At 43.8% G+C, this 1153433-nt stretch overlaps 11 protein-coding genes, 8 long non-coding RNA genes, 1 other non-coding gene and 3 pseudogenes across 47 annotated transcripts; 12 read left to right on the top strand and 11 right to left on the bottom strand.

Annotated features, from left to right (window-relative positions):
- Positions 1-42458: 42458 nt before the first annotated feature.
- Positions 42459-93443, bottom strand: SLC37A3 (solute carrier family 37 member 3). Of its 3 annotated transcripts, XM_038559408.1 has the most exons (16): positions 93348-93392; positions 83263-83424; positions 81552-81660; positions 74265-74357; positions 70340-70423; positions 69105-69235; positions 67454-67599; positions 61014-61110; positions 58498-58582; positions 57386-57564; positions 54974-55115; positions 52854-52955; positions 52201-52248; positions 51059-51210; positions 45409-45474; positions 42459-43875 (listed from the first exon to the last, which is right to left on the bottom strand). In XM_038559408.1, exons 5-16 carry the CDS (start codon positions 70377-70379, stop codon positions 43783-43785), a joined length of 1281 nt encoding a protein of 426 aa, XP_038415336.1. In that variant the 5' UTR covers positions 70380-70423; positions 74265-74357; positions 81552-81660; positions 83263-83424; positions 93348-93392; the 3' UTR covers positions 42459-43782. The 3 variants fall into 3 exon arrangements, with proteins under 3 accessions (XP_038415336.1, XP_038415334.1, XP_038415335.1); XM_038559406.1 differs by lacking the exon at positions 69105-69235 and having other exon boundaries at positions 93313-93443; XM_038559407.1 differs by lacking the exon at positions 69105-69235 and having other exon boundaries at positions 93348-93439.
- A 3514-nt stretch (positions 93444-96957) lies between these two features.
- Positions 96958-115314, top strand: RAB19 (RAB19, member RAS oncogene family). 4 transcript variants are annotated; one of them, XM_038559404.1, is made up of 5 exons: positions 96958-97119; positions 97308-97769; positions 99843-100066; positions 103010-103193; positions 114201-115314. In XM_038559404.1, the coding sequence occupies exons 3-5, from the start codon at positions 99866-99868 to the stop codon at positions 114467-114469; spliced, it is 654 nt and encodes a 217-aa protein (XP_038415332.1). In that variant the 5' UTR covers positions 96958-97119; positions 97308-97769; positions 99843-99865; the 3' UTR covers positions 114470-115314. The 4 variants fall into 4 exon arrangements, with proteins under 4 accessions (XP_038415332.1, XP_038415330.1, XP_038415331.1 ...); XM_038559402.1 differs by having other exon boundaries at positions 96959-97119; positions 97308-97786; XM_038559403.1 differs by lacking the exon at positions 96958-97119 and having other exon boundaries at positions 97245-97786.
- A 14523-nt stretch (positions 115315-129837) lies between these two features.
- On the bottom strand, positions 129838-151625 carry MKRN1 (makorin ring finger protein 1). Of its 2 annotated transcripts, none has more exons than XM_038559400.1 (8): positions 151435-151625; positions 143326-143454; positions 137494-137723; positions 136818-137044; positions 133527-133741; positions 132624-132734; positions 131932-132070; positions 129838-131562 (listed from the first exon to the last, which is right to left on the bottom strand). In XM_038559400.1, the coding sequence occupies exons 1-8, from the start codon at positions 151623-151625 to the stop codon at positions 131350-131352; spliced, it is 1455 nt and encodes a 484-aa protein (XP_038415328.1). In that variant the 3' UTR covers positions 129838-131349. The 2 variants fall into 2 exon arrangements, with proteins under 2 accessions (XP_038415328.1, XP_038415329.1); XM_038559401.1 differs by lacking the exon at positions 151435-151625 and adding an exon at positions 151190-151209.
- A 28156-nt stretch (positions 151626-179781) lies between these two features.
- Positions 179782-283783, bottom strand: DENND2A (DENN domain containing 2A). 5 transcript variants are annotated; one of them, XM_038559399.1, is made up of 20 exons: positions 283727-283783; positions 254336-254437; positions 249501-250670; positions 239685-239812; positions 238740-238861; positions 228096-228296; positions 224722-224815; positions 223904-223954; positions 222380-222567; positions 216034-216143; positions 214794-214863; positions 213131-213208; positions 209016-209156; positions 207487-207635; positions 195124-195301; positions 193631-193672; positions 185271-185388; positions 184450-184695; positions 182674-182760; positions 179782-181612 (listed from the first exon to the last, which is right to left on the bottom strand). In XM_038559399.1, exons 2-20 carry the CDS (start codon positions 254404-254406, stop codon positions 181581-181583), a joined length of 3276 nt encoding a protein of 1091 aa, XP_038415327.1. In that variant the 5' UTR covers positions 254407-254437; positions 283727-283783; the 3' UTR covers positions 179782-181580. The 5 variants fall into 5 exon arrangements, with proteins under 5 accessions (XP_038415327.1, XP_038415326.1, XP_038415323.1 ...); XM_038559398.1 differs by lacking the exon at positions 283727-283783 and adding an exon at positions 282543-282923; XM_038559395.1 differs by lacking the exon at positions 283727-283783 and adding an exon at positions 267822-267960.
- On the bottom strand, positions 190219-190325 carry LOC119869645. The gene has a single exon (XR_005371739.1). It is a non-coding gene; the product is annotated as a U6 spliceosomal RNA (small nuclear RNA).
- LOC106559830 lies at positions 230642-231019 on the top strand (annotated as a pseudogene).
- A 12172-nt stretch (positions 283784-295955) lies between the features above and the next one.
- ADCK2 (aarF domain containing kinase 2) lies at positions 295956-313659 on the top strand. Of its 2 annotated transcripts, XM_038559393.1 has the most exons (8): positions 295960-297111; positions 298791-298937; positions 301425-301553; positions 302560-302655; positions 305430-305681; positions 307748-307876; positions 308920-308973; positions 313218-313659. In XM_038559393.1, the coding sequence occupies exons 1-8, from the start codon at positions 296176-296178 to the stop codon at positions 313356-313358; spliced, it is 1884 nt and encodes a 627-aa protein (XP_038415321.1). In that variant the 5' UTR covers positions 295960-296175; the 3' UTR covers positions 313359-313659. The 2 variants fall into 2 exon arrangements, with proteins under 2 accessions (XP_038415322.1, XP_038415321.1); XM_038559394.1 differs by lacking the exon at positions 305430-305681 and having other exon boundaries at positions 295956-297111.
- Positions 313660-314907: 1248 nt separating this feature from the next.
- LOC111090233 lies at positions 314908-318796 on the bottom strand. Of its 2 annotated transcripts, XR_005371240.1 has the most exons (5): positions 318343-318796; positions 316469-316631; positions 315409-315617; positions 315117-315258; positions 314975-315032 (listed from the first exon to the last, which is right to left on the bottom strand). It is a non-coding gene; the product is annotated as an uncharacterized LOC111090233 (long non-coding RNA). The 2 variants fall into 2 exon arrangements; XR_005371239.1 differs by having other exon boundaries at positions 314908-315258.
- On the top strand, positions 318527-330440 carry NDUFB2 (NADH:ubiquinone oxidoreductase subunit B2). The gene is made up of 4 exons (XM_038559391.1): positions 318527-318687; positions 327141-327285; positions 328466-328569; positions 330358-330440. The coding sequence occupies exons 1-3, from the start codon at positions 318590-318592 to the stop codon at positions 328538-328540; spliced, it is 318 nt and encodes a 105-aa protein (XP_038415319.1). The 5' UTR covers positions 318527-318589; the 3' UTR covers positions 328541-328569; positions 330358-330440.
- Positions 330441-342624: 12184 nt separating this feature from the next.
- Positions 342625-514961, bottom strand: BRAF (B-Raf proto-oncogene, serine/threonine kinase). 6 transcript variants are annotated; one of them, XM_038559390.1, is made up of 20 exons: positions 514810-514961; positions 436904-437005; positions 426034-426297; positions 408836-408939; positions 407897-407999; positions 403422-403570; positions 402369-402488; positions 397091-397250; positions 389698-389734; positions 388219-388338; positions 385751-385887; positions 385392-385509; positions 383064-383148; positions 381691-381867; positions 364172-364218; positions 363238-363356; positions 359535-359666; positions 351888-352022; positions 347980-348133; positions 342625-342807 (listed from the first exon to the last, which is right to left on the bottom strand). In XM_038559390.1, the coding sequence occupies exons 1-20, from the start codon at positions 514933-514935 to the stop codon at positions 342785-342787; spliced, it is 2412 nt and encodes an 803-aa protein (XP_038415318.1). In that variant the 5' UTR covers positions 514936-514961; the 3' UTR covers positions 342625-342784. The 6 variants fall into 6 exon arrangements, with proteins under 6 accessions (XP_038415318.1, XP_038415313.1, XP_038415314.1 ...); XM_038559385.1 differs by lacking the exon at positions 388219-388338 and adding an exon at positions 349211-349261; XM_038559386.1 differs by lacking the exon at positions 388219-388338.
- Positions 342633-352104, top strand: LOC119877087. The gene is made up of 3 exons (XR_005371241.1): positions 342633-342974; positions 351180-351285; positions 351927-352104. It is a non-coding gene; the product is annotated as an uncharacterized LOC119877087 (long non-coding RNA).
- On the top strand, positions 343902-348258 carry LOC111090232. Its single transcript, XR_005371242.1, has 3 exons — positions 343902-344662; positions 346337-346487; positions 347546-348258. It is a non-coding gene; the product is annotated as an uncharacterized LOC111090232 (long non-coding RNA).
- LOC119869638 lies at positions 487667-487821 on the bottom strand (annotated as a pseudogene).
- Positions 514962-515314: 353 nt separating the features above from the next.
- Positions 515315-575190, top strand: LOC111090231. 4 transcript variants are annotated; one of them, XR_005371234.1, is made up of 6 exons: positions 515315-516404; positions 516995-517108; positions 557520-557591; positions 559572-559648; positions 573010-573296; positions 574584-575190. It is a non-coding gene; the product is annotated as an uncharacterized LOC111090231 (long non-coding RNA). The 4 variants fall into 4 exon arrangements; XR_005371236.1 differs by having other exon boundaries at positions 515315-516413; XR_005371235.1 differs by lacking the exon at positions 559572-559648 and having other exon boundaries at positions 574584-575189.
- Positions 568067-577953, bottom strand: MRPS33 (mitochondrial ribosomal protein S33). Of its 2 annotated transcripts, XM_038559384.1 has the most exons (4): positions 577810-577878; positions 576996-577283; positions 573037-573271; positions 568067-568832 (listed from the first exon to the last, which is right to left on the bottom strand). In XM_038559384.1, exons 3-4 carry the CDS (start codon positions 573249-573251, stop codon positions 568727-568729), a joined length of 321 nt encoding a protein of 106 aa, XP_038415312.1. In that variant the 5' UTR covers positions 573252-573271; positions 576996-577283; positions 577810-577878; the 3' UTR covers positions 568067-568726. The 2 variants fall into 2 exon arrangements, with proteins under 2 accessions (XP_038415312.1, XP_038415311.1); XM_038559383.1 differs by lacking the exon at positions 576996-577283 and having other exon boundaries at positions 577810-577953.
- LOC111090230 lies at positions 575589-604271 on the top strand. The gene is made up of 7 exons (XR_005371238.1): positions 575589-576821; positions 576944-577052; positions 577191-577320; positions 577485-578093; positions 581818-582046; positions 598397-598583; positions 603936-604271. It is a non-coding gene; the product is annotated as an uncharacterized LOC111090230 (long non-coding RNA).
- Positions 604272-619281: 15010 nt separating this feature from the next.
- TMEM178B (transmembrane protein 178B) lies at positions 619282-961797 on the top strand. The gene is made up of 4 exons (XM_038559382.1): positions 619282-619751; positions 730307-730420; positions 919770-919907; positions 952011-961797. The coding sequence occupies exons 1-4, from the start codon at positions 619370-619372 to the stop codon at positions 952259-952261; spliced, it is 885 nt and encodes a 294-aa protein (XP_038415310.1). The 5' UTR covers positions 619282-619369; the 3' UTR covers positions 952262-961797.
- Positions 740386-748672, top strand: LOC119869550. The gene is made up of 3 exons (XR_005371232.1): positions 740386-740444; positions 745388-745728; positions 748200-748672. It is a non-coding gene; the product is annotated as an uncharacterized LOC119869550 (long non-coding RNA).
- Positions 916897-928587, bottom strand: LOC106559829. The gene is made up of 4 exons (XR_005371231.1): positions 928208-928587; positions 920303-920410; positions 919772-919930; positions 916897-919485 (listed from the first exon to the last, which is right to left on the bottom strand). It is a non-coding gene; the product is annotated as an uncharacterized LOC106559829 (long non-coding RNA).
- LOC119869551 lies at positions 951605-955879 on the bottom strand. The gene is made up of 3 exons (XR_005371233.1): positions 955638-955879; positions 955180-955258; positions 951605-951884 (listed from the first exon to the last, which is right to left on the bottom strand). It is a non-coding gene; the product is annotated as an uncharacterized LOC119869551 (long non-coding RNA).
- A 60252-nt stretch (positions 961798-1022049) lies between the features above and the next one.
- On the top strand, positions 1022050-1102998 carry AGK (acylglycerol kinase). 5 transcript variants are annotated; one of them, XR_005371229.1, is made up of 20 exons: positions 1022050-1022166; positions 1024930-1025047; positions 1047583-1047622; positions 1050678-1050757; positions 1055912-1055987; positions 1061408-1061500; positions 1063390-1063422; positions 1064538-1064632; positions 1072979-1073048; positions 1079802-1079881; positions 1082639-1082696; positions 1087010-1087157; positions 1087599-1087696; positions 1094124-1094194; positions 1096167-1096251; positions 1097348-1097583; positions 1098918-1099025; positions 1099853-1099958; positions 1100817-1101156; positions 1102464-1102998. XR_005371229.1 is itself a non-coding variant. In XM_038559379.1 (16 exons), exons 2-16 carry the CDS (start codon positions 1024947-1024949, stop codon positions 1097483-1097485), a joined length of 1266 nt encoding a protein of 421 aa, XP_038415307.1. In that variant the 5' UTR covers positions 1022050-1022166; positions 1024930-1024946; the 3' UTR covers positions 1097486-1098329. The 5 variants fall into 5 exon arrangements, 3 of the variants coding, with proteins under 3 accessions (XP_038415307.1, XP_038415308.1, XP_038415309.1); XR_005371230.1 differs by lacking the exons at positions 1098918-1099025; positions 1099853-1099958; positions 1100817-1101156; positions 1102464-1102998 and adding an exon at positions 1097676-1098329; XM_038559379.1 differs by lacking the exons at positions 1098918-1099025; positions 1099853-1099958; positions 1100817-1101156; positions 1102464-1102998 and having other exon boundaries at positions 1097348-1098329.
- Positions 1053321-1053484, top strand: LOC119869639 (annotated as a pseudogene).
- On the bottom strand, positions 1100253-1146886 carry DENND11 (DENN domain containing 11). 3 transcript variants are annotated; one of them, XM_038559377.1, is made up of 10 exons: positions 1146619-1146886; positions 1128493-1128592; positions 1127374-1127532; positions 1118294-1118447; positions 1110531-1110669; positions 1109256-1109387; positions 1108990-1109140; positions 1107832-1107900; positions 1106008-1106222; positions 1100253-1105870 (listed from the first exon to the last, which is right to left on the bottom strand). In XM_038559377.1, exons 1-9 carry the CDS (start codon positions 1146884-1146886, stop codon positions 1106027-1106029), a joined length of 1368 nt encoding a protein of 455 aa, XP_038415305.1. In that variant the 3' UTR covers positions 1100253-1105870; positions 1106008-1106026. The 3 variants fall into 3 exon arrangements, with proteins under 3 accessions (XP_038415305.1, XP_038415304.1, XP_038415306.1); XM_038559376.1 differs by having other exon boundaries at positions 1100253-1106222; XM_038559378.1 differs by lacking the exon at positions 1146619-1146886 and adding an exon at positions 1140042-1140239 and having other exon boundaries at positions 1100253-1106222.
- Between the last annotated feature and the right edge of the window lie 6547 nt (positions 1146887-1153433).

Genomic DNA, 1153433 nt, shown 5'->3' with positions numbered 1-1153433 from the left:
GGCTCTTGCTAATCACAACACAAATTTTGTACTCTTCTGGGCTCTCTGAGTAACCAGTCCAGGTAGGGGCTGTGATGGGTTATCAGAATGGCAAGGCCAGCTGGGAAAATAACCTGAGAGGCCCAGTGGATGTGGGACCTCAAGATGAGGTCCAGCTACAGGGCCTAGCTCTGGAGAGCAGCACAGAAAGGTCTGGAGCATCATGTAGGGGTCATAGACTCTGATATGGTAAAGTGACTAGTGCTTAGCACCTGCAGTGTGCCAGTCATCTTTCTAGGCCCATGACATGCAGGAACTCAGTGAATACTCACAGCAAACCTGTGGATGCAGTAGTGTTACACACCCCACTTTACAGATACAGAAACAAAAGCATGGTGAGGGGGGTTCCCTGTGTCACATCTACTGTGAGCGTAAAGACCATTCCTCAGAAAACAGTTGACATTCCAGAAAATGTAGCCATCACTGGGAAGGGATGCACAGGTGTTGTGAAGGGCTCCGAGGGACTTCAATCACATCAATGTAGAGCTGTCTCCTTGGACAGAAAAAGAAGAGGCTCTCGGATGAAAAATGGTGGGAGAATGGTAAGGAACTGTCTCCAGGTTGCACTGTCTGCTGGTGTGTATAGAACACAATGGAGGATGTCATCCTGGCTATTGGGCCAAGATGAAGTCTGTGTGCTCACTTCCTCATCACCAGTGTCATTCAGGAGGATGGGTCTCTTGTTGAAATCTGCAACTTCTTGGGTGAGAAATACATCAGTATGTTTGAATGCAGTCAGGTATTGCTTGTTCACAGTTTCAAGCCCAGGAAGATGAGTTAATTCTTAGAGGAAAAGACATTGAACTTGTATCAAATTCAGGTTGCTACATCGATTCTGCAAGCCCCAAAAGTTAAAAACAAATATGCCAGGATATTTTTGGATGGTATCCAAGTCTTTAAAAAGGAACAGTTTAGCAGGCTGAAGAAGATGATCTAAGAGTTGTCCAGCAATGGAAATAACAAAATGACAGCTCATTCTTAAGACCTATTTATAATTATTTTAAAGATGCAGTGAAAGCCCTCTATTGAAGAAAAAAAGCATGTGGAGATTAAACAACCTGTCCAAGGTAATACCATGAGTGTGTGGCAGAGCCAGATCCAAACCCAGGCAGGCAGTCTTCCGAATCAGCACCCTTACCATGCAACTAGTCCCCTGGGGCCAGTCTTTAGGTGAAGAAACAAACAAGCAAACAGAAGGCCCCAAAGTGAGGAAGTCAGGAGAGTCTAGAGTCAGACTAGGGTTGTCATGGTATGAGGCAGGGCTCGGCCAGTCAGTAGCTAGTGTGGTGGGCTAAGAGTTCAGACTCCCAGGAGGGACCTGGTCAGATCTGAGCAAGGGACAGGGCAGGCTGCAGTCCCAGCAAAGGGATACCTGGACCCCCTTGGCTCTGAGCCATTGCCTTACTTCTGGGCTGGGGCCTTGATGTACTAACCTAAAAGTAAAAGTATAGGAGTGCTGTGACACCAGAGCTGTGACATAAGTGCCCAAAGTTGGCTCTGGGCCCCCTGATCCAAAGTCACACAGCAGCAAACAGGGCAATGTAGGCGACCTGACTGGCAGACACCAGGCTTCTGGGTAGAGAAGACCCGACATAATGACAAGGCCTCATGGGCTGGTGGAGACCAAGAAGCAAAGGGCAAACCTGCAGGTGAGAGCACCAGGGGGTGCAGGGTGGGGAAAGAAAAGGCAAGCAGCATGGAGCAGGCATGGACAGAGTCATCATCAAGGGCTCCCTGCCCACTGAAAATCCTTCATGCGTCTGTGCACTGTTCCGGCCCCAGGGTAAGACACTGCACTTACCTACCCACACAGATTCTAAGTGAGGATTCCCTGGCTGCTTTTCCACCTCACCTGGGCCGTTCCTCACCGTGCCAAACATGTTCCTATCTCAGGGCCTTTATACTTGCCATCTTTGACCTGGAACACTCTTCCCCAGATACCCACATGGCTCATTTCCTCACTCCCTTCCACCCTGTGCTCAAAGGTCACCTCAGCAGAGAGGACTCCCCCACATAGAACACCTCTCTCCTGTTTGCCCACCACTCAACAAGACCCCAATGGCACTGATTGTGTTTTCCAAAGGTATGCACCAACAGTCCCACCCCATGGGTTCTTTCATCACCAGCCCCTTGAAAGTGGGGGCCCTGCGGCTAATGACTTAACCAACAGAACACGGTGGAACTGACACTGATCTTAACTGGCGGTAGCTTCTGCTTCCTGCTGCTCAGAACACTTGCTCTTGGAGAGATCCTCCCAGACCTGAGCTGATAGGCTGAGAAGCCCAGAACACATGGAGAGGCTACAAGGGGGCAAGCTAGTCATCAACGCAGCTGAGCTGGAGGTCAACATCAAGAGCGGCCAAGTGAGTGAGCCCCCTCAGTGTCCAACCTGGCCAGTCCTTCAGATGACCCCCAGGCTGGCCAACCACTGACGGCACTGCATGCGAGACCCCAGCAAGAACCACCCTGATAGGTCCAGTCCATTGAAGGATCACAAGCAATAACACAAAATCGTTGTTGTTGGCCCCTCAGTTTCACAGCAGTTGTCCCCTGGAACATTCACCCTGATTTATGAACCTGCATAGTTACTATCACTACCTGACATCATATCATCAACTGTTTGTTACCATCTCTTTCTCCCTCTTGGTTTGGTTTACTGTGGTACACTTACCACTGAGAACAGCAGCTGGCATGGACTAGGCTCTCAATAAATACTCTCTGAAAGGATGAATGAATCCAAAAACATTTTCAAAAAGCAAATCATGACGCAATCATCAATGTGACTTTGCTAGTTCTCGACAGGCCTAACACTGGGTCATTCCTGAGCATATGGGAGGCATCAGGTTTGGCTGTGTTCATTTGCTCAACAATGGGTTATTGAGCTGCTACTATGTACGAGGCCCTGGAGATAAATCAGTGGACAAAAGCAAGGATCCCTACCTTCATTTTAGCGGGGGGAGACAGGCAATACACAAAGTAAAGTTAACATTCATAGGATATATTAGAAGGGGACAGATGGGTTGCAAAGAAGAAAATAAGGACTCTGTAGTGCTGGGGTTTGGCTGGGATATTAAATAAGCTGGTGGGGTGTATTGGTTTGCTCAGGCGGCCATAACAGAGGAACACAAAGTGGTGGCTTGGACAATAGAAATGTGTTGTCTCACAGTTCTTAAGGCTGGAACCCAAATAAGAGAGGCAGACTCTATGCAAGTGTTTTACATTTTAGAACAGTGTAATATGGATTTAATTTAATAAAATGAAAACTTGGAGTGCTAGGAGGCTCAACCAGTCAAGCATCCAACTCTTGATCTCAGCTAAGGGCTTGACCTCAGGGTTGTGAGTCCAAGCCCTGCACTGGGCTTCACGCTGGGCATGAAGCCTACTTAAAATAATAATAATGATAATAATAATAATAATAATAATAAACTCAAAAATGAGATAATAAAACAAGAGAATGAATGAAAAGGGAAGGCTTCAGAGCTAAGGAAATAAATTAAAACCCAAAATTCCATGATTCCAGATATAATAAATAAATCAGAAGAGAAAATAATAAAATAATCATGGCTAAAAATCAAATTAACACTATCATGGAGAAGAGACAAGATAAGGCTTGATGTAGAGGGAAAAGACAGAGATGGAAGCAGTCAGAATGTGACAGGTACATAAGTCAGAGATGTTCTATCAATTAAGGATAATCAAAAAAAAAAAAAAAAAAAAAAAGGATAATCAGTGTCCCTTGTATACAAGGCTCAACAAAAGGAACTTAAAATTACACAAAGATATAATACAGGATAGTTTCTCTGACCTGAGTGAAAAATTCAATCTGAAGACTAAAGAGATAGTGTACAGGCAGGAAAATTGCTGTAGCAAAACCAACACTGACATACCTATTTAAGATTCGAGCTTCTGAGGTTTAAAAAAAAAAAAAAGGAATCATTTAGACATACTGGTTAAAGAAAAATTAAAACAGATCACTTTCATTTACTTTTTAAAGATTTATTTATTTATTTTAGAGAGAGAAAGCATGAGCAGGGGGAGAGGGAGCATTTCAAGCAGACTCCACGCTAAGTGCAGAGGCAAACAGAGGGCTCCAACCCAGGACCCTGAGGTAATGACCTGAGCCAAAACCAAGAGTCAGATGCTCAACCAACTGAGCCACCCGGGTGCCCCAACAGATTACTTTTAAAGGAGGGGAGGGGAAATCAAGCTGGTCTCAGACTCCCCTTCCAGCAACAATAGTCAATGCCAGAGGACAGAGTTCATCAAAGTCTAAGGGGGAAAACTGTGACCTGAGAATGTCACATCCAGTCAAGCCAACACTGAAGCAACAAGCAAACACTCTCACCCATGCAATAATTCAGAAACCATAGTCACGATGAGCCCTTCCTTTAAAAAAAGAAGAAAAAAAAAAGATGATGAAGTCTCGCCAAATGACAAATCAAAATGAAGAACTCTAGAATGGAGGAGCCGCATAGAGGAAGAGATGGTAGGCTTTGAATCCAGTTAAAATGAGAGCTGGGGCCTCAGGAAAAATAGCAGGAACAAAATTGGGAGTGGGGAGAGGGGGAAGGAAGGCAATGGAGCAGGATCAGCCACTTCAGCTCTTACAGTTTGGATCCAATCAGTTCTGTCTATAACTGAAGTGTGATTTCAAAAACTGTAATGAATTCAACCTCTAATGCTTTTCATAATTCATAATCCTTTTATTTTAGACTTGGAGTATTTTAGGAACTAACATCTCCTGTGGTAAAGAAACATTTTTCTTAAGTTCAGCAATTTCTTCAGTTTCACTTTCTTCTGTTATATTCAAATAAAATTAAATAGGCTTTAGGATTAAATCAGCACATGCGGTAGAGGGCATTGGTTTTCTAATTCTTCAACCTTCTCGGCACCCATGCCCTGTACCTGTCACTTCCAAATTCTTCTCACAAGAAGTAGAATAGGTTTCTCCACCAAACTGATGTTGGGGTGGCCACTGTTATGCTCTGCCTTTCAAATCGCATAAAAATTCCTCTTTGGGTGAGCTCAACAGAGAAGAGGATTCCGAGAAGTATAGTTCTGACTTGGCCTACTTGACATAATGCAAACCACAACAGTCCACCCCTTATCATCCATGCATACTTCTCTGAATCACATTTAACTTCCACAAAAAAAAAAAAGAAAAAAATAAACCAAAACAAAAAACACAGCAAAATCATACATTCGCCTGATATAATTATTCCTTATACAATCAAAACACTAACTTTCTTTCCAAAAGAGAATATGAAGCTACATAGTCTCTTTATCCATCTTTGGGTAATATTCTTTCCTCTTCTAGCTCAATCTCTCTTTGATATCCTGTAACTTGGATACTGAAATATAAAGTTAACTTATTTGCATGCCCAATTTATTTTTGTATTTTTTAAGATTTTATTTATTTATTCATGAGTGGCAGAGAGAGGCAGAGACATAGGCAGAGGGAGGGAGCCTGATGCAGGACTCGTTCCCAGGACCCCAGGATCACGAACTGAGCTGAAGGCAGAAGCTCAATCACTGAGCCACCCAGGCAACCCTGCACATCTAATTTATCTTTTTTAAGATTTTATTTATTTATTCATGAGAGACACAGAGAGCGAGATACAGAGAGAGGGAAAGAGAGAGGCAGAGACACAGGCAGAGGGAGAAGCAGGCTCCCTGCAGGGAGTTCGACATGGGACTCGATCCCGGGTCTCCAGGATCACGCCCTAGGCTGAAGGCGGCACTAAACCACTGAGCTACCCGGGCTGCCCTGCACATCTAGTTTAGATGGTGTTTAGATGATAGAGGTTTAATCATTGATGCAGATCCATTGCAGAGATTTGACCTTAGTAGTCATGGGAGCTGGTTAACAATCATGTGTGTGTGTTGTCTTCACATACATGAGGTCAGATGCTGGAGCCTGAAGTCTGAAAGGCAGGCAGTTAGGACAAAAAAATCAATGTAAAGTAGAAGCTGGAATCCACTAGAATGGACTGGAACCTGTGTCAGTTCGCACTGCCTTCACCTTGAGGGTCTGGGTGTCCTGCAGAAGCAGCCAGTACCCTTTGTTATGGAGCTAACGGTGCATCTGGCCCAGGAGTTGGAGGAGCTGAAGAGGGCCCGGGAAGGTGGGGGAGTTGCAGGCCTGGCTGTTGCCCTAAGCTAATGGGGTGAGCCAGCAGGTTAGTGAAAACAGGTAAGCTACAAAATGGCTATGACTTCACTCCCACCTTCCAGTTCCCTCTCGTAGCTCATCCTGGAAACATGCAGGGAAGGGACTTTGGGAAATACAATTTAGCCCACCAGACTGACACATTACAAACTTGGGGCCTCTTTAAACCATATTTTACCACCAGATAAAGACAATAACAAAATAATGACTTTACCTGACTTGAGACAACTATCCCACACAGCACCAAAAACACACTAGCCATTCCCAGAAAAGATAATGACTCCCATTTTGTCTTTGGGTGGTATTTCTTTTGTAAGCGATTCTAACTAAAATACTGAGCTACAACGTTAATTACTATTAACATGTCTTATTTTTTTAAGATTTTATTTATTTATTCATGAGAGACACAGAGAGAGACACAGAGGCATAAGGAGAAGAAGGCTCCTCATAGGGAGCCTGATGGGGGACTCGATCCCAGGACCCTGGGATCACACCCTGAGCCGAAGGCAGATGTTCAAACACTGAGCCACCCAGGCATCCCTAACATGTCTTATATTAGATGTTAAGATGATAGAAAAGGGGAATAAACAAAAAATATTTGGTTAATTGATATGCAACTGTAACGATTCCAGTCCTCTTTTCTACTACTGGTCATATGGTCATAGCTGGCATTCTTTTTTAAGATTTTTAAATTTATTTGAGAGAGAGAGAGCATGCACATGCACAAGCAAGGAGAGGGGCAGAGAGAGAGGGAGAGAGAATCTCAAGCAGACCCCTTGCTGAACATGGAGCCGAATGCAGTGCTCAACTCCAGGATCCTGAGATTACAACCTGAGCCAAAACCCAGAGTCAGACACTCAACCAACTGAGCCCCCCATGGTCCATAAATAGCATTTTTAATGACCTTCCGCTATCTGTTCCATATCCCCTTTGCCCTCAGCAAGCACCTTGGCAGGTTGTGTTTTCTCATCTAGCAGGGTGACCCAAACCTTTATCTTTGAAGGGTCTGGGCCAATAGCAGTCTTGCCTGATTTGAGTCATTATAATTTTCCATCGACTTTAATCCCAGGACATGGGGCACTGAGACAGTCTGCAAGGGACTGTCTGTCTTCCAGGCATACACACTTCTTATCCACATGGTGTAGTAGCGACCTGATTTCCCCTGATGGTCAGGACTGGCTGCCTTAGGCAGGACCAGAACTCCTGCACCTGTCAGTCCACTGGCACGAGGTACCCGATGTAGCCAGATGATCGTAGTGATTTCCAGTTCAATGGAATCACTGTTGCGTTCCTGGTGGAAGCCTTTCTTTCTTAGGAACTGAGCCTCCCCACCTAGCATGGCCTAGTTCATCACCAGGGGGGATCGTGACAGGGACTACTCCCTCTCCTACCCTTCATTCCTGGAGCGGTAAATCCTGGTGATGGGGGAAACAGCACCCTATGTGAGATGTTGATCTGGAGCATGTAGCGCATCCTGGAGGACACGGCCTCAAACAGAAAAGGTGTTGCAACCTAGCTTTTGAAAGTCATTGAAAGGCCATTCCACAATTCTGTCAAACTAGCTCCTCTGGATAACGGGGAAGATGCTAAGACCAATGAATTCCATGAGCACAGACCAACTGTCTCCCTTCGTTTGCAATGAAATGAGTTTCTAGTCAGAAGGGATGCTTTCTGGAATATCTTGGTGGATAAGGTGCTTGTTAAGTCCACAGATTTGGCAGTTTTGGCAGAAGCACTGTGGGCAGAGAAGGCAAAACCACAACCAGAGTTAAGTATCTGTTCTAATAAGAACAAAATACTGCTCCTTGGTGGAAATTCTCAGGGTTATGAGTGTGTCACCAGGTTGCGGGCTAAGCACTCTGGGAAATAGTGCTGTATCAGGGCCTCAGTGCCGATGTCGGATGCTGGTAGAGAGGCCCTCAACACTGGCTACCGCAAACTGGCCCTGGTGAGTGGAGGGCAGGCCCATGCTTACCCCGGACACTGGGCAGTGGCTAGAGTGGCTGGGGAAGGAGGCTGACTGCCATCTCTTCTATCATTCTGTCTACTTGATGGTTAAAATCCTCCTCTGCTGAGGTCACCCTTTCATTTCCATTCAGAGAAATCTGCCCATCCACCTGTTCCCCAGACCTCCTTGTCATCGATGCTCTAGTCATGGTCCTTCTGAGTTCCTGACCATGCAGCCACAACCCACAAACCGAGGTAAACCCACACCTCTAGCCGTCTCTCCTTCTCGGCAAAACAAGTAATCAGGTGATCTGCAGAAGTTCTGCCCACTGGGAGGATTTTCCTCCATCCACTGTCCTTGACATTCTCCCCACAGAAAAAGTATAGTACTGCAGCTGTCCACTGAATGTGGGTAGGGTTATCGGTCAGGGTGATTTTGCCCGCAAGGAACAGAGTATCCAACTGCAAGCAGCTTATACAATAAGGGGCACATTCTAAGAACGACACCTGGAGGCAAAAAATGCACTACTGCAAAATTCTTTTTTAGAGTGCATCAAACCTTTCCTAAAGCCGAGTCCCTCCTCTGAGCACACACTGGTGTCAGTGAAGCATTCACACAGGGCACATAGCTGAAAGGTCAATAAATGCAGATTGTTATAATAATTGTTATGTTACCTCTAAGTCCTCTTCCAACCCTCAGATTCTATGAGCATCTCTACTTGGTGGCAGCATATTTACAGCTCCAGTGTGGGGGGAAAATAAAGTTGCAACACAGTGGTACTGGCTGGTATCCTGCTAAATGCAACACAGAGTGACTGTGTTTCCCCTGCTCCAGTTCTTTCTTTTGAGACCATGAGAAGGATTACTAAACGAACCTACCATGTATCTGCAAATGTAAAAAGCTCTTGGGAAAAAACTTTAGAAGCTTCTGTCCATCCTTTTCATCATCTCTAGGCATTACTCTGCCACATAGCACCCATCCCCTTTCCTTTTTCTTTTCCTTTTTTTTCTTGCAAACTCCTCAGAGTTGCATACTAAGGCCATGTCTTCATTTCCCACAGAAAAGTTGTCTACACCTGGTGGTTCCCAGTCTTTTGAATGTCACAGACTGGTTAACTTCAAGAAACAAAAAAAGATGAAGAAGAAGAAAGAAGAAGATGATGATGGTGGGGGTAGGGATTTGTTACTTAACCTGTAAAGGAGCTTTTTGTTTCTTAAATCCCCGATATAATGTTACTATCACCAACATTTCATTAAAATGCCATCAAAGGAAAGAGCAGTCTAACACCAAAAAAGCAAAGGGGGGGGCGGTGTGCAGAATCTCAAAATAATGTGTCCTTCCAAAAAATCGGAGTTGCCAGCTTACTCTGATTTTTTTTTTTTAATTTTAAATAGCAAACTATTTTTGGGACACCTGAGTGGCTCAGGGGTTGAGCGTCTGCCTTCAGCTCAGGGCGTGATTCCGGGGTCCTGGGATCGAGTCCCCCATCCGACTCCCTGGAGGGAGCCTGCTTCTCCCTCTGCCTGTGTCTCTGCCTCTCTCTTTATTTATTCTTATGAATAAATAAATAAAATCTTTTAAAAAAAGACTATACTTTTAAAAATCAAGCACAAAGGGGCACCTGGGTGGCTCAGTCAGCTTCTGACTCTCGGTTTCAGCTCAGGTTGTGATCTCAGGGCTGTGAGATCGAGCCCCACGTGGAGTCCCACTTGGGGCTCTCTTGCACTCTCTCAAATAAATAATTAAGTCTTTAAAAGATAATAGAGCCGGCTCCTGGGTGGCTCAGTCGATTAACCTTCAGCTTGGGTCATGATCCCAGAGTCCTGAGATTGAGACCTACATCAGGCTCCCTGCTCAACAAGGAGTCTGCTTCTCCCTCTTCCACTCCTCCTGCTTGTGCGCTCTCTCTCTTTCTCTCTGTGTCAAATAAATAAATAAAATCATTAAAAATAAATAAATAAAAATAAGGCACAAAGAAATCCCAACATAAAATGTTGCCTTAAGATAATGAATTGTATTTTAGTGATTAGATGAGCACAGCATGAAAGTAAAAGAGTACATACAATTTGTGGATCTATAGTTTAGTGAATAATAACAAAATACACAGCCTACACATAAAATACAGAGCGCTGCAGGTATCTCCCCTGTGCCGCTCCCCACCGCCCTCTCCTGCCCCCACAGGCCACCTCCTATAGTACGTGGTATCTGTTTCCTGTCCTGTCTTTATATTTTACTGCCTTTGTCTCTGTCCCTGAACGAGGCATTGATTGGTTCTGCCTAGTTTTACTACTTCCATGAGAGGAACCATATTGTATGTGACTTCCCTTTTTTCACTCCAAATAATAGTGTGGGGTTTTTTTTTAAGATTTTTTATTTATTTATTCATGAGAGACACAGAGAGAGAGAGGCAGAGACACAGGCAGAGGGAGAAGCAGGCTCCCTACAGGAACCCCATGCGGGACTTGATCCCAGGACCCCGGGATCACACCCTGAGCCGAAGGCAGACGCTCAACCACTGAGCATCAGGCGTCCCAAATAATGGTGTTTCTTGATACAAGTTTGGTGTGTAGAAATCTATATTCTACTGAGGCTTATTACAAAGAGGAAGTGAGATGTCTACTTCATTTATGTAGCAGTTGTGGCTAAAAATCCAGTCTCGCCCATGCACGTGGATGGAAAGGGAAGCAAGGCTCACGATGCTCTCGTCATACATTTTGGAATCATGCCCTCCAAGCTTCCTGTAGCTTCCGTGGGGCAGAGATGCCCTAATGTGGGCTACAGGGACTGATCACTGGCTGGTCACTCCACTGGCATGACACAACTCTGGGCTCTGATTACCATCCACCTGCTTGTGAAGGTGCCGCAAGCAGGCAGATTTCCCAGACCCGTCCAAAGTGACCACACTGCTGCTTAATATCTTCCAAGTTTGCATCCCTATATAGGGTCTCCTTCACACGTAAAGAATAAGCCCAGGAAATTCTCACTGGACCCTGGATCTCTCTTGAAAAAGATCCTGGGTGGTTCAGTGGTTGAGTGTCTGTCTTTGGCTCAGGGCGTGATCCTGGGGTCCGGGATCAAGTCCAGCATAGGGATCCTGTGTCTCTGCCTCTCTTTCTCTCTTTCTCTCTCTATCTCTCCTGAATAAATAAATAAATAAAATCTTTTTAAAAATCTTAAAAAAAAAAAAAGATCCTGGGCGATACCCATCTCTGGTAACACAGAATCTTATGCCCCACCAAGACCAAATGAATCAGAATTTTGCATTTTAATAAGATTCCCAGGTGACTTATATGCATGTTCATATTTGAGGAGCACTGGCCTAGATCCTTCATTTTGTGTGCATGCTCTTCTTTTCCCAAGATTTTATTTATTTATTTGAGAGAGAGAGAACATGAACAGGAGGAAAGGACAGAGGGAGAGGGAAAAGCAGGCTCCCTGCTGAGCAGGGACACTGAGGCAGGGCTCCATCCCAGGACCCTGAGATCAGGACCTGAGCCGAAGGCAGATGCTTTACCAACTGAGCCACCCAGGTACCCCTCTGTGTATGCTTTTTAAATGAATACAGTATAATGCACATTCAGAAAAGGGCTAAGTCATATGAGTGCCTATGGATGAATTAAGTGAATCCACAGGTGTACCCAGGCCCCAGACCTTCTTGGTGAAGGTGTTCTTGCCACAGAACACTGGTGGCACCCTAGAAGCCCCCTTTCCCACACACCCTCCATTACTAAACCCCCTGCTCTCCAAAGGTAACCAAAACCCCAGCTTCTAATAGCATAGGTTAATTTGGTCCATATTTGTGGAATATGAGTAAAATCATATTGTATGTATTCTTCTATGTCTGGCTTCTTTTGGTCACGTGTTGCAAGACTACATCCCTCACTAGGAACACTAACTTTCCCATTTACTTAAACACTCTGAACCGGTCTCCCTCCTGTTTCTTCTATCTCCCCCTTCTCCTGAAAACTAGGATCATGTTAAATAAAGCCATTTGTTCAAATAAAGAAGTTTTTAGTGAGCATCTAGACTATGCCATGGACTGCTGAACCCCAAAGTGTGTTGCCACATTGAGATTGCCCTTTTTTTTTAAGATTTTATTTATTTATTCATGAGAGACACAGAGAGAGAGAGAGGCAGAGACACAGGCAGAGGGAGAAGCAGGCTCCATGCAGGGATCCCGATGTGGGACTCGATCCCAGTCTCCAGGATCATGTCCTGGGCTAAAGGCAGTGCTAAACCACTGAGCCACCGGGGCTGCCCAAGATTGCCCTTTCAATGGGGCATCTTGCCTAAGTAGTTTTCCGGGGATGTGGAAGATTCACATTGGTATGTGAATTCAAACTCGGAAAGGAATTTATTACCTGCCCTAAAACACATCCAAGCTGCAGTTTAGCCCACAGCTAGCGAGTAGCAGCAGGGCTTCTCAATTACATCTTTTGAACACATCATAAAATCTAGGTCCCAATAAGTTTCTGGCTCAATTATTTCTACTTTTCTTCAAACGTTACTCGGTTAGATATTCAGCTTCTCCCAGCTAAAAGTTCTAACTTTCTCAAAAAGCTCTCGGCACGTGTGCTTCTCAGAGCCTTCTGAGAAGTAAGGCATGCACAGATACTCACCACTGGCTTCCCTATGGACCTCTGGACCTAAATCCTCTGGTCTAATTTAGTTCAATGTGAGCATCGCCATGCGACCAATGGTCAGTCAGCTTCTTGCTGGGCCCCAATTTTCTCATCTATAAAAAGAAGTAAGTGTACTGCATCAGAGGTTTTTAACCTGGGATCCATGATTTATGAGGGAACCCATTAATCCCTGGAAATTACACCAAAGATTGTGAATGGGGTGTGTTCTGGTGGAAGAGAATTCAGAGTACCACAACCCCCTGAAAATTAAACACGATCATGTTAGGGGACCCCCAGGAACCTTTTTAGCACTTAGTGTTCTGCAATCACATGGCTCCCTGTGGCAACAGGAGGGCTTGATTTTTGCTTAGTGTCTGGCTGAATTTGAATCTCTAAAAGAAAAGATGGCCGGGACGCCTAGGTGGCTCATTAGTTTAGCACCTGCCTTAGGCCCAGGGCGTGATCCTGGAGTCCCAGGATCCAGTCCCACATCGGGCTCCCTGCATGGAGCCTGCTTCTCCCTCTGCCTGTGTCTCTGCCTCTCTCTCTCTCTCTCTCTCTCTCTCTTTGTCTCTCATGAATAAATAAATAAAATCTTTTTTTAAAAAAGAAAGAAAGAAAAGATAGCCTTGCCTTTTTCCTTCGATAGATTTTTCTGCCCTCACAGAAAGGATACTATAAAACTGCAGCGTGGCACACGAGCATTTCTCTGATCCCTGCAGCTAAGATAATATAAAGGGTCATTCCATTCAAAATAGCATGGCCCTGGAGCAAGTCCCTTAGTTTTAATCATAGGCCCTCAATCCGGGTCCTATTTTATTTAGTGGCTTGTTTTGTAATCCTGTATCTACTGTAACCTTCAGAACAAACTGGCAGTTGTGGTTCTTACAACCAAACAGATGTGAACATACCAATATATTCTGAACAAGTCAACAAACTGATTTTCTTTCCCCAGAGAAAGGACAGCCCCACATGGAGAAGGCACCTCAGTTTGCCTAAGCAGACCAGGATGCTAGCCTGCCACCTGAGCAAAGGAGTGAAACCAACCCCTCCTACCTCTTGTAGGTTGGAGCTCATTATTTCACACACAATAATATTAGGTTACACACTCCCTGTGTGTGGCTGGTTCCCCTGGCAGCGCCCTAGCAACAACTTGAACCAAAAGTTTTCATTACAAACCGCCTCAGTTGGTATAAGGAACTGTCTCGTATTCCTTACATAGAACAAGACATGCTGGACTTGTAAACAGTGTTCTTAATAATTATATTGGTTTCACTGCAGATGAAAGAGGTGGTTTCAGAACTCCTCCTCTTCCTATAAATACCCTTTTCTATTCTTAGTTATCTAAAGAAGTAGAGCCACACCTTCCACCCTTGCTGCCCTAAGTGTGGACCACGGACCAGCAGCAGCAACAGCATCTGGGAGCTTATTAGAAATGCAAAATCTCAGCCCCACCCCAGACCTACTGTCCAGAATCTGCACTTTATCCAGATCTCCAGGTGATTCCTAATCACAGGCACATTAAAATTTGAGAAGCACTCATGAGAAATCACCCAAAGCCTCACTAGCAGCCACCTAACCTATGCCTGTGATCTTCCAGCAAATAATTAATGATCGATAAATGTGAGCTTCCTTCCTTCTCCCTCTTAAAACCCAGAGGACCACCAGAGATGCCTTGAGGAAGGGAGGGGAGAAGGAACAAACCCAGAAGAGGGGAAACTTGCAGACGAGAGAGAATGAAGAAGAAAGACCAAGAAGACCAGCAGAGCAGGGGCAAGCCAGGGATGGCTGGCAGAGTGAGGGCCCAGGGTCTCCCGCACCCTCTCCAGCAGGGGCTCCCAGCTGAGACACATGGGTCCCACCTTCACACTTCTCTCCACAGCAATCGACTAATCAACAACTGGCTTGTTTCTATACAACAATTAATTCAATTAACATCAAAACAAATACCTGCAGCTTCCTCTATTTACCTATTTAATAGTTTTCAAAAATTGACTCTTGGGTCAAGGTGCTTGTTATCTTTTTTCTAATATATGTTAAAACAGAATCATGGCTGCTGTTAACACTTTGTTAAATGTTTGTGAGCTGTCCCTGGTGGCGTAGGCCACACCTGGGACATCTGCCCTGGAGGAATGACCATCCAAGCGGTGCAGCAAGGTCCCTTCCAGCTGGCACAAAATGTGCAAGCCTGGTTCTATTTCCTCATGTTTCTAAACTGCATTGCAGGATACAAGGTGTGCTCTAATAGTTGTTATTCAGGCTAAAGCAGCAGTTGACTGCAGGTCAAACACTCGCAGGGCCACTTATCTAGCATCTGCTTAATTTTTAAGGGTACTGGCAGGAACTTGGGATAAAGATCATGAAGTAACAAGCAGATGTCCCCTCAAGATCCCGGGTAACTCACAAATGTTATGTTTACTAACTTTGCACAACGTGGGCTTAGAACGTGGACCTGAAATTAGCCAGCAGCCCTCATCTGGATGCCACTTGGCCTAAAGAAGCCTGGGGATTTCTGATCGCCTACACATGAACTCTATGACTCCCGTTCCCTCTGTCTCCACAGTCTTCAACAATTCATAGAACCCCTACTTCCCTGTCATTTGAGAGAAAGGAGATATGAAACAAGCTAAAGACATAAGAATGTGAACCCACTGAGGTGCAACTTTTTAAAAGAAACTTGGAGAAACCGAATACTCTAACAGTAAACAAAATAAATGGGAAGTCAGAAACATACACTAGAAGAGAAGGTAGCAATTATTTAAATGGGCCAGTTAGCAGCAGTTCTTGGGAATTTAACAGGTATATATACATTGGAAGGTGACAGTGTCTTTTCCATCTCCACTGAGAACATGACATAAAAGGAACAGGCTCGAATCATAGCAAGAGCGCGGAGGAACTTTGACTTGTCAGGGTTTTAGACTCTGATCCAAACTAACAAAGGAAAGAATGGGCTTGCCTCAGAAGATCTTTTTTAATGGATAGCTTAAAAAAAAAAATCACCCTGACTCTATTGTGGGTTAGGTATGGTTCTGACTGGATGTCAGGGGTGAGTCTATGGATCCTTTCAATCCAGTTATAAAAAGCTCCTAGGACCTCAGTCTCAATCCTTTCTAGTAGTACAATTAATTCTATTGCATTAAATATTGCTCGTGATAAGTGAGCTATCAATGCACTCTGAGTCTTTGTGTTATTTGTGTTTCTGTCCTTTCAAGAAAAGGAATCTTCTAACAGAGCCCTTTGTAAACAGACTTCCTACAAATTGCATACAGTATATTAATTGCACCATAGGAAGAGGGAGAAATGAGCTTTACTGTAAAACTGAGAGCCTTTTGTAAATCTGGATTTTGAAAAGCAACATGGAAGAGCCCACCCAAGGTAAAGAATGAACTACTGTCATACACAGGACAGAAATTGAGGGCAGTTGGCAGGGACCCAGTGCATATAAAGCTGTTAGCACAGTGCCTGGCCCTTAGGACGCAGGCAATACCCAGAAGCTCTTAAAATATCACTAACAGCTTTCTTTGGATACTGCTATTCACTTAACTTCCACATGTGCACGGGGCTGGGGGGGAAGCAAGGATCAATATTGCATCCTGTGCCCACCAGTCTCTTTATCTCAGCTCAGGAACCACGGTGATCCAAATCCAAGCTCCCCAGACCAGCACCCAAGTTCGCTCTGGTTCTCATCTCCTTGCCCTTTGGTCAGGCCAGCCTCTCCTCCTCCACAAAACATCAGCTCCTCCCTGCTCTGGCCCATTCCACTCTCCTGGAAGCGGTGAGAGGAAAACAAATGGGTTGATAATCATTCCCATTGACTGAAATTGAAATACAGGTTAAAGATAGCTGTGGAGGGGCACCTGGGTGGCTCAGTCGGTTAAGCATCCACCTCTTGATTTCAGCTCAGGTTATGATCTTGGGTTTCTGGGATTGACCCCCACATGGGGCTCCCTGCTCAGCACAGAGTCTGCTTGTCCCTCTCCCTCTGCTCCTCCTCTTGCTTGTGCTCTTTCTCTCTCAAACAAATTAATTAATTAGATCTTTTTTAAAAACAATAAAAGTTAAAAAGAGAGAGAGAGAGATAGGTGTGGAGGAAGGGCACGAGCCCCTTCTCCAAACTCTTCCAAAAAGTAACCAACAGTCCGAGGCCCACACAGTTCACAAAGTATGGAGGAGCTCACACTTCCTCCATGAAACTCTTGAGATGACTATCTGAGAGTACGTGGCAATTATCACTCACTGCATTTACTAGAATAAAATTATGAATATTAAAATTATATAGATTTTAAGTACCACTGAACATAGAGGTCCAACGCTATTGCTTTTGGTTAAAGACCAGACCAAGAAACAGCACAATGTAATCCTGAGTCAGAGTCACAGTGAGTAACATTTTCAGAGGAAGTTTCAAAAGAGGAATGATTTCTGGGTCAATTTAACTGTAGAGTCTAAAATAACTTCAGCAGTCAGCTCAAAAGATAAACTGTAAAAGTGATGTACATGTCTCTATCAAAGAGTAAGAAACTGACCTTTCCTGAAACATATCTCAAGGGAACAATGGTTAGAATTATCCCCAAGAACATTCTGGTGAAAGGAAGAGTCTAGGTGGATCACTCATCAGTCAAGGCTGCCAAAGGGAAGATGGGTCCCAGAAAAGGTTTGTCTCGGTTTGGAAAAGATAAAGTTGGCCAGGGAGTGAAGCATTTTGGGTAAGTCTAATCATTGTGAGCACTGTGTCTGCCACAGCCTGCCCGCTGGAGAGCTGAGGAGTCACAGTAGCAATGTGCACTGCTCAGAAATTGTGTCTCCACCACCTCTCACCAAAGATATGTTGAACTCCTAACCTGCCCCCACACCACCTGTGAATGTGACCTTATTTGGAAATAAGGTCTTTGCAGATGTAATCAAGTCAAGATGTGATTATACTCAATGAGGATGGGTCCTAAGACAGCCCAAGTGGAGTCCTTTTTAGTAGAGAAAAGAGTCAGAGAAAGACTCACATGGAGGGGAGACGATGTGAAGAGACACAAAGAGAACCCCACGTGACAATGGAGGCAGACTGGAGCCGTGCCTTCATAAGCCAGGCAAGGAAGGATCCTCCCCTAAAGCCTAAGAGAGAGCCCTGGACCAATCGACACCTAAGCCTCCCAAACTATGAGAGAATCAATTTCTGTTGTTTTAAACCCCCTCTGCGGGACGCCTGGGTGGCTCAGCGGTTGAGCGTCTGCCTTTGGCTCAGGGCGTGATCCCAGATCCTGGGATCAAGTCCCACATCGGGCTCCCTGCATGGAGCCTGCTTCTCCCTCTGCCTGTGTCTCTGTCTTTCTCTCTGTGTCTCTCATGAATAAATAAATAAAATCTTTTAAAAATAATAAAAATAAAATAAAATAAATAAAAATAAACCCCCTCTGCCCACCCAGCTTGTAGTCCTTTGACCAAAAGCCTGAGAAAGTGAACACATCCCCCAAAGTGCTACGGCCTCTCCTTCGGGTAACCACATCCCTCCCTATTCACATAGATACAGGTGCATTGGGATAAGCACAAGGAGTCCACAGTCATAGCCTTCCACACAGAGCTCCCCCCAAACTTGGGAAAATCTCGTGGGCATCTGCTGAACTGCAGACTTTTTGGCTGTCTTTTCTTTATTTTTATTTTTATTTTTATTTTTATTTTTACTGAGAACAAATTTGTTAACATTCACAAAAATAGAGCAGTATAATGAACTCCTATGTGCCCACCCCACAGCTTCAACCATTATCAACATTTTGCCCATTTTATTTCATCTGTCCTCCTCCCGTGTTTATCCTGCACGGAGGGGTGCCTGGAGCAAGCCTTGAGTTTTCAAGCAAATTCAACACACCATTCCAGGTCACCTGTAAGTGCTTTCGTTCAAACTGCTTCAGACACACTTTCTTTGGTCATCTTCGAGTATTGTATATTTTAGTAGCTAAGCAAAAGGAATGAAGAACATTTTATGTCTGAGTCCTCTGTTTCTTTTCCTTATTCTTTTTTCTTCTTCACAGTTCAGTGGTTTGTAATATATTCGGAGTTGCGTAACTATCACTCAATCTAAATTTAGAACATTTTTATCATTCCCAAAAGAAACCTTGTACCCATCAGCAGTTAGTCCTCATTTCTCCCTCCTCCTTCCAGCCCCAGACAACCACTCATCTACTTTCTATCTCCATAGGCTTGCCCACTGTAAACATTTCATATATGTGGAATCCTACAACCTGTAATCTCTTGTATCTGACTTCTTTCACTTGACCTAATGTTTGTGCTTGCTTCGGCAGCACATATACTTGGCATGATGTTTATAAGACGCATCTATGTTAGGGCATGTATCAATATATCACTCCTTTTTTTATGGTTGAAAAATATTCCACTGCATGTATATACCAGTTTTGTTTATCCGTTCATTAGTTGATGGAGATTTGTGTTGCTTCCATTCTTATGACTATTCTGAATAACACTGTGATGAACACTTACATGGACATATATTTTCATCCTCTTGTGTCGGTGCCTAACGGTGAATAGCTCGGTTATATGGTCACTCTATGCTTAACATTTTTTCTCTGTGTTTAACATTTTGGGGAAACACCAGACTACGTTCCACAGTGGCTTTACCATTTACAATCCTGCCAGCAATGTATGAGGTTTCCAACTTCTCCATAAATTTTCTACCACTTGTAATTGTAACTTTATTTTTATTACAAACATCCTAATGGATATGAAGTTGTATCTCCTTGTGATTTTGATTTGGGTTTCTCTAATGACTAAGGATGTTGAGCTTTTTTTCATGTGCTTGTTGGCTCTTGGCGTAACTTCTTTGGAGAAATAGCTCTTCAGATTCTGCCTATTTTTAAATTGGTTTGTCTTTCTAATTTGTTGATTTGTAAGAGCTCCTTATAAATCCTAGACCCAAGTTCCTTATCAGATATATGATTTGCAAATACTTTTCCCATTCCATGAACTTTTATACTTTCTAGATGGTGGTCTTTGAAACACAAAAGTTTTCAATTTGGGGATGCCTGGGTGGTTCAGTGATTAAGCGTCTGCCTTCAGCTCAGGGTGTGATCCCGGAGTCCCAGGATCAAGTCCCACAACGGGCTCCCTGCTTCTCCCTCTGCCTATGTCTTTGCCTCTCTCTGTGTGTCTCTCATGAATAAGTAAATAAAATCTTTTAAAAAATTTTTTTTCAATTTGATGAAGTCCAATTTATTTTTCTTTTGGTGTATATCTAAGAATCCACTGCTTGAATCAGCATCACAAAGATTTACTCCTCTGTTTCTTTTTAAGAATTTTATAGTTTTAGTTCCTACATTTAGGTGGTAACCCATTTTGAGTTATCTTTTATATATGATGTGAGATAGTGATTCAATTTTTCTTGTATGTGGTTATAGACATGACATCTTAATTCTATTTCTTTTTTTAAGATTTTACTTATTTATTGGAGAGAAAGAGAGTGAGAGAGAACATAAGCAGAGGGGGGAAGGGCACATGGAAAGGTAAAAGCAGGCTCCCCGCTGAGCAGGGAACCCCACACAGGCTGATTCCAGGACCCTGGGATCATGACTTGAGCCAAAGGCAGACACTTAACTGACTGAGCCACCCAAGCATCCTCTTAATTCTATTTCATATTAACTTGTTCTATGATACTGTACTTCAGTTTTCTGAAAATCATCTTTTAGATGATTTTCACTAGACTACCGCCTACAGTGATTAAAAAAAAAAAAAGAAAACCTTATGAAGAAATATTTTAAATGAGGAAGTGGTTAGCCCTTCCCTCATTGCCTGTCATCTGTAATTCATTTCCCCAATTTTACACGTTTCCCCCTTTTCTTATAACTTTCCACAATGCAGTGTGGCAGTTGGTTGACTTGTTAGTCATAACTGTACAAATTAGGTCGGCCCTAAAACTCAGATATGCAATTTTAAAATGTAATATAACTAAGACTTTGGGTCCAAAAACATGCCCATTGGTCCTAATAAATCTGAGGTAAAAAGATAGATACTCTGCCCTTAGACAATTACAGCCTAGAAAGAGAAAACAACAGTATGTACTCAGATAACATGGAGTGAATATGAACACAAGAAGGAGAGAGTGGCTGTATGGGAGAGCTGAGAAGACATAATAAAAGGAAGGAACCAGAACAAAGGCTTAGACTAGGGCCAGACATAGCATGCCCATGTCTGATGCTATCAGGACAGATACTTCATCTACAGGGAATGGTCCCCACTCATCCCCAGCAGATTATAACCCCACAGAGGTGAGCCTGGTAGACCCAGGAGGGCTAGACTTTCTTCTTTTTTTTTTTTTTCAAGTTGAAAAAAAAGTCTAATTTTTATGTGTAATCCTTCATTTTTTAAAGTTGTTAATGACTTAAATTTTTAAAACTCTACAGTGGGTTCCTCAAAAAGCTTAACATAGGATTTGGACACCTGGGTGGCTCAGTGGTTGAGCGTCTGCCTTTGGCACAGGGCGTGATTCCAGAGTCCCAGGAGCGAGTCCCACATCGGGCGCCCTGCATGGAGCCTGCTTCTCCCTCTGCCTATGTCTCTGCCTCTCTCTCTCTCTCTCTCTCTCTCTCTCATGAATAAATAAATAAAATCTTTAAAAAAGAATGGGACTCAAACGGATATTTGTTATGCCAGTGCTTGTTGCAGCATTATTCACAAGAGCCAAAAGGTGGGAACAAGCCAAGTGCCCACAAGTAGATGAATGGATAAACAAAATGTGGTCTGTCCACACCACAGACGGGATGTTATTCAGCAATAAAAAGGAATGAAGTATTGCTACATGCTACATAATGGGTGAACCCTGAAAACATTATGCTGAATGAAATAAACCAGATACAGAGCACAAATATTATATGATTCCACCATATGAAATATCTGGAAGAGGCAGATTCATAGAAAGTAGATAGGAGGTTACCAGGGGCTGGGGAATTATTGCTTAAGGTTATAGAGTTTCTATTTGGGGTGATGAAAATGGTGTAGAAAGAGATGGTGTGATATGATGTAGTGATGGTTGCACAACACTGTGAATGTAATTAATGCCACTGAATTGCACACTTAAAAATGGCTAAAATGGCAAATTTTATATTTTACATAATTTACCACCACCAGAAAAACCATTTACATAATTCACCACCACCAAAAACAACAACAACAACAACAACAACAACAACTCTAGAGCAGCAACACAAAATGTGTTAGGGACTACTATGTGAGCTGTGGGCCACCGGTTTGACACCTTGGGCTCAGAGTGATTAACACTGGACACCTCATGTGCACTGAGCAAGGATTCAGTAATAATGCAAAGCTCTACACAAGACACTGGGCTGAGAAGGGAGATAAAATTACAAATATATATATTCTTTATCCTCAAGGAGATCAATGGCCAGAAACACGCCGAATAGTAGTAACATGACAGTACTTTCAAGAGGTTCCCAAATGTACTTCAAGAGGTTCAGAGAGGAAATCACACCCAGTTGTGGGGAATCACTAAAAGATTTCTGGAGGCGAGAGAACTTGAGCCAAATACTGAAGGACAGATAAGAAAGCAAGGCTGCTCCTGAAGAGAAAACATGAGTCAATGTCGAGAGAAAGAACAACAAAGGGTATATTTCAGTACAGAGTCCAGTTTGGCTAGAGAAGAATCCAAGTAGAGAAGTAGCTGCAAAGGTAAGAAGAGACCAGGACAGGGGCCCATGAGTGCCAAACTGGGGATTCTCCACTTAAACTTGAGCAAAATGAAGTCCTCAAAACTGTCCCTGAGATTGATTAGCTAGGTATCAACGTATAAAATAGATTGAAAGAGATGACAGAGGCTTTTGAACAGCTAGGTGAGAAGTAAGGAAGGTCTGGCCTTGAATAGTAGCTATGGGATGGGAATGAAGAGGAGGGTGGGAATGAAGGGGAGGGGGCTCTACAGAGGAGTAGCAGAAGCTGATGGCTGCAAGGGGGAGAGGGAGAATCAGAATGGGGCAAAGGGTTGTGGCTATATCATTTAGGGTGTAGATGATTTTTCAATTCCTTTAACAATGAAGATGAAGGGGGAGGGGTTGGCATCATTTTGATTCATTTTATCTGTACTTTAAGTTACGAGAGACTGAAGTAGAAGAACCAGGAGCATGGAGGAGACTAGAGACTAAAGAGAAAAAGAAGAGTGAACCAAAAGAGCAGAAGATGCATGGCGGGAGCAGAGTGGAAAGACCTGGCGAAGGGTCAGGATGGCACAGATGGAGCGGAAGTCAAGAGAACATTTTTTGGGGGAGAGGAAAGAAGATGGCTTCCTACTCATTGATAAGATAAGAAGTGAGACTCTGATGGCTCAGTGATGGCACATCTGTTGCAGAATATGACCCAGGGAGCCAAAAGAAGTAGAATTCCAGAACTGTGTAGTGTCACTGGGGCCTAGGTGAGGCTGGAGAGCACACACATATAGCAACCCCTTCTGTGGCCCAGACATCAGTGCTTGGCACTCTAAGTGGAGGAGAAGGGGAAAAGCTTAGGCCAACAGCTGGCTTCTAAGATGTTTAGGATGAGTGTGATAAAAATCCAAGAGTGAGGCATTCTTGGATCACCAAAGGCACATCTTTGAAATGGTCAACCATGGGGTTTTCAGAGCTCTGTGAAGCAATAAGAGGAAGCACCTGGGGTGACTGGCAGAATGAAGGGAAGCATCTCCAAAGAGCAAGTCACATAGTGGTCCCTTCTCCTGCCCCCTGACAAGATAAGGAGCCAATAGATGGGAAGCATGGTCAGGAGGAAGTCAAGTAAATGCTAGCAGGAATGGGCCTGGGAAGGTATGGACAGAGCCAAAGGAGTTGAGTCTTGAGGGACTTCAGAAGGGAGCCTGCGCCCAGGACTTAGTATAAACTCCAGATGCCACATGCACCACTCTTGGGAAGAGTGTGTAAATAATTCAGAGAAATGCATTATGGCTTTAATAAAATCACTCAGAGCACAGGTCCTTCTGGGGATGGACTAGGTCTCATCACTTACGTGAAAGAACTTTCATGAAAAAAGAACAGTGTGAGAGAAATCAAATACAGATCAGGGGTCTAATCTCAACTGTGCTAACCAAGCCTGTGCTCTTTGGAATAAATGCTGAATGGCCCCATTCACTCATTCATTCATTCATTCCCTTTGCCTTGGGGTCCTCACTTTACAATGGGCCTCAATCTCTGTCCTACCTATTTCATGAGGTTGCTCTCATGATAAAAATGAAAGCTACTTCAAAACATTTCACATTGAAGCACCCCCAAGTTATCCCACTGTGGTGAATTTTAGATAACTATCCCTTGTGCTTTAAAATATGGTGTAACATGTATGAAATAAGTGCGTCATCCAGTAGGGCTTAGAATGGGCTTTGATCCAGAGACCAGGTCACGTTTATGACAAGTGTTGACCCTGTACAAAAGTGAAATAGTCCTTACACCCAACTTCCTCCTGTTTTCTCTCCTCACTCATGGTGTGATCTACACAGACCCCAGTGTTTGGTAGCTCATTTTGGAGCAAGCTCCAATGGTCTAGCTCATTTTGGAAATAAATGCACTTGGATGTTTTATTAGTAAAGCTGCATTTTCCTCAGAGCAGGTGTGCCATGCAGCCACAATGAAGGGAAAATAGAAAATCTCTAAAGCAGTAAATTATCACTCTCACTCAGACAGTGCTATGTCACTCTAGACAAGTCACCCAACCTAGCTGTACCTGGATTTCTCTAAACCATCCTGGAACAATTCTGGTGACACAGAGCCAGAAGGCAAGGAGCCCCCGCTATGAAGGAGGAACATGGACATGTCACAGTTTGAACTTGAGTGGATCCAAGAAAATCGGTGCTGGAAAAGTGGCAAGAGAGAAAAAATGCCTTGCTACAAACATAAGATGGGATACACAGCAAGAGCTGTGCAGTGATGAGAGAATGAGAAGCTTAGCTAAAGGAGGCCATGAGACCTGTGGCCTGTCTTGGGTTGACCAGATGAACAATGATCCATTTTGAAGTATGGTATGACATTAGAATGATTTTTATACCGGGGATTCTGCTGCAGCCCAAATAGGGACAAATGTGGTAAACTCTGGGCCCGGACCCACACTAGAGGGTTTAGTGCTGAGAACACTGGGATGTGGCATTGAGGTAATTTGGTGTTGTTAATATCTTCTGAGTTAGGGCTAGTGATAGGTAGGGGAGGACCAACCAAGAGATGTGAAAACACCTGGTTGAAATGCTATTCTGAAAAGGAAAAATCCAATAGCTGTGATTTCATACATAAACGTTAATTCTTGCTGAGCAAAGGAGAGAGAGAAAATAATTAAGAGAAATTAACAGAACAAAGAGAACAGAACACAGATCAGATTTAAGAGGGGCAGACTAGGGACGCCTGGGTGGCTCAGCTGTTGAGCATCTGCCTTCAGCTCAGGGCATGATCCCGGGGTCCCGGGATGGAGTCCCACATCAGGCTCCCTGAAGGGAGCCTGCTTCTCCCTCTGCCTATGTCTCTGCCTCTCTCTGTGTGTCTCTCATGAATAAATAAATAAAATCTTTAAAATATATATGTTTTTTAAAAAGAAGGCAGACTATAACCCTGAAGGATTCCATAAAGATCAACATAAAAGCATGTCCAGCGAGTGGGGCTAAGGAGGCCCCAAATGTAGATAGGTCTCTAAAACAACCACTACCTTCCAAATATCAGGATTCCTCTTCTCCATATTTCCCTAGGGCTTGGTGCAGACAGAAGCAGGAACCCCTTCAAAAAAGAACGGGCCACAGCAGTTCCTCTCCTAGCTGGCACCACTTCTTACATCATCAGCCTCCCCTCTGCCCCACAGTCCAGCAAGCCTGGGAAGGGCACAGAATTTAAGTCAGGAAAGGAAGCTGCTGGAGGCCTGACTCACTCTGTCCTCAGCCACTCAGATCATGGGTGGGCAGGTCTGCACACGATGAATCACTGAGAGCCGTGAATACTATTCTGAGCTCTGCCAAGGACATGGATGCTCTGTTGGCACCCTGGCACCCTTCACAGTTTCTTTCCTTCCTTGTATGGCTGCCAGGAGACAAGTGCTATAGGAACTGAATATTTGAGTTTTTTTAGACCAAGGCGGAAACTATCTAACTCTTTCTATTCCTGCTTCCCTTCTCAGTTCCTGGAAATCACTAATCGGAAACTGGGATTGAGAGCTACCTCCTTCCAAACCCAGCTGAGGTTGGTGAGAAGTCATTTCAGGGAATGGCAGGGGAGGGTGAGGCATACCTCGGGTAATTTCCCAAATGAGTCACCTGACTATTTATTTGGACTGAAAAGTACCAAGGAACTATATAAGCTTAAGTTCTAGCTTCTAGGGACCCCTGGGTGGCTCAGTGGGTGAGCAACTGCCTTTGGTCATGATCTCGGAGTCCTGGAACCAAGTTCCACATCAGATTCCCACAGGGAGCCTGCTTCTCCCTCTGCCTATATCTCTGCCTCTCTCTCTGTGAATAAATAAAATCTTAAAAAAAAAAAAAAGTTCTAGATTCTACAAGGAAAAGGCAGACTAGTACCTACAGCTCTACATAACTGCACAGTGCTTGGGGTTAATTTCCCAATCTATCAAGCTCCCCAACAGTCAATGATGACTTACACCCATGCAAGCCACAGAAAGAGTTAAATGTTATATGGACTATATCAAACACACCAAACACTGCTGGACTTAGCTACCAAGGATTTAAATAAGAATGTGTCTTTGTAATATCCTCCTACTACTCTGTATTAAATTACAAGAATATCCACAGGGGAAAGTCTGCTGTCCTTCATCCTCTTATTGTCTGTGTCACAGACCCTTGGGGATAGGCATTTGGAAAAGCAAAGCTCATGCTTCAGGAAGATGAGAATATAGTACATTCCATTAACAAATATTTATTGAATATGAGAAGGGCATTTTGGGGGTTACAAAGATGAAGGAGGCACCCTCAAGGAGATTAAATCTAGTGGGAGAGATAAGATATGTACACAGATCATTTTAAATAAGGACGAAGCCCTACAGGATATGAAGAAAGAATTATCTGGTTTGATGAAAGTCAGGCAGGATCCATGAGCTGTGATTTGGAGAACAAGTACATTTTCCACGAGGGAAGAGGCAGAAATGATACTCAAGGTGTAGAACATTCTCTCATTTTTCTACATGGATGTGCAGAGATAAAACTGGAGAAGCACAGAGGGTTTGGACATGCAGTGCCTTAAGCAAAATCCAGTGGGTGTGGAGAACTCCCTGAAGGTACTCAACAGGGTGAGAGTCATGATCGAATCAGTCCCTAGAAGCTCAGCCTGGCAGTTGCCTACAGGGTGGACCAAAAGGGAGAAAAACCAGGGATAGAGAACTAGTGTTTTAGTTCCACATGGAACTAGTGAAAGCCTGAAGGAAGGCAGTACTATAGGGAAAGAAAAGGAAACAGGTGTGTACAGTGTTGTGGAGGGGATCAAACAGAGCCCGAACTTCACTGAATGTGAGGAGATGAGAGGAGAGAAAGACATCAAAATGACTCTGGGAAACTAGAAACCGTAAGAGATAAATGTGTTTTTCAATTAGAAAGATAGATTTTACAGGATGAGATGAGCACTGGGTGTTATACTATATGTTGGCAAATTGAATTTAAATAAAATTTTTTTAAAAAACACTCCTGGGATGCCAGGGTGGCTCAGCAGTTGAGTGTTTGCCTTCATGCCCAGGGTGTGATCCTGGGGTCCCGGGATTAAGTCCCACGTGGAGCTTCTCACATGGAGCCTGCTTTCTTTCTCTGCCTGTGTCTCTGCCTCTCCATCTCTGTGTCTCTCATGAATAAATAAATAAAAATCTTTAAAAATAAATACATACATACATACATACATACATACTCACTCCTGGGGCGCCTGGGTGGCTTAGTCAGTTAGGTATCTGCCTTTCGGCTCAGGTCATGATCCCACAGTCCTGGGATCAAGCCCCACACTGGGCTCCCTACTCAGCAAGGAGTCTGCTTCTCCCCTCTCTCTCTCTCTCCCTGCCACTCCCTCTGCTTGTGGTTTCTCTCTCTCTCTCTCTCTCTCTGTCAAATAAATAAATAAAATCTTTTTTAAAATAAAAAAAAATAATAAAAATACTCCCCATTTGAAAAAAAATAGATTTTAAGCTGGAATGATGGAAAATGATAGCAGCATTCATAGGCTCATGGACATAAGGAGGAGGAAGAGGCTGGAGGGATGGTTCCCCTTTGTGAAGGTTAAGAAGCCATGCAGATGCCCAGAACACAGTCAAAAATACTTAAGAGAGAGATGAGGGTGGAGAGAGATATGGGAGTCACCCACACAGAGATGCCCGTGGGGACTGCGGGACACAAAGAAAAGCATTCTGAAGACAGAACAAACCTAATGAAGACCTACTTTTGAAGAACAGAAGAAACAGAAACAATGAGGGAAAGCAAAAAGAATGAGTACTTACTGAGTTCCAACTATGTGCTTGTGCTGAGATTCATATATACTGTGATCTGTGAAGTACTTGTCCCATTTTACAGATGAGAAAACTAAATCTCAGGTTAGTCCACCACACAATCTGGAATCCCACATCAGAAACCTGAGAGTCATTCTCTTCAAGTCCATGTTCTTCACTTCTCACAGTCAAGTGCAACATGCCTTAATAATTTTACCTCTGAATCTTCCTTGACTCTCTTCCCTTCTTCCATCTTTACTTTGGACCCTCAATTCTTCCCTGCATAGGCACAACATCCTATCTCCAGATCTTCCCATTCATGGTGCCACTCACCACCAATCCATCTTCTCCCCTACCACCATCCAGTTCTCACAAAGCCTTCAGAAGCTTGCAAGGCCCCGCCTATCTCTCTAGGATCACCTCAAGCCCCTCACTTGCATGCATCCCACGCTCCAGCCTCACAGACCTACCTATGGCCTACACAATCCAGCTAGCATCCCATCTCTGTACATGTTTCCTCTCTTCCAAGACTATCTCCAGTTGTTCAAGAGCAATCTAGGCATTGTATCCTCAAGATGATCTTCCCAAGGACCTATTTTCTGTACTCCTCACTGCTCTGGCTATAACCCCATCACAACACTCATCACACGACAATATTTTATCCATGTAACAGTCTCTCTCACTGTATTAAGAGCAGTTTGGGAGCAGGGATTTTCCTGTATACATTGGTGTCTAACAACATCTCCTGGTAGAATTAATAAGACAATTCAAATCCAAATCCAAGTCTGATTTTGAGGTCTACATTTCTTCCACCATACCATAAATTCAGAGGGTAGACAGAGAAATAAGATAGTGTAGGATGACAAAAAGGTAAGAGGCCATCTATGAAAAGCCCATAGCTAACATCATACCTAATGGTAAAAGACTGAATGTTTTCCTTCTAAGATTAGGAGCAGGACAAAGATGGCCACTGTTGCCACTTCTATTCAACACAGTACTGGAAGTTCTAACCAGAAACAAAAAAGAAAAAGAAATACAGGTCATCCATATTAGAAAGGAAGAAGTAAAACTATTTCTATTTCCAGATGATATGATCTTACATACAAAAAAAAAAAATCCTAAGGAATTCAGAAAAGAATTATTAGGACATAGACTAAATTCAGCTAGGTGGTAGGACACAAGATTGATATGCAAAAATCAGTTTTACCTCTAGATACCAGCAGTGAACAATATGAAATGAAATTAAGCAAACATGGGATCCCTGGGTGGCGCAGCGGTTTGGCGCCTGCCTTTGGCCCAGGGCGCGATCCTGGAGACCCGGGATCGAATCCCACATCGGGCTCCCGGTGCATGGAGCCTGCTTCTCCCTCTGCCTGTGTCTCTGCCTCTCTCTCTCTCTCTATGTCTATCACGAATGAATGAATGAATAAATCTTTTTAAAAAAAGAAAAATACTTAGGAATAAATATATTTATTCAGGAAAAATATAAATATTATTTACAAATAAATACTTATAAATGAATAAAAAACATAACAAAAGGAGTACAAGACTTGTACACTGAAAAATACAAAATATCATTGAATGAAATTAAAGAAGACCTAAATAAATGGAAAGATATCCCATATTCAAGAACTGGAAGATTTAATACTATTAAGATGGAAATACTCCCCAAATTGATCTACAGAGTCATCACAACCCCTTTCCAAATTCCAGCTGCCTTTCTATTTTTTATATAAATTGACAAACCATGAAATTCATGTGGAAATATAAGGAGGGACCCAAAATCACCAAACCAACTCTGACAAAGAAGAACAAAATAGGAAGACCTACACTTCCTGTTTTCAAAACTTACTACAAAGCTTCAATAATCAATACTATGTGGTACAGACATAAGGACAGATACATAGATCATTTAGACATACAGGTCAATGGCACAGGTCAATGGATTCTGAGAATCCAGAAAATAAATCCTTACATTAGTGGTCAATGGATCTTTGACAAGGGTGCCAAGATAATTCAATGAGGAAAGAATAGTTTTTTTCAACAAATAATGCTGGAACAACTGGATGTCCACATGCAAAAGAATAAACTTCTGCTTCATTCTTATACCATATATAAAAATTAACTCAAAATGGAGTTAAAACCTAAAGGTAAGAGCTAAAACAATAAAATTTTTAAGAGAAAACTTCGGACTAAATCTTCATGACCTTGGATTAGGCAAAAATATCTTACATATAACACCAAAAACAACAAAAGAAAAAAATCAGCTGACTTTATCAAAAACTTTTTTAAAATATGTTTCAAAGGACCCTGACAAGAAAGTAAAAAGACAATCCACAGATTAAGAGAAAATATGTTCAGGAGCAGTCCTGGATGGCTTGGTGGTTTAGCGCCGCCTTCAGCCCAGGGTGTGATCCTGGAGACCTGGGATCGAGTCCCATGTCAGGCTCCCTTCATGGAGCCTGCTTCTCCCTCTGCCTGTGTCTCTGCCTCTCTCTGTGTGTCTCTCATGAATAAATAAACAAAATATTAAAAAAAAAAAAAGAAAATATGTTCAGATCATATATCTAATAAGGGACTTCTATCCAGAATACATAAAGATCTCCTACAACTCAACAATAAAAGGCAAATAACTGAATTCTAAAACGGGTAAAAGAAACATTTTTCTTTTTTTTTTTTTAATTTATTAAATTTTTATTTATTAAATTTTTATTTATTTATGATAGTCACACAGAGAGAGAGGATGGGGGAGAGAGAGAGAGAGAGAGAGGCAGAGACATAGGCAGAGGGAGAAGCAGGCTCCATGCACCGGGAGCCCGACGTGGGATTCGATCCTAGGTTTCCAGGATCGCGCCCTGGGCCAAAGGCAGGCGCTAAACCGCTGCGCCACCCAGGGATCCCAAGAAACATTTTTCCAGAAAGACATACAAACTGCCAATACACACATGAAAAGCTGTTCAACATCATTAGTTATTAGATAACTGCAAATCAAAATCACAATAAGACATCACTTCAAATCTATGAAGATGACTATTTAAAAAGTCAGACAGGACAGCCCAGGTGGCTCAGTGGTTTAGCGCCATGCCTTCAGCCCAGGGTGTAATCCTGGAGTCCCGGGATCGAGTCCCACGTTGGGCTCCCTGCATGGAGCCTGCTTCTCCCTCTGCCTGTGTCTCCACCTCTCTCTTTCTCAGTGTGTGTGCCTCTCATGAATAAATCTAAAAAAAAGTCTTAAAAATAATAAAAATAATAAAAAGTCAGACAATGACAAGTACAGATGAAGACGTGAAGAAATTGGAACTTTCACGGATTACTGGTGGAATAATAAAATGGTGCAGTCACTTTGGAAAATAAATGGTTGGCAGTTCTATATGTTAAATATAGTCACCATATGAGTCAGCAATTCCACACCTAGGATATACCCAAGAGACCTGAAAACATATATCCACACAAAACTTGTAAACAAATTTCATAACAGCATTTTTCGCAATAGCCAAAAGTGGGTATGACCCAAATGTTCATCAACTAAAAAATAAGTAAACAAAATGTGGTATATGCATACAATCCAGTTTAAAAAATGGAATGAAGAACTGACACATGTAACATAAAGGAGCCTTTGTCTCAATTTTACCTGCTGGATTTTTTTTTTAAGATTTTATTTATTTATTCATGAGAAACACAGAGAGGAGAGAGAGAGACACAGGCAGAGGGAGAAGCAGGCTCCACACAGGGAGCCCAACGTGGGACTCAATCCAGGGTCTCCAGGATCACACCCTGGGCTGAAGGTGGCGCTAAACCGCTGAGCCAGCTGGGCTGCCCTACCTGCTGGATTTTAATTCATGGAGGTTATTGACAGAAAAGTCGATGCTATTGAAAGAAGAGCTTTATTACTTACGATTTCTGAGAGGAGGGCACACCACCACACTGGGCCACATGGGGAAGCTCCAGTTTGGGTCTAGAAGCAGGCAGGATAGGAGAAAACTGGAGCCAGAGCCTTTATTATGTGTTCTGCAGGAAAGGCAGGACACAGTAAATAGTTTACAACAGGCTTGTCTCAATAATTCTGACAGGCTTTGGGAAATAGGGACTGTCTCTAGTTGTCTGATACCTGGTCCTGGGGTGATTTAGGGCAAAAAAATATTGGCATGGTGTGTGAGCAGTTGATAAAGTAGATGGTTGGTTCAGGGAGTGGGCTCTAGACTGGTTTGTTTGCATATGAAAAGCTCCTGGGTGAGTCTTTTGCTATCCCTAAGAATTGGCTAACCCTGGGAGGGGCAATCTTTGCCCAGTCATAGAGGCCACAAATGTCAGAGCATCAAGAATGCAGACAATAAGAAAGTACAGTTAATACAGTTGGCCCTCTGATGAATTAATGCTATGTAGACATAGAATCTAAGAAAAACCAGTTAGAACAATCTTGAAAACTTTATGCTAAGAAGCCAATCACAAAAAAATTGCAGGAGCGCCCGGGGAGCTTGGTTGGGTGAGCATCTGCCTTCAGCTCAGGTCATGATCCTGGGGTCCTGGGATCGAGCCCTGCCTCGGGCTCCCTGCTCAACAAGGAGTCTGCTTCTCCCTCTCCCTTTGCCCCTCTCCCTCCAACATTCTTTCTCTCTGTCTCTGTCTCTCTCTCTCTCTCTCAACAAATTTTAAAAATATTTTTTTAAAAAATGATCCTTGGGCAGCCCCGGTGACTTAGTGGCTTAGCGCCGCCTTCAGTCAGGGGCCTGATCCTGGAGACCCGGGATCGAGTCCCACGTTAGGCTCCCTGCATGGAGCCTGCTTCTCCCTCTGCCTGTGTCTCTGCCCCTCTCTCTCTCTTTGTCTCTCATGAATAAATAAATAAAATATTTTTTAAAAATAAAAAAATAAAAATAAAAAATGATTCTTAAGGCTATGAACCTAGGGGACTGCAAGATGGTATTGCCGCTGACAGTTAAAAATAAATCAGAAAATATAAGGATTATGGCACAGCTGAGGACCCATGATCTAGAAAGAGACAGCTACTTAATGACGAAGAATCAAGGCTGCTCAAAAATGTTCGAAGCAGCTTATTATACAAAGACCAATAGGAAGGTTATGTGAGTAGTGGATTCGCAGGGACTGGGTGGAGAAAGCGAGCTATATTAAATTGGCCTGCCAACAGGACATCCTAGTGAGCTCCAGGCAATTTAAGATTAAAAAATGAGTAACAAATTGGGGCTAGAGATAAATACTCAATAGCCATCAGTGGATTATAGAAAAATATGAAAAAGGAAGCTTTCTAAAGGAAAGAACTAGAACAGAGAAAACTAGAACATGCACCAAGTTCTACCTTCCACACGCCAGGCATCGTATTAGGAGATTTTTCTAAATGATTAGACAGTGATCCTGAGTTTCCAGAGTTCTGTAGAATGATGAAGACAAGGCTGAAAATAGAGTATGAACAAGAGCCTCTGGACCACAGAAGATGAAACAGTTTTGTCCAGAGAGTTTTCCTGAGGTTGAGGATTAGGAGAAAGAGGGGAATCAAATCAGAGAGAGAAGAGGAGCTCAAAGCAGCAGCCAGTCAAAGACTTCAAAAGTAAAGAACTGCACTGACAGATTTGATCAGAAATCAATAGCTGGGGGGAGAGCTTCAATACAAATTTAAAACCAGAGAGGCACCTGGGTGGCTCAGCGGTTGAGCTCTGCCTTTAGCTCAGGTCATGACCCTGGGTCCTGGGATCGAGTCCCGCATCGGGCTCCCTGCAGGGATCCGGCTTCTCCCTCTGCCTATGTCTCTCCCTCTCTCTCTGTGTCCCTCATGAATAAATAAATAAAATCTTTAAAAAAAGAAACTTAAAACTGGAAGCCCAAAAAGCTGGAAGAGAGAGAGAAGTTGTCCTCAAATACACCAAGAGAAAAAATACATCTGTGCTGCTTCCGAAGGAAGAACTAATAAGGAAGGAGAACAAAAATTTTTTTAAAGATTGTATTTATTTATTCATGAGAGACACATGGGGAGAGAGAGGCAGAGACACAGGCAGAGGGAGAAGTAGGCCCCCTCGGGGAGACCGATGCGGGACTCAATCCCAGGACCCCAGGATCACAACCTGAGCCAAAGGCAGACGCTCAACCACTGAGCCACCCAGGTGTCCCGAGAAAGAATTTTCTAACAATTCGAGCTACCCAACAATGGAAAGGCCTCCCTAGGGAGGGTGTGCTGGGTCAGGGGAAGAGAACATTCCCATGTGTGGGTCCAATAGCAATGAGGGGACACTAGGGAGGACCTAGAAGTAAAGTACACGATAGTTCTCACCTCAAGAATTCAGAGCTGGTGTCCAGATTAGAGAAGGAATAGTTAGGGACGCCTGGGTGGCCCAGCGGTTGGGCATCTGCCTTCGGCTCAGGGCGTGATCCCGGGGTCCTAGGATCGAGTCCCACCTCGGGCTCCCTGCATGGAGCCTGCTTCTCCCTCTGCCTGTGTCTCTGCCTCTCTCTCTCTCTCTCTCTCTCTGTGTGTGTGTGTGTGTCTCATGAATAAATAAATAAAATCTTTAATAAAAAATAGAGAAGGGGGGCAGCCCCAGTGGTGCAGCAGTTTAGCACCGCCTGCAGCCCCGGGCGTGATCCTGGAGACCCTGGATCGAGTCCCACGTCAGGCTCCCTGCATGGTGCCTGCTTCTCCCTCTGCCTGTGTCTCTGCCTCTCCCTCTGTGTGTGTCTCTATGAATGAATAAATTTAAAAATCTTTAAAAAAATAAATAAAAATAAAAAATAGAGAAGGAATAGTCAGTGGGCAGGGGGGAAGAGAGAGAGGTTTGCATGGGGAGGCCGTCCATTTGGATTTGGACTTGGACCCACTACTCATGGTCGAAGGTGTGGAGGGGATGGTCGAGGATCTCAGCTGAGAGGCTTGCAGAGCGTAATGACTGGAAACAAAAGGGGAAAGGAAGCTCTTCAAAAGCGGTGGGATTTACAGTGAAGCTAAGGCATCACTTCCCCTGGGAGACAGAACCGTCCAAGCAGAGAAACTCCAGAGATTCTCCATCTTTCAGTAAAACAGGCTGGGCGGCCTTCAGCGGAGGCAGGAGGCTGGGGGCGGGGGCAGGCGCGTGGAACGGGGAACTGAGAATAACTAGCCAGGAGGGTTTCAAAACACATAGACAGTAATCATGAAATAAAGAACATGTGGCACCTTCTGGTGCTGAAAAGTACAGCAGGCAGGGTGTCTGGGACTCTGTCTCCCCCTGCTGAGTCAAGAAGTCCGAGCGGCCTGGGACAGGAAGGGAGCTTGACCGTGAAAGACAGGCTTCTTTCGGGGTGGGTGGAAGGAGGAAAACAGAAATGCTGATATGAAATCTCCTTACAGATGAGAAGCACCACAATCCTGCAGCACTAAATGAGCTGGCCAAAAGCAGCACACCTGTGCCAGAGCCAAACAGGAGGTGGGTGTGGGAAGGGGGACAGTTCTGGGTCATTTCTGTATTTCTGTATGTCACCCTTGGCGAGGCTTTTCTCTAAAAGATTTTTGTCTTTTTTTTTTTTTTAAGATTTTATTTATTCATGAGAGACACAGAGAGAGAGGCAGAGACACAGGCAGAGGGAGAAGCAGGCTTCCTGCTGGGAGCCCAATGTGGGACTCGATCCCAGGACCCCGGGATCACAACCTGAGCCAAAAGCAGACACTCAACCGCTGAGCCACCCAGGTGCCCCTAAAAGATTCTTGTCGTAACTAACCCATCCCTTTATCCAGAGGCTGTTTCAATAGCCTAAGTGATTGCAGAGACCAAGGGTGAGGACAGTAAGGAGGGGGGGTTAGGAAGGTTTGGGTCTTACTTTAACTTAATTAGGAATCTTTTCTCTGGTCATGACACAGGTTTGCTTCTCAAAAGTTCTGCTAAATGACAAATCTGGGTGATGATGCAACACTTGCATTCCCTCCAGGAGTTCATTCATAGGATCATCTTTTACATGAACCCAACTAGTAATGTCAATGATGGTGAAACCTATTTCCTGACTCTGGGGGCATTTAGGGCAGGGTCTTGGCGGACTCTACCCCAGGCACTGCTGCTTTACCCCACAGTTGCGCTTGCCTCCCTCCAGTCACTTTGTAATTCCATTAACATCTTCATCCCACAAAACAAAGGCAATTCATGTATGCTACTCATTAGGTGTCAATTTTAATGAAAACCAACTGCATTACTGTTAGGTTTCTGAAACTTTTCTATGGTGAGGCTAAGAAAACAAACAAAACGCTAATAAGCAATTGAACATACATGCACACAGATCCAGGACCGAGATATCCTGGATGTACTTCTTTAGGGTGTGATAATAACTATTAAACAAAGTGAAGGCCTTTGAAGTCCTCAGATGAAAGGTTTCAGCTAAATACAACGATCCCATTAAAATCTGCAACATTCTGGTCAAACAGGGCAGCACTTTTATCAACACTCCACTGTGACAAAGAGGATTCAAAATGGTTCCAAATGATTTTGCTACCTCTTGAATTTGGGGAAAGGCAAAAAGAAAAAAAGTTATTTCAATGGGCGGGGGGGGGGGGGGGGGGGTGGGCGGCAACAGCAGGCTTTAAAAAGCTGGCCACTGTATGATCCTGAAGACCTGGGATCGGGTCCCACGTCAGGCTCCCTGCATGGAGCCTGCTTCTCCCTCTGCCTGTGTCTCTGCCTCTCTCTCTCTCTCTCTCTGTCTCCTGAAAAAATAAATAAAATCTTTAAAAAAAAAAAAAAAAAAGCTGGCCACTGGCATCTCAGGAGCAAGCCTCACATTCAAAGTTAGTTAAGCATTCGTTAGAAAGACAGGTAAGGGGATCCCTGAGTGGCGCAGCGGTTTGGCGCCTGCCTTTGGCCCAGGGTGCGATCCTGGAGACCCGGGATCAAATCCCACGTCGGGCTCCCGGTGCATGGAGCCTGCTTCTCCCTCTGCCTGTGTCTCTGCCTCTCTCTCTCTCTCTCTCTCTCTCTCTCTCTCTCTGGCTATAATAAATAAAAAAATAAAAATTTAAAAAAAAAAAAAGAAAGACAGGTAAGAAGCAGGGATCTTGGTCAAGAGGCAAGAGGCAGAGCTGGAGAAGGGGAGCACATGAAATCATCATGTGACCTGCAGTCACCTGCACTGACTATCCAGGGGCCCTGAAGGAGGGTCAAAATTACAATCCAAGAGCCAGTCAGGTGGCAAGATCCCCTGGAGCCTCAGGGAGAAGGGAGTGAGAAGAAGAGGGTGAGAGGTGTTCTTTACAAAGGCAAACTTGGGGCAGAAGGTAACTGCAGAGGGAAGCCGTAGGCTGGAACAAGGACAGCAGCTCTGAGGGGCTCAGGGGGGCCGGGGAGGTGGGGGGACTCCGCCGAGCAGCAGGTGCAGGGCCAGAGGCAGCCTGATGCAAGTTCTGCTCAGGCCCCTGGACTCTGGCCCTGGGGAAAGATGAGGACAGCTGCACAATATACATACCTTGCAAGGAAGGCTAGGGTAAGATTAAATAAGAGGCCTCATGGTATAAAGGCAAAGGTGGTAGAGTGAAGTCAAAAGGCCTGGGCTTTTATTTCATTCTGCTTCTGTCGTTTACTAGCTTTGTGACCCTGGGCAAACCACTGAACATCTCTGAGCCTCGGCCCTCACATCTAAGGAACAGAACTTGGTCCTGCCTACCTCATAACGATGTGGTGGGCATACGAGAGTAGTGAGTGGGTGGGCACTTTATAAAGACGTACATGGGGATCCCTGGGTGGTGCAGCGGTTTAGCGCCTACCTTTGGCCCAGGGCGCGATCCTGGAGACCCGGGATCGAATCCCACGTCAGGCTCCTGGTGCATGGAGCCTGCTTCTCCCTCTGCCTGTGTCTCTGCCTCTCTCTCTCTCACTGTGTGCCTATCATAAATAAATAAAAATTAAAAAAATAAATAAATAAAATAAAGACGTACGTGCATGTGAACTATTACATCAGGATGAAAGACCACACCACTAGGTACTCGTACAGAATTTCTTTTCAGGTATTAGACTTGACACATAAATATACATGTACATATGTATGTGTGTGATATATATATTTACATATAACATATTGTTACCTTTAATTTATATATGTATATATGTAAATACATGTATATATGTAAATATGTTTACATGTGTATAATGTATATGTATATGTTACAATAATATATACATATTTGTATAATATATGTAAATATATTCACATATAACATTGTTACCTTTAATAACCTATAATGCATGCATTTAACCATTTCAGTGATCTGTATCATCTATCTTATCTATGTTCACATATATAAATATTACCTCCTATTTAATCTGATTTATTCAGATAGATGCTGAAACAAATCTGGTCACCAGAAACGTTCAGGGCATCTAAGGAAAAGCAAAAGGAAGATGACTCTGAATCTAAAAGTGCAAGAGGCCACACAGGAAGGTAAATCGGCTGTCTTGATTCATCGGCGGGTACATCCTTGGACATGGAGCTGACTCTTTGATGCTCACAATTGAGGAAATGACAACCAGAAACAACCAGAGAACAAAATAGAGCAGTAAAATCAATCAGCCTGAAGCAGACAGTGTGGTCTACGAATTACGGCTCTGGAAGTTTAAAGAAGAGAAAAAGCATTAGGAGTGGGGTCATCAGGAAGAGTTTCTCAGGGGCAGGACACCAGGGGCTAAGAGGGATGAACAGCACTGGGACAGTGGCAGAAGGAGGACAGTCCAGGTAAAATCACGCAGCAAGAACAGAGGCAGCAGCTTGAACAGCATGGGATCTGTGCTGGAGCAGCAAACTCACTGTTCACTGCTGCTGAGCCTCTGGGAGAGCTGATGGGTCTCCCAAGGAGCCTGAGGAAGGGATAATGTGCTTTCCACCAGCCAGCCTCATAACATGCCCACTTACTGCAGGAGGCGGTACTGTATATAAAGCAAGGGAAAGGGCCATTTGCAAGGTTGGGGGCCCACACCCCAGTTTGCCTGCCCTCCACTCTGTCGTTCTCCTTCCACCTTTTCCAATATGATCAACATTTACTCAGCACCAACTACACAGGAAACTGAAGAAAAAGAGCAACAGTCTCCTTGGGGAGTTAGATATAAAAATAGCTAAGACAGAAACAGCTAAGCACCAAGTAATAATTGCTATTCCTAGCCAAGGAAGGCGAGACAGTGGATGTTCATCAGGCTGGCTGAGAAAGGTTTCTTGGACTAGTCAGTGCTAGCCAAGCATTGGAGGAAACTTAAGATTCACAATGCTGAGAGTTAGAAAGAAGTATTGCAGATAAGAAGGTATGTACAACAACGGGAATACTCCTAACACTACCGAACTATACACTTAAAATGGTTAAGATGGTAAATGTTATGTCATTTGTATTTTTTTTTAAGATTTTATTTATTTGGGACGCCTGGCTGGCTCAGCGGTTGAGCCTCTGCCTTCTGTTCAGGGCGTGATCCTGGGATCCTGGGATCGAGTCCCACACTGGGCTCCCTGTGAGGAGCCTGCTTCTTCTGCCTGTGTCTCTGCCTCTCTCTCTCTCCCTCACTCTCTGCATTTCTCATGAATAAATAAAATCTTTTTTAAAATATTTATTTAAAATATTTATTAAATATTAAAAAATTATATTAAAATATTTATTTATTAAAAAAGATTTTATTTATTTATGAAAGACACAGAGAGAGAGGCACAGACATAGGCAGAAGGAGAAGCAGGCTCCCCATGGGGAGCCCAATGTGGAACTCAATCCCAGGACCCCAGGATCTTGCCCTGAGCCGAAGGTAGACACTCAACTGCTGAGCCACCTAGGCATCCCAGGTCATGCATATGTTAATCATGGTGGGCTTTTTTTTTTAACTTTAAGAAAATTTAAAAACAGGTGCTTCCTCAAAAAAAAAAAGAAGATATGAAAACACATTGCCATTTGTAGCAAGTGATAAGCCAACCCAATTGATTTTTGTAGAAGGTTTGCCTAGAGGGGCAATCAGTAGATAAACAGCTCAAAATCAGACTGGAAAACCTCACGCCAGGTGACACTTGATTCTCTATACCAAGGTTTCTAACTTTGTGGTCCGAGGAAGGCTTCAAGTTTTGGCCCATGAACATCCTGTAAGACATTTTCAATGTTCGTTCATATGTGCATTTTGATCTAGGGAGACAGTAAATGACTTTCAGATTTTCAAAAGGGTTTATGACTTAGAAACCTTGAAAACGGGATCTCTGGGTGGCGCAGCAGTTTAGCGCCTGCCTTTGGCCCAGGGCGCGATCCTGGAGACCCGGGATCGAATCACACGTCGGGCTCCCGGTGCATGGAGCCTGCTTCTCCCTCTGCCTATGTCTCTGTCTCTCTCTCTCTCTCTCTCTGTGACTATCATAAATAAATAAAAAATTTTAAAAAAAAAGAAACCTTGAAAACCATTCATGTAGGCAATTGGCAGAGCGGTATGTGTGGGGATGGGACAGGGGGTTGAGGTTATAGAACCTGAGTCCATTTCCCTTGAGAATTGTTCTTAACTATACACCAGCGTGTATTTAACAAACTGCTACCATACCTCTCTTTAGTGGTTTCTTATTCACTATTTACCAGAGCTCTTGGTAGATGAGAACAGCTCATCAGGGAAAGTTGCTGACAACTTACTATAGAAAAGAAACTACCAGAAAGTGAACAGAAAAGAGAACTCAGTAAAGGGGATAGGAGGTCAGGAGAGTCAATAAATTAAAATGCTATAGAAGGGACGCCTGGGTGGCTCAGTGGTTAAGTGTCTGCCTTCGGCTCAGGGCATGATCCCAGCTCCTGGGATTGAGTCCCACATCGAGCTCCCCATGGGGAGCCTGCTGCTCCTTCTGCCTGTGTCTCTGTCTCATGAATAAATGAATTTTAAAAATATTTAAAAATAAAAAGCTATAGAAGCCAGGAGAAAAAGTCCTGGGGAAAATGGAGTGGTTACCAGTGTCAAGTACCAGAAAGGAAATAAAGATAAGGAGTGACAAAAAAAAAAAAAAAAAATCTCCAAATTCAAGGGTCTTCAGATGTACAGTTTCTGTAAGGTGATGAAATAAGAGGTCAGAGGGCAAGGATAAGGTGTCCAAACTGGGCACTTGTACAGAAGGGACGTGCTACTGATAATTATGTCAGAATAACAGGAATAAACCAGGCCTGTCCCAGGCAAGCAGATACGCAGTTCGTTACCTCACTGAGGAGGAAGCTAGAAGGACAGCCAGAAAGGCAGCAGATGCCATCCATTAACTCAAAGGGCTTGGCTGTGAAAAGAAAAATAGCTTGGGGGGTCAGCAGAACTAGTAGGGTAAGAAAAGGCTTTATCAGTTACTTATGGGGGAGGCAGGGAAGACTTCTGGAGGTTTTAAAGAAGGGAGGGAGGAAATGCAGGAGAGCATTCTGCATCCTCCATCAACTTCACAAAGTGCACAGAAGGCCCTCAGGCATTTCTCGGGTGAACATTTACTATGGGACTCTGGGCTTCCAGGAAGAAGGAAGGAACAGAATAGGCAGGCGCAGGGAGGGGATTTTCTTCCTTTGAAACTACACAGAAGACAGAGAAGAAAACACAGTATGACCAGAAAGGGCAGGCCAGGGTGATTTTCTTCACCCTAATGAGCACGTAAGATGTAGCTGTCAGAGAAGCTGTCATCTCCAAATTAGCTTCTTTGATGGCCTCTTCTTCAAGAGATAAGAAATTAATAAGAAAGTCAAGTCACAAGTTCTTTAAAGCTGATTCCTATGTAGATTGGCAGAACCAGAACAATAAGGAAATATATCCATCCATGCAATAAATCCTTTCAGTCTGGGCTGAGCACTTACCTGTTTAGAATTTCGTTTTAGATACAGCTTGAGGGCTACAAAGAGGTCAGGGGGACACTCGCCCAGCTAAGTTCAAACAGGCCAAAAAAATAAAATAAAATACAAATAAAAGAATAAACAGGGTAAGAAAACAATGTTGCTGTCAGGATACAAAGATGCTACCATAGAGAGGAAACTCTCAGCCAAATGTCAGAAGGAGGTTAAATAATAAAAAATGGCATTTGTCTCTCTAGACGATTCCTAAATTACAACCAGGCAGCTCATCCAAACTTAGCACAATCTCACACAAAGGGGCAGGGAAGGTGTTCACAGAACATAACAGAGAAGGGGCTATCAGGGAGAAGCTAGTTATACAATCTGGCAGCACCAGCGGGTCAGTAAATGGTCAACAGCAGGAAATTATAAGGCATGAATCATATTCTAGAAGGAAGAAGTCAGAGTATATATTTAAATAACCAGATGGACAAGTATTTACTATAAAAGTCAGTTTATTTTCCCTTCCTGTGTTTCATATTTTCCCTTTTTTGTCAGTAATGAGGAATTAACGATTGGAAATCTCCTTGATTAAATAACATGAACAAGTTCATAAACACACCACATTTTAGAGTATAAAGCAAGAAGTTGAAAAATATTCCCAAAAAAAAAGAAAAATATTCCCTAACCCAACACAAATCAAGCAGCCCTCCAAATTGCACATTTTCCCCCAAGTTCATGTCCATAATTTAAAATACATATACAGAATGACCTAAAAATATTGATAATTAGTACAGAATTCACAGCCTTGAAGACATACGTGCTACAAACTGCTAACGGATAGATACCTAGTCCCCAGGCCCTATTAACCCATTCCTGTGATTCAAGGTCATATACTTAATGCCTTATACTAGGACAAGAGGTCTGTCCTCTGTCTCTAATTCTAGTCTTCTGCTGAGGTAACTCAAGGAACCTGGTTGTGAGAAAGATCAACTCTCTGAAAACAGGGCTAAGCAGATTAGCGTCCTAGTGGATCCTAATGTCCCCAAAGAGCAAATCTGGAGTTGAGTACTTCAGTCGTGAGCTACACCTTGGAATGTTCATGATAACTGCTGATGTACCTTATGGCTCTTGAAACGAAGACTGCGTACTTCCAGGAGTTGAGTTTTGAATGAAGACAGAAGAGAATGAGGTGACAATAATTTGAAGGTATTTCTGCTTCTGGAGGCGAATAACTTTAGATCAGATAGAGTGACTGAGCCAGTCACCATGTAGTGTGATTTTCCCACCACAGTTAACAAAGAGAGTCTTTGTCCAAGGCAGGCTTACACTTGATCCAGCTTGAGCACACTACCAGGATTTGATGCTTCAAAGATGAGCGACTGTTCTTTGCAAACTCATTATCAAAGCAAAATCCAATGCTTCCTTCCTATTCGTGGAGCCCGTCATTGATGCAAACCATGTGCAACTGTCTCGTGGCCACTCAACTTTCCAGGCTGGAGAATTAAGGTCCAAGTCCAAGACAGTATTTCAGGTTAAAAGGATAAATTTCAACAGGCCAAATAAAGAGGCTGGCAGATTCATGGGCCAATCAGTACATTTATGAAACAGTGAAAATCGTCCACAATAACTCATGTAGTGCAGAGAAACAGCCTGGCCTTCACCACTGGTCAATATCTCAAGTGGCTGACACTGTTGAAAGAGACTTGACAATCTGAGGTTTTGTTGGAGCTCTTAAGACAACCCCCAAATAGGGTGAATTTAAAAAAATAATGGTCCTGATGTGTCTCCCATTGTTCTTTACTTCTGTGGGCAACACTCACTCACTCAATACATGAGCTTGTCGTCTTTGCATAAGATAGCAGGTTTCCCTCACTATTAATGGCGAGATAAACAAAATTGTACAACTTGTCTGTGAAGAGAAAAAAGCATTAAATATGCATTGACAATTTAATTAACTGTTAGAGCACCATGTTTTGAACGTAATAATGAATGTGGACAATTGGATTCATTTTGACTTCGTACAAAGATAACTTGATCTTTTTTTTAAAGATTTTATTTATTTATTTATTTATTCATTCATTCATTCATTCATTCATTCATTCATTCATTCGAGACACAGAGAGAGAGAGAGAGGCAGAGACACAGGCAGAGCGAGAAGTAGGCTCCATGCAGGGAGCCCGACGTGGGACTTGATCCCGGGTCTCCAGGATCACACCCTGGGCTGAAGGCGGCGCTACACTGCTGAGCCACCCAGGCTGCCCCAATATAACTTGATTTTTAATGAATTGGAAAATGATTTTGAAAATCAAAGTTAATATTTTTTTAACAGTCTCCTGAAAAAAAGAACTAAGGTACGCAAAATTAAATAATTTGCCATAGGTAGAGAAATAAAAAAAAATAGTACTGGAGCTTGCTATATGTATTTTTTATTTATTTAAGTAATCTCTGCACCCAGTGTGGGGCTCAAACTCATGACCCTAGGATCAAGAGTTGCATGCTCTACTGACTGAGCCAGCCAGGCACCTCTGGAGCTCATCTTAAAAACAGTGCTTCTTATAACAGAGATCCAGTTTTCTTTCTGGTACAACTTCTTGTATGATCACAGAGCAGGTTCCTCAGGAGACATTTCCCTCTGTTTAGCACAGATGTCAGATGTGGAACAAAGAAATATGGCCCAGTCTTTAGAAGCTAGCAGGCAGTTAGGCAGAAGAAGCATCCTTTGTGATAACCTTAAGGCAGCTCCAAGCAATTTGGGAGCTGAACTATCCTTGGGTTCCTTGGACAAGGCTGGAGGAGTATGAAATAGGGATGGGATGGATACTAAATGGATCCCCTTGTGGATGAAGCTGTCACCAGGCTCTCTCAGGGAGACCTGTCTTGAGCACCATCTCACCAATAATGTAAGAGGAGGGTAGGTCACATACTTATTCAACAGAGAACATTTTTAAAGTATAACACCTTGTTCTCAATTGGCTTTTTCCCAGAAAGTACAATTCCAGCCAAGAATGTTTAAGGCATGACAAATATTTTCTCAAGAGACTCTCATCATTTTAGAACCTACACACCAGTGTTAATTATAGTAATGCTTCTTTTTGAGTGTGATGTCGCTTGGTGTACACTGTAATTTCCTTCAGAATTCCCAAATTATATTTAGCAGGTAGAGAGTACCCCGGAAGAGTACACCGATACTTTCGATAAGTCTCTCACCACCTTTTCTGGAATTATAAATGACAATACCCCATTAGGCTCAGGTCAAGGGCACACTAAAGACCCATTCCCACCTTAAAAAAAGAATGTTATCTTTGAGACTCATAAAATGTTACTTTTCACAAAAGGGTCACTAAAAGCAATCAGCAATTCTGCTGCTTTAAGTGACTTAAGTCAATGCTTTGAACTAAATTAGTAAGAGAAACCACTAGTTAAAAGGGACACATTCACTTACCATGAGAATGAAAAAGTAGAACACCCATATCCATCCCAGATTGTCCTGGATCAAAGACACTAAGTACTACAAGGGAGAAAAAGAAATTACAATATAATCCTTTATAAATTAATCAAATGAAGTAGCTGAAAGGTAGATTAAACACAGCTCTTCCAGAAAATGAGAAGGGAGTTAAGATTCGTAGATTGTCTTTTGGTTTACAAAGCTTTCATGTGCATGTTCCTACTTAAAGATACCTGGCCCTCATCTTTATTTATTTATTTATTTTTAAAGATTTTTTTTATTTTATTTTATTTTTTTTTTTAAGATTTATTTATTCATGATAGACAGAGAGAGAGAGAGAGAGAGAGAGAAGCAGAGACACAGGCAGAGGGAGAAGCAGGCTCCATGCCAGGAGCCCGACGTGGGACTCGATCCCAGGACTCCAGGATCAGGCCCTGGGCCAAAGGCAGGCGCTAAACCGCTCAGCCACCCAGGGATCCCCAAGATTTTTTTAAAATTTATTCACAAGAGACAGAGAGAGAGAGGCAGAGACAAAGGCAGAGGGAGAAGCAGGCTCCATGCAGGGAGCCCAACATGAGACTCGATCCCGGTTCTCCAGGATCACGCCCTGGGCCAAAGGCAGGCTCTAAACTGTTGAGCCACCCAGAGATCCCCTGGCCTTCATCTTTAAAAGAAAAAAAAAATGTTATTCATTTACTTAGAGAGAGAGAGAACACAAGTAGAAGGTTGGGGCAGAGGGAGAGGGAGAAGCAGATTCCTGGCTGAGCAAGGAGTCCGATATGGGGCTCAAACCCTGGGATCATGACCTGAGTCGAAGGCGACACTTAACCAACTGAGCCACCTAGGCGCCCATGGCTTTGTAAGGGGCACCTGGGTGGCTTATAAGCTGGCAGAGTCCAAGCACAAAAACTGCAGAACAGATGACAGGGCTAAAAGGTTTATCTTAATTCACTTTGCTAATAAAAGAGGAAGATGAACATCCTCAAGCCACTTCTGTTCAATTATTCTTTCTTCCAATGAAAGGTACTATAATTGAGGCTTTGATGTTTTTAAAAATAGTTGGTTTTTTAAGTATGTTGCTCATTTTTCTTTTTTTTTTTTTAAGATTTCATCCATTTATTTGAGAGAGAGAAAGCAAGAAACAAAGCAGAGGGGGAGGCACAGACGAAGAGGGAGAAGCAGACTTCCCACTGAGCAGAGAGCCCAACACAGGGCTCGATCTCATGACCCCAGGATCATGACCTGAGGTGAAGGCAGCTGCTTACCTGACTAAGTCACCCATGCGCCCCTGTCACTCACTTATCAATTGTGTTATTTACTCAGAGGATTTCTTTTTTTTTCTTTTTTTAAATAAATAAAATAAAGATTTTATTTATTTATTCATGAGATACACAGAGAGAGAGATGGAGAGAGGCAGAGACACAGGCAGAGGAAGAAGCAGGCTCCACGCAGGGAGCCCAACGTGGGACTCGACTCCGGGTCTCCTGGATCACACCTTGGACTGAAGGCGGTGCTAAACCACTGAGCCACCCGGGCTGCCCTACTCAGAGGATTTCTATATGGCTTTAACATTTTATGGCAAATTCTTTACTTCAATCACCCAAAAGAATCTAATAGCATTTAACCCATTTTCTTTTCCTATTATGACAAAATATATGTAACATAAAATTGGTCATTTTAGCCATTTTTAAGTGTACAATTCAGAGGCATTATGTACATTCAGTGTTGTACCACCATCACCACTATCTATTCCCAAAATTTTTCATCACCCTAAAAACAAAATCTGTACCCATTAAGCAATAACTCCCCACCATCCTCTCTTCCCAGCCTCTGGTATCCTCTGATCTACTTTCCATCTCTAAGAATTTGCCTGTCCTAGAGATTTCATGTTCAGTGGAATCACACACTATTTGTCCTTTTGTGTCTGGCATATTTTGCTCAGTGTACTGTCTTTGAGGTTGCAGCACATGTTGGAATGTCCTCTCTTTGTATGGCTGAATAATATTCCATGCTATGGACATACCACCTTTCATTTGTTCGGTTATTAGTGGATGAACATTTGGTTGGGTTCAACCTTTTGACTATTATGAACGATGCTGCCATGAACATTGGTATACACATGTATGAGTCCTATTTCAGTTCTTTTTTTTTTAAACAGACTTTTTCTTTTTAAGATTTTTATTTATTTATTCATGAGAGATACAGAGAGAGAGGCAGAGACACAGGCTCCATGCAGGGAGCCTGATGTGGGACCCGATCCCGGGTCTCCAGGATCACACCCCAGGCTGAAGGCGGTGCTAAACTGCTGAGCCACCAGGGCTGCCCTGTTAGCTGTCCTAATAGGTGTGGTGTCTCACTGAGTTTTGATTTGCATTTCCCTAATAACTAAGGATGCTGAGAATCTTTACATGTGTTTATTGGCCATTTGTACATATTTGTCATGAGGATTTGTCCCTATGATTTCATCTAAGAGTTTTTACGGTTTTAATTCTTAAAGTTAGGTATTGATCCATTTTGTGTTAATTTTTGTCTACACTGTAAGGCAAGGTCCACCTTCATCCTTGTGCGTGTGTGTATATCCAGCTTCCCCGGCACCATTTCCTTCCTCATTGAATGGTCTTGGCACTCTTGTCAAAAATCAACTGACCACAGATGTGAAAGTTTTACCTGTGTTCTTCCACCACATACTACCAGTAAAATTTATAAGTGGAAAATAATTAAAGCAAAACGAGTGATTTAGCCTAGATTACATATGGAAAGCAAAAAAGCAGAGGTCTAGTCACCCATTAAAGGGCTCACAGAAGGGGAATCCCTGGGTGGGTCAGCAGTTTGGCACCTGCCTTTGGCCCAGGGCATGATCCTGGGGTTCCTGGATCCAGTCCCACATCAGACTCCCTGCATGGAGCCTGCTTCTCCCTCTACCTGTGTCTCTGCCTCTCTCTCTCTTTCTCTGTGTCTCTCAAGAGTAAATAAATAAAATCTTTTAAAAAGAAAAGGGGGGCTCACAGTGGTGCTCCCAAGTCTTTCTGCCACTTTATCTTTCTTTTAAAAAGTTTCATTGACACATAATTTTCATAACATAAGCTTCACCCATTTAAAGTATACAACTCAATGGTTTTTAGTATATCTACAGAATTGTGCAACTATTACCATAATCTAACTGTAGACCATTTCTATCACCCTTCCCCCAAAGGAAATCTGTACCTTCAGAAGTCACCCCACAGACCCACCTGACCCCAGGCAACCACTAATCTATTTTCTTTCCCTATAGATTTGCCCATTTGGGATATCCCGTATGAATGAAATCATTAAGTATGTGGGGTTTTTTTATTTATTTTTTTAGTATGTGGTCTTTTGTAACTGGCTTCTTTCACTTAGCCTCCTAATTTTTAGGTGCATTTATATAACTTTTAAGTGTCAGATACCCTCTTCAACCGCCAAATACTACTCCATCATATGAATACACCACATTCTGTTTACCCATTCCTCAGTCAACGGACATTTGGGGTTTTTCTACTTTTTAGCTGTTATGAGTAATCCAGCTATGAACATGTATGTGTTCAAGTGTTTATGTAGATATCTGTTCTCATTTTTCTTGGATAGATACCACAATTTAATCTTTCTGAGCCCCTACTATGTGTCAAAAACATACTAAGCATTGGGACCACAGAGGTGAAGGAAACAGTTTCTGTTCTCAAAGAAATGCAGACTCTGGCACAGACAGATTAGTAAATGTGATGTACCATGACATTCACTCTGTTAGAGGTAGGCATCAACTGCTATGGAAACCCAGAGAGAAACAAACATTTTTCTTGTGAAGTCAAGGCAGGTGGGGAAGCTGTTCAGGTTAAGTTAGGAGAACTGGGACAAGGCTCATTAAGTTTCTAATATTAAGTCATAGAGTTTGGAACCTCCACACAATGGGAAATTATTCAAAAACCAATATGGAAGAGGAATGAATGAAGCTAACAATGATTTCCTCCAGATGTCGTTTCCCCAATCACCAAAGTGAGCCTAATGCTGACCCATGTTCACAGTTAGGGATCTGAATACTGGCAGGTGAGACATTCTAAATACAAATAAACTCCCTGAAATGCTCATTATAACCCACCCATTTGATTAATGAAGAAAATATCAGGGAGAAACAATAACCAAAAATACAGTGGTATCAGAAAAGGATGTCCAATACAATCATCCTTCACCCCTTACTTAAAGACCTCTGAACTAGTAGCCAATAGCACTTTTGGCTCCTACTGCAAAACACAATCAAGTAAAAGCACATTTCTCCTACTTTTGCTAGTTTTTTTTTTCCATCTTCAGTCTCATAAATATGCTAAGCACATCAGTCATATCAATCATTCATTCTACAGCCATTCAACAGATGTGGGAATGCCTACTGTGTGCCAGGCACCATTCTACATACTGAGGCTACCGTAGAACACAAAACAAAATGCTGTCTTCGTCATACTTATATCATAGTGGGAGAGTCAGATACCAACGAATAAGGATATAATGTATGGCTGGGTAGTGATAAGCATTAAGATGGCTTATTTTCCTCAATAATTGCTCTCTCATTAGCCATCAGCAATCACACATTGGTGATCTACCCCCACAGAGCAAGCAAAAGCGATAGTCAAGGCCGGTAATAACCTAAATGTCAAAACTAAGAGACTTTTTTCTTCCATTCTCCTTCTCTGGCCCCTCTATACCTCTGATCTCACTAACACCTCCCCTCGCCTCCACGGCACTCTCCTGACTTCCTACATCTTTGACCACTAAGCATCCCCCAAGGTTTTGCCTATATTTTCTTTGCCCATTAAACATTTCATTGACTTCCAAAATTTCAATTATTTTATCTATGTAGATGATTCTCTGATCCTTATTTTTACAAAATTAGCACTCAATGACCTGGAAAGGTATATCCTAGGAGAGGCATGACTCACGACTGTCCCAAGGAAGAGAAGGCTAAATTTAAGTCTTTGAGTGGTTCTGACTACTTATTATAGGCCAATCTCAGCCTAGACCATCTCTAGTTTAGAGTGCATAAGAATAATCAGGAAGGCTTGTTGAAACATAGATCTCCAGGTCTAATTCAGCAAGCCTGCAGTAAGCTTGGTGTTCTATACTTTAATAAATAACCCAGATGATTCTGACACAGACATTTATGAACCTCCCTTTGAGACATTCATTAGAAGCAGAGAAAGTGACTCAGAGCAGCTGCAGAGTCCATGGCAGTATCTGTAGGGATCCATGTGAAGAACGTGTGTGTCTGGTACAAGAGAGGAGGTAGGGTGTGCATGCCAGGTGGGGAATAACGAGAAGCACGTGTCTCGTGGCTCCTCGGAGTGCCAAGTTCAGGCTGAGAAGAAGGGAGTAGCAAACTGTGACTGAGGGAGTGTCAGCTTTTCTCCAGACAGGAAGAATCTGGAAATAAAAGTGGGAGGAAGAAACTAAAAAATGTAGAGGGACCTTCCATATTAGGTCACATTAGCTGACCTCAGAGAAGATCAGAAACCCAAGGCTTACAGAAAAGTACACTATATGGCACAAGAGTGCCACCTACTGTGGCTCAGTGGGCAGGTGCAAACTCTTCACCAATGAGAGACTACTCACCGCTCAATTTTCAACCCCTCTCTTGTTCCCTCACCTGGCCCACCGCAGCTCCAATGCTTCCAGTTCCATCAACAATTCCTGTGACAGTTGCCAAAGCCTCACTGCTCCCTTGGATTAGCTCTTGGCGACCCAGGTCCGCAGAAATAGCAGAACTAATCATATTAGAAGGTCCACCGATAAAAAACCCTGAAGTCGTAAACAAAACAGGTTCTCATTAAAACCCTATTCATCACCCCACTAGAAATCCCCTGGACAAGACAAACTCTTATCCCAACATTTTAATCAGTATGTTGGAGGGAAACAGTAAAAGGGGGAGGAAAAAAAAAAAAACAGTAAAAATGAAAACTCTCCCAGATAACGTCCTCTTCAAACTAGTTAGCATCCACTTTTCTGAAAGCCCTACTTGGATTACACGATATTTTGGTATACTTTATAAAAACCAAAGATACAGAAAATACAGTGAATAGACAACCTTTCTCATCCTGTAAAGTCTATATTCATTAATAACTAATTATATTCGCTGGTCAACTTTTACTATGACAGAGTTGTATCAACTATTTGTCCAAAAACAAGCACACATATTGAACAAAAAGAGAAAAGAGAAAAGGCTCCCTAAACAGTGCAGATGGTTCTATCAGCCTCTGCTCTCCATGAGGCTCCAAGGACTGAGTTGGCCCACGTGAATCTGTTCACATGCTTGGAATGACTTCCATGTGCCTCACGTATCATGAGCAGCTCTCACTCTCTGGAGTATGATCTAAGGTTTAAAAATAATCTTTCTATACCATGGTCCCTAATTACACTCAACTGTTTCATCTGGTACTCAAGTGGGAAAATACTGACCAATTCCAACATAAGAGGAACACCTTTTTGAAAGCTGGTGAATTGGTTTCCAATGGGGCATCTTCCTAAGTCACTTCCAGAAGTAATAAGGGAAGCCGGGGCAGCAATCAAACATTTTAGAAAATCTCTGTCAGAGGGGACGGCTTCTATAACACTAGGACTTAGGAGGTCACATCATAGCAGAGAAACAGAATCTGAATCTGAAGCAGGCAGAGTTCTCTGTAATGAAGGTTTTAGTATCATTCAAACTGAGGGAGCAAACGGTCTCCCTTTCTTCCTTTTTATTTACAGAGGAACAGTAACAGTACAGTGAAACGGAGCTACACGACATACCTGTAACTGCCATCAGAAGTGCATTAATGGATTTATCGTTTGGAGAACCTATGAGGAAAGACGCAGAAACAGCATGCTGACTTTGAAAGCAGATTACATGGGCCCCCACTGAAAGGCACGCAAAGATCGGGATCTCAGTGACCTCACGGATCACTCCCAGAGACAACAAAGGGATACAACTCTTTCACCGCCTACTTCAACTTTTATTTGTAATGTCTGCCTCTTGCTGGTGCTCGAGCTAATGAGACTCCTAGAAGCTAAAGAAAAACTCTACTCCCATCTCAGCAGCATCTTGGGGGACATAGTGCAAACCTACTAATTACCATCTTTCCTCTTTTGAAACCGTTTCCCTTTTATTGTTTTATTGGCTCTAATGCTGGCCCTCTGGAGCCTACCCGCAAACAAAGCATATACACTCCCAAGCAAGCTTTTAAACAAACCAACAAAGCACAAGAGATGCCAGTTGCCTCCCCAACACAAATAAAACTACATGAGGGTACTTTTTATCCAGGCGTTTACAGGACTATACAAAGGCCTTGTATCAGCCTTTGTAGCTGGTCTCAAGCATCTCCCCAGGGTTGATCGCTGACTCGTGGCAAATGCCTTAGTCCCGAGAGATCAGAAAAATAATTTAATTGCCAGGGAATACTCACGGCTATATCCAACGAGGGACCCAATGGCCAGAAGTAGACTGAGGGCTAAAACGGGTGCTCTCTTCTGTAATACGTCAGAGATGAAACCTTGCAAAGTCCCACCTGCAAGCATTAAGAGTGCATCACAACCAAAACCTTTTATGATTTAGCTCAGTTATCCAAAGCTTGTTGTTCCCCATGCACCGTCCCCCTGCTAGCAGGATCCTGACACTGGTCTACCCAAAATGAGGGCTGACTCTCCCAAAAAAGCTTCCCCCACAGCTTCCTTTAAGGGAGATTACCCATCAATTGCCAAGATGGCTGATAGGAGCAGGACACCATGAATCAGACAGCAAAATAAGGAAAAAGGAAATAAAATCATCAAAACCACCAACTATCCCTGGCTGTTCTCCCTTCTCAAGCCAGTAGTAAAGGCTTTTCCTGATTTTTCTTTTTCTTTTATTATTATTTTTTTGTTTTGTTTTTTCTTAGGGACGCCTGGGTGGCTCAGTGGTTGAACGTCTGCCTTTGGCTCAGGGCATGATCCTGGAGTTCCGGGATCAAGTCCCACATTAGGCTCCCTGCATGGAGCCTGCTTCTCCCTCTGCCTGTGGCTCTGCCACTCTCTCTCTCTCTGTGTCTCTCATGAATAAATAAATAAAATCTTTTTTTTAAAAAATGTTTTTTCTTAGAGAGAGAGAGAATGTGTGCATGTGTGTGGCTAGAGGGAGAAGGAGAGAGAGAATCTTAAGCAGGCTGCACGCTCAGCATACAGCCTGACACAGCTTGATCTCATGACCCTGAGATCATGACCTGAGCCAAAATTAAGAGGCAGATGCCTAACCAACTGAGCCACCCAGATGCCCCTCTGCTTTTTATTTTAAAAGATGATTCATTAAAGACCATGCTTCGTGGGCTATTAGTGGCAGCCAATAAATGTTCACTGAAATTAAATGTAGCAATTATGGTTTGGTGATAATGAACAGGTCAGGATTTTTAGAAAAAGGTAATGTGAATCCTTTAAGCAACAAGGTCACATGTAGGTGCAGCCCCATTTCAAGCAATAGGGGCTATGGGACATCTGGTACATCCTCATCGCACAACAGGTCCCAGAAGCATGATCAGATCTAAAGGTGGCAGCCTCACCTTTGGCTCTGTATCTAAGAATAAGGGCAGACAAGTTAAGTACAGTAACAGCATATCACCTGAGGATGCTCTCTTGTTCTCGGGACAGCTTAGCCTTACCACAATTCTAAATCCAAACATTACACAAAGGATGTTACAATTTTGCCGCAGCCATATAAGTAATACCCAGTAAAATGCATTCTGTACAACTGTCTTATTTTAAAATTTCTTGTGTGGGATGCCTAGGTGGCTCACCAATTGAGCGCCTGCCTTTGGCCTAGGGCGTGATCCTGGAGTTCCAGGATCAAGTCCCACATCAGGCTGTGTGGAGCCAGCTTCTCTCTCTGCCTACATCTCTGCCTGCCTCTCTCTCTCTTTCTCTCTCTCTTTCTGTGTCTCTCATGAATAAAAAAAACCCTTATAAAAATAAATGAATAAATAAAATAAAATTTCTTGCATACTTGTTTATACTTCCAGCCACAGCAAAAAGTTACTAGTAAAATCTGTGCACAGCTGTGCACAATGAAGCAGTTGCAAAATACAGAAATTAATCCCCACGATTATTCCTACCCTATGATCTGATAAAATCTATACACTAAGCTAATATTTTCCTTTCTTTGACTATGGGTGGTGGGAAGTCGATAAAGTTCACATTCTAGCTTGGATCTCTGGCACACATTAGCTTTAAACCTATGATATCACTGAGAGTGTGCTGAAGGGTTACATCTAAAGAGATTGCAGAGGGAAACATCCCTGTGCTTCCCAACACAAAAGAACTGATGCATAAACAAAGAACCGAGAAAAAAAGAGCCCTATAAATCGCAGGGCTGCCGTGGGCTGGCTCTTCTTTTCTATGGATCCTTTTTTCTAAGAGTTTAGCTGTTTACTGGTAGGACAGTTAGGGAAAATGGCTGTGGACTAAGTAATAAAACTTTTCATGCTGTCATATTTCATAACCCAATAAAATATTACTAGTGACAAACTCTCATTATAGAAAGAGATGCATCTGGCATTACCTATAATTCCTCCAACATCGTACCAAATGGACAGCTTGTCAGCTTCAGCCTCCTTCCATCCAAAGTTGTTACTCAGATAAAAGGGTAACCAGAAGAAGAAGGAGTAATTTACTAACTTCAAGCAGGCATAGGCCAGTGAGTACTACAAGAAAAACATGCAACTATCAATAAGGAACAGACAGCACAGCAGGACCACAGTTCTTAATGTAATTAAGAAGCAAAACCATACACAGGAGTTTGGGAAGAACAGTACCTGATTTTAAAAGTACACATTTCTCTAAATTCCCATTTGCCTGACTCTACCTTGTCTCCCTCTTCTCTTTAACCCCATTAGCTTTCAGAAAGGCATGCACAGCAGGCCTCTAGAATAAAAATACATAGGAGTATTTCTTAATTGTCCTCAGTTTCTTCTCCTGTCAGTTCCCTGGTAGAAGCAAACCAGTGTTTTGAACCTCAAAGGCAGGGCATATACTCGTGTTCCTTTCTTTAGATGAAGACAAAAGGTATCCATACCACTATCATTAACTGTAAGCAGAGAACTCCAGTAAACAACATCACAGCTTTTATTCCAAGCAGCCCAACACTTTTGGTTCTTCTACTTGCTGCAGAGTTAATGTTATGAACAGTGGTTAGCAATGTGACGAAACTATAGTTTCAAGGTCTAAGGAAAGCATCAACGTTAAAACTGCTTTCACATTACGGTTTCTAAAAGCCTTGTATTCCAACATCCAGTGGAAAAGCACAAAGTATCTTTGGTGAGTCAGGAATGAAAGAACATGACCGTCCTGGGCCTTGTGGCTCTACTCTGAGGAATAAAAGTTGCAGCTGTCTTAGGATGGCAGTGGGGCTAAGACTCTTATATTCAACACATTATTACCAGGAAATCCTGACATTTAGCATCAAAGGAAAAAGGGGGAGGAACAGAGAGGCTGACTTCAAAGGGTGTCTGGCTAGTATATTCTTTTCCCTGGAGCGGCCAGTTATTCCCTAGGTATCACTTGTTTTAAAACAGCTTCCCTGGCAGGGCAACAGCCACCCCCTAGAGAGCCAAATCCCAATCATGAGGGCATTCTGTCCAGACAGCCTGCTACAAAGACAAAGGGATTAAGTTAACTCGATTTCCTCTGCATCCCTGCCCGTGTCAGGAAACAATTGCTTGTGAAATACAGAGGAGGAGCAAGAGTTTCATATTTAGTCACAAGAGACGTAAGGTCTGTCCCAGAAAGTAAACTATTACCAGCAGAGTATTTTAACAACTACTTAAAAAATACCAATCTTTAGGATAAGAACAGGCCTCAAGGAACTTGAATATCTCTTGTCTAATACGTCATCTTTGGGTTACAGAACTGTGGAGACTTACACATTTGTTGTAATTCACGCTTCACTATGTGTTTGCAAATATCGGTGCTCTCAGCTTGGGGGCATGGGCAGAAGGGAACTAATGAGTACGCAGTACTGCAAGCTTCAGACTCTGAATCTTGCTAAGGGGCTACACTAGTAAGGCACCATTAGACGACAAAACAAAACCAGGTGCTTGTTCACAATACAGTAACCCAATGTTACAGACCCCGAGGTAGAATGGTTGACTTTCTGCTCTATGGGAAAGGGGACTGAGACACAAGGATAGGCTGAGTGACTTACCCCAGGCCTCACAGAGAGTTAGTGGGTAAGCTGGACACATAACCTAGGCCTCTTAACTTCCACTCCCGTGCTAGAGCGCCCGAAACATCAAGACAGAAAAACTGCAGCAGAAGGGATTTAGTTCAGATGTTAGAAAGTTCTCCTGACTGTAAAGGTTTTGGAAACACTGGAATGCATTACCAAGAAATACTGTGGAGTACTGTGTTCTATACTTTTTTAATAAAAGGGCAAATCATTTTTTTTCCTAGAATGCTAAGAATACAGGCAAATAAGGCAGACTTAAATGAATCCTTCAAAACCCCTCTTGGTCACATATAATTCTACAATACTTCAACAGGCCAAAAAAGAACATATTTAAAAATATCAATTTTGCCTTCTTACTTGAATGCAGGGTCAGGGTCAGCAAACTAGGGCTCGCCAGCCAAACCTGTCCACACCCATTTATTCCATATCATCCAGGGTTTCTTGTGTTCTACAGACGTGAGTAGTCGTAGTAGAGACTGTACCACCGCCCCCCTACCCGACCCCACCCCAAAAAGCTGAACACATTTACTCTCTGGCTCTTTGCAGAAAAAGTACACCAACCCCTACATCAGAATGCAGAAAAAATTTCAAGTCATGCCACCCTAGACACAAGCTGAGGGGAATATATTCCTAAAATAAAGTATCAAAGAGAAGCTAAATACTTCAAGATGCTTTATCACAGGCAGTGCTAATACCTAGGCTATAACTTCTCACTAGTGGTGGTAAGGAGATCTGAACCGTCCTTACCGGTATAACTCCAGGAAGACAACAGGCCTGATAAAAGCTTATTGCCTTGACTTGGGTAATAGTACTGCCTTCCTGGATGGAATAATTAGGCTCATATTCATCTTCATTTTCAGCATCATTAATCAATGGCCTGTGTGAGTCCTCTTCAAAATTTTCTTCTGCCTCAATGCCTGGGAGACCTAAAACAGTAATAGCCACAATTTATTAAGTGCCATCTAGATGCCTGGCATTGTGCAAGGTGCTTTGCATGTATCATTACTCATGGGCTCATGATTATTTTTGTCTCATTTTACAGAAGCATTGAAGGTTCAAGGCCAAGGTCAATCAAGGTTGATTACAGTCACACAGCTAATAAGCCATAGAGCCAGGACTCTAATTCTATTTCATCTGGCTTCAAAGCAATATTGTTTTGGGGTTTGTTTGTTTTTAAGATTTTACTCTTTTCTTTGAGAGAGCAAGAGAACAGGGGGAGAGAGAGAGAAGCAGACTCCTCACCAAGCAGAGAATTTGATGTGGGGCCCGATCCCAGAACCCCAAGATCATGACCTGAGCCAAAGGCAGACGTTTAACTGACTGAGCCACCCAGGCGCCCCCAAAGCAATGCATTTTCAATGACATTACACTATCTCTCTTACATTTTAAAAAATGTTAATGATGTACTATTGAACTGACACATCTTTTTGATAACACTCAGAAGACAGAATTGTACATATATCTGCTTCTGTGGCTTTGCTTGTACATATTCTGTATGTAACCACAGATAAGTATCAAACTAAATTACTTTTATGAAGGGAAAGAAATCTGTTCAAACAAGTGAAATGAGAAAAATATCATGCTAATTTCCAGTCAGTGTCTCAATTGCAAAACTCATTTGCAAATGAAGAGTTTTTCCTGAATCTATAAAGGTGAAACACTGCCCTCAAACATTTGCAGCCATGTCTGGTTAGACAACCACAGGGTCTATGGGCCATAAGCAGCAATACCACTCCTTCAACTCACTGAAAGGAGCTCACAGTTCTCCTAAGGAACAAGAGATTGGTTGTGCTGGCCTCAGGTTTCTCTTCGCCCATAACAGTAAGACGTGTTGAATAGAAAGGATAGCTTTTCCTCACCGATTTCTTCTGGTGACACCAGGAGCCCAAAGAAGATGATGATCCCACCAGCAAACTGCACAGCCGCTGTCACCAGAAAGGCATACTGGAGGAGAGAGGAGAGAGGAGCTTCTTACACGTCCGCGATATTGGTTAGAGCACATTGACTAGAAGCACATGTGGGGAAGGGAGGGGACTAAGAAGGAATGAGCATGAGTGCTTAGTCCATGCCAGGCTCAGAACTTGAGTTTCACTTGTCTTTTCCACGCATTTTCCCCACAAGGCTCAGAGAGGACAGGTCAAGTCTCAGGGACACTGAATGGTATACCACTACAGTTGTGAAATCACGACTGGCTCCCAAAGCCTCATTCTCTGCACCACAGATCCTCCCACAAGAGACAGTATCTGGGCAGCCCAGGTGGCTCAGCGGTTTAGCTCCGCCGTCAGTCCAGGGCATGATCCTGGAGACCTGGGATCAAGTCCCACGTCGGGCTCCCTGAATGGAGCCTGCTTCCCCCTCTGCCTGTGTCTCTGCCTCTCTCTCTCTCCCTCTGTCTCTCATGAATAAATAAATAAAATCTTTAAAAAGAGAGAGAGAGAGAGACAGTATCTATCTGCCCTCAAAAATATTCTATCCAGTGAAGAAGATTAAATAATACACCAAACAATAGTACAAGGCACCAAGCAGGCGAATAAAGGAGAAGACCCAGTCCTAATTAAGAAACACATATAGAAAAAAAAAAAAAAAAAGAAACACATATAGAAAGAAATAGCAATGATGTCAGCAGAGCAATACCATGTCTTAAGGAAGAGCTGAAAAGGCAACTGGTGGTCAATCCCAGCATGACCTAAGCAAAGGGACAGGGTGGGAATGAGAGAGAAAGCCTCCTGCATGGTCAAAGTGGAGGGCCTCTGCTAAGGGGCAGCAGGAAATAAAACTGCTAGGAAAAATGAGAGATCAAGATGAAAGAACCTCAAAAGCCAGACAACATTAGCTGAATTATTTTTAGTAGAGAATGGAGCCTGATGTGGACAGGTGGTCTACATTTCTGGGAAAGACAGTGACAAAATGAGTGTTTCCAGAAATCAAATCAGCATGCGGGCTGAACCAAAATTTCCATCTGAGCCAATTGGCACAATTCAGATGAGAAGCCAGGAAGCCTAGAATAAAGGTGACCAAGAACAGAGAAAGGATTTCCTTCCCATTGAGCCTTACTCAACCAAAATTCTTCTGAGACCAAACACTTGGTAAACTATTTAAAGATTTATCTACGTTTTAAAAGAGCGACTTCCCTATTTAGGTTTTAGAATAACACTTTCATATGATCCAAGCAACAAAAAGTTGATGGGTAGTAAAAGCTCTCCCTCCTACTTGTCTCATCCTTTTTCTCGTCCTACTTCTTCTCTCATCCCATTTTACCAGCATATAACCATTGTTGTTATTTGATTTCTACTCCCCAAGAGACTGTTTTAGAAACATACAGGCCAATACAAATCTATACTCTGATTCTTACTCCCTACAGAAATGGCATCATTCAGTACACACTGTTCCACACCCTGGCTTTCTTCACCTAAAAACCATTGAGAACTTTCCCTATCAGGACCCTGAGAGCTTCCAAATTCCACTTCAAAGTTGTGCCACCTTCCTCACACATGTGTCATACTGTATCTCCCTTTTGGTTCACATTTGTTATCAATTTTTTGCTCTTACAAACAATGTTGAAATAACCACATAGATACATCACTTTGTACATGTGGAAGTATATTCATCTGTTGGGATTAAGTCCTGTGGGTGGAACAGCTGGGACAGAGCAGGTGTAATTTTGATAGTTTCAGAGTGACTCCAAGAGGGGTCAGTGCTTGTTTGTTCACATCCTTATAAACACAAAATGCTATCAAAATTTATAGATTCTTACCAATGTAAGTATACAGCACAGTTTCTTTCTTGTCTTTTTCTTTATTTTTTACAGTGTAGTTTTATTTTTTATTTATTTTTTTTTTTTACAGTGTAGTTTTAACTCACATTTGTCCACCAACTAACACCTAAGCTCCATAAGAGCAGAGATTTTTCTTTTCTGGCCAGTGCTCTATTCTCTACTGCCTAGGGGCACTTAGAGAACTGTGATACATATTTACTAAATGAATAGGTAAGTTACAAATGAAGTGGAATATACTTCATATATTTCAAAGCCATATCTATTCCTTTTTCATGAACTACACATTCAAATCCCTTACCTTTCTTTCTATATATTGTTGGTCTTCTTATTAATTTGCGTGTACTCTTTATATATGAGGGAGATTAGCTCTTGATCTGTAACATGAGTTACAGATACTTTTTTCCCGATTGATTATACTGTCTTCAGACTTGGGCATTTTTCCCATGAATAACTTCTGTGTTTGAATTTATCAAACGTTTGTCCTTTTTTAACATAAGCCTTGTCCGACCAAACACAGCCCTACATAGTTTTAGATTGCTATGCTTCCAAAGACAAAACATATTATATATACTCAAGAAAGAACTAGAAGGACATACCTACCTCATAACCGTATTGCAGAACAGAAGAAGCTAGGCATGCTCCCAAAATATTGCCCACTGAAGCACAGGCACTCCAGAGACCAAATACAACTCCTCGTCTAAGACAGAGAACAGTGAAAAACAAAAAACAACAGAATCAGAAGGAATTCAGGTGCAGTTCAAATACAAAATACAACTCCTCGTCTAAGACAGAGAACAGTGAAAAACAAAAAACAACAGAATCAGAAGGAATTCAGGTGCAGTTCAAATACAAAATACAAATACAAAACAGTGAAAGTTCACATTCCAAAGAATAAACATTCTATATTAAAATTTTTTTTAAAGTAAACTCAAATGACAAAATATCAGGTTACTTTAAGATATTAAACTAAACCTCAATTTCGGGCACATCACAAGACACTGTTAAGAGAATTTTAAAAGTAAGCCACAGACTAGGAAGAAATATTTGCATATTGCTTATCTAATAAAAGTCTCACATTTGGAATATAAAGAACTCTCAAAATTCAGTAATACATGGGGTGCCTGAGTGTCTCAGTCAGTTAAGCAACTGCCTTCAGCTCAGGTCATGCTCCCGGGGTCTGGGGATCAAGCCCCACGTTGGGCTCCCTGCTCAGCGGGGGGGCCTGCTTCTCCTTTTCCTTCCTGCTTCTGCTCTCTCTTGCTATCTCTGTCTCATTCTCTCAAACAAATGAATAAAATCTTAAAAAAAAAAAAAAAGAGCCCTCAATAATACAAAAACAAGCATTCCAGGGGCCCCAGCTGGCTCAGTAGGTGGAGCATGCAACACTTGATCTCTAGGTTGTAAGTTCAAGCCTCATGTCGGGTGTAGAGATTCCTTTACAGAAATTTTTAAATCTTAAAAAAAAAAAAAATCCGATATAATGTTAAAGAGTGTGAATCTACAACCATCTCAAAAGTTTTTGAAAAAGAGGCTTCATGCACACAAAAACATGATGCAAATAAGCACATAAAAAGATATTCAACAACAACAAAAAAAGATATTCAACATCATCAGACATTAGAGAAATGCAAATTAAAACTGATGATGTATCACTATCACTACATACCTATGAGGATAACTTGAAGTGAAAAAGACCACACATACGTGTTGTGTTGGCAAGAATACATAGCAGCTAGAACCCTTACATTCTGCTGATGGGAATGTAAAATGGTAAAACCACTTTGGAAGAGACCATTGGTTTCTTAAAAAGATAAATACACATCTACCATATGATCCAGCCATTCTACTTTGACATATTCATCCAAGGAAAATGAAAGCACTTGTTCATACAAAGATTTGTACAGAAACTGTTCACAGGAGCTTTATTTGTAATGACCAAAAACTGATGACAACCCAAATGTTCACCAACAGGTGAAAAGATAAATTGTGATACCATAGATTACTACTCAACTATAAAAAAGGACGAATTGCAGGATCCCTGGGTGGCACAGCGGTTTGGCGCCTGCCTTTGGCCCAGGGCGCGATCCTGGAGACCCAGGATCGAATCCCACATCGGGCTCCCGGTGCATGGAGCCTGCTTCTCCCTCTGCCTGTGTCTCTGCCTCTCTCTCTCTCTCTCTGTGTGACTATCATAAATAAATAAAAATAAAAATAAAAATAAAAAGGACGAATTGGGACAACTGGGTGGACGATTAGGCGTCTGCCTTCGGCTCAGGGTGTAATCCCAGGGCCTGGGATCGAGTCCTGCATCGGGCTACCTGGGAGGAGCCTGCTTCTCCCTCTGCCTGTGTTCCTGCCTCTCTCTCTCTGCATCTCTCATGAATAAATAAATAAAAAACATTTTAAATAAATAAAAAATAAAAAGGGATGAATACTAGATCTCAGAATAATCATACTGAATGAAAGCAGACAAGAAACAGTGTATACTGTATGATTCTATTTATGTAAGATTTTAGAAAATTCAAACTAATCTAAACTGACAGAAAACAGATGAACAGTTGCCTGGAAATGGCAATGGGAGGGAGGGGGAAGGGAGCAGGAGGGGTGGAGGAGAGGAATCACCAAAGGGCATGAGGAAACTTAGGGGTGATGGAGATGTCTACATTTTCTTAACTGTGATGGTGGTTTTCAGGGTGTATGCAGGCTGAAACTCATCAAATGATACATCTTAAATGCGCGCAGTTCATTACATACCTTAATAAAGCCATTAAAAAAAGAGAGAGGAAAAAAAGGATGAGTAAATAATCTAGTAGAAGGAAAACTAGCTATTACAATAGTCCTGGAGAAAAATGATTAGCTCTGAACATAGGCAATGGCAGTAGGGCTGGTGAAAGAAAGAGAAGCTAATTTTTTTTTTAAGATTTTAAGTAAAATCTTTACTTAAATCTTTACAAGCCCCAACATGGGGCTTGAACTCACAACCTTGAGATCAAGAGTCACACGCTTTTCTGACTGAGCCAGCCAGGCGCCCCTCTATTAATAACATACTGTGTTAGGTCTAGATTTTTTAGCTCCTTAAACATTTTTATAACCTCATGGAGACAGGAGTCTGAGAAACCAACAGGAAGACAACCCAGTAAAGTGAAAAAAGTTTAAAAGTCCTAGCTCTGCCACTTCCAGCTGTGCAATCTCAAGCCAGTCACAGCTCAGGCTCATTGGAACATGTTCTGCTCCTCAAAGCACTGAGCGCAGTGCTACATGCGAAAGGGCTTGGTGCTACACGAGAGTACATGTTAATGTTGTTAATGTTACCTAGTCTACACCTGCTTTTAAAAACTATGACCCTGGGTGCGCCTGGCCCGCTCAGTCAGTGAAGTGTGAGACTCCTGATCTTGGGGTTGTGAGTGTGAACCCTACACTAGGCATAGAGATGACTTACAAATAAAATCCTTTAAAAAAATAAAAATAAAAACTATGACCCTGATAAAGGGGCATGATTCATCCAAGATTAACAGGTTTCTAAGCAATGTCTTCAACCTATCCCTTAATTCCCTGGGGCCCCAATTTTGTCTACTTGGAAAACCATTTGGACTAGATAATCTGTGTTTTCCCCAGGGCTCAAATGCCTGCCCTCTTTCTCTAAAATACATAAAACCTAGCAAGAGGGTGCTGGGGAAAGAGTCAGAAGGTCAGGCTCTGAATAACACTGGCAGACCAAAAACATGATTTGATTTGATTTTTTTTCTTTTTTCAGTTTTATTTATTTATTTGTTTGTTTGAGAGAAAGAGAGAGCAGGGCACATGCAGGCAGAGCAGCAGAGGGAGCAGCAGAGATAGAGGAAGAAGCAGGCTCCCTGCTGGGCGTGGAGCCAAACACAGAGCTCAATCCCAGGACCCTGGGATCAAAGGCAGATGCTTAACCAACTAAGCCACCCAGGGGGGCCCAAAGACACGATTTTAGAAGAAACTAGTTGAGGGGCACCTGGTGGCTCAGTCGGCTGAGCAACTCTTGATTTTGGCTCAAATCCTGATCTTGACGTCCTGGTATTGAGCCCCATGTCTGGTTCCATGCTCAGCAGCGAGTCTGCTTGTCCCTCTCCCTCTCCTTCTGCTTCTCCCCACTCTCACGCTATCTCTCTGGCATATAAATTAGTAAAATCTGTTTAAAAAAAAAAAAGTGCCAAAGTGATTATCCTTGAGTGATACGATTTCAAATGCTTTTACCTTTATTTCTCTTTGTTCATTTATATTATCTGGTTTGTCCACAAAAAAACAAGAAGCCTTTATATAATTTTCAAAATCACAAATGAAAAAAATTACTTTAAAAATCTTAATAAAGGAACAGACGGGATCCCTGGGTGGCGCAGCGGTTTGGCGCCTGCCTTTGGCCCAGGGCGTGATCCTGGAGACTCGGGATCGAATCCCACATCGGGCTCCCGGTGCATGGAGCCTGCTTCTCCCTCTGCCTGTGTCTCTGTCTCTCTCTCTCTCTCTGTGACTATCATAAATAAATAAAAAAAAAAAAAAAAAATTAAAAAAAAAAAAAAAAAAGGAACAGACGCCTGGGTGGCTCAGCGGTTGAGCGTCTGCCTTTGGCTCAGGGCGTGATCCTGGAGTCCCAGGATCAAGTCCCACATCGGGCTCCTCACACATAAGCTCACACACAGGGAGCCTGCTTCTCCCTCTGCCTATGTCTCTGCCTCTCTCTCTCTGTCTCTCATGAATAAATAAATAAAATCTTAAAAAAAAGAAAACCTTGATAAATATAAACAGCACATGAGCAGATAGCATCACCTACTCCAAAAAAAACCTAAAGTATCACATGGGAACAAGCACCTCTTAAAATCAATTGTTAAACCAGTAACACTACAGTTAGAGTTCAATAGAAACCACAGCACACTGAAGTACAATTAGAGTATGCTCATTAAGTCGTACTTATTCTACCCATACGACATTTCATGGGTGAACTTTCATGATGTTACAGATCATTAGCCAGCAGGCATCATGACTCCCAATGTGAAAACCTAGGAGGCTGGAAACCTGAGGGAAGCCAGGCAGAGCATGCACTGATCACTCAGTGGGTGGATAATGTCTGTTTCATACACTGGTCTATGGTAAAAGAGTAAACAGATAAAAAAGACCGAACCATAGATGAGATAAATGTGTATCTCACAATATATATTTACCCAGGACAAATTAAAGAAATCCAAATTAATAATACTCTTGAAATCAGAATGTCACCAAAAATGGCAAATAGCAAAGCCAAATCTTTGAGAATCTCGACTTATTTTCCATCCTATAAATGAAGTACGGCTCTTCTTCCTGGCAGCCCAGAAGATGCTGTAGCGGGTTCCACTCTCATGCCGTGGCCTGTATCACACATAAACTCACATATGATCTGACAACTACTTGAAGGTTTGGGGAAAAGATGTCCAATTTGAGCTTTCAAGCCCCAAAGTTTGGCATTCTTCATCTGTAACGTATTAGAGTCTTTGTTACGTGATCTTATTTATTCATGAGAACATACAGAGAGAGGCAGAGACATAGGCAGAGGGAGAAACAGACTCCCTGTGGGGAGCCTGATGCGGGACTCAATCCCAGGACCTCAGGATCATGACCTGAGCCAAAGGCAAATGCTTAACCACTAAGCCACCCAGGCATCCTTGTTATGTGATCTTAGGCAAGTCCCATAGATAATTTTTGACCTCAATTTCTTCATCTTTAATGTAAGAAGATAAAATTAGACCACTGAGTCTCAAACAAAGGGAAGGGAAGGCAAAACCCACAGGAAGACACATGACAGGATGCTACATGACTTATGTTCTGTTAAGGGAAGATTTTTGAGATGTACTGCCTTAGCCACACTCAAAATCTGACCATGACCAGCAGAGTATTAAGAATGTGCCTAGGGATCCCCAGGTGGCTCACCGGTTTAGCGCCTGCCTTCAGCCCAGGGCGTGATCTTGGGGTCCCGGGATCGAGTCCCACATCGAGCTCTCTGCATGGAGCCTGCTTCTCCCTCTGCCTGTGTCTCTGCCCCCCCCCCCGCCCCCCTGTATCTCTCATGAAAAAATAAAAACTTAAAAAAAAAAAAAAAGGAATGTGCCTCACTGGGGCACCTGGGTGGCCCAGTCAGTTAAGCTTGACTCTTGATTTCATCTCAGGTCATGATCTCAAGGTGGTGAGATTGAGCCCCACATCAGGCTCCATGTTGGATGTGGAGCCTGCTTAAGATTCTCTCTCTCTGGGTGGCTCAGCGGTTTAGAGCCTGCTTCTCCCTCTGCCTGTGTCTCTGCCTCTCTCTCTCTCGGTCTCTCATGAATAAATAAAAATCTTAAAAAAAAAAAAAAAAAAAAAGATTCTCTCTCTCCTCCCCCAGCTCACATGCACTCTCTCTCTAAAAAAAAAAAAAGTAAATAAAAATAAATAAGAACATGCATCACCGGCCTACACCCTTCAAGTCCACACCTTTTCCAATACTCTCCAAAGTGAAGCTTTTTCTCAACTTTCTAAAATAGAAGAGGTGGGTAGTGTTGAAAAGATGGAGTTAACTGATGACAAGTCTGAATCATCTGATATTAAAACCATTTCAAAGGGGGAAGCCCGAGTGGCTCAGAGGTTTAGTGCTGCCTTCAGCCCAGGGCGTGATCCTAGAGACCTGGGATCGAGTCCCACGTCGGGCTCCCTGCATGGAGCCTGCTTCTCTCTCTGCCTGTGTCTCTGCCTCTCTGTGTGTGTGTCTCTCATCAATAAATAAAATCTTTAAAAAAACCAAAACACTTAAAGGGACACCTGGGTGGCTCAGCAGTTGAGGCCTTTGCCTCCTGAATTCCAGGATCGAGTCCCACATCGGGCTCCCTGCATGGAGCCTGCTTCTCCTCCCTCTGCCTATTTCTCTGCCTCTCTCTGTGTCTCTCTTGAAAAAATAAATAAAATCTTTTTTTTAATAAATAAATAAATAAATAAATAAATAAATAAATAAATAAATAAGTAATAAAACCACTTAAAAAGAGAAATCAAAGAGGAAGAGAGTGGCATACCCAGCTTTTCCAAACCAGTTGCCCATAACAGCAACCACACAGGGCCAACCAGTAGACTGGAGCAGGCCATTTACAATCCACAGGCAGCAGTAGAGTCCCTTGTTGTAGAAATGCAGCCATTCTGTGACAGTGCCAAAGACAAACACCTAGGATACGAAGGGAAGAAAAAGGAACATGTGACATCCACAGACACTTTTAGGACACTAAAATGCCAACCACAATGACGTCTGTGCATGAAGAAACATGCCCAAAGGTGTAGGGCCAAAGAGACATGTGCCGACTTTTCAGATGCTCCTACTCTGAGCATAAGGTGAATAAGACAAGACCCAAGTGCCACCACTGAGCAGGGATGTCAATCAACACAAAGTTCATTAATGATTACACCCATTTGACTTGTATTTTTAGCTCTAAGAAGTTAAATGCTCATTGTTCAACTTCATTAGACAACTCTTGCTGTTATCTCGTCCTCAGACCCGTGTGTGTGTAGAGGACTACTATGGGGGCTGATTGAAGTCGTGTATGTAAATTCAGTCAGGGCAGTGCCCCACACACTGTGGGGACCAGGAAGCGCCAGCTATGATCATTCCTGCAGCTGCCGAGACAACCGGTGTAACCTGTGATCTGCTCAAGAATTCAGAAGCATTCATCAAGTCACCACTGTGGGGGGGTGGCATTTTGCTCAAGTGGACATTTTATCGGTAGTCGAAGTTACTTTTGGAATATTTTGCATGGGTTAGAAATAGTATGTACCAGGGATCCCTGGGTGGCTCAACAGTTTAGCACCTGCCTTTGGCCCAGGGCGCAATCCTGGGGTCCCGGGATTGAGTCCCATGTCGGGCTCCCTGCATGGAGCCTCCTTCTCCCTCTGCCTGTGTCTCTGCCTCTCTCTCTCTCTCTCATAAATAAATAAATAAAATATTTTTTAAAAATATAGTATGTACCATACTGTATGATTCCATTCTGGAATCAGCACAACTATTAGGAGGACAGAAAAATGGTCAGTGATTGATAGAGGCTGGGGGAGGGGGGAGGAGGAGCAGTGGTTACAGAACTATACTCCTTTGTCAAAACTCAGAACTACACACCAAGAAGGGTGAGTTTATGCACATACTTCAATTTTTCAAAAAATGTGAAAAAAAAAAGCAAAGCAAAAACGTATAGAGGTTTTAAAACAATATGTATAGGGGCGCCTGAGTGGCTCAGTCAGTTAAGCATCTGCCTTCGGCTCAGATCATGATCCCAGGGTCCTGGGATGGGCTCCCTGCTCAGTGGGAAACCTGCTTCTCCTTCTCCCTCAGCCTGCCACTCCCCCTGCTTGTGCTGAATCTATCAAATGAATAAAATCTTAAAAACAAATAAACAAACAAACAAAAAAAGATTAAAGCAATGCGTATATATGTGTAGGTAAGAGGGCTGTAAATGTAAGTAAAGTGCTTCAATCTCTCAAATGGCAGATACTGGAAAACAATAATAAAACTGGGACTAGCTGAATGCCATGCTTTCATTCAACCAACAAAAACTCCTCACTAGGACCTAGGAAACAAAAAAAGATGCATCAAATGTGGATCTGGCCCTCTCTAGTATTTAATTATCCAGGGCATTTTTTCCACATGCCTCACACACAGAAACCCACATAACCTTCCCTACCAACCTGGGGGGAGGCATTCAAACAAGGAGGATGAAGCACACAGCAATCATCCCAGGAAATGGCAAGTGAGGAACTGACACGCAGGGAGTCCAGGTCTAAGAAACCTGTGACCTCCACCACCATGCCACTGACTCCTAGGGAAAACAAGAGTGATACAGAAATCAGTGGACTAAGTAGTCAACGATGTCAGTGCCTTCAAAGACATACAGGCGGGGGAGCACAGAAGAGGAAATGATTACTTTCAGGAATGAATGAGGTCAGTAAAGGAAGACATCGTGAAAGAAGTGCCATTTGACCAATAACTTGCTGGCGACATTGAGCTAGACTATGGAGAGCTGAAAAGAGAGCCATTCAAGGCAGGAAAGGCAAAAACAAACAGAGTGAGGCAGAAAGGCACAGGGTATGTTGGGACCATGGAAAACAGTTTGGCCAGAGCCAACTGGTAAAGCATAGAGACAGACGGGACTGTCAAGGCAGGACACAACCCAGTTCTCAAGAGCACCGAATGCCATGCTATTTATGCTTGGCTTCTGTGTTCAATTCAGGCAGCATGTATACTATTTATGCATGGCTTTGGTGGTGACTGAATCACAAAAGGGACATGATCCAAATCTCACTTTAAAAAGATTCCCCTATGGGGATCCCTGGGTGGCACAGCGGTTTGGCGCCTGCCTTTGGCCCAGGGCGCGATCCTGGAGACCCGGGATCGAATCCCACGTCAGGCTCCCGGTGCATGGAGCCTGCTTCTCCCTCTGCCTGTGTCTCTGCCTCTCTCTCTCTCTCTCTGAGTGTGACTATCGTAAATAAATAAATTAAAAAAAAAAAAAAAAAAAAAAAGATTCCCCTATGAGCAGCCTGGGTGGCTCAACGGTTTAGCACCACCTTCGGCCCAGGGCGTGATCCTAGAAACCCGGGATCAAGTCCCACGTTGGGCTCCCTGCATGGAGCCTGCTTCTCCCTCTGCTTGTGTCTCTGTCTCTCTCTCTCTCTGTGTCTCTCATGAATAAGTCAATAAAATCTTTTATAAATTTTTTTAAAATTAAATAAATAAATAAATATAAAAAGATTCCCCTAACTGAAAAGGCACACGAGGTATTAAAAAATTGAATATTGATTTTACTTTTCTATTCTACATATAGAAATGGGCAGGAGGAGTACTTGGATTCTAAAATACCCAACCAAGATGATGATGATGATGATGATGATGATGATGATAAAAATAATACCTTTCAACTTACCACTAGTGCAGAAGAGCACATGCCAAAAGATAGAACCCATCGTAAATTAAGCCGATCTCCAACAATTCCACTGATGAAAAGGCCCTAAAAATAAAGCATTTTATTTCACAGCTCTGAATAACACAGCCTGAAAAAGGGAAGATGCGTTGCAAACCAAGTGAGGGAAATAAAACACTGACATGACTCAAAATTAAACTTCATTCTTATGCCCAGACTAGCTGTCTCAGTTTCAAAAATGTTTCATAAAATGACAGTGCACTTCTGCACATTATACTGTAAACAAACTCACGCACCAAAATACTGTAATCTAGGCTAAACTTTGAGTCTACCAAAAGCAAATCCCCCTCACTGTCTAAAAGGAGCCTGGAAAAGCAAAAATCAAAACAAATAAAACCAAGAATATTAATTAATAAAACAAGCCCACAAATATATTTCATTTTCTAGAACAGATTAACTTAAAAATCAGTTATCTGGGACACCTGGGTAGCTCAGTGGTTGGGCATCTGCCTTTGGGTCAGGGTGTGATCCCAAGATCCGGAATCAAGTCCTACATCGGGCTCCCTGCATGGACCCTGCTTCTCCCTCTGCCTGTGACTCTGCCTCTATCTCTCTCTCCCTCTGTGTCTCTCATGAATAAATAAATAAAATCTTAAAAAAAAAAAAAAAAAGATCAGTTATCTGCACTCCCAGGGGGGCTGCCCTTAGTTAGCCATTTGCATCCTGAGTCAAGATGTGTTACAACATGTCCTGTACCACAGAAGTTTCTGGGGCACAGGCACTGCCTATTTAATCTGACCCTTGGGTTTCATGACCTCACAAGGCAGGGAGAGTAAGGACACAAAGACAGTAATTAGTTGAAGAACGGTACAAATGTTCTGCCTTCTGCTCTCCTCTTAGTGGCAGGAAATAAAAACCTGAGTCATGGCAGCAAGGCACACTAAAGAGCCCATGGCAATACACCAGGTTTCTTCCATAAGTATGTAAAATGAACAAATGTCTTCACGGAAAACCTAAATCCAGATACAAGTGTTTCTGGTAAACTGTCGATCTCTACATTAGAGAAAATTTAGATTGATAGGTCTCATTATGGTCAACCTGTCACTACCTCAAAAGAAGCACCTATAAGCTTTCAATTCTTCATTCTACAGCTGCCACTCAGGTGCCTTATGCTATATAGAGTAAAGGAGGTGAAGAAAATCTCAGTGTTTCAGATTAGAGAATCAATTCATCCTGTGGTGTTCCAAATGCCTGCGTGATGCCTAGAAAGCTCCAAAAGGACATGTGGCTCAATACAAAGAAATATGATCACTGATGTTCCATGGCACTTTTTATCTCCTAAACCTACTTAATCCTGGGGATAAGTATTATCACAACTCTATAGAAAAGTAAGGTTAAATTTCATTTCAAAACCAAGTTTCCTACAGCTAGTTGACAGTGGTAGAGCTGGTCTTTGCTCTAGACTATACATGGCTTCTTAAAACATTCCACAAAAGGCTCGCAGCGAGGCACCACTGCCAGTGCTCCAGCCAAAGTCGAATGACCGTACACTGGGATGTCATACAGAAAATGCCCAGGATACAGGTGCCTGGGTGGCTAAGTGGTTAAGTATCTGCCTTCAGCTCAGGGCGTGATCCTGGAGTCCTGGGATCAAGTCCCGCATCAGACTCCCTGCAGGGAGCCTGCTTCTCCCTCTGCCTATGTCTCTGCCTCTCTCTCTCTCTCTCTCTCTCTCTCTCTCGGTGTCTCTCATGAGTATATAAAATCTTAAAAAAACAAAAACAAAAACACAACGCCCAGGGTGAGGAGCATGGCTACATGATCTAAGGTCTGCTCCAATTGTTTCTACAAGCTTCCTCTTTGAAGAAAAGATATTCCAAATACTGTCCAAATAAACATTCAGAGAACACTTTGGAACTTCCACCAGGTATTTCCCATCACCTGGATATCACTAATTAAAAGGTTTCTTTACAAAGCACCTGGGTGGTTCAGTCCCTTAAGTGTCTGTCTCTTGATTTCAGCTCAGGTCGTGGTCTCAGTGCTGGGAGATCTCATGTCCCAGGGAGTCTGCATTCTCTCCCTCTCCCTCTGCCCTTCCCCCTGCTTGCTTGTGTGCATGCTCTCTCTCTCTCTAATAAATAAACCTTTTTAAAAAAAGCTTTTTAATAACTGTAGACATCTTCACGAGAGGAAATCAAACAGTGGGAAGAAAGGGAGGACCATTCACAGTGCAGGGGTCCAGTGGCAGCCACCACTTCCCACAGCCTTAACTCAGCAGCCACCGAACTTGCTCCCTACCACCAGACAGAGATCCCAGCTGCCCTATCCAAGGTGACTACCTCGGACAATGAGCACCTCTTTTCCCCCCATGCTGGCATGGTTCCTGGGACACCACTATTCCATAGTTGTCCCCCTCCACTGCTTGCCTATTTCTCATGTCCCCTGCCTCTAAGTACAGGAAGCCCCACGGCTCAGCTGTCACACCTGTCATACTATCCCCACCTGCTCCCTTGATGATCAGTCTTGTAACTCTGAAAAGTATTTCTATGCCAAGGACTCTGAAATTTGTACCACCAGCCTGAACCTCTACCTTGAACTCCAGACTCCATACATAACTAAGTGTCTGTTCTTCATCCTTTAGGCAAGAATAGGTATCTCACCTGTAACATGTCCAAAAGCCATTTTCCCCAAAGCCTACCCTTCCCAATTTTAATATATGTGCTCCTGAAGCAAACACAAGCCTACCCTTCCCGTTGTCTTCCACTCTGTTATGATACTAACACTCTAGAGTTGTCCTCAAGGCCTCTCTTTCTCTTATACTCCACATTCAACAGGAAAAATAATGATTGGTTCTACCTTCAAAACACAAAACCGGGCAGCCCCGGTGGCGCAGCAGTTTAGCGCTGCCTGCAGCCTGGGGTGTGATCCTGGAGACCCGGGATCTAGTCCTACGTCGGGTTCCCTGCATGGAGCCTGCTTCTCTCTCTGCCTCTCTCTCTCTCTCTCTCTCTGTGTGTGTGTGTGTGTGTGTGTCTCAATAAATAAATAAAATATTTTAAAATTAAAAAAATTAAAAAAAATAAAACACAAAATCTACTTCTTCCCATTTCTGTTACTCCTGGATCTAAACCACCATCATCCTTCACCTCAAAATTGGAACAGCCTAATCTATGTCCCTGTTTCTGCCTCTACCCTTTGGTCTAGTCTCCTGGGACAGCAAGTGGGCCTGTCCAAACACAGGGCAGATCCTGGCACTCCTCTGTGCAAAACCTTTCAGGGCTCCCATCTCACTCCCATCTCACTGTTGGGGCCAAAGCCCCAACAAAAGGACCAAAAACCCTAAAGGTCTGAGCCCCACACCTTTTCTAGCCTCATTTCCCATCACTCTGTACTAGTCACCCTGACCTCACTTACCTACTTCAGGTCTTTGCTCAAATATCGCCTCCTACTTGAGGTCTTTCCCAGCCATCCCAGTCCTAAATTACGACTACCACTCAGCGCTCTTTAGACCCCCTTTCCTGCTTTTTTTTCTCCCCAGCATCTGTACTGTTCAACTGACCCCCTTCAACTGTACTGTTTGCTTCTGTATAAAATTGTATTACTGTCTGTCTTCCTTAGATCCCACTTCAAGAAGATAAGTTTTATAAAGCTACGGATTTTTCCTGTGTTGATGAACTCTCACAGACTAGAAAAGTACCTGGCACATGCTAGGTATTCAGTAAACATCTGTCAAATAGACGGATAAGTGGGTGGATGGATGGATGGATGGACGGATGGATAGATGGAAATGACACAGAATATAAACTTCAGCAATGTTGAACTCTCCTCTGTCAACAAATTCTAAAATCTCTTATGAACTTCACAAGGTTTGGAGTCATTTCCATTTATATCTTTCCTCAACCTAAAACCCCCAAATTCTGAAACTTACCACAGCATAAGAGAAGAGGAAAATAGTATCCAGTGTCCCAAGGAAAAGTGTGGCTTCCTCTGCGCTGGGAAACAAATGGTTGCTGCTCCAGATCTACAGCAACACAGTAAGAATCACGTTAGTCCCCGCTGCTACCTGTCAGTCCTTCCCATTTCTCAAAGCCCCTTTACCTAGAGCCTCTCTGCCCACCCTCACAGAATCCAGGGGAGGTTGGACAGAGGAAATTGGCACTCTAGATAAGGAAACACACGTGCAAAAAGGTCTGCAAGCTCAAAGCTATTTGCACAATGCTAAAATGTTGTTTTTTTCCCTTTAACTTTTCCATTGATGGGACAAAAGCAGTAGTGGGTAAAACTATGACTCAGCAGGAGTCAAAGCAGTTACACAAAATCATACTATTAATCACTGTATTTAAAAATAATAAGCACTGTATTTATTGCCACGCTCACAGTTTAAAAAAAAAAAGCCAATTTCACTTAAAGAACATCCTTGATACATGCTAGATGCTGAATAAATCTTTGTTGAGTAGTGAGGCACCTGGGTGGCTCAGTTCAGCTCAGGTCATGATCTCAGGGTCATGAGATTGAGCCCCATGCTCCATGCTCAGTGAGGAGTCTGCTTATCCCTCTCCCTCTAACCCACTACCAGCCCCGACTCACAAACCCTCTCTCTCTCAAATTAAATAAAAATATTTTTAAAATATTTTTTTCTCAAGCAGTAAAATGTTTGGTTTTTTAAAAGCTTTTATTTATTTATTCATGAGAGACACAGAGAGAGAGGCAGAGACATAGGCAGAAGGAGAAGCAGGCTCCCTGTGATGAGCCCAATGCGGGACGCGATCCCAGGATCCCGGGATCACAACCTAAACCAAAGGCAGACACTCAAAACACTGAGCCACCCAGGTGCCCCAAGCAGTAAAAAAAAATATTAATTTGATTAAATCTGGCCCCTGAGCACACTGATGTGCATCCGCACGCAGCATACCAAAGAGCCACAGCTGTCTTGAGGGAAAGCACTAGTGAAGCTGTGTGAGGTGCAAGCGAGGATGCTGTTTTTTACTTGAAAGAATGACTGACAGACAAGCTATAGTTATTCAGTTTGGGGTACCTGGCACACATTTCCTCAAAAAAGAATGAAATAAGCCTGTCACTTCAAAATCCATTCAAAGTAAAGACAGACAAATGGATCTTAATATAAGGGTATAAAAAGTTAATTGATACAGTTTCAGATTCCACACGCAACTAACCTTTAAAAAATTGCCATTTGTCAAATTCTGGTGTAGTATCAAAGACGAATGCCCACAATTAACTGGAAAGGCTATTAAAATACTTCTCCCCTTCCTACTATGTATCTGTCAAAGGTCAAATTCTCTTTATACAGTTCAAAGGATCATGTTGCAAGAGATTGACTTCAGAAGCAGACATGAAAATCTGCTATCATCTATTAAGCCAGACTTGAGATTTGCAAAAATGTAAATTAATGCCATTCTCCTCATGAAGTGATTTTTTTTTGTCTAGAAATATCACTTTTCATAAAATGCTATTTATGTTAACACATTATTGGTAAAAAAAAAAAAAAGAAAGAAAGAAAAAAGAAAAAAAAACACATTATTGTTTACTTAATTTATTTACAAAGCCAATGAATTTTTTAAAGATTTTATTATTTATTTGAGAGACAGCATAGGGGGAGGGGCAGAAGAAGATGGAGAGAGAAAATCTCAAGCAGACTCCCCACTGGGTGGGGTGGCAGATATGGGGCTCCATCCCACAACCCTAAGATCATGACCTGAGCTGAAATCAAGAGTCGGACACTTGGGCAACTGGGTGCTCAGTGGTTGAGCGTCTGCCTTTGGCTCAGGTCGTGATCCCGGTGTCCTGGAATTGAGTCGCACACAGGGAGCCTCCTTCTCCCTCCGCCTGTGTCTCTGCCTCTCTCTGTGTGTCTCTTCTGAATAAATAAATAAAATCTTTTTTTAAAAATTATTAAAAAAAAAAAAAAGAATCAGACACTTAATCGACTGAGCCACCCAGGCACACCTCCCCTTTTCACTGTTGAAAACTGATGTATTTTTTTCAGTTTCTCAGTTTTAATTTCTAAAACAGTAAGTATCTAAAAATATAAACCCACATAACCAAAAGCTCTTTGGGCTCCTCAGAGCAAAAATTTAGAGAATTACTGGAATAAATGATTTCTGAGATGAGTTGTTACAGAAAAGAAATTCTGACTTTAGAATGTTAAGAAAAAAAAAATGTTAAGAAGAAAATCACAGTCAGCAATTAAAAAAAAAAAACTTTAACAGAAAGTAAAATCCCCAAATCATAAAAGAATATATATTAGTGTGATTCTAAAGGATTGGGACTCATTTCTGTGTGGCTTACAGCACTAGTCTTGCTCCTTTAACATCTCAGATACTGCTGTCATGATAAGACCCTGTATACAGACCTAAGATTGATCAGTATTTCAGTGCACCAAGTAGGACCCTAAAGTTCTCCACTTAGACTTACTTCGCCACATTTTCCCTCAGACCACAATCTTTGGCCCTGAGGCTCATCAGGCTCCAGAACTAAGCCCTGTCGGGCACACAGCAATGTGAGCTAGAGACAGTGGCCCTAAGCAGCTCCTCAGAAGTTTCTAGAGTTTTTCTGTACTCTCTCAAGAAGCCACCAAAACTCCCTGCAGGTGTGGCCTTCATAAGAACTGACAGATTTTAAAACAGCTTTCTTCTGCTTCACTGCCAGAATTCAGCTGAAATATACTTTTGATGGCTTGCTTAACAAGTAGAAAACAAAACCCAAAAACTTAAAAAACAAAGTAGGACTAACAGAAAGATACAAAAAATAGGATGACAGAAAAAGCCTAGAAAAGAAAATCTACTTCAATAATAGAAGTCAGATCAAGATGAGAACACTAGACAGTGAGAAATGGTCTGTGTATACAGAGTGAAGGATCCAGTGTTTGACAAAAGTCACTGACAAGATGACTTAACACACTGAAACCCCACACCCTGCAGTGGTTTAAGCTGGCCTGCTTGTATGTGCAATGATGGTGAGAACCCAGAGGTTTGTACGTGTGTGGGGTTTTCTCGTGTCGGGGGGCGGGTGGAAGGCAGGGCTGCAGTAACCCACTAGAACAGCTGCATAATGAGGCACTTCCTGGAAGCATGAAATTGCGTGCACAGACCATCAGTGACCCTGTGGGTTTCCTGAGCGAGAATGTTTATCACAGAGTGAGGGCGAGGCATGGGGTGGAGACCTTGGGGGAGAGCTTCCTGAAGTGGTGAGCAGAGGATGAGCTAATGCTGACCTATGGTCCAGGGCTCTGTTCTCTGCCTACAGTGAATGGAGTGGTATCGGTTTCCGTGAGGTCCCGTTGGGGGAAGACAGGCTGTGGATGAGCTTGAAGCAGAATGTTGAGGACACCCTCAATCCCATTTCCCTCTCCTGGACAGGGTAGGCTCCCTACACTATCCTCACGGAAGGATCACACTGTCTGGTAAAGAAAAGACTTTTTAGTTTAGTGAACAAAGTTTTGTTTACAGTTTTCAATCAAGTTGCCTGACCTGTCAAACATAACTGTTACTTCCTTATTATCTCTAAACAGAGATTTTTTTTTCTTTTTTTTCTTTTTTTTTTTTTTCATTTATTTATGATAGTCACATAGAGAGAGAGAGAGAGAGAGAGGCAGAGACATAGGCAGAGGGAGAAGCAGGCTCCATGCACCGGGAGCCTGACGTGGGATTCGATCCGGGGTCTCCAGGATCGCGCCCTGGGCCAAAGGCAGGCGCCAAACCGCTGCGCCACCCAGGGATCCCTAAACAGAGATTTCATGGTATGTTCACTGACTGCTTTCAATGTTTGTGCGTTATCACCAGGATTTATTATAAACTCTCAAGGTAAAGAGACTGGGTGCGCTTAATTCTTTTCATAAGATACCTAAGATATCTATGCATAAAAAAGAAAGCTATCGTAAGTAATTTTTGAGATGTTGTTCAGGACACTTTGAAATGAAATGAAATGAAATGAAATGAAATGAAATGAAATGAAATGAAATGAAATGAAATGAAAAAAGAAAAAAAAGAAAAGAAAAGAAAGGAAAGGAAAGAAAGGAAAAGGAAAGGAAAGGGAAGGAAGAAATGTTTAACAATACATGAGCAAAGTATCTTTCAGAAACTTTTACACAAACTTCCGGTTCTAAGAACTCTTCCCACTTTGGACAAGAAAGCAAGTGTCAAAGGGAGGCCAGGGTTGACAGTTACAGACCGAGAAACATAGGAAGACTGAAAGGCACACATGGCCCTAGAGGCCCCACTCCCAGCAGCAGGCTTCAGGCAGGAAGAAACCCAGACCTTAAAGTCTAAGGAAAGGAACAGAAGGTCAGCACTGCTGTCGGTGATGGCAGAGACAGAAATACAAAGATCTCCAGGATCAGTCTCAACTTGACCTCTATATAACCAATCCATCCAAACTACTTAATCCATGGTTCTGAAAAACCAAAATGTGAAACCTATTTTAGCAGCAGTTAGAGTGAGTAAATAAACATCTAAGCAGAAAAGTGAATGCAAGTCCCCTAAGAGCTACTAATGTGACATAGTTACTGGCAGGAAAGAGTTAACACAGCAGGCCCAAGACTGTTCTCCCTAATAAGGCCTACTTGTAAGGTTGGCCCCTAGCTGGCATCTGGGAATCGGGATCTAGGGAGGGTTCCCACCCTTCCCTGCTAAGAGTGGTTCACTGTACCTAAACTATTTGTACAAACAATGTGGTTTATGCTAAACCTGCTTTCCTTCTGGGAGTCTGGAATTTTTTTATGTGCCAGGCACAGTGCCTACATAACAAGTCCCAATAAAAACCCTGGGCACTGAGTCTCTAATAACTTTCCCTGGTAGACAAGATTCCACCCATGTTGTTACAATTTGTTGCTGGAAGAATTACATCCATCCTGTGTGACTCCACCAAAAAAGCACTCTTGGAAATGCACCTGGCTTCCTCCAAACCTCAGCCTGTATGCTTTTTTTCCCCTTTGCTGATTTTACTCTGTATCCTTTCACTGGAATAAACCATAGCTGTGAGTAGGACTATAAGCTGAGTCCTGTGAGTCCTTTTAGTGAATCATCTCAACCTAGGGGTGGTCCTGGGAACCCTCAACTCAATTACCTAAAAAACAAAGGCAGCCTTAGGTAATACAACCAGAAACTCAGTGCCTAACAGAAATCCGACTATTCTGTATACTAGTCAGACTGTACCTGCAGTACCACATTTAGGGCACAGTGTCACTACACTACAATTGAAGGAGCCTGGGATGTTTGGCCTCAATGAGAGAAACTTAGGGAGATAGGTTTGCTTTGAATATTCAGCAGGCTGTCATGCAGCAGGAATCAATTACTATGCGTGGCTCAGAAGAAAACCCAAGATAGAAATTAAACAGCAGAATACTTTTCCCTCAATACAAGAAAGAACTTCCTCCAAGTGTTAAACCAGTTGAGTGATCATCTTTCAATAGTGACAAAATTCCATTCTGGCTGAGAGATTAGAGCACCTGATCCCTTTTAAGGCCACTCCATCTTGAAGGTTTGATCATTTAAGATGTCTCACTGTGCACACAACACTAGTCAAGACTCAGTGTGAAACCTAGCCTTCCATTCTTAACATCCTTCCTTTTAAAAGTTCCTGATAATTTAAATTCAAGAAAAATTGTATAGAAAGCTGCCCAACTGGCTCAGTCAGGAGAGCATGCAACTCTTGATCTCAGGGTCGTAAGTTTGAGCTCTACGTTGGGTGTAGAGATTACTAAAAAAAAATAAATAAATAAACTTTAAAAATAGGGGGAGGGGAAGAAAAATTATACAAGAGCATCTTCAACAGAACATCAGTTCTATGAGGACAGGCTCTTTTTTTCTTTTAATCGTCTCTGTAGGTTTTTTTTTTTTTTTTTTTGTATCCTCACTGCCTCAAATACTGTTGATGCAAGATAGAGCCCCAATAAGCACTTGACTGAATAACTTAATTACATTTTGAGGGGATATGCCTATAACCGTCAGATCTCTGTGAGCTTTTAATTGATCCAAATACAGGAAAAATATGTTAAGAAATAAGACATGCTGAGACACCTGGGTGGCTCAGTTGGTTAAGGGTCTGACTTCGGATCAGGTCATGATCCTAGGATCCTGGGATCATGCTCCATGTTGGGTTGCCAACTCAGCAGAGAGTCTGTTCTCCCTCTGCCTCTGTCCCTCCCCCAGCTTGTCCTCTCTCTCTGTCTCAAATGAATACAATCTTTGAAAACAAAAACAAAAACAAATAAGACATGCCAAGAATATTAATATGTGTGAATAATTCCACATAAGTAGAACTCAAGGAGTGTGGTAAAGAATGAGTGGACTGGACTTGTGTATTGACTTTTTTTTTTTAAGATTTTATTTATTTATTCACGAGAGACATACAGAGAGAGGCAGAGACACAGACAGAGGGAGAAGCAGGCTCCCTGTGGGGAGCCCTATGTGGACTTGATCCCAGGACCTGAGCCAAAGGCAGATGCTCAACCACTGAGCTACCCAGGTGCCCCCAACATAGCATATTGGAAAGAACAGTATCTCCATTCCAAGCTGTCATCAAAGAATTCACCTGACCCATAATGAAACCAAGAAAGTGGATACACACTCTGACTTCTAGACTCTTAAGCAGGATACAAACAAATTAAACAAATGGCAACTATGTAAACACTGAGACATTAAACTATGTAATACATGGTATACACCATTCAGAAGGGGAAAAAAAATCAGTGGAAGGTGGGGAAAAAACTCGACAGAAAAAGTGGTATTTTAGGGGCATCTGGCTGGCTCAGTCAGTAGAGCACACACCTCTTGGTCTCAGGGTCGCGAGTCTAAGCCCCAGGATGGATATAGAGATTACTTAAAAATAAGAAAAAGTGATATTTTATCTTGCCACAAAGGGAAAAGCAAGATTTACGTGAGTGGGAAGAAAGCAAAAGAGCATACAAAAGAAAATGAGCAAAATCTCAAAGGCAGAAATGAGTACAGATACCTGGGAAACTCAAAAAACCACCTTCCCAGAAATGTGTCACTTCAAAACAGTGAAAAAGAAGCTGGATGAAGTGTAAAACAGGCCTGAGTCGGGGCAAGCTAAGAAATCAAGCAGAACAGTTTGGGTTTTATGCCACAGGAAACAGCCATCTCAGAGTCCTAAGCAGATGAATGAAACAAAATAGAAGACCTTAAGAGGAATTTAGGGGGTGGGCACAGCTCCCTTCCTGGCACTTTGCTCTGCTTACCTCTACAGGCAGGTTAATTGACTTGTTAAAAGCACTTGGGGTCCACTGCTTAGAGATACTGACTTTGACATTGCTAAAAGTTTTTCTTGATGCATGGAGCAACGAATAACTGCAAAAGAGAAAAGAAATACGGCTGAATGAATAGCAAAGAAAATGGCATTCAATAAAATCCTGGGTATAGTCCCATGTGTTTTATTCAATTTTTGAATTCTCCTCTTAAAAAAAAAAGAAAAAGTACTGCTTTATGAGATCAATTGAAACAGTCTCTGCCAAGCAAAAGAAAGAATTAACCAGTCTTCTTCAACATGAGCCCCTGTGTCCACTCATAACTTACCCCTCCACTTAGGCACAGGACTGATACAGGACTGATCCCAACCTACTCTAAATCATGGTTGCAGTTCTATAAAAAATTTTAAGTCTTTAGCAACGGTTGGCCCATCAATGCATTACCCATTAAGTAGCTTTCTCTGGAGTCCTGTCTTTTCCTATTGATGCCTTCTTTCATGCATCAAGAATGGATATCCCTAAAGCCAGCATCCAAAATTACCTATCAACTCTTACATCCTTAGAGAACCAACCATTTCCTAGTTTCTGCCTTAAAACAATCAAATCACATCACTTGCGGTGCCTTCAATAAAGATTAATAGTAAATAAAATCTACCTAGAAGAAATCATCAAAATAGTTGCGTCACAGGGTTATAAGTAACACGGCTCCTAAAACCAAACAGCCTGGTTTGTGGCATCTATGGCCTCTAAAGTAAGAGCCACTGAGGGCTATAGAATCATAAACATGGATAATCCTTCAGTCAAGCTAGCACTTGGGATCTCACAGGAGTCACTAGAACTCCTCACAACTGTCTCTTTTTTTATTTTTTTAAAAGATTTTATTGGGACGCCTAGGTGGCTCAGCAGGTTGAGCATCTGCCTTCAGCCCAGGGCATGATCCCGTGCTCCTGGGATCGAGTCCCACATCGGGCTCCCCGCGTGGAGCCTGCTTCTCCCTTTGTCTCTGCCTTTGTCTCTGCCTCTCTCTGTGTGTCTCTCATGAATAAATAAAATCTTAAAAAAAAAAAAAGATTTTATTTATTTATTCATGAGAGACACACAGAGAGAGACAGAAACAGAGGCAGTGGGAGAAGCAGGCTCCCTGTGGGGAGGCCGATTTGGAACTCGATCCCAAGACCCCCAGATCATGACCTGAGCCGAAGGCAGATGCTCAACCACTGAGCCACCCAGGAGTCCCATCCTCACAAGTGTCTCATACCTTACTGTTCAAGGAAGCACAAGGCATTCCCTGAATATGTATGCCCTTTGTTCTCAAGCTCCTGGTTTTAATAAATAAAACACTGTATACTAAGCCAGGGTTTCTCAATCATGGCCCTGCTGACATTTTAGGCCTCCCAAATTCTCTATTGTGGGAGGCTAGCCTGTGCATTGTAGGAGCTACAGCAGCATCCCTAGTCTGTACCCACTGCAAGTGGCACTCCTTCCCCCAGGGTGACAACCAAAAATGCCTCCAGACATTGCCAAACTTGGGCAAAATGGCCCCGAAAACTACTGAGAGGTACCAGAGAGCACAACAGAAAGAATAACTAGCCTATTTCACAAGCCATGCCAATCACTGCACTAAATACTTGCCGTGCCAACGACTAGCCCCCTCACACAGACAAAACCAAAAAACACAAGAGAACAGTTTGAGCAACAAACATACCTGAAGAAGGTAAGCAGGAACACAACAACATGATGATGACTGAACCGGGAGAACAGAGTTCCTCTTTGAAAAATATTTGGCCAGGCCATAGTCTTCCTGACCTTCCTTCTCAGCTCCGACCTTAAAGTTTGGACAGTGAATTATTTACATCATTTCTTCTTTCTGCAAAGACAAAATGCATTACCAACATTACTTAAAATAAGTAGTCTATCCAAAAACTGCTTTAGACTTAGAACCAGTCAGCATATGATCAGGCCTTGAAAAAAATCACCTCGGCTAGCAGACACCAGAAAACTAGATTGATAATTATGTTTATAACAAGCCCTTAGGGGCACCTGGGTGGCTCAGTCAGTTAAGCATCTGCCTTTGGCTCAGGTCATGATCCTGGAGTCTTGGGATCAAGCCCCGCATGAGGCTCCCTGCATGGAGCCTGCTTCTCCCACTGCCTGTGTCTCTGCCTCTCTCTGCCTCTCAAGAATAAATAAATAAAATCTTTTTTAAAGTAAATAAATAAATAAATAAGTCCTTAAAAAGAAAAATCCTGGGGATCCCTGGGTGGCGCAGCGGTTTGGCGCCTGCCTTTGGCCCAAGGCGCAATCCTGGAGACCCGGGATCAAATCCCACATCAGGCTCCCGGTGCATGGAGCCTGCTTCTCCCTCTGCCTATGTCTCTGCCTCTCTCTCTCTCTGTGACTATCAAAAATAAATAAAAAGAAAAAAAAAAAAGAAAAATCCTTGACAAAAGATTACATCCTAATAGAAAGCCATCTTGGGCAGACCTGGTGGCTCAGCAGTTTAGCGCCACCTTCAGCCCAGGGTGTGATCCTGGAGACCCAGAATCGAGTCCCACATCGGGCTCCCTGCATGGAGCCTGTTTCTCCCTCTGCCTGTGTCTCTGCCTCTCTGTGTCTCTCATGAATAAATAAATAAAATCTTTAAAAAAAAAAAAGCCATCTATTAGATTTTCTTATCCGTTTGTATGTGGGATGGTTGGCTACATCTACCAAGTAAATAAATAAAATCTTTAAAAAAAAAAAAAAGTAAAATATCACAGCATTGGAAAAGTCCTGTAACTTGTATTAGGGAAAAATAAATTGTCAAAATGACCTGTATGCTACAATACACTACAATAGTCAAGGTAGGAGACAAACTTAAGAACTTCCAGTACTAAAATTAGCAAATCACAGGGCTTTGCTTTCAAGACTGCGCTCAGCCAGTAACTGCTGACTTTTCACTGTAACTGCTATTATACTCATGTTTTTTGTTTTGTTTAAAAGATGTTATTTATTTATTTATTCATGAGAGACAGAGAGAGAGGCAGAGACACAGACAGAGGGAGAAACAGGCTTCCCGTAAGGAGCCCGATGCGGAACTCGATCCCAGATCCCGGGACCACACCCTGAGCCAAAGGCAGACGCTCAATTGCTGAGCCACCCAGGCGTCCCTATGCACATGTTTTCACTAGCCACAGCTTGGTAGATGTAGCCAAACCTTAAATGCTGACAGAACCAGACAAAAGACCATTCCTGAAACTTGCAGATAAAAGGTACAAAGTTGAGGTAGTTAAAATTATATAACCATTATAGCTGTTTCATTTACTGGCTGTAAGTCCTTGGACAAGTCAATCTTTATGAATCACAGACAGTCATCTATGAAACGGCCTATCTCTTCTGAGACTTATGAGACTAAACAGTGTATGTAAGGTATTGAGAAACTAATTTTAGCCACTGACCTGCCCAGAATTAATCAATCACACATCAGTAGAAGGTAGCTAATTTCATTTCATCTTTCTACCTGGAAAATGGTCACAAAATAATGAGCCAAGTAGGATTTTAAGATTCCACTTACAAAAATGTAACAAACTTTCTGTCTGTAATTCCAGAAAGTTACAAACCTGAGAGCTATTAGTGTCACTGCTAAATTTACCTCCATCCTCTAAATTAAACATGAAACCCCAGTGGAACAACAAAGCTTTATGTAAACTGTAGTTCTATGAATTGAACACATTTGCACCTCCAAACACTGTACTGAATACTTCAGGGAAGGTTGCGACCTGTGAAGTAATTTATCAGGTAAAATAGTAATTCCAAAAATGTATGCTCCAACAGACTGGGATTACATTGCTTTGGCAATAATGGTTGTGTCTTTCAAGGCCGTGCAGTTACATTAATAACTTTACATGACTAGAGCTGTTCGAGACCATCTGGATTTCATTTCTAAATAAACCACTTTTTCCTTAGCTACAATGACAGGAGAGAAAGGGCTTAATAACTATACCAGGAAAATAGTTTCAAATATTCACCTGCTGTTGGCAGAATGGCACTTAAAATGAATACTATCATACCATCTGGTCCTACATAATTACAGTAAATAATAATAATAATAATAATAATAATAATAATATCTTGCACCTATATTCCCTACATCACAGAAGCTATTTCTAATCATCTGTGAGCTCGGCGACCCTGGGGAAGTACTGACAGTTTCGCCAAGTCTGAATCCACCAAGCACATCCTACTTTCTGAAGGCCATTTTCTTTCCTGCTCTAAATACAGACAACAAATCTCTAACATTTTTCAAGTGTTTGTAAATGCTATTACAATTAATAAAACAAAAATTCACTTAAGTATTTCTAAATTCACAGTAGCTTACCATTTAGCCTTTTCTCAATCAATGGATACTGAATATACAGCTATTATATGAGAACAAGAATTAGCTTTTTAAAATAAACTTATTAAAAATAAGATCCTTGCCATCAAAAAGGATACAGAACCACTGAGCCATGTTCTACTTTTGAAAACAAGTTGATAATCATTAGCTCATCTGATTTGTAATGAAGCTTTTTTGAGTCCTAGAAGATCACCCACAGGACGTATTTTTCTAGAATGGAACATTCCACATTGTGTGATCAATGTTACAAAAAAGATGGCTTCACGGGGCACCCGGGTGGCTCTGTGGTTGAGCATCTGCCTTCGGCTCAGGTCGTGATCCCAGCCAGGGTCCTGGGATCGAGTCCCATGTCGGGCTCCTTGCAGGGAGCCTGCTTCTCCCTCGGCCTGTGTCTCTGCCTCTCTGTGTGTGTCTCTCATGAACAAATAAATAAAATCTTAAATTAAAAAAAAAAAAGTTGGCTTCACTTGTAACACATCCAAATAGAAGGCAATCTCCCCTTTGTAAAGCAATGCCTTGGAGTAGCAACCATTCCAAAACCATTGCTTTCTATAGATATTCAGAAACCATTCCAACCCCACAACATAAGATTTCAGGTTGCCTCGTATTAGGAATGCTGTGGGAAGACAGAGTCTACGAAGTGGACGGGAGGAAAGCATCTCACTCCCCCATGCCCACGTCATCTGACTCCATCTCCACCCCACTCCAACCTTCTTATCTTGCTCTCTGGAAATCTAGATATGCAGTGAATAAACTCCAGATGGTCACCCTCCTTGGAGGGTTCTTTGCCTCAGACTCTGGCCTGTCCCCAGATGACCCTGAATCCTCTGAGGTCTTTCAAGGAGAGAGTCATCTTTCTTCTCATGATAACTCTTCCTCCTCGCAAGACCCCAGCTTCTCTGAACTCAAGCAGTGGGAGTGGGGGGGGTTCGAGTGCCTCCTGCCCCAGAGCAGGGTCACGTCCTGACCTCCCAGCACTCCGCTCTCACTGTAGACAGCCCCTTGCCTCACTTCCCTTCTGCCACTGCTTCCGTCCCAGCGCAACAGCCAGGTGGCTCAACTCTCCTTCCCCTGCCCCCTTCACCACCAGTCTTTGCCTCCAACATCACTACCCCAGACTAAAATTTCAAAGACCCTACATTCTTTCCCTCCAGAGAACCACTTGCTCTCCCACTTCCCACTCAACAGTCCTTTTACCTCAGCAAGCCTCCCAACTCAGTCACCTCGCCACGTTCCCGTTACCCATTACCCTCCTCTTGTCCTCACTGCCTTCTTTACCAACTTAGAATCAAACCAATCCCTTAGGGATCTTTTTTCTTGCTTGTCTCTGTCTTCCTTCCCTGCACCCAAGCAGTTGAGTTTTGCCAGAGAAAAATCACACAAGCAGGACGATTTCACTTTTTAGATTCAAAACCACAAACCTCAAAGGACATGCAACACTGCCCAGCATGTCTACACTTCCTCAATTATTTTGCTTCCTCAACCTCTAAGACAATTTCACACTTCTCTATTTAGAGTTCCAGCATCGGGAATCCCTGGGTGGCTCAGCAGTTTAGCGCCTGCCTTTGGCCCAGGGCACGATTCTAGAGTCCCGGGATCGAGTCCCGCGTCAGGCTCCCAGCATGGAGCCTGCTTCTCCCTCCTCCTGTGTCTCTGCCTCGCTCTCTCTCTCTATGTCTGTCATAAATAAATAAATAAATCTTTAAAAAAAAAAAAAATAGAGTTCCAGCATCTCTCTCTCTCTTCCTCACCTAGTACGATGGCTTTCCACCAATGACCCCCACAGCTATGGCTCTAACATGGACCTTCCAGAGTTCCTAACAGTACAACCAACCATCCACTTGATATGCCTCCATGGATCTGAAGCAAGATCTTCATTTCCTCCCTCCAAATCTATTTCTTCCCCAGAATCCCCCACCTTAGAAGTAATACCACCATGCTTCCAAGTTGTCCAAGGTAACCAGGACTTACTCACTTTTCCTTTTCTCTCTCTCAACTTCCGCATCCAACCCATTACTAGTTACCCCCCAAAATATATCCCAAATCCATCCTCCTCTCTCCATCCCCACTACCACCACGTCTACCCCAACGGCCTTTTGAAGGCTTTCACCATTTCTTCATCTACCCTGCCCCCAACTCCTTCTCCACACATCAACCAGAAATGTATCTTAAAACATAAATCAGCTCTCATTCCTCTGCTTATAATACACTGATGGCTTCCCAAGACTCAGATATAAATACAAAACTCTTTGCCATGGCCTTCAAAGCCTGAATACCCTGGCCCTCTGTAGTAAAACAAGAAGAATAAGGGGTGAAGAGCAGTGGAGTTGACAGTTGTGGCCACCAAAAAGAAGTTAGGGATGAAGGAGGAGAAGCATGCTCTTGGCCAAGCAGAGAGCCCGACGTGGGGCTTGTTCCCAAGCCTCTGAGATCACATCCTGAGCCAAAGGCAGATGCTTCACCAACTGAGCCACCCAAACGCCCCAATAAATAAAATAAAAAAAAAAAAAGATTAACAGAAAAATGATGTTATGTGAAACCAAATGTGGTAATAGTGTATTATTAACAAGGTATGATTTTTTTCCCCTCAAATCCCCTGGATTAAAAAAAAAAATCCCCTGGATTTATACCTTTAAGCTTAAGGGGATTTATACCTTTAAGCTTTCTAATTACTATGTTTTACCCAACTTGGGATATTTTAACCTTTTTTCTTATAGAGTATGGCATAGTGACTAGGGTCAGGTCTGGGTCTAAATGCTCGCTTCATCTGTTAAGAGATATTATTTTATAAAATCTGTTTTCTCATGTATGAGATGTGAGAACTAAATGCAATATTTTAGGGCAATTACCTAACACAGTGCCTGGTACTTTGGAAGGATTTGGTGTTGGTTATGGTCAAAGAATTCATTCATTGGCAAAATCTTTATTGATGGTTTTTTTTTTTTTAAAGATTTATTTATTTATTCATGATAGACACACACACACACAGAGGCAGAGACACAGGCAGAGGGAGAAGCAGGCTCCATGCAGGAAGCCTGACGGGACTCGATCCTCAGTCTCCAGGATCCCGCCCTGGGCTGAAGGCAGCGCTAAACTGCTGAGCCAGCTGGGCCACCCTTTATTGATGGTTCTAAATACTCTCCTAGGAGCAGCCCGGGTGGCTCAGTGGTTTAGCGCCGCCTTCAGCCCAGGGCCTGACCCTGGAGACCCGGGATCGAGTCCCACGTCAGGCTCCCTGCATAGAGCCTGCTTCTCCCTCTGCCTGTGTCTCTGCCTCTCTCTCTGTGTGTGTCTCTCATAAATAAATAAAATCTTTTAAAAATAAATAAATGCTCTGCTAGGTGCCAAAGATCGTTTTGGGCTTAAGACAGAGGAGTCCACTGCTTTTGGGGAGCTTACAGAAGAACAATACACATGTAAACAGTTAAACCAGATAATTTGATTGGGAGCAGTGCTCTCAAGGGAAGAAACAGAGATGAGAGAGGTAACTGAGTGACTTCCCCAACCATTGTAGGTAGGGCCCTCAGGGCATGCACTGAGGGAGAGGACTTGGGGATGAGCCAAGAAAAGGAAAGAGCAAGTCTTTTGCAAAGAACAGGAGAAAAGCATTTCAAGCAGTGGAACAGCAAATGCAAAGACCCAAAAAGTAGGATATTAGATGAGCAATGAATGAGTTTACTCTTCAGATTTCAGTTTTTACATTTGCAAAGTAAAAAGATTATGTGTACTGAAACATAAAAACGTGGCTGTAAGAGTATTAAATGCATAGCTGAGGGATGCCTGCGTGGTTCAGTAGGTTAAGCATCTGCCTTTGGCTCAGGTCATGACCCTGGTCCATAAACCAGCCTCACATCCTGCTCCTTGCATGGCAGGGAGACTACTTCTCCCTCTGCCTCTGCCTGCCACTCCCCTTGCTTGTGCTGTCTCTCCCTCTCTCTCTCTCTGACAAATAAATAAAATTTTTTTTAAAAAAATAAAAAATAAAAAAAAAAATAAAAAAAAATAAAAAAATAAAAAATAAAAAAAAAAATAAAAAAAAAATAAAAAAATAAAAAATAGAGATCCCTGGGTGGCGCAGCGGTTTAGCGCCTGCCTTTGGCCCAGGGCGCGATCCTGGAGACCCGGGATCGAATCCCACATCAGACTCCCGGTGCATGGAGCCTGCTTCTCCCTCTGCCTGTCTCTGCCTCTCTCTCTCTCTGTGACTATCATAAATAAATTTAAAAAATTAAAAAAATAAAAATAAATAAATAAAAAATAATAGGGGATCCCTGGGTGGCTCAGCAGTTTAGCGCCTGCCTTTGGCCCAGGGCGTGATCCCAGAGTCCCAGGATTGAGTCCCACACCAGGCTCCCTGCATGGAGCCTGCTTCCCCCTCTGCCTGTGTCTCTGCCTCTCTCTCTCTCTGTCTCTCATGAATAAATAAATAAAATCTTCAAAAAAAGAAAATTTAAAAATAGGGACACCTGAGGGATCCCTGGGTGGCGCAGCGGTTTGGTGCCTGCCTTTGGCCCAGGGCGCGATCCTGGAGACCCGGGATCGAATCCCACGTCGGGCTCTCGGTGCATGGAGCCTGCTTCTCCCTCTGCCTGTGTCTCTGCGCCTCTCTCTCTCTCTCTCTCTGTGACTATCATAAATAAATAAAAAAAAAAAAAAAAAAAAAAAAAAATAGGGACACCTGAGTGGCTCAGTGGTTTAGTGCCTGCCTTCGGCCCAGGTCCTGATCCTGGAGTCCCGGGATCGAGTCCCACATCAGGCTCCCTGCATCGAGCCTGCTTCTCCCTCTGACCGTGTCTCTGCCTCTCTCTCTGTGTCTCTCATGAATAAATAAATAAAATCTTTTAAAAAAATTTTTTAAATACATAGTTGAGTTGAGCTATTTTGACAGTATTGTGTATGTTGTAATTTAGCACTTCAATGCTTGACACACAAATCTCCTTTTCATCCCATATTATCTCATTTGAAGCCATTTACCTGTACTACATAAAACCCTTTTACTCAAAACTCGTCTTCTATAATTTTTCTCTTTTTAAATTGTATCTAGCACTTACCTGTAAAATTTTCTTATCTTATTCCAGGGCTCTTAAATTACATTCTTCCTACCTATTTTAAACATATTCCAAAGACAAGGAGTTTTCACAGTACAAATCTTTCCTTCTCAGGGCACCTGGCTGGTTCAGTAGCATGTGACTCCTGAAACTGGGGTCAGGTTTGAGCCCCACAATTATGGGGTAGATTGTATTTAAAAAAAAAAAATCTTGGGACGCCTGCGTGGCTCAGTAGTTGAGTGCCTGCCTTCAGCTCCAGATGTGATCCTGGAGTCCCAGGATCAGGTCCCACATCAGGCTCCCTGCGTGGAGCCTGCTTCTCCCTCTGCTTGTGTCTCTGCCTCTCTCTGTGTGTGTCTTTCACGAATGAATGAAATCTAAAAAAAAAAAAAAACTTTCCTTCTCCTAAACAAAAGGCTTATACTCCAGTTAATGGTCATTGCCGTGACATTTCATTTTATCAGGGATGAAGAGGAACAAAACAGAACATTCAATGATACACTTAATCCTGACAGCTAGAGAAAAACAAGACATTGCACTGACTTTAATTTTACAAAAGTACTGTTTCAGGGTAATTTTCACATGGAAATCAAAGATTAACGGAAGAGGAGCATCTGGGTGGCTCAATCAGTTAAGCATCTGCCTGTGGCTCAGGTCATGATTTTGGGGTCGTGGGATCAAGTTCCCTCTCCCCTCTCCCAGTCTGGTTCCCTGCTCAGCAGAGTCTGCTGCTCCCCCTCTCATTACCCTTCCCTCTGCTTGTGTGTGCACGCTCTCTCTCTCTCAAATAAATAAATAAAATCTGTGTTTCTTTTTAAGATTTTATTATCTCTCAGAGTAGTAGACAGAAGGAGAAGGAGAAGCATGCTCTTGGCCAAGCAGAGAGCCCGACGTGGGGCTTGTTCCCAAGCCTCTGAGATCACATCCTGAGCCAAAGGCAGATGCTTCACCAACTGAGCCACCCAAGCACCCCAATAAATAAAATTCAAAAAAACAAAGATTAACAGAAAAATGATGTTATGTGAAACCAAATGTGGGCCACAAAAAGGCATTAAAGTTCGAGTTGGAACCACAGACTCTCAGCTTAAAGTCTCTGAGCCTCGATTCTCTCATTTAAGAATTAAATGAGGGGATCCCTGGGTGGCTTAACGGTTTAGCATCTGCCTTCAGCCCAGGTCGTGATCCTAGAGTCCCGGGATGGAGTTCCCCATCCGGCTCCCTGCATGAAGCCTGCTTCTCCTTCTGCCTGTGTCTCTGTCTCTTTCTCTCTCTCTCTCTGTGTGTGTGTGTCTGTCATGAATGAATAAATAAAATCTTTACAAAAAAAAAAAAAGAATTAAATGAGATCATTTTTGAGCGTTCGAGTACAGAGCCTGGCACACAGTAAACACCTAACAATGGCAAAGAAATAAATCAGCAGCGAGACACTGAAGAAAGCTGGCAGTCCTGATTCAGTTTTCGCTCACTCCAGGAACATACTCTTCTCCCTATAAAAACACTCGGTAATAAATTACTATGTGATCACCTACAATCTTACGTTTCAGGAAACACCAAAACCCCTGTGGACACATTCCCATTACCCCCACTCACCCCACCAACCCCACCCCACCCCACCCCCCGCCAAAAGGGAGAGTGAGCAGCGGGAGGACATTCGGCAAATAAGAATACCGAGGGAGGGAAGGAGGGATGCCCGGGTGGCCCAGCGGGTGGGCGCCTGCCTTTGCCCCAGGGCGTGATCCTGGAGACCCGGGATCAAGTCCCGCATCGAGCTGCCCGCAGGGAGCCTGCTTCTCCCTCTGCCTGCGTCTCTGCCCCTCTCTCTCTCTCTCTCTCTCTCTGTCTTTCATGAATAAATGAAATCTTAAAAAAAAAAAAAAAAAAAGAAAGAAAAAGAATACCGAGGGAGTGACGAATACGTTGCCAGAACACAACCCCACTTACTCCATCACGACGCCTCTCCCTCTCTGGCCTCAGAGCATCTTTCCCAAAGGCCGTCCTTCCCACTCCCGGGCAGGAGCCCTCGCGGCCCGGCCCCGACCCCCGCCCCCCACGCCCGCCCCAGGGCCCGCGGTCCCCGCCGGCCCCGCCCGGCCCCGCCCGGCCCCGCACACCCGGCCCCGCACACCCGGCCCCGCGCGGCGGGAGGGAGCCCGGCCGGAGGGGAGCGAGCGCCCGCCCGCCCGCCGCCCCCGCCGCGTCCCCGCGCCGCCCTCCCGTCCCCGGGGAGCCCCCCGCCCCCCCGACCGCGCTCGCGGGCGGCGCCCCCACACGTCGCCCCCAGCCCGGCTCCGGCCCCCTGTCGGCCGCACCCCGCGCGCCGCGGCTCGCGCACCCGGGACCCGCCGCAATCGCCTCGCTGCAGCCCACCGTCCGGCCCGCTCGGCTCCGCTGCCCGCAGCCCCTCGCCGGCGCCGCCACCTCACCCGCGGCTCCGCGGCCGCGGTTTCCGGACGCTCACGTGACCCGCCCGTCCCCGGAGCATGCTGGGAGTTGTAGTCCGACCGCGGCATCACCTGCGGGCCGCAGGGGGCGGCACGGGGCGGTGGAGGGAGACGAAGGTGGGAGGGAGAGGGAGGGGCGAGGCCTCGGTGAACCCGGCTGCTGGGCTGGAGGAGGAGGCGATAGCCAGGGGTGTAAGCTGGAAAAAAGCAGTGAGAGAGAGAGAAAATACAATTTGAGAAGTGCTGTACAGGTCATCTTTTTTTCAGAAAAGCTTAATTCTGCTCTTTCTTTTTTTTAAACAGATAACCCACCTTTTATTTTATTTTTTTTTTTAATTTATTTAAGACACAGAGAGAGAGACAGGCAGAGGGAGAAGCAGGCTCCACGCAGGGAGCCCGACGTGGGACTCGATCCCGGGTCTCCAGCGCTGGGCTGAAGGCAGCGCTAAACGGCTAAGCCACCAGGGCTGCCCTCTGCTTTCTTGTAAAAAGTAACATGCTATACTTACCTGGCAGGGGAGATACCATGATCACAAAAGTAACATGCTGCTTCCCCAAAGAATATATTTATTTCTACTGCTTTTTTTGTTGTGTGTTTTGTATTACATACCTCCATAAAAGTAATAGATATTTTTTTTTTTTTTATGATAGTCACACAGAGAGAGAGAGAGAGAGAGGCAGAGACATAGGCAGAGGGAGAAGCAGGCTCCATGCACCGGGAGCCCGACGTGGGATTCGATCCCGGGTCTCCAGGATCGCGCCCTGGGCCAAAGGCAGGCGCCAAACCGCTGCGCCACCCACCAGGGATCCCTAGATACTTTTTTTATTGGAGTTTAATCTGCCAACATATAGCATAACACCTGGTTATGCTTTACATTTTTGTTTAAGTTAATTAAATGACGTGGCCCATGCAGGCCGGGCCAGTAATCTGCCACCATCATTCACCATTCTGCCCTCCACTCCACCCACCCAAATAGATGAATGTTAAGATCCTGACAGCCTCTCGGAAAATTAAAGGCCTTAAGACACGGGACTTGCAAGTAGAGTCTGCTGCCCTCTTGGGCCCTCTTTCAACTTGTTGGGGAAACAGAATTTGTTTTAAAATCTCCCAACCCAGAAAATCTCTCTATAAAGACAGCAGGGAAAGGGAAGAGTTTTACTATTAGATAGGCATTAAAGTAGAATGTGATGCTTATGGGATGCCTGGGTGGCTCAGAGGTTTCAGCGTCTGCCTTTGGCTCAGGGTGTAATCCTGGGGTCCCAGGATCAAGTCCCACATCTGGCTCCGTGCATGGAACCTGCTTCTCCCTCTGCCTGTGTCTCTGCCTCTGTGTGTGTGTGTGTGTGTGTATACATATATATAAATATGTGGAGGGGGCCCCTGGCTGGCTCAGTTGCTGGAATGTGCAACTCTTGATCTTGAGGTTGGGTGTTGATACATCAATAAATATATTATTACATAATATAATATATAGTAGAATATTATTCAGCCTTTAAAAAGAATGAAATTTTTTTGGATTTTATTTATTTATTTATTCATGAGAGACACACAGAAAGAGGCAGAGACAGAGGCAGAGGGAGAGGGAGAAACGGGCTCCTCGCAGGGAGCCGGATACAGGACTCGATCCCCAGACCCGGGATCACACCCTGAACAGAAGGCAGACGCTCAACCACTGAGCCACCAGGCGTCTCAAAAGGAATGAAATTCTGGCACATGCTACAACATAGAGGAACCTCAAGGGCATTATGCTAAATGAAATAAGCCAGTCGCAAAAGGATAAATATTGTATGATTCCATTTACATGAAGTACCTGAAATACCTGGATCAAATTCATAGGGAGAGAGAGTAGGATCATGGTTACCAGAGGCTGAGAGGGAAGAGAAATGGGAGGACAAATGGGAGTTATTGTTTACTGGGTAGAGTTTCAGTTGGGAATGCTGTAAAAGTTCTGGAGATGGATAGGAGTGATGATTGCACAACAATGTGGATATATTTAATGCCTTTAAACAGAACCCTTAAAAATGGCTAAACTGAAGACACCTGGGTGACTTAGTCAGTTGAGCATCCAACTCCTGATTTGGACTCAGGTCATGATCTCAGGATCATGAGATTGAGTCCAAGTCGGGCTCTGCACTCAGCACGGGCTCTGCTTAAGATTCTCTCCCTCTCCCTCCACCCCTCCCCACCCCCCACTGCTCTCTCACACTCTCTCTCTCTCTAAAAAAAAGGACATACTGTGTAAAGTGTCCATATTGTAAAACATATGTGTGTGCATGTACATATATGTGTGTATGGATGTGTGGAGTGGGTGTGAATAAAATAAGTACACAACCTGTGTCACTACCACCCAGGTCAGGAAGCCCAGGCCATGCTCTTTGCACTCATAGTCGTGTTGGTGGAGAGGGTCCGGTGGAAAAGGTCAGAACGGGGGAAGGAGAATCTCTCTCTCCCTAACTTCCATAACCATCTAGACATTGTATTTTTTTTAAAGATGTAATTGATAAAAAAAAAAAAAAAGATGTGATTCATTTATTCATGAGAGACACAGAGAGAGAGAGAGGCCAGACACAGGCAGAGGGAGAAACAGGCTCCATGCGGGGAGCCCGATGTGGGACTTGATCCCTGGACCCCGGGATCACACCCTGAGCCAGAAGCAGGACACTCAACCGCTGAGCCACCCAGGTGTCCCTAGACATTGTACTATTTGACTTCTACTTCTAGACGTTCTCTAAGCACCAGGGCTGAGTCAGTTGACTTTTTTTTTAATTCCCCAGTAACCATTACCAGAAGAAGAAACCATTTTGACACCTAGCCTCACTGACATTAACATCCACCAGGTTTTATTTCCTGCCTCCTGCCCATACCGGGTGGGGGATCTTGCCCCATATTTCATTTTCAATTCACAGACAGATGACTGTGGCTTCCTGAATGACAATGTGCAGGAGCAGCATTTGGCAGTGCCTTTTCTTTTCTTGCTCTACCTGCCAGCATTGGGCTTATTACTCAAAAAGAGTAATTGCATTTTTGCACTAAAGAGTGATGCATAAATGGAATATGGGTAAGAGAAGTTATAATTTAAAGGTTTTCTGAAGGAATCCTAGAAAGAAATGCTCTTGGAGAGTGAATAAATCCTCCTCGATTTCAGTGCTTCTCAATCTTTCTAGACCTCAACCCAAAATGTAAGAGATACATTTTACATCACCTGCGTACATTCATGCATGGATACAACTGACCCAACCATTATACAAAACAGTACTTAGCCTCAACTGCATGAGATATACTCTGGAATTTTGTCCCACTTTCTTCTGTAAAAATGCTGGTTGCAGGGGCACCTGGTTGTCTCAGTCGGTATTGCCAACCGACTCTCAGTTTCAGGGTTGTGAGTTAGAGGCCCACGTTAAGCATGGAACTGTCTTAAAAAAATTTGCCACCCACAAAAATTGATTTCATGATTCCTTAATAGGTCTCAGCTCACAGTTTGAAAACATCATACCCATCTAAACATTTTATCAGTCTGGTATTTCCATTTCGCACATTGTAGCGTAACTGCCTACACTTACATCCTACATTTCGGAGAAAATCTAGTACCTGAGATCTGACAAGTGGTGATTCTTCCAGATTCTGCGAGAGCAAAACTTAAGGAAAACTCACCTCAGCCTTCTGCTTCTGCTGCCAACAGGAGACTGATAAACTCAAGGTTTTCCAGACCTAAAAATTAACCTTTGTTCTGCGGTAGACTTTTTTGAGGGAGGGAAACAGGAATGTTTTCCAGCTCTCTCTTTTTGTGCAAGTTCAGAATTGTTTGGGGGTTTTGTTTTGTTTTTTGGTTTTTGGTTTTTGGTTTTTGGTTTTTCATCTTCTCTTGGATCTCCTCCCTTCTCTCAGTGGCTCTTCAAAGAGAGTTTTTCAAGTCCACGAAACAATGGAATGACTCAAGACCCAGATCTGTAACCTCCTTGACCTTGCCGCCCTCTCAGCTAGCCGCCTCCCCCACCCCCAGCCAAACGAGGGACCCCAGGAAAAACTGGGGGCAAAGGATGCAAATAAGAAGGGGAGTAGAGAGAAGGAAGGGGGAGCTAGGCGGCTAGTCCTGTTCCTTCGGCTTTGCTGGGTGGCGATCGCGGGGCGGGAAGGCTGGCTGCGTGGGGAGTGCTGGCCAGCGCCTCACCTGTGCTGCGCCCCGGGCTCGCGCTTTCCTTTCACTTTCTCAGGTCGCCAACCCCCGACACCTGGGGACCCAGCGACAGCTTCCACCGCGGCCCCGGTGAGGCGGGAGGAGGAAAGGCACACGGAGGACGGAAAGGGAAAAAACTAGGAGCATAAAGTAAACATTACCTGCGAGCAGAGGTGAGAGAGCGAGCCAGGTAAGCAACAGGTGAACCAGGAAGGTGAAAGCTACGGGATGCGGGATGGAGGGCACCTGCGGTGGGCACTGCTCATTTCTCTGGTGGGGGGGGGGGGGGGCAGAGGCCAAGGTAGCAGGGGCTTTTGTCCAAACCCTGAGCCTGAGAACTTACTTGGGGGAGGGGGAATGTGGAAGGAAGATTCTTGCTCAAGTTACAGTGATATGACACCGGAAGTGGAATGGCCTTTATTTGAAAAGCCAGAAGGGAAAGAGTGGTTTCGTTGTGTCTTTTGTCTGCTGGGTCATTTGCCATAGGTGACTTCAGAGGCGTCCAAGAGAGGTATGGGATACTTCTTCATCCATTTAAAGCTCAGGGTTTTCATACACGGTTATGAATCTGGGTGCTTTTTAAAATTGTGTGATGATGCAGATTTGTCCTTTCCTGACTTTAGAGAAGACCAAAAAATGAAACTGGAAGAAATGGGGAAGGGTGTCATAAGGCAGGAGCAATGTGAAGCATGTCAAATTTAATCATCAAAGGGATAAGTTTCCATGTATTTTTATGAAACATTGGATGAGGAGACCCAACACAACATCATGTGAAGAACAGTTGAAAGGCCCAGGGATATTTGCCTTGAGCGGATATGCTTGCTGCCTCAAATATCTGATGGGCTGTCATGTGGAATAGGAATCTGCCAAGTGCTGGCACAGCACGAGGGGCAACAGATGGAAACCCCAGGGAGATAGAGTTCAACCCCATGTAAGTTAGAGTTGGACATGCCAAATGGATTTTTTTTTCAGGAGACTGAATTCCTTGTAATCAAAGATATCAAAGCACAGGTGGATATTTAAGCAGAAATGCTGAGGTGGGAATGAAGTTTCAAGAGATTGTGTTGATCACTGTTCCCCAAACCCAGAGGGTCATCAGAATCACCCACGGAGCATGTGCCTGTGTGTGTGTGGTGCGTGAGTGCGTGTGTGCGTGTCTGTGTGTGTCTTTAAATATGTTTAGTAGATCTGGGATAGGCTCTAGGAATGTATCTTTCTAATTATCTCCTCTAGTTGGTTCTGACATAACCAGTTAGTTTGGAAAACACTATCTTTAGACACGTTATTTCCCAGCCTATAGTAAAATATGTCAAAAAACACTTGAAAACCATAGTTTTCATTTTGGGTTGTTTTTTTTTTTAATTTTTATTTATTTATGATAGTCACAGAGAGAGAGAGAGAGGCAGAGACACAGGCAGAGGGAGAAGCAGGCTCCATGCACCGGGAGCCCGATGTGGATTCGATCCCGGGTCTCCAGGATCGCGCCCTGGGCCAAAGGCAGGCGCCAAACCACTGCGCCACCCAGGGATCCCTGGGTTGGTTTTTTTAAGCGTATTTATTTTTAAGTAATTTCTACAGCCAACACGGGGCTTGAAGAACTCACGACCATGAGATCAAGAGTCACATGCTCTACGGACTGAGCCAGCCAGGTGCTCCACATAGTTTTCATCTTAAATATTCTCCAAATCCTAACTTCCTGGTCAAGAAAACCAGAAGAAAAAGGCCACGTCACTCTTCCCCAAACTGACTTCTCTGTCAAATCTTGTCGGTCCTTGTTGTTGGTTGCCTGGACGTTCTGTCTTCCACAGTTGGGGGGGGTGGTTTCCTCCCTGTGTGAAGCGGAGACAGGATGACACCTAGGCATGACCTCCAGCTGATGAATGCCCGGAGGCTCGCCTCTGCCATCCTCTGGTTCTGGGCACTTGATAGAACATGGGGGATCTCTTGGCCTCAGTGACTAAGATTTTAGTGAATGCTGTCATCCAATAGTGTTGCTTGTGTCCTGGGCCCAACAGAGAATGGCAGTTAAACTCTTCATTTCAAAGGAATGCCAACTCATGTAGGCAGGTGTGTGCCTGTGGGGGAGGTTCCCTCGCACCTGGCCAGTAATTAGTGTCTTTCTCCCACAAGAATGCAAGTCCTCTGAAGGAATAACCTCCCTTTCCCTCATCCTGTCCTACATCCCGAGTGCCTAGAACAGTGCCTCATTCACTAAAGAGATGCTGGATTTCTTTTTTTCTTCCTAGGTCTGTTCTAGGTGGCAGGAGCCATGCAATTCTCCAGCTCATCCAGAGCAGCAGATGAGAATTTTGACTATTTGTTCAAGATTATCCTCATTGGGGACTCCAACGTGGGGAAGACGTGTGTGGTTCAGCATTTCAAATCTGGGGTCTACACAGAGACACAGCAGAACACGATTGGGGTGGACTTCACTGTGCGCTCCCTTGAGATTGATGGCAAGAAAGTAAAGGTCAGAAAAGCACAGGGTTGGTTCCTCTTCTCTTGGCTAGAGTGCTTGGGTTGTTGTTTTATTTTTTTAAGATTTTATATATTTATTTGAGAGAGAGCATAAGCAGGGGGAGGGCCAGAGGGAGAAGTAGACTCCCCACTGGGCAAGGAGCCTTATGTAGGACTCCATCCCAGGACCCCGGGATCATGACCTGAGTCGAAGGCAGATGCCCAACCGAGTCACCCAGGTGCCCCTTAGCTAGAGTTCTTAACATCAAAACACATCCCTGGGGAATAAAGGATTTAAATATAAAAGATGAAAGCATAAGAATACCAGAAAAAATAATCATTGGAATATTTATCTTTATCATTGTGGAATGGAGAAATTACCCTTTTTAAAAAAAGATTTTATTTATTTATTTGAAAGAGAGAGAGAGCACAAGCAGGGGTTGGGGGCGCAGAGAGGGAGAGGGACAAGCAGACTCCCTGATGAGAGTGGTGCCCAATGCAGGGCCGATCCCAGGACCCTGAGATCATGACCCAAGCTGAAATCAGACACTTAACTGAGTCACCCAGGTGCCCCAGGAAATCAGCCTTTTAAGACAAGAACTCAGATGCCATGAAGGAAAATCACAACTATCTAAAGGCCAAATTTATATATCTCTATATAATGTTATAAAGGTCATATTTCTACATTCACAAGAATACTGTAAACAAAATTTTAAAAAATGACAAACTGGAGAAAAATATTTGCAAATATGGAACTGACAAAAGGCTTATTTCTTTAATGTGAAAGAGCCACAATAGATATCTAAGAATAACAACCAAACACAAAAAGTAGGCAATCTACAGATTGTACGAAATTGCTATTTCATAGTAAGTTCGATAGAACTAGCTCAGAAATTTATGTCAAGTTGTAAAGGTGCCCATCCTTACTCATAATTTTAAAAGTGCAAATTTGAATAACAGTGAGAGACTTTTACCTATTTGATTAGAAAAGATCAGAAAGTGTTGGTGAAAATGTAAAACACAATCTTGCTTCAGATCTTGACTAAGTAAAAACAACAGTAAAAAGACATTTTGGAGGTAATTAGGACAATTTTAACATATTAGATGATACCAGGAAGTTATTGAATAGCTGATTAGCAGTGATGGTGGCATTGTGCTTATGTACGAAAATGTGCACTTTTGACACAAAGGAAGTGACATAAAGCCTGGGATTCACTTTAAAATAACACCTCAAAGAAAACACAAGAGGCTGGATGAAGCAAGAGTGCTGGAATCTTGATAATTACTGAGTCTGGGTGATGAATATATGAGGGTTCCTTGTTTTATTCTCTCTAGTTTGGGGTACGTTTACAATCTTTCTTTAAAAAATACGTTGTGGGATCCCTGGATGGCACAGCGCTTTGGCGCCTGCCTTTGGCCCAGGGCGCGATCCTGGAGACCCGGGATCAAATCCCACATCAGGCTCCCGGTGCATGGAGCCTGCTTCTCCCTCTGCCTGTGTCTCTGCCTCTCTCTCTCTGTGACTATCATAAATAAATAAATACCTTTAAAAATTTTTTTAAATAAATAAAAATAAATAAAAAAATAAAAAATACGTTGTATAGGGGCGCCTGGCTGGCTCAGTCAGTGGAGCATGCAACTCATGATTTCAGGATCATGAGTTCAAGCCCCACAATGGGTGCAGAACTTACTTGATGAACTAATCAATTATTAATGAGTACATTTTATAAACAGTGTGAGACAGTGAACAAACAGGTACCCTCAGATATAGTGGGAGGGTGTACAAACGGATGCCCCCGTGGGATGGCCATTGAAAAGGCATTACTTGGGATCCCTGGGTGGCTCAGTGGTTGAGCACCTGCCTTCAGCCCAGGGCATGATCCTGGAGACCCGGGATCGAATCCCACGTTGGGCTCCCGGTGCATGGAGCCTGCTTCTCCCTCTGCCTGTGTCTCTGCCTCTCTCTCTGTGTGTGTGTGTGTGTGTGTGTGTGTGTGTGTGTCTCGTGAATAAATAAATAAAATCTTTAAAAAAAGAAGAGAGAGAGAGAGAGAAGGGATTACTATTAAAGACACTCCTAAAAAAAAAAAAATAAAAAGACACTCCTAGACATAAACAGCTGAGTGGTCCTTTTTTTTTTTTTCTTTTTTTTTTTTTTTAAGATTTTATTTATCCATTCATGATAAACATAGAGAGAGGCAGAGATACAGGCAGAGGGAGAAGCAGGCTCCATGCAGGGAGCCTGACGTGGGACTCGATCCCAGGACTCCAGGATCATGCCCTGGGCTGAAGGCAGGTGCTCAACCGCTGAGCCACCTAGGGATCCCTGAGTGGTCCTTTAAAATCAGAACAGTTCAGCCAGCACCAGCACCTTGAGCAGGTTCAAAGGTAAATCCCAATATCTAGACAAAGGGATGTTGGAGGTTAAAAAACAAGATCAAGAACACCAGACTCATAAATAAATAAAATCTTTAAAAAATGAAAATAAAAAATAAAGGGATGCCTGGGTGGCTCAGTGGTTGAACGTCTACCTTTGGCTCAGGGCCTGATCCTGAGGTCCTGGGATCGAGTCCCACATCAGGCTCCCCGCAGGGAGCCTGCTTCTCTCTCTGCCTGTGTCTCTGCCTCTCTCTGTGTTTCTCTCATGAATAAATCAATAAAATCTTAAAAAAAGAAAAAATACATATATATATAACAGCAGACCCAAGACATTGGATACACCTCTCCAACTAAAGCATCCCTTAGATGGTGGCTCCAAACCTGAAAGCACACCCAAATCATCCTGAGGACCACACGGAAACACGGATCCCTGGGCCCCACTCCAGACCTACTGAATTGGGGTTATCTCGAAGTGAGACCCAGGAACCTGCTGTTTCCAGACAGCTTAGGTGAGCAAGCTCCCGGCAGGCAGGCCTGGGAACTCCTGATGCGAACCCCCTTTCCTGCCCTTTTGCAGATGCAAGTGTGGGACACCGCAGGTCAGGAGCGCTTCCGGACCATCACTCAAAGCTACTACCGCAGTGCCCACGCGGCCATCATCGCCTACGACCTCACCCGACGGTCCACCTTCGAGTCTGTTCCTCACTGGATCCACGAGATAGAAAAATACGGAGCGGCAAACTTGGTCATTATGCTGATTGGTATGGCCTTTTCGAAGCATTTAGCTTTTCTGTCCTGTCCCCCTCTGCTGATGCTCAGCTTTTATATGCTTCTGACGGCAAGGGAACGGGGAATCCTAAACGTGCAGGCGGTGGACGGGACCTCGGAAAGCGTTTGGCTTAGAATTCCCATCAGATCCACTTGAGAATGGGGGGTGGTGGGAAGGGATGCGAACTTGTTGATAATACAGATTCCAAGGCCCACCCTAGAGTGTCTCCTCCCGGACACCTGGGATGGGGTCCGGGCTTCTCTATGAAGACATCCCCAACTGATTTGATGCAAACGTGTGTAGACCACACGGGAAATACCCTGCAGTCTGAGGCTTACAGTATCAGATGGGCTTCAAATCCCCAAGGGAGCCACTCCGAGGCGGGTGACTGACTATCCGTGAATGACTCCCTACACCTGCTAGGACCCTAAGCCAATTTTTTTAAAAGATTTTATTTATTTATTCATGAGAGACACACACAGAGAGAGGCAGAGACACAGGCAGAGGGAGAAGCAGGCTCCCTGCGGGGAGACAAATGTGGGACTCGATTCAGGGTCTCCAAGATCACGCCCTAGGCTGCAGGTGGCGTTAAACCGCTGCGCCGCAAGGGCTGCCCCCTAAGCCAATCTTTTTTTTTTTTTGTAGTAAGTTTATTTTTTATTGGTGTTCAATTTGCCAACATACAGAATAACACCCAGTGCTCATCCCATCAACTGCCCCCCTCAGTGCCCGTCACCCCTAAGCCAATCTTAACGACAAACCACCATCAAAATTAGCAGCAACTTCAACCGCACCAAGGAAACTGCCAGCTTAAGACGTGAGCCGTCCTATTGAACATTCAGACAGTGTAAGGTTTCCATCCCTTCTCTGTAGTTTCAGTTTTGCAAACGGAGCTGCCTTTTCCTTCCTCCTGTCCACACGGCTATTAACCAAGTGGCTGCTAAATTTTGACATGATCGTTTAGGCCCTTGCTACTCAGAGTGTGGCCCACGAACCAGCAGTTACCAGCTGAGGTTTGTTAAAAAGTGCAAGCTCTCAGGCCCCATCCCAGGCTTAGTAAATCAGAAGCTTCATTTTAAGAGGAAAAGAGATTCATAGGCAAATGGAAGTTTGCATAGCACCAGCCTAGACAGCTGGCTGTGAGACTGACAAAGAGCTAAACGTATGGTGTTTAATGGCTTATTCATCCTCTGACGAGCATGGCCTAGCTCTGCGGCCGGCAACCCTCTGAGCCTTAGTTCCTGATCTATAAGATGTGACTAATACTTAGTGGGTTGTAAATATGTAATGAGATACTGTACATAAATTGCTTAGCAGTGCCTGGAACCAGGTAAATTCTTACTAAACTATAGGATTTGTTCTAGGAAGTTTGTTTGAGGATCTGACTCATCTCTGTTCCAAAGAATTCAGGGCTTATGGTGAGGGGGCGACTTCCTAGGACCCAGGAGAAGCCAGAGGTTGAGCCCCAGCCAGAGCAGGAGCCAGTGGAGCCAGCCCCCCCTCTGACAAGCATCCTCCTCTCAGGACCTGAGCCCTGGGAATCAGCCTCCTTGCACTGTATTGTGTACCTGTTTTCCCTCCCTCAGAGCTGTTTCTCACTGCAGGAGTAGTGGGGGCTGCCCCCATTTACCCTGGAATCCTCACTCATGGAGTTTCTGACATCATCCCCCCCTCACTCTGGCCACAAACCTCATTCTCTCAGTATCCGCTTGCTTCACATTCCTCAGAAAGGGAATCCCACTGCCCCCGTTCCTTCTTTTCATGGCAAAGCATGACCCAGGCTGCTGGCCTAACCAAGGATGGGCGGGCCTGGGGCAAGGTGCCTACCTGAGACCAAGCAGCTGGGCCCCAGTGGAGAATCAGTCACGGGATGCGAAGCCTGGACTCGGGTGGGGCCCTAGAAGTCACTGGCGTGTATAGCCCATTCATTATTACTGGCACATCTAGCCCATTCATTATTACTATCAGGATTCCAGAAAGGACGTTTTGCTTCATAGTTCGGCCCCTGTCCTATGCACAGACTTGAAGGGAATGCTGCCTTGGAACTCATGCTGCTCCTCCTAGCTTGAGAAACAAAGTCATTCCAAGAGCCTAGAGTGGCTGCCTCCTTCCTGCTGCATCAGATCAAAACCTCCAGATACCATAGTCTGTTGCCCAAGTAGATGCCCCTCCCTCTGGGTCCCCTCCTTTTCTCAGAGGGGCTTGTCCCACGTGGCAGACACCAGGGAAGAGGGATTAGCGAGGCTTCCCCCATGGAGGGCACCTTATCTCTCTGGGAGGAGTGAGGTGCCTCTCTCCTGTAGCTTCTCACCCCAAGACTCCCTTTGGGATCAGAAACTTTCTTTTTTTTTTTTTTTTTTTTTATTTATTTATTCACGAGAGACACACAGAGAGGCAGAGACACAGGCAGAGAGAGAAGCAGACTCCATGCAGGTAGCCTGACATGGGACTCGATCCTGGGACTCCAGGATCACTCCCTGGGCCGAAGGCAGCACCAAACCGCTGAGCCACCCGGGCTGCCCCTGGAATCAGAAACTTTCATAATTTGACTTCTGGTATAAAGGATGCTTCTACAAGCAGAGTTCAGAGTTAGAGAAATAAACACTGACCCTGTAAAGACCCATATTTCTTCCCCATCAACCACTTCTGGGAAGCGCGAAGGAGGATGCTCACCGAGGGGTCCTGCATCCTTCAGGATAGCTGCTTCCAAAAAAAAAAAAAAAAAAAAAAAAAAAAAAAAAAAAAAAAAAGGATAGCTGCTTCCTGAGGAGCAGGGCCCCAGCCATGGGGTGTGAGGACCAGGAAGGTTGCTAGGAAGATGCTGATGACAAGTGACACAAAACAGCCGGCTCCAGGTGCAATTCTGAGCCCTCTCCTGAGTCACTGCATGTAACTGGACTTTGGAGTCAGGTTTGGGTTTCGCTCTCCCTCTCTGCCCTTCTCCTCTGCACTTGGACTCATTACTCTCTCTAAATTTCCACTTCCTCCTCTACTAAACTGATACCTGCTGCAGGTGTGTTGTTGGGTTGGTAGCTACAGGAAGCACTTAGCGCGGTGCTAAGATCCCAGTGAGGGGAAGCCGTTATTTCCTGGCGGAGCAGGTGAAGCTCCTCTGTGCTGGCCAGAGGGGCTCCGAGGCCCACAGCCCACGAGGCGTAGCTCCCAGAGAAGAGGCACCCAAGGGTGAAAAATGTGCATCTCACTAATCACACTTGGGGTTTTCCCAGGAAGGGGGACTGGATCTCTTTTCCATTAAATTCCCGTGCTTCTCACAATGAAGTAGTCCTTCCTCCAGGCCTGGAAGCTGCTGGCCCCCAGGCCCCCTCCCTTCTCAGCTCTCTTTGGAAGACAACACCCTTTCTCCAAGGTGCTGGGCCTCCCTTGCTGACTCCCCCCAGCGCCCTCCTGAACTACTAGTTCCTCTGCCACAGACACAGATGGGGACAGGAGGGATGTTGCAGGATTTCCCGGAAGCTCACAGCTATGGTGGTTTCATAGCCAGGTCTGTGGCTCCTCACAACCACCTCTGCCTCACTTTGTCACTGGTCCTAGAAATCCCCCCAAAGATGATCAGGATGTGTCAGTTTATCATGTGCCCAATCCCAAGGGCTGACATATTGGGTCCTCCTGTTTTCTCTCCGTGGCCTCCTCCCCTTAGTCTAGAAAAGTCAGCTGTGCTGCTCCCTCACAGAAGTGTCCTCGCCCCCTTACTCTATTTCTTTACACAAGGGTACTCTCTCTCTCACAAGTTTACTGCAGCCCCTCACAGACATTTACACAAATGTCAGAGAGAGGCTTGGGCACTGATTTCTACTGCTCCTCCTCTCCGGCCATTTACAGGAAGATCAGCCCCCTCCCCCCCCACTTAGGGTCCCTCTGTTTCAAATCCGCGGTGGCCCCCATTGCCCTCAAGAGAGCATACAAATTCCTGCGCACAACAGACAAGTGCCCTCCCTGCTTTCCTCCCAGAGGAGGCTGGCTCTTACCCTTTTCTCATCCCTTCTGCTGTTTGTGACCTCCTGGCTCTTGGTACTCTCCATCAGAGTGAGGTGTTCAGGAGCCAGCTTCCTGTTATAGGCTATACAGGGTGTTCTCCTAACTTCCCTGGGCACCTGCTGTGTGACCCCTTAGGACTTCAGGCAGACCTTCCCCTTAAACTGCTCTTGTATTTCCAGGTCCACAGTCTCTCAGCAAAAGCTCTCTATGCCTAAGATATAGGCGTTCTATGTTACACAACACCCTCAGCATGTCTGGGCCAACCCCCCCCCCCCCCAGGTCAAATGCATGAGTGTTTATACAGTGCACTGAAGCGTGTGAATGGACATACAAAGCAGGGTGAATGAAAACTTCAGATGCCAGTTTAAGGCAGACTTTACTGTCAAAGGAATTACCAGAAAACCAGAGTTTCTGAGCTTTTAGGATTTAGGAAATGTGGACCAGAGATTATATGCCTGTACTTCTACCAACTGTTACTATTCACCTGGTCCTTGACGTATATTATTTCATGGCCTATCTTGGATCAGAAAATTCTGGTACAGGGCAGCCCCGGTGGTGCAGCGGTTTAGTGCCGCCTGCAGCCTGGGGTGTGATCCTGGAGACCCGGGATTGAGCCCCACGTCGGGCTCCCTGCATGGAGACTGCTTCTCTCTCTGCCTGTGTCTCTGCCTCTCTTTTGCTCTCTCTGAATAAATAAATAAATAAATAAATCTTAAAAAAAAAAAAAAGAAAATTCTGGTACAGTAATTTTTTTTAAGATTTTATTTCTTTATTCATGAGAGACACAGAGAGAGTTAGAGACACAGGCAGAGGGAGAAGCAGGCTCCCTGCAGGGAGCCCGATGGGGGACTCGATGGGGGACTTGATCCCAGGACTCCAGGATCACACCCTGAGTTGAAGGCAGATGCCCAACCGCTGAGCCACCCAGGGGTCCCCTGGTAGTTACCGAACTGTGTGTGTGTCTTGTCTCCTTGACAAGATGAAGAACTCCTGCGTTCAGGGCAGGGCCATCTCACTGGGCACCCAACACGCAGCACTTAGCAAGCGAGGACTCAGATTGCAAGTGGCAAACACACAGTTTCTCTCCCTTCCACCGTGTGACCAGCTCGTCCTGAGGTGTGCGGCCCCCAGCTGTGGAGAGGCTGGGCAGTGGACAGTCAGTGCTCTAACCTGCTGTGGTGATGGGGCAGGTTAGGGGAGCAGGTCATAAAAGGCAGACCGAGGGCAATCAAGCCCAGAACCCACAGCTCAAAGTGAGGGATGCCCAGGGTAGACCCGACTCCCAGCTCAGGGACTCCCACTCCTACATCCCTCCCCCCACCAAGGGGCTCTCACATCTTCCTTCCAGAAGCAGAGCTTAAGCCTCCCTGGCTGTAACTATGCATGCAGCCGTCTTGAAGATGTGTACCTGGGTCAGTTTGCAGTGGCTGCTGTCATAAATACCATAAACAGAGCAGCTTAAAATCGTGGGCAGGTGTTCTCTCTCAATCCTGGAGGCCAGAAATCAACTCAGAATCTCTAGGCCCAAATCAAGGCTCTGGGGGCACTAGGGGAGACTGCTCTTGGCCTCTTCCAGCTTCTGGCGGCTGCCACCATTCTTTGTTGTGGCCGCAACATCCAGCGTGCACGTCCTTCTTCACCTCACTTCCTCTGTGTGTGTAAAGTCTCCCCCCACCCTGCTCATCAGGATCCATGTGGCTGTATTTGGGGCCCATCTGGTTAATCCGGGTTTCTCTCCCCATCTTGAGATTCTTCATAACATCTGCAAAGACCAGAGATTAGAACCTAGTCTTTGGGAGTCAGTTTTCAGCCCACCACCGTAAAAGCAGGCAGGCAGCGTCTCAGACTGAACACAGTTGGAAGGAAGATTCCTTTGGCCCTGAGCCAACGTGGCCTGACAGAGGGACGGAGTCCTGCAGCCTGTGGCCTGGGTCTGCATGAGCCACCCTCTGGCCTGGGGCCTCCACACTGGCCAGCGGGGACAGAGGGCAGCAGCCAGACTGCCGTTAGCTGTGCTCCCTGCGGTCACTCTCACCAACAAGGCCTGAGCCCTTTGTCAGCAATGTGTGTTACAAACACGTTTTTTATCCTGTGGGTGGCTGTGTCACTCTCCTGATGGTGTATTTGTTTTCTGAGATTTTAGTTTTAGGGCATATGGTTGGCTCAGTCAGTTAAGTGTCTAACTCTTGATCTCAGCTCAGGTCTGGATCTCAGGGTCGTGAGTTCAAGTTCTCATTGGACTCCACACTGAGCGCAGAGCCTACTTAAAAAAAATTTTTTTTGGGGGGGCAGCCCCGGTGGTGAAGCGGTTTAGCGCCACCTGCAGCCCAGGGTGTGATCCTGGGGACCCGGGATCAAGTCCTACATCAGGCTCCTTGCATGGAGCCTGCTTCTCCTTCTGCCTGTGTCTCTGCCTCTCTCTCTCTCTCTGTGTCTCTCATGAATAAATAAATAAAATCTTTAAAAAAATTTTTTTTAATTTTTAAGTAATCTCTTCACCCAATATGGGGCTCAAAAATTTTTTTTTAAGATTTTATTTATTTATTCAGAAAGACACAGAGAGAGAGGCAGAGGGAGAAGCAGGCTCCATGCAGGAAGCCTGATGTGGGACTCGATCCCGGGACTCCAGGATCATGCCCTGGGCCAAAGGCAGATGCTCAACCAACCGCTGAGCCACCCAGGGATCCCGTGGGGCTCAAATTTACAATCCGGAGACCAAGAGTCACATACTTTACCGACTAAGCCAGCCAGGCACCCCTACATAAATATATATTTTTAAATATTTTATTTATTTGTTTGTTTGTTTATTTGAGAGAGAGAGCTTTACTTATTTATTTATCTATTTATTTGAGAGAGAGAGCATGAGCAGAAGGAGGAGCAGAAGGACAAGGCACTCCACACAGAGCATGGAGCCCGACATGGGGCTTGATCTCACAACCCCAAGACCATGACTCGAGCTGAAATCAAGAGTTGCCCACTTAACCAACTGAGCCACCCAGGTGCCCCTAAATAGACATTTTCAATTTCAATGTATTTCAATACATCCATCTTTTCCTTAATGATTATTATTTCCTGTATCCTATTTAGGAAGTTCTCCCCTGGGCAGCCCTGGTGGCTCAGCGGGTTTAGCGCCGCCTTCAGTCCAGGGTGTGATCCTGGAGACCTGGGATCGAGTCCCACATCGAGCTCCCTGCATGGAGCCTGCTTCTCCCTCTGCCTGTGTCTCTGCATCTCTCTCTCTCTGTGTCTCTATGAATAAATAAATAAAATATTTTTTTAAAAAAAGGAAGTTCTCCCCTAATCAAAGTCATCAAGATACTCTTAAATATTGCATTTTGGAGCAAATTTTCCTTCTTTCTTTTTCTTTCTTTCTTTCTTCCTTTCTTTCTTTCTTTCTTTCTTTCTTTCTTCTTCTTTCTTTCAAGATTTTATTTATTTATTCATAAGAAACACAGAGAGAGAGGCAGAGACACAGGCAGAAGGAGAAGCGGGCTCCATGCAGGGAGGCTGATGCGGGACTTGATCCCAGGACCCTGGAATCATGCCCTGAACCAAAGGCAGGTGCTCAACCACTGAGCCACCCAGGTGCCCCTCTTTCTTTTCTTTTCTTTCTTTTCTTTTCTTTTCTTTTCTTTTCTTTCCTTTTCTTTTTTTTCTTTTCTTTTCTTTTTTCTTTTCTTTTTTCTTTTTTATTCTCTTTTCTTTCTTTCTTTCTTTCTTTCTTTCTTTCTTTCTTTCTTTCTTTCTTTCTTCTTCTTTCTTCTTTCTTCTCCTTTCTTCCCTCTCTCTCTTCCTTCTCCTCTTCCTTCTCCCCCTCCTCCTCCTCCCTCTCTTTTAATTTACTGTGACTTTTACCTTCAGATCTGCAATCTACTCAGAACTGATTTTGATGTGCGGTGGGGTGTATGGACCACATCCTTGTAATTTTTCATATTAAGAGCTAATTGCGGGCAGCCCTGGTGGCTCAGCGGTTTAGCACTGCCTTCAGCCCAGGGCCTAATCCTGGAGACCCAGGATCAAGTCCCACGTCGGGCTCCCTGCGTGGAGCCTGCTTCTTCCTCTGCCCCTCTCTTTCTCCCTGTGTCTTTCATGAATAAATAAATAAAATCTTAAAAAAAAAAAAAAAGAGCTAATTGCACCAGTGCTATTTACTAAAAAGTCAACCTTTCCCACTGCTCTGTGATACCATCTTTCTGTAAAAGGTGCATGTATCTGTGAACTTGTTTTTGAACTTTTAGTCTACTCTGCTGATCTATTTCATTTGTTCTCCTGTGGGGCAAAAGTGCTTTGGACACCACCACGGCTTGTGTCCTCCAAAGGACCAGATATATAGTGTATCTACGGTACTAAATTTTCTTTTTTTTTTTTTTTGGTACTAAATTTTCATGAGATCTATATACAAATGTTCATAGCCACTCTATCATAATTGCTGAAAACTAGAATCAACTCCATTTCTTCAAATGGATGGACACTTAAACTCTGGTCCACTCATACCACGAACTATCACCCTGCAGTAAGAGGAATAAATTACCAACACATACTTGGATGGATCTCAGCGGAATTACCCTGAGTGAAAAAAGACAATCTCAAAAGGTGACACCCTGTATGACTCCATCTCTGTGACATTCCTGAAATAACAAAATTGTGGTGATGGAGAATGGATTCATGGTTGGGGGTTAGAAGTGATGGGAGGTTGCAAAGCAATGGCATGAAGGAGCACTCTGTGTGATGGAACTGTTCTGTATCTTGGCTGCAGTGGTGGATGGAGGGATGTACACATGTGATAAAATCACACACGATTTTACACGTGCACACACATGTGCACACACACTCCTTTGCAGGAGTGCACTGTGTAACTGCTGAAATCTGCAGAGGCTTTGTGGGATGTGCCAATGTTCATTTCCTGATTTTGAAGTCGGACTATAGTTACCCAAGAGGTTACCCATGGGGAAGTAGGGGGAGCGGTACTTGAGATTTCCCTGAAGCACCTCCTTCAAACACCTGTGAGTCTGTAATTGTTTCAAAATTAAACGTTTTAAAGGCTTTCATGGTGGGGAGGGTTAATTATGGGGAAAAGGGATCTAAAAAGGCTCCTTTAGGGGAAAAAAACAAGTTGAGAAACACCAGTCTGGCCTGTCTTAATTACTGTAGCTTTGTAATCAATCCTGATGTCTAGTGGAACAGACCCCGTAGGAGAACAATTTTACCTTGAGATTCCTGCCTCGGGATCCCTGGGTGGCGCAGCGGTTTGGCGCCTGCCTTTGGCCCAGGGCGCGATCCTGGAGACCCGGGATCGAATCCCATATCAGGCTCCCGATGCATGGAGCCTGCTTCTCCCTCTGCCTGTGTCTCTGCCTCTCTCTCTCTCTGTGACTATCATAAGTAAATAAAAAAAAAAAAAAAAAGATTCCTGCCTCAGAGGAATCAAAGTCCGATGACTGGATGAATGTGGGGTTGAAGTGGAAAAGCAAGAGAGATGGGTCACTTTTCCTTCTGTAACCAGTCCTGGGCCAGGCTCACAAAACCCCTCACTGAGCTTTCTTTTCTTTCTCTTCCTTTCTTTTTTAAATATTTAATTTATTTATTCATGAGAGACACAGAGAGAGGGAGACACACAGGCAGAGGGAGAAGCAGGCTCCATGCAGGGAGCCAAGGTGGGACTCGATCCCGGGACTCCAGGATCACGCCCTGGGCTAAAGGCAGATGCTCAACCGCTGAGCCACCCAGGTGCCCCCCTCACTGAACTCTGGGGTAACTTGGAATGTTCTATAACTCTGAGGGGAATAGCAATAGTTACAGCATGAACTGCACACTCACAGTCCGCATCCTATTGTATGTAAGGGTTAGCTAAGTCCTGCATTTTCCATTCTATGTCTTTAATCCAGCAAGTCCTTATCACCATCTCCTCAGCTAGACCCCCTCCCACCACAGTTTCCAACACTTTGTGGTTTGGAAAAGAGCGGAGGGATCCCTGGGTGGCGCAGCGGTTTGGCGCCTGCCTTTGGCCCAGGGCACGATCCTGGAGACCCGGGATCGAGTCCCACATCGGGCTCCCGGTGCATGGAGCCTGCTTCTCCCTCTGCCTGTGTCTCTGCCTCTCTCTCTCTCTGTGAGACTATCATAAATAAATAAAAAAAAATTAAAAAAAAAAAAAAAAAAAAGGAAAAGAGCGGAAAGAGAAACAAGATTGGAAGGAAGAAGAGAGAAGATCAAGAGACTCCCTCTGGGTCAGTCTTTACCTTGTTAGACCTAGAAGGAATGATGGCCCCTCCTTCCAACACGGAGGCTCCACCTGTCTCTGCCAGTAAAGCACACACCTCCCACCCCCTTCTCACGCCTCCTAAAGATCACATTTGATTTTTTTTTTTTTACATTTGATCATTTGATAGTGATTTAAGACAGCAGCTCTGTTTCCATCCACCAGCGGTTTCATTTTCAGTAAATCTGCCCACAATTGCTGTTTATGATGGAATCATATGTGAATATTGCCCAACGAAAATGTTTCTTTTTAAAAATTTTTTAAAATATTTTATTTATTCATGAGAAACACAGAGAGAGAGGCAGAGACACAGGCAGAGGGAGAAGCAGGCTCCCTGCAGGGAGCCCGATACAGAACTTGATTCTGGAGGACCCCAGGATCACGCCCTGAGCCGAAGGCAGGTGCTCAACCCACTGAGCCACCGAGGCACCTGAAAATATTTCTTTTAAAAGTTCATTAAAAAAAAAAACAAACAGGGGATCCCTGAGTGGCTCAGCGGTTTGGCGCCTCCCTTGGGCCCAGGGTGTGATCCTAGAGTCTGGGGATCGAGTCCCGCGTTGGGCTCCTTGCGTGGGGCCTGCTTCTCCCTCTGCCTGTCTCAATCTCTCTCTCTCTCTCTCTCCCTCTCTCTCTGTGTCTCTCATGAATAAATAAATAAAATCTTAAAAAATATATAACAAGCAAAACAAAACAAAGACCAGATTCAGTTTCTCAGTGGAATATTTGCTTCTCTCTCCCTCCCAGGGAACAAATGTGACCTGTGGGAAAAGCGGCACGTCCTGTTTGAGGATGCCTGCACCCTGGCTGAGAAATACGGCCTCCTTGCTGTGTTAGAGACATCTGCCAAGGAGTCTAAGAATGTAGACGAGGTCTTCACGCTGATGGCCAGGGAGCTGATCGCCCGCAACAGCCTGCACTTACTTGGGGAGCGCACCCTGGACAGCCCGGCCCCGGATTCCAGGCCCGTCGTCCTGGCCCAGGACCCGAAGGAGAAGACCCACTGCATGTGCTGAATATGTTCACGAGGCCGGTTGCACCCACCGGTGCCGCCTCTGACACCCAAGGCAGCCGGGTATCCTGCTGTCCACCACCTTACATCTCAGACCAAAGCCCAGACTTGGCGCTGGTCCTTAACCCTTCCCGCCCCATAGGGAGCAGTTTGCCTCGATTCACACCAGAGGCCAGACCTGCGGACTCAGTGAAGCAACACCACTGTTTCTCTCCATTCTGCTGATTCTACTTAGGACTCGGGGAGCAGGGGTAGGAAGACAGGTCTGCTCCACGTTATCCTTCCATTTGTTCTCCCCAACCCTTCAACCATTTTCTACTGAATTTTGCTTCTCACTGGAAGAAGAGGGTAGTGAAGGAAAGAATAAAGGAGGAATATCAAGAGAGGGGAGAGGATGTTTAGAACATTCCAGCTCAGGCAGGAGGGATGGGAAAAAAGCCTGCAGTGATAAACTGTTAACTGTTGTTACCTTTTGCTTCCTGATGGTCACACCTCAGGTCTTTTGTTTGGGGAGCAAAGCGTTTCACATAAAGACCATAAATACCGTCTTGCCAAATGGTCAAGAGCCATGTGATGGAGACAGAGGTGGATCTCTCTTTATCCTAGTTGGGCTGATGTGACCACCCTCCTAGAATGTGGGAGATGCCTACGATTTCTTTCTAAAATACCAGATTAAAAAAATAATAAAAAAATACCAGATTATCTGCTGGATAAAAACTCACTTCTGAATTGAAATTCAGTTGGCTCAGAGATGAATATCAAGCCAGTATTGACCTCACTGTGTGGCCTGTGTGTGTGCTGTGTATCCTCCAGAACCTGTGAGTAATAAACATTGTTTTTTCAAAGTTCCCTGATGGTTGTTGCTAATGCACATCTTGTAATCATAAGAACCACAAGGGCAGGTCCAACCGCAGCAAAGGCTCTGAATCAGGAGAGGTCTGTGTGGACTCACCTCTCAGTACTATGGATAGGCTGAGACCAGCACAAAACGGGTAGCCACTAACCATGTGTGTGGCTCTTGAATACTTGAAATGCGGCTAATTCAAGTTGGAGATGAGCTCTTAGTGTAAAATACACACCAGATTTTGAACACTTAGTACAAAAAAAAAAGTTTAAGGAGTCTTACAATAATTTTATATTGATTATATTTTATAATGTTATCTTATTTTATTAAAGATTCTATTTATTTATTTATTTATTTGAGAGAGAGAGACAGGAGAGAGAGCAAAGAGGAAGAGGGAGAAGCAGACTCTGCTGAGCAGGGAGCCTGACCAGGAGCTCAATCCCAGGACCCTGGGATCACACCCTGAGCTAAAGGCAGGCGCTTAACCAACTGAGCCACCCAGGAGTCCCTGAAATGATATTTTGGATAAATTAGGTTAAAAAACATATTATTAACATTTCACCTGCTTGGTTTTCTTTTGTACTTTTTAAATGTGGCTACTAGAAATATTCTGCAAATATACATATGCAGCTCACACCATAGATCTATCAGACAGTACAGTAAAGCAATGCTCCTCAAAGTGTAGTTCACCAACCAGACATATAAGAGTGGCCAGGGGACACTTGTTACAGATTCTTGAGGCCCCTCAGTGACGGACAGAATCAGAATCTTTTCACAAATCCACATCCACCCAAGCCTGCCCGGTGCTTCTTCCCCACACTGAAACTTTCAGATGCCTAATGTGCAGAGGCTGGGGGCTTAGGAGGGAGATCATAGAGAATTAATTAATCTGCCTCTGTGTCTCTCATGAATAAATAAATAAAATCTTAAAAAAAAAAAGATTTTCAGAGGAGGCAAGCTGCAGACAGTCCTTAAGAAGGGTAAGGAAGATTGAGTAGGTCAGGGGAGAGAGTCAGCAAAGAAGAAAGAGGCTGAAATGTCTCACAAATTTCCCTTCTTTTCTGCGTACATGGATCACAATACTCTGAAGACCTCATCAGCTTCTGGGGTTGTGCATTTGGGGGATTAGTTGGATTTAATATATTCCTTTTTTAAAAAAAAAAGATTTTATTTACTTATTCATGAGAGACACAGAGAGAGAGAGAGGCAGAGACACAGGCAGAGGGAGAAACAGGCTCCATGCAGGGAGCCTGACGTGGGACTCGATCCCAGGTCTCCAGGACCACGTCCTGAGCTGAAGGCAGACGCTCAACCACCGAGCCACCCAGGTGCAGCGGGATTTAACATATTCCTGTCAACAGGGTGCACGTGTGAGAACAAGGCCACTGAACAGCAGCAACCTGTCATTAGCCAGCCGGGGATTCTGTTGAAATTATAGTCCTTGGACAGAAACCCTCAAGTTCCCTGAACAGGCCTTGAAAGTCTCTCCAGTGTGGGGTGGTGTCATTAGCGCCGCCTTCAGCCCCGGGCGTGATCCTGGAGACCCAGGATCCAGTCCCACGTCGTCGGGCTCCCTGCGTGGAGCCTGCTTCTCCCTCCTCCTGTGTCTCTGCCTCTCTCTGTGTGTGTGTGTGTGTGTCTCTCATGAGTGAATAAATGAAATCTTTAAAAAAAAATTAAAATAAAACAAATAAAGAGAAGCACAGGCTTTCCTGCGTGGAGCCTGCTTCTCCCTCCTCCTGTGTCTCTGCCTCTCTGTGTGTGTGTGTGTGTGTGTGTGTGTGTCTCTCATGAGTGAATAAATGAAATCTTTAAAAAAAAATTAAAATAAAACAAATAAAGAGAAGCACAGGCTTTCCTGGGGCTCAGGGCTGTCTCATGCCCAGCACCGAAGCCAGCTCAGGAAGCTCCCCACTAGAGCCCCACTCCGGGAAGGCCGTGAGTTATATTGAATTCTGGCATTTTTCTCACTTTTCCCAAATTATATAGCTGGTAGCAAGTGAGTTATATGAGATTAAGCTCCAAAAGGAAAAAAAAAAAAAAGCTCCAAAAGGGACATTTCGGAAGAATAATAAGATTGCACACATCTCTATTTTGTCTGCCAATGTCAAGTACGTTTCCACGTGTGAGGAAATCTTTCAGTTAATATTTCATTGTTTGTAGACTATTTCTGAATCTCTTCCCCATTCTGTTACTGAAAAGACCTATTAGTAATAATAGGAATATTACTACAATAGTATTATAATGGCAAACACAGGGCAGCCCCGGTGGCCCAGCGGTTTAGCCCTGCCTTCAGCCGAGGGCGTGACCCTGGAGACCCAGATCGAGGCGGTGTTGGGCTCCCTGCATGGGGCCTGCTTCTCCCTCTGTGTCTCTGTGTCTCTCATAAATAAATAATTAAAATCTTTTTTTAAAATGTTGAATTAAAAAAAAATTTAATCTTAAAAAAAAAAAAAAACAGGCAAACACATATAGCAATTACTATGTGCCCAGCACATAGTTCCACTTTATTGATACTAACTCAATGAATCCTGCCTACTATCTTTTGAAGCAGGTACTATTTATAATTCCTATTTTACAATGACGATATAAAACACAGAGAGACTGGTAGTAAGTGGCAAAGGCAGGATTCAAACCCAAACTATCTGGTTCCAGAGCCCACTAGTAGCAAGAAGACTCTGCTCCCTCACCAGATAATGACCAGTATCAGATTTGGGTTCCGTCCTATTTTTTCTCTTAAGGGAGAGGCTTTTTTTTTTTTTTTTTTTTAAAGATTCTATTTAGGGATGCCTGGATGGCTCAGTGGTTGAGCATCTGCCTTTGGCTCAGGGCATGATCCCAGAGTCCCAGGATCGAGTCCTACATCGGGCCTCCTGCATGAAGCCTGCTTCTCCTCTGCCTCTGCCTATGTCTCTGTCTCCCTTTCTCTGTGTCTCTCATGAATAAATAAATAAAATATTTTAAAATAAATAAATAAAAAAAGATTCTATTTATTCGTGAATCTATTCTATTTATTCAATAGAATCTTTATTTTTTTATTTATTTTTATTATTTTTTTAAAAGATTTTATTTATTTATTCATGAGACACAGAGAGACAGAGACACAGGCAGAGGAAGAAGCAGGCTCCATGCAGGGAGCCGGATGTGGGACTCAATTCCAGGACCCCAGGATCACATCCCGGGCCAAAGTCAAGCATCAAACCGCCGAGCCACCCAGGGATCTCCATGGGTTCTCATCACACTGTGTAGACACACACACACACACACACACACAAGGAGGAAAAGAAATACACTCATCCTAAGATATGCTCTCAACCATACATTTCAGTATCCTTCAAAGTCAAGTCATACAGCTCTGCAAGAGAAGCAAGAGAGGGGGAAGGAGGCAGTGTGGGAGGGGCCAAGAGTGGAGGAAGGTGAATTAAGCTAGTTCTATCTAACCAGAGGGGAATTAGGGAGGAGCTGGGACAGAATTATGACAGGCCCAGCCTGAGCCCACCTCCTCTTGAACAGGGATGAGGTAGAAACTCCACTTTGCTCATAAGCAAGGTTATCTGGGCGACCCAGGGCCAACTAGGCTGAGTTCTACCCCAGCACAAAGGTTAGATTGGGAGGATGGAGAAGCAAGCCACACATCAATGCTCCCAGCAGGTTGCTTGCAAACCTCCAGGTAATGCAGAAGAGGTTCTGGGATTCATATCAAAGGCAAGAATAGTACCTGCTTCAATTTTTCATTTTGAAAAATAACAGTATCTGTTCAGGAGCCTGTGATTGGGGATCCCTGTGTGGCTCAGCGGTTTAGCGCCTGCCTTTGGCCCAGGGCATGATCCTGGAGTCCCGGGATTGAGACCTGCATCGGGCTCCCTGTGGGGAGCCTGCTTCTCCCTCTGCCTGTGTCTCAGCCTCATTCTCTCTCTCTCTCATGAACAAATAAATTTTTAAAAATCTAAAAATAAAAAATAAGAGAGCACAGAGTGATAATTCTGCAAAATCACCCAAAGATTGCTCATCATCTGACATATAAATTGTATTTATGTATCATTATTACTTAATTTTACTTATCCTTTGTTTTAGATTTTTCTTTTTCTTAAAGATTTTTATTGATTTACTCATGAGAGACACACACACAAAGAAAGAGAGACAGAGACACAGGCAGAGGGAGAAGGAGGCTCCATGCAGGGAACTCGATGTGGGACTCGATCCCGGGTCTCCAGGATCACGCCCTGAGCCAATGGCAGACACTCAACTGCTGAGCCACCCAGGTGTCCCTAGATTTTTCTTTTTTTTTTAAGATTTTATTTTTATTTGGGATCCCTGGGTGGCGCAGCGGTTTGGTGCCTGCCTTTGGCCCAGGGCGCGATCCTGGAGACCCGGGATCGAATCCCACATCAGGCTCCCGGTGCATGGAGCCTGCTTCTCCCTCTGCCTGTGTCTCTGCCTCTCTCTCTCTCTCTCTCTCTGTGACTATCATAAATAAATTAAAAAAAAAATTAAAAAAAAATAAAAAAAAAAAGATTTTATTTTTATTTTAATTAATTAAGTAAGTAATTTTTAAAGTAGGCTCTGCACCCAGTATGGAACCCAATGCGGGTCTCAAACAACCCCAAGATCAAGAGTCACATACCCGGGATCCCTGGGTGGCGCAGTGGTTTAGCGCCTGCCTTTGGCCCAGGGCGCGATCCTGGAGACCCGGGATCGAATCCCACGTCGGGCTCCCGGTGCATGGAGCCTGCTTCTCCCTCTGCCTATGTCTCTGCCTCTCTCTCTCTCTCTCTCTGTGTGACTATCATAAATAAATAAAAATTAAAAAAAAAAAAATAAAGAGCATTTCCTTTAAAAAAAAAAAAAAAAAAGAGTCACATACCCTACCGACTAAGCCAGACAGGTGCCCTTAAATTTACTTACTCTAATATAGTGTATAAAGATGTCCCTAGAACTTAACAGACCATTGTTAAAAAAAAAAAAAAAAAAAAGACCAATGTTTAAAAGGGACCATAGAGTGGTGATTATATTCAACTAGTGTTTTCATTTACTGGGATTAAAAATTATCCACACATAATGTGTGACAGAGAGTAATGTATCAGTTGAAAGGGAGGGGGGTATCAGTAATACCTGGGCTGGCTAAAGTGATGTGGGAAAATGTCTTGGAGGATTCAGGACCTCAACAGGCTCTGTGACAGAAGGGAAAGGATAGGATGACAAGGGGACCTTGTGAGAATAAAAGTGGGAGGAGGCCCAGTGTTTCGGGGATGAGGACGGGGGTTTGTGTTGGAATGTCCTGGTGCATGTGAAGCAATTTTGAGAGACCAGAATGAAAAAGCTGATGGATTTGATCCTGCTCCTAGAGACAGCAGAAGTTCTTAAGGATTCTGGAAAAGGGAATCGTAGGATTCCATTGATAGGAATACAGGAAGCCAGGGGACTGAGTCAGATCCAAGGAAAGGATGGTGTTCAGTTTTAGGAGCGGAGGGTGAAGTGAGAGAAGATAGCGAGCAAGCGGCTGGATGCTGACTGGCACCTGGTGACAGGCCAGGAAGGAGGGAAAAGGTGACGCCACTGGGTATTCTTCCTACCGTTTCGGTGCTGATGCCCTTGCCCGCAGCTGCTGTGTTCTGTCCCTCGAGCTGGTCCAGAAGACTGCTGCCCTACTTGGCTTTACTGCATCCCCTGCACTGTGACTTACCCAGGAAAGGTGCTTCGGAGGTTTGTTGGTGGCATGAATTTTGAGTAGGAGTGAAGGAGGATGGAGAAGGCCCAGGATGGGGCCTTAAGAAACGCCCATAACTAGGGGGAGGAGCCACCACTTCAGAAGAAATCCCAGCCAGGGCAGCTCCTAGCATAGCAGTTTAGCGCTGCTTTCAGCCCGGGGTGTGATCCTGGAGACCGGGGATCGAGTCCCACATCGAGCTCCCTGCATGGAGCCTGCTTCTCCCTCTGCCTGTCTCTGCCTCTCTCTCTCTTTCTGTGTCTCTCATGAGTAAATAAATAAAATCTAAAAAAATAAAAAATAAAAATAAAAAAGTAGAAACTTATAATTAAAAAAAGAAGAAGAAGAAATCCCAGCCAAGATGGTGTCAACGAATGCTGCTCACGAGTGGCCTGCACACTGTTCCTGCTCCCTGGCCAAGCAAGTACAGAAATTGAGAGCATTTAGGAACTTTACATCAATCTGGCATTGCCACAACATCCAACTCTGTCCAATCCAGTATCAACTTTGGGATGATACTTGGAAGGATGTTTTTCATTTCATTTTTGGTGGCTTTTTTTTTTTAAGATTTTATTTATTTATTCATAAGAGACACACACAGAGAGAAAGAGACACAGGCAGAGGGAGAAGCAGGCTCCATGCAGGGAGCCCGACGTGGGACTCGATCCGGGGACCAGGATCATGCCCTGAGCCAAAGGCAGACACTCAACCGCTGAACCACCCAGGTGTCCCTTGGTGGCTCTTTATAGGATTTATTTATTCTAGGGGCACCCGGTGGCTCAGTCAGTTAAGTGTCTGATATGATCCTAGGGTCCTGGGATGGGAGGCCCACATATGGCTCCCTGCTGAGCAGGGAGCCTGCTTCTCCCTCTCACTCTGCCCCTTCAGCCCCACCCCACTCATGCTTGCTCTCTCTCTCTCTCTCTCAAATTAAGATCTTCAAAAAAAGATCTATTTGAGAGAGCAAGTGAGCAAGAGCATGCATGCATGTGGGAGGGAAAGCAGAGGGAGGGAATGTCAAATGACTTCCCATTGAGCATGAAGCATGGAGCCCAGCAATGGAGGGGGGCGGGACTCGATCTCACAACCCTGAGATCGTGACCTGAGCTGAAACCAAGAGTCAGATGGTCAACCGAATGAGCCACCCTAGAGCCCCCATTTCATATTTGAAATCCATTTCTTTCTCTTTTTCTTTCTTCTCTCTTTCTTTCTTTTTCTTTCTTTCTTTCTTTCTTTCTTTCTTTCTTTCTTTCTTTCTTTCTTTCTTTCTTTCTTTCTTTCTTTTTCTTTCTCTTTGAGAGGCAGAGACACAGGCAGAGGGAGAAGCAGGTCCCATGCAGGAAGCTCGATGTAGGACTCCAGGGACTCCAGGATCACATCCTGAGCCAAAGGCAGGCACTCAACCGCTGAGCCACCCAGGTGTCCCTGAAATCCATTTCTATTATATCACAAAAGGTCTCTGCCTATGTCTCTCATGAATAAATAAAATCTTTAAAAAAAATCACAAGTAGAGATTGCTTATACAAGAACTTTATCAGTGAAAAAGTTGGTATCTAGCAATAAGCAAAGGCTTTTTTTAATACCAGGAATAGGGGCATCTGGGTGGCCCAGTGGTGGAGTGTCTGCCTTTGGCTCAGCTGTGATCCCTGCACAGGGAGTCCCTCAGCCTGTGACTCTGTCTTTCTCTCTGGGTCTCTCCTGAATAAATAATTTCTTTAAAAATAATACCAGAAATACTACTTCTAAGTATTTAGGCTCTGGAATCCCTCAGGGATGTGTAAGATGGTATTGCTAATAATGAAAACCTGAAAATCATCCTGAACAATAGGGGGTTGTTAAATAAATTCTATACAACTTTTATTTTTTAAGAGATTTTATTTATTTATTCATGAGAGACACAGAAAGAGAGGCAGAGATACAGGCAGAGGAAGAAGCAGGCTCCACGCAGGGAGCCCGATGTGGGACTCGATCCCGGGTCTCCAGGACCACATCCTGGGCTGAAGGTGGCACTAAACCGCTGAGCCACCCGGGCTGCCCTCTATACTACTTATCTTTTTATACCCAACGTGGGGCTGGAACTCATGACCCATAAATCAAGAACTGCATGCTCTGCCCAATGAACGAGCCAGGAGCCCCAAATTCTACACATCTTTTAAAGGTGTAATAAAATTGTTCAATGGGGGTGAAAAACGTTCACTATAAAGATTACAGGGAAAGTGTGGTTCCTTTGTACACACACAAAGTACGTACATACTTGGAGGAAAACCCATAGAGGTTAGCACTACAACACAAACCGAAAGGTTATTCCTGGGTACGTTAGGGTTTTGTTTTGTTTTGTTTTTTAAGATTTTATTTACTTATTCATGAGAGACAGAGAGAGAGAGGCAGAGACAGGCAGAGGGAGAATTAGGCAGGCGCTAAACCGCTGAGCCACCCAGGGATCTTCTATGTTAGTTTTCTATCACCATGTAACAAATTGCTACAAACTTAGTGGCTTAAAACACACATTTACTATCTTGGTGTCCTGAGGTCCGAAGAGCTGGCACAGGTTAGGTGGATTCCCAGTCTCACTGCGCTGAAAGCAAGGTGCCGTCCAGGGCTGTGGTTTTCACTTGGGGCTCAGTTCTTCTTTCACACTCACTGGTTTTGGCAGAATTCATTTCCCTGTGGTTTTAAGGCTGAGGTCCTTGTTTTCCTGTCAGCTCTGAAAGGCTGCCCGCAGTCTCTTGCCTCACGGCTCCCAGAGGCAATATGCAGCTTTGCTTTCAGCCAGGCCAACGGAAGCAGGTCTCCTGGCAGGCCTGCAACCAGCCAGTGAAACTCCCTGCTTTTGAAAGGGCTCACCTGATTAGACCAGGCCCACCCAGGGAAAACTTTTGTTATAATGAAACAATCACAGGAGTGAGATTTTTTTTTTTTTAAGATTTTATTTATTTATTCAGGAGAGACACACACAGAGAGAGGCAGAGACACAGGCACAGGGAGAAACAGGCTCCATGCAGGGAGCCCGACGTGGGACTCAATCCCAGGACCACAGGATCACGGCCTGGGCTGAAGGCGGCGCTAAACCGCTGGGCCGCCAGGGCTGCCCACAGGAGATCTTGCATCATATTCACAAGCTCCACCCATACCTAAAGGGGAAGATATTGTATCCAGATGACGGGGATGAGGATCCGCCCAGAGTTCTGCCTACCACACTGGATTCTTTAGGCTATGTTTTCTTAGAAAGATTGTTACATTTATACAATATAAAGTGCTAAGAAAAATATGTGGATAGGGACGCCTGGATGGCTCAGCGGTTGAGTACCTGCCTTTGGCTCAGGATGTGATCCCCGGGGTCTGGGATCAAGTCCCCCATCAGGCTCTCCGAGAGGAGCCAGCTTCTCCCTCTGTGTCTCTGCCTCTCTGGGTCTCTTGTGAATGTATGTCATTAAAAATGTGTGAATAAAAAAAGTGTGAATGGTTACCATGCAAATGAGTACTGCCCTTAATTTCAGTGCCCATGCTTGCCTTGCATTCCATAATTGTGTCAGTACCAAAACTTGTAATGTACTTTTTCAAGCTGCAGTCCGGAGACTTCAGGTCTCCACTAAAGCAGTGTTTTCCCACAATTTGACTATCATTCATAAGAAACCCATTCTTAAATGCTGCTTGTGGCCAAGTAAAATGTTTTCCCAATACCTGAATGAATCACAACCTGCAGTGAATATCACTGCTCCAGAAGGGAGGTTCCAGGTCTCTAACCACTCCTTGGCTTATACTAGCAGTATGATTAGCAAACAAGCCACTTCAATGCATTGGTGGTCTCAGACTTAAAATAGAGGGTGAGAGTTCTATTTTGGTAGTCTGCAGGATTTTTTAAACTTTATTCATGAGAGACACAGACAGAGAGGGAGAAGCAGGCTCCACACAGGGAGCCTGAGGTGGGACCGCATCCTGGGTCTCCAGGATCAGGCCCCGGGCTGAAGGCAGGCGCCAAACTGCGAGCCAATCAGGCTGCCCGGTAATCTGCAGGATTTAAACAAAGAATATACTCTAGGAGAAACTAAATTTCCTAACATTTGAGGCTCTTTGGTGGAAATAAACTTCATAATTAAAAACAGGGATAGGGATCCCTCGAAGGCTCAGCGGTTTAGCTGCCTGTCTTTGGCCCAGGGCGTGATCCTGGAGTCCCAGGATCGAGTCCCGCATTGGGCTCCCTGCAGGGAGCCTGCTTCTCCCTCTGCCTGTGTCTCTGCCTCTCATTCTGGGTCTAATAAATAAATAGATAGATAAATAGATAAAAAAATAAAATAAAATAAAAACAGGGATAACATTGCCCCAAAATCTTGAGGCTTAGCACTCCATTGGGTCAAGAGAACAGATGTTAAAGTCACAAAAGACACCTGATGCAGAGGACAGGATGTAAAGAATCTCAAGGTTTGTTTTGGGGATCCCTGGGTGGCTCAGCGGTTTAGTGCTGCCTTCAGCCCGGGGCATGATCCTGGAGTCCTGGGATCGAGTCCTGCATCAGGCTCCCTGCATGGAGCCTGCTTCTCCCTCTGCCTGTCTCTCTCTCTCTCTCTTCTCTCATGAATAAATAGTCTTAAAAAACATTAAATAAGGATTAGTATATTACCTTACAGTTTTTTCTGGAAGTCTGAAAATTTTTTTTAAAGATTTATTTATTTGAAAAAAAGATTTATTTATTTGATAGAGAGAGAGGCAGAGACACAGGAGAAGAGAGAAGCAGGCTCCACGCCAGGAGCCCGAAATGGGACTCCCGGGACTACAGGATCAAGCCTTGGGCCAAAGGCAAGCGCTAAACCGCTGAGCCACCCAGGGGTCCCCGAAGTCTGAAACTTTTGACCAAAAAAAGTGGGGGGCACTCTAGGGAAACCATAGTTGTGTATTCTACACACACACACACACACACACACACACACACACACACACACACTAGGTTGAGGCATAGAAATTTCTAACCTATTAATACAAAGAGCATTTGGGCTGATGATGTTCCAAGAGCTTTCCTAATTGCACACATCCCCTCAAATAAGGTACCGAACCAAAATACCGGTGCTAATATTAGAATACTGGAAGCTCTAAACTAGACTAAGCAAAGGATTGAGCCTTCCAAGTTGCATGCATGATCACTAACTTCCTGGACTACTGGTTACTGACTACAAGGTAAAAATGCCATTTGAAGCTCTTTAAATAGTATCCTCAAAAATATCCCTTACTAAGTGTCTGCGGTTCCATATGCTCCCTTTTCAGTTGGAAAATTTTTTCAAAGTTAAATCCAGGATGCGTAGGTGGCTAAATGGTCCAACCTCTGCCTCTGTTTCTGGCTTGGGGTGTGATCTTGGGGGTCTGGATACCTATGGGGTGCCTGCTTCTCCCTGTCTCTCATGAATATAATCTTTTTAAAAATCCCAAAATTAAAATTAAATAAAAAGGAAATTTATGTGAGGAAACAAAATAAGCACATGTTCATAGTAGCACGTGGGGCCTTATGCACCCACGGATGGTCCCTTGACTAGCTGGATCCGCATCACCCCTCTGGAACTACTGCATCCGAGCTGCATTTTAACATTTTAACAAGACCCCCATTCCCACTCCTCGGTTAGCACATGGGGGTTTGAGAAGCACTGCAAGAAACTGGTTCCAACAGGTCAGGACCTGCCACAATTCACTGAATACTAAAACTTAAAGGTCAAGTGTGTGACTGACACCTGCAGGGACATACTTTTCCAGAAGATAAAGTTCTTCCACAATAAACAGGGCACATCACAGAGGCCATCAGATTCCATGAACGGGAGTGTGCAATAAAAGCCGGTGTGTACAGGGCCTTTGGCTTTCAGCACAGGTGTTCCTTTGGAAGGGAGTCCCTTCTTCCCCTCAGATCTCAGCTAGGAGAAGCTTTCCCTGGCCAGGTTAGCCAGGTCTATTGAAGAAGCTTGCATTTTAGGGATGCCTTAGTGGGTCTGTCGATTAAGCATCTTGATATCTGCTCAGGTCATGATCTCAACGCGGTGATGGGCGATGCTCAGGGCAGGAAACTGCTTGCTGTCTCCCACTGCTTGCATGCTCTTAAACAATATCTCACCCCTAAAGTCTCCTAAACCGTTATGTACTTGTAAAATTGCACTTGGAGTGGTGGGTTTCTCCTGTCTCATGTCCCTCAGTGGTTCAGGATGGGTATGGGGGATGGAGGAGGCATGCAGCAGTAGTCTGAGTGAGTTACATGCCATCAGCTTAACTACAAAGGAGCCTGCGATATGGAGGGTATCAAGAGAACCAGCTTGTACTCCCAGTATTCCAGGGCTAGCACAGCACCTGGCAGGGACTCCATTATTTACAAAAGAAAAACTTCCCTTCCTCTTACTAAAAATGTTACCCAAATCCAAAGTGCTGGGAGAGAAAGTGAGTCCACCTGCATCTACCGGGAAGTAGAGGAGAAAAAAGATGAAGTCCAAGGCAAGTACATTTATCACCAGAAAGTTGTTTTAAACAATTTTTTACGAATAGTTTTACATGCTGGTTATGTTCATGATTGGCAAAGACTGGAGTACACACCAGCCTGCTGGAATTTATTTATGGAGCTTCTGATTAAATTAAGCTTCTGATTAAAATGGATCTGAAAATTGCTCTTTGTGTAGGTAATGTATGATAGACTTCCCCAATGCACTGGTAAAGAGGTATAATAAACTGGTTAGTTGTGAGGATTATTGGTATTTTCCATTATCAGCAATGGAGCTCTTCCTGTCATTTAATACAAAGAAATAAGCACTGCCTTGTTTAAGTGACTTAAGACAAAGCACTTTTATCTAAAGTATAGAACCTGGGAGGATCCCTGGGTGGCTCAGTGGTTCACCTGCCTTTGGCCCAGGGTGCGATCCGAGCCCTGGGATCAAGTCTCGGGTCGGGGTGCCAGCATGGAGCCTGCTTCTCCCGCTGCCTGGGTCTCTGCCTGTCTCTCTCTCTGAGTGAATGAATAAATAATAAATAAATCTTTAAAAAAATAAAAAAATAACAAATGTAAGCCTGTTTGGGGCACTTGGGTGGCTCAGTAGGTTAAGCCTTCAGCAGGTCAGGATCCTTGGGATTGAGCCCAAGGTTGCGTGGTGGGAAGTCCCCTGCTCAGCAGGGAGTTGGCTTCTGCCTCACTCCCCCATCCTGCAAATAAAAATAAAATCTCAAGATTCCTTTGCTACTCAAGGCTATGGACACCCTCAAACTGCTTTTATGGTTTTTTTGAAGAGCACAAGCAGGGGCAGCAAAGAGATGAGTGAGAGGCACCCTCTTCACTAAGTAAGGAAGCAGATCTGGGGCTTGATCCCAGGGTCCTGGGATCATGGCCTGAGCCCAAGGCAGACTCTTAACCAACCTGAGCCACCCAGGCACCCCACAATTTTGAAAGGAGCTCTATAGCTCATGTGGGGCCTGAATCAAGAGTCACAAGTTATGTTGATTAAATCTGCAACAATTTCAATACTTCTGACATATTGAAATATGGTCTCTTGGGATGCCTGGGTGACTCAGCTGTTGAGCTTCTCCCTTTGGCTCAGGGCAAGGTTCTGGGGTCCCAGGAGTCCGACATCAGGCTCCCTGTGTGGAGCCTGCTTCTGCCTCTGCCTATGTCGGTCTCTCATGAATAATAGAATCTTTCTCGAAAAAGTGCAGTTTGTAATGTTTTTCCTAGTATCTGCATACCAAATACAATTTTATACAATAGTTTGTTGGTTCGTGGATACAGCTTACCTAATCTTACAATGCAGCTTTTATTTGATAATCTTGAATAAAGGTGCCGTAATAATACAGCTAACAATTATTTTTAACATCAGAAGGCTTAGTTTTCCTTCTAAAATGATGGTTAAGTTCTTTAAACAGATGGTTTTCAACTGGAGACAGGCCGTTATGCGGTAACCAAAAGGTGACCTTGATCCATATCCTCTACCTCCTCCCTCTCCCAAATCTTGGGTAGTATTTGCTTCACTTTCCCCACCACCACAAGCTTTTCTTAAAAATAGAATTCTGGATGTTCATAGAACTGCTCCCACATAAACCCAACTTCCCGAAGTAAGTGATTGCCACCACCTGCCTACACCATTCTCCCCACCAACCACTGAGATATGAACAGGGCAGTTACTGAGGAGCTGCTTCGTAAGTCCAGACACCAAAAGGCAGAGGCTTTTAAGTCTCTTCACCGCTCAGTGCAGAATACTTCTACTTCCCAGAATGGCCTGATCAGTAACAGCTCAAGACAAACCTGGAAGGAAGCAGCAGATACTTGAACTTAGGGAACAGACTACTCCTGAACCTCAGGCTACTGCTAGGACTATAGTTAAGTCACAAGACCTACAATTCCTAGAAATGGAAACCTTCTCATCAGCCTAATTCCCAAATACAGATATTTAAACTACGACGTAGTATTTTTACAAATATGCAACGCAAAAATGTCACCACAGAACAGATATTAATGAAAATAGTATTCCTATGTTATAACCTACCTGTTACTTGCAAGCAGGAATCAAGTTCAACTACAGGGACATGTCAGCAGAAAACCAGCAGTGCCTTTGGCCACTAAAGGCGGCCTAAAAAAAAGTCTTACAAATCCTAAAATACAAAATAGTTGGATGATCCCAGCTGTTAAGATTTCCCTTTTTATTGCTCCAACATTTCTCAGCAGGCCAGGTATCTTAGAAAAGCTACCACTTTTCTCAATCAAACCATATCTACAAAACTGATGTACTGATCAGAGCAATTAAAAGAAACAAAGGTTATCCCTTGACATCTGCACATTTCACAACAGCTCATTACACAAAACAGAAAGCCAATATGGTTTTTTTATTCTTTTATTTGGGAAAAGTGCTTCTTACAAAAGGGCAGCTGCAAAATACAGAGACCTCTGCAACAATTACTCGTTTTTTCTTAAAGTGGAAGAATGGGTGGGATCCAAGGATCAAAGCAGAAGATGGACAAATGAGGAGCATCTTCCAAGTTTATTTTAGGACTAGAGAGACAAAACTCAAAGCTAAAATTTCCAATCAAGAATTTCCAATCAAATTCTTCTAACTTAACTTTAGCTCATCTCGTGGATAACCACCCCCGCCCCCCCGCCCCTTTACTGGAAAAGCATGACTTAACTCCTGCCAACCAATGACTCCACTACAAGAAACACCTTAAACTTAAGTTAGGAATCACATCTGTCTACCTGCGAAGCTCAGGGATGGAATGAGGCAAATACCCACAAAAACAAACACAAAAACCCGACAACAAAACCTCAAACAAGGACAAACATTTGTCCAAAAGTGCCTGGGCTGGAAAGGCTGGGAGACCATTAAACATTAAATACAACTGTGTATCCAAGCCCTGCTTTTTGTTAATATATGGGACAACCAGACAGTTTTAAACCTCTGTGGCTAAGCCCATTTCTCTCTATATATAGACAGAGCTAGCACTGCTCTATTTACAGCTACCAATATACTGTTTTGTCCTTTACAATCTATTAGCCACACTAGGCTGAAACCACTAACTCGAGTTTTTCCACTAAGGCTAAGAACACAGCATCTATGCAGGGACAAGAAGCTTATCACACATTCACACTCATACACGCCAAGTCTATCAGCCCTTAGAAGTCCACTTCCAGCTCAGCATTTCATTTATGCCACTGTGTCTTATTTTTATGTGTTCTTTCACCAATTTTCCTATCGTGCTAAACACAGTAAAACTCAACACATTCGCACCTGGTTCTGGTTACCCAGTAGTATTACTTCTGTGCAATTAAACAAGAGACGAAAACCACAGAACAAGTGCACAGGTGGGGGTTACAGGGGAAGGAAGAGATAAAACACAGATGTGCAGATTTCAACAGAAACCTCGAGTATCCACCTTGTGAGTCTGTAGCATGCTACTTGCCACAGTTCTGATCCGTCACTGGTCACCTCTATTCTTGGACCCCAACGTAGGGCCACTGCTGTTATTTATTTTTGAACCTGGGGTCCTCAAAGTTGAGTGTGGAGAGTCCATAAACTACCCTAGAACTAACTGTGTGAATCTGGTTGAAAACAGATGACGCAACAAAACTATGCTAACTGTCTGACAGTTAAATTCATGTTACAAAAACAACTAGCTTTAAGGTTTATTTTTGTAACTTTTTTTTAAACAGAAAAACGACACACTCCTTGGGGGAAGGTGAGGGATTGAGAAGACAGGCCCTGGGTAAAAATAATCACGACAGCACCTGGAGTTGATAGGCCTGCCTAGGAGAGACACGGGCACTGCCACACCAGCACAGGGGACAGCTACTGTCTGAGGCTCAGCAGACCAGTTCACACGCCAAGCAAAGCTGCTATAGATCCAAGTCATAAAAATCTTCCAGCTCATCATGAAACAAGTCCCACTCGTCTTCAGAGTCTGTCAGGTCGTCGTCCCCACCTGCAGCCAAAAGCATAAGCAACATCTCGCCCAGCTCAAAGGTGACAACCTCCTCTTCTTCGTTGTCAAAGGGGTTGCTGTTCTCTCTTTCCTCAATGAGCTCCCAGAAGTGGTTCCTTCGTTGGGCCTGTAAAAAACAAGGCCATGATAGGGATGGCACTGTCCAGTAGGATCTTGTATTCTGTAGTTTCTAAGGCAAAACGTCCAGCACACCAGAGGGCATGACGAACCAAGACTTCGTATTTAGGGTTTCGACTTTACCAACTCCTCCCCTCTGTCTGTCTGGTTACTTGAGGAAAACGTTTAGGCTAGAGCTGTAAGGGCTCTAGCTGTTCCTCTCCTATCCCTCCCAGTTTCCTGAGGTTGCCGTCCTCCTTTCATCCGCCAGTCTCACTCCCAGACCTGAGTGTTAAGCTCCTTCCCCTACCCCAAATCTGTGAAGGCCTTCACTCATCACGTGGCATTTCCCCTCCTTTAAAAAAACAGCGAGAGTTACCCGGTATCTGCTTGATGTTCCCACTTTCTGTCTCTGTGGCTCCTCTCTACGGCCATCAGGGTACGCATGCTTGTAAAAACAGTTCCCTCCAAATGGGCAGCTCCCACGTCCTTCATCAAAATACCTGCACGCCTTGTTGCTGGAAAGGAAAATATCGCAACCCTTATTCACGGTGGATTTCAGGTCTGTATTTGACTATCATCCGGTATTTCTTTAAAACATGTAGGGATAGAACAACCATGTCTGTTTCCAGCCCTCCCCAAGGTGTGTTCTTAAACGTTGTGTGCTACTGCATGAAACATTCACTACAGAAACAGACTCTGTTCAAGGGTGTGCTGCTTAACAGCTCCAGACTGCAGATCCAGCAGAGAGAGAATCTTCTAGGAAGCCCACACACAAGCACATAGGACAACTAGAACATGGACTCAAAGAGATAGGACCCTGCTCATGGGGCATTAGCTAGCAGTACAGACTTCGTTATAACACAGTCCCTCGGCATGCACCCCAAGGACTGCATTATAGCAAGGTACATATGGGTTCAGTGTTATCAGGGGGGACAAAAATAAACCGTACTGGAAGTTCACAGAAAGGGTAGGAAGGAGGTAGGAGTATATAATGCAGCACTGTTCTTTTCAAAGTGAACCCAAGCTATGTTGGGATCTTAGCTTGAGAAAAGGCTGCAGTGCTCATACCTCATTGCCTCCTTGTATTTCTGAATGAGTTTCTGCTTCTCTTCTTTCTCCTCCACCCAGTACTCACTTGGAATGACAAAGTTAGATGTGATCCGGCATTCGGGGCAGGACCTGGGAAACAATGAACAGGCTGCAATGCATATCCCCCTTTACAGGCCCACTCTTCTTCAAGGACACACCCTGGTGTGTCAACTCCATACTTAAAAGACTTTAACTGAAAGCCAAATAGGCATTTCCTGAAAGTGCTCCACACACTGTCACACAACTGACCATTTCTTTTGAGGCAAAACAAACTCCTTTATAAATTCAAATCAATGGCTAGCCAGTTCACTCAAAAAATTAACTTCAGTAAAAACAACAACAACAAGAAAAAATAACAAAACAAAAACAAAAAACAAAAAAAAAACAAAAACAAAAGAAGACATTTCACACGGACTCCTTTTTCTTTCGTTTAAATAAATTTATTTCTTGTAACTTTACTCTGTTTAGATTATGTAGTTTTTGTTCAGTTATGAGAACAATCTTTAAAGGATGGTGGATTATTGGCTAGCTTAATGGATGGAATAGGAAAGTGGAAATGTAATATGTCAAGGAAACATACATTCAGAGCTAGGTAAGTTTGTTCACTGAGCCTAAACTGGCTAATCCATTAAATACAATCTCCTCAGAAAAAACACGAAGATTCTACTAACTGATACATAGGGTTTCCTCATTCAAATAAAAGTAGATATACCAACTAACCTAGAAGCTAGCTGAAATACAAAGAAATCCCAATTAAAGTACCCCAGTTTCAAGAGAAAATGCATGCATTTAAATGCGGTCCATCTGGTTGAAAGTTGGCACAAGATACTAAATTCTTCCCCAAAATAGAAAGCACAAACGAAGATTGGGGAGGAGTCTCACTTTATGATCTTGCTCTCAAATTGCTTAGCACTCCTCCACTTGCGAATACACTTGAGACAGTAAGTGTGGTTGCAGTTGGAGAGAATCCCAAAGCGACGCTCACTGGGGTTGGCTTTCTCATAGACCACCTCCATGCAGATCCCACACACCATGTCCTTACTGCGTTGGACAGCAAATGAGAGCTCCATGTCCTTCTCATGGGCCTCAATGCAAGACTAGAAAAAGTGGAGAGATTAAGGGTTATCAAGTCACGAATAAAGAAAGACTTCAATTTGACAGTTAATGACTTGTGTTCAAAGAATCAATAGTCAACTGAAAAGTTCCCAATGTGACATGAAAAGCAGCTCTTTTCATCATAAAGTGAATACAGGTGGACAGACACTCTGGGTCTTTACATCACGAGAGTCAAACTGTAGGAACTCTAGAAACTGGGGGGGTGGGGGGAGGAGATGGGGTTAGATTTTTAAAAAAATCTCTCAATTATTTTTTCACTCTCCATGTTAAGACAGTTTTTCATACTGTTTGGTCTTCCGGTTTCCAGATGGAAAAGTAATTAAGATTAAGGTCTTATTTTTAAAAGAGATTAAGGTCTCATTTATACCTATCAATTAAGGATGAAGGAAACCAACATTAGGTGACAATTATGTGCCAGGAACCTAATTTTCACATAAAAAACAGCTTTGAGATATACTTCACACAATTTCATTTAAAGACTACAACTAAATGGTTTTGATAGATCCAGAGTCGTGCAACCTTCACACCACAATTACTAGAATGTGTTCACTACCAAGATAAACCCACAGCAGTCAATCATTTATTTCCCGGGAAGCCACCCCAGTCCTAGGCAACTACTAAACTCGGTCTGTCGTTTATTCAGGACATTTCGTATTAATGTGCCTTTTGGGACTGGTTTTGTTCACTTACCACGTTTCCACAGTTGTCTAATGTAAAGGGTATCAGTATTCTTTTGATTGCTAAGTAATATTCCATCACATGGACAGACCACAATTTATCCATTCATCAGGTGATGGATATTTTGGTTGTTTCCACTTTGGAGGTAAAGAATTATGTAGCCACCTGGCCAGATCAGTTGAAACAGAGATCAACTCTTGATCTAAGGGTTGTGAGTCAGGAGTCCCATGCTGAGTGTATAGATTACTTAAATTTTAAAAAGGAGGGCATCTGGGTGGCTCAATTAGTGGAGCAGCCAACTCTTGAATTCAGGTCAGGTTCAAGCTCTCAGGGTTAAAGGATTAAGCTCCATGTCTGGCTCAATTCTGCGTAGGATTTTCTCTCCCCTTATCCCTTCCTCTCAACAAAAAAAATGTTATCTGACTGGCTCAGTTAGTGAAGCGTGCAGCTCTTGATATCTGGGAGTTGTGGGTCCCTGCTAGGCATGAATCTACCTAAAGGATGCTACTGCAGGCCCACTGAACATTCATTCATGTACAAATTGTGGATGCCATATACTTTTTTTTAAGGATTTTTTTTTAAGATTTTATTTATTCATGAGAAACACAGAGAAGGGCAGAGACACAGGCAGAGGTAGAAGCAGGCTCCCTGCAGGGAGCCCGACATGGGACTCGATCCCGGGTCTCCATGATCACACCCTGGGCCAAAGGCGGCACCAAATGCTGAGCCACCCGGGCTGCCCGCCATATACTTTTTAATTGAGATGTAACTGACACATTATAGCAACACAACATACTAATTCTAGGGAATGGAAAAACCAAAAACATCCCTGAATTCCACATAACATCAACACTTTAAATCCTCAGAAAGACACTTAAAAAGATAAATGGATGCTACTATTCCCAATACCCAGCGTAATACCTGAAGACTTGCAAGGATTTAACTTGCTTAAATTCACACAACCAATAAATTGTGAAGGGAGGACTGAAAAATGTCCATCTTGGGACACCTGAGTGGCTACCAGTTGAGAGTCTGCCTTTGGCTCAGGGCATGATCCCGTATCCTGGGAGGAGTCCAGAATTTGGCTCCTTCTGAGGATCCGGTTTTTCCCTCTGTGTCTGCCTACTTTCTCTCTCTCTCATATACAAAATCTTAAACTATTATCTGCGAGCACCTGAGTGTCTCAGCTGGTACCTGCCTTCCACTCAGGTCATGATCCTGGGATGGAGCCCTGCATTGGAAATCCTGCTCAGTGCTTCTTCCTCTTCCTGTGACCCTCCCTCTGTTCACTCTCTTTCAAATAAAATCTTTTTAAAAAATCATTTTAAGGGCAGCCCAGGTGACTTCAGCCTTCAGCCGGGGGTGTGATCCTGGAGACCAGGGACTCCCGTGTCAGGCTCCCCACAGGGAGCCTGCTTCTCCCTCTGCAGGGGTCTCATTTATATTATATATATATATATATTATAAATAAATAATCCTGAAATCCTCATCCATTGGGACTTGGAATGTAAAATGGTAGTCCTTGTAAAGTATGGCAGTTGCTCAAAATGTTAGTCAGAGTTACCAGATGACCAACACTACAAGATAAATTAAAACATACCGAAAAGACTTACACATGAATGCTCATGGCACTATTCACAATAGCCAGTGGGTAAAACAATCCAAATGTCCATCAACTGATGGGTGGAAAAAACAAAATGTGGTATAAACCTCTACAGTGAATTATTATTCACCCAGAAAAAGGAATAAAGCACTGATGATACACACTGCAACGTAAATAAACCTTGAAAACATTATCCTAGGATGACCTGTGGCTCAGTGGTTGAGTGCCTGCCTTTGGCCCAGGGCATGATCCTGGAGTCCCGGGATAGAGTCCCACTTCAGGGTCCCTGCATGGACCCTGCTTCTCTCTCTGCCTTGGTCTCTGTGTCTCTCATGAATAAATAAATAAATAAAATCTTTAAAAAACATTACGCTAATGTTTGAGCCAGTGACCATAGGATTCCATTCATACCCAATCTCCAGAACAGGCAAATCCAGGAGGGAATGTAGGTGAGGTGTTGCCAGAAGTTGAAAGAGCAAAATAGAGTAATCCAGCTAAGGGGCATAAGGTTTCTTCCAGGAATGATGTAAAGGTCCTAAAATCACAAAATCGTGGCATGGTTGCAGTCTTAATATATTTAAACACCTGTTATTTAAAAAAGAAAAAAGCCCATGGTCTGAGGTTTTGAAAGTATGATTTCTTGATAAAGCATACAAGAAGCCCAGGAAAGAAAACCAATCAATCTACCAAGTATTTTTCTGAAATGAACAGACAATGCTCCAAGAGGGAAAAACATGGTCTCGCACAATTAACATAATACCTCCCTGAAGACTTACTTTTATATGTTGTGATCTCTGGGCGGCATCCATTGGATGGAGGACCTGCAGCCCACACATGTCACACGAGTCTCCGTGGAGATATACACAGTTCTCCCCATACCGGCACTCTCCCACTGCAGCATAGGGGCAAAGCTGCTTCTTGGTTTCCACTGCTGTCTGTTCTTTCTCAGATTCTTCCTTGGTCACAGAGCCCTGTGGGGGTGCTTCAGTGCAGGAAGGGGCAGCTGAAAATGTTTAAGAGGGTAGTAAAGGTCCAAAATGGGTAAGGCAGATATGTGAACCATAAGATAACGGAGAACCTAACTCAACAAGAAAAAAGGAGAACTTCAATTAAAACTCCAAAACAGTCTACTGAACTAATCCCTTTAGTCTTGAAAGAAATCATCTTTTTCTTTCCAAGATTAGGCTTATCTAAAATTTTTCTTCATGTATTTCTGTGCAATTGCACTGCTTAAAGAGGCTTCGGGGTTTTCAAAACATTCTAAAATTACTATTGGGATTCAAAAAGTTTCTTTAACTCCATCGGTAACTCTTAGGTAACCCATTAGGTAACCCGATTTAGAGTATTAAGATCAGGCTATGCAGAGTGAAAGCAGGACAGATGTGAAAACCGGCTACCAGTTGGACTATGGCCTACGGCCCTAAATGTTTTTTAAGTCTTCAGAATACTCACTACGGCCACAGTAGGGCTGCCCGGGAACAAACTCAATGGCATTCACCCAGTCTTCTGAACCTGCACCGACAGTAGCAAAGTTTGAATTTCTGGACTCTGCTTCACCCATATTCATTTCAACAACTGGTCCAACTCCCGATGAGAGACTTGAGGAAGCAGCAAGAGATGATTTTGCAGTTAGATCTGCAGCAGTCACTTCTTCCTGTTTCAATGGCTTGCTATGTTCATATCTAAAATATATATATAAAAAGTCAGCAGTCACTGTAGAGCCAGCAGACCCAAAGGGTATTTATTTATCCCCTGATCCTGTCCTTGGGTGCTTTTCAAACAATTACACCTATGAATCACCTGGGCAATTGTTTAAAGGTAGCTCTGTAATTTCTACGACTGGGACACAGCCCATGATTCTGCATGTGTACCAAGCCACCACAGGATAATCCTGCTGGCCCAAGGACTACACTGAGTACCAAGGTCATAGACCAGGGAAGGTGGTCAGGAAACCTCAGAGCCTTCAGTCATGTTTGGTCTGGGAGTCTGTTTGTCCACCCCTGCAACAGACCATCTACCACCCCTTAAATTCCACTCTACTCTGCAGTCTCATAGTTGCATGGCAACTGATACAGAATTTGTGTATCCAAAATTGAATAAAAGCAAAGCTGACCATAAATTCAACACCAGAAAAACATTTTATCACCTATAGTAGAATATCTACAATAGTAAATGGAAGACACAACATTCACAAAACATACAGTATATATTCTTTCCCTATATCCATTCTCTTGACCTACTTTTATAAAACGCTATTCCCTTCAAGAACCAACTTTCAAAAAAAAAAAAAAAGAATCAACTTTCCAGGGATCCCTGGGTGGTTCAGGGGTTTGGAGCCTGCCTTTGCCACAGGGCATGATCCTGGAGTTCCAGGATTGAGCCCCCCAAGCTTCTCTTCTCTCTCTCTCTCTCAGGACATGAATAAAAAGATAAAGAACTAACATTCTGTCCAACAAAATCCCCAAAGCAGACATTCAGATACTATTATGCCTCACGAATGGACTTTAGCTGTTTTTACTTCTAGTTCTTGCAATTAACTGGGCCATCCTGACCATGGGCCAGCTGTTTTACTGGGGTCTGTGTTTACATCTAAAAGATAATGGCTAAACAGAGACCATCCTCCTTACTGCAAACATTTGCTGATATTTATCATTGAATTCTATCAACTCAAACCTTCATACTCCTACTCTTACAGCATTGGGGAACCTACTTAAATTAACTTTGTATTACAAGTAACTGGAGTATCTTGTTATCAGCTACAAAACCCAGACTGCCATCCTGGATCATGCAAGTTTAGAGTAGAAACCACTGAGAATTCAATCCATATTTGCTTGCACCACCTCACTTCATTGTCAAACTATCCTAAGTACTCCTTCATCATTTTAGAGAGGACCAGATGATATAAATTTGTCAAGTAAGTGGTGTTCTAGGTCTAACAGGACTCTAAACTGCTCTGTATGATGGCAGCCAATGGCCACATCTAGCTATTCACACTTCTATAAAATGTGAAACCAAGTTCCTTGCCATTTTCAAGTGTTTAACAGGCACATGTAGCTAGTAATTACCGTATTACACAGACAGGGCTTCTGTCATAGTACAAAGTTTTACTGGATAGCACTTTTCTCAAGTTTATTTTAGAGCCCTGGGGAACCTTACACATCTAGCCCCAAACTCTCACTTTGACTAATTCTGTTTAGAAATTTCAGAAAAACATTTTAATTATTTTCACAGCCTTTATGTTGTTTTCTAAAGATTTTATTGATTTATTCATGAGAGACACAGAGAGAGAGAGGTAGAGACACAGGCAGAGAGAAGCAGGCTCCATGCAGGAAGCGGGATATGAGACTCAATCCTGGTCTCCAGGATCAGGCCCTAGGCCAAAGGTGGCGCTAAACCTTAGAGCCACCCGGGGTGCCCCTGGAAAACTTACTTTTAAAATATAATCTGCGTAGATGCCTGGGTGGCTGAGCAGCTGAGTCTGCCTTTGGCTTGGGGCGGGATCCTGGGGTCCTGCATTTGGCTTCCTGCGGGAGAGCCTGCTTCTCTCCCTGCTTGTGTCTCTGCCTCTCTTTCATGAATAAATCTTAAAAAATTAATAAGGGATCCCTGGATGGCGCAGCGGTTTGGCGCCTGCCTTTGGCCCAGGGCGCGATCCTGGAGACCCGGGATCGAATCCCACATCGGGCTCCCGGTGCATGGAGCCTGCTTCTCCCTCTGCCTATGTCTCTGCCTCTCTCTCGCTCTCTCTCGTGACTATCATAAATAAAAATTTAAAAAAAAATTTTAAGAAATCTGTATAGAAAGTAAATAAATAGGGCAGCCCGGGTGGCTCAGCGGTTTAGTGCTGCTTTCAGCCCAGGGTGGGATCCTGGAGACCCAGGATCGAGTCCCACGTCAGTCTCCTTGCAGGGAGCCTGCTTCTCCCTCTGCCTTGTCTGTGCCTCTCTCTTTCCATGTCTCTCATGAATAAATAAAATCTTTTTTAAAAAGTAAGTAAATAAATAAATAGAAATCTATATAAAAGGTCTCTGAAGGGATCCCTGCGTGGCGCAGCGGTATAGCGCCTGCCTTTGGCCCAGGGCGCGATCCTGGAGACCTGAGATCGAGTCCCATGTCGGGCTCCCGGTGCATGGAGCCTGCTTCTCCCTCTGCCTGGGTCTCTGCCGCCCCCCCCCCCCGCCGTGTGACTATAATAAATAAAAATAAAATAATAAATAAAAATAAATAAATAAAAGGTCTCTGAAGTGAAGATTTCCAAGTAAGCACTATGAAACATAAATGTACAAAAAGGTAAAGGACTAAAGCAAAAGAAAAAGACTCATTTTGAAAAATAGGTTTCGATGAACCATGAATGTTTTTTTTTTAAGAACTTATTCATGAAAGAGAGGCAGAGACACAAGCAGAGGAGAAGCAGGCTCCTTGCAGGAAGCTTGATGCAGGACTCAACTGGGGTCACGTGCCCCAGCTAAAGGCAGATGCTCAACCCCTAAGCCACCCAGAGATCCCCGTAAAATCTCTGGCTAATCTAGAATCAAGCTTTGAATGATTACCTATTAACAGCCTGTCTCAATTACCACAGTAGCTTCCTTTCAGGCAGACTTTTAATACATAGGTTTCCCTAAATCCTTTCACTTCAACCAGAGCTCTAAACCCAGTTCAAACCAGGATGATCTCCAAAGGAGTTGCATATTCACTGTAAACTATAAAGAAAAAAGCTGTTCACCTTGCCATCTGCCTGTGTATCAAGAGCCTCATCAGAAGAGGACACTTTCCTCACTGCTGGGTCTTTAACCTCGGTCTCCCACAAGGAAGCCCACTTATTACATATAGGGTTGTGCTGAAGACGGGCAGCTTTCATGTTTACTCCCAAGGAGAACAGGAAATGCCACTCGGTTCTGGCAAAGCTACCTGAAAAATAAGCTGATTAACAAGTATCGCCTAGGTCTTAGCTTGGATTTCTTCAATTTAACCTTATTTCTTTCTTTCCACCTTTATGGTCAATCAGATGAGTAACCTCTTCAGAAATAAGAGGCTGATCTGTTCACCAGCCATACTTTCCTTCCTCCTATCAGAGCATACTCTCCACTTCCCTCCACTGGACACACCAGAGTCTCATCTCTGCTCTTAACCATTCATTTCCTCTCCCTGAACAGGTTTACAAAGATTCTCAACTGACTACCTATGCAAAGAACCCAGCTCCCCTACAATTAAGTTGGCCTAGAAAACCCACAGACATTATCCTACTAGAAAAGAACTGCTCACTCGCCCGCGCTCTCTCTCTCTATATATATACATATAAATATATTATTAGTTCCAACCCTCCCCCCCTACATACTGAGACTGAAAACATTAACATTGGGTTTGGGGAAGGAGTTATTGTGTTATCTCTCCCCTTTCCAGTAATACTACCAAAAATTAGCAGAGGGTGGGGATGCCTGGGTGGCTCAGTGGTTGAGTATCTGCCTTTGTCTCAGGGCAAGATCCTGGAGTCCTAGGAGTCCCACATCAGGCTCTCTGCATGGAGCCTGCTTCTCCCTCTGCCTAGGTCTCTGCCTCTTTATCTCTCTCTCTCATGAATAAATAAATAAAATCTTTATAAAAATTAGTAGAGTAAAAGGAGTGACAAACTCAGCCATCAGTGGTTCCATTTCTGAGCTTACAGTCACATGAAAATAATCCATTTTTCTCTATCCTTTACTAGATTTCCTAGTAAAATGCATATGGATGACTGAATATTAATATCCCACCAACCAATCATTCCTTAGTCTTTTGAACTAAGCATGTGAACACAAGGTGACAGAATTCCTTTGATAGAATGCTAAAATTGGCTGACATCCCCCAAATGTCTTACCCTAAATCAATTCTTTGATAGTCCTCATTTAGAAAGGTGGGGCACAATCTCTCTCCTCTTGAACATGGGCTAGACGTAGTGACTTGCTTTTAATATTGTACAGGAGAAGCACATATATGTGGGGCTTCTGGTACTAGGTCATAAAAGGTATTGTGAAGCAGCCTGGGCTGATTAGTGGTTTAGCACCGCCTTCAGCCCAGGGTGTGAACCTGGAGACCTGGGATCAAGTCCCAGGTCCAGCTCCTTGCATGGAGCCTGCTTCTCCCTCTGCCTCTCAGTCTCAAATGAATAAACAAATAAAAACTTAAAAAAATAAAAAAGGCATTGTGTGTCCTTGCTGGCTCAGTTGAATCACTCCAGGGAAAGACAACTACCAAGTATGAGGACTCTGAAGCAGCCCTGGGGAGAGGTCCATGAAGTAAGAACTAAGGTCTTACCTTAGTGTATGAACCACCTTCTCCAGTCCATGGGGAGGGGTCAGATAGTGGCAGCCCAGCCCCAAATTCTAACCAAAATGTCTTGGAATCTCAAAGCTAGAACTATCCAGGGTCAACCATGCCCAGAAATTAGGAGATAATGTACATTACTTAGATAATGAATCTCTATTGGTTCTTTAACGTTCTGAGATGGTTACTAGAGACATTCCTGAAACATTTCCCCTAAATCTAAACTGGTAGTTAGTCTTACAAGCTGAAGGGCTTTAGTAGAGACCTGGAATAAGAAGTTCTCATAACTAATAACCTAATACACTATTCCAAATGCCTATGATCCCATTTTCTCTCCCTGATTAATAGAGATCTGAAAAATAGACTTGTGGTCAAATATGCACATCATTCTTGGTCTTAGAAATGCCAGTTGGAGCACCTGGGTGGCTCAGCGGTTGAGCATCTACCATTGAATTGGCTCAGGACGTCCTGAGGTCCTGGAATCAAGTCCAACATCAGGCCCCCCGCATGGAGCCTGCTTTTCCCTCTGCTTGGATCTCTGCCTCTAGGTTTCTCATGAATAAATAAAATATTAAAAAATAAAAAAAGAAAGAAAAGCCAGGGATGCCTGGGTGGCTCAGTGGTTGACCATCTGCCTTTGGCTCAGGCCACGATCCCAGGGTTCAGAGACTGAGTCCCCCATCAGGATCCCTGAGGAGCCACCATCTCCTCCTGCCCCTGCCTCGGCCTCTCTTGGGGGCTCTCATGAATAAATAAAGCCAGATATAAACATACGTTCTCCACACCTTATCCCTAGGCTTACAGATGGGGCTCCTCAGGAAACACACATTTCTTCCAAGCTAGAGATTTAGCAGCATATTAATACTGCTAAGGAGTACTTTTCAAAGCGTTTATCTTAGATTATTTATAAAGTTCTTGGAATTCTGTATTTTCCTGTCACTATCTCCCTCTCCCCCTCTAAAAACCGATCTGCAAACCAATCCTTACCTGCAGCGGTCTCCGTAAATACAGTATCCTCGCTGAAAATACTTGCACACTACACCATAAGGACTGTCAGAGAGGTCATGCGAATAGCGACAGTTATCTCCTTCTTTACAAACCCCGTGCATGAAATACCTGTGAGGAAAAGATCCACAATGTTATATTTAAAAACACTAAAGCCATTCCTAAAATAATTCATGGTCAATGTATTCTACAGTAGCATACTTATAAATACTGTACAGTGTAATTTAACCTAGTACTATATAGCGTAGGTCTTATTCTACGCAAATGTGAAAAATGAACACAAAGCAAGGAGATTATGACCAGTTTATCTGTTATGGTACCATCGGCAGGCTGCCTACATATATGTGCACCAAATTAGATTTCAACTCTGAGGTCATCATAAATTTATCTCTGCAGGTTAAGGTTTTTAAAGATTTTATTTGGGAGAGAGACACAGATAGGGAAAGAGCACAAATAGGGAGGAGAGGGGGAAGCAGGCTCTCCACAGAGGAGTCTGAGGCAGGGCTCCATCCCAGGACCCTGGAACCATGACCTGAGCTGAAGGCAGACACTTAACTGACTGAACTACCCAGGCACCTTTTTTACAGTCCTAGGGAGGTAGCTTGTTTTTTACTCACTTCAGCCATAATGAAATAGCTGTTTAAAAAAAAAAATCATAGATAAAGCAGCAAGAACTAATGTAGACCAGAATGGGTCAGACTACTATAGGTTTCACTACTGTGAGAAGCCATTTTAATTCCTCAAATGTCACTCGTGAATGACTTAGTTGGCTAAGCAACTCTTTCCTTGGCTCAGGAGTCCACCTCAGGGTTGAGTTCAAGACCCACACTGGACTTCACGCTGGGTATGGAGCCTACTTCAAAAAATCAGGGGCACCTGGGTGGCTCAGCGGTTCAGCATCTGCCTCTGGCTCAGGTTTTGATCCAAGATTCCTAGGATGGAGTCCCACCATCAGGCTCCCTGTGTGGGAAGCCTGCTTCTCACTCTGCCTTGGTGTCTCTACCTCTTGGTGTCTCATGAATACACAAAGTCTTTTTTTACATGATTTTTTAAAAAGCCACATGTTAAAATATAAGCAAAATTAATTTCAAGCTTAGAGGCAAAGGGAAATCACTTTGTCCTTTTGGTTAGCAGACTATTGTTCCTGTGCCTTAAAGGATTATATGTGTACCAAACTAGCAGTTTCCAAAACACCAAATACCAGAGTGTGACTTAGTTCCTAAGGGGACCTGGACTTGCAGCAGCTTCAGGGAATTTTTCTAGAAATGCTAAGGTGGAGAACTTACCTCATACCTATTAAAGAACCTAAGGATGGGGGAAGAAGGAGTAGAGCAAGAAAGCAATCTCTAAGTTAACAACATATCCAAGTAATACGGGTCTGATCGTGTAAAGTGATTTCCAACCTCCATGTTCAATCTTCCCAGCACAGACTTCCCCCAGGGTTCTTGAAGATTAATGTATACCAAATGTGGGGTTTGAACCCAAAAGCCTGAGAGTCACATGCTCTACCCACTGAGCCAGCCAGGTACCCCAGGGCTTATTTTTTAAATTCACTGGCCCCATAACAAAATGTAATATACTATAGAGAATCAAGGTATAATTGCAATTAACCTAACTTCATCTGTTACTAGGTTTCATAATCTAACTCAGGTCTGAACATTTGCTCAACTACAGGACAACTCTGAGTCAAACCACTTGTTTTTCAATAGTAATTGGGGGTAGGGGGATGCGCCTGGGTCGCCCTGTCACTTAAGAGCCCGCCACTGCCTCAAGTCTGGATCTCACAGTGCTGGAATCCAGCTCTGAACCCGGCTACCCACTCAATGGGGAGTGGGCTTCTCCCTCTCCCTCTTCCTCAGCTCTTCCTCCTGCTTGTGCTCTCTCAAAATTGGTCAAAAACTAACTTGGCTGCATAAAAGAAATCCCAGACATCCCCATAACAAGCCAATAATTACATTGTAATCACTACAGTAAAACCATGCTTCAAAGTACATATAAAAAAAAAAGTACATATAAAAGTATCCAGCTGGTAACAGGTCATCCTTTTGAAACAGTGTCAATGTTTGAATACAGTAGTTGCAGGTCCTCCCCAGTGGGAACTTTCACTTTGGGATCAACTTGAAGTCTGAGATATATATTGATAAAATCTCTACCTAGAAATACCAAGCTGGGAAGACAGCACCTAAACCTCCAATACAACTCAAAATTTTAGGTAATTTTTTTAAATGTTATGTAATTTTACATTTGTGCTTAAATCCCACTGTCAAACTTCATTCAATTATTGGCTGCACTTGGGTTTATGGTGCTCTTCACAAAGTCAGATTAGGTCTCCCACCAATCACTACCTGACAGTTGATCTTAAACTGCAGAACCTTAACCAGTTGCTTCAAGAATCTCCACTCCATAATACCTGCATCTTAATTCACTTCCTCAGCACCTCTCCAATACCTTCTCTAGTACTTACTTGTTGATATGCATGATGGGTAAATACTGTTCTTCAGAATCCAAAAGGATAGTGAAAATTTAAGTGAACACTGATTGGCCCTCCTCAGAGCGTGATGTATGGACTATTAGCACTTTCTGGTCAAGAGCACAATACAGCATATAACCAAGAGGGATGATAAAAAAGACAAAGGGGGGAGGGGGAAAGAGACAGAGCTGAATAGTTATGAACAGACTCTGCAGGGCCTTCTAAGCAGAGTTATCTTTTAAGATTTCATTTATCGGGATCCCTGTGTGGCTCTGCAGTTGGGCATCTGCCTTCCGCTCAGGGCGTGATCCCAGGGGTCCTAGGTTCAAGTCCCACATTGGGCTCCCTGCATGGAGCCTGCTTCTCCCTCTGTCTGTGTCGTTGCCACTCTCTCCTCTCTGTGTATTCTCATGAATAAATAAATTTTAAAAATCTAAGAAAATAAAAAATAAACAAAGTTACTACATTAAACTGCCTTCCAAGTGACTGGTACTGACCAACTGATATATTTGCATCTAGGCACTTTAGGCTGATCCCAAGTTTCATGAGCCAGTAGGGAGTGCAACTACTAGAACAGTCAACACAGTCAGGCTACGCTACTAGTAGACTAAAAGGATGGTCTTTTGGGGCACTCTTCTTGACAAAGTGAATATTGCAGAAAGATACATCATATATCTGGTTCAACTTGATGACTCAGAATAAAAACTACGCAGCCATTAAAGTTTGAGGTCCAGTACTAACACTGAAGGAATTCAAGCAGACACAAAATCACCTGATACTGCCGAGTCAACAGAAACACTAGAATACAAGCCCTAGTTACTGCCAAATACTAAGCATTATTTTACAAGGGTGTTTAGTATGTATGTTCTGGGATTTTCGTTTGTTTTTCTTGCCTTTTATCTCTCAGTGACAAGAACACTATTAGTATATTCAGAATTCTGTACAATCCTCACAGTAAAATCCCTCCTGGTCAACCCATCTCTGAGATAACATGATAGGGGAAGGCTATAAAACAGAAAGTGGAAAAAGACAAACCTCTCCTAGAACTTCTTCCCCAAACAAAAATCAAGTGCTTTTATGTTGTTTTTAAATGCCACCACCAAAAAGCCACATCCAAATCCTGATGCCACTGCCTAAATAAAGCTTCCTTTGGTAAAAGGCTGGGCCATGAGATTTTTTTAATTTTTTTAAGATTTTATTTATTTCTTCATGAGAGAGACAGAGACAGAGAGGCAGAGACATAGGCAGAGGGAGAAGCAGGGTCCCTGCAAGAAGCCCATCCCAGGTCTCCAGGATCTCACCCTAGGCCAAAAGTGGTGCTAAACTGCTGAGCCACCTGAGCTGCCCAAAATAATTTTAGAGGTAAGTACAGGGGCGGGACAGCAAATCTCAAGCAGACTCCTCGTTGAGCTTTGAGCTGAACGTGGGACTCCACACCTCCACTGAGATCATGACCTGAGCTCAATCAAGAATCAGTGGTCCAGGGCAGCCCTGGTGGCGCAGCGGTTTAGCGCCACCTGCAGCCCAGGGCATGATCCTGGAAACCCTGGATGGAGTCCCACATCAGGCTCTCTGCATGGAGCCTGCTTCTCCCTCTGCCTGTGTCTCTGCCTCTCTCTCTGTCTCTATGAATAAATAAATAAAATCTTTAAAAAAAAAAAAAACAATCAGTGGTCCACCCCAGGTGGCTCTGGGCAATATGATTTCTAAGGTTCCTTCCTCCTAGATTCTAGGTAGGACTCCAGTTCACCTGTTGGCTCAGTCAAGTTAAGCATCTGCCTTTGCATCTGCCTTTGCTTCATCATCTTGAGGGCATCAGATCAAGCCTGGAGCCTGCTCTCCCTCTCCCTCTGATCCTTCCTTCCTATTCATGCTCTCACTGAGAGCTCAACTGAAAAATCTTAGGACTCCAAGCAGACATTATCCAGTAATAAAGACAAATACAGGGGGCAGCCCAGGTGGCTCAACGGTTTAGCGCCGCCTTCAACCCAGACGGAGTCCCACGTCGGGCTCCCTACACGAAGCCTGCTTCTCCCGTCTGCCTCTGCGCCTCTCTGGGTCTCTCGTGAATAAATAAATAAAAATCTTTAAAATAAATAAGGCAGGGATCCCTGGGTGGCGCAGCGGTTTGGCGCCTGCCTTTGGCCCGGGGCACGATCCTGGAGACCCGGGATCGAATCCCACGTCGGGCTCCCGGTGCATGGAGCCTGCTTCTCCCTCTGCCTGTGTCTCTGCCTCTCTCTCTCTCTCTGTGACTATCATAAATAAATAAAAATTAAAAAAAAAAATTAAAAAAAAAAAATAAAATAAAATAAATAAGGCAAAAATAAATAAATAAATAAATAAATAAATAAATAAATAAATAAGGCAAATAGAACCACCAGAATCTTCATACTGCTCTACCTCCTGAAAACCCAAGCATGTTTGCCAAAATATTACAAAATTCCACTTAGCTTTGAAGACTACAAAAGAACCAAACAATACCCTCAAAGTACCTCTAGGCATAGTAACCTGCCTATGGACTTACAGAAATTACAGAACTTGGCATTTACCACTTAGTTAGCTAGGACATTTATTACTTAAGTATTTAATTTCTCCTGAGTGCATGTACCATTTCCCAGACTAAACTGTAAATTCTTGGTGGCTGAAGACCATGGTTCACTCTGGTTTTTATCTCCTACAATACCTAAGGTTAGCTAAAATTAATTATATGTTTAATGAAAACTGTAGAAGACACCTAGGTGTCATGGCAAATCCTAATGCCAACGGCAAATTAGTTTCTTATTTAATAGGCTGGTCACTTTTTTAATGTTACCCCTTCAACAACAAAAACCTCTATGGGACACCTGGGTGGCTCAGCAGCTGAATCTGCCTTGGACTCAGGGCAGAGAGTCCCAGAATCCAGTCCCGTATCAGGCTCCTGCCGGGGAGCCTGCTTCTCCCTCTGCCTGGGTCTCTGCCTCAGTCTCTGTCTCATGAATGAATAAATATGGTCTCATGAATGAATAAATAAATTCAAAAAAAAGTCTAAATCCAAAATACAGCTTCCAAGTTCTAAGTATTATTTTGCAGAAACATTTTTCATAATATTCCTCCAATAAAATATATGAAAAATGGCCTGGTGGGGGCAGCAGAATACAGTTCCTTGTGAAAGGCCTATGTATTATGTTTTTCTTAATCTGCAGAACAAAATGAGATAGGATTTAGAAATAAAATAGTAAATGAGAAAAGGATTCAACAACTAAAAAATATCCAAACTTCTAACTTCTATGAGGATTATGCCCTAAGTAAAGAAAATGGCCTTATCAAACTAGTTAAGTAGATGTAAGCATTATCTTGAATTCTCCAGGGAGATTTAGCTATCAAACACGATGAAAGTATTTATAATACAATGGATTTTTTCATTCCCTTGAACATCTAGTGCAGTCTCATCATAAGCACTACTAATTCATTAGTCCTCAAAAGATACACATGTTCTATTAAGTCCTTTGTCTTTGCTCTATTAAGTCCTAGGTCTTTGCTCTATTCAGTCCTTGGTCTTTGCTAATTTAGAAATTTGTTCTTTTTTTAAATAGCAGAGGAATCTTCAAAGCAGATATTAAAATGGGCAATTTTAAGTGTGGATTTACCAACATCAACTCAAGGTTTTACTAAGTACAGACAATGAAATACCTAAGGGTCCCTGCTCTCAGAAAGCTCAAGGTCTACAATAAATGATCATTTGATATTTGACTCACTATCCAAATTAAATTTTTTATAAAGAATAAGGTCATGTTGGTACCCAGAACTAAAAATGTCAGAAAGACATACTAACCTGTACTTTTTAAAGTAACTTCCTCAAAAGCTAGATAGGTTTATACCAAAAAATTAGTGCATCTAAGCTTGGATCTTTCACATAATGCCTTTCTAAAAATATTAGGTTACCGAGCTATGCAAATTTTTAAATAAATAAATCTATTGGCTCATTGGCAAAATATTCCCATCAATCCAAGAACAGTCTAGAATACTGCATTTACTCAAACTCAAAAATCCTAAAAAGCAATGAAATTATTAGTCTGGTAAACTATTTTGAATTCCGATTATATACTGATGAGGAACTAGAAAAGGGGAAATAAGAACAGGGAAAAGTGGCTAACAGGAAAGTGTGAAAGTGACAATGAGCTCTGTGCAATGCCATATAAAGTTGGGTTCAAGTTACAGCTGCAAGATAAAAATGAGATATATGCGGTAATGCCAGGTTGGTGATTGGGTATTCAAGGCTATACTATATGGAGATTGGAGATGGTAGGCTTCAGGAAAAAAGAAAGTCTTTGTATGGAGTTCTTAAAGGAACTCACATATTCAAGAAACACTATTTTCAGAGGTAGATTGGTAGGTACTGCAGTGTGAAGGGCTAAAAGTTCAGAAATAGGAAGGTCACTTTTTTAAGACCCAACTAGCATGTATAAATCAACAGCACCATTTCAGAGAAGCCAACTAACTGGTTTCATTTTTTAAATACTCATTAAGATACCGCACTTGATTCCATTCTTCTGATCTCCAAACAACGGGAGACTACCTAAAACAGCTTTTTTTGCTTCTCCACCCAGCTACTGAAAAATAACTTACTTAAGCTTATTATTCACCCCTTACGTGCTTATTAAAGGCAGAGAATGCCCTTCAATATCGCTGTCAACACCAGGACTTCTGTATACCAAGACTATTGTTGTTCCTATTGCGTGGAAATTATCCCACAGGGGGGTGGCGGGGTGGGGGGGGAAGACTGGTGTTGGCGGTGGATTTCTTTTTGGGGGAAAAAGCTGCCAGTCGCTATTGCTCACTTCTAAAAAAAATCCAAGTAGAACATCCAATAAAATGCACTCCTGTGTGTACAGGTCCATTGTTTTGGTTTTTGTGTTTTTGTTTTTTTACACACATCCACACCTAAGTATAACCACCATCCCACTATTTTTCTTCAAACTTGCACCTGACCTACCAAATCCAACCCAACCCGCTGTCCTGGGAGAGAGACGAGCTGCTGGGTTTCCTGCTCCTTCAGGAGGAGGATGCGTGTTATTTCCAAGAGGGGACATTTTCGCCGCAGGAGGGAGTACCATCAAGGTCAGGCGCCCCCCAGCCCGGTACTCGGTTCTAAGACAAAGCTCGGGACCATACAAAGAAGTAGTAACAAAAGCTACTCCTCTGGGGGGGGGGGGGGGGGGGCGGGGGGAGCAGACGTTACCAACGGGTGCCACGGGGCCGCCAGCCAGGCCGCGCTCCCGGGCTCCGCAGGGCTCCGCAGGGCTCCGCAGGGCTGCGGGGAGGCTGCGGCGCCGCAGGCGAGGGATGCGGGACCCGCGACAATGAACAGGGGGGAGGAGCCAGGAGCCAGCCCACCTTGCGCTCTGCGCGGCGCCGGGCCTGCGGGGGGGTAGGGGGTTCCGCAGCGGAGGCGCGCGCTCGGGGCCGCGGCGGCGGCGGCGGCGGCGGCGGCGGCGGCGGGGGTTGACGCAGCGCGGGGGGAGGCCGCGGCGGCCGGCGCCGCGCTCCTCCTCCTCCTCCTCCTCCGCCCGCCCGCCCGCCCCTTCCTCCGCGGCCCCGGCCCCCTCCCCGCGCCGGCGCCCGGCTGCGCAGCGTCTCACCTGCAGGTGACCTGTTTAGTCCAGCCGCCGCCGCCGCCGCCGCCGCCGCCGCCGCCTCCTCCCCCGCCCCCCGCCCCCGAGGACGGGGAGGTGACTGTGGGGATAGGGGTGGGGGAGGCCGCCGCCGCCGCCGCTGCCGCTCCTGCTCCTGATGTTGTGGCTGTTGTTCCGGGAGCTGCAGCCTCCGCCATTACTGTTTATCCCACACAGCAATGGCACCGGAACTTCCGGGATCACATAGTTCCGGTCCGGCTGCGGGAGAAGGCGGCGAGGCGAGGGGAGGGAGGGAGACTGGGGCGCCCGCTCGCTCCCCGCGGCTCCGCGTCGTCTCCCGAGCGCTCTCGGCGCTCGCAACAGCCGGCTGCAGCCGCAGCGCCCGCGGCCCGCCCCCAGCGCCCTCTGATTGGCCGACGCGGAAGCTCCGCCCCGTGAGGGCGGGGCGAGGGGCGGGCTCCGCCCCCTGGCCCGCTCCCCCCGGAGGCACGTCTCGGGATGTCAGTGGGATCTCAGTCCACACCGCGAGCGAGCGTGCTAACCCAGAGGGATACCTGCTAGCAGAGGCTGCTGCAGCGCAGGGCCGGAATGGGGGACCTGGGGTGGAATGCAGGCTTTGCCATTGCCTGGCTCCACCAGATGGGAGCTGAACGAACCGGGGATGCATACCCGTTCTCAGCCCGGTTCTTCAGCTCTCAAATGGGAGGACTAGGTCCTCCCCACCCTGACGGGGCAAGAGGAGGCTTATAGGACAAGCCTAGCCATCACTGAGCTTCGTGCCTGCTACACCGTAAACAACTCTCGCCCTACTGCTCCCATCAGGGTGTCATCTGTGAGCCCAAGAGACTAGCACGGTGGCCAAGCACAGGCTCCGGGGTCCTCCTGTCTCTCCCATTCCTGGCTCTGTGCCTTTGAGCAAGTGAATTTACCTTAGTGCTCCTGCTCTCTGTAAATAAAGTGATAATAATACAGTCCTCCCCACTGGCAATCAGACCGTGATGCACCTAACCAACACAAAGACAGGGACAAAGACAACAGAGAACAAGGTTTCTATCAAGGCCACGCCACAGCTGCCACAGCTGCAAAGCAATCCCTTTTTTTAGGAATAGGTTTTTTAAAAAGGGCCTTCCGGGTCCCACTTCATTGCTCCCTCCAACCTCCCAAAAAAGATCAGGGGATATCCAGTCCCTAACCTACTCCAACTCATGACAGATCCCCATGCAGAGCTCGTTCCTCTAGTGCTGGTCTCCCTCAGAATCACCCCAAGCCAGCTTCAAACCCCCCCCACTATCCTTCCATGTTGCCAGCCATTTCTTAGCTGCACAGCCTCCCCTGCTGCACCAAGTTCATAAATTTTAATAGTTGGACCACAGGTATATTGTCCAAGTCTTACATGTAATAATTTTTTTTTTGTAATAATTTTTTTAAAGATATTATTTACCTATTCATGGGACACAGAGGCAGAGACACAGGCAGAGGGAAGCAGGCTCCATGTAGGGAGTCCGATGTAGGACTGGATCCTGGGACTCCAGGATTTGCATCCTGGGCCGAAGGCAGATGATCAATTGCTGAGCCACCTGGTGTCCAGTCAGTAATAATTCTTTAAAAAGGGAGGTGGAAAAAAAAAAAGGGAGGTGGAGGGGCACCTGGCTGGTGCACTAGAGCCTGCCCTGCTTGATCTATTCACCCCCATCCCAGGTGGGTTATGCGTCTCATTCCTTCATTAAAGGCTCAAAGGCGGGGATCCCTGGTGGCTCAGAGGTTTAGTGCCTGCCTTCGGTCCCAAAGTCCTGGGATAGTGTCCCACATCAGGCTTCCTGCATGGAGCCTGCTTCTTTCTCTGCCTATGTCTCTGCTCCTCTCTGGGTCTCTCATGAATAATAAAAATCTTTTAAAAATAAAAAATAAAGGCTCAAAGGCCTCCTGTGTGCCCTGAGGTGAGGGTCCCTAGAACCTGCTCATATTACAAGTGCTGTCTTAGATGCCAACGTCCAGATGGGGATGATCCTGGGCTGGGGAGCCAGGGATCCCTGGGAAGGACTTGCATGGGAGCACTCACTCTATCCACCTCCACTGGGCATCATGGCCTGTTTAAGAATGCTTGGCTGACAAAGGAAGGTAAGAATACGCAGGAAAGGGAATGGTGGACATCTTCACAATTCTGTGTAAAGCTGTCGTCACTTCCTGATATACTGATCATATTTATTAAAACAAAAATGTTTGTGTGGCTTGACAAGGACATGCAGTGAACTGGTCAAGAAAACAAGCTCAGGGAAACCTGGGTGGGCTCAGTGGTTGAAGATCTGCCTTCAGCCCAGGGAATGATCCCATGCTCCTGGGATGGAATCCCACGACAGACTCCCTGCATGGAGCCGGTCTTCTCTGCCTGTCTGTCTCTCATGAGTAAATAAAATCTTAAAAGAAAAAAGGAAAACAGAAGCTTTAAGTCAGGGTTGAGCAGAAAACCCAGGTGACATAGGAATCATGAGAACTTTATGGGAATCCCTGGGTGGCTCAGCGGTTTAGCGCCTGCCTTTGGCCCAGGGCGTGATCCTTGAGTCCTGGGATGGAGTCCCACCTCGTGCTCCCTGCATGGAGCCTGCTTCTCCCTCTGCCTGGGTCTCTGCCTCTCTGGGTCTCTCATGAATACGTTTTTTAAATCTTTAAAAAAATGGTTCACTCTTTGTCTGAACTTAAGCATAAAGAGGCCTCCTACACTTCACCGGACAACCCTAAGTTAGAACCACATGGTTTTCAAAAGTGATCCTAGCAGGCCAGGTGTGGAGGACCCAGAAGGGACCCCACCCCATCCCTACCTCCCCACCCCCAGAAATAGCCAATGAGGGTCCTTGGCTTCATGCCCCATGGAAATCAGAGGTAAGCCAGCAGGGTTTAGGGAGTATATATACTGACATCAGGGACAGAACAAAGGAGTCCCACGTTGGGCTCCCTGCATGGAGCCTGCTTCTCCCTCTCTCGGACTCTTCATGAATAAATAAAATCTTTATCTTTTTTTTTTTAAGATTTTATTAACTCATTCATGAGAGACAGAGGCAGAAACACAGGCAGAGAGAAACCGGCTCCACGCAGGGAGCCCGATGTGGGACTCGATCCCGGGTTCAGGCCCTGGGCTGAAGGCGGCGCTATACCGCTGAGCCACCAGGCTGTCCAATAAAATCTTTAAAAAATAAAAAAATAAAAAAATAAAAAATAAAATAAAAATAAAAAATAAAAAAATACTAAACTATCTGCCCAGGGAGCCTCAACCTCACTTGAAGTAGGTTTGAAGTATGTATGGGCCTGTTCCCTTAAGGGGCCGGTAAGGGACACTCAAAAGCCCGCCTGTGCCTGGGAGGGCAGCCTTCCCCTTCTAAATTATTCATCCTAACCCTAAACAAAAGCAATCTATTCATCCTAGGTAGGGAGTCAGATTTGGAAGCCATTCCCCATGATCACTTCACTTGCTGAAAATAAATGTTGTGTGGCAACTCAAACCTGCTAACAAATTGGACTCCACGAGTGAAGGCGCAAAAATCATTCCTCCTGGGATACCTGGGTGGCCTAGTGATTGACTGTCTGCCATTGGCTCAGGGGTCGTGATCCCGAGGGTCTCCCATCTGGCTGCCCACAGGGATCCTGCTTTTCTCTCTGCCAGTCTCAGGAATGAAATCTCTTTAAAAAAAAAGATTTTATTTGATTTTATTTATTTATTCATGATAGACATAGAGAGGCAGAGACACAGGCAGAGGAAGCAGGCTCCAAGCAGGGAGCCTGATGTGGGACTCGATCCCAGGTCTCCAGGATCACGCCCTGGGCCAAAAGCAGGCACTAAACTGCTGAGCCACCCGGGGATTCCCCAGGAATAAAATCTCTGAAAAAAAAATTCTCCTTCCTATTCCTACCTCCTGGCCTACCAGCACCTCGTCCCCCACACCAGCCCCAGCTAACTTTTGTTTTCCATTAATTTGTATATCCTCCCAGATACCTTATGCATATTCAAATAAACATCAATGTACTTTTTCCTTTTTAAAATAAACTAGTGGCAGGCTATACACCTGGTTCCCACCCCCATCTAACAAGCAGTATAGTTGTCCCTCTTTCTATGGGACCTAAAGGAAATCTGTTGCTTCTTATACATGCATAGTTCTCGGCTGTGTAGATATACCCCATCTTTTATAGGGCTGGCCCCCACTATTAAGGACCAACTGGTATGTTTTATCATTAATAACCAATACTTCAAGTAATCACACTTTATGTATATTTTGCACATTGGAGATTATGTCTGTAGGATAAGCTATAACTGGTATTACTAATGAGAGTATGGATATTAGGCAGGTCAACAGATTTTGAGAAAACATCCCCCTTACAAGCTATTCATGCGTGTCCAATTCCAAAGTATACCAACACCTCTTTGCAAACAACCTCACCAATCCCACAAGCAACGACGTATTTGGCTACTTGCCAATCTGATGAGAAAAGTAACATGTAAGAGTAATTTTTTAAAGACTTTATTTATTCATAAGAGACAGAGAAAGAGTCAGAGGCAGAGGCAGAGGGTGAAGCAAGCTCCTCGCAGGGAGCCCGATGTGGGATTCGATTCCCGGACTCCAGGATCACGACCTGAGCCGGAGGCAGATGCTCAACCGCTAAGCCACCCCGGCGTCCCAAGACTGATTTTTAAAAGATTTTATTTAAAAATTCAGGAGACAGGGCAGCCTGGGTGGCTCAGCGGTTTAGCGCTGCCTTCAGCCCAGGGTCTAGTCCTGGAGACCCGGGATCGAGTCCCACATCGGGCTCCCTGCGTGGCGCATGCTTCTCCCTCTCCCTGTGTCTCTGCCTCTGTGTGTCTCTCTCTCTCTCTCGAATAAAATCTTTTAGGGCAGCCCCAGTGGCGCAGTGGTTTGGCGCCGCCTACAGCCTGGGGTGTGATCCTGGAGACCCAGGATCGAGTCCCACATCAGGTTCCCTGCATGGAGCCTGCTTCTCCCTCTGCCTGTGTCTCTGCCTCTCTCTCTCTCTCTCTGTGTCTGTGAGTAAATAAATAAAATCTTGGGAAAAAAATAGAGAAATAAATTCTTTAAAAAAATACTAAAAATTCATGAGACAGAGAGGCAGAGACCTAGGCAGAGGGAGAAGCAAGCTCTCCATTGGGAGTCCGACATGGGACTCTATCCTGGGACTACAAGATCATACCCTGTGCCGAAGGCAAACGTTCAACCATTGAACTACCCAGGCGTCCTGAAGTGTTAAGTTTTTAAACAGATTTCACTTTATGTGCAATCTCTACACCCAATGAGAGGCTCAAACTCACAATCCTAAAAATCAAGAGTTGCATGGTCCACCAACTGAGCCCTCAAGATGCTCCTTACTTTTGTTTTTCAGAAGTGTTCTTTTAGGGCCCGGGGAGCTCAGTTGGTCAAGCGGCTGCCTTTGGGTCCAGTCATGATCTCAGGGTTCTGGGATCAAGCCCCATGTCGGGCTCCTTCCTTGGTAGGCAAGTCTGCTTCCCCCTTTTCCCCTAGCCCACCACCCCCTCCCCGTTCTCATGCTCTTACAGCCTCTCAAATAAGAGTCTCAAATAAGTAAAAAGAACTGTCCTTTTACAGATAAAAAAGTAAAATCTAATTTTCAAATCCTGTTATTTTTGTTGTTAACATCAAACATTTTGGAGGGACCCTCCTACCTCCCTCTGCACACAATGTCTGGAGCTCAGTCTCTTCAGCATTTTAAATCAAAGCCTATCTCCGGCTAGGGAACCCATGTATTTGTCCAAATAAACAAATGATAAACCAATGAAGGATGTGGGCATGGGCCAAAATTAGATTTATGGCGCCTTACCTTAGCTCCTAGTTTTCCTTCTTGCTTTTGGTATGGGTTGAAGTGGTGGACTCGGAGCTGATGGCCAAGAAAGAATTCTTAAGAGGTCTTCAGTTCAAAAAAGGTGGTTTTACCAAAACAAAGGGACTGGGTTCTTGGGCTGAAAGAGCTGCGGCCCGGGGATTGCGAGCAGCAGCTGATTAAATACTACGGGGTTGGGTGGAGGAAAAGATAAGGGGAAGTTTCCAAAGGGACTTTCATATGCTAAAGAAGACTCCAGGGGATCCCGGAGGCCCGGCAATTGTCGAGCTAAGGTTGTTTTTCTCTCTAGCAAAGCATTAACATGAAGACAATTGGGAGTTTCCAGGAGGAATGTTCTACTCTGCCGGCCTCAAGTACTTGTCAATGGGCTACAGGTTATAAGGATATTTAATTTTCCCTACATTTCCCTCTGCCTTTGTTCCCCATGGCACTTTGACGACACAGAAACTAAGGTTTTAGGGAGAAGAGTTAGGAAAATTTGTGGGTAACCCAGCACCTCCTCTTTAAATGGCTACCTCAGCTCTTTCATTTCTAAAAGATTTTGTGTTGGCCAGCTAGAGTTTGTTGCTTGAGGACATTCTCTCAGAGAAGGCCAGAGAGGGCCAGTTTCCAACTTACATTATTGCCTTTGCTACTCGTGGTGAAAACAGTTGATAATCTCAAAAAAAAAAAAAAAAAAAAAAAAAAACAGAACCCACCTGGGGCCACCTGTCTATAGGAAAAAGCTAAACTAGATTCTAGAAAAGGGCTCCTAGTAATCTTTCAAAATACAGAGACTTTGGGGATCCCTGGGTGGCGCAGCGGTTTGGCGCCTGCCTTTGGCCCAGGGCGCGATCCTGGAGAGCCGGGATCGAATCCCACATCAGGCTCCCGGTGCATGGAGCCTGCTTCTCCCTCTGCCTGTGTCTCTGCCTCTCTCTCTCTCTCTGTGACTATCATAAATAAATAAAAAAATTAAAAAAAAAAAAACAAAATACAGAGACTTTGTAGTTAGAAAAATCTTGTCAGCTTTAGCCTTTATTGTCTTGATTTGGGGAATGGGGGTGGGGAAATAGTTAGAAATTGCAAATGAGGGACGCCTGGGTGGCTCAGCGGTTGGGCATCTGCCTTCAGCTCAGGGCGTGATCCCGGGATCCGGGATCAAGTCCCATATCGGGCTCCTCGTGGGGGTACTGCTTCAGCTTCTCCCTCTGCCTCTGCCTCTCTTCCTCTCTTCCTCTCTGTGTCTCTCATGAATAAATAAATTAATAAAATCTCTTTTTAAAATTGCAAATGAAACTATGAGATCGACAAAGCAGCCTAATTGCCATGGAAATGATCCATCCATTTCAGAGAATCCTGGAGTCCTGACCGAGAAGGAGATGCTGAGAATGACGGTGAGAATTTCCCAGTCTTTGGTTAAAATGCCACATTTTGTCTTTTGAAGAAAAAGCCTCTTCCACCTACAGCCTAAAGGCACCTCAGTTTTAGGGGATAATGGCCTCAGCGAATGCATTCACTGGAGCATTCACTGAGGCGCAGCAGGCAAATATGTTCCACAAATATGTTCCACATATTTGAACAGAGACCTAAAGGATTCGAAGGAATAAGTCATGTGAAAATCTAAGGGACTAGTAGACGGGACAGAGGGATCAGCAAGTGTACATGCCGTGCATTGAGGCCTTGGGGGATGAGACGCAGGAGCTGTTGGCACTGGTGTGGCTGGAGCCCAGTGAGCCAGGCCCAGTGTGGTGAGAGGCAGGCAGTGGGGAGATGGAAATGATGGGGGAACACGGGGCTAGCTGGGGACAAGGCACGAGCCTGGGACAGCACGTTGACAAGCCCTTGACACAGGCGGAGGGACATTCCTCTACAGACTCAACTGCTTCGATGTTAATACTTTGCTAAGGGGGACAGCCCCTGTGGCTCAGCGGTTTAATGCCGCCTTCAGCCGAGGGCGTGATCCTGGAGACCCGGGATCGAGACCCGGGATCGAGTCCCATGTTGGGCTCCCTGCGTGGAGCCTGCTTCTCCCTCTGCCTCATAAAATCTTTAAAGAAAAAAAAAAAAAGAAGAACTTTGCTAAGGGCAGAAGGCAATCCTAGTCCGACCCCAGGAGACTGTAAGTCTACTCTAACATATAAAAATTCCTTTAGAAATTTCCCTTTATCTCTAAAGCCCCAAGGTACATGTTGGCAACCACCCCCCAAGCACAAGGCCCACTGATACATATCTGAAGGGTCTCATGACTCAGGTTTTATTAGACGATAATAAGTGACCTTTTCCCGACCACAGCTGGCCCCCTCGACGTCCTGGAAACCTGCTTCCAAAATTCCTTAGAGAGCACGCCACCCTCAACCCTCTCCCAAATCCCAGATCTAGAATCAGCCGCCCCTCAGGGGCCTGGGGCAGCAGGTCTTCCTAAGAAGAGCTTCTTCTTTCTTCTTCAACAGATCCTGTCCCCGGACTTGAATAAAGCCACCACTTTGCACCAAAGACACCTCAAGAATTCTTTCTTGGTCATCAGCTCCCCCGGATCTCACCTATATTCCAAAACTTCAGTAAGAGCTTGTGCCCTGGAGAGCAGATTCCTCCCAACATCTCAGTGAGTTAGGCACAAAGGGTGGCAGGCCATGAAAGCAAACACAAAAATCCCAAAAATGCTGAGGTGTAAGGAAACCAGAGATAAAGGAATAAGCCAGCCCACCCTGCCCTAGGTGTGGGTGGGGAGGGTGTCTTGTTATAACAGCTCCTTGTGACCAACAAAGAATAACCAGACCCCAAAGAAGAAGTGAGCCATTAAAGATGTTATCAATCGTCCTTCCTCAATGGTGATGTCAAAAGATAATATTAAGAGGATTTAGGTTCCCTGATTGGGCTCTCAATAAAAGGCCAACCCTACAAGCCCTCACTGGCAACCCTGTCAGGACCCCTCTCAGGTTCGAGAGCTTTCTCTGTAACTTTACTTAATAAACTGCTATCCCTTTACTCACTTTCCTGTGTCCGAGAGACTCATCCTTCGACTCTGTGAGTCAAGAACCCAGCTATCCCGTGTCATCAGCACACAGCATGCTTCTGTGGCCAGGGTGTGGGGGTGCAAGAACACCCGGGACCAGGGGGTTCCCAAACAGACCAGGTTCGGCCACCCATGCTGACAAGATCCGGAGGCAGAGAGATTGGGGGGAGGGGTGAAACAAGATGGGATTTTATTTCAGAAAGGCCCACATGGGGAAGACAGTAGACTAGGGTCTCAAAGACTCTCTAAGGGCTAAAACTATCCCAGGTTTATGGAAGGAAAATGCGAGGCACAGGAGGGTGGGTACCTGCAGCTGGGCAGCCCAGGTCAGGTGGATCCCTCCTGCCTTGGGGTCAGTCACCCAGGGCCCTGCTGCCTCAGGACAGTCCTTGTTGCTTGAGGGGGCAGTTTCGGTTCTCAGCAGGGGATATCACTTGGGGTATCAGGTGTGACTCTACCAGCCAAGCAGAGGTTATCAAACCTGGGGGCGCCTGAGTGGCTCAGCCCTTGAGCATCTGCCTTTGGCTCAGAGCGTGATCCCGGGTCCTGGGATCGAGTCCTGCATGGGGCTCCCCACAGGGAGCCTGCTTCTCCCTCTGCCTGTGTCTCTGCCTCTCTCTCCCTCTCTCTGTGTATCTCATGAATAAATAAATAAAATCTTTTTAAAAAGAAAGAAGGAGGGATCCCTGGGTGGCGCAGTGGTTTGGCGCCTGCCTTTGGCCCAGGGCGCGATCCTGGAGACCCGGGATCGAATCCCACGTCAGGCTCCCGGTGCATGGAGCCTGCTTCTCCCTCCTCCTGTGTCTCTGCCTCTTTCTCTCTCTCTATGTCTATCATGAATAAATAAATAAATCTTTAAAAAAAAAAAAAAAAGAAGGAAGGAAAGAAAGAAAGAAAGAAAGAAAGAAAGAAAGAAAGAAAGAAAGAAAGAAAGAAAGAAAGAAAGTAAGTTAGTTAGTTCACGGGGCGCCTGGGTGGCTCAGCAGTTAACTGTCTGCCTTTGGCTTAGGGCGTGATCCCAGGGTCCTGGGATCAAGTCCCTTATGGGGTTCCCTGCAGGGAGCCTGCTTCTCTCTCTGCCTGTGTCTCTGCCTCTCTCTCTCTCTGTGTCTCTCAATAAATAAATAAAATCTTTAAAAACAACAACAACAGGGATCCCTGCGTGGCTCAGCAGTTTAGCGCCTGCCTTCGGCCCAGGGGGTGATCCTGGAGACCCAGGATCGAGTCCTGCATCAGGCTCCCCCCATGGAGCCTGCTTCTCGCTCTGCCTGTGTCTCTGCCTCTGTGTGTGTGTGTGTGTGTGTCTCATGAATAAATAAATAAAATCTTAAAAAATATAAAAATAAAAACAACAACAACAAAAGAAAGCAAGTTCAGTGTTCTTGTGAAGCAGGTTCGGATGCCAAACTCTAAGGCCTTTCACTACAGGACTCGGCTTCCTACACGTCCTGCAAAGTACAGCACAAAGTCACGCAACCGACGAGAGACATTGAGGGTAAGAAGACAACCCAGCAAACTGGAAGTGGATCTGCGAGTGGACAGTGGGGGCGAGGCCTCCGCCTGGCCTGGAGGGGGAGGGCTCGCCCACTGCTGCTTAAGCTCAGGCAGCGGCCGATCACTACTAGGCTTGGAGGTCCGGAGGACCAGCCTTTGGTTGCGGCTACGGTCACATGTGTCAGAGTCTGATGCTTGGCTGCAGAAATCTTCCCTTTTTAAAGGAGTTTGTTCGGTCTTCGGCCTTCCGGACTTCTTCTGGTCGGGCGATTATCAGTTCTCAGTCCTTCCAGGCTCTCTTGGTTTTGCTGGTTATCATTCTGGATGCTGCCAGTATGTTCTGGTTCTAACGATATCTATTCTCAGCTCATCAGCCTTGGCTGCCTTCCTGATTCATTATGTCATTGCTTGGCATGAGTCACTGCTTGCCATCAGTGACTCCATCTTGTTCTCTACAAAGTGACACAAACCCCTTTTACACCTTTCTTTCTTTTTTTTTTTTTTTAAGATTTTATTTATTTATTCATGAGAAACACACAGAGAGAGGGAGGAAGAGACACAGGCAGGGGGAGAAGCAAGCTCCATGCAGGGAGCCCGACGTGGGACTCGATCTCAGGTCTCCAGGATCACATCCTGGGCTGAAGGCAGGCGCCAAAGCGCTGAGCCACCCCGGCTGCCCTACACCTTTCAATAATCACAAATGTGCAGTATCCAGCTTTCTGACTGCTTTTGCTCCTGGCTTCATACTTATCAGGGGGCTTGGATCTGAAGGATTACAGCAATGCATTCTAGGTTTGGTAGTTATTATACAGGATTATACAGGAAGAAAAAACTTCTCTACCCTGTTAGGTTCAGTAACTGGGGCTTGTGAATTAAATTGACAAAAGACACTAATAGGAGAAAAGAGTTGTTGTTGTTTAAGATTTTATTTATTCATCAGAGACACACAAAAAGAGGCAGACATAGGCAGAGGGAGAAGCAGGCTCCTCGCAGGCAGCCCAATGCGGGACTTGAATCCCGGACCCGGGATCACGCCCTGAGCTGAAGGCAGACGCTCAAGCACTGAGCTACTACTCAGGTATCCCAGAAAAAGTTTATTTCATAAGCATAAGGGGAACCGACAAAAGAAGTAGCTAGCTCCTGGGGTACCTGGCTGGCTCAGTCAGAGGAGCGTGTGACTCTTAATCTTGGGGTTGTAAGTTTGAGACCCACACTATGTGTAGAAATTACTAAAAACAAACAAACAAAAACACTTTTTAAAAAGTAGCTGGCTCCTTATTTTTTTTCTTTAATTTTTATTTACTTATTCATGAGGGACACAGAAAGAGAGGCAGAGACACAGGCAGAGGGAGAAACAGGCTCCATGCAGGGAGCTCGATGTGGGACTCGATCCCAGGACTCCAGGATCACACCCTGAGCTGAAGGCAGGTGCTCAACTGCTGAGCCACCCAGGGATTCCCTAGCTGGCTCTTTAAATGGCTAAAGAGGTCTTGCTGTCCTCTCCAGGGTTGTAAGGGGATTTATAGTAGTTTCATTTTCCAGAAGTTGTTGCTTTTAGTCAATAAGAGAAACACTGAAAAGGTTTTTTTTCTTCATCTGTTGAATATCAAATGTCTTCAGTTTAAGATAATCTTTATATCAACTGTGGGGTTCTGAGTAGGTCCCCACATTATCAACATACATCTCACAGAATCCATTTCCCCAAACTGGAAATGCGTGTATGATTGGTGGATGAAACCAATGCTCCTGGAAAAGAGTGATGAGCAGAAAATGCTTGCATTTACACATCCTACTAGGACTGGGATCTCAGCTGCCAGAGCTCACCCCCAAAGAGCAGTCCCAGACCACCTGCCCCTTGGCCTGAAGGGGGGACTTGAGCTCGCCTACCCCACCCTGCCCTGGTGCCTGCAGCCCCCTGCTCCCTCTCACAGCACTGGCCTGGCTCCCAGAGCACTAATTCCCCATAGAGGCACTACTAGCAAGGCCCAGAGGCTGCCTCTGCCTTTCTCTCTTGCTCTTTCTCTCTCTCCCATAGCAACCCAGGGCCCCAAGTCTTGGTCTTTTCGCTGCTGAAATCTACCTCCAATTTGCCCACTTACCCCTAAGCCTCGGCACTGTTGCTACTTGCTGGCCTATTTCAGTGGCCTCATAAGTGGTCTATGGGCATCCACCCTGGTCCAGTCCAGTCCTCTGCATTGCAGGCAGTGATCCTCTAAATCTAAAGATGCTATGGGGGCTCCCTGGGTGACCTCAGCAGTTTAGCGCCTGACTTCAGGCCAGGGCCTGATCCTGGAGTCCCAGGATTGAGTCCCATGTCGGGCTCCCTGCATGGAGCCTGCTTCTCCCTCTGCCTGTATCTTTGCCTCTGTGTGTGTGTGTGTGTGTGTGTCATGAATAAATAAATAAAATATTTTTTAAAAATAGAATACAAAATTTATTTATTTATTTATTTATTTATTTATTTATTTATTTATTTATTTATTATTTATTGGGACACCTGGGTGGCTCAGCAGTTGAGCATCTGCCTTTGGCTGGTGTCATGATCCTGCAGTCTCGGGATCAAATTCCGCATCAGGGGCAGCCCAGGTGGCTTAACGGTTTAAGTGCCTGCCTTCGGCCCAGGGTGTGATCCTGAAGACCTGAGATAGAGTCTGACGTCAGGCTCCCTGCATGGAGTCTGCTTCTCCCTCTGCCTGTGTCTCTGCCTCTCTCTCTCTCTCTCTCTCTCTCTCTCTCTCTCTGTGTCTATCATGAATAAATAAATAAAATCTTTAAAAAAAAAAATTCTGCATCAGTCTCCCTGTATGGAGCCTGCTCCTCGCTCTGCCTCTGTCTCTGCCTCTCTCTCTTTGTGTCTCTCATGAATCAATAAAATCTTTAAAAAAAAAAAGATTTATTTATTTTTTTGACAGAGAGATGGAGCACAGGCAGGGGGAGCAGCAGAGGGATAAGAGGAAGCAGACTCCCCACTGAGCAGGGAGCCAGATGCAGGATGTGGGCAGGACCTTGGGATCATGACCTGAGCCTAAGCAGACACTTAACCTACTGAGCTACTCAGGTGCCCCTGGAATAAAAATTTTAATTATTAACATAATATTTAGGGGATCCCTAGGTGGCTCAGTGGTTTGGCGCCTACCTTTGGCCCAGGGCATGATCCTGGGGTTCTCAGATCGGGTCCTGCGTCAGGCTCCGTGCATGGAGCCTGCTTCTCCCTCTGCCTGTGTCTCTGCCTTTCTCTCTCTCTCTCTCTTTCTCTCTCTCTCTCTTTGTGTCTCTCATGAATAAATAAATAAAATCTTTAAAAAATAATCTAAAAAAAAGATCATGTTTAGAGCCTTTTGAAGCTTGACCCTATTTTAGACTGAACTGTACGTCTCTCTCCAATTCCTGTGCTGAAGCCCTAACCCTTACTACCTAAAACGTGACTGTATTTGGCAATAGAGCCTTTAAAGGGGTAATTATGGTTGAATGAGGTCATTGGGGTGGCCCCCAATCCAGTGACTGGTCTCCTTATGAGAAGAGGAGCTTTTGACACAAAGATACACAGAGGACAGAATTTGTGAGACACAGAGAAAAGACCTGCAAGCCAAGTCCTGAAAGGACTCAGGAGAAACCAACCCTTGAGCTTCCGCCTCTGGAGCTGGAAGACAATAAATGTCTATGAAGTTACCCAATCTGGAGTACTTTGTTATGGCAGCCCTAGCAAACCAACACAACCCCTACTTACCCCTCAGGTCCAGGTCTCTACAAAGCTCCCTCTCCTCAGTTTCTAGAACTTGCTTTAATCCTTCCCACCAGGTGGCTGTTCCAAGCCATTTCCAACCTTCTCTCTTTTGCCCACTATGGGAGCCAAATACATACCAGCCTTCTTGGCATCCCTTGCGGCAAAAGATAGCTGAGCTGTGTGGTCAGCTCTGGCCAATGAGCTAGGAGAGCAGACTGCCAGAGGCTTCTGGGAAAGGCATCCCCGGATAGGAAGCCGGCTCCCCCTTGGTCCTCCTGCTTCCCGCCTTGGAAAAACCTCAATCTCTGGAGCTGGGCTGATAAGAGGACTAGCCTGAGAACAAGCCCTCATGCATGAAAGATGGCAAGCAACAAAAAAAAGATGGCAAGCAGAAAGAGGCTGGCTCCTCACTGACTGCATGGAACAATGGGACCAGGCGCCAACAGCCACCACCTCCATACTTCTTGTGCAACAAAATAAACTCCATTGGTTTAAGCCACCAGCAGTCAGATTTTGTGTTTCCTGGAGCCAAACCCATTTCTTTTCTTTTTTAATTTTTTTAAAGACTTTATTTATTTATTTATTTATTTATTTATTTATTTATTTATTTATGAGAGACACAGAGAGAAGACAGAGACACAGGCAGAGGGAGAAGCAGGCTCCATGCAGGGAGCCCGATGTGGGACTCAATCCCTGGACCCCAGGATTACACCCTGAGCAGACGCTCAACCACTGAGCCACCCAGGAAACCTGACCAAACCCATTTCTAGCCAATCTATGATTCAAGGCTTTGCACAGGCAAATCCCTCTTTCTAGAACGCTGTTTCCTGCTCTCCTCAACCTTCAGATCTCAGACAAGTGCCACTTTCTTGGGGAGGTGTTCTCTAAACTCTAACCAAGTCCAGTCTCCTGTGATCTACCCTCAGACTTCCAGTTCCTCATCCTTCTTGGTGCCTCTCATGATGGCAACATTACATTTGCTGGTGCGTGATTATTTGAATGTCTTCTTATCCCCCAGAAGCTCTTGAGACCAGGAGCCATATCTATATTTATTCACTGTGGTATTTCCAATATCTATCGCACTCAATGTGTGTAGAAATGATGAGGGAGCAGGAGGCCAGCTGAGGACAAAGTACAAGCTGACACCCCGCAAACCTCCCGCCACTCCCGGTGGGGGGGATGTGTGTGACATTCCTCAGGCCCTCCTGCCCCCCTAAAGCTAAGGGAAGGAAAAACAAATGGTTAACTTAAAGAGATAACATTCCTGCAAGACAAGAGCCACCCTCTGTTTACAAATGTCTTAGTGATTTACACGAAAAAGCATTCTTACCCATTACCTGACTTCCAGGAGGAAATGTAGATAAAATTAAATGCCCTTATAATCTGCAGCCCATTGACAAATACTTGAAGCAGACAGAGTGTCAGGTTCCTCCAGGATGCTCCCGACTGCCTTAATGTTGATGCCTTACAAGAGGGAAAATAACCTTAACTTGACAATGGCAAGGCCTCCTGCATCTTGGAGGTCCTCTTTAGCAATGAAAGTTCTTTGGAAGAAAAGAAAGAAAGAAAGAAAAAAGAAAAGAAGAAAGAAAGAAAGAAGAAAGAAAGAAAGAAAGAAAGAAAGAAAGAAAGAAAGAAAGAAAGAAAGAAGAAAGAAAGAAAGAAAGAAAGAAAGAAAGAAAGAAAGAAAGAAAGAAAGAAAGAAAGAAAGAAAGAAAGAAAGAAAGTTCTTTGGAAAACCTCTCTATTCCTGACCTCCCCCAATTCCCAAGTATATAATCAGCCACCCCTCAACAAGCCCGGGGAACAGCAATTTCTGCCCAAGGGTCCTGAGCTCCCACCTCCCCATCCCCACCCCCATCCTGGGCTTTAATAAAACCACCATTTTGCACCAAAGGCATCTCAAGAATTCTTTCTTGGTCCTCCATTCCGGACCTCAACCTCGCCAAACCTCATCTACATTCCAAAACTACATCATAATGAATGAATGCATGAATGAGTGAATGTCAAGAAGGCCCAACATCAAGACATGCATTCAGGGACACCTGGGTGGCTCAGCGCTTGAGCATCTGCCTTCAGCCTAGGGTGTGATCCTAGGGGCCCAGGCTGTGGTCCTGGGGGTTCCTTATCGAGCCCCACATCAGGTTCCCTGCATGGAGCCTACTTCTCTCTCTGCCTGTGTCTCTGCCTCTCTCTGTGTGTGTGTGTGTGTGTGTGTGTGTGTGTGTGTGTCTTATGAATAAATAAATACAATCTTAAAAAAAAAAAGACTTGCATTCCAATTTTTTTTGAATTTTTTTAAGATTGTATTTATTTATTCACAGAGACACACACAGAGAGAGAGGCAGAGACACAGACAGAGGGAGAAGCAGGCTCCATGCAGGGAGCCTGATGTGGGACTTGATCCGGGGTCTCCAGAATCACACCCCAGGCTGAAGGCGGTGCTAAACCACTGCGCCACCAGGGCTGCCCTGCATTCCAATTAGAATAATGTTTGGCACGTCATCATAGTTCAATAAATATGTCTAATGAGTAAATGAATGGATGGATGGGGGATAAAAGATGCAAAGAAAATAGCACTTGTCTTGGAGGAGCTTAGAACGGAAGAAAGAAGAAACCAAGCAGAACCCAAAGCGGAGCATTTTACTGGGGACTTGGGGAATGTGCAAATACAGAGGCACCAGTAAGGTGCCCTCAGAACTCAGATGCAGCCTGTGAGTTGGACTTGATCAGGAGTGAGGGTAGCAGGTACTTTAGCAGGTACATGAGTGGAGAGGTTTTTTTTTTTTAGATTTTATTTATTTATTCATGAGAGACACACAGAGAGAGAGGCAGAGACACAGGCAGAGGGAGAAGCAAAGGGAGAAGCAGGCTCCATGCAGGGAGCCCGACATGGGACTCCATCCCGGGTCTCCAGGATCAGAACCTGGGCCGAAAGCTGCACTAAACCGCTGAGCCACCTGGGCTGCCCAGGTAGACAGGTTCTGACCATTCACTGGGACTTTGGCACCTGCCTGGCAGTCTCTCTACCTGAAACCAGATCACAACACTGGGTGTCTTAAAAATCCACAGGGACCACCTTGACCTCTGGTGTTCCACACCCTTAGCCCCAGTGGCCTGCTTTCTCTCCACCCCCTTACCTTTCTTCCTCTTTTCCTTTCTTTCTTTCTGTGGCCCAGACACCATCTCTGGCATCTACACCCAGGTCTCTTCAGCCACTGTCCTTCCTCTATCTCCATCCACTGTTCCTTGCAGCCCATTCTCTGACCACAACCCACACACGTCTCCTCTCTGAAACTCTACATCATCTAGTAGGCCTTTCTGGGACAGTCATCTTATAAGCCTGGGACCTCCAAGAAATGCAGTTTGTGGGACACCTGGGTGTCTCAGCCCAGGCATGATCCTGGAGTCCTGGGATCGAGTCCCATACTGGGCTCCCTGCATGGAGCCTGCTTCTCCCTCTGCCTATGTCTCTGCCTCTCTCTGTGTGTATCTCATGAATAAATAAATAAAATCTTAAAAATAAATAAATAAAAAGAAATTCAGTTTGTTGTAAAATCTTCTTCCTTGGTCACCAGATGGTCCCCTAAATCAGTGAGAAGTTGCAGGCTTTACATGTAGAAAGCTGACGGATCCCATGGGAATTCTGTACCAGCACCGCATTTGAAATACAAAAATGTATGGTGTGACCCCAACATCCATCGACAGATCAATGGATAAACCAAACATGGTCTATACATATACTGGCATGAATATTACTCAGCTTAAAATAGAACAAGATTCTTTTTTTTTTTTTTTTAAGATTTTATTTATTTATTCATGAGAGACACTGGCAGAGGGAGAAGCAGGCTCCCTGCAGGGAACCAGATGTGGGACTTGATCCTGGGACTCTGGGATCACGACCTGGGACCAAGGCAGACACATGCCACCCAAGTACCCCGTGATAATGATGAAGTTTTGGAATATAGGTGAGATCTGGGGGAGCCGATGACCAAGAAAGAATTCTTGAGAGTCTTTGGTGCAAAATGGTGGCTGCTGCCCCAGGCCCCTGAGAGGCGGCTGACTCTAGACCTGGGAGTTGGGAGAGGGTGGTGTGCTCTCTAAGGAATTTTGGAAGCAGGTTTCCAGGACATCGAGGGGGCCAGCTATGGTCGGGAAAAGGTCACTTATTACCGTCTAATAAAACCTGAGTAATGAGACCCTTCAGATGTGTATCAGTGGGCCTTGTGCTTGGGGGGTGGTTGCCAACATGTACCTTGGGGCTTTAGAAATAAAGGGAAAAAAATTTTTTTTAAGATTTTATTTATTTATTCATGAGAGATACACAGAGAGAGGCAGAGACACAGAGAGAGGGAGAAGCAGGCTCCTCACAGGGAGCCCGATGGGGACTTGATCCTGGGTCCCCAGGATCACCCCCTGAGCCAAAGGCAGATGCTGAAAACATTGAGTCACCCAAGCGTCCCTCTAAAGGAATTTTTATATGTTAAAGTAGACTTACAGGCTCCTGGGGGTCTGGCTAAGATTGCCTTCTGCCCTTAGCAGTTGAGTCCCTAGAGGAATGTCACTCTCACTGTTTCAAGGACTTGTCAATGTGCCCAGTCCTCAGCTCCCCCATCAATAACACCTTTAATGGCTTACTTCCTTTTTAGAGTCCGGTAATTTTTTGTTGTTGTCGGACACAAGTAGCTGTGATAACAAGACCCCACCTCTAACACCTAGCACTGGATGGTCTGGTTTGTTTCCTTATCTCTGGTTTCCTTTCACCTCTGCATTTTTGGGATTTTGTGAGCGTGATCCCATGGCCCCCTACCTATCTCTCCCTACCTAGCCCTGTCTGTCTGTACCTCAGGTGCACAATAATGTGACTACAAAAAATCATAATAATAATGTGACTACAGTTAATAGTGCTAACTGTACACTTAGAAATGATGAAGATGGTAAATAAATGAATAAATAAATAAATAAATAAAATTTTAAAAAATGATAAAGATGGTAAATTTTTTTGGTAAAGATTTTATTTATTATATCTGAGAGAAAAAGAGACAGAGAGCATGAGACAGCATAAGCAGGGTGAAAGGGCAGAGGGAGAGGGAGAAGCAGGCTCCTCGCTGGACAGGGAGCCCCATGTGGGGCTCCATCCCCTGATCCTGAGATCATGACCTGAGCGGAAGGGAGATGCTTAACCGACTGAGCCACTCAGGTGCCCCAAGGTGGTAAATTTTATGTTTCTATATACTTTAACACAATTAAAATTAAATTTTAAAAAGATTCTATTTTTAAGAAATCTCTACACCCAACGTGGGGCTCGAACTTAAAACTCTGAGATCAAGAGTCTGTGGGGCACCTGAGTGGGGCACCTGGGTGGCTCAGTAGGTTAAGTGTCTGCCTTTGGCCCAGGTCATGATCCCAGGGTCCTGGGATGGAGCCCTGCGTCGGGCTCCCTGCTCAGTGGGTCTTCTGTTTCTCCCTCTCCCTCTGCCCCTCTACCCACTCATGCTTTCTCTCTCTCAAATAAATTTTTTTAAAAATCTTAAAAAAAAAAAAAAAAAAAGCATCACATGCTCTATCAACCAAAGCAACCAAGTACCTCTAAAAACTATTTTAATATGAATGGATTTGGGCAGCCCCGGGTGGCTCAGCAGTTTAGTGCTCATCTTCAGCCCAGGGTGTGATCCCTGGAGACCTGGGATCGAGTCCCACGTCAGGTTCTCTGCATGGAAACTGCTTCTCCCTCTGCCTGTGTCTCTGCCTCTCTCTCTCTCTCATGAATAAATAAATAAAATAAAAAAAAAAACATATTTTGAGCTGAAGGCAATTGCGAATCAAAAGAGTTAAAAAGTTCTTATTTACTTCTTAAAGTAAGCTTTAGGCCCCAGGTACAGCTTGAACTCTGGATCTCTAAGATCAGGAGTCACATGCTCCACCTACTGAGCCACCCAGGCACCCAAGTGTTCCGCTCTCTATTTGCCCACCTGGCATCTGGTCAGAGAACTCACCCACCTTCAGGTCAGAAAGACTTTCTCCTGTCTTGGCTTCTGAAATTAGATCTAGACTTTTGATTTTGGTTTTTTGTTTGTTTTTTTAATTTTTTTTAAATTTTTATTTATTTATGATAGTCACAGAGAGAGAGAGAGAGAGAGAGAGAGGCAGAGACACAGGCAGAGGGAGAAGCAGGCTCCATGCACTGGGAGCCCGACGTGGGATTCGATCCCGGGTCTCCAGGATCGCGCCCTGTGCCAAAGGCAGGCGCCAAACCGCTGCGCCACCCAGGGATCCCAATTTTGTTTTGTTTGAACAAGCTGTTAAGTGGTGCTTACCAAGTAATAAACCTTATAAATATTAACTGATTTTAACTTCATAAAAGCTATTTTTTAAAGATTTTATTTATTCATTCACGAGAGATGGGGGGGGCGGGGTGCAGAGGGAGAAGCAGGCTCCATGCAGGGAGCCCGACACGGGACTCAATCCCGGGTCTCCGGGATCACGCCTTGGGCCAAAGTTTTGGCACCCAGGCTGCCCATAAAAGCTTTTTTTATTTAAAAAAAAAAAAAAAAAAAGCTCTCTTTATTATTTCAATCTTCTAGAGGAGGAAACAGAGACACAGAGAGAGACAGACCATCAGTAAGTCACTCTGAGTCCCACAGCTAGTGAGGGGAGCCAGAATTCAAACCCACAGTCTCCAGAATCTGTGACTTGTAGTTGGCACGCTTTGTTGGATACCTGGAATTAATCTGTATGCAGGGGCTGAGGTCGGGACCAATTTTCTTCTTTCTCCATATGGAAAACCACCAGATAACAATGTGATTCAGGGATACTTTTTTTTAATGTTTTATTTTTATTTATTTAAAAAAATTTTTTTAAGATTTTATTTATTTATTCATGAGATACACACAGAGAGAGAGGCAGAGACACAGGCAGAGGGAGAAGCAGGCTCCATGCAGGGAACCCTATCTCAGGTCTCCAGGATCATGCCCTGGGCTGAAGGCAGCGCCAAACCGCTGAGCCCCCCGGGCTGCCCTGTTTTATTTATTTATCTGAGAGAGAACACTTGTAAGTGCCAGCAGGGGGAGGGGCAGAAGGAGAGGGACAAGGTCCCAGGACCTTGAGATCATGATGGTCCTGGTCTTGCCTTTTCAATATGGTGCAAACACCCCAAACGTCCTCCTCAGCCACAGAGCAGTTAGTGTGGGGAAAAGCATGGAAGAAACATTAAAGGGACGCCTGGGGGGCTCAGCAGGTGAGCGCCTGCCTTTGGCCCAGGGTGTGATCCCCGGGTCCTGGGATCAAGTCCCAGGTCGGGCTCCCTGCATGGAGCCTGCTTCTCCCTCTGCCTGTGTCTCTGCCTCTCTCTCTGTGTCCCTCATGAATAAATAAAATCTTTAAGAAGTGAAAACACACGGGCCTTCTCGTGCCCTTCGGGAAGGATGAGGCTGATTGCCCCCAGTCCTGTGTGGAGGGCACGGTCCAGGGTCCACTGCCGCGAGCCTGGCAAGGACGGTGGGGAAGGGGACGGGGCTGCAGAGGAAGGGAGGGTCGGGCCCAGGACAGAATGTTAGAGCCCTTCTGGGTTTCTGGGCTGGAAGCAATGCCAGGATTCAGGGAATGTTCCACGACAGTCCCGGGATGTGGCCCGGGGAAGGGGGCTGATGCAGAGCCGGCGGGAGAGCGCTGCGGGGCTGCCACCAGCTGTTGCAGGGAACACAGGCTTCTGCAACACGCGGTCTTCGCAGTCCTGTGAGGGTCGTGGGGCGCATTGGTGGCAGCCACGCCAACCCAGCCCCCTGGGCCTCAGAGCAGCGCCCCCCGAGGGGCTGCCGTTCTCCTGATGCTGGCGTGGGGGCTGCGGCCCCGGTGGCCACGGCTCAGCCTATCCCGCTGGCCAAGCCTCAGCCCGCGTGTCCCCCCGTGGCTGGTCTCCACTCACCCTCCATCAGGGACACCCTGTCAGGGCGCACAGCTCGGTAGTCTGCAGAGTGGTCAGGTCGTGCGGCCATCAGCACTATCGAACCCCAGAATAGTCTGGGCCTTCGCAAAGACCTCGGGCCTCTTCTCCACTGCTGTGGGTGGACGCATGGGCCACCCCCTGCTGGAGGGGCACCGGCTCCCCGACACCCGGTCCTTTGTCCACACACTTTAAAGTGGGAGGTTAGGGACCCCTGGGTGGCTCAGCGGTTGAGCATCTGCCTTTGGCTCAGGGCATGATCCTGGAGACTCAGGATCGAGTCCAGTGTCGGGCTCCCTGCATGGGGCCTGTTTCTCCCTCTGCCTCTCTCTCTGTGTCCCTCATGAATAAATAAAATCTTTAAAAAATAAATAAAGTGGAGAGGCTTGAGTGTCCCCCCCAAGGCCACTAGTGTGCACGTGTGTGCATGTGTGGGAGTGGGCCCAGGGCAAGCTGCGTTTTGGAGGTTTCGGCGGTAGGGAACCTGTGTGGGTCGTAGGTAGAGTTCGGGGTGAGATGATAAGTCAAGGAGAACATTCGGGACCGCTGCCCACCCCCCACAATCTCGCCGCTCACCACGGATCTCAACTCTGTGACCCGCACTTTTGGGGGCACAGCTCAAGGGTCAGTGGCTGAACTGAAGCCCAAATGCCTCGGAGGGGCCACTGCAACTTGTCACCCAGGTAGCTTGTGTCAGGACCCTAAGAGAAGAGGGGAGATTGAACTCTGGGGGCAGGAGGGGAACAAGGGGGCCTGACCTGCCTGCTGCCCACTTACAGAAAGGAGAGGGCACAGGGAAGACCTAGTTTTAGCACAATTCTGTCCCCAGCACAACGCAGGAGCCTTGTCCGAAGGCTCCATTTTTCACCCCAAAACCACAGAGGAGGGCAGGGAAGACGCGCAGTTTCCTGGACCAGCCCTGGAATAGTAAGAAAATAAAGGCTGGGGATCCCTGGGTGGCGCAGCGTTTGGCGCCTGCCTTTGGCCCAGGGCGCGATCCTGGAGACCAGGGATTGAATCCCACATTGGGCTCCCGGTGCATGGAGCCTGCTTCTCCCTCTGCCTGTGTCTCTGCCTCTCTCTCTCTCTCTGTGACTATCATAAATAAATAAAAATTAAAAAAAAAAAAAAGAAAAAGAAAATAAAGGCTGGGCAGGACCCAGGGTCCTGGTATCAAGTCCCACATTGGGTTCCCTGCAGGGAGCCTGCTTCTCCCTCTGCCTGTGTCTCTGCCTCTCTCATGAATAAATAAATAAAATCTTAAAAAAAAAAAAAAAAAAAACTTTAGTCTGAAGATTTGGTAGGATATTGCACGGAGGAAGATATTGATGTTTATCCTATAGAAATATATGTGTGAATGATATATGTCCAAGGTTAAAATAACTACACAAGAATATAAATGCACTGCAACATTATTGCCGTGGGTTTGTGTGTGAGTGTCTTGGAGGGGGTTTAACAGGTAGACAACACTAAATGTATCATTTTAACTGTTTTTAAAGTATACACCTCAGTGGCATTGAGTATTCATGTTGTACAGTCATCGCCTGGTTTTTGGTTTTTATTTTTTATTACATATTTTATTTTGTTATTGTTTTCATTTTTTAAAAGATTTTATTTATTTATTCATGAGAGACACACAGAGAGAGGGAGAAACATAGAGGGAGAAGCAGGCTCCATGCAGGGAGCCTTAAGTGGGACTCAATCATGGGACTCCAGAATCACGCCCTGGGCTGAAGGCAGGCGCTCAACCGCTGAGCCACCCAGGTGTCCCTATTTTTTATTATATATTTTACAGATTTTATTTATTTATGAGAGAGAGAGAGAGAGAGAGAGAGAGAGGGAGCATAAGCAGGAGGAGGGGCAAAGGGAGAAGCAGACTCTGGGTTGAACTGAGAGCCAGCTCATCCAGGTCCCTGGGATCATGACCCCAGCCAAAGGCAAACGCTTAGCTTAGCTCACCAAGCTTAACCAACTGAGACACCCCAGGTGTTTTTATTTATTATTTAACTTTAATTTTTATTATTTTTTAATGATTTTATTTTCTTATTCATGAGAGACACAGAGAGGCAGAAGGAGAAGCAGGCTTCCTGTGGGAAGCTCGACATGGGACTCAATCCCGGGACTCCAGGATCACTCCCTGGGCCGAAGGCAGGTGCTCAACCACTGAGCCACCCAGGCATCCCTTTTTTTTTTTTTTTTTTTTAAGATTTTATTTATTTCTTCATGAGAGACACACAGAGAGGGGCAGAGACATAGACAGAGGGAGAAGCAAGCTCCAAGCAGGGAGTCCGATGCGGGACTCAATCCCTGGACCCCGGGATCATACCCCGAGCCAAAGGCAGATGCTCAACCGCTGAGCCACCCACTGAGCAATCCAGGCATCCCGGTGTTTGTTCTTAAAGTGCAGTATTTTGACATGGCTAGAAGTGCAGGATGGTGACGAGGGTCCCACTTGGTGTAGCATGGCCCTAACCCCACTCGCTCCCCCAGATGGCAAATGCTCCAGGTCTGGCTGCTTTGAGTGTCACTCTGCCTTCAGGGCACCATCTCCTCACTCCGAAGGGACTATACTAGGCTCGAGGGGCCACCTGGCTGGCTGGAACCAAGGACATGAGGCCAGTGGGGCCCACACTGCTGGGACCCACCTCAGCCCAAATCGCCTTAGCATCTGAGCCCCACTCGGGTGCAGGCTGCTGTGCCAGCTCCTGCTCAGGGCTTTCCCCAGGCTGGATAAAGTAAAGGCGCCATGGGCAGAAGGGTTGCCTGTGCCCTAGGACCCAAGGGAAACTCTAGGTACTGGGGCTCTAGCCTGCTTAGGTTTGTCTGCCGGTCAGACCACCCAGAGCTGCCACCCAGGGCCCCACTGGATCAGCCCTTTCACACCGGAGAGAGTGATGGGAGAGTCCACAGGAATGTGGAGTTCTCTGCCAGAAGGACACTTCAGTCCACATTCTGCCCATGGGGGTAAGGGCAGTAAGTCTATTGTAGGAGGAACAACCTGTGGTGAGGTTTGGGTGCAGGACTTAACTGTGTGCTCTCAGGATGACGGTTGGGGTGGGGCGGGTGATAGTTGCAGGCAGAGGTGAGTAAGAGGGGCAACTGAGGAGCCCAGGGTTGACCAAAGGTGAGACTGCTTGCTTTTTGGCCCATTGCCGGGGAAGCTGGCACCAGGCCTCTCTGTTGATTGTAACCAAAAAGGAGTCAGAGGTTGACAGCTGTACCCCACCCAAGATCTGGGTGGGTGTGGGTGTGGTCACTGGACAAGCCGGGGAGTGAAGTTAATTGGCCTTCACAGGTGCCAGCAGGCCAATGGCCCCTCTCACCTGTCTTTTGCTTTTCTTACCAACCTTTGCTCAGGCTGGAATCTCCCTTTGCTCTGCCTGTTTCACTCAAGTTGGGTTGTGAAGGCAGCTCATGTCAACTCCCGGTGAAGTCTGAGCACCCCTGCTCTCACCCACCTCGCCCTCCTCTGAGCTGACCCTCACAGCTATCTCTTCTTGGGATTTTTTGGGACCTCGTATGTACTGCCTTGGGTTTGCTTTAAGCCTATGCAAGGTAACTTGAGTAACAGGACCTTTTTAAAAAACTAAGTTAAAAAAAACAAAAACAAAAACTAAATTAATCAGGTTTGATATCTCAGACGAGTGTGGGTGGCTCCTTGCAAGCTTATACCCATTTCATTTGTTTTTTATTTCGCAGAGCATTTTAGGAGCTCTTAGGTAATGCTGAACTCAGGACATACATGCAAAAGTCTTATTGCCCGGGGATCCCTGGGTGGCTCAGTGGTTTGGCACCTGCCTTTGGCTCAGAGCCTGATCCTGAAGTCTCGGGATCGAGTCCCACATCAGGCTCCCTGCATGGAGCCTGCTTCTCCCTCTGCCTGTGTCTCTGCCTCTCTCTCTGTCTCTCTGTGTCTCTCATAAATAAATAAATAAAATCTTAAAAAAAAAAAAAAAAGTCTTATTGCCCAAACTCGGCCCTAAGATGATTCTGTGTCAGTGAAACATAAGGGAGAATTTGCTTATAAGGGAGATCAGTCACCTGAGAAAGTGAGTCACCTAACACAGAGTCCTTGTGAATGTCTGAAGATATTTGGGGAGCTCCTGAACTATGAAGTGTTCTAGGGCTCTAACCAGAGAGGTTAAGGTGGATCCCAGGAATCTGCATTTCAATCCAGTATCCCAGGTGAATCTGATGCAGGAGGTGCCAATCATCCCTGAAAGGCACAGGGTCCTCTGACAGGTGTGGCTGGAAGGCGATGGATATAGCTGAGAAAGCTAGAACCCGTCCAGAGAAAGGGAGCATTGAAAGGTGGGGTGCCCTCATACATGTGGGTGGGAATGAAAACTGGTGCAACCATTGTGGAGCAGTTTGATGGTCCCTCCAAACTGAAATGTACACATTCCTATATGACCCAGCAATGCCACTCCTAGATATATCTACTCAAAGAAACTGAAACAGGTATGAAAATAAAAACATGTGGACACGTTTGCAGCAGTACTGTTCACAACAGTAAAAAGGTAGCAATAAACTGAGTGTCCATTGATGGAAGAATGAATGAACAAAATGTGGTCTATCCATACCCTGTATATCATTCAGCCATAAACAGAAATGAAGTACTGCTTTGTCCTACAGTGTGGATGTACCTCGAGAACATTATACTAAGTGAAAGCAACCAGACATGAAAGGTCACATACTGTGATCCCACTTATGTACAATACCAGAATAGCTAAATCCCTAGAGATGGCAAGAAGCCTGGTGGCTGCCAGGGGCTGGGGGGAGGAGGGGTTTGGGAGTAACTGCTTGATGGGGACAGGGTTTCCTTCTGGGGTGATGAAGATGTTTACTGGTTGTTGCTGACATTGCGAGTGTACTAAATGCCACTGAGCTGTTCACTTAAAATGATTGATTGTGGGATACCTGGGTGGCTCAGCGGTTGAGCATCCACCTTTGGCTCAGGGCATGATCCAGGGATCTGAGATCGAGTCCTGAATCGGGCTCCTTGCAGGGAGCCTTGCTTCTCCTGCTGCCTATGTCTTGGCCTCTCTGTGTCTCTCATGAAGAAATAAGTAGCATCTTTAAAAAAAAAATTGATTGTATGTTCTGTGAATTTCACCCTGATATTAGAAAAAGGGGAGGAAAGAGACTGGGCAGGTAAGAAGTTAAGTCCCCAGGATCAGGAGGCAGCAGGATTCTCCAGCATGGCATGGGGGGGGGAGGGGGGCGCAGGTCATGTGATTCTCTGGAACTGAAACCCAATAATGGAGTGCTTCTAAACACATACACATTCTTATGGAAGATGTGTGCTTCTTATTGGCATTAGACGACTGCATTTTTGGACAGATGCTCTGTGTGTGGTGAGACACGAAGGCTGGGGGCAGGGATCTGGTCTAGCCCACTGGGCCTTACAGCCGCACTTTGTTTCTGAACCCAAACCCTGCTATCCATCCAGAATCTGTCCTAAACTGTGAGCTGGGATTACAACTCTGTTTCTCTTGCTTTTGACACTCCCTAGCCTAACTACCACTTTGCAAGTTGTTCACAACTTTTCAGTTGATTTAGTTTAAATGTAAGCAGAGCAGGATGGGAGGAATACTGGAATACTGTAAAGATGGGTAGGTGGGCTCTCCAGGGTCCGATAACAGTCTCTTCTTGACCTGAGTGCTGCTTACACGGGTATGATCATTTGCAAAAGTCTGTTACGTTGTATACTCATGATCTGGGCACTTTTCTGTATGTCTATTTCACTTTAGGCAAAAAATGTAGATAAGGCAATGTACTAAGATGCTTAAACAAAGTTGCTTTTCTATTTTTTAATTTATATTTTATTTACTTATTTTTTAAACATTTTATTTATTTATTTATTTATGAGAGACACACAGAGAGAGGCAGAGACATAGGCAGAGGAGGAGCAGGCTCCATGCAGGGAGCCCGATGCAAGACTCGATCCCAGATCCCTGGATCATGCCCCGAGTCAAAGGCAGATGCTCAACCCCTGAGCCACCCAGGCATCCCCAAAGTTGCTTTTCTCAATGCTCTTTATGGTATTAAAAACTGGAAATAGGGTGCCTCGGTGGCTCAGTGGTTGAGCATCTGCCTTTGGCCCAGGACGTGATCCTGGAGTCCTGGGATCAAGTTCCGCATCAGGCTCCTTGCAGGGAGCCTGCTTCTCCCTCTGCTTATGCCTCTGCCTCTCTCTGTGTCTCTTGTGAATAAATAAATAAAATCTTTAAAAACAAAACAAAACAAACCTGGAAACAGCCTGCATACATAAGAGTAGAGGATTGGTAAAAATAACTTCTAATACGTCTATAAAATAGAGTGTTACAGAGTCATTAGAAATGTTGACAAAATTGTATTTATTTACTTGGAGGTGTTAAGTAAACAATATGAAATAAGTTAGAAAAGAAGGTATATTCCAAAATATTAAAAGTGATCATCTCTGGACAGAATACTGGTATCATAAAATTAACTAATCTGAGGAGCTTGTCAGGTACGAATTCCTGAGCCTCTAACACTCAGATTCCCCCACCCCAGTCTCACCACACATACCTACCCAGGCTAACTGTGGTGCACAGCCTGGTTCCAACCATTTTGGGGGCCTTGGACCCCTTTGAGACTCTGATATAAACTACGGATCCTCTCTCCTCAGAAACAAATGGATGCACCAAGTCTTAGCTGTAACTTGCAAGGGGGAGAGGGTCATCCGGGACCCCAGGTAAGACCCTCTACTGTAGAGAGATCAACTGTGCCATCATTTTCCTCCTGTTCTTTTTTCCTCCCCACTTAGAAGACCCCTTGCTCCCAACTCCCTAAAGGAGAGAATCTCTGCCAAGTGGCACAGGCCCTTGGGCCATTGCCCAGGTCAGAGCACATCCCTTTTGTGGGGACCTTTTTGTGGGGACAGCAGGTGTCATCCAGAGGGGATCCGCTGGTGCGATGTGCAAGCAGCAGGGTTGGCCGCAGTGCTGCCCACCTTCTCTTCCTGCATCTTTGCTGCGACCCTTGCAGGACCGGACTTGGGGTGCAGCCTTTTCCCCTACCTCATTGCTTCTGGTCCCAGGGAGGCAAGCCACCTAGCTGGCACAGTCTGATGAAGGCAACCCCCTGGTAAACATCAACACCGCAAGCCTCTCCATTCATTCTGCACATGTACCATTTCATTTATGCTAGTCTGGGTCCCTACAATGAGATGGGGAACTGTCCATACAATATTAATGGGAATAGGGTCAAGGCTGCGGCTTACATATTTTAAGGACCCCAAGCATATTTTATTAACAGATCTTATGAGGAGATCTCTTTTTTGTGTGTTCCTCCTAAAAGTCACAGACTGCTCCGGCAATGGGTGGATCTATGGCTTCCAAGAGAAAAAAGGCCACCGGGAAGTGTCAGGTCCATCCGGGATAAGAGTGGGTAGCACGAAAAATGGCCTCGGCCACCAGGTGGCATCACTGGCTGGGCCTCGAAGTGGAGCTCTTCCCAGGAAGCCCAAGGCCTCTCGTGTTCCCCTTCTTCCTTCAGACCGATGTAAGGGCACTGCACACACAGGCCAATGCTTTCCCTCGGAGGACTTGCGCCCTGATACCCATGAGCACAAGTGCTGCAGGACCGCCACAGTCCTCCTCCCCTAAACACCTGCGTTTGTCCCCAGCTCTACCCGCAGGAGTGCCTTGTTTCTGGGTCCTTGGTCACTGCTCCCACCCTCCTCCTCTCCTCTTGGCTTCAGAGCCCAGCTGCCAGGCAGGATGAACCAGGGCACAATGGTATAGGGCAGGAGACAGTTTTCTTAGCCCTGGCATAATAAAAAGAAAACCCAAACACTTTTCTTTCTTTTAATACCTAAGATTAAAAATATTTAAAAAAATCCCAAACCCGACAACCCAAACAATCCATTTGAATGTTGGTGACCTGCCTGGTTTCGGGTTCTCTTTCCAGTGCTGTTCTGAAGAAGCTGCCCCCGCTGGGCAGCTCTTGGGCCCTCAGTCCTGGGGAGGCCTGGTGACAGTCAGAAGCCATCCTAGTCTGTAGCCCCACTGGCGACAACCAGGATCCAGCATTTCAGAAAGGCCACTAGGACTGTTTTTTTAAAAATATGGTTGCAACTTGGAGGAAGCTTTTCCTTTAGGCTGAGCTGAAGGTTATTTCTTGTGGAGAAACTTCATCTTATTGCCTAAAAAAAAAGAGAGAAAGAGAACATTTCACTAGGCAGACAAAAGTTAAACCCTACCCTTTCCAGGACGTATGTGGGGAGAATGACTGTGGCCTCTCATGCCACCTCTGGAGCCTTGCCTCATGTACCTCCCCAGCACAAAGGGATCTTCCTCAGATGTGAGGAGGTTTGTTCATTTTTTTCAAATTTATTTATTCATGAGAAACATACAGAGAGAGATGCACAGACATAGAGACAGAAACAAGATTCCTCGCATGGAGCCTGATGCAGGACTCAATCCCAGGACCCCAGGATCACAACCTGAGCCAAAGACAGATGCTCAACCACTGAGCCACCCAGGTGTCCCATGTGGGGAGGTTTGAAAGGAAGAACGTCAGAGCTGTAGAGGAGCATTTGCTCCAGGAAGGTGACACAGGAAGCAATGAATGTAACGTGTCCTTGAGGAGCCACATGAGGAGAAACCCCCAGCAGCACGGGAAGGTAGGAAGGCCTTCTCCAGGAAACCATCTGTCCCATGCAAGGCACGAATACGGCCCACTGACAGCTCCTCCTGTGTTCCTTATCATCCTCAATTAAACCAAAGTCCTTAGTAATTCCTTTGATTTTTTTTAATTTTATTTTTTATAGTAATCTCTACACCTAATGTGGGGCTTGAACTCACAATCCCTGAGATCAAGGTTGCACATTCCACTGACTGAGCCAAAGCCCTTATAATTCTTACATTCCCACTTTTAAGGCTATTTGGAGGCTGGTCCAGGTCTTCCCTGCCAGATACCCCCTTTGGTTCCCCTCAGGCTTAAGCTCAAGTCCCCAGCAGATTTAAGAGTGTGGGAGAGAAGAGTGAAGGAAGATAGCGGGAGGGCCCAGGGGCCAGTGAAGCAGGGAGGGGTCCTCTGTGTCCCTTGTCTACCCTTTGGGGCCGGAGTAGACAGGATGTTAAAATGGCGATGCCACAGTCACAGCCAGCTCTGCATTACTGAGCACCCGCCCAGGTGGAGGGAAGCCACCGGGACTCTGTGGACCAGAGGCTGGTGACGGGGAACGAGACTGCAGGGTCTTACCAAGTCCCTTCAGGAACTTATTGACACCACTGTGTTCTCCACTGGGGAGTGTTTCCAAGTATTCTTGGGCTCGGACCTCAAACAGACCTGTTGGCAAGAGAAATCCCAGCCATTTTAGTTCCTTCTCTCTCCCTCTCTGCTAAACATATTAATTTCCCTACTGCCATAAAAAAAGAAACCTTGCTTCTGAGACGAGCTGCTCCTATAAACATGCTCCGAATCAGAAGGTTTATGAGGGTTTTTATTGCCCTTATAATTGCCCAGCCTTGTGCAATAACTGTCTTTGGAAGACTGTAAAGCTAGCTCGTACATGAAATCCTATTTTTATTCAACAAACACCTTCCAAGTGTCTATACTGTGCCAGGCACGCAGTTTCACAGATGAACCAGACGGCCCTGGCTTTCAGGACTCCTGTAGTCTCCCTTTTCCTCAGTCTCCCCTAAGAGGAACACTGGCCAGGTGGTTGAGCTTCCTGGGAATCCGTCTGCTATCTGTCAGCTCAGGAAGGCCAGACAGGCACCTCAGAGGTGCCTTCAGCTGCTACCAGGGTGTGAGCCTCAGCTACTGTCTTCCTTTCTCCCTCATCTTCCCTGACAGGGGATGCCTTCCATGCTACTTTTAAGCTTTTGTATCTCAACCTTTCCATCAGATAGTGATCTGGAAGCAGATGTTCTCGTAAGCAGAGCAGAGCTTCGATTTCAAGGAATCCTGCCGTCAGCTGTGTGAGCCAGGCTCTAATCAATTTCCGTTTGTCTCTTCAGATACCACTCCTCAGAATAGCTGGAGTGTGGCCAGCCTCTGCTTTTACTTTGCAAAGAGCTCCAGGAATGTAAGGCTTCGGTTCCTTCCCCCAGCCTTTGCCATCACAGCACCGGAGGACCCACACCAAGGCCTGGGGCCAGAGGCTCTCCTGAGACCCTCTCTGCTCTCCCTGCCCACCGCGCTGGCTTCTCCCCACACTGTGGTAAGCATCTACCCCACCCAGGTCTAATTCCCATCAGTGCTAGACTTTACCAACATTTCTAGCTTTTCGATTCCCAAAAGGACTTAAGATGATGCAAGAAAGAGAGGGGAGTAATTTGATCCTCCTTCACATATTTCCCCTCCTCCAGCCCTGGAAGTGTGATGGAACCCAGCCAAAGGGGACAGGAAAGGTAAGGAGAGAAGAGTGCAGGAGGGGACCGGGCAGGTTCCCTGGTGAGATGAGCCACAAGCTCCCCAAGTTGGGAGAGTCTCTGCTGTCCTACCTCTGGTGTGGCCAGTCCGGCTGAGTGTGAGGAGGCAGTGACACAGAGTAAGGGGCACAGCCATCCTCTCTCTCCCCGTTCCATTCTAGCCGGCTCCTGCCTAGGGCCACATTCCGGGGAAACCGGGAGGAAAGATGGGAAGAAGGGAGGAAAGGCCTGAGGAGAAGATGAGGGGCCGGCGAGAGATAGGAAAGCATGTTCTCCAGAGTTGTATCAAGTTGGAAAGATGGAACAAAAAAAAAAAAAAAAAAAAAAGAAAGATGGAACAAAAGGAGAACCTGCCACCAGAAGCTGGAATGTGGTTCTGGGAGAGGTTGTGAGAAGGGAAAGAGATGGCCAGAGAAGACAGGCAAGACACTGGGGCAGTGTGACCAGCTCCAAGGGGGCAAGAAGGAACCTTCTCTGAAGGGGGCCGGGCTGCTGCTTCCACCTGCGCCCTGGACCCATGACCTTCCTTCCTGCTCCTCTGCCTCTTGGGGCCTGGTATCTCTAGCTGCCTAGGGCCCCCACATAGAAGGTACCCCCTAACCTTTGGCATCCTGCTGGCGTAGCTCTCGCTCCTGGATGAAGCCCCGAAAGGTCTGGGTCTCCATGAAAACCTCCAGGAAGCGGCGGAGGCTCTTGGAGGAGACAGCTTTGCGGAAGGCCTCTCTCTGCAGGGTCCTCTCCTCGCGCTCGCCCGCTGTCAGGAACAAGGAGTAGTGGCCCACGATCTCCACAAAGAAGCGGACAAAGGCCTCGGACACCACCTCATTCAAGGGACTGGACTCCGGGCCTGAGCAGAGTAAGGACGGGTCAGCACTGGTGAGGGCAGAGGGCAGGGGCAGAGCACAGATAGCCCACAGGCACAAGTAACTACTAAAGCGAGTCATAATCTTCCGTGACAAAGGTTACCCAGAGTAATGAAACCATCTCTTCTCCCCACTTTATTTGAGCATTTTAGGGCCAAAATGGGGGAGGTGGGAAACTCTCACAATTCTTTTTTTTCTAAGATTTTATTTATTTATTCATGAGAGACACGCAGAGAGAGGCAGAGATGTAGGCAGAGGGAGGCTCCCTGCAGGGAGCCTGATGCAGAATTCGATCCCAGGACCCAAGGATCACACCCTGAGCCGAAGGCAGACGCTTAACCAATGAGCCACCCAGGCATCCCTCTTTCTCACAATTAATTGTTAGCATAAGACCCAGACAAAGGGCTCACACACCCAGTTTCTCTCCTTGCACGCCTCTCTGCGACAGTTTTCCTGCTTAACTCCATGCCACGTGGAAGGACTAGTCACCTGCCCATTTGCTGCCCAACTCTAAAGACGGAAGAGTGTTATGCAGTCTGGTAGGCGGCTGACCACTTACCACGCTTGCAGTCCAGGGGTCCTTCATCCTGGTCACTAGCCAGGTCATTCCTCTGCTCCAGAATGTGTTCCAGGGCTACCTGAAGCTTCCTGGGGAGAATGGAATCCTCATCATCCATCTGTAAAGCAGAAAAAAGCAGGTGGGCCAGTGCCCCAGTGCTTCTGGGGATGAGAGTGGCATCCTGGCCAGCAGGTCACACTGGATATGCTGCAGGGCAATCCTGGCAGTTTCTGTTTTAGTGGAAGAAACATGATTTAGAGATAGAGATCTGAGGTTTGAGTCTTGATCCCACATTTTATTTTTTATTTTTCCACATTTTATTTTTTAAAGATTTTATTTATTTATTCATGACAGACAGAGAGAGAGAGGCAGACTCCTTGTTGGGAGCCTGATGCGGGACTCAATCCTGGAACTCCAGAATCACGACCTGACCTGAGCTAAAGGCAGATGCTCAACCACTGAGTCACCCAGGCACCTCCATGATCCCACATTTTAAAAAGGTTTTATTTATTTAAGTAATCTCTACATCCTACGTGAGGCTCACACTCACAACCCTGAGACTGAGTCGCGTGCTCTTTCCACTGAGCCAGCGAGGCGTCCCTCTTGATTTCATTTTTTTACAAGCAATGTGAGCCTCAGTTTCCTCACCTGTAAAATCAGGTACTAATCAATATTTACTTCATTGTAAGGATTAAATGTTATATAGAAGACAGTGATGAAAGAATTTGAAAAATATATAAATAAATGGAAAGATATTCTGTGTTCACGAATTGGAAAAATCAGGGCAGCCCGGGTGGCTCAGCGGTTTAGCGCCGCCTTCAGTCCAAGGTGTGGTCCCGGAGACTTGGAATTGAGCCACATCAGGCTCCCTGCATGGAATGGAGCCTGCTTCTCTCTCTCTCTGCCTGTGTCTGTGCCTCTCTCTCCCGGTCTCTCATGAATAAATAAATAATATCTTAAAAAAAAAAAAAAAGAATTGGAAAAATCAACAGCTATCTATCTATAGATTCAGTGCAATCCCTACCAAAATTGCAATGGCTTTTTTTTTTTTTTTTAAAGATTTTTATTTGGGACTCTTGGGTGGCCCAGCAGTTAAGCACCTGCCTTTGGCCCAGGGTGTGATCCTGGAGTCCCGGGGATTGAGCCCCACATTGGACTCCCCGCAGGGAGCCTGCTTCTCCCTCTGCCTGCGTCTCTGCTTCTCTCTCTCACGAATAAATAAATCTTAAAAAACAAACAAACAAACAAGAAACAGTATGGGACTGACATGAAAACAGACACATAGATCAACGAAACAGTCAAGAGCCCAGAAATCAACCCATGCATACACGGTCAACTAATATTTGACAAGGGGGCTAAGAATTTAGTGGGGGTAATGATGGCCTTTTCAACAAATGGCCCCAGGAAATTCATGCAGAGGCATGAAATTGGATCCCTATCTCATACCATTCACAAACTTACACGTGAAACAGATTAAAGAGTTAAAGATAAGACCTGAGGGGGCCTGGGTGGCTCAGTCTTAAATGGCTGCCTTCAGTTCAGGTCATGATTTCATGGTCCTGGGATGGAGCCTGGAGTCAGGCTCCGTGCTCAGTAGGGAGTCTGCTTCTGCCTCTGCTCTCCAAAACCCCCTCATGTGCGCTCTTGCTCTCTCATTCTCTCTCTTTTTTTAAGATTTGTATTTTCCCATTCATGACAGGCAGAGAGAGAGAGAGAGAGAGAGAGAGAGGCAGAGACACAGGCAGACGAAGAAGCAGGTTCCACGCAAGGAGCCCAATGTGGGACACGATTCCGGATCCTGGGATCACGCCCCAAGCTGAAGGCAGATGCTCAACCCCTGAACCACCCAGGCATCTCTCTCTCTCAAATATTAAAAAAAAAAAATAAATAAAGATAAGACCTGAAACTGTAAAACTACTAGAAATAAACAGGGAAAAAACTCCTTGACATTGGTCTTGGCAATGCTTTTTGGATATGACACCAAAAGTTACAAGTAACAAAAGCAAAAACAAACAAGGACTACATCATGCTAAAAAGCTTCTGCACAGGATACAAAATCAGTGCACACAAATCAGTGGCATTTCTATACACTAACAATGAGACTAAAGAAAGAGAAATTAAGGAATCAATCCCATTTACAATTGCACCCAAAAGCATAAGATACTAGGAATAAACCTAACCAAAGAGGTAAAGGATCTATACCCTAAAAACTACAGAACACTTCTGAAAGAAATTGAGGAAGACACAAAGAGATGGAAAAAAATTCCATGCTCATGGACTGGAAGAATTAATATTGTGAAAATGTCAATGCTACCCAGGGCAATTTGCACATACAATGCAATCCCTATCAAAATACCATGGACTCTGGCAGCCTGGGTGGCGCGCAGCAGTTTAGCGCCGCCTGCAGCCCAGGGCGTGAACCTGGAGATCCGGGATCGAGTCCCACATCGGGCTCCCTGCATGGAGCCTGCTTCTCCCTCTGCCTCTCTCTCTCCTGCTCTGTATCTCTCATGATTAAATAAAATAAAATCTTAAAAAAAAATACCATGGACTTTCTTCAGAGAGTTGGAACAAATCATCTTAAGATTTGTGTGGAATCAGGGGTCCCTGGGTGGTGCAGCGGTTTGGCGCCTGCCTTTGGCCCAGGGCATGATCCTGGAGACCTGGGATCGAATCCCACGTCGGGCTCCCTGCATGGAGCTTGCTTCTCCCTCTGCCTGTGTCTCTGTCTCTCTCTCTCTCTTTCTCTCTCTGTGTGACTATCATGAATAAATAAATAAAATCTTAAAAAAAAAAAAAAGATTTGTGTGGAATCAGAAAAGACCTAGAATAGCCAGGGGAATACTGAAAAAGAAAACCAGAGCCGGGGGCATCACAATGCCAGATTTCAAGTTGTACTACAAAGCTGTGGTCATCAAGACAGTGTGGTACTGGCACAAAAACAGACACATAGATCAATGGAACAGAATAGAGAACCCAGAAATGGACCCTCAATTCTATGATCAACTAATACCCGGCAAAGCAGGAAAGACTATCCACTGGAAAAAGGACAGTCTCTTCAATAAATGGTGCTGGGAAAATTGGACAGTCACATGCAGAAGAACGAAACTAGACCATTCTCTTACACCAGACACAAAGATAAACTCAAAACGTATGAAAGACCTCAATGTGAGACAAGAATCCATTAAAATCCTAGAGGAGAACACAGGCAACACCCTTTTTGAATTTGGCCATAGCAACTTCTTGCAAGATACATCTATGAAGGCAACGGAAACAAAAGCAAAAATGAACTATTGGGACTTCATCAAGATAAAAGGCTCCTGGGGATCCCTGGGTGGCTCAGCGGTTTAGTGCTTGCCTTCGGCCTGGGGCATGATCCTGGAGTCCTGGGATCCAGTCCCACATCAGGCTCCCTGCATGGAGCCTGCTTCTCCCTCTGCCTGTGTCTCTGCCTCTCTCTTTCTCTCTCTCTCTCATGAATAAATAAATAAAATCTTAAAAAAAAAAAAAAAGATAAAAAGCTCCTGCACAGCAAAAGAAACAGTCAACAAAACTAAAAGACAACCTCCAGAATGGGAGAAGATATTTGCAAATGACATATCAGATAAAGGGCTAGTATCCAAGATCTATAAAGAACTTATTAAACTCAACAGTAAAGAAACAATCCAATCGTGAAATGGGCAAAAGACATGAGCAGAAATCTCACAGAGGAAGACATACACATGGCCAACAAGCACATGATGAAATGCTCCGCATCACTGGCCATCAGGGAAACACAACGCAAAACCACAATGAGATACCACCTCACACCAGTGAGAATGGGGAAAATTAACAAGGCAGGAAACCACAAATGTTGGAGAGGATGTGGAGAAAGGGCAACCCTCTTGCACTGTTGGTGGGAATGCGAACTGGTGCAGCCACTCTGGAAAACTGTGTGGAGGTTCCTCAAAGAGTTAAAAATAGACCTGCCCTACGACCCAGCAATTGCACTGCTGGGGATTTACCCCAAAGATACAGATGCAGCAGTGAAACGGCAGGACACCCGCACCCCAATGTTTATAGCAGCAATGTCCACAATAGCCAAACTGTGGAAGGAGCCCCGGTGTCCATCAAAGGATGAATGGATGAAGAAGATGTGGTCTCTGTATACTATGGAATATTACTCAGCCATCAGAAAGGACGAATACCCACCATTTGCTTCAACGTGGATGTAACTGGAGGGTATTATGCTGAGTGAAATAAGTCAGTTGGAGAAAGACAAACATTACATGGTCTCATTCATTTGAGGAATATAAAAAATAGTGAAAGAGATTAAAGGGGAAAGGAGAGGGGGATCCCTGGGTGGCTCAGCGGTTTAGTGCCCGCCTTCGGCCCAGGGTGTGATCCTGGAGACCTGGCATTGAGTCCTGCATTGGGCTCCCTGCATGGAGCCTGCTTTTCCCTTTGCCTGTGTGTCTGCCTCTCTCTCTGTCTCTCATGAATAAATAAATAAAATATTTTTTAAAAGGGGTGGGGAGAGAGAAAGGAGTGAAAATATCAGTGAGGGTGAACCTAACTCTGGGAAACGAGCAAGGGGTGGTGGAAAGGGAGGTGGGTGGGGGGTTGGGGTGACTGGGTGATGGGCACTGAGTGGGGCACTTGACAGGATGAGCACTGGGTGATATGCTATATGTTGGCAAATCAAACTCCGATACAAAAAAAAAAGCTTCTGAACAGTGAAAGAAACCATCAGAAATAGATGTACACTTGTGCACTGTTGGGAGGAATGTGAATTAGTGCAGCGGCTATGGAAAACAGTATGGAGGTTCCGCAAAAAATTAAAAATAGAACTGCCATATGATTTAGTAATCCCACTTCTTGGTATATATCTGAAGGAAATGAAATCATCAATTTTTTTAAATTTTTTTATTATTTATTATTTTTTATTTTATTTATTTATTTATTTATTTAAAATATGGAACGCTTCACGAATTTGTGTGTCATCCTTGTGCAGGGGCCATGCTAATCTTCTCTGTATCGTTCCAATTTTAGTATATGTGCTGCCGAAGCGAGCACTTTTTTTATTATTTTTTAAAGTGGCTCAGCGGTTTAGCGCCTGTCTTCGGCTGAGGGCCTGATCCTGGAGACCAGGGATCAAGTATGGCATTGGGCTCCCTGCACAGAGCCTGCTTTTCCCTCTGCCTGTGTCTCTGCCTCTCTCTCTCTCTCATGAATAAATAAAATCTTTAAAAAAAATTATTAAAAGGCAGATGCTCAACCACTGAGCCACCCAGTGCCTCTTTAGTTTTTTTTTTTTTTTTTTTTTTTTTTAGAGAAAGTGCGGGAGGGGAGGGGCAGAGAGAGAGGGAGAGAGAGAATCATAAGCGGGCTCCACACAGAGCTCAATCTCACCACCCTGAGATCATGACCTGAGCTGAAATCAAGAGTCAGACACTTAACTGACTGAGCCACCCAGGCGCCCTGAAATCACTATCTTGAAGACATATCTGCACCCTTATACTCATCACAGCGCTATTTGCAAAGGCTAAGGCATGGAAACAACCTAAGTGTTCATTTGTGGATGAATGAATAAAGAAAATATGATTGTGTGTGTATGTATACACACATGATATATATATATATACATACACATGCACACAATGGAATGCATATACACATATATACACATATAATAGAATTATTAGGCAGTTATAAATAAAAGGAAATCCTTGGGATGCCCGGGTGGCTCAGCGGTTTAGCGTTGCCTTCAGCCCAGGGCGTGATCCCAGAGACCGGGATTGAGTCCCACATCGGGCTCCCTGCAGGGAGCCTGCTTCTCCTTCTGCCTGTGTCTCTGCCTCTCTCTGTGTGTCTCTCATGAATAAATAAACAAAATCTTAAAAAAAAAAACAACCATGAACATGACAGGACTTTCCAGCAGGATGGCAATGCCAAGTTTAAAACCAATTCACCAGAACGCCTGGAAAACCTTTCTGTAATGATTCTTTGCAAGATCTGATAGGATTTAGCCCTCTTTGACAAGTGATAACAAGAAAGTGTATTTTTTTAAAAAAGATTTTAGTTATTTATTCATGAGAGACACAGAGAGAGAGGGGCAGAGACAGAAGTAGACATCCTGTAGGGAGCCTGATGTGGGACTCGATCCAGGGACTCCAGGGTTACACCCAGGGCCAAAGGCAAGGCGCTCAACTGCTGAGCCACCCCGGCATCCCAGAAAATGTATTTTTAAAAAAGATTTTATTTATTTGGAAGAAAGGGGGAGGGAGAGAGAGAGAGAGCAAGCTCAGGAGCATGAGAGCACAAAAGCAGGGGGAAGGGCAGAGGGAGAGGGAGAACTGAGCAGGGAGCTCAATGTGGAGCTCAATCCCAGGACCATGGGATCATGACCTGACCAGAAGGCAGGCGCCCAACTGACTGAACCATCTGATGCCCTGATAATATATGAAAATATTAAAACAATTTAAGATCACTCATTCACTGTCTCCTTTTCAGTCTTCTACCCCAAGACAGCCAACATCCATGTTTTGGTGTTTTCCTCTCAATCTCTTTTATGGATTTTTTTTTAAATTTTTTATTTATTTATGATAGTCACACAGAGAGAGAGAGAGAGAGGCAGAGACACAGGCAGAGAGAGAAGCAGGCTCCATGCACCGGGAGCCCGATGTGGGATTCGATCCCGGGTCTCCAGGATCGCGCCCTGGGCCAAAGGCAGGCGCCAAACCGCTGTGCCACCCAGGGATCCCTCAATCTCTTTTAGAGGCAGGTGCGCACACACACCTGTGCGTGCACACATGTGCACACACACACACACAGTTGACCCTTAAACAACATAGTTTTGAACTGCACAGGTCCAGTTATAGGCAAGTTTTTTTCAATAAATCCAGTACAGTCCTATGAGTTTTTTCTTTCTTATGATTTTCTTTATAGTATTTTCTTTCCTCTAGCTTAACTTACTGTAAGGAGACAGCATATAGTACATATAATATACAAAATATGTGCTGTTATCAATAAAGCTTTTGGCCAAGAGTAGGCTATCGGTAATTAAGTTGTTGGTAAATCACGGGATCCCTGGGTGGCGCAGCGGTTTGGCGCCTGCCTTTGGCCCGGGGCGCGATCCTGGAGACCCGGGATCGAATCCCACATCGGGCTCCCGGTGCACGGAGCCTGCTTCTCCCTCTGCCTGTGTCTCTGCCTCATTCTCTCTCTCTCTCTGTGACTATCACAAATAAATAAATAAATAAATAATTAAAAAAAAAAAAAAGTTGTTGGTAAATCAAAAGTTATACAGATTTTTAACTGCAGGGGGGGGGTGGGGCACCTGTGTTAAGGGTCAAACTGTTTTTTTTTCTTTACTTTTAATAAAAAATAAGATCAAGACAATAATGTCTATAATCATGTGTCCTGATTTTTTCCACTTGATATAAACTTTGTTAACAGATATTTTTAAAAAAATTTTTTTTAATTTTTATTTATTTATGATAGTCACACAGAGAGAGAGAGAGAGGCAGAGACATAGGCAGAAGGAGATGCAGGCTCCATGCACCGGGAGCCCGACGTGGGACTCGATCCTGGGTCTCCAGGATCGCACCCTGGGCCAAAGGCAGGCACCAAACCGCTGCGCCACCCAGGGATCCCTGTTAACAGATATTTTTTTTTTTTTTTTTAACAGATATTTTTAAAAAACATTTTGAAAAAGATAAGCATCTATAGATATAACCTTTACAAAGCTTCTAATTGTTAGAAAACAATTTTGTGGCACAATACACAAAGACTAAATCCTTTGCCTAGCCCTTCCTCTTTGGCCCTTGCCTTCAGTCCTGTTCTCAGCCCAGCCCTGGCCAGGGATCACCCAAGCCCACTGGCCTGTTTTGTAATCCCAGGCCCATCAAGGAAGGAGCCTTTCCAGACCTGGAAACCTGTGTCCCAAATAGCAAAGAGGTGAAAAAAGAGCAGCAGGTTGGACCTGGCTTTTCTTTTTTTTTTATAGATTTTATTTATTTATTCATAAGAGACACACAGAGAGACAGAGAGGGGCAGAGACACAGGCAGAGGGAGAAGCAGGTTCCATGCAAGGAGCCGGATGTGGGACTCAATCCTGGGTCTCCAGGATCACACCCCGGGCTGCAGGCGGCGCTAAACCGCTGCGTCACGAGGGCTGCCCCCCCCCCTTTTTTTTAAGATTTTATTTATTTATTCATGAGAGACATAGAGGCAGAGACAGGCAAACGGAAAAGCAGGCTCCATGCAGGGAGGCCGATGTGGGACTCGATCCCGGGACTTCAGGACTACACCCTGGGCCGAAGGCAGGGGCCAAACCATTGAGCCACCCAGGGATCCCCGAAGCTGGCCTTTTTACTCACCTGTCTGAGGAAGCGATTATTGACGAGGTCGACCACAAGGACCTGCAAGATGAGGAAAAGGGCTGATTACTGTCACCAGGGCTTCCAGGGTATAGTGATAGACTCTTAGCCTTCTTCCTTCTTGGCATCCAGACAGGCAGCTGGGGTGGAAGGTGGAGTGGCCCATTTGTGGTTTCCTGACGTTGCCACTGTAGCCACAAATGATGAAGAGGGGAGGTAGGGGGTGGAGAAGAGCTTTCCAGAATTGCATGCTTTCAACACTGAAACCACAGGCTGGGCCATGTGTCTACCACAGACTGGACTCCTTGCCCCGTTCCCAGTCTGGCTAAGGCAGAGGCTCTGGGATGGATTTTTAGTGTGTGGGTTTTTAGAGGTGGGCGAAAGATGCTATAGGGCCCATTATTCCATTCCATTCAACTCTGTACTTCCCACTCCTAAGGGTCTCTCTCCTCCCAGCTACCCACTTGGCCTTGTCATTTCTCTTAGTGGGAGAGGAGGAGAGGAACCCAGAGGAGTGGATCCAACTAGAGAGTACAATCAAGCTGCAGGGGCTTAGAGAGGCAAGTCAGGGCTTCTTTCAGGTCTCAACATGGGCCACTGGCTATGATGGAGGAAGAGCACAGGCCTGCACAGCCACCATGTTTTCACCAACAGCTGGAAACACAGACTGTAATACATCCCAGATGATGTACATATCCAGGAGCTGAGGCAGCTCTCTCCTTTCTTCTCAAACACACACGTGGGGTTAAACTGAGCCATTGCAGGAATCACAGGGTACCCAAACTCCTTGCCGTTCAGAAACACATGCTCAAAGACCTGTATGTGCTGGTGAATACTTTAGGCCTACCTAGGCAATTAGAGGAGCCACATCTGGGGGCTTGGGATGAATTTCAGGGACAGGCGTTCCCCTGGGGATTCAGAAGTTAGTGGTATCATTTAGGCCCCTATGGTTCCCTTGCTGACTGCTGGGAGACATCAGTACATGGGATAGAGATTATTTAGAGGAAGGGACTGGGGCTAAAGACCCACAGAAATGCCAGGTAGGACTTTCCTCATGTGGGTGTAACCTGAAAACCCAGAAGGGGATCATTAAAAACATTTTAGTGACTGTCTTTTTTCACATCAGTGTTTGTAGGGGCGCCATCTTCATCAGCTTTGTTATTAGTCCAAATATAAATTCCAGCAATTGTTAGCTCCTGTGTGCTTTCTTCCTCAGTGTTGGAAAGAGGTGGGAGGGCAGGATAGGGTGGATGGCTACTTACAGATCAAGTGTTTTAACATCTGGCTAAGTTGTGGATTGTTGCCTTTCTCCATGGGTGTTCAGGCCAGTGGGTTCATTTAGAGAAAACTGAATTTGCAGTCACCAAGGATCTACTGAAGCAGGCTTGGGGGTTGTATCCTCTGACGTGGCATGCTTGCGGTGCCTTAGCCAGCACCTCCCCTCTACCCTCTGGTCCCCACCAGAAGGGAATAGGGATGTCCCCAGAGCTCACCTCTTCCAGTGGAAGCTCCCTGAGCAGCGGCAGTGAGCTGGTGAGCAGCCCGATGAGGAAGGGGGTTGGTGAGCAGACGATGTCGATCATGGCAGGTGGCAGCACGGGGATGTAGGTGTGGTGCCAGGTGAAGGGGTAGATGACAGCCACCATGGCGTGGCAGCACTTGGACAGCGTGCTACAGCAGAAGGTAGAGAAGGGGAGATGGGGCAGATTCAGGGAAAGCTCTGGACAGGGCCTGCTCAGCCTCACAGGGTGGGCAGCCTCCGTGGAGGAGGCTGGAGAGAAATGTGGGCACTCCATCCCATAGGCATGTTTGTCAGAAAAGGTGTCATACACGTATTAGGTACATTATGTAACACAGTCCTAACACAGATTATCCAGGCACATGGAGCCTATGTGAGGCTTTAAGACACAGCTAGAAGGATGAATTTCATGCCTCAGCTAATTTTTGCTAGTGTTCCTTCACACGTGAGCTACATTCTTGTGACATTTTGATCATTCACTTCCACCCCTCTTTCCTAAAACCCTTCTATATCAACTAAAGTCTCTTTTCTCATGGATGCTTATGAATTTCTTATGCTTCTATATTCTAACACTAGCTTTCTCTTTGTTCTCTTCCACACATTTGCTCAGCCAAGCATGAACACCTAGGTGCAATCAAAAGAAATGGGGCAACTCTGGTATTTATATGGCAGCAGTCAGCTCCAAGGCTCTGTTGTGTAAAAGTGAAACTCATGTACAGTTACCCCTTACCCAGCATTCAAAACTTAAAAAAATAACAACACTGGGAGTCTCCCTTAAAGAAGAACAATCATGGAACAGCCTTTATTGGCAAGCCCCGAGCTCCTGTGATCCCTATCCCCCGTGCTCTGCGCGGATCCTGGGTTCATGCATAGATGACTAGCTGGATTACCCGGGACTATCAGCTGGAATGTCAGCCCCACCGTGCCACACACAGGGATGCCCAGCAGCCTCTCCAGGTGAGCAAGAGCTGACTTTCTCTTCTTCCCTGCATTTTCTTGTCACTGGTGAGCCTGCTGAGGGCAGACCCTCTCTGCTCCCATTCTAATATGCTGTTTCTAAAATGCCATGGGATTTAAAACTTCAGAAGCTTGTTAGAAATATCTGTAAGAATAAAATATAGGCAAGGGCCTCCTCTGGGTTCTCCTCTGATTATATTGCATCTTCCGCAGGGCACAGGCCCTGTAACCAGCATTTTGTTTGAGTGTTTGCACCAGTTCTCAGCTCTGCTCTGTTAGGCATAACTGCAAGGGAGCAGAGCCGGATAGATGAATGCTTCCTTACTGGATTCCACTGACGTCAAGCACCTATACAGGCAGGCATACTTTGGAATTCTGTGCCAGAGTGCTGCAATCAAGCAAGTATCTCTATAAAGGCAGTCAAATGACTTTCTTTGTTTCCCAATGCATTTTTCCTAAGGCATCCATTTATCTTTTTTTTTTTTTTTAAAGATTTCATTTTATTATTTATTCATGAGAGAGAGAGAGAGAGGCAGAGACACAGGCAGAGGGAGAAGCAGGCTCCATGCAGGGAGCCCGACCCGGCCTCCATCCCCAGTCTCCAAGATCACACCCTGGGCTGAAGGCGGCGCTAAACCGCTGAGCCACCCGGCTGCCCGGCATCCCTTTCTCTTAGATATTCTGGAATGTAAATACTGTTAGTGACTTGCTCACCCTTTGTGTTTAATTTCCTTGATCACTGGGACACCTGGGTGGCTCAGCGGTTGAACCTTTCTGCCTTTGGCTCAGGGTGTGATCCTGGGGCACAGGGTTGAATCCCACATCGGGCTCCATGCATGGAGCCTGCTTCTCCCTCTGCCTGTCTCTCTGCCTCTCTGTGTGTCTCTCATGAATAAAATCTTACAAAAATGTTTTTTCTTGATCACTGAATGTGTGGAATTTACCTTGTTCTAAAACTTTTAAATTTTAGGACTAATCTGTCACTGTGTGAGCAGTATACAAAGTTGATCTGCTCGCTCGCATACTACAGTTGTGAGGACACAGCTGAGGAAACTAGGATGTTAAAATAAAAAGGGGATAGTTGGGCTAAAACAGGTCTTCTCAGACTACACCCTGCAGCCCATTACTGAGTCCTGAAATAATTTTAGTGGGCTGTAATCAGCATTAGAAATACCAAAAAAATAGATGAGAAGAGAGTATGCTGCATTTTGTTCCAGGTGTAAGTGACTACCTGTGTGCTTGCATGTGGTGTTTGCATTAAGTCTGAACGTGAGAGGCATTTCTCATGACACGGCCTGCAGTTAAAAGGGTCTGACGTCAATGATTTGGACCATAGAACAGGAGGCTGGAGGCAGGTGGACAGTGATAGTTCAGTTGGAATTCTGGTATGTGGGATGCCTGAGTGGCTCAGTGGTTGAGTGTGTCTGACTTTGGCTCAGGGCATGGTCCCAGAGTCTCAGGATCAAGTCCCAGGACAGAGTCCCATGTCAGGCTCCCTGTATGGAGCCTGCTTTTCCCTCTGCCTATGTCTCTGCTTCTCTGTGTGTCTCTCATGAATAAATAAATAAAATCTTTAAAAAAAAAAAGGAATTCTGGTATGTTCCATGTTTTACGAGGATGTTGGCTTTCATCCCCAAGTGACCAGGGGGACTTTAAGGACTGGAAGAAAGAATTCCCTGAATGGAGCCTCATGGATTAAAACCCATCTCTTCTGATAGCACATTTGCTATAAGCTCTTAAATGTGACGTGGAAGAAGTGTGGCTCCTGCGTGGGCTGCGGCGGTGGGAGCTGTCATGCAGAGCCCATGTCAGCAGTCTCTGAAGCTTTTCACTTCCACTTGCTCCCTAACAGAGAATTCAAATGCAGTGCTCACACTGAAGCATTTTCAGAGTTGTGGTTTAAGCACTTTTGACCCCAGGGAAATTATAGGATCACAGAATTTTAGACACAGAGCCACCTTACAGATGGAGTTCATCTTATTTTGAATCTTTTTTTTTTTTTTTTTTTCTTGGAAGCTTTACACCTACTATGGGGCTTGGACTCACAATGCTGAGATCAAGAGTCCCATGCTCTACTGACTAAACTGGCCAGGCACCACCCTTCTTACAAATTTTAATAGCTAAAAAGACCGGGAGGAAGCTGACCTCTGCAATGGGGTGGGGAGAGCCACGAGGAGAGGAATGGAGGCATGAAGAGGCATAGTGTGAAGCCTTTGTGGTTTCCTCAATCACTGAGATAGAAAAATAAATGTGTTTAACTTTTTTTTTCCAACTCAAAGAAAATGCCTTCTGCCCTCTTGCTTTCTTGCAGCCTCATCCCTGGAATGAGAAAGTGTAATCAGTTGCTGGCTTCTCTCTGTGGCCAGAGCACCCTGTGGCTCCTAGGGGAGGCCTAGGCAGTCCAGCAGCTCTGGGAGACTCCCCGCTATCCCTGTTCAGCTGCAGAGTGGGAACCGGCTGGATGAGGAAGGCAGTTGGAACAGGTCAGGAAGAATGATAAGCAATGCCAGCACTAGCCAGATACACACAGTGGATGAATAAATGTTCCAGAAAGATTGAATTCTTTTATGCCACTGGAATGCACTGAATGAAAGGACAAATGAATTCAATATTGATGGGGACCAAAGATGACAACTTAGCTGGGTACGCTGCTGACCACTAGGTAGGTGCTGCCTCTGCTATGTCTCCTAACAAGTGGTTTTTGTTTGTTGGTTTTTAAATCATCTGATGTGCTGTTGCAGCTGGAGCCAAATGTTTCACACCTGGCTATCATTAGCACCTCACTGGCAGGCACATATGGAGCATAGGGCGCTCATGACAACAGGTGGGCAGTGTTTGAGGAGTGGCTCATTCCTCTCGCTTATTAGCCCACATCAATATGCTGGAAAAAAAAAACCCACCTCTCCCTCTTGAAACACTAGGAGGAAAGGTCGAATTCTGCAAATTGTATAGTGACAACTGTTCCCCCAAAATAAATGGTAGAGGAGAAAAAGATGGGATTATTTTGAGTGTAGTTTGTGTTTTTCTCAGTCTCTCATGCAAGTGCTAATGGAATTTTATTCCCAGGCTCAAAAAGGCTAGAGGAACCTTCCATGAGGGGTGAGGTGTGGGCACTGCTAGGATGGGTGGTCTCTTAGGAATATGAAAGAACAGGCTTTGGTTTGGGCGACACTGTGGATAACTTTTCAAGTGTGCTTGCCACACAGCTTTCCTGAGCATCTGCTGGCTGGAGGAGAGGCAATGTTTTGGAGGAAGTCCTAGGACCAGAGCCCTCGCAGCTGGCTCTCGTTACTGTGGGGGTAGAGGAAAGCAACACCAGCGTACAGCTGTGATCGATTTGTACAGAAGGAGGGGAGGGAGGTGATGCCCATGTGGGAGGCTGGCTGGGCCACAGGGTTTAAAGAAGCGCACAGAGGAGAAGAGTCAGGTCCCAGAATGCTTTGCTATTTGGTGGTGCCCCATAAGGGCTGAAGCACTAGTCTAGAGCCATCAGGATGCACTTGTGTGTACTGAAGTTCTCCTAGGGAAGACACTTTGGTTCTGGCTGCTAGCAAACCTCTGTTGCTATATGTGGGGTTACTATGCTCAGCAACCTTCCAATTTATCTAGGAACCAGTAAGAACTGAACACAGAGCCTTCTCTAAAATGCTACCAGAAAAGTAAACAATGTGTTTGCTAAGTTAGACTCCCCAGGAATTTGAAGAATGATCCCATCAGCATCTGTTGGTATCCCAAGCAAAGTATCTCTGCTAGTGTATCTATTATTCCCAGGAATATGAGCGAAAGGCAAACTTCAGTCTGGTCTGGTACTTGGGGAGACCTAATGGGAGGTGGATGTCACATGCACCAGCTACCATATTTCCATCACTGTACTTTCACACCTGGAAGTAACATGTTGCCAAACTTTAAAAAAACATAGGCTGGGCCTCAAGAAAATGGGCTCTGCTACCCTCTGTATGATCTCAGGTAAAAGCCCTGAACTTCCTCATCTGTAAAATAAGTAGAGTGGCCTAGATAATTTCTAACTTCCTTCCAGCTTTATTTTTTTTAAAGATTTTATTTATTTATTTGAGAGATTGAGCAAGAGAGAGCATAAGCTAGGGGGAGGGGTAGAGGGGGATGTGAAAGCAGACTCCCCACTGTGCAGGAAGCCCAAGTTGAGGGACTCCACTCAATCCCAAGACCCTGAGATGATGACCTGAGCTGAAGGCAGAGGCTTAGCCATTTGAGACACCCACGCATCCTTTCTTCCATGTTTAATGTTTACAAACTACAAATCTATGAGAGAGAAAACCAGGCACTAGAAATAGCTGCAAAGTGAAAAGAACCAGGGCCATCAGAAGATAATCCAAGGCTCATTAGTGGAGACAGGACAGAAGAGTAGTGAAGTTGCCTCGGACAAACTAATAGATAAAAGTACCAGAGAGGTTTTGAGTCCTTGCAGTGAGCTCCACATAAAGGTGGCAACACAAACAAGCACAGCCTGGGAGCATGTGACCCTGATGGAAGATCTGGAACAAGTTTTTAGCCCAATATTTTGCTAGTGATGGGTCTGAGGTAGAAGACAATTGTGGTTATGCTAGTCTCTAAATCTTGCTCCAGGGATGCCTGAGTGGTTTGGCAGTTAAGTGTTTCTGTCTTTGGCTCAGGGCTTGATCCTGGAGTCCCCAGATCGAGTCCCACATCAGGCTCCCTGCAGGGAGCCTGCTTCTCCCTCTGCCTATGTCTTTGCCCCTCTCTGTGTCTCTCAGGAATATATATAAAATCTTTAAGAATAAATAAATCTTGCTCCAAATGTTATCTTCTTGCTGTTCATATATTTAATATTTAATCAGACTGATGCCATTATGTTACTAAGTTGTGTTTTGCTTAGGGTTTTGCTGAATTAAATATATGTACCTCTAAGACTGTTAGCCACTCTGAGGACTTCTGAAGTAGTATTTTGGACGTCAGACCACCTTGCAGATAGGCCTTGGGCAGCTGTTCTGCCTAGAGAGGGCATGTTCACAAACTCTACCTTTTCCTTTATTTTAAAGATTATATTTATTTATTTGAGAGAGAGATAGATATGCAGGAGTGGATCCCAGGATTCTGGGATCGTGACCTGAGCCAAAGGCAGACAATTAACCGATGGAGCCACCCAGGTGCCCCTACCCTACCTTTTTCTGAGATGGCAAACATCGCCGAGCACAACTGATTCTAGACAGGACAGGGAATCCCCATTTAGGCTTACAGAAACTGATTTAAAAAAAAAAAGCAAAAAGGAGCACATAAAAAAATGAAGGTGCATAGCTACCTAGGAACTCATCTGTGCAGTTGCTCATGTGCCGAAGCTAAGGGCAAACTCCACTATTTATCAAGATTCGACCACCTAATCCTACTTATCAGTACTCATTTGGCTTACAATCTTCATATACTCTAAATAAAAAGATAAAAAGGAAATTTCTTGAATGTTAAAAATTTTGTGGGGATCCCTAGGTGGCTCAGTGGCTTAGTATCTGCCTTTGGCTCAGGTCATGATCCCAGAGTCCTGGGATTGAGTCCTGCATCGGGCTCCCTGCATGGAGCCTGCTTTTCCCTCTGCCTGTCTCTCTCTCTCTCTCTCTCTTGCTGTGTCTCTCATGAATAAATAAATAAAACCTTTAAAAAATGTTAAAAACTTTGTGCCATAGGGACACCTGGGTAGCTCAGCGGTTGAGCATCTGCCTTTGGCTCAGGTAGTGATCCTGGGGTCCTGGGATTGAGTCCTACATCGGGTTCCCTGTGAGGAGCCTGCTTCTCCCTCTGCCTGTGTCTCTTGTGAATAAATAAATAAAATTAAAAACAACAACAACAAAAACATTGTTCCATAAAACTTTTGGACAAATTTGTTTATGTGCAGCTCTGACTTTATTATTCGGCCTGGTCTGTAGATTAGTCAGAATGTTGGGAATTGAAATTAATAAAATAAAAAACAAATGTTTATCATTGGGGAAATGAAGAAAGGGGTATAAGAAAATATTTATTTGGGTTGCTATGACAACAGAACGAGCCATCACAACAACATTCTTTCTTTTGCATCTGTCAAACTTTGGCTTGACAGTGCCTTAAGAAACACTCAGTGTCCACCCTGAAGATGAAACGGAGCAAAAATGTTATTCTAAATTTGATAGATTTTTGGCTCGACTTAAAAACCCTTTTATAACTCATTCAGTATTTGCCACAAGTCCCAGCTACTTCCTCTTGCAGTGGGCAGACTGACTAGCAAGGGGTGGGGGTGGGGGAACCACAGGCCAAATGCAGGCTCACGTCCACAATGGCTGCCATGCGGCCACTCACTGAGCTCGTGGCAGGTCCTGCACTCATGTGTTCTGCGGTCTCACAAAGGTTGGGGAGAATTAGAAGACTGTGGAGGCTTGTTTTCACTTCTAGCTGAACAGGGCTGGAAATGGGATCACACATGGCATGTGCAGTACTGTGCCTGGTGATGAGGATGAAAGCCCCCATGGGAGCATATGTGGAAGTCTCTCTTGGTAGGCTTTCCCAACTCAGACGACTTGCAGCCAGCCACTGTCCCCCAAGCTCTAGTTTGTCATGGTCTAGCCAAAGAACCCTTCAATTCCTTCTGGCTCTTTGCCGGTAAATCAGACAGCATTAGGTGGATGGAGATTCCTCCTGGAGGGACACCCCAGCAGAGCAGGCTGGAAGAGGGAAGATGGGTTCTGGCTTTTTCACTCATGATGTTCTATGGTGGAGTTTCTGCGCTTTGATCACCAGCTATGTCACTTTCTTTTTTTTTTAAGATTTTATTTTTAAGTAATCTCTACACTAATGTGGGGCTCAAACTTACAACCCTAAGATCAAGAGTCACATGCTCCACTGACTGAGCTCCAGCCATGTCACTTTTTTTCTTTTTTAAGATTTTATTTATTCACTCATAGACACACACACACACACACACACACAGAGGCAGAGACACAGGCAGAGGGAGAAGCAGGCTCCATGCAGGGACTCGGAGCCTGACATGGGACTCCATCCCGGGTCTCTGGGATCACGCCCTGGACTGAAGGTGGCGCTAAACCGCTGAGCCACCTGGGCTGCCCCTGTGTCACTTTCTTACAGGTGAGCCAGACTACCCTATCAGGGAAGGGGTTACAATTAAAGGTCAGAGAGCCCCAACCCTGAGGCCTCCAGAAGTACAGAGTGTAGGCTGCAAAAGGAGGTGCAGAGGCATCCCGACTTCTGAGCATAGCCTAGAGAGAGGCCTGGGAATCCTGGAAAGGACTCACAACATGGTATTTAACTCTAACCCAAGTCACATGTAGAGGGGCATTAAAGGAGCACACACAGTTACTGGGGCATCACACCAGCTCTGAAGAGTCCAGGATTAGAACCACTCTAAGGGAGGCCACAGTAGCAGGGACAGGCTGCACAGGTGATTTTTACTGAACCAGATGAGGCCAGGAGAAGAGTGAGCCTGGGGAGCATGGGGAGATGTGGGGTGTTAGCACTGACTTTCTCTCAACAGCATGTTCATGGCATCACACAGCATTTGAGTCGGAGGGGTCCTGCAGGAATTAGATAGTCCTCTCCCCCATTGCACAGATGGGCACATGAGGTGGTCATCCCCCAAGTCGTCCCCTGGGACACTCTGGAAAGCACAGGATGCCTGAGGAGGTGGGTCGTGGGGCAGGAATGGGGCCATTAGCAGGTTCTTCCTCAGTTATCAGAGGCCCGGGGCACTCTGGCCCAGGGAGTTGGGAGAATTTCAGAGCTTGGAAAGACTGTGGGGTCGCCCAGCTCCACCTGACTAACTGGGTCCCAGCTGAAGGCCGTAAGGGAGGGAGGTTCTAGGGAGAAAAGCATGGAGGTCTTGGCTTCTTCAGTACACAATACAAGCCTGCCTGCCAAGCACAAATAGGGTCTCAATGGCATGTTTTATTGTTTTATTTTTTTAAGATTTTATTTATTTATTCATAGAGACACACAGAGAGAGAGAGGCAGAGGGAGAAGCAGGCTCCATGCAGGGAGCCTGATGTAGGCCTCGATCCCGGGTCTCCAGGATCACACCCCAGACTGCAGGCAGCGCCAAACCGCTGCGCCACCGGGGCTGCCCTCAATGGCATGTTTTTTTTTTTTTTTTTTTTTTTTTTTTTTTTTATGATAGTCACAGAGAGAGAGAGAGAGGCAGAGACACAGGCAGAGGGAGAAGCAGGCTCCATGCACCGGGAGCCCGATGTGGGATTCGATCCCGGGTCTCCAGGATCGCGCCCTGGGCCAAAGGCAGGCGCCAAACCGCTGCGCCACCCAGGGATCCCTCAATGGCATGTTTTAAAAAAGACTTTCCTTATGTATTCTGTTAAAGGGGTCACAGGCACTGCCCTTCACCCACCCACCCCCACCACGTGGCCTGCTCCTCCTCCTCCCTTCTCATCTTCTCTGGAGCCAGGCTGCCTGTGTCCCAACTCTCCCACTAACCACTGGCTGTTCAGAGCAAAGTGACTTAACCTCTGTGTGCTCCTTAGTTTCCTAACAATAAATGCTTTCTGACTGAGTTGTCAGGAGCCTGAAAGAACACAAGTCAAACCCTTCCGAGAGCCTGGCCCAGAGATGACATTCCAGTCCACCTTGTGGTGGCCATGTTATTACTGTCGGCAGGCTTGCTCATGCTGTTTCTTTCTTTTCCTGCCTCCACTCTGTGGGCCTTTTATTTATTTATTTTTCCACCTCTTCAGGTCTGCCTGGAATGCTTACCGGATGGAAAGAGAATGTACTGGGCAAGAGAGAACCCTTTGAGCCATCTGTCACAAGAAGAGCATGGGCTGCCTTTGGGGACAAGGTGACACAGGAGCCATATCAAGTCTCAGTGATGAGGGGCCTGGGTGCAGATGAGCACTGGTTTCATAAATGAGGAGCCCCAGCGCCCACCACTGAGGACATTCAGGCATCCTCCTTCCTCCTAGGAGCACCCTCAGCCCCTGCGTCCTTTGTGATGAGATGAATGTGCAAGTCTGAAAGCTATAAACACACACACACACACACACGCACACACACACACAGAGTAGTTAACTGCACAGTGGCCTGGCTCTGGACCCAAGGAGAGAACCGAAGTTAGCCCTGTCTGTGCAGCAGCCACAGCCAGCATTTTACCCCTGCTCGTGGGCATCTGCTGTTCCAAGGGACTCAATCTCTAAGAGCAGAATATCAGGCATCATGGAAGGTGGGGCGAGGAGAGACACTCCGAAGTCCCCTCCAGTCAGACAACATCGACGACACCCCAATAAAGCTGCCCCAGGACAGGAGGGGAGGGGCTGGGAGAGCTAACCCAGATGCAGCCACCACTGGGCACAGTCCATTCACAGGGACGGCAGTTTCTTCGCTTTCCTTTGTCTCCTGTTAGAGCAGCTCTGGGGGAGGGGCTTCAGCCTGTCAACCCAGAAATCTGTCCAGGCAGGAGGGAGTGGTGGTCCCTTCCCAGACATCTTTGTAACGAGTGTTTCCTGGTGTCTCAGCACCTGAAGCCTGACTCGTCCCCTCTGGTGTCCTTAAAGGATGCATCTGTCTTTGACCCTTTCTGTTCCCACCTTCTCTCATTGTACTTTGACAAGAAAAATAGATGATACTTGGATACTTTGCCAGGGAGGGAAGCCAGGAGAGGGCACGCTCCTCTCCAGCCACGCCCATCTTCCTAGACATTCTCTCAGGCTGCACCTTCCCAAGCTTCCCATCTTCAACCCAGGAAGCAAGCTCCTCGTGGGACTGTTCGGCCCTATCTCCAGTCTGGGCGGGCAGCAGGTTTACATGGCTGGCCTTTACTTCTTGCATGGGCCTTTCTGAGATCCACTACGTTCCCCTCCCCCAGGTTGAGCCTGAGAATTCTACTTCCGGGGGACAAAGTGAGGGCTTCCAGAGAATACAGACAGCATCTAGATGAAATCCGACCCCGGTCACTGAAGGGTTATTACTCATCTTTAGCTTCCAGAGCCCCAACCTTAGAACTCTCCAGTCTGAATTCCCCAGTGCCCAGCACCAGCTGCAGGCTGAGAGTCGGCCTGCTTCCGCAGCGGACCCCAGTGCACAGGGAGTGCAATAAGCATGACAGTAAAAGTGAATAGCTCGCTAAAAACTGGGCTGGGAGCAAGCTGGGAATAGCCAAATGGCTGCTGTCCAAAGAGGAGTATCACTGAGATGACCAGATGGGCTGGAGTGGGAGGAGAGGACTGGATTCCATTTCCTACCATGTTCCTGATGAGCTCCACATTCATACCTTCTGTCCTTTCCGTTCTTCTTTCCCTGTTCTTCTTCCTTCCCTTGTGTTTTCCAGATTTGGGAGTCATATTTCCTCTCCAAATCAGAGTTCTTCTACTTTTGTGTTTTTGGTATTTCTTCTTTCCAGATGGACTCCTTGGTTGGCCTCATCTGCTTTCCCTGGTTGTCAGGTCTATCTCTGGCCAGACCCCACATCTCAGCCCTTCCTGGAGTGGCAGTCACCACCTGTGCTGCCGTGCCCTTAGTTCCGAAGCAAAGAAGGCTCTGATTCAGTATTGTGAAGTGATGAAAAAGCCAGGAATTCTTTTTATTTTTAAAGTTCATTCACTCCAATGCCTATCTGCATCCCCTCTGGCTCTTCTCTGATTTGGGCTTTGCAAATCATTGAATGTGACCCTTTGGACATGGGGGGCATCCTACCAAGCCATGAGCAGGTGTGTGTGGTTCTATGTAACTTATTTCAACACTGAGAGGAAGGGCTGCCTTTGGGATCCATCTGTGCTGAAGCATGGCCCTGCAACCCTCTGTGAACCTTGGCTCCTTGCCTCCTGCTCTGCCTGCCACTCTGCTTAGCCACCGTGAATGGCTTTCCAGTTTCTGAAGGTGACATGCTCGGCCTCCTGTATCCTTGCCTGTGTACCTCAGCCTGGAGTGTGCTTTCTACTTGCTCTTAGTCTTAGGACTCAGCCAAAACTGGTCTCCTCTGAATGAGAGCCCTCCTTGGTTCTAGAACACACTGCTCTAGTAAGCCTTTACAGCATAGTACCCGGTGTCCTGCTCCCTTCTCTGCCCTCCATCCCCCAACCTCCGGCCCACCGGGACCGAAAACTCTTGAGTACAGCTCTGCTCTTTTACTCTCATCCCTTTAGCGCATAGCAGAGTGCCTAGCACACAGCAGGATGAATGAAAGGCAGCCAGAATATCAGATAAGTAGTGCACAGAAGCACAGGCTTACCTGTGCTTTACAGAACTCGTGTGCCTCTTAAACCTCCAGGCCTTGCAGCCCGCTGACCTGCCCTCTTCCCTCAAGAGGTGTTTCCTTTGTAGTCCCAGGCAGTCACCTGCCCTGCACAATCTAGACAGTTTAAGACTGTCAGGCAGACACTTTAGCAGAAGTAGCCAAGATTGGTACCTGAGCTTGTCTGCGATGAAGATGACCCTCCTCTCCAGAAGCAGGGAGGCGAAAACACAGAGCAGGTGGCGGACGCTGAGAGAGGAGAAGAGGGACTCAAAGTCTACATGTTCCAGCCTGGAGTCCAGGGGGCGGCACAGTTCAATCACCTGCCAGAGAATAGGGCAGCCATGAGGAGGGGCCGCACCCCAGGCCTGTGGCTCTGAGGTCCTCAGGAGAAAAGGGAAAGAAAACAGGGAAGGCCAAAGTGATTGGGGAGAAGAAAGCTTCTAGGACCCTGGGGGGCAGGGGCAGGTAGACTTGGTACGAACTCTGTCTCACAGTGGAGGGTAAGGAAAGTTCAGATGGAGCTGGGGAGACGGGATGGCAGGACCAATGGCCCTGGGCCCCAAAGCTTGGAAGCTCTGCCTGATAGTGATGTGTTGGGACTGCCCCCCTCCCCAGGAGTTCATTATGGTTGATGTCCTATCATTTAGAGTCCCATAGGAAAGTGTCTCTGCCTCACCAGGAATATCACCTGCTGGAATGGAGTCACAGGATCACACAGAAGGACCAACAGATCCAGGCAGCACTTTCAAGATTCATCTCCTCTAGAAGGCATTTCTCAATAAACCCCACCTTATACCAATCCTTCCCTTAGGATGTGTCTTACAGCTTGTACACTTAGTGGGCACATCTTCTCATTCTGTACTTGCTGAAATGTTCTTGAATTTATCTCAAGTCATTGCTCACATGTGTGTTTTTCTCTATAAATAGCTGGCTCCTTCACAGTGAGCAGAGACTGGTGATTTACTCCGAGTATGGCACCTGCCCAGTGCTGTACACATAGTGGGGCTCAATAATGTCAACATCTCCATGGCCAAGCCATCTGCACCTGGCATAAGGATAGTGTAGGGTTCCCCAGCAACATGGAGAACACTTCTTTCTGTTCTGGGAAATTGAATTATTCCAGAATACCCCACTTATTCTTACCCTTCTCCTGTCTCCAGAAGTGACCTGCTTTTTCAAGGGCTCTTGGAACTAGAGACTCGAGGCTGAATGGGATCTGCCTAGTGATATCCACAGAGCCATATAAAGGGAATGGGAAAGATGAAAAAAAAGTTCTGCATTAAATTCCAATCCAGTCAAGGAAGGAGGCGTACCTCAAAGTCCTAAACAGGTGAATCAAAAGTAGTACCTAAGCTTGTCTTCCCTGAAAATAATCTGTTTTACATTATGAAATTATAAGAGGTGACAGAGACCAAAAAGGTAAATAGGTTCCAATACAATCTATGAATGTAATGGGCTAGTAAGAGAAGCTAAGGATGTTCAATGCAGGTCCCTAACTGTAAGGCCAATGCCATGCAAAGAAACACTATGTGCTGCCATGGCATAGCTCTGGGGGTTGCTCTCTGTGACTGAATCGTGGAATGGATGGACAGGACTTAGGGTGGATTTTACGATGTCTAATGTCACATTCAGTGATGTGACAGCCCACTTGGTCTGGGCCATTCTCTCCTCTAAGAGACAATAGGAGTCTGTTGGCTTACCTCAGTTCCTGATCCTGGCAAGAAGTTCTTGACAATGATGGTTTTGCCCAGTGCTGGGAAAGGAGCTTCCATGACACTCCTCATAAGGGGCTGCACCAGGGCAGGAGAGATGCCTCGCCGTTTCTCCACCTCATCCAAGATCTGCAAGGGGAAGATGCCTATGTCATTGCCTCAAATCTCTTCTCTATGTGCCCACTCCTTTGCCATGTGCCTTTACAGTTCTTCCCACTGAATTTCCTTGACCCCCCTGGACTTTGGGTTTGGCCATGTAACTTACTGGGCTAATATATGCATTCTCATTGGCAGTAATATTGCCCCCGAGGGGATAAAAACTGGTTCTTGGGTGTGGTGCTAGAAAAAATAAATATTATAATGGTTTGTAGTCCTTTACAGGCCCACAATATATAAGAAGATCTACAGTGTAACTGTGGAGTTAAAATTTCTCTGGGGGATAGCCATTAGGGAAATGCAAACCGAAACCACAATGAAACACCACTTTATAGCCATTAAGATGGCTAAAACCAAATGATAGACAGTAGCATGTGTTGGCATGGAAGTGGAAAAACTGGAACCCGCATGCACTGCTGGTGGGAACGTGAACTAGTGAAGCCCATTTGCTAAGCAATCTGGCAGTATCTTAAAAGGTTAAACATAGTGTTTCCATATGTCTTAGCAATTATATTTCTGGTATTTACCCAACAGGAATGAAAACATGTTCACACAAAAACTAGTACATTGGGGTGCTTGGGTGGGGCCATCACTTAACTGCCTGACTCTTGATTTTGGCTCAAGTTATGATCTCAGGGTTGTGAGATTGAGCCCCATGTCAGCCTCTGCACTCGACATAGAATCTGTTTGAGATTTTCTCTCCTTCTCCCTCTGCCCTCCGCACTGTACACTCTCTCTCTCTAAAATAAATAAATAAATCTTAAAAAAAAACAAGAACAAAGATTGTGCATTAATGTTCATAGCAGAATTATTCATGGTAGTTAAAAAGGAACTAGAGACTCGAGGCTGGATGTCCATCAACTGATGAATAGATAAGCAAAATGTGATATTCCATTATATGCCATAATTAGCTGTAAAGAGGAATGAAACACTGATTCATGCTATAACATGGATGAACATTGAAAAGATAAGGCTAAGTCAGTGCTTGCTTCGGCAGCACATATATTCAAATTAGGTTAAGTCAAAGACAACAGCCACAAAAGACCACTTATTATGATTCCACTTGGATAAAATATTCAGAATAGGCAAATCCATAGTCATCAAAAGTAGACTGATAGTTTACTAGGGCTTGGAAGGGAGTGCTCTTGGGTACAGGGGTTGCTTGCAGGGTCATAAAAATGCCCTATAAATGTGGGGATGATCACACAACTGTGTGGATATGTTAAAAGCCACTGAATCCTAGATTTTATTTTATTATTATTATTTTTTAAAGATTTTATTTATTATTTTTAAAGATATTATTTATTTATTCATAAGAGACAGAGAGGCAGAGACATAGGCAGAGGGAGAAGCAGGCTCCATGCAGGGAGCCCGATGTAGGACTCGATCCCAGGACTTCGGGATCATGCCCTGAGCCAAAGGCAGACACTCAACCAATGAGCCACCCAGGCGTCCCAAGATTTTATTTATTGATTTAGAAAGAGAGAAACAGAGATAGTGACAGAGAGCAAGCAGGGAGGAGAGGGAGAAGCAGGCTCCCCACTGAACAGAGAGCCCAATGGATGCAGGGCTCAATTGGGGGCTCTGTGATCATGACCTGAGCAGAGGCTTAACTGACTGAGCCACCCAAGCACCCGTAGAAATACTATTTATAATACCACGTGTACATACTGAACCTTTGAAATATGGCTAGTCTCGGGATGCCTGGGTGGCTCAGTGGTTGAGCATCTGACTTCAGCAGAGGGTGTGTGATCCTGGGATCTGAGATCAAGGCACATACTGGCCTCCCTGCAGGGAGCCTGTTTCTCCCTCTGCCTGTGTCTCTGCCTCTCTTTCTGTCTCTCATGAATGAATGAATGAATAAATAAATAAATAAATAAATAAATAAATAAATTAAAAAAAGGAATATGGCTAGTTTGATTTGAGATGTGTTACAAAATACTCAGATTTCAGAATACAAAATTAAGAATATAAAATATCAAGGACTATATTGAATTATATGTTGAAATAATATTTTGGATTTATGGGTGAAATGAAATATATTATTAAAATTAAAAAGATTATATATATGGTAGTTCCTCAAAAAAAAATTAAATATAGAATTACCATATGATCCAGTAATTCCACACTTATGGGTACATAGCCCAAAGATTTGAAAGCAGGGACTCAGATATCTGAATGGCCATGTTCATAGTAGCATAATTCACAATAACTAAAACGTGGAAACAACACAAACATCCATCTAGAAAAACAGATAAAGAAAATATGACATATACAAACAATACCATGCTATCCAGCCTTAAAAAAGATGCTTCTCCCTCCTCCTGTGTCTGCCTCTCTATGTCTATCATAAATAAATAAATAAATAAATAAATAAATAAATAAATAAATAAATCTTTAAAAAAAAAGGGGGGGGAATCCCTGGGTGGCTCAGCGGTTTGGCACCTGCCTTTGGCCCAGGGCGCGATCCTGGAGTCCCGGGATTGAGTCCCGCGTCAGGCTCCTGACATGGAGCCTGCTTCTCCCTCCTCCTGTGTCTCTGCCTCTCTCTCTCTCTCTCTCTCTCTGTCTATAATAAATAAATAAATAAATAAATAAATAAATAAATAAATCTTTTTTTTTTTTAAAAAAAAAAAGGAAAGAAATTCTGACACATGCTCCAATATGGACGAACCTTGAGGACATATGCTAAGTGATACAAGCCGTTCACAAAAGGATAAAAATTAGATTCCATTTACATGAGTAAATGCAGTAATCAGATTCATTGAGACAGACAGTAGAATGGTGATTGCCAGAGGTCTAGGGGAGAGGGGAATGGTGACTTAGTGTTTAGTGTTGCAGAGTTTTAGTTCAGGGGTATCAAAAGATTCTGGAGGGAGGCCTGGGTGGCTCAGCGGTTAAGTGTCCACCTTCAGCTCAGGGTGTGATCTGGGAGTCCCAGGATCAAGTTCCACATTGGGCTCCCTGCATGGAGCCTGCTTCTCCCTCTGCCTTGTCTCTGCCTCTCTCTCTGTTTTCTCATGAATAAATAAATAAAATCTTAAAAAAAAAAAAAAAGATTCTAGAGCTGGATGATGGTGACAGATGACATACAATGTGAATGAACATGTTAATCAACTGTATACTTAAAAATGGCTAAAATAGGATGCCTGCATGCTCAGTCAGTTAAGTGCCCATGGGTCATGATCCCAGGGTCCTGGGATTGGGTCCCACATCAGGATCCCTGCTCAGCGGGGAAGTCTGCTTCTCCCTCTGCCTGTGTCTCTGCCTATCTCTCTCTGTGGGTCTCTTATGAATGAATAAAAAAAAATCAATTTATGGATTAGATATTCATGTCTGGTTAAAGTAGGAAATTAATGTTAGATTATATCTAAAATTTTTGAGATTATCATCATACACATTAGTAATTAGCTCTTTTCTATCCACCCAGAATAGTGGGGTGGATTAGACAATTCAGTATGGCAATTCCTAGGGCTTGATACATTGGCTCATCTTCCCAAAAAGAGGGCCAAATTATATAAAGATTTTGATACATTAAGAGTATGACCACAATAATAAATATCTCACACTAACAACACATATGTACATAGACATTTATACAACCATCCATCATAGTGGCCTTTTTGTCATGCAAAAGCGAATATGAGAAAAGTTGATGCTTAGAAGAAAGGAAAACACGAGGAATATTCTGGAAAGATCCTCTGCCCCTTCTGTCCTCTGAAATTATTTTGACTCTCCCCCCACCAGCTGCTTCTGGTCCCTGACCTTCCTCAGCTTTCACTGAGGGTACTAATGATAAAAGGACAGAGGAGGAGATGTGGAGAGGAAGTGGGAAGGAAAATGTTAGGATACGATTATAAAAGTACCAGGAGTTAAGGTGTTTCCTGTATCCTCCTGGGCTCTGCCTTGCCTTCCCTTCCTCCCTTCTCTGAGACCCAAGTCCTTACCTTTGAAAAGAGGCTGAAGCATCCCAGGCGGCTCACAATGCAGTAAACTTCAGGGAGACGCTTCCCTTTGCCACCAGGCTTTTTAGAGTGAAACACAAGGAAATTATGTGTTACCGCTTCAAAGGAGAAGAGAACCCAAACAGTTTTAAGTGCCTATCATGTACCAGATGTTTCCCCACACTGTAGCTTTTGAAAACCCATTTAGGTAAGTAGTTACCAATACCCCATTCTATAGGTGGGAACCACTCTGGTCACGTAGTATATGTATTTATATTCTCCTGAAGGACCAAATCAAGAGTGTTGTGCACACAGTAGGTGCTCAATATGGCCTGTGGGGCCATAAAGTAAGGAAGCTTAACTTGTTTACCCAAATCACTGTGGTTCCTCTTAAGGAGCTACCTTGAAAACAAATTTTATTATAATGATAATTCCAAATCAGAAATCATTTCAGAACATCCTTTTTGGAAACTGCCTTTTAAGTTAATTTTCAAACCTAAATGAAAATCAATCTCCATATGTCAAAGTAATTTTATCAACAAAACTTATTATATCCCACTTAACTTTTTATTTTTTATTTATTTTTTCCACTAACTTTTTAAATTTTTTTTTTTTAAGATTTTATTTATTTATAGAGACACAGAGAGAGAGAGGCAGAGACACAGGCAGAGGGAGAAGCAGGCTCCATGCAGGGACGTGGGACTCGATCCAGGGTTTCCAGGATCACACCCTGGGCTGCAGGCAGCGCTAAACCGCTGCGCCACCGGGGCTGCCCAACTTTTTAAATTGTTATCCACACTTTTTATTCACTAATTAATTCAACAAATATATATATATTTTTAATTCAACAAATATTTATTGAATATCTACCATGTGCTGTGTATTATCTTGACTCTTAATTATATCAGCTTATTTTGAAGACTCAAAATCACTCAGTGGAAAATGATTTGCTCCCACTAAAGATTTTCAAAAGAATGGGTCTCAAAAAGACAAGCTCGGGCAGCCCGGGTGGCTTAGTGGTTTAGTGCCGCCTTTGGCCCAGAGTGTGATCCTGGAGACCCAGGATCAAGTCCCACGTTGGGCTCCAGGCATAGAGTCTGCTTTTCCCTCTGCCTGTGTCTCTGCCTCTCTCTCTCTCTCTCTCTCTGTCTCTCATGAGTAAATAAATAAAATCTGAAAAAAAAAAAAAAAAAGGACAAGCTCTGGGGACACCTGAGTGGCTTAGTGATTGAGTGTCTGCCTTTGGCTCAGGGCGTGATCCTAGGATCCTGGGATCAAGTCCCACATTGGGCTCTCTGCATGGAGCCTGCTTCTCCCTCTGTGTGTCTCTCATGAATAAATAAATAAAATCTTAAAAAAAAATAAAAGGAAGGACAGAAAGGTCTTTTATTTGGCAGGGAAAATACTGGAGGAAGTATTTTCTTTCTAAAGGAGACAAAGTTGTTCCCTTCTACCAGTAAGACTTAGGTGAACCCCCAAATCTTCCATGGTTTTATTTATTTTATTTTATTATTATTATTTTTTTAATCTTCCATGGTTTTAACTCCCCTGATTAACCAGTCACACTTCCCACCTCTTCTCTTGTGGCACATGGTGAAGCCCCAGGAATCCAGCTCTGCCCGGGGCTGCCCAGAGTTCTGGCAGACAGACAGCAGAGTATACTAACCAGTAGTCTTCGGCAGTAACCAAATCTTCTGCTCCCATCTTCTCCAGTTAAGACAAATGAGAAGGTTTCACTGCAGTTGGGGAAACAAAAGTGCATTAAACAGCAAAACAAAACAAAAGACACATGACAGCATTCAGGAGACATTCTGGAGGGGGCCATCAAAAGGGCTGCTCCCTGTCCTGCCCATCCATCTCTGTACAGGGACTCTGTGTCAGGGAGAGGGAGACCTAAAGTGTCAACTGCATCCTGAGAGGACAAGCTCTCATAGCATTCTGTCATCTGAGCTGTCCCATCACCCAAAGCATGGCAGTCACTTACAAAGCATCTGCTGGGACTACTGTCCTCCATGAGCTAGGAGATGAGATGGCATCTGCCACTTAAGGGATGTGACTCAGTGAAGGAGCAGCTGAAGAGTGGGGCTGTTCTGTGTCTCTCTTGGAACTGCCCCTGGGGTGACCCTCCCTGAGAACTGTCTCTTTAGAGTTCCTCCGACCTCAACCTCCTGGCCTGGGCTCAAACTGCCCTGGAGAGACTGCTAGGCCAACTTCAAAGAACACAGCATCCCTGAAACACAGGATATGCAGCCCTCTGAGTTTGATCAATTGCTGAAATATCTGATAACAAAAATACTGGTATGTAACAACATGGTTAAAGCAGAAATGTAAACCTATCACAATCTGAGTTAACAACTGAATGGGCTGCTCTTAAAGAAATGTTTCCAGAGCATGGGACAAGGAAGGGTGATAGGCAATGCTCCTCTAGCTTCTCCTAGACTCAAGAATTACTTCTGCCCCTCACAGGGGCTTATGGACCAAATAGGCCCAGATTTAATGGGAGGCCTGGGAATTTGCCTATTTAGCAAGGTGGTTCTTATCTTCAGGGAAGTTTTAAAACACAGGTGGGGAAAATCTCTAGCCAGGGGCCCATCAGGATCGCTCAGCAGGGACGCCTGGGTGGCTCAGTGGTTAAGCATCTGCCTTTGGCTCAGGGCATGATGCTAGGGTCCCAGGATCAAGTCCTGCATTGGGCTTCCTGTATGAGGTCTGCTTCTCCCTTTGCCTGTGCCTCTGCCCCCCTCTCTCTCATTCTCTGTTCTTTCATGAATAAATGAATTCTTAAAAAAAAAGGATCGCTCAGCAGCAGAAAGACTGAACTATGGCCTCTATCCTCTCTGGCACCCCTCCCTGGTTCCTGCCTACATTAGCCTTTGGGGGTAGAGAAGGGAGATGCCAGCACATACCTGGTAAATTGCTGGACAGGTGTCCAATCCTTGGCATCAGGAAAACAGAATTGAGGGATAGCCTTCAGTTGGTCCTCAGCCTCTCTCATGAACTTGAAAGACCTTTCCAACTGTAGGGAGAAAGGTGAGAGAAGATTGGGAATTGAACCCCAGTATGGGAGAGAGAGGCAGACGCTTCGCAAGACCACATCTTCCACACTCCCATAGTTGAGACCACCACCTTAACCTTAGGAAGCGTTTGCAGGTCAGTCTGCTGGGGTCTTTTTTTCCTAGGGCATTATCAACTCTAGCCTTACGGGGAAAGTCAGGAGAAAAAAAAAATTAGTGTGTTTTAGAGAAATAGTTTTCATGTCTAACATTCTGGAATATAACTACTTAATTTTTTTTGTATATATATTTTTGGACTATATTTTATTTTATTTTATTTTATTTTATTTATTTTTAAAAGATTTTATTTATTTATTCATGAGAAACAGAGAGAGAGAAGCAGAGACATGGGCAGAGAGAGAAGCAGGCTCCATGATGTGGGACTCAATCCCAGGACTCCAGGATCATGCCCTGAGCCAAAGGCCAATGCTCAACCACTGAGCCACCAGGCATCCCAGACTATAACTATTTTAATCAATAAGGAAAAAGTGTCAAAGTTATCCTCTTCAAATACGAAACTCATAGATCTGCAAGGTGGAGCTGCGAATCTGGTCTTCTAATCTCTGGGCCTATGGAAGATGCCCTTCCTTGATCCAGGCAGACATTTTATAACACTTCTTAGCGAATACAACCAGTTAAATTACATCATACAGTAAACTTTAATTAATTTCAATATCCTTGGGACACCTGGGTGGCTTAGTGGTTAAGTGTCTGCCTTTAGCTCAGGATGTGATCCCAGGGTCCTGGGATTGAGTCCCACATCGGGCTCCCTGCAGGGAGCCTGCTTCTCCCTCTGTCTATGTCTCTGCCTCTCTCATGAATAAATAAACAAAATATTTTAAGAAAAATAATTTCAATGCCCTTGAATGTCAGAACCAAAAGGAAACTAGACATCATCCAGTCTCACATTCCTATTTTAGAGATAAGGAAGTAAGCCCTGACATGTTAAATGATTTATCCATGGTCACACAACTAGTGTGGAATCTAGTAGGAATTTTAATTTTTTAACTTTCATTTATTTTTTTTTTAAGAGAGAGAGTGTGGGGAGGAGCAGAAGGAGAGAGACAAGTAGACTCTGCTGAACATGGAGCCTGATGCAGGGCTCCATCCTATGACCCTGAGATCATGACCTGAGCTGAAATCAAGAGACGAATGCTCAGCTGACTGACCCACCTAGGAGCTCCTTTAGCTAGGAATCTTCATCTTTAGTGTCTCTCTCTCTCTCTTTGATTTGACATCACAGACTGGATGAATATCCTCTTGTTAAAAAACAACAAATTTACAAAGTTTGATTAGAGATTGTATTTATTTATTATTATTTTTAAAGATTTTATTTATTTACTCATGAGAAACACAGAGAGGAGAGAGAGGCAGAGACACAGGCAGAGGGAGAAGTAGGCTCCATGCGGGGAGCCCGACCTGGGACTCAATCTCGGGTCTCCGGGATCATGCCCTGGGCTGAAGGCGGCGCTAAACCACTGAGCCACCCGGGCTGCCCTCACTTCTGTTCTTATTGATAAATTTATATTCAGCTTTTGTTTATAAAGAGGTTTTTAAAAATGATTTTACTTATTTACTCATGAGAGACACAGAGAGAGAGACAGGCAGAGGGAGAGGCAGGCTCTATGCAGGGAGACTGATGTGGGACTCATCCCAGGACTCCAGGATCACACCCTGGGCCAAAGGCAGGCACTTCCCGCTGAGTCAATGGGGAAACAATGGATCCCCATTGTTTATAAAGAGTTAAAGAAAAATTATGCTCAAGTTACCTTCAGTAATTTGATGTACCAAGTATTTTAAGTGGAGAATGAAATTTCTTTTTTTTATAGTATTATCAACTTTAATATTTGTATTTAGCCTTATAAACAGAACAATTAATATTTAGTAGCATTTAGATTAATATCACTTGTATTTAACACTGTTGCTTTTCTTTTCTTTTTTTTTAAATAAATTTATTTTTTATTGGTGTTCAATTTACCAACATACAGAATAACACCCAGTGCTCATCCCGTCAAGTGCCCCCCTTCAGTGCACGTCACCCACTCACCCCCACCCCCCGCCCTCCTCCCCTTTCACCACCCCTAGTTCATTTCCCAGAGTTAGGAGTCTTTATGTTCTGTCTCCCTTTCTGATACTTCCCACACATTTCTTCTCCCTTCCCTTATATTCCCTTTCACTATTATTTATATTCCCCAAATGAGTGAGAACATACACTGTTTGTCCTTCTCCAATTGACTTACTTCACTCAGCGAGAATGAAATTTCTGAAGTTAGAAAACTATAATGTCTAACCTAAATTCTTTCTGTAATATTTTCCATCAATTTCTTATTTTGTCCCTCAGAGCTTGCTATTGACCTCCACCTCAAACCAGCTTTGCAGACAGCTTCTGAAGTCTGCAGACCAGCAGCTCTGTTGAATGCATCCCAGAGGATCTGCAAGCTATCTCAGGACACCAAATCAGAGAGGGGAGGTCTCTAAAGAGAGTGTCCAAAGGAAGAGAGCACCAGGCTGATTATTTTTTTTCAACTTAAAAACCTACTTCTAGTATGCTTCCCCTTAGGTTAGAGCAAATATAATTAAAACTGTTATTAATATTAATGGTTGAAACAACTATCAATGATTAAACAGCTACCATTTATAGACTTAAAGCCAATTATTAATTGTCCTTTGGTTTTCCTTCTTTGAAATCAGTAGTCACTGTCTCTTTTCTATATAATGATTCTCTCTTTCATCCATGGCCCAGAAGATACAAACTGATCCTGGAGCAGTTTTTGAGTTGGTAATTCACTAGCTTGGACTGTTGCCAAAGCAATAATTTTCATTACCCTTGGACAGTCTCACAGAGAAGCAAATATCAGTTGGATGTAGTTGTTGGAAGGGGTCATTAATCACCACAGAGTGAAAGGCCATAAACTATATTAGAAAACTGAAGAGCGGGCCTTGTAGGTAGGCAAGTTCCAGCACTTTTCGATATAGCCCATCCGTTTGGGTGTACCCACCCTCAGATCACATACATGACACACGCAAATATGTGTGTTCACACATGTGCCTACACATGCTGTCATCAACATAGGAGTTATCAACACATATGTGCACATATGCTCATTTACAGGAAGTGAGACATGGAGATATCTCTCGCAAATACAAGCCATCAGAGACGCCTGGGTGGCTCAGCAGTTGAGCATCTGCCTTCGGCTCAGGGTGTGATCCCAGAGTACCAAAGTACCAGAGTACCGGGATTGAGTCCCACATCAGGCTCCCTGCATGGAGCCTGCTTCTCTCTCTGCCTGTGTCTCTGCCTCTCTCTCTCTGTCTGTCTGTCTCTCTCATGAATAAATAAATCTTAAATCTTAAAGAAAACCCAAAACAAATACAAGCAATCATAAATGGCTGGAAAATTTCCTGATGTCCATGAATTGTCATAAAGATAATTACATGATATTGAGCATTTTTTTTTTAAATTTTTTTTTAAATTTTTATTTATTTATGATAGTCACACAGAGAGAGAGAGAAGCAGAGACATAGGCAGAGGGAGAAGCAGGCTCCATGCACCGGGAGCCCGACGTGGGATTCGATCCTGGGTCTCCAGGATCACGCCCCGGGCCAAAGGCAGGCGCTAAACCGCTGCGCCACCCAGGGATCCCGATATTGAGCATTTTAATGGAACATGGCAGACATGATCTTTAGTGTGCAAATATGGAAGGTAAGTCTTGGTCAAGGTGACTATAGAAGTGGGGAATAAAACTCATGAGAAAGAGAAAGGAGGAGAAAGAAGAAGATCCTTCTGATAGAGAAAAAGAGCAAAGGCAAGAAGATATAGACTGATCTGCAAACATGCGTGTATAAAATGATCACATAACATTCAAAATATATATCTAAAGAAACACAGACAACAAGATACATTTCCAGCAGAAAGAGACCAATTAAACAGATTAGGGCATACCCACATAACAGAGCTTTATATGATTTAAAAAATAATGTTCTAGACCTTGTATTAAATATGTTTCTAAATAATGATATGTTTAAAAAACATGATGCAAAAATTATACAATGTACAACACCAGCTTTGTCAGAAAATTATACTATGAGAAAAGATAAAATGCTAATAGCAATGATCTCTGTGAAGTAAGAGTATAGATGACTTTTTCTTGATTCATTCCCAGGTCAGTCCCCTTTCCAACAATGATTATACAAGTTTCCACTCAAAAGAAGCGTATTTCTTTTAAGATTTATTTATTTGAAAGAGAGCAAGAGTGAGAAAACAGAGGGAGAGGGAGAAGCAGCCTCCATGCAGGGAGCCTGACGTGGGACTTGATCCAGGGTCTCCAGGATCATACCCTGGGCTGCAGGCGACGCCAAAGCGCTGCGCCACCGGGGCTGCCCTGTTTTTTAAAATATCTTTTTTATTATTTTATTCTTTTTAAAAATATTTTATTTATTTATTCATGAGGGAGAGAGAGAGAGAGAGAGAGAGAGAGAGAGAGAGAGAGAGAGGCGCAGAGATACAGGCAGAGGGAGAAGCAGGCTCCATGCAGGAGCCTGATGCGGGACTCGATCTGGGGACTCCAGGATCACACCCTTGGCCAAAGGCAGGCGCTAAACCGCTGAGCCACCCAGGGATTCCCTTTTTTTTTTTTTAAGATTTTACTTATTTATTCATGAAAGACAGAGAGAGAGGCAGGGACACAGGCAGAGGGAGAAGCAGGTTTCATGCAGAGAGCCCGATGTGGGACTTGTGGGACTCGATCCCAGGTCTCCAGGACCACAACCTGGGCCGAAGGTGGCGCTACACTGCTGAGCCACCAGGGCTGCCCATGAAGACAGGGCTTGATTGCTGTACTGGACCACAGTGGGCAGGACAGAAAGAAGCTGGCCGGATACAAGGGAACCTTGGCCTTGGTGCATGGTGGGATTACCCGTGGGTAGTGGCAGAAGAGAGGCTCTGAGGAGAGGTGGATTCATACTCCCTACCCTCTTCCTGCCTCTGAGCACCTTCATTAAAATGTGTGTGCAACCTCACGTTCTACCTCAGGAGTCTTTGTATGCTTATCTTTTGCCCTTCTGTCAGGGTGTGAGTTTCTTGAGAACAGGAAACACATTCTGCTCATCTTTGTAATAACATGGTGTCAAGCAGAAAACAGCTTGAATGTACTAGGGTCTCAGTAAATTCTGGTTGCATTGAATTAGAACCTCTTTAATACTGCTGTCAAAGTCTAAAAATAGGGGATCCCTGGGTAGCTCAGTGGTTTCACGCCTGCCTTTGGCCCAGGGTGCGATCCTGGAGTCCCGGGATGGAGTCCCGCATCAGGCTCCCGGCATGGAGCCTGCTTCTCCCTCTGCCTGTGTCTCTGCCTCTCTCTCTCTCTCTCTCTCTATCATAAATAAATAAATAAATAAATCTTTAAAAAAAAAGTCTAAAAATAATTTATACATTGTTGGTGTTGACATTTGAGGCTTTACTGAGGCCATTTCATTTTAGGTGTCTAATTTAATGTATGGTATAGCCAAATCCACAGGGGCATCTGGGTGGCTCAGTCCATTAAGCACCTGCCTTTGGCTAGGGTCATGATCCCAGGGTCCTGGGATCGAGCCCCATGGTGGACTCTGCTCATCAGAGAGTCGGCTTCTCTGTCTCTTTCTCTCTCACTCCCCCGTCCCATTACTCATGTTCTCTCTCTCTTCCTCTCTTAAATTAAAAAAAAAAAAAAAAAGCCAAATCTGCATAGCCATGAGCCATGTTAGAATAGAATAGGATTCCAGTGCATAAAGCCAGAGGTATGCAGTGCATATACAGATATTTAGCATGGACACAAACACAATACTCCCTGGGGAGAGGTGTGGGGTTGATGGGAAAAAAGGCTTCTAGGTAGCCTGGGAAGAGATGTGGGTGGATAAGGAGATGGGGAGGATGACGAGGCTGGCACGGTCAGCATAGTCACCATAGGAGGTGAGAAAGTGTTTTTGTCGGTACTTTTGAATCTTTGAATCTCTCACCTGCTGGGACCTCCCAAATTCTCCAGGGGCAGCTTTTTTCATTTGATATACCCTAATTAGGACTCATTTCCCAAATTTCTAGACATGGAGCACTCCTCAGACTTCCACATCTCCAGGGAACCATGAGTCCCAACAAGATGTTGGCAAGAACGCCACAGTCCCTCTGCAGGCCACAGAGGCCACAGAAGCCAAGCCTACCCCGTACCTTGAGCGGGAACTGCTGCGTGAGTTCTGGCACATAGGCAGCCCCAGCCTGCTTCTTGTGCAGTGACACAACCACAAAGTACTCGAACAGCTGCCTCTGCTGGTACTCCATAAGCTCCCGGTCAAGGGATGGGTATCTGGGAGCATGCTTCAGGCGGGACTTCACATTGACCAGGCGCTGGCTGTGAGCTGGGGAGAGAGGGAGAGTGAGTGCCTGGGCTCAACTCGCTTTCCAACATGGAACCACACAGAGAGATGATAGCTTATGTAGTTCTCAGCTCAGAGTACTCCTTCCAAACCTAAAAAAGTGTTCCCACATTTAACACATTAGTATGAAACTCTTTGTTTGGGGTCCCTGCCAGACTCTGGGGAGCAACACTGGACAGGCTGCCAGGCTAAACAGGGTGCAGGAGGGTGGACTGCAGGGCTCTGCTCTGCCAGGGGTTTGCTGTGTGGACTTGGGGCAGTGGTTTGAGTGATCCTTGAGTCTCTCTGTCAGGGGGGGTGGGGACACTGACTCCTCCCCTCACACATTTCCCTCAACTTTCAGTTTGTAGGATGTGATAAAATCCAGACCACAGAACTTTGGGAGCGAGGAACTCTGTAATCTTTTGCCTGACAGAATGGGCAGAGCCAAGACTAACTCAGGAGCTCCCACCCACCTTCCCTCCTGCCACTGTTCTGTGTGATGGAAACAGGCTCAACTTTATTCTAGAGGTGGGTCAGGGAGCAGCTGGGCATGAGAGAGGAGTGAGGCTGGGCCATTGGCCGGATAGGCCCCATTACCTCACTCAGTAGCCCTGGACTATGGCTTTCTTTGGCTTCCCCCTGGGGTCTGAGAAATCATGGAAAACTCACTAAAGCCTGGACCAAAGTCACCAAACTTAGATCTACAGAGACCAATTATTGCAGTGACTTCATTTGACAGATGAGGAACTAGAGGCCCTGAGATCTTTTTTTTTTTTAAAGATTTTATTTATTTATTCATGAGAGACACACAGAGAGAGAGAGAGAGAGAGAGAGAGAGAGAGAGGCACAGACACAGGCAGAGGGAGAGGCAGGCTCCATGCAGGGAGCCCGACGTGGGATTCGATCCTGGGTCTCCAGGATCACACCCTGGGCTGAAGGCGGTGCTAAACCGCTGAGCCACCCGGGCTGCCCCAGGCCCTGAGATCTTAAGTGATTTCCTCCTGACCTTCTAGCAATTTTCATGGGAATTGGACAAGAGGCTCTGGAATCCCAGGCCAACAGTGCTGTGCCCTACAGCTGTGGAAAGCACCAAGAAGGGGGGCCACTGTAGTTGTAGCCACCCTGGATCTCTGGAGCCACATGCTCAGCCACCAAACAGGCCTGTACTCAGCACTGACCACGCCCCAATGAACCCTGCAGGTCCCCTATGCCCTCAGATGTTCACATCTTTCCCTAATAAGGTTGTGCAAGTACGCTTTGTGCCATCCCTCACATTAAGCAGGAAGGACCATCTTGGTAGCTCCCCAGCCCCCTGCATGGCAACCAGTCACCTCACCTTTCAGCTTCTCCTCCGTGTCACTGTCAGACTCACTGTTCTCATCCGTCACTAGAAAGAAAAACAAGCAACAAACAAACAAAAAGTCAACGAGAAGAAAGTTACACATGTGAGTTTTTCTAATACAGGAAACTTTCTGTGTGAAGTGACACAAATCCAAGATTTCTACTTCAGAGGGGCTATTTTCTTTTTGTCCATAGAAATGTTAATGGACAAACTAGGTCTGTGTTCAACTAAATATATTTCCAAATTAATGTGGCTCTGGTTCAGATGGTACCTATATCCAATAATATAGCAGAAACTGGCTCCTTTAATGCATGCTGAGCAAAGACGGCGGCTCCCAGGGTGAGAGTTTGCAGTGCTGGGCTTGCTTGACCAATGGACAATGAAATAGGACAGAAGAGGGATCCCTAGGTGGCGCAGCGGTTTGGCGCCTGCCTTTGGCCTAGGGCGCGATCCTGGAGACCCAGGATTGAGTCCCACATCAGGCTCCCAGTGCATGGAGCCTGCTTCTCCCTCTGCCTGTGTCTCTGTCTCTCTCTCTCTGTGACTATCATAAAAAAAAAAAAAGAAAAAAAAAAAAAAAAAAAAAAGAAATAGGACAGAAGACCCACCACCAGGCTGAGCTCCTTCCTGGCTCTTTGGCTCTTTGGCTCTTTGCTGTCCCAAGGACAGGAGGTATTTACAAAGCACCAGTTTGTTTTCCTCTGTGGTGAGCAACCCGAAACAACAGGAAGCCTCTTTTAGGAAGAGTCTGTTTTCACATTGTTGGGAGAGAAGGGACGTGGCAGGTGGTGGTGATGGCGGGGGAGTCCTACCTTTTCCTGAGTTGCTCTCCTGAGACTGGGACAGCCTCTTCACACGTTTCTTTCCTCTCCGGGCCTCATAAATGGCATTGATTCGCAACACCAGCTGCCAGACATGGGGGAAAAGAAAAGCCAGTGTTAGCAACTTCCTCCCCATGTGCAGCTGGGATTCCTTTGCTGCTCATTCTCTTCTGGGATTATGGAAGGCTGGGGAAAGAAGGAGGGAGGGACTACTTCCTACTGGTCCACTGGCATCTTTCAACTCCTCTTTTATACCAGACAAGAACATGACCTTCGAGAACACTAGAGGAGGCTGCCATCCTCATGGATGTATGAACAGCTGATGTCTAAATATACTGATGCAGCCAGCGGAAACACAGGGAGACAATCTCATTGGCTAATTATGTGATGGCTGCGCCCCCTTCGATGCCAGGATGTTACTGTGGTTTGGGAGCAGGCTTTGCCCCCTCAGGAAAAAACAAAACAAAACAAAAAAAGTAAGAGACAGCAAAAATAAAAAGCCTCCCAGGCAGGGCCCCTTTTGTAGGAACCATGCCAAAGACCATCTGAGCAGCACTGGGCAGCGAGAAGGCCGGGATTACCTCCACTTGCTATCCAAAATTAGCCAGAAGACAGCTACAATACAGTTAACATCCTTCCAACTTGTTAAAATACAGTGAACATTAGGATGTAAGCTCCATGCAGGTGGGAATTTTTGTCACTTTTGTTTGCTGCTGTAACAGTGCCTCTATGGGGTGGAACAGTGCCTGGCACCTAGTAGGTACTCAGCAAGTATTTGTTGATTGTGAATTTGTTGGATGACTACTAAGCATCTCCTATGTACAAAGGGTTTTGCTAGGAGCTGTGAGGGATAAAAAGATATAAGACATGGCATCCGTTCCTGGGGAGTTCACAAGCTAATAGCAAGGACCAAGATGCATTCACAGCTATCAAACAATTCATGAGTGCCTTGTGAGTAGAATGAACGACGTGACAGAGAGTTTTTCTCACTTTAAATCAGGTAGTAGAATAAATGGAAGCCATATATACTTCAATCAATAAACCTCTGTTCCTTTTTATTGAAAAAATTTTCCCCAGAGAGAAAAACTTTAAACATGCTCTCACATAACTGTATTTTTTTAAAGATTTTATTTATTTATTCATGAGAGACCCAGAGAGAGAGAGAGAGGCAGAGACACAGACAGAGGGAGAAGCAGGCTCCATGCAGGGAGCCCGACGTGGGACTCGATCCTGGGTCTCCAGGATCATGCCCTGGGCTGCAGGCAGCACTAAACCACTGCACCACTGGGGCTGCCCATAACTGTATTTTTTAAAAAGATTTTATTTATTTATTCATGAGAGACACAGAGATAGAGAGAGGCAGAGATACAAGCAGAGGGAGAAGCAGGCTCCATGCAGGGAGCCCAACATGGGACTCGATCCCGGGTCTCTAGGATCAGGCCCTGCGCTGAAGGTGGCGCTAAACCGCTGAGCCACCCAGGCTGCCCCAAGTTTTGTTGTTTTATTTTTTTTTAATTTTTATTTATTTATTTATTTATGATAGTCACAGAGAGAGAGAGAGAGGCAGAGACACAGGCAGAGGAAGAAGCAGGCTCCATGCACTGGGAGCCCGATGTGGGATTTGATCCCGGGTCTCCAGGATCGCGCCCTAGGCCGAAGGCAGGCGCCAAACCGCTGCGCCACCTAGGGATCCCGTTTTGTTGTTTTAAAAGTGTTCTGTACTAGGGGGCACCTGGGTGGCTCAGTCAATTAGATGTCAGCTCTTGATTTTGGGTCAGGTCATGATCTCAAGGTCATGGGATGGAGCCCTGAGCTGGGCTCTGTGCTCAGCAGGGAGTATGTTTAGGATTTTTCCTCTTCCTCTACCCCTCCCCCCCTAATAAATAAATAAACTCTTTAAAAAAAAAAGAATCACATACTCACATACTCATGTAAATTTAGAGCTGTGTTAAAGGTCTTTTAACCCAACAGCTAATCCATTTTTCTCCGTTTAATTTGCTAAAATAATGATGAGGCTGGCAGTATAGATGTTAATAGCCACTTTTAATTATTCCACAACTGTAGGATTTTGACATTATGGATACCTATGAATGGTGCCAGAACAAGCAGAAGGGCAGTTAAGGGAGTGGCTAGGGAGGCCACACTTCGGGAGCCCCTGGAGCAGCTATCATGATGGCACAGGACAGTGACTCTGGAGGGCAGTGGGTGGGAGGCACCTGAGTGAATCTGTGCTGAAAGAGACTGGGATCCACATGTTAGTAGAGCTCATTCAGGAAGCATCAAATAATCAATATGCAACCTGCTCCAAGCCCTGGACCCTGGGCAGGACAAGGCCAAACCTAGAAGGCATAAAGGCCCGCCTGGGCCTTCTGCCTGCCTTCATGAGCAAAAAAAAAAGCAAGGTGCCTTTTCTTCTGTTCCACCTGCAACCCCCCTCCAACCAGGCTGCAGGTTATAGGTCTTTTTCTCAACCATCTGACCCTAGCTGCCCTTACTCTTCAGAAGTGACTCAACTTCACCTGAATGAGAAAGTTGAGGATAGGTGTGGTAGGAGTGAAATTACAATTAACCAAACTGCCGGGAGGAACCAGCTTGTAAATGTCCCATGACTTTCAGGTCAATGCACCACTTTGAGAAATCTGATGAAATCTACAGATAATCCTCTCCTCTCTATCCCTCCAAACTCCCCAAAGCCTTCTATAATTTCATGATCCCTAAGTCCCATCCATCCATCCATCCATCATCCATCCATCCATGTACTCAGAAATGAAGAATCTCTACTCTAAAAGTTCCCATAGGAAGTTGGTACCAAAGCAGCCAATGAAGAGGGACCAGCATGGAGGGCTGGAAGAGAGCAAAAGGGAATTGAATCAATAGCAGCCGCATTAGGGTGCATATGTGCCACTGGGTACATTTTACCTTTGGGGTTGAAAAGAGCAAGGAAAGATGTAGTTTTGACAAGTGCCGCCTCAGAGCACAGGCTCCACATGGTACTGCCTCTGCAGCTGGTGTTGACCAAAGTGTGACTCAGAGCATGATGAATACAGCTCTACTTTTTCAGGCTGTGAAGGAGGAGGAAGTGGCCTTTTGAGACCAGGCTTTGGAAACATGATCTGGGATCATGAGTATAGGCTCCTGAGAGTTTAGGCTGGGAGAGGAAATGGCTAAGGGGAAGGCTACAGGACCACAGTAATTATTATGACAAAAGCCCAGATAGCCCAGTCTGCTAGTTTCACGGCAGTGTCTACCTGGCCTGTGATGAAGCAGGTAGAAGAGAGTTGTTCTTTGCCCAGACTCCTCTGAAGCCTTTCTCAGTAGTGAAGGGCAAGTGTGTATCTGTACACAAAGCTTGTTGCAAGTCTTACCTTGGGTATCTTTTTCTTCTTCCTGCCATTCTGCGGGTCTCCAAGGTTAAAGAAAGTGTCATCAGGGCTGCTGGGGGTGGAGGGAGGGCTAATTTTGGAAGGCGACCCATATCCATCCCGACTCAGCTTCCTGGTGTCCAGCAGTTTGAAGTTCCTCCTCTCTGAATTTTGCCGGAAAATAGCAGGTTTGGCCAATGACTGCTGGGAAGGGAAAAGAGAAAAGAAGAGCAAATAAATACAACGGGCCTAACCGGGAGATAACTGGGGGTGCCAGTGATACAGACCACGAGATGGAGAGAAAGCTGGTCTCTCTTCCCAGGATATAATGAGTTTGTCTATGACAATGGATGCAAAGCCAATCCAGTCCCTCTTTTTAAATAAGTGAGAATTAGGGCAGCCCGGGTGGCTCAGTGGTTTAGCGCCGTCTTCAGCCCAGTGCCTGATCCTAGAGACCCAGGATCGAGTACCACGTCAGACTCCCTGCATGGAGCCTGCTTCTCCCTCTGCCTGCGTCTCTGCCTCTCTCTGTGTCTCTCATAAGTAAATACATAAAATTTAAAAATAAATAAATAAGTGACAATTCACTGGCTCAATCCCTTACCTGTACAAATTGGGTATTCTGAGAACAAGACTCACTGTACTTCGAGGGAGGAGACCTAAGCCCAGCTTTGACCCTGCCCTTGATAAGGTGAGTGCCTCCTATACAAGGAGTTTCACTCCCTAAGGCTCAGAGTCTTATTTCTAAAAACGAGCCACTTTAATGTCAAAGGCAAAAAAAAAAAAAAAAAAAAAAAAAAAAAAACCCTGGCAAAACACAAAAGAACAAAAAAAGCCACAGAAAATCCTGCAACTTGGAGAATTTATTTTTCTAAAAATACTACAAATTAATGAAAAGACAAACGGGTAAAAATAAGCCTGGAAAACATTTTTTTTTAAAGATTTTATTTATTGGGACGCCTGGATGGCTCAGCAGTTAAGCTCTGCTTTCATGATCAGGGTGTGATCCTGGAGTTCAGGGATCCAGTCCCACACTGGGCTCCCTGAGGGGAGCCTGCTTCTCCCTCTGCCTATGTCTCTGCCTCTTTCTCTCTCTCTGTGTCTCTCATGAATAAATAAATAAAATCTTTGAAAAAAAAAAAAAGAGGGACTCAATCGCAGGACCCTGGGATCACAACCTGAGCCAAAGGCAGACAGACACTCAGCCACTGAGCTACCCAGGCACCCCAGGATTGGAAAATTTATAGGAAAAGAAATACAATGATGCTTAGATATAGAAAAGATTCTTAGTTTCATTCATAAAATTAAAATTCATAGAGACATTTTTCACTAAAGATTAGCAAAGGTAAATCTGATAACTCACTGGATTGGTGAAAGTGAGGGAAATAGTCCCTTTCACACTTTCATAAAATTTTGGTGGGACTGGAAATTGGTACAGTTCTATGGAGGGCAATCAAGCAGTGTCAACAAAATTACAAATGCATATACCCTTTCACTCTGCAATTCTACCTGTGGGAATGGGACCTACTGATACATACTTGTGTAAAGTTACATTGTATGAGGCAAGCTACATTGTGTAAAGTAAACTGTACACTGTGAAAAAAAAATGGTTTGCAAACACAAAATACTGGAAACAATCTAGATGTCTATCAGCAGATGCTGGTCAAGTAAGTTATGGTCCTCCACATCGTGAAATACAAGGCAGGTGTAGGGATCCCTGGGTGGTGCAGAGGTTTGGCACCTGCCTTTGGCCCAGGGCGCCATCCTGGAGACCCGGGATTGAATGTCGGGCTCCCGGTGCATGGAGCCTGCTTCTCCCTCTGCCTGTGTCTCTGCCTCTCTCTCTTTCTCTCTCTATGACTATCATAAATAAATAAAAATTAAAAAAAAACAACAACAAGGCAGGTGTAAAAAATCTGAATGTACTGATACAGAAGGTTCTGACAGATGCATATCATTAGGCATAACAAGCAAGGTGTAGGAGAGCCAGCATACCATGCTGATATTTGTGTGTGTTTTCAGGAGCTATCCTACTGGTGTATGCATAGAATAGTTCTGAAGGATACATAAACTAACAGTGGTTGTTCTGCAGGACAGAAATGGAAGGTCAGGGGCGAGAGGAAGATTTTTCACTGTATATCTTTCATACTCCTTAAATTTTGAACCATATGAATATATTAACATGGAAATAAAAAATAGATAAAATTTTAAAATTTCTGGACTATCCATTTCCTTAAAGAACTTCCAGGATGCACACTGTATGATACTATAATTATAACTGCAAAGTCTCTTTTTAAAAATGAATTAATGAATTATATGGGGAAAAGGTATTTAAGCACCGGGCAAAATACCAGATACACAACAGCCATTCAATATATGTTTTTCTCTTATGACATGGACATTTTTTCATACTTTAATATGCTAACTGCTTTTTTATTATACTATTTATGTTCTTTGCCTTCTTTTGGGATCCCAGTGTTTTTCTTTTTAATGTGGATGAGCTTTAAGCTATGAACTATATGCCTTTCTGGTAGTGATGACCTTCCCACAAGAACATGCCCCTCGTGAAGGACCTCTTGTACCTGTCCCCAGAAGAGAAGAGGAGGAAATACAAGAAGAAGCACCTGGTGCAGAGCCCCAACTCCTACTTCATGGATGTGAATGAAGTGCCTGGATGCTACTAAATCACCACCACCTTCAGCCACGCACAGACCGTAGTTCTGTGTGTCGCCCACTCCACAGTCCTCTGCCAGCCCATGGGAGGAAAAGCAAGGCTTACAGAAGGATGCTCTTTCAGGCGGAAGCAGCACTAAAAGCTCCCTGAATCAAGAAGAGTGGGACGCTATCCCAATAAACAGATTTTGGATTAAAAAAAACAAAACAAAACTATGAACTATTTGTCAATTTTGCTGCAAGTGTTTTGGGTTTTTTGTGGGGGGTTATGTGAAATTTTTATATGTGAAATCTGTTCAACTTTTCCTTTGTGACTGATTTAATCTTGTCTCTCTTAGCCTAGAAAATCTGTATCTTAAAAAAAAAAAAAGAAAAAAAAAAGAAAATCTGTATCTTTTTAGACATTTAATATGTATTTAATTTCATTTTCTTTTGGATTTTCTTAGTTTATTTTAAACTTATTTTATTCATTAATCCATCAATAATTTATTTTATTGCTTGTAGTCTAAACTGATTTTTTTCTCCAAGCTAAGTTAACCCTATTCCATTTAATAAACAAGGCTTTCTTTTGTTATCATTTTTAAAAAAATATTATTTATTTGAGAGAGAAAGAAAGCACAAGCTGGGGTGGGGATGGGGAGGGGTAGAGGGAGAGGGAGAAAAGACTCCCTGCTAAGCAGGGAGACCTACATGGGGCTCCATCCCAGGACTCTGGGATCATGACCAGAGCCAAAGGCAGACACTTAATCAATAAAGCCTCCCAGGTGCCCCTTTTGCTATCAGTTTACAAGGCCACATTTACTATATCTTAAACTCTTATAGAACAGTCTTATTCTGTTCCATTGATTTCTCAATTCTTGTACAGTTCCAAATAGTATGTAACAATAATTCTAGAACCTTTTCTTTTTAAAGATTTCTGGGAATAAAGACTCCTAGCTTGGGCAGCCCTGGTGGTGCAGCGGTTTAGTGCCGCCTGAAGCCCGGGGTGTGATCCTGGAGACCCGGGATTGGGTCCCACGTCAGGCTCCCTACATGGAGCCCGCTTCTCCCTCTCCCTCTGCCTGTGTCTCTGCCTCTCTCTCTGTGTGTGTCTCTCATGAATAAATAAATAAAATTCTTAAAAATAAGTAAATAAATAAATAAATTAATTAATTAAATTAAAAAATAAAAGACTCCTAGCTTTCCTAAGTGGCCTGCTCTAATGTTTGTATCATGAGTCTATGGGGAGCAATCAATTGCTTGGCAACACAAGCCCTGAGTAGAAAAAGCCAGTATGGTTTGCTCACTGTGGGCATCTTAATAATTAAACTAGCACAAAGAAGAAGTATAATAACAAGCTTTCTTATAGACCAAGTTCCATCTGCAGTGAAATCCAAGGAAATGGCCCCAATTCTTTCACTGCATTAGAATCACGTATCAAATTGTTGGCAAAGGGCAACCCTGGTGGCTCAGCAGTTTAGCACTGGCTTCAGCCCAGAGTGTGATCCTGGGGACCCGGGATTGAGTCCCGTGTTGGGCTTCCTGCGTGGATCCTGCTTCTCCCTCTGCCTGTGCCTCTCTCTTTCTCTCTCTCTGTCTCTCGTGATTAAATAAATAAAATCTTAAAAAAACAAAACAAAACAAATTGTTGGCAAAAAGCAGGTATCTGTTTTCATTAGACTTTTAGGTTGTGATAGTATTTGTTCAAAGATTTGACCTCTGAAAAGGTCTGAGAAGAAAGACAACAGAAAGATATCAAAACATGGCATGTAGCTCTCTAAAGGGTATCAAGAGACCTGGTGGAGCCTATGTGGGCTGCATCCCCCAGTGGTGACACTGCCAGAAAAAGGGGCCCTGGTGTGCCCCCCTGAGCACCCAGAATCAGCCCCCAAATGTCCAAGGAGCTTTCATGAGGGGTAGGATTTCAGCTGCTACTTCATTGTTTACAGAGAACCTAGTGGGCTCTGGGGTATAGCATTCGTTCTCAGGTAGACAGCACACTCTCAGAAGAGGCACAGAAATGAGGAGGAGCAAATTCGACCAGAGAGTGCTCATGGCTCAGAATGAGTACAGCGGAACAGATGGAAGATATCATACACCAATGATGACATCAAAGTGTCTGTGGAAGGCCTCTGAAAGTGAGGGTGTGAATCTTGGACTTAGCAAGGGGCAGCAAGCTTTTTCTTAAAGGACAAACTAAATATATTAGGCTTTGTCACAACTACTCAACTCCACCATTGCAGTGCAAAAGCACCATATGCAATATGTGCATGAATGAGCATGGCCATTTTCCAGAAACACATTATTTACAAAACCAGTCAACCAGTGGTAGCTGCCAAATCTGAACTATAGTATAAAAGGAAAGATACTGTAGAACCCAAGGGATGACTGTCAGGTTGTGGCCCAGAGAAGATTGCAGGTTTTGATCAGAAAGCCTCACACCAACATGCCCTAATGATAATATGCCCATTCCCATTGTGTCTCTGTGGAGTAAACTTGGGGGAGGGGCCTAGCCCTGTTACAGAGGCACACAGACTCTCCAATCTTATAAATATTGGATTCACAGTGGATCCAGCAAAAGATCCGTGGTGTCCAAGAAAGAAAAGCAGACAAGAACTCTGTTGAAACTCCATGGGTTATTTTGGGGAATTGAGTGATGGGCCCTGGCCAGGGGGCTTCCTGGTGGGGAGGAGGGGGAAACTATGTACCTCCCTAGAGGGAGCTGACCTGGACTTAAGCCAGGGTTCACTCACCCTTCTGCCTGCAAATGGTGGCTGATGGCTTAACTCCTTCCTGCCCTCCATTGTCCCTGTCTTACTGCTTCAGGAAACAGTGGTGTAAGCAAACTATAAGGGTCCTTGGGGCAGCCCAGGTGGCTCAGCGGTTTAGCGCCACCTTCAGCCCAGGGCCTGATCCTGGAGATGGGGGATCAAGTCCCACATTGGGCTCCCTGCATGGAGCCTGCTTCTCCCTCTGCCTGTGTCTCTGCTTCTCTGTGTGTGTGTCTCTCATGAATAAATAAATAAAATCTTTAAAAAAATAAAAGGGTCCTTGATACAAAATATCCCAAAATATCTTTCTTACCTATCTCAACCTCATTCCTTCTCTCTTTAATAGAGACCTCCTCCAAGGACTCAGGTGTCAGTCTTACAAACACACACATTTGTTCATATACACCCTCAGGTACATGTATTTCCATGAATACATGGATACTTCCTTAAATATACACACACAGAAATACATAGGAAGGCATATATGCACATTTCAACAATTAGGACATTATACTAATGTAAAGACAGACATTACATTTAAACAATGGAATGCCAGGCAGGCAATAAAAATTGTTTTTAGAAAGAAATTAACGATGTGGGAAAATGCTCAGGATAAATATAAAAGACCAGCAAAAGTATATATACATCATCCCAATTCTTTTTTTTTTAATTTTATTTATTTATTCACAAAAGACACACAGAGAGAGAGGCAGACACACGGGCAGAAGGAGAAGCAGGCTCCATGCAGGGAGCCTGATGTGGGACTCGATCCTGACACTCCAGGATCACACCCTGACAGATGCTCAATCGTTGAGCCACCCAGGCATCCCCATCCCAAGTCTTCTTTATGTACACACACATACACACACACATATGCACACTAACAATTATAGAAAAAAAGATCCTTAACTATGGATGAGTTTTATATTCATTACACTTTTCAGTATTTAAACATTTTTTTGTGGGGTATCTGGGTGGCTTAGTCAGTTAAGCATTTGCCTTTGGCTCAGGTCATGATCCCAGGGTGCTGGGATCAAGTCCCACATCAGGCTCCCTTCTCTGCGAGGAGTCTGCTTCTCTCTCTCCCTCTACCCCTCCTCCCCACCCGTGTGCTCTCTAATAAATAAATAAAATCTTTAAAAATAATAATAAATTTTTGTGATGAGATGAAGTTATTTTTTTTAAGATTTTATTTATTTATTCATGAGAGACACGCAGAGAGAGAGAGAGGCAGAGACATAGGTAGAGGGAGAAGCAGGCTCCATGCAGGGAGCCCAATGTGGGACTTGATCCCGGTACTCCAGAATCACATCCTGGGCCGAAGGCAGATGCTCAATCACTGAGCCACCCAGGCGTCCCGAAATTAAGTTATTTTTAAAAATAACTTTATACTTATTAAAAAAATAATAACTTTAAAGGCATCCCGGTGGGTGGCCCAGGTGGCTCAGCGGTTTAGTGCCGCCTTCAGCCCAGGGCCTGATCCTGGAGACCTGGCATCGAGTCCCACGCCAGGCTCACTGCATGGAGCCTGCCTCTCCCTCTGCCTGTGTCTCTGCCTCTCTCTCTCTCTCTCTGTGTCTCTCATGAGTAAGTAAATAAAATCTTTATTTTTTTATTTTTTAAAAAATATTTTAAACATTTTTTTAAAATTTTTATTTATTTATGATAGTCAGAGAGAGAGAGAGAGGCAGAGACACAGGCAGAGGGAGAAGCAGGCTCCATGCACCGAGAGCCCAATGTGGGACTTGATCCCGGGTCTCCAGGATCGCGCCCTGGGCCAAAGGCAGGCGCCAAACCGCTGCGCCACCCAGGGATCCCTAAATAAAATCTTTAAAAATAATAATAATAATAAAAAAAACAGACTCTAAGCCCAGGTCTTGATCTCAGTGTCTTGAGTTCAAACCCCACATTGAGCTCCACACTAGGCACGGAGCCTACTTGAAAAAAAAAAATTGTCCTATTAGCTTAGATTTCCTTTATTATAAAAATTAGTTCCTAGCACATTTACTGTGCTACTCTAGGTGTGGGAATGGTGGGTAACACATAGCAAGAAAAGAAAATGGTCCCTTCTCAGGAGCTTGCGTTGTGTTGAAAAAGCATCAGCACCTGCCCCAACTACACAATTGCTTCTTTCTGTCTGTCCAGCTGACCCTGACCTCTGTACTGGGACTGGGCACAATCTTATTAAATGAAAATCCCAAAAGATTTCATAGTACCTTTCAGAGGTTGACAGAGGAGAGTGCCACAGAGAGGCTGCTTCTGTAAGTTCTAAGGTCCCAGATGCAGCCCAGATGCGGCAGATGCTCCATGAATATCTGATGAGCTAAACAGAGGAAGTGGTGAAGTCTGCAGCTGTCCCCCAGGAGGGGGGCACCAACCAGACACCCAGATGTGGGAGAGCAGAGGAATGAGTATGGACATGGAGTCCTGCTGATGATTTGCAAAGGGCTGAAAGCAGCCTGCAAGTATTGGTGGCAATCAGACACATACACTGGGCAACTGGATTATCCTTCTGCAGGACAGCTGCATCTGGACTTCAAACTCTTGTTGACGTGATTACCTACTGTGTTTGGCTGTTCTGGTGACAGAGGACCTGGGTTTTCTCCAGGCTGGCAAAAAGGAGAAGAAAAGGGCTGTTAAGTCCTTATTTTCTGACATTTGGGAGGAGCACCCGGCTCTGACTGCACAGAGGCTTTGGGCAGATGCTGTTCACTGTTCCTAAGAGGTGAGCAGCACATTCCTGGCATGAAGAGGAGAGTAGGGGAGAGCCAGGTGGAACACAAAAGGACAGACCAAGTCGTGATAGCTTTTCTTCTGTTAAGCCAGGTTTATCCACTGTGGGAAATGCAAGATTTCCTGAATGTTGAAGGCTTCTATATCCAATGGAAATACATGTTAGGTGGATGCCTGGGTGGCTCAGTGGTTTTGAGCCTGCCTTCAGTCCAGCGTATGATCCCGGAGTCCTGGGATGGAGTCCCACATTGGGCTCCCTGCATGGAGCCTGCTTCTCCCTCTGCTTGTGTCTTTGCCTCTCTCTCTCTCTGTCTCTCATGAATGAATGAATAAAATTTAAAAAATAAAATAAAATAAAATAAAATACATGTCAGAGGCAAGTAGGAGCTGTCTACTTATTATCTGTTGTGCTGGATTATTCACGAGAATGCTCTCCCATAGGAAGAACAAAATAGCAGTTAACTGGCTTCGGCAAGGACAGTAATCAGTTTGGTTAGGTGAGATCCACCCTTAAGGATGGATTCTGCCTTTAACTCTCCTCAGGAAGACTGGTGGCAGAAAGACTCCCTGTGTGAGCACTGGGCACAAAAGACATGCCTCATGTGTAGACCCCCCACCCGTCTGCAAATGCCGTCCTTGTACGGGACCCAGAGAGGAAGATGGCTTTTTTCCTTAGGCTGGAAGTAGATCCTTGCAATGGATTTGCAGTGACACTCGCAGCCTAGATTTGGCCTTCCTTTACCTAATTTCTTGAACAACTACACATTGTACAACTACTTACAGGGGACACAAAGAGAATACTGAGGAGCTTGAGGAATTCATAATGCAGCCGGGAAGATGTTTTTAAGATACATTACACCACTTAAATCAGATTTCAAATCATCAAAATAAGGGATCTCATAATGCGATATACACAGTTTGGTATAAAATGAATACTTTAGCCCACTGAGTAAGAGGGGAAGAAGTTCCAGGGGTTGGAATGGCCTAGAAGCTTCCTGAAGCAGGAATGATTGATCTGGGCCTTAGAGGATGGGGAGAGAAAGGCAAGAACCAAGGGCAGATGTAGAAATGACCTAGCACAGGGCTGGGCAAAATACAACTTGGTCCACCATCTGTTTCTATATAGGGCATGACCTAAGAATAGTTCTTACATTTTTTATTTTTTTAAAGATTTTATTTATTTATTCATGAGAGACAGAGAGAGAGAGAGAGAGAGAGGCAGAGACAAAGGCAGAGGGAGAAGCAGGCTCCATGCAGGGAGCCCGATGTGGGACTTGATCCCAGGACCCTGGGATCATGCCCTGGGCCGAAGGCAGACGCTCAAACACTGAGCCACCCAGGCATCCCAGTTCTTATTTATTTTTTTTAAAAGATTTTATTTATTTATTCATCAGAGAAGAGAGAGACAGAGACAGAGACAGAGACACAGGCAGAGGGAGAAGCCAGCTCCACACAGGGAGCCCGACGCGGGACTTGATCCAGGACTCCAGGATCATGCCCTGGGCCAAAGGCAGGCACTAAACCACTGAGCCACCCAGGGATCACCCCAGTTCTTACATTTTTAAATGGTCGGAAAATAAGTAGTATTTCATGCCATTTGAAAATTATTTAAAATTCAAATTTTGATGTTCATAATTAAAATTTTATTGATACAGTGCATATTCATTTGTTTGCATATTGTCTGTGGCTGCTCTACACTACAATGGCAGCACTGGGTAATTACAACAGAGATTCTGTATTTACTTTCTGGTCCTTTAGAGGAAACATTTGCCAATCCTGAGCCTTTAATATCAGAGGAGCAATTAATAGGCTTTTGCTGGAGGGAAGCTTTTGTATGTAGGAAATTAGGTAAGAATTGGTGCCCAGGGATCAATTATGAAGGATTATTTTAACGCCAAGCTAAGGAATAGGAATTCAGTCCTGTAGGCAATGTGTTGAAATGATCATGTACGTGAGTATGTTATATTATCTGTATGTACATAGTACAGAATTCCACAGTGTTGAAAGGAATATTCTGTAGAAAATGTCAAGTTTTCTACCTTGACCTCTCAAGACAACTCCACAGATGTATCCATTTTCTGATGCTCATATGATCTTGCATATATGTATATTTATCTATTTAAAACCCCACAAATGGTAGCACGCTATAAAAGTACTGTTTCTGCACCAGAACATTCAGTCTCGTATTTCAGAGTTTGCTTTACGGCAGGACATTCTTCTTTACAGTTGTATAATATGGGCATACTATCTTATTTACCCAATTTGGGGAGAATTTTGACCCAGAAGCTAAAATAGTATTTTAGAATGTTTGGTCGAGCAGAGGGGTTCCAGGAAAACTAGAAACAGGAGAGCAGGCAGGCAGCTAATATGCACATCCAGGAGCCCAGCAGCAAGGTGACCTGGCATCCCTGGATAACTCAGAACTCCAGGCTGCTCAGGGCCATAGCATTGGGTACTCCTTGCCCCACACTGCTCTCCTGGGGACTCATACCTTGGAGGGTGTGTCAGGAATGGAAGAAGTAGGAGAAGCAGGAAAGTTCAAAACACATTTCTTCCCCAGGCAGCGACCATGTAACTCAACATCCTCATAAGGGTTTTCCTTCATTGGCGGATCTGTGATCAAAAGCAACAAATCAGGAACAGAACATTAAGGAGTTTTCCTCCTCAGATATCTACCCAATATCTTAAGTCTCTCCTTGTGGGGACGTCTGATGTCTTGGTATCCATTCACTCCCTTCCTCTTGGACCCTGATTGTCACAGGGGAAACTTGCCATGTCCTCATTCTTAGGTGCAGACTCATTCTTAGGTGTAGATTCCATTCTGAGTCACCAAGGTTTAGCTCCATTTTAGAATTTAAAAGAATTAAGGCCAAAGGTTTTTTTTTTTTTTCATAGTGGACATTCGTTTTCATCTGAATTTTGATGCCCTGTTACTGCTCACTTCCACAGATGGAGGAAGAGGGTAGTGGCCTGAGTTTTCTTTCATTTGGTAATCCTACAGTTTACTGGGCAAAATACATTACATTTCATTTTCTCTGATCCTCTACCCTACCAGGTAGTTGTCATCTTTATCATATGGATGAGAGAACTGAAGTTCAGAGAAGTTGAGTCCCCAGCTCACTGTCATACAGCTAATCTAGCAGAGCCGAGGTTCAATCATGGCTACTGAGACTCCAGTCTCCGATGTGTCCCACCATCATGCTGCCTCTGTGGCCTTTCATCACCAGCCTTTCCACTCCCCTTCCAGCTCCAGGCTCTCATACATCCCTCCATGGGTCACTCTCCCACACGCCTACCGGCTCCCACATTCATCTGAGTACACATATTTCTTCGAGACTGTGTGTGCATGTATGTGTGCGTTTCAAGCCCTCAGCCCCATCTCTCTCTCCCCTTTCACACAAAGTCATCCCCATTCACAGGCATGTGGGCCTCTTACCTACAATGTCTTCATAGACATTCTCCTCTGATAAAGTGCGTGTGAGCCCCAACTTAGTCTGTGCATACCAGTCCACCCTGCTGTTCTCAGAGGAAGACTGCAACAAGTCTTCAAACTCATAGGACTTTCTGGTTTGTACAAGATGGGAGAAAAACAAACAAGAACTTGAATCAAATTAGGCTGGTCCAGAGATTATACACCAATTTTATTCCTACAAAAATTCCTATTACTGAAATCAACTCTGTTTCTTTTAAGAAGGTATGAAAAACCCTAAATAAGAGGTACAGCTTCTATGTGAGAGAATGTTTACGCTGCTACGCTGAGTAAAGTACAATCCCAACTTTGAAAGCAAATATATACATAGAAAAGAAAAAGAAGGAAAGCAAATGAAATATACTATCTCAGGACTGACGAATGGCTTGTGACTTCTCTTCACTTTTACTTTTCTGGACTTTTTAAATATTCTGCCATGTTTATAGAGCACAAACTCATGATCAGAAAGGAGTGGCAATGTCCAGTTCAGAGCAGACCAGAGAGGCCTGGGCACCTCCCCACTTCTCTCATTTGAGTGGTTATTATCAGAATGAAACCCAGAGGCCAGCTGAGACATCCTATCCCACCCTGCCCCTCAGAGATCTGTGCAAATGTGGCTGGGTCTCTGTCTGTGGCCCAGCTCACTCTGTGTTATTGCCCCACCTACATTCACAGGGGCAGTCCCTGGCCTGCTGGTGCTGACCTAAATGCAAAGTTCAGCCCCTGCTCTTGCTCTCTCTCTCTCTCTCTCTCTCTCACACACACACACACACACACACACACACACACACACACAGCTGCTCACCTTGAGTTTCTATGACTTCTGTAGCTTTACTGAACATTTGGGAGGTCCTGAAGGAGGTAGACCATATTGTGAAATATACAAAACCTCAGCCATGTTACCGGTTCAGTCTACCTCCTCTTTTTTCTCTTCTCTCCCTATCCTTCTCCAAAGTAACCCACAACTTCCCCGAGTTGGAGCAGAACAGCACTGCCCACTCAGGCTCTGGAGGCTCATCTTCTACTTCCAGCAGACTCGTCATTAATTTGTGTTGAACACACTCGGGCCTTCCTTGAATGGAATTTAGGTGAACATGTAGTCTCATCACTCATCAGGGCACATCCCCCAGCTGGCCATGACTGGGTCCTAGACCTTCACTTCTCCTGGTATAGGACAGTCACAACCCTCCCACGGCTCAGGAGTCATGGCTCTTCTCTCTTACTCTGGGCACACATGTCTAGCCCAGTGTCCTACACATGCTTAATGGTAAACTTCAGCTGACTACTTAGAAATGTATCATGTCTTCACTTCTTTACCCACAATTCCAATCTCTCTGGCCCCTGGGGATTATTATTTTTTTTTTATTTTTAAAAGATTTTATTTATTTATTCATGAGACACAGAGAGAGTGAGGCAGAGACACAGGAAGAGGGAGAAGCAGGCTCCAAGCAGGGAGCCCAATGTGGGACTCAATCCCTGGGTCTCTAGGATCACACCCTGGCTGAAGGCTGCACTAAACCGCTGAGCCACCTGGGCTGCCCTGGCCCCTGGGGATTAAACAAACTTGCATACAGATCCCAGATCCTTCATTCACAAGCCTTTTAATCTCAGACAAACCACTTAACTGGGCTGAAACTCACTGTCTTGATTTGAAAAACAGTAATTATCTCTTAAGATTGTCCAAAGAATAGAAAAGAGAACGTTTGTAAAGTCCTTAGCACCTAACCAACACGCAACAAATGTTAGCTATTACTATTACCACTGTAGTGCTAGTGATTATTTATGTAGCAAATGTTTTATGTTGAACATTTACTGGGAAGAAGCACTGTACCCAGGGTTCAATAAATAAGGAGTGACTAAAACAGTGCCCTCCAAGAGCTTATGTTCCAGGGAGGAAGAGAGATGTTCAACCAGCGCATACACAAATAAACAGAATAATAAACTGTGTTAAGAAGCTCAATGATGGGGCAGCCCGGGTGGCTCAGGCTCAGCGGTTTAGTGCTGCCTTCAGCCCAGGGCGTGATCCTGGAATCCCGGGATGGAGTCCCACATCGGGCTCCCTGCATGGAGCCTGCTTCTTCCTCTGCCTGTGTCTCTGCCTCTCTCTCTCTCTCTCTCTCTCTCTCTCTCTCTCTGATCTCTCATGAATAAAACCTTTAAAAAATAAAAAGAAAAGAAACTCAATGATGGAAAAGAATGGGGCTACAAGTAAGACTATCAAGGAGGTTGGGGATGCATCAGGGAAGACCACGCTGACAAAGCCACTCATTAAAGCTGAGACCTGGAGGATAGAAAAAAACGTCAGCCTGGGAAACAGTGTTCCAAGAAGAGGAAAGGGCACCTGTGAAGGTCCTGTGTCCACAGGGAACTTGGTGCATTTGTAGAGAGAACATACAGACATTCAACAAGGCTGTGCTGCAGGGATAAGGTAGTGAGTGCTGTATGAGGAGACGGCAGAGCCAGGCAGGGGCCATTTGCCGCTTTCTAAGCTTTGGGAATTTCTTGCATTTTATTTATTCATTTATTTTGAAAGATTTTTTATTTGTTTATTAGACACACACACACACACACACACACACACACACACAGAGAGAGAGAGAGAGAGAGAGAGAGAAACAGGCAGAGGGAGAAGCAGGCTCCATGCAGGGAGCCCGACGTGGGACTCGATCCCAGGTCTCCAGGATCACGCCCTGGGTGGAAGGCAGCGCTAAACCGCTAAGCCACCAGGGCTGCCCACATTTTATTTATTTAAAAAAAATTTTTTTAAGTGGGCTCCATGCCCAGGGTGGAGCCCAATGCAGGCCTCAAACTCATAATCTAAAGACCAAGACCTGAGCTGAGACCAAGAGTCAGAAGCTCAACTGATCAATGACTGAGCTACCCAGGAGCCCCTGGGGATTTCTTGCATTTTAAATCTTTCCCTCTAGTCAAGCCTCTTTCCCCCTTTAAACATGCATGGGTTTCCTCTAGAAATTTTCATTGAAAGAAAAGACCGCTGTGGTTCTGTGATTTGTCACCTTCTTTGCCAACAATTTTAAACTGGCATGGGTTGGTGGGCTGGGCAGAGGAGGGAACAGCTGGCGCAGTCTGACTACTCCTTTACTAGAGCTCACTGGTTTTATTTCCCTTTATCTTCCCACCCTGGCACCTGCTTACATCCCTTTTCTGAAACTGCTCCCTGAAGGTCACCAGTTAGTTTCCTGTAAACCCTAACTACTTCCTGGGGCCTTTCTTTACACGAGGCCACTTGGTTTCCACAGCATCACGGAGCAGTGCTCAAGGTGCAATCTGTGGGCCAGGGCTGGTGTGCCAGTGAGATAGGTATAGAAATTGAGAATAACTGTGTGGAGGTTCCTCAAAGAGTTAAAAATAGATCTGCCCTACGACCCAGCAATTGCACTGTTGGGGATTTACCCCAAAGATTCAGATGCAATGAAACGCCGGGACACCTGCACCCCGATGTTTCTAGCAGCAATGTCCACAATAGCCAAACTGTGGAAGGAGCCTCGGTGTCCATCGAAAGATGAATGGATAAAGAAGATGTGGTTTATGTGTACAATGGAATATTCCTCAGCCATTAGAAATGACAAATACCCACCATTTGCTTCAACGTGGATGGAACTGGAGGGTATTATGCTGAGTGAAGTAAGTCAATCGGAGAAGGACAAACAGTGTATGTTCTCATTCATTTGGGGAATATAAATAATAGTGAAAGGGAATACAAGGGAAGGGAGAAGAAATGTGTGGGAAATATCAGAAAGGGAGACAGAACATAAAGACTCCTAACTCTGGGAAACGAACTAGGGATGGTGGAAGGGGAGGAGGGCGGGGGGTGGGGGTGAGTGGGTGACGGGCACTGAGGGAGACACTTGACGGGATGAGCACTGGGTGTTATTCTGTATGTTGGTAAATTGAACACCAATAAAAAATTAATTTATTAAAATAAAAAAAAGAAAAAAAGAAATTGAGAATACGTGTTTAGAAACTTTCTAAAAATTTCTTTTTTTAAAAAATATTTTATTTATTTATTCATGAGAGACACAGAGAGATACAGAGAGAGAGACAGAGACACAGGCAGAGGGAGAAGCAGGCTCCATGCAGGGAGCCCGACGTGGGACTCGATCCTGGGTCTCCAGGATCACGCCCTGGGCTGAAGGCGGCGCTAAACCGCTGAGTCACTCGGGCTGTGCTCTCTCTCTCTCTTTTTTTTTTTTTTAAAGCAATCTCTATACTCAACATGGGGCTTGAACTCACCACCCCAAGATCAAGAGTCGCATGCTCTACAGACTGAATCAGCCAGCTGTCCCTGTGTAGGGAAACTTTTAAAGCAATTTGGCAGAATAATTTTTTTTTTTTTCCGAATAAATTTTTAAAAGACAACCGAAGCTTGTAGAATGCTGTCTTTTTCATGTCATTTCTCTAGCCATTCTTTTCTATTGTATTTTACGGAAGTATTAGTTCAGCAAAGGATTGCAAACACAGGCACGCAGGTCCCCACCAGGGTTTGAGGAACTGAGTGCAAGGCTGCCTGCCTGCTACTTCCCCTCTCAGACAACTTCCTGTGCCTTCACTGGTAGCCTTCTTCCTGGTCTTCTCCCTCTAGCTGGGCTGTAGGCGTTTCCCAAGGTTTTTATTTTTATTTTATTTTATTTTATTTTATTTTATTTTATTTTTTTGGTTTTTCTTTTTTAGATTCTAAACTTCCTATTTCTGGGGGATCCCTGGGACCTAGCTACCACTTAAAACACCACTCAGATAGGCTAGAAACTGTAAAAACCATCCTCTAATTTCCTCATCCACCTTGAGCTGCCACAGACTCTCTTCTTACCTCCATCCCCAGTGACCACACGCAGCTCTTTCCCATGTCCCACCACACCCTCAGGAAGGGCATTCATGCCACCAGGTGATCAGAGTAGGGGGCCAAGAGGGAGAATGCTTATGTTAGCTCAGCTCACACTCTTATTGGTGACCCCCCTCCTTTGATTGCTACTCCTACTCAGGGGTTTCTGCTTATCTCTATCCTGAATCACAAACAGAAATGCCAGAAGAAAAACTATCTCTATCCACAATTATGTCTAACATCTAACCATTTCCACTTCCAATGGGAAAGAAGACATGATAGTCACTGCTCTATTGTAGAATAACAACTGTCCTCTATTCTCAGCTCTTTGTTTTCTAATGCAACCACCATTAAAATAAATGAACTTACAAAATTAAAATTTTCTAATGCTTTCAGGTATCTTTTGCTCTAAGTCTCTAAGGCATTCCTGCCTGATGTGGGACTCGATCCCAGGAGTCTGGGATCACATCCTGAGCCAAAGGCAGATGCTCAACCACTGAGTTACCCAGTAGTCCCTGGACACAAAAATCTTAAATTAATCTAACAATTTTCCCCTTTGAAGATTTTAAGCACTCGAGTTTTTTTTTTTTTTTTTAATATTTATTTATCTGAGAGAGAGAGAGGAAGGGAGGGGCAGAAGGAGAGAGAGAGAGAGGAAGAGAATCTCAAGCAACTTCCTGCTGAGCATAGAGCCCCACACAGGGCTCAATCCCATGACCCTGAGATCATGACCTGAGCTGAAACCAAGATTAGGACATTTAACTGACTGAGTCACCCAGGCGCCCCCTAAACACTCTGTTTTTAGACATGGCAGTTAGAGTCGCCTCACATCACGTTGACTGGGACAGACTCATAATGACAGGGACAGACTGCAGCGTGGCTGGTAAGTTAACCTAGCCACTAAGTGGGTAATAGCGGAGGGTTGCTGTCTGGCCAGATGACTCTGGGGATCCCTGTCAGTCCTACAGAAGATAGAAATTATTGAATCAATAATAGCAGGCATGTGATTTGGCAGCTATATAATGACCAAGATTTCACATTCTCCAAAAGTTGCAAGTTGTACGCTAAAGCTCCAAGAAAAGGCTGAATCCATACAATGCCAAAATAATCAGTTGAAAAGCTGAAATTCTGGTCAACATTGTTATTTGGTTTCATAAAGATATAAAAACTGTCATAGGATCAACTTAAACTAAAATTAAAAATCTGCATTCCAGTTCAAACATTTGGGGCATATAGATACATGGGAATTCAGGACACTGCTTACACTTACAAAGTTGCAACTTTCCTTGTTAAATATTGGCCTTAAGGCATTCCTGCCAGAGTTATTCAATGCATGCCACAGAACATACACAACCAAGTGCTGCTGTAGGGACCTTATCTTTGGAATTTCCTGGCATTTAAGGGTTTCTCATTTCCCATTTTAGGATCGAAGGCACAAGTCCTTAAATTTAATTTCCTGGAGCTTTAGAGAAATGAAGAAAAGAGAAAGGGATGAAACGAGGAAGAGAAGAGAACACAGAAAAAGGGAAGAGAAGGAAAAGAGAAAGAAGACATTTTCTCAAACTGAAAATCTGAGTCCACTGGTTTGGCTCCTGCAGAAGTGGACTCATCGGCCTATGAAAATAAGCTGAATACGTTCTCTGAAGTGTGCAGCCTGGCCATGTAATTCTAAACCCTCCCAACCTCTAAATCCTTAATCATTTTCTTTCTTCAGCCTTGGCTTGGCTCTCCTGCCTCAGAGAGGGCGGTAAGTCTGCCAAATTCTGAGTTGAGCCTCTTCTTTTTGTTAAGAGATAGGAGCACAATAAAAAGTACACTTTATTATTTTTTTTAAGTAGAAAGTGAACATCTTGCCCTAATCACCCCCATTGTACTATTTTAAACAAAAGGAAAAATCCAAAGCCAAAATTCTTAAAATACAGCTGATGCAACCATATTCAAACCAGCCAAGAAAAATTTCATCTTTGGACTGAAAACTAAGTAACTTTAGCTGGTTTTAAAGAGAATGCTGGAAGACTGCAAAGAGCAGATGGTAGCTACGAGAGAAAAGATAATGGGAATAACTGTTCACCAGGTTAATCTGTCTGCCCAGCAATGACACAGGAAGGACTGATTTTCCAGAACCAACCCGCCCCTATGAGAGGGGCCTTCCTGGAAAAACAGTGCAGAAATGGCATGGAAGAACTGCCATCATGACACATGGGGGTCATGAGCAGAAAGGTCATCCCAGTACTTAGGCACCTAGGCTTTGGCACTGGTTTGGGAAAGGATTTAGAACTGCAGATGGATACAAGCTTTCTCAGAACATAATGAAGCCTCTAAATTCTTCCATAGACCCTACACACCACTGCTACCAAGGCCTGGTAAAGACAGTACAATAAAAGCCAAGTAAAGATCAGTCCCATTTCTGGAATATGGACACAGAAGTATTTTTTCCAAAAATTTTATTTATTTATTCATGAAAGACTCAGAGAGAGGCAGAGACACAGGCAGAGGGAGAAGCAGGCTCCATGCAGGGAGCCTGACGTGGGACTCGATCCCAGGACCCCAGGATCACATCCTGAGCCAAAGTCAAGACACTCAATTGCTGAGCCACCCAGGTGTCCCTGGACACAAAAATCTTTTTTTTTTTAAATTAACTATTTATTTATTTATTTTTAAAGATTTATTTATTTATGATAGACATAGAGAGAGAGAGAGAGAGAGGCAGAGACACAGGAGGAGGGAGAAGCAGGCTCCATGCAGGGAGCCTGACGCGGGACTCGATCCTGGGACTCCAGGATCACGCCCTGGGCCAAAGGCAGGCGCCAAACTGCTGAGCCACCCAGGGATCCCCTAGACACAAAAATCTTAAATAAAATATTAGCAAACAGAATTCTGCAGTATCTTAAAAGAGTAACAAACCAGGACCAAATGGGAGTTCATTCCCAAAATGTAAGAATGGGTTAATATTAGGATATAAAGTCATTATTCATAGCTCAAAAGATAGGAATGATACGATCATACAAGGCTTACTGAAGGGGATCCCTGGGTGGCTCAGTGGTTTAGCGCCTGCCTTTGGCCCAGGGTGTGATCCTGGAGTCCGGGGTCGAGTCCTTTATCGGGATCCCTGCATGGAGCCTGCTTCTCCCTCTGCCTGTGTCTCTGCCTCTCTCTCTCTCTCTCTCTCTCATGAATAAATAAAATCTTAAAAAAATAAAAAAAGCTTATTGAAAAGCAACTTCACAAAATCTAACATTCAATCCTAATTTTTATTTTTTTATTTATTTATTTTTTAAATTTTTAAAAAATTTTTATTTATGTATGATAGTCACACAGAGAGAGAGAGAGGCAGAAACATAGGCAGAGGGAGAAGCAGGCTCCATGCACCGGGAGCTCGACGTGGGATTCGATCCCAGGTCTCCAGGATCGCGCCCTGGGCCAAAGGCAGGCGCCAAACCGCTGTGCCACCCAGGGATCCCATCAATACTAATTTTTAAAACTCTTAGTAAGGATGGGCAGCCCGGGTGGCTCAGTGGTTTAGCGCCGCCTTCAGCACAGGGCCTGATCCTGGAGACCCAGGATCGAGTCCCATGTCGGGCTCCCTGCATGGAGCCTGCTTCTCCCTCTGCCTGTGTCTCTGCCTCTCTCTATCTCTGTGTCTCTCATGAATAAATAAAATCTTTAGAAAAACCAAACTCGTAGTAAGGGATGCCTGGGTGGCTCAGTGGTAGAGTGTCTGACTTTTGGCTCAGGACATGATCCTGGAGTTCCGGGATCAAGTTCCACATGGGCTCCTTGCAGCGAGCCTGCTTCTCCCATTGCCTGTGTCTCTGCCTCTCTCTTTTCCTCTGTGTGTGTGTGTGTGTGTGTGTGTGTGTCTCATGAATAAATAAAATCTTTTTAAAAACCCAAAAACAAAAAAATAAAGCCACGGGAATGAATGAGATCATTTAGGGAGTGAGAGTAGATGGAGGAGAGAGGTGCCTGCTCTGATGCCAGGATGGTGTGTTGGGGGGTGTTATTCTGACACTCATAGGGAGAGGAGGATGGAACAGGAGCAAGATGTGAAGCAGGACCCCCAGGAAAGCAGATGACCTAGAAGTCCAGTGACTGCAGTGGGTCAGGGAGTGAAGTTGTTCCTCCAAGGCCAAGAGATGTCACATAAGAACAGAACAGAAAACTGGCACTTGGATTTAGTGAGATTGGGGGGTCACAGGTGGCCTTGGGTCAAGAGCAAGTTCAGGACAAGTGGCAAAAGCCCAACTGCAGTGAGTCAAAGGAAAAACAGAGGGTGCAGAATTGGTGACCATACTAGAGACACAGTTTTGAGTTTTGGTCTGTGGCTGGTTTCCAGATCAGCAGGTATCAATTAGCGCATCACAGAAATGGGCTAGAAATTTAGTTCTCGAAGCAGAAAGGAAATGGTTTTCCAAAGCACAGATTTGATATTCCAGCGTTCGCATGCTTTACCAACATACTATTTTAACATTATAAAATATTTAGGGAGTGCATCTTTATGTACAAATGAGGAAATAGAGGCTTTGGGAGGTCGAACAACTTGCTCAAGGTCATACGGATAGACTGTGGCAGGGCCAAGGTAGACCCAGGCTGTGTGAGACAGGTGGATTCAAAGCAGCATGTCCTAGTTGGGGATCATAGTGGCAGGATGAGTGTCAATTAGCACCAGTTAGTTGACTGTCAGAGTTAACCCAAGTTTTTGGTTTAGCTCTAGGTTAGCGTCAGAAATAGAGGTACTTATCACATCCAAAAGGTAATTTTTCAAAGCAAATACTCATTTTGTATCACTTATCACATCTCCAGCTTTCATCAATAAACTGTCCCAGGCTATGAAGAGTCTCAACTAACTACAAGATCCGTCCATTTGATAAAACCAATAGTTCGTCTGAGAGCAGCTACAATGCAGCATCAGCTACTGGAGCAGACAGTCAGCAGTCACCTACCTGTGGTCAGCACTGGGTTTCGGTCTCCCGGTCCACAGTCTTCTATTCACGGAGGAGGGTGGGGGAGAGGAGGGCAGGGGCGGGGGAGGTAGAGAAGGCAGAGGAGGCAGATGCCTTCTATCCTTTGGGAAGCTGATGCCTGGGTTCCCGTCCTTGTCCCCTTCTCCATCGTGTTTGAACGTTCTCCGAGGTTTGGGCAGGGGGTTGATAAAGGGTTTCGTGGAGGAGTTCTCTGAGCCCCTGTCCATACCCTCCAGGCTCTGATCGCAGGGCCTCCAGCAGGACCCTTTCCTTTCCTCTGCAGCCTCAGAGGTGGGATCCCTGGCCTCCAGGTCCCAGTGGTGGGACCTGAATTCAGAGCCACGCCTGCCCCCACGGTTCTCAGGAAGGGCAGGCCCCTCCTCAGCCTTGTCTGGCAGGCAGTGTGGGGAATAACAGGTCCCTGGTAACTGGGGATCTAACCCTGCTGACCCATCCTTCAGAGCCTGCTCCAGTTTCTTGACCTGCCTCAGCACAGAGAGGCTATCGTTCGGAAAGCGCTGTTTGCCCAGCCTGGGCTCTCGGCCTCTGCCCAAGCCAGGAGCTAGCTGCCCAGCTGGCTGGCTGAGGTCTTGCCTCGGCTCTGCATCCTGACCCCCAACTTTCACGACCCCTTTATTCCTCTCATTCTCCTTGCTCTCTGTTTCCGGCCTGGTTCCATCCTGAACCTCTGTGACCCACGCTCTCACACCATCACTGCTTCTCCTCCCCATCACACAGGATGTCAGGTAGTCCTCTGGCCCATCTGCTTTCCTGCCAGGTGCAAGAGTAGGAGTGGGCAACTCCCTCTTTCCTTCCCATTCAGATATCTTGTCCTTTATGCTGAGGGGCTTGTGCCGAGCTCCGCCTTGGGCAGGAGGGCAAGGGTTCTGAACACCACTGAGCTGCCTCTTGCCAGCCTTGTTGGCTTCTTTAATGCTGAGATCTGAAGCTGGGTCGCTGATAATCATATTTGAACTGAACATGTTCTGCTGAAAACAGTCCACTTTTGACTCTAGCATCAGGTTATTGAGACTTTCCAAAAAGCTTCTTCTGGGGGGTGAATCCTGATAAGTCTCTGGGAAAGGAATGGGGGACCTAAATGGCAGCCTTCGAGGGTCTTCGCCAGCCTTTGGACCTTCCACCTTGACCCTGAACAAGAAAGACAAACATTGGGTGATGGACTCTTTCGGTCATTGTTCTCAACTGGTCATAGAGACTGACTAGAAATTAGACATAAATGTTATATGCTAGTTTAAGTCTCAAAGATTGAAACTACCGCTTTAAGAAATCACTTTGTGGGAGCACCTGGGTGGCTCAGTGGTTGAGTTTCTGCCTTCAGTTCAGGTCGTGATCCTGGAGTCCTGGGATGGAGTCCCACATCAGGCTCCTTGCAGGGAGACTGCTTTTCGGTCTGCCTCTCTCATTCTCTGTCACTCATGAATAAATAAAATCTTTAAAAGAAAATCACTTTGCTTTTCTTGGGAAGACAATATTGTGGAATGAGAGGAACTACCAGATTTAGGAATGCAGTAAGCCTGAGTTTATTTTTTTTATTTTTATTTTTAAAAAGATTTTATTAAAAAAAAATAAATAAATAAAAAATAAAAATAAAAAGATTTTATTTATTCATGAGAATACAGAGAGAGAGAGGCAGAGACACAGGCCGGGGGAGAAGCAGGCTCTATGCAGGGAGCCTGACGTGGGACTCGATCCCCGGACTCCAGGATCACACCCTGGGCTGAAGGCGGTGCTAAACCCCTGAGCCACCCAGGCTGCCCTAAACCTGAGTTTAAAGCCTAGGTCATGGGATCCCTGGGTGGCGCAGCGGTTTGGCGCCTGCCTTTGGCCCAGGGCGCGATCCTGGAGACCCGGGATCGAATCCCACGTCGGGCTCCCGGTGCATGGAGCCTGCTTCTCCCTCTGCCTGTGTCTCTGCCTCTCTCTCTCTCTGTGACTATCATAAATAAATAAAAATTTAAAAAAAATTTATAAAAAAAAAAAAAAATAAATAAATAAATAAATAAATAAAGCCTAGGTCAACCACTGACCAGCTGTGTGACCTTGGATAAGCTGCGTCACTTCTCTAAACCTAAGCGTCCTCATCTGTGATACAGGAATAATAATAATACATATCTACCAGAGTAGCCAAAAACATTTAATAAAGCAGACCACATTAAGCATCTAGCATGTAGTGAGTATATAATAAAAATTATTATAATTATTGTTAGCTTATTTCCCTGATGAAAATAGGGAACACTTCCTGAGGTAAGAGCTTACAGAGTCCAGGTATCCTCTGCTTCTGGAATCAACAGATGGGTCTTTGTGAGGACTACTTAAAAATTAGAATAAGGCTGTAAGTCATAAACGTTTTGCAAATTCTGGGCTTGAGAAGTTGTCCTGACTTGAATAGGAAAGCCACAATTATTGGCTACATTTGAACTGGACCTCCTTTAGAATATAAGCCCTATGAGACTGGTTTCTCTATGTGGACAGGGATTGCTCCTTTTTGTTGGATTACTTTGAATTTTGGCCTATTTGGGCCACTGCTGCAATCCCAGCATCCAGAACAATGGCAGAGTAGTAGAACATGGTACTCATTAGCCACATGTGACATCCACATTGGATGGAGCAAAAGAATATTTCCATCATCGCTGAAAGTTCTGGCCTAGAATGTACATGTGGGGAGATGTGCTTCCAAATGTGATTTTAGATTAGTCAGTGCCCTGAAGATGTTAAAAGTTCTTTTGAAAGAAAACCAGAAAAACATTTTTAAGCTAGTCTAATGAGAATGGGAGTATTTGTGGTTTTGAATGCAAAACATTCTTCCATCAGCAAAGGTCATAACTAAGCAGAGTGACCTTGGACGTGCCAAGATTAGCAAGGACACACGGACCAAGTTCATGATGCACATTTTTTGAATATACAGATCTGACTATGTGGGAATTCTGAAATTCCAGTTAAGGTTCACAGTGAGGGATAAATAATTAGCAATTTCATGCATCCTGTTACTATTTAGCTTTCTGTTCTGAAGACTAATAATTGTTTACATAAAGACTTCTCACTCCACTGGGACATTAACACGCAAATTGTGTCGCTATTTGTGGTTGCACAGCATAAATTAGAAACTTGTGAATATGCAAATACATCTTCCTATTTTAAATATGGTTATCAAAGCAGAATTCCTTATTTAAATAAACAATTAACATGCATAACAGAGGGCTTACAAAAGAGAAACACATTTTTTAATTGTCCTGTCACCACTGAGGACATTAAAATGAATTCAGATTTTAGTCAGAAGCAGAAGCAGATCAGTTTGTTGATATTTCACTGAGAGTGCAAACAGCAGAAGGTAAAGCCCTCATTCTCACAGTGCTAGAAGCAAGATGAAGAGACAGGACAGACACCATAAAACCACAATTTACATTAGTTCATGCTTAATGACAATAGATGATATAATAATAATCATAAATATCATATGTCTTGGGTTTTTTTTTAAAGATCTATTTATTTTAGAGACAGAGTGTGGTGCAAGAGGGGAGAAGGGCAGAAGAAGAGCGAGAATCTTAAGCAGACTCCCACTGAGTGAGAATCTCCATGTGGGGCTTGATGACCCATGAGATCATGACCTGAGCCAAAATCACGAGTCACTTAACCAACTGAGCCACCCAGTTGTCCTGTGTACTGTTAAACAATTCTGACAGCAGATAAATACAGCTTTCAAGTCAGAGGGACCTCAGTTTGAATCTTGGCTCCATGTTTTTTCATTTTAAAATAAGAACTCTTAGGGAGCCTGTGTAGCTCAGTCAGTTAGGGGCCAAATCCTTAATTTCAGCTCAGGTCATGATCTCAGGGTCCTGAGACTGAGTGCCACAATGGCCTCTTCACTGAGCATTGAGCCTGCTCAAGATTCTCTCTCTCCCTCTTCCTCTGGCCCACAACCCTCTAAAAAAAATAGATAAATAAGAACTCTTTCCTTTCTCTGGACTGGAACTTGCCAAGACCAAATTTTTCTTGTTTGCTGTGCCTAGTACACAGTAGGTAGTCAATAAACACATAAAATGCATGAGTGGATGAGTCAATATATGTAATGTTCCCAGAGTACAACACATATTATAATTCTTGTATTACTAAATGGCAAGGAGTCTTACTGCAATGATTACAATTGCTGTCTAATATCCCAGACATCTGGGGTGACCTCACAACCATGGAGGCCCTGTGTGAAAACTGTAAGGGAAGGATGGCTTGCTTAAAGTCCACGGATTTATGAAGCTCATGTGAAATCAGACGCAGAGTGCCCTCTCCATACAGTTGCTGCACTCAAAGGTTTTTCCAGGTCCTGTTTACAGGACGCTCCGGCCCCAAGAGGGACCAAGGGCTGGGGTGCAGAGCTGTGACCACCAAGTCCACTGCAGAGTGTGGGAGAAAACAGCACTGCTGAGACAGGACAGGCAAAGCTGGCTTTGCAGACAGATGCAGTGGTACAGATTTAAGGCTCAAGGATAATTAAAAGACCCACGCATCCTAGTCATTAGAAAATAAATCCTGGGCTGGAATGGGAAGAGGGCCTGAAGCTGCCATGGGCCCATCTTCTCAACAACTGCACTCTACGCAGACCTTCCATCGACCCCTGTGGTCTCAGGTTCTGCAGCACGTGGGGATGACTTCTGGGAGGCGCATCTCGATGACTCGGAAAAGAATCCATCCTCAGTCCAAAGAAGTGGGATCAGAGTGGAGACTGGGAGGGGGTTGCAGAGAAAGTAAGGAGGTGGAGAACCTGGGCCAACTTGTACACTCTCTGGGGAGAAAGCTCTTACTTGTCAGCGAGTCTGGAGCTCAGGGTTTCACTCAGGCTGTGGCTGCTCTGGGCCGGCCTGCGCACAGTCATCACGTCAGCAGCAGAAGGAGCTCCAAGGCGCCTGGGGGAAGAGGGGTGCACCCTCAGTGAGTCATGACAGCAAATCTGGGGCCTACACTCCAAACTATATATCCCTGAGAGAGTCCACCTGGGGGCAGCGCAGGTGACTGGAACATACCCTTCAGAACCCCTGACCCAGGAGAGGGGGCCAGGGCACAGAATCCTGAGATTCCTCCTGAATTCACACACCATAACAACTTCTTCTCATTCAGACCCTGTGCCAATCTCGTGTGTGCACACACAAGTATGTGAGAGCAAAAGAGAAATACCAGCACAACCTGACCCTTTTTCAGGCTTTCTAAGAACCCATGAGGAGGTAACAGTCCCCAAAGAAGACATGAGTTGTTCCTTTACTGGAAACAAGAAATAAACCACCTGCCAAAGCAGGAACATCTACACAGAGGTACTCCTGCGCAGGCCCTCATGGCAGGCATGGATGCATCTTGTCCTTGGCTTTGGAGCCCTGCACAAAGAACCTCTCCGAGGGGCTGTACACCCAGGGGAGGAAAGGTGTAGGCACTAGGTCATCTGTCTGGTCTAGGAAAAACCAGGTGGTTCTGGCAAACCCAGGAATCCCATGGGGCACCTCAAAGCTGACAAATAATGACCATGCAGATGCCAAAGCAGCTGCCTCGGCCGCAGTAGTGGTTTTACGACACGCCCGTGCCTGACATTCAAATTAACTGAAGTAGCTGATTAAAATGTATGATTTTAATAGCAAGGCCCCTCTGTGTCTCTCACCATGAGGACAAATGGCCATTGCTCGGGTGGATGTGACTAGGAAGGTGAGACCCGTTGGAGAATGCCAACCGGATGGGCAATGCAAGTCTTCTGTAAAGTATGAACGCCGTGTGACTAGTCCCTCTTGATGGGGACCAGGTAACTCTTTGACTAGAGGTTCAAGGAGTACTGAGGTGCTGGCGATTCACATTTCTTTTCCACTAACACTCCACGGAATCCCTCTCTTGAATCCCTCTCTTGAATCCCTCTCAAGTTCCAAGATTCCCATCCCCTCTTCCAGGAGAGTTTTCCTGCCAGGTGACAGAGTAGCTGCCCAAACACCTGGTCTGGGCATCTCCTTCCTGCAAGAAATCAAAGGGTTGGGCTTCAAGCCATGCATATAACTCCTGGGAACAAGGAGAGGGAGGCCAGAAGCAGGAAGAGAAAAAGAAAAGGAGAGTAAGCGTGTGTAGTAACAAGTTAAAAAGAAGGGAGATGGGGGATCCCTGAGTGGCGCAGCGGTTTGGCGCCTGCCTTTGGCCCAGGGCGTGATCCCGGAGACCCGGGATCAAATCCCACGTCGGGCTCCCGGTGCATGGAGCCTGCTTCTCCCTCTGCCTCTCTCTCTCACTGTGTGCCTATCATAAAAAATTAAAAAAAAAAAAAAAAAAAAGAAAAGAAAAGAAAATTATAAAAAAAAAAAAAAAAGAAGGGAGGATGGGACTGCTGAGCTGAAAAGACAGGAAGGGAAGAGACTGGTCCAAGAAGGGGTGAGTTTGGGGAGAGCGACAGAGCTTAAGTCTGTTCATGGAGCTCAGCTGCCCCTTACCCAGTCACATGGCACCCTACATTTTGGGGTATGGCAGTGCTGAAAGCAAGCCCAGCTCTGTAAAGAAGTCAGGTCCAGTGCTCTCCCCTCCCGTTATAGAAGCGAGCCCTGAAGGGCCTTGCAGAACAGGAAGGAATTCACTGCCCCTCTCATAACGTTCCACAAAGCTTCTGATCAACTACACTTCAATAATACAAATTAAAAAAAAAAAAAAAAGCTTCTGGAGCCTCTCCATTTGGCTGGACTGAAAGACACTGCCCTTCTGTCCTGCATCTGGCAGAGAGCCCTGCTGGATGTCAAGGATATGGCCACTCCCCGCCGCCCCTCTCATGCCTGTGCTCTGCATCCAACACAGACCAACCAACCACAGGGATGCAGCCTTGTCCTGCGTTAGCAGCAACTTTCTGCACCCACCTTCTCTCAAGCAGGTGTACCTCTCTCCCTGGCATTATGACCAGATGCCAGGCTCTGTGCAGGATGCACTGTGGCCTCAAGGATGAGCAAAACACGGCATCTGCCTTCAGGGGAACACCCAGGACTGTACTTGGGGCACTAGCAGCCCTGGCATCCGGCTTTCCCCAAAAGAGAACAATTTCCCTATACTTTCCAGAAAGCCAGAGCTTTTCCAAAAGGGACAAAGGCCATTGTGTCTCACGCATGGAGGACCATGTAAGGACTCTAAAGTTGAAGGTCATAAGAAGCACTTCAACAATATGGTACTAAGTGAACTCGATCCCCATCAGACTCTAATAACTTTAAGTCCTAAAACCACAGTCTCTAGAGAAATAGCCGATGCCCAAATCTGAGAAGTAAATTCAAGTGGGCTTCAGGGAACCCCCTGCCACGCAGCAATCAGCCCGCGAGCATTTCCAAATTCAGAGAGGAACAGAAAACCTACTGAACACCACCCAGGTGCCCCTCTTAACCACAGAGGAACAGAAAATGCTGGCCCCACAAAACCACGACCCTTCCCTTTTCATCTGTGATGTTTAAGAGTCATTAATTAGGTGACAAGCCAAGCCTAATTTGCTGATTGGAAGTACCCTGTCACTTACATTACCATAACTTCGCCATCACTTTGGAGGTTTGGGATTGCAAGATGGAGCTACTTCCCCAAGTGTGGTCCATTGGGAATCTGTTCCAGTCCAGATGGATGGGGGGGGCGGGGGGGACCTGGACAGACAGGTAGATCCTTGGGCACCACTCCAACGTGCCAAAACCCACTGTCTGGACACTGGCCTGGAAGCTGCATTTAAATATGGTAAATCAGAGACGGCTGGGTGGCTCAGCAGTTTAGCGCCTGCCTTCAGCCCAGAGCATGATCCTGGAGTCCCCAGATCGAGTCCCACGTCAGGCTCCCTCCTGCATGGAGCCTGCTGCTCCCTCTGCCTGTGTCTCTGCCTGTGTCTCTGGGTCTCTCACGAATAAATAAATAAATAAAATCTTTAAAAAAATACATTATATGCATTTTCAATGAAAATAAAAATAAGAAATTTGGGCAGGGGAAGGAAATGGAATGAGGAATAAAACACACACAATTATAATTTTCCAGGGCTCTTTACTGCTCCAAGGTTGGTATGTTAATTCAGGAATATAGGTAAATACACATTATGTTCATTTGATTTATAAAATGGTCACATTTGACATACTAAGTGAAAAACTACAATTTATATCACAAATGATGCATACTAGTAAAACTCAATTTTAAATGGTTTTTCCTTGTGTTGTAGATAAAGCTCTAAGTTGTCAGCTTTAATGATTCTAATAACTGTTATTTTTATCAGCTTATAAACAGCACACACAAAATTGAGAAGAAGCCACCACAATTACTGTAGAACAAAAATAGTTATTTTTCTCAACTGAGCATTCTTCTTCACAGCAAGCATAAATGGAAGGTGTTTGTTTTCAGCAACTATGTTGAGAAGGAAGAAAAACAGCACAGTCACAACCACACAGCTCTGGCGGTGTCTAGCTGCTCTGTGAAGCTCACTCCCTGCCTCTGGATGCTTCAGTCTCGTCTTCTTCAAACAAGACAGTTAAAAAAAAATTTTTTAAATGGATTACTCTAGTATTTTACATAAAAGCTTTTTTTTTTTTTTCGTATTTTCAAAAGCAAACCAAATTTTTTCACATTTGGAAGAAGATGGAAGACTGAAGCAGGTGAGGAACAAGAGAAGCCAAAGGCTATGCACGGCCTCAGAACAGCACCCAGGGGGCCATTTTGGCAGAATTGGGGCCTGCATTCTTGAACCAAATGCTTAAACCACACCTGCACAAAAACACCACACACCACCACCAGAAACCAGGTCCTCAGAGCACCACTCTAGGCAAAGACTGTGGTGGTGCAAAGTAATGATTTTTCTGCTGATGACCACCAAAGTCTTCCTGTTTCTAGGAGTTCTGCTCTTGAGCCCAGAAGATTCCTCCATCAAATAAGAGTGTTCAGGATCCCTGGGTGTTGCAGTGGTTTGGCGCCTGCCTTTGGCCCAGGGCGCGATCCTGGAGACCTGGGATCGAATCCCACATTGGGCTCCCGGTGCATGGAGCCTGCTTCTCCCTCTGCCTCTGTCTCTGCCTCTCTCTCTCTCTCTATGTGACTATCATAAATAAATAAAAATTAAAAAAAAATAAGAGTGTTCAAGAAGGGTTCTACTGAAGAAACAAACACATACCATTTTCTTGTATTTACCATATCTGTCAACAGATGACTGGATAAACATGTGGTCTAGACTTAGAGTGGAATATTATTCGGCCATATGAAGGAATGAAGGACTCACACATGCTATGCCGTGGGTGAACCTTGAAAACACCATGCTAGGGGTGCCTGGGTGGCTCAGTCAGTTAAGTGTCTGCCTTTGGCTCAGGTCATGATCCTGGGGTACTGCGATCGAGCCCTGAGCCCTGCATCAGGCTCCCTGCTCAGTTGGGAGCCTGCTTCTCCCTCTCCCTCTGCCTGCCACTCCCCCTGTTTGTGTTCTCACTCTGTCAAATAGATAAATAAAATCTGTAAAAAAAAAAAAAAACAGTGACAAAAGACCACCCATCTGATATGATTCCAGTTATATGAAATCTGACAGAATTCAGATTAGTGGTGGGGGAGATGGGGTGACTGGGTGATGGACACTGAGGAGGGCACGGGATGTAATGAACACTGGGTGAGGAGATCCCTGGGTGGCTCAGCAGTTTAGCACCTGCCTTCAGCCCAGGGTGTGATCCTGGAGTCCCAGGATCGAGTCCCACATTAGGCTTCTGCATGGAGCCTGCTTCTCCCTCTGCCTGTGTCTCTGCCTCTCTCTCTGTGTCTCTCGTCAATAAATAAATAAAATATTAAAAAAAAATGAGCACTGGGTGATAGATGCCTCTGATGAATCACTGAACTCTACCTTTGAAATTAATAATAATAAAAAAAAGCAGATTAGTGGTTGCCAGGGCTTGGGACAGGGTAGGGGAAAGTGACCTGCTAATAGGTACAGGTTTTGTGGGGAGGGGTGATGAAAATGTTCTAAATTAGGTAGTGGTGATGGTTGCACCAGTGAATATGCTTAAGAGCATGTGATGGTACACTTTAAAAAGGGTGAGTTTTATGGTATGTGAACTGTATCTTAATAAAGCTGTTATTAAAAAGGAAAAGCAAAAAAAAAAAAAAAAAAAAAAAAACCAAAAAAACAAAAGAAAGAAAGAAGGAAAGAGCGAGCAAGCAGGAAGCACTGCTGAATGGAGGAGTCCTGGCCCCACCCCAGACTCAGAGAATCAGACTGCCAGAAGGCCCCAGGAATATGAATTTCTAAACTCCCCAGGGAATTCATGCCGCAGTCTAAGAGCTGAGAAGCCATTCTTGTTTTCCTACCCGTGTGTCGTCAGTTGGCAACAGAAACACTGTCCTATGCCGTCTCTTTTGGCAGGCGGTCTTATTCCAGCACGTCTGTCTGCTCCTACGGCGGAGCACCTCTAACATCTGACGGCAGAGTTATCAGCACACAGTGAGTAGCTCCTGTCCCTAGGACCCAGGGGTGAATGCTCCAAGTGCTGTGTCCCCGCATGGACTTTGATACCTTGATACCAAGGCTTGTTTTCATTCTAAAGGAGGCCTCAGGACCAAAAGTATAATCTGAATAATTGTAATACTTTCTGTTGGTATGAAAATTCAGTTACTGACAACAATATTTTCTTTTTCTTTTTTTTTTTTAACAATATTTTCTTGTAACAAGTTGGTCAGTATTTTCCTGACCTACATCTGTCAGTTTGTCTGACAAATTAAGCCACTGGGAATCTGTGGCTAGAGTAGCCCAACACTGCAGGCCGGACCACACTTTGTGATGCTTTTGAGGCCAGAGGCAGCTGAAGACTTTTATTCTTCTCACTGTCATAAACCCAGGCTTCACACCTGCAGAACATTCCTATGTGCAGAGATGTATTTGGCCACCTTCATAGAATGGAAACACATTTTCACTTGACAGTATTTGCAAACCATGCTTTTTCAGTCACTCACTTGCACTGCAGAAATACTTCCATATGTTGCCTTTAGGCTGTTCCATTTTGTAGAAGGTAAAAAGAGAACAAGTACAATTCGGTGGCCATCTTGCCTACGAGCACCAAGCTACAGTGCGTATAAGGTTTTAATGCTTATGTCAGCCCTCATGAGTGAATGCTTGTAACTACTGGTGTCACCTCTCTGGAAAAAGTTATTATGAGTTTGCACAGATCATCAAAGTATGAGCTATGGAAGTTATGAAATATGTTCACACTGCCAAAAATATGGCTTAAGAATCTGAATTCTGGTAAATATATTTTCTTTTAAGCAAAAAAGTACAGGGGCTCCAGCTGGCTCAGTTGGTAGAGTGACTCTTGATGTGGGGGTTGTGAGTTCAAGCCCCACGTTGAGCATAGAGCCTACTAAAAAAAAATAATAATAAAAAATAAAAATAAAAAAATAAATCTGCATTGCAGTAGTATTATCCTCATAAAAAAAAAAAAGTTAAAAAGTATACTTCCTTTTTTTAAAAATTTATTATAGGTCACCAAACTGGGAGGACTCAGGTTCTAACTTCTTTTAATCCCAAATACTTAAACCTGCTCTTCTTTCTCTCTGTTCTGGGAGATCCAGAAACCACTTCTTATTTCTAACATCAACAGAGGTCAACGCCAATGCGCCTACTATTTTTCTGCTGAGGAAGCAGATCTAGCCTCAATTAGGTTAGGTCACTTGTTCAAGTTTGTACAACCCATAGCCATAGAGCCAGAAATGAGTTTAGGTTTAAAACCCAAGTCTGGTGTTTTGTTTTGTTTTGTTTTTTAAGATATATATATATATATGTCTTTATTTAAGAGAACGCGAGAGCATGTGCCACAAGCTGGGGCAGGGACAGAGGCAACCCAATGTAGGGAAGGATCCCAGGACCCTGGGGTCATGACCTGAGTGGAAGACACACTCTTAACCCACTAAGTCACCCAAGTCCCCTAAGTCTGGTGCTTCTTTTTTTTTTTTTTTTTAAAGTCTGGTGCTTCTTATACAATAGCACCATGGTCTTATATTACCTAATCTAGAGTAGAAAAATACCCTAGCTGATTATTTTCAGGGTCTGTTTTGTTCAGTTCTTCAAAATCAGTAATTTTTTTTAAGATTTTATTTATTTATTCATGAGAGACACACAGAGAGAGAGGTAGAGACACAGGCAAAGGGAGAAGCAGGCTCCATGCAGGGAGCCCGACATGGGACTCGATCCCGGGTCTCCAGGATCACACCCCAGGCTGCAGGCGGCGCCAAACCGCTGCGCCACTGGAGCTCCCCAGTAATTGTTTTATACTTCTTTTATGCCATGCTGAATTTCAGCAACACTTGCTAATGGAGTGAGCTGGGAGGGAGCTTGAGTGTTTTTTTGTAGGTCTCTCTCTTTTTTTTTTATGGGCTATTATTTATAACGTTGCAAATTTATTTTATTTTTTTTAAGATTTTATTTATTTATTCATGAGACACACACACACAGAGAGAGAGAGAGAGAGAGAGGCAAAGATACAGGCAGAGGGAGAAGCAGGCTCCATGCAGGGAGCCCGATGTGGGACTCCATCCCGGGTCTCCAGGATCATGCCCTGGGCAGAAGGCAGGTGCTAAACCGCTGAGCCACCCAGGGATCCCCGAACATTGCAAATTTTAAAGTAATTTAAATGTCAAACATTATAATGGTAACATAAACTTATGATATAGTTATTTGATGTAATATTATAGAGTATATTAAATTATGTTTAAAGAGAGATGCCTGACTGGCATCTCTTGATCTTGAGGTTGTAAGTTTGAGTCCCACATTGGGTATAGAAATTACTTAAAAAAAAAAAAAAAAATCTTAAAAAAAAATTATGTTTAAGGAGACTATAATTCTTTTTTTAAAGACATATTTATTTATTTGAGAGAGCAAACGCGAGCTAGCACACAGAGGGAGAGGGAGAAGTAGACTTCCCAGTGAGTAGGGAGCCCAATGTGGGGCTCGATCCCAGGACCCTGAGATCATGACCTAAGCCAAAGGCAGACACTTAACCGACTGAGCTACCCAGGTGCCCCTAAGGCGACTGCAATTCTGTAAGGACAGAAAGAAGATCAGTGGTTGCCTAGGCCAACAGTGGGTAGAGAAAGAAAAATGGGAGTAATTTCTAATGAGAATGGGGTTTCTTTCTGAGGTGGTGAAAATGTTCTAAAATTGATTGTGGTGATGGCTGCACAACTCTGTAAACATGCTAAAAACCATTAAACTGGGACGCCTGGGTAGCTCAGTGATTAAGCATCTGCCTCTGGCTCCGGGCATGATCCTGGGATCTGGGATGAGTCCCACATCGGGCTCCCTGCATGGAGCCTGCTCTCTGCCTCTCCCTCTGTGTCTCTCATGAATAAATTTTAAAAATGTTTTTTAAAAAAAACCATTAAACTGTACCCTTTAAGTGGGTGAATTGTACTGTATGAGAAATATATTTCAATAAAGCTCTTATTTAAAAAAATTAAAAAGTCAAACTGAAAAAAAGACTACTATTAAATGGGAAAAATGCTGGACTCAAGATCCAAAACCTTGTGTCAAATATGAATAAAATAATTGTAAAAAAAAAAAAAAAGAGCAGGAATCTACTCCTACTCAAAACTGTAAGGAAATTACTGGAAATAAATGTAATAAATGTAGTTGTCAGTAGGTAAGAAGCTTGGGATGATTTTTCTCCCCCATTCTCTCTACTTCTCTATAGTTCAACAACAAAAAACCCAGATTTCCAAATTTTCTATAATAAGCACCCACTATTATTAACTTTACAAATAATGGGGAAAGTGCAGACTGCTGTTTCTGTGGGTATCCGGGTCTGCCCTGTGGCTCCCCTAGCAGGCCCTTGGTTGCCTTGCAGCCACAACCGATAGCTCCCCTGGCCCCACCAGTCCACTGCTTGCTTTGCTATGCCACAGCAATCTCCTAAATGACAAGGTAAGTGACACTGTATTCTCATTACCTCCTTTCCCTTAGCTGACCACCAAGACTTATATTCTGGCCTCCCACCTCCCAGCACAGATGTTTCTTTGGGTCCAAAGAGAGATTATATGGAAACCTACAGCTAAGAGGAAAATAATCATATAATTCATTCTTCCAACTAACAGTTGTGTCTACTTTGCAAAGGGAGCTGAGTGAAGCCCAGGAGAAATATGAAATAAAGACACTGATTTGCCCTCTGAGAGTTTTCATTCTTGTTCATGATCCACATGTATTATACACTTGAAAGTTGCTAAGGGAGTAAATCTTAAATGTTCTCACTCCATATACACACAAGTTAACTGTGTGAGGCAATAGATGTGTTAACCGACCCTCACAATGTATATGTATATTATATCATCGTGTTGTCTACTTTAAACTCACACAATGTTATGTCAATTATATCTCAATAAAGCTGGAGGGGAAAGGTGCACACAAGTATCTCCCAAACAAAACACAGTATGATAAGCAAAACAGTGAAAGCAAGCTCCCTTTGTGGATCGGAACTTGAAGGATGGGTTGAATTTCCTTTGGGGTATAAGGGTGAAAGGCATAGATGTTTGCATAATCTCAGGCCGACCAGACCAAACACTCAAAGAAGCACAGACCACTGAATGAAAAGCAGCACCAATTCCATAAGGAGATTACACTGAACTGAGTGGCTGGATTCCTTTCAGGGGTCAATCAACATGTGAACCAACACAGAATCTGTGAACACAATTTGTGTTGATTTTCTGAAAGCTTTTACCAATTTGTTACTGTAAGCATAACGACTTTATATATTTTTTTACTTAGAAATGATTTCAGGTTTGCAGTACACTTGCTAGAATATTACAGAAAACTCTTCTAAACTCTTTCTCCAAATTTACCAAGTTTTAATATTCTCTCAATGGAAGACTGCTTTACATTGCTGTTTTTGGGGCGCCTGGGTGGCTCAGGTCAGGATCCCAGGATCAAGCCCCACATCAGGCTTCCTGCTAGGGGCAGAGAGGGTAGTCTGCTTCGCCTCTCCCACTCCCCCTGCTTGTGCTCTTTCTCTCTCTGTCAAATTGTCAAATAAGTAAATAAAATCTTTTTAAAAAATAAAGTAAATAAAATAAAATGCTGTTTTGGAGGCTTAGGGAAAATAAGTTCTACCCTGGCACTAGAAGTTAAGTGCTCATGAATCCGAAAGAAAACAGAATCTTCCAAAAGCAGTTTACTGAAGTAAGCACAGCCAGGTCCAAAAGACAACTCAACTGCCAACCTACCCCGACCCTCCACCAGGACCTTCCAGGAAGACACTGAAAACTTTAAAACCAGAATATCAGGGATGCCTGGGTGGCTCAGCAGTAAGGGTGCCTGCCTTCCGCCCAGGGCATGATCCTGGAGTCCCAGGATCAAGTCCCACATCGGGCTCCGTGCCCAGAGCCTGCTTCTCCTTCTCAATGTGTCTCTGCCTCTCTCTCTCTCGTGAATAAATAAATGAAATTTTAAAAAATTAAAATAAAATAAAATAAAACAAAACAAAACAAAACCAGGGCAGCCCAGGTGGCTCAGCAGTTTAGCGCCGCCTTCAGCCCAGGGCATGATCTTGGAGTCCCAGGATTGAGTCCCACATCGGCTTCCCTACATGGAGCCTGCTTCTCCCTCTGCCTGTGTCTCTGCCTCTCTGTGAGTCTCTCATGAATAAATAAATAAAATCTTTTAAAAAGTAAAATAAAACCAGAATATCAGACATACAAGAAGAGCTAGGAAAACACTGAAAAATAAAAAAGAATGTGTGTCTCAGGGGAGGGGCAGGGAGGTTGGGGGCCACCACCATATATTAAAACATACTATAAAGCCTCTATAATTAAAACACTGTGGTACTGCCACAAGAATAGATAAACAGACTGGTAAAATAAAATAGAAAGCCTAGACCCAACTACATATAGAACTTTATATATGATAAAGGTGGCATCTTAAATCACTAGGGCAAGGATGGACTTTTATAAATGATGCTGGAATAACCAAATAGCCCAAAGATGTTCAAGTAAGATCACCAGGCAAATCTTGGGGTGCCTGACTGGCTCAGTCTGTAGAGCATGTGACTCTTGGTCTCAGGGTAGTGAGTTCACATCCCACATTGGGCATAGAGCCTATTTAAAAAAAAAAGAAAATCTGATATGCCTGTAGTTCTGGTCAACTATGGATAACCCATGTTTTTCTCAGAGCCAGAAAACCAGCAGCAGGCAAGAACTAGTTTCACAAGGGGGCTGCAGCCTTGAGGGGTTAACAAGAGGCCCTGAAGGATCTGAGCAGTGCCTGCCATAACTCCTGCCGGGCCCCAACTGCTCTCAGAACCCACTGTGATTTCAATGGAGTTTTCAAGTCTGGTTCTTTTTCTAGGGCAGCCCTAGAGCTTAAAATACATGTGTGCAGCACCTGATTTCCATACTATACACACATTATAACATACATAAGCCTCCTCCCTCCCACCATTTTCCAGGCATGTTATTGTTATCCTCATTTTGAAGGTGAGAAGATCAAGTTTCAAAGACTCCCCCAGGATCACAACTGTTTAAGAGACAGAATGGGGGGCGCGTGGGTGGATCAGTTGGTTAAGTTTCTGACTCCTGATTTCAGCTCAGGTCATGATCTTAGGGTCCTGGGATCCAGCCCTGAGTTGAGCCCCATGTCAGGCTCCATGCTCCATGTCTGCTAGATGTTCTCTTCCTCCTCTGCCCCTCCCATCATGTTTGCTCTCTCTCTCAAAATAAATAAATAAAATATTTAAAAAGAGAGAGAATAAGGAAATCGTAACTCTCCAAATTCTGTATTTTGGCCCTCAGACCTCCTTATCTGCTCTCTCAGTACCTTTAACTAGAACCACCCTGGATTGACACCTCTCACAACCTGATGCAAGAATCTGCTAATTGGTGATGGGGGGAGGGGAGCAGTAACCTCAGAGTCTGACCCACAGGGGTCAGGCTCTTTAGGGAAGCCTGACTTTCTTCTAAGGGCAGCAAGCAGGAAATAGCTTTCATTCATAACCTTTGGGAAGGTCAGGGTAAAGAAATTAGCACTGTTCCATCCTGTGATCTGTCAGGCATTGATTTAAGCACTTTACAAACATAATTCTAGAAATAATGCATCACCCAAGACAAATGAAAGCATGCCCACAACTGTTTTTTTTTCACATCTGTTCTCCTACAGGAACACTCACAGCAGCGTTATTCATAATGCCCATAAAGTGGAAATAATCTGAACGCCATCAACTGATGAAGACATAACCAGGGGATCCCTGGGTGGCACAGCGGTTTAGCGCCTGCCTTTGGCCCAGGGCGCGATCCTGGAGACCCGGGATCGAGTCCCACGTCTGGCTCCCGGTGCCTGGAGCCTGCTTGTGTCTCTGCCTCTCTCTCTCTCTCGATCTCTGTGTGTGACTATCATGAATAAAAAAAAAAAAAAAAAAAAAAAAAAAGGACATAACCAGAACATGGTACGCCCATTCCATGGAATATACTTCAGCCATAAAAGCAATGGGGTAGTGATACACGCTCCCACGTCACCCTTGAAAACATTATGCTAAATGAACAGAAGCAGGTCACAAAAGCCCCTATATTGGGACGCCTGGCTGGCTCAGTGGTTGGGCGCCTGCCTTCGGCCCAGGGCTTGATCCCGGAGTTCCAGAATCGAGTCCCGTATCCGGCTCCCTGCATGGAGCCTGCTTCTCCCTCTGCCTGTGTCTCTCATGAATAAATAAATAAAATATTAAAAAAAAAAAAAAAAAAGGCCCCTCTATTGTAGAAGTCCATTTATGTGAAATGTCTAGAACCGGGGAAGCCATAGAGACAGAAAGTAGGTAAGTGGTTGTTCAGGGATCAGGGGAAAGGAGAGGGTGATGGCTAGAGGGTATGTATGGGTTTCTCCTTCCCTGTGATGAAAATGTTCAAAACCACTGTGGTGGTGGTACTTGCACAACTCTGTGAATATACTAAAAACCATTAAGCTGTATGCTTTAGGGATCCCTGGGTGGCGCAGCGGTTTAGCGCCTGCCTTCGGCCCAGGGCGGGATCCTGGAGATCCAGGATCGAGTCCCACGTCGGGCTCCCTGCATGGAGCCTGCTTCTCCCTCTGCCTGAGTCTCTGTCTCTATGTCTCTCATGAATAAATAAATTAAATCTTTAAAAAAAAAAAAAAAAAGAGCAATGGCTAGCCCGCCACCGCCTCCCTCACAAGCAGGACCTCTGACGAAGCACTTGGCCACCGAACCGAAGAAACCAGGATACTTATGAATACGGCGGTAGACTAACACAGAATGGTCACAGAAACGCAACGCGGGTGGCGGATCCACGAGGCGCTAAGCGGAGCCGGCCTACCTCACAGGCGGATCCATTTCTCCACAGAGCATCCCGTCCCCTCGACCGCGGAGTCCCAGGCTCTCTCCGGCAGCCATGTTGGAGTGAAGAGCCCACCCCCGCCCACAGCTGATTGGCTCTCGAGGAGGCCTGACTCACGTCGGGCCAATCAGATTCCAGTCGTCGGGAGCGGCGCCGAGCGCGTGGCCGGAACACGGAACCGCGAGGCTGCGAGGCGGCGGTTTCCCTCCCTGTGGAGTAAGGGGCGGAGAGGGCGGGGCACCCCCTGGGCCCAGTCCCCCCCAGGCTAGGCCCACGCCACACGCCTTCATACCTTCGTTTAAGCAACCCAAAGAGCAACCCAAAGAATACCCCCTCGACGCGTAGTGTCATGTTCAGTCTGTGTTCATCTGCTTTGTTCAACTGACTTTCCCAAAGGGACAAAGTAAAGCCACCTGGGTGACCTGGGTAGCTCGGTGGTTGAGCATCTGGCTTTGGCTCAGGGCGTGATCCCGGGGTCCTAGGATCAAGTCCCACATCGGGGTCCCTGCAGGAGCCTGCTTTTCCTTCTCTGTGTGTCTCATGCATAAATATATTAAAAAAAAAGAAAAAAGAAAAAGAAAGGTACTGTATGTTTTAAGCGTGAATCTGCATCCGTATTGCTGAAGCTGAGTAAGTTTCTGGTTTTTTTTAGGATATAAAAAGCGTCTTTCGTAAGGATGGGGTGGATGGGTAGGGAGAGGTGTTTATTTTGTTATTTTTGGATATAAAAAGGGTCTTTGGTAAGGATGGGTGGATGGGTAGGGAGAGGTGTTTTTTATGTTTTTACTTTTTTTTAGGATATAAAAAGGGTCTTTGGTAAGGATAAATTTCTGTTGTTAAGGAACCTAAAGCCCCCATGGGTTTGCCTCCAGCCTGGCATAGAGGTTGGGTGCGATGTGATCATTCCTGGGACAGACTGAAGAGCAGAAGAGCAGCTGTCAAGAAGTCCCTTTCCCTCCCGGAGATGCTTCATGACACTGGAGGTGCTACAAACTTCTTAGTAGAGCTCTCATGAGACCTAACCTTTCTAAGGACCTTAAGAGCAAAAAAAAAAAAAAAAAAAAGGACCTTAAGAGCATACTGTAAGCATCACAGGGGAGAGCTGCTGACCTCTTGGATGAACCCTTAAATAAGAGATGATCTCAGAAGGTGAATATTCTCCTTCCTTCCTTCCTTCCCAATAAAAACCCCACTGGAAAAAAATCCTAGCTCTATACTGGAATGGACTAATGAGAGGTTACTGTGGGTAAACAAATAAAAGGCATGCATCCCTTCTTCAGTTCATATTTTAGATCTACAATATATACACAAGAAAGCAGATAACCACATCTCTCTCACACACACACACACACACACTGGCAGGGACATATTTGACTGAAAAATACTTCTGAGAGTTCGCATAGTCTAGACACGAGAAGGAAGAGCTGAGCTGACAGGAGGGAAGGGATAGACGGGTCCTTTTCCCATCCCTCTATTTATGGGAGTCATTTCCCTTCAGGAAATGCTGAGCCCCTTCTCCCAGGACCCTGTTCCCTGTTGGGAATGACGCCTGCACCGGCTGACCCAGCCTTCCACATCCTCCTCCTGGCCTCAGCAATTCTCCCCTCGTGACCCAGTCAGTACTGGGAACCCAGCCTGTAAACGACAGTGCTTTTAGAGGCCCCAGTCCAGTGAGGAAACTCAAAAAGGGCGGGTGGGAGAGACCCATGATGAAGCCAGAAAAGCCTGTGGGGGGTGGAGAAGCTTCTAAATCTGAACACAGAAAGGGGATGGATCAGTACGAAGTTGGGGCTGGAAATGAGGATGGCTCCCCTCCCCCTCCTTTTCAGGCTCCCTAGCTACTCGATTTCTGTGGCCCAAGAAATTAGTGGCTCATCTAACTTTGGTCACCTGGCTGGTGGTGGCAGAGACAGGAGCAGGACCCAGGGTTCCTGTCGCCCCACCGAGGGCTCATTCACCAGCTCCATACTCTTCCCTTCCCCAGAGGACTCATGTTGCAGTGGAAAACTGTCCTAGGGGAACCTGGGTCTACTGGTTATGTGTTCTTGATGAAGGTGGCTCTCTTCTCTTCTCGGTCTTCTCTTTTTGGTCAGCTGAGGAGCCAGCCCACCTCTTCAGAAATCCAGACAAATTTCTGAGGTCTGTGCGGTTTGGGGTTATTGGGTTGTTTTTTTTTTTGTTTTTTTTTTTTGGTCTTGTTTTGTTTTTTAAGAAATGAGAAGTGTCCTTTGTTATTAGGACATTGAGGGATTTTTGAAAAGTGACAAAACCCAAAAACATTTGCCCCACAGGCACCAAGTAATATTAGCTGTTGGCTCCCAGGTTCTTCTATTTAAAAAAATTTTATTGAATATAGTGTTCAGAGCTTCCGGGCCATATACCAGGGAGGAAGAGCGACTTAGTGTTAGCAGGTAAAAGGAAATGAACTGGAGATTGAGGGTAAGACAGAAAAGTAGAGACAGAGAATCAGAAAGAAAGACAAAGGCTGAAAACCAAAGAATCAGGGATAGAATGGCAGTGAAACACGGGGAGGAAGAACCCACCAAAAAACCGCCAAGGCAGACTAAGGGGGGGCTACGTTAGGTCATATCCAGGTGCCTCTTCATCGGATGCAGCAACCCGGCGATCAACTTTTTTTGCAGCTAAAATGGACATAAAGGAAAAACCTCGCCCAAGGGTATATCCCAAGAGTATATCGTGGGCAAGAGAATAGCTAGTATGTCCTATTGGCAAACACCCCCGTGCTTCAGTGAATTAGAATTTTCCCAGCTCCACACTTCTGTTCATATCCTTGCCCTCAGTTGTCATCCTCCCTTCTCCTTGCTCTAATAGTCCCACCTACCCTTCAAAACCTAGTTTAAATCCTAACTGCTCCATAAAGTCTATTCTGGTCACCCCAAACTGAAGTTCTTCCCCACTCTTCTGAATTTCCAGAGCAGTTATTAACTTATCTACTCTTGATAGTCTAACTTTGTGTAACCTTATGTTCTCTCATCTAAGGCTGGCTTCATCTGTTACGGAAATACGTTTTACCTGGGGCCCTTGGGTGGCTACAGTCGATTGGGTGGTTGAGTGCCATTGGACTCTATTTTGGCTCAGGTCATGATCTCAGGGTCATGAGATCCAGCCCCTCTCTGCGCCCTCCCACCCCTGCAATCAGGTTCAAGCGCATACTCTCTCTCTCTTTCTCTGAATAAAATATTTTTAAAAATTAAAAATAAAAAATACATCTTATTGAAGGTTCAACATATTTATGTGCAATAATGAATGGCTTCAAGCTGCAATAATGAATGAGTAACATTTATAGAGTATTTGCTGTTCTCCAGGTGAGATTCTACATAGATTCTTTTTTTTTTTTTTAAGATTTTATTTATTTATACATGAGAGACACAGAGAGAGAAGCAGAGGGAGAAGCAGGCTCCCCGAGGCAGGACTCAATCCCAGGACCCTGGGATCATGACCTGAGTCAAAGGCATATTCTCAACCGTTGAGCCACCCAGGTGCCCCTTCTTCATGGATTCTTTCATTGAATCCTCATGCCAACTTTACAACCGTCTCCCCTTTACGGATGTGGAGACTGAGGTCTAGAGGAATAACTCTCTCCAAGGCCACATGGATGCTGAATGTGTCTGGGTTGTCAGATTCAAGAGTCCAGTGCCTAGCACTCAAAGAAATGTTTTGTCCCAGAGTACAGGCCTTCCCTTCCTGAGTACAAAGTAGCTACTCGATAAATTGTTATGATTGGATTTTATTCCAAGTACCCAGTACCCACCCCTCTCTCCCCTCCCCTCCATTCCTGTCCTATCCACCGCGAACACCCTGGCACCAAGGCACTGCCTGGCCATCCCTTCCACTCCCAGAGGCTGCCCTCAAGCTGCCATTTTGTGACTTTTTCTTGCTCCTGAATGCTATCCTTACGTTCCTTTTAACCTGACCTCACCAAACGGTAATACCAAGGGGAGGGGAGGTAGTGCCCCACCCCCAGCCCGCTGGGTCAGTCCTGGCCCACGAGCACCTGGAGAGCCCCAGGGCCTGTGCCTGCCAGCCCTGGAGGCTCACCCCACACCATGAGGTAGGCACTTGAAGGGATGCACCTGAAGGCCACGTTTTGTTTGCTTCTTGACACCCATCTCTGGCTGCAGCTGAGCTGCTCCAAACTCCTCACTTTCCTGCCTCCTCCTCTCTCCCTAATTCCTGTCCTCCTCTTCCTTTCCTCTCCCTCACACCCTTTCCCACCCTCTTTTGCTGGCTTCTGTTCTCTTTCTTTCCATGAGCAGAGAGTTTCCAGCTTGGCTCCCGGCCAGCACATTTGGACAAAAGGCAGCAATCTTCAAGGAAGACGTCATCTCGCATCCCCCTTCCTGGGGCCAGGGAGGGAGGAGGGGGCCCAGGCTGCTCTGCCGGGGCTCCTTGTTCTGGGAAAGGCCTCGAGAGACGGGGTTAAAAAGCAAAGAATTTGCCAACAGACCCAGGTTCAAATTCCAGCTCTGCCACTGGAGCTGTGGGACCTGGGACAAGTTTTCAAAGACGCAGTTCTCTCCTCTGTGAAACTATGGTGACTGTAGCACCTACTTTGGAAGAATGCAGTAAGGATTAAATGAGAATGCACCTGTAAAGCACTCAGCACAGCACACATGTCCCATAAAAAGGGCTCAACACTTGTCTTCTGCAAGAAAGGGTGCTTAACTCTGCCAAATAATAAAATAGGAGCAGTCATATGGGAGCTCATATTAATAACAATATCACCTCCTAGGCTCATCTGCAGGGCTGTTGATCTTGCCTCAGTTGTTTCCAAGTTGGGAAAGCTGCAAAACACTCTCAAACATGGAATTGCCATTGCAGTGTAATCTGTACAAGTTGGTTTTGAAATTGGAAGGGGAGCTGACCCCCTTTTCCTTTTCGGTAGAGACCAGGACGTGCTCAAGCTCAGCTTCAGCCTGGATGTGGAAGTAGGAGGAGCCCACCCTTGATCAGCACAGCGGGCTCATCCTGATTCCCCACCCCTCCCCTCCCCTCCCCCTCCTTTTCAGGCTCCCTGAACTCTGAGGTCCTGTTTCCGTTTGTTTACTATCCGTGCCTGGTGTTTGGTACTTGGAAGTTGTGCGATGCCTGGGAACGTGTTCCTTTTATTTAGCTAGGTTTTTAGATATGGGAAATGGTCTTTCCCCCACGATTTTATTTAGTTCATCTGGGCCGGCATGGATGGATTTGAATTTAATCAGTAAAATTAACCAAAGAGCGAATACAGGAGTTCGCATGAGGTGCCATTGGGAAATATGCAAATATACAAATATAGGGGATGGTCCCTGCCTCTTAGAGCTAGGGATAACAGCTGTAAGCCCAATTAACCGAATGGCAATTAAAGATTGCAATTGTTCAAGACAAAAAGACAGGATCGGGACGCCTGGGTGGCTCAGCGGTTGAGCACCTGCCTTCAGCTCAGGGTGTGAACCTAGAGTCCCAGGATCTGATCGAGTCCCACATGGGGCTCCCTGCATGGAGCCTGCTTCTCCGCCTCTCTGTCTCTAATGAATAAATAAATAAAATCTTAAAAAAAAAATAAGACAGGATCAGTCCAGGGAATGCCTGACACATATTTCAAAGAAGTCATAATAGGAGATTGGTTCAAGGACAAAATCTGAACTACATTGGTGAAGGTTATGAAACAAATATAAACTAGAGGAATGTAGAGGTGGGCAATGAGAGAGGAGTCACAGACGGCCTCAAAGCAGTCGGATCTGGTGGTCCTTAAGACTAGATTGGGTGCCTGGAGGTGCCTGGACACCTGGACTCGGGATGGAAGCCCCTGAGTGATGAGAACCAGGAGAAGATGAAGTGGGTTGGTGGCTTACACTTGGGCATGTCCTGAAAGGAAGGAGGACGAGTTAAGATTGGCTACCCTGGTTAAATAAAAATACACAATGAAGGTATGCACTCTATTGGACATGATAGAGTTAAAATGACACATTTAAGAGGACCCTCCTGGAGTAGGCAGTCAGAGGTGAAGATCTAAGGGTCTGGCAAAAGAAGCCCCCCAGGTGTAAATCTGGGAAGGAGCCCCTGAACCTGTAAGCAGGAATGACCTGAGGGACAAGTGCAAACAAAGAGAATGAAGAAACTGGCATGGGGCGCTCTTACATATAGCCCTTGCTACTGAGCTTGCCTCAGCTTCTTTTTCTTTCTTTATCTGGGCCTTCCAACTAGATGGTGCAGTCTGATGGTGGTACACAGGCTTCTTTTTATTCCTCTACAGTGTCTAACCCACAGTTGGTCTACTAGGAGTGAGGCACAACTGCTTGTTGGAGAAGAAAAAGAAAATGAATTGGTGGAGATCTCTCTTTCTAAAGACAATGAGGATAACCAAAGACTATGGTGTCTCAGGGAAGGAGGCACTTGAGTACTTACCAAAGGTGGCTGGGCCACCAGCCAATCAGAATGGCCTCACTGTTAACCCTGTAATGGCTGGATCTGGGGAGGTTGGGGTTCCCGGGAATGTGGGTGACTGGACGCTCAGGGCAGTGAGTGTTTACCAAGCAGTTCAGAAGCAGTCAGCATTTTGACAAGTGGACAGATATATCAGAGCACATCAGTTCTACGTCAACCTTGACCTGGGGTGGGGGAGTGGACACGTACATTAGGGAGGTAAAGAACAGTTAACTGGCCACAGGATGCATCATTAATAACTTCAGATAAGGTCCCAGCAGATGGTTAGGGAAGGAAGCAAGATTCCAGGGCCTCGGGGAGGAGCTGGTGGGCCTGCCTCAGGGGCTCCATCTCCCCAGCCTGGAAGCAGCATCCTCCTCTTTTCCTTCAAGCAGCTGGCAGCCTGAGCCTGGAGCTGTGTGTGTATCAGAAGCTGCTTGTCTTTGACCCTTTCCCTGGCTCTCTCCTCTCTGCCCCAGGCTGGCAATCTTGGCTGTCCTGTATTCAGGGGAGACCAGAGCCTTTCTTGGCCCTTTAGAAGTGCTGGGACCTCCAAGTCTCACTGTTTTGGGAGGCATCAAGGAGGTTACTTTTCTCTGAGATTTTTTCACCCCATTAGATGCATCAGATCAGCAAAGAGGGTAAACAGAAAGCACTGGTTGCTTTTTGATGTCCTGGGAGCTTGTGTATGTTTGTTGATTGTCACCAACACAGACGATGACATGGACCAGATGTAAAGGATGACAGGGGCCACAAGATGCTGGGGAGTTTTACTAGGGGTTGCATGATCACATACTTCATTCCAAATCTGAGCCACTCTCTCCTACAACTCACAGTCTTAAGTAGAGAACCCCTCCTGAGCCCCCAGAGAGCTGGAGACATTTTCTGGCATAGAAGCCCAGAGCACCTGCAAGCTGCTTTTAGAATCTCCTCTGCATCTTCCTGGTCACCACCCCTGACCAAGTCTGCGGCTGAGAAACTGGCCCACTGGCCCATACAGCTGCAGGGGATGCAAGTTCTAAATCTCAGGCCACCCCATCACCCCTGCCCAGTGATCAAATTGGCCCTCTATGCCTTCTCCCCCAGCTAACTTCTCCCTTGACCATGCAAGGGCAGTTTTAATCCTGATGGGCTGCATGATCCCATCCAAGTGCCTTTGCCTGGTCATCTGGGGGTGACTGAGCCTGTAACTCCCAGAGACATGAAAAGCACAGATAAAATTACAGCTGCTTAAAGAAAAAAAAAATTACAGCTGCTTTAGTGTTTCCAAATTGCTGAAAAAAGGTTGTCGGTTATTATTTTTCTCATGGTGAGCTGGGGGTTGGCAGGGGCAGTAGTATCCATCTCCTCTGACTCTTTTTTGGGGAAAAAGTTCATGTGTAGCACCTGACTGACCCCTCCTCTTTCCCTGGGCTGAGGGTTCTACTCTGGGGGAGTTAAAAAAGGCTGGGGGGCAGAGGGACAATACAAACTCATGTCTGCTTATGTCAGTGCACCAGGACCAGCAGGGAAAATGGGCACCACGGCCAAATCTCCTCCTTTCCCAGGGCAGCTGTGAGTTGCAGTTTCCAAGGACAGTCCCAGCATAGATCTGTTGTAGACCAATTAACAATTTATCTTAGGGACACCTGGGTGGCTCAGTGGTTGAATGTCTGCCTTGGGCTCAGGTCGTGATCCCGGGGTCCTGGGATCCAGTCCCACATTGGGCTCCCTGCAGGGAGCCTGCTCCTCCCTCTGTCTGTGTCTCTGCCTCGCTCTCTGTGTCTCTCATGAATAAATAAAATCTTTAAAAAAAAATTTATCTTAAGTGCTCACTTTTTACTTTCAAAGTGTCCCAGTCTGTATATATGGTTGCCCTATCCACAACCCAAAGTGGATTTCCAGAATACTTGGTGCTAAGTCAAACGCAACCCTACCGTATCTCTTTTTGAGAAGCAAGGAAGGGATCCCTGGGTGGTGCAGCGGTTTGGCGCCTGCCTTTGGCCCAGGGCGCGATCCTGGAGACCCAGGATCGAATCCCACATCGGGCTCCCGGTGCATGGAGCCTGCTTCTCCCTCTGCCTGTGTCTCTGCGCCTCTCTCTCTCCCTCTGTGACTATCATAAATAAATAAAAATTTAAAAAAAAAAAAAGAGAAGCAAGGAAGTATGAGGGAGAAAGGGGAGGCACTTTGGATTATTGCACTGGGATGACTCGTGTATAACCTACCCCACCCATCCCACGTTTCCGCCTACACAATATGTAGACTCATGGTTATGTGGGATCAAGGTTATTGGAACACGAAACCAACAGTCAGAGACAAATTAAATCAGTTTGCTGGATATCAACCTACAAAATATAATAAACTTCTTATAAATTATAATTTTAATATGCTGCCTATTTTAATAAAACTCAAAATAGTAGATTCCCTTCATGAATGTACCACACTGTGAATTTTAATTTTTGTATTAACTTAAATAGAAACTCATAGTAAATTCGGTGGGGAACCGGGGTGGGAACACTTGGGGTAAGAGAGAGAGAGGTTGGGGCACCTGGGTGGCTCAGTTGATTAAGCATCTGCCTTCGGTTCAGGTCATGATCCCAGGATGCTGGAATCAGTCAGGCTCCTTGCTCAGTGGGGAGTCTGCTTCTGCCTCTGCTCCTCACCCTGCTCCTGCACACATTTTCTCAAATGAATAAAATCTTTTAAAATGAGAGAGAGAGAGGTATAATATAATAATATATTTTATAATTTTTTTTAAGATTGAACATCAGAATCTCATTTTTGGGATGTCCATCACTGGGCCCAAATATATTCAATATGCATTTGGCTTTGAAATCTTTTTTTTTTTTTAAGATTTTATTTATTTATTCATGAGAGACACAGAGAGAGAGGCAGAGACATAGGCAGAGGGAGAAGCAGGCTCCATGCAGGGAGCCCAATGTGGAACTCAATCCCAGGACCCTGGGATCACACCCTGGGCTGAAGGCAGACGCTCAACTACTGAGCCACTCAGGCGTCCCTGAAATCTATGTTTTTTTAAAGATTTTATTTATTTAGTAGAGAGAGAGAGAGAGAGAGAGACGCAGAGAGAGAAGCAGGCTCCATGCAGGGAGCCTGACATGGGACTCGATCCTAGGTCTCCAGGATCACGCCCTGGGCCGAAGGCGGAGCTAAACCGCTAAACCACCGGGGCTGCCCCCCTACCCCCCGAAATCTATTTTAATCTAGCGATTATACTTATAAGAATTTATCTTATAGAAATACTGGAACAAATGCCAGAGAGTGTTTGTAGTGGCTAAAATCAGAAACAACCCAGGGTTCATCAACAGGTAACGTGTTAAACTAATAAAGGCAATCCACACTGAAGGAACACCAGGCGGCTGCAGAGAAGAATGGCACGATGTACGTCCCACATGGACTTATTTTCATAAACTGCTGTTCAATTATGACAGTATGCACCCATTTCCGTAAGCAAACATATTACATACAAAGAAAAGAAAGGTCGGGGGGGATCTGGGATATATACCACACACTGATTGCCTCAGGGAGGGAGACAGTATGTGGTTAACTTTCATTTTTTTTCGTTTTATTCTTTATGTATTGCTTAAATGTTTTCCAACAAGCAGAACTTTCACAGTTTACACAGAAAGATATATGTATAAATAAAAGTATGTGTATAAAAGTCAACTAACGGGGATCCCTGGGTGGCTCAGCGATTTGGCGCCTGCCTTTGGCCCAGGGCGTGATCTTGGGGGTCCCGGGATCGAGTCCCACATCGCGCTCCCTGCGTGGAGCCTGCTTCTCCCTCTGCCTGTGTTTCTGCCTCTATCTATCTCTCTCATAAATAAATAAATAAATAAAATCTTAAAAAAAAAAGTCAACTCACAATTTTCAAGTACGCTTTTTAAGAAAACAAAATCAGCAAAGGAAATGCAGCTGATACTGTGCTTGCACTGGTGTGACAAGCCCTCCTGATAAGACACACAGCCCTGGGGTACCCTGGAAAGATGGTCATGGCCACAACTTCCCGTCCTGGCCCTGCTCAACAGCTCGATCCTGCTCTCATTTCCTTCTGAAGGGGAGCCTGGAGCCTCTTGGTTCCCACCACTGAGGGAAGCCTACCTCTTCCCTGAGCTTGCCACGAAGGTGACTCACCCCTTCCTTCCCTAAGGCCAGGGGAAAAAGATAACAGTTTTTGGCAGTTCAGCCTGTTAGAAAAGAGGGTCTGGGGCTCACCTCTCTTCCAGGCGACTGCAGGCCAAGGATGGATGCGTCAAGGGAAGCCAAAGACAAAGCAATTCTGGGCTGCAGATGGCAAAGGGCTTAGCTTCTATGCAAGCGGAGAGTCGACAGGATACGTTTTTGCTCAGATCAGACAATGATCTTAGCACAAGGGTAAAAGATGGTCTGACTCTGGCTTCTCAACATACTCTGTCTTTGGACATCAAATGTAGAAAACTGAGGCATGCGCTCACCTCATTTTCAGGTGACTGAAATATAATTAAAAGGGCAGATGCGCCTGTCAACCCCGATGGGTAGCCAACACAGGGTTTCTTGTTGTTGTTTTGTTTAGATTTTATTTATTTATTTATGAGAGACACATAGAGAGAGGCAGGGACATAGGTAGAGGGAGAAGCAGGCTCCCTATGGGGAGCCCGATGCAGAACTCAATCCCAGGCCCCCAGGACCCTGGGATCATGACCTGAGCCCAAGGCAGAAGCTCAACCACTGAGCCACCGAGGTGTCCCTGTAGGGGGGTTTAAAGACAGCCTGCGGTACCTGTGGAGGCCATCTGGCTCTGTGGAGGAATAAGGCTCCATGGCTGGACACAGGAGACTGGGCATGACACAACGCTGGTCACTCATGAGTACCTGTGAGACATTCCACAGGCCCCCAAGAAGCAAAAAAGATGGGGCTGGGATTCCAGAGAGTAAAGGAAGCTGAGCCAACTTTGCCCACTGCCAGAGAAACGAATGCCTACAAGGTATATTTGAATGTTGTTGGGAAAGTCATCCAGCCTCAGAATTTCCCTTTATTAACCTGTCAGAATTCAACCCTTAGAGATTCATTCTTTTTGATTGAGACTTTATGGATGTTCAATTGCAAACTAATTCTCTGTTTCTTTCCCATACAGAAGACATGGGTCAGAAAACAAATACACTTGAATATCAGGAGGCAAGGAGAATCCAGAACTCAGAGGCTCAGCACTCAAGAAAAGCAGACTTATGTGGGTTCCAGGCAGAGACAATGGTGCCAAAGTTTCTCAGTTTGGGCTAAGGTGCAGCACTAAACAGAACAGGATCAGGGAAATCTAACTGCAGAAGCCTTGTGATTATGCTTTTAGAATTTCTATTTTTAAAAAATACTTCACATACATACTTAGTTTCACACGAATGTGTCTGCCACCAGCCTTTTTACATGTATCTGTTCAGGTTGGCTTTAAACCCTGATGTTGATGGCTGCTCAGCCATTTGATTCCATAATGAGTAAGAGGCTTCCTAATCTTAAAGTTTATGGGGTCCTTGCTTTTGGAATCTGTCACCCACTGTGATGAACCCTTTATGTGACTGTTAAAGCAGCAGCTCTCACCTTTGGCTGCACCTTAAGATCACCTGTGACCTTTCAAAAATGCTGATGCCCACGGGATCCCTGGGTGGCGCAGCAGTTTAGCGCCTGCCTTTGGATCAGGGCGTGGTCCTGGAGACCTGGGATCGAATCCCACGTCAGGCTCCCAGTGCATGGAGCCTGCTTCTCCCTCTGCCTGTGTCTCTGCCTCTCTCTCTCTCTCTGTGACTATCATAAATAAATTAAAAAAAAATTTAATCCATCTAGGGTGGGGCTCAGGCATCTGTTGCTTTAAAAAAAAAAATGCTCCCCCAGGACATTTAAATGCGTGTGTGGTTTTTTTTTTTTTTTTAAGATTGTATTTATTTACTTGAGAGAGAGCAAGAGAGAGCAAGAGAGAAAGAGAGAGAGAGCATGCAAGCCCAAACAGGGAGAGGCAGAGGGAGAAGCAGAGTCCCCACTGAGCAGGGAGCCTGATGCGGGGCTCGATTCCAGGACCCTGGGATCATGACCTGAACTGAAGGCAGATGCTTAACCAACTGAGCCCCCCAGGCGCCCCTAAATGTGTATTCCAAAGTGCACCCTGAGTTACAAATGTTAAAAAAACGTGATGGGGGTGGGGAGTAGAAATCGGATACCTACTCAATGCTAATAGAAGACATCTAAAATTAGCAAAAAGACGGTTTAAACAGTAGCAATGCACTGACCTAAATGCTGCAGGTTCTATTCCTTCCACAGAAAGCAAAGGGAAGGACCCAACCAGGAGGTTTGTGACGGAGTCTGCAGACCTGCCCAGCTCACCTGTCCTCTCAGTTCACACTCCCTGTTGTCCTGCGACATTCCTTGTGTTTCAGCAAACACGGTTCCCAACCTCCCAGGCCCAGGCCGCTCTCAGAATCTCTGGTCTCTGGAGTCGCACCCTTTCCCCACCGCCAGGAGCAGGCTTAAAACATCAGGTCTGAGGGTAGAAAGGCTGGGACCACGGTAGGGGAAGTGGACTTGCCCATCTGAAAGGACTCCTCAAACTCTGCTCCCACTCCCCACCTTCCTTTGGTCGGGATTTCTGGGTGCTCACTGCCCTAGCAGACCCGAGTCTGGTCTGGACCATACTATGACTTGCCTGCTTCCCCATCACGGTGGGAACCCGGGGTGCTCTGCAGGTCACATTCATCAGAGCGGGTGTCATCTCTTCCTACACTTAAGAAAATGGGCTCCTCCACCCCGAATTCCCCTGGCCCCAGCTGCCTGCGCTGCGGCTGCCCCCAGGCCTGAGCTGACTCTCAGCAGTCCACAGAAATGCAGTAAGTTCCCAAGTCATCACAGGAAGATGCTATAGGAAGATAGTCATGTGGAATTTTATCTTCCCATCTTTTGTAATACTGACAATGAAGATTGTTTTTTTCTATGTCACTCTTTAGTCTTTACACAAAGTTCCTCATGACAAATTCCCTGTTGAGTTAATTCCAGGAAAAAATTTTGTTCCGAAAATTAATTTGCAAGCTTTCTGTTGTCAGAAATCCAAAACTGTGCAATCCAGTGTATTTTTGTTTGTCTCTAAGCTGCCAGAAAACTTAGAGCCAGATTCATTGTCCAAGTGTTGTAATCTGCTCCACTCAGGCCATTCAAAATATCCACTCCTTGTGCTTTGCTTTGTTTTCTCCTGAGCTTTGGGGCATTTGGTTTTGGCCTAAGTTACCTCACCTGCGCCTGAAGCCTGTCATCAAGTCCTACCTCTATCTCTTGGATCCTTCCATCATACCTCAGCATTGCCAATCATCTGTGCGTCAGTAACTCTGGCCTGGGCCCTGCACGGCCTTGGTCTCCATCCCATCCTCCTCCAGACCTCCACCCAACAACCAGAGCAGGCTTTCTAGGACACCCAGCTGAAGCCATCACTTCAGCTTCCTTCCCTGGGGGCACACCGTGAATTCTACCCACATTTGCCTCCCCCTCCCTCCCTTTCGGTGCATGGTGTGTGCTTGCTTGCCCTTTCCTCAGGCTGGAACAACCTTCCCTACTTTGTTTTCTCAATGAAGAGGTTTTCCAGGGTTCAGTCCCAGCATTACCAACTCTGCCGGGCCTCCCCAGAGCTGGGCCACCCAGCTCTGGGTGCCGCGACTTGCAGCACTCACAGCCAGGGCAGCCTATGACTGGTTTGCCTTTTTTTTTTTTGTCTTTTAAATTTTATTTATGTATTTGCATTTTTAAAAAGATTTTAAAGTGATCTCTATACCCAGTGTGGGGCTTGAACTCACAAACCCCAGTATCAAGAATCCCATGTGCTACCAAATGAGTCAGCCAGGTGCCCCTGGTTTTAATTTTTTGACTACCCCAATCAATGGTAGGTTCTGGAAAGCAGAGAGCTATTTTATTCACCCCTAACGCCTAGCACAGAGTAATCAAGTGAATGATTACACAACACAGGGAGCCTTCAAGTCTTCCCAGTAAAAGGACTGAAGGCCATCCTCCTCCGCCAGCATTTTCACTTAGACTCCCCCTGCCCAAAAAAAAGGAGTCACCGTTTGCCGTTGACTTCTCACAGAACTCACCCCACCAAAGCAGCCCACCCCAAAGACTTTCTACTCCACTCCTTCGGTGTGTTCAATATTTGACGATGCAGACAGAAAAGACTGTTCTTTTATGTCCTAACCACCAAGGGTGTTAAGAGCTTAATAACAAAATTACAGTAGAGTGCCCGCTACAAACCTGGGGCCCGGGGGCCATCGTTACCTGAGTCCTTGGGGGCATCAGAGAAGTCCCATCCCCGCCGCACATGTCCACACCAGCTAGAGTTCCACATTCACACCAGCTAGCGGTCCGCTTGCTCCTGCCCCAGCACCAGCTGCAGAGAGCACAGTCGCCGCACCTCCCGGCCCGCCCGGGCCGAGCCCGCGGCGCACCCCGCTTCCCCGCCGGGGCCCCTCCGCCGAGGTCCGGCTCCCTCAGTGGTTTCAGACCAGCTCTCTCTGATCCCTCCTAAATATTATCGTGTCTCGTGTCGAGAGACTCCCCCACTGGGCTCCGTCTGCTCCCAAGTCCACTCTTAGGGGGAAAGTGGGAGAAATACGATCATTTAATCATCTTTACCAGCCTGCTTTCCCAAGACTGCAAATGTGACCACAGTGGGGCGGGGGTGGGATCTGGCTGCTGAGCCCCACTCGGTTCTTTCTCTACACTCACTCTCACACTCACGCCCCCTGGAACCCGGCCCGCCAGGGGGCCGGGGCTCGGCCCAGTTCCTGCAGGTTTCCGGGGCGCTGGACAGCCGCTTCCCCCACCCCCGGCCCCGAGGCGCCCCGATGACCCCGCGCCCCCGGGGGCCGTCTGGCCAGCCCTCTGCTCCAGCCCCGCAGGTCCCGCACGTCGCACACGGGAAGCCCGCAGTCGGGGCTGCAGAGGGGCGGCTCCCAGCTCCGGGGGGGCGGCGGCTCCCAGCTCGGGGGGGGGGGGGGGGGGGGGCGGCTCCCAGCTCCGGGGGGGGCAGCGGCTCCCAGCTCCGGGGGGGGCGGCTCCCAGCTCCGGGGAGGCAGCTCCCAGCTCGGGGGGGGGGGGGGGAGGCGGCTCCCAGCTCCGGGGGGGGCAGCGGCTCCCAGCTCCGGGGGGGCGGCTCCCAGCTCCGGGGGGGCAGCTCCCAGCTGGGGGGGGGCGGCTCCCAGCTCCGGGGGGGGGCGGCTCCCAGCTCCGGGGGGGGCGGCTCCCAGCTCCGGGGGGGGACGGCTCCCAGCTCCAGGGGGGGCGGCTCCCAGCTCCGGGGGGGCAGCTCCCAGCTCGGGGGGGGCAGCGGCTCCCAGCTCGGGGGGGGGCGGCTCCCAGCTCCGGGGGGGGGGCGGCTCCCAGCTCCGGGGGGGGCGGCTCCCCCCCGCCCCCCCGCGCCCCGCGCATCCCCTCCTCCGCTCCCCCGGCCCCGGCCCTACCTCCCGGCCGGGCCGCGGCTCCGCGGGCTCCGAGGCGCAGCTCGGGGGCGCCCGGGCGGGCGGGGGCGGCGGGCGGCGGGGGCCCGGGGCGCCATGGCCCGCAGCCCCGCGCCCTGCAGTCGGCCGGGCCTCTCCCCGCGCCCTCCGCTCGCGTGCCCGCCGCCGGGCCGCCGCCGTGGGCGAGTGCAGGGCTGCCGCGTCCCCCCGCCCCGCCCCGCCCCGCCCCGCCCCGTGAGCTCATCCGCAGCTGGCGGGCGCCAGGCCGGTTGCCACGGCAACGCCTCTCCCAGGGCCGCGCGGACTCGAGCGGCTCCGGTAAACAGGACCTTCTGCCGGACTCTTCCCCTCGCCGTGGGGTGGGGGGTGGGGGGGGGTCTGGCGGCTTAACCCCTTCCGTGCTGGAGAGCCAGCGGCGCGGCTGCGGGCGCGGGGCGCAGGCGCGGGAGGGCGACAGCCCCGGCACCCCCACCTCCGTGCGCTCGGGGCGCCCCAGGCCACCCTGGCGGGCTGCAGTCCGGCCCCGGCCCCCAGGATCCGCGCAGCGACAGCCCCGGGCGCCCCGGGCGCGGGCCACGGGGGTCCCCGAGCCGCGCGGGGAGGGGAGTCCGGAGGCGGCCCCCGGAGGGGCGGTGACTCACGGAGGACCAGCCCCCGCCTCGGGGCACACAGATCGCGGACTTAGGGCCGCCCAAGAACACGCGCGCAAGTGCTCGGGGCTCCTTAGCTGAGGACAACGGGGGCCACGCAAGGTTTTTGAGCGGAGGAGTTCCCCGGCGAAAGGGCGATGGAGCCGAGCGTGGTGATTTATGGGCGCGGGGGGAAAACCCCAGGCTCGTCTCTGCACCGGAGGAAAGTCACTCTCGTCTTTGGCTCGGGGCCCCCTAAAGCTCAGGCAAGGAGGGGGAACAGAGATAGAGGTTTAGCATATAAATCCACGAAGGGGGTGTGCGGGAGAGAGGAAAGCAAAGAAAGGATCTCAGAACGTGGGGAACATTGCATGCCGTCTGGGCAGTCCCTGTGGACCCGGGGCCCAAGATTTGAGGGACTGATTTAGACGTCAGTGTGTGTGGGGGGGACTCTGTCTCCTTCTTAGCTGAGGGTTTCCTTCCTCTGTGAGATCTTTGAAGCTTTTCTAGAGCTTCTTAAAGCTTCCTAAACTCCAGCATGCCATACCCATTTCAACTAGCCACCATAAACTTTCAGAATACAAATTTGCAAGCATTTTATTAAAAAGGTATAAGCATTTATGTATGTATTTTTAAAGAATTTATTTATTTATTTATTTATTTATTTATTTATTTATTTATTTATGAGGGAGATAGAGGGATGCCTGGGTGGCTCTGTGGTTGAGCGTCTGTCTGCCTTCCGCTCAGGTGTGATCCCAGGGTCTTGGGATCCAGTCGGCTTCAGACTCCCTGCAGGGAGCCTGCTTCTTCCTCTGCCTGTGTCTCTTCCTCTCTCTGTGTGGGTCTCTCATGAATAAATAAATAAAATATTTAAAAAAAGGGGGGGGATAGAGAGTGAGCAAGTTGGGGAAGGAGTAGAGGGAGAGGAAAATGGAGAGAATCTCAGCTGACTCTTCGATTCTTCGCTGAGCTTGGAGCCCTTTGCAGGGCTTGATCCCAAGACCCTGATATCAGGACCTGAGCCCAAATCAAGAGATACACACTCAATGGATTGAGCCACCCAGGCACCCCAAAAGTATAAGCATTTGTATTATTTTGTTTGCTGAAGCATCATTTAATACATTTTCGCTTCCTTTTTTTTTTTTTTAAGATTTTATTTATTTATTCACAGAGAGAGGCAGAAACATAGGCAGAAGGAGAAGCAGCTCCCTGTGGGGAGCCTGATGAGGGACTCCATCCGAGGACCTCGGATCATGACCTGAGCCAAAAGTAGACACACAACCTCTGAGCCACCTAGGCTCCCCCATTTCACTTCCTAAAAAAAGACTAGAAATTTGGCTTCTTAAGGGTTGGGGGTTCGGGGGTATCAGGAGGCAAACTGGCAAAACAGAGCAAATAGCAAATGGAGAACAACTGAGCTGAGAGCCCACCTGGCTGCCTCCCCCAACCCAGTGCACAAAGCAGGCCAGTCACTTACGATTTTGTGGCTTCCAAATTGCCAGGGGCAGGTCAGGTGGACAAACCAGAGAGGAGGCTGGGGAGCTCCTTAGTGGCAACACCTTGGTAGTGGCTGCCACTCTATCTGCTCCATGGTCTTCGAGTTCTAGACACTAATTTGTTTTAGAAGAATCCCCTGCCTCAGTTCATTGGGTCAGACTCTGTTGAGGGATGCTGGGGTCTGTGCTTTGCAAGTTCCCATCCCTGCCTGCCTGTCACAGCCCCCGACCTCAGACCTCATGGCTGTTCCTGTCCCTGGGCTATCCAGTGGCTCTGTGGCCATGGCACGGTCCCTCCTTTCCTATGCAGTCCTGCCCCTGCCACTCCCTGGAGCTGTCCCAGCTGATGTTACCTCTGGTGCATCCCAAGCCCTGGTTCGCCAGCTCCAGAGGTCAGGGTACTCATCCAAGGTGGAGATGAAGGGCAGCCCAGGTGGCCCAGCAGTTTAGCACTGCCTTCAGCCCAGGGGTGATCCTAGAGACCTGGGATCGAGTCCCTCGTCCGGCTCCCTGCATGGAGCCTGCTTCTCCCTCTGCCTGTGTCTCTACCTCTCTCTCTCTCTCTCATGAATAAATAAAAAAAATATTTAAAAAATATATTAAAACAAACCAACAAACGAGGTGGGGATGGACCATCCAACTGTGCCCCCAGCCTTCCCTGTCTATCCTCAGCTTCTCTCCCTGTTGGAAAATAGGCCTAGGGTAGGAGACAGTGCCTGGCCTCAGGTCAGGAAAGGTGTGGATGCAAGGAGGGAGACAGAGTTGATTTTTATTTTTTTAAATTTTTTTAAATTTTTATTTATTTATTTATGATAGTCACAGAGAGAGAGAGAGACAGAGACATAGGCAGAGGGAGAAGCAGGCTCCATGCACCGGGAGCCCAATGTGGGATTTGATCCCGGGTCTCTAGGATCGCGCCCTGGGCCAAAGGCAGGCGCCAAACCGCTGCGCCACCCAGGGATCCCAGAGTTGATTTTTTCTTGATCTTGAATCTTGCTTTTTTCCACCTAGAACAAGCATGGAGCACTGCAGAACCCTCTTACCCCTCCCTCCTCTTCCTTCAGCATCCTGTTGAGGAGCGAAGGCTCTGGAGCAGACTGCTTTGCCCCTCTCAGGATCTCCATCCAGAAGGTGGGAATAGGAACAGTTATAACCAACTTCATCCCCTTGAGGGGATTAAAGCAGATTAACAAGCAAAGGGAGTAGTGCTGGGCCTGGCGCATTGGGGGCACTCCCCGTTACCTCCCATCTGTTACTTTCCTAATCTCTCTCTCTCTCTCTCTCTCTTTTTTTTTTTTTTTTTTTTTTTTTTGCAGGAGCACAAAAGTATTCAGAGTTCAGCAGAAGGGATACCCTGATACTCCTGATACAGGAGTAGTCCTGTATCAGAGTTGAGCTTCCCCCCACCTCTTTTAGGGCCACAGCACAGAGTCTGCTTCTTCTCACCTATAAACCAAGTGAAGGATGACCCAGGGCTGGAAAAAAGCTAGCCTGAAGCCGGAGAGAGAGACTGACCAGGAACCTCCCTCGAATTGTTTAACTTCCCTTCAAATTCCCTTCGGCTGGCTCAGTCAGTGAAGCATCTGCTTTGGGCTCAGGTCATGATCCCACGTTCCTGGGATCGAGTTCTGCATCAGGCTCCCTGCTCGGCGGGGTGTCTGCTTCTCCCTCTCCCTCTGCCCCTCCTTGTGCTCATGCTCTCTCTCTCAAATAAATAAATAAAATCTTTAAAAAAAGATCTGGGCAGCCCGGGTGGCTCAGCAGTTTGGTGCCACCTTCAGCCCAAGGTGTGATCCTGGAGACCCGGGATCGAGTCCCACGTCGGGCTCCCTACATGGAGCCTGCTTCTCCCTCTGCCTGTGTGTTTCTGCCTCTCTCTCTCTCTCTCTCTCTCTGTCTTTCATGAATAAATAAATAAAATCTTAAAAAAAAATCTTAGGGACACCTGGGTGGCTTGGTGGTTGAGCGTCTGCCTTTGGCTCAGGGTGTGATCCCGGAGTCCTGGGATCAAGTGCCACATCGGGGTCCCTACATGGAGCCTGCTTCTTCTCTGTCTATGTCTCTGCCTCTCTCTCTGTCTCTCATGAATAAATAAAATCTTTTTAAAAAATTAAAAATAAATAAAAAATTTAAAAAATCTTTTAAAAAATTCTCTTTGGCTGCTAAACATTTACTGAGAGTCTTTCTTTCCAGCAACTTCACATGTGTCATGTCACATAATCCTCCCCACCCCTTTTTTTTTTTTCCTCCCCACCCTTCATAGCAATCCAATATCACCCCTAATGTTTTATGGACAGGAAATCTGTGTTCCAAGAGGCTCTGTGCCTTATTGGCGTTCACACTAGCCTAGGCCTGCCTGGCTCACGCCATGCCCATTGGTACACCAGCTCGCCTGAGAGCAGTGGCTCTGCCCTATGCCAGCCACCTTGGATGGAGATTTCTGGATCAGCATTAATCCACAATCCCGGTTATGCTTCCTGTCTGGAAGGCACAGGCAATGCAGCTCCTCCAGGAGTCTCTGACACCCCTCCTTAGAGCCTGGCTGTCCCCTGCTTGGATCACTGGGACCCATTCCTTCTCAGTCTTTGAGTGACAGCAACCCCTCCTCTGTGTTCCAGCTACCTGCCTGCCAGTGAGTAATGGAAAGGTAGACACACAGCAGATAACAGATGAGAGGTTTGGGTGTTGTTATTTTATTTTTAAAAATTGTATTTAAAATACATTTTTTCTTTTATTTAAGATTATTTATTTGTTTATTCATGAGACACACAGAGAGAGAGGCAGAGACACAGGCAGAGGGAGAAGCAGGCTCCCTGCTTGCGGGGAGCCCCATGTAAGACTTGATTCCAGGACCCCAGGATCATGACCTGGCAGATGCTCAACCACTGAGCCACCCAGGCGCCCACGTTGTTATTTTCTGCAGAAAGCCAGTGTGGGGGAGCAGTCGTTCTCTTATGCTTAGGCTCTCGACGTTTGGATGCCACAGAGCAAGGAAGGAACTTGAGGCGCAGGAGAAAGGCACAGCCTCACCTCGTAGGCCTTTGGCAAAGCTCCTCCACATGGCTCCCATGGCCCACCTGAGCCCCTAGCAGCAGGGCTCCCCGCTCCTGCCCTCCTGAGGGAGCCTCCCCTTCTTGTTCCAACGCCAGCCCATCCTTGGCCATTCTCCCCAGCCTACAGACAGCTGGACGCGGGCGCCTTCCTGGCCGCCCCAACCCTCTTCTGAGGAAGCAAAAGCGAGCCATCCATCTCACCCAAACCTCAAACCTGGGTTTGGTTTGTTCTTGGTCCCAATCAAATGTCATCCAGGAGGTGTGGGAAGGCAAGGGCCGCGTGGAGGCCACCCGGGACGGGGGTGAGTGGCCCGGAGGGGGGCTCTTTGGCCGGTGGGCGCTCCCTTCCTCTGAGGGCTCTGCAGCCTTCTCTCTCCCGCGGCAGCTGCAGGGGGGGCCCCTGACGTTTCTCAGGGTACCACTGGGCATCCCAAAGAATCACTGAATCGGCAAGTCACACAATGACACAGTTTTTGCCTGACAACCATCTGCTGCCCTTCCATGACCCTAGCTTTGGAGGGTCACTCTCTTCCCGCCACAAAGAATTAAGGCTTTCATAGCTGGACAAGGATTAGTGTGTTTAGGACGGAGCAGGGAACCAAGTGACGGCGTTCACCACCCGGCAGCCGCAAATGCTAGGCCTGCCATGCCCTCTCTCATACTCTTTTCTGTTCCTTTCGGGAGACCCAGCTGAGCCTCAGGGAAGGGAACAAGAGTGTGGTGATTTCCATTCTCTTTTTCTGGAGTCACAGATTTCTGCGTCTGAGCAGCTCTAGCTCCTCCTGTTCTCTCTGATTCCAGAACACGCTAGGACAGTCGGACCAGCTCTGTACCCGGCTCTCGCCGCTTGCTTCTCAGAGCTTTCCCTGACCTACTTCCCTGCCAGCTAGACAGTCTCCTCAAACCCGAGGGGAGGGGGTTGCTGGGAATCCCTCCTAACATTTTGATCACACAACATAGTGAGCTGAGAGCTGCACGCACGGACTCAAAACCCGCCAGCTCGTGGCGCCTGGCTAACGTCCCCCCAAGCCCTGATCTCGGCTTTTATTTATTTATTTATTTTTAATTTTAATTTTTCCTGATCTCAGCTTTTAGACCTCCGAATAACCTATATGCACTGGACTGCCTCTCAGAGGCCACACCTCACTTAAAGGAACATGTTTCTGAGAGGCCCCTAATATCTGATCCACTTCTCTGTGTCTCTCAGGTCAACATAGAGGAAAAGATATTGCCCCAAAGGCGAGCCAGGTGACATCTGACTCCCCTAGATAGCAGTGTGACCTTGGGCGTGGTAACTCCCTTTGGTGGGTCTCAGGTGTCTGGGGAGATCAGGCCAGCTGGCCCTCAGCCGTACCCAGCTCCTGCCTTCTTGAATAGGCAAAAAAAAAAAAAAAAAAAAAAAGGCACTAAACAGCTGCCAGTTCTCATTCTTTCTGTTCTTTCCTGCCTGGCTGAGCGTGGGCCAGCTAATGCTAAGGCTTTGCAGGGATCACCCAGGAGGTAGCTTCTAACATCAGCCTCTTTTATCAGTGAAGAAACAGCCCAAAAGAGGTGGGCGCCTTGCCTAAGGCCACTGCGAATGAGCCTGGAAGGGCCCAGCAGTCTGACCAGGCACAACCTTGCTGCTTTACCAGGAGGACCGCAGGCAGGAGCTACTGTTCTCAGGTGCCTGGCTTGACAGTAGAGACGTGGAAGGCTGGGGAACGGAAGTAGAGGTGGTATTGGCTTATGTGGGTGACCCAGGGCCAGAATTTTCATGCCAGGGTCCAATTCTCTTAGGAGCTGATTGCAGGACCTGGGGCGTGAGGGTGGGGGAGTATAGAGTCAGTCCTGGAACTTTTTTTTTTGTAAAGATTTTATTTATTTATTCTTAAGGGACATAGAAAGAGGGAGAAGCAGCTCCATGCAGGGAGCCTGATGTGGGACTTGATCCCAGGATTCCAGGATCACACCCTGGGCCCAAGGTAGGCTCTAAACCGCTGAGCCACCCCGGGATCCCCAGCTCTGGAACTTTTTAATTGCGTGACAATTCCCTTGGTTTAGGGTGGGTGGGCGAGGGGAAGCCAATCTAATCTTCCCCACAGGGATCCTCCTGCTGAGGGGCTGGGGTGGCGCCCAGGGATTGCAGTTTTACAAGCACCCCAAGTGTGTTTGGTGGAGGTGGCTCAAGTCCCCACGGGAGACACACTGGGGTCGAGTCTACAGTAGACAAGATCAGGGGCTTCCTTTCCCTGACACCCTGGTCCGAAGGAAATGAGTGCGTGTGTGTTGGGGTGGGAATTGCTAAAAGGGTCTCAACAGAGAGCTGTCCTTCACAGGAGCTAAGCCCGGTGGTTCTCACCTAGGGGCAGCTCTGCTCCCCAGGAGACATTTGGCAACATTGGAAGACATACTTTAAAGTCAATCGGCAAAGGGGGGGGGGGGGGTTGCTGGCATTAAGTGAGTAGAGGCCAGAGAGGCTGCTAAGCATCCTACAAAGCACAGCTCAGCTTCCCCTCCCCCTCGGCGCCCTCCCGTCCAACAAAGAATTATCCTGCCCCAGATTTGAAACGCGTAGAGGTTGACAACTATTGGTTGCTGAGCCCATTCCCCATCTCTATCCCCTTCCTAGGAGTCTTGAACAAGGACTTGCTCTGCATCACATCTGCGCTATAACCACGTTACGTTGGGAAATGCGAAAATCAGTCGTTCGGATCCTGTGAAAAGCTAAGCACCGCCAGGTGGGCCTTTGCAGTTCTTTCCACGCCCACCCCATCCTCCTCCGTGGGGTCGGGGCCGGCGGAGGCGGAGGCGGCTGCGGCGCGCTTCACGGGAGAATGGTGCCCCCTAGCGGTAGCAGAGCTAACTGCATCGGCAGGAACCGCTCCCCGACCTGGTGAGCGGGCTTAGCCGTGAAGAAACTTTGGGGGGGGGAGGGGTGGTGATAAAAAAGGGAGACCATCCAAATGAGAACAAATAGAGGTTATTTATTCAGAGATTTTAAAAAAGATTATTTATTTATTCATGAGAGACATACAGAGAGAGGCAGAGAAACAGGCAGAGGGAGAAGCAGGCTCCCTGCAGGGGAGCCCGATGCGGGACTCGATCCCCCAGATCCCCCAGATCCCCCAGACTCGGGGGTCACGCCCTGAGCCGAAAGCACTCGCTCAACGCAGAGCCACCCAGGCGTCCCGGATTCAGAGATTTCTATAGCAGGGAAGGCAGCCACCATCACCTGCACGCGGCAGAGACTCAAATACAAGTGGAGACTCAAAAAAAACAAAAACAAACAAACAAACTAACAAACAAAAAACAAAAAAACAAATGGAGACTCAAATGTTAGTGGGACGGGGTTTTTTTTTTTTTTTTTAAGATTTTATTTATTTATTGACAGAGAGGCAGAGACACAGGCAGAGGAAGAGGGAGAGAAGCAGGCTCCATGCACCGGGAGCCCCACGTGGGACTCAATCCCGGGTCTACCAGGATCACACCCCAGGGTGCAGGCAGCGCCAAACTGCTGCGCCACTGGGGCTGCCCCTTGGACAGGTTTATAGAGGACAAAAAGGCTTCAGCTGTGCCCTAGTTGGAGGTTGCTGGCACAGCGTAGCTGAGGCCTGGGCATCTTCTGTGATCAGGTTTTTTTTTTTTTTTTCTTCATGTGATCAGTTTGGAGAGGATATTTGGCTTTCCCTGTTTGGTCCTGAGATGGACGTTGGGGATGAAAATTAGAAAAGCTCGCAGGCATTGACCAAGCCCTGACTGTCCAGGGCCCTTTACTGCCGAGGCTGCGGGTTAGAGTTCTAATGTCACCTACCTGGCCAGGGTCTGTTTGTAGATTTAGTCTCTTAATTCAGTAATCATCCCAAATACATTTCCTGCTGTTACTAATCCTGAACCAGATTACATAAAATGATCTATGTGTGAGAAGCTGCTTGCTTACAAATCAACATAAGCGATTTTTATTTTTTAATTTTTTTTTTAAGATTTTATTTATTTATTCATGAGAGACACACAGAGAGAGAGGCAGAGACACAGGCAGAGGGAGAAGCAGGCTCCCTGCAGGGAGCTGTTCGTGGGATTCAATACAGGGTCTCCAGGATCACCCCCTGGGCTGAAGTCAGCGCTAAACCACCGCTGGGCCACCCGGGCTGCCCCAACATCTGTGATTTTTAAAGGCTGCCCTCACAAATTCTGATTTAGAGTTCATATTTGATAGAATTGTGTGATTTGGGGGCCCATGAGCCTTAATATGGATGACATCATAGAATTGTGTGATTTGGGGGCCCATGAGCCTTAATATGGATGACATCATTCTCCTCATTGACATTCACATGGGCCCCAGGAATCCCTCAACTTCATCTGCTTGGGTGACTGTAGCTCCTTGAGAAATTGCACCTTCACCACCACCATCAGTACCCCCTCTACCTCCACCACTACCTCTAGCACCATCACCACCATCACCTCTACCATCTCTACCACCACCATCAACAGCACCAGCACCTCTACCTGCATTACTACCTTTAACATCATGACTGCCGCTACCAATACCAACACCACTTCTGCTACCACCAATGCCACCCACCTCTACCTCTACCACCACAACCACCACCACCACTTCTACTACCACCAGTACCACCATCACTGTCACTACCTCTACTTCTACCACCACCACCACTACCAACACCAATACCATCATCACCAGCTCTACCACCATTAGGGACCCCATTACCCCCGCCATCACTGTGTTTCTCTCTACCTTGCTGTCTAGAGCCATATGACCTTCCTTTGCTTCTTCCAGGTTAAACACACCCCTCCCTCAAGTCCTCACACTTAACTCCTTCCTCTTGAGGGCTTTATTCTTTACATGTCTGAACTGTTGTGCCCAAGATTGCGGATCCACCAAGGAGCCGACACCGATGCAAGTGCACTAGGGTTTATTAGCAAGCTCGAACTTGGGTCCAAGTATACCCGACACAGCAGAGCAGGGATTTGGACCCCAAGTGGGTTACAGCTGGGTTTTTTATAGGCTGGTCTAGGGGATTTTCAGAAGGGATGGAAGAATTTCTCAAGTTCTGTTTACATTTTGATATGGGGCTTTTAAGGGCATTGAGCTCTGTTCTCATTCTAATATGGGACTTTCTACCACAGATGTGGGCTCTGTTGTCTTTCTGATACAGGATTCTCTGCCAAGGGCAATTCTGAGCTCTGTTGTCTTTCTGATATGGGATTACCTGCTGAGGACCTTGAGGACATTCTGCAGTTTTTCCTATAAAGTTCAGCTCTTATTCACAGGGGCCTAAGATGGCTGTACTTGTGCTAATGCTAAACTTGAGGTGGAATGGCCTTGATTTTTCTCGGCCTCCACATGAACACCCTCCCACCCTTCCTCTCCAAAGTAGCCACCATCCTTTGGGTTCTCCCAATTCTCCATTTCTTTCATGCTCTTGCCACACTTTGAAGTTGCACATTATGGGTTCCTCTGTCCCTCATCAGCAGTCAGCTGGTAAGGGTAGGATGTGTCTCCATGTCCCGGGGCCTAGCATGATACCTAGCTCAATACATATTATGGAGCCTTGATAATATTAGGTTCTGCTTAAGAAATAACTATTGGGGGAAGCCCGGGTGGCTCAGCGGTTTAGCGCCTGACTTCAGCCCAGGGCGTGATCCTGGAGTCCCCGGATCGAGTCCTACGTCAGGCTCTCGGCATGGAGCCTGCTTCTCCCTCTGCCTGTGTCTCTGCTTCTCTCTCTCTCTCTCATTAATAATAAATAAATAAAATCTTAAAAACAAAGAAATATCTATTGGGCTCAAAAACTATTGGTTGCATGAATAAGCATGGTCTTTCAGGAGCCACTCCTCAAGGTCCAAACACATTCCCCAAATCACTGCAGCCTGGTGCTCTAGGTCCTGGGATGACCTCCCCCCATCCCACCCCCCGTCCTGCTTAGCTGAAACCCCAACCAGTGTGCAGAACGGGCTCTCCAGTCACGGCGCGTCTCGGCGTTTCCACGCTATTTGGAAGGAAAGCTACGAAGACGTCGGTGGAGACACAGGCACGGGGAGGGGAGGGCACACAGGGCGCCTCTGCGTTTTGCGTTAAATCTGCTTGTGGAACCCGGGACCCGAGGGCCAGGCGGGCTGCGGGCGTCCCCGCGGCTTCCGCTTTAAGGGGCGGGGCGGGGCGGGGGGGGGCGGGGCGGGGCGGGCGGGGCGGGCGGGGCGGGGGGCGGGGCGCGGGCGGCGGGGGGGGCGGGGCGCTCCCGGAAGACGCGGGCGCGGCGTCCTCGGCGCCTGATCCCGGCCTCCGCGTGCCCTCCGCGGCCTCCGGACGGCACCCCTGCCCGCTCCCCTCGCCCCTCCCCGGCCCCTCCCCCGCCCTCCCGTCCCGGTCGCCGGCTCTCCGCGCCCCTCCCCCCGGCCCCGCTCCTCCCCACCCCGTACCCCGCGCGGTCTTGGGCGGTGCGCGCTGCCCCCGGCCCCCCACCCTCTGTCCCGGCTGGGCCTCCCTCCCTCCCTCCCTCCCTCCTTTCACCTCCGGCCCCTCCAGCCCCGCCCCTCCCGCTCTGGCCCGGGCGGGTGATCTGCCCTGCAGGTCGCGTCCCCGCCCCGGGCCTGGCCCGGCGTCTGGCTCGGCCCCTCCCGCTCGGCCCCTCCCGCTCCACGGTCGCTGCGGCCCTGAAAGCCCCCGAAGGCGCAGCCGGCCTGGGCCTGGGTGGGGCGAGGTGCCCGGAGGGAGTGGGGTGTGGACCCGGGACGCAGGGCGGGCTGCGCGGCCTCGGGGGCGCGCCCTGCAGGGCAGGACTGGGAGCCGACTGCGCGGAGGCTGCACGCGGGTCGGAGCCTGCACGCGGGGTCGGAGGCTGCACGCGGGTCGGAGCCTGCACGCGGGGTCGGAGGCTGCACGCGGGTCGGAGCCTGCACGCGGGGTCGGAGCCTGCACGCGGGGTCGGAGGCTGCACGCGGGTCGGAGCCTGCACGCGGGTCGGAGGCTGCACGCAGGTCGGAGCCAGCACGCGGGTCGGAAGCTGCACGCGGGTCGGAAGCTGCACGCGGGTCGGAGCCAGCACGCTGGGTCGGAGCCTGAACGCGGGTCGGAGCCTGCACGCGGGGTCGGAGCCTGCACGCTGGGTCGGAGCCAGTGCGCAGGGTCTGAACGCGGCCGGATTCGGCTACGACCGCAGGTGTGGCATCCTCATCAGTGGCCTTCGACTCGGGTCAGCCTTGCCTGACGGGTGAACGTAGATGGGTGCCCATTAAGACGAGAGCAGGCAGCCTAGGCCGGAGACCCCTGGGAGATGATGGTGACTCCCTGGCGCTTGTCCATCAGGGTCTGCTTGTCGCACCTAAGGGGTTTTGAGCTCAGAAAAGAACTCGGCCTTTTAAGATCATCTGGGAGCTCCCGTAATACCAGACTCTGTTGGCTTCTGCTTGGCACTTTACCCAAACTCATCTCAGCCTCTGGGGACACGGGTGAAGGGGCCCCTGAGGGCGGGCGCCATCGAAGAGTTGACTGGAGTGACCTGGCCGAAAATGGGCCACTGCACAGCGTCTCCCAAGAGGGGCGGCTGGGATGCCTCTTTCTGCACCTTCGTATGTGGCTCCGGGCTGGGGCTCTCTTGATGAAATTTTTCCCGCTCCTTCTCTTCTACCCCCTCACCTACCTGGCTCCCAGCGTCTCCGGCCTCTGGCTCTACCTGCTTCTGAAAGCCACCGAGACCTCAGGCCCAACATACATCAAACTGGGCCAGTGGGCCAGCACCCGGCGTGATCTCTTCTCTGAGGCCTTCTGTGCCCAGTTCTCCAAGCTGCACGTCCGGGTGACCCCACACTCTTGGACTCACACCGAGCACTTCCTGCGCCAGGCATTTGGGGAGGATTGGGGGAGGGTCCTCCACTTTGAGAAGAAGGAGCCTGTGGGTTCGGGCTGTGTGGCCCAGGTGTATAAAGCGCGTGCCAATCCTGCCTTCCTGGAGGATGACAGCGTCCAGAGACTTGCGAAGGCCTCCTGCCTGCAGCCTTCTTCAGAAGCTGGGGCAGTCGGGAGGCTGGGGGAGCTCTTCGGACACCTGGGGAAGGGGTGGAGGTTTCAAGGAAGTCTTGCCGACCAGTCACTTCTAGAAAGGCTGCTCCTTCCTAAATCTGACCCACTTGGATCAAATGCAGTCATGTCTCAGGCTTCAGTGCCTGCCGACCAACCTAAGCCAGATCACCTCATCCCCGTGGCAGTGAAGGTAAGTGCTCTGATGTCTCAGCTGGCCCTTCCTGTCTCTAGAATGTCACTGACCCCACAGCGCTGTCTCCGCTCAGGAACCCCCATTTGCAGATCACTCCACTTCACCTGGGACTCCAGAATTGCAGCCTGGGCCAAAGGCGGGCACCAAACCGCTGAGCCACCCAGGGATCCCCATGGGCTCCATCATTTTTATCTCCACACTTGTCCCTCCCCATTCAGCATGATCCCATGACCCCTGAAGCAGGTACCTCTGATGCTCTCTCATACCTCGGAAACAACCCTCAGTTCACACCTACTGAATCATACTTTGCAAGGGAGGAGCCTGAGGCCTGCGTTTTTATAAATGCTTCAAGTGATTCCCATGATCAGGCGTGTTTGGGGAACACTGGACCAAAATATCCTCTGCTCTGTGGAAGGCAAAAGGAGTAAATGCCAGCTGTGTACCAGTCATGGTAGGTGCATTTAGTCTGTACTAGCTGCCTTTGAGGTAGGCATTTGCTTAACTTGTGTCTATTTATTTTTATTTATTTTAAATATTTATTTATTCATGAGAGACCCACACAGAGAGAGGCAGAGACACAGGCAGAGGGAGAAGCAGGCTCCGTGCAGGGAGCCCTACGTGGGACTCGATCCCAGGTCTCCAGGATCAAGCCCTGGACCAAAGGTGGTGCTAATCCGCTGAGCCACCTGGGCTGCCCTATTTTTATTTATTTATATTCCTGAAAGGATGCGCGGGGCAAGGACTATTATCTTCATGGGATTTTTTTGTTGCTCTTGTTTTTAGATTTTATTTATTTGAGAGAGAGAGAGAGCTTGAGGGGTGTGGAGGGGTAAAGGGAGAGGGAGAAGTAGGCTCCCCATAGAGCAGGGAGCCCGATGAGGGGCTGGATCCCAGGACCCCAAGATCATGATTTGAGCTGAAGGCAGACCCTTAACTGGTCGAGCCCCCCAGGCACCCCTATCTCCATGTTTTAAAAAGTGGAAGAGGAGGCTGAGAAGTTGAGTAGCTTGGCCAGTTTCAGACTGAGAATGAGTTGTAGGAGGAAAAAGCATTTGAAAGCAGACTCTTTCCATCCCACCTCAGTGCATCCTTGCTGGGATGCTGTGACTCTAGATCCTTCTCTGACTCAGGCTTTGGATTACCTGACTCAGTTACCTGGGGTGTTCAGTGAAATGCAGATTCCTGTTTCCAACCCCACAATCAGTGATTCAATAGGTCTTGGTGGAGGCCTGGCCGACCACATCTTCACCAGGCACTCGATGGTCACTTTGATGCACGCTAGTGTTTGGGAACCACTGACCTAAACTCACTGTATTTTTTTTTTAAGGATTTATTTATTTATTCATGGGAGACACAGGCAGGAGAAGCAGGCTCCATGCCGGGAGCCGGACATGGGACTCGATCCTGGGTCTCCAGGATCACGCCCTGGGCTGAAGGCGGTGCTAAACCGCTGAGCCACCCGGGCTGCCCTAAACTCTGTATTTGAAAGGAAAAGCCCACTTCTTCCCAGCAAAGCTAAGTGCAGCGCAGAGACGCTGGCCCTGGCATTTCCTCAGCAATGAGGGAGCAGGAGCAGAGCATTCTGTTCTGCTGAGGAGCTGGCTTGGGCGGCAGTCCTGTCGGGGTGAACGTGCCCTCCTGATCGCTCCCTGTCTCACTGTGCCTCCTCCTGGCAGGTGCTGCACCCCGGCTTGCTGTCCCAGGTGCAGATGGACCTGCTGCTGATGAAGATGGGCAGCCGAGTCCTTGCGCTTTTGCCAGGAATCAAGTGGCTTAGCTTGCCTGAGATTGTGGAGGAGTTTGAGAAGCTCATGGTCCATCAGGTAAAGTCCTCTTCCTTCAGTTGCAAACTGTGTCTTACATAGTTCTTGCTGTTAGCTGTTTAGCAAATGCCGGACCAAGGAGTAGTTTCCTAGTAGGTCGTGGCTAGTGTGGCATGGTAGTCAGGGTTAGGTGATCTCAGAGGCTGAATGCCATCAGGTTGTTTCTTGCTTATATCAAAGTTCCCTGCAGGTGATCCAAAGAAGAGGGAGGGAGCTCTACTCCATAGTGATTCAGGGACCCAGTTTCCTCCCAAGTTAGGCACTGAAATCTTCAACATGTGTCATCTAGGGTCAGTGTGGCTTGGGGAGGAGACTGTGGACAATCTCCTAAGAGATCTCGAGCCTTCTTAATCTACAGGCCAGAGCTTAACCTACAGGCTCTGGGCTCAATGTAACTGCAGGTGTGCTTGGGAAATTGCCTTCCTTAGTACCTGGCAGGGAAGTGCTGAGACTGTGCTGGGGCCTGCAGCATTACCTGTGCCACACGCAGGAGCCGCCCAACTCCAGAGTCAGGAGAATTAGCGAAGTTGCACACTGTGCCTTTGCTTCGTTTCCAGGGCTTTTTTTTTTTTTTTTTTTTTAAGATTTTATTTATTCATGAGAGAGAGGCAGAGACACAGGCAGAGGGAGAAGCAGGCTCCATGCAGGGAGCCCAATGTGGGACTCGATCCTACGTCCCCAGGATCATGCCCTGGGCTGAAGGCAGGCACTAAACCGCTGAGCCACCCAGGGATCCCCATTTCCAGGGCTTTTGAGTAGACAAGGACCTCCTCCCTGTCCAGGACCCTTGGAACACTTGTCGAAGTAGCCAGACTTGGTGAGCACACTTGGGCCAGTCACAGCTCCAAGAAGACAAACCCCGATGGCTTACTGTGCAGAAATTACACTGTATTGGGACAGGCAGAAATTGGCTGTCTTTCAGAAGCAATGTGCTAAGTTCTCATTTATGTCCTCTGATGTAAGGTTTTAGGTCCCAGAGATGCATTTTAATGTTTAGAAAGTTTTGCTGGATGCTATTCAGTAATGTTTCGATAACAAAGGATTAAAAGTGAGATAAGAGATTCTATTCCCACAACCATCTCTGCATTACTCAAGTCCTACCCATCTGAGCTTCAATTCCCCTTCTAGAAGTCTGATAGACATCATGGGGTGATGAACGAGATTTTCTCATCCATAAGGAAGGTGTAGTGGGCAGAGGGGGACTGACGCGTAAACATTTGCAGTGTATCCTGGAGATACTCCTGGAGGAGTCTCTGCAGGTTCAGTTGGGTTCAGCTGGGGCCCAAGACAGGAAGAGGTCATCTATCCTGAGGGCCAAGGCTCCCCAAGCTCACGCTGAGTCTTGGAAGGTGTGTGGTGTTGGACCAAGTAGGGGAAAAACATTCCCATCAGAGGGAATAAGGAAGGCCAAGGACAGGGGGAGGGTCGGGCAGGCTGGGATGTTCAGCACTATGCAGACTGGGTGAAGCTAGAGTTCTGGGCCATGGAAGATACGGGAGGCACAAGAGATGGATCTGAGAGAGAGCCACCGTGGATGTCACCCCCATGAATTTAGACTTCATGCTGCAGGTAGTAGGGGGGCACCAGCAGATGGCTTAGAGGGAAGATGGGGGTCAGGGAGCCCCAGTCAGGTGCCTCTGGGAGGGTCCGGGGGACTGGTGGTGAGTCACCGTGGGAGTCCAGTGGGGTGGAGTGGGGAAAGGATCTGAGAGTGGGGAGGCTGCAGCCCTGGTGGTCCAGTGTGGAGGCCAAGAGACAAGAAGTAATCTGCAGTGACTCCCAGGGCACTGGCTGCAAGGGTTGGGGGCGGGGTGCATTCTGTTTAGACTCGGAGTTTAGGGGGCTCTGGGCTGCTGTGAAGTGACAGCTTGAAGAGAAGTGTGGAGCTGGTAGCGGGGTCTGGCCATGGTTCTTTCACGAGGTCCTATGATGAGGAGATGCTAGCTGAGGACAGGAGGGCATGGGGGGGAAGCGCAGGCTGGCGAAGGCCAGCAGCATCAGCACGAGTGGGGCACACAGGAGGAAGGCCCAGAGACCAGACCAAGACGGAGTGGTTGGAGGCAGGGGAGGATCATGGGGGGAAGTGAATGGCAGGTGCTGGGAGAAGAGCTGTTGGGGAAGAAGGGGTTCTCCATGGCACCAGTACCAGAGGTCATTAGGATAAAGACGGGAGTGGTCCCTTGAGTCTGGCAAGCAGAGGGCTTGGTGGGTTTAGAGGGCAGGGGCCACTGCAGAGCACTGGAGCAAAGCCCCTGGGCCGGAGTGGGGGTGAGTGGAGAGGGAATAGGGGGAGGCAGCTCGGCCCAGGTGCCACCAGGGGGTCTGCAGCTGTAGCTTCCAGGAGTTGACTTAGGCAGCACCTCGCCCGGGTCTCCTGAGGCCTTCTGCAGGGAGGCGGGGGGAAGGCGCGTGGACATGGCAGTCCCGATGCTGCCATCCCTGGGCCCCCATCATTACCCGGCATCCTTTCTCCCCACATCCCTCTAGATCGACCTGCGTTATGAAGCTCGGAATCTAGAACACTTCCAGTGCAACTTCCTGAATGTGAATTCCGTCAAATTCCCCACCCCTCTGCGTCCCTTTGTCACCAGGGATGTCTTGGTGGAAACGTACGAGGTGAGTGAGGGCTTCCTCCGGCCGTGCCCTTCGCTCACAGCTGGGCCATCTGCACCTGAAGGCTTCCATCTGAAAAGACAAGAGCCAGGGGAGCATGGGATTACTGTCTATACAGTGGAGGGGAGTTGGGATATGACTCCAGGTGGGCAGGTAGTGTAGGGAGGTGCCCAGCAGCCTGGATGTGGCCTCAGACTTCCTGGACTTGGAAGTCTTTCCATTTTACTTGCTGGCGACTTCAGTTCCCTCATGTACAACAGCGGGCGCCTGTCCCTGTCTCACAGGGTTGTCCCAGGAGTCAGTGACATTGGATGGAAAAATGCCTTCAGTAGAGTTTGCACAGAGAAAGTGTCTGACAAGTGTTGGTGTCACATCACTGGCCTTAGCTGTTGCCTGGTCCGGCCTCTTATAAAACTGGTAATGTGAGATCCAGGGAAGTGACATGAATGACCCAACGTTACTGGCGGTGACCTTGAGCAAGTTATCTAAACTCTCTGGGCTTTAGTTCTTCTATTTGCTGCTGAGGAATAACAAGATCTATTGCAATGGGCGCTCTGCCTAATAACTGACCTGTACGAAATGTTTACTTACTTTCCTCTTTCTCCTTTTTCTCCCCTTTTTTTCCTTTCCATTTTCCTGTTTGAGGTCACAGAGCTCATTCGTGTCCTTGTTGGCTGATTCTTGATCAGAAACTAGCTCTCCTGGGGCCTGCTCCCATTTTCTCTCATGACGTTAGAACATCTCTTACCTGTGGGTGGCAGAGGCACAGGTTTCCTCTGTAATAAACCTATAGGACTTGTTTTCATTCGAGAAGTGTTACAGAAGGGAGAAGCAAATAGGTTAAAAGTAACTTGTGGGTGACAGATTCACAGGGATTATAAGGAAGGAAAACCTCTTTGGGAAGAGTAGGGATGGGAAGGCAGCACCAGTGTGTCACGGGGGGATGAGGAGCAGAGCATTGGGCCGGCCACCCGGGGTAAAGCTGTCTCTTCCCTAACCTTCCTTAAAGGAAAGTGTGCCTGTGTCCAGTTACCAGCAGGCGGGGATTCCTGTTGACTTGAAGAAGAAGATTGCCCGGCTGGGGATCAACATGCTCCTGAAGATGGTGAGCTCATGGGCTTGGAGAGGGTGCTCTGGCCCCGTGTGTGGTTGAATTTGCATGTGGGGAGATGCAGAGATGCTGGTCAGCTGCCATGGGTGGGAGGGTAAGCAAAGCAGCCAGCCACCACGTTGAGAATCTGGTGCAGGGACGCCTGGGTGGCTCAGTGTCTGCCTTTGTTTTTTTGTTTTGTTTTGTTTTAAGATTTTATTTATTTATTCATGAGAGACACAGAGAGAAAGAGAGAGAAAAGCAGAGACACAACAGAGGGAGAAGCAGGATCCATGCAGGGAGCCCGACGTGGGACTGGATCCCAGGACTCCAGGATCACGCCCTGGGCCAAAGGCAGGTGCTCAACCACTGAGCCACCCAGGCGTCCCTGAGTGTCTGCCTTTGGCTGAAGTCGTGATCCTGGGATCCGGGATCGAGTCTCGCATTGGGCTCTCCTTGAGGAGTCTGCTTCTCCCTCTGCCTAGGTCTCTGCCATTCTCTCTCTATGTCTCTCAAGAATAAATAAGTAAAATCTTAAAAGAAAAGAGATTCTGCTCCAGAAATAGCCAAACCTACCAAAACGCCCCTTCATTCTGTAGCTTTCTGTTAAACCCTGTCTTGGTGGCATGCCCTCTGTCACTGTGCCAGGTGCTGTGGGAAGAGTGGGGGGCAAGACTCAGGCCGTGCCCACGTTGCCCAAAGTTTAGACAAAGAGCCAAAGATATCGCATGTTCAGTGGTACTTGATTCATTCATTCAGCAGTGTTTATTGAGTACCTGTTCTGTGCCAGGCACTCTATTAAGTGTTAGATTTGCGGTAGTGAGCAATGAAAATGACACTCGTAAAAGGACATAGTGAGGGGATCCCTGGGTGACTCAGCGGTTTAGTGCTGCCTTCAGCCCAGGGCATGGTCTTGGAGTCCTGGGATCGAGTCCCATGCTTCTCCCTCTGCCTGTGTCTCTGTCTCTCTGTCTCTCTGTCTCTCTCTCTCTCTCTCTGTGTCTCTCATGAATAAATAAATAAAATCTTAAAAAAAAAAAAAAGGGGCAGCCCGGATGGCTCAGTGGTTTAGCGCTGCCTTCAGCCCAGGCGTGATCCTGGAGTCCCGGGATCGAGTCCCACATCAGGCTCCCTGCATGGAGCCTGCTTATCCCTCTGCCTGTGTCTCTGCCTCTCTCTCTTCTTTGTCTCTCATGAATAAATAAATAAAATCTTAAAAAAAAAGAAACTTTAAATAAAAAAAAAAGGACATAGTGAACTCTTGGCAGTGTTAGCTTTCGCTATCATCACTGGTGGTAATAGTAGCAACCCAGCATTGATAGCAGCTCCCGTGTAGGCGTAAAGAAAGAAGATAGGGAGGTTGTGTGGGGATGGATGGCACATTGTAGGCAGGAGAGAGCATGAGTGTGCAAAATCTGGGTAAGAAGGAACCGGGTGTGTGGTAAGAGTGGGAGGAAAGAACCCACGTGACTGACATGGAGCTGTGGGGGCCGAGGCTGGTGGCCAGAGTGGGGCAGAGGTGAGAGTAGGGGCTCCTGGAGCAGTGGGATTGTCTGAGGAGAGCTGGGTGTTCACTTGGTCAGTACAGTGGGAATTCAGTGGGGAAAAGATTTTGTCCCCAGCCCCAGGGCTCCGAGGGCACCCTGGGCCAGAGAGGAGACTGCAGCCAGGGCAGCTAGTGGAGAAGCAGCATCCAGGACTGAGGAGATGATGACGGTTTCCAGCTCACAGGATCACGGATGAGGGGGCACACAGCCACGTGCCAGGATGTTTGGCCCTGGAGCCAGCGGTCAGCCAGCCTTGCGTACCCACATCCTGCGGGTGTGCCAGCCCTGACTTCTCTAGTTGTCAGCATTTTCACCAGAGCAGCAGCCTCTCTTACCTCCTTCGGAGCCAGAACCTGGACCAGGAGGGTCCCTCTGGCCTGGTCTGCGGCCTGCACCAGTAGGAGGAGTCCCCAGCGAGCCTCCGTTCCAGCAGCTCTCTGCCTTACCCCTGGGGCTCTTCTCCTTCCCCTTTAGAAGGACTGCTGGTGCTTTCTTTAAGATTTTATTTATTTATTCATGAGAGACACAGAGAGAGAGAGAGGCAGAGACACAGGCAGAGGCAGAAGCAGGCTCCATGCAGGGAGCCCCACGTGGGACTCGATCACGGGACTCCAGGATCACGCTCTGGGCTGAAGGCAGGCGCTTAAACCGCTGAGCCACCTGGGCTGCCCTGTAGATAATTATTCTTAATTAGAATATTAATTGCTCAAATCACAGAATAAAAATAAGTCCTTTGTGGGGCACTTGGGTGGCTCAGTTGGTTAAGCATCTAACTCTTGGTTTTGGCTCAGGTCATGGTCTCAGGGTTGTGAGATCAGGCCCCACAATAGGCTCCATACTCAGCACAGAGTCTGCTTGACTCTCTCCCACCCCCTGTGTTTCTCCCCCTACTCACACTCTCTCACTCTCTTTCGCTCTAAAATAAATAAAATCTTTAAAAAAAGTAAGTCCTTTGAAATGCGGTTTGGCCTTCGATTTTTCATGTTCCCTTATAATCGTTTAAAAATGTTCTTTACTTCGAAATTAACTTTTCTCTTAAAAATGTTAACCTGGCCTGTCCCAGTACAAATTCTGAGTGGCTCACATAAGCAGTGAGGCTTTATGAAATGTGCACCTCTCTGCCATAGTACTCAATCACTGGGAACTTACTGTCACCTTGGAAGTTTTTTTGCGTATGGCCTGGTGGTGGCGATGGCCTGGCGAGGGTTGACTCTGCCTTGAATAGCACTGTTCTCCTTCCAGATATTTGTGGACAACTTCGTCCATGCAGACCTCCACCCTGGGAACATCCTGGTCCAGGGTGCTGACGGTCTTTCCAGGAGTCAGGAGGCACAGCTGCAGCAGATGGATGTCTGTGACACGCTGGTGGCAACCATGGCACCTGCCCGCTGCCCACTGCGCCTGGTGCTGCTGGATGCCGGCATCGTGGCTGAGCTGCAGGCCACTGACCTGAGCAACTTCCGGGCCGTTTTCTTGGCTGTGGCAATGGGGCAGGTGAGACCCGCTGGGCCTGCAGGAGTTGGGGATGATCTTTTAGGCCCTTGGAAACCATGGGGCTCCTCGGCCCTTGTCAGCCTTGTAAGTGCCCATGTTTGCCATGGGTGCTCCTGATGGACACGAGTGGGGTGGAGTGAGAGGGGAAGGATTGGGAAGGAGGTGGGGAGAGGAAATGAAGCCACCCAGGGCATCCTCAGTCAGAAGGTGCCGAGATGCCCATGTGTGACACCTGTTCTGAGCAGCTCATGGTTTGGGACTAGGGGAGGAAATGGCTCTACCCTAAATGCTGTTTCCTACTTGTAGCTTCTCTTCCCTCACCAGTAGGTATATGGGTGGACACTGGGAACACTAGTTTCTTGTCTAGATAATGGCTGGCCTGGCCCGTGCCATTTGCTGCAAGACAGCAGGCTAATGAGAAGCAGCAGCCCAGAGGACTTCCTCTCCAAGTATGGGAAGATCCCTTGGAATCTGGAGTGGGTTTTTTGGTTGTTTTTATTTTTACTTTTTTTTATTTTTAAAGATTTTAATTATTTAATCATGAGAGACACACAGAGAAAGAGAGAGGCAGACACACAGGCAGAGGGAGAAGCAGGCTCCACGCAGGGAACCCGACATGGGACCTGATCCCAGGTCTCCAGGATCATGCCCTGGGCTGAAGGCGGTGTTAAACTCCTAAGCCACCCAGGCTGCCTTATTTTTATTTTTTTAAGATTATATTTATTTATTCATGAGAGACACAGAGAGAGAGGCAGAGACACAGGCAGAAGGAGAAGCAGGCTCCTCCCAGGGAGCCCGATGTAGGACTCGATCCTGGGACCACAGGATCATGCCCTGAGCCAAAGGCAGACGCCCAACCGCTGAGCCACTCAGGTGTCCCTGTGGAGTGGTTTTTAACTCCTGACCCTGTGGCTACGAGGGGCTCAAGTGGTTAGGAATTACTACTTACGGAAAGGGGTGGAGCCCAATCTGTACCAGGTCAACTTAAAGTACTATATCTAGAGTGACAATGAAGAAACCCTCTCACCAACCGGTGTGGAAATTTCCAGCAAGAAAGACCCTGGCAAGGGGAGAACTTTTTTTTTTTTTTTTTAAAGGCAGAATTCAAAAAATAAAAAATAAAAATAAAGGCAGAATTCAGGGGAGCCCTTGTTTATCTGGGAGCCTTCTGAGGGGACAAACCAAAGGCTTGAGCCTGAGACAGTATGAAAGTGTCCTGTGAGCTGAGGTTAAACACGGAGGCGCAGTGGAGGGTGGGGGGATGTTCCCCTGTGCAGGGTTGGGTGAAGGAAGGTCACAGCCAGAGAGAAAGAGCTTGGCTTCTGGGGTGGCGCTGCAGGAGGTGAAAGGCTCTGGCAGGGACTGCTTGGGTGTTTGGGGGCATTGGGAGGATCTGGTCAGAGGGCACCCTGGGGGGAAGGGTTGGAGGGTAGGGGCACAGAAACTGGGTCATCTCAGCCAGAAAGAGCCCACAAGGAGAGTGGCTGGTCCAGTCCAGTGGCAGGTCCTGGTGACTCTGGGGACAGGCTGGTCAGCAGTGCCTCGTGGAGCATGTGCGGCAGGACACCAGCTTTGCCACCATGCCCTGTGTGGCCGTTTAAGGTGAAGATGAGCACAGCTCTTTGTCCTGGTGCATTAGCACAGGTAGGCTCCCATCCACCAACAGAAACTTTTTTTTTTTTTTTTTTTTTTTTTTTTTATGATAGTCACAGAGAGAGAGAGAGAGAGAGAGAGAGAGAGGCAGAGACACAGGCAAAGGGAGAAGCAGGCTCCATGCATTGGGAGCCCGATGTGGGATTCAATCCTGGGTCTCCAGGATCATGCCCTGGGCCAAAGGCAGGCGCCAAACTGCTGCGCCACCCAGGGATCCCCCAACAGAGACTTTGAAAGTCCTTTTGAAAGGCTCCAGCTGTTCTGGAGGGGGACAATTAAGCAAGGACGGGTGGTCAAATGCAGGATGGTAGAAAACTTGGGTGGAAGCAACTAGGATACGAAGAAATCCAGGCAGAGCGTCTAGGTTTTGGGCTTCTTGACTCTACCAAGTTCCTTTCTCTCACATCTTGTAGGGCCAGAGAGTGGCTGAGCTCATCCTGCATCATGCCCGGGCCAGCGAGTGCAGGGACGTGGAGGGCTTCAAGGCTGAGATGGCCACGCTGGTGACCCAGGCCAGGAAGGACACCATCACCCTGGAAAAGGTGAGCAGGCCGCTCGAGGGGCAGAGGCTGCGGGGTGTCCACTGCCCTGGCCCTTGGACAGAGTGACAGTCGAAGGGAGACCTCTTGACGGGGAGAGGTCTCGAGGGGGGTTGAGTTTTAAGGCAGATAAAGAGCAAACCTTTCCTCTGCCGGCATCTTCCAGGTGTGAGGCACCTCCCTGGAATCCCTGGCTCCTGGGCCTGGTTCTCCTGGGTGGCTGCCGGGGCAGTGACATTTATAGTGCCAGAGCCCCTCTCTGTCTGGGGTGTAGCCATTCTGCTGCTTCACCTGTATCTGGAGCTCAACTGAGCATGGAGGGAGGGAGGATTAAGGCCCCTGAGCAGCCAAAGGACACAGCTAATGTCCATGTCCTTTATTTACACCTGAGCCAAAGCCAGCTTTGTGTTTTATTTTTTTAAAGATTTTATTTATTTATTTATTCATGAGAGAGAGAGAGACAGGCTCCATGCAGGGAGCATGATGTGGGACTTGATCCCAGGTCTCCAGGATCACACGCTGGGTCGAAGGCAGGCGCTAAACCGCTGAGCCACCCAGGGATCCCCTTCTTTGTGTTTTAGACACAGTGCTAACTTGTTTTCTCAACGAGTTCATGGTCTACACTAGCAGGAGTGAGTCAGAAAGAGGAATAGCCCCCTGGTAGTGAGGAGCGGCAGCTGGCACCCCGCCCTCCCCATCCGATGGATTCAGATGTGATTGCTGTGTGGACTGGGAGTAGACAAGCCTCGAGGCTTGACTCCGGCAGGGGTCTCTGAACTCACTTGTGCGATGGGAGTCGCGCTTTTGTGTATGCGGTCCTTTCTGGAATTTGTCTGACAGCCCCCTTTCCTGACAGCGTGTGTGTGTGTGTGTGTGTGTGTGTGTGTGTGTGTGTGTGTGTGGCGATGGTATGGTGGTGGAGAGTGTGGATGTGAGTGTATGTTGGGGGAGGGTGGGTGTGGGCAGTAGGCCAGGCCGGCCTGGAGGCCTGGGAGGGAGGGGGGCGGTTGAGGGGGCTCTGCAGTCGGTTTTCTTCTGTTTTCCAGCTTCAAGTTGCCAGCCTCCTGTCGAATGTCTTTAAGTTACTGATGACTCACAAGGTGAGGCCCCTGGTGGAGCGGAGCCTCTGCTGGGCCAGGCGGGTGGGGCGGCATCTGGGAAGCGGGTAGGCGGCCACCGGGCGCAGAGAGGTACTTCTACACGGGATCTCAGGCTTGCAAACATTTTCGTCCCAGTCTGTTTGTGTGAGGAGTGGTGCTTCCGTGTCCTGACACAGTCGTGGGGGGATCTCTTCCTCACCAGGGCCAGTCTGAGAGTCTGTCCGTCCAGCATTCTACTACTTAGTCTCTCTCGCTCTTTTTTTTTTTTTTTAAGATTTTATTTATTCATTCATGAGGGACACACAGAGAGGCAGAGACATAGGCAGAGGGAGAAGCAGACTCCCTGCAGGAAGCCCGATGTGGGACTCGATCCTGGGACCCCGGGATCACGCCCTGAGCCAAAGGTAGATGTTCAACCACTGAGCCACCCAGGCATCCCTTTATTTTTTATTTTCATTTTTAAAGATTTTATTTATTTATGGGTCTGGTGTTCTTGACCTTTTTTTTAACCTCCAACATCCCTTTGTCTAGATGTTGGGATTTAATCTTTGTACCTGCTTATTGATAGGGCTCAAGGTGCTGGCGCTGGCTGAACTGTTTTGATTTTAAGGACCACTCAGCTGTTTATGTCTAGGAGTGTCCTTAACAGTAATCCCTTCTCAATGGCCATCCCACAGAGGGGCATCCGTTTGTACACCCTCCCACCATGTCTGAGGGTACCTGTTTGTTCACTCTCTCACACTATTTATAAAATGTACTCATTAATAATTGATTAGTTCATGAAGTAAGCTCTGCACCCAGTGTGGGGCTTGAACTCATGACCTTGAAATCCCCGGGACCCCGGGATCATGACCTGAGCTAAAGCCAGATGCTCAACCATGGAGCCATCCAGACGTCCCTAATGATGCTTAGTCTTCATGGAAGTCATACTTAGTTCTTTCCTGGGGCCAGAGGCGGCCCAGGAGGAGGTGCTTCTTGTCCCGGTGTGTTTGGAGGCCCCAGCAGGGCTGTCCTGGCCTTCGCTGCCTGCCCTGGCTCCAAGGCGGGAGGGGGCTTCACGGCTCTTCACTTTGGCCTTTCCCTTGGGCTTCATTGCCATGTGATGGAGTGTGGTCTTGGGCCAGTCTTCAGAGTCAAGCTGCCAGCCAGGGGTGTCAGGTGTTGAGGGCAGCGACGGGAAGGTTCTCCTTTGAGGATGGCCTTTCCCATTGTTTTTCTTGAGTTCTGCAATCTGGATAATGAAACACACCATGGGAAAGGCAGCTATTTGACGAGGATCGTTAACACAACTGAGAGTCAGAAAGTTGTCTGGCCTAGCGCCTTCGTCTTACAGACGGTGCCATGACACAGGGTGGCCTCCTTGGGCCTCATGGGCAGAGCACGAGACACGCATGGAAAGGTTAGGTGACTCCCCACGTCCCATCCGTCGGCTTTGCGTGGGCAGAGCCACTGTCTGCATCCGTCTTGGACTCTATAGAGTTGGCTCTGTTGGTGAGGTTTTGGGGAAAAGCTTTATGCTTTCCAGAATTCTTGACAAGTTCTGTTTAAAAAACAACTTAAATATCATCGTGGGATTGGGCAAAGCTTTAATCTTTGCTAGGGAGTTGGGCTGGAGAGGAGCAGGAATGAACATAGACTCCTGGGGGCTCAGGTGCACACATTGTGGAGCAGGTCTCCGAGGCTCACAGTCCGCAACCCTGATCTGCTAATGCCTGAGCCCACTGGGCCACCGCAAGGACCGGCTGGGCGGTCAGGGCAGTGTCCGGGGAGCGTGGCCTCTGCACCCTGTAGCACCTCATTTCGCTGTGTCAGCGAAATGTTTTCAGTATCCCACTTAGACCACTCAACATTCCTCAAGGCCAGGCACCTATGCCAAGAGGCCTGGCAACAGACCCACGGCCACATGGCCTGTGGCAGTGCCAGGACCCTGCTGCCGGCAGTCTGACCACAGAGCCCGACTCTCATTGCTTCGTCCTCCTGCCTCCTGTGTTCTGCCTGGAGAGATGGCCTTCCATACCCCCTGCATGGGACACAGTGGGCTAAAGCTCCTGAGATGTTTGCTGTTAGGGCTACCATTCCCAGGATGGAAGGGCAGAGAGTGTCTAGTACAAGTACTGCATTCTAGGTTCTTCTCTAAGTATTTAATTTTTATTTATTTATTTTAAAGATTTTATTTATTCATGAGAGACACACAGAGAGAGGCAGAGACACAGGCAGAGGGAGAAGCAGGCTTCCCGCTGGGAAGCAGATGCTCAACCACTGAGCCACCTAGGTGTCCCTAAGTGTTTAATTAAAAAAAAAACCTCAAAGCTTAAAAATGTTTAATTATAGTTAAAAATACACATATGAAATATACCCTAACCATTTCCAGTGGATAGTTCTGCACTGTCAACCATATTCATGTTGTTGTGTAACAAATCTCTAGAACTTTCTCAAATTGGAAAACGGAAACTATATCCATTGAACAGCTCCCAATTAATTTCCCCCTCCTCTCAGCCCCTGGCAACCACCATATTCCACTTTCTGTTTCCATGATTTGGGAATAGTTATCTCATATAAGTGGAATTGTGCAGTATTTGCCCTTTTGTGACTGGCTAATTTCACTCAACACACTGCCCTCGGGGTTCATCCATATTATAGCATGTCATAGGATTTCTTTTTCAAGACTGAGTAATATTCCATTTTGGTATATACCATATTTTCTCTATTTGTTCATCCATCAGTGGACATTTGGGCTGGGTCCACTAGGCTCTTAGGAATAATGATGCTGCAGTGAACATGGATGTGCAAATATTTCTTTGAGGTCCTACTTTCAGTTCTTTTGTATATTTACCCTTAGGTGGGACTGTGAAATCAGATGGTATTTTTTTTCATTTTTGAGGAAGCACAATACCACTTTCCCACACATGACTTTACGTTCGTTCCCACCACCAGTATACAGAGGATCCAGTTTTCTTTCTTTTCTTAAGATTTTATTTATTTATTCATGAGAGACACAGACACAGGCAGAGGATCATGCCCTGGGTTGAAGGCGGTGCTAAACTGCTGAGCCACCTGGGCTGCCCAAGGATTCAGTTTTCCACAGCCTCACCAACACTTGTTATTCTGTTTTTTGATCATGGCCATCCCTAATGGGTGTGAGGTGGTATCTTATATGGTTTTGGTTGCATTTTTCTAATGATTGGTGATGTTCAGCATCTACTCATATACTTGTTAGCCACTTGGATGTCTTCTGTGGAGAAATGTCTATTCATGTGGCACTTAATTTTTTAATAAAATATTTGCCAGAAACATAGAGGTAGAAAGAATACAATAAATACTGAAGAATTCACCACACAGCTTCCAAATGAAAGCATTCTTGGCGATGTTAAAGCACCATCTGACTCCCCAGACTACTTTCAGGGCTTAACTGAGACACACACCCTTTACTTTTAACAAAGATTATATCCCCCAAGTCAGCCTTCAATTTCCTGACTTTTCTGTCCACTTGAGAAACAGATTTTTGTTCTTCTAGGTTTAAATCCTGGCTCTACTCTACCTTACACAGTGGCCTTGAGCAAGTCACTTGACCACCCTGTGCCTGAGCTTCCTTTCTCTACAACAAGGATAATAGTACTTTGGAGGATTAGTGGAGTAATTCACTTAAATTGCTATTACTATTAACCTGGCTCCAAAGGGGAAGAAGCTCTGCTATGTTTGAGCAGAAGCCTCTTGTGTGTGGTCTCAGAAAGCCTACTGCAGATCTTAAAGAATGACTTTTGTGTAGATTTAGTTTGTGGTAAAGCCATGGAATATTCAGTGTATTATTTTTTTAAAAAGATTTTATTTACTTATTCATAAGAAACACAGAAAGAGAGAGAGAGAGAGAGGCAGAGACACAGACAGAGGGAGAAGCAGGCTCCATGCAGGGAGCCCGACATGAGACTCGATCCCGGATCTCCAGGATCACACCCTGGGCTGAAGGCGGCACTAAACCACTGGGCCACCGGGGCTGCCCAGTGTGTTTTATTTTTAAGTCATTCAAACACAGGCACAGGCACACACATACCCTCCCTTAGAGAAGTACATGTGGCATCCCTCAGACTTTCTGTTCATATTTCTAGTAAATGGGAGGTTGGGTGAGTAGATGAGATGGAGGGGAAAATGATGGGGTAGGGGAAAGAGTGTTAGGTAGACGGTAGAAATCCCAGTAGGCCTGAGTGGACAGTTATATGGATAACTGTTTTTCTGTTTTTCTGTTTCAGGTAAAGCTAGAGAGCAACTTTGCCTCCATTGTGTTTGCCATCATGGTGTTGGAGGGGCTTGGCCGCTCACTGGACCCCAAACTGGACATCCTGGAGGCAGCAAAGCCCTTCCTTCTGAAAGGACCAGGTCTCTCCCGCTGACTGCAGCAGTGGGCATGCAGCGGGTGTTCATCTCAGAACTGAAGGCCAATCCCGACAGCCTCTGCTGTGGCAGCTTGAACATTGTTAAAATTGGGATGCATGGAAGACATACCAATATTTTTCACTCTGACTTGGTTTCAGGCATCTGTTTGAAAAGCTTTGGGTTATTTGGGGAAGTAAAGGGAGGGAAAAGTCCTCTATCCATTCACTTGTGGAAGCTAGACCTGGTGTCGGGGAGACTATTTCAGAGGAAATGTTCTGTGGAGGAGGACAAATAAACTTATTATTTTGTTTTCTCGTTTTTCTCTCCTCTTTTTAACCCTCTCTACTTCCTGATCAGGTGGGTCCTGCCAGGTATTCTAGGACTCTGAGATTTAAGTTGGAAGATGTTACAGAATCCTGTAGACCCACGGCTTCCAAAGGTTTTGATGTATTATATTGGTGGAATAGATCTACTTACATATATGCATGCACATGTATAACTTATTTATAGGTTTTATAGAAGGGCTACCACCACTCACAAATCTCTGGAGGCACAACGTATACCTCGGGAAAACTTTGCTGTACTTCTAATTAACTTCTTGGTAATTTTTAATGTTTTTTGATGACCTCCTGCTCAATTTTATTAGAAGGTAACATGATTAATGCAGATGGGAGCAGAATCAACTCTGCCATTTTCTTGATGCTCTCCTCTGCTCATGTTAGCATTCAGACTACACTTTCCTTTTTTTTTTTTAGAAAATATTTTTTTTTAAGATTTATTTATTTATTCAGAGAGAGAGAGGCAGAGACACAGGCTGAGGAAGAAGCAGGCTCCATGCAGGGAGCCTGACATGGGACTCGATCCCGGGTCTCCAGGATCACACCCCAGGCTGCAGGCGGCACTAAACCGCTGCGCCACCAAACCGCTGCGCCACCAGGGCTGCCGCCTTTTTTTTATTTTTTCATTTTTTAATTTATTTTTATTTTTTTTAATTTTTATTTATTTATTTATTTTTAAATCCATTCTCTTTCTCTCTCTTTTTTTTTTTTTTTTTAAGATTTTACTTATTGGGATGCCTGGGTGGCTCAGTGGTTGAGCGTCTGCCTTTGGCCCAGGGCATGATCCTGGAGTCCAGGGATTGAGTCTCGCATCAGGCTCCCTGCATGGAGCCTGCTTCTTCCTCTGCCTGTGTCTCTGCCTCTCTCTTGGTGTCTCTCATGAATAAATAAATAAAATCTTAAAAAAAAAAAAGTTAAGGATAATTTTTTTTCCCCTCCTGGGGATCCCTGGGTGGCTCAGTGGTTTAGCGCCTGCCTTTGGCCCAGGGTGCAATCCTGGAGACCCCAGATCAAGACCTGTATCGGGCTCCCTGCATGGAGCCTGCTTCTCCCTCTGCCTGTGTCTCTGCCTCTCTCTCTCTCCCTGTGTCTCATGAATAAATAAAATCTTTTTTTTTTTTTAATAAATAAAATCTTTAAAAAAAATTCCTCCTTTATTTATTTATTTTTAAAGACTCTTTGTTCGAGAAAGAGCACAAGCAGGGTGGAACAGCAGAGGGAGAAGTGGACTCCCCACTGAGCAGGGAGCCCGATGCAGACTCTGCAGACTCGATCCCAGGACCCCAGGATCATGACCTGAGGCGAAGGCAGACACTTCATTGATGGAGCCACCCAGGTGCCCCGCCTTTCTGTCTTTTGGTAAGGAATTAAGGTTTAGTCGGACAGAGGTTCATTGGGGACAATTTTTTCTAAGAGAGAGATGTTATTTCTACTTACCAAGTCCTGAGGGGAGGCCGTTCTAGTCCGGCACTGAGGGGCTGGGGTGGCTCTAGGTAGCTGGGAAGGGGTGGTGGCACCGTTGGCTCTCCTCACGGGCACTCCGGCCAGACACAGGGCTGTCGTGTCAGGTGCACACACACTAAGGTAAGGGAGGTACAAGCACAGAGCAGGGGCTGCCCTGAGCCCACACCAGCACTACTGACCTTTGCCTGCAAGCCCATTGGTTGAATCTAACCATTTGTGGAATGTATTAGTGATGTACCCAAAACAACAAAACTTAGTAGCTCACAGTGTCTGCAAGTCAGAAATCTGGGTGCTGCTTCCCAGGGTTCCCTGCTCAGGGTTTTGCAAGGGCTGTAGGCATCTTGAAGCTCCATAGGGTGGGTCTGATCCCAAGCTCATTCACATGGTGGTTGGCACGATTCAGTTCTTCATGGACTGCTGGACTGAGGGCCTCGGGTCCTCAGGAAATTTTACAGCAGCAACAGAAAATGAACACTATTGAAGAGGAGAAAAATGGCAACAGATACACTTTACTATGGGTTGTTTGCTGATTTTTTTTTTTAATTTTTATTTATTTATGATAGTCACACAGAGAGAGAGAGAGGCAGAGACACAGGCAGAGGGAGAAGCAGGCTCCATGCACTGGGAGCCCGATGTGGGATTCGATCCCGGGTCTCCAGGATCGCGCCCTGGGCCAAAGGCAGGCGCCAAACCGCTGCGCCACCCAGGGATCCCGTTTGCTGATTTTTAAATTAAGCATCTTAAAAAGGTGAAACTGGATTTATAAAGTCATTTTCTTAAGTAGAGAAGGCTATGGCTACTTATTTGGATATAAGTTAAAGATTTTGTTTATTTATTCATGACAGAGAGAGAGGCAAAGACAGGCAGAGGGAGAGGCAGGCTCCATGCTGGGAGCCTAGTGTGGGACTCAATCCCGGGTCTCCGGGATCACACCCTGGATCGAAGGTGGCACTAAATCGCTGAGCCACCAGGGCTGCCCTCTTAATTCCTTTTGAAGTAGAAAGTACAAGTTCACTTCTGTGTCACTACAACTACTGGAGAAATGAATTCCTTTCTTCTTTCTAAGACTCATAGAGAAAGGGAGAGCAAGCAAGCCCTGAAAAGTAGGAAATTAAATGAACATGAAGTAAACAAAAGTTGTCCTCCTGCCCCTCACCTCCTTGCTTTGTTTTCTATTTCCAGCTGTGGAATAGGTGTTTGATTTGGGGTTAGATGCTATATGTAAAATCATGTAAAGTCTGTTCACAATTTGTTAACACTTGACTGGGAATTTATCATGTAGCAGCTGAGAGCTCAGGGTCAGGGCTTGGCATCCTTCCTCTCACCTTCTAAAATGCATTCTCTCAAGGGACACCTGGGTGGCTCAGCGGTTGGGCGTCTGCCTTCGGCTCAGGTCGTGATCCCAGGATCCAGGATTGAGTCCTGCATCAGGCTCCCTGCGAGAAGCCTGCTTCTCCCTCTGCCCGTGTCTCTGCCTCTCTCTGTCTCCTGAATAAGTAAATAAAATCTTTTTTAAAAAATGAAATGGATCATTTGCTAAACCCTGAACACTTGACACTCAAAGTCATAAGCATGAAAATTTATAGGATACTTAATGGACAGAAACGTAGACCTAGGGTGCCTGGGTAGCTCAGTCGGTTAAGCGTCTGCCTTCAGGTCCGTGGTGATCCTGGGATTCTGGGATCCAGCCCCACATCAGGCTCTCTGCTCAGTGGGGAGGCTGCTTCTCCCTCTCCCTTTGCTCCTCCCCCTGCTCTCAACTAAATGAATCTTAAAAAAAGAAGAAAAGAAATGTAGACCTAAATACAGGGATTTGAGTGCCTTGAGTATAGCTGACACCCATCCTTCTGTGCCAAGATATATGGTTCTCCATGTGCCCTGTAGCCTTTTTTTTTTTTTTTTAAAGATTTTATTTATTTACTTATTTTATTCATAAGAGAGAGGCAGAGACACAGGGAGCCCGACGTGGAACTCGATCCCAGGACCCCGGGTTCATGCCCTGGGCTGAAAGCGGTGCTAAACCGCTGAGCCACCCGGGCTGCCCATCCCTGTACCTTCTGAATAGCCTATATCTCGAGTTGAAACCTCAGTACTGCCAGTTAATAACTCTATGAACTTGGACAAGTCACTTTACTTCTCTTGAGCATCAGTGGCCCCATCTGAGTGGGAGTCCTCCAAAAGAATACCTGGCCCACAGCACATGCTCAGGAAATATTTACTGTAATTCCTTTCCTTCCTAGCAGCAAAAACCTGTTCCGGTGAATTACAATTCATCCACTCTACCCATGTTTCTTGCTGAATTACAAAACAAGTTTTAACTTCAGTGCTTTCTTGTACTTAAGCAGTATTGTTTTTATTTTTTATTTATTTATTTTTTTTTAGTATTGTTTTTATAGACCATTTGTCAGGTCCTTAGCTTTGTCTTGCACGATAAATTGAATTTTTTTTTTTTTTACTATAGAAAATTTAGGGTCCCAATCAGTAAACTATTTTGACTGTGTAGCAGTGATATGTATTTTTTTGGCAGACATGCTTTAGGAATTCCAAGGGCAAACGTCCCTTACTGCTTTTTGCAGGTTGCATGTTGGCACTGAAGGGCTGGGATAACTCCTTTTGGGTTCCGAGATGAGTGCCCTATTTGAGAGGATGCATTTTACTTTTTTTAAATATATATATTTTTAATTTATTCACGAGACACACACGGGGGGGGGGGGGGGGGCAGAGACTCAGGCAGAGGGAGAAGCAGGCTCCATGTACGGGGCCCAATGCAGGACTCGATCCCCGGTCTCTAGGGTCATGCCCTGAGCTGAAGGCGGCGCTAAACCGTTGGGCCACTGGGGCTGCCCCAAATGATCCATTTCAAACCGAAATCTCCAAGGTGTGAGGCTGGCAGGCTAACTCTATAATTTAACCAAACAGAGAACTTTTTAGGAAAACTCTAAAGCCCTAAGTGAAGACGCTAAGAATCTGCGGGAGTGGGGCTTGCGAGGGTGTCCAGAGCAGCTCCGGGCCCATCCGGGATCTCGCAGGAGGGAATACTACGAGACAAAAGCCGAGGAGCCAGCGCTTGGCTCAGGACCAGGGGATGGCAGCGCCGCAGAACCCGGAGGCCACGCCAACAGGCAGCTTCCCGGGCTCCACCTCGGCCTGAAGAGCCTGGGGCTCGGGTCCTCGGGTGGGTGTGCCGCCCCCAGCCCACCTACTGATACTCGGGAACCACTGGCGCAGGCTCGTGTTCGAGTTTGCAGAACAACAAACAACGAAGACCTGAAAGAAGCCGTCGGGAGGTTGTCGCAGGAGCGGAGGGAGGCGGCAGGCGAGGCGGGAGAACACCGCCCCCATACGTCACCGGCGGGGCGACGCCGTGACGTCACGGGCCGGGGCGCCGGCGGAAGTGACGCGGAAGGCGGGGCGGCCTGAGAGGGGCTCTCCGGACGCCGGCTGGCATGTCGGCTCTGACGCGCTTGGCGCCTTTCGTTCGCGTTGGAGGCCAGCTGTTCAGAGGCCCCGGCCCGCGGGCGGCTGGAGGCGGTGGAGTCCGTCAGTGAGTGTTGGCCGGGGGGAGGGGCCTCGCCTGCGTCTAACGGGAAACGCCGGTCTTCGGGACGCCCTCACCTTGACGCCGGGCACCCGGGCCGGCCCGGCAGCGACCTCCGCCCCGCGGCATGCTGGGACTTGGAGTCCGGCTCCGCGACGCGGGGGCGGGGGCGGGGCGGGGGCGCCGGGGCGGAGTTGTCTTGGCGGGTGTTAAACCGTGTGTCGGGCCGCTCCGGCCGCAGGGGAGCCTGCCCTCGGGAAATTCCGTTGAACGTGGAGGCTAGCTGGAGCTAATCCGGGAGCGAGAGCGGAAGTCGGGGAGGAGAGGGCGTGCTCGACGGAGGAAACCACCTGTACCGTGTGTCTCCAAGCGCCGGCTGGGAGGCAAGGAGAGGCACAGAGCTGCCCCGGAAGACCTAGGTGTTATTTTTTATTTTGTTTATTTTTTTAAAGATTTTATTTTTTTATTCATGAGAGAAACAAAGAGAGGGGCAGAGACCTAGGCAGACAGAGAAGCAGGCTCCCTGCGGGGGGCCTGATGGGGGACTCGATCCCGGGACCCCGGGGTCACGACCTGAGCCGAAGGCAGACGCCCAACCGCAGAGCCACCCAGGTGCCCCCGGCCTAGATGTTATTTTTTAGAGCAGTGTTAGGTTCACAGCACAATTGACCGGAAGGTACAGAGATTTCCCACAAGTGCATAGCCTCCCCCATAATCACATTCCCCGTGAGAGTGTTCCATTTGGTAGAAGTGATGGACACGTTGTCACCCAAATGCCATAACTTGTATCAGGGTTCACGTTCGCGTGAACAAGAACTGAGAGTGAGCAAAAGAGGAGTGACCTGTGAAGTAGCCCAAAAATTCTACTGGAGAGCATAGCGCTGGGATGCCAAGGGTCAAATCTGCCAAAACCAAATTGGTAGTGCAGAGAGAGTCAGTAAGAGCAGGATAGAAAATAGAACATTTGATTTTTACAGGTGATGTTGCAGCCCCTTAGATCAGGATCTACGTATTCCCCAAGAGGCAGTGCAAGGTAGTGGTTAAAAGCAGGATTCTGGCCCCAAACTGCCTCATTTCAAGTCTCACCTTTGCTACAGTTGAGCTATTTGCCCTTGAAACAGTTTCTTTCTCACTTTCTTTTTTTTAAAGATTTAATTTATTTATTCATGAGAAACAGAGAGAGAGGCAGAGACACGGGCAAAAGGAGAAGCAGGCACCAAGCAGGGAGCCTGACGTGGGACTTAATCCGGTGTCTCCAGGGCCACAACCTGGGCGGAAGGTGGCACTAAGCCACCCAGCTGCCCCCCACCCTTTTTTTTTTGAAGATTCCGTTTCTTGGGGCAGCCCCAGTGTCGCAGCGGTTTAGCATGGCCTGCGGCCTGATCCTGGAGACCCGGGATCGAGTCCCACGTCGGGCTCGAGCCCGCTTCTCCCTCTGCCTATGTCTCTGTCTCTCTCTGTGTCTCTATGAATAAATAAATTTTAAAAATCTTAAAAAAAAATAAAGATTCTGTTTCTTGATTGCCTTCATTTTCTCACTCATATGATGGAGATCATAATTTCAGTTTCCAGGGAACTGAGTGAATAACAATTCTGTGAAGTACCTTAAGACAGTTGCTGCTGCCTAGTAAGGACTTTATGAGTATTGCTTAACTGTTACCAGAGAACTGGGATTTGGGGAAATTAGAGTGACTTGCCTAAAGTTACATATCTGTTAAGCCTATGGAGCTGGGACAGGTGTGGGGTGAAAAGAAGGAAAAGGCCTGAGTGACCCAAACAAGGACAGTGATGGAGAGCCTCCAGCTGTTGCCCTTGACCCTGCATGGGAAAACTGGGAGCACTGCTCTTCACCAGGGCTTTAGAACTTCTGTAACACTTTTTATCTCACAGACTATGTGATAATAAAGTGAATAAGTATGGAGACTCTTCCAGATGCCAGGATACTTTCTAGGTTGTAGGGATAGAGCAGAATACAAGAAAGATAAGGGAGCTTACGTCGAGAGGACACAAGTAGGAGAGAGCATGTTTAGATACTGCTAAGTTAAATGAAGAATTAGAGCAGGGGATTAATCTAGAGAGCACCTGGGCTGGGGCTAGATGGGATGTTGTGCATAGGATGATGTGGCAATGCAGGCCTGATGGTGCTTTGAACTAGGAGCTGAGTGATAAGTCAGGCAAGCAAAGATGCCCGACAGGGCCTCTGATGAGATAGCAAGTGTCGAGGCTCTGAGTGCTGATGATGGACAAGCAAGCCCAGGACGCTGGAATGGGCTGAGCGGAGGGGAGAGTGGTAGAGGTGAGGTCAGGGAGGGGTGGGGGCAGGCTAGTGATGGCCCTGTTAGGATTTTACTTTAAGAATCATGGGATGTGGGATCCCTGGGTGGCACAGCGGTTTAGCGCCTGCCTTTGGCCCAGGGCGCGATCCTGGAGACCCGGGATCGAATCCCACGTCGGGCTCCCAGTGCATGGAGCCTGCTTCTCCCTCTGCCTATGTCTTTGCCTCTCTCTCTCTCTCTCTGTGTGACTATCATAAATAAATAAAAATTAAAAAAAAAAAAAGAATCATGGGATGCCATTGGAGACTTTGAAGCAGGAAAGTGGTATGATCTGGTTTCATTTTTTTTTTAAGTTTATGAAATTTTTTTAGTAATCTCTGTACCCAGCGTGGGGCTTGAACCCATGACTCAGAGATCAAGAGTCACATGCTTTTTTTTTTTTTTTTAAGATTTTATTTATTTATTCATGAGAGAGAGAGAGAGAGAGACACAGGCAGAGAAGCAGGCTCCGACGCGGGACTAGACACAGGCAAAGGGAGAAGCAGGCCCCATGCAGGGAGCCTGACGTGGGACTCGATAACCCGGTCTCCAGGATCATGCCCTGGACTGAAGGCGGCGCTAAATTCCTGAGCCACCAGGGCTGCCCTGGTTTATGTTTTAAAAGTGTAACTTTCATAGAGAGTTATAATGCATTTTTGTGTTTAAACTTGACACTTGTGAATCCTGGGTTGGAATAGCCATTATTTCTTGGGATATTGTTTCTTCCCCATTCTATTTTCTTCTTCTGGCACATGAATTGGGCATATGTCAGGTTTTCTCATGTTCCTAACCTCAACTGCATTTTTTATTTCTAGAAATTGTTTGCTTTTTTTTTTTTAAGATTTTATTTATTTATTCATGAGACACACACAGAGAGAGAGAGAGAGAGGCAGAGACACAGGCAGAGGGAGAAGCAGGCATCATACAGAGAGCCTGACTTGGGACTCGAGGATCCAGGGTCTCCAGGATCACGCCCTGGGCTGCAGGTGGTGCTAAACCGCTGTGCCACCGGGGCTGCCCTCCAAGATCATTTTAAATTAAATTGTTGGCTTGAGGGTGTTTTGAACCTTAGAGGTCCAGCTCAGGTAGTGTGAATTTGGGTGCAAACCCACCTGAGGATTAGCTCCTGGTAACAAATGTCTGCCTGTTCCTTTCTTCGTAACGGGTTTATCTCTCATTCTCTGTAATACTGTGGGGCTGCAGCTTTATTCAGGGGTCTCATAATTAATAGATTCCTTATCTTGCATGGGCCTGAGGCTTCTTCCCCTGCTTCTTACACCCATGTAGTTGTCCCATGTAGAGGTTCAAGGACCCCAGGAATAGCAGAAATTGGGGGATCCCTGGGTGGCTCAGCGGTTTAGCATAGTTTTCCAGGCTGTGTGTTTACTTGGATTTTACCCTTGATAGATTCTTTCTTTACTTTTGTGCCTGGTCAGTTACGTATTAAAAAGGTTTTTTTTTTTTTTTTTTTTAATTCCATCTAACATTGTAGTTGTTTCAATTTGGTGGGTTGTTCAGTATATTTAGTTTGCCATTGTGCTGTAGTAACCTAGTTAGGAACATGACATAGTCAATTAGACACTTGTGGAATCTTTATATTCCTTAATCATGGCAATTCTTATGTCATCCATTCCTTTCTATAACTGCAGCATTTCAAATCTTTGTTAAAAAATTAAGGTTTCCACCTTGGGGTGCCTGGGTGGCTCAGTTGGTTAAGGGTCGACTCTTGATTTCAACTCAGGTCATGATCTCCTCAGGGTCCTGGGATTGAGCATTGTTGGGCCCCCTGCTCTATGGGCTTAGGATTGCTTAGGATTCCCTTCCCCCTTCTCCTCCTGCTTGTGTGCTCCCTGTCTCTAAAATAAATAAAATCTTAAAAAGATTCTCTCTCTGCTCCTCCCCTTTCTAAAAAGATTTTATTTTTATTTTTTTTTTAAGATTTTATTTTGTTTATTCATAAGAGACACACAGGGAGAGAGGCAGAGACACAGACAGAGGGAGATGCAGGCTCCATGTGGGGACTGGATCCCAGGACCCTGGATCATGACCTGAGCAGAAGGCAGATGCTCAACCACGGAGCCACCCAGGTGCCCCTCTAAAAATCTTTTTAAAAATAATCTACCTTGCAGTCAATGACCCACTTCTTTCTTTTCTTTATTTAGAGAGAGAAAGAGTACAGGAGGAGGGGCAGAGGAAGAGAGGGAGAGAGACTCTCAGGTGGACTCCATGTTGAGTGTGGAGCCCGATGTGGTGCTCTGTGCTACAATCCGGAGATCATGACCTGAGCCAAAATCAAGAGTCAGTTGTTTAACCTATTGAGCCACCCAGGTGTCCCTCTTTTTTTTTTTTTTTTTTTTTTAAGATTTTATTTATTTATTTATTTATTTATTTATTTATTTATTTATTTTTAATACAATTCAACTTTTTTTTTCTTTTTTTTTTTTTAAATTTTTATTTATTTATGATAGTCACACAGAGAGAGAGAGAGAGGGGCAGAGACACAGGCAGAAGGAGAAACAGGCTCCATGCACCAGGAGCCTGACATGGGATTCGATCCAGGGTCTCCCAGATCGCGCCCTGGGCCAAAGGCAGGCGCCAAACCACTGCGCCACCCAGGGATCCCAGATTTTATTTATTTATTCATGAGAGACACACAGAGCGAGAGAGAGGCAGAGACACAGGCAGAGGGAGAAGCCGGCTCCATGCAGGGAGCCTGATGCGGGACTCAGTCCTGGGGCTCCAGGATCACACCTTGAGCCAAAGGCAGGCACCAAACTGCTGAGCCACCCAGGGATGCCTCCCCCCCCCCCCCCCCCCCCCCTTTTAAAGTAATTTATCTACCCAACATGGGGCTGGAACTCAAAACCTGGAGACCAAGAGTTGCATGCTCTACCAACTGAGCCAGCCAGGTGTCCAATGACCCATTTGTTTCAAGGAATAGTTAATACAACATGTCACTCTAACAATAATGAGATGTGTAGAGTTCCTGGTAGTGGGTTTGAACTAGAATTCTCAAATATTATTTTAATGAATTTAACTGATAGGCCCTTATAATTAGATTATACTAAAACCTACTAAAGAGGAGGAAGCCTCTTGTTACAGTGTATTGAATTACCATCCCCATGGTTTGTTTGTATAATGCAATATCTATATGCACAGATAGATCCTGAATAAATACTGTTAAATAAAATTGGCATATGATGGCATTACAGAAACAGTGTGATATATTCTTCAGGTTGTAAAGCAATAATTCTTGAGGGAGCCTTTTAAAGTAATACATGGCCAGGGACACCTGGGTGGTTCACTTGGTTAAGCATCTGACTTTGGCTCAGGTCATGACCTCAAGGTCCTGGGATTGAGCCCCACATTGGGCTCTCCACTCAGCGGGGAGTCTGCTTGTCCCTCTGCCCTCCCCTTCACCATGCTTAAAGAAAGATACATAATACTCAGCTATAAAAAAGAATCAGGGGATCCCTGGGTGGCTCAGCGGTTTGGCACCTGCCTTTGGCCCAGGGCGCGATCCTGGAGTCCCGGGATCGAGTCCCGTGTCAGGCTCCCAGCATGAAGTCTGCTTTTCCCTCCTCCTGTGTCTCTGCCTCTCTCTCTCTCGGTCTATCATGAATGAATGAATGAATGAATGAATGAATGAAGAAAGAAAGAAAGAAAGAAGAAAGAAAGAAAGAATCAAATCTTGCAACCACATGGATGGAGCTAGACAGTATTATGCTAAACAAAGTAAGCCAGAGGAAAACATGATTTCACTTATATGTGGAATTTAAGAAAACAAACGAATAAAGGGGGAAAAAAGGCAAATGAAGAAACAGACTTCTAGCTACAAAGAACAAACTGATGGTCACCAGAGGGGAGGTGTGGGGGAATGGAGGAAATAGATGATTGGCATTAAGGAGGGCATTTGCTGTGATGAGCACTGGGTGTGTATGTAAGTGATGAATCACTAAATTCTACTACTGGAACTAATATTACACTGTATTGTAACTAACTGGAATTTATATAAAAACTTAAAAAAATACATAGAGAAAACCCCACGTTCATACCTATGGAAAAATAAAAACCATCTCATACCACTCATAGCTAATTATCAATATTTCATGTAGAGTTTTCCAGATAAAAGTGTTAATATATTGGATAAATACTTACATAAAAATGAAACTATCACTTCAATATGGTATCATGCTGATGGGAATTCTAGTTAACTGTGTCTTCAGTTCATAAAATGAGAAAATTATTAATATTGTTTGTTTATAGGCAGCATATAAGAACTTAGGCTTTGCCTTCAAATAATACCCCAGTGTTTTCATTTGCAAACATTAATAACCATACAATCTATCTCATAGGGTTATGAAAATAAATGATTGCATTTAAAATGGTTCAGGCGGTGTCTGGCACATGGAAGACAGTAAATGATAACTGTTAATAACCTTTTTTTTTTTTTTTAAAGATTTTATTTATTTATTCCTGAGAGACAGAGAGAGAGAGGCAGAGAAACAGGCTCCATGCAGGGAGCCCGATGCGGGACTCGATCCCGGGTCTCCAGGATCAGGCCCTGGGCTGAAGGCGGCGCTAAACCGCTGAACTACCAGGGCTGCCTGTTAATAACCTTTAAGAACGGGACAGGATACTACAAAGGGGAGTAGGTAATACGTATTAGGGACCCATAGATTTTTTAATGTTCACAAATCTACAGCGCATTTTGAAGAAAGTGCAGTTTTGGTAGTTTTTGCTGGATTGAAGAGCATGTTGTTTTCTTTCTTTTTTTTTTTTTTTTTAAAGATTTTATTTATTTATTTGTGAGAGAGACAGAGAGAGGGAGGCAGAGACACAGGCAGAGGGAGAAGCAGGCTCCACACAGGGAGCCCGACGCGGGACTCGATCCCAGGTCCCCAGGATCACGCCCCTGGACGAAGACAGTGCTAAACTGCTGAGCCACCCGGGCTGCCTGAGCATGTTGTTTTCCAAGCTGGTTCTTACCTGAAATGAAATTTGTGAATACATTTTATATAGAAATTCTCTTTAAATTCTATATCCCATTTTTGTATAGTAGAATATGTATAGCTGCTAAATGGAACTTGACAGTAACATCATGAAGTACAAATTTTATTATTTGAGTTAGATTCAGGGATCCCTGGGTGGCTCAGCGGTTGAGTTGTCTGCCTTTGGCTCAGGGCATGATCCCGGGGTCTAGGGACTGGGGATTGAGTCCCACATTGGGGTCCCCCCAGGGAGCCTGCTTCTCCCCCTGTCTATGTCTCTGCTTCTCTGTGTCTCTCATGAATAAATAAATAAATCTTTAAACAAACAAAGTTAGATTCAACCAATAATAATTATAATCTAAGTGAACAAAATGCCTGCAGACCTTATGGATTGTGTCCCACAATTTGTCAACAGAATCTAAATGAAAAAAAAAAAATCCCAAAAGTTGTTCATACTTACTGTTTGAGGCTCTTTGCTTTGTTCAGAACTATTAGCTTTTTTTTTTTTTTTTTTTTTTTTTTCAGAACTATTAGCTTATTAAAAAGGATTTGCTGATGTGCATGGCTGGCTCAGTCCATAGAGCATGTGACTCTTGATCTCAGGGTCATGAGTTTGAGCCCCACATTGGGTGTAGAGATAACTGAAAAAAAAATAAAAATAAAAATAAAAAAATAAAAAAAAAGATTTGCTGAGTCCTTTTTCCCATATAGTGTTCTTTATTAGCAAAGACTGTAATAGAGCAGAAGGCATAATTTGCCTTGGAAATAGATGGCTAAACAGAACAAGATTACTTTGCTGATGTGTTTTTTCGGATAAGCTAAGTGACCTACTACTGTAGGTTCACATTTCTTGACTAAAACTTTGGGGCCAGCACCCTGTTATTAACACGTTCCTATTTCTGCTGTAAAATCCCTGTATAATCAGTAAAGGGAAACAGTCTTTCATCAGTGCAGGCCAGTTTTTGTTGCCAAACAAGTTTAAAAGCAAGCTTATGAAAAATGAGTTTTGAGGCATTATGGAGCTCTGTCAACCTGTATTTCATGGAGGAGATGAGAACTGTTAGATTTTGTTTCTAGATGTAACTCAAAGTTTTAGATGACTTCATGCTTTGAAGGGGTACCAAGTTGCATGACATTTTGTTTCGTCCTGTAGTGCTGGTGGCGATGTGCATATTGAGCCCCGGTATAGACAGTTTCCCCAGCTGACCAGGTCCCAGGTGATCCAGGCCGAGTTCTTCAGTGGCACTATGTGGTTCTGGATTCTCTGGCGTTTTTGGCATGATTCAGATGCTGTGCTGGTAAGTGCAGGAGAATAATTCTAATATATTAATAGAATATTATAATTTAATTAGATTATTATTACTAATATATTAATAGCTCTGCTTTTTTTTTTTTCCTCCCTCCTTCCTGTATGTAGACCGTTTTCCTACCTGGTTATATCCCTTTACCATGTTGTCTTTGTGTATGCAGGAATCCTGTTATTTACAGAAATACATTCTCTCTGACCTTTCCTCCTCACAGGTGTACATGTGGGTAGTCCATCTCTTACGGTTTCTGTTAGGTTGTCATATTTGGAAGGAAGACTTGAAACTAATTCTGAACCAGGGTTCCTAAGTGGGGTTAAGTTTCACACCAAATGTCTTTAAATGCTGACTCATCTCGTCTGTCTAGAGGCCCCGGGCAGCCAGATCGGGGTGGGAGAGATGTGGGCTAATTTGTCTTAAGGGAAGAAGTTAGATCATGGTAACTTTCTGACATGCCATTAGCCTTGGCTAAGCTTTTATCACTTTTACACAGACCCTGTTCCCTGGGAAATTATACCTTGAAGCCATTGAAATCTGCGCTCGGTGATCCAAACAGGATGGGAAAAAAATCTTCAGTGTACAAAGTCTCAGGCGCTTCAGATTGATTCATGTCCTATTCTCTTTGAGTTTATCTGTGCCCGTGTCACCCAGGAGGGAGCTGCTTAGTGTCTGAGTTGGCAGCACAGAGTCACCCCTAACTCACTGTAGGTCAGCTGTCAGGAGTCTGTGTGGCTGCTTGGCCTGATCCAACGATGCCACCACAGACTAGGACTGAAGACGCATGAGGCTCCCAGGTTTCTCCCAGGTCGGCAGTAATGACAGGACACTTTGAGATGTTACGTTTCACCGCAGCTTCAACACATTGTCAAGATGCAGGATATCTTTGCAATCTGTTGTCTCCCTTCTGCCTACCGTCCATCACAGACACACTGAAATGCTGGCTCAGACTGTGGCTCCAGAATGGGTCGGCTTTTACAGTTCGGGCCATAGCCCATCTTGAACAGATTGAAGAACAGTTGGATCATCAGATAGTTAAAGTAGTAATTTGTTCATGTGGCTTTTCAAGGGCTGTGCATATGACAGCCTTACCATATTTGTTTATCTTTTGAATTTAATTCATCATATGGAATATAGAGTCTTTACTTTTTTTTTTTTTTTTAATGGTTGTCACCAGGGTCACTTTCCATATCCGGATCCTTCCCAGTGGACAGATGAGGAACTAGGTATCCTTCCTGATGATGAAGACTGAAAATAAAAGATTGAACTCTTTGCAAGCAGGTATGCCCCTGGTTCCTTTTTAAAGTTGTTTATAGGGCAGCCCCGGTGGCTTAGCAGTTTAGCCCTGCCTTCAGCCTGGGGCATGGTCCTGGAGTCCCCAGATTGAGTCCCACGTCAGGCTCCCTGCATGGAGCCTGCTTCTCCCTCTGCCTGTGTCTTTGCCTCTCTCTCTCTCTCTCTCATGAATAAATAAATAAAATCTTTAAAAATAAATAAATAAATTCATGAGATACACACAGGGAGAGAGAGAGGCGGAGACACAGGCAGACAGAGAAGCAGGCTCCATGCAGGAAGCCTGATGGGGGACTCGATCCCGGGACTCCAGGACCACGCCCTGGGCCAAGCAGCCTCTAAATGGCTGAGCCACCAGGAATCCCCCTGAGACTTTTTTTTTTAAAGTACCAACTGTGCACAGAGATTGCAGTGCTAGATAAGATAGGTACGGAGCTTACAGTTAGGTTGCAGGAATACTGTGTTCCACCCTGAGTGATTGAATGGAAAGTACCAGCATATGGGAATGTTATGATATGGACTTATGTGGAAATTAACCCTAAAAAGTAAAAGGTAATGGCCCTTTCATTTTTCCAAATTATGAATCAGAGTTTTTCTTCTTTCAAAAGGAAAGGTACACTGGGAGTAGGTACTAGGAAGAGGAGTCTTTTCTCCCACAGACCCATTAGGAGTTAAGACATTCTCAAAAAAAAAAAAAAAAAAATCTCATGTAATGTGTTTTTAAATTAGTCCTTGCACATAAATAATTGCCATCACTCAAAATGCCTTGAAAATTATTTATTTTTGTGAATTGTTTGAAAGGCTAGGAAGCATTAAAATGAAAAAAATGGGGAATCCCTGGGTGGTGCAGTGGTTTAGTGCCGCCTGCAGCGCAGGGTGTGATCCTGGAGACCCGGGATTCAGTCTCGCATCGGGCTCCCTGCATGGAGCCTGCTTCTTCCTCTGCCTGTGTCTCTGCCTCTCTCTCTCTGTCTCATGAATAAATAAAATCTTAAAAAAAAAAGTAGCTTATTAACATGAAAATTACAGTTTTGGGGTATGTAAGGGAGAAAGGGAATAGGAAAACCTGTCACCAAAGGGCAGGCAGGTCAGCTGTCTCACAGCCGTGTCCTGTGTCTGGATTTACTCTGGGTAAGTCAGAGGTCCTAGTCCTTACCAGCATCCTGCTTCCCTGTGGTAATGTGCCTGCCAGCACTAACCTCCTCTTCTTTTCTGTGGATTTATTAAGATTTTATTTATTCATGAGACACAGAGAGAGACAGAGGCAGAGACTCAGGCAGAGGGAGAAGTGGGCTCCCTGCGCGGAGCCCGATGTGGGACTCGATCCCAGGACCCCAGGATCATGCCCTGGGCCGAAGGCAGATGCTCAACTGCTGAACCACCCAGGCGTCCTAACATTTTATTTTATTTTTTAATATTTTATTTATTTATTCATGAGAGACACAGAGAGAGAGAGAGGCAGAGACACAGGCAGAGAGAGAAGCAGGCTCCATGCAGGGAACCGGATGTGGGACTCGATCCTGGGACTCCAGGATCACGCCCTGGGCCAAAGGCAGGCGCTAAACTGCTGAGCCACCCAGGGATCCCATGTCCCAACATTTTAAAGATGAGACTGTAAACCTCTGAGAAAGCAAGGTGACTTTGCTTCTCTATAAGACTAACTACTCACGTAATTGATGTTCAGTGAATGCTTGAATAATTGAATGAGTCAAAATTATGAATTTGAATTATTGAAAATAAAAGTACTTAAAGCTTTCTACTTTTGTTTCCCTGCAGGAGCCAGGTGAGAATTTCAAGCAATTACGGACTTCATATTGTACATGAAAGTTGTAAAATTAAAGTGTTTTGGTCAACAGTGAGGAACTGGGTCATGGATGTTTCTGATAATGACAACTACCCCTCTGGATTATTTCCTGTGTTCCCAGCTGCTGTCCTGACAGGTTCCAGGCCCTTTCAGTGGATCCTCTGGGGTACCCCACGGTGTAGACAGACATTAGCTCCACTTCTCAGGCAGTTCAGGCTCAAGGAGATGAAGTAGCTTTGCCTGAGGGTCACACGTTGATGGGCAGCGACGTTAGGAGTTGTTACCAGCACTTACCTGCAGTGCCGTGCAGCCTTCTCCCGGTGGATGTCTTAGTCACATGTATGTGGACAGCATGAAAACTCTTGCTGTTTCTCTGCTGCTGGTGTTGTCTTGCCCTGATACACAGAGGTTAAGAGGTCCGTGTGGTCCATTTCTTGTATTTATGTATCTCTTGTGGGCTGGGTGTTGTGCTCCATGGCCATTTGTGGACCTAAGACACGTGTCCAACTAGTAATTCTTAGGGCTGGAGGAATGGGAGATATGGGGGAAATAGGATATTCCACTTTCTCTAAAATGTCTTTCAAAGTACTTTTGAACTTTCTGTAGCGTAGCAGTTCTGAGTAGGTAGGACGGAATTTTCTGTTATCCATAGATAAAAATCTGCAGTGTAGAGTGGCTTAAGGACTTGCCCAGAAGAACTATTCATATTTTTATTTTTTTATTTTATTTATTTTTTATTCATATTTTTAATTTAGGTTTTTGACCACTGAAGTGTTGGGAATATAATGCTAAATATGGCAGATGAGAGGATTCAGTTATTTTTTTAAAGATATTATTCACAAGAGACCAAGAGAGAGGCAGAGACACAGGCAGAGGGAGAAGCAGACTCCGTGCAGGGAGCCAGATGTGGGACTCGATTCTGGACCCCCAGTATCACACCCTGGGCCAAAAGCAGACGCTCAACCACTGAGCCACCCAGGAGTCCCAAGGATTCAGTTCTTAAGGAACCTAGAGTTTAGGAAGGGGAGACAGACAGTAAGATTTACTAAGTGCCCTGAAGGAAGTAACGGGTGATGTGCTAGAGAGAGGCGGGTACTGATCTTTTGGGTGGGTGGGACCTGAACAAGTGGGAGGAACCAGTTGTGTGAGAGTCTAAGGGGAAGGGAGAGTGCTTCGGGGACAGGGAACAGTGAGAACCAAGGTCTAGGTTGGGACCAGGGTCACTGAGGAACACAAAGTCCAGTGGGGTTCTAGCAGGTGAGGCGATGGGGACTAGATGAGGTTGGTAGGTCATAGCCACAGGTTTAGGTTTTATGTCAAGTGAGAAGCCTCTGGCAGGCTCTGAACAGGGCTTCCTGATCCTTGGGTTCCCAGGCCCCCACTGGTTCTCCTCAGGTGTCAATGGACACAGTGACAGCAAGGTTGATGCACCGTGAACAGGTCCTCCCACTCCACTGCCAGCTCAGCAGTCGGGCCCCGTGCAGCGGTGCGGAGACACTTCTCTGTTTTGTGTTCACTCACGTGGGTAAGAGTAAGCGCGCTCAGCTCAGCTGAAAATAGGGCAGATCTTTAAAAGGCCATCTCTTTCCTGTACTTTTTAGGTCTAAGTTTTGTTGTCTCCTTCCCGCCAACAAAGCGTTTTACTCATGTGTACTCACTGCAACTGTGAACTCAGGTAGGATAATCCCGCTAGCTCTTTTCCTTAGAAACCTTTCAGAGTTGCTTGATTTGAATTAAAGGTAACTTTAAAAACCGCAGTCTTTTTTAAACTCAGCCAGTGTGGTCTCCACATACTGGATCCTCCTTTTCATATTTGAGCTGATGCGGGAGTCGTCTCCAGCCTTCTCTCCAGGTGACGACCTCCATCCTGTCACATTTGACTTGAAGCACCAGAGTTTGGGGTGCCAGCCCCGAGCAGTCGCAAGTCCAGATACCACTTTTGGCTCCCCCCCAAAACCTTACAGCTTACTGCTGACTGGAAGCCTTATTGAGAACATACACAGAGACTCAACCTGTTTTGTACATTATATGTATTATATACTTAGTTCTCTTAAAGCCAGAGAACAATTCGTAAGGAACAGGAAATACATCTACAGGACTGTACTACATTTATCAAAAACAGTCATGTATAAGTGGACCGGCACAGCTCAAACCCATGGTTGAGGGTCCGCTGTACAGCTTATGGGAAAATAAAGTGGGAGAGGGCCCCAAAAAGATGTTAAGTATATTTGATTGACGGTTATATATAGTCGAATAGAGAAAACTCTGGGCTTACATGGGCCTGGTACTGTGGTAAACACTTTGCATGTGTTAATTCTAATTAAGTGTACATTCTTCCCACTTTTTTATTTTAAAGATTGTATTTGACAGCACAAGCAGAGGGAGAGGGAGAAGCAGGCTCCCTGCTCTGCAGGGAGCCTGATTTGGGGCTTGATCCCAGGACCCCGGGATCATGACCTGAGCTGAAGGCAGGTGCTTAACCAACTGAGCCCCCCAGGCGCCCCTCTTCCCCTTCGATAGATAAGGATGCTGAGCTGTAGATGGATGCCTTGCCCAACCAAGTCATACAGGTAGGGTTGAGGTTCAGAGCTGATCTGGTTGGCTGGCTCTGGGCAAGTCAGATTATCCGAGTCCGTACAGCGTATGTAAACCTCTGATCATGACCTACTCACAAATAATTTTACATTTTGACCTAGAGTCCATGCCTTTGTGTATGTATATAATCCAAAAGTTTCATGAAACAGTATTTAGCTGTGATACACACTGATACTTTCTCTTACTCTGGTCTACTTACAAAATGCCTGAGACGGATTCTACTACCCACTAATAGGACTCAACCTGCAGTTTGAAAATCTGGCACAGTGCTTAAAGAATCCAGGCTCTGGAGTCTGACTTGCTGGATCTGACTCATTGCTTTACCATTTACTTGGTGGGACTTCTCGGGGCAGAGTACTTACTTGATCTCTTCATCTTCCTGATTTGTAAAAGGGATTAGATTAAATGCTTTATTAGCCTGTAAAGCCCTCAGAACCACACCTGCTACGAAGGAAATACTCTAAATGGAAGCAACCGTTACTTCGTTGCTAGACCACTTAAAAGCTAAGTTTATAGTGACCCTTGAATCTGTGGCTGATTTTTACGGAAAAGCCCCAGACTAAGCACGTGAACATACTCCAGCAGATGCAGTGCTGCCCGTCTCCACTGCCAAACAACACACTTAGAATGTCTCGTGCTCCAGTAAATAAATGCTAGGTGTGGCCTGACAGATGGCGAGCAGAGCCCTACCCTCTCAAATGGAAAGGCAGGTGGTGAAGAAATTACCCATGGCAACAGAGCTCAAACCTCACATTTTAACACTTAAAACTTTGTTTCCTATGGAACCTTGAGTGCAAATAACAGGGGAGGCACGATATAAGGAACACCTGGTTGTGTGCGTGTTCCAGGAAGGTACAGAAGTCATCGTGGCTCTGCTTGCCCCCAGGACTGTTCTGTGGAAGAGGGTGACCTGGTTGCCCACTGCCACCACCTCGGAAGCGTCAGTGGGACCAGTGTAGGTAGCGGAGGACACCAGAGCAGCCTGGGCTGGAACGCACCTGCCTCAGCAGCTAGGCCCTTGCCTTTTGTCACTTACCTGCGCAGGGGCGAGTGGAGAATGCCTGGCACCACATTCGTTTCCAGCTATGGACTCAGTGCCATGGAGTCAACTCATTTCTATCCATATTTTGTTATAGCCACTACAACCATAACAATTATAAATAGGTATATTTCATATACACTTTGCTTATGTATGGTAAATCCATAGCGCATACAACTGATGTTGAAAACAGCAGTCCTGAGTCTTGGCTACATGAGCTAGGAAGTCATCCCTGGGGATTCCCAGTCAGTGACTGACAGGGGACTTGGACCAGAATGTCCTTAAGGATTCCTTCTGCACACACATTTTATGAGCCTAGGACTGTAGAACCCAGGGAGCAGATTTTATCACAGCTCCTGACAAAATTTCAGAATAAATAATGTGCTGTCCTGAAGACTTTTCTGTCCTTCCTGTTCTTGGACGTATGGTTTCCAGATGAAGTTTTAAAATGATTTACTCCTGGGGCGCCTGGGTGGCTCAGTGGTTGAGCATCTGCCTTTGGTTCAGGGTATGATCCCGGAGTCCCGGGATCGAGTCCCACATCAGGCTCCCTGGAGGGAGCCTGCTTCTCCCTCTGCCTGTGTCTGCCTGTCTCTCATGAATGAAAATAAATAAAATAGGGGTTTACTCCTCTTCTAGAAACTGCCCGGTTATCTGACATAGCTTGAAGTTATTCTAGGGCTCTTTCAAACTTCAGAAATCACACAGACACAACTCATTGGGATAACTAGCATTTTTAAAAAAGTGTAAAATACAAGTGCACAGTTTCAAATATTTACGTCTGTGAACATTCTGTGTTCCTACAGCAAATGTATTAGAAATTGTGTCAAAAAAGCGTGGAAAGATACAATTTTAAGGGTAACTTCAGACAAGACTCCTTCAGTGACTCAATTAGGGCAAACACTTGAGCTGAGCCCCCTGCAGGGGTGCAGTCAGGTCACAGCAGGAGAGAGAATTTGAAGGGCGTCACCAACACTGGAAAGAAGGCTGTCCCCACCACAGGAGTGCATACAACATAGCAGGCTCTCATCTCGACAACTTCAAAGAATATTTTAAAAAAAAAATTTTTTTTTTCCATACAAGTAACTTCTACCCAAAAAGCAGTAAGTGACATATATGAAACAGATTTCTCGTCTCCACGTTGCCTGGAAGAACTGTCAGGATCCTGACTACTGACACTGTTGAATGTGATGGTGCTAGAAGAAGAATCTTAATAAAGCCTTCTCCATGCAGTCAATCTTTATTATAGCAGTATTCGCATATTCACATCAAGTACATAGAACTTTTTGCCTTTTATATAATACAGAGTTTTTAAATAACTTTACACAGAAATAAATCTCTTCAATCTGAATTTCAGCTATCTTTTTTTAATTCTCCATGCTTTCTATCCAAACTGAACAATATTTTCCATTGTACAAATTTACATGAGAAAAACTCCAAAGTACAAATGAAGGGACCTGAGCAGGAAAGAACCAAAGTATCAAGAAGTGGGTAGGGGGAGGAATTAAGGGGAAAAAAAAAAAAGATTCAAGCAAACATTGAGGGTTAAGAAAGGGACAACAGGGAGACATCATCCATTTGACTGAAAATAAATGTCTTTTTTTTATGAATTGAAAAATAAGCTTTAAAAATAGTTACTCCATTGTAATTTTTGCAAAGCAGGTATAAAGAGGTCTGTGGACAATTTAAAAGTCCCCATTTTTTTTTCACTGGGCACACCCCAGACTCCATGAGAATCTTTTCAATGCTCGAGTGGAACTGAAGTGAACTAAACCCAAACCTTTGGCAGCGAGAGAGAGAGAGGAATGTATATATGTGAATTGCCATTAGGTTTGGAGTGGGAAACCAGGAGACATTAATTCACTGTGGTTAAAACATGAAGGATTTCCCTTTCCTCTCCCTTACAGAAGAATTGTCCTCAAACCAAGAAGTAAATGAAAATGGGGGGAGGGTGTTTTCCTTTTTTCTTGGTTTAAACCAAAGAGCAATCCTAAGTACTGAACTAGAATTCAAAGGGACCTATATTGAGGAATGGTCAGATTTGAGCCCCTGATCAGCTGTGGGCTCCTAAGGCGGCAACCGCTGAGTGAGGAAGGGTCCGAGTGTACAACCAACAGAGGAGATCACCACAAAAACGTATCACTGTGATAAGAGTCCTTGAAATCAGGCAGGATCATGAAGGCCAAGTCAAGACCATAATCTGTGGCACGGCCAAAGGAAGAACAAGAGGACCCATTGAATTCATTTCCAGATGAAGGAGGGAAAGGGTACAGCGCACGCGCGCGCACACACACACACGTGGACAGACATGCACGCACGCACACTCCCGTATGTAAACTAATGTAACATGAAGATAAATAAGACATAAAGTTTAGCCACTCATGTTGGTAATTAACAAGAATAAAAAGGGATTCTATGTTTACATAGCTGGTTTTAATCAGCTATGGAACATACACAAATGTATTAGGAAGGAATGTTCGTTTTTTAAACTGTTCACAGCTTAGAATAAAAAGCACACTTATTGCACTCTTACATTTATTTCAGGTAATTATAGTTTATTTCCCACCATCACATCAGTTCTTCCCTAGCCCCAGACTTACTCCCACACCCCCCACCCCAGCCCATTTTGGTCCACTTTCTCTACATTTGTGCCTACTCTGTAAGCTTTGCTGTTTATGCTAATCTGAAGTTTATTCCACCAAGATACATGTGGGTTAAAAAAGGCTTAACACACAAATGCAACACAGAATAATTTTCAACACAAAGCTGGTACTAATAAGCAACTTAGAACCCCCATCCACAACGCACCCCTGTAAATGAAGCCCTTCCCCTGCTGCATCTCTTCAGCCAACTTCCTGCCCAATTCCCTACAGCCTGTGACGAGAGCCAGCTGCTCGGGAGTGCTGGACAAGACGCTCAGCCTGCCGGAGAGGCAGATGGTTTGCACAAATCTTGTTTTTGATACTAACACAAATAAACATTTCAGTTGTTTGCCAAGAGTACTTCAATCTACAAAATTCTTAGAAAACAAACTCATCACACACACACACACACACACACACACACACACACCCCAGATACATTGGCTGTGTCCTCATGCATAACTGGTTACATCACTGTAATTAGTCAAAACAGAATTTTGTTAAATAAAATTATACATTTTAATAAAATTAAACATTTTAATAAAACTAATTTAGTAATTACTAAAACTAAACAGTTGGGTAAAGGGAGTCAAAGGGTAAAAAAAATTTAAATAAAAAAGGATTAAAATATTAACAGCTTGAGAGTTGTGGATGTTGAAATAAAAGATCTACTTAATCACTTTGAGGTGAGGATGAACCATCCCTGTGCACGTTGAGGCAGTGTTATCTTAAATATTTTAAGACTTCATGTTTCTGTCCTCGTCTACCTTAAAAATCCCGATAGAAACTGTTAATTACCCTTTCTGCCACTGGCAAAATTTAGGACTAAATTTCAGTTTCAATGTCTTTGCTTGAAGAGAAGTGAAAATAAGTTATCTGAAAAGATATGAGCCTAGGAGAACTAAGACAAAACAAAGCTTACTCTCTAGTGTGCTGATGAAACAAAAACCTTACCAGTATTTTCAATTTTACCAGACCTAGCAATACTGGCCACTTCATTCTCCCCTGGCCAATATACAAATCAGGCAGAGATGCTACTGCACTCCTTGGGTGCTCAACAACCTATGGCCATCAGTAATACAACTTAGTAAAACATCCGGGAACTTGCTGGACAGTGCACTACCTTTACCTGGGGGTGGCAAGAAATGCAAGGTACAAAAAGCACACCATGATGTGTGTCTAATTCACGCCCACCAGCCATGTCATTAACTATTCCAATGCCCCCCTGAAAAGGGGTCCCCCCACCCACCTGGTTCCTACAGCACCCTGAACACCAGCAGGACAGTTCCACATAATTTGCAAACATGTCCTGGGAGGCAAGTTTACATTTTAAAATCTGAAAAATCACTGTTTGGGTTGGCAGCAGTACTCTGGAAACTGATAAATTCAATTCCTGTCCTCTATGTTAGCTTCCTCCTTCTTACGCTTGAGAAGTGTTTGCTGCCCAGCATATAGCACTTCTGACGCCCAAACTACACCAATTCCTTAAAATGTCTGTCCAACATTTCTGTTATATAAAAGTTCCATGCTTTGAAGAACCTATGGAGTAGAAAAAGTTTCTCTAGAAATGTCACTGAACTATAATTTTCAACCTAGTTGCTCTATGTGATAAATATATCTGACTCTACTAGGGATTATGTGCTTTAAAAAAATAATTTTGTTCACTGAAAATTTACCTGTGTTTTCTCATTTTTTAAATGATTTTGGCTATAAACCCTTTAGTGCATGTCTCTGCAGTCTAAATTGCGCTCTAAAAAATATTAACACAGCTGAGTTGGACTAGAGTGGCTGCTCTCTTCACAAATCACTGATTTCTGCTAAAATTTTAGCTTTTTTTAAAAAATTTTTTATTGCATCGTGAAGGCACAGTAAAGATCATTTGGCAAATTGTCAAGGTATTTTTCTAGAGCCTCACCTACACCATGTCAACGTATGACCTGTAAGCTATTTGCTGTTTATACTCAGTAAACTTTCCATGTATGGTTACTTTTTTTTTTTTTTTTAATAGCCTATTGGTTGAAATCTGCTAGTCCCAAGGTACTGATTTTCTAGTGCTAAAACTGCCAACCTTAGACAAAGAAGAGAATCATGGGGAATCATCTATCTTTTTAGCTGGGCAGTCTCTCAATAGAAGTATCTGTACATGTGATGAAGTTGTGGCTAACTCATCATGAAGATGTATTATCTTGCCAAGCCTACTGAAAATTAAAATTGTACCACTGTTAGTGAACTGTTACTGTAACTACTTAATTTCATGCAACTGACTTAAGGTGAAGATTCTGAAACATACCCCGAAACAGATGCTGGCACCACTTGCAACAACATTCAGAAACTCAGAGCTCCATTTTTCAGTTATTACTGCCGAAACGCACAATGCCCTTTAGGACCGAATGAGAGTGCTCAAATAACAAGGACACGCCAAAGTTAAAATCTTAAATCATCTTCATGTTCTAGAGCTCCTGACTTTTCATATTTTAAAATAAATAACTATTCATTACCTCATCCTGAGGAGGTAGTTTTTTGAAGAGGTCACCCGAACCCTGCAGTGTGCTTCAAGCTGACGCCAGATGGGGTGGACCCTAGGCTGGGGAGAGGTGCCTGGGGGGTCCTGTGCAGCACTCCCAGCTGACTGGAGGAGAGCCTTGTGTGCTCAGAGAGCTGGAACTGCACCAAAGGAGAATTGAGGAAATATTTACAGTTTCCAGTGGACACTGCTCAAGTCTCCATCACCTCTTTATAACTATGTCATGCTCTTTCTCTTCTAACAGCAACAAAAATATAATATTTATGTATCATACGGCATTTTATCTCCTAGGATGCCCCAGCATATCCTACAAGATCGTAAGTGCAACCAGGGACTGGATGTTCAGGAACCAGAATTTGACAGATAGAATCTTCTTTAAAGGTGCAGTGAAGTACAGATGATCACACCAGATTTTCTATTCACAAATCCCTTTTATAAACTACTTTTTGGTCAATGTTATTTCAGCGGCAAAAGTCTAGACCCTAGACTCTAGTTTGATGACAAAAAAGTCCATCAGGGGGATCCCTGGGTGGCGCAGCGGTTTGGCGCCTGCCTTTGGCCCAGGGCGCGATCCTGGAGACCCGGGATCGAATCCCACGTCGGGCTCCTGGTGCATGGAGCCTGCTTCTCCCTCTGCCTGTGTCTCTGCCTCTCTCTCTCTCTCTCTCTGTGACTATCATAAATAAATAAAAATTTATAAAAAAAAAAAAAAAAAAGTCCATCAGGAATACTACATATTCTGAAACAATCTTCTGTGTTTGCTCTCAAATTCTTCAGAAGGCTTCACCTCTTCTTACCCAAAATAAAATACACCATAGAAGGCACTGCAGCCACTTTACGGAAAAGACAGGCAACTACAATCTTTCAGGACAGTCAGTGATCCAGCCACACTCTATCTATACAAATGACTCATAAAGTGCTTTGCACAAACAAGGAGTTCTTCCTTGTATCTTCTTAGGAGCTCAACAAGTCTATCTGTAGTCTAAACATCAAAAAAATAAGAGGAAACCCCTTTATCATGTCATTTGTAAACTAGAGAAAAAACTACTTGATGGAAAAAAGGGGATAAGAAATACTAAAATTTTATTTTTATTTTTTAAGGGCTCTATAAAAATCTCCCAAGAATACCCTGAGCCTGGCTTCTGGCTGGACACAGCTTCATTTGAGACCAAGTCTGTTCCCTGCTTTCAAGGGAGAGCAATCTCTTCTAAAGAGGATGGAAGAAAACAACGTGTCACCTTTCCAATGCTATGCTCCCCTCCGTCATCCTCTACCCCTGCCTGTGCTGGCCTCTGCCCCTTGGGTGGGGGTGGAGGTGTCCTGCAGCCAAGCGGCCAGCTGCTCCCCAGGACACGCTGCTTTTCAAACCGAGCTCTCTCCAATCTTGGTAAAGGGAACAAAACCACCAGTTTAAAAGCATGTATGGGGACATATGTAAAAAGATGCTTTTAAAAGAGAAGCAGCATTATGCACACAAGATGCTCTTCCAATCAGCATGAATCTTTGCAATTTCTGAATTGTCTCTGCTCATGTAGGACTTAAGAACACACTGCTTTTCAAACTCTAACAACTTTAGGATGTTTTCCATTTTACTAGGATAATCTTTCACAAGCCTGTAGAATTTTCAGTAGGCTTTCCTCTGGATACAGTTATTTTAGCAAAAAGCATCAAACAGCAGTGAGCTTAATGGCTAAAAGATAGTGGGGTCAGTTACAATTTGAGATTTTTAAAAAACAACTTCTAATTCCCTGATTTATTTTATAGGTTCTGTCTAGTATCTTTAAGGTCCTTGGCTACATTGCTTGGTTGGGGTAAGTACATTTGATTTGATTTACATTCCTAAATCCTGGCAAGAGATTCTATAGACTCATGATGAGGGAGGTATTTGTCATTAATTTGCCATTAATACATCCAGAGTCACTTTCTTTGTGACTACTGCAATTTATGCCACCCTTTAGTAAAGGCCAATGAAGCTATAACTGGGTTCTAATTTCCACTTATGCAAAGAAAAAGAATGACGTTTTTAATACCTGCACAGCAGCTCTTTCTATAAAAACAACTGATGTTAGGTTCTAAACACCCTTCCTCAGACCCAATACACTAAAATTGCGCTATTCTAAAAAATAAAAATAAAAATAAAATTGCACTATTCTCTACCCGGGGAACTCAGCTGCCACATTACTCAACCTTTTGAAGACCAGGCTTGGGGGAAAAAGGAAGAAGGAGAATGAATGGAGACACCACCATTTTTATTTTAGGTTGCATATTCTAGATAAAAGACTGGAAAGAGGATGTAGGATGTAGTGTAGGAGTAAGTTGGAGGAAAACATGAGATATTAGCAAAGATGTTAGTGTGGATCCAGCAAGTACCATTAATTTAAAAATTATAAATATCTGTCATTATGCTAAGACTCCCCATATTTAGGTAGAGAAAAGGATAATGATCTTTCTTTAAAAGTTGTTTATATAACAAAAATACAATTTTCCAGGATATATAATTCTGGTGGGAAGTATTATTTTATTCCAATTCAATTAAATCTGAAAATTATTTTCTTTTTAATAAAAATATAATAGAGAAACTCAGAAATTAAAACTTGTACCTTACATTTAAATTACATAAATGTCTCACACATTCAAAACTGTTATCAAGCAGTTTTGTAGGCTTTTAATTGGATACCGCCATGGCATTTTGTGCCCTGGACAAAGTAGCCACATAAGTACTTGATGACTGGAAGAGCTTAGGAGGAAGATATTAACTGTATTTTCCTGAGAACTTGCTACATTGTGGAGGGCAAAAAAAAAATCCCCAACACTTGTCTTCATTGCTGGACCCAGTGAGAAGAGAAGGCAATGTGTGCCAGCACTTTCCAGCCTGCGTGGTTATAGGCAGACACCCTCAGTGAGCAAGGAAACAAAGGCCAGAAACCCAGTGGGTCAGGAAAAAGATGCAGCATTCCCTTTGCCCCTACACCAAAACGTGATCCCCCCCCCTCGCCTCTCATTCTCCATTTAAATACAAGAGCTTCACTTGATAAAAATTTGTCAAAGACCGGACATGCACCACACAGAAAGGCCATGCTGCATTTTTGTTCCATCCCTCAGAAATGAACCGGTGGTGACTAGGGGGAAAGAGCTCCACGACAAAATCCCAGGACAGGAAAGAGAACGATGCTTGGCGATTGCAGCTGCCCTGTCAGGTGACCAGCCACACACTCATCTGGCGGTTAGAAGGGCAGAGCTGACGGGCAGGCTCTCCACAGCCAATCTCCCAAGCTGTAGCAGCAGTTTCTTTCCATCATGCCTGACCATCAAAAGGTCAGAACTCAGGCTCTCCTCTTCCTTCCTGGGAGTGGGCAGACTTGTATGCACGTGGTATTTGTGTTGAAGAAGAAACACTGGCAGCAGAGAATTCTGGTTCCTAAAACATTCTTCCCTCTTTTGTTGGATGGGAAATTCCATTCTGTTCCACACCAGCTTATGCATTGAAAATTCTGTATCTTTAAAAAAAGATTTGAGGAACAGAACTGTGTTTTGATGTTAACAAATTGTACGAACACAAGACTTAAGAAATAAGAGTAGTTGTTGCCATGATGGTGTGGCTACTTGAAGGCTGCAAATTCTCCTGTAGAGGGAGGACAAGAGCTAATTTTAAAAAAGTTATCTCAAATAACCAAGAGATCTAGAAAAGCCTCACTGAAACCTCACTGAAAGGGGACTCGCTAACTATTACAAAGCTAGCAACATCATCACTGATTTAAAAGCAAAAATGGCCGAAATCCATAAAAGAAGGTAATTTATAGTATATAGACTATGCTTCAGTTTTGCCAATTAAATATTGAGTCTACAGGTAATTTCCCATTTGGATTTGACATGCTATGGTTCTAATCAAGCTGAAAAACCATTCCAATGAACAAAATTTCTCAGATATGGATTGTAAAATAGTAAGGTTGATTTGTTGAAGACTTTCCCCCAATTATCAACTCATTTCCATTATTATAATGATGCAAGTCCAAGCAGTCACTGACACCAACACAGGATTTCATCTAGGAGTGACCTGTCCACTCTCTGACTGCCAACTGGCTACTACAGGACACTGGTATGTCCTCCCCCAACAACAACAGATTGCTAATGACTGGCTGACTGAACCCCCAGATCACAGGCTGATAATATTAGCAACCATCTGAGTACCTGTTATACGCCAGGTGCCTCACTGAATGCTTTATATATATTTGCATCTAAGCCTCATAATCACTATAAGGCAAGTGCTATTACTTCTCTAAACTTACAAAGGAGCAAGCGTGGGTTTAGAATGGTGGAGTAATTTGCCTGATATCTCACAGCTAGAAAATGGCACTGTTACGATGCAAGTCTGGGGGTGGGGGTGGTCTTAACAATGAATATACCCTGAAATAATTTTCAATAATAATTTATTTTCCCACTCTGAGTATTAATACTAATTGGATTGCAGATGGTGATACTATCTCTTTTCTATTTAAGGATTCCTTTCACCAAGCAAGTAACCACAGTATTGTGAGTCAAAAGATCAAGGAAGGATAAAAGAATCATTACCTCATATTTAAAGTTAAGACTAGGGAGGGAGTATGGCATTGATTAAAAAAAAAAAAAAAAAAAAAAAAGCCAAGTCACTAAGACCACAGAGAGCCAAGTATGAAGAATATAACCACAGAAGACTATTTTGTGAACAGAGACTAGAAATCTATAAACATTCACACTACCTTTGCTTATGGTTTAAGTACACTGTGGCTTGAAGGTTGCTATTTTTTCTAGTATTTTCATATATTTCTTTAAGGTAATTTTCAACATTCTAATTAGTAGTCTCTGTATCCTGCAGAATCTGAATCTCATTAAAGGAAGTCAATGTGAAAATAGGATTTACTTGCAAATCTTTATTTTTAAAAAAAAATCTTCCAGTTTTTAAAATATGGCTAGACTTTAATCTATTAAGTGAGAATATCAAAAGTGATAAAATTCTATGTCAGATCTTATATACCACATTAAAAAATAACTTTAAAAAATCATCATGTGCTTCCAATTATGATAATTAGACATCCCACTTTGAACAGTGTTCTACTCTACAAACTTAAAAGGTTAGCCTTTAAAAAAAAAAAATCACAAAACAGTCTCCCAAAGTACAAACTCGTACCAACAAACTCCAAATCAGATACTAATAAAGCAAACACTGAAGACCATCTTACCATTGTCTACTGCTTCTAACGGAATGCAGTTATTATTTCATAAGCAGACTTTAGATCCAGGAATAAAAAAAGACAAAAAGAACTCAAGAGTTTATGGATCAATAAAATAAAACTCTTTCTATATATGTCCTGAAATCACGGAGAAATTTAAGGAAAGATGGGCATAACAGGCAATGGATCTGCTTTTGGGGAAAAAGGCATACTCCTTCTTGCATATCCAGAAATCTCTATCATTCCACTTCCTATCCTATTTTATTTGAGGTAAGAATTACTTGAAGTGAAATATCCAGGATACTACATGACTTTTTGAAAATTTTGGTATGTTAATTATTGCCTGAAAAATCAGAGGCCAAAATGAAAAAAAAAATTTTTTTTAACCTTTCTGGTTGAGAATAACCTAAGTTCTGTTTTCCATTTGACTTTATTTAAGATTAAGGTAGAGAACATTTGGGAAGGCCCTGTGATTTAGAATAACTCAAATATTAAGATTCGTTTATTTGAAATCTAAGGATTTTACTAACTAGTTTTAAGATATTACATAATTACCTTTTATTCCTGAATTGAATGTATTTCAGTGGCTATTATACATGTAATTTGCTATATACTTCTTCAAGATAAAATATGCTGTGAAAAATCAATTTGCACAGAAATCGATCACTGTTTTAGATGTAGGGGGGCATTCATTTGAAACCAGAGTAATTCTCATTCTTTCTTTGTGGTGACCTTTTACGAAGTTTCAAAAATATGACAAACATTCTGGCTCAGACACACTGGACTTCTTAAATTTTAAGAGAAATTACCACAGGAGCGATGAAATATGGAGTAAAATAAAAAGTACTCTAGAAATGCTTAATAATTCTCAATCTAATAGGACTGTAACTGACAGTGTTTTAGTCTGAAGTACCCATTTCATAATATTAAAAAAAAAAAAGCAGCTCATTTCCTTAAATTGAGGGACTCACTTGAGAGAGGCCATTTAAGCTGGTGTGTTAGTCACTATTTAAAGAGAATGATTTTAACTAATGCTTAGAATGTAAATGGCTAATACAACATTTAATACCTGAAAATAACCTAAAGCATTTATGTGCTGTGATCCCTAAACTACTTAAAATCAAGAAGAAAAATCTTAGTTCCCGTCACTGACCAGTAAAACTTCTAAACTATAAAACAAATTTTACAAAAAAGGGTGCCTGCTGAAAAAGGAAATCAACTTTAATAAAAAAAAATCTGTGGGCTGAGGTTTTAGGAATAAAAGCAATCAGTCATAAGAGAATGAACGTCTTTCTGTTTCAATTACGTAGTCAGAAAGGTTAACTCTACATATGGTTAGGAAAATGATATTTTTATTTGGAGAATATATCTAAAATGCAGTATAAAACAAACAACAGAAACGGAGACTACCGTATGTCTAGAATATGCTCCCTACTTCTCTGCATCCATGTTACTTAATGAACATCTTGCCCTACCAGACTGCTCATGTCCTTCCACCAACACTCCTAGTGAGCTCAGTTTGGAAAGAAAACTGCTAGGTGGCATAAAGGAATTTCTGAGCTGTTCTAAGATTCTAAGAGCCCAGCAATGCCTTCTGCAAAGGAGACTGAAAAGAGTCAAATGCAGAGAGTGGGGGGTTGGCAGTGGTCCGTGTGGGGAATTGTAGGGGCAGAAAAAAGGAGTGAGCAAAGAAAGGACAATACGAGTGAAGTATACTGAGGAACTATAGAAAGAGTTCGATCAGTAAAAAGATCCTTTGACTCTTGTGCCTTAGAATGTCCAAACCTTTGTGCATTCCAGTGACCAATGTAAAAACTTTGTTAGCTACATGCTTGCTATTCAATTCGTAATGGACAAAACTCTATTTAGTAATTACTATCATATCTTTAATATCACTAGAGGATTTAGAAATCCTGCACTAATTTAGAATCTTTTTTCCAACAGGTTCCATTCTTTCATGCCTTTCTCTTTCTTATTTTTGAAAACACGAGAGAGGTTCTTTTCCACTATTCTTGCCTAATTGAAAGGCATGAATCAATTTTGAGCAACATGAATGGCATTACTTATTTCAAACTACCCAAATGAGAGGCAAAAGGTATGCCATGCTTCTTCTCACTGACTAGTTTTCCTGTATGAAATCTCATCCATTCAAATTAATAAAGTATTTTAAAAACTTATTTGTGATATTTAAAAACTAAATTATCACTAAAGTCTTCCCAATTTTCTTATTGGCTTCAAAGGATGATATTAAACACAGATGTTGTCTATGTGCCTGTATAGCCCCGAACCACCAGTTATATTTAAAAATCACCACAGTTCTAAATTAAATAAATGAAAATGTATTTAAGTGGCTGGCTTTTGGTGCTGACTCTGAAGTAGACATGATAATTTCTTTGGTAAGATGACAGTGATACTGCTCCTTTCACTTTTGATTCCCAGTAAGATTCTGGCTCATAGTAAGAGTATACTGACTGCCACAGTACAGTCATTTTCTACACAAGAAAAGGTAAATATTAGCACTAATAAATACTTCACACAGTAGGCTACATAGGCTACAGAAAAAAAAAAAAAAGAATAGCATTCATTCATAAGAACCCTGCTGGGCAAAGAATATAAGGAGCACAAGAATTTTATGACACATGGATAAGGTGATTGTTAAAACAGGTATCATGAGAGGTATGTACAATCTAAAGTAATAATAATTTTTAAGAAGTCCACTACTTGGTTGTTTGGTAACTAAAGGTATCTAAACAAACAAACCCCAAACTTCTCACAGAATTCTATGAAGCTTTTCTGGGGGAGGAGGAAACAATGCATCTGTAAAGAAATTCAACTTCTATGTGTATAAGACATCCTTAATGTATGGGAAAATATTATTTAAAAAGAACTCCAATTTTTAACATTCGTCACTAAAAATCCAAAGTTCAACCATATTACTCATGTCAAATATGTCATTCCTAAGCAATATCTTTGGTTACCTGCACTTGTAATTTGTAAAAAGAAATTCAGTCTACTGCTTTGAGGAATAAAGGACATCCATATTTTCCAAATTATAATAAAAAGTTATAGAAAATAATATTAAGAATAAAAATAACTTATTCAACTCTCATAAGTTTTTAATTAGATCTGTTTGGATTGCCTTGCCTAACACAGGCTAATCTACTGTCACCGTCCACCTGCAAATCCATGCACAGGAGTGGTGCTGTTCTTGGGACTCCCTTGGACATGTGATAGCCAACAACAAAAGGTGCATGAGAAAAGTTTAAATGAAGTTTAATAATTAGAATAAGCCCATAAACAGATGTGGAACAGGAAGTAAAGCCTCTGAAAGAGGTACTACAAATGTTCAGCCATGTCTTGTGCATTTTATAAAATGCTTGGATGCTGAAAATCCAATGCTAAATTTACATTTTAGATTTGGAAATAATGATACCTAGTCTTTAAAAACCTATTCATTCTTTGGCTCATCGTTTTTAAAAAAGATCTTATTCAATTTAGCAAATATATAAACAAACATATTTTTATTCCATGGTCCCTATGCCCTATACTCGCACACTCTAATTTGTTTCAGTGGACAGGAAACGCACCGTATCCCCCTGCCTGGATGGGTGTTTTTGGAGAAGCGCAAGCATAGAGACTAAAATCCTCTGTTTGGAAGCCAGCCCGATTCAAGGAGGGTTCTGATGCACTGCGGTGAATTTTTGGCAATGAGCGGGCCAGCAGCTCAATAGAGGCGAGAATCTAAAAAAGGAAAAGGAAAAAAAGAAAAAAGGTAGAATGAAAATCTAGGTGTTATTAATCTTTAAAATCCCCATCATACTTTACAAGAAAGCACCTGAAATCTTACATTGTTTTTGGTTTATCCTAAATGCCTGAAAAAATACTTAAGAAACTGGTATTTTTCCTTACAAAGAAAAGAGAACGACCAAACTCCTATAATTTTAATCTTGTAAAATGAATGGGGAAAATAACCTATAGTTAGCTTTTATTTACATTTTAGATCATTTGCCAGCCTTGGAACAGTAAATAATAATAAGTTTTTTTTTTTTAATATTTTTTATTTATTTATTCATAGAGACACAGCTAGAGAGAGAGGCAGAGACACAGGCAGAGGGAGCAGCAGGCACCATGCAGGGAGCCCGACGTGGGACTCGATCCTGGGTCTCCAGGATCACGCCCTGGGCTGCAGGCGGCGCTAAACCGCTGCGCCACGGGGGCTGCCCTGAGTTTTAAACCGATTATATACCTATTTCTCCCAGACCGCAGTCCCTTTTGGGAAGAAGATGAAGCATCAATCAGTAAAGCAGTGGGTGACTTCACAAACACAATCATCAGAGCAACTCATTCTTTAAGAAACTTAGTAATGGGGGAATGTCTTCCACAACATAATTAAAAGTAGGACCTGATGACCCACACTGCTAGTGGCATAGGAGTGAGAAGTGACAGGTGACAATCCAAGAGTGGAAAAGACAGGCAAACGACAAATAGACACCAACACACAAAACGTAGAAACTCCACATAGTTTAAGGTACAGAGAAACGGGTTATGACTCTTGAAGGCAGACAGTAAAATGGATGTTCATAATCATGAGACATACGTGTAGGCTTGGCACAATGCCTGGCATATAGTAAGAACTCAATAAAACTTTAGCAGCCATTACTATTATTATGTTTCTGAGCTACCAAAACTTTTTAAAAAGTTAAACTGTAATCTCTATGATTAGTATAAGGCAAAGAAGCAATGTTACAAAACATCTTCAATTACAAGCATAACACACAAATAAAAATTCAAATAATACAGAAAAAGTATAAGTCCTACCTTCCAGGGGTAACCACTGTTAAAGAGTCTATACTTTCTTCTGGACCTTTCCTATGCATAAACATGCACATATGAAAACAGAGCCCATCCCCACCCTCACCACCATCCAAGTGGTATCATACTACACATATTTTTCTGTGTTGCTTTTCTTTCCCCTCGCTAACTTCCATGCCATCTAGAGAGCTACCTTGATCTCTATGTCTTTAATTTTTCCTATTATGGTAAGCATTCTCGTATGTATCTGAGCACTTGTGGAAGCAGGTTCTGTAGTATACGTTTTTAAGAGTGGAATTACCAGAGCAAAATGTATATATATTTGGAGTTTATGAATTGTACCAAGTCCTTTGAAGAGACCAAACCAATTTACAATCCCAACAATACTGTTAAAAAATTTATAAGGAGGGCCCGGCCCTTCTTACTTCCCAACACGGTTCCCAATGCTGGATACTGCCAATCTGAGAGAGAAAATCAAAACGTGTTTCACTGTTACTCTGCATTTTATTGACTGTCTCAGAACTTTTAACATCCTAAGCTCATTCACCGTTTGTATTTCTGTGTGAATCACCAGTTCATATGCTTTGCTCATTTTCTGTTATCTTTTTTACTTATTGATTTGTAGGAGGCCTTTACATAATACCAGTATTTATGCTTTGTTATACATGCTATAATTATTTTTTGTGTTTACTTTTCAATAGTATTTTTATTACACAGAATTTTAAAAACTTTTAAGGTGGTCAGACTTGCTGATCTTTCCTTTATCATTTCTGGATTTTCGCTTCTTGCTTATTATTATTAGGAAAGCCTTTCCTACCTGAAGGTCAATAAAAATGACTTCTTATAGTTATGTTTTTCACATATATAAATCTTTAGCCATCTGAAATTTGTGTTTCTGTGTAGTGTGAAAAGAGATCTTGTAATGAAAAGTTAAAAATAATACTTAAAACGAGCATCCTCAGCAATCTGAAAAATTCAGATATCCATTTCATTTTCAGATACCACACAAAGAATTTATATTTAGAAGTATAAACATTTTGTCCCCTTTAATACCACTTAAAAAGAAGGACTATAAGGGCTGCCTGGCTGGCTCAGTTGATAGGGTGTGCAACTCTTATCTTGGGGTTGTAAGTTTGAGCCCAAATCTGGGTGTAGAGATTACTTAAAAAAATAAAATCTTAAAATAAAAAAGTGGGCCTGTGGATATAATTTACATTATTAATATACATCAAGCATGTTAAACAGGAAACTCTAGTACCTGGACTATGAAAACAGAATGTGATACCAGAGTCCTGCTGATATTGGCCAACAACACTGGTCCTTTTACTTTGATAGTTTTAAACAACCAGCAGTTTTCTGGGTTGAAAAAAAAAAACAAAAAAACAACTCTTCCTCGAAGAAATAGTAACTTAGAATTCTAATATGTAAAACATGTATCTACCCACTCTGAGATAGCCCCTTAGAGACTTGTTAAAACACAAATTCAATCTTTAATGTGTTAGATGGGAATAACAGATTCATGTATTCCTGTAACAGTGACTTTTGTCTTAGGAGATTCAGCTAGGAGTGGGTATTTAAAAGCATAATAAGGTTCAAGAAAGACCAACTCAGTAATTATGGTAGCTAGTAATTACAGAGTCAGTCCTACCCCTCTGAAAATTGTACTGATTTATCAAGACTTGTTTATACAGCGCTATCAGAACTTCCTGAGCATCACAAAAAACTGAATTTATATTACAATATCTTCCATATCGAAACTTTCTCAGCTTCTTCATGTACTTAGTTGCAGTTTGTGAGGCTTATTAAAGATTGTTAACGTAAGGGCTTTAGCCTTATGCCATGAAAAGATAAAAAGCGATGGTAATTTTCCAAGAATCAGAGAAAGGCAGACAGTGCCAATAGGTGGCACTTTTTGCCCTATTTGAAAATGCTCCTCCAACAGACTCAGTGTTTTTTTGTTTTGTTTTTTTTTCAGACTCAGTATTAAAGGGAAGCTGGGAATGTTTTACCACCAGGAGGAACTGAAGCAGCAGTTCTCAAAGTGTAATATGTAGAAAAACTATGTTCATAATAACAGCAAGGTATTATTGCCTTTTTACTGTCATTATTTTGCAAGTGTAAGTGGAGTTTTCAGAGGCTACATCATGCAAAATATTGCAACATCACAAATGCAGAGAATCCAGATGTCTTTTTTTTGCAGAGATTTGCAAAAAAGGTAAAACGATGCCATTCTTTTCATTAATTCTGTTGTCTGGGAAAATACAGTTGTTTTACAAAAGTGTTATTTAACATGTAATGGTTTTATTATGTTTAATTAAACTTATAAATATTTTTAAAACTTAGTTTCAATTTCTAAAATGGCAATTATTACTTATATAAACAAAAGTTCTTTGGGGGTTTTCAATAATTTTTAAGTGTGTAAATGGATTGTGAGACCAAAAAAGTCTGAGAACTGCTAGACAAAATCAAAGTCTTTCTTAATATTTTGTACTGAGATTCCAAATTTCTAGACGTACCACCATTCAAATTCATAAAATCATCTTTATGTGATTACTTATCTGCTGCCTGCACATAATCACATGGAATCCAAATTCACAAAATACAAACTGTATGCTCTAGAAACTATTTAAAAATCTACATCTGAGTATTAGCCTATCCTCTTAGGTAACATAAAGCTTCTTACTTGGGGAAAGAGTGGCCTCTCATCTCTTTTCTTTTTTAGGCACTCTGCCATCAATCTCTTCATGGCTTTTGGACAGTTACTCCGTACCTTACTGAGATCTGGAGAAAGATATCCTCGTCCCACCATAAAAATTATCTGGGCAAGGGAAAAAAAAAACAATAAATCATACAACCTTGTTGATGAACTGAAAAATACATAAACATAGAAAATTCAACAAGCAGCGCATTTTTGTGTACTCTTCTGCATGTACACTGTACTTCAATAAAAAGAAACACAATGCATCCCCTAAATCATATTGTGGGCTGTAAGCTGAAATCTTCAGGACCTCTAGACTACTGTAAAGTTCTTATTGCTCTCCAGGCTTCCAGTCTGTCCTTATCCATTTCCCACTGCCAGGGTAATCAGATTGGACTGTGCCTCTATTCTACTTAAAGTAATTTATTGAGTATTTATTGAGTACTTGTTGGGCATCACAAGTCCTCTCTATATATATGTAGCAAGAACCAAAAAAGCTAAGCTTTTTAGCAGTTGTTTTGGCAACAAATTCGTTTGTTGAGGAAATGTTAGAAATGGGGCATGTAGTAATGTAGGTCTGAGAATCAGAGCCTCCTCCGAAGAAAAAGAAGATAAACCACCTTGGGAATTAAGTTTTCTCTTTAATAAAGTAAAAAGTCTTGTCTTCCCTAGGTGCAGAGATGAACACTGTTTCTGATTTAATTTTCTCATTTTTGCCTGTTTTGAGAACGGACAGAAACAGACATCAGGCGTCTTGGGACTCTGTGAAGAGAGGGGATTTTGATCTTAGAGGGAACAGGTCATACAGGCACAGACTAGAGGGTAGGTGGAGAGAGCCTGTAAGAAATCCTGTTATACACACACACACACACACACACACACACACACACACACACACAAAAGAAATCCTGTTACATACAGGGCAGAGTTTATAAACTTTAGAAACAGTCAAGTCTGATACCCTAACTTTATATTATTTCCTGTTTGGTGCAAACTTTTAACTATAAGCTGATTTGCCCAAGAGCCACTAAAGTGGAGGTATATATCCTCCTTTCCCATCTCCCCTCTATAACTGCCCTTTTCCTACTTTATAAAAGGCACACCTTTTTTACCCAACATAAAATTTAACTATAGTACACATTGTTCCAAGAGGTAAAACTGCTGGGTACCAAGCGGACACTTAACGGATACTGGTATTTTACTAGGCTCTAATGAATGGGTAACAAATCCCTTTGCAAGACAGCCGGTTTCCAATTCTTTGCTTGCAGCAAGATTAATTGAATTGTCAGCTAATTATAAAATTTACTGACAAATTATTATGTAATTTTGGGTACATTGTAGAAGTGAGTTCAAATAACTGAGTGATATACTTTATAGTAAAGAATTAATCTTGCCCAGAGGGAGGGCTGGCTTTTGCCTTTGGCTCCTGGGAAGTAATCCCTATACTTCTGGAATGCCCTGCCTGATAAGAGTCCTTTTGTTTACCTGGAGGCCTTTGGCTATGCTGGATGGTCTATGCCATAAATGTGATTTATAGAAGGGACATTGAGCTTGACCTCCAGAGGGGCTAAAAACTAAGGTCAGCCACAGAGGTGGTCAACCATATTTACCTGACCCCGAGCCCTGGTGATAACTCTGGACTTTCAAGTTTCTGTGTTTGGCAATACTCTACACGTTGTCACACAATGCTGCCAGAAGAATTCAGATGCTGTCCACAATTACGTTGAGAGAAGAACACTAGGACCTACACACATGGAATGTTCTTCAATTCTGTCCTATGTGCCTCTTCCCTTGACTGTTATAATAAACAGTAACTTTAAGTACTAACAACTTGGAGGGAGTTCTGAGACTTACTGAATGGCTGAATCTGAGTATGGTCTTGGGGACCACTGAACTGTGCATGTGGGTACAACAAACGCCTGAATTTCTCATCTTTGTATCTAATTGAACAGGAGTTTTCAGTGCTTACTTCCTTAAAAATAAAACAAGGAAAGGAACTGATGCTAAGTCCTACCTCACTTTAGCAAAACCCTATTTACCCACAAATATATAACTGAACTGATGAGAAAAACCCATGTTGTTCATTAAGAAATATTTTCTTTTTTAAAAAATTTGTAAATGTAACTATTTTTTTTTAAAGATTTTATTTATTTATTCATGAGAGACAGAGAGAGGGAGACAGAGACACAGGCAGAGGGAGAAGCAAGCTCCCTGTTGGGGAGCCCGATGCAGGACTCGATCCTGGGACTTCGCGATCATGCCCTGAGACAAAGGCAGATGCTCAACCACTGAGCCACCTAGGAGTCCCAGGAAATATATATATTTTTTAATTCTAAATTTAAATCCTTATTTTTGTTGCAGAGATATAAATAACTTGAGTGATCAATAAAAGCCTTGAAAGCATAAAAATGTTTCTTCAAAGAGAAAAACTTCCAAAAGTTATCAAATCTGTTTTTTTACACAGATGGTAGGTATCAAGTCAGGATGGCTTTTAGATTTCATTGGATACATTTAAAAGAAGCTTTAACAGCTTTATTTTGAAATGTTAATAAAATATAAAGGAAATCACAATCTTTACAATTACTTAAAGGGAAGACTTACCCTGATAATTCATGTATACTAGACTTAAGTAGCATGGACATGATAAAATCAGCAGCTCAATTTGAAATTCTGGGACTGACTGGCTAATTTCATGCTCAACCCACATTTAGCCCTCTTGGCATCTCTGCACCTTCATTCACTCCTGTCTTACCAGGACACAGTGTCTGCTCATCCTCAATATCGCCCCCTATACTGCCTCAGTAGACTGGTGAATTCCAGTGACAGCACGGCCTGTGTTTTTATTCGTCTTTGTCACCCTCGATATCACATAGTGCTTTAAAAATTTTTTATTAAAATAATTTGCGTGTTGATAAAACACTGGTACTTTCATTTCCTATCGCTTATCTCTTGAGATCTTATGTTTTAGAACCAGCCACCAGGGGAAGAAAAAGAACCCAGCCACCAGCCTGTAACCAAGTCCACGCTTTCTTTGAACAAAATCTCCACAGAAAGGCCCATGTGGAGAACTGAAGCCCCCTGCCCTTGGCCCTGGACAGCTAGCACCACACCTTGTAGAATGTGTGGATGAGCCATTTTGGAAGTGGAGCCTTTAACACCCAATTAATGTATCTTAGGCAATACCATATGACACAGAAAATAAACCTTCCTTACTGACAGCAGCTTGAACTGCAGATTCATAATCTGCTTAAGCCACTATGTTTAGGGTGGTTTATTATACAACAATACTAACTGAAATATACTTAAAATGAGACAGAAGTTTCTGTTATTTTCTTCAAGATGACATAGCACTTCTGCTCTAAGGAAAGAAAATCATGATGATAGAGTGTCAATATACCTAGTTCATATGAATGCATTATTAATCCCAACTTAGCAAAACTGCACTGGAAGAGGGAAGAACAGGGTGATTATTATTATTTTTTTTTTAAATTTTATTTATTTATTCACGAGAGACACAGAGAGGCAGAGACACAGGCAGAGGGAGAAGCAGGCTCCATGCAGGGAGCCCAATGTGGGACTCGATCCCTGGTCTCCAGGATCATGCCCTGGGCTGAAGGCAGCGCTAAATCGCTGAGCCACCTGGGCTGCCCAGAACAGGGTGATTAGAGAGCGAAATGGAAGGATAAAGAGGGGGAAAAAATGACACCAATTTCTTAGACCTCAGCATCGGGTAAGGTAAACAAAAGGCATACTGTTCTGCAAAGTAACAAGGATGTCCATCCCCTGAAGAGCTAAGAGATGTGCTTTAGTAAAGAATATGATCTTTGTAAACACAAGGAATTCTTTAGTCTGATTTGTTTTCTTTTTTTAAGATTTTATTTATTTGAGAAAGAGAGAGCGCGCACACACGCACAAGCTGGGGAAGCAGACTCCTTGCTGAGCCTGGAGCGGGATGTGGGGCTGGATCCCAGGAGGCTAGGATCATGACCTGAGCAGAAGGCAGATGCTTAACTGACTGAACCACCCTGGTGTCCCTCTTTAGTATAATTTCTTATTTTTATAAATGAAAGGGAAGAAAATACAGACACTTGAGGAAGTAAAGTGACCAGGTCATGCAGGTCACAAGTCCAAGGTTGGCCTTTATACCGAGCTGCTTAACCAGAGTCCTGCTTTAAGTTTATAGGCAAAAGCTACCATTTCAGAATATGGGGGTGAGAGCGCACAGGAGTGGTTCCTATAGTGCAGAGTAAAAAAGTAGTCCTATCTCCCATGAATAAGAGTACTCCTAAATTTTCAAACAGAAGTCCAATCTGAGAGCCATGGAGATCAAAGTAAAAGAGGAAAAGAAAAATCAAATCAAGGGGGTAGATGGAGCAAAGCCTGGGATTACTTCATTGAACATAACTAGAGTTACTGATTCCCAAGAGGGAGTTCCGTGGAAAGTGCCATTTGAGGAAAGCAGACTAAGAAGTAATGAATTAGACTAGGGGTGATAGGAAGAGTGTATCATTCTTCTACCTTCTTTTTCTTCATCAAACACAATTCAGATTGGCAAATTCCAGAAGGCTCTCACTATACTACCAGAAATAATTAACTAGTAAAGCCCTTACCCTTCTGTTGGTCACTCACTTATTTCTCTTATGGAGAGAAAGCCCTTGCCACGTTATTTATTATATTCGCATGGAAGATAAAGCACCTAAAATGCTAAGACGTGGATGAGTATAGAACTCTGGGATGTTTTTATCTGTATTTTGGAGATAATAATACCCATTTCCATAACAGAATTTTATTATTTTATTAAAACAAAGATATTCACTGGATTTCATCCAGATCTTTGATTCATATTTATGGTGTCTCTGATAAATCAACTAAAACTAAACTAAAATTCTCTTGTAATTCCTATAGAAAAGAAATATGCAGGGTGCCTAAGCAGCTCAGTTGGTTAAGTGTCTGCCCTGATTCTGGCTCAGGTCATGATCTCAGGGTCGTAGGGTCGAACCAAGTGTTGGGCTCCGAACCAAGTGTTGGGCTCCGTGCTGAGCGAGAGTATGCTTGAGACGCTCCCTCTCCCTCCCCTTACCCCCATTCATGCTCTCATTCCCTCTAAAAATAAATTTAAAAATCTTAAAAAAAAAAGTAATATGCAAAGGAAAAGTGAACATGGCACAGAGTATTATGTCATATAGTCTAGTTAATGAGACTATAAAAGGCAGAGTACAGGAAGCTTGCAAATTAGAAACAATCCTGCTCTTCAGACTGCCATCATCAAATCTATCATCTCAGTTACCCAGGATCTGTCACAAGTCCAGTTAATTGCAATGTTTCTACTATGTTCCTTAGTAGTAGCTTGGTCTATCCTGAATCTAAATTTCATGCAGGCTTAAAATATCAGGTAATTAGGAACCAGGTCACAGATTTTTTTTTTTAACACTCAAAAGTAGGATTCAACATTCTAAAGCTGTGTAGTGATTAGGAAGACCAAACAGAAACCAACCAATTAGCTCTGTACTGACTTGGATAGAAGCAGTCTTTTTTTTTTTTTTTTAAGATTTTATTTATTAATGAGAGAGAGAGAGAGAGAGAGAGAGAGAGAGGCAGAGACACGGGCAGAGGAAGAAGCAGGCTCTGTGGGGAGCTTGATGCGAGACTTGATTCCAGGACCCCAGGAGCAGGACCTGAGCCAAAGGTAGACGCTCAACCCCTGAGCCACTCAGGTGCCCCGAAACACAGTCATTTAGGAAAAATTCTTTAACTACAAAATTAGGACCACTCTGGGTAAGGGACCATATGGTGATTCAGTAAGTATATATGATGTACATGACAACTGAGATTATTTCTCTGAAACCATATGATAGCTGATGTTCTTAGTAAGAAAGATACTTAGAGCTTATTTCCAAAAAGACTGAGATTTGAGCTGATGACCAAAACACACACACTACTTAAATGAAGTAACATATTCATACATTAAAAACTATAATTTCATTAGTTTATGATAAAACACAAAACATTTACAGTTTTTTTAAAGATTTTTATTTATTTACCTCATGAGAGACACAGAGACAGAGAGAGAAGCAGAGACACAGGCAGAGAGAGAAGCAGGCTCCACGTAGGGAGCCTGATGCGGGCCGGGATTCCAGGATCAGGCCCCGGGCCAAAGGCAGGCACTAAACTGACGAGCCACCCAGGGATCCCTACTGTATTTTTTTTTTTTTTAAGATTTTATTTATTAATTCATGAGAGACACACACAGAGAGGCAGAGACACAGGCAGAGGGAGAAGCAGACTCCCTGCAGGGAGCCTGACATTTGAGACTTGATCCCAGGAACCCAGGACCACCACCTGAGCCCAAGGCAGACACTCAACCAATGAGCCACCCAGGTGCCCCATTTATAGTTTTTTTTAATTCCTTGGTGATTTTTAACTTTGGTATATACCAAAATCACCTGGGAAACTTATTAAAAATGTAAATGCTTGGATCTCACTCCATGGAATCAAAATCTACTCTAGGATATATATATATATACACAGACACACACACATATATATGTATATACACACACACTTATTTATTTATTTATTTATTTATTTATTTATTTATTTATTTATTTATTTATTTATTTATTTATTTATTTATTTGAGAGAGGGAGAGAGATCCTAAGCAGATTCCACTCTCAGCATGGAGCCTGATGTGGGGCTTGATCTCATGACACCGTGATCATGATCTGAGCTGAAATCAAGAGTCAGATGCTTAACAGACTGAGCCACCTAGGCACCTCTCTTTTAGTTTTAGACAAAATCTCCAGTTTTAAGCAAATTCCCCAGGTAAAACTGATGCAAGCCACAGTATAAAATATAAATATTATTTAACCACAGTTTATATGGTTGATCATTGTTTTCTAATATATGAAGAATGGAACTGCTGCAATGTCTCTATAACCCCCACCCCCACCCCACCCTACACTTTTAAAATCTTGAGGTATACAATATAATGTCAGTAAAGACAATTCCTTTTTCTTAGTCAGTGTTAAGGTCCTGGTGAACTCAACGTGGATGGGATAGAAAAGGCAAAATGCTGCATGAGGCTCTGTCAGGAACTTTGGGGAAGGACAGAGAACAGGAATTTAGAAAGAAGGAAGTAAAAAAAATTCCCTCCTATTGAAAGCCTTAGTATAGAAAAGTGAAAGCATGATACAATGGTCTTTCCATTTACCTAGTTTTAAAAATGGAGAAAGCTTACTAATACTTTCCAAAGAAATGGATATAAAGAAGCACATAGCTGAGTGCCTGCTCAGCACAACCTATGACAGAATAAAAGGCACAAAAGCTCAGATGCCATGGCAGCAGAGCTCCTTCTGGTTGTGTGTGGTCAGGAAACATGGGCGCTCTCCACTGTGGCAGCTCTGGTTTCTAGTCAGACCATCAGCAACTGCATTCCGTGACAACACTGACATTTCAAGGAAAGGCCTTACATGCTGCTATCACTGCCAACAGTCCACCAAAGGTTTCCAAAACTGGTAACAAAGATTAAGATATCCATCCTTTATGCCTACTCTGGACTCAATACTTTTCTACAACAAACTGGAGTCTTTATACAAACAGTAAAATAAACCCCAAGAGATGGTAAATATTTACCTGGTCCCTGTTGTTGATGTTTGAATAAGGTAACTGCCCTGTCATCAATTCATATAGAACAATCCCAAATGCGTATACATCTGACTGGAAGCTATATGGGTTTTTGTCTTGCATTCGGATCACTTCTGGTGCCTATTAGAACACAAAAAGAAAAATATTCTTGTTTATTCTTCAACTAAAAAGACTGAAAAGCAAATGATTACAATTCCCAGAACAATGCTTTCGTCATTAAATAATCCATCTAATTAATATGCAATCAATTCTCTTATTAAGGGGCAAAGAAATAAAACTGATTAATAAGAAAAAAAAATGCTCAGTAAGCCCTGAAAGAGGCAGTATTACCTGAGATTCCACATGTATTATGAAGATTTTATAATTTTATCAGCCATCCTCTTTCTGTACAAAATACTGCCATTGCTATTTGAATCCTTCCCAGGATTAGCTCTATCAAGAATCAATTCCAATTTCCATTCCTGATTCAGTAAAGAAATAAAAGACCTGCAGTCCTAAAATGTTTGGAAGTAGCATAACCACTACGCTAATAATTGCCTTAGAGTTTAAGTTTTCCCATTAGTACAATGATTCTCGCCTCAGGGCACCTTAGACAATACTGGTAAAACATCGACACTGACAAACTCAAACCCCTTTCCTGCCTCCAAAAGCATTATCAATATGCCATGGGTGCTTTATTAACAGAACCAAGAGATAGGAGGTCAATTTAGAAGATGGCATAAAGAATGCTGGCTGTTTGCTTCCTGGGCAAAGATACAGACCAAATCATATTTGCTACATTTTTTACACATTTTACTCATTGTACTCTACCACTTAATTTCTTAATTGGCTGTGTTCATGAAATACAATAAATGGTTGGTTAAATATACGCTTAAAAGAGTTCTTTCCCTTGCATCTTCTGTACTGTTTCATTTGGAAGAATTGTTTCTAAAGACACTGCAGAGTGTAAATAAAAGTTCCATGAAAGCATTATTTTGATACCAAAACCTGAACTAACTGCATAAATGGCTGGAGGACCTGGGACAGGATTCCTGGTCACTGGTCTATCTCAAAAAGCAGGCAATGGCACTAAGCCTTACTTGCAAATCACAATCAACTGTGTAGACTTTTTAACCTCTCAATGTCCAGACTACATACCAGGCCAATAATATAACAACAGAATCTGGGGATGGGATCCAAACATTGCTGGTTTTTACAGCTCCCCAGATGATTTTAATGTCCAATTAAGGTTGAGAACCACTGACAGAAGACGTATGGGAGATCCTGATGAAGGATGGGAGGTGAAGGAGAAGATGGGGTCTGCTTACTTTTTTTGTCAAACATTTTATTGCTAGCTGCTTTTAGTAATACAGTACAAAATAAACCACATACAACTGTGATGTGATGAACAAGCTAGAATACTGAGAGGCTGGTTATGATATAGGCATAATTTTAAAAGCCAGAATACAATTTTGCGAGGGACAGAATAATAAATCAGTTGAGGAACTAACCATCTTTTTAAAACTTAGTTTTACCTCTACTGTTGTTGGAGATGGCTTGATGAAATTTATTTGGACAAGAAATGCATGATTGATCCTCAACTAATTTAGTGATTTAATCTGTAAAAATTTTCACAAAGGTTTCTTTCCCCTCTAAGATAAATAGAACAAGGTTGAGAAGAATTCAGAGAATTACATAATCTTAGTTCTGACCAAACTCTTCTCTACTAGTACACAGATGCTCCGCATTTGTTTCTGAAGGCAATTATCAACCCAAAAGGATTTTTTCAACACGTAAGTGTACTACTAGCTAATCTCTTATATGAAAGCTCAGCTTGATAGAATAAAGGATGAACCAATCTACCTATGTATCAACAAAAAATAAATTAGAATATAAAACTTTGGGTATAATAATCTAGGTTTTAGAAAAAGGACAAACCTGGAGTTTAACTGAGCATCTCCCCCACACTAGTTAAAATAGATACACCTTTAAAACATGTATTGTTTCTTTTTAATTTGAGGTTTTACAGTCTCACACTTAGTGTGTGCTAGCCTGCTGCATCCTAGAATCCACTGCTATCTTATAGCAAGGTGTGTGCCTTAAAGGTGCATGAGATCCCAATTACAATGACTAATAAGCCTCCTATTTATAAAATGATTTATTAAAACAATTAAAATATATTAAAGAAACAAACCTAGTTAGCTCTAATTACTGAATCTTAGGAACAAAAAAGGTGTTAGAAATCCACTAGTCCGACCAACATTAAAGATGGAGAGACATGGAGGTTAGGAAATGTGCAGGTTGAGAGTTAAACAGAGGACTATAGAGTACAGATCTCCTAGGTCCATTGTACCCCTTCCACCTTACCACTTGTCTTTACTCCAGTTATTTTTATAAGAAAGCATAGCTGAATTTAACCCTAAGTTTATTTGACTAATTCACATCTATCCTGGAATTCCCCTCTTGGAGGCTCTTACAGATAGTTCAGGGAATTTATGCAAACATGGCTTCAAGAGCCCCTGCAGCTTCTCTGTTTCCAGCAGAGTGTCCCAAAGCCTTAGTGCAGATTCAATTATTTAAAGCTTCAAATTGCACTACTGGTTAGGGACATCCGGCATTCAGCTGAGAGCAGCGGTTCTCAAACTTTTTGATCTCAAAACTCTTTTAGTCTTGAAAATTACTGAAGACCCCAAGGAACTTTTATGTGGATTATATCTATGGGTATTTCTCATATTTAAACATAACTGGGAAACTGTTAAAATATTTAGTAATTTCATAAGTAATAGCCATTAGATGTTAACAAAGATTACCCATTTTTAATGAAAAGTGTATTTTCAAATCCAAAAAAAAGTTCAGTGAGAAGAGTACTGCAATTCTTTTTGACTGGTTTAAGAGCAGCCAGCTATAGTCACATATTTTGGTTCTGGCATTCGATCTGTTGTGATGTGTTGTTCTGGTTCAAGACTATAAAGAAACATCTGGTCTCATACAGGGATGACCTTGGGGACTTCCAAAAGGGTATTAGGGCCCCTTTTGAGAACTGCTAGCTTAGAGGATGATTCCTATACCTGCCCTTTTCACAGCCTGCTGAAAGTAATGGCACAGAAGTTTTCATTCCCTTCTTTTACACAAAGCAGAAATAGGAATAAAGAAAAAGCAACAAAGAGCTATGCAGGGCAGCACATGGCTATGTTAAAATTCTTTTTTTTTTTTTTATGTCTTTTCTTTCCCAGCTGCCCCATAATTATGGGTTCTTTCTAGTCTAAAGGAAGTAACTTTCCAATTTAGGCTTAAATAACATCATGAAACAGCCTCTCTTAAAAGGAGTAGTTCTTTTAGTAAAACCTTAAGAAATACTGCAGATCGTACCTGCTGAAACTGCACACTTGTTTTTTTCTTTTTGAAACCGGGCACACAGAACATTTTGAACACAAAATATTTTAAAGAGACAATTCTGGATAAAATTTCAACAGTTGTTTATAAAATACTATTTTTTTGTTTGAAGTATACTGAAACTGATTTCATAATACTCTTTTTAAGGATAAAGAAAAAAGTTAAATTTTATTTACATAAAAAATAAGATCAACATTGACTTTTGTGAATACTGGGAATTATGAAAATACTAGTCGAAACCTTCAAAGATTTTCTAGTCACTCAGTAGCACCTCAGGGTCCAAAAATTTAATTAATGGAGAAATGGCCTCAATTCTTACCATCCACAAAATGGATCCAGACAACTGTTCAAACTGATGGGACCCACTCCATCGAGATTTCACTGTGGCTAGACCAAAATCACCTATTTTTACTGTGAGGTCTTCATGAAGAAAAATATCTGAGGTGTAGTAAGTAAAGGAAAACAATAGATCTCATTTTCCTAGCAAAGCAAGCATTACAAAAATGTTAGGTAAGAGATCTAATTTCTGTAATTCTATAATATGATTTTTTTGGTAAAATTGATATTTCTTTAAAAAGTATAGTACTTCATATTTCCTCTTAAAGTTAATGAATATGTTTTTAAAAATATGGTTCTATTTGGCATATGTGACCTGCTTCTAAGATTTTGGGGGCTTGAAATATGATGGGATGAGGTGAGATGCTTTCCAACCTATGTTTATGGGAAACCCTGAAATGTTCCCGTTAGATTTTAGTAACATGGACCCAGATATGCTTTAGCATTTAGGAAAGCTACAAAGGTTCTTCATTGGAATGAAGTTGGTTGACGGCTAGGATCTTGATCTGGGTTTATGGAAGAAGAAAAATTTTGTTTTTTCTCACCTCCTTGTTATGCAAGTTAGAACCTTCAGTTACATTTCAACTACTGCAGAGTAGCATCAGAGCACTGAAAGAAATGGGTAGATAGCTACCTGTTTTATGGGTGTTGACAGAATGTAAGCACACAATCATAAAAGAGTCCTACTATTATAAAGACTTGGTGGATTTTTTTTTTATAACACTCAAATGTTCAGAAACCAAAAGCATGTTGCAGCACCCTGCTTTATACTATGCTCTCATGCAAACCCATTTATTAATTCTCTTTACATTTTTTGAACTTAGCATGAAAACTGTTTTTACATAATGTGAAGACAAAATGCAGAAGAAAAAGTCAGGATGTTTTCAAACTTCGCAGACAAATTTCAGGAAGGATACTATTACTCTTGAGGTCTCTGTGGATGATTGACTTGGCGTGTAAGTAACTGAAAAACAAAACATCATTTCAACCTGAGTAGGGGTAAAGACTCTGGCCTCAAAATCTATAGAACATATTTAGGGATGTAAATAAAGACTTATTCAAAATCATGACACAATTGCAAACTGTACATTGTGATAACCTCTTTATGTAAGAAATCTTAAACTGTAAATGAATTTAGGATTATAGAAACATATTACTATTATGGTAGAGCCCAAATCTTGTATTCTATTAAAAGACTTTGCTTTATACTTTACTATTTACCAATACAAACCTTTCATTCCAGTCAAACCTATTTATCCATGTCCTTTAAATACACCCTGATATTTAATCCCACCTGTGATCAATACTTCCCTTCCAAACCCATCCCCAAATTAACTTTCATTCTATTCTCCACCTATTCATACCTATCCTTTAAGATTGAATATACATTCTATCTTCTGAATAAAGCTTTGCTATGACTAACTCAACCAAAAGTAATCTTTCACTGTTGAGTTATATCGTAATTACTGTAATAGCTTGATTCATGTATTCTTTTTCCTGTGCCTATGGTTCCCTTTTCAGAATGTAAACTCCACTAGAATATAAAATCTGATTGATAATTTTAAAAATTTTTTAAAAGATTTTTATTTATTTATTCATGAGAGACAGAGAGAGAGAGGCAGAGTCACAAGCCGAGGGAGAAGCAGGCTCCATGCAGGGAGCCCGACATGGGACTCGATCCCAGGCCCCCAGGATCAGGCCCCGGGTTGAAGGCGGCGCTAAACCGCTGAGCCATCCGGGCTGCCCCTGATTGTTAATTTTAAAGGTAGTATTATACATTCTTAAAATAACTTCTTAAAAATACGGAGCTTTATCACACATGTTAATCATTTAGTCTTAAAATTAGTTAATAATGGCCACAGTGAATAACTCCATTGTTGATTAGTTTAAAATAGCATATAAGAGAAAATAATGCAGAATAAAATAAAATTTCTAAACAAAAATAGTGAGGAGCAAACCTGCTACATAATATCCACAGTGCATCTATCTTATAGTCAATGGTAAGTTTAAATTACCTATGTGAGCCCTAAAAACTGGTTTAGTTGGGTTCACTGAGGGTAAGGGCTGTGCCTCCTTTATTTCTGTTTCAATCTCCAGTGCCTAGCACAGAGCCTGGCATGTGGTAAGTGTTCAACATGTCTGTTGAATCAACTACAACGAAATGCATATAATATCCTAGTCAAAGCTATTTTTCTTCATTTAAAACTGGAAAGAATAGATATATGAGACTTCTAAAATTTGACAATGACCATTAATTAGGAAGTAAATTTTGCTTTAAAGTGACACTTTCAAAGTCCAAATAGTATATAATCAAAATTATGTAATAAACACTGTTAAAAATTGAAGATTCATAACAATTAAACTTTATTTATGCTTTCTCTTCTTCATTTATACTTCCTCATTCTCCCAGAGATCAAGATTTTGAAGCTTTCTTCTCAGATAAAATTTTCATTTCAAATGATTTATACAAAGGAACCCCTTCTCCTCCAATTACTCTTACTTCTATGTTTATTTCCTCCATAGTATTTACCACACTCTTGTCCCACTACATCACATGGTCTCTCTTACATTGGAAGAAAATGTGATGTCTGTTATAGGTGTCATTTGCTTAAAAATTTTTCTGCAATGACACAGAATGATACAGATGGAGAACAGGAGCCTCAACCACAAGCTTTTTCAAGATAGGGAGACCTTGTCTCCACTAGAGAGGAAGGGTAACAAATGGTGATGCTGTTCAGTGGTGGAGCTTGGTGCTTTGGTCTGAGACCTGGTACTTAGTGCACATAATAGGTGTTAGTCTTTGACAAAAGATTCTGTCTCCTTTGAAATTAAAAACAACAAATAGGTGGTAGATATGAATATGTGGAGGCATGATGAAGTTATAAGGGAAGATAAAGGTGTTCTTGATGGTATCAATCTTTTCAACAAATCTGATACAAAGAAATATATCAAGAATAAGGTAGACAGAAATCAACTAGAGGGTGAGGAGAAAAAATTTCTCACCAGGAAAGTACTAGATAATTAGCAAGATATGAGTACAATTACTGAGCTAGTGATAGAACCCTACTGGAAGGTAGATAGCATAAATTTATTATAGGCTAAAGTTGTATACAGCTGCAACTTGAAATAGCACCACCTTATCCTTGTGTAATCTTATCTTTTATTGTTTACAAGCTGCTTTCTTAACTTCTATCTCATGTAATAATTCTCTTTCTGTAACATCTCTGCCACAAAACCAGTGAAAAGGCAGAAATCCAGGTCTATATAATGGATGGTTTGAAAAAAAAAAAAAAAGGTACTCAAATTCCCCAGATGGAAAAATGGAATGAGTATTATACCCCATATCTCTACATGATATAATGTTCCAGAGTAATTACTACTCTATATAATTCTACATAGGCTGACACTAAAACATAATTTCTAAGCAACAATGAGTTATAATCAAAGATGCCAAAAGACACATAACTGAGGGTATGGAAGGAAGGGAACAATAAGAAATTAACTCATATGATACAGAAGTATACCCATTATTTAAGGAAATTAAATAGGACCCCTTTCTTAACTTTTCTAAGATGTTAAAGAGAACCTTATAGATTTATAAAAGTAGCAGTAAGAAAAAACATGCTATAGGGATGCCTGGGTGGCTCAGCGGTTTGGCACCTGCCTTGGTCCCAAGGCATGACCCCAGAGTCCCGGGATCAAGTCACACGTCGGGCTCTCTGCATGGAGCCTGCTTCTCCCTCTGCCTATGTCTCTGTCTGTCTTTCCTGAATAAATAAATAAAATCTAAAAAAAAAAAAGAGAGAGAAAACATGCTATAAACCAAATGAATATATCCTCTCGATAGGTTTATCTTAGGAGTGTCTTTCCTTGAAAAACAAAAAAAAAAAAGTATCCACCTAGAGAATCATTTAATCTGAAAGCTGGGCAATCATCTAGTAAAATCTGTTCTCTCTGCTTCTTTCAAGGTATTATCCAATATTTAGCTTTCTTTTTTTTTAATATTTTATTTATTCACTTGACAAGGGAGATGGTGTGCGCACAAGCAAATGGAGTGGCAGGCAGAGGGTGCCTCACATGGAGGTTGATCCCAGGACCCTGGGATCATGACCTGAGTGGAAAGCAGAACCGCTTAATCCTCTGAACCAACTAGATGCCCCCAAGATTCAGCTTTTTAACATTCTTTTAAGAGCTTAATATGATGTCCCAAGAGTGAAGATAATACTCTAGATCTGATCTGATCAACATAAACTAGAGTAACTCTCATCTTAATTTTCTCCTTGAACACCTGAAACCATAAAACTCCTAGAAAAAAAAAAAACAGGGGTAGCAAGATCTTTTTTTTTTTTTTAAGATTTTATTTATTCATGAGAGACAGACAGAGAGAGAGAGAGAGAGAGAGAGACAGAGACAGAGACAGAGAGAGACAGAGAGAGGCAGTGACATAGGCAGGGGGAAAAGCAGGCTCCCTGTGGGAAGCCTGATGCGGGACTCAAGACCAAGACCCCAAGACCCTGAAGCCAAAGGCACTGAACACCCCAGGTGTCCAGGTAGCAAGCTCTTTGACACTGGTCTTGGTAATGATTTTTTTTTTTTTTTGATACCAAAAGCAAAGGCAACAAAAGAAAAATAAACAAGTAGGATTACATCAAACTAAAAAGCTTCTGCACAGCAAAGGACACGAACCACCAACAAAATGAAAAGGCAACCTATCAAATGGGAGAAAATATTTGCACATCATATATCTAATAAGAGGATATCCAAAAAATATAAAAAACTTGTCCAATTCACTATCAAAACCCCCAAACAATCTGATTAAAAAACAGACATTTTCCCAAGGAACGCATACAGATGGCCAAAAGGTGTCCAGCATCACTCACTACCTATCACAGAAATGCAAATCAAAACCACAATGAGATACTGCTTAACACCTGTTAGCATGGCTCTTATCAAAAAGACAAGAAATAGCAAATGGTGGCAAGAATGTAGAGAAAAGGGAACTCCGTGCACTGTTGAAGGGAACATAAATTAGTACAACCATTATGGAAAATAATTCCTCAAGAAACTTAAAAAACAGGATTACAATATGATCCAGCAATCCCATTCTGGGTATATATCCAAAAGAATTTAAATCAGGATCTAAAGAGACATCTGCGCTTCACATTTATTGCAGCATTATTCACAATAGCAAAGACATGGCAACAACCTAGTGCCCATGAATGAATAAAGAAAATGTCATTCACACACTCACACACACAAATATCAGGCAGCCATAAAATAGGATATTTTGCTACTTGCAACAACACGGATGGACCCTGAGAGCATTATACATAATGAAATAAGCCAGAGAAATGCAAATACCATATGATCACACTTACATGTGGAGTCCAAAAACAAGACAAAAATAAAATTTATCTTCATCTTCCTCATGGTGGGTTAAAAAAATTTTTATCGCCCATTATTGTGATTATCATGGCAGCCACAGTCACTCTACTAACTCCTACTAAAATTACATTCAGTTACAACCCTACTGAGTTGTTCTTGCATTACTCTTACAAAACAGTTTCCCCATCCTCTATTTGTATTTCTCTCTTTTTTGGACTTGGATGTCCTATTTTGTAGACATGGCCTATAGCTCCAGCTTATTAAAAGTTTAGTTCTCACTAAAAAATGTTTTAAAAGACCAGTGTACTAATGAAGCCCTTATCTATTTGTAAATATGCTAGTCTTACTCAAGAGAATGAAACAAAAATCTCCTAGCTTAACAACTTCAGATATGATCAATATACAGTTATAAATCCAGTTGAATTCTCCATGCATGTTGTATCTCTTGATCTTATCCTCACCAATATCATGAGAAGTATCAAATGCCTTGCTATAACTCAAATATTATGGCTACATTTGCCATAGTCAAATGTTTATCAGTCTTGTCTATTTACAACAGTTCCAAGTGTCTCGCACTTAAGTTTACTGTTATTTTCTTGTATTTTCAACTATTTTTAAAAGCAGAGAACTGGTTCACATAGACACTAGTATTTCAGTCCTCTTTCACTAATACTACACAATTTCAAAAAGTTTATCAGACTTCACACAGAAAGTTCAATCTCTCCTCAGACACTACAGAGAATATAACAGCCAACTGGACTGATATGCATGATGGTAGTGACAAGATGATATTTGATCCAAACAGTTTCAATTACAGTCTCCCTTCTACTTTGATGCCCTCCACTCCCCTCATAATCGCAATGTAGAAAGTGAGGAAGATTGAAGGGAATGATATTCTGCTATGCCTCTGCTGTCAATATAATTTAAAATGGTTAAAATCCCTAAGACATGAAGTACACACATTTTCCAGTTGTGTTCCAAAGTGGCCCAAATTCTATTTTTACTTAAAGTTTTCAGTTTCTTTTACTTTAAAAAACAAACTAATTTATTGAGGTATAACATGTATATAACATAAAATGCACCCAATTTTATGTATAGTTTTGAGTTTTGACAAACATACACAGTAATGAGCAGCCACAACCAACAAGAAGAATATCTATCACCCACAAAATTTTTTTCACGTATTTCTGCAATTACTAACACCCTCCTTGGTTCAGGCAACCATGGATAATAAAGTTCTGTTACTATACATTAGTTTTGTCTTTTCTAGAATTTCATATAAACAAAAATCCATGGCTTCTTTTGCTCAGCCTGATGATTCTTTTTTTTTTTTTTTTTTTTTTAATTCATGATAGACATATAGAGAGAGAGACAGAGAGGCAGAGACACAGGCAGAGGGAGAGGCAGCCCACATGTCGGGAGCCTGATGCGGGACTTGATCCAGGGACTCCAGGACTTGGAGTTCAAAGGCAGGCGCGAAACCACTGAGCCACCCACGGATCCCCAGGCCTAATGATTCTAAGATTCACACACTGGCTGCATGTGGTATTACAGGGTATGGATATACCACAATTTAACCACTGACCTGTTGGACATTTGGGTTGTTCCTTGCTTCTGGCAATTATAGTAAGATACCACAAACATTCAAGTATAAGTCTCTTTTGTTGATGTATGTTTTCATTTCTTTTGGGTAAATAAATAAGATTAGAATTGCTCACGTGATAATTTTAACTTTAAAAGAAACTGCCAAAGTGTTTGTCTCATTTAAGATCCTACTAGTAATGTGTAAGAGTTCTTGTCGCCCTGCATCCTTGCCAATACTTGGTATACTTGGTTTTGATTAAAAGCATTCTAGTGGGTGTGTTGTGGTGTCTTGTAGTTTTAATTTGCCTTTCCCTAATGTCTAATGATGGTGAACATCTTTGCATGTGCTCATTTGCCATTCTTATGCCTTTTCAATAAAGTACTCCAATCTTCTGTCCATTTTCTTGTTGGGTAGTTTTTATTACTGAGTTGTACAAGTTCTTATATAGTTCAGATATAAGTCTTTTAAACAGATAATGTATCTTGCAAACATTTTCTTCAAATCTGTGGTTTGTCCTTTATTCTTTTTTTTATTTTTTTTTTAACAGTGTCTTTCAAAAAGCAACTAAATTTTGATGAAGTCCAACTTACCTTACCTTTTGTGTCCTAAGAAATCTTTGCCTTTCTTTAGGGTACAAAGATTTTCTCATATGTTTCTTCTAGAAGTTTTAGATTTTCAGCTTTTAATCTTCAACCCATCTCAAGGTAATACTAATGTCTTGTGTTGGCTAAGGGCAAATTGTTTGCTTATTTATTCTATATGTATGTCCAGTTGTTGTAGTAATATGCGTCAAAAGGACTACCTTTTCTGTGTGAATTGTGCCTTGGTATCTTGTAAAAAAAAAAAAAAAAAAGAAAAACCAACTGACCGTAGATCTAATGGATATATTTCTAGGCTTTCTATTCTGTTTTTTGATTTATATGCCTATTCTTATGCCAATATCACATGGTCTTGATTACAGTAGCTTCATACAAAGTTTTGAATTCTAAGACTAGAAGTCCTTCAATTTTTAAAAAATTGTCTTGACTACTCTAGCCATTGCATTTCCATATACATTTTATGATCAACTTGTCAATTTCTACAAAAAAGCCTGCTAAAATTTTGACTGGACTCAACAATAAGTCTATAGATCAATTTGGGAAGGATGACATCCTAACAATATTGAATCTTCTAATTAACAAATATGATATTTCTATGTATTTTTTTGTTTCCTAGCTGGGACCTGCATTATAGAGGGTATAATCCCTCTTTGGAAAATTAGACCTTCTAAAGTAAAATAGTGACCTAAAAAAATAAAAGAAAATGTATTTTAAACATGAAATATCAAAAACCATGTAATTAATTTTTAAAAATTCATCTCAAACATTCACAAGTCCAAAACCAGAAGCATAATATTTATTTATTTATAAGAGCAAGATAGCTCTATGGAGGAAAGAATAGTCATTTCAATGAATATCATTGGGATATTCACATGGGGAAAAAATCTTCAGCCCTTACCTCACACCACACACAAAAACCAATCTGAAGTGGATTTAAGACCTTAAACTAAAAGCAAAAATTATGAAACTTCTAAAAGAAAAAAATTTCCACCACCCTCATGTACACATACAGCATTTTAAAGTTTTTAGGATATTTTTGCATTAGTAAGTTTCTTAACTTTCATGTTTCTTTGTGAGGCAAGCAAAAAGGTAATAATGCTACTTATGCTGATGGGAAAACCAGAGCCCAGAAGACTTAAGTGACATAACAAAGAGGCGTAGTGGAAAGGGCATGGGTTTTGAGCACAGGAGACTGGGATTCGAATTCCAACTGTTATCACTTACTAGCCATATGATCTTGGGTACAATATTACATAATCCTTCTTAGCTTTAGATTCCTAACCTAAAAAATGGAGGTAATAATGATCTTGAAGGGATACTTTCTTTTAACACATGTTTAGTGAAAGTCCACTGTGTACTAAGCAACAACTGTTCTAAGTTTTGGAGATAAAGCAGAAAATCCCTACCTCGAGGTCCTTACATTTCAGGATAGAAGAGAGAAAAGAAAAAGATGTATCAGTAGAATATATAGTATTCTGTAAGTAGAGGACAAGAAATACTGAGTTGCAGGGGGCTATAATTTTAGGATAGGGAGGGCCTCTTTTCAAAGGATCTTTTGATTAAAGACAGGAGAGAGGGGAGTCATGCCTATATGGGATAAGACCATAGCAGGCAAAGGAAGTAGCAATGGCAAGGCCCTAAGGCAGGGCCCATATTCTAATAATGGTAAGAGGCCAAACTGGTTTGGAAGAGAGGAAGCAAGAGGGAAAAGAGAAGGAAATGAATTGGGAGAGGTAATAAGAAAGGAGGGAGGGTCGTGGTGGTGGTTACTTTGAGGAAGTGCTATTGTAAGGACTCTTTCTTTCTGAGTGAAATGTGAAACACTGGAAGGGGAGAGGAGTAACATAATGTAAGTCCCCAAACATTCTGGGTGCTATGTAAGGATGGAACCAGGGCACTAATCCAGGCAAGAAATAATGATGGCTTCCATCAGGGTGAATAGCACAATAGGTGATGAAAACTTGTAAGATTCTGATATACTTTAAAAGATGGAGTGGATAGGAGTTGATATTAGATTGGTTGTATGGTATAAGAAAGAGAGGACCCAAAGAAAACTACAAAATGTAGATATAAGCAGCTGACAGAACAGAGTTGCTAGCGACTGAGATAAAAGGAATATACGAAGATCTAGCTTGAGGAAAAGGTCAGGTCCTCAGTAGGAGACATACTAAAATTGAGATATCCATTAGACAATCAAGTAATCTGGAGGAGACAGTTGGATATGACAGCTTGGAGGTCAAAGGAAATGATGTGGCTGGAGATTGGCATATAAATGGCAATTGAATGGTATTTCAAGCCATGAAACTGGATGAGATCACCAAGGCAATGGAGATTCCGGATGTTTCCAACATTTAGAGAGGTTAAAAGCTGAGGAAGAATTAGCCGAGAAAGAGCAGTGAGTAGAAGGAAAATCAGGAGAATACATACTAAAGCAGTGCTTCTCAACTTTTAATATGCATACAAACCATTTAGGGATTTTGTTAAAATATAGTTTCCAATTCAGTAGATCTGGGGTGGTACCTAAAACTCAGCATTTCTAAAAGTATCCCAGGTGGTACAGATGCTATACCAGATTCTGAGTAGCAAAGGATTAAGGATGGGTTTCACTGGAGAAGGATGTGATCAACTGCCATACAAACAGATGGAGGACTGTGAATCCAACCACTGGATCTACTAAGAGGTTTCGGTGGAGTATCGGGGCAAAAGCCTGACTGGAATAGGCTTGTAAAAGGGGAGAGAAGAGAAGAGAAATTAGAGTGAATATCAACAACTATTCTGAAAAGTTTTTTTTTAAGATCTTATTTATCTTATTTATTTATTTATATTTATTATATATTCATTTATATTTATCATTTATTTATATATCCTGGAGCCAAAGTGTCAGGGGCAAGTTATGTGATCTAAACCCTAGTTTCTAAAACAACAACAACAAAACAACAAAAAACAAACAAAAGACAAACAAACAAAAAAACACCCTAGTTTCTTCTTAAGTAAATGGGAATAATAATGGGATGTACCTCATAGGGCTGCTGAGGATTACATAAGGTAGGATACATAAAGGACAATGCCTGGCAAATAGTAAGTACCTGCTACATTCATTACCGCGTTATATTAAAAACACCAGTGTCTTCTGGTGGTATAAAAAACAGAGGAAGAGTGTGTTACTAGTATGTATGTAGCAGAGGTGCGGGATCACAATATATTTATTGACCAATAAAGATATTTAAATAAGAGTGAAAAAGGTAAAACCAATGAATTCCATACTTAAAGCAGTAATAACCCACTGTGAATGTATTAAAATACAGAATTCTGAAAGGATACACACTATGTATCAGAATATTAATGGTGATTCTCTCTGCAGATTACTGGTACTTATTTATGTTTACATTTTGAGTGTTCTATGATGACCATATATTTTTCTATAACAACTTTTATTTTGAAATTAAGAAAAACTGTATCAAAGACAATCACTGTAGCCATCTCTGATATTTCTCACCATAATCAATCCTGTTAAAATTTTTACGCATTGGCCTGTCTTTTTTCAAAATTTATACTTATGAAAAAGTTTTGAAAGTAAAATACAGCTGTGAAGTCTTGTTTATTAAAAGATGGAAACAAACAGAATGTTATAGGTAAAACTAAAGGCCTTCTCTCCTTGATAGCGGACTCCATCCTGACCCCTTCTGCCATTCTGGCAGACAACCACTACTGAATTTGGTGTGTGTCTGCTAACCCTTATTTTGATACCTTTGCATACATATGTATATCACTCCTAAAAAAAAATGCAACCAAATATACAAATTTGTTTTTAAAAATTTAAGTGGTCTCATGTTGTAGCTTGCTTTTCTCACTTGATACCATATTTTAAAGCTGATATTGATACATATGTAATTATTTTTGATATATTTTCTTTCAAGTCCTCTGATGGACATTTAGGTTTCCAATTTTTCACTACTGTATATTTTCCTGTGATACATCTCTTCCTATACACATCATTTTAGAACAAAAGCTGGTGTTTCTTGGGGGTAAGTCAGGTATTTTCCATTTTAACAGATACTTTTTTAAAAAAATATTTTATTTATTTAAGAGAGACACACACAGAGAGAGAGAGAAAAGCAGGTTCCATGCAGGGAGCCTGACGTGGGACTCGATCCTCGGTCTCCAGGATCACACCCTGGGCTGAAGTTGGCGCTAAACCGCTGAGCCACCCCCGGGGCTGCCCTTTTTTGTTTTTTTTTTAAAGATTTTATTTATTTAGCAGGGAGCCCGACGTGGGACTCAATCCTGGGTCTCCAGGATCACGCCCTGGGCTGAAGATGGCACTGAACCACTAAGCCATCCAGGCTGCCCCTTAACAGATACTTCTGAAATGCCATCAGCATGGTTGTCTGCATCAAGTATGTACCAGTAAACAATTCCCCAATCTTTACCAACACATGATTTTGTCAGAATTTAGGTATTTTGCCCATTTAAGTGGTACTTCTTTTAGTTTGTATTTTTCTGATTATCAGTATCCCCTCTTTTCTGTTACTGTTCTTATCCACTGGAAAATAATGTTCACTATAATTATTCTTTGGTCAATTGAAATTGTTTTCAATCATTAGTACATGTTCACCATCTTTTCAGCTTTAATCTATCCTTTCTTTCAATTAGGTTTATTTTTAATTAAGGAAGGCATACTCTTTCATTATTTAAAAGAAGTAAATCATGAGGACTTATCTCCATTTTTTATTCTCTTTCTTCAGATTATAACCCCTGTCTGTAACAGATCACAACTTTGTCTTGATTTGAGATTTAGTATATTTTCTGACAAAGCTAAATTAAAAATTATACAATATTATACTGAAATTAAAAGTTCTGCAAAAAAAATGGCATGACAAGTTGATCATTACTGAAATATGTTTTTTTGAAATTTCTTTAGTTGATCATTACTGAAATATGTTTTTTTGAAATTTCTTTAGTATTTCTTTATTCTATTCTTAGAATACCTTGGCCCTTAGGCTGAATCAATGACTGTCAGGTAAGAAGATGATAAACATACCATACTGACCCTGATTCCTAAAGAGTGGGGCTCTCATTATCTACCATGAGAATAGTTCTGCTCTCTACAGGGAAACCGAGGAATCAGAAATGATCCTTCATTGAGTAAAGACAACAAAACCACAACGAAAAGATGTCACCCATCTCCCTATATTCTGTAATCCAATATAAAAGACACATTTCAAGTCCTAATGATTCAACTTTCCTAATTACTGAAGGTATTACACCTATGAATGACTGTAACCCCAGCACCTTATACAATGAGTTATATGCTCTTATTCTGACTTCAAAATATAGTTTATTTTTTTCTTTTTTCAAAATATATTTTAGAAAGGAGTCAGAAAAGATCAAGAACATCTGGAAAACATGCAAGGGGCAGGCTATTTTGAATGAGGGCTTCATAAAAAAGTACATTATTAGGAAGCTATTTAGATAGTCTAAGGACTTAGTGGTTAGGTACCTCTCACTTGCTCTGTCTTCTGTGAAATGATGGTGGAGGACAAGGAAGGAGGGATCAGACATTTAGAATTAAATAGCTGCAAAGCACATAATTTGCACTGGATTACAATTTCAACATTTTAACACTGTTGATGTTGTTATTATCCAAATGTTCCTTATAAACCATTTGTTCTTGCTTCATGAATAAAAACTCTTATCTCTGAGCAAACGGACAGGTTTTTGGGGGAGAGGGCATCCCCTCTCCTTGCACTGTTTGTTTATTGCTAGTTACCTTTTTTTTTAAAATTTTTATTTATTTATGATAGTCACACAGAGGGGGGGCAGGCAGAGACACAGGCAGAGGGAGAAGCAGGCTCCATGCACCGGGAGCCCGACGTGGGATTCGATCCCGGGTCTCCAGGATCGCGCCCTGGGCCAAAGGCAGGCGCCAAACCGCTGCGCCACCCAGGGATCCCCCTAGTTACCTTTTTAACTCCCATTTGTTTTGGTCTCTGTCACTGGCATTTGAGATTTTACATCTAAGGTTTGATGATCCAGAGACAATTTGTCTTACTCAGACTAAGTGAAGGTTCAACAAAGTGCCTGAAAGGTTTGAGTGTATAGATGGGCTTCTTGTTTTTCAACTTCCCTGTACAGTGATCTAGGTGGAATCCCTGATGTTGCAACCTCTGGGTCTTTCCCCTCGGCTGGTAAATTTCCTCAGAGAAGGCTTTCCCAATCTCCTGCCTGAAAGGGAAGGTCTGACTGCCAGCATTCTGGGAATTATTGAAAAGAGAGTGCTTGAGTAACTCTCCATGCATCCTTTAGGAAGGAGTCACTCAATCCTGTTTCTGGTAAAATATCCATGTCTGTGTCCCCCATTTGGACATAACTGGTTTTCCTCTCTCTAAAAGAGTATCAGTCTACTGCCAGGGAAGGGATGAAGCAGTCATCCAGTCAAAGAGAGCAGCAGACATGATTCAGAGATTTTCAGATATGCTTTCTCACTTATGTACCTTCCCTCTTCTGAAGATACCTGGCACTGCCAATTTCTGAGACTTTTGAGGAATTTGTGGTATAAATCAGGTTGATTTTCATTTCTCCATTGCTAACTAAGAATTTAGCTTTTTTAGGTATATTAAGTTCATTACCACTTCTCCATCTGCTTTCTGGCTTTCAAAATGTTGTTTGTGTCTCCTTCCTCTCTGTTGTCTCTGTCCTTATATGTTCATGCTTAAAAAAATTCCTTGATTATAGTTTTAGTGGAATTTTAAAGATAGCAAAAATCTGTCACCTTAACTGAAAACCCACATCTGCCAAAGCCCTTTGGAAACTAAAAATGTGTTAGTTTATTTAACCACTGCATTGTATGTTATTGTCTTATTATGAACAGAAAGGAAAAGTAGGAACTGTATCTTCTTTGGTTAAGACTGGTAATATAAGAACTCTTGCTAGAAGGCTTAAAATTTACAATTAATACTTTTTTTAGCTATTAAAATCTAGGATAAGCTGATAGGATGATCTGCATTCATAACAAGGTATACTCATTATATAGTCAGTTACCTAAAAATGTGAGCCAAGTTAAAAAAAAAAAGTGAGCCAAGTATTTTGGAATAGATAGACATCAAGGTCATGCTTACAGAATTAACACTGTAAAGCAATAGGAACATACTGCCTCTTAACTGACTATTCCCCAGACTATAGAACTACTCCAATTTGATAATGTTCTCTCTATGGTCACTTCTTGTCTTTATCAATACTGGCACTTCACTGCCTCATCACTGTTTCTTTTTTTAAGATTTTATTTATTTATTTCACGGGGTGGGGGGCACGGAGAGAGAAACACAAGCAGGGGAACAGGAGAGGGAAAGCAGGCTCCCCACTGAGCAGGGAGGCCGGCTAAATCCCAGAACCTTGGGATCATGACCTGAGTGGAAGGCAGATGCTTAACCAACTAAGCCACCCAGTCACCCCTCCATCACTGTTTCTGGTGTTTTTTTTTTTTTTTTAAGATTTTATTTATTTATTCATGAGAGACACACAGAGAGAGGCAGAGACACAAGCAGAGGGAGAAGCAGGCTCCCTGTGGGAAGCATGATGTGGCACTGCATCCCAGGACCCCAGGATCATGACCTAAGCCAAAGGCAGACCCTCAACCACTGAGCCACCCAGGTGCTTCCCCCTCCATCACTGTTTCTAAAAACAGTTTTTTTTTTTTAAAGATTTTATTTATTTATTCATGATAGACTTAGAGAGAGAGAGAGAGAGAGAGAGAGAGAGAGAGAGGCAGAGACACAGGCAGAGGGAGAAGCAGGCTCCATGCCGGGAGCCCAACGCGGGACTTGATCCTGGGACTCCAGGATTGCGTCCTGGGCCAAAGGCAGGCTCTAAACAGCTAAGCCATCCAGGGATCCCCCTAAAAACAATTTCTAATACTGTCTTTTGTTCTTGCCTCTATTTATAGCCAAAGCTTTTCCCCTTTCATTATTCTTTTATTATTCTTTGACTATTTTTCCTTTCCTTACTGTTTGTTTTTGATTTTAAAGATTTTACTTAATTATTTGATATCTGACACACAGAGAGATATAGAGCATTAAGTGGGGGAAGGAGCAAAGGGAGAAAAAGACTTCCCACTGAGCAAGGAGCCCAACATGGGACTTGATCCCAGGACCCTGAGATCATGACCTGAGACAAAAGCAGACGCTTAACCAACTGAGCCACCTAGGTGCCTCAACATTTCAGTTTTTGTTTTTTTTAAAGATTTTATTTATTTATTCATGAGACACAGAGATAGAGAGAGAGAGGGAGAGAGAGAGAGAGAGGGAGAGAGAGAGAAGCAGAGACACAGGCAGAGGGAGAAGCAGGCTCCATGCAGGGAGCCTGACATGGGACTTGATCCCAGGTCTCCAGGATCAGGCCCTGAGCCAAAGGTGGCGCTGAACCGCTGAGCCACCCAGGCTACCCATCATTTCAGTTTTGATGAGAAAGATTTGGCTTCTCTCTCTTCCAGAATGTAAACCTACCAATATATATTACTATGTGTAATCATTCTTTCATTTTTTGCATTTAATAGATATGTATTGAGTACCTATTATAGGCCAGGCCCTGTTCTAACCATTAGGGATAAAACAATGAACAAACAAAGCCCCTCATCTCATATAAACTGTATGCCAGTGGGGGTGACAGACAATAAACAACTATATCACAAAGAGCTGGGTCTTAAAAAAAAAAAAAAAAAAAAAAAGGAGAGGGATGTGGAAAATGACATAGGTAGGGTAGGAACATTAGTTATATAAGTGATGACAGAAGGCTTCTTTTATTTTTTCAAGCCCCACCGTGGGGCTTGAGTTCATGACTCTGAGGTTAAGACCTGAGCTGAGATCAAAAGCCAGACACTTAACCAACTGAGCCACCCAGATGCCTTGAGAAGGCTTGTTTTAAAATGTGCCATTTGAACAGAGACATAAGGAAGATGCTCTATGGATAGTTCTGAACTAAGTATCTCAAAGAAAAAAAGAACAGTACAAAGGCTATGAGGAGGGAGCAGGCTTGACTTGGTGAAGAAACAGCAAAGAGGGATCCCTGGGTGGCGCAGCGGTTTGGCGCCTGCCTTTGGCCCGGGGCGCGATCCTGGAGATCCGGGATCGAATCCCACGTCAGGCTCCCGGTGCATGGAGCCTGCTTCTCCCTCTGCCTGTGTCTCTGCCTCTCTCTCTCTCTCTGTGTGCCTATCATAAATAAATAAAAATTTAAAAAATAAAAAAAAGAAACAGCAAAGAAACTGGTGGGATGGGAGCAGAATAAGCTTTTTCCCTATTAATGTTTACTATTTTTGCCATAGTTTATTTTCTATAAGAGTTTACTATACCTTTCAGATTTGAACAGATTCAGATTCTAACTTATATTAAAGGCTGAGATTGTTTTAAGTCTAGTGGATAAATGGAAATGTTACTGAATAGGTATCATTTGCTGCAATAAGCATTTTTGGCTGAACACAGGCTTGTAAACAATCTAAATTACACATATACTGTCCTGTTTGGAGACAGAGAGGGTGATAGTTTAGTGGGAAGATACAAGAGCCAGATTTTATTTTGAGTCCTGGTTCTATGCTTACTTGCTTTAACTGATCTTAAGTCAGAGCTCTAGGTGTCAAATACATAGGTATACTTTTACCCTTTTATTCTTTTTATTTTTTAATTCTAATTTTATTTTTTTTTTTTTTTTTTTTTTTTTTTTTTTTTTTTTTTTTTTTTTTTATGATAGTCACACACAGAGAGAGAGAGAGAGGCGGAGACACAGGCAGAGGGAGAAGCAGGCTCCATGCACCGGGAGCCCGATGTGGGATTCGATCCCGGGTCTCCAGGATCGCGCCCTGGGCCAAAGGCAGGCGCCAAACCGCTGCGCCACCCAGGGATCCCTAATTCTAATTTTAAAATGTAAGAGTAGCATAGTGAATATGGGGAAAGAATAATGCCTTGGACTCACATTCTGAGTTTGATACTTTTGCTGTGCTTATTAAATGTGCAATCTTAGTCATTTAAAATTCTGTTTCCTTATCTATAAAAGCAAATAAAAATATGTACTTTATAAATGACATAATTATTTATGCATGTAAGCAACGTGTATACTATAAAATGTAAATGTAATATACATTCATATTTTTAAACTACCCATAGAGCTTTCAAACTTGTATTTCACTCACTTAAAATTTTTCATCTAAGTGCTTTCAAAATTTATTAAGTTTTACTTCTTGGTTCATTTCTGCATTTGTACTTAAGAGTTGTATGCAAAATTTATCCTTCCCAATTAGTTCCCTATTTTGACTGACAATAAATTCTACTCAAGTAATCTTTGAGCTTTTTAATTATATAGCAAAATTCAATGGCTATGAAAAACTCAGCTTGAAACCCACCAAAAAGATCAGAATGCAGATTTTCCATTTAACTTTATTTCATTCAGATGACCATTTTGTAATAAAAAATATGGGTACATGGAGAAAATAATCTGAAAGGATAACTTAACAATCATTTTGTACACTTCAGTAACTGTTAATGACTTTTCTTTTTTTTTTTTTGTTAATGACTTTTCAATAGGTTTTTTTTTTTTTGCCTGTTTTGTTTTCTGAACCTTCACTGTTAAATCACTGCATGCTAAAAAAATTTGTAGTCACGCATTTGCAATTAAGTACTTGATATATGTTTTTGAAGACTATACTAGAGAGATATTATTTCCTAATATCATACTGCTAGCCATTAGTTAAAATGTGTCCTTATGTTACTAGACAAGTAATTTTAAAAAGCAACCCAAAAGAATATTAGCTAAAACCTTTAAAATACCATCAGTGGTCTTCAAAAATAATTTATAAGAGATTTAACAGAATGGAACTTACTCCATGCCCTGTGCAGTCTGCCGTGCAATATCTATAAGCTTTATCATCTCAAATTTGGTCTCAATGATGTGGAGATGGTGATATAAGCTGGAGCCCTCACACCACTGGGTAACAATAGCCAGTTGGGGCTTTGTTGAATAGCCCATAAAGAGTAGGATATTCACATGTCGAGTTTTCCTGTAAAAAGAAGAATATCGGTAAATAGTAAAGGTCAATAAACTTCAGCACATCTTTAAAAAGTGGGCCAAAGCTAACTAATTATCAGTAAGACATTGTTAGAAAAAAGTATTTTAAAAAAGACAATGGAGGGGCGCGTGGGTGGCTCAGTTGGTTAAGTGACCTACTCTTGGTTTTAGCTCACATGACCTCAAGGTGTTGAGATGGAGCCTTGTCTCCCACTCTGTGCTCAGTGGGCTCCATGCCCAGCAGGGAGTCTGTTTGAGATTCTCACCCTCTGCCTTTCCTCCCACTCATGTCTGCATGTTTGTGTACTCCCTCTCCCTCTAAAATAAATAAATAAGTAAATCATAAAAAAAAAAAAAAGACAATGGAAAGATAAATTTAGAAATGATTTTAGGAATTGTATGGTCTAACATCCTACCCCTTTCAGAAAGGTCTTACATTTTAATACACCTCACAGATAGGCAACTGGAAGTTGCTTAAATACCTTCAATTACACGAAGCTCATCACTGAGATGTAGCTTATTTCCCTCACTCCACCTCCACCCCCCACACTCTTTTTTTTTGTCTCTTAAGTAGTTCTAGTCTTAGAAAGTGCTTTGGGGTTGAGAAAAAAATCATTTCCCCTCCACTTCCACCACTGGCTTTCCTGCTCTGCTTTCTGGAATAAAACAAAGTTTGTATACCCTCTTGAACATAATGGCCTTCAATGGGCCCAAATATCCTCGGTTCTGTTGACTTTTATCCTCCTAAGTTATAGTTCCAGAATTCTCCTCATCTAAGTTGTCCAAGCCTGGATATACTCTAGTTTGTTAATATTCCTCAACTTTCAGGGTGTGATGCAGTCTTTAAATGTGTTCTGGTAAGGTTAGAATTTTGAGAGTATTATTTTACTAAGTGGTGGTATGATTTCCCATGATCAGAATACTATATTTCTATTAATTCATTCTAGGATTAATTTTGCCATCAGTTATACCAATATATATGTGTATATACACTATATATATACACACACACTATATGCACACACACACTACAGTATTGCATACCACTTACAGAATATGGTTAAAGACAAAATATACTCATACAAGCTTTGTTTTATCCATTTTTAGTAAATCTGTAAAGCCACCAGCAGCTATCATTGGGAAAAAGAAGATAATTTCTCTGAAAAACAGTAATTCACACAGGCTCACCTGAGTACTCCTACTTCATTTTTGAAGGCCTGTAACTGCTGAGGTGTGGGTGCTGTCACATTCAACATTTTCACTGCCACGTCACCTAAAAAAAATTGTCATTCCAAATGTCATTTCAATATTTTAAACTTTAAAGTACAAATAAATGATATCTTAACTTCCTAAACTGCATTAATTTTCTAAGGATAAAAACTAAATAATGATACTCCTATACTAGTATTTCAAAACACCAATTCAAAAAAATACCCAGCATTGTTTTTCCTGTGGAAATTTAGTTTAGCCAATTACATTCCCATGGTATTTTCTTGGTTATTTAACAATATTAAACTAGATGATTTTACTAACTGAATGTTAAATTTACCAATGACAGACCCAGTGAAACTTGGCTGAAAGAGAAAACTGCAAAATTTCTTCATCAGAGAAAGAAAAAATATGTTAAGTGAGTACTTAACATATTTTTCAAATCCATGGATCACCTGCTTTTGCTTAGGAAAATTATTATTAATTTTAAAGATTTTATTTATTTATTCATGAGAGACACAGGGAGAGAGAGAGAGGCAGAGACACAGGCAGAGGGAGAAGCAGGCTCCATGCAGGGAGCCTGATGTGGGACTCGATCCCTGGACTCCAGGATCATGCGCTGGGCTGAAGGCAGGCACTAAACTGCTGAGCCACTCAGGGATCCCCTGGAAAATTACTTAAATTATAATTTAAAACCCCCACAATTTTCATGTGAAACAGGCAGAACTCTTCTACATAGCTAGTAGATGTGTAAAATGGTACAACCAGTTGAAACACTTGGCAGCAATTACTAAAACTGAACATATGTAAATCCAGTGGTCCCACAATTCTTTCCCTGACACACACCCAGCAAAAATGAAACATATGTTCACCAAACAACATGTACTAAGAATATTCATAGCAGCAGTATTCATAATAGCTCCAAAGTGGAAACTATTCAAATGCTCATCATACAGTAGAGATCGAAAACTAAATCATATTATAATCACACAATGAATATTACATAGAGAATGACCTACAACCACACACAATAATACAGAAGAATCTCGCACTTTTTTGCAGGTATGTTATACTCTGATATAAATACAGATTTTTCCTGATTATCAAAGTAATAAATACAGAGCTCCTAGTGAAAAACATTTTAAAAGTATAAAGAAAAAAATTAAAATCTCTTATAATCATGTCACTCAGAAATGATCAGTTAACATACTGATACACATCCTATTAGGCTTTTGTATGTATACAATGTGAATACTTACAAATACATATGAAAGATAACCTAAAAGATACATACTAAAATACTGACAGTCATTTTAAATTTTATGTTATATATTTATTTTTAGGTACCATAATATGAAATATTACACATGCTGCTTTGTAAAATTTAAAAACCACGGACACCTTTCTATATCAATAAGTATAGATCTACACTATTTCATGTCTATATAATCATATATGGAGGTTATCAATTTATCCTGCCTTCTGTTAATGAACATTTTTCATTAAGTCTCTAATGAATGTACTTGCATACACGTCTGTTTGCTTCTGTCCCATTAGTTGGTAGTTCTACAAATCGACTTGTTGGCTTAACATACATATTGATAAATTGCCCTCCAGAAAATTTGTAACTATTTTCCTACCAGCAGTATTACAAACACAGCTATAAACACCATCAATTAAAAAAAAAAAATCTGTCCACTTGAGAGACAAATGATTTCTAGTTTTTTATTTTGTAATTCTTTGATATCTAATGAGACTAGACATTGTAAGTTTCCTGGCTATTTCCTCCTTTGGTAAGTACATTTTTAATGTTTACTTGTGGTTTATAATACAAATAAAATCACAAAAAGACTTCTTAGGGAAAAAAATCTTGGAGTATAGCTCGCTTAGAAAATTGTCATCTTTAAAAATTATTACACTAATGATAAGAGTCCTCGTTGCTGTGAATCCAGTTTTTATTTCCCATGATTTTTGTTAGAAACCCTTTGGAAGACTCTTGAATCTGATCAAAATAGCTTAATGATGCAAATAGGGAATATTCCCTTTGATATTTTTTTTTTAATAGAAGTTGTTAAACATGCCCTGGTTTTTTTTTTTTTTTTAAGATTTTATTCATTTATTCATGAGAGAGAGAGAGGCAGAGACACAGGCAGAGGGAGAAGCAGGCTCCATGCAGGGAGCCCAATGTGGGACTCGATCCTGGGACTCCAGGATCACGCCCTGGGCCGAAGGCAGGCGCCAAACCGCTGAGCCACCCAGGGATCCGCTACATAGGGGATCCTGTGTATCACTGTATTACATACATACCATGCCACTTTCCCTTGTAGACTGTCCCAAATGACCCGGATCCAATTCTCTGTCCCACTGTGATCTGCCCATCAGGTATCTCCCAATCATCACTTGAATCCCGTCTACCAAGTGTTTTCTTGAGAATAATTGTGTAAAAGTCAAGCCAAAGCAAAAAAAGAAGAGAGGAAAAAAAAATCAGTATGTGGGAATGTTTTAAGCAAAAAACTATCAGCTCTTATATTTATTTCATTAAGTGAATACTGTGTCACATACTGACAAATTATATATATCATACAATCTAAAAGGTGACATTACATATAGCTATGATATGTAAAACAAAAGAACTCAAGAAGAAAAAAGATATTATATACCCTTACCATTCGATTCCTATCTTCTGAGGATGAAGATGATTTTCTTTCCCGCTGAGGTCCTGGAGATTTCTGTAATGCTTTTACATTAGTGAGTGAGCCAGGCAATGAGGCAGGGGGGGTGGCAGACAAACCTGTGGTTGATCCTAAATTAGTGAAATGAAAAATATATCTTTTAAAGGAGGATCAAGTATATTAATTTATTGGGGCAGAGGGTGGGGAGAAATTTAAGACTTCTTTAAAAATGCAGTGTATGTTTAAATATACAGCGTTTAGAAATGAAAGGCCGAAATCGGCCTCATTTGGTGATTTGCACTATAATTTCTTTTAGTTTTCTGGTCAACTTAATGACTTTTAAAATATCAAGTTACAGATACAAACTTTACTGATTAGTACAGAGTCCAGAATAAAAATAATGCTTCTAAACTAAGAGAGGAATACTGAAACAATACTCCCAAGTTTTTGTTTCTTTGATTAAAAAAAGTGAAATCAATTTAAAAGCTTATATGTATTTAAAAAAAGCGTATAACTATTTTGTGTCACCTAAACAGCCAATCGACATAAAAACAGATGGAAACTCCCAAAAGTAAACATATAATAAAAATGGCCTTAATGTTAAAAATATCTGGCTCTATCATTTTAGCCACTAAAACTTTAAAAATCCTATTACTATTTAACTATATACTATTTAACAAATAGTTAGAAATATTGCTCAGTTCACTGGTTCCTGGTTTCCTATCCCACTAAACAAAAATTATTTATTACTTGTATAACAAAGTTAAAGTAAACAAAGCCAAGCAGGTTTCTCAAGACTTTCTGAAAAACTGCTACTCATATAAAGGAAGAGCAAAGTGCGTGTGCGTGTTATGGCCTCCTGTCAAGTTACTACAAATGGAAATATCCTATCAGCCAAGTGAGCCCATAGGATACACTGAAAGTAGACTCAGCTGGCCGGGCTGCATACTTTTCCAAATGCTGACTAAGCAGAAATCCTAAATTCATTTACCTGATTTAGAGGGGTTCAAGCTAAGGACTCCTAGTATGGCCTGAGTATAGATAGCTAAGTAGAACTGAGATATCCAGTAATATCTGCATATACAACAAAAAGACCTCCAGAGAATCTTTGTTTTTTGGAAAGAAGATTACTATTTGGGGGTAGCTATCACTAATCTTTCAAAGAATAAGGATACAACTGTCTACATTTCAATGTTAAAACTGTATAGAATTGGGATCCCTGGGTGGCGCAGCAGTTTGGCCCCTGCCTTTGGCCCAGGGTGCGATCCTGGAGACCCGGGATCGAATCCCACATCGGGCTCCCGGTGCATGGAGCCTGCTTCTCCCTCTGCCTGTGTCTCTGCCTCTCTCTCTCTCTCTGTGACTATCATAAATTAAAAAAAAAAAAAAAAACTGTATAGAATTTTATCATTAGTATATTACATGTGTCATCATGTAGAATTTCCATGATCCAACATGCAATTTTCGAAAAGAAAATGGTATCTGGAATGTTTGTAACTAGAGCATAATCCATTTCTGATGATAACTTTCAACATTCTAAAGCCTAAACTGCTTGCTCAGGCTTCATAATCCTCAGGACTGTACTGTACTACTTACTTCAGTTATACTACTCAGCACCATAGGACTTCTAGCCCATTCTATGGATTTTATGAGAAACAGCCTGGCTGAGAGCAAAAATCTGAAACACCACCACTACATTCACTACAGTCACTAGCAAAACCCAGTAAATCCAATTCTTTAAATCTTTAAAAATCAGTTTAACTACTAATTAAAGTAAGGCAAGATAAAACAGGAGGGTGAAATTATACTGTTAGCTTTCCACTTGTATTAGGGCATAATTGAGAGTGTCAACCCTCAAATTTTCTAAAGTGTGCTGAAGGACCCCAAATATATTACAAACCTTTTTTAAGGCTCCCTAATTTTGATATAATATAAAATGTACATGTCCTACATTTAAAAAAACAACACTGCTATTACAGAAAAATAAAGCCAAAAGTCTAGCAAAATCTCATAATTGTGATTTCCATTTTTAGTTTTTTAAAACCACACAAATTGGTAATAAATATTAATAGTCAAGAAGGCTACCACCTAAATGGATTAAAATAAAAGTAATGCAGATTGAAGGACAACTCCCTCCATATATATATATAAAATTTATTGCCACCCACTGAGTTTAAGAAGTTATCAAGACCAAAAAGTAAGTCACATAACAAAAAACAAGATGGGACATCTTAGCTCGGAATTTTCTTGCTTTTAAAAATTTACAACAGGATAGCATACAGAAAGCTTGTGGTAGTATGTGTGAGAAGCACATTCAGAGCATTCCAGCCAGGCCAAGCAGAAATTTAGTACTGAAAACTCTCACACTTACAAACACACACTGTGAGGGTGAGGCACAAACAGTATCTATAGTTTATATTTAGTTTGCTTTGGGTAAAAACAAGAAAGAAGAGCCCAACTACCTCTGAACACTGGGCCAGGCTCAAAATCAAACACTATTTCACTGGGGACAGAATGTAGGAGGGGACTGGGAGTCCGGGATTGGCATTTCCGAAGACAGCGCATCAGGTGGTTCAAAGGGGCTGTTAGAAGAGAAAGAGAGGGGCAGGCAAACACAGGAAGACAGACACACAGAAGAACTGAAAGAAATCATGGGAGTAAATGAGCTGAAGCCTGCTTCACAAAATCATTCTGGATGTCTAAAAAATTCTGCTTGTTTTCATAAAATCCAAATGAGTTTTATAAAGTGACTCATAAAAAGGACAAGAAATGCCATTTGATTTTTGGTACTAAGCAGGCAGTTTTTATGACTAAGTTAACTCTGTGATGCTAACATGACGGCAACATTTAAATGCTGGATGTACTGGGCAAAATCATCAAAAGCCACAGTTATTAAGACATATGAAAGTCAAACTGGCAGCAACATTAATTGGCAGGTTTATGGAATAACAAATGGAAAAAACCCACAACTTTTTAAACTACATGCTACTGTGAATACTAAATCCAATATATAAGGTAGGGTTATCATTCTGGCAGGTTCACAAGTATACAGAAACATAACAAAAGACAGTTTTTACAATGTTTTTCAATATAAAATATCTTTAAGTCTGGGCTTAGATATTTTGAAGATAAAGCAGGTCACAGTGAAGAGACTAACTCTCAATAAGATAAATGGGTTTTGCAGGTCTTCCTTATTAGAAGACAGCTTAAAAAGTAAGCATGGAAGACCATCTGGACGGAATATTCAAGATAGATTCAAATATCATTTCTGGGAAAACATTATATAGGGGTAATCTTACTTTAAAAGTACTTTCTTAAGCAATGCTTTATGTCCCCAATTTTCACAGAGTGCTAGAGTGAATATCTGATAAAAATTCTGTAAGAAATTTCAACCCAATTTTTCATTTACTTATTTAATTTACTGGACTATTAAGAGGACATAAAAGCTTTCTATTAGGGTCCATTCCAAATCCTTCTAGAAAGCCAATTCTAACAAACTGAAAATTTGTGACAGGCAATCTAAGGGATTCTCCCTAAGAATGATTTAGGAAAATCAGGATTTAACTGATTCTAAGCACAATCGTTAAATATTACTGGTACTGTGAAGACTCCTGGATTTAGCGTCTTGAGTTATGAAGACAGGAATCCATAAAGCATGTAAAATAATTCAGGCTCTCTCTTTGATGATAACAGCATTTTAAAATTATATAGTACAGGTAAGACTCCCTTTTATATCCTTTTTCTCTATTCATCTTATAAATCAGTTAAAATTATATTAGACATAAATGATAAATAATAAGAAAACCAAAAAATATTTGGGGCTTTTCTCTACGCATTTTTCTCTGTGTCTGTGTTTCATGAAAGAAGCAAATATAAAGGAGACAAGCAGCAAAGCAAATGCATTTTTCTGAGGTTTTTTTAAAATTGAAATCACTACTTACCTCCATCACTACGAAACCCTTGGTCTCTAATCAAGTCCTACAAACAAACAGGAATGGATGTTTATTCAAAGCATATGGTAAGAAAGTAATAACAACACTCAACTTTTCACTAGACATTAACAGAAAGGTTAATTCAAAATACCTATCTAGGGCAGCCAGGGTGGTTCAGCGGTTTAGTGCTGCCTTCAGCCCAGGGCCTGATTCTGGAGACCCGGGATCTAGTCCCACACTGGGCTCCCTGCATGGAGCCTGCTTCTCCCTCTGCCTGTGTCTCTGCCTCTCTCTCTGTCTCTCATGAATAAATAAAAAAAATCTTAAAACAAAAAACAAAATACCTGTCTAATGATGATTTCACAAAACAGAAAGAATGTGAAGTTAGCTGGTAAACATGATAAAATAAACATTTTGAAGCACTTGCCAACCTAATCCTATATTGAAGAGATTATTAGTCCTGATCAAATATTGAAATTCCTATCAGCCCATTCAAAACCAATGGCTGCACCAATTCTTAAAAAAAAAATTCTGGCACATATTAAGAGCCATAAAATGTTCATACCCTTCGATCCTATAATTCCACTTCTGGGAATTATTCCTAAGGAAATAATTCAGAAGAAAAAATGATATGCACAAAGATGTCCAGTGCAGCATTATCCATCATACTAACAATTATTTCCCTATTATAGACCTATTGACATTTGGGTTAAGTAAATTATGGTGCATCAATATAATAAGTATTGTTCAGCTACTGAAATAGCTAGGAAGCTTGTATTGGGAAACATATTTACAGTATGATAAAAAATAAAATTAAATGTACATTGATTGCAATTATAAAAATACAGATGTATAAGGAATCACTAGAAGCAAAATCAAAATGGCTCAAACAAGAGTTTTGTTAAAATCTACCTTTATGATTCTTTTTACAATAGATAATATTGGGGAGTGGGGAGGGAAAAGTCTACTGGCAATAAGGCAATTTGGACCTTAATAGGTAGAACTTAGGTTTTTATCCAGTTTAACTTAAATATAAGGGACTGAATGGCCACAAATGTCTCTAAACAGACTCAAAGGCTCTTTCTAAATATGTAACTTTTCTTTTATAGGCTAAGACCCAGAGTAAATTTTTTACAGATGATTTCTATCATGTTTAATGTATTATATAAAGCCTTCAACAGAATAACCAATAAATACTCTTAATATCTAGCAAACAACGTGCTAGGTATTAGGGGTTGTGTGACTACCAATAAATATAAAATCCTGGTGGTATCACTAACTTTCTGTATTCTTGAGAGTTTTTTTTTTTTTTTTTTAAGATTTTATTTATTTATTCATGAGAAACACACACAGAGAGAGAGGCAGAAACACAGACAGAGGGAGAAGCAGGCTCCATGCAGGGAGCCTGACGCAGAACTAAATCCCGGGTCTCTAGAACCACGCCCTGGGCAGAAGGCAGTGCCAAACCACTGAGCCACCGGGGCTGCCCAAAAGCTTTTAATCTAAGTGGAAGAGATGCACATACGGAAATAAATGATACAAGAAAAATAGCTTAAGAAAACAATAAAAGAGGTACCAAAGATGCTTAGTTAACTGCCAAATAAATAGTATGTGTGAAAAGATTCTTAGTGCTACACAAGTTCAAAGGATAAATAACTTTAAGACCTGATCATAGGTAAAGCATTTCAAGAGATGAGCTATGAGTTGGGGCTTAAGGGATAGATAGGAATGCAGGGGGAAGAGGGAAGCAAAGGACCTTTTGAACAGAAAGAACAAGACAAAGGCAGAAAGGCCACATCCCTTTCCTTTTTGCTGCACCAAACTTGTGACTCCCCATAACCAGGGATCAGCCAATTTTGGCTTTCTCCACTCTTATTTGGCTTTCTCCACTCTTACTGCACCACATACTTCCAGTTTTGAATCTGTTCTTTTTTTTTTTTTTTTTTTTTTAAGATTTTTTATTTATTCATGAGAGACATAGAGAGAGAGGCAGAGACACAGGCAGAGGAAGAAGCAGGATCCATGCAGGAAGCCTGATGTGAGACTCGATCCCAGAACTCAAGGATCACGCCCTGAGCCGAAGGCAGATGCTCAACCACTGAGTCACCCAGGCGTCCCTCAATCCATTCTTAAAGCTCTTTGACATTCTTCTTATTTATTCTAGGTTAAAGAAGATCTTCTATTATTCTAATACTAGCTACTTCAAACTCTTCCTCATCTCCTGTAGTTCCTTTCTTACTTGTATCTCTTCCATTTAGCATGAAAGAGAAAACAGAAGCCATCAAAAAAATTCTGTTCTGTCCTTATACCTATATTTGCACAGTCATGTTAACTATAAATTCTAAATTCTTACTATGTGCAAGGCATAATAATCATTCTTAATCCACTGTAAGAGGTAGACACTACTAGCTTCAAGGTTAAGTTATGTGTCCTAGATTATAGAGCCTGTAAAGAGCTGCAGAGCTCTAGCTATGTCCACTTTTAATATAGCCTCTGAGGAACATTGTTTCCACGATAAGGGAACTTTACTATATCACTTATTGCCTATCTTGCCTATTTTCAACCTCTCTCTTCAACTTGTTTTTTTCCCTCAAGTTACAAATATGCTGAAGACTCTCACATTAAAAACTGTCCCTCAACTCTGCTTTAATCTACAGCACCTTCATTATTCCTTTACAGCCAAGCTTCTCAAAACTGACACTTAACCCACATCTTCACCTGCCTTGCTCTCCTCCACCAGCCCTCTAAAACAGGTCTTAATGAAGTTACAATGACAAAATGACATAGTCCAATAGTCATTTTCAGTCCTTATCATTGGAATCTCACTGGCAACTGACATCAACTACTTGAGCATTCCTGAAGTCCCTTTTCTCCTGTTGGCTTCTGCAACACTACTTTCTCTTACTTAGCTGAAATTAGACTTAGGAAGAGGAGACCACAAAAGAGACAGAACAACAGTCTCTGTCTCAATATTAATAATATTCAATGGGGCTGCATATTCTACCCTCTCAGCAATTTACACAAACTCTTTGAGTAGTATCATTTACATTCATATTTTAACTGACAAATATGATAATTACTCCAAAAGCTGTATGTCTATTCAAGGTTATATAAGATATTCAACTGCTACTGGACCTCTAAACCAGTAAAGTCCCTCAGATATCTTAATGTCAGTATCGTCAAAATAATAGTTACCAGTTTCATTTTTATAAGTACTGTTCTTCCATCGGTACTTCCTATCCTAACGACTGGAATGGATACTATCTATACATCCAAGCCAGAGAAATCTGGGCATTATATTCTACCCCTCATCTCTTTCACCTCTTTCATCTATGACTCTACAGAACATAGAAGAAATAAGCAAGAAAGGGCGGATTTTACACCCCGTTTCAATCATTTATCAGTAGTGTGATCTCGGAAAGTTTCTTAACCTCCTCAAAATCTAATTTTTTCAATAGTAAAATAAGAATAAAAATAGTACTAACCCATGACTGTTTATGGGGACAGAGTAAGAAAATTTATGTAAAGCTCTTAGTACAGTACTTCTCATAGAGTAAGCATTCATAAACAGTAGCCATTTTCGGTATCATTCCTAACAGTCTTGCCTACAAATATCTCATTAATTCAAAAGATTCTTCCAGAACATAGAGCTGACCACTTTATCTACCACTTAAAAATTTTCAAACTCCCGACTACCAGGTCCTACAGAGACCTTAAAGCAGATACAGGTAGGGTGTATGCGGGCAGAGTATGGACTCTACCCATCTAGTTTTGTCTTCTACCATTTCCTACCCTTCTCCTGAGCCCTAAACTCCTACAATATCAACTATTAATTACATCCAATGTAAAGGTACTTCCATACTTCTGCATATACTATTTCCTTAACAAATGTCTTTTCTTCCTAAAACCCTCACCAAGTGTGCTCAATCAACTCCTACACATTCATCTTTTACAATATGACTTAAATATTGTCCTTTCTCTATTAAGTATTCCTATATAGAACAAGGTAAAAGTTTTTTACCCTCTTTTATAAATTACCACTATATATTTTTGTGTCTATTTATTTATATGTCTGATTCATCCATTAAACTCTGACCTCTTTTAGGCCAAAGATCATATACTAATTTACCCTTAATTTCCAATTATGTCATAATGCCTATTCCAGTGTCAATATTGTCATGTCAAAAAAAAAAAAAGTAAAAAAAAAATCTTGTTTACTAAAATAATAAATGATAAGTAATTATTGGAGGGAGCTGAATGAAATGACTGAAATTGAATGAATATGCTGAAGAATTTATATATTATCTTATAATCAGTGGGAAGTCCATGAAATTTTTGGAACAAGGAACAGATGATGACAGAGGACAGTACCATAAAGAATGGAAATGGAGGGCAGCCCCGGTGGTGCAGCGGTTTAGCGCCGCCTGCAGCCCAGGGCGTGATCCTGGAGTCCCGGGATCGAGTCCCACGTCAGGCTCCCTGCATGGAGCCTGCTTCTCCCTCTGCCTGTGTCTCTGCCTCTCCCCCCCTCCCCTGCATCTCTATGAATAAATAAAATCTTAAAAAAAAAAAGAATGGATAGAAATGGATAGAGAAACCAATGGCAGGAAATCTATTTAGGAAATTAATGTAATAAGTAATTCAAGGGAAGAAATATGGGCCCAGAGGGTAGAAATAATAAGGACAAATTGGAGATGAGTTATCAAAAGGAAGAACTGATACCCTTTGACTATCTGGTTAAAAAACGAGGACAAAAAGGCAAAATATAAAAATGACACCGGGATCCCTGGGTGGCGCAGCGGTTTGGCGCCTGTCTTTGGCCCAGGGCGCGATCCTGGAGACCCGGGATCGAATCCCACATCGGGCTCCCGGTGCATGGAGCCTGCTTCTCCCTCTGCCTGTGTCTCTGCCTCTCTCTCTCTGTGACTATCATAAATAAATAAATAATTAAAAAAATAAATAAATAAAAATGACACCGACATATTCAAGCCTCATAAAACAAGAGAACATTGGTAACACTGAGAGGAAAAGTCTAGAGGGAAATAGTCTAACAGGATGTTAATATTGAAAGTAACACAGCTATAATTTTGAACATAATGAGAATAGATCTAACTCAGAAGTAAGATTTGATTTCTTATTTCACAATCTCATTATTCCCATATTTCCCTCTTCTACTTTTTTCTTCCTTTGTATTCAGATCTGTTAGCTAGAGGAAAAACTAGTTTCAAGCCCCTCAGCAGAGTTTCCCTCTGTCTCTGCCCAGTTCCCTGCCCATCCTCTCCCCCTTTCTCTAAAATAAATAAATAAATAAATAAATAAATAAATAAATAAATAAATCTATCTTTATAAAAATTTTAGAGGGCTTCATCAGTTCCCTGAAGGTACTCTATCAATCCTTTAATACTCAAGTTATTTTCATTTGGAGAGCCTATTATATTGTCATCTCTGTGGATCTTTTCTATTGTTAATTAGACTAATTTAATTCTGTATTCCTTTTTTTCAATGGCTTTTTACAATTTTAGTAGTTCTCCAAAGTCCCTTTTCGTCTTCATAAAACCCTTAAAATCTCTTCTTTCTTTCTTCTTTTTGCCAGACTTGCAATCAATCTGCATTGTTTTCATTGAAATGTTGGATAATGATGTATGGAGATTGGAATGCAAACTGGCATTAGATGGGGAAGAATGTTTGTATGGGGACTAACATTAGTCTGTTAATAAGTGAACATTTTCCTTTTAGTACAATTTTTGCTTCTCTAACTCAACCTTATAACTATGAGGACTCACATAAGGAATGCTCATATAATGAGAAGAATTCCTATCTTCTAACACACAAAAAACCACCTCACTAATTCTAGTACCCTGCTTATTTGGGGAAACAGTTCGAACTTCCATTTTATTTTTACTTTATTTTAATTAATTAATTGATTGATTTTAACTCCTTCTTAATATAATTACTTTCCAAGGCAAACAAGCTTGGTGAGTTTCCTGTTTTGTTGCTTATTACAGAGATTAAAGATAACCTATACTCTTTATTTGAAAGCACAAATTCTGGGAGTAGGACACCTAATTCTAGATAGGGATTCCTAGCCCACCACAGCTCAGGTAGCAGAGCACATTATTCTCTTCTGTAGTTCAATTACCAGATTATTTTGTAAATAAAGTTTTACGGGAAAAAAAAAAAAAGGTTTTACGGAAATAAAGCCACATCCATTTGTTTATACTGTGTTCTCTCTGGCTGCCTTCACACTACAATGACAAAATTCAATAGCTGTCATTAGAGGTCATATGACCCATAAGTCTAAAATATCCTATCTGGCCCTTCAAGTTTGTGATCTTTGGTCTATAATATGGGAAATTTCCTGTTTCTTCTTCTAACCTGTTTACTGAAACAAATATTTTTTGATGACCAACTATGTATTTCATTCTAAGATAGGTATCAAGTGAACTAATGTTAGGAATGGTTTCTGCTGGGGATCCCTGGGTGGTTCAGTTTAGTGCCTGCCTTTGGCCAAGGCCGTGATCTTAGAGTCCCGGGATTGAGTCCCACATCAGGCTCCCTGCATGGAGCCTGCTTCTCCCTCTGCCTGTGTCTCTGCCTCTCTCTGTCTCTCATGAATAAATAAATAAAATCTTAAAAAAAAAAAAAAAAAGGAATGGTTTCTGCTGCCAAGAAGATCTAATTGAAGAAGCAACACTAAGGTACATAATTAAGTTACAGTGTGCAAAATAAACTGAAAAAGTAAAAACATCAAGAGTGACCAGCCAGGAGGTGCCTAAATTAATTGAAGAGATGAGATTACAATACAGGATGATTATATTATATAAGATACATTTTTTTAAATGAATAAAACTTAATGAGAAACTTTACAAAAAAGAATATACAAAAATTCACGATATGTAGAAAGATGGAATACAGTGTTATAGTCGAAAAAGTAAGGAAGGTAAAAGGTAGTTTTGCATGTCTTGTACATAAAGTAATGGCTGGTTGTTAAGAGTTATTTAGCTCAAAGTTCTACTTTTAGAAATCTAGATAAAGATTGAAAATCTTCTACTTTTTGAAATCTAGATAAAGACTTAAAATCTTTAAAGATAAAGATTGAAAACCTGCAACTGTATTCTTATTTACTATAAAATGGCCAAGGGATTATCTGTTAAATAAATGAACATAAGACTTTTGCAGAAAAAATGTAAGGAAAAATATCAGAACAACTTCACAATTTGGCACCAGTTAAGTATTTAATACCAGAAGAGAAGATGACCAGGCTTTTCTGATCAGTAATTCAGGAAAAGTCTATCACTAATAATAGCTACGATACACAATTCTCATCTGTATTACAGATGTAGCAGAAAAATAAATACACCCAATTTTTTTTTTTTTAGTTCTAATAATGCTGGATGCTTACATCAATGTTGACGGGTTCTATTGTGTTTATATGCACATTTGGAGCTGATGAGGACCGGTCTCGTTGTCCAAACTGATTTCGATGATCTTCATCTGCTGGTCGGAAAGGCTGTGGAATTGGAATGGATTTTGAAGGAGACGGACTGGTCAGAATTGGGGGCCTGGAAAAATCAAGTCATTGAAAGATAAGATTCAGGGCAACTTTATATAGATAATAACATTTTAAAAAGGATGATATAAAGATTTCCTTATAAAACATTAAAAACCCAGGAGTAACTGCGCTTAACAAATACTTAGTTTTTTAAGCGTTCCAAAAAATCTTTATAGTGTCAATCTCTCATATTCAAAAATGTTTACCATGTCCAATAACTAAGCAACACAAGACAATCATATATTAAGCATTAAAGTAAATCTTTTAAAAGATTGCTTTTTGAGGGATGCCTGGGTAGCTCAGCAGTTGAGTGTCTGCCTTCGGCTTAGGTCATGATCCCAGAGTCCTGGGATCAAGTCCTGCATCAGGCACCCTGCAGGGAGCCTGCTTCTCCCTCTGCCTATGTCTCTGCCTCTCTGTGTGTCTCTCATGAATAAATAAATAAATAAAAATTAAAAAAATATATATTGCTTTTTGATAAGATCATCAAAATAGGTGACAGAATGATCTATTTTGGTACTGTAGGTAAATAACAAATTCTATGATGTCTCGCTGCACTGAAATAAACCGAGAACTCACAGAATACAATAAAGTTCTGTGAAAAGATTGTAAACCTCTGTGAGGAGTCTAATGCCCTCAGAAAGGATATCCAAGGGAAGTGGGAAGGGAGTATCACGTAATAGAGGAAGTATGGTTGTCTTGGTGAGCTCCATCAAGACCAATGAATGACACAGTGCTAACAGCCTCTCTAAAGAGATAGGTTATCATTCTATTCCATTTTATGCAAACTCTGTAATAATCTGTATTATTTAGTGGCTATTAAGACACACCCAGAAAGACAATTGTGGAGGGAGTAAAAAGATATTTTGGGAGGGGACAGAGTTTAGAAAGGAATGGGAAGTAAATATAGTACAAAAAGGAATAGAAGGAGGTTTGAAGAGCCAAAGAAGCCAAATAGTGACAAAAGGCTTTTTTTTTTTTTTTTTTTTAAAGGTTCTGCATAAAGCATGTTAACAAAATCTGAACCAGACCGGTTTATAGTTTTACTCTTTGAAGCATGCTCTAAACGGTAGGGAAAGAAATTTTGAGCTCATTTGTTCATATTAATGGAGTCCACTTAGAACTGAAATAAAAATAATACTATGTACTTTAAATACTTAGTATCATACAATGAGAATTACAGGCTAAAACTGATGGACCTGGCCTTTAGAAAAATTACCACACTCCACTTGTTCTTTTTATTCTATTAATTATTGAAAAAATTTTAGTTTGTGAAAGAGCTATCTTTATTTTTGCTTTAGGCAGCCAACATATGCCTTTTGCTAAGGGATTTTGGGAACAGGTAAAAGAATGAAAAAATTACCAAAAAAAATTGTTTTAAAGATTTTATTTATTCATGAGAGAAACAGAGAAGGGGGGGCAGAGACACAGAAAGAGGGAAAAGCAGGCTCCATGCAGGAAGCCCGATGTGGGACTCGATCCCGGGTCTCCAGAATCACGCCCTGGGCTGAAGACAGGTTGTAAACCACTGAGCCACCTGGGCTGCCTGACAAAATTGGTTTTTAAAAAAAGTTTTGGAAAATACATCTACTTTTAAAAAACTATAGGCTGATTTAAAGTCTCAAGTCAATAGCGTGATTTGAGTTAGGACTTAGAAGTGGAAAAAGCTTGAATTAACTACAGTTGTATAGGGCAGTCTAATAAACATAATCGGTCTAGTACAGGCATAAGAGAGAGCAAGTCATTTTTGAAAGTTACTGAATTGGACTATGATCGCAAAATGTAGTTTATAACAAAGCAGAACGTATATTCAAAGAGCATTGGTCTAGAAGGAGGAAAAACAAAAACTGGGATTTGATATGATAAATTTTATTACCTAAAGAAATGAATGGATATTTAAGAAGTGAGGTTACACAAAATCAGAAAGACTATATTTGGCAGTTGGTATCTACCATTACCCAGTAGAAGGCATCTGTTGGCCCATAAAGTCAATTTACCTAGACTTGACAGCAAGTATGTAACTTTGGAGAAAACTTTAAGTAATTATATCCTGGTGTCATAAAACATCTGAGTAATGTCCTAATCCCATGCTTAACAAAAGCAATCTTTAGATTATAATTTGGTTTCTCATAAATATCTTCTACAAGTAGACTGAGTGCTGGCCCATCCAACATAAGAACTTTGGTCTACAATAACAGCTCTATTTCTCTTGGAAATTAATTACCTGGAGTTCTGATTCAGTCTTTTCTAATTCTGGTCACTGTAAATCAGTGTATTTCTAATAACTCATCATTTCTAGGGATTGATAAAATTCAGTTTCCATACTGGGATGTATTTACCTGGACCAAGGCAGTTTATACCCTGTGAAGTATGTTGGTAGCCAGCAAACTGGGTTTCTCCTGATGATACCTTTACTTATCTTGCTGCAAACCTCTTTAAAACAGTATTAGATTAAAAATAAAAAGAATTTTACCTCTAAAACCCTTTGGCAAATTACTAGTTAGTTTAGATCTAATTTTTAACTAGAATACTAAAAGGTTTTTTTTTTTTTTTCTAATTTATTCATGAGAGACACATAGAGAGAGGCAGAGACATAGGCAGAGAAAGAAATAGGCTCTCTGCAGGGAGCCTGATGTGGGACTTGATCCCAGGACCCTGGGATCACGCCCTGGGCCAAAGGCACATGCTCAATCATTGAGACATCCAGGTGCCTCTAGAATATTAAAAGTTTTTTTTAAAGAATATTGAGTTTGAAGCCAAGTGACTACTTCTGTTCAGCAGTATGGAAATTTTAAAATGTTGACTTTTCAGACATTCATACATTCCACAGCATTTTTAAAAAGCAGAAAAGGAGGTACCTCTAACTTTTGTTTGAAAATTAGTCAATGTATCACTTCCCCAATATGTCTTGGTTACATTCATTATTATATGCATTTTATGACCACTGTAATTGTCATAAGGACTATTAACAAAATGCAAAGAAACAGCAGTATAGAATAAGACTGGCTTCTATCTTTTCATAGGCACATATAGACACATGACATAAAAGCATAAGGAAAACAAAAGTTTGAACATCTTTCTTAACATTTGCTCAAGACCAGAATGTACACTTCAGTTTAGTTATAAATAAAATACTCATGGCATAGGCAAATGGTTTTGTAATTTTAAGACAGCATCCCTTCAGTGGAAGGTAACTGTCCTGGATCATTACCATTATAAACCTTCAGAGAGACCAAGTTAATTTCATTGTGGTGTTCTGTAACTCTGCTCACAGAATTGGGACCTGCCATTAGAAAGGCATCATGGTCTTACAGAACCTGTCAGGAGTAAATGCCATAGCCAAAAGATTAATTAAAAATCAAAACAAACAATTACAAGACTTTGAGCGCCTGCCTAAGAACGACCTAGGTGCATAAAACTAACAATAAAGACAGCAGGAATAAAAGGATTCCACCAGAGCAGATAACTATTACAACCTGACCACTGCAGCCCCCACCCCAAATTTAATGGTTCCATTTTCTAGTGTTCCAAAGTAGATAGAAACATCTAGTCCTTAATACAAATCTTTTCTAGATTTTGTAGCCTATGAGACCTCTAGAAAGGTTGGTTTTGTAAAATTCGACGTCTTGGAATTATCCATTTTTTTTTTGTCTCTAGGTGGAAAAGATAACATTACATTGTGAAGAGAGGAAGGAAGTAGAGTTCAAACTGACAATAAATATTTCTGATCTTAACTAATTATCTCTGGAATATTATAGAACAGAATGCCATGTGAGGACTTTTTTTAAACCACATGCTTCCAAATACAGCTTAATTTATTCTGCCTCAAATCCAAAAGGGAAAGAGTATGTAGACCTATGTAAGAAATTCTCCACAACACTAATATCTGTTAAATTCATCATCTTTTTTTCCCTACTATGAAGCTTGAATATATGATGCCTTTGGATCATCTTTTTTTTTTTTTTAATTTTTATTTTTTATTTTTTAAATTTATTTATGATAGTCACACGGAGAGAGAGAGAGAGGCAGAGACACAGGCAGAGGGAGAAGCAGGCTCCATGCACCGGGAGCCCGACATGGGATTCGATCCCGGGTCTCCAGGATCGCGCCCTGGGCCAAAGGCAGGCGCTAAACCGCTGCACCACCCAGGGATCCCTGGATCATCTTTAAAGTCAGTTTTCTCCTTTATCCTCCACAACTAATAAACACTATAAATATTTTCTTTACACTTTATATATACCCATCCCTTCTCCACACTGCTACCATCCCAGTTCAAGTCTTTATTGCCTCTCATGGTCTTCACTGTGAACAACATCTGAATTAGCCTTCTTCACTCTAGATATTTGTCCATTAATCTATCTGTATATCACCGGTAGTGCTTCTTTCTTCAAAACCATTTTCACCAGATTAGTCCTCTGCTCAAAAACTTTTACTCCCCCCACCTCTATTAAGTCTAAATTCCAACTTGAAACCCAACACTTTTCATAATCTGGTCTCATACATGCTACGTCTCAACTTAAGATTAGCCTCTGTTCACCACCTCTCAACTCTACCATTCCATTCCCTTTGTTTATGCTATTTCCCCCCTACCATCCCATCATTCATCACCATGCTTTTTATTCCCTGGGCTCATTAAAATTCTGAATTCTTGAAGGTCCAGTTCAAATCTTCATTAAATGTTATTAACTACTCTCACTATTCCCCGTCTATAGTATACATGATACTATTTATGTCCTCACATTGTTTAAAATACCATGTCAGAATTTGCAAACTAATTATACACTATTTTTAAAATGTTTGCCATTGTCTCATGGGTCAATGCTACTTTTCTAAATAGGAATCATAAACTTTTATATTTGATATTACCTAATACAGTGATGAGCACAAGCCAGGGACTCTAAATGATATTACTTGATTTTTTTAAGACTGGTCCAGAAGCAGTCTATGTTAGTTTTAATCTTAGGTATCTTACCAAATGGATGTACATATTTGCCTATGGGATAAGTTACCCAAAGAAAAATCCTTAATTCAATAATCCAAGTGTTGGAAAGGTTTATAATTAACCAACAAATCCAAAAGAAACCAGCTCAAATAGCATTGTCATTGAACAGCAGGAGTCAAATCATACCCAGGAGAATCGGAGGGGGGAGCAGAAGGGGATGATCCAGACGTAAGGGCAGTCTCTGCTATGGAGGCCTCCTCCTGTGGTATTGGGTGGTGTTCAAAGAACTTGGAGACAAACAGCAAACTGTGAGGCAAAAACAAAAACAAAACAAAACAAACCTAACTTGTGCAAAACCCAGAAGCTGCATACACCAGAATACATATAGAGTTAAAAGAAATATTTGAGATCAAATTCCACTTTCAGAAATGATTGTTAAATTCAATTAGTTGTATTTTTGCCTAAAGGCTTATTTTTTAAAAATTACATTGTACTTTTAGAGGCAAGCTCATAATCTAAAACTAATTCTCTATACAGCAAATTTCTACATATTAGAGGGGGTAAATCATGCTTTATGGTTACGGAATTAGAAGAAAATTTATCTACCATCTCAGTTAGATGATGTCATTATAATATACTTCATAGAGTTAAATTCTCTTTGCTCAAGTGATTAAGAAAAGTTTTAAGACCTTAATAGCAGCAGCAGCAGCAGCAACAACAAAAGATTACAACAGACTCAGTCTTAACTCTTAGAGAAACTCTGGCATAAAGCAAATAGAAATTTTAGAAAGAGATACATTGGGCACAAAGATTTTATATCTTACTTTTAAATAAACTGGGCAGGGAAGGTTGAAGGAGAGAGAAAGAGAGAGAGAATATATATAATTTATAAAATAGTGACAGAACCAGAATCCCTGATCTGTGATCCAAAAATATAACGGTTAACTTAATTAAAATCACACCCATTCTCCTCCCAAAACCATCTAAAAATGATGTCTATGGGCAAGGGATCTTTATTAATTAAAAGAAGATATAAGACATAAATGAAATGTATAGCTGAATCAGAATTACAGTTTGGGAGAGTAGTACTGGCTATACTACACAGTATTCTCTAGCCATCCTTTCTAAATTCTCTGTAATTCTACTGCACAGAAAATTCCCACACCCTAAGATAAGTTAGTTTTACATCAAGAAAAGTAAAATGTAGACAGAAAAGAGATTTTTTTTTTGATTACTTACTCAAGTTGGTCATAATTAACACACATCAGTGGAACCTCTGTACTACAACGCTGGTGAAATTTATAACCACATGTTTGACAGCGAAAACCCTGGAAAAGCAGCTTTCGACAAAAGTCACAAAATGCTAAGGTGAAAAAAGTTTTCCGTACCTGCAAAGTAGAAAACATCATAGAGAATTTCAAAAACTTGTAAGAATCTTTTTAGAAATCAACTTATTTACTCTCCTGGTTAAAATAACAAATCTTTAATTATGTTCATATCACAAGAACCGTTTTACACACTAAGATACTAATATGAAAACCAGGGGGTTCAAGACAATAGACTATATGTTTTTACCTCCCACCTAATATACGATTTAAAAAGAAGCAAAAAAGATGGGAAGTTAATAAAAAACTAGAAACTATTTTCAAGCTTGACTCCATGAAAGTTAAAGAGATGATAAACAGAAGGAGGGAGTAGGAGTGAACGGAAGGTAAGGGCACACTTTAACAACTGCACAAGGAAAGGAGTTAAGAAATGCTTACTGGTGTTGACAGAATAAGAAACAATGGTATATTATTTAAAGTTACAAAGGTATCCAATACAGGAACCTGCCCAAAAAACAAACCAACAACAACAACAACAACAACAAAAAAACCCAAAAATCACCTGAAGGAGGGGAAGGAGGAAGAAGAAAGATTGTAAAGCTACAAATGAGCTAATTTCCTTTGGTAACAGAAGTTACCAAATGGTAAATGGTAACAGCAGTTGATAAAGTAAGGAACTGTAGCTTAAAGTTACCATTTGGTAATAATGAGATAATCACCAAAGAGCTTTAAAACAGAAATTAACTAGGATAAGGGACAGGAAAATCAATATGAACACCTTTTACAAATTATCAGTTTGTTAGAGGATCCAAACATCTAAATTTGTGAACATTGCTCTACAAGAAACTTAAAAGGCACCATGAAAGAACCCTAGGTCAGAAGGCAAATGATCTACTCAGGGGTTACACTGGGGAAAAAAAAAAACCAAAAACATGTTAGGGAGGCTCCATCCTGGTAACTACTGAAGCCAGAAATTATTTTTAGAGTATTTGTTTTGAATAAGCAGAAAACATAAGAAAAATACCAAAATGTTAACAGTGGCTATTTCAGAGTGGTTAGGGCACAGGTGACTCTATTTTGTCCTTTGTCTTTGTTGTGTATATTCTCAATTCATTTCTGTTTCCCAGACAGTTTAAATCATGAACAATAGTAAGAAATACACGTTATATTATGACCGAGAACATACCTATATTCATTTAACAGTACCCCGACTATAATGTACACCAGGACTTTCTATTATATGTCTTTGCTCTCATGATTCGTTAGGTTGATTTCAATAGCCACAACTTACCAAACTCTTTACAATAAACATGCATTTAACAGGATAAAAAGTTATTTAAAAATAATGTCTCATCAAGAAAATGGTATCTTGGCAATTCATGCTTTCTAGCTTTTTGAGAACATTCAGGTAATTTTTAAAAGTGGCTCTTGTTTTCTTCACCTTTTGGTTTATGTATCACTTTCTAGAGGACATAAAAGCCAAATTCCTTGTTTTTTTAGCTTTGTGGCTTTTCCGTTTGTCTTTGGACATACAAGATAGTAGAGTAATTTAACATTTATGTGGCTGGTATTTGCCAAAGCAAGCGTTTTTTACATTTCTCAGAGAATCTCAGAAAATAGAGCACAGAAAAATACAAAACATGTTCACAAGAATCAGCATTTATCATCACTTGATTCTCTTTGCTAACTAACCCTTTCTCACTCACCTAATAATCTGCTGAGTTTCATGAAGCTCTAATTTCTCTTTTCATTCATCTACTCATTTGCAGTCTTTCTTCCTGCTACTGACTTCTAAAACTCTACGTACCAGACTGTTTGTGTATGTAAAGGAGGAAAAAAACAAACAAATAAAACCCAGACAGTGCAGGAGGGGAAGAGAGAAGAAAACAGAGAGGAGTGGAAATGAGGAGAAGCAAATGTGGGAATGTATTTGAGAATAAATTGTGACATATAATTGTTTCTGGGAATATATCTTTGTCAATACAAGTGAGTACAGGAAGGTATACTTTCTTATTTTTCTGCTTTTCCTGCTGCCTTCACCCTGCCAGTTCCCAGGGACTCCTGGAATGTAGGCAAATATCTAAGGAACTGCTTTTAATAATGGACTCTAGGAAACTGGGAGACATAAGCAGCATTTCTGAAGTAGCCACCAAACCCAGCACAGAGAAAGAGAGAAGTTCTCTCCCTTTCTTAAGCAGAACACATGCATTTACTCTTGCCTCAACATGACACTCAGAGCAACTGTTCTAAGACACAAATCCAATCACGTCTCTCCTGCTTACAATTAATTTCCAATTTTTTAAAGAGAAGTCCAAATCTTTAACAAGCCTTACAAGGACTTCTAGGAGCTGGATTCTTCTTATTCTAACCATAATTCTTGCTACACTATAACAATCTCCTCTACAACTTTATACCATCCCCCCTGACATTCTTTCAAAACTGAAAAGTAGTCTGTGCTTTCTGTTTCCTCTCTTCTCTTCACTCCATCTGCTATTCCCTCATCCATCAGGCCTTAGCTTAGAGAGTTCTTCCTTTGGGAAAACTTCCTGACTCCTCCAAGCCCAGGTTAGGAGTTTCTACTCTGTGCATCTACTGTACTTTATCCATACACAGTAATTAAGAGTGTTTATGAAATGTTCTTATCAAAACATCTCTCTCTCTACTCTAAGGCAGGGATATTGTTTTTCTTATTCATTGTTATAGTCCCAGATCAGACACAGTGTTGGCAAATGGAAAGTTCTTAATAAATATTTACTGGCAGGTCTCCAACTGTGTTGTGAGGATTTCCATACTCTGGAACTAGGCTGCAGCTTGTTTTCATTATCCTCTTGTGGCAAGGACCTTCCTGAGGCACTACTCTAACACCATTTTATGGTTAACAACTTAGGTTTTCTTACCTCCTTTTAACTACTTTTTAGCCAAGAAAAATAGTAATCTTCATGAAATGTAAGCTCTACCATTTTTGGATTTCTAAAAACTTAAAATTATCTTCAGATTTATCCACTTGAAATTCTACAAATTAAAAAATCTATAGTAATGAACTTGCTGGGTCATTATTTCAAAACTATCTGCTACATAGTAAATCTGATTGACAACACTCACTGAAAAGATGCCTTACTGAAGCACAAATTATTCACCATTATTCACCACTAATGGAGCACTGAAAGCACAAACCCCCAAGGAAATCAGCTCATTATTCATCTGCTTTAGGAGTCCAGCTGTACTGATCACCAAAACACACGGGAGAGCACCTGATACCAAAGGGGTAGCAATAACTATCCATCTAGAAAAAATAAACTATGCTCAAAATTCCATATATGATAGAAAGTAAGAAATGCATTCCTGTCTTCTAGATCATTCTACTCCTGGCTTCTGCAGGTTCTCAAGCTCTGGGCACTATACTCTCATCACTGAGGTAAAGATGACCCTTGTTCCAGTTATCATGCTGGTGACACTTAGCCTAGGCTAGGTTCCAGCAAATGCAAAAACCAGATGAAGGGAGAGGTCCTCGTGGAGAGTTATTTCACTTCCATTAACTCATCCTTCAGAAACACACAAGTGTATTATGATGAATGCAAGATTCTGTATAGTCCTTCGTACAAGAGAGATTTTTTAAAAACTTAGATGTCTATATTAGTAGAGGATGGTTAAGTATATTGAATTTATGTTCTTATGGACTATTATGCAATCTCTGTAAATATGAAACCAGGTGTACTGATGTGGAAAGATGTCCATGATACACTGTTCATTTTTTTTCTTTTTTAAAAGATGAAGACTATCACACAGAACAGGAATGTTCTTTTTTGGTTTAAGGAAAGAAATGGAAATTAAAGGAAGGGAGGAAAAAGAGAATGGAGAGAGCTCTTGGCTCCCGGGTATAAGCACACATTTGTATAAGTAGAAGGAGTTTGGAAGACTACACTTGATATACTTTTGTACTATTCAGATTATCTTTTCAGTTCCTTTTATTGAAAAACATATATTGTTTTTTCCAAATTAAGAAGAAAATAAAACTCTTTATTTAAATATAAGCTTTTTTTTTTTTTTTTTTTTAATTTATGATAGTCACACACACACACAGAGAGAGAGAGAGAGAGAGAGAGGCAGAGGCACAGGCAGAGGGAGAAGCAGGCTCCATGCACTGGGAGCCCGACATGGGATTCGATCCTGGGTCTCCAGGATCACGCCCTGGGCCAAAGGCAGGCGCTAAACCGCTACACCACCCAGGGATCCCTAAATATAAGCTTTTTAAAGAACAGAATGGATTTTCAACTTAGGTAAAATACCAACCCCAAAATTATTCATCCATATTTCATATTCCCTAAGTAAAAATTCATGTGCAAGAACTTGTACATTTTTGACATTTGGAAAAAATGTAAAAGTACATACAAAGTTGTGTGTGGTAAGCGGAACATTTTCCAACACTTCTACATGCAATTCCTCTCCAGTGAGCCAGGAAATATCAGTGTCCCAGCCAATCGGTTTCTTCTCTCTGAAAAGTGTAGACACAGCCTTTCTTGGTTATCACACCTAAAAATCTTCATATACCTCATGCTGAAGACATGAAAATTGGTTATTGAGGGGCTAGTAATGGTGAGGGAGGTTTGGCTCCCTAGTCTTCCATCGTTAGAAATTTAAATGGCAATAAATTAATTTTTAAGTTTACCCCAAATAAATGTATCACTCTTGGACAAACAGCAGGGTAAAGAGATGTACTCTTTTCTTCAAGCCAGCTCCAGAAAAGACCTACAACAGCAGAAAATTGATTGTTCCTAAGGTCCCCCCTCCAAAAAAAAAAAAAAAAAAAAGAATCACAGCTACGGATTTATCTATCCATTAAAAAAAAAAAAAAAAAAAAAAAGAGTACTCAAGGGACAACAATATCCAAAAGGATATTTTTTTTAAAAACAGGATTCAAAATTTGGGGGGTCCTGGCACAATTTTAGATACTTTTCTGAAAGAAAAATAGCTTAAAATATTAATTTTGATAAGCCTTTTGTGAAACTATGAGTTTATATTAAAAATATGGGCATGGGGGAAGAGTCCATTATTCAAATAAGCCACATTTTAAATGGTTCAAAAATTATAAGAATCTCAGACTCCAAATAGTCATTTCATCAGAATAACACTATCATCACACAAAATACCTAATGTTCACTCCTCAAAAGGCCTACAAGGTTTTCTTTAGGCTAACTTAATATATTTTTCTAAAGTTAAATTTCAATACCTTGGGTTTGGGTAAAGATGCTACAGAAAACCCAAAGTTTAAGGTCTGAGGGTTTTTTTTTTCCTTTTTAAACAAAATTTCACATCACATACAAACCATACCCATCCTGAATTCTGTAAACAGCACAGCACTCTGGGATTAGACCTCTCATCATCAGAGCTTTCTTTAGACTGTCCCGGACTGTAACTCCACATCTTGCGGGTACCTATGGTATCATATATATATATATCCATATATATATATATATATATATAATATGAGATAAAGGGAATAAATTATATATTTTTCCACAACATTTAAAAAAGGTCAATACTTTACAATACCTTTAAAATGTCATATGATCACTCTGTCAGATAATAACATCATTTGTAAAGCTAACTTGATACTAAAGGAAAATTATGACTGAAGTATCTATTATTCACCAACTTAAAGCAAAATTGATTTTGCTTATTAAAATTATGAAATATTTTAACATATAAAAAGACAACCGGTTCCTATATACCCACCATTAAGAATTAGCATGTCAACATTTAAAGCAAAATCAATTTAAAAATTTTTTTAAATTTGAATATAGTTGACACACATCGTATCAGTTTCAGGTATACCACATGATACAACTTCTCTATACAATACTCTATGCTCACAAGTATAGCTAGTATCTGTCACCATATAACATTATAATAATATCACTAATTACACTCCCTTTGCCTTTCATCCTTATGACTTATTAATTCCAAAACTGGAAGCCCACGTCTACTACTTCCCTTCATCCATTTTGCCTATCCCTCTATTCTCTTCCCTTCTGGGGAATAGAATATCCCTAGTTTGATCTCTGTAGCTGTAGGTCGGATTCTGTTTTTTGTTTGTTTTTCTATTTTTATTTTTCTGAGGAAGTTCCATACTGTTTTCCAGTGACTGTGCCAATTTGTAGTCTCATCAATAGCATATGGTAACTCTTTTTTCTCTACATTCTACATCCTCGCTGACACTTTTGATTTTAGCAATTCTGACCAGCATAGGTGTTATCTCATTGTTTTTCTTTTTTTTTTTTAATAGGTTTTATTTTTAAGTTACAATCCCAAGATCAAGAGTTGCATACCCAGGGCACCTGGGTGGCTCAGTGGTTGAGCATTTACTTTCAGCTCAGGTCATGATCCCAGGGTCCTGGGACCGAGCCTCGCACTGGGCTCCCCACGGGGAGTCCTGCTTCTCCCTCTGCCTGTGTCTCTGCCTCTCTGTGTCTCCCATGAATAAATGAATTTTAAAAATCTTAAAAAAAAAAAAAAAAAAGTCACATACTCTACTGACTGAGCCAGCCAGGCAACCCTCACTGTGGTTTTGATTTGCATTTTCCTAACGATTAGCAATGTTGAACATCTTTTCCTGTGTCTGTTGGCCATCTGTAGGTCTACTTTGGAAAAATATCTATTCAGGTCCTCTGCCTAATTTTTAATTAGATTATTTGGAATTTTTGGTGTTGAGCTGTATGTTCTTTATGTATTGTGAATATTAACCCCTTATCAGACATAGCATTTGCAAATATCTTCTCTTACTTCAGTAGGTTGCCTTGTTCCTTTTGTTGTGTAAAAGCCTTTTATTTTGGTATAGTCCCAATAATTTTTGCTTTTGTTTTTCTTGAGGAGGAAGAACTAGATCAGCTAAGGAGATATCAAATATGTTTGATGAAATGATGATATGAAAACTATGTTTCTTCTAGGAGTTTTATGGTTTCAGGCATTATACTTAGGTCTTTAATCCATTTTGAATTTATTTTTGTATATGGTATAAGAAAGTGGTCCAGTTTCATTGTTTTGCATATAGCTGTTCAGTTTTCCCAACACCATTTATTAAAGAGACTATCTTTTCCCCATTGTTCGTGCTTGCATCCTTTGTCATAGGTTAATTTACCATATAAACATGGGCTTATAGCTAGGCTCTCTATTCTGTTCCATTGATCTACATGTCTATTTTTTTTTTTAAAGATTTCATTTATTTATTCATGAGACACATGGAGACAGAGAGAGAGAGAGAGAGAGAGGCAGAGACACAGGCAGAGGGAGAAGCAGGCTCTATGCAGGGAGTCCGATGTGGGACTCAATCCCGGGTCTCCAGGATCACACCCTGGGCTGAAGGTGGTGCTAATCCACTAAGCCACCGGGGCTGCCCTACGTGTCTATTTTTGTGCCAGTACTACATACATGGTATGATTACTATAGCTTTACAGTACATCTTGAATTCTAGAATTTGATATCTTCAGCTTTGTTCTTCCTTCTCAAGATTCCTTTAGCTATTTGGGGATCTTCCATGGTTTCATACAAATTTTAGGATTATTTGTTCCACTTCTGTCAAAAATGTTGTTTGTATTTTGATAGGCTCTGCTACTTATATTTTGCATACTTTATGCAAAAACTTCTTGATTAGCAACCCTATATTTATTTATTTTTTTAAAGATTTTATTTATTTATGATAGTCACAGAGAGAGAGAGAGAGAGAGAGAGAGGCAGAGACACAGGCAGAGGGAGAAGCAGGCTCCATGCAGGGAGCCCGACGTGGGACTCGATCCCGGGTCTCCAAGATCGCGCCCTGGGCCAAAGGCAGGCGCCAAACCGCTGCGCCACCCAGGGATCCCAGCAACCCTATCTTTAGTTTTAAACCCTATTCCATGTAACCAGAGGAATCTTTCTAAAAAAGGTATTTTTAACTTGTGTGTGTATGTCAAAGACTTCTGAGAATTTGGAGTGCCTGGGAGGGCTCAGTCAGTTAAGCTTCTGACTCTTTTGACTCAGGTCATGATCTCAAGGTCGTAAGACTGAGCCCTGAACACTGGGCTCCACACTGGGCATGGAGCCTGCTTAAAAGTCTCTCCTGACATGATACTCTATGTGGAAAACCCAAAAGACTCTACCCTAAAATTGCTAGAACTTGCACAGGAATTCAGCAAAGTGGCAGGATATAAAGCCAATGCCCAGAAGTTACCTGCATTTCTATACACTAACAATGAGATGGAAAAAAAGAAAATAAGCAATCAATCCCATTTACAATTGCACCAAAACCCATTAGATACCTGGGAATAAACCTAACCAAAGAGGCAAATGAATTGTACTGAAAACTATAGGACACCTAGAAATAGAGGATTGCACAAAGAAACAGAAAAACGTTCCATGCTCATGGACGTCGGGGTGGCTCAGCGGTTGAGTGTCTGTCTGCCTTTGGCTCAGGGAATGATCCCGGTGTCCCAAGATTGAGTCCCACAGCAGGCTCTATGCATGAAGCCTGCTTCTTCTTCTGCCTGTGTCTCTGCTTCTCTCTCTGCATGTGTCTCTCATGAATAAATAAAATCTTTCAAAAAAGTTAATTTCATTTAAATAAAAAAATTTAAAAAGATTCTCTCTCCTCCCTCTGCCCCTCCCCCACCTAAAAAAAGACTTCTGAGATTCTGGTCTTAGATGCTCTGACACATAAAATTTCAGGGGTCCATAGAACCTGAAGCTCATGTATAGACTGTTGAGAAGCCCACTGAATTCAGATTTAGAACTTCATTCTAAAATGTAATTTTAGGGGATCCCCGGGTGGCTCAGCAGTTTAACGCCTGCCTTCAGCCCAGGGTGTGATCCTGGAGTTCCAGGATCGAGTCCCACATCAGGCTCCCTGCATGGAGCCTGCTTCCTCCTCTGCCTATGTCTCTGCCTCTCTCTCTCTCTCTCATGAATAAATAAAATCTTTAAAAAAAATGTAATTTTATATTTCATTAGTCTGCTCCAATTTTTCATAATTTATGGGGCAAAATTCAAGTTCCTACAATTTTCCAGTTCTTATAGGGGAAATTTCAAATACCATAACAAGGCATATAAGGTTACAAGTGAACCATGGCTATCTACTACCCCTTAGTTCCTTTGGTAACTTCCCTTATGCAATCCTATTTTAGTATATGTGCTGCCGAAGCGAGCACTCCCTTATGCAATCCTGTCATGTATCTTCTAATTACGCTTAATTCCAAAGTATATGTCTATTTCATCAGCAGGCAAAAATATGCCTTTCCACTCTTAGCAATAAGGGAAAGTGATAAGTCTTTCATTTCACTACTGTAGGCTGATTTTTTGTAACTATTTGCTCCTTAATTGATAGAGCCAGTTCAACAGGCTGACAGACTAATGGAACAGAATAAAAAGACAAAAACAGACTCTAATACATAAAGGAAATTAGAATAAAATTAAGGCAGCATCTGAAATAGGGTAAAGATGTCCATACTGAGACAACTGGAACCAATCTAGTTAAAAAGTTCATCCGTATTTCATACTGTAGACTAGGGAAAACTCCAAATAAGTAAAAAATTTAAATGTTGAAAAAAAGGAAGGAAAAGACAAACCATAAAATACTGGAAGAAAACATGGCAAAATCCTTTATAACCTCTAGTTAAGAAGGCCTTTATAACTATGATGCAAAATCTGCCATAAAAGAAACTGCAAAAAACTAAAAATCTTTTAGATGGCAAAACAAATTATAAGCAGTCTAAAGACATATACAAACTATGAAAAATATATTTGTAACTTATGAGCATAGTCAAAAGACAAAAGCAAACTGATAAAAAATATCTGCAACTCCTATAACATGCATGTAATCTTCCTAATATATAAAGAGCTAAAAATATGAGATAAAGACCAACAACCCAATAGAAAAATGGGAAAGGACGTGAAAGTTCAAACATGAAAAGATGTTCAGTATCACTAGGAGTAAACTCAAACTTGCCAAAATATTTTTGTTTAATTATCAGACTGGCAAAAACCCAAAAGCTTGACAACATGTTCTATCATATTAGGCTATGGTAAACAGGTATCTCATATATTGCAGGTAGCAATGCAAAATTAAGCAAGACCTATAAAGCAAAAAAAAAATTTTTTTAAGATTTATTTATTCATGAGAAAGACACACACACACACACACACACACACACACACAGAGAGAGAGGCAGAGACATAGGCAGAGGAAGAAGCAGGCTTCCCACAGGGAGACTGATGTGGAATTTGATCCTGGATCCCAGGACTACGCCCTGAGCCAGCCAAAGGCAGATGCTCAACTGCAGAGCCACCCAGGCATCCCTCAAAATTTCAAAGTATCTATTATCAAAATTACATATATAAATTTCCTTTTGATCCAGGCAAGCACACTTTTTGGTATAACTATAGTATTCTGATAAACATCTATACACTGAAATCTATAGCTGTAAAAAAAAATAATACTTAAAATTTCTCTGTATATGGCAACGGAGCATTTCCAGGGTCTATGTAAATATTAAAAACAAAATACAGAATGATATATATAATATGATAGCTTGTGTATACAAAGAGAAGTGGAAAAATAAGAATACATCTTTGTATTTGCTTGTAGCTACATTAAAAAGCAACCGCAAAGGGACGCCTGGGTGGCTCAGCTGTTGAGTGTCTGCCTTTGGCTCAGGCGTGATCCAGACAGGAGTACCAGGATCGAGTCCCACATCAGGCTCCCACATGGAGCCTGCTTCTCTCTCTGCCTGTGTCTCTGCCTCTCTCTCTCCATGTCTCTCATGAATAAATAAATTCTTTAAAGAAAAACAAAAACCCATAACATCCCAGAAAATACACATATACCTCCCAAATAAAAATAGTTACCTAAAAGTTTCAGAGGAAACTGGATGTATAGAAAGATTATAGAAACATGGGAGGGCACAAGATTTCTTTATATAATTACCACAGGAAAGAATTATATGATCAAAAATGGGAGGAGTGATTTGTCTCATATTTAAAGGCTGACAGGACTGAAAAGATACTTTCAAAAGAATCAGGTTTATGCATGGAATTCTTCAAATTCCAAAATTAAATGTCCTTGATTAGGCTATCAAAGGAGAAATAATTTTTTTCTACAATAATTTTTAAAACAAGCATCCCATCTTAATAAAGAGCTAGAGTCAATGTAACTGCCTGAATATTTTTGCAAAGGATAATTTGGACCAGAACAAAATGTATTAGTCTAAACTTTCACATATTAGTTTTTATTTTATTTTATTTTATTTATTTAATTTATGATAGGCACACAGTGAGAGAGAGAGAGAGAGAGAGAGAGGCAGAGACATAGGCAGAGGGAGAAGCAGGCTCCATGCACCGGGAGCCCGACGTGGGATTCGATCCCGGGTCTCCAGGATTGCGCCCTGGGCCAAAGGCAGGTGCTAAACCACTGCGCCACCCAGGGATCCCCACATATTAGTTTTTAAAGTGAATATAAACCATCTTTTATCAATGGGTTCATGATGGCTCACTACACTACTCCTTTTGTGTACACTTAAAAATTTCCATAATGAAATGTTTTCTTAAAACTTAAAAGACCTTCCTAAAGTAATGGCCATCAAATTGTAACATATTATTTGAGCTAGCAGATTAATTTGGTAGTTTAAATTCTTTGCAATGCAGTCTTCACTATATACTTTAAATAAACTGCATGATACCCTGAGATCTCCTTGCATAAACTGGCACAAAATATACATGCCAATGTATGGGTTTTGAATATAAATCTAAATTTGTGGCTTCCTGATTTTATGATAATGTATCCTGATGTCAAGTCCTTTTTCAGGACTGTTATAATGATTAGGTTTTGAAAGAAAAACTTCATGTAATCTGCTTACAACATGGTCTTACTAAAGTAAAAAGAGGCTGACTACGCTACAAAAACTTCATAATGTAAAAGCAATTTTAGAATTAAGTAGTATGTCTTTAGGTCAAGATAGACAGATATATAGATATAGGTATTTTTTAAAGTAGGTCTCACGCCCAGTGTGGAGCCCAACTCAGGGCTTGAACTCATGACCCTGAAATCGAGACCTGAGCTGAGATCGAGAGTCAGACACTTAACTGACTGAGCCACCCAGACATCCTGGTCAAATTGTATTTAACAAAGAACCAGTGGTCACAGGACTTACAAACATCCTAAGTTTTTACCAGTAAAATGCTATAAAAGTAAATCAAATCAAAGATCAAAACTAAAGTTAATCAGTTACTTCATTAATTAGTACTGCACAGGGAGGTACTTAACTAGTAACAGAAAAAGAAGTCCTTTCACTGTTGGTGAAAGCTAACAGAATTTACCAGGATTCAAGAATGTCCTAGGTTCCACAGCCACATAATATTATTAATATCAAACTGTAACTGAAATATCAACATAATCTAATACTGCTCTCTACAGTATTTTGCTTCACAAACCGTGAGAGGATGTGAGTGCATTTTCACAAACTGTAAACCACTATGCCATGGGTACTATTATTCCTTCTGTCTATAAAGAAATAGAACCTAACACCCTCCCCACTCTCTTTCCTCACTTGTGTAGATCTTAGGTTTCTGCTTTTGCTAAAAATAGAGGGATGGGTATTCTGTGGGGGTACTACCACTTACTCCTATCTAGTGATGACCCTTGACTCAATCTATTTCATTAAAACTACTTATTTGTGCTATTAAGAAAGTTAAAAGTTTTGCTGTTGTTTTTTTCTTTTTCATTTTTCTTAAAGTGTTTTTATGTATTCTTCATGTTTCCTCCCAAACTGGCTAAAGCAAGAACATAGCTTCTCCTTATCCCTTCCATTCCACAAATATTTCCTGCTTTAATTACAGCACAATGAAGGAATACTTTTGAAACATCCAGTGTCTGCTTTCAGCCCAGGTCATTATCCTAGGGTCCTGGGATCGAGTCCAGCTTCGGCTCGTGGTTCCCTGATCAACGGGGAGTCTGCTTTTCCCTTTGCCCCTCCCCCTGCTCATGCTTTGCTCTCTTTCTCTGAAATAAATAAAATCTTTAAACACCCCCCCCAAAGACTCATCCCTTCTAAAATATTTACAGACCACCTACTAAATGTTAGTCACTGATAAGCTGCTCTCAGAACTTCCATTCCACAGATGCTAAAATTAACTTAGTAGCTTTAGATATTTTTCCAGATTCCTTGTTCTTTTACAACCTTTGAATCAAATCTGCCTATCCCGTGCCCCAGGAATCTACTTCCACTTTTACAACTTAGAAATACCTTGTTACTTGTATACAAAGAATCCTGTATAAGATGTTCGTATTTTAGGCTTTAATAATAACAAAAAAAATTAAACATAATCTACATGTCCATCATAGGGAAATGGATAAACTGTGGTATATTCAGAAGCTGGAAGTCTCCATAGTAGTTAAATTCGAAGAATAAGACCTATATGTATCAACATATACATACGTATACCTTGAAATTATAATTTTAAATCTAAAAGGCAAGGTACTGAATATTGTATATAGTATCATACTATCATAAATTTAAAAAATACTTATAGATACATATATTTAGTAAAGTATAAAATTTTGGAATTAATTTTATTTATCAGAGTGGCTGCTTCTTGGGAAACAGTGGGACAGCAGATTTTCAGGAGAGTAATGGGACGGGTAAAGGGAACCACATTTGGGGCAGCCTGGGTGGCTCAGCGGTTTAGCGCCACCTTCAGCTCAGGGCATGATCCTGGAGACCTGGGATCGAGTCCTGTGTCAGGCTCCTTGCATGGAGCCTGTTTCTCCTTCTGCCTGTGTCTCTGCCTCTCTCCCTCTCTGATCTCTTATGAATAAATAAATAAAATCTTATAAAAAAAAAAAAAAGGGAACCACATTTGCATATGTGTGTAGTATAAAGGAAAAATGACAAAAATTCCTATTTGTTCATTGGAAGTGACTAAACAAACAGATTTTAATATACTGTCCATTATAATTTTCTATATAAACACATTTTCTAAATAAAAAGGTTTTAAAAAACCTTATGAACATTCTTTTCTAAATGCTAAATTGGTAAAAAAAAAATAAATAAAAATAAATAAATGCTAAATTGGTGACTCAAAGTCATCAATTAAATACCTTGCTTTGCAAAATGATATAAAATTTTCAAGCATGGTTTTTTGTTTAGTACTGGTTTTAGAGTCATAAAAAAACACTTCTAGGGGCTAGCTACTATCATATTCCTAGAATTATAATGCTTTCATTTAGTCTACCTTACTTTTACTTTCTAATCTCAGGCTTATTCGTCTTCTACAATTCTTTTTGGATCTAAAACACATTAAGTTTTATTCCTATAATCTCTATTCTTTCTCCTTCTGAAATATATATAGTCTTAGAACTTGTACCTTTTGCCATCTGTAGAAGAAATAATCCTAGCCATTTACATCCCATTTCTATTATTAGAGCAGTGCTCATCAGTTCTTATAATTTTTCTTATCTCAGACCTATGGTATTTTATTTTTGTCTATGCATGCCATAGAAAACTATTTATATAAAAGGAAATTCTTTCTCCAAAACAGATATATGAAAGCCAATAAGCACATGAAAGGATGCTTAATATCATCAGCCTATCAGGGAAATGCAAATCAAAGCCATAATGAAACACCACTTCAAACACACTAGGATGGCTGTAATCAAAAAGACAATAAATACCCTGGCGAGGAGATGGAAAAACTAAAACCCTCACACAGTACTGGTGAGAAAGTAAAATGCTACAGCTGTTTTGGAATACATTCTGGCTGTTCCTCAAAAGATTACTAGAGACATTTATCCAATAAAAAACGAAAACATATGTCCACACAAAAAAACTTGTACATGGAATGCTCATAGCAGCATTATTCACAATAGCCAAAAAGTGGAAACAACACTCAGGATGGATAAATACAATGGAGTATATACAAACAATAGGATATGAGTCAACCATAAAATAAGGCATGAAGGACTGAATCACACTGTAACATGGAAGAACACTGGAAACTCACTAAATCAAAGAAGCCAGTCACAAAAGACCACACACTCCAAGATTCCATTTATATGGTATGTCCAGGAATAGGCAAATCTATAGAGATAAAAGGAAGTAAGTAGTTGCCTAGGGCTGGGAAGGTTGGGGAGAAATGATAAGTGACTACTAATGCATATAGGGTTTCTTTTTTGGAATACTGAGAAAGTTTTTTTTTTTTTTTTAAAGATTTTATTTATTTATTCATGAGAGAGAGAGGGAAGGAGAGAGAGAGAGGGAGGGAGGGGGGGAGAGAGAGAGAGAGTGTGAGAGAGATAGAGAGAGGCAGAGACACAGGCAGAAGGAGAAGCAGGCTCCATGCAAGGAGCCTGACGTGGGACTTGATCCCAGGCCTCTGGGATCAGGCCCTGGGCTGAAGGCGGCGCTAAACCACTGAGCCACCGGGGCTGCCCTGGAATGTTGAGAAAATTCTTAAATTGATTGTGGTAACATCTGTATAACTGTGAACAGACTAAAAATCACTGGAGTGCACCCTTTGAGTGAACTGTACGTGAGTTAAGTCTTAATCTATAAAAAATTCTTTTAAATTATGAATTCAAAAAGACAGGCTTAGGACAAGTTGTGTTTCGGGATACTTGGATGAGTCTAATACTTTCCTTAACTTTTTGTTGTTGTATGACTTATGTATTGAAAAGTATACATGAATGAGTGTATCTTAGGCCTGAAATACTTTAAATTTTAGTAGATCAATAATATCTTCTAAATTTTAACATTCCGTATTGGCCAGGGTCTCACGGTAAAAGTAAGCCTCATACACTATTAAGAGTGTATACCTTACCCAGTAATTATTTGTAGATATCTAACATAAAAATATTCCCACAATGTTTCAGGATATATGTATTTAAATGTATATTATAATATTACTTAACTATCCATCATGAAAAATAGCTAAATAAAATAGATATAATCACTCTAAGCAATAATTTTAAGCATCACAAAGAAACAGCTCTGTGGAAGAAGGGTTTAAGTATAAAGTAAAAGGTAATCCTTTTCTCCTGCCAGAGCATGACCCTCATCCTTAACACTTCTTTCTCTTCTTAAAGTATATTTCATGTAATAGATAAATAACACTACCAATTTTCTTTTCATTACTAACAACTCGTCATTACTTTTTATTCTTTTTAAGTTTTATTTAAGTAATCTCTATACCCAACATGGGGCTCAAACTCATAACCCTGAGTCACATATTCTTCCAACTAAAGCCAGGTAGATGTCCCTTTTCATTCCTTTTTTTAAAAAAACAGATTTGAGGTTTAACTGATCTACAATAAACTACATTAATTTAGGTATATTGTCTGATACATTTTGACATTATGTATATACTAATGAATTATCACCACATTCAAGATAATTAATGTACTCTATTACACCTCAAAGTTTCCTTGAGCTCCTATGTAATTCCTCCCCCTCCAGTCCAGGCCCACACAAATACGGATCTAAAACTGTCACTAGGCGTGTCTGAGTGGCTCAGTCAGTGAAGTGTCTACTTTTAGCTCAGGTCATGATCCCAGGATCCTGGGATGGAGCCCTGCCTTGGGCTCCCTGCTTGGCAGAGGGCCTGCTTCTCCTTCTCCCTCTGTTGCTCCCCGTGCTTTTACACTTGCTCGATCAGATAAACACAATCTTAAAAAAACAAAAACCTGTCAGTAGAGAACAGTTTGCATGTTCTAGAATTTTATATAACTAGAGGTGTAAAATACATTTTCATTTTTGTCTGGCTACTTTCACTTAGCATGATTATTTTGAGATTGACTATGTTGTTGTGTCTACCAGTAATGCACTCTTTGTCCACATGGTATTCCATTTTATGGATATACCACAGCCTGCTTAACCATCTGTTGATGAACATTTGGCTTGTACTCAGCTTGAGGGTATTACAAATAAAGCAACTAAGAACAATTGTGTATAAATCTTTGTATGGACATATGCTTTCTCTTTGGTAAATATCTAGAAGTAGAATGAATGGCTGGATCATATACTAGGTGTATGCTTAACTTTTTACAAAATTGCCAAACTATTTTTTTTTAATTGTGGCAAAATACATATAACATAAAATTTAACATCTTAAGTGCTTTAAAGTATACAGTTAGCTATGTTAAATACATGGACACTGTTTCATAACCAGTCTCCATGACAGTTTTCATTTTGAAAAAAATGAAACTCTATAACCATTAAAGAACAATTCTCCACCCCCTTATAACCACTATCCTATTTTCTGTTTTTATGAAATTGACTATTCTAGGTACCTCATATATGTGGAATAATACAGTATGTCTTCCTGTGACTGGCTCGAGATTCATCAATGCTGTAGAATGTGTCAGAATTTCCTTTTGAGGGTTGAATAATATTCCACTGTATGCATATATCACATTTCGTTTATTCATGCATCTGTCGATGGACACTTGGGTTGACTACACATTTTTGGTTATTGTGAATAATGCTGCTATAATTATGGGTGTATAAATAACCTCTTTGAAGCCCTTTCAATTCATTTGTGTATATATCCAGAAGCAGAAATGCAGGATAATATAATTCTTTTCTTAGTTTTTGAGGAATCCTCAAACATTTTCTATAGTGGTCACACCATTGTATATCCCCACTAGCAATGCACAAGGGTTCCAATTTCTCCATATCCTTGCCAACATGCTATTCATTCTTTTTTTAAAAAATATTTTATTTACTTATTCATGAGAGAGACAGACAGAGACAGAGAGAGAGAGAGAGAGAGAGAGAGAGAGAGGCAAAGACACAGGCAGAGGGAGAAGCAGGCTCCATGCAGGGAGCCTGACGTGGGAATTGATCCTGGGTCTCCAGGATCTTGCCCTGGGCTGAAGGCGGCGCTAAACCACCGAGCCACCAGGGCTGGTTCATTTTTTTTTTTTTTTTCTTTTTGATAGTAGCCATTCTAATGGGTGTGAGGTGGTAGCTCATTGTGGCTTTGATTTGCATATTCCTAATGATTACTCTTGAGCATCTTTTCATGTGTTTGTTGGCCATTTGTAAATCTCTTTGGAGAAATGTCTACTCACCTCCCCTCTCCTTTCTTAATTGGGTTGTTTAAGGTGTTCTTTTTTTATTGAGTTGTAGGAGTTTTCAAAAATACATTCTGAGTATTAACCCTTTATCACATATATCATTTGCAAATATTTATTCTGCATTGTCTTTTCACTCAGATGATTGTGTTCTTTGATTCAGTGTTTCTAATTTTGTGAGGTATAACAAAATACTTCTCTATTTTTACCTATGTTGCCTGTGCTTTGGTGTCAGAGCTAAGAAACTACTGCCAAATCCAGCGTTGTGAGGCTTTTCCTCTATGTTTCATTCTAAGGGTTTTATAGTTTCAGCTCTTACATTTATGTCTTTGATCCATTCTGAGAGGACTTTGTATGTGGTGTAAGGCAAGGGTCCAACTTCATTGTTTTGCATGTGCACATCCAGTTTTGCCAGCATCATTTGTGGAAGAGACTGTCCTTTCCCCACTGAGGGGTTGTGATACCTTTGTCAAATATCCTTTGACCATATACATAATAATATATTTCTGGACTCTTTATTTCATTGATCTTTATGTCTGTATATCTATGCCATTCTGTAGGTTTGTAGTAAGTTTTGAGATCAGGAAGTGTGAGACCTCCAACTTTACTCTTTTCCAAGATTGCTTGGTTCTTCAGGATTCCTTAAGCTTCCACATTAATTACAGGATAGATTTTTCCTTTTCTGCAAAAAACACTGTTGGGATTTTAAAAGGAATTGTATTAAATAAAACTATCAAATTGTTTTAAAAAGTGTATATGTACCATATACCAGCAGTGAATGAAAATTCCAGTTATTCCACATCCTTGCCACTAGTTGGCATTGCCACTCTTTCATTTTAGCCATTCTTGTAGGTGTGTAGTGTTATCTTGTGCCTTTAAATTTGCATTTCTCCAGTGACTAATGACATCTGGCATCTTCTCATTTATTTATTCACTATCTATATATTTTCCTTGGTGAAATATCTGTTCAAAACTTTTATCTATTTTTTTGAGGTGTTTGTGTTTTCATTATTGAGTTCTAAGAGCTCTTTGTATGCTCTGGATACACGTCCTTAATCACATATGTGTTTTTGCAAAGACTAGTCCATGGTTTGTCTTTGTACTCTTAGCACTGTCTTTTCAAAAAGCATAGTTTTTGGGGTGCCTGAGTGGCTCAGTTGGTTAGGTGCCTGCCTTTGGTTCAGGTCACGATCCTGGGCCCCAGGATCAAGGCCCTCATTGGGCTCCCTGCTCTGAGGGGAGCCTGCTTCTCTCTCTCCCTCTTCCGTTCCCCATCCCCTGCTTGTGTTCTCTCTCTTCTCTCTCAAATAAATAAAATCTTAAAAAAAAAAGCATAAATTTTATATTTCAATGAAATCCAATTTATGAATATGTTCATTATGTATTGTACTTTTGTCATATTTACAAAATCATTGCCCAATTCCAGGTTACTAAGATTAATTCTTACTTTTCATTCCTTTCTCTGTATTCAACTTTATTTATTATATTTAAATTCAATTAGCCAACATAGAGTACATCATTAGTTTCTGACGTAGTTTTGAATAATTCATCAGTTGCATAAAACATCTGTGCTCACCACACCATGTGCCCTCCTTAATGTATTCAACTGTTTTTCTAAAGTAATTTTTGGGTAGGTCCATCAAGCAGAGCCTGGCAAAGGTAAATTCTCATCTGGAAAGGCCTCTATTATACCTTCAACTCATATTTTAGCTAAGCAAATTATAGGCATTTCTCAGCATTCTGATTACTCTATTGTCTTCTGGCTTCTACAGCTGCTATGATGAAAAATTTTTGATAATCTAATTGTGATTTTTTTAAAGATAATTTTTTTTCCTCAATGGTTTGAAAAAACTATTCTTTCATTTTGTTATATCTAATAATTATGGACTGAAATTTATTTATACACTTCAGGGCCTTTGTTTCCCAAATCTTTAGATTCATCTTTCACAAATGTTAGCCATCATTTCTTTGAATTTTGCTCTACTTTATTTCTCTTCTTTCTGGAACTCCTCTGAGGCATATAATGAAACTGTTCATTCCATCTTTCATATCTCTTATCCTCTCTTTTATAGTTTGAGTCTCTTTTCTTGCTTTCTAGAGTTTAATAATTCTTTTAACCTACTTTTTACTTCATCCACTTAGTTTTTTAAAAATATCCTTTTTTACTTAGCATTTTGATACTTCTTCTGTAATATGCTGTAATTACTTGACATACTGAAAGTTTATTTAAAGTTACCTTGCTACTTCCTCAAATCAGTATCAATTTATGTTCATTAGTTTTTTTCTCTAGTGACAAATGCTTCCTTTGAACCTTCTGTTTCTCCTTTCGTCTAAGTTGTTTGAATTTTTCCATCTCTATTGTAAAAAATTTCACTCACAGAAAATTAGAAGGAGTAATATAATTAACATCCAAATTCTCTCTGCTTAGATTCTAAATGTTTTTTCATATTTATTTTCTCTAACATTTTGTTTTCTATCTTACCATTTGAAATGAAGTTCCAAATTGATTGACTGAGATAGAAGTAAGAATAGTGATTACTCTTGGAGGTGATTACTGAGTTGGAGGGGGCATGGGAGAACCCTTCTCAAGTTGCACTAGAAATGTTCTATATCTTCACCTGCGTGGCAGTTACACATGTATAAGGTCACTCTGTTGTACATTTGAGATTTGTATATTCTACTCTGTGTAAGTTTTATTTCAAAAAAGAAGGTGGAAAAAGTTGTAGGTGTCATGACAATTTACCCCTAAATTAAAAAAAAAAAAGTATTTTCTAAGAATAAAGATATTCCACTACATAATTACATTCCTGTTATCATTTTCAGGAAAATTATCAATTCCATAACATAGTTAATCAACATTTGCCATTTCCCATAAAAAAATGCCTTTTATAGCTCATCCCTATCCTAGTCCCAAGCTAGGATCACATATTGCATTTGTTTACATCTCTTTAGTCTTATTTAGTGTAGAATAATCCCCAATTTGTTTTTTGTTCTCTGTGACAGTGACTCAGGCCATCTGTATTACAGAATGTCCAAATTCTGAATTTGTCCATTTCCTCATGGTACTTAACTTTTTCTTTTATCCCGTGTTTCTTGTAAAATGCAAAGTTCAGAAGCTTAACAACACAAATCATCTTTAGCAAGGATACTTTATAGATACTGTCATCCACTGAGTTTAAAATTTTAGGACCACCTAGCAGTTCTATTTGGTTCCTTCTAGGAGTCTTGTTGTTCTTAAGTCTTCTAATGCACATAAGCTCTTTCCTTGTTTATTTTGTAACATGGGATTTTGAGTTTATCAATAGGCATTATCTCTGTGGATTCCACGAGACCTAGACAGGCCAAAGAGGTTTTACATTTGCTCCTGCCTAGTGCCTCTCCAGGACCAGTTGTTGGATTGAAAGATCCTGGACACCACCCACACCATGATGAGAACAGGTCTATAATGAAGAATTCAAGGGAAACTTTAACCTTTATCTGGACAGCTGAGGAAAACAGGTAAGTTTTATTGTTATTTATGTATGCTGAGTAAATAGATTTTTCTTCTAGTTCACCCTTTTTCTGAGGGTAAATCTCTTCAAAGGCTCAGCTTTATGTGAGGATCTGAGATCCAACTACCTTGTGACACAGGCTCAAGACCTAATCTTACATCCCCACACACTGACACTTACATCCCTTTGTTTTAAAGGTACAAACTGACCTTGCTGGAGGCCACTGCAGCACAGGTCAAACTTATTCCATGAAAATCCAGCATTACTACTAATGCTGTGTGAGGGAAAAAAAATTAAAACTATTTTGACTTCACTTGAATTTGGAAAAGGCTTTTTATTAATTTCAAAAATAACCACATACATTTTTTAAAGTAGTGATGTAGACAGGTGCATTATTATTAAATCCAATGACAGTACTTGTTGCACTCAAGGCTTATAGACCACCCATAAAATTGTGCAGATTTCCCTGCTTTAAATGTTACTTACAGAGTACTCTGTTCCAGTGTTAACACTAATGATCAACAAAAGTTATATATATAGAGAAAAAAAAAATCAAACACGCTAAAAATCCAACATTTGATAGTAAGTCCAAATAGGGGTTTCTCCAGGGCAAAAAATAAACTTACCTGACATATGATAGACAACAAACAAGCTCAAATCTTGAAATTCTTTTTGATTCTAAACTAGAACCACACTCCAGTCTAAGTACAAGTTTGGAAGATAGTTAAAATGTCAAATCTGACACTAAACAAAATGTAATTTGTTCCACTTAAGAAATACAGACATTGGCACCAAATAATTATGTCTTTTCCACTCCTGGTTGAAATGGATGCTTCCATTTACATGACCACAGAGAGTGGAGTGGTATCATATTTCAGTTTCAACAACTACTCTTTCTGAAAAACACAACGAAAAAGCAATGATGATATTAAAAGTTGACTCACCACCGTCCTCTGTTTATTGGGCAGGAAGACTCTAACGATAGGTTTTTGTGGTGACTTGGGATTGCTCCGTGATATATCTGTGGGATTTTGAAAAACTGAAAGAGATGAAGGTAGCACTGAAAGGCTAGAAGAGGAAGAAGATGTAACGGTGTCCGTTGATGCAGAGCTAGAAACAGAAAAATCAGTTCCATTCCCCAGGGATTCCAATAACTGTTGTTCTCGCTGTTGGAGGGCATCTAGTTTGCTGGTGTATTCTTCATAGGCCTATAAAATAAAGTAGACTTACGTTAAATCTGGATTTTTTTCCTGACAGTAACAAAAGGAAATAAGAAATTTAAGTCTGATTATAATCTCTTTATAATCTAGCTAACAAGGTTTTAAATTAGAAATTATAAAATAAATGCTACAAGTATTGTAAATTAACTTCTACTCTTAATATGATAAATCTTTCGGATGCCTGGGTAGCTCAGTGGTTGAATGCCTGCCTTTGGCTCAGGGCATGATCCTGGAGTCCCGGGATCAAGTTCCACATCAGGCTTCCTGCATGAAGCCTGCTTCTCCCTCTGCCTATGTCTCTGCCTCTCTCTCTCTCTGTGTCTCTCATGAATAAATAAATAAAAGCTTTTTAAAAAATTGATAAATCTTGTGTGATAAGATACTACACTGCACTGAGAAACTGACAAAACATAAATGTCCAGAATATCCATGAATGTTAATTTAAAATTGCAATATTTAGAATGTTCTGGTCATATTGCAAATTACCTTCTAAACTGCATATCTTACATAAGATAAAAATACTATAGACTACATCAAGGGACGTACAATATTAAAATTTTATTTTTTTCAGAAAACTTACAGGCATGTAAAGTTTCATACCTTTCTCCCCTCCAAAGAACAACAGAAAGACAGGCTGAAAAGGAGATGAGGTCTTAAAAAAGAGATTTGTCAAAAAATAAGACTCAGGTACTGTGTCAGATCTCACCATTACTAACAAAATCTTAATAGAACTTAAAAGATGTATAATCTCCATCTTCTTTCTGAAATAGCTATTAGTTAAAATACTTTATTCTCTTCACTATGGATCGCTGATGATCCTATCAAATACTGCTTAGAAAATAAAATTTTATCTGATAAAGTGGTTTATACCCTATAGTCAAGAAATTTGGGGGCCATTATCCCATCAGTTTTTTTTTCTACAAGTTTCATTTGACTAAAGCTACGAAGTCAAATGACCACATAAGATATCCTATTCTAGAAGTAAAGAATTTTGAAAATAGAGTGATACTGAAAGTAAAGAAATGGAATGAACTGGAATATATATGCTCATGGTTCTTTAAGGCAGTGGTAATCACTCTCCCCCACACCCCAGTTCACCATTTCTGTCTACCACCATACATAGATGCAATAACTACAAACATTTATAAAAGGCTACAAGAGAGAATCAAAGATTTTAAAATGGCACTTCCCATCACTCAGAACTTACTATTGGGCTGCAGAGAAGCAGGTAGATGTATTTTTATTTAAGTGTTATACATGAGAAACAGACAAAGAACATTCTTGATACAAGGTGACAATGAGGAAGGAAAGGGCCTTAAAATGTTAGCATTTAGATAGATGGAGTTAAGTGGGGGAGAAGAGAGTACTGTGTACAGGAAAATTCTGCCCCAAAATAAAGAGGTAGGAAATTTCAAGGCACAGAAGGAAAACGACAGACTAATATAATTGAATCCCATTCAATATTTGGGACATAGCAAGGGATCAATATATGCTTGTGGAATTTAAATGAAAAATCGCAATACAAGGAAACAATAAGACTGGTAAGGTACGTGAGAGACTAGCTTGTAGAAGGTGTAAATATTATGCTATGAAGTCTGAACTCCATTCCACAAGCAAGGGAGAATTATGAAAGGTTGAGGAGAATGAAGGAGAAATTTTATTTTAATAAAGACCACTGCACTTGCTATGCTAGATCTTAGAAAAAATACTAAACTGAGCAACTGAGGTAAATATGAGCCTAAAGTATATCAAAATTGCCTCTCCTTTATAGCCTACTAGCTGCCCTCCTGATCCCAGAAACATTTCATAGCATCAGGGCATTACAACCAAGTCAATCCAAAATTTTCTAAGCTGTATTTTGATTTAGCTTTCAGTTCCAAGATCTAAGGCCATCTCTTTCAATATGATCCACTTTTTGAGGCTTTAAAAATCTGTCAATTAAGGGATGCCCAGGTGGCTCAGTCAATTAAGTATCCACTCTTGATTTCTGTTCAAGTCATGATCTCAGAGTCTTGAGATTAAACCCTACCTTTGGCTCTGCCGAGCATGGAGCTTGCTTAAGATTTCCTCTCTTCCTGTCCTCTCCCCCTGCACTCATACTCTCGTTCTCAAAAAAAAATCAGTAAATTAATATACACTGAAAACACACGTGCCTGGCACTGTTTGGGGCTCAAACTACAAAAATAAAGACTGACACTTGGTAGAACATAAACATGCAGTCTACAAGATAAAAATTACCTCCTGCATAGATCAAATCTTACTATCATCTAGGCTAGTACATTTACAATACAAAGTTAGCCTTAGGAAAAGTAATACATGTAAACAAATTCACAGAAAGTTATCAAAATGTTAGTTAATTTGAATTTTTGAAAATATACTGTTAATTTTTGAAAATATACTATTTCCTCCATTGTGGATTACAAGTTATTTTACTGCATTTATCAATAGCTCTTCTTTTCCCCAAGTACAAAGCATTTACTTAATTCCACCTTCCTCCATCCTCACAGCCACAATCAAGTCACTTGTCTGCCTTCTGTACATGGCTGGGCTCATTTCTTTCCATTATCTTTACTGCATTCAATGTGGATTTTAACATTCCTGCCTTGAAGTTCTCTAAATCTCTTATGTCTTACAGTATTTATTTTTCACTCTACCTTCCAGATCCAGGAGTTCCAAATGATGAGAAGATCTCAATTTGGAATTTCTCCTGTCCCTGAGCACATCTTCTTCTTCTTTTTTTTTTTTTAAGATTTACTTATCTATTCATGATAGACACAGAGAGAGAGAGGCAGAGACACAGGCAGACGGAGAAGCAGGCTCCATGGCGGGAGCCCGATGTGGGACTCAATCCCAGGACCCCAGGACCGTGCTCTGGGCCAAAGGCAGAAGCCAAACTGCTGAGCCACCCAGGGATCCCCGTGAGCACATCTTCTTAAGTTTCCATCTCACTACATTAATCTGTGCATGAACAACATTAATCCTTTCAAGTTTCTTAGAACTGAGCCTTCACTGTCTTAACTCCCCTACTTTGTGGCTCACCATTTCAATGCCACCAATAACATCTCTGATTCTCTGGCTCATTCTTATTCTTTTACCAAATTGCTTGTCAAATCCTAACATTCAATTACTCCATTCTTTCTTTCAGGTTAGTAAGAAATTAGTAAGACAAAGCCAATTAATTCCATCATCAATTCATGGAAATTAGTCCTTCACGCTACTACCTGAAAAATTTTACTTATTTTTCAGTATCATGATATTACATTTTTCACTATAATTACTCTAACCTCTTCTGTGCTTCTTTGGCTCCCTTCCTTCATCCTCCAATTTTTACTTTACTAACGAAAGAGCAATAAATAGCATAATAGCTTTATTTGTGATAGCCAAAAAAGAGGGAACTCAAACATCCAACAATTGATAAATGGATAAGCGAAATTTGTATATGCATACAATGGAACAAAAAAGAATGAATGCTACATGCTACAACATGGATGAATTTTGAAAACATGTTAAATGAAAACAGCCTGTCACAAAATGCCACATCATGTATGATTCCATTACATAAACTGTCCGAAAAGGCAAATCTACAGAAATATAAAGCAGATTAGTGGTTGCCAGGGGCTGAAAGGAATGACTGCTAATGGGTAAAGGGTCTCTTTTTGGGGTAATAAAAATATTTTGGGGGCAACTGGGTGGCTCAGTGGTTGAGCATTTGCCTTTGGCTCAGGTTGTGATCCCGGGGTCCTGGGATTGAGTCCTGCATCAGGCTTCCTGCGGGGAGCCTGCTTCTCCTTCCACTATGTCTCTGTCTCTGTGTCTCTCATGAATAAATAAATAAATCTTTTTTAAAAAAGAAAATATTTTGGAATTAGTGATGGAATTGGTGATGACTGCACAACTCTGTGCACATATTAAAAAACTGGGATGCCTGAGTGGCTCAGCAGTTGAGTGTCTGCCTTTGACTCAGGGCCTGATCCCGGGGTCCCTGGATCAAGTCCCACATTGGGCTTGCTGCACAGAGCCTGCTTCTCCCTCTGCCTGTGTTTCTCTCTGTATCTCTCATGAATAAATAAAATCTTAAAAAATAAATAAATAAATAAAACCACTGAATGGTATACTTCAAAAAAGTGAATCTTATGGTATGTGAAGCATTTCTCAATTAAAAATGGGAGGAAAGGGGATCCCTGGGTGGCACAGCGGTTTGGCGCCTGCCTTTGCCCCAGGGCGCGATCCTGGAGACCCGGGATCGAATCCCACATCGGGCTCCCGGTGCATGGAGCCTGCTTCTCCCTCTGCCTGTGTCTCTGCGCCTCTCTCTCTCTCTGTGACTATCATAAATAAATAAAAATAAAAAAAAAATAAAGATCAGAAACGGAGCCGCCCCTCCCAAAATGAGTGGCCCTGCCACCACCATTTGGAAAAAAAAAAAAAAAAAGGGAGGAAAACTAAGGATCTACTTTAAACAAATAGGAAAAAGAAGTAAAATAAAAAAAAATTTTATCATTAGTTCATTAAATTTATTCTTACTAACCTTCATCTCACAAGATACAATGAAATCTTGCAGACTACCCAAAAATGCTATTTAATGAACTGCTCTGCATTCCACAGGAAGCACCTTGCTTCTAGGATTCTTTCATTTTAATAAAATTTCTCTGCATTATCCTGGATTCTACACAGATTAAAGATCAAAAAGGCTGTCAGCATCATAATGATATAGAAGTTAAGAGCAGACTCTGAATTCAGAATGTCTAGATTCAGAGTTTGGCTATATACTAATTGTGTAGCCTTAGCCAGTTATTGAACTGCTATGCGCCTGAGTTTCCTCATCTTTATAAAATGAAAATAAGAAGTGTAACTCTTAGGGTAGGTTAAAGACTAAAGAATCTACTATATGCTTGGAACAGTCCCGGTATATAGCAGGAATTCCATAAATGTTAGGAGTTACTACTGTTTTCATCTATCTGTCTGCAGGGAACCCTGGTAGGTTGGTAGGTAGGTAAGGTAGATAGATTGATTGATTTCTGTGGAAGCTAAGACTCAGTATGTAACACTAGATAAGCAGGGTGACTCCCAAAAACACTATTACTTTACTTCTGGAATTCAATATATATCAGGTCCAAATAAAGAATTTACTACTAGAAGAGCATCTAACATTGTATCTTATAAACAGAAGGGATTCAAATAATTTGTTGGATAAGTGAAGAGACAACAATTGGGAGAAAAACAAAAAATTCTGGGAAATGACTTATCTTTTCCTCATGATAATTTAAAAAGGGAACCAAATATTAAAAAGACAAATTTGAAATTCTTTTTTTTTTTAATTTGAAATTCTTTAGAGCACTATAGCTCATTTCACTATAGTTATCATCAAGGGAATCAACAGAATTTTAATTATTATTCATGTCGGTAGGAGAAAATCTAGAACAACTTAAAAGCTTAAATAAACTTAAAAGTTTTTAAATTAAATTAGTACAAGGAGAAAAAGAAAAGAGGATTTCTGATCGTGATGTAGCTCAATTCACTCTGTTCTGTTACAAGGAAGAGATGCTGGGATAGGTTAAGATTTATCCTCCTGTGGAAACATCAAACATATAGGAAACACTATTTCTCATGTTAAAATGGTATGGAATGAAATAACTAGCATAACTTCTACTTGCCAGTGCTCAAACTAATCTGAAGCCAAATTGTGAACACTGGAAAAACTTCCACTTTTTAGCCTCTTATTTCAAGAAATGTACACAGTACTGGTGTAGGGATGTATGGGACTCCATTCCAGCTGATGAGATGTAAAGGAAAAGGCTTACAGGGGATTTGGAGGGAAAAACTTCCTCCTTGAAAGAGCTCCGAACACAAGAGAGCCTCTCTGATCCCGGGTTGCTGCTCTGAGGTGTCCTATGAAAGCATACAGATCTGCTGCAGTCATGACAGAAAAGCCAAAAGGATTGCAGAGCTCCCCCCAGCATATGACACCTTTGAGCTGTAGGACCAATGTTAAAATAATTTACTCCATGCTTCTTGTTATAGGAGAGGAAAATAAAATTCCTACTTGTTTGGGCAACTTGTGATTAGGTGTTCTTTTCTTTTCTTTTCTTTCTTTCCTTCCTTCCTTTTTTTTTTTTTTTTTTAAGATTTTACCCATTTATTCATGAGAGACACAGAGAGAGAAGCAGAGACATAGGCAGAGAGAAAAGCAGGCTCCCTACAGGGAGCCTGATGCGGTACTCAATCCCGGGTCCCTAGGATCATGTCCTGATGCCCTGGGCCAAAGGCAGGCGCTCAACAGCTGAGCCACCCAGGTGTCCTTTTTTTTTTTTTTTTTTTTTCCCCTCCTTTGGTATTTTGTTTTTTTGTAGCTAAAAACAGCTGTAATTCTTATAGATCTCCTAGATTTATTCTCTAATTTTTCTCATCTTCCTCTTATATTTTCCATCTTTGTTCTTATTTGCCTTTCTAGAGATTTCTTCATCTTACAACACTTACTTATATGTAGAGACAAACATACACATATATATTTACATTTTCTACTTACTATTTTACTATTTTAATTATTTTAATACCAAAAGCTCTATCTTGTGCTCGATTAAGACTTTTGTACAGTCGTGAAACAAAAATGGACTGTCTTATCTCTGTAAATTATAGTCATTTTCAGGTTTTCATCTGTTCTCTGCACTGCTTCTGAGTTCCTTTTGGCCATTTTTACTATTCCTATTAGAAGCTTTCTTCCAATACTTGGTTATTCTTTATCTATCTATCTATCTATCTATCTATCTATCTATCTATCTGATTTTACTTATTCATGAGAGACATAGAGAGAGGCAGAGACACAGGCAGAGGGAGAAGCAGGATCTGTAAAGGGAGTGTGATGCGGGACTCTATCCCAGGACCCCAGGACCATGACCTGTGCCAAAGGCAGATGCTCAACCATGGAGCCACTCAGGTGTCCCTTAGCTATCCATTTATATTTAAGACTTAAGAACTCCTAAGATGTCAAATACTATCCAAAGCAATCTATGAATTCAATCTCCATCAAAATCCCAAAGTGTTTCAGAAATAGAAAAATGTACCCTGAAATTAATATGAAATCTCAAGGGATACTGAATAGCCAAAACAATCCTAAAAAGGAAAACAAAGGGGATCCCTGGGTGGCTCAGCAGTTTGGCGTCTGCCTTTAGCCCAAGGCATGATCCTGGAGTCCCAGAATCGAGTCCTGTGTCGGGCTCCCTGCATGGAGCCTGGTTCTCCCTCTGCCTGTGTGTCTCTGCCTCTCTCTCTCTCTGTCTCTCATGAATAAATAAAATCTTTAAAAAAAAAAAAAAGTAAAACAAAGTTAGAGGTCTCACACTTCCTGATTCCAAAACTTATTACAAAGCTACAGTAATCAAATCAGTATAGTATAAATTGGCATAAAGTTGGACATAAATACCAGTGGAAAAGAAAAGAGCCCAGAAACAAATTCTCACATACATGGTCAAATGATTTTTGACAAGGGCACATATCAAAAGTTTCTATACAATGGGAAAGGACGGTCTTTTCAGCAAATGGGGCTGGGAAAACTGGATATATACATGCAAAAGAATGAAGCTGAACCTTTACCTTATACCATACAGAGAAATTAACTCAAAATGGATCAGAAACCTCAATATAAGGGCTAATTATAATTATGAATCTTAGAGGGCAACAGAAAAAAAGTTTCATGACACTAGATCTGGTAATGATTTCTGGGATATGATACCAAAAGCACAGGCAACAAGACGAAAAAATAAGTAAGCTAGACATCATCAAAATAAAAACTTTTGCACAAAGGATATAATCAACAGAGTGAAAAGGGAACCCGTAGAATAGAAAAAAATATCTGCAAATCATGTAATCATGTATCTAATTAGGACTGATACTTGAAGTACATAAAGAACTCCCACAACTCAACAACAAAACAAACAACCCAATTAAAAAATGGGTAAGACTTAGACATTTCTCCACAGAATAGGAATGGCCAATAAGCACATGAAAAGATGCTCAACATTAGTCATGGGGAAATGCAAATCAAAACCATGAAATACCATTTCACACTCATTAGGATAGCTATTATATAAACACACACAGAAAGTGTCAGCAAGGATGAGGAGTAAAGGGAGCTCCTGTGTACTGCTAATAGGAATGTAAAAGACTGCTGATATGGAAAACAGTATGGCAATTGTTTAAAAAATGAAATACAGAATTACCACATGATTTAGTAAGTCCACTTCTGGGTTTATAGTCAAAAGGAGTAATATCAGCATTAATCATGATAACAGAAAGGTAGAAACGATCAACCACTAGTATCCACTGATAGATGAACAGATAACAAAATGTGCAATATTATTTAGCCTTATTTAGCAAGGAAATTTTGACCTATACTACAACATGGATGGACCTTGAAGACATTATGCTAAATAAGCTTGTCACAAAAGGACAAATGTTGTATAATTCCATATATTTGAGGTTCCTAGCGCAATCAGACTCCTAGAGAAAGAAAGCAGAATGGTGGGTTTCAGTGGATAATGAGGAGACTTGGTTTCTCACTGAAGGGCCTTTAAGTATCAGTACCCAAAGGTCTTTCCTCTGGTCAACTTTCCCCAGGGAAAAATACTGTCATCTCCAGGCAGGCTCCTCTTCATAGTGTATCAAATGGTGTAAGTTCAATGTTTATTGCCTGTAATGTCATCCCCTGATAAAAATACAACCTGCTTAAAGACAAAGTGGTTTTTCTGCTATATTCCTAAAGCCTAGAAAAGCATAAATATAAACAAGTACTCAATAAATATTTGAATGAATGAATCAAAAAATTATGGAGCACAATATGTCAAGAAGATGTTATTTTGCAATTATAAACTTAAGTAAACCCTAAATTACTACATGTATGACAGTACTCCAATTTTACCAATGAGGTGAGGTACAGGAAGGTTAGGTAACCTATCTGTATAAACTAAGGCACAGCTAGGATTCAAACAAAGGGCCTGTGTAACTCCAAGGTCACTTATATATTATAGCACCTTCTACAGAGAAATTGTGTAGTGTTTGTCACTGAGAATAAGGCTCTACATGCTCATGATATAATCTATGAGGTATGGTTTGCTGTATGTTGTCCTCACCAAATGTAATTTCAAGAGTAAAAAGCCTGAAAGAGTGAGTTTGGAGGGGGAAGTGAATCTTTGCTATACTCAAAACACAGGTACTGATGTAAATGTATTACAACTAAGCAGGAGGAAAATCTCCCAAGACAAAGAAATGGCTGGCAGAAAAACAGCTGGTTAAGTTGTCTAATTCTAATTAACAAAGAATTACTATTTTCACCAGGACTCTGCCTCTTTATGACTCCTGTACTTACGCTCCTCAGACATAAAAGTAAATCAGCAAGGAATATTAGAAAGTACACTAACTAGTCTTTAGAGGTATGAATTCGAGTCCTAGTACTGATATCTGGCAGTATGCTCTGGGATAAGCCATATGAAGAAGACAATAGTTTATTAATGGTTATTATCAAACTTCCAAATTTATTTTAGAAATGCAAACTTAACTTTTAAGATTTAATGTACCCTTTAAAAGCAAGTAGATTACGAATTTAGAAATTTAGTTTAGGAGTCTATCAAAATACATGCCTAAAAAACTGGCATTTGGAAGCAAATGGTAACCTGCCCATTTGTAATTTAGGGCTAGATTCCTGTATGATTAGTGATTACAGCTGAAGCTAGCTTTTACAGAGACAGGCACTATATGCAGTGGTGAGCAGCATAGGCTGTGAAGCCCGACTACTAGATTTCCTACTGGCATGTTCATCATGGAACCTGAGTGACTTACATGAGGAAACTGATGCCAGTAGTAACTACTACGTCATAGTATTAAGAACAATTACTAACTACTCTCTAAATTTTACAATGATGCTCAAGGCTTGATACAAAAGCCTAAAGGCACTATTAAAACAGTACAGCTAAGCAACTTTGAACTATTTATTTATTAAAGATTTTATTTATTTATTCATGAGAGACACAGAGAAAGAGGCAGAGACATAGCAGAGGGAGAAGCAGGCTCCCCACCGGGGTGGGGGGAGGTGCGATGGGGGATTCAATCCCAGGGCCCTGGGATCACTGCCCTGAGCCAAAGGCAGATGCTCAACCACTGAGCCACCCAGACTTCCCTGAGCTATTTAAGTATTATAAATTATTATTAAGAAAGCAAAAACCAATCTGGGGGGTGGGGGTTGTTCTGGAAAAAAGATATTTATAAATTTCACCCCATATCCTAATATGGTAACTAGTTTCCTAACCTCCACAACTAAATGTTTTCCCTCTCTCTCTTTTTAAAATAAGTTTTTTATCAGAGTAGTATTTTTAAGTTTATACACCTCTTTTCCTTTATTCTGGATATTTTCCAACTTACAAAATACCACATATTACTGTAACAAGTGAAACAAAATTAAGAAGTATAATAAAGACAAATGTAATTCACCTTCCCCTTTCTCATCTCATCCTCTAAGAGAAACAATATTACCAGTACAAATGCTCATGATACATTCATGTTTTTATTCTCAAAATTATAACAGATATGATACTCAAAAGCTTACCTCCAGATATATTGATGGTGGATTATGCTCCCCACCAAACTTGTCCAATAGGGCTTCTATATGTTCCTGTGTCAACTTAATCATTTGTTTGATATTCCACACCTGAAAAATATTTTAAAAGAATATTTTAAAAAATCATTTAGGATATGAATTAGAATATTTTTATTAAAATATTACAGTAACTGCCAATGTTCCTTGAAATTTAGGGCTTAGAGACCTGTGAGATCATTTAATATAGTAATTTTTCCTGTTTATTATTAAACATCTTAAAACTCTTTTCTATACTAGAAATACAATAAATTCTCAACTGTAAAAATTCAAATAATACATAAGTATTCAGAATAAATGATGAAAATCTCTTTTTACCTACCCCATGTTCCTGGGCCCCTTGCCAAAAACTTAAGTGCTATTTCTTTTTTAGTGCTATTTTTTTTTTTAATTAGGATGTTTGTTATGCATCTTTTCCACATTTTATTTCCTTTTTATTTAAGTAAATATCATAATTCACACATATATAAAATCTACAAATACATATATATACAAATTTATTATATGTAAAAAATATTTTTAACATTTGCTTTTTTCACTGAACAACATGCCTCAAAAATTCTTTCAATGTCAATACATACATATTTTACTTCTTTAAAATGACTGTTAAAGGAAAAAATAATAAAGTGGTTAAGTACAGATACATTCATTTGGTAATATTACGACACTGCTTATTTTGATGATCTTCAAACTTCAACAGCAATCTAATAGTGGGTGGACATAGATGATTTTAGGAGAAACAATTTCCAGATTCTCAAAGTCTTTATATATTCTTCCTAACTGATCTGTTTGAAAATTAGTTCTCTTTTTCTCCTTTCCCTTTAAAATCACATTATAATTCTCCACTCTATATAAGAAAGGCAAAATTCTTAACCATCTCAAATCCTACTAAGGTGCATTGTTCTGAGACGTATAAACTTCAAAGTAACTGACAAACAAGAGGGAAAAATCGTTTGAGAGAAAAGAAGAGGGGAGGGGTAGGTAGTAATTAAAATCAAGACTTTATCAATGAAACAAATTCTTGGCAGGATTCCAAGCCTCATCCATTTACTTATCCAGCCAGCCAGCCTAGAATTCAGAAGTTGAATGGTTATAGAGTATAGGCACATATTACATGTTTCTTTTATAAGTCAGGTTTTTTTTCCTTTGGTGAAGAATGAGTCCCAATTTATCTGAGTGGTTAGAGAACATGTTTTCCAATTACACTACACGTTAGATACTCTATGAGCTGCATAGAGTATGCGTTTAGATTCCAAATCTAAATCTGGAATCCTAAGGTATGACCAAAAATGAACAGCATAAATATAATATATACTAGAAATTATGGCCTTTTAAACTACTGCTATAATTTAAAAATGTACGAGAGAGTAGATAGGTGAACAAGGGGGCTTCAAGACGTTTGGTTTAATAATTCTCTTACTAGAGGAGATTTAGTTTATTCCATTTTTCTCCACTTCCAACAATGTTTCAATGAATAGTCCTGAGCTGCCTTTCTGGGCAAGGGTACAAGTTTCTCTTTTAGATATCAAGGCACAGGATTCCTGAACTCAAAGTTACGTGCCCTAAAATATTTAATAAATGTGTCAAATCGTCTTTCAAAAGAAGAAAAGTGGGCAGCCCCAGTGGCGCAGCGGTTTAGCGCCGCCTGCAGCCCAGGGCGTGATCCTGAAGACCCTGGATCGAGTCCCACGTCAGGCTCTCTGTATGATGCCTGCTTCTCCCTCTGCCTGTGTCTCTGACTCTCTCTCTGTCTCTATGAATAAATAAAATCTTTAAAAAAAAAAAAAAAACAAAAGAAGAAAAGTACTAAGCCACACTCCCATTAAGAGGGTGTAAGTCATCCTTATGCCCTTTTCCTCATAATTCCACCAACACTGCATAATACCAAAAGTTGAAACTTTTGCCAATCTGAAGGGGAAAAGGTGATCTTGTTGTTTACATTTCTATTTTCCAGAAAACTGAACATTTTTCATTTTCATTGGACATTTACATTTCTCTTTGGAAAATTCCCTATCCATATTTTTTATTCTATTTTTTTCTTGCTAATTCATAGGTACCCTTTTACTCTAGATATTTTAGATTATTAATCTTTATTCTCCTCTAAATGTTACAATCTTTTATTGCTTTTCACTTTATGTCTCATTTGTCATACAAAATCTAGCTACTCAAAGTTTGGTCTATAGACGATTAGCAGCATAATCTTCGGGAAGAATGTTAGAAGCCCCATTTCAGACATACTAAACTTCGACAAAATGATTCATATTAAAATCTGAGAAGCAATGATAGAAATTTTCCTTTTCTTTCTATGGTCAGAGATCACAACATTTTCCTTTATGACTCCATGGCTAACTTTTCATATTCCCCCAAAAGTGTTAGATGCCTTCTTTTCTGTAGCCATGCTTATTCCCCAGGTGATCTTATTCTATCTTGTGGTTTCATATGTCAAATATGAACTGATGAAGCCCAAATTTTTAAAGCCAGCTCTGTCCTCTCAACTCCAGATTCTTTTTGTCCAAATGCCTACTGAACATCTCTACTAAGAAAACGAAAAGACATCTCAAACTTAACATGTTCAAAGACTAACTTCTGATCTAACCCGCAATACCCCATTTTTTCCCTGTAGTCTCTTTATCTCAGAAAATGATAAACTCTTTTTTTTTAATGATAAACTCTTCATGATGAGTTCATTGCCTACCTAGGCAGAACTGCTTTTGATATCCTAAAATTGATTATGTTTTTTCATGTCTATTAGCTGCTTTAAGATCAGAAACATGCTCTATTCATCTTTTGTTTCCTTGTCATCACTTATCTTGGGTCTTACTCATAAAAAGTATTCAATTAGTGTTGAAGCTAAGATTCAAGCTGTCTCTTTAGGGTAAGAGAGAAAAAACTAATCCTAGTTTAGTGATTCTTTCCAGGCCAGCAAATTGAAGACTTTATAATCCATAGCTCTGCCCCCCCCCCTTTTAAAGTTCCATAGATAAAACTCATGTGCAGTTAGTGTAAAGAATCACTCCCTCAAGGGATGGAAGAGAAAAAGGAAAAAAAAATTGGATTAGAGAAAGAGAATGAGCATGAGAGAAATGAGGGAATGGAGTTGACTAAAACTGATGAAAATAATTTTTTTTTGCATGGGAATAGAAAATGATAGGTTTAGTGAGAAGGCAAGGTGAGATCATTAACATCCAGAAATAAGATTTCTTACCTCTTCAAACAAAAGTAATTTAATATCCAAAAAACGAAGAAAAATCACTATTAGGTCTGGTTGAAATTAGAGAAGATGAGTCTGGGAGAAAAAATTATTTCAGATTTCCCCAGAAGATTAAGAGAAAGAACTCTGATGATACTTATAAAATAGAAATACATTAAAAAGTAGAATAAGGGGCACCTAAGTGGTTCAGTCGGTTCAGCATCCAATTCTTGATTTTGGCTCAGGTCACAATCTCAAGGTACTGAGACTGAGTCCTGCAACGGGCGCTGTGCTCAGAGGGTGTCTGCTTGGGATTCTCTCTCTCCCTCTCTTTTGCCCCCCTCCCCTCACTGTACTCGTGTGTGTATACCCATGTGTTCACTCTCTAAAAATAAATTTTTTAAAAAGGTAGCATAAGATATTGTAAAACTAAGAGGAGATCCATAGTTTTGGCTTTAAAATGTTTTCTTGGAAAAAACTGAAGAAAATCTGTTTCAACAAATTAAAAACAAAAACAATTCAAGAAACGTACTAGAAGGGACGCCTGGGTGGCTCAGTGGTTTGGCGCCTGCCTTCAGCTCAGGGCATGATCCTGGAGTCCTGGGATCGAGTCCCACATTAGGCTCCCTGCATGGAACCTGCTTCTCCCTCTGCCTGTGTCTCTGCCTCTCTCTCTCTGCGTCTCCCATGAATAAACAAATAAAATCTTTAAAAAAGGAGGGAGGGATACTAGAAGATCTCCTGTCCTATTTCATCTCTTTAGTGGACCACAGCAATTAAAACCATGTAATCGGGCAGCTCGGGTGGCCCAGCGGTTTATCACTGCCTGCAGCCCGGGGTATGATCCTGGAGACCCGGGATCAAGTTCCATGTCGAGCTCCCCACAGGGGGCCTGCTTCTCCCTCTGCCTGTGTCTCTGCCTCTCTCTCTTTCTCTATGAATAAATAAATAAATAAATCGTTAAAAAAAAATAAAACCACATAATCTTAGTAAACAATTGACCATTTCTAGGGACTTTTATTATCATTTTATTATTATTATTTTATTATTATCAACAGGTGATAGCATATAAAAAAGGAAAGTCTCCCAAATTCATTTTATGAAACTAGAATCTAGATGTCCAAACTTGACATAGAAAATATACAAAGAAAAAAAAGAACACAATAATCCAACCTGTGAGGATAGAAAAAACTTTTTTTTTTTTTAAGAGAGGGAGAGAGACAGAGAAAGAGGCAGAGGGAGAGAGAGGGGCAGGGCAAGGGGAGAGGAAGACAGAGAATATTAAGCAGGTTCTATGCCCAGCACAGAGCCCAATGCCAGGCCTGATCTCACAACCCTGAGATCATGACCTGAGCTGAAATCAAGAGTCGAACCCTTAAAAAAAAAAAAAAAAAAAAAAGAATCAGACGCTTAAGTAACTGAGCCTCCCAGGCGGCCTGGATAGAAAAACTCTTGTTTTTTCCTTTTCCTATCCCTCCCTGTCTCCCTCTTGCTCTTTCTCTCAAATTAATGCTAGTCATTCATCAGGAATCCAGTAAAATAATACTTTTAACAAATCAAAGGAGAAAATTACAGGACTAGTCTAATAGATGCCAAAAAAACAAATGACTATTATCAAAGATAAATAATTCAATAATTGAAAATTAATAATTCAAACAGAGAAAAATGGGGATGCCTAGGTACCTCAGTGGTTGAGCGTTTGCCTTTGGCCCAGGGCATGATATTAGAATCCTGGTATTGAGTCCCATATCAGGCTTCCTGCATGGAGCCTGCTTCTCCCTCTGCCTATGTCTCTGCTTCTCTCTCTCTCTCTCTCTCTCACGAATAAAATCTTTAAAAAAAGAGAGAGAGACATGGTTCTAAAGTTTCAGAAAAATTGCTACAAGAATCATCGTACTAGAAGCAAGAAGGCTACAACATCATTTAGTGGAAAAGATTTGGAGTAATTCCTCTAAAATAAAAAACAAATACACCATCAGCTTGAGAAAGAAATCAAAGCTAATAAATCGTAGACCAAAATACAAAAAGAAGTTTCTATTGAGATGAGTCTAGAATATCTCAAAGCTTTAAGACAACACATAAAAAAGGAAGCATAAAAATGATAAAGATCTGAATTTTTAATCATATAGTCATTAAAATAAAACTTCAGTTGAAATAAACAGATTAGAGCTGAAGAAAGAATTAAAGAACTAGAAGAAAATTTAAGAGAAAATTAGCCAAAAGGTAGAGAAAAGTGAATGGAAAACATGAAAGACAACAGAATTAGTAAGTTCAGAAGGTAAATAGACAATGGGAGAGATGTCTGAAGAGAAGATGGCTGTAATTTCCCAAAACAACTGAAAATAAAAAATACTCAAGAACAGCACAACAAGTCCTATGTCCTGGCTATGACAGATAAAACTAAATCCACAACCATGCGGGTTGAAGTCAAAGCGCATAAAAGTTCTTAAAGTCAACCAGAGAGAAAAGAAAAATAAATTGGATAGCATATTTCATAACTTCTGGCTACTTAAAGAAGCCAGAGAATAATGAAATGACGTCAAGATGCAAATGAAAATAGCTGACAACCTAGAAAAAGGAAATTGAATCCAGAATAATGTAAAAGAAAGAATGGCATGGCAGCCTGATCAACAACTCCCCAAATATGTACATTCTAAACCTCAAAACCCATACACATTACCTTATATACAAAAATAATTTTGCAGATGTAATTAAGTATCTCTTTATTTTTTTCCAATTAAGTATCTTGAGTTAGGGAGACTATCTTGGATGGGCCCTAAATGTTATTACAAGCATCCTTATAAAATGGAATTGGAGAAAGATTTTATTACAGAGGGTTAGGTAATGTGAAGCTCTACCAGAGAGATTCGAAGATGCTACACTGCTAGCCCTGAAGTTGATTCCATGAATCAAGGAATCCAAGGAATGCAATTCTAGAAGCTGGAAAAGGCTAGGAAATGTACTGTAGAGGGAGAACACTGTTTCTGACACCCTGATTTTGGTCCAGTGAAACCCACTTTGGACCTCAGACCTTCAGAATCATTAAGAAAATACAGTTGCAGTATTATAAAACACCAGGTTTGTGATCATTTGATACAGCAGCCACAGGAAATTAACATAAATGGGGAACCTAGAAACTAATAAACACAAGGGTAAATCTAAATAAGCACAGACTATTAACAACAAAAACAATGGTAACAACTACTGAGGGTAAATGGCCTACACTAAAGCATTCTAAGACCCACCTATTATTCAAGAAGAGGGATCCTGGAACATCATGTGCCAGACAGATGTCAAAATAACACAGGAGTCAGCTTAAAAGGCCTCCTATTGGCTAAATTTGGAAGATTATCAGCAAAAATAGTAAAAACTATAATTAGCTACACTAGATTGCATGCATAAAATCTCACTAGTCCATAAATGTAAGAAGTGTGTATTGGGTGACATTTGCTACCACTGTACGTGACTGTTACATCTTTAGAAAATTAAAAAACAAAAGAATGAAAGAAAAAGAAAATTAAACATTAATGGAAAAGAATTATGTACTTATTTTTTTTCAGGAAAAATTCTACTTATTCCTATTTGGGAAGCTCTTTTTGCAAAAAAAAATCCCAGCTAATAGAAAATCAGGAAAGGATCACAGGAGGCTATTAGTTGAGAAGTTGATGAAGAAGAGGATATTCATATAGTGTCAAAGCATTTCCACAGATTAAAGACAAAGGGAAACACACACCTTTACAAGGAGATGTGGCTTAGAATCATTAGTAGAGGGACAACCCAAAAAGTCCTCTTAATGTGATGCGACATAAATGACACATTATCTATCACTCATGAAGTATACAAAAAAAAAAAAATGCAAAACATTTATATAGAATTAAACCAAACTTTTATACTTAGCTTCTAGTTTAGAATAAATAACTAGGATAAAAAAAATATGCTAAAAGCACCACATTCAAATAATCAGGGAATTAGAATATGGGACATTCTAGAGAACATTAACCTTTCTCTCAGAAAGTCAAAGCCATAACATTCAAAGAAATTCAAAATGTGGGACATTGCAGGACAAGGGTCCTGGTATCTTTAATAAATCATGTCACGGGAAACAAAACTGTCAGTTGAAGACTCTAAGATAACTAAAAGATAACAACTAATTCAACACATGTTCAGGGATGGAGGATAAAAGTCATTCTGAGGAAAAGTGTGGAAATTTAAATATGTACTACATGTGATTATGGAATTGTCAATCTCCCTAAATATAATATTTTAGACAGGTGAAATAATTTTCCAGGACCTATAAATGTAGCAAAATGTTAATAACTGTCAAAACTAGTTAGTGTAGGTATTATCCATGTAAATGTTTATTGTACTGTTATTTCCACTTTTCTGTAGGTTTGAGTTTTTCCCTACTTTTTTTCCCCTTTAATTCTCCCCAACAATGCTTTTTCTTTTAAAGTCTATTTTATTTTTTATTTTTTTTAAAGATTTATTTATTTATTTATGATGGGGGGGTGGAGCAGAGACACAGGAGGAGGGAGAAGCAGGCTCCATGCTGGGAGCCCGACGTGGGACTCGATCCCGGGACTCCAGGATCACGCCCTGGGCCAAAGGCAGGCGCTAAACCACTGAGCCATCCAGGGATCCCCTAAAGTCTATTTTATGATACAAACCTACCTACACCAGCATTTTATCACTATTTGCCTTTTTACCTTTCTTTTTCTTTTTTTTTTTTTTTAATTAAGTAGACTCCACACCTAGCATGGAGCCCAAAATGGGGCTTGAACTTACAAAACTGAGCTTGAGACCTGAGCCAAAATCAAGTCAGACACTTAATTGACTGAGCCACCCACGTACCCCTCATCCTTTAACTTTCAACCATGGGTATCTACTATAAATGAATTATGTATCTTTTTTTTTTTTTGCTAGCTTGTTCTGTTTAAACATATTTATCTGTATTTTAATTAGAGAATTTAGCACATTGATATTTTCATACCTGATTTATTTCTACCATCTTATGTGCTTTCCTGCTTTTTCTTGATTTTCTGACTTCTATGGAACTGATCAAGTTTTGTTATTCTTTCTTTTTATCTCTATGTAACAGTTATATTCTAGGCCATAACATACCTCATAAATACAGAAAACTATTACCAGACAAACCATATTTCTTTATCATGATGCAATTAATTTAGAAATTAGTATCAAAATTTGAATATTTTGAAAAGCTCAACATTCACTTATTCTTAAAATCTCAGAATAATAGAAATAGGGATCTTTTAACTTAATAAAGTATATCTACAGGAAACCTGCAGCAAAATATCACGTGAAAGGTCACGTGTAAGACAAGGGTACCTATATCACTGATATTATATACAGGAGGTTAAATAGTATGAAGATAAGAAAAAGGACATAAAAACTGGAACAGTAGAGATAAAAATTATTTGTAGGAAACATGGTATCTATAGAAAAACCCAAGAGAACCTAGAAAATATCAGGGCTAAAAACTAGTATCTATAAAGACTAATAATGTAAGAGTTTAGCAGGAGAGCTGGATATAAGATCAAGGATACAAACCCTATATAGTATTCCATTGCCAGACCCAATTAAAAAAAATGATGCCCTTCGGGGTGTCTGGGTGGACCAGTTAGTGTCTGACTCTTGACATTGGCCAAGGTCATGATCTCAGGGTTCTGAGATCAAGCCCCGAGTTGGGCTCTGCACTGGGCATGGAGCCTGCTTATGATTCTCTCTTTCCTCGCCTCCCTCCCTAAATAAACAAACAAACATATAAACAATAAAATAAATAAATAAATAAATAAATAAATAAATAAATAAATAAATAAATAAATAAGAAAAACATGCCCCTCATAACAGCAACAAAAACTGTTAGGAATCTAGGAATAAATTCTTTTTAAAAATTACTTATTTCAAAGTAATCTCTACATCCAATGTGGGGGCTCAAACTCACAACCCCAAGATCAAGAGTCGCATGCTCTAACAACTGAGCCAACCAGGTGTCCCTGAGAATCAATCTAATAAAAGATCTGCAAGACCTCTGTGGAAGGAGCAACAAAATAATATGAAGTGTATAAAAGATGATGGAGAAGAGAAACTCAGATGATTCCAGAGGTTTATTTCTTCCTCTTGGTAGCCTATCAATAAGCTGACTCAGCAGGTCTGGGTTTACTCAATCCAAGAAAAGACTGATGAGAGACAGAGAGCTCCCCTTTCTATTTTTTTTTTTAAGATTTTTATTTATTTATTCATTCATGAGAGACACAGAGAGAGAGAGAGGCAGAAACACGGCAAAGGGAGAAGTAGGCTCCCTGCAGGGAGCCTGATGTGGGACTCCATCCTGGGACTCCAGAATCACACCCTGGGCCAAAGGCAGGCACTAAACTGCTGAGCCACCCAGGGATCCCCAGAACTCCCCTTTCTAATAAAACCATTTCATCAACCTCCAATTATTACTTAGGAGCCCTTTCCCTGGCATATTTTTTTAAATTTTTTTTCCCCTGGCATATTAATTCTAGTTATGTCTACCCTAAGTACACATCTATGTAAAGATACTAGAATTCAGGGGATTGTGGATGCTCTGGCATGTACTTACTGTTTCCCACTAAATCCTACTTCAAATTTATACCATGTAATATGTGTACGTAAATGCCCTAACCCTTCACTTGATAAAGACTAACATAAATGCTCTTTAATGTGAAGACATGATATCGTAATAATCTCCATTTTCCCCAAATTAATTCAGTGCAAGACAATGAACAAATTCCTGAGATTTTTTCATGGAATTCAGCAAACTGATTCTAAAAAAAATCTTTTTTATTTTAAAGGTTTTTTTTTTTAATTTATTTATTCATGAGAGACACACAGAGAGAGGCAGAGACATAGGCAGAGTGAGATGCAAGCTCCTTGTAGGGAGCCCAATGCGGGACTTGATCCCAGAACCTTGGGATCATGTCCTGAGCTGAAGGCAGATGTACGACCGCTGAGCCACCCAGGTGTCCCTGATTCTAAAATTCTTAACAAAGTACTGTAAAATGATATTAGCCTTTTAACTGTTTTAAATAATAAAGAGAGTAAGACTGTACTATATATACAATAAGACTGCCCATGTATTATGGATCATATAATAAATAATGCTGGGGTAACTGGTTATCCTTATGGAAAATGTCAATTAATCCAAAAGAAAAATGGGCAAAAGATATATGAACAGGTAGTTGAACTAAAGAGAATTCAGACTATCCAAAAGACACATGATAAAATAAATGACTTCATGGAGTGCGTGGGTGGCTCAGTCAGTTAAATGGCCGCTTTCAGCTCAGGTTGGGATGGAGCCCCATGTACGGCTCCCTGTTCAATAGGAAGACTGCTTCTTTTTCTCCCTCTGTCCCTCCTCCTGTTTGTGTTCGCTCTCTCTCCTCATTTCAAATACATAAAATCTTAAAAATAAATAAATAAATAATCTCATTAAGTAATCAAAGAAATGCAAATAATAAATCATTTCACAAGCATGAGACTGGCAAAAAAATTTAGGTCTAACCATATAAAGCAATAGGTGCTTTTCTATTCTACATGTGGATAGAATATAAATGCATGAGAGCAAACTGGAAATATCCAGTACAACTGATAATTGGCATTATACTATCATCTATTACAATATTAACATGTATAAGAAGTATTCACTGCAGCCATTTTATAATAGCAAAATACCAGAATCAACTAAAATACTCCCTAAGAGACTGACAAATCACTGACCTCCACCTTAAACTAGTAATACATGTTAAATAACTGAATTTAAACAAATAAATAGTAAATAAACAAATCAAAACTACTAAACTCTGATTTTTTTAAATATTTTTGGTGAGAAAAAAATAAACAAAACACTAAGAAAAACAGACCAAAAAAGGGGAAATACTATATATAAGTCAAAATGAAGAACAAGAGCTAAATATATCAACTTGGATACATCTCAAAAACATAATATTGAATTAAAAAACCAAATTCCAAGATAAATGCAGCTTTAAAACATGTAATTAATAGTTTAAAGATATACACCCATGGTGAAAATTTAGAAGCAAGGGGAGGTGCATGGAAGAATGGGGTAATTGGGTATTGGGCAGAAGGAGGACACTTGATATAATGAGGACTGGGTGTTATATACAAGTAATGAATCACTAAATCTACCCTGAAATTAATACTACACTATATGTTAACTAAGTTGAATTTATTTATTTAAAGATTTTATTTATTTACTCTAGAGTACGAAGAGGGGGCTATGTGGAGCAGAGACAGAGGAACAAACAGATCCTGCACTAAGCACAGAGCTGGGTGTCAGGCCAGATCCCACAATCCTAAAATCATGACCTGAGCTGAAATCAAGAGTCAGACACTGAACCAACTGAGCCACCCAGGCACCCCTTAACTAAACTGAATTTAAATTTAAAAAAATTTTTTTTAAATTTAGAAGCATGCATGGGTATGATAAACACTAAATTCAAGATAATGGGTATCACTGAAGATGAAGAAAACGGAATAGGGTCAAAGGATAAGCTTTATCTTTGATGATCTATAAAGTGCTTTATCTGTGCCTAATTCTTGTTTAAAAAAATCTGAAGTAAATATGATAATAGACATGATTCAACAAAATTGGGTTATTAAGTACATGGATGATCAATTTTATTATTCTCTATACTTTTCTTAGATGCTTGAAAAAGGAAAGAAGAGAATGAAGGAAATTGAGGTGGTAAGTTGGTTAACTCCTTCTATACTAGAAGCTGTCCTTACATTTATAATTAGGGTAGCCCAAAACCTGTCGACTTCAATCCCTGTGCTCTAGAGAAAAAAAAAAAACAACAACAAATAAAAACACAAAACTTAGAGAACTCACAGACTTCCCATTTAGAAGTCTAGACCTGTGTAATTACAAAACTCTTTACTGTAATCAACTTAGTCCTTTGTTCATGAATATGAATACAGTCAAGAATCACAAGATATGAATAGCATGGTGAGTAATAGTTAATGATATTGTACTATATATTTGAAAATTTCTTTCTTTTTTTAAAGATTTTATTTATTTATTCATGAGACACAGAGAGGCAGAGGCAGAGACAGAGGGTAAAGCAGGTTCCTTGCATGGAGCCCGATGCAGAACTCGATCCCGGACCCAGGATCATGCCCTAAGCTGAAGGCAGACAGATGCTCAACTGCTGAGCCACCCAGGCATCCCTCAAAATTTCTAAGAGAGTAAATCTTAAGAGTTCTCATCTCAAGAAAAAAAATTATGACCATGTGTGGTGACAGATGTTACCTAAACTTATTGTGGTGATGATTTCTCAAAATATACAAATAGCAGATCATGTTACATACCTAAAACTAATATAGTATCTCCATTTTATCTCAATTTAAAAAAGAAGGGGCATCTGGCTGGCTCAGTTGGTAAAAGCATGTGACTCTTAATCTCGGGATCCTGAGTTTAAGCCCCACATTGAGTACAGAGCCAACTTAAAAAATAAATGAAAGAAAAAAGAGAAGAAAGAAAGAAGAAGGAAGGAGGGAAGGAAGGAAGGAAGGAAGGAAGGAAGGAAGGAAGGAAGGAAGGAAAGAAGGAAGACAATCTCTGTCTTTAAAAAAGAGAAAGAGAGAGAGAGAGAAAATAACAAGACACCATGAAAATCCAATAGAAGCAAAGTGAAAGTTCACAACAAACAACAATGACTAGACAAGGAGAAAGTAGAAATATGTTATCAGGAAAACATTTAAGAAAGGGTTAAATAGCAGAATAAGCATTGGTAAACACCATGGTAGTGATCTGCAATATAAAGAAAAAATAGTTAAAGAAAATTCCCAGAGACTAGAACAAAACAAAAAACAGAGATGGATAATGTAGGTAAAAAATTGATATGTTAAAGAACATTATCTGGGAGGATCAAAATTCATTTAATAAGAGTTCTAGGGGGATCCCTGGGTGGCACAGTGGTTTGGCGCCTGCCTTTGGCCCATGGCGCGATCCTGGAGTCCTGGGATCGAATCCCATGTCGGGCTCCCGGTGCATGGAGCCTGCTTCTCCCTCTGCCTGTGTCTCTGCCTCTCTCTCTCTCTCTCTGTGTGACTATCATAAATAAATAAAGAAAAAGAAAAAAAAAAAAGAGTTCTAAATACCTAGGAGGGTGTTGTGCTAAGTGAAACAAGTCAGAGAATGACAAATACCATAATTTCACTTCTATGAACAATCTAAAAACAAAACAAATGAACAAACAAAAAAGCAGAAACCGGGACACCTGGGTGGCTCAGCAGTTAAGCATCTGTCTTCAGCCCAGGGTGTGATACTGGAGTCCCCAGATTGAGTCCCACATCGGGCTCCCTGCATGGAGGCTGCTTCTCCCTCTGCCTATGTCTCTGGCTCTCTCTCTCTGTGACTCTCATGAATAAATAAAATCTTTAAAAAAAAAAAAAAAAAAGGGCAGAAACAGACACATAAGTACAGAGAACTGGTGGTTGTCAGAGGGGAGGGGGTGGGTAGATGGGCAAAATGGGTGGAGAGGAGTAAGAGGTTTGGGCTTCCAGTTTTGGAATAAATAAGTCATTGGGATAAAAGATACAGCACAGGGCATACAGTCAATAGAACGGCAATGTCTGTATGTTGACAGACGGTAGCTATACCTGTGGTGAGCAAATATAACACACACAGTTGTGAGTCACTATGTTGCACACCTGAAACTAATGTAATGAAGTGTGTTAACTACACTTCAATAAAAAAAAGTTTTTAGGGATCCCTGGGTGGCGCAGCGGTTTGGCGCCTGCCTTTGGCCCAGGGCGCGATCCTGGAGACCCGGGATCGAATCCCATGTCGGGCTCCCGGTGCATGGAGCCTGCTTCTCCCTCTGCCTGTGTCTCTGCCTCTCTCTCTCTCTCTCTGATGACTATCATAAATAAATAAAAATTAAAAAAAAAAAAGTTTTTAATTAAAAATAAATTATTCTGAATCTGGAATTTTATATACAGCCAAAACTACAAGTATGAGGGTAAAACGTAAATCTTTCTGGATATGTAAAGTCTCAAAAACTTACTTCAATAGAAATCATAGGTTTAAAAACATTTCTATCATTTTACTTAGCAATTCCACTTCAAAAAATTTTACAAATCTCCCACAAAATTGGAAAAATGTAGTAGGTCCCTGGTCCTAGCACTTAAAATGATAAGTTACCAGTTTAAAAAACACCAACTAATTTTTTTAAATGGCACTATCTTTACGTACAACAAACAAACACAAAACAAGAACATGAATAAACTGGTCTTAAAAAAAAAAAAAAAGGAAAATATATCCCATCAAAAGTTGTGTTTCAGAGTAAAGGGTTAAAAGCCCTGAATAATAAGTGTGGTAAGTATGGTAAACAAGAGACACTTAAAAACAAAAGGTGGTCAGAAAAATTATGCAAGAAGCCAGATTATGAAGAGTCCTGACAGCCACGGTAAGTAGTTTGGTTTTACTCTAAATGCAATAAGAATCCAAACCAGGTGTGTGTGTGTGTGAGATATAATCTGATTGATATCTCATTATTACTGACAATTATCATTCCGTTTTCTAGATGAGAATATTGTGGCACAGAGGTATTAAGTATTCTGCTCAAATCCACAGAGCTGGTAAACAAGAAAGAGCCAGAATTTAATTCTACATAATGTAAATCTAGAGCAGTTAATATTATAATGCCTCTAAGTACCACTCCAGTGAAGAATGGATGATAGGGAGGCAAGAGTGCATGCAGAGAAGACCAATTGAGACTATGGTTATAGGCTCAGCAAGAGAGAGTCGACTTTTTGGACTAAGGTAGAAGCAGCAGTAGGGATGGAGATAAATTGGTGAATCTGGGATATATTTTAGAAGTAGAGAAAATAAGACTTGTTAATGGATTAGACATGGGGAAGAGGTGAGACAAAAATAAGAGTTAATAGCCAAAACTTCAGTAGAAGCAACAGGACGGACAGTGATGCCATTTACTCAAGTGGGAGAATCAAGCAGGAGAGAAAGCAAGCATTATGCCATCAACAAGAGAGGTGAATAAAATGATCAAGGAGGCAAGCTGGCCACACGTTTTAGAACTCAGGAAGAGAGAGAAAGCAGCAGATATATTTAGGTGTCACAGCATACTAATAAGCACACTTCTAAGAGTGTGTAGGCAAAGACTCAACCCTAAGGCCTACCAATATTTAGAGGACTAGTAAAAAAGAGACCACAAAGAGAGTTGAGAAGAAACAGGCACTGAGGTAGGAGAAAAACTATTCAGAGAAGAAAATTTATTGGATAAAAACTGGAACAAGAATAGTGGACAGAAGACACTAAAGAAGGATAGAATTTTATATATCTGGTCATCACATTTACACACGTTTGCATATATTCCAGGGCTGGGAGATTACACAGCATATTTGTAGACTTAAAGGAAAATCTAACAGGGAGAAATTGATGATGTGAAAGAGATACTCACTACAGGAAAGAAGCCCCAGAGACCTTAAGACTTAAGAGATGGACCTTAGTCACAAAAAAGGAAACAAACTGTCAGGGAAGGTGTGTGATAACAAATGAAAGGAAGACAGAAAACACACACAGCCTAATGCAGATAGATTTGTAGATATTTGGTGGTGAGATGTGAGCTGCATCTTACTTCTCAATAAAGTTCGAGGTGAAGTCTACAGATGAAGAGTGGGAGCTGAGAGAGGTTTGCAATGAGTGGAAATGAAGTCTTAATAGGGAAAGTGAAGCAGCAGCAGCACTGCCAGCAAACACTGGTGAAGGCCTGTTGAGGTTTATGGCATAAATTTATAGTGGTACATTCAACTGCCTGAATGTGGGCAGAGAGATGATGCACAGTTGGTATTTTGTTAGGCCTCTAAAATGAAAGGGGAGAGAGTCAAGGATATTAGTAATTGTTATAGTCATTCCTCAGTCCTAAAGTCAGTGGGCTGTGAAGACAATTTCACTTAAGAAGGCTGAAGAAGAAAAAAAAAAGAAGGCTGAAGAAGTGCGATAATCGGGCCAGACAGGTGTCCGGAATCTTTTTTTTTTTTTTAATTTTTTTTTAATAATTTATTTATGATAGTCACACACACACACACACACACACACACACACACAGAGAGGCAGAGACACAGGCAGAGGGAGAAGCAGGCTCCATCCACTGGGAGCCCGACATGGGATTCGATCCCGGGTCTCCAGGATTGCGCCCTGGGCCAAAGGCAGGCGCCAAACCGCTGCGCCACCCAGGGATCCCATCCGGAATCTTTTTAAGATTAAAAAAGAGGTTGAGGATTTAAAAGTTTATTGATCATAGTTCCACAATAACTTTGGGCAGGTAGAGTGAGAAATACAAATAGGGAAATGGTATTCATGAAATCAATAAGCAGAAAATATCTGGACTTTTGAGTTAAACTTGGAAATTAATCTAAAATTATCCCAAATGGAATAAAAGGAGGGGAGATTTTTTTCTGCAAATTTACATCAGGTAGATCTTATCGTTTCAGGGATCCTGGAAAAACAAAACAACACAACACAAAAATAAACTTTTATTATCATTATTTTTAAAAGATTTTATTTTTAAGTAGTCTCTACACCCAACATGGGGCTCAACTCACAACCCTAAGATCAAGAGTTGCATGCTCCACTGACTAAGCCAGCCAGGTGCCCCCCAAAATGAACTATTTAAAACTGTCCATAAGACCATGCACTAAATTTATGTAACTATAAAAAGTCACTCTCAGTTCTCCAAAATCCTAGAACACCATTCCAGAACACTATGCCTTACAATTCTACAATAAAAGGTGTGTGGGTAAACATAAATAAGTAACTAGGGCATAATGACGTATTAGGACTGTAAGCTCAGTGAAGGTAAGATCTATACCATATTGAACACTATTTTATTCTTAGCACCAAAGAGAACTAGCATGAAGCAGGTAGTTTACAGATCAGAGAAGTAGCGCCACCTTAGTCAAGATATTTTCCTTTTTTCTCAAGTGGAGGTCCAGGAGAGAATTAAGTCCTCATGCACCAATGTGAGTCCAATGTATCAAGGATGATGCTTATACAACTCTCAAAAGACAGAGTTAAAATATATGTTCACTAATTTTAGGTATTTTTTAGTAAATCCTAAAATAACCAACAATATTTTGTGAAGAGCACTTGATGGTATGTGAATGTTTTCAGATACAATGTTACCACACACATCTTGGAAAAATATCACCTATTTCTTTTACTTCCTGGGCTTTTCCTCTTCCAAAAAAAAATACTGTCCAGTTTTCAACAATCTTGTAATTTCTCCTCAGTATAAGATCTCTCCAGCTTCTAGTTCCATTTTCCCTGTGCCATGTACTTTAATAACAAGTGAGCTATAGATATATTATGCCAGAATTATACTTTTCTAGCACTTACTTTGAACCAGACCCTGTTTACATACTTTGCATTCATCAAACTGGTTCAAATCCTCTCAACAACTCAAGTAGTTTGGAACTATTATTATCCTTACTTTATACAAGAGGAAACAGGTGAAAAAAATAAACCTGGTCCTGGTCAGAGAGCTAATGAGTGGTAGAACAATTCTGATGTACTATATGTCTATGAGAAGGACAGTGCCTCCCTCCACCCCACCCTACCCCCCCCCCCCCCCCCGCCGATCTGCCAGGTCACTTCCCCCAGTTTCAGTTACCTACGGTTGACCATGGCCTGCAAAGAGCTGATCCTCTCCTCCTGATAGAATGTCAGAAGGTCATTAGTGGCCTAATGCTACATAATAGTGCCTATGTCATTCACTTCATCTCACCATATTGGCATTTTATCATCTCACATCATCACCATGATAAATACAGTAGAATAAGATACTGTGAGAGAGAGAGAGAGAGAAAGACAACACATAATTTTTATTACAGTATTTTGTTATAATTAACAACTTAACTAATAAAACCATCTCTTCCTGCACCTAATTTATAAATTTAACTTTATCACAGGCATGTAGGTACAGGAAAAAACAGAGTTAATATAGGGTTCAGCACTATTCACAGTTCCAGGCATCCACTAGGGGTCTTAGAATATATCCTATCCCCCCATGGATAAGGGGAAGTGTACTACTAGAAGAAAAATTCCATCATCAGATAATTAGACCAAAATCCTTGACCTCATAGAGCATACACTGTAGTTGAGAAAAGACAAGCATAAAACAAACATAATATGTCAGATCGTGATAAAAAAGTTATAAAGAAAAATGTATCTGGAAAGCATGGGGGGTGGCTATTAATTCTATATAATAGTCAGAGTTGAGGGACTCACTGATAAGTTAATACATGAAGACCTGTGGAAGTGAGGGAGCAAACTTACCATGCAGGTATAGAAAAACAAGACAACATGGAAAACAAATGCAAGGCATTAAGATAGGAGAAAAACTGGTGACAGGCTGACTGTATTCATGACCCCAATTAATGGCTTCCCTGTAGGCATACCTTCTCTCCAATAATTTACAATCCCTTTCCACTCTAATCCTAGGCTTCTCCAAGTGACTTGCTTTAGGCAACAGGATATTAGGAAACGCGACCCAAGCAGAAGCTTAAAATGCAAACCCAAGCTTCTAGTTTTCCTGCACAATTGAACTTGCTTGCTCATATATCTGTGCCTCGCTATGAAACATGTTTGGGCTAGCCTCCTAGAACCAACTTGTGTCATTCAAGGTCATCCTAGACCAGGTAGCATACCTAGAACCACCAGTTTGGTCAGAGACATAAGAAAGCCTAGCCAAGGTTAAATTAGTTAGTTTGGCCCAGAATAGCCTGTTCACAGACACATAATGGTTGTTTGAAGCACTAAGATTTGCAGTGGCTTGTTACACCACAAAGAATTAATACCCTGTGCTACAAGAATAGCATAACATATAATAGAACATACAAAAATGTGTACATTAATCTTTAGAGATGCATTATGCACAATAACCAAAAAAGGGGAAACAACCACAACCACTCATCAACTAATGAATAAATAAAATGTGGTATACCCATTCAATGGAATATTACTTGGCAATAAAAATAAAATACTGATACATGCTATAATAGGAACCTTGAAAATGTACTTTGTGAAAGACGACAATCACAAAGGATCACATATTGAGTAATTCCATTTATATGAAATGTCCAGATTAGGGAAATCATAGAGACAGAAATTAGTGATTGCCTAGGACTGAGGAGAAAAAAGAGATTGAGGGATGATGGTTACAGGGTATGCTGTTTCTTCTTTGGAGTGATAACAATATTCTAAAACTGATTTTGGTGATGGCTGTTGCACAACTTTATGAACATTGAATTGCACATAAATGGGTGATTTGTATGATACATGCACTCTATCTCAATAAAGATTTTTTTTTTAAAGAAAGTAACATGATCACTTGGATATTTTAAAATAGCTGCTTTAATTAAAATGAACCATAGTGGGATCAAGAGTTGATGCCTCGAAACCAGATGGGAAATGAGTGTCAAATGAAAGAAGATGGTGTCTTCTACTAAACTAATACAGGCAGAGGTGGTAAGATGTGTCACAGCCTGGATCTATTATACAGTCAATAGGTTTGCTGATGAAATGAAAGCAGGATATGATAGAGGGTGTCACCTTTAACTCTACAGTTTTTAAACTATATAAACCAACAAACATAAGAGCTTCAAATCCAAAGACTCCAGAAGGAAGACGAGAGGTGGGACTGGGAGACAGCATAACGAATAAAAAATTTTCTTTAAAACAACCTGAGACACCTGTTAAACAATAAGAGTGGAGAACTTAAATAGTAGTGAGATATCTACATCTGGAACTAAATTAAAAGGTCTGGGCTGGGGCAGCCCGGGTGGCTCAGTGGTTTAGCGCCACCTTCAGCCTAGGGTGTGATCCTGGAGACCCAGGATCGAGTCTCACATAAGGCACCCTGCATGGAGCCTGCTTCTCTCTCTGCCTTTGTCTCTGCCTCTCTCTCTCTCTCTCTCTGCATCTCTCACGAATAAGTAAAATCTTAAAAAAAGAAAAAGAAAGAGAGAGAGAGAAAGAGAGAAAGAGAGAGAGAGAGAGAGAGAAAGAAAGAAAGAAAGAAAGAAAGAAAAAAGGAAAGAAAGAAAGAAAGAAAGAAAAAGAGAAGAAAGAAAGAAAGAACGAAAGAAAGAAAGAAAGAAAGAAAAGAGAAAGAAGAAGAAAGAAGAAAGAAAGAAAGAAAGAAAGAAAGAAAGAAAGAAAGAAAGAAAGAAAGAAAGAAAGAAAGAAAAAAGAAAAAGGTCTGGGCTGGAGATACAGATTTTGAAGTTGAGAAGCAACATGTTTTTCACTCATTCTCAAAGACACTTTTTCTTTTACATTATAACAGAAATCAGAATGCACCTTACAATCGATGACATCTTAAAATTGCTGTTGTCCAGATGGTGAGCATGATGTAGTTCTCACTGCCTGCACATGCAGAACTTGATGCATTTTATTCAGACTATTGTTAGTAAACTAACTTATGAACATCCTTGGCATTACATATGTTGACATTAACTGCCACTGTAAAATACATTCAGAAAGATTATGTTTCTCCATTGAAACAAAAGTTATTATGTATGAAGAAAGACATAAAACAAGAGATGGCTGAGCATAAATTTAATGTGGGTGGAGAAAGTAAGTCTAAAAAGTGAAAATACGCACTGAAATAGTTAAATTATTTTTGGGTGGTACATAAAACAACACTGCATCTTAAAATGAACTGTATTTTTGATTCAGTGAAAAAAGAGAGATGATATTTAAAACCTTAAGATGAATAAAAACACCCAGGGAATGAAAGCAGATAGAGAAAAGAAAAGATAGAAAAGATAGTGCAGGATCCTACCTCATCATAGCTCTTCCCTCATAGGAGAAATGCAATAATTTAGTGAGATATTTATAAAGCATTATGCAGACTCCCTAAGACACGATTAAAAACTCAACTATTGGGGTCCCTGGGTGGCGCAGCGGTTTAGTGCCTGCCTTTGGCCCAGGGCGCGATCCTGGAGACCCAGGATCGAATCCCACGTCGGGCTCCCGGTGCATGGAGCCTGCTTCTCCCTCTGCCTATGTCTCTGCCTCTCTCTCTGTGTGTGTGTGTGTGTGACTATCATAAATAAATAAATAAATAAATAAATAAATAAATAAATAAACAAACAAACAAATAAAATAAACAAACAAACTCAACTATTAGGGCGGCCCCAGTGGTGCAGCGGTTTAGCGCCACCTGCAGCCCAGGGTGTGATCCTGGAGACCCGGGATCAAGTCCCACGTGGGGCTCCCTGCATGGAGCCTGCTTCTCCCTCTGCCTGTGTCTCTGCCTCTCTCTCTCTCTCTCTCTCTCTCTCTCTGTGTCTCTCATGAATAAATAAAATCTTTAAAAAAATAACTTAAAAAAGAAACTCAACTATTAGGTACTGATAACAGCATTAAATGTTCAAAGGCCCACAACAAAAGTTCTATCAAATAGGCAGTTTCCAAAGAAAGTGTACTAGCTAGGTAGGCTACATTATATTGTGTTAAGAATCCCTAATATCTGTGGCTTAAAACAAAAAAAATATTTCTCATTCATGCTACTGTCCATTTCAGAGAAGCAGGGAAGCCCTGATTACTGTATCTGATTACTACAGTCATTCAGGGATTCAAACTGAAACAGCAGCCACCATTTTGAATAATGCCAATCACCAGGCTGGAAAGAAGGGGAAGGAATGCGGGAAACTCTGGAGGATCTAACACTGGTAATTAGACATAAGACATGAGGTGATGCAAGACGTTGCTGTTCATAACATACTGAACAAAACTAGTCACATGGCCTTCTGTGTGATCTAAGTAGGAAAACTGGATACGTGTAAGAAGCACAAATAACTACCACAGAAGATTAATTTATCTAAAAATCTATATACAAGAAAACTATAGAAAGACAACCTGATACTTTGGCTTAAACAGAATGATTACTAGATGCCATGGAAGAAAGAAGGAAGTATATTAAATCTACTAACCAACATCTGTATTTAATGGCCTTTGCCCCTTCTGCCAGAATTTTTTCTCTTAACTTTAAAAATTTTTAGTATAGTTAACAGTGTTGTACGGGTTTTGGATGTACAACATTATGATTCCACAATTCTATAAATTACTCAGTGCTCATCATAATGAGTGTACAATTAATCCCCTTCATCTTTTCACCCATTCACCCACCCAATTCCCCTCTGGTCACCTTCAGGTTGCTCCCTATAGAGGAGTCTGTTTTTTTGGTTTGTCTCTCATTTTTTTTGTTTGGTTTCTTAAATTTCACACACGAGTGAAATCACATGGTATTTGTCTTTCTCTGACGTATTTCACTTAGATTATGCTCTCTGGATCCATCCATGTTGTTGCAAATGGCAAGATTTCATTCCTTTTATAACTACCCATTCATCTATCGTTGGCCACTTGGGCTGCTTCCATAATTTGGCTACTGTAAAAAATGCCGCAATAAACAGAGATGCAAATATTTTCATGTGTTTTCATATTCTTTGGGTAAATACCTAGTACTGGAATTAGTGGATCACATGGTAATTCTTTAAAAAATTTTAAGGAACCTCCATTGTCTTTTCCACAGTGGCTGTACTAGTTTGCATGCTCACCAATGGTGTACAATGATTCTTTTTTCTCTAGATCCTTGTCAACACTTGTTTCTTGTATTTTTTATTTTAGTCATTCTGACAGGTGTGAGGTATTTATATCTCACTGTGGTTTTGATTTGCATTTTCCTGATGATCAGTGATGTTGACCAACTTTCTATATGTCTGTTGTCCATCTCTATGTCTTTTTTTTTTTAAGATTTTATTTATTTATTCATGAGAGACACAAAGAGAGAGAGAGGTAGAGACACAGGCAGAGGGAGAAGCAGGCTCCATGCAGAGAGCCCGACATGGGACTCGATCCTGGGTCTCCAGGATCAGGCCCTGGGCTGAAGATGGCGCTAAACCGCTGAGTCACCCGGGCTGCCCCATCTCTATGTCTTCTCTGAAGAAATGCCTATTCATGTCTTCCACTCACTTAACTGGATTTTTTTTTTTTTTTTTTTTTTTTTTGCTGTTGACTAGTATAAATTCCTTATATATTTTGGATATTAAACTGTTTTCTCATATATCATTTGCAAATATCTTCCCCCATTTGGCAGGTTGTCTTTTAGTTTTGATGACTGTTTCCTTCACTGTGCAGAGCTGTGTGTATGTGTGTATGTGCATTCAGAGCTTTTTATCTTGATATAGTCTCCACAATTTATTTTCACTTTTGTTTCCCTACCCTCAGGACACATATCTAGAAAAATGTTGCTATGGCCACCATTAGAGAAACTGCTGCCTGTGCTCTTTTTGAGGATTTATATGGTTTAAAGTTTCACATTTACATCTTTGATCCGTGTTGAGTTTGTATATGGCATAAAAAAGTGGTCCAGTTTCATTCTTTTGCATGTAGCTGTGCAGTTTTCCCCATACCATTTTTTGAAGAGAATGTCTTTTTCCTATTGTCTATTTTTGCCTCTTCTGTCAAAGGTTAATTGACCATTATTCCTGGGCTCTCTATTCGGTTCCATTGATCTGTGTCTATTTTTGTGCTAATACCATACCATTTTGATTAATACAGCTTTGTAGTATACCTTGAAATCAGTGATAGTGATACTTCCAATTTTGTCATTCTTTTTCAAGACTGCTTTGGCTATGATATGATAGGGTCTTTTGTAGTTCCATACTAATTTTAAAATTATTTGTTCTGGTTCTGTGTTTAAGGATACCAATACCAAATGCTGTTGGTATTTTGATAGGGATTGTGTTCAATTTGTAGACTGCTTTGGTAGCGTGGAAAACTGAACAATATTTGTTCTTCTAATACACAAGCATGATAGAACAAATGAGTATCTTTCCATTTGTTCGTGTTATCTTCAATTTCTTTCATCAGTATTGTATACTTTTCAGAGTACAGGTCTGAACATCCTTGGCTAAGTTTATTCCCAGGAATTTTATTATTTTTGGTGCAATTATAAATGGGATTGTTTTCTTAATTTCTCTTTATGCTACTTCACTATTAGTGTGTAGAAATGGAATGGACTTGTGTATACTGATTTTGTATTATGCAACCTTAATGAATTCATTTATCAGTTCTAGTAGTCTTCTGGTGGAGTCTTTAGGGTTTTCTATGTATAGTATTGTGTCATCTGCAAATAGTGAAAGCTTTACTTCCTACTAATTCAGATTCCTTTTATTTCTTTTTCTTCTCTGTTGTGGCTAGGTAGGACTTCCAGTACTATCTGAATAAAAGTGGTAAGAGCGGACATCCTTGTCTTATTCCTGACCTTAGGAGAAAAGCTCAGTAGTTTTTCTCCGAGTATGATCTTAGATGTGAGTTTTTCACATGTGGTCTTTATTATGTTGAGGTACGTTCCTTATAAGCCTACTTTGTTGAGGATTTCTATTATGAATGGATGTTTTACTTTGTCAAATACTTTTTCTGCAGCTTTTGAAATTATCATGAGGTTTTATTGTCTCTTGTTAATGTGATGTATCACACTGGCTGATTTGTGAATACTGAACCATACAGCATTCCGGAAATAAATTCCACTTGATAGGTGGTGAATGATTTTTTCAATGTGTTGTTGGATTCAGTTTGCATATGTTTTGTTGAGAATTTTTGCATCTATGTTCGTAAGAGATATCAGCCTGTAGCAGCACCCTTTTTATGAGGTCTTGAACTGGTTTTGGTATCAGGATAATGCTAGCTATATAGAATGAATTTGGAAGCTTCCTTTCTCTTCTATTTTTTGGAAAAGTTTGAGAATGGGTATCGACTCTTCATTAAATGTTGGGTAGGATTCCCCTGTGAAGCTGTCTAGTCCCAGACATTTGTTAATTGGGAACTTTTTGATTATTGATTCAATTTTATGCTGTTCTGTTTTTGCAGAAAAAATTGTTTCTGTTTAAATTTTCTATTTCTGCTTCAGTTTGGGGAAGTTATTTGTTTCTAGGAACTTACCTATTTCTTCGAGGTAACCCATTTGCTGCCATGTAATTTTTCATAATATTCTCTTACAATCCATTCTGTTTCCATGGAATTGGTTATGATTTCTTCTCTTTCATTTGTGATTTTGAGTTCTTTCTCTCTCTCCTTTTTTTATGAGTCTGGCTAGAGGTTCATAAATTTGGTTGATTTCAAAGAACCAGTTCCTGCTATTACTGATCTTAGTTTCTATAACATTTATTTCTGCTCTGATCTTTGTTATTGACTTCCTTCTTCTGGATTTTGGGTTTTTTTTTCCTAGCTTCTTGAGGTAGGCCTGTGTTGCTATAAACTTCCCTCCTTTAAAAAAAAAAAGACTTATTCATGAGAGACACAGAGAAAGCAGCAGAGACACAGGCAGAAAAAGGCTCCCTAAGGGAGCCTGCAGGGGCCTGATGCAGGACTCGACCCAAGGACCCCGACCAGAGCCAAAGGCAGATGCCTAACCACTGAGCCACCTAAGTGCCCCTATAAAATTCCCTCTTAGAACTACTTTTGCTTCATCCCAAGCATTTTGGACTCTCCTGTTTTCATTTTATTTCTCTACACACGATTTTTAAATTTCTTCTTTGATTTCTTGGTTGATCCATTCATTGTTTTGTACTATGGTATCTGACCTCCATGTATTTCTGGTCTTTCCAAACTTTTTTTCTTGTGGTTGATTTCTAGTTACATAGCATTGTGGTCAGAAAAGATGATGACTTTGAGTGGCTAAAGTCATCATCTTTTTAATTTGTTGAGACTTGTTTTGTAGCCTAATATTCTGTGCTTGATTGAAAAGAACGTGTATTCTGCTGTTTTAGGATGGAATGTTCTGAGTACATCTGTTAAATCCATCTGGTCCAGTGTGTCATTCAAAGCCTCTGTCTTCTTGTTGACTTTCTGTTTGGATAATGTGTCCATTGATGTAAGGGGTGTAAAAGTCCCCTACTATTATTGTATTACTACTGATTACTTCCTTTATGTTATTAGCTACTCTATGTATTTGGGTGCTCTCACGTTGTTGCACAAATATTTACAATTGTTTTATCTTCTTTTTAGACTACTTCCTTTACTTATTATGTAGTACTCTTCTTTGTCTTTTGTTACATCTTGTGTTTTTTTAAGATTTTATTTATTTGAGAGAGAGACTGTGAGCAAGAAAGAGCATAAGCCAGGAGGAGAGGCAGAGGGAAGGCAGAAGCAGATTCCCCACTGAGCATGGGGATCAATCCCAGGATCCAGGGATCATGACCTGAGCCAAAGGCAGACACTGAACCAACTAAGCCACCAAGTCATCTTATAGTCTTTGTTTTATTTATTTTTTAAAGATTTTATTTATTTATTCATGAGAGGCAGAGACACAGGGAGAGGGAGAAGCAGCCTCCATGCAGGAAGCCCGATGTGGGACTCAATTCCAGGACCCCAGGATCACACCCTGAGCCAAAGGCAGATGCTCAACCACTGAGCTACCCAGGTGTCCATAGTCTTTGTTTTAATGTCCATTTTGTCCAAATATAAGTACTGCCACCCTGGCTTTCTTTTGACATTTATTTATACAATAAATGTTTTTCCGCCCTCTCAATCTGTATGTCTTAGGTCACAAATGAGTGTCTTATAGGCAGCATACAGATAGGTCTTGTTCTTTTTTCTTTTAATCCATTCCTATGTCTTTTGATTGGAGCCTTTAGTCCATTTACATTCAAAATAATTATTGATAGGGGTGTGACTGAGCATGTGACTCTTGATTTCAGCTTGGGTCGTGATTTCAGGGTTCTGGAACTGGGCTCCAGGATGGCCTCTGCACTCAGCAAGGGGTCTGCTCTCCCTCTCCCCACTTTCCACATACAGACATGCAGTTAGATATATAAACCTTTAAAAATATATATATTCAAAGAAATCATCACCATTTTTATAGTTGTTTTGTGTTTTTGTAGTTCTTCTCTAATCCTTTCTGCTCTTGCTCTTTTTCATGATTTGCTAGCTTTCTATAGAGTTATCTTTGGATTCCTTTCTCTTTATTTTTTGCATATTTGTTACTGGTTTTTGATTTGTGGTTACCATTAGGTTTATATATAACATCTTCTGCATATAAGACTGTATTAAGTTGATGTTCACTTAAGTCTGAATAAATGGAACTCTTCATCCCCCACCCCCCGACCTTTTAGGTATATGGTGTCTTATTTTACATCATTTTATTTTGTGAATCCCTTGCCTGATTTTTTTTTTTAAACAGATATACTTATTTTACTGCTTTTGTGTTTCCTATTTTTCTTACTCTTGCTTATCATATTTCCTTTCCACTCAGAGTCCCTTTTATCATTTCTTGTAAGGCTGGTTAAGTGGCCATGAACTCCTTTAGCTTTTGCAGTCTGAGAAACTCTCTCTTCTTCTGTTCTAAGTGATAGCCTTGCTGAATAAAGTATTCATGGCTTTTTAAAAATTGTTCAACATTTTGAGTCAATCAGGCCACTGCCTTCTGGCCTTCAAGTTTCTGCTGAAAAATCCACCCATAGCCTTCTGGGTTTTCCTATGTATGTAACATTCTTCTCTTGCACTTTTAAAATTCTCTCACTACTTTTTGCCATTTTAATTACTATGCATCTTGGTATGGACCTCCTTGGGTTGACTTTGTTGGAGGAATCTCTGCCTCCTGATCTGGATATGTTTTCTTCCCCAGTTTAGAGAGCAGTTTTCAGCTATTATTTCTTCAAGTAAATTTTCTGCCCCTTTTCTCTTTCTTCTTCTTCTGGGATCCCTATAATGTGAATATTATTACAACTGATGGAGTCACTTAGTTCCCTAATATTCATTTTCATTTTGTGTTTTTTTTCCTCTCACCTGCACGGCCTCTACTTTCCATTATACAGTCTTCTAGATTGTTAATGTGCTCCTCTTTCCTCTAGCTTCTATTTATTCCATCCAGTGTATTTTTTATTTCACTGTGTTTTTCATCTCTGATTGTTTCTTTTTTTTTTTTTTTTTTTATCTCTTTAAGGGTCTCATGTCCTCTACTCTTTTCTCAAGTCTAATATCAGATATATTACTTATAACCATTTGGTTTAGCTCTTGTTCTGTGATTCTGTCCTGTTTATTTGGGAAATATTCCTGGGTCTCCTCACTTTGTCTAACTCTTTGTGTATCTGTTTCTGTGTGTTAGAAGTCAGCTTTGCCTCCTGCTCTTGGAAGTAATGGCCTTATGATGAAGAGGTCCTACAGTGCTGTTCAGTGCAATGTCCCCTGTCCACCAAAAACTGACACTTTAGGGGGTGTCTCCTATGTATGTTGCCCATGCCCTGCTCTTTTGTCCCGGTCACTTTTTTCCTTCAGTCCAGTCATCTGCAGAGGTTCTCTTTGCCTGCTGTGGGCAGTGTTTAATCCCCAGCTGAGGTAGTACACAGTTTTAACAAGTTGTACATTGGTCTGCTTGCAAAATGAGACCTGCTACAGCTGCCACCCCCACCCAGGATGAGGCGCTGGTCTGGGCAGATATGCAAAGTGGATAAGGATGCAATTTTAACAATGTGCACCTAGGGCTTCAGTAAGGCGTCCCACACTGCCTACCAAGACCAAGGCCCTACAAAACTTCTAGGTTAGGAGATGCAGAGTTTGCAAGGTTTGCACTGGTCTCCTGGGGGAAGGGACCCATAGTGCTAGGACTGAAGTGAGGGAGCTGAGGTAAGTGTGATTGGAAAGGCAAATCCACTGAACTATGGGGGATGGGGACCGTGTAAGCAGGTTAGAAAGTGAATGTTGGGAGCAGTGCTGATTCACACAGGTGGCAGTATGTTTATGCTGGGGAGGGAGATGGTGCCTGCCAGCTCCTTTGTTCCTAGAAAGAACCCTTAGCAATCACTGTGTCTCAGGAACACTCTACAAAATAAGTAAAGTACTCTACCTCCCAATATATCCCATGTGTTTTTCAAACTGTTGCTTCTACACTGTAACTCTTAAAGTCCTGCTATCTCTTTAAGGGTAGGGATTCAGCTTCCTATCACCCTCCAGGCTCTCTCGGAGTCAAGCTCACTGATTTTTAACATTCCAGGCTTTAATTCCTACTGGTTGCATGAACTTATACAGTTTGGCTCCTTTCTTTCAACACCCAATGTTAAAGGGATTTGTCTTTACCCATGTGATATTCTACTTTTCCCCATTCTCTTAGCTGTTGGCTCCCTGCCCCTATGGATGGCCACACTCCATTTAGCTTCCCACTGCCTCTCTCCCCTTCTACCCTCTTCATTGTAGCCTCTTCTCTACCTTTAATTGTGGAGTTTGTTCTACCATTTTCAACTCATTTTCTGGGTTATTTATGCTGGTGTGAGAGTTATTTTGTTGTATTAGTAGAATGAGCTTAGGGTTCTCTTACATGTTCTCAGCCTCTCCTGCATACCACAAACTATTTGGTTGTTTTTAGTTTTTATTTGAATTCCAGTTAGTTAAAGAACAATGTGATATTAGTCTCAGGTGTACAATATAGCAGTTTAACATACTTTTAAGATAATGTTCTTCAATCAAAAAATGAAGTTAATTATTCCTTCCTCTATGGGCACCTGGGTGGTTCAGTCAGTTGAGCATCCAACTCCTGGTGTCAGCTCAGGTCATAATCTCAGGGTTGTTAGATTGAGTTCCATGTCAGGCTGTGCTCAACAAAGAATCTGCCTGAGATTCTCTTTCTCCTTCTTTGCCCCTCCCCCATGTATAAAGTAAATAAATCTTTTTAAAAAGCAATAATTCTTTCCTGTATATATCTAAAGTAATCTATTGTGATAACCAAAAAACAGTATGCCCTGTGCCTGCTTCCGCAGCACATACACACACACAAACAAATATGCTCTTTTCTATGAGCTATTATATGGAGATGTACATCCTTATTTTATATTAACTTTTAAGAAGTTTAAAATAGAAACATTTCAAAAATGCTAGTACAAACTATATTTTAAAATATGCTAAAACTTTAAAGAAAAGTCATTTCTGCACTATTTTATTAATTTTAGCTTATTTCTGAGAGTTAATTCTTCATAGTATTTTCTTAATACTAAAAAGCCCTACCTGAAGAGTTTGCATAGTTACAAGGTTCCGGGGGGGGGGGGGTATTTTAAAGATTCATTTATTTATTTATTCATGAGAGACACAGAGGCAGAGACATAGACAGAGGGAGAAGCAGGTTCCCTGTGGTAAGCCTGATATGGGACTCATTATCAGGACCCTGAGCCAAAGACAGATGCCCAAACACTGAGCCACACAGGCCTCCCGGTTCCAGAAAAATCTTAGTATCGTTAAGTCCTTACAGACAGTTCTCTTTATATCCAAATCTCTGGTGAGTTCATCCTTCTGACTCAAGTAAGGTTTTAACCTATTTTCCAACTAGCCCACTCTAAGTTTTTGCTTTCCTGAACAAAAAGGAGGAGGAGGAGGAGGAGAAGGAGAAGGAGAAGAAGAAGAAGAAAACTGCAATGAACATTTCTACATCTCAGTGTGAACCTTAATGACTGTCATTTCCTAGTCATTTTAATTCTCTTAACAACATTCAAAATGTCCAGGAAACAATTCAAAATTATTCAACAAAAAAACAGGAAAATCTCCAACTCGCATGGAAAAGACAACTAAATGATACTAACTAGCCCCAAGATGACCCAGATGTTCAAGTTATCAAACAAAAATTTTATTATTTTTTTTAAGAATTTATGTATTTATTGAACAGAGAAAGAGAGCACAGGCCCAAGCACAAGCAGAGGACTGGCTGAAGGAGAGGGAGAAGTAGGCTCCCCAGCAAACAGGGAGCCTGACTCAGAGCTTGATCTCAGGGATCATGACGTGGGCTGAAGGCACCTGCTTAACTGATTAAGCCACCCAAGTGTCCCTCTGTTAGCAATTCTTATACAGCAGTTCTATTACCTAGTTGCTGAAAGCTATTTTCACTTTCACTGGATGTAGAATTCTAGGTTGTCAGGTTTTTTCTTTCAGATCTTGAATATATGCTACTGTCTTCTAGTCTTCATGATTGATGATGAGAAGTCTGCCCCTCCCCCCACTCTTTGCACTCTAAAATATTTTTAAAAATCTGAAGAAATAATGGTTGAAACCTTCTCAAATTGGACAAAATATGTAAAACTAAAGATTCCTCTCTCTGCTCATGCATGCACACACACTCTTTCTCTCTCAAATAAATATTTTTAAAAAGAATTGCTAAGATAGAAATAGTATAGATAGAAATTATATAGATAGAAATCTATACAGGGGTAACATTTCCAATAATCCACTTAAGAGGATAAAAAACTTATTCCAGGGATCCCTGGGTGGCGCAGCGGTTTGGCGCCTGCCTTTGGCCCAGGGCGCGATCCTGGAGACCCGGGATCGAATCCCACGTCGGGCTCCCGGTGCATGGAGCCTGCTTCTCCCTCTGCCTGTGTCTCTGCCTCTCTCTCTCTCTGTGTGACTATCATAAATAAATAAAAATTTAAAAAAAAAAAAAAAAAAAAAAACTTATTCCAAATAAACTGTATAGATTTCTATCTTCCTGCCTCCCTTTTTGTTATTGTTGACTTGGATGTTACATTTCTCTTCATCAAAGCACCATTAGGCAATGTTATATTTTCACTTTAATATGTATCTTATACTCTCGTGAGCAATCACTGAAGAAACTATACAGACACAAGATTACCATACTAAGGAATTTTAAAGTGGTATACTAAACAATGTATAAATAACCCCAAAGACAGAAAAGGGGAAAGAGAATAATGAAAAACAGAAAACTAACACAAAACAAATTACTGAACTAGTAAACCTAAATCCAAATATATCAATAATGACAATAAATGTAAATGGTCTATAGATACTAATGAAGAGATAGACTGTCTGAAAAGATTTTAAAAATCCAATTATATGGTGTCTACAAATAACTCACTTTAAATATAATGACATGGGTAGCATAAAAGGATAAGAAAATATCTATCAAAAAAAAAAAAAGAAAATATCTATCATGCAAACTAATAAAAAAAGCTTTGCTGACTATGTTAATATCAGATAAAGTAGACTTTAAGGGAAAAAAGAGAGAGAGACAAAGTGATATTACACTATGATAAAAGGGTCAATTTACTAAGACACAAGTATCCCAATGTGCACCTACTAACAGAGCTTAAAAAAACATGTAATGAAAATTCACAGAACATGAAAGGAAAACAGACAAATTACAATTATACTTGATGACTTCAACACTCTTCTTTAAGTAACAGAACTAGTAGAAGGACTAGTAAGGATATAGAAGAAACAGACATCTTCAACCCACTGGATCAAATTATATTTACACAACACTCTACTTAACAGTAGAATACAAATCCTTGTCAAATGAACACAGAACATTTACAAAAATAGGTCATATACTAAATCATAAAACAAACCTTGACAAATTTAAAAGAACACAAACTATGTTCTCTGACCATAACAGAATTATTATTATTTTTTAAGATTTATTTATTAATGAGAGACAGAGAGAGAAAGAGGAAGAGACACAGACAGAGGGAGAAGCAGGATCCATGCAGGGAGCCTGACATGGGACTCGATCCTGGGCCTCCAGGATCATACCCCGGGCTGAAGACAGAGCCAAACCGCTGGGCCATCAGGGCTGCCCTAACCATAACAGAATTAAACTAGAAATGAAGATTACTGGAAAATCTCCAAATACCTAGAAATTAAACAATATACCTGTAAGCAGGGAGGAAAATATACTTTAAAAATTAAACTGTCAAAAAAAAAAAAAAAAAACCAACATGGGGTGCCTAGGTGGCTCAGTTGGTTAAGCATCTGCCTTCAGCTCAGGTCATGATCCCAAGGTCCTAAGACTGAGCCCCACATCAGGCTCCCTGCTCAGTGGGGAGCCAGCTTCTCCCTCTCCCTCTGCCACTCCTCCTGCTGCTTCCCCTACTTGTGCATATGCACTCTGCCTCTCTCTCAAATAAATAAAATCTTAAAAAAAAAAAAAAAAGACAACAGGCTCAAAGTGGAATCACTTGTGCTAAACCCACATCACCAAACCAAGACTTAATACCAGTCTAGCTGCAGTTTGGGTTTTCCCCCAGGAATATAACCTTAACCAGTCAGCCTCGATTACCTAGTCAGTAATTTGCCTGATAGACCCCTGCTGTTCCCCTCCCACCCCATCCCTGCCGTTGCTGCCAAAGAAAGGTAACCTTGCCTGCAAAAAACCCAGCTCTTAGCTAGGATAACTTCCTTGTCCTATCTCCTTCTGCCAGTAAAAGTCTTCCCTTTTGCACAGCCATTTGTAGCTCCTTTCTATTAGATACAATACTGCCCAATTCATGAATTGTTGAATAAAGCTAATAAAATCTTTAAAATTTACCAGTTGAATTTTGTTTTTTTAACAAACCAAAGCTAGGTTTTTGAAAACATAAATAAAACTTATAAATCTCTAGTGAGAATGACAAAGAAAAAAGGGAAGACACAAATTGCCAACATTAGTAATCAAAGAATAAACTACAGCCCCTCAAAGACATTTAGAAGTTGATAATAAGATAATATTATGAAAAACTCAAAAGGTACATAAATTCAAAAATTGAGAGGAAATAAACCAATTCCTCAAAAATCACACACACACACACACACACACACTCACAAAATATCTCCCACAAGGTGAAAGAGACAATCTCAATGTTCCTAAAACCATCAAGGAAATAGAATATTTTTAAAACTGTCCTAAAAAGATATCTCTACATCCAAATTATTTCAGTGACAAATTCTACAACATGTTTAAAGATGTAAGAAATGAAAACCAACTCTACACAATGTCCTCCAAAAACAATAGGAGGGAATACTTTCCAACTCACTTTATGGAGCTAGCATTACCCTTATAAGACTATCATGAAAGAGGGGATCCCTGGGTGGTGCAGCGGTTTGGCGCCTGCCTTTGGCCCAGGGCGCGATCCTGGAGACCGGGGATCGAATCCCACATCCGGCTCCCTGTGCATGGAGCCTGCTTCTCCCTCTGCCTATGTCTCTGCCTCTCTCTGTGACTATCATAAATAAAAATAAAAATTAAAAAAAAAAAAAGACTATCATGAAAGACCAAACAAAAAGAAAACCGCACCCCAATATCCTTTTTTTTCTTTTTCCAATATCCTTTTTGAATATAGATGAAAGTCAAAGAAGAAATAACAAGGGACATTAGAAAATACTTTTAGAGAAATGAAAATGAAAACACAACATTAGAACTTATGGGATATAGCAAAAGCAGTGCTCAATAGGAAATTTTCACTGTGAATGCCCCCTCCACCTCACACCATATATACAAATTAACTCAAAATGTATAAATGACCTAAACAAAAGAGCTAAAACTATAAACTCTTAGAAGAAAACAAGGTAAATCTTAATGACTTTGGATTTGACAATGGATTCGTAGTTATGACACCAAAAGCACAAAAGAAAAAAACTGGATTTCAACAAAATCAAAAACATTTATGCAAAGAACGTTATCAAGAAAGTAAAACAACAACAACAACAACAACAACAACAAAAAGAAAGTAAAACAACTACAGAAGGGAAGAAAGTATATGCAAATCCTGTAACTGATAAAGGTCTGGTATCCAGAAGATATAAAGAACTGTTGCAATTCAACAACAAAGATCACCCAATTAAAAAAATGGGGAAAGAACTTTAACAGACATTTCTTCAAAGATATATAAAGAAAAAGCCAATAAGCACATAAAAAGATGCTCATAAACATTAGTCATTAGGAAAATAAAAATCACAATGAGTTACCTCCCACCTACTGGGAGGGCTATTATTTATTTATTATTTTTTTAGGAGGGCTATTATTAAACACACACACAGAAAATAACAAGTGTTGGGGAGAATATGAAGACACTCTCATGCATTGCTGGTGAGAATGTAAAATGATGCAGCTGCTGTACCAAGTTTGCTAGTTCTTTAAAAGAATAAACAACTACAAAGAATTATCATATGACCTGACAATTCCACTCCTAGGTATACGCACAAAAGAAATGAAAACAGGTACCCGAACACTTGTACACCAATATTCCGAGCAGCACTATTTACAATAGCCAAAAGTTACAAGTAACCCCCAAATGTCCATCAATGGATGAATGGATAAATAAATTGCGGTATACAAAGGCAATGTAAAAGACAACAGATACAGCGATCCCTGGGTGGCGCAGCGGTTTGGCGCCTGCCTTTGGCCCAGGGCGCGATCCTGGAGACCCGGGATCAAATCCCACGTCGGGCTCCCGGTTCATGGAGCCTGCTTCTCCCTCTGCCTGTGTCTCTGCCTCTCCCTCTCTCTCTCTGTGACTATCATAAATAATAAAATAAAAATTTTTTAAAATATATTTTTAAAAAAAAAGACAACAGATACAAAACAGGGATTTAAGTCTAGAGTTTGGGTGCAAAACTGCCTGAATGTATGTGCAAGATTTTTTACTGAAGTTAGAGAACTCCAGCCATGTGGCATCTGTAGACATTGGATGAAGTTAAGATGGCATCTGTTTTCCCTCATCCCTTTAAAAAGAAAAGGGATATTAAAACCTTAGGCTTTGGGCTATGGGGGTGGCTCAGTGGTTTAGTGCCTGCCTTTGTTGTGATCCCGGGATCCTGGGATCGAGTCCTGCATCAGGCTCCCCAGAGCGAGCCTGCTTCTCCCTCTGCCTAGGTCTCTATGTCTCTCACGAATAAATAAATAAAATCTTAAAAAACAAAACAAAACAAAACCTCAGGCCTTTATATTATTTTGATATACCTTTGACAAACTTTTAGTTTCTTTACAGGATTGTTACTGATTAGGGTTTCCAAGTTTTCTTGAGTTGATTTTGGCAACTTAGATTTTCATATAATTGTCTATTGCAACTAAATTTTCAAATCCCCCTTTTGACTAAAGGAGTTAACAAAATACCTGTATTCATATACTTCCTATCCTACATACACAAAACACAGAAAAGAATCAACAAATGAACAGATTGAAATGGCACATTAATGGACTGAAAAATGTCCAATTTTCTTTCTACCTTCACAGAAGAGGATAAATGTCAATTTCCCTAATAAATCAAAATATTTAAAGGAAAGCAGAATTTTTGCTTTTTCTATTATTATTTTTCATTTATTTGAGAGAACTCCTGTGCATATTCTCTCTTGGAAAGAAGTAAAATCTCTTTTAAAAAATTAAAAAATAGGGATGCCTGGGTGGCTAGTGGTTTAGCGCCTGCCTTTGGCCCAGGACGTGATTCTGGAGTCCCAGGATAGAGTCCCATACCGGGCTGCCTGCATGGAGCCTGCCTCTCCCTCTGGTTGTGTCTCTGCCTCTCTTCTCTCTGTGTCTCTCATGAACAAATAAATTTTTTTAAAAAAAATTAAAAAATAAAAAACAAAACCCAAAAGGTTCTCTATATCAAAAATATTCTGGGCACTGATTAAATGTTCTTTATTTTTTCCCAATATAAAGAATATAGCCAATACAACTTACATATCAATACAGCAAAAATTTATATAATTTTTAAAAATGACAGCAAAAGAACTCAACAGCTCAAATGGCCAGATTCACTTTTCTGCTTATCTTTGATTATTTCCAGCCTCAACTTATTTAATGGGCATTAAATACAGCTGGAGAGAAATAAAATGGAAGACAGTGTCAGCAGCATGACAACTCTGTGAACAAATTAAACTCTACTATCATACACTTTTTTTTTTAAGATTTTATTTATTTATTCATGAGAGACAGAGAGAGAGAGAGAGGCAGAGACACAGGCAGAGGGAGAAGCAGGCTCCATGCAAGGAGCCTGATGTGGGACTCGATCCTGGGTCTCCAGAATCACACCCTGGGCTGAAGGTGGCGCTAAACCACTGATCCACCAGGGCTGCCCTATCATACACTTTAAAATGACTTTTTATATTAGTCATTTTAAAGTCCACCAATAGTTGGCTAACATGAACAAATTCAGAAATAATACACAGAATCTATTGATAGTGGTTACAAATGAGAAACAAGGTCTGTCAGAATGGAAGTTAAAATTACCCTTCCTTGTACATGATTTTGTATTTTTTAAGACTTTGGGCAGTTTTCAATAAAAAAACTAGTTATAAATTTTTAAAATTATATTATGAAGTTAAAATAATGATAAATAAATAAATAAATAAATAAATAAATAAATAAATAAATAAATAAAGTGTGATGAGTCCATGTAGTCACTCTACTAAGTTTTGTGGTGGAGTTTTTGTTTTTTTGTTTTTTTTTTTTGCATAACAAGACCAAGTTTTAACCAGGTAAAGAATTTATCTCATTAAAGCTAACTTTATATGATTAAAGCTATATTCAGGGATGCCTGGGTGGCTCAGCAGTTGAGTGGCTGCCTTTGGCTCAGGGCATGGTCCTAGAGCCCAGGGATCGAGTCCCACATCGGGCTTCCTGCATGGAGCCTGCTTCTCCCTCTGCCTATGTCTCTGCCTCTCTCTCTCTCTCTCTGTCTCTCATGAATAAATAAAATTATTTTTAAAAGCTATATTCAAATATAAAGGTTAAAGATAAAATCTGCTTACTGAAGTTTTATTTAAGTAAGACTTTAAGAAAGTAATATTTCTAAAGAAATAGTCACATATCAGATAAATCTGATTCTTCTAGAATATTTTGTAAGTTATTCTTGGTGGATCCAGTTTATGTCATCCTGCTTTAAAATTTAAGGAAAATTTTCAATACTAATACACCCTTCCGTGTATTTTATGATCTTATGCATATTTTAGAAATAAACCAGGTAACTATGGATCGCCCAACAAAAAAACAGCCCCAAATGAAGATGTTTTGACATTTATAAGGATCCACCCATCACTCTACATCTAACATTCTAAACTTAAGTTTTCTATTTTGCAAGCAAAATACTGGTACTAAACCAATCCAGCCCGATTTCATCCACAGAATTCACACACACACACACGAGTCAAATATAGACATAAAAAAAAAAAAATCAGTTTGCTACTTTCCCTTCCTCCTTTCCCCAATATGATTACTCCCAAGTAATCAATGTTAACACTTTGAGTCACGTTCTTCCGTATTTTTCTCTCTGCCTTTCTTATGTTCTTTTTAAAAACAAAACCGGTATTATATTTGATATAATTTACTTGGCAACTATCATTGTTTTGGTAATTTTGTGTTCAAGTTTGCTCAACCATGTATTAAGACATTTATATTCTGGTTGTTGGCACATTTTGCTCAACAATGCAGCAGTACACAATAGTTATACACTTACACATTTACCGGGGCTTTTATTTTTGTGGGATTGATTCCCTGAAGGGCAATTGCTGAATCAAAAATGTGGACACAGACACACAGTTTTTAGAATTTCAGACTTTATTTATTCATTCATGAGAGACATACAAAGAGAGGCAGAGACAAAGGCAAAGGGAAAAAGCAGGCTTCTCAATCCCTGGACCCGGGATCATGTCCTGAGCTGAAGGCAGATGCTCAAATGCTGAGCCACCCAGGCATCCTTAAAATTTCTAATAAATATTAACATATACTTTTACAAAAAGGCTTTAGAAATTCTCAATCTTCTCTCTCTCTCTCTCTTTTTTTTTTTTTTTTTAAGTAGCCTCCAGGTCCAACATTTGGGGCTTGAACTCCACATCCTAAGATGAAGACCTGGGTGGAGATTAATAGTTGGAGGCATAACTAACTGAGCCAGCCATTGAGCATTCCTAGAAATTCTCAATCTTTAATCAGTACCTGTATCTCAGTCCTACCAGTAACTCAGTCTTATTCCCAAACAGGTGTTGATAGCATACTGATTTTCTTATATTTTAGCTAGCACGTTTTTTTTTTTTTTTTTTTTTTTTGCTATCACACCAATGGAAAAACAATAATCTTGCTGTCAATACTAACTTTCTAATGAGATTATCTACTCAGATATTATGAATCTGCAATGTCTCCTTTTATGAATTATAGGTTTATATCATTTGTCCATTTTTATTTTTTATGTTTTTACAAAATATTTTATTTATTTATTCACGAGAGACACAGAGACAGAGGCAGGAGAAGCAGGCTCCCTGCAGGGAGCCCCATGTGGAACTTGATCCCAAGACCCCCAGGATCATAACTTGAACCAAAGGCAGACGCTCAATCACTGAGTCACCCAGGTGCCCCATCTTTAGTCCATTTTCAATGTAGTGTCATTTTCTTATCAATTTGTGAGAGCTCTCTGTATATTAGAATTGTTAATCCTTTGTTAAGTGTCAGTTTCTCCATTGCATATCACATTTTTTCCTTTTATGTGCACTGTTTTCTTACAAAAATCCTTAATTTTTATATATTCAACTGTGTCAATCTTTTCCTTTACACTTTTTGGATTTCCTAACTTGCTTATTAGTTCTACTCCATCTCCCAAATTGAGAAAAGCACTAGAGCTTCCTAGTGGCAAAAAGAGCATGGACTTTGTGGTCATAATACTTTGGATTAAATCTTATTTCACCACTAACTAGTTGTGAATACACGGGCAAGTTTCTTTTTTTTTTTTTTTTTTAATTTTTATTTATTTATGATAGTTACAGAGAGAGAGAGAGGCAGAGACACAGGCAGAGGGAGAAGCAGGCTCCATGCACCGGGAGCCCGATGTGGGATTCGATCCCGGGTCTCCAGGATCGCACCCTGGGCCAAAGGCAGGCGCCAAACCGCTGCGCCACCCAGGGATCCCCACGGGCAAGTTTCTAATTTGTTTCCTCAACTACAGAATGGGAATGATGACAGAACCTACTTAAAAAGGTGAGTTAGGTGAGAGATTAATAGATGTCAAAACATTAGAACATATAGAATTACTCAAAATGGTTGGAATTACTATTTTAATTTGGATCTAGAATTAACAATTGTCCTCAAACTTTAACATGCACAGAATCACTAAAACAGCTTGGTAAAATATAGATCGGAGAGCCTCATGCTCAGAGTTTCTAATTAAGTCTGTAGTAGGGTCCGCATTTTTAAAATAGGGTTCCAGGCAATGCTGATGCTGCTGGTTGTGGCCACCTCACTTTCAGAACCACTTATTTAGAATTAAAAGAATGTTTCTTAATCTCTAAAAAGTTAATATTACAGCATATGGGCTTAGTTTCCTATAGATGTTGATTTCCAATTTTATATAATTACATCTCCTTTATGTACAGATAATGTACATGGGATATACATCTATTTTGGTTCATGTCTGAAAATACCTTGGCCTGGTATGGGATTCTTAAACACATATTTTCCTCCATGTTGCTATGCTAATGTTGACTTATCTTTCCTTTCTATTCTGTTTATAAGTTTCTGTCATCTGTATCCCTGATATTTAAAAATCTCATGAGGAAATGTATCTTTTGCTTGTTATTAGGTCTTTCTTCCACTCAGAGATATAGTTACCTATTAACTTTTTACTTTTCTATCTGCTTTCTTCCTTCTAGAAATCCCTTAATTCATGTATTAGATTTCTTGAGTATATTCTAACTCACATTTTTACTGATGAATTCCATATCTGTGTATTTTTCCTCTTTTCATTGTCAAATACTGGTTCATCACTATGTACCCACCACTATTCTAGGCTCTAGCCACATAGCAGTGAAAAAAATCCCTGCCCTCGCAGAGTATATACATTCCGCAGAGTAGATACATTCCGATAGGGAACAAATAGGAAAACAAATATACCACTTAATTTCCAACAGTAAGTGCTTTGAAGAAAATTCAATCTAGATAAGGGAGAGAGGGTAGGGGAGAGGCTCTTTTGGAAAAAGCAGTTTGTGGTCAAGAAAGGTCTCAGTGGTGACATTTTAACAGATAAGAGAATGACTTCAGGAAGCTTGGGAGAATACCCCTCAGGCAGAGAAAAAAATAGCAACTACTGAGAAAAGTCCTAGGTCAGAAGTACACTTGGAGATCACAAAAAAAAAAAACAAAACAAAACAAAAAAAAAAACAGGAAAGCCAATGTAGCTGGTGTTAAGAAAATGCACTTAGTGCAAAACAACAGTTCGCAAACTTTCTGGAATCGCTTTACACTCTTAAAAATTCTTGACGATCTCTCTAAAAGCTTTTGGTTATGTAGGTTATATCTATGGATATTTGCCATATTAGAAAATAACATGCAGAAACTATCAAAATTTAACAAATCCATTATGTAATATTTTTAAAGTACATTGTCCAAAACAAACAAAAAAATGTAGTGAGAAGAATGACACTGTTTTACATCTTTACAATTATTTTTAATGACTAGCTTAATAGAAGATAGTTGGACTCTCCTATTTCTGCATTAATCTGTAGCAATAACACACATCAATGAACAACTGGAAACTCCTTTTTACAGTGATTAAAATTCAACTGAAAAACAACATCTTGGTATATTTATAAAAATAGTTTTGGCCTTGTGGATCCTCTGAAAGAGCCTGGGGGGCCTTTAGCTATCCCCACATTTTGAGAATCACTGCTTTAGAAGATAAAGGACAGAGGCTGCAAGGACCAGATTTATACAGGCCTTGAAAACGATAGTTAAGTCTAAGTTCCATTTTAAATGTGCTTCTTTCTTTTTTTTTTTTTTTTTTTTAAGATTTTATTTGTTTGAGAGAGAGAGAGCACACGTGGGGGTGTGTACGGGGCAGAAGGAGAGGGAGAAGCTGACATGGCTCGATCCCAGGACCCTGGGATCATGATCTGAGCTGAAGGCAGATGTTTAACCAACTTGACCCAGCCACCCAGGCATCCCTTAGATGTGGTTTTCTAAGCAAAGAAGTAACATAAATTACATCTTAAATGATCACTCCCATTACTATGTAGAAAACAGAATGTAAGGAAGTTATTACAATAACCAGGGAGATGAAGTAGCTAAGACTGATGTGGTGGCAATGGAGTAGTGAGAAGTGGTACAGTTGAAGATGTATTTTAAAGGTAGTGCCAATGGAACTCATTCGAAGATTAGATTTTGGATATGAAGAAAAAAGATCTTATTTGATCTTGTACAACACAAAATCTGTTCTTAGCATTGATTTTTCAGTTTGTCTCTGAAATTTATACATTTGAGAATTAGTTCAAGAGAAAATTCTCCTGGCTCTATGTTTGAAATAGATCCTGTATCATCACCTCTTACCACTTGCCCTACTATCACCTTAGTTCAAGGGACCATCATCTCTCCTCTAGAATCTCCAATGATTTGTTCAATGAACTCACAGATGATTCGTGTAAAAAGGAAACTGGATAATGCATTTTAAGTATGGTTGACACATGCAAAAACATATGGAACTCCATTAACACTCCATGTTAATCTGACAAAAAAGGCGTTGGTCCTATATCATAATAAAGGCATGGGAAAATATATTTTTGTTTTATTTTTTTTATTTTTTTTAATTCAGCAATTTTTTAAAAAGATTTTATTTATTTACTTATGAGAGACAGAGAGAGAGAGAGAGAGAGGCAGGCAGAGACATAGGCAGAGGGAGAAGCAGACTCCATGCAGGGAGCCCGATGTGGGACTTGATCCTGGGACCCCCAGGATCATGCCCTGGGCGGAAGGCAGATGCTTAACTGCTGAGCCACCCAGGCATCCCTATTTTTTGTTTTAAATTAAAATATGATATTTATATTTAATTTCCTTAAAAATTTTTCCACATTAACCACCTTCAATTCACAACCAACTGCTGGGGTAGCCCTGGTGGCGCAGCAGTTTAGCGCCGCCTGCAGCCCAGGGCATGATCCTGGAGACCCTGGATCGAGTCCCATGTCAGGCTCTCTGCATGGAGCCTGCTTCTCCCTCTGCCTGTGTCTCTGCCTCTCTCTCTCTGTCGCTATGAATAAATAAATAAAATCTTTAAAAAAAAGAAAAAAAAAACAACTGCTGGTACTGATTGTATAATACAAGTGCATCTATTTAAATAGCAAATGCAAATAGCACCATATTTTTCATTTGTTCTTAATACAAACAACATCTCAAGTTCAAAGATCACAGTTGTGGAGGTAATACACATTAATAATCTATGAAAATCCAAATAAACCTTAAACTGATAAAAATATTCAAACAAGAAAGATATGAGATAATTATACATGTAATTCCCATAAAGCTTTCTAGTTGTAAAAAGAACAGAATGTCTACAGCCTTTTCTATTTCAAATAGAAGCAAGTTCTAGATCCAAACCTCTGTGTTTAGTCGACTCTGTTGATTTTTATCTCAAATAAAGAACAGCAGTATTACTTGTTCTTTAATTTTTTTCAGTATATTTGACACACTATGTTACATTAGTTGCAGGTATAAAACATAGCAATTTGACAAGTTTATACATTATGCTATGTTCACAAATATAACTACCATCTGTCACCATACTGTTTTTTTCTTTCTTTTAAGCACAATGGAACTACCTGCCTCAAAAAAGAACACATAAAAGGATAATTTTCCTATAGCTCTCTCCTATGAAAAGCAAAGCAGTCACTTGATCTTATTTTGTTGCCATCTCCTTGGCAAACTTTCTGCACTCTGATTTTAAGGAGTTAAGATTTTAACCACTAAATTTGGAATCCACCACAATATGCCCTCTGTCCTATCTTATTAGATCCTGTTTAGTCACACCTTATAACACCACATGTTATCCCCCCAGGGCAATTCTGTTTTTCCTCCAGGTTCCTTTATTTACTTCTCCTCCACGTGAGATATTTAAGACCTGACCTTTAAACTATAGTACATTTTTTTTCAAGGCTTCTAAAAATGTTTTTAGGTATTTCTAGCTATTTAACATTGTTTAAATATTCAGTAAATCTGAGGCACTGTTGGGAGTGCCAGACATATAAAACTCTATTCCTATCCTTACAATGTACTGGAGTTACTTTTATTTAAACTATACTAAGCCCACATTTTGTTTCAGTTCCCTTTTCTAAAGATGAATAATCACACAATGCATTATTTCGGTTTTCTCCCTTCCTGATAAACTATTACATATACTTAAATGATGATTATTTAATTATATACTGATTTATCCACAGATCTCTTTGCCCACTAACTAGAACTAAGCCAAATATGCTATGTATGTAAAATAAAAAGTTAACCATTTTATTACATGTCCTGTGCCAGTCAGGTTATATACAGTGGCTCATTTAATCATTACTGCATAGTAAAATAATATGTATTCCACTTTATAGATGAGTGGTAAGGTTCATCAAAGTTAAATAACTTGCCTAAATTCACACCAAGCGGGATTTGAGTCCAGATCCATCTTGCACAGTAATAAGAAATAAAGATAGTATCTTCAATAAAGGCTTCAAACAAATCACAAATCCAGTGACCATCCACAGTAGAGCCTGGCAATAAAATATGATTTAACCTATCCATTATGTGCAAATAACTATAGGCTTTGGAGATACCTAAAAATTAGAGCCTGGTTATGTCCATAACAGTTTATTTATTTATTTTTTTTTTAATTTTATTTATTTATGATAGTCACATAGAGAGAGAGAGAGAGAGAGGCAGAGACACAGGCAGAGGGAGAAGCAGGCTCCATGCACCAGGAGCCTGACGTGGGATTCGATCCCGGGTCTCCAGGATCGCGCCCTGGGCCAAAGGCAGGCGCCAAACCGCTGCGCCACCCAGGGATCCCATGTCCATAACAGTTTAAAAGGAGACAGAAGCTATCTTCTACTTCTCTAGAACACCCCAATTTAAGTCAGGTCCCTATCACAGAAATTCGTAAACTTCCTAGTTTGTTTTTCTCTCTTTAAGATTTTATTTTTCAGGGCAGCCCTGGTGGCCCAGCGGTTTGGCGCCACCTTTGGCCAGGGTGTGATCCTGGAGACCCAGGATCGAGTCCCACATCAGGCTCCCTGCATGGAGCCTGCTTCTCCCTCTGCCTGTGTCTCTGCCTCTCCTTCTCTGTGTGTCTCTCATGAATAGATAAATAAAATCTTTATAAATAAATAAAATCTTTATAAATAAATAAATAAATAAAATAAGTGTGCGTGTGTGTGTGTGTGTGTGTGTGTGTATATATATATATATATATATATATATATATATATATATTATTTTTCAGTAATCTCTACACCCAACAGGTGGTTCCATACTACAATTACAAGATCAAGCTGCATGCTCTACTGATTGGGCCAGCCAGAAGCCTCCTTAAACTTCCTGGTTTCAGGAAGTTTAAAGATTACTGAGGACCTCTCTCAGAGCTTTTATTCACATAGGTTATAGTTTTTAATGTTTATATATTAAAAATTATAACCAAGAAATTTTTATATTTATTTAAAAATTACACACAAACCCATTGAGTTAATGATCTATTTTTAATGAAAAAAATAACATTTTCCAAAACAAAATAATGAAGAGAAAATGGTATTTCTTACATTTTTTACAATAATTAATATGTCTTAATAGAAGACATTTGGATTCTCATACCTTCTGCATTCAATCTATTGCACTATTACACATTATATCACTGGATCCTTGTGTGAGAATGAGAGTGAAAAGGCAAACAATGTCTTAGTATTGTTATGAAACAGTTTTGACTCAAGGACCCTGCAAGGCATCCTTTACTATTCCTTCATAGCACTTTTTGAAATTTATAATTAATTTGTGGGCACAGATTTTGTTCAAGGTCTGTGTTATCTCTAGACTACAGGTTCCATAGTGACTATCTACTGTTGTACATGATTATGTCCACAATGTCTACACATTGTGCCCAACACACAGTTGTCACACAAGTGTCTACTGAATTAACATACAATAATAATATAAAGAAACCACTGTGGTTAAAAGAGGGTAAACGGACACAATATGTCTGGAGGCAAATTTGGACGGCTTCCTAGTTGACCTGGATCCTAAAGGATAATTAGAATTTCGTTAAATATGTAGGTGTAAGAGTATTCCAGCCGCAGTAAATACTCGTCAGTGGCATCTAGTACAAGTTATGTTCATAATAACTACTATAATAGTATGGTTTGGCTACAGCATTGGTAAGTAAGAGTTTAGGAGGAGACAGAGGTAATAAAAGTAAGCCGAAAAGTCTTCAGTGAAGTTTGGCTTTTGTATTACCGACAAAAAGTCAAATGGTCAACATCTGTGGTTTAAACTCCTTATATCACTATTTAGTAGATGGGCTTAAGATATGTTTATTCCAAATCTTATTCTGCTCATACTTCACAGGGCTATTGTAATGGTATTATGAGATCATAATTTTATGTGTTACTTTGTTTACTGTCATTACTCTAAACTATTATCCTTTCTCCCTGAACTACTACTTTACAAAGGCATCTATAAAAAAAAAAAAAAAAAAAGAAGAAGATTTATCTGAGAGAGAAAGAATGCAGGGGTGGGGGTGAAGGAGGGAGAAGCAGAGAGAGAGAGGGATAAGGAGACTCCATGCCACGCTTAGACTCAGATGCAGAGCTCAATTTTATGACCTCAGAATCATGAACTGAGCCAAAAATCAAGAATTAGAGCTTAACCGTCTGAGCCACCCAGGCACCTCTATTTACAAAGGTATCTTAACTAGCTTCCCCATTTGTTTTGTCCTACTTCCATTCTCTCCTTCATTCTCCATAGTTAAGAGTAAAATCCCTAAAACACAAATCTGATCACATCACTCCCCCTTTAATGACTCCCTAGCGAGCCATTAAACTTCTTACCACAGATTAGAAGATCCTAAATGACGCTGCCCTGCCTACCTCCTGCCTTATCAGGCACTATTCTCCCTAACCCTTACTCAATAAACTAAACCACATTGACCTTCCAGCAGGAAAGTCTTTACACAAGCTATTTTTTCTTCTTGGAAAACTCTGCCCAGCACTTTTCCAAATAAGCACAGCTTCTCCAGATAGAAGAGATCTTCAGATCTCACTTCCTCAGAGAGGCCTTTCCTGATTACTCTTCCCCAGTCTATACTAGATACACATTAAACTCCAAAGTATTGGTATTTTTTCCTCTGGGCACATAATCGCAACTCAGAATTTGTATATTTGTGTGTGTGTGTGTGTGTGTGTGTGTGTGTGTTTAAAAAATAATTTATTTAATGGACATCTCCTGATTATAAAGACCACATCTAAGCTAGCACATATAGTAATTAAAAAAAAAAAAACCTGCAGTTTTTATTGTTATAAATGGCTTTTGATCTGATTAGACATATATTTTAGATGTTTACTCTGGCAACAATGTTTAGGTTAACTAACAAGCCAGAGAAGCACTGGAGGCCAAGAGTACCATTAAAAGCATGCCACAATTATAGGCAAGAAGTAATGAGAGTCTGAATTACTGTTGATAGATTTAATATCCTCACAATAATCCTGTAAGTAGCAAGAAGCAAGCTAAGGTTGTTCTGAGAAAGTAAATGGTCATTCCATCAGGCAAAGTTTTAAAACTTTTTGTATAATTATATAGCCATGACTTTAGATGACCAGAAAAGTAGGATGCTGAAACTGTAATCCCAGCTTCACAAACTAAATCATCACAATTTTAATACTGAAGTGGGTGCAAAAGAAACTCTTTTATTCAGTGTAATAAAGTCTGGTGGTCGGTTAACTGAAAAGGTTCGTTAGTTAAATCAGAGAATCATAACCAATGGTAAAATCTTAAACATTTTATTTTACTTAAAATTGTATAATGAACACTCATTTTCCAATCCTTGATATAGAGCAGAGGATCTTCTTTTAAATATAACCCACACTGGGACACCTGGGTGGCTCAGCGGTTTGAGAGTCTTCCTTTGGCTTGGGTCGTGATCCCAGGGTCTGGGGATTGAGTCCTGCATGGGGCTCCCCTGAGAAGAGCCTGCTTCTCCCTCTGTCTATGCCTATGTCTCTGCCTTTCTCTGTGTCTCTCATGAAGAAATAAATAAAATATTTTAAATAAATAAATAAATAAATAAATAAATAAATAAATAAATAAATAAATCCCACACCTAATCTGATGGCAAATATTTTTTTTAAATGGGAACTATCTATTAATCTGATGAGTTGGTTAAGTGTAAGTCAGTTAAGAGAACTTAAACTAGTTCCCCCTTTTGAGTACTACAGTTGAAATGATGTAAACTGAATAGTAGTTTACAATGTGATGGCCACATGCATGACTTAGACCTATGAGGGCATGCAAGAGACTCTATTAGGGTTGTAGGCAGACAACATTATTTAGTAATAAATTTATCAAGAAAATTAATAAAAATTCAGACTTTTCATATTTAATATTTACAGAGCCACCCTCAGTTAGGGGTAACAGATATATCACATACAGTTAAGAGGTATGTGGAAGAACTGGCACTCCACACTGCAGAGTGCTTGACAGTGGAATTCTCGCTCTTCTTTGCACATCTGTAATATTGTGACACACTACAGCTTACGGTTATTATCTAGTTGTTAACCAAAGTAAACCTTACGAATTAGACAGGAGGCTTGAAAGGAATTCCTACCAAAAAATCTCAAACCTCCTATTGAAGTTAACACTAGTGCTGGCTAGAGGAAAAGGCAAAGCTGGCACGTTGTGTGCTCCTACTACAAGCTATTTGGCAGCCACAATACAAGATTAAAACAATGATCTAATCCAGTGGTTTTCAACAAGCAGTGACTCGACTCTTAGCAGTGTCTGAAGATATTTTGATTGTTAAAATTGAGGGGAGGGTACTACTGGCACCTACTAGTAGGCAGAGACCAGGGATGCTGCTTAACATGATACAATCAAAGAACAGCCCCCCAAGCCAAGAATTATCCAGATCAAAACGTCAACAGTGCCCAGTTTGAGAAATCCTGACCTTATCATATCTGACAAGAAACTAGCCAACTGGGACACCTGGGTGGCTCAGTGGTTGAGTGTCTGTCTTTGGGTCAGGGTGTGATCCTGGAGTCCCGGGATGGAGTCCCACTCAGGCTCTCTGCGGGGAGCCTGCCTCTCCCTCTGCCTATGTCTCTGCGTCTCTCATGAATAAGTAAAATCTTAAGAGAAAAAGAAAATGGCCAATTTTTAAAAATTACCCAGGTTATTCAAACTATGGATTGTATCCACTATTGTAAATAATGAACCTTGCTGTAAGGGTGTAATGTCCTGAGATATTAGCTAGAGACAAAATCATCAAAATTCCTTCCATGTGTAGCTTAGCTTTTAAAAATTTATTTTTGTACAGTAAAACACATGTGATTTAAGAGTATGATGGACATGCAGTGGGGATAATAAACTCAAATTTTACTGACATTACAAAATTTTTTAAAATCTGAAGATTCAAACAATGAAAGCTAATAAAAGAGCTTATCAATACATTGACATATGTAGAGTTTATCAAAATTCTAATTTAAATTCCTAGCTAAAAGGAAAGAATCTGGTAAAGAAATGTTTTATTCTCAAGCACAATCCAGTTATTAAACAGATTCAAGATAATCTAGATTGAAAAGCATCAGTTGGAAACCAGGCAAGGGACCAAAAGTATAAAGAGAACAACACGAGCTGTCAATTGTGGTTAACTCACAAGAAAATTAACTGTACATGATACAGTAGTAAGTAGGGAGGATCCAAAAACACGATGGTTACAAGCATGTCCTCTGTAAACACAGTGCCTTGGTCTAAATCCCAGATCTTCCACTTAAGCAATTTGCATTACTTTTCTAAACCTCTTCTTCACCTATAAAATGAGAATTACAATATTTAATTCTTATGGCTCTTATGAAAATGTATGGTATATAGCATAATAGTTTATTTAGAGCACCAACCTTAAAATCAGAATTTCAGCTGACACATTACCTCTATAATTTTGGACAGAGTACTTAACTCCCAAGCACCAGTTTCTTCATCTATCAAACATATTTAAATTAAAATATGATAAATTTTATTATATAATTATGTACAGAAGAGTTTACAAACCTTACCTATAGTTTTTTTTTTTTTTTAAGATTTTATTTATTTATTCATGAAAGACAGAGAGAGAGGCAAAGACACAGGCAGAGGGAGAAGCAGGCTCCATGCAGGGAGCCTGATGTGGGACTTGATCCCAGGTCTCCAGGATCGTACCCTGGGCCAAAGACAGACACTAAACCGCTGAGCCACCCGGGTATTCCCCCTTATCTATAGTTTAAAGAATAACTGTAAAGTTAAGAAACAGCACTGCTGGGCAGCTGGAGTGGCTCCGCAGTTTGGTACCCGCCTTTGGCTCAGAGTGTCATCATGGAGACCCAGGATTGAGTTCCACATTGGGCTCCCTGCACAGAGCCTGCTTCTTCCTCTGCCTGTGTCTCTGCCTCTCTGTCTCTCTCATGAATAAATAAATAAAACCTTAAAAAAAAAAAAAAAAAGAAAAAAGAAACAGCACTGCCAGTACCTTAAAATCTTCCCACATATCCCTCCTCAATTGCATCCACTGTTTGCCCTTCCTGGGGTATTACTCTTTACTTTTGTGATAATTATTCTCTTGATTTTCCTTGTAATTCTGTATCTCTACTTTCATTCTTGAACAATACAGTTAATTCCATGTCTTGGAACTTTTTATAAATAGAACCATGTTGCATTTAATTTTTTGTGACTTCTAATTTTTTGACTAATATTATGTTTGTGGGATCATACATATTAGTGCCAGAGCTGTTTTTTTCCCCTGGTCTACTTGAACTAAGTTTTTATTAAACTAATAAGAACAGATATTATACTTGATCTTAGCCAAAAGACCAAGAAGCTATGAACCAAGTTTTTATTCTGTAAGTGAATACACCATAATTTACCTATATAATCTGCTGCTATGGATATTTGAATTTTTTCTTTGTATTTTGGAGTTAAAATGAATAATGCTACTATGAATAGTCATATTCATACACCTCCTCATCCACATATTCATATATTTCTCAAGGGCAATGGTTGGTTCTCAAATTATGATTCCTAGACCAGCAGCACCAGCATCACCTGGGAACTTGTTAGATATATGAACTGTCAGGCTCCACCCCATTCTTACTGAATCAGAAATTCTGGAGGTGGGGCCCAGCAGTATGTTTTAACAATCCCTCCAGGGGATTTTGATGCACACTCAAGTTTGACAGCCACTGGTCTAGGTTAAATGCTCAGGAGTGGTATTGCTGGTTGTAAAATACCCTATTATTTTCCAAAGTGATTCTTCTAATTCATACTCCCACCAGTAGTAGAAGACCTCCCACTGCTCCATATCCTCACCAATGCTTGATACTATTTAAATGTTTAATTTCTGCCAATTTAGTCTGTATAAAATGGTTTCTCATGGTTTTAATTTCCATTTCCCTAATTGTTAATGAGATTTAATGATCTTTTACTTACTGGTCATCTAAAAATTTTTTTGACTCAAATGCCTGCTCAGGTTTTTTGCCCTTTTTTCTATTTGGTGTTGTCTTTGTCTTAGTGCTTTGTACTTCTTTAGGTATATACTTCATACCAGTTGCCCATTTGCTATATGTTGTAATAGGTAACAAGATTAAGTTATTTGTGCTGGAAAGTCTCTCACTCTCTTTTGGATTTTTTACTCTGGAAAAAAAACAGCTGCCACTCTGTGAGGTGACCCTATTTAGAGGCTCATGTGAGTGAATTTGGAAGTGGATCTTTTGAAGCCCTGCCACAACCACATGAGGGAGCAGAGAGATTCTCCCTCAGTCCAGCCTTGAGACAACTACTGACCTGACACCTTCACTTAAACCTCTTGAGAGACCATGAGCCAGAACCACCCAGCTAAGCTGCTCTCAGATTCCTGACCCACAGAAACTGTAATATAAATGTTTACTGTTTTCAGCTGCTAAGTTTTGGGATCACTTATTACACAGCCATAGGTAATTAATACATGTATATTACAAGTACCTTCTATTCTGTACCTTAGTCTTTTCAACCTCTTAAGGGGATCTTAATAAACAGAAGTTTCTATTTCATTTTTTTTAAGATTTTATTTATTTATTCATGAGAGAGACAGAGAGCAGCAACATGGACAGAGAAGCAGGCTCCCTGTGGGGAGCCTGATATGGGACTGGATTCCTAGATTGGGATCATGCCCTGAGCTAAAGGCAGATGCTCAACTGCTGAGCCACCTAGGCATCCCAGAAGTTTCTATCTCAATGTAGTCAAATTAATAAATTTTTATGCTTTTCAGGGTTTTAAAAAAGGTTTGTTTATTTGAGAGAGAGCACACACACACATGGATAGAGGAGGAGCAGGGGGAGAGAAAGAAACCAAGAGTTGTATGTTCAACCAACTGAGCACCCAAGCTCCCCTGGTGTTTTCAATCTTAAGAAAGCCTTCCATGCTTTGAGCTCATAAAAGTACGCTCCTTTATTTAAAAATAATAATAATAAATAATAAAAGAAAAAGCTTTCTGGGGGCACGTGGGTGGCTCAGTTAAATGTCCAACTCTTGGTTTCAGCTCAGGTTATGATATTTTGGGGTCTTGGAATCAAGCCCCCCATTGGGCTCCTTACTCAATGGGGAGTCTGCTTGTCTCCCTCTGTCTCTGCTACTCCCTCCCTCTCTCTCTAATAAATATATAAATTTTTTAAAAATTAAAATACAAATTAAAAAAACGCTTTCTGAGTTTGTCTTTTTGTATTTAACCTTCATTCTACGAGGAATTGATTTCTGTGCACAGTAAGAGAGGGTTCAGTTTCATTTAAGTGTTCCAAACAAGTATATCCTTTCGCAACTAATTCACCAGCTCATATTCACCCACGTACCTCCACATAAGCATATAAAATTCATTAGCAATCCCTACCTATTTCAGTTCACCTGTCATTTTGTTATTCATCTTCCCTTTTCCTTTTGTAGGCTCCTCAGACACTTGACACCTAGGCTAGGCTTCAAAACCCAGGCCTATGGAACCCTCAAAGTCACCTTCCCTTATTCACTCTCAGGTCATATCATTGCTCCAGACATCATTCAAAAGCAGATCCTCCCTCCCTTTCTAACAAGTCTGTAATCCAATTGACATTCTTAAGGATCTATTTAAAGTAAAACCTCCTACTTCTAAGCTCCTATTGTTAAAAGAAATTAAAACGAATAAAAGAAAATGTAAAGAAAAAACATACACAACTGGGATTTTTTTTTTTTTTTTTTTTTTTTGAGTAGGCTCCATGCCCAGCATGGAGCCCAATGAGGGGCTTGAACTCACAACCTTGCAATCAAGAGTCAGACATTTAACCAACTGAGCCATTGAGGCACCCCATATCCAGGAAAGATTTTAAATATAAAAAGCAGATAATAAAATTACCTTTCTAAGTTTGTTGGTAATCCTGGAACTCACCTTATATTCTACGAAGTGGTTTATTTAAAATCTTAGATATCACTAGAAATGGATTTGAATGTGATCTTTGGTTAAGTCATGTCTTGTGTTCACTATGGTAATAAGGGGCCCAGTAGTGCCTCACATGTAGCAAGCATTCAAATTTCTTGACCAAAAAAACGGATTAAGGAAGTCTTATCTTATTGTTCTTTAATAATAACTTGTCAATTCTTGCCTCTTTTCACTTCCACAGAAACTGTTAATCAAGTTGTCAAGTTCCACAGAAGAACTTACAGGCATTTGGATTTCAATTCAGCTACTAATCAATTTGCTAAAAACTGACATTTTTACCATATTTAGTCTTCCTAATTCATTCTTAGTACACAATATGTACCCTCCATTTATTTAGGTCTTCCTTTATGTCTCTGAATAAAGTATAATTACCCTTTCTTATAAAGGCTTGCACATCTTAAATATTTAAAATTCACTTTAAGTACCTCTCTTCCTAGGAAATCTTTGTTCTCCATGCCTTAAACCCATTTTGAATTATGTGCTCCTTTTCTGTGATTTCTCTGTACCTGGGGCACACTTAATTCTTGACTTATTTGCTCCTACCACTAGATGTAACCTCTTTGAGGACAGAGATGATACATTTCTGTGTCACAGCACCTAGCACACAACCAGCACAAAGGAGCTCAGTATTTATTTTTAAACTTTAAGCAAATGAATAAATGTCATCAATGAATGTAAAGTACAAACTGTCTTACAAAGAAAAGGACTACCATTTATTGAGTACCTTCTATGTGTTGGGCACAATACTACACTGAATGCTTACATGCATTATCATCTAATTCTAAAAGTAAATCGCCTTTTCGACATATATTTTGTAAAAGCCTAATAATACTGTGACATGATGTAAATGGGCATCAGGAATCCTGTAGTGATAGACCTTACTGACCTTGAGGTCAGAATCTCATAAGCCTCAATAAGAATAGCAGTAGAATAGCAGTGGTCTTCATTCATTTGGGCTGTTATAAAAATAATACCATGAATTGAGTGGCTTACAAACAAATGTCACAGTTCTGGAGACTGGGAAGTCCAAGATCAAGGTGCCGGCAGATCTGGTGTCTGGTGAGGACCCATTTTGTGGTTCATAGATGGTGCTTTCTAGATGTAATCTTATAGGTAGGAAAGGATGAGCTAGCACTTTGAGGTCTCTTATAGAAACAGGAATCCCAATCATGAGGGCTCTGGTGACTGCACAGGAAAAGTAAAAAGGAGAAATGAAAGATGCTCTGGGGTTTCAAGTATAAATTATGATAAGAGGAGAAGATTATAAGATGGCAAGAAGTAATTTAGATGGAAAAATAACATTCAGTTCAGGACTAGCTGTCTTTGTGATGTCAGTAAGACATTAAGGTAAAATACTCAAGAGACCCTTGGAAATACGGAACAGACTAGCTCAGAGGTTAGCTTGACTATTAAGGGTGCATAGGGGCCTCTGAAAGAACAGATTCAGTTGTGCAGTAAAAAAAATGGAAGACTGACTTTCAAGAAGTAAGGTCTGAATGCCTAAGGTGGGCAGTCAATGACTAGAAAGGAAAAACAAAAACTCAAGGGGGTACCAGAGTTGAAGAAGGTATTTTTGGTTTTAGATAGGATGACCTGGATACATTTGAAGGTATACATCAAGTAACCAGTGTTAAAGAAATGTCTAAGGGGGTATGTGTGTGCATGCCAAATACTGAGAAGGTGGGGATATGAGATAAAAGGAAGAGACAGATTGTCCTGTGCTGTTCCAAAGGACTAAACTAGGATGATGTTGGAACCTAGAGACAAAAGTTCAAGAATGTATATCTGAACTTCACATTATGAGTATCGTCATTAATAATATATTTCAGGGTGTCTGGGTGGCTCAGTTGACTTAGCATCTGCCTTTGGCTCAGGTTATGATCCCAGGGTCCTGAGACGGAGCCCCGCATCAGGCTCCCTGCTCAATGGGCAGTCTGCTTCTCCCTCTGCCCCTCCCCCATGCTTGTGCTCTCTCACGCACATGCTTGCTTGCTCTTAAATAAAATCTTTAAAAATGATAATAATAATAATAAAGACATCTGGGGCATTTGGGTGGTTCAGATGATCATAAGCATCTGCCTTCAGTTTAGGTCACAATCCCAGTGTCCTGGGATTGAGCCTTGCGGCAGGCTTCCTGCTCAGCGGGGAGTCTGCTTCTCCTTCTCCCTCTGCCCGCCCCCACCCTGCTCGTGCTCTCTATGGCATGCTCTCTCACTCAAATAAATAAAATCTTTAATAATAATAATAATAATAATAAAGATATTTACCAAAGGAACAAACTGCCTTACGACTAAGAATAATCAAGGAATGCTTAATCTTTTGTCAGAGATGCTACAGAAGAAATTTTGTACCATGTGAGAGTTAAGACTAGGTTCCTTTGACTATAAATTCTGGCCTTTCTCATATTAAGCAGTAATTTCCATTCCCCCTCCTCCCAGCCCCTGGTAACTTCTCTTCTACTTTCTGCCTCTATGAATTTGCCTATTCAAGATATTTTATGTAAGTGTAATTATACAATAGTTGTCCTTTTGTGTCTGGCTTTTTTCATTTACCATGTTTTCAAGGTTTTCCCGTCTTATACCATGTATCAGAACTTTTTTTTTCTTGTTTTGTCTTTAAGTATTAGGCTCCATGCCCAACATGGGGCTTGAAAACACAACCCTGAGATCAAGAATCACATGCCCTACTGACTGAGCCAGCCAGGCACCCCAAAACTTCTTTTCTTTGTATGACCAATAATCCATTGTATGTATATACTACATTTTATCTATTCATCTATTGATGGACACTTGGGTTGTTTCCACCATTTCTCTATTATAAATAATGCTGCTGCTATTACCACCTCCCTTCCTCCCTCCCTCCCTCTCTCTCTCTCTCTCTCTCTCTCTATATATATATATATATATATACATATATATATAATTTTCACAAAGCTGGTATTAAACACTGGCATCTCAGTCCAGTGTTTTCACCTCAACTCCTTCTACTCATTCAAATCTCACAACTTTGCTAACCACCAAGCAGCAGCAAAGACAAGTTTCCCTGTCCTCTTTGCCTTCCAAATTGTGGGAATTCATCTAGTAGAGAGAACCTAAGATGTATCCACACTTGACAGAAAGTAGTTCAGGAAATGCACTGTGTTTCATCACTTGCAAGATGTTAAAGTATTTAAAAAGTAAAAATTGGGTGCAGGGGGATCCCTGGGTGGCTTGGTGGTTTAGCGCCTGCCTTTGGCCCAGGGCGTGGTCCTGGAGTCCCTGGATCGAGTCCCACATCGGGCTCCTGGCATAGAGCCTGCTTCTCTCTCTGCCTCTCTCTCTCTATCTCTCTATGTCCATTATGAATAAATAAATAAAATCTTTAAAAAAAATAAAATAAAAATTGGGTGCATTTATTTTACAATCAATAGCATATCATGGTTAACCGGCAATATTTTATTTTAGAAATACAAAATAATGGTGAATCTTAGAATTTGTGCCATCATAAATTTAACAAAAAATGTTAATTTTAGTCTTCTAATTAAAAAACTCTAAAAGCTTTCTAAATAGGGGCACCTGACTGGCTCAGTCAGTGAAACATGGAACTTGATCTCAGGGCTATAGGTCTGAGCCCCATGTTGGGTGTAGAGATTACTTAAAAATAAAATCTTAGAGGTGCCTGGGTGCTCAGCTGGTTGGGCCACTGACTCTTGATTGTGGCTCAGGTCATCTCAGAGTTGTGAGATCGAGCCCTCAGATGGGATCCACACTCTGTGCATAGTCCACTTGAGATTTCTCTCTCTCCCTCTGCCCCCCTCCCATCATGCTTATTCTCTATAAAATAAATAAAATCTTTAAAATAAAATAAATCTCTAAAAGAAACCCTCTAAATAAAAACATGTTCTCCTCTTATCTTCTAAAAGCTTTATATTTTTTGCATTTCATATCCAGGCATTTAATGTACCCAGAATTTGTGATCATTTTGACATTAAAGTTCCAATTATTTTTCCCAGCACCATTTATTGAAAGGGGCATTCTTTTCTCACTAATTACTGACATATTTGTCATATATTAAGTAACCTGTATCTGTCATTCATCAAGTAACCTATAGTTATAGATTTTCTTCTGTTTTGTTTCACTGGTCTATCACTAGACTACTCATGACCGTGTCTTAATTACTATACTTTATAATAAGTCTCAATAACTGGTAAAATAAGTCCTCCCATATTGTCCTCTTTGAGAGCATCTGAGCTACTTTGGCCCTTTATTGATTTTCCAGAGAATTTTAGAATCTGTTTTAGTTTCACCTGAACAACAACAAAACAAAACAAACAAAAAACAAAACCAACCAACCAAAATAAAATGCCTTGATTGGAATTATATTAACATATAACTCCATTTGGAGAATAATGCCTTAGAATATGGAGTCTATCAATCCATGTACATGGTATTTTGCCCCACTAGGTCTTCTCTGATTTATTTCAATAGGCTCTTTACTCTTCATTCCATCTTTATCTGGAATCTCTCCACCTAAAGTACATCCTTCATAATTTCCTTTAGAAAGGGTTGATGGAGTTTGTTAAACTAAACTTTTACCTTCATCTTTGAGGAATATTTTTGCTAAGTAAGTATATATCGGCAATTATTTTGAAAATATGTATACTTTTCTGTTGAGAAGTTAGTTGTCAGTCCATAGCTCCTCCTTTAAAAGACCTCTTTTCTTCCTCAGGCTGCTTTTAAGATTTTTTTCTTTGTGTTTGGGTTTATGCCATTTCACTGATTTGTCTGGGCACAGATTTTTTTACTTATACTATTAGAAATTCATTGAGCTTCCTAAATCTATCAACTGGTTTCTCATCAGAACTAGAAATTTTTCAGCCAGAAAAATCACTTTAAATACTACCTCTGTATCATTCTCTTTCCTGTCTTTATGAAGCTTTGATTAAATATGTTAGATCTCACTCTTTCTCATCATGCAACCTCTCTTCAATATTTTCCATTGTTTTGACTCTCATTAGTGCAGTTGGGAAAGTTTCTCCTGCCTTATCTTCCAGGTAACTAATTCTTTTTCAGTTAGAAATAATCTGCTCAATCTTTCCCTTAGGTATACTAGGCGTTTCATTTCTGCATTTTCTATTTGGATTTTTCAAGTCTACTAAGTAAGTTTATAACAGTTATATAGTCTCTTGTTCTCTGCTTGTCTTCAAATTTGTGTTTCATTCTCTAAACATAACACATAGCAATTGTTTTAAACCCATCTTATATTTGAGAATTTTTTTGGATCTGTTTCGTATTCACAGTGCCATTTCCATGTGTGTTATTATGTTCTTTTTTTTTATGTTTTTCTTTTTAAAAAACTTATTTTGAGGTACATGTACATAAACCAAACTATAGTTATATGTCATTTACATCCCAATAACAAAAACTAAGCAAATCTTATAGTACTTGAATTTTATTTACATATATCATGTAATTTTAACTTGTGTTTTTTCACTATACTTGGTTACTTGTGACAGTGTAATTATTACTGTCCTTGAAAAATTATTAGTGACAATCCCCTTCAAGATGAAGGGCCTTTCTCCAAATAATTTGCCTTTCCTTCTAACAGGCTTTGTGAGTACTACCAGTCTAAAACCAGGAACTATGACAAATGGTTTGAGGGTCCCTAGACTACCCAGGCAGGACAAATCTAAGCTGCTAATCAGTGTGAAAGCTAAAACTGTGTTCACAACTTGAAGGATTTTTCTTAATTTCCCTTTTCTTCCCTCGCTCCAAATCTATAATCCCCTACATATGAGAGTAGCTAGACAGTTTAGTTCTGTTTCATTCTTAACCTAATGATGGAGTCCTTGGAATATCATCTTAAAACAGAGTCATTCTCCGTTTTGACTCACTTTGGACAAACTGTAGGCCTTGACTCTCTTCATCCTATAAAGTACACCAAAACCAAAGCCTAAATCTAAACAGATTGGCAACTACTCTTAAACCAAAAGCTACTTCATCCTCTACTTATTGCTCCAAGTCCTGTCTTTTTCCTAGAATTTGGCCTCGCAGCTGTCTACTTACTACCTCTTCAGTTTTTTAATTTCCTTAAAATATTTTAAAATAACGTTTCCAAGATTTTTAGTTGTTTTCATCAAAATGGTTAATCTGAAATAACCCAACCTGCCATTACTGAAAACAGAAATCAATTTCCCCTTTTTGTGACAACTATTTTGTAACACCTCCTTTACTATCCTAAAATTAAATTCAGAGTTAGCCTGCCTAAGTGAAAATTTAAAGTCAGTAACACCCTAACTGTACTTTCAATCATATGAAATAAATTAGCAATAAAATATTTTTTCAAAATGTGCAGGCAATATTAAAACAAACATAATAAGGGTATCAGATGCTTATATCTACATGGAGAATCACTACAACTGTAGTGGTCACAACTATAGACTGAGAGGCAAAATATCGGAGTCACCCAATAGTGTGCAGGGGGCCCTGCCATCAATTATGTGATTTTCTAAAGTGGTGAAGAACTCCTGATAAAGTTCTGATAAAATTTTTAATATTCTTCCAAAATATGTGATCATTAAATTCCTATGACTTTTTGTGTATATTAAAACAATGCCTCATATCTAAAACAAAGTTAGTTTTTTTTTAAATTTTTTTCTAAATTTATTTATGATAGTCATAGAGAGAGAGAGAGAGAGAGAGAGAGAGAGAGAGAGAGAGGCAGAGACACAGGCAGAGGGAGAAGCAGGCTCCATGCACCGGGAGCCTGACGTGGGATTCGATCCCAGGTCTCCAGGATCGCGCCCTGGGCCAAAGGCAGGCACCAAACCACTGCGCCACCCAGGGATCCCAACAAAGTTAGTTTCTAAGCTCAGGTCATTATTACCACTTTTTTCACCCACAAAGTCCTACATATCACTCTATGTCATGTGGTTATTCAAGCAATTCTTAAATGTACAGACTGTCCTGAACACTGAAAGAGATATAGGACTTCCCTGGTCCTTGCTCATTAAAGGCTAATGCTAAAAAAATAAAAATAAAAAAAAAAAATAAAGGCTAATGCTGCCCTCTTCCCCTATATTCTTTTTTTTTTTTTCTTCCCCTATATTCTTAACAACCAAAATACACTGACCTCTGGGGAAGAACTGACTACAGGCAGACCACTGTCTGTATAAGTCACAGAGATGCATGATCCAGTTCCCCCTTCATGGAAGGAGGGACAGCTATGAGGACAGTCAACAGACAGCTTCCAAATTTTACCTCCTTCAAAGTCCACCTGAACTGCAGCCCACATCCAGTGACCAAGCAAGGAGGGGTAAAAAGGCTCAGCAAGCTGGCTCAATTCCCTCTCAATTCCTCACTTCAGAGCTCTAATTAGTGATCACACTAATAGGCAAAGGTTTTGTGAGGCATGCATCACAATCCAACTTCATCCTGTGTCCAATCCAATATCTTGCCTCTTTCTTTCATAGGTGTTGATTTCTAATAAATATCGTGCACTGCAAACTGTCTCAGTATCTACCATCAAACCCAAGCTTCAACAATGACATAGTACATCTTCCTGCTAAGTCTTTCTCTAAATATTTTTGGTTGTTTGACCTTTTCCCACCTTGAATCTACTCTACAAACCCTTACCAATTCAATTATTCTTAAATACTACTTTTATCATTTATTTTAAACCACTTTCACCCCACTACATATAAAGTTAAATTTTTTTCAGTGTAGGGGCATCTGGGTGGCTGAGTCAGTTAAGCGTGCCTTCAGTTCAGGTCATGATCTCAGTGTCCTCGGATCAATCAACGCATCGGGCTCCCAGTTCAGCAGGGATCCTGCTTCTCCCTCTCCCTGTCTTCTCCCCCCAACCTCATGCTCTCTCACTCCACTCATAAATAAATAAATATATTTTAAAAATTAAAAAAAAAATTCAGTCTACAACTATTATCTAAAGTGCAATCCTGGGCAACCCAGGTGGCTCAGCAGTTTAGTGCCGCCTTCAGCCCAGGGCATGATCCTGGAGACCCAGGATCAAGTCCCACATTAGGCTCCCTGCATGGGGCCTGCTTCTCCCTCTGCCTGTGTCTCTGCCTCTCTCTCTCTCTCTCTCTCTCTCATGAATAAATATTTTTTAATTAAAAAATAAAAAAATAATAAACGTAAAGTGCAATCCTGTCTAACATAGCCAAGTTCTATTTCAGACAAGTCACTCAACTATAAACATGAAAATTCTATTCCTTAAACAAAACTACCATATGTATTACTAACTTCAGTTCTTTGTAAAGTCTATGCCCACTACCTATTACATCTTTTTTCCTTCCTTCTGTCAAGGTTAAACACTAATTTCCATCAAGTCCTCATTAGCTCATAATAACATTCCATTTCTGAACTCCTCCATCATCCACTCTGGCACTTACTCACATACTGCCATGGATGTCTTGCTTCCTACATCAAGAGTATCATCTTAAAAAAAAAAAAGAGTATCATCTTTTAGGGATGCCTTGGGTGGCTCAGTCGATTACCATCCGGCTCAGGTCATGATCTCATGGGTTGTGGGATCAAGGCCCATGCTGGGCTTCACATTCAGTAGGTAGTCTGCTTGAGATTCCCTCCTCCCCATCCCCACATACTAAATAAACAAACAAACAAGTTTAAAAAAACATAGTGTTATCTTTTAGAAGCCTTTTTTCCTTCCATATGAAATCTCAAGCATAATTTCAATAAAGTACTTATGAAGTGGATCTACTTTGGTTGAAGCAGAAATTGCCTCCCTATCCTCCAGGGCCCACTGAGTCTCTTCCTTGCTACTCACAACCCTCAGAAATTCCTTGAGGTAACCTCACAGCACCCAGCTTTTCCAGGCCGAGAGAGAAAAAAAAAAAAAAGAAAAAACAGCAGCAAAAACCCTAGCTTTATAGTACTAAAGAACTTATCACTGCATAAATCGACGTAATCTGAAAACAAACCACAAAGCTATGGTTAAGAACAGAAGTAGAGGAGTAAGCTGCCAGATTCTAGATGAGTGATAACTATTTGGGCTACGACTACTAAGAAAGAACATAGTAATTTAAGTAGCAGTAAGTACTGCTAAGCAATAAAAAATAAGTATGAATTCCACATAAGCCTTGACTTTAAAAAGCTCTAGAGTGGCACTGATCAAAGTAGCCAATAGCCACACAATTTAAAATTTAAAATATTTAAATTATTTAAATTTAATCAGATAAATTTTAAAATCCAACTCTTCAGTCCTATACATATTTTAAGTGCATAGGAGCTATCCATGGATATACTAGACAGCACAGAACATTTCAATCATGACAGAAATTTTGACTGAGTGACATTGGTCTAAAGGGCATGGACAGATACCAATAAAAACTATAATACAGTTAAATGATACCAACTATATGAGATACCATGAAAGCACAAAGTAGACGCCTAGAAAGACTAGGCCTAGTAGACTAGGCCTCAGAAAGAGGTTAAGGAAGGCTTCCTGCAATAAGTGAGCTAAGCCTGAAAGGTTTAGATAGGGTGAGGACAGGGGAAGGAATTTATATTTTGGGGAGTAGGAAAAACCTGAGCAAAAGACAAGTCAGACTTGGAGAGTGTTTGAAAGAAAGTAACAGGACAGCAAGTACCTCACGGTAGTTTAAAAATTAAACTGCAATGAAGATGCTATTCTATATAGAAAAATATTCAATATGATTTCAACATAGGAAGAATCAAAAAGGGATCCCTGGGTGGCTCAGCAGTTTAGTGCCTGCCTTCAGCCCAGGGCATGATCTTGGAGTCCCAGGATCAAGTCCCACTTTGGGCTCCCTGCATGGAGCCTGCTTCCCTCTGCCTGTGTCTCTGCCTCAATCTCTGTCTCTCTCATGAATAAATAAATAAAATCTTAAAAAAAAAAAAAAAAAAAAAAAGAAAGAATCAAAGAATTGTTTTTGAAAAGAAAAATTAGTAATCAGACCTCTCCTAATTTACCTTAAATTTATGGTATGATAACGGCAGGTACTTCATGAAGAAGTAATAATTCATGTCCTATTTCCCAACAATTCCATGTCTGTGCGTCAAAATGAGAATGACTCTTACAAATAAATAAATAGTCTTGGCAGTTATTAATAAAATTACATTTAACTTAGATCTGAAGCCCTGCACCAAAAAGTGAGAAGTCAAGTCACACAATACGTGTCTGGATAACTGGTAAAATAACTTAATATTATCAGTTTTACTATTTGTCCCTAGTTCATTCACTCATGTGCTCCTCAACAACTTCAAGACCTTCACCTCTTTCCTTAATGCACAAAACTCTCTGTCAGCTGATAACCTCAAGTCTTAATGAAGCAATCGGAAGAGAACACAGACTCGTAACATCACATCTACCCACCTATCAACATTTGTGTCTACACAGTCTGCCTTACCAACTGTTATCATAAAATATCCATACTCCTATTGAGTCAATCCTTCCACTGTACACTAAATCCCTTTCCCTCTTTCCTCTTTAGAGAGATTACTCCAGCAATATCCCTCTCATGCTTGTCCTTCCCTTCTTCCTCCAGAAACCATTAATGTTTTACTCTCTAAGGATTCATTTCTATCACTATATGCTCTTATATTTTTTATCACTAAAAAAATTCCATGACCCAACTTCCCTCACTGGCTATTTATTGCTCCATTTCTCTGTTCCCCTTTCTAGGAAAATTCTTCACTATCTTCACTTCCCCTTCTATTCTCCCTTAAAATCACTCAATCAGAATATCTCCCCTGGAACCTCATCTCAAGGCTTTATTCTTGTGTAGATCACAATACCTCTACTTTGTTAACTCCAATGATGAATTCTTAGTCTGTATTTTACTACCTCCTATCTTACTGGTTGCTCCTTCTCAGGCTCTTCCTCTTTTTTCCAACCTTGGCTCTCTTTTTTTCCTATCTATGTTCATTCCCTTGATAACTACATCAATTTCACAGCTTCATTTTTTTTTAAGATTTCATTTATTTATTCATGAAAGACACACAGAGAGGCAGAGACACAGGCAGAGGGAGAAGCAGGCTCCATGCAGGAAGCCCAATGTAGGACTCGATCTCAGGACTCCGGGATCACACCCTGAGCCAAAGGCAGACACTAAACCACTAAACCACCAAGGTGTCCCAATTTCACAGCTTTAAATACCATCCAAATTCCAAATTTGGAGTTGGCTAACTACTATAACTGTTATAACAAATATACTCAAGAGGCATAAGGACTCAAATACAATGAAAGTTTATTTCTTATCCATCTAATAATACTAGGTTGTTGAACAGGTTAGCAAGGTGGTCTTTATCCATGCAGTGTTCAGAAACCTAGGCTAATGGCCAATCTACCATTTACAACATAGGGCTTCCAACTTACCCTTGGGATCATCACAGTTCAACCAACTAGAAGGGAAAAACAGGAAGGAAGCTGTTTGTATGGACCAGACCTAGAATTAGTGTTATATCACATGTGCTCATATTACATTAGCCAGAACTTAATCATATGACCACACCTAAATACTAAGAAGTATCTAAGTATATACTCAAGAAGAAAGGAAGACAGATACAGCAACAGTTCTCTGTCACTAGGCCTTGCTCCAAACTCCAGACTCATAATAGCTTATTCAACATCTTTAACATCTAATAGGTATTTCAAACTTAACATACCCCAAACTGAATTCTTAATCTGTGCCCTCTTCTTTCCTCTTGACACCTCTCTTTCTTGCACATCTTGAATTTAATCTATCAACAAATCCTGTTGGCTCTACTTTAAAAACATCCAGAATCTGATCATTTCTCAATACTTCTACTGCTTCTGATCTGGTCTAAACCATTGTCTCGATAATTCCAAAAGCCTCCTCCCTGGTTACCCTACACCTACCCTAACCCCTTTACAGTCTATTCTCTACATAATAATTAGAACATTTCTGTTAAAAAGTAACTCCTGTGACTCCATTCTGACTTCTCAAACTCTGAATGGCTACCCATTTCACTTAAAGCAAAAGTCAATGGCCTTTGGTCATGCTTCAGTTCCCATTCCTACCCCCAACAACTCTCAGATTTCACCTCCTATTACTCCCTCCCCTCTTTAAGCCACTGCAGCAATTTTGACCTCCTTGCTGTTTCTCAAATAGGCAAGGCACATTCCTGACTCAGAACCTGTGAATTTGGTTCTTCTACCTGAAATGCCTTTCCTTTACCTCCTTAAATCTTTGCTCAATACCAACCTTCTCAACTAAAGCCCTATTCAAATCTCTGTATTTTAAATTGCAAATCGTGTCCTGTTCTTTCATTTCCATAGTACTTGTTACTTTCAAACATACTATATATAATTTTTGTGTCTGCCCATCCCCCACTACATACACATACTTCCACCAGCATATAATTGAGATCTTTTTTTTTTTTTTTTAAAGATTTTATTTGTCTATTCATGAGAGACACAGAGAGAAGGCAGAGACATGGGCAGAGGGAGAAGCAGGCTCCTTGCAGGGAGCCCGATGTGGAACTCGATCTCAGAACTCTGGGATCACATCCTGAACCAGGTGTCCCTAATTGGGATCTTGTTTTGTTTCCAAACGTATTCCTAACCACCTAGAGTACTACTTGGTATACTGTAGGCACTCAAATATTTATTGAATACTTGAATACTTTTTGGCCTACAAAATGACTTAATACAAAAGTCATCAATGTAGTTTTAGAAGGATGACAAGGAAAATGGTGGATCATACCTTTAAAAATATCAAAACACATGTCTTCAGGCTTACCATTTTTCCTAAAGCCAGGAGACATAGTCTCTGTACTATCATACTAATACATTTTACCTCTTTCCCATGAAATGCTTAGCAAAAGTATCAATGTTGGCACTTTGTGTTTAAACCACTCAGTAGTGGTTTAAAGATAATACTGAATGTAATCAACATTCCAACAGTTCTATCAACAGCCAATCAACATTCAAGCAGTCCTACCAAACAGTCCACCAACAATCTAATATTAAGAACTGCCGAGGGACACCTGGGTGAAAAAAAAAAGAAAAAAAAAAGAGAGGTGAAGGATCCTATGGGCCCCAATGAAAAAGGCAGAAATATGACCAACAGCCATCATATACTTTATCCTTAGTAAAAACAATTTATTGATGACTCTAAGATTAATAAAATTACTAATTCTGTAAGATCACAGAACAGGACATAGGTGTCAAATGGAAGAATTTTTATAATGAAGATGGAGAATAACAGTATAAACTAGCATCTTCCACAAGCTGACATTTTCAGTTACTATGGTAAATAAACATCTTAATATATTCACTTTCACCCCTAAGTATCTTGATTATAATATTTTTGCAATATGGTAAAAAGGACATTATTGACTTTTTTTTGTGCAACCTACCGAAACATCCCCTTCATTTTTTTTAAAGATTTATTTATTCATAAGAGACACAGAGAGCGAGGAAGAGACATAGACAGAGGGAGAAGCAGGCTCCTCATAGGGAGCCCTATGTGGGACTCAATCCCAGATCCTGGGATTACACCCCAAACTGAAGGCAGATGCTCAATCGCGGAGCCGCCCACGTGTTCCCCCCTTCATTTCTTATAAAGAAATTTTGAATGAAACAAGTTTTCTTTACCTGCCATTTCTCATGAACCTAACCCAAATAATTCAAGATAAGTGTGCACTAATTATATACAGCAGTGAGTCTTAAGCTTTTTAGGGGTAGAAAAGACCTTTGAGATTAAGAAAATTAGGGACCTTTTCCTTCCAAAAGTACAGTTAACACAAGAAATTCAAAAAACAAATTTTAAAGTTCTAAAAATCCTAAGAATTGGATCTACCCAATTTTAAGACTTAACTATAGAGTTACAGTAATCAAGATAGTGTGGTACTAACCAAAGAAGAGAAAAAAAAAAAAAAAAAAAAACAAAGAAGAGACACATAGGTCAATAAAACAGACTACAAAACTCACATAATCAGTTAATTTCAATAAAGGTGCCAAGGTAACCTGGCAGATAGAATAGTTTCTTGGGCAGCCTGGGCGGCTCAGCGATTTAGTGCCGCCTTCAGCCCAGGGAGTGATCCTGGAGGCTCCTCCCATGAAGCCTGCTTCTCCCTCTGCCTGTCTCTCTCTATCTCTCATGAATAAATAAATAAAATCTTAAAAAAAAAAAAAGAAAGAAAAAAGTTTCTTCAACACCTATGAAACTGGATACCCATATGAAAAAGAATGAACTTCAACCACTACCTCACAACATATACAAAAATTAACTTCAAACAGATTACAGACCTAAAAGTAACAGCTAAAATCATAACATTTCTAGCATAAAAACATGGGAGAAAATTTATGATCTTAGGTTAGACAAAGATTTACTGAATAAGACACAAAAAGCAGGAAATTTATAAGAAATGATCAACTGGAATGGATAAAGAAGATGTGGTTTATGTATACAATGGAATATTACTCAGCTATTAGAAATGACAAATACCCACCATTTGCTTCAACGTGGATGGAACTGGAGGGTATTATGCTGAGTGAAGTAAGTCAGTCGGAGAAGGACAAACATTATATGTTCTCATTCATTTGGGGAATATAAATAATAGTGAAAGGGAAAATAAGGGAAGGGAGAAGAAATGTGTGGGAAATATCAGAAAGGGAGACAGAACGTAAAGACTGCTAACTCTGGGAAACGAACTAGGGGTGGTAGAAGGGGAGGAGGGCGGGGGGTGGGAGTGAATGGGTGACGGGCACTGGGTGTTATTCTGTATGTTAGTAAATTGAACACCAATAAAAAATAAAAAATAAAAAATAAAAAAAAAAAAAAGAAATGATCAACTGGACTTTATCAAAAATAAAACTTCTACTCTTCAAAAGACAATGAAGAAAACAAAAAAGACAAGTCACAGACTGGGAGGCACGTGCAAAACACATATCTGATATAAATGACTTATATCCAGAATATAAATATGGCACTCTTACAACTCTACAAGAAGATAAATTCTGAATAAAAAGTTTTTTTCTTAGAGAAAGAGAGGTAGAGACATAGGGAGAGGAAGAACCAGGTTCCCTCTGGGGAGCCTGACATGAGACTCAATCCCAGGACCCCAGGATCACTACCTGAGCTGAAGGCAGATATTCAACCACTGAGTCATCCAGGTGCCCTTGAATAAAAAGATTTAAATGAGAATTTTCTTTTCACCTAAGAAAATAAATCGATAGTAAATAAGCATATAAAACATGTCCAACATTGGTCATTAGAAAAATACAAATCACACAATAAGCAACTACTACTTATCTACTAGAACGGTTAGAACTAAGGAGGAGGACAACACCAAATGCTGACAAGAGTAGAGAATAAATGGAACACTCATTCACTGTGGGTAACAATACAAAATGGTATTGCTGGTTTTGCATTTTTTTAATTCCAGTGTAATTAACATGCATTGATATATTAGTATCAAGCATACAATGGAGTGATTCAACAATTTCAAATATTACTTAGTGCTCATCAAGATAAGTGGACTCTTAATTCCCTTCACCTATTTCACCCATCACTCTACTCACCTCCTCCATGGTAACCATGTTTGTTATCTACAGTTAAGAGTCTGGTTTTTCGGGGATCCCTGGGTAGCTCAGCGGTTTAGTGCCTGCCTTTGGCCTGGGGCATGATCCTGGAGTCCCGGGATCGATTCCCACATCGGGCTTAAATCTTAAAAAAATCTTAAATCTTAAATCTTAAAAAAAAAAAAAAAAAAAAAAAGAGTATGGTTTTTGGTTTGTCTTTTTCCTTTGTTCATTTATTTCTTAAATACAACACATGAGTGGAATCATATGGTATTTGTCTTTCTCTGATTAACTTCAATTATCGTTATACCCCCTAAATCCATCCATGTTGTTGCAAATGGCAAGATTTCATTCTTTCTTACAGCTAATATTCCTATATATGCACATATAAACAAATATACACATATATACACTTCTTCATTCATCAGTCAATGGATAGTTAGGCTGCTACCATAGCTTGCCTATTTACTGTAAATAATGTTGCAATAAACAAAAGGGTGCATCTATCCCTTCAAATTAGTGTTTCTATATTCTTTGGGTAAATACCCAGTAGTGTGATTAGTGGATCATAGGGTAGTTCTATTTTTTTTATCCATGTCTTCCACCAGCAGCTACACCAGTTTGCATTCCCACAAACAGTGTATGAGGGTTCCTTTTACTCCACATCCTCGCTAACACTTGTTTCTTAGGTTTTTTATTTTAGCCATTCTGACGGGTGTGATGTGATATACCTCATTGTGCTTTTGATTTGCATTTCCCTGATGATGAGTGATGTTAGGCATCTTTTCATGTGTCTGTTGGCCATCTCTTGGTCATCTGCTGAGATATGTTTGTTCATGTCCTCTGCCCATTTTTTTTTTTAAGATTTTATTTATTTATTCATGAGAGACACAGAGACAGAGAGAGAGAGGCAGAAACACAGACAGAGGGAGAAGCAGGATCCAATCACCGAGCCCGATGTGGGACTTGATCCCGGGCCTCCAGGATCACACCCTGGGCTGAAGGCGGCGCTAAACCGCTGAGCTACCTGGGCTGCCCATCTCTGCCCATTTTTTAATTGGATTGGCAATTTCTTATAAAGTTAAATACTTACCACACAACCCATCAATCCAATTCTAGGTCCTTACTCAGAGAAATGAAAGCTCATAACCATACAAAAACCTAAACTGGAAAGTTTATAGCAATCTTTATTATAATTGCTGAAAAGTAAAAAACAAAACAAAACAAAAAAAACACTACTATCCATTAACTGATAACTATATAAATAAATAGGGATGCAGGGCAGCCTGCAATTTATTTTTACCACCACTGAGATCTCATTTATTGCCACAGATGCACAAAATAAATAACCCAACATCACAAAATGTGTTTAATATGGGCCCATTTATACATATGTGGAAAGATGTGAAGCTATATACAAGGATGAATTTGGGGGTCTGGGCCATTCCCAGGTGGAGGAAAGGAGTGGTAGCACCATTTGTTCCTTACTATGAGCATGTGCAGGAGGAGCCCTAACAAGGTCCCAAAGTGGAAAAGACTATGAGCATAGGAAGCAGTCACCATGGAGTAGGGCTGGCCTATCCCCTCCTAGAAGACACAAGCCAGGGCAGAAGCTGGAGCCCTAGAGCTGTGGAGGAGGACCAGGCCCATCTGGAGAGGAGGCAAGGTGGGGGCCGGTAGTAAACTGCTGCGGGTACCCATCCTGTCTACCTGGTGGCCAGGGCTGGTGTGCTGGGTAGGGATCAGGTGGGAAGGAGGGTGGGGACAGGTGGATGTGCTCCCAGGAGGAAGGGGGGCTCCCTGGCACAGGAGGAAGCCTCCCCGTGGTGGGGTGATGGGGTGGTGGGGTGGACTCAGCCTTTGGCTGGCACAATGCAGAGTGTGGCGTGGGCACGGCGGGTGCAGAGCAGCGAGAAAAACGCGCTCCCCCAGGGGGCCCGGCCCCTGGAAGGGGAAGAGTAGGTCTAGGGAGTGGCCATCATAGAAGGCTACGCAGCCCCGCGCCCAGTCAAGGTCTATGCGGATGCACCGTGGCAGGGGCCTGGCACCACCCAGTGGGGTGGGGTCAGGGGCGGTGAGGGCCCACAGGCAGCCCTCAGAGTGGCTCAATATGCAGAAACTAATTGCTGATACACGCAACATGGGTGAATCTCAAAAACATCAAACTAAATGAAAGAAGCCAAATACATAAACCCCATACTGTACAATTTCGTTCATGTAACTTTCTGGAAAAGGTAAAACTAGAGATCAGGCCAGTGTCTGCCAGGAACTGAGGGTCAGAATGCAGTTCTGAATGCAGAAGAATTAGGAACTTTTTGAGATGATGGAAATGTTTTGGGTCGTGATTGTGGCAGTCATTGCAGGACTATGTACATTTGTCAAAACTCATCAAACTGTACAGTTGAAATGGTACATTACAGTACATGTAAATTATAACCAAATAAACCTGATTTTTCTCAAAAAGCAATTATTAACTTTATAGATCTCTAACCCACACCTTAATTTCAAAACTTACAATGATATAATCAGTCTCCCTTAGACCAGAAGTCCGAAAACTGGCCCACAGACTAAATGTAGGCCATCATCTATTTTAAAACAGCCCATAAGACTAGTTTTTACATTTCTAAATGATCGAAAAAAAATCAAGAGTATCTCACAACACATGAAAATTACATGAAATTCAAATTTCAGTGTCCGTGAGTTTTACTGGAATACACTCAGGCTCATTTGCTTACACAGTCTATCAGTTGCTTTTGTGCTACAACACCAACACCACTGTTGGGTCTGTTGAGTTATTTTTAGAGAGTCAAAATAGGCCTATGGTGCCTAAAATTTTACTATTTAACCCTTTACAAAAAAAGTTTGCTGACCACGGTCTTAGACACATGTTAAAATTTTCTACATAGATTATTACAATTAAGAAGATTCATGCCAGTACATATCTTTCATAAGAGGAGCTCTACAATTTTCACAGCCATAAAACCCTTTTCTTTGCAAGGAAACCAACGTGTAAAGCAGATAAATGAAGAACTTCAAGAATTAAGGTGTAGGGGGACTAAATAGAGCCTTTAAGTAACCTCTGAAGGCGGTCCTTGAAACCCTCAAAACAATGTTTTCCAAAATGCTTGTTGCAACCAATTGGTCATCAATCTAGTAAACTGATTTATAAGCAGCATTTAAAAAGAGAATGAAAAGTACAGAAAAACAGAGTATCAAATCACTGTTTTTCTCATTAAATAGCTAAGTACCAATGTACCAGATACTGTTGCAAAAGGTGAAGATTTTTTTTTTAAAAAAATGTACAAAACAGACAAAAACTGTTTCTCCTAGGTATGTATTAGGGTAAATTAAAATTTGAATTTCTTACAGTGATTTTTTTTTTTTTTTTGATTGTCCTAGAGCTCTACAGTAATTTGAAAACTACCATCCTATGGTACATTTGTCCCAAAAGTGCTGTCAATAACTGCAGCCACATTACAAGAATAAAAATGATGTTTCATTTGATGTTACAGAGCTTCCAGAAGACATAAAGTTAATTGAGTTCAGAGCAATTTTTATATTCTATATTGAGGGCATTCCCAAGACCCAGAAAGGAATGTAACGTTAACGGAGATATGGCATCAATTTCCCTCTCTATGCATAGTCTTGATACGGGAAGAAACAAGACTAATAGTTTTAAGCCCAAGAGAAAACATGGAAACCAAAATAATCTCAGAGGGTAGAAAAAAATAATTGCTTAATGTTAGGGTGTAGGCTGTATTAAGAGTTTCTTCTACCATGCTAATTATGTATGATAGTAAATTAGGTTGGTATCCAAAAGAAACTAAAAAATAAAGACTACCTCCCAGAACACGTCAATGCCTCCAGCAAATATTTAACAAAAGAATGGAACAATTGAGACTATCTTTTTGGTTCTTATATTGTGTTATCTATAACATTATGACTATAAAGGCGCTGCTTAACTTGAAAAAACAGAAAAGCTCCTAAACAGGCTCACCTATTTTGAATTCAGTTCTCTACTATTGCTGATCCTCATCTCACAGAAAAACCAACGTAGGAGAAATAAAGAACAGAACACGTAAAGGACTCAATTCAACTTCTGAGGAAGAAAAAAATCCTGTAAGAGCTACTGACAAGAAAGGCTTATTGTAATGACAACTTGAGGCAGAAATATAGGAAGCATAGCAACATACAGCATTTCCTAAAACAAGGTGATTGTGACACAAAATGTTCACTAAGCACTCAGCTAAATTAATATCAAGGTGCCTAAGAAAACAAAATGCATTTTGCAATTCTTAAAGAGAAAATAACTTTATGATTGGGAAAAAGAAAGAAAACTAAGCAGCTGCCTCATTCTTCAACATGTAGGCATCAGGTCTTAGATAATGCTAAAAAACAATGTAGCCTGCTCCTTTCCTTTCTTCTCCACCATTCACAAAACATAGGTTTCCAGTTGTTATAAGAGTTTCCTATTCATCCTTTATCAGGAAAGCAAGGGACAGGGAATTGAGAAAAGTCAAACTTCTCTAGCCAGTTATCCAAATATAATTTTTCTGGCCTATTACCCAGATAAGATTAAATCAAGTTTGCTCTTAGGTTTACTATATTCAAAGATTCAAGCATCCAGTACCAACATTCTTTTCTTATCTGTTTACTGATAAATGATTCCTTTAACAGCCAGCATATGTAAGTGACTGATATCAGATAAATAAAAGTGAGTGGATGCCTAAAGGAGGGAGGGGTACAGAAGGAATATATACAAAGAGACCACTAGAAATACTGAAGACAAACAGCTATTTCAAAGTTATGCCTAACAGGCATGTTTTGTCTACCTTCAAAAATACCTAGACAAATATTAGCAGCAATACAAGAACTATACAAGCACACAGTACCCTAACAGGACTACCTCTTTTTAAGAGTATGAGGTAATTCAACCTGGTTTCACATGGCTCACACAGATGTGTTTTAATACAGTGGGCCACACTGAATCCATCCCAGAATATTGCTTAGTCAATGCATTATTATAATTACACAACTTAGGCTGGTGATAGATCTTGAAAAACAATATAATTTTAATTGTAATGCAATTGTAAGAAGTTCTTTCTACAGAAACACAGAAGAATAAATAAATATCACACCCTGGTATAACACATTTTTTTAAAATAAATGTATTTATTATACCATATGGTCATGTTATCCCATATTATACCATATGGTCACGGAAAGAAACATTGGGGAAATATAAATGGCCAGAAGTAAAGGTTTAACGCCAAAAGTATAAGCACATTCATTTCATAATATATAACAAGCTCCTGTCCTTTACCAGAATATCCTATTTTGACGTCTACAAAGTAATACTTACAAATACAGGACATGAAATTTGTTCAATTCCCAACACAATTTAAAAACTAAAATCTACTTCTATGTTCAAGATGTTTGATAACAAGCAATAAAAAAAAATCTCTAATATCCAAGAAAAACGATCAGTTTTAAAAAAAAAAATCACAGTATTACCTAATGATATGTAAAATATTTTGCTCTATTAAGTTTAAAAATATTATAAAATTACATACATTGTATATACAAACATTAAAAAAGTTTTGGATACACACCAAAATGTTTATATACTAATTATATCCTAGTGGCAAAACTACAGATTTTTTTTTCCTTTTTTGTACTTATAGCTTTCTAATTTTTCAATAATGAATGTGCTTTCCCTCTATAGTCGGAAATTTTAATGCAGCTCAAATTTCCCTCTGAGAAACTTTAAAAACAAAAACAAAAAACTCTGTTTTACTGTCAGGCAAGGGAATTCTTTAGAATAAAATGTATCATTTTACACAAGTAGAACTTTTCCTTTCTTTCCATGCGCTTGGCAATTATACCTCTTGAAGTATACATAAGGAAGACAGTTAAAAGACCAGTACATATTAGCTTCCACTGAATTAACGATATTAACTTCAAATTTTAAATTATTTTTGGAGGAATTTATTCTGCCATCTCTTAACACTAATATCTATATTCAAAAGAGACTCACTCTTAATCATTTATTCCCCACCTCCCCCATGCAAATACCTTTATTATCAGCTCCTACAAGAAATAATAGAGGGAAAACTACTCATCACTAAACATGAAAACCTGAGTGGAGGAGGCAGTGCAAAACACTTCTAATTAAATTTAGTTAGGAGTGTCCTCTCGCAGTTTCAGGAGATACCAATATGCTTTCCAATGATAGGCAATTCAAACTTAAATTCATTAGGTAGTGGTTCTCAAGCATTGTTACATGAGATCTGCCCTGGAAATGTGCCAAATACTGACACTGACAGAAGAACTCTCACCTACTGAATCAGAATCTTCAGAGGGTTGAACTCAAACAATTTGGCCCTTTCAAATAAGATAGGGGAGATTGGACTTAACAAAAGATTATCATTGCAAACTGTCCTACTAAGTCTTAAAGTTCTCTTTTTTAAAAATAATATTATGATTTTTTAAAGATTATTTATTTATTCATGAGACACAGGCAGAGACACAGGCAGAGGGAGAAGCAGGCTCCATGCAGGGAGCCCGACACTGGACTGGATCCCGGGTCTCCAGGATCATGCCCCTGGGCGGAAGGCAGGCGCTCAACTGCTGAGCCACCCAGGGATCCCCAGTCTTATTAAAGTTTTCAATGTAAATAATGTTATAATCAGAGAATTACAAGTTCACGATCCATACCAATTAATTTATCCACTCTTCTACTCTGTAATAGTCTTCAAAGTTACAATTCAACAAAACCACAGCGATACTACAGAGTAAAGCAAGCCTAGAGACACCTGTGCCTGGTAAGACAAAGGCATATCCGATTCATGGAAAAAATAGACAGCAGATGTGACCCCTAGTATTTATCCATCAAAAACAATGTATCCTAAAAATAAATTTCCATGTCAACGGAACAAAGCTGTTTATAAATAAGAAGGAATGTGGAGGTGTGGGGAAGACAAGAGGAAGCTTCAGCGAGTTAAGAACCAAAGGCCAGGAAACAAGACCAAATGAATGGTAACTGGGGACAAGGAAATCAGAATAAACTAGGAAATGGAAGAAGGAAAGGGCTCTAACCTTAGAATCCAAGAAGTTGCGGAAGATGAACAGATGTTAGAGGAAAACTCATCTGAACAGAAATGCAAACTAAAAATTAAATGGAAAGTCATGCAAGTCAAGAAAGAAGATATTAGAATGTTAGATCAAATGATGGTATAGAACACATCATGGGCGTAGATGGAAATGACATAAGAGGCTGAAAAATAATTGCTACTGTGAACTGATACTAGAGCAAGCATATGGGGTGAATTTCCAAAGTAAAGATGATGAAGCAGGAAAAGGAGCATTGCACAGACAGAAGAAAGAATGAGACGTTGAAAATTGGGAAACCAAATGCAGGCAGTAAGAAGGAAAGAGAACTTTGAGCAAAGTCAACAGAATGTCACATTATCTAATCAATCACAAAGCATAGCTATCATACCAAATATTATCTCATTACTTGCAAAGTATAATCAAGTGTTTTGTTTCATAAGGTACAACGCCAAATACTAAATGGAATAAATTTTCCTTAAAAACCGGATGTAAATAATTTAACATGGTGGTAAGAGGCCGAATAATGCAAAAAACAGGCTGAGAGAAGCAGAAGCCAAAGAGGGGGGAAAAAAAGTGAAAGGTAAAAACTGGGACAAAAAGGAGGACAAAAGAAAGAAATCAATCAAATCTATTTAAAAATGGGCAGGAAAAAAATAAAGAGGTGTGAATGCACAATGGAAGAGTAACCAAAAAGTGCCAAAGAGTGCAAGGGAAACCTGATGGAATCCTGACAGCTCCGGAGTTCAGAAAGTAAGGAAGGAGGTCCAAAGCGCCCAGACGAATTGGTGAAAATAACAAGATAACAATGCTATTAGGGAGCAGCAGAATGATCCAGACGGCCTAGAGAGGACTAGGTAAGAGAAGTGCAAAAATGGTCTCGGGTAGAAACTGAGGCTTAGAAAGCTGGCAGGTCCGACAATCGGCCAAAGAACGGGAGCGGCAGATGGGAACAGGATTGGGGGGGTTGGGGGGGGTGATGGTTTACCACTCAGCGACAGAGCATCAGACAGAAGAACTGGGGGACCCGACACCGGGATGGGAAGGAGGACGCAAACAGCGGTATTTAAGGCTGAAAAAAAAAGTAAAGGTTACATCAAAAGCATCTGCTGGGTAAAACAGGTTGAAGAGAAATCCTCAAACAAGTAGAAAAGTGGAGGGAAGGGCAGCGGCCTGAAAAGGGGGGGTGGGGGGGGACAGTGGCGGGGAACGATGCGCCCCAGCATCCCCAGGGCCATGCAGGCAGCAATCACAGCAGCCACTCGGGCTGGGGTCTAACCTGCATCCATTCACCTGGATGCCGCCACCCTTCTCCCCCCCCCCCCAAATAATGAAAACACCGAAGCGAGGAGAGCCTGGCTACCCTTCAGGCGGCCGTGACCTTCTCGGACCAACCCTGAGTCTCGCCCCCTGCTGCTAAGCCTCCCGCCCGGCCGACGCCGCCCGAATCCCCCCAGCGGGGCGCGCGTCCGGGAAACCCCCCTGGGCCGCCGTGTGTGTTTACGTAGCGAGGAGCTGCATGACGGAGAGGGACGAGGCGGGGATGCCCAGCTCCCACCCCGCAGTCCCCGAAGACGGGGGTGGCTGACGGCAGCGGGGCCCCCACCGCCACCTCTTTCCCACCTTTCCCACCACCACCCGCCTCCCCCTCCCCCCCCCAAAAAAAACAAAACAAAAACCCACCCCAGCCAGCCGAGCCCAGAGCCCGAGGGGCGCAGGGCGCGCCGGCACTCACCTCCTCGGGAATGGCAGGGTCCGCAGCCGAAGAGGCCGCGGCGCCGGCGCCGGCCTCGGGCTCCATGTCCCCGTTGAACAGAGCCTGGCCCTGCTCCGCGCCGCCGCCGCCGCTCAGCGCCGCCATCTTATAACCGAGCGCCGGGGCCCGAGCGACCGCTGCTGGGCGGGGAGGGGGAAGGGAGGCGGAGGGCGGGGGGGGTGGGGAGGCGGAGGCGGAGGCGGAGGGCGGGGGGCGGCGGGGAGGGCCGGCCGGGGCGGCGCCGGCGGCGGGAGGGCGCCTGGGCCACCTCAGGAACCGGCCCGCGGCCCCCGGCGCAGCCGAGCCTGAGGGGACTGGGGGAAGGACGCTAGGCGGGAGGGAGGGGGGGCGGGGGAGGGGGCGGAGACGACTACAAGTCGCCGCGGCAACGGCGTCACCCGCGTGTCACGGCCGTGACGTCACCCGGGTGCGTGACGTCATCCGAGGAGCGCCCTCGCGCCGTCGTCAGGGGAGGGTTCCTTCCCCGGCCCGCGTGCCCGCCCTCGCGCGCGCACGTTTCCTCCGCTCCGCGGTTGCCATGGCTGCGATTTCCGACTCGGTTCTTCTTCGGTCCTAAACGTGCCCTGGAACGTGGGGTTTTACTAGAAGAGCACGGGCGGTGCTGTTCGAGGAGACGTTGGAATCCTAGAGGGAGGAAGGCGGGGAAGCCCCGTACCACCTGCGTGTGTCCCAGGACGGCGAGGGTCTCTCTGTGTCGTAAAAATAAGACTTGAAGCCCCGAGGTGGGAACAGTCCAGCCCAACCTGATAGAAATATATTTAGGGACAGCTAAAATAATCAGAGTGACTTTTGCATCCGTCTCGTTGATGAACCTGGCCTGTGAAAGTGGATCTAAGTGGGAGTCTAAAAAAGCTTCTCCCCATCGTTGAGGAATAAAACCTTTAAGTTTTTCCTTCTCCAGATGCAATCAACAAATGCAAATGGGAGACTTTCCCACACGCGAGGGCCTGCACAAGGCACAGCATTCTAGACATCTGACGCATCAAAACTTTGATTTTTTTATTTTCAAGATAACTTCAAAACCCCTTAAGTGCTTAATTAAACAGAATAGAACGTTCCAAGGCGTTATCTGTGCAAACTAGGCATGGAAACAAAGAGGAGAGTTGGATTCCCTTGGTGAGGCCCAATTACAGAACGAAATTAAGGAAACCCAGTTCATTATTAAAAAAATGCATTTATCTTGAAACGGGAATATTCAGGGAGGGAAAAAAAATGTAAGGAACGGAGAAAAAGGAGTGAGAAACATAATGGAAGCTACTGTGGGTTCCTGGTGGTGGAGAGTTCTAATCACCAGAGTAACCTAAACATCAAGTCATGAGAAGCTTTGAGTGAACTACAGTTTTTTACTGCCCATGAGGAGGGAATTCACCAGTTATCTCCTTACAGTATTCACCGTGATTAAAGAAATGGAAGGTGTACTACTGACTTCTGAAGCGGGATGTCTGCATATTGAGTCACTATGAGTCCAGGAGCTGACCCTTACTTGAGGCTGCTTGATTAATCAGAATTCTCCTATTCCTCTTCAATGAAAAATGGGAAGTACCGTCTATCAAGTAGGCATGGTAGTTTTCTTAGCTTCATTGTACTTTCTCCTCCAAGTAAAAAGTCTTCCTTGAACTAAATTTAAATCAAACTTGTAAATCAATCAATCAATCAACCAATCAAAAGTGGTTTGGCAAAAGTAAATGAAAATTATCATAAGGGATAATGTCATCAAGCTATATTAGTCTGAAGCACCCTTCTTTACTGTTAGGACATACTTCCGAAGTGACTAAAATAGCACCATTAGCCAGTCATGGCACCGTTTACCCTTAATTTTATTAAACACACACACACACAACACGCAGCACTTTTTTCCTTTAACAGACCTATTTCGTTTTTTAAAAAATCAGACCCTAAGAAAATTATATCATTATGCTATTTCTTCATAACACTCAAAGTTCTGACATTTGTTTTCTTTGGTTCCATTATAAATTATAGCCTTCTTTATCAGCAGCAATCTGTAAATCAGATCTTACATAGTTATTTCTCCACAGGTTGACTGATCTCATCCATTTAATATTGATTCTTGTTAGCTTCTATTCACTCAATATTTTCTGACCTTGTCTTTAAATTCTGGATATATCTTGCTTGATTTCCCTAGGTTATTCTAAAGCCCCCATAGGATCCAGATGGGAAAATATACAAAGAGCATAAACTTTGGGATACAAAGATCAGAATCAGCATGCCACATCTGGGCTGTATAATCTGAAAGAAGGTAAGTTTGAATCCCTGTTTGTTGTTATTTTAATCTGTAAGAGGAATGTGGTAATAATGCTAGCCCAACCTGCCTAACTGCTTTATTGTAAGGATCACATAGATTTTCCCTTAAAAAAAAAAATATATGAAGTACCTTCTCAGTCAATTCAGACAAGGCAGAGCAGAGATGGCTGTCTCTGCTCCATGATGTCTGGGACCCTCAGCTGAGAAGGCTCAGTGCCTGGAGGTGTCCCAATGGGTGGGGACTGGAATAATCTAGAGGAATATTTCCTCCTATGCCTGGTAGTTGAAGCTGGTACCTCAGCTGGGGCAGTCAGCCACAATACCCAAACATACTTTCCTCATGTGGCCTGAGCTTCCTCATAGCATGACTGCTTCAGAATAGTTAGACTTCTTACAAGGTGGCTGAGGGCTCCAGACGCTAGTGTTTCTATAACCAAGGTGAAAGCTGCATTGCATTTTATGACCTTCCCTCCAGAGTCGCACAGTATCATTTCTGTTGCATTTTATTTTATTTTTATTTCTACTGCATTGTATTGGATTAGAGTTAAGTCCTTAGGTCTAGGCTAAATTCAAGGAAAAGGCATATAAATCCTACCTCTCAATAGAAGAAGGATCAAAGAATTTACAATTGTGTTTAATTTACAGGCAGGTTGTATTTAGATTAATGAACTAGCTATTCTAGAAATAGTCACCTTTACCTTCTCCAGAGGAGGCTCTGCACTCAAATCCTCCCCCTTTTATTACTGGGGACATTACCAAGACATATCTCAGTATACTAATGAAGAAGCCCTTACCTTCTTTCTGTGGCTTCTTACCACTACAGGCAAAAATAAATGCAGGTCCTTGGCCATAGAACACAGCCTGTCGTCTCCTCTTGGGCACTTCTCCCCCAAATCTCAATACTGCCATTGGCAGCATGCTGTGCTGAAACTCACTACCCAAAAGTATGGCTCTGTGTTCTTGGAGCATGTAATGAGCCAAGCCAGTTTGTGATCTGCACAAAAACAGAAAAAACACCTCCACATGTCCTCCTTTTTTTTTTTTTTTTTTTTTAAGTTTTTATTTATTTGAGAGAGTGAAAGAGAGAGCATGATTGGGGGGAGGAGCAGAGGGAGAGGAAGAAGCAGACTTCCCACTGAGCAGGGAGCCTGACTCGGGACTTGATCCCAGGATCCCAGGATCATGACCTGAGCCCAAGGTTAAACATCTGTTTAACCAACTGAGGCACCCAGGCACCCTCAAAACACCTCATTCTTGTGCTGTAGTGTGTCATATGGGCATCAAAGAAGTATTATCTTGGGCAGCCCGGGTGGCTCAGCGGTTTAGCGCTGCCTTCAGCCCAGGGCCTGATCCTGGAGACCTGGGATCAAGTCCCATGTCAGGCTCCCTGCATGGAGCCTGCTTCTCCCTCTGCCTGTGTCTCTGCCTCTCTCTCTCTCTCTCTCATGAATAAATAAAAATCTTTTAAAAAAAAAGTATTATCTTGCATTCTAAAGTCTTAACAGTTTAGTCAATGTGGTTCTTTTAGGTTTTATTTACAGTCTCTTTATGCCCTAAGGCATTCATGTATTCACAGGAAACTGGAAAACACATCTAGGTGAGGATCATTCCTCAGATCTTTGCTGTAGTTAATGTCTACAACACTAAGCAATCTTGCTGATATGTCTGACCCTCTCTTCCAGTTTCTTTCCAGCTGGTCTTTCTATCTTGAATCTTGCATTTGAATAGACTTTGGATAGTCCCACTCATCAGCTGGACCTGCCCAACCAGGTCTGATCCACATTAATGTGGGCAACTACTAGAAAACAAATAAGCAGCTTCTAGGAAGCTTCTACAGTTCCAACCACATTCAATGATACATAGCTGATTGTAATTTAGTGTTTTCTTTATGAATCAAGGTCATTATATTGTGAATAACACATCTTGTATTAATAGAAGGCTACTCTCAGAAGCTATTTAGGTATGAATAGAAAATAGAATCATAGAGTTGATTCAGGGCAGCCTTCCTGCTGAGAGATACTTGGAATCTTCTCAGTGGAATTCTAGACTCTATCCAAATGTGATGGGGACCTCACTGAAATAGTACATTCAATGGTAACTTTTTTTCTCCTGAAATTGTATTGAAACCCTCCTCTTTATGATATCTATATTCTGGTCTGTTTTGCCTTCTAGAGAACACAGGACAAGTCTATTTCTTATCCTGTGTAACTGCTTTCAAATATTTGAAGGGAGTTCTGTTTCTTTAGTTTTTTCCTCAAAGCATTTTCTCAGCTTTCTGTGTACTATTCAATTTTCCTCTTAAAACATCCCATGCGTTGTACATCATTCCAATTGGATCCAACTAACAAAAAAATAGAACCTCTGATTGCATGCTTTTGTTAATATAATAAAAAATCAGGAGATCTCTGGGTGGCTCAGCAGCTTAGCGCCTGCCTTCGGCCCAGGGTGTGATCCTGGAGTCCTGGGATTGAGTCCCACATCGGGCTCCCTGCATGGAGCCTGCTTCTCCCTCTGCCTGTGTCTCTGCTTCTCGCTCTCTCTGTGTCTCTCATGAATAAGTAAATAAAAAAATCTTTAAAAAAAATCATATAAGCAACTGCACCTCATTGTTGATATGTATGAAGCTTGGAGTCAACAAAAAAAAACTTTATTTTTGTTTTAATAAAATGATATTGTATCAAGTCTAGGTTTTCTCTCTGTCCTTCCCTGTTGTCATGTCATGAATTAGGCACTCTTGTCATCCCCTCAACTGAACTTACATTTCTCAAACTTTTTAATTCTTTTTTTTTTTAATTTTTATTTATTTATGATAGGCACACAGTGAGAGAGAGAGAGGCAGAGACACAGGCAGAGGGAGAAGCAGGCTCCATGCACCGGGAGCCCGACGTGGGATTCCATCCAGGGTCTCCAGGATCGCGCCCTGGGCCAAAGGCAGGCGCTAAACTGCTGCGCCACCCAGGGATCCCAAACTTTTTAATTCTTGAAGGAAGACCTTGCTTTTAGATTCATGAAATGTATTAGATATTATATTTCTCTTTTTTTAATTTTTAAATAACAGCTTTATTGAGATATAATCCATATATCATATGGATTTAAAGTAGATAACTCATGGAGTACCTGAATGGCTCAGTCAGTTAAATGCCTGACCCTTGATCTCAGCTCAGGTCTTAATCACAGAGTCGTGAGTTCAAGGCCTGTGGAGCCTACTTAAAAAATAAAGTAGACAATTCACTGATTTTTTTTTCATTTTTTTAAATTTAAATTCAATTAATTAACATATAATGTATTATTAGTTTCAGAGGTAGAGGTGGGCAATTCATCAGTCTTATGTAATATCCAGTGCTCATTACATCACATTCCCTCTTTAATGTCCATCACCCAGTAACCCCACCCCCCAATCCCTTCTCCTCCAACAACCCTGTTTGTTTCCCATGATCAAGAGTCTCTTATAGTTTGTATCCCTCTCTGATTTCATCTTGTTTTATTTTTTCCTCCCTTCCTCTATGTTTCTCTATTTTGTTTCTTAAATTCTACACATGAGTAAAATTAAATGATAGACAATTCACTGATTTTTAGTATATCCATAGTGTCAGGCAACCATCATCACAATAAGTTTTAGAACATCTTCAGTACTCCAAAAGTACCCTAGATATTATATTTTTAACATTTACCAAAGGATATTTATATCAGTATGTTCTTTCATCTTATAACATCCTGCTTATACTACCTCTTATACTACCTCTCACAAGAAATATTCTTCGTGAATTCGGTAATTTGGAGTGTTAAATTTTCTTAGGTTTGCTTTTATTTCATGGTGCAGTAGACTATATGCAGTATGCTACCTTTTGGCAAGAAGCAAAGAGAAACTGCATATATAATGAAAATGGCACCTGATAAAGGATGAGTAAGAACAGGGTGTAGGAGATAGGAAGAGAATAAGACTTCTCTGAGTATATCTTTTATTTATTTTTTATTTTTAAAGATTTTATTTATTTATTCATGAGAGACACAGAGAGAGAGAGAGGCAGAGACACAGGCAGAGGGAGAAGCAGGCTCCATGCAGGGAGCCCGACGTGGGACTTGATCCTGGGACTCCAGGATCATGCCCTGGGCCAAAGGCAAATGCTTAACTGCTGAGCCACCCAGGGATCCCTCAAGTGGCTTTTGAATATCATTTTCTTCCTACAGACTAAAATGAACTTATGCCATGTTAAATTAGCTAAACTGGAACTATTTGCCAGAATCATTTTCCATCTTGTAAGACCTGCTCACCCACTCCAAAGTATATCCCCTGAGATGGTCCAGAGCAAACTCTCCTCACCAACGCTGTAAGAAATACATTTGTGAGGGTAACTCTTAGAGTTCTCTGCTGGCTCTCATCCATATGCCAGAAATGACAACAATTGCTACCATTTCTGTGGGATGAATGTTTAACTCTGTAATGACAGGCTTCTCCTGCAGGACTCCCATTACAGCCCTGTTATGAAAGCCCAGTGACAGTCTGACTCGTGTTGCAGTCCTTCCTTGAAGCTTCTAGCTCAACATTACCGATTTCGTTTTTATCTTGCTTCTCCCACTTCACCTCCGTTTTTCCTTCCTGCTGTCTGGCTGAGGATTTGGGGATCCAGCAGCAGACCCAGAAACAACAGCCTCACCTCGATGTTTTTTTTTTTTTTTTTTAAGATTTTATTTATTTATTCATGGAAGACACACACAGAGAGAGAGGCAAAGACACAGTCAGAGGGAAAAGCAGACTCTATGCAGGGAGCCTGATGTGGGACTCGATCCCAGGACCCTGGGATCATGCCCTGGGCCGAAGGTGGTGCTAAACTGCTGAGCCACCCAGGCTGCCCACCTAGACTGTTTAAACAGCTCCATGCTTGCCTAAGACTAAATCTCTGTAATACATTCCTATTATTTATGTTCCTAGCGCTTCTGCTTCTGATTAAGTACTGACTGGAATAGATTCAAAGAACAAAATGCACTACTAATGAATCTTGAACTTTATACGGAAGGCTTATTATTGGTAGTGATATTGGTTTTGTAATTCTGAAACATTTGTATTTATTATGGGTAGAGCAAATGATCACATATGATGGTGTTGGGAATCTAGGTTCTTACTGTGAAAAAAGAAACACATTGTGAACAGAAGTTGAAGAACCCTGTGGTGCTGGATTTGAATTGGAATAACTATTAATGTAGGATTTAGAGAAAAATAATGTGTCTGTGAACATGTGTATATGTATAATTTTAGAAGAATGTATACTAGTTATTATACAGAGAAGAAATGATAGAATTAGGAAAGTACATATATTATGTAATGCATATAATGTAAGCATATATATTTGTAAATGCTTATATAATGTGTATCTGTATATTTATGCCTGCATATAGTATATATGTGTATTTATATACCCCTGACTATTTATATGTAATGTGTGTATGTATATATGTATATACACACATATATATAAATGTACAGGCATAGGTATAGATTCATATATTCTTAGCTCTGTGCACTGAAAGAGGTACCTGGGAGTATCAATAGGTATACCTAGTACCTAGATCTTGATTTTGAAATGCCATTCTACATTCTACATAATAAGGGCTCCTTTGAGAAATGGCAGATTCCAGATCTGGGGCAGGAAATGTATAAAGTGAGCTTGTGAGTATGCACCTTGGTATACTCCAGAGCAAGGGCATGATAGAATTAGAAAAAAAAAAATCATTTTGCCACCACCAGTGTAATAATTGCTCCAGGTTAGGACCATAAATAGTTGCTGAAAGTCTTGCTGAGTAAGAAACTGTCGGAGATCAGGGCAGTCCTACGGTTTTGTAATGCTACCACACAGACCTCTCACTAATTACAAAGGGGGAAGTATATGTTTGCAATAGCAGTCCCTCCATTAGCCAACCTATTAAACTCAGCATCCCCAATAGGAGGATAATTCAACATTATGTAACAAATCCTGATGTGGTGCATGGTCTATGTAGTATTGGGGCCAAAAAATATTTAACTTGAACGTACCCATGAGGAAACCATCAAATCCAGAATGTGGGAGATTAGATAAGACAAACAAATCTAACTCTTCAAAAATGTAATTTTATGCAGGTGCTTAATGATTCATTTGGTCAATCATCCAACTCTTGATTTTGGCTCGGGTCATGATCTTGGGGTCATGCGATCAAGCCCCACATCAGTTTCTGCACTGGGTTGTGGAACCCCTTGTTCCTCTTCCTCTGCTCCTCCCTGCCCTCCATCTCTAAAATAAATAAATAAAATCTTTTTTTAAAAAAGATTGTTAAAAATTCAATACTATGAAAAACAAGTCAAGGGCAGAAAGTCAAAGAGACTATCCTACATTAAAAGAGATTACAGAGAAAAGAGATTAAAGAGCTTTAGCAACCAAATGCAATACATGAAATTTAACTGAATACTGGATAAGACAATAAACTATGAGAGACTTTTTTGGGGCAATTGGGGAACTTAAATGTGTGCTATATATTAAATAATAATTTTGAATGAATGTGAATTAATGATAATATCCTTACTGTTATAAGATGAAAGGTGAAGTATTTAAGGCTGAAATAGCATTATATCTGCAATTTACTTTAAAATGATTCAGAAAGAAATGGAGATAAAGAAAAGGCAACAATTTATTAACAGGGAATCTGGATAAAGGATATGGTCATTTGTTTGTAGTACTATTTTGACATTTCTGTATATTTGAGATTAAAAAAAAATATTAAAGAGCGTGCCTGGCTGGCTCAGTTAATACAGAATATAGCTCTTGATCTCAGAGTTGTGAGTTTGAGTCCCACATTGGGTATAGAGATTACTTAAAAATAAAATCTTTAGGGGTGCCCAGTGACTGAGTCTATTAAGTGTCTGACTCTTGATTTCGGCTCAGGTTATCTCAGGGTCATTAGATCCAGCCCCATGTCGGGCTCCATGCTCAGTGTGGAGTCTGCTTGAGATTTTCTCTCTCCCCCTTACTCTGCCTGCTTTACGCTTCCCCCATGCTCTCACCCTTCCCCCATGCTCTCACCCTGCCCAAATAAGTTAATAAATCTTAAAAAGATAAAATCTTGGGATCCCTGGGTGGCGCAGCGGTTTGGCGCCTGCCTTTGGCCCAGGGCGTGATCCTGGAGACCCAGGATCGAATCCCATGTCGGGCTCCTGGTGCATGGAGCCTGCATCTCCCTCTGCCTGTGTCTCTGCCTCTCTCTCTCTCTCTCTCTGTGCCTATCATAAATAAATAAAAAAAAAATTAAAAAAAAAAGATAAAATCTTTTCAAATGTTGGAGGAAATTTCTCTTTTATTATATAAAAGCAGTGCATACTTATGATAAAGCATTGTCATAAGTTTCCAAAGGAATGTTTTTTCAGATAATTAAAAACTTGCTAGTCATGTACTACTATTAATATTACATTATGTCTTACCTTCTTCTTACATTTACTGTCTTCTTACATAGGATCAATTCCTGATTAGTCTAGTTTTATAATTCTTTTATTTTCTGATAGTGGGATTAAACCTTTTTTGTGTCATGATTCATAGTAAGAGTCCATGAGATAAAATTTCTGCTGTGTTTCACTCAAGTTTTATTTTTTTTTAAAAGATTCTATTTATTTATTCATAAGAAACACAGAGAGAGGCAGAGATGTAGGCAGAGGGAGAAGCAGGCTCCATTCAGGGAGCCTGATGTAGGACTCCATTCTGAGACCGCCGGATCACGCCCTGAGCCAAAGCCAGGTGCTCAATCACTGAGCTACCCAGGTGCCCCTCATTCTAGTTTTAATAAGACCCTGTGATGTACTCTTCATATCAAATAGAGATCTCTTATCGTAAATGCTGTTACATTATTTTAAGTATATATTTGTAATGCACTTTTATTGTAAATACTTATAGCAAAACCTGTTCTGGTAACTTGTTCTTAAGATATATTTATGGTGTCTTATGGTTCATTTCTTCACTTCTTTCATTCATTCAACAAATATTTATTATATAGCTACTGAGTACCAGAAACTGTACTAGGCTTTTATGTAATCTGAACAATACTTAGAGTCTCAGATTTTTTGTTTGTTCTAACACTTACCATTGCTCTGGGAGAGCCTTGTATACAGTAGACTGTTCCTTGTGTTTTGTTGTTGTTGTTGTTGTTTTGTTTTTGTTAAAAGCAAGTTGATTATTTTTTATTTATTTATTTTTTAGAGAGAGAGTGCATGAGAAAGCGGGGGGAGGGGCAGATGGAGAAAGAGAAAGAGAATCCTAAGCAGGCCCGGTGCCCAGCGCAGAGCCCAACACGAGGCTGGATCCTACGACCCTGAGATCATAACCTGAGCCTAAATCAAGAGTCAGTGCTTACATGGACTAAGCCACCAGGCGCCTCCACAGTAGACTGATAAAGAGCAAACATTTAATAGTACTCAACATCACAGATATTTTTTTTTTAAATTTTTATTTATTTATGATAGTCATACACGTAGAGAGATAGAGAGAGAGAGAGAGAGAGAGGCAGAGACACAGGCAGAGGGAGAAGCAGGCTCCATGCACTGGGAGCCCGATGTGGGATTCGATCCAGGGTCTCCAGGATCATGCCCTGAGCCAAAGGCAGGCGCTAAACCGCTGCGCCACCCAGGGATCCCAACATCACAGATATTACTGGTTCATATTTAATGTCTCTAATAGTGATTTTCAAATTCATCTTTTGCTTTATGCCTTTCTCTGAGACACAGAAACCTTTCTGTGAGATCTTGCTTCCTACATCACAGAGAAAATAGAGGCATAAAGACATGAACTCTAATGCTTCTAATGCCCCCAAGTACAAACTTGCATTGCAAACATGCATTTTTTTAACGAATTCTTATCGCCCTGCTTCATAGTATGAGATGTTGCTCCTCTTTCTGTATTTGATACTGTGAGCTGTTTACTTTTTCTGGAAAATCTCTATTGCCTTAGATTTCATGACTCCACACACTCCCAGTTCTTCTCAAAAAAGGTCAGTTCTTTCTTGGCTTCCTTTTTAGGGTCAATTTTCACAATTGGAAATAACCTGGGGAAAAAGGACTCCATCCTTTCCCATTTTCTTTCCTCACAAAACTCCTTTTACCCTCATATCCATTCCATAGGTTTTATTTAGAATGATGACTTCTAAATGTGTGTATTACAGTCTACATGTCTTTACCTGGACTCAACCTTTAGGATTCAACAACCTACTTCATTTCTGTACCTACTTCATGTCTGTACATAAATATGTCACAGGCGTTGCAAACTCCACAAATCCGAGACTGAGCCCTACATTCCCAACTTTATGCTCTAACAGCTGCTCAACCTGTATTTTTTAAAAATCTCAGCTGGTGCCACCACCTTTTGACTTTCTTATTGAAAGATAAATATGGTGGTGCCTGGGTGACTCGGTTAAGTGTTAACTCTTGCTTTCGACTTAAGATTCTCTGCCCCTCTGACTCTCTCTCTCTCTTTCTCAAAAAAAAAAAAAAAAAAAAAAGTTAAAAATAAATAAATACTAGTCCCTCTCCCCTGCCTGCCGAAAGCAAGAGGACAACAAGAAATCTTTTGGAGGTGGTGGATATGTTTATTACCTTGTTTGCAATGATCATATCCCAGGTGTATGCCTATATGCCTATGTCTAAACTCATCAAAATATGCATATTAAATATGTACAACTTTTTCTATATTAAGTTTACCTCAATAAACTTTTTTAAAAATTAAAGAAAAAGGGGGACACCTGGGTGGCTCAGCCATTGAGCGTCTGCCTTTGGCTCAGGGCGTGATCCTGGAGTCCCAGGATAGAGTCCCACTTCGGACCCCCTGCAGCCTGCTTCTCCCTCTGCCTACGTCTCTGCCTCTCTCTCTGTGTCTCTCATGAATAAATGAATAAAATCTTTTTAAAAAAAAATAAAGAAAAAGATAAATACTAATTCCATATTCTGTTACTGATGTAACAAAAATCTTTGAGTTAATCCTTGTAATCTTTTAATATTTGAATCCAGTTACTTTTGAAGTTTTTCAACAACAGATTAGTAAATATATGTCTTTTATCTTCACATCTTTTTCACATTGGATGCCCTCCTCTGAAGGAAAATCTAAAATTTTCCCTTTTAAAACTCTTTTATTTATTACTTGGATACTTTTTTAGCTGTCTTTTTTCTACTGGATCTTAGTTTCTGGTTTTGGCATCTGCCAGGATTACATCCCTGCTTGTTATTATGATGACTCAATATTGGATTTAACCAAATGTTAATTTAACAATTTTATAAATATATTTGATTTAGATTGCTAGTGTACATGTTGATTAGAGTTTATGTATTGTATATATTAAAGTAACAATAGCTTTGAGAGGCAAATATCCTAATTATGCAAATCCTTCGATCTATATATTGACATCTCTTTCACACTAAAATTAGCATGGTTCTCTAGGTGGCACTTTCAAGAAGTTTTCTTGCCTGAATATAAACATATCTTCCCTGATATCATAGAGGACAATAATTCACTCTCTAGGAGGTGTTATTAGTTGTTAAAATTATGGAAGAAAGTTAGATATTTGGAAATTAAGAGGCCAAAAACTCTGTTTTTTAATGAGAAGTTTAAACACTTTATCATGTTCACCTTTCACATTATTTAAAACATTTCAAACATAAGTGCAGTGGATTGTCCTGGATGAGAGTAGGCCCAAGGATTTTTGAAATGCTGAAGAGAAGATGTACCATTTAAAGGTTACAAGCAGAAGCTTGTGGGTGGGAGCAGGGCCATAGTGATGGCAGACAGCCAGGCTGGACTCAATCAGTACGACTCAGCAATTGCACTGCTGGGGATTTACCCCAAAGATACAGATGCAGTGAAACTCCGGGACACCTGCACCCCAATGTTTCTAGCAGCAATGTCCACAATAGCCAAACTGTGGAAGGAGCCTCGGTGTCCATCAAAAGATGAATGGATAAAGAAGATGTGGTCTATGTGTACAATGGAATATTCCTCAGCCATTAGAAACGACAAATACCCACCATTTGCTTCGACGTGGATAGAACTGGAGGGTATTATGCTGAGTGAAATGTCAATCGGAGGACAAACATTATATGGTCTCATTCATTGGGGGAATATAAAAAATAGTGAAAGGGAATAAAGGGGAAAGGAGAAAAAATGAGTGGGAAATATCAGAAAGGGAGACAGAACATGAAAGACTCCTAACTCTGGGAAATGAACTAGGGATGGTGGAAGGGGAGGTGGGCGGGGGGTGGGGGTGACTGGGTGACAGGCACTGAGGTGGGCACTTGACGGGATGAGCACTGGGTGTTATTCTATATGTTGGCAAATTGAACACAAATAAAAAATAAATTTATATAAAAAAATGAAGTTGAATGTTACTGCTCCTGATTGACAAAAGATTAATAATGCAGGGCAGCCCCCTGGTAGCTCAGCGGTTTAGCGCCGCCTTCAGCCCAGGGTGTGATCCTGGAGACCCCGGATCAAGTCCCACGTCGGGCTCCCTGCATGGAGCCTGCTTCTCCCTCTGCCTGTGTCTCTGCCTCTCTCTGCCTCTCTCTGTGTCTATGAATAAATAAAATAAAATCTTTAAAAAAAAAGATTAATAATGCAGACAGCAGCTTCATAATATTACTCCACCTTCAGAAGTTTTTCAATATATAGATCAAGACTGAAACTCCCAACCTGATATGGAAACATGCTTAGAGATGTCTCTAGCTAAAAATGAATAAGCTAAAGGCAAAATGGACACAATAAGGACATTTAAAACCCTTCTGTTTCAAGAACTGATAGCTAAGTATTGAAGTATTCAAGGTGAGGATTACCTGTCATCGTAACTAGCTTATTCTTCCTGGGTCTGAAAGTCTCTACTCCCTTCATGGAATTGACATGCCTGTTACAAGGTTTTTGTGAGCAATAAACGATATTAAAGGTTTCTTCTTAATGTGGAACTGGACCAATTACTTCAAGGCCATTATAATCTCCTCAAGACACTTGTCCTTGTAATTTGACCTTGCTAGATGGAAACTTGAAGTTATGGGAGGTATAAAACCAGTTTTCCTTTCCCTTCCCCTGAAGATTTATTTCACTGGCAAGTTTACAGCCTAGAGTTAATCACACATCTTTGGGTATGATTGATTTAATTATTCTCTGTGGGAATGAAAAATTCAAAGTTACAAAGTTTTATTTCTAGAATGGATCTAGGTATAAAGCAAGTACTCCATTTTTTGCTCTCAATATATTACATTACATACACACATATATACATATATAAAGTCACAATTAAAATAGCCACAAATGTTAAGTATTCTGATTTAGATATATGGTTCCTGGGGATCCCTGGGTGGCTCAGCGGTTTGGTGCCTGCCTTTGGCCCAGGGCGTGATCCTGGAGTCCCGGGATCAGGTCCCATGTCAGGCTCCCTGCATGGAGCCTGCTTCTCCCTCTGCCTGTATTTCTGCCTCGCCCCCATCTCTCACGAATAAATAAATAAAATCTAAAAAAAATAGATATATGCTTCCTTGTCCTTTGGGTTTTTTTTTTAAGATTTTATTTATTTATTCATGAGAGACAAAGAGAGAGAGATAGAGAGAGAGGCAGGGACACAGGCAGAGGGAGAAGCAGGCTCCATGCAGGGAGCCTGACGTGGGACTGGATCCCTGGTCTCCGGGCTGAGCCGCCCGGACTGCCCTTCTTTGTCCTTTTGGATGGAGGTGGGAAAAGATACATGGAGATGTTGGTGCATTATGTATTGAGACAAATTATACCTACTGCTTGCTTATTTCTCTGGCAAAGAAGGATTTAGTTGGTTCGGGATACTGCTGAGAGATGCTTGCAGGAGATGGAGAATGAATGGAGAGAAGAATCTGATGGGACACTTTGGTAAGGGTCTTTGTGTGGTCCTGGGCTGGAGTAACTGGGAAGCAAAGTGCCATGGATGTAGAGAGCAAGCCTTTCTCCCTATATCTGCACAGAACCCAGCTTGTTTTGGCAATGTGCAGGCAGTGACTCTGGAATTACCAGGGGGCTGCATCTTTGGCATGAGTAGTGGAGAGCCTGCAAAGAGCACCCTCAACGTAGCATCAGTGGTTCTCCTTCAGACAATGTCAAGGACAGTGGAACAGAAGAGAGAGAGCATAGTAGAACCTGAGTGGGAATTGGTTTGTAAACCAATGTCATAAGGTCAATGTTACATTATTCCATGGACACCATTCACATGTTATTTAGTGTAAATCTCAGTTGTGCTCCAGGGAGTAACATTCACCCAGGACACAGTATCAATCACGTCCCCTGGAATTGGGCAATGTGGCTGCCTGGTCCTGGGAAGCATTCCTTTTGGAGACTCCCAGAAATAATTACAGCCTGTTTTACATGGACTGCTGAAGTTCAAACTACCAGTTGATAGTTTAGCTTAAGTCCCTATAAGCCATTGTGATTTTGAGTTTTCAGTAAATATATCTTCATTTCATTCATATGGCCTAATAACATCTGGAAATCTTGGCTTAGTTTTATACTGTTCCTGTCAGATATTGTACTGTTCTCTTAAAGCATGGGCCCAGCTGGAGTCTAAGCAGTGTTCCAGATTCAAATATATTTGTTTTTGTTTTAAAGATTTTATTTATGTATTTATGAGAGACACAGAGAGAAAAAGAGAGAGAGGCAGAGACACAGGCAGAGGGAGAAGCAGGCTCCATGCAGGGAGCCTGATGTGGGACTTGATCCCAGGACTTCAGGATCACACCCTGGGCCGAAGACAGGCGCTAAACTGCTGAGCTACCCAGGGATCCCCTAGAATTCCTATTATTGAACCACCTCAAAAAAAAAACTGATTACATTACTATATTAGATATAATTGTTTGGAATCATGTATCTATATTCATAAGCTAGGAAATATGTATCTATACTCATAAATGAGACTGGTCTACAATAAGTAAATTAGTGGCTTTTCTGTCTTTTCATTAATAGCCTGGAATAATTTAAATCACATTGAAATTTTATGCTCTTTAAAGAACAAATAAAAATCATATAGCACCTTGCTGGCTCAGTCAGTAGAGCAATCAGCTCTTGATCTTGGGTTTGTGAGATAGAGCCCCATGTTGAGTATACAGAAGAAAGAGAGAGAGAGAGAGAGAAAAGAAATCAATCAATCAGGTAGGTTTGGTGCATTTTACAATGTTAGAATTGAACACTTCTTCAATTCAATCTATAGTAATTGTTTTGTTTCGTATGCCGTCTTTCATGGGTCAGTTTTGTTTATGCAAAATCATCTATTTATCCTATTTCTCAAATTGGTTGACATAAAACTGTATGTAGTATTCTCTTAGAATTATTTTAATCACTCTGTCTCTGATATGTCTCCTGTCTCATTCCTAATTCTGTATATTTTTATTCTCTTTATTTGTTCCTAATTAATAAAGGTTTATTATTCTTTATGAAGAAAGTGTTTTATGAAAAAAAAGAAAGTGTTTTACGTTATTAAGAAAGAATAATAGAAATTATAAGACATCATACATTTCTCAATTGTTTTTGATGATGAGAGGTGATGTATTTCTCCAGGAAAAATATTAAAGAAACTTTTTTAAAAAGCCACAAAAATAGGCAAAGCAGACATTTATATGGCAGACAGAAAATAATGGGGAGAAAAGTGAGAAATAAATATGAATTAACTATAATCATCTCCATTGTCATTAATGGACTCAAAGTAAAACTTTAAAAATAAATGCCCTTCCCTTTAACAAATAGATATGCACACTTAAGCATATGTACCTTGCAAAGACTACTCTGGGGGAGAAGTGCAAACTTCTACTGAAAAAATGTTATCTCATTTATCAAGGTGTCTTTTCTCAGTGTATTACAGGGTATAGTGTTTGGCTCTTCTTATTTTGTTGTCAAAGACAGTTTTTAAATTAAAATACCATCAGCAGGGGCAGCCCGGGTGGCTCAGCAGTTGAGCGCCTGCCTCAGCCCAGGGCCTGATCCTGGAGACCCGGGATCTGATCCCGCATCCGGCTCCCTGCGTGGAGCCTGCTTCTCCCTCTGCCTGTGTCTCTGCCTCTCTCTGTGTGTCTCTCATGAATAAATAAAATTAAAAATAATAATAATAATAATAATAAATAAATAAAATACCATCAGCAGGTAAGTAGATTGCCTCGGGATGCCTGGGTGGCTCAGTGGTTGGGCGTCTGCTTTGGGCCCAGGGCATGATCCCAGGATCTAGTATCGAGTGCCACATCGAGCTCCTTGCATTGAGCCTGCTTCTCCCTCGGCCTGTGTCTCTGCCTCTGTCTCTCTGTGTCTCTCATGAATAAATAAATAAAATCTTTCAAAAAAATGTAGATTGCCTCTGTTAACACATTTATTTTATATATTTATTTATTTTAGAATATAAAAATTTAAATAGTTGTATTGGTTCTTTTTTTTTTAATTTAAATTCAATTAACCAACATTTAGTACATCATTAGTTTCAGATGTAGTTTTCAGTAATTCACCAGTTGCATATAACACACAGTGCTCATCACATCACATGCCCTCCTTAATGCCCATCACCCAGTTACCCCATCCCCCGACCCACCTCCCCTACAGCAACCCTCAGTTTGTTTCACAAGATTTCTCTCTCTCTCTGATTTTTTCCCATTCAGTTTTCCCTCCTTTCCCTTATGGTCCTCTGCATTTCTTATATTCCTCTTATGAGTGAAACCATATGATAATTGTCTTTCTTCAATTGACTTATTTCATTTAGCATAATATCCTCCAGTTCCATCCATGTTGATGTAAATGGTAGATACTCATCGTTTCTAGTCACTGTGTAAAATTCTGTTGTACCACATCTTCTTCATCCATTCATCTGTCAAAGGACATTTTGGTTCCTTCCACAGTTTGGCTATTGCAGACATTGCTGCTATAAACATTGGGGTTCAGGTTCCCCTTCATTTCACTACATCTGTATCTTTGGGGAAATACCCAGTAGTCCAATTGCTGGGTCGTAGGGCAGATCTATTTTTAATTTCTTGGGGAACCTCCACACTTTTCCAGACTGGCAATACCAGCTTGCATTCCTACAACAGTGTAAAGAGGGTTCCCCTTTCTCCACATGCTTACCAACATTTGTTGTTTCCTGTCTTGTTAATTTTTGCCATTCTGACGGGTATAAAGTGGTATCTCATTGTGGTTTTGATTTGTATTTCCCTCATGTCAAGTAATGTTGAGCATTTTTTCATATGTCTGTTGGCCATTTATTTGTATATCTTCTTTGGAGAAATATCTGTTCTGTCTTATGCCCATTTCTTGACTGGATTATTTTGTTATTTGTTTAATAAGTTCTTTATAGATCTTGGATATTAGCCCTTTATCTGATATGTCATTTGCAAATATCTTCTCCCATTCTGTAGGTTGGTTTTTAGTTTTGTTGACTGTTTCCTTTGCTGTGCTTTTTAAAAAGCTTCTGTACAACACCTTTTATTTTATTTTATTTTATTTTATTTTAAAGATTTTGTTTATTTATTCTTTTTTTTTTTTTTAATTTTTTTAATTTTTATTCATTTATGATAGTCACAGAGAGAGAGAGAGGTGCAGAGACACAGACAGAGGGAGAAGCAGGCTCCATGCACCGGGAGCCCGATGTGGGATTTGATCCCGGGTCTCCAGGATCGCGCCCTGGGCCAAAGGCAGGCGCCAAACCGCTGCGCCACCCAGGGATCCCTGTTTATTTATTCTTGAGACACAGAGGAAGAGAGGCAGAGACACAGGCAGAGAGAGAAGCAGGCTCCATGCAGGGAGCCTGATGTGGGACTCCATCCCGGGACTCCAGGATCACCCCTGGGCCGAAGGCAGGTGCTAAACCGCTGAGCCACCCAGGGATCCCCAACACTTTTATTTTATTTTATTTTATTTATTTATTTATGTTAACATTTTTATTTTAAACCAAAATAACAAATCTATAAAATTTCTCTTTTTTAAAATATTTTATTTATTTATTCATGAGAAACACAGAGAGAGAGGCAGAGACATAGGCAGAGGAAGAATCAGGCTCCCATGAGGAGCCCAATGTGAGACTCAACCCCAGGTCCTGAGCTGAAGGCAGACGCTCGACCACTGAGCCACCCAGGTCCCCCTATATAAAATTTCTAATAAGGTTGAAAACATTTTTGATCAAAAAAAAAAGAAAGAATGTAGAAGAAATGGAAACCAGGAGTAATTCAAATAAGGCAACCCTTGTTTGGTGTCCTTAGTTTTTTTTTTTACTTTGTTTTTGTTTTTCTTTCATTGATTTAAGAGTATTGAAAAGTACTATGTATGACAGTTTATAAAATAATTATATTTGGGAAATAATAATTTTAAGTATCACTAATTAAAATAATTCCCCTTCAGAGTGCCTGGCTGGCTTAGTCAGTGGAGCATTTGACTCTTGTTCTTGGGGCTGTGAGTTCGAGCTCTAAGTTGGGTGTAGAGATTACTTTTTAAAAAATCTTAAAATAATTCCATTTCACTTAGCTATTTACAGTTTTCTTATAAATAACACAAGCTGCAAGTCTTTAAGGAATCTGGCATTTTTCATTGCTGCAATCTTATGAAACAAAGGTAAAAATGACATACATACAGTAAACTATATGTTTCTGTAGACAGTACCAATTTTGGAGAGAAGCAACTGAGAGAACAGACCTCAGAATAATTAAATGTACCTCCTAACATATTGCTGTTATCAGCATTAATTTATGTTAATGCTGATCTTTTATTTTTGACATTTAATAATTATAATTTATTAATAGATTAACTATATGCCAAACAGTAAAATAAATGATAGTCATCTTATTTAATTTTCCTACCAACACTGTAAATATGTATTCTAAGTATCTTGCCTAACATCTACTTATTCATTGATTAGAATACCTATAATGTTTCTCAGGACCCAGTGGATTAATGAAACAAATTTAGTGCCCGTCACAGTCAAAATATATCATTTGTTCCTGAAGAGTAGCTTGATTATGCTATGTGCCAGTGGGCTTTCACCGTATTCCTAATGCAGAATCGAAAAGTACACAACTCTTTCTACATATACACACATACCATACTCTTCTACCTTTGACACATCCTTCTTGCCCCTCAGCTCCTGCCACTCTCTCCTTGTCCTCCTCCTCTTCTTCTCCCAACCCTATCTCCCATCCTTGAAGTCATCTTTTGTTTAGTTTCTCAGTGTGAGAGTCACATATCTTGTTTATCAACATGCAAGACACATCTGAGCACATTCAACTTAATTACAACTATGATGACTTCTCCTGTGCAGTTCAGGGTCTAGGCCTGTTCTCTACATGAATTTCCAGTAAGCTTACCCAACCCCCCAAACTGGTTCCTCTCCTCTCCTAGTTTTAAACATCTCAGCAAATGAAGGAATGTAATTGAGCAATCCTCTACCCAGTTATTCAAACCATAAACTTAGAAATCATCTTTCTTAAAAAATATTTCATTTATTCATGAGACATACAGAGCAAGAGAGAGAGAGGCAGAGACACAGGCAGAGGGAGAAGCAGGCTCCATGCAGGGAGCCCGATGTGGGACTCAATCCCGGGTCTCCAGGATCACAACCTGGGCCGAAGGCAGGTGCTCAATCGCTGAGCCACTCGGGCGTCCCTAGAAATCATCTTTGATTCCCCTCTTTTTACCTCTCCTCAGCACTCCAACCATTACCTCTATCTCCAAATCTTTACTCCCAAAACATATCCTGAATCTACTTCTCCCCTTTGTCACTTCTGCCACAATTGTCTAAGTGATCATAATCTCCTACTTAGATACTTATAATGCCATTCCAAATATCTCTCTGCTTCTCCTCTTGCCACTTTATGTTCCAGAGTTTACCTGGCATCCAGTTGATCTTCTAAAAATGTAAATTATTTGATCTCACTTTCCTGCTCAAAACTATCCAGTGGCTTTAATTTAATTTAATTTAATTTAATTTAATTTAATTTAATTTAAGAGGGAGATTAAAAGAGAGAGAAAGAGAGAGAGAGAAAGCCCAAGAGCAGAGGGTGGGAGAAGTGGACTCCCCCTGGGCAGGGAGCCTGACATGGGGCTTGATCCTAGGACCCTGGGATCATGACCTGAGCCTAAGGCAGATGCCCAACCAACTAAACCACCCAGGTACCTCTATCCAGTGACTTCTTAATGCATTTAGCATAAAACCTAAATGAGAGCATCCCGGGTGGCTCAGCGGTTTAGTGCTGCCTTCAGCCCAGGGCCTGATCCTGTAGACCTGGGATCGAGTCCCACATCAGGCTCCCTGCATGGAGACTGCTTCTCCCTCTGCCTGTGTCTCTTCCCCTCTCTCTGTGTATGTCTGTCATGAATGGATATCCATAAAAATAAATAAATAAATAAATAAATAAATAAATAAATAAATAAATAAATAAATAAATCTCGAATGATATACCTTGGCCTAAAAGGCTATGTATGAACCAGACTTGAATTTATCTCCAATCTCATCTTCTCATCTTCCATCCCATTCTCTAGTGTGTTTTCTTAATAGTTTTTTTTTACTTGATTACTTGTGCTAATATGTGTGTAAGCTTTATGATTTACACACTATCTAATAATCCAGACAAATATGTATCTATTATAGAGGGGAAACCTCTTTGGACAGTTGGCCTATTAAAAACCAACAGGCAACCCACACATCTGTGGTCAATTGATTTTGGACAAAGATGTTAAGACCATGGAATTGGGAAAGAATAATCTTTTCAACAGATGGTGCTGAGACAATTGGATATCTATCTACACACAAAAGAATGAATTTGGACCCCTACCTCACATCATATACAAAAAATATCTCAAAATATATCACAGGCATAAATATAAGTGTTAAACTATGAATCTTGTAGATGGAAACGTAGGAGTGAATATTCATGACTTTAGATTACACAACAGCTTTTAAAACACAAGAAACCAAAAGAAAAAATAGAAAATTGGACTTCATCAACATTAAAAGCTTTAATGTGCCAAAGGACACTACCAAGAAGGTGAAGGACAAGTCACTGAATGGGAAAAATATTTGCAAATCATATATCTAGTAAGAGTCTAGTATACAGAATATGTAGGCAACTTTTACAATTTTTAAAAAATATTTTATTTATTTATTCATGAGAGAGACAGAGAGAGAGGCAGAGACACAGGCAGAGGGAGGAGCAGGCTCCCTGTGGGGAACCCTGATGTGGGACTCGATCCCCAGTCTCCAGGATCATGCCCTGGACTGAAGGCAGCACTAAACCGCTGAGCCACCCAGGCTGCCCAACTTTTACAATTAATAAAAAAGTAACCCAATTAAAAAGTGAGCAAAGAATTTGAATAGCTATTTCCGTCCAGAGTAGATAACCAAATGACCAATGAATTTCCAGTAAGCTGGAACATATGCAAAGATGCTCAACGTTGCTAGCCATTAGGAAAATGTGAATTAAACAGCAGTGACATACTAACTCATACCCACCCTGTGGCTACAATGAAGAAAATAACAGATATTAACAAATTTGGGCAAGAATGTGGAGACAATGGAGCTCTCATATATTGCTGATGAGAATGTAAAATGCTGCAGCCATGGTGGAAAACAATTTGGCCATTCCTAAAAATGTTCAATAGAGTTACCCAACAATTCCACTCCTAGGTATATACCCAGGAGGATTGAAAATATATGTTCAGGAGTGGCTGTGTGGCTTGCTTTTGTTTAAGCATTTATTAGTTTCAGTTCAGGTCATAATCTCAGGGTCTTGAGATCAAGCCCCATGTCAAGACCCACGTCAGGCTCCATACTCAGCAGGGAGTATGCTTAACATTCTCTCTCTTTCCCTCTCCCTCTGCCCTTCCCCTCTCTCTAAAATAAATAGATAAATCTTTTTAAAAATCATATGTTCATACAAAAGCTTGTACATGAATGTTCATAGTGGAACTATTTATAATAGCCAGTGATCTTCTAAAAATGTAAATTATTTTGCATTTATAATATTTATAATAGCCAAAACCATGGGACACCTGGGTGGCTCAGTGGTTAAGCGTGTCTGCCTTTGGCTCAGGGCATGATCCCGGAGTACCAGGATTGAGTCCTGCATCGGGTTTCCCCACATGGAGCCTGCTTCTCTGTATGCCTATGTCTCTGCCTCTCTCTGTGTGTCTCTCATGAATAAATAAATTTAAAAAAAGAAAGAAGTAAATATCAATACAGAAAAAAATGAACCTTAACACCTATCTCATATAATATCCAAACATTAATTCTGGACTGATCATCGACCTAACATAAAAGCTAAATCCATGGGGCACCTGGGTGGTTCAGTGGTTGAGAATCTGCCTTCGGCTCAGGGCATGATCCCAAGGTCTTGAGATCAACTCGCACGTTGGACTCCTGGCAGGGAGCCTGCCTCTCCCTCTCCCTGTGTCTCTGCCCTCTCTCTCTCATGAATAAACAAATAAAATCTTAAAAAAAAAAAAAAAAAAGCAGGATGCCTGGGTGGCTCAGTGGTTGAGCATCTGCCTTTGGCCCAGGGCGTGATCCTGGAGTCACAGGATCGATTCCCACATCAGGCTCCCTGCATGGGGCTTGCTTCTCTGCCTGTATCTGCCTCTCTCTGTGTGTCTCTCATGAATAAATAAGTAAAATCTTAAAAAAAAAAATAGCTAAATCCCCTCCCCCCCCAAAAAAAGCTAAATCTGTGAAGCATCTGAAAAGATTGGAAAATATCTTCATGATTTGTAGATAAGGACAGTTTCTTAGAATACAGGCTCATCCAGCCATAGAAGAATATATTAGAAAAGGAGAGATTGAACACAGGGTACAAACTTTTAGTTATAAAATGAATAAGTTCTGGAGATGTAATTTACAGTACTGTGACCATGTTTAATTATCATGTATAAGTAGAAATTCTGGAAATGAAAAATACACTAACTGAAATTAAAATTCACTCACAGTTCAACATCAGATTTGAGCATACGGAAGAATTATGAACTCTAAAGTTAGCTAAATTGAGATTATTCAGCGTGAGGAATAGAAAGAAAAAAACAAACAAACAAAGACAAATGAATAGAGTACCAGAAGTCTCTCCACTGAACAAGTAGGAATAGATGAAACTGAATTGGAGGTCAATAAACTTGTTTTGTACTTGCAGGTCTGTGCAGTCCTGTGCCCTCAGTATCTAACAGTGCTGGCACATTGCAAGGTGGTTAAGAAGGAGGCCTCTGGGATCCCTGGGTGGCACAGCGGTTTGGCGCCTGCCTTTGTCCCAGGGCGCGATCCTGGAGACCCGGGATCAAATCCCACGTCGGGCTCCCGGTGCATGGAGCCTGCTTGTGTCTCTGCCCCTCTCTCTCTCTCTCTCTCTCTCTCTCTCTGTATGACTATCATAAATTAAAAAAAAAAGAAGGAGGCCTCTGGAAGTACTCTACTTAGGTCTGCACCATAGCCCCACCACATAGCCTGTGACTCACCTTGGTTTCCTCATTTGTGATATAGTCACTAATAATACTACCTACTGCAAAGTAATGTTGTGAAGGTGCAATGAGATTATTCACACAAAGTTCTGAGCATAGTACCTGGAACATGGCACAAAATAGATGTTAGTTATTACCAGGTTTGTTGACTAAAGACTTGCATCTGAAAATCTTCCCCGGGGTACATTCATGCCCCAGGTACTCTGGGGCCCAAGTAAGTTTAGCATCAAAGGCTTTTCTTCTTCTCTCTGATCTAGCAAATCACAGAAGAAATACATTGGGATAATTAAGTGGACCACAGACAGTGGTTTGTAGCACTTACGCAGCATTTGAACTAACAGCATTTGAAGTCCTATTGTCCTTTTCCCGACCAGTGTGTTTCTCCCCATTTGCCTCCTTGTATCTGTTTTTCTTTTTTAGGTTACCTTGCTCTTGTTCTACTATTTGCCTTGAATTTCTTGATTTACTTTTCTACAAATTCCTCCTTTTAAAATTGTGAAATACTACCAACTCAGAGAAAACTAGAATAATAAATCACCAGGGTACCCATCACCAGGTTTTATCAAATATTGCCATTTAACCTATTTACTTCAAATTTGCATTAAAGAAAAAGACACAGTTGAATCCCTGAAACTATTAAGCTGTAATCACTCTCTCCTTCTCCAGAGGTGACCACTTCCTGAATTTCATATTCTCATGCATTTTATTTTTTTAAAGATTTATTTATTTATTTATTTACTTACTTACTTACTTATTTATTCATTTATGTTGGATATAGAGAGAGAGAGAGGCAGAGACACAGGAGGAGGGAGAAGCAGGCCCCATGCCGGGAGCCCAACGCGGAACTCCATCCCAGGACTCCAGGATCGTGCCCTGGGCCAAAGGCAGGTGCCAAACCACTGAGCCACGCAGGGATTCCCTCTCATGCATTTTATATTTGCATTTTATATATATACATATATATACATATATGCACACACTTATGTACACAATATATACGTATACACACATGTATATCCATGAGCAAGATATAGATTTATCTGACAGTTTAAAAAATTTTGCACAAATGATATACTGCGGTTATTACTTTGTAACTTGCTTTTTTGGGTCAACATTGTGTTTTTGAGATTTATACATATTGATTTATGAAGCTCTAGTTCATCCATTTTAATTATCATATGAATATAATAACATTTATCTATTTATCCTTTTGTTAATAGGCATTTAAGTCTCCCCTTTCCTTCTTTCTTCTATTACAAACAATGCTGCAATGAATATGGGGGTCCACATCTCCTGTGCACAAGTGCAAGGGACCCTTGGACTCCACAGACCACATATTAAATAGCAAGTGTCAAGGGATTATAACTAGAAGGGAATTGTTATGCCCATCCTCAACTACACTAGCATTTTCCAAGTTGCTTCTCAAAGTGGCTGCACCAATTTACCCTTCAGCAGCGACATATAAAAATACATGTTTTGTGGGCATCTGGGTGGCTCAGTTAAGCCTCCCAACTCTTGATTTCAGCTCAGGTCATGATCTCAGGGTCGTGAGATCGGGCCCCATGTTGGGCTCCGCACTTGAGACTGGTTAGGATTCTCTGTTGGTTGAGCATCCAACTCTTGAATTTTGGCTCAGTATAATCTCAGCGTCATGGGATTGAACCCTGGGTAGGGCTCAATGCCCAATGGGGAGTCTGCTTCTCTCCTCCCTTTCCCTTTCCTTCTGCCCCTCTCCAAGCTCGTGCTCTCTCTCAAAAATAAATAAATAAATAAATAAATAAATAAATAAATAAATAAATAAATTTTTTTTTTTTTTTTTTAAAAGAAAGTTACCCTCCTTGTACCAGGATAATAGAAAGCAACCTATCATCAGACACGGGGAACTTAGGGCCAAAAAGACTGTAAAAAGAAGCCCTTACTTCTTCCCCATTTTACTATCCTTAGCCAAACTCTTGTCAATTCTTCACAAGTCTATTGTTTCTTTGTCTAAAAAATATATAAGCTTCTTGCTCTGGCTGCTTCTTTGAGTCTCGTATCTGTGGGGCTCCTGTATGTATGTACATAACTCAAGTTTTCTCCTCCTAATCTTTGAGGGGGGTTATCTCAACCAAGAATCTAGAAAAGTGGGCAGCCCAGGTGGCTTAGCGGTTTAGCGCCGCCTTCAGCCCAGGGTGTGATCCTGGAGACCCGGGATTGAGTCCCAGGTCAGGCTCCCAGCATGGAGCCTGCTTCTCTCTCTCTCTCTCTCTGTATTGCAAATAAATAAATAAATAAATAAATAAATAAATAAATAAATAGATAAATATTTTTTAAAAAAGAGTCTAGAAAAGTAAAAGGAAAATTATTTTCCTCCCTGCAATAGTCACCTTAGTATCAAAGATGATCAGAAATAGCTTTCCAGCCTCTATAGTACAGCAGACAAAAGATAAAGGGGTTAGAGGTTGAGACTGGGTCACACTACCTGCATTTGCTACCTCACATCTTTCTGTACACACCCTTCTTACATGGAGAATGTCTGCATCATCTAAGGGTGACAACTGCAAAGTTTTATCCACAAACCAGACAGCTGGACATCCCTGACAGATCTCTGGAAGAGTACCACTCTCTCCTTTAGGTATGCACTTAGGTTTATACTCCTGCAGCCCATAAACTTAAAGATCAAGTTGCTCATGATCACAACACCTAATATACAGTGGTAGGAAAGATGGGTATAACTGCAATGAAAACTCCCAGTCATAGAAGGAGGAAAATGGGAAATTACAGTAGTTGCTGATCTTTAGAAATTATTAAATCCTTCTAGACAATGACTAAATCTTACTATGCAGTGAAGATTCCCTTGCCCTGGTAGGAAAAAAGTTTCTGGATGAGCCAATCTGGCCGCTACCAGTCTTCTCCCTGGGATAAACCCGTGCCCATTATCCCCTCCATCATTGAAGTTTAAACCCTTCTCTTTCTGATAGTCCTATTTGGGGGCCCAGAGATTGCTTTAGTGTTCAACAGCCACAGGCTGTTACCACACTGGTTTTTGTTTGTTTGTTTGTTTTTAATAAACACAGTTCTCTCTTAAACCTAGTAGTTTTATTGGATTATCTTTTCCCAGTTAATTCAGCGTGCAAGTAAACACAGCCAAGATTTTTTTCTAGATAGTCTTTGAGCCTGAGAATTTTTGGCTCTTGGGTGGCATTAGTGCTCTGCCAATCCCCCACTCCCAGAAATTAATGGCCCCAGCCTTGAGGCAATTTTTAAGAATAGGCAGGAAGACAACACCCTTAATCCCATCTTCTTCCACTGGCATTCCTTCTTTGTTGAGCAGAGAATTCTAAAAGTGAAAGTACTGAGTAAAGTTCTGGACATCTATTCTTCTGTTTTGCTGAGCTTGTTGCTTCACAGCTCCATTCCCTGGGCCTCGAGTGAGATTTTGGATCAAAGCAGTTCACTATTAGTCTCACCAGGCTCCTAAGTCCAGGACTGCAAGCTTACTACAGAGAGAACCTCTCCTAGTCCTGCAGTCATCCACATTCCCTTCCCTTTCTGCGTGCATTCTGGCTTGCTTGAGTCTCAGATCACACCTGTTTTGTTGACCTCTGCTCCAAGTGGCAAGACATCTGGCTTCCCAGAACACTCAGAGTAAAAGCCAAGGTTTTTACAGTGCCCCAAAGGCCTGCATGTTCTTGTTCCCCTCCCCACCACACACGTCTGTCACTTTTTACTATCCTCTTCTTTTTGTCTCCTTATTCTTCCACGCACACCCTGAGGATGCTCCTGCTTAGTGTCATCCAGGTAGTCTCATGGTTCCCTCCCTCACTTCCTTTGGGTCCTTGCTCACCTGTCACATTATCAGACTAGCCTTTCTGACTGCCCCATACAAAAGCAAAACACATCCTTGGAAATTCCTGTCTCCCTTACTCGGCTACTTTCCCCCTACAGTCCTTTATAGGTTATAGATTGTATATGTATGTGTTTATTATCTGTTTCCGCCACTAGTGTTGTGCCCAAGATTGCGAATCCAAGATACCACCAAGGAGCCGACACTGATGCAAACACACGAGGGTTTATTTACAAGCTCGAGCTTGGGTCCAAGTATACCCGACACAGCGGAGCAGGGACTTGGACCCCGAAGTGGGTTACAGCTGACTTTTTTATAGGCTGGTCTAGGGGATTTTCAGAAGGGATGGAGGAATTTCTCAAGTTCTGTTTACATTTTGATATGGGGCTTTCAAGGGCATTGAGCTCTGTTCTCATTCTAATATGGGACTTTCTACCACGGGTGTGGGCTCTGTTGTCTTTCTGATATGGGATTCTCTGCCAAGGGCAATTCTGAGCTCTGTTGTCTTTCTGATATGAGGTTACCTGCTGAGGACATTGAGGACATTCTGCAGTTTTTCCCATAAAGTTCAGCTCTTATTCACAGGGGCCTAAGATGGCTGTACTTGCGCTAATGCTAAACTTTAGGTGGGATGGCTTCAATTTTTCTCGGCCTCCACACTAGAATACAAACTCCTTGAGGGCAATGACTTTTTTCACTTTTACTCATGTAAATGAGATACTACTGTATCTCATGTTTTAGAATAATGCCACCCTCTCCTGCACATAGTAGTGGTAGCACATGGTAGAAATTCATACTAACTTAAAAAAAAAAAAAAACACTCTGCATATGTCAGCATTCTAAAAGTTCCTTGTAATTCACCAACAGATAAAAGCCATGGTAAGCATGTAGTATATATTCTAAGATATGACAGGTGACATTCTGCCCCAATATTTCATCACTGCACATCATTTCACCACACACAGATTTGACCTGCTTTTCAGTCTAAAATGGTTATTGATTCCTTGGTATCTTCTGGCCACTTCCTCTTAGCTAATTCCATAATTAAGTTTCTTTTTTTTTTTTTTAAGATTTTATTTATTTATTCATGAGAGACACACAGAGAGGCAGAGACATAGGCAGAAGGAGAAAGAAGCAGGCTCCCCTCAGGGAAGCCTGATGTGGGACTCAATCCCTGAACTTCAGGATCAGGCCCTGAGCCGAAAGCAGAGCTTAACTGCTGAGCCATCCAGGCGTCCCGAAATATCCAGCATTTTAATTTTTATCTGCGTGGCCAGAACTATGTCACATGGGCATTTCAATATGCAAGGAAATCTGAGAAAGTGAGTGTTTTTAGCTGGAAACATTGCTACCTGAAACAAAATCTGGGGGTCTGTTAATAAGGTAAACCACAGAAAAGTATCACTGTTTTCCTCCTGTGTGAATTGCTGTTTGTACATTTTATCTGTTTTTAATTAGGTTATTTAGCATCATCTCATTAATTTTTAGGGGTCTATTGTATAATTAGGATAATTCTTTGTTGATTTTATACATAACAAATTGTTTCTACCATTCACTTATTCATGCTTTTTAAAAGAAATTGTAGTAAAATAAACATAAAATTTACAATCTTTACTATTTTTTTTTTTTTTACGATAGTCGCACAGAGAGAGAGAGAGGCAGAGATACAGGAAGAGGGAGAAGCAGGCTCCATGCACCAGGAGCCCGACATGGGATTCGATCCCTGGTCTCCAGGATCATACCCTGGGCCAAATACAGGCGCTAAACCGCTGCGCCACCCAGGGATCCCCAATCTTAACTATTTTTAAGTGTACCATTCAGTAGCATTAGGTACATCCACACTGTTGTTACCACCCATCCTTAGAAGTCTTTTAAACCTGCAAAATGGGGGATCCCTGGGTGGCGCAGCGGTTTGGCGCCTGCCTTTGGCCCAGGGTGTGATCCTGGAGACCTGGGATCGAATCCCACATCGGGCTCCCAGAGCATGGAGCCTGCTTCTCCCTCTGCCTGTGTCTCTGCCTCTCTCTCTCTCTCTGTGACTATCATAAATAAATAAAAATTAAAAAAAATATTAAACCTGCAAAATGGAAACCTGGTGCCTAATGACTAGTAACTCCATAAATTCATCATTCCTTTTTTTTTTTTTTATAAGCCATAGGCCAAATATGGGGCTTCAACTCATGACCCTGGGATCAAGACTCACATGCTCTACTGACTGAGCCAGCTAGGCGCCCCCATCATTCATTCATTCTTAAATTCATTCACTGAGATTAGAAAGCTGTTTGTTGCCACAGCATAGCATAGCCTATTCTGACTAACATGGATGGCAAGAGTAAAAGCAAAGAGACAAGATAGAGAGCTGTTTTAATGGTTGAGATGATAGCTGGAAGAAGCTAGAATAATGGGATTCATGATAAGTTCTGAGTTCCTCAGAGATGGAATGTCAAGCTCACTGAGGGTGACTCACAGGCCTTTGGCTTGAACAACTGGCAGTATTATCAGCTGAGAGAGGGCACAGTAACTGTGTAGGAGACTCTTGGTTGCCTAATCCAAAGAGAAAGATCCTCCTTCTCCTTAGTAATTGAATCCTGCATTTTCACCAGACACATTACTGTCCAGAATAAAAGGTTGCAGTTTTCTAGCACTCCTTGCAACTATTTAAGGCCATGTGAAAAATGCTATGTATTTTGCTGAATTTCTAGTTGTCTTTTCTTTCTTTCTCTTTCTTTCTTTCTTTCTTTCTTTCTTTCTTTCTTTCTTTCTTTCTTTCTTTCTTTCTTTCTTTCTTCTTCTTTCTTTCTAATTTCTAGTTCTTTAAAGGGAGGGGAACATGACCTTCTCCTGTCCTTTCTTCTTCCTGCTCCCTAAATCTTGAGCAGTCATCTTGGACCAAGGGACCATGCATGCAAACAGCAAAACACCAAGAGAGAAGAAGCTGTGGAGCTATCATATGAGTGAAAAATAAACCTCAGTGTTGTTGAAACCATTTGCATAACTGAAAGTTTGTGCCCCTGGACCAACATCTCTCCAGCCCCTGGCAAACACCATTTACTATCCTCCTCCAGCCCCTGGCAACCACCATTTACTTTCTACTTCTATAAACTTGAGTATTTTACATTCCATTCTTCTGCTTTTATGAATGCAATTCCCTCTAGCTGAGGCATTCTTTCACTGCAGCTTCACACGACACAATTTTATTGTTTCTGCCCCACTTAGGTCTGCTGTCACCTTCCTAAACTGCCTATTGGCGGGGGTGGGGGGTGGGGGGTAGGGGGTGCTTTCCTTCTGGGCTCCAGGGCAGTAACCACTGGCAGATACCTCTATATCTCTACCATAAGGCTTGTTGGCTGTTTGCCTCTGTCTCCTAAAGGATTCAGTCCTGTTTTCCAAGCATATTGGAAGTATTCAATAATATTCGCCGAACTTATAGATGAGGTACTGTGGCTAACAGAATATTTTCCCAAGCTTAGTATGTGGAAGAGCCAGGTGTAGGTAGAACTCTGGCCTTTGACTTCCAATCCCAAATTCTTACACAACATTATACTGGAGGTTTCTCTCTCTATCCCCAATGGAAGTCCCCACTGCCAGGCATTTGTGTGATTTTGTTTTGAAGCTGGTGTGTAACTTCATGTGACCAGTACATTGAACAAGCAAACCTTATGGGAATGTAATTGGAGAGTGCATCTTTATTTTTGCCTCCTACTATTCCTCTCCTCCAGCTAAGACCATCTGTACATGGAAAGCTTTCTTCACCTTATGCTTCCACCCTCCATCTTGCTAAGCAAGGTTCCTAGGCTCTCTGACTTTGAAGGTGGTGAAAAAAGAAGGAAAAACTGAGCTGAAAAGCAGGGCTGGCAGGAAGGCACTTGCCTCAAGTGCAAAATTTAAAGGGCCTCAATAATCAAGATAAATATTAATGCAGTATTTTTAAAAGTCTCATGCAAAAAAAAAAAAAAAAAACACAAAAAAACCAGATGGCAACATACCAAAAATGTAAATAATAACAGGCCATCATTTTTTGTTTGTTTTATGACCTTGAGTTATTGTGCAATGAGAACAGTGTTTCTAATCAGCCTGTAGTTCAAGGGCCACCGGGTCATTGTGTCCCTCTATGGGTGTGTTTATGAGTCTTTACAATGGTGTGAGAAACAGATTGGGCAACTCGGGATTTCATATGTAATCATGGTTTTTGATTATAGAGCCTTTATTAGCTTTTCCACTTGGTTCAACATAGGAGAGGATATTTTGGAAAACACATATAGGGGTACAGATTTTTTTCTGCGGCCTCAGGCTCCAATATGGCTTGGCACGGCACTGCAGAAAATTCTTAATTTACTCTTGTGCTTGGAAGGGGGCTTTACAGCTCTGGGTCTGGCGAATGTTTAAAGCTGTTTAAATGTTTATTCTCATGGGACTCTTCTGGGGTTCTTTGGAGGCAGCCCTCTGGGCAATTTTGGCTGCATTTTCTGTGATACAGGAGAAGAGTCTTCCATGGGCTCGCCGGCCCATTTCCCTATTTTTTTTTCCTTCTTGTGGTCCTCTGGGGCAGGATTTTAAAACATTCCAGTCTGGCTCTCCACTGAGAGGGCCACAGTGATCTTTAAAATGCTCAAGCAGGGGTGCCTGGCTGGCTCAGTTGGTGGAGCAGGCAACTCTTGATCTTGGGGTCGTGAGTTCAAGCCCCACATTGGGGATGAAGCCTACTTAAAAAAAAATTAAAAAGGAAAAAGTCCTCAAGAGTCTTTTGCTTTGACACATTCTTGGAGCACAGACCAACCAGAGCAGCTACCCACCTTTTGCTCCCACCCTCTTTATCTAGCTTCTAAATCTAATGCCAGCCCTTGTCTGGCTTTGAGGTTTTCCAGGTGGGAGTCAGGACCAGTCCATCGTGTGCCTTCTTTTCTCACTTGATATAAACTGAGAAGAACTTTCCACACTTGCCCTGATAGGTGGGGAGACTTGCAATACAGTTTTCTGCAAGTAAATTTTGACATAAATTCTTTTCATTTTTCAATGATGTGCTCTGTTGATGCTCAATGTGGGCAAAGGGTTTTAAGAACCATGCCACCAACTTTCAAATACCTACTGAAAAATTCCTTGAGTATGGTCTATCTTGAAACTCCCTTTGGTATCAGGTATCGATATCCTTGGGGTCTCAGCTGAAAATTCCATTTAACATTCTACTATTATAATGAAGGGACATTTTCTCTAAAGATTTGGACATGGTAAGAGAAAAGAGGTGGTAAATTAAGATTCCACAGCTCTATTCTTTTTTCTTTTTAAAAAGACTTTATTTATTCATGAGAGACACAGAGAGAGAAGGGCAGAGACATATGCAGAGGGAGAGGCAAGCTCCCTGGGGGTAGCCCGATACGGGAGTCGATCCCAGAACTGTGGGATCATGACCTGAGCCAAAAGCAGACACTCAACTACTGAGCCACCCCGGTGTCCCCAAAGCTCTATTCTTAAAGCCAGAAATCTGCTGGAGTGTCTGAGCAGCTCAGTTGGCTAAGCATCTGACTCTTGATTTTGGCTTAGGTCATGATTTCAGGCTTGTGAGATTGAGCCCTGCAAAGAGCTCTGTGCTAGGTGTGGAGACTGGTTGGGATTCTCTTTCTCCCTCTGCCCAGTGCCCCCCTCTATCTCTTAAAAAAAAAAAAAAAAAAAAAAGAGACGAGGTTTTTTTTTTTTTAAGATTTTGTTTTACTTTTTAAGTCATCTCTACACCTAACATGGAGCTTGAACTTACAACACCAAGATAAGAGTTGCATTCTCTACTACTCACTGAGCCAGCCAGGTGCCCCAGGAATCTGCATTAACCCCCCCCCCCCAAAAAAAAACATAATATTTCAAACTAGATCGGATGGAGTTCTTGTAAATGGTGTGACAATGGAGTCAATACTTGGGACATCACCTAAAGTTTGCTTGAAGCAAGGCCAAATTACTTGTTTCAGATGGGATAGTCATTCATCAAATCTCATTTCCTCTAATACATCCTACTGAGAATGGCTAAAACTCAACAGGTAGAGAGCCATAAGGTAGAAGTAGCTACAGTGTCATTATCAGATCAGATGTTCTATGTGAAAGACTTATAAACTTTGAAGAGCTATTTAAAGGCTCGTAGTTATTATTAATTTTCTCTGGAAATCTAATTCTCTGTATGCAGCGTCAACGTACAGGCCAGCCAAGTTTCTAAGTGAGTAATTCACAGATTCAAAATTAGCAGAATTCAATTAAATGAGGTTTGACTGTGACTGTCTTTATTCTACAAAATGAATATAATGCCAGTCTTTTTAGATGTTGCTATGGAAGTTAGCAGCCAGGCTCAGGCCAATTTGTCTGTGTTGTCTCTGGTAGCACTCCTTATAAAATTTAGCTTATCTAAGAAAACCTTAATCCTAGTAAGTGTTTGTTCTTGAGTCTATTATAAATTGAAGTGGGACAATCCTGCAGAATAAGAAATTATGTACATTATGTCAGATCGATCTGACATTCATTCATCAGGTTTAATATCATTTCTTCCAAGAAGCTTTTGGAACGTTGAAGTACCTTAATATGATACAAAATTCATGAAGGCAGGGACTGTGTGTATCTTGCCCACTGCTGTGTCTCCACAACCTAGCACAACACTAGAACAGAGCAGATACAGAAATCATTCATTCAATGAATGTACTCATTTATTCAATAAGATGTGATAGGCTCAGTGTTTGGTACTGGGATATAAAGAGGAAAAAATGAGGTTCCTGCCCTCGAACAGCCTATCCCTGGTGGGGAAACTGACAATCACCATATAGTATGGAAACACTTTGGTGGAGTATGTCAAAATTGTGTGGGAGCACAGAGGAGGGATATGTAACCTAGTCTTGGGAAGGGCGGGCGGAAGGTGGGAGAGCTCAGAGAAAGCGTGAAGTGGTGTTGTTTGAATTGAGTGTTTGAAGACAAGTAGAACTTAGACAGATCAGAGTCACAAAAAGAAACTGCGTATTCAAAAGGAAAGAAGCCAAAGTGTGTGTGTGTGTATCAGCACTGCACTAAGGCCCTGGTGTGTGTGTTTGTGTGTGTATCTCTGTGTGTGTGTTAATTGTCTGTGAGGCTATGGTGAGAAGGCCAACTGGTCCTCAATTATTTCCCTCCCAGAGTTTCCTCCAAGACCCACAGCTCTATTTCTAAATAATGCATGAGGCTGAAACACTTTTTTTTTTTTTTACTTCTGCCTATACTTGGCCTTGCACCCACTTCCATCCTTCTCCCCTAAATTAGTTGGTTGTCCTTGATGCTAGTCTCTACCTAGCCAAGGCTCTTCCTCTTTCTTGCCCTTGTGTGAGTGTAAGTGCCTCATTTCAAAGGTGAGCAGTTCTCAATACAAAGACTGTCTTTGAATCAGCCCCAAGATAGTCATCCCAGAATAATGAGACTCTCCCACATTACAAATGGTGATTGTGCTTCCTGTAGAATTATTCAGTTATTTGTCTTAATTTTCTATTTTTCTTTGCATTCAAAGAAAAAGTCTTGATATTCAAATCTTAGTATTCTATTTGGGAAAATCAGTCAAGGATATCATACTGCTAAAGCAATGGAACCTTAACAATGGAATACAAGTTCAGAGAAGTAGGCTCCAGTAAAACCAGTACCACCTATTCACGTAACACCTCGGAAAAGTGGGTTTCTCGTGTTTACAACAATAGATGAACTAATACTAGACCCATCCTAGGACAATCCCATTTGGATTCTTGTCCAGCAGAAAAAAAATATTTGGCCTTATAAGAAAGACAGGGGGAAGCTACTATTGATATTGTTGATATTGAACAGAAGCAGTAGTAGTTGCAACTTTCTCTCTCTCTCTCTCTCTCTCTCTCATACACACACACACACACACACGCACACTTGATGGGAACATTTCAGTTAAAGGAAATCAGCTTAACAGAAACCCAGCAGTGGGTGTAAGGTTAGCATTCTCCATAAATGTTTTGATAATTGTACAGCTGTAATTAAGTTCTGCTTGAGAAAATTGGTTCTCACGGTGCAACCTGAGAAGTTCCTTCATTGCTTATTCAACTCCAAAGCTATGGGTCTCTAAAATTCTACCAGCCACTAATGTAGGTGGTTGTCCTAAAGTCCAAAGTACTACGATACCACTGATAGATGGTATCAGCTACCTGACTTCTGACCAATATGTGGTGGAGATTGGTGATCTCTATATATATTTTTTTAAAAAGGACAATGTTTATATTTACATTCTGAAGACTATCTTCCCATCTAAAGGAGAGCTAATTACACTGTTTTTCTTCATGGGGGTAGTTGTTTCTGAATTTCGAGCATTGTGTGTGCATGCATATGTGTGTGTACCTGTCTCAAATAAAGTAACAATTCCAGTTTGGCCACCCCCTAATTGCAAGGATTGCTAAAAAGATTATTATGCATGTTATTGCAGAGAACTCAGCACCCTATAAAGTCATGTGGTAGGAACTAGGGCATTTCTCAACTTACCACATTAACATTGCAATAAACCAGCTCCTCTCTGTAAACATCAAGTCAGGAGCACTACCTGGAGGGTGGAATTGTAGGGTCTTCTCAAAAAACTTTGTTGTTGTGGGAAGGTAGGAAAATCTCAATCATTTTGTTAATTAATCTTGTTCTTTAACTTTTATCCTTTTATTCCTTTTTTTCTTATTAGAAAAGTAATACATGCTGCATGTAGAATGTTTGTAAAATGCATAAAAGGATAAAGCAGCAGAAATAAAATGAACTGAAATCCCACCTCTTAGTTACAACCCTTGTTAACCTTTAGAAATACTCCCCTCCAGTCTTTATACTTATGCATTTAAAAAGTAGTTATGCCTTGCTTTTTAAAAAAAGATTTTATTTATTTATTTATTTGAGAGAGAGAGAGCAGCAGGTGAGGGAGAGGGGCAGAGGGAGAGGGATAAACAGATTTGCCGCTGAGCAGGGAGCCAGATGCAAGGCTCAATCCCAGGACCCCCAGATCATGACCTGAGCCGAAGGCAGACACTTAACTGACTGAGCCACCCAGGTGCTCTTGCTTTTTACATAATATTACAGACATTTTTCTTAATTAAAAAAAAAAAAAGTATTTCAATGGAATATTACTCAGCCATTAGAAATGACAAATACTCACGATTTGCTTTGACGTGGATGGAACTGGAGGGTATTATGCTGAGTGAAATAAGTCAATCGGAGAAGGACAAACATTAGATGGTCTCATTCATTTGGGGAATATAAAAATTAGTGAAAGGGAATAAAGGGGGAAGGAGCAAAAATGAGAGGGAAATATCAGAAAGGGAGACAGAACATGAGAGACTCCTAACTCTGGGAAACGAACAAGGGGTGGTGGAAAGGGAGGTGGGCAGGGGGTGGGGGTGGGGGTAACTGGGTGGCAGGCACTGGGGGGGGCACTTGGTGGGATGAGCACTGGGTGTTATGCTATATGTTGGCAAATTGAACTCCAATTATAAAAAAAAAAAAGTATTGATAACCATCATTTGTAATGGCTACCTAGTATGTCATTTATGGAATTTGCCTTAGCAGAACAGACTTCTATCATTAGATGTTGAGTGCCAGTTTTTTACTTGCATAAAAATGCTGCAAGATCATCTTAATTTCAAAATATTTACACATATTTTGGATTACTTCTTTATTCTAAGTTATTAAAGATGGAATTACAGGGTCAAAAATGAGAGCATTTTAAAGCATCCTTAAATATATTGTGAAATTGCTCTTCAGAAAAGTTGTATTAATTTTTATTCTTACTGTCAACAATATGTGAAAGGACCCACTTCAGCACAACTTTATCAGTTGGGGGGTTCATATTTCAATACATTTTTGTTAAATCAGTAGGTAGGTAAAATATCACATATTTGTAATTTTAATTCTGTTATTTGATTTCGATGAAGTCGATCATTTTACTGAATGTTTATCATCCAGTGGATGTGCATTGGAACAAGAACCATTCTTGTTCTTTGTCCATTGTCTACTGAGAATTTAGAGAGGTTTTGTTTTACTTATTTGTATGAGCTCATTTAATCCTTAGCCCATAATGTTGCAGTTTTTCTTTCAAATAATTAGCTTGTATTTCAAGCCTACACATATCTTTTTATTTATTTTATTTTACTTATTTATTCATGAGAGACACACAGAGAGAGAGGCAGAGTCAGAGGCAGAGGGAGAAGCAGGCTCCCTGAGGGAAGCCCAGTGCAGGACTTGATTCCAGGACCCCGTGACCATGCAGGACCTGAGCCAAAGGCAGATGCTCAACCACTGAGCTACCCAGGTGCCCCTACATAAATGATTTTATTTATTTATTTTACATAAATGATTTTAAAGGCAAAACCCACACCCCAAAGTCTGGGATATCTCCATGAACTGAAGGAGAGCAAAAGTAACAATTCATGAAGGTAAAGCTGGCCTCTCTTGGGCACCCACGACTGTCCCCGAGTAGCTGACCAGGAAGGGTGGAGGTGCGTGGGAGGAGCCTTCTGACTGGAAAGATGGACTTTCATAATGATCTTGAGACCTCTTCATGTTCTCCATTCTCTTCTTTTTCTGAGTTTCTAGAAGCAATGTGTAGCAACTGTGGACTCAAGGAATGAGAGCTTGAGACCTTTCCTATGGCTGACAGATAGGGTTGCAGAATGTACACTTCCTCATTTTCAATGGGAACTGAGAGAAATGGAAGAGTTAGGGAACTGGAGGAGAGCTGAGTGGGAGTGCCCATGAGTTTCCCATAGGGAGGTTATGACAAACAAAAATGGGTAGGCACATGTCGAACTGAAGTCCCAAGGTGCGGAAGGTGAACCCTGTGCAGACGTGAAGTCTCAGTGGAAGTTGGGAGGAATGTCAGAATTAGATTAGCATTCATATGGTTTGAAATTCAGTGTGAGAAGGGCAGATATTTGGACTTCATAAAATTTTAATCGACACTGTAGACCTGCTTATTTTTTCTTACTATTGTGGATTATTTAAATATTTGTATTGGTTAGAAATTCGACAAGCATATTTATTTTTTAGTTGAAATTATAATGTATGTCTTCATAATCATTTTCATTTGCAAAAAGCCTAAGTGACTGGTCCAACAGCTAGTAACTAGAGTATATTCTTTAACGTGTCTGAAGACAGACTAATATTATTCCTTTATGTAATTAATTGCCTAAGCAGTATCTCTAGGCTGTCTCTTTGACTTTATGGTGTTGTTTCTTTTATATTATTTTTATTTTTTCTGTTTTGTCTTCTTAATCTTAGTATATAAGAAATATCTACCATATTCAATTAAGTTCAGAGATTTTAATAAAGACTTAAAACGTCACAAAGTATAAAACCATACTTCTCTCAACACATTAGAACACCTCGCCACAAAATTCTTACTGTTCCAATAACTAGGCAATGACTGAGGCACTACTGTCACCTGGTGGCATATCGTCTAATTACAGGAAAAATATCTAAAGGAAAGTCAATTTTTTGAATGAGTGAAAATTTTTTTAAAAGATTTTATTTTTTATTCATGAGAGTCAGAGAGAGAGAGAGAGAGAGAGAGAGAAAGAGGCAGAGACACAGGTAGAGGGAGAAGCAGGCTCCATGAAGGGAGCCCAATGTGGGACCCCAGGATCAGGACCTGAGCCGAAGGCACATACTCAACCACTGAGCCACCCAGGCATCCCTGAATGAGTGAAATTAAAAGGTAAACAAATATTGTAGTTTTAAACAAGCCTCTGAAATTTATATTTAATAAATAAGGCAACCATGGGGCATCTGGGTGGCTCAGTTGGTTAAGTGTCCAACTCCTGATTTCGGCTTGATCTTGATCTCAGGGTTGTGAGTTCGATCCCTGTGTTGGGTTCCACACTGGGTGTGGAGCCTACTTAAAAAAAAACAAAAACATATGTCTTTAAATAGATAAAGACATTATAATGTACTAGTAACCAGTTGAACCTAAAGTCATACATCATTGACTGTTAAATTTTTGCATCTGTGCCCTAGGGAAGGAAAAATTCACTTTTTTCATGTGTTCCAGCAGCTTTCATTTATTATTCTTTAAACATTTTTAATTAAACATGTATGTTGATTGTAGAAAAATTAGAAAATTCAAAGAAGCAAGATTATGAAAGTCACTTACAATGGAATCACCTCAGAGTAAACACTTAACTTTTAGCTTCTTCTTCTTCCCCTTCTCCTCCTCCTCCTCCTCCTCCTCCTCCTTCTTCTTCTTCTTCTTCTTTTTTGTTACACTAGTACAGGTTGATTTGTGAGGTAACTTTTGGCATATTCTTTTTAAAAATATTTTATTTTTAATTTATTAATGAGAGACAGAGAGAGAGAGAGAGCGCAGCAGAGACACAGGCAGGGGGAGAAGCAGGCTCCATGTAGGGAGCCCAACATGGGACTCGATCCTGGGTCTCCAGGATCAGGCCCTGGGCTGAAGGCAGCGCTAAACCGCTGAGCCACCTGGGCTGCCCCAACTTTTTGCATGTTCTTAAGGTCACTTTTTTCCTACATCTTTTTTTTTTTTTTCTTATTTATTCACTCATAGAGACAGAGAGAGAGGCAGAGACACAGGCAGAGGGAGAAGCAGGCATCATACAGAGAGACTGATGTGGGACTCGATCCAGGGTCTCCAGGATCACGCCCTGGGCTGCAGGCAGCGATAAACCGCTGCACCATCGGGGCTACCCTTCTACATCGTTTTTAATGGTGGGATAATAATATTAATAACAGCTAACCCCTACAAATAATTTTTAAGGAGGTTCATACTGGAATACTATGATAGTATGTTCTGTTACTTGATTTTAACGGGCTCCCTGCATGGAGCCTGCTTCTCCTTCTGCCTATGTCTCTGCCTCTCTCTCTGTATCTCTCTGTGTCTCTCATGAATAAATAAATACAATCTTTAAAAAACCCTGTATAATATCCAAGGTATGGACTTAATTTATTTAGTAATTTAGTATTGTTGAACATAAAGATTGTTTCCTATTTTTTCTGTAAAAACTTCAGTGAAAGTTTTTATGCATTTGTATCTACATTTCTATGCTCTAGACATGTGGGATCCTCGAGTCAAAGGATATTCATACTTAATCTCTTGATAAATATTGCAAGGGCCACTTTAGAAAACAAAAGCCCACCTAAACAGTGTCTTTTAATTACCACTGCCAGAACCATACATTCAGAATAAATGTGAACCATGACTAAGACCAATTTGTGGGCCATTTGGATGAATCTTATGGACCATGAGCTGCTCGTAGCTGTGCACTGCTGACCAGCACTGAGCAGTGATAATTGCTCATTGTATATTACCAGTGAACATCTCAGGCTGTGTGTTATCTCATGCAGGCTGGTACATGACTACATACAGTCTTTCAAGAGATCATTGTTAACCTGAGGCCTTATGCCAACTCTGTAAGTGCCCCATAATTACCTGCATGTTTTCTGGTGTGTTTAAGAACACAGCTACTAATTATTGGGCCTCTTGGATCACTACTTATTTTCTACTTTATTTTCTAACCTTTTCTGTTTTCTTGTCTTTCACTCACAACTCATCCAGTAATATCAGTTTTATATCTGCAAGAAAATATTGGAGGTATCAAGACAGGCTTTTTTAAAATATATATATATTTTAAGATTTTATTTATTTATTCATGAGAGACAGACAGACAGACAGACAGAGAGAGGCAGAGACACAGGCAGAGGGAGAAGCAGGCTCCATGGAGGGAGCCCAACGTAGGACTCGATCCTGGGTCTCCAGGATCAGGCCCTGGGTTGAAGGCGGCACTAAACCGCTGAGCCACCCAGGCTGCGCAAGATAGGCTTTTTTTTTTTTTTTTTTATTTGAGAGAGAGAGCACAAGTGTATGAACGGTTGGAAGGGGAAGAGGGAGAGGGAGAGAGAGAATCTTAAGTAGGCTCCATGCTGAATGGGAAGCCAGACACAGGGCTTGATTCCATGACCCTGAGATCACAACCTGAGCCGGAATCGAGAGTTGGACGCTTAATAAAATTCACACCCAGGCGACCCTCAAGACAAGCTTAATACAAATGAAGAAATACAATAATTCCTTTTATTATACCACATCCTATCCCCCCTAAAAATATCTACTCTATAATTTGGTTTTTCAGCAATGGATATGTTATCTTGTGGGAGAGGAGTGTGTGCAAGGGAAAGGAAGCAGAAATCTATCCCAATGTAAGGTAGGTCCAATGTAAGATTGTTTCTAGGCCAATGGAAATGTTTTTGAATAATCACTGTAAATTAGCTACCAAGGATATAAGAAAGGTTTTTAAAGGACACAAAGTTATAATGTGAAAAATCTTCAAGTGGTGGAGTAAGATTTACTATTATCTGACTAAAACAATGGAAGAAAAGATCAAAAGGTAGTTTTCATGTAATATTTATTGAGCCTCTGTTTCAAGTTCTGGGCTAGGTGCTAGAGAACATAGATGAATAAAATATGTTCTTTTTTTTTAATTTTATTATTTATGATAGTCATACAGAGAGAGAGAGAGAGAGAGAGAGGCAGAGACACAGGCAGAGGGAGAAGCAGGCTCCATGCACCGGGAGCCCGACGTGGGATTCCATCCAGGGTCTCCAGGATCGCGCCCCGGGCCAAAGGCAGGCGCCAAACCGCTGCGCCACCCAGGGATCCCAAAATATGTTCTTTTTCCTGAGTAACTCACATTCTTATAGGGGACACAGACTGAGAGCATATACTTATAATATGGCATGCAGACTCTATAATATTGGTATATATTGGGTGTAATAGATGTAATGTGTCAAGGGAGCACAGAAGGGACGCCTGAGTGGCTCAGCGGTTGAGCGTCTGCCTTTGGTTCAGGGTGTGATACAGGGTCTGGGGATCAAGTCCCATATCAGTCTCCCTGGGAGGAACCTTCTTCTCCCTCTGTGTCTCTGCCTCTCTCTGTGTATCTCATGAATAAATAAATAAAATCTTTTTAAAGGGAGAGTGGAGCACGAATGATTAGTTTTTGTCTTTTTATTTATTTATTTATTTATTTAAGTAGGCTCCACACCCAGCATGGAGCCCAACACAGGGCTTGACCTCAAGACCCTGAGATCAAGACCAGAGCAGAGGGGCATCTGGGTGGCTCAATTGATTATGCATCTGCCTTTGGCTCAGGTCATGATCCCAGGGTTCTGGGGATCAAGCCCATGTTGTAGGGGGGGTGTCCTTTCTCAGTGGGGAGTCTGTTCCTCCCTCTCCCTCTGCTCTCTCTCTCACTCACTCACTCTTTTTCTCACATAAATAAATAAAATCTTAAAAAAAAAAAAAAAAAAAAGGCCTGAGCAGAAGCCAAGAGTCAGATGCTTCACCAACTGAGCCACCCAGGTGCTCTGGGGAGTAACTGGTTTTGACTCAGGGTATCAGGAGGGTTTCAGTGAGGATGCAATCTTTGGTCTGGGCCTTGAAGAATGAGTAGGAGTTGGCCAGGTTGATGAGCTACGACGGAAGGGATTTCCAGGCAGAGAGAATGGACTGCATGAGTAAGGGCAGGAAGAGACTATGTTTGGGTCCCCAGTACACCTGTGACCTCTAAAAAAACTGCAGGTTGACACATATCTAAACCAGCGCCTCTCTTCAGGTGCGTGCAAGCCACCTGGGGATCTTGTTAACATGCAGATCCTGACTCCAAAGGTTTGGGGAAGGCCTGAAGTTGTGCATGGCTAATGAGCTCCCAGGGGCGCCTGGCTGCAATCTTTGGGTAAAGAGGCTCCAACACCCTGAACTATGGTCTGCTTCAGCTGAGCCTCCTAGTTGGTGCAACCTAAGAGCAAGATGGTCAGCACTCATTTGCCTTCTACCGGGAACAGTTAATAAAAAGTATTTAGAAGCCTCTTTTGAGACTTTGGCATTTCAGAAACAGATTCCTCTTGTACCTGAACCAGCCTGGGGTGTATGAGGGTGACTCATCCTGTTGAGGTGACAGAGGGGCAGCACTGCAGGAAGGGGAGGGGAGAGGTTCTGGCTGCCCGTGGATCTAGGGAGGCAGCAGGGCAATGGTGACCTCCTTGGTCTGAGGGGCTTTGGTGGGGGATAAAAAAGAAAGCAGGACGTAGAGGATTTGCACAAGTTTTCAACTGATTGGTGCTCCTGAAGAATAACAGCAATTAGAAACACATAACTCAAAATTGCCAGTTTGATGCTTTCTCAGGTGCCTCATTTTTAGTAAGAACATAGCTGCAACGTCAGCATGCTGTACGAGGAATTCGTGACACTACTTTCTAAAAGGTAACTTTTGGGGGAATCATTGGAGTAATACTTGTTCTTTGCAAAACATTTGACAATAAACCAGGTTTTGGGGTGGTCTTAGTTGAGTAGATGATCTGGCCTAATTTTCTTTACTCCTATTTTCTGTACATCGCCCAGTCACCCCGCCCTCCTCAGGGAGCTGGTGCCTGAGTGGTTTTGTGATGTGGCAAACAGAATCCTGGAGAGCCCACACAAGACAGACTGTGATCTGCAAAGGAGATCACTGAGCTTTTCTTCACTTTCATCTTCCCTACTATTTTTGCTGGTTATGAATGCAATAGGAGACTTCATAGGACTAATAAAAGAGGGGGAAAAAATCAAGTGATTATTTTTCACAGGAAGAATAATTCTGGTTATGCCTTCCTTTCTGTGATGAAGTTTACAACCTGCACAGATGGTCTGGAACAGCCCACATGCCTGGAATTGAGCATCCAGGGATTGGGATAGCCTCTGTTACCTTGAACATGCCTTCACAAAAACCACTGTGGAGATAAGGTCATTCTAGATCATACTAGAAGGATGAGCAACTATTAATGCTAAGGACTTGCTAGGAATAAAATCAGACAGACATGTGTGCTCGTTGGAGAGAATGATAAAAGCAGAAGCTGAAGGAGGCCAGTGATGAGGAAATTACAGTTTGAGGTTGATTCAAGACATCGTGATTCATTTACAAGCACGAGGTCATTTGGATGCCTCCACCCTGTGGCTCACTACATATCTTGGAACCACAGTTTCTCTCTTTAAGTTTTCAGGAGTTCCTTTTTTTTTTTTTTAAATTTTTATTTATTTATGATAGTCACACACAGAGAGAGAGAGAGAGGCGGAGACATAGGCAGAGAGAGAAGCAGGCTCCATGCACCAGGAGCTCGATATGGGATTCGATCCCAGGTCTCCAGGATCGCGTCCTGGGCCAAAGGCAGGCGCTAAACTGCTGCGCCACCCAGGGATCCCAAGTTTTCAGGAGTTCCATCGGGAATCCCAAAGCAAAGATTCTCATGCTTTCAATTGTATTTTAATCACCTGGAAGGGCTTGTTGGAAATGCAGATGCCTAGGCTGCATCCCAGCCTGCTGATTCAGGAGCTCTGGTGGTGATCCTGCTGCAGGTGCGCTGAGCCATCCTCTGAGCCTTAAGGAATCACACGGATTGACTGGGATAGGTCTTGTGCCACTGGGAAGGACAGACATGCTTTTACTCCTACTGGTCTCCCACCAAAAGCTGAGTGAAGGGCAAAGAAAGATAGAATGCCCAAAGAAAGCAGTGAATAGGCAAATCCCAATTTTTATATTTTATGTGTATTTCTAAAAGGTCATGTACACATCAGATTTATGTGAGTTAATTTTTACTTTCACTTTACTGAATCCTAACATTTTATATCCACATTTGATATTCCTATGGAAGTGACTGTGCCACCCTAACTGTATTTTACAGCTCCAAATAGCCTTTCCACCATGAATTTAACTACCTGTGAATGAAATAAGTGCAATAAGCACTGGTAGTTACCTGCTTTCATAGGCTCCTGCTCCTTGGAGCCCCCTCATCACACTGGTGGCTGCTGCCCGTCCTTCTCTGTCAGGGGGTCACCTTGCTGCTGTTTTCCTGCATCCTGTGTGGGATTTGCACTCTGAGGCCTTGCCTCTATCTGTGCTCTGCCCACCAGCCACCTTGGTGCTCCCTGGCTGACTTAGTTAAGTGGCTAGAGTCCCAGAAGGACCTAGCCCTTCCTACTCCTTCAGGATTTGCCACCTGTCAGACCAGTTGCCCCAGTCAGCAGGTCACCAGGCTGGTTCCATCCTGTTTTAAGCCAGTGATTCTATTTTATTTTATTTTTAAAAAGATTTTTTAATTTTACTTGAGAGAGAGCGCATGCATGCACAAGTGGCAGGGAGGGACAGAGGAAGAAGGAGAGAGGGAGATTCCCCTGCTGAACAGGGAGCCTGACATGGGGCTCGATCCCAAGACCCAGAGATCATGACCTGAACTGAAGGTAGATGCTTAGCCAGCTGAGCCACCCAGGTACCTCTAAGCCAGTGATTCTTAACTTCGGCTGCATAAAGAGCTACCCGAGGACCTTTTCAAAAATATCAATACTTGGGGTGCCTGGGTGGCTCAGTCTGTTAAGCATCGACTCTTGATCTCAGCACAGGTCTTGATTTCAGGGTTCTGGGTTCAGACTTCGAGTTGGGCTCCATGCTGGGCATGGAGCCTACTTAAAAACAAGAATAAAAACAATGCTTAAGTAACTTCTCTCCCTGCCCCAACTCGGGTTGGTCTGGAGCAGAACCCAGCAAGAGTTCTAACCTCCCCCAGTGGATTCTAATGCATGGCCACAGCTGGGAAGCACAGCTGTAAACTTCAGTTCACCTATTGAATGGGGAAGAGAATACTCAGTTCACAGAGCTGTTGTAAGAATTAAGTGGTATAACTTACAGACTTACACACAGTTCCTAGCAAATGGGAAAACACTGGGGAAATGGCATTGTCATAATCATCTTCAGACTCCGAAAGATCACTGCTACACTGCCAGGTCATAAAAGGACACTGGGAACTTTAGGGTTCATTAGGTTATGGCTCTGAAGTGGCAAGGCCGTGCTCATTATAGCTCTTGTCAACCAGAGTTCTACAGTTTGTGGGTCTTTGCACATGCAATTTGCTGTAACCCTCTCTGCTTGTGAGGATCCCACCTGTACCAGTGTGGTGATTGGTGGTACAGGCTTTGAAGTCAAGTGACTCCGATTTAAACTTCAGTCTTGGGATCCCTGGGTGGCGCAGCGGTTTGGCGCCTGCCTTTGGCCCAGGGTGTGATCCCGGAGACCCGGGATCGAATCCCACGTCGGGCTCCCGGTGCATGGAGCCTGCTTGTGTCTCTGCCTCTCTCTCTCTCTGTAACTATCATAAATTAAAAAAAAAAAAAAAAAAACAACTTCAGTCTTACACTTTAGACCTGCATTATCCTGGGCAGAAGACCTAAGCCTCAGTTTTCTCAACTGTAAAATGGGATACTTACCATACAGAAGTTACATGAGGCCTACAAAGTGCAATGCTGGGCATGTGTTAGTGCTCCAAAAATGCTGACATTACTTGCATTCATTGTTTTCACTGCTTGTGAGGTCATTCTTGGTGATTCCATTGCATTGATCTCTACAACTTTATTAAACATTTATATTTAATTTTTTAAAAAATATTATTTATTTATTCATGAGAGACACAGAGAGAGAAAGAGAGAGGCAGAGACACAGGCAGAGAAGTCTATGAAGCAGGCTCCACGAAGGGAGCCCGACGTGGGACTCGATCCCGGGTCTCCAGGATCACTCCCTAGGCCAAAGGTGGCGTTAAACCGCTAAGCCACTCGGGCTGCCCTTATATTTAATTTGTTTGGTGTTTAATGCACTGGTCTGTTCTCATACTAGATATACTCAGACTTTTAGATTTGGCCTGTGTCCTAAGACTTTCAGTTTGTTGAGAATGTTCTTTTTATGCTACATGCCATAGGTCGGTTAGTTTTGTGGCTCTTTTAGGAAGATATTTTGGACTAACCACCAATTTAGATGGTCAATAAGGAGCTCCTGTAATAGACATAGAAAACTCTCCATCAATGAATCTATCCTGTCTCAGAAAACACATGTAGGGCAGCCCGGGTGGCTCAGCGGTTTAGCGCCGCCTTCAGCCCAGGGCGTGATCCTGGAGACCTGGGATTCAGTCCTACGTCAGGCTCCCTGCACGGAGCCTGCTTCTCCCTCTGCCTCTCTCTCTGTCTCTCATGAATAAATAAATAAAATCTTTTAAAAAAAGAAAAAGAAAACGCATGTAAGTAGAATGAGAAAGGTCTTAGGATCTACATTGGTTTAGTTCTGTTGTCTACTTTAACGTGAACTTATAATATTACCAGACCTCCATTTAAGTTAAAAAACTGCATCTGGATAGTTTCTGTGGCCAGTCTTCCCCCCAGTTTCACGATCCTCCTCTCTTGTTGTCTTGCTGTCACTTAAAAAACATTTCAGTTCTGGGCAGCCCCGGTGGCTCAGAGGTTTAGCGCCACCTTCAGCCTGGGTGTGATCCTGGAGACCCGGGATCAAGTCCCACATTGGGCTCCCTGCATGGAGCCTGCTTCTCCCTCTGCCTGTGTCTCTGCCTCTCTCTCTCACTGTGTGCCTATCATAAATAAATAAAAATTAAAAACAAAACAAAACAAAAAAAATTTCAGTTCTAAGTTCAGCATAAATGTTTTACTGGTTTTCTAGTTCTTAATACCTTGGGCTTTACTGTTTATTTCCTTTTTACTAAGTCTTCTTATGTTTTACTGTTTGTTTTATTGATTCCATCTTTTTTTTTTTAAGAAATGCTTTCTTTTGAACTTATAAATGAGTAGTTAAGAAAAAGGACTATGAAGATGGAGTTGGCAGTTTAAAAGACATTTCCCTCGATCTATTTCCTTTGAAGTTTGTTCCTGCCTCTAAATCTCTAAAATTAGGCACTTAGAAGCTTTGGGGGAAATGTGTGAAGAAAAAAGGAAAGGGTGAAGAGGGTGGAATGTTCAATTCTCAACTTATCCTTTTTCAGAAGGTGCTTTACAAGTAAAAGCATTATGTTTATATGCTTATATGTATTTGTATACACACACACACACACACACATATATATGATGCTTTTTTTTAAAGACTTTAAAAAATTTATTCATTCATGAGAGACACAGGCAGAGAGAGAAGCAGGTTCCCTGCAGGGAGCCCGATGTGGGACTCAATCCCAGGACTCTAGGATTACGCCATGGGCTGAAGTCAGGTGCTCAACCACTGAGCCACCCAGGCTTCCCTATATGATGCTTTTTAAAAAGTGAGTTTCTGGAACTCATGATTATGTAAATAATAAAATGCCTCTCCCATATACTGCTTTCTGAACCTGTCGTGTTGCTTGTAGATGCAGAGAATTTTATATTTTTTGCATGTATTTGTCAACAGTACCTCAGAAGAATCTACTGGGAAGACATGCTAACTCTTACTTGGTTGCTCTTTTACTATTCCCATGATACTTTTCACAAATCTTAATATTTCGTGAATCTAGTGAAGCATTACTATGATTTTACAGAGACAGAAGGAGATGCAGTGAAGGTTATGTAGCTGAAGGTCACAAGGCCAGTGAGGAGAACTACATCTCAACCTGTGACCTTGGAATTGCAAACCCAGTCTGTTTTACCAGGGCTACATTGAAATCAAGGGCAAAATCCTTCATGCACACCAAACAGCAAACATTCGAGGGAAAACACAAATAGTTTTGGTCTTGACCAGAAAAATCCAGTTAAACATCTGGCTAGCCTACACCTGCAGTGAAAGGTGTATTTTTTCTGATTGCACTCAGTCCTCATCTTAAAGGTCAGTGTCCTGAAACATGTTACTTTTATGGCATCAAGACTTACCTCCTGGGATCCCTGGGTGGCGCAGTGGTTTAGCGCCTGCCTTTGGCCCAGGGCGTGATCCTGGAGACCCGGGATTGAGTCCCATGTTGGGCTCCTGGTGCATGGAGCCTGCCTCTCTCTCTCTCTCTCTCTCTGTGACTATCATAAATAAATAAAAATTAAAAAAAAAAAAAAGACTTACCTCCTCTTTCTGATCCTCTGTGTTCCATCTGGTCCACCACGTTCAGTACAGGCTATTTTAAGTGAGGTAGCATTTGCTGTGTCAGATGGGTTTCAGGGCACACCTTATATACAAATAAATTTTAGTTATAGTTTCTGATTTTCAGCAGTGGCGTACTAATCTACTGTGAAGTTGTCTACAGACTTCCCTATCGATCAGTGCTAAGGTTCCCTGTGCATTCAGGGGCCGGCAGCAAACTAACACACAGATTCTTTGCTTGTTTTCTGACTCAGGTCATCTATTGGTGTCTGATTCAGTTTCCCTTTAAAATATTCTTCCAATTCTTCCAAGCTCCTTCCATTCAAGCCTTCTCCACAAGTTGGAGATGGTATAACTCAAAACATCCACTGGGTTGTTCTACACTGTGCTCAGGCCGAGAGCCTTTCTCAGCAGGACGTCCTGGGTTAATCTTCCACCCACCTGGCTCAGCTGCACTGGCCAAGAATAACAAAGTGTGCACTTTTGTGAGCAAATCCCTGGGATCTTGCCAATGCCTTAAAACACACAACTGTCCTTCACACAATCTTAGGACAAGTCTACTTGTCTGTGTCCTCTAGAACTAGCATGTGGCAGGCACATGGAAAGTGCTCAGGAAAAAGTTCTCAGTGACCGGATGGATCCTCGGTCCCCTGCTGAAGTTATGTCGGTCAGACACAAAGTACCCAATTTTAAGTAGTTTTTAAGACAATAATATGGGCCCTAGCCATACCATCTGCAGCATGTATCTTTAAAAATAATAATTTATCAAAACATATATAATGGGACTCTTACTAATTCAGGAATTATTGGCAGGGCAATTATTGCCTGTACTTCTAATGTTACAGGAAGAGAAAATCATAGCTTCAGTAGCTGTTTGTCCTCTTGCCTGTGCACTTTGCTCTTTTCCTGAGAGGCAGAAACAGGGTTAAAAAGTACTTTAGCAGGACAACGTGCATGTGGTTAACACTACTGTACTATTTGCTTAAAAGTGCTTAAGATGGTAAATTATACAACAGAAAAGTTTTTTTTTTTTGAAGTTCAATTTGCCAACATATACTATAACACCTAGTGCTCATCCCATCACAGAAAAGTACTTTAAAATAAAAAATGTACTAGACGGGGCTAGATCTTTGGAACTTGAAACAAACAACAACAACAAAAAATCAGAGAAGCCCTCACAACCTCATTGGAAACTGTTAGAATACAGTTAATTGAGGAGCTATTTTTGTGTATACAAAAGTCTCTCTCAAAGGAGTAACACCTCACACACTGGCCAAGTTGGTTAAGTCCAGGCTTTTTCACAGAACTTGCAAAGCCCTGAGGGGCCCTGGGTGGCTTAGTCAGTTAGCATCTAACTTTTTTTTTTTTTTTTTAAGATTTTATTTATTTATTCATGAGAGACACACAGAGAGACAGGCAGAGACACAGGCAGAGGGAGAAGCAGGCTCCATGCTGGGAGCCAGACATGGGACTCGATCCTGGGTTTCCAGGATCACGCCCTGGGCCAAAGGCAGACGCTCATCCACTGAGCCACCCAGGCGTCCCAGCATCTAACTCTTGATATCAGCTCAGGTCATGATCTCAGGGTCATGGGATCAAGTCCTGCATCATGCCCATCAGGCTATGTGCTCAGAACAGAGACTGTTTATCCCTCTCCCTCAGCTCTTTTCGCCACTTGCATTATATGCATGACTGCACTCTTTCTCTCAAATAATAAAATCTTAAAAAAAAAAAAAAAAAAAGAGGGACACCTGGGTAGCTCAGCAGTTGAGCGTTTGCCTTTGGCCCAGGGCATGATCCTGGAGTCCCAGGATCGAGTCCCACATTGGGCTCCCTTCATGGAGCCTGCTTCTCTCTCTGCCTGTGTCTCTGCCTTTATATCTCATGAATAAATAACATTAAAAAAAAAAAAAAGAACTTGCAAAATCCTTCAGGGTCTGGCCTGTTTCTGGGTGAAACCCGTAGTCAGTGCTCTGTTTCAGTTCCTTGAACAGGATGCTTTCTTGTGCACTTTTCCCATCATTTTTATCTTTAAAATTTTTTAAAAATTATTTAAGATTTTTAATGTCTTTTTTTTCCTTTTTAAAGATTTTATTTATTCATGAGAGACACAGAGAGAGAGAGGGAGGCAGAGACACAGGCAGAGGGAGAAGCAGGCTCCATGCAGGAAGCCCGACATGGGACTCGATCCTGGGTCTCCAGGATCATGCCCTGGACTGAAGGCGGCGCTAAACTGCTGAGCCACCTGGGCTGCCCCATTATTAATTTCTATACCCAGTATGGGGCTTGAACTCAACCCTGAGACCAAGATTTGTATGCTCCTCTGACTAGACCAGCTAGGCACTCCAGTAATTTTGTGTGTGTGTGTGTGTGTGTGTGTAAGCCCTATACTCAAAGTTGGGCTTGAACTCACAACCTGGAGATCAAGAGTCACATGTTCTACTACTGAGCCAGGCAGGCACCCCCTCTTGTCTCATTCATCCTTAAGAGCTCAGCTTAAACACCATCTCTTTAGGGAGGCCTTCCTTAAACTTCCCAGGTTTGGGCTTCTTGCTATCTCTGGATTGAGCCATCGCTTGGTCCATGCTCTCACAAAAGTCTAGATTTTTCCTTTGTAGCATTTTTTTTTAAAGATTTTATTTATTTATTCATGAGAGACAGAGAGGCAGAGACACAGGCAGAGGGAGAAGAGGCTCCATGCAGGGAGCCTGATGTGGGACTTGATCCTGGGACTCCAGGATGACACCCTGGGCCGAAGGCAGGTGCTAAACTGCTGAGCCACCTAGGGATCCTCTGTAGCATTTAAACAATTTTATTTATGTAATGATATTAATCTTTCACACAAGCCTCAAAGTTCCATGAAGTAGGGACTGTTTTCTCTTGCTAACCATGGTATTACTAGGGCCCCAGTACCTTATGTACAGCAGGTAGTGTACACTCAGTACTCTCTTAGCAGGTACAGCCTTTCCCCCAAATCTAGCTCAGTAGATACTACTCTCTAAGGAGATGTGGATGGTTCAGAAACTTTGTGAGCTTGGTGGTAGAGACAGTGGTTGAAGGGCCAGAGGGATGGCAGAGGTAAGGGCTGGTGTAATGGGATCCTGGGGAGATGAAACGATGCTCATTTAACGAGTCTCCTCCCATGATCCCAACCTTCCATTCCCACCCCATATGAGTCTGTCTTCAACCACCTATGCATTCATTTCTCCAGAGAAAGAGGTAAACCTCACAGTATAAAACCAAAGCCAGAATAAGTTTGCAGAATTAGAAAGTGTCCAAGGAACCAGTTACAACTCGACTGAATTGGACTTCAACACAGAAATGATCGTGTTCCTTCAAATACTCTTCAGTCTTGGAAGCTCACACTCCTCCAGCAAGTAGAAAGATAAATACACCTTCTTCTGTGGTCAGCTGCTGAGGAAGAACTTTTCTCTTCTGATGGACCAGCACTATTTCTTTTTTGTGGCTCTTTTCCCTTCTCCTTTCCTAGGTTTTCCTTTGCCACGAAGCTTCTTGAGACGCAGCTGCTCATCCTTGAAGTCCTGATGCTCATCTCTGAGTGGAGAAGGGAAAATAATCAGCTAGTATATCTACCTGATGGGAAAAGCAGACCCGTCTAGCATGGTTCCCTTTAGCTGTTCTGGTTACTGGGCCTTGACTTCTGCAGGCTCAGCCTGGGGAACAGAAAGGACAAGGAGTCCCCAGCATACACAGGGGCTGTGTTCTAAAAGTTCATTTCCAAATCACAGTGTCCCCTCCTAGAAACAATGCCTCACAAGCAACTGACATTCCCAGGCCAGCCCATGTGAGTCTATGCAACTATGACACAACGTTAATCACCCCAAATTTCCCTAGAATGGTTAAGACTGAACATAGGGAAGCAGAAAGTGGATCTCAGCTTCAACAGCTACACAGAGACCCTGAGAGCCCCAGGAATTTGCATCTACCACAAGGGGGAAGAGGTCTGAAGGAAGCTGCCTTCATGGCTGTGGACAATCCACACAAAAAGGCTGCTGGGGAAAGGCTCGGAAGGAAGCCAAATCAAAAGACAGGTGCTCTAGAGATGCCCTGTCTGAACATCCGGATGGGGGTAAGCTGAAGACTGCCTAAGATTAAATACCTAAAACAGTGTAGCATTTAAATATGTAAGGTCTGGAGCCCATTTCAACCTGGGTTCAAATCACAGCTCCATCTCCCATTGAGTGGCTGTGTGTCCTTGGATATGTGACCTGCCCTCTCTGTATCTTAGTTTCCTCACCTGTCAAGTGTGGATAGTAATGGCATACAAATTAAATAAGAGGGGATGTGCTGGGCCCAACTGTTAACTCCTTAGGTAGTTTTAAAACAGACTGGTTTTGTAGGGTACACTGTTCATTCCATGAACATGATGGATACAGCTGACCTCTTTGGAATTAGCTATGATTGCCCCCAAATCATCCATTCTCAACAGAGCAGCCAGAGTAATGCTTCTAAATTATAAGTGAGATCACATCACCCCTCTGCTCACAGGCCCACAGACGGTTCCCCCATTTCACCCAGAGCCAAGACCTTGTCATGGCCCTCAGAGCCTTTCACGATCTGCCTGTGGCCCTACCACTCTCTTTGCCGCCTATGCTAGTCCTGAAGACGTCAGAACTCCCACCTCAGGGCCTTTGCTCTGCTCTTGCCTCTGCCTAAACAGTTCTTCCCCAGATCCCACCTGTCTCACTCACCACCTTCAAGCCTCTGCTTAGACCTCACCTTCTGAAAGAGGCTGACCTTGACTGTCCTGGTCAATACTGTGACCCATCCTCTTCCCACCCACCATGTGCCCTGGGAGTATTCTTCATCCTGCTCAGATGGCTTTCCTATTTTTTCCCCACAGCACACTCAGCTTCATGGCATATCCATCATTTATTCCTCCACTATGTTTGTTCTCTTCTTCACCCCCCTCCTCCATTCCCATCAACCCTCAACCAGGGGGACAGCTCCAAAGCTAGGAGTCTTTGTCTTTGTGATGATAAAACCCAACCACCTGTGTGACTGAGTGTTCAGGAGAACCTGTGCCTCCCTCCCTTATTTGCAGGTCTGAGAGTAATATTTTCTCTACTAAAGACTGTCTAGTTTCATCCTGCCTGATGCCACAGGAGGCCTTCCATTAGAGGCACCATTTACCGTAACTAGTGACTAAATACATGAAAATAATTGTGCTTTTCCATGGAAAACTAAATGCTACCCCATCCCCAAAGATAGTCAAGGTTTTATCTTTCAAACAAATGGAGAGTGGCACCAAACCGGTAAATTAAAATAGCTGAATGTGATTTTGTTATGGGTTATAATTTCTACTCAGGAGATCTGCTTTCTAGTGATATTTTATTCTGGATCATAATAAAATTAATTTATTTTCTGAGCCCAGACTAATAGTGAGAAAGCCCCAGAGCAATTCCAGAAATTCAAAATATGTCATGGATTCTAATCTCGATTATATTAAGAAGATCTATTCTAGGGCAGCCCGGGTGGCTCAGCGGTTTAGTGCCGCCTTCAGCCCAGGGCCTGGTCCTGGAGACCCGGGATTGAGTCCCACGTCAGGCTCCCTGCATGGAGCCTGCCTCTCCCTCTGCCTGTGTCTCTGCCTGCCTCTCTCTCTCTGTCTCCCATGAATAAATAAAATCTTCAAAAAAAAAAAATCTATTCTATTTTGCTCAACTGTTCCCCTAGTGCTCAGATAAGTGTCCATACACAGAAGGTACTTAAGAAATATATCTTAAAAATATATCCACAGAAGGGCACCTGGGTGGCTCAGTTTTAAGTGTCTGCCTTCAGCTCAGGTCATGATCTCAGGGTCCTGGGATGGAGCCCCACATTGGGCTCCCTGTTTAGTAGGGAGCCTGTGTTTCCCCCTTTCCCTCTCCCGGCCCCTCCCCCTGCTAGTTAGTGCATGTTCTGTCACATAAATAAAATCTTTAAATATAAATATATATCCATTGGATAGATGAAAGTACCAATTTTTAGCTACATGGAATGAACTATCAATTTTATTATACTACAGTGAATAGTCCCAAATTAACTTTGGTATTGCTGTCCTAAGACAAGTCCAATTCAGGGACCCCTGGGTGGCGCAGCGGTTTGGCGCCTGCCTTTGGCCCAGGGCGCGATCCTGGAGACCCAGGATCGAATCCCACATTGGGCTCCCGGTGCATGGAGCCTGCTTCTCCCTCTGCCTGTGTCTCTGCCTCTCTCTCTCTCTGTAACTATCATAAATAAATTTAAAAAAATAATAAATCTAAGACAAGTCCAATTCAAACATGTTACATTTTCTCAAAAAGTAGATTTCTATTTTTTATTTTATTTTATTTTTAAACATTTTATTTTTATTTTAACCTGAGTCTTTTTTTTTTTCAATTTTTTTTTTTTATTTATGATAGGCACACAGTGAGAGAGAGAGAGAGAGGCAGAGACACAGGCAGAGGGAGAAGCAGGCTCCATGCACCAGGAGCCCGACGTGGGATTCGATCCCGGGTCTCCAGGATCGTGCCCTGGGCCAAAGGCAGGCACTAAACCGCTGCGCCACCCAGGGATCCCGATTTCTATTTTTTAAAAGATTTTATTTACTTATTCATTAGAGACACAGAGAGGGGCAGAGACACAAGCAGAGAGAGAAGCAGGCTCCATGCAGGGAGCCTGATGTAGGACTTGATCCTGACACTCCAGGATTATGCCTCTCAACCACTGAGCCACCACCCAGTGGTCTTTTATTTTTAAGTAACCTCTACATCCAATGTGGGGCTCAAACTGATAACCCTGAGATCAAGAGTCATAAGCTCTACCGACTTAGCCAGCCAGGCACCCCAAAAAGTAGATTTATTTTAACTTTACACTATTACGCAGTTTGAATTCTTTTATGATGGGCATGTATTACTATGGTAATTAAGACTTCTTTTAAAGAAAATGACCGTGTAGGTATTTGATCTTTTTCTTTCTAGAGCAGTAGTCCTGAGCACCATTTCCTATACATACACAAACATATCACATGGTGTGAAGAACCTATGTGATCTATGTATTACTCTTTTTAATTTTTTCTTTTAAGTAGGCACCACACCCAGTGTGGAACCCAAGGCAGGGCTTGAACTCAGGAGCCTGAGGTCAAGACCTGAGCTGAGGTCGAGCCTGGTACTCAATTGACTGAGCTACTCTGGTGCCCGCTCGTATTACTATTAAAGCTGAACTACAACTCGTTTAGACTAAGTTAATATATCAGAAAGGGTACATACTAAATGCCAGAAAAAGGTAGAAGGAAATAGGAACTCCAACAAAACTGCCATTAGGAGAGAAAGGAGTCTCCCAGAAACCGACTAGGAAGGAGATTGGCTTTGGGGCAGGGACTCTCCTCATCTGACCAATGAGGACCTGCTGCTCTGGCAGCCTGTGGGGACAAAGCAGGGATGGGTGGGGTCCAGGTTTTCCTCTGCATCCCTTTAGAGTGCCTTTAAATTAATAAATAAATAAACATATCTGTAGCTCAGTCTCTAGTCAATGTTAGTCCAGTTTTAGACATAATTAAAATATGTCTTCCACTAAGTACAAGTTTCCTTTTTTGTTTCAGTGTGTCCATTATGAGTATTTTAAAAGCCTTTCCCCCTCAAAACTGTGCCTTTGAACCTGAACCAACTGGGCTTGAATATAAGAACCACAAAACTGTAAGGATAAAAAAGGCTTTTTCCTTCTCTAATCTACTGGAAAAAATCTCTTACAGGTTACTATTTGTGTTCTTTGCCATTACCTATAGAGGCCAAGGAAACGTAGTGTCCCCATGAGTGCAAAATAAGTGTTGTGATTTGGATACCAGTCATAAGTCTCCTTCCTCTTGGCCAAAGGCTGCTCACTAAACAGTTTCACCACTTTCATTGATTTGGAGTCAGTAGGCCTGGCAATTTCACCAAACAGCCGGGCACTCAGACGAGTCATGCGCAAGGCATATTCTGAAAGGGAAGACATTTTCTGAGCAGCAAGAGGCCCTACAGGAAATGAGAAGATAAACAGGTTAGTATATGAAATTCCAAGATTATCTAATGAACACTTTAGAAATAAAAACAGCCAGCCACATGTGAATCAGTCTTGTGACGGGCAGGGCATGCCTTGGAATGGAGAAATATCCACAGTCCAAATGGTTGTTTCCTTTACATGCTTTCCATTTCTAATTTTTACATTTGATGTTCCCATCCTATTGCCTTGCTGTGCTGCCCTTTTTACAGCGAACCATTCTATTATTTACTGATAGTCAGTTTACCCATTTGTAGGCTAGATGAGGATGGGCAAATGAGTTATCCAACCACAGCATTATTATACCTTTAGAAAACACCCATCTCAGCAATCTGTAGAATAAAAATGCTGACTGCTTGCCATCTAAAGGTTTAATCATGGCAGAGAAATAATTATCCTGTTGTCTTTATTATCAGCCCTTTGAACACTGTTCTCCTGGAGGGCTCCAGATGGCTCTGAGAACTGCTAATGAGTTATGAGGTCATTTAGCCTCTAGGTTGCTGGATTGAATTCTGCCTAGAGACTGAGAGCCGTTTGGGAAAAACAAAACAGAGATAGCTCAGCAGCTCTTTAAGATTCATTTTATTCCTGAATAGAAGGACTTATAGGTTATAAGGTTATCTTCCATCTTCTATATTGTCTTAATGCATACTAGCTAAGTCATTAGCTAAAAACAGTAACTTTTTCTTTAGAGGCACAGAATGTTGAAATAAGTACAAGAATAATATGTCATATGCAGAAATTACAGCTAATATATATAAAAAATTATATGGGCGATACATGAAAATCAGGAATGCTGTTGGTGAAATAACTGTCTCATTCCATTCCAGACCAGATGTAGAGGTCACCTCTGGCAGGATATGCTAATTTATGTGAAATTTTGTAGTGAGATGAGAACCTTTGAGATGAGAGACCATCTTTGGGGGCAGTTCTGTGGGGATGAAAAGGAACTGATAAACAGAAAAAAAGGCATAGACCTATCTTGAAAGAACAATGGGAGAAATATACAAAAACAAACAAAAAAACTGAAAAACAAAAAAACCGACCCTCTAGGGCACCCGGCTGACTCGGTCAGTAAAGCACGTGATTCTTGATCTTGGGGTCATGAGTTCAAGCCCCATGTTGGGCGCAGAGTTTACTATTAACAACAACAACAACAAAATCTTAAAACCCAAACAAGAATGAGGCCAAGTAAATTTCAAAATAACTCTTGTAAGGAAAAAAAAAAACAACAAACAAACCCAAAACCTGTGTTTAAATTAAGGAATTTTTCATGTCTATTTCTAGATGCATTGAAAGAACAGAGGCTGACCTCCAACTAATCGCAGAATGTCAATCTCAAACCATTTAACAATCTGAACACCAACCAAATGAGCCAATAGTGCCATCTGAAGGCCAGCAATGGGAAAACTGTCGGATCCAGGGTCTCTTCCCTGTCCCTCCAAACTGGAGATCACCTGCAAGCCTTGCTTCCTCCTTTTCCTTTCAGCACTCCCATTCTCAGATTCACTTCCTTCTCAACTCTAGCTCCATTGTGTGGGCAGGAGTGGGCTGGGCTGCCTCCTTAGGGGTAGGGTTATAGTTTCATCAATGAGAAAAAAAGGGCATTAACAGTTTAATGTATAAATAGGAAATAGTAACAAATCAGTGCCTTGCAGATTTGCCTTTAGAGGCTACAGTGTCTTTGCATGCTTTACTTTTTCTCTCCCTTCAGTGAAAGTTATCTTTTTTCAAACATGAGATTAAAAAAACAAAACTAAAAATAATGGTTTCTTAGTCAACTTTGCTTTGTTTTTGCTTAATTGCTATAATGGCATTTAAATAGATTTCTGTTTCAAGTGCACAGTTTTTCACAATCAGTTATTTGGTGGTCAGGAACTATTGTTTTGTTGCAGTGTTCTCACTTATGTGTTCGGAATTCCTTCACCTTATATTTTTAAATGAAGAGGCAGCATGGAGTCCTGAGGCCTGGGTTTGCATCCTGGCTCTGCCATTTATTGGCTGGGTTAAAGTTAGTGGTTTTCTAAATCTGACTTTCCTTTTTGGGAAACAAAGCTTGTGGAAATAAGTTAGAAATAAGAGGGATAAGTTAAAGCCGTCGCACTCCGTAAAGGGTAACTTAAGAAAAAAACCTAAACATGTTTTTAAGTTTGGGGTTCATAGGATCTAGTCGGGCACAGTTATTTATTCCTTTTCCTTATTTATTTTTTAAAAATACATCTTTAAAAAGATTTTTATTTATTTGAGAGAGAGAGCATGAGCAGGGGCAGAGGGAGAAGCAGGCCCCCCACTGAGCAGGGAGCCCCATGTGCAGCTCAATCCCAGGACCCTGGGATCGTGACCCTGAGCCGAAGTCAGACACTTAACTCACTGAGCCACCCAGGTGCCCCCTATTCCTTGTCTTCATCTAATCTCATCAGGAGAAACACACTCCTGCAGCTAAACCTCTAAATCCCTGGAATGACATCTTTACTTATAAAAACTGACAGCCAGAGAAACACAAGGGAGGGGACCAGCAGCTTGGTAACTTGACAGACAGCAAAGAGGAAGGGACTCCTTGGGAAAGTAAGTGGTCACTGAAACCACCACAGGATGTTAACTTCTGTGCAGGCCCACTTTGCAATGTAGCAAATTACTGGGACATTGAGAAGTAATGAGGTCTCATTAGAATCCACTGGGACGTGGTTATACCACAAAATCCAAGTCCTAAAACTTTTATGATGGAGAAAGGAAATAAGCCTCTTCAAACCTGAATCCCTTACTAGTAATAAAGATCCATTTGCCAAACAGAAGAAAATTGAAAATGATTATAACAATTACAAAGGAGACTTTGTAGTCTCCTTCCACAGACCAGACATATATCTCTGACGAAGAAAGGCATAGGAGCTTCGTATGCTTTTCTTTTAACACAGACTAAAACAGCTAAACAGTTCTGTTGTCCGTAAATACTGGTCCTAAGACTATCAGATGGTCACTTTTTACTATCTTAAATTCTTTTTTTTAATTGGGGAGAGAGCCTTACTTAGGATTTTTCAGGACCCAGTGTGCATCCTTACACAATCTTCCAATTTTATCTTTAAAATAAAAGAATGATTATGTTCAAGACATTAAAGGCAAATAATTTACATCAGTGAATTTTCATTGTACAAGACAGTCACTTAAAAACGTCATTTTTCCTTAAATGTGATCTTAAGAAAACAGAATAAAGAAAAATTAACTGGAGTGGGAAATGCTAAGCAAAAATAAATAAAACACACACACACACACATGTATTTTCAAATGTGCTGGGCTGGAGAAAGACATGTTAAGCCCACACAAGAAAATGCATTTTTTTTTTTTTTTTTTTACTTTGGCATAAAAGGGTAAGTTTCTTTGATTTTTAGGATAGATTTGGTGCATTTGAAAGTTCAAGTTTTGGCTCTGGATTAGTTTTGCCTTTTTCCTTTGAAAAGGGCAGCTGAAGAGCTGGAGTTCCTAACCTGGGTATCCCTGAGCGCGGCGAATCCCTTGCAACTTTTTAAAACGGTACGAAGCGTGCCTGTGTGTGTGTGTGTGTGTGCGCAAATTATGCGGGGGGAGAGCTTTCTCCAGTTTCTCAGAAAACCACTGGTTAGCGGAAAGCACCAGCTCTGGACTCTTGCGCTTAGATGGCGACGTCGTGTTTGCAGCAGTGACGGTCCTTTACATGGGCTTCCTCACCTCCGACCTGAGAACAAGTAGACGCCTCCCTGCGTGGACGCTGACCTCAAAACTCAGGTGCATGGTGGGTGCGCTCCTACTCCTCAGGCCTCGGGGAACCCACACCTTCTGCACACGTAGCTCACAGAAAAACAACCTAAACGTGATGTTGTATTATTCTTAAAGTCTGGTACTAATCGATCCACTGGGTCGTAGGGACGTGAACGGCTCTGAACCTCTGCCCGCTGGACTCAGTCCGACGACAACGCCTCCGATCCCCTGCAACTGACCGGATCCCGCTTGCCTGTGCTGGAAGCAGGTGTCAAGTCAGCCGGCGCTCGCCTCGGTACGGCATTATATTTATTTATTTTTTATGATCTCTGCACCCAAGGTGGGGCTCGAAGGCCCCGAGGTCGAGTCGCACGCTTTACCCATCGAGCCAGCCAGGCACCCGCAAATATTTTTTTTTCCAACTGGCAACAAAATTAATTTGCATCTCCTCTCCCCCAGCTACGGTGCAGAAATGCCGTGTGATGAGCTGAGGAACCGAGCCGTGCACGCTTCCTAACCAGGAGAGAGGAACTGCGCCGGGGAGGAAGCTACGCTAGCGTCCTGCGTTCGGTAAAGTCCCCAATTTACGCAGGAAAGGGTCACCCTGCTTGCAGGGTGGTGTGAAACCTCCGAGCTGGTTGATGACGAACTCGCCTCTTCTTATTCTTGGGGACTCTAGACGGTCGGAGACCCTTGCAGGACCTCCCCAACGACCGCCCGTCTCTCATGGCAGACCCCCCACCCCCGTCACCCCCGTCACCCCCAAGCTCTCGGACACCCTTACCTACTCGCGACCTTCCTCTCCCACGCGCACGCGCCCCTCTCCCGGAAGGCCCGCCCCCCGGCCCGGCTCCACGCTCCCGCGGGAGGGAGCCTACCACCGAGAGCAGCGGAGAAGCGGAAGCTTGCGGCTAGAGCGGAGCGCGGGGGAACCCGGAACTACTAGCGCTCTCGCTCGGAGGCCTCAGAGGTCATCCCTGGCGCCTGCGCAGTGAGGGGCGTGCGCCGCGTAGGCGGAGCGCGGAGGTGGTTTACGGAGATCGTCGCCCTACGGGAACGTCTTGCAGGGTTTGCTGAATGTATTTTGTTGGGAAATGCCTACGGTGCTGCCTTCCACAGTGGTTATGCGCGTGCCACGTAGTGAAGGAGGAAGACACCCCCCCCCCGTTCCTCCTTTCTTCCTGTTTTCTTTCCCTTTGCATCCAGCTGAGGCCTCGACGCGCCCCGGGGACACTGCCTGACTTGGGGCCGAAGGGTCTTGCGGCCCATCGGGGAGGCCGTTGCCCTCCCGTTCCCCTTCCCGCTCCTCCTCTAGTGGACCGTTAGTACCATCTGTAGAAGGCCATTCTCGACTCCCTTTCGCAGGATTAGGGTAGATTTGGGCTGCCTGCGGGTCTCCCCGCTGGCCCGGAAGCTTCTTCAGGGAGGAGGGATGGGGTATTTGTCTGACTCCGCCGCAGATCGTAGAATTCCTGTATTTCCCTCCGTGCTAAACCGGCTGTCAGGCAGGCCACACCGCCTGGGCCTTGTACGAAGCATTTATCGACTGAGAGTTGGGCTGGGAACACTATTTTCTGAGCGTTCTTCGAGGCTTTTCATAAAGACTGTAACATGTACCCTGGAAATAGGGCACATGAGCAGCCAGCCCTATACCTGGAGGGCATCCTATTGACACTCTCTTCCCTCCTATAGAGCAGACGCTCAACCCCTGAGCCGCCCAGGTGCCCCAAGTGGCTACTCTTGAAGCTGCTTCTGTCTTTCTGGCCAACCTAATAGTCTTGAAGCTTTAGCAACCACCCCTAGCCCATGTGATTGATTAATGAAACCTTTTTTTTTTTTTTTTCTTTTTTAAATCTTAAGATCATGCATTCTTTCCTAGAAAAGAATAGAGCCCTTCTGCATGTCTGGAAACAGAAACCAGACCCTTTGCACGTGCCGGCAACCTCAGTGCCCCACACTAAGGAGCCAGACTCCCTTGCACAGCCTCTGTGTGCTGTGAAAACCTCTGTAGCTGGCACCATTAAGTCTGCACAGTACAAGAAATGTTATGGACCATGGCACTCCCTTTACTGATTAACCACCCTGAACCCCTTTAAAAAATCCTTGGCCCCACAGAAGCCTCGGAGTTGGTCTTAGGACAAGAGTCTGCCTTCTCCCAGGTTGCTGGCCTCCTGTATAAAGATCAATATTCTTTTCTGGGCAGCCCAGGTGGTTCAGCGGTTTAGCCCCGCCTTTGGCCCAGGGGTGATCCTGGAGACCCTGGATCGAGTCCCACGTCGGGCTCCCTGCATGGAGCCTACTTCTCCCTCTGCCTGTGTCTTTGCCTCTCTCTGTGTCTCTCATGAGTAAATAAATAACATCTTAAAAGAGAAAAAAAAAGCTCATATTCCTTTCCAATCAAAACTTGTTTCTTGAGTATTGTCTTTATGAGTGACAGGCAGCTAAACTTGGATTTTGGTAACACTCTGGGCACTTTGCAATATGACTCTCATTAAGAAGCTTTTGGAGTTCCTATTAATTTCCTGAGCCTGATGTAACAACATACCACAAACCTTGGGGCTTAAAACATCAGAACTTTATTCTCTCACGGTTCTGGAGGCCAGAAGTCCAAAGACAGTGTCACTGGGCCAAAATCAAAGTGTTGACAGGACCACACGCCCTCCAGAGGCTCTAGGATAGAATCATTTCTTTGATTCTCCCAACTTTTTTTTTTTTTAATTTAAGATTTTATTTGTTCATGAGAGACAGAGAGAGGCAGAGACACAGGCAGAGGGAGAAGCAGGCTCCACGCAGGGAGCCCGATGTGGGACTTGATCTCGGAACTCTAGGATCTCGCCCTGATCCAAAGGCAGACGCTCAACCTCTGAAACACCCAGGTGTCCCTATAGATTTCTTTTTAAAAAAAGTTTTATTTATTTTTCATGAGAGACACACAGAGAGAGAGGCAGAGACATAGGCAGAGGGAGAAGCAGGCTCCATGCAGGGAGCCCGATGTGGGATTCCATCCCAGGTCTCCAGGATCACGCCCTGAGCCAAAGGCAGATGCTCAACTGCTGAGACACCCAGGCATCCCTCATTATAAATTTCTATACCTATTGCTCAACGTTTTAAAATTGTAGCTATGAGGGGCGCCTGGGTGGCTCAGTGAGTTAAGCGTCTGCCTTCAGCTCAGGTCATGATCTCAGGGTCCTGGGATGGATCTTCCTTGTGACAGGGTCTCTGCTCAGTGGGGAGCCTGCTTTTCCCTCCTTCTGCTCCTCCACCCTCCTCATGCTCTTTCTCTCTAATAAATAAATAAAATGTCTAAAAAAATAGAATTGTGGGCTATGAATCATTAGTTGGTCATGAAATCAATTTAGTAGGTTCTGAGCAGCATTAAAAGACATTAGAATGGGACTATCAGAGTGCATCACATGTAATGAGGGTAATTATTGTTTCATGAAACAATATGCATGTATCGGATCATAATGTAAAATATGCTTCCTACTCTAGGTTGTGGTAAAATGGAAAGCCTCTCACGTACACAGTTTCATTACTCATCATATTCTATGGCAAATATTCCTTGCCATTAGACACAGCAAGAATTAAAACTCACATCATCTTTTTTTTTTTTTTTAAAGATTTTATTTACTTATTCATGAGAGAGACACACAGAGAGAGGCAGAGACACAGGCAGAGGGAGAAGCAGACCCCTTGCAGGGAGCCCGATGTGGACTCCATCCTGGGACTGGAATCACGACCTGAGCCAAAGGCAGACACTCAACCACTGAGCCACTCAGGCGTCCCCAAAACTCACATCATCTTCAGGTTCTTATTGTGTGACATAGTAGAAAGGGTAGGTGGATACTTATTCCTTTAAGTAAATTAACTTACAGATTCCCTATTGTATAAATACTCATTCCTCACGTCATATAAGTTCTCTTACTTCTGCATTTACAATAATTCTTTTCTTACTTTATTTAAAAAAAAAAAAAAAAAAGGTGTATCCCTCACCCCAGAGTATAAAACCCTCTTGGATGACAAAGGAACAATTTAATATGTTTTGGGTGAAGCTTTCTTTCGTGACCAATCAAGGCACCGTAAACCCTTCTTAGGCTTCCTGCCTCTTCTTGTCTGATGTACATTCCAGGTAAGGATCAAGTATGGCTGTTAGAAATACAGTAATAGGATATTTGTTGTGATTTTCTGAAATCAGATATACTCTGTGAGTGTGAATGGCAGGAGTGATAGTAAAATCTCCTTTAATCATCAACCTCTGTAGCTCAGAAGTGCATAGTTATTGAAGGATAGTCTGGTGAAAGCAGAGCCAAGGCATTAAAGAATATTGAACCCTCAATTTTTTCCCACATGTTTAAACATAAGTAATTCTTTTCAGCTATTCTTAATTCTTATCTGTACGACATGTCATTATCTGGAAAGGAAAGCAAGTTTGAAGCTGAAGGAATAGAGGTTTAATGACATTGATTATTTTATTGATTAATATAGAATGGATTATTTTAAGGAACCTTCATATTTTTCACATCACACTGGGATAATGTGCAAAAGAGTCATAATTTTATTTTAGATTTGGTATGTGTTATTCAATAAAGATTAAAACATCCTGAGGGGGTGCTGTGCCTGGCTGGCTCAGTCTGTGGAGCATGTGACTTGATCTCAGGGTCGTGAGTTCAAGCTTCATGTTGGGCCTAGAGCTTACTTAAAAACAAAACAAAACAAAACCCAAAACCAAAAAGCCATGCTGTGAAATCACTGATACAGTTTACTGACTATTTACCATTCCTCCCCTTTCCAGGCATCAGGTAGGAGTGCATCTCGTGGCAATCTTGGGATCCCATAAAGCCATATGTCTATTTCTGGCCGATGAGTTGTGAATAGAAGTGAAGCATCACCTTCACTCATATGGAACTCTCCAGAGGCCTCTTCTGTCTGGTGTAAAGGGTCCTTGCTCTGTCAGTGTAGTCCTCTGAGTGGTTATGAGAAGTGGATCCTGCTCTGTCAGCCACAACGTGCACATAGCTTAGGTGAGAAATGAGCTTTCGTTGTTTTAAGTCGTACAATTTTATTGTTTGTTACTGCAGCAGGACCCAGGCTGTCCTATCTGATATACTTATTCTATAAAATTCCATAATGGAAGTGATGTGGCATGGGGAGCAAATGGTCAAGAAAAAAATCTTGAGGTATTTTTAGTGCAAAAAATGCTTTTATTATAGCATGTGGACAGGACTCGTGCAGAAAGAGCTGCCCTTTTGTTGTACGAAGCTGGTGGATATTTGCTTATTGTTCAAGGGGGAGGGGGTGTGCAGGGAGTAGTAGATCATAAATGTCTTCTGTTGTGCAAATCCGAGAAACCACCAAGGAGCCGACACTGATGCAAACACACGAGGGTTTATTTACAAGCTCGAGCTTGGGTCCAAGTGCACCCAACACAGTGGAGCAGGGACTTGGACCCTGAGACTAAGAGGCGTAGCAGCTTTATAGGGGCCAGCGGCCAATGGGATTGTAACATACGCAGAAATTTGCAGTCATGTCTGTCCACACGCAGGTGGCCGATTGAATTACATTTTACCCTATAGTATCCATTTGAGCTGGCCTATTACTTTGGTCAGAATTAGCTCGCAGTTTTGGCGGGCACAAGGTGGGGTTACATTGTTATGAGCCGATTTCCAATAAGGGTGTACCCAGCGGCTTGACTAGGGTGGGGCAGCGCCTTAAGCAATAAGCAAGTCATGTGGGGGTCATACAGGAGGTGGTGGGTGCAGCACAAAATGGAGTTAGTCCTGCTCTGCTTGTCCAGGGGTAGGGGATTTTTGTTAAATTTCCTGGGTCCCACACTTCTTCAAATTACTACTTTTAAAACTACTTTCACAAGATTCCTTTGGTGCTTATCATTCAGCTCCATATTAACTATTGGTGAGATGTACCGGCAGTCATGAGACCCTTTAAAAATGTAGTAACCAGGACGTATTTGATCCTTATTGGAACTATGTGGGCTATAGGTCAGCCTTCTGGGTTAATGGTGAACATTTTTCTACTTCTATCCATCATCAGAAGCGTATAAATACAGGGCACCTGGGTGGCTCAGTGGTTGAGCATCTGCCTTTGGCTCAGGGCATGACCCTGGGTCCTGGGATCGAGTCCCACATCAAGTCTCACTCCCTGCATGGAGCCCATTTCTCCCTCTGCCTGTGTCTCTGCCTCTCTCTCTGTGTTTCTCGTGAATAAATAAATAAAATCTTCCCCAAAAAGGTATATATAAATACTACAATCCTGAACCTTTTGTCACCTTTTAACATGTTTAATATTATCTGCCCCTTATTATCAAAAAGTGAAATTATGTGCCAGCTGCTGGACTGATTAATTTTTAATGGCATATACTTTTATTCTTCATTATATATATAGGAAAATATTTTATTGTGATTTCAAATGAACTGATTATGAAAGAGGACTTCACCCCCATTTTCACCTCAGTCTTTATTTATTTATTTTTTAAAGATTTTATTTATTTATTCATGAGAGACAGAGAAAGAGAGAGAGAGAGAGAGAGGCAGAGATACAGGCAGAGGCAGAAGCAGGCCCCATGCAGGGAGCCTGATGTGGGACTTGATCCCGGGGCTCCAGGATCATGCCCTGGACCAAAGGCAGGTGCTAAACCACTGAGCCACCCAGGGATTCCCCTCAGTCTTTACTTTAAAATAAATTTAGTTAGGGGCTCCTGGGTGGCACAGTCAGCTAAGCATCCTACCCTTGGTTTTGGCTCAGGTCATGATCTCAGGGCTGTGATATCCAACCCCAAGTCAGGCTTTGCGCTCAGCACAAAGTTTGCTTGGGATTCTTTCTCCCTCTGCCTGTCGCTTGTGCTCTCTCAAAATAAATACATCTTTTAAAAAATATTTATTTTAAATAATTTCTACATGTAATGCGGAGCTCAAACTCATGACCCCGAGATCAAGAGTCACACGCTTCTCTGAATGAGGCAGCCAGGTGTTCTAGTCTGTACTTTCTAATTATGTTCTTCTTTCCAGCCTATTTCTTAACTCAGGCAAAAGACCCTGTGGGCAAGGCACCTGTCTGGCTCACAGGGTAGAGCATGTGACTCTCGATTTCAGGGTTGTGACTTCAAGCCCCATGTTGGGTGTAGAACCTACTTAATTTAAAATAAAAAACAAAAAACAAAAAAACAAAAAACCGCCAGCGGGCAAAGCATCCCATGATAGGAACTGAAACTAACCCCTCAAGCAATAAGAACTGCCCTGAGCCAGCAAGACCCTGCATGACTGACTCCAACACAATGATTCACTTGACCTTTACTGCCTACCTGCACATACCCACTCACCTTTGTCCCACAATTTCCTTATATAAACCTAGAAGTATTTTCAGCACTTTGGAGACAGTCTTTGAAATGGTAGTCCGCTGTCTTCCCAGTGTGGGCCTCACTGAAATAAATCCCTTTCTTGTTTCACCACCACTTGTCTCTCTGCCTTTGGATTTTGTCAGCAGTGAGTGGCTGAACCTGGTCTGCTTGGGACACCCCCAGCCAGGTGTTCCTGTACTCCTGCGCCCTGGTTGCAAATTTGAGCTATTACAGAATTTTTATTTATTTATTTATTTATATATTTTTTCTATTACAGAATTTTTTTTTATTACAGAATTTTTATATGTGATTCTTATTTAGTTAGTTTTGAAAGGTGAAAGCCAAAGTTCAGTACACATTACTATACCCTCATTCATAAATAATATTTATTTATTATGTTTAACTATTATGAATTAAATAATGCGAAAAACCATATAGCTTTATTCTTATAAAAATGTTTAAGCTAATTTTATTAGTTCCTATATCATTTTAATCTTGATTGCTTGATTCAAATTTTGGCACTGCCTTTTATTAGCTTTGTGACCTTGGGCAAGTTACTCAACCTCTCTGTGCCTAAACCTTGGGAATGTTATTTTACCTCTTTGTGCCCTAATTTCCTCATCTTTCAAATTGCCTCTTGCTAGTACCTGTCTCAGGGTTATTCTGAGGAATAAATATAGCATTATATTAAAAGCACTTAGAAGAGTTCCTGACAAATAATTAACACTTAGTAAAAGCTGATTACAATTATAGTTATGTTGCCGTTTCCTTTCTTATAATGTCCTGTCCTCTCCTTTTTTTAAAGATAGATTTATTATTTATTTATTCATTCATTCATTCATTCATTCATTCATGAGAGACACAGAGAGAGAGAGGCGGAGACACAGACATAGGGAGAAGCAGGCTCCCCGGAAGGAGCCCGATGTGGGACTCGATCCCCGAACCCAAGATCATGCCCTGAGCCAAAGGCAGAGGCTCAACCGCTGAGCCACCCAGCCTCTCCTTTTTGTGTAATCTATTCAAAAGGCTCGGATTAAGTTTCATGTCTAATCCGAAACCATCCTATTTTGGCTTCTTTTAAAAAAATTTTATTTTAATTCCAATATAGTTATTATACAGTAGTAAATTTGTTTCAGATGTACAATATGATTCAACGATTCTATGTATTACTCAGTGCTCATCAAGATAAGTGGACTCTTAATCCCCTTCACCTATTTCACCCATCTCTCCCCCTCACCTCCCCTCTGGTAACCATCTGTTTGTTCTATATAGTTAAGAGTCTGTTTTTCAGTTTGTCTCTCTTTTTTTCCCTTTGTTTCGTTTGATTCTTAATTTCCACACATGAATGAAATTATATGGTATTTGTTTTTCTCTGACTTATTTTCCTTAGTATTTTACTCTCTAAGTACATCCATGTTGTTGCAAATGGCCAGATTTCATTCTTTTTCATGGCTAAATAACATTCATTTTGTATATATATATAACTTTTTCTTTATCCATTCATCTATCAATGGACAGACATTTGGGCTGCTTCCATAATTTGGCTATTGTAAATAATTGCTACAACAAACATATGGGTGTATGTATCCTTTTGGATTAGTGTTTTTATGTTCTTTGGTTAAATCCCCAGTAGTGTGATTATTGGATCATATGGTAATTCTACCTTTAATTTTTTGATGAACCTTTGTACTGTTTCCCACAGTGGCTGCATCAGTTTGCATTCCCACCAGCAGTGCATGAAGGTTCCTTTTTCTCCACATCCTCACCAACAGTTGTTGTTTCTTGTGTTGTTGACTTTAGCCATTCTGACAGGTGATATCTCATCATGGTTTTGATTTGCGTTTCCCTGATGATGAGTGACTTTGAGCATCTTTTCATGCATCTGTTTGCTATCTGGATGTCTTCTTTGGAGAAATGTCTGTTATGTCTTCTACCCATTTTTCATTGGATTGTTTCATTTTTAGGGTGTTGGGTTGTATAAGTTCTTTTTTTTTTTTTTTAAAGATTTTATTTATTTATTAATGAGAGACACAGAGAGAGAGAGGCAGAGACACAGGCTCCATGCAGGGAGCCCGACGTGGGACTTGATCCAGGGTCTCCAGGATCATGCCCTGGGCTGAAGGCGGTGCTAAGCCACTAAGCCACCTGGGCTGCCCTTATAAGTTCTTTATATATTTTGGATGCTAACCCTTTGTCAGATATGTCATTTGCAAATATCTTTTCTCATTCGGTAGGTTGTCTTTTAGTTTTGTTGATTGTTTCCTTTGCTGTTCAGAAGCTTTTTATTTTGATATGGTCTCAATAGTTTATTTTTGCTTTTGTTGCCCTTGCCTCAGGGGACATATCTGGAAAAATGCTGCTATGGGTGATGTCAGAGAGATTACTGCCTGTGCTCTCTTTTAGAATTTTTATGGTTTCAGTGCTCACATTTAGATCTTTGTATTTTTGTTCTTACTGATGTTCCCTTTGCATTCGTATGGTGCATATAATGTGATCCACATCATTTAACCTAAGTAGATATTAAAATCTTTTAGCCTTCCCCTCCCCCAGCTGCAGTGACTTCTCTGAGAGCAGGGAGTGTCTCTTGTTTGAACTCTCTTTGAGTCAAATAATAGTAGGCATCCCTACTATTTTTTTTTTTTAATTTTATTTATTGGAATGCCTGGGTGGCTCCATGATTGAGCATCTGCCTTTGGCTCAGGGTGTGATTGCAGAGTCCCGCATCAGACTCCCTGCAAGGATTCTGCTTCTCCTTCTGCCTGGGTCTCTGCCTCTCTCTCTGTGTTTCTCATGAATAAGTAAATAAATAATCTTTAAAAAAATAAAATAAATTGAAAAATAAAATGTTATTTCTTTAAGTAGTCTTTACACTCTATGTAGAGCTCAAACTCATGAACCTGAGATCAAGAGTCACATGCTCTTCCAACTGAGCAAGCTAGGTGCCCCAGCTATTTATTTTAATTTAATTTAATTTAACTTAATTTATTTTATTTATTTTTATTTTCTTTAAAAATATTTTAATACATTTATTTTTTATTGGTGTTCAATTTGTCAACATACAAAATAACACCCAGTGCTCATGCCATCAAGTGCCCACCTCAGTGCCCGCCCAGCTATTTATTTTAGACAAACATTTCACTTCCATGTCTCTAGTCAGAAGTCCTTTGACTTCTATGTGCCTTGGCCAACTGGAGAATGGAATCATCTAACTCATCCCCCCTGCAAATGGCCCCAGAGATAGCAGAGGTTTCAGGTTGACTGTCCATGACCTTATCAGCCTTGGCCATGTTCTGGATGGCTGCAGTGGTCTGTGGTGCTGATGATGGAGAATCATCAGTGGGGGAGAGCTTCTACTGCACTTGCAAGTCCACAAACCTGCCCGTGTCTCTGTGCAGGTTGAGGCTATGCCTGATGCCACCAGGAAGGACATGAGCAGAGAATACACTTCTTTTTCTTTTTAACCTTTCCATGGTGAATTATAACATATACAGAGAAATGGACATAATATACATAGCTCAGTGGTTTATCATAAACCTTATCAAAGCATAGTATAACTGCCTCCCAATTTGACCTCCTCTATTTTTAAAATATTTTATTTATTTATTTGAGAGAGGAGAGTGCATGCACACAAGCAGGGGGAAGCAGGAAAAGCAGGCTCACTGCTAAGCAGGGAGCTTGATGTGAGGTTCAATCCCAGGACCCTGGGCAGACGCTTAACCAATTGAGCCACCCAGGCACCCTTGACCTCCTTTTTTGACAAATATAATGTTGCCAAAACTCCAGAAGTCTCTTTCGTGCCCTATCCTGATCATTACACTTTAATTTCTCCACTCGTGGTAATCAATAAGCTAATTTTAATAAAATCTCTTTCTTAGCTTTCTTTATAGTTTTACTACATAAATACGTATCTCTAAACACTGTGGAATTTTGTCCATTTATTGAAACTTATGTAGCATCATTCAGTATGTTCATTTGTGTCTGGCTTCTTTCACTCAGTCTTATTATTATTATTATTATATTTTTGCATGTAGCTATAGTGCATTTGTTTTAGTTGGTATGTGGGATTCCATTGTATGACTATACCATTTGCCCTAGATCCATTTATTGAAAACACTATCCATTTTCCTCTATTGATCTACATATACCTTTATTGTAAGTCAAATGTCAAAATATGCATGGGTTTGATTTTGAACTCTATTTTATTTTAGTGGGCCTTCAGTTCATTCTTGAATCAATTTGAACCTGTTTTGAACCTGATCTTTAAGAGGGAGTCTCAGCTTTCCGCCATTAAATATAATGCTTGAGGTTTACTACACACATCATTTATCAGATTATATTTTTTGCCTTTATTTTGACTTTCTTAAGAGCTTTTTTTTAAATCATGAATCTATGTTGAAAGCTATCAAGTATTTTTAGGCATTTGTTGACATCATACTATTTTTTATTTATTTTTTTATATTATTTTTAAAAAATCCTTTTTTTCTTATAATGTAGTAAATTACACTAATTGATTTTACTTTCATTCCTGGAATAAATTCAACTTGGTTATGGCACACAGTTCTTTTTTTGTGTTTTCTGTATTTCTTTTCTTTTTTTTTTTTTTAAGAATTCATTTATTTATTCATGAAAGACACACAGAGAGAGACACACAGGCAGAGACAGGCAGAGGGAGAAGCAGGCTCCATGCAAGGAGCCCGATGTGGGACTCCATCCCAGGTCTCCAGGATCACACCTGGGGCTGCAGGCGGCGCTAAACCGCTGTGCCACCTGGTCTGCCCTGTTTTCTGTATTTCTGTATTAAGCTTACAAATATTTTGGTTAAGAATTTTGCCCCTATGGGCCACCTAGGTGGCTCGGTTCATTAAACATCTGACTCTTGATCTCAGCTCAGGTCCGCATCTCAGGTCATGAGATCAAGCTACACCCAGAGTGGAGCCTACTTAAAAACAACAACAGCTTTGTGTCTATATCGATGAGTGTAATTAGATTATATTTTTTCTTCTTAAAATGTATGTGAGGTTTTGGTATTAAGTTATTGTAGCTCATAATACAACACAGAGTTTTGTTTCCTCGTTCTCTATTCCCTGGAAGATTTTTAAGATTGGCGTTATTTCTTCTGCAGATGTTTGGTAGAATTTGCTGGTGAGGTCATCTGGGCCTGGGGTACTCTTTGTGGAAAAGTTTTAAATTACAGGTTTTTGATCATCATTATTCTTTTTATTTTTTAAAGATTTTATTTATTTATTCATGAGAGACAGAGAGAGAGAGAGAGAGGGGCAGAGACACAGGCAGAGGGAAAAGCAGGCTCCATGCAGGGAGCCCAATGTGGGACTCGATCCCGGGTCTCCAGGATCATGCCCTGGACCGAAGCCAGGCACCAAACCGCTGAGTCACCCAGGGATCCCCGATCATCATTATTCTTAAGTTATTCTTTGAAATTTCACTCATTGGCTATCTGATGCAAGACTCTGGATTTTTCTTTATTCTTATTTAATTTTGATAAGTTGTGTATTTTCTAGAAAGTTGTCTATGTTGGGTTATCAGTTTTCAAAGAAATAATTTTTGGCTTAGGTAATTTCTTTATCATATATTTTCTATTTTATCTTTTCCATCTCTTGATTATCTTTTTTTCTACTCTATTTGGGTTGAGTTTGCTCGAATTTTTTCAATTTATTAATGTGGATACTTAATACATTGATTTTCAGCCTGTTTTTCTTTTCAATTATGTGTTTTAAAGAAATGATGACTTTTGGGGCACTTGGCTGGCTCAGTCGGTGGAACATAGGACTCTTGATCTGAAGTTGAGAGTTCACCATGTTGGGTGTAGAGATTATTTAAAAACAAAATCTTCTTCTTTTTTTAAGATTTTATTTATTTATGAGAGACAAAGAGAGAGGCAGAGACACCGGCAGAGGGAGAAGCAGGGTCCATGCAGGGAGCCCGACGTGGGTATTGATTCTGGGTCTCCAGGATCACGCCCTGGGCTGAAGGCGGCGCTAAACCTCCGAGCCACCCGGGCTGCCCTAAAAACAAAATATTTATTTATTATTTTAAAAAAGATTTTATTTATTTATTCATGATAGACATAGAGATAGAGAGGCAGAAACACAGGCAGAGAGAGAAACAGGCTCCCTGCCTGGAGCCCAACGTGGGACTCGATCCGGGGACTCCAGGATCGCGCCCTGGGCCAAAGGCAGGCTCTGAACCGCTGAGCCACCCAGGGATCCCCGCAAAATCTTAAAAGAAAAAAGAAATGATGACTTTTGAGGAGGGTAAGGATTTCTTTGGGCTGGAGTAGCTAGAGAAAGAATCACAGAGAAGATGGGAACTGAATTTTCGAAAAGAAAAAGGCAAGTGCATAGCAGGCTGAAAGAAAGTTAAAACTTGGTGGTGACAATGTACTTAAAATGTTCTTATTATAAAAAAATGTTATTATAGAAAATTTCAAACATATACACACAAGTAGAGAGAGAGAGAGAGATACAAAGAAACTCTATGTGCTCCCACACCCCATTTCAACTACTACTGACTGGTGGCCCATCTTCCTGTCCTCCAATATTATTTTGAAGCAAATCCTGGACATCATATAATTCATCTGCAAATATTTCAGTATACATGTCTAAAAGATTGGGATTCACTTTTGTTTAAAATAAAAGCAGCCTGTTTGGGACCATGTAATGAAGTGCTAATAAACAGTGACATCATTACAATAGTTTGGCCTGAGAATTCATGAATCTATAAATCTGTGGTGAGATGGGCTTCTTACTCCTAAATCCAAACTCAAATCTTGGAACTTACAGTAGAACAAACTAATAGAACAAAAAGTCACAGTTGTCAATGTCACAGAAAAAGGGTCCAGATATGTTGAGGTCATTGAAAGGATAACCCCATCAGTGTCCAGCAATCTTATCATCTAGATCACTTGGGTAGGCGGCAGTGCTCCAGAAATCAACACAGCCTAGAATGGCAATGGACCAGTTAGAAGGGCTCTTTTTTTTTTTGTAAAAAAAAAAAAGATTTTTAAGATTTACTTATCCATGAGAGACACACAGAAAGAGGCAGAGACATAGGTAGAGGGAGAAGCAGGTTCCCTGCAGGGAGCCTGATGCGGGATTCAATCTCAGGACCCCAGGATCATGACCTGACCCGAAGGCAGGTGGTCAACTACTGAGCCTAGAATGGCAATGGACCAGATAGAAGAACTCTTTTTTTTTTTTTTTTTTTTAAGACCTCACTTATTGGGACGCCTGGGTGGCTCGGTGGTTGGGCACCTGCCTTTGGCTCAGGTCGTGATTCCCGGATCCGGGATCGAGTCCCACATTGGGCTCCCTGCGAGGAGCCTGCTTCTCCCTCTGCCTGTGTCTCTGCCTCTCCTCTCAATCTGTGTCTCTCATGAATAAATAAATAAATCTTTAAAAAAAAAAAGACCTCACTTCTTTATTAATGAGAGACACAGAACATGAGAGAGTGGCAGAGGGAGAAGCAGGCTCCCTGAAGGGAGCCCAACGTGGGACTTGATCCCGGGACTCCAGGATCAGGCCCTGGGCTGAAGGCAGTGCTAAACCACCGAGCCACCTGGGCTGCCCAGGACTCTTTTTAAGGGTGTGATACCTTGTGTAAATTACAGGCATACACTCTCCTGGTAGGTTGGCCCAGTCTTTTCTGCCCTGACTGACTCCTTCTCTCATCCTGGCTTTTGGTATTTCATCTTCATATCCTGCAATTGGTGTAGATTTTGTGATCCTAGGAGAGACAAACTTTTTCTGCTCTGGGGGGGAAGCATTGTTAGGAAAAAAAAAAGTGATCTTTGGAATCGCATAGAACTAGGTGTGAATCCTATCTCCCCTGCCAGAGAGACCTAGATACTCTTTTAGCCATTTTCTCAACAGTAAAATAGGTTGATAATGGCTACAGAACAAGGAAGTTGTGAGAACTAACAAAGAGAATCTGTGAACTACATGGTGTTTGCTATTCAACTCATTCCTATCAGTTTATTAAGGTCTAACATACCCTCCTTGGAGTTACCACAATCTTAATGTCACTGGACTTGGTCAACAGGAATTCCATAAATTAATTTCTGTGTTGAAGATTTAGCACCATCGGGTCAGACTCCCTGAGTTGTCTGCTCTTCAAATGTTTTCTATATTTTAAAATTTCTGAATCCAAAAGTTCTCTCAAAGTTCCCAGTTTCTTCACTCCTCTGCCCTGGGGGGCAGGAGTTCATCTTTAGCTACACATCAGAATGTTGGAAACTCTTATTTAATGGACATGTCCTGTCTTTGAACTGCCCACTGCCCGCATTAGCATTCTTAGAACTCTACATTTATATTGCATCGTATCCTCTCTAATCCATTCTGAGTTCTCAACTGAGTCGTAATAGTTTGGAGACAATATATTATTTTCCAATAGTACCCTGGGGGCATCAGCGTTACTAGGATGAGAGAAAAGTGTTTGCAAGAGAGTTTGGAAACCTGAAAGGAAATATGCATTTGGTTCACAAATTTTCCTGTAGTTCCCTTTCCCATTAAGTAGACTGAGCCCCTTCCCTGGAGCAGCTGAGGATCTATTTAGTCTGTGGCTTGGTTTTCCCATCTTCAAAGTGATAGATAATGGTGTCAGTGGTCAGTATCCACTGAATGGATTCTGAATAAATATTTATGTGATTTATTAATAATAATAGCAACATAATACCTACACCACAGAGTCAGGGAGATTGGAAAGTACTGTGGTTAAACACAAGAGTTTTAGAGCCCGGCAGCCTGGGTTTGAAGCCCAGATTGACTACTTACTACTCATAGGATGTTTGGCAAGTTACTTAAGCTTTTAAAACTTCGTTTTCTTCATCTGTAAAATGGCCATAATGACCGCATCTACTTTGTAGGGCTGTTAGAGAATTAAATGAAGTAGTTTCTGGTATTTAAGTGCTCTGTAAAAAATCTCTTTTGATTGTTCTTAAAAAGTACTAATGGTGATTAAAGTATTGAAATAAGTAGGTGTGAAAGCCCCAGCGCAATAGGTGCTTAATAAATATGAGAAGTTGATAATTATTTCTCTCTTTTAACATTTCCTTCTCTATCAACCAAACAGCAAAGATGGAAATTAAATGGCTGGGGTGCCTGGCTGGCTCAGTTGGTACAGTATAAGACTCTTGATCTTGAGGTCCTGAGTTTGAGCCCCACGTTGGGTGTAGAGTTTACTTTAAAAAATGAAATGGAAAAAAAAAAAAAAAAAAGAAATGGCAAAGTGGTTAAGTACCTGGATTCTAGAATCAGACTCTTGGGGTTCAAATCCTAAATCTAATGTTTCCTAGCTGTGCAACTTTCAGAAAGCTACTTAACTTCTCTGTGCCTCCCTTTCCTCATCTATAAAGTTAGGATAATAATAGAACCTACCTTGGGATGCCTGAGTGGTTCAGCGATTGAGCGCCTGCCTTTGGCTGGGGGCGTGATCCCGGATTCCTGGGTTCGAGTCCTGCATTGGGCTCCTGGCATGGAGCCTGCTTCTCCCTCTGCCTGTGTCTCTGCCTCTCTCTTTCTCTCTCTCATAAATAAAATCTTTATTTTTTTTTAAATTTATTTATTCATCGGGCAGCCCCGGTGGCACAGTGGTTTAGCGCCGCCTACATTACAGCCTGGGGTGTGATCCTGGAGATCCGGGATCGAGTCCCAGTTCGGGCTCCCTGCATGGAGCCTGCTTCTCCCTCTGCCTGTGTCCCAGCCATTCTCTCTCTCTCTCTCAATAAATAAATAAATAAATAAAATCTAAAAAAAAAAAACTTAAAAAAGTAAAAAAAAAATATTTATTCATGAGAAACACAGAGAGGAGAGAGAGAGAGAGAGGCAGAGACACAGGCAGAGGGAGAAGCAGGCTCCATGCAGGGAGCCCGACACGGGACTCGATGTCTGGTCCTCAGGATCACGCCCTGGGTTGAAGGTGGCGCTAAACTGCCGAGCCACCCGGGCTGCCCAATAAAATCTTAAAAAAAAAAAAAAAAAAAAAATAGAACCTACCTCATAAAATGATCATGAGGATTAAATGAGCTAATATTAGTAAAGCTATTTAATTACAACCTCCACTCACAGAGACATATACATTGTATTAAATAAAAGATATTTTATTTGTTAATTTTTAATCTCAAATTCCAGGGATGCAGTAAGTCCTCATTATGTAAAAACATATGGTGAACGATTGACATATTGTGGTTGGGTGAACTGTGGTTTAGTTATATTGTAACACTAAAGTTTGAAAACTAAGGAAAGAGAAATACAGAAGCCAAGAATATACAGACTGACTCCAATTAGGATTTTTCACCTTATGATAGTGTGGAAGTGACATGCATTCAGTGGAAACTGTACTTGGAATTTTGGACTTGGGTCTTTTCCTGGACTGCTGATATGTGGGATGATCCTCTCTGGATGCTGAGCGCCTGCAGCTCCCAGTCAGCCATGTGATCACAAGGGTCAACAGATGATACACTTAAAATTATTTTATACTCATTCAGCCATTCTGTTTTTCACTTTCAGTACAGTAGCCAATAAATTAGATGATGTATCCAACACTTTATTATAACTTAGGCTTGTGTTAAACTAAAAGATGACCTACGGAATGGGAGAAGATATTTGCAAATGACATATCTGACACCGGGTTAAGATCCAAAATATATAAAGAATTGATGCAACTCAACACACCCAAAATGAAATAATCCAATTAAAAATGGGCAGAAGACATGGAATAAACATTTTTTCCAAAGAAGACATCCAGATTGCCAACAGACACATGAAAAGATGCTCAACATCACTCATCATCAGGGAAATGCAAATGAAAACCAAAATGAGCTAGCACTCACACCTATCAGAATGACGAAAATCAACAACGCAAGAAACAACAGATGCTGGTGAGGATGTAGGGTCAGGGGAATTGTATTGCATTGTTGATGGAAATGCAAACTGGTGCGGCCACTGTGGAAGACAGTATGGAGTTTCCTCAGATACTTAAAAATAGAACTATCCAATGTATGATCCAGCAGTTACACTACTAGGTATTTACCCGAAGAATACTAATTGAAAGGGATACACACACCCCAATGTTTATTGCAATATTATTCACAATAGCCAAACTATGGAAAGAGCCCAAATGTCCATCAACTGATGAATGGATAAGGAAGAGGTGGTATATGTATGCAATGGAATATTACTCAGCTATAAAAAAGAATGAAATCTTGCCATTTGCAACAACATGGATGGAACTAGAGGGTATTATGCTAAATGAAATAAGTCAGTCAGAGAAAGACAAATACCATATAATTTTACTCATATGTGGAATCTAAAAAAAAAACCCCAGATGAGCAAAGGGAAAAAAAGAAAGAGAGACAAACCAAGAAACAGACTTTTAGCTACAGGGAACTAATAGTTACTGGAAGGGAAGTGACTGGGGGGATGGGTATAATAGGTGATGGGGTTAAAGAGGGCACTTGTGATAAGCACCAGGTGAAGTGTTGAATCACTACATTGTATACCTGAAACTAATATTACACTGTGTCAACTAACTGGAATTATAGAACTTAAAAAAAAAATGAATCAGGCTTGAGTTTGATGATTTTGCCCAACTTTAGGCTACTGTAAGTGTTCTGAGCATGTTTCAGGTAAGCTAGGCTAACCTATGATGTTCAGTAGGTTTATAGGGATGTTAATACCATCCTAAGTTGTATACCTGTACAGGTATAACATTAATAAGAAATTAAGACTTACTACATATATCACTGATTTATATGCTTGACATGAATTTTCTTGTTGAACAGTTACCACAGTCCTTTGGGGTAGCAGTTATTTTATCCCTATGTTACAGATGAGAGAAATGAGGCTGAGACACTGTAATTTGCCTAATGTCACAGAGTAGAGCTGGGTAAATGCCAAGTCTGTCTCCACAGCCCCAGCTGCCATTATCATGTCCTAGGCCTCCCCAGTGAAATGAGCAAAATGGTACCCTGCGGCTCATAGGGTTAGGCCAGTGGTTCTTCACACTTTAAGTCATAGACCCCTCTGAGATACAAATAGACTCTCAGAAAAAAAGGCATATACGCAGTTCAGTTTCTCTGGTTAAGGAAGGGATGATGAAAGCACAGGTCGGTCTCCTACATAGTCTAGTGCTAGCCTCAAATTCAAATAATAGAAAAAAGTTTTTCCTTTAAAATTTGGCTGTTTATAGAGCACAAAAATGAACATGTATTAAGCATAGGGACTCCTGGGTCTTCTATTATACCAAAAATAAATGCATTAATGAATTCATTTGGATGAACTTAAGGCTGGCTTGGTGAAAAGTACGGTCATCAATTCAGACACACACAATGCAGGGATGACAGCGGATTTCTCTGACAATTATATTAATAGTTATGTCTCTGAAATAGGCAACAGATACTAAGGGGTGTTAGTATATTTTTCTTGAGGAAGTCACAGAACAACTACACTTTGCCATGGAACACTAGAACACTTGCCTTTGCCAGAGCTCTCAGCCTTCCCTTGCTTCCCAGAGAGAATTTCATACTGACACTCCAGTTGTTCAGGATCCAACACTCACACACAGAAACCACAGATTACTTCAGTTTTATCTTAAACATCTACTGTTTTGGTCATCCTTCATTTATTCTTCTTCTGGGTCAGGATGACCTTGGCTTTCCTTTGGCGAACCATTTTTCTATGACTTAATCCATATGGATTGTGGACTGGGTGGAGCTCCTTTGTTTCCCCTATGTTCCCCCTTGGGGGTGGAACATATGACCCAGAACTGACTAATCAAGAGTGGCTAGTGATCCAAACTGATTCAATTAGTGTGAATGCAGGGAGTCATAAGGAGGTATTAGGAAAAGGTGCTTTTTTTTGTGCTGGAATACCACCTGGGAGGATGAGGGCCTGGAGAGCCTCTGAGTGGACAATGAGAATGAAGCCAACACAGTGAGAGCAGAACTTAGGGAGAGAAAGAAACTGCATCCTGATAACATCATCTGGGCTCCTGGATCAAGTCATGTCTGAAAACCATCTGAGACTTTTTTTTTTTTTAAAAAGAGGGAGAGCACGTGATTAAGTGGGATTGAGGAGGGGCAGAGGGAGGAGAGAGAATCTTAAGTGCGGAGTCCAGCAAGGGACTTGATCTCAGGACCCTGAGATCACGACCTGAGCCAAAATCAAGAGTTGGATGCTTAGCTGACTAAGCCACCGAGGTTCCCCCATCCTGAGACTTTTCAATGACAAACCAAAACCCTTTGCTGATGCCAGTTTGAGTTGCCCTCCCCCAGTGCCCTGTTCACGCTTGCACTCTCTCAAAGTAATAATATTCTTGACAGTCAAGCAACCCAAAGAGGAAATACTATGAGGGAGTAAGATGCATGGCTGTGTATAGAATATGACAATGAGTCTGTATGAAGTCAAATTTCCAAATTGGAAAACATCTCTTTCCAGAGACCAGACATGGGGTTGGCACAGTTCAAGGAAAATAAGGCTGGTTTAGGCTTTAACAGAACTATATAGCACTATTTGTAAATCTGAAAAGCAAACAAACTAGATTGATCAGAGTAAATCTAGTGTAAACACCTATAGTTTGAGTCTTCAGCACTGTAGTTAAATGTATGTGTGTGCACACATGTATATGACTGATTTGTACAAGTTCACTTGTTTAGGTTGACATTAAAGATCCAAAAACAACTGATCTCTATCGATGACAGCAATGACCAGGGCTTATATGAAATGAGACTACGGAGAAGAGATGGGGATGCATTTCTATGCTGCTCTGTTGTCTGCATCTTGCCTGCAGTTTGGAAATGCCAAATCTGGCCACTTGAGCACTCTACCAGGGGAAGCTCATTCCAGTTGCCAATTTCACCCCCATCAACTGGGCACTAGAAAACTTATGACCTCATCCCCTTTAGCTGTGATCTTTTAACAAGTGTTTCTAGTAGTGGACTCTTGCCAAATCAATAAAAGTGTTTTGTCCTTTTGTTTTTGTGTGTTTTTGTTTGTTGTTTTTTTAGAGGGAGAGAGTGTGTGCACACATGTGCACTAGGGAAGAGCAGAGGGAGAGAGAATTTTAAGCAGCCTCCCCACCGAGTGCAGAGCTGTTCGTGAGGCTCCATTTCACAACCCTGAGATCAGGACCTGAGCTAAAATCAGACTTGGCAGCTTAACCAACTGAGCCACCAGGGAAATCCATCCATAAAGGTTTGTTTTTTTTTTAATCTTTTTTTTTTTTTTTTTAATTTATGATAGTCACACACAGAGAGAGAGGGGGGAGGGCAGAGACATAGGCAGAGGGAGAAGCAGGCTCCATGCACCGGGAGCCCGACGTGGGATTCGATCCCGGGTCTCCAGGATCACGCCCTGAGCCAAAAGCGGGCGCCAAACCGCTGCGCCACCCAGGGATCCCCCATAAAGGTTTTTTTTTTTTTTTTTTTTTAATTTTTATTTATTTACTTATGATAGTCACAGAGAGAGAGAGAGGCAGACACAGGCAGAGGGAGAAGCAGGCTCCATGCACCGGGAGCCTGATATGGGATTCGATGCCGGGTCTCCAGGATCGCGCCCCGGGCCAAAGGCAGGCGCCAAACCGCTGCGCCACCCAGGGATCCCCCCCATAAAGGTTTTTAAAGTCATGGTTAGTGGGCAGCCCCGGTGGCTCAGAGGTTTGGCGCCGCCTTCGGCTCTGGGTTGATCCTGGAGACCCCGTATCAAGTCCCGCGTTGGGTTCCCTGCGTGGAGCCTGCTTCTCCCTCTGCCTGTGTCTCTGCCTCTCTCTCTCTCTCTCTCTCTCTCCCTCTCTGTGTGTGTCTCTCATGAATAAGTGGGTGAAATCTTTAAAAAAAAATAGTCATGGTTAGTGCTCTTTTCTAGAAAATTTTACAGAAAACTTCGCTTTCAGAGAAGCGAAAAGAAAACTCATCTGTCAGAATTTTGCTGTATAGACTTTAGATGTACAAAAGCAGACATTTACAAGGAGATACATATAAAAATCATTCTCCATGTACTATTTTGTCAAATGCTTTCTCTACATCTACTGATATGATTGGATGATTTTTCTACTGAATAAATCCTGTGTGACTGATGTATATACTTCGTTTTACATATTGTCAGATTTGATTTGTTAATATTTTGTTGAGGATTTTTGCATCAATGTTCATGAGAGATTTCAGACTGTAGTTTTCTCCTAAGTCTTTGTCTGGTCTTGCTTTTAGGGTAATACCGGCCTCATAGAGTAAGTTAGGAAGTGTCCCCTCTGCCTCTATTGTCTCAAAGAAATTGTAGAGGGTTGACATTATTTCTTTCTTAAATGTTTGGGAGAATTCACCAGTGAATCCAATTGGTGCTTTCTATTTTGGAAGGTTATGAATCACTGATTCAATTTCTTTCCTAGATAAAGGCGAAAGCAGATGATCTTTTCTTGAATGAATTTTGATAGATTCAGGGATGTGGTCTATTTCATCTAGATGATCAAATTTGTAAACATAGAATTACTCAAAATATTCCCTTTCTCTCTCTCTTTTTTTTTAAAGATTTATTTATTTATTTGAGAGAGAGAGAGTGTTTGTGTGTTGGGGGGAGAAGCAGGGAAGAGGGAGAGAGAGAATCTCAAGCAGACGCCACACTGAGTGCGGAGCCCAGTGTGGGACTCAGTTTCACCACCCCGAGATGACATTCTGAGCCAAAATCAAGAGTCGGATGCCTAACCAACCAAGCCACCCAGGTGCCCATTTCTGTCTTTTTCTCATCGCTTGGCTAGAAGCTCATCAATGTTTATTGATGTTTTCAAAGAACGTTTTTATTTCATTTATTTCCTGTTTTCAATTTCATTGATTTCTGCTCTAATTTTCTTTTCTTCTGCTTACTTTATATTTAATTTGTCCTTTTTTTCTTAGTTTCCTAAAATAGCTTAGATTATTGATTTTCACTTATTTTGCTTTTCTAACATATGCATTCAATGCTATACATTTTCCTCTAAGCAGAGCTTCTACTGCATACCACAAATTTCAAAATGTTATATTTTCAGTTTCATTTAGTTCAAAATATTTCTTTTTTTTTCTAAAGATTTTATTTATTTATTCATGTGAGACACACACAGAAAGAGGCAGAGACACAGGCAGAGGGAGAAGCAGGTCCATGCAGGGAGCCCGATGCAGAACTTGATCCTGGGATTCCAGGATCACGCCTGGAGCTGAAGGCAGATGGCCAACCGCTGAGCCACCCAGGTGTCCCCAAAATATTTCTTAATTTCTTGTAAGACTTCTTTTTTGGCCCATGTGTTATTGAGAAGTGTATTGTTCAAACTCCTAACATTTCAGGATTTCCTAGTTGTCTTTTTGTTACTGATTTTTAGTTTAATTCCTGTGTGGACCGAGAGGAGACACTGTATGAAGTCTGAATTTTTTTTATGGGCTAAGGTGTTTCCGTGGCCCAGGACGTGGTCCTTACAGTGAGCATTCTGTGTGACCCTGAGGAAAAAGTGTGTTCTCCTGTGGTTAGATGAAGTGTGTTAGATGAAGTAGTCTATACATGTCAATTATGTCATGTTGACTGATGATGCTGTCCATTTCAACTATGTCCTGGCTGATTTTCTGCTAATTACTAATAGATGGGTGTTGAAGTCTCCAAGTACAATAGTGTATTCATCTGTTTCTCCTTGCAGCCCTAACAGTTTTGCTGCATGTATTTTAATACTCTGTTGTTGGATACATGTACATTAAGGGCTATTATGTCTTCTTGGTGACTTGGTCCCTTTATTATTATAATGTCTCACATTATCCCTGTTAATTTTCTTTGCTCTGAAATCTGCTTCTCTGGAATTAATATTACTATTCCAGCTTTCTTTTGATTAGTGTTAGCACGGTATATCTTTTTCTTTTTAAATCTCTTTACTTTTTTAAAAAAAGCTGTCTTTACTTTTAATGTATCTTTTCATCTATCCACTTTATGTTTAGAGTGGGTTTCTGGGGCACCTGAGTGGCTCAGTCAGTTAAGTGTCTGCCTTCAGCTCCCCTGTGATCGAGTCCCATGTCAGGCTTCCTACTCAGCGAGGAGTCTGCTGCTCCCTTCCCCTGCTCTTGAGTGCATGTTTTCTCTCTCCCTCTCAAATAAATAAATAAATAAAATACTTAAAAAAAAAAAAAAGGAAAATAAAGTGGGTTTCTTGTAGACAACATATAGTTGGGTCTTGTTTTTTTTTTTAATCCACTCAGACTGTTTTTTTAAAAAATATTTTATTTATTTATTCAGAAGAGGCACACAGAGAGAGGCAGAGATACAGGCAGAGGGAGAAGCAGACTCCGTGCAGGGAGGGAGCCTGACGTGGGACTTGATCCCGGGTCTCCAGGATCACACCCCGGGCTGTGCCACTGCGCCAAGAACCTCTTTTAAAGTGAAGGTAACTGGGTTGGGTTCCTGGATGGTTCAGGTAGTTAAGCAGCTCAGGTTGTGATCTCGTGGGTCCTAGGATAGAGCCTCACATCTGGCTCCCTGCCCAGCAGGGAGTCCGCTTCTCTCTCTGCCTCTCCTACTACCCCTTGGCCCTGCTCATATTTGCTCTCTCTCCCATATAAATAAATAAAATATTAAAAAAAAAAGAAGAAGAAGAAAATGAAGAAGGTGGGTCTACTGGCAACAGGCTAGGTCTACTGGCAGCAAATCCCCAACTACTACTAAACAAGCCACCATTGACTGAGCAAATTTCTTAACTCCTCTTTTTCCTTGGCTTACACAAATGTTAAATCATCTTCAACTATTTTTCCTGCTCTGAAATCGTAGAATTCTAAGTAAAATTTTATATATTAAGTCAAACAGCTTACTTGGTAGGGCAACTATTAATAGGAAACATAGAGGAAGCTTTGTTAAAAGTGAAAAATCTTTTTTTAAATATACATAATCACTCTCTCAAATAGTCATTTCATAAATCTTACTTCTTAAATACCAGCTTCTCTTAAACTGAAACCCATTTAAATGTCTCTGCTTTTCCTGTTTCAGTAAATACAAAAAATGTAAAATGTAAAGGTCAATAAACTGTGGACTTTAGGGAAAGAGTAAATGTTTGTTTTAAAGTAAACAAGGAGCTGGAATGTTTCCAATATTTTCATTTTGCCTTAGTGGCTACCAAATGTATTTGGACCCAAAATTCCTCAAGAGCATGGATGTTAGATATGAAGGCTTTTGAAGAAAAAAAATCTGACTTATGAAATGGAAGGAAAATGAAACAAATTGCAGTTGGACAAATTACCAAAGTAAGGCAATAGAGTTAATCCTTGGCATTGGGAATTTAATATTCAAGGTTTTGTTTACTTTTTAATGGTTTTGCAGTCTGCATCATGTAATAATAGATAATTTTGCCAAAAATGTTAATTTTCAGAATCCTATGCCCCAAGTGGCTGGAGCATGATCCCAGCATCCAATTTCCATGGCAGCTTCTTCTGTCCTTGCTTGATTGTTACGAATGTGTACACACTCTTAAGCACTACTCAGCATTTGGGAATGCAATACATACAACAATGGCAATTGATTGTTAGGAATCTGTGGAGGTCTTTAGAAGTTTTCAAAAATCATTAAAATTTACTATATTTTAGGGGCACCTGTATGGTTCAGTCCATAGAGCATGTGACTCTTAATCTCAGGATTGTGAGTTCAAGCCCCATTTTGAGCATAGAGCCTATTTTAAAAAAAATCCAGAAAACCCATTGAAAAAAAAATTACCATATTTTATTTTTTAAAGATCTTATTGATTTATTTTAGAGAGAGAGAGTGCGAGGGAAGGGGCAGAGGGAGAGAGAGAATCTTAAGCAGGGTCCATGCCCAGCACAGAGCCCAACGTGGGGCTTGATCTCACAACCCTGAGATCATGACCTGATCCAACTCTTGAGTTAGACGCTTAATCGACTGAACGATCCAGGTTCTCTTACCATGGGTCTCCACCTCTGAGCCTAAGAAATCACCTTCCTTTCCATTGTCTCTTACATCTAGGGTCTATGGCAGATTCACAGTGCCAAGAAATTGGCATTTGGAGTTAGCTGTATCTAAATTTAAATCCTCCAATATTTACCAGCTAGATAAACTTTAGCAAATCACTCTCTGAGTGGCTCCCTTCATCTAATAAATGTGGATAATACTGGTTTATGGAACTGTCATGATGATTAAATCAAATGTCCTGTTGATATCTGTTGGCATGAAGTAAGCAGCCAACAGATAGGGGCCGAATCCTCATAGCTATTCGTCTGACTGGTCCTCCTTCCAGTTATCTGAGTTGATTCTAGAGGTTTTCCTGATAGGATTATCATCACTGTGGTCCAGAATCTTGCTTTTAATACACAGTTCCTGCTTCTTCTCTGCCTATTTGTCCTCTCTCATTTTGTGGACATTTTAGGTTCCATTATCTTAATTCTGCATTCTGTTCTTGTGATTCTAGCTCTGGATGGTGACTCACCCTCTCTACCACACCCACTTGGCTCAGAGCCCCACCTGTCGGGTCCTTCCACAGTTGGCCTTGTAAACTTGGCAAAACCATTTAAAGTCCTGTACCACATCTGTGCTTCTTTACAGTGCATGCCTGCCGGACCAAAACATAATGATCCAGTTGAGGGAGGAGATGGCTTTTTGCTTGCATATGTCATAAAAAGATGGAAAATTTAAAGCAACGAGGAGAGTACCCTGGAAAAACCATGACTTTTTTTCCTCCTGAAAACAATCTTCACTGTCAAGAAGAGTAAGGCAAAAATATACAGTTCAAAGCCCTTAGAGGCAGAATTATCTCTAAGGAGAACACTTTTAATTTTGGATGTCAGTGATTCTTTCATAGATATTGTGCTTTTGAATGAATTGTTCAGTTGGAACCTAGGGAATCCTGGCTGCATGGGGAATTAATCATACACATAAAAGTTTGAGCATGAGTAACTTTATTATCTTAATATAGCTATTGTTTTTAGACAATTAAGTAATACATGTTCATTATATAAAACCTAGAAAATACAAAATATTTATTTTTTTAAAGATTTTATTTATTTGAGAGACGAGTGAGAGAGCAGAGTGGGGGAAGGGGCATAGGGAGAGGGAGAAGCAGACGTCCTGCTGAGCAGGGAGCTCACCTCAGACCCAGGGCTTGACAGTGGGCTCTACAGCAGGGCTCAATCCCAGGACCCTGGGATCCTGACCTTAGCCAAAGGCAGACGCTTAACCAACTGAGTCACCCAGGTGCTCTGGAAATACAAAACCCTTAAAAGAGAATAATCCCCAAATAATCCTAACATTTTGGTATATTTCCTTGTTACTGATTTTTATTTATAAAATTTGGATCCTATTTCATCCATAGTTTTATATCCTACTCTTTGCACCTATTGGTATCTCTTGAGTGTTTTTCTACCTTCTCTAATCCTCCTATACTTATTTCTTAAAGTTTTATTTAAGTAATTTCTGCACCCCATGAGGGCTCAAACCCATGACCCCGAGATCAAGAGTCACATGCTTTTCCTACTGTGCCAGCCACGTAACCCCCTAAATACTCCTTTAAAATGCTATTTTTATGGCTTTTTATTGTTCCATTGAATCACTGCATTATGATTTATTCATCTAACCCCTGTTGTTGGACATTTTTGAATCCTATTACAAATAGTACTTCAATGTAAATATTTGAACCTTCATTTTTGAGTACTTATCCAATCATACCCTTAAAATAGGTTCTTTCTGCATTTCACATTGCCAAGGTCCTCTGGTTGTTTGTGGAGCTGATTGCTGTTCATGCTGCACCATTGGGGTCAACTGCAATGGGGCTAAATGACCACAGATGCTTTGGGTGGATGATTCTCCCTGGCAGGACTATTTTTATTCCCTTCTAGAAGAGGGCTCCTCCCAGTGAGTTTAGTTGCTTGGCACATAGGAAATGGTAAACTTGACAAAGGCTTTCTGACTTGTTATAAATGAGCTTCTTTCTGTGTCTGTGTCAGCTACTGCAGGCTGTGGGAGCACCCTGCAGTGAGGTGCCCTGGCAGTGCCTCCAAGTCTTGCGTAGGCCTCTGTTGGCAAGTAATTCCCTTTCTAAAGTCGGGTGCTTGCAGGGCCTGCATCTGTGGAAAGTGGTGGAGGAATAGGAATTTGTACACTTGAAGCTCCCTTTGGTAAAACTGGTCTGCGATGCCAACCTGGTGTCTGGAGTTGGGTGGATAAGCCCTGGCTGTGCTGTGGTGAGCCAGGGTGTGTTTGTTGGTGTGTGCATGTGTGTGTGTGTGTGAGAGAGAGAGAAAGAGATGTAGGTAAATCAGCTTTTCAGCCCCTGAAATTCTCTGGCAGCCGCCAAAGACTATACAAGTTTCTCTGTTTTATGAGATGATTCATCTTTGTATTAGTCTCCGAGGTGCCGTAACAAAATACCATACACTGGGTGCTTTAAACAACAAAACCTTATGTTCTCACAGCTCTGGAGGCTGTAAGTTCAAGATCAAGGTGTAGGTCGGTTAGGTTCCTGATAAAGACTCTTCCTGGCTTATAGATGGCTGTCTTTGTCCTCAAATGGCCTATCCTCTGTGACCAAGAGAGAAGAAAGATTGAGAGAGAGAGAGAGAGAGAGAGAGAGAGAGAGAGAGAGACCTTCTCCTTTTCCTTCTCTTCCCCTTCCCCTTCTCCTTCTTCTTTTTTAATGAGACCACCAGACCTATTAGACTAGGGTGCGATTCTTATGACTTTATTTAAACTCTTATCTCCTAAAGATCCTATCTTTAAATACAGTCCTGTTGAGGCTTGAGACTTCAACTTATGAATTTTGGGGGTATGTAGACATTCAGTCCATAAAACTCTTACCCACTGCTCTATTGTCTTCCTCTACCATTTATCATCTACAGTACTACATGACTTATTTATTCAATCGGTTATTATTTGTCTCCCACTACTAGACTATAAGCTCCATGAGGTCAGGGATCTTTCTTTGTTTTTCACTGGCATCTCTAAGCACCTAGAAGAGTGCTCACACATGAAATGTGGAAAAAATGACTGAGGTCAGCAACCATGGCTATTATGGTGGGAAAAGAGACAGTGAGAGCTAGAACTGCTGGTAATAAACAGAAAATCCCAGGAAATAGCAATATCTAGGAAGGGAAATTGGGGCCCCCCTACCCCAGGACCACTAATACCTTGTCCTACAACATGCGGATCATTACACTTGATCAGGTATGATGTAGTAAAGACACTCCACATTGTGGTTCAAACTTGTGATCCTTTGAGTTGCTATGGGGATTATGATGTTTTAATCTGCTTGGGCTACCATAACAAAATACCATCAACTGGGTGGCTTAAACAATAGAAATTTCTCACAAATTCTATAGGCGGGACATCCAAGATCTCTGTGTTGCAATGATCCAGTTCTTATGAGAGCTCTCTTCCTGGCTTACAGATGGCCACCTTCTCTCTGTGTCCTCATATGGCAGAGAGAGAGAGGAGAGCAAGCTTTCTGATGTCTAATCCTGTCATGGAGATACCATCTTTATGACTTCATCTAAACCTAATTTCCTCCCAAAGGTCCATCTCCAGATACTATCACGTTGGGGGTTAGGGATTCAACATGGGGATTTTTGGGGGACACAAACATTCCAACTTCCAGATGATGTAGCTGGTGATCAAGGACTTACAAGATCCAGACTCATGAGATGTCAGGTCAGGGAGTACAACAAGATGCTGTCCACATAGATCATGAATCATCAACCCAGGAGGCCAAGGCTTGGAAAACGTTCAGAGTATCACATTAGCCAAATGTCCTCACAGTGCACCCATATTGGTCAAAGCCTGCTTGGGAGGCTGTGATACACTCATCATATTTCCAGATTTTGTGGACCTGTAGCCCTTAAGAGGTCTAATTTCATACAAATCATGATTTTTGGTGAATGATTAGATTGGGTTCCTTATTCTCTTCACTTATAAAAAAATTCTTGTGTCTTTTGTGGAGCAAGTGCAGGGTCTGAGAAGTGGATATCTTACTGTTTAAATATTGTGGCTTTAAAAACATAGTTTAATACTTAAGAGCAAGAAATTATCAGGTAAAAAATATCTTAGCTATTCCCACTACTAGCTTTCTGCAGATGAGCTTTAGAATTATTCTCCAAGTTCTAATAAAACCTAAGATTTTGATTGGAACCATGTTAATCTATGAATGATTTTGTAAAGCATTGACATTTTTATAGTATTGAGTTGTTTCATTTAGGAATATGGCGAGTTTCTACATCTTTTCGGTCATTTGTGTCTCTTGATAAAATTTGGTAGTTTGTGTCATATAAAGCCTTTGCTTTCTTTGTAACTATTATTTATATATATATTATAGAGGTTTTTGTTGTTGTTGTATATGGGATGGTTTTCCAGTATATTTTCTAACAATTAATTGCTATTATATTGGAATGTATTGATTCTTGAGTATTTTTAGTTTGTTCTTTTGAGTTTTCAGTTCTACTATCCACATATAATATTCATTTTGCATTCTCCTTGGCAATTGTTGTAACTCTTAATTTCTGTAGCCCGCTCTACCCTTGACCCCTAGAATACTAAACAGTGATGGTAGAGAGAGCACATTTCTCTTGTCCTGACTATGAGAATATCTACTGTGTGTCAGCCCGTTCTGGCCTGTATACCCTCAGATTTGTTCCTTGATTTTCACTGCTCTGTTCTACTACAAGGGACTGAAATTTCCAGGCTGTACATCCCAAGGCTTCTGTGTCAGCTGATATTCATCTGGGTTCAGTCTACGGGAGGTTCTGGCAAAAGGTTGATGAGTCAAAGACAGAGAGAAGTCTGGGTATTTCTCCTCTAGTCTCTGCCATGGGTGGCAACTCCAGCACCAGTTGTCTGTGTTTCATGGCTCCAGCTCTGGCCAGACAGATGTTTGTTAGTTTCAGCTTCTGTTGGGTGAACCCCAGGCTCAGGCAAAACTCTTTGCTCTTTTTATTCCTTCAGCGAGGCTGCCCTCAGTCCCAGCAAGAGGGTCCCTGCCCTAGACTGTTTTACAGGACCTGCATATCACAAATACACACATAATAGTCTTGGAGTACTCATGGTTGCCCCTATGTCTTGGGATCCTGCATCAGTGAGTACTGGCACATATGGCTTATGAGCTTAAAAAAGTGCTCTTCTGGTTAATGTAGTACAGGACCCAAGGAAATGCTTTTCTAAACCTCTTGCCCTGTGTCCTCAGAACAAAAGACAACTGCATCTAAGTTATGTGGGTTGTGTTGCTGCTGATGTTGGTGTTAGATTCTGCTTTGGAGCATGGAAAGGGCCTGAGGGTGGAGGCACTTTGATAAAAGAAAAGATAAAATTATTAGCTTGTCCAGCCTTTCTTCCCAGATAGCATGCATGTAGTAGATTTTTGAACAAGGAAGTGTCATTTCTCAGCAGTGATGGGCATCCATTTCTTCCTTCCTTTTGTGTTCTAATTCATGGTTCTGGAATTACATATGAATTAGGTATTTTGAACAGTTGCACACAATAACTGAGCCATTTTGCAATATTATGCTCTTGTAACTCATACTGCTCTTAAACTATAAGTGTATTTCTAGACCTAACCTCAATTTTGGCCTAAATTGCAGAAACATTCTTGATAACACATATGGAATATAGTGTGAATTTGTTACTGGAGACATGGCCTCAACTGAGTCAATAGTCATGAAGTTATGGAGAAATTCAAAGAAAGATTATTTATGTATCTTGAATCTATCCATAGACAAAACATATTTAAATTTGACCTTATTGCCACTTAAGACACGCAATGGAAATGCTGACTAAAGCCATTAAATTTAATTTAGAAAGGACGTAAGATATACTAGGAAAGCTAAAGTAAACAACAGGAAGCCCTCAAATACAGAGCAAAATGTGGTCTTTCATGGAAAATAAAATTAATTTTAAGGGACGCCTGGGTGGCTCAGTTGGTTAAGCATCTGCCTTTGGCTTGAGTCATGATCTTAGGGTCTTGGGATTGAGCCCCTCATTGGGTTGTCTGTTTTTCTCTCCCTCTGTGATCTCTCTGACTCTCTCTCAAATATATAAATAAAATAAAATCTTAAAAAATTAATTTCAGGTTTGTTCTATCTACGATTTTTTTGATTGCTATTGCTTGCTATGAATAGTATAAATAAAAGCAGATCTAAGTTGGGTGACTTCTCAGTTAAAGAGACTAAAAATACTTTTTTTTTGGAGGGGGGGGTTTGTGTTATGTTTAAAATCCAAAACGTTCCAATTAAAAAATATCTATATAAATGTTGGCAAATCGAACTCAAATAAAAAATAATATATAAAATAAAATCCAAAACTATAAAAAAGAACCAAAACTATGGTGCAGAGCATGAACTGACAAATGGAATGCTTTTGCTTGGTAAGCACAATATTTGTTTTTTTCTACTTAAGGTATTAAAAATACTTTTAAATTTTAGAGAAAAACATTTTCTTTTTTTTTTTTTAAGATTTTATTTATTTATTCATGAGAGACACAGAGAGAAAGAGAGGCAGAGACACAGGCAGAGGGAGAAGCAGGCTCCATGCGGGGAGCCCGATGTGGGACCGGATCCTGGGTCTCCAGGATCATGCCCTGGGCTGAAGGCGACGCTAAACTGCTAAGCCACCCTGGCTGCCTAGAAAATGGTTTTCTAAGTAGAAATAAACTGCATATGAAACCAAAAGTGGCATTCGAATAAAATATAAGGAAATAGAACAAGGAAAAGCACATTTTTTTATGACTTTAAAGAAGAGGATTCAGTTATAAATAATCCCAAAGTAATGCTTGTAGTAACAACTAATATCCAATCATTGTAGATCAAGATATGGTCTATTTATTTATTTATTTATTTATTTATTTATTTAATTTATTTATGATAGTCACACAGAGAGAGAGAGGCAGAGACACAGGCAGAGGGAGAAGCAGGCTCCATGCACTGGGAGCCCGACGTGGGACTCGATCCCGGGTCTCCAGGATCATGCCCTGGGCCAAAGGCAGGCGCCAAACCACTGCGCCACCCAGGGATCCCAAGATATGGTCTTTACTGTAGAGAGACTTGAACAAATTAGACACCGTACTTTGATTTTTGGTATTTTTCATTTTAGCACTGGAATATTTGAAAGAAGAACTGAATAACTATCATAGGCATATAGATATCACTTTGACAGTAAAAATCATGTATGTGATAATGATTTACATGATAAAAGTAATGTATTTTTTGCATTAACAGTGATGTGTCATATGTGATTGTTACAATGCTTGAATATAATATGTAAAGTCCAAATGTAAGTAGTATTTTAAGAATCTTATTGACATTTCCAATAAAAGTGTTATTGCTTCAGTAGTATGAAGTTCCTTCGAATTGATATTAATTAAAAAAAAAAAACCCAAACTTTCAGGGCACCTGGGCAGCTCAGCTGGTTAAATGTCTGACTCTTAATTTTAGCTCAGGTCATGATCTCAGGGTCATGAGATCAAGCCCCACTTCAGGCTCCATGCCGTGCGTGGAGCCTGCTTAAGATTCTCTCTCTCTCTCTCTGCTCCTCCCCACCACTCACACTCTCTCTCAGAACAAACAAAAGCACCATTTGGCATTACCATCAATAGAATATTAAGTATGTGAAAATCTTGATTGTAGGGGCACCTGGGTGGGTCAGTGGTTGAGTGTCTGCCTTTGGCTCAGGTTGTGATCCTGGAGTCCTGGGATCAAGTCCTGCATCAGGCACTCCACAGGGAGCCTGCTTCTCCCTCTGCCTATGTCTCTGCCTGTCTTTCTGTGTCTCTCATGAATAAAAATCTTAAAAAAAAATCTTGATTATAACAGGATGATTTTTCTGAAATAAAAGTTAAGAAAAGTAAGTCTTATGAATATGTATTATTATAAGTTATGAATTATGAATACCTTTATTACTCATCTGTGCATTGCTGGCCCATCAATACATGAGCAATCATAATTAATTTGGTTGCCTTTGATATTTTGCCAAATTTTATTCATACCCAAACATAACATTACACATATTTGAAGATTTGTCATCATAAAGGTATTTGTAAAGTATAAGGTTAGAACATTTTTATTTAACAATTTGTCATTTGACTTACACCTGTAAACATTTAGAGACATGAGATGTGGGCCTTCATTTGTATGCTTGGCCAGGGCTGAGCCTGCCTTCAGCCTAACAGTGGTAATGGCAATGTGCTATCAACTTCCTGTTCTCTGCTTGGCTTCTTGGTTCTTCTGTCATTCTTCCATTTTGCACAAATAAGCAGATATCTTTACATTTTCTTATATCCCCTTATTTTAAAAAGATTTTAAAGATTAAAAAATATATATTTATTCATGAGAGATACAGAGAGAGAGGCAGAACACAGGAAGAGGGAGAAGCAGGCTCCATGCAGGGAGCCTGATGTGGGACTTGATCCCAGCACTCCGGGATCACGCCCTGAGCCGAAGGCAGATGCTCAACTGCTGAGCCACCAAGGCATCCCTTAAGAAGATTTTAAATATTTTCCTTCTTTCTTATTATTATTTGGGGGGAGGGGCAGAGGGAGAGAGAGACTCTTAAGCAGGCTCTATGCCCAGCTTGAAGCCTGACGTAGGGCTTGATCTCATGACTTTGAGATCATGACCTCAGCTGAAATCAAGAGTTGGACGCTTAACTGACTGAGCCACTGAGCCAAATGTAAAGATTTTACATTTAAGTAATTTCTACACCTAACATGGGGCCTAAACCCACAGCCCCAAGACTGAGAGTCACAGGGGAAAATCAGGTGCCCCTGTTGCCTTCTTTGTTACATGAAAGGTAGAGTTATGGGTTGAATAATCCCACCCAACCCCCCAACCCTCCCACCTCCACCCAGAAGATATGTTGAAGTCCTTACCCTTATGACCTCAAAATGTGACCTTATGTAGAAATAGTGTCATTGTAGATCTGATTGAGGTCATGTTGGAGTAGGGTAGGCTTATAATCCAATATAATTGGTATCCTTATAAGAAGAGAGAAACTTGGCAAAAGAGGAAAGATGATGTGAGAAAAGATAGTCATGTGATAACAGAGGCAGAAATTGGAATGAAGCATCGTTAAGCCAAGGAATGTCAAGGATTTCCAACAGATACTAGAAGAGTATCTAGAAGAATACTAGAAGAGGCAAGGAAGATACTAGAAGAGTATCTAGAAGAGAAACTAGAAGAGGCAAGGAAGGATTCTCTCCCACAGGTTTTAGAGGGAGCAGGGTCCTGCTGACACCTTGATATTGGACTCCTGGGCCCTAGAACTGTCTGACAATAAGTTTCTGACATTTTAAGACACCTAATTTGTGGTGTTTTGTCATGGAAGCCCCAGGATGTGGGCAGCATACTAAAGATGCTCTTTGCCCTTTGTATCAGTGTTTCTGTAGGCTAGATATCTAGAAGCAGACCTGTTGGGTCTGCAAACATCTAGTTTTCATCCATACAGCTACTCCAAATTGCCCTCCAGAGTGGCTGTATCCGTTTATGCTCTTACCAGCAGTGCATGAGAACATGTTTCCTTATGCACTGGCCAATACGTGACATTAACAGACATGAAAAAATTTTTTTCCATCTGATGGGTAAAAAAAAGTATTTAAAAAATTTGTATTCTCTGATTACAGGTGAGGTTGAATTTTTTTTTTTAAGATTTTATTTATTCATGAGAGACAGAGAGAGACAGAGAGAGAGAGAGAGAGAGAGAAAGAAAGGCAGAGACACAGGCAGAGGGAGAAACAGGCTCCATGCAGGGAGCCTGACTATACCCTGGGCTGAAGGTGGCCTAAACCACTGGGCCACCAGGGCTGCCCATGTTTTTTTTTTTTTAATAAGTTAATTTTCCATTTGAATTTTTTCTTCTGTAAATTCTTTTTTATGACCTTTGATCATTTTTCTGTTCTGTTATTTGTTTTATTGCTACTGATTTGGAATATTTCTTTATGCAGGATGTGATCTTATTCTTTATAATTCCTGGTTTAGGAAGAGATTTTAAATATCAAGAATGTTTGTTGGCTTTAATTGGTTGTCTTTTCAGCTTCTAGTGAGATGATAAAATGCTATTTATTTATTTATTTATTTATTTATTTATTTTTTAAATGCTATTTATTTGACCTACTGATATGTGGCATCTGTAATTACAAGAACTTTAAAAAGCAGAGCAGTTAAATATTTTATGGGCAAGAGGAATGATGCCAATGCAGGGGCTTTTCAAAACATGTTAAGAGGGCTGCCTGGTTAGAACAGAGAATGTGTCTAAGTGAATATGATGGTCAGCTTTGGAAAATAGGCACTTGGAGTAAAAAGTTTGAGCTTTACTCTACAGGCAAGATGAAATTACTGCAGAATTTTGGGTAAAGGAGAATTAGAATATAAGAAGATTAACATGGTGGTATGGTAGAGGAACAAGAAAAAAAAGGAGGGAGAGGACTTGGATGCCCAGGGGTGAGATGAAAATTGCCTTTTTCTGTAATGAACCTAATGAGGAAGAAAAGAAGGGAAGTTCTAACAAACCAATGTGGCTCTGCGATGAATTGTGATGTAGAAAGAAGCATAAATACTAGCATGTCACATGCTTGGGGGACTGTGTTAGGAGGGCTAGAGTAGAAGTTAACTCTTGGGTTTCAAGTAATGTACAAGTTGTGCAAAGTTAGTTAGAAAAACAAGAATAAGAATATATAGGGGGACACTTCTCTGAGCAAATGATGGCATATTGATAAATGGCAAAGAGAAAACAGACCTCATCAATTTTTATTTTGATTCCAAGAGACAATGTCAAGGAGAATGGTTTTCAGACTAAAAGTAGGGTGTAGAGTAGAACAAATATGATAACTGAAGACAGTTCCCAATTGGGTAAAGAAATTGTAGGAAAGCATCTCTCTGCTCTGGGTGAACTGTACCTCAGGAAAGAGAGAATTTTTAATGATATCTCTGCATCTCTGTTGTTGGCCTTGGAGAGAGCTCGGAGAATGTGAACATTCGTTAGAAAAGGAGGGAGGTTGTGCAAGAGCAAATGAAATTCCAAATTTCAAAAATGTAGATTTCAGAAACTGCAAACCAATGATCTTAATATCACTCTGGGGTAAGATCCTAGGGTAGCATTCAAAGGGATGAGTTGTAGAGGAGATCCTAGAAGAGAAGGTGAGGATTATTAGAACTTCGCATGGGTCTTGTGAAAACATGGCCATTTTTTTTTTTTCTTTATCGGTTGACTTGGCTGTTATATCAAGGAGCACTGTTGGATATAAGACATACTAATAATCAGGAAGAATCAGAAACCCAGGGGCAGCAAGCTCAAAGAGGAAATAAACAAAAGGTATTTAGCCTGGAAGAAAGAAGGCTTAGGGAGAACATGATGGTAGAGGTCAAGTAGGTCAAGAAGGACCATTATATGGGAGAGGAATCAAGTATCTGTGGGCTTCCCAAAGGCCAATGGGTAGGATTACAGGGATCTAGGAAAATACTCAATGTAAGGAAGGATTATCTAACCACTTACACCATCTGACAAGGAACAGAGTGCTTGCCAAGAGAGTGATTTCCCTATCACTGCAAGTGTGCAAGCAGAAGCTGGCCAATTACTTTTTGGGAAATGTTCTAGGAGAGATTCATGCATTATTGTGTGGTTGACTCTAAAGTCCCTTCCAATTTTGAGATTCTATGATCTGAGGACAGTATAGGTTCAAATCAGAAGGACTAGGTTGGAGATAGTGATGCTATAGCTAACAGGGTGGAAGGAATTGGAAAGAGACGGAGGGAAGAAACGTAGATCACTCAAGGAAAAAAGGTCATGTAGTTATATAGTCAAGAGGAAGAATCCACCATCTTTTTAGCTCCAAAGATCAGGATTGTTAAGTTTTTTAGTAACTAGATGGAAATGAGACCGCCAAGGCAAGCGAGGGTCCAAGAACAGATTTTATTGCAGGCACCCTCGGGCGAGGTTCCACGACTCATGGGGGAAAGAGAGTGAGTCGAGGAAGTCGCGCCAAGACAAGGTAGTCGGGGTTTACATAACGTTGTAAGGCAGAACGGTTTCCTATTGGTTGGCTCATATGCAAAGGAAGGATTGCAATTCGACCAGTCAAAGGTGACTTCCTCCTCTGGGGTTTGAAGGGCATTGGGTTCGGTTGGGGAAGTCCAAAGGAGAGGTGTAAGGGTCTGCTCAAGCTGTCAGCAGGTCATTGGTCCATTGGTGTCCCAAGTGGAGGTGGTGACAGGAACCTCAGCCATTTTGGTGTATCTGCCATCTTGAGGAGTTTCCCTTCCCGCCTGGCCCCAACAAGGATCTTCTCAAAATGGAGCAGGACTGTCCAGGAAAACAGCATTTCAAAGGAGGCCTCAAATGAACATCTTTAAAAGGCTTTTGGGATGTCACCAGGGACAAACATTTCAAAATATAATTTTAATGATGTTCAGAAAAAAGGACAGTGTGCCATTGGGTCCCTTCTCTTAGCAGGGCCCTAATCACCGGACTGCTGAGGAGGACCATGGGAGGAGAGGCAAGGCATAGTCTTGGAAGTAGGCCTAAGGCATAGGCCAAGAGAAAATGGTAAAAAGGAAGAACAAGAAAGGAATGGGATAATGGAAAAGGGAGGGCAGATAGGGATAAAATGGTCAGGCTCCTTTATTGCCAAATGGGTGGCTACCTGGGCTTCCAGGGGTCTCCAGGGGCACCTCTCCTAGCTGGTTCGCAGGGGAGGGGAGAACTGAGAATCAGGAGAGTGAGGCTCTAATGCTGGATGTGTACCAACTTGCTGAGTGACCTTGTAGGTATCATTTCACCTTTCTGCCTTCTCCCTATGGTCAAACATAGACATCCCGTTAGCCTAAAAGTGCTCTGGGCTTTACAGGAGAAAATAGCTCCAGAAATTTCAGACATTGTCTCCATGTGTGCAAAGTGTTTGCGCTCGTTTCCACATTTTCACGTTGGGGGAGAGGGAACTGGTGGGAGGAGGGTAGAAAGGAAGGTGAGAAGAAATTGTGGTCAAGTCCCTGGGCCCCACCTCGCCGTCCCAGGGGACCCAGGGCACCAGGGGTTGGCAAAGGGCACATGCCCACGGCCTCTCTGCCAGCCGGGCACCCAGGAACCGGGCGGACATCCTCAGGCTCTGCTGTCCCTTTCAGCAAATCCCAGTGCCGCATCCAGGGACAGAAAGGGAGGCACGCCCCTCCCCCACTAGATGGCACTGAAACGCCTCGTTCCCGATTTTCAAACTGCAGAAAGGATGAAAAAAGACAAAAAGAATATGGTGGAGGTGCGCTCTTTCAGGCTCGCAGGCCCCGCTGTGCAAAGCGGGGTGCCGGACCCTCTCTTTCCCGGGGGCAGCTCTTCACCCGGCAGTGAGGGCCCCCGGCTTTGTAGTGCGGGTGACACCGAGGGGCGAGCATTAGAGAGAAAAAACCCGGCTTTGCAGCCTGGGAGGGAGGCTCCCAGCCTTTGCGGCGCGGTCTCACGTGAGCCGGGCGGGGAGGGGCGGGGGGCGTCTCTGGGATGAAGCGGGGCTCGCTGGCGGCCCACCGGCTCCAGGTCGAGGGTCCCTCACTGCCTCCCAGAGCCCCCGCTGAGCCTACATCCAGCCGCCACCCAGACGAGGACAAATCCCGCGCCGAGGTTTCATTTAACCCCACCTCCCCTCTCAAAGCGCGAGCCCCCGGGCGTTTTCAAAATATCTATTAAGCACCCCCCTCCCCCCGCCACGCCGCACGCCCATTAACATCCTCTGCCTCTGGTCTTGAAAGGATCAATCATTTCCCTTTTTCCTTTCCTGCTGCGGAGGGAGGGGAGTGGAGGCAGGTGGAGGTGGGTGTGTGTCAGGGTGTCTGGCGCGGGCGTGGGGCTAGACTGGGGTTGGCCGTGGCAACCCCGCCGACGCGCGCGGCCCCGGGGGGCCACGCCTGTAGCTAAGCCAGCAAGGGAGCGCCTGTGGCTTTCTGGGGGAAAACAAAGATCTAATATGATCCAAGATACCAGCCACCAAAACCGGGGACGCGGGGAACTTCCTCAGCCCCTCTGGGTGCCGACTCTGCAATAAAGCAGCCTTTATCCTTCCAGTGGTGGATGCGAGAGAATTTTCCACCACTGCAAAGAGAGAACCAGGAGATGGAGGCAACATCCCTACATTTATAATAATGCGTGTAAACATGCTACATACCACATATATGTATATGTGCATAAATATGGATGTGGTTGGGCACATACCTATCTAGACACCATTGACTTGCCTGGTCAAAGACTAAGGCTTAGACGTTTCGTGCCTGGGAAATGGTGCAGTTTATCTTTAAGGATGCTAGAAAAATAAGAGATGAGGCTCACGTTGCACGGATGACATCACTAGCTTTTGGCTGCGCGCTCCGTGTTCTCGTCTGTGGGTTTTAGCCAAGGCTGCAGCGCCGGGCGCCCGAGCTGAGCGAGCGAGCGAGCGAGCGAGCGAGCGCGGCAGCGGCTTCCTCCGGCGCCCGCAGCCGGGCGATGCGATTTCGCGAGCACCCCGGGCGCAGCCTGGGCTCTCGCTCCCCAGCACCGGCCGCGCCCGCGAGGCTCCCGAGCCGCCGCGGCTAGAGGAGGAGGAGGAGGCGGGGAGGGGAAGCCCCGCGCCCCGGCCTCCCTCCCCCACCCTCGCCCCATTCACCTCGCGGCCGCCGCGCGCCAAGGAGCCCGATCGCGGGACGCCGAGACCCGGCCGGGATTCTCTGCACGCCGCCGAGTGAGCCGGCGCCTCGGCTCCGGGCGGGCTGCGAAGAAAATGGTGCAGTCCGCGAGCGGCTGAGCCCGGTCGGGCAGAGCCGAGCCGACGGCTCGTGGCCGGGCTCGGGTGGCGGGAGCAGGGGGCGGATTGCTCGGAGCGGCCGGGGCCGCCGTTTCCCCGGTGCCTGCAGCGTTTCCCTTGCGCCTGGGCAGCACGCTTCCCGCGGCTACTTGGGAGCCGGATGGAGTGAGGCGGAGGCGCCGCGGGAGAGGCGGGTCTGGAACCTGTCGGGCGGATACTCAGGAAGAGGAGGGCGCTGGGGAGACCGGCAGGACGCCCCGGGGGCCGGCTGCCCGCGAGCCCCGACCGCGCGCCCTGTCCATGGTGCTGAAGGCACCGCGAGCCGAGCCCCGCGCGCCCCGCGCCGCGCGCCCCGCCGGGGGCACCGTCCTCCGCGCAGCCTGCCCCTCGCGCCCGCCAGCTCCCGCCGCGTCGTCCGCAGCCCCGGGCCGAGGCTCGTCGGGTGACGCCGCCCGGGTGACCGCGCCGTCGGCCCGAGGGGCCTCCTGAATGGCGAGGCCCGACGCAGACGACCCGGGAGCCCGCGCGGAGAGGTCGGCCGCGGCCGTGCGCGCACGGGGAGCCCGCCTCTGAGCGCAGCGCGCCGGCCAGGCAGAGCCAGGGACCCGCCGGTGGCCGGGGCGCGGAGCCGCGTTAACAGAGGCGACCCAGAGAGGAAGCGCGTCTCTTCGCTGGCAGACCGCAAGGGGGAGAGCCGCCGAGTGCGACACCCCGGCGGGGCCCGGGCCTCCGGAGGTTTCCGTGGCCGGCCGGCCGGGGTTCACCCGGTCGCCGCGCGGCGCCTCGTGACCGCCCGCACCCCCGCGCCCCGAGAAGAGGCCAGGCGAGCGCGGCCCGTCGCCACCGGCACGAAGGAGGCCCGGCAGCCCCGCTGCAGCCGGGGGCACCTGGCGCTGAGTTTGCGGCCTCGCAGGGCAGCGGCGCCCGAGGCCCGGCTGCGCGCGGACTTCCCGGGGGCAGGGAAGGCGCGGGAGGCGGCCTCGTCCGCTCGCCGCCGCCCGAGGCTGCACCTGCCGCGGAGGATGCCCAGGAGCCAGCCGGCGCCTCCGCGGATCAGAACTTTTTAGGCTGCCCGCCCGCATCCCCGCAGGCCCCGGGCCGCGCACCGCAGGCGGGGGCGAGGGGGCGCCGCCGCGCGGGCCGCCCCCGTCCCCTCCCCCTCGGCTCGGCCGCCCGCCGCTTTGTTCGGGCGCGCGGAGGGAAGGCGAGGCTGCGGCGGATCATGCCCATGGTGTAGCCGCCCAGCGGAGGCATGGCTGCCGGAAGGTTGCTGCTCTACACCGGCCTGTCGCTGGCGCTCTGCGCCCTGGGCATGCTGGCCGTGGCCATCTGCTCGGACCACTGGTACGAGACGGACGCCAGGAAGCACAGGGACAGGTGCAAGGCCTTCAACACCCGCCGGGTCGACCCCGGCTTCATTTACAACAACAACAACAACTTGCCGCTCCGGGCGAGCCGCTCGCGCCTGGACCGCTGGGAGGGCAAACTCCTGCGGGCCCGGAATCGCCGGCAGCTCTTCGCCATGAGCCCGGTGGACGAGTGCAGCCGGCAGTACAACTCCACCAACATGGGCCTCTGGAGGAAGTGCCACCGGCAGGGCTTCGACCCCGAGATCGCAGCCCTCATCCGGAAAGGTAAGCGCGAGGCGCGAGGCGTGGCGCTGCGGACAGGAGAGCGCGGAGAGCGCCGAGGAGAGCCGGCGCCTCCCAGGCCCCGCCGCCCTCCCCTCCCCTCCCCTCCCCTCCCCTCCCCTCCCCTCCCCTCCCCGCGCCTGCCCCCGCGCTCTCCCGGCCTCCTGCCCCCGCGAGGTCAGGCCCTCCAGGCCCCGCGGAGCCCCGCAGGGGGCCCGAACTTGCCTCCCGGGAGCTGGTAACGGAGGCTTGCCTCGCCCCGCCCCGCCCGGCCTCCTGTCTTGCGTTTGTCTGCTGGGGTTGCTGTGCAATATCGGGGTCCCGGGAGGGCGGTGGGTTATCCAGGCTGATGCTTCAGCGGTCCCCGGGGAGGGAGGGAATCTGTCCTCTTGCGTTGTGCGGAGGAAGCCCTTCGAGAATGTTGTGTCAGGCAGGCAGCCTCCTAGTTTCAATCTTTGTTTCAGACATTGAACCGATTCAAGGGGAAAGGTCTCACCGAGAAGGCCTTACTCACGCCACAGACGTTTGCTAAGTGCTGGACTGTACTGGAGCCTGGTGCGGGCATCGGTCACATAAACATCCATAGATCACAGCCCCTGCCCCATTGCAGCTCCAGGCCTGTTGAGCAGTAACATGTACCACGATCCTTGAGGTCTCCTTTGGAGGAGGCGGTTGTCAAAAGTGACCTGCGTGCCTCGGCTTTAACAGGGCCTATAAACGCGGAAAAAGTAGTTCGTCAGGTAACATCAAAGTGGGCACCTCAGAGGGGAAAAAAAAAAATTACCACGTTCAGAAGATTTATATCAAAAATACCTCAAGTATTCCCAAACAGAAAACAGACTGCATTTGCTACTGATGAACATTTCTTGGATACTTTAGTGTCATCACAGAATTTTTTAAAGTCTGTTCGTCTGATGCAATTTGTAAATCTTTGCATGATTTCTGTACTTTGGGGACCAGCCTGTTCCGTTAATGCACTGAAATATTCTTTGGATATATAGGAACGTCTGAAGAAGGGAATACGTTGTCTTTTATGGTACTTGCATTCTGGAAGCTGTGGTGCGATTTTAGGAGTCTTGGTTTTTTTTTTCTCCCTGCTGTGTTTCGTTCTCTTCAACTATTTAACGGTGATGTCGAGGTGAAAATGATTTTGTTGTCTGCAAAGTCTTTGAGACCCACGTGGAAAACCGTTCTTATTGCCCCTTAATATTATAATGCAGGTTTGCTGCTGTTTAAAAATATGACTTGTGGGAACAGACCCTTCTTTGATTTAGAAAAATGTTGAGATTGAGCAGAAAAAATAGTTAATTAAAAAAAAAGAAAAGAAAACCAAACAAACAACCAGTTAGTTGTTTAAGAATGACAAGCAGTGGGTATAGGTCCAGGTGGCTAGTCAGATGTAGGTGAAGTAAGTCCAGAAGGAGAATCCATCTTAATGTTTGTGTTGTAGCTCCTGTAGAATGACTAGGGATTTTAGCTGATTCAGTTATGAGTGTCTTAATACTACAGACATCACAACTGCTTCATGGTTAGCCTCATACTGGAGCAGGGTGACCCATTTGGAGCTCTACAACTTTGTAAAGATGTGCAGGGTAATAGAGAATTCCAGAAGAGAGTAACTTGGATTTAGAAGTAGGAAAGCCAAGAGAAGACGCAATAATTTTTGAGAATGGGTGACTGTAACAGTGTTCAGATCCTCAGATTCATGAATTGTTATGTCCTTTGTTGTTCTCTGCTTTCATTAAAATCGAAATGGTGTAGGAAGTTAGCTGAAAAGTGCAGAAGAATTCATGTTAATAAGGACTGATGCACAGTGATAGCACTTGGCTGAACGACAGACAGTCTTACATTTCCTTTCTTAAAGGTCTCTTGCAACAAGATGGGTATCCTTCTGTCTGGCTTTGGTTCACTCTACTTAGAAAAAGGGGGATGGAATCCATGGCTCCTGGTGGTTCCATTGAGGGCTTTGATTCCATGTCGCTTTGCCTGGCAATCCTGGGAGAAAGGTTGACTTGGTCTGTGCACCAGAGAGATTGGTTACCATAGTGACATGTTCTTCCGGTGGAGCTGGAAACACTGTGTCAGGGAAAGGGATAGGGGAAGAGTGTACAACATTTTGACTTTGTATCGACTGATTTTTAATTGCAGCAACAGAAAATGGACACGGCACAGCAGGGGGATTGAATACACTGATACCCTGAGTTGGCAGGGTGTTGTATTTCACTTGAACTAATGGAGATGCTGTTCCCCATCACCCAAAATACAGCAATCACTGTCAGCTGCAAACACCCACTTACCAGGGCCATTTCTGTCCATTTGACATTCTTGTTAGGTATTATTGAGATAGATGGCATGTCAGCCTTACAAATCTTGAGGGACCTAAGGTCACTATCTTCATTTTTAGCCCCCAAACATAATCTGTGAAAGCTAGATCTTCCTTTTCCGAGCAACAAGAGACACATTTTGGAAATAAGTGCATCTTCTATTAGTAGGATCCACAAGCAATTCCAATAACAGAACATAATTTCTAGACTTAATCAGTGTTCTTCCTAGATTGGAAGATTTTGGAAGGAAGTAAAAAAAAAAAAAAAAGAGATTGATATCCTTATATTTAAATTTAAGGCAGGCATCTTAGGGAGAGATATTTATCTCATAGTAGTTATTAGTGGCCTCAAGAGATATTGAGTCCTTTGTCTTTTTGGGGAACATCTTAGATTAAAATTCTGAGAGATATGTGTTGGGTAAGGGGAAAGGGAAACCAGAGAAAAGACTGTCAAATCTGTCAGTATTATGGGAAAACTAGAGATTTATCACAATGACCATACAGGTCCCTGCAAGTCAATCATCTGTTAAATTAATATTCATTGCATTAGGAAGTGCTGTTGTGCATTTTAAAATAAAACAAAACCACATAATTAATAAGAAAACAAAAGTCAAATCTATATCTGATCTGAAGATAAAGTCCTTTGGATGCATGTTCTCTCTAAAATCCATTTTTCCAATGCCCTGCTGCCATGACTATACCAACAAATAGGCATTTCTGGTCACTGTATATTTATTTGTTTGTCTTATTGAACTGTAAGTTCCTGTAGGGCAGAAAAGATAAGTATTTGTAAAATACATTCACCAGATGTGTGGGCTTGGGAAATATCTCATACAAATAAGGTTCACAGAATCATATCCATCAAGAACTTATTCTAATTGTAGGAACACTTGTGTGGGAATCCCAATGAAGGATTAGTCAGTAAGTTGTGTTGAAAAAAAAAAAAATGAACCGCTGTGGCTCTCAGGGCAGATTAATATTGCAACAGATGCTACCTAATTTAACGAGGAAGATTTTTTTTGAGCAAAAAAAGTTTTTCTAAGGAAAGAAGGAAACAATACTTTTTTTTTTTTTGATAGCGTATGTCACTGAACAGACATCTATCACCCACAATCATTATTTTTACAGTACATAGGATTTTAATGATTTTCTTCTTGGAGGTAGGATTGAGTAAAGGGTGTAGCAAGGATAGATCATCCTTGAATTCCCATATGATGGTGTCCAAAATCAAGTCCTCTTGTCTTCTTGGTTTTCAACCGGGTCAATGTCTCCCTAGTAAGTCACTGCAAGCATGGGGGACAGATCAATGACAGGATCAGTTTCTGAAATCCAAGAGACTTCCAGACCGTTAGGAGGAGCAGCTACAGGTTGGATTTTGTTCCAGGGAACACTTATATTCTTTGATTTGTACTGAAATGTTATATTGATATGGCTTAAAATAAGTAGACCTTCAGCTGAGACTCTTAAGAACTTTTTTTATTATTTGAAAACAGGCCTTATTAATACAATTTGAATTAGAATTGAATAGAATCCATAGAATTGAATTTCATTCAATTCCATAGAATCATGGAATGGTTGTCAATATACTGAGGCTTATTTTAACAAAAACATTGCATATATTTGCAAATTAATAAAATGCTCCCCAGATATTTACTGCACATATATTATGTGATGGGCACACATCACAAGAACAAAGCGCAGAATAAGACATGGTCCTTAAGATTTCCACAATCTGTTAGCGTCACAGGAAATAAATGACAACTACGGGGTGATGAGAGCAGCAGAAACAGATGCAGAGAAGCACGGAGTAGGCAGTGATGGATTGTGTTGGCAGTGGGGTGAGGTACGCCGGGAGGGGGTTGGCGAAAGAGGAAGTGAAATCTGAACAAAATTTTCAGGAAGTTGAGAGGTGGATGGGGATAAAGAGGCCAGCATCTGCAGAGCCATGGAGGTGGGAAACAGGTTTGGCCTCGTGAGTGTTGATTGCTGGAGTGAGGGAGAGGAGCGGAGCGTGGGTCTGGAGAGCGTGGAAGAGCCACGGCATGGAGCTGGTGCACGCAAATCCCTGGTGGCTCTACTGCCCAGTAGGGTAGCCACTTGCCACCAGTGGCTATTTACATTTAAGATAACCAACATTAAATGGAATTAAAAATTCATTTCCTTAGTCGTGTTGGCCACATTAGAGATGTTCAAGAGCCGCGTGTGGCTAGTGGCTATCGTAATGGACAGTGTAGTTTGGAGAACATTCCTGTCATCACAGAAAGCCCCATTGGACAGTGCTGTATGGAACCCAGAACCTTATAAAAGAACAAGCACATACTTCGTTTCAGATGAGGATAATGATAATTATTTTTTTAAGATTTTATTTATTTATTCATGAGAAACAGAGAGAGAGAGAGAGAGAGAGAGAGGAGAGGCAGAGGGAGAAGCAGGCTCCATGCAGGGAGCCCGATGTGGGACTTGATCCCGGGTCCCCAGGATCACACCCTAAACTGCTGAGCCACCCAGGCTGCCCCAGATGAGGATAATTAAACATGGTAACTTAAGCTTAAGTTGAAGTATGCTGTTCTACAATTGAAGAAAATTTGCTCCTTGAATGTTTTGTGCAGAAGGTTCAAGTTCATGGTCAGTTATACTAAATCTGTATTTTATTAATTTTCCATCTTTGAGTCACAGAATTCTCACACGCTTCTCTGTTCTCTCCTTTCCCTCTCTCAACTTCATTAAAAGATAATTGCATTATTGGGGATCCCTGGGCGGCTCAGCGGTTTTGCGCCTGCCTTTGGCCCAGGGCGTGATCCTGGAGTCCCGGGAATCGAGTCCCACGTCGGGCTCCTGACATGGAGCCTGCTTCTCCCTCTGCTTGTGTCTCTGCCTCTCTCTCTCTCTATGTCTATCTGAATAAATAAATAAATAAATCTTAAAAAAAAGATAATTGCATTATTGAGTGGGAGGAGAGGATTAATAATAATAATTGCCAAACTTGATGCCTAGTATTCCTCTAAGAGTTTTACATCTGTTAGTTAATTTGTTCTTCATAGTTACACTTGAGGTGGGTGTTATTTTTTTCATCGCTATTGTACAGTTAGGGAAACTGAGGCATACAGATGTCAGTCAACTTGCCAAGTCTCATGATAAGGAAGTGAAGCTGCCAAGACTCGAATTTTCGCTCAGGTTTGGTGACACCCACTGTACTCTCTTGTCACCAGTCTGCTGGGGGAGGGGTGGGATGGAGAAGAGGCTGATATCTTGATTTCTCAATCTGGAAAAGAAATAGAAAGTTAATTTTAGAATCTCACCCAGGGGAGATCTGCTTGAGGACTTCAGCTTAGCACTGAGGAGGAAGATCATTTTAAAGTGGTTCACACATCTTGCTTTGAGACCCACTGCCAGAAGCTCATACACGCTTTGTTATATGATTTTTGAGACTTTATTTTGTTCACTGTGGTAGATGCTGAGGTTAGAGCCATGAAGGACATACTCATTCATTCCGCAAATATTAATTAGAAGCCTAAGGACTGGACATCATGGAGAAGCTTATGTTCCAGGAGGGAGAGACAGATAATAAATAAATACATATGGAATCAAAATGAGGGATGCCTGGCTGGCTCAGTCAGCAGAGCCTGTGACTCCTGATTTTGGGATCGTGAATTGAAGCCCCACATTAGGCATAGAGTTTACTACAAAAAAGTGGTACTAAAAATGGTACTACTTTCTGCCAATTGGAATAAAAATAATATCTAATGAACTAATCAGTATATAATACTGGGAGGGAGGGAGTGCCATAAGGTGTCTTTGCTCTTAGAAAGCACAAAAGAAAAGATGGACAGGTAAGCCCCAAGTTAGACGGCTTCATTAGTTTTTTTTTTTTTTTTCCTTTAAGAGATTTTATTTATTCATGAGAGATACAGGGACAGAGAGAGGAAGAGACATAGGCAGAGGGAGAAGCAGGTTCTCTGAGGGAAGCCTGATTCGGGACTTGATCCCAGGACCCCGGGATCACGCCCTGAGCCAAAGGCAGACGCTCAACCACTGAGCTACCCAGACACCTCTAGTTTTGGTTTTAAAATATAGGGAGGCATTACCTGCTCAAGGGCAAACACATGCAAACACTCGTGGTCTTTATATATAGCGTGTGCCCCATGCATGCGCATTGTGTGTGTGCCCAAATGTACAGGCGAATGCACTTAGTCACACCCCCCTCCATTATCAGGTTGAAATACAGCTCACCAGTGAGAGTTGATAGTTGGGAGCCCTGTGACTCAATGGGCAGGTGCATGGGGTGGGGTGGAGAGAGGGTTGGTTTGATGTGTTTTGAGCACCTGTTGTGTGCTGAGCCCTCTGCTAGGTGCTGGGGGTTCCTGTCCTGAGGGAACTTACACTCTAGCTCAGTGACAAATTCGCTGTCCTATTTGTTTGGATCAGGCTCTTCCTCAAAAGAGCGCATCTGTGTCAACTGGTCAGGGAATTCCGGGGAGAGGGGAAGGGGGGTCCTTGAGTTCTTTTTACTGAGTCAACAAAGTCAAGAGGCATATTTCTGTTCCAGAAGGTTGGTTTATTTATTCTTTTACTGTAGGGTCGCTAAGGATCAATTACAGGATCAATTCTGTATATTCCACTTTGGTTTGTCAGTTAAAAATATTTTTTCCCTCTCTGCTGTTACTAGGTAATCCTAGGTCTTCCAGCAGAATCCTAAACACACTCTGGGCTAGTTTGACTCTTCACACGCAGGCACATAAACATCCAGGAGTTGGAGAGTAAAGTCACGCATATATATTCAGATGCAGATACTCTTATAACTCCGCAATCCAAACAATACACAGAGAGGAAGAAGTGCGTGACCCGGGGGATGAGTGGACGGAAAATTGATTTGAACATCTGGATTGGACATCTGCTGTTTCTGAGAAAATGCAAACATTCTTTCAAAGGATGTTGTTTCCTCATACATAAAAGAGTAGAGTTTGGATTTTATAAACTTCAAGCCCTTTCACACTTTTAACATTTGAAGTGAGAAAAGTAAATTCAGGGGATAGAGTGTAAATAATAGGTAGATGGTTGGGAAGAAGAGGTGAACCAGGAGAGAAAAGAAAGCATGGGAGGAAGGAGAGAGAAAAGGACCATTCCAGGGTGCTAGCGAGTCAGAGGAAGAGGTGAAACAAAGCAGCTAATTTCATACCCACATGCGATCCTGTAACAAAACCTCGTCTCTTCTCTTTCTAATGATTTGAAATGCCAGGTTGCAGATTGGAGTTAAAAGTGTACATACTTAGGGGCCCCTGGGTGGCTTAGGGGCGCCTGGGTGGAGTTAAGCCTCCAACTCATGGTTTTGACTCAGGTCCTGATCTCGGGGTTGTAAAAACGAAGGGGGGCGGTGTGCTCAGCCAGGAGTCCGCAGGGCTCTCTCCGCCCCTCTGTCCACTGGAGCTCTGTGTCTGTCTGTCTCTCTCAAACAAACAAATCTTTAAAAAAAAGTAGACACTTAATGTAGCGACATGGTGATGGTTACACAGCAATGTGAATATACTTAATACCAACGACCTGTACGCTTAAAACTGGCTAAGATGGGGATCCCTGGGTGGCGCAGCGGTTTGGCGCCTGCCTTTGGCCCAGGGCGCGATCCTGGAGACCCGGGATCGAATCCCACGTCGGGCTCCCGGTGCATGGAGCCTGCTTCTCCCTCTGCCTGTGTCTCTGCCTCTCTCTCTCTCTCTCTCTGTGACTATCATAAATAAATAAAAATTAAAAAAAAAAAACTGGCTAAGATGATGAATTTTGTGTTACGTATGTTTCACCACAATTTAATTAATTAAAATAAATTATAAAACTTAATAGAGAATGGAGCTGGATTGCTGTTGGTGTGTAGAATATACTTCATAGCCAAAGATCTTCATTCATTCAACACATTTATTGAGCACTTACGTGTGCTGGGCACTGGCCCAAGGTTTGCTTGGGATGCAGATATTATTAATAAAACAGACAAGAGGGACACCTGGGTGGCGCAGCAGTTGAGCGCCTGCCTTTGGCCCAGGACGTGATCCTGGAGTCCCAGGATCGAGTCCCACATCGGGCTCCCTGCGTGAAGCCTGCTTCTCCCTCTGCCTGTGTCTCTGGCTCTCTCTCAGTGTCTCTCATGAATAAATAAATAAAATATTAAAAAAAATAAAACAGACAAGCCCTCATAGGGCTTATATTTAAACATTGAGTATCTTATCTTACCTTTTTTTTTTTTTGCTTGTTTTGTAAAACAAAACTTTTAAAGAGCACCAAGATATAAAACAAGTAAAAGTAGTGAATACATCCCTTGGGTCATTAAAAAATCTTTGTATAATGAAGAACACTTCACTGTGTTTATACTAAAAATGTTTTTTGAGCTCCAACTATGTCAGGCACATGACTTGGGGTGGCTAATCCTGAGTGAAATCCATAGTTCCTGTCCTCAAAGAACAAACAAAAGGAGGAAGTGTGCAAGAAGACTAATAAATCCAAGCCCCAGCATTGGTTCTGGGAGAGATTTACATCCTGGGGGCCCGAGTGGCTCTTGAATTTTGGAGCACTTAGGGAAGGCTTTGTAGAAGAGGAGATGTTCTAAGAGCTGTTATTTGTAGATGGGTAGGGTGAAGCCTTAGCCTCATTTAAAGATTACTTATTAATTTTTATAAAGATTTTATTTATTCATGAGAGACACAGAGAGAAGCAGAGACACAGGCAGAGGGAGAAGCAGGCTCCCTGCAGGGAGCCTGATGTGGGACTCGATCCCAGGACCGCAGGATCACGACCTGAGCCAAAGGCAGACGCTCAACCCCTGAGCCACCCAGGTGCCCCTACTAATTAATTTTGATGAGGTAAATGCTTGTCTAGTCTGCCTTCCACCTTCCCGTGTGACCCAGATCCATCCTTTCTCCCAAGGGGCAGCCACTGCTACCAGATTTTATAAATCATATCAGAGATAATTTGTTCAGCGGTATTCAAAAGTAACAGCAAGTTTAAATAGGAGTCAGGCAACAAACAGATGATTCAAACATGAAAAAAGTTTATCAATTTGTATACACGGAGATGACGTTTAGAGCCCTTGTTCCAGGAGTCACCAGGAATCTTCTACAGGTGATGTTTATTCTGAGTGGAAGCTGCTGTTGGTTTTCAAGGAAGTTTGACAGATCTGCTGTTTTATGGGAGACTGCAGTATCTGATTATTTCAATTGATTTTTTTTTTGAGTCAAAGTATTTTGCCAAGAAAAGGCAATTTACTTTATATTAGGTCATCTTCATAAATTTATACCATTTCCTGCGTTCTAAAATGCCCTGCTGTTCTATATTCTGAACCTCACTCTGTTGGACACATTATTTGCTCCAGAGCATCTCCCTTTCAATTTTGGCCTGAATTTCTCTTAATCTTCCTAACAGCAATTCTATTTAGGCAAACACAACTCCTATTCCCCAAGGCCCTGGAGTATTTTGTCGATCTGGATGGGATGGGGTTGTTTGTACCTTAAGAAAGCTCTGAGCTCATATCCTGCTGTATGTCAGCTGACGCCACACTGGAGTGCAGCTGGATTCTATCTCAGGAGGCCGAAGACACGCGCACCTTGCAGCCTGGCACACATGCTCCTGACTCTGCTCACATCCAAGAATGTCCATGGCACCGCTGCTTGTAATAGCAGAATAAAAAAGCAAAATGGAAAAAACTTAAGTGTCCATGAATAGGAAAATAGATAATGAGGTATGGTACATAGTCATACAGTGGAAACTATCACTATATATGTAAAATAAATATACCACATCCACGTATTTCCAAATGGGTAAATGTAAAATTTGGGTGACAAAAGCAGGATACAGAATGAAATGGGGAGTATGTTGCTGTTTATATGAAGTTAAAAAGTAGGTCAAATAACATTAGATATTGTTTATGGAAACATTATTTGCATTGTTTTTATAAAAGTATGCATGAGACTGAGGAGCCCAAAATGAAGGATGACGTTTGGCTTTCTCAAGACAGAGAAACAAATGGAATTGGGAAGTTGCTTTAAAATCATCTTTGCTATTTCATTTCTTAGAAAACAATAAAAAAAAAATCTGAAGCGAATGGGGCATACACAATGCATTCACAATCGGGCTACTTGGGAGGTTTTCATGATCCTGACAAAAAAGGTTAAATTTATTCAGACTGTTGTTCAGAGTATAGGAGGCAGGTTCTCTAAGAACAATTCTTGGGAAACTTTGTGTTTGAGGTGATCTGTGACTGACTTTTATAAGTAGTAGCAAGCAGCATTTAGAGGAGAATCAGGTAACTCCCCACCAACAGTTTTCACTGAAAGCAGCTCATGGGAAGGGCTTAGAACAAATAAAATTATGTTTTATTCACTCTAGATGTGGTGTAAGAAGAGGAAATTGAGGCTTTAAAATGATTTATTTTGGGGATCCCTGGGTGACTCAGCGGTTTAGTGCCTGCCCTTGCCCCAGGGCCTGATCCTGGAGACCTGGGATCGAGTCCCACGTCGGGCTCCCTGAAGGGAGCCTGCTTCTCCCTCTCCCTCTGCCTGTGTCTCTGCTTCTCTCTCTCTGTATCTCTCATGAATAAATAAATAAAATCTTTAAAAAAAATAAAATGATTTGTTTTTAAGCTAGGGAGTAATATACAAATATACACATTTTCTGGAGAAAAACAAGGAATTTCAAGGGTCAGAAAGGTAAATTAAAACCATCCCTCCAATTGATCAGACCCTGAACTTTGAAGCGATAAGACGCAAGAGACTGAATGTGGGATGAACCAGAGCACCAGCATTTGGGAAGGCATTTGAGCCCCTAGGGAGGAGCTTGGTGTGAACTGGGCAAGGAGAAGCTAAGAATTAATCAGAAAGGACCAGAATTGCATGTTATTTCTTCAGAGGTTTTATCACTTTTCAAACCCAGCGGAGAATGTTAGTTGGTAAAACTTTAAGTAGTTTTATTATGAATGAGTAAGGTTTGGACTCTTCATCATTAAAAATGCGAGGGTGACTTTAGCCAAGGGCCCCTCTGTGACGATAACGATGTGTTTCCACTCTGTCTGTACAAACCATAGCTGCAGCAGAAAAGGCCCATCAGGACAATAGCAGGGGTTCCATTTTCATCTGGTGATGATTTAAAGCACCAAAGCTGGTCCGAGGTTACTAGGGAATCACGAGTGTCCCATTGGGATTTCAGGGGCGTTGAAGCAGAATCACTGCCGGGCTTACGTTTCAGTAACCACAGGGCGGATGAGATGCCCACATGCGGCTCTGGGTGTCCCAGGTGGCTGAGCTGCCCTGTTCCTCGTGCTCTTAGGGGGAGCTCGGCATAGCTGGCTTCCCCCATCCTTTGGTGAATGACCTCCCACTCTGGGCAAAGCTGGCCTCTGAGTCTCCAACCTCTTCCGGTGGCTCCCTCCTCCCTACAGGTGTTAGCACCAAGGAAACAGCAGCGAAGCTTGCTCAGGTGGTCTGGCTCGCTTCTCTTCCTCACCAGCAGCTTCGGTGCACTGTTAGGCCCCTATCACTGGGTTTCCTCCCCCTTCCCGGGGGGGGGGGGGGGGGGGGTTGGTGGTGGTGGTGGTGGTGGCTGGGATTGCTCCTTCTTTTTCAACACTGTGCTTCCTCTGACTGTGAAGGCAACGTTCCCTCCTGGATCTGCATCTCCACCGTGGGGCTTGAACTCACCACCCAGAGATCAGGAGTCGCAGGCTCTTTCGACTCAGCCGGTGCCCCTCTACCTCTGTTCTTCCTCCCTCTCCTTCGCTGGCTCTTCTTTCTCAGCCTGTGTGGGTTCTCCGGGGTTCTATTCTCCTGGAGCATTCTCTTTCATGCCTGTGGTTTTTTCACCCTTCGAAGCTCATGACTTGTTCCACGGGGAATCTCTCACTCAGACCTAAAATCCAAACAGCTCTCCTGTGGGATATCTCACCCGGACACCTTGTTTCTCTTCCCTGCCCACCCGGGAATCCTTTCTCCTTCCTTTTTCTCCATCCTGGGGAATGACATCCCTGCCTCTCTTAGTTGCCCAACCCAGAAACTTCAGAATCATCCTCAGGGCTCTCTTCTCTCCTGTCCTACTCATGCAAGCAGTGAACAAGCCACTTCTAGACCTGACACGTTCATGCTTGTCCCTCCCATCCTGTTCCATCGTCGCCGCTGCATTTTGGTCCCCAGCAGCTGTGGGCTTGTGGTGCCCTTTGGCTTCCTGCTCTCTAGTACCTCTCTCCTCACTGCTTTCTATTCAGAAGGATGTTTCTTAACTGGAAATTGAATCATGTTACCACTTTGCTCAATATCCTTCAGTGGCTATCAGTCAGGATAAGATCTGTCATCATCACCTTGGCATGTGGGCCACCCAGGTCTGGCAACATGCCTCCCGGCCCCCCTGTTTATCATGCTTTTCTCCATACCAGCAAGCTCTCCTCTTGCCCTGATGAAGGACTCCTGGGTCCCCAAACAGGTTAAGCTAATTGGTGCCTCCACTTTTGCTTATGAGCTTCTTCCTTTGCCTGTAAGTCCCTGTCCCTGCTTGCCCCCACCCCCAACACGTGCTTACCTCTTAGCAGCTAGCTCTAGGCCTCTTCTCCTTGTCTTGCTTGGTATTCTCACCTGTTCCTCCTGAGTAGGATTGCCTTCTTCCTCCTAGGCCTCTGTCACACACCAAATACTTTCCAGCACCAGTGACATTTTATTTTCCTATAGGTTTCCCTCCTTTTTGAGATCATTTTTGCATTATTTCATATTCATCTTTTCATCCACAGCATTTTGCATAATGCATGGGCTGTAATAGGTATTTAATACCTACTTGTTGAATGAATGAAGGTTTATCTCACTTAATGCAGTCGATCTGGAAATCTTATTTAACAAAGAGCCATAATTTCATTGGACCAGGGAGACTCACTATTAAAAGGAAGCCTGCTGTGAATTGTTCTGTAATGCATATGATAAACTTCAATTTATTTCCTTTGTTAGGGTTTCTATTTTCTTAAAGCACCCATATTTCTGGACTCACAAGAGGAGAATTTCAAAGGCGGGATGATTTCATTTTTCTTGGATTTGACCTCTTAATTGTGATCCTGCCCACTTTTTATTTCCTTCATGCCTTTCCTCAGCTGGTCCTCCTTCCCAAAACATGGTTGGCAAAGAGAAGGCTACCTCCATTTCTTGTTCCTGTCATGGATGTAAGAATTTCCAAATTTACCTCGGGGTCTGACACATGTGGCTATATCCTCAGGATGTTTCTCCAGGTTTTTCAATATTTATCATCAGGAGTGTCTATGGCCAGACTCCCCCTCAACCATCTATTTAGGGCAGCTTCGTCAAATCTCCTCTGATAGTGATTTTGGTCAGATAATGACCTGAAAACAGAGACGATGCCTTCTGTAACTGCCTAGTTCTTACCTCAGTTCATTTTCCCTTTCTTCTTCTTCTTCTTCTTCTTCTTCTTCTTCTTCTCTTCTTCTTCTTCTTCTTCTTCTTCTTCTTCTTCTTCTTTTTTTTAAGATTTTATTTGTTTATGAGAGACACAGAGGCAGAGACATTGGCAGAGGGAGAGCAAGGAGAAGAGGGGAGCCCGATATGGGACTTGATCCCAAGACCCCAGGATCATGACCTGAGCCGAAGGCAGATGCTCAACCACTGAGCCACTCAGGTGCCCCCCTCAGTTCACTTTTTATGACTTTCAATGGGAGATTCCGTGATCCTGGTGAGTATCTGTCTCCCAATTCTCTGGCTCATCTGGCACCATTGTTGGTGAGCATCATTGCTCATGGAAAACACCCATCTCCTTACAAGGGGATTTGGGGGCAAAAGATGTGATGGCCAACCACACATCTTTGCTTATGAAGACCACTGAGTCCTAGGTCAACAACGGATGAGACAGCTGTTCACTTCTCAGTGTTTCACAGGGAAGTGGATTCTCTTCCAAAATGATCCATGACTGTTGTTCTGGCTGGGTCATCTCATGGTGAAGGTGTTAAGGACGTCTCCCTTTGTACAGTCTAAGGGCTGAGCCTGTTGCCGAGTCTTTCAGATAAGTAGAGTAATTCTTTTGCTTTCAGCAGATAAATATAGATACAGCCACATTGCTTGGCTGTCTAAACTAGGTTAAATAAATGATTCATGTCAAGGAAACATTTTCTATGACCACTCTAAATCCTGGATTTATATTAGTTAAATCTGTACTGGGTTTAAGCTAGAAAACTGATTTCTAGCACCTCTCACCCAAGTTGTATAAAGTGCTCAGATAAAAAATTTAGATTGTACTTTCAGCAGTGACCATTGGGTAGGAATTCCAATGAAACCAGTGTTTTGAAGAGCTGGATTAATTGTAAAAAATAATCATAAAAAAGTATTGATGAGCTATATACTATCACGAGTCTCATAAAATGGTGGGTAACCCTTACCCTGAAAACTGTCTTTTGCCATATATGTTTATTTTAAAACCTATAGGAACTCAGAGGTTTATTTCAAACTGGAAGGTGGCATTTCATCTCTCTGGGTCAGCAGAGTTGTTAACATTTCAAAGAAGGACTTTTATGTTTCTGTGCCAGCAGCATGCCTGTATCAGCTTTTATTACACATATCCGTAGTGGTGTGGTGGCTGGCTGGGCGCTTGTAGATCAATAAGCTGCTAAAAAGGGAGATGCATCAGAGACCATAATGGCTTCTTCACAGAGGATAGATCGTCTCCAGGTAGTGAAGTGCATTTAGGAACAACAACAATGATATCCCTATATTGAGATCCTTATTATTTAGAAGAAAGAAATGGGCTTTCTCAAGGTGAGGAGTCCTGTAATAAAGACTTTAGCATGCTAACCATACATTCCAGGAGGTTTGTGTCCACTGTTATAGCTGAATTTAAAACCACCTCAGTTATTTTAATGGAAGAATTCCCAGATGGAGAAATACAGAATCAATTCCCTTGGCCTCAAATACTACTTGATTGTGGTTGTTCTTGGTTACCTTATTAATTAAAAGAAAATCTTCTTGTAATCTGAACATTGATTTTTAAGACACTTGGGTGGGCTTGAGTACAGCATCAGTGAGGAGTTGGGAAATGTAGAGGCTCTAAATGCAACGTGGTGTGGGGGGCTTGGAGGGGGTCGAAAGGTACACAAGGGGGCAGCCTGGGTGGCTTAGTGGTTTAGTGCCGCCTTCAGCCCAGCACCGGATCCTGTAGACCTGGGATCGAGTCCCATGTTGGGCTCCCTGCATGGAGCCTGCTTCTTTCTCTGCCTGTGTCTCTGCCTCTCTCTCATAAATAAATAAAATCTTAAAAAAAAAAAAAAAAAAAAAGAAAGGTACACAAGGCAGCACAAAGTTCCTTAGCTAAGGTTCTTGACTTGTGAACACACAGAGCTGAGTGTACTTATGTCTTGGTGACTTCCTAAGGATATGGTCAGAGAGGATGGTGATGTTTTCCAGTGGGATAACAATTTTCACTCTGTGCTTCTCCTTCGTGCTGCAAGAATAAATTACAGGAATTATATATTCATTTATTCAACAAATATTTGATGATACTTACATGTCAGGATGTGTCCTAGGGGTTTAGGCTAGAGTGGTGCACCAAATATACAAACTCCCTGCCCACTGCCTACATGGAGGTTATATTCTGGTGAGATAATTAAAAAGTAAATAAGTAAAATATTAGACAGTGATTAGTGGTAGGAGAGAAAACAAAGCATGGAAAGGGCTAGGAAATGGGAGGAGGTAGAGTTGAAATTGTAGATGGCATGGCCAGGGAGGCCCTCTCTGAGAAGGTGGCTTTTGAGTAAAGAGCAGATATACATGAGGGAACTAGCTCTGAGGATATTTGGAGGATGAAGACTTCAGAAAGAGAGAATGGTTGGCCCTGATGTTGGAGACATAATGAGGATGGCAGAGTGGCTGAGAAGTAAAGAGCTGCCTTACATAGGGTTTGAAGGTCATAGGAAGAAGTGAGATGGGAAGCCATTGAGGTTCTGAGAAGAGTGGCGTGATTACACTTATGGTTTCAAGGATCACTTGGGTTGCTGAGCTAATAATAGATTATAATGGAGCATGTTTAGAAACAGGAGGAGCAGCCAACAGAGATGGTGGCTGGATTAGAACAATGGGAGAAGAGATTTGATCTATTTTGAGTGGCAAACTACCAGGATGAGCTGATAGATTAGACAGAGGGTGGGGGAAAGAAAGAGAAGTCAAAGTTGGCACCAAGGGTTTTCACGTGAGGAGCTGGTAGAGTGTGTTGCCATAAATGTCCACAATGCCTAAAATATGGAAAGAGCCCAATGGCCATCAACAGATGGATAAACAAGATGTGGTCTGTATATACAATGGAATATTACTCAGCCATCAAAAAATGAAATCTTGCCATTTGCAATGACACGGATGGAACTAGACAGTATTATGCTAAGCAAAATAAGTCAGTTAGAGAAAGACAAATACCATATGATTTCACTCCTATGTGGAATTTATGGAACAAACATATGAACATAGGGGAAGGGAAGGAAAAATAAAATAAGATGAAAACAGAGAGGGAGAGAAACCATAAGAGACTCTTAACTATAGGAAACAAACAGGATTGCTGGAGGGGAGGCGGGTGGAAGGGTGGGATAACTGGGTGATGGGCATGAAGGAGGGCACGTGATGTACTGAGCACTGGGTTTTGTATACAACTGATAAATCACTAAAATCTACCTCTGAAACTAATGATACAGTATATGTTAAGAAAAAATATGTAATGGATAGGACTGTAGGAAGATCTTGACTTGGGGATCCACTATTTTGGGTATGATAATTTTTGAGATGCCTTTCAAATACTCCAGGCGAGATGTCAACAGTTAGTTGGATATATTGGCCTGGGTTCAGGGAAGAAGTCTCACCTGCAATGGAAATTTGGGAGTCGTAGGCTTCTAGTATTTAAAGTCATGAGAGTAAAAAATATATAAATAAATAAAGTCACGAGAGTAAATGAGATCACCTGGAGAGTGACTGCAAGTCTAGAAGAGAGAGGTCCAAAGATTGAATTCTGGGGCAAACTGACTTGACACAGCTCAGGGAGATGAGGAGGCTCAACAAAAGGGACTGGGAAGAAATAGCTAGGATAATAGAGGAAATTAGGGAAGTTTGGTGTCCTGGAAGCCAAGGAAAGCCAGTGTCTTAAGGGAGAGGAAGTGAGCAGTTGTGTGCAAGGTTGGCAGTGGGTCATGTAAGAGAAGCCTGAGACTTCAACTTTGAACTCCAAAATGTGGAGGTTGTTGACTTCAGAGATGGGTTCAAAAGTGAATGGGATGAGGGGAGGAATAGGAAATGATGAATTTTGATAACTCTTTAAAGGATTTTTGCTGTAAAAGTAAGGAGAGAAATATGGTAGTTGGGCTGAGAAAGTTACGTTAAGAGAGACTTAAAATTTTTTTTTTTTAAAAAGGTTTATTTATTTATTTGACAGAGACCGAGAGAATGCATGAGTGGGAGGGGCAGAGGGAGAAGGAGAGAGGATCTCAAGCAGACTCCCTGCTGAGCATGGAGCCCCAACTGGGGGCTGAATCTCATGACCATGACCATGATCTCAGGATCATGACCTGAGCTGAAACCAAGAGTCAGACACTCAACCAACAAAGCCACCCAGGCGCCTTTTTTTTCTTTTTAAATTGGAGAAGTAATAGCCTAATTGTAGGCTGGTGGGAATAACCTGGTAGACAGGGACAAAACTGATGGTACAGAAAAAAAGAAAGAGGGAAGAATTGCTGGAGTTTTTGCTGGAGAAGTTTGAGGCAGAAAGGAAGGGAGAGAAAAAGAAAGGGATGTGGCCCAGGAAGAAACACGTTTTAGATGAGCCAGGATGTAAAAATCCAAGACTATTTTTTTCTTTCTTTTTTGGGGGGGTGGGGGTGGGGGAGGGAAGGGCATTACTTAGTTTTTTATGTAAGGAAAAAATAACATAACGGGGTTTTTATTTTTTTAAGATTTTATTTATTCATGAGAGACACAGAGAGAGGCAGAGACACAGGCAGAGGGAGAAGCAGGCTCCATGCAGGGAGCCCGATGTGGGACTCGATCCCTGGGCTCCCGGACCACGCCCTGAGCCAAAGGCAGACGCTCAACCCTTTGAGCCACCCAGGTGCACCATATCAGGTTTTTTTAAAAGGCCAACTTCCCAAGTCGATCACCCACATCTGGAAGCCAGGCAGGAAAGATTTTTATTTTTAAAATTTTTATTTAGTTCTTTATTTTTTGTCTTTTTTTTTTTTTTAAGTTTTTAATTTAAATTCCGGGTAGTTAACATACAGTGCAATATTAGTTTTAGGTGTATACTATTTTTTTTTTTTAAGATTTTATTTATTTATTCATGATAGTCACACAGAGAGAGACAGAGAGGCAGAGACATAGGCAGAGGGAGAAGCAGGCTCCATGCACCGGGAGCCCGACGTGGGATTCGATCCCGGGTCTCCAGGATCGCGCCCTGGGCCAAAGGCAGGCGCCAAACCGCTGCGCCACCCAGGGATCCCCTCTTTTTTTTTTTTTTTTTTAAAGATTTTTTATTTTATTTATTTATGAGAGAGAGAGAGAGAGAGGCAGAGACGAAGCAGGCTCCATGTAAGGAGCCCGACGTGGGACTCGATCCGAGGTCTCCAGGATCACGCCCTGGGCTGCAGGTGGCGCTAAACTGCTGCACCACCGGGGCTGCCCCTCTTTTCCTCTTTCTAATTTTTCTTTTCTTCTTAAGTAATCTCTACACCCAACATGGGGCTCGAACATGCAACCCTGAGGTCAAGGGTCACATGTTTTACTGACTGAGCCAGCCAGGAGCCCTAGGACTATTTTTCTTGATGCAAGTTATCAATCATCTTGCTCCCACTATCCCACAAGCTTGTGGGATAATTTGAGCTAAGAACTTTAAGCTTCTTGCAAGAGAGTTTCTATAGGATGTCAGTATCTTATTGTCATTGAGCATTTAATGGGAGTTTCTCAGGAGAAAGCAGGATTGGAGAATTCTGGTTATGCACGTTGCCTTTGCGTTCTGCTTGTAAAGAGGCACTGGTCAGAGTAGCCTAACTGAAGTAGCTGGTGATTGGTTGGACTTTCTGAGACATTTTGGCCTCTGGTGTTAGAGGAAATATGATGTGTTGTCTCTTGAAGCATGGTGCTCTGAAAAGTTTTAAAAGATTTCATTTTTTAAGGAGAGCACAGTTCATCCTTAAACCTCTCTTACTAGGTGTTGTAGGATCTTTTAGCCAATGGATTCTGCAGTTTTCCATTAAATAGCATCACTCTAATTAGAATCTTAGGGTGCTTTGGCTCTGATGACATTCAGGTCATTTTCGAGATAAAGCCGCTTTATTTTCAGGCTGAATGGCCACATTCTTGCCTTGTCATCCTAAAAATGCTGCACTGTGTCTGCATTTCAAAGCCACTGATTAAATGACTAAAGACCTATGGTAATGCAGAATTAGTCTTCTTTGTCCATTATACTGTAAGTTTCTCTGGAAAACAAAGTCCACGAAATTCTGGTAACCTCTAAGCAACAAATATTTTCTATGATTGGTGTAGGAATTAAAGTCACAAAATCTTTCTTTTTTGGTGAAGAAAAGAGTCTGGATATTGTGCAAAAATTATGAGCCGTGTTTGATAGGCAGTCTCTTGTCTGCATGGTTTTTGAAAAGGTGTGGAGGTCATTAGCATTTTTAATTTCTTCCTTGGAGATTATAAGGACTCAAAATTCTAAGAAAAAATGTGAGTTCTAGAGACAAAGAATAACAGGTGCAAGTTAGTGGAGCAGGTGGTGTATAATTTCACCTTTGCCTCCTACTCAGAAATAGGGGGAAACTAGGTCCCAGTTTGGAAACCATGTGAGAAATGGCATTCATTGCTACCTATAATTGCACCTAACTTTTGACTTTTCCCTTACCCTTCTGGTTTGTGATTCCATCTGTAAGCACGTAGGTTCTGAATTTCCATAAAATGTCTTTCAAGGTGCATGTCATGACCAATTTTATTTTTTCAAGTGCTTGGAAATTTTTTAGCTTGTGATTTTTCCCTATTGGGTTATTGGCACTTTTCCCCACAACTGTCGCAGTAATAGGCTTATTCAGTAGGTTGCTCTCCTGCCTAATCTTCTCTCATCTACTTGCTTTCTCTCTTTCAGTAGCTTATTCTCACAATCACATCTTTTCATCAATCCTTTTTCTTTCTTTTTTCTTTTCTTTCTTTTCTTTTCTTTTCTTTCTTTTCTTTTCTTTTCTTTTCTTTTCTTTTCTTTTCTTTTCTTTCTTTTCTTTTCTTTTCTTTTCTTTTCTTCTTTCTTCTTCTTTCCAATCAAACCCCCAGCCACGTTGCCAATATGTGGGGCATACAGAGCAGGTATTAGTCCCATTATATGCATGTGGTGCCTGAGACTCAAAAAAGTTTATCATCTGTTCCTTGACTAGTGAATAGTGGAATCATTCTGGGACTATTGCTTTTTTCTGTGTTCTTTCCGTCACCACACTCCCCGGTGCTGCCTCATAGTGCTGGTTTGTGTTAGAGATGTGTCTGTGTATTTTCCTGTTTTGTCCTCCTACCTCTCCTTTATCATTGCATCCATAGGAGTGACCAGAGGGGTGAAGGGAAGTGCAAGCACTGATGGTGGCTCCAGACAACCAAGCCATTATCTCTCCACTGGCATTGACAGCCTCTGACATAGTATCTAGAGGGGAAGAAACTCAGAACTACATTCCATACAGCATGATTAGCCTCTTGGCCAGATTCTTGTTTGAGTGCTTATAACTGGCTTTCCCCCAGACTTGAAGGGGAAATAGTTTGATAGAATAGTATTCCACTTTAAATATTGTTATATATGCCTTAAATTTTACTTTAGGTCACATGATTGCCTATCGAACAAAGAATGGCTTTCTGTTTACCAAACTTATCTTTCTTTTCTTATGGGTGCCCAGCCAGACTATTTCCCCCAGCATTCTCTGCAATTAGATCATAACTCAGTCTCTCTCTCTCTCTGTGTCTCTATGAATAAATAAATAAATAATCTTAAAAAAAGATTTTATTTATTTATTCTTGAGAGACAGAGAGAGAGAGAGAGAGAGAGAGAGGCAGAGACACAGGCAGAGGGAGAAGCAGGCTCCATGCAGGGAGCCCGACGTGGACTGGATCCCTGGTCTCCAGGAACATGTCCTGGCCGAAGGCAGTGCTAAACTGCTGAGCCACCCGAGCTGCCCAAGAAATAACCTTCTTAGTTAAGCCACTGAGATTTTAAGAGTTTATCTGATAAAGTAGCTAGTATTTCATTATTTACTCATAATGAAATACTATGTGTATAATAATTTAATGCATCTCATTTCAACTCTAATATGAAAACCCATATTGCAGTTACCATTAAGACAATATGTAAACTGTTTGCACCTGGATTAGCACAATAAACTGTAGATCCTTCTACTAATATTAGCATTGTAATAGAGTTTCATTTATATATTTACCTATATGCATTTGTAACAGCATTTGAAGAAATAAAAGATTAGTTCAGTACTTTTCCTCCAAATTTTTAGGTATTGTCAAAGATTGCTTAATTTAATCCTGGTTATTATTTCAAAGTTGAAGAGAACCTACTCAGCCTTGAGCCTTTTGGCCAATAGAGCTCCATGGGAATCTGTCCACGGTTTTAAAAAATTTAGTGTTTTTATCATTACATTTGCAACTTTCTCCTTCAAATCTCATTATCCTTAGTGTATACAGTATTTCTTCTTACCAAATTTATCTACCAGACAGTTAGATTTTTCCTAAAACAACCAGGCTTTCCTTTTATTTCAGCTTGCCAAAATTTTCTTTTCATGACTTTTTTTTAAAGTGGGCTCCGTGATCAGCATGGAGCCCAATGTGGGGCTTGATCTCAAAACCTTGAGATCAAGGCCTGGGCTAAAGAGTCAGACACTTAACCAGCTGAGCCACCCAGCCTCTTTTCATGATTTTTTTATTGATTCATGATGTTACCAAAAGAGTGCCCTGCTGCAAGTTCCCTTCTCCAAAATATGAATTCCTATGATTTTTTTCCAAGTCAAGAGGCATCTCTCTGACTTATTACCTCTTCTACTCGCTCACTTGACGTTGTGACACTTGAGATTTTTGATATTGAAAAACTTCCCCAATGCTAATGGGAGAATGTTCTTCTAACCCTAATCACTTATTTTTTTAAAAGGTTTTATTTACTTATGAGAGAGAGAGAGAGAGAGAGAGAGAAGCAGGCTCCACGCAGGGATCCTGATGTGGGACTCGATCCTGGAACTCCAGGATCACGCTCACGCCCTGGGCCAAAGGCAGGTGCTAAACTGCTGAGCCACCCAGGGATCCCTAACCCTAATCACTTATACCAAATTAAATATGGAACTACTATCTTAATGGGCTTAAAGTTTGAAATTTTAAGCTTATCAGGTTTATTATAATACAGTTTAAAAAACACTTTTGAAATCAGCCTAACTTTAAAACATTTATGTGTAAAGTAGTTTATCTAGGCTTCTGTTTTAAATATCTTCATTAGAGTGTAAATAGTTAACAGTGTAGAGTTATAGTGCCTCCAAATTCCAGCTTCTCTGTTTATTGTGTGACGCTGAGCAAGATACTTAACTTTTCTAGACCTTAATTTTCTTATCTGTAAGTGGAGATTTTATTTTTAATCTACCTCTACCTCATAGAGTTATTGTAAGGATTGAGTGAGTTCATACAAGTAAAGACCTGAGAATAGTTCCTGGCACATAGTAAGTGTTAGCTGTTATTATATTTAAAACTTGCAAGAAAATAGAATGGATTAGACAGGATAATTTGTATGTAGGTCTCTATATTAGATAATTTCCAAAGTGATCTCTGCTGCCAGAAATGCCTTATGGCATAGAATTTCTAAAATATTTCATATCTGAAAGTTTCCAGTTTTTAATTTCTTTTAGGCTTTGTCTTCACCTTTCAAATGAAGTTTGTTCTTTTAATAATCTCTCTTTGGCCCTCATATTGGTTACCTTTATTTTCAAAACCAAAACCAAAACAAAACCAAACTAAAATCTGTTTTTTTTTTTAAAACAAAAACAAAAACAAAACTTAAGCAAGACTCTTCAGCTTTGCTCAAGCCAGCTTGACCATATAGCACCATCTACAGCAGACTTGGATCTAGGGGCAACTGTGAAGTTTGTCTTTGGGGACTCCTGTATCCCTTTGAAGAATCTTTTTTTTTTTTTTTTTTCCCTTTGAAGAATCTTTTCCTCTCTTGATAGAACCTCATTTCCATCATTTAAAACAATTTTCTGTCTTCTTTCCTATCATAGCTCTTCATCTCAGAGAAGGGTCTGAGTAGATTTTTAACTATCAACTGTAAATGACCAATAAAGCTCAATGCCTGGCTCTTCCCAGAGGAGGTTGGTACAGACACGGAGATATGGAAACTCAGCTTTAGGCTAAAGGAATACATTTGTAATGTGGAAATTTTAGCTATTAGGCAGGATGAGTATTTTGTGGTCACCTATTCTTTTCTAACATTATTATAAATAGCTATCCTTTTCCACTTTCTTACAGGTCTGGCACTGATTAAGGATTCACACATTAGTTCATTTTTTTAAGATTATTTATTTATTTATTCATAGAGAGAGAGAGAGGCAGAGACACAGGCAGAGGGAGAAGCAGGCTCCATGCAGGGAGCCTGACGTAGGACTCGATTCAGGGTCTCTAGGATCACGCCCTGGGCTGCAGGTGGCACTAAACCACTGCGCCATCGGGGCTGCCCCCACCTTAGTTCATTTTGAGTTGAATTGTCAACTTGCTGAATGGACTTGAATATACCTAGCAATTTATTTTTAATGAACCATGAGCTGAGGTTTTCAAATAGGGATGCAGCTCAGAGTAGAGCTCTTATACTCAGTTCTGTTGTAATCTCTTGATTGGACACAGGAGCTTGACTTGTACTGTTGTATATCCATAGCAAAGCACAATTTCCTACGTATCAATTGCATTAATGTGTTACCGTCATTAATCACAGCCATTGGTGACACTTCATTGAAAGAGCACTGTGCTAAGTTGAGTCAAAGCATCGGCTCCCACTTCCAGCTCTGCCATTTACCTGGAGTGACTGCCCGCGTTGTTTTACAGCTTTTGTCTGTAAAATGAAAATTATGTCTCTTAACTTATGCTGTGATTATAATCACTTGTGCAGCTTGAAAGTGTGCAGATTCCCAGACCTCGTCTCCGTAACTTTTAATTCAGTACATTTGGGTGTGCCAGGTGTTCTATAATTAAAGGCTGAATTTGGAATTACCTGATGGGTCCATTTTTAAGGTCTTTGGGTATTTTGAGCAGTCATTTTTTTCTCTGAGAGTTCTCACTCTGCACTCTGTAGAAGTGCAAACACTTATACACATTCCTTTTTGTAGAAGTGTGAGAGATGCTAGCATTTTCTACAGGCAGCCTGGAGCAGACAGCAGGCTGAATTTTGTAGGGGATACAGGAAAGGCGATCAACCTCTCAGATATTCCTGATTGAAATCTGGCTCCTAATCATCATGTGTTTGTGTTATTTTAGTAGACATAAATTTACAGAAGTTCCCAAACACCTGTATTCTAACACAAAAAAGTAAAAGCATGCTCAACCAAATAGAAATTATTTTTAGATTATTTACTCTGAAGTTCTGTAGACTTAAGTGAGGGTTGACTGTGTTTGCATGCATACATATGTCTGTACAGCATGTGACAATGAGCTGATTAAAAAAAAATTATTCCAAAGAAGCATTCCAAAAGTGTCTTGAGCAATGGAATAATTATGTAGCTCTTATAAAGGGTTTTCAAAGACAGTCAATTGAATGTATACATTTTGATGTTTGTTTAAACAATCAGGTGCCTTTAAATAGCCTGGCTACTTTAAAAGTAGATAGATTGTGACTTAAGTGCCCTCAAACCTCTTACTTCATTCCATGGATCTTTGAAAAGGAGAAAAAATTAATTTCCACAGGCTTGATTTGAGTACTTTACTGAGTTATTAAAATAATCCTTTGAGATACATTCTTTGGAATATTAGATAAGTCACCAAATTATAAGTCCATAACCTGCAAATGTGGGGAAAAATATTTTGGCTCTTTTGAATCTAATTTGGGTTTGGCAAAAGTTACTCCAAATCTGTTGCCTGTTGTCAAACTCTTGATTAATTAATTAATGAACTACAATAAAATATTTCATGCAGACTTTGTTTTTTTCCCTTTAACCTTTAAAAACTGGCATAATAGGTTTTTACCTCTTTCTCTCTTTTTACCTGTGTTCTTGTGTTAAACATTGATTTCTCCAGCTATAGACCTCACTGCTGCCTAAAGGGCCTTAGTGGAAATGGTTAAAGTGGTTAACACGGGTTTTCTCTGGTACAGGTGGAGATGCCCTTGGAGCTTAGGACACGGGGTGCGTTAGCCTAGCCTCTCTGAGATGGTTCTGGTGGCCTGGAAGCTGCTGTAATGATAACAAGCCTGAAAGAAACCTATCTCATGATGCCTTAATGCCTCCTTCTATTTTATTTGGTGACAGCAGCTGGGGATCCTGATGAATGACAGATTGCTTTCTTAGAAATCAAAATGTAGCATATTCTGGTACAGTGGACTCTATTAGGCATCAAATCTTTCTGTTGTGATGGAGTCTAGTTTTAATGACCGTATTACTAAAAGCTACATTTCCAGTAGGCAGAGGGCGGAAGCCCGGCTCTTCCTGAATTAGCCAATGCAAAGGAATAATCTGAATAAGAGAATCCTCTCTGATCCTTGTCTTTAGCTTTAGTTTTCTTCTTCTAGTTCCTGGATAGTGTGCGTCGGAGTGTGTGGGTGCAGGCTGTACTCTTACCTGCCTGTTTGAGTGAGTCTTGGTTTTTCTGTAGGTGTGGTTGGGATATTTGGAGGTGAGAATCAGTGAAAAAAGAGGGAGGGCCACTGATTAATTGCTACTTGATGGCGGAACTAAAGCACTGTGAAGAGGTTAGCAACCCCTTTTTACTGCCTGCAATGCAGAGATTTTGTAATTAGTAGTTTCATTAGAGACTGTGAATGACTATTGAATGCCTCAGCCAAACAAAGCATTCATTGTATTGGAAAATGTACTGTAATCGGATAGAAAAAGTACTGTTTTGGGGGCATCGTGTGTCAGGTTGCAGAAGTAGTTCCACCGTCTAGAACTTTTCTCTTACCAAAAGAGCTTGCGCTCATAACCTTTGAAATGTATCGGTTAGTGTCTTAGTCCATTTGAGCTGCTGTAACAAAAATACCAGAGACTGGGTGGCTTATACAACAAACATTTATTTCTCACCATCTGGAGGCTGGGAAGTCCATGCTCAAGGTCGGCAGATTCAAGGTCTGGGGAGACCCACTTCCTGGCTTATAGACTTGCTTGTTTCTGTGTCCTCACCTGGCCCAAGGGATGAGAGAGCTCTCTGGGCTCTCTTTCAGGAGTACACTAAGGCCATTCGTGAGACTACTCTCATGACCTAATTACTTCCCAAGGGCCCCACCTCCTAAAACCATTGTGTGTGTGTGTGTGTGTGTTTGTGTGTTAGATTTCAACATATGAATTGGGGAGGGTGGGGGGAACCGACATTTGGTCTGTAACAGTCAGTGTTCAAAAATATGGTCATTTTGCCAGAGGCCCTGTTTGTGTTTATCACACGGGTGTCCTCTGCAGGGGGTTCCTCTGCCCAGTAGCACAGGGTATGTCTTATTCCATCGATAGGGGTTGGTGCTCAATATATTTCTTGTGAGTTGGGACAGTTGTGTTTGGCAGTGGTGTTGCCTGTTGCGGATTTCATTTTGCGAGCTCTCCTACACTGCTGCTATAAGGCCAACAGAAACGTGCTAATTTCTAAGCATATGCAGGTTTCCTGGCATAGAAAATGCTTATGGGGGTTTGCCCACACACCAACTGTCTCTGTTTAGGAGTAGCTGTCCCTCTTTTTAACCATATTCACACTTTGTCGATCCAGAGGGGTACAGTATATTTTAATCCAGCCCTAAGGCAGCTCTGTGGCTTGGTTAATTATAACCCTCTCTTGTATTTGTACAGTGTTTTTCTGGCTTAAGAGCATTTTCACTTATCACAGTTCCTTTGATTTTTCCCAAGCTTCCTATGAGGTAGGCAGGGTAGATGGTATGACTCCATTGCACAGATAAGAAAGTTAAAGCTGATGGAATTAAATAAAAAATACCAATGAAGGGGCACCTAGGTGTGTCAGTGCTTGAGCATCTACCTTTGGCTCAGGGCATGATCCTGGGGTCCTGGGATGGAGTCCCACATTGGGTTCCCTGCGAGGAGCCTGCTTCTCCCTCTGTCTGTGTCTCTACCTCTCTCTGTGTGTCTCTCATGAATAAATAAATAAAATCTAAAAAAAAAAAAAAGTGCCATTGAAGTGGCTAAGGCAGGTGGGGCCAGGATTCTGGAGTCACCACCTGGGACTCTGCCCATCACAGCCTGTCACCCTCACTGCATCCCGAGGACGATGCTCCAAGGGCTGGTTGAATCCAGAAGCGCAGAGATACCCAGAAGAGCACTTCAGGTTGCTTGTGGGTTTTCTCTACTGCTGTATCTGCCATTCTCCTGCTACCTAGTTTTCTTTCAAGTGCAGAGAGAGAGAAAAAAAAATTAATGCTCCCCAGGTGGTACCAACTCATCTTTCCTGAGGACTTTGGAAGGCAGAGACCTTTGTAGACCTGCTGAATCACGGTGGGGGTGGGAAGGAGAGGAGTGTTGGCAGTGGACACGGATTGTCAGACTGAGGTGAGAAGTTAAAATTCAAGTGCCCTCAGAATCCGCGTAGGAGGACAACCTGTCCTGGATTTCTCTCTGCTTTCACTTTGCCTCTACTTGGGCGCACGTCAGACCACGTTGTAATCCATTGACCAATTGGCTTGTCTACCTTATGTGGTGATGAAATCCTTGAAGGCAGAGACAGTGTCTCATCTGTCTATTTCTGTGTCCTCACCTTGCCTGGTGCATAGTAGGTGCTTTCTAAATGTTGGTTGAATGAGTGAATTTTTAATGCTGGGCTTGGGTGGAGGGCTGGTTCTGGTGTTTGGCTTTCGCACAGCTTCCGGGGACGGAATTCGACGTAGGAGAAACCTGAGTTTATACAATAATGAGATGTATTCTTTGAATTTGTACCATGCAATATGTTGTTCTATTTATTTAATAACAGTATTGCTGACAGACTTTCTTTGAAGATTTATTGACAGATTTTTACAGACTGTATTAGTGCTGGAATTAATGGGGTTTCCCCGATGAACACCCTTATCACAGCAAGGAAAAGAGAGTTGATTGGATTCAGGATCTTTTACGGAATCAATATTTTTTAAAGATTAATTTAATTTATTATTATTTTTAAAGATTTTATTTATTTGAAAGAGAGAGAGAGAGAACACAAGCAGCGGGAGCAGCAGAGGGAGAGGGAGAAGCCAGTTCCCCACTGAGCGGGACATGGAGCTCCATCCCAGGACTCTGAGATGATGACCTGAGCTGAAGGCAGACACGTCACCAACTGAGCCACCCGGGCGCCCCTTATTTATTTTAGAGAGAGATCGAGAGAGAGAGAGAATGAGAGAGTCTTCAGGCAGACTCCCTGCTGAGTGTGGAGCCTCGATCTCATGACCCTGAGATCATGACCTGAGCCGAAATCAAGAGTGGGCTACTTAACCACCTGAGCCACCCGGCGTCCCTCTATGGAATCAATTTGTCTGTACAACTTCAGAGGAGAGTATTCTTCACTTGGGGCAACTGAGTGTCAAAGTAGAAATTATTTTTTCTGTTTCTTCCCTATGTCCTGCCACGCACGACGTTCATGCATTTTTCGAGCTTTTGCTATGGGTTGAATCTGAGCTGAGTCAGAAATCTGACCATTTTTGAATGTAAAACAAAGAGGATTTGTATTTTCTTGGCCTCTTGAGATGCAGGAAGTGCCTCTTGGGCAGTTGGCAAAGCTTTTGCCTTCTCTGGAGGCTCACAGGGAGTAGACAGTCTTGGCTCCTGCTGTAGGGGTGAAGGGACTTCTGTTTTCAGCCTTGCATTTCATGTACAGTGACCTGTGGAAGCCTGAAGTAGGCCTCCTGTGGGGCTCCAGAAAGCCTTCCACTGCCAGCAAAAGAGGTGAAATTCCTCTCCAAGTGCAGGGATGGGATGTCAGGGAGGGACTACAACAAAGCAAAGCCAGGATCCTTTCTAGGTCTAAAAACACAATCAAATTTCCAGAATTGGATTCTCCCTCTGGCTGCTGCTCTGTTTCTGCCATAAGGGCCCCACAGTCAACTACCTGCCCTCTTTCCTACCCTTACCTTCCCCATTCCTGAATTGTGTCTGTTACTTACAGACTGTCTTATTTTGCTGGGGCTGGTGTAGCATGTACAACAGAGTGGGCGGCTTGAAGAATAGAAATGTATTTTCTCACAATTGTGAAAGCTCAAGTCTGAGATCAAGGACCAGTAGGGTTGGGTTCTTCCAAGGCTTTTCTCCTTGGGTTCTGTCCTTCTTCCTGTGTCCTAATCTCTTTCTTTAAGATTTTTTTATTTTTTATTTCTAAGTAATCTCTACTCCCAGTGTGGAGCTCAGATTCACAAACCGGATATCAAGAGTTGCATGCTCTACTGACTGAGCTGGCCAGATGCCCCATAATCTCTTCTTACATGGTCACCAGTCTTATGGGTTAGAGCCCACTCTGATGATCTCATTTTAATCTAATTACCTCTTTGAAGACTCCATCTCCAAATACAGTACCTTTCAGAGGTATGAGGGTTTAGGACTTTAACATATGGATTCTGGGGATACACAATTCAGCCTGTGGCATGGGCTACCGTCATAAGTCTTCATGGGCTTTGAGGACAGTTGCATTGAAACAGAGTTAGAAGTCAGACTTAAACCCACCCCATCAGAGTGTTACCCCCAATCCTCTTGTGACCTTTTGTACAAATGTTAAGACATGATGGAAGAGGATGGAGAGAAGAGAGGAGGCCAAGAGGGGGGAAGAGAAGGGCTATCTGGCTAAGCTGTATTGTCTGAGCTCAACCTCTTCTATCTCACTATTTTATCTAAAAGATGGAACATTTTATTTCTCTTGCTTTATTTAGCCACAAATGGAAATGCATATTGATATCATTTTCATTAAAAATACTCTTCTCCTTAATTTCTCTCATCACTTGTAATACTTCTTCCAAGTTAGAGCTGTTAAAGGATGTTTGGGGGAAGACATAAAGTGGGGAATGCAGCTGCTCTAAATAGCTCTAGAACAGACTGTGTGGTCATTACAAGACTAGGCAAGCAAAGCCAGGAATTTAGTTTTTTTAATTTGAAGGAGCCTTTTAGCAGGGCCTTAGAAAGTGGTCAGTTAGAGTCAGCCAAGGCAACATTGTGAGATAGGTTGGTTTGTATTTATGCTTCCATTGGGCTTTGCAGTCCTCAGAGTTGTTTGGCAGTTCAAAAGTGTTTTCTCAAAGTGAGGTCCTCTACTCCCAAGGAGTATGAGATGCCTAGGGCAAACACGGCATCCTTCTGTGGTCTGTGAATTTTACTCTAAGATTATTTGGGAAATCAAATAATTAAACTACTAAATAATCTAACATTATTTTTATATGAAAATAAGTGGATGCATTACTCTCTTGAATTCAAAATGTATGACTTTTAGAGCTAAAACATGACGTGGTGAAGAAATCAAGAGTTTTGGCGGGGGATCCCTGGGTGGCGCAGCGGTTTGGTGCCTGCCTTTGGCCCAGGGCGCGATCCTGGAGACCCGGGATCGAATCCCACATCAGGCTCCCGGTGCATGGAGCCTGCTTCTCCCTCTGCCTGTGTCTCTGCCTCCCTCTCTCTCTCTGTGTGACTATCATAAATAAATAAAAATTAAAAAAAAAAAAAAAGTTTTGGCGGGCCACGCCCACTCCCCATGTACCCCAGTAGTAGAAGTTGATGGTCATTTAGTTTTTGGAGGGGGTAGATGAGTTGTAGGAAAGTTTTAAAAATTCTTAAACTCTCCTCAAGTTACCAGGTGTTTGGAATCGTCTTTCGGCCTCAGGCCACTTTTCCAGAGTAACAACCAGATAATTTGATAGACATATTTGTGCAAATGTGCTAATAAATGCCACAGTGTCCTTTCCATTCATCACTCCCTTGGATAAAATATGCATATTTTAATTGTGGCCATCTAGTAATGGTGTCCCTGCTTCTCACTTTTTTTAATTTTTAAATTTTTATTTTAATTTTTAATTAAAAAATTATTTATCTATTTGAAAGGGAGAAAGAGAGTGTTATAGAGGTTGGGAGGAAGAGCAATGAGAGAGAATCTTCAAGCTGACTCCCCACTGAGCATGGATCTGACTGGGGGGCTCAGTCTCATGACCCATAAGATCATGACCTCAGCTGAAACCAAGAGTCAATGCCTAACTGACTGAGCCACCCAGGCGTCTTGCTTCTCACTTTTTGTATTCACTCAACATATATTTATTTGGTGTTTATTGTGTGCCAGGCACTGTTCTAGGCACCTGAGGCACATGAGTAGAAGATAAACAAAATCCTTGCCCTGGTGAAGCCTACATGCTGGTGGGAAGACAATAATCAGAATGAGTAAATTATATACTGTTTGAAACTGATGAATGTTTTGGGAAAAATGGAGCAAGGTAAGAGCTGTAGGAAGTGTGGAATGGGGACACAGATGTACAATTTCAAATACACCAAATGGAAGGACTCACCAAGAACATGGTATTGAAGTAGATAAAGGATTTGGACATAGAGATTTCTGGAGAAAGATGGATAAAAGTGAAGAAGCAGTCCTTACTGTTTGGGAAATAGCCAAGGGGTCAGTGGAGAGAGTGAAGGAGGGAGTGAGGGGCTGAGCAGTAGGAGATGTGCTCATATAGGGCCATTGCAAGATCTGTGGCTTTTACTGTGAGTTGAGGAGCCACTAGATCATTCTGGTTGCTGTGATGATGGCAGACAGTAGGGGGCCAACAGCAGATGAAAGATCAATTAGGAGGCTATTACCACGATGTAGACAAGATGATGATGGGCCAGACTGTTGGCAGTGGGAGTGGTGAGCATTGGTTGGGTTCTGGAGATATTTTAAAGGTAGAGTGAACAGGATTTACAGATGGATTGGGTAAGAGGGTTGTGAGAGAAAAAGAGGACTCAGTAAAGTCTCCATTGTCTTTGTGTAGAGAAGGAGTTGCGATCAACCAAGATGGAGACCACAATGGTTAGAACAGGCTTCGGGGACACTAAGGCTTTGGCTTGGGGTATATTAAGATGGATATATCTGTTAAACATTAAAGAGTAGGCATTTGGATATATGTGTCTGGGGATCAGCTGAGTGATCTCGACTGGAGACGTAAACTTGAGAGTTGTCAGCATAGATGGTGGTTAGAGCTGGTCTTAGATGAGATTCTTAGAGAATCAGTGAGAGACGATTAAAGGCCCATGGACTGAGGCTGGGTGCACTACAACATAAAGAGGTCCAAGAGAAGGAAGACTGAGGAGGAGTGGTCAGTGAGGTCCTGGAGTTTGTGGTGTTCTGGAAGTCAAGGGAAGAAAAGTGTTTCCCGAAGGAGGAAGTGGTCTGTGTCGAATATCACTGGTTGATCAAATGAAATGAAGAGTGAGATCTGCCCACTGAGTTTGGCATTTTGGAGGTTACTGGTGGTTGTGGTGGTAGAGGAGCAAAAGACTGACTGGGGTGGGTTCATGAGAGGCTGGAAGGAGAGATACTCGAGACAGTGAGTAGAGAGTACTCTTCAAAGGAGTTTTGTAACAAAGGTGGTAGAGGAATGGAACATTAATTGGAGGGAGAAGGGCATCTTGGAGAGGGATTTTTTTAAAGATGGACTAAATAGCAGCATGTTTGAATGATAATGGGAATGGTCCCAGGGAGAAGGAGAGAATCCAGTAAGGTCACTGCATACACATCTAGGGTGGGATCTAACGCCCAAGTTTGCAGTCAGTGGGTGTGTGAGTTCATGTGTAATAGCAGTAGGAGGCATGGTGAGTGTGTGGCTGGTAGTGTAGGTAGTGGGAGTTTGTGGGAATTCTATCAGTTGCATCACTTCTCCGTGTTGCAGGATGCAGGATCATCATCTGGAGGGGGGCTGAGTGAGCAGGCGATAGAGTGGTGAAGAGGAAGGAGAAGGTGTGAAATAATTGTCTAGGAGCATGAGCGAGTGAGCATGTCTGAAAATACGGGGTCCTTGCGGACAGCATTGGGGGTTCCCTTGAGGCTTGTGATCCCAAGTTTAATGTGGGACTGGTGTGGCACGATTGTGTGCTTTTCTCTAGCAGTGCTCTGCGGCCTGGGTGAAAGTGTGGAGAAGGTGGAGTTCAAGGTCGGCTGGAGTATACTGGCTCCGAATGAGTATGGGGAGGCCAAGGGGGCAGGGGGAGGGGGAGGGGAAGGACATAGGCAGGAGTGATCCCGTGACTGCCTGAGGCATCCAGGCTGGCCTATGTGGGAAGAACAGCCTGGGGGGTGGGGGCGGTGGTGAGGGACAGTGAAAAGGTGATGGGCTCGATGGTTTATTTATTTATTTATTTATTTATTTATTTGGGCTCGATGGTTTAAATGGGAAACTCAAAGAGATGGTGGATAGTGTGGTGTGGGCCATGTGATCATGGAGGAGCTGCAGTTACTTTGAATTCCTGCCTCCTTCCTCATTTCTCAGTTTATATGGGCCTGGTTCCGTCACTTCAGTACACTTAATTCAGTCGACAGTTGTGCATGTATTAGTGTGATTGTTTCCTTTGCTAGATTGTCAGCATCGTGAAGGCTCCTCCTCACCGTCATATCCCCTTGTTGTCTAGGACTGTGCTTGGAAAATTGCAGGGGCTTCATAAACAATTGTTGAATCAAAAGTCAGAACTACCCTGATGGTGCTACGACCTGTGCTTGAGATTGGGGAGACACCATGCAGTTGGGCACTGTGGCTTTTGATGATGTCAATACAGAAATCAACAATTGCCACTTACTCAGAAATCAGATAGGATTTTACAGAATTTCTGATCTGTTGATTAAAAGACAGATGAAAATCTTATGCCACTTAAAAAAGGCTAATTTATAGGAAAGAGAAGGTGCATGGTAGGACAGATAATAATTGGATTTTAAGGACTTATTTCTCTAACATTTTTATTTAAAATAATATTTAAGGGGCATCTGGGTAGCTTAGTAGTTGAACATCTGCCTTTGGATCAGGGTGTGATCCTAGGGTCCTAGGATCGAGTCCTGCATCGGGATCCCCACAGGGAGCCTGCTTCTCCCTCTGCCTATGTCTCTGCCTCTCTGTCTCTCATGGATAAATAGATAAAATCTTTTAAAAAAATTTAAAAGTTTAGTGTGTGTTTAGAGTTTCTTTGTTCATTTCACAATTGTACGAATGTCCACTATGTATCGGACACTGTGGGCTGGGGTTTCAATGGAATAAGGCCAAGCCCTGCCCTCAAAGACTTACAGAGTTAGTAACTGATTGAAGAAAGAACTTTTTCTGATAAATAAGAGGTGAAAATTTGTTAACACAATTCAGAGCATACAGTATGTCAAAACTTGAGAAGGACACACAGTGATTTGAAATGTGTCACTTCTGTGTAATGAATCAAACTTCATGTGCAGAAGCAGCATTTTGAGAATCAGTAAACTCACTTACAGGTTAACATACAAAACTAAAGGTATGAAGAAGAGGAACATCTTTGTTAAGACCTGAAGCTTGTTCATGCTTTGCCTTTTTTTTTTTTAGGATTTTATTTATTTATTCATGAGAGACACACAGAGAGAGGCAGACATAGGCAGAGGGAGAAGCAGGCTCCCCACTGAGCAGGGAGGCTGACGTGGGACTCAATCCCGGGACCCCGGGATCACGACCTGAGCTAAAGGCAGATACTCAGCCACTGAGCCACCCAGGCATCCCCATGCTTTGCTTTCCTGCATTTCTTCTCCCTCCCCCTCTCTTTCCCTGCACGACCAAAGAAATGCTTGGCATCTAGCAGGAAATGAATAAATAGAGACCCGAGTAGAGACTTCACCTAAATTCCAGAGAGCAAGTTTCTCTGCAGGCACTGTTATGGTCTGAATGTGTGTGTTCTCCCCACACCCCCAAATTCATACGTTGAAGCCTGAACCCCTCCAGTGTGGCTGCATTTGGAATATGGAAGTAATTAAGGTCAAATGCATGAGGTCTAAGGGTGGGGCCCTGAGCTGAAAGGTTGGCGTCCTTATAAGAAGAGACACCAAGAGCCCACTCACTGTCTTCCCACATGTGTACAGAGGAGGGACTGCCTGAGGACATAGCAGGAAACCCAACCGTGCTGGATCCTCGATCTTGGACTTCCCAGCCTCCAGAGCTGTGATAAAAATAAATGTGTGTTGTTTAAGGCCCCAGCCTGTGGAATTTTGCTGGGATAATCCGGCTGAGACAGGCTTGTGAAGCTGTTGCCTGCCACTTGAAGGCTCGGGCATCCGCCAACCTCGTTTATCCACTATGTTAATTTTCCACTTTCGTTCTACAGGACTGCTTCACAAATGGTATCTTAGCTGATGATTCCTTGGCCTAGGGAGAGTTCCTTAAATACGGATTGCTCTTGGCTGAGCTGTGGAGAAACCAGCTTGCACAGGATCAGAGAAGACCCACTTTAAAAGGTGGAGGGGATTTCGTAGTGTTAATTCTGGATTAAAAAAATAGAAAAAGAAAGGGTCAGAGCCAAAGACTGCGCATGCTTTCCTCAGACATTATAGTGCTGGGGCACTTAATCCTGGGAGGCAAGAGTTGGGCGGATGGATACTGTCATCAATTAGGTTTCTATTTACTTTTCTATCTGCTAGAAATGAGTGTTTGCATATATTAGCATTTTCTTTTTTTTTTTTTTTTTTTTTTTTTTTTTTTTTTTTTTTAGCATTTTCATTTTGATTACACCCTTCAGTAAACCAAAGTGTGTGTGCTAATTTATGGAACTAGCCGAAGTTGGCATTTCATGACAAAGCCAGGAACGTTAGTCTTTAGGTTGGATGTATGAAGGATGCACAGTTTGCAAAGTCAATAATGATTTTTTTGTGCTATCTGCTCATACTTGATCCTTACTTTTGACCCAGATGTATATAAACCTAGTGGTATGGAGTCAGGAACAATTAACTCACACAGGACATTTTCAGATGCTTCTTTGGGCTAAGTCTACTGTGGAAGATTTATTCACTTTGGAGCAGTTTATTTTCAGATATCACCTCACTTCCTCTGTCTTATTACTGGATTCAAATTTAAAAATGGAACAGTTGCAGGCCAAAGTGCTAGTATGTTCTCCTCTTTCCCTCTTGCTACACATTTGATGGGGGGCACATCTCCATCATCTGCTTTGTGACTGTGCGGGTCCTAGGGAGGAAAGTGTGATCTGATCTGTAACACCAGAGCTCTTTCTCTTGTTCATTAGGAGAAAGAACTCACCTGGACAGCAGGCATTCCGCTCTGCAAATAGCCACTCACCCCCTTGGCCTGGGTGATAAATGGCTTTTGCTGGGTGAGTGGCCAAGAAGTGTGTTTCATTTATCTTACTGCTCAAGCCCCTCGTGTGGGGGAAGAGGAGTAAAAGGAGCTGAAATCTAGTGTGACTTGGGAACTTACTTTGCATTTTAGCCAGAGGCAGCCCACTGCCTATCAGCAAGTGCTCCACCAGATTTCCAAATATTAAGTAGATTCCCCTGAAGCTAACAATTTCCAGTTGGCAGGAAGAGTTGGGTATATCTTGAGAGCTGCTGAAGGCTGAGGCTGAGGCTCAAGACCTGTTCACGTGGCTGGTGAGTAGTAGGGTGGTGGTGGTGGTGGTGATGGGGGGTATGTGGGGGGGTGGCTCCAACTCGGACATAGGTGCTTCCAACTCCAAGAGTGGTTTTTACTGTTTAAATACTTAACAGTGGGGTTCGTTTTGTTCTAACTCAGCTGCTCCTGTTGAAGTGGGAGGGGGGACTAGATCCCTGGGCTCTGTCCCATCGCTGTCCATCTGTTCCCTGAGATCCCGGGACTCCACGTCACACCGCTTGAAAACCATCGGGCTTGAAAACCATCAGACTTGAAAGTCATTGGACTAGAAAGGCATGGAAAGGGCCCAAGCGAGGGCATTGCTCAGCTGAATGACACTGCTGGGACCATTTCTTCTTCTTCCTGTTGTCATGCCTCTCTCAGGGAGCATCTTTCCAGGGGAGTGACGGCTCAGAGTCCATCTCCACACCTTCTTCTTTGGGAAGCCATTCCCAACTCCTCCATTGGAATGGGAGCTCCTCCCTCGGAACTCCTTCAGTGCATCTGTTTCTCTGGGGCCTCTCTTGTCTACCTTGGTGGTGAGCTGGACCATCTCAGGCCAGCTCGGCTTCTGGAGTCCTAAGACCACGGCATACTCCTCACATGTCTTCAGCACCAAAACAGCATGTTGCATGTAACAGGAGCCCAGAAAATGCTTGTGGAATTGGGTTGAAAAAACCCATTCTCTTTGGTCACCACATGAGCTGAGTAACCTCTGATTTTCAAGTGTGGTAATTGTGCCTCGTCAGGCTGGGAGAGGAGATTGCTTAGGTAATATAATTAGTGTACAGAAACTCTATGTAAAGATCTAACAGCATGATCCTATTGTCTTGCTATTTTTCACAGTTAAGGGCATTTTAGTATAGGGATCAAAGGTTGTATGTAATTGGCATAAAGAGGAAGCCTTGAGTTTTCCAGGTCTGACAGTGGATGACCACAGAAAATCACTGATTAATGTGTGAAGGCCTCAAGGAAGAAGTGTTTGAATTAATTCCACTCGTAAGAACAGCACACCTGTTTTAAGCATCACATTGTGCTAGTTGTTGAGGGGACATACCCGACATCTCTGTGTCCTACCTCACATCCTCTTGGCCATCTTGTACCCCAACCATGGCTGGGCCACCAGCCTCACACAGGTGTACCCGACATTGTCTGGCTTCAGCTGCACCACATTTCTCTCTGTGCCCAAGGGTTTCTAGAAATCACCCCAGGGAGGCTCGCTGGATCTCATGTACATGCAACTTGGAAGTGGAAAGGAATTGACATCCCATGGGTCAATCTTTGACCATTGAGGGATGGGAGCTTGTGGTAAAATGCTCTCTCCTTCTGTCCTTTGGGTGGATGATTCTGAGGCCCATTCTGTTCATTTTCTTTTAAGATTTTATTTATTTATGAGAGAGAGAGAGAGAGAGAGAGAGAGAGAGAGAGATACAGGCAGAGGGAAAAGCAGGCTCCATGCAGGGAGCCCGATGTGGAACTCGATCCCGGGTCTCTGGGATCATGCCTGGGCTGAAGGTGGTGCTAAACCGCTGAGCCACCCAAGCTGCCCCCATTCTGTTCATTTTCAAACGTCCTGATATGATTAGGTCCTGGTGAGCCACACGGTGACCAGCCCATTGATGCACCTTTGTGGTGGCTTTCTTTCTCTCCCGTCCTACTACATATAAGCTGTTAACACAGACTTTGCTGTTAGGGGGGAATTCAGGGGACTAAAGAACTTAGTAGGATTTTCCCCCTATTCTTCAAGGGTGTTTTAACTCTTTGGGGAGTGATGTGGGACTTTGGTTACTTTATCATACAGATAGAGGCCAAAGTGGGTGATTCAGACAGGCAGGGTGCTAGTGTAGAAAGGAGAAGAGAAGGTCAGCTTGAGTGGGGCTTGGGGACCAGGTGGACTCTGGGAAAGAGTTGAGTGGGCAGAGGAACCTCCCGTGTTATGTGAACAGTAGGAGTGAGCAGAAAAGCTGGCTTAGGGTTATCCGTGGGAAAGAGCAGAAGAGTGGAATCGGAGTTACTGGATTGTGAGCAATCCCAAATGGCAGGCATATGATTTCCAACTTTCCTTGGCTCTGATGAAAGGTAAGAGTTGCCTTAGGGAATTTGAAAACTTGGGGGTAGGGATAGTCTGGGAATGGAAGAGAAATTGATAAGGACCCGTTGAGCCCTAAAGATGGGAGTCAAGTGAATGAGGGGCAAAGTTTAGTGCATTGGGCATCTACTAGGAGCAAGATTCTCTGGGGGAGGGAGTACACGGGGCGACCTTCACGGGCTTTCACCTGTGAGGAGTGGCCCTCCTGGAAGGTTTTGGGTAGCGTTTAAAGTGGGGGAAGTCCTCATGGACCTCCAGAGGAGACTTAAATTATTTTTGTTATTTTATTTAAATGTGCATAAAATCGAGGTATAAACTTCTTGCACTAAAAGCATTAAGATTCAAATGGCAGCGCGAGTGTAGGGTGGGTGATGGATGATGTGTTGTGCTCATGTGGGGCTGCTGTTGGTGAATGAGTGTGGCCCTGGTGGCTCAGCTTAGAACTCCAGCTCCGACCTGTCTGTCTGTCTGAAGCACCGAGAGACCTCTGTTTGAACAGCTGGCCGTGATTGAATGCGTTGTTTGCCTACAGAGGCCGCCTCTGCTCTTTTCTCATTAGGCAGCGAGCGCGCAGGTGGCATCATTTGTGCCAACATGGCCCTAAGCACAGAGCAAAGGTGGGCGCTGACCTCCGTGTGGCAGAGGGGGCAGAGGCTTCACTGGCAGGAAGTAGGGCGATGGAGGCGATGGAGGTGGGAAGAAGTTTGGGAGAAAATGGGCAGCATCTCGCAAGGCCTAGAAGGCTGCCAGAATGAAGGATTTAGTTCAGCTGCAGCCAATTTCTCTGGCTATGAAATTCCGATAAAATGGGGACTTAGAGAAATTTTTCTGGATCAAGGGACCCCCTTGTGGCATCTGTGGGTGGAGTAGAATATTTGTGAAATACTACATGATTTACCATCTCCTGGGCAATTTTATGAAATCATCCTATTGCAAGGATCCCCTCCTACGGAACGGAGCTGAGTTGCCAAGTTCAGATGCTGGGATCTCACCTGGATGCTTCCCTTGGGGCTCATCCCCATCCATGCTCCGCCCCAGCTCTTTAAGGGCTTCTCTGGTGGGGCTGTTGTGAGCCGCTTCCAGATGCTTCCTGCACCCTGTGCACTCTATTGGGAGAGGGCCCTTCATGCCTAGAATCGGGGCCTGGAGGTAAGGTGGCCTGGGTTTTCATTTCTGCTTCTCCATTTCCTGGGTGACCTGACCTATGGTTTCTTTGTCCACCCAGTGGGAATAAGAATCCTGCTTTGCGGGATGAATGAGCTCATGTACATAAAGTGTCTCGAATGCTGAGCATATCGGAATTGTTACGTGGTTCATGATGGTGATGACAGCGTTTGTTAAATCAGTGATGTTGACCTCACAGGGAAGCTCCGGGCTTGCTCTTTGGATGATCTTCTGCAGGTTCCACTAAAGAGGCAACAGCGGGATGGATACATCCCTGAATGATCACGAGTCCTCCTTACTTCAGATCTTATTAATTGGTGTGCTTCAACTATGTGGTCAGAAATTGTGAATTTTGTGAATTTTTCTTCACAAATGAAGAAAAAACGGTGTTGAGAGAATGGTGTGAAGAAAACAGTGTAAGCCAAATTGAAAGGGCCTCGTCCGAGGCACTTCACAAAATCTTACTTTCTAATAATGTTTATGTTGCATTAAAAAAACGTGCTAATCATGCGTCAGTCTCATCTATTCTAACAGGTCCCCAAGGACCCTTACTGGGCACAGTTGGCTCCCAAGACATTTTGCTGAGTCAGGAGGCCCCTGTCTTAGTTCGAGGTCCCTGCAAGTGCACCCGAAGGCAAGGACAGGAGGTGGCACCAGGAGGGGGATGGGATGGGAGAGTCACCCAGTGGGTTATTGCTGTGGGCAGCTGGGGCGCAGCTCTGCCAAAGCTCTGGGAAACTGTGCAAAAAATGCTTCCACTTTCTCCAGCTGGCTCGGGAGCTATTTATCCACGGATTCTCCTCGTGTTGAGGCCTGCCCGGGGTAGGGAAGTTAGCTGCCTGGCGCTTCCCGTCTGTCCCACATGGTCCCAGAGGGCTCTGGTGGTCAGAGAGCTTTAGACTGGCAGTTATGGGCAGGTGGACGATGAGCTAGGCCTGCAGGGACTGAGGGAGACTTGAGGGCTGTGGACGGGGTCTAAATCTTTTTCAAAAGAGTCTGGTGTGCTCTGTGCAACACCTACAGCTTCTGTTGGCACTCAGCAAACATTTTAATTAATATGCTTTGATGCATTTTGCAGATACATTTGCTAAATGTCCTCTGTGGGGAATTCCGGTCTTGGAGATTCCCCGCATGGTCCAGTCTCAGAAACAGGGGCAGGGTGAGAGAGAGAGAGAGTGAGTGAGTGAGTGAGCTGGTGAAGGGAGCCAGGACCATGCAGGTTCAGAGCAGTTGATGAGGCACCTGGAACATGAGGGGGCCTTGGACTGCCTCTCCCCTCCTTCAGATGCAGCTACCTGTGACATGGAAGGGGTCACACATATCCGTGAACGGACAGCTGCAGCAGACAGGGCACTGCTTATCTCCATGGGCTTGGAAGGGTTAGCAAAGCATAGTCTGCTTTTGTGGATGGTCTGACTGTAATAGTGCAGTGGCCAGACTGTAGATAGGGGAGGAGAGCTGAGTGGGGAGGTGGACACGGATCGCTTTATTTGAAGGCAAAAATTTGGGAGTATTTGCACTGTGAGGCCTGGGTAGAGAGGAGAGGCGGTGTCAGAGATGGGATATGAGGCACCTGGAGGCAAGAAGTCCAGGTGGGGTCTCAAGCCTGTTTCATCTGTAGAAGGTAATAAGTAACCTACCAGGTTGTGAGGATTAGAGGAGCAGATGTATCTGTTACAAAGCACTCCTGTCCTTTTTTTTTTTTTTTTAATGGAATATTTTAAAAGTTTACATTTAATAAAATGCTTTTAATAAAATCATGTGACACAATACGATTATACTATTTACAGGATTATTGCAGGTCTTCTAAAAATGTTAATGCAGAATATAAATGGGACACAGGTCTTTAAATTTAATTTTGTTCTTGTTAATCAAAGGAAAACAGTGGTAGTAAAATAGAACTAAAAGTATCCTAAAGAAAAAAAAAAACAGTCCTTCTCCTTTCCTTTCTCGTACCAGCTTTTTAGAGGCAGGTACCTTAGAGGTTTTTGGTTTCCTCCTATATCACCATATTTAAAAAAAAAAAATCTGTTACTTAGGCAGTATTAGATATTACATACTAGCTTTTGATTTAGTTGATTAAAGTTTAATATTTATACCCCACCTTCATCTACCTGCCTCTTATTTTCTCAATTAACTATATCACAATTTTTGGTTGACTCCTTGTCGGTATTTACATTATTATGACTATATAATTTACTTTTGAGCCAAATTATGTTCTGTGATTACATTTATTTCTTGTACATTGTTTTATTTGCCTAGAGGTCATAATGGCCTTTAAAAAAGTTTGCTCAGTCTTTTACATATCTATTGCTTATTTCTCCCAGATATTTCTCCCAGAGATTCTAATCAATCTCTCGATACCTATCCATGTTGTTTCCCAAACATCTCAACAGGAAAGCTACTCAAAGTGTCATTTTCCCCTTTGAGACCTCTTTCATTCCTGCTCTGGTTCGGTTCTCTTTAGGCAAGTCCTGGGATTTGGTCACTCTCTTGGTTACATTTCCTTTTCCATAGGGGTTGTGGTTTTTTTTTTTTTTTTCTGACTTCTTTTTTCTGTAGCACATCCTGTAATAGCTTCTTTAAAAAGTGTATTTTTGAGGGGCACCTGGATGGCTCATTCAGTTAAGTATCAGAACCTTGATCTCAGCTCAGTTCTTGATCTTAGGGTTGTGATTTTGAACCCTGCGTTGGGCTCCGCACTGGCTGTGGAGCCTACTTTAAAAAAAAAAAAAAAGGTGTATTTTTGAGTCCTTGTTTGAAAATATTTTTATTCTCTTATTCTTAGTTGATAGCTTGACCAAGTAGAGACTGTTAAATTGAAACGAAAGCTGTCTCATGTGAGAATGTATCTGTTGGTCTCTAGGTAATGGTGTGAGGTCACTTACCTTGTTACTTTATAGGAGACCTGGTTCCCTTGCCCCCATACACCTGTTACTCCTAAGTCGTGAGTCTCTCCTGGCTCTGGCAGGGAATCCTCCCTTCTCATCCCCCTTTTACCTGGTTGTAACTCCAGTCAGGTGCCCTCCTCCAACCTGGCCTTGTCTTCCAAAAACCTGTTGAAATCTTTCATGACTTGGTGTCTCTTGTTCCTCGTGTCTGCGGGATTGTAGCCTCTTTGTTTCTCACAATTCCTTTCCTTCCATTGGTGGGGTTTCTGAGAGGAGTAAAACAAGTATATTGACCTGCTTTGTCCAATTAGAAAGGTGTTGCTAGAAGTAAATGAGAACAGCCTGAAAATTCGCCTGGAAAATAACATATTCAAAGTCTTTGATTTAAAAGGCAAATAAGGCTTTGGGCAAGAAAAGAGAGTGGCAAAGCAGGCTAAAGAAAAAAAAGAAATGGAAGGACAGAAGAGAGCTGAGAGAGAATATGTCTCCGTGAGGGACTTTACAGCAACCTGTTTAGAAGGGAAGATGTTGAAATCCAGGCTTGTCCTGTCTAGTGCAGGCTGCTCATCCACTGTGGGTTCGGGAATTGTTATTGATAATGGATTTATCAATGAGCCATTACTGTAGTGCTGTTATGTAGAAGAATTTTTATGCTTGCCAGCCCCAGTGGGCCCTAAGAACACAGGACTGTGAAACAAAGGACATTGATTATGCAAAACAGATCCCATCCTGTCCTAGGAAAGGTGCCAGCCCTCCATCAGAGGACTACCACCAGCATCCTGGAAGATAAGATGCAGGTCCAGAGGTGCATGAACGTGCTGTATGGACTGAAGACTTGAGTTCAAGTGTGATTGCATGGTTGTAATCTGTCCTGATGATAAGGGAGACAAGCAAGGATTGGGGCTTTTTCATCTCGTCCATGTTTTTCTTCTTTCTTCACCCTTTTCTTTTCTTTTTTTTTTTTTTTTTTGAGAATTTGAAGGCTCTGGGTGAAAGAGGGCCAGAATAGCTTGTTTATTTAGCTATAAAGGTAACCACTGTGGCGTGTTTATTTCTATAGTCAAAGTATTTCTTGCCCATTTCTAGATGGATCAAGGCTGCTGGTCAGAGTAAGAAGATAAGTCTAAACTCTGGAAATGGTGATCTTGGTCAGTCAGGAGCCTCTGTCTGAGTTTGTCTAGTTTTACCTTCTGTTTTATGCCCTCTGGTCATGCCCCTGTGCTTTTCTTTTCATGGTTTTTTTTTTTTTTTTTTTGAAGATTTTGTTTATGTATCCATGACAGACACCGAGAGGTGCAGAGAGAGGCAGAGACACAAGGAGAGGGAGAAGCAGGCTCCATGCAGGGAGCCTGATGTGGAACTCCATCCTGGGTCTCCAGGATCACACCCTGGGCTGAAGGCGGCGCTAAACCGCTGAGCCACCCGGGCTGCCAATTGTTCTTTTGTTTTAAAGTTCTTGTGAGTATCCTGACTGTTGCCCAACCTGTCTCAGCCTGCTTTTCTTCTTGATGCTCTGTCCAAGGTACACAGAAAGATAGAAATTATGCCCAAATTGTAGAAGAGAGGTATTTTGGAATCTGATTAGGTAGGGAGAACAACACTACCATTTGGTGGGTGTTCAGAGGCTTAATGGGTGTTTAGGTGATCCAGGAAGACTTTTCCTTGTCTTAGGATTAGTGCCGTGGTGGTGGTGGTGGTGGTGTCACTGTCTGCTGGTCTGAAGATCCCCTGACCACTGTACTACACTGGTCATCCATCAGTAGCTGTAACAGCAAACAGGAACCAGAGTGGTTCCTTCTCTCAGCCCCCCTGCATGTCATCCCCTTGAGGAGTCCAAGGAAGAAGTGCTTCATGCAGGGGAGAGTACAGCTGCTGTGGTGGTGCACTTGCTTCAGAGGGATGGGGGGCTTAATCCCTTTGTTGAACTCCAGCAGACCCTGAACGGGTGAGCCTCTGCTTCCTTGGCTATATAATAAGGCTATATAATAAGCTAGAGAGCGCTGCAATCTTTTGATCTAGAACGTTCTATGACATTAGCCACAGATATATGGGATTAGGATTGCATGCTGGTTAACCCTTTCTTAGGGTGACATTAAACATTTAGTCTTTAAAAGTTTCAAAGGAGTGAACTTCCACCTCAATGGACTCATTTTAGTCTGGTAATGAATATCAAATATAAAGAAGCAATAAGCTTTTTTGCTCCCTGATCATTTTTTAGTATTGACAAACATTGTCCTCTAGACTGTCAGCTCCAGGAGGGCAGGGCTCCTGTTTCTTTATTTTATTTTATGATTTTTAAAAAATATCTTTAAAAGTAATCTCTCACTCAATGTGGGGTTGGAACTTACAACCCTGAGACCAAGAGTCACATGCCCTACTGACTGAGCCAGATGGCTGCCCCTGTTTCTTATTTTAGAGTTCCCTCCCACCATGTGCCTGTCCACATTTCTGGAAGGGAGAGTTGATCACATTTTGTTTCCTCGGCACCAAGCGCAGTGCCAGGCATGTGATAAATATTTATTGAATTGATGCCTACCGTATATATGATATTCTCAGTATTGTGAATGTTTGAAATTGCAACAAAAGCAAGGTAGGGATAGGAATATTGTATTTTATTTTTTCCAAGGGAAAAATATGTGTAATAAAAACCTTTCAGAGGAGATTATAAAGCTGTTTTCTTTCTCATTACTCATCACTTTCCTCTTCCCCCAAATTTCCAGTCCTATTATCTTACCAAACAGAATCAAAAGAGAAAAAATACAAAAAGCAAGCTTCCAGAATTACCTAGGCTACTTATTCACCTTCTTCTTCTTCGTTTTTTCTTTTTTTTCTTTTTTTTTTTTTTTTGTCCTTTTTGTGCTTTGGTTTGTTGGATAATCAAGGATAAAAGAAATATCTAAGGCCCCCTATTGGGTTGTTAATTAGCTATTTCTTGTCAAAGAAATTTAAAAAATGCTTCTGAGAAAATGTCTGTTTGATTTAGAGGAGAACTTCTGTCTCAACCCTTCTTTTGTTGTTTGACATTCTCAGGTGTCTCCACTTAGCTCAAGAGGTGTTAAGACATTTAAAGAAATTATTAAAGCAAAAATACTTTTTAGTATAGTTTAAGTCCTATATGCCATGTTTCAGGAGAAAGCACAATTATAAAATCTAGGAAACAGCTGAAAACAAAGTCCACTCTCTTGCCACCTGGAAGATAGTAAGGTCCAGCGCTCCATATACCATCTGAAACCTATTAGAAAGCAAATTTGCTGTTTTAATTATAGTCGGCCTTTGCAACTCTCCAGGTAAAGGAGGTCAGTTTGCTGGAAAACTTCGCTTGGCACCAGAAGTTCCGGAAGTAAGAATGGGCCAGAGATGAAGTTGTACTTACCTACTAACGCTTATTTCTGGAGTTTCTCATGGGCCCAAAAGTAACCTTGTCTTTTGTCAGTAGACCTGTGACTCTTAAGTAGAGGCCACTATGTCGGTGAAGAGCACTCCCTTCCTTAAAGGGCTTTGAACTAGTTGGGAGTAGGAAAAGAACAAGACATTTATGAAGAGGTGACAGATTTGGTGGAATGAACGATCAGACCATCTGTGCACGAGGAGGTCAGAGGAAGGAGTGGCTATCTTGGGCTGATATGGAGAAAGAGGACCTCAGAGGAGGTGTGCCTGACAGGACTCCTGGTTAGCAGGAGTGGGGGGGCCTGGGAAGAGCATTCCAAGCTGAGAAATAGCATGAGCCAAAGCTCAAAGACCACCAGTGTATGGGTACCCTTGGATAGATTGGTGGGGTGATGGTAAAATGTAGGGGATTAAGGAGTGAGGAGGCAGGAACTGAAACAGCCTTGGAGATGTTCTGTCTGAATCTGGAATGTCTTTTCCTGGACCTAATCCCTTCTATTCTTCTCTCAGCACCTTCCATCTTATTTTGGGTGTACATGGAAACCTGTTAGGAAAATACTACTATAGCAATGAGCAGTCAGTGATGGTTCTGATCAAGGAAATGACCTGTCCTAGACAGTGATTATATAAGAACTTATTAATTCAATTTGTTTTGTCTTGTTTGTAGCAGGCATTTGATGGACAGTGGATGTGCTGAATTGGGTCAGTGTTTGATTCACATGGTCAGGTGAGGATCTTGGTCTAGTAACACCCTAGGGAATTTTGAGATTGTAGTCACTGTCATGCTTGAGAAGGAGGCCCCTTCTCTTTGGTATCACCGTTCCCTAGAGCGTGTGTGGGGTTAGTCAATATGCCTGGTGACCAAAATGGGAAGTAGAAAGGCTTTGGACTGGGTGGACTTGTGTCAGATGTAGCTTTGCCACCTGTGTCTGGTGGCACTGGAGCTTCACAGCCCTTGACTCTGAAAACCAGGGAAAGTCTTGTAGCTGGAAGTGGGGCATGACTGTTACCTGTTCCAGCTTCTCATTGGACACAGTGGCCATAGGCACAGAGGAGTTCTCTCACCCCTTGGGTGTTTGGTTCATGTACACTCTGTCTTCTACATTGAGTCTAGTTCTTCCCCAACCCAACCCCTCACTCCAGATTTAGCTTGAAAAGGACTTTTGATTTAAAACAAAAACAAAAACAAAAAAACTTTTTGGTAAATTTGACTCAGAGGTACTATTTTGCATACCTCTATAGTGGGTTGAATGGTGGCTTCCAAAAAAGAGGTATGTAAGTCCTAACCCCTGGAACCTGTGAAGATGCCTTATTTGGAAAAAAGGACTTTGCAGATATAATTAAAGATCTCATGATGAAGTCATCCTGGATTGAGTGTGGGCCTTAACGTCAACGACAGGTGTCCCGATAAAAAGAGAGGATGCAGAGCTGTGAGGACACCCAGAGGGGAAGGTCTTATGAACCTAGAGGAAGAGATTGGAACATTGGGATGGAACAATTGCTGGCAAACTGCCAGAAGCTGGGAGAGGCATGGATCCTTCCAGAAGGAGCTTACTCTGATGATATCTGGATTTTTGGACTTCTGGCCTCCAGAACCATGAGAAAGTAAATTTCTGTTGTTTTAAGCCATGCAGTTTATAGTGAATTTGTTACGGTTGCCCTCAGGAACTCCAGCATCTGTGGGGGAGAGCTTCATCCTGCCTTTGTGGTCCAAGCCCCTTTAGCCTCCCTGAGTAGTTGTCTTTGATTCTTTAGAGGTTCTTCACTTTGCCTTTCTGTGAGGTTTTTCATGTTTGTGGAGTTAGAGTTCCCTTTTGCACGGTCTTTCCTGTTAGGATCTGTTGGCCCTGATGCCTGCCCCTCTCTGAGTGTGCCCGGGATGAACCACAGGATAGAAAAAGACTTGGTCCATTTCCTCCAAAGGCTGTGTCAATTCTAGTGTACCAGCTATTGCTTCCTTTACTGATTAGGTGACCATATCATCCATTGTTCAAACCCGGACACTCTTGAGTATTAAAGGGGGCACTGTTGATATTTGTAACAAATGTAAACTGGGATGGCCCCAGACAAACCGGGACATCTGGTCACCCTTCTTATGGGTCCTATCTAGATCCCAAATACCAGGCCCATTGGGCTTCCTTTCTAGTCTTGCCAGTGTTAGTACAGAACAATTGCTTGCTCTGCCTTAGAGGGAGTGAGAACTGGAGCATTGTTAGGAACCATTGGCCTTTCTTCTTATTCTTTTGTTCTCTCCAGAGGTTGACTTGCCTCTGGGGTTATGAAATTTGTTGGGTTGTCAGGCCTTTTGAGTAAGGCAAAACAAAGCAGCCCCTGGACACCTTACTCATGCCCGTTTTGCCACTAAGCGTCTTAAAAAATGCTTTTTGCAGAAAAATGCAAGAAGATCAGGGCTATTTTGGATACACCATCAATTAACTTGGATCCTTTAAAACTCAAAGCGTTAAATTATTAATTCATGCCAGAAACAAGAGCAAAGTGTTTGTCATGTTTCATACATTAATACTGCATGGGGCTGCCTCTTGAACCATCTGGAGGGTAGAACCCTGGGGCCCTTGACGAGGGTGGTAGGCAGTTGCTGGAGTTGTTTTGTGATTCCCACACCACTGCCACTGCTGAGAGAACAAAGAGTCTTCTGTTAGATGTTCCTCCACAGGGTGGAAGCTGAGCTGTGGTCTCTAAAATTAGCTGCTTTTCCTCTGCTGTTGTCACAAATGAGGAGCCTTCCAGGAGGATACTTGCCGTCACCACCGATGACCTAGAAATGTCGATTGCAATTAAACAGTATGATCTGAAACATATCACCCATATTGCTCCTCAGGAGAACTGGATAGCCATCCATGATGTCTCAGTTACTAGATTAGAACTAGGGTCTAAGGTTTCTCCCGTGGAAGTCTTTGAACTCCCACAGGACCTCATGGCACCACCAGCTGCCCCAGGGTAATAGGTTATATGGCTGGCTGCCCGTCTCAGGGAAATGCCCTTGAGGGTGGGGATTGTGTTAGGGTTACTCCTGTGTTCCGGGCACCTCTAGCGTGGTGCCCAGCAGCTGGGAGATGATCAGGACGTGTGTGGTGGATGAATGAACTGTTTATGATAGAAGGGGCCTGGCGATTCCATTCACTGAAGCCATCAGTGGCTGAAAATGAGATTCCACATGAGAAATATTCATATTCCCAAATGTGCTTCTTTATTTAGCTAGTTGCAGTTAAATTCTTAACTTTTTTTTTTTTTGTATTGTGGTATAACATATATACAGTAAAGCGCACAGATCTGTAGTGAAGAGCTCAGTTAGTTTTTACTTGTGCGTACACCCATGTTCCCACCATTCAGCTCCAGATAACGTTGCAAATACACAAGAAGGCTCCCCTGCGCCCCTTCCTGTCAGCAGCTCCTGCCAGATGCAACCACCGTCTTCTATTATCAGGTTGGTTTTGCCTGTTCTTGAACTTCATATACATGACAGTATATAGTATGTGGTCGTTTGTGTTTGGCTTCTTTCACTCAATATTATGTCTGTGAGATTCATCCAAGTTGTTAATTGCTGTGTAGCAGCCGCTTGTTCTTTTCAGTGCAGGGAGGTAGCCCATTATACGAATACATCACGGTATATCCATTCTGCTTGGGCCATTTCCAGCTTTGGCTATTATGAATGGAACTTAAGGAATATTCTTGAACATGTCCCTAATTGTATGTAGATTCTCAAAGTTCATGCTTTACCTAAAAGGAGGGAGAGGAGGGAAATAGTAAGAATTGATACTTCCTGAAAGGTTACTCTATGCCAGGAATGGTCGTAAGCAAGTGAGCAAATGCTCTGTAGCCACAGCCCATGTGTGCTTTTTATCGCTCCATCGGTGTTTGCCAACTTCGTACCTAAATTAGAAAAAAACTCTAAAAGCAAGACAACCTTATACGTACAAGTTGATGTGATCACCCAGTATCTGAAATTATCCTTTTAATTTTGTAGCTGTCTTTCCCCTTCCTCCCTCCCCTACTGCTAGCCTATTGCTAGGATGGATGCTCCTCACATTTGGGGCTGACTTCCCAACAGCCAGTTTTGTGCCTGGCCCTGGTAGATGCTCAATAAATATTCTTACTTATAAGGGAACTATTCTTTTTTTTTTTTTTTTTTTTTTTAAAGATTTTTAAAAATTTATTTACTCATGAGAGACACACACAGAGAGAGAGGCAGAGACACAGGCAGAAGGAGAAGCAGGCTGTATGCTGGGAGCCCGATGTGGGACTTGATCCCAGGACCCCAGGATCATGCCCTGGGCTGAAGGCAGGCGCTAAACCACTGAGCCACCCAGGGATTCCTAAGGGAACTATTCTTAAAGATTATTCTTGACCAAGTGGTTTTTGAATCTCCCAGACCTTTTGCCACAAAATTGTCCTGGACTAGTCTAACCCAACCTCTTGTTACTGAACTGGAATGCTGTGGTAGCTGCCAAGACCTCCTACGCCCACCTAAGAGAGCAGCTCTCTCCGAGTGTTTGCTGGGGGCTTTGGTGCCCTTTTTACTGTTAACCTGATGTTAAACAGTTTAAAAACTTTTTTTGGATCTTAACATGCAGTAAAATGCCCAGATCTCTTTTTGTGGGTTGACGGTTGTAACTGTTACCTCAATAAGAAGCAGTTACCCCATACGTTCTCTCCTCAATTCTCCATGTCTCCCCAACTGTAGGAAACCACAGACCTAACCTCTTTCAGTGATGTTTGCCTGTTTTGGCCTACATATGAATGGAAATGTAGTATGTATTTAGTTGTGACTAGCCTCTTTTGCTGTGAGATTTACTCGTATTGTGTGTATTTTTATTACTGGATGATATTCCACTTGTATGGCTGTCTCACCCTTTGTCTACTTTGTATTTGAAAGACATTTGGGTAGTTCACAGCTTTTGGTAATTTTTAAGACCTCTGATATTAACATTATCGTGCAAGTCTTTTTGTGGACCTAGATTTTCATTTCTCTTGGGTGAATCCCCCTAGGGGTGGGATTATTTGGTATATGAATGTTTAACTTGATAAGAAACAGGCAATTATTGAAAATGATTGAACTACTTTGTACTCCCACTGGCAACATCTTTACCTATATTTGCTGTTGTTGTGGAGCTGTTTTAACGAGCTGTATTTTAACAAGCTCTCATTTCCCCCAACATTTGTTTTATGCACTTCTGCATCTCTTAATATCTACCTGGAGCCTCTGTTCACAGCGCTAGGCCTTTTTTCTTTTTTTGAATGACAAGGCTGAGATTTCCTTAGTTGTTCTTAACCTGGATCCTTATTGCATATTTGTTTCCTGCTTGAAAAAAGGAGACTCTTAGCTCATCCCAGCCTTCCCATCCTTTGTGAGGTCTTAAGTTCCAACTGAGCCTCTAAGACCACTATTGCCTGTTGGATTTTGGCTTTAACTAAATCAAACTGGAAAAACAAACTTTTCAAGAGTGGGGACCTTGTCTAACTTGACTGTCCTCCTATCTCAAGCTTCCAGAACAGTGCTGGCACATAGTAAGTATGTGTTGAATGAATACATCTTAAACTATGAAAGTCAACATATTGCACTTCAATATTTACAAATTAATAGGAGTTTCTGAGAGTGCCAAAGTTAATACTTCTTTTCTTCATAAAAGCAAAATGGAGTATGGTTTGGTGAAAAGGGTATGGAAGTAACTGAAGAAAATAGATTGGAGTTCTTGATGATAAAAATATTTCTGTGTTGGCACCGTATTTGGGTGTCCATGTGGTACGATAGCAGGGGGCTGCTCAAAGTTTCCATTCTACAAAATCTTTCTCCCACCAGATTGGCAGGACTAAAATATAGATTAGTAAAGATTTGTTTCTTGGCTAAGGTATTCTTAGTTTCACGAGCTCTCTTTTTAAAATTCAAAATTTCAAGGAAGAGCCATATGCATCCTTACTGAGAATCAGTTTAATGGACTAGTCCCCAGTTCTTCCACCAGGTGGGGGGAGTCTAGACCCAGAAAGGGAGAAGGCTGGTCCAGGGCTTCCTTCTCTGAGAGTGAGGGCAGTGGGGTGCATGCGTTGGGAGGGTAAAATGCATCTGTGCGTGCTATAGAATGTGAATGTGGGGGCCACCTGGGTGGTCCAATGGTTGAGTGTCTGCCTTTGGCTCCGGTTGTGATCCCGAGGTCTTGGGATTGAGACCCACATTGGGCTCCCTGCTGGGAGCCTGCATCTCCCTCTGTTTATGTCTCTGCTTTTCTCTGTCTCTCTCATGAATGAATAAATAAAACCTTAAAATGAATGTGGGTTAATGTTGAACTTGAAAAGCAGAGTGCAGTGGGGAAGATATGGGGGAGGGGGCGGAAATATGACTTCTGTCAAAATTTGTGTCTGCTGTTAAGCTGTTAAAGATCAGATTGACATGTAAAAAGTATGAAGTAAAAAGTATGAAGTATTCCCTACTTTCTTTCATTTCTAAAATCCCGTACAGAAAGAGGACTTAACGTGTTTTAAGGAAGGTTTTGTTCTCAGAGATAAAGCAAATTATGACTGCTTAAGTTTTATCTTTTAGACCTAATCTGCAATGAAATATTCTAGGTCTTTAATTTGTTCCTTTCTTTCACAATTAATCCTACAGTCCCCTTAAATCCGTGACTAATCCAGGGATGCTCTTAATTTCATCTTTAGTCTTAGCTTTCCATATGCCTAGTAGTTTCTGTCTTTGCCATGTGTGTTTGAGATCTTCATATTTCATTTCTCATTCACTTCTATAAAAGTATATATAGAATATAATAAAATATCCGACAGCTGTGCATACATCACTAAATAGGATGACTGTGCTGAGGATGCTGTGCTTTTGTTACTGGACTCTGAACAGGATCCTTCTCTTTCTTGTAGAGTCAAAGCCTAAGTGGCTTCCCACCTGCTCTGCCTTCCTTCCCACCACCCTCCCTCTTGTCCACAGCACTTCTGGCGTGCTGGTGCACTCTCCATTCCTCTGATGTGTATTCGGTTCTGTCCTGCTGGACGGGGGTTGTACACATCCTGTTTCCTCACCTCTGAACACTTTCCTCATATGACCTAGAACCTTTAAGTCTAGGCTTAAAGTGCACCCCTGGTGAAGCTTTCTCAGACTGATGGTCCTCCCCGTTCATTTCTTTTTATTAAAAAATATTTTTAAAGATTTTATTTATTCACGAGAAACCAAGAGAGAGAGAGATAGAGGCAGAGACATAGGCAGAGGGAGAAGCAGGCTCCCTGCGGGGAGCCTGATGTGGGACTTGAGCCCAAGACCCCCGGATCATGACCTGAGGCAAAGGCAGACACTCAAGCACTGGGCCACCCAGGTGCCCCTCTGTAAGTCTTTTCTGCTGTCCTTTTTCTGTTCCACGATCCCACTCAGGATAACACCTCGTATTTAGTTGTGGCTGTGGTAGTTTTTTAGATTTTCTTTGGCTCTTGTTGGCTGTGATAGTTTTTTAGATTTTCCTTGTTTGTGATGACTTTGACAGTTTGAGGACTACTAGTCAGATATTTTGTAGGATGCTCTTCTGTTGAAGCTTGTCTGATTTCCTCCCCCTCGCCCTTCACGACTAGGCTAGGTAATGGGTTTGGGAAGAAAATCATGTGAAGTGCCATTTTCATCATATTGCGTGAAAAGAGTACATCCTATCAATGTGATTTATGAGTCTTTTTGACTTTGATCACCTGGCTGAAATAGCGTGTACTGTAAGTTACTCTTCTGCCTTCCTCCCTGAGGCCCCTTCTACACGGTCCTCCTGAGAAGGATGTCACTAGGTGCAGCCCACACCTGAGGAATGGGCAGTTATGCTCCCCATCTACTATGAGTATCTACACAAGTTATTTGAAATTCTGCATGAGAGATTTGTTATCCATTAACATCATCACTTGCTACCCATCTGTATGGACTCATGAATATTTTATGCTTTGGGTTATAATCCAATGCTGTTTATTTTTTTTCCCCAGTTCTACATTTGGCCATTAGGAACAACTCTCTCTGTTGGCTCCTGTGTCTCTTGACCTTGTCTCATCAATGTGGGTATTGACGTATTGTTTTTGAGCATCTTCTTAATTTCTGGCACCACAAGATGCTCTAAGATAATCTTGTATATTTCCTGCCCAGACCTAGATCAATGTTTCTCCCAGGAGCCCTGGTTCCTTTTAGTGGAGAAGGGTATTAGAGACCAAGATCTGGCTGCCAGGTGTGCTCCTTGCTACTTAAGTATTCCTTGTTTATTTTTATTACAGTACTTGATGGTTTCATTAGTAGCATAAAATACACAGTATGTTGTTTGTTTGCTTGCTTGCTTTCTTGTATGTCTTTCCCACCTATATTGTCTGCTCTATGAGGGCAGGCATCATGCTTCACCCACAATGCCTGGTGCATAGTGGGCCCTCAAGAAACATTTGTTGAGTGAATGAGTAAATGCATGAATGAATACTAGTTGGAAAGCAGGACTTTCATCAGAGAGCTTGCATATTCATTCAATAGCCCAAATTTAATGTGAGTGGTGGTTCAGGCATTAGGGGTTTCCGTGTATAAAGTTTTAAACATAGGTCAGTTAAAAGCTGAATATGTGATATTGAGGCATTACAGAACTTGCAGATTCATTAACTGTGATGTTCACATTCTAATTCTCTAGTCAACTTGTTAATTAAGCTTTATGATCAGAAATGATCTATATGAATTCTAGCGGAGTACTGCACCCTGCAGGTGAGCTATGGATAGCAAATGCCTTTTGGTTGGCTGGTAAATACAAGACCTTTTTTTCCCTTATTGTTTTCCTCCTCCCTCAATAGCCTGTGCAAGTAAGTACAAGCAGAGGTATAATACATGTACTAATTACCTTTTCTCTGTTAAAAGTAACATTTTGGAACAAAGCTGGTTTTAGCACACAGGGTCAGGGCAGGCACTGGGTTGTGCTGGTTATGCAGGCACTTTGAGTGCCTGGGTCAGACCTGGTAGGATCTGCAGCTTAAACCATCTGCATGGGCAAGTGCACCCCTAGAGACCTCCTGTCCTTGCAGTGCAGAGCCCAGACAAACAATAGACTCAGTGTGGGAGCTTTGTGGTTGTGCCTGCCTATGAAGAGCAGGGCCCCAGTTCATCCAAGGGACTCCGGAAAAGTCTTTCAGAGGAAGTGAGGGAAGTGGGAGGGTATATCAGGCACAGAGACTCAGATACAAAGAGATCGGGACTTGGCTGCCAGAACTGGAATCAATAGTAGATACAGAGTGAAGACCATGGTGCCAGGACTGCGTTCACCCACAAGATAGACTTGAGGGTCCATGGGCTGGCACCCCGTATTATCTCCTGTCGTTAACCAGGCCAGGGTCCAAGTTGGGGGAGTTGGTCACATGATCCCAGCCCTAGGTCAAGAGGAAATGCTGGGCCTGACTTAGGGGTCTTTGGTTGTTATTTGACCTTTAGCTCTGGCTTACTTGATGATGAAATGATTCTAAGGTCAGCCAGCAAGACTTGCCATCACCCCTAGCCTGTAACTCAAAGGTTGGTTCCTGGGCAGCATGAATACCTATTTTTTTCCACCTGTTCCAGCAGGCCACTGGGTCACTTCTGGGCTCTGCTGTGCCTAGCTGTTCCCTGCTGTGCTTAGATTTTCTGGTTTCTGAAATCTGAGCAAGGGAGGCGCTCTGGCTTCCCCTGGATTTCCTGGAAATCCTAGTTTAAAAGGGTCACTTCTTTCAGTGACAGAGAAACGGCCTTTATTTTTGGTCTTGTATGAAAAAGACCTCTAAAGTTGGCAGCATGGCAGGGTCAGCTTATTTCACCGCTGAGCCATGCATTTCGTTGGAAAAGAGTGCTTTATTTTTTCCTTTAGTGGCTCTGAAATCTGAGGGTGTCCAAGAATTTAAGCAGTGGAGTCCAGGGCCCTACCCTGTGAATGTCTGGTTCTGTAGGTCTGAAGCAGATTTAGGCCACCTTGATTGTAGACAGAAGTTGAGAGCTCACGTGCCTGCGGGGGCTGGGGGTGACTCTGTGCTGAGCTGCTTGTCTTGTGGCCATAGTAGCTCCTGCCCAGTTATGGTGCCTTTTTAGATGCTTTGCTGGTTAAACCACATGCATGCCCGAGGGCCATAATTTCAGTGGTTCTTCTGATGTTTCTGGAGAACATTGGGTTTAGGGAGCTGGAGAGAAAGTATTGAGACAATAAGAGAAAGGGGTGTATTGAGAACTTACTCTATGTCAAGCACAGCACTTAGCACTTTTGTATATAGAAGCTCATTTAATTCTAATAGAACTTGACCAAGTCGATCTTCACATCTTCATTTAAGGGGGAAGTGACTGCTACTCAGAGTGGTTAATAACCTAACTTACTGAAGTTGCCACAGGTAGTGGGTGGCAGAGCTAGGACTTGGGTTTAGATCTGTCCAATCACTGCTTTCTATTCCATACAGCTTTGCCGAGGAAAGAACACACAGCCCCAGCTCCGGCATGTGAGTGCCTAGTGGTCTGTGACCTGCTCAAGGGCAGGCTCTGTATTGGGAGGTAGGTAAGAACACAGACTCTAGAATCTGATGCCTAGAAAGGAAGCCAGGCCCTGCCACTTCCTAGCAATGTGACAGTAGACATGTCAGTTTCTTGGACCTTGTTATGTCGTAACTCTAGGGTAAGACTCTCTGCCTACCTCTTGAGATTGCTATGGGGGCTATATGAGTTAATAGAGCACTTCGTGCCTGGTGGGCAGTGACCATTGTTGGAGTATTAGCTGCTGTAGTTATTATTACTACAGCCCCTATGGATCTTTGCTTAGCAGTATTGACATGCAGCCTATTATTGGGGCTTAGGGAATGTTGGTGAATGAATACGTCCCAGTTGACTCTTCCATGGTCATTCCTTTTTTCCTCTCCTTACCCCCAACCTTCCATTCTTTCCTACCTCTCCTATGTATTCTCACACTCCCCAGGCTGCAGAAGTTAACCTCCTTTCCCTGCTTTGAATGTTTGAGACTTTTTGCTGTGTCCACGTGAGAGGATGTTAAGGCTAGTTATGGGAAGGCACACGTAGCTGGATGAGCATCTGTCCATATTGTCTGTGTTTGTATTTCTGTGAGTGGGCAGATCTAAAAGACAATATATTTTTTAAAGATTTTATTTATTTGAAAAAAAAAAGATTTTATTTATTTGAGATAGAGAGCATGAGTGGGGGACAGGGAGAGGGAGAGGCTCCCTGCTGAGCGAGGAGTGTGATATGAGGCTCAATCCCAGGACCGTGGGCCAAGAAGGCAGACACTTAACCCACTGAGCCACCTGGATGCCCCAAGACAATATTTGCATGAATTGCATGTTGGGGGTGGATCATGAGTAATGAGAATATGTAATTGTTGACAGTGTCTTATATGGAGGGGCTATTGCTATTCTCCTTGAATAGGGAGTCAGGCTAGGGTTTGAGAGCAGAATCCTGAGTGAAGAAAAGAACCCATAGTGAAACCATTCATTTTCCATAACGGCCTCTCCCTTGTCCCTTCCTGTGCTCCCCTCTCTTCTAACAGAGGGGTGCATTTGGGGGAGTGGGAAGATGAGGATAAGGCTGGAGTGGTAGGGTAGGAGGCAGACAGGGAAGCCTTGTAAATTGAACTTAGCAACTTGACTTTTATTTCTGAGGAATCTAGAAAGGAAGGATGTGGTGAGACATTTGCATTTTACAAAGAAAAATGCAGCGTGGAGGACAGGTTTGAGGGTTTCCAGGCTGTAGGCTGGGAGACAGGTAGAAGGCCTCTGTGTGTATAGAACAAGGTTCTAATGGAAGCAATGAGAGGAGAGGACAGGGTATGAGCTGAAATCTGCAGGGCATAGAGATGGATCCTGCGGTAAAGGAGAAGGAGTCCTTAGGTGCTCTGTGCAGAGGAGCAGGTGCACAGTGCTGCCATCAGCCGAAACAGAATACAGGTGGAGAAGCAGGTGGGTGTGGGATAGTCCTAGCATGCCCAGTTGAATATATCCACAAACAAGCTATTGGATATGAAAGACTGAATTTTGGAGAAACATGCTCTTGCAGGTGGTCATTGAAGCCGTGGTGAAGATCGAGTTGCCTCGAAGAGGCAATGATGAGCGATTCCCTGAATCCCAGGGAGGGCATTTGGGGCCTTGGAAGCAAATAGTGGAAAGGCCCTTGCGTGGGTCCTAGCTTGGCAGGTCAGAGAGGGGCTTGGTGCAGCTGTAGTACGAGGGTGAGAAGGGTAGTGGCGCTGAAATTGGGAAGTTCTGTGCAGATTGTGGCTTTGAGTTTTAAATGCCAGGTGAGGAATTTAGATTTTGTTCTGAGATGGTATTGTAGGGGGTCAGGAGCAAATCAGGAAGACTGGTAAAAGCGGCTTATGGTGGTGAACGTTGATGGTGGTTTAGACTGGGATTATAGTAGCTGTTAGGGGTTGAATAATGTCCTCCCAAGAGAGACCTTGAACCCTTGGTACCTGTAAATATGCCCTTAATAGGAAACAAGGTCTTTGCAGATATGCTTTAGTTAGAATGGGAACATACTTGGTTAGGGTGGGCCGCAACCCGATATAACTTATGTCCTATGTATAGGAAGAATTTGGACAGAGATAAGGAGGGCACCATGTGACCATGGAGGCAGAGATGGGTGTACCATAGCTGTGGCTCAGAGGCCACCACGAGAAGCTAGGAAGAGGCCGGGGAGGAGTCTCCCCTACAGGTTGCAGGAGGAGCCTGGCTCTGTCAACCATCAATTCTGGAATTCCAGCCTCCAGCACTACGAGACAATCCATTTCTGTTTTAAGGCACCCACTTTGTGGTAGTTTGTTCTGGCAGCTTAGGAAGCTGGTAAGCAGTAGAGCTGGGGGGGAAAGGGGTGAGGAGGTGGAGCTGACGGATTTGCTGATGGATTGAGGGTGGGAGGTGAAGGAAAGGGAGCAATTGAGGACAAAGATTCATGGCCTGAGCAGCTGGGTGGTTGATGATTTCCTTTCCCGAGGTTGCAGAGACCGTGGATAGAGCAAGTTTGGGTAGCAAAATCGAGACTTGACTATGTGAGTCAGAAGCTGAGCAGGAGGTATAAATTTGAGGGTCATTAGCATATAGATGGCATTGAAATAATGAGAGTAAGGAAGTCACCCCAGGAGAGAAAGTTTCAGGCAACCCCGAATGGCCTTGAAGATTCCTAAAGTAGAGAGAAAAATAGTTTTTTCCCTTAAAAAAAAAAAAAAGAAAAAGAAAAAACCCAAAACTTTATTTACTATTATAAGACTTTATTTTTAAGTAATCTCCAGACCCAGCATGGGGTTTGGACTTGCAGCCCTGAGATCAAGAGTCATGTGCTCTACCCACTGAGCCAGCCAGCCAGGCAGCCCCTGAGAAGGGTGTTTTCAAGGGTCAGATACTCCGGACTTCTCAGGTGTTCCAGTGGGGCTGTGTGCTTCTTCCCCAAATCTGCATGGTGAAATTTATTTATTTAAGATTCTATTTGAGGGAGAGAGTGAGCAAGAGTGCACAAGCAGGGGGAGTGGCAGGGAGAGGCAGAAGCAGGCTCCCCACTGAGCAGAGAGCCCCATGCAGGGGCTCCATCCCAGGACACTGGGTTCATGACCTGAGCCCAAAGCAGACACTTAGCCTGCTGAGCCACCCAGGTGCCCCAGCAAGGTGCAATTTAAATGTGTAGCTCTTTGGTCTGGTTTGAAAGCCGGCCCAAACTATTTTGAAGCTCCCTGCATCAAGAGGCAGAATGTGTTCATGGCTCCAAATTCTTCCCGCCGACGTTGGCCAATAATTGTATCGGTTTTGGGATTGGCCTTGAGGAATGTGCTAGAAGTAATATCCGATCGTTTTCAGAGCTTGGGCTCCGGAAAGCTTGCAGCTTCTGTCTGAACCCTGTTGAGCCGCCGCTGCCCGAGGAAGCCGGGCCCCACTGCTGATGACAGTCCTCTGCCTGCAGCCTGGTGAGACTAGCAGCAGGACTGCTGGGTCCGCCCACAGAACTGGGGGGATGTGACACGCTGGTTTTGAGTCCCAAAGTTTCAGACTGGTTGGTCACGCAAAGGAATACACTTGGTCGTGGGGCTTGTATTATAGTCACCTAGGCAGGATAATACGGAGGGAAATCCCTGAATGCTGTTCACGGTCCTGGAAATAAATCAGGATTTAATCTAGATATGATTAAATGGAAATCCAAAAGGTCGTGGGATAATCCATCATTCATGAAATGATAAAATGCAGAAGGCACATTTCAGAGACCAAATGGCACTCATTAAATCATTGCTTCAAAAAATATTTAAGGGTCTACCTGCTACAATATGCCCGGTGGGGCAGTGGGTGAGGGGTACAGACATGAATGGGATGAGCCTTCAGTACTGTCACTGGCCTCATGGACTTGATCGTGGAGTGTGTAGCGACAGTGGCTGTCGTCGCTGGACTAGGCCCTGTGCTCTTTATTTCTCTATTTAGACTTCACCACCACCCTATGTGGTAGGGGTGATTCTTCTCCAGTCTGCACATGAAGACATGGGGCCTTGTGGACGCTGGCCGGGGTTACACGACTGCAAAGGGTGGGTGTGCCACCAGCTGTGCCTGACTCTCAAGTTTATACTCTGCGCCAGGTGTCTTATTTTCCCATTAATCCCTCACCTGACTCAGGTTAGAGGGCCACATTGTAGGTTGGGCTTTAGTATCCTGTAGCCAGGTGGGGTTCCTCCTTGGGTTGGCAGTTGGGATCTAGAAGATTGACGTTGAATGGTGAAGAGCACGGTGGAGATAGAGCCCCCGGTTCTCTCTGCCCATGGAGAACCTGCCTGGATTCAGTGGCGAGGGGAAGGCCAAATGACACCAAACCATCACAATTTTAATCTGTGAAATCTGGAAAGATCCCTTAGCTCTCCCTAAATAGACTTTAGTAGGGAGGGCTCCCTACCTCCTCCCCTACCCCAGGACATTTCCTCATTGTACCGGATTCGTGGCACAGCCATGTGGGTGCTGGGTGTCAGCCCCAAGGGGGAAAGACCACTTTCAGAGTCCTTCCCCTTGGCCTCTCTGGTCCCTCCTGGCCCCCCTACCTGCCTTATCTGGGCTCCGCAGCTTGGCTGTGGCAGCCAGGTTCCACCAGCAAAGCTGGCCCATGGTGTCGCTGCCATCAGACACTGCTGCTGTAGGGGCGTGAGCTGAGATTGAGAGAAGGCTCAGAGGTCATTTGAGTCTTTGGGAGACTGGGGTCATGGCCAGGTGGTCATCCTGTGCTGAAAGGAAGGCCATGGTGCAGGGTGGGAGGGAGCCTGTGGCGGCTGCCGTCCCGAGAGTCAGGCTGATGAACGGGCCCTGGGCAGGGAGGCAGACAAGATCAGCATCTTCGGTGGGATCCGGGCAGACAGGCTGCATCCGGGGAGGCCGGGCATGGCTCTCAGCCCTGGGGGCCTCCACCCCGGCACGGGGCCCCTCTTGATGGCTCAGAGCTGGTGGCTGTGTTCCAGCACCGTGTCTGGGAGGGAGGGCCTCTGGGTTCCACCAGGCGTGCCGGCTCGGCTTCCAGACTTCACAAAATGGGGGGCCCTTCAGTTCCCAGTGTTTATGTATAGACTCCAGGTTCTCACCAGGACTTGAGGACAGAATGTGACCATATGTCACTTGCTTATTTTCAGACCAGACTTTGTCTTGACTGGGATACTTAGGAAGGTTTAGAAGTTAAATTTTTTTTAAAAAAGATTTTATTTATTCATGAGAGAGAGAGAGAGGCAGAGACATAGGCCGAAGGAGAAGCAGGCTCCATGCAGGGAGCCTGATGTAGGACTTGATCCTGGGTCTCCAGGATCACGCCCTGGGCCCAAGGTGATGTTAAACTGCTGAGCCACCCGGGCTGCCCATAAATCCTGGGGATGGCCTTGTTCTGCGGTGGCTGCCAGCATGGGTTATAAGAACTACAGCATCCACGGTGGGTCAGCAGGGGAAAGGTGGGCCAGTCTAGTGGCTCGATGGAGGACCTCGGGTCAGAAGTGTGGCTGTCTCCCCTTGGTCAGAGCCGACCAGAACCTTCTCTGTGCAGGCAGCCTTGCAAGTTCTGTTGACCTCAGTAGAGGCCAAGGCCAAGCCTCAAAATGTAGTCTCTCCTCTTTTTAAATAATAGCAACTGTTCATTGTCTTTATTAGCCATAGCTAACGTTCACCAGACATTTACTACGTGCTAGGAATTGTGCCAGGCATGGTAACGGAGATTACTTTGGTTCTCACAACGTGGTGAGGACCCTACCAGAACCCCTTCTGCACAGATGGTGAACCAGAGGTGCAGAGACAGGAGGTGACTTGTCCACAGTCACCTGGCTGGTAAGTTGTGGACCTGGGGATTCACCCGAGGCCTGAGCACTTCCCTGTGCCGCCTCTACCTAGCGGTGAGAAAACGTGATCAAGGTGGCAAATTTATAAAACCTAAGAGAAGAATCCTCCGTGGTGTCACCTTCGCAGGTGACTACTGCTAATATTTTTTTCAGTGCACGTAAGTGTGTAGCTTAAAGAAAAAATGAAGTTATGATTACTGACTTTACACTGCTTTTTTATGTTTCACATTACATTTTGAACATTTTCCAGTATTAAATATTTTTCAAGGGATCTTTAATGGCTGCAAAGTATTTTATTATATAGGAACCTATAGTTTGAAAAATCTCTTATTAGAACTTTAGGTTGTTTATTAATTTTGTTATAAAAAAAATGCCATGATTAGCAGCTTTGTTTAGGCATCTTTGCATACACCTTGGAAGACTGCTGGAGGAGAAATTCTGAGAAGTGGTGTTTCTACATCAAAGGAGATGTACATTTTAAAGGCTCTTGGGATTATTGCAAAGAAGACTTTCTGGAAGTCCTGTACTAATTTCTTTTCTCACTAGTAGAGTATAGAGCACCTACTTCTTTACAACTCTGCCAACAGTAGATATTTTTATCTTTAAAACTATTTTTCACCAGCGAAATTTTATAGTCTTTGATTACTAATGACCTTGAATATCCAGCTTATGGGTGCATGTAGTTCTGTTGTGAATTGCCTTTTTGAGAGTTTTTTTTTTTTTTTTTATTGATTTGGATGAACTCTTTATATACAAAGTGATGGCATGAACCTTTTGTCATATGTTGTAGATATTTTTCCATTTGCTGTATATTTTTATATTTTATTAACTTTTTTTTTTTAATGTAAAGAAGTTCTAAATTTCTAGGTAATCCCATCTCCAATCCTTGCCTTTACTGTTATTTTTGGTTCCATTGCCAGATGATACAGGTACCTCTGTTTAAAAAAAAAAAAAAAAAAAAAAAAAAACCCCCCAAAAAAAAACCCAAAAAACAAACTCTTTTACTCACTTTTAAGTTATTCATTCAACAAATACTTGAGTGCATATGCTGGCACTGGCGGGGGGGGGCGGGGGGGTACAGAAACAAGATGGACAGGTTTCCTACTTCTGACCTTTTTCTATCCACCTGAAACTCATTTTTAAGTACAGTGAGAAGAGAGGTTCTAGGAATATATTTGTTCTTTGCAGGGTCACCTGGAGCTTGGTGGAACTCCTGTGTTCGCTCTGCCTTCCATAGGAGAAGAGGGTTCAGAGGAATATTCTCTGGTTAAGGCTAGAATTTTAAGGCTTGGACTAGAATGTCTGCCTCAATGAAAGATCTGTTTCCTAGAGGTCGGTGTCCCTTGACTCAATCAGACTGTAAAATTCCGGACCCCATGTCACAGGCCAGTTCATTCTGCAAGGGCCCTTGAGACCCTCCTTCCTAAAATTGATCCCCTTGGGTGGGCTTGGGTCAGCATCCAGAGCAGACCCGAGGCTTCCCTGGAACTGTTAGAGTTTCTGTTTGGCTGCTTTTGCTAATATATCCTGCAGAGGTGACTTGGAATGGATGAGAAACCTTGGCTTGACCCACTGAGGTCCTGGTGCCCCTGAAGCTGATGACACAGTAGCTTCCTTGTTCAGTGTTTGTGCAGTGGCCCCTTCACACGAGTTTGCTAGTGAATTCTGGATGCTTTCTGCAGGAAAAAGTGGCAGGCCCCAGGAGCCGCAGTAGCTATTGGATAGTTCTAGTTCTGTTTCCTGCACCTGGGTCCCTTGGGTCCTGGAATGCAGCTGTTGTTGACTTTTCCGGCTCAGGTTAGAGAAGGAGAACGGCATTGATTGCCTTACTATTGTTCTAACTTGTCAATCTGTAGAGGACTCAGAGGACAGTGTGGTAGGGGTCCAGAACTAAAAACAGAGCCAGTGTGGGCAGCCCCGAGTCAGGTCACTGGGATTCTGGGGAGAAGATTTAGACAAGGAATTCCAAGAAGCAAGTTCCCATGGTACAGGGGCAAAGATCATGGGGCCCCTGTAGCCCTGACAGGGGTCTGGGTAGGAGCTCTTGCATCCTTGATAATTGTGTTTTCTTCTCTGAGTAGCCTGCTCTGTGGGGAAGGGGCTTCTCAGTGTCAGGGCAGGCCATCAGTCCCTGCAGAGGGACAGCACACCATGCCGTGCTGGTAGACTGGTTCTCAAGAAACACCTCTCCACCCTTGATTTGTAGTGCTTGCCAATTTCTGTGGTAGAAACATTCCCACCATGGCTGATTTTGAGCTACCAACAGTTAATTTTTAAAAAGATTTTATTTGAGAGAGAGAGAGAGAGAGAGAGAGAGAGCATGAGCAGGGGGAGGGGCAGAGGGAGAGGGAGAAGCAGACTCCTTGCTGAGCAGGGAACCCAGTGCAGGCCTTGATGCCAGGACTCTGAGATCATGACCTGAGCTGAAGGCAGATGTTTAACTGACTGAGCCACCCAGGTGCCCTGAGCTACCAACAGTTTAACAACTGTCTCACAAAACTGAACTGTTGGCTCTTGGCAGCTGCCCAGAGCTGAGTCCAGCATGCCACTGGCAGCACCCTTACCCTTCCAGGGGGCTCAGTGCCCATGTCTGTTTGCTGGACCTGTGCTCAGCCAGACAGCTGAGGTGCCAGGGGTCCTGGTAACCTGCTGGTCCTTCAGGGAGGTCTGAATTTCTTCCTGATAGCGGTCATTCTCTTTCTCAGCCTCAGAGCGTGACTCCTGGCATTATACATCTTAAATATGGAGTGACCCACTTTCAGTGGCTCCTGGAGATGGTTGAGCTTATTCTGTATTTCTGGCACGGTACTGCAAATCTTGCCCATGGCGCTGATGACTCCGCCACTAACTAGCTGTGTGACCTCAGGAGGATCACTTACCCTCCTTGGGCCTCCGTGTCTTTACCTCTAAGATGACAGGGTTGGGGTGCATGATTTCTTAAGGTCCCTTCCAGCCCTAGCATGCCAAGATTTCCAGACTCTGAACGACAGCAATATTTATAGTAAATGATATTATAGTTCAGGCTGGCTCATAATCTGCGTGAAGCAGAGAAGAACATGCAAAGTCATTTGGGAAAGAAATGTTATTTTTGAGTACTGTAGATGCTAGTAACAAAACACAAATTCAAGAAGGAAAGGAATTGGGCCACATTTCTTAGGTACAAAAGACAGACACCTTGAAAGATGATGGGGTTAATAGATTCAGCTCTGATGGTCCTCGTGGTTCCAGCTCCAGAAGAAAGGTCCTCCCGGGAAATCAACAGGAACTCTTTTAGACAGATCCACTCTAAATTATGGAGGGATTATCCGGGTTAAATCTTGCTTTCATGCTTTTTGACCGCATCTATTCTGCTTAATTACTTACTTGGTTGGCATCTCAGGTTTCCTCTATTTTCGTGTAGCCTGTGGGGAATCCCTTTGATGAGATAGGGTGGTGTAGTGAAAATGCAGTGGATTAGCAATCAGGAGACCCAATTTCCAATGGGTTGTAGGACTCCAATGGGTCATTTCTCCAGTCTGGGTCTCAGACGCATTGATTGAAAAATTAGGGGTTTGGGATAGATCAGTGATTTGCAACCAAAGGACATTTCAGAGGGTTGTTGACTTACCTGGCCTTGGTTCACAGATGCATTTGGGGTTCAGGTGTGCCCTGCTTAGGGCTGTTTTCTGATAGACTACCCCCCCTCCCCACCCCAGTCCTTTCCCCCGGGAGGTTCCTCTGCCAGCAATGGAGGAGTGGAGACAGTGCTTCTGGAGGCCTAGGCTGAATCAAGTCTCCCTGTCCCTTCTGCCCACATTGTACCAGCCAAGGCAAGTGACCTGGCCAAGCTGGACATCTTGGGGCAGGAACAAATTGCAAAGTCACATGGTGACCTTGGGAATAGGAGGGTGTGAAGATTGGGAACAGTATGCGGCCTGGCCTCCCAGAGAAGCCTCTCCTCTGGCATTTTATAGAACAGTTTGGAGATAAGAAACCGAGTAGAGCTGATCTTCCTGCCCCTGCACAACATGTACACAAGCAAAACACAAAATACCCAGCAACCGTGACAACACACACAGGTCTGTGGGCATGCATAGTCCGTGCCGCTCGCTTGTCTGGGTGGCGGGAGGCCAGGTCCTACAGCTGGTAGTCTTATTGGAAAGTACTTTTAAGGGCAGCCTGGGTGGCTCAGCAGTTTAGTACCGCCTTCACCCAGGGTGTGATCCTGGAGACCCAGGATCGAGTCCCACGTCAGGCTCCCTGCGTGGAGCCTGCTTCTCCCTTCTGCCTCTTTCTCTCTCTCTCTCTCTCTCTCTCTCTCTCTGTCTCTCATGAATAAATAAATAAAATCTTAAAAAAAGGAACAGTTGAAAGTACTTTTAATTCTTCAAAGCCTCAGTTCCACATCTGTGAAATGGGGCTAATAACCTCAGTCTCCCTCCTCGCAGGGTAGCTGTGAGGATTAAGTTAACAGCTGTGATGTTTTAAGTGTGGTGCCTGGCACATAAGAGGTGTCAGGAAAGACCGTCGTTTCTCCTCCTTGCCCACCTTTGAGCCCATCTCCTCTTGGCTGGATTATTAGAGCAGCCTCCTCTCTGTGTCCCTCCCACGCTGCCTTCAGATTCCCTCCTCATGGTTCTGCTCTTTTCTGTGTCTGTGCCTTTGGTGCACTCTGCCCTGCGTGGCGCATCCTCTCTTCTCCCTGCAAAAATTGTGTTTTCCCTTTAAGGCTAGCACGAGTCTACTTTTGCTACCAGACCTCGGCCTGCAGTAGACTCTTCCTCTTTACCATTTGATATTTAACCTGTGTGGCCTCCTGTTGCCAACTGATGTCTGCTGGAAGTTTTTCAAGGACAAAGCCCATGGCTGATCATCTCCGTATCTTATACCAGCACATTGAAAGAACATTGCACATTGCAAAGAACGTGGTAGGTGCTTAGTAAATATTTGTTGGATGATTAAAAAAGCAAAACAAAACACAACCAGTCTGCTTTCCAAACCTGTCCCCTTTATCTGTGAGCTGTGATGGAGACCAGGAGACCAGCAGGAAGAACAGGCCTGCCTCATGGGGGCCTCAGATAGGACACTGGGTCAGTGGGGAGGGCCTCTGCCCTGAGCCTGGCCTTGGGTGATGTGGTCCTAGGAGAAGCTCCGGAGTGCTGGGACCCACTGGGAAGCCTCTGGGCTGATGACTGGCCAGCTGTCCGGCCCCTGTTTAGACATGCAATTTGAACCTCCTGCTCCTGGCCCACATGCCAGAGGAACAAGCCTATATAATCCACTCCTGTCTAGGCCTGGAGTTGGGGTCCTTGCCAGCACCTTCTTAGGGGTAACAGTTGCTTTCCTGCTTCATAGAACTTCATTCTGTGGTGGTCTCTCGATTAGTCCTTTTCTTGAGTTAGGGAGGCCTGAGAGATTTGAAGGCTAAACGGGCATTTAGGATTTTAAAAAAAGGCACGGGAAGGACAAGAGAAAGGAGGGAAGAGTTTGATTAGTACTTTCTGTAGGATTAAAGATGTCTGTGTCCCTTGCTTTTCTCCAGCTCAGGAAGGGACATCGGCCTGTGCCTAGGGGCTCAGGCCAAGCATCCAGGAGTGCTTTCTAGCACTTCCTTCCCTTCTGGTCCCCCTGCACTCTGTCCCTCCCGCACCCCTGCTTCTTCCACATGCTGCTGTCCCTCATCTGATTGCTGTCTTCCTCCTGTCTCTCCAGGGTTCCCGTTATGACCTTCTCATTGCAGCTGAGCCCAGGCTGCCTTCTTGCCCCCCTGACCATCTGTCTTCCTCTGCAGCCAGAGTGAGGACTTAAAAATCGAAATAAAATTCTGTTGCTCTTCTCAAAACCGTCGTGTCCTCCAATTTTGCTGACCATAAACTCCAAACTCCTTGTCATGAAACAATATGGTGGCTCTTCAGGACCCTAGAATTAGCAGATAGTCCAGCAGTTCTACTCCTGGGGATGTGAACTGTTAAAAGATAAAGGGAGGCATATTATAAATTTTAAGAGTTGGGTCAAAAATTGGATCGAATTGGGCAGTGCCAGGTAGGGTGGTTGGGAGCACTCTGATGACAGGAGCTAGGAAAGGGACTTTCATAGAGACAAGGTGGAAACAAAGCAAGGAAGTTATTTGATTATAGATTGTTTTCATTATTTGGGAAAGACTAGTTGGCTGTTTGGGTTGTCCTTGGGTTTTGATTTCTCGAGGCATTACAGACTAGGTTTTGGTTTGTCTACTTAGGCTAGCTACTAACATATTAAGGCCACCTCAGTCTAATGAGCTTCGTGTTTAGTTATTTAATGACGCCAAAGAATTGAAAATAAGGTTTCAAAGAGATATTGGCAGGTCTGTGTTCATAAGAGCACAGTTCACAATAGCCAAAAGGTGGCAGCCACCTAAGTGTCCGCTGACAGATGAATGTGGCATATGACACAAAATGTGGCATATGCTCAGAATGGAATGTTACCCAGCCTCACAAAGGAAGGGAATCTTATCACATGGCGCAGTTTGGATGAAGCTTGAGGACGTTAGGCTACTGTGAGATAAGCCAGTCACAAAAAGACAAATACTATATGATTTCCACTTATGTGAGATTTCAGGAGCAGTCATTCATAGAGCAGCTAGGAGGTAGAAAAACAATGGTTGCCTGGGGCTTGGGGGACTAGGGAACTATGGAATGGGTATAAAATTTCAGATTTGCAAAGTGAAAAGTTCTGGAGATGCATAGTGGCAGTGGTTGCGCATCAGTGGGTGAATGTAACACTACTGAACTGTGTACTTAAAAATGATTGAGATGGTAAATCTTACGTTAGGTGTAACTTGCCGATTAAGAAGAAATCCAAACTGCCCGTGACCTGCAGGGCTCTACTTGATCTGGCCTCCACTGAGTCTTCAGCCTCCACTCACTGGCTTCTCCTGTACCTTGTCCTGGCACTGGCCTGTACTTCTCTTCTCTCTGAAGGGCTGTTGTATGTCTGCCACCTTCTCATGGGCTGGGCTCCACTCCAGTGTCTCTTCCTCCCCATTATAACCTGACCGACCCCTGCCCCCCCTTTGGGGGCATTTTTAGTACTTATTCTGTGGGTTGAATTTTGTCTGTCTCCCTACCTTGTTGTTTTGACTTTCCCCAGGGACTGGAAGAGTATTTGTCACAAGGCACTTGCTCATTCATTCAGTGGTTTTTCCTGGTGCATGTTTCTGGTTGACTCTCGAGAGAACCTGTGCTCTCTCCATAGTCTTTCTGGTTGTGGGTCTGAGTTACGCTGAACTAGCCGTGATCTCTGGGCCAGGCTGCTTGGGCTCCGTGATGGAAACTGGCTGGATGTGGGATTAACAAAATTAATTAGCCCTCATAGGGATTAAATTATTAACCTTGAACTCAACATATTTTTATTGGATTTCTTTTATGCTTGAGGCATTAGGGAAGGGGAAGAGAGTTATAAAGATGAACGAGACACAGGATGTGTCTCAAAGAGCTTCTAGTGTGACAAGATTAAGATGGGAGTAACCAAGCCATGATGAATGGGAGGAGGTGTTGCATGGTACCGGGGTCCAGAAAGGCTGCACAGAGAGGGTCTGCTGGGGTGAGTTCTGACAGTGGGGAACAGGCATGGACCTTGATGGAAGGGCAAAGTCAGAGCGATGGTGGGGCAGGGCGGCTGGGGGTGGTGCCCGGGGCGATCTGGCAGGGCTAGTTGCTGAGGGGCCGGAATTCAAAGAGCCTTAAGTGTGCTTAAGTGTGCGAGCCTGGTGTGGCCGTTATTCTGTGTAGCCCAGAGCAGTGAAGAGATCGATGCGGAGTTTGAAGATCACTTGATAACCATGGGCGGGCTGAGAGCCGGCCGCAGAGGCCCCAGCTCCACCCGGAGGCTCTTCCCGTGGAATAGGCAGAGGCGGTGCCGCCTGAATAGGGGTGGGGGGGGAGAGCGAGACTTCTGAGGTGTCAGACAGGGCTTGGGGTGTGCGTGTGTGTGGTGGGAGAGGGGTGGGGGGTGGAAGGGGGAGAGGGGTGTGTGGGGGAGGGGTGTGTGGGGGAGAGGCGGGTGTGTGTATGCTCGAGAGGGAGGGGGCGCGCGAGCACGTGTTGGGGCGCGACGGGAGGCCCCCAGGGTTGGCGGCTCGGCTCCCTGGCTCCCCGGCTCCCCGGCTCCCCGCAGGAACTACCTTCCGGCCCCCCTTGGGCTGGCCACCTCCGCAGGACCCCGCGCCCTCCCCGCAGGAGGCGGGCGGCTGCCTGGACGGGGGCCGGGGGCGGGGCCGACGGGCGCGCAGAGGCTTGGGGCGGTTGCCGGCTCCCGGCCCGTCTCGGCGCTCGCCCGCCGCTGTCCTGTCCGCTGTCCGGGGCGCGCCCACCCGGCCTCCTCCGGCCCGCGGGGACCCCCGCCCCCGCCCCCGCCCCCCCGCCCCCCGGGGCTGACGGCCGCACCGGGTGTGCACGCGGCAGCCTGGGGCTCGGCACGGGGCCGTGGTGGGCCGAGAACCAGCGAGGGGGCCCAACTACAGACGCTTGCGGTTCGCACGACCGCCTGCCCGAGGGGAGGGGAGGGGAGGGGAGGGGAGGGACGGGACACTCCAGCCGCCGTCGGAGGCTCCGTCCTGGTGCAAAGTTAGAAAAGAGCCGTGTCCTTCGCGGGGTCCCAGTGCTAGGCCTTCATCTCATTACTCAAAAGGAGCAATGTTGGGTTGAATTCATGTACTGAGAAAATGAGGGCTGGTATAAATGTTTTCTTAAATTGTTAAGTGTTTGATTTTAACTCCAGCACAATTAACATACAATGTTGTATTAGTTTCGGGTGTGCAATATAGTGATTTAACAATTTTACCCATTTCTCCGTGCTCATCAAGATAAGTTCACTCCTAATCCCCTCCGCCTACCCACCCCCCCTCCCCTCTGGTGACCATCTGTTTGTTCTTTATAGTTAAGAGTCTGTTTCTTGGTTGGTCTCTCTTTTTTTCTGTTTCTTAAATTCCACATATGAGTGAAATCCTAGGTATTTGTCTTTCTGTGACTGACTTCTTTCACTCAACATTAGACTCTCTAGTTCCATCCCTGTTGTTGCAAAAATGGCAAGATTTCATTCATTTTTTCAGCTGAATAATATTCCAGACTATATAAAATATAGACCGCATCTTCTTTATTCTTCTGCCATTGGATACTTGGGCTGCTTCCCTAATTCGACTCTTGTAAATAAACAATGCTGCAGGTAACATAGAGGTGCATAAATAGTTTTTAAATCATGATTTTAAAAGATGGTGTTGTATACATAACTCTGCATTTGCATGTGTTTTTTTTTTTTTTTTAAGATTTGATTTATTCATAAGAGACAGAGAGACCTAGACTGAGGGAGAAGCAGGCTCCCTACAGGGAGCCCAATGCGGGACTTGATCCCAGGACCCTGGGATCATGACCTGAACCAAAGACAGATGCTCAACCACTGACCCACCCAGGCGCCCTCCTCACGTGTGGTTTCTTGGAAGTGGAGAATAAAGCTCAAGAGAGTGTACTTGGAGGGGAGACTGATTTCTTTATCTACCTGTGGGCAAAGGATCAGTTGTGAGTGTGGTGACAAGTGGGCATGTGAATCCATTGTTTCACAAGCAAAGTCCCTTTCCTACAGAGATGTTATAGCATATATTTATATATGCCATATATATGTGTGTATCTGCTACGATAAATATAGCCAGTCCCCCCCCCCCCCATAGATTCCCTCCACAGTTGAGGTTTTAAGGAAGTGTATCAGCTAGCTTTCACTGTGTAATAACCAACCACCAAAACCTCAATGGCTTATGACAGGGTGCAGTTGATCTGTTTTGGTCTCTGCTGTGTAGTTCAGGTTGGCTGGGCTCACTTGTGCATCTATAGGTTGATGGGGGCATGTCTGTAGCACCTTAGCCCGGGCAGTTCTTTCTTTTTTTTTTTTTTTTAAATGTTTTATTTATTTTAGAGAGTTGGGGAGGAGGAGAGCAGAGCAGGAGGGAACAAGAAACTTAAGCAGATTTGGCACTCGGCACAGAGCCCGATGTGGGGCTCGATCCCATGACTGCGAGATCATGACCTGAGCTGAAACCAAGAGTTGGCTGCTCAACTGACTGAGCCACCCAGGCGCCCCTGGGACAGTTCTTTTTGTGCTGCTTCTTCTCCCAGGACCAAGAAGCGAGCCATTACTCTCACCATATAATAGTGGCCAAAACAAGTTTCCTGGCTGAGCCCCAATTCAAGGGGTGGGGAAATCGAGTCTGCCTCGCTGGTGAGAACTGCAAAGTGACATGGTAAAAGATGAAACCTGAGACCAGGGATGCATTCCACCACAGACTAGCATTCTCAGTTTGTAAACACCATGGTTTCAACAGATTTGATGAAGAAAGCAAAGATCTGTATTTGAAATGGTCATTTATACATAGGTAGTGAAAACTGAATGATTTTCATTGTTTGGAATTATGGATTGTTCACATTAGAAGGAAACTCAGAGGAAATAAGATCCCAGCTAACCCTCTATTTTACAAACTGAGGAATTTATAACCCAGACTGGGGAAATGATTTTTTTAGGGTTTTTAGTAATCAGTGATCATAACTATTGAAACCTTATTCTTCCCCGATTAGAATGCCATTTGATAGGTATAAGTACACATTTCCCCCCCTACAGTCTCCTTTTAATAAAAACCAAGTAAAGGGGGATCCCTGGGTGGCTCAGTGGTTTAGCACCTGCCTTTGGCCCAGGGCGTGATCCTGGAGTCCCAGGATCGAGTCTCACATCAGGCTCCCTGTATGGAGCCTGCTTCTCCCTTTGCCTGTGTCTCTGCACCCCCCCCAATCTCTCCCTCCCTCCTTCCCTCCCTCCCTCCCTCCCTTGTGTGTTTCTCATAAATAAATAAAATCTTAAGAAAAAAAATAAATACAACGGCAGCATTATTTTAAATATTAGAGCTTCTTGTTCACAAAACTCGATATCTGAAAGTCACAGAATTATAACAGAGTTGGCAAATGTGTTGCTGTGTTTGGCTATTGATTCAGAAATGTTAATTTAAGAATGTTATCATTAGGGGCAGCCCTGGTGGCACAGTGGTTTAGCGCTGCCTGCAGCCTGGAGTGTGATCCTGGAGACCCGGGATCGAGTCCCATGTCAGGCCCCTGCATGGAGCCTACTTCTCCCTCTGCCTGTGTCTCTGCCTCTCTCTCTCTCTCTCTCTCTCTCAATCTCTTAGAATTTAAAAAAAAAAAATCTTAAAAAAAAAAATGAATGTGGGGACGCCTGGATGGCTCAGCGGTTGAGTGTCTGCCTTTGGCTCAGGACTTGATCCTGGATTCCAGGGTTTGAGTCCCACATCGGGCTCCCTGCACGGAGCCTGCTTCTCCCTCTGCCTGTGTCTCTGCCTCTCTTTCTCTGTGTCTTTCATGAATAAATAAATAAAATCTTAAAGAATGTTATCATTAGACTGAAGTCAGGTAGGGCCATGTGACAATCAGAAGCCACCTGCATGGCAACATTTCAGCTTGATCTTATGTATAGGATTATATTACTATTGCGATGCTGGCATTTGGAGTCCTGACCAAGCATTGAGGCACAGTGGGGGAAACTGTGCTGGTCAGGATTGGGGAGCCGTGTTTACTTTGCTGCTGGTGTTGGGACCTGGGTACAGTATTCACCTCTGTGGTGGTTCTTCTACTCATTTGAAAACTGACAGGTTGGACCAGATGGAATCTAAGGCCAATTCCAAGATTAAGTTTCTAATTTTTATATCAGTGATGGATATTCCAAAGGTTTTCACTCTGTTGCTGTTGTTAATAAACATCTAATCTTTATTCTACTGCGTTTGATAGAAAATTCCCCAAATAAGTGGCTTATCTAATAAAGAGGCTATTTTTTTTCTTTCTCATAAAAAAATAATAATAAAGGTTTGGAGCTAGATGTTCAGGGTTGATAATACAGCACTGAGTGTCATCAGGGATCTATGCTTCTAACTTCCCTGCCATCGTTAGGATGTCTTCAGGGTGAACTTGAGGTTGCCTCGTGGATGAGCATGGCTGCTGGAGCTCCAACAATCCTCATCATTTACCAGGCCAGCAATAGGAAGAAGTGGGGGGGGGAGGGGGAAGGCACCTACCCCTCCTTTTTTGGGGTGGGAACTTATTTTGGAATAAGTTCAGATTTACAGAAAAGTTGCAAAGAGAGTTCTCCTATGTCCTTCGTTCATTTTTTTCTAATGTTAACATCATACATAACCATGGGTACATTTATCAAAATCAAGAAGTTAATTGATACAATACTATTAACCTAACTGTAGTCTTTATTTGGATTTTAACTTTTTTTTTTTTTTTTTTAATAATGTCCCATTTTGGTCCCAGGATCCCATCCTTGGTCCCACATTGCATTTAGTTGTCATGCTCCTTAGTTCCCTCGGTCTGTGATGGTTTCTGTCCTGTTTTTCACCACCCTGATGTGTTTTAAGAGCACTGATCAGGTGTTTTATAGAAAGCTCCTCAATTTAGACTTGTCTGACGGTTCTTTCATGGTATGACTGCAGTTTTGGATTTGGGGGGAAGAATCCTCAGAGGTGAAGTGCCCTTCTCAGAGTCTGTAATCCCAACGTGACTAGTCAGTGATGATGCGAACCCCAATCACTTGGTTAAGGTGGTGTGTGCCAGGTGTCTCCACTGTCCAGTTACTCTGTTTCACCTTCCAGACTCTTCTGGCTAGAAGTTTCTAAATTCGGCTCACACCTGAGGGATGGGAAATTCAGGCTCACTTCATGGACCCCCCCTTCTTTTCAAGGGTGTGAGTGCTCCTGGAAGTCGCACACTAAGCTGCGGCTTCGAAGTAGCACACTAAGCTGCGGCTTCGATTGGCTGCAGTTCAGGATAATCAGTGTGAAGAGCTTTGGCTGGAATCAGGCTGCTTGGCTTCAGATCCACCTGTGGAACTCATTAACACTGTGAGGCGAATCACTTCTATGTGGTTTAGTTTTTCCTTTGTTTAAAAAGGTGCTGATAATGCTATTTGCTCATCGGGTCGTAGTGAAGGTTGTAGTTTCTGTGTGTAACTATGCTTAGAATTGTGCTGGGCAACTAGTGGGGTGCTGTCATTGTTAGTCACTGACTTTGTTCTTTGGCCACATCTAGCTGTGAGCGAGGCTGGGAAATGTAGTGGTCTTCTCAGGAACAACACGCCTAGTTACCAATGGGGATACTGAGACCTCAGAAGATTCAGAGACTGCCAGCAGCACCTGCCATCATCACTACCCCCGATTTGGACTGCTAGGTCTATAAGGAGGGGCAGTGATGGGAGCATCTTCCCCTTACAAAGCCTCCCTAGGAGAGGGTCCACAAGGTGGTCACTGGGGGCCCAGGGAGAGTGAAAAACCGACTGCAACAAGAAGGGAGCTGAGAGGTCATCAGGAGTTCAGGGTCCTGCTGGGTTCACACTATCACTGGGGGAAGAATTTGTTTCTTCTCTGCAGCGGATTCCCAGGTGAGGATGTGGAGTGAGTGGTTCACACTCTGCACATGCTGATGGCAGCCAGGGTGTGCCCACTTGAAAGTGTTTGATACGTTTGCTTTCTTAAACATACACTTGATGTTCAAAAAGGAAGAGATGGGGTGGTCTGGAAAGGCTTTGCAAAGTTCAGAGCCATAGCGTGTTACCTCATGTCAGCAGAGGGGTAAGAAGGGACATCCTTGAGGATGTGGAGGGCTGACCTCTAGAGGAGCCATGGGAATGACCCAGAACCTGCCCCTGTGCCTTGTTTCATGTCTCAGGTGCTCCTGCAGAGCCCAGGAACCAAGGCCTGGGTCACCATCAGGCCTTGCCTCTGGGCTTTCATGTTTGCAAGGAGAACACAAACGGGAAGGGCCAGGTGGGGCTCTGCTGCTACTGGTGCTGAGATCTAGGTGCTCACTGTCGCCTGGTGCCTCCTGGAGTTCGTCCCTGCAGGGGACTTCTGACCAGCGTTCCTTCCCCTTTTCCTTCCTCGCTGGGGGCCTGGCAACAATTTCCTGCCGGTCTAATGTCATCTCTGCCAGATTTGTGCTTTTCATATTCTGTTGAGAGAATGGTCACGTTAAAAGTCCTAGCTGGAGCTTGCTGTGTGGCCGAGAGTTCGTCATCTCCCCTCTCTGGGCTCCAGTTGTGTCTGTAAAATGAGGATGTTGATCGACTCTACGTGATCTAAGATCCGCTCCAGCAAAAACTGCTCTGGACTCCTTGCCCTGGTCCGAGGGCTCATGGAACTAATTGCCAGACACATTATCCCGAGTTGGCCACGAGCTCTGCATCTTATGAAATCACCTGTTTGCCTGTGCTTCTGAGGAACGTCCAAGGTGTCCCCCACACCATGTCCTCAGTTTCTCTGGACGACTCCCAAGCAGCTCCAATGTGGGGCGCCCCATCTCAGCCTCGTACAGCTGCACCAGGTAGGCACGGCGAGTGTGTGTAAATCACACTGTTCTCCTGCCAGTTCACGGCTCCTCACTCTGGTCGGGTCCTATTAGGAATGACAGCTCTGAAGCCGATTTGTGCCTTTAATCACCTTGCCATGTATGAGGGCCCGGATCTGTGGCACTGCCATCACTCGCTCTTTCATCCCTTTGATCAGAGAAGGTGCCTGACGTCCTTTCTCATGACAGGCTTCCTTTCAATCCCTTAAACTGCAAACATTTTGCAAAATGCTCCTGCCTGTGCTGTCCCCAAATGCATAATTAGTGAATGTAGTGTAGCTGTCTCCCAGATTTTTGAGGCTGCTACCTCCTTAAGGCCCCGTAAAAGGATTCAGTCCTGGTAGGTGGTATCTGGGACCCCTCTATCTGGGCAGCATCCTGGAGGCCGGTTTGCCTGCACCTGAGAGCTGCTTCCCATTGTTCCCCCTGGGGAAATGGTGCTCTGAACACGGGTTAGCACCCCACCTTATATTTGCCTCTACGGTTCTGTGAAACATTATTTTTTACCTTCTTTCTCCCCTTTCTTGCACTCAAGTGCTCTCAAATTTATGGAGAATTCCTATGGCCAGGCTTTTACATAGCACTTTACAGTTTATGCATATTTCTCAGGTATGTTTTCGTAACTTGTCCGATTTTCACGTCCCTCCTGCAAGATGGCTTGGACAGAAACCAGAAACTCGATTTCCAGAGAGTTTAGGTGATTTGCTGATGCTGGTGGTGAAGATGGACCATATCTCTGGCTGGGTCTATGTCCCTTCTAATCCTGACAGTTCATGCTTTTGACTTGGTGTCATTGACCTCTGGCTTCAAGTCATTCTCCTGGTGACTTTGGATTTTTTTTTTTTAAGGTTTTATTTATTTATTCATGAGAGACACACAGAAAGAGGCAGAGGCCTAGGCAGAGGGAGAAGCAGGCTCCCTGCGGGGAGACCAATGTGGGACTTGATCCCAGGATCCCGGGATCATGACCTGAGCCGAAGGCAGATGCTCAACCACTGAGCCACCCAGGTGTCCTGTGACCTTGAATTTAATGCAGACTTCATGGGCTCTCTTTCCACAAATGAGCTCTGCCTTCAAGAAGGTCTCCAGACTTTGGAGAACTGTAAGCCCATCTCCTCTTGGCTTGTGTATCTGGGGAATGCAATTTGTGGAGTTATGTTGAAGATGCAAAATATATAAATTTTCTTTTTCTTTTTAAAAAATATTTTATTTATTCATGGGAGGGAGGGAGGGAGAGAGAGAGAGAGAGATAGAGAGAGAGAGAGACGAACAGGGGGAAAAGCAGTCTCCATGGAGGGTGCCTGATGTGGGACTTGATCCCAGGACTCCAGGATCACGTCCTGGACCAAAGGCAGGCGCTAAACCGCTGAGCCACCCAGGGGTCCCTGCAAAATATATAAATTTTCAATCAACCATGCTCTTCCCCAGATTTTGCTCTCATCTTCTTTTAAAAAAGTTCCTCCTAGATATTTTCTTTAACCTTTAATTCATCTAATTAATATCTAGGCACAAGGCTTTTTGGGTGATCCAGGCTCTGACTGATCAAATGGTCCCAGGCTCAGGAGGGAATAATCCATGTGGTTGTTTGTAACATTCCTTCAATGTTTATTAAAGTCTGGTCATGCATAGCTAACTCTGGGGATACAAGGATAAAAAAAGATACTGGTTCTGGTCTCAAAAGCTCCGAGATTATCAGGGCTGTTAGACACTAGAAATTCTAGTACAATTTCCCTCTTTTTTTTTTTTTTTTTTTTAAGATTTTATTTATTCATGAGAGACACAGAGAGAGGCAGGGACATAGGCAGAGGGAGAAGCAGGCTCCCTGAGGGCAGCCCTATGTGGGACTCGATCCCAGGACCCCGGGGTCATGAGGTGAGCTGAAGGCAGATGCTCAACTACTGAGCCACCCAGGTGCCCCTCTCTCATTTTATTTTGTATGTATTTGCACATATGCCAATAACATTCAGCAGTATTTATATAACTAAAGAAAAAAAACTTCACCCACAATCCCATCCCACCCGAGTCAAGTGTTTTTTTATTTTTTATTTATTTATGATAGTCACACAGAGAGAGAGAGAGAGAGAGAGAGAGAGAGAGAGGCAGAGACACAAGCAGGCTCCATACACCAGGAGCCCGACGTGGAATTTGATCCCGGGTCTCCAGGATCGTGCCCTGGGCCAAAGGCAGGCTCTAAACCGCTGCGCCACCCAGGGATCCCTGAGTCAAGTGTTTTTAATCATCTATGTTCCCTCCTACTTTTTTTCCCCATGAGTACAGAGTATGATTTTCTCCACTATTATATAGATGTTTTTGCATATTGCCATGTTGGCCTTTTATTTACTAATCAAGTGTTGGTTTGTGGACTTAGGCTTTCCTTTGATATTGGATACTTAGGTTTCCATATTTTTGTCTCTATATAGTTGTTGGCCTTTTTTTTTTTTTTCCCCCCAAAATAACTTTACAAGTCTCTTGGGTTTCTTTTTTAGCCTGGGTTCCTTGAATAGGATTGCCAGGTCAAAGATGGAATACTTTCATGGTTCTTGAGAGGTATTGCCATATTGTGATTCACATGGTTCTATTAATCCTATCATCAACAAAGTGTGAGTTAGTTTCCTCAACTGGAATTGCTCCTGGAAGGAGTCCTTTCTAGTATAATAATTCTTGGGATCCTTTACAGGAACTGTCTTATGGCTGATTGGACCTGGTTTCCTTCACTGTACTTTTTTTTTTTTTGCGATGAGATCAATGACAAAGGTTGTTGGTATGATTTAACGTGAATATACTCCTTACCGTTCATCTGTAGAGGGGTTCGTCAGTTCTTTGAGTTGTCAAGATTGAACAGTATAACTTATGCTGTTCTTCTGCAAATGACACAAAAGTCAGCCACTCCTAATGAGATCCCTGATGGATCCTCAAATCCCCCTTGATCTGCAGTGTATGACCCTCTCCAGAATGGGAGGGCTGCTTGACCCTAAGTTCCCACCAGCTGGCAGAGACTCTAAGCAATGCAGAGCCATAGCAGGGATGAGATTGTGGGGTTGGGGGCAGACAGATGTAGGAACAGAGGAAGGGCTGGATGTGCCACAGATAGAACGAATCCCAGACCGGTCCCTGGCAGTCAGGCCCTCTCTCCCTAAAGAGCTGTCCTGTCCTTATGGGCCCTACTGATGTAGGCCCTATGCTTGGCCCCAAACTCCTGGGTGCGACTCCTTTTCTGAAGGATGAGTGGGATACTGGAGTGGATGCTGCAGCTGGTGGAGCAGCTCCTTCTGGGGGTGGCGAAGCTGTGGGTTACATGCGCTGCACCTGGGAAAGTCAGTGCTCCTCTGTCAAAGTCCTGTGCTTTGTTGCTTTCCAGTTCACTCTGATTGGTCTACACCATGCGAGTGGGTCAGTGGTTGTTACCTGTAGTTACCAGACGATACCCCCCCCCCCCAAAAAAAATGCTTGAAGTAGAACTCTTTTTTTCTTTTTTTTTTCCAGTCTTCCAGGTTACTTTTAGCTCCTTAATATAGATCTGTTGTCCACTTACAAAAACCGAATGTTCTAGAATTTGTGCTGTGTGATACACATTAGTCTAAGTGCTTTGCATGTCTTCTTTTAGCCATATAACAATGCTGTGATGTGTAGGTATTAACGGTAAATCTATTTTCCTGATCGGGAAATAGTCTGGGAGCTCAAATAGCCCATGGTCACTCAGTCGGTAAGTGATGGAGCCAGGTCTAGAACTCAGGTCTTTAAAACTATTCTGCTTTTTTGTGTTTCTGGGCCGTGGCTTGGCCAGACCTACACCCATGATTTATTCTGGGTGTGTGGTCACACTTGCTCTGCTTGTTCTCCCTCATAATGCTTCCTTCCAAGGGATGCTTGCACATCCCATACACAAAGGGGTGTTGGGGCATCACCGGGGAGAGCCAGTGACAGGGATGGGGTGGTGAGTAGAGGGTTAGCAGTGGAACAGGCCTTGTGAACATGGGTGAGCATGGCCCTGCACTGCATGTCTGCAGTTCTTGTTGGGGTCTCTGTACATTCATTTCCAGCAAATGCTGGTTTAGTACCTACTGTGTGCTGATGATGTAATGATTGCAGCCATTTGTTGTGTGCTTGCTGTGCTCCAGGCACTGTGGTGGGTGCTTGATAGACATTTTCACTGTACCTTCTGGTGATGCTTATGTTACATATTTCTCTTTTACAGGAAACTGAGGCACATAGAGATTAAATTGTTTGGTCAAGGTTATGTATTGGCAGCAGGATTTCAACTCCCAGGACAGTGAGCGTGAAATGGTTTATTTCATAGTTTCATTTCCAATGACTCATTCATTCCCCCTTACTATGAACCTGCTAGGTGCCAGCCACACTACTAGGCACTGGTTAAAGGGTGAAACCCTGATTGGCAGCTGCCAGAGAGAATATTAATAGTGTTACACAGAAAGTTCCAGACTCTGCCTCTCTGCCCGTGAGGTGTGTCAGGGATGCTGAACCAAGCACCTGGAAGAGGAGCAGGTTTGGCTGCAGAGTCTCATCAGTAGTAATCAGTGAGAACTCTGCTACTTCCTGGCCGCATGGGACCCAACAGAGGGGACTCTGAGAAGATTGAGGTAGGGATAGATGAGGATGGAAACAATTACAGCCACATCAGCCAAGGGAGGAGGAATAGCGATTAGACATTGAAGGTGTAGTATTTCTAGTTGCTATACATAATTACGTGTAAGTTCTATCCCAAAGCAAAAATAGTCATTTTCAATTAATTCTTTTGTTCTCCTCATTAAATCCTAGTTAAAATATTCCTTGAGGTATTGTTATAGAGGAGATCTGCACAAGTGTATTTGTGTGTGTGTGTATGTGTGTGTGTGTGTGTGTGTGTGTGTGAAAGAGAGAGAGAGAGAGAGAGAGAGTGCGTGCGACAGACCGAGACAGAGAGAAAGGTAAATTCTACAAGGTGGACTATAAGTAAGCTCCTTGAAGGCAAGAACCATGTCATAAAAATAAATTAGTCCCCAGTGCCTAGCACTGTGCCTGACATGTACTAGAGACTCAGTGAATATTTCTTTCTTGAGTTGAATGAATAATATGGAGAGTGTTATGGAAACAGAATGGAACCACTGATTGCTTGATCAACCCCTCCCTAAACCTTTCCCCTGGGTGTTTGGGAAAGGCTTCACTGAGGAGGGTTATTTGAGGCAGATCTTTAGAAACAGACTGTGGTCATGCTTGAGGAAGAAGATGGCCTATCTCATGTGAAACCTACATCCCTGACAACAGATAAATCTGATCTGAGGCCATATGACAATAACTTAGGCCCACAATTTTTTTTTTTCCTGAATGTCAACTCCAATCAGTCCATAATGGTTGCCTGAATTTGTGTTGAGGGGGAGGATTTGAAAGTGTCATAGTAAATGTTGCTTGATGGCCTTGTTTGGTGTGGGAGAGGGGCTGGTGGTATTCATATCACATGTTGACCATCTCCATTTTAATTTTTAAAAAAGATTTATTTATTCATATGAGAGACATAGAAAGAGAGAGGCAGGGACATAGGCAGAGGGAGAAGCAGGCTCCCCACAGGGAGCCCAGGGTGGGTCTCAATCCTGGATCCTGGTATCACGCCCTGAGCTGAAGGCTCAACTGTTGAGCCACCCAGGCATCCCAAGCATCTCCATTTTAAGTCACTGGGCTTTTAAAGAAAACCTTCAGTCCTTCCTTTTTGCCTGATCTCCATCAATAAGGGGGAGCAGCTTCATGGCTTAATAGGGCCTGGCAGTGTGTTTAGTGCAAACTCACACAAGGACATGGGACCATACAGGTGAGAGAAGTGGTTCTCTACTTTTTCATCAAAGTTCTCCATCACAAAAGCATTTCTTATGAGGCTGAAGGTATAGAATCAGTGGGCTTTGAGGAGATTCTAGTGGAGATGTTCTCTTTAAAAACTAGTCAGAAAGGAATTATGCATCTGGGAAGGATATGGAAACAGATATTTTAGCAATCTTCACTTTGTTGTACTATTTAATCATTTCTCTTTTTTGACAAAATATTTACTTATTTGAGAGAGAAAGAATGAGTGGGAGGGGCAGAGGGAGAGGAAGAGAGAATCTCAACCAGACCCCATGCTGAGTGCAGAGCCTGATGCAGGGCTCGGTGTCCCGACCCTGAGATCATGACCTGCGCCAAAACCGAGAGTTGGATGCTTAACCCACTGAGCCACCCAGATGCCCCACCTAATCATTTCTTCTAAAGTTTTTGAGCTATAAAAAAATAAAGTTTTTGCGCTACGAACTGAAGAAAAGAGGTTAAATTTCTAGATGACTTAAGCTTTATGCTGAAACATAAATGCAGCATCAAACAATTCTAACAAAAATAACTTGAATCGATTGCAGAGTTTTCTTCCTTCTTATGTGGCTCACTCCTACCACTCACAAAGATACTGTTGGTGATATGTTGTTGTCATCATAACGTCACCTATGAATTGTTTTGCTGTGATACAGTTCCATCCCCAAGGGTTACGGGGCTGTGTGCCCCTCACTAAATGGTCCCAGGTTGCTCTGGCTTTTGAGATCTAATATCTTCATTTTGTTCTCCTTTTTCCTACTTTGATACCAGCTGACCACCTCTTGGCTGCTGTCAGTTTTTCTGCTTTCAGCAGTACTTTTTGTTTTATAACTTTCAGTGGCCTCTGAAGTCCTGTAATTAAGCCTGTTGGGTTTTGTCTAAAGGAAGCAGCACCAGGTACTGAGGGACGTTCTATGAATAAAGAACGTGTACTTCGTGTGTATGGGTGCTTAGGCTTGCCCCGAGCCCCCTTTCCACTTATTTTTGGGCTCTCACCTGGCTTCTGCTTAGTCAAGGTAGCTGTGTTAAGTGAGTGAATACTTGAGGTGTAACTGCTGTTAAAGATCCATGGATTTTACTAATGCTGAACACTCTCACTGGTCTAGGGAGGAAGACCCCAGACTGGAAAGTTGAGCTTCCCCATGTACTTGCTAGAATTTGCTTCACTTCTCAGAAATCAGGGAAGAAAGTGCTCTCCTTCAGCCTGGATCCCAGCCTTTGTTTCTTGGTTAAAGACTTGTATCAAGGTCTGAGATGATAAAAGTCAATAACCTATTCTGCAGGGTTAATATCAATTTAGGCAAAGTTGTAGCAGAAATCGCCAAAAGGAAACATTTTTGAGAAAAGTTGTTTTGATTAATTTTTTTTTCCTTTTGGGACACAGAGGGTCAGGAAAGGTTTTCTGGTAAAAAGTCATCATTTGAAATGGTTCATAATATTAGTAGCTGGCAAGTCCTTCATCTTGGACATAATGTACTGCTGCTGTAATATGCAATGTCACTTGCAGCTAATCCCATTATTGATTTTTTTTTCCCCCTCTGAATTTGCTGACAGCAGAAGATTAGGTCTAGAGAAATAGTTGTAGTTCAGGTTCTGTTTGACAATATTTAGAATTTAAAGTGACCTTTAACAGAGAAAGGGCTGCATGGAGTGGGATTTAAGTGGTTCGGGACAGGGCACTACTAAGGGCAAGGTAGAAGGGAATGCATTTTTAATGCCAGTGTCTGGGCCGGTCATCCTGGGCAAGTGTCCTCTGTCCTCAGGGCCACAGGAGAGCCCAGGGCCAGGCTGGTCCTTGGCTTTATTGCAAAGGAGATGAAGTTTGACTTTGTCTTGTTCACCCTTCAATGTACTTGACTCTTCCCTAACCCTCGCCCACAGCCCTTTGTCTCTCTTGGCCTCGCTGCTATTGTCCAAAGCTCCTCCCTGTATTTTCCACCCAGGCCACACACCTTTAGTGCCCCCCTCGTTCCCACACCACGTCCATCAGTCCTCCTACCTCTGTCTTTTTTTTTTTTTTTTAAGAGAAAAGAAAGTGATCTGATTAGGATGTAAGTGGCCCATGGTCCCTAACTCTCCAGGAATTTAAGCCTTGGAAGCAATAGACTTTATTTTGCCTTTGTGTTTATTAATAGGTCAAAATGGCAGAGGGAGAGAATTGGTAGATGTGGTTCAACAAAATAAGAATTTAACTGAAATACAAATCTATGCAAAAGCATGACATTCATCCCGTCCCCATCCTTTACTCTGCATCTCAAGGTCCCCTTTGCTTCCTTCCTTAGTCATATTTATGGGAACAAAATTCATAGGCTTACTGTGTCAACTTGAGCTTGTATGAGACTTGGCCATACGTTAGGAGTTATTTCCCCATGGTATATTCAAATATAATATACATGGTATATTCAAATGATGGGTTCTGTTTGAAGTATTATCCTTTTACTTTTGAGGATCGCCTGGCAGAGGACCATGACATCTGCACTAGTTCCTAAATTGCATCATTACTAGTTACTAGTTGTTTGACTTGTCACCTAATTTCTCTGGTCCTTAGTTTCTTATCTGAAATGAGAAATGTGACCAGATAACTAATGTTACTTCTGGTTGTAAGATTACCAGTTTTATTGTGTTGCTTCTCAATCCTCTGTTGCTTCTCAATCTCATTTCAGAAGGCTCCAGGTGAGGACAATTCCACCACCATCCCTCCATCCACCATCTAGTCCTCATGTGCCAAGTAGGATAGTTGAAGTGTATAGGGTAGGATGACAAGGGTTCCAAAGTCTTGGAAGGTGTGATCCTTTTCCCAGGGAATTTATATATTAGTTTTAGAGACAAAATTAATGTATGAAATATCCAGAGGTCAGAAACCTATACAAATTTGTGTAATCACAACAATGTGTTCATAGACCATCTTTAAATGGATAGTTAGATTGTAAGCCCTTTGAGGCTGTAACATGTAGTCAGTTCTTGATAGGAGTTTGTTGAAGCTCATGATCAAGTATGTGCAGTGGGAATATACAATCTGGGTACCAACAGGGTGGAGAGATGGCCACAGAAGGGTTGATGTAGGCTCTTCTTCAAATCCACAGTGACCGTGAGTTCAGGTTCACAGCCAGGAGCTGGGAGCAGGAGCCACGGCCACGTTAGCAACAATTTTTGTGACTGGTTCTTGAGTCTGGTCCATAAATGCTAAACGGGATCTGTCATTTCCTAAAACTCTACTCAAGTGTTCCTCCCTGGGTGCTAAGCCTTTCCATGGTCTACCATCCCTTTGCCTAGAGTCCTGGGTTGCCAGATGCCCAACTAGGAAGTTTATCTCAACCCAAAGTATCCTGCTGCCAGGTTCACCCACCAGCTTGGCTCCCTTGCCTAACTACAGATGTTGATATTTGGATTGCTTGTGATTCTCATTCAGGGCTACACATGCAGTTGGGGAGTTGTTCTTACCCAGGCCTACTTATTTCCAGTTGTACACTATTTCCTATTAGCTTGCATCTGAATCCTCATGTCTTGAAGCTGGACCTACGAGCATTAAAATAGAGAAAATTGGGACTTAGGAATTCTGGGGCCTGGGAAGTAAAAGACTGTCCTCGACATCAGGGGAGACTCACACCTGCTATGCTTTGGCCTCAGGATGCCATGACTGAGAAGACCTTCATAACTAAGGACACATTATTTGTAGCCAGGAAGCTTTTTGGACTGTTCCTATTGTACTTAAGTCCAACTCTAGGGCATGATACCTCTGGAATCACACAGGGAATGGAAAAGAAGTGGGATGCCTGGCTGGAAAGAGTTAGTGGGGGAAACTGATAGATGGGGATGATGTGGATGTTGGCGTTGACTGGTCCACGTGTTGAAATTGTGTTCGTTGAGATCTGGAAGGAAATTAGTAAAACAGCACTGTAGTCCTAGAGGATATGGGAGTCCTGTATTTTGTTACCTATGTGGAGCCTTTTCCTGGAGAATTACATGTGTGAGAATGAATGAGTTATGTAGTACCCTAATTGGCTGAAGTTCTTCAACACAAAAATAACATTGACTCTAAGTCCTATAGACTGTGAGTCTGGGGGCCTCAGTGTAAGAGCCATGTCCTGGCTGGCCTCTTCCCAGACCTGAAATCTTGCAGCAGTGTGGGGTTCAGTAAACCAAGGATGGGAGAAAATAGCTCTTAACCTGTGGCACTGCCCTAGCTCATCCTGTAGTCAGCACGTTCACTCGCAAATTCCAGGTCCTTTGCTTTGCTCTTCATTATCAAAAACGTACATGGAATTAACCTGGTAAATGGTAAAAAGTGCTTTATTAAGTCAAGACTTTTCGTTCTTCCAACAGGTCTGGGATTAAAATTACTCTTTGCGTTACCTAGGAAAGAATAGTTGGTTGAGCATATTCGACATGTAAATAAGTATCTTTTTCCTGATTTTATTTTATTTTATTTTTCTGATTTTAAACAACATGGGAAGCACCTATTTATGGCCTGCTCTTTGATAATCCATAACCAACCTAACCAGATAGATCTGTGTTTCCTAATGCAGCACTGCCTTAGACTTGACTTCCAGCTTTCTTCCTCCTCCAACTCCTCTTCCTTGTTCTCCTTCCCAAATTATATTGTAAACTGCCGAGACTGTGTTAACTTTGTCCCTTGGGGACCCAATGACAGTACCTGATACTTAATCACACGAATGATGGATATTTATGGACATCTAGAAGATTCTGATAGTTGATAAACAAGAGCATTTCCTAATAGGGGCTTGTTCCGAGCTGAGGGTTGTGGGTTTGTCCAAATGCTGGCCTATGGTTGGGTTAGCTCCAGCACACTGTCCTCACTGCACAGAACAGCCAGGTTTGGCCTCTGCAAAGGAATCTCACCCTCCAGACACGATGGAACCAGTCCTCTGGGGTTAGCCTCCAGCTGTTTTGGCTCTTCCAGCTGGGCTTTTCTCACTAATGGTTTTTGGAAAGTCTTTCCTTCACTTGGAGAGTTGTAACCAAACGAAAGACCTTCCTTATGGATTTCTGGGTGTGTGTAGGGGGGTGTTTTGCAAGGTCTGCTGCAGATTGTTAGCTATCACTTAATGAGAAGGACAGTTTGTTGGGACACAGGTCATATAGTGAGATTCTAGAGGGTGTATCTCCTCCATCGTCTCCCATGGTGTTTTGCACAGTTGCTTTTTAAGTGTTGACAGAATCATAACTGGTTGGAGTGAGTAGTAGAGCCACACTTGCTATACTGTCTCACTTCAGGGATTAAGTGTGGGTAAGGTTCTGATTTTCTTTTAAAGATCTTATTCATTCATTCATTCATTCATTCATTCATTCATTCATTCATAAGAGACACAGAGAGAGAGAGGCAGAGACATAGGCAGAGGGAGAAGTAGGCTCCATGCAGGGAGCCCGACGTGGGACTCGATCCCCGGACCAGGATCACACCCTGAGCCAAGGGCAGACGCTCAACCGCTGAGCCACCCAGGCGTCCCAGGTTCTGATTTTCACCATCTTTCTTCCCCCACTATTGTTCTTTAGGGGCCATCAAATTCCTCCCTGCAGGTTTAAGAAGTTCCCAGCGGTGTCTCATGTATATGTCTAAGTGGTGTTGTCTCCAGTTACCTGGAGGGCTCTGAGATTTCCCTCAGACTGTGTCAAGATCTGTCCTCTCTGCCAGCGACACCTGCCTATTGGCCTCTTCTCCCTTGTGAGGGTCTCCTGTCTGATGTCAGGGAGCACCTGCTATCTGGGTCTGTTCCAGATGGAGGCTGCTCCAGCTTGCTGCTGTGCCCCCTGACTTCTTAGGAGCCTGGCTCTTGCTTGTCATTTCATTGGAAAGGAAAGAATCATTCCCTGTGTGGTGTGGGTCACCAAGCCATGCTGCCTTGTATGGGTGAGGGACAGTGTCTTACAGGGACTTTTGGCAGTTGGCACTTCTATTTATTTTTTTACACCACTCTTCCCTGGGGCTCTGGCAAGAATCCCTGGGGCCAGGAACCTGGGGACTTCAGAGCAACACATTCTGCTGCATTTGGAGTCCCTCTGGCCTCATTCTGATCCTGTGTCCTTGGACCAGGCTATGCATAGTGACTTTCCCTCAGGATGAATATTTTCCCAGCAGTGTCATTGGTCTTGGGTGTAGATAAACTTCTGGAAAGCCCAGAGATGGAAAGAGGTAATCCTGGGAATAGACTGCAGTTACTCTGAATTCCACTCAGCACGTCTTGCTCTGAGCTGTAGCTGCCCTACTGACCCTCCAGACGTGCCCAGACATGTCTGAAGCCCCAGGCAGTCATGGTTTAGTCTTGTGATGGTACTTTCGGTGCTTTTCTGGGGAGTGTGTATTTAGCATCTCATTCAGAGCCTTGCACAGGACAGGGCTCTATAGATGGTCTTAATTATAATATCCATATGGATATTTTTTGATCAGTTTCTCCTGAGAATTCTTTCCTTTTGAAACTTTAATTTCTTGGAACCTTTTCATCCTTAATAACCTGGTCTTCTTTCCTGCCCACGTGGCTTGATACTATAAAAAAAAAAAAAAAAAAAAAAAAACAGGGTTTGCATTGGGGGTATGAGTGTGTTGGAATGAGGGGAAAAGCCATTATCAAGGAGTCAGGGTGACAGGTTAAATTCATGGTCAAAGAGTCAAGGTCATGAGTAGGAAACCAGAGTTCATCCTCAGGGTCCAGATAGAAGCCAAGAACCAGGAGGGTGGTGCCCATGGCCATGATCTAGAGAAGGAGCTGTGTTTTGGAAACTGGGTGCCTTTTCAAGGTACCTGGAGTTTTGTAGGCTGGCTGACTCGACTTTCAGGAATGCCCAAAGATGAGTCAAGTAGAAGAGTTGATGGGGAAGATACCCCTCAGCTGGGGAGTCGGTCCTGCCCTCCATCTCTGGGCCTCTGCTTCTTCCTCATCTGTCTCCCCAGCTCCCTCCATGCCTGGCTTCCTCATAACTTTTCCCTGCCTTTTATTATTATTTTTTTTCTGGTTTCCAGCTTGATCTCATGGCACCTTTTCAACTTCAACTTCATTCTTTCAATGTTTCTGGTGTCTTTTTCACTTAAGGGAGGATTCAGCATCCTGGGCTGGGCCCTTGGCATGGGTGGCTGTGGCCCAGGATGGGCTGGTGCTCAATCTCAGGTTGGGGTAGAGGGTCACATGGTGGTTCAGCACATGGTTATTTGAGCAGCAGGGATGAAGAGTGAATTCCCTTCTCTTAGAAGGCAGTTCATGTGGGGCAGGCCCTTGAAGCAGGATTTCTCTGGGTTCTGGGATGTAGAACCATGAGAAACCATACAAAGGTGGTGGTTCTCTTGATTCAACAGGACAGGGTGTAGCCTCACTTGGGGGCTGCTGACTCAGGCTGTCCTTGCTTCAATGCCTCTACCTCTGCAGCATAGTTAAAGAGTCACTGAAGATCAGGCTTGTGGAGGCATCACAGGTCCTCTTGGATAGCACAGAGCCTATATATTCTAGACACACTTTGATGTTTATAAAATGACTCTCAATACATTAGCTCTCATCGTTTCTGTGTTGTGCGTAATGGCCAAATCCATTTTCACTTTCATATACCCGAACTCCTTAGGTCTTCACAGCAGCCTGTGAAGGAGATGTTCTTGCTGTCATTTTACATACGTGGAAACTGAGTCAAGGAGAAGTTGAGAGACTTATGACCAGGCCTTCTGACTTCCCAGTCCCGCACCTCTTTACCTATGCATCCTATATCTGAATGCAGAGCATTGCACATCCCTAGGTGTTATGGTGAGATAAAAAAGAAATAAGCTTACATTCTAGTTAGGATAAGCTGCAAACAACATCCATTAAGGCAGTCGTTTGAGAGCTGATTGCTGTGTGCTGGTGATTGTGACCTTGAAGTACTCACATAAGAGGACACACAGAAATTACAGGCTGCCTTGAAAGTCTGGGATGCGCTGTGGATCGAAGATAAGCCCAGAGAGAATCAAGGTCACGTACTTGTCCAAACCAGGCAACCCTGTAAACAGCCAGAGTTGTTTGTTGGTAATACCGAGCTGGGAGGTGTCTCAGAATCCTGGCTGAGGAGCTCCAGAGCCGGGTGGCCTGATGTTGAATGAACTGACGAGGAATCTGAAGCCCAAACCGAGGAGGTTGCCGTGCCCTTTGGAAGAAGAAGGTTCTGAAGGTCCACACCGAAGTGGTGTTTCATCCTGTGACAGCTGTGGCGCCGGAACTGCCGGAGGACTTCACGACGGGTTTTCCGAGCTGTTTTAACATAACCTGGAATGAACATCAAATGGCTGGAGAGAATCCCTCGCTGCGGTGTTCTAGAATATAGCCAAGGACCAGACTTGAGGAGCTGTTTCCGAGAGGAAAGCTCTGATCGGTTGGCCGTGAGAGGCAGGTGAAGGCAGACAGAGCTTCCCAGGCCGTGGGAGGGACACCTGGCGGGGCAGCCACTGACACAGTGAGCAGAGGAGCAGAGCGACAGGAACTCGGCGCAGGTGTCCACTGCTGCTCAGGGCACGGGACGTCTGGCAGCCAGTGGCTGAGCCTCCTGAGCCTCCTCCAGGGCCAGGAATCCAGCCACCCATCCCGGCCCCGGGGAGGGAGAGCCCTCAGCTTGGAGGAACTGGTGGCAGTAGCGGCCACTATCCCAGCAGGCCTTAGTCTAGGCGGGACTGGTGTACAAAGTCGAGGCAGAGTCTGCGGTGGGAATGTGGGGCTGCTGGCCTTGGTCCTGGCCGGAGCCTGGGTTGAGAGAGGGGGCGGCCCAGGTGTGGGGACAGGAGGGCGCTGAGAGTGGAGAACTGCAAGGTGGTCCACCAAGGACCACCCAGGGTGCTGAGCGCTGGGGAACCGGGAGGGCAGGGCACACATCCGGGCTTTCCAAGCCAAAGCAACTGACCCAAGACTGTTCTGAGCAGAGCTAAGGTAGAGCTGAAGTTTCTGTTTTACATTCTTTAACCTTGTTTTGTTTGGACCACCTTCTTCTTCTTCTTCCTTCTTCCTTTCTTCTTCTTCCTTTCTTCTTCTTTCTTCTTCTTCTTCTTTCTTCTATTTATTTATTCATGAGAGAGACACACACACAGAGGCAGACTCCATGCAGGGAGCCTGATGTGGGACTCGATCTCAGGACCCTGGGATCATGACCGGAGCCAAGGGCAGATGTTCAACCACTGAGCCACCCAGGTGCCCCACATTCAGAGCCTTCTAATGGACTATTTTGTATAGTGATACATTCACATGGTCTATCATCTTGAAAGTAGCAACAGATCTAGGAGGAACGTTTTTTTCCCTTTAATTTTCCTGACCTTCCAATCTTCCTTCCAAAGATGGCCAGTATTATTAGTTTCCTTCCAGAGATATTTTATATGTGTGCAACTATACACCTATATATCTGTTATCATCTTTACCCACTTCTTATATAAATGTGGCGTATTTTACATGTTGTTCCGCACCTTGCTTATTTCTGCTTGCTTTAACCCATAAGGCCTTCCATATCCATTTGTAACGAGCTGCCTTTTTAAAAATGCTGTATTGCCTTCCGTTCTGTAGATATACCATAATTTATTTAGCCAGTCTCCTCTCAATGGAAATTTAGGTTGCTCTTGTAAGCAAAGTGGCAATGAATAACCTTGTACATATGTCATTTCACACCTGTGAGGCTGTCTCTCCCAGATAAATTACTAAAAGTGGAATTTCTGGGTCAAATCAAGCCTTTGTAACTTTTAAAGATATTGATGAATTGCCCTCTGGAGAGATTATACAAAATTTATACTCCAGCACCAACCCAAGAGTGTGTTGTGTCTATTTCCCCCACACCTCCCTTCATAGTGTGTGATCAAACTCAGACCTTTAGCCAGAATTGGGTTGTTGAAAATGCCATCTCAGTGCCAATTTAATTTATTGGTCTCTCTCTTTGAGTATTCTTGGTCATCTTTCTGTGTGTTTAAGCTGCACCTGTAGGTATGTGAGTTGTCTGTTCATGTTTTCGTCATTTTAAAATTGGATTGTTGGTCTTTTTACTAGTGATGTGTAGGTACTTTTTATGTATGAGGGAAATCAGTCCTTTGTGATTTGAGTTGCAAACTGTCTTGATTTTGCTTATGGTGGGTTTTGCTGTGCACAAATTTTTGGTGTTTTTAATTTAATTGTATTTATTTATTCATGATAGACCTAGAGAGAGGCAGAGACACAGGCAGAGGGAGAAGCAGGCTCCATGCAGGGAGCCCGACGTGGGACTTGATCCCGAGTCTCCAGGATCACGTCCTGGGCTGAAGGCAGCGCTAAACCACTGAGCCACCCAGGCTGCCCGATTTTTGTGTTTTTGCATAGTCAAACTTCTCAATTGTTTTCTCTCAGGGATTTTGTGTTACAGTTATAAAGGCTTTCTTTCTCTACGGCTACCAAAGTGTTTTCTCCTGGCTTCTTCTAGTACTTTTATGACCTTTGCAAACAAATATTTGATCTACTTGGGATTTAATCCTGGTTTAAGTGTAAAAATATGCCTTCAATTTAATTTTTACCCAGTGTTTTGAATACTATTTATAAATAAGCCATCTTTTTCCTACTGACTTGAGATGCCACCATTACGGTGCTTTGGACTGAACTGAGTCACTCCAGAGTTCAGATGATGAAGCCCTAACCTCCCATGTGACTTTATTTGGAGATAGGGCCTTCAGGAGGTCATTGATGTGAAATGAGGCCATAAAAGTGGGGCCCTAATTGGATAGAACTGGTGTGTTCCTCTAAGACTCCAGTCCCTTCTCTCTTCCTGCCCTCCCGCTCCGTGCCTTACAGAGGAGAGGCCATGTGAGGATAGAGCAAGGCAGTCAGGAGGAGAAGTCTTCTCAGAAACCAGCCCTGGCAGGGCGCCTGGGCAGCTCAGTCCGTTAAGCATCTGCCTTTGGCTTAGGTGGGGGTCCTGGGGTCCTGGGATTGAGTCCTGCTCAAGAGCAGGGAGCCTGTTTCTCTCTCTCTCTCTCTCATGAATAAATAAATTTAAAAATCTTAAAGGAAAGAAAGAAACCAGTCCCTGGCACCTTGATCTTAGACTTAGTTTCCAGATTGTGAAAAAAATGTATGTTTGTTATATAAGCAGTCCTGTCCAGAGTGTCCTGTCATGGCAGCCTGTCCTAATACGTGCCATTTAAAAATACCCATGTGTTACAGGCTGACCGTGGATTTATGAGTTCTGGTTCAGTCCTTCTGTCCAATCATATTGCTCACCAACTAGGCAATAGGGGTGACTGGGGTGGTGGTGGGGAGAGTCAGGGCCTCTAAAGCCTAGAGAGTCAGAGGGACATGCGGGGAAAATTCATGGAGAAAGAAGGTAGTAGGGAGAGCCTGAGATAAGCTGAGACTGTAGAAGCATTAGAGACACCTCTCAGGGTGTTGTTTGGGAGAAAGGGGGTCGAGGTGGGGGCAGAGCCCTACGTGACACTGCCTGGGAAGGGCAGGATGGGGGTGGCTAGGTCCAGCAGAAGGATGCAGCAAGACCACCTTCTGGCCATCCTGGGAGCTAACGAGGCTGGACTGGAAGGCCAGAGACAGAGAATGGGAGCTCTTTGTGTGCTATTCTTCATTCCCAGGGGTTTATTTCACTGTCTTGGTGGTTCAGTGTCCTCATACCTGCTCTCAAACCCTAGGCTCCTCACAGTCTCCTTCTATTCCCAAAACATCGCTATGATGTGCACTTGGAGCACCAGCTCTCTGGGATGGTGTCTTATTATTTATTTTCATTTAGAAAATCTTAAAATTTTTTAAAAAGATTTTACTTAAATATTTGAGAGTGAGTGAGAGAGCAAGCGAGCCCGTACAAGCCCAGGGAGAGGCAGAAATCGGCTCCCCATGGAGCAGGGAGTCCAACGCAGGGCTGTTTTCACTTAGAAAATTTTGTAGTCCATCTTCTTGAAGCAAGGAAAATGTAAGTGAATAGAAATTTCTCCAACAATAGCTGCATGTGCCCTCTCTGAGCCATTCCATCCTCACCCTGCCCCTGCCTCTCTGATGACAGCTTAGATTTGGATTTGCCTTGGGGTTCCTCTGCCTCCAGCCCCCCCTTTGGAGCGCTCCTACTCTCACCTCTGCCTCCTGGATCCTGGGTCCCCCCCTCCCTTCCGAAAGCCTCCTTGCCAGGCTGGTGCTGTACCGGTTCTGTTTCATGGCAGTGAGTGGAGCAGTTCCCAGGGGCCTTGCAAAACCATGTAAGAGCTGGCTGTTTGTCTGTACCCAACGCTGTGCCTCCGTGCTGGCTGCTGATGTCACTGAAGCCCTGAATGTGAAACCTGGGCGGCCCAGGAGCCACGTTCACCACACTTAGAGCATTTAGGGCGGCGTCGGGCAGCCTCTCAGGGAGCAGGGTGCTCCGTGAGGATGATGTGCTCTTCTCTGCTCACTCGGTTTGGATGCCTTGGGTCCCAGAGGGCATCCACTATCCACCTCTTTGCTTCTGTGCTCTGAAAGTTGGAAAGCGGTTTGGCTCCACTGCAGCGGAGGCGCCAGCTCCACGCGTGGGGAGCATGGCACTGCCACCTGTCCTTGCAGGAGCAGATGAATTGCAAGGACTAGGCTGTCTATGCAGCCTGGAAGGGCTTCACATGTGTCCTTCTCGTCTATGCCTGTGGCTGTACTCGGACAACCATGACAGCTCCTGCCTGAGTCCTCCCCTCGGTACTCTGGCCCCAACCCCAGTGACCCCCGTGGGACCCCAGCAGACTGGCTCTGGAGCATTGTGCTCCCGTGGAGTCGGCCGTGGACTTGTCACATGCTGGCTGGCCCCAGGCTCCCCCTGCAAGCCCCATGTTCTGCACCCCTGCCAGGCCTGAAGAACACGGTCCTCCAGCTCTCCCCAGCCTTGCCTGATGTCCTCTGCCACCCGTGAGCTTCCCTCCTCTCCTCCGGTACCCAGCACTGCTCACTGCGTCCTGTGTTCCCCTGTGCTTTCCCTGGTCTTCCTCTCTCTGTCTGACTTGACATCCATCTCTGCAGGGCCAGCCCCTGTGTGCACCGGTGGGGGGGTGAGTGGGGCTTGCAGGTGGCGAGTGAGCTGCTCGGAGGAGGAGAAGATGAGCTGGAGGTGAGCCAGGGCCCCCGGGAGGGTCTCCCGCTGGTAAAGCTTGGGTAATGTGCCTTTGAGTTTTGTTAAGGTAACAGGTGGTTTTCTTATTGAAATGTGATTATGTTCTTTCTCATGGGGTCTCCACAGACTGTATTTTATGGGAGGAAAAACTGGAAATACAAAGACTACAGATGCTGTAGGTGTAACTCTACGTTCTGTTTTTTATTCAGCATTATATTTTGAGGACTCTGTCTCCATTTATACAGTTCTAGGTGATTCATTTAAACCCTGGTAGACTGTCCATCATGTGAATATAACCATGTTTTATTTTTCTGTCTAATCGATGGACCTTTAGGTTAATCAGTGCTATATGAACATCCTTGTGCACTTCTCTTCCTTGCACACATAGGCAGGAGTTTGTCCAGGGGTCATAATCTTGGCCATAGGGCATATGCATCTTCAGCTTACTTGATTTATACACCTGACAACTTTCTGAAAGCTTCTTTCCCTCTAGGCTCCTCCTGCCTTGATATTTGCTGACTCTGTTGGCTTCTTACTATTTTGATTGGGAGGTGGGATGTGGGGTAGCATTTCTAAAAGTAAAATTCCATCTCGGCTTCACCCATGATCATCAGGTTAGGGCCAGGGGACACTTGTTCAGCTGAGAGCTATCCTCCTCACAGGACCCAGGTTTGTCCTCCCTGGCTACGTTCCTGGTTATGGGTGGTCAAACTCTACTTGGTGCTGTGCAGTCGGAGCGATGCCTCTGTGGTTGTCAGTGAGAGTCTCGTAGATGAGTGGGGTAGATGGGTTTGAGAAGGTCCCTGCTGTAACCAGTGTTAGAGGTGACTGGCAGTGGGGGGTGGAGGGGGGCAGTGGCCTTAGTCCTTGAGGCAGGAGCAAGGTGGTAGGATATAACCAGGGTTGGAGCCTATGAAGAAATGCCCTGAGCTGGGGTAGGGGTAGGGCACATGCCACAGCCTGGCTGAGAAAGTACACAAGGCAGGAAGAAGATGAGAGGCTGGCAGCTTGTCTCCTAGGGCATGCATTTCTTTTGCAAAAACATATCAGATAGGTAGTTACTTCAGGTCTTAAAAAACTTACCTGGCGTCTGACACATATAATAAATCTGCATCTTATGTGGATATAGTATGGCCGAAGGCATTACGATAACAATTATGGAGAGCCTACATGGTACCAGGCGCTATGTGCTTTACCTATATTAATTCACTGAATTCTCACCTTGCCCCTAAGGGGTAGATATTTGCATCCTATTCCTTTAAAGTGGAGGCACAGAGGGCTTCATTAATTTGGCCACTGTCCTACACCCACAGGGTCTCAAAGCCAGGACTTCACCCCAGGCAGGCTGGCTCCAGGGCCAGGCTCTCGACTGCAGTAGTGCTGTCGGATGCAGCACGGAAGAGCAAACACTCTTCTTTTCATACCTGGGTTTGAGTTTTAGTTCAACTAGTGAGTCAGGCAGAGTTAACACTGAACATCTCTAATCTAGCCAAGCCATTTAACGTAAACAAGGAAATAGTCAATTTGGTAAATAGAGGTAATAAAGAAAAACATAATTCATTGGGGCTTTCTGCCTCCGTTCTGTGATCTTTGGTTTCCATTCAGTTTTTAGGTAAGGCACACAACAGGGTGAAGAGTAAAATCATTAATCATCTGGGTTTGGTTTCTTACCTACAACCCTGCTTCTTCCAATCTTGCCCCAAACACATACGTTCTTTCACACGGATACCCAGGGACACACACACACACACACACACACACACACACACACACACACACACACAATCTCTCCATCTCTGAATTAACTGGTAAAGAAAATCAGGATTATATAACTCCCATTTCAAATGAAAACCAGAAAACTCTGTAATCTGGATTTTTTTTTCCCCCTGGCTGAAATCAGACCTTTATTTAGCTGTTTAGAAACATCTGGGCAGCTGTCGAAGTTCTTTTATCTGGTTCGGCCTGTAGGAAATGACTGGCCTTTGGCCTTCGGGAGATGCGCACTGAGGGTGGCAGGCCCACCGTCGCCAGAAAAGCTACCCCAGAGTCTTTGTCCCACGTATCTGATCCTGGACCCCACATCTGAGCAGCAATGACGGAGAAAGGTAGAGCCGTCTTTGCTGTGGCATCTGTAATTTTGGTGACTCATGAACGATCATCTTTTCTCTGAAGGAGCAGGAATGAAGAATTTCCGACTAGTTTATCTTCTCACTGTCCCTCCCCTTTAGGACAACTGCCTGATGCTGGATCCTTAATTTAAAGAAAATGGATGTTTCCCTCTGGCCTGAGAGCCGGGGATTCTTATCAAAAGTGACATTTAAAAAAGTGCCAGACTGGCCTCCTCCCTCTTTCCTGCCCATCCTTCATCACTCCTGCCTGTCTCCATCACTGTCTCCCCATCTCCAGATCTGTCTCCACTTCCCAGGTCCCCGGAGAGAAAGCATGAGCTCATTGTTTTCCGGTGAAAAACCAGACTTGGTCTCCTTCTCGCCTCGTTTGTCTGTCAGAGCCTGGAGATTGATGATCCTCCCACCAGCTGAAACCGCCTGGAGGAGCTGCGGCCTCCTGCACAGGGTGTCTGTGCCCTGGGGGGGGGGTGGCATGGCGAGGGCAGTGGCGGCTTGGGGCTCTGAACTTTCTAGAAGGTTATTAGGACTGTGATGGGAATAAGGGAGTTAGGTTATTTACTACACCCTCAATGGTAATTTAAAGCCATACCTCACCTTCTTCTTTCCCAAGCAGCCTCTTTGAAGCTGGAAAACACGTGAGCAAATGAGGGGAAAAGCACCAGCCAGACCTTTACAGGGAAGATGGGTGGTGTGGGGCAAGCACAACGACCCCTCGTTCTTTCTTTCCTTTCGTGAGGGAGTTACTATGTAATGACATTTAAAAGTGTCTCCTTTAAAACCTGCTAAAAGGGGCACCTGGGTGGCTCTGTCAATTAAGCGTCTGCCTTCGGCTCAGGTCATGATCCACGGGTCCTGAGATCAAGCCCCACGTTGGGCTCTCTGCTCAACGGGGAGCCTGCTTCTCCCTCTCCTGCTTGTGCTCTCATCCTCTCTCTCTCTCTCTCTCTCTCTGTGTCTATCTCTCTCTGTCAAGTAAAAGAAAAACCTTAAACCTGCTAAAAGATGTAGAGATGGGGGAAATGGCATTCAGAATCTAGGAATGTAGAAATTAGGATAAAAAATGTTGTAGATCCTGCAAAAGGTAAGGTGCCCTTTAGCACAGAAGGTTATGAGGTTTTAGATGCTGTTTAGATGTTAGTCAAGAGAATAGTCACTTGATAAATTAATGGACAGGGGCTGGGGAGCAAATGGAGCTGGAAAGAGGAGTGGGAGCTGTGCTCAGGGGGGAGGTTGGGGATCACAGACCTCGGTTGTGATAGGAGAGGTGCACGGTGGTCCCCCAGCAGGGAGGCCTCCCTTCCTGTTCTCAGTTGGAGTGTGAGCACCAGATGATAAGGGACAGGGAGGAGCACAGGGAGGTGGTTTCTCCAGGAAGGTCGTCCTGTTTGCCAAAGGGGACCGGACCCTCAGACGTGGTACCCAGAGTGCTGTGAGCCTGGAGGTAGGAGCGTAGTGTCCCGATTTTTTTCAATAAAGGAGAAGACCGTCTGGATTCTGTGAACACAGACGAGCAGCTGAGCTAGAGGGAGATCTGGAAAACTGTCCAAAGGGCTTATTAAACAGATGGCGGGTGAGTGATCAGCAAGGAAACTCTGATGTCGAGGGCCCAAACAGCCCACGCCAAGCTGGCCTCGTCCCCTTTCTGGACACGCTCCTTGGACAGGTTGATGGGATGAATGATATCCAGGTGGACGAGATGGGGGGGGGGTGGGCCTGGAGGTGGGCGGATCAGGGGTGTGAATTCCTAGCAGGCCCAACAGTCCTACCCAAATAGCTTTCTCTTAATGGTCTGATTTCTGGTCACAAAGGAACTTGTGTGTGTGTGTGTGTGTGTGTGTGTGTGCGCGCGCGCGCGCACGTGCAGAGTTCTTTCTTTAACGCTGCCCTGTTGAGGGCTGTTAGCAGTGGCTTGGATGGGATGGCTTGGTCATGAAACATCATGTGGGACAGATAGCTTAATTCATGGAATGACAAGATCACAATCCAAGAATTTCTTCAGGGGCTTGAACAAATGTGAGATCTCGCAGGAGGTAACCAAAATACAGAAAGACCAAACAATGAGAAAAGGCAGTTGCCCAAGCGTATGCTGGCTTAACCGTCTCACTGGAGGAAAGTGCTAGCGTGTTGTCCCTTGTGTGACCAGCCCTGTGATGTGGTCGCCCGTGCAGCTCCCAGGGAACCAGGCCACTGTGGTTATTGCTGTGGCTCCCAGACCAGGGACTGTGTGGTCCCACGGGTTTGCACAGGCCTCACTGTGGGAGGGTGGAACTGGGACGGGCTTTGACATCCCCTGAACCTCGAGGGTGACCAGTGTCGTGCTGGGTTTTGTGACCGTGTGGGTGTGGAAGCCGGAGGTGCTCAGGTAGAAGGAAAGGTGACTTGGGGTGGGGAGGGGCAGAGGGACAGTCTCAACATACTTCTGGGCCGTGGTGTGGGAGCAGGAGGTGTGTCCCAGGGACATAACTGATAGTGGTGCGCGTGTCTACTGATGCTCACTGGAGCGGGCGTTCGGTTGGCTCACTTAGCCTCATCAGTCCTGCGGGGGGAGTGCTATTATCTGCCTTTGGCCTTTGAGGATGTGAGGCTCTGAGGGCTTGGGTACCTTGCCCCAGCTCCTGCTGGTAAGGGGCTCGTCCTGGGAGTGGGGACGAGGATAAAGGAGCACACGTGGACACCTCTTAAGTTCCCCTCCCCTGTGGCTGGGGGCTCTCCACCCTCCAGCTCATTAGGGTAACTTTGGAAGCCAACACTCTGTCTTACTCCGATAAGAGCAGCAAGGCGTGTAGCTGCTGGAAATCCCTGTAAATGGAAAAGTTTGCTTCATTTGTTTCTGATACAAAACCTCAGAGGGTCTCTTTCTGAAGAACTTGGCTTTCCATAATGTGTCTTTGCGTGTACGGTGTAAGGTGGGCTGGCCCTTCCCTGTGCCACGCAACAGCTTTGTGTTCCTGGGCAGCATACCTTTCTAAGCCTCTCTGTCCTCATCGGCAAAATGATAACCGGACTTAATTTTCAGGATTAAATGAGATAATGCACGATGAAGTGCTTGGTGCCTTACCCAATAGACGGAGAGCATGCATTAACCGTAAGCCGTTGTTACAACGAATAGCAATAGTTCGCAGAGGCGTTTTGGCCATGGGGAGGACAGAGATGAAAAACACCAGCACCTCTTTCTCAAAGCTCTTACCACAGGTGGAAATACGGGACTTCTATGCACCCCAGTGTGTGACAGTATAGGCAGCCGAAGGTGTTCGGGCACAGGGTGAGGGGTGCTGGCGGTGAGGAGCAGGATTGTTGAGGGTGAAATGCCCCGTGTGTGAGTCAGCAGAGCCCCCTGAACGCTGCTCCTAAACCGTGCTGTGCACACAGACGTTAAAAGGCCATGCCAGTGCCACCAGCATAAAAACAAAGCACACAAAGTGGAAAGCATTTGAAAGCATTAAAAATAAAAACCTAACACTTTCCCTCTGTATGAAGAAAACCCTTTCTGGCTGGGCCTGCAGCAGCTATCAGCCTGGCAAATCCTTGGGCTCAGAACATCTGGGAGGAGCAGAAGGTGCTAAGAGGAGCCTGGGGGGGGGGGGGGGGGGGTTTCTTGAAATATGCTTTTGTGAAGAGCTGCCCCTTAGGTAGGGAGAGCTCTTGCCAGCATTGCCTTTCCCAGTCCTGTCGCCCTTCTGCCCCACTTGCAGACAGGGTTAGGAGGGTGGGGATCCCAGCTGGCCTGCCCCCCTTGTACCCCTGGAGCATTGTTGGCTTGCTTCCCTGCTCTTTCATCAGGGACATGGTGTAGGCTTCTAATCTTAAAACTCACTCTTGGGGCTGCCCAAGTATTCAACAGTGATAATACTAAAAAATCTGAGGATGGCTTTCCCGACTGGCTACAGGGAAGGTTCCCTTCCTTCTCTCCCTGTTAGGATGTCATTTTAGCTTTTTTTTTTTTAATGGCCTTTCAAGAAGAGATGAGGTTTAAGACTTAAAGCATTAACTACATTTCATGTTTGTTTGTTTTTAAATGTTGGCTTTTCAATTCTTTTCCCCATGTGTTTCTATTTTCTACTTAATCTTTCCATGTACTAAGCACAGAGCACAGGCCTCAGGCTAAAAGGGAGGACTAGAGGTGGTCAGCCCCCCAGGAAGGGGGTGGTGAGCCTGGGGTGGCAGGCTGAGGCCGAGGTGGGCCAGTCGGCCAACCCCGGTGTTCTGGGCGCTGGTGGTGTTCTCACTGAGGAAAAGGAGTGAGCTTCCTCCCTTCTTTCTTCCTTCACAGACAAATGTATGGAGTTCCCTCCACATATAGGGCACAGGGCTGTGATATAGTCCTCGTTCCCAGTGGACCCTTGGAAGGCAGGGAGCCACGATACCTGTGCTGAGAGCCCCTGGCTTTCCTCCTTGCCAGCCGAGGGGTCCTGGGCAGGACCTTGGTCGGTCTACACTGTCTCCTCCCCCAGTCAGGGGGCCATCACTAGGACGTGCCCCTCCTCGGGTTGCTGTGGGATGGCCTGGGAGACAACAGGACCTTTGGCACGTGCCAAGGGCATAGAACAGACTTTGAAAGAAGGAGCTCTGGGATCCCTGGGTGGCTCAGTGGTTTAGTGCCTGCCTTTGGTCCAGGGCACCATCCTGGAGACCCGGGATCAAGTCCCACGTCGGGCTCCTGGCATGGAGCCTGCTTCTCCGTCTGCCTGTGTCTCTGCCTCTCTCTATCTATCATGAATAAATAAATAAAATCTTTAAAAAAAAAAAAAAAAAAAGGAGCTCTGCACTGAGGGAAGTGCATGGGCCCTCTGCAGTGGTCCTGGAGTCCACCGTGCCTTAGGATGCTGGAGTCTCGAGAGGAAGAGAAGGTGAAGGTGGAGAGCACAGAAGCTGAAAAGGAAAGAGAGGAGCCTGCCTGCAGCAACAGGCGCCCTGCAGGGTAACCCCACAATGTACGTTGGACCGGTGCCTTCTACTTGGTACCATCCATGCTGTTTTTGGGTGTATAAACCACCCACCGTCCCTCCGCTGCTCTAGAGCATCCTCCTCTGGCCTCCCTGGCCCAGTCCAGCCTAGACGGGAACCTTGGGGCAGTGCTGAGCTGCCTGCTGCCCTGAACCTCACGGGTGGTCCTAGGGGTCATCTTCTGAGTAATTGTGCAGAGCATGCCTTGTGCTGCTCCCGCTGGGGCTCAGGCACCTGCTCCCTGGCTCTCACGCCCTTGGTGGAGGGTTGCTCTCTCCACCCCCACCCCCCCTTCTTCTCCTGTAGGCTGCTGCCTGCTGTGGACTGAGTAGCTTTAGAAAGTGTGTTGAGGCAGGGGGATGTGCAGGCTGCTGTCAGCTTTCCCGAGAGTGCCTGTCGCAGCTGCCATGGGAACCCAAGGTGCCCTCAATGGGCCCAGAGGCCTTGCTCTGGTTCCGTCCACAAAGATCCAAGTTTATTTCACGGCATGGTGCAAACTCAGCTCCCAGATACACATTTGACCCCAGTGGTGCTTTGCTGGGAGCTCCCAGACATGGTTTCAGAGGGGAAGCCAGCAAATACCCCGAGCCAACCACTTCATTGACCTTACAGATCATTTGATCAAGAAACAGACCCTGATCTCCATTCTTCATTTATCCAGATGTATATGGAAGGCTTGCTGTGCACCAAATGCTCACCTGGCCCCGGGGGAGAAATGTGTAAACAAGAGAGGTGGTTTCTGGTTGTGATGAACTCACAACTCAGTGGTAGGAACTGCTCTTGAATAAAAAAGGATTTTTGGGTCAAAGGAGTCTGGGAAAGTCTGCCTGCCATAACCAGTCCTTTCTGGGGTGGCTGGTGAGGGGAGTCACAATGTTCATTTAAAAACTCTTCAAGTCTGGCAATAAGTAAATCATTTAAATATTTAACCCAATGTTTCCTAAGTACACTTGACTATCACATACCCAACCTGACTCCTGATACTTTTTTAATTGAAAATAAAAGTTTTATTGAAATACAACTGACATCTAATATTGTGTTAGTCCAAGATGTACAATGTGTTGATTTGGTACATGTGTATACTGAGAAACGATTGCCACAGTTAAGCCAGGGGAACATTCATCACCTCATGTAGTTGCCAGTTTTTTTCTTCTGATGAGAACCTTTAAGATCTTCAAATATACATTATTAACTCTAGTGACTATGCTGTACATTATGTCTCCCGAACTGTTTTTATAGCTGGGATATTACCTTTGGACTATGTTCACTCAATTCCCCTACCACGGACTCCCTCTGCCTCTGGCAACCACCAGTCTGTTCTGTTTCTGTGTGTTCAGGGTTTCTAGAATCCACACATAAGGGAGATTGTACAATATTTGTCTTTCTCTGGCTTCACTTAGCGTAATGCTTTGAAGGTCCATTGATGTTGTTGCAGATGACAGGATTTCCTTTTTTTTTAATGACTGAATGATATTCTACTGTTATACACACACACACACACACAAACACACTCACCCTCCCACATTTTCTTGATCTGTTCATCCACTGATGGGCACTTAGGTTGTTTCCATGTCTTGGCTGTTGTGCATAATTCTCCTGTGAGCATGGGTGTGCAGATGTCTCTTCAAGATAGTGATTTGATTTCAAGGGTGCCTGGGTGGCTTACTTGGTTAAGCATCTGCTTTCAGCTTAGAGCATGATCCCGGGGTCCTGGGATTGAGCCCCGTGTGGGGCTCCCCGCTCAGCGGGGAGTCTGCTTCTCATGCCCCCTGCTTGTACTCTCTTGTTCTCTTTCTCTCTCAAATAAAAAAATAGTAAAAAAAAGATAGTGATTTCAGGGGTGCCTGACTGGCTTAGTTGATGAAGGACCCCAAGATCTCTGGGTTTTGAGTTTAAACCCCATGTTGGGCATAGAGATTACCTAACATAAAATTTTAAAAAAATGATTCATACAAAAGGTAATGATTCCATTTCTTCCAAATGCATACCTATAAATGGGATTGCTGGATCATATGGTAGTACTATTTTTAATTTTCGGGGGAACCACCATACTGTTTTCCATAGTGGTTGCACCAATCAATCTATTTTCAACATGAGGGTTGGGGGAGTTCCTGTGTCCTCATTTTTTTTTTTCCTTCAGGGCCCACCCTGTAAAGCTGTGGGTTTGCCTTTGCACACGCCCATCCCCTCCCTTGATGGATCCTTCATGCCCTTCCCAGCTGCTCTTTTCTCCAGGAGCCCCGGGAAGGAAGGGGACTTCAGAATCTTAATCACACTTAGGTATTAGGGACTCCGTGCTACCCATTTGAACTTATTTAAAGGGCAGCCCCTTTTAAAGCTTTAATAGGGCAGTATTTGATCCAAAGGAACAACTCTGTAATGGAAGAATTGGAAGTGCTATGACACCTGTTCAGGGAAGAGAATTTTCGATGGAGTGGGGGGCGGGTCCCAGGGCTGCCTCTCAAATCACTTTGCCTAAGAAGACTCCTCCTTAATATATATAAGCCTTCCATAAGTGTTTCGGAAACCAGGTCTCGCCAATAGCAGATGCACAGGAGAGGAAAACTGCTTACTGGTGGTGTTGTATAACTAGAATCCAGAATTCAGGGTTTGTGTGCCGTCTCTGCCTCTCCCTTCCCTGGTCTGTTTCTTCTCTGTCCACTGTACAGCAGAGCTCTTGCTCTGCCAGCCTCCTAGGGTTATCAAGTGCAGAAATTTCTCTCTCGTTATATGTATAAATCTATGTATTTATGCATAAAATGTATGTGTCCTGATGTAGACCGTGGTTGCTAATGTTATTTCCAACTTGCTTTGGTCTTTCCCCCTTGGAGTAAGTAAGTGGTCTTAAAGGCAGCAGTTGAGAGTAATAACTAATACTTAGCACTAACTGTGTGTAAAGACCACACTGAGGACTTCATGTGAGTTATCACACTTAGGCCTTGGGTTCTAAAGGATTTGAGATGGGGAAAAAGGATGGCAGTGGTCTCCCACTCTTCCTTGTCCCTGGATCTTTGAGGGGGGGGTGTGGAGGGGAGGAGGAGCTAGCTGGCATTGGAATAGGGGAGAACAGGAGTGATGCCTTTAGAAGGAGAGAGGGCCAGGGAGATAGAAGACGAGCAAGGGGCGGGGGGAGAGGGACAAAAGGGAAGTGAGCTGGATGCCTGTGTTTGCCCCTTGGATCACCTCCCCCCCCCCCCTTGCACCTGCTCTCTGCGTCTGAGCTCCTCTACCTCTTCCAGCATCTCGTGGGTTCAGCTTCTAGGGGACGGAGGAGCGACAGGTTGCGTGTTTATTCCTGGTCACCGCATCACAGGCTGGCTGTGACCTGTGCCCCAGGTCATATCACCCCTCTCCATGCGGCCATTCTTGGTTCTGGCCTCTGTGCCTCCGTCTCTCCAGGCTTGGGGTTAAACCATCTTCTTCTGCCACCAGCCCTAGGTCCCTGCCCCACCCATTGCTGACCTCTACACCTTGGGCTCGGCTTTGTAAATTTTCTGTTTTTGAAACCCTTCTTAGCTACCCATGTGAGCCGGAGCCTGACGTGGGTCACCAGCTAGGAAGGCAGAGCACAGATGAAGGCTTAGTGTCCTCCCTTCTGAGGGTGCCCCCACCCTATCCAGGCTGAGGTCTCTGGGCCACGAACACAGGAGTCCCTCTTTCCGGGGAAGGCCATGGGCTTCTCTACTGCCTCTCAGGTGGCCCCTCTGGATCGTTGCAGGAAAACCTATTCGTCTCAGGAAGCCACGTTCTGGGCACATGAATTTGGTGCCCAGATGGTGCCTGTATTTACAAAAGCCCAGCACACTGACAGGACCTGCAGACACATGGATAAATATTTTGCCTTTCTTCTGAGGCAATATTTGAGTCTTTCAAATTTAATTGCTGTCAAAGACAGGATGCTTGCATCCCCAAGGCAAAGCAAATAGCGAGGCCTCCAGCGGGGCTGCGCCGGCAGCTTCAGCCAGGCTCTCTGGCCGATCACCTGCGGTGCCAAGTGTCAGGTGGCTGGGTGGGCTGGGGCTGAGGGAGCTGACCGCAGCCTGCCTGGAACCCGTGGCCACTTGCTGAGTTTGTTTTGAGCCTGAAAGAACCTGATCTCAGCCAAGACATCAGATCCTTTTCTCAGACATCAGTGATGGGCATCAGTCTGGCCATTTCTAGTGAGGTCTTGCCAGGTGTCTCTGAAGCTGAGTCCAGCACAACTTGCTCGACTACACGTGTTCAAGTAGCTGCTGGTGGTATTCTTGATACAATTCTCTACCTTTTATATTTTCCTCTCCTTTTTCTTCTTAAAACCCAGAAACATGGACCTGGTTGCCCCTTGGATTACATTTATAAAGTACAGTGAGAGGCTGTTCTGTGCCTATATATATATATATATATATTTTTTTTCCCCCTTCCTCACTGTGATCAAATAAGCCTCTCCCTACATTGTCTTATAGGAAAAACGTATTTGCTGGAGGCTGAGTTCTGCAGCCATCACCTTTTATTCCTTTTATTCTGATTTGCCTCAATTATTTTAGTCCCTTGCACAGCACAGAAGCAGTTGGATGCCTTGTCCACCGTGGTTTTTACAGAGGACGCCTCCTATCATTCATCCCTTTCCTGAAAGCACATGTTACTGGTGCTCACCCTGTGCTGGGAGCCAGGGAGACCGAGATGAATGGATAAGACCAGTCCCTGCCCTTGAGAAACTCATAATCTAGTGGGGGAGTGAGGCGTGTAAACAGATAAATCACAGCCCATTGGTGTGCTTGCCGCAGTAGGGCAGGAGCACGGGGAGAGGGAGGAGGGACCTCGCCGAACCAGTACTTTCCTCTGTTGCAGGGCACAGTCCACGTTGCAGGGAAGGCTCTGCCGAGGAGCTGCCGTTTTGGCCACTTCTTAGGAGGGTTAGGTGTGCATCAGGTGAAGAAAAATAGGGAGGAGCCTAGGTGCAGAGTCCTGATGGATATGGCCTATTCCGGGAAGGGTAGGGGAGGGCCACCTGGCTGGGACTTCCCACCTGAAGATTGTGACATTTATCCTGTGTGTAAAGGAGACCACAGTTTCCTTTCTGGAATACAGTCCATGCAGCAGTATATGGAGGGTGTCCTGGCCGAGGGAGGCTCTGGTCAGATGCTTCTGTGTTCTGCTCCTGGCACTGCTGTTTCCTTGGGCAAGTCACCCAATCTTTTTGAACCTCCATTTTCTTATTTGTGAAATATGATCACAGTGTGCTGATGGTCCTAGGAACACCTGCTTAATTGGGTCATATGAAGGATTAAGTAAGACCATATCCATGACAGGGTTCTCTGTCCTTGGGATAAGTATAGGACATGCAGGGTTACAAGTGGATTGGGAATGTTGGCTCCTTCCTTGGGAAGGCTGACAGGGCCCAGGCATCCGCATCTGTTTATCCCGGGGAGCTTTGCACACATCTCTTCCGTGTGTGCTGTGACAGCAGTGAAGTTGGAAACTGTTGGTTTATGAAGCACTTGTCAAGTATTTCCTACAAGTTAGTCCTCCTTATATATGGCTGTTTGTTGAGATGGGTCATTGTATGCACACAACTACTTAAGAGGGTGAGGACACAGAGGATGGGCTGGCCTCCAGAGGACATTTCTGAGGTAGAACTGACAGGATTTGGTGACCATTTGGATTTCAGGGAGGAGGGGCCTCCCCTAGGGGGCGGGAGGCATTGGAGATGCCCAGGGATTGATTATGTTCTAGACCACTTGGGAGGAAGTGATGCTATTCATGGAGAATGTTAGAGCACGTGGGTTTAGGGTATGAACATGAGCTGAGATGGTCTGATGGATGGAGGACTTTTCTAAGAAGCATAGCAAGTTAGGGAAAAAGGAAGACCTGGTAGGGATATGGTCAGGGGGCAATGCTGGGGACATTTGGGACATTTATAGGCTAAGGGGACAGAGGCACAGGAGATTTAAAATTAAGGTGCGTCTAACGCTTTCTTCAAACTTTGCCTCTTTGGGCAGTGTCTGTCCTATTGGAGGAGTGTCTGCCAATAACTGGCAGTAGGGCAGTTATCCAGATATGATTTACAAGAAGGCATCAGTTTCATGAGAGGTACTGTCTAAATTACTGCACTCTACCCATTGCCAGGTTCCCTGCTGACAGTGAGCCAGGGGTCAAACGATTCAATCAGGTGCCACCACTTATAAATTGAAAATCAGTGGGGTGCAAAATGGATTACCATCCAAATCCATTCAGGTGCAAAACCAAATTTTAAATCCCCTAACCTTTAAAAATCACTTCTTTCTTGATTCTTTACCATCCCCTGGTACTGAGTTTTAATTCTCCCCAGATGTGCAAGCATCAGCAGACATGCGTGTAGGAGACCAAAAGTAACAAAGAAGAACTCCTAATTGGTCCTTCCTTTTGGAATTTGGAAACATGGTGGATTTCTGAATTAATACATTGGTAATTCGTTAGACTCTCGGGGGCAGTGGTTCTCAAACTTGGGAGTACAACATAATCACCTGGAGTGCTTATTAAAAATTCAGATTATAGGCTCTGTCTCTGAGTTTCTGATGCAGCAGATCTGGGATTAGGCCTAGGAAATGACATTTCTAGCAAGTTCCCAGAGGATGCTGATGGTTCCTGGACCACACTTTGAGAAACTCTGCTCTAAGATAGAGGAGTACTTTAATAAGTTAGTAATTCATGCTTTGCCAGTCAAATTACCAGTCAAATTACCAGTATTGGATCAGGTGCTGAGTATGTTAAGGGGCTTGAGTGTCACCCGGTGTCCCCCCCACCCCCACCCCACCCCGTGCGCCAAGAAGCCTGAGAAGGGGCTGGTTCAAGGAGATAGATGTTGATTTGGGTGCTTTGTGCTCAGGTGATGTTAGGGTGTAGGATGGGGAAAAGAGAAGATGCCCCTTTGGTTCACCCATTCCACAAGGCACAAATGACCTCATGGAGGCCAGAGCCTGTTCTGTATTGGTCCATGGGTACAAACTGTTCATGTCTTCCATCATTTGAAAGTTGATTTTCTTAAGGTTAAACAAGCACAGGCACTACTTTCTTAGCAAGCTGCTATCAGCCTAAACTTTGGCCTCATCTCCTCTTTGAATGATGCCAGAGAGGTATTTTTCTATTTAAATTGATGGTGTTTGACTTTAGTTCTACTCTCCTGAGAGGAGACATTACCTTTTGAAAAGTCGAAGTTATTGCCTTGTATAAACCATAGGTGTCACCAGGCCCAATAGGAAACAAGTCTTTTTCCTTAGGACAGAAAAATGGATCCCAGAAACTGCCCAGACATGGTTCCTGCCTCATTAACATTCGGTTTCTTGTCTCTCTTTGCCAGGAGAAATTGAGCGATGCACGTACATCAAATACCACTACTCCTCAGCCACCATCCCCAGGAACCTCACTTTCAACATCACGAAGACCATCCGTCAGGATGAGTGGCATGCCCTTCGTAAGTACACCTGAGTTTTTTTCTTGGGCAGGTGACTTTTGGAGGTCATGGAGGTTTGGGCGCCCATCAACAGCTTGGTCTGGATGGATGGATGTGCCTCGTAGGCCTATGGACAGTTTTAGAGCACGATAGCAGTCCCTTGGTGTCAGTGCCTGTGGGTCAGATTGTCTCCGCTGGCCTTGATCGCATTAGATTTAAAGAGCTTGCTTCTAAAATTAAAAACAGGGGTGCCTGGCCAGCTCAGTTTGTAGAGCATGGGACTCTTGATCTTGGGGTAATGAGTTCAAGCCCCACATTGGGATGGAAAGCCTACCTTAAAAACACAAATAAAGGCAACAGATAAATGTAATATTAAAAAAAAAAAACAAATTAAAAAAAAAAAAAAAAGCAAAAACAAGTAAGTAACAGACAATGACTGATAATCTTGCTTTGTTACCTGGGCAGACATTTAAGATTTCACCTACCTAATGAAACCAGCCCCTGGGATCTGACTTCAGCGTGTGTCTCCAGTTGCTTGGAGTATTATCGTGGCAACCTATAAATCCCTCGTGTCATCCTTTGTATGGGGTGAGGCCAGCTGGGGTTGTAGGCTACATAGCATTGGGAGTTTGCATCTGGGTGGGTGGTCAAGAGGTAGGAGCTCCTCCTCTGCTTACATGTTTCTGTTTCCCTGAGAATGAGAATCTGTGGGACCTGGTTCACGCGTGACTGCTTCACAGAGGTCAGAATGTCTGCCTCCAAAGGTTAGGGAGTTTCCTGGTCAGGGACCCTTAAAAACTTCCATGATAAGAGGATGACTTCATGAGCAAGCAGAGTTAGTTGGCCATTTTTATTTTTCTGTCCCATGGGGATGTCCTGCTCATCCGTGTCAGGGAAGCTGTCCTTCGATGCTGACTCAGTTCTTCACAGGGACATGTGCTGTTCCGATTTGTCTCTGTTCCATTTATCAGTTCTTTCTTGTTGTTGTCCCCCCACAATAGTGTCTGTTACGGGGCTAAAATTCAGTTTACATTGATAGGCGGTGGTGGTGGTGTCTTTTATTGTTTGTTAAATCTTTTGTCAATTTTGAAGAAAGTTGAAAACCTCTTTCTTCCCTTTATTGTTGGCTAGTTAGGTTTTGCTTGCATATGGGATCCATAGGGTATCTTCCCATTGTTTTTTTGGCCTTAGTCAAACAACCATGGCTTGAGGTGGTGGGAGGTAAGGGAGGCGAGTAAAATTAAAACAGAGCAATGATTCATTGGCTGGGGGGAAAGGAGGGGAAGATTGTGACCAGGTGTCTGGATGATTGTTACTGCCACTAGCCTGAAATGAGAGGGCAGGTGTCAGTGAGTGAGGAAGGCATTAACCAAATTGTTGCCTTCGGGCTTTGACATCACTAGAGACGCTCACCAGAACATGGGGACAGAGCTAATGTTCCAAGTGCATTCCCATGTACTAGATGTTGAGCTGGGCTTATACATACTAATTTAACTTAGATATTTTTAAAAAGATTTTATTTATTTATTCATGAGAGACACAGAGAGAAGCAAAGATATAGGCAGAGGGAGAAGCAAGCCCCCCGCGGGGAGCCTGATGCGGGACTGGATTCCAGGACCCTAGGATCACGCCCTGAGCCAAAGGCTGATGCTCCACCACTGAGCCACCCAGGGCCTTACTTATTTGACTTTAATGTGAGACTTGCCTTAGAGATAGTAGTAATCAGGGTTATTAATTTTTTTCGGAGGTAGACATTTAAGGAGCCAAATGCATAAATACTTGAAAATGACTACTTCTTTCCCACATTACATTGATCTACTGAAGCCCACAGTGAATGTTCAGGATTGGTGATAAGCCTTGCCGAGTAACCACTTAAGTATAACGTAAATTATGGGGGTCGTAACAGAATCTAAGAAGGAAGAAGTGATTGGCATAGCTTCAGTTCATATTTACTCAATTCAACCAAAGGTACTGTGCTTTTCTGTGTACCAGGCACATAGTGGATTCTGAGGCCACAGGGAACTCTTTCAAAGAGCTCACACCTGGAGGTGGAGGTGGGTGGGGGAGGGGAAGGACACCCTCACAAAGCAAATAATTACAAGGCAACGTGATAATTACAATATAGTATAATTGTTCCAAGCAATTAAGATAGTTTGTGAAAGTTTTTCAGCAAGGAGAATTAGCGTAAATGGCACAGATGCATTTCAAGGGAAACCAGTTATTTCAATAGAATGCTATTGGCTGCCCAGAGTAGATGCCTGGAATGCAAATAGATTACCTATTGCAGCATCCCTGTTACATGGTGTTGGCAAAGATGAAGAGAGGAGGCCAACGCTAAGATTTGTGGAATCTTCTTTGACTCCAGCACCTCTGGGGTCCTTGTTCTGAAACAAGGTGCCTTTGGGTTCTGCAGATTGTAGTGTGCAGCTTATGCTTGTGAGTTGGGGTGCTGACGGATCTCTATTTTTAACTGATGAAAGCTATCTGGGTGACTGATGGGCAAAGGTTTTTGGCATCCCATGGTGGGTGAAGTGTAGGATACTCTTTGGTGAGGGATTTATCTGCCTGTTTCACAAAGTGGCCTAATGGGCTATTATTAAGCAGGCCGAGAACATTTGCCACTCCTGTCATTGATGATAGCTATTTTTAGCCAGAGGGCAGGTGCGCATCTGTCACATCTGAAGTTGGTGCTAAGTGTAATTGGCAGTGCTGCCATAATAGGGAAGGATAGTAAATGTCGATTTTAATTTGCAAAGGTCAGATATTGATATTAGCTGGGAAGTGGGCTCATGAGCCCACTTTTAAAATAAAGTAGAAACTACAAAGACTAACAAACCCCTGTGATCAAGCTTTGGAAATTAAAAAAAAAATCAGATTCTGATTTGAGAATTCTATACTCTTTAATACTGTAAATGAAAAAAAAATAAATTAAAAAAATACTGCAAATGAGATCAAATCCATTTGACACCAGGTTGATTATCATTTTGAAATTTGACTATAATATCTTACATTCTATAATTTTTTTAAAGATTTTATTTATTTATTCATGAGAGAGAGAGAGAGAGAGAGAGGCAGAGGGAGAAGCAGGCTCCTTGCAGGGAGCCCAACGCGGGACTCAATCCCAGGTCTCCAGGATCACACCCCGGGCTGAAGGCGGCTCTAAACCGCTGGGCACTGGGGCTGCCCTATAATTTTTCTTAATAGATAATATTTGTCAAAGCCCTGAAACTAATCTCCTCTTCCCCAAAATGACTGGTAAATATTTCACACTTTGGTTAAAGTGAGGTTAAACCTTTTTCATCGGGGATTTGCCATGTGGTCATCACCCCTTGACGTGGGGGCAATTTATTTTCAAATGGGAAAAGCACAATTTGGTTTAAAACTGTGCTATGGTTTCTGAACAGTTAACACCACCAGTGGGAGGCTTAACTGTTTGGCTGAGAGCTCATTCGCTTTATGGTCAAGTGCATAGCAGGCAAAAGAATAAAATTATTTGTAGGTCACTAGGCTTATAAATCCAAGTGTAAAGAGATAATAACTACCTTGGGGAATATAGGACAGAGACCCAGGTGTGTGTGTGTGTGTGTGTGTGTGTGTGTGTGTGTGTGTGTGTGAGTGTGAGTGTGTCTGTGTGTGTTTGGGGTGGTCTCTGAGGTTCGGATGCTGGCTTGTCTGAGTGACTTCCTGGCAGGGTTTACCCGGGCTGGGTGGCGATTGCTGGTGAGGTACTGTGTGTGCTTGTTGTCCTCCCACCCCGCCCCTGGCCAGAGCTTCCTGGGAGAAGGTGGCACTTCTCCAGAGCTGGCACTGGGCCCTCACTCCACCCAGGCGTGGTGGCTTTCGGCCCCAGGCAGCCCACCTGCCATCCTGTCTCTCCACTTCCTCCCATTAGGTTCCAGTGACCCCGGAACCTAATTGTCCAGCCCCCGTGGGTCCCGGGTGCTCCACACTTCTGCCCCAGATCCTCCTGGCCCCACCATCACTGGAGCAGGACAGCAGATGTTGCTGGGCCAGTGAGGATGGGATGGTGGCTACAGGAGATGAGCTCAGCTAGTGCCACTCTCCAGGTGGGTTGTCTGGTTTAATATGTTGCATGTGACAAAATCAGATGAGCAGCGGTGAGGGGAAGCAGGCTGGCACTGCGGTGGCCCCTGAAACAGTACCACTTCCTCTTCTCTCTAGAAAATGTACCCACAGACTTCTCATGCTCTGTAGCTCCATCTGAGTTTGCAGCCCTTGTTGGGAGAATTCTGTGTCCTCCTGCCACCTCCGAGGGCCCCTGAGGCCTTCCCAGGTGGCTCTGCCTTTGCTCTCTGTGCCACTGGCATCCCTTCAGCATGCCCTTTCGGTATGGCTGGAGGCCTGCGTGTGGCCATTGGCCCAGCAAGGGGAGATGGCAGAGAGGGGATCCTGGGTGGCCCATGGTAGGGCCTGGGGAACCAGGAGGCTGAGAAAGCAGGGTCTGGGAGGACCACCCCCAAGAGATCAGTGCTTCTGCAAGGAGCTGGCACAGAGTGGAGCTGCATCAGACGACCCCAGGGAGGCTGGCTGGTGGCATCGAGGAGGAGCTTGCCTGGGGGTCGCCGGGTAGGCATCCATAGAAGGTGCAAGAAGGGTACCCGTTCTTACCCGCTGATATCAGCTTTACTGCTGCAGAGTTTCCCGCAGGATCTGAGCCCTAGGACTCCTGAGTCGCTGCTCTTGGGTACTCTGGATTTTTCATTCCACTTGGCGTTTTCAGGATGGAGGTTACAGCTCACAGTTGATTGCCCCTGGCAGCGGGAACCAGGGAGCTGGGACTCCACTTCCCTGCAATCAGATCCTTTCCCTTATCTCTCAAGAGGCTGAGAGCCAAGAAAGCTAGAGTTATTTATTTATTATTATTATTTTTAAAGCCTCCTTCTGTCAAGACTGAAAGTTCAGTTAATTAGATTGGATGGTCACACGGCACATTTCCAGCTGGCCAGGGAGGGAAAGAGGAGGGGAGGATTGATCCCCCTCTCTGACATCCTTGCTCCCCCGTCCTCCTGAGGGCGCTCCTTCAACAGCACACAAACACACTCACACTGTACCTCTGGAGACTGGGATCCAAGAAATAAGATCTGTGGTTAAAGAGGGCGAGGAGGGGAGGGCCACAGGTGTAGAGGAGACCGACAGACAGATGGAGCCTGAGACTTGAAAGAAGCAAGGACAGTTCAGTGGATGTGCTGAAAGGAGAAGAAATCAAAATCCAGGAGTTTCTGGTCTAACATAGACCCTTGAATGACACACCTGGCTCCCTGGCCCCAAGCTTGAGGCTGCCCTCAGCAGGGGGCCTGTAGGCTAGCTCAGTTTTGGGGATCCAGCCCCCACCCAGGCTGGTGTGGTGAGAAGCTACGTCTGTCCTGCTGCTCTGTCGGGCATCTCAGTGCAGAACACTTGCGTTACCCTGCTTGGCCAAGCCCTACCTGGTCCCCTCCTCTGGCCTTTTCCACAACCTCTCCTCTTTCCATAATTCGCACATCCTGCCCCTGGACCCTGGTCTCCCTCGTGCTGCTGACTCTGTAGCCACCCCCAGGTCCTGCCCACGTCTTGTGCCATAGGCTCCCGTTTGCTCTTCCCCGCTGGCCTCGGCCCTCTGGACTTGGATTTATGTTGGTTCCTTGTGTAATGGCATTTGCCTTTTCCTTTCCCACTGGACTGCCCTGGCAGCTCTCGGACCAGCCTATTCATCTACCCTCTGGACTTTCCTTCCATTCAGACCTCTGAGCTCCAAGCTTGGTTTTCTGGTCCCTCCTTCCCAGGCCATCCCCTGGTCACTACAAGGTGGATGTGGTGGACCAAGGGGCTTGGGATGAAAATAAAATAACAGCAATTATCACAATGACAACTACATCTTTGTTCACATCCACTGTGATGCCCCTCAGAGGGTGGCTCGAGGTTTCCTCCTAGGAGCCCAGCCACAGGGTTCCAGCTCCTTTGCAGACAAAGTAACAGAGCCAGGGAGGAAGGGGCTGCCTAGGGGTCCCACCTTGGTTGGCCTCTTTTGAATCTGAAACTCAGAATCCAGGTCTGAACTCCAGCGGACTGCCTCCAGCTATTTTTTTCCTTTCTGTTTCTGGCTGCTGTTATGTAAAACAGCCTAATGAAGTAAACATCCCAGACATTAGAAGCTCAGGTCCCCTGCAGTGTCAGCCATTTCCCTTCCTCTGAATCCGCATCAGAGCCCAGCCCGTGTGAGGCTCTCACTGTGTGCAATCTGTTGCGAGCTGCCTCTTGCTTGCAAGACTGGCATCCGTGGGGGTCATGCCTAGCAAGAAACCGTCCCCAGAACTGCAAAAACTTGGTAACATAGGAACTCAATCATCAGGGCAACACCGTATGTCACTTGGTGTCCTAAAGTCTTTGCTTTTTTTTTGCAAACCATCTTTGTCTCTCTGCCCCGCCCGGTCCTTATGGGGAGTGTTGTAAACTTTTGGGGTTACTCGCGGGCTGCTCTGTGCCTGTCCTCCTAGAGCTCCTGTGGTTTTTCTGCAGCAAGCCAGGCGGAGGACACAAACCCCCTGTAATGTGCCTTTGCACCTGTACCGGCCCTTGCAGCAGTGACTCCTGCCAGCACACACCTTTTCTTCATGGCTTCCCCTGCCTGTCAAAAATTTGATGAACTTGTTTGGTGCGAAGGTGTTCATGTCTTCTTGGATTACTTCCCCGGATCGCATTAAAAAAAAATTTTTTTTTTCCGAAAGACCCAACCCAAAGGGATGACCGTTGAAGTGGTTAAAGGTAGCGGTAGTGTGGAGATCCTTAAAATGATCGTGTGCTCTCACTCCCGCCTACTTAGTGGCTGGCCTGGCTAGGGGTGGGATGGGGATGGAGTGGATGGGACAGGGGTTTATTTTTGAGATGACCTCAGGACTGGGAAGGAAGGAAGCCTGGAGTAAAAGGTGGAGTGGAGTAGGATACAAACCTTTCTGTTAAAGGCGTGCAGATGACCTATGTACTGAAGCCAACCTGAGAACCCCCATGTTGGTGTAATTGCGGTTTTTAACCACAGTTCGTCTGAACGTGCTGGTCCAAGTTTGTGCTGGGAATTAGTTGGAAGTCTGGCCTAGAGGCATTCTCTCAGCCTCTGCAGATTGGAAGTTGTTTTCTTCTGGCCGAGGATAGTGATACAGACACCACCAAGGAGAACGGGGCACAACTCCACTGGCATCCTTCGCCCATTTGTTCATTCTCTCATTCAATATTGATGGAGAAGCTCTACATTAGGTGCTGGAGGGGCTATTAAAAGGTATTCTGCTTTCCAAATTGGGTGATATATTTCCAGGTGCCAACCTGGCAAGGGATCAAACTGCTTGTTGTGTACTGTTTATTGACTACCCATAGTGTGCAGGCTAATGCTACTGACGTGCCCACATCATGGCCCTCGAACTCCACACTTGAGTCGGCAAGAATTCATTGTAGAGGGCCTAAAAGCAAAATATCAGCCCAAACTACTCTGTCACTGAGGCAAGGCCTGTTTTTTTTTTTTTTTTTTTGTTGTTGTTGTTGTTGTTGTTGTTTCACAGCAAGGGAGAAATGCGGAGGGTCTAGGATCTGCCTGTTGGCCTCTCTGGGGAAACTGTCCTGGCTCTGGATGTTGAATAGGAAGCTCAGTGTGACTTATGATTCTTCTTTCCAACAGCTAAGATGATCAGCACTCACTGTCCAGGCGAACTTTACAGTCGTTGGGGGAGGAACGACACCAGAAGCTGAGTATTCCAGTGAGCAGGGACAGCTCAGCAACAGTGCAAGTGGGTGAGGCATAGGATAGTCTGGGCAGCAGACACTTGTCATTGAGGCAATGGGTCAGTAGGTATGAATATCGTGGGTGCTTCTCTGGGGATTCAGGACTACAATGATCCAACTCTACATGCCCCACCTCTACAGAAAGTTGAGTGTGTTAGGGAGTTCGAAGAAGGAATAGAGACTAGTGCCTGAGCAAAGCCCACTTTTAAGATCTGGGATACACAGGTCAAGGGTGTCACGCCTTGAACAAGATGGAAGATCATGATAGTAAAAGCAGCAGTCTCAAACTGTGATCGGGATTGGTCCTGGGCTTTGGAGGTCAGGCTGCTGCTGAAGATGGTAGGATGATGGGGAAGGCAGGGGAGAGGCATTGGGTATCAGCATGACTTAGCAGGAAAAGTCCTTAAGTTCTGTATTTTGTGGTAAAGGACCTCTCCAAGTCTAGACCAGCACATCAAATGTGGTCCATGGACCATCAGTGTCATCTAGGAGCTCGTAAGAAATGCAAAGTCATGGGCCCCAGCTCTGGCCTATTGAATCAGAATCCCTAAAGTTTGAGAACGCTTGGGGTGTGTGTATGTGTATTGGTGGGGACTGTAGTGGTGCTCACTGATGGCTCTGGAGGACAGAGCGTGGGTAGGCCTTGGATGGGAGTTGGGAGAGGAAATACTGCATTTAGCACAAGCTCTCACATAGGAGAATGACTTTTAACCTATTTGTATATTGTTTGTTGTGTTTCTTGTCTGTGTCTGTTTTCTGTTAGAGCTCTGGTAATTCACTTTTTCTCCATATTTGTTTGTTAATTGAATAAACTAGCATAGAAGAGGAGGTATATTCTCTTTCTCCTTGTCTGTCTTTCTGCATTATGTGTGCTATTAGCATTCTCCTAATATCTAGACCGAAACCTCTGTTCCATTCTCCTTCATTCAGAAACCGGCTTCAAGCTCCACTGAAGCTAGGGGACATTGGATTGAGTTCCATCTCTGTCACTGTCTAGGTATATGACCCCAGGCAAACTGTGTAAGTGTTTTCAACCCAATACACTCATCTGTAAAACAGACGTAATGATACCTGTCTTGCGAGTTGTTATAAAGTTAAAAATAAATAAAATTCATGTGACATCAGTCGGTATCTTTGCAAAGCCTGATACCAGGCGGTGTTAGGTACTATTATAGGAATGCAGAGATGTACCAGGTGTTGAGATCCCCATAGGGTGTGGAGGAAAGGCACTAAAATGACCTTTCCTGGACTCAGGGGCTTTTCTGGTGAACCCCGCACAGGCTGTGTGGGTGTTTGCCTCCTATGTGACAGCACGTGTTAGTGGGTCTGTTGTGGGTTTGCTGGCTGCACAGGTGTGTGTGAGATGGGAGCCTGCATCAGGTGTTCGCAGTGTGGGAGTAGGAAGTGGCTGAGAGGATTATGTGCTGAATGGCAACAGTGTGGCATATTGTGAAAGGAATTTTAGAGCAGAAAATCATCAGTGTTTGAGATCCTTAGTGGTATAGCAGTAGCAGAGGCAGCCTCCTAATTTATCAGTTGTGTCCAATAAGAATGCGGTTTAGACAATAGCAGGAGTCTCTAAAAGAGGATTTACATACTAAGTGTCTGAGAAGTAACATTTTCAAAGCTTTGAAGATAAATATGCTGTGAGTACATTTGTACTGAAATCGTTGAGGGGAGCATGGAAACGACTCTCCTGACTGTAGTAGCTCAGCCCTGCCTTTCAGGAAGGCTGCAATTTCCAGTATGTACTGTGATCAGATGCTCTTCTGTTCCTGAACTGAAAATATATATCCCCAAAGTGGATACCTCAAGAGTGTTGGAGATATAAGGCAAGGAGGAGGGTCTAGGAAGAGGATAGTTGATGTGGTTAGGGTTGAGGGAGAGGCATGATATTCCTATTCTGGGGGGAAAAGGATGCTCCTTATTTTCAGCTCTGTGCTCACGATGGGCTTTAGGGTGGTCCTGACTGTGGTCATGGATACTACTGTTCTCTGTTACCGACCAAGAATGACCAAGAATTGCAGGGAGATAGATAGGCCTTGAAGATGGTCTGTAACCTACCAGTTGGGTGAAAGGGAGCTATAGCTCTGCTGGTCTGAGTTCCCTTGAGAGGCAGGGCTGGCCATGAGCATTAGTGGGACTATTCCGTAGCCATGACCATGGGGAGAAGATGGAACTTGAGTCCTGACAACAGAGGTTCTAGGGAAACTTTGAGGATCTAAAGTGCCAGGTCCAAGGGGGTGGGCAGAAGGCAAGAACCAGATCCAAGGTGAAGGTAGGGTGGAGTCGGTAGGGTCACCCTAGAGATGATGAAGCATTGCTCAGTCTGAGACTCTGGCATTGCTGATCAAGTCATATTTAGTGATTGGCAGCGTTGGCTGCTACGACAAACCCCACATTTCTCTGTTCATGACTAAGAAGAAAGGCTGCATAGGTTGATCAGGTTTAAGGACTTTTAATTTCTTTATTTTTTGGAGGCCATTGTTTTAGTTGATCGATTTGCTGGGCTGAGCTAAAATGTTTGGTCCTCTGAGATAATTGTGGGAGCGGACTCCTGCCCTAGTTAGACCTTCAGGTTGATGTTTTCTGCCATTTGCATTCTTGTCTTTTGCGGATAGCTGACTCTGATTTGAACTTGGAGATCCTAGTAGGCCAAGAGGCTTGCCTGGTTCTGGGTAATTCAGGCTTACCTACAGTAGTTCTCCATGGAATTCAGCCTTGCTCATGTGAAACTATAATTCTGTGTGTAGAAGGTGGGAGGTGGAGCTAAGCCTGAGCCAAAAATAGGGTGTTACTTGTCTTGCTTCACTCTCTATGCGTATCTATCTTAGGAGTCTTCCATGGAAGGTTGGTATAGACTACAATTAAAACATTCTTAGATTCTTTGTAATTCAACATTCCAACCAGGGCCACCCAAAAGGACTTCCTGTAATGATGGAGATGATCTATAAATCTGTATTTCCCAATATACTTAGCCTTAAGCCACATCTGACTATTGGGCCCTTAAAATAGGGTTAGTGCAACCAAGCAATTGAGTGTCTGATTTAACTTAATTTAAATTTAAATTATCACACATGACCAAGTAGCTACCATATCAGCCAGGGTAGTTCCAAACAATCCTCAGATTTCTTAGATTCCAAATTATAAACTGTTGATTATGAACAATCGCACATGAAAAACAAACCCTTACAACCATTTTCAGGCTGTTAGGAATGCACATTCCCTTGAATCACCCAGATTCTTACTTGCTACACTGCCCTTGGGCTCCCAGAAGTCCCAATCCCAGAGCTAACTGGGTTGTTCTTAGGCTTTTCTGCTGGTCCGTGCCATGTGCAGATAAGGAGAGGTAGCAGGGATGTTGTCTCATCATTACCTGTGCCAAATCAGGGCCAGGTTGTTGCAGGTTGGGTTCCCTGGGAAGATTTTGAGGTGGAGTTTTGTGGGAGGATGTTTATTAAAGGCATGTCCTTAGGACCCACTTCTATGGTAAGGAAGGGACAGAGCAGGGTTTGACAGAGGGAGAAATCAAGCTATAATGCAGGGCAAGTGACACCCCCACCCCAATAGGAACTCTGGTCATATAAGTGGCCCTTCAGAGTTTCTGCAATGGGATTGAGGTGGTTGGGCCTTCAGCCTCCCACACTGCTTACTTCTTGGTTGTAGGCTCACCAGAATAGGGGCAGCTTTGGGCCATAGCTCTCTGAGTAATCCCCAGGAGGGGCTGACCCCTGAAGGCCAACAACTCTCCCAGAACCAGGGCAGCAGATCCTTCCATGATGAGAGTTCTGGGCAGTACACACAGTATCCACTGTGCAGGTGTTTGATTGAAGTGATTTTTTTTTGAGGTTGCCAGTAAAGTGACTGATACTCAGATGGAGCACCCCGCCCAGAGCTCTAGCCTGTAAGAGACAGAGGTGGAACTAGAATCCTGGCCTTGGTGACTGTAAAATTCATGCTCTTTCCTCACCCCAAGGATCCCTTACCTATACCTTATTAGACAAGCCTACTCACATTCTCTTCTCTTCTCTCTGCCCACTTTCTCAGGTGTACTTTCTTATTTTCATTATCCTCAGGACAGCCCTACTTCATCCTCCCCCTCTCTTACCATCAGTGACACCCCCCTCCTCCTTATCTAAAGTAAGTAAAGCTCCCTCCCTGTGAGCTGCCAGGCGAGCCACCCTTCCACGCAAGAGCTCAAGTATTCAAAAGAAATGAAAGAAAGCTATTTATTTTCCACTTCTGTTTTTTTTTTCCATTTAATTACTGGTATCACAACAGGTCTTTTTTTCTATTGCTTTTCATTGCAAATGTATAGTATTTTATCTACATTATGAGTTAAATAGGCTTTTGTGGACTAGCCTGGAAACTCGATCATTTATAACAGACATGACTTCTCTGGAAATGGGTTCTGAATTCTAACTAACTAACTTTTAAATGAGGATTGAGAACAGAACTCATTTCAAAGCTGGAGGCTGTCTTTCTATTTTCTGGGCAGCTTGCCTCTGAATGGTCTCACCCCCTCTCTTCTTTCTGCATCTGTCTGGGTCCTCGAACCAGACACTGTCCATGGGGTGAAAGCACAGACTCCTCTTTGGTCCCTTGTTCTCAGCCTATCACCAGCTGGTGATACAAAATTAATTAATGCCCCATGGTGCATCCTGTGTAGGCTTATCTGAAATCCAGAAATCCAACCAAGAGACCGCAAGCATCCTTGGCTCTAGGTATCATTCATTCTTAGTCCTCCTCTCAGTTCACGTTGATAAAATGAGACTAATTATGTAAGATTTCCCTGAGGTTCCTTGCTTGGGCTCCTAGCAGCAAATTAGAAATGAGCAATCGGGGTGTGTGTGTATGAGACCTTCTTTTTTTTTTTAAGATTTTATTTATTTATTCATAGACACACACACACACACAGAGGCAGAGACACAGGCAGAGACACAGGCAGAGGGAGAAGCAGGCTCCACGCAGGGAGCCTGACGTGGGACTCGATTCATGGTCTCCTGGGCTGCAGGCGGCACTAAACCACTGCGCCACCGGGGCTGCCCTGTATGAGACCTTCTGAGGCCTAGAGACTCCTAACAAGGGTGTGGTGGTAACACCATGTGGGATGACATCAGTATTCACAGTCCACATGCCACTCCATCCCACCACCTCCCTCCTGGATCTTCTAGATGCTGCACAGTTGCCAGGGAAACCAGGAAAAGGAGCTATACAAAGGCTACCTTGACAGAGCTCTGGGCAGATTGTCTTGGAGGTAGTGCAGAAAGAAAGGTGTGTTCCTTCAGGCCCTGAGTTGAGGGGAAATGCCCATGTAGAGCCAGCTCCCCCTCCTATGCTGTCCCGGTCTGGTTCTGACCCTCAGTCACGGTAGCATTGCATGTTTCTGCCCCCCACCCCCAACCCCCATCGCCATCAGCTCCTACCCAAAAGGATCTTTCCATTTCCTGGAAGTAAATGTGACTTCACATCAAAAGAGTAGGGACTTCTGATTTATGATTAAGGTTTGAAATCTAGTTACTGTTTAGCTTGGCAGAGCTAATAGAAAATGTGCAATTAAAAAAGAAAAAGACTGTTCCATTTCCTTGTTAAGTGAAGAAGGGCTGGGATCCTAAGTATGTGCAGTTCCTGGTCAGAGCTTTGTGCTCTGGTTAATGAAGAGCCATCTGTGGTCATTCTTGGAATGACCTGGTGGGACCTTCATGACCAGGGTTTACAGAGGGCCTGTGATATGTACAACTGGGCAGTGAAGGAGGGGTCTTCAGGGGACCTACAGTCTACCAGAGAACCTAGAGCAGGGACAGAAGTCAGGATGGCAGGGGTGGTGCTATGGGATGTGGACAAACCAAGTGCTGTCAGCAGCGTGTAGAGGAGGAAGAGACCATCTCAGCCCAGGACGATGGGTCAGGAGTAGCAGCACTTAAAGTGGCCCTAAAAATACTTCACTCATTAACCTTGAACATTTTTTTTCCATAGCTCAATTTATGGGATTTGTAGGACCAGCTAGGATTCAACTTGGGAAGCTGAAAATGAAATTTTTAAAAAGCCATAGACTCAGGCCAAGTTTATTTAACCTTGAGTTCCTACCATTCGCTGGAACTGTCCTAGGCACCAGATGAAAGAAACAGCCATTTCTACCCTCATGGAGCTAACACTCTCATGACATTACTACCACTTATTGAGTGCTTAACATGGCCCTGATATGTGTTATTTTACTTAAACCCCAACTGTCCTGTGAGGAGCGTATTCTTATTATGTCTGTCTTACAGATGAGGACACTGAGCCTTACAAAGGTTACCGAGCTAACTCATGGGAGAACCACATGGTGTGAGCAGTGGGACTTAATGATGCTTTAGCAAATGCATCTGTCAGTATGTATGGGATGGGTGGAAATGGGTGGAGATGGGTCGTGAGATCTCCCGGCCTGGGAGATATCCCTGCTGTGGATCTCTGACACTTGATCACATAAGGAGGTGAGGCTACATGCTGAGTGGGTGTGCCTGAGGGGAGGGCTGAGATTCTGAGGTGTGTGGACAAAGTTCAAACAAGTGGACAAAGTTCTGACTCACTCCTTCCCTGCATGACAGCCATCTTTATCTCCAAGAACACTTATCAGCACTAACTAGGGGCATGGAAAATGAGCTTTTTTGGAAGCATAGAGAAGAATTAACTATATTTTATTGTGCTTACATTTCTCTTTTCATACATGGAAATATACTTATTAGCTTCAAAAGCTAATTCAACTTTGGCATATTGTAAATGCATGAATTCTATTTCTCTTTCCCTTGGAATCTCAAGGCTAACAAGCATTTTCATTCTGCTATTAAACAAGACCCCTTTGATCATGGTCATTTATCTATAAGAATTAGTTCTTATGTATGTATGTATACACACACACACACGCACACACATATACACACATATATTACATTTAAATATATTTAAATATGCCAAGCTCTTAAAAATTATTCTCAAGAATGAATTCTCAAGAATTATCAACTGCAACACAATTCACTAATCACTCATGAACTCAGATTTGAGAAGATGGTTGGATTTTCTTGTATTTTGATTTTAAAGACTGGATTCTCACCTAGGGATTGTAGAGGGGTGGAATCAATGAGTAGCTATTATATACTCTTAGAAAGTGGGGATCTTCGGCCTTACTCACTTGGATCCATGAATAATTCAGCATGATCCCAGGCTCCTTTTTCCTTTCTTTAGGTTGAGCTTATTAAAATTGCATGGCCAAGGGACACTGGTGAGGAAATGGCTGGCACCCTCCAGATCAGCTGCCAGAAACCCCAACTCTGTCTTATAACAACCTCAACTCCCACTCCAGGGAAACTGAGTGGCCATCAGTAGGGGATAGCCAATGGGTGAATGAAGAATGCGGGAGAGGAGTAGCCAAGTGTCTCTTCTACACGTGGGATCTTTCCTCCATTCCCCTGACAGCCATCCTGGTGGTGCATGGAAATGAAATGCTATCTCCATGCTCACTATTGATCAATGTGGTCATTATCGTCAGCCTCATCATTAAGTATTTATAATATACTGTGCACAAGGTAAGTGCTGAACAGACAGGGAACCCATTTAGAAGCTTTCCAGGACTATCTAATTCATCTCCTTCAGTGAGATGGCATCTCCAAAGAGAACATCTAGAGCCAATTGATAACAGTACTATGTTTTTTGGGGAAGGAGATGAATTTGATTCACTGTGAAGGATTTTCTGAAATAATTTTGAAAAAATGCTATGGTTCTCTTAGAACATTTTTTTTTCCATAGCTCAATTTATGGGGTTTGTAGGACTAGCTAGGATTCAGCTTGGGAAGCTGAAAATGGTGGGAACCAAGTGAAATTTTTAAAAAGCCATAGACTCAAGCCAAGTTTATTTAAGAGTTGTCATGGAGATTGAAAGCTAACATTAATGCTGGTTAATCTTGAAAGGAGGGATGAAATCTGCAACAGACCTTGTCCCCAAAGGCTATTCTGGGCAGCAAGCATTTGCCCATCATCCGAATCCTTTAAGTCTCTGTCCTAATCCAGCCCCAGAACCAGCCACCCTGCTTCCAGTCCTTTTTTCTTCATTAGATGAACATTCACCCCTCCTCTGTTTTATCTCTTTTTGTTATCGACTGATTTTATTTCTCTTATCAAAATGTAACAGAAAAATCTGACAGAAAAGTGTAACAGAGCAGGAGAACATCTACAATTCCACCACCAAGAGGCAAATGCTGATAGGTCATGTATCCTTTAGCATTTCTTTACATGATGTAAATAATACTTTATATATAATTTGGTATCCCAAGTTTGGTTTATAATTTTTAACATTTCCTTTTGTCATCAGAACTCTTCACAAACCCAATTTTAATGGCATCATAATAATCTGCCATACAGATACACGTAATTTACTTAACCTTACCTCTGCAGTTAAACGTTTATGTTGTGCTAGTTGGGGCTGTTAAGGATAATGCCATATTGCTAATCCTTGTGCACACATCTTTGACAATATTTTTGATAATTTGAGGATAAACTCCTAAAACAGAGATTACTGGCTCAAAAGTCACATGCATTTTTTTAAGTTCTTGATCTATAATGCCAAATTGCTTTCCAGAAAATTCTAGCTGGTTTGGTCTTAACCTAATTTTACCTCTATTGGAAATTCTTTTTTCATTCAAGTATATTCTAATTTGATGAAAAATAGTTACTTGTTTTTGATAATTTCATTTCTCCGATTATGAGAAGGGTTGAATGGTTATTAGCCATTTGTGTTACCCATTTTTCCAAGTTCTCTCTTCATTTGCTTTGTCTTTACTTTCCTATTACCTATTTTTTCCCATCCAAATCAATCCACCTTTAGTACGTGTGCCACTTGACCAAGGGCTCCTCTTTATGTCAAGTCCCACCCCCTACCCCATTTAATCAATTGCTTCCTCTTTAGGATTTCACTCTCAGGACTAAAGAGATTGACAGTCAGAGGCACAAGCCCTAAGGGGTGTTCAGAAAATGAACTCCAGTAGCTTACATAGGTTCAGGAACATTTGGGGTTTTATGGCCCTTGGAGTTGGTTGATACTTTGGGAACTCCAAGGGGAAGGACATATTGTCCTGTTTGTATCTGGTATCTCCTGGACCTAGAACAGAGCTGGCACATACAGAGAAGGTAAGGTACTCACTGTGTATTTGTGCAATGAATGGCCAGTGCCTTTACAAGTTTCTGGCTTCTTTGCAGTGATTTTGGCTCTTCTGACCCCCAGCTCTATCACTGAGCTTAAGAAAAGAACAAAAGGGCTGCCAAGAAGGTTTGAAATTTATCTACATTTTGCAGTTTGCACAAAAGGGATCATGACCTGATCTGAAATCAAGAGTGGGATGTTCAACCAACTGAGCCACCCAGGAGCCCTCGGGCATGAGGAATGTTTTTTTTTTTTAAACATTTTATTTATTTATTCATTAGAGATACACAGAGAGAGAGAGAGGCAGAGACACAGGCAGAGGGAGAAGCAGGCTCCATGCAAGGAGCCCGATGTGGGACTAGATCCCAGGTCTCCTGGATCACACCCTGGGCTGCAGGCGGCGCTAAACCGCTGAGCCACCTGGGCTGCCCATGAGGAATGTTTGATTAAAAGAAGTTGAGAAGCCTGAGATTGAAGTTGTGGGTATAGGGTTAGCCTGAAGCATGAGGGTGCCTACTCAGAATTGTAGAGGGTAGAAATGACATTACTCTCAGCTGGGTGACCTCTGTTCTGAGGCAGAAGTTTCCCTATTTTCCATATTAGCCCTGGACACCTTTCTCCAAGTGATGGTTCACCATGGCTTTTCTTTCATTTCAATCTGGCCCCTCTTGGGGGTTCCCCTACGTCTCAACACAGCCAGACTTTGAAAGCTTGACTTGGGAGTATTATGACTTCCATGTTGCCCTGGGTCTGTGTTCTATCAGGGAAGGGTCTTAGCCTCTCGTTGCTCAGATCCTTCCAGGGAGCTCAGTGTTTGGCAAGCCCAGAGCACTTTGATTTGTATCTTTTGCTTGTCCAAAGGATCTTGGGAGTTACATGGATTCCTAGGAGTTCTCTACCAAAAAGCACTGCTCCTTTCTGAAAAATTGGCAGCACCTAGTTCAACTTCTTTGACTTCATTGTGCATCTGTGCCTAGCCCATGAAATATTTCCCCAGGACAGAATTTCCAAATTGTCGACCCCAGGACCGTCAGCATCAGAATCACCTGAGTGGGCTTGCAAACGCCTCCCTCTCACCCCGTGCAACAAACCAAATGCTTCCCTGTCAGTTCAAACCACTGAATTAAATTCATAAGCAGACAGTCTAGGACTCTGTACTTTAACAAATTCTAAAGAGTTTTGTCTGCTAGCTAAAGATGGAAAGCTCCTGCCCTAGGGCATAAGGTGTTTGTCTCCCTAGGAACACTGGTCCTGAAATCTGTCTGGTGCAGATGGCACCAAGGGGCACTACCTGCTTCCTTTCTACAGCCTGCTTCTTGCTTCTATATGGACCCTGTGACATGCATTGTTGGTGTTGAAACATGAATAAGGTGCTGCCTCTGTACTCCATTACAATTTATGGTATCTATAGTCATACATAAATGACTTCAATAAAGGACACGCTGGGAAAATCAGATGCCATAAAAGATGGGAGAAGGGGAGATCATTTTACTGAGGTTGGGATGATCCACTGAGTGTTATGGGAGCTAAGATTCAAATAGGACTTTGACGAATGGCTAGGACTTCCCAGACAAATGTGGGTAACAAAGACTTTGCAGACCAGTGTAGCAGCTTGAGCAGTCTTGGAGACCTGGATGCTGGCGGGGAGTCCCATGTGACTAGAATGGAGAATGCACAAGGCTTTATGATGGAAGGAGAGACTGAAGGAAGGGTAACACTCAGGGACGCAGGACTTTGTTTCAGGTCCCGGCTAGCCTTGACACATTTCCAGCAGGATCACATGTGACTGCATCCTCTAGATACAAAACTTGGTCTGGGGGTTTGCATGACCATTGTATTTCTCCACATTTGGGTTCATAAAATCTTCTTTTTCTTTGTGTCCTCTCATACCTTATGCAACCTCCCCCACCCCCCCACTACCAAATAGTTCTGTGCCATCTGCACTCTATTCTTTGTGGCAGAGCCAAGCCTTGGTGAGAGAGTGGAGGACAGACCAAGAAGAGAGACAGTTTGGTCAGTTCTGCTTTGTCTGTGCTACTGGAGGGACAGACGTGGGAGGTGTATAATCCAAAAACAGTGGGTGATACAAAAGGCATTTATATTTGGCTTTGAAATGCACGGTGTGATTGCTGGCAGCAGGAGCAGCAGATTTACCTTCCTAATTAGGCAAATATTCAAATGAGTTGGCACTCCCTGAACACATGCCACCAAATTCCAAGACTGTGTAAAAGAAACCTTACCCATTTTCATTTTAATATTATCTACATTAATTATGTATTAGTATTAATTATTACATTAATACTAGCTAGACTGTTGTGGGGTGTTTCTATGCCAAATGGACTTCCAGTTGCACGTCTTCATCTGTGATTGAAATTTCGTGAGGCTGGGAATAACCTCTCCCAAATTCAGAATCATTGGATAAAGCTTTCTGATTTATCATGATAAGAAATATGGTAATAACAGTTTCCTGGTTGGTGTAGAATGCTTGCTTGAAAGATGGTTCCTGTGCCCACGTTGAAGCATACCCAGTAGGCTGGAAAAAGCTATTCGTGGTTCTAATTCCCTTCTGAACTTTAGTTTCCAGTAAAGCATAGTCAGATGTAAATTATGTGATGTACTCTCAGCCCATATGTAGACAGAACAGAATTTATAACCATCCGTAAAAGCATTTATCTTGAACTTATTAATCTCATCATGGGATTTTGTAGATAGAGGTGACATTTGAGTTCATCTAATCAAACTTTATCATTTTAGTAATGAGGCCCAGAGAAAGTTATGGTTCTTGAGGATTAGTACTCAAAGTATGCTTGTGGGGCACAGGCTAGCCAAGGATTAAAAAAAAAAAGTGGATGGTTCAAAACAAAACAAAAACCAAAAAACCCTCTGACGATAATGCCAAGTTGATTGTGTGATTCAGTCACCATACTTCCTAGGAGCTCCTGATGGAGAGGATCCTCCTTCTTCTTTCACAGTTCCTCACTGAGCCCAAAGAAATTGCCAGATACCTTTTGAGATCCACTCATGAACAAGTTGGGTGTGGTCCTTGCCCTTGGGATCTTTTTTTTTTTTTTTTTTAAGATTTTATTTATTCCTGAGAGACAGAGATAGGCAGAGTGAGAAGCAGGCTCCCTCTGGGGAGCCTGATGCAAGACTCCATCCCAGGACCCCAGGATCAAAAACTGAGCCAAAGGTAGACACTCAACCACTGAGCCATCCAGGTGCCCCGCCCTTGGGATCTTATATTCTCCTCTTAAGCACACGTTGCTTTTTTGTTGGCTTCAGGCCTGTCTTGGATCTGGCTCAGCCTTCCAGGTCCTGGGTGTGTGATGTTCCCGAAGCTTGCCTGCTGTTTGGTTTTTCTAACGAGCACAAACAGAAGAGCACAAGAGGGATTTTTTTTTTTCTCTGTTCAGTCACCAGCAAGAGTTGAACTTGATGAGTGTGAGAGATGCTGATCAGAGCTACAGTGGGGCTGATTGCGGCTTCCAAATGTTCTCTGGGATGCAAGCCAAGCAAATGCTCCCACCCAGAGGCCCCCAGGAGTGTCAGAAGGGATGGGAGGGAGGGAGCTCTGATCTCAGGAAGGGTTCATGCTGAGGGGGAGAGGGAGTGGAAGGGCTCCCCAGCATGTCTGACTACACCCCTCCCAGGTTGGAGAAGTTAGAGGAAGAAGTGAAGGAGAGCAGACAAAGGGGAAGATAGAAGAAGGAAGGGAAAACATGCATGTGAGGGTGGGAAAATACACCTGTGCTGCTGAACTGAAGCGCCAGGACCATGGTGGACCAGAGGAAGAGAAAGCAGGCAGGGACCAGGCCTCCACGAGAGCCATCATTCTGGGAGACAAAGTCCCTCCTCTACATGATGGAAGCAGTAGGTGGACCCAGGCATGTCACAGAAGACCCTGCCTGGGTGTGCCTGCGTGAGTTATGTCACCTGGTCAGCGCTTGTGCCAGCGGAGGCCTGCGTTCCCCCACAGCTGCCCTGATACCCAACAACACGCGTGCTACCAGGAGTCTGGCCCAGGGACACCGTGGAATTAATTGGCCCCTTTGGGATAGCCGAAGCCTACATCTCTGGACTCATTGGCAAAGGGCTCTAAGTAGGTGAGATGATGAGTTGCATGGGTGTAGGTTAGCTCTTGGGTGTTGGGATTTCTTTTCTGTGCCCAATAAAGCAGACACCGACGGACATTTGACAGTAATCAGCACCACTGAGAGAGCCCGAGGGAGTTGGTAAGCAGCTCAGCTTTTTTGTGTGTGGCTGACCCAGATATCCTCACTTTATTCCTAGACGGTGCACATGGGTGTGCACACGCATGTGCATGCAATACTCTTTTTTGGTCATGTTTCCTTCACATCTGGGGATATCCTAGGTGGGTTCACTGGGGCACAGACTCTTAGCTCAGGCTGCTGTAACAAAAATACTAAAGACTGGGTGGCTGCAAGCAGACATGGTTGCTTTCTCAGTTTTTGGAGGCTGGAAGTCCGAGATTAAAGTGCCTGAAGAGGTGTGGTGAGGGCCCACTTCCTGGTTTGCACATGGTTATCTTCTTGCTGTGTCCGCACATGGCAGATGGCAGAGAGAGGAAACGATCTCTTGTGTCTTTCCTTATAAGAGTGCTGATCCACTCTCATGGCCTAATTACCTCCCAAAGTCCCTCCTCTCCAAATACTATCACACTGGGGGGTGCGGTTTCAACATTGGAATTTTGGGGGGAACACAAATATTTGGTTCGTAGCACAGACTTTGGGACTGAGCTTTGCATGTAGGGAATTTTGGGGGAGGTGCTCTGAGAGGGAAGATGGGAAGCAGGATTGGGCAACAGGAACAGCTAGATGGTAAGAGAGTTGGAACAGAGGCCTTTGCTAATGGCGTGGGGGCTGTGAGTCTGGGGTTGCTCTTCATAGTGCCCCAAATTGAGGGAAGGGTCCAGGTCTTTGTATCTCCACATTGACCAGTCGTTGGGTGCAGGGGACTGCTTGGAAAAGGTCTACCTTGGGTAAAGTGACTCCCTTGACCAAGGGCAATTCCTGGGGAGAGCATCACAGGCAACACCAGGGCAGCTAGGTGAACTGGTGCCTCACCGATGAAGTGGGGGGGACCTTGCTGGCTCCCACAGCACCCACTAGGGGAGACAAGGAGTGTCTCTGAATACCTACATTCTGAAAACTGTTAGCCACTCTGGGTGCACTTGTGGTTTCCAACAACAGGATAGCTTTCTTGGTGGTTCTAAACTCTACATCAGGGGGCGCCTAGAAGATGCAAGGAGAGGAGGCTTGCCCACAGGACTTGAGAGTCTTGCTTCAGAACACTGTCGACCACCTCACTTGCGGGAGTGAACGTGGGCTGTCTCCCTTCTGCTTTCTGGGAGCTAAAGCTGGTCACTGGAGAACACTATCCCAGTAGAACTATAACGTGAACCAAGAGTGTCGCCACTGAGTTAAATTTTGCTATTTTTTTTTTTCAAAAGAACCAGATGAAATTAACCTTGATAATATGGTTTCTGTAACCTATTATAGTCAAAAATTTTACTTCAGCGTATAATCAACATTAAAAGAAACTTTTTAGTAAGATATTTTTTAATTTTTTTGGTGTTAGGTCTCTCAAACCCAGTATAAGTTTTGTAGTCTGTGTTTGGACCAGCCAGATTTCCAGTGCTCAGTAGGGCATGTAGCTAGTGGCTGCTGTCTATATAGGACAGCTTTAGAATAGAGTTTCATCTTTTTTTGTGTGTATAGCACTAAGGTAGCTTATTCAGGATGGACACCTTCCTTCTAGAAGCTTCTAAGCTTCTGCTGTGGTGTTCACTGATCTAGCTTCCAAATCTACATGGTCAGTCTTCAGCTCAGAGTCACCTGGACTTTGGGGCAAGTTTCAAGAATGATATAGTTTATGATAAACTGGAAAACAAGGACAACAAACTAGCGACAATCAGAAATTTACATTAGTACAAATGCCTTAAAGTCCTGAGATACTGGGATATTGGCCTTAAGCGTAGATACTCTTCTCTCTTCTGGGGTGATGATACCTTCTGATACTGATACTTTCCCAAAGTAGAAAATCAATGATTTTCTCTGTCACAGGTGAGGACAAGATTATTTGTGAGTACGAATTTTCCTTTTAAGAATGTTTCTGGGCAAAGTTTTTTTTTTTTTTTTTAAGACTTTATTTATTTGAGAGAACACAAGCAGGGGGGAGAGAGAGAGGGAAAGGGAGACTCTCCGCTAAGCAGGGACCCGATTTGGGGCTCCATCCAGGACCCTGACATCAGGATGTAAGCTGGAGGCAGACACTTAACTGAGCCACCCAGGTGTTCCTGGGCAAAACTTTTTAATCAATTGAATTGCATTTTCACCCCCAGAGAGAATACTGTCCTATGTGAACTAGATCTGTGTTTCTCTGCCTTTTGCAAACGCCTGGATGGATTTCCAGCTTCAAGCACATGGCCTTGTGAACCATTCATTTTGCTATCATCTACATGAAGCAAATTGTTTTCTTACCCTCTATTGCCCTGAGTTTGCATTCCCTCTGCCTCTCCACATCTCAGTTTTTCTCCTCCTCTTGGTGATTTGGTATTATTAGCTTATGGAAAGTTCTTGGAAAGATGGGTGCTGGTGAGGCTCCCCTTTGGACTTGGCTGGAAGCCTAGCAGAAGCTCCCTCTGTGGGCTTAGAACATTGTCACATCCCTTTTTGATCCAAAGGGGGTTCCTGCCTCCCCTGGTTCACCTCATCCCAGAAATCAGCATGGCAGTTTATTATCTGGCTTCTCAGCTATCAAGCTCCAGCAAGATTTGGAGGCATGTGGTAAGGCTGATTTCCATCAGACATCTTTTAAAATAGCTTCCCCTTGCTTCCTTTAGAATAGTGATGTCCAACAGAAACATGATATGAGCCACGTACCTAATTTAAAATTTTCTGGTAGCCATATTTAAAAAAAAGTGAAAAGAAATAGGTAATATTAAATTTAATAGTGGAGATTATTTAACCCTATAAATCCAGAATATTCTGATTTCAATAGCTAATCCATGCAAAAAATTATGAATGAGATATTTTACATTAAGTCTTCAAAATCTGATGAGTATTTTACACTTAGAATACCTCTGTATTTGGGTGCTAAATTTTCATGAGAAATACTTGATCTATATCTAGAGTGCATAAAATGCACAGTGGAAAATGTGGATTTACATATATAAGTTGTTCCAGACATACTTAAGTTTTTTAATAACTAAAATGAGTTACCTCTCCCCTCCCAGTTTTAATATTCACATCCACATTAATAAAACTGGTTTATCAGCAAAGAATGAATCGATTTGACCTTGAAGCAGATTGAAAAGTCCTACTGAATAAAGGTGTGTTGAATGGAGAGTGACTTCTATTACTTTCATTTTTAAATTTAGACTTAAGTTTAACTAAGGAACTCCTGGGTGGCTCAGCGGTTGAGTGTCTGCCTTTGGCTCAGGGCATAATCCCGGGGTCCTGGGATCGAGTCCCACATTGGGCTCCCCGCATTGAACCTGCTTCTCCCTCTGCCTGTGTCTCTGCCTCTCTCTCTCTCTCTCTCTCTCTCTGTGTCTCTCATGAATAAGTAAATAAAATCTTTAAAAAATAATTATGTCAAGTAAGAGATTCACTTTCTCAATCATAGCAGCCACAGGTCAAATGCTCAGTAGCTATATGTGACTACTTTAGAATATCTTAAAGTGCAGTTGAATTAAAAAGAAGAAAATACGAAACAAGGCTCTATAGTGACTTCCCCACAGTAAATTTCTGTGCGGCTGTTGTCAAATTTGTTTTCAACATATGTGTCGTGTTTCTGTCTCTTCATGAACTACCTTTCTGAGTCTTTATTGGGATTAGAACTGCAGTGCAGTTTCTCAGTTTCTCTACCCTTCAAGTGCATGTGGTTTTGTTTCCTGCTTTTTTTTTTTTTTTTTTTTTTTTTTTTAGAAAAGTAGAGCACACCTGAGTGTAGAGGAGAGGGACAGAGAGAGAAGGAGAATCTTAAGTCTCCTTGTTTGTGGAGAGCCAGATGCGGGGCTCGATCTCAGGACCCCGAGATCATGACCTGAGCCAAAGAGTCAGATGCTTCACTGACTGAGCCACCCAGGTGCCCATTTCCTGCTTTTCTGATACCACGTTCCATCTTCCCCTTTATCCAGCTTTTTTTTTTTTTTTAACTTTTTTCCTGTTCTTCTTTCATATCTGACTTCCTTCATCACAAAGACTGCATTTTTAAAAAATAGATTTTATTTTTTAGAGCAGTTTCGGGTTCATAGTGAAGTTATGTGGAAGGTCCAGAGGTTTCCCAGGGGTACCCTGCCCCCACACACGCATATCCTTCCCCTTATGGGCACCTGGTCCAGAGCCATACCTTGTTACACTTAGTGAACCTATACTGACCAATAATCACCCAAAGTCCACAGTTGACCTTTGGGTTCACTGTTGGTGCTGTAGCTTCTGTGGGTTGGGTAAATGTCTCATGACCCTATCCATCATGATGTCGTATAATGATAGATTATATGTGTCTTATAAAATAGTTACACTGCTCTAAAAATCCTCTGGGCTCCACCTATTTCTTAAATTCTTTTTTTTTTAATTGAATAATTTTGAATTTCCAGTAATGAATAAAGGGAAACAGTTTAGATTTTTCACTCACTCCAAAATAAGATATAAGCAAACCTAAACGACCAAATCCCTGTGACCCTTGGTTGATTTTGTTCTCTTGGGGGTTGCTGACTAACAAAAGGGAAAAATATCCCTGCTGCTAAATCTGTCTGCGGTCAGCCAGGCTCCCGTGGCTGTGTTGGGTTTTGCGGAGAGGGTTGCTGGAAGGGTCCCTTGTTTTTTTGGTCTGACCCCAATGATTAACTTCTGTTTGAGTTAAAATAACAAATAGAAATCCCTCAGCCCTTCTGTCCTCTCAAGAGGTAGAGGGAGGTCAGCTCTGCATTGTGGGGTTATGGTTGCCATGAGAAGTAATAAAAAAGCATCTTGGCAAGGGTGTAAGATGTTTCTGAAGCTGAGGGAAGGTCAGCTGGGGCTGGGGGCTGTCATCAGACAAGGGCTAGAGGGAGGGTGGGTAGGAAGTGAGGAAGGTCCCTTAGGTTAACTTGGGCCGGTAGATGTGTGACCTTGAGCAAGTCACTCTCTGGGCCTCTGCTTCCTTCCTTATTGTCAGATTCACCTGCTCTCCCTCTGATTCCTCCTCTATAATGGCCCACGAGTCCAGATGCACTTTTCTGACACTTCCATTCCTACTGCCAGCCAGCCACACTGTTACAGAGCTGAGGTTAAACCAAACATTTACATTATTAAAGGTGATGGGAAGAAGGAAGGAAATAGTAGCTAATGCATTTCCACGTTCTATTTTCACTCCAAATAATTTAAGTCTGTGTAAGTTGTTTATCGTGGCTCATCAGGACTCAAAAATGTACCCACCAGTATATATGCATTTAGGGCCTGGTGCTCTGATGTCTTGGGAACATTTCACATAGTTCATTCTTACTCAGTTTGCCAAGTGTTCAGTGAGTATATATTTATTTTTAAGCTTGTATTTTCAGGCTCTTATTTTGTGCCAGGCCCTGAAATAAGCATTGTATAGAGGTCTGCTTATTTACTTATGTGCCAGGATAGGGAGATTCTTTTTTTTTTTTTTTTTTTTTTAAGATTTTATTTATTTATTCATGAGAGAGAGGCAGAGACACAGGCAGAGGGAGAAGCAGGCTCCATGCAGGGAGCCTGACGTGGGCCTCAATCCTGGGTCTCCAGGATCACGTCCTGGGCTGAAGGCGGTGCTAAACCGCTGAGCTACCAGGGCTGCCCGGATAGGGAGATTCTTAACAAAAAATTCATAAGCACACTTCCTGTTATTCAGAAGCTTATAGCATACTTTGAGAGGTATAATATATCTGCTTAAAACAGTAAAAAGTCCAAGGCATTGTTTGAGGCACCTGAGTGGCTCAGTTGGGTAAGCATCTGCCCTCAGCTCAGGTCATGATTCCAGGGTCTTGGGATTGACCCCACAAAGAGCTCCCTGCTGGGTGGGGAGCCTGCTTCTCCTCCCTCTGCAGCTCCCCTTGCTTGTGCTTGCTCTCTCTCTCTGTCAAATAGATAAAATCTTAAAAAAAAAAAAAAAGTCTAAAGCATTGTTTTAAGTGCCCAAATGATAATACAGTCAATAAATGCTTCAGACGTCCAGAGAAGGGAAGTGAGTTCCAAGGAGTCTGAAGATCTCATGGGACATATAGAGAGAAAGGAAGGTAGTTTTTTTGAGTAGGAATAATTTGGGTTGAAGTTCTGGTTCTGGTTGATAGGAAGGATCTAGGAAATGAGAGACACACACGTAAGTCATTATTGAATGAACAAATGAATGGCTTCAGGCTTTTGCGTCTGGGTGACCGAACCAAGGCTGCTGGAGCATGGAGAACAATGATCATGGGTTCCGTTTGGGGCATGTAGTTTGCGATGCTGACCTGGCCAGGAGGAGATGCTCATGGGTGCCTGAACTAGAGTGTAGATGAAAAACCCAGCAAGGAATACAGATTTGAGAGTCGTGGAGTAGAAGCAATAGTGAAGTCATAAGATAGGATTTGTTTCCTAAATAGAAGGAGGGAGTGAGGGCAGAGCTGTGTGAGGCTCCTAGAGCTTACACCTAAGGAAAAGAGGGAGTCTGAAAAGGTCATAAAAAAAAAAAAAAATAACCAGAGAGGTAGGAGGAAGCATCTTGTAGGTCAAGGAGTGAGGAGATTTCCTGGTGTGGGTTGTGACTTGAGGCCCCCGATAAAGGGAGGAAAATCCAAGCCCTGGAAAGGCCATCTCGCTTCTCGAGTAGACTCAGACTTCTGTGGATAGAGCTGTGCTCATTTTACACTTGTAGATAATTTTGCTCAGAGGCCTGGATGTTAAATGTTTGCTATAGAGGTTGAATCTTCTTTCAAGTACATTTTACAAGATAGAAAAACACAACAAGCAAGTCTCTGAGAGCCGATTGAGTTTACAGCGTGTGGAGGGATCATCGAAGTCTCAGAATTATTTTCCCTTCCCTTCTGAGAACCCTCTTCTGCATGCTCATTTCCGCAAATAATGCTCATGTGTTTTTGCCCATCCCCAAGCTCGGATGCAGCCATGCTGCACACGTAAGCCAGCTCCCCTGCCGGAGCTCCACATTATTTGGGAATGTCTATAGATTTTGCAACTGAAATCAAGACGAGAGGATCAGCAAGATATGAGTAGATTTGCTTGCAGGCCTTTCCCAAATCCGTATCTTTCTCGTGGTGTAAGTCATCTGGTGAATTTCATTATGGTCTATAATAGAAATGTCATCACGTTGAATCCAATGTAAATCTACTTCTGTTATGTAAACAAGCACTGTTTGGATCTCATTCTAGAGCCAGGATCAGACTAGAAAATGGTTTGGGGTAGGAATGGGAATAGGGTTTAGGAAATGGTACTTTAGATTCCACCCCCCCTCCCCCGAATTCTGATTTAATCTGGAGCTTCTGGAGCTTTCTATGGACCCACAAAGAGCCTGTCTAGTTTAGGCTTAACTAGACACTACGTTTTGTTCACATTTATTTCTGAAGGGATGATTCTCACAAAGAATCAGATTTCTGCTGGGTTCTAGACCTCTGCGGGGGAAGAGCAGCAACTTTTATTCGTTTGTTGATAGTTTATCCCACTGGAGCCATGCTTATTTTAGTTCAAATCAAATCATATCATCAAATATTTATTATTCCCTGAGTCAAATGGAATTGAAAAATACTTATAGGTTAGTGACCTGTTTCCCTACGTGATGCAAGGAGCAAATTTTTTCATTCATGATTTCAGCAAGTATTTATCAGGCTCAGTATGGTGCAAAGTGCTTTTGAATCTACAAAAGGGTATTTGGGATGACATTCATTCTTCAAGAGCTTATAATGTGGGTGGAGAGATCGGAACAACTCAAACAAAAAGGCTTTAAAATAATGGCTAAATATGTGGGGCGTTTTGTGGTACAGCCTATGTGCTTATGTAGTCAAAGAAAGCTAAATAGTATTAAGTGATGCAGTAACCAGAGAGGGCTTCCTGGAGGAGGTAGACCATGGATCATGTTGGACAGCAGAATTAAAACTGGAAGAGGTATATTACCAGTCTTACTCCTCCCTTTTCTCTGCTGTAAGTGGGAAGTTTGTCATCTGCCATTCCAATAGTTGATACTAATTTGTCTTTTCCCTGGAAATGCTTTTCAGTATACTAGAATTCTAACAGCAAATTCCATGCGGTTATGTTAAATCTGATATGAGACTTACCTCCATCAAATATTAATGTAATCATTCAGAGGCAAACTCTAGTGGAGATGTATTAATTCAATATAGGTGCTCTTTAAGGAAACAAATTTTAAACTTACAGAGTCAAAGCAGTAGAGACGAATCCATTTTAAAGATACAGAACTTTCAAAATGAAAGATTTTCGGGCTGAAATTGGTAAAATTAGCAACCAAGACAATTGGTTCAACTAGCAGTTGAACAACTACTATTAGTAGGAGCAGTTGAGCAACTACCATTAATAGTAGCAACTACTATTAGTAGACTGTAGCTGTACCATCCAGCAGTTTATATCAAATGTATGCATTGCTGCCGGTCCCTCTAACACCAGGCAAGGTGGCTATTACCAACTCAGTTTTGCATATGTGGAAACTGAGTCCAGAGAGTCCCGTGGCCAGTGAGTGGTGCTCTAGGGATTTCATCCCAGCTGTTGCTGAGTCCAGAGCCCATGCTCTCTGGGGGTACCCTACATCACTTTGGCCCAGTATGAGCTCCTGGGAGCTCTCACAGGAGGAGGGAACTATGGATGAACTAGAATTGTGACATGGAGTCCAGAAGCTCTGATGGGGGGAATTCTTCATCTGAATAGGGACACTGGGTGGCAAGATAATCAGAGGAGAAATCTCAGAGTTTGGAAGGTGTTTCAGAGTTCTGAGGGTCCTCGTGAATCAGTTGCAGGCCTCCAATACACGATTCTGGCCGCCAGCATCTCAGTCTTGTGGTGGAAGCCAGTATAGCCTTAAGGAGCACAGAGTCTCTTGGACCAATGTTCTCCATCTCACAGCCCAACGGCCAGGTTGAGGTTGGCCGACTAAACACAGGATAGTCAGTTAAATTTGAATTTCAGGTAAACTACAAAACTGTTTAAAATTTTTATTTATTTACTTATTTTTAAAAAGATTTTGTTTACTTATTCATGAGAGACACAGAGGCAGGGACATAGGCAGAGGGAGAAGCAGGCTCCCTGTGGGGAGCCTGATGGGGGACTCGATCCCAGGACCCTGGAATCATGACCTGAGCCAAAGGCAGACGCTTAACTACTGAGCTGAGCCACCCAGGTGCCCCCAAAATGTTTTTAGTATAAATATGTCCCAAACAATGTTTGAGACCTACTTACACTAAAAATGTATTTGTTGCTTACCTGAAATTCAAATTTAACTGGGCATCCTGTATTTTTTTGTTAGCCATATCTGGTATCACTAGCCCCAGCTCCGGCTGACTTTGGTGACAGGTTTCTGGCCTGCTTCCTTTTCCTTTTTCACCTGAGTCCTGTCTGTTAGTAGAGCTTCAGGTCACTTTTACAGCAGTCAAGCATTAATTTATTTAATCTTCATACTGACCCTATGAGTAGGCACTATTACCATCATTCCATTGTATAGACAAGAAAATTGAAGTACCGAGGGTTAAGTTACTTGCTCCGAGTCACATAGCTAGTGACAGAGGAAGGATTGGAGGTGGCCAGTGTGGCTCCAGAATCAGTAAGTGCTTCTTTCTATTCATTTACCCGCTCTTGTGTAATTGGGACAGAATGGAAGGAAGTCTGATGCTAAGGAAAGAGAGCCTGGTGGGATAGAGAGAACCATTCAGTTCCTGGAGCTCCAAGGAAAGAGCATAGATAGGATGCGGGGTGTCTGATGCACTTATTGGGGGGGTGGGTGGCAAAGCAGGAGCTGGTGCTGGCCTGCCTGCCTTCTTGAAGCTTCTTGACGCTTATCTCAATGAGCCTGTCCACTGTCATTCCTCTGAGCACTGAGGCTCTTCTCTCCCCGCTTACCCCAGGTGCATTAAGTCAGCTGCTGTTTCCCCCACTCCCTGGGAACAGCTCCCACCAAGTGGAGCCCTGACCAGCATACCTCATCATTCGTGACACGCCGTCTTCATATCCAACAAGACAAATGGGTCTAATCTCACTACAGTCTTTCTGCAAACACTGAAGTCCATTTCTTGTCTTTGCTTCCTTCCCACTTTGCAGTGGGAGGATGTTTCTCAGAACTCGGGCTGTGAGAAAGGAAGGCTCCCTCCAGAGACCTTTACCCTGCATTCACCTTTGTGTCTCCTGAAGGGAGCAGCAATGCTCAGTTTACCTAAAAACACAGCTCTGCTTTAACAATCTTTAGGCATCTTCTGTGGGCCCAGTGCTCATGCTAGGGTGGTGAGAGGCGCTTAGTCCATCTAGCCTGGGAGTCTCTTAATCCCCAAGGAGGAAGTAGTCTGTTTCCTAGAAAATCTATGCCAGAGGCAAAAACAAACCAGCAAACAAACAAAAACACCCACAGGAATCCTAGAGATGCATTAAAAATGACAGAGGATCCTGGACAATGCATGTGGACAGATGTCAGGGAAACACATAATATGTGCGTCTGGGAACAGGCCAGAATGAGGTGGTGCCTAACACTACTAGACAGGATGAAGGAAGCATGAGAGGTGAAGGAAGAGCAGGGTGATGTCAGAGCTTCCCAAGTGCCTTAGCAGAGATCTTGCAGTTAACATTTATTGACAGGACCTACTAGGTGCATGATGTAGAGTTCCCAGGTAACTACTTAGCCTGCGAGATTATTGCCTACGTAAAATTTATTAGCGTGTTAAGCCATAATTATTAAGTAAAATAATGACAGTAATAACTCTAGAGCAAACTTCTAAAGCAAAATCAGAGCGTTTATTACACCAGGTATAATTTAATTTTATCTACCCTGCGTTGTACTTAACTGTTTGCTACAGCGTGCCCCAACCCACGGTCTTCTGTCCAAGGTTAATAGGCTTTCATTTCTTAACTTGCAAGTAGACTTGGCCTTAAAATGACATTTTCTCTCAGGCTGCTTCCCTTGGGTTTTTCATCTGAGGATGTCAGTGGCACCCGAGAACTCAGATGAGGGGCAGCACCTTTTACTGTTCAGAGAATGCAAGGGAAGTCCCTTCTCTGAAATTTCAATCAACTTGATGCTTCTTTTATCATGCATTCTTTAATTTTCTTGTAGGAGAAAGGAATTTCTGCAACATCTGTTTGCTTAAGGCTTAAAAAACAAAACCAAACCAGGATTCTGATATTTGTTAGTATCCTTTTCCAAACTGCTTTGAGATAACAAGAGAAAGATGTTGCCAAGCTACAGAACCGAAATGACCAGAAGTAGCTAATGAGACCAGGGAAAGTGGGGTAAGGCTGCTCATTGGAAGGAGAGAGCGTGAACCTTCTGATCTAGAGGCTCCTCTCCCCTCTAGGCTGGCAAGGGGCAGGTGCCAGGCCAGAACAGAAAAAAATGCAGAAGAGCAGGACCCTCGAAGTAGGAGAGACTGGTCCACAGTGATGAGGACTGGACTTCCAGTGTGTTCTTCCTTTTGTGGGTGCCTGAGCCTTCTTTCCCACATGTGTGGCCTCAGAGGCTCTCGGGCCCATGATGCTTCATCTCTTATTGTCCAGATTTGCTGTCCTCCCAAAGGAGCAAGGCCATGTGAAATTCTGAACTCTTCAATAATCAAAAGGGAAACTGATCAAGATGTGAGATTAGCTCTGGTGATAAAGCTGGGAATCAGGAGGTGAGGATTCCTTGGGCCCATATTTCTGTTCCATGGATTTGATATCTGTCTGCATTGGAGGATTAGGAAACAGACTATTTCCTAGATTGAAGGGCTCTGGGTTAAAGCCTTGGAAGTCTAAATACGTAGAGTCTTGCCCGAAGTGCCAAAGCCAGTAATGGCACAGCTGGAACCAGGTGTCCTGACCTCAGTCTAGGGCTCTTTGCCCCATTGGCCCCAGCTTCATTCTCCATAGCCTAGGAGGCTGATCTCTCTGGACAGCAGTATGTGAGCCACCTTATTCTCGGCTTTCCATTTGGGTTTGGTCAATAGGAGCCAACCCAGGAGGCAGGAGGAGGCGGTGTTCACCTCTCCCCAGCTCTAGTTTTGTAGTGCTGTGTTCTTTTAAGGCACCGTCCTGCCAGGGAGCCCTCTTCCACACCTCTGGCTTTTGCGGGGCTCCCAGCATGCACATTCCTTCCCCCTTTCACTGGGACAATAACTTCCCACTTTCCACCAGTGCTCACTGGCTTCTTGGATTCTGTGCCAGACTGTGCACACTTCTTTCCTCCAAGTCTTTAGTTAAGCCCTTTCGAGTGTACTGTCCGTCTGCTGTTGTGTCCCGACTGATCCAGGCTCTTCCTTCTCCTCAAGCTGTTGGGTCTGTAAGTCTGTGCATTTAGTGGCTCCATGCTGTGCTTGTTGCAGGTGTCTCTTGGCGTACAACATAGCTGTACTCTGGAGACACTGCCTTCAGTTACACATTTCTTGGTTGAGCCCCCATTTCTCTACAGCACTTTCATTTCAGATATATACTTTTCCTTCCTCTTTGAATGCTCTACAGTGAGCAATAGCTCCTAACACTAGGGGCCTATAACCCCACCTTGGAATGGACAGAGGGCATTCTCCTAGTGTAAAATCTGCATGTGCCTACCAGGGCAAAGATATAATAAGCCTTTTGGAAAAGGAACTTAGGCCACCTGTTCCTTCCTCTGTTCCTACTACTGACATTCTGTGTGAGTTTGGCTTTTTGCCTTTCAAATGCTTTCAAAAGTGGGCTCACATGGATTCTACTAGTAAAGTAGAGAAGAACATTGCTGCTGGGAAGGAAGGATATTTATTTGAATCTGTTTTCTTAAGAGTGCAGTGACCTCTGGTGTGATTGGCATCTGGGCATGGGGTGGTCCCCTCAAAGTTGGGAGGGATTATGGGTGGGGACACGATCTTTCAAAGATAAACCATCCCAGGTGGGTGGCTTGTTGGCTGGGATGTCTGCCACTACCCATCAGTGCTAACTCGAGGTTCCCGGGAGACGCGACTCCACCTCCCCCTGGCTTGTTTCATTGGTTTCTTTCTTACCTAAAACTAAAAACTTGTCTAGCAAGAAGAATTCAAAAGGGGTGAGAACAGATAACTTGAGTTGTGATCTTCAGTCTGCACGGTTCTTAGTTTCCAGAATCCAAGTAAAGGTGACCCCATTCTTAACAGCAGCTAAAAAAAATCAAAATCTAGACTTATAAAAATCTATGAATCAAGGGGCCGTCTTTCCCCATATGAGACTGTTTTTTTACTTCACAATGTGAAGAGTCCTTGGCATCCCCTGTGGCTACCAGGTAGAGGTCAAAGAAGCTTAAAGTTCATGTATTCACCTCCACTGTCTATTGAAAAGGATCCGTGAAAGAAGAGGAGCTGTGGTAACAATGGGGAGATAGGATTGAATATACAAATGCTTATCTGGCACATGAGTTTCAAGAACATGATGTCCAGTTCCCCCTGGGTTCTCATTTCCCCCGCCTGCCCGGCTCTTGTCAGGCTCTCTGCCAATGGCCCCAGGGCCCCAGGGGAAGGGCTAGGATATTGTAGCGGACTCCCCATCATCCTGGGACAAGAGGGTGAAAGTAGTATGAGAATCTGCTTGAACACAAGGCCTGACTCCAGCTTTGAAGAGACTGGGGTGCTTTGCCTGGTGGTTATTTTGTCAAGGCTTTGACATTATCGGAGTTTGGTCACAGGAAAATGCAGAGGAGCATTACCAGACCATGGTTTCCAAACCTTTGATTTTATGATGAAACCTACCTCCCCCCTAAAACAGCAGTATCAAGTCACCAGCCAGTCTTACTGCTTATGCTGCAGAGGGAGACCCAGGTCCCACCTGGAATATGGTGGAAGGCAAGTGTACATCATCCAGAAATGTCCTTTTCACTTAAAGATTTGTATGCAGTGAAGACGTAAGTATGTGATAAGTAATTAAAAATTACTCTCTGGGGATCCCTGGGTGGCGCAGCGGTTTGGCGCCTGCCTTTGGCCCAGGGCGCGATCCTGGAGACCCGGGATCGAATCCCACATCGGGCTCCCGGTGCATGGAGCCTGCTTCTCCCTCTGCCTGTGTCTCTGCCTCTCTCTCTCTCTCTCTGTGACTATCATAAATAAAAAAATAAAAATCTTTAAAAAAAAATTACTCTCTGGTTAATAAATGGATATCATGTAGAATGCGAAATTCACAAAGATGTCATATGTTTTTTAGATAAAAGCCCTTGAGATATTAGAGAAATTTTACACTTTGGCCCCTGTGGGGTGCCCCTGGAGGTATGACTTTATTCCCATAAGTATTTTCATTGAGAAATCACAGAAATATATGTTGGCAAATTGAATTTCAATAAAAAAAAATCACAGAAATACTATTGATATTAGGTTGAAATTAATCAATTCAAGATAACATAGGCTTTATGGTGAGAAGGCTTCAGTATTTATTAAACTTAAAGGAAGATCATTAATAATAATGGCAATTCAAATCCAGCCTTAGTTGTTGGAAACCATCATGAATTCTCCATGCGGGTATATTCCTTACTTAGAAAGAAACCAGAATTTCATGAGTAGAGAGCTTGCAGTAAAAAAACTGGTAGAGAGGAGCCTAATTTCTGCATCATCATCTTGTTTGGGGCACGGAGTTGGAAACAATTTCATGCCAAAGTCTTCTTTGTGGGGGGAGAGGGGTGGATGTGCTTCCTTCTGTTCTGCTAGGGCCCCACCTTTCCTTATCACCTTAAACTGGGCAGCCTCACTTGCTCAGGACTCTTGTCTCCCAAAGGCATTTGAGTGTGTACCCTTAAATTGGTTAAATTTTAGGTGAGGGCCGATGGGAAACAGGGCAGAAGAATCTTTGTCTGCAGGGAAAGTGGGCCCAGGGGTCTGTATGGGTGGAACTTTTAGGTGATTAGAAATGGGACAGGTGGGGCAGAGAGTGGGATGTAGAGGGGGGGGGGGTCCCATGTGCAGGAAATGATAACCAGATATGGTTTCACCGTTGACAAAACAGTAGGACAGGAAGCCTAAACCCAAGCAAGTGATGGAGAGCGGTGGGTGAAATGTGGTCAACATCACGACTCTCAGGGGCTGTGCCCCACCCTGCTCCCAGCCCTCTGGCAGGTGTAAGGGTCGGGGAGATGGGGAACATGTCCTAGTCTATTGCAGCCTTTTCTTTTTTTATATTTACCAATCCTTCCTTCCGTCCTCCCTGCCTCCCTCCCTCCGTCCCTCCCTCTTTGAGTTATGACTGATATGCAAAAGACTATGTATCTCATATATACAGCTTGATGGGTTTGGAGAGAAGCATACACTGTGAAACTACTACCACCATCTATGCCATAAACCTATCTATCACCTCCTACGGTAGGTCTCTAGAAATTACTCACAGAACTGGAACTTTGCACTCTTTAGTACGTCTTTGTTTCTCCTCCCCCAGCGAGGGGAAGCCCGCATCCCACTGCCTGTTGTGGCCATCTTGCACATACCCATCTCTCCCTCCCTCTGACAATACGAAAAATTGCTATTTTGTACCACGAGTGTCTCAGAACCTCCGTGACCTGGAACAATCTTGCTAGGCAATCAGGTTCAGCCCCCAAGTCCAAGAAAATAAGGTATTTGTTATCCACAATCCAGAAGGCAGCTAAGGCCAGAAAAGAGCCCTGGAGACTTAGAATGTTAAGGCCGGAAAGAATGCTAGTGGCCACCAGTTCCCTCTTCTCATTTACAGGCAAAGGAACTGTTTGCAGCAGGATTGGGGGGAGGGAGGTCTCCCAAGGAGAAAAGATAGCATGCCCAAACTGGAGCCAGTGTGCAAGCCGAGGCTGTTGGCACCATACTGGAGCCCTAGGCAGCTTTCAAAAAGTGGCCTCATCTGGGGAATCCATTTGATTTGCCTTTTGTTTGGGCTCAGCAAATGTCCACTTGTTCAGGCTTTGCTTTTGAGTGGAATCTATAGAAAATCAGGTTTGGTGCTCTCTCTCTCCCTCTGCTGGCTCTCGAGGCTTGATTCCCTGAAACTGACACAGATATCTGGGCAATGAAATGACTTCAGATAAAATGGAAGTATGTATGTGGGTTGCTTTAGAAACTAGGGAGATCACTACAGCTCTTTCTCAAAGAGGCAAAACCAATCCAATGGAAGCTTGATGCATATATATATTTCCCCCTCATCTCCCAGTTTCTCTTGGCTACACACAATGGCAAAGCAAAAATGGAAAACTTGCAAAAAAAAAAAAAAAGTTGACAGCATTTCTATGATTCAGCTGGCAATTTGCTACGGTATCCAGGGAGACAGCTTCTCACATACATTAGCATAATGTGAAATGGCAGCTAGAACCAGAATTTACTGTCTAAGCAACTCAGCCTGAACAGCCGTTGACGACAATGCAATTTAAAGGAAATCCAAATATTAGGCTTAAGTGACTGATACAGCCCTGAAACCTCTTCATTTTCAACATATGGGGTCCGGTTTGTTCCCTCCTTTCTGTTCTCTGTTCTTGGGGCAGGTGGCTGGGAATCAGGGCTAACAAAAGAAGGATACCGTGGCTAGTTGAGATCCAATATAGCATTCAGCAGCCACAGCCCACTCCAGTCCCATTATCACCGAAATACATTTTCTTTCCTTCTTGAGTTTTTTGAGATTTTTCCATTTCCATCGGTATCCAAATGCTGACATTTCTTCTTCCTGTCATTTTTCCCGTGAGCCTTGACATGACAATGTATCTCTTTGCTCCCCAGTTATCTGGACACCAAACCGCTGCAGATAGCAGCGCAGGCTTGAAAAGGAGCTTTGTTTCTCAGCAGGGGGCTGCCCAGCAAGCCTGGGGAAGACATCCTAGCAAGGGCGTGATTCCTGAGGATTTGGAGCTTGTCTTGGCAGGTCCGACTACTGGCCTCTGGCTTGCCTGAGCACTCCCTGGCTCCTATTTCCCCTTCTTCTGTCCAATTTCCTCCCTTGAGTTGAGGACTGGGCTCAGTGGAACAGTGACTATGGGATTTTCCAGGCAGATGAGACACATGAACACAGGTGGCAGTTTCCCAAGTACGGTCTTCCAGATGATGCCCCTTCCAGTCTACCACCGACTGTGACTATTGATGCCAGACTTAGAAACCCCAAATGCCTCAGAGGCAGGAACCTCATCCACATTGTTAATGGACATTAGAGGATGGAGACAAGGCTGTGAGGGGTCCACCTATCCTCATGAACTTGGGGAGTGTGGTTGGAGATCCAACCAGGACTTGTTGATGAATGCGGAGTAATGATTTTGGGCTTTGAAGTCCACCCTCTGATGGCTGTGAATGATCCAAGAATGTGCTTGTTCAGTTTCTTCGAGTCCGTTGTGTACACTGGAACCCAGCTGCCCATGCTCAGGGCTTTTCCCAGTGGTCTCTGCAGTGTTAGAAGAACAGCTCACACAACTGTTCTCACTTCTGACATCAATGGCAACTTCGAGGTGGGGCCCCCAGGATATCACTCTTAGCTTTGTAAGTCATTGGAAGGACTCACAGAATGTTCAAAAGCTGTTGCATTCATGGCTATGCTTTCTTATTGTTCAAGGATACCAGGTAAAATTAGCCAAGAGAAGAAGCACAAAGGGCAGAGTCTAGGAAAATTCCAAATGTGGGGCTTCCTGTTTTCTTCTCCCCATGTAGTCCTGGGCAGCAATACTTTCTTGGCATCGAATATGACGATAGGCATGGAGTACTACCAACCAGGGATGCCCACTGAGCCTTGGCATCCAGAGTTTTTATTCAGGCTCCATCACATAGGTGTGGTTGACTGAGCATGCCATCAGTCTTAGTCTCCAGCATCTCCTGAAGTTGAGCTGATACCCCATCACCCAAAGTCCCAAGTCCCATTATTATACCATCCTGCATGACCAAAGGCCCCAGGCTAACAAAGACACATACTCCTATTGGGCCTTAGGTTCTAAGGACTTAAAGAATTTCCTCTAAGAAGCCCAGGCAAAGGCCATGCTTCTCTTTGGGCAGGGTTAATTCTTCACTACATAGCCGCTCTTTACTCGCTACAGAAATCTGGTCAGTAAGGCTGGGTGTTCTGAAATTGTACAAGGCAGTTGGCTGTCATGAAGATGGAGGTGAAAGAACCACAGACGAGGGAGTAGGATGGGGAAAAACTGTAGCTGGAGAGAAAAGGGACTGCTGTGAGGAAGTGTGTGTAATATTTTGTATGAATAGAGGGGGAGACATGGAAGCCAGTGGGTTTGTGAGATACTATTTTACGTTGTGATTTATTCTTTCATTTTGTCCATCAGATGGGTATTGAACCAAAGATAAATATATCTTAACCTCAGGGTTGAGAGCTAGTTTTTCCAAAAAGGCAAGATAAGTAGAGGTCCACAGTTAGAAATAATCAGATCTAGAGTCAATGGAAGCTTTGCTTTTTCTGTTCACCCGTATAGGCAGTGGAGATATCAAGGCGCAAAGGATGAAATGGGCTGTTTTGTGAGTGTATCAGTAGTAATGACTATTATAATTACGAATAACAATGGCTACCATTTATAGAATGCTTCTAAGTGCCAAGCACTATTAAATTATTTACCAACATTATCACATTTAATTATTAGAATATCACTATGGGATAGGGATTATTATCTGAGTTTTATAAATGTAAAAAGTGAGCCTTAGAGTGGTACTAAGCTAAATAATTAGCTTAAAGGCTCATAGGCAACAAAGCCAAGATTCAAACCCAGGTCATTGTGCCTTCAGTGTCTCTGCTTAACCCATTATGAGTCTCCATGATGGATATGGTTAACACAGCCTGTGGAGTGGAGATAAACTTCTGGTGTACTGGTTTGGTATCTAATGTGTTTATTTTAAAAGTGACTTCAAAAGACTGTGTCTGCTAAGACTGAGGTTTGGTCCCCTGGGAGACTCAAGGTTCTCTATGAAAGGTTTTAGAAAGGCCAAGATGGTAGGATGGGGGGTGGGGGGGGGGCAGCTGAGTTTCATGCTTTAGGACAGTGGTGCAGACTTGGCCTCAGGTGACTCATTAGCTCACAGAGTAGGGTTCCATGTTCAGGCCTGTTTGTCTACCCTAGGAAGGGGACAGTTGTTTGCTCCTGGGAGAAGAGATCTTGGTAGGATGGGATTTACAGGTTAAGAACACCAAATGGAGGTGGAAATAGTATTGGAATTATCTGGATTTATGCTCTGTGAGGGCAGGACAGCTGTCTCTCCAGCATGTACCACAGTGCATGGCACCCTGGAGAAATTTAATGAATGCAGAATAAATGAGTGGGTAGATATTGGAGGAGTTGGGTGGGGCATATCTCCTTCAGGATCAGGTTGGATAAAGAAGCAGGATCAGCTTTTCTACTTTATTTGTTGTCTAAAAGGCTCCCAAGTACTTTCAGAGTGATACTTGACAGTGCTGTGGCCCTTTCGAGTTGTGTTTGTTTTTTAAAGATTTTATTTACTTATTTCAGAGAGAGAAAGGAGCAGAGGGATATGGACAAGCAGACTCCATGTTGAGCATGTGTCTGACATGGGGCCCCATCCCATGAGCCTGAGATCATGATCTGAACCAAATCAAGAGTTGGATCCTTAACTGACTGAGCCACAGTGACCCTTTTTAGTTTTAAGATATGTTCACTTATATTCCATTTGATCCTCACAATATACTTGGAACTAATTTTTATTGTGTTTATTTTATAGTAATGGGGCACTTGAGCTGCACAGAGTTTAAGTGAGGTGTTGAAGGGTACATAACCCATAAAGGACCAAGATCTTGTGACTCCCAATCCGGTACTCTTTCTAGCACCCCAGAGATGGTGGTGGGGGCAGGTGCCAGTAGTGTTCCTCAAGCTTCCCAACTATTCAGTACAGTCATGGTGGCTAACAGCTCTCTGGACAATAGAGTTTAATTGACTAGAAGGTGTCTTGTTGTGACAACAGGTCTGGGTTTCCCCAGCTAAAGATTCTTCGCTAGTTGGATGAAAGCTCAACTCCTTGCATGTGGCCTGGCTGGGGGGTTGGGGTCCCTCATGAGCTAGTCCTGGGAAGCCTGAGGTGCCCCCTCCTTGAATTCCTCCTGGTCCAGAATCCAGCCCATCATGGAACATGATTAGGGCTTCTGACAGCAGAGATGTTAACCAAAGAGGCTATTTGGGACCCAAATGAGATAATGTCTCTTAAAAACTCTCTGAAGTTCCTAAAAATATTGAAACTTAGAACCCCACCTGGTACAAGAGCCTTGAGCGGTGCCTCTTCTGGTAGGACTTGTTCAGGGGTGAGACTCTATGGGGAAGGGCATATTGTTGACTTTCCCAGCATCCTTCTGAGGCTGCCTGGAACCCTGATAGGTAACTGCTGTCCTCACTGACAGATGACATGCTTGAGAGTGGGCATCTCACCCTCATGATCCTGGGCTGTTGATTAGAGATGAGTCTAGTTTCTGGTGTCCATCCATTCTCTATTTCTAGTTTCTCTCTGTCCATCTAACTCAGCGTGCTAGTTGCCACTGCTTTCTCAATAAATACTGCACACCTGGAGCTTTTAGTTCTTGAAAACCACATGTCAACGGAATGTTCCTGGGGTGGTGAGGGAGTTCAGCTTTCCCTCTTCCCTATGCCAGGAGGAGTAAACGAGTGGAGATTCCTGCTGGCTTTGGGCTGAGGAAGGCCATGTGAATCTCCTTGAGAATTAGGGGGGCTGCCTCAGGAGATTGAGAAAATCGTCCTGCCCCTTGTCATGCTCAGGGACAGGCCATTGCCCCCTTGAGTCTCAGGGACCCACAATGAATTGTACAGTGTTAAGACATCAAAGAGTGGTTAGTATTTATAGGACATTTTTCAGAAATACTGTGTTTTGATCATCAAGTTGTTAGCTCCTTGGGGACACTTGTCTAGAAACTTAGATGGGAGAGGAGACTTGGGACCCAAGTTATGGATCATCTCAGGGTTCATGCCGCAGCTGGAGTTTGCTGAAGGTTGGCTAGTCTGGAACTGTTTTCTTTCCTTAAAGCTTTCCAGGAGCCTGTGGGCATTGCCTCTCATTTCAACCAAATCAGGTGATGCTCCCAGGGGCTTTGACCTTGGCTGGGTGATGCCAAGTATGTCCCCTGACATTTCCTGCTGCCTGAGAAGATGAGTACAGAAGAGCAGGAATGTGACAGTAGAAAGAGTCCTCCCAAGAGCACTGATCTAGAGCTTAAAGCCCAGGTGACCTGGGGAGCAATTCGCCAAGAAGCAAAACCCTGACCTTTCTTGGCCCTTTCCCCAGATATCTGGACCCTGTATCACCTCAAATTTCTATGCTTAAAGGTTTTTTTGGTCTCTCCTAATGAGTTAAATAATTTGTTACATTTCTTCACACTAATGTAGTAGGGGCTAGGTGAGTTACTCCTACCTAGGTTGTAGTTTTTGCTTTTTTAACTGAAAAGCGAGGATCTGATATAACTCAAAACAAAGATGATCCTGTGGTGGGTTTTAAGAGCCCAGTGATGGAGATATTTGAGGATTTCCCTCGTCGTCACCTACCCTGGGGCTCCTCTTCCTTCATGTCAAAGTGGCCCTGGTTTCCAGGGCACGGGCATAGACGTGGGCATCACTGGTTAATGTACTGACACCAAGCATCAAGTTGTGGATGCAGAGCCCAGAAGCGGGCCTTCTAGGCTGCAGGTTGACTAGCTTTGGCCACCAAAGAACTACCTGTTCCCTGGGTTTCACCATCTTTCTTGCTCCAGCATTTGGGATAACTTTATAGTTCAGTCATCGTGTGTCCTTTCTGGATAAAGCTTTTCTCGAAGAGCCTGGTAAGGGCTTAGTGACCTGATTGTCTGCTCCTCATCTTGTAACAGGGGTGTAAAGGAGGGGCTGGGCTGGACTGATAACCATTTTACCCTCAGAACCTGGCTTGATGCCTGACCTTAGCAGATGCTCAGTAAATATTCTCAAAGTTCACCTTTGAAGGTCAACATTGGAGCTGATAAGGAAACAGCACAAGGCTTATTTTTGTCCAACTTGTGGCCCTGTGTCCTGTGCCCCTGTGTCTATGTAGAGCTATAGAATCACACAGAGGTCCATTATTTCTCACTGGTCAACAATAAGAAATGCAGTGGCTGTCTAGACATTCGTGATGGGATAGATTTCACCAGATATGATGTATTTTTGTCTTTTGGCTAGAGAGCTGTGATGTCTGAAGCCCTATAAGAATTGTGTGGCTTTAGAACCTAGTAGCTTCCCTGGGGAAGCACCTGCCTCAACTTCTCATTTCTGTAGGGCCAGCCCACAGCTCAGCTTCAGCCCAGACACTCGGGCAGTCTACAGCTCCAGAGAGCACTCGGTTGAAGCTCAGATGCTCAGGGGGCCAGTCTATAGTTCTGGGAAGAAAAGACCCGAGGACAAAAGAAACTGACATTCAGGAATTTTCTTTCAGTACATTCTCTTTTGAGCCTAAAATTTCATGCGGTTCAGCAACATATATATGCAGTCACCTTTTAACATCATTCCTGTTTGTCAAATATGTTCACTACAAGTCCTTTCCCTACTTTCAGCATTTTTTTTTGTTGTTGTTGCTGGGTTGTTTTTCGTGGGTTTTTTTGTTTGTTTGTTTGTTTTACCATTCTTCCTGAAAGCATCCTTTCTAATTAAGATCTGAGCTTTAAAAAAACAAAACAAAACAAAACAAAACAAAAACCAAACTGATTCCAGTTGAAGCTTAATCAAACTTATGCCAAGAGAGGTAAATTCTCTTTACAAGTCTTCTGAAAACCAAAGTCCAAGCTCTTGCTGGCTTTTGCTGCTAAGCGTTAAGCATGTCCCCGGTTCCACACTGTTCTGTCTCTCGTATCCGAGAAGAAAGTGCCACCCCCATACTTTGGGCCTCAGCTAGCCAGCTCAGCCCAGATGCAGGAGAGTCCTTTTATGGCCAGTCTTGTTAGTTGCTTCCATGCATTCTGAACTTCCTGGTTGTATTTCTGTACATTTCTACCAGACCATGATCGTCGTGGGTCTTGGCACCAGCTCACAGGCAGCCATTTTGGAGGCCTGCTTGTTTCCGAGCACTCTTAGCCCAGTTACATCTGACATGGGTTCTAAAAGTCTCTCCTGGGACTCTGAAGGGACAGTTGACTGTGTCCTCACTTTGCCTGTTGCTCCAGTAACAGAAGAATCCCTACCTCTGCTCTGGATCCCAAATGAGACAAACCCTGCCCTCTGTGTAGGCTGCTGCATCTGGTCCCAGTAAGTACTGCTCCTTCATCACTGGGTCTTCTGAGAAGCTGGGGCTGGGGAGGAGGTATGCTTCAGCATCTCTCTATGCTCTCCAGCCTTTTTGCAATTACTCTTGGTTGACTCTGCCCTCAGGACCTCTCTTTTCCTGTGGCTTCCTGCAGGGGGATCATAAGGCACCATCCTCAAGTATTTTTCTAGGTTGGTTTCCTTCTGACATTCTTTTTATGAGGTTTTTTGTTTAGTTTTGTAAGAGTGTAAGTGGTTTGGGAGCTGGGCGAGGGTGTATATATACTCCATTTATAGTAGTAACTACTAGGTGGGCCCCAGGGCATGGGAAGAGTCTGATGGTGTTGACTGTGACCCCTTTTTTCTGTGTCACTCTCTTAAATTCATTGTCATGACTGGCACCATGGAGCTCCATGACCCATTTTTTTTCTCTCCTGCTATAAGTGGCTGTTGGAGAACAAGCCACTTCCATCGCAGATTGCAGCTCCAGTATAGAGCTCAACCCAAAGGTTGCTTGGGCTCATTTATAACCTCAAAAGTATAACAATAGTTAACACGTACTGATGGTTTACCCTGTATGCTGGAGTGTGGTTTTGCTAAGTGCTTCACTTGCCTTTTCCCCTCTACTCTTCACAACCATCCTGTGAACAACGTTCCTCTAGCATCCTCCTTCTTTTGCAATGAGAATATGTAGTCTCAGAGAGTCGAGCAACTTGCTGAAGGTCACACAGCTCTTAAGCTCCAGGATTTAAACTTTTCCACTATGTAGGACTATCCTATATTGTGCCTTATCTTCATGTCTTTGTACACACTGTCCCCTTGTTCAAGCACACTTCAGGGCCCAGATCAACAAGTAGTCCTCCTGTGGACACTCCAGACGGAAGTGAGCTCTTCTGTGGACTCCTGTAGCTCATGGAGCTCAAACTCCTTACCATTCCCCACTTTGTCTGAGGTTTCAGCTCCATGTGTTTATTCTCCAGGGAGGGTGGCACATTTTCAGAAGGCAATCCTTAGTGCGTTTGGCTTCCTTGCAGTCATTAGCATGCCTTCCCACATAGTACTCGTTCAGCAAATCCTGGTTGTTGATAGTATTACTTTACATTTGGGCCATTACCTATGAAGGCAGGAATGCATTTCGCTGGATTGATGTTGAGCAAAGCAATCTGAGCATTTTACTAACATAATTCACCCCCCCCCCTTATTTAATAGGTAATTTAGTTCAGAGACAAAGAAGGAATGATGTGTAGCTATTTCCATGGAATGATTTATTGGAAACCAGAACAGTGGTTTAAACCAGCTGGAGTCAAACCGATAAATAACATTCGGTATCAACTATGCTGCCTCACTAGAAAAACAAAATTCTCATTTTGAAACCTAATTTTGGGTCATCAAAAGAAGAATCCCTATGCCAGATAGCCCATGGGTCCCCTGTACTGGGAATTAGATTGCTAGGCACAACCTCTTTCCTGCCCCAAAAGGTAGGGAATCTGAGAGTCCCCCTGGACCCTCTGCTTGGGGGCTACCCTTACTGTCTTAACTTGGCATGTACTTTTCCTTCCTATAATGTGACTTAGAGACATAACAGCAGCTTGTATTAAAAAATTATAGAAACAGCCTTTTCAGACCTTCACTGTGCCTGGGATATAATAAATGAGTGAGAAATTGGGGCATTTTCATAGAGCTATTAAGGCAGAAATGAGAGAGTGATTTAAGATATAATTGAAAAAAAGAAAGACCAAACTGGCATTCTACAAAGAATAGAGCAGTGATGATTAGCCATCTAAGCAGGTACTGTTGTAGCAAAATGACTATTGATAATCACAACCGGAGAGAGATTGTGAATCTCTTTTCATTTCCTTCCCTTGCTCCAGTTCTAAGTGTAGAAGCAGGTCCGCCAAAACTTCCCTGGACCCGGCACTGTCCCAGGAACCGTAAAGGGTCCCCAGAAGTCCTGTCTGAGGGTGATGCCTCTTCCAAGAGAAGACGAATTCTGAGCAATGTCTGAATAGGTAGAGATCTATATGGCTGAAGTCTTCAGGAGCTTCAGAGGAAAGGAGACTGATGGCCAGCTTCTCTCCTATAATAATTGTCCTTTAAATCCCTAAGGGCAGGATGGGAGCACCATCTTTGGCTTCTCTGGGTGCTCATGGTGGGTTTCACTGAAGAATTGTTGGGACTTGAAAGGGATCAAGGAGTTGTAAGCCTCTGTGCTTAGTCTTATTCTCCTTGCTCATGGTGTGAGTTGCTCAATCAAGAGTCCCTTCTAGATAGAAGACTCTGATTTCTTTAATTTCATTATAAGGCTCATGGAATAACTACGATATATGGCAAATGTGGAGAAAGCACTTGTACACATACATATTTGTCGGACGGGACTCATCAGCACTCAGTCATTGGCAAGGTGTGTCTCAAGGCCTTTGGCTGGTGTGTACAGAGACAGCATTGCTGCAGAGAACAATTCTTTTTGAAGATTCCAACTCCCTGTGTGACAGATGAGTTCGTAGAAAGCTGCATGTTAATCCACATTAAGTCATTTAAAATACAGTAAAGGGGTCTTTTAGGACAGTAAATTCTATAACAAACCCATTTGTAGACACAATTCCATTTTAAGATCAATGATGATTCTTTCTCTGTTGCGGCTCATCTGAACATTCCCAGATTTACCCCGGATATTTTTCCTGCATGATGGACTATACTACAAATGCTAAGGGAACATGGGGAAACTGCAGCGGATCAGGGCTCATGTATGCACAGAGTTTTGAGAAGGTAGTGATGGGGGCTGGGGGAGGTGGTCATTTGTAGAGAGTGAAGTGTGTCTGGGTGCAAGCAGGGTGCTGTGGGTGCATCTGGTGGATATGGGGACCAGCAAGAGTCAGAGCTGGAAGCATAAGGAGAAGGCAACTGGAAGGAGTCGTAGGTGCTAATCCTTGGTACTAAAGTGTGATTCATCAGAAGTGGAGAGTCCTGGGGGAGATTAGGGGAAAAGTGGATCTTAATGAACCAACACATATTTATCGAGTATCTGCCGAGTGTCACCATACTGAATGTTTACACTTAATCCTTATGTAGAAGTGTATGAGATACCATCTCAAGAACCTTAGCATCTAGTTGGAGAGATGAGATCTGAAGAGTCAGATAAAAACAGAAGACACTGACTAGCAAAAATAAAATCAATAAAAAGACCTGTTTTGTTTTATAGATTTTATTAATTACAGAGGGGTAAGGGGGAGGAGAAGAGAGAAGAGAATTTTTTTTAATATTGATTTTAGAGAACGAGTGAGTGAGCACATGCACACATGTGCATGATAGAAGAGCAGAGGGAGGGAATCCTCAAGCAGACTCCCCACTGAGCATGGAGCCCAGTGTGCGAGGCTCCATCTCACGACACGGAGGTCATATCTGAGCTGAAACCAAGAGTCTGATGCTCGACTGGTGGCACCATCCAGGTGCCCCAAAGACTTTTTTTTTTTCTTGGATTAAAATGACCAACTAAGAAAATCAGAATTGGGGCTCTCTAAGAATTTTAGTTGACTCCAATGTCCGAGGAGTCAGCAGTATGAAATGGCTGCCAGAAAGTAAATACAGTCTCAAGCTTCATGAATAAAGGCTCTGTGCCCAGGGCAAGAGGTCCAGCGGGCCTTGGCACTCTGCACAGCTGAGCCCATCTGGTGCATGGCATACAGTTCTGGGCATGACATTTTAAAAGATGGCAGTGCCTCTCGAGGGACACGGCTGGGACAGTGAAGAGTTTCAAAGGGTCTCGAAATAATATTGAATGAGGAACAGTTAATCTTTTCATTCTTCAGCAAACAGTGATTGAGGGTCTCTTGGCACTGTAGGATGCGTGAGGGATTCAGGTCAAAGCTTGCCATCCTTGAATAAATGAAACAAGGTCTAGTTAGTCTCGAAAAGAAAGGACCAAAGGGTGCAATTTAAAACCCACTATGTGGAAGGAAAGTTCTAAAGGGTAAAGTAAGGGCCATTGGGTGGACAGGAGGCAGACTGAGGCTCCAAGTAAAGGAACAGCTGATAACCAATAGAGAGCAGGTGTGTGCTTTGGTTTCCTCATCATATAGCACCTTGTGATGGGAATTAAGTTGAAATTAAATGAGAATAGTGCATGTGGGAGCATTTTGTAACCAGAAAACATCCCAGCCAAGTGATATTCTCTTGCTCATGGTGCGAAGTTGGGTGCTTCTATTAGGAGGGCCCTTATCTTTTGGTGGTTGGGCCAAGATGAGAGACTCAGAAACCCTTTACTGCAGATGCCGGGTGGTCTGTCAAGCAGTTTCCCCTGGTCCAGAGAAAAATGGAAAAAAAAAAGCAAACCCAAAAACAAAAAAGCAAAATGGCAAGGGGAGGAAGAGTGGGGAGAGAAGGGTGGCCACAGTGACGTAGTAAACTTTTCATTAATTTTGAGATTGTCTTTGACATAGTTCTCATTGTTCTTTGCTATGAGAATGTTTTTCCTTTTATGATAGGATGGTGTTAATAGATTTACTGTATTTTTAAAATGTCTCATTACTTAGCAAAAATAATAAGCTGGCACTCTTTTTTATGGGGAAGATTTTATGGATCTGAGATTTAAACAAATTGGGCAACACTGTCCCATTCTCGTTCTGACTCGAAGGCTGTCACTGAGGTCCTGAATTGTAAATAGTTAAGTGCAAACTGGTGGTAGGCACAGCCCATGGTGTGAGAATTCAGGAAAGGGGGAGCTGGCCACCCTCTGGCTCTGCGGCGGATGTTGTCTTGAAAAGGCAGTCCCCGATTTAGGAGTTGGATGCAGAGAGGTGCACGCTCCTCTCTGGGCCCTGAGGCCCGTGGCCTGGCAGCAGAGGTTCATGGTGTGTGCCAGGGCAGGTGGCCCGTGAAGCCCGAGTCCCTCTGCAGCAGCCCCATCAGCCATGCCCTGGGGATCCTGGCCCTTGAAACCCTCAGATGGACTCCATTTAAACTTTAACAACCTGTGACACACAGGGGTTCCGGTTGTCCAAAAGAATGCTAGAAACCCACGTTGGGCAAGCTTAGTCATGAGTCCTGTTGCCCAGGACCTAGGAGGAACAGGGGTGAGGACCTTGCCCACAGATCTTCTGGGCTAATCCTCATGGAGGGACTTGCAGGTGGCCTGGCCTGGGGCAGATGCCCATCCTTCCACTTGTGACTCTGATTGTAATTCTGATGGAGGAGGTGATGTCAGCTGTCCTTTTGGATTTGTGCTGTACGTTTGGGTGGGAGATGACAAGAAAGGACTCCCCCAGATAGGAGAGGCGGTGTTATTCCTCAGACAGGGGAAGGGGTCTGGGATCATCAAACACGGAAAGTCCATGACTCTATGCTTCGGGAAGCTCCCTGGCTGGGAGGTATTAATGTGGTGGACTCCCTGCTGGCTTGGGCCAGTAATTAAAGCATGATTTTTTTTTTTTTCATTAATGACTTGAGAGAAACAACTCTGGCTTTTGCTGACACAAAGCAGGTCAGAGGCAGAGCTGTGTCTCTGGGCACCTCTCACAAAACTCCGTTTCCTGGGGCAGCTTTCCTTAGCATGGAGGTGCTTTGCAGAAAACATGCATTTAAATTACACTATGTTTTTTCCTAGCAGCCATTCTGATTCCACAGTCTGGGATGGGGCCTGGAATTGGCATTTGTGCTCAGAACCCAGGGTCTCAGGTGGCCGATGTGGATGGTCTGCTGCCCATACTTGGAGGAAGTGTTTCTTAATCGGTGTTTTTCTGGTTCCCGGCCTTGGCATTTTGGTCTTCCCTTCAGACTGTTCACGTTTTGAAAACCAGTGGTTAAACGTACAAAGTGAACTATTTCAGGGAATCTAGGAATAAACGTTTTTGCGCAGGGAAGCAAAATCCTTTGATGATGGAGCCCTGTTCTGTTCCTTCTCCACCCTCTCCCGGGGAAGGTATATTGTGGTTTGTCAAGACTTCATGAAGGGCTTTTTTTTTTTTTTTTTTTTTAATTCCAAGCACCCCATTACTGCAGGAGCCTGTGATAACTCCAGGTATTAGTATTACTTTATTTTAAGTCTCAGTTTTAAAATAGCTGCAGGGCTGCACCTGGAATAAAAATGAATTAAAAAGAAAGCCACTGCGTGGAATTTAAATAGCGCCTCAGGGATAGGCTTGCTCTTCTGGGGCCATCACTTAGACCCACAAGGTTTTGTGGGGGTTTTTTTTGTTGTTGTTGTTGTTCTTCAAAGCTTCCCAGAACGCCACTCACATGAGCAGACACAGGGATTTTTATCATCTTTTTCTTCTTTGGGGTTTAAAAATATTATTTTGAAGGAATGCTTATCTATCAGTCTGAGAACCCAGTGGCAGACATCAACTGGTAGCCTGGGAGAGACCAGGGTCCCAAATCCAGGAAGGTGTGACCGCTGCCCTCAAAGAGCTTTGTGTTGAGGGATCCCTGGGTGGCTCAGCGGTTTGGCGCCTGCCTTTGGCCCAGGGTGCGATCCTGGAGACCCGGGATCGAATCCCACGTCGGGCTCCCGGTGCATGGAGCCTGCTTCTCCTTCTGCCTGTGTCTCTGGCCCCCCTCTCTCTCTCTCTCTCTCTCTGTGACTATCATAAATAAATAAAAATTAAAAAAAAATTAAAAGAGCTTTGTGTTGAGACGTGAAGCCTCCCATGGGTTGTAAGCCTGGGGAACCACCCTGGAGCTGAATCCTCCACAAGAGGGAGGTGGAGTTTGCCCAGCATGGGAGGTGGGGGAAGACATTTTTAGCAGAGGAAACAGCATGTGTGTAGAGGGAAAGGGCATGGTGTTATGGAAAGAACACATTGTTCTCATTGAACACATTGTTGTGGGGAACACATTGAGATCTGTAGGGTATATGGCAGGGCCAGTGGAGAGGACTTGTGGGCTGTATGGAGTTGCCTGTATGATTCTATAGGTCAGTGAAACACAAAACAAAACCAGCATCCATTAAGCAGGTGAGGCACCTGCTAGCATATGCCTCTTCAAATGACCATTTTGTTAGTGGAGTAGAGATTGGGTTGAAGGTGTGTGGGTTGGCTGTGACAGACAAAGGGAACCTTTTGGGGAACTATGGCAGCAGTCAGGTAAGCCGTGACAAAGGTTTGAATGAGGTCAAGGCAGTGGGGAGGAAGAACAGACAGAAATAAGAGATATTGAGAAGGTACAATAAGCAAGAAGTCCTCTAGCCTAGGATGCAGTGGCCGGACAAGTAGGAGAGGACACCAGAGGCCAAGGGAGCAGGGAATCTGAAGATGGAAGAGGTGGCTGCATTTGACACGAGCACAGCCTGACAGGTAGATTTGGTGCATCTGTGTTGTACACCTGTGTAACCAGTGTAACATTGTGTGTCAATGACACACATAAACAAGATGGTTGTAAGGTTTTTGAAATGCCCTGGGGCTTGGCAACTAGGAGGCTTCTACAACCTTGGGATGGGGAGAGAGGAGGGATGAAGGGAGAGAAAGAGATTGCAGGGGGTTCAAGAGAGGATTGGAGAGAAGAAGCAGAGATAGGATCCAAATGTGAAGGATAAATCCTAGATTGAGCCACCTGCCTATAATCAGTGGCGCTTTCCTTTTTTATCCTGTTGGCTCATTTTCCTTCCATATTCCTGAGGGTGAAAGACAACTTTGAAGATGCCATGCCTGATAGATCTGGAATAGAGGAGAATAATTGGGAAATTCGTTAATTATGGTTCTATTTACCATTCTGTTACAGAGTCCAAATGGTAGTTTATGACACCAATTGAAGCCTTATCGGGTAAGAGGTATTGACAGAGCACGACTCCCTGGAGAGGAATGCTAGTGGAATTCAAACATACTTGTGAATGTAAATTCAAACCCATATAGGACTGTAATCAAGGCACACAGCCTATTAAATAAACGAACACTTGAAAATGCAGGAATGGCAGGCAGCAGATAATCTAAAAATGTCCTCATTGTTTGCTCTTTTTCCCCCCGATGGTATAGGGATGAAAAGAAGGGGTAACAGCGAAGACGTCCAATAATAGGTATAATTTATTGAATGCTTAGACATGCCAGACGCTGTGCTGAGTATAGTTCATGAACTGTCTCATTTAAACCATCTCATTTAATGCTTCCTACAACTGGGAAGGAGAAGGACTCTTCCTATCCCCATTTTGGTAGTGGGTGACCTGGAGGCCAAGTGGTCACACAGCGGTCTGAGTGGATGTCATGATCCCTGAGCACAGCCAGATGCAACCACATGAGAAGAGCCAGGCTTAGATTCAGCTCTTTCCCTAATGCACTGGGCTCAGCTTCTTTATCAGCAAAAGGGTGGGGTCTGATGTAAAATATCTCTAAAGTGCTCTTGGGCTATAGAATCCAACCAAGTAATTCCACCTGTCATTGCTTTTGCTCGTGGCCCCAGGAATCCAGCAAATGTGCCATAGCCCAAGGTAGGTATGGCCAACCAGAATGGAGATCATCACGCCGCTTTATAGATTGGGGAAGCAGAAGGTGAATTTCAGGGCAGAAATGTTTGCTTCTTGGGAGCTGCCAGCCTGGCCTTATAAGATGCACCAGGGGACATTGTGGTCACAACCATGGTCTCTCTCTCTTGAAGATTTCCCACTATAAGATATATATAAGATTTCTCTTATATATTTCCCATGGATGGCCTCTGAGGGGCTCTAAATTGTGCATCTAGATAGACATCTTTTTCTTGCCATTCACCTTGCCACTTTCCATCTTCACTTTTGCCATGTCTTACTGCAAAGACAAGTGGCTGAAATCTTCCATGTCGTTCCTCAGGTAGCTGCAACACATCATCTCTGACATTCTTTCTTAGCACATAAGTTTTTTTGTTTTGTTTTACCAAATGTCACTGGGGGAAAGTCTGCTTAGCAGTTGTTGATGCGTATTTCTTACAAAAAGATTTTTTTCTGAGACCAGAATGATCTCAGCGTTGGAGGACTTCTAGTGCTAGACCCTCTTTCTAACTGTGGAAGGGCTTATCTGGAATGTCCAAGAATGATCCCAAGTGTTGAGCTAGGGGGACCTGACAGTAGGATATGATTATGGACAGATGGCAGTTGTTGATCTGTTGAAGACAGAATAATGACTCAGCAGAAGAACTGTTATATGGGGCTGGATCCGAGTCCATTCAGCTGAATTATACCAGATAACTACAACATAGCTGTGGCTGCTCTTTATTGAGGCTCCATGTGCCAGGCTCTGTACGAAGCACTCTGCCATGTCTGGTCTCATTCAGTCCTCCCCGCAGGTGAACCACATACGGGCGTGAGGTCCTGTAGCTCATGAAGCTGAGCTATTGGTAGTCACCTTGATGTGTGCTTTGGGATTTGAGCTTGTCTTCAGCCGTTAGAGTTGTTCAATTTTCTCATCATACTCTTGTGTAGATGTTCCCCGGCTTTATCTGAACCATGCTTCAATTCACATTTTTAGCCCTTACTGCCTCTCCACATCACCTGTTTCCTTATTATTAGTAGTAATTTCTTTCCAACTCCTCCACATGTGTCTGCTTTAAGAATCAAGAGATGGGGCAGCCCACGTGGCTCAGCGGTTTAGCACCGCCTTCAGCCCAGGGCCTGATCCTGGGGTCCCGGGATCGAGTCCCACATCCAGCTCCCTGCATGGAGCCTGCTTCTCCCTCTGCCTGTGTCTCTGCCTCCCCCCGCCCCTCTCTCTCTTTCTCTGGGTCTCTCATGCATAAATAAACAAAATCTTAAAAAAAAAAAAAAAAAAGAATCAAGGGATGTACCTCAGTCTGGCATTCTGGAATTTGGTTTAGGAGTGAGTGCACTGTTAGCTTCTCCAAGACTTTTTGAAAAGCTTGGACATTGTCTCCTCCTAACATTTTTCTTTGTCTTATAGACTCTTAATTTCCTTAATTCATCCTTACGAAGGAGACTCTTCTGTCTTTTGAGGACTTCAGCTGCCCTTCTCTGGACCTTTTCTGATTCTATTGTATCTCTACCAAAAATCAGAAGCAAAAGTGGTAATTATCATAGAGTGCCATGGTCTTATTCCATAGTACTTTAGGATGGAATAATATGAGGCATGATGTGGGGTCAGTGAGGGTTGTTAGACAAAAGAATGGCTATCAAATATCACTCTGTTTAAATCCAGTAAGAAGGACAAATCAAATGGAACGTTGGCTGTGAGGGCCTGGACTGGTTAGTATTATCTCAAGGATGTGTCAGGGTGATTGGACACCGTGTAATTAAAGGGGCTACATGAGTATGTATGGGGATTCAGTTGGGACCAACCAAGTTAGGAACAGTTCAGAGAGTAGAGTCTGAGATCAAGCAAGGGAAAATGGATCACAACAGATAGAAGGATTACAGGCCTCATCATTTTTGGGGACTGGCCGTGAGATAAAAGGGTCAGGTCTGCCCTTTTGGCCAAGTATGGGATGATAACTTAGAAAAGCCATCTGAAGATGGTCGTTGATACAGTCGGGTGGCCTTGATACAATATCGTCTGAGGATGGGCCATAGGTTTCCAAAGCCCCTTTCCAATTAGGGTCATTGGTTGTCACATGAGCCTGCCTAACTTCAGGGAGAACCATGCTTGTCACTGGTCCCTGTGAATGAGCTGACTGAGCCTTCTCAAAGCAGAGGCCCGGACAGACCAGCGTAGAGGACGTGTGACCCTGACTTGCCATTCAGGAGGAGAATGGAAGGTTCTCCCGAGTTTATTTTATTAGTATTCAGCTTGTCCTAGAATTAATCTGTACTGAATGTTGCTTAAAATAATCAGGCCAGCATTTAAGGCTGAAAATACCTTTACAGCATTAGGACTTCTGTTTTAACAAAATTTACTCTAATTTGAATTACAAATAATCATAGAACATAGAGTTAGAGGGATTCTTGGAGGTAATATATTACATTTAACTGCGAGAAAGTCCTTGAAGTCTTTGCTTATTTCAGTTACACGCTGTCTCCTTTATGAGGACTCTCAGGAGAAGTTACTTCTGGGTGTAGACTTGGGAATAATTAAAGTTCTTTTCTTTCTTTCTTTTTTTCATTTAATTTTCACAATTCTTTGAGGTGGGTAAAACATCCTAGCTTTATAGCAGAACACACAAAATCTCAAATTGTTGGATAGATTTGGCCAAGCAAACAAAGCTGTTAAGAAGGAGGTGGGATTCAAGCAAAGTCTGTCCAATTCCAGAATTCTCCTTGGAATTAGATGCAAAGCTCTTATGTCCTTAATGCCATAGTGTGAGCCTGAAGGGGGGACGTGGCTTCTCTAACCTCTAATAACTGACTATTGATCACTTCTCTTATATTCACAGCCTGATTCTCCTGGTCCAAGTTGTGAAGATCTCTCTCTTTTTTTTTTTTTATCACTTGTACAGTCTCGTACTGTCTCCCTCTCCTGAGTGCAAATAAATGCTAAAATGCTATTTATTGTCCATCTTTTCTTTATTGCTGTCCACCTTTCTGCCTCTCCTCCCTCCCCACCCTTTCCCTTCTCTCATCTCCCCGCTACTTCATTCACTTCACACCACTTAGGAAATTTAAAAGTCTATCAGGTTTCTCTTTTGTTGTTGCCTGCTAGAACACATCCAGCCAACTTAGTGTCTGTCTTGAGCAAGTGAATAGAACTGAACAAGTGGGTACAACTCTATGCTGCACATTTAACATTCGTCTTACTTATGGCTTCATTCTTTATGTCTTTCCTATCAGCTTCTCCTGTTTTCTTTGTCACGTATTTTTAATGTGTGGTGTCTCAGTAGATTTTTGGTGTCCCTTAAATCAGCCCTCAGTGCTTTCTGGAATGAGACTGGGTGTGAATAAATAAATAGTTTGGTCACCTCGCTCTCAAAATGTGGGGATGATTTTAACCTACTCCAATTTATGAACCCCGGTGCCTTTTAGTACTCAATGTATTTATTCTCTCCTAAATATTCACAAACTACAAGTAGAATATTTAACTCCATTTGGGAGTCAGGTGCTTCCTCCTCCCCCTCATGTGGACCACATTTGCTGTTCTCCTTAACTGACATCTCCTTGAAAACTTTGTCCAGACACGGACCACTGAGCCGCACCTTCCATTCTGGACCTGAGTGAGTTGAATTCATTTAAGGAAGCCAACTGTTCCCTTCTTATCTTTCCATCTTCTTGTACTTCCCTTACTTCTTTATGTTTACCTTGCCTTCCTCACTCCAAGATTGTTTTCCTAAGGAAGAGCCCATAAGAATGTTGCCGCCTTTTTGCTGGTCTGTGGGCAGTAAGTTATCCTCTTGAGCAGTGGATTCCCCTCGTCCTGGTTGTTTTACCCCCAAATGTAACTCATAGCCCTTTTAAAAATTGTCAGGCATGTTTTGAGGCCCAGGCCCTGGGGTGGAGCATGTGCACCTCACAGGGACCCCACTAGCCCCATGTCCGTTCCTATCTGCATAGTGCCCGGGGCTTGGGCAGACGGCCATCTGGTGCCAGCTTGGCCTTCCTTAGATGCATCCCACTCGTTTTCTTCTTTGGGATCCCACCTTTCATAATCTTGCTTGCTCAGAAGGTTTACTCTGTTGGACTGTTTCACCATGAAACTCCACCTATTTTTCTCTCCACTAACATCATCACCTCCTTTCTTCTAAAATCCAGGGGGCTACCCAGGACTGGACCCAGCTCCATGCTTTATTCCTTGTCTACGGCAGCTTCTGCTTCACCCGCTGGCTCTTTCCCTTCTGCCTGCAGAGATAAGCAGAACTTCCTTGTCCAGAAAAAAGAAAAAAAAAAGTAGGATTTAAAATGAAAGAAAAGAGGAAAAGAAGAAAGAAACCCTCTTTGATTTTCTATTCCCTCCAGCGACTGTCTTACTTCTTCCTTTCAAGTTTGTGCAGACGTTTCTTGACAAGCCTATCTCCCCATCCTTGGCTTCCCATCTTTCCTTAGACCTTTGCTGACTGACTCTGGCTTCCAGTACCTTTGAAGCTATGAGCTCCGGTGTGGTTCTTGAGAAGCGTTGCGTCCACCCAGGTGGCAAACACCAGGCATGATGTCAAGGGCCCTCCCTCGCTGTGCGCTGGCCAACCGGGTTCCCTGGCTCATTCTCCCTTCCTTCGTTCCTTGCCTTGAGTCCTTCTCCACTGCTACTTCTGGCTCCTGATCTAGATGCTTTTCAGTTTTCTCATTCTACCTTCCCTCTCCTCCCATCCCACGACAGACAGCTTCTTGCCCCTCTGGGCTAACAACCTCGGTATCCTTCCAGGTCTGTTTTCACCTCTTTCCTAGGTTGGTTCAGTGGGTCTGTAACCCCGAAAAATTTACCTCTTGCCTGGGCCTGACCCCCAGGATCTGCCGTCCCACGGACTGTCCCCTTCTTGCACCTCACATGCCCTTGTTCAAAAATCTTTGCCTACTCCTGTTGTATAAAGGACTAAGTCCAGAGTCTTTAGTCACAGGCTCTAGTTGCAGCTCACATCCCTTTTGCAAGGCATGGGGGAGAAGAGCAATGGGATGAGGACACAAGCCCAAGCCACAGTGTCTACACACCAGTCCTGGCCCTAACGTGCTCCTAGAAGCTCAGTGATCTTATGCAGGACTTAGGGACTTAAAATCTGTAGTATCTATCTAAAGTCTTCTTGAGGTGACTATGGAGAAGTGGCTCAGTGTCTGGCATATAATAAAATATTAGCCATTACCATCGTCATGGCCTTGAGTTGCTGTCCCAGAACCAAGGTGGTCTGGTTTAAGTTGAAAGGAAATGCGTCAGGGTGCAGGGCTTTCAGGGGACCCCAACACAAGGAGAGCAGCCTGCCTCAGAAGGGTTTGGGCCAGGATTGAACAAGACAGCTTATCTCCACTTTTATCATCGTCTGTTCCATTCTTCTGTAGACTGCCATCATGCTTCCCTACCCCAGCCATCAGGAGCAGATGGTCTCCCCATAGCTCCTAAGTTTCTGTACCCGTAAAGCAGCCAACCAACAGAGAACCAAATCTTAACTTCCTGGGAGGAAGCAAATGTTTGGTTCAGCTTTTGTCACATGTTCACCCCAGTCCAAACACCTGTGGTGTGATGGAAGGTGCACAGTACTTAGAATGAACGTGGTGGCCGGAGCCTGCCCCCAGGGCATTGGCAGTTCTCAGAGAAGACGGCTGTGGCTCATTGAACACCTGGAAGACAAGCATTATCACCTCTCCTCAGTCTCATTGTTTCCTTTGACCTTTTAGGACCTCTCCACTGGGCCAGATTCCATGCCAAGCACATATAGTCCCACTGACCCCTCCAGCCACTGCCCAGCCATGGAATGTGCGTTCCTCCTTCACACACACACACACACACACACACACACACACACTGACCCCCACTATCTGATCCATCACCTTTCATAGGTGAGCTCAAGTCAGATTTCTGTGGCAGACCTTTTCTGATCACCTTGTCCCACTCCACAAGACGCTCTTCCTTCCTCAAGCTTCTGCAACACCTGCCCCTTCTGCCTCTTTTTTTTTTTTTTTTGTTCCCAATAAAATGCCCTTGAATGTTCTTTATCTTCCGTGGAGACTGGAAGCTCTTGGAAGGCAGGAACCATACATGCTTTCTCTTTGTAGATGCTGGCTGTGCGAGATGACCATGTCCACCCGTGGGCAGTGTCCCCTTCCCCAGCTGTTACGGATCCCGAGATGAAGTGGTCACTCGGGAGATCCCTGCCACTTACACCTTGCCAGCTGGCCCTTCCCTGATGGTCAGAATTGTGTCAGGAATGGCGGCTTTCCTAATTGCTTTCTCTACCTTTTGAGAGATAAAACTGTCAGCAGGACAAGGCAGGAGTCTGTTTGATGTTCTGCATGTAATAGAGTTGAGCTTCCAGGAGATATCAGGACTCTTCATATCACTGCCGTGCCTAGATGCTCAGAAAGTTTTGTCATCTATATTGGGAAAGCGTTATTTATCTCTGCAGCTGGAGGAGTCTTCTGTACTCAATTACCTCAACCAAAATGACTTTTGGTCGTTTCTCCTATTTTAGGAGACCCTCTGGGAAATATTTTTATGATCCTGAGGCCCTTCTGACATCACCATGTGACAGATTCTCCTTTCTTATGAGAAGCATCTGGAATTAACAGACGGTGCCTATTGTGTCTCATACTTAAGTAGGTTAACCCGAGATGCTTGCCGTTACTGGGAGAGAAAGTGGGTGGCGCCATGAGGAGGTGAGAACCTATCAGGGCTGCAAGGTTCCCTTTAAAACTCTGTGTTCAGTAATCACGCTGGCTGCTTTTCTTTGTCTACTAGAAAACATGCAGAGAAACCATACCACTCAGTGTCTAGAATGTGAGGTCTCAATAGGAGGTGATAAAGGAAGTGAGAGCACCTAACTCTCCTTGTCAGCCGTGCCCCCCACCCCCGGTATCACAGAGCAGCCGGTGCCATCCATGTGTGCAGACGCCGGAGATCCCTGACCAGTCACCCCTTTAGTTCGTGGGCAATTGAGGGTTAGTAGGACTCTTTTGATCTTTTGGGGTGCTGAAATTTCCATCGAATTGGAATGAGAAAAATCAGTCTTGTCCAACCTATGGTGGCACAACCATGGTTTTGACAATTCACTCACCACTTACCTTCTTTTGCCTCTACCTAACGCCCCTGCCCTGGGGTTCTATACTCTGGTTTGTGTAGCTTAGAGGTTTGCTTTTTTTTCCCCCAAATATCAAATTCCTGTCTGCTTTTTCCTTCCACTATTGGTTCTTTGTCATTTCCTCTTAGATATGCATTCCAGAACGATGATGTTTCTCTGTTTGTCATGTTGCAAACAGCCACCCTGAGCCTCTGAAGAGGGAGTCTCCAAGTGCCATGTGGTACCTGTCCCCTCTGTGGCCCTAATAAATTTCCTTCCACCTGTGCAAGGATTTATCTGAATGTCCTGGAGCACAGCACACTGTTCTTACTTAGAAGATTCAGAATACTCATGCTTGTGGAATGTAGCTGCAAGGTTGTTGGATTTCTGCTCCTCCTCTTGACCTACTGTGTCATATTCTTTGACATTTTCCCCTCTTATCTTTGGCTCTATTCTAATTTCTCAGAAATATCTTTTCACTGTCATCTTGCCATCTTGTCGAGGAGCCCTTTGTCTCGTCTAATAAACCAGGCTGTAAGAATCATTCCTCAAGTGCCTTTCATCTTTGGGAGCAGAGGAAAGAGCTCACCCTTGCAAGCTCATAACCTCAGGCAGGCAAACAAGTGGGCAGCCCACACATACCCTAATGCACCAAGATCTTTCCTGACTTCTTCCTCATATTTTACCTTGAAGTAGCCTCCCCCCGCTGCCCCCTCAAATTTTCCCTCAGATCTTCTTGCTATTGAGTTCTGTGGCCACTACTCTGGGGAAGAGTTGAGCCTGCAATATTGAGATTGCCAGGGTCATGGCAAAGGGCCTTGGGAAATAAAAACAGTAGAGACCTTGTAGGGCCATCACAGTCCCAGAAAGTATTCTCTTTTTGGAGGCAAGACTGAGGAGAGCCCAGATGACTCTTATCTGGACAGGAAGGATCCATGTGGGATTTGGGGGTGAATCAGACTTGGAATGGCCTCAGAGATCTTAAATTGAAGCCAGTGACCTCAACAGACTGGGCTTTGGTCTATCTTCTCGGGGACCATGGGAAGAGGACCCAGTCGGGGCTCTTCTGCTTTTCCCAGGCATGGACATAGGTAAGCATCTTCCAGGTGTTCACGTCTTTCCTTTGCCTTCTGCTCCTTCCCCTGGGGGCCTACAGCTCACAAGGAGTTATGGTTCAAACAATTGCCTTTGCTGTTAAGATCTCTCACTGCCTTGAGGATTTTGGTTTTTCGAGGCACAAAATGTCTTTGGAGAGAGCAGTACTATTTGCTTAGGCACCACAGCGGTGTCTCTAGCCCTGTGATTATGAGGGTGAAGTGGGATGGTGGCAAAGGGGTGCAGGCAGTGGGAACAGGAAAGAAGAAGAGAAGGTGAGACTGTGGGGAGAGAGGAGTATGGCAACTTTACCAGGTTCAGTCTCCAGCTGGGCGTTCACCAATGCCCACTAGATGTTGTTTTCCACGGTGGACACTTGTGTGTCTAATATGCTAGTGGGAGCACAAAGGAGGGAATTTTACTGGTTAGCAGAGGGAAGGTGGTAAATGTCATGCTTGTCAAGTTTACAAACCTCTGCCTGGCATGTAGAGGGCAAGTAGAAGGTCATCCTGAAGCCACAATAATAGATAGTATCTCATTTTCCCCCCATCACTGATGTAGGCAATCCTAAAGAATTTCAGGTTATAATGTTATTTCTTTCTTGATCCTCTGATTTGGAAGGTAGCAGAGGAGAGCACCTCAAACTCTAATGTTTGGCATTTCTAACTCCTCGACTCTTGAGGTCAGTGGAAGGGCTGTGGCAAGGGCAGAGGACTTGGAGTTGGTGTCCTGGGGATGGGTCCCCCACGTGTGCCACGTGGTAGTCGAGCCTTGGGCAGCTTTGCTTCTGTCAGCTGTGAGCAGGGATTCTTGCCCACTTCCCAGGGCACCCATGAAGATTAAATGCTATAGACAAGAATGGTCAGGAAGCTGTAAACGTGGTTTACGAATATTTATTGCCATGATTACCAATAATAAAGGTGTAGTTTCGGGGTCCCATAGTTGCCCTCCCACCCCTGCTGATCTCTGTTCCTTGAACCCAGAAATGGAAATGTGGCCCTTCTGAGGGGAGTCACAACTTTCATCCTGAGGCTCAGAATCTCAGACCCAAAGCGAGAAGCGGCAGGAGACCATCTCTCTGATGGCTTCGTGCTCAAAGGTCTGGCTGGCACGTGACCACGTCCTCCTGTGTGAAAGATGTTCAACAGAAAGAAATAAGAGGCCGTTGAAAGAGACCGACTCATGGTCAGGCTGAGCATCCCCTTCTCTCCTGTTACAGGTTTCAAAAAATGTCAACTGAAACGACTCCCAACAATATACTTTGTAAGTGGAAATAATGAGCCGAGTGGGGCTCTTTCTCTACACACCCAGCCCTCTTGGCTCCCAGCCTGAGGCAACGGAAACCAGCTTGGTGTTTGGGGGGACAGAGGCTTTCATCCCTCTCTCCCATTGGGGTTCAGACTCCTTGAGAGTATAGAGAGAAGGGAACGGGAGAAGATAAATCCTGAACTTTATTCATTTTACCCTCATTTCTCTCCTATTGAGAATTATAGAGGATCTTTTGTAGAAACCCGTGCCTTGGCCACTTTTCAGTTCCAAATCCTGATGAATGTGCTTCCACCAGGCTGCAGAGCCGCCACCTATGAACAGACATCAATCACACATAGGCCTTTTCAATCTGGTGCGATTTAATGGCCCTCCGCTTGCACATGTAATTTTGCAGTTTTAATACCACTAGGTAGAGGGATGGTTTGGGGCTTGGTGTCCTTGGCATGTGGCTGGATGATATGGTAAGTGGCATCTTTCATTTTAATGGAATCTCAGGCCCTGAAAAAGCTGCCTCCCCGGGAGCCCACTTTGGATATGATGGGTGGTGACACCTGTGGACTTGCTTTGCCGCTGGGCCGTGGGTTAAGAGAGCATCCAGATTCTAGAAATCGAATCACAGGGCACGAGGGTGAAGTGAGTTGTAGGACATCTTGGACTTTTGTGGGGGAATCATGGGTAACTCTCCAGCGTGGTTAGGGGAATTAAAGGTTGGTGTTCAGCTTGGGAAGGTGCAGAGAGGGGGAGGAAAGAGAATTCTAGAACAGGACTGCGAGAAAGGGGAAAGGCGTGTAGCCTGGAGCCTCTGATGCAGCAGTTGCCATCCGTTGCTTCATTTCTCTTGGCTTGTCTGAGCGGTGACTATTGCTTGGCCTGCTATCATGCCCCCCAAGAGAATGTCTGGTCTCCTTTTCTGTGAGTACATTTAGCTCAGGATCTGGCGGGTCCCAGATGCTCCAGGATTATTATGAGGCACTAAAGAAGAAGCAAAAGAAGAAGGTAACCCGTCGAGCTGTGGTGGGGGAGCAGGGAGTGTTTTCTTAGCAAACAAACTTGGCCTTGCCTCTGCTTTCTGCGGGGGGCCAATTCCTCCACTCATTCCCTTTATCTTGTGTCAAGAGAGGCAATTCACAAAGCACACGGCAAGAGCAGGGAATGAAATTAGAGTGGATATTTTGGCTGCCAAACTAGAGGCGGGGAGAGCAGAGAGGGAATACCAGCTCAAAAGAGCGGCTCACCTCTGTCCCACATTTCCAGAAATCTGAAGATGGGCCAGCCGCAGCCCTGTTACCATTAACCTCCTGATGCTAATGGTGGCTGGTTTGCATTCCCCGTAACCTTTCCTGGCTGGGTGTCTGGAGCTGACAAGCGGTGCACACATGTCTCTTCTCATTGAGGTTTGCAAAGACACAGAAGAAAAAAAGGAAAGGAAGAAAAGCAACAAAACCCTGGACGTGTGCACTGGAGCCAAAGGGGTAGGAGTGCTTTCAGCTCTTCTTCGGGGGCGCGAGGGGTTTGGGAAAGAGAATTAATCCTTTTATGCACCAATGTAACATTTACAGAGTCTGTGGCGTGCCAGGCCCAGCTCTACGGCGGGGATGCAGAGATGAGAAGAAATCGTGTCTCCACTTGGAAGCCCGGCCCAGAGGGGGGCTGCTGAAAGAGCTGGCTTGCTCATGGAGCCCAGGTTTTGTTTTAATAGAATCATAGAGACCAGGGCGCCTGGGTGGCTCAGTCAGGTCAAACATCTGCCTTTGGCTCAGGTCGTGATCCCAGGGTTCTGGGATCGAGTCCTGCATTAGGCTCCCTGCTCAGTGGGGAGCCTGCCCCCCCCCATCTCTCCGCCTCTGTCTCTGTCTCCCACTTCCCCCTGCTTGTGCTTTCTCTATCAAATGAACTCATAAATCTTTTTTTAAAAAAGAAAAGAATCTTAGGGACCTGGACTTCTGGCAGATTTCTTTTTTTCAAGTTTTTATTTTGAGGCAATTTTAGATTCGCAGGAAGATCATCCATATACCCTTGACTCAGTTTCCCCTGGTGGTGACCTCTTCGTCACTGCATTACGGTCTGACAGACTTGTACGCCAGTTTGAGTGTGTCTTCTCCACACCACCTCCACCCTTTCTTCCTTGAAGCGGGTCTTCCTCCCCTTACCCCTCAGCCTTGTCATGCTCTTGGGTCTCTCCAGTCATGAAGCAAAGTCAGTTAATGAGTCAACACATTCTTAGTTGTTGACTTGCATGCTTAGAAGCTTCTGGTTGTTTGCTTGCATGTCATGGTGCATCGCAGCGGGAGTGAAAGGATTAACAGTGACCAGGATTGCTGCAACGACCTCTGCTACGGGCTTCACCAGTAATGCTGTCTCTTGTCCTTACAGCAAGGCTATGTCGGAGGTCCTGGGACTGTTCCTAACAGAGGTTGGGAGCTTAAGTGACACACCACTAAGCAGAGAGCCATGACTGCTTCCCTCTGGAGCCTCTGCACTTACCCTCCCCTGAAGCATGAATTGAGACCAGTGCTCTTTCAGGAGCCCAGGCAAATGTCACTAGAGCAACCTCAACAGGACAGGGAATCCCTGGTGCTCCTCGGAGCACGCAGCACTGTCCCTTCTCCTCCTTCCCAACCCAAGGCTGGGCCTGGCTACCCTGATAAAACTCGATGTTAATAAGAACTCTAGGGTCATAATACGTGCAACCTAAAATCTACTAGAATTTTCCAGCTGTTGATTTTCGAGCTTCTTGAATTAATAGCAATGAGTCCTCAATAGTTTTAGCTCACTAATTTGGGATTTATGGTCCTCAGAATAGGATTGGGATGAAATAAGCTTCTCTAGTACCTCCTGGAGGGAAAGGCTTTTTTAAATAAGGGGATAGGGTAGAAAAAGCATTAAGTCCTTACAAAGCACTCAGCAGCAGCTGCTTGCATATGCATGAAATCTACTGTTTTCAGAGTCTTTCCCTCCTCCTGCCCTTTAAGAGGGTCAGTTAGACTGGCTGATTGGTTCAGGGAAAAGTGAGAGAGCTGATGGTACAGGCCAGGACAGTCAGTCCTGTATAGGCCTCCTCCTGGCACCCACCCCTCCTGGCTTGCATGCATCTCTGAGCTTTGTGGGAATGTGTGGGCTTTAGTCTACAGGAGATGGAAGTAGGAGGCTGTTTCTGGGAGGGGTGGGGTAAGAGAGGTGTCGCTGGAAAAGCCCTATTTTGAGGAAAGGGGATGCTGCTGAGGGTGGTGGAGGAAGGGCTGGGTGGTGTTTCAGAGAAAGGGGGCTTAATGATGGCCTCTTTGCTCTCGCAGGGCAAACCATGACAACTGGGTCTTTCACATTTCCCACTCCACTGACAGGTTCCTAGAATTTGCCATTTGCACCCAAGGCTGCTTCTGAGGCAATGCTTGAAGTGTCGTCTTGGTCTTTGGGTCCCCCATCCTTGGGGTTCCCCCGGCCAGGCCTGGGCTCGTCCTTCCTAGCTTCCTTGATTCTCCACACTGGTTCCTAACTGCCTGCTCTAAGCAGGATTGGAGGACCCTACACGTACCTGGAAGTCTGGAACGCTGGTGATGTTCTGTGCGGTTCACACAGTGGTTTCTTTTGTTTTCAAATATCAGTGTTCACATGAAAATTGCAGACCGTGATTCCTCTGGGCACAGTTCCTCTCCAGGATCTTTGGACACTTTCTTCTGCTTCTTCTCCCATCTCTTAGTTCTTGGGATCCGTCACCATTTTTGGCTTATTTCAACATTGGATGCTAAGTGACAGCCTGAAGATGGTGGGGAAGAGCTCTTAGACCCCTCATTGATGAGGGTTGTTAGGGTGCAGAGGAGAGCACAGTGTTCAGTGCTCTGACCCTTCTAGGCCTACACGCTCTTTGCCACTGGTGTTCCTTACCTCCTTATTTTCTCCTCCTCTGTCCATCTATGTTGATCCATCTCTTTAATTTTATTATTTTTTTTCAAACCCATGATTCTTCTGTTTCCAGAAAATTCCTTAGCTGTCCTGTCACTTCTCTCAACAGAGTCTGCTTCCCTATCTCTCTTTGGCTCCATTCTACCTACCTAGGCTGTGCCAGGTGCATCCCAACCTCAAGGAACACTTAACTGCCCCTGTCGTGCTTTGTTGCAGATTCTGCGGTGTTAATATGGCACCAACTCTGAGATCTGGGCACTTCTGAGTAAATGCTCAACAACCCAGGAAGTGAGCTTATACCTGCAAGATCTGGCAGTATTTGGAGGAAATTGGGATTTAATTAGCGTTTCCTTTTATGCCACTGTCAATATGCCTCCGTTACATTTATGGGGTTGTGTGGGCTATCCTCCGGTGGCTAATTACATGAAATTTCTCCTCTTTGTTAAACTCTAATAAACACGCACAATATATAAAGTCGAAAATGGCTCTGTTGCCAAAAGTGAGATTCTTAATTTGAAAAGGGAGTCCTTTGTCTTCTCTTTAAGGAGATGGTGGATTTGCATAAGTATGTTACACCAATGGGCAGGTGATATTTGTCTTTTTTTTTTTTTTTTCTCCTCTTCTTATAGGAGATATACCAATGAGTAATCTAAACCAGCAACACTTTCTCCTCTTGTTCGGGCCCAGAAAGGTTGCAATGAAAATAAAAACCAGATGGGGACTTATATTTAGACTGTTCCTATTGTGCCTGGTTTTCCAACCTCAAGCTAAGTGTGTTTAATTATACCAAGAGCAATGTTTTGTAGGTGTGTGGAAAGGTTAGGAACAACTTCGTTCTTTGACATGTGGGATGTCTTTGGCCCCTTTTCCCGTGGTACGTGGGACCTGCGTGTGTTCCCCGATGTCTTCCAAATCCAGTTGCACCTAACTTGGCTGGAAGTACCAGCCCAGAAGGAATTCGAGGGGGTGACAGAGGGACCTGATCCCAGTGAAAATGTGACCCATTTGGTACCCCAATGATGCCTAGATAGGTCCAACGCTATGATTACGGTGTCCATTCTTCAGATAAAGAGGCTGAGGCTGGGTACAGTCAAGTGTCTTGGCAGGCATGGTTGTCTGAGGCAGAGAGAAGAGAATGAGGAGTTGTTGAATGGGTACAGAGTTTGAGGTGGGGAAGATAAAAAGAGGTTCTGGAGATGGATGGTGGAGATGGTTGCACAACAGTGTGGATGTCCTGAATGCCATGGAACGGTACACTTTTTAAAAACGGTTAAATGTCATGTATACTTTACCATAGTGGAAACAGAGTTTCATAGCTGCTAGTTATTAATTTAAGAACACAATTCAGATAAATAGATTTGTTCAAGCGTGGCGTATACGTACAATGGGATATTCAGCCTTAGAGAGGAAGGACATCAACACACACCACATGGACGAAACTCATGGACAATCGTGCTAAGTGAAACAAGCCAGTTGCAAAAGGATAAATGTCGCATGATTATATTTACAGGAGATTTCTAGAGAAGTCAAACTCCTAGAGATAGACAGAAGGTAGCAGGGCAGTTGCCAGGGGCTGGAGGGAGGGGAGGATATGGGAGTTGGTGTTTAATGGGTATGGAGCTTCAGTCGGGGGAAAATGCAGAAGTTCTGGAAATGGTTAGGAGGGATGGCTCACAACAGTGTGAATGTGATTCATGCCACTGGCCTGTGCACTTAAAAATGATTAAAATGATCCATTTAATTTTATGTATATTTTACACCCACCCCAAAGTCCTGGCAGGCTGGCTGCAAGGCACCTACGAACCTTGCCTACTGTCCCAGCCTAGCTCTCTTCCCATTAGCGCTGACTACCTCGCAGGGAACACTGTGTATGTAGAACCAGGAAAGAATTTCTCTGCCCTGACAGATGCCCACCATTACTGCATGCCGGCGTGCCAAAGGCAGCCTGATGGAGACTTGACCTCTGGGCACAGAAGATGCAAACACCCAGGCCAGCTTGGAAAAGGGATTAATGATTTAAACGGAGTGAGGGAAAGAAAATGCTATTAGTGCTAGTTTGGCTTACTGAGAAGGGTCCATTAATTCACATATAGGAGTTCCAGGGGGAGAAATGTTGCCCTAATTATGTCTTGGATAATTTGGCCATTTAAATGGCTAACCAATTTGCAACTAGCTTCTTCCTCAAGGTACTGCATCTTTATTCAGTGCCAATCCCCTCCCACCACGAGCCAGGCTGTGCTTCGGACGTGTGTGCGACATCGACATCATGGGGATGTTAGCTCGTCTCTGCCGATCGCAACCCGCCCTCCTCTTCAATCATGTGACCTTGTAGCTCTCCTGTGGGATTGGAAATGTGTCTAGCTGGAATTATCACCTACGTTAGCAGGATTCTTGTAGCCTCCAGAAGGTACAAGCCCAAATACCATGTTTGCAGCGCCTTCCATGAATAGCTGTGATGGGTGAGGATCTGACAATTGTGCCTCAATTGCGGGGAGATTCAGAACCTGTCCAGGTCCCAACCTTGTGAGATGCCTGTTGGGAGAGCTTGTTTCTGCAGACAGCCAGTGTGCCGCTGCCCAGGCAGCCCCCGCCCCTGCACCCTCTGCAGATGGCCTCCCCATCCTGATAAGCTGTGTGTCTGGACCTGTCACAGCATCTCCCTCAGCCCTGAGGGAGACCCAGTGATTCATAGATAAGCCCAGGCTGCCCTTGATGATGCTTTCCAGGGGGTGCAAGACGTGCAACCACTCTTTGGTGGAGAGAAAACTTCTGGATGCGTGAATCTTACTTTTTGCCGCTACCCACCTCCATCACCTGATGGGGTAAAGACGCTTGAAGTCTAGGGGTGAGAAAATGTGATGTTCTTCCCAAAGCAGGTGGGAGAAGAGGAACAAAGAATATTTATTCACAAGATCTCTTTTAATATAAATAATAGATAAAAGCTATTATTTATTATGTGCCAGGCATTCTGCTAAGCACACTGAACGTATTATCCCATTTAATCCTTATAATATCCTTAAGAAGTCTCGGTATTATGGTCTCCATTTTATAGAGGATAGACATGAGAGGATCAGAGAGGTTTGGTGATTTGTCTCCAGTCAGACAGCCAGGAAATAGCAGAAACTACATTCTAATCAGGTTCTTGGACTCAGACTTTCCCATTCTTTCGGCAGTGCCACAGCTGCCTGGGAGCTGGTTTTGACTGCAGGATCTCCATGTCTAGGGCCTAAGGTAACTACCTTTTACTTCAGAATACCAGTGAGCTTCATTCTGTGGTTATTAGTTGGTTGAGTTTTTTAGGAAGTGCCACATACTCTTTATCTACCCATGTCTCTAGGTCTTACACTATATGGGTGATTAAAGAATCAGGTAGAGGGGAGAGCAGAGTGGATGACTTGGGGATGGGCCAGCAGAGTTGCCATAAGATGGAAGCCTCCATTCTTCTGAACAAGTTCGGTGCTTTTTTTTTTTTTTTTTTTTTTTGAGAAAGTGGTGGTGAATTTGCTCCCCTGGAACTGCACATTGTGTGCCTCCCCTTTTCCTGCTCTCACCTTTTGCCCACCCCCTGTGTATGCCCAAAGCAAGGTTCTTTTGGGACCTGTCTTCTCTTCTCCAGGGCCATCCTCCGCTACTTGGCTTTTGCCACCATGGCCACCAGCTATGTGGTTCTGTCTGTATCAACAGCTCTGTTCCCTCTTCTCATCTTCAGACCAGCTACCCACCTCCCTGCACCCTCTGAAGGTCAAGCACTGTCCACACCGTATGCACGACCTTGCTCCTGATTCTCTTGAACTTTTTCAACAGCTGATGAGAATGACTTCTTATCCAGGATTCCTACCTTGTATTTCTTTCGACCCCATCCTACCCTATCCTGTTGTCAAAATGTTCCCAAAGTAGAGCTCTGATTCCATCAGCTCTGTCAAAAATAGCTTATGGCCTGTGGCATTTGGGGGTTTCCAGACTATGCCTATGATCCTAAATCGCCTTTCTAGTCCCATGTGTGTGCTGGTACTTCTCTCGACACCTACACCGGAAGGACCAGCAGTGGCGTAGCAATAATAGTAATGGTAAAGCAACAGCAACAGAGGTCAGGGTCAAAGTTCACTTTGTGTGTGCTCAGCTTTGTCCTAAGTGCTTAATACATGTTAACTTGTTGCGTTCTTATAACTACCCAGTGAGTGGATACCACTATTCTAGAGCATGTATCACTTGCTATTGTAGATCATGCCCTGTGCTTTTCTTCTTAGGCACCATCTCTCCTACTGTGATGCCAAGCAAGACTCTTTTCCCTTAACACCTCTCCAGGTCTAAATTATGCGATTTCTCCAGGTTATCCTGGGTGCCCTGTCCCCTTGCTGATTCCCCCAATGCGCTCCTATGAGATGAGTTCTTTATATTTCTGTTTCCCTCATATTGTACTCCTTGTTTTCTGCGTGGTGCTGTAGATATGTATACTTGGCTTATCCTCTGGTTTCTTGGGAGAACCTTGTGGACCCGGACAGCTTCCTCCAGATCTGTATCCTCTGTAGCATCCAGCGAGCACCAGACACCTGGTAGATGTTGGATATACTTGATCTATTGAACTGAATTCACATTCAGATTCCTTGACTGTGGTTGATGGCATTCATGTAGCCTAGTCCCTTCTAGCTCAAAGGCCAGATAAGCTCAAGCAGATTAGGAAAAATGAGGGTGCCAAGTGTGAACCGGGATGCAAAGTCCTCTTTCACTTGCTCATCAGTTTTCGGTAATTAGGTGTGCTCTTTAAAAGAAGTGAATGGGAAGGGCTCTCATGGTGGGATGCCCTTTGCTTTGCAAAAAGAGAGGATGGGCGTGTCTTTGTGGCTGTGTAACATATATAGGACCGGGAGGTTACAGTTTCGTGCTCTGAGTAGCAGGAGGCACATTCTGTATCTAGAATGGGTGCCCCCATATAATATATGATATGAGTATGTCCTTCTTGTGTTGTCCTTAATTAGCAGACTTCATTATCCAAGAAGCTACCCCATTTTCAGTACATGTTAATGGTGGGGAAGCTAACTTCCTACATTCCAGGCACTGGGCTAAGGGCTCTATATGCATCACTTGTTCAGTCCACATGTTGAATGTAAGCCTAGCAGGGTCTTGAAGTTCAGGCATGTAGATGAGAGCACGAGACCTGCATATAGTGGATGACCAGTGAGTATTTGTTGAATGGATGAATATTAGTGTGGAGTTGGGATACCTTTACTGTGGATAACGTAACTTGGAGTGTAGGTGCTGTATATGAAGTGCTTTTCATTCATGGTATTTTATTGAGTACGTAGAAAGCTCTGTGATTGAGATCCAATTTGTATTCTCGTTTGGAGGTGAAAGAATGGGGTGGGGGAAGGCAAAAGGGTTAAAACTTGCCCCAAATCACCCATCAAATATTCAGATAGGGCAGAGCTATGACTCAAGCTCTGATTCTGAAACCATTTCCCCTCTACTAAAAGGTAGAACTCCAGCTGAAGAAAGTCATTCTGACTTCTCAGACTCGTAGTCCAGTCTATGAGATGAGACAACTCCCATTTGTAGCAGGTGGGGTTGAAAGAGGCAGGGAGAAAGTTGGCAATGTAGATTCCTTTGTGGAACCCCAAGATAAAAAGCAGATATGTGCAGAGCTGCTCTAGTGACTGTGGGGCTCAGGGCCTCAACCCCCACCTGCCCAGTCTCCCCATCACACTGCAGCGGTTCTCCAGAGAACACAGCATGAAAACCATGCATCTAGCCCAACCTCATGATTTTTAATTATTTTTCTATTTATTTATTCATGAGAGAGAGAGAGAGAGAAGCAGAGGGAGAAGCAGGCTCCATGCAGGGAGCCCGACATGGGACTCCATCCTGGGTCTCCAGGATCACGCCCTGGCCTGAAGGCAGCGCTAAACCGCTGAGCCACCCGGGCTGTCCCAACCTCATGATTTTAAAGAAGACAAAACTGAGTCCCGAAGAGATTGTGTGACCTGCCCGAGGTCAGGCAATGAGCCCGGGGCAGGGAGGCCATGAGGACCCCATCTCCTGAATGCCCAGCCTCCATTGTAATTGGCCACTTCTGGCATATGACTGTCCCACAAGGTCATGTTACAGACCAGCCCTAAAGCTTGAAAGTAAAACAAACCTGGCATAAAGACATCCCAATTATCCAGTGCTCTGGGGGTGGACTAAGACAGTTGATCAAGGTAATTTTCTAGAAGAAAGATGCCCAGGGGTTCAGTTTGAAATAAGAGAGACCTTATTTTCCAGAAGGAAGAGTGAAGCATTTCAGTTCACACGTTTTATTATTTATGATTGTAACAATAATGCATTTTCATTATAAAATGAGTTGGAAAATACGGCAGAACAATTAAAGAGACGAAAAATCACCCATCTTCCCATAACCAGGATATACCAACTCAGAGCTTGGCACAGTATACCCACTTCCATTACTCTTTCTGTGCACAGTGCATATGGCCCTAAGTGGGATCAAACTGCTTACATATTGTCTTATTTCTTCTTTTCACTCTTGAACATCATAGCACGTGCCTTTTCCATTCTCACCAATTTACTGTTGAAAACTTAATTTGAAACAGTTCCTTCATTATAAAGGTAATATATATATTCATTCTAGAATTAGGAAAATGCAAATAAGCGTGAAGAAGAAAATAAAAATCACCGATAATCTCAATGCCCAGAAATGACTATTGTTAGCATTTTGGTGAATGTTCTCCTTGTCTCTTTCTTACCTTTATTCATATCTAGACATTCTTAATATACTCGTGGTTCTAGTATATATATTTAAATATTTTCTAACACGATGAATTAGGGATATTCATTTTTCTCTTCTTTGATTACTTTATGATAAACTTAAAAAAAAAAAGTTTACTGATTATTTTCATGTGAATTGCCTGTCCATGTTTGGTCACTTTTTGTAGATTTATTGTTGATTTATAAATCTCTGTTACAGATTAAAGACATTTATCTTTTCCCTTCCTGCAATTGTGTGAAAATATTGAGTATATAATTAAAAGTCGAAATTTATCAGTTCTCTATGGTATATTAAGTTACCTACAAGCTTTCACTGCTGTAAATAATGCTACACTTAATGTTTGTACATAGATTTTATCTGCATAATTTCTTTGGGAATGACTCAGAGAAAGGGGATTAGTGGATTTCTCCCCACCAGAAGTATATGTAGATACCTATTTCTAAACTCTCGGCATAACTATTATCCTAAGTGAGAGGTCCAATTCAATAAGCAAGAAAAAAAAAAGGACTTTTATTTTAGTTTTAAATTATTTGATTATTAGAAAGGCTCCCCCCTCCCCCCCATATTTTATCATCTATTTGTGTCTGAATGCTTTGTGTATTGGCTGTTGTTCCTTGCCCAACTGGGTGGTTCCTGGTTTTCTAATTGATTTATTAGATTCTAAAAACATAAATTCAGGATATTAAAATTATGTTCTTTGCTACAAATTTTTCACTTTGTCCCTGAATTTTTATTTCATAACTGATTTGGTTTTATTTGCTCTTTTAGATTATATGGTCAGATCAGTCACTCTGTGATTTTTTTTTTTTTTTCCACCTAATTTTATGCTTGGAAAGGTATTTTTTTACATTATTTTTCTGGTTCATTTAGCTTTTTTTTTTTTTTTTAAGATTTTTAAAATTTGAGAGAGAGAGTGCATAAGCAGGGAGAGTGGCAGGCAGTGGGACAGGGAGAAGCAGGCTTTGCTCTCTGGTGAGCAAAGAGCCCGATGGAGGGCTCGAACCAGGACCCTGGGATCGTGACCTTAGTTGAAGGCAGTTGCCTAACCGACTGAGCCACCCAGGTGCCCTAGCTTTAACATCCCACTGTAGTGTATTTTTATGTGTCACTTGTCCGAGGTGGGATAGTTTTGAAAAGACTATGGGAGAGTGAGGGCCAGATGAGCAGTCATCAGAAGGCATCATGAACAGACGGAGATTCTGAATAAAGTAAGCAGAGGAGAAAGAGCTCATGGAACTGGGGGCTGGGACCCGGGAAGGGAGGCTGTGACAACTGCACAGTCAGGGTCAAGTGGTGCGTGAGTCTCTGGAGGATGTGCGGATCCACACAGTTGAAAGATGATGGGAAACCGAGAGACGCACCTGTGTAGATGGTGGGGTTGGGTGGTTTTGTTTTGATTAGGGATTAATAGGCTAAAAAACTATCATTGCTCTAGCCAAGGACTTCCCAGTGGTCAAATCTCATTTCTTATGTTGTTTACCTTTTCTGTCGCTTTTTTGGCATTGCCTGCATTTCCTCTTTCTCAAAGCACCAAATCCCCTCGGTTCCATGACCCCATCCTGCCCCAATTTTCTTCTCTCTCTCAGGTTTCCCTGCTTTGTCCCTGCCTCAAGGCAGAGCCTCACACCCTTAGGCCTCTTCCCTGGGGAAACTCTCCCCAGGTGACCTGTTTATCCCCTAACCTTGAATTAACCATCCATATGCTAATGACTCCTGCCCTCAACTTAGGTCTCTGACCTGGGCCTCTCTTCCAGACCGAGGTGAATCTATTTACCTAATGATTGGATGTCTTGTCTCAAATTGAGCACAGTCTAAACTGAGCACAAATCTGCCCTCCTCCCCAACCCAAACCCACCTTGTTCTTCTCCCAGGACTCCCTATCATATGGCAAGTGGGGGTCTTGTACCTTTGAGCTCTGTTTTCAGAAACGATAGGGTTGGAAGAAATAGACACCTGTCTCTGAGAAACTAAGATGTTCTCATGGCTGAGAATGAGTAGCATTCCCTGGGAAACTGCTTTAGTACTTAAAAGTGCAAGCGACAACATCCTGTTCTTTGATTTGGGAAATGAAGCCCCAGATATTTTAAAGATCCCAGGGGTCATTGAGGAGGCAAGAGTTTCTAAGCATTCCTCCAGTATAGGGATGGTATAAATAACCTTCCCAGTCTTCAGCTTCAAAATTCAAATTTCCAAAGGTCACATATTCCAAAACTGTTTTCTAAATTTGCTTTATGATTTGCATCCATAAGAAGATGCACCTGCAGATCATGTAGGGCAACAACTATGCAGTAGAATTTAAATCCTCCCCTGGTGGTCCATTTGGGTGGCAAATGCAGCTCCTAAAGCAGGTGGGACCTTTTAAAGAGAAACCACTCAAATATCTCAATTGAACAAAATTAGCTCTTTATTATATTTTTAATTAACAGAAGACACAACAGGTTGGTCAGAAGAGGGCCAGTTTCTTTTCAGCTAAGCACTTTATTTTTTAAAAAATATTTTATTTATTAGAGAGAGAGAGAACACATGCGCACACATGGAGAAGGAGAAGCAGACCCCCCACTGAGCAGGGAGCTGGATGCAGGCTCCATCCCAGGACCCTGGGATCATGACCTGAGCCCAAGGCAGATGCTTAACCACTTAACCTTAAGACTGATCCATCCAGGTACCCCTCAGCAAAGCATTTTAAAGCTGGAAGCAATAGAAAACCAAATTTGGGCTAGCTAAATCTTGGAGGGAGAAGACAAAGTAAAACTATGCCTTTTTATCCATTTGGAAGTATAGGAGTCATTAAAAAAAAGTCCGAAGAAGTGAAAGAGTCATGTCTTCCTCTAGTACTTGACTGGGGGGTGTAAGAGAAGACTTTCTGGTGATTTCTTTTTTCCCTGTCTTCGTTATGCCCTTCCTCACAAGCACAAAGCACATCCAGAAGAGAAATTCCCTTTTCTGGGATCTCCAGGCTCTGGAGTGGTGCTGTCACTCATGCCCCAGGCTCAGCCTGGAAGTCAGGTGCTTTCCTGCCCACGGGCCTCCTGCCCTTTCCTGTCTTAACCATCTCCCTTTACTGGATAGAATGGAAGCCTGCCTGCCTTGGCCACTGTCGCTCACAGCTTCATTATAGACAACTACGAAAGCAAGCTCTGTGCCCCACAGGAGGTTTGAGCTCCAAACCCTGTATGACCTCTGCCGCCAAATGCTTTCTCTATGCAGTCAGCTGCCCTCCCTAGTAAAGATGTTGTTGCCACCCAGTTCACACTGCACGTTGGCAGTCTGAAGGCAGAATGGAACTGTGGCTTTCAGTGGACAACTGTGAACATTCTGGATATATCTTCATGCTTCTTTTTTTTTTCTTTAAGATTCTGCATTTGCACTTTCTGCATTATTGATGTGTGTCCTTGCAGGGAGGGTCGGCTCTAGAATGCTGGAGAGGCACTCTTTGCATAGGCACCCCCTGATGAGACCAGGAAATCACTAAGTGCAAAAACCACTGATTTTAATCCAGTTCCTGATAGGGAACAGACAGGAACCAGATAGAGCTTCCACTAAACGATGCCAGTGAGATCTGAGAGCAACGAGGTGAAAACAAACAGAGAGCAAACTTTGGGCGCCCACGGTGCAGCCGCTGCAGCTCCGCCTTGGCGAGTAGCACCACCACCTGATGTCTCCTTCATTTGGTTGCAACGGCCCCAGCTCCTCCACCTGGAAACCCAGGAGATTGTTCCTCTAGTTGTCCCTTCTTGGAAATGTCTAACCCCTGCCAGCTGCGACGAGCATTGCAGGGAAGAAGGAGCAGCCATATGGCTCCAGCTCTCAGGCTGGCTGGTTTCAACACTGGTGCACATCATTGCTACCATGGGATGGTTTTCCCCTGCAGGACCATGCAGGGCTGGCCTGAGTGGGGGAGAGGAAGGGGGCACGCTCTTTGTTCTCAGGATGGCTGGGGAGAAGGAAGGTGTCCCTCCGGACGGGCAGGGCTGGGGGCCTCGGGTGGCTGTGCCCCTGTCTTGCAGTCACTGCTGTTAGTGGTCATATGAGCACCCACATTCCACTACCTCCTACCTCTCAGCAGTCGGCTGAGATGACATCCTCCTAGGGGCCGGTGGCACAGGTCTTGTGTCCTCTTCTGGGCATCCTCAGTCATCTTTCGGGCTCAGCAGCGCTCGGTGCTGCTCCTCTGGCCGCCTTGTCACCGTCTGGTCCTGCTTTCCCCTCTGCCTGTTGCTCCTGGGTCTCCGTCAGGGGCCTCTGCTGTTCTCCACGCTTACTCTGCTCCTCACTGCTTGGCAGCCTTGCTCTGAGAACATGATCACCCACGTGGCCAAGTTGTCTGTCCTGCTGAGATCCTCCCAGGCTGTGCCCTCGTCTCATTAAGTTCCAGCAGAATGTGGAGCCGATGCTTCTGGCCACCACTGCCCGAGGGTCACGTTGTGATCGCCAACCATTCTCCACCCGCTCTCGAGTCCTCTTCCCGGTGGCCTTCACCTGTGAAAGCCGAGGCTTATTCTCCACGCTTGGTTCTGTTGGGGGGCGTGTATCCAATCAGTTGCCAAAGCCTGATAGTTCTGTTTTTTTGTTTTCCTGTTGTTTGCTTGTTTGTTTTTGTCTCCATGTCCTTCCGATCTGTACCCTCTGCGTCCCTCATCGGCAGAGTTCCAGTCCTGTTCGGCCTGGAGCTTTGCTGCGGCCTGGGAGCTGATCTTGCCACCAGCCTCCATCCCACTTCCACTGGCGCTGTACACCTTTGCCAGATTTATCTTTGGAAAACACTGCTTCCCTCTATCACATCTTCTGTGTCCCCACTTCAGCATCATAAAAAGCCTAAAGCCTATAATCTTTAGGCCGCTGTCCTGGAACTCCCCCAGTCCTGGCCAGTGTCAATGTCAGGGCTGTGCCCAGAACGTGCCCTGCACCCATGCTTGTGCTTCCTCACTGTCCTCCTGGTGGCAAGCCTCACCCCTTCAAGGTCTATCAACTGCTTTTCTCATGAAACTTCCTGTAAAAGTATCAAGCTGCAGCGACCCCCAGCCTCAACCTCTGAACCCTGATATTCAGCACTCACATTTAATCGCACACTGGTTTGGGGGATCTTTTGTATTCTTTCCTTGGCATGCAATTTTTATTTTTGAATTAAAAAGCCTATTTTTTTGTCTGCCTGTTTTATTGCTGTCACCCACTTATAAGCTTCCTGAAGGCATGAGCTATACATTTTTTTCCTTAGGTCACCCTATTAGCTGCTATGGAGCTCAGCTAGCAGCACTTACTTGGCACCTGAGCGCAAAAATGTGGGTTAAGGTTACCTGGGACTGTTACTTTATTTTAATCAAGGAAATCTATTTTTGAAATAACTATTTTTCCTCTACAAAATTATTTATTAACCTGTTCAGCCTTCGTGTCTTTCCATCAGTATGCAAAAATAAAATTTCACTCATCAAAAAAAAAAAAAAAGTGCTGTTTGTTGGTGAGCTTGATTATCTATGATTGACAGCTGAGACATACTAATACGCTCCTTGTTTTTAAAGATATGTCGTCGGGCCATCTTCCCCAACGAGGCCAGGTGAGTGGTGCTCAGGGTGGAATCTTGCTTGTGGTCACAGGTTTGAGCCCCAGAAAGGAAAGAGCAGCCTGGCACACAACAGCTGCCAAACCTAGTTCCAGCACAACCTGGCCCTGGAGGTTTTTGCATTAAATGGTTATTTAAAAAAAAAAAAAAAAAGGAGGTTGGCTGGCTGGTGAGGTGGGGCCTGGTTTTTGACTTAGCAAATCCTGAAGCTCAATTTAACAGTCACCACATTTTCTGAGGTGGAAAGAGATATTAATCAGACCTAAAAACACTGGTGGTAAAAGCATCTCTGTATACACTTTTACAATGAACTTAAAACACTTTAGAGATTGTCGTATTTATTCAAGGGTGATACTTGGGAGGTATAAAGGCATCCGGGGAACCTAATACTCGGAGAATTAATTTGTGGGAGAATCAGAGCAATGATTGTGTGGGAGTCCCCAACTCTAGGAAGGCCTCGGGAGTTGCCTCTGAACTTTGTTGTGTGTGTATTTCTGTGTGTCTATAGTCCTGTACCCACACGTATTTTCCCCACATGCACGTATGTTCACCTCTACCTTTGGCAAGTACTTAGCAGCTACGAAGTGCCCGATGCCATGTGAAGATCGGTGCTGAGTAAATAGTAGTAAACTTATTCATCAACTTGTTTCTAGCTCTCTGGATTATCGTTTCCTTTGTATCTTAAAAGTCATTTCTGAGGTTGATATGTTTATAAAACTGGCAGATGTTATCAAATTCGTGGCGCTTTTTAAATTTTATTTTATTTATTTATTTACGAGAGATATGCAGAGACAGACAGAGACATAGGCAGAGGGAGAAGCAGGCGCCCTGCAGGAAGCCTGACGTGGGACTCGATCCCAGGTCTCCAGGATCAGGCCCTGGACTGAAGGCGGTGCTAAACAGCTGAGCCATCCAGTCTGCCCCAAATTCGTCGCACTTTGTGGAAGTGACATTCTCTAACTTTGCCTCCCATTCTTCTCAGGATGGGTGGCCCCCCACACATGTATGGATACCTCCGTCCCCAGAGCAGGACGCTGTAGCCAGGCACCTGCCACTGTTCCCTGAGTCCTGCCTTTGGTGCTGGATATTCTTGTTCGTTCTCAGGTGCGCCTGAAAAGTTCTTGTGGAAATTGGTTCAGGGGAGCCTTTGTTAAAGCAGCCTGTGGCCAAGACGTGGTCGAAGTTTCCATTTGCTCCACTGGCAGCTTTGAGAAGTGCCATTGTATTTAAAAGCAGCATCTAGTAGCATAGCCATTACTGGAGATGCCTATAGAGAGGAGAGTTTTTCTTTCCTCTTAAGGAGGAGAGTGGGAGGTTGCCTTCTTCTAAGTGGGGAAAAAAAGAGATGACAGGATTTCACGCTGGAACAGAGAAAAGCCCCGCGTGGATATAATCTTAATTTTTCTACCTTGCCTGCTTGGCTGCAGGTGTCGGTGAGGTTGGCAGACCTTTTCTAGCTGATGAGGTAGCAAGAAGGGCAGACCAAGGCTGTGTCTTTAATTAGTGTGAGCAACTAAAGCAGGTGGCAAGAGCATTGGAACTGGAGAAAAACTGGTACCTATGAGACCCGGGGAGGAGTTTTAATGCCAAGATGACCTTTAATCCTGGAGCCGAAACTCCTGGGATGTCTGCCCAGGAACAATCAGATGCCAAGATAGAGAGTCTCCGTGTGATTTAAGAAGATGTGTTCTAATCAGGCTTTTGGCACGAAACAGATTGGAAACTCCAGAGCCATAAACTCAGTCCCAGGAGTTATTTCATTCCAAGATATGATTCAGAGTGAGTTCGAAAAGCACATTTTACCAGAGTCTAGGGATAAGACTAAAGTTCACTTGTGTCTGCTGGCAGTTAAGGATTAGTGATAAAGTATTAGATTTCCCTTGCTCTATATGAAGCGACGGAAAAAAAAAAAAAAAGAAAAACCCAGTACCTGTGATGGTTGAGTAGCATTGTCAAAAGCTGCAGGATGTGGCTTTAGCTAACATCCACAAGTGCAAAGTGCCAGAAGCATTTATCAACTGCCTAATACTTCCTTTTAATTATTTAATCAGATTTTGGCTCTAAAAATGAAGATATGTGGGAGGAGATTACAGCTTTATTTTAAATTTAGCTAAAACATCTTTCATTGAATAAGCGTTCCTTTTAGGCCTTGTGATGACTTCAGTATAATTACAACCTGGAGTGGTATGGGATGTCCATCCATCTGTCCATTCATTAAGCCCGCAATATGGTGTTCTCTATGAAAGTGGTGCACTAACGTATTGAATGTTGAGTCTAGAAACATAAAATATGGTGATGGCTGGCCATCCTTTCGACAGGCCCATTTTGAGGGTGGGAATGGGGCTGGAAAACCCATAATTGGGTGTTTCAACTCAAGAAAGCTTGGCTATCCGTGTACTGAAGTTGGCTTGAGTTAATTGAGTGAGGTGGAGGGGAAAACCAAATGTGTGGATTCAGAAAACCATGCAAGTTTTTCTTTAGCTTTCATTTCTTTGAAATCACGCTTTGCCTGATTTTTAAAACTTTCAGAGTAGGGCAAACATCACTTGTCACTCAATGGGAAATAGAAATGTATTGGGAACTAAAATATGTCTCCTTTCTTGAAACCTGTTCCATGCTGCCTTGTGGTTTTCCATCTAAACCTGAGCCCACCCTTCAGAAGCCTATATGAGACATCTGGAACTTTGCTACTTTATTTTAAAGCTGTTTAATTCACAGCTCATCTTGATCTTACGCTGTTACCTTATAGAGAGCAACACAACGGTTCTACCACATGTGCTAAGAATAATACTGTCAAATATTGTTAAACTGCTAGAAATCAACTTTTGGAAATGGGCTAAATGAATGTGTATTTTCCGTGCTGTCTTAATTCAGTTAAAGAGATCTTTTTTTAACCATATGTGCCAAAAATGCTTACCTTGGATCCAAGCTTGAATATGAGTTACTTCTGCCAAAAAGAAATGAACAATTTTTACCAAGTTTTAAGCAATTGGAAAAAAAAAAAAGTGACTGTGATGGTTGGAGAGAATTGTCAAAGACTGCAAAATGTGATTCTTACTGATTTCCAGAACAGTAAAGCGTGAAGCAAAAAAGGCTTAGGAATAGCATAAAATCAGGAGATTTGGTGATCCTAGTGGTCCACTGTATTTAAAACAAGATCATGGGAGAGTCACCCTAGAAATAAATTAGCTTTTGATCAGCTGCCTCAAAAGGCAGTGATTCAGATTAGGTTTTCTTTAGGAGGAGAGAATCTCATTGACAGACTGGCAGCCTTGCCTCTGACATTATTGGCCATTTGTAGCACCAAGCTGGGGCCAACAGGTGGAAAACTCTAGCCCTCCAAAGGCTTATGTACTTGACAACTGTGATACTTGTGCCATTTGATGAGCCTTTGGCTAACTAATTTAAATAAGTCCATTTGAACTCATTTGCTTAGTACCTATGTCCAGAAAAGGGGGGAACTAGGCTTTTTTTTTTTCTTTCTTTCTTTCTTTTCTTTTTCTTTTCTTTTTTTTTTTGATGGTGGAAAGATCTAATACAGAGGCCAATTTGTGAAGATCGAGCCGTCTTTCTGATTGTGTCACTGTGTCTTCTTACTGTAAAGGTTAAAAACAATGGGCTTTAGAGTAAGACCACTTTACTCTGCATCCCAGAGCCTCAGTTTCTTCTTAGCTGTCAGTGGGTGTCTTAGAAGGATGGCGTACAGATTAACTGTATTTAGGGGCTCAGCCTATAATATGCATTCAACGTGTTGGCTGTCCTATTGAGTAAGGGATCTCTGTCAGGCACGCATATATTTGAGCTGGAAATGCTGAGATAATACCTGGGAGTGGAGTGAGCTCTGGGAGGGGATACGTGACTCAGAATCTCTGTGCCTCGGAGTGTTTCCAGGGCTGTGTCTTTCTGCAGTTCTCAGTGGTTGGCCCATCCCACTGTGGTTCCTCTGACTTCTGGCTCCTGCAGCCTGCACAATGGGGTCTCAGGCCATTCTTAACCCTGAGCCAGTCCTGTAGTCCATTTTTTACTCAATCAGCCATGTGTGCATCCATTCATTCACATTGCTGCCATACCATTTGTTAACTATTTTGACTATGGCCTTCAATTTAATCCCCAAACAAATCTATTATGGAAATATTTCTATTATTCCCATTTTACAGAAAAGGAAATGGAAGCGGTTTTACAGAAAAGGAAAAGAGAGCAGTTAAATAACTTGTTCAAGGCCACAGAGCTACGTAACAAGGGATTCAGACCTAAGAGCTGAGTCCAACTCCTGCTCTTCATTTCTAAACATTAATACCCAGTCTGTGAATCAGCTGGAGGACTGGCTTTTCCTGTGGTGGAAGGTTTCCCATCTTAACTCACCTGGATTGCCTCAAAGCCCATGGTTGTGGATAAGCCTCATCATGGTCATTGGTGGGATCATGTCCCATGCACATGCTTCTTGAGAAAATGAAGTCTTTTGGAGAATGACTTCTCTACAGAGAAAAGAACCTCTGGCCCTCAAGAACACAATGCATGCCTGTGCCATTGGCAGTGTGAAGCTCAGCATTTAGGGGTAGCCAAGTCCAAATGCCCCAGCCCTGAGTATCTCCAGGCCACCAAGGAAGTTCAGCAGGCCATCAGTATGCTGACTGCCATTCTCTAGTGGCTTACCATCCTGTAAAAGAGGTCAGACACTTCTATGATGCCAGTGGCCTATCTCAAAGCAGTTTGCCCCCATGTGTTGAAGATGCCACCTGTGTCAACAGTGAAGCCTCATTAACCCCCGTGGCAGGTGACATCTGGGTAGGAGGCAGGCCCACTCTGTGCTGGTCACCTGGGGACTAAGGCTAGACTTCTCAAGGATGCCTCGAAGAAGGGGGAGGGGGCAGTGGAGAGCTCACAGGAGGCAATGGTCACTGTTCATGGCCTGCAACCGCATCCTACGTTTTTTTTTTTTTTTCCCCTCCACAATTCTATACTTGTGGAATCTCCACAGTCGTGATTTTGTTCTGCCCATAGTACCAGGCCTAAAGGGAGCTCTCACAAGTGCCAGGTGGCAAAATTGCCCATAGGCCAGAGCAGTGGCTCTCAGCCCTGGCTATCCCTGGAATCACCTGGAGAGCTTTTAAGAAGTGCCAGTTTTCAGACTGTGTTCTGGAATTGCTGATTGACTTGTCTGGGTCCTAGTTGTCAGCATTAAAAACAAAAAAACAAACCCAAAAATGCTCCCCAAGTGAGTGTCATGTGTAGCCAGTAATGGAGAAGCTCAGGGCACGGGCTCAGCCTTTCCTCCAGGAGGCAGAGACTCTGGCTGAAGCAGATGTGGAAGCCATTTCTCACTGGCCAGAGGCAGCTTGAGCTCATCATCATTACTGCCAGCATCCATTGGTGGAGTTCCTAATTTGTACAAAATGCTCTCTACTTTGTGCTGGGAAGCAGGGAGGTCAAAATCAAATTAGAAGCTTATAGACTGGCTGGGAATCTGAAATGATTCAAGGTTCAGGCTCTCACTCATCTTCTGTATCCTCGCTCCCTGCCCGGTCACAGGAACACAGGACACACAGCCCATTCTTCTTCATCTTGTTACTCAGAACCATGAGGACCGACCACCTCAGTGTCAGTTGGAAATGCCCGAAGAGTACATTTGAGGGAGTCTGGGTCAGAAAGCTTCCTGGAGGAAGGACAGGGACATTCAAGGCATGGCCATGACAAGAGCACAGGCATGGAGCTGGGGGTGTGTGTGGGGCGGGCAGCGAGCTCCATCACCCCAGTCCGACTAGAACCAGGCCTACAGTTGACACTGGGTGGCCAGGTAAGAGGGACAGGGTGGAAGGAGGCCTCGTGGCTGAGAAAGGAAAATCTTTTGTTGAGAGGACCCTTGTTCTTCCACCTTGCCTTGTGGAGCTTTGAGATTTGGACTCACAACATATTAATTAGTGAGTGAGATTTATTGCTATTTTATCTCCTTGTAGGTGCTTTTGTCATAAGGGAAGTGGATAAATCTTCACAATTCTAAAGAGCAAGCTGTCAAATAGCTTCAGGATGATTGAACTGAAATACTGCTTCTTAGGGGATGTTAGGCCTAGTCAGGTTCTCCACAGAGAACCTAGCAAACCCTAGGTAGATGTTAAATGAGAAAACTCCTGAAAAAATTCTGTTTAAAGGCTGCTCATTGTAGACAATCCAATGCAGAAAGAATAGAGAAAGCAAAACTCTCCTTAAAGTCTTTGGCCAAGATTGATTTGCCTCTCCTTCTCTCCCATCAATCTAGCCACACAAACACACACAAATGGGTTTTCTAATAAACGTATGTGATGCGTATACCCACGTGACATATGTATATAGTAGCTGATGCTGGGATAATATACCTACTGTTCTGCAGCCTTCTTATTTGATATAGTTGGTAGTGCTGCTGCTTCCCTATTCGTGAGTAAATTCTACATTGTTCTATTTTAGGGCTGCCTGCTGTATCTTTTTATGGCCATGTCATATAACCAATTTCATGTTCAGAGGCATTTAGGCCATTTCTAATTTATTCCAGTTACATTTTGTCTTTAACTTTTAATTAACAGTTGAAATGCCAATATATTTTTAGTGTTCCTGTAGTCAACAAGTCCTTGTCGCATACCATACACTGCGAGCCACTGTAGCAGTGATTCATTCATGAATAAAAGAGACAAAAATCCCTGCTCTTAATGGAACTTACATTCTATTGTAACATAGATGATGAAGACGATGAGTGAAAGATAAAATGCATTGGGTAGTGATAAGTGTGTTAAGCAGGAAAACGAGTGTGGGAAGGGATATGAACTATTGGGATGGGAATGGAAGGGAGATTTTGAGAAGAGTTGTCAGGAAAGGACTCTTCGAGAGGGGGACTTGGGATAGACATGTGAGAGAGGCAGCAATGGAATATTAGGGGAAGAGCGTTCCAGGCAGAAGGACCAGCAAGTGTGAAGGTCCTGAGGCACTGAGGTGCAGGCATAATCAAGAAACTCCCTGGAGGTCATAAACTTGGAATTGAGTGAGTGAGAGAGAGGGCTTAGTGGGAGATGACCTAAGAGGTAGGGAGGAAGCAGATCTTTTGGGGCTCTTGATTGGTAGAGGGACAGCTACTGGAGACTTCTTATGCAGGGGGATGATATGAGTTATATATTTTTTTATTGTTTTAAAGATTATATTTTTAAGTGATCTCCACACCCAACATGGGGCTTGAATTTACAGTCCCCAAGATCGAGCTGTGTGCTCAACAGACTGAGCCAGCCAGGCGCCCCTGCTAGGAGTTACGTTTTAATAGGCTAGAGCCTGAAGGCAGGGCAAAATCAGAGGCAGAGAGAGAGGCTATTTAACTCTTCAGGTTGCAGATGGTGGTGGCTTGGATGAGGCTGGTGTGGTGGCGGGGGAGATGGTGAGGAGTGGTGGGACTTCCCATGCCCTTTGACCCCACAAGATTGCTGACAGATCAGATGTGGAGCAGGAGGGCAAGAGAGGAGTGAAGGAATGATTCAGGGTTTTGTCCAGAGGAACTGAAGAACGAGGTCACTGTTAACTGAGGGTGGTGGGGACAAATGCTCCTCCGTGAGGGCTTTGGGTGGGGGAGAGGTCAGGATCTGAGAGCCCCGCTTCATGCTGTGTGAGATGCCACACACCTTTAAACAGGTTCTTTCTGTAGCTGGCTCTCAGATGGGGCCCGGGCTGGCTCCCAATTTTGAGACATTCCACTGTTAGACTTTAGGGGATTTTCTCATCATCGTTTTGAATCAGGGTATAACATCCCTTTCAAGAATCATTTGCCACTTTTTGTGTGTGTGAATTTGGAGGCACACATGTTGAGGCAGCCATCAATCTGTTTATCATAGATTACATTTTTGGTGGTTATCTCTGCAGACTCTCTGTAACTATGTCTATTTGCATAAAAACAGGGCCTTTTGTTTCTGAATCATGATTAGCTCTTCGCTGTATCTTGGTTTGAAGTCGTAATCCTGTTTTTGTGACAGCATCGTGGTTGCTCTTGGAAATGATTGGGATGTTATAATTGGTTTAGGACTCCAGGTGGAGAATAAGTGGGAGGGGCAGATGATCATTTTCTCAAGAAGCAAAAAATTCCTGCCTCCTACCTATGCTCTCCATGATAAGAGAGGGAGGCCAGGAAAAGCCATGATCTATAAATAGACCTGCTTCTAAGGAGCCTGCTTTACTAAAGATTTCATTGGGCATGAGAAAGCCCTTTACTCTTAGCAATTAATGGTCCTGATTTGACGGTGCTATATAATGAAGATTCAGAAAAGAAACTGGAATTTGCTTTTTTTGTGGAGCAGATGCAGGTAAAATGCCTGAGAGAACTCTAAATGAGTGTCTGTAAATCTCAAGTCATCTTCCCCAGGTTGTAAAAGCATCTTGAGAAGAAAACCATCCCTGTTTTCCTCTGCTGATTCTTCATTGTTGGCGTAGCTGACACCATGCTGTGCCTCTGTCTACCCTGGGCGCTGTATCCAGTGGGGGCATCCCAGGAGGGTGCCCAGAGATAGAGGAACTGTGGTTTGCCGCTCAACCTTAGGCATGCTGACGGGGCCACCTTGGTCTTAGCCTGTTCTTGTAGGGAGTCGGCTCATGGTCCAACCTCGTTAAGATCATGCTTAAGCCTCCTGAACTGGCGGGGTTCAAGCCAGAACTCCTTAGGAGTCTTTTTCCATATGCTGGATCTGTGCCTTCAGACTCAGCAACACACCAGAACCCCTCTTACCCCATTTCTCTTGAGTGAATTATGTTTAAAACAAGCAGGTTTTCCACCTGGGTTGGTTTAGATTCAGATAGATGACTTTGGTGAGTTGCAGGAGACTGCCCTGGGAAAAGTCAGCTTCTCTAGGGGGTGCAATCATTGATGGACAGAAATTGTGAAGGCCTGTTGGTTCAGTCCTGAGGACGACCAAAGGCTTCTCCTCTGTTTAAGGTCACGGACATCTTTGATAATTCAACGAAAACTATAGATCACTCCAGAAACCATCACATGCACCCAGCATTACTATCATAGTAAGCATTACAGAAATCCTGAAGGCCATTCGTGAACACGCCTATCTTGTAATACTTAGTCATTTTTGTCATTCGACAAATATTTATGCAGTACCTCTCACGCATTTAGCACTGCTGTACGGACAAGAAAGGTAGTTGTGTGAACAAAGGAATCACATATTTGTATTTGTTAAAGAAGGTTAAGAATCTCCCAAGTTGGGAACTCATAATTCCCTTTCTTTCTTTCTTTTTTCTTTTTTTTTTTTAAATCTTCATCTCTCATTTTTCTAAACCAAACATGCATTACTTGTATTAGAGAAACCCAATAAAAGAGATGAAATTCATGGCTCATTTCTTGAGAATAATGCGCAATGACAAATGCTCCTTTGAAAGCAGTAATGATTTTAAATGGATTTGTATTTTATCAGTCATGATTATATAGAGGTATCTTGATAAAGGTCCAGATTGTGCCAAACAGAATTTTTGTCTGTCTACCACTATTGCTTGGGTGTGTATGAGGACCTAGGTATCAGATGTCTCCAGGAACGGGTCCTCTAGACCAGGGCTTGACAAATTTGGCCTGCAGACCAAGTCCCATTTTTGTAAGTGAAGTTGTGTTGGAGCACAACCATGCCCATTCATTTGCGTAATGTCTATAGCTGTTTTCTCATGACAAGGATAGTGTTAAACAGTTGTGACAGAGATCATTTGGTCCAAGGAGCGTGAAACCGTTACTTCATAGTCCTTCACAGTCCTTCACAGAAAAAGTTTGTCCATCCCTACTCTAGACTAGTATTGTCCAGTAGAACTTTCTACAGTGACTGGAATGTTCTGTATCCGTGCCATCTAATACTTTAGCCACTAGCCACATGTGTCTAAGGAGCTCTTGAGAGGTGGCTAGTGTGACTTGGGGAAATGACATTTTAATTTTATTTTACATTTGGATTTAAATAGACACATATACCTGTGGACTACTGAATTGAACAATGCCACTCTACACCAAATGGTGAAATTCTTTATTTTCCTGGGCATTCTCTGTGCTGTTGTTTGCTGAGTCCTCCCCAGACTCTCTTGACTCAAACACTTAAAAAAAAAAAAATGTTCTAACTATTCCTACATTGGGTAGGAGGTGGCCTCTTTTTATGAGGCATAGAGTTCATGAAGTTTTCCACCCAGAAATATCCCATCATAGGAAAGACAGATTTGCCAGTGGAAAGTGTTGAGCAAAGAGAGAGGAAAAAGCTCAAATCCACTCCCACCCCATTTTTTAACTACTCTTTAAAGAAAAATAAACTTTTTAAGAGCAGTTTTAGGTTCACAGTAAAACTGAGTGGAAGGTACAGAGAGTTCCCACATGCATACTGCGCCTTGCTACCCGGCATCCCCCGCCACTGATGTTCCGTGCCAGAGTGGTACACTGGTTCAACATTGACACGCCGTCATCACCCAGAATCTATAGTTCTTCACAAGAGTTTGCTCTTGGTGGTTTACATTCTCTGGGTTTTAACATATGTACGATGTCTGCGTTCAAATTCTTCTGGGTGTGGGGGTGGAGAAGGATGGGGTGAGTAACCCAACCACTAACCTTGGGCAAATCATGGTGACTTGCAAGGTCCTAAATGAAGGCACTGCTTTGGGGATGGAGCAGGGAAGGTGGGTTGAGGATGATGGAGGTGTGGAAAGCAAGAGGGGAGAAGAGAGAAAACCTTCACTTGCTTTAGGATTCTGAGATTTTCTCCTTCCCTGCTGGAAGCTGGAAGTGTACAGGTGGGTATGGGGCTTCATACCCTTCAGGCATCCTCCTTCCTTCATGTACACTCATGATCATAAAGGTTGGGATTCCAGTTTCCTGCCGATTTCAGATGATTCCCAGAAACAGCTGGAGCCGATAGCAATGCTGACGATGCCAGTGGCCAGGCTGATTGTCCACAGAAGACACATGTTTCCAGGAAAGCTTACTGTTCCAGTTGCAGCTCATAAAATCCTCATTTCCAAACCGGTTGTGTGGTCGATGCAGCATGACATCTGCGAACTTTGTTTTTTGAACTTGGCCTCTCCCAGTTAGTCTGTGTGTAGCCCCAGGTTGAGTTAAAATTTGTTGTTTGCCATCACATGCATAAGGTTGCTTCAGGATAAAATCACAATTTTAGGCAACATGCTTTAGTATTTTGGTCTTCTGAAGAAAGCCAGGCTTATTTTATTCAAAGTCTCTGATTTTGGTGATGATCTAATACCCTGTACTTCCAGCTACTCCCGCTCTAATATCTAATTAGTAATGCAGCATAGTGGGAGGGCATTTTAAGAATCTTAGTGTCTTTCAGAGAGTGACCTAAAATTGTATTTTATCAACACGAGAGATCCTGGAATTTATTACTTGGTGTCCTCAATGCATTTGTAGTTGACGTGAGGACTAGAGAAATTGGAACTGACATAGGATATGTAAGATGTGGTCTGTAAAATTGGGACAAGTTCACCTGCAACATATACACCATGGAGTTTTTATGAGGCTTTTAGATTGTAAATTATGGACAGAATTGGAGTGAAACATTGGTAACCCATTAAAAAGTAAAGTTGTATCATGTATTAAAGTTCTAGTTGAAACTATTTCTAAACAAGCATCGCAGCCTCAGAAAGTAGAGTGCATGTAATTCAGCTTGATCACGAAGTACATGGTAAGAACTCTCTAGAAAGTCACTGAGTCAAAGCATCTCTGCCTGGTGACCTCATGCCTCCCTGGCCACAGACCTTGAGTGTTGAGCCAGTTTGGCAAGTGGAAGCCTGAGTCCTTTAGGGATGACCAGATGATTTAGGACCTCCTATCACACACAAGTGTGTCATAAGGCTTTCAGTTGCTCTCTTTTCCACTTGCATAGAAGGAAGGAGTGAGATTAGCTCCTGAGGGAGAATATATATATGTTCCTTTCCTGTCATTGCTTTTCTTTTGGAGGCATAGACAGTGCTACTGTAGTGGTGGAGAGAAAAGTCAGCTTGGGATTCTGTCCAAACTTCACACACGTGGTATCTTTTATCTAATACCTTTTTGATGGGAGGAATCCCAGAAGGGATTGTGAGACCCAGCCTCTGCTGACAGGAAGAGAAACAAATGGGATTCTTCTCCTTCTCTGAGGGGAAGCTAGGAGCTGAAGGGGAGTGAGGGCCAAGCCTACAAAAGCCAACATGAAAAAAAAAAAAAAAAGCCAACATGACGTGGTGGATGAGCTGTGGCCTAGGAGATGACACATCCAGGCCACTGAATGCATGACTGGTCTCCCAGGGTCTTGGGGTCTAAACCAGGAATAAAAAGAGAGCTGTTTTTGCATCCTGAGAGTCCTCACATTCTAGCTTATAAACTATTCTGTTTTCGTCCTTTGCTATATCCTGCTGGAACACCTGGTGTGAAGTTTTTCTTCTGTGGAGAAGAGATTGGAGCTGTTGGTGTGAATCTTCCCTGCCACGGGCCAAGGAGTCTGGCTGCTGTCATTTGCCATCTGCAGGTTAAACATTCCAGGCTAGATAATGAGCCCTAGGCTCTTTGACCTACAGAAGTCTTTGGAGACTGGAGAGTTTCTATACCCAGCTCAAGGTAGCTCAGGAAATTAGTGGTTAGATTCCGGTGTCATGATTCTCAGATCTTTTTGATATGCTATATTTCCTCCCTGATGGTCCTTTTTATGTATTAATATGTCCCCCCCCTTACCCCCACCCCCAAATATATTATGCCTTTAGGTTAATTGCCTTTATGCCATTAGTGTCAACCCCTGCATCTTGGACCAGGAGGGCTGGACACTTGAGGTGTCAACACTGGATATTTCAAAACTCCCTGAAGAGGGTGGAGGATCTGCTGCTGTCCTCTAACCAATACAACCAGAGGTCTCTAGCAAAGGAGTGACTGGAGTTTTGTTAACATGCTGTGGTAAAATGAGTAAAATAACAGCACCGATCAAACAGCCCTCACTCCCTGACTGAGGGTTCAGATTTGTGACAGTGCGTGGGCAGAATGTTGGGTCCCACCCATGTAGAGCAAGAGGACGGAAGCTAGGCTCTGGCTTGCACAGTCACAATGGTCTTCCTCATTGCCAGTTCCTTCCCATGACTGGGTAGCAGATTCTACAAGCCGGTGTACAGCCTGTTGAGCCACTGTATCAAATCATCATCCTTTTGTCCTGATACTCATCGGGTCAGCAGAGCTGCCTTTTATTCTTGTCCTGGGGGAAAAGCTTTTCTGTCATTGCAACATATTCAGGTAAAGTCATTTGTTCTTGGTGTTTTTGTTCAAAGGAATTGAAAAACGAGTTGTACCGAACTGCTAGCACATCGACCATTCTACAGAACATTTTATAATAGCTGCTGAAGATGTGTTAAGGGAAGGAAATCAGCCTATGGCCCAGAAATACTTGCCTAGCATCCCTTTACCTAAGTCCTAGTGTCTGTTCTTCCCCATTAATTAAACAAGTATCAGGTCACCTGCTATTATCAGGGAGTTGATAGAGGAGCAGAAAATAAAATAGGAGTTGAAAAAATAAATAAATAAAATAAAATAGAAGTTGCAGTACCAGCTTACAAATAACTAAATCTTGTTAGGGAGATCAAACTCACACAAAGAAGGCAATTCTTCAAAGAATATTCTAATGACAGGTTATAATGGGGAGCCATTGGAGGGTTTTAAGAAGAATGATATGACTTGACTATGTTTTAGCAAGATCACACTAGCTTCTGGGTTGAAAATATCCTAGAGGCAGGAAGAAGACAGCAGCAGAGGGACCAGCCATTGCAATAATCTAGGCAAGAGATGATAGGCTCTGACTAGGAAGGTAGCAGTGGAAGTTGTGAGAGGCAGTCAAATTCTGTCCTGATTTTGAAGGTTGAGTCAACAGGATTCCTGATAGAGATGTGAGGCATGAGAAAGAAAAGTCAAGGATGGCTCCAAGACTTTTTGGCCTGAGCAACTGGGAGCTTGAATCGCCATCAGCTGAGATAGAGCAGATAGAGGGAGTTATATTTATCGTGGAAGTGTTGGAGGTGTTATTATGTCCAACTGGAGATAAGTAGACCCGTGATTGCAAGTCTTGGGTTCACCGTGAGGTAGGGAGTGGAGGCATGAATTTGGGAGCCTCTGGCATGTAGATGATGTTTAGAGCCATAGACCAGGTGATGTCACCAAGGGGATAAGTGGAAGCAGGAGAGGAGTTGGGATGGACTCCTGGGGCACTTTCATGGTAAGAGGTCAAGTTGATGAGGGAGAAGCAGAAGCTGTGTCCAGTGACTTAGTAGGAGCCAGACAGGGTGCTGGTTGGAAGCCATGTGAGTTACTCAAGGGGAGGAAAGGGTGGACATCATAAAGACTGTGAAGGGCCAGTGTTTCCAGTGGATGTGTTTCCAGTGGATTTAGCAGCGTGGAGTGCAATGATGAGCATGATAAGAACAGTTTTGGAAAGGTGAAGGGAACAAAAATCTGTTTGGACTGGTTTCAAGAGAGAATGCGAAGTGAGAAATTAGATATGGTGACTACAGATACGTCTTGAAGAGAGGGAGAGAGAGAAAATGAAGCGGGTGAGTTAGACACAAAAGGTTAAGGAAATCACTGGTGACTTTGATGAAACCAGTATCAATGGGTGATGCTTTGGGGAAAAAGGACCTTGAGTGTCTGTTTGCTCAGCCTTTAAAAAGAGTGACTGCTTCCAGTCAGCTGGCACACGGCCTCACCAACCAGTGACAGATCTTGCAATTTTCTTGGTGGTCTTGTTTGCTATTCACTCTGTGCCTGTTCTCACTTCACTGGTCTAACCCATTTGTTGTCTTATTTGGGACCTCCTGTTGCTCTCCCTGGAGCATTCCCCAGAGGTTGTGTCCTCTGAAGGGGCTTTCCCCCATGTTCTCAGGATGCATATCTGCCCGCCTTGAGGAAAGGGATGACCCTCTGGCTGTGACTCTATGGTGGCCTGGCTCCAACCTTCACATCTGTCATTCCACGTCAGTTTGACCAGACTTGAGTTGTTACCCAAGATTCAAGACTCTCTCCCAAACACTTATGCACATTTTTGTTCTTAAATACAGAATCCAGGAATCCATTAGCCATGTTCACATTCCAAATATTTTAAAACTCCCATTCTTTGAAGCACCCCAATACTACATTACATTGTCAAAAAATTAGAATATACCATGAACCAAAAGAAAGAAAATCCCCTATAGGCCCACCAGCCTCATCTAGCAGCTGTGACCATCACATGGTCCACGCATATGCTGATACACGCACACACAATTCTGTTGATGCGTTCTGGTCCTTCAGACTTAGCAACCACATGGACCCCATGACCCATGGGAGCTGTTACCCCTTCCTGCCCTTCTCTTCCTCTGTGCACAGGTTCCCTTCGTCTTTATAAAGCTCTTCCAACTCCTCTCAGGGAGGTCTCCTTAATTGAGAAATGCACATGAATGTCATGTGAGTGCCCATGAAGGTTTTCAAGCATCTCTTGTAGACATCGCTTTCAAATGATGGAAGACAAGGGTATGTGCCTATGGGGCAGAGGGTGATGGGTGAGTTTGCCCAGAGAAATAGAGGCTTGAAATGCATATCCATTTGCTTCCTGCCTGCAAGTCTGTCCTTCCCCAGAGAAAGGTACCTATTGCGCATCTTCCCTGGAATACGCAAACTGGTTTCTCTAGCGCGTCAGCACCTGTAGTGAGTGTTACAAATTAAATTGTGTACTAAACAACCTGGTGCATTCATCGTTTTGAGAACTGATCTATTCTGGTGCTTTGCTCTCCTTCACCTCCACTTGCTGGGTGATGTGGTTTTAGTAGATACGGTTGCCAGGGTCTCCTGGAAGAGCACCAAACAGCACTTGGCTGAAGAATCGTCCCATCCATTTTGAATCCACCATTTGGGTGAAATTTCCAAGTCTCTTTGCCATTCTGTTCTCTGCACTCCGCCCCTCCACTGCTCCTAGAGGGTCAGCACTCCCAAGGGTGGCCCAGAATTAACATTTTTTTCTGGGTCTCAGCGGCATCTCAGTTAAATGCTCAGCTCTAAAATTATGTGGTGCTGAAAACCTCATTGGACGTGAACTTTTTTAGGGCTCAATTGCATATTAGTTGGCAGGACGTAGCCGATGAAACCAAATGTACCCACACAGTCATTAGCAAGTGTGGGAATTGTTGTTAGGAACTGAATATTTATTGTACACCCACAAATTTTTAGGTGTTAAGCAGAATATGATTGCCAGGGGATTGCTTTTGTCTAAAATGCCAGAGGAAGTTAATCAGCAGTTGAGAGAAATGCCCTGATTACTGATGGGGTTCCTGACTGCACCAGGCCTAGGCCACGATAGACACTGGGCCCGGGACTCATCTGCTGTGCTGGGTGGAGGGTGGACATTTCCCCAGGATAGAAGAGGCCTGGAGGAGGAGTCAGGCCCAGGGGGAGAAGGCCACAAGAGGTAAGGAAGCCAGTCTCCAGAACTATCCTTATTTGTTCACCTTAGTTCCATATAGCCCTGGGACAGAAAGGAGTCCAAATTTCCGGAGCTTTTCTGGGAATTGTGTGGGGCTTCCTCAAAAACGGGCTTGATGTGCAAGGCAGGATTACAGTCAGACCCATACGTGTTTGAGTCCTCTGCAGCTTAGTAGCTGGTGACCTTGGATAGGTCATGTAGCGCCTCTGAGGCTCTATTTTCTCATCTGAGAAGTGGGCATAACAGTGCCTCCACGCAGGCTTATTATCCAGCTTGGAAATGAAGTATATTAAGACTCACATTTGACCCTCCGAAGGTGTTTTCCACATGCTAGCTCTTGTCATCATTGTGCTGGTGGCCGTGTCACTTCTAGAGCAGACATTTTGAGTCCTGTGTCCCCAGGACCTGAGCAGGTTGGGTGCCCGAGAGCCAGCTGCCCCTGACAGTTCTGAAGAAGATGCACAACCCAGTTCCCGGGAAACGGGGGAAAGATTTGTCCGTATTTGAGCAGGTGAATGTCTATTGGAGGGAGTAGAGAAGAAAAGCAGTGGAAAAGAGGGAGCAGTGTTCTGAAATTTCTGCTGGGGAAAAAAAAAATCACTAGTTGTGTCTGTGGCTACCCTTCTCTCCAACAGCCCCCTGCGGAGGTCACCATGGCATGGGCTCTCCTCTTTCTCATTCAGTCATGAAAAGCCCTGGGAAGTGCCTTTAGTTGGCATTCCGAGCCACGTGGATGCCGCGTCCTATAGAAGGAGGGCACTTGTCCCAGGTAATTAAAAGTGTCAGCTCCTTATCCAGGAGAGGGTTCTATTAAATTATGTACAGTAAATATTTTTGCAAGTTGGAATTCTGAAGAAGACTTATTGATCTGTGGCAAGCTGCCAGGCAGCTGGTAAAGATTTGGAAAATTGTTCTCAATCCGGGGCAGGTCCTAGGAGGGGTGCGAATGCAAACGGTCTGGAGGCTCTTTTGTTTCACCTTTATCTTTACCTCCCACAAGGAGCCTCCAGTTTCTCCCAGGGCTGCTGAGTCAATAGCCGACAATGACATGAACTGCTTGGTTAGCGCAGCCTCAGTGATTCTGATACGAGCTATATCAGCACAGCCGCTCAGGAGGGCCAACCTGGATAAGGGAGGGAAATCCATGTCAGGACACGGAGAGTGTCCAGCTGGACGGGACAGGTGTGGCCCTGTTGGGAAGTGGGTAGAGGGAGACAATGCTGCCTGGATGCTCAGCTCGGCCCCGTCCTCCAAGAGCTCCTGAGACAGCTCGGGGTCCCACCTCCACTGACCCCCACCTCCCATGGTCTCTATCTGCCCTTCATCTTCTCTCCTGCCTGTCAGCACCAGGCCCTGAGGATGCTAGAAATGGTTTGGGTCTTGAGAACAGATGTGGGAGATGGGGGCAGGCGTGAGCTGGATGCTTTCACTCCTGGTGATGATTCTGTACAGGTGGACAGCCTTCTGCACGGAGGAGCTGAGGGTGACAGTTGAGGGGCTTCCCAGATGCCAGGCACTCCTAGAGCCCCTGTTAGCTAAGGTTTCCTGTGTATGGTCTTTCTCTTCTGTCTTCTTCACGGAAGTATTCTCAGTCCTTAAAACACTTTCTGGCATGTAGTAGTGCTCAATGAATGCTCATTAAATGACTGAATGATGCCTTCTAGCTTTGTCCTGATTGAATTCTCCTGAGAAGGTTTCCAGGGCTAGAATGAGAGAAGGGGGGGCGGGGTTGGGGAAGGCCAGTTTCAGGCTCAGGGCTTTCAGAAAATCCTATTGACCCCATCTGCTTGAGGAATGCAGCGGAGACTGCTCCAGGATCTAGAGTCCGAGTGCCTCCTGCCATTTGGAAACTCCCGGCAGCTGGGCTTTAGGGCAGAAGGAGCAAGGGAAACAGAGGGACAGGTGGTCAAAGATCGAAGTCAGAGGCGGGTCCGTGGGTAGCATCTCTGATGCCTACACCTGAGCGTCCTCCTCTCCCCTGCCTCCCCCCGTCCAGCCACCTATGCCTGGAGCTTTTGGCCTCCCACCTTGCTCTCCCCTCTTCACCCCTCTTCCCAGTGGCTTGGCATGTCCGTGGGGACCTGGCATGGTCTGTGCCAGCTTCTTGGACTCCCTTAACTGTCTTCCTGCTGCCCGGCATCTTGCAGATTGGTGGCTCCTTTGCACTTTCAGTGGTTCTGGAAGAACAGGAGAAAGGAACCCACAAACAGACAGTTTTGCTGCCCTTTAGTAACTTCTGTGGGGTGAGAGAAGCCCACGAACACCATCGTGATATGGTGTGCAGTTTGAGATTCCCCCTTTAAACTCCTTGTTGGCTTGCCTCTCCTCCCAATGCCAGGGGAACTGGTCTGCATCCAGGCGTGTTTAGAGCTGGCACACACGTGGCTCTGTTGGGCTGGCTGCATTTCAGGGGTGCAGCCTGTGAACCCTATCAGAGGGCTGCAAAGACAGTGCATGTGCTTAAGTCAGAGGACACTTGCTAATTTTCCTCCCAGTGTCTCTGGGAAGAGCGAGCATCGCTCTGTGCTGGAAGTTTAGTTCTCTGCAGGGAGCCATTACTTTGCTGTTTAAAGAAGGCTTTATGCTTTGCAGCTTTAGATCATTTCACATGATGAAACACCATCTCACTACTGACAATTGTAATTTAAAATGTTTGACGGCCTTTTCAACTGAAAAAGAGTAATCATCACTTGCCACAGGCAGACTTGGAGAGTCGCTGTTACCGAGCCAAATGGAAGAATCTAGTTCACAGTGGGGTCTGCACGGTGCCACTTACTCCTATCCCATCCTCACTGTCTTTCCCTCCACCTCCACTGCTCTCTGCCTCCATGCCCCATTACCACCTTCACTGCCATCGTCCTCACCAACCCCACGTCATCCTCTTCATCCCCATCATTGTCCTCACCAACCCCACCATTCTCATCATCATCCATACCATCGTCCTCACCAACCCCACCATCATCTTCATCATCCCTGCCATCATTCTCACTAACCCCACCATTCTCCTCCTTTTCCCTTCCATCCTCAACAACCCCACCATCCTCCTTCTCATCCCCTCCATTGTCCTCACCAACCTCCTCATCATCCCTTCCGTTGTCCTCACCAACCCTACCATCCTCCTCATCATCCCTTCCATCGTCCCCACCAGCCCCATCATCCTCCTCATCAGCCCCTTCATTGTCTTCACCAACCCCACCATCCTCATCCCTTCCATCATCCTCACCAACCCCACCATCCTCATCATCTCTGATATCATCCTCACCAACTCCACCATCATCATCATCCCTGATATCATCCTCACCAACCCCACCATCCTCCTCTTCATCCCTTCCATCATCCTCACCAACCCTACCATCCTCCTCCTCATCCCTTCCATCGTCCTCACCAACCCCACCATCCTCATCATCCCTGATATCATCCTCACCAACCCCACCATCCTTCTCATCAGCCCCTTCATTGTCCTCACCAACCCCACCATCCTCCTCTTCATCCCTTCCATCATCCTCACCAACCTTACCATCCTCCTCCTCATCCCTTCCATCGTCCTCACCAACCCCATCATCCTCATCATCCCTGATATCATCCTCACCAACCCCACCATCCTTCTCATCAGCCCCTTCATTGTCCTCACCAACCCCACCATCCTCATCATCCCTGATATCATCCTCACCAACCCCACCATCCTTCTCATCAGCCCCTTCATTGTCCTCACCAACCCCACCATCATCCTCATCATCTCTGCCATTGTTCTCACCATCCCTGCCTCCATCACCACCACTTCCTGCACCCACTACCACCCCCACACAACTTGTACTCTACTCCTAATCTCTACCTCCTGGATGTCTGCCTTGTTTTCCTCATCTGTTAAAGGCTGGGAATCTGAATCCTGGCCTGCTGGCTTTCCTGGAAGGACCAAGCAATGGGAAGTGCTAGCTCTAGAGAGAGCCTGGATGGGAGGAGAGTGTTTGTTGAATAACAGAATCTGGGGTCTCACCGTTGTCCACTGTGTGGCCTCAGACATTCACTTAACTGCTGAGTGTCTCTGTTTTCTTCCCTGGAAAATGAAGTGATACCTAGTGATACCTCCCTGTTTGGACTGTTGTGACTTTTAGAGCTAGTATTATAAACTTCCTGATGTAAGGATTGGCTCAGTGAATCTCAGTTTTACTATAAGGGCAATATGCATGGGGCAGTGCATTTAAAAGTAATATAAATTGTATAGATGTATGGTTTTTTTGCTCATACTCTCCTTCAGTGAATTGCACGTTCTGAAACTCTGACTACCATTGCTCCTACCAGCACCATCTTTCCCACTGCCCCACGGTCGCCACCACCACTAAATTAGCAACGAACTCTTACTGGACTTATTTCCCAGGCCCTATCATAAGGGCTTCACATGTGTCTACTCACTTAATTCTCACAAAAACTCTATGATGTATTCAAATATTGTTAGCTTCATTTTTAATATTATTACCCTCATGACAGATGACAAATCTAAGTCTAGAGATACTCGGCAAATTAGCCCAAGGTCATAGAGTTAATGAGTAGCAATGGAGCCTCTGTTCTGTCTATATTTTGGCTACATCTTTCAGATTATTTATGTGTGTGCTTTTGTATCTGTCTGTGTGTCTGTGGATATGTTTCTATATAGGTCAGTGTATTCTTTGTCATTTTGACAAGGAGAAGGCCCTGGTGGCCTTGTTCAAGACTTTAAGTCCATTGCACAAACAGAAGTAGAATATATTCAAGAGACATCTAGCAGATACCACAGATGGCTTGGCCCTTTAAAACCAAGGATATTTTTGAAATTCTGTGCTAGAAATGAATTAGACCCATAAAGGTGAAAGAAAGTCAAGTTTTGGTCATGATGCAGTGAAAACCTTCACTTAATAACCTTATTTTGTTTAAAAGTGATTACAATCAGTGGAGAAATGAGTCAATTATATAATTGAGTTGCTTCTCAGCCTTTCTTTTTACTCCCAACTTTGTTTCCTTCCCTGGAAATCAAAGAAGCATATGAAAGTAATTTTTAGTGTTCGAGTTGGAGGGCACTCTTATTCTGGCCAGAAGCATCTCGTTAAGACAGTTAAGACTGAAAACACCTGGAACCCTAAGGCACCTGTCCTCTCTTTGACATTGGGCAGCAATTGAAGGAAGGCAGGGGTAATGACTTCCTTTTTCATTGATTCCAGGTGCCCACATCACATTGCCCATGGGGTCTGGACTGCTTAGGTTTGTGAGTGAGTTTGTGATGTTTGGTATGGCGTGGAGCTGTGGGGAGAGCAATGACTGGCGCCTGGCCCTGTGATGGTGGCCTATGGTGTGTGCAGAAGGGTGGCAGCAGCTGACTCCATGCATTCTGTCTCTCACGGCTGTCAGAGCCAGTCCTGGCTGGCCAGTGGTGATGCCTCTGCATCAAAGTCAAATTATTTTTTATTTTAGAAACAGGTCCTTGGATTTTATATTTTCGAATCGAGTCCTTTGGAAGCATGTTTGCTTTGGGTGTGCTCCTCATCAGTAAGGAACAATTGTGCACTGGCTCATTATCTCAACTGTAGGAAGTTGGAGCTATCTATTAAAACATAAATAGTTATTTCAGAAAAATATAGGGATTTCCAGGGCAGGTGTCAGGGAGAGAAGATGGATGCGCATATGGCAGTGGGGAGGGGCAATCGTGGCTTTAGTCTGTAGACCTGCGTTGTAAATCCCCAAATGGGCCAGTGTCTTCATACCCAGACTAAGGAAAGCTATGGCAACCCTCTTGGGGCCTCCTTCCTTTTCATCGATTCTGTTCCTACTGGGGAGTAGAGAAGCCTGAGAGGAATCATTTCAGTGGTGGGCAGCTTCACACAGACAGGATGGGTAAGGCACAGTCTCTGGTTGGACTCAGTAGCTGGTGTGGGAAACAATGTGCTGTACCAGCCCAGGTGTCTCGAGGCAGTGGCACAGCGTCCAGAGCCATGCAGTCAGGAGGAGTGGACATAGTAAAGGCTTAGGAAACCAGCCGCTGGAGGAAGTACAGATTTCAGAAGTCAGGCTAGGCTGGAGGTCAGATACGACTTACTCTTCAATGAGAGATCTAGCAAAGGCTTAAAATTAGCAGATGAGGTTTGAAAAATAAGTTTGTAAGTTGAAGTGCAAATACAAAATCAAATAGGAAAGTAGGGGCATTCGTGTGCTTCATGAAAGGAAATTTGAACATTAAAGCAAAGCTCTTGCCACTTCCCCACAGCTCACCCTGTGGGGCAGAAACTCGTCCTCGATGCCCTAAGTGTGGGGGCCGGTGAGGGAGAGCCCTGTCTAGGGGGGGGTGGGGGTGGGGTGAGGGAGGCAGACCTGGCACAGCCAGACCACCCTGAGTGGGTAGACTCAGGCGTAGAAACTGAGAAATGTTTGCTGTCAACCTGGCTTGCAGTCTAAGAGCTGGGCATTCAACTACACAATGGGATTAAGGCAAATCGGTAAAGGTCATTTTGTCTGAGTCTTGGAATAAAACCAGGATCAAATTAATAGAAGAAGGTGGGTGGGCCTGATTGATGGAAGCAGTACCATGGTGGACAGAATAATAGACCCCAAGATGTCCATGTCTTCATGTCTAGAACTTGTATGTTCCCTTCCACAGCAAACGTGACCTTGCAGATGCGATTAAGTTAAGGATCTTGAGTTGGGGGTTAAATTGGATCATCTGAGAGGCCTTTTTATAAATACAAGAGTCCTTATAAAAGGGAGACAGAAGGCTCAGAATCAGGGGGAGATTTGAAGATGCTGCCCTGTTGGTTTTGGAGTTGAAGAGAGAGGCCTTGGGCCAAGAAATGCAAGCAGCTTCTTGAGCTGGAGAAGACCAGAAACACATTTTCCTCTAGAGCCTCCAGGAGGAGCACAGCTCTGCTAATACTTTGATTTCCGCCCAGAGAGACCCATTTTGGACTTCTGATCTATACAACTATAAGGTAATAAATTTGTGTTGTTTTAAGCCACTATATTTGCAGCAATTTGTTATACCAGTGATAGGAAACTAGTGCAGGTACCAATTTCTTCTGAGATGTTTCTCAAAAGCCTGCTGTAGAAATTTTAGCTACAATTCCTGTTGTTACAATTTGGTTGTTTGGCTGTACTGATAACAAATAAGAATTTGTAAGGCATAAAACGATGTTTTTTTTTCAGTCTTAGTTAAAATTCTTCAAAAGACGATGTGTGCTTCTCAGAGGACCCGAATTGTGGCCATACCACCACCTGTTGGCCATACAATCTTCATTCACTTTAAGTAAAAATACCTGAGGAAAACACAGAACACTCAGGGAGCATTGCAACAGACAAACACTCAAATTATAAAGTAAAATCAGCTATCCTCACTTGATGTGAAACTATGCCTAATAAGTTGGTGGGTCATTGGTGGGTTTTAAAAATAATTCTCCGAGCCCGGTGCCCTTGTACAGAATAGTTTTCTTCCTAGGTGTATAGAAGCTGTGTACAGCTTCCTAGCTGTTTTTTTTTTTTTTTTTCCTGCAAGATTATTTGATTCTCCTTATTTTTTTAATATTATACAAATTATGTATCTGTATGTTCTCAGATATGTAGCTAAACGTGAAAGTCACTGCTCCCTTCCTCTAAATCTGAAACAAAGACAAGCTCTTAAAAAATCACTTGCAGCCAAAACCACTGCGTGAGATCAATGCACAGAACATACATGCACCTTGGAACACACACACATCAACATCAAGGAGAAGGAAATGAATCTTCCACTTTCTTCCTCAATCCAGAGCTCGTTTTGACCCTGTTTGGAGTTATCTGTGCTCAAGCTAGAGAGAGAGATACAAACCGCTTGCTGATGGTGGTTGCTATGGAAACCGGCAGAGACAAAAGGCCACAAAAATGAAGGAATAAGATGACATCCAAGGATTGGAAAACAAAACAGAAGGGGGTTTTCTTTTCTCCTCTCTCCTTTGCTACAGTAACTTATTAAATGCTGTGGCCAAAGAAGCCAGAGGTGCAGGGAGGGTAAGATGACGGAAGACGGACAAGATTTTCCTTCTGTCTTGTTGCTTGAGCTGCATAATCCAATTAAGGTTTCTCTTTATAATTGCTCCTCACTTTTCGTTTCCTATAACGAAAAAGAACCTACCCATACGGCTGAAAGGAACATGCAAATCTCTTGTTTCTCTTTAAGGAAGGAAACATGACTATTCCAGCTTACTGTGGGGGGAAGACCTTTCTAATCAGTGGGCCGAGTGCCTTCTGTTGGGGCTGTTGGTATCTCTGGAGGTCAAGGAGCAGCTTCACGCCGGGACTGAGGTGGGCAGGGTGGCCACCGAGGTCCCCGCCAACACTCATGTCTAGTGATTTTGGTGAGTCATCATCTCAGTCACTTGATTTAAGGGGAAAGAGGGCTGAGTTTCAAATGCCTCACTCGCTCTTTTTTGTTTAATCGAGAAAAAAAAAAAAATGTATGATCACCAGGCTCCTGTCCTGAGAAGTCCCAGAAATCTTCCACTGCTTTTCGGCCAGCCCCATTTGCCCTTGATCTAGAAGTTTCCTGCACTTTGGTATTTCAGGACTCTTTGCCACTTCAGAAATTAGCCTTGACTTTTCCAATGTCTTCTAGTGAAGATCTACAAATTACATAAAAAACAAAACAAAACAAAACAAAAACACAACTTAAAAACAAACCAGTGTCAAATAAAAGAGGAGTGATAGATCTTTGGGTCATTGGTTCCAACCTCCCTGCTGTTGAACGAGTGAATCATGAAGTCAGGATCTCTCATATTGTCCTCTGAGGACCACCTGAGTCAGCGTTGGTGGAGGCCTTTGTTAAAAATGCATATTCAAAACAATTCATCTTCATGGAGGCCCTTCTCAGACCTTCTGAGTGAGGAATCCTATGGGGTAGGCCTAAGGAATCTGCGCATTCTACAAATGCTCATTTTATCCTTAAGATAAAGCTCCACTTTTCAACTCAAGTCCTCTGGGTGGCTTCCAGGGAGGAAGAGAGTCCGAGATGGCGCTCATTTGGCTAGTTACTTAGGCCCTGTATTGATAAAGGCAATCTCTTGAGTAAGTTGCTGAAAATTTTCTTCTTTGGGATGCAGAGAAGAACAAGGTTAATATCCACTCTAAACAAAACTCTTCTCACAAATGGATGACTCAATCATTCTTATTTTTTTTCCGTGTGAGTTTCTGTAGTCAGTGAGGTATGAAACTCTGACCTCTGTAGCAGTTGTGTCAGTCTCTAGTTTCTCTCAGCTTGATTGACTCTTCTGCCCACCATGGTAGGCTCTCCATGCCATGGGGTTTCATTAGCCACGCTGTCTATCCTGATGGAAGGCCAGCTTCTGGGCACCATTTGGTTTGTCACTGTTCCTGTCCGGCTGTTCCTCTCCAACACAACCTGTGCCACTCACTGGATCTCAAATGTTAGCTGCCCGAGAATCACCTGGAAGGCTTGCAAAAACAGGAGGTTTGCTGGGGCTTCTTCTGGGTCAGTAGGTCTGGAAGCGGCCTGAGAATGTGCGTCTCTAACAAGATCCCCAGTGATGCTGGGACCACACTGTGAGAATCACTTTCTTACACTTCCCCCACATGACTGGGTCGGTCCCTGAGGAGCCTGTTTCATCCCTATCCCACCACCACCTTGCATTGCGTCTCGCAAGGCCACGGACAATAAATATGTGATGTGCTGAATTGGATGTAAAAGGAGACACTGCTGTGACCTCAGATGAGTCTTTGGATTCTGACTATGAATTTCCAAAGCCAGATGGCCCCCTAGAGAGGCCTATTTGGCACTCCCCAAATCTGGCCATGGCCTATTGTTAGACTCCTCTGCAGCCACAACATCTAAAGCCATATTGGTTACCCAGACTGCTGACCTTCCCGCAGCTGCCCAGCTCAGAACCAGTCTTGCTAGAGACCACAGCTGGGATGGGAAATTTCTTGAAGCCTCTACTCCAGCTCACTCTTTGGAGACCACTGTGGGGCTGGCTTGCCCATGCCCCTGGACACCTGTCACGCCCCCAGTGTCAAGGATCTTGTCCTGTGATTCCAAAACCTCCTTTGGGAACAAAGTAACTACTAATTCATACCACAGAGGACAAGACAGTTTGAATTGTCAGTTTGCAAATACAGAGTATATCCGCTGCTCACTATATGCTGATCTAGAAGTTAATTCTCTGGTGTTAATATATAACTGTCATTGCCTAACAGCGACCATAGTGACAGCAGCAGTAGTGAACATGGATTATCTTTTAATGCTTTAACGTTTTATAAGTTCTGTTCCGTAGATCAGGGCACTGAGAGGCGGTGTGGCTGAGAAACTCATCTGTGGTCACAGCGTTGGAAGCACTGGTCTCTAGTGTCCCTGCCTTCAGGCCTGGAGCTCTGAATCCCTGATCCTGTGGCCCTTCACTCCCTCAGCTTGAGAGGGAATCTTCAGGGACCCAAACTTATATTGAATGGAAAGTTATAATAAATTTCCAGCATATTTTAGAAATGTTTTTACTTTGAAACAAAAATTTTTAAAGATTTTATTTATTCCTGAGAGACACAGAGAGAGGCAGAGACACAGGCAGAGGGAGAAGTACTCTCCATGGAGGGAGCCCAATGCAGGACTTAATACAGGACCCAGGATCAAACCCTGAACCAAAGGCAGACACTGAACCACTGAGCCACCCTGAAAAATTAGTTATTAATTAATTTAATTTTTTAAAAGAGATTTTATTTATTTATTCATGAAAGACACCTACACAGAGACGCAGAGACACAGGCAAAGGGAGAATCAGGCTCCATGCACAGAGCCCGATGTGGGACTTGATCCTGGGACCCTGGGATCACGCCTAGAGCCCAAGGTAGATGCTCAACCATTGAGCCACCCAGGCATCTCTGAAATTTTTTTTTAAAGACTTTTTTTTTAAGAAGAGAGCACACGTGCATGCACAAGCAAATGGAGGGTGGGGGGAGAGCAGGGGAGGGGTGGAGAGGGAGAAGTAGACTCCCCACTGAGCACGGAGCCTGACATGGGGCTAGATCCCATGACCCAGAGATCATGTTCTGAGCCAAAATCAAGAATCAGACGCTTAATAGATGAGCCACTCAGACACCCCACTTTGAAATTTTTAACATGTGATTTTAAAACTTCCTTAAGCCACGGATTTTTTTTTTTTTTTTGAGTTGACTAATAGAAGGAAAGCCAAAGTATAAAACCAACAAAGATGGATCTGAAAGGGCCAGCGTACCCCTCTCTTGGACCAGCTAGAGACCCACGGGTCAGTTTGAAAACTACCGGAGAGTGTAAAGATTCCAGAACATTGGGAGTCAGAAGACCAGGCTTCCAGCCGTGAGCACTGCTAACTGGCTGTGAGGCCTGGAGCAAGCCAGCGAAGTCTCCGGGACTCAGTGGCCTTGGTTGTAAAGCTACAGAGATGGACAAGGGCCCTGCCACAGCTCTGACTACGACCCATTAGTTGATTAATGAACTTGAACTAATGGCTAACAAAATGTAACAAAATAGGCTCTACTTTTATGAAGAGATTAAAGCTAGTCATAATTGGCACATTGCATACAAATGTGTTATGGAGAAGGGCTTGGAAGGGAATTGTGTCCTAAGGTAAAGGTTACAAATGCATTTTCATTTGTACTCATGCTTTGCTTAGGACACCCTATCCCCACACCCCACCCTCTTCCCATTTATAGGTAGAAGATAGCTAAATCTGGCCATATTGGCACAAATCTATATTTAAGATTTATTTATTTGAGGGACACCTGGGTGGCTCATCGGTTGGGCGTCTGCCTTCAGCTCAGGGTGTGATACTGGAGTCCCAGGGTCAAGTCCCACGTCGGGCTCCCTGCATGGAGCCTGCTTTTCCCTCTGCCTATTTCTCTGCCTCTCTCTCTTTCTCTCTCTGTCTCCCATGAATAAATAAATAAAATATTTTTAAAAATTTATTTATTTGAGAAAGCGAGAGAGCACAAGCAGGGTGTGGGGTAGAGGGAGAGAGAGAAGCAGACTCCCTGCTGAGCAGGGCTCCATCCCAGATCCCATCCACCTGAGCCATAGGCAGACCTGCTTGACCGACTGAGCCACCCAGGTGCCCCGTCAAATCTTCATTTTAGATATATGAATTATAATTATATTTAAAATGTCACCTAAAAGATCAATCCCCCTTAGGACGTATCCACCTCCAGGGCTTGACTCACTCACAGTCAGCTCTGTGTACAGCTAGTAGTTTATTAGCATCTTACAAGGGAGAATAATGTGTCATTATCTGTACTACTTTCCTGTCCTTCCTCCAGCCAGCCCGGCTAGAGATTATGGGTATCTGTGCATATGCATGTGTGTATGCACACACACACACACACAGAGGCACGCATGCGTGCACACACACACAGAATGACATTTTGTTTTCTCTTAGGAAATACAATTCTATTACAATGTAAATTACTCAGAAAGGAGGTGTCTCCTGCCCCATAAGGAATCTTCTAGACTGGGTTCTTACCTAAGTTTCTTGTGAAATGTAGAGTATGGAGGAGAGTCATATACTGTGTGTACTTCCTAGAGGTAGGGTGTAAGATGAAAACTCTTCCCTTGGAAAGAGGTCCCTTCGAGCTGCATTGCAGAGCAGCATTGCAGTCTCTCAGGACATCTGGAAGGGCCTGATTTCCCTTCATTGAGGGAAGAGACCACTGTTGTTAGCTGATAATGAGATCACACAGTTGGTTTGTGCTGAGGAGCCACATTGTATAAAAATATTTACCAGTAAGGATTGGCATCATGCTCTACACAGCAAGAGCCATGGTAACGGGCTGGCTTTGGGGCCAGCAGGGTCACAGCCCTCGCTCAGCTCACCATCCCACACTCCACCACTGTCTGCATGGAGTGTTGGCATCAGGTCAGCACATTGTGTCTCTCTCGCTCTGCCCTTCTCTCTCTCTCTCTCTTTCTCTCTCTCTCTCTCTCTGTCTCCTCTCCCCTCACCCCTTCCTGACCGTACCCCCTACCCCACCACCCCTGCCAACAGCAGATGTGTATATAATGAATGCAGCCTGAAGCACACTACCCTGACAATCTTGCTTTGTCGCTAGTTACCTAGGAAAGATGATTTCACAAACAGCCTCAGTCATAAAACCTTTCAAAATTTAATTTCCAAAGGGCTGCATCTATAATTACCATAGAACTTTTAAAAACAATATTCATACTAGACGGAGGAAAAACGGATTTAAGCAGATCTAGCCACATTTAGCAACAAACTCCATATCCTATTGCTTCCTCATGAGATTCTTTTTATTAGCTGGGTCTTTTTTTTTTTTTCCCCCAGTTTAATTTTATTCTTATCTTAGCTGAAATTCTGGCTTTTGCCATGGTGGGTTGTTTTATTTTTGTTACTGGTTTCTAGATTTTGCAGGTGTTTTACTATAAAAATAAGGTCACAAAGTCAGTGAGTCAAAGTTTCTTCTGTAAGAAAGCCCACACTGTGTGAAGATGTTCTAAAAATCACATCTGGAGAAATTAGGTAGCATGCCATATAGCGCATGTAATGTGAACGCCATGTAGGCATGTGCTTGTGGTTTCTTAACGAGCTGGGGCTCTCCCGACGACAGGCAGGGCAGTGAGGAGGCTGTGAAGGGATGGTGTGCTGATGGGAGAGTCAAGTAGTAGAAGACAGACGGGCTTCTGGAAGAGAGAGAGCATCTCTGGGCCATCTTGGCAAATTGTAATTTAGAGAGGGAACAGCCTGAAATTAATCTAATTTAGACTGTGAGAAAAATGCAGCCATTTCGGAGAAGAGTATGGATAATTTCAGGCTGAAAGCAAATTTTAACTGACAAGAATATCTTCAGCCTAGTTAAGCTAATGAAACCTTAACTAGGTTACAAAGAAATCAGAATATGAGAGTTTGAAATGGACCTGTGAAGAAAAGGAGCCATTTCAGACAATGTGTCTTCGCCAGGGCGGGAGGCTGATTTTGTCTGAAAAGGAACAGCGTCAGCCTAGTTAAGATAATGAACCCTTAACTAGGTTACAAAGCCATCGGGGCATGAGTCAGCAGAATTGTCACCAAGGAAGCTGTGAGAGTCCCCTCGAGAGAGAGTGACAGGTGGAGCTCATGACAAGGTGCCAGGAGGGGCAGGCACCGGGGACCGCTGAGCCGGGGCACGCTCCCACGCGACTGACGCAGCAGAAGAGACAGGCCCACGGATAATAGCGTGAATACATTTTTTAGTTTTTCCATCAGACTCTTCTTTTTTACTTTATTTCCTACTTGTTGGTTCATACATACTAATTTAGCTTTGTTTATCAACCAGAAGTGGAGGGAGAGAATCTTAAGCAGGCTCCACACTCAGCGCGGAGCCTGACGCAGGGCTCCATCTCACAACCTTGAGATTGTGATCTGAGCCAAAGCCAAGAGTCGGACGCTTAACCATCTGAGGCACCCAAGCTGCCCCTTTTTACATGTTTTTAAGTGTCTATTACTCAGGGGGCCTGTTTTAGTTTCTTTGTGGTAAACCTACATCTCCAGGCAGAACAACTAACTGATGGATGATCTTAGAAGCAGATATCTCGCAGGAGAAGCTAGACAGGAAAGGGACACAGACACACGTTGGCTCGGACACTCAAAAAATTGAGATGGGCAGGGTCGCATTCAGGCATTCAGCACGGATGTTTTGAGCTCTTGCTGTGTTCTGGGCACTGTCTGAGGTTCTTGGGTTATGATAGCAAAACAGACAAAAATTCTGCCCTTGTGGCGCTTACATTCTGATGATGGGAGACAGGCAAGCAATAAACAACACAGGGAGGTCAGTTATCTAATATGTCAGAAGGTGTATATTGCTGTGCAACAAAGGACAGATACAGCAGGCTGAGAATACGGGAGTGAGGGTGATGGCACAGTGTGGTATGAAGCCTTGCTGGTAGCCCCAGTCAGCACTTGTAGGGCTGCCAGTATTCTCAGAGCCCTGAGGAAGAATTCATCTACCCAGCCACTCACATCTCCAATTAGCCACCCATCCATCCGTTTGCCCATGCATTCATTTACCCACCCATCTACCCAGCCACTCACCCGTCCATCAAGTAAGGTCTAATGGGTACCTGGCACTGTACTGGGCTTGAAGACACAGACATGAATAAAACATGGTCTCTACATCAACATACCACAGTTAAAAGAAAAAAAAAAAAAAAGACCTAGACAGAGAAATCAGGGAGTATACAATGCCCTGCTTCTTGCTGTCCCTGCATTCAGGCTCTGGCTTAGCTCCTTTATTCGTGAGGCCTTCTCTGGCCATCTCTCATCTCAAAGAGCCTCCTCGATGTCTTTCTGTTCTCTGGCCATGCTTTATTTTATTTTATGGTGTGTACTGCTCCTGACATTTTTATATATTCATTCATTTTTGATTTCCTGTACTAGAATGTAAGCCCTGAAAGGAGAGACATTGTTTCGTTCATTGCTGTGTCCTTATGGCCCAGAATAATAGCTGGTACATAGAAGATGTTTAATAAGGGTTCTTGAATGAGTGAATAAATAAATGAAGTGCTATAAAAGAAGGATCTATTAAATATGGAGGTACAGACCTTGTATCTCCTGACAGAGTTGTGATCAGAGAAAGCAATATGAACATAGGATTCTCTGGAAACCATGTAAGGGAGAGGATTAAAATGTTATGCTACGAAAATGTGATATATTTCTTACTTGGTTAAAGATTTTTATTTTAAATTATGAAATATTTCAAAGAGCACATAATAAAAAAACAGTACATAAAATATCCATATGTACTTTTTATTTTATTTTTGATGCACACATAAAATACACATTTCCTTGAAGGTTTTATAGTGCTTGACTCTCAAGGCTCAAAATAGCAGTGCTTAGCACAAACTGCCCCACATTGCTTGAAAACTGTAGAGATCTTGCCCATCCCTCAAAGAATTTCCTCTACCTCCAGCCCTGGTGAGACCACATATGGGCACCCCTACAACATAGGATATCCTTTTAAGCAAACCTTATGACCCATGGGTGACGGATGAAGCGCTGTTAGCAGTGCATCCGCCAGAGTGGTTAGCACACCAGTTTCCTTAGAAGCAGGGAGCCAAGGAAGAGTGCCTTCCACATTGCTTTTACAAAGATTACCCTATCCATAGCTTTTGCTACAAATGATCCTCCCAAACTCTAGTGGCTTAAAGCAACAATTATTTATTTAACTCACAAGTTTCTGAGTTGGCAACATGGGCTGGGCTCAGCTGGGCCATTCTTCGGTCTCCAGGAGGTCAGTTCATGGCATCTGTGGTTGGCGGAAGGCCGACTGACCAGCATATCCTCAACTGGAATAGCTGTTCTCTGTTCCGTAGGGACTTCTCATTCTCCAGCAGGCCAGCCCAGGCTCATTCACATGGCAGCTGAGCAGGGCTCTGAGCAACAGCAGTAGTGGTCAAGGCACACGTGCAAGTACAAGGTTACTTTTGCTGCATTCTGTTGCTCAAAGTAGGTCACAAGCTCAGCTGAGACCCTGGAGCAGTGGGGAAACAAACTCCACCCCTTGAAAGGAGGATCCTCAAAGTCACATTTAAAGGGACGTGGCTGCAGGGAGGAAGAGAACATGACTGTGACCATTTTTGTAAAGAATTTGCCCAAAGTCCAATATTATTTACCATTTCACTTCAATTTAGAAGTCTGCTTTGCTTTTCCCTCTCATATCATTTATTTTTTTAAATCTGGGAAATTTCCTGGGTGGCTCAGTGGTTGAGTGTCTGCCTTCAGTTCAGGTCATGATCCTAGTGGGATCGAGTCCTGTATCAGGCTTCCTCTGGGGCCTGCTTCTCCCTCTGCCTATGTCTCTGCCTTTCTCTGTGTGTCTCTCATGAATAAATAAAATCTTTAAAACAACAACAAATTCTGGGAAATTTCCTAATTTCACAACCTTTTGGAACACCTCCTAATTTCAGGTCCTGAGCCCAGGAATTCTCAAGGGTAGGAAACAAACAACCAGCTGACAGTTCCCACCTTCAAGATGCCACCACAGAGGTGAATAAGAATTAGAGAAGACCACCATTTCGCTGAAGTATGCCGAGCACCCCACACATGCCAGGCTCAGTATGAGAAAGGAGAGAGCTGAAGTTGAATAGGACACAAACTCTATTTTAAGGCATTTGTGGTTGTTTTCAAAGTATTTAGCGTTGTCTCCGGTGGCTTACTCTCCTTCGTCCCTATGGATTCACACGCAAAGCCCAGTGGATTTCACTTTTAAGTGCTTCCTGGAGGCATCCCTTCCACCTTGATTCAGTCGCCTTCATCTGTTGCCATGACGACAGCATTCTTGCTGGTCCACCTCCCTCAGTTCCTCCTCCTCTGCCAAGCTGGTGGCTAGGTCTATACTGCTGCCAGAATGTCCTCTACCATGCACATTTGGTCACATCACTCCCCTGTGAAGATGCTTCCCTGGATCCCCTCTGCCCGAAGGCTCCCAATGCAATGTCTTTCTGTGCCATGCGAGACCCTTTTTGAGAGTCCCATCACCTACCATCTCCCCAGGCCCATCTTAGGTTTTTTTCTTGAGCAAAACTGACCCCCCACCCCTATTCACAGTTTCTTGACTACACCAGCCTTTCTCAAATCTTTTGTTCCCTTTGACAAGGATGATCCCTCTCCCACTTGTCTACCTTGAGATTTTCACTTTCTTTGAGGAGCAGGTTATGCTCAAGCAGACACCTGCATTATTTAGAATGTGTATGTGAAACTCAGAACATACGCCAATCACTGCCATTTCTAATGACCTCGGACTTTTATTTCTGCTCCAAGCGTGAGCCCTGCCACTCCTCTCCTGGTACAGTCACACTATGCCATCATTGTCTCTTCTCATTATTACTTATTTTCGGAGACCTCCTTTAAAGATAGCTTCTTTTCAACTTTCTCCAGGAAAGAGCACTTACTAAATATTAATTGAATAAATGCAATCAAACCAGAAAGAAGTGGAAAACATTGAGTTCATTTTAGTTACACTGATGGACAGGCAGCAAGGTGTCCTATATTGATCATTAGACTTGATGCCAGAAGATGTTGCTTTGCCACTTAATAGCCAGTTGACCTTGAGGAAATCTCATTCCTTCTTTGAAGTCTTGGTTTCCTTATTAGCTAAATAAGAATAAACCTACTCTTTGTAACTTTTAGGGTCAGGAGGATCAGGAGACAGTGAAATGTGGTATCTAACTATTTGCAAAGCAAAACTAAAAACTAGTGCTAATCTACTTAGGGTAGGCTTCGAGGGGTCTATGGTCTTCACTCCCCCACTGCCTCACTCCATGGTTTAGGGCCTGTTTGTTAGGTTTGTTAGACTAGTTTATTTGATTGTTGTAGAATAAGCTATCCTCAAAGAACTTTCAAGACTGTGTGACCTCAGGGGAGTGTGCTCCATTGGGTGGAAATGTTTTTGGTCCTGTGCTGATTGGTATACCCAGGAAGTCCTCTTCCACCTCCTGCCGCAACCCTAGAGCCTCACACAGTTGGTATGGGCACAGTTCTGAGAAAATAACAAAGCAGCCTACTAGTCCCAGTTTAGTCCAGGAAAATGAGAAGTCTAGGAGTTTGAGTGTACGTGTGGGAGAGCGTGTGCGCATGGGGATACATGCACCTGCTCAAGAGAGAAGTTATTTTCATTTGGTGGAGGTTTCTTGTATTCTTTGGTGTCCCCTTCCAACCTGTTCACCCAGTCCTCTCTCTCTTATTAACATCCCAAATCAAATCCCTGTGACCCTTGAGGGGCTCCTTGTGGCAGGCCATTTCTCTGCCCAGTTTTGCTCTGGTGGTCTCCATGGTTTCACTTGTGCACCCCCCTCATTTCCTTGGCTCCATCCTGTACTTACTCCTGAGAGCCAGTGCCATTTGCACCATCTTCTCCTGGGGTGTTTCTCTGAGTTTCTCCCTCATCTTAACTCGTCAGGGCTTCAGGCCTTCTTTCTTTTCCACCCTTCCTACGAACTGATCTTAAATATACTTACAGGTTTAAGAGATTTGAGCTGCTATTAAAGATTAATCTTTTTACCCTTTGATTTTTATTCTTTTGAATATTTATTTATTTGAAAGAGAAAGAGAAAGAGCATGAACTGGGGGAAGGGGCAGAGGAAGAGAGAGAAGCAGACTCCCCACTGAGCAGGACCTCAATCCCAGGACCCTGGGATCATGATCAGAGCTGAAGGCAGACGTTTAACCGACTGAGCCACCCAGGTTCCCCAGCCTTTGACTTAAAATTTTTTGTTTTGTTTTGTTTAGAAGAAACAAATTTGTGTGTGTTAATGAAAAAAAAATTCACTAAAGGCAGCCAGCCTTGGTAAACACCTTCCCCAAGCAGACTCTGCTGTTCTGATGAAAAGGGTGGAAGGGATGAAGGACTGTCCCCTTGGGAAGCCAGAGGGAGAGCCAGGTGAATACTGATCATTTTTCAGGGCCGTCTCCAGTTTTATTGAAGGGAATCAAATGTTCTTGCTAATATTGTCAGGGCTTTGGCTGCTGTTCAGACTTGGTGACTAACTGAAGAAATAAAGGGAGTTAGAGGATGGAAAATCTGGGGACAAAAACAGCCATGACCAGACAGGCTTTTCTCCTGCCGTGAGCCTCAGAGGAGACCCGGGGGCCCCTGCCACCCCTGCCAATTCCATTGTCAGTTATGCACCTGACACGAATCGAGAGAGATGGAGAATAGATGAAGATCATTGATTCTTTTACAGAAAGAGGGGAAACATAAGAATTTCAGGACTTTGTGATTCCGGAGTGGGGCAGAGTGGTTATGTGCTGGGTGGGAAGGGCAGGGGGGAGCCAGGTGAGCCTGGGTAGGCATTCCACGCAGGTTTAAGTTTCTGTTAGCACAGAGGCCTGTCGGGAGGATCCCGCCGATGGGTCCAGGTTGCATTCAGGTGACGGTCTTGGTCACTGATCTTATTCTCAGAGTTTCTGGCTTGACTGCTTTGAACCCTGCTATCCTTAGCACTATCACCCCAGCCCGTGGCTCCTTTCACCTTTGCTGAACCTGAGAATTGCTCTCTGTCCACTTCATTGCAAATACGGTATTTGGTGGCTTGTGAAATACACCTTAAATCAGGAGCTGGAGTTACAAGATTTTAGTGCTCAGTACAGACGCTGGGTCTGCGGTGAAATACACGTACACAATTGCTGTGGATTGTGTTGTAATTAGTTTTAATTGTGAGCGGAGGGAAAAGACTGGTTCCGAAGAAGTGGATTCCTGAAGAAGGTGAGAAATATGGTGGTATTGATTCAGACCTACTGGTTCTGTCATCTTCGCTGATATAAATCTTCAGTAGTAAGTGCCTCCAGCCTTCCCCTCCTTGAGCTTTTTATGGCTAACGTGGACAAGTTTGTCCAAAATCTTTTTGAATCTTTTAGTATTTCCAGTCAGTACTGAAATAATGAGGCTCACGTCTTTCTAGGGCTTATTATTTGTTTGTTTGTTTCAGGTTTATATTTAGATTCCAGTTAAGACACAGTGTAATCATAGTTTCAGGAGTCGAATTTAGTGATTCCTCTCTTACATACAACATCCAGTGTCTAAGGCTCACTGTTAAAAATGCCTTTATTTTTTTCTTTTTAAGTTGGCTGCATGCCCAGCATGGAGCCCAACTCAGGGCCTGATGAACTCACCACCCTGAAGTCAAGACTTGAACTGAGATCAAGAGTGGGACGCTTAGCCGGCTTAGCCACCCAGGTGCCCCCAATTGCCTTTTTTGGAAATCCTAAATTCATTCCTGTTTCTTATGCCACCCTGGCCAACGTATCTTTGTGTTTATGGATTTGTGAAACAAGTTTGTTTCATCTGCATTATTCATGATGTGATCAGTGTTGGTCAGATTCCTTCTCAGCCCTTGCTGTCATGGCAGGGATACTTAACTTTGGGTTCCCAGACCCTCCTGCCCCAAGGGGCCCGAGGAAGAAATCCAGGGCATTCTTGAACTCGGATGGGAGATACTGCACCTTTATTCTCACAAACATCTACTTGAAATTTAGTGTTTTCTTCCATTACAAATACCACCATAGGCACCACAGGCATATTCATACCATGTTGTAATTGATGCAGGTAGGAGACTATCATTTATGTTCATCACTACTTAGAAATTATGGTAGTTATTAGAACTGTCATCAGACCTTGTTACTTGCTGTGTTAATACAGAAGCTTATGTATTACCTTCTCACTAATTTGTTTTTTTAAAATATTTTGAAAGCCAGATAGCATCATAATTGCTTTCCTGAGTAATATGGTGCATTCTATTTTATATGTTTAAAAAGATTATCCTCAGAAGACATTCATGGGCTCCCTAGAACTGCTGAGGGCATCCATAGCATAAAAAAAGTGAAGAATCTCTGTTTTACAGATGAAGAATTTTCAAGCTTTTTGGAATTCTGTCTTTATACAGTAGCTCATATACCCTGGAAACCATTTTAGTGGCTCTTATCTGAAACTCTGGTTCTATTAAATACTTCTTAAGGACAAAATTGAACATAGCATTTAAGAAACGGAAGTGTTATAGTTTATACAAAGGGAAAGTAAACCTTTCTGCCCTATTTCAAATTTACATTTTAATGATCAACATTTTATTGACAGTGGTTCTCCGTGGCACACTGGCCAGGTATCCTCAGGAGGCCATCATTTCTTAAATGATACTCAGTATATCACTCTGTAGGGGGAGTTTGGATTATTTATTTTGTAATGTGTTTACCTTGTTACTTTCATTAAGATCTATTTTTCACTTTTTTTTTTGGTCTTGTTTTGTTTTTGCCAGTTGCACAGGCTTATAAGATTTTCTTGTATCCACCCGCCCCCCCCCCCCCCGCCCGGTGTCTTTTTTCAGAGGAGTTTGACTCTCCCCTCCCGTACCACTTTGGTGTTATCTGTGAGGCACCCTTATGTCCTTTTTCCTCAACATCATTTTTTAAAGATGCCAAACAGTCCTGGCTTGGTGCTTATCTTTGAGAAACCAGGCTCTTCATATTATGCTTCTCTACTCAGAGATACTTTAAAAATACTCTTTGTTCCCTAAATAGCTCTTTATATATGAACCCTCAACCCTGCCCTATCTCCCCAATCCCATCACAGCTCATTCAGTAAATTAAAATAGCACCGAGTGGGGAAACTTTTATTAATGACTAAGAAATTCCATTCTTCTTTATTTAGATTCCTCCTCCTTTTTGCAAAGAATTCGATCAAGTAGGCAGACAGGAGTTTTCTCTTGTTGAATCCTGTTGCTTTCCCATTAATAGGAAATGTTTAGGCCTTTAAACATCTATTAAAAATGAATAGAAGATAGAGTTTAGACAGATCATCAGTGGATGTGGAATTGTAATATTAAGCTTTGTTAGGTACTAAAGGTCATTCCCAAGTAGATGTTCAATCTTTCACACATACACACACTTACCTCTCTATGCACTCCTCCTGCACAGACAGTTGACCATGACCATAACCTATTAGCATAGGTATCATAGTTATCATAACAGCTCTTAGTAACCACAGTTATCAGTTCAGAGTGACCGAAATAGTAGTTATATTTGGCATTGAATGGAATGCCTCCAAGAAATTCTCTTCAGGGTACTCTTTCATACAAGATCCAGAAATCTTGCACTAGTATCTTAAAAAAACAAACCATGACTACTCAGTATTTTATTGATGATCTACTTCTTTCCTACCTCTCCGGGGTATATCTGGTCCAAGTGAGACGTGTTGGTCATCAGTTCCGCCCCAAGGTAGAGCCCACCAGCTGGGTGCTCTCTTTTCACTCAAGTCTTGCGGAATACGCACAGTTGATGTTATTGTCAAAGTTCTGCATTGAATTTCTCTTTACCATTTTCTTATAGTAACTGCCATGCTCTCCTCCAATCTCTCATATCCACTCAGTCCCAACCTGTACCCCAGTTGCTCCTAACTGACCCTTATCATTAACTCAATTGCTAGCTTACTCTAACCAGAATGACCATAGACGATTGTGATGGTAAGCTGTTCTTTTAAGGGTTTTTGAAGCAGTTTGGCTCACGGTGGCTGGGGTCCTCTTGTTTTAGACTCCATCAGCCATTTCTCCAGGTCTGCTTTGGAGTTCTTACAAATTGGGGATGAATTTTCAGTAAACCCGTCTTTAGAATTGGTGGCCATGAATAGAGTAGGTTATATATTTTGGCAAATTTCATTCTTGAATTCCTTCAGAACTCATGGGTACATGCCATTTCATTCCGACCATTAACTGATATTTATTTTGTAAATTTAGCTTTGTGGCATACTTGCCTATGTAATGGCCATATGACCATCCCTTCCTTGCCAACAGATCCCAGATTCTGTTCACATGGAATAAAGTTCCTCTGATAGCCTCAGAGGATGAATCAGGATTGATGTGAGCCAGTCAGGGTAATTCCATTCTGCTTCATCAGATCCTGCTTTTCCCAGTTTCCTGTGCATCTGGGGGTGCCCGTGGAACTGTTACAGCTGGTAAGGGGAAAGGAGAAGTCTTCTGGGAACCTCTGGAAAGGATTTTGATTCCAAATAAAAGGCTAGATCCAATGAGAAGAGAATCTTTCTTCCTCCCCACCCCTTCCTTCTTGCTGGGCATGCTGCTGCCCAGGTGTAATGTCTACAGTTGCTGTGGCCACCCTGCCAGCCTGATGGAATGGTCGAGAGGAACGCAAAATGCTTACCCAGCATCCTAACTTTTTCTGAGCCTCTGCACTAACTCTGTAACAACCTATTTCCAGACTTACTATTATGTAGGATAATTAAACGATTTTTCACAACTCAGATTTTCTGTTGCTTGCAGCCAGCCACATTCTTAACTGTTTTGGGCTTAAACAATACTTTAGCCACTTTTTCCATCTGGGATTTAGGTTAGGTTCTGCTTTTTAGATGTAATTATAAGTAAGAGTCAGACATTTCAGAGGACACTTTTGGGAGCAAAACATTATGTAATCCTCCTTGGTGGATGAAAAAAAGATGACTTGGTGATGCTTTGGAGCTCCAAAGATATCCAGCAAGGAAAAATATTAATTACTATAGGAAGTTTGGCCAAAAAGCCTCAAAGAAGGGAAACAATAAATGCACGGAACTTCTTTGGGCAGAGACAAGAAAAAGTTAAGAAGGCGCTAAACCAGGAAGGGATATGATGCTTGCTGTGGACCTTTCCTTGTCTGTGTGTCTTACTAAGGAGCTATTTCAAGGAGGTGATATTGGGAGGGCGTCTTGAATGCTGGCATGGATCTGAGACACCATCCTGACAAGTCGTGTGACACGGTGACCTCTCTGTGCCTCAGTCTCTACCTGGAATACGGCAGAAAAGTGGCACCGTGGGGTGTTTATCTCTGCCATTCCTCGGGGGAGTGGGAGTGGATGAATGGCCCAAGTGGAATGTTTAAGTAACTTAGAGAATATACTGGTTTTCCAGTACATTTCTCCAAAACCAGTTTTACTTTTGAAACAGAAAGATCTTCCATTTTTATTTCAAAGATTTATTTATATCAGAGAGAGAGAGAAAGAGAGAGAGAGAGCAAGAGTGAGGGGTAGGGCAAGGAGGAGGGGGAGGGAGAGAGAGAATCTCAAGCAGACTCTGCGGAGTGCAGAGCCTGATGAGGGGCTCACGACCCTGATATCATGACCTGAGCCCAAGACAAGAGTCTGACACTTAACCCAATGGGCTGCTCAGGTGCCCCAATTTTTCTGTTTCTGTGGCACATTTTGGGGGAAAAGAGAATGAGAACAAATGGCTTAAGCTGAGCTTGTAAGATTGCCTGTCCCCGGGGGTCCTGCTCTGGTTAAGACATATGTTGTTTGACCTATACACTTTACGTGCTTAAAAAAAAAATTGATTGCCAACATTTAAAAATCAGGAGATTTTTACATACAATACCATGTTTCTGGCCTCAGGAAACCAGACATGTTGGCACCATCAGGCTTGCATTTCTGTATGCCACTCTGGTTGGAGCAGAGTACCCATCGTCCTGTTGCATGCTTTCTGGTTGACCAGTCACCCTCTCCTTGTTGTCTCCATGACACTGAGGCTGAGTGTTGATTTATCATCCCTCTAGCAATGCTTTTTGTCCCCATAATAGAGACTGTCTTTCTCAAGAGCAGGGAAACAAAAGAACAGATAGAGTAGGCTGTACGTTTCTTTTACCCAGCCCACCTCATCATTAAAATTAACTGCTTCCTAGCACCTGTAGGTCTTGGAATTTGCCAGCCCAACTATAACTGCAGTGCACACCGCAAGTGGAAATGTGTCTTTGTGCCACTTTCAAATTCATCCTTCCTGGAGGAGGGGAGGTGAGGAGGTTGATTGTTTTTACAAGGCAAAGCATCTTTAGTGCACAGCAATGGCTAAATGAATTCTGTTCTCCAGACCCCCTTGCCTCAAGACAGCTAGTCTGACAAACGCCATTGCTAATTAGTGTACCACGTCGTGGGAGGGAACCTATTATCCGGTGATCACAATTAGTGCTTTTCAATAGATCCCACAAATTAAGACATGATATGCAGTCTTTGCCCAACACTAAGGAATTCCTGGGTGTCTGTAGTGGGACCTTTACTATCCAGTGACAGGGAGCATTCCTGCCAGGGCCATTTGCTGGGGCAATGAACACGAATCTGGTACAAGGTAATAAACATAGGACACTGTAGTCATGCAAAAGTGGACCTTTTTTGGCTTTGAGGTGTAGAGACAAGTTGCCTGCTGTCTGGTTGTCTCTCCTGCTTCGGAGTAAAAAGCTGTCCCCATGGCACCTATAAAACTGCTGGTTTCCTCTTCGATTCTCTCATAAGCATGAAAGCCTCACACATGTACAATTTTTTAAAAAGACCTGCTAATTAGCCAGACAATTAATTTGTCCACTAAAAGAGTTCCATGGAGCAGCAAGACCTAAATAATTTTATGATCAAAATGTCAAATCTCAGACAGCATCAGGACCCTTGGATGCGGGCAGTTGGCTCAGGGATCGGGAAACACTCAGTTGGGCATTTGGTGCTTCCAAGTCAGGATCATAACTTCACCGACGTTGGGGCTAGAAGACTGGCCATGGGCCTGGTTTCTAGTTTCCCCATCTCCTCCGGGCAGCAATGTGAGGAAATCGCCCATGCGATAGCCCTCCCTTCTACAGCCACCAGCAAAATGCTCAGGGGGCAGGCAGTGACATGCCCAGCCATCTGGAGAAACCCTGGTGAAGTCAGATCTGTGGCAAAGGGGGAAGTTTTTTTAGCACAGAGAACAAGGGCTGAGAAGCCAAAGTGAGTCTGTCCTTTGGGGACAGGGTAGGCCAAGGGGTCTTGCCAGTGGGTCTGGAGAACTGGCAGGACAGAAAATTTAGAGGCAACAAATCATCACAAAAGTCTCCAGGGCCCAAGACAGAGTAGCTCATTAATGCTTCGAAAAAGAGTGAACACATCTTAATATGAGTCAGAATACTGTGGCTCATGAATGGGGCCAGCGTGACACCCTCGGGATTTGCCTTTGCAGGGCTAGAAAACAACTAGGAATTCCTTTAGGATCTTGATGTCAAGAGTCAGATTTATTAGAGCAAAATGCATCATACATAACTGTCTTCCCTGGGTCTATTCGTATATCTTTTGGCTGGTCAGTTAGTCAAGGAATCAGAACTTAATCCACTAAGTGCTTTCATGCGTGGCCTCAGAAGCCCCTCCAAATGATCCCTTGGAATTGACAGGAGTGGCTGAATTTTCAGGAGCGGGACACTGATCAGGGAAGTGAGGGGCCAAAGTCAGCCTAGTAAGTGGGGGCCAGGCCTTGCACGCAGTCCTCTGACTCTCAGCACAGGGCTACTTCCACTCCACAGGCTGTGCTCCCCACCCCCACCGCCCTGCAAGAGCTCCTTCATGTTGCCAAGAATCATCCCCTCCTGATTCTCCTTTGTGTGCAGGGATGAGAAACAGTTCTGCAGAAGTTAGATCTCTCTTAGTTGCTCATTTGAGATAAAGTGCTGTCTCGAATAAAGATAAGCCTAGGGCCTGGAGGGGATCAGAGGTAGCCGACTCCCCCTTGAAGTCTGTTTATGTCTTTATCACCCATGAATGCATCTAAATTATTTTTGGATCAAGTTATAGCTTTACATCTTCTGGAAGAAATGGATTTATATAGTTTCTGCCTACAGTGACAAATGTCACTTCTTTTCATTTGTCCTGTAGCTTACTCCTTCAAATCTACCTTCCCAAGAGAACAGTCCCCCCTTTCCTGCCCTAAAATAATTTCCCAGAGGCAACTGTCTAAGTACAGTTAGGAGGTCTTTGATTTGGGTGCACCTGGGTGGCTCAGTGGTTGAGCATCTGCCTTTGGCTCGGGTCGTGATCCCGGGGTCCTGGGATCAAGTCCCACATCGGGCTCTCTTCAGGGAGCCTGCTTCTCTTGCTGCCTGTGTCTGTGTCTGTCATGAAAAAGTAAAAATTAAAAAAAATAAAGTCTTTCATTTGTGCTGTATATTCCCTTGAAAAGCATATACCTCTTCCAGGCAGGAACACATTAGAAGGTTGGGGCAGGGGTCACGTACTGAAATGTCTGCTCTATAGACCGGGCAGGCGATCCAGAAGAATAAAGAAGTGGAGGTGCAAGAGGAGTGGAACATACAGCAGCCATTTCAGGCCCTGTGTGGGTAATAGGGTACAGTGGGGACTGAGGATAACGTACTGCCACTTGTCAGCGGCAGCTCAATGATGCTATGTGAGAAGGTCAGGCTAATGTTGCCAAATCTTCTGGAGGGGTTGATTGGTTTATTATTGTTGTTGGGCGTTTGTTTGTTTGTTTTTTCCAATAAAAGCTGGAAGTCAAGATCGAAGGCAATGCCTCCTGACTTTTTGATGTCAAAACTCATTAAAAAACATTTAGCACTTTGTGGACTGAACAAAAGACCTCTGTGTCCCAGTGACGGTGCCATGGACTGGCTTGGGGAGATGGCAGCCTCTCAGCAGCTCCATCAGGCCTTCCTTTCACATGGACACTTGGCCTTTTCTCCGTCCTGTTGGTAAAGCTGTGGGTGAGCACAGCTTTGAGCCTCCTCTCCAACCAGATCATTGTCTTCAAATCCCTTTTAGAGACATTCTGACTTCAAATTGGCCCTCAAAATACGACTTGAAGATGGAGCTGGGATGTGACCTTGGCAAAGGCCAACAACAGTTTCTTGTCTGTAAAATGAGGCACTCAAGCCTGCAAGCCTCCGTTGGTGCTCCGACCTGATGTGAGGGGAGTCAGGGCTTTTGGATAGGGCTCCCGAGTCGCTGTGTACATCGGGGCACATTCCCCTAACCTCTCAGAGCCTTAGCTGCCCGATCTACAAAATGGGATTAATGATGATCCCTGAACTTGTAGGGATGTTCTAGGATTCGAGGAAATGTATATGCAGCTCTGGTCATAGCGTGCTAAAGAAATGCCAGTGTTAGGTTTCTGCCTTACCCTGAAGTTTTACTGACATGTCGTCAGATCTTTTTCTTCACTGACAGCTGAGATGGCTGCCCACAGAAGTGGAATTTGTTGAGAAGAATCCAGAGATGCGGGGAGAGCTTTTGGTGCTAGGGAGATGCTAGTGCTGAGCAATGGGGCCTCCGTGAGCCATGTGAGGTGGTGGGTGGCCTGGGAGAGGGGAGGATGCCGGGGTGGCCCAGTGGGGTGGCCGGGTGGAAGGGGGACCAGTGGGTGGTGTGAGAAGCGTCACCAGCAGAACATGAGGGAATCTTGAGGCGGGTGGGGGGGTAGATGTCTTGGGGGCCAGAACAGCGACCACACCTACAAGCTGTCGCCCAGTGACTGTGGTGGTTTCCTGACCTGCCAGATGAAGGACCCCCACCCCCACGCCCCACCCCCTGCCCGCCCCTGGCCCTGGACCAGTGCCTTAAAGAGGAGGTTGATTCACACTTCTGGAGGCCAAAAGTCCAAAGTCAAGGTGTTGGCCGGGCCACGCTCTTTTTCCTGGCTTCTGGGGGTGCTGGCAATCCTTGGCATTCCTGGGCTTGTAGCTGTGTCACTGTGACCTCTGCTTCTGTCACCACCACCTCAGCTGTCTCCTCTTTCTGTGCCCGTGTGTTCAGATGAAATGCTCCCGCCCTGTGTGTCTCTTTCTATTAAGATACCAATCCTGTCAGATTAAGGGCCCACCCTAGTCCAGCGTAGCCTTATCTCAATTGTGCCTGCGAAGACCCTCTTTTCAGTCTCCAAATAAGGTCACATTCTCAAGTAACAGAGATTAAGACTTTAAGGTAGCTTTTTGGAAACACAGTTCCACCCACAGCAGTGACCTTGGGCAAAGCATTTAGCCCTCTGGATGGTTCTTCGTATTTTGTCCAACAGAGATAACCGCCTCACCCACCCCCCAGAGCTGTTTGAAGACCAGATGCAGTAATGTTGGGGGAACGTCTCGGTAAAGCACAGAGCACTTTATAACTGCTCAGTAATTTGTTATCGCCCTGGAAGGGATGTGATAAGGTCAGAGCTGATGATTGTTGGGCATGTGCATTCCTCTGGAGCTATCATAAAGGTAAAAGCTGGTAATATTTATTATTAATAACCTGCTTGCTAGATCCTTGGAGGTCAAGGAGCCCGCTGATGGAATCCTTTGACAATCTTTCTTGTGCTTCTCCTGACCACTCCCTCTCCTTCCTGCACACAGTGAACACATACCCACGAGTTCCGGCCCAAGAGGGAAATGATCATGTTGTTTCCCCCTCACCCCTTTGAAAATAAAGTCCGCACAAGGATGGTGACAGATATGTCTTTAGGTATTTTGCTTTTCAAATCCATGCTGATTCTCTGATTTGATTGTGTGTTATGAAATCTGTAGGATTTCACAAACTGCCTGAGCCCAGAGTTCATTTATTTTGAAGAAGGGAAGAGGGCCTGGATATCTTAGCATTTCAACCCCTCCAGTCCTTGGGCTGCACTATCCCCACCCCCAGCCCCTTGTATTTCCATTTATTTGCATTATGCTACCATTTTGTTTAGGTTTTCACTACTTTAACTCTCTTCCCTCTCCATGTTTTCTCCCTCATTTCCCTAATTTTTCCTTTCCTTTTCCTACTTTGCCCCTGCTCCCTTTCCAGGATATAGATTCCCTCTCCTTCTCCCACTCACTTTCCTTTCTTTATCAGATTGGCCGAGATCCTGGGCTAACCTCTGCATTATTTTCATTCTTAAGACCTCGTAGACTGTCCAGCCCATAATATACTCTGCCACTCTCCCGTGACAGTTTATAATCTGTTTTATGGACCTTAAAACTATTCAATCTCCTGGCTCCCAAAAGGGGATGGCTGATGCTGAATTGGATCCAAAGGAGTTTGCAGGTGGGGCTGCTCCTTCACGGACAGCTGCTTATTTATGTCCCTTTTTTGGTTTGTTGGTTGGTTTGTGCTGCTGTGATTTCTTCCGTGAGGGGCTCACATGATAGCAGAGGGCAGAGCAAAGGCTTCTACCCCTGTTGAGATAGCACCACGCCCAACATGAATTCCTGGCCAGGGAGAGAAGGGGGAGACACTCCGCCCTGTGTCAAAGCCTGGAACTTCTTTTACAAACTAACTGTTTGATAACAGGATGGAAAGGTTCCTCACTCATCCATCTAACAAATTTAGGGACCAGGCAACATGTCGCGTAAAATCCTTTCTTAAAATCAGAAGATCTGGGCAGCCCCGATGGCCCAGTGGTTTAGTGCCACCTTCAGCCCAGGGCATGATCCTGGAGACCCAGCATCGAGTCCCACATTGGGCTCCCTGCAGGGAGCCTGCTTCTCCCTCTGCCTGTGTCTCTGCCTCTCCCCCCCACCCTCTCTCTCTGTCTCTCATGAATAAATAAATAAAATCTTCAAAAAAAAATCAGAAGATCTGATTGGTCAATACCCAGATAATCACAGAAACAATATGTAATGGTGAATTGTGTGGGCACTAACCTGGCGTCTAACCCAACTCCATCTGGTGGGAGGTGGAGGGAAGGGAGGGAGACCTTTCTTGTGAGGCCATGATCCTGAGCTAACACCTGAAGGATGAACAGGGGTTAACTGAGGGAAGAGATGGGAATAAGGCAGGGCATGGGGGGCAGAGAGGGTGGGCTTCCAGGCAGAGGACCCCATTAATGCAAAGGTCCTTAGGGCAAGTAGACCTCGGAGCATCTGCAGATCTAAAGACCAGCAGGATGGGGGAGCAGGAGGGCATGAATGGTCCAAGACCAGGTGAGAGAGGGAGGCAGAGACCGTGCTCAGTCTGAAAGGCCAGGGACATGTTGAAAAATACAAAAAGGTTAAATGATCTGAAATACTACCAGCCACTGTTCTAGAGTTTGTATCCTACTCTCTATACACATTTCTGAGATGGAACATACATAAAGTGCACAAAGTATATACTTAAGAGTATATGTCATGGAATATTTACTTGAACAGAGGATGCTTAGAAACTTGTGATTCTGCTTTTTAATGTTACTTTATATCACAAAAACTGACACTGTTGAACGTACTTGGAGACCATGATACTTAAAGACGGGGAATACCATTCTGACATAATGCCTCACAGCCTATTTCTTCTTCACTGTGCCCCTTTCTCTTGTTTCTGTTTTCCCTTATTGTTCTGTGCACTGAACATTATGGTCTGTAACTGGTGGCATGTGTCTGGCTATCTCCATAGCGATCCTAGAGGTAAAAGGGGTGTGAACATTAGGTGAGGCTCTTGAGACTTGAGGTTCTTGTTGCTTGATTGCAAAAAGATTAATTTTTACTCCAGGACTTCCAACAGAGTGCTAAACATCCCCAGACTCCCTCCGCATCGCTGTCTCCTCCTCGAGCCAGCTCTCTTCTGAGAGGACTGTGTGGCTCTTGCTCTGTTCCCCCTACAGCTCAGTCTGAACAAAGAGAAACCCTCAAGTAGTGTTTGACACGACACCCACCCTTTGGTGGTGGGAAAATGAAACTCAGGCCGTGGGCCTCTCCCGAAGTTGAGGCCTGGGGACCCTCCTTGCTGCCCTGTGCACCTGACATGTCACTCCAAGAGGCTTTCGGGTTGTAGGAAGTATGAGCATCCCTTCAGCCTCAACTTGGGTTCTCAGTTGTGAGATACCTATGCTGTTTTGTTCTCCAGTGGCCTTACTCATTCCCCACAGTGATATTCAGGATTTGTTTGTTGATTTAATGAAGAAAGATGTGATGTCTTAAAGTGACACTGCCTAGGAATCATCTCATTTATTTATTTATTTTTAAAGATTTTATTTATTTATTCATGAGACACACACACACACACACACACACACACACACACAGAGAGAAAGGCAGAGAGAGAAGCAGGCTCCACGCAAGGAGCCCGACGTGGGACTAGATCCTGGGTCTCCAGGATCACACCCGGGGCTAAACCGCTGAGCCACCCGGGCTGCCCTCCTTTTTCAATTTTTAATTTTTTTTTTTTTGCCCCTCTTTCTCTCTCTCTCTCTCTCTCTGTGTGTGTGTGTGTAAAGGAGAATAAATATCATAGAGAAGGTGAAATTTGCTAGCTTCTCTGGCACGGACTTTCCCTCAAAGCAGTGACTCCTTGCAGGGTTTCTGGGCCTCTCCAGCTGTTTAAAATGACTGACCTCCTGTTTACTTCCTTGTTTGTATGTCTGAGCAAAATGGAAAATTCAAAGGTAGGTGTTTTGCTCTCTCCCTGAGTGAGAATACTGAGCAGGGAAGCGCTTCCACCTGTGTTACTAATGGAGCTTGCTCTCTGCAGACTGGCTGTGAGCCCAGGTTTGGAGAAATTCACTTCAGACAAATTCTCATTCTGCCACTTTCTCTCTTGGGGAACAGACATGGCGAATCCCAGTGGGTCATTCCATCTGTCCCCTGGAGCCAGGATTACTTCCTACCTCTTATCCACAACGGGTTTTTCAACATGACTTTTAAATAAACCATAAAATGGAAAGATGCCCAGCAAGTGGAGAAACATTCTACTGGTTGAAGAGGCTCATGGAATCATGCAGCTTGGAGAAAAGCAAAAACAATATGAAAGCAAAAACAAAGGACAGGCCTCCCCTTATTTTATCCCTGCTTCTCCCAGTATGAGGCAGACTCAGATGTCATTTAGCCCGGATAACAATGGATGCTGTTGGGGTTCGCACTTCCAGGCCTGAGGTAAGCATGGGAGGGACTGCCCCCAGGTAGGGAGGGTCTTGGAGCCAGATGGAACTCGGAGGGGAGTCCCCAAGCATATCACAGAGGCTCAGAGATGGAGGAAGTGTACCAGGAGTGCCAGAAGAAGGAAAAGGAGACTTGCAGAGAAATGCACTCAAAGGAAAGATCTTGGGGTATCAAACCGTAGGCTAACAAGAGTGCTGGCCACGGGACCCAAAAGAACGGATGGTGGTTTTCAACCGGCCGGTAGCTTGGAAGGTGATGCCAAGTGAGGGGCATATATCTGGCATATTTGGGCAGCCAGGAGAGGCACTGGTAAGTGGGACTGGACTAGGCTCACGCTCCAGAAGGCCAACCCGGGAACATGGCTGAGCTTTGAGAAATACGAGCAAAATGCGTAGCGCATGACCTCTGCCACCAAGGAGCTTTTAATCCGGTTAAGGAGACTAATACTGCAACAGATGGTTGTATAAAGCGACGTGTGATAAGGTGTCCCAGTGTAGGTAACAGACTCCGGGTTCCACATGTGCTCAGCAGAAGGAGAAACTAGTTTAGATTGAAATAGTTGAGGAGGGTTTGCTGGAGAGGAAGAGAACGTATGGTCTTGGAGGGTGAATAAGATATGGACGGGAAGGGCAAGTCATTTCAGACTCTGACTCTGTGACATTTGCTAATATTTAATAGGAGTTGTCTTTGCCACGCCGGCCCCATAGAGGTTGGTTAATTGCTCCCAAGTATTAGAAAAGAAGAGCCTTCCTCTCTGTTCATGCATATGGAGAAGACATGCACACCTGTCTGAAGTTAGCCTAGGGCATCTGTTACTTGGCCACTAGAAGCTGCTCTCTGCCGTATGGCTCAGAAGTGTGATGGTGGTGTTGGCATTTTGAGAATGGGTCCATCTTCCTTGAGAGGATACACGATGACCAAGCCTGGAGGACTAATGTAGGTAACCTGAAAGCTGGACTGCGCACTCACGTGGACAGATGAATGGTTACATGGGGAGGAGTACCCAGTAGCCTATGACCAACTCCTGTTTTTTTCCATTCGTAGGCAGATCCATCACCAAGGCAGAACCAAAACCAACAGAAGTTACGATATGATCATGGAATAAGAATAAGTAGGGGTAGATGGAATGGGGTATAATGGCATCAGGCTCAAACAAATGGGCATCTTCATCCCTATTCCATGAGACCAAGATACACGAGACCAGAATACTAAAGGCTCTGACCCCCAGCATGAATTTCTGCATTAGAAGCAGACATGCGAATGGGCTAGAATAACTACCGTGCACTGGCTAAGGCCACCTCAGTCCATCTTCCCACCTCCACAACCTGCTTCCCTCTCCTCCCACCGAAAGCCCGACCTTCTGCCCCACTAGCCCCTCCCCCCATGACTCAGGACACTGCTCTGACACTTCTCCGCCAATCTGTAATCCCCTCTTTCTTTCTTTCCGTTGGATTGACCTCAGGAGCACACACGTCTGCTACTTTCTTCATCTTAAAAAAGCCTCCTCTTGAACCCATTTTCCCCTGCCAGCTGGCCATCCACATCTTTTCTCCTTTATGCAGCAAAGCTTTGTGGAAGGGTTGTCCAATTCCTCTCCTTCCCTGTCTCTCAAATGCACACGGGTCTGGCTACTACTGCCCCTGAAGTGCTCTAGAGCCTGGGTGGCCCTTCAGAGAAGTCTCTCTTGAGACAGGGGGATGACCCCCCCCCCCCGCCATTGACCGAAGGTCATTGGATGCAGGCTGCACCCAGGGAAGGGGAGTCACCTGGGATGAGGGCAGCTCCAGGAGAGGGCTCAGCTGTGAGCCGTCAGCAGCCACCACTCCTGACAGCTGTGGGAGGTAAGGGCTTGGTCTTGAGGGCTGGGCAGCGTACCAGAGAATCCACTGCAGGGCTGCTTGCTGGCTTTTCACCTGAGTCCAGAGGTCGAGGATTGAAAGTATTGAAACCTCGGCTCAGAGGCCAGAACGTGAACCTGGAATTTGTGAGAAGGGGTTTCCAGCTGGGCCCCTGTGTTCCTCACATGGGTGAATGTGCAGTTATGCATCAAACTCATCTCTGTGGGATGTACTTGCAGACAGGAAAGAACATGGCCATGATGGTTAGAGGACCCTCCCCTCCTCCTGTTTTATTCCTTATGGAGAGGCCATGAGGAGAATGCCAGGGCCCACCTTGCAGCTGAAGAGAAGGGAAGCCCTGAGCAGGTCACCAGAGTGCGCTTCATCTGTTTCTAAGTGTTTGCGGTGGGTAGCCCAGGACTGTAAACACCCAGGGGCAGTCCCATGTTCACCGCTTCATGGTGCCTGGGCCATACTTCTTGAGTGGAAGTTAGGTTTTTTTTTTTTTTTTAAGATTTTATTTATTCACTCATAAGAGACACAGAAAGAGAAAGAGAGGCAGAGACACAGGCAGAGGGAGAGGCAGGCTCCATGCAGGGACCCCAAGACCCCAATGTGGGACTCGATCCCGGATCTCCAGGATCAGGCCCTGGGCCAAAGGCGACACTAAACCACTGGGCCACCCGGGCTGCCCAGAAGTTAGTATTTAAACAGGACTCCACCAGCTTGCCTCTAGGACCGTAAAGGGGGAGCCTGTGGCATCTCCTAGGGTCTCCCCTGGTGCTCCGGCACGCCAGACTCCCAGTTTGGCTAACCACTCTTTAACATTATCATCTCTTACAAGCTTACAGACACAGGTATGCAGTATAGACAGCACTCCCAAACCCTCTACTACACAGAATCTTTTTGCACAGATTCTTTGCTTGTCTGCATTGGAGTATGGAGGTAGGTGAGGAAACGTGATCATTCCAGGGAGGGGGAGAGGGCTGAGGGGGCACAGGGTGATCACGGCCTCACTGGAGCAGCTCGGAACCCCTCACTAGGCCCTGGTGGGAGAGTCTCTCCCACTTGTGTAATAGCCTCTTTCATGGGGCTTCTTTCCCACACGGGCAATTTGTCACTTGATTTTACTCTGGTGGTTACTTTTGCAGGCCATTTTCTCCGTGTGGCATATTATTCATCTCTGGCATTTAAACAAAATTTGTGAAAATGTAATCTGATAGACCAGATCATTACCAGGGACCTTGCATCCCTAGGAGTCTGTATGCTGAATGTAATGAGGCAGCATCCCAATTGCATTTATAAAATCCCAGTGTCCATAGCACCTGTGCTTTCTATTCAGTATTCACTTTGTCCTTGTCTCAAGATCTATGTCCCCACATCCCATGTCTGGGATTTGAATTTGTCTTCCTATTTTCATATGCTTCTTTTTCATAATTTAACGTATCCTTGGATACTGGCAGATGCTTTCCCTTCCAGATTTTGCATACTTGATGGACAGATCACCACCTCATTCTCTGTACCGGATGATGAGTATTACTGTTTGCTTTCATTTGCTCCTTTTGTACCAAGTGAGTGTTGGTCCATCTCCTTGTGACTTGAATAATTAACATGAGTAAATTATGCCTATGATTATATAACCTTGATAGACTTTGACACAATTGAAAGGTTTTGATGTGGCCCACATTTGAAACTGCTTGCAGCCTGAAAACAGTGGCCCCATCATTTCAGGGTCATTGTGATGTGCTGTGTGCATTGCAAAAAGTAAACCCTTCCATGACATCCATCGTGATTGCACCTGCATCGAGGTTGTCAAAGTTAGATCCTTATTTTTAAATAGAAAAGACACGGGAGTTAAAAAATATAGTAGGAACCTTTTATGATGCTGATTTTAGCAGACAGGACTAATGTCTGTGTTAGAAGCAAACAGTATTACCTCCTATTTCTTATTACGGCAGGTAATAGTTGTGTGTTCCAGGAGAAGTAATTTGACTCCAGTTCTTCCACCATTTTCTGTTAAGGAAGCCACAAAGAAATGAACCCCCTGTTCCCCTGTATAATTCTTGGTTTATTGGACGTTGTGGTTCTTGCAGTGTATTTAGGAGGCCAGGGTAACGGCAGCATGTTTAGAAATGGCCATATTGATGGGACTGTAAGAATTGAACATGGCACCATATTAATTAGGAGGTGTGTGTGGGTGTGTGTCTCACTTAAAGGCAGAAATCATTCTTGGGAAAGAGGCCAGACTCTTAGACATCAAATAGAAATAGAGTAAGCATTGGTGAGCAACAGAAGGGGGACATCCCTGTAGGCCATCAGCCTGGAGGTATTCAGATGGGACCAGCCCTGTAGGGGTCCCTAAAGTTGTGCCCGTCCTGTGGGCATGTATTTTAGTCTTTGTAAACCAAAGCAAGTTTCTGTGTCATATTTGTAATACTTTCAGCATTTATCTTCCTTTCATTCTTCTTTAGTGCTTAGTAAAATCTTTTAGAAGCTTCAGCCAGTATTCCTGCAGTCTTTTCTGTAGGAACTGTATTTAAGGGTAACTATATAGACCCACATGATTAGGAAATGTTCTACTTTACAGAAGAAAGCCAACTAATAATTATAGAAATAATTTTTAAAATCATTTCATGAATTGCAACGAATGTATTGATTCAGGCGAGTATCACTAATTGGAATGAAAATCACTTGATATGTAGCTATTAGGGAAATGGATATTTGCTATACTGCCAGAGTCACACTGACTACCACATTACTTTCTGGTCTTGAGAGGAGGGCATAATTGTACAATATAGGAAAAAGGTTATCCTCGTCTAATCCAGCACACCATCTTAACATCACTAATGGTAACAACTTGATGTTATATGTCTTGGATGTCATTGAGCACAACTCCACAACATCACTTACATGTTTTCTAGAAAAAAAAAAAAAAAGGTTAACATTAATCCATTGCAACTTTAGACAGCTCTTTCAGTTTCTAGGAATTATGAAGGATAGAAGAACAAGTTAAGCACCACCAGAAGGAAGTAATTACATAAGTGAGACATTCTGCAGGACCACTGGCCTGGGATTTCCGCAAATCAGGGTCGAAAGAGAAAATTGCTAGATTTAAAAGTATTTAAACGACGTAATAATCAGATACCATCGTCTTGGACTGGATAGTATTTAAACAAAGAAGCTGTAATGACATTTGGGTGGGGGGGAAGCTGAATATGGTAAATGTATTAAATGATATGAAGTTTATTGAAATAGAGGCAAATCATTGACTAAAAAAGCTATTGGATGGCATGCACCATAAGATCTCATATTGTAAACATATACATATATACGTATACACACACACACACACACACACACACGTGTGCTAGGAAGAGCCAGAAAGAGACTGTGCTAAGGTAGTAAGCAGTTGATTTCTAGCTGGTAGAAATACTACATTTTGGGTTTTAGTGCTCACTTGTGTATATTTTATACTTTTCTATAATGTGCAGAGGCTATCTGTTATTTTAGGAAATCATTAAGAAAACATCAGATAGGAATTAAGATTTTATTTTGTATTAAGATCAGTTGAGCCTTTTGGAGTTTAGATATTTTTCTAAATAGCCTTATTTTGTTTTCGAGCAGTTTTAGATCTAGAGAAAAGCTGCAAAGATAATATAGAGCATTCTTGTATAACCTACACTCGTTTCCCCTAACATGAACTTCTTACATTACCCTAATTCATTTGTCAAAACTAAGATATTAACATTGACGCATTACTATTAACGAAGCTCCAGACTTCATTCAGATTTTTACCATTTCTTCTACTAATGTCCCTTTCGTGCTCCAGGATGCCACATTGTGTTTCATCATCGGGTCTGTTTGGTCTCTTGAGGCTGAGCCGGATTCTCTGTCTTCCCTTATCTTCATGACCTTGACAGTTCTGAAGAATATTGCTCAGGTATTTTGCAGGCTATCCCTCATTTTGGATTTGTCTGCTGTGTTTCTCATAGTTAGAAAAGGGTTGTGGGCTTGATGGAAGACTCCCACAGAGGTGAGGTGCGCTTCTTACTATATCATATGACAGGGTGTGTGATGGCCACATGGCTTATCACTGGTTAAGTTAACCTTGGTCACTTGGTTGTAAGGTAGGATCTGAAAAGTCTCTTACTATTTTTCTAGTTACTGTTTTTGAAGGTTACTATTTTTCCCTTTCTATACTATATTCTCTGGAGTGAGTCACTGAGTCCAGCCCATATGGTTTTTAATTTTTACAAAATGCAGCTCTGTACTGCCCCCCACCCCAAAATACCCAGAGCACTAGTTAATTTTAGCTGAGCTGAGGGAACCTTATTTTTTCCACTTTTGAAAGAGCATCATCAGATAACACATGATAGGGCCGTGGCTTTGGTGGAGCTGGTAACAAAGTGAGACACAGAGGGTCTCCGAGCCTGGAGCCCTTGGTTAGCCACTGCTCCTCTATATTGTGCTCTTACGAACCTGGACCTCCTCCTTCCTGAGCTTAACTTGCAAAAATTCTGGGTTTCATTTCATTAGAGAAGTGGTCTTCCCTTACAGGAGGTACTTTTAATTTCCATGGATCTCATGGCTACTGGACAATGGGTGGCAGAAGAATGGAAGGGATGGTGCCAAGAGCAGAGGAAAACTGCCAGCTGAGCTGTCTTTCCTGGTGGACATGCCTTCCTTTGTGTGTGCAGAGTGGGACCGACCCCAGCATCCAGTGCAAGAACTTCTCCCACTTGTGTAACTTCCACTTTCAAAATGGTACTCACAGGTTCCCAATCACAGATGTCATTACATGAGAAAGAAAAGTTCCTGGTTCAGGCTAACAAAAAATTCTCAGGAGATTTTTTGTCAAATTGGGAGAGTGTTGAGATGTGTTATGATTCTACTGGAAAATTCTTTTATGTTTGGAGAATTTGAAAGTGGACATAAATTTATAGAACTTCATGTTACATCTTTTCTTACCCATCTATTCTTACTACTCCAGATATAGACTAAGAAGTTACTGAGCATTCTACCCCTACCCATATATGTAAATTTGAAAACAAATCTTATTGAATATTAGAAGTGCATATTTTGGTGACAAAATTTTCAGGCCTAGATGTATGTTTGGGGGGCTACTTGATTAAAGTCTCCATGCATTTGTGCTAATCACCTCAATAACATAGAACAGATTATAGTTCTGCAATGTTTAATGAGGAGGCAGCAAAAAAGTCAATTTTTTTGCTATTTGTTGGCTAGTCACAAAAATCTGAACATAGGAAATATCTGAATGTTTTAAATTGATAGCAAAACCCTTGGAATAATTGATTCTTTCAATCATATTCTGTGTGTGTGTGTGTGTGTGTGTGTGTGTGTGTAGACCTTCCTGAGACAATTGAAAAGGAGACACCATCTTACTGATACTCAAATGTAGGAACCTTCCTGCACCTTTAGAAAATGATATCCCACACTTTCTTCTTTGTAATATCTGAACTCGTGGGCTTTGTATAAAATTTTTTTTAGGTTACTAGTATTTTTGCCTTTCTGACCAGAATATACGTTTTACCAAGTATCTCCCTAGTATAGAATGTTATGTATTACTAAGCTAATTTGGGGATATGTTCAGTTCCAGTGTTTTGATTAAGCTTAAAAAAAAAAAAAAAGAATTACATGTTCCCCTCCCTGCTAACAGTAAAAATCTGACTGTTGTTTTTGTTGTTGTGTTTGTGTTTGTTTGGAGAAGGATCCTGTGCCTTCCTATAAACAAGTATTGATTGAAAACCTATCAGCTTGATCTTTAAGGTAATTATTCCCATAAATTGTAATCTTCCTCAGCTGTGTTAGATCTTTTCAGCTGATCATTACATTGTAGATGAAATAGTCTTAGCATATTAACAGCAATACATTTTAGAGGCAGGGTATCATCTCAGAGAAAAAAACTACTTCTCTATCAGGAAATTTGGAACTTCAATCTGTATCTCGAAGTAAACAGACCTGTAACTGGGTATTATGGAGGCTAATATATATCTACAGTGCCCTGAGCGACAGACTGTCATTGTCTCCCCACCTGTGTCTTGCACAATCCACATCTGATCTGCATACACAGCGTATTTCTTTTATACATTTACTTTACTATCCGGTGATGTTACAGTGAGTGAGGTGAGGTGAATGGAAGTGTTCCAGATCCCAGAATTGGGGGCAAGTGTAGCTAGCGTCAACGTGATGGTGATTGTTATATGTAATTCAGCGACTTCCCCTCACCCACCCATTCTGAGTCTTGTAGTTAATGTAGCAATGGCTTCTCTTGAGCTTTCTCTCATGGCCCTACTCAGATTTCTGAAATTTCTTAAATTCTTCTGTATCCTTAAACCAATACTCGACAATGTCAGCCTCCCATTTGAGTAAATATGTGAACACATTCTCAGTAGTGGTGGTGGTAGTAGTAGCAGTAGTAGTAGTAGTAGTAGTAGTAGTAGTAGTAGTACTAGAAGTAGAAGAAATAATTTCCGTTTGATTTTCTTGTGCCACACTTCATTTGTCAGAGAGCTAAGTGTTGTGTAGGAATTTTTCCTTTGTTAAAACAACATTCATTTTTCATATTTCTTCTTTTCGTTGCCTGAGCATCAAATACTTCTATGAGTTATTATTTTAAAAGTTGGCTTCTATTTCCCCTCTTTCCGGATAATCCCAACCTTGTCTTATTAAAGATATAATGAGTCTTAAATATATTTAAATTAATCAAAAACAGGACACTCAGTAGCTAACATTAAAAAAAAAGCAAAACAGGGAACCTGGGTGGCTCATTGGTTGAGTGTCTGCCTTTGGCTCAGGTCATGATCCCAGGGTACTGGAATCGAGTCCCACATTGGGCTCTCCCCTCAGTGGGGAGTCTGCTTCTCCCTCTGCCTCTGCCCCTCCCTCCACTTGTGCCCTCTCTCCCTCAAATAAATAAAATCCTTAAAATAAACAAAAAAAAACCAAAAACAAACTCTAACCACTTCTTTGGGGTTTTGGATTATTAGAATAGTTTGACAAGTATAGGAGGGACTTTTCCGTCTCAGGACAATGACAATTCAGATTCTTCCTTTTTGCTCACAAGGATAGTAAGGGGTGATTTTTGTAGCTGAGGAGAATTAAATATGTTTACAGTCTTGCAGCTCGAGCACTTTCCATTTTTAATTCAGAGAGTAGGCCTCAGGCACTGATTTATTCATCTTAAATTTAAATCTCCAATCCTGTTTACCTCGCAGAGTTCCAGGATCAGACACCTTTTGCTCTCCAATTGAGATGTCTAATTGACATCTCCACACAATGTCTAATATGTATCTCAAACTTTGCATGCCCCTCCCCCTCCCCCTCAAACCAGATCCTTCATCAGTCTTGCCTATCTCAAATTATGCTTGGTTTCTCTTTCCTCAGTCCCACACCCAGTCCAGCAGGATACCTATTGGCTCTGGTCTCCAGTTTATCTTGAACCAATTGACAGCCCCCAGAATCTAGGCCACAGTGGTCCCTTGCTTGGTTTATTCCAGTAACCTTCTCCATAGGGATACCTGGTCTACCTTCTTCTACCAATGCTCTTCCCATCCTATCCTGTCTTCTCCATGTAGCAGCCAGAGTGACTGTTTAAAACAAATCATACTGTATCATTTGCCTGTGTAAAAATGTCCAAAGTCTTCCTATTGCACTTAGATCAATAACCAGATTCCTCATTACAAATTACCACTAGGCACTACATTTTTGGCTGCTGCCTCTCTCTCAATGTCCCGTGTGCCAGGCACTGCTTCAGGAATCAGGATTCTATGAAGTCCCAAAGTTTGTCTCCTAGAGCTGATAATCTAGTGAGATTCTGAAGGGATAGGTCCCAAGATGTTTGAGAATCTACCAGTTTGTGAATAGCAACACATGATTAAAAATTCCCCCATAAATTACAGCCTTTGCCCTGGCTGCAACATTCAAATTATATTTTCTAATTTCCTTCATCCCAGTAAGCAAACTTGTTTATTTCACATGTCTGATTTGCCAAATTCAGCATTCTGCTTTTTATTATACACAAAATACTGCTTTTTGGGACCTCTTCTCATCTATTATCAGCATTAGCAGTTGGCTTCCTTTAATGGACTATTTTTTTTTTTTTTTGCAAGAAAGGCAATTTAAAAGAATAATCACTTTATGAGTGTTAATGCATGTGTAACAACAGAGAAAACAGCACTAATGCATTGAGCTGGGTAGGCCAGGTAGTAGATTCACTTTTCTCACTAGCTCAGTGATTCAGTCCCACAAAGAAGCCCTGTGACACCCCCAATTCAAAGTTGTGCCTCAGCGAAGTAGTGAGTTCTGTGTCTCTAGAGTTTCTTGAGAACATGCAAAAGTCATAGTAACACCTGCCAATGTGAATGCATAGAAGCTCCCTTACCTCCTTCCTGGTACCTTTCCCTGTCATGTCCTCCCACCCTATTCCCCTCCGGAACTTGAAGAACAAATCCATCTTTCTACCGGAGGCAGTGCCCATGTGGGGCCACAATGGGAGGCTGCATTCCAACCTTGACCTCTTGGCTACCAGTGATGTCTTCGTTTGGTTTGAGGTCACACTGGCATTGAACCAGTGCTCTTAGAATTGCTTTTATTTTTAATGTGTGGAGGAGACTGTTCCCTGGCGGAGTCACTCATCTTCCTATATATTTTTTTGTAATCCCCCCCCAAACTTATTGAGATATAATTGACTAATAAAATTGTAAGACATTTCAAGTATACAATCTGATGCTTTCTTTTTTTTTTTTTTTAAGATTTTATTTATTTATTCATGAGAGACACAGAGAGAGAGAGAGGCAGAGACACAGGCAGAGGGAGAAGCAGGCTCCATGCAGGGAGCCTGATGTGGGACCCGATCCCGGGACTCCAGAATCATGCCCTGGGCTGAAGGCAGGCGCTAAACCACCAGGGATTCCCCAACCTCCTGATGCTTTCATATACATTGTGAAGGGATTGCCACCACTGAATTAATCAACATATGCATCATCTCACATACTTACCTTTGTGTGTGTGTGTGTGTGTGTGTGTGAGAGAGAGAGAGAGAGAGAGAGAGAGAGAGAGAACATCTAAGTTCTAGTTGCTTAGCAGATTTCAGTTGTACAATAAAGTATTATCAACTATAGTCACCGTGTCCTGTTAGATCCTCATACTTTATTCTTCTTTTATTTTTTATTTTTATTTTATTTTTTTATTTTTCTTTATTCTTCTTATAACTGAAAGTTTGCACCCTTTTACCAACCTCTCCCTATTTCCCCACTCCCAGCCCCTGGCAAACCAGTTTTCTACTCCTTGTTTCTATCAATTCAACTTTATTAATTCAGATTCCACATATAAGTAATACCATGCAGTATTTGTCTTCCTTTGTTTGGCTTATTTCACTTAGTATGACCTCCTCTAATTTCATCCATGTCATCAGACATGACAGGATTTCCTTCTTTAAAGCTGAGTTTTGTTCCATTGTATATATGCACCACATTTTCTTTATCCATTTTTATCCATTGGTGGACACTTAGGTTGTTTCCATGTCTTGGCTGTTGTGAATAATGTTGCAGTGAACTTGGAAATACAGGTATCTCTTTGAGATAATGATTTCATTTCTTTTGCATATATACCCAGAAGTGGAAGTGATGCATCATGTGGTAGTTCTATTTTTAATTTCTTGAGGAACTGCCATACTGTCTTCCATAACAGCCATACCAGTTTGTATTCCGACCAACAGCACACAAGTGTCCTCTTTTCTCCATATCCTTGCCAGCATTTCTCTCCTGTCTTTCTGTAATAGCCATCCTAACATATATGAGGTGATACCTCCTTGTGGTTTTGATTTGCATTTCCCTGATGATGAGTGACGTTGAGTACCTTTTCCTGTATCTGTGGGCCGTTTATCTTCTTTGGAAATATGTCTCTTTAGGTCCTTTACCCATGTTTAATAGGGTTGTAAAAAAATAGGGTTGTATAGTTTTTTACTCTTGAGTTGTATATTTCTATGTTTTGACATGTGTTCTCACCACTTTCTGTAGGTCAAGTTGTACTCAAGATCTCACTGATCATCTAATATTTTGATAGTCTCTCTAGTGTGGAAAGCCATTGTACGTAATTAGGCTACTTACCCTTACAGAGCACACTAGTGCTCTTACACAGCCCTTTCCAAATTCCTTTGTTCCCAGATAAACCTTTCTAAATCTGTTATGAGTGTCTGAATTCAAGATTAAACCTAAAGCATTCTTGCCTGCAGGTGACAATCCTAACTTAAATTTATATGGATTTTCAAAAAAGATCCCTTGATTTTTTTCCTATCACAAAGAGAATCCTTGCTTCCCATCTTGAAGAGAATATGCCTGCTTTTCATATTTTCCAAACAATTCTCATGCCTCTGTATCTGATGTTTTGGGGTCTTTAATTATGCTACATCTTGAGCTCATGCAATGTGCCCATTACTGAAATAGAATAACATGTTGCAAGACCAGCCCTTAAAGTTGAACCAGATCCCTTGAGTTCTATATACATAATTAGGCTTCACCTAGACTTTGTTGTACTACAAAGAAATATCAGGCTCTTCATCTTCTAGGGCTTCTTTTTAAACTCATTACATAATGACAAGATTTCCTTGGGTCTCGTGGACTTTCCACAACAGTCCTCTACTTTTCACCATGCATTTGTCACAGTCACAGAACCTGGAAACCCTGGGTCTCACGGGCAGGTGGCCTCTAAAAGACTTAGGGGTTTTGAAATGTTGCTTCAGGCTTTGAAGTTGTTATGAAAATAATTAGTCTTTTCTGTTTCTTCCTTCAGCTCTTTCTTCTGGGAAGACTTGTGACTTAAAAATTGTATCTACTTATTGGTGGCATTCTAGTACAGAGGGTTGAGTACTTGGTAGACACATCAGCACTGTTCCCTGGACGCTGACATGTGGGAGAAGTCAAAAACATTAGAATCCACTCTCAGGAACTTTGCTCTCCGGTGAATCAAATAACATGCTACTTTTGCCCTCCGTTGAACAATCTGTTACCTTATTACATGAAAGTCTTATTTCTTGGGTTTTAGTCATGCTGGGGTGAAGTCAAGGATACTATGTACTGTTATGAAAACTATGGATCTTCTTTCTAAATAATGTGATCATGAATGTACACGTGTGCATCATTGGTTTGTAAGCAACGGGAAACAACTCCAGCCAATGTAAACTAAAAAAGAAGGATGCTGGGGTAAGCTCACAGAATAGAGTAAGAGGTAAGTAAGGTAGGTGAGAGTGGGACAGGAACCAGGGCAGTCCCAGGGGTTCAGCAGCTGGAGTTCAGTGGGGTCATCTTTCTGACTCAGCTCCAATAAGCCCCAATGTTCACATCTGCCCCAAACTTCAAAAATCTAAAAGAGGAGGAAGTGAATTGTCCTAGCTTGAGTCGGTCCAGTCAGCTATACCAGAAGGGTGGCATGCTCATTAAGATCCATTTTATGTAGCATGAGGCCATTCCCAGAAATAGGGAGAACATCGTGAGCTAGGCAGACGAGTCTCCTACAATCTCTACTTTGCATGTAATTTCAGGGCATTCACAGTCCTCCTATTTTGGAGGAAGATAAAACTAGTTTCGACAGAATTTCATAGAACCTCAGAATATTAGATTGCACAGAACCCTAGATAATATTTATTTTGTTTCATTGAGCATTAGGCTAAACATCTTACATGTAGCATCTTTTATTTTTACAATAACTCCATATTCCATTCCAAGTACCTAGTACACCTTCTACAAATGAGGAATACCCCGAAGAAGACGGTGTGGAATCCCCCCAGCTCCTTCTAACAGGTCCTCATAACTTATCAGTCAGGGGAAGAAAATCTCCTCCTGCTTCTGAGTTCCTAGGGCTGCAGATTTTCTTTCTAGCTCATCTAAATAGGTCAGAGGTAAATTACAGGATGACATTTGTCTGAACCTAAAATGGCTTTGGAGGGGCAGTCTGGGTGGCTCAGTGGTTTGGCGCCTGCCTTCAGCCCAGAGCGTGATCCTGGAGACCTGGGATCGAGTCCCACGTCGGGCTTCCTGCATGGAGCCTGCTTCTCCCTCTGCCTGTGTCTCTGCCTCTCTCTGTGTCTCTCATTAATAAATAAATAAAATCTTAAAAAAATAAAATAAAATGGCTCTGGGGACAGATGTATTTCTCCTCCTGGCCATCTTTTCTCATTCCGTCGTTGACCAGGACCTTGGAGACGTTTTCAGGAGGAGAAGCTCCTTTGAGCAGACCCTTTGAATAAAGGGAAAGCGTGGAGCCTTCATGCATTTACCCAGTTCTGCCACCCTGTGGCGTGGACTCCCTCTGCCCGCCCACCACCTCCTGCCGCAGCTCCCTGTGGCCTGACACTTGTCTCCTATCACCACATGGCTCACCCACAACTGTTCCATTTCTGGGCCTCACATCCACCCACTCTTGCTCTGTTCTTCTATCACCCAACCTGAAACTCACGCAGGCCTCTCCCCTCCCCCATGGTCATCCTGCTGGCCACTCCTTCACCCTCTGCCCACCTGCTATTAAACACCCCTTCCACTCACCTGTACGTAGTTGCTGACGTTGCCAAGCCATACACCCTTGTAGCTTTCCAGCAGCTGACTCTTCAGGGTGTGCGCTTTTATGGTTGTCAGGTGTCCATTTTGGCATTTGAGTACATCTCGATGACTTATGTAAGATCTCTCTGCCAGCGGGACAGCTTTCTTTACTGGGATATTATTATTTCAGCTTGCGTGTCTGTCAGGTGACATAAGAGTTACCCTAGAGCAGCAGAAAGCAGCTCAGGTGTGTCCTTTTTTTTTTTTTTAAGATTTTATTTATTTATTCACAAGAGACACACAGAGGCAGAGACACAGGCAGAGGGGAAGCAGGCTCCATGCGGGGAGCCCAATGCGGGACTTGATCCCAGCTGAGTCTGGTTGGATCCCGGGATCATGCCCTTAGCCAAAGGCAGATGCTCAACCACTTAGCCACCCAGGTACCCTCAGGTGTGTCTTTGGTTCCTCCAGAACTGGTACAACTCCAGGCTCATAGTAGGTACTCAGAACTCACCTTGAATTGCCTCCAGGTCACCCAGTCAGGCTTCAACTGGAGATGTATGTCTGCCATAAATGATAAGCATGCTTTTCTGCTTTAGAAAGGGTGTCATCTTTCTAAATGATGACCACCAGGTTTGCTGGGAGTATAACTGAACTCACTAAAGATGAGTGAGCTCATCTTTTTCTCTAGGTGGAAAATATTTCCGTCATTTTCATTGATTCATGCTGAAATCTTCCGAGCTACAAGGAAGCCGATTCATCCTTTCTTCCTCCTGAGGCTCTTATGCTCCCAGCCTAAGCCTCTTCCTGCCAATCAGAAGGGCCCTACTGTGATACCCAGAATCCTAATCCTAGAAGAAGTTGAGGAATTAGTTTAAATGGACTAAAGTAATAACTACTCCAGGTTGGCATGAACTCTTCCCACCGGCCATGGCAGCCTGGTGAGCAGTTGTCACACACCCAGCTCTGCAGCGGTTCTGAAATTTTGTAGTGCTGGAAATTTTATACAGCATGGGGCTGATTTAGGTAGGAGTCAGCAAGACTTTCGCTCATTTCCAAAGATCTGCACAAACAAAGAAGGGTAAAATCAAATATCTCAGCTTCCTGGAAAGGCTATAAGAATTGCAGATGTCTTCATTGGGACAGCCTTTATGGAAAACAGCATGGCGGATCCTCAGAAAATTAAAGTCAGGACTACTTTGTGATCCAGCAATCCCACTTCTGGGTATGTATCCAAAGGAAATGAAATTGGTATTTCAGAGAGATGTCTGCAACTCCCCTGTACACTTCAACATTTTTCACAATACCCAACATACGGAAACAACCCAGATGTCGGTCAAAAGATGAATGGATAAAGGAAATATGTTTGTATTTATGTATATGTATATGTGTGTGTATTTATATGTATTATATATAATTTATGTATATTTCCTTCCTTTTTAAGGCTGAATGATATTCCTGTGTGCATGTGTGTATATAAATGGAAATCCTGCCATTTGTGACCACTTGGATGAACCTGGGGGTCATTATGCTAAGTGAAATAAGCCAGAGGCAGAAAGACAAATAGTGCATATTCTCGCTTATATGTGGGATCTAAAAATGTCAAATTCCTACCAAGAGAAAGTAGAATGGTGGTTACCACTGGCTGGGGGGAGGGTGATGTGGGGAAATGTTAGTCAAGTGATACAGATTTTCAGTTATGTAAAATAAATAAGTTGTGGAGACCCGATGTACAATGATGTGACTATAGTTAACAATATTCTATCACACTCTTGAAATTTGCTAGAAGGGTAGATCTTAACTGTTCTTGCCACAAACAAACAAAGGGTAATTATATGAGTGTGTTCATTAGTTTGTGGTATTTCACAATATGTAAGTCTATCAGATCCTACATGCTAAATATATACAATTTTAAATTGTCAAGTATAACTCCATAAAGCTGCAAAATTTTTAAACTTATTTTTTTATTTTTTAAATTTTTAAACTTTGAGGTGGTAAGTAGAATAGTAGCCAGTTTATTTACCAATACTAATTTGTATGCTAATTATTGGATATTTTATAGACGTTAAATCTTTTCTTCTCTTCCCCCAAAACTCCCTAGAATTGCAGATGTTTTAAGAGCATCGTTTCTGCAAATGTACCCACTTTAGTGTCCTGTCTAAAAGCTGAGTTGTGGTAACCTTGCTCCTGGCAGCAGCAAAGATTCAATAGATCTTCCTGGGTCCCAAAGCCCAGCTGAGTCTGGTGTCATGATCTCCACACCTTGATTAATTGGGTCTAGGAACCGGGCCTTCCTGGGTTTCTTTATGTTGGCAGAAACAAAATTCTAACTCTGACCTTGAGTCAGCAGGATCATGCCAGCAAGTTCATTACTCTTTTCTGATACCACTATTCTTATCAGGTCCAGGTGGTATAAATAGAAAATTCATAGTAAAAAATGTGTAGCTCTTCTGTCAATTACCCAGATAACATACAACATAAAAGGGAAAGCATATCTGTTTCCCTGGAACCAGCTTGCCATAACGAGCAAGTCATATCGCCCTCCTAATGGCTCCTTCTGGACCCATGGAGTGGTCTCTCTAGTAAATTGATTTTGAAACTGGGTCATATCCTGGCCTGGACATCCATTTATATAGCCTAATGGAAAAAAGGGGGTATATCTGTATACCACTTAGTATAGTAAAAGAAACAGTAGTGAGAGTTCTTAGGTCTTCATCACTCGGAGCTGGGGTGGTTGGTGCATGTGGGAGTCCCTGATGTTTCTACATCTTAAGACTTCTGATTAACCAGGAGTGACATATTAGTACACCAATTACACCAGCAGTTGCTAGGCAGCACCATGCTGTCAGAGGCATCAGTAGAGTGACAGTCTCCTTTATTTTCAGAATTTTGGGGAGGGCTATGTCAAAGACACTGTTAATTGTTGAGAGATATCTAAATAAATCTTAGTAGAGAAATTTGGGGTCTACAGTTTTACAAGAAACTTTTTGGGTCTGAACAAGGAGTCATGGGGGAGACATGGGGAGGAAGGATGTTTCCAGAGACCTGACTTTCAGCAAGGATGGGATCTGATCTGCTTGCCCGGGATCTCTGGAAAATAATGAGAGATTCTCTTTTTCCTTAAAAAAAAAATATATATATATATATATAGCTGTTTTGGGAACAAAGCAGTATCTGACAGAGGGAGCCTTCAGGGACCAAGCGTATGGCTGGAAAACATCTTGTTCTAGGCCCGAGCAATTACTACTATGGGACATTTTAGCCTCTCACCTGGAAATACTTCAAGCACTAAAATCTATTTCAAGTTTAAATTCCCTTCAAGAAAAGAAGAGAAAATCATTTAGGCTTAAAGGAGAGAATGAGAGCAGGAGAACCCAAGATCAAGTTACAGGGTCAATTATCACTTCTCTCTGGAACTCTCCTTTCTTCTTTCCCTTGTTTGGTGGGCAGCCCTCCTCCTTTTGAGTCAGGAAGTGTTGCATGTTATTCTTTATCACATGCACTGTGGACTCCAAGCCTAGCACACTCTTTGCTGCTGTGAACAAGTTTTGGTGGCATTTTGCTCAGTGAAAAATTTTTGCTTGTGTTTTTGTGTACTATATACTGTTCACGAAAATACCTCACTGTGGTTTTGGAGGGATCAGCTTCCACTCAGAATCAAGTGATCTTTACTTGTTAGGGAAATAAGAGCTTTCTGCCTGCATCTGTCTCTCTCCAGAGGGACAGCCTCATCGCCAGCTCTGACAGGGGCTGGTGGGGTTTTAAGGATGCTTGTTACCTTCCAGAACCTGACTTACCTTGCCTTTGGGTTGTTGTCAAAGGCAGAAATTCTGAGACTGCTGATCCACCCTGAGATGACATTTGGTTAGAAATGTTAGACATAGCTTGGGATTAAGGTGCAGATCATAATTTCCCAGCTATGACCTTTAGCTCTCAATCCCACGCCACCCATAGCCTTTCTGATGGGCATATTTCTTTGCAAGAAAATTTATGCTCCTGCACATCTGCGGGGACTTTCAAATGAACTGTAGACACAGTGTACTCAGCCTTGGCCAGTATCTAAGCATTGATTTTGTTTTTAAGAGCAAACAAGAATTTGCAGAGCATATAAACAAGATGCAGCAGGAATCAGAGAAGGAAAGGATCGGTCTGGTCAGGAGAGTTGTGATGGGTTTTTTTTGAAGATGGCATCTGAGCTTGACTCTCAGAAGGGTGAGATTTGACAGATGGACAAGGGGGACAGAGTTCAGATGGCAGGACAAGCAAGAAGAGAGGCACAGGGAGGCTGGGTGGTATGGGGTGTGCGCAGGGCCCAGCACTGTGTGGCAATGCTCAGCAGGGCCACATGAGATGGCCTTGAAGATCAGGCCGTGGAAGCTTACTGTTAGTGCAGTTCCTTTCTTTCAACTCTGTATTATGAAACCTTGTTATTGCGGTAAATTACATGCACAATGTGAAATTTACAATTTTAATCATTTTAAACTACGTTATTGAGAGAGCGCGCGTGCGTAAGCATGCAAGTTGGGAGGAGGTGGAACGGAGGAAGGGGTGAAGGGAGGGGGAAAGAATCTTAGGCAGATTCCCTGCTGTGCAAGGAGCCCAACACAGGGCTCCATCTCATGATCCTGGGATCATAGCCAAGAGTTGGACACCTAACTGACTGAACCACCAGCACCCCCCCATTTAAAGATTTCAAGTGTGCAGTTTTTGCAGCATTCAGTAATGCTACATCCTTTCTTCCCATGTCTCCCCCATGACTCCTTGTTCGATAATTCAAGGGCACGGACACCTGAGTGGCTTAGCAGTTGGGTTGCTGCCTTCTGCTCAGGTCGTGATCCCAGGATCCAGGATCGAGTCCTGCATTAGGCTCCTGCGAAGAGCCCGCTTCTCCCTCTGCCTATGTCTCTGTGCCTCTCTCTCTGTATCTCTCTCTGTCTCTCATGAATAAATAAATCTTTTAAAAATAAATAAAATTAATTAATTAAGTGCAGCCATCACCACCACCCATCCAGCACTTTTTCATCTTCTCCACCTGAAACTCTGTACCCATTGAACACTAACTCCCCCATCGCCTCCTCCCCTGGTGGCTGGTAGCCACCATTCTGCTCTCATTATGAACTGGTTATTCTAGGTACCCCATTTATGTGGAATTCTACAGCATTTGCTGTTTTGTGGCTGGCTTATTTCACTGAGCATAATGTCCTTTATCCATGTCGCAGCATGTGACAGGATTTCTTTCCTTTTTAAAGGCCGAATAATGTTCCATTGTGGATACCACTTTTGTTCATCCATTCATCTGTCTCTGGACTTTTGGGTTGCTTCTGCCTTTTGGCTGTTGTGAACAATGCTGCTACGAACGTGGGTGTACAGATACCTGTTCAACTTTCTGCTCTCACCTCTTGTATAAAGACAGAAGTGGAATTGTTAGATCATATGGTATTTTTTTTGAGGCATCAGCATCCTGTTTTTAGTATGAAAATTTTTAAACATGCACATAAGTCAAAAAAAAAAGGGGGGGGCAGTAAATACCCAGCTACATCTCAGATTCAAAACAAAACAGAGCTCTCAAACTGCCTGGCCTGGGATGCCATGTGATTCGAGATGTCATGTACACTTTGGGATTGAGAGGCAATGATCATCATTTCCTAGTTTCTGGCCTTTAGATCTCAATCTCCCGTCACATGCAAACTTCTGTATGTATTTCCTTGAAGAACATTTTCACCTCTGTATTTGAGGGCAACAGGGGCCAAACATAGATCCACAAAACAAATCTAACAAATGCTAATATTTTACAGTGTTTACTTCATCTTTGTTTTTCACTGTCTACCTAACAAAAACATTGATTTTTAGTGAATCGGCTTCAACGTAAATTGCAGACTTTGTGACCCTAAGAACATCAGCGTACCTGTAGATCCACATTGCCATTATCACATCCACCAAAGTGGACAGTAATTCCTTGACTTCACCTGTGCCTGGCTCATATTCTGATGTCCTCTGTTGTCCCCTTATGTCTTTTGTGGTTGGATTTCTTTTTCTTGAGTAACCAGGGATCATACATGGCAGGCTTTAGACTCTATATCCGGCCACTGAGCAGGAAACCCTGGGAGTTATGAGTGGGGAGAGAGAAGATCAACACTGAAATCTGGCATTGTAGACAGCAGCATTTTTCTGGGCCCCTCTTGGGAGTGGATTTAAGAAAGAGACAGAGGAGTACGTGCCCTCCTCCGAGGCAAACCAGATACAAGTTCGAATGGGGCTTGCATCTGGCATGTACTCGTGCCAAATCTTTAGCATGTCTGGAAAAAAACCTTCCAGTGAGTCATTACCAAGCTACCAGAAGTTGTGTATATACCATCTCCAAGTCCTGTTATTTAAGGTAAATAACTCACCAGCCTCAGCAATTTGAGCCTGTGCGTTTGTGGTGCATTTCGATGCTGGGAATTCACAATGCATATAATAACACTTTTCTCCTGCAAGGCTTTTCCTCTCCTCTTGGATAAAGAGAGCTTGTTAGCAGGGAAGGATGCTCTCTATTGGGTGCTTCACAGGGGTTTCTCTACCCCCGGGGACAACTCCATCTTCATCCTCTTTTCCTTCTCTCTGTCTTCAGGTAACCTTGAAACCCAGAATTCCTAACTCCTTCATCTTTTACTGAATCAGCAGCATATTTATCGAGTGACAGCTCTTTACATAGCACTGAGGGGGAGTCAAAGGAAATATAAAGCACTTGAAACCAGGAGAGAGAGAAAACTAATAGAAGGATGAGAATTCCAGAATCAATGCTTTCCAACCCAGATTGCAGCATGTAATAGATGTTCAGATCCAGGAGGAATAAAGGAGCCAGAGGATGTCCAGGAAAAGACAGAAGTTGAAGGATCTTGCAGGATTTGTGGGGTGTGGCTAGGGGGTCAGGAGAAGGGAAATAATTCATCCCCTCAGCATGATGGGGTCAGAACGTAGTTCTAGTCATGCCTTACCCTTTACATGCAAACTCTTGACTAATGATGACTTGATGGACCTACCGGCAGCTGGTAGTCCAAGGAGTAGGGTCCCTGAGCCAGAAATGTCAGAAATCTCTTGCAAAGATGCCCTCAGCATGATGGGGTCAGAACGTAGTTCTAGTCATGCCTTACCCTTTACATGCAAACTCTTGACTAATGATGACTTGATGGACCTACCGGCAGCTGGTAGTCCAAGGAGTAGGGTCTCTGAGCCAGAAATGTCAGAAATCTCTTGCAAAGATGCCCTCATGCTCTCAAGAAGACCTTCAGTTTCTTCCTACTAGTTTTTGTGCACACGGTTACAACAGGCCACACACACACTTTTCTCTCACAGCAGCCATGCTTGGGGTAGAGGAAGCTAACTGGACAGGTGACCTTTGGGCAGGCCACACTCCATTTGGCAGGATGAGCACAAAGACAAGGTTTTTCACCTTAATATAGGAAGGTTTTAGTAGCCTGGGATTTGTGTTCTCTTTCTTAGACAAAGGAATGGCTTCCTTTTTGGAGTTTATCCTCTGTTGCTTGAATTTATGTTATTGTACTTCCTAAAGTTTGGACACGTTGAAGGAAACTCCTTTTGTTTGGTCTCAACAAATCATCAGCAAGCTGTGTTCCTTGACCTCTCCTCCACTTGCAATTGCATTTCTGGGGGTTTTGTGTGAAGATTGATTCTGCACAATTTAGTCAAGGATTTTACCTCTAACAGCCCCAGACCATCCTCTGCACCCTGCAGAAGTCCCTGGGAAGACTGGAAGACAATTAGTGGCTCCACGATGGTTGGTCTATACCTCAACTCTTGCTGGGCTTGGTTTTTTTCTTCCAAACTTCCAGGATCAACATGGGCTGGGCTTTTCTGTGGGGAAATGTAGGGTGAGGGCAAGAACTTAGGCTTTAAGCCTAAGAAACTTTGGTTCAGACATGGCCTCCCACACCCTAACTATCTGGGCCTAATATAAAGTAGGGACCCTCCAGTCTACCATGAGAGGCAGCCCAGTGTGGTGACCTAGGAGTTGGGTATGCCTTTGAATCCTGGCTCTACCACCTACCAGCTGTGTGGCCTTGGGCAAGATACACCTTGTTCTACCTTCAGTTTCCCGATTGTTAATAATATCCTTCAGTTAGTAATATCTAACTGCAAGAATGGTTCAGGGGGCCTTATAAATTATAAAATGCCTCGCCCTCTACAATGTCTGATAACAAAAGCCAAATTGTGTCCTCTGTGTAGGTTAATAATGTCTCTGGCACCTCCCCACAAGGATATGGCCCATGCCCCAGCTGCTATTTTCTGGTGTTAATGGAGATCTACTGTATTTTGAGCAAATTCTGTTATTTTCCATTTTTCTCCTATGCCTGGTTCGTTTACATATTTTCGGATTCTAAGATACAGATGAAGCGAATTAGATAAATAGTTCTTTTATACATATATTTTTTATATATCTTATGTAATATATATATATATTTTTTCTCCTTAGCGGTGTATCACCCCAATCCTCCTTTGCCTTGCTACTGTGAATTCCATTAAAAATGAAGCCCATTTTTAAGTTGCTGCTCTGTATTTTAATAAGGGCTCCCCGCCAATTCTGTACCCACCTGTGATGCCTCTGGCCTGCCATTAGCTTGGACCTCCTCTTTGTCTACCCACCATCCCCTGCTGCTTCTGTGCACCCAAAGGATTCCCCTCACTCCCTGCTTCCTGTTGCCCAAACAGCCCCCACCACCGGCTTATTATTTGTCTCTAATAATTCTAATTCTAGTTCCTTAGTTAGGTTTTCTAAGAAACCTGGCTACAGATACCTCCAGAAGAATCTGCAGATGCCTGGAACAGTTATTAAGAATTTAACTGTATGTAGAGATGGCCTCGCACAGCTACCAGAGTTTCATTGTTTTGATCCTCCTAACAAGCTCAGAGCATGAACAGGGCTGGTTTGTTATTCCTGTTGTAGGACGAGGAGGCTGAGGCCCAGAGACAAGAGGTTCCCCCAAGGCCTCTCTGCCAGACTCTGCTGGTACGGGAGGCAGACCCGTGACTTCCACTTGGGCTCCTGGTCCCCAGTGCTCTGTCGCCCCCTCCTCAGTAAGTGGGGAATGAGCACTACATATTTACTCTGCTTATTTATACATATATGGCTTTCTATATCAGGGGAATGGGAGAAAAGGACGGGGGTGGGGTTGAGAACGGGTTGGAACCAGAGAGCTATAATTAATTCTTTCTCCCACACAAACCACTGAAATACCGCATGTAATAAACAGTATCATCCGCAAAATGCCATGATTATACAGCGTTGCTTCATATTTGGGAGGAAAGGGGGGTTGGTGCTAATTAACAAGTGGGGATGGAATGTTTACAACATACTATTACTGGTAATAGAATTATCTTCACCCTCCTAATCAGAATAGAGATGCGAGATCCTCCCAGCTATGCGTCTGGCCATGCCCTGTGAAATAGGATGAAGTGAAGTTGGGGGGCCTGTGTTGGGTCCTGATGCCCTCCTTTGTCCCCCTCCCTTACCCTCCCCACCCCACCCCACACCCCTAGGGGTGTGAGGATCAGGGCAGCAAGGGAAAGGAGAAGGTGGAGTCCGTCATCACACCAGGGAAGGAGCCACTTTGCCAGCACCCCTCGCCTGCTTGTCACCCCAGATTGTCTCTGGTCTCTTCGTGTGTGTTGCTGCCCAGACTCTAAAGGAGGAGGACAGAGAATCTGTTTCAAAAAGTCAAAAGGGGCAAATGCCCCTCCAGCTGCACTGACCCCTCCCGCCACCCTCCAGCCAGTTTCCCAGAGGCATCCATCCTCTGCTTATTCAGCTACTCTCCTGATAAGGAAATGCTTCAAGTAATAAGATCAAAGAACTTTTTCTAAAATCATAGTGATTAACTGTTCCATTCAGTTTCTTTCCTTTAGAAGTGGTGTAGCAAGAAAAAAAAAATTAAAGATGGCCTTGGGAGATTAGAAATGGTTCCTTTCCCCAATAATATTTGGACTGCCTTTCACACAGAGTCCTGAGGGCCCTTGCATCATGAGGATTCTTAGGTGGGGCAGATCCATCCTGGAGTCACATCCCTTCCCTGAGCCCAACACTTCCAGCAAACCCTCAGGTAGACCTTATGCATCTGGTGGTCTCCAAAATAGAATGAATCATGTTCCAAATTTTTCCCATAATAGGGCCATTTGGATCTCCGAACACATTTTCTGATAGGTACGTGCCAAAAACAGTAGGCAGGTTTCCTAGCCAGTGAGTAAGTGTCCAGTTAGCCCATATGTAACTGAACTAGGAGTTAGGCTCCCCGCACATAGTTTCAGCTGTGTCACTAGCTGCCTTGTGGCCATTTGTTCCCTGCACCTGAATTTTTCACTTGAAAACTGATGACCTCTCTACTTAAATAATGTAGAATTTTATCACCATTACAAAGTCTTCCATGAGAAGTTCCATTCCAGTTTCTAATGTTCAAGACCAGAATGCATCTGCCCAGTCAGGGGCAGAAGGGGGGAGGTCCTGCCTACAGGGCCTTGCACCATCTTTCAGGAAGGTGGGGACTCAGAGTAGAGCTGGAGCTGTACTATTGGCCTCAGGGCAGCAGGGCAATTGGGAGGGGACCCAGTTCCAGCTCTCCCAGAAGCGGAGTCAAGGTGGTCTACAGGGTCAGGAGATTGGGGGAGGGGAAGGAGAGTGCATAGATAGGAGGTCACTACGGCGAGGTCGAGGGAAGGGTGCCACAGTATACACAGGTGGACTTTCTAACACATCGGGGACTCAGTAAGGAGCCGTTGACCAGGGCTAAGCGTGGTATCAAAGCAAACCTCAGAATATTTGAGATCTTTGCTTGACTTTTCCAACCTAGAACTCGGTAGTAACTCTTGGAGTCTAATCAGAGGGGTAAATTTAAGTTCTGGATCCCCATTATGAAAAACAGGAGCCCTCCCCATGCTTCTGAACAAGCTTTGCCATCTAGATACCTTGAGGATGAAGGGACCTTGGTTTTGCTGCCCTGCTTGCAGAGCCGCTGTGACCTGGAGCCTAGGCCCTGGAGCCGGGCAACACCCGAGGAGGGGTGGGCACGAGTATGTGGAAGGTGTACTGAGCACCATCCACTCCTCCCCGTGGCTTTGCTCCTGTCTCCTGCTCCACCTCCTCCTGCTCTTGCCCACCACGGCGGGGTTTCTCTGTCCCCAAGGCTTGGAGCCTCAGACACCAATGTGGTCTTCTTGCCGGGCCATCTGCAAAAGCATGTGGGAGGCAGAGAGCAGAAAATATGATTTGCTAGAATGGTTTGATGGAGAATCCCGTGCTTTCTGGAAGCTGCAGGAAGTGTGTAGAGGCTCCCGTGAGCTGTGCTCTAATGGCCTCTGGTGTGAGCTCCCTGAGCCAGCAGGTGAGGCAAGCAACTCTTGGGCCAGCCCTCTTAGTGTACAGATGAGAACCCTGAGACCCAGGAAGGTGAGCTCACTTCTCCGGGATTGCAAGGCTCGGTGGCATCTGAGGCAGGACCACGATTCCATTATTTGTCATTGTGAAACTCCTCCTCATTTCCAGAGAAGGGGCATTGACCAGAGAGGCTCGAAAGGGCATTTTATTTCCATGAGTGGGTAAGTACCCCATCTCCCCAGTCATCCCAAATTAGAAAGCATCAGCTGGGGGCACCTAGCTGGCTCAGTCAGAAGAAAGTGCCACTCTTGATCTCAGGGTCGTGAATTTGAGCCCCATGTTGGGTGTAGAGAGTCCTAAAAAAATAATAATAATAAATAAACTAAAAAAAAAAAGGGCATCAAGCTGTAGTCAGTGTTCTCTGGATATACGGCCAACACAGATTCAGCACCTGTTTGCTTCCTGTGCTTTTCTTTTTTTAATTTCGGAAAGGCACATTCCAACCAGATTTATCTCCCTGTCCTGACTTCCCTCTGATTTTTCTTGTTTCATATCTTTGGATCAGTGATGCCTTAGCCTCTATTCCCACTCAGTCCTCACCTTCATCTTCAAGTCAGCACTGGCCAGTTTAAGTGTTTTTCTAATGATTCCTGGATTTAGGCCTCAGCTACCTCACTAGCTCCCTGGACTTGAGTCTGCCCCTGACTTGGACAACATTGCATTCGCCTACCAGAATAAGCACTTGTGGAAAGTAGTGAGAAATATGATAGGTGGTGAAGTCCTAATTTATTATATTCGATGACATGGGGTGAAGGCAAAATCATGGCAGGAACTCAGGCCTTCTGGCTCCTCTTTCCAGTTTACAGTAATGAAACGTTCCGTGATAACCACAAGTGTCTTAGGAAGGTAACTTAACTGGTTTTACTAGACACCTCTGGGCCTCTGCCTGGGAGATTAGTTTCACGCTTGCTTTCTGGGTATGTGTCTTTGCCATTTCTTGGAAGATGTTTATAGATGTCATTCTGTTTAGTTCCTTTGCCTGCACGTTGAACCACATTCAAGGGAGAATCCGATGACTTCTGTTCTGCTAATGATCAAGGCATATCTACAATGCTATGAATCCTTTTCTTCCTTCTGCTGGCCCCAGAGATTTTCTGTTTTACTTTCCTTTTTTAAAGTTATGTATTACTTTGGGTTTGGGGATTTTTCACTGCCGTGCCTATTTGAAAATAAATGCGCAGGCATTCTCCATTTGAAAGGAAGGCTTAGTGGGCAACAAAATACATATTCAGGATCTTTAAAAACAGTCTCCTAGATGTCGGACTCTGTGTTGGCTTCTGGAAACGCAAAGATGATTAGATGCAGGGATCTGTTCCCGAGGAGTCCATGGTCAAGTGAAAGCTCCAGGCGTGGACATGGATAACTGTAGTGTGACATTGTAAGTGCCATAGGCCGTCATTCACCCGCTGGCCGGGATTCTCCTGGTGACAAACCACCCCGATAGGAAGGGAGTTCTAAAGTTGTGGACTGAGCTTGGTAGAGTTCACTGCTTTTTTTTTTTTTTTTTTTTTGCCTTGCATCTATTCACAGATGACGAGAACAAAGATCTGTTCCAACTAAGACTGAGTTCCAGAAGCAGAGAGACATTTCTACATTTCCTTTCTTCAGTTGACTCCACCCTGAGCCCCAGAAGCCCTCACTCAGGCTTGTTCTCTCAAACACACCTGCATTTTCTTGCCTTACCTGCTGCTTCAGCTGGGGCCCTGAGAGGCGCGCATTGCCTTAGCTTGGATCGGTGATGCCCTTCCTTTTCCAAGACTGTTTCATCTTTCCTAGAACCTCCTTTCTCCTCTTCGTTCCAAGCTGGGAATACACCCACCCATGCCCAGAATAGTCTATTCTACCCATATACTCTTGTGGAAGGCGGCTGGTGCTTTTACATTGGAGGTAGCCTTTCATGCAATGCTGACCAGAGATGTTTAAGTTCTCTCGTAAAGTGAGGGTCTGCATAACACTGTCACAAAGGAGGCCACAGCATGTCATCCTCTGGGCTGGAAGGAGGTGGTCAGGGAAGCTTCAGGAGAAAGTACCCCTTGAGCTGGGCCTTGAGGGTGCGTAGTAGGGATTCACATCACTGGTGGGACAGAAGCACTGAGTGTGGGAGGACATGGTGTTGTGCTCATTGCCTCTGGTCTGTCCTCTTCGTCCCAACTTACATGATGACCAAGGTGTCCCGACATCCTATTTTTCTTTTCCTCTCTAAAACCTTCTCCAAAGGCCTGCAGACCTCTTACTCCTGAAAGACCTCCTAGAACGCTGTTAGGGGAAAACAAGTGCAAGCCAATGACCATTAATGATCCAAGTCTCAGATGGCTAATTGATTAGCCAGGGTAGCTATACGCCGGGAGCCTACCACTGCCAATTCTAACCAGTGCCAAAGAATCATGCCCAAAAACTTAGACATGACTCTCTTACAAAATCGAATGAACGTGTTTCAAAAATGTATCCATCTATATTAGTGAGGAGACCCATAAGATGGCACACTGGTTCTGGCACAGACAATTAATTAAAGAATAGCTTACATTTTCTGTGGGGAAAGGCATGTAAAATATGCTAGAATAAGAAATCAGATTGTTAGGTTAGATACAAAGGTGGTACGTGGACCACAGGGCAGGAAACAGTAAGCATTGGGCTTTTCTCCAGATTGTCTGTATCTACAGGACAATACTCACTCGCAATACTACTGGATAGAAGCTTTTTATTGTTGTTTTTTTGGTTTTTGTGTCAGTTTTCTGAACATTAGCATCTACCCTGACAGAGTTGTAAACATCCTAATCAATAGCAAGTCAAACCCAGGTGTGCATCTGTGAAGACTCCCAACAGCTCTGGACAGCCAGACACCTGCCTCCCAACGCTATAGTAGAAGGACCCACGTTTGTTCCATTTCCAAATCTTGGACAGTTTTTTCCTAATACCAGGAAAGGTGGCCTTTAGGAACATCCTTGCTTTTGCTCTTTTTTTCCCCCCTTCATTGATAGACTCACATCCAGCATCTTCCACATACGAGGTATTTATTCTGCTGTGCTATGGCAGTCCCCAGGAGGCCTGGGTGTCAGGCCCGGCCCTGCCCTTCGGGACCTCGCCACACTAGCAGGCTCTACAAGAAAAGGCTGGAAAGAGGAGTGGCCACAGACAATAGATACTATTAAAGTTCTCGGGAGGGGAAAGTATCCGTTCTGGCGTGGAAGGGCAAGGAGGCTTCCTGAGGAGGTTTGGAATGCTTGGGGGCTTAACTAACCTGGTTTTCCCCCTGTCTGGCACGTGGCTAGGGTGGGTGTCTGGCTGTCTGCACGTGTGGGCGTAGGTTCCCTTCCTTGCTTGATCTGCAGAGCTGGGAGTTGGGCTTTCCAGCGATTCATTTACTCCTCCCTCCCCGTGCCTGTCATTACTGCTCACATCTCACCTGTCATGTTGGGCGCTGCATCGCGCTGGGGATCAGGCCGTGCTGCTGGCAGCCTGGGATCAAGGGCGTTGGTGCTCCCGTGCAAAGCAAAACCAAGCAAGAGGGGGACAGGAGAGATGAAAAAAATGGGAGGAAAGCGAATTTAGGAGAAGTTGCCTGGAGACAGGTGGACAGATGTAGAGTGAGCTGGATGGACAGACTCAAGACAGATGTCACAACGTGGCTGGTTTGGGCCTGTAATTATCTGAGTCCCAACCAACCTGTTATTATAGGCACTTAGCAGTGACAAGGGGAAGCCTGGCCCAAGCGCTCAAAGGCCTGCGCATTGACAGTCGCCACAGAACTGGGGAGGGCTCCAGGTTGTAGGCAGAAGGAGGAGTAGAATGAGGAACGAGAATCCTTAGTTTCCTTTGTTTCTTATTTAACCCCTATAAAGAGGGGCCTACTAGCTTTGGCAGAGCCCTGTCAGTGCTGTTTTATGTATCTGCAGGGAGGCAGGGAACGTGGGCACGCCCTGCATGGCTGGCGTGCATCGCACTTGCTCTAGGCCTGTGCCTATTTGAAAGCTTGGCCGAAATTCTCACACGAGTGTGCTGTGTGTAGGCGGGGCACTGCTTGGCCAGCACTGCCCAGTGGAAATACCACGTGAGCCACATACATAACTTTTCATTTTCTATTTGCCAATTAAGAAACTCTAAAAGCAATCAGGTGGCGTGAATTTTAAAATATTTAACTAAGCATATCCAGACTCTGTTCATTTTAATTTGTTGTCAAAATAAGATAGTTTGCAATCTTCTTTGTACTTGACAGCACATCTCCATTGGGACTGGTTATGTTCAGGTGCTCAGTGGCCCCACGCGGCTCCTGGCAGCTGGACAGGACAGCACAGGCCTGGGTGGGACAGCCCAGGGGCCGGTGGTTTGTAGCACCAGAGTCACGGTTCAGCTGGGCTTTATAGTCAACTTTAAAGCTAATTAGAAGCAGATGTGAGTAAAATTCTGATGCCTGCTACAACATGGATGAACCTTGAAAATAAGATACTAAGCGAACGAGCCAAACACACAAGGACAAGTGTCACATGATCCCACTGATATGAGGTACCTTGTGTACTCAGTTCAAGGAATGGAAAGTAGAACAGTGGTCGTCAGGGACTCAGGATCAGGGACTCAGGAGGGTGAGTGGGGAGTTAGAGCTTAATGGGGACAGAGTTTGTGTTTGGGAAGATGAAAGAGTTCTGGGAATGGGTGGTGGTGATGGTGGCCCAACAGAGTGGGTATGCTTGATGCCACAGAACTCTACACTTAAAAATGGTTAAGGGGGTAAGTTTGATGTCCTTTGCCACAATTAAAAAGGAAGAGGGGACATGTCTGGGCTGGCCTGCTGGTCCCAGGAGAGGAAGAGAGCTGCACCCCAGCTGGCCACGCACACATGGGTGAGAATGGCAGAACCGTCTGGCTGAGTCCAGCCCAGGTCAGAGCTGGCACCCAGTCAGTCTCTCTCAATCTCTCTCTCTGTCCCCTCTTTTTGCTTGAAAGAAAAGCATGACTGCTTGAAAAGTCTGTATGTTTGGTAGTCTGAAATAAGTGATGTTCTATAAGCTCCCCTTCTTTGGCATTCCAAGAATTCGTCTGTCTGCATCCTTTGTATCTGTGTGCCCCTGGAGCCAAGCCAGTGGTAGGGGTGTGACTGCGATGTGAGGGGACAAGGGGACAGAGGTCGGCCTGGTTCCTATGTGAGGAGGGATCACTGGCTCTTCTCAGGGTCAGGACTTGTCCCTGTGGGGAGCATTAGGGTAAATGAGGGTGATCACACTTTGATCTGCGTAGTACTCATGCCCTTCCTTTAAATCCACTCAGTTGCTAATTATAGAGCTTAGAGCTAGAGGGACCCTAACCCATCCCCTCCCACTGCAGCGGAGGAGGCAGGCTCCAAGGGAGGACTGCACAAAGCCACATGGTGGAAAAGCTAGTCAGGGTGAAGTCACAGCTGGGACCCACATCTGCTGATGCATGCTCACTGCTGGGGTGTGTGCCGCTGAGAAGTCCTGGGGACAGGTGATGAGGGACCCTAACTAGGGTGAGAAAGAGAGGAAACGAACATAAACACTAATGCTTCCAACTGGCAGTGGATTCACTGTGGATCTTTGACCATGTTCCAAGGGAAGTGGGACTCCACCCTCCAGCCTTTACATCACCTCACCTTCCACGGAGGTGGAGCACGTGCCTTCCCCGAACATCTACATTTTCCTGTTTGTTCACTTAGGGAGGTGCCATCGGTGATTGAACTGTCACCTCTCATGACCTATTCAGTGTCTTCCCTTCCAGAAGCTTCTGTCGCTCTTCCCCAGATCATTCCCTCCTCTGACACTCACGCATGGCTGATTACTTTACCCAGTTGACCTTCTATGTGGTTGAGGACGTAGACGTGCCACCTTGTGCGTCGGGGTACCTTGGAGTGGGCAGCAAAGGCTGGTTCCATGTGCACTTCCGCAGAGCCACTTGCTGGGCATAGGACAAAATATGCTCTCACTGCAGTTTTGTCGAATGATGAATGAAAAGCATAGCTGGCCTCACATGTAGATGATGGTATGAAATAAAAGGCCAGCAGTGAGGAGGAAGAGACATTCATGCACATGGGCATACCCAGCAGCCGCAGTGCACAGTGGAGCCAGACCAACCTCTGGAGACAATTCCCAAAAGGAGGTGTCTCCTGACCTCTCCCCCAACAAGCCCACCTCAGACCTGCCCCATCTCCAGGGGAGATGAGCCTCGCCCCCTCATATACCTGCTCCCAAGGCTGTGGCCTGCTGCCACTAGGAGCCACACCATGGTCATTGGAGAACCTGCTGCCAAGGGATCTTAGAGATGAGGTCCCTGAGGCATGTGGGGCCTCTCCTGACCTTTATAAGCGGAGGGGATTCACGCAAGGTGAGCCAGGAGCCAGAGTGGGGGATCAGTGTGACTCAAGTGGCCAGCAGGATGGTGGTTCTGGCGGGGCCAGCTGGTGTGTTTTGACAGAAATAGCATGGATTTGCTGTCCTAGGGACCTGCCTGGACCCCCTGGCTCTGCCACTTTGATGCCGTGTGATCCTAGAAATGGACTCAAACGTCCGTGTTCTTAACTGCAAATGGACATGATAGGGCTGTTTGGTGATTTAGTCTGTTAACATGTCAACGGTCTTTTCCAGTGCTGGGCACAGCTTAGGTGCTCATCGCCATGTTTAGTAAGATGCCAGAGCTCCCAACTGCCTGTTTTGAGGGGCACAGCCCTATGGGGAGGGGCCTGGTTATTATTCACCCTCCTGTGAAGGAGAAGAGCTCAGACTGTTGTGGGTGGAACGGTTGGAATCCTGCCTCTGCCACTTGCTAACCGTGGTCCAGCCGCTCACTTGCTGTGCCTGTTTTCTCATTTGTAAGGTGGGAACGATAATGGACCGATCTCACGCAGTTGGGAAAGCCCGAGTGAGATCATCCACACCAAAGACTGAGTTCCATGCCGGAGCAGAGAGAGCCTTCCAGCGCTGTTAGCTGTTCTAGAACATCCCCCACCTTGACAGCCCCCTAAGCCCCAAGGAAAGAGGAGGTCATGAGTAGTTATTGCAGATGTGAGTTTCCAGAGGGAGGACCAAAAGCTCTCCCAGAAAATGTGTCCCCTTCCCTAGTTCGTCCTTGGCAGTGGTCGTATGTCAGCAGCTCAGAGCCATCCTAGGAGGTAAGAAGATGTTCTCTTTACTGCATTGGTTTCCTGAGGCCATAACAATTTACCATGAACTGGGGACTTACAACCACAAGGATTTATGGTCTTGTACTTCTGGAGGCCAGAAGTCCAAAGTCAAGGTGTTGGCAAAGCTATGCTCCCTTTCCAGGCTCTAGGGGAGATGCCTTCCTTGCCTCTTGCACCTCCTGGTGGCTTTGGGCATTCCTTGGGCTAAGGCTGCATCATTCGGTCTCTGCCTGGCTCTTCACATGAACTTCCTTGTGTCTCTGTGGGTCAATCTTCCTGTCCTTTCTCTTCTAAGGACACCAGTCATTGGACTTAGGGCCCATCTAAATCCAGGATGATCCCTTGAGGCCCTTAATTACATCTGCAAACCCTACTTCAAAATAAGACCAGATTCCCAAATACCAGGGGTTAGGACTTGGACACATCTTTTTGGGGGACAGAGTTCAACCCATTACACCCATTTTACATATAAGGAAGTAGGGGATCCTGTCTTTTCCAGGGTCATATGGCTGCTTAGCAACATAGCTGGGTTTGGAACCCAAGCCTCCTGAGCCCGGTCTAGTGCTGTGTCCAGTACTCTGAACACCCCTCTGCCCAGCTTCCAACACCCCAAGAGCAAGGCCTATGGGCCGAGTTCCCCTTTGCAGCCTCCCCTGCAGCATAAGGGAACATGGTGCTTCTGCTTTGGTTTTTCCAACCCTACCTCCCACATCATCCCAGGCTTTCCTATCTGTCCTGCTCTGGATGGCTGCTTCCTGATAACTCCTAATGGAAACAAACCTGTTTCTGTGATCTTCCCTTGTACCTACCCCTGGGACACTTGAGGACAACCAGATCTGGAGACCACAAGTCCTAACCCTGCCAAGGAAATTTGGACACGGGAGCTGTAGCTCCTCTGATGAACTGGTACCATTATACCAACCGGGTCTTTGGGCCCCTTGCATCATACCCATGGTCAACCAGACACCTGTGTCCGGGCCAGGCCAGGGCAGTGCCACTGGCCACATGTTCCTGGTTCAGCAGAGGAGCCCCACCATTCCGGAGATCCTGCCCTGAGTCCAGAGCCCAGGTCATGATCTGTCTTTACACCTTACCTTGACCTTATCTGACCTTGACCATGGAACGCATATCCCTAACTATAGAATGAGAAAATGCACCCCCTATCTATCTTGCAGGCTGAAAAGCAAATGAACTTGATCTCTCTAAAAGTTCTTTAATGCCAATGTGAATTTGAATTATATCAGTATCTTCCCATTCTCCCCTACCCACATGGGAAAACTCACTGTGGAGAAACCGAACTCCTTCACCAAGGGTGGATCCTCCCCCTGCCCAGAGGCAAGGGCAGCTGCCCAAGACCTTTCAGGCTCTACTGTCCTCAGGCCTGGGGTCTAGCCTAAAGGAGGAGGCACTCACCTAAGGGCTCCTTCTGTCACTGCACAGAAACTTCTAGGTCTCTTTGGAGAGGGGATTGGGCTTCCTGGTGTCATGAAGCAGCTGTGACAGGCTCTACAGATAGATTTCCATTTTAATGGATGTGTCAGGGCATCAAATGTCTATGTTGCATTCAGTCCTCATTAAAATGGAGGCCCATTGCCACTGGGTACAGAGGAGGTGTGCTGCATTATTTATTGTTTTTATCTGTTTTCCTAAAACTGGGCTGTTCAGGTTCAAATGGCAGATAAAATTGCCACCCACCTCTCTCCACCCTGTCATTTCCCAGCTCACATCTGTTCACTGCACATTGTATGTTAAATGTTACGTTACCAGTGTCAGAAGCCCTGAGTGGTACTTTCTGAAATCTGATTTGTCTAGTTCCCTGGCAGTCTGTAAGGGGTATTTCTGCTCCGTGCTTTCTCAGCAGGGTTCCCGGCTCTGGTTTCCACCTCTCTGAGTTCTGGCCTCTTCTCCATCTTGTGCCCTATGGATTCCCTGCCCTCAGCTGTCAGGCAGTTCCTGTCTCTCTCCGTCCATCACCCTGTTCCCTGCCTTCTGTCTTGGTCCTGTACTTGACCAAGCCCCTGATCCTCTGCCCAGATTGCATCACAATTGAATATAAACATGAAAACTCCACCTCCTACCATGAATCCTAAGGACTTCAAACAACTAAACAAGCAGTAATTCAACCTCATGCCACGTGGAGGTCTATGTCTAAGCTTACTCAGATTATTGATCATTGCCTTGATATTTTTTTCTTTTTTAAGATTTTATTTATTTATTACGAGAGACACACAGAGATAGGCAGAGACACAGGCATGCTGAACTTCTTAGCAATGATGATTGATCCCTGAAATGCTTCACTTGGAAGGATGGGAAACACTGCCCTAATTGATGTTTGAACCCCCCCCCCCAAAAAAAAAGCCCAAAACAAAAAGCAAATTAATAGTACTCCATAGTCTGGAACACAACATACTCTACAGTCCAGTGTGACGTGACTAGATTGTATTAAGATTATTCTTTGTAGATTGTTTACTACCTGTTGATCTCTACTTTGTATGTTCCCCATAGAAATGAAAATAACACCATTGACAGACAGCAGCCAGGCATTGGTAGCAAGGGTCCTCAACATTTATTGAAGGCTTGGGATACACTTTGAATATCTAACATATATTTAAACAACCCCCCCCCCAAAAAAAAAAAAAAACAACCCTGGGAGGGGAGGGGTAGTAATGATCCATCCACCTTCTAGGAGAGGAAGCAGAGGTATGGAGAGAGGAAGGAACTCATCCATGTCGCACACTTGGAAGCATCAGAGCTGGTTAGAACCCAGTTGGCTGCCCCATCCTGCATCATGACCCATCGCTGTCTGTAGGGAGCCCATCTTTTTTTTTTTTTTTTTTTTTTTTTAGCATTTGTTGAAATGGAGTTTAGCTAGATTTCGCAGAATCGTAGAAATGTTAGAGCTGAAGTGGTGCTATTCACGTAGCCCAGCAGATCTCATTTTGTTAGTAGGAATGAATATTTATAGGACAGTTTAAAGCTGAGGAAGCACATCCCTGTAGATTCTCTTGCTCGGTGCTCAGGCCATCCCTGTGATTAGGCAAGCCACCTTTTCAGAAGAGCAGTGGAAGGCCAGGGAGCTCACGTGTGTTGCCTGTAAGAGCCAGGCCTGGGCCTTGTCTTGAGGTTTCTGACTTTGAGGGTCATTATGTTTCCAAAAGGCCACATGACCCAGAGAGCTATTGATTCTTTATGTTCCATAGTCACCTAACTAGCCAAAGTCACCAGGGCTAGAGCAGGGTGGGGATACCGTGAGGCCAGAATCTCTGGCCAAGGCAGAGAAGCTAGGGAAGAACATCTGATCACCTCCCAGGGGGAGGATGAATAAACATGAGGTCTCTAGTGGCTCCGGGGTAGCTGGTTTCTAGCTAGACAGCTGTGTGCTCATTCTTTCCACGCTTCTAGAGTACAGTGTGCCAGGCATCATCATATGAGGGCAGTGGTTCCCAAACTGGATGGCTTGTCAAAACGCAGGCTGCTGAGCTCCATCGTTGGAGTCTCCATCCAGTAGTCGGCCTGGGGTGGGGCCTGAGAATTTACATTTCTCTCAAGTTCCCTGCTCATAGCTATTACCAGGGACCACACTTAGAGAGCCCTGGATGTGAGGCAGGAGACACAGTGATTAAACCGGAGCTGGTTGTGGCTCCTGCCCTGGACAGAGCTTGCATACTTGAGTGAGAAGATGAATGAGTCTCCTCAGGGAGAGGAAGAGAGACAAGACAGAAAGGTACCTTTGCGGTGGAGCATGGGAGGAGCTATAGCCCAGGTGAGTATGGGAGGTGCAGAAAGCAATGAAAGAAGCCAGCTCAGCGTGGCTGGGCACAGGAGGCTTTACAGAGGAGGTGGCTGTGCGTCGCCTCCGTAGATAATACCTAGGCAGAAAGGGGAGGCAATTCTATGTCCAAGGAACAGCAGGTGATAAGGCCCCGGGGTAGGGGAGCAGGAGACGGAAGAGTCCAGGACAAGTTGGGGGATTGCATATTGATGGGTGAGGGGGCCCTCCTGGGCAGGAGATGAGGCAATGGGACTAGAGAAAGGCTGGAGCCAGATGACAGAAGGCTGAGCATGGCACATGGAAGCACTGGGACTTCATCCTAAAGGCAGCAGGAGACACTGAAGGATTTTAAGCTGAACCATGGCAAGAAGGGATGTGTGTTGGAGAAAGATGCGGAGACTCCCAAATTGGAATCTGGCTGCCACGTAACTCTGCCACAAACAGTGACCGAGCCCATGAGGGACATGCCCAGAACTATTGCAGATGACTGGCAGGAGGAGGGGGGACAAACCTTTCCTGGCGCCATCTTGTGTGGGACCCTCACCACCTCTGTTTTGGGCCATCTTTTTTAAAATCGATTTTTTAAAATCGTAGGACCCGTGCTTCAGGAAGGTGGAATGTTTATTGTGATTGTGTTTTGCCGTGTGACCTTGGGCAAGTGACTTAACCTGTGTTATTGTTTCTCCTCTGCGAAGTGGGGTTGAAAGTGGGTTGCTGTAGGGCTCATGGCGGGGAGCGTGGGTAAAGTACATCTGGGGACGTTGTACGTGTTCTACACCGGTTTGGTGTTTGCATGAACTTACTTTAGCTGGCAGTTTCCGCTTTCCTGGGAGAGATGATCAGGTCGGATATTTCTGTTTCACCTCTGGTCTCTGTCATTAGCCAGTTTTCTTCAAGAGAGAGAACAAGTCTCTCCAGTACATGAACGTAAGTGCTTGTCCTCTTTGGCTGTCTCCGTCTCCTTTCCCCCCCACCCCCCCTCTTTAGAAGTAATTTCATGGCTCATGCACTTGAGATTCCATCAGGAAAGCAGGGCCTCTCTATCAAGCAGATGATCACCCCTGCTGGGTGTTCATTGGCAAATCACAGTTCTGTTAATTAACACAATGTGGGATTCAAGCTCTCAAGTCCTTTCAAATGCATCCTTTCTCACTTGGGGTTTGAGTTGTGGCCTCTTGCCTCTTCTGAGCCCTGGGGGGACGCATGTGTCCTGGAACCCCTTTCTGTCCTTGCTCTGTCCTGGGCCCAGCAGCCAGGAGGACCTGGGCCATCCTCCCGCACATACTCACCTCTCTGGAGCATCCTTGTTCTACTGCTTCCTTCTTAACCAGACATCCCCATCACCTTCTTTTTGGAAAACCTCCTCATTGCTCCCCGGGGTTCAAAGGGACATACATTTCCAATTTCAGGCACTTTGCTTTGACTGGCGTGCCTTCCTGGTCTTCAGGCCTGCACCTGGGCCTGCGGCATGAGCCTCTGTGCGGTGCTGCAGCTCGCAGGCCAGAGTAGCGCTGCTCTGCTAATGCAGATGCAACAAATTTTACCAAACCAAAGCCCCTGAACAGATGTGTTCCGGAGTCAGGTCTCCAGCTGTCTTTTTATCACTCTCACTACTTCCTTTGAGACCCTGTCGTTGGGTATTTTCTCTTTTTAAAGAAAAAAGTCAGGGGTGGCGATGGGGTTGTGATAATCCGCTGCATGCTTTGGCCTGGGACCAGTCACTAGAGACCTAGAAATAGCTCAGGAGGTGAGGCGACTCGACTAGTCCTCAGCAGGGCCGGGTCCTTAATCTGGACCTCCCCACTGCTGTTGCAATGCTAGCTTTGGAAGAGCTCGGCAAAGTTAGAAGTCTACACACCACAAGCTACCAGGGCTATTGTTACAACTGTCATATTAGAAGTGAGCCACCATGGCCACTGGACTGTAGCCTTAAAAATGGTTGAGATGGTGGGGTTCCTGGGTGGCTCAAGCGTCGATGAAGCATCTGCCTTCGGCTCAGATCATGATCTCAGGGTCCTGGGATCCAGCCCTGCATCGGGCTCCCTGCTCAGTGAGGTGTCTGCGTCTCCCTCGCCTTCTACCCCGTGCTCACGCTCTTACTCGCTCTCTCACACACTCTCTCTCTTAAAAAAAAAAAAAAAGGTTGAGATGGTAAAGTATGTCATATTTTTAAAAATACGTGTACATAGACATGTTTTTTTAAAAGGCATGGGATCCTGATGGATGCTACAACATAGATGAATCTTGAAAACATTCTGCTAAGTAAAATAAACCCGACACAAAGGGACAGATATTGTGTGATTCCACTTGACATATCTAGATAGGCACGTTCACAGAGGCAGAAAGTAGAAAGTGGTTGCCAGGGCCTGGAGGGAGGGAGGAGTGTGGAATTCGTGTTTGATGGGTGCAGAGTTTGAGCCGGGGAAGAGGAGAATGTTCCAGAGATGGCAGTGATGCTTGTACAACCATGTGAATATGCTGAACACCATCAAACTTTATACTTAAAAATGGTTCACAGGGCGAATCGTATAAACACAATTTTAAAAGGTGGGGGAGCACCATGAAGACATTTTAAGGCACGAAAGTCTGTATCAGGCTCACTTAAAGCACATTTTGGGGAAAACAAAAATAATGACTTTTTTGAAAGCCCCATTTATTGATTCAAAGTCATTCTCTTAGCTTTGGGATATAAAAATGTATTTATGGATAACTTAGGTTGTTCATAAAATTATCCTGTTTGGTGTACTCAATTTAAAAGTATAACTCAGACAACTCACCCATTCATTCAGCACATTTATGGAGCCTATGTGGGAGGCGCAGTGCTCAGTGCTGAAGAAGACAATCAGTGCAGACTCACTAATTGAATTTAATTTTAAATGGTCGACATTTTTCTTACAAATAGCTCGACAAGCTGCTGAACTTAAGGAATCTAGCATCTCTTGGCTCTCGTGGGTTTTATTGGTGAGTCTCTTCCAGGTTGCTAGGAGGAGGCAGGCCCAGATTGTCTTTAGTGACAGCCTCTGCTGTAAAAATGCAAAGGAATAAAGTATGCGGGGAATGAGGTATGGAGGGAAGCCATGCCCTTTGCTACACAGCTTCCTGGGGTCCCAGAGCTAAAAGCCTGAACGCTATGGAAAAAGGAAGTTGGGGCCCCTGGGTATCTCAGTGGTTTGAGCATCTGCCTTTGGCTCAGGTTGTGATTCTGGGGTCCTGGGATCGAGTCCCGCATCGCGCTCCCTGCAGGGAGCCTGCTTCTCCCTCTGCCTATGTCTCTGTCTCTGTCTCTCTCTCTCTCTGTGTGTCTCTCATGAATAAATAAATGAAATCTCAAAAAAACCAAAAACAAGAAGTCAGCAGTACTATTTCAGCCTGAGCTTGAGTGACATGTCCTTTCTGTATGCGCCTCGCAATCCTGAAACACCAAAGCGGGTCTGGTTTAGTCAGCCTGTCATTTGCAGTATGGAGTGACCCCGTGGGGCCAGGTGTCCCTCTGAGTCATCTCTGAAGCTTAGCACCGTTAGAACAATTAAGTGAGTTAGTAGGTGGAAAGTCCTTAGAGCAGTGCTTTGTTGGGCACATGCTAAGTGCCAGATAAATGCTGTCTTTATTATGAAGCGAGGTGCAGGGTCAGACTCTTAAGGAGGTGGGTGGGGGAGGGCAGGGATGAGATGTGACATCTGACCGAGGTTTGGACGCCGTGTATCAGGCTCACTTAATATAAATTGCCCAACAACCTGCTATTAACGTGCCTTGGGGTTGAATCAAGGCAAGGGCAGAAACAACCGGATCATCTCTTAGGTGTTTGCTTTGGAAGCATGGGCCCCAGAGATTTGCAGCAGCAGGAGTTAGTTGACAACAAAATTCATGGTGTTTATTGACAAAACAAAAGAAAAAACCCCTTTCACTTATGTATTTAGATTCTGGAAAATTTGGGTTTTTAGTTTATCTAAGCTCTTCCCTCATGAGTATTTGGACAGATTCAGAGGAGCCAATGGAAAAAAAAATTGCTCTGCCAGTGACCTGGAGTTTGGTGGGACTCCTGGGGAGTCCAGCTTGCCCAGAGCCTGGTTCCCCGAAGAGCTGCCCCTGTTGAGGAACCTGATGGAGGTCACTCATGGCCCCCTCTTTCCTCCCCTTCCGAGGGTGGTACTGTTATAAACTCCATGTTACAGATGGGGACACTGGAGGGGACCAGAGTCACACAGCTAACGAGCCACTGCTCAAACCCAGGCCGTCTGACTCTGGACTCTGCTGGTGCTCAAAAGTCCAAACTTTTAGTTTTATCTGAAAAGCACCGCTGTAATTGGTGAATGCTTGCTCTTCCTTAGCTCTCAGGAAGAATGCTCAGCTTCGTAATGTCACAGAGGAGCGCAGGTGACAGTCTCTACTGCCATATCATCGTGATCTTTCATGTTCTAAAAATTGTCAGTCAAGCAAGAATGTCTCTTGAGTGCTTTCCCTGTGCCAAGCACAGTGTCAGATTCAAAGCCATTTTTGCTGCCACCACCCTCTGTCTGACACTCCAGATTCTCGGCTGATACGCCCTTCGGGGTACACGTGCATTGCTTATTTCTACTTGTCTCCAGAAAACGGACTTCATGTCACGGCATGTGCGCCATCCCAATGTGTGTCCATAAATTTGTAATTGTTTTGAGTCACACTGATGCTTTCAGAGATTCCTGTGTATGTTCTGCTTTTTGAGAGAGGCCTACAGGAAGATTGCCTAGCGCTCAAGTGGCATGATAGTCTTAAGAATTTGAAGAACTAGGGACATCTGGGTGGCTCAGTGGTTGAGCATCTGCCTTCAGCTCAGGTTGTGATCCTGGGGACCCGGGATCGAGTCCCACGTCAGCTGCCTGCATGGAGCCTGCTTCTCCCTCTGCCTATGTCTCTGCCCCGCCCCCGCCCCCCCCCCCGTGTGTGTGTGTGTGTGTGTGTGTGTGTGTGTGTCTGTCATGAAAAACTAAACAAAATCTTAATTTAAAAAAAAAAGAATTTGAAGAACTAAATAAATAAAATTAAGACTTCTCCCAGTATGCATTGGCAGTCACCGACAGGGATGTTACAGGAGAAATAAATCCTCTGTTCTTCTGCAAGACTCTGGTTCCTTTTCCCTGACATTCTGGGTCATCTTGCCTAGAAGTAAAATCCCTGAGGGTATAGCGCATGCAGCTGCTCACAGTGTTTGGTCGAGGCTCATGAGGAGGAAGCCTTCTTGTGTGATCGGGCTGTGGAAGCCAGATCCTCCATGAACAACAACCTCTGGCTAGAGAAGGCTCAAACAAGCCATTTGAACTTCCTCTACCCGGCATGCCTCAGCCAAGCTCAAGGACAATGGTTTGTTGCTGTGTTTGTTTTCAAACCATGCTTTGACTGTGTTCCTCTTTGATTATAAAAGCAAGACATGCTTATTGTGGAGAATTTGGAAACCACAGAAAAGATAAGATGGAAATTACCCATAACCTTCTTCCCCCATTAACCGTTCCACGGGGAAAACGCCTCAAAGCCCGAGCCCGCCCCCAGGCGGATAGCAAGGCCGGCCGTCCCCATGGGTTGCCGGCCGGACCGGTCAATCCGCCGAAGCCTGACGTGGTTGAGGGCCTCTAGGAATTCGCTTCTCGCGTCCGCGGCGGGCGTATCTCGCTATAGCTCTGGCCGTGTCCATCCTTCTCTTCCCCCTCACCCTCCCCTTCCCTATCTCCCCCCTCTACTCTCCTCTCCTCTCGCTCCTCTCCTCTCCTCTCCTCTCCTCTCCTCTCCTCTCCTCTCCTCTTCCCAACTGTTTATTCATCACATATATGCACACATAGTCCAGGAGAGGAGGACACAGCAGGCCCACAGGCGTTGTGCCACATGTGGGTTGTACTCGGGAACTGAGGGGACCCCCAAGGGCTGTAGGTGGCTGGCCTTGTAGGAACCAGGGGTGGGTGCTCTCTGACTGCCACAGGAGAATGTGAAGTGTCTTTTCTTTAGGTTTCCTTTTTTTTCCTGCTTATTATCATTAGGGTTCACAATCATTATTACTACATGGCTGGGAGCAGAGAGAATGTACAATTTCATATCTTTCTTTTTTCAACATCATTTAATTTCTTCAGAAACATCATTTTTATGGCTCCATATTAGCCCATAATGTGAGTATGCAACAATTTATTTAACTATTTCCTAATTATTGGAACAGTTTAGGTTGTTTGCTGTTTTCACAGAGGGGTTTTGAACGTCTGCAATGTACTTCTAATGTAGAAGGATGTGTTTGGTCAACTTTTAACATTTGGAAATTAATACTTTACTAGAGAATATTTGCAAATGGCTTTTATTCCTCAAATTAATTTACCATATAGAAATATGGAGGCTCCAATATAGAAAGCTAGTGCCTCACGTTTAGCTTTGTCTACTCCCACATGCCAACAAATACTTTAAGCTACTGTAAATTTATATGTAAATACTTACAAATGACATCTCCTTAACATACATGTTTATTTAACCATGACAATTAAACAACCTCTGAAGAGTGCTAAAAGTTGGGTAAATTATATGCATGTGTTATTTATTTTGTATATTATTTTTTGTATTATTTGTATGTATTTATCTTGTATGATTTATTTGTTATTTATTTATCTTTTTTAAAGATTTATTTATTCGTGAGAGACACAGAGAAAGAGGCAGAGACACAGGCAGAGGGAGAAGCAGGCTCCCCATGGGGAGCCCGATGTGGGACTCGATCCCAGGACCCCAGGATCATGACCTGAGCCAAAGGCAGACACTCAACCACTGAGCCACCCAGGTGCCCCTATTTATTTTGGGTTTTGCCACAAATCAAGTTAAATGGATCAATTTTGTGTCACAAAAAAGTGAGCGTATCTTCCTGCTGAGGACTGGAGGACTTTCTGAAGGTTTGAGAATGGAGCAGAAGCTGGGTGAGCAGGCTCCGGACACTTAGGTGGGGCAAGTGCCTTCTCTTCAGGATGAACAGAGACTAGGAAAGTAGAGAGCATCCTTTGGAGAAGGGTAGGCCCTTCAGGTGACTCTGGTACAGAGCACATAGAAGAGGGAAGTGAGGAGAGAGACTATGCTGCTGGCAGCGAAGGTGAGATCTAAAGGGCCTGCCATGTGGCCTTTACTCTGACAGACAGTGGGAAGTGATCAAGGTTTTGGGCATGCAGGGTGAGAAATTTTGCTTTAGAAAAATTAATCTGGCTGATTGGAGAAGAGAAGCCCTAGAAGGAAGGACTCAGGGCAGGAGGAATTTCAGCAAAGATGAAGAGCGCTGGTGCTATTTGGGATCCCACTAAGGGCCAGACACTGCATGGAATTTTAGGTCAATCCCCTCGCCTCTACTTAGAGGTGGGGAAGTGAGGCTTGCCAAAGGCCATGTGGGCAGAAAGTTACAGAGCCGGATGTTAAGCCTAACACAGATGAGTTCAGGCTCTTCTGACTATACCAGGGACAATGTAAAGAGGACAAGGTGGGGGGGATAGAGGGGAGGGGATGTGTGCATGAATTATCATGGAAGCATAATCTGATACACTTGGCAACTAACTGGTCAGAAGGGAAGAAGGAAAGGAAGGAGGAGGATTTCAAAATGGCACTGAGGTTTGGGTCATGAGGACAGTGGTGCCATTGGTGTCAATAGGGGGAGGAGTGCTTTGAGAGTAAAGATGAGGAGTGGAGTTTTGGAGGTTCTGAATTAGAGGCATAAGCAGACCACCCTTGTCAACATATCCAGAAAGTCATGAGGCATATGGAGCCCAGGTGAGAGGTCTGCGCTGCTGAACTAGAGTTAATAGACAGCAGATGAGTAGAAAATTAGCTCTAATATGTGTAAGAATATTTGAATGCAGCCGAAGTAAATTTAATATTATAAATTCAGATAAATGTAAATACTCCTCTTTCAAGAAAAAATTCTTTATTAATTCATCAGGCACCAGAGCCAGAAGGGGCCAGGCTACAACTTTAAGTCTTCTCATCCTGTGTTCTCAGGTTCTTCTGAGCAGGAGAATGAGTTCCTTGTTTCTAACCTGCTCAAGAACATCTATACGCCTCCCAGTCAGATGAATGTGGTCCAGCCCAGAGTCCAGGAGTGTCCCCCTAACCCTTGAGTCTAAATCCTACAAGCACAGAAGACCCTGACTCTTTTCCCCTTTCCAGTGACTAAGACAGTATTCTCAGAAGGCAGAAAAGAATCTTTAACTTGAGATTTGTTCTGTTGCTGGAGGTGAAGACATGGGAAGTGCAAAGACCTGATGAGCTAGTGTTGGATAAACAACTTGGCTACTTTTCCTACAGTAATCATTTAAGAAGTGGGAAAGCTAAGTGTCAAGAGATAAACATCTTGCCTTAAATATTTTACCCATCAGGCTTAAAAAAAAAACAGCCATGACCCATTTATTTATTTATTTTTTCTAACTCAGAAATAAATCAAACACTAACTCCTTTGGGAGAACCAAGACAAAGTTTTTACCCAATGTTTCCCATTTTATTCTGAGTTTTCTCATACTGCCAATGATCCTGGCCTCATTAGTGAGCACCTTGCTGGAAGAGGCTCCGAGAGCCTGCTCCAGAACAAAGACAATGTATGAGGTTGGAGGGAGAGAAAGGCACATATGGGGCCAAGGGGTGGGCATGCTTGTCTCTTATCGAAGCAGACACAAAGTACATAACAAGCATTTACTTAACAAAAGACCCACCAGCCAAACACTGGCAAAACTCAAAAGTGACGGACTACACATGAAGCATGAAAAATGTTTCCAGTCACATGAGACGCTTCAAGCCTAGAAAGCAAACCGCACAAAATGGAAAACATTTGAAAACATAAAAGTGAAGCCATTAGGCATCACTTTTCAACAAAACCAATAGAAAAGGCTTTCTCATTGACTGGCTCTAAGTGAGTTGTATACTGTCAACAGTGCCTGGCACATAAGTGACGGATAAAGATCGGTGCCTCTCCCTCTTGCTAACTCATCTTCCAGGAGAGACACTGTGGGTTCCTACTCCTATGTGTATTTACGGAATGGAATAGATTCATTCCTTCATTCTGTGGAGCTTTAGAACTCCTCTAAAGAACTCTTCCTATGTATTAGATGTTGTAAGAGACAAAGAAAAGTAATGCTGTCTCGTTTTTCCAAGTGGTTGAATGACTCTATGAGACATGGCAGACAGGGGGAGAAAAAATCCAAGGGTTTATGGGCCAGCTGCCTTCTTGAGGGAAGGGCTGGTGTCTTACCCATCTTTGTAAAACAATTCCTGGATAAAACATGGAGCTGCCCAAGTGAGGGCCAAATAAGTGAGTCGGCGAATGAACAAGCGTCCAGTAAGTGAGAGGTCCTGCCCATAGGTGTGCTACATGATGGGCCCTTCCTACAGAACAGGTGGTTCTGGATGGAAGTACTCAAGAAGATGGGGTCTGAACTGAGCCCTGAGGGACTGTGGAAAGGGAAGGTGTCTCTCACTGATACTCACCCTCTTTCTAACCCTCCTCCCTTCTACCTTGTTTCTCTGCCCCTTCCATTGCACGTGCATTGTGTAGGTTTAAGTGTATAAGGTGTATCTGTTTCCAGGCCTTACTTTCTGGGCATTTATTGGCATGCACTTTGTGCCAACCTCAAGGTCATATACAAATATAATTCTCACAACTATCTTTGAGGTTGGTACGCTTCTTATCCCTGCTTATGGAAAAGGAAACTGAGGCACAGGGACAGTAAGGTCATAGGGTTGAAGCCCAGAGAGTCTGACCCCCATATTCAGAGCTTTCAGCACCCGGCTGTGCTGCCCGCATTTGTCCAGTGGGATCAGAGGCTTTATCTTGAGTGCGTGTGGCTCTGACTTGGATTTGGAGAAAATGCAGAGTGTGTGAAAGAGTGTTGTCTCCAGGATCTTCAGTCTTATTCCCTCTGCTAATTCATCCTCCTCTGCATAGAAATAGACTCAATCTTGCATATTTCAACAAAAGAAAAGTCCTCACTCTGTGTTCCACCCTGTCACTCCGTCTCCCTCCTCTTCTCTACAGTCAGCGTACTTGAAAGCACAGTAGCTAAGTGACTTTTATTCCTTATCTCCCATTCATTCCTAGTAACTCAGCGAGACTGACATCGGTTAAAGAGCGTTTGCCAAGATCAGGAGAGACCTAGTTATGAATCTGGTAAGCTCCACGTGGGACAGATCGTGCCGGTTTTATGATCTACCGTGCTCCCTGTTGCTAGCACAATGCCTGGCACACAGTGGGTGCTCAGCAAATCTTTGCTGAATGTTTTATGACGTTATGTCTTATTTGATCTCAACGACATGAGTGTCATTGAAACTCTCTTCCTTTCACTCCGGTGACACCTCTCATGCTGAATTTTGCCTGACTCTGTTAGACCATCCATGATCCTCCTTCTCTCCCTCTTCTCAGCCCTTAAATATTGGTGTTCAAATTCTATCCTTAGCCTTCCTCTCAGTTTTATACACCTACCCTGAGAGAGCAGGCATTCAGTCCTGCAGCTTCCCACCTCAAATAGTAATCTCTTTCCCAGGCACGAGAACCATATCTCTGGTGCCATAATGGACATTTCCAGTTACGTGTCTTCTAGGTATTTGACAAACTGATCATCACATCCTTCTCTTCCGAGATCTGTCCTCCCCATCTTTCCTCCTGCCCCCCCTCCAAAAAATAAAAAAGGAAATAGAAGTAAGTCCACGCAGAAAAGCAATACTCTATGCCTTTTCCTTTGTTCTTTTTTTTTTTTTTTAAGATTTATTTATTTATTTGAGGGAGAGAGCAGGGGAGGGGCAGAAGGAGAGGGAGAGAATCCCAAGCAGACTCCCCACTGAGCACAGAGCCCATCACAGGGCTCGATCTTATGACCCTGAGCTCATGAAACCAAGGGTTGGATGCTTAACCAAATGAGCCACCCAGGCACCCCACCTTTTCTTTTATTCTGTATCATGGTCAATAGCATCACCATTTCCTATCATCCAAGTCAGGAGCCTGGAAGTTGCCAGCAACTCACCCCTCTCTGTGCCTCTCACACTCAACCACTAATTTCTATCAACCAACTCTGCCACTTTTTTTTCTAAGTTCTAAGAGAACTTGGTTATAGAGGGTACTTCTTTATTTTCAAGTGGTCACCAAGATTTATCATGGTGGTTCTAAGTCAGTGTGCTGTTATAATTGTGAATAGAAGAATATTAAATAGGCCCTGTATGGAAGATGAGGTCTTATTTTTCCTCAAATGTGGTAAACAGATTCCTGCCTTAGCAGCTTTCCTCCAGCTGTTCCCTCTTCCTGGAATGCCTTTCTTCCAGCTACTCACCTGTCCATTGCTTCGCTTCCTCGAGTGTCTGCTTAAATGTCACATTCTTCTTTTTTTTTTTTTTTAAGATTTCATTTATTTATTCATGAAAGACCCAGAGAGAGGGACAGAGACACAGGCAGAGGGAGAAGCAGGCTCCCTACAGGGAGCCCGACGTGGGACTGAATCCCAGGACCCCGAGATCACGACCTGAGCCAAAGACAGATACTCAACCACTGAGCCACCCAGGTGGCAGGTGCCCCTAGATGTCACATTCTTAAGAGAGCTCTCCTCATCTCTATGTGTTAAACAACAAGCCCCACCTGCACCCCACTGCATCTTGTCCCCCTTTATCTGCTTTATTTTTTGTCATAGCATTTATCTTTGTCATGTAGACACATGGGTTTGTGTATAGGTGTCTAGTTTGTCTTGTGACCTGAATGTATATGTTCATGTCTATGTTATAAAGCTTGTCTTTCTCCCTGGAAAGAAGATGTCATGAAGCCAGGGACTCGGTTTTGGTGACTCAAATCAGTTTTGTTGTCACTTGTAGCAGCTGCTTGGTAAAAATGCATTGAATGAGGGGCGCCTGGGTGACTCAGTGGCTGAACATCTTGCCTTTGGCTCAGGTTGTGATCCTGGGGTCCTGGGATTGAGTCCCACTTTAGGCTCCCCACCAGGAGCCTGCTTCTCCCTCTGCCTGTGTCTCTGTCTCTCTCTGTGTCTCTCATGAATAAATAAAATCTTTAAAAAAATACATTGAATGAATAAATAAATGCATATGGGATGATCCCAAAGAGAGACTTTCTTTTGATGGAATTGTTTTCAAGTGGTAGGTAGGATATAACTTTAGTTTTTATTCTCCAGAATACATTTTTCTTGGCAAGGCCTTTATTTGAATGAGCTTTAACCATCCGCCAAAGAAGCCTGGGTCTCAGCCTCCAAAAACAAGTCAGGAGAACCACAGAGGAAGGCGTGAGGGGAAAGGAGAGGTCAACCAAGTCCACTCACTTGTTCCTGGCCACTATCAAGCATCCACTTAAGGGAAGAGAACAACAGTATGGGGAGGAGGCTCTGCTGTCTTATGCACAGTGACTTCCAGCCTGTGGGAGGTGCACAACCCATATCATTGATTTGATTTAAGATTATTCACTCCTCAAAAATGATTTCATGGTTGTGTAGGTAGTATTATATATTATTATTGGGGTTTTTGTGTGTTTTTTAAATATTATATTTATTTATTCATGAGAGACAGAGAGTGAGACAGAGACAGAGACACAGGCAGAGGGAGAAGCAGGCTCTCTGCATGGAGCCCAATGCGGGACTTGATCCCAGGACCCCAGGATTATGACCTGAGCCCAAGGCAGACAGTCAACCACTGAGCTACCCAGGTGCCCCTGTTGTTTTTTATTTAAATTAAATTAGCCAACGTATAGTACATACTTGGTTTCCTATGCAGTGTTCAATAATTCATCACTTGCGTATTATTATTATTGTTTTAATAACACTATTTTTGAGTTGTGCTCTATCTCTTGAGATAAGGGCAGGCTGATATATTGCAAAAAGGAGGCTGAGAAGCACACCTGCTGGAGCAGCGGAATCATCCTACTCCCAGAGCCCCAGGCAGGAAAGGTATTACCACCTCCATTTCAGAAAGCAGACAGGTGAATGCAGAAATAATGTGACTTACCTGAAGTAGTGAACTACTGGACAGGATCAAAGGCCAGCTCCCACTCCCAGGGCAGTGCTCACCACTCTTCCTCGGTTCTTGCTACTCCCACCCTGTTTTCTGCCCCACTGCCGCCTCCTGCCCCCCTGTGCCCCTGGGCTTTGGGAAACCTCTTTGCTTGTATGTGGACGGAGGCAAGCACACATTCCTTGGACCCCTTTATCATACTTACAAATTAGAAAATAAACTTGCCCAGCATTGCAAATTTAAAGATTTTTCAAAAAAAAAAAAAAAAAAGATTTTTCAGGGGGTGGGAAAAGTTGCTGATCTTATATTTCCCATGTTATTTGTCATACCTGGTATGCCCTGAGTAGATAACACCAGTCATGTCCACTGGGTCTGTTGTATCTGTTCGTCTGCCTTATAGCCTGGCAATGAACATAAATGATCACTGGTATTTGTGGTAGCACTTTATGGTTTACAAAAGGCTATGACGGATCTCATTTGATTAGCGAATCTGGGAGGCTGGAGGGCACAGTGATTTAGAGCCTGAGTTTTGGAATCTCCTACTTCTAAGCTGCCAGGCTTAGGGCAAGTTACTTATTATCTCATCAGTGAAAGGAGAATGATAGACTCATCAACTTGTTGGAAAGATTAAATGTGGTAATGTATAGGAAGGGCTCAGGACATGCTTGGCATATAAAAAAAAATGCTTCTTTTATTATCATGCATGACGCAGATACGACTTGTATAAAGCCATCTCTAACCATTTTACTGAAAAGGCAGCTCTACAAGTTGATCTTTTTCTTACTGTAAACTTCTTTTCTTTTATTATTATTTATTTATTGAGAAACACAGAGAGAGAGGCAGAGACACAGGCAGAGGGAGAAGCAGGCTCCATGCAGGGAGGCTGACGTGGGACTCCATCCCGGGACCCCAGGATCATGCCCTGGGCCAAAGGTGGTGCTAAATCACTGAGCCACCCGGGCTGCCCTTACTGTAACCTTCTAAGGTCCTCCTATCTGATCTCTCATCCCCATTCCAAGATGACGTCTGTGGGAGACGGCGCAGATTTGGGGGTTAGCTTTCAGGTATTAGTAAACTTTCATTGCAAATGTTCAACTGCGAGTCAGAGCTGAGAGCAGACTTTGAGACTTGTGTCTCACTGAAATCTTCCCCCTTTCCTAGCTTGGGTTTGCCTGGCTCTTGGAAACCTGCAGTGAGCGGAGAGATCTGTCAGTCTTTTATCCTCATTGTCCCACCTGCTGTCCCCGTGCCCTACGAGTTCTGCCTCCTGTAGGGTTGGGAGCCCGGGAGGCCATGCACAGGGCCCGGCGCCTGGTGTGATTGCTCTCTGAGTCGGGTCCCTGCACGCAGCAGGGCTCAGGCTCTGGCTCTATCTTCTGTCAGGTGCTTTGGTGATTCCTTTGGAGGAGTTTTGTGGAGTTGACACCCACCTTTGCTTCCTAATGCAGGCCTCTGCCTTCCAGCTGACCTGGTCCCACTCCATCCTCAGCCCCCATATTTGGTGCCATCCCACCATGGAGACCCTTCCTGTTGTGGTCATCACGCCCCTACAGGCAAAATTCTTAAATGGAGTCTTTTCAAGGACACCTTCGTTCTTCATCAACATTCATGTGGCCCATGAAGAAAGCACAGGATCCTTCCCCAGCCAAACTCTGGTGCATGGTTTTGTCATCACTCTGTGGCCAAAGATAGCTCTTAACCAGGTTCTTGCCTCATTTTCTCAGGCCACATGTAGCTACCATCACCCAGTCTCTAGGGTATCCGTGTGCAGCTCTCCCAATATTACTCCCAAGGGGCCTTTCCTCAGCTTAAAGTGGTGCTGGTGGAGGAATGGGAAAGCAGGGAGACACCTCCTGCTATATGTAAACCATAGTTGCCAAATGCACTACAGGTTGCCGAAGTAGCTCGGGGCCCCTTGTATCACATTTAGCATGAGGTCTTAACACCTCTTCTTAGAACAGTGCTGTCCCATAGAAATAGGCTGCAAACCACACATCTAATTTTAAATCTTCTTTTAGCCACATTCAATGCCTAATAAGAAACAGATAAAATTAATCTTAATAACATCTTATCTAGCCCATATATCAACATGTAATCAGTAAAAAAAAAAAAAATTGTTACTGCAGTATTTGGTGAAAATTCACACTGAGTCTTTGACAGCTGGTGTGTACTTTCGACTTACACATGTCTCAGTGCAAGGACTCAGCAGCAATTTCAAGTACCCACGACGTGGCTGGTGGCTACCATACTTTGGAAGATGGAGAGAGGGAGCTCATCCCGTGTTGTTCTCAGCTGTGAGGCCTCGGAAGCAAGAGTGTATCTGGGACTCATCCAATGCATACAGCCAGCGTAGAGAACAAAGACTCAAATGCAGGTCTTCTAATATAACATTCAGTGTTTGTTTTTTATGCCATCATGCTGTTCAAATAGATCCTGCTACGCTTTGTTAATGGAGATCTCAATGGTTGAAGGGATAGTTTAAGGTAAGGAGATAGCTGCAGACATCTCTGGGAGTTATTGGAGGTTCTGGGGTAGCTCCACTGGGGGCAATGACTGTTTAGAGCCCATTCCTGACAATCAGCTCAGTCTGGTCTGCGCTGGAGCTGCTGGGTAGAGGAGGCTCTGTCCTCCAATGGCAAATGTTTCCATGGTGCGCACTGTTAGGCAGGTCTTTGGCTTTCACTGCTAAAAGAGAAACAAGAAACTATTTTGTATGTATGTCTTTGAAAAGGCAGTACTCGTCAGGAGGAATCTGTGGCCAGGCTGGATGGGTATCACCACCTTTTGTCACAGTTCAGATACTAGGTTGCTACATCATTTGGACTTAGAACTTTAAAAACAGGGATTCCCGGGTGGCTCAGTGGTTTAGCGCCACCTTCAGCCCAGGGCCTGATCCTGGAGACCCAGGATCGAATCCCACGTCGGGCTCCCTGCATGGAGCCTGCTTCTCCCTCTGCCTGTGTGTGTCTCTGCCTCTCTCTCTGTGTGTGTCTCTGTGTCTCTCATGAATAAATAAAATCTTAAAAAAAAAGAGAGAACTTTAAAAACAGTAAAGCTCAAATCTTCTAAAGAATTCAAAATCTGATTGTTAAAGGACACCTTCCTGTTATAGAAAAGAACAAACAGAATCCAAAATATCACACCCCAGAACGTGTTGGGGAGGTCATTGAGAGGACGTAACCCTTGGTTGACCAGTAGGCTGGACTGTGGCCCTCAGAGGCTTCTGATCCATTCCCCGTCCTTGGAATGTGGATTCTGATCCCCTTTCCTGCTCCCAGAGGCTGCCCCAAGGGCACAGCCTTGAGATAGTGATATAGTATGGAGACCCTCTGGGCGGTATGTGTGACTGAACCCAGTTAAAGCCTCTACGTGAACTTTTAAGACTTGGTGGGCAGGTGTGGAGGTGTGCTCATCCTGTGGTGCCCAAGACAAGCCTTGTAAGTAGGTTCCCTTTGCTTATTAAACCCACCAGTTACCAACATGGAGTGGCCTGCCTCTCCTCTGTCTCTCTCCACCCTCTATACCTGGGGGTCGGTTTCAGATTTCTCCCAGGAAGCTCCCGAAGAGGTTGCAGACTTACAAAAATGCTCCCTGTTAACACCTGGTGTGCCTCTGCCTTGCTCTTCCCACACGGGTGCTTGACACACATATATACACCTGCACTGTAGGGGTCATCTGGAGTAAGTGGGCCCGTAGTGATAGCCTGTATCATATCTATATCTATATCACAATAGTCTATTATGAGCTTTCCCTTGTCATTGACCTTCCTCAAAAGAATTACTGCAATAGCCAAATCTAGTTCTTCCATTACATTCTACCGAATGTTAAATTCTCTTCTGGGGTCTGAAGTGGCACCAAGTCTGGAAAGGTCTGAGCAATGGAGAGGGCACGGGTGAGCAGAGGCCCTTTCCCAGACCTGCCTCTTACTATCTGGTGACCTTGGTCCCTAGGTCACTGGCTGAAATTCCCTTGTCTCAATGTCTAAGTCAACAAAAGGAGAAAAATAATGTCTACGTTACAGACCCATTCAGAGGCTTATGGACACATCTGTGGAAATTACCCAACACGATGACAGCCCATAGTAAATACACAATAAATGTTGGAGCCTATTTATCTTCCCCTTCCCTAGGCTTTTCAGATTCTTTGTCATCAGCCCATTCTCTGGCACCCACAGCATTTTTCTGGAAAGAGAGCACCCTGCAAGGTGCCTGTGTGCTTTAAAGCTTGCATCTTCTGATTTTTTTTGGGGGGGGGGGCGGGGGGCTCACCGGGGACACATGCTTGCCAAGCCACCCTGATTTCTGTACTGTGCACTCAGAGCAGCTATCAGTGACACATGATACAGAGGAGAAGACGTGGGAGTGTCTCAAGATGAAATGATGGATTGTACTGGTTTCGTTCCTCTCTCCCAGTAGGAAGACCCTAGGAACAGAGGGCCAGGTGCTGAACAGGGTCTCCCCAGGTGTGTCTGGTTGGCCAAGTTGGGGTTCCTTTTTGTCATTCCCTTCATGGTTTCTGCTGGTGGTATAGCAGTGGGGCTACAGGGAGAAGGGAGTCTTGTGATTTGTTTGGTTGGGAACTCTGCTTCTTACTTCTGGGCTTTTCTTTCCTTCTTCCTTCCTTCCAGGCACTTGGTTTAGCTGCTGACCTAGCTCATCAGGCGAGTACACATTCTGCAATTTGCCTTCCATTGTTTTGACAATGGATGTGATTTGTACACGGCGGCATCACATAATATCCCTATTTATGGCAGCTCTCGAATCCGGAGGTAGGGATGAGGACAGAGAAGCTCAAGCAAGCCTGTCTTCTGACCCAGAAACGTTTCACTTCTTGGTTCTACAACATCTATCTTTCCCCCGACGGTCTCTTCCTGACTTAGGAGGGCGGTGCAGAAAGGTCTGTTGGGTTTATAATCTGTGGGACATCATGTTCACGATCCGATGGGCATCATCACATTAAACTTTGTGGTAAGGAGCCCCCAGGCTGCATGGCTTTATGTGATCTGGAACCTGGACCTACGCAGATGTTTTGTTTGTACACAATAAACAAGTATATTGGATTGTTAAGTGGTAGTTACTATTGGCTTTCAAAAATAAAATCAGATCGGAGGAGAGAGACATTGGCTACAAGTCACCAGGACAGCTGAGTCACTGCAGGGTGTTGAATGGGGCGGGGACATCCCCCTCACCCTGCCTTATTCCGTGGTGCACACAGTTTTAGTAACTGTTTCAGGATGGGACGGGGAGCTCATTTAGCAAACATTTATTGAGCACCTGCTTATGTCAGGCAATGCACCGGAGATGGGAAGGACAAAAGAAAAACCCAGACATGACCACAGCCCTGAACAAGCTTGCATTTACTGCAGGGAGGGAGACCTAAGTGATTACCCTAAGATATGTGAGAAGTGCTGGAGGAGCCTGGGCACCGGACACCAGTGTCTAGTAACATGCCTGGGAAGCCTCCCAGATATTGACTTGTCAGGGAGGCCTTGAAGGATGATGAGAAGCCTGCCCCGTGGAGCAGGTGGGCAGCCATGTCAGCAGGGAGCACAGTGCCCACCAGGAAAGAGGGGGGTCTCAGTCCGCTATGACCGGAGCCTGGGGGGGTGCTTAGAGAAAGATGGGCGGTCTGAAGGACCTTTCAGGAATCAAACCAAATCAGGCAGACCTAAGAGCTATTTTGTTTGTTTTCACATAAAAATAACTTTTTAAATATAACTACATTATGCTGAACCAACTTACCCTCTATAAGAAAGCTGTAGGCAACGTCTCCCATTAGCTACTTCTCTGTTTCAATTTTAATTAACTGTCACGGGAGCCCTCACAGCAGAGTTGGGGTCCTGCCTGTGTGTCTTTCTCCCTTCCAGCCAATGCTGTGCTCACTGCAAGAGCCCCGGGTTCTGATAGCCTCCGTGGCCACCAGCCCCTCTGCTGCGAGCTGCTGCAGCCTCCAGCTGGTTGGTCCACGGAGGATAGGAAGCATCGACACTCCGGGCTGGATGCATCTCAGTATTAATGAAGAGAACATAAAGCCTTCATGTTGGCTTCTCTAGGTACCTGAGAGGCATAAGAACAGATTCCAGAAGGCTGTTCCCTCTGGGTACCCAGTCTTTAATTAGGGGCTAACCCAGACTTGTTGCCCAGCCCCTTTTGTGCTTACAGACAGCAAATGCACAAGACAGGGAGCATGAAAAAGAGAGTGACTCTAAGTGACTTCCATTTCTATCCATAATGCTGTGTGTAGCTCCAGCTTTGTGCCAGGGACTGTTGTAAGAAGTTTACACCTATTAACTGACTTAATCCTCTTAATAACCCTTTGAAGCAAGTATTGTCAGAACCTCCGCTCACAAGGGCAGAGACCCCAGATCCCGAGAGATGGACTCACTTGCTCAAGTTCACATGGCCAGTATGGGGCAGGACCATAATCCGTGCTTCCATTCTCAACTGTCAAATCTCTGTATGGTTACCCAGAACCAGACCCCCACTTGGTGTGCCCATAAATGGGCCCTGGAATATTCCTTCTCATTTAAATCCATTTGTCTTGAGTTAATCCCATATCCCACGGCTGGCATGTTCATTGCAGACTGACCCTTTGGGGCGAAAGTACTGGAGTTCTGGCCTTGCTATCTTGTTCTACCTTCCAGTTCCTGTGACCTTGAACCCCAAGGGACTGATGAATCCATGAATGAATGTCCAGCTCCAAGGGCAGCCTACACTCTTCCACCGTCGTGGCAGGGGTGATATGCTCATTTCATGTAGAGGGAGAGCTTGCAGCAAACGAGGCTAACCCAGACGTGCCCCCATGTGGCCTTGCTGGTCACTCCCCACGTTGGCCCTTGGGCCATTAATAAAGTATCCTCTCCCCGTCTCCACTGGGTATCATCCCAGAAGGGTCTAACACATACTTACCCTCACCATTTTTTGTGATTTGGGGGATTTTTTTTTTTTTTTTGGATGAGAAAAAAAAATTACAATCATCATTTTTCTGTGCAAGGTCTTTAAAGAGCAAATAGATAGATATTCAGAGCCCATATATATTTTCCTTCTCTAAGTGGTATTTATTTAAATGCAGATATCCTGGTTTCCCGTGTAGAGTTGCAAAGCAATACCTTTCAATTTAAATGTTAATAGGAGTGTAAACTTCAAAATCAAAAGTTTTCTGTGAGGGAGAACTGCCTTTTCTGGTTCTATTCAATGGTTCCCCTTGCCTTTCCTCCTGCACCCTCCCTCATTACCCCCTTTTGCACACCCTTTCCACTGTGCTGAACTACATTCTTTTTCTAAAAAGTTGAGAATGCACCTTTCTCGTCTCAAAACTTAGAATGTTAAGCATCTGGGTCATGGAATACAGACGATGGGCTCCCACCCAACAGGATTCATGAGATTTTTCTCTATCTCAGCTTTGGCCTGCAGAGTTCAGCTCATCATCCCGGGTTCTTTCTAAGGGGATTATTCATAGGCCAATCCTACATAATATTCAAACAGGGCTTCAAATACTTGAGTAAGGCTGGTCCCCTTTTCTTTCTTTTCTAAAAAGGCAGGAAGAAATGGGGAATGAGAGACAAGCTGTGTAAGTTCCTGGGTGCAGAGCACTGGTGTGGGCATTGTGAGCAGTCACAGTGAAACAGGAACCCTCTTACTCTTCAGGAGATAAAATAGGCACACAGGGCGCTGCAGATGGGCAGGAAATGGGGCTGTGTGCACCCGGCTCATTCTACGGCTCATTCTACGGGCAGAGTGGCCCTTCAGATTCACTCAAGTGCAACCGGGAAACAAAGATTCCATGACAATGGAAATCATGTGTGTTGCCTTTCAATTCAGGTACAAGAGTGTCATTTCCTACCTAAGGACCTCCTGCCTGCATGTGAGATCCAGCTGCTTCTTCCCTTTATTTTCTGTTCCCTTCCTTTCCCATTAATTATTTTTATCCTGTTACACCATGTGTGATTTGTAAGCTCCCTTACATCTCTCTTCAGGAACATGATAGCACTGTTAATACATGAATTAGAATCGATTTGATGCTATAAATTTCAGTGACTTTGATTCTGCTATTTTAAGGAGTTGGTTTTATTCTCCAGATGTTTTCAGTAGACTCCTGTTCTTATTTCACGGAGGCAAAATATGTTTTGTGCCCTCTCTGGGAATATTAATAATAATTTTGAATTATTGCCTCCTCTCTCCGTGGCTTGTTTCTTCAGGTTCTTTTGCTCCCAGGTTATAGATACGTGCTGGTACTGGGTTGTCAGGGGGCAGTGCTAAAGCGCTGCCTGGAAGCACTGAGTGGGTGGAGGGCTTGTCAATGGGAAGGTCCATTGTAGAGCGGTCAGAGGGGCTGTTTGTGGGACTCCCCCAATGCTGGGTGTCTAGGTCTTGCCTCTTGTGCTGGTCGTCACTGGAAAGGCCTTGCCTGGTCCCCAGACTGGACGGCAGGGGCCAGATAGTGTCTGGGGGCCGAGTAGAAGGAGGCTAGGGTTCCAAGGGCAAGCAGCCAACATTCTGTAGGTAAATGGTCACTTAATTGTCTCTGTGGAATTAGCTTGTCAACCGCCAGTGCTAGATATCCCCAGTGTACCCCCCAGGGCGAGGGAGGGGAGTCCCCAAGCATTGTGGAGTTGGGTGAAGGCATCTAGGGATCTAGTTCCATCTCAGACAACTCTACCAAACCTTGGTTATTTATGCTCCTGCCCTCTGGGTAACAACTGCTTGATTCAGAGGAACCTGTGGGTGCCTGTTCATGAGCCTCTGGGGGATGTGGTGGGTTGGTTTGCACCTTTGCCACTGCTGCCTCTAGTTTGGCTCTAGCCAAGTGCACCATCTACCAGCTTTGCTGCTCCCAGTCCTGGGTTGTCTCTTGTCCTATTTGCCCATCCTCGTGGACGCCTATATTTGAAAAAAAAAAAAAAAATCACGGAACTATAGTTCTCAGTTTATTTGGAAGGAAGAAATGCCCAATACATCTGTTCAATCACCATGACAACCCAGTAGGTCTTTAGCTGCATTATTAATTTTATTTTCCCACCCAACTCACTCTTCTTTTATGTCACTGGTTTGTCAATAAATTATTTGACTTCTCTGGATCTTGCAAATTGGACTCACGGGGTGGTGGTAAAAATACCCTCAGTCAGTGAAAATACTCAGGCCTGACCTCTGGTCTTCATCCTGCTTTCCAGATCAACAACTCAGCTTTTGCTGACAAAGTGCCCCTAATCTGTGCTCGAGGGCCACAGCCCCTCTCGGACCTGGGACACAGGTGACTGTCCCCTGTCTCAGAACTTCTGCAAGAGAAGTTATCTTCTTCGTGTCTCTGCTTCCTCCAATTGCATTTCCTTCTCCTATTTGTCCATTCCTGGCCCACGGGGACACACCTTATAGGACACGTGGTCCACTTAATCCCCCAGGCAGTACCTTTGCTCCCGTGGATCTGCAGAGCCTGAGGACCAGGAAGGCCCACCCATGAGCAAGGCCAAGTGCAGGGGAGGGGCTCTGTGACCTTAACCACATTGTCCCTCTCTCCTGCTGCCAAAGAGGCCGAGATTTTAGAAGCCCCTCCTGCCCTGTAAAGGGAGCCAGAGGTCTCACAGGGGCATAGAGCAAAATTTCCTGATCTGTTTAAGGGGATATAAACCTACGTTACTCCAAAAATACCCTGACCTCTCCTTCCCCGCTGCCTCCTTGCCCTTGACTACACTTCCAGGGGTCAAATGGACTCACACATCAAAAGAGCGGGCTCTTCACCAACCAGGGGGGCTGGGGCCTGGCTCACTCCAAGGACTGTGGGTGGTGGCAAAGGAAGAAGGGCTAAGACAGGTGGCAGCAGAAAAAGCAGTGTGGGGAGATGAGGGCCAGGACGACCAGGCAGTTAGATCCCGGGATGAGAAGTGCCTCTGCACCTGGCGAGGCTGTGCCTCTTTGTTTCAAGCTGGCTGTGGGTGCCCGAGCACGGACGCAGGGAGCCGGCTCGGGGCGCACATGCACATGTGAGCACTGTGCTGTGATGGAGCGAGCGGCGCCCCTCCGGGAAGCTTCCTGGGACACATTGGTGATAGGCACCATCTGTGGAGTGTGGCGCGATAATTAGCTCCCTGGCAGCTCCCATAAGTGACTCTAATGGGTATCACTCCTACCTGGCTGGGGCAGGCCTTCCAGATCGGGTAGGGGAGGACAGAGGAGAACAGATCGAGCAGGAACCTCTCTCTGGATGGCTTTCGGCCTCCACCACAGGGGCCTGTCCTGCCTCCTGTCCCGGCCGCTGTCCTCTGCCTCTGTCTCCCCACACCCCAGCCAGCTCCCCCTGGGTGGAGGGCTGCCAGCATCTCATCCCCCGTGTCAGGCCAAGGAGGGTGGACCGAGTCCCTCTTCCGAGGGGAGAGGGCTGAGAGTTCTCTAGCCTAACTGTGCCAGGATCCGCCGTCGCTCCCAACGGTGGTGACTGGGGTGGGAGAGGAACAGAGCGGATGGGACACCCTCGTGGTGGGCAGAAACTTGCCGCATGTTAGTGGGGGATGAGCGGAGATTTCTCCCTTGCTTGCATGGAATGTGGATAGAGTTTGCTGTCGGGTATCCTCACTGTCTGTCTCTCCCTTTGAGAGCAGGGAGTGCCCATGGGGTCCTCCAGGCTGCCCTGGCAACCCCCTGGGTGCAGAGGCTGGGCAGGTGGCTTGCTCCTGTTTGGAGTCCCATTGGCGGGACTGGGACTGGAGCTGGCAGATGGGCTCCGCACAGACCACGGAGGTGGACAGGGAACTGCAGGCTGGTGGGTGCTGGGGCAGGGTGGAGGGAATCAAGGGCAAGCGACCAGGGTGTTGCCCAGCAGGAGGTTAGAAGGCTGGACCCCAGGGAGGGAGCATGAGGTTGGTGGGGCACACACTAGAGGGCGCTGGAGAGAGCCTAGGGCAGGATGTTGCTTGAGGGCGGCTGAGATGTGAGAGCAGCTCTGCTCTCTCCCTTCCACTAAAAATACTGCCTTTTTCAGCCCTTCTCATGCCTGGACCCACATCAGCTTTGTATGGCGGGGTCAGCGAACCCAGGAGTGGAGAAAGGCCAGACCCAGAAGGCTGGGCTGATTTGGGTCTTAGGGGCTGAAGAGGCCTGCGCAGGGGTGCAGTGTGAGGGCAGGAAGTGTGGTTCCCCGCCCTGCAACCCCACATGCAGCGGAAGCTGAGCCCCTGGGAGCTGGCTTGGAGGGGGAGGAAGGAGACACCGCAGCAGCCTCCTCCTCACACTGGACCTCCTGGGGAGCCCAGTCAACCCTGGAGGGGAGGGAGGGAGCTCTTGGCAGGTGCAGCCAGGAGGCCAAGAGCCCGCCCTCCTCCAAAGGCCCACTTCTCCCTGAGAGGCGAACGATGCTGTGGTTGGCGCCCAGGAGCCGTGCAGATCTGGGCTTGATGCCCTGTTCTGCTGCTTGTTCGCTGTACGGCTTTCAGCAGTTCACTCCATTTTTCAAATCGGGATAAAGACGGGACCCGTCTCGGACAGCTGAGCCAGATGCTTGGGAAGGACAGGGCTGCACCTGGCACAAAGGAAGTGCGTAAGAAATGACACCAATTATGGTGATGATCTCTCCTTATGCTCACAAACCAAGCCGTGCTGGCTGCGTTTTGCACCTGAGGATAGCTACCATCGGGGGCTCTCCTGTACAAAGGGAGCTCAGTTGTGCAAATCTGTCTGGAAAGGGGAGGTTGCCTTCCCGCTCCTGCGGTGTCCCATCCTCTCCCCTCTGCCCAGGGCCAGGACGTACCTTGACCCTGAGTTCTAGGTTCTGATGCTAACTGTCGCCCCATGCTTCCCCCACAGACCTGCGCAGGATGACAGCCGGCTTCATGGGCATGGCGGTGGCCATCATCCTCTTCGGCTGGATCATCGGCGTGCTGGGCTGCTGCTGGGACCGAGGCCTTATGCAGTATGTGGCAGGGCTTCTCTTCCTCATGGGAGGTAAGGCTGTGGGCTCGGGGGGCCTATTCGAGGGCAAAGGTCCTGGTTTCTGGGATTCCAGGAGAATGGCTAGGGAATGCTCATTCATTCATTCATTCATCAAACATTTTTTTGAGTTCCTCTAAAGCTCTCTGCCACTGCGCCAGCTTCTGGGGTTGCAAAGGCTAATAAGATCTGGCCCTTCACTCTTGGGGGTCTGATTGCCTGGTATGGGAAAGATTGTGTGGCCGTGACACGGAGAGAGGCATCAGACTCCGAGAAAGCACAAACTCAGAAAATGCTCTGGCGTTTTATGTACATATTGGACTTTGGGGTGGGAAGCAGGTGTTACCTGGGCAGTTTCCTTTTCAAAAGCCTATCCTTACCCTTGATTTATGAATCCTAAATGCTCTTACCTTTTCCAAATAAGGCACTCCCAGGGTGGTAGGACAGGGCTAGACCTTCTCTCATATCCATCTCCTGTAACTCTCTGCTGGTGTCATGACTGAACTGCTCCAGTGTCCCTGTAAGGGATTGTAGATACAGAGAATTGTATGGCTAGGCAGGAATAGGTTCCAGTGCATGGAAAGTCAATTCGATCCACACTCTGCATGCACCTCCCTTCCCTGACGTCTCGGCCCAAAGCTGAAGTTCACCATCGGGTCTGCCCCTCACGGTCTCCTCTGCAAGAAGTAGACTGGTGCCCTGTGTGGAGCTCGGTGGAGGTGGAGCTGGGCTTAGTCAGCAGGAATTAGATGTATGTATGGGAAGAAGGGAAAGCGAGTCCTCTACGGGGAAACCATGTCCCTTAGACTTGAGGCGTCGCATGCTTCTGGCCAGCCAGGTCGCCTCTGGGAAGTGCCTAAGATGGGAGGGGTGGGCTAGCCTTGGGAACGGTGGCTGCTGTCCCTCTGGGTGCATGGAAGGGATGTCTGGGGGCTAGTGAGCTATCAGTTAGGAGAGGGGGAGAATTGTAGGATCCTTCCAGGGGCCCAACAGAAGGCCCAGTCATACCCCTGAAGCATAGCCATTCTGTGCCAGAGATAAAACCAGGTTCCCAGGGAACCCCAAGCTTACCCAACCCTGTGCCCCCATCCCCATACCTGTGGTCATGGGGTATCTAGGGGAGCTCTCTAACGGTCCCTACACCCCTCCTACTGGTCTTCCTCAGAGACAGGCCCACAAGACCTGCCCTGTCCTTGGTCTGTGCCCCATGTCCTCAGTGAAGCAAGGCTCAGCCTCGGCCCCTGACCTCCACACTGTGTTTTAGCCAACAGTGGGGACCTTTTGTGTCCACCTTCCAGTCAAGATCTCCCCTGGACCCTGAAATGTAAAGAGATAAAAGCAGAGTGGCTCTGTTTGTAGTGAGCATTCTAAGACATTTTTGGTGATACAGAGAAAGGCTCCAGTGAATGGGCTTTTCTAAGGCTCTGGAAAGGTCTCCCAGGAATCGGGGTGGGGGTGGGGGGGGAGCAGCTGAGCAAACAGGCCTCAGGCAGAGTAGGAATCCTTGAGCTCTGGGAGCTGACACTCTTTCATTCCCGCCCTTTCAGGGTGTTTGCAGCTCCCTGCAGGCGCTCCCCTCTCTCCAGGCCCCCAGCAAGGCTCACAGCCTGCCCAGGTGCTAAGTCTGCAGAACCTTTCAGCTTCCTTCTGGGTGGCTTATGCCACATTCCCGAGAGATAGAGAAAGAATGTGATTGGCCCATTTATCCTCTCCAGCAGATCACACACCATTGGTCAGGCAGACCTGAGTGATCATGGCTGGGCCAACAGCTGTGACCAGGGTAGGGACAGGGTCACTTTCTGCTCACCTGAGACCATGGGTGGAAGCTCTGTGGGAAAGAGATGAGGGTGCCTGGAGGGGGGCTGGGGCCCTGCGTACAGCCAAGTACGCCTGGGGCTTTGGGGTTGACAGTCTGAAAGCTTTGATTGATTGGGGATCAGAGGCCCTGCCCGACAGGGTGCCTGAGTGAGGGCATGGCTCACCTTTTCCCTCGTCCATGCTTCTGTCACTGCATGCTCTAATCACCTGAAGAGCTCTTAAAAATACTGATGCTGTGTGCTCTCCCCAGAACAATCCCAGCAGAACTTCTGGGGGGTGATCCTCACATGCAGGCAGGGGTGAGAGCCTGTGGGATAGCTGAACTTTAAAGTTGTCTCTGGTGGCAAAATGTTATGCTTCTAGGAATGAGCCAGTTGGCCACGACCTCTCGTGATTGGCTTTCTTCCTTCCCTCCCCTCCCCCACCTCTTATGACTCTCAAAGCCTTGTGCAGCAGGAGAAAGCCAAATACCACAACAGGACTTCAGTTATTACTGTGCAGACCTATCCAAGCCCTGGTTACTGAGGGGATCAGCAAAACCTGCTTTCTAGGACATGTACTGTATTTTTTTTTTTTTAACGACAAAATCATAGTTGATAAAATGTTAGCATCAAGAAGAGCTTTGGAGAAGTTGCTGTTCTAAGAGCTGTTTCTTGGTGATTGGGGCACTGTCCTGGTTGGGGTTAACCCATTCCATCTCCCCTGGAGCTTGGTTACTTGTGTCCACAAGTAGGGCTGTACCCTCCCAGAAGGGGCTAGGGAGAGAAAGGATGGCTACACACCTCATGTCACCATCAGGCCAGGCTCTAACAGGAACAAAGACAAGACAAAGCCACTAAGGGCTGATCTCTTGGACAGTGGCTGTTTTGGGAAGCTGAAGCTCCAGAGGGTGTGAGAACACTCTCGTCCTCCTCAAGTTAGTATCCTTTCCAACGAGGCCAGACACAGCCATGGGAGTCCAGATGCCTGGAGCAGCTGCCATCTGCTGACCCCATGAATTTAGCTTAGTTCAGGCCTGGAGAGGAAGCCCACCCAGGAACAGGAGCTGTCCTAACCCCCATCCCTTCCCAGCAGAGGGAGTGACTCAGAGGCCCAGGTGTCAACCCTGAATGGATGCTTTGACCTATAGAATGCCCTGTGTCAGCACCGAATCCCCCCAGAACCCGACTGGTCTTTGTCCTCTACAAGTTAACCTCCTCAGGTTGGCCTGTTAAGTGCTTAGAGGGTCTGCTCCAGTGACGGCCACCTCAGGAACAAGGTGGTCCCCCAGACTACAGGTCTTTATGGCCAAGTGGGACCTGAAAAGGCCTCTGAGCCCTAGCTTTCACCCAGAGTGGTGTGCCAGGCACCTGTGACTGAGCCCAGAGCGGCACCCAGAGGATTAGGTGAAGCTCCAGGCACAGGGGGTGGGAACCAACAGCAGCAGGGGGGACGGGCCTGGAGCTGGCCCGGCAGGGGTATGGGGAGCGGGTGGAAGAAGGAGGAGCTGCAAGAACAAGAAAAGGTAAGCCTGGAGTCAAGAGTCCAAGGCTGGAATTGCACTTGACCTTAGTCAAAACAAAAACAAAACCCAAAATGAAAACCAAGCAGCAAGTGCTATTACCAACCTGTTCTCTGTCCCAGCGTGAGGGAGGCTGCTGACCCTGTGTACTACTCTGTGCCAGATTTATCCAGTTCCCGGGTTACATAGAGGGTACCCCGTACCTTGTGAAGTAACCAGCAACAAACGGTTTAATTAACCCTCAACCCCGAGGAGGCAATCAATGAAGCAGGGTAGCTTTGTGGGGCCAGGAGGCTGGGGGGCGGTGGGTGGGAGCCCCTTTCCCCTTTGGTGATGCCTCCAGGAGACAAGCTAGCCCAGACTGGCACAGCACCAGTTGGGTGCAAGCAACTGCCAGAGACGAGAGTCTTGATGAATCACCCGTGGTATTCAGAAGCTCGGGAACAGCATGACACGGGGGACGGACGGTGCGGTGGGGGAGCATGGGGCCGCTGCAGTTACTTATAATTCCCTTGCTGGGGAGCCTCGGAGCCCCCGCACGGATGCAGATCCACAAAGCGAGTGGGAGCATCCAGCCCCGCTGCACCCCCGGCCACACCTCCTGGAGGACCCCCGTCATCTCCGCCACCGCCTCGGCCTAAGCCTTGGTCTCGGCTGCTCCTGGACGCCCCGACTCCACCCGGCACCCCGCCAGCAGTCAGTCCTTCACAGAGTCTACATCAGTTTTTTTTGAAATCCGCAAGTCAGCTATGTCACTCGCCTGCTACCAGGACTCCCGAGGCTTCTAGTCAAAATGAAAATAAGATCCAAATTCTTCAGCCTTTTTTAGAAGCTGTCCTCGCCAGCCTGGGCTCCTATGACTAAAGGCCAGAGATGGGATGGCTGATAAACAACAGAAATTTGCGTCTTCCGGTCCTGGAGGCTGGCGCATCTAAGAGCAGTACACTGGAATGTTCTGCGACTGGTGGGAACCACTTTCTGGTTCACAGACAGGCCCCCTCGTGCTGTGTCCTCGTGTGGTGGAAGGGGCCAGGGAGCCCTGCGGGGCCTCTTCTGAGGCTGAGGACACCATCCTCGGGACCTCATCACCTCCCAAAGGCCCCTCCTCCTAGTACCATCACCTGGAGAGTTAGAATCTCAACAGAAGAATCCTGGGGATACCCACACACTCCGTCCGTAGTGGAAGCTCAGTGTAGTCTGGCTCATAGTACCCCCTGGGCAGCCCCCTTGCTCTCTCCTCTCCCCGACTCTCACGTCACTCCAACCACACCAGCTGCCTTTCTGTCCTGGAGCACCCGAAGCTTCGCTCCCAGGCCCTGGACCTGGTTGGTGCCTTTGATCGTAGTACTCTCCACTCCCCCGGGCCTCCTGGCTGGCTCCTTCCCCAGACTCAGACCCCAAATAGAAGTCACCCCGAGAGAGAGCTTCCCTGGCCACCCAAATTCATGAAGCCCACCCGGTCACTGTCTATATTGTAATTAATTCATCTTTCTACGGCACACTCACCACTTTCTGAAATGTTTGTTGTATTTTGGTTTAGGTTGATTTTTTTTTTTTAGTAGCTTAAAGCAACAAAACTGCTGTCGAAATGTCTGCTGGGGCCGGGGTCTCATCTGAGCCTGGGGTCCTCTTTGGTAGGATTCAGTTCCCTGTGGCTGCCAAACTCCAGGAAGCTTGTGTATGTATTCAGGGCCAGCAGGAGAGAGTCTCTGACTTCTTCCATCTCTCACCTTCAGATCTCCTTTTTTTTTTTTTTTAATAGGTCTACTTGTTAGATTTATAATTTTAGATTTACAGAAAAAAATGGAGCAGGGAGCACAGAGTTCCCATCTTGCCCTCTGCCCCTGCACATCGGTTCCCCGCTTATCAACATCCTCCATTAGCAGAATCTGTTAATGAATTATTAATGAATAGTGTTAGATTTTTTTTTTTAAGATTTTGTTTATTTATTCATGAGAGACACAGAGAGAGAGGCAGAGGCATAGGCAGAGGAGAAGCAGGCTCCATGCAGGGAGCCCAACATGGGACTCGATCCCGGGACCCTGGGATCATGACCTGAGCCCAAGGCAGACACTCAACCACTGAGCCACCCAGGCATCCCTGGGTGATAGATTATTATTGACAAATGTCCATTGTTTATTCAGTTTCTCTTAGTTTTTACCTGATCTCCATTATCTTTCTGTTCCATGCTCCCATCTGGGACCCCACAGTACAACTAGTTGTCACTTCTCCTTAGGCTCCTCACGGCTGTGGCCACTTCTCAGACTGTCCTTGTTTTTCATGACCTCAGTGGTTTTGAGGAGCACTGCTCATCCATACTGCTGGAACTTGCCTGATTTTTTTTTTTTCTCATGATTAGGCTGGATAGAGGGTTGGGGAGGAAAATCACATGGGTCAAGTGTCATTTGTCACATCATCTTAAGGCTACATCCTGTCCACATGATTTGTGAAGTTGCCTGGGATCACCTGGCTGAAGTCGTGGCGGGTGGAGGGAGGGGTATCCTCTACTGTAGAGTTACTCTGTTTTCCCTGTTTCCATCCTGTTCTCTCTGGAAGGATGTCACCAGGCGCGGTGCACACCTGGGGACAGGGGACATAGGCTCCCTCTCCTTTAGGGTGGAGTATCTATGTAAGTTATTTGGAATACTTCTGCAACGGCGATTTGTCTCTCTCCTCCATTTATCAACTTACCCCATCTTTTATTTATATCAGCGCGGACTCACGGATATTTATTTTTTACTCTGGGTTATAATCCAATACTAGATTTGTTTTACTGCTCCTGGCCCTGTGCTGCTTTGACATATTCTTATCAATGTGGGGTTTTGGTTTTGGTGGTTGGTATTTATTTATTTATTTATTTATTTATTTATTTATTTAAGCTCTTACTACTTTCTGGCACCACAAGGGGCTCCAGGCTTCTCTTTGATATTTCCTGCCCAGACCTGGAATGAGCCATTTCTCCAAGGAGCGCCGGTTCCTTTTATTGGAGAAGGGTGTTAGACACCAAGATCCGGGCACTAGATGTCTGCAGAGTTGTTAACAGTCCGTATTTGTTCATTGCCTCTTTACACCCACCCCCCCTTAGATAGAAGCTCCATGAGCTCCAGAACCTTGTCTCTCTTGTTTTCCAAAGCATCCCACATGTTGGGAACAATGTCTGCACCCTAAATATCTGTTGAATGCATGCGTTGCAGAAGTGAATTACGTGTAATGAAGAGAAAGTATTTTGTTTTGTCTCAATGGAAGAGCTATCCTTCAAGAAAATAACCTGGCCTGATCCTCTCCCCTTCTGTGGGATTCCTTATCCTCCTTCTCTCTTTATTTGAACAGTCCCAGGGTCTGTGTACTTCTGGCATAGGATGTCCCAAGTTTCCTTTGGAAGTAGGGTATAGATTACACATGAATTCACAAGGACCTCTATCTTAAATGGGGGCTTGAGAGTATTAGAACTGGCAGGAACCTTGGAGGCCATCCAGTGTGATGTCCCCGTGTCTCCAGATCAGAGTAGTTGTGTCAGTTGTCCCAGGCCCCCCAGCTGGTGAGTGGCAACACTGGAACCAGAGCTGGCCTGTGACAGCAGCTCATCCTGCTGCCTGGGCTTTCAGCTCCCCATGTTGAAGGTCCCCATGACCCCCAGGCCACACACCCATCCTCCCACACTCTCATGCCTCCAGTCTGCTTCTGAGCAGGTGCCAGTCCCAGAATCTCACTCCATTCCCTTTCCGTTTATCCCTTCTCAAAATACAAAAGGACACACGGAGGAGATCATGGCCAGAATTGAGGGCACAGGTGGTAATGGGAAAAGGAAATCATTAGAGGTCCTTCCCCAACCACCTGTGACCAGTGTGGCCTTTTCTACCTTCCCAGTCAGTCAAGAGGAGCCAAGAGAATGTCCTAAAGGACCTTAGGCTATCAAGTTTGAGTGATGGCAGTGATTTGCAGAGCAGTGATGCCAGATGTTCTCCCCTTCTACCAGGCTTCACCGGAGAGCAGTTCAGCTGTGCTGTGAACCCCCAGATACCCCACTTCTGAGAGATAGAGACCTTGATAAAGGCCCAGCAATTCTGAGAACACACAATCCTAAAATGAAAGTCTGAGGCAATAGGTGTTTTACCTGGAGGACTCTTTCCGTTAGGCAGTGAAGTGATTTTAGGGATGCCCACAGAGTAGAATAAGGTCTAGGGTTGCCATCAGCCTCTCCCCACTGTCACTCCTAACTCCAGCACTACTTAGAAACCTGGCTAGAACAGCATTTCTCTAAGTCCTGGAGGCACGGTGCTCCAACTTAATGACTGTGGGTCATTACTTCAAGACTCATGGGAAAGAAGAGGAAGACCATGGAAATTAGATATTCTGAATTGGAGGAAAGGATAAATCCAGTAACTCTATGACTTTCCATGGTGCAAAGCTTATAAAACCCTCAATAAATGGTAGCCATTACTGTTATATGTATTCCCTAAGTGAAGTCCATTCTTTTTTTTTTTTTTTAAGATTTTATTTATTTATTCATGGGAGACAGAGAGAGAGAGGCAGAGACACAGGCAGAGGGAGAACCAGGCTCCATGCAGGGAACCCGACATGGGACTCGATCCTGGGTCTCCAGGATCAGGCCCTAGGCTGAAGGCGGCACTAAACTGCTGAGCCACCTGGACTGCCCAAAGTCCATTCTGATAGGCAGAGAAGTATCTATAATCTACCATGACCAAACAAGGACATAAAACCCATTTACTCACCCTGCTAAACTGCTTTTATAGGTTCATGTGGGATTTCACTGGAACATCACAACTCCCCTCTTGGCTTTTTGTCTTACAACCTTTCTTGCAAAATCCTAAGCAGAGATTGACAAAGTACTTCATGTCCTGAAATATATATGTCTTGCCTTTCGGAAGGTGCATATTTGAATATTTATTAGCATTTGATAATTACATTCAAAACAAAGACATTTAGGGGAGGAGACACATTGCCAGGAGAATTAAGAAACAACATGCACCCTTACCTAATGTAGAATGAGGGGCCAGGATCAATCCTTCCAGCAACCCAGGCAGCAGGAGGACTTCATTTTCACCTGAAGAGCTGGACCACATTGAAAAGAATTGCACCCTTGCCACACTTTGGGACCTGCCCCCATTATAGATTTGTACTTAAAAAAAAAAAAAAAAAAAAAGATTTGTACTTCAGAGGGCAATAGTAAGCAGCCTTGGTCCTGTAAATCCAAATCGCATCAGTGAAGGCCATGTCAGAATGCCTATAACCTGCCCACCAAACACTCAACAAACCACAGTGCTACATATTCTTAATGCTTTGTCATTAAATCCCCAGAAGGAAATGCCAAGACAGAAAGCAGACTCTAGAAGGAGGTGGTAAGGAGGGTGGGTGGTGAAGGTATCCAAGAGAGCTCATGGGATGAGCAACCCTCATCTCTTGGATGCCCCTGCCCACACATGCCCAGTGAGCTGCCTTCCATTCCCTGCCACCCAACTGGAGGTTGAAGTCCTTGTTCAGGACTTTTTTAGATGGATAGAATCATCCATCTAAAGGGGAGAATTACGTTTTTATCATGAAGAACTAGTGCAGAACCAAAGGAGCTGTGTGACTTAAGAAAGTTACTTAATTACCTTTCATGTACTCGTTCAATTTTCTCATCTGCAAAGAGAACTAATAATAGTACCTGCTGGAAGCACAGTTGTGAGAATTATAGAGTTAACTTACGTGAGAGGCTTAGGACAACGGTTAGCATTATTCTCCAGAAAGCTTTAGATATTATTTTAGCTATCTTTGTTTTGAAGATTTTATTTATTTATTCATGAGAGACACAGAGAGAGAGAGAGGCAGAGACATAGGCAGAGGGAGAAGCAGGTTCCTTGCGGGGAGCCCAATGCAGGACTCGATCCCTGGACCCCAGGATCACGCCCTGAGCCAAAGGCAGACACTCAACCACTGAGCCCCCCAGGTGCCCCTACTTTAGCTACTTTTTGAAAACAACCACCTTTAGTGACAGTCCACTCAGCAGCCCCATACCATCACTAGCAACACCGTGCACAGACACATGCCATGGCCTGGTAAAGATAAAATTGCTTGAACAGATGATGTCTCTCTAGCTAATCGCCACCCTACTTATTCTTTCATTCAATAAATACTGATTGCCTATCATGTGCCGGACACCGTTTAAGCATTTGGGCTAGAGTGGGGAATAGGGCAAAGTCCTCAGGAAGCTTACAGTCTTGTTGGAGAGAGAGATAAGAAGTACCATAAGTATGTGATACGCGACCAGGTGACAGGAGCTGTGGAGAGAAAGAAACCTGGCCGGGGGGTAGAGAGTGATGGGGCATTACCATAGATGAGGGGGCAGTGGGTGGGCAGAAGGCCTCTCGGATGGTAGCAGTTGAACGGAGGCTTGAATGGAAGCCTTCAGCGGGAATCTTCCATTGAAAGGAAGTCTTCCTGGAGAGACTTGGCAGGATCAGTCCTTGTAAAAGGAACAGTAGGTGCAAAGGACTTGGGAAGGGAATGAGCCTGTTGGTTCTGAGGAAGATGAGTAAGAGGACAGTTGTGACAGGAATAGAGCAAGATGGAGGCGTTTCCCAAAAGAGAGCAGATGTAGGCCCTTGGAGGCCATGCTGTGGGTTTGATTGAGAGGGCATCATCCTTCATTTTGGCCTGCCTTCTCTCTCTTTCACGGATTGCCCTGGGGTTCTTGCCTGGGTGATCACTTGATATTATGTGGCATGTATCAGTGATCTGGCTTCCTTCTGGGGTGCCAATACCTGGGGCTTCATCTACTACCCATGGCAGTTTCTATGAGTGGGGGCATGGATACCTATGCCCCAAGGTGGCCAGGTCAGGTAGAGAGACTGTCACGTGTCCCTGAAAGTGTTGCTATACACCTAGGAGCATCCCTCCCCTCCAGCTAGGACCAGCCGCATAATCTGTGGGGCTCAGTGCAAAATGAGAACCTGGAACCCCTTATTTAAACATTTAAGAATTTCAGGATGGTGACAGCAGAACATTAAAGCAAGCACACATGCCCATGATGCCAGCTCTGCCTCCATCTCTGTCCCACACTCACACTCCCTGGTCCCAGGGCACAGCAGCCTTTTGCTGCAGGGACTCTAGAAGGTCTTGAGAAACCAGGTCTGTCTTCTATTCTACTTACAGTTCCTCTTTTCTGTAACTTAGTCCAAGGCTGCTGTGCTTAAGATCACCCCTTGTCTGTGATGGTCAAATAATCACATCGGCATGTGTTCCCCTTTCCTGAGATCAAAAGCTGGCTCCCCCAACATTGCCCACACAACCTGCTAATCAGATGAAGCTGAGTTGGTTGCTTACTGCAATTGGGGAGAACAGCACCTGTCAAAACTGGCAGGGTCTCAGGGCAGGGAGGTAAGGTCAGGGTTTATGGAGAATTAGAAGTTTGCGTTAAGGCCTTTATTTTAATGCAGGTGTTTGATTGAGATTGGTTGCAAATACCGATAATGTCTAGGATTGATGGACACAGCAGGATTGGCGAAATCTTCTAGCATACACTGTCGATGTTTTCACTGGAAATTGATGGATCTTTTGTGACGTTCCTGTGGCAAACAATCAAAACCAGTTATGTGGGCAGGACAGACCTGGAAGTACAGAGGAGACAAGGGAATAGCAAAGTTAGATTTCTCTAGATGGTAAGGCATGGTTTTGGTTCAGTCTCTAGGCTGAGTGCGGGGTGCATGATCTGGGGTCTCACTCAGGATGACTGATCTCTCCACAGCCTGGTGCCTTCATGGCTGGCCTGCCTCTGCCAACACGGGCAGTAGAATGTCTGAATCATCCAGTGAATATAGTCCAGAGTCAGGCCAGGACTCTGACACCCTAAGGCCCCCTCCTATCATGGTAACAAGACCCTGTCTTTCCTGGGGTCGAAATAACAACGTCACTGCACTGAATTGGGGTCTTTGCTTGCAGATCATGGATTATTGGCAAGAGTGGGAAGGGTAGGCAGGGGAAGAAAGAAAGGGCAGGGTAGCTGGAATCCAAGCTCCATTCCTGGGAGTGGGGGGGATTGCTGAGAAAGAACAGATTTCTCCAACAGCCTTTTCAGTGGAAACAGAAAGACCCAGAATGTGGTGGTGACTTCAGAGTGCTTGATTGCCATGGAAACTTAGGTAATTTCTAAAGCAGCTTCAAAAGCTTCTATCCCTATGGCTCTTCTAGGATGTTCTTACAGAGGTGTGCAAGCTTCAGAGAAAGGGAACTTGTCAGGCAAGCCTCTGGCTCTTGAAATGAGTCATAAATCAAAGAAAAATGCTCATTCCTGAAATAACTGGAGAGACCCCTACTAGTGGGCTTAAAAGAGGCTCCTAGGGAAACAAAAGGGAGGAGCAGGTATAAATGAGGGGGAATTTCCTCTGTCCTGCCCTGGGGGGTTAAGGACAGGTGAGAAGCAGCATCAAAAATAGCCAAACCCAAGGAAGGAGGGGGGGTTGGAGCTTGGTCCCCCAGGCATCTTGTCACCCCCACTTCTTGGGTGGCTGAGATGCGCTACAGGAACACAGGAGTTAGGGCCCCATTCCCTAACTGGGCCTGAGTCTGGGCACCTGGGAGCTGGCTTGAACTGGCCTGGATCATTGAGCTGGGGAGCAGGGCCAGGCAGCCCCTACAGCGTACAGGCTGGCTCACCTCTGAACCTGCACCTCACTGCGATGATGCCCCCTATGGTTGGGGGTGGGGAGGAGCTTGGCAATCCTGGACTGTTCAGTTCTCCGCTTGAATGGGGAGCTGGTGATGGCTTTGAAGGCCTGGGGGGTACCAGTGGGAGAATGATTCTGGGAAGGCCCTAAAGCATTTCCCTGGAGAAAATTTATAAAGATAGACCCAGAGAGGTAAAGGAATTATACTCTGGCGGACATACCTTTTCATTCCAATAGACCCTGGGCTTTGATGACAGGTGGGTAATGGCGTGCATTTTCTCCCCAAGTATAAAATAATTGGGGAGCAAGGGCCTGTGTGAAGCTGTTCCATGTCCCTAACATTCTGGAAGTCTGATTTTAAATACACTTTCCTGTTATCAGATCACGTCTCATACCACGTGTCTGGATTTGGGCTTTGGAAAAAACCCTCTCCCTATCTGGAGAAGCCATCGGAAGAGCAAAGATATCCAAGATGTGGCTGTGAAGGAGGCCAACCCATATCCCCACTTTAGTCAACCATTAGAACCCACTCGTTCATTAAATAAACAACCAGTTGTTAAATACCCACTAAGCAGTAGATACTGCAGAAGATAAACCCCAGAGCCTTGGAGTTGCTCACAATCTTAGAGAACAGACACCTAGACCAATTAGTGTGATAAAAGAGCAGTTTTCCTTTTCATGATGGCCACCTTTAAAATGCAAAACTGAGGTGGACACTTGACGAGATGAGCACTGGGTGTTATTCTGTATGTTGACAAATTGAACACCAATAAAAATAAATTTATTAATAAAAAAATGCAAAAGAGTGAAAACCAAAGAATTCTGGGTCTGAAGTTTCAGCTGGAGAGCCGTTGAGGACAGCTTCAAGCCACTGGTCCAGCATTCTTAGGGGGGGGAGGTAGTGGCCACACAGAAAGGGCAGAAAGGGGATCAGTTATGGATTTGGGTGACCACTGGCAGTTCTGGGAGCTCCAAAGGGAGGGGAAGGCCTCGGGGGACCTTCAAACCCCCGGAAGAGGCAGGTGGAAAAGGCAGAGCGGGAGAGAAGAGCTCCCATTTTGGAGCATCTGTGCTGTATCAGTGGTAGATGTTGTTCAAACATTAATGCTTTCATCTTCCCATCAGCCCTAATTTTGTAGAACACGAACCAGGCCCCCGAGAGCCACAAAACAAGCAATTACGTAAATGGGGGAGCCTGAAACTAAGGCCTGCAGGTTAATACGCACTCCTGCCTCCCTGTTGGCGGGACATGTGGAAGAAAAGGAAAGGCTCCTGGGTGAGCCCACCGGGGACAAGAAGCAGCCTGAGGAATTAACCAGCCAGGCAGACAGGCTTGCTCACGAGCCTTCATTTCCACCTGAGCCAGAGGGTCCTCCTCCACCCCCCCGGGGGGAGGGCAGGAGGCAGGGGGGTAGAGAAGCCAAGTAGGGAGTCGCTTCTACTACCAGAGCTTTCACAGTAGCATGGGGTCCCGGTGTGATGAAGGTCAACCTCAGTGTCACCATCTGTAAGATAGTAGCCTGCCCCTGGGGCTGTGGTAAGAAGTCACTAAGAAGGTGGACCTGTCTGGCACGTAATGGGCACTTCCTACGTTTTTATTCACGTGCTCAGTGTATCACTGGCGCCTACCTTTGTAGCTCCTAGCAGTTGCTTCGAGAGTTGAAGGTCACATGGTGCCCAGACCGGATTCCAACTCACATCTCTTGGACTCTGAAACCTGAGCTTGTACTTATCATGCGGTGCTATCTCTCAAACAAAAATGAAGTTGTCAACGTATTTATGACCCTCAAGTCGCTCATGTCCTGCTAGGGTGAGAGATGACTCCACACAGAGCTCTCATCGCGGTGGATGAAGGCTGTTGTTCTTGGGGCAGCAGAGAAGATGAGGCTGGGCAGCCCAGGGGGTGCTCAGCGGTGTAGGGCCGCCTTCAGCCCACTATGATCCTGGAGACCCGGGATCGAGTCCCACGTCAGGCTCCCTGCATGGACCCTGCTTCTCCCTCTGCCTGTCTCTCTGCCCCTCTCTCTCTGCATCTCTCATGAATAAATAAATAAAATCTTTAAAAAAAGAGAGAGAAAGAGAAGATGAGACTGATTCTGTTGAAGGGATGTTTCCCAGAGAAATAGGGAAATGAGCCCCTTTGGCTGAGAGCCTCATCTTTTCCTATGCTCTAGACAGAAAAAGCTTGGGGTTCATGGAGCAAAAAAGATTAATCTCAAAAAAAAAAAAAAAAGATTAATCTCATCACTTCTCTAGCTCCACCCCCAACCCCCCTCATCTCTTGAAGTCTGGTTTCTGTTCCCACCGTGTCACAGAAGCTGCTGCTTGGAGACCTGCTTCCTCCTGGCTGTCCCGCCTGTCACCTGTTCCTGATCCTCCTCTTTCTGACCTCACGTGGGTTTACCTGTCGCTGTTTTTCAGGCTCTCATCTCTCCTCTTCCATGACAACACACTCGTGACTTTTCCTGCCTTCTGTGCCTTTCTTGTTTTTGTTGCTTTTTGTTCTACCTGTAAATGTGGCCTCTGGTGCTCTTTCTTCCCTACAAATGTGTGTCCTCATCACCAATATCTGCTGTCATGGTGATAGTGACCTCTGCATCAGATGTGTCTGGAACTGCTATGGAATGGCGTTTTCTGAGCTCCGGCCTCATGTTTTTAACTGTTCTCTGGACATCTCCAGCCTTCTGGAACCTCAAACGTGCTTTCAACTAGACTTGTGCTTTCTCTGGTACATGTGTGCTTTACATTTATGGCATACGTGCTAAACGCCTGGCATACTGTGGGTGCCCGACAAATGTCAGCTTCTGTCCTTCCCCTTCTCCCAACGAAACATGCTGTTTTTCTTGCCTTCCTCAGCCCAGAAGTCTTCCAGTCACCACTGAGTCATTATTCACTTTTCTAGTGTCACCCGGACCTTAGCATCAACTGTCTGCATCTGCCAGTATTTCCTTTGACATGGCTTTGTGGCTCTGTCACTCCTGTCCGTTCCCCGAGCGCCACTGGAGCCCTTGGTACGATGGCAGTGTTGGCCAGTCACTTAGCCCTTGGTGGACATCTGTGTTCCCAAGCTTTGAGTCTCCATCTTCTCATCGGTAAAACTGAGGGGTGCCACCTACCTGGTCTGGTTTTTGTGTAGATGAGATGAAATAATAGATAGGAAAAGCATCTAGCAGAAGATAAGTAAAGCATAAATGTTCACCTCTTGACTTTCCACTTAATTCAACCTTTTATACCATTCTGTCTTTCTAAGATATACCTCTTGCCATGTCATTTCTCTGATGAAAACACTTAGGGATTCCATGTTGCTTAGATCACTCAGGTCAGCATGGCCAGGCTAGAGTTGATCATTGCTCGCAGTCTCGCCCCAGGCTCACATTCAGCCACACGTCCTGTGGTCCCTACAGACCACTTGCCATTGCCATTGCCTGCCGCTGTGCTACCCTGCTTGGTCTGATAAAGGCCTCAGCTTCCTGAAGGCTCAGGGCATGCTCAGCATCTTCTAGAAACCTTTTAGATCAGCTTCACTGAAGCCAGACTCTGCCTCTGAACTCAGACATCACTCTGTACCATTTTGATGGCATTTGCCTCATTGTGAATATCTCCAGGAGCAGAAATCGAGATAACGTCCTATCTCCCCTCTGGGTCAAAGCCTCCATGGTAGCAGGGGACCTCTTCCTTGTTGGCTCCTCCGGTGGTCATTTTGCTCCTCTTTATTTTAAACCTTAATGTGGTTTCTGCTAACTTCGACTTATTGGACTTGGATCCTTTCTGCTATAGCAACATAAAGTCAGGACCATCTTCCTCCGACAGTCTTTTAAATATTTGAAGACTCCTCTATAGCTCTTCTTAATTATCTGTGTTACAAACTAAGTTCACCTCGCTAAACATTGACTGAGTACATACTGCGTGCTAGCACTCAGGCCACACAAATAAGAACACAGAGATGGTCCCTGTCCTCAAGGGCCACCCAGGCAGTGGTGGAGGCAGGGTGGTGGTGCCAAAACAGAGGGACTGCGGATACACAGAGAAAGAGGACCTTTCTGTGCCAAGGGCTCCGGAGTAGCCTCAAGGAGGGCTAGAGATGAAGGCCGAAGGAAGAATCAAGTCAACTTGGCCTTACTGTTGCCCTCAAAGGGCTTTTACACCATCAGCCAACTGAATGTGCACCAAAACTAGGAGTTGGCCACTTTCTAGAAGCAGTATGCCAAGCTAGCTAGCTTGCTTTCTTTCTTTCTTTCTTTCTTTCTTTCTTTCTTTCTTTCTTTCTTTCTTTCTTTCTAGATTTTATTTATTTATTTGAGAGAGAGTGAGGGCATGAGCATGGGGGGAGGGGCAGAGGGATAGAAGGACAGAGCGATAGGCAGCTTCCCCGCTGAGCAGAGAGCCCGACGTGGGGCTCCATCCCAGGACCCTGAGATCAGGACCTGAGCCGAAGTCAGATGCTTAACTGACTGAGCCGCCCGGGTGCCCCACCAAGTCTTTCTTTCTTCGTTCTCATTTAGGATTTCACGTGACATTAATACATTTCCATTTTTATATATCTCTGTGTAACTAAACTCTCATGAATGAAGCAAAAAAAAAAAAAAAAGAATCCCTTTTATCTAAAAAAGAAAAATGCTTAAGCAGCTTTATGTGAAGGTAAAATGTCAATCTGGCGTGATATTTGACCTCCTCCTTTTGGCCCTGGGTAGGAAGGAACGCCAGTAGCTGTGTCCTTCCCACTACTCACCCTAACAAAACCTAGGAACTTCTTAAAGATTCCACCACCATTCCAGGCTACAATTTGTTTAATGAAAGTATCCCCTGTGGCTCAGCTCTTAACATTTTCAGACAAGTCCCACTGCAATTACAATTCCCAGAAGCTTCTGGGTCCAGCTCTTTATGGTGCCTGAGTTAGGATGGCTAAAGGGAAGTCGGACAGTTCTCTCCTGATCTCAGCATTCCCATCAGGGGCCCATAAAGTAGGAAACCTCTCTTTTCAGGACCACATGCCACCTTTTAAGACTCTACTTCCCAAGGGAGAAGAGGGGACTGACTTCTCTGGTGAGGTTTGTCAAGAGGCTGAGCTCGTGGAGCCTAGCACCATCTGGGTCCTCTGCCCCTGCTTGTTCTCCACATGGGCAGCATTCCCAGGTCAAGGACCCAGGGCCAGGCTGGCATCAGGAGGCCTATTTATCTTTTTTTACTTGGCCCACCAGTGAGTCAGCACTTCAGGGTGAGTGTATCTGCTTTGCAAACCTGAATGTTCCCTTTGGCAAATCATCCTAAAATGTCAGCCAGGGGGACTGTATAGGTACCCTCGAATGTGGCCAGGGGTCAAGCCACAGTTGCCATGCTAGCCTTACCAGTAATAAAGCTGACATGTTTTTGGCCCTGTTGGCTTCCTTTCTGTGACTCTCTTCTCATGAAAGTATGAGTTCAGAAAGCAAAGATGAGCAATTATCATCCTCCAAGTCTCCAAGAGAAAAGAAGACTTAAAAGAGGTGCCTAGACTGAGACCCACTGAAGAGCCAGGAGGAGCTGGTGGGAGGGTAGGATACCTTCCATGGGCTGGGGTCCACACTGAGCTCCCATGGGGTCCTTCTCTGATGACCAGCTTGCTTTGTCCACTGGGTTTAGCTTCTGGCCAACTGGGAAGCTACAAAGAGTCTTACTGGAAAAAAAAAAAAAAAGTAATGCTGTGATCTTGATTCATTTCCTTTCTCGACCTCCCCACCCTACACCTGCTAGGAAGCTCCTATTTCTCTACAGGAGCTCCCCCCTCTCTGGTGGCACAAGTAAGGAGTGAAACTATATACGGGTTTTGAAAGGTCTTCCAAGTTCTCTGAAGAATTCAGCAATAGAATTCAGAGCTTTATTACCTGAGCCATGAGTTTGAGTGGTTCCCAGAACCTCCCCAGAGCCCCTTTGGTCATGACAGGTCATCATCTAGTTGATAGGTCTTACTGAAGCACCACTGCGTACAAGGCCGTGCTGGGGAAGAGGATGGCTTCTCTGCTTATATTGCTTACAGGCCAGCTCCAGAGACAACCCACATGCATGAGAAATGAAAGCCAACATAACAAGCAGCAAAAGTGTGAGGTATGGGATCCTGACTCCCATACTGCTAGCTGTGAGACCTTGAGCAATCTCCCTAACCTCTCTGTGCCTCACATTCCTTATCCTAAACTCATAAGGTGGCTCGGAGGAATAAAAGAGCTAGCATTTGTAAAGCGCCTGCAGCAATGCCTGCCACCTTATAAATATTACACATCAGTGTTCGATCCACATAAAACTATGTGTTCAGTGACCCAGCGGTGAGGTGACATCATCTCAAGAAAGGCCAGACCAAGCTAACAAATGTGCCAGGCACATGAAAACATAAACCAAACCAGGTGGCAGGCTCACCTGATCTTCTGGCTCCCACCCCAAGTCTCTTCCTCTCCTAATTAACATGGCATTGGCTTGGATCTGATAGGGTGGAAGCCTGAGAGATTTCTTTCAGTAGCCAATTTCTTCCAGACACTTAAACAGCTGGGCCCCAATCCTTCCACATTTAAAATCAAGGCAATTTAGAGCAGAGCCTCATATGCACATTGATGTCGAGTAATGGCATCTGATGGTCTCATCCACCAGCCCTTCTGTGCATGTCAGGAGGTGAGAAGCGATGTCTTCTCTCCAGGTGGCTCACGTTTGACAGAATAACTGGCAGCCTGTCCTAGAGCAGTTCAGAGAGAAGGGAACTGTCATACCCCAATGTGGAGAGTCAGGGAATCACTTACCTGGACCAGATCCGGTCCTTCCCTCCACTTAACTGGTCCCTTCTACTTAACTGGAAGGAGCGGATCTGGTCCTTCTCTCCATATTGTATGGTTGAGGGATCAAGGCCAGAGAGATGAGGTGGTTTGCCCACTTCATGGGCAGGAATGGGACAAGAACTCAAGATTTTCTGATTCTTGGTGGAGTTCTCTTCCCACTCTGCACATCCCCATTGGCCGCAGTTCTACCAGGAAGCTGGTGCAGGCTGCCTTAGTGTACCTCTGGGCCAGAGAGCCTTAAACTACCAAGACAGGAATTCGTAGGTAATGATGACACTACTTGTGCTGGGCTTCATGCTGGCCCTGGGGGGTGATGTGGCTTGTCTATTACTTAGGAAGATCAATGACCAGAGCATTCAGGAAGCTGTAGTGTCAGACATGGTCTGCAGGAGGTTTTGAATGACTGCAAGCATTGCCTCAAGCAAGAAACTCGGGACAAGATTGCCCTCCACCCTAGAGATTCTCCACATTTGCTCTACAGACCATTGTCATCCAACAGAAAGGGCTGGCCTAGAAAAGGAAGTAGAGAAAAAGAGAAACAGTGGCAGGAAGATGGCATGCGCTAAGTGGCTTTACTCTTGGAAGCTCACTGTTCACAGCTTGAGAATGTTCCTTTCTGCACAGCTGTAGATGCCACTCTCGGTTTAGTTAAGAAGCCAGTTGGATCCCACCAACTCTCAGCTCTGAACCAAGACCCAGATGGGTAGGAAGCTCCAGAGATTCACATTGAGAAAGACGTGATGCTGTACTCTTGTTTCATTGTCTTTCTAGGACTCTCTCACCCATACATATATGCCCACCATAGAGAAAGCTCATGGCTCACACCAGACCACCCTCCTCCCCTCTTCCCAACTTTTTGCTCCATGAAACATTAAATACCCCAGGGCAGGTGGGTAGAAGTGGAGTGGGCCAGTGGTGGCTTTTTCTGGGGGGATTTTTTTTTAATGGGGACAGTGGGAGCAAATATAATGGATAGTTCTCAGATGTTTCTGCAATCAAAACAATTTGAGGTGTTAAGGCAAAATCAGATGTTTGCTCTGTCACATATGCTTTGGGACCTCTTTTTTTTTTTAATAATCTAAAATGTATTCTGGTCCTGTTATTAAAAAATAGTCTAAAAATTATTTAACCAGAGATTACTATGTGCATTATATAATGTGTGTTCTGTGCTGCACATATATGCACGCATATGTAATCACAGCCTTAAGAGGTACAGAAGTTAAAACACCTGAGACTTGGCTTGAATCAGGTACATATGTCTGAATTAATCATTGGGGTCTCAGAATGACTTCCCTATGGGAAAGAATTGTGGTAGTGTTTTTACAAAAAAAAAAAAAAGAAGAAACTGTGTCGATTAAAAATGATCATTAAAAATGATAAAAAGATAACTCTCACAGTCCACTATATGATAGGTGTTTAATAAATGAGTTTGGGAGAACTCTAGATGCCACCCCTGTATGCCAGAGGAACCAACCAGAAGCTTTATAGCACCTACAAAAAGTCCCCAACTTCTATTACATAGCAATTCCCAACACTGCTATTAGGGCTACTTCCTTTTACCCATCCTGGTTGAACCATAGGTTTACAAGCTTCTTCACAAACCCACCAGTGACATCATCTAACCCCTCCTGGAGGCTGTAACCTCTCTGAGCCCAAAGATAAGCTCCGTCATTGAGGAGAACTGTCTTGGAAATGTATTCTGAGATCTGAGATCTTCCAAATCCTGTGGTTCTGATTCAACAAAGTCCACAGAATGAAGAGTTCTGGGTGGGGCTGGGGGGATGTGGAGTGGGTGATGGAGAGGTAACAGCAACCGCATTTTCTCCTTGTCTTCCAGAACAGTTGTTCTTCACCCTCACTTAAAGCCTTCCATTTCTAATATTATACTTTACATATAGAAAGCAATTTTAACTTCTATAAGCCTTTTCACATTTATTACTGCTTTTCAAAATAATCCTGCAGAGAGCGTATTATTCCAATGCGGAATTTCTGTGAATGTAAAAATGCTTCCTGAAACCCAGGGTGCCCAATGAAACATGGGTAGGTGCGTACCTGCATGGGCACACGTGCGCACATGGGCACACACGTGTGCAGGTGCACAAACCCTCAGCAATCACAGAACCATTGAGGAGGAAGAAATAATGGGATGACCAGATATGGTGTCAGCTTGGTTCCCCTCCAGGTTTCAAAGCCCATATTTTCACTTGAAAGCCATTTAGCCTGGAAGTCCATTTCTTCTAGAGGCGTGGAGTTCATGCTCAGTGCTGTGTGTGATGCAGGAGACATCACTGCCATGCCAGTTCTGGAGAATGTGACAGTCTAGCTGAACACAAACTAAAACAGAGAGTGAGAGAGGGTCCCTATAATTGTCAGGTGACCTGTTCCCGATCATGAAAGTTTTATGAATTCAGAAAAATTGTGAATAATCTTAAGCTGGGCATATTCAGGGAAGGCTTCTTGGGAGACAGGACTTGGCTTAGACCATCAAGGCTCTGTGTAGATAGGTAGAGAACAGAAAAGTCCAACTCCAGTCAAGGACACAGGACAAAAAGGTCCTTTGACCTTAGTAAGTTCCCATCACAAGAAGCACTTGAACACCACCAATGCCCTCTTCCATTTGCTTAGCCCTTGAGATGTTTGCACAAGTTTCCAAAGGCTCTGTCTTTGGTGAAGATGCCACAAGACCCATTGAGGTTGTAATCAAATTTAAGTCTATACCCCCCAAAATAAATGGATTGATGGGTATTGAGTGGGAATAAACATAGATACATAGGTGAGGAGGACTAGCTGGGTAAAAAAAACCCAGGAGATGCCCAGCAGCTATTGTTTTATATGGCTATGTTGAGATGCCTCTTCTAGCTACAGGGTGGCCATAAAGTCTGGAAACATAGATGGTCTTGTTTTATCGTGGATTATAATGTTACGGTAATAAGCCATTTATTACGTATTCACCTGTTGCATTACATTGCTAGGACTGCCAAAACAAAATCCCACAGACTGGGTGCTTAAACAAGAGAAATGTATTTTCACAAAGTTCCAGAGGCTGGAAGTCCAAGATCAAGGCGTCAGCGGGGTTGTCTCCTCTGAGGCCTCTTTGTCGGCTTGCAGACGGCCACCCTCTTGCTGTCTCTTTACATGGTCTTCCCTCTATGTGTGCAGCTGTCTGGTGTCTCTTTGTATGTCTTTGGGTTAGGGACCTCCCCCCCAACAGCCTCCTTTTAACTTTATCAGCTCTGTGACAGCCTTGTCTGAAACACAGTCGCATTCTGAGGCACGGGGGGTAGGGTTTCACTGTAGGAATCTTGCAAGGACACGATTCGGTCCGTGACACCAGTGCTTTCAGATTTGGTGACCACCCTGTAGATATGTGAAAACGAAAGCATAAGGCTCCAGGTTCTAGGTTAGGAATCTGGAAGCATTGTCTTTAGGACCGATGCCAACCTGTATGCATGGGCCAGTCCGTTTCAGTGCTTGAGTTGGGGATGTTGCATAACCGGGGCCCAGACATAGAGCAGCCTTGTAGCACGTCGACACAACCTTGGGAACACACGCACGCTTGCCGGGGAGGGAGGGGGGTGTTGCGTGGCAGCACTCCTGCAGTGTGTCTGCCTAGAGCGTTTGCAGAGTTTGCAGAGTGATGGATGGTTTTGTCCGAACTCAGGGCACCATGCCTTGTGGTGTGTTCTCCGGAGCCTGTCACCACCGCTCCATGCCTCATCCCAACAAACCCCTCAGGCACCTCGAATGTAAAACCCCACGTGGCCTGCCTGTTGGCTGCTGCTGATGCAATAGTGTATAATTCAACAGTAATTTATATTCCACACAGGTCTGAGCAAAGCTATAAAGTGCTCTTGAGAGCTAAATGCTGCCGAGGTATTTAATCTCAGCAAAGGAAGGGTTTAGTATACATCAGCTTCCTAGGATGCAGTTGCCATTGGAGGAGGAGGGATCCTTTTTCTGTTTGTCGATTTGCTTCTTTATGGTTTTAAAGATGAGAGAAGGGCTAACAGGGGAGTGTCTGAGGGAGGACTTGGGCTGCTCCTTAGACATCCCTGACGTGCACACCCCCAAGAGCAGGTCTGCAGTCACCACTTTGCAGCACGCGGGGTGGGCTGGGGTCAGAACAGAGGCCTTTTCTCCCCGGAGCGACTAGGGAACGAAGGTGCGAGAGCCCAGGGGTACCAAGACGTCAGTCCTCATTCCCAGGAACAGAAAATGTCATGCAGATGGATTTCATGCCCTAGAAAGCTGCAGAAATTATACTCCAGCGGAGTTTTGGGCACCACTTGGTCACATAAGGAATAGATATTTGGGAGAGTGCCTGTGCACACAATATGTAACTGCCCTGGATTCCTGTGAGAATCTTCTCGAGGGCCTCGGTTTCCTGGCTGGCGGCCTCTTGAATTAGGAAGAGCATTTCTGCTGCCTCATCTGAGGCCTCAGTTTTGATGCTGTCTCTCTCCCCAGGGCCCATTGCTGGAGCGTTACTGCCAATGGCTTCTCTGATCATCCTTAAAGGGGGTGGAGACACACGTCCTCCCCTCCCCTCCTGTGTGTGCTAATACAGCAGCAGCCACGCAGGAGGCCCTGCTCATACCTTACACACCTGCAGCCCGTGCTCCGGGAGTGTGCTGAGCTGAGCAGGGATGGGGTTGACACCAGAACTCTGAATATCGGCTTAAAACTCATGGAGGTTTAAGGTGGCACTGGTGTAGGACCACTGCGGGCCTGGCGATTAAGTGTTCCTTGGTGACATCTCAGGGTGACACAAGAGTTAGCTGCCCCCAAAACAGTGCAACCCCAGCGTGGCCTTTCTCAACATGAGCAACGCATTCCAGACATCGAGGTCTCCATCCTCACCGGGTGAGGGCATGATGGTTAAATGGATTTACAAGCAAGAGTAAGTTGGTCACGGTCACAGTACCATCGCTTGGCACCAGAGTGGGGAGGAGGACAGTGAAGGAACCTGTAAGGGTGCCTGGTAGTCCCACGTAGCTCAGGATTTCCCAGTTTGGGGATGAAAATCCCACCTTCCAGGGCTCCACCCCCATGCCCAACTGCCAGGCAAACTAGGATGGATGACCCCCCCCACTAGGGAGGCAAGATTTGGGAAGACTAAAGAAGTCAGGAGCTTAAGGGAAGTGGGGTTTATGGGGAAAGCGCTGGAAACCTGCGGGTAGCCGGGGAACACCCTGACCAGCTGTGTCCCTGGGGGCTGGGGACACGTAATGGTAATGACGTAGTATAGGATATCACGGGTCCTAGGAATCAATCAAGTAGTGGTGGTAGCTCAAGTCAGAGAAGAGGGTGAGGCCGCCCGCAGGGAGGGTATTAGTGGGGCGAGAGCTTGGGAACGTCGGGTCTGCAGAGACGAAAGAAAGGCGGATGAGAAGCCCCTCACTGGAGATGGAGGGAAGGGATCCCCAGCAGGGGGACGAGGTCCAGCAGCCGGAAGCTGAAACTCGGGGCGGGGGGCGGGAGTCTAATATCTGGCAACCCGGGAAGCGCTAGTTAGGGACGGCGCGATGTGGAGGAGTGGATGGGGAGCTGGTGGGCCAGGTGGGCCGTGTCCTCTCCGGGCCCACGGGACACACGCGGGGTGACGTCGTGCTTGTGAGTCCTGAAAGGGCTGCAGTGGGGAGGGCCCTCGAGGGAAGCAGGTGGCGGGTTTGAGCAACCAGAAGGAAGCATCATGTTGACGTGGTTCCCTCTCCCTGCCGTCCTTCCCACTCCCGGGTGGGGTTCGCCAGCGGGGACCCTACCGGGGTTTGGACCCTAAGGCCTCTGTCCAGCGGGTCTTACAGCACAGGCTCTCTCAGTCTGCAGCTCCATGGGGTGGCGCTGTCTCTTTGAGCTGGACTTCCTGAGCTCCGAGTCCACACGATTGAGGGTCCTGGCATACGGAGGGGTCACGGGGTGGAGGGTCCTGGCACAGGGAGGGCTCACAGGACGGAGGGTCCTGGCACAGGGAAGGGTCACAGGACGGAGGGTCCTGGCACAGGGAAGGGTCACAGGATGGAGGGTCCTGGCACAGGGAGGGCTCATGGGGTGGAGGGTCCTGGCACAGGGAGGGCTCACGGGACAGAGGGTCCTGGCACAGGGAGGGCTCACAGCACGGAGGGTCCTGGCACAGGGAAGGGTCACGGGATGGAGGGTCCTGGCACAGGGAAGGGCAGTCAGATGTCACTTCTCCTTCCAACCAGCTGGCTGCCTGGAGGGTGGGGCTGACTAGGAGTCCGAGGCCCCTTCTAGCACCAGCAGCAATGAGAATTGAGACTGATTAGCTTTATTTTATTTTATTTATTTATTCATGAGAGACACAGGCAGAGGGAGAAGCAAGCTCCCTGGGAGGAGCCCGATGTGGGACTCTATCCTGGGAGCCCAGGATCACGCCCTGAGCCAAAGGCAGATGCTCAACCACTGAGCCACCCGGGTGCCCCAAGACGGATTAGTGTTTCCTGCCAAAGGCGTAGACGTGCAACTGTGGGAGCAGCCATCGGACTTTGCTGTCCACAGCTCAGTCCCTGTAAATGGCACACCTTGAGGTCCCCCTGCGAATGGACAAGCCCGGTGCTTTTCAGAAATGTTGACATCACTGGACTCCTTTCTTCAAATGAAATTTCGTGGGGACACAGATGAAAGCGGGGCTATTCTGGCCAAAGAGAGGAGAGAGGGCGGAAGCCTCTTCTACTCCCTCTCCCAGGGGCAGAGCAGAGACAACAGCCAGAAAACCACCGGGGAGGCACTATTTTAGAAGGAGGCCAGGGAGGATCTCTCTGGGAGGATGACATTTGAAGGGGTCAAGGTGAGAAATGAGGCCAGATAGGGAGGCAGGGTCCAGTCGGGTAAGGAGTGTGGGTTTCATCCTGAGTGTGATAGGACACTGTTGGAGGGTTTTGAGCTGGGGAGAGAATTACGATCTGATGAAATTTTAAAAATAGCCCTGGCTACTCTCTGGGGGCAAGGACAGAGGCAGGCTGGCAGTTACCTGTTAGAGCAGCTCAGGTGGGAAATGACAGATGCTGGACTAGGCTAGAGCAGGGAACATTTTGGAGGTGAGAGGCACAGGGCAGTGGTACGTAGGCATGCCTTGCCGTCTCTGCGTTGAGCTCTGGGACAAGGGGGGCGCTGAGGATGGAGGAGGGACACTCTCCAGACCAGGGGAGGACCCCCTTCTGTGTGCAACCTGGGGGAAATCCTGTTCATCCTTCAGAATCCTTGGGATTCCTTGGGAAACCTTCCCTGGCCCAGCTTGATTGTCTTGGGCAGAGTTGACCCTTACCACCTACCACTGGGTGTTCCTCCCCCTTCTCCCCATGACTGCTAGATGGGGGAGGGACCCTACAGCCCTCTGCTCCACCTCTGATCTTCCAGCCAAAGGGGCCAGGGTTCAGGGTTGACATTAAACCCCAGCCTCTTGGTCCTCAGTCTGGTGCTCTTTCTACTTTATCCTCAACTCTTCATTTATGGATGTCTCATATCCCCAACTAGATGATAAGCTTTTTCAAAACATCTTTTTATTTTAGATTTTATTAAAGGTCCTTAAGAGCAGGGACCATATCTTACTCTCTTTTTATCTTCCTAGCATCTACCGTAAACATAAACACCAACAGATACTTGCGGATGAGCTGTTCTGTGTCCTGGAGCTACTGCCACAGGGATGCTCCCCCCCCCACCCCCAACACACACACCAGACCCGACATCACTTAGATGTAACAGCTATATGGGAGCCATCCCTGCCTCCCGGACCTGCATTACACCGCCGCTTCTTACAGCCGGGTCTGGGGCACACAGCAGAACCTTGTTCCACGGGGAGAGCTTGGGCCAGAGTTCTTTTCACTTAACTCCCAGGTTGTGACTACAGTTAGTCCTGGAGTCTGATTGCAATTAGGCCCAACCCCCAAGCCATGGAGGGAATTATTAAGAAGATGTGACTGTGCATGATTCCTTGGATCCTCACTTAGGTCTCAGTAAGTGCTCACGGGAAATAAAAATGACAAGATTCCAAAGACCCAGCTTCAGAGTCTCCTATCTACCACTTGGGGGGAGCGGAGGACCTCGCATTGTACTTGGGGTGAAGGAAGAGGAGGCCACCATCCTTCAGCTGAGATACAGTTTCCACAGAGGCTTTCAGAATCTGTGTTCCCCCAGAGAACCCCAGAGAGTTGTGGTGGCAGCAAGGGATGGGGGGTGTTCTGTACCCCACATCCCCCAGTCAGTTGCCACTTTACAGATCTGAATGTTGAGTTCATCACCTGAGAAAACTGGGTCGGGCAGGGTCCTCACCCACCTTTGCCTCCGTCTCCTCCATGCTCTGGGACTCTTGTCAAAGCCCCTTGTGAGCTGGGTTGTCCAAGGATGCTGCTCAGGAGCAATGGCAACACATTATTCATTCATTCATCCATTTATCAAGGATCCACCAGATACCCGCATACATCCATTTCTCTTTATTTTTTTTTTAAGATTTATTTATTTGAGAGAGAGATTGAGCACGAGCAGGGGCAGAGGCAGAGGGAGAGAGAGAATCCCAAGCAGACTCCATGCTGAGCATGAAGCCCAATGTGGGGCTCGATCCCAGGACCCTGAGATCAGGAGCTGGCTGCTTAACCTACTGAGCCACCCAGGCCCCCTGCGTATTTTCATTGCCAAGTACTAATACACATTTTGAATTTACAAGTGCAGAAGTACGTAAAACCTAAGTCCTGGGTCATAGCAGAGAACAGTAGTGTTATGTGGAAACTACCAGCACCTGTTCCAACTCTTCCCTCTTAGTCACACGGCATTTCCGAACAAGTTGCTCAGATGACTGGCTCACAGGGCCAGCTTTCATGGGGGCCCTAGAAGTTTTCCTCCCTCCAAGGGATTATTGACAAGAGTTAACAAATTTTAACAGGTTCCAAAGTCACAGGACAACTGACGGGAAGTTAAGGCAGGAAGAGCCCCAATTAGCCCCATTAACGTAACACAACAAGATGTATGCTGTCAACCAGCTGGGCCATTTGCAGTTGGTAATTAGGTCCACACGGGCCTAATCTCTTTACTCTCAATTTATCAACCACATCTTTTCCGTCCTGTCCACTCTGCTTGCAGAACACGCCATTAAAGCCCTATATAGCAAGCTTTTGTAACCACTGGCAACTTGGGAAAATCAACAGTTCTGCAGGTTGACCTCCTCCCCGAGAACAAATCACTGGATTTAACCAGGAGGATAGCACACCTTTTGATAGGAAGAAATATCACCATTTTTTAAAAAAAGCATCCTAGGTAGATACGATTTATATAAAGTCCTTGGGTGACCTCCTCATACACAGAGCTTCAGTGTGTAAGATGTGTATAAGTGTATATAAGTGTATAAGATGATTATTTAGTCCAGAGCTCTAGCTCAGAACTTTTTAAAAGATTTTTATTCATTTATTTGAGAGAGAGAGCAGAGCAGGGGCAGGGAGACGGAGGGAAAGAATCTCAAGCAGACTCCATGCTGAGCACAGAGCCCAGTGCAGAGCTCATTCCCAGGACCCTGAGATCATGGCTTGAGCCAAAACCAAGAATCTGAAGCTTAACCCACTGAGCCACCCTGGTGCCCCTCTAGCTCAGAACTTCTATGAGGCTCCATTTCCGTGGTTCGGAGTGCCTTACCATCCCAAGGGCAGCTCAGAGTTGAACTCCGCATGCACGCACACACTCGCACACTTCCTGTCCTAAATCTAAATTTTAGTAAATTATATCTGCACACTCAGATTTCCAAATCAGGTAGTGAAAGTAGCATATTGGAGGCACAGCAGGCCAGCTCTGGTTTGTCTGAATTTGGATTATTTGCAACTAGGGCCAGCACTTCCAGGCTGTCACCTCCTCTTTGGCCATGCCCCCTAGGCTGCTCCCTTCCTCCTGGACCACCTGTACCCCTCCCCTCCCCTGGCTCTGTCTCAAGGTTACACAGAGGCCCTCTGCCCTAACCCAAGGGTCTCACCAGCCTGATGAATAGGAACCATCTGAGCAAATTTTAAATAAACCAAAAGCTTTCCGGAATGCCTGGGTGGCTACATGGTTGAGCGTCTGCCTTTGGCTTGGTCATGATCCCAGGGTCCTGGGATCCAGTTCCGCATCAGGTTCCCCACAGGGAGCCTGCTTCTCCCTCTTCCTATGTCCCTCCCTCTCCCTCTGTGTCTCTCATGAATAAGTAAATAAAATATGTTATAAATACCTACATATATACATACTGAAAGATTTCTATCCTCTCCCCCAAGAGATTCTGACTCCCAGGGCCAACGTGGAACCTCCCCCGCTGTGGATACTGTTGTTGATTCCGTCTGAACCCCAGTGAGCAGCAAGAGGGACTAGGTTGTTTTGTAACTCCCCAAAGTTTGGGACCCCTGTTCTACAAGGCAATGATGGTACCGTATGTATTTGTGTATAATGGTGGTCACTACACACACACGCTTGTACACAGGCACACACGCATATGCATGCGTGCATACATATACACACACACCTGTGCGTGCACACATACACGCACATATGTTATTTCTGGGACACCTGAGCCCAGGTCATCCCTGACACATGGCTTTCGGTTGCCTCTACAAGGAACGTTCACCAAACAGTTACTCCCTGCTCCCTCCACGCCAGCCCCCAGCTCCCTTCTCCTGGTCCTTGCAGCGGGCTCCTTAGTGGTCTCTGGGGATGCAGAGCAGAGTCATGAGTTCTCAACACCCTCAGTCACTCCGTTGAAAGCTCAGACCTCTCAGCTCGAGGAGCCGTGTTCACCAGGTATCAGGCTCCCCCTCCAACAGCCACGTCACAGAGGCACCCTTCACCATGCACACATCTTGATGCGAACTCTTTGTACCCAGGTGGAGTTCCTTTCTTAATCTAAAAGGAAGTCACTAAATTTCAGGTATGAATGTTTTGAGGATCACTTTTCCTGGAAGGAAACACCAGCTTACACGTGCCCTGGAGTCCGTGGGATGGTCCCTTTTACTGCTCCTTCACTAGTTTTGGAAATAACCATCAAAAAACAAAGCAAAACAAAAAACAAAAACTCAGCTGATTTGATTATGTTCTCTTACTATGTTTTTATTTCTCAAGTCTTTGGATACTGGCAAAATTGAGCGTTTTTCGCATGTATTGCTCATGTGAATTTTTTCCTCTGTCATCTGAACTTTCGAATATTAAGTTTCACCTTTCTCTAATAAAACCTTTTTCCTGACTTAGTGGTCCCAAAGTGTGGTCCCTGGACCAGTGGCATCAGCATCACCCAAGACCTTGTTCAAAATCCAAATTCTCAGGGAGCTGGGGTGGCTCGGTCAGTTAAGTACTTGCCTTCAGCTCCAGTCATGATCTCAGGGTCCTGGGATCAAGCCCTGCCTTGGGCTCTCTGCTCAATGGCATGTCTGCTTCTCCCTCTCCCTCTGCCTCTGTGATCTCTCCTGCTCTCTCCTGCTCTCTTTCTCTCTCTCAAATAAATAAAATCTTAAAAAAGAAAAACAAATCCAAATTTACAGGCTGGACCCAGACCTATGAACCAAAAACTATGGCGGTAGGCCCAGCACTCTAACAAGCCATCCAGACTCCAAACTACCCTACCCTAGACTGAGTGGTGGAGAATCATCTTGAACGCAGGTGCACAACAGGAGGCCCCCCCCCCCCTTGCATGACACCAGTCTTAGCACAGAGAAGAAGATTGCACACTCTGACACTAGCGTGCCTGAGGTTGTAGCCTGGCTCTACCAGTTACTTCCTGTGTAATTTCCGACAGATGGGTTAATCTCCCTGGGCCTCAGTTTCTTCAACCAAATAGGGATAGGGACAAAATAGGGCTAATCATATAACCTACTAAAAAAAAATCATATAACCTACTGCATAGATTTATTTAAAGGATTACAGTTTCAATACATGTTAAGCACTTAACTGTTCCTAGCACACAACACTTAATAAATGTTAGGTACGGCTGCTACCACTGTGGCCATTAAAACTGTCACATGCTCATGGGCCTGAGGCCTGGAAGAGATAAGGTCTGATCTTAAAGAAACTTGGCCCTCAGGAAGCCAAGGAGGTCTTATAATACATATAAACACAATGCCCCTCCTCTTGTTCCCACCCCCTTAAAAAAAATATATGCTTCTCCCTCTTCTGCCGAGCCAACCCAGCCTTCTCAGACTCACGGGCCCTCCCTCCCCTTTCGGTGCTGATAGAAGGAACAGGAGACTCTGCTCTTGAACTCTTGAATTTGGGTATACTGCATATCTCTAATGGTTACAAATGGGTTTGTAAGTCTATGCATTTTTATAACATTCTTTCTCTTAAAGCAACCTCTTCTCACTGAAGGTCACTAGGAGTCTTCTTTTTTTTTTTTTTTTTAAAGTGGAGGTCCCATCATTCAGTGTGTTTTGGAAATACTCATAAGACTAGGTTAGATGGATCGCCTGGGTGGCTCAGTGGTTGAGCATCTGCCTTCGGCTCAGGGTGTGATCCTGGGATCTGGGATTAAGTCCCAATCCCATGGGATTGAGTCCATGAGTCCCTGCATGGAGCCTGCTTCTCCCTCTGCCTGTGTCTCTGCCACACCCCACCGCCCCCCCGTGTCTCTCATGAATAAATAATCTTAAAAAAAAAAAAAAGACTAGGTTAGACACATGAGCTCATGCTACTGTGGGTGATGAATCTTCACGGGCAAGAAATCGCATATAGAGTTTCCTGGAGATTTTGACTCCACTGCCCCTTAGTAAAGGAATATCTCCCAGGGTCAGTGTTCCATGGAGAACACTTTGCAGAATGTTGTCTTGCAGCAAAAGGAAAAGGAATCCCAAGATCGGGATGACTTGTTGATGGATGGGTTAAAGACAAACCCGGTGTTGTATAAGAACATTTTATATAGGAAAGTATAGAGTTTTTCTCTTTAAAGAAGTAGCAAACTACTTTAGGGGCAGGGGTGTTTTCTGTGTCTCCCAAGAAAGACAGTGAATCTTCCTTGCTTTAGAAAAATGAATTGGTCCTCTTCTGCCCCACTACACCCTACATGAGACTCTACTGTAATACTCATTTGGTATTTTCCCACAGGAGAGACTTGCCAAGTTTTCCCAAGACTGGGCAATTATTGGAGAACGAGGAAGCCGTGATCTCTTCATGCTACTCTCCTCTCTGTGAATATTTCCAGATATTGATCTCGTTCACAGACGACTCGTACCTGGGTCATACCTGGGTCGTCTCATCTTTCCTACTTGAGAGAATTGAAAAATGCTGTCAACCTCACTTCTTTCTCTCTCTCTCTCTCTTTCTCTCTTTCTCTCTCCCTCTCCCTCACCCTACCCCCTCCCCCCCGGTTCCTTCCCTCGCCCTCCAGGAACCTTCTGCATCATTTCACTGTGCACCTGTGTGGCCGGAATCAACTTCGAGCTGTCACGCTACCCACGCTACCTGTATGGACTCCCCGATGACATCAGCCACGGCTATGGATGGTCCATGTTCTGTGCATGGGGGGGCCTGGGCCTCACGCTAATCTCGGGATTCTTCTGTACCTTGGCCCCTTCTGTCCAACCTGTCCCGAGGACCAACTGCCCTAAATCCAGACCCGAGAATGGGACAGTGTGCTAAAAAACAAACCCATACATATATATATATATATAAATATATATATAATATACATATATAAAACAAAACTAACTCAAGATGATGCCAGTGCCAAGGTAGAGTTGAGTTGGCTCAGGCACCCGCATCTCGTTGGACTTTGTGTTGCCTCATCACCGAGATGGGGAAAGCATTCCCATCATGTGGCTCTTCCATCACTTCTTAACTTTTGGCTCCATGGTGTCTTGAAGACAGAACGAACATCGCCACCCGTGATAGCGTCCTGATTCCTGTCACTCATGAGGACGGGTGACGGGCAGGGAAGGGACAGTGCCAGTGTTCTGAAGCGGCACGGAAACAGACGAGGAGGTGCCGTCCGTGGGCCAGCAGTGAGGACACCACCCCAACACCAATCATACCGCAGAGAAACGAAGCCCTTAGTTTGTAGAATGTAACCAGATCTTTGAGGTCATTTGCAGAACCACTTCTCCTGATCTTCCTGTTCTGATTCCCTCCCTGACCCACCAGCGACACGCAAGATGTGGAGGAGAAAACGACCGACAAGAAAGTTTTCTCTTTGTTGCCAAACTTTTGGACAAAGTGGTAGATGTGGGAAGGGGGAGAGAACAAATGTGCTGAGAGGCAAGATCCACGTCAATAAAAGGACACTTCAGTGGATGCTCAGAAAACCCAGTCTTACCTTCCAGCTGCCTTACACTCAGTTAAACAAGAGGCCGCCCTGCCCCTGACCCCACCTGCACTCCTGCAAGGGCAGATCAGAGCCTCGGAGTAACGCTGTGATGTGCGCGTGTGCGCGTGCATGCGTGTGTGCGTGTGTGCGAGACTACTCCCGGTGGATTCCTTTACTCCTTTTCACCTTTTCAATTGGAAATACTGCATCATGACTGTTGTCTCCATCATTTGTGGTCGTTTCGTGGCCCAGGCCGGAGGCCCGAGACCAAGGAAGAATAACGAGGACCAAGCCAGTGCGGGTGCCCGTTCCGTAGCTTCAGATCCCTGGAGAGTGTGTGTGTGTGTGTGTGTGTGTGTGTGTGTGTGTGTGTGTGTGTGGTGGATGTTCCCTGAGTGTGGGGTTTTATCGTTTGTGTTGCATTTTTCTATTATTTGTATGTGCAGCTGAAATTCCCAGAGGGCAGAACCGAGAACAAAACCGCTGGGCCGAGGGCCCCATGGTCCATCACGTCACAGTTCTGGGATGCCACAGGATTTAGTCCTCTAAATCTGGAAGTTCAAGACAAAGCTGGGCACAAAAGCCATGAGAGAAGAGGGGGAACACAGTTCAGGAGGGAGAAGGGACGTTGCCTCTGTTGCTGTTGTACAAGTACGTGTACCAAACCAGACCTTCACTCCCCATCATGGAAGCTGTCCTTTGTCACTGGACATCTACCCCTTTCCGAGGGGCAACCTCTGTACAGATGAAAGAAAATGGGTCCCATGCAGAGAAAGCACCTCCATGTCCCATGGGCTCGAGTTTGTATGATATTGTGTAAATTAATGGAGAACTCTTGACTCTTTCCATCTTCTTCCTTTTCCTCTTGATATTCAAGGCCATGCATCCCAAAATAGCCGTCTTAGTGGCTAGCACCCAAACAGAGGTGGCACAAATCCAGCCCAGTGTCTCAGGCTCACTTGAGCAAATTGGCCCTGCAGGTGTTGGCAAACCACGAAGTCAGCCAGAGTCGTGGAAGCTGTAGGGACGAGAGTCTGCTGGGAAGAGTGGGCAGGAGCAGCTGACCGTCACCTCGGTGACCCTGCTGCGGCTGAGCAGCCTTGGGGAGGCAAAAAGTGAATCCCTAGGCTGTACAGTCATGGGTCAAGCACGTAGCTGAGAATTCAGTTGCTTCATAAATAAATGTGCTTTGGGCACTTTGCCAACAGCTCAATAGCCTTCCTTCCCGTCCAAGCACCTGTTCCATCTCCCTGTCTTCTGATCTGTCTTCCTACCAGTCCTCACCTTTCCTCACCCACTAACCACCTCTCCCTCCTCCACCCACAAGGCTACAAGTCCTGCCTGCCTCCTCATCTGCTCTTTTGGACAGTGTGTGTGTGTGTGTGTGTGTGTGTGTGTGTGTGTGTGTGTAATGCACATCCACATAGGACATCCCATGTGCATGAATGGCCTGAATGAGGGTCTCTGTAAAAGTGTAGCTCTCTGGTGCATTTTCTGTGTGTTTGTGTCAATATAACCTGGATGCAGCTGTGGATATACCACTCAAGGCTTCCTTCCCAGCGACATTGGTCAGCTTCTGCAAAAGATCTCGTGTGTGTGTGCCTCTTGTATGGGTGTGCTGAGAGATGAGGGGTAAGGTGTGGAGCAGGAAATGCTAGTACCTTCCAATTGGGCTTCTAAGAATTTTTAAAATAAAGGGTTTATTCTATAGGAAGAGAACTCATTTTCAAGAAAACCCAATTTTTCTATTGTATACAGAATTTTTAAAATTTTCTCCTTGAAGAGTTGCGTTTCCCCCTTCAAGGCATACTAGGGCTTGAGCAAGAGTGAGAAGCAGCTCAGATTGAGAGGCCTTGTGTCTTCCTGCCAAGAAGTATCTTGAGTGGGCTCTGCCCAGCAGGGAGAGGCAGGGGCCCATGAGCATCTGTTTGAGGCCAGAGGGCTTGTCTGTGACCAGACCCAAACTCCAGCTGTTTTCCAGCAGGAAAATGGGGGAAAAAATTCTAAAGGGGGCAACTTGCTATCACTTAAACTTTTCTTAAGTAGCCATGTTTGAAGATACTGCTTCACCGACCTGTAACTATTTATACCTTCTTTTTTTTAATCCCATGCTTGCCAGAAATGGATCAGCCACTCTTTCCAGCTACTCATCTTTATGATCGATCCTTAATACCGCTTATTGTGTCCCTTCAATACTTTCCTGAAGTGTTAAGAGATTCCTAAGAAAGAAGTCAACCACCTGGGCTTAACTCACCATCAGGAGAACAGGAGCTTTGAGCTGCTGCTTTGGTAGTGGGGCCAGGGTAGGAACAGATACACGCTGAGGTCTGATCCTGCTTGGGACCAATTCAAAGCGTAAGCCATATGATCAGGATGGAAGCCCCATACACATGGCAAGTCCTTGCCCCGGTGACCTTGACCCCTCCAACATAGGGATCCAGGTTAAGACCTGCTGCCCCACACTATCACTGATGCAGTGGTTTGGCTGATGGAGAAGGAGGGGGCAGAGAAGGAGAAGGAGGCTGGAGCCCCTGCCAACTTCAAGTCAAAGTAGAACCCAACCTTCTGATGGGATTTAGGGTTAGCAGCCTCATTAAAGCCCCAGCCCCGACCCCAGGTCAAGTTTAATTTCTTACAGATTGTGCATGCAAGGTCTCTGACCATGTATGTGTTCTGAGCTCTGTGGGAGGCGGCTTTCATTTCCCTCCTTACCTACGAGATTGAGGATTCAGGCAAGTGGAGTGTCTGCCTGGGAAGAGGTCCTATCTCTTTTTCTCCCCACTTTGAGAGCTTTGGTTTCTTCGTGTTTCCTCTTCCTCTCTCCACTCACTTCCACTTTCCTTCTGCATCAATTTAAAGTAGTTGATCAGTTAGAATAGTTTAGGAATCTGTTTCTGGAGACGCTCATACTCTTCAAGTAGCCCCCTTCCTCATTTGTTGTGGCTGTGGGCTTCCAGAGGAGATCAGTGGCTTCCTGGCATAAAAATATAAAACAGAATTTTTTTAATGTGCCTATTCCAGCCTCAATCCTTCTGAAAGCCTTTCAATAACTATATCCTTTCAGCTTCAGGGATCATAAAGTTAGGAAGACTCAACATCTCCACCAAATAAAGACAAAGCCTTCCTTGATCACATGTCCATATGCAGCACCCTGAGCCCATTCTGGCATCTTCTCTTGTTGGGAGGGGGGTGGTTTCCCCTAACAATGTTTGCCCTTCCTTTTGTAAGGGGAGACAATATCCTGGAACTCTTGAGTATGGATGGGCCCTACCTCATAACAGTCATCCACAGTCATGAGAAGAGATCTCAAATGAACCATGTGTAGTTCTGATTTAATGGGGGATGTGCTGCTTAGATCCCTAATGCTGCCCACCTGAGTCAGACTCAGAATAATGAAATCAAGTACAATACCCAGAGCCATTGACTCTGTCTTCCCCTGACGTATTCTGGGAGCATTAATTAACTGGTTTTCAAGTATCTGAGGGGAGGGAGCGGGAAGAAATACACTCTGGTCATCTTTGGGGTAGTTTGTGTGGGTTGCTTGGCTGATTCTTACAGCTAAAGGGAAGCTGCCTTTTCTGAGAATTTTCCTTCCACTCCAGGGGCTGACCATCCCAGTGGACAAATCCAGCCCCTTCCAGGGAAATATGATGAGTCATAGTGAGAGGTGATTTCACTGTGTTTAGAAATCATGGGTGCATACCAGGCAGGTTGGCTTCCATGCCATCTTCTAGCTGGTATCCAATAAAGTAAGGGGACAGGTTTTTAAACAAGCCCACCTGAGTTGATAGACACAAAAGATTCTGGCGTCTCTCAAAGCAGTCAACTTGGTGGGCTTTGTTTGCACTCTTTCCATTGATGCCTCCATGGTGCAAAATGTCTCCTAAAACATTATTGTTAGTTCATAGATTACATTGTTATTGGCTGTTGGATTACTTTTTCTGAACAATAGGAAACTGTAGAAAATTAGAAAAATAAAGTACAAAAAAAAAAAAAAAGACTAAAGGATTGTTTATAATTCCATCACTCAGGGGCATCATGATGGTCACAGCCCCAGCACTTCCACGGTCAGTGGTTGTCTTGGGTTGGCAACTGGGGCTAGGAATGTAGTCCCAGACCACAGAACCGCACTGGTCTGCATGGACTTGACCCTGTGTTCATAACAGAAGGAGCACAGGGCTCTGAGCCCCGAAAGACCACAGAGAGACTTTTCGAAAAAGTCAGTGCCAGAGCTTAGAGATGAGCAGAACAGAGTGAAAAGATTCCTGCTTTGGTATTTTTTCTTTCTCTTTCTTTCTTTCTTTCTTTCTTTCTTTCTTTCTTTCTTTCTTTCTTTCTTTCTTTCTTTTTCTTTCTTTTGAGTGCTTTCTCAACCTAATTATAGGTGTAAGAGCACTGAAGCCAGAGTAACTCACTAATTAAGCTGCACATCTATAGTGCAGTTACTGTAAAGTTCATTTCAGCTCTGCACTAAATGATTTGTGACTCTGGGCACTGTGTCTTCTCCATACTTGAACTTCCTCATCCACAAAATGAGGATAGTGATAACACTTTACCTCATGGTATATTAAGGGTGACAAGGAAATTGCAAAGTGATTTGCAAACATGACGTGTCACATAAATCACGCATTGTTCAAATGATCCTGCAGCAGCAGAGCCCCCATCATGCGGAATTCTTCTGTGTGATGTCTGGTCCTCACTGCTGGAAGGACAATTGGGAGTGAGCGGTCATCTTGGCCACCAGATAGGGCCGTTCAATCCAGCTTCAGCACGTGGGATTGTTTTATCATTCGAGTCCCTCACAGAGGTTGGCTCCTTAATTTACCCATTCTCAGGCTTCCTTCCTTTTGTCCAAAGCCAATTTTGCAAAGGGCACTCTTAATCCCTCTCGATTATTCCCAGAGGTCACGGAATGAGTAAACCATCTGAAGCAAGTAGCATATATGTGCTAACACAGTTAACTATTAAGCAAGGCATGGGGTCAATGCCTTTTTTTTTTTTCTCTTTTCTTCAAACATGATTTGTGGCTGTACATGCCCTAGCAGTGGGAACAGATCAGGGTCTGAAACATTTTTTAATGGTCTTTGAAGTTTAAGATGGGAACCAGTTTCAAAGAACTGGAATCTTCTTTCTCTTGTCAGTTGGTAAAGCAGATGGCTTCATCAAAAGCATATGGGTTCTCATAGGAAGTCCTTTGGATGGTGCATTCACTAGGAGATGTTCTGGGTGTGATCCTATTTGGGAAAAACTGAATCCTAGGTTCTAGACAAGAATGCACTTCCAAAAGGGTCTGCACACTTTGTGCTTTGCAGGGGATCTGGTTTCAATGTTACTGTGAGACCTTCTCTAAGAGAAGTCCAAGTCCTTGCTCACTATAAGGATAGGGCCCAACCAAGAATGGGGGGCCTACCCAACCACAGGGGGTGTTTGTTCACTCTTGAGAAGCAGAAAATTGGGTGTAAGCATGGAGGGGTGCACAGTGGTAGCTCAAACCTGGCCTCACTTTGACAGATGCCAACTTTGGCAACTGTAATCCTATTCTTCATTTCCAAGGACTGAGTGTTGCTCCTTGGGGAACTCTTGTGTCTCTCTCTTCTGTCTCCCCTGACTCCCTCCGGCCAAACCTCTCCCTTCTTTCCCCATCTCCTGGAGACCCTCTCAAGCCTGAATGTTTTGGTGTGTCTGTGTCGTTGTGGATGTGATGATGCCTTTCACATAGGGAGCTTTCACTAACTCATTCTCAGACTACTTTCCCACTCCCACCCATGGTGTGACTGTTTTAGATCTAAGACTATTTGTAAAAATGTACAAATAAAAGTGGAAACTGAAAATAAGGGGGAGGGTATTGAGACTAGACACACGCATTGACGTAGCCCTCAGTTTTTGGAGGACTTACGTAGACTGCCCTAGAATCCTGACTCCAGGTGGGATTTGAAGGGAAGGAAGCCGTTGGCACAGGAGTTGTTGTTGTTGTTGTTGTTGTTTTTTCTGGTTGCTTCTCTTGACAGTCACTAGTGTCTGCTTGGGACCCTCTGTTCTAAAGCTTTTTGCCTTTAAAGTAAAATATATTTTCCAGAAAGTCAAAGCAAGTCATCCAAGTCTGAAGGGCGAAGGTCATCACGAAGGTCACTGCAAAGACCTGATCCTGGGTTTGCATTCGTAGCTTTGTCACCGGCTCACTGGGGGCCTCAGGCGAGTCTTGTTACCTCACTGTCTCTGTGTCCTCTCAGCCAAATGGGGAGCAGGGGGCTCCTGGGGCCCCTGGGGCACCACGTCTCCTTGGCCATTCTGCTGCTATCCTTAGAGGCTTCGGCCCACGCAGGTGCGTGTGCTTCCCCCCTGGAGGTCCGTTTGGAGAGTTATTCCATGCTCCTCTTGCCCCTCTCACTCCGCAGAAAGTAACCTCAAGCTAACAGCCAGTTTGTGCTCCAGTCCAAAGCCTTTGATCTACCTTTTTGTTCTCAGATGCCTTTTCCCACCCACTTTGCCATTCTCATTTTACTATCCTGACAGAGTTTTGCCAGCTGGGGTAGGAGAGTATCAAAGGAGATGGTGCCTGTGAATTGCTTTGTAATCTGTGACTCACTGTACAAACATGGCTTGTGATGTCAGAAGCAGGGAGGCTGGCTAAGGGATGCTGCCAAGCAGAAGGAAGACAGCCCTAGTGGGTGGTGGGGTACAGGCCGTGGGCAGCAGACGTGAGTTGCCTATGGAGGTAAGATAAAGAAAGCTTTGGGAAGGGGTAATGGGAGAATTACCAGAGCATCCTCAGCATGGCAAGGATGAAACAGGAAGCCCTGAGAGGCAGGGAAGTAGCAGGAAGTAGGAAAGAAGGACGGGGAATCCTACAGCACAAGGAGGTGCCTCCCCTCGGACTGAGAAGATGAGGTGCCCTGAGGTGGGGCCTATAATCCAAGCCTTCCTCCTTTCTGATGGTCCGCAGTGATCATCACTCCGGGACCGGTGTCAGGAAGGCAATTTAGACCAGTGCTGTCCAACAGAGATAGAATGTAAGCCGCATATGCAATTTTAAATATCCTAGTGGCCCCAGTTTTAAAAGTCCGAATAAACAGTTGAAAGTAATTTTAACACGTTTCCACCCAACATGCCAAAACTATTATTTTAACGTGGAATCAATATAAAACATTACTGAGATATCTTACATCCGTTTCCTTTTAATGAAGTCTTTGAAATCCAATGGGCACTTTATTCTTAGAAAGCATTGCAGTTTGGACCAGGCACATCTCCAGTGTTCAACAGCCACACATGGCACCTGGCTACCATATAGGACAGCAAAGATTGAGACTCTTTGTTAAGATGTCTAATCGGACCCCCTCCCCCATGAGTCACTCGGATCTCCCAGGTGATAGAGGCCAGAGGTTGGTGTTGGCTCAGAGTAGAGCACAGCAGGGGCAGCCAGTCTGCTATCCTAACCCCTGAAATTCTGCTTCACCTGCTTAGTCAGAGAGGACTATCGCTTGTCAAATACATGTCACCTGTGCCCCACAGGGTGTCAGCACTGCCCCTGGGCATGGCGCCAATGACTCCTCAAAGTTCTAGAGGCTAGAGCAGGTCACTTTCTTCAGCTATGAGAGCACCAACTTATCCCTATGCACATGCCCTTTATCGTACAGTGGTGAGGGGGGCTAGACAGGCCTCCTCTTGGTCAAGAATAATGAACACACCATTTTGTCATCTAGTCCAATCATCTGCTAAGAACATCTCACCAATATTCAGAGCTGTTCCTTTCAGCCCCTTAATTTCCTTACATTTGTATCTTTAAGTCAAGTGCTAAAAGGGGATCCGCTGGAGATAGCAGTGACTACAGGCAAGACTGGGTTTTCTAGGAGGTTGTGGTGATGACAGGTTCTGTCCTTTGCACTGGGACTCAGGCCGCCACTGCCTATCTGTCCTCCCTGACTAGAGACCTTCCTTAGATGCGAAGAAACCTCTTTTGTGTGGGGTGGGGGTGGATGGGGAAGAAGACAGTTTTCCGAGATCTTAGCACAGAGAACAGGATAAAATGCAAGCAAGCCACCCCTGGGCATACTCAAAGCATTTCAAAGAGCCAGTATGACAAGATTTAACTCATTTAAAATAGAACATTCTGAGCCCTGTGTTACCAAGTGAAAGAAAATGAGCCCCTTTGGTGAGTATGTTTTCTATATGGTCATTAGACAGGGATCATAACTGACAAAACTCTCGAACACCTGGAGTGTTTATGGTCCACCAGATTATTGCTTGGTCAATATAGATTTCTACAAATTTACCCTTCATTTGCCTAGTGCTTTCTGACTGGTTAGACAAGGAGTGGTGTGTACTGCAGGATCCCAACACCGCCTCTGCCCTGGGAGGTAGCAAATTCCTGTGGTTATTGGTGCTAAAATAAGATTAAATATTCTGTTAATTCATTCTGATACGATGTGAATAAATGTGTTGTTTCATCTTAACAAGAATGCTACATCTTATCAGCTCTATTGTGCTGTCTGTTACTTCTCATAATTAATTAATTACAGGAAAGGTGATCCAAACCAGATCTCGAGACAATTGTACTCTTCGGAGAGGTGAATGTAACAGGAAAGTGGGAAGTGGGGGGGGGGGGATGAAAAGGGAAATTGCCAGGTTCCCGTGATTTTTGCAAGGACTGAGGAAGCAGAGAGCATTTGGGGGACTTCACTGACACTCCATCTTGCAATTTTCTTTTTCAAATTGGCAGAAATATCGTCTTTCCATCATCGATCGAAGAAAAAAAAAGTGTCTGGTAATAATTCAATGACTTGTTCATGGAAAAAAATAAAATAAATAATCTGTCAGTTGTGGAATGTAAACTGATTAAACAATTAAATAAAGAAGATCATGTTGTGTGTTTTAAGTAATTGTGTCTGCTTGGGGGAGAGGGGGCGATGCTGCAGTGTTTGGTGGAGGAGAGCCATAATTTCCCCTCAGGGTTGGTATAGAAAAAAAAAAATAGAACAGCTCTCTATAGATAGCAGATTGAAGACTAATCCTGGAGGAAATAGACCATAAACATTTCAAGAAATGTGTAAGCCAAAGGTACGTGCTTTTAGAGTTTGGTGAGAGCAGGATTTGGAGAGTAATACAGAAGAGAAGGAAACTATTGTTCTTTTTCTCCTTTGTTGGCATTAGTAACTTTTTGAAGAAAGCTTTGTAAGATGCTGGAATGGCTGGTTATGTTCTAAGCCCTAAGCCTCTTTCCCAGCCGTCAGCGAGGAGAGAGACTTCTCTCTCAGCCTTCATCATCTCTGCCCCTCGCTTAGAATCACAGTTCCCATCCACCCATGTGCCTTTTAAAAGTGTCTGGCTCCTTCCCCGGGGAGGACAGCTCGGAAAGAAGACAGTGGGAGGCACATGCGTGTTAAAGGGCATTATGTGTCAGTCGACATTGCGAAGTTTTAAGCAAAGAAACTGGCTCCATCTGGTGCAAGTGGAAAAGTAATTTACTGAAAAGCATGAAGCCCATAGCAGAGGCAGGAGGAAGCAGCTAGAGAGCCAGAGTCACACCCCAGGCTAACCCGGACTCCTGCCAATGCTGCTGTGGGACTCCCCGAGACCCTCCGGGGCTGCCTCTGCCACCACCTTCACCTCGATGGGCTCCCGGGTCCCTCCACCCTTCAGGGGGTAGCCCCAGAGTCAGAATCTTAGGTGAGTGCGCCAGCCCAGGGAGTGCAGGAAACAGGCCCAGAGCCTCTTATTTCTGTCTCTGGTGGTAAGCTCTGCCTCCCACCAAGATCAGATAGTTCTCCAGACACAGGAGGAGCCATATGATGCTGGGCAGACCAAAAGGGGGAGGATCCCGCACTGAGAGTGTCCCTGCATCTTTGTGGTGCATCCGAGTAGTGGTCGAGCGGGCAAGTGTCTAATCTTCATGATCGTCGCTGGTGCCATGGCTCATAGCCTCTGGCAAAAGACGTGCATAGTGCTGGACATTGTCCTGGAAGACCTGCGTAGATGTAACCTGAAAAAGGAACACTCATGTAGGCAGTGGAATTTAAAAAGAAAAAAGATCAAGAATTATCATCATCACCTTGGAGGCGATGGAAATGAGCAGTAAAACGTTTCAAAAAGTAAGTACGGGTCAAAGGTAAGTAAGTGCCTTACAGAATGGGTGGGGAAGGGTCATAAGTAGAGAAAGGCTCGGAGCAACGGGAGGCCGGAATCCTAAGCCCCCCTCCCCTCTTGGTTGTCACGTCCTTTGGAAGAGAGAGAGCATGGATGTTAAGAAAGGAGCAAGGCCTTTCAGCCCTTGTGCCTTCCAGGGAAAGCAGGGGGACTTCATGGGCTTCCCTTCCAGCCCAGGGTGGAGGTGGGGGTGGGGAGGGGGGTGATGCGCCCATCAGGTGCTATGAATCTGTGCTGCAGCATCCTGGCCTGAGGGGTGAGCGGAATGCCGGGATGCCCCGTAGACAGCCCGGGGTAAGCCGCAGAGACGCAGTCTGCTGCTCCTTTTTCCAATGAAGCACAACTTTGATTTCTGTGTCCTGATGAATTACGTGGTCCCCTGGGTTTGTGGGAAATGCATCTACTCCCTCTCACCCCAGCACATGTGCCTCGAGGCACAGAAGTCCCCCCAGTGAGAGCTGTTACAGAATTGGAGAAAGGCAGCTCTGGGAACCGTGACCAAGTCCCCCAAATATCTGGGGGAGGGCAAATATATGCGTGGAGGGCTGCTGTCTTCCAGAAAGCCTTCCGTTCCTGAATGTCCATCCTGCTAGGTGCCCACCGCCTGAACCCCATGGCACCATGCCACGTCTCTCTCATGGTACTTAGTGCTTCCAGATGAAATTGGTGTTTTCCTTGGGATCTCCTTAGGAACTGGATTTTCTTAAAGAGCAGGGATTCTGACTTAACTCCTCTTCATATCCCAGTGACTGACAGGGCCTGGTGGGTAGTCAAGGGCTCAGTAAATATTGATCTTAACCAACTTAAGTCTTCCCCCATCCACCCACTCAAGTTGGCCCTCATACTGGTGTGGGGTTCTTCCTTAAGTGTTATTGGGATCCTCATACCCACCCTCAGATTCCATGATTTGTTAGACGGGCTAACAGAACTCCGAAGACCTGTGACACTCAGGGTTATAGTCTGTAACACTGACAGGATACAGATTAAGATCAGCAAAGCTTCCAGTTGTCCTCTCCCAGTGGATTTATACAGATGCCACTGAATTCTCCCAGCAGTGCTGTGTGACAAAAGGAGTCTTGCCAACCAGGGAAGCTCACCCTAGCCTCCGTGTCCCGGGATCTAGGGGGGAGGTCGGGTGTGTAGGCATCAAATGCTCATACAGCTGACCTTAGCTGCTCAGCTTCCAACCCCTCCTGGGGTCAAACTGACACCCTGTGGACGAGGTCCCCACCATAAATCCCAGTGATAGCATAAACTAGCTGCCATGGCCCAAGGGAAACCAGGTAAGCCAAGACCAACTCATCAAGCAAGATATCCCAAGGGCTTAGAGGTGATCTCCCAGGGACTAGTCAAGGGTGTTACCTTCTTTGGGATGTGCAGGCTTCGGGCAACCCAGATGTGCAGCGTCAACCCTTCATTGTACATACAGTAAGTCATGTGATAAGTTAAATCACACCAAACATAGCTCCTCTCCACGTTAACCGAGTTCCTTTCTAGGTTTTCTAGATTCCTTCCTTATCCCCCTTGACCCCTTAGAGAGAGACCTGACCCTGCCCTTTGCAGGTCACGTGCTGAAGCTCTTTGTCTTTGGTCTCTTCCCCATCCCAGCTCCTCAAAAGGCTCCATGCACCCTTCACAAGGTGCTGGGGTGAGGATGGGGACTGGGGGAGGGGGCGCAGGTGCGTGAGTCTTTAAGCAGATGTGGATTCAAATCTTCCTATATATAAGTTGTGTCACTTGGCCTCCTCAGCCTTTATCCTTGCATGTATGTAACGGGGCACTCCAACACCCACCCAGACCACTTCAGAAAGTCAAAGAGTGAACTGTAGGAGATGCCTGGCCCAGAACCGTTAACTCAGTGTCTCTCAGCTGCCCTGCACCCCTGCAGTTTGGTTTCTCATTCTTAAGCCAGCCTCACCTCTTACCTCCTTGGGAAGGCTTTCTGAACTGAGATTTGAACAATTGCTAGAGTCCTACAGGTGCCCCACTCAGTCACCATTGGCCAAAAGCCAATGGACAGTGAACACATTGATCAATTAGATGCAAACTCACATTGATTGTAGTCAACCACTGTTTGGTCAATACAACTCTCGTACATAGATACACAACTATGTGCAATAAAACCATCCCTTGAAATATTTTTGACTCAGGAGAGGAAAAAAATCTGTGATTGAAAGTATTCTATCCCTTTGCAAAGGACTTCCTTTTCCAGGAGTGAGAGAAATGCTCTAGAACCTTGCCACTCTATCGGTGTCACTTGGGATCTTGCTAGAAATGCATCTTCAATTCCATCTTCAATTCCAGATCCACTGAATCAGAATCTGCATTTTAACATGATCTCCAGGTGATGTGGATGCCCTGGTCTGGAACATTCACTTACCTAGCTACGTGATGTGAAAGTCGTGTTTTCAATGCTTCTGTTAATATCTTTTATCTAGGGTAAAGATCACAGGAGGATTTCAAAGGACAATGAAAAAAAATTAGTCCCAGTCTGAGATTTCAAGCCACATGGGAACAGGTATTGTTTTAAACTAATGTCCCCCCAAAAGATCCTTTCTGCTGGGTTTAACCCTGGTTTCAGCGTAAGCACCTGGGGAACAAGGACACGCAATTAGGTTTTGTTTCTCCCGATGAGCAGGTGTCGGGCAACGTTAACACCATAGCAGCTGTGTCGAAGCAGGTGTGCATAAGACCACATGGTTTCCAGCCACCGTGGGAGAGGAGGCTCGGGGTGGCCCGAGCAGGGGGACTTTGCTCTTCGCTCTTCCAAAGAAAGCCTGGACCATGAGACCAAATAGATCCAAAGAATGGGGGGACTCGAAGCCCATCACCCTGATGTCCCTTCCTGTGTGTTCTCTGTGAGCTAGATGGCAAAGATTTAGTTCATGACAGTGTGACTTACTGGAGTTGGACCGCTTGTGCTCAAACTTCTTACCACCTACTAATATAATAACCTCAGGCGAGATTCTCAGCCTCTGCATGCCTCAATCTTTCCCTCAACAAATGAGGGTAATAACTTACCTTGTACGGTTGTTGTGAGGATAAAATGGGTTAATATTTGCTGTGTTGCTTAAACCAGCGCTTGACATATAGTAGGTACTATATATGGATTTATTATTACATCATTCAATGTTTATTTATTTTTTTAATATTTATTTATTCATGAGAGACAGAGAAGCAGAGACATAGGCAGAGGGAGAAACAGGCTCCATGCAGGGAGCCTGACGCGGGACTCGATCCCTGAATTTGGATCATGCCCTGAGCCAAAGGCAGACGCTCAACTGCTGAGCCACCCAGGGGTCCCATCATCATTCAAATTTTAAATGGCCCATGTGAAGTCCCCCTGGGTAATGAGACCTGAGCAGAAGATGTGACTGTGAGGCTAAGTGTGAGGACAGAGCTCTGGGAAAGAGTGGTGGTGGCCAGAGTTTTCTGCAGGTGATGGGGGCTGCAGGTGTGTGGAGGGAACGGGAAGGGCAGCTGGCGGCATCGCTGGCTGTGGTCCAGCCTCTTGCAAGCCGGGGTGGCGCTGCTGACCAGGCTGTGGCCTCCAGAGCAGTGATGTCCACTGTCATATGTCCTGTCCAGTGGCTGGCACTGTAGGGACCCCTGTGGGGTTTCTCTGCACGGGGATAAGGAGCCCTGCCTCAGAACCCCCATCCCCTACTTTGAGGGTTGGTGATGGTGGAAAGAGTTTTTGGTGAATGTCTTCAGAGCCCTTCTTATCACTGAAGTTTGGAACAAGGGTATTTTTTTTTGTTTGTTTTTTTCCCTAAAGAGATACATGTTCTTCTAACGACCAAGTTGGCAGCTCCAGGCCCATGCGACCCATTCGTAAGGCAGGGAAGGCAGAGGCAGTGTAACGTCTGCGCCTCTCTTGGAACCAGATAATCGTTCCATTTACCAAGAATTTACTTTCTGCCAGCCACTTTCCTGTGTTCTCTCATTTCATCTTTGAGTCTATTAGACTGGTACAGTTTCCCCCACTTTATAGCCGATCAGAGTAGCCCATCCATGCTTGGCCATTCCCTGAGATCATGACTCCCTGGTGTTCTAGGCAGAGAAAAGGCAGCAATTGTCCTTCCAGGATCTAAGGGACCCACCTGTAGGATGTGAAGTACCCAAATGACTGGCCTATCCCTGGCCCTGGGCTTCTCCCCAGGCAGAGACAGGGTGCAGAAGGGTTGAGTCATAAGCTAAGCTGCGGACAGAGCTAGGGCCAGGGCTCCTGCCTCTTGACACTGTTCCTATCTTTGTTTTCTGGGTCTGCCTGGAACAAGGGGTTTGGCCTTGTGGGGGGGGAGGCATCACCTTAGCTTTTCCTCCCTTATTTCCCTACGCTACTCTTTTTTTTTTTTAAAGATTTTATTTATTTATTCATGAGACACACAGAGAACCAGAGACACAGGCAGAGGGAGAAGCAGGCTCCCTGCAGGGAGCCTGATGTGGGACTCGATCCCAGGACCCTGGGATCACGACCTGAGCCGAAGGCAGATGCTCAACCGCTGAGCCACCCAGGTGCCCTCCCCCTTCCCCCACACACACACACTACTTTCTTGATTTTGGCAATGTGCCATATAGGACAGAAGAACTAATTTTCCCCTGGCCTCTGATCTACAGGAGAAACAAAAACAAAAAACAAAACAACAAGAACAAGAACAAAACAACCAAACAAACAAAAACACTGCTACTTATGTCACACCAATTAATCTTATTGTTCTCAGTATATATTCCACTCACCTAACTCTTATAATTAAACGGGTGAAAGCCCGTGAATAAATACAGTAAATAAACATGAAAAATTACTGCAGATTCACAGCAGGTCAGCTCCGAACGAGGAGGGGAGCATTTTCCTCAAATCTGAAAGGGCAGCAGAATCATTGAGGGGGTTTGTCTGCAAGCACGAAGCTTGTGTCAGGCACTGTCTGGGGTCATGGCGACTGAGCAGTGACCGGCACATTCATTGTCGCCCTCCCGGAGCGAGCTCCCGGTATAGTGAGAGCAGGAGGGGGGAGATGGGTGGTAAAATACAGCAAATAGTAATATCAATGATAAGCTAAGGAGAGTAATCGTCAATGGGGGGAAGGGGTTCTCTGGGGAAAAATCAGGGAAGGGGGATGGACATGCTGGGCGTGTGATTTTTTGGGGGGGGGTGCATGTGATTTTATACAGTACGAGGAGATAATGATGTGAAGTGGGCTGCTTACAGGGACACATGCCCAGCTGTCCCCGGGCCAGATTTCGGAAACACACAGCAGAGGGAACGGTGGAGGGGGAGCAGCAGGATCTGAGTCAAGCTGAAGAGCCCACGCGGCTCTATTCCACCACCCCGGGCCCATCACCCCGTCGTGGGACTCAAGTACCATCTTCCACAAGCTGTGATATTGATGAGCCGCTAGTCATAGTCCATCTCCCAAGGGCCCAGCCTCTTAGGAGTTGGACCTACCAAGTAAAACGGAGTTTCCTTGTGCTCCCTTCAGTCCTGAGAATAAACCACGAAGGCGAGCATCCAAAGATATTTTTGACCAGGGCTAGTCTATCTGGTGCTGAGGATCCCAGGCCAGCAAAGGGCTTCACCATCTGTCTCAGACCACACGGGTCTCCACTGAACACATGCAGTTCTAGGGTTGGGTACTCAGAGGTCACAGATCCTTTTAAGGGTTTAAAAACACTTGGGGACATCACGACCAGTCTCAAGTGTTGTATGTAGTCATCAGCCACCTTTCTCAGGATCTCATTCACAAGAAGGATCCTCTCTGAGAAGAAAAAAGAAACATTTCAAGAGCTGTCATAATACCAGGGTTCAAGGAGAACACAGAGCTTTTCATGTGCTGGTACCCCTTCCCTCCAGAGGAATCTCCGAAGTTGGTTTTCTTTTCTTTTCTTTTTAAAATATTGATTGATTGATTGGAAAAAAAAAAGATTGATTGATTGATTGATTAATTGATTCATTCATTCATGAGAGACACAGGCAGAGGGAGAAGCAGGCTCTATGCAGGGAGCCCGACATGGGACTCGATCCCGGGACTCCAGGATCACGCTCTGGGCCGAAGGCAGGCACCAAACCGCTGAGCCACCCAGGGATCCCAGTGAAGTTGGTTTTCTTAATTTCGCCAACAGTCTCCAAATTTCTTGGGTGTTTACCACCATAATTGGTGGTTTTAATAACCTGATAAATGTTCTAAAATTGTAGGCCTGAAAAGATAATCATCTCTGAGGTTCCTAGAGTAGAACACGAATGTGCTGGGAACAAAAAAAAAAAAAAAAAAAATCAACTTTCATAATCTATATCTACAAGGTGAGTGGAAAAATCCCCAAAAGGTACTGCTTTAGAATATAAAGTGATGTCTATGCAAAGTAGTTCTCATTAATTCTGAACCAAATGGTCATAAAAACAAAATGGCCTTCAGAAAATATCCCAGCTATCCAAGCTTGAGAATTTGGTTTCTGGCCCCTAGAGGTCTGCCTTTTAATATAATTTTTAAATGTTGAAGGCTTGAGCTTCATCTGCACTAAAATTAGGACTAAGCAAAAATAAAATCTATCCTTAGCTATTTTGAAGGCCAAGTGTGGATTCATCTCGTTGAATATTGCATATCCTGGCATACGCATTTTCTTCTAGAATAACGCAGTTCGTCTGATACTGAAGAGTATTCTGAAACGAAAATATACAGTGGCTTTTTGCCATGTTAGAGGAAAAAATTTTATATGCCGTGTTAGCCACACTAAACCTTCAATTAAAAGAAGTGAAGGATTCTTACCTTAAAAAAATATCTTTGTTGGGGAAAATAAGAAAGATGTGGACACACTCACACACACAAAGTAGGCGGAGGTGGAGGAGGCAGGAAGTAGGAGGGGACCCACCGCTTCCCACCACCCCAAGAAGATAATCACCAATAACATTTTGACGTATTTTCCTTCTAGCTGTTATTTTTTAAATCATAGCAAGCATGCGGGTTATGCAGCACAGACAATATACCAGCTCATAAAAATCAGAAGCATGCTCTTCCTTGCACTACAGCTTCGACCTTCAATCCTTCATCATATCGTCTTCCTCCTGCAACATCAAAATGCTTTGGCTTGAAATGAGGCCAGACTCTGAGCACCAGCCCCAGACTCGATCTGGAAATCTGTTTTCACGCCTTCAGATGTGTGCCAGTGAAACTCTGCTTTCAATTTTGCCCCCTTTTATCCCTTAGTAATTAGCACCGTGGTTCTGTCCATCGCTCTGCTGCTGGTTGGCTTCTCCTCCACAATTTAATGGGTTTTCTTATTAGAACAATCAGAACTTAAAGCCTTGCCTTTCCTGTTGGTAGCCTTTTGAAGGACTATCTACAGAATATTCTATCTTGGCCTGTTGTGTCCCTCATTTCTCTTCCCTTCCTCCCCCAATACCTCACTCTCCCTCCCTCTCCTTCCCCCTCTTTCTCTCTCTCTCCACACACACACATATCACTGAGTCCCACCAGTAGACCAGAAGTAACCAGGCATACATAGCTAGGAGATGGGAAGAAGCAGTAGAGAAGAACAACTAGGATGTAGGGGGTTGGATGTGGATTCAGGGTATCTGCATATTTTTGTACAAGCTAGGCTATAATGCAAATAGCATCCTCCAGAGTTGTGCAGTGCGTAACCCGGCAACCATTTACAGTGGCCGAGTGGTACAAAACCAAGGCTTCAGACCTTGGCCTAAGTGCCAGAAAAGGCCTCTTCCCTGAGCACCTAATCAAAAAAGAGTCCTTTCTTCTCAGTCCCTGCTTTGGGTGTGACCATAAGTTGTAGCATCTGCACCCCCATATTCATTGCAGCACTCTTCGCAACCGCCAAGATATGGGGACAATGCAAGTGTCCATTGGCGGATGAATGATTTAAAGAATGTGGACTGTACATACAAAGGAATATTATTCAGTCTTAAAAAGAAGGAAAACCTTTTGAAGGATTTGCATCAACGTGGGTGAATCAGGAGGGCGTTCTGCTGAGTGAAATAAGCCAGGCACCAGACAGATACCCCATGATTCCACTTATGTGATATTTCTGAAGGGACAACCTCATAGAAGCAGAGAATACGATCGTGGCTGCAAGGGCTGGAGGCGGGCGGATCGGGGTTGCTAGCCAGTGGGTGCGAAGTTACAGTTCTGCAAGATGAGTAAGTTCTCAAGACCTGCTGCCCCACGAAGTGCCTGGAGTCAACAGGATGGAATTGTTCACTTCCAAATCCACGTGCTAAGAGGGTAGATCTCATAGTAAGTGTGCTTGCCTCTCTACCCCCTGACACACACACACACACACACACACACACACACACACGAAAGATGCAAGGAGACTCTGGGAAGTACAGGATGTGTCCCTTCACTGTGCTAATGGTATCACAGGTGTTTGCCTGTGTCCAAATCCATCGAACTGTGAGTTAAGGGGCCCCCGGGTGACTCAGTGGTTGAGCATCTGCCTTAGACTCAGGGCGTGATCCTGGAGTCCCGGGATGGAGTCCCGCATCGAGCTCCCTGCGTGGAGCCTGCTTCTCCCTCTGCCTGTGTCTCTGCCTCTCTCTCTGTGTCTTTCATGAATAAAGAAAATCTTTAAGAACAAACAAAATAAAACCAAACCGTGAGCTAAATGCGTGTAGCTCTTCTTCAGCAAAATTGGGAAGAGCATTAGGGGAAGCTTGGTGAAGTGTAGGCGGGAGCTCCGCTCTCCTGCCTAAAAACACTTCCCAAATGGAAAGTTGAAGCACTACGGGCAAGTCAGCACTAAGTGGGTCCCGGCCTGTTCGTCCGGAGCTCCGGCCTGCGCTTCGTGCCCATCCTGGGTGGCACCGCTGCACTCTTGTTCTCACCTGTTCAGGTACTTTGCTCGGCCTCCCCCTGAGGGTCCGGGGAGCAGAGGCCCGTGTGTCCGAGCCTGACTGCAGCAGCCCTGGCCGGCGTGTGCAAGGTGACCGATGGGAGGCCAGCAGCCACCAGGCAGCACCCAGGTGGGCACAGGCCCCCGAAGGCAGGATCCTGCAACAGGACCTCGGGAAAGAGGGCAGGAGGGACAGAAGGGAACACGGGAGCGAATACATGCTGCTGATCCCCTCTGCTTTTGTTCCATTTTTGAGGCTTCTGGAAACAATGAGCAGACGCACCACCTGCTGTTCTAGCTTTGCTGCTCACCGCCCCTTCTCTCTGACTCTGTCCCCCGTCTGTCTGTCTCCTGACACCAGTGGGAGGGGGTCATTGACACCACGACACCCCTCCCACGTGGGTTGAGAAAAGGCTCGGTGTCTTGGAGCTGGTCCCCCTTGAGCCCCCCCACCCCGTCCCCTCATTTCCTCGCACACGGTCTCGTGATCTCTGAGATGCAGTAAAGGGGGAACGTGTTGTCTGAGCCGCGGAGGGGAGACAGTGGGTGCGGGGGGAGGGGGTGGACAGTCTCTGCAAATTGCCAAGTAACAGTTTTGCCTGCTAGCTGGTTGCCAAGGTAATTGTGAATTATCATCTCGCTTCTGTAACCGGTCACTGCCAGTGGGGACGGGAGTTCTGCTCCTACCCCCAGGAGCCAGCTGGGTGCTCTGGGTCGTGCCTGTGAGGACCCCTGCCCCAGCTCCTCCTGTGCGGCCTCTCTCCCTCACTGATGGGTCAGGAGGTAGCAGACTGTCACCTTTGCTCTTCAGACAGAGGGGCAGCTTCTTAGAGTCTTCTGGATGTTTCCTGGGAGGGGGAGAGGGAAAGTATCACATCTGCATCACATCTGCATGTGTGAGCACTTGTGTTCCGATAAAGGACAGGGACTGTGAACCTACAGATGCTCAAGCCATGGAAATCCAGCCTCCTCGGACCCCTGAGCACTGTCGTCTTCAAAAGAGAGAAAAAGTGTCTACCCTCATCCTTCCCTAGCTGCTTTTCTGCGAAAGGATCCCACTCATTGAGAAGATAGAGACGCACGCCGTTCCTGGCAGCTGTATCCCCCCCTTCTCCAGGGGAGGGGTTCTCCATTCTGTGTCCACCAAACGACCATGAGAAATGAAGATCCTTCTTTTGTTCCTTTTCTCCTCCCTCCCTTTACACAGCTCGCTCATCACCTCCTGTGCTCCCACCCACACACAGAGCAAGAGGAAGGTATTTGCAATGGTCTTTTAAAGAAGTCTTTCAAGAGTTTCTGGCAGTTTTTTCAATTTCCTGCCAATATATCTTCATTTGACTAGCTCCCCTTCCTTCCCGTCTTCTAGACTTTATAGGGAATAGGGTTTTTTTTTTTTTTTCTTTCGAAGACAAATCTGATTGCTGCTAATAGAAATGCAATGGGGGAAATGCTAGGCATGATTTAGGGCCACCTGGGGATCTTCTTTTTCCTAATAACAATTTTATGCCACTTTCTAATTTATATATGCATACATTATCTCATGTGATAATAGAGCTACCAATGGCACTGCCTGACTTCCAGGATCATTGACAAATCTTTCTGTGCTCTTCCTTTCTCCCAGCCCTATTTCCAGTCTCTTAACTAACATGAGGATATGCTAAAGGAGTATCTGTGGGTTTTAAACAAATACTATATTAAGATTTTGTGCTTTAGAATGAAAGCAGCTTATAGTATATCTACTACGAAGTATAACTACTTCATTTTGAAAAGCACTTATCTGCCAGGAGGAGAAGATAAGGATCCCCTGACCCTAACATCTCTCTTTCACAGGGAGAAGAGTAGACAGATTTTGTAACATTTATTGAGTTTAGAAGACATTTATTGATCCGGTCACCATTATATAGAAATTAGAACTTGACTCTAGTTTCAATTATTGCAGTGGGTTTTTTTTCCCCGCTCTTTTCCTATCTTCATCAGCATTGTCTAGGAGTATTTAGATTCATGTTTTTTTTTTTTTTTTCCAATCCCCAAATGCTAAGAAACAGAGGCAAAGTTGACTTTGGAATTAATGAAAATCACCAAGGAGAGAGGGATAAATCTGACACTGGAATTCAGTCCTCCTGGCCCTGGATATTGCTTTTCTACCACTTAAAAATCATATTTAAATCATTTAGGAGACAGTTTGAAAAAATGTGAACACTGACTGGATTATTCGTGTATGTTCAAAAATCACTGCTACCTATTTTATGTGTGTTAATGGTAATATGAGTATGTCTTCCTAAAAAGACCTTAAATTTGTAGGTAGATCCTGAAACAGTTATGGTTGAAATGATAAGAAGGTTGGAAGTTGCTTCAAAATAATATAGGAGGAAGAAAAAATTAAACTATATTAACAGAAAAAATTAAACTATATTAAGAGAAAAAAATTAAACTATATTAAGAGAAAAAACAAAATAATATAGGAGGTGGGGAAATGGTAGGTGTACAGATAAACAAGATGGGTCATGAGTTGATCATTGGTGCTGGATATTTAGGGATTCATCACACTGTTTTTTCTACTTTTACATATTCCTGCAATTTCCCACAATAAAAAGTTTAAATTAAGTAACTCAAATTAAAAGCTTCTTTTGCCCAGGTACTACCTTCCCCGGACAAATAACAGAGTGAAAGATTCTAATTTGGGGGTTTGCATCCAGCTTCTGCTGGGAGCCAACCTATCAAATCTCAAAATAGTTTGCAGAACAGACATCAGGATTGAGAGAACAGCTAAATATTCAGCCACAAATGGGTCATTGTTGAGGGAAGCCAAGAATCCCCTGGAAATGCAGGGAGCATGTCACTGAGTTGCCAATAATAAGCCCGGCTTCTGACAGATGTCCCCTCGGAGAAAAGCACAACTGTGCTCTCTTCGTCTGTGGAGTCAGCACCCAGGACCCCCAAAATAGCACCAACAATGCTTTGTTGGAGGGCCAAAGAATAACAAAAGACGTTTTTATTGCTTCCTTCCTCCACACGCTTGTTGGCCTTCCTTCATAGAGCTTCGCAGAAAGGAGCCTTCTTGGGCACCATTAGTGGGTGGAAGGTCTTTGGAGGATGATTTAACGGAATCAGAATGTTGAAGGCATTTGCAGCAAATCGTTCTTGAGATTTTCCTATGGCTATACTCGTGTGCAGATACTTATCCAAGGGCACTCACTGCAGCATTGTTTGCTATCGCAGACGCCACAAACCAGTGACAAAGGTCGATAGTATGACCACGTGATGGAATACCATGCAGCCATGGAAACCATCAGGGTCAATCTCCATGTGCTGATATACATGGAGATATCTCCACATGGAGATGTACAGGATAGCGCACTAAGTGAAAACCCTGGGCATGTGGTTTGGTCCTGTTAGGAGACTAGCACTTTCTGGAAAGCGTGGGGGAGTATCTTTGGATGCAGTTGAGGCTCACCCTGGGCTGAGGGAGGAGAACTGACGGAGCTGATGTTCAGTCCCAGGTCAGTCTCATCACAAAGCTTGTGCCTCCAACCTTTCATGGGCTCTTTATGTTGACACACTTGACCTTCTGGAATTCTGGTGGCAATGCTTGAGGATTCAGCCGCTCTCTGCTATGTTCCCCACTTTGTTGGCCCTGGGTACCCCAGAACTCTTGTTGAAGGAGCCCCTAAATTCTGGGACCAGAAAGAACATGCAGAGCTCAAGCTCCTATGGAGAAGCAAGGACTATCTGACCACTGTCAGCTGCTTGGACTTGGCTTCTTGAGTTCTCCCATTGCAGAAGGGATGCAGTCTCCTCTCACTATATTTTTTCCAGGGATTTCTTTGGAGGCAAGATGGGAAAAGCCTACAGTAGGACTTTTCCACTTGCAGTCCTTGCTCTGCAAGAACCTGGTAGGTGACCCCCTCTGGGCTCTTTCTCTTTGTGTGTTTGTCTTCTTTTCTTTCCTTCTTTTTTTCAGGAGACAGTCAATGAAGCTTAAAACCTCTGTGGAAGGTCAAAGAAGACACAATAGAGAAGAACTATCTTAAAGTCATCATTGCCTTTCTCCAAAATATGGAATTATATCATCAGATTTGTCTCAAATCAGAAGAATCCTATGTGTTTAACTTCTTTTTTTTTTATGTTTTTAACTTCTTGAAGTCAGCATTGAGTCTCTGAGGCTGAACTATATCATCATCCTCAGCATATCATTATGTAAGCCATACAAGTATAGAAGTAAGAGCCATGTGGACTCCCACAGGGATCTGCTGAAGACCAGTGGAGAAAACCGTTCACACCCATGGGCTGAAAACAAGTTCAGAAATCAGGTGGAGGCCACAGGCTGCTGTGGCCAGCTTGGGGGTCCAGCCACAAGCCCGAGTCTGCTCAGCTGCTTTGCTCTGGAAGCCCCTGTAACCAGCATGTGGCTAGAAGTGGTACCTTACTCAGTAAGAGCCCTGCACAGGTAGAGAAGCCATCTTTAGTCAATAAGAATTGATTATGCTGGGCTTTCAAGTCCTTGCAGAAAGAGACCTCTGGCAGGGGCATAACCTTGACTGGAAGGAGAGGAGAGAGATGGGGCTTCTAAAATTCTATGTTGAGAGGACAGTAGGGGGAAGGAGTTCTAGCTGGAATTCCCTCCCTGTTTGCCCCTTCTTCCCTCTTAGCCGCTCCAGCAATTGGAAAATGGGTGGAATCAGTGAAAAGGCTGCGTTCAGCTCTCCAGATTCCTTAACTTTTACTCTAAGTAACGATTTCCTGTCACTCTGTTCCCTGCTCTGGGCTCATGCATTTCAAAGTGTGGCGAACTGGGCATCATTTTCAACAGAGAGCTGACTAATGTAGATCGTAGCCTGATGATTGCTTCCTGGGCTTTTCATGTCATCCTTCTATAAATACAGCCTGGGATCATTTTGGCTTTTCAGCAGGAGCCCTCCCATGCTGCATCCCTCCCTCTGTGGTCAACCAAGACCTCTCCAGTCTCTTCGTGTTGCACCTGTGCCTGCCTAATCTGTCCTCTTCACCCCACTTTCCCATTACTGGCTTCTCTGTGTCTCTAAATTTACCACCTTCCATATTCCACTCTTGGACCATACGGTGTGAGATTAGCAGAAGCCAGAACTATTCAGATTCTGTTCTCTTTTACTATTGTTTAGGAAGAAAAACCATCTTCAAATTGGAAAGAGTAGAAGTAAATAAAGGGTGGTGGAAAAACAACCACCATGTACAAAGGGGGCAGCACATGTTACAGTGAAGGGGGCCCACGTTACAGAGCCCTGGGATTAGGGGCCAGCTCCACTTATTGGTAACCAAGGGACCTTGGACAAGTCACTGAACCTCTTTAAAACTGTTTCCCTATCAATAAAAGGACACAGTTGGACTCCTTCATCTCTAAGCTACCTTTAAAAAAAAAAAACAAAGATTTTATTTATTTATTCATGAGAGGCAGAGACAGAGGCAAAGGGAGAAGCAGGCTCTGTGCAAGGAGCCCAAAGTGGGACTCCATCCTGGATCCTGGCCTGAGCCAAGGGCAGACGCTCAACCCCTGAGCCACCCAGGCATCCCTCTAAGCTACTTTTTAAAGAAGACTCAAACTTCAATACTCTGCCATAAAATGAGCCTGGTACTTGGTCTCTTTTGAAAACATATGGCTTTTTGAAGTTCCAGAGTTAGGTGGAAAAGACAAAGCTTGGCTTCATGCTCTAAACCTTAGGATATATTGTTGATCTCATTATGTATGACACATGGGAACAAGAGTATGGATGTATTTCACGTACTTCCAAAGCTTACCTTCTGAAAAAAGATCATAGGAATAAGAGGAAAACTTCTATCGGGACACCTTCGTTATCTCTTGATTGTGGCACTTTCTACTTAAGAGAGTGACCTAGGGGTATTATCAGGGTCTTTAGCTCGAATTCTAACATGGCTGAATGGTAGGTCTTCTTCTTGCTCTTTGGCATCTTATGACAATCAGTCTGAGCCCCTTGGTACTTACTACAGCTATCATGCAGGGCCTTCCTATGTTCAGCATCAAAAGATCAGTAGAATCCCAATATGTATCGATTCTTCATATCAACTCGGGAAAAGATTTAAAACATCTTGAGATGGACGAGCATCTTCTTACCAGGTGACTGTGTTTAACAGTTGAAGATGTTCAGGGTGACAAAGGCCTGAATTTGGTAAAATAATTTGGTAAAAATCTGCCTCATCCTACAGAATTCGATAAAAATTAAAAAAAAATTGATCTCTTTGCAGACATTTGCCACCTCAGAGTCCAGAATGTCTCCCTTGTGCTTATGAAGAGCACCCTCCGCAAAGTTTGTTAAAGTCTAAAAACTTTGTCCTGGGACGTCTCAAGAAGTTGTACTATGATCTCATAGTCACAGTGGGTAATTTTTGAGGACTAATGAAAGATAAATAAAACTGGATAAACCATCAGATGGGATCCCAACTATGGAAAACGAGTTCAATGCCAGTGCCAGGCAATAATCTAAGAGAGATCTATTTAAAGTGGGAGGGGAACTGTGAGGTCTAGAAGAATGCCAGGGGCACCAGGGCTGGCATGTGCATGCTGAGAAGTTGTACCATACAAGCTGTGTTTTGAAATGTTTTAATGGATTACTTGGCAAATTTTAGGGGCTACTGAGGAGGAAGTGTGTATGTGTACTTCGGAAAATCTTTTTAAAATGTCATCCATAAGAGCTATGTAGATAAGATGGAAAAATAAGGAATGCAGTATTTTGGAGTGCATTTTCAGCTTGTGGTTGATTACTCATAAATTTTATGAATAGTCTTGGGTCAGCCTGGAAGAGGGTGGCTACTATTAGAGCTTCTGTCATAGTCTCCATTCTTCCAACATCGTTGTCAAAAACTGGATGAGGAACAGAAAAGATGTGCGTGTCAAACTTGTCAGTGACCCGGAGCCAGGAAGGATCGCTAATGTAGTCACTGACAGCATCACATTCAAAGTGATTTTGATTGGATTTAACCTTGAGCTGAAACAAAAAACATAAAATCCTACATTTTGGGTTCAAGATCAGTGGTACCCATGCAGAATGGGGGAGATGCAGCTTGGGAGAGGTCCACATGAAAACATCTTAATATTTCAGGGTGCCGGGCTGGCTCAGTCGGAGGAGCGTGCGACTCTTGATCTTGGGGTCATGAATTGAAGCTCCACGTGGTGTCAAAGTTACTTAAATAAACTTAAAAAAAAAAAAGAAAAGAAAAAAGTAAAAGTAAAAAAAAAAGAAAAGAAAAAAGTAAAAGAAACATCTAGTATTTCAGTTGACGACAAACTTAATGTGATGTAGCTTTAAAACTAAGTCAGTACAGTCTTCAGTTTCTCTTACCAGAAGTAAGATACCAAGGCACAAAGTATTTTTCCTCCCTATATGTTATGTTGGTCAAAGATCTGGTGAACCATGTTTAATTGTTGACCTTCATAATTTTAGGAGAGTCACTGGATTGGACTGTGTGTAGAGGAGAGTGTCTGGGGTGAGAAAAATCCTAATACATGAAAAAAACTGGGATTTCTTTTTATCGCTATTTAATCAAAAAGTATTGATCATTAAATATGTGCCAGGCACCATGAGAGTTCTCAGAAAGGCTCCTAAACAGACACACAGCGTGGTCCTTTTGTCAAGGTGCCGATAACCTAGAAGAGAATCAGAGGGAAACAAAGTGAGGCGTATGAAGGAAATGCTGCAGAATAATGAGCATCTGGGGGGAAGGTGCTAGTAATTCTGGTTAGAAGAATCAGGAAGAGGGATACAAAGCTCAGAGGAAGTGAACTTGGAGAACCATAACCTCTTAAAGTTAGAAGAAACCTGATTTTTGTTTTATTTTTCTTATTTCTTTTTCAGAAAAAGAAATACACAGGGGGATGGCTTCTTCTCAATGGTTGCTTAGGCTCCCAAACTCGTTGGTGTGGCACAGCGTCCTCTTGTATCTGGGGATTGGCCCCTGTGCGACAAGGTCACACAGCCAGTTGCGGTCTTAGAGTTAGAATTCCAGGGCCACGTAGTCCTACTGAATTTCATCCAATTGTCTTCCTGCGGGCCAATTTTTTCCCAATTGCTAAACTGTATTTTGCATGATTTTCTGGGAGAATTCAGCTGGCCCGCCAAATTTAGTATTTGCCTGACAATTTGACAGGCACATACTCAACTCCTTTGTCCAGATCACAAAGCCTAGGACCAGAATAGATCCACCCGCAACCCAGAGCAGGTGGCTCGCCACTAGGTATGTCCCAGGCCACTCTCCAAGGATTCTTGCCAAGGACAGGATGGATGTGAAAAGACCTCAGGCTTGTGGGTGAAGGAAAGATAAGCTGGACTGGAAATTCTGTGACGTTCTGAAAGAGCAGCCTTGGAAATAAAGTAAATAATCATACTGACCTCAGTGAGGTAAGTGCATATGCCTTTTACCCTGTTGAAAATAAAGGAAGGAGAAAGAATGAAAAGATAAATTCTATGATTTGTTGTCTTGAAAGCGCCTGTGCCCTGCATGGCAGGAGGGTCCTCAGAAGTCATCGACTGGGCTTCACGATCATAATTTGCATCTAGAAGCTTCTTCCTTTCTATGCTGAGATGATAACTCTCCTCAAGGTAGGGTACTCTCCACGGGTGGGTTGCCCCTGCTGGCTCTTCCCTGCTGTCCTCGTTAGCTCTGACTCCATTAGAATCCCTGTGATCTAAAGAGCACCTAATTCCAGTTGGAACCTCCCAGAACCCAGTAGATTCTCTCCATATTCTATAGTCTTCTCTTTATCTACATCATCTCATGTTTTTGCAAACGAGATCATTAATACTCCTTACAGTGGTTCGTTGCAGGTGTCAGCTTGGTTTGGCCACGGTACCCAGATATTTGGTCAAACTTCCAGTCTGGATGTTGCTGTGAAGGTGTTTGTTAGATGAGAAGAACATTTAAAGCGGTAGACTTTGAGTAAAGCCGATTACCTGCCATAATGTGAGTGGGCCTCATCCAATCAGTTGAAGGCCCAAATAGAAAACCGAGCGAAGTCTCCAGAAAGAAGATGGCATTCTGCCTTGGAATTGAGCTGCAGCATCAATGCCTCCCGTGGTGTCCTACCCCGCAGGTTTGGGACTTACCAGCCTCCACAACCACATGAGTGAATTCCTTAAAATCTCTCTCTCTCTCTCTCAATCACTCATACACTCTTTCAAATAAAGGACCCATCATTCAAGCCCTCAGTTTTTTCCTAGACCCCAGAAATAATTTCAGCCCCTACCTGACAGGAAAATCAGGCACCAGACATGAACTTCCTCACTTTCCACTCCACCAGGCAAGCAGTTACCTGTTATTCTCAAACTAAGAAAAAATGATCCTTGTCCTGTTTTGAGCTCGTCCCTCTCCCTGTGCTTTTGATCCCAATAAGCCCTTCACTTCTTCCTCCAAACCAGGACCTGGCTCCATCTATCATCACCTCTCTCCGGTCCTTACAGACTCATGCCCATCTCCTTCCCCAGTACCTAAACGTGTGCTCAAATATCTCCCATGTTTTATAGAAGGAAACAAAAGAAAATCTCCCCAAGCCCCCAGGGGCATCTTCTCTCTCTCCTTCCCTTCACAGCCAAGTGTTTTCTCCCACTCACTCTCCAGCCTCCACGCTGTGCCATGAGATCCCCTCCACCAGAGATGCAGTGGTCCCTGGCTGCCAGGTTCAGGGGGAGGTTTGCGGTCTGGCTGTTCTGAAGCCTCTGACACTGACCACTGCCCTTCCCGGGCCTCCCCACCCCACATGCCATGACCTCATTCCTCCTGGCATTCCCAAAGTGAAGGTTCAAACCACTGGTGACAGAAGGGGTCATTTTTTTTTTTGTATTTTTAATTTTTAAAAATTTTATTTATTTATTCACGAGAGACACAAAGAGAGGCAGAGACACAAGCAGAGGGAGAAGCAGGCTTCCCACAGGGAGCCTGGTATGGGACTCGATCCCAGGACCCCAGGGTCACACGCTGGGCCAAAGACACTCAACCACTGAGCCACCCAGGTCCCCAGAAGGGGTCATTTTAGATGCTGGAAGACCACAACCAGGGCTGGGAACACTGTGTAAAATCCTTTCCTCTGCATTTCAGCCCTGCCTCGACGCAAAATAAAATGTGAGTTGCATGGTGAGAAAATACATTCTCTCTTTCTCTTCCAGGTCTTCTGATTGCAACAAAGGAAAAGTCTCTGCGTGGAATTAGTATGTCTTTAACACTTTTCTAACACTTGCTGGGCTTCCTTTGCTAAGATAGAAAAGGGGAGCAGCAGTCTCAGACTTGGAGTCCTCTCTGGCCAACCATCACCAGCTAGAGCGTAGAACTGGGTTTTCTTTATATCCATTTGTAGTTATTTTTAGGAGTACTATCTATGCGTGGCAAGGGATATTACTTTCTCACTTATTATATTGTTAATATGTTTCCTTTTGCATAATCTCATAAAAATGAATCAAAGTTGAGTTCAACTGAAAAAATCTGCAAAAACCATAGTCCAGGTGAGACAGGCCTGGGAAAGGCAAATGCCTCAGGTCTGGGAAACTCTGGCTTCCACACTACTGTTAGGACTCTGACTTTGACCCTCATCTCTTGCCCAATGTGTTTGGGATTTCTCATCTAGTCACATAGGTTTAATATAATGTTCATGCCGGTGTCTCTCTCTGTAGCTCTCTCCTGAGCTGTTAATGCAGATTAACCACCTAGGGGATAGCCTCACTAGGTAGTCCACAGGCCTGCCCCATTCATCATTTTCTAAACTAGAGCCATCATCATCCTCTCCTTCCCATAGGTACTACCCCCAAAGAATGGCACCAGCTTGTCATCTAAGCGGGAAACTGGGAGCCACCCTTAGGCCCTCTCTCTCCCTCATCACTGCCCAGCCACTGAGGTGAGTGGTGGAATCCTCTTTTACTCGACCTGAGGAGGCCCCCTCCTTTCCCTCCTCTCTGCCGACAATCGCAGGCCTCATCTCTTGGAAGGGTCTAATTGGCTTCCCTGCCTCTACTGTCATGCCCATCACATGCAGTGCCACTAGGCCTTGAGTCTGATGATACCATTCCCCTCCCTAGCCTGAGGCTGCTGTTTTCAGCCATGTAAGGAGACAAAGGGGCCATCTGAGTACCATGTCTTAACCTGAGGTCCACAAATGAGCCACGGGGGTGACTTGACCCCCCTGAAATTGATTGTGAACCTTTGTGCATATGCCTGTAAATGCATTTTTCTAGAGTAAGAGCCATGACTGTCGTCAGCTCTTCAGAGGGGTCTTTAAGGCTAAAAGGGGTACCCCCTTCTTGCCAAACTGAACCATCATGAAGATTTTTTTTTTGAGATTTTATTTATTTATTCATGAGAGATGCGCAGAGAGAGGCAGAGACATAGGCAGAGGGAGAAGCAGGCTCCCCGTTGGGGACCCAATGTGGGACTGGATACCAGGACCCCAGGATCACACCCTGAGCTAAAGGCAGATGCTCAACTGCTAAGCCACCGAGGTGTCCCCCATCATGAAGATTAACAAGTAGATGGAGTGAGATAGGATGGCATTTAAGGTTTCCTCCTCCAGCCCCACCCCCAGTCTTTCTCTGGGATCCTCCCCATCATCAGTACCCTGTTCCTCTATAAACATATACCTTTGAAGGCCTTGGCTTCTACAAAGGCAAACAGCTTAGATAAAAACATTCACTGTTGAGGGTACCTCCATCTTATATGTGCAAAGAAGATCATGTGGAGAGATATGTGCCCCAGGAAGGAAAAATGCAGAGCTACAATGCCATGGGTAACCTTCAAATAATATTCTTCAAAACTTCAGGTAGCAGGCAGCCCCAGTGGCTCAGTGGTTTAGCGTCCGCCTTCAGCCCAGGGTGTGATCCTGGAGACCCAGGATCGAGTCCCACGTCAGGCTCCCTGCACGGAGCCTGCTTCTCCCTCTGCCTGGGTCTCTGCCTCTCTCTCTCTCTCTGCGTCTCTCATGAATAAATAAATAAAATCTTTAAAAAACAAAAAACTCCAGGTAGGGTGCTCCTGGCTTTGGGAGAAGGAGCACATGTACCTACCCCTCAATGGTACAGAGAAAGAAATGTGGGGGTCTTGGGTGATCATTATTATAACAAAAATAACTGCCATTTATGGAGTTTCCTATTGTCACGTGCTGTGCAAAACCACTCTGTGACATTAAGCACCATCACTGTGTCATCTACCAGATGGAGAAGCTGAGGCTTGGAGTAATTACCTTAGCCACAGTCGCAAGGCTAGAAAGATGTGGGGCTGGAATTCAAAGGCATTGCTGTCTGACCGTAACCATGATGCCATGCCAACCAAAGCATGATAGGTTTTTCAAGGTTTCTTGTACCTGCTACATAAACTGAAAAACAAAAGTCACAGTCACACTTGGTCTGTGCTGTGGAAATTACAAATATTTTATCAAGATAGAAAATTTAAAAACCTACACTTCCCTATTCGAAAGCTCTGTACTCCACCCACCCAAAACATTTCATTCAGACTACGTCTGCGGGTTTTTTGAGGGTAGCAGGTGGAGAGATAGTGTTGCTTGCTCGATTAGCAATGATATGATTGCACAGAGACAAACTTTGAATCAGGGACTTTCATGCAAAAGTTTTTGCAGTGGCCTCCTTAGCCTTCAGGAAGAGCATTCTGGGAATGCAGGAGCAGCTCGGTCACGCGGGCACCCAGGTGGTCTGCGGACCCAGCTGGCCTCTCCCTGTTTGTCCTCACCCTCCCATCCCCAACAGTGTTACAGGGATCAGTGGGCTCAGCTAAGATGCTGAGGTCAGTGTCCACAGAACACAGTGGACCTCAATGTCCAAAGGTTGCCAGGATTTTCAGGGAGAACCCCCAATGTGTCACAAAGGTCGGGCTAAATCTCAGGGAACTCCGAAGTGAAAAGTTAAGATATTGGGACACAGGCATCAGAAAGATACTGGAGGAATATAGGCAGAGCTAGTGCAATAGGAGGAGTGAGAACCACCTACCATTTATTGAGCACTTACTATGTGCCAGGTACTGGTCCAAGGAATTGACATCTTATCCTCACAACCGAGGAAGGCACCAAATCCATTTCTTCTTCCTCCTGGACACCCAAACGCCATTTCCCAGCCTGCCTTGCAGTTGGAGGAGCCACACGATGAGTTTCTGGGTACTGTGGGACATGCGTCGCTTCTCCCACTCAGCCCACGGCCATATCATCGCTCTGCACCTAGCAGGTTAGCAGAATCACAAAACAGAAGGAGCATGGGCCCTTAATATCCTTCCCACGTGGAAGGCCGCCCATTGAATACTCACTTGGACCGTTCCATGGGTGAAGCAAACCTTTATGGTGTTAAGCCATAAGATTTGTTATAGCAGCTGGAGCCCCCCACAAAATTCCACAAGCCCATGAGCATTGCTGTTCCCATCATCATTTCCAAATGAGGATCTTCGAGCAGAAAGCTATCCCAAGGCCACAACTAGTAAGTGCTAGCGTCAGGAATCAAACCCAAGCCGTTCGGCCCCTGAGCTCGTGAGGGCATCTGCTAGTTCTTTCCTATACAGGGTTGTGGGGGATTGAATGAGACAGCGCATGCCCAGTGCTAGCACAGTGACTGACACTTAATGCTCTTACTGTTCACTATTGTGATGAGTGTCCTGTGGGGCTTCCCAGACTTCTTACAGCCCTGCCCTACCACTTTCCCACTGCTCTATTCCCATGCTGACCCTTGACTCACCCTCTCTGTGTCTCCGACAATCTCCAGGGAATGTACTTCCTATCTACCTGCCTTCTTTTCTTGGTGCAATTATAGGTGTAGTAGATTGAGGTTCCATGTGCAAGCTGGAACCACATGCGTTGCCTGTGGAACGAGGCTGATTGCACCACAGCGAAGTTTTTGTTGGTTTTTATCACCAGCTTGCAAGACCCTCTCATAGGTTTGTGAATCCGATTGGAGGGTGAATCAAAGTTGCGGGCGGAGGGAATAGTTCATATGATAGAAGACAAAACCGAGACTCTAAATGTTCTCAACAGGCCGGAATGATGGGGCCAAAGCCAAGGAGAAATTTAATGGAGAAAAACAAATGGCAGATTCTTAGAAGAAAAGGGCCAGAAAGGTCATTGACTGGAAGCTTCTGATTAAATCCTTGACTAGCTGGATTCCCTCCCTCTTGATTTTTACTATTCTAGTCACACCTGTTTCTATCTGATGATCTCCAGGCGTGTGAAGAAATTACTGTATCTGTTTTAAAATCTTGTTAAACTCCAATTAAGTGCACTGGGCTGGCTTAGATTTTTAAACCCCAAGCCTTTAAAGTGGATGTCTCCGAAGCAGACTGGTATGTAATCCCGAGTGTGTGATCTCTGCTTTGGAAAGTGTTTAGTGAGTCAACTTCAGCGTTGTTTGGTATCGATTAGAACAGTGGTCCTGATGGGGGTGCCACTGGGAATCTACAGGTTAGCTAGTCACTCTGTTCTAGTTGTCCGAAGAAAAGGAGCCACATAAATGCGTATTCTTCTAGTAAACTAGAAGGCAGGTAATTAGGACCAATCTACTAGTCTTCCGTGAGAGAAATATGAGCAGGTTTGATATCTGGCAAAGTTGCTAAAAACCTCAGGCCCTCCAAAACGGTCTAGCGTTACAAGACTCAGATAAAAAACAAACAAACAAACAAAAAAACAAAAACAAAAAACAAGACTCAGATCATTTCCACTTCATCTAGTGGGAGACAAAGGGGTAGACTGAGTGGCAATGTGATCACTGCTAATTAAAATACAGATCTGCTCTTTCTTAAATTGAGCTAGGCATCAGTCTCTGGTCTTGCCTCCTAAACCACAGTCTCCGAGCACATGGCCTAGGAACCTGCATTTTTAGTCCTAAGATAGTTCTCATGCATATGTGAGCCTCTGGAATAGAAAGAAAATACCTCTAAATATTCCTGTTTCTTTATAGAAATAGAAAACTCACCATTTGAAGCAATGGTTTTTGTTCTACTAACACTAGTTTATGCTGCTCTGGTTTTATTAAAGATTTGTCTTTTTATACAAAAAATAGAATTGAGGGGAAAAAGTGCATTCAATACCCTATAGAAAGCCTAGTGGTTTGGATTCTAAACCCATAAACCAGGGCACTTCCCTGCACCCCTGCTTCATTGGATGACAGAGTGAGTACCCAGTAGAAAACGAGTACCCAGAAGAAAAAGGATTCAAGGCTGCTGGGTGTGTGAGCCCAACCTCTGGTCCTAAGAAATATTCACAGTAGGAATGACCAAGTCAAAATGCAAAGTCCAAAAAAAAAAAAAAAAAAAAGCAAAGTCCATGTCCTTCCCAATTATTTTTACTGTGGGTCGGCTAATGTTTGAATGTGTCTTATCTGCTCAGCTGTCATCATCGAGTGTGCGCCAATACGTGTGCTCATTATATTGAGTGAGAGGGACTCCTTCCTCCTGTGTCCCTTTGCTCTGTGGCCTCCTTTTTGCCTTGGGGGAAATTCTGGGCAGGTCTTAAGATTTTCCTGGTACTTGCAATCACAAGAACTGATTTCTTCTCATAGTGAATATGTCCAGTCTCCTATAATAATGAACTCCACTTAGAGCTCTGCTCCTCCTCCAGCTCTTCCGCCCCCAGTACAGGACTGAGGGAAAGGGTGGCTGCTTCTCTCTTTTCCCCACTGGCTCTGCCCGACTAGCTAGCTGCTGTTACTGGCCCTGGTGAAAGGGATGGGAAAGGATTAGGGGGAAAGAGTCCATTTTCTGGCTGCTGTAAATGTGGTGGTCTCGGCCTTGTAGAATTTCAAAGCTGACTCCTCATTCAAGGCTTTCTACTGTGGTTTCTCTGCAATTCCCCACTGGAACCTTCTACTGCCCTTCCAATGAGCCAGGCGATGGCTCCTCCCAATGGCCACTTAAGCCTCCAGCACTCAGGCTTTAAGGCCAGGGGTCCACCCTTCTGCTGGGTCAGTTTATCCTCTGGCAGTGCTCCTGGGCCAGGTCCCTTGGAAGATGGCTCCAGGTCGTCCTCTAGCGTGTCACACATTGATTCCACCAGGAAACATCATTGCCCTATAGTTAGTGCATGTTGCTTCCAGGGCAGTTCTTTCATCCTCCTTCTCTCTCCTGCCTTCTTAAGCCTTTTGCTCTTACATTTTTCAGGGATGTAGTACATGCTGGCTCCCAATATGCCCCAGAACGAGGCCAGGCTTCCAGGTAATCCCTAGCAATCCCCGCTGACTTGAGAGGAGGGCAAAGCACCAACATTCTCTGCAAAGGAATGGTGTCCTTGGTACTTCAAGGCCTTCTCTGTCACAGGACGGATGATGGACTAACTCTGGCAACACTGGTTTAATCTCCTAAGGAGTCCTACCTGTGACCTAAGACCCATCAGGACATGGGGGGCAGGACACATATTACATTGCTCTCTACCTTTGGGGATTCAGCGTAAAGAGGGGACCTCAGGAAGGGCAGGATTAAACATTCTGTTATGCGTGTGTAAGTATAGACGTGTCTGCATGTGCCAACTGGGCGCAGGACAGCAGAAAAACTGATCAAGATGTTTTCTTGAGGAAACAGCATGAGTGAGGATGGATATGAAGGCATGTGGTAAGTATGAAGTGATGAAAATTGTCCATGCTATTCTCTGGTATTTGTGTGGGACTCAAACTGGTGGGCGGAAGAGCAGAGAATCTGAGAAAATAGGGAGGAGAAAACCACTGAAGGTGGTAGAAGGCGTGGAAAGTTTCTACAAGAACAAGGGGACAAAGGATATCAAGAAATTAAATGAGCCCTTTAGAGAAAGCCAGTAGAGAAGGGAAGCTTGCACCCAGCACAAATGGGGCCGGTCCAGCTCCTCTGCGATCCTGGCAATCAGCCCGACTTGGAGCCCCCCATCCTCCTGGGCCACCTGCCTGGCACGTCACAGACCCTTAGGGGACACTGTTTCCTATCACTGGCACCATCATCTCTGTCGTCCTCCCCATTTCTTTTGAAAACCACTGGACTAGGTGATCTCGAAGGTCCCATCCAACTCTGAGTCCAGAAGGCACTTTATGATCCAAAGACATCCCAATGATGGAACCTAGCCCCAAAACCTTCTTTTGCAGCAGCTCCAACCTGAGTGTAACCTGAGATTGAACTCAGAAATGAGGCAGTGTCTCCAGTAAAGCAAAAAGACTTCACTTTTTTTTTTTTAACGATTTTATTTATTCATGAGAGACACACACAGAGAGGCAGAGACACAGGCAAAGGGAGAAGCAGGCTCCCTGGGGGGAGCCTGATACGGGACTCGATCCCGGGACCCTAAGATCTGAGCCAAAGGCAGATGCTTAACCACTGAGCCACCCAGGGGCCCCAAGACTTAACTTCTTAAGAATGTTTATTTATAAGGCAGAACCCAGCTGGGACTTGCCATCACCTGGAGTCTGCTGAGCGGTGTTGGTCAAGGTAACAAGGGTATCCGGGGTTGGCCGGTATTGCCAAGGCCGAGGGCTGGAGCTGCGGCATGCTAAGGGAACTTTCTAGTGTAGTTATTCCAGACAGCGGGCTAGAGAACCACTAAAATAAGCTGAATCCCAGTGAAGGGAGCACCGGGAATCCCTGGGAGCAAGGACAAGAGGACATAGGGCGAGAACTGAAAGAACAGATCTCTAAGAGCAGAGACCAGAAGGTGCTCCGTAGGCCTGGATGGTTCCGAGAACTTCGGGGTGTGGGTTGGGAGCCTTGGAGAGGTAGAGGGGAGACAGCACCACTCACTGCCTTCCCCCAGGTCCTGGGAACCTGGCCAAAGGGACCCAAAACGGGGTGGGAGCTGAGGGTGCCTGGAAAGGGCATTGAACCCCCAGGGAGATATTTGGGTGAAATGAGCACACCATCACCACCACCGTCCGGGTAGCTGCCGTGATGACGTGGCTTCCCTACGTGGCCGGTCGTGTCCAACTTGTCACTGCAAAGCTGCACCGTGAGCGTCAGCTGCTCCACTCAGTTCCTCTGAACAGCGGAAAGGTCAACTGTGCTCGTTAAGGGACAGGCTTGGGTGGAGGGGGGCCGTGAGGAGGGGGCCGGCGGCAGGAGGTCCCCAAGGTGCCCAAGGAAAAAGCCTCCATCTGGGATGGCCTCGGGGATATCCTATTAGGGTGCCCTGCAGACTCAGTCGCTTCCGGAGAAGTCTCAGGTGCGGCCCAGAGTGAGGAAGAACAGGGGAGAAGAAACGCAAAAGACACAACCAGAGGAAGAGAGGCGGACAAAGTGGAGGCTGCCTTGATGGAGTTGAAGGGTGAAGGCCCTGGAGGCTGGAGGCCATCAGGATGCTGGGGGGGGGGGGGGGGCGGCTGCACCAAGGGAGTTACTGTGAGCACTGCCCGCCCCACCTGTGCCAGGACTTGTCCACGCACCCCCCCCAGAGGCTTCCCCTGAGTGCTTCTATCCCCCCCACCTGCTCCGCCTGCTAAGGGCCGCCAACCTGAGAGGCGCTGCCGAGCACTCAGAGGAAAGCGGGAAGAGGGTTTGGTCTTTTGTGGCTGATTCTGTGCCCCGTGCTGCTCCCCAGCAGCCCTCCCCGCGCCCCAATCACAGCCCTGCGCCCTCCGCCCCACTGCGCGCCCCTTGGTCTCCTCCTTCCCAGTGCAGGGATGTTCTGGGCCAGCGAGACCCTGCGGGGGAGGGAAGGGCTGTGGCCAGGTAAGCTCAGGTGTGTGTGTGTGGGGGGGGGCTGTGGCCAGGTAAACCCAGGTGTGCTCAGGTGCACCTCCTCTCAGGTCTCTGCCTCCTGGGTTTGGGGGCAGGGAGGGGGGTTGCAGTCAGGTAAGCCCAGGTGTGCTCAGGTGCACCTCCTCTCAGGTCTCCACATCCTGGGTTTGGGAGCATGAGGGCAGGGAAGGGGTGCAGTCAGGTAAGCCCAGGTGTGCTCAGGTGCACCTTGTCTCAGGTCTCTGCCGGCACAGTGGGGGCTGCTGCAGCCAGGTAAGCCCAAGTAGGCTCAAGTGCACCTCCTTTCAGGTCTCTGCCTCCTGGGTTTGGGACAGATCAGCTGCCCGGGAAGGGGGACCAGGGGGCAAGTGTGCCTCTCATGAAGGGAGACTGAAAAGTGGGAGCTCGGTTCAGGGGACCGAAGCCTCACGTGCCAAGGGGCTCACCTGTTCTTTCCCCGGCAGTTGGCTCTGCCCTATAGGGGTCTCCGCTTTCCCTCCTTCTGCTCCCATCACCTCCCTTCTCTGTCCCCACTCCCCGTGGGAGACCATGGGGGGGGTCCTGCTCCCCCAGGGGGTGAGCTCGGGCTCCCAGTGCCCAAGGAGGGCTCCTTTCCCCAGGCTGCTGCCCAGATGGGGTGGGGGGCTCTTAAAGGCACCCTGCCCCCTTTCTGCACAGCCCTCCCCCCTCCCTTGTCAGCTCTCACCCTCTGCTATTTGGCTCCCCCACCCCTTTCCTCCTCCTTGATTTTCACCTTTAGTTCTCTTCTCTCTCACATTCACAGGCTTTGCTTGCCTTTCCCTCTCCTTATTTTCCTTCTTTCCTCTTTATTTATTCATGAGAGACAGAGACACAGGCAGAGGGAGAAGCGGGCTCCATGCAGGGAGCCTGACATGGGACTCGATCCCGGGTCCCCAGGATCACACCCTGGGCCAAAGGCGGCACTAAACCGCTGAGCCACCGAGGCCGCCCTCCTTTCTCGAATCACTTCCTCGGCTACCTCCCATGCCAAGGGTAAGCGTGTGAGAGCAGTGAAACCGGGCTTAGCTGGGGAGTTAGGATGAGATCCTAGAAATAAGTAAATTTAGGACACACTTCATTGGCATATTAAACAGAGCACAGTAATGGGCCTGGGCCCTTCCTGATGCCTCAGGTGAGCAGCGTTCCAAACGCAGGAGGTGTGGTTGGAGGAATTTCCAGGGTTGACCGCACTTTGCCATCAGCATGGTTTGGTCCTGCGCTTTGCAGATTCAGAAACTTCTAGGTTCGCTGGGAGCAGCCTCTCATTGCAGGGCGGGCTTACACTACACCGTTCACAAGAGGAGGAGGAGGATGTATTAATTTATGGGCAGGGATATGCCTTTTGTGTCAGGAGTGGGCTAGATGCTGGCCAATCCTGAAACTTCTCCCTGGGCAGGTAGGGACAGGTGGAAGCGTCTGATGGAGGTCTAGGCAACGGAACGCGGGCGGAAGGGATATATATGTCGCTTCCAGACCTGGCCATAAAAATGTCCTGACTGCTGGGAGTGAAGGGCTGTGCAACTGAGGACTCACAATGGAAGGACCGCCAGGAGGGATGCCTGACCCAGCTGCATGGTCTGTGATGTGGGCAAGGAAACTTTTACCATGTTAAGACACTGAGGTTTAAAGATTGTGTATTTCTTTAAAAAAAAAAAAAAAAGTGTGTATTTCTTATGATAGTATCAGTGGATCTTTCTGGGGGAAAATAACTTGTTTCCAGTGTTCAAAACACTCCCTACCCCTACAAGGTACTGGTATAGAAACATATACGTGAGAAACCTTGTTCTCAGAGCCTTACTGGGTGGGTCAGAAGTGGACCAAAGCCCTGAGAGGTATTGATTTAATTTATAATATAATAAATTTATTTATTTATAAACACAAGCTATGGTGCGTTTTTGCCTCAGCTCAGAAGATACTAGAAACTAGTGGAAGGATGGTGGATGAAGGCACTAAAATGGTCATTCTTCAAGCATAAGCTATTTCCTAGTCACCTGTTCATCTTTTGATTCAGGAGGTGGGACAGGAGTATGAGAACCAAGAAGAAAAAAATGGTACTAACTCGGAAGTGTGGGGAGAGGATGGAAGTGCCCAGATTTAAGGACATCATGCAGTTTCAAGCCAACATAGAGAAGACTCTGGGCTGGCCAGGAGGGAATTGGCCCACATTGTGGGTCAGGGAGGCGTGAGTTAAGTTCCAGGTACACGTGTCCCACTGCCTAACCCACATCTCCACTTGGATGTCTTCCACTTGGAGGCATTCCAAATAGAGCATGTCCAAATTCCCTAAGCCCACCCCCATCTCAGTCAGCGTCTGTTCTGTTTTCCTCATTTCTCAGGCCAGAAACCAGTCTTAACTCTTCTCTCTCTCTCATGCTCCACTTTTAATCCATTAGCAAGTTCTCTTTGCTCTACCTTCAAGATTCATGGAGAAATGAGCAGCTGCCTCTTACCAGCAGGCTGTACCACCCTGTATCCAGCTGCCGTCACGTCTTACCTGCATTATTGCAAAGGCCTTCCAGCTGTCCTTACTCCCCTCGTGTCTGTTCTTCCTACAGTATTCATAGTTTTTATTTAAAAATGGAAATCAGATCATGCTGCTTGAACTCTCCAAATGCTTGCCATACTTGCTGCAGATAAAATGGAAAGTCCTTATGGTGGTCTCCCAGACTGACATGATTTGGGCTCCCACCTCCTCTCTGGTCTCATCTTGGCCATTCCCTCGGGCAGTGACTGCCTGTGCTCCGGCCATCTCCCCACGGGTGCCCAGAGGCTACTGCAGACACTGCCCTATGCTCCGGTGGCCTTCCTGCATCTGCCTGGAGGTATTCTATGGCTGCAGAGCAGGTTCCAGAAGCTATCTTCATCAGTGAGATGGGAACTGGATACGTACCCAGCTTCCTGTCTGCTCACAGGGTGATTCTTTTTTTTTTTTTTTTTTTTTAAGATTTTATTTATTTATTCATGAGAGCCACAGAGAGAGAGAGTCAGAGACACAGGCAGAGGGAGAAGCAGGCTCCATGCAGGGAGCCTGACATGGGACTCGATCCTGGGACTCCAGGATCATGCCCTGGGCCGAAGGCAGGCGCTCAACCGCTGAGCCACCCAGGCGTCTCACAGGGTGATTCTGAGGCCTATTCCATATGATCTCAGAGGTCTCTAGCAGGGGTGAACCTCAGGAGCCCACAGTGGTAACCCACTCATCCATGTCCCACTTTTTCAATTACCTTCCTTCCCTCATGCACTTCCCTCATTTCCTCTTAGTGCTTCGTAAGATCACCCCCAGGATAAACCACTTGCATCCAGATTTTTGTCTCAGGGAGTTGGCAAACTAAGGTACCGCTCAGTCTGCTCCAGCAGCCCCAGCATCCTATTTCTAGAACACGTCAAACACCGCACCACCTCAGACCCTTTGCATCGTCTGTTCCCTCTGCCTGAAACACTCCTCCCCTCCTGTCCTTCAAGTCTCTGCCCGAATATCCCCTTCACCTATGTATAATGTAGGAACCCTGATCCCCAGGAATGACTCTGGCCCCTTTCTCTGCTTTATTTCTCCTCTTTGTCACCTAAGGCCAGCAAACCCATTGTGTGCTGATTTGTTTATTGACTGTCTCACCCAGGCAAAAGATAAGCTTCATAAGAGGGACTCAGGCTGTTTTGCTTTGTTCCGTTCTGTTCCCTGACAGGGTCAGGAGTGGTGTCTGGCATAAAACAGACATTCAGTAAATATTTGCTGCATGAATAGGCATAGAGACAGAGAATAAGGAGAAAGGAAAGAACGTTTGTGACATGCCACGTGGCTTTAGTGACCTTTGTTGGTAAAAGTTACAGACCTGCAGCGTGGCTTTAATTACCTTTGTTGGTAAAAAGCTCAAAGTCTACAAGATGGGAAGCTTACCACCCTATAAGAAAGAGGGCATACCCTTTTCCTATTTTCTATAAAAGAATTTAAGGCTTTCTCCCAATGCAAATGAAGAAAAGAGTTAATTTCCCAAGTATCTCTGCTTTCTGACTTTTGTTATAAGAAATCTTTTAGATCCTAATTATAGCGTCGTTCACAAATTTTTTTTAATTTAGAGAAGTTCACTTTTTTTTTTTTTTTTTTTTTTTTACGAAAAATAGCAGACTTAAACAGATTGATGCTAATGAGTACGCATGACAGAAAATGTGCGAGGTGGCTCCCAAATCTGTTCTGTCGGGTTTGAGGAGCCGACCTGAGCTCTCTTCCTCCTCATCTCTTGTTTTCCTTGGCACACTGTTCCTGTGGGTGTGATCTGGGTCTCGCCTCCATGTCATCCTTCAGGTTCCCCCCTTAAATGTCACCTCCCACAGAAACCTTCCCTGACTCTATAGTTAGAAGCCACCTGCCGGGTGATTCTCTCTCCTGGTGTGCTTTTCCTTTGTGGCCCTTTGCATCATCTGTTTTCCCATCATATTTATTTCTTGCCACTTCCTTAATTATTGCCTTCCTAGAGTGCAAGCTCTCTGAGGCCAGGCCCGTGGCCGCTTTGTCACAACCGCATACAGAGCGCCTGGCACACAGTAGACTCTCTAAAGATTCAATGGCTGCAGGAAAGAAAGAGCACACAAAGGCAGGTTGGGACCCAGGACCTGGGCAGCGACATGCTCAGGTGGGACCCCAGCCCAGTGCAGGACCCAGGCCTCCCAACTCCCCCTCGGAGCCCTCCCTCCAGTCCCTACTTCTCCATGATTTCCCAAAGCCGTTCATCACCTTGCTGACAGGCAGGGTCCTCTAAGAAAGTAGAAAGAGGAAAAGAAAAATGAGGCATGGGAGGGTAGAGCGGAGAATCTAGGCTCTTTTCGCAGCCACTATTCCTTATTTCTTGCTAGAGTATTGGCACCTTTAAAAGCCTTGGCTGTCCTCCCCAACCTCCCCACTCAATCACAAACCACAGGGCCTAGAGAAAATAAAGGGGGAAAAAATCAATGTGCTAAATCTTCACTGGGCTCAGTAGCATCTCCCCCTGTGGCTTCCCTCTGCTGGCCATACAGCTAAACTCCCAAGTTCAGACATGTGCGGGGAAGGGGGAAACTTGCATGTTAAAAATGTGTAAAAATCGTTATCTGAGTTGCAGGTGGTTGAGTTGAGAACAGAATCACACTTTGAGAACACTAAAAATGACTTCTTTTCATTTCTCCGTTAAGTCTAATTACTCTCAGCTCTACCCCCAGCCCCAAGTCTGAGGGAGTTTACTGCCCCAGGGAGGGAGACGGTGGGTAGAAAGAAGGGGTGACTAACCTTTGGGTATCAAATCTCTCTTAATCAAGAGCTTGGACTGGAAAGTTAGGTGTTGCGGAAAGAGAGCAGGGATTTCTAAATTCCCAGACTCCTCCACGGACATATCGAGAGCCCTGCCTAGTTGGTAGATGAGTGGGTTTTAGAAAAAGGAGTTTCACATCTGAGAGAAGACCTACCCCATTGGGTGCTAGAAAGGCAGGTATGAAGGGCAAAGGGAGACTGAGCTAGGACCTGAGGTCATATAGGTTCCTGTCACCTCTCCTGGGGTCAGGCCCTGATGTGCACGTGTGTGTGTGTGTGTGTGTGTGTGTGTGTGTGTGTAGGTGGAGGACAGGGGAGAGAAACACCAGAGGAAACAGGTAGTGATGGGGGAAACCGAGAATATTGAAGTGGAGGGCTTTGTCACCCTGGGCTTCTGGCCCGTGTATCTGAACACATCTCAGAAGAGCTGCCAGTTCCCAGCTGAAGTCCCACCTGTGCAGGATGACAAAGGAGCAGGTGCCAGGTGGCTGCTGAGGCCGCGGCTGGATGAAGGGGCCAGATGGCCAGCTCAGGGAGCAGAGCATCCAGAGTTCTCTCCCACCTGGCCCAAAGAGAAAATGGAGAGTGCTGGCGGGAGACAGGAGCTTGGGGTTGGTTGGCCAAAGACACAGCCATGGGCAGGACATTGAGACCAGGCAAGTGGCTCAACCTGGACTCTTTCTCAGTCCCCTTACAGATTCCTCTTGACCTCTACACTCTGGAATTCTTTCCGTTCTCAGCTCCCACAGTGATACCACCTGGGGTCACGGCCCTAAGCATTCTGTACACTCTAGACCTCAATGGTGTGTGTCCAGTCCTAGCTCTTCCTTGAGCCTTGGGGAAATCTTGCCACTGTCACCATCCTGCACCCCAGCGCCTCATTTCTCACCAGGGGTCCTGTAGTCACCTCCTAACTCACCCCCTTCAACCCACTCTTGCTTCCCCGTCTTCTGTTTTGTACATGGCAGCTGCGGGCACGACTCTAAACATGTAAGCTGCTTCTCTGTTCCAAATCCTCCAGAGGCTTCTCATCTCACTCAGGATAAGAGAAAACTTACTACCATCCACCAGACACACCATGATCTGGCTACACACGCATCCAGTCCAGACATCCGGGACACCCTGCGCCCCTCCAACACATCACGCCCCCTCTTCCCTCCCCAGATCAGTCCCTCACTTTCTCCAGGACTCAGCTTCAAAGGTTGCCTTTGTCTTATTAATAAGGCCTTCCCTGTGTGGAATAACCCCGGGCCCACCTGCATGGTTTCCCTCCGCCTGCCTCTCCATCCCCTGCATCCCTCATCTCCTCCGACATAGCACATACTATGTCCATTTATTATCTGCCCAACGTCCAGCAGAACGTAAGATCCACAAGGCCAGTGGGCAAAGGCTTTCTTTTGCCCATTACTATATATATCCAGCACCAGGAGCACTACCTGATACATAGTAGGTGCTTGATCAATATTTTCTGAGTTAAATGATTCAATGAAGGTTCTAGGTTCCCCCCCCAACCCCCATCTCTGCTACCATAAGGCCTTGAATACTGTCTACCTTCCCACATGTGGAAGTTCCCGAACAACTGAGCTTTGTGCTACAAAGAGGCTGGGTGATCTATTTTAAAACAACATTTATAGCAAAGTAGTTTGTTAAATACACACTGATTAAGTTTTAATTTTGTTTCTCTTAGTAGGTACCCACTGGGATGAGGGGCTGGTAACATAGAGCAGATCAGTTATGGGGGAAAAAAGCACATCTGAGTGAATTGTAGAAACAAACAGTGCTTCCATACATATGTTCCGCTATGGCTCCTCATGAGTTCAAGGGTGTGTGTGACCAACCTGCCATGGTGTGTGATGCTACAGAGGATGCATGAGGCAAAATGCCCATCTAAAAGCTAGCCAACCAGTTGAGGTGCAATAGTCTGTACTAGGTAGCTGGAGACATCCTTGTGAAAGCATGTGGCTGGATCCAATGGCACATATCCACAAAATCTTTGAACAAGTTGGCCTGGAGGTTGTTGCCCATCCCTCCATGATGGGTTGTAGGGGGTGTGGCTAAGAAGACATGGCAGCCAATGGCAGATCTCAGTTGCTCGACCAAGTCAGCCAGGCCTGGAGCAGGCAAGGGTAAGGTAACTTCCCAGAACTCACTTGTGTCCCTCACTTAGGAGGCATTCCTCAAGACAACTGCTCCAAGGAAGGATTCAGTGACGGTCGTAGGGGTTGCATAGGGAAACATTGGTTGTTGTAGGAAAAGAAGAGTTCATTTGAAGTTTCACAGGAAAGGAATCCATGCCCTGGCAGGCATATCTGGATTCTGTAGGAATCTTAGCCAATCGAAGCTTTATCTCTGCTACCCGTGTTCATGACATGATGTCCAGATATGGCTGTTGTGACACACTGTGACTGTTTTGTCTTCTTTTGTAACTAGGGTATTGTTGCTCTTTGACTGACAAATGTGGATCACACCCTAAACATGTCCCTAACGCCCCGTGACAGGGAACTCCCTTCAAGGAGCTGACTTTCCAATCAGCACAGCCCTTGCTTCCATGAAGGTATGTGAACTATACAAGCCCAACCTCTCCCACGGATCTCTGCTAATGGGGAGCACTTCTGCATGGCTCCTGTATTGCTGATCTATTGCTGAGTAACCAATTATCCTGAAAATTTGGTGATTGAAAAGAGCAAACATTTAGTATTTCACAATACCTGCAGGTGGGGAATCTGGGAGTGGTTTAGCTGGTGCCTCTGGCAAATGTCTCCTGCAGGCTGTAGTCTTGCTTAGAAGTTTAGAGGGCCATTTTGCAACTCACTGGTGTGGCTATTTCCAGGCATTATAGATCACACGCTTCTAAACTCCACCATATGGGCCTCTCCACAGGGCTGCCCCACAACAGGTGAGAGCAGTGGGTAAAAAAATGTTTAATAAGGAGTGGAACCACAAGCATGTCATTTTGTTAAACCATCTTACTAAAGCATACACAGATGTGAAAAGCATACAAATCTTGCCTGTACAGCTCAATAAATATTCATAAAGTAGACACACTCACGTAACCGCCCAGGGCAAGAATTAGAGCATGACCTACAAGCATCCAGAAGTATCCAGAAGCATCCAGAAGGCCTAGCCTTTCTCTTGGTCATTGCCTTTCCTTTTCTTCCCTAAATCTAGCCACTTCCTGGACTCCTAGCGCCATGTTTGTCTATGGTTGTTGGGGTTTTTTTTCCAGCTCTATTGAGATATAATTGGTAGGTTTGCCTGTTTTTAAACTTTACATAAATGGAATCCTGCCATATGTTTTATTTTGTGCTGGCCCCTTGTTTAACATTATGTGAGGTCCATTTACGCTGTAGCGTGAAGTTGTGATTTAAAAGATGCTGTTTTATAAACATACCACTATATATATATATATATATATATATATATATATATATATATATATATATAAATCTATTCTATCATTGATGTACAATTGGGTTATTTCCAGCTTTTGGGCAATAAAGACAATACTTCTCTAAACATTCTTATACATGTCTTTTGGTGCATACGTGCTTACATTGCCATTGGCCATTGTGGTAGGCTGAATAACAGTCCCCCAAAGATGTCTACATCCTAATCTCCAGAACTTATGAATGTGTTACGTTTCATGGCAAAGGGGAATTAAGGTAGCAAATGAAAGTAAACTTGCTAATCAGCTAACTGTAAGATAGGAAGATTAGCCTAGAAGATCTGGCTGGGCCCAACGTAATCACAAGAGTTTACATGTGGAAGAAGGGACGGAAGAGAAGGTCAGAGTGATGCACTGTGAGAATTCATCCACCGTTGCCGGATTTGGGACCATTAACCAAGGTCTGTGAGCAGATTTTAGAAGCTGAAATGACAGGATTTTCCCCTCAATCTAGAGGGAAGAAACTAGAGTCTCCAGAAGAAGAAACATAGCCTTGCTAACACCTTGATTTTAGCCCAAGAGAACCATCTGAACTCCTGAACTGTAGAACTGTATGATAATAAAAAATGTTTAAAGTACTTAAGATTTAACTCTTTAAAAATAATACAACATAAGAATTCAAAGCCTTAGTTAGGGATAGCAATAAAGACCACTCCTCTCCTCCACCACCCCACCCCCGGGTGGGGGAAATAGAGACCTAGAAAGGACACCACATATCTGGAAATTTGCACCTGATCCTTCAGAGAGATGTCAGATGTGATCCACAGGAAAATGTCTTTCTGAATATCATTTTCTTAAGTTCCCCTTTGAGACCCATTTTTTGTGGCCTTTGTCATGGCCAGTGGCAGATATAGGCGTAATAGTAATTTTTGATGTACTTATTCACTCAGGAGATTTTCTATGACAGCGAAATTTTCTTTGAAGTTCGTAAGATGGTAAATTTGTTGTTTTAAGCCACTGAGTTCATGGTAATTTGTCATGGCAGCAAAGAAAATTAATATAATGATTTTCCTACCAGTAGAAACACTGGGTATGCCTGTGTTCTTCTTTTATAGATATTTCAAACTGTGTTCTAATGTGGTTGTACCAGGTATGTGGGAGTGTTCCCTTTGCTTCTGGTCTTCATCATGGCCTGGGATCATCAGTCTTTTTAACTACAGCCATTCTGTCATGGTATCTCGTTTTTATTTCAATATGTGCATGTCTCTGATTACTAAGGAGGTCAAGTAACTTTTCATATGATCATTGGCCATTTGCTCTCCTCTTTGTAAAGTTCCTGATCAACTCTCTAGCCACGTGATTCCTTTTTGCTGTTGTGAAAGGAGAAGTGGAATTTAGAACATAACCTTCTAGTTGTATTCATAAAACCATTTTGCATTCTCAAGTCACAAAATTGAGATTTTCTTTAATGTTCTATAGGACTTTTTTTTCCTTTTTGCATTCTTCTATAAAAATAAGAAAGAGGGGCACCTGTGGGGCTCAATCCGTTAAGCATTAGACTCTTGATTTTGGCTCAGGTCATGAGCTCAGGATCCTGGGGTGGAGCCCTGCATCAGGCTCCGCACTCAACTCTCTCCCTCTGCCCCGCCCCCTGCTCATCCTCACTCTCTTTCTCAAATAAATAAATAGAATCTTTTAAAAAAATTAAAAAGAAGCAGCTTCTAGCCTGCGTATCACAGCATGGTGGTTTTACTAAGCTTGCAACGCCACACGCACACACAGAGTTATGAACACGTATAGGTATCGGGCAGCGCAAAGAAATAGGCGGCAAGTATGAAAGTCCTCAGCAAGTATTTTTAAAAATGGTAGTCGTAAACACCAACAGATTATTAGGATGTTATTTATAGGTTAATAATCTCTGCATGAGGCTATTTCACTCAGAGGCTCTGTGATGAGTGTATTAGGCCTGGTTGTTGAATGTTAAGATCAAAATATGTTTTTCTTGAGCTGATATAACTTCCCAAATAAATCATTCATACAGTCGGTGACTCATACAATCCATTCCAGTGTGCTCTGCTAGTTGTTAGGAGATTTTTATTTAATTTAAGTGTTTTCATTATTGCGGATTTTTATTGTGCACTGTTCAGTTCTGAGTCTTGGGCAATTGTTATAATAAGGTTACTAGTCGGAGGCTGCAGATAAAGAGCAGCAATTCGATAATTAAAAGGCAACCAAGAGTACAATCTGTCAAATAGAAAAAGAAAAAAAGAGTAGATCTGAAAGTGCATGAAGATGAGCTGAAAGCCAAAACTATTAATGCAAAATATGATTATTTCCAGTGGTGAACCAATATGTGTTGCGGCTCCTGTGTTACAGAGGGGATTTTGTAAGATGATCAAACCAGTAGTGTTGGCAGGATGGTCCCGATTTCCATCTTCTTCCAAATCTTAGATGATCTCCTCGCAGAATCCCCCCCCCCTTTTTTGACATTTCCAGCGTTTTATTAGATCAGGTTCTACTTCTTCCTCGTCCTATTTATTCCTGTTCTTACCTACCACCACTCCTATCCTTCCCCTTGGCTTTCCATGCTCAGCAAGAGTGAGGTTTTTGAGAGTAAGGATCCAGTTGTTTTCTTTTTTGCTCCTCTTTCTAAATATCTTTTGGAATTACCTGCTTACCTCGGGTCCCATCACCCTAGTTCAAGCCGTAACATCCTACTTTGCCTCCTGTGGACTTCTGGTCTCTCCACATCCATCCTTGCCCCACCCCACCCCACCCCACACTCTCCATACAGCAGCCAGAGGAATCTTGTTGGCACAAAAGATGTTCTCATCATTCCTGCACTTAAAATGGATTGCCCTTACTTCAAACTCCTCGACAAGTGGCCTGAAAGGCTCCACGTATTAAGGCTCTGGCCCACCTCATCTAGAACCACTCTCCCTCTTCTCTCTGTGCTGCGTTTCAAATCCAAAACCACACTGTGCTTCTTACCACCTCAGGGCCTTTGCACATGCTATTCCTTCCGAGTGTGGAAAGCTTTCTACAGGCTTCTAACCCCTTCTGCCTGGTCAATGGCCACCATTCCTTCAGGCCTCAACCTATCACTTCTTCAGACCAGCCCTCCACGTTGTCCCAGGGTAGGTCAGGTCATGTTACTGTTTGTTCTCAGCAACCTTTATTTACCCTCCCAGGGACTTAGCACAATTGTGTATGTTTAATTGCATAATTCATTTCTCCCTTCAAGTTTATTGAGTGCCCACTATCTGCCTATGTGAGATTATCAGGGCTGCCGTAACAAAATATCACAGACTGGGAGCTTCTACAACAGAAATGATCTTCTCACAGTTCTGGAAGCTGGGAGTCAGAAAGTAAGGTGCTGGCAGCTTTGATTACTTCTGAGGCCTCTCTCCTTGGTTTGTAGATAACCACCTTCTCTCTCTGTCCCTACGTGGTCTTTCCTCTTTTGTTTTTCTAATGTATTGCTCAAGTGTCTAAATGCTTACCTAGCTGAAAGCAGATGCCTCTTTTGGCAATTTTCACTCCCCTCTTCCATCACACCAAGGACTTCTGGAGGAGGTTTGCACAGTCTCCAGAGGAATCAGTATGGTCTCCATACCCAAGGGAGCAAATGAGGGTCTCATCTGTCTTCTGCTAGTAATTCTCACTACCATAAGGTATCACTGTTGAAAACTTGCTCTCTGCAGTCTGACCATTGCTATTGATTTGCTCTGGGATCATGATGCCTCCCAGAAGGCTCACCTCCCATCCCAAGCAGCTGTGGCTCTTTCAGGAGACCGATCCCATATCGTCAGTGTTATATTGTATAAGAATACCCTCAGCTTCTTTTAGCTCGTCTCTGCTTTTATTCTTGTTCTAATGGATTATCCCAAAAGTGGTGAGGAAGCAAAGACTTCAAAAGACACTGGAGGAAAGGATTGGTAGGAAAGAAGTTAAAGATGCTGTTTTACACATGAAATCCTTGTATTACATCGTGTCAGATAGCCAGAGACTGAAATCTGGAACTGTAATTTACAGTGTGTATCTCTACTGAATCGAATTCCAAAACCCTGGGAGAAGGAAGAATAATCACTCAAGAGTGCAGAGGAGTGATAACAGTTCCATGCTTGTAAGTACTTAGAGAAAAGCACTCTGGATCTGGAACAAGATGACATGGGTTCATGTCCTTTCCTGGCTGTTTCATTAGCTGCGTGAACTTGAGAAGACACTTGATTCCCTTGCCCTTCATCCATATCCGTAAACGTGGGACAATACCGGTCCTTTATATCTTACAATGTTCTTCTGAGAATCAAGTGGATTGATCTGAAAACTGTAAAGCCCTATATAAATATGAGGGCTTTCCAAACAGACTGTAAAAAAATAATAGACTGGGGTTTTTTTGAGCAGTTTTAGGCTGACAGCAAAATTGCACAGAAAGTACAAGGATCCCCTATAATCCCCTCTGCCGTTTCCCCCACTGCTAACAGTTAGTTGCAATTGATAGGTCAATACTGATGTATTACTAGTAACTAAAGGCTGTAGCTTACATTAAGGTTTATTCTTTGTGTTGTAATATGGGTTTTGACAAATGTGTTATGGCACATACCCACTGTTAGGGTATCATACAGAGTAGTTCCACGGCCCTAAAAATGCCCTCTGCTCCACCTGTGCATCTCTTACTCCTCCTCCTCCAACCTCTGATAACCACTGAGTTTTGTACTGTCTTTTCCAGATGTCATATGGTTGGAATCCTATAATATGTAACCTTTTCAGATTGTCTTGTTTCCCTTATAATATGCATGTAAAATTCTTTCATGTCTTTTCATTGATCGCTTGACAGCTCATTTCTATTTATTGCTGAATACTATTCCATTATAAGTGAATTCCCCATAGACTTTTAAAAAAGGACTTTAGTTTTTTAGAGAAGTTTTATTAGGTTTGCAACAAAACTGAGAGGAAGGTACAGAGATTTTCAATATACTCCCTGCCCCTACACATGCAGAGCCTCCACTGTTATCAATACCACTCACTGGAATGGTACCTTTGTTACAATGGATAGACCTACATTGATACATTATAATCACCCTAAGTCATAGTTTACATTAGGATTCACATATGGCGTATATCCTATGGGTTTGCATAAATGTATAATGACGTATTTCCACCATTCATCTATCATATGGAGTATTTTAACTTCCCTAGACTTTTTACTTTAAAAAAAGACTGCATTGTAATAGAGTTAAAATAAATATCAATAGCTCCATTAAAAGGAAAAAGAAGATGCTTAAGGTCCGCTTCAATGGGGGTAGATTGGCAGAGAAGCTACTTTGGCTTCCTGCAGATAGTGTGTGCTGGAGGAGGGAGGTGTTAGGGGCTGGTTGTAAATACAAGCACCACAATATTTCCCCCTCTGCTCCCTCCTGGAAACACAGCACAGCTGCCAGCAACTAGGTCCCCTCGGGCACCTGGGCCATCACCCCAATGCACGATACCTGGGTTTGGTGCTGATGGCAGACTAAGAAAAAAAATGCTAATGTCCTGGATCTCTCAAACCACATCACTCCTGGCTGTATGCCTGACACATAAGAGCATGCAATAAATGCTTGAATGGATGAGTGGCTGAAGAAACAGGATAGGCCTCATCTCTGGGAACTGAGGGAAGGTTCTGGGAGGAGACAGAAAGATCTGGTCATTAATGGTTTTGTGATAAACTCTTGGAGATACTATTGCCAAGCCCAAGAACCCCTTTACCGACTGCTGAGCGCTGCAGAGGGACTGTTTGCATTAGGTTCAAGCCAAGGCATCCCCAGGATCCCTGACAATAAAGGAAATAGCAGCCTGGTGCCAGCCAGGAGATCCAGAGGAAATGAACGCTGGTGTGGATTTATCCCTACCACCTTCTGCAGCCGGATCTTCAGTGCCACCTTGTGGTGCTCCCTCCAGGCTCGCTGCACGGCCCAAGAGCCCAACAGGGCTTCGTGCCCTGGTTTAAAGCTGGGAGGATTAAAGCCTTCCTCTTAAGGTTTAAGATAAGAGACTATGTGGAAATAAGGAATACATTGAGAGCTTTAGAATTAATGTCAGAGAATTTTAAGTCACAGAACTTAATCTCAGCAATTACATACACAATTAGTAGCAAGATTTTGTATTCGTGCTTATCATTTTACAGTTTTGGGAGACTGAGCAATTTTTGGACAATGAGGCCAAGATCAAAGGTTAAAGTTGTGCAAAGGAAATGCAGAACTGAGAAATGGAAAAGAGAATCTGATCCAGCCCCTGACTCCAGACAGGAGACGTGTCATTGCCATTTCACAATTAAGGCAGAAAGGCTTCGTTAAATGCCCAAGGTCAAATACCCAATAAATGCGGCAAGAGCCCTGATTGGGTGGAGTGTCCTTTCTTCTTTTGCTCGGCTGCTTCAAAGTGCCCTCTTTCTTTTGATATTTTCCTGTTTTGCTACAATTGCTCTGATAATCTCCTACAAACAGGTCAGTCTTTATTCTATTTTATACTCGCAAACTGTTCTCCTAAAGGCTGGGGTTACTCTGTCCCCATGCAGGAACTAGAATGCCTGACAATTTTTATAATGTGGATGGCAGTTTATTACATCTGTCATGTACATTAAATATCTGATGTATAATGTCAACCCATATCCTCTTTATCAGTTATAAAATCTTAGGTTCATCACGATACGTAACATTTTAAATTTAATTAATGCAATTCACAATGGATTTTAAAATTTGCATTTTCTTTAAGAGCATGTGGCTTGGAATTGAAAGAACACACATATATTTGGCACGAATACTGAGTGGGTGATAGCACATTCAGTAACCATTTGATCTTCATGACTAGCCCTCCAGATGAGTTAGAGAATTACCTTTGTGTTGACAAAGAAACAGAAATGCAGACATTTTAAGTAAGCACCACCATGATACAACAACTGGACAGAAGGGCGGGACCTTGAACCTGAATTTCCTGTCTTGAAGTCTAGTAATATTTCTGCCACACCACTTCACTCTACCAGAAGAAACCAAGAAGTGAAGTTTTATTCCCAACTTAAATAACACATAAAGCACCATCTACTCACCCTTGGGAAATTTGCATGCTCATCTGTATGTCAGAGGTTCTATCGAATTCTTTTTTTTTTTTTTTTTTTTTTTTTTTTTATCGAATTCTTAATATAAAGACACATGGTTAGCCTAAATGATTCCCAAGCTCATGGCATTATTGTTTTGTTGTTGTTTGGTACATGTGATTAACTGTTAACTTCCTTCTGAAATAGTACTCTACCAGCTTAAAGCATAATTGTATTTTAAAATTCTTGTTTGTGGGATCCCTGGGTGGCTCAGCGGTTTGGGGCCTGCCTTGGGCCCAGGGCGTGATCCTGGAGTCCCGGGATAGAGTCCCACGTCGGGCTCCCTGCATGGAGCCTGCTTCTCCCTCTGCCTGTGTCTCTGCCTCTCTCTCTTTGTGTGTCTCTCATGAATAAATAAATAAAATCTTTAAAAAAAAATTCTTGTTTGTGACTCCCTCGTTCAAGAAAGAATGTAGGAAAGCAGGACTTTGGTGGCATGGTGATGATCTCTATGGTTCTCTATGAAAATGTAAAAGTATCTATGCTGTGGTATCACCTCAGTTCCTTTCTGTGGCATCTATGACATCTCTTCCCTTTTCTTGGAGCACCCCTCCAGTGGCCTCTCTTAACCTGCCCACCTCCATGTCCACCAGGCTTCAAAGTTATCTCTGATACCCATTCTCCTTTCCTCAGTATTTTGCCAGTTTAACGTTAGGGGAAAAATCTAATCAAATTCGTGTTGATTATATTCTGTCCTTAGCGCTTCTGGAGTATTTGCGACTGGAATAAATAAATCTCTAACTGGAAAATTTTAATTAGCTTTGGAGAGATTTAGGGAAAAGAGTTTTAAAGATTATCTGTCTCTCTAACCCTAAACTTTCCTATTCTATTTTTCCATGTCATTCAGCACCTGCCAGGGGATTCAGGGCTGTCCAAACTAGGACTCTCATCCCAGTCCTAAATCTAGGACAGGAGGCACAGATAAATAGATGCAGAAAAAGCATTTGAAAAAAATAATGCAACAACTATTCATGATGAAAATTCTCATAAAACTGGGAAGTTCAGGGAATGCCTTAAGACTGATGAAGGGCATCTATGGTCAACTTATAGCTATGATATTTCTTTTTTTTTAACTTTAAAAAATTTTTTAAGTAAGGTCTACTCACAACATGAGGCTCAAACTTAATGGCCCCAAGATCAAGAGTCATATGCTCTACTGACTGAGCCAGCCAGGCCACCCTATGATCATTCTTAATGTTGAAATTCTGAATAATTTTCTCCTTAGATCAAGAATTAGATGAGAATGCCCATTCTTACAAATCCTATCTTTTAATATTGCTTTATTAAGTAGTAAAATAAGGAAATAAAAAAGAAAATACATTCCGATAAAAAGGAAGTAAAACTGCCTTTATTCACAGCTGACATGATTGTACACATAGAAAACCCTAAGGCCTCTACAAAAAAGAGAAAAAGAATACCATAATTAATAATGGAGTTTAGTAAAGTTGGAGGATCCAAACTGTATTTTTACATTCTAGAAACAAACCATTGGATATTGAAAGTTAAATAGTACCATTTACAATAATACTAAAAACATGAAAAACATCGGGATATATTAAACAAAATGTATGCAAGACACATACACAAAATTTAAGAAACATTACTGATATAAAGACACCTGAGTAAATGGAGAGAGATACTGTGTTCATCGATTGAAATATTCAGTATTGTAAAAAGGTTGTTTCCTCCCCATCAAAATCACGGTAGCCTTTTTTTTTGGTAGAAATTGACAACCTGACTTTAAACTCCATATAGAAATTCAAAGAACATAGAATAGCCAAAGTATTTTGAAAAAGAAAAACAAAATTGGAAGATGTACACTACCTAATTTCAAGGCTTCTTACAAAGCCTTATTAGTCAAGATTGTATTGGCATAAGGATAGACACATAGACCAACAGAACAGAGTCCATAAATAGATCCACGGATCTGTGGTCAAGTGATTTGCAGAAGTATTTCAGTGGGAGAAAAGATAATCATAAAGAAAAAAAAAAAACCTCAACCCTTACATCATGCCATGCACAAAAATTAACTTAAAATAGATCATAGACCTAAATATAAAAGTGAAAACTATAGAACTTCTAAAAGGAAACACAGGAGAAAATCTTAATGATCTTTGGTTAAGCAAAAATTTCTTAAAAAGGCCACATAAAAATGAAGCATAATAGAAAAAAATCAATAAATGGTACTTTACCAAAATCTAAATCCTTTGTTCATCAAAGACACTTATGAAAATGAAAAGGCAAAGCATATATCATGAGAAAATATTTGCAAAACATACCTGAAAAAGGAGTTGTATCTAAAATATATAAAGAACTCTTAAAATTCAATAAGACTAATCACCTAATTTTTCAAAATCTGCAAAATATTTAAATAGATGCCTTGCCAAAGAAGATATATAATAAACAATTAGATCCATTAGGATGTCTACAATTTAAAAACTGACATACTAAGTGTTGGTAAGGACGTGGAATCACAAGATCTCTCATAGACTGCTGGTGGGAATGTGAAATGTACAACCGCTCTGGAAAATAGTTTGATAGGTTTTTTTTTTTTTTTTTTTTTAAGATTTTATTTATCTGTTTGGGCAGTCCCGGTGGCTCAGCGGTTTAGTGCCGCCTTCAGCCCAGGGCGTGATCCTGGAGACCCGGGATCGAGTCCCATGTCAGGCTCCCTGCATGGGGCCTGCTTCTCCCTCTGCCTGTGTCTCTGCCTCTCTCTCTCTCTCTCTCTCTCTCTCTCTTTCTGTCTGTCTGTCTGTCTTCATGATTAAATAAATAAAATCTTACAAAAAAAGATTTTCTTTATCTATTCATGAGAAGAGAGGCAGAGACATAGGCAGAGGGAGAAGCAGGCTCTCTGCGGAAAGCCTGATGCAGGACTCAATTCCGGGACTCCAGGATCACGACCTGAGCCAAAGGCAGACACGCATCCACTGAACCACCCAGGACCCCCAGTTTGATAGTTTCTTAAAAAGCCAAATATATACTTATCATATAACTCAGCCATTACATTTCTATGCATTCACCCTTAAGAAATGAAAACATAAACAATAGCACAGAGACTTGAATACAAATATTAAATGCAGCTTTATTTATAATAGCCCAAACTTTAAAATGACCTAAACATCTGTCAGTGGGTGAGGGGATAAACAAATTGCAATAGACTCTGAGTGTAGTCTACTACTGGCAGAAAGAAGAACAAACTGCTCATACACCCAACAATGTGGATGACTCTTACAGACAGTATGTTGAGAGAAAGAAACCAGGGACAAAAGGCAACTACTGGGTAAATCCATTTATATGAAACTCTAAAAGAGAGAGATGTAATTTAGAGTGGAAGAAAGTAGAGTCGTGGCCACTTGCTGCGGGGGCACACCGGGGTCATGAGAAAGTTGGCTAGGAAGAGAGAGAAGACACCAGGCCAGTGATGGAAATGTTCTGTATCTCCACTGTGGCCATTATAGGAATATGTACATCCATCAAAAGTCACCAATCTGTACACTTAAAAAGGTGCATTTTGTCATAGGTAAATTATATGTAGCAGGGAATTGCAAGATCAGAAGTGGTAGGTTTTGGTATATTTTTATGTTGAAGTAGATGGGTTTTGAGTAGGTTTATATACTAAGAGGGAAGGACAGTGGAGATGGAGGGAAAAAATACTGTGGGGAGATTACTGATGAGACAGTTTTCTCAGGAAGAAGGGGTGCTGTGCAAAGCACAGGTGGGTGCATGAGCCTTGGGTAGGAGGAGGGAACATTCTCTCCCAGAGCTTATGGTGGAGGAAGGTGATATGTGGTATTGAGTAAATATGCATGTAATTTAGTATGTGGGAGGTCAGAAAGTGGAGGAAGTTCATGGTTCATTCAATCCTTAATATTTATTTTATGCCAGGTACTATATATATCTATATCTGTATCTGTATCTATATCTGTATCTGTATACGGATGTGGGTACTCTGCAGGAAAAAAAGAACGTTGTCACTGCCCTTACAGAATTTAGAACAGTTCGGTGGGAAGAGGGAACAGGCATTAAATAGCCACACAACTGAATATATAATCGCAGATTATTATGAATTCCATAAAGGACATAGGAGCTATGGAAGAGTGTAGCAGGAGAAACCTGATTTAGACAGAGGATGCAGGGGAGGTCCTTTGGGTGGAATAACCATTAGGCTGGGGGGAGGAGAATGAGTCAGAGCAGGGTGATGAGGGGCTGCAGTAGAGGCTTAAAGTTGGAAAGATTTTGGTACATTTTGGTACAGAAACATAGTTATGGGTGAATTTCTTTCATTTTATAAGAAAATGAAACCATGGAATATAAATGTGTATGTAAATTTCTAATCATTAGAGAGCTCTTTATGGCTAAGATTCATTCCACATAAAATTCAAGGTTTTTTGTTTTGTTTTTCACGTAAGACATACCATAAACCAAGTAAAAGGCAAATAATCCAAGAAGATGTTTGCAGCAAACAAATCACAGGATTATCATCCTAAATCTGTAAAGAGCATGTATCAAATTGATGAGAAAAGCATTAAAATTTCAGTAGAATCCAGTTACTATAATCTTTCTAAAATGTGGTATTTTGATAATTTAGATGCACTTAGAAAATTTTAAAATAAGCATAGAAGGCATGTTGGGAAAATATAAAAATATAAGTTAAAGACAGAGCAAATATTTTTAGAAGAGAAAATTAAAATGCTTTGATGGATTAAAAAGTATTTTTACTCATAAACAAAGAAATGTACATTGAAAAAAATGAAATGCCATTTTCCTGACAAATAAGTAGAAATTGGGGAAAAACATTAATGGTGTTGGTTGGTGGTGAAGGTGCTATCCCAAACAGATAATGGGAATATAAATTGGTTATAAGTTTTTATTTTATTTTAAAGATTTTGTCTACTTATTTGTTTTAGAGAGAGAGCAAGCGAGCAAGCTCAGTGAGGGGAAGGACGGGGGGTGAGGGAAAGAGAGAATCTCAAGCAGACTCACCACTGAGTGTGGAGCCTGATGCAGGGTTCAATCTCACACCCTGAGATCATGACCTGAACTGAAATCGAGTCAGACACTTAACTGACTAAGCCATCCAGGCACCCTGGTTATAAGTTTTGGGAATATGCATCTGGATCCTCCAATATATTTCCTCTGATTCCAGCTGTAAAAATTAACCCTAGGAATGCAATCATAAATGACTCAGAAGATCTTCATTTGTTTTTTAGTTAAAACCTTAAAGCCCTATCTTTTAACAATGAAGGGATGTTAAACAGTGATATATCCAAATGTTGCAATATCATACATTAATTAAAAAAGGATTTTAAAATATTGTGATCTGGGGCACCTGGGTGGCTCAGTGGTTGAGCGTCTGCCTTTGGCTCAGGTCGTGATCCCGGGGTCCTGGGATTGAGTCCTGAATCAGGCTCCCTGTAGGGAGCCTGCTTCTCCCTCTGCCTGTGTCTCTGCCTCTCTCTGTCTCTCATGAATAAATAAATAAAATCTTTCAAAATTTTGTGACCTATGGCCACCTAGAACTATGCTATGCCACCACTGAGGGCAAGAGACATTGCCTACTACTCTACCCCAAAGACCTCAAATTGGCTGGTGCACTCCATTAATCCCATCACAGTGAAGGAAGGGCACTGGGCACTGTACCCTCCACCACAAGAAGGCACATATTTTTGAGACAATAAATAAGAGATTTGTGTGTGCTGGCAGGGGATCACTTTACGGGTGAATGAAAAGTTTGAATGTATTCAGAGCGTGAGAAGCCTCCTTTGCTGCTGATCAACAGCAGCAACTGTGTCCTTCAGCTCTTAAGACCTAGCAGATCTAGTGCTCCTGGTGCCTGGGGCAGATCAGGATGTTGAATGGAGCTCACAGCAAGACCCCTGTGAAGGATTCACAGATTTGCTTTTCTTTTCCCCTGCCTGTCATGCCTTGCCAGAACCACTGTCTGGGGACATATCAGAGGCCTTAAAAATGGTCATGGTATCTTGCACAACATTGCTTCTAACCAAGGAATCCAAGTTAGATAATGGGTTATAGCCCATGAGAATCACTGGTCTTATCATGCACCCAATACCCAGAAGCAGCTGGTCTTATAGAATAGTGGAATGCTCTATTAAAATGCACTCGTGCCTCCAGCTGGTTAAATAAGCACCTTCAATAAGAAGTGCTGCCTGCAAGATTGAGAATATTCTTTGAAGCAGCACCATATACAATGCTCTTCTTCCTTTAGCCAGAATACATGAGTCAGGGAATCAAGTAGTAGAATTGGGAGTAGCACAACTCACAAATACCCAGTGACCTCCTTCTAAAATGTTTACTTCATGTCCTCATGGTATAAAAAACTTAATATCCAAAATAGAAATGCTGGTACCAAGAGGGTAATATTTTTATGGGACTTGAAGCTTAGACTACAGACTGGGTATTATATCTCATGAGGTCACTGGATAAACAGGCAAAAATCAGGGTTATGCTGTAAGCCAGTGTATCTGACACATCTTATCCACCAGTTCATGTCTTTTGATCCCATCTGTCTACTGTTCCAGCTGCCACTGTGGCAACCAGCTTTGTGTGTGCTCTGACCGACTTTGGAGAGGCACAGCCAGACTGCACCCATCTTGAGTGCACGTGCTTGAGCGATGGAAATATCCCTGGCTTCCTTGTTGATACTGCTGTGAGAGCCTGCTCACCACCCATACCTGCACTTTTCCACACCCTGTGGGAAGTTAACAGCCTGACCGTGCAAGGCCAGAGCTGACGGATAGATCCTTCCCCTACTTCTCCTTCACAGGCTGACTCTGAGACTTAGTTGATGTGGATTTTTGGAGGACAGTCCTATTGGGTGAAGCAACTGGTCACATTTAAAAGTGGCCAGCGTTTGCTGCCTCACCCCTTGTTCCTCCTCATCTTCCTCCTCCCTAGGAGTGCATATTTTAAAGGGTAACAGCACATTAGCTCTCAGCCTCAGCCTCTGCTTTTGTAGAACCCAGCCTAAGATAACTAGCAACGCGCAAGGGGGCATGGATGAGCACGTACATGCATGTACACACACGGGCAAACACACACTGCCTCATACAAATACCATTGAATGTGTAGAGGAAGGTTTTTGGAGAAAAACTTACAGCAGCAGCAAAAGAAGAAGGGAAGAGAAGGAAAAGAGTATTCATGATATGATTCCACAAACTCTCATTATTCCATTTTGAGATGTGCTTAGATGAGGCACAGCTGGACATACCATGGGAAGTCCTCCAATACTGAAATACTATCCCTCTACTTTCCATATTTCTAGGGAAATTGGGAGAGGGACAGGAACATCTGGTCTACTATGTGACAAAGGGAACATCTTACTAGGGAAATAACTAGGATCTGGAGCTCAGCTGGGAGAGTCTACACCTGATGCCGGATCCAGCATTCTTTGTTGAGCTGGCTGAGTCCCACTGACTCAGCTTGTAGCCAAGCCTGCATAAAGTAGAGATGGGAAAGAGTCACCAGGGACCTTAAGCAAGAGATCTGTCTCTCCTGGTGAGGGACTTTTGCCCAGTTTTCAAGGACAAAGTTTGTCACTATACAATGAGAGCGGGGAGTTATATGCATGAGTCCCGGGGGATCCCCAAGCATCCCCAAGCACTCCTTTATATTGCCATGCCTAAGGACAAATATAATGAGGGACTACTGACTCTCTATCCAGGCAGGACCTTGAACTCAATGCCCCCGGAATGAAGATTTGATCTCTCTCCTCAAATTTTAATCAGCTTGTCCTAAGGTAAGAAAGTGTGGAATTGGTAGCAGAGGGGCAGGTTATAGTCACTGCTGCAGGTCAGACGCTAGTGGCAGAACAAAGACTGCAACCTCCACCCATGTTTATAGATTTTCATTTAATTTCCTTCGCTTTCCTCTTCCTTTGGGTGTTTTAGGATTTTGCCTTTAGTGTTCTGCAGTTTCAGTCTGTCTGCTATATCTGCCAGTAATTTGAATACTGCTTTTTCCTATTCTCTATTCTCTCCTTCTAGAGATACCACTAGATGGTTATGGGATCTTCTCATGGTCTCTTGCATACCTGTTAACTCTCTTTTATATTTTGCCTCTCTGGTGAATGAAATAAAAGGAGAGATGTTCCATGTTCATGGATAGAAAGATTGAATATTCTCAAGATATTGGTTCCTCCGAATTTTATCCATAGGTTCATTATAATCCCAATCAGAGTCTCAACAAGTTGATTTGTGGATATTGGCAAAATGATTCTAAAGTTTAAATAGAGAGGCAAATGACCCCAAAATAGCCAATATGATATTAAAGGAGAAGAACAAAGTTGGGGGACAGATGCTACCCAACTTCAAGACTTACTATAAAGCTACAGTAATCGGGATCCCTGGGTGGCGCAGCGGTTTGGTGCCTGCCTTTGGCCCAGGTCGCGATCCTGGAGACCCGGGATCGAATCCCACGTCGGGCTCCCGGTGCATGGAGCCTGCCTCTCCCTCTGCCTGTGTCTCTCTCTCTCTCTCTCTCTCCTCTCTCTCTCTGTGACTATCATAAATAAATAAAAATTAAAAAAAAAAAGCTACAGTAATCAAGACATTGTGGTATTGGGGAAAATAGATCAATGGAACAAATTAGTCCAGAAATAGAGCCACATGAATAAAATGAACTGATTGGAAAAGGAACAAAGGAAGTATAGTGAAGAACAGTTGTCTCTTCAACAACTGGGCACGCACATGCAAAAAATAAAAAATAAAAAAAGACTCTAGACACAGACCTTATACTTTTCACAGAGATTACCTTAAAATGCATCATAGGCCTAAATGTAAGATACAAAACTATAAAACTTCTAGAAGGTAACACAGGAGAACACCTAGATGACCATGGGTTTGGTGATGCCTTTTCAGATGGAACACTAAACATGATCCCTGAAGGGAGAAGTTAATAAGCTGGTCTTTATTAAAATGAAAAAAGTATTTTGTGCAAGAGGCAGTGTCCAGAGAATTAGAACACAAACCACAAACCGGGAGAAGACATCTGCAAAAGACACATCTGGTAATGGACAGCTATTCAAAATACACAATGCACTGTTAAAACTCAACATTAAGAAAACAACTTGATTTTAAAAATCGGCCAGAACCTTTACAGACACCTCATCAAAAAAATATATAGATGGCAAACAAGTCCATGAGAGATGCTCCACATCACGTGTCAGCAGGGAAATGCAAAATAAAACAACAGTGAGATACCACTACACACCTATTGCAATGGCCCAGCTCTGGAGCACTGGATACACCAAGTGTGGAGCAACAGCAGCACGCACATTGCCGACAGGAATGCAAAATAGTATGTCCACTTTGGAAGACCGCTTGGTAGTTTCTAAACTTATTCTTACCATACAAGCCAGCAATCACACTTCTTGATATTTACTCAAAGAAGTTGAAGACTTATATCCACACAAAACCCTGCACACAAATGTTTATAGCAGATTCATTCATAGCTGCCCCAACTTGGAAGCAAACAAGATGTCCTTTAGGAGGTGAATAGATAAAGAAACTGTGGTCCATGCAGACAATGGAGTATTATTTGGTGCTAAAAAGGAATGAGCTCTCAAGCCATGAAAAGACATGGAGGAACTTTCAATGCATATTGCAAGGTGAAAGAAGCCTATTTGAAAAGGCTACATAATGTATGACTCCAATTATATGCCATTCTGGAAAAAGTAAAACTATGAATACAAAACAGTCAGTGGTTGCCAGGGTGGGAGTGGGGCGAGATAAAGGGGCACAACACAAAGGATTTTTTAGGGCAGTGGAATTACTCTGTACAATATTATAATGATGGAAATATGTCATCATACTTTCTTTAAACTCACAAGATGTACAGCACCAGGAGTGAACTGTAGGGTAAACTGTGACTTCAGGTGATTATGATGTGTCAAAATAGGTTCATCAATTGTAACAAATTATAACTACCACTCTGGTGAGAGATGTTGATATTGTAGGAGGCTGGGCAAGTGTAGGGGCAGGGACAGAGATGGAGAATCTAACTTCCTCCCAGTTTAAACTTAAAACTGCTCTCAAAAGAAAAAAGTCAAAAAAATTGACTCAAAACTCATTATGGATACAATTACGCCCTTTTTGCTCCAGAATACTTAGAATGGAGTTATCCTGGGAGACTGGGTTTTGCAAAATAAAATTAGAGACCTCGTTTGATACAATCAGTGGGGACCCCACCTTTGTTGCTTTTTCACTCCTGTATTAAACACACAGCCAGAAAGTGCCAGCTAGGGCCAGATGTCACCAGGAGGAGTAGGTGGGAAAGGATGACAAAGAGATACATTAATAAGAGAAGTCCCATTCAGAAAAAGGCAGGGCCCATACAGATCACAGGCGAGAATGGGCATTACAGAGAAGGTCTTATGAAATCTTGTATTACATTGTGGAAGATATCCTCTCTCCTAGGAACCTGCTGGTTCCTTAAAAGGCCTCATTTACATGTCTCCAATCTGGCTGTAGTAATTGCAATGGATAGTAAAGGTCACAAAAAGGAAGAGATTTTAAGCATAAATACCACAAGAACATCATTTTACACTTTTTCTTAGGGGAAATGAAGTAGTCTAAAGAGGAATTTGTATGCATAGAATAAGTAAACAGACCAAAAATGAATGTTGAAAGAATTCATACAAAATTTTCTATGAGAGAAGTTCTGACTGGGGACCACTTAGTCCCACAGGCAGGTTTCATCTGAGATGCTACATATAAGGCTTTTGTGGTGATGAGCATTATCACCTTTAACTCTTTTAGTGAGTCTATGGACAGCAAGCATGGCACAGGTCCAGGGGAATGGCTGAAGAGTGATTTTAGGAATAAAAGGTTAGGCATACCGTTGATATCAGTAGTCTCTGCCATTTACTTTCACTTGTATTCCTCATAAAAACCTAGCATCTTTTTAGAAACACTGTCCTGGGGCACCTGAGTGGCTCAGTTGGTTAAGCATCTGCCTTCAGCTCAGGTCATGATCCCAGTGTCCTGGGATCGAGCCCCATATCTGGCTCTCCACACAGTGGGGAGCCTCCTTCTCCGTCTCTCTGCCTGTCTCTCCCCCTGCTTGTGTCTCTTTCTCTCTGTCAAATAAATAAATAAAATCTTTGAAAAAACCCAAAATGAAACAATGTCCTTACTATGTCTTCTACCCACCAATAACCTGTGGCTTGTAGTTTATCAGTTTAGTGCTCTTGGCTTCAAGAAACAGAAAACCCTGACTCTAACAGGCTTATACAATAAGAGAATTTATTATTTCATGTAATAGGATGTCCAGAGTTTGAGCAAGCTCCAGGCACGGTACAACCATGTCGCTCAATGATGTCATCGAGGATCCAGGTTCTTTCTGTTTTTTTCCCTTCCATCCTCTGTGAGTTGGCATGGGCCCAAACTGGTTCCCTTCACGGCTGACCGGGAGTTGTGGCGGTGATGCAGGTAGGCTGGGTCCGAGCACTCAGAAGAGGGTCCCGCAGGACCAGCCAAGGTAGGCCTTGGCTCATGCAGGACAGAAATCAAATGCAAGCCAGAGAAAGTGAAAACTGAGATTATTGAGTAGTGTGAGTGACCGGTAAAGAATAACAGACGTAGTGTCTGGGAGACTCAGAAAGCAAAGGACAATGAGTCTTGTCATCGCTTGGGGTTAGGGGTTTATATTGCAAAAGGCATCTAGTGTACATGTTCCTTTAGAAATCCAGGGTAGAGTCTGATCAAAGGCAGGTGACAGGTGAATAATAGGTGTTATAAATTCCTGAAGGTAGGGGTATTGATGCCAGCGCCAGTCAAGGTTTGACTGAATTTAATGTCCTGGAACACGTTCCAGATCTGGCTCTTCTTAGGTGCTATTAGGTGTTTGGGGCTTAGGGCATAACTTGAGAATGGTTAACTTTCTTGTTTCCTCCTTGAAGTGGGAACATAGTTTCTTTGGCTTATTCAGAGGCAAAATATAGAACATGAGTAAATGGGGCTTAGCAGAAAAATAGCAGAGATGGAGCCTTTCTGTCTTTTCTTTTTTTCTTTTTTACAAGAGGGAGAGAGTGTGCAAGTGGGGGGAGGGGCCGAGGGGGAGAGAAAGAGAGAATCTTAAGCGAGCTCCACATCCAGCACCGAGCCCAATGTGGGGCTCAGTCCCACAACCCCTGAGATCAAGACCTGAGCTGAAATCAAGAGTCAGACACCAACTGAGCCACCCAGGTGCCCCTGGACAGAGCCTTTCTAAGACGGAGTCCCTTCAGCTTCTCCACTTCAGCAATTTCAGGTATTATGTACATGTACGGTCTTACCTGAGGGAAAAAGTAAGACCTTCTCTTTAATTCTCATTGCAGCTGTATCGAGATAGAGATCCTACACCACGCAATGGTCCCCTTATTGTACTCCTAGAGTCGTGCAGCCACCACTACAACCAACCCTAGCACACTTCATCACCCCAAAAAGAAGTCTTTCCATTGGCATTTTCCACTTCTTTCCAACCACCCGGACCCCAGCCCTGGGCAACCTCCACTCTCCATGTCTAAGTACGTGCTAATTCTGGATGTTTCGTGCAAACAGAATCCCATGGTATGTGGTCTTTTGTGACTGGTTTATTTCACCAATCATAGAGCATAACCTTTGTAGGGCTCATCACCATCACTTTCTTGAATTCCCCACCCCCTTCAACAAGATTGAAACCTTTCCTGAGATCTTTCAGCAGATTGGCCCTTAAGACTCTGGTCTACGTAGAGCTACATGCTCAATTTTTCATCCAAGCACTGGCAGTGGAGGAGGAATTACTTTCTGTATCTTAAACTGATATAAACCCCCTCCTTGCAGTATACTCTTCACCCAGATTTCCCAAACATTATCCATAACTTATAAATTATTTACCATTTTCACATCTACTGCTTGCTTCTCTGATTTCTGGTCTCTTTCTTATAAAGACCTTTGTGATTACATTGGACCCACCTGGATAATCCAAGATAATCTTCCCATCTCAAGAGCCTTAACTTAATCACCCCTGCAAAGTATTACTAGATTCTAGGGGTTAAGGATATCTTTAGGAGGTCATTGGTCTCTCTACCCCAGTGTTTAGTGTTCAGTGCCAACACTCTGAAGACGGGAGAGGAGGACACAAGATTGGGCCGAGGGAGAAGCTGAACTGGGTTGTGTCCGACAGCCTCGGTTGACCCTGTGAGGAGCTGTGGGGCTCTCAGAGGTGATTTGCTTTAGCCCAAATGACCAAGCGTTTGAACTCCCTTCTAGATCAGTCACTGGATGTGGGCCACCTCCAGAAGGGTGTGACATTGGTGAAGATGGCTCACTGCATTGGGTGCTGTCCCCAAGGGGGCTGACAGCTGAAGGTCTGACCACCCCCAGCAGCTGGGACAACAGGTGGTGCATCACCATGTCCAACACTCAGCGCTGGTAAGGATGTCTGAAAAGAGCATTTGAAAAGTTTCTGTGTTTTAGCGTCATTTGTGTCCTTACACATTTATAAACTACATGTTTAAGATTTGGCTTTCACTATAATCCCACATAGAGTGGGAGTGAGGGGGTGGGAGATTAAGTTCTACAAAGCATGGACAATCCTTAGTTAACTTGTTTATCACTGTGTCCCTCTGGAAATGATTCAAGGGGACAGTTGTTAGCTTAACCAAAGGGCCAACAATAGCCTTACTACAGGGAAAATATTAATGGCATGAGTCATAAAACTAAATGGGATACTAGGGCAACACATTAAAATGTCAGTAAATACGTGTCATGTAATGGGTACAGTTAACTCCTTGAAGATGAATTTATGACTAATTTATGACTTAGTCCTATTTTGATGCAGATATTTCCCATTTGCAGGTGACATATCTGAGTCATAGTTCCCCCGTTTCTATCTATACAAGCATGCGATTTAAGGAGAGAACACAAGGTCTCTTTCAGAGACCTGCCATGCCCCTCCCCGCCTTTTGCACATGTAATTCTGAAGTTTTTATTCTGTGGAGATGTCTCATCTTTTCTAGTTTCATAGTCCAGGTAGAAACTTGGGAGTTGTTTCCAGATTTTTCTCCTGGGAACACAACAGGCTGACATCAACGTCCCCATTCACCACAGTGAATTAAAGGCTTCATGATAAAGAAAGAATGTAAGCTAATGGATATTCCCATGGCCCCCCTGAGCACTTTTCAATGAGGGATGGTCCTGAGTGAGGCCTGCTATGCTATGCAGCTCTGTGTTCTCCCTCCCATGGAGGGGCTGCCTCTCTCCTGGGGTGTCGTTTTCTCCCAGGTGGATTGACCTGCTGCCCTTCTTCACAGGCCTTCTGGGCACCTGCTTTGTGATGCCTGATGTTTCCAACTGTCCATGGCTCCAACTCAAATAAAATCAAGTTCTCCTCTCCTAAGTTTTAAGAGAAAACTTTTGGGCAGCCTGGGCGGCTCAGTGGTTTAGCGCCTGCCTTCAGCCCAGGGCCTGATCCTGGAGACCCGGGATGGAGTCCACGTCAGGCCCCCTGCATGGAGCCTGCTTCCCCCTCTGCCTGTGTCTGTGTCTCTGCCTCTCTCTCTCATGAATAAATAAATAAAATAAAATAAAATAAAAAGAGAGAGAGAGAGAGAAAATTTCTCTTTAGATTTTCTGGTTGGGAAGTTATGGTACGTTCGTTCATCCGAAGAGAACGTTTCTCATTTTTGGAAACCACTGTTTTGCGGAAGCCCTAAAGCTTAGTCTGCCCATTGGGCCATCCGGCGCGAAGTCTTCAGATTTTTCTAGCCTTACAGGGATGCAGTTCGGCAACTCATTTTCAAGAGCACATGTCCTAAATAGCTGGGAGAAGAGAAGTGGCAAGAACTGTCTCCCATACCTTTAGTATCACAACATTTTATAGCTAGAAGATGTGTTTTACGATGATCTTCTTAGCGCCTACTTTACAGACAGAGGAGAGAGGGCTGCAAGTTCCCATGACCTAGGGTGGCCCAGTGAGGATTGGAACCTGGTAGGGTAGGGTGGGCCCTACCGCACTATACCCGCTGGATGTTGCGGTGCTTCCTAAGACAAGCATGTAGGGGAAGCCAGGGAGGACGCACGTTTACCTGGAGCAAACGGGGAAGGCAGGAACCACGCGGGGTTCCACGCGGCAGCGCCCCGCACTCATCAAAGTTGTTTGGAGGAATGATGGGGAAGGAGGGAGGTAGGAAGGAGGTAGGAGGGCAGCCTGGACGGGCTGGCGTGGTGCCAAGGCTAACGCGGGGGTGCGGGACTCGAACTGCCGTCGGCCCCGGCTCCTCCGCGCGGCCGGAGAGCGATGCTGGCAAGTACGGCAGGTGCCGTCACCCCCGGGCTCCCCCCGCACGCGCCCCGGGCCGCTCGGTGTCCCGTGCAGGCCGCCCTCCGCCCTCCGCCGCCCGGGGCGCACCTGCCGGCGCGGCACCTGCTCCCCCTCCCATCAGCCCCCCCCCCCCCCCCCCCCGGCGGGGCCAACGCGGGCGCCCGCTGTCCGACAGCTCGGGGCGGGGGGCGGGGGGCGGGTTGTGTTTTGTTCTGTCGTTTCCTCCTGCACGTGCCCGGCTCCGTGGTTTTCCGACACCGCCGGGTCCCGAGACACCGCCCTCCCCGAAACTCCGCGGGCGCCGGGCGGGGCGGCGGGCGGCGGGCGCCGGAGAAGGGGCGGCCCCCGGCGGGCTCCCGCGCAGCACGGTCCGCGGGCGGGCGGGCGGGCGGGCGCAGCGGAACCCGAGGGCGGCGGCGCCGCGGTTTCCCTTAAAGGCGCGGGGGAAGCGTGAGGGAGCACACAGGAAGCCGGGGCGGCGAGCGGGAGCGGCCGGGTGAGCGGCGCGGGGCCGGGGCCGGGGCCGGGGCGAGCGGCGGGGCCCGCGGGAGGCCTCTGGGGGGTGGGGCGGAGCGGCGGGGGCGCCCCCGGGGCCGGAGGATGGGGGCGGGGCGGCGGGGGGCCTCCCCCGGGGCCGGGGGTGCGGCCGGGGCTGCCTCAGAGCGGGGGGCGGGGCGGAGCGGAGCGGCGGGAGCCGCCCCTGGGGTCGGGGTGGGGGCGGGGCCGGGGTCCCGGGGGTCCCCCTGGGAGTCAGCTGGCCTGGGAGCTGGGCCCCGAGCCGTCGCTGCCCTGGGCGACTCCCCCGCCCCCTGTCCCCTCTGGGCCTTTCCGGGCGGTTTGGTGGATGGGTCGGTTCATTCATTCCTGGTGCTTTACCTGGTTGTGTTTGCTGGAGGCGCCTGCCCACCAGAAATTGGGAGGGTTTTTTTTTTTTTTTAAATATTTTGTTTATTTATTCATGAGAGGCAGAGAGGCAGAGACCCAGGCAGAGGGCGAAGCAGGCTCCACGCAGGGAGCCCGACGCGGGACTCGATCCCGGGTCCCCAGGGTCACGCCCTGGGCCGAAGGCACGTGCTCGACCCCTGAGCCACCCGGAGGCCCCAGACGCGAGATGTTCATTTGAACGCATCACATTCAGATCTTACCCGAGATTGAGGAGTAAGAATACTGCTGGGTACTTAGAGGAAGTATGCACCGCTGGTTAATAGAGTGCACATTGCCGTGACAACTTAGATACAGATGAGATCTTTTTATCCAGATCACTTAATCAGAGCAGGTGTTGTATCCTCATTTTACTATCGAGTAACGTGGGTTCACAGCCCCAGCAGGTGTGATTTTTGCAGCCAGCTGAGTTGATCAGAGCAGATGCCGTCTTCCCATTTTACGAACAGGGAAAGGGAGGTGGAGGCCGAATGACTTACCCAGGTTCTCACCGCCTGGAAGTGAGAGAGCTGCCCTGGCATCTAGGCCTCAGGATCCTCGCACCGCTGCTCATTCCGCTATACTCGCTTGCCTGCGAAAAAAGTGTTTCCACATTTTTGTGAATGAAGCACTGTTCTGTAACAAAAAAGGAGTTCCATTGGCTCGTGGATGGCCTGTAAACAGACTTTTTTTTTTTTTTATCAACTCTCAGGTTGTTCTCTAACAGTATTGGCATACCCCCCGCCCCCCCCCCCATCCTTGCCTCCGGTGGTTTTTGGACCTCCTCCACACGGACAAGGCCCAGATCTCTATCTCCCACCCAATTTCTCCTAGCTTCAAACTGCTAAATCCAGACTGGTCATTTGGATAGCCACTTGGGTATCCTGCAGGCATCTCAAATCCACCATCTTCTCAACTGCACACACTACCCTTCTCCACAAACCCGCGGTCCAAATCTAATGATTGAAATCCTCGCCCAAGTGCAAACCTGGCTGGTTTCTCCTCTCACCTCCTACAAGTGAGGAAGTGAGGTTTATAGTCAAGGAACAGGGTAGTGATCAGTGGATAGAAAATTAAGTTTGATGAAGAGTGGACAGTCATGGAGGAATATGCTAGGTTGAGTATGAGGAAAACGGGAAACCTAGCAAGGCCTGTAAGGATTCTTCTTGGCATCCCCGTGTCTCCAGAGATGATGATCCCTTCTGGGTTTAAGGAGGGCAACCTCATAAGTGAGGGTTTTAGGACTTATTTCAGGAAAGAAGGGTCAGGTGGGGAGGTCAGAGTGACCTTTCATTGGTCACTCTGACCATTGTCACTCATTGACAATGAGTCAATGATTGGTGGTCACTCATTGTCTCAGACTCCTTTAGCTTAAAATATTCAATATGCAAAAAAAATTAAATTAAAAAAATAAAATATTCAGTATGCTAAGTTGCCATATTTTGGGGTGGTGTGTCCTGAACCCCATGACATTCAGCAGTTAGCACTGAATGGGTTGTGGGAGCTAGATCTTATTTTAGGAATGGGGATACAGCAGTGACCAGAACAAAGTCCTTACTCTTGTGGAGTTTACAGTCCTAGTGGGATAAGCTAATAAATGAGCAAATAAGGATCATCAAATGGTAAAAGCTGTGAAGAAAACAAACAGAATAAGGATATATATTGTCACTTGGTTTTTTAATAAAGTTGTGTGAACTTCCTTTGCTTACAGCAGTGCATGAGTGTGTCTATCTCATTTTGTCATCAGTGAATATGATCATTTAAAAAATTTTGGTTTTAGAGGTGAACAGTGCTAATTCTTTGTGATTTGCATGTCTTTGATTACCTAGAAAGTTGAACATTTTCACACAGTTGTATTCGCCCTTTGAATTTCCTGTGCGTGTTCTCCGCTTATTTTCCTATTTTGGGGCTAGTGTCTTCCTCTATTTTGAATAAGCCTTCTATGGTACTTATTTATTGTTGAGGCCTTTGTATATAGTAGACAAATACTCTTAAAACAGTGGTAGAGTGACTAGGGAGGGAGAAAATGCAGGAAGCCTGGAATTCCCTTCTCTGCTCTTCTCCGCTTGCTTCTGATACGGTGAGACACAGGTGAGCAGAGAGGCAAGAAGTGAGTTTAGGTAGAAAGAAGTGAAGAAAGAAGAAAGGCAGGTGGGCAGTGAGAAGATGAAGTTGATGAGCCTACAAGGGAGCAGACGGGAAGAGGCCGGAGGTGTGGTAAGGAGGAACAGACGTGAGGGAAGGAGAGCAGAGAGGATGGGCGGATGGAAGGCACTCGGCGCTCTACACGGTGAGCTTAGGTACTTACCTTTTTCTTTTTCTGCCTCTGTGAACCTAGCAAATCTTTAGGAGAAGATGACGGTGTTCTTTAAAACACTTAGAAATCACTGGAAGAAAACGACAGCTGGGATCTGCCTGCTGACATGGGGAGGCCATTGGCTGTATGGAAAACACTGGTAAATACATAATATTCCCCACCCCGCCTTCACCTCCAACACCAAAACCACCTAAAGGGGCCTGAGGTCAAATCTTGCTCGACTGAGCTCTTTCTTCTCTGTAAAACATCATGGCGTAAAAGATAAATATATGTTAAAAGCACAAAGACAAAGGCTTCTTGTTGTAACCAGTCCTGGAAAATTGTACTAGCAGAGCCATCAACTCTGGATGATAGTAGTGAGATCGGAAGCTGAAGAAAGGGAGAGAAGTCAACTCCCAAGTTTTGAGTAGAAGGGTTTGAACTCCCCTGTCTCCTTGGGATTTTATAAAATTCCTTCAGTTTCTTAACTATGATCTGTTATCACTGTTGTGTTAGACCCTGACTGATTCTGCTAGCTCCAGCCCCTGTGACTTTCCACATTTATCCCATTAGCCTGGGTGAATTTAAATGAGACTAAGACATTCACACCTTTTGTTTGAATACGGAATTCAGCAGTCCTGGGTTTTATTAGTCTCCAGGCCTGAGAGCAGAAGAAAGTGCCCGAGCTCCCCTCTGGTTTAACATGGTAATAAGATTTAAAGAAAATTTTTGTATAAAAAATTATATAAATAATAGAGCCAATTAAATTGTCGTCTTTTGGGGATTAAGGGTTACAGCTTAAGTATTTAAGGACACTGCAGTCCAGGTGCCTTAAATGACTGCTTTGTTAAGCAGAAGACAGCTTTTGTAAAGGTAGTCAGTAGAAAGGAAATTCATATTGATATTTTTGTAAACTGTCTCCATTTGCCTTTGCCTCAGTCAGGATAATCTTAGGATGCAACATGGTGTCTAGTTTTTTGTAGCTGTAGATTAAAGGTAACATATCCCTCCTTTCCCCCTAAGTATTCTCAAGGCTCAGTGCTTGAATTCCATTAGCTGGCATGTAAAGAACAGACCTGAGAAGCTTAAAATTTGTATTATATTAAAAAAAAAAAGATGGAGGAAATGTTTTGACAAATGCAATATGAAACATATAACGTGTGCCCTTTGTCCCTCTTCTAACTACCCTAGAGTCCTTACACCTCCTGCCACGATGGGAACTAGGATTCCCTCTGCAGGAACACCCAGTCCAGGCCCCCGCTAATGCAAGCAGGAGGACCCTCCCACACCCTGAGAGTCAGTGCTGTTTCTGCTACTAGGCGAAGATTTGAGGAAATAACCATGTACCCTGTTCAGGATGTCTCGTGCATACCCTCATAATTTCTTGCCAGTGTCGTCTTGAGACTTGAAAAACAGCCCACTCGTTCTGAATTAGATCTGAGAGATCTTGAACAGAAATGCAGTAAGCCTGGAGGCCTCATTTTGCTCTCTCTCCACCCTTAATGTTCAAGGGTGCATTCACAATGCAAACTCTTATTGTCCTGTTGCTCTTCCTTTTCTCAAACTTTTCTCCTGTATTCTGTAGTACCGTATGGCCTTTTTGTTTTAAAATCATAGTGGAAAACACATAACATAAAATTTGTCACCTTAGCCATTTTTAAGTGTACAGCCAGTATGTTAAGCGTATTCACGTTGTTGTGCAGCAGAGCTCTAGGATTTTTTCATCTTACAAAACTGAAACTCTATACCCATTAAACATAACTCCCCATTTCCTCTCCCCGCCCCCAGCCACCACCATTCTACTTTTTGTTTCTGTTGGTTTCACTACGTTGGGTACCTCGGATAAGTGGCATCATACAGTATTTTGTCTTCTGTGACTGGCTTATTTCATTTAGCATGATCTTAAAGATCATTAATGGTGTAGCACATGGCAGGATTTCCTTCTTTTTAAAGGCTGAATACTAATCTGATATATGCATGTATATAACCACATTTTCTCTATCCATTCATTGTCAATGAACATTTGGGTTGCTTCCACCTCTTGGCTCTTGTGAATAATGCTACTACAGTGAATTTAGGTGTGCGGATATATCTTCTAGATCCTGTTTTCAGTTCTTTTGGGTATATATCCAGAAGTGGGATTATCTGGGTCTAGGGTAGTTCTAATTTTCTGAGGAAGCACTATACTGTTTTCCATAGCAGCTGCATCATTTTACAATCCCACCAACTGCGTGAGGCTTCCCATTTCTCCACATCCTCACCAATGCTTGTTATTTTGTTTTTGTTTCATTTTGACCATGGCCATCCTAATGGGTATGATACAGCATCTTCTGGTTTTGATTTGTATGTCCCTACTGATTAGTGACGTTGAGCATCTTTTCAAATGCTGTTCGGTCATTTGTTTATCTTTGGAGAAAGATCTGTTCAAATCCTTTGCCCATTTTAAAAATCAAGTTCCTTGGTTCTTTTGTTGAGTGGTAGGTTTTCTTTTATGAGATACATAATTTGCAAATATTTTCTCCCATTCCACAGGTTGCTTTTTCACTCTGTTGATGGTGTCCTTTGATGCTGAGAAGCTTTAAGTTTGATATAATCCTGTTTGTCTATTTCTATTTTTGTTGCTTCTGTTTTTGGTGTCCTATCTAAAATAACACGGCCAAGTTCAGTGTTCTGAAGCTTTCCCTCTGTGTTTTCATCTAGGAGTTTTATAGTTTTAGATCTTATATTTAGATCTTTAATCCATTTTGAGCCCTTTCCACATTATATGATCTTGGCGTTTTGTTTAACATTAGCTGGTCATATATGTAGGGTTTTTTTTTTTTTTTTTTTTATTTCTGGGCTCTCTGTTCTGTTCTATTGATCTGCATGTTCATGCCAACACCACCAGCTTTAGTAGCTTTATAATAGGTTTTGAAATTAGGAAGTGTGAGGCCTCCAGCTTTGTTCTTTTTCAAGATTCTTTTGTCTATCTGGGGTCCATTGTGTTCTGTGTGAATTTAGGATTTTTTTTTTCTATTTTTGCAAAAAATGCCCCTGAAATTTTGAGAGGGATTGGATTGAACCTATAACGCATTTGGGGTAGTATGGACATTTTTACGATACTAAGTCTTCCAGTCCATGAGCATGGGTTTATTGGTGTGTCTCATTTCTTTTTTTTTTTTTTTTTTTATTTATGATAGTCATACAGAGAGAGAGAGAGAGAGAGGCAGAGACATAGGCAGAGACATAGGCAGAGGGAGAAGCAGGCTCCATGCACCGGGAGCCTGACGTGGGATTCGATCCTGGGTCTCCAGGATCGCGCCCTGGGCCAAAGGCAGGCGCCAAACCTCTGTGCCACCCAGGGATCCCGGTGTGTCTCATTTCTTTCAGCAGTATTTTGTAGTTAGTGTACAAGTCTTTCACCATCTTGGGTTAAGTTTATTTCAAAATATTTTGTTCTTTTTCGGTGCTATTGTAAATGGGATTATTTTCTTAATTTCCTTTTTGGATTGTTCATTGTTAGTGTATAAAAACAGTGGATTTTTATGTGCTGATTTTGTGTTCAACTTTGCTAAATTTGTTCTAACGGTTTGTTTTTGTATGGAATCTTTAGGGTTTTCTACATGTCCTCTGCAAACAGATAATTTTTCTTCCTCTCCTGTTTGGATGCCTTTTATTTCTTTTTCTTGCTCATTTGCTCTGGCTAAGACTTCCAATACCATGTCGAATAGAAGTGGCAGGATCTTTGCATTGTTATTGATTTGTGAGGAAAAGCTTTCAGTTTCTTGCTGTTGAGTATGGTGTCGGCTCAGCTGTGGGCTTTCCATATGTAGCTGTTGGTAATGTTCAAATGATTTCTTTTTATTGTCTTCTTTTATCTATATACTCCCACCTTTTCACAGAGTAGTCTTCACATTCTTTCTTTATATTGATCTAGTTTCTTCGCTGAGAAAATCTAACTGTGGCTCTCTTGAATAGGAGCTGCCTTGCCCCTTCAAATGGTTTGTAAGGTGGGGCTGATGTTCTCTTAGCACCTCAGTACTTACTCCAAACCATTAATCTTCTGTCGTCTTATAAAAATCTCTTTTCCAAGGCACCTGGGGGGCTCAGTGGTGAGCACCTGCCTTTGGCTGAGGTCGTGATCCTGGGGTCCTGGAATCGAGTCCCACATCGGGCTCCCTACAGGGAGCCTGTTTCTCCCTCTGTCTCTCTCTGTCTCTGTGTTTCTCATGAATAAATAAAATCTTTTTTAAAAATCTCTTTTCCTTTGAGGCTCGTACCTGGGTGTATGATAAAACTGTGAACCTCCCAGCTTTCTGGGATCTTATCTACTTTAGGCTTAGGCTTCGGTGCCTGGCCTACCAGTTTTTTCCCTCTCTTGCAGCTCCATCCACTCTTGGGGGGCTGAGAACCTTATCATCACTTGCCCCTGTTCCACTGGAAATCTGGAGCCCTGGTGTCCCAGCCTCTCATTTCCGTCTGCCATTATTCCAGTTTCCTAACCTTATTTCTATCCAAGACTTCTTATCCCCTGGGCCCTCCAGTTTCTTCCAAATCCATCACTCTTTCCTGCTTTCTTGACTTTTCTCCTCTCCTAGATTTCTCGATCCAATACCTCACACACTTCTCAGCTGCACCTTCACACGTCCTCCCTGTCTTTTCCATCTCTCACTCCTCCTCCTCTGCACAGTTAAGTCATTTGAATAGGTTTTGTCTGCTTCCCGACCTCCTACTCATTCTCTAGCCTATCCAATCTTTGTTAGAATTATTCTCACCAGATTTATTTCTCATTCTTTCTGACAGCTCGGCTTTAGACACAGTAGACTGTCCTTGAAATGCTTTTTTTCACTGGCTCCTGTCTTTCTTCCTCTGAGTTTGGCTGTTGGTCCCTCTCATCATTGGCTCTTCCCCTCCACTCAGGCCTGAGGGAAGCAGTTCTTTAGGACTCTGCCACAGGTCCTCTTCTCACATAGTATCCTCTCCCTGTGTAATGTCTTCTACTCATAGTGCCTGCAATTTCCACCTGTTCATAGACAAATCCCAGGTTTGTTTCCATGAAGACCTCTCTGGGGCTCCAGACCTATATATGCATGCAACTGCTTACTTAACGTGTCTACTTGCCTGCCTCCCCAATGCCTCAAGCTTAGCGACTGAAAATCACAAGCTTTCTTGCCACACCTGCCCTTCTCAGCGGTTGGTACCATTCACCATCAATCTGACTTCCCCCACTAGAAATGTGAACGTCATCCCTCGTTTGTCGTTCATCCTTTCCTGCATTCAGATTATGCATTCTAAGTGAATTTTGCTTCTTCTAAATCTCTGAATGTGTTTGATTTCTTTTGCCTGCTCCTCTGTCACCACCACAGTTCCGTCATCTCTTGCCTAGATTCTTATTCAGTGTATCCTAACTGTTCTCTCCTTGCCAAACTCTTGTCTTACTTCCCCACGACTGCCAGAGTGATCTTTTAAAAAGTACAGGTTGGTATTGCTTTTATTTTTTATTAAACAATTTTTTAAAAAAGATTTATTTATTCATGAGAGACACGGAGAGGCAAAGACATAGGCAGAGGGAGAAGCAGGCTTCCTTTGGGGAGCCCGGTATAGGACTTGATCCCAGGACCCTGGGATCGATCACACCCTGAGCCAAAGGCAGACACGCTCAACCACTGAGCAACCCAGGCATTTCTACTATTGTTTTCAGACCCAACTCTATGAGTTGTGTATACATCTTCAGCATCGCCACATCTGCACTTTAGCCTATAGAATTTTCAAGTCCCTTTGGAAGAAGTTCACTTTCCATGAAGTTCTGTTTTGGGATTCCTTGGAGGGCTTTTGCCCTCCTGGAACACTCTTCCTTTCTCTTCTTCCCCAGCCAACTACCTTTCCTCCAGGTCTCAAACATTATTCCTTCCCCACCCTCTGCACACATATTTATATTCTTCCTTTCTGCCTCATTGGGTGAAGTCACTCTCCTCCTGCCCAAGGCCAGTCACTCCAGTGCTGATCTAAGTCCTATTTCTCATTGCTTATCCTCTCCCTCACTTCATCTTTAATCTCACTCTTCCTACTTTTCCTTCCTACGTGTCAAACTCCTTGTGGCTTGAACATGTTCTCTTTCAACTTTGTATTTCCATTTATTTACTGCCCTGTCTCTCTTCTTCCATTTATGCTATTCTTGAAAGCATATCCCACATCTGCAGTCTCTGCCTTCACTTAAGAAAAAAACTTAGTAAAATTTGATTTCTATTTCATCATTTGATTGAACCTGCTCTTGACAAGGACATTAATAGTCTCTTAGTTGTCAAGTTTAGTGGATACTTTTCAATCCATATCTGTCACATCTGATTCTCTTTATATCTTTTTTCATTACCTCTGGGGTGTCTTCTTGCTCTGCTCATCCCTTTGATAGTGGACTCTCCTAGGTTCCTTTCCATACACTACTTAGGTGATCATAACCATACTACTGTTTTCAAGTATGGTATATCGATTTTGGAGTCATAATATTCTACTCCTTATCTCCCTTCTCTTGACATTGTCTGCGAATAGTGGTCCTGGAGTAATATCATGCAATCAGAAATCAGAATATTATTTCCAAAAGAGAACTTAGATCATCTCCTTCCTCTGTAGTCGACCTGTAAATGGCTCTCCAGTGCCCAGGGGACAAAGGCCCAATTCTTCAGTTTGGCACAGAAGGCCTTTGTGATTCTGCCCTCGTCTTCCTCTCTAGTTTTCTTCTGGTCTCTTCCCGTCCCATCTCCATTGCCTGTCAACTTGACCTGTGTTCCAGAGGGACATGTGTCCTTTCAGCCCCCACACAAACACTTTTACTCTTCTTCTTCACCTGGCCAGTAACTCAAAAAAATGTGTCACAGGGGGTTGGTATTATTAAATGAAGAGGAAAGAAAAACAACAGTTATTCAACAATGTGTTGAATGATTACTCTTTGCTTGGTGCTGGTTAGTTCTTTCCATGTGTATGGTCTCATTGAATCCTCAGTATCACCCTGTGAGAGAAATAATAGGATTTCCATATCCTAGATTAGGAAATTGAGGCTCAGAGAAATTAGTGACATGTGGCAGTTAGACACAAGTAAATCATACTCGAAACCTCACATCTTGTCTTTGCTGGTGACAGCTCTGGAGAGCAGCGCTCCCTTCAGTGTGTAAGTTCTGCTGTATTTGTTAATGACACACACTGCCTTTCGTAAAACTTTCTCAGAACTCTGCTCTTCGGTTTCTGTTGCAGTTTTAACTGCTCCAGTGGAATAAAGCCCTTAAAACACACTTAGTAGCATTTACCGTACATTAGTGGGGAAAGTTGAATGCGCTGCCCAGGGACCAAGATGCTTATTTCACAACTTCCTGAGTGTTGTTGATTGTTGCTCCGTGGATGTCTTTGTTTATAACTTTGTCTCATTCCCTTTTTGCTTATGGTTCTCTCCCTTTCACCCTGCCTTTCCCTTTGCCTCCTTACCTCTTTGTAATACATAGATTAGTATAGTATGTTTTTTCCTAAATTCTCTGAAAACATTCAAATATGTGGCAAAATTGAAAGAATGTTACAATAAACACCTTACTTGGGTTCTAGATTTTGCTGTATTTTCTTTATCACATGTTCTGTCCGTCTTTCCTTGTCTTTTTGATGCATTTCAAAGTAGTTTGTAGGTGTCTGTGTACTTCCACCTAAATACTCAAAGATGCATATCAGTAATTTGAGTTCATTGTTTGCTTATAGTGGTTTTTTTCCCCATTGTTATACAGTTAACATACAATGAAATATACAGGTCTTAAGCGTATATTGGTTGACTTTTGTCAGATGTGTACATCTGTGTCACCAAGATTCCTAGCGAGATACAGAATGTTGCCATCATTCAAGGTTTTTTTTGTGTTTTTTTTTTTTTTTTTTTTTTTTTTTTTTTTAAGATTTTATTTGAGAGAGAGAGAGCATAAGCAGAGAGGGAGAAGCAGAGGGAGAAGTGGGCTGAGCAGGGAGCCTGATGCCAGGCTTGATCCCTCGGTCCCTGGGATCATGACCTGAGCCAAAGGCAGAGGCTTAACTGAGAGATCCCCTCAGGTGCCCCACTCCAGGTGGTTTCTTCATGTCCCTTCACACTCAGTCCCTGTTCCCTGCCTCCTCAGGTAACCATTGTGCTGATTTTTCCCTCCATCATATTCTTTTTCCAGTTCCAGAACTTCATATACATGGAATAATACGTATTTTTTTAAAAGATTTTATTTATTTATTTATTAGGGATTAAGCAAGAGAGCATGAGTAGGGCGGGGAGAGGGAGAAGGAGAAGCAGACTCCTCACTGGGCAGGGGGCCCACGTGGGACTCGATCCCAGGACCCCAGGACCATGACCTGAGCCGAAGACAGACACTTAACTGACTGAGCCACCCAGGTGTCCTTATGCATTCTTTTTTGAAAGGCTTCTTCCTCAGCACAATGACTTTGAGATTCACCTGTGCTGTTGGATTTATCTGTAGTTTATTCTTTTATATTGCTCAGTAGTATTCTAGAAGATAAGCATATAATCGTTAATATCTTAGAGAATTTGAAGTTATTTGATTTTAGTTTCTAAGACTGGTGAACCTGATGTCTTAAATTACTCATTTGAAAAAAACAAATTGTTTTATTACATGTAATTGACTTTTTTTCTTCCCTTTGAAAGGAAAACAGTATTTCCTGATATAGGATTCACATGACAATAATAACAATTGCCTGTATTTTAACCTTGATTTTAAGTTTTTAATAATAGGATTTCATGTTGTTTTTTTTTTTTTTTTTTTTTAAGATTTTATTTATTAATGAGAGAAAGAGAGAGGTAGAGACATAGGCAGAGGGAGAAGCAGGCTCCACGCAGGGAGCCTGATGTGATATTTGATCCCGGGACTCCAGGATCACACCCTGGGCTGAAGGTGGTGCTAAACCACTGAGCCACCCAGGCTGCCCTTCATGGTTTTTCTAAGGAAAACTTTTTTTCTGCAACAGAATTGGAAAAAGTTGCACATATTTATTTTTATCTGCCCCATTTTTGGCTGCTTCCTTGAATTTGTCTTTTGACCTAGGTATTTATTTGCAGGCTCTTTTCCATTGTTACTATACTTGTAAGTTTTCTTCTCCCTTGAGAATTCCTTTCCTCTCTTTTCTCCCTTCCCCTCAGTTTTGAGGAAAAAAAAAAAAAACCTGTGATACTTTCCCCCCTGTGTAATCTCCCCACAGCTGGTTGCAGGAGTCAATAGGAGCAGCCGGGACTACTCTGAGGACTCTGTGAGAGCAATTGAAGAGGAGGAAATGACCCTGTTTGCTGAAAGTAAAGAGAATTTAAGTGTTGCTCATTCCTCTTCAGCTGCTCTTCCCAAGCTTTCTGGGCTCCCTGGGGGAGATTATGCTCCAGGTTCTTCAATCCATCATGCCAGCAGTTACCTGCAGTCCTCTCTCACTTGTTCCTCACCCTTTTTGTAGCAAACAATCTGTTAATAGCACAGGAGAAAGGAGGCAGTGTGGTATTCAAGGTGTCTCAAGTCAGACAGAGCTGGCACTTGCTGGCAGTGTGCCCTTGGTTTCTCCAAGCCTTAGGCCCACCCATACTGAGGGGTGACAGCAAGACCTCACTGGATGATTGAAGGATCAAGTGGGTAGCTGTAGAGCTCCTAGTGTAGTGCCCAATATACCTAAGGGTTCAACAAATGCTGGTAATTGTAAGTAAATTTGAGATACTATATGTTCGGTGCTTGCAGAGCTAAAATGAATTACTTCTGGCAACTAGGCAGTGAATGATTCAAAAGGCAGCTAGTGGGAAGGAAGACAGATCTGCCAGCTGGTCTAATAACATCTCAGTCTTATTTATTTCACCTTACATGTGTAACTAGACAGCTTGGGGCATGTAGCTTTAAGACTGAACAGAACCACAAAAGAGGCAAGGCATAAGCAGTTACAACTAGCTTGGTCTGAACCATCATGCATTTGATTTAAGGCTCAGATTGTTCCTTTCATCATCGGGGATCTTGTCCTTGCTTATCCTGGCTCTGGTTTCTCTTCTGGCAACTTTGGTTGGTGAACCTTAGCACAACATCTCCACAAGAACTCTTGTCTCAGCAGTTACCAGGAGCCCTGCTCTTGCTCACTTCTGGCTTCTGGGGTTCAGCTTTCGTTCTCTGGCTCAGCACCAATTCTCTCTGCTCCGTGGCCTATGACCCAAGGCTCCCTCCTGTTTTTGCTGTGGGGCATCTAGCCTCTCAGCCAGAGTTCCTGATATTTTCTTGGAGATTTTAAAATCCCATAAACATGATAATTCCCTCAATATGAAACTTTAAAAATAATAATCGTATTATAGTGACAGTCCTGGGTCATGTGTCCCTAGGTTTTTAATAGTGGAGTTTTTTTCCCTCTGAATATAGAAACATTAATCTTGATTATTATATATTGACTTTCATAAGCCGGGTGGGAGCCTACCTTTCAAGGTCTGTGGCCAAAAGTAATTACTTAGAAGAGATAAAAATAAATGGTATAAGTTGGCCCATGTGTGTGCACACGCACGTGTATGTTCAGTGTCATTCAGTTTTATTGAGAACTTAGCAATAGTAATAATCACACTTAATCAGTGCTTGTCACGTTCCAGACACGATTCTAAGCACTTTACGTTTATTAACTCATTTTATCTTCCGAACAACTTTGAGATGGTTATTAATCTCGTACTAGCATGAGATTAATAGCTTTATACAGATGAAAAAACTGAGGGACAGCAAGATTAAGTAATTTGTCCAAGGTCACACAGCTAATAAGTATTAGAGCTGTGATTCCAAACCAGGTGGTCCTCATGTTAACCTCTGGAAATGGCTTCTGTGTCTAAGGGAGCATGAGAACGGTGGATAACTGTGAGCCCAGGTTGTCTTCTGCCAATAGCCCCATGAGGCATAGACCGAAATTACAATGTGGTGCTTCAAATCTAGGCTGAGTGGGTCTGGGTCCAAGCTTTCTGTTTGTCACTTGCTGGATATGTGACTTTGGGCAGATTATACCAGGTTGTGAAACTCCACTTTATTCATCCATATAGTATCTGACAACATTATTGCCACACTTAGGACTTATAATCACAGCTCCTGGCACAGATTTTAAAAAGCAGTTACTTTTATTAGAGACGTCTGAAGCACTCTGTGCTATGTCCTATTGGAGGGTATGAAGTAAATGTTAGGGATGCCTAAGAAAAGAAAGTATTACTTTAAAGTTTTTTTTTATGATGGAAATCTTAATCATATAAAAATTAGAATAGGATAATTAATCCCCAGGTGTCATCACCCATCCTCATTAAACATCAACATTTTAGTAATCTTATTTCTCTACTTTTTTTTTTTCCTGGAATATTTTAAGGCAGATTCCAGAAATTCTAGCTTCTATCATTTATACTTTAATACTTTAATAAGTAAGAGCTTAAAAATCACCATGCTGTTATGATGAACCTAACAAAATTATAAAATTATTTTATGTTCCCTGATATACAGTCTTTATATTTTACCTATCCTCCTCAAATTTTGTTTTATGGTTTTATTCAATATCAAAACAAGTTTTCACACATTGCATTTAGTGCCTGTTTCTGAAGCCTCACAAACTCTAACCCCCTCCTCGTTTTGTAGTGTATATCTATTTTCAAAACCAGACAGGTCTGCATTTGCTCTGGAGAATTTTTCATACTCGAGGTTTGGCGGATAACTTATGCTGTTCATTCCATGCCTCTGGAGCCCTGTGGGAGCCTGAGGCAAGGAGAAACATCGGTGTCCTGGTTCTGTCTTCAGTTTAGACTGGGTTACTGTGTTCATCATGGGTCTTTCGGATTCATTTTGATTTTAAAAATTATTGTATTAAAATATTTGTCTCCTTTGTGTTTTTTGGCCTAAATTTTACCCCTTAGGCAAGTACCTCACTTTCCTCATTGTAGCCGCAGCCCTGAGTTGTTTAATCTGTTCCTGTGACTTGTAAAATGGTGATTAGACCCAGATGCTTGTTAGATTTTCGTTATCCAAAGCACAGTTACTCCTGGGAACAGATTAGAAACACAGATCCCAGGCCCCCAACTACCCCCCCCCCCCCCCGACCTACTGAGTCCAAATGTTCATTTAACTGTGTCCCCAGGGGATTTGTGTGTCTACTGAAGGTTAGATTCAGGTTTAATTTTTTGGTGCAAGAATGCTTCATACATATGTTGCAGTTTTAATTTTTAAACATTATTTATTTTAGAGGGAGAGATGGAGACAGAGTGTGCTAGCAAGCTGGGGGAGGGGAAAGGCAGAGGGAGAGAGAGAATCTCAAACAGACTAGACTCCATGATGTGCGCAGAGCCCAATTCGGGGCTTGATCCCATGACCCTGAAACCATAAGCTGAGCCGAAAGCAATGGACTCTTAACCAACTGCTCCACCCAGGCACCCCCTGGGTTGTGGACTTCTTACCGTATCACGTCAGAAGGTACATGGTGTTGGGTTGTCCTGTTTTGGGGGATATTGGATTCAGAGGCAATCGGTTTAGTCCACCCATTAGGAAGGGAAAACATTCACTTCTGAGAGTTACCAGAGCCACATGGTTAACAGAAGGAGTGACCATATAAGTTAGAATGTCGACTTCACACCTACCAGCTATGCAACATCGCTATGCTTGAATTCCCTGTAATTTGGAGATGGTAGTAGAACTCAGGTTGTCATGCCGATTTCTCTTAGGATGGGGCCAGGCACGGATGGAGACAAAGCTCTCCATCAGAAATAGCACTTCTTTTCTTCTTCTGGTTTTTCCATCCTTATGGGAGAAAGCATAACAACAAAGATGTATTTTGAGTTGGGCCTTGAAGTGAGTGGGACAGTGTACTAGGTGAGATTAATGACTGGAGCATAGTCAGAAAATGGAAACTCACAGTGTATTTTTGGAGATTGGCAAAGAGTTTGACTTCGCTATAGATTACAGTTAGATTTTTTCAGTAGGATGGGGGAGAAAGCCCAATTATGGAGGTCTTTGTAGGCAGTTTGTAGTATTTGGTGAGCAGTGGAGACTCGGTGAAGATGTTTAAGGGAGAGGAGCGTGCCATGAACAAAGTGGCGCTCAGGAAGCTTAGTCTGGCACCCCTGGGCAAGAGACACTGGAGTGGAGGGTGTGTGAAGGCTGGGGGTGGGGGTGCATTTCGGTAGTGTACATAGAAGCTAAGAGAGCCAAACCAGAGTGGGGGCATTGGGAGTGGAAAACTAAATGGGCAGAATGAGGCTTGGCAATGTAATACCCGGGCAGAGAGACTTCTGTTTGGTTTGCATTTTGCTCCTTACTCATTCTGTGACCTTTATCAAGCTACTTAATGCACTTAACCTCTGCACCTCAGTCTCCTTCTGGGGTAATGGGATAATGGGATCTGCCTAGAGGTTAGGTGTAAGGATTAAGTGAGCTGGTGTGTGTCCTAGCAGTACCTGGTACTGTGCCCGGCTCATGGCTTCCCCTTGATAAATGCTAGCCGTTATTATCATTAGATGATGGGCTGGCTGTTTGGTTGAAGGAGGGGAGGAGAAGTCATTTTTTTGGTTTCAAGACTAGGATAATTGGTGATACAGAAAGAGGCAAGCCGCCAGGGAGAATTGGTTTACGGAGGAGGTATATTTCTAGAGCCTTTTAGCTATGTTGGGTTTGAGACCCTGACAGCATATCTAGGGGGAAATGTGTTAGATTCCAGGGGTAAATTATGCATGAGCCACACTTGACTAGACCCGTATTATTTCTTTTGGTACAGATTATGGTTTCAGTAATGTCTTGGGCTTCATCTTTTGCTCTCGCGGGGGTTCTGACAAAGCAGATGTTTTACCTTGACATCAGTTCAGATTAGCCTCTGACTTTGCAGTTGGTGGTCCAGGGCCTAGGTGGTTCAGCATGGGAAGAAGGTAGCAGGGCTTTTCTCTTCACGGCTTCTCCTCATTTCACATTCTGTTGCAGTTTTAAGAAAGCAGTTCGTATTGCTTTTCAGCCATTTCAAGGTACTCTCTCTCTCTCTGCACAAGCTGATGCTAAAGTTTGGGGTATTAATAGGTGCTATTTAAAGAAGCTCATTTATGGGCAATTAAATAACACGCCTGTCAGCTCAGATTTGATAGGGAATAGGGGAACTTTTTTGTAAGCATGATGAAGTTTAATTAAACTCCCTTTCCTTTTAGCTCTTTTGTCATTTTATTTAGAAAACAGATTTCTTCTTTTTAAAAAGAGCTGCACTGCTTCTTTCCCATACGTTTCTTGGTGGTGGTTGGGGTGCGGTAGGGGGGACCGAGATGGAAGGGCAGGAGGTGTATTTAAGTTTTGTTGATTTCACATAATTTTTAGGGCTGTTTCTGTCAGTGGCATTAGCTGCTCCAAGACTGCCGAGACAACAGTCGTAGCTGCTGCTGACACTAACCCCTCTCTAGGTAGTCACTGATAGCTCCATCAGTGCGTGTCATGGAGCAGCAGAGACGCTGACCATAGAGGTTGACTAGTTTATGCATCGCTAAGTCAGAAGGTTTGGCCTGTATCCTCAAGCCCAGAGCAAATGCCTCCTTATGCATGTGGTTTATAGAGAACAGCTTGTAACAGCTCTGCCTATGCTTTTCCTCTCGAACAGCTGACCTAACCTCCATGCAATGTTTTCTGCGTTTCCTTTTCCTACATAAGTAGATGAAAGTACCTTGTAACTTTTCATTTCCATTTAAAAATTTTTTTAAAGATTTTATTTATTCATGAGAGACAGAGAGACAGACAAAGGCAGAGAGAGAAGTAGGCTCCATGCAGGGAGCCTGATGTGGGACTCGATCCCGGGAAACCGGGATCACAACCTGAGTCAAAGGCAGATGCTCAACTGCTGAGCCACCAGGGATCCCCACCTTGTGTGTAACTTAAAGGAGTAGCTATTTTCACTAGATTTTTAATTTCAGTGCTGAGTTACCCATTGTTGTTCCCTGTGGACTTGAGTGACGGACACCTCTTCCTTTTCCTGTATTAGTAAATACAGTCTGGGGATTATGCCCTTGGCTTGCTTTATATTGTTATTGAAAGTGTTAAAAGAAAAAAAAGGAAGAAAAAATGTTGATCCTTGTATATTGTTAAATATACCACCAAGTAAAGCAGTCCATCCAGAGGTACCGTTAGACCTCAAAATTCCTGAATGCAAGTGTGGTGTACTTTTCACTAGCCTGGATGGAAGTGGCGCCCTGCACTTGTCCTTTACATTTGGTGGTATACTTAGCTTTGTTTTTCCTTTGCTAAACTTCACCATCCGCAACAGGGATGACAGAATTTTGATGTTTGCGATTGCTTGCCTGACTTCTTATTTTCTCTCTCCTTTTATGCACTCTAAGGGGCACTGAAATGAAGACAGTCACCACTTAATGTATGGTTATAAGACTTCTTCTTGACCCTTGATACTTTCCTGACATTAGGGAACTTTTTTATCGCATTGTAGTTGGGAGAGGTGAGAAGATACAAATTTCTAAAGTAGCAGATAGCACATCATGGAGAGGCCTGGTGAACAAGAAGGCACATCATCCTCTGGTTCAGTGGAAGGACCAGACCAGAAGGCCCTAAAATCCTTTCCAAAAGCCATTAACGTCTTTATTGTTCTCCTAGAGTGTGTAGCCTATCACACTATCCATTTACTTCTCTCGACTGAGCATTCTTCAGGCCCAGGAGATCCAGCACGCTTCTGCAGTAGGCTGCATGTCTTCCTGCTTGGTGACAAGGCTTTCTCTTGGGCAGAGATGAGCAGTATTTCCCCATGTGTGACGTTCCTCACTGTGACAGTCTTTATGTATTTGGATCAGGAGTTGGGGTGTAGGGTGACGCATACTTGACAAAGCTCCCCTGCTCTGCACACAAGAGAATCTCTTCTCTAAGGTTCTTTTCTGCCTGTGCTTTCATTTCCACTTCATCCGGGCTGTTAGGTGGACAACCCGTGGGCCCTGCCACTGGTGATATCATGATTAATTATTCTAGGAAGCTCAGATAAGTTGAAGTAGTTGTTATAACCATCTAAACTTGAAATCCATTTTGCGCGAAGCGGAAACTGGGTTTGCGTGCACCAAGGGAAAAGCCGGTGGTAGAAATTGCTGTACAATTTGCCTCTAGACTGTAGTGGGAAATATCTTTTTTGGGAAATAAGATGGATCAATATGATTTTTTTTCTTTCCATGTAAAGTTGTTATTGAAATAACAACTTATCTTATTTTGCAGTCCCAAAGTAATAAATAAAACCCATATGGCTCTGAATAAATTGTGAGCATCCCATTTCCTGTGGTAGCAGGCATGTTCGTATTCTTTTAAAGCCTCAGGCAGAGTGACATCAGCAGATTTTTTTCATTTTCTAATCCAGAAGCTTCTGGTTTCTGTCAAAGAACTTGCATTTTAGTACTGAGCAGATAGATCTTCAGGGACCCTTTTTGATGTGACTGTGTTTTATTTTTATTTTATTACTTTTTAAAGATTTTATTTATTCATGAGAGACACACAGAGGCAGAGACACAGGCAGAGGGAGAAGCAAGCTCCCTGCACGGAGCCCAGTGTGGGACTCAATCCCAGGACCCCAGGATCACAACCTGAGCCAAAGGCAGATGCTCAACTACTGAGCCATGCAGGTACCCCAGTGCAACTACCTTTTATTTTATTTTTATTTATTTTTATTTTTAATTTTTTTTGCAACTACCTTTTAAATTGTGTTAAACTTCAATTCTCTTGGGAGGCAGCATGATGTAGTAGAAAGAGCACGGGCTCAGAATTTATATACAGTACTTCTTTTTTTTGGTAACAGGGTCTTGGGTTCACCTTCACGTTCTTGACCGATTAACAGTCTAGAATTTCTGTGATACCAGACTCAGCCACTGGGGCAGTTCTGGTGGTGCTCCCTGGTATACCAAAAGGGGTTCCTCACTGAGCTTTTTACATGGTACTGATTCTATTACCCTGTTCCCAGAACACACATACATACCCGTGGGTCTTAATCCGGTCAGGTTTTCATGACTGCTCTAGGTCTTCCTTCATCCTCTGCTGCACCACAGCCATTTCTTCTCTTGCCCTTTGGTGGCAGTCACAATTAAAAACTATCCCAAGTGATCCGTTGGTTCGAGAATGCCAGATACTCCTACAAAGAATCACCTTCAATTTTTTCCTGCAGGACAAAGTCTGCCCATGAGCACCGTGAGTCAATCTCTCCTGTTCAAACATTTGCCACTTACTTATTAAATAGTTATTTATTGAGAACCTTTTATCTACAAGACTCTGTGCTGTGTACTGTGGAAGAGAAAATGGTGAATTATCCATGAATTCCAGGCAGTTATAATGAAGGAAAAAAGAGAAGACAAGCAGTTCTGTGGGGGGGGGGGGGGTAGGTAAGGGGGTGGGTGGTATTGTGTTTGGCCTTCTAGTTTTTAAAAGGGAGAGAGGTTAGAACAATCAGATCCCTGCAGGGGTGAAACTCATTGTGTGTTCTAGGAAGAGCAAAACGTGCAGCCTGCCGAGAGGGAGGGAGGCAGCATCGAGGGCAAGGTGGGGGATAAGGAAGTGATTTTTAATCTCTTTCTTCAGTTATCCACCACATTTTTCTTTTTCTTTCCTTTTCCTTTTTTCTTTTTCTTTTTCTTTTCTTTTCTTTTCTTTTCTTTTTTTTTTTTTTTTTTGCACCCAACTCGAGGCTCAAATTCATGACCCCAAGATCAAGCGTCACACGCTCCACTGACTGAGACAGCCAGGAGCCCCTCAGCACATTTTTCTTTGGTTTTCAGGTGAGGTGCAGTATCAGTGTACTTAAGATTCATCTGGTGTTCTGTCGTCTATCCCAGGACTCAGAGCATCTCTTCCTGCTGCTTCCTGTCTCTTCATGTAGATAATCCGCTCCGCTCTCAGCCCACTATTACCACATGTATCTTTAGTCAGGATCACTGTCTGGAATTCCAGACATGTCTTTCCAGTTGTCCCCTGGACACCTCCACCTGGACTCACCGTTGTCTCAGATCTACAGATCCAGAACAAACCCTGGCTTCCTCCCTCCTGGACCTGTACTTCGTACTGTCTTCTGTCTCTGAGTGTTACCACCTTCTGCCAAGGGCTCAGCAGAAGAATGTGGACACTGCCTTTGACCCCTCCCTTCCTTTCAGTCCCCACAGGTCAGCCCTTAAGTTTGCCTCCTAAATACCAGTTGCCTCTGTCCTCTCCTCGATCCTGGTTCCAGGGGTCATTATGTCAGCATCCCTCACCTGCGTTCCCGAAGAACCCACCCTGGTCTCCCTAGATCGTCTTGCCTTGACCATGGCCAACCTCACACTGCAACCAGAGTAGTCCTTCTAACATCACAGATCTTTCTAAAACCCTCTGGTGGTTTCTTACGGCCCTTGGGGTAAAATCCCAATTCCTTAAATAGCTTAAAAGGCCACTGATGGCCTGGCTGGGTCCCTGCCCTCCTCTTGTATGGTTTCTTCCGTGGCAGGCTGCCTCTGGCTGTCTTGAGCTACTTTCAATTTCCTGTATGGGCCTGTCCTCTCAGCTTCCTACAGTCTATTCCTTTGCCCATGTTCTCCTCCCTGTTTTTGCCCTGCCACTTCTAATTTCTCCCCCTGGATTTACATTTCACTGTCCTTTCCTATAAAATGCCTTCTCGGGATCCCTGGGTGGCGCAGTGGTTTGGCGCCTGCCTTTGGCCCAGGGTGCGATCCTGGAGACCCGGGATCGAGTCCCACGTCAGGCTCCCGGTGCATGGAGCCTGCTTCTCCTTCTGCCTGTGTCTCTGCCTCTCTCTCTCTCTGTGTGTGACTGTCATAAATAAATTAAAAAAATATTAAAAAAAAAAAAAGATAAAATGCCTTCTCTAATTCCCCCAAGACTAGGTTAGCTATTCCTAAGTGGGCCCCCATTATGGAACACATAAAAGTCACATCACATTATGACTGCCTGTTGGATTGTCTTTTTTCCCTTCTAAACTGTAAACTTCATGAGGATGGGGAATCTTGGGTTTATTCATCAGTATATCCTCGATGCCCAGCAGAGTGCCTGGCACTTCATTTGTCAAGAAACACATCTTTTATTTTATCACTGATACTTGCTGTTCTTGCCACTAGATCCTAAGCTGCTTTGGGTCAGGACCAAATCTGGGTAGTTGCACTTGAACTTATTAAAAAAATTGTATGAATGTAAATTTTAAAAATTAGATGAGATTAAGAAGTAATGTGATTAATGAATGTGCTATAAAGTGTATATGCTAACGAGCGTTGTACAATCAGTATTGTCTGAAGTTAAGAAAAAACATTAGAGCATGTATTTCAGGGTCAAGTAAGCATGGGTTTGAATTCTAGTCTACTATTGAGTAATATGGTGAATTTGGGCAAGTCTTTTCCTTCTCTGAGCCTTAACTTCTTCATACATAAAATGAGAATGCCCGTCTTGCAAGGCTGTTACAAAGGTTAAAGGTATTTGAGAAAAACTGTCCTAGTATCTGACACCTAGGAGTTGCTCTTTGAATTTCAACTTATTTTCTCTTTTATTCCAAAAGAAAGCTGCCTTTCTTGAAACATTTTTGGAATTTCTTTTTTGAAATAGTTTTCAGAACTGGCTATAGACCATCAGACTATATCAATGGGAGAGATCTTTTTTTCTTTGAGGATATGTTTGATTTTTAGAAACACCTTGGTTTAGAGAGCAAGATCAAGATGGCTAATACCATTTTTGATATTTAAAAAAATTAAGTATGATTATAATGAGATTTTCTTTTGTAGAATTTAAATTGGTACATAGTTTAGCTTTCTCACAGGTGGCACTGACAGCCTATTCCATCTGGCACATTAAAATCCAGGGAATTAATTTTAAAGGAATCTTTTGATTTTTGAATAGCACTCTGATAAATCAAGGAGTATTAGCAAGCTCAAGAGAACTGAAGTCTTTAATTACATACTTAATCACAAGTTAACATTCAAAATTTTACTTCTATCCGGAAAGAATTTAGGAAAAAGTGATCCAAGGTGCTCTATTGTGTGTATTTGGGGCCATTCTCTTTTCATCTAGGCCCACAGGAATCTGTGTGGCTGAAATGCAGTAAGGAAGGTGGTGTGTTACTAAAGACCCAGAGGAGCCTGGCACTTTCAGAGGCCTGCCCCTAGTTGGAGGGGAGGAGCCAGCTGGGGGAAATGGACAGGAATGAACAGGCAGGTATGTAGCTTTCGTAGCAGTATGGAGGGCTTGTATGGAATAATCTTTAGGATATGTTCATCGTAGAAGAGAACTGGAGGCACAGGTTGTTTATCTATAGGAAAAATACAGGCATTGTTTGGAGGAGCACAGTTCTGTGTGGTTCCTTGTGGTGGTAGTGGTACCTCCAGGGCCAGTGTGGAAGCTGGATTGAGGATTAGTTTAGTATAAGAGGATCTGGTGACAATGCTCAGGTTACTACTAGGAGACTAGTTTTATTTGGTGATCTAGTGGTTACTAAGAATTTAGTATTTTACCTTATTGTATAGAGGTCATGAATGTGAGGGGTCAAAGTCACCTATAAAGGGTTGTTGACATGTTAATTATCTTTAAATATTTTATTGCTCTGTACTTTGAATTAATTAGCCTCATCTTGTCTGTGCGTGTGTAAAATCTATGTAATTGTTGATGATTCCCTGAGAGCAGTTGACAGAGAGCATTTGGATAGAAATGCAAAACATGCATATTTGTGAATCTCAGGTGGCGGAAGAGAGAAAAGCTTATGTACCTCTCCTTTGCCTCCAGGGTAGTAGTGGGGCAACATCACTCAGTCAGGTGGGGAGCCTGGCAGTTAAAGTGGCTTGTGGACTTGTCTTCACAAGGGATTAGTCTCCCTAAAATGTCTATTATAGAACAGCATGCACTTTTGAGGTATGGTGTCATTATAATTTTAATAGAACGTTGTTCTTAGGTTTCAGACGGGCAGTATTTTTTAAATTAAATTTTAATTCCAGTATAGTTAATGTAGTGTTCTTTCTATTAGTTTCAGGTGTACAGTAGAGTGATTCAATAGTTCCATGCATCACCCAGTGGCTCCTCACAAGTGCCCTCCTTCATCCCCAACACCTATTACCCCATCCCCCAACCCAACTCCCTTCTGGTAACCATCAATTTGTTCTCTGTAGTTAAGAGTCTGTTTCTTGATTTCTCTCTCTTTTCTTTCCCTTTTCTAGTTTTGATTCTTAAATCCCACAGATGAGTGAAATCCTATGGTATCTGTCTTGCTCTGACTGGCTTATCTCAGCATTATACTCTCTAGCTCCATCCATGTCCTTGCAAATGGCAAGATTTCACCCTTTTTAATGGCTGAATAATATTCCATTGTGTGTGTATATATATATAATATATATACAGCATCCTCTTTGTTCATCAATTGATTGGCACTTAGGCTATTTCCATAATTCGGCTATTGTTGATAATGCTGCTGTATAAACCTAGGGGGTCTATGTATCCCCTTCGAATTAAGTGTTTTCCTATTCTTTGAGTAAATGCCCACAGATGGGCAGCAGTGATCCTTCCCCACACTTGATGCTTTCTTGTTAAAACTGACTGCTCTGTGCCATAATTTAAAAAAGAACCCTTTTCTCCTTTTAATTCTTTCCTATAAATTGTTTATTGGCTTATTGTTTTAACCATCATTAACCAGGTCGAAGTTACTATCTTAGCAATGCCAGCAACATGCCTTAGAGTTGACTCTTTTGAGGAGAAGATTCTGGCACCTGGTGGGCAATCAGTCATTTAAGGTGTTCTTACAGTATAAATGGCATAAACACACTTTAGGAACCTTTATGTTACATAGACGAACATTTTTCTGATCAAATGTTTTCATTTTGCAAGCAAAATTTCACCCCATACCAAAATTTCTCACTTGTGCTATAATTGAGTGTCTATCAGTGATATAAAAAAATAAGAGATTTAGATAACACAGTAGCAGTAGCAACTAAACATCAAATTTATTTCTGGCAAATGACCTGAGAAATTTCCACTGGATAAGAAAAATGCAGTATATGTGCATCAGTCTTCTGTTGCTTCACTAACAAATTCCCTCAAGCCTCGTGATTTCACACGACACGCATCTATTAACTTATGGTTCTGTGGGTTCCAAGTCCAACACAGGTCTTACTGGGCTAAAATCAAGGTGTTGACAAGGACTGCATTCCTTCTGGAGGCTCTAGAGGAGAAACATTTCCTTCTTTTCCAGCTTCTAGAGAGTACTCCCATTCCATGACTTGAGGCCTCCTTCCGTCCTTAGCACCAGCAGGCTTGCACCATTCTGGCACTTTTTCCACGGTCACATTTGCTGCTGATCTCAGCCAGGAAAGTTTTCTGTGCTTTAAAGGCATAAGGCATAAGGACCCTTATGATGAGGTTAGGCTCCCCTACATAATCCAGGATTATCTTCCTATCTCCAGATCCTAAAGTTAATCACGTCTGTAAACCCCCTTTGCATGTGAGGTAACATATTTTCAGGTTCTGGGGATGGGGATGTCGACATCTTGGAGGGAGGGTATTTTGCCTACCATTCTATAGGGATACCTAACATGGATATCACTCAGTACTTTTCACGTGTATCCGTGATTTGTCACAGGTCTTTAACAAATTTTCATTTGGATATTTCATAGAGAAGAGTTGTGCCTATTTAAAAAAGAAAAGTTTTATTTTTTTGGATCTTAACCTGCTTATTAAAGCTAATATTCATTCTCTTTGTTTACTTTGATAGTGACAACCTGCTAAGGAGAGCGGCCTGTCAAGAAGCTCAGGTAATGTCGTTTAGCATGCTAAAATTAAAACCCGCTTTATCTCCATTGTGCAGAAAACTCCAGCTATTCTGGGGGACCTGCATGGTGCCTTGCATCAGTGCAGTTTCGGATTTTTTTTTTTTCCCCTACTATCAGGGGATGAGTCAGGCGGAGAGCCAGCTCTGAACAGAACGTGAGGAAGTTAACCATCTGGTGAAGAGCAGTTCTAACGCCCACCCCTTTAGACTTGTTTACTTCTGGATTAGTCCTAAGAACACATACACGGGCTGGTTGGAGCTCTGGGAATTTGTTCATGTCGGTGGTTGTCCTTAAAGATCGGGCCGAGCCTTGAGTCTTCCCTGATCCCAATAACCCCCAAGGATTTCCGTTCGGAACAGGTGTTACCTCTTAAAGTCAAATCTTCTTAAAGCTGTTGATTCATATTTTTAAAGCCTGTCTGTTCAGCAGTCGATTCATACCACGTGTGCATTGTTCTCCCAGGCCCATGATACTGTGCTTAAATATTCATGTATCTGGCTGTATTAATTATAGCTGAATTATAAATCCTTCTGAGTTTAAGACCACATTTTTGTTCTTTCTCTCCAAGTTTATATGTTATGCCTTGCAGGTGAATTTCCACAACCGAGTTGCTTTTTTGTTGTATGTCATTTAAGCTTATAATATCAGAACTACCAAAAAAGAAACCTGAAGTAAAAAACGACAAAGGTCTGATGTATTTAGTGAAAGGAGGTGGGTGACAGACCTCAGGTTTGTTACCAAAATGCTTCCATGGATGATGATGACAATAGATGCTATTAATACATTCTTCACTTTGGTGGCAATTTGACTCTTCTAAATCTGTGTTTTAAGAATTCGATTACTTTTCCATTTGTTTATCTCCTATGTCTCTGCTGTTGTGAAAATGAATGATCCTGGGATCCTGAGCCTGGGTGTCTCAGTGGTTGAGCATCTGCCTTTGGCTCAGGGTGTGATCCTGGAGACCTGGGATCGAGTCCCACATCGGGCTCCCTGCATGGAGCCTGCTTCTCCCTCTGCCTGTGTCTCTGCCTCTCTCTCTCTCTCTGTCTCTCATGAATAAATAAATAAAATCCTTATTTTTAAAAAAGAAAATGAATGATCCCCACCCCAAGGAGCAGTGATCCCCACTGGCAAAGCTTGGGAGGGGAACCTTTTCTTGGTCTCCCTAAGGAAGAGTGTCGCAGGGTCCTCTCCTTGTGAAGGAAATGCCTCCTCCCTCTGCTCTGAGTGCCATCTTGTCCTTTCTCAGAGACTCTTCCTCTTCTTGCTGCTCGCTCTTGTATATTTACCTCTTCCCCTGCCTCTAGTTCTTTCCTTCTCAGCACCCATGGAGCCCCTTCCATCTGGCAAATGGAAGTAAATTCATCCTTGGAGCCTACTCTACTTACTTTTCCTGTTTATGGCTTCCGTTTACAGACTAAATTCTTAAAAGAATGATTTTTTTTAATCTCACATAAACTCAACTCATTGTAGTCTTATGTAAGCTCCTTAACGCACCATAAACCTGAGCTGAGAGTTGCGGGTAAATAAGAACTGTAGAGACTAGGAAACCAGGACAAAGGAGAATAATCTGGAACTGTAGATCTGGACTCTGGTAGGTCAGAGAAACTGGCTAACTGAATAATTTCTGGCTACATTCCAGAAGTACGGATAACAAAAGAACACATTACAGTGTTTGGAGATTTGGCAGCAAAATATTAAGGTTGAATTCAGTAAAAGTGACAACAGAGTAGAAATTATAATGTACCAGAAATCTTCACAAAGAAACAGGATATCTTCCTGAAGCATTCAGAAAAAGTGTATTTTTTTAAAGCAAGAAATAGACCGTGGTGAGAACGGCTCTCCGGTGGACTGTCAGGGAGGTGGTGGTCACTTAATAAAAGGGCCACTTCATAAAAATCATGGTAGAGCTCATTTTTTTCTCCTGTCTTTACTTTGTGCTTCCATACCGGAGTCCTGCCTCCTTGGCCGTGACCTGCTCCCCACCATCAAAGACTCCACATTTTGACTCTGGTGCTTTCCTACTTCTTTCTGTTTGGTGGCCTTCCCCAGTCCAGGTGGATTAGCAGTGCTCACGTTCGTTCCTATTTTGACTCTGCACCTCCTTTAACTGATTCTCAGAGCTGACAAAGTAGAAGTTGGGGTTTTGGAATTAGATATAAATACTAGGCTGATAATTTATTAACTATGTGACTTTGAGGGACTTAATCTTTCTGAATCTTGGTTTTCTAAACTTTTGAAATGAGGACATTTAATTACCTCCTAAGTTTCTGAGAGCTAAGAATAATGTGCAGGAGAGCGGCAAATACTAGGTGCTTAGTAAATATTAATTATATTTCCTTCCCTTGCCAGTTGATGTTGTTTATTATTATTATTTATTTATTTCAAGTCTCTAAAGTCTAGTTAGTTAACATATATGGTAAAATTGGTTTCAAGAGTAGAATGTAGTGATTCATCACTTCCGTACAATACCCAGTGCTCATCACAAGTGCCCTCCTTAATCCCCTAGTTGATGCTATTTACTTATCAAGTTATATAAGGCTGTAAAGAGGAGGAGGCAAATAGATTATTAGGTTTATTTTTTATATGTGTGAAGATTAATTGGTAACACAAAGGTTCTTTATGAATAAGCTTTAGTAATAAATTGAAGGAGAAAAAGGTTATATTATTCTGAAGACTAAGGACAGTTGGATTAAACTTCCCTTTTGATAGACTGTGGCCTTGCTGGTTATGTGTTTATAATAGGCATAGCCATGTCTTGTAGAGAAAAGAAAAGCTACCTATCTCTAGTAGATGAAGCAGGTTTTTAAAAAATTATTATTATTATAAAAATTTTAGCTGATTATCATTAAATAATGGTAGACTTGGTGATGGTTCATGGTATTTTTGTCAATATGAAATTATGAAAGGATATTTTAACCCCCAGGGTACATACCATGTCTTCTGGAAGTAGATTTCTTTGTAATGAAAGAATATATGTAATCACTAACTGAATATAAAAGACATTTGCTGAAAACTTTCCTTTCTTCCTTCCTAGGTGTTTGGCAATCAACTCATTCCTCCCAATGCACAAGTGAAGAAGGCAACGGTGTTTCTCAATCCTGCAGCTTGCAGAGGGTAGTTCAGTTTGTGGTTTGTCACATAAAGTTTTCCTGAGGGGGGAGAAAGTCACAGAATATCAGGCAGCTAGTTGGATTGCATGGAATTGGAAAAAGTAGGTTCAGTACTCGTTTAGCAATGAGATTAATTTGTAATGGAGAAAGAGCGGTTAATGAGCTATAACTGTAAAGTTAACTGATGCTTAGCAAACTTGTCTAATTGAAGTTTAATAAAAATTCCAGAATTAGGGGCGCTTGGATGGCTCATTTGGTTGGGTGGCCAGCTCTTGGTTTCGGCTCAGGTCATGATCTCAGGGTCCTGGGTTGGAGCCCTAGTGTTGGGCTGCATGGGGTGGGGTGCTGGGGGGGTGGTTTGCTTTAGGATTCTCTCACTCATTTCCTCTGCCCCACCCCCCAAATAAGTAAATAAATAAATCTTAAAAAAATTCCCAGAATTAATACTCTCAAGTGAATCTTACCTGCTTGTGACAGCTCCTGCTGTTGTGATCTACATAATTGAGCCTTGGGGGTGCCTGGATGGCTCTGTGGTTGAGCATCTGTCTTTGGCTCAGGTCATGATCCCCAGGTAGTGAGATGGAGTCCCTGTATCGGGCTCCCTGCAGGGAACCTGCTTCTCCTTCTGCCTATGTCTCTGCCTCTTTCTGTGTCTTTCATGAATAAACAAACAAAATATATTTAAAAAAAAAATTGGGCCTTCTCTGTCCAGGATGTTCCATGGTAACCTAGAGCATTGATAGGCTTGTGAAGTCAGAAACATTCTTTCCAAAAGGAATGAGTCTTGATCTAGATCTTAGAGGTCAGCAGAGGGAGAACACTTAGTCTTCCTGACTGAGGAAATGGCCCAGGGGGGCGGGGGCCTAGCCTTAGGAGTAACTAGTGATGTTCCTTGCTGTGTCACCGGCCAGTCTGTGACCTGCTCTAGCTGGCCTGGAAAAGTTGTGTGAAGGAATTGTGGGAATTTAGGTGTAAAGAAGAGTTGGGACTTTGGTGGATAATCATGTGTTTATGTTCATTGTATCAAGGTCCCACCCTGGTGCAGAATGTTGAAAGTGGGGGAGGCTGTATGTGTGTGTAGCAGGGCAGAGGGTCCGTGGAAATTCTCTGTAATTTCTGCTCATTTTTACTCTGAACTTAAAAACTGCTCTAAAAAATAAAGTCTATAAATTTTTAAAAAGTACCATAAGCAAAAAAAAAAAAGTTTCAATATTAGTTACTATTCTCATTCAGTTGGAGAAGTGAATAAAAGAGACCTTGAAGGCTTTTAGAGGAAATCATTTAAAACTTAAAATTATTTTCTAAAAAGCGTAAGAATGAAAAGTTTGTATGTGAGGTGGGGAGGTGAGTAATAGCTTTTATTATCCCTAGTGACCAGAACAATTCTTTTTGTCTTTGCTGAGGATCGGAAAATTAATAAATATGTATTAGGTTGGATTCTAGAGATCAAAGTCAAATGATGTCAAGATATTAAGAACAACAAAGACTAGTTGGGACCAGCTTTTAAGTGGTCTTTTGTAAGATGCAGGGTTTCTGAAATAAGTTTCTCTAGTAATTTTAGAGTATGGATTTACAAATATAAACACAAATCATACTTTTTTTCGGGGGGGGAGTGGGGGGTGTTGAGTGAAAGCCTGAGCAGGAAGGGGCAGAGTGGGGAGAGGGAGGGAGAGACAGAGAATCCTAAGCAGGCTTCATACCCAGCATGGGGCCTGATACAGGGCTGTCTCACAACCCCCAAGATCATGATCTGAGCTGAAGTTGAGAGCCACCCAGGCGCCGCATGCCTTATTTTAAATTCTGCAGTTTAAGGTATTTGTCTATAGATTGTCTAAACTGGCTCTGGGACACTGCCTAATTCTACTGGACTGGCTTTGTTAGAGCCACCTCCCTCCCCCATAAACACACCAATCTTAATGCCTATTGATCATTCTTGTTTAATAACCAACACATGAACAGGTTGTCACAGTATCTAAGATAATTAAACAGTGGGGGTCTGTGGCAGGAGCTAGCACAGTGTTTGAGGGATCGGACTTGTATACTCTTTGTGATATGGGAATTACTGGACTTAAATCCTCAGTATGCTCATCTGTAAAGTGGGAAAAGTAATAGTTCATACCTTATAAATTTGCCGTATAGAATAGGTGCCTTTGTAGTTAAGCGAGATAATGCCTATGACATGTTCAGCATTTCTACTTCATGGTAAGCACTGGATGAAAGGAACATAAGCGACTGTGATTATTATTAACACGTTAGCTAGGTTCAAAGCATTCTCTCCTTTCCTCCCCCATTCTTCCCAAAAGTGCTTGTGCCTCTGGCTACTTTAATATAACTGTTCTAGCTATTTCTTTAGAGACCTGTTAGTTAGGAACTTGCTAATTCTGATAGAGAAAAATTTATGACCGTTGGTTTGTTATAATCTGTCATTTTAAGTTCCTACTTACAAGGGATAATTACGTTAAAAAATAAACTTTTTCAGAACAGTTTTAGGTTCTGTTTACATTTTTACATATAAATGTGTTGGCATTTTTAAAGGTGAATTACTGTTTAAAAGTATAGCATTTTTTAGCTTTGTGCAGTGGCAGTATCGTAGCCAATGAGGTTTATCCGAGGCACGATTGTTGCTAATTAAAAGTATAGCATTTTTATCTTTTAAAGTGAGGCTATGGGGAAAAAAAAAAAAAGTGAGGCTATGGAAAGTCTTCTAAAATTATTGTCCCCTTTCGCAAGGTGAATCCTTGCATGCTTCTAGGTATCAGCCACTCTGAAACTCTCCAGCATGTTTTTTTTCCTAAAGCTTTCACTATTTAATTGCACTATTTTTGTCATCTTGGCTCTACTCTAACATATAATATATAATTCATCATGTAGCTATTTCATTATGTAGTACTGGTTTAAAGCTACATAGGCGCTTTAAGAAATAAGATAACTGTGTGTTTAGCGTTAATAAATAATACATTAAGAAGTAATTATTTTTGCGTGTGTATGTGGACCTGGAAATTGCAGTAGGTATATAAACTTTGTATTTAGCCTTAGTGCTATCTCACCATTAATTATATAATAAATAATGCATTTCTTACTGGTAACACTTGTTTTTCAATCTTTTATATGGAACATTGGAATTTTAGACATTTTCCATAGCCGTGGCATCACACAAAGATGTGAATAAAAGCCTTAAATGTTCAAATCATTATTTCTTTAACTTGGAGGAGGTTATAGATTTGTTGTAAATAATTAATATAGCCGATTGAAACTTGTCCAGAGTTTTGCTTCTTAGCGAGAGCTCATCTATCTCCACTGATCTTTTCTTATCAACCCAGTAAGGAAAACAACCCTGGAAGTAGAAACATTCGTAGTATCAGCCCTTTGTTGTTGGGTTAAGCCCCAGAAGTAGTGAGCTGGAGAGGGGGAATTTTCATTTAGTCTTTCCTGTTCATTCTGATAAGCATTCAGAGCAGGAGAAAGGGCAGGGGATATTTGTGTGATTTGCTTACAACATGCTCAAGTAGGCCCTTGATTTGAGATACCTTTTTTAAATGTTTCTTGTGAAAATTTGTCCAATTTTTCTATTTCTGTTTTAATTCATAAGAAGTATTACATGTTTCTGTCTGCCCTTTGGTGGTTATTTTTTAAAGAATGTTGAATTTGGTTTGTGCTTGACTCTACATGCTCTTCATTAGTTGCCATGGCACCTCTTGCTAGTATAAAATACTCTTGAGAAAGTCAAAGCATGTTTTTTTTTTTAAAAAGGTTTTTTAAAAAAAATGACTAAACGTGGATGTGGAAGTTACATGTTCGTTGTTTTATAAGTTCTAGTTTTTGTTTTTTTTCTGATGCAGTAGTTGAAAATACTTAGGTGAATAACAGGTTCACTGATTGGTATGTTCAACTTTGAAACTATGCCATTGGGACTTTCTGCAACTTTTGGATTCTTTGATTCCTGGGCTGTTTTTCTGACTCCTGACCTTAATTGGACAAGAATCACTGTCAAAGATGTGGCTTTTAAAACACACACACACACACACACACACACACACACACATGCTCTCTTCTCTCTCTCTCTCTCTCTCTCTCTCTCTCTGTCTTCAAAGGGCTCTTTAACTGTTTCTGTTCTCACAAGGCTTCACAATCGTGTTGTTTCCTTTCCTGCAGAACTTACATATCTACATGGGGGGCAGGTTCGTTTATTCATACCTTAGTGTATTAATTGATCAGATGCTTATTAAGTATCTTGTAAGTGTGCCAGACATAATCCTAGAGGCTGAGGGACTCAGGATTATAGGATTTGGTGTCTTTTTTGCAAGGCTTCCAGTCTTGTCCCAAAGACTGTCTTGCAAATCACTGGTTGTCAGTGCCCTATGAAAATTCCTAATAGAGGTATGTACAAAGTGATAGGGCAACCAAGAGAAGGATGTGATTCAGACAAGCTACTGATTATCCTAAAGTTGCGTTAGATAATTTCAGACTTTTCCTTTCTTAGTGGAAATTTTGCCTTCATGGAAAAGCATTTTGCTCCTTCCTCTGGGATGTCACTACAGGTTTGAAACTCAAGAAATAGAGATACCTTAGTATTTCAAATTGTTCAAAATGATATATTTTTTCCCTCAAAAGTTGTATCCACTGAGCTAGAATCTATATTCTGTGGGGTTCAAATTATTCCCTTGGGAATGTATATGTTAAATATATTCTCTTCCCTCTACCACTGGAATATAAATAAGTTCTATGAGGACTGACAACATCACCCTTAAGTTGGAAGTGTTTGTCTCCTTTGTCATGTTGTATCCCTAGCTCTTACACCTGTGGCTAGCACATAGTGGGTGCTCAAGAAATGCTTGCTGAATGCATCAAACATTGTGTCCTGAGTAGGGCCATATGTAGTGTACATTCTTCTTCTAGAGAAACTAGATTGGAACTGCAAGCATCCCAAGTAGGTAAGAGCTGTTTGTATTCAAAGGTAAACTGGAGGCCCCAGAGTAGTGACGTCTCCATTTCTACCCATAGAACCTGATAACTTGTTTGACTTCCTATACTTGCACAAATGAAGGAAACCTGTGTTCTTAGGCTGTTTCTTGTTCTACTCTAGTGAAGGTGGTTGGGCTTTTTATTCTTCCTCTTGAGAACTTGGTCAAAATTTTTGTATTTTTTCCTTTGTCTACAGCAAAGCCAGGACTCTATTTGAAAAAAATGCTGCCCCGATTTTACACTTATCTGGCATGGATGTGACTGTTGTTAAGGTAAGAACACTCCAGAGTGTTGATTTTATCCAAGCTACCACTCCTTACAACTTATCCTCTTCTCTTGACTTTGTAGCAGAAATCACTTATCACGTAAGAGGCTGGGAACAGAGAAATCAATGTTGTGTCTTTGTTCTGATCATTAATAAAAGTGGTTTTGTTTTTTTCAAAGCATTGTCAGCTTTTCATTTTCAGAATAAGATTAGATGGAGGCATGAACTGGATTTCTTTCATCTGAAAGCTAGGATGTGGAATTATTGTCTCTTGAAAGATGAAAGTGGTTCTAGCTATAACAATTTCTTTCCTGAAAATAAAAAAATTTCCAGTTTGAGTAGTTAATTTAATTTCTTGGTAGTTCCACAGACAGGTAAACATTTTCTCTGGCAAGGAATTTTAAATGTTAAAGCTTTAGAATTTGCAGTATTCAGCTAAAAAAGGGGACAAAGATAAGTTAGCAGGAACTGTGCTAGATAGAAGACACCCCAAAACTCTGTTGACTTTTAAGTGATATGTGTGTATGCATTTGGTGAAAATCACTCTTGTTATGTTTGTAAATCTGTGGTTTATTTTTAATATTACACAGTTTCATGAAATCAGAGATTAAAAGGTAATTTAGTCCACTTTACCATGAAATGTTGACCTCTTTTGTCCAAGTGGTCTGTGATGTGGTCTTCCAGTTGTCTGTCTCCAGGGATGAGAGAAAGGGGAAGAGAATTAACATCAATGTGAGTGTTTGTAATGCATGTTACGACCCAGTGTATGAGAGATCCTAGCATGGTTACATGAAAGCGCTCCCTTGAATGTTCACATGAACTCAAATCAAATGATCTGGACCTAGAGCTGTCTTTTAGGGGAAACTGTTTTATATATTAAAGGTCTTTAGTGGTTCTAGAAATAGTCAAGTTCTATTCTTGAATGAATTTTGATGAGCCAACATTTTCAGGGAATTTGTTCTTTTCGTCTAGGTTTCAAATTAATTGGTATCAAGTTCCTAATTTCCTCTTCTTGCAAGTTTATGTAACATTTGTGATATCTTGGGCAGCCTGGGGGGCTCAGTGGTTTAGCGCTGCCTTTGGCCTGGGGTGTGATCCCGGAGACCCAGGATCCAGTCCCATGACGGGCTCCCTGCATAGAGCCTGCTTCTCCCTCTGCCTGTGTCTCTGCCTCTCTCTCTGTGCCTCTAATGAATAAATGAATAAAATCTTAAAAAAAAAAAAAAACAAAAAACCAAAACATTTGTGATATCTCATTTTAATCATAATATTTATTTGTGCCATTTTTTTCTCTCAGTAGTCTTGTGAGAGGTGTGTCAATGAATCCTTGCCAAGAATCATTTTTTGGCTCGTTGATCTTCTTGTTTATGTTTCTTTCATGAATTTCTAGTGTTTTTTACTGTTTCCTTCATTCAACTTCCTTTAGATTTTTTCCTGCTGTTCTGTTCTGACATTTTAACTTGGATGCTTACTTACTTTTTACCCTTTTCTAATTTATGGAAAGCTATAAATTTCTCTCTATTGCTTCAACTGCATCTTCTAAGTTTTGGGTCTAATATTTTCATTACCATTCATTTAAAAATATTTTCTAATTAACGTCATGATTTTTGCCTGACCTACAAGTTATTTAGACATGTTTTAAAATTTCCCAAAATAAAGTTTTTCTAGTTAATCTTTTTATTAATGGTTTCTTATCTAATTGCATTATGGTCAACAAATATAGTCAATACACTTCCAGCATTTGAAAGTTTGGGTTCTGTTTTATGGCCTACTGTGTGTTTTGTTTTCATAAATGTTCCCCGTATGCCTAAAAGGAATATGTACCACTTACTGGGTACCATGATCTACACATGCCCAGTAAATCAAGTCTGATCATTGTGTGGTTCTAGTCTTCTGTGTCCTTACTGACTTTTTTCTTCTGCTTTAACTATAAATTATGAAGGGGGGGGGGGCGCGGGTTAGTTTAGAACTCTTCCACTGCTATTGGGGATTTTCTGTTTATGTAGTTTTGTTCATTTTTGCTGTTTATATTTTGAGATGATGTCAATAGATGCTTACAGGTTTCAAATCACTTCATTTTTCTGGCATTTTGACCCTGTCTTAGAGCAATTCTCTTCAGCCCCAGCACTGCCTTGGCCACGGTCTGTGTATCTTACTTAGATTTCTTAGTGACTCTAGTAACTTACTTTGGTTAGTTTTTGCTTGATGTGATATTTTTATTCCTTTACTCTCAGCCTTTGTGTGTCTTTATATTTTAGATGCTTTATTGGTAAGGCATGACAGGGTATTTAAAAGATCCAATCATTTTTTCCCTCTTTTTACTGGATAACTGAACCCATTAATGTTTATTGTAATTATTGCTATATTTATTTCTATACTAGTGATATACTGCTAGTATAACACACTACCTTGACAGCTGCTTCTCTGCTTAAGGTTCTGTTGCTCAGCGGTCTGTTCAGAGCTGCCCTTGTGGTGGTCTCACCTTGTGCTGGGCTCCTTTGTGTCAAGGCTGAGGAGGGATGGCCTAACTCATGAATCTGTAGGTGGGCTCTGCTTTTGTCTGGCTCAGAGGGTCCCCAGCAGGCATCTTCACATGGTAGATGGGTTCTCTGAAGTAAATTATAGACATCATGTTATTTTTACCCCTAGATACTTCAGTATGCACTTTTTTTTTTTTTTAAAGATTTTATTTATTTATTCATGATAGTCAAAGAGAGAGAGAGAGGCAGAGACACAGGCAGAGGGAGAAGCAGGCTCCATGCACCGGGAGCCCGATGTGGGATTCGATCCCGGGTCTCCAGGATTGCGCCCTGGGCCAAAGGCAGGCGCCAAACCGCTGCGCCACCCAGGGATCCCCAGTATGCACTTTTTATTAAAAAAAAATAAGGCTACTTTTCTGCATAACTGCAGTGTCATTATCATACCCAGCAGAAGTAGCAGTCCTCCAGTCAAGACCTATTGACTTGATTCACTTTTCTTTATTTAATATCACTAGGCCACTTTATATTTTTTATCCTTCCTTTGTGCATTTGGAATTTTCTTCTTAACACCAGAGCCTCAAATATGTTAGCCCTACAAAAGTGATCTTTTAAATTATAGTCTATTAAGTCTGTTGAAATATTTTTGAAGTTTGGTTCTTTCATTCATGTACTTATATTAACTTTTTTGCAAGTATTGACTGCCTACTGTGAGCTAAGCCCTGTTCTAGGTTTTGGGGATATAGTCTGAACAAAATAAACTTTTCCATGTCTGTTGCCAAAGAGCTTCCATTGAAAGTGGGAAAGGGAGAGATGCAGATAAGAAACAGATGCAAAAACTTTAAAATAAAAATGTAAAATACTGAAACAAAACAAAACAAAACAAAAACCAAAAACATAAGGTTTGTCAGCAACAACTCATGGTGATGAGTGCCAAGAAGAAAAGTCAAGCAGAGTAAGGGGACTAGGAGTAATGGGGGTATTAGTTTATTTCAGAAGGTCAAAGACGACTGGTTTGAGGAGATGACCATTTGGACACCTGCTGCAAAGGAGTGAGGCCTGCAGATGCAGGAGGGAAAGAATCTGGGCTGAGGATATTGCATTTCTAGGACTCTGAAGCAGGAGTGTATTTGACATGTTTGAGGAATAGTAAGGAGGCCAGTGTCTGTTTTGTAAAAGATTGCAATTTACATATTCAGTAAGATGCCTTTCATCTCTGTTGTTGATAGCATCATATAAAAAAAGGCTTGGGCTGCCTGTATGGCTGAGTCAGTTAAGTGTCTGACTTGATTTCAGCATAGGTCTTGATTTCACAGTTGTGGTTTCAAGCCTTGAGTTGGGTTCCACTATGGAGTCAACTTGAAAAAAGGTTCAAGGGAGAGCCCCAAAGAAATGTCACTAGCAATCTACCTTCAGTTGGATGTCACTCCACTGAACTGCTCACTTGGAGTACAGACCTTCAGTTGGTAACTAACCTACTTGTATTTTAGTATATTGTTTCCACATTTCTCCATCTTGTCCCCAAGGATATCATCACTTAGCTTGCCAGGTGCCTGCTGAAGAGTAGATACAGCGTCCGTCTGGTTTCCTGTATCTGCTGATCTAGTAATGTCAAAAAAGATGAGAATAGTCTGAAAAGCCTCATTCTTAGCAAACCCATACTGATTCCCAAGGATTATTTATTTGGGGGTACTCACAAACTGTCATTTTAATCAGGATTGACATCTATCCTTTTAAAAAAAATTTAGTATTTGCAAATGTGTAACTATAAAGCCAGCCATTTCATTTTTAGAATAAAAGGGGGATAATTCATCATAAAATTCATGGTGTTAGTTTAGGGACTTTCTTTTTCCTCTGTGTTAACTGTGCTTACATGCTTTAAGCCTATTTGAGATTCAAATCTTTAATTTTTGCCTGTTAGTGTGTCTAGTACAGTATCAATAGGAAGCGATGTTTTCTATGTTAATATTAGCTGCATTATGTCTTTTAAAATTTAATGTTTGCTTTTAGAGGCAGCAGCTTAGATGATTCATTGAAGTCTGCATATGTATCTGAGAGGAAATAATCTCAATAAAAATGGTGAGGTTTGGGTACTGTTTCGTTGCTACTCTGAATCACACCTGTGCCTTACTGTCTAGTCCTAACAAAGCCTAACCTTTCATTTAGATAGCGTACCAGTCATGAGCAGTTACCTTGCTAGTTGCTTTATATGCTGCTTTATAACAGTACTATGGGGAAGCTATTATTACCGCAACTCCAATACACATAATTTCATTGATAAGGAAATTAAGATCCTGAAAGTTTAAGGCCACTCAGCTTGAGAGTAGCAGAGTTGGGGTTTAATCTGGGTCTCTTGGGCTCCCAAATCTGTACTTTTTTCATTACATCTGCTTCTCTCTATTTGCATATAGACCTGACTTCCTGCTTTCAGATGAAAGATGTCGGGTAAATAGTGTAATAGAATCTGCACTGGACTGGAAATGAGTCCTTTGAATAGACAACTGTATAACCAGAGACAAATCATTGGGTTTGGGTTTTGTTTTTAAAGGAAGGTTAGGGGCGCATGGCTGGCTCAGTTGGTTAAGTGTCGGCTCAGGTCATGATCTCGGGGTCCTGGGATTGAGTCCCACATCGGGCTCCCTGCTCAGCAAGGTGTCTGCTGCTTCTCACTCTCCCTATGTGTGCTCTCTGACTCAAATAAATAAATAAGATCTTTTAAAAAAAATAAAGGAAGGTTGAAGATGGTTTCTGAGTTCCCTTTCAGCTCTAAACAGTATAAAACTGTATATATGATTGCTTTGATAACTGTTGTTTTTCATGTCTATTAATTATGTAGAATTTAAGGAAAGACTCTGTGTAAAACTTTAAAGAAAATGTCCCATGTTTTTACATCTTTGATCTTATGCCCCTGGGATGATAGATTTACCAAAGACTTCTTTTTGTATTTCAGACTGATTATGAGGGCCAAGCCAAGAAACTCCTGGAACTGATGGAAAACACAGATGTGATCATTGTTGCAGGAGGAGATGGGACATTGCAGGAGGTATGGCTGTTTTTCTGTTTGAAACCATTTTGAAGGTGAGGACAATGGAAATTAGATCTTAGAGCAATGGTATAAGTGGTTATAATTTAAGGAAATGATTTCTTTGTATTTTTTAGAACCCTCACTCTCTGAAACAGGCTTAGCATTACATTTTTGTCATGCACTTTTATTTCATTGTTTTGTATAAACTTTATACCCAGCATATAAGGGGAGTTTTGTTTTATCAAATTTAAGTTGGATAAAATTGCATAAATAAGAAATGGTGGTGGGTATGATGTAACTTTTTATATTTTGGAGACTAATGGAGTAGCCCTGTTTGGGAGCTAGGGAATCAGTTTTAATTATGAGGGATGGTTCTTATAAAATAAACCTAGATCCCCTCCAAAAAAAATGTGTTCTCACATTTTTTCTATTGCATGGAATGTTACCTGGTAAGAGTATAGTTAGAGGCTGCAGTCTACAGGTTCAGGTATACGATCTACTTTTGTTTTAAAATCTCATGTCCTTATGCTAACTCTGGTCCAATAAGGACAGTAAGTACATTGTCCTAGAAGTGCTTTTCCTTTTGAGGGCAATAGACTGGAACCTTCATTACATATTGGAAACCGCTGAAGAGCCCAGTGCAGGCGCCCCTCTAACTGCTCAGTGCTCCTATCCTGAGGGCCATAATTCACATCTGGGCCTCCCTTCTGATGGGCTCTCGCCTCCATTGGGTAGTTTCATCAGTGTCAAGGGATCTGGAGCTAACAGCAGACAGAACAGTGTCCTACGTTTGACTTAGCAGTTATGTGAGCCTTAGTAAGCTTCTTTTAGAAAGGCTGTGCTAATGATCCAGTAATTGTTTTTATAGCTTTTTAATGAAGTGTGAAGAATACTGATAGCATGCCAACAAAGAAGGAAGTAGACCTCATGACAGCCCCATTTAATCCTGCAATGCAGTGAGGCAGGAGGTGAAGGGAGAAGATTGACCAGTCTTTACTTTACAAAATGTTTTTAAGAAATATACCAAATCATTTGTGTATTTGGTGTAATCTCAGTCATCCAAAAATAGGCAGTGAATAAAAAAAGTATTGGAGGGAAATATGCCAAAACATAAGCAAATGATGGTTATGTCATGGTGGGATAATGAGAGAGTAGTTTCTTCTTCACGTATTTTTTTACCACTTCTACAAGGCACATGTATTACATTTAAAATTAAAAAACAATGATGTACACATTCAAATTAAAAATATCTTTTAAAAGATGGGATCCCTGGGTGGCGCAGTGGTTTGGCGCCTGCCTTTGGCCCAGGGCACGATCCTGGAGACCCGGGATCGAATCCCACGTCAGGCTCCCGGTGCATGGAGCCTGCTTCTCCCTCTGCCTGTGTCTCTGCCTCTCTCTCTCTCTCTCTCTGTGACTATCATAAATAAATAAAAATTAAAAAAAAAAAAATATCTTTTAAAAGAGGAGCTGCTGTTCCCCTGGCCTTCATATTCCTGGATAAGAAATCTTTATTGAGCACAGACTTCTCTGTGTGCATCAAAGTGTTATTTTTGTTCCTGTGTGAGCACTTGTAATGGAAAGTAGGTTCCTCTGTATGATTGATGTGTGCCTCACATTTGTATCCATTTTATAGAACTCAAAACAATATTGCTAATGTAATATGGAGGTTTCATAATTATTTCATCTTAGCCTTTATTGGACTATTGATCTTAAGTCAAGAATCAAATCTAATTTTACTCTGATCCCTTTGCAGAACACTGTATGTTTTAAGAGCCAGTACATCTTTTGACATGGTTTCTAGGAACAAAACAGGAACAAGTTTGTGATCCATGAAAATTGAATCCAATTTTTGTTTGAGAGGGGAAATACAGGTTGTTTATAATAATTTTTTTTAATGTTTGTAGGTTATTACTGGAGTTCTTCGAAGAGCAGATGAGGTGAGCTTTCAAGAAAGAGTAATTGCATTTTAGCTTTTTACATTTCTGTGCTTTTTATCTTCTCTTACCTTTTTTCACCATTTTATATTTTAAGGTGGGCACAAATTGTGCTTCCTTGGGTTTTAGCAAATAAAGTACTGTTGCCCGTGTCCTAGAACACTTTGATTAATCTGTAGGGGACTCCTCTGCTTTAGTATTCCAGAGCACCCGAGAGCTTTTACCAGAAAAGCTATTGTTTGAAATATAAATTTTTCCCATGGAACCTTCTCTTCACAGAATTCCTTCATAAATAAATGATGGTATATTCATATACTGGAAGCCATGTAGCAGTAAAAACGAATGAATTAGATCTATAAATATCTATAAATATTTATAGATATATATGCCTATAAATCTATAAATATTTATAGATTTATAGACATATATACATATAAATATCTATAAAATTATTAAATCTAAAAAATATTGAGTAAAAAAGGCTCGTTGCCAAAGTATGTTATGCATTTCTACAGAGTTTTGCATTCAGAAAGCAATATTATTAATGGATATGTAAATATGTCATAAAAGAGTAATAATGTGACAAGAAAGGCATCACAGCATCCAGGGTACTGGTTTCCTCTGGGAAGGGAGAAGAGGGCTAGGGATGAAGGACTGCTACTTGAACTTGCTTATTGTCTTTGCCTTTTTTACACTTGAGATAGTTTATAAAGAGCTGTCATTAGTTACTGTACAAATGTTAGATACTTCTAGTTGAATTTTATCCACAACTTTTTCAGCTAGTGTGACAACATAATATAGTCTCTGTCACAGTAGCACATTTATCTAATATCTTTAAGACCTTCATTTTCATAACCAAATTTCTTTCAATCAGTTGCCGCTAATGAGTACCCAGATATTGCTTCCGGATTCAGAGTCCTGGTGATTTCAAGGCCTGCCTTATTTTCTAGAAACCCCTCAACTTAGCATTATCCGATTGCTGGTCTAAGGAAGGGAGAGACAGGGTGTTGGACTTTGGGTCAGTTACTTTGACATGGTGAACACATCTGTGTCTCTCTGTTCAGCCTGATTTTCTGACCATAACCATAACAACTTTACTTTTCTTTTTTTTCCCTTAGGCTTCCTTCAGTAAAATTCCCATTGGATTTATCCCACTGGGACAGACCAGTAGTTTGAGTCATACCCTCTTTGCTGAAAGTGGAAACAAAGTCCAGTAGGTTGTCAATGTGGGGTCTTAGCGTTTGTGGCTGCGTGAGTCTGGAAGGGACAATTCACATGTGGGGGATATGAATTCTTTGTTTTTAGTTTTGATAGCATGGAACTTCAGATCATTAAGAGGAGGACCTGGATCAAAGGACAATTGTTCAGTTTATTGGGAGCTTTCCCAATAAAACCTGTTGGATCTAGGACCCTGGTGATCTGATAACAGGTGTAGAGATGAATATTGACGTCCTTCTGTCAGTTTTGAAGGTAGCACCCTTGATCCAAAACTATCTTTATGCCTTTATGTCGTGAGATTCTCTAGTGAAGGCAGATTTGCATTGATCATTTGTTTGCTTTAAAAATACATGATGACAAATAGCAAGTCCCCTGAGAAAACTGAACTGGTAAGCCTTAGCTTCATTATCTTGATAATATAAGTAGCTAGAACAGCTAAATAATAGTCACATCCTTTGGGAAATGCCTCAAGTGAAAAGTAGTAAGGATAAAGCAGTCGGGAAAGCACCATAGCCCTGGCATCTAAATTAAATTGCTGTGAGTCTAGCTGTCTTCAGGAGTCAAGCAGATTGTAGTTATCGTTCTTTTCTCTCAATAGCATTATGTAAACAAGAAGATAGGAATCTTGAATTTGCGTCCTGGCTTTGACAGTGAGGAATAGTATAATCGAGCAAATTTTTGCAGGCTCTTATTGTCAGTTGCCTGATCTTCTTTGTGACAAGCTTTGTGACAGAATTGGGGGAGGTCAATAAATAAAAGCTTGTTGAATGGATTAACAACATTTCTAGTTATATAACCTTCTAGAATCATAACAATAATAATACTCAGGTGATTTTCTGTTTAGGTTTTTTTTGTGCTTTGGGATTTTGATTAGATTGGTTTTTGCGGATTTATTTTTGCTGTTAGAATTTTAGGAGCCATTTTATATCTTTTAACAATTCTCTTTCCCTATATATGTCATAAAAGTTTTGGTCCGTATGTCATACACAAGGCATAACCATAGACCTGTCTATCAAGCCTTCGTCAAAATGTTTCCTGCTTCAAGCCTTAATCTGATGGGAATATTCAGCTCTTCACCAGTTATCCTGAAGCCTGACATGGCATTTTAGTTTGCCAGACTTTTTATTCATAGTTTAGAATTTCTGAGGGGCAATGGATATAACAGGTAATGAATTATCCAAACATTTTTGCTTATCTGAGATGAATTCTATCTGGTTTTGGTCTTGGTTACCTTAGAGAATTAGTCTTTTGTTTTATGTCAACATAGATGATTTGAACTGCTCAGCCAAAGTCCCCAGATATGTCAGTGATCCAGAGGGAGACCATGTTCCTTGGAGAACACCTTTCCTGTCCCAAAGCCAGATTATGTGCAGTATGGCCACCCTCTAGGTCTTAGTTTCTTGAAGGTCTTCAGTTTTTTGGGAGCTGATTTTCCCTGGCTTAAACTAATGTTGTTGCTGCTTCTATTTATAATTTAAAGATTTATAAAACTTAATTTATAAGCATGCCCCAGGGCTCTGAGGTAATTAAGTAAATCTACCCTGGGTTCAGAATTTTGTAGACCTCTCAACATGGCAGATGCCTAAGGCCATTTAAAAGAACAAGGCTTTGCTTTTTGCACGGCTGTCAAGATTTGTTGTACCATAATTACTACAGGAGAAAAAGGAATCTTGCATTTGGAATGTTGCAGGTAAATAATTCTAAAAAATAGCTGGTGCGACAGTGCAGCTTTAGCTAGAACTTTCAATTACTGCTGGAAAATGATAAATTCGCGGTTGTATTTTAGCTGTGTGCTGCCAATAATTTTGGAAAAAACCTGATCTTATAAGGCTTCTTCAGTTGCAACATTTTCTTTAAGGTCAGTCTCAAAAGCACTTCCTAAACCTCTCCATGTGCTCAGTACTACACAGAGTAAGTAGAGAGCTTTTGGATCCTTTCTAATAGCTTCCTTCAGAATTAATATATTCATATCAGATTCATCTAAACTTGTGAACATACCTCTTGCTTTATCCTAGATTGAATCTCATTTTCTAAACTGCTTCCTACTTTCCTGGATAGCATCTGTATTAGAGGGAAAAAATGGGATAAAGGTGTATTGATAGAGAAATATGGGAAAGAAAAATAGGCTGTTTCTTAACTTTGATTTTGCTTACTAGGGAGCCCAGAATGTAATCTAAGTATTTGAGTTAATGTGTATATTTTGGGGATTTTAAAGTGTCGTAAATTGTACCTAAGTGCTAGAAATGCTGATTCAAGTGGATGTGATTCCTGACTTAGATGTTAACATTTTAAGCCTGGTCACACTGGTGGGGAGGCCTGTTAGATGTGGGGTTGCCCTTTGGGAACCTATAGATATTCCTTTGGTGCATCCACAGCAGCTTCACCAAGTGAGGGAGTGTGCCCTTGGAATCAGAAATTCAACCTGAAGTTGAATTTCATTTTGCAGTGAACTTGCTCTGTCATCTTGAGAATTTTATTGAATCTCTCTGAGTGTTGGTTTCTTTACCTGCATTTATCAAATGCCCAACAGTAGTACTTACTTCAGAAGGTTGTTAACAAGTTAAAAATAAAGACTAGTTAGGTAAGCAGGTAATTATGCTTGGTAAATTATTGGATATGTTGAAGACTTTATGCATCTTTATTGATAATTTAGGATGGAAAACCGTGAATAACAAATAGGATGACTGTATAGTTATTGAGTCCAGATTCTATAATTAAAATAATAGAAGCAAATCAAAGAAGAGAACACTCCATTGTCTTGCTGTTTCACCCGAGGAAAAACATTTTTTTTTAAAGATTTTATTTATTTATTCATGAGAGACACAGAGAGAGGCAGAGACCCAGGCAGAGGGAGAAGCAGGCTCCATGCAGGGAGCCCGACATGTAACTTGATCCTGGGTCTCCAGGATCACACCCCGGGCTGAAGGTGGCGCTAAACCGCTGAACTACCAGGGCTGCCCAAGGAAAAACATTTTTAAAGGAGAAAGCATTTTATAGATATTCCAGTCAGTTACTATGGAATGGTGACTTTTCTACCAAATTGACATTATTAACCAGAAATATACAGAATAGATTAGCAGAAGCTATATTTGAAGAGAAACTACCCTCTTTTGAATGGAGATTATAATAATTTCTGAGTGACTCTTTTCTTATAGTTAAGTGCTAGACATAATAAATCTTTTACTTTATTAGTAATTACTATATAACAACAGTAAAATACTAACATTGGTAAGCCTTTACAAAAACATGGAATACTTAGGGATAAATCGAACAAGATATGTGTAGGATTTATTTGAAGAGAAATCAAGAAAACAAATAAATGGAGAGATATCTGCTCCTTCAAAATTCAACACAATCAGAATTTCAGAAGACATTTTATAGATATTAACATGTACATTCTAAAATTTATCTGGAAAAATAAAGGAACTAGAATACCAGAATAACTTTGAAAAAGCATAACAAAGTTTGAGGACTTACCCTATCTGATTCTAAGACTTATTCTCTAAAGCTACAGTAATCGGGATCCCTGGGTGGCGCAGCGGTTTGGCGCCTGCCTTTGGCCCAGGGCGCGATCCTGGAGACCCGGGATCGAATCCCACATCGGGCTCCTGGTGCATGGAGCCTGCTTCTCCCTCTGCCTGTGTCTCTGCCTCTCTCTCTGTCTCTCTCTCTCTCTCTCTCTCTCTCCCCTGTGTGACTATCATAAATAAATAAAAATAAAAAAAAAAAGAAATATTAAAAAAAAATAAATAAAGCTACAGTAATCAAGACAGTATGGTGTTAGCAAAAGAAGAAATGGATAGATCAGTAGAAGAAAGTGTCCAGAATTAGGCCCACACATATCTGGATACTTGATTTTTTTTTTACAAAGGGGCCAGGACAATTCAATGGAGAAAGGTCAGTTTTTTCAACAATTGGTGCTGCAATAGTTAGCTAAGCACATGCACAAAAATGAACCATAACCCATACCTCATATATATAAAAATTGACATGGAATCGATCATAGACTTAGATATAAAACCTAAAACTGTAAAACTCCTAGAGGAAAATCTTTGTGACTTTCAGCTAGGCAAGGATTTCTTAGGACACAAAAAACGGAAACTATAAAAACAACAAAAAAGGTAATTTTGGCTTCAGCAAAATTTAAAACATTTGGTCTTTGAAAAGCATTGTTTTTTTTAAAGGATTTTATTTATTTGAGAGAGAGCATGAGTGAGAAAAAAAATACAAGCAAAGTGGAGGGGCAGAGGGAGAGGGAGAGGGAGAAGCAGGTTCCCTCCTGACAACATGAGGCTCAATCCCAGGACCGTAGGATTATGACCTGAGCCGAAGGCAGACACTTACCCCACTGAGCCACCCAGGCACCCTTGAAAGCATTGTTAAAGGAATGAAAAGACAAACTGCACACTGGGAAAAAATATTTGCAAGGCACATGTCTGATAAAGGACCAATATCCAGAGTATACAAATAACTCTCACAACTCAATAATAAGAAAACAAACAGCCTAATAGGAGGGCAAAAAATATTTGAACAGACCCTTCACCAAGGACATGGATGGCAAATAAGTCTATGAAAAAATATTCATCATTAGTCATTAGGGAAGTGTAAATTAAATCCACTCTGAGATATGTCTATTAGAATGGCTTAAACCAGTCAGAAACCTGACATCATCAAGTGCTGACAAATACACAGAGCAGCTGAAAATATTATGTTGGTGGTGGAAATGCAAAATGGTACAGCCACTATGGAAAATAGTTTGGCAGTTTCTTTTAAAATTAAACCTATGAGCAGCAATCATACTGCTAGGTATTTCTCCAAAAGAAATGAAGACATAGGTCCATACAAAAACCTATACATGAATGTTTATAGTAGCTTCATTTGTAACTGCCAAAAACTGGTAATGGTGCCAATGTCTATCAGCTGGTGAATGGAAAAACAGTGGTATATCCATACAATGGAATACAACTCTGCAATAAAAAGAAACAATCTTTAAATCCATTCAGCAACATAAATGAATCTGATACTCATGTGAGGAGTTTTTAAAAGCTCAACTACAAAGGTTTCATACTTTTTGTTTCAGTTTATATGACATTCTGGAAAACAGTAGTTGCCAGCAGCTGATGGTGAGAGTGGGTTGGGCACAAAGGGCCATGAAAGAACTTTCTGAGATGTCATAAGTGTTCTTTTTCTTTTCTTTTTTTTTTTTTTTAATATTTTATTTATTTGTTCATGAGAGACAGAGAGATACAGGCAGAGGGAGAAGCAGGCTCCATGCAGGGAGCTTGATGATATGTTCGTTTTCTTGGTCATGGTCATGGTTACGTGACTGAAGGCATTTGTCAAAATTTGTAGAACAGTGTACCTAAAAGGATGAAATTTCCTATTTATAAATTATATCTTGGCATGCCTGAGTGGCTCAGTGGTTGAGTGTCTGCCTTTGGCTCAGGTCATGATCCCAGGGTCCTGGGATTACGCCTTGTGTTGTCAGGAGGGAGCCTGCTTCTCCCTCTGCCTCTGTCTTTCTGTCTGTGTGTCGCATGAATAAATACATAAAATCTTTAAAAATTATATCTCAAACTAACTTTGAAAAAGAAGTTAAAATATTAAGCTAATTTTTTCAAACATAGATAATTCTACTTGTGTGAATAAGTACTAGGGAGGAACTGTTCTTCAATTTGGTTGACATTGAGATGGACCTTTGTTGGCTACTCTTTCTCATCATTCATTCTGATTATCTACTGACTGTCGTCTTCCACCCTTGCAGTTCATTTATTTGGGACAATTTGAATATCAGTAAGGCTAATAACTATAATGCATTGAAACCTAGCAAATATTTTTAAAGCTATTTGTGAGTTCGTAATGATCTTCAGAAATAAAGGTGAAAAACTCAATGGTCCTTTTCAGAGGTTACTGAGATATCAGCTTATGATTTTGAAAATTGATGAAGTTAAAAAATCATTATTAATAAATCATTTATTCTGATTTTTCTTGTACCACCTCTATTTTATGGTACCCAAATCGTTGATGAGGGAATGTTTCTCTTTGTGGACCAGATAATAAATTAGAAGGAGCAATAGAATTAAAAGATCATCATTTTGCAACTTTGTTAACTTATAAATCTAGCTATTGATTATCAATGGTTGATACTATCACAAAAAGAGACAAACAGATTTTATGTACTCACTGATAGAAGTGCATACCACTGCCTCTGGAATATTTTTGCCAAACACATCAAACTGAACCAGATAGAGGTTTTTAGGAAATGCAGGAATGGAGACATATGTTAATACCATGGGAATGCGATCAGTAAAATCCAGACCTTCAGCAACACAGTAAGACAACACGTTTCTTTAACAAGTAGGGAAAAGAGGGATCCCTGGGTGGCGCAGTGGTTTAGCGCCTGCCTTTGGCCCAGGGCGCGATCCTGGAGACCCGGGATCGAATCCCACGTCAGGCTCCCGGTGCATGGAGCCTGCTTCTCCCTCTGCCTGTGTCTCTGCCTCTCTCTCTCTCTCTCTGTGACTATCATAAATAAATAAAAATTAAAAAAAAAAAAAAAAAAAACAAGTAGGGAAAAGAAAAGGGAAAGGGAATCCGTAGGTCAGAAAAGACTTGACATATAAGCCCATTGCAACAAGTAGATCTTATTTAAATCCAGATTTGAATAGAGGAATTGAAAAAATATGAGTTAATTGGGGAAATTTCAACACTGACTAAATGTATGTTGATATAAAGAATTATTAAAATGTTTTAGATATGATAATGACATGTTTTTTTAAAAAAGTGTCATTTTGTCTTTTAGGAATATGTTTTTTAGGAATAAAGGATTGTGTCTTTTAGAGATACATAAAGGAATATCTATGGATAAAGTGTTAAGATATCTGGGATTTGTTTCACTACAGTTTGGGAGAAGTGAGTGAGAGTATATAAAAAGCAGTAAGATCACCTATGCATTGATACTTGTTGGTACTGGATGAGGAATACACAAGAATTCATGATACTGTTCTCTAGGTTTTTTTTTTTTTTTTTTTTTTTTTTAAGATTGTAGTTATTTATTCATGAGAGAAACAGAGAGGCAGAGACCTAGGCAGAGGGAGAAGCAGGCCCCTTGCAGGGAGCCCGATGCGGAACCCGATCCCAGGACCGCAAAGTCAAACCCTGAGCCAAAGGCAGACGCTCAACCACTGAGCTACCCAGGCATCCCTCTCTGGGTATTTTTATATGCTTGGAATTTTATAGAATAAAATCATTAATTCATCAAATATTGATTGCCTGTTACATAGCATGCTCTGTGCTAGGTGTTAGGTTTTCTGTTGGTCAATAGTAGATGTACATTATTACTAACCTTGTGGAGCTTTCAGTCTAGGTGGAGGCAGATGATAAAGATGTAAATTAAAAAACGTGTATTATAAATTGTGATCTTTGCTGAAGTAAAATGAACACAGATTGGTAATAGGGAAGGCCTATAGGCTGGTTCGGGTGAATGGTGACATTTCAGCCAAGATCCGAAGGGTGAGAATAGCCAGCCATGCAAAGAGACTACTGTGACAGGAGAGATAGACAGGCTGGGCAAGGAAAGTGTTTGATGTGGGTTGACTCATTCTTTCTGCGGCAGGAGCAAATATTGTCTGGCCACTTGTTGATTTAATATTTCTTTGGCTGACTCTCTGTTGTATATTAATGTATGTCTGATCTGGGATCTAATTAGACTATGAACCCTAGAACGGCTTTTAAGCCTAGCATAGTTTCCCTTGCTCTGAATGGTTGTCAGTGGTACAAACCTTTTTTTACCTGTAGACTTTTCAACTGATGATTAGAATGTAGATAGGAATAGTCTTGTGTCTGTGCACAAAAGAATCGGCAATTAAAATTACATCCTTGTCATCCTTGGGTTCTAGATTATATATTGCTGAGATAGCTCAAATCCTATCCTTTAGTTACCCTTTAGGTTATAGAGTAAAAAGAAACAATTTTTTTCAAATGGTTGAATTTCTTGGAATGAAAAGATGGTGTGTGTGTGTGTGTGTGTGTGTGTGTGTGTATATACCAAGTATCATATTTTCCAGTAATAAGAGCCAGACACATAGTAGAGTTTCAATAATTGTGAAGTAAACAAATGATGGGCACCTTATATAAATTTATCTTTGCCAAAGCCTTCCACTATATTTGTTTTGGTAATTCTTTTATATTCATTTGTCTTGGAGTATTTTGAAGGAATATATCTTTTTCCTTCACCTGACTGTTAGTACTCTGGGCAGGAGAGAGAGATTGAGAGAGAATGTGTTGGGGGAGAGATCGCTTGTTTTTCCACACATGATCATTTCTTCCCTTTGTCTTTTAGACATATTACAGATGCCACACTTGCCATTGTGAAAGGAGAGACCATTCCACTTGATGTCTTGCAGATCAAGGTAAAGTCTTTTTTTCAGAGTTTGACAAAATTCACAAAGTAATGTACACATGAGTTAAAATAAGATGTAGCAGTTCAAATGGGGTTACAATGGGGATCCCTGGGTGGCACAGCGGTTTGGCGCCTGCCTTTGGCCCGGGGCGCGATCCTGGAGACCCGGGATCGAGTTCCCACGTCGGGCTCCCTGCCTGGAGCCTGCTTCTCCCTCTGCCTGTGTCTCTGCCTCTCTGTCTCTCTCTGTGTAACTATCATGAATAAATAAATAAAATCTTTAAAAAAAAAAAAAAGAAAGTAATATCCTTTCCTATCAATATAACTCCCAGAGAAAAATCATTTTACCTGTTTATTTTAGTTTTTATCACTAGTTAATATGCTTCTGATGCTCCTTTTTATTTTTTTATTTTTTTTAAAGATTTATTTATTTATTCATTCAGAGAGAGCGAGAGAGAGGCAGAGACACAGGCAGAGGGAAAAGCAGACTCCATGCAGGAAGCCCGATGTGGGACTTGATCCCGGGGCTCCAGGATCACACCCCGGGCTGCAGGCGGCGCTAAACCACTGCGCCACCGGGGCTGCCCCTGATGCTCCTTTTTAAAACTGTGTTCAACGCCCCCCCCCCGCCAAAACCTAAAGGTTACCATCATAACCATTTTCAGGTGTACAGTTGATCAATAGTCTATGAAATTGCTTTTTGATTTATCAGTTTTAGGCTTTATCTCTTGACTTCTTTGTTATAAATAAGAATTCTCCGTGTCTCCTCTCAGTATAGTTGTGTCACTATTTTTAGTTCTTCCATTGATTACTTTTGGACTACATCATTTCTCTATCTCATATAGTGGTTTGGAATATTAAAAAAGCTAATAATACAAAGCTGCCTGGTACAGTGATGGGTTTCACTTTAACCTGTTTGCATGGTGGCCATCTCTTGCTCTTATGCTCTGCTAAAGGTGAAACCTTTCTCATGTCCCATCTGTCCTTTGGAAGATGGGTCTTTAGAATTCAGGTTATGTGGCTGTCTTACAGCTCTTTGATGGGCTCAAGAAAAATGTTGATTTTGTAGGTTATCTGGCTTTTTCTCATTTTTCAAGTGGGAACGGTATTCTTTGTAAGTTCCTACATCCTAAATGAGAGCAGAACTTCCATTTTTCTATTGGATAGTCTAATATTTTATTGATTTGTAGATGAACTCATGTATTGTTTTAAAAAAGAATTTGCTGGCTATACCCACTAAAAGGGCTTTAAAGCAATGACACCCTATAGCAATGAGCATACCTGGCACTCAGATTTTGGTTTCTAAATACTGTTCCCTAATAAAAGTTACTAGGGAAAAAATAAATAAATAAATAAATAAGCAAATAAATAAATAAATAAGTAAGTTACTAGGACTCGGTGAAGAGATGACTTTCAGAGGCAAGGCAAGGACAAATCCAAGAGCTACTCAAAAACTAGTGGCAACATGAAAAGACATAGGAGTTAGCCTGATGGTATCCATCTGGCCAATTTTGGGACAGTTTGAACATCAAAAAGAATAATAATGCTAATGGATTATAATGTAGGAAATAAAAATGAAGAATTTATGAGCCTACAGCTTAATATTAGAGAATTTACAACTTGTCAATACTGAAGGAATGATAGTTATTATTTTGTAATCACTGATGAAATAATTGATTCAGATAGAGATCATCAGTGGATGCTAAAGCCATTGAATAGGGAAGGTTGTTGGGGAATATATATTGACATAATATTAAAGCATCACCAATTACCGAATGATTACAGAGGAAAATGTACCTGTGTGATAGAGAGGACCAGCATACACCACCTTAACCAAGTGCTCAAACCTAGCATCACCAATAGTGGGACAGACAGACACTATCTGCCTCCTGATGTGATCTATTGAGAAGGATACACCATCACCTATGTGGTTCCTTGCCCCAAACATTCACTTCTCTGAATCTAACGGAAACTAGTAATGAGAAAAAAGTCTAGCAAATCCAAATTGCGGGACATTCTAAAAACAACAGTTGGTCTGGCCTCTTCAAAAATGTCAGTGTCCTGAAATCCAAGAGAAGATAGTCTGTTCAAGATTAGGGAAACCATAGCAATATAGTTAAATCCAGTACAAAATCCTGGGTTAGAAAAATAAAAAACAAGACCATAAAAGATATTATGGGAATAATCAGATATTTAATATGGACTGTATGTTAGATATATGTCAATGTTAGATTTCTTGTGAGTCTCCATGGTATTATGTTTATGTCTGTCATTGTTCTTAGGAGATGCATGTTGAAATACTTAAGGGTGAGGACCGTGAAGTCTTCAATTTATTTGCAAATGATTTAACAAAACTACAAAATGCGGACACAGATAAAGCCAATAGGCGAACGTGTTTGTAGCTGGTGAATATAGTTGAGAGATATAAATGGTGTTCGTTGTACATTAAAGAATTTCTTGGTTGGGCATTTTTCCAAAGGGAAAATTTTGGAGGGAAGAAGACCCAGTAGCCATTCCTGATTCCTGATTGGAACCCTCTCTTTAAAAAGAATTTAATTCTAAGAAAAAAAATTCTCACTGGGCAGTAGTTAAGTACCTGTTCCTCCTCCATCACTTCTCCCCCTTTCCCCACCACAAAAGAGCAGATTCCTCAGAAGGCTAAACCATAACGCCAAACAGTTCTATGAATGTGAGCCCCATGTCATTTGCTCAGATTTGGTCTTAAAATGTATCAGCTACATTCACGTGGTCCTTTAGAGGCTCTGAATGCTTTATATTCTCTAAAGTTTCAAGTTTCCTGACACCTATGAAAGAAGGTTTCACATTATGTCACAATTCCAAACCTGAGTCCTAAAATATTGCTGTTAGCTATATAGCATTGGCCAGGTGCATATTTATGATTGGCAAACCCATGTGCCTACAGCCAGTTTTCCTTTGTTCTTTACGCGGTGATGTCTGAACTCTCCACCGTGACATCACTGGTCATGATAAAAGTGATTTCAGTTGCATTTAATTCTTTAGTGAATAATAAGTCTAAGTCCTTCTTACAAAATAGAAGGGCTGGGGGAAAGAAATTCTACCCCAGGAAGGCAGCACAGATTGGCATCTATGGAAATATTATATTAAAATGTTATTACCAAAGAAGGTGTCAGGCTATATCTCCTAATAACTAGGTGATTTACTGCTGCTTATAAGTGTGCGAGAAGTAATACATTCCAGAGTAATTAGGATTTAATTGGGAATTGTTGGCTCTGCTTATATTTAAAAGCCTTGTCTCCTCTTTTTCTTTTCTTTTGAATGTACTGATTTTGTGAATTGATGAAACCAGTATCAAATTTGCCACAGGCCCTGTGTATTGATGACACAGCCCAGGAAGCACAAAACTTTTAAAATTAATTCCTAGAAAACATAGTACAGCGACCTCCACTGTGGTTTCTGAGGCACCCAGCTAAGCTGAATTTGTCTTCTCTTTCTTCCTTATTTCTGGAAATTGTTTCAGAATATGGGAGTGGGGCGAGGAGGATTATAGTTAAGCCTGATACTTGATTCCACTTCTTTTAAAAAACAAGCCCAAACCCAATTAAACATATATAACTGAAGAGTCTCCAAAGAAATAGTCCTTGGGGACTATAATATTGCTTTATATTTAGATTTTTTACAGTGTCCGTGTGTGTTCATATCTCACTTGGAGTTCCAGCTTAAGAGGACAAGATGTGTATTAGTATCTTCATTTGACAGAGTAAAAAAAAAAAAAAAAAGGAATGCGCTGGTTATCTGACTCATCATGCTGGAGACAGAAGTAGAATCTAGATTTCCTGTCTTCTGGTCCATTGCTTTTTGACTTGACTGCTTTGTCCAGGTGGCATCACTTGGCACTATCCCATGATTTCTAAAGGGCCTTTTCCTATATAGGCATCTACAAAGCCTAGTACTTGACTTTAAAGTAACTACTGGAAAGACTTATCAAAGTCTTTCTAGTTCTTTCTTTTTGCTCCTGCAGTTGGACTCTTAAAACCTGCCAACCCAGAACCTGAAGAGGAGGATAGGGTTGCTGGTGGAAGTTAGAATCTCTCCTTTCTTCTGTATTCCTAGCTTCCTTCTGTTCAAACCCTGACTGATTGTTGTCTCAGGATGATGCTGAGAGCTGCTTCAGAACTTCTGAATTCCTCTTTGTTTCTGAGTCTTCACCTAGAATTCCTAAAATTCCTAGGTTAGGTACTTGTCTAGTTGACCAGAATTGTTTTAACTGCCCCTTAAGCTTTTATTCTGACCAGCTCTCTGAATTTTTTTTTCTTTAGCAAACCATTAGGCCATTTTCTCTTTCCAGGGGGCCTTTGATTTGGGACAAAGTATATCCTTTGCTGTTAAGATCTGGTTGTGTGCCTGTCTTTCTGTATCTGTATCTGTATCTGTATCCGTCCATCTGATACTCTATCACCCAGGCCTTTATCACCTTAACATCCACTGGTGTTTTGTCTGTCAGCTTCCACTATACCCATCTGCCTTTGTTTATTTCTCTTGTGCACCCCAACAAAGACCAGTCTCTTTGTTACCAACCCTCAGGCCTCTCCTGAATCCCGAGGGCTCTACACCCATCTGACTGTTAGCTGGGCTTCTCTAGATCTTTGTACACTCATTTCCTATTGTCCAGAGTCCTTCCTACCCCTTGCTAGGAACTGCACCTCAAATCAGTGGCACCTAGACATTTCAAGGCTTTTCAGCTAATCTTAACAAAATCTTCTTAAAATCTTCCAAAGAAAAGTGAGAAAACATTCTTAGAACACCAGTTGGGACGTCTTGAGTTCTAAAACCAAGACTTACATGTGACACTATCTGCTTTTGATTGCCTTTCCTGAGGAATATTAGTTATGCAGAATGCCTCCCAGAGAAGGGTTGGGTTGCACAGTTAACAATTCAGGGAAACTGTATTTCTCCTTTTGGAAGTATATCATGTACAGTAGCCTATTAAAGACTCTTAGAAGAACCACAGTAAGCTTAACTTGTTTCAAACCAAGGCATTTTGGTATTTCTCAGCTTTGATCATGGGACCCTCTACCATCATCATTGTTCTTATTAGTTGTGACACCTACTAACCCCTATGGAGCCTTTGGGGAAATCCTCCTGTAGGTACTGCATACTCAGTGTTGCTTCTCTCCCAGAGGGTAGACTAGCACTTCTCTCTTTTCTATCACTCCATGCTTCTCCCCAGTCTCCCTCAATCTAGGCAACTTGTTCTTTAAAATTTAATGTAGGTGTTGCTTTATGTTGTATTTCCGTTGCCATTCATTTCCTTTACTCCCGCCACACCTCATGCAGTCACACCTGCTTTGTGCTTTCCTAATACTTGGTGCCTCTCTCTATTATGGAAACCTACTGCATTGTATTGTCATTGTCAGTGTCTGCACACCCATGTCGCACCCAGAGCTGTTTGAGGGCAGATCTTTTTTTTTTTTTTTTAAATCACTATATAGGTGATTTTTTTTTAAATCACCCTAATACAGGATATGTATTTGTCGATGATCATTCCATGACAAAAAATGATAAGCTTTCTACCATCAGGGTGGCTCAGAGCCCTGCTATGTTCCACAATGTCCCCTTGGTTCCCAGGAGCCTAATGTATCCTTGCTGTGCGAGGCTGAGGTATGTCAGTGTCACCTCTGGGCCTGACCATCTGTGGCTGTAGCTCCCTTTCCCATGTGTAAGCTGGTACAGAGGGCAGAAGAGCCCACCTACTGCTTGGACAGATAGACACCAAAGAATGAGAGGCCAGAAGCTTTATAAGCTGCCCCTCCTAGTGTGTGATTCTCCTAGAAATCCCTCACTTGGTTTTGGTGTAGTAGGGTTGAAGTGGGATTGAGGGGAAACACTCCCTCCCTGAGAAGACCTCACATACTTTCTCTAGACCGACAGTTTACAGCATCAAGGATTCTCTTCTACTTCCTTATCTTCTGCTGATACTGGCTGTACTGATGGCATCATGGAAATGGAGCTGATTCTTTCCCCTTATAGCAAGTTTTGTGGAGTTGTGTCTAGCATGCAGGAGCTCTGTTTAGAATGTGGGCAAAGCCTTGGGCTTTGGCTATAATTCTGAGCTCTGGGTAAAGGGCCTTTTTACAGTCTTGATATACGTATTTATACTTTAAGGAAGGTCCATCATGAAGGGTACAAACTCTTAAAGACCATATTGTGTATGTTTTCTATATATTGTTTAACTCATGGATTTATTAGTAATTCACTGATTGTAATATGCAATATTTTGCCATAAAGGGTTGGATTAAACCTGAATTGCTTTTTATTCTGACTTGCTACATCAGATATCTGGCTGTATTTTTTAGATATTCAGGTGAAACATTCTAGAGTACCAGGATTCTCCTCTTTACTTGAGAGCACTTGGACCTCTAAAGAGAATGCAGGCTTAAATTATCTTTGCCTTGGGCAAGTCTGTGAGAGAGAAGAAATTCTGGCTGACTTGGTTGAAGAGCCAGCATAGTTAGGTACTTCATAATTTACAGTCTGAAGTATAATAATATGTTCCCTTGCCAGCAAATTCATGAGGCCTAGTATATAAAAATTAATTTCATTTTACAATATGGTTTATTCAAGTCCTTTTTCTGACTACTCAGTTAATTTCTGAGATTTTGAACATCCTTTTTAGAATTTGGTTTGATGAAAAGTAGGCCATGAACATTTGCTCGGTGTTCACTTGTAGAGAGTTCCAAGTTACTGTAATCATTAATTTAAAATGAATGTATTTAACTTCCAGGGAGAAAAGGAACAGCCCGTGTTTGCAATGACTGGCCTTCGATGGGGATCCTTCAGAGATGCTGGCGTCAAAGTTAGCAAGTAAAGGATTATTGTACTGATGTGGGATGATTTTTTAAAAACTCTTCTGCTCCTGTCTTTGAGGTTTCAATATACAGTGATCATCTAGGAAGAAATCTGGTGGGCCTGGAGGTTGAATTACTTACAAATAATAAATGTGTAGATGGTTAGATCTGACACAGAAAGGTTGGAGAAGGTTCTGGTTTCCTCCTTGCTTGTTTGGTAGTGAAGCGGTATAGACTGCATCTCTGTCTCTGGACATTGCGTCTGAGCACAGGTGAGGCTCATGCTAGGCTGAAATTGCCTGGGTCCAGCAGCCTGTTGGGGTGGCACTGATGGGGGTGCCTCCAGCCCTTGTGGAGCTTTTACAGTTCTGGTCAGAAGACTGTCCTGAGAGGCATTCTTGTTGCAAGCCTAGCGGATCGAAAGACCCTGAGGCTGGCTTCCACGGGAATGGACTTCTTTTTTGAAGAGCTCATTGTGCCGAATGAAACTATTGTCTTGGAATTTGGGTGTGCTGTGTTCTGCTCCAAGGTGGTGCAGACACAGGCTTCCTGAGGTGGGATTGGTGGAGACGCTGCGTGAGGTTCACTCCATATCAGTTCGGTTGTGCTCTCTCTTTACCTTTTCTTAACATGGGACTTATAATTTTAGTATGGTTTGAATGAATTATCAATCTCACCACTTTTTATCAAGAAAAACCTCTTCCCCCTCCTGGGCTTCCCTACCATGCTTCCTTTATAGAAATTTCTCTTGCACTTGATGGGATAAGCACTGGGTGTTATTCTATATGTTGGCATATTGAACACCAATAAAAGATAAATTTATATATAAAAAAAAAAGAAATTTCTCTTACTTGTATTACTTTGTTATTCCTGCCGGTGGAGTTTTCTGGAGAGTGAAATGTCAAAGAGAAATGTTGCTGTATTGTATTACATTGTTGAGCATTTCACATTGTTGTTATTTGTAAATTGGCCATGATTACCTTGATTCCACTAATCACTAATCTGTTTTATCTGTGATCTCCGATACCAGCACCTCACCAAGAGGAATTGCTTAGTTTGCCCTGAAAAAGTCTGGTGCAAACAAATTGTTTTCTGAAATGTGTTAATCAACAGTGAGCATTAGCATAAATCAGCCCCTTTGTACTATCTCACACACCTGCTCCTGTTTTGATTGATTTTTGAACAATGAATTTAAAAATTTTGGTGGTGGTTATGCAACACCTCGGCTGGGACCCTCCACCGAGTCACCCTCTGTACCTTGGGAGAAACAATAGGCATGCACGGAATGATCTGGCTGGCCTTCGGGCTACAAGCATAGTTTCAAGCTGTGCTGTTGGTAGACATGAGTGGAACTACGGCCAGTTAGGAATAAACGGCCTTTCTCTCTGGCTAGCTGGGAAATGAAGCAAATTATTACATAAGCTTAGAAAAAAAATCAGATGATCAAGGTCCTCATTAGTAGCATCACAGTATGGACCTAGTAATAATGAGGATGGCTCCACATTGCTCACTGAATTCTATCTAACCTCTGTGTTCTGGCATTTAAGGCCCAACTTTATCTGTCATCCGTCAACCCTAATTCCATAGTTCTGTGTCTTTACTTTCAAGTCTTTGCTGTGACTGCTGTTCTGAGTGTTTCTTGTACCTTTGCTACTCCTCTTGCCTAGAATGACTTCTTTTCCGTCTTTCACATGTCTAAATCAAAACCATCTTTCTAAATTCCACACCCTTACTTTGCCCTTGTGCCATTCATTATGCAGGCATGGCTGCTGCCATGATTTCCAGCCCTTAGTGATTTCTTGTCCCTCCTCGACTCTCCTTACCAACAAATAGTGATCGGTTTACACCAATACATATGGTCGTGTATTGTTTTCTATTACTTTTTTTGGCTTTATTTTCTCAAATTAGAAGCCTTCAAAGGCAGGAACTTTATACTCTTTCTTCTCTTTCCTTCATATACATAGTAAGTGCTAAATAAATGCATATTGATCAGAATCAAATAGAGAACACTTAAGATGGCCTGGTAAGGGACAGATAAATTTTGATAGAGGAATCTATTTTATGCCACTTTTCTAATTCCTAGTAGGCATCGTTCTCTCTCTGCTAGCTTTTAGGTATTAAGCAATATGCAGCAGACTCTCTTCATTCCCAGATTGAACATTTCCATTTTAAAGCTGCATAAAATGTGTAATGTGAAGTTACGCTGATTTACAAATTTTAATTATTTGTATGTGTGAGAGAGAACATAATATATAAGGTATGTGTGTGTCAGAGAGAGAAAGAGAGAGAACACATATATAGGGTCTGGTCACTTAGCATGTGAGTCACACACCAGATCACCTGGCATCTGCATCTCATTGTGGCTTCATCATCTTCTACTCATTGCTCTTTTGAATGTAGTCTCTACTACATCCTGTGGTTGAAAGTGTGTATTACAGTGCCTGTAAATTGAGAGAGAGAGAGGCTGATTATGTATTTCTTATAAATTGCAAGGATCTATCCACTGTGTACCTAATTGCACATTATTCGACACAACATTGAAATGCATATTCAAAATTTAACTGCACTTTTTTCTGCTAAAGTATAATCCCCAGGCCTCCAGAGCTGTGAGTAGAGTGTAATTCATAGTACACATCTCACGCTAAAGGTGATTGTGAAGAGTACCCACAGTCGAGGTGTGGTTCGAACGTACTGTTGTCCTACATGAACCGTGTCTATCACGTGGATAGTTCTCTTAAGATTCTAATTAGATTTTTGTCTTGATCTTTCTCAGGTACTGGTATCTTGGGCCTCTTAAAACCAAAGCAGCTCACTTCTTCAGCACCCTTAAGGTAAATGCAATTTACAATGTAGAAATTTGCCCTGTGTTATTTTGTTGTTACTCTGTGATGTGTGTATTTGGATTTTTTAAAAATTCCCTGCTACAGATACATAAGACATGCTCCAATACTAAAATATGGGATACTTAGATACGAATGCAGAAAGCATTCCTATTAGATAAGCCATCGCCTCTCATCTACTAGCTTATTCCCTCCATTACCAAACTCGTACTTAATTTCTCTTTGGCATCCCACTTCCTTTTGCTTATCTATTCACTCACTCTTGCCAGACAAACCTGGAGTAAAATGACCTATATCTCATCAATTATTTGTAAGGGTGTCTACATTCATATCTGGAAATGAATTAAAGATTTGCATCCGAATGTATGTAATTGTGCAGGCTTGTGTATAATGGAGTAGGTTTCAAACTGTCCTAGCAAAATATGGGTAGTGGTTACTGTCTTGAACAGTATAAATAGAGGATATTTCCGACATTGGAGAATGTTCCATCCGGCACTGCTCCTATAGCCTGTTCACTGAAAAATGTTGCCATAGAGAAAAGCTGAACCGTGTATATTAATGAAAATGCTAATAGAAAAGTCATCCTTATCTGTGGATGACATCCTGTGTTCGGCTTTTATGCAAATCAAAGCAGTATATTCAAAAGTTGGCAGGTCAATCTGAAAATTGGCAGATGAAGTTTGTAGTGAAAATATTGGTTTTAATGTTAATATTCAGAGTGTCAAGGGATTTTCTAATTATAAAAGTGATGTATGTCCATTGCAAAACATTTGGAAAACATAGCTCCCCGTATCTTCTAAATAAATTCTTGTATGTTAAAGAAATGTAAAAAAAAAAACAAAACAAAAAACAAAAAACCCAAAAAAACAAAACCCTAAAGTACTAGGGTGACCAATTTATATGATTATGAAAATGAACTTGGAGGGCAAAGCCTCTCTACACTGAAGGCAGACTGTTTCAGTAAAATGCATCTTTACTCTTGCTTAAGGGAATAATTTCAGTGGTGGAGTAGTGGGTGCATTTAAGAAGAGTAGCAAAGCTCTACTACGTTAAGTTGTAGAGTCAGGGAGAACATAAACTGTTTCCAGCATTTCTTCAGTAAACAGTTATTAAATATCTAGTGGGGCCAGCCCTGCTGTCTGCTTGGAGTGTTCAAAGTCAAATAAGACAGGTTTCCTCCCCTCCAGGAGGATCCACGTGCAGGGAGTGTGAGGGGCAAGTAAGCCCCGTGGTCTGGCAAGTGCAAGGACAGCGTATGGAAAGATAAGGTGGGGGCAGACAGGAGGCAGCAGCCCTCCCAGGGCAGAGAACACTTATACTGGAGTTTGAATCTGTACAGGACTAGAGCAAAGGCATTCCGGGTGGAGGAACCAGGCTGTGTGAAATGGCCGTGATGTCACACAGCTGCCAGGGCAGCCGAGCAGCAGGGAGGGGGTGTCGAGGGAGGGCTAGGCATGGCAGGTTTGGATGTGGCGTCTGACTTTTACCATGAAAGCGTTGGGGAGTTGCTGAGTCTTAAGCAGGGGAGAGATAGGACCAGGTCTGCATTTTAGAAAAGTTATTTGTCAGGAGTGTAGACAAGAGATTGCCTGCCGGTAGTTGAAGGCAAGGGCACCAGACCAAAGATTGTTCAAGGCAGGTGAGAAGCGATGAGGTCCAGCCAGGATGCCAACTGTGTGTGCTGACAGCAGAGGGTGGGTGAAAGGGGTCGTGAGGTGGCCCCTTTGAAAATGGGGGATGAGAGGAGTCCCTGGTTTCTGATCGGGGCCTAGTTCACTAACTAGTTTTCTGTTAACACTGACAATATTAGAGTAGGATCAAATTTGTGGAGAAAGGGGATGTTTTCAGTTTGGCACATACGGAGGTCAGCCTCCCTGTGGAGACAGGCGGAGATTCAGTTGTGACTTAGGTCTGAAGACACAGGTGTAGACGTCCTGAGTGCTGGAGTGGTGTTGCAACTCGGGGTTTGACGAGGTTGCCGTGTAGAGCAAACGAGCCCATGGTTAGCCCCGAGGACTGTAGGCATTTAGGGAACCACGGAGCTGCCCGTGGAGCACTGAGGGGAAGGGGGTCCCCATGAGGGTCACACACACGCCAGCCCCGGGAGTGGGAGTGTTGGGACAGGAGGGCACCCACTGAACGGGGCAGCCTCAGCCTCGGAAGCTCTGCTCACCTCCGAGGGGGCAGCTGAGCCACATTGAAATGCCAAGACAGTGGAGGGGGACCGCTCCTTCAGGAGGCCTGACTTGGAGAGGAGAGAGCTAGGAAAGGCCAGAGCTAGTGAGAAAGACAGGCCATGGACTGTTTAATTGCGTAGAGAGAGCGCAGTGCCTTTCTGCCCTGAAACAAAAGACAGGAAGAAAGGGAAGAGGTTGGGGCACCTGGGTGGCTCAGTGGTTGAGCGTCTGCCTTTGGCTCAGGCCATGATCCCAAGGTCCTAGGATCGAGTCCCGCATTGGTCTACCTGCAGGGAGCCTGCTTCTCCCTCTGCCTGTGTCTCTGCCTCTCTCTCTCTCTCTCTGTCTCTCATGAATAAATAAATAAAATCTAAAAAAAAATTTTTTTTAAAAAAAGGGGGGGAGCAGGTGAGAGACAAGAGACAGACGCAGAGCCTGACTGAACCTGCAAAACTCAAACACAGGTCGGAGGGCATGGGGCCCTTGGTACTGGGCCAGCCTGGGATGGAGGAGGGGATGGGAGAGAACTAGAGCCAAGGTCCAGATGCAAACAAATGAAGAGAGGGTTAAGGCAGTTCCCACTGTCGTCCTGACTCGCTGAAGCATGGGGAGCCAGGGAATATGTTGAAAATGAGGTGGGCGCTAGGGGTTGGGGGGATCTTAAAGAGAGATGAAAATAGGGAGGTTTGGAAGGATCAACAAGTAGTATTGAGGACCTGAGACCAAAGATTTGTTGTGGCACAGGTGCGCCCTGTTCCCTGAGTCAGTACCAACCTGGAGTATTGTTTGCCCATCTAGTAACACTGAGCCACAGAGTGCAAGTACAGAAACCTAGTGACAAGCTCGATCCAGAATAGGGGCTTCTCAGGGCACATATTATGTAACACCCAAAGACACATGAGGACCAACAGTGATGGGAAAAGGGTGATTTAAAGTAATCAACTTCATTAAGCACTGAGAGAAAATGGTGTATCCGGGCCTGGAATTCTCAAAGTGATTAGAAATTTGGTGTGGGGTCGGAGCTTCATGGGCCAAAAATCACACCCATCTCTTCCTCTTCTGAGTTTGAACCAAGTTATGAAAGCCAATGCAGGAGCTAGGCAGATGGAGATCAAAACACCAGCTTTATAAATGTCAGCAGGAGAAAAGGACACAGCTTAGATAATGCGGTCACAATCCGATTTCCAGATACTCCAAATTGAATTCATCCCCTTAAAATGTCTCCTTTAGGGCAGACACTGCTATAGGAAGACAACTGTATGAGGAAGCAGTGAGTCCCCAGGACAGCCACATTCAGATGGAGAGGGAGAAGGGGAGGGAGGGAAAAGCCAGTTACTCCTTTATAATTTACTGCATGAGAACCTGAGACCAAGGCAGTGGGTCACCCCAAGAGACCTGTTCAGTACAAAGGAAGCAGTCAAAAGAACAGAAGAATATGGGGTGTGGCTACAGAGTAAGACGTCAAGGTTTTAGGTTTCTAAGGTGGAATAGTTCTGGGTAACGAGAAGGACCAGGATGTGGCCATGGAAATAGGTGGCTGGGGACTTAGGGATGACATCAAGGGTTGAGTGGCTAGGGTGTTGTTTTAATTACTCCTGTGGACACTAATGAGACTGGACTGGGGTGTCAGGAAGTAGAAGACAAAAATCTAGTCTGAGAATGATGGTCTTTGAAGCCTTGGCTGGATGGCAAAGCTAGCCTAAACCATTCTGGGCTCCGTGTGGAATAGGATTCCAGAAGGGAAGAAGATATTTGATGCTTCGATGCATTTCATTTTTGTGTCACCATCTGTAAACCAAAGATAAATTTATTATGGAATGATTCTATGCTCATTCATACTGATTTTTTTTTTTTTTTTTTTTGAAAAAGTATAAGCAGTGGTGGTTAGTCTGCTTGGACTTTTCTGCTCTGTGATTGTGAGAGCAGTGGAGGCAGCACTCACCGAGTTCATGGTTTTCAAGATCAGCCTTCAGTAGAAAAAGAAAGCTTGAGGATCCCATGTTCCAAAGCAGAGATAAATTATTAATTTGCTTTCAGGCAGGTGTAGGTAGATTAACCTTTGCAGAGACCCTCCTAGAGTTTGGACATGGGTGTGCATGACAAGGTTTTCTCTCTTCACGTTAAAAGGAGTGGCCTCAGACACATCAAGCCTCAATCTCGTACATGGGACCTACAGAGAGACCTCCCAGTGGAGCAGAAGAGACCCCTCCACGGCCATCTTTGTACAGGAGAATATTACGAAGGCTCGCATCGTACTGGGCACAGCCGCAGGATGGTGAGCCACATTCTGGTTGCAGAGCCCTGGTCAGTTCGGGATGTCCGAAAGCAGACCCCCAAATCAGTGTGAGACATGTGGTACAGGAGAGGCCTTTCAAGAATCATTGAATTTTCCTTCTGTATGCCACAGAGTGGGACCCAAACCAACACTGTGCCATGAATGGAAATAGCCTGGGTCATTGGTGACAAACCATGGCTCCCTCTGTCACTGACCTTTATGTTACTGTGGCTGCTTTAATAGATGTTTTGTGTATAGATGTTCCATTTGAGCCTGGCTCTTCATCCTGTGTGTAAGAAACTATGAAATAAATAAAACTGAGGTGGAGAATCAGGGGGTAGGTTTGAGTGGCCAAGCCAAGCAGCCGGCAGTTCGCCATTGGTGGGAGAGTGGTGAGATGTTAGCAGAAGAAATTGACCTAAATCTAATGCCCCCACACAGCCCTTTCACAAGAGGTGAGCCCCAAGGTCTGGAAGGAAGTGCAGCTGTCCACCATTGAACTGTCCATCACAACGCGGAACAGTCAGCTTGACCTGACGGTAAGTGTGCCATTTTACTAGCAAAACATTTGGTATCTGGGAAAAGTGACAAAGACTACATGGCCTTCCGCTAATCGGGTATTTTTTTTTAATCGGGTATTTTTTATTTTTACCCTTTTGGGGGAGAGAGGAAAAGATTGGGGAAAAGAGGATGTAGTGTGGTTTTAAGGAATAATAGCAATGAGAAGAAACAGCAGAGTGAAGCAGTAGCTTCAAGATTTGCAGGGTCTGAGACAGTATTCTGGGCGCTGCTTAGTAGCCACCAAGCTTTCAGCCTTTAGAAATGGAAAGTCAGCCTGCTCCCTTTTGTCTCTGGAATAAAAAATTGAAGAACTTTTACTTGAGCGAGTACCCATTATTCTTGTGACTATATTAAGTATGAGGATTTAGGTCCCCAGAAGAAAAAATATATATATACACATATATAGACAGTCTACTCTGTTGACATGCACTGTCCAGTACGGTAGCTGCTAGACCCGTGGCTATTTGTTTTTATTGTATTTATTTATTTTTATTTTTAAAATTTATTTATTTTTATTTATGTATTTATTTATTAAAATATTTTATTTATTTTTTCATGAGAGACACACAGAGGCAGAGGGAGAAGCAGGCTCCATGCAGGAAGCCCGATGTGGGACTCGATCCTGGGACGCTGGGATCATGCCCTGAGCTGAAGGTAGACGCTCAACTGCTGAGCCACCAGGCGTCCCAGCTATTTGAATTACATAAAATGGAGCACTCATTTCAAGTGCCCATTAGCTGTATGTGGCGAGTAGCTGCCACATTGGAGAGCAGATACAAAACATTTCTGTTAGTGCAGAAAGTTCTGGATGGCACTCCTATTGACAAGGCACCAAAAAAATTCTTGAAATAAAGCAGAGGTTGGCAAACTGGTCTGCCACCTATTTTTGTGTAGGTGGCACACAAACTAAGAACTGATGTTACATTTTTAAATGGTTGTGAGAAAAATCAAAGAATAATTTGTGATACACAGAATATGAAATCCAGGTCTCATTCACATAAGTAAAGCTGTGTTGGAACAGCCACATGCATTCACATACATGCTGTCTGTGGCTGCTTTTGTGCCGTGACTGCAGAGTCAAGTAGTTGCCACAGACTCTCTGGCCCAAAAGCCTAAAACACTGACTCTTTGGCCAGAAAGTCCAGAGTTTTCTGACCCCTGCTGTAGGAAAAAACCTAAGAAGTTTGTATTAGCGAGCATGCAAATAGAAAAGTCACCCTGCCCTGTGGGCCAAATCCTATGATGAGGTTTTATGCAGATCCAGGTAGTATGTTTACAGGTGACCAGGTCAGTCTGGAAACTGCATGTGGACTTGAACATGGTGATTGATGAATGTACGCAGGCAGCAGGGAGGTTGACTCTGACATTAATGGAGTATCGAGTTGTTTTCTAATTAGAAAATGTAAGACATGTCTATTGTTTAACATTTGGATAACACAAATTAATTCCAGTTGGATTGAAGGATTGAATTAGGAAAATAAAACCATGAAAGCACTAGAGTGAAATCAAAGTGTTTATCAATATAAGCTCGGGGAGGACCAGGCCTTTCTAAGCATAGTGTCTAAGGCAAAATTCATATTGATGCATTTGTCTACTTAAAACTGAAGAAACTATAAACAACATTTTTAATGACACATTGGGAAAAAGAATGTGATAGAGCAGGAGTTAAAGCTTTCCTTTATAACAAACTATTAAGAAATAGGCAAAGGACTAATATAAATAACAGGCACAGGACAAGAATAGAAATTCACACAGGAAATAAACATGGAAAAATATCTTATATTTGCTCAATATGTACTATATGCTAGGTACTGCCCTGAGAATTTTGCATACTGTCAACTCATGTAATCCTTATAACTGCATCATCAGGGAGATATAACTTTTATATGCATGTAATAGGTAAGGAAACCAAAAAAGTGCCCATATCAAAGAAATGCAAATTAAAATAACAACAGAAGTCCTAAATTAAGCATGCTTGTGTTTGCCATGTGGGTGGGGAAGTGGGCACTCATGCATTTCTGCTGGAACTGCAAATTGCAACACCCTTTCTTGATGGTGTCTTGGGGTCTCTGTGAAGCATCCAAAATAGACTTAATAGGGTCCAAGGGCGTGCTTATATTTCTAGGAATTTCTCCTCCAGGAATAATCAGATGCATATACATATGTAGTGTAGCCATTCCCTTCTTTCTTACATAATGGAATTCTGGAAACACTGGTGAACATAAAGGTATTAAGGTCAGAAAAAAATAGATTCTGTTCTAGAGGAATTTCAAAAAGAAAGATAAAATTTCTAATTCTACATTGCTTTTATACCCAATCTCTGATTATAATTATTTCTAGTATTTTGTTCTTGTTCTTTAACATTGTTCTTTTCTCTGATGACGGAACACCAATGAATGGATGAAGTTCAGTGGAGAAGGTGATGGTGGCTCCAGATTAGGCACATGCAGAATGCCGAGCGCTTTTTATCTTGGTGCCAATTATGAGAGTGTAAGATTCTGTGCTGCTTATCACAAGGAGCAGACCATTCATTTTCTGTTTCCACACGTCTTTGTAAAAATAAAAGCAAATGCAATAAAATATTCAAAGACAATGAAGCTGCCATGTGATAGCTCAAAACTCATTTATCATTTTAAAAAGTACATTCAGAATCAAAGAGCCTTTACAGGGTGTGGAATGTGTGGAAATTAGGATCTCTTGTACAGTCTGTTCACTGTATTTATAATAGCAACATATGTAAAACAAATGGACTGGGGGACTGATTAAATCCATTCTGGTACATTTATTTAAAATGTTCTCTATTTACTGACACGGAACGATATTCATCATATATTGTTAAATGAAAAAACCAGGCTAGTATGATATGCATCACATGATTCTATTTTTATTTTAAAAAGAAACACTTTCACCTATAATTGAGTTTTTGTGAATGATGGAGGTAAGGCTCTAATTTTGTAATCTTTGCCCATAGAAAGCCTATTGTCCAAGCACCATGTATTTACCAAACATCTTCCACCCCCCCATCTGCTGTAAAGCCTTTTATACTGCGGGAGCAGATGTGCATGGATGTATTTGTAGGTTCTCGATTCAGTTGCTCTGTTTTTCTAAACCTGTATTAGTATGGTGTTTTTTTTTTTTTAATTATCATTTTATAATCCCTCTATGTTTTTCTTCTTAAAGAGTCTCTTGGCTATTCTTGACTCTTTGACCTCAATAAATCCCTTAAAAGTTTTATTTTATTAAGTCCCACATAAAAATCTGTTATATTGATCAGAATTACATTGAACCCGTAGATCAATTTGAAGAGAAATGACACTTCTATAATATTGACTCTTCTGTGGTATGAACATAGCAGAGCTCTTAGGCTTGTAATGCCTTTCAATGAAGTTTATAGTCCTAACATTTTGTCTTTTGCTGGATATATTCCTGGTCATCTTAATTTTAGGTGCTGTTTTAGACAGTATCCCTTAAATTTTCTTTTTTAAATATTAGATTTAGATGGACATGTAATTGACTTTTTAAATATTGATACCAAATCAACAGCTTTATAACTAAATTCTAAGTTTGGATGGATTCCTTTGGGTTTTGTATAGATTGAGTCCTAACAAATGCAAATGGCGCAAGTTTTGTTTTTCCTTTCAAATACTGGGACTGCTAATCGTTTCTCTTACCTTCCTGCTGTGGCTAGGACCTCAGTACAGTGCTCAATAGAAGTAGTGGTAGTCAGTGTCATCTGAAGCCTGATGTAGACAGAAAGGTTTCATTGCTACGTTCTTGAGATTGATGGGATTTTTTTTTTATAGATACTCTTTATAAGATTAAGGAAGTTGCCTTTTATTCCTAATTTTGCTAAGAGATTTTATCATGACTGCATATTTAATTTTATCAAGTCCCTTTCCAGCATCTATCAAGATAGTCTTCTCATGTGAATCTGTCAGGGTCGTCTAACATATTGATTTTTGCATGTGCACTATTCGCAAAAAACAAATCCTAGACATATATTATAACTCACATGTATAACTACTTAACTTCCCCTCTTAGCTGGCTAGTATACCTTGGAATCTTTGCAGGGTCCAGAACTGAGCTTCTGTTCTTCCCTTGCCTGCCTTGATGGCAGTGGTAGTACTCCATCTAGGCTCCCCACTGCTGCTGAGTGGAATTCCAGGCTTTCAGTCCCTCAGGCCAAACCTCTCGGAGCCACCCTCTTTCCCCTCACATCTGATCTTGGTGGAAGTGCTGGTTGGTGGCTTCACCTTCTAAATAATGCCAGCACTTAACACCACCTCCCCTGCTAACTGCTCCAAGCCACCATTGCCTTTTGCTTGGGTGATTCCAGTGGGTTCCTGAGTGGCTCCCTTACCCCCCACCCCTTCATTCTCCTCTAAGTACAGCATCCAGAAAGGTCCTATTGAGATGAAGCCAGATCCTGTTCCTCTGCTTAGAAGGTTCCAAATGGCTCCTCCTTCCACTCAGCCTAAGAGCCTTATAATGGCCATCAGACCTTAGGGCCCTGGCCTCCCCTCTTCTGTGACTTCAGCTCCTGTTGTCCCTTTTTCTCGCTCTGCTCCAGTCACACTGGTTTCCTGACTGTACTTTCACATGTCAGGCATGTTTCCACTGTAAGGTCCCTGCCCTGGCAGTTCCCTTGTGTGGATCGCTCTTCCCTACACTGGTGGTTCTCAAAGGATAGTCTTGGGGAACTTGTTAGAACTGGATGTCCTTGGGCCTCACCCTAGATCTCCTGAACCATGAGTTGAGAATGGGGCCAGGGTCTGAGTTTTAACAAGCCCTCCAGGTGACACTTGCTAAAGTTTGGGAACCGCAGCCCTGGACATGCACATTGCTAATTCCCTTACCTCCTTCAGGTGTCTGCTCAGAGCTTAGTTTCTCAATGAGGTTCCCTTGGACCCCTCTTTAAAATAATCACCCCTACCACCCATACCATCTCGTGTTTCTTGTGTTCTTTTCTCTCGTTTTTCTAATAAATTCTAATATATTTCTAATATACTTCTAATATACTTTTTTATATACTTCTAATATACTTCTAGTATAATCTATAATTTATCGTTTTTGTACTGATACACTCTAACATGCTTCTAATATATTTTATAACTTATTATTTTATTATGGTTAGATTTTAATTTTTTTTTGTATTCCCTCCACTTTCCCCAGTAGATAAATTTTTTATAAGCAGAAATACTTTTTTTCGCTCGTTGATGTAACGTAAGCACCTAGGAGAGTTGATGTAGTTGACACTCAGTTGTTGAATAAAAGGTGAACTTAGAGCAAAATCATTCCCTCTGTGTTCTGTAATTCCTGGTTGAAAGAGAAAGTTGTGCTTTGGTAGTGCTCTTTAATCTTAGGCAAAGGCTGTCTGCTTTCAGCAGCTCATGGATTATCCTGGGGCTACAGATTTTGAACCTGTCCAGAAAGAAACAAAACCTGTATTTGAAGTAGACACAGAAGTATTGGTTCGGATTTATAGAGGGCCGGCTTTGTATTGCTAGCCACTGACTGGCAGGAAACTGGTCCAAGAACCCAGTCTGGTTTTATAGCCACTTCCTCATAGCTTGGTTCATCTAGAGCTTTTGGTGGTCAGTAATGAAAAAATTTAAAATACTACCATGGCAGAAACGGATTGTTGCTCTTCAACTCTGGTTGCATATCAAAACTGCGTGTAGAACATTTGAAAACAAAACAAAAAAACAAAGCAAAAAAAAAAAAAAGAACATTTGAAAACACATACTTGGCGGGTACCTGGGGGACTCCGTCAGTTAAGTGTCCGACTCTTAGTTTTGGCTCAGGTCTTGATCTTGCGAGTCGTGAGATCGAGCCCCATGTCAGGCTCTGAGCTCAGGGAGGAGTCTGCTTGAAGATTCTCCTCTGCCCCTCCCTTTGCTTGTGATCACTCTCTCTCTCAAATCAATCTTTAAAAATACAAAAAACCCAGCACATCCTTGGGCTCTGCATGTCAAGAAGCTGCTCCATCAGGTGTGCTGTAATGCTGATGGATAGTGAGGATGGAGGCTCGCTGGGGTAGGCAGACTGAGGCCTGACCTCAGGGAGGGAACCTTAGAGACCACAACAGCTGTGATGATTAGTGGTAGAATGGCACAGACCTCTTACTCTGAGTTCTGACAAACATGAGTTTTTGTTTAGCTTATCTGGGTAGCAAAAACCAACCAACCAAACAAGCAGTGATGCATTTCATGGCATGTAAATGAGGCTCAATAAGGCTCTTCATGTATTTAAAATAAAAAAGGAAATATATTCAGGATTAAGTTATTAAAAGTGAAAGTCTCTGTATAATAAACAGCTTCAAAATATGAACCCCTGAGGCTAACGGACAACAGGCTGCATTAGCAAAAATGTAGAGTATTAATGTTAGTCTTCCTGACCTTCTAGAGCAAAGAAGACTTTATGAACATCTGCATTGAACCCGACACTGTCAGCAAAGGAGACTTCATAACTATAGGGTAAGTGGGCTGGGGCTTTAGGAAATGCTGGTTAAGTAGTTGGTATTCCAGCACATACTATTCAGGGTCCTCATGAAGTCTAAGATGGAGACCCAACTTAGGACTTACGTGATTTGGGGACAGTATAGCCTCTTTCTTTCAAGTATTTGGGTTGACACAGAGAACGCACCTCTCCTACTCTGGACTTCCCTGTTCATTTTTGGAAAGTCAGAGTGTGGGGACAGCCTGCCATTCCAATGAGATGAAGGATTCAGTGTAGCATGGCACAGTGTCCAGAACTTTCTTCAGGGTCAAAGTTGCTGGCTACAGATCTTGATTCTGCTACGTCCTGGCCTCATGACTTGGACAAACCCTTTAACTTCTGTGGGCCCTTCTCTGTGTATAGAAGCGAATATATAATCACATCTAACTACTTCAGGATTGTTTTTGAGTCTCAAACAAGAGGCTGTATGGGAAAGTCTTTTTCACGGTGGTGAAGCATTTCACTATATCAGTTACAATTCATGCCAGTCCACCTTGTCCTGCTTCCAGGGAAGTAATGGAAAACCTGAAAAGGTATTGAGTACCTTGGACAATCTCCAGGCTTTTCTCCTTTTTCACTAGAAAATATCCTCCAGTCCTGTCTGATTTGTTAAGCCTGACCTCTGCCAGAGTTTCATTGGTTACGAATGCTCTGAACCCTCCCAGCCAGCTTCAGCACATCCTAGGAGCCCACGTGTTGCCATGCCAACTGGTAATCTGCTAGGAGATTTTTTGTGTTTTTCTTTTTTGGTGCTTTGTCTCAGAGCTCCCTCTTGTGCTCATCTAAGGAGTAGACATTGCTGCTAGAGCAGCCCGGTCTCCATGGCTACCCCATTATCTGCGCCAGAACCCGGCAGTGAAATGTCTTTCATTGGTTTGTGGTATTTTTGCCTTTGGTATAAATTCTTCAGATGCTGACTAGCCCATTCTGCAGGCTTTGCTTCCCTTATTGTATCTGTCGTAGAATGAAGAAAGGAAAAGCCTGTCTCCTAGAGTGTCCAGAAGCCACACACAATCTCAATTGAGAGTGTGCCTCCCCCCTCCCCCCGGGCCAGTGTACTCAAATCTCCTTCATAGTACTGACAGCTGAAAATAGAAAGAAAAACCGATTATATTGCTTAATGTAGGTGAAGTCATTATGTTCCGCATCATTGCAATCATCATCTTCAGCAGCAGGAACATGGTTTCCTTTGGTCTCAAATAGGAAGTGAGATTAGGTAACGCCTGTTTCCTCTGGGTATTGGAATAGAACATTGTGAGGTTGCTCTAGAAAACTCTGAAGCTTCATATACTAAAGACTAATGTTATCATTTAATGGTAAAGAATGGACTAACTGACTTGGATTAACTTTTACTCTTTCCACTGACCACAACCAGCTCTCATTGGTATATGTGCGTGAGGTGGAGGGAGTATGTGTGTGAGTGTGTGTGTGTCTGTGTGTGTGGACAGTCTGTTAGTTTTCACTCCAAGGGAAAGATAGTACTATGCTAAGCAGACTGTTAATAGGAATAGAATCATCAGGAATTGGTTATTCATATACATACATAAAAGAAATGTGTAGAATAAAAAAATGTTTTCTCCTTCAAGTAATGATACACTTACAAGTGCCAAATAAGACAAGTTTAGTACTTTTTCTAAAACTACTAAAAGTACTTTTCATTTCATTCTAATGTTTAAATTTCAGGTTTTTTAATAGCCCGAGGATTAGGTACAGAATCACTCTGTCTTCACTTCATCCACAGTTCTCTACAGCAAGTTAACCTTCCTTCTCAATCTAAAATATGTCACACTGCTAAGCAAGCATCATTGTGGGAAAATTAGTCACAGAACGCCATGGTTCAGCATAGCATGAGCTCGTCTATTTAATCTCAACAAAAGAACTTGATGTGCTCTTGCAATTGAATGAGTTGCCAGCCTTGGTGTCCAAATATGCTTTTTCCTGTACCCACAGAAGCAAAAAGGTGAGGGACCCCGAGCTGCGTGCGGCCGGCACCGAGTGTCTCCAGGCCAGCCAGTGCACTTTGCTGCTTCCTGAGGTGAGCAGGGGTTCCCGTCCCGCAGCTTCAGGTTCTTTCTTGGTCCATCTTCCTTTCGAGGAACAGACCCTCATTTGGTTGCCCGGTATGGGCCGCGCCCTCGGCCAGGCTCTGGGTGATGGTGAGGAATACTTGAAAAGATGAGAGGACCCCCTTCTGAGTCAGGGGCTAAGCAGGGGACTCCTGAAGATTTCAAGTGTTTTTAAGCCACGATTCTCTAAAGTGATCTTTACATCTCCTGAGCCTCTATTTTTCTGAATGTACATTACATAGAGGTTGCTATGTTATGACACAGGGAATTCTCTAGTTGGCAGGTACTCAGTGGATCCTACATTCACTTTTTCCTTTTTTATAAAGGATCTGGAAAATCTTGGGGATGGCATTGAGTTTTCTGTATTATGAAATGCCATGCTTAGAATAACCTATATAAGTGGGGAAAATGTTAGGAGTATAATCTAAATTATATAGTTATTCTGTGCGCCCTGCCTCAGGAAAGAGCTGCCACAGATGGCTTCTGCAGACTTGGGCCCATTATCCAAGGTATTCAGAAAGGATTGTAGGTAAAACGGAAGCTCTCCCCCACAGTGGGTGGCACCGTAGTTTCAACATAGCAAATGTTGAACTAAATGCATGAATTACGGAAGGTTTTATAGAGTCTGTACCATTAATGTTGCCATATTTGAGGTATCAAGCTACTATGCAAGTCCTAAAGAAGAACCATGAACATAAGTGAGTGGACATCATGGCTTTCCTAAGAGGAGGGCTCAGAAGGTCCTAGAACATCATATGTTCCTGAAAGACATGGGAGGACCCCTGTCGTTTAGTAAATATTTTTAAATTATAGTCTTTCTCAAATCCCAAAATATTCTGGGAGGTGATAGAAGCCCCCCTGCCCCCCGCAAAAAAAAAAAAAAAAAAAAAAAAAAGATGGATGGGAGAATTGGGATTAGTTGCAGAAGCAGCACCAGACTTTAAAAAAAAAAAAAAAAAAAAAAAACAGCAGCGGGATCAGGCCTGAGGAGGAGGGGGTTGTCCAGGGGCAGGACCCCGGCAGCCCATGGCTGGAGTGAGCGGTCCACTCCCCTCTCCTCCACAGGGAACAGGGGGCTCTTTCAGCATCGACAGCGAGGAGTATGAGGCAATGCCGGTGGAGGTGAAGCTGCTCCCCCGGAAGCTGCAGTTCTTCTGCGACCCAAGGAAGAGGGAACAGGTGCTGCCCGGCGCAGCCCAGTGAGCTGGCCGCCCCCACCCTGCACTTTAGGCCTCGGTGGGACCAGCAGGCACAGCCTGCCCTGTCTGCCCGTTGTCGCAGGATCCCAGGGCACCTCCGTGGCAAGTACTCCCCCCCCCCCCCCAAGGCCCCCCCCAGAGCATGTGCAGCCTCCGCCGTCACCCTCGCCCCCTCATCCACCGTGGTTTTCCAGGCAGGTCTGGGAGAGGCCCCCACGCCCCGGCTGCAAGAGGGCCTCCCCGGCCTCACCCCGGTTCTGTTCCTGCGCCCTCCTGGGACTTCAGCGCCTTGCCCACCCTCCGCACCTCCATCCTCTTTCCAGGCTTCCCCATTGGTGCTGTGACTTTCTGGGCTCAGATGCAAATTTAGCTTGTTGGCAGTTCACCCTCCATCCTAAAGACACGCACAGTGTTTCCATCTTCAGCCCGGGCTGAAAAACTATAAAAGGCCAGTTTGTATTATTTTTTAAAGTAGCGCTTAAGTATTGGTTTGCATGAGAAGCACCTGGGTGCATGTTGACAATGGACTTGGGGTCCACCCCAAACCTAGTCACTCGGCCTGGGGATGGGGCCCAGGAATCTCCATTTCTAAAAGAAAAAATAAAAGCAGGCACCCTCCCCCAGGTGCTTCTACTCCAGGAGGTGCCCCCAGCCTCACCTGCCAGTGTTGTACAGCATACCACTCCCTTTTCTGCTCATGCACCACCCCACCCCGAAAAGGATTTTGAAAGATCATGTATCCCCTCACTTTCTAGATATCAACTTAAGATGTTGCCAAAGTATGTCTTTCCTGGTGTCATGTAAATATTATTTTAAAATAAAACTGTTATATCACTCTTTTAAACATATTTGGTTCAATTTAAATGTATAGAAATTTGACACTTATCCTCCATTTACAAAAATAAACAAATAGGTTCTTTGGTATTTCCATTCCACTTTCAGCAAAGAATGCTATCACATTGTGATCTATTTTCATGCCTGAAATTTTATCACTTGCCTTATTTTCTTGCCAACAAAAAAATATAAATGGAAATAATTTTTTAGTGTTATGAGTTAATCCTGTACTGAGGTAATTACTGAAATACAACTGATAAAGAATACTGCCAATTTTTGATAATTAAAAATTAACATTTATTAGAATGCTCTTTAATGAGTTCAAGAACACGTTGTTTACAGCTGAGAACAGGACTCAATGTCATTTATATTCCTTGTTGCGTTTCTGATAGTTCTAAGCCCCTAAATTAGACGACAAAGGATTCTAATGTCTTCTTTGAATTCCTTTGGAATTCCAGATCAAAGGTTAGTAATCTACCACAGTAACAGCTTAATTAGATCTTCTTTTAGTTTGTTGAAAGCAAGAGAGCCAGAAACTACCTGATTCGCTAATGATTTATAAGCCGGGCTTTATAACCATTCACTTTTACTACTACCGTCAGGATTTTCCAGGGTTTGGTGCCCCTGAGGGTTCTGTTCTCCAGTAGCAATGCCTGGAAGCGAGGAGATGTGCACCTTTTCGTAAAGAGGAAGCATGGGGGATAAAGGGGGTAAGTAGGAAGCGATGCCTTGGCCACAGGCTCATCCCCAGGCAGATGGGTTTTAGGACAGTCCGTCTCCCTGTGCCCGTGAATCCCTTGGAGAGTGAAGACCAATGCTTGAAAGCATTATGAAGCAGCTACAAAAGGCCAATGAAGGAAGATCACAAAAAACAAGGCTTACCTGTTAGGCTCTGTATTCTTCAGAGTGGGGTCAAAAGCTGTGCTTTGCCCACCAAAAGTAGGTGGGTTCCAACCTGCAGTAGAAGGAGTACCCACAGAGGGGAGGAGGGAAAGTTTCTGTAGGAGCCAGGAGGGTCCTAAACCATCTTGGGTTTTGGATAGAATGTAAAGGACCAGTGCGGAAGCTGGCTCTCTTCCTCGGTGATCGGCTGGCTACCAGCATGTGGGTTTACTTAGCGATTCTGAGCCGTCCAGTGATGTTTAATAGATTAATATTTTTAATTCCTTTTGAAATCTGTGATCCCCGGTGGGAATCCTTTCTTGATTCAAGCTATTTCCTGCAAGAACACGGTTTCCGTATTGTTTATGGCCTTGTCCTTGGCACAGTCCTGGCGCACACCATCCGCATGAAGGACACCCAGCAGTGCAGCTCTGAGAGCACCTTGTCGGCCAGGCTGGGACTGCGGAGGGGTCGAGGACACCCTGAGTCCCCCACCTCCTGGACGCACAAGACTTTAGGAAGGCTTTACTCAAAAGCTAAGATTATTTCTAATAAAACCCAGCAGATGTTTTCTAGCATGAGAGCTGTTTGCTTAGCACCAGGACTGGCCTGTGCACACAGCTGTAGTCACCATGTGCCAGTGCTTTCTTTACAGAAGCAAGACTTCAGCTCTCACCCCAGCCCTAGGAAGGTGATATCATATGGTCAGTCACGTACCTGGGAAAGGAGGAACCTGGATTTGAACACAAGAGCCCATGACGGTAGGAATTTACCCCTGTACTGCCTTAAAAGAACTCCCCAAAAAGTTAAAAATGAAATGAAACTTCCATGTGTGGCTGTGTGCACAGTCCTGGCCATCCTGGAGGGCACGGTTACTCCGAGCTCTGGTTCCCGTTACCTCGAGGTGGTTTATGCAGACAGACCATGGCCTGTAGGAGGGCAGGTCCCAGACTCACTGGGTCACTCTGTTGTTTGTGCTCTGACATGGGGCCACCCTCTCCTTCCTCCCATAAAGCACACTTCTCAGACTGGTGAAAGACCACTGCACACACATGTTCATGTTAAAATGTGAATTTTAATTGTAAAAATTGTATTCTGTAAATATAGTTATATCCACCTCTGCACACAGCTTGGTTCAGATATATACAGATATGATATACACGGATGTTATTTGTACCACAGAACAAAATCCATTAAACATTTACTCCTAGCTCCAGGATTAACCCCAGCTTTCTTTAGGCCATTAAAATCATTACCATTCACAACGGAACAACATACCTATATGCACTAGTATTCAGGGTAAAATTTATCAACTGTCAATTTAATTAATTTCATACTATGAGGTAAAGAATTTAAACAAAAATAGATTCAGTGTCTCTTATTGCTGTAACTCTTATGCTGGGGTGTTAATCAAAATAGGGATTTGACACTTAAGGCGACAGGGGGGGCTATGCTGATCCTAACAGGAGAAAAATAGGAAAACCATTTTTCCAAGACTACAAACTATTCCTTTTTCAGAAAAGGTTTATTTCCCAGACCTATAAAAAAAAAAAAAATTTAGCCAACAAGCTTGGGTAAATAAGAGGTTAATTTTGCTTTCCTCTACTCTGTACCCCTAGAGTCTCCTACCCAGTCTGTCCAAAAGCACAGAATTGACACCCTCTGTAAGTCTGGTCTTCGTGGGCACTCTACACAAACTATTCCTAATGCTGCCTTAAATATTTTTGTCGACTTTTATCTTCTCTTGATTTGGCCAAAGGAAGTTTTCACTCCAACGTCAATGAACTATATTTGCTACCAGCTAATTCAGTGACCACCGTTGTGGATCATCCCAGGCTAATTTCTAAGGCCCTAACCTACCCGTGTTCCCCAACTGTCCTCAGAAAGCAGAGTAAATGTATTGTTAGCCTAAACCGGCATTCTACAACAAACGTAATTCACACCCATCCTTCTACCATGGTAAGTAAATAAATTTTCTGAATTTAGGCTATGTTACCACTAACAGCCCATGGGATGCTGAGCTTCTAGAATAAAGAGGGCTTTATTTCTCTATTATCATTTATAAGCACTAGAAAAACTCTTACTTCCTTTCTAAATGTGCAGTTTCATCCAACTGCCCCTGTATTCCAGCTCCAGAAAAGAATTAAAGTGCCAGGTTATAAAATCACACCGCTCCAGTAAGCAGCTCACTAATCAGCATTATCACGTTTACACGCTTTGTACGGGAATTTTCCCTAAGGTCGGGGACTGTGTCATCCACCCCAGGACCGTCACGGTTCATCTCCTAGAGAGTGCGGTTAAGACCGCAGCACCGTCTCCTTATTCACACTCGAAAACAAAACTTTTCTATGGAGTCTCGGTTGCTTCCAGATTACACAACTTGGCATTTCTTCAAGGATTATAGTTTTGAAATGTCCTTCCATCTCAACATCTGCACACTCCATCACACAGTAGTATCGATAGAAAAATAAACTCCCATTTCTTATAAGAAAAACATTAACTTAATTCACAGTTGGCCTTTCTCCCAACACTCTTAGCAGCTCCTGGGAACAGAGGTATATTCATTCTCACAACGGAATACTAAAAAATCCACGGCTCAGGAGTAAGAGGAGCCCCGGACTCCTCGCCGTCCCCTACCTGAATCAGAAAAGGGTTTTCCTGGAATGAGAAGGGACAGGTCGCATTTGCAGGAGCCTCACCACAGGGCCTGAAGCAGGGCTGAGAAGGGCGGTGGGAAGATCCTCGGGCTGGACCTCACAGGTTCCCGGCCTGCTGGCGAGGAACCAGACGGTGAGGCGGAAGCCCCTGCGTGATGTGTTGGTCCCGGGTTGCCTTTCTTGCCTATTTCAGAACCAATATCCTACAGAGCAAAGTTCACTATCAAGCTGACCGTGGCCTTTTAATTTTTTCAGCTCCTCCTCCCTCATCTCTGCAAGTGTGATCCATATGGGGACTTGGAGAAAGCGTCTCAACCATTCCCTGGGCTATACAGTTTTAGAAAAAGAAGGGGGGGGGGGGGAAGTTCCCTGAGGTCCCTGCCTCTTCCCAGAAGGTTTTTGTCCTCCCATTAAAAGTTTAATTCATGACTGCCCTTTACAGAAGGTTCCCAAAAGGCCTCAGTTTAAAGGTGAATCATCTCATCTTTTTATTGCGTTGGAAGGGCTTTCAGTGTATCAAGACAAATAGCAAGTTTATCCTCCTAGCCACCAGAATGAAAAACACCCGACTCAGCTAGGATTTAATTTATCTTTACCTTTGTCTTCTAGCTAAAATGCCAGGTGGTTACGCGGATACATCAGTCCACACGGGTGGCATTTAGAACGGCCTGTGCCCTGTGCTAAACTTAAAATTCTCATCTTGATTTTCACATGGAACAAAACAAGGTACATTACAGATGCAAGTTCTGGGCTAATTTATTTCTATCATTATCAATGAATTCGGCACCCATTCCCTGGCCAAATGGAGGAAGCTGCCATGCTGGACAGCCAGTGCCTTCCAATCCATGGCAGTCCTGAGGACGGTGCGTGGCCCCAGGGGGCACACCGGAACGGATCCACCCCAGGCCTAGGGCCTGCTCCATGCCTCATTAAAGCCCTAGCTAATTCTAAACAAATTGGCCCATATTTTTGGCTCTCGTAGGAGATAAATCCTACCATTTCTGACTCTTCCTGAAGAAAGAATCCTAAGCCTGAGCACAGTTGGACATTTTCTCCAAGGCTGAATATTAGCGTCTGCCAAGCCTGCAGAATTGAAAAAAAAAAAAACCACTTTAATAGGCCTTAGTCGCAATTTGCTGGACTTCAATAAACCTCAGGCCTGGATTCTTGCTTGGCCCCATTGGGAATCCTGCCACCTGGCTTTTCTCTGAGGACTTGATTCAGGAATGAGAGCAGCCCAGGTGTCTCAGGTCAGCAGTGTTTCCAGAGGAGCACGTGGCTCACAGCTTGGCATCAGATCAGGCTTCAAATTCTTGGAAGGGCCAAGCCAGATGAGGCAGGGGAGGGGATGAGGTTCAACAGTCCAGGGGGGTCGCTCCCCGGCCCCAGGCTCCCAGCCCCACTTCAGGAATCCATGGTAATCATCCCTGCTGCTCCAGACCTGATGGACCCTACGAGGCAGGAACGAAGATGCTGGCCCAGGTCTTCTGAACAGAAGCAGAAAGGTTTTAAGGAAATCTTTCAACAAGGACTCGAAAGCAGGTGTGGCTTCTAGCTTCTGCTGTTACTGCAGGGAGTCCTTCCAGGTATACCTTGCACCAGTTCCCCTCTTAGCGAAGGGGCAGCAAATGATGCCGGGTGCAGCTGCAACCTGGACATACTGTGGGGGGAGGAGAGGGGATGGGAGCAGAGTCAGGTCCAAAGTCAGTCTTCGAAAGGTGAGCTCAGAAACTGGAGGCTTCATATCACAATCCAGGCAAGAAATACTCAGGGGAGGGTGGACAGTGACAAAGGGGAATACAGAGCCGGGGGGCATGCTGGACTTCCGGCCCCTAAGGAAGCTGGCAGGGGAAGGACTGAGTCCTTGGGTTCTCTCTGAAAAGGGCTACAGGGTGGCTGGGGGAGTTCTGTGTGGGGGTCGGCAGAGCCCAGGCTCACCTGCACACTCCCCTCCACACGCCCCCTGCTCTGCACGAGTGCGAGGGGACCACACAGGAGGCCTCGTGGCCGCCAGCCTGTTAGAGCCACGAGCTGAAAGGAGCCTGGAGCCCCACCCAGCATTCAAAGGAAAATACTGGAACCTCACTTTCACCTTATGACCTTTACATGAGCACCTGTGAACTTGGAGTTGCAATTCCACACACACACGAGCATTCGCGTGCAGAAGGGCACGGGCGCAGAAGTCCCCTTCCAACAACCAACAATGCCCTCAAGTCCTGAGGAAGAGGACCTATGTCCACCGAGAGAACGTGACCCTTCCCGCCAGCCCTACCCCTGCTTCGGGCAGACCAGCCCCTAACTACGCAAACCTTGAGCCTTCAGACAGCACTGCCATGACCCAGGTCAGAAAGGCCGCTCCTTCCCCAGAGACCAGACATCGTTGCTCTTCAAGGAAAGAGGTGGCGAAGCTTCTTATGTAAACACATGTATTACCGACACGATGGTAAGCCCACACTGCAGAGGAGAGAAGTGTAGTAGTTGTACAGTTTATGTGTCAATGCCCGAACTTCTCTATATATTTACATAAAAGAGGTTACTTTGATGAACCAATATGCGTTTGCATTTTTATATGTGAATTTCTTTAGTCTTGAATCCCGCATCAAGGAGCTACAGTGAAATATTTCTGAATAAAGCAGTGAGCCCTAAAAAGCTAGTCTTGAGATAGGACATGTGATCCATCCGTCCGAAAGTTATTTCTTTGTGTGGCTGGAACCCAGTCACACACATGGATACGTGGCGAGGCCAACGACACAGCCAGGCAAGAAGGTCGAAAGGGAACAAATCGTCACCAGTAACCCAGGAGCCCGAGTCAAAATTGGAAACTCTGTCCCAAAAGACCTAAGCTCTGCGTGCGAGAGCCGGCTTCAAACAACTACCGTCTCCTCTAAGTTGGCACCCCTGGAATGCCCAGAAGAGAAGCAGCAGTAGGGCCCCACGGGAGTCGTCCCAGACCAAAACGTGTGAGGGGAATACGGGCAGACTCCCCCCTGACCTCAGGGGTTCCAACCACTTCCCTAGGTGAAGGCACTGTCAAATTCGCTGACAAATGTGTTAGTCTCTGGCCCCAATTACTGAGCTCAGGGAATGTCATCTCTGCCCAAGAGAAACTTGTGAAGCCTCCAAATTGGTAGAGTCTTGCTCTAAACTCTTGAGTAACCAGCTCAGATCCTTGCTCGATTACGGAATCCACTGAATCTCTTTTGATCCAGAAGCCCTGCTAGCAACGTGTCCGGAGGACACATTCTCGGGTGGAGAAACATCTTCTCCATCCTGTTTGAACCCCAACTGCTCTACACCTTTGGTGGCAACCAACGTTACTCTTTAAAAATACCTAAATTACTTCCAAGAGAATAGTTAGCCCTTAAAGGAAACTAAACGGTAAAGTGAATTTGCTTGCAAGGTCCGGGGCCATCCCTAGAGGAGGGGGATTCGGAGAGAGGAGGAGTATCACACTGAGTGGCCGCTAATCTACTCTGAGGAAAGTCTCAAGGCTTCATTCTACAATTTTAGTTTCCAGCTGGCTGGTAAGAGAAGCCTCTTCCTGTCATTCTGTGCCGAGAGAGGTTCACACTTAGTGAGAGAAACATCCTTTTGTTCCTCTTCGAGGGCTCTACTCACATGAACAGAGAAGACGCAGATCTGCCCTACTGAACAGGAGAAAGGATCTGACCTCAACACTGGACTCCCAGAACAGATAAAAACCCTGAAGGGTCAGGAGGTCTAGCTTCCACCTTCAGGAGGTGCACATCCAAGGCCACTCCGGACAGTTCTCTCAGTCTCGAGTACCTCAAGGGATGGAAAATCATAGAGACTTTCTCAACAGTCCACCCAGTATTTCCAGAGCTCGGCCCGCTCCTAGTGATATATGGCCTCCACCACATTCCCTCAAGTCACTCAATATGGAGAGGAAAGACTCAGCTCTGACAACCAAACCAGGCAGCAGTTCTGGGAGAAAGTGGTAGATTCCAACATCGTACCAAAGCAGGACGCAAAACCAAGGTGGTCTCGTCTCACCACTAGGGAGGAAGGGAAGAAAGGAGATTGCAAAAATCACATTTGTTGGAAAGTATAAACCATAATCCTTTGCATCAACTTAATAAAAAATGAGGTCTTCTGGGGCCCAGTGTGAAATCCCCAGGTGAGAGCGGCTCACCAGCCTCGGCTCACTCTTCCTACGGGCAACAGGGGTTGTCAATGACCAACATGACGTCGATGCCATAGGCCTCCAGCAGGTCCATCAGAAAGCTCCGGTCTCCTTGGGGGTCTAGACCCATGCCGCGGGCATGCTCAGCGGTCAGAGTTTTATCTTGACTGGCAGACACCTCCAACAAAGTCTGAAATATCCGGTTGTTTTGCTCTAGGAAAAACCTGCATTCACAAGACACAGGGAAGGGGGAGGGGGGTGGGGTGCCAGAGGGCAGAAAAAAAAAAAGTCATCAAATAATCCACACACAAAAAACCAAAACTACGTCCCTTTAATATGCTTTCAAATGGTTTCAAAACCAGAAACCTTTCTGAAAATAAGGAAATAGGATCAAAGTTCAAGGGTTATTAAACTAATACCCAGTTTAGCAAAACTATGGACATTAATCAAGCATGATTAGCAAAGTCTCTGAACGAGCAACGGCCTGCCTGCCAAAGACCAGCCTTCCTGCGTTAAGGTTACTATACATACCATGTTCCCATTCGTGGTGTTCCTCCGTTTCTCAGTCATAAGGGGAAGAGAAAGAAAAAACAAAACCAAGAAAACCCCCCCCAAACCCAACCCTGATAATGTAGTTCTCTGACGTCAAGACTTAATATGAGAAACTAAAATTCACCTTCAGAGTCCCGGCCAGGCCACTGGAGCCAGCAGCAGGGGCAAGCTTTTGTGGGGACAGAGCAGGGCCCTGAAGCCAACTGCCCCCAGCCTGAGCCACCGCAGTGGAACCCAGGGAGCAGGGGCAGGCACGTCCCCCAGCCAGCGGGGCTAGGAGGGAGGGGTCAACGAGGACACAGAAGCCTAAGCCTAGCTGTGGCCACCAATACTACCAAAGATCCCCATTATCCTTGGGTATTTGTTTTCCTTTGATTAGCCTTTTTTTTTTTTTTTTGGGTGGTGGTTGGGGGACAGATGATACACAGAACATGATTTAATTTACAGTAGGTACTACAGAAGAGTCATATTGAGGAAAGGCATGAACTGTCTCTCAACTTTTTAGCCATACTCCACAGGGCTCAGTCGCAGCAAAGGCACCCGGTGCCCGAAGCAGCTCTAAATGCCCAGGAATTTCAGAGACAGACAGTGGGGGGTGTCAGACCTTGCCCAGGCCGCGGGCTCTCTGTTCCCCGTCAACACCGGGTAGGCACGGGCGAGTGCGCTTGGGGAGTGCCACGCTTTTGTCAAAATGTCAACCTTTAGTTTTCGACCCCTGAGTCCCCCGCAGTTGGAGCTGCAGATGCCCTTCCCGGCCCCCACCCAGGACACAGCGACGGAGCACCCCCCAGGAAGCTGGTGGACCCCAGAAGCTGGCAGACCCATTTCTGCTTCGAGTCCGGCCCTGCCCTCCCCGCTGGCGCCGCTTCACACGGCTGCTCCTGCTCGGAAAGGAGAGCGACACCCCGAGGTGTCGGGACCACGGCTCCTGCCCCGACCTCCGCCTCTCACTAGGTTCAAAAGTGAAAATGTCTGATTTATCCCGTAACACTGGATGCAAGGAAGGGCTTGACTTGCACGGGGCGATGGAGGCCGAGCCCCCGAGGCCCGAAGGACACACATCCACGCAGCGGACGTCGGAGGTAACGCTCAACGGGAAGAAACAGGGCTCCTGGTGCTCTTAACCTCTGCTGCTTCCCTCAACTCCTCTGGGGGCCCCCGGCGGACTCCGTACAGGCCCCGCTCTCTGTGTCCCCGGCAGCAGTGAAGGACGTCCCTGGGCTGCCGCGGGTGACGGGGGAGGGCTGGAGGCCCGAGGGGCTGGGGCCCGGGCTGACTTACAGCACAAAGAGGTCCTCCTCGCACGGGTTGTAGTCTTCTTCCACCTCCTGGGAGTACAGCAGCATCTGCCTGTGGTGGAGGAGGCCCCATCACGCTCTGGTGCTGCTGCAGGACACCCCCTGGGCCGGGCACCTGCTGGGCCCCCTGCCGGGAGGAGCAGCCCCAGCACCCCCCTAGCCCCGCCCCCCCTCCCGCAGGGAGAGGCGGACAGGAAAGGAATGCACAGGGCCCGGAGGCCCTCCCGCGGGCAGGGCCCTGTGTGACCCCAGGCAAGTGGCCATCGTGCTTAACTGCCCAGCAATCAGGTGATGATGTTACTTTTTTCGCTGCTGATGGCAAATGATATCATTTATTCCACAGCACAGCCACATTATTGAGAGTTAGGGGAGCAGGCCCGGGGAGGAAGCCCATGGAGCAAGGCCTGGAGCAAGCCTGGGGAGCAGGCCCAGGGAGGAAGCCCGGGGAGCAAGGCCTGGAGCAGGGCAAGGGAGCAAGCCCGGGGAGCAAGGCCTGGAGCAGGACCGGGGAGCAGGGCAAGGGAGCAAGCCCGAGGAGCAGGACCGGGAGGGAGCCCGGGGAGCAAGCCCGAGGAGCAGGACCGGGGAGTAGGACCAGGGAGCAAGCCCGGGAAGTAGCCTGGGGAGCAGCCCATGGAGCAAGGCCTGGAGCAAGCCCGAGGAGCAGGACCGGGGAGCAAGGCCTGGAGCAGGACCCGGGAGCAGGACCAGGGAGCAAGCCCGGGGAGTAGCCTGGGGAGCAGCCCATGGAGCAAGGCCTGGAGCAAGCCCGAGGAGCAGGACCGGGGAGCAAGCCCGGGGAGCAAGGCCTGGAGCAGGACCTGGGAGCAGGACCTGGGAGCAGGACCGGGGAGCAAGCCCGGGGAGCAAGGCCTGGAGCAGGACCCGGGAGCAGGACCAGGGAGCAAGCCCGGGGAGTAGCCTGGGGAGCAGCCCATGGAGCAAGGCCTGGAGCAGCCTGCGGTCAAGGCCGTGCTCGCGGTGCTCTGCCTTGGGCCTCAGAGGCCCCAGAGAGCCTGGCAGGAAGGCAGCCCCCACGCCCCGGTAGGCAGGACAAGCCCCCAGGAGCCCGGCCCGTCACCTGCAGGCCCCCCTGGCTCCCGGGGCCACCGCTCCCCGCGCCCCACACCCCGGCTCCCACCTCTGCTCGTTGAGCCGCCGGTACTTCTCGCGGTCGGCGCTGTTGATCTTCAGCAGGGGCTGCAGGTGGTCGTGGTGCGTCCTCACGTTCTGGTTGTCCACGTACACGTCATACAGTTCCCGCTTCTCCTCGAAAATCTTCTCGGTGGTGCCTGGGACACCCGAGTTCAGGGCATGGGAACCTAGAAGCCGGCCCCGGAGGCACCAGCCCGACCCCCGGGGGAAGCGGGGGGGCCCGGGAAGCTGGAGGCAGGGCCCCGTACTCACAGGCCACGTAGGACACCTCTACCTCCAGGCTCTCGATGTCGGCCACGTTCACGTAGAAGAAGGGCTTGGACTCGGGAATGGTGCCCCCGATGCCAGGCAGGGACACGTTGGCCAGACAGCAGCAGCAGTACACTGGGGACGGGAGGGCGGGCCGGCCTCTGTCCTCCCTTGTCGCCCGCTGCCCGCCCCGCCCGGACAGTCCCCTCCAGGGTCCCCTCCAGGGACGCCGTGGAGCCTCTGCGCTCGGCCGGCCCACCCTGAGTCCCCAGCGGGCTCTGGCCCAGGGGACAGGCGCGAGCCTCTCGGGCCCCGCGCAGCGCCCGATCCCAGGGGCCTCCCACGGTCCCCGTCCCACGTCCCCCGTCCTAGGCCTTGCTCATAGCTCCCGCCTCGCCCGGTTCCCCCCCTCCTCCCGGCTGCCCCAGGTCCCCCAGGTCCGCATCTGTCCTCCCCGTTTGCTGCTTCCCGTCCTGGGGCTGCATCACCTCCCTCTCCCTGGCACTCTCCCCGAGGGACGCCACCCCCCCCCCAGGTCACCGCCAGGCCGCGCTCAAGTCTACCTCCAGGCAGCTTTCCCCCAAGGCCCCGACCCCACCGCACCAGAGCCTGGTGTTCACCGCGCACAACATCAAGGCTGTCACTCCCCCCTGGCTCCTCTGCGACCCCCACCTGGTGGCCCCACCATCCTCGTCATCCTGGACCCTGCGTCCACCACCTCGCACACATCAGAACCTCACAACCTGGGGACACCTGGGTGTCTCAGTGGCTGAGCGCCTGCCTTGGGCCCAGGGCGTCATCATGGGGTCCTGGGATCGAGTCCCGCATCAGGCTCCCTCCCCTGTGTCTGCCTCTCTCTTTGTCTCTCTCATGAATAAATAAAATCTTTAAAAAAAAAAAAAAAAAAAACCCTTACAACTATATGTTGGCAAATTGAACTCCAATAAAAAATTTTTTTAAAAATTAAAAAAAAAAAAACCCTTATGACCCAATCACACGCCAACGTTTGCCAGATGTACCTCCTCAATGTATCAGAATCCATCCTCCCTCCCCATCTACGCGCTCTCACCAGCCTCTGGCCGCACCCCGAGCCACCCTGTGCCCCGCCGGGGCCCACATTCTAGAATCCACGTCCACCCCTGGCACTCCCAGGCTGAAAACGCAGGCTCCTCCTGCGACGGCCCAAAGTCTTCTGAACTTGGTCAACAATGCAAAGACTTGGGAAGTTTCTGCTCCAGGAGACTTAGGAAAGAAACCCCGGCTTTGGCTGCTACCTACCTCTATAGCACACGACACCCACAGGAGGGGGAGAAAATATCAAAATGCGCTTTCGAAGTAAGGCAAATTTCCAAAGGATGAGGATCTGTTCTCCAAAGAACTTGATAAACTGAGACATGCAGCCAGCCGGGTGTGTGATCTGGAAAAAAGGGGAAGATGACACGAGCCTGTTAAAAACTGTGAAAAAACAAAACAACACTAAAAATAGATAAATAAATAAATAAATAAATAAATAATAAATAAAAATAATAAAATTTAAAAGATTAAAAAATAAAAAATGTGAAAAACTCTTCAGTACCGCTGTGGGCTAAACCCGCCACCCCAACCCCCTGCCCCCCAAGCTCCAGAGATCAACCAACAGATGCATTAAGGGATGGCTGCTTCCACAACAAAATGGTATTTTTCACTTTAAAGTCTCCCCTTCAGGGACACCTGGGTGGCTCAGTGGTTGAGCGCCCGCCTTCGGCTCAGGGCGTGACCCCGGGGTCCAGGGATCGAGTCCCGCGTCGGGCTCCCCGCATGGAGCCTGCCTCTCTCTCTGGGTCTCTCATGAATCAATGAATCAATCTTAAAAAGTAAAAATAAAGTCTCCCCTTTAAACCAGATTTCCATACTCCACACAGCTCCCCTGGTGCAATGAAATGAAGTCTGACTTTGGGGATCCTTAGGTGCTCCAGGGCCCCGGTACCAAAGCAGAACAACTTTTGAAAAGTCCTAAAGAAAAGTTTCTGTAGTGACCCTACACCTGGACGAGAACGTTCAACCCGAGGCATCACTGAGCCCTGGAGGGACACAGTGTGGGCTCCCCCGTACACGGGGCCCGCGTGTCCGCGCAGGTTATGGGCAGGAGGACCCCCCGGGCCCCACAACCGCTGCTCGTGGGCCTCAGCTCTTCCCTCCTGCCAAGGCCATGGAGCCTGTCACCCCCAAGGGCTGCGTCTGGGAGCTGGGCCCCCAGAAAAGCTGGATTCCCATGGGCTCTGCCACTCACTAACGGGAGGCCTCGGGAGAGCGGCCAACACCTCGGGTCCACTCCCCTGACCTGCGAAAGGGGGACCATCCCGTTCCTCACGCGGCTCTAGGACCAGCTGAGGACACATGACCTGCTCAGCGCTCAGGAGCTGCTGGAACGGGGCCCCCTGGCCCTGGGGAGTGCTCGGGGAGGGCCCGTCCACACTCGCGTGTCAGAAGCACTAGTGCACACCCCCCCCCCCGGGGGCGCTGGCGAGAGCCCCAGAGGAGCGGCGCCCACCCCAAGCTGCGCTGGGCTTGCTGGCTGGGAGCCCTGGGTCCTCCCGCAGGGTGCCTCCCCCTTGCCCCCCGTCAGCAGAAAGGGGAGATCCCTCCCAGATCTCCGGGGGAGGCGCGGAGCCACCAGCCATCGTCGGGCTCCTCCAATCCCAATCTTGCACCCGAGTCTGGAGGCCAAGAGACAGGAAGGGGAGCCCGGCCCCCCCGCCCCCCACCCCCCGCCTCCCTCCAGCGTTGCTCTACTGCATGCAGGCCTGGCAGGGTTTTGTCCAGATTGCCTGCGCCCTGGGATCCCAGAATACAGGATTAACCCTTAATTCTAGTCCTACTCATTCATTCATTCACGGATGCCCAGATGCGCTCAGACAAGAAATACTTCTTATGTGCCAACTGTGCACCAAGCACCATGCTAGCAGCCTCCATCCAACTGTGCACCAAGCACCGTGCTAGCAGCCTCCATCCAACTGTGCACCAAGCACCGTGCTAGCAGCCTCCATCCAACTGTGCACCAAGCACCGTGCTAGCAGCCTTCATCCAACTGTGCACCAAGCACCCTGCTAGCAGCCTCCATCCAACTGTGCACCAAGCACCGTGCTAGCAGCCTCCATCCAACTGTGCACCAAGCACCGTGCTAGCAGCCTCCATCCAACTGTGCACCAAGCACCGTGCTAGCAGCCTTCATCCAACTGTGCACCAAGCACCCTGCTAGCAGCCTCCATCCAACTGTGCACCAAGCACCGTGCTAGCAGCCTCCATCCAACTGTGCACCAAGCACCGTGCTAGCAGCCTCCATCCAACTGTGCACCAAGCACCGTGCTAGCAGCCTCCATCCAACTGTGCACCAAGCACCGTGCTAGCAGCCTTCATCCAACTGTGCACCAAGCACAGTGCTAGCAGCCTCCATCCAACTGTGCACCAAGCACCGTGCTAGCAGCCTCCATCCAACTGTGCACCAAGCACCGTGCTAGCAGCCTCCATCCAACTGTGCACCAAGCACAGTGCTAGCAGCCTCCATCCAACTGTGCACCAAGCACCGTGCTAGCAGTCTCCATCCAACTGTGCACCAAGCACAGTGCTAGCAGCCTCCATCCAACTGTGCACCAAGCACCGTGCTAGCAGCCTCCATCCAACTGTGCACCAAGCACCGTGCTAGCAGCCTCCATCCAACTGTGCACCAAGCACCCTGCTAGCAGCCTCCATCCAACTGTGCACCAAGCACCGTGCTAGCAGCCTCCATCCAACTGTGCACCAAGCACCGTGCTAGCAGCCTCCATCCAACTGTGCACCAAGCACCGTGCTAGCAGCCTCCATCCAACTGTGCACCAAGCACCGTGCTAGCAGTCTAGCAGTCTCCATCCACAACGAACGGAAGGGCCCAGCGCCCGCCCCCCATACAGCATAGAGCCTCCTGGGAGAAGCAGGTGCACAAGTGACCACATCTCAGCCTGAGGCCATGATGGGAGAGAACGGAGGCTGCAGGAGCGCCCAGGAGGTGCCCCACTCAATTCTCGGAGAGACAAGGAGGTCCTTCCTGGAGGCAGCGTGTCTCAGCTTGGACATGAAGGATGAACTGGAGCGACGGTGTTCTTGGTAGAGCACCAGCATGTGCAAAGGCCCGGTGTCAAGAGACAACTCGTCATTTCCTGGGAACTGCCACTAGCTGAGGGCGATGTGGGAAGCGGCCACATGACAGACGGTTCTCCTGCTTCTACCTAAATCCATTTCCTCCATCTGGGCCTTGTTTTGTTGTAGCTTTTATAGGACACTCTCCTCCCTACTCGTGCAGCTCCTGCCTTCGCATTTCCCCTCCCACAGCAGGTACTCCAGGCTCTCTGGACTCCCTCGGATCCTCTCCATCCCTCGCCTCCCCTCCATCCCTTGCCCTCCAGCCTTGGGGCCTCCACGCTCCTGGGGCTCAGTCCCTACTCTCTCCCCCATGTCCTCACTTCCTGAGGAGGCGGGCATGTACCAGCCACTGTCAGAGCCCCTCAGAGAGGCCTCGAGCCTTCCTTCCTCCCCTGGCAGTGATTTTGGTCTCTGCAACCATCTCAGATCTAACCCTGACTTTAAAATTTTATTTTAAACCTCCCTTCATACGTTGTGTTGACTCTGTAAAAATTCATTGAGCTATATATGCATTTTTTTAAAACTTGTGTTTACAAAATATTATGTTTCAAGAGAAAGTTTCCACTGAACTTTCTTTATATGTACATACATGTGACATTCCATAAACCACCAGCGGAATCGTGTCACACATACCACGGTTTCGAGTGCTGTCCTTTTCTCCTGGTCCTTCCCTTCTTTTGTACGTATAAGCACCATCCCTCCATTCCTTACCTCACCCCCAGGTAATACATGGATTAGCAGCCTAACGTATACCCACACACTGTCCCACGTCGATGTATACGTGTGTGTATCTATACCTACACCTGAGGCTGTAATTATTTTACAAAAGTGCCTGATCATATCACATACAGTTTTCCACACTTTGCTATTCTCACGCAGACACTTCCTGGTAGACCTTCCATGTCAACGACGTGTGCCCTAATTCATTATTTATAATGACTGTATAATATATAATGACTATAAAAATATTTATAAAAAATAAAAATATTTATATTTATAATGACTGTATAATATATGACTGTATAAAAATATTTATAATATTTATAATGACTATAATATATAATGACTGTATACAGATATTTATAATTTTTATAATGATTGTATAATATATGGGGCGTTCCTATTCCCTACCACTCTATACAAGGCTGTCTTAAATATTCTTAAATAGACACCATTATATTCTGGGGGTTAATGAATATAGAGCAGACCCTAAGGAGTGGGACTGCTACCGCAGAGAGCGTGGGTAATTTTGATAAGTACTAACAAATTGTTTTTTTTAAAAAGAAAGACCATTCACATTTCCATCTGCAACCCGTCAAAGTACCCTTCCCCTTGCATCAACCAGAGGTCGACATGTAAGTTAATGAGCTGCCCTCGATGGAGCAAAGGCAGAAGGCAATTTTGCTTTCTCTCCCTCTGTCCCTCCCTCACTGGAGAGAGGATCCGGGGACACCCAGGTCAGATGCTGGTCACCTCCCTGTGGGTTTGAGACAGCCCAGCAGCAATCTGATTCAGAAGGAAGGAAAAAATGGGTCAGAGTTAGGAGTGGTGAGAGAAAGAGCAGGTTCAGTCAATACAGACCCAGAAGAGCCCTAATGACCCTCTGACCATTTCTTAATTATTGCCTCTCCGGGCATGCCACGGCGCGGGGAAACCTTTACGCTGCGTCCTGGACTCCTATGCCAGCTGGCTTCCTGGTATGTTCCTCCTCGGGGATGCAATGACTGGTGATTAGAAGGCAGAAGGAAGGGAGGAGCTCACTCCTGCTGGTATTTTGCCAGCAGCAGAGGACACCTCTGATTCCAGCCTCCAGCTTCTCCCAGCAGCCCCAGCTCCAGCTGAGCCACTCCCCCCGCCCCCCAGAGGGGCCAGCATCAGCAGGTGCACGGGGCCTGAAACATGGGAGCAGGGCTGTGCAGGGCCCCTCCTCAAGCTCCCGTAGTTTTGATAGAGTCATCTCTCCCTGTGTTATCCCAGCCCTGGGAGGGTGCACACAGCAGGCAGCCTCTAAGAGGGCCCTCAGCGGTGCCCCCTCCTTGGTATTTACAGCCTTATGGAATATCCCTTCCCTGGAATAATTCACTTTAACCAACAGAACATGGCAACACCGCAGGACTGTCACTTCCCATTAGGTTACAGAGGATTTTGATTTCCATCTTGCTAGGAGACTTTTTCACTTGCTGACTTCGATGAAGCAAGTCACCATGTCGGAGAGACCGACCTGGCCATGGACTGGGGACCACCAAGAGGCAGCGGAACTGAAGGCCTTAGTCCACTAGCCCTCAAGGAAACCAGCCCCCTCACAACTGCATAAGCTTGGAAGTGGCTACTTCCCCAGTCAAGCCTTCCGACAAGACCTCACCCCTGGTTGATGCCTTGACTATGAACTCATAGGAGACCATGAAGCAGAGGACTAGCCCAAGCATGCCTGAATTCCCAGCTCACAGGAACTGTGAGATAATAAATATGAACTACTGTAGACCACTGATTTGGGGGTAATTTGTGACGTGTAGTAAATAACTAATAGAAGGTGGTAACCGTCTAGAATTACAAGTATCTAGATTCCTTGCTCCCTTTTTGCTCCTTCAGCCTTCCAATGCCTAGATTAGGGATCTCCTGTATCAAAGTATCTTGGGAATATCTAACATAGTTTGTGTTTTCCTGGCAAGACCCCCACTGGTGCTTCTTGGGTTCAAATTCCATGGTCTAGTATTTACGATTCTCTACGATTTGGTTCCAACCTATTTTCCCAATCTTTTCTCTCTTGGTCAGTTGACATAGAAATTCAATCCCAGTCAACCTACAGGCAGACCTCGTTTTACTGCACTGCACTTGCCTGGGCTGTGCAGATACTGCATTTTTTATAAGTTGAAAGTCTGTGGCAACCTCCACCGAGCAAGTATGTTGGTGCTATTTTTCCAACGGCACTTGCTCACTTTGCACCTCTGCATCACATTTTAGTAACTCTTACAGTATTTCAAATTTTTCATTGTTCCTGGGGTGCCTGGGTGGTGCAGTCGGTGGAGCATCTGACTCTTGGCTTCAGCTCAGGTCGTGATCTCAGAGCGGGGGAGATAAGCCCCGTGTTGGGCTCTACACTCAGGGCGGAGTTGGCTTGAGATTCCCTCTCCCTCCACCCCTCCCATTCGTGTTCTCTCTAAATAAATTAATCTTTAAATTTTTTTTTCATTATTATATTTGTTATGGTCATCTGTGATCAGTGATTATGACTCATTGAAAACACAGATGACAGCTTTTTTTTTTTTTAGCAATAAAGCAGGGTTTCATTAAGGTATGTACATTGGGTTTTTTTTAGACATAGTGTTATTGCACACTCACTAAACTACAGCATTGTGAAAACATAACTTTTGTAGGCACCGGGAAACCAAAAACTTCACCGAACTCACTTTACTGCAATATTCATTCTATGGCGGAGGTCTGGAGCCGAACCCGCAAACTCGAGCTGTGCCTGTTGCCTGCTCCCGTGCCATGAGCCTGCTTTGTGCTTTCTCACATCTACATCTCCATGGGGGGGGGGGGGGGGGGGGCAAGCACCGGCTTTGGCACGGGTCCTATGTTTAAATCCTGGCCCTATCTCCTACTAGCTGTAAGGCCTTACGTAAGTCACCGAACCTTTACAGACCTCCGTTGGTTCATGTGGAAAACAGGGATGAGACAATCGTTCACTTTAAAAAGTGCTGCAACGGGTACAGATAACTAGCTAGCAGGATGGGGTGCAGGGTCACGGACCGTGGTCCCACGAGCCCTGCCTCAGTCTGGAATTAGGATCCCTCACCTCTCGCCCAGCCAAATACTTCAGGGACTCAGGACCCCTGGGTGGCTCAGCCGTTGAGCATCTGCCTTTGGCTCAGGTCATGATCCCAGGGTCCTGGGATCGAGTCCTGCATCAGTCTCCCCGCAGGGAGCCTGCTTCTCCCTCTGCCTGTGTCTCTGCCTCTCATGAACAAATAAAATCTTTAATAAAATTAAAACAGGGCAGCCCCGGTGGCGCAGCGGTTTGGCACTGCCTGCAGCCTGGGATCCTGGAGACCTGGGATCAAGTCCCACGTCGGGTTCCCTGCATGGAGCCTGCTTCTCCCTCTGCCTGTGTCTCTGCCTCTCTCTCTCTGTGTATCTATGAATAAATAAATAAAATCTTAAAAAAATAAATAAAAATAAAAAAATAAAAAAAAATAAAAAAAAAATAAAAAAATAAAAAAAATAAAAAAATAAAAATAAAAAAATAAAATTAAAACAAATACTTTAGGGACCCAACTCTTCTTCCAAGATGCCTTTCCAGAGTTTTCCCTTAAAGCCCTGGCATGATTTCTCCACCAGGGAGCCCTGTATCCCCTGAAGTATCTTGTGACCACCTCCAGGGGAGGGAGGAGGAGGAGCTTCCCGTTCATACTCCTCTCTGTACCCTCCCGACACCTAACGCTTGTGAACTGTCAACGAACACATCCAGGTTCACAGGCAAAGTACTTCAGAAAAAACACATAGTAAAGGAATATCAGGAATACAAAAACTATGAACTATTGTATCTATTCATCAAATTCTTCATCTTTTCAGTTCTGGTGTCTGGTTTTAAAATATCGAAGCCAACAACAGAATCAAATCCACCTTTTCCCTGCTAGGGACCCACCACGCCTGGCCTGCCTCACATCACCATACATGGCTTTGCACCATGGTCAGAGCAGAGTCTAGAAAGCATATCGTTGCCTTGTGTTTTAAAAGGATCCAAATGTTTGGGTCAGAAACCTATCAAAGTCAGACTCTGGGCATGAGCCCAAGACATAAATTCCTTATGAATTAAAAAAATAATAATCAACAGCCACCGTAGCACACACGAGCCCAGGACCATGTGTGCGTGTGGCCAGCCCTACCTTCATCTCAGGGTACATGTATCGGTGGATGGAAGGCAACCAGTAGACGGGGGGCAGGCTCCCACCTCTCCCCGGACCGGCATGGAGCACCCCTTTCTTGTCCTCATAGAATGCAGCCAGGTGGGAGTAATGTCCTGGCGTCTCCAGCTGGTGTCTGCAAAACACACACACACACACACACACAGTGAGAAGAGCTCAGGCCCAGTCTGCCACTCACGTCCCCCACCACAAGGGCTTCTAGAACCCTCAGGGACGAAGTGATCAACTGAAAAGACCTCCATCCTATACTGGTGTTAGGCAGGTTAGGGAAAGCTCACATGTGGGGTCTGACTCTCCCTGACACCACGGAACACACCGCCCTCTTCGTGGGAAACGCACAGAATGGACACGCTTGGACTGATGTCTAATGTTCTCGAGCAAGGCGTGCTCAAGAGTGTGTGCCCCTTCCCAGAGCACGCTGAGACCGGGGCAGTTGGCAAGACCACAAACCCCCGGCTTTATTAAAGCTGCTCTCGGGATCCCTGGGTGGCTCAGTGGTTTAGCCCCTGCCTTCAGCCCAGGGCGTGATCCTGGAGTCCCAGGATCAAATCCCAGGATCGAGTCCCATTTTCGGGCTCCCTGCATGGACTCCAGCAGATCTTTCTTCTTGAGGAGAGTGGCAGGGGACAGGTCAACCCATAGCACCCCCATTAAACATAATGCCACACATGGTACCCCAGCACTCTTGTACTTGACTTGAAGGCGGGATGCTCCATTGTCCAAATGGTTTGGGGCTTCAACACGGCTTTCTTGGTTTTAGGGACAGTTGACAGGGTTCCCCACAGCCCAGTCTCTGCAAGCCCAAGCACTTGGGGTGGGAAGGTAAGAGGTCCTGAGTTTTTTATCACATTATTACCCAACGCAGAAAGTCGGGCTCCCTGTTCAGCAGCAAGCCTGCTCCTCCTTCTCCTCCCTGCTTGTGCTTTCTCTGTCATTATCTGTCTCTCTCTCTCTCAAATAAATAAAATCTTAAAAAAAATAAAAAGAAACAACCTAAAAGTCTAATAGCAGTGATATAGTTAAATGAATCATGATACATCTATACACCAAAAATGCTTTGAAACCACCATGATGTTGAGAACCATTATGCATGATATTCATGGAAAGGTTATCATACCAGCTTAGACATTTTAGATGCTGAATGACCTCCATATTCTTTTTTGTTTTGTTTTTAAGATTTTATTTATTCATTCATGAGAGAGACAGAGAGAGGGAGGCAGAGACACAGGCAGAGGGAGAAGCAGGCTCCATGCAGGGAGCCTGACACGGGACTCGATCCCGGGACTCCAGGATCAAGCCCTAGGCCGAAGGCACGCACTAAACCGCTGACCCACCCAGGGATCCCCCATATTCTTTTTTAAAAATTGTATATGTATATATTTATACATGGGAAAAGGACTAGAAGGATATAGATGTTAATAGCAGATACGTCTGGATGGTGGAATCACGTTCTTTTTATTTTCTTGAGCTTTTGTCTCTTTTTCAGTCTTCTACAATAATTATATGATAATTTTACATTTAGTCTTTTACACTTTTCATTATGGAAAATTAAAACTTATACAAAGAGTAGAAAAAAGAATATTAAGCTCCATCATCCATCACTTAGCTTCAACAATGATCAATATTTTGTCAATACGGTTACATCTACATCCTGTCCCCCCACTGCCATTCTTCTTCCTGGAATGTTTTAAAGTAAATCCCTTATCATAACATTTTACCCATCAACACTTTGGTATACATCTTTAACTGATAAAGTCTATTTAAAAAAGAGCATAAACAGCATGCCATTATCTCGCCTAACAAAATAATGAAGCCCAAACACAAAATAATACCCAGTCCACACTCAAATTATACCAACTGTCCCCAAAATGTTTTAAACTTGGCTGTCTGAATCATGATCTAAGCAAGGTCCAGAGATGTGGCTACGTGTCATAAGTCCCTTTTATTTCATAACACTCCCTCCTTCTTTTTCTATTTTTTTTTAAATTATAAGATAGTTCTCCAGTATCTTCTGACTAATGAGAACCAGTCACAGAAAGGACTAACTGGAGAAATACTGAAGCCAAGAGTCATGGAGGCAATCTAATAAGTTTGGGATATGAGAAATAAGAATGGATAGAAAACACAGATTCAGTGTTTTCAGAAATCAAGTCTGGTTAATTTAAATATAAGTCACCAAAAATCTTTAAAATATATATATATGTCACTGCTGCTGTCAAATACAGCCCTGGCCTGGACCTGGGCTCACCTCACATGCTTCTCTCCCCCTCTACTCTCACGGGAGTCCTTCCTCTCAAGCCCTCTGTAATCCAAGCTAGAAAGCCTTTCTAGCTGTGACTCAAATTCTAGAAGCCATGAAAATATTAACGAATTCAATGAAGAAAAACATCCGCATGACAAAAAGTCATGTGAAAAGATGAATGACAGGGGCACCTGGGTGGCTCAATGAGCTGAGCGTCCAACTCTTGATTTTGGCTTGGGTCATGATCTCAGGGTGGTGGGATCGAGACTTGTGTCAGGCTCTGTGCTCAGTGCAGAGTTTGCTTGGGTTTCTCTCTCTCCCTCTCCTTCTGCCCCTCCCCCAAAATAAATAAATGAAATCTTAAAATAACTAAAAGATGAATGACAAAGTGGAAAAAGATTTTCAATTTATTCTGCAAAGCACAAATCTCCCTACTACACAAAGAACTCCTAGAAATTAATAAGGCCAACAACAGAAGGAAGGAAGGAAGGAAGGAAGGAAGGAAGGAAGGAAGGAAGGAAGGAAGAAAGAAAGAAAGAAAGAAAGAAAGAAAGAAAGAAAGAAAGAAAGAAAGAAAGAAAGAAAGAAAGAAAGAAAGAAAGAAAGAAAGAAAGAAAGAAAATTGGAACCAAGGCTAGAAATGGTTCACAGAAGAGGAAAAGCGAATGACTCAAATAAAAAGATGCTCAATCTCACTCATAAGAAAAATGCAAATCAAAACTATACTCATGTACCATGTTTTACCCATCCAAATGCCAAAAAATCTCAAGAGTTTTATTTTTGTGTTGGCAATGTTGTAAGGAAACTGCATTCTCCTGCATTACAGCCGGGAATGCAAAATGGCACAATCTTTATGGAAAACAATTTGACAATTGTCTATTAAAATTACAAATACCTCTTCCTTTTGAACCACCAATTTCATTTCTGGAAATTTAATGTACACATATTCTGTTCATATGTGAGATGATACTTGAACATAGGTATTCAGGGCAGCATTAGTTGTAATAGCAAAAGACCGGAAATGCCCAAATGTCCATCAATAAGAGACTTGATAAAATGTGATTCTTCTACATAGGGCACATATATAAGAAATTATAAACTCTCTGTACTGATGTGAGAGCATGATCTCCTAGATATTAGCCCATTGAAAAAGGCAAGGTGTAAAAAATGACATGTATAATCTGATACCTTTTGCATGAAAAGGGGGGAATAAGAATATACATTTGTGTTTCCATACACACATTTTGGAAAGATAGATGGAAAATTAATGGTAATTACTGGGAGTATTGGATGGATATAGGAACTGAATGAAGTCTTTTTTTTTTTTTTTTTTAAGGTTTTATTTGAGAGAGCAGGAGAGAGAGCATGAGCAGGGGGAGAGGCAGAGAGAGAGGCAGAAGCAGCCTGCCCACCGAACAGGGAACCCGACTTGGGGCCCGATCCCAGGACCCCACGATCACGATCTGAGCCTAAGGCAGACGCTTAACCAACTAAGCCACCCAGGGGCCCCTAGACTTTTCATTTTATGCCAGTGGTAGAGACTGCCACTCTCTTCTTCTCTGAGTAACAGAACTTTCTGATTGTTTCTCGTCACACAGTCACCTAGTTAAGGACCACAACTGCCAGACCTTGCTGCTTGGCATGGCTAGTGACAAAGAATTGGCCAATGGCATGTAAGTAGAAGTGATGTGTTTAACTTGGGGTGTTCCTGTGTTTTTCCTCTTCCTGCAGGCCGGAACATGACCTGGTAATGGTGAGTCTGCTTCTACCATGAGGATGAGGACAATACTCTAGGAGATAGGAGCATATAAGACTCAGGTCCCAGGATGACCCAGCAGAACAGAGGCATCTACAGCACTGGACTGCTTCTCCAGTGACTGTGACTCCTCTGAGTCACTATATCTTGAGTTTCTTTGTTGTAGCAACTTAGCCTGTACAGCCAAAGCAGAAGATGGTGCAGAGAAATGAGTTATGTCTATCAGGAAAGACACTGTGGGGACGCCTGGGTGGCTCAGTAGTTGAGCATCTGCCTTTGGCTCAGGTCATGATCCCTGCTTCTCCCTCTGCCTATGACTCTGCCTCTCTCCCTGTGTCTCTCATGAATAAACAAAATCTTAAAAAGAAAAAAAAAGACAAGACACTGTGGCCTTTGGCTTAGCATCTGGCAAGGGACAGTGGTGAGAGAAGAGGCGTTACAGACCAGAAAGCTGGTAGCCCTTGTTACACTTCTGCAAACACTTGCTAGAACTTCAGTACCTTGGAAGATAGGTCCTGTGTCACCTGAACTTGTAACTTCAGGGGGGGCACATAGAAGTAGAATGTTGACTGCTGCTTATTTTCAGTGACATCCTACCAGAAAAAGATGAAAACAGGGAAGAGCTGGCCAGTCCGCAAGCTGAAATGGAAGGAAATGCAGCCTAGGGCAGCGTGTTCTGAGTTCTGCAATGTAATTAAATGGAGACTCCAGTGGTTTGGGGATCCCATGGGACTGGAAAAGTCAACTGCTTTTGTACCCAAAAGCAGGAGGTAAGAATTTCTTTCAAAGCTTCTATGAAACTCTCCAGTTAAGAGTGGAGTCACATATTTGCAAAGATCAGATTTAGGGCACAGCCTTGAGGCAGCTGCCATTAAAATGAGGAAAAGACGGATAGGCCAAGAACAGACACCAGTAACTATTCTGTAATCCACTGATTTAAAAACTAAGACCCCAAAGGAATCTTTGGCAGTGGAACTGGAACCGATTGGAAGCAAACAGACCAGAAGCCTAGTTAGTTTTAGAGGGATCTATATTGTCACGCGCCTAGTCTATAAAAGTCTGTGACTTCTCAACCCTTAAAGAAACCACTACACCCCCAAACCTACACCAGCAGGAAATGTGTTCTCCAGCGATGCAGCCTCAAGAAGATCATGTTTTGGGAACGCCTGGGTGGCTCAGCGGTTGAGTGTCTGCCTTTGGCTCAGGGCATGATCCCGGGGTCCTGGGATGGAGCCCCACATCGGGGTCCCTGCAGGGAGCCTGCTTCTCCCTCTGCCTGTGTCTCTCATGAATAAATAAATAAAATCCTTTTTTAAAAAGAGATCATGTTCTCCAGTGTCTGCTTTGGAAGTGGTTATGATGGAAAATGGACAAAGAACCTCCTCGAGGGCAAAGTCAGGAGCGGTGAAGGAAAACGGGCAAGGGGATTGTCAATAATAGAACCACGCTTTCAATAAGGAACACACTGCTCTGCCAGGACAAGAAGCCTCCGCAGTCCCTGCTCAACAGAATTTCATCATCATTAGAGACTAATGGCTGTTTGGGTTTCTCACCCTTCCTCTTTTCCAAACAGGAGTTTGCACTGTGGTTCTTATTCCACCTTTCTTTTTTTTTTTTTTTTTTTTAAAGATTTGGGAGAGTACACGTGCCCATGTGAGCAGGAACAGGGGAAAAAGGCAGCGGGAGAAGGAGAGAGTCCCAAGCAGACTCCATGCTGAGTGCAGAGCCTGACTCGGGGCTCGATCTCACGACCTTGAGATCACAACCGGAGCAGAAACCAAGAGTCGAAAAAATAAAAAAAATAAAAAAATAAAAAAAAGAAACCAAGAGTCGGATGCTTAACCAACTGTGCTCCCCAGGCACCCCCACTTACTCCGCCATTTATATTGTGTTTGGAAGGTGCGGAGTGAATGGATTTGTCTATTGTTTCGTAGGATTTTAGGATACGAAGAACCATGTGTTGATCTGATGAAAGGACCTTGCATCACCCAGAAATCCTGGATTTTAGACTAGAAGCATTAAATGGATGAGCCTCTATGAGGTTTCTCTTGGGGTGAGCAGGATGTCCTTTACATGTGGGAGGAAGAGGAAAAGTGCACATAGATATCTGACTAGTGAGAGGGGCAATTTGACGCTGGGGCTGCTAATTTTGCCCCCAAATCCATCTGTCCCCTTTTTCCTGTTTGCAACAGAACCACCAGATTTTTCAACTGAGTACAGGGTCGCTGACCTAGAGACTACCTCCTCCATCCTCCAGTCTCCTTGGCTGTTAGGTGTGTCTTTGTGATGGAGAACTTGACAATAGCATACGAGAAGTGATGACGCAATTTCACAGGCTTTCTCTCCTCCCTCTGGGCTAGATGTAAACAGTGGTCAACAGCTCTGAACACTGGAGAAGAATATCTTAGAACACAAACATCACTCTTAGGGTATGGTAGATTGATCCAAGAGAAGAAGTGAGGGTCCCTAAACACTCGTAGGGAACAGCAGGCACCTGCCACCACCAGACCATTACATGAGAAAGAATCTTCTGTTTCCTTTGAACCATTGTATTTTGGGGCCTCTGTTACTGCCAGTTAGGTAGGACTCTAACTAATAGAATACCACCTTAAAATTTTTAACATTTGAGCCACAAGAAAATATCATCTGCTTGGGAAAACTGGTTTTTTCAAAAGGGACAGTAATTTTTTAAGAAGTGTCAGCCTCCCCAAAAATGTTTTTTTTTTTTTCTTAAACTCCATAATATTACTTCGGAGACCCATCACTGAGGAAATATTTCAAAAACAGAAAAAGAGATCTACATGAAGGGGTTCACCACAGTTCCAAAATATAAAGGAGCAATTAAAAAAAAAAAAAAAAAAGAAGAAGAAGCATGTAAGTGCTCAACCATCGGGACCAATCAGGAAAACTTATGGGACGACTCTAACATTACAGAGTTATTAAAATAATCATCAAAATGATAAATAGGATGAGGCAGAGAAAACACATGCATAACCAGCGCATAAAAGGAGGGGGGGAAAATGGAATGGAAAAGTTGAGTATTTTTTTACATGTGGAAAGGTTCCTGAAATTAAAAACAAAAGACGTATCTCTAGATCAAAAGGGACAAACGATCCCTGGAAAGAAAGTTAAAAAAAAAAAAAAAAAAAAAGAAAGTTCAGAAACTTCACGGATAAAGAATCTACAGGGATCTAGACATCAGAGACTTCCCCAGACAACCAGTATCAGAAGATAGCACAGCAATACTTACAGCATCTTGAGAGGAAGAAGGAAAGATTCCAGAATCTTCTACCCACCCAGAGGAAAGGGATTAAATGCACAAGACCTCAGAGAAGGCAGGTCCCACGAAACTTTCACGGGGAAAAGAATAAAGCGCTTGATGGCAAAACCCAACCAGCCAAGAAACAAATCCAATCAGGGGCTGGGCAACACGGCAAGTCACAGCCACACCCTGGCCGTGGTCGTTCACACAGAATCAAGACTGAAGAATGGTGGGAAACAGGATTATAGAAATAAACATAGAATAAATCCACAATATATAAGAATTGAGATGTGAACTAGGGTGGAGGAGCTGAGGGGTTTTAGATGACAGACTGTTCACAACGGAAACATTTAAGACCACCAGTGATGCTTATGCTGAGAAAATGTTATTTACCGATAAAAATAAAAATGAAACTCTCCAATAAAAAAATAAATAAAAATTAAAAAATGAAACTCTATCTTTGTGGTTTTCATAATCTTTTTCCTTAACTTTGAAGGAATATTTCAAGAAATAATGTACCTCTTTGTAAAAACAAAACAAAACAAAAAAACCAACCAAACAAAACCATTTACTTGAAGTTTGACAATTCCTTCGGTTTCATTATTCTTTCCCTCTGATCCATAAGGAAGATTAAATTCAATGTATTTCAAACTAGCCTGCTATATGATAAAATTAAATCCTCGTAAAGTATTAATCCGATTTTTGTAAAACCATTTCTATTTTAGAATGGCATTCACTGAATATTAACAATGGATATCTTGGTGTTAAAATTCGGGAAGATTTTTTTTTAAATCCATTTGTGCTTTTATATACATTTTAAAAGCTTTTTTTCTCATAAAAAACAAATTTCATGTACTTTCAAAGATGATCAAGAAGATATAAAAATATATTAAAAATTATAAAAAATAAAAAAAAAATAAAAATAAAAATAATAAAAAAATATATAAATTAAATTTTAAAGCTATAGGGTATAAAAACATATGCAGAGAAAGATACCAAGTATATATTTTTTATATACACATGTATACCAGAAAAGCAGCAAATGTGCTAAAATTTTAATAATGCTTCAGGGATCAGGGATAGATTTCTCTCTCAAAATCTGAAATGAGGGCAGCCTGGGTGGCTCAGCGGTTTAGCACCGCCTTCGGCCCAGGGCGTGATCCTGCAGACCCGGGATCGAGTCCCACGTCGGGCTCCCTGCATGGAGCCTGCCTCTCCCTCTGCCTCTCTGCCTCTCTCTCTGTGTGTCTCTCATGAATAAATAAATAAAATCTTTAAAAAAAAAATCTGAAATGAAATTAGAGTGATGAAAAAATTTAGAAAATCATGCCTAGTTTTGCTGCTTCTGTTAAAAATCCCCTTCCTATTACCACAAGCAGGAATAACCACCCCAAGTAATACAGGGTTAGGCTTAAGAAGAGTTCAGAGTCTGTTTGCCTACGTGGGGCGAGGAGGTATTTACTGTGGCTTCGGGTAAACAAAGATCACGTAATGGTCAACAGATCGTGTAATTCAACAAAACTGATGACACCAGAAGCAAACACGGAAGGCAAATCCACCCCGCTCTCCCTGCAGCGTGAAGAATCTTCGGGATTTTTCCAAAGCAGGACTTTGGCTGAAACACCGGAGGTGTGACCATGGATGTGCGTGGCAGGGCATGTGCTGGCACACAGCCTTCATCACTGAGGGCCCTACACACACACACACACACACACACACACACACACACAGCAGCTGGCCAGTCCCTGTAGCCTCCCCCCGCACGTATGCAAGCCACGTACCGAACCTGGTTCTCCAAGAAGTGCATGTAGCGGTAGAGCAGGGTGTAGGATGGCGACAGGATGCCCACGGACTTCATACGTGCCCCACGCTCCAGCTCGCTCTCCACGGGCATGTTGGCGAAGCAGGCCAGGCCAAAGAAAGGCCCCTTTCGGAAGTAGCTAGAAAGATCCAAGTGCATGGTGTGGCTCACCATCCGAGAGAGAGAAATCGTTTGGCTTTGTTTCTTAATTTGAGATGCAGTCCCGAGGAAAACAAGTAACCTTGTCCAGGGCTCTAACATGAGGAAGCTCAGCCTGAAGATGAATTTTTTTAGACCCCCAGGGGAACACTGGTCAAGCCACACACACACCCCCCCCACCAGACGGGACGACCGAGGCGCCAGAAGATGCTGGAAAGCACCAAGGGTCATCCACCAAGAGCCAGGACTTGGCCTCTGGCAAGCCTGCTGCTCAACTGCCCATGACCATGGACAGATCCCTTCTCTCCTGCAACATGACGTGACTCAAACCAAGACTCGACTTGAGGCCCTTCTGGAATGGTACTGTCTTACTAGCATGAGCCACGTTGATTCTTTCCCCCACTTCCTGAGTCTCCGATACTCTCACTAGGGCGGAGGACCAGGGCTGTCCCTCCTTTTCCCTCCCCTTTCTCACACCTGTCACAGCTGCGGCCCAGAAGTTCAAGCAACCTCCTGCTCCGTTACCTTGACGTTCTCCCCGTTGGCTCCTCCTCACCCGGATCTTAGTTACACGGGACTATACACCGGCCTTACTTAAAGCCGGGATTTTGGGTTCGGTTAAAAGTCTTAAGCCAACCCAAACTGAACTGAAAGTCCACTCTTCCAATAAAGCCAGACCTCTAGTGAGGTCTAGTATTTTCTTAAAAGGGACAGAACCTCTGATAGTTCTTAATTTGGGGGGAGGGGGATCATGAAACCCACTAAGAACCAAACAAAAGCTGGGGACCTCCTCGGGAGAAAACGGATACAAACACGAAACCACACATCTATCTTTGGGGCATCTCCACACAGCTTCGGGAGCCTCCCTGATGAGCCCTCGCGCTCCGGGGAAAGGATGGGCGAGGAAAGGGTACCGACGGGGGCATCCTGCCATACTTACATGAAGTCGGACTGAATTTTATGGGACCCACTGGCCATAGACTTGAACTCAACACCTTCAAGGTCAATATCCTGAGGTAAGCACCACTCCACCATGTTCCCTGTGGGAAAGGGGGGATACAAGTTAAAAGAAACAAAGTCATTCAGAGAAGAGGTCCTTGTCCAAGAGCTGAGGGTCTATGGCTACCCGATAAACGCGCTGTTGACCTGGCCACCAAGACGCTCCGGCGGGTCATCTCATCTACCAGCCACCCGCCGGCACTCCTCCCCAGTCACTCTGCAGGGCCAGGAGACGGGCCTTCAAGGGGCCTTCCAGCTCTGCCTTGAGCTGAGCAGTCTCCTGTCCAGCAAGGATACGGTCTCTGGTGGGTCCATTCTGTGAAGTCATTTCCAAACCTCCTTCCTTTCACAGCCTCACTCCCAAGGGTGTGTTTTTACCCTCTTTTCTCCATTTCCTTTCCCTGACCCCCTGAGATCACGCTCCATCTTGTCCTCCTAGAGCTACCGACTCTGGCAAACCCCAAACTCCTTTTATTTTTGATTCACATTTTCATTGACCTTTTTGCAGCAGTTGAGAATTCCTCAAAAATTTCTTCTTTTTCCTTGATTCCCATGATAGAATACTATCTTGGTTCTTTTCCTACTTCTCTGATCTAGGTAGCTGTTTCCTTCCCGAATTTTTTCTCCTCTCTCCCTAGGTGAGGCCCACATCCAAAGTTCAGCCATCCATTCTTTACTTCCAGAACTTTGGCGCTCACTCAGTCATTCAGTCAGCATTAATTACTGTGCTCAGGGCACCTGGGTGGCTCAGTGGTTGAGCATCTGCCTTCAGCTCAGGTCCTGATCCCAGGATCCTGGGATCAGGTCCCGCCTAAAGCTCCCCACAGGGAGCCTGCTTCTCTCTCTGCCTATGTCTCTGCATCTCTCATGAACAAATAAATGAAGTCTTTAAAAAAAAAAAAAAACAATGAGGCGATCCCTGGGTGGCTCAGCGATTTAGGGCCACCTTCAGCCCAGGGCGTGATCCTAGAGACCCAAGATCGTGTCCCACACTGGGCTCCCTGCATGGAGCCTGCTTCTCCATCTGCCTGTGTCTCTGCCTCTCTCTCTCTGTGTGCCTCTCATGAATAAATAAGTTTTTTTTTTTAATCTTAAAAATAATTTAAAAAATTAAAAAAAATAATGACGATCTTCCCACTGAGCTGGATGTTGGAGCTACAAAGTCAAATAAGACATAGCTCCTGACCTCAAAGAGATTAAAGTCCAGAGATAAACAAGGAGACCAAATGGTCATAGTTCCAGGGGATAAAAGCCATGATAGAGGAGAACATGGATTTTAGAACGAAGCAGTGATGAGCATCCATCAGACCGAGGGAATCAGAGAGAGGCACAATAACAGTGTTACCCAGACACTTGACAAAACGGTATGGAATATTCCCTACCGTTTTCTTGCATAATTCAAAATATTTCGAAATAAAAATACTAAGCTACATGTGAGATTTCACCTTTATCTTTTCTAACAGCTTTAATGAGCTACAACTCACAGACCGTACAGTTTATTCACGTACAGCAAACAATTCAAGGGAGAGTTATGTAATCATCACATTTTTTACTTTCTCTCATTCTTACATATGAGGAAACGATGAGACATTAAGGAAACTTGCTTAGTCACCCCCAGCCAGCGGAGCTGGTGCCCGGCAGGAGCTGAGGGTCCAGGCCTGGACTCCCAGCAGGAAGCCAGACCAGTCACCCGGGGGCCGATGGTGTGGCAGGTACACACGCACTCGGGCCGGGTTAGACTTGGCTTCAAGGCTTGGCTTTGCCATGAGCCGTGTGACCTTTGGTACAACCTCTTGAGTCTTGGTTTCCTGATTGTAAGATGAGGGCGATTCAGTAAGTGAGGAGGCTGACTCACTTTTACCCTCTTTTCCCCATTTCCTTTCCCTAACCCCCTGAGATCACGCTCCCAGCTACTTACTACCCAACTTCAATGAAGGGAAAAAAATAATTAAGAATAAATTCCCTGGGGCAGCCCCGGTGGCACAGCGGTTTAGCACCACCTTCAGCCCAGGGCCTGACCCTGGAGAACCAGGATCGAGTCCCACGTCGGGCTCCCTGCATGGAGCCTGCTTCTCCCTCTGCCTGTGTCTCTGCTTCTCTCTCTCTCTCTCTCATGAATAAATAAATAAAATCTTAAAAAAAATAAATTCCCTGGGATCCAGCACAAGATACTAATTTCCTGAAGACAAATGCTCTAGTACTTCCCTCCTGCTCTGAGCACCTGGCATGGGTCTCAATGTTCCTCACTGATGGGCCTCGGCCAGGTGGGAAAGAAATGCATGAAATGCCCCTTCCCAAGGCAGAGAAGGGTGGGAAGAGTTGGGGGACTGGGGACAGCGGAAGCAGCAGGCCTCGGGATGGTCTGCCCAGGAGTGGGCGGTGGCCCTGTGAGGGTAGACAGGGTGGGAAGGATTGTGGGGTTTAATTACAGGACTTTCCTAGGCCTGAGAAATGCCATCAGTAATCCAGCCAGCAGCGCTTGCGGATCATTGCTCGGGGCGTCAGAGAGGTTGCGTATCCAGTCTCCCAATACACGATCCAGTCTCCAAACACAGAACCCATCCCAGAGGGTCACCCAGTCCCGTGTTCACAGCCTGAGAGCTTTCAAATAGTTTGCTTTCAAGAGAGGAATCATGAATCTGACTAACAATGAACTAAAACAAAAAAGCATGGGAAGGGGAATTAGTATTTTCACTTTTTTTTCTTAAAGAGTTTTTATGTATTTGACAGAGAGAGAGAGAAGCAGGCTCACCGCTGAGCAGGGAGCCTGACGTGGGGCTCGATCCCAGGACCCCGGCATCATGACCTGAGCCAAAGGCAGATGCTTAACCAACCAAGCCACTCGGGCACCCCTGGAATTAGTATTTTATAAAACAGGCTAGAACGATGCTGTGTGTGGCCTGGTTAAAGACAAGGGGGGTGGATCCCTGGGTGGCTGAACGGTTTGGTGCCTGCCTTCGACTCACAGCGTGATCCTGGGGTCCCGGGATCTAGTCCCACATCGGGCTCCCTGCATGGAGCCTGCTTCTCCCTCTGCCTGTGTCTCTCATTAATAAGTGAAATCTTAAAAAAAAAAAAAGACAAGAGGGGGCACACTGTACTTTGAAATGGGGGTGAACTTGGGGATAAAGGGATTCCCATCTTTCCCCCTTACCATCCGGAGCTCCTGTCTCCAGAGTTCAAGGGCCCTTCTGCCTGAGGAGCGCATCAGGACCTCCAGGGGACTGAAAAGGGTGCCAGGGCCCCCCCCAGACATGCAGGATCATGGTCCCCACCTCGTGCCACATGGGTGAGTCGCCGGTGAGCTCCTGTGCCCTTGCGCCTCCGCATACGAAGCCCTAACCCCGCACCATGGCAGCAGGTGGCCGGCCTAGGGGGGCACGAGGGGACGGAGCAGCGATGCCCCGCAGGTGGGCCCCGGCCTCCGCTCACCGAAGCCGCCTCCTCTCCCCTCTGCCACTTCGGCACTGGGTTCAAAGAGCTCGAACTTCACTTCTTCCCTCCAACCCGGCCGGTCCGGGACGGCTCCGTAACTCCTTAAAACTTTAATTTCCCTACACTTTGTCACTGAAAGCGAAGTACAGAAGAGCACACGAATCCCAAACTGCCCAGCTCAGGGAGTTTTTCACAGAGCTGGGTCACCAGCACCCAGATCAAGGCGCAGAACAGCAGGTGCCCCTCGCTAACCCTCTGTCCCTGGCGGCTGCTGGCGCCACCTGTCACACCGCAAACCTAGCTCGGCTGTTTTGAAATGTACGCGGACGCGATCATGGTTTGCATTCTTGTGTGTCTCCTTTAACTCCATGACTTGGTAAGATTCACTCGTGGGTGTTTTTTTTTTTTTTTTTTAAAGATTCTATTTATTTATGAGACTCAGAGAGACAGAGAGAGAGAGAGGCAGAGACACAGGCAGAGGGAGAAGCAGGGCTCCATGCAGGGAGCCGGATGTGGGACTCGATCCCGGGTCTCCAGGATCACGCCCTGGGCCAAAGGCAAACACCCAACCGCTGAGCCACCCGGGCCACCCCTCATTCATGTTGACACACAGAGCAATAGTCTGTCCCTGTACTACTTCCATCCTGTGCATGTAACACAGCAGCTGTTGAACTGATGATGCACATTTAGCTTATTTCCAATTTGAAGCTATTGCCACTAGACCAGCTGGAAAAATCCCTACACCTGTCATCTGGTGGACACGTGTGGTGGCTCCGTAATGCTTGAACCCAGGCTGGGCCGAACTCCGGTGCTCAGAACTCCCTTCCTCTTATGAGGTGAGATGGGGAACGTGGGAGGGAAGCCGCAGGTACCCTGCATTCCCATCAGAAGGCTGGTACGGGGGCACCTGGTGGCTCAGTGGTTGAGCATCTGACTTCAGTTCAGGGGATGATTTTGGGGTCCTGGGATCGAATCCCACATCGGGCTCCCACAGGGAGCCTGCTTCTCCCTCTGCCTGTGTCTCTGCCTCTCTGTGTCTCTCATGAATAAATAAATAAAATCTTTAAAAAAAAAAAAAAAAGCAGCATTGGGCAGCTCATGTGCATCGTTGCTCATCTGCAGGCCACCTCGATCGGGGGCCAGGTGGTGGCAGCCAGGCCTGTGAATGCTGGACCCAGTCTCCCTGGGATCCTCTTTCAGCTTCTCAGACTCCTAAGCCAGGTGTGTGTTTAGTTCCATAACAAAGGGCATCGGCTTCATCAGGACACCCGCATCATTAAAGTCAGAGGCAGCCTGACCCTCTGACTTTCGGTACATTCTTAAGTGTCCCAGCTTCTCTCCGTCTTCCCAACCATACTCTCCTCTTCCATCACTGCCCGCCCAACAGAGTTCAAGCTCCATCATCAGGCAGCAGGACAGCAGCCTCACACAGACCGTCTACCCAGCTCCCCCAACTGTGTGAGACTGAATTCTTGCAATAAATCCCTTCAGACATCTCCTAGTGGTTCTGTTCCTTTGATTAATTTTTGACACAACATGCACACATTTCTGTTGACAACATCCCTGGGAGCAAAACTCCTGCAAAAATGTCTACATCACTACAAACTAAGAAATCTTTAACAATTCCCAAGGCAGTGTTTCCCAAAGCTTACGGTAATAGGGCTTCTGTGAAAAATACATTTTTAAAATGGACTTTGGCCACATTATCTCAGGTTAAAGGACAGACACACTTTAATGCAGAACTTCGCAGAGGCTTTAGGATGTTACTCTGCACTGTGAATTTCTATGAGACCTCAATGTTTCCAAATTTTCTGGGCCAATAGACTTATTTTTAAGAAGTATCTTAAGGGACTAGTTTTATAGAAGTTTTTTTTTTTTTTCAAATATGCTAGTATACAAGGAGCTGCAAGTTAACCTCAGTGTCCACTCTTCCTTTCTTATAGGGGCTAGAATATCCTATATTTAGCCTGGCATGTAGCCTTCCAACGGACAACTATGTTTCTCAGCATCTTCTTGCATATAGGTGTGTCCACGAGTCCATTCTGGCCAGTGGGATGCAGACAGAGTGAGGTGTGGAGTTGCCAAGGAGCACCTTACAGGGAAGAGAACACTGCCTCTTCCTCCATCCTGCTGCCTGGAATGTGGATGTGGTGACAGCTGTCACGAATCTAGGTCCCCAGGATGACCCCATGGATCTGAGCCAGCATTCCAGCTCTACACCAGCTATCTCCTGTTGCAGGAAAGAGAAACAAACCCCTATCTTGATGAAGCCACTGTTCATTTGGGTCCCTGGTATTCCCGGCCAAATCCGTGTGTTACTTAATACCACTGACCTATAGAATCAAGCCCCCATTCCTCAGCCTAGTTCTCAAAGCCGTTATCCTTGCTCCCCTGTGCCCCTGTCCAATCCTCACTGTACAGAAACTTGAAAGACTGAGATGGAAGGAATGACATCCTGGTAGTGACATGATTAACTTCGAGATGGATGCAAGTCCCTTAGGGGAAAGTTCCATTGGGGTCAGGCTGGCAGATCATGGAATGAGCACAAGCTCCAAACACAGCTCTGGGAATAGTCCTCTTTATGTCGCAGGAAGGACATCTCTGCTTACACACCCCTTGAACTCAAGGAAAGTAAATGAAGCTCTGTAGTCCTCACCCCAGTCTATACAGTCACGGTCTAAGATGTCTATCTCCGCAGGGACTCCATAAAAACTTTGTCTCATATCCCAACACAGCACACTGCTTAGCACAGGACAGGAGGGGTATTAAAGAGTAATAAAAGAAAGAAAAACACCTTTATTGCAGACTGGAATTTTTTAAAGAAAACTAATTGATGAATTAACGTTAATTACTCTAGGGGTAATTGTGGTTATGTAAGAAAATGTATTTTGTGGGATCCCTGGGTGGCGCAGCGGTTTGGCGCCTGCCTTTGGCCCAGGGCACGATCCTGGAGACCCAGGATCGAATCCCACATCAGGCTCCCGGTGCATGGAGCCTGCTTCTCTCTCTGCCTGTGTCTCTGCCTCTCTCTCTCTCTCTCTCTCTCTGTGACTATTATAAATAAATAAAATTAAAAAAAAAAAGAAAATGTATTTTGTGGGACGCCTGGGTGGTTCAGTGGCTGAGTGTCTCCCTTTGGCTCAGGTTGACCCTGGTGTCCTGGGATTGAGTCCCACATCAGGCTCCCCGCAGGGAGCCTGCTTCTCCCTCTGCCTGTGTCTCTGCCTCTCTCTGTGTGTCTCTCATGAATAAATAAAATCTTTTAAAAAAATGTCCTTTTTCTTAGGAGGTTTATACTCATGAATTTAGCAGTAAAGTGTCATCAGACATGATGATGCGATTACTTTCAAATGGCTCAGGAAAAAAAAAATCTCTGTATATAGTCAGTTCTGATGGAATGCTTGCTGAATTAGTGTCAACACGACTGAAACATTAGAGAACAATCTGAGCATGGGGAACTTCACATTTCTTTATGCTGTAGATCCAGTGCAATCTCAATCAAAATCCCAAGTTATTTGTGGATATAGAAAAATTAATTCTAAAGTCTATATGGAAAGGCAAAGGCCCCAAAGAGTCAACACAAACTGAAAAAAAGTTGAAGTGAGACTACCCAATTCCAAGACTTAACTATAAAAACCACAGTAATCAAGACAGTGATTAGACAAAATTAGACAAACAGATCAACAGAATACAGAGCCCAGAAATAGACCCATGCAAATACAGTCAGCTGATCTTTGCCAAAGGAGCAAAGGCAATACAATGGAGAAAGGATAATCTTTTCAACAATGGATGTCCACAGGCAAAAAAAAAGAAAAAAAAAATGAATCTAGACACAGCCTTACATCTTTCACAAAAAGTAATTCAATATGAATAGTATACCTAATTACCAAATACAAAATTATAAAACTTCTGGAAGGTAACATAGGAGAAAATCTAGGTGACCCTCAGCAATGAGTTTTTAGATACAACATCAGGAGCACAATCCATGAAGAAAAAAACTCATACATTGCACTTCATTAAAATTAAAAACTTCTGATCTGTGGAAGACATTATTAAGAGAACAAAGACAAGCCATAGACTCAAAGAAAATATTTGTAAAAAGGTATGTGATAAAGGCTTAAATCCAAAATACACACAAATATATAAAGAACTTCTAAGACACAACATTAATATAAACACCCAATTTAAAAAATGGACAAAAACCAAATCTTAATATATACACACATATATATACACACACACACACACACATAGGGGCACCTGGCTGGTTCAGTTGGTAGAGCATGTGACTCCTGATCTCTGGGTTGTGAGTTCAAATCCCATATTGGGGGTAGAGATTATATTTAAGAAAAACAAAAAAAATACATGAATACATATATACATATTTATATATATGAAATACATATATATAAAAATAAACATAGCAATGCCTGGGTGGCTCAGTGGTTGAGCGTCTGCCTTAGCCTCAGGTCGTGATCCCGGTGTCCCAGGATTGAGTCCCACATTAGGCTCCCCACAGGAGCATGCTTCTCCCTCTATGTCTCTGCCTCACTCTGTGTCTCACGAGTAACAAAATCTTTAAAAATAAATAAAAATTAAAAATGGACAAAAGATTGGAATAGTCATCACACCAAAGAAGCTATCCAGATGGCAAATGAGCATTTGAAAAACATGCTCAAAATGTCATATCATCAGGGAATTCCAAATCAAAACAACAAGATTCTACTACACACCTATGAGAATAGTCAAAATCCAAAACACGGAAAACACCAAATGCTAACAAGGATGTGTAGCCATGGGAAATCTCATTCACTGCTGGTGGGAATACAAAATGGTATCACCACTTTGGAGGACAGTTTGGCAGGTTCTTAAAAAAAAAAAAAAAAAAGAATATGTTTAGTTTTGTAAGATTTTATTTATTTATTCATGAGAGACACAGAGAGAGGGAGAGAGAGGCAAAGATACAGGCAGAGGGAAGAAGCAGGCTCCACGCAGGGAGCCCGATGTGGGACTCGATCCCGGGTCTCCAGGATCACGCCCTAGGCCAAAGGCAGATGCTCAACCACTGAGCCACCCAGGGATCTCAACTAAACATATTCTTACCACACAATCAGGCACTCCTGCTCCTTCATATTTATCCAATGAGCGAAAGCTCACGTCCACACAAAAGCCTGCACATGAATGTTTATAGCAGCTTTATTTGTAATTGTCCCCAAACTGGAAGCAACCAAGGTATCCTTCAACAGGTAAATGGAAAAACAGACTGTGCAACATCCAGACAATAAAATCCTACTCAGAAATGAGCTATCAAGCCACAAAAACATGAAGGAAACTTAAACACATACTGCTAAGTGAAAGAAACCCGTCTGAAAAGGCTACATTCTGTGTAATTCCAGTTCTGTGACACTCTGGAAAACAAATTAGATAGCAAATAGATCAGTGGCTAAGGACGGATGAATAAGTAGAGCACCGTGAATTTTCGGGGCAGTAAAACTGTTTCTGTAGGATACCATTACTGTGGACACATAACACTGTGCATTTTTCAAACCCACAGAAGGTACAACACAGAGAGTAAACCCTGATGCAGACCATGGGCTTCAGCCAATTTATCAGTATCGGTTCATCAGTTGTAACAAATAAGCCACGCGAATGCTAGATGTTAATACTACAGGGAAACTGGGTGGGAAGGTGGTAGATGGGAACGCTCTGGGCTTTCTGCTCAGTTTTTCTGTAAACCTGAAACCGGTCTAAAAAAAAAAGCTAAATTTATTAATTAAGAATAAATAAACCAATGGATGAATTGACCTTGGTTAGTTACCCTAGGATTGAATAATGATATGGTGGTTATGTAGGAAAATGGCCTTATTCTTAATTTTATTTTATTTTATTTTTTTTTTATGATAGACATAGAGAGAGAGAGAGAGAGGGAGAGGCAGAGACACAGGCAGAGGGACAAGCAGGCTCCATGCAGGGAGCCCCATGCGGGGCGGGACTCGATCCCAGGGCTCCAGGATCACGCCCTGGACCAAAGGCAGGCGCCAAACCGCTGAGCTACCGAGGGATCCCCTTATTCTTAGATTTAAAATGAGGTATTCAGAAATGTAATGATATGATGTCTGGAACTTATTGTCCAATAGTTCGGCAGAAAAAGAGCCGCACACCAGTCGATAGTCAGTTCGGCTAGAATGTGGGCTGATTTTGTTCCAAAGCATTTGATACGATTAAGGAACAATCTGATCGTAGGGGATTTCCTGTTTGCTGATAGACAATTTTGGTCACAAGGGTAGCAACTTGAATGCTGAAAACTGCACCCGAGCAGGAATGAGCCACACAGAAATGCACAGAATGCAGTCCCCGCTATAACTCAAACACCCGTGCGTTACCTTCGTTCACTGGGTTAGAAGCTGGCCCAGCGGTTTGGCGCCACCTTTGGCCTGGGGTGTGATCCTGGAGGCCCAGGATGGAGTCCCACGTCGGGCTCCCTGCATGGGGCCTGCTTCTCCCTTTGCCTGTGTCTCTGCCTCTCTCTCGCTCTGTGTCTCTCATGAATAAATAAATAAAATCTTTAAAAGAAAGCTGTGCCTGTCACTTCTAGGGCCACCACTGTCCATCCAATGTCACATAGCCCTCCTTCCACTTCACCATAAATCACAAGCTCCACACTTCTGACATCCACCTTCCTATGCAAAGTCAGCTCTTTCTTAAGGTGAAATGCCACACTTTGAGTATTTATGTCTCTCTTAATTCATTACCGTATGTATAATCATCCTACCATTCGTATATTCGGTTCCCATCTTTGCTTAAACAAGTCACTGACAGTTTCTGAGTGCTATGCCCTGACCCCATCTTCTCCATACACCTTGTGACTTTTTACTCCAAGTCTTTCACAGCCCAGTGATTTTTAGGAATGCAGGTTAAGGATACGGCTAAAGATAAAGCAAATATGGCAAAATGTCCAAGAAATGGGGGCAGACTCTAAGTTTGCACTATACTATTCCTCTAACTTTTCTGAGGTCTTAAAAAAATGTCAACATACAAATTGGGGAACATAATGTAAATAAAGGCGATGTGGAAAAACATAAGGTAAGCAGAAAGGACTCTGCAAAAGCAAAATGTAATTGAGGCAGTGTGCAATAAATAGGGTAATAAAGAGGCATCGTTGGCTAAAGGTCATGCTTAACAGAAATATTACACTATTCACAAAAACTGGAAATGCCTGGGCTGCTCAGTGGTTGAGCATCAGCCTTCAGCTCAGGTCGTGATCCTGGGGTCACGGGATCGAATCCCACATCGGGCTCCCCGCAAGGAGCCTGCTTCTCCCTCTGCCTGTGTCTCTGCCTCTCTGGGTCTCCTATGAATACATAAAATCTTAAAAAAAATAAAAATGAAAAAAATTAGAAACCAGTTTACATATAAAACTTGTAGAGGCTTCGAGGAAAGCGATTCTGCAAAAATGAAATCATTGCGGTGAGTAATTAAATGCCAGAAAAACCCCCCACTGAATGTAGCCACCCCAGGCCCGGTCTCCCCACTGCAAGCCCTCTAGCCTCCCAAATACCCTCACTGCCCCGTAGGAACTGCGCCAGGAAGCTGGGGCCCCGACGGATTCAACAAAAGGCTCATCTGAGGGGTAACCAGAGAAAGAGGGTTTTTTGTTTTTTTGATTTTTGTTTCTCTCATTTCAAGTTTATTAAAACTTTAGCAGTACAAATTACCCAGGTTGCAGATTATCAAAAGATCAACTCAATTAAGTCCACATTAAAAAAAGCGGCGGGGGCAACCCAGGTGGCTCAGCGCCACCTTCAGCCCAGGGCCTGATCCTGGAGACTCGGGATCGAGTCCCAAGTCGGGCTCCCTGCTTGGAGCCTGCTTCTCCCTCTGCCTGTGTTTCTGCTTCTCTCTCATGAATAAATCAATAAAATCTTTTTTTTTTTTAAAAGACAAACATAAAACCCAGAAACAATGAAAAGAGGAAAAAAACATAAAGGAGATTCATCAGCAAGTCTCTAAAAGTTAAAATTTGAGACAGAATGGAAAGGAGTTTACACAACTCACTCATCCACTTTTGTCTTCATCTGTTCCAGGGCTTGATTCATGATCACATTTTTTATTTTTATCATGTACGTGGTCATTTTCTTGACCCTTTGATTTTGGACGGACAAGGGCCTCTCCCCCTCTCTCTCTCCTGCCTCCGGCCTCCGGCCACCCGTGGGCCCGCCTCAAGGCCCCACCTCGCCTCCAGCTTCAAAGACAACTTAGAGGGAAGGGCCACAGGTGGCCATCTGCGTTAGGGACATCCAACCAGCCGGTCAATAAATATTGGCAGAACATGACTTGGCAGCAAGTGCCAGGGGCTGGGCTCCTGCAAAGGCAAACATGTCCCTGTTGAAAGGAACGGGGGCTCCCAGCTCCCTGGGCCGGTGGCTCAGCCACCCAGGGGAAGCCAGAGGGCAAGGCTGAGCCTGGCTGTGGATGGACAGACGGTGTGCACCTGCCACCTGCCGTTCTGAAGGTCAGCCTGGCAGCTGCATACATGCCAGAGCCTCCCAGGGCTGGTGTTTGGGGAGCTCCGGCCCCAGGTGAGTCACTCTCCATCCTGTGAACGACAACCAGGACCGCCTCTGCCTCCTTTGCTGCTTCCCCGTGAGGTGGCCTCGGCAACCAGCACTTCTCCGGGAGAACAGACACCAGTGCTAACCGCTGCTGCCTCTTAGAAAGTTCATCTCGAAATAGTCCAAGTAGACAGAACAAGGATCCCAACCAAAATAATCTCTAAGGGGAAATACGTGACTTTCCTTCCTCCTCCTCCTCCCCATTCCCGTTGGGTGGTTCCCAATCAAGAATTTCCTCTTGAACACAGGGGAAGGGAAGGAAAAGAAGATGAAAACAGGGAGGGAGGCAAACCGTGAGAGGCTCCTAACTCTGGGAAACAAGCTGGGGGTTGCTGGAGGGGGTGGGGGAGCTGGGGTGACAGGGTGACGGGCAGGAAGGAGGGCACGTGATGGAATCAGCAGCGGGTGTCACATGCCACTGATGAATCACTAAATTCTACCTCTGAAACTAATAACATACTATGTTAATTAAGTTGAATTTAAATAAAAAAAGAATCTCCTCGAGGGCTTCGCATCAGGACAATCCTGTTACAGCTCCTTCTGACCTCAAGAGTGGAACTTTGCACCCCTTTGCTCTCCCCCAACAGATTCCTTGATTCTTTTTTTTTTTTTTTTCTTTTTTTCTTACCAGGCATCAGCTTCTTTCTAGCAGCATATACATCTGCTAATTCCAGTCGGGAAGTAAGAAGGAATCCTGTCTCCAGAAGGAAGGCAAGAATCCGGCAACACTTGTAGTCCCAGCACCACATTCCCTCATCTGCTTAGAGAGCCACCAGATGCCACAGGAGGGAGAAACCTCAAAAGATTATTTGGTTCAGACTCCGAACACCAGAGAAGGAAACAGCCTCTACTGACTCTTGGTTGTAAATGGTTCTGGAACAGTTTTTAAACCACCGGGGATGAGGGCAGCCCGGGTGGCTCAGCAGTTGAGCATCTGCCTTCGGCCTAGGCCGTGACCCTGGAGACCTGGGATCGAGTCCCGCGTCGGGCTCCCTGCATGGAGTCTGCTCCTCCCTCTGCCTGTGTCTCTGCCTCTCTCTCTCTCTGTGTCTCATGAATAAATAAATAAAATCTTTAAAAAAAAAATAAAAATAAACCACCTGGGATGAGAGCATGTGCACAGCAAAGGAAGCATCGGTATAAAGACACCTGAGGCAGGAAGCAATGCATCCTGGGGATCTCAAGTCCGCCCCAGGCCAGTCCAAGACTGAATTCCAGCGCATTAATTCTAGGAGGAGGAACCCTTCCATTTCCCGGGCCCTGTGTCATGTCACCCTGGGCAGCCGTGTGCAGAGGGAGGGCAGGCCCCGGGACCTGGCTCGCCCCTGGGCCGGTGCAGGTGACTGCAGGGTATCCGCTGTGCTCACCGGTACAGTGATGAGAGGGGGATGAAGGATCAGAGGCCAGCTCCCCCACAGCGGGCACCCCGTAACCACCCCGTAACCGTGGGGGTGCCTCCCACCTCTGCCTCACTCGCTGAGTGAGGTGAAGGAAGGGAACCCACAGCAGGTGGCCCCAAACTGGCTTCTCCCTGGAAGCCGCAAGCAGGTGAATCCCCAGCACCCAGGGAAGACTCTGCCCATGTGGGATTAATGAAATTAACCGCACTCGTGCTTCCCCCGCCCTCTGAGGGACCTTCCAAGGGACCTTCCGAGGGAGGATGTGGCCCCCAGGCCATCATTCTGAGGACCTCCTGGCTGACCGACAGGCCACCCTCTCTTTGCCCTTGGAGCTGCCCATTCTTAGGACTGCTCTTTGCATCTCAAAATGATGTTCCAGATCTTCCATTCTCATTCCCCCCAGCCCGAATCCCGCTGTGCCCGCCTCGTCTCCACCGCGTAAAAGAAAATGCTGGTGTCGTGTGGACTTTATGGAGACTGCACGGAGGTTAAGGTTAGTGTGATCTCAAACACACTCACCTGATACAAACTGAGGAGCATGTAGAGGAAATGAAACAGGTGTTCAGGGGCAATTTGGGCCGTGGCTAGTTGAGGGAGGAAGAGGCAGTAATTCATCTCATCAAGAACAATAGGAAGAACAATAGGAAAAGAGCTTATCTTTCAAAACCTCAGCTCTGGGACGCCTGGGTGGCTCAGTGGTTGAGCGTCTGCCTTCAGCTCAGGTCATGATCATGGGGTCCTGGGATCGAGTCCCGCATCGGGCTCCCTGCAGGGAGCCTGCTTCTCCCTCCGCCTAGGTCTCTGCCTCTCTCTGTGTGTCTCATTAATAAATAAATAAACAAAATCTTAAAAAAAAAAAAAAAAAAAAACCTCAGCCCTCCTCCCCTCAACCCTCCAGGGCAAACACACAATGGATAGGAATTCCCCCCAAGTCCCCACGAAATAACTCGGTGAGGGGGTGGACACAGCATTTTAAAGTGAATCTCTTATAAAAGAAACAGTCCAGTGATTCACTGGCGTCAGACACCGGGTCCAAAGCCTCCTCTGCCACAGGCCCACACACAAGCAGGCAGAAAAAAGTAGGAAAATTTTACTAAAAATTCAACAAAATTAAAAATTAAAAATCGGGGCTTGACTCATGGGCTGAACACAATGAAAAAACAAGATTCTGGCTGCCAACCTCTCCCACCTGGCCTTCGGAGTTAGCATCTGGGCCTGGTTTCAATAGCAGCTTTGTAGCCCAGATGGCCAGCACCGCCACTCTAGGGGCTCCCTGCTCCAGGGAGACACTGCACGAGGACAGAGCCTCTGCTCCACTTGAACCCCAAGTCCCTAGTCCGCACGTCATTTGTGGATCTGACCAGCATATTCTTCAGGCCGTGAATCCAAAGCAAATCCCATTCTTCACACCTCTCCCCTCTTCTCCGATTCTTCCTATAGATGCCCAACCGAAAACTTGTCTCCAGAAGCAGAAAAGGACTCGTTCCCTGCCAGACACCAGTCTGCAAATCGCTGAGCCTTCTCCTGCCAGAGGTGCGTCTACCTGTGCGCACACCTGCCCACACACACCCTGACAAGGACCCACTCCTCCCTTCTACCTTTTTTTTTTTTTTTTTAAGATTTTATTTATTTGTGAGAGACCCAGAGACACAGGCAGGGGAGAAACAGGCTCCATGCAGGGAGCCTGACGTGGGACTCAATCCCCGGTCTCCGGGATCATGCCCTGGGCTGAAGGCGGGCTGGGCCACCCGGGCTGCCCCTACCCTCTTACATCCCCTCTCTCCACACAGACTCCTCATGCCCCACTGATGCACCGCAGCTGGGGACCCTCTTTTCCTACATCTCTCTCGCCCTCCTGTGTGCACAGGTGCCCACAGTTCCTCAGATGGGGTGGGAAGCTGAATGAAACGGCTGTGGGCCTGGCAGTAAATGACTCGGTAGGTCTGGGGAGGAGGAAGAAGGGGAGGAAATGATGCAGGTGGAAGAAACAGGAAAGTGGAGAGGAAGAAAGAGGTAAACAAGAGAAAGAAAAGTCTAGACTATCTGCCACCTGAGAAGATCTGTGATATGTTCTGATTTTTGTAAAGAAGCCAGTCTGCGCTCTACTGTTTGTGGTATCCGAGACTAAGGAAGGGCCAAAGTCTTGGTGGACAAGGTCACGGGCACTAGGCTCTAACCAGCTGAGCTACCCGGCCCCTCTTGGCAAAGCTGGATTAAATAGTTACACGTGATCTGCCTCCACAGCAGAGTCAGGAGGATACTGAACTCAAACCAGGAGACCTGGCCCAGTCCCCAGAGGTCTCCAGCTCACCGGGCAACTGAGGACCGGCCTCTCACGTCGCCAGACGATGACTTCCTCGCCTGTCACACAAGGGGACACCACAGGAGCTCTGCTACCCTTGGAAGATCCAAAATCTCAGGAGCATTCATTCCAACTTCCACGTTAGGAGATGGACCATAGCATTATCACTTTCTAGAGGTACTATCAGAGGTTTTTTCTTTTTAACATGACACAAAGTGCCATCTTGGACTGTGATAGATGACAAGAGAGAGGTAAGTTAATGGGCAGGGAACAGTTTTAAAAAAAAAAAAACAAACGCCTATAACCAAAACCACCAACCAAAGTGAAACACATTCTCCTCCCGGTCCTCTCCACTCCCTGGGTACAGTAATGATAAAAAGTTGGGGGACAGAGTTTCAGGCAACGCAGTACACTAGAAAGACGGGACTTAGAGTCAAGTGTCATTGGCTACTTAGTATTTCCAAATCACTCACTCAGCCTTGGTCTGTTTTGCTCACGGAGAAAACTGGGTGGAAACGACGCTCCAGTTAGTGAGGACCACGATTACATGAAACACCATTGAGAGTAAAGACCTGCCCGGTGTCTGGGTATCACTTACAATCCCATTCTGTCCACACTAACCTTAATTTGAAAACTGTTCTGTCTACACACACACACACACACACACACACCTGGCCAAATGATGGTCGCAGCTGGGACTGACGCGAAGAAGGATCCCAGGCCTGCCGTGCTCTCCAGGTTTATCAACTCCATCTGGGGTTCTGTAGGATCTCCTTTCCCCCTCCCTCTCCCTACCCTCTACTGTCCGAGCTAGCCCTGCAGAACCAGACCCTGTTAACGTCCCCTTGCTGTTTCTTCTGTCCTTCAGCCTTTCCCAGAATGGCTCATGCCAGCATCTCTTTACCTGTAGGTGATGGGGTATAGGGCCTAAGTTACAAAGTTTCTGCTTTTGTCTAGCGATAAGGATTGACCAGTTTGGCCCAAAGAGCGGTATCCAATTGGATCCACAGACTCCATCTGGGAGTCCCAACCGCGCGAGTCAACCAACGTGTTAGAGAAAGAGAAAATACCAGTATACACCACGTGTGGACGGGGTTAGTACTAGCTCGTGACACTTCTGCCAGTGACACACGCGAGAGCACTGTGATGTAAAATTACCTTCCAACACTGGGTTGGACACACAGCCAAAGAAAGAGTTTGAAGGCCGAGGGACACACAGGAGTCAGAAGGGCCGAGTCCCTCCACCTGTTGGCACTGGTTTCCTTCCGCGTCTCGCTGCTTTATCATCCCTGGCCAGGTCACCCGGCCTGGACACTTGGACCGCCCGCCACTTGGAGAGTCCAACCCTTTCTCCTCCCACCGCGTGGCAACCCTTGGGGTCCACCAGAACCCATCCAGGGAGGACCAGGAGGAAGCGGGTCTCTCCCTTCACCGACGGGCAGGCACTCCACACTCCGGGGCTCGGCTGGGGTGTCCGGCTCAGAGGGAAACACCTGGGCTTCCTAGGAGCCCCGACCCGGGAGGACCAGGCCTGCGCCTTCACTGCCAGGGCAGCCCAGGCAGCCCGCTCTGGCTGGAGGCCGCTAGCGAGCACCCGAGCACCCGAGCACCCGAGCACCCGAGCACCCGAGGCCCGCCCCGAGCGCACAGGCGCCCACTTTTGAACCGCCGTGAAGTTCTGGCCGCTCGCTCGGACCCTTCCTCCCTGGGCGGCTAAGCTGAAGACTATTTTCGGGGACCCTTTAATCCTCCCAAGCCACCATCAGGAGTCTCCCTGCGGCCGCCGCTCCTCCACCAGTCTCGAGCTCCATCTCCCCCCGAGGCTCCCCGCACGACCCCCCGGACGGCGCTGGCGGAGGCGGAGGCGGAGTCGGAGCGAACTTGGCCGCGCGCAAAGTTACCGCGCGGGTTAGGGCGGGGCGGGGCCCCGGGACCCCGGAGCTCGGTGCCGTCCCTTGCAGCGTTCACCTGGGGGGCGTCCCTCCTCTCCGGGGGGGTGGGGGGCCGCTCAGCCAAGCCACAAAACAAAAGCCCGCGCGCCCGGGGCTGCAAACAGGATTCCCCGGCGCCGGCCAAGTGCGAACGAGGCTGCGGGAGGGCGCGCGGGCTGCGGCTCCGCGGGGACCCGGGCGCGGGGGGGCGGGGGGGCGGGGGGGCGGCGCCGGGAACAAAGCCCCGCGTCCTCGCGGGGGCCCCGCGGCGGGGCTGGGGGTGCAGGTGCGCGCGCAGCGAGCCCCTCCCCGCCGCCCCCCAAGCCCCGGGGGCGACCCTCTCCCGCGCGCGCCCTCCCCCCCGCCCCCTCCCGGAGCGGCCCTCACCCGAGCGGGGATCGAAGGTGACCACGAACACGGCCACCACCTGGTCCTCCTCCACGTCGCCCGGCTCCAGGCGCCCGGGCTGCAGCAGCACCTCGGAGGCGCCCGGCTCCCCGGGCCCCCGCCTCCCCCGCGGCCCCGCGGCCCCGCGGCCGCCCCCGCCCGCGCCGCAGCCCCGGCCTCCGGCCTGCAGCTCCGGGGCCCGCGGCGGGGAGACGGCGGGGCCCTCGGCCCAGCGCAGCAGCGGCGCCGCGGCTCCCCGCTCCACCATGGCGAGGCGAGGAGGAGCCGCGGGCGGCGGGGGGCGGGCGCAGGGGCGGGCTGCGGGCACTCCCCTCGCCGCGCCCGGCCCAGGCCGCACCTGCCCCGCCCGCCGCCCGCCGCCCGCCGCCCGCGCCCCCGGGGCCTCGCCGGGCCGCGTGCCCCGGTGCATGGGCGCGCGCAGGTGTGAGCCCCCGCCCCCGCCCCCGCCCCCGCCCCCGGCTCCGTCCGCCCGCCCGGGCCCGTCGGGGAGCTGGGCCGCCCGAATTGGCAAGCGCCGTCATTATTTTTTGCAACCCCCTGGGCGCGGGGACCGGGGCAGAAATGTGTTCCATCATCCTGGAAGCGCGGCCGGGGCTGGCGCTGGGCCGGGAAGGCAGCCGCAGAGGCGGCCCCGCTGCCCCGCTGCGCTCCGCGCTGGGCCCGGCCCCCCGCAGCTGCGGGCCCTGGCGTCGGGCCTCGGGGCGCCGTGTCTCCGGCTGCGCCCTTGAACCCGCTGTACAGTGGCCCCCCCCGGACCCTGCCCGGGGCCCCCATCCGTTTAGGTGACCAAGCCCCCACAGAGCCTGGGGGATGGCCTCTTGCTTGTCCTTGGGGTGAGGAGCCGGGAGGTCGCGCTAAACATATAAATAACGAAAGGAGTCCCCCTCCTTTAGGCAAAATGCGGCATAAACAGATTATTGTTTTGTCATGGATTTTGGCCTGAAACCTGCAGTCCTGGGCAGTCCCGGACCATCTCCCTTGGGAAGATGGGGTTAAACTGTATCACCACTGTGTCTCGGGCACATGGGGTATGGATCTTTATCAACACCCCCTGGGCGACACCTGCTGCATAAATCATAAATCCACTGGGTCCTTCTGAGAGCAGACTGCTGAGATAAATTTGGTGTCTGAACAAGTTTCTCTTCCTTGAATCGTGCTTTCTTACGATTTTAACGGCTATTCCTATTATTCCCACCTCCTCCGATTAGTCTCCGGGTGCACTCAAGGGTTGAGGCATTCAAAATAGTATTTCTAAATATAAAAGTGGGGGTTCATAGACAATCCTTAGTCGATTTTGAAAGCCATCAGCTTCAGTTCTGACTTTTCTCTTTCTCCGCTGAGGGACCAGCTTTTTCCCTGATCTTTTGTGTGAACCCCACCCTGAACCCCCAGTATAATACTATCAAGTTGTGTATGTACCGAGAAATAAACTCATAGTCTCCATCCTATATATATTCACCCTATCTGTAATCTGCTAGATAAACAGAAGACCAAAATGTCCAAACTTTAAACCCAGAGCCTTTCCCAGTCTCCATTTATGTATATGTTCTAGCTCACCAGCCTCTATGTCTATCTTCAGATTCCTGGAGCCTTGCGTAACAGGTGCAACACGGACATTCGTCAACTAGGCAGGTGAATAGAGACTCATGTCTGTACCACCGGCTCCTTCTGCAGGCTTAACCTAGTATCTTGCACATAACAGGTGCTCAAAAAGGTTAATGATGGTGATGACAGGCCTCTTAACACACATTCACGGCCTGAAACTGGCTCTATACCTGACTATCAGATTTATCTTCTATCTACTGAATTTCATAAAATGATAGAAACTAAAATTAGCTATTAGAACAGCTCTCCTGGGAAAGGAGTGTGAAGGGCAAGAGGAAGTGCAGAGCAGTCACATTCAAAGACCCTAAGATGGGGATCCCTGGGTGGCTCAGCGGTTTAGCACCTGCCTTCTGCCCAGGGTGTGATCCTGGAGTCCCGGGATCGAGTCCCATATCGGGCTCCCTGCATGGAGCCTGCTTCTCCCTCTGCCCGTGTGTCTGCCTCTCTCTCTCTCTGTGTCTCTCATGAATAAATAATTAAAATCTTAAAAAAAAAAAAAACAAAGTCCCTAAGATGTTATATTTCAAAATGAGTTCCCTAGAACCCCATCTATCTTTTATTATTTTTTTCTAAGTTTTAAAATAAAATTATCTTCCCAAATAGTGAATATATCTACATTATATAAAGTACATTATATAAAGCATATCTACATTATATAAATATATTTATAATATATAAACATGTATATAAAAGACATTATATAAAAGTAATTTTGATCTATAATCTCACCATTGAGTTGGCCACTGTTAAGATTTTGCTTATCCTGCTTTACCAATTCTGGGGTGCAGCTTTTCACTGGGTAACATTGCTACCGAGACTCATAATTGCTGCCAGCCCTGCTGAGGTCGAGTTCTCACAGAGGAGATTTGTGTTTGCTTTTGTCAGCCATCTGGAGGCACCACCAACCTGACATTACTTTGAGTGAAATTCTCTGCTTGAGGTTCTTTGGTAGTGGCAATTCAAAATGCAGACTATCGCAAAGACTGGCTTATAGTTCAAATTCTTGGGGGCGATGCTTTTCTTCCCTCTAGCTGATGACAAAGTGGAGATGAGCAAGTTGCCCTGCCTGGCTCTTTCCTGTGGGAGATACATTTGCCGCAGCTGCATATGGGTTATGCTGGACTCCTCATCTTGGGGGTATTTTAAAATTCTTGGTGGCATGGAAAAATAATGCTATATCTTAAATGATATAATTGTTTTCTCTGTTTATGTTGAAATATACCATATATCAATTTTATTATTTTTTTTCTTAGCATCAGACCATGAACATTTTCCCATCCTATTAGGAAGTTTTTATTTGCATCATTTTAATGGTTCCTGTTGTATGTATGTTCGAAAATTTACCTAACCATTCTCTCCTTGTTGGACAATCAAGCCCTTCCTCTTTTTGCTGGGCCTAAAGTGTTGGCAAGGGATCCCTGGGTGGCGCAGCGGTTTGGCGCCTGCCTTTGGCCCAGGGTGTGATCCTGGAGACCCAGGATCGAATCCCACGTCGGGCTCCTGGTGCATGGAGCCTGCTTCTCCCTCTGCCTGTGTCTCTGCCTCTCTCTCTCTCTCCCTGTGTGACTATCATAAATAAATAAAAATTAAAAAAAAATAAAGTGTTGGCAAAATTTCACCCTGAATTAATAGTACCAATTATATGTCATGCCCTGCACACAGTGCTGGGGCAGCCAGGAAGAAGACAGACATCCCTTCTCATCAGGCCTAGAGCCCATCAAGGAGGGCAGCTATCAGGCAAGGAATGAAATCTAGAAGGAGGGGTGACCAGCAGGAACAATCAGCTATTTGGGTTGTTGGTTTATGCCACAGTGCCAAAGGGGCAATACTGGGTCAAAATGTATTGGTGTTTTTGTTTAAGTGTGTTTTTATTTTTTACTTTTTTAAAGATTTTATTTATTTATTCATGAGAGACACAGAGCGAGAGAGCGAGAGGCAGAGCCACAGGCAGAGGGAGAAGCAGGCTCCATGCAGGGAACCCGACACGGGACTCGATCCCAGGTCTCCAGGATCACAACCTGGGCCGAAGGCTGGCACTAAACCACTGAGCCACCTGGGCTGCCCTTTTTTTTTTTTTTTTAATTTTTTATTTGTTTATGATAGTCACAGAGAGAGAGAGAGAGGCAGAGACACAGGCAGAGGGAGAAGCAGGCTCCATGCCAGGAGCCTGACGCGGGACTAAATCCCGGGACTCCAGGATCGTGCCCTGGGCCAAAGGCAGGCGCCAAACCGCTGAGCCACCCAGGGATCCCTGGGCTGCCCTTAAGTGTGTTTTTAAAGGTTTTTGATAATCTTGCCAAAGTGTTGAGTCAGTGGTGGATAAGGGTGTCAATTTCATTTCGCTCTTGTCCTAATTAGATTTAATTTAGTTTAGATTAATATTAATAATATATATATTATATATATTTTTTATATTATATTATATATATAGATAATAATTAATAGTAAGATTTAATTTAATTTAGATTTAATTGCTGTTTAAATTTAGATTTAATTGCTGTTTAAAACTTTTTTTGCCAATCTGTCAGATGAACATGACATTTTGTTGTTTTTGTTTGTTTTTTATTTAAGTTCAATTAGCCAACATAAAGTAATACGTACTTAGTTTCAGGTGTAGTGTTTAATAATTTATCAGTTGCATATAATGCCCAGTGCTCATCACATCAGGTGCCATGTGATGTGGCATTTTGTTTCTAAGTTAACGTTTTGTGACTGACTCTAACCTGGTTTCAAAATTTATGTTGGTGATTTGTGGCTGCTCTGCAGGGCACCGCTTGTGATGCCTTTTGCTTGCTTAACTTCAAGGGTCTTCATGTTCTTGTTATCAATTTACATGAGTTCTTTATATAATGAGAATATTTGTATTTTCTCTAACATAATTTTTACTAATCTTATTTCCAGTTTATTGTGTGGTTTCAATGCTGCTTAATTGCTTTGTGAAATTTAGAAGTTCTAAACCTTATGTCGTCAAACTTACCAATTCTTTTCGTGATTTCTAATGTTGGCTTGACATCAGGAAGTTGGTTCCACACCCCGAAATTGGATCAACATTCACTTTTATTCTTTAAGGTATTTATACATTGGTTTTGCACATTTAATTTCTTAATCTAATCAGTGTCTATATTGATAATGTGTTATGAAGTGAGACTCTAAAATTTTTATTGAATAGTTAACCAATAATTGCTATACCACTATTGAGTAATTCTTTCAATTCCTATGATTTATAATTCCCCTTTAAATGATAATATTGAATTATTGGTATTTACTAATTTATGTATTCTTCACCATTGATATGTCTATTCCTCAAAGTTTTGTAAGTTTTTATTTCTAGCAGAGGTAGTCTTCTCTTTTCACTCTTTAAAAAAATTCTTCAGCTATTTCTTTGACAATTATTTCTCCATGTGAAAATTATTTAAAATGATTCTATCCAGTTTAAAAAAAAAAAACCTGTGAGCTTTTTCACTCAAACTGCACGAGTTTTACATATTTACTAGGGAAAAACCAGTATCTGTATGTGACTAAGCCATTTAATTCTCTCTTTGAGGATTAGTCTTCCATCCAGCTAAGGAATAGGTTACACTGCCTCCATGATCAAGCTGCATAGTTAGTTGACCGGAGTCAATATTGAGTGGTCCAGACAGGAGTCCAGACTGTGGGACAAACTGAAGTGTAACAGGATGAAATTAAGAATGTGCATAAAGGGATAAAAAAATAGTCTTCCTAATGGTGTAAGGAGAATCTCTATATGCTTATCTCTCCTGTGAACTTAAGTCCCACATATCCTGAGGACCCAAAGCTCTGAGCATCCAGAGACATCCTGGGAAATCTGATCTGTTTCAGATTCCTGCCTTCCTCGCGTCTACTGTATGCATTAGACCATAATAGCTATAACTGCAGCCCCACCTGTTCTATTTCCTTTCACTCCTCCCAGATTGTCTGTGCTACAGGAATTTGTTGGCTTGGCCCAAGCTGAAAACACGTTAAATCATACACCACAGAGGCTGAGCTCAGGTTGAGGCAGAAATGCTTAGGGGTTAACAGAATGAATAGTTAAAATTACTGAGTTATCTAAAATCAGGGCGCTTGAGTGGCTCAGTTGGTTGAGTGCCCGACCCTTGGTTTCGGCTCAGGTTGTGATCTCAGGGTCATGAGATTGAGCCCCACATCGGGCCCCTGTTTGGGATTCTCTCTCTCTCCCTCTGCCTCTTCTCTGGCTCTCTCTCAAATCAATCAATCAATGTTTTTAAAAATAAAAAATAAAATGAAATAAACACATTCCTCTGGAATATGTGCTGGAGTTGAAAACTTAAAATTTGAAACCTCATGAAAGATATTCATTGTATTCATTGTGCAAGCAAACACCTTGACTCCCAGCACCTATTGTGCACCACACCCTGTTCCCTGTTCCAGGTCATGGAAATAGAGCCCCAAACAAGAGTTAAAATCCTGTCCTCATAGAATTTGGATTCTTTTTTTTATTTTTAAAGATTTTATTTATTTATTCATGAGAGAGACACACACACACACACAGAGAGAGAGAGAGAGAGAGAGGCAGAGACACAGGCAGAGGGAGAAGCAGGCTCCATGCAGAGTGCCTGATGTGGGACTCGATCCTAGGACCCTGGGAGCTGAAGGCTGATGCTCAATCACTGAGTCACCCAGATGTCCCATGGAATTTAGATTCTACTGGGGGGTGGGATGGGGAGACACAGTGTTTAAAATGAAACATTAAAAAAATAAAAACAAAATGCACCCACTAAACGTGATGCAATGATAAGTTCTGTGAAGAGACTTGAAAGGGATAAGAAGTCAGAGAAATAGTGATGGGCACTCTAGGGGTTGTCCAGGAAGCCTCTCTGATAAATGGCTTTGAGCAGATGCCCGGAGGAAGTGAGGGACTAGGGCGAGACAGGTATGGAAAGATTTTGGCATCTGGAGGAACAGTGAGGAGCCTGGAACCAGCTAGGTTGTGGGGTGGGTCTTCTGGCTCATGGGTCTCAGAACAGGGGCTGGCTCCATATTTGGAGGGAAATAGGGAAGCCCTGGAGGATGGGGGGGGTGCTTTCAGAAGGACCCCATGCCTACTGTGTGCAGAACAGACTGCCCGGAGGCCAGCTGGGCAGGGAAGCAGGAGATGCCGTTAGGAGGAGGTCAGGGGAACTGAAAGGGTTTCTCCTAGACTGGATGCA

The sequence above is a fragment of the Canis lupus genome, chromosome 16, assembly GCF_011100685.1.
Source record: "Canis lupus familiaris isolate Mischka breed German Shepherd chromosome 16, alternate assembly UU_Cfam_GSD_1.0, whole genome shotgun sequence".
NCBI classification, from domain to species: Eukaryota; Metazoa; Chordata; class Mammalia; order Carnivora; family Canidae; genus Canis; species Canis lupus.
This window is presented reverse-complemented; position numbering and strand designations above follow the sequence as displayed.

Bases quoted from the DNA above. Each gene is read 5' to 3' on its own strand.
- BRAF (XM_038559390.1), bottom strand. From the start codon at position 514,935: ATGGCGGCGCTGAGCGGCGGCGGCGGCGCGGAGCAGGGCCAGGCTCTG. The intron at 381,868-383,063 runs GTGAGCCTGTGT...TTCTTTTTACAG, and splicing joins AATGAAGTAGGAGTACTCAG to GAAAACTCGACATGTGAATA. The intron at 359,667-363,237 runs GTAAGAATTGAG...GTGTTCTAATAG, and splicing joins CTGGATCCATTTTGTGGATG to GCACCAGAAGTGATCCGAAT.
- SLC37A3 (XM_038559406.1), bottom strand. From the start codon at position 83,351: ATGGCCTGGCCAAATATTTTTCAAAGAGGAACTCTGTTCTCCCGGTTC. The intron at 67,600-70,339 runs GTAAGTTGAAAG...TTCGTATCCTAG, and splicing joins TGTGCTCTTCTGCACTAGTG to GTGTTTGTCTTTGGCACTGT. The intron at 43,876-45,408 runs GTAAGTGAATGT...TTCTCTTCACAG, and splicing joins TCTACTTTTTCATTCTCATG to ACAAGTTGTACAATTTTGTT.
- RAB19 (XM_038559404.1), top strand. From the start codon at position 99,866: ATGCAATTCTCCAGCTCATCCAGAGCAGCAGATGAGAATTTTGACTAT. The intron at 100,067-103,009 runs GTCAGAAAAGCA...GCCCTTTTGCAG, and splicing joins TTGATGGCAAGAAAGTAAAG to ATGCAAGTGTGGGACACCGC. The intron at 103,194-114,200 runs GTATGGCCTTTT...TCTCCCTCCCAG, and splicing joins CTTGGTCATTATGCTGATTG to GGAACAAATGTGACCTGTGG.
- MKRN1 (XM_038559400.1), bottom strand. From the start codon at position 151,625: ATGGCGGAGGCTGCAGCTCCCGGAACAACAGCCACAACATCAGGAGCA. The intron at 132,735-133,526 runs GTGAGACTCCTC...ATTGTTTCCCAG, and splicing joins TTTGAGAGCAAGATCATAAA to GTCCTGCCCCGAATGCCGGA. The intron at 132,071-132,623 runs GTATGAGCACTG...TTTCCTTTCCAG, and splicing joins AAATACAAGGAGGCAATGAG to CAACAAGGCGTGCAGGTATT.
- NDUFB2 (XM_038559391.1), top strand. From the start codon at position 318,590: ATGTCGGCTCTGACGCGCTTGGCGCCTTTCGTTCGCGTTGGAGGCCAG. The intron at 318,688-327,140 runs GTGAGTGTTGGC...TTCGTCCTGTAG, and splicing joins GGAGGCGGTGGAGTCCGTCA to TGCTGGTGGCGATGTGCATA. The intron at 327,286-328,465 runs GTAAGTGCAGGA...GGTTGTCACCAG, and splicing joins ATGATTCAGATGCTGTGCTG to GGTCACTTTCCATATCCGGA.
- DENND11 (XM_038559376.1), bottom strand. From the start codon at position 1,146,886: ATGGTGGAGCGGGGAGCCGCGGCGCCGCTGCTGCGCTGGGCCGAGGGC. The intron at 1,118,448-1,127,373 runs GTACGTGGCTTG...TGTGTTTTGCAG, and splicing joins TTCTTGGAGAACCAGGTTCG to ACACCAGCTGGAGACGCCAG. The intron at 1,109,388-1,110,530 runs GTAGGTAGCAGC...TCCCGTCCCCAG, and splicing joins GGGTGTCGTGTGCTATAGAG to TGTACTGCTGCTGCTGTCTG.
- AGK (XM_038559379.1), top strand. From the start codon at position 1,024,947: ATGACGGTGTTCTTTAAAACACTTAGAAATCACTGGAAGAAAACGACA. The intron at 1,064,633-1,072,978 runs GTAGGTTGTCAA...TTTGTCTTTTAG, and splicing joins GAAAGTGGAAACAAAGTCCA to ACATATTACAGATGCCACAC. The intron at 1,087,697-1,094,123 runs GTAAGTGTGCCA...CTGACCTTCTAG, and splicing joins ACAGTCAGCTTGACCTGACG to AGCAAAGAAGACTTTATGAA.
- DENND2A (XM_038559395.1), bottom strand. From the start codon at position 267,898: ATGGCTGCCGGAGAGAGCCTGGGACTCCGCGGTCGAGGGGACGGGATG. The intron at 254,438-267,821 runs GTAGGCCGGCTC...CTCTTCCCCCAG, and splicing joins GAAATGGATCCGCCTGTGAG to GCGCCTTGGAGCTCCTTCTG. The intron at 216,144-222,379 runs GTACGGGGTAGG...TTCTCCCTACAG, and splicing joins CGCAGCAGTTCCCGCTCAAG to TTGGAAAGGTCTTTCAAGTT.
- ADCK2 (XM_038559393.1), top strand. From the start codon at position 296,176: ATGATGGTGACTCCCTGGCGCTTGTCCATCAGGGTCTGCTTGTCGCAC. The intron at 298,938-301,424 runs GTAAAGTCCTCT...ACATCCCTCTAG, and splicing joins AGAAGCTCATGGTCCATCAG to ATCGACCTGCGTTATGAAGC. The intron at 302,656-305,429 runs GTGAGCTCATGG...TTCTCCTTCCAG, and splicing joins TCAACATGCTCCTGAAGATG to ATATTTGTGGACAACTTCGT.
- TMEM178B (XM_038559382.1), top strand. From the start codon at position 619,370: ATGGCTGCCGGAAGGTTGCTGCTCTACACCGGCCTGTCGCTGGCGCTC. The intron at 730,421-919,769 runs GTAAGTACACCT...CTTCCCCCACAG, and splicing joins GGATGAGTGGCATGCCCTTC to ACCTGCGCAGGATGACAGCC. The intron at 919,908-952,010 runs GTAAGGCTGTGG...CTCGCCCTCCAG, and splicing joins GCTTCTCTTCCTCATGGGAG to GAACCTTCTGCATCATTTCA.
- MRPS33 (XM_038559383.1), bottom strand. From the start codon at position 573,251: ATGTCTTCCCTTTCAGAATATGCCTTGCGCATGACTCGTCTGAGTGCC. The intron at 568,833-573,036 runs GTAATGGCAAAG...TTCTCCACTCAG, and splicing joins CGTTTCCTTGGCCTCTATAG to AGATGAGCATCAGGACTTCA.